Source organism: Balaenoptera acutorostrata, chromosome 6 (genome assembly GCF_949987535.1).
Source record: "Balaenoptera acutorostrata chromosome 6, mBalAcu1.1, whole genome shotgun sequence".
Classification (NCBI taxonomy): Eukaryota; Metazoa; Chordata; class Mammalia; order Artiodactyla; family Balaenopteridae; genus Balaenoptera; species Balaenoptera acutorostrata.
In genome coordinates this window covers 74,131,454-75,083,904 of record NC_080069.1, presented here as the reverse complement: position 1 = coordinate 75,083,904, position 952,451 = coordinate 74,131,454, and the positions used below count along the sequence as shown (strand labels likewise).

General features: G+C 41.3%; 7 protein-coding genes, 1 long non-coding RNA gene and 3 pseudogenes across 21 annotated transcripts in view; 3 read left to right on the top strand and 8 right to left on the bottom strand.

Annotated features, from left to right (window-relative positions):
- Positions 1-44,680: 44,680 nt before the first annotated feature.
- On the bottom strand, positions 44,681-105,896 carry ENTREP1 (endosomal transmembrane epsin interactor 1). Of its 4 annotated transcripts, XM_057548958.1 has the most exons (13): positions 105,315-105,896; positions 95,039-95,095; positions 82,837-82,923; positions 69,016-69,126; positions 61,292-61,420; positions 59,672-59,779; positions 59,403-59,536; positions 52,910-53,039; positions 52,659-52,737; positions 51,192-51,344; positions 48,274-48,566; positions 47,231-47,306; positions 45,468-45,554 (listed from the first exon to the last, which is right to left on the bottom strand). In XM_057548958.1, the coding sequence occupies exons 1-12, from the start codon at positions 105,726-105,728 to the stop codon at positions 47,247-47,249; spliced, it is 1,755 nt and encodes a 584-aa protein (XP_057404941.1). In that variant the 5' UTR covers positions 105,729-105,896; the 3' UTR covers positions 45,468-45,554; positions 47,231-47,246. The 4 variants fall into 4 exon arrangements, with proteins under 4 accessions (XP_057404939.1, XP_057404940.1, XP_007182304.2 ...); XM_057548956.1 differs by lacking the exon at positions 47,231-47,306 and having other exon boundaries at positions 44,681-45,554; XM_057548957.1 differs by lacking the exons at positions 47,231-47,306; positions 82,837-82,923 and having other exon boundaries at positions 44,681-45,554.
- A 43,262-nt stretch (positions 105,897-149,158) lies between these two features.
- Positions 149,159-282,036, bottom strand: TJP2 (tight junction protein 2). Of its 5 annotated transcripts, XM_057548623.1 has the most exons (25): positions 257,062-257,277; positions 255,096-255,336; positions 254,640-254,760; positions 192,448-192,501; positions 189,557-189,681; positions 188,286-188,388; positions 182,188-182,770; positions 177,985-178,088; positions 176,890-177,043; positions 175,279-175,387; positions 175,039-175,172; positions 173,523-173,589; positions 172,519-172,669; positions 168,538-168,646; positions 167,045-167,255; positions 166,009-166,196; positions 165,280-165,375; positions 164,447-164,526; positions 163,476-163,686; positions 157,273-157,373; positions 155,837-156,049; positions 154,557-154,667; positions 153,027-153,356; positions 151,132-151,217; positions 149,159-150,094 (listed from the first exon to the last, which is right to left on the bottom strand). In XM_057548623.1, exons 4-25 carry the CDS (start codon positions 192,490-192,492, stop codon positions 149,929-149,931), a joined length of 3,477 nt encoding a protein of 1,158 aa, XP_057404606.1. In that variant the 5' UTR covers positions 192,493-192,501; positions 254,640-254,760; positions 255,096-255,336; positions 257,062-257,277; the 3' UTR covers positions 149,159-149,928. The 5 variants fall into 5 exon arrangements, with proteins under 5 accessions (XP_057404606.1, XP_057404608.1, XP_057404605.1 ...); XM_057548625.1 differs by lacking the exons at positions 255,096-255,336; positions 257,062-257,277 and adding an exon at positions 281,859-282,036; XM_057548622.1 differs by lacking the exon at positions 255,096-255,336.
- Positions 183,298-184,404, top strand: LOC103001405 (hypoxanthine-guanine phosphoribosyltransferase-like; annotated as a pseudogene).
- On the bottom strand, positions 185,886-187,709 carry LOC103019956 (UDP-N-acetylglucosamine transporter-like; annotated as a pseudogene).
- LOC130708437 (uncharacterized) lies at positions 281,094-428,623 on the top strand. 3 transcript variants are annotated; one of them, XR_009008641.1, is made up of 7 exons: positions 281,094-281,409; positions 407,585-407,639; positions 409,450-409,669; positions 417,585-417,751; positions 421,943-422,088; positions 425,067-427,269; positions 428,010-428,623. It is a non-coding gene; the product is annotated as an uncharacterized LOC130708437 (long non-coding RNA). The 3 variants fall into 3 exon arrangements; XR_009008640.1 differs by having other exon boundaries at positions 417,585-417,858; XR_009008642.1 differs by lacking the exon at positions 417,585-417,751.
- On the bottom strand, positions 320,864-342,561 carry FXN (frataxin). Its single transcript, XM_057548629.1, has 5 exons — positions 342,366-342,561; positions 335,610-335,707; positions 332,139-332,259; positions 326,117-326,214; positions 320,864-322,435 (listed from the first exon to the last, which is right to left on the bottom strand). The coding sequence occupies exons 1-5, from the start codon at positions 342,531-342,533 to the stop codon at positions 322,273-322,275; spliced, it is 648 nt and encodes a 215-aa protein (XP_057404612.1). The 5' UTR covers positions 342,534-342,561; the 3' UTR covers positions 320,864-322,272.
- Positions 395,244-745,140, bottom strand: PIP5K1B (phosphatidylinositol-4-phosphate 5-kinase type 1 beta). 5 transcript variants are annotated; one of them, XM_057548627.1, is made up of 16 exons: positions 745,122-745,140; positions 612,735-612,819; positions 609,508-609,576; positions 563,502-563,543; positions 561,651-561,781; positions 550,110-550,227; positions 541,485-541,637; positions 528,576-528,875; positions 504,564-504,775; positions 503,121-503,204; positions 502,949-502,997; positions 500,040-500,124; positions 487,347-487,502; positions 473,669-473,813; positions 417,664-417,781; positions 395,244-395,969 (listed from the first exon to the last, which is right to left on the bottom strand). In XM_057548627.1, exons 3-16 carry the CDS (start codon positions 609,574-609,576, stop codon positions 395,967-395,969), a joined length of 1,665 nt encoding a protein of 554 aa, XP_057404610.1. In that variant the 5' UTR covers positions 612,735-612,819; positions 745,122-745,140; the 3' UTR covers positions 395,244-395,966. The 5 variants fall into 5 exon arrangements, with proteins under 5 accessions (XP_057404610.1, XP_007182301.1, XP_057404609.1 ...); XM_007182239.2 differs by lacking the exon at positions 745,122-745,140 and adding an exon at positions 720,936-721,053; XM_057548626.1 differs by lacking the exon at positions 745,122-745,140 and adding an exon at positions 720,936-721,006 and having other exon boundaries at positions 612,735-612,837.
- On the bottom strand, positions 645,482-721,013 carry PABIR1 (PP2A Aalpha (PPP2R1A) and B55A (PPP2R2A) interacting phosphatase regulator 1). The gene is made up of 2 exons (XM_007182238.3): positions 720,936-721,013; positions 645,482-648,202 (listed from the first exon to the last, which is right to left on the bottom strand). Exon 2 carries the CDS (start codon positions 648,000-648,002, stop codon positions 647,127-647,129), a length of 876 nt encoding a protein of 291 aa, XP_007182300.2. The 5' UTR covers positions 648,003-648,202; positions 720,936-721,013; the 3' UTR covers positions 645,482-647,126.
- A 7,629-nt stretch (positions 745,141-752,769) lies between the features above and the next one.
- On the bottom strand, positions 752,770-753,314 carry LOC130708477 (60S ribosomal protein L17-like; annotated as a pseudogene).
- A 142,290-nt stretch (positions 753,315-895,604) lies between these two features.
- Positions 895,605-901,613, top strand: TMEM252 (transmembrane protein 252). Its single transcript, XM_007182237.3, has 2 exons — positions 895,605-895,953; positions 899,127-901,613. The coding sequence occupies exons 1-2, from the start codon at positions 895,676-895,678 to the stop codon at positions 899,362-899,364; spliced, it is 516 nt and encodes a 171-aa protein (XP_007182299.1). The 5' UTR covers positions 895,605-895,675; the 3' UTR covers positions 899,365-901,613.
- Positions 901,614-906,634: 5,021 nt separating this feature from the next.
- The window catches only part of PGM5 (phosphoglucomutase 5), a 188,792-nt gene continuing 142,975 nt past the window's right edge, over positions 906,635-952,451 (bottom strand). Inside the window, exons 10-11 of the mRNA XM_057549000.1 lie at positions 941,862-941,996; positions 906,635-908,134 (exon numbers count right to left, since the gene is read on the bottom strand). Of these exons, the coding sequence (XP_057404983.1) occupies positions 908,045-908,134; positions 941,862-941,996 (225 nt within the window). The 3' untranslated portion in view covers positions 906,635-908,044. The remainder of the gene's footprint in view (positions 908,135-941,861; positions 941,997-952,451) is intronic.

Below are 952,451 nucleotides of genomic sequence, written 5' to 3'. Positions count from 1 at the left end.
GATGAGGCCGCGTGGAATCGTGTTATGCTTCCTGGCCCAAGGTAGGACCAGCCTTGTTCTCTGCTCAGGACCATGAGGCAGGATGTGACATTTGAGAGGCCAGAACAGTATATAAACCACATAACTAAGGGGACAATCATGACCTCAAGCGATGCCTAAGAATCCCCAAATGTGTTCCAGAAACATCTTGCTGCCTCGTGAGCCTGAAAAAGCTTTTATTTGGTGTGGAACGTTACGTGTTTTATCAGGTGCCTCATGTCCATGGGTTTTGTCTCAGTTTGGTGCAGATGTTTTAGTAATATGATTCTGAGCCAGTTTTCACTTCCTCTTGGTCCAAAGAGCATTTTGTTTCCATGTGGGTGGGGTGTGGCTTGGTTTGGTTTTTGTTTTGTTTTGCTCGTGACCTCTGCGAAGACGGGGAAGAGAAACTAATATATTTTGTGATATTAATATAGTCCGTGTTCTCAACATCTGCGTTATTTATGTTGTGTCCGTGGAAATAGGAACCTGGTGAGCATGTGTTGGATAGTATGGATTTATACGTGGAATGGAGGGATTTCAGGGAGGGAGAAAGTGAATAGGAAAAGATTGGGAACAAGATACTTGCGCCAGAGAGCTGTGTGGTCAGTGCCCCTGGGATCTCTGTGCCGTCTTGAGTTTTCTGCTTCAAGTCAGGAAAGCCGGTTGTTTCAGTGGCGTCAGTGGCTGGACTCCCAGTGTGACCGTGGGACAGGCCCTGCTGAAGAGTGGCTGTGCTGCCCGCATGTCCCCTTTAGGAAGGGGCTGCCCCTTCTCCAAGGGTCCAGGCTGGGCAGTCTGGGACCCCTGGATGACTTTTGAGGACACTTAGCTGAATGCTGCTGGGAGACCAGCCCCAAGGCTGACCCACTGCAAACGTGAGGAGCCGGAAACCTCAGCTCCATTTACCAAACCGTAGTGTCTGATGACATATAATTAAATACTAAAGAGTCCTAAGTTCATCTTTTCTTTGCCAGAAGGAGCGAGTGAAACAGGAATGAGGCATTCTGGGTGGTACTTTTCAGGCATGAGGAGCCTTGGGAAGTCACTGGAGAGAGGCTCATGCCATCTGCTCCCAGGGTGACCGCTTGAGCCGCCTGCCCGAGGGCCCGTTCAGAGCCCCTGCAATCGGCCAGGGGACGGGAACCCCACCAGCACGTCCCTGGGCAGCCGCCCACATAGTTACATAAGGCTCTTCACCCAAAGGAGAGAAGAGACAGAATATACTTTCTATTGCTACTGCACAAAAATCTTGGGAAGTTTGACAGGTGCTGAAAAGGCCAGTTTGGTAAACTCTCCTAGAAGGCTAACATTTTAGCATAAGATTATCTGCCACATACCTTTGTGTTCGTGTAAGTGGCTCCTCACGCCCAGATAGCGAATGTTTCTGTAGCTTGGTCCAGGTTCAGCGGACTGCAGTGTATTCGTTTCTCTGCTTCCACTGGATGGAGGGAATCAGCCCACCTTCGGAAGTTAACCAAGGAGGCAGAATCTTAATAGTAACTCTGTTTTTGAAAGTCCCACGGGAAGTGGTGGTCTGTTTCCCTTCTGACATCCCAGTATATATAGTTACATATGTAAATATCTGAAACCCCGTGTAATGGGGAAGACTATGTACAGAACAGCCTTCCCAAACGTGGCCCCGGGCAGAAAGCCACTCTTGCCGCTTGGCTAGGACATCCTGGTGACTCAGCTTTGGGGACAGATTCCTAGATCCGTCTACCCCTCCTGGTCCAGCCAGGATGCACCAGAACCCACCCTGCCTCTGCCTTCTCAAATGTGAGCATTTCAGGGAGCCACCATCAGCCTTGGGTTCACGAGAGGATGAAGCCCCCAGAGACCAATGCCTGGAGCCTGCTTCCCTCACCGGAGCGGCTCCTCCAGGCCTGGAGCCCATCACGGGGCGCCGGACTCCGAGTCCCTGCAGCCGGCTCTGCTTTCTGAACATTGCCCGTCAGCACCGGCCTCAGAGAGTCCCAGAGTAACCTACTACCTCCCCATCACTCCCACCACCCCTTTTCACACCCGCCACCCCGTCCGCACGCAGATGAGACCCACCCACAAGCCCTCCTTGGGTCCCTCAGCCCAGCGGTGAGGCTGTTAACAATGTTTACAACCAAGGGCACCTCCTCTTAGGTGTGTTTACTCTCCCACTGACAAGGCCACTTGCTGGTTTGAGTTTCATGTCTGTCTGCTCCTTCCCTGGTTGACTCCGACTTGAGCACACAACCCTGATCTTACGTCCCGACCCTCCATCAAGGCAGTCGTGAGGACCGTGTGGGAAGGAAATTCCGTGTACATATTCAGCAGTCCCTAGAGTATGAACTTGTACTATTGTTCTGTAAAGAGGGTGAAATAGAGCTTATTGTAAAGCGCTGGGAGAAGTATTGTATTTGTAACAATATGGTTCTTTGTATACACAAAACTCAATGATCTCTATATATAAATATAAATAAATATATAAATAAGATCTATATACACGTGAGCCTGGAATGTTGATGCCGCACACCCACTGAATGTACTTCCTCTGACAGTCTGGTCACCGGGCTGGCCCGCCCTCCCCTCCTCCATACCGTTTTGGGGGTTGTGATGTATTTAATGTGTTCTCTTCCTTTATTTAACTGAACGCTAATGTCTGTAAGAGTTGCCGCAACAATAAACAAGAACTTCACCTCTTGGCCCGGGCTGAGTGTCTTACTGTTTCGGGGGAGGGACAAGACTGAAAGTGGGGGAAAGATGTCATCGTCCCAAAAGGCCACCTCCTACCCATCCCATGGGACCTGCTCACTGCCCACAAACCATTTCCTAAACAGGCAGGTTCTGTGAAACCAACTCAGCTGTAAAACACAATAGGCTGTATCTTTTTGATTATGGTTTTCTCAGGGTATATGCCCAGCAGTGGGATTGCTGGGTTGTATGGTAGTTCTATTTTTAGTTTTTTAAGGAACCTCCATACTGTTCTCCATAGTGGCTGTATCAATTTACATTCCCTCCAACAGTGCAAGAGGGTTCCCTTTTCTCCACACCCTCTCCAGCATTTATTGTTTGTAGATTTTCTGATGATGATGACCATTCTAACCGGTGTGAGGTGATAGCTCATTGTAGTTTTGGTTTGCTTTTCTCTAATAATAAGTGATGTTGAGCATCTTTTCACGTACCTCTTGGCCATCTGTATGTCTTCTTTGCAGAAATGTCTATTTAGGTCTTCTGCCCAATTTTTGATTGGGTTGTTTGTTTTTTTGATATTGAGCTGCATGAGTTGTTTGTATATTTTGGAGATTAATCCTTTGTCCGTTGATTCATTTGCAAATATTTTCTCCCATTCTGAGGGTTGTCTTTTCGTCTCGTTTATAGTTTCCTTTGCTGTGCAAAAGCTTTTAAGTTTCATTAGGTCCCATTTGTTTATTTTTGGTTTTATTTCTTTCTCTAGGAGGTGGGTCAAAAAAGATCTTGCTGCGATTTATATCAAAGAGTATTCTGCATATATTTTCCTCTAAGAGTTTTATGGTGTCTGGCCTTATATTTAGGTCCTTAATCCATTTGGGGTTTATTTTTGTGTGTGGTGTTAGGGAGTGTTCTAATTTCATTCTTTTACATGTAGCTGTCCAGTTTTCCCAGTACCACTTATTGAAGAGGTTGTCTTTTCTCCATTGTATATCCTTGCCTCCTTTGTCACAGGTTAGTTGACAATAGGTGCGTGAGTTTATCTCTGGGCTTTCTATCCTGTTCCATTGATCTATATTTCTGTTTTTGTGCCAGTACCATACTGTCTTGATTGCTGTAGCGTTGTATAGTCTGAAGTCAGGGAGTCTGACTCCTCCAGCTCCATTTTTTTTTTCCTCAAGATTGCTTTGGCCATTCAGGGTCTTTTGTGTCTCCATACGAATTTTAAGATTTTTTTTCTAGTTCTGTGAAAAATGCCATTGGTAATTTGATAGGGATTGCACTGAATCTGTACATTGCTTTGGGTAGTATAGTCATTTTCACAATATTGATTCTTCCAATCCAAGAATGTGGTATATCTCTCCACCTGTTTGTGTCTTCTTTGATTTCTTTCATCAGTGTCTTATAGTTTTCTGAGTATAGGTCTTTTACCTCCTTAGGTAGGTTTATTCCTAGGCATTTTTGTTCTTTTTGTTGCAATGGTGAATGAGATTGTTTCCTTAATTGCTCTTTCTGATCTTTCATTGTTAGTGTATAGGAATGCAAGAGATTTCTGTGCATTAATTTTGTATCCTGCAACTTTGCCAAATTCATTGATTAGCTCTAGTAGTTTTCTGGTGGCTGTGTATAGTATCATGTCATCTGCAAACAGTGACAGTTTTACTTCTTCTTTTGCAATTTGTATTCCTTTTTTTTCTTTTTCTTCTCTGATGGCCGTGGCTAGGACTTCCAAAACTATGTTGAGTAATAGTGGCATATACCCAGAGAAAACCGTAATTCAAAAAGACACATGCACCCCAATGTTTACTGCAACACTATTTACAATAGGCAGGTTATGAAAGCAACCTAAATGTCCATCGACAGATGAATGGATAAAGAAGATGTGGTACATATATACAATGGAATATTACTCAGCCATAAAAAGGAACGAAATTGGGTCATTTGTAGAGACATGGATGGACCTAGAGACTGTCATACAGAGTGAAGCAAGTCAGAAAGAGAAAAACAAATATGTATATTAATGCATATATGTGGAATCTAGAAAAACGGTACAGATGAACTGGTTTGCAAGGCAGAAATAGAGACACAGATGTAGAGGACAAACGTATGACACCAAGGGGTGAAAGGGGGGCATGGGATGAACTGGGAGATTGGGATTAACATATATACACTAATACGTATAAAATAGATAACTAATGAGAACCTGCTGTATAGAAACTAACACAACATTGTAAAAGAACTATACCCCAATAAAAATAAATAAATTCATCTGTATACCACAACTCAAGAAAACTTACTGATAAGAGAAAAAAAAAACACAATAGGCTGTGTCACCTGTTAAAGCCGATAATCCAGTCTTGTCGGCCTCCTTGGAGTACACTGAATGGGAGAGAGGAACCCTCTGGACTTCTAAGGGGAGGAAGAGAAATAGAGATTAATTACCTCCCTCAAGAAATGTCCAATGAGGGGAGGTAGCCTTGGTTAAGTAGATAGTGGAAGGGAAGCTCTGCCCTGTCCTGTCTCCCCCACTTGGCCTGGCTGAAGGCTCTTCTGGTGCTCTTTACAATTCTGCTTTTTAAGCTTGCTGGGCATGACTTTGCTGCTGCCAGTGATGGGCTGGGGGCACCCAGTTCCCCAACACAGAGTATCTAGCCATGTTTCTAAAGCAAAATGCCCTTAATGCTTCTCCTCTGTGGACACCACTGCCCAGTCCTCCCCCTACAAAGCCTAGTCCCAGCTCTTGAGGGTCCATGAGTTAGGGCTGCTGAAGGCCTTTGGGGCCAGAATGTGGCCATTCTGGCTGTCCTGCAGCCTGTGTCCACTCTGGCTGTCCTGCAGCCTGGCCCCAGGGGCTCCCTCCCCACCTTTCTCCCCTCTCACAGAAGGCAGATCTCACCACATAGAGATGTCTGCTGTCACGGAAATCAGAAAGAAAACACATCTTACTGATGTGTGGAGAAGTTACAACTTGGAAAATGACCAACAGCCTCTCTTTCAGTACCTTCTATGTACCAGGCACTGTTCCAGCACTTTACACAGATTAACTCAGTTAATCCTCACAGCACCTCAAAGAGGTAGATGCCACTAGTATGCCCATTTTGTAGATGAGGAAACTGAGGCACAGAGCATTCAAGGACTTATGTTTATTTTTCCAACGGCTCCCAACTGTGCTAGGACTTCCCGTTCTATCACAGCTGATGAACTCAGCATTATACTTTTTGGTCTCTTGGTTCTTACACTCTTTTCTTTCCAGGTTCCTATCTTTTGCAAACCTCAATTCCTATTCAAAGCTGCCCCACCTCTTAAAGACTTAAACGTAAGACATGACACCATAAAACTCCTAGAAGAGAGCATAGGCAAAACATTCTCTGATGTAAATCGTACCAATGTACTCTTAAGTTGGTCACCCAAGGCAACAGAAATAAGAATAAACAAATGGGACCTAACCAAACTTACAAGTTTTTGCACAGCAAAGGAAACCATAAACAAAACAAAAAACCTACAGAATGGGAGAAAATATTTGCAAACAATGAGACCGACAAGGGCTTAATTTCCAAAATATACAAATAGCTCATACAACTCAACAACAAAAAACCAAAAAACCCTGTCCAAAAATGGGCTGAAGACCTAAACAGACATTTTTCCAAAGAAGCAATACAGATGGCCAATAGGCTCATGAAAAGATGCTCAACATCGCTAATTATTAGAGAAATGCAAATCAAAACTACAGTGAGGTACCACCTCACACCAGTCAGAATGGCCATCATTAAAAAGTCTACAAACAACAAATGCTGGAGAGCGTGTGGAGAAAAGGGAACCCTCCTAACAGCTAGTGGGAATGTAACTTGGTGCAGCCACTGTGGAAAACAGTATGGAGGTTCCTCAGAAAACTAAAAATAGAATTACCATATGATCCAGCAATCCCACTCCTGGGCATATATCCAGACACAACTATAATTCAAAAAGATACATGTCCACTCTCACCACTATTATTCAACATAGTTCTGGAAGTCCTAGCCACGGCAATCAGAGAAGAAAAAGAAATAAAAGGAATACAAATTGGAAAAGAAGAAGTAAAACTGTCACTGTTTGCGGATGACATGATACTATACATAGAGAATCCTAAAACTGCCACCAGAAAACTGCTAGAGCTAATTAATGAATATGGTAAAGTTGCAGGATACAAAATTAATGCACAGAAATCTCTTGCATTCCTATACACTAATGATGAAAAATCTGAAAGAGAAATTATGGAAACACTCCCATTTACCATTGCAACAAAAAGAATAAAATACCTAGGAATAAACCTACCTAGAGAGACAAAAGACCTGTATGCAGAAAACTATAAGACACTGATGAAAGAAATTAAAGATGATACCAACAGATGGAGAGATATACCATGTTCTTGGATTGGAAGAATCAACATTGTGAAAATGATTCTACTACCCAAAGCAATCTACAGATTCATTGCAATCCCTATCAAATTACCAATGGCATTTTTTACGGAGCTAGAACAAATCATCTTAAAATTTGTATGGAGACACAAAAGACCCCGAATAGCCAAAGCAGTCTTGAGGGAAAAAAACGGAGCTGGAGGAATCAGACTCCCTGACTTCAGACTATACGACAAAGCTACAGTAATCAAGACAATATGGTACTGGCACAAAAACAGAAACATAGATCAATGGAACAAGATAGAAAGTCCAGAGATTAACCCACACACCTATGGTCAACTAATCTATGACAAAGGAGGCAAAGATATACCATGGAGAAAAGACAGTCTCTTCAATAAGTGGTGCTGGGAAAACTGGACAGCTACATGTAAAAGAATGAAATTAGAATACTCCCTAACACCATACACAAAAATAAACTCAAAATCGATTAGAGACCTAAATGTAAGACTGGACACTATAAAACTCAGAGGAAAGCATAGGAAGAACACTCTTTGACATAAATCACAGCAAGATCTTTTTTGATCCACCTCCTAGAGTAATGGAAATAAAAACAAAAATAAACAAATGGGACCTAATGAAACTTCAAAGCTTTTGAACAGCAAAGGAAACCATAAACAAGACAAAAAGACAACCCTCAGAATGGGAGAAAATATTTGCAAACGAATCAACGGACAAAGGATTAATCTCCAAAATATATAAACAGCTCATTCAGCTCAACATTAAAGAAACAAACACCCCAATCCAAAAATGGGCAGAAGACCTAAATAGACATTTCTCCAAAGAAGACATACAGACGGCCACGAAGCACATGAAAAGATGCTCAACATCACTAATTATTAGAGAAATGCAAATCAAAACTACAATGAGGTATCACCTCACTCCTGTTAGTATGGGCATCATCAGAAAATCTACAAACAGCAAATGCTGGAGAGGGTGTGGAGAAAAGGGAACCCTCTTGCACTGTTGGTGGGAATGTAAATTGATACAGCCACTATGGAGAACAATATGGAGGTTCCTTAAAAAACTAAAAATAGAATTACCATATGACCCAGCAATCCCACTACTGGGCATATACCCAGAGAAAACTGTAATTCAAAAAGACACATGCACCCGAATGTTCATTGCAGCACTATTTACAATAGCCAGGTCATGGAAGCAACCTAAATGCCCATCAACAGACGAATGGATAAAGAAGAAGTGGTACATATATACAATGGAATATTACTCAGCCATAAAAAGGAACGAAATTGAGTCATTTGTTGAGACATGGATGGATCTAGAGACTGTCATACAGAGTGAAGTAAGTCAGAAAGAGAAAAACAAATATCATATATTAACGCATGTACGTGGAACCTAGAAAAATGGTACAGATGAGCCAGTTTGCAGGGCAGAAGTTGAGACACAGATGTAGAGAACGGATATATGGACACCAAGGGGGGAAAACTGCTGTGGGGTGGGGATGGTGGTGTGGTGAATTGGGCGATTGGGATTGACATGTATACACTGATGTGTATAAAATTGATGCCTAATAAGAACCTGCAGTACAAAAAAACAAACAAACAAAACAACTAATACTAAACTTTCATTGGGTTATTTGTATGGAAATATGTTAATATAAATGTTTCAGACATTACATGAAATTTCTAAAAATCATATTTGTATTTGTGTGGAAATATGTGTGGAAATATGTTAATATAAATGTTTCAGACATTACATGAAATTTCTAAAAATCTTATATGTTCTGGTATAATGTTATAAGTAATAATCCTAGTTATTACTTTAAAATGTATATCTCAGAAATAACTAATTTTCTTGTCAACTGCATTATTATGAACTTTCATCAAATCTTTAACTGTGGTCATTTTTAAGTCTTTTGTCATTTACAGACAGTTCTGGGTGTACTCTGATGCTTTTGCAAATATGTTCCTATAAAAGGGCTTCATCTTCAAGAAATTCATGGAAAAGACTTTGACAAGTACAGGTTTGACAAGTACAGGTTTCTGGTAACTGACTGTACTGCTGAACTGAATGAATAAGCATTTTCAGAACTCTAATGAAAAACTGATGAACTCATAAAAGTGCTAACAAAAGATCACGATGAAAAAAAAAATTAATTACATGGGACTGAGTGAACTGATGAAGATGAGTATAATTTTTGTGACTTTCTGTCTGAATTAAAAAAAAAAAATCCCACAAGGACTCAGAGGCAAAGAATATACAAATCGATTTTCACTGCAAAGTAAAGGAGCTGTTACAGTGGAGGATTACTGGACTGAATGTCAATATTATGACATAGTATGAGTGTGTTTCATGTTTGGTAATTGCAATCATTGTTGCTTTTGTTGTGGTCATCCATGTACAATGCTTGGTGTCAGTCTATTTATCTCTTGTAAAAATAAAATACAGTGTGTGTGTGTGAAAAAAATAAAAAAGATACATGCACCCCTATGTTCATAGCAGCACTATTCACAATAGCGTAGACATGGAAACAACTTAAATGTCCATCAACAGACGAATGGATAAAGATGTGGTATATGTATACAATGGAATACTACTCAGCCATAAAAAAAGAACAAAATGGGGCTTCCCTGGTGGCTCAGTGGTTAAGAATCCACCTGCCAATGCAGGGGTCATGGGTTCGAGCCCTGGTCCAGGAAGATCCCACATGCCACAGAGCAACTAAGCCCATGCACCACAACTACTGAGCCTGCACTCTAGAGCCCATGAGCCACAACTACTAAAGCTCGCCCGCCTAGAGCCCGTGCTCTGCAACAAGAGAAGCCACCGCAATGAGAAGCCCACGCACCGCAACGAAGAGTAGCCCCCGCTCACCGCAACCAGAGAAAAGCCTGCATGCAGCAATGAAGACCCAAAGCAGCCAAAAAATAAAATAAAATAAAATAATAAATTTATTTTAAAAAAGAACAAAATAATGCCATTTGCAGCAACATGGATACAACTAGAGATTATCATACTAAGTGAAGTAAGTCAGAAAGAGAAAGACAAATACCATATGCTATCACTTCTACATGGAATCTAAAATATGACACAAATGAACCTATCTATGAAACAGAAATAGAATCATGGACATAGAGAACAGACTGGTGGTTGCCAAGCGGGAGGGGGTTGGGGAAGGATGGAGTGGGAGGTTGGGGTTAGCAGATGTAAGCTATTATATATAGGATGGATAAACACCAAGGTCCTACTATAGAGCACAGAGAACTATATTCAGTATCCTATGATAAACCATAATGGAAAAGAGTATTTTTAAAATGTATATATATGTATAACGGAATCACTTTGCTGTACAGTAGTAATTATCACAATACTGTAAATCAACTATACTTCAGTTAAAAAAAGAAAAGAGCTGCCCCACCTCCAGGCTAGACTTTGTCTCCAGGTGCTAGGGGTGGGGCTTGGCTTTCCCCCTGTCTCCCTCCCTCTCTGCATGACCCCTTTAAGGAAAGGTCATGGGTGGGAGCTGGGCAGAGATCTCCCAACTTTAGATGTTGGGCTTGGAACGGTCACAGGCCTCTCCCTGTCTGGGTCCTTCTGCTGATCCAGTTCATTGACTAGGGTCTCCACATAGACAAACGGTGAGCAGCCCCCAGGCACTGGGGGTCCCTCCAGCCCTCGGCCCCATCCTCCCACTGGCCCCTCAGGCCACAGTTCTCTAAAGTGTACACATCCTCAACCCAAGCTGTGTCCACAGCAAGTCTGCAGCCCCCAGTCCCACCAGCCAGCAAGCTCGTGTGACATCCATTTCCCTCATCCCCCAGAGAAGACGAGGCCGGGGACCCTTGACGTCTCTCACTTGGCCATCCCATGAACCATGTCTCCACCAACAATGCTTTCCACCAGCCGGTCCCTCAGATAAGATGGTCACCAGTGTGGGGGGAGGGCTGGGGCACCCAAACTTCACAAGTGATTCTCTTGGGGTTCCCCTCCCTTGGCTTGGGGCAGGAGAAATACTTCTTTCCTCACCCCATGGGAAGAAGGGGTGTAAAGAGCTCCTTTCCTACATTCTGCTCTCCCCCATATGGCAGCACCCTGCCGCGATCCTCATGTCGCCAGGATGACGTGGGAGCGGCAGCTGGTGATGGACCCTCTTCTTTGGCACTTCTCAGCAAGCCCCCTGGAGGTGTGCTGTGCCCTGCGGGTGGTGTCTGCCCCCATGGGTGCAGCTGCCTCTACCACAGATAAGACCTCAAGCTTTCCCCTCTCAGCTTTTATCTCTGCTGCAACTGCTGAAGAGAGAAAAAATCCACCCAACCATTGCAATGCACACAGAACCATTCATTGAGAACCATCACAGAACTTTCACTTTAGTCTTTCGTCTCTAATTTCCCCTTATACCATGATCTGTTACTTAACCCCTTGGAGCTTGTTTCCTCATCTGCAAAATGGCATCTACCTCGTGGGGACTGTGTGAGGATCAGTGGCCCCAGAGATCCAGGTCTTCACAAGCTCCCCCAGGATTTGCATGTCCCCGGACTGTACAAGCAGTGGCCACGACTCAGGAGGGCCCCCAACCCTGTGAGTGTATATGCTGTTGGTGTCTCCACTTAGTTCAGGGGACACCAGCACACCTGCAGCCCCAGCCTGGCTTGCTTGCAGAGCACTATGAACTACTAATTCATTTAATTTTCCACAAATGCAGATTTTAGTTCCTAGTAAAAACTTCTGGAATGTCAATGCATACATTTTTAAAAGTCAAAAATCTGACTCTCAAGTGCAAATCAAAACTATATTGAGGTACTACCTCACACTGGTCAGAATGGCCATCATTAAAAGCTCTATAAATAACAAATGCTGGAGAGAGAAAAGGGAACCCTCCTGCACTGTTGGTGCAGCCACTGTGGAAAACAGTATGGAGGTTCCTCAGAAAACTAAAAATATTGATAGAACTACCATATGATCTAGCAATCCCACTCCTGGGCATATATGCAGACAAAACTCTAATCCAAAAAGATACATGCACCCCTATGTTCATAGCATCACTATTCACAATAGCGTAGACATGGAAACAACCTAAATGTCCATCAACAGATGAATGGATAAAGACAATGTGGTATATATACAATGGAATACTACTCAGCCATAAAAAAGAAAGAAATACTGCTATTTGCAGCAACATGCATGCAACTAGAGATTATCATACTAAGTCAGAAAGAAACAAATACCATATGATATCACTTATATGTGGAATCTAAAATATGACACAAATGAACCTAACTATGAAAGAGAAACAGAATCATGGACATAGAGAACAGACTGGTGGTTGCCAAAGGGGAGGGGGTTGGGGGAGGGATGGAGTGCGAGGTTGGGGTTAGCAGATGTAAGCTATTATATATAGAATGGATAAACAACAAGGTCCTACTGTATAGCACAGAGAACTCTATTCAGTGTCCTATGATAAACCATAATGGAAAAGAATATTAAAAAAGAATGTATCTATATCTATATATCTATATATATATCTATATCTATATATATGTATAACTGAATCACTTTGCTGTACAGCAGAAATTAACACAACATTGTAAACCAACTATACTTCAATAAATAATTAATTAAAAAACAAAAATCTAACTCTCATACAAATATGGAATGAACACAAAGATTTATTAACTCATTAATGATGAAACAAGTAAGATGGTAAAGCTGGTCAAAACAGTACTTTGAAGAACTAAGTATTTACAGATTTTTTAAAAAGGAATTAGAATGAAATTACTAGGTTAGATATAATTGGTTAATGTCCTTTAAGGACCTACAACTATAAATTTGGGATTATCTTTTCTAAGCAAAAATCATTTGCATCTCTAGTTGGGGGTAGAGGAAGAACTATTGGATGATAATAAATGCTATACAGAAAAATAAAGCACAGAAAAAGAACTGAAGGCAGGGACTCGAACAGATATTTGGGCACCCATGTTCATAGCAGCATTATATACAATAGTCAGAGTGGAAGCAACCCAAGTACCTATCAAAGGGTTAATTAATAAACAATGTGGTATACATACAAAATGGAAAATGATACAGCCTTAAAAAGGAAGCAAAGTTTGACACATGCTACAACATGGATGAAGCCTGAATACAACTATGCCAAGTGAAATAAGCCAGTCACAAAGGGACAAACACTTCATGACCTCACTTTAATGAGATGTCTAGAGAAGACAAATTCATAGAGACAGAAAGAAGAATGGTAGTTGCTAGGGGCTGGGGGAGGGCAGAATGGGGAGTTATTGTTGAATGGGTATGGAATTCCCATTTGAGAAGATGGGAAAAGTCCTGAAGACGGGTGGTGGTTATGGCTGCACAACAGTGGGAATGTACTTAATGCCACAGAACTTTACACTTAAAAATGGTTAGATCTAGGAGCTTCAAGATGGCGGAAGAGTAAGATGTGGAGATCACCTTTCTCCCCACAAATACATCAGAAATACATCTACATGTGGAACAATTCCTACAGAACACCTACTGAACGCTGGCAGAAGACCTCAGACCTCCCCAAAGGCAAGAAACTCCCCATGTACCTGGGTAGGACAAAAGAAAAAAGAAAAGACAGAGACAAAAGAATAGGGACGGGACCTGCACCAGTGGGAGGGAGCTGTGAAGGAGGAAAGGTTTCCACACACTATGAAGTCCCTGCGCGGGCGGAGACTGGGGGTGGCGGAGGGGGGAAGCTTCGGAGCCACGGAGGAGAGCGCAGCCACAGGAGTGCGGAGGGCAAAGCAGAGAGATTCCCGCAGAGGATCGGTGCCGACCAGCACTCACCAGCCGGAGAGGCTTGTCTGCTCACCCGCCAGGGCGGGCGGGGCTGGGAGCTGAGGCTCGGGCTTCGGTCAGATCGCAGGGAGAGGACTGGGGTGGGCGGCGTGAACACAGCCTGAAGGGGGCTAGTGCGCCACGGCTAGCCGGGAGGGAGTCCGGGAAAACGTCTGGAACTGCCTAAGAGGCAAGAGACCATTGTTTCAGGGTGCGCGAGGAAAGGGGATTAAGAACACTGCCTAAACGAGCTCCACAGACAAGCACAAGCCGCGGCTATCAGCGCAGACCCCAGAGATGGGCATGGGATGCTAAGGCTGCTGCTGCCACCACCAATAAGCCTGTGTGCGAGCACAGGTCACTATCCACACCTCCCCTCCCGGGAGCACGTGCAGCCCTCCACTGCCAGGGTCCCGTGACCCAGGGACAACTTCCCCGGGGAGAACGCACGGCACGCCTCAGGCTGGTGCAATGTCATGCCGGCCTCTGCCGCCGCAGGCTCGCCCCGCATCCGTACCCCTCCCTCCCCCTGGCCTGAGTGAGCCAGAGCCCCCGAATCAGCTGCTCCTTTAACCACGTCCTGTCTGAGGGAAGAACAGACGCCCTCAGGTGACCTACACACAGAGGCGAGGCCAAATCCAAAGCTGAACCCCAGGAGTTGTGCGAAAAAAGAAGAGAAAGGGAAATTTCTCTCAGCAGCCTAAGGAGCAGCGGATTAAATCTCCATAATCAACTTGATGTACCCTGCATCTGTGGAATGCCTGAATAGACAAAGAATCATCCCAAATTGAGGAGGTGAACTTTGGGAGCAACGATATATATATATTTTTTCCCTCTTTCTCTTTTTCTGAGTGTGTATGTGTATGCTTCTGTGTGTGATTTTCTCTGTATAGCTTTGCTTTTACCATTTGTCCTAGGGTTCCATCTGTCCATTTTTTTGTTGTTGTTGTTGTTGTTTTTAGTACAGTTTTTAGCGCTTGTTATCATCGGTGGATTTGTTTTTTGGTTTGGTTGCTCTCTTCTTTCTTTCTTTTTTATTACTTTTTAAATTTTGTTAATTTTTTTAATTTTTATTTTAATAACTTTTATTTATTTTATCGTCTTTCTTTCTTTTTTTCTCCCTTTTATTCTGAGCCGTGTGGATGACAAGCTCTTGGTGCTCCAGCCAGGCATCAGGGCTGTGCCTCTGAGGTGGGAGAGCCAAGTTCAGGACACTGGTCTACCATAGACCTCCCAGCTCCACATAATATCAAATGGCGAAAATCTCCCAGAGATCTCCATCAACGCGAGGACCCAGCTCCACTCAATGACCAGCAAGCTACATTGCTGGACACCCCATGCCAAACAACTAGCAAGACAGGAACACAGCCCCATCAATTAGCAGAGAGGCTGCCTAAAATCATAATAAGGTCACAGACACCCCAAAACACACCACCAGACGTGGACCTGCCCACCAGAAAGACAAGATCCAGCCTCATCCACCAGAACACAGGCACCAGTCCCCTCCACCAGGAAGCCTACACAACCCACTGAACCAACCTTAGCCACTGGGCGCAGACATCAAAAACAACGGGAACTACAAACCTGCAGCTGGCGAAAAGGAGACCGCAAACACAGTAAGTTAAGCAAAATTAGAAGACAGAGAAACACACAGCAGATGAAGCAGGAAGGTAAAAACTCATCAGATCTGACAAATGAAGAGGAAATACGCACTCTACCTGAAAAAGAATTCAGAATAAAGATAGTAAATATGATCCAATATCTTGGAAATACAATGGAGAAAATACAAGAAACGTTTAACAAGGACCCAGAAGAACTAAAGAGCAAAGAAACAGTGATGAACAACACAAAAAATGAAATTATAAATTCTCTAGAAGGGATCAATAGCAGAATAACTGAGGCAGAAGCACAGATAAGTGACCTGGAAGATAAAAGAGTGGAAATAACTACTGCAGAGCAGAATAAAGAAAAAAGAATGAAAAGAATTGAGGACAGTCTCAGAGACCTCTGGGACAATATTAAATGCACCAACATTCGAATTATAGGGGCCCCAGAAGAAGAAGAGAAAAAGGAAGGGACTGAGAAAATATTTGAAGAGATTATAGTTGAAAACTTCCTTAATATGGGAAAGGAAATAGTTAATCAAGTCCAGGAAGCACAGAGAGTCCCATACAGGATAAATCCAAGGAGAAACACACCAAGACACATATTAATCAACCTATCAAAAATTAAATACAAAGAAAAAATATTAAAAGCAGCAAGGGAAAAACAACAAATAACATACTAGGGAATCCCCATAAGGTTAACACCTGATCTTTCAGCAGAAACTCGGCAAGCCAGAAGGGAGTTGCAGGACATATTTAAAGTGTTGAAAGAGAAAAACCCACAACCAAGATTACTCTACCCAGCCAGGATCTCATTCAGATTTGACAGAGAAATTAAAAGCATTACAGGGCTTCCCTGGTGGCGCAGTGGTTGAGAGTCTGCCTGCTAATGCAGGGGACACGGGTTCGAGCCCTGGTCTGGGAAGATCCCACATGCCGCGGAGCAGCTGGGCCCGTGAGCCACAACTACTGAGCCTGCGCGTCTGGAGCCTGTGCCCCGCAACGGGAGGGGCCGCGATAGTGAGAGGCCCGCGCACCGCGATGAAGAGCGGTCCCTGCACCGCGATGAAGAGTGGCCCCCACTTGCCGTAACTAGAGAAAGCCCTCGCACGAACCGAAGACCCAACACAGCCAAAAATAAAGAAATAAATAAATAAAGTAGCTATAAAATTAAAAAAAAAAAAAAAAAAAAAAAAAGCATTACAGCCAAGCAAAAGCTAAGAGAATTCAGCACCACCAAACCAGCTTTACAACAAATGCTAAAGGAACTTATCTAGGCAGGAAACACAAGAGAAGGAAAAGACCTACAACAACAAACCCAAAACAATTAAGAAAATGGGAATAGGAACATACATATTGATAATTACCTTACATTTAAATGGATTAAATGCTCCAACCAAAAGACATAGACTGGCTGAATGGATACAAAAACAAGACCCATATATATGCTGTCTACAGGAGACCCACTTCAGACCTAGGGACACATACAGACTGAAAGTGAGGGGATGGAAAAAGATATTCCATGCAAATGGAAATCAAAAGAAAGCTGGACTAGCAATTCTCATATCAGACAAAATAGATTTTAAAACAAAGACTATTACAAGAGACAAAGAAGGCCACTACATAAAGATCAAGGGATCAATCCAAGAAGAAGATATAACAATAGTAAATAATTATGCACCCAACATAGGAGCACCTCAATACATTAGGCAAATACTAACAGCCATAAAAGGGGAAATGGACAGTAACATAATCACAGTAGGGGACTTTAACACCCCACTTTCACCAATGGACAGATCATCCAAAATGAAAATAAATAAGGAAACACAAGCTTTAAATGACACATTAAACAAGATGGACTTAATTGATATTTCTAGGACCTTCCATCCAAAAACAACAGAATACACATTCTTCTCAAGTGCTCATGGAACATTCTCCAGGATAGATCATATCTTGGGTCACAAATCAAGACTTGGTAAATTTAAGAAAACTGAAATCATATCAAGTATCTTTTCCGACCACAACGCTATGAGACTACATATCAATTACAGGAAAAAATCTGTATGAAATACAAACACATGGAGGCTAAACCACACACTCCTTAATAACCAAGAGATCACTGAAGAAACCAAAGAGGAAATCAAAAAATACCTAGAAACAAATGACAATGAAAACAAGACGACCCAAAACCTATGGGATGCAGCAAAAACAGTTCTAAGAGGGAAGTTTATAGCTATACAAGCCTACCTCAAGAAACAAGAAACATCTCAAATAAACAACCTAACCTTACACCTAAAGCAATTAAAGGAAGAAGAACAAAAAAACCCCTGAAGTTGGCATAAGGAAAGAAATCATAAAGATCAGATCAGAAATAAATGAAAAAGAAATGAAGGAAACGATAGCAAAGATCAATAAAACTAAAAGCTTGTTCTTTGAGAAGATAAACAAAATTGATAAACCATTAGCCAGACTTATCAAGAAAAAAACGGAGAAGACTCAAATCAATAGAATTAGAAATGAAAAAGGAGAAGTAACAACTGACACTGCAGAAATACAAAGGATCATGAGAGATTACTACAAGCAACTCTATGCCAATAAAATGGACAACCTGGAAGAAATGGACAAATTCTTAGAAATGCACAACCTTCCGAGATTGAACCAGGAAGAAATAGAAAATATAAACAGACCAATCACAAGCACTGCAATTGAAACTGTGATTAAAAATCTTCCAACAAACAAAAGCCCAGGACCAGATGGCTTCACAGGGGAATTCTATCAAACATTTAGAGAAGAGCTAACACCTATCCTTCTCAAACTCTTCCAAAATATAGCAGAGGAAGGAACACTCCCAAACTTATTCTACGAGGCCACCATCACCCTGATACCAAAACCAGACAAAGATGTCACAAAGAAAGAAAACTACAGGCCAATATCACTGATGAACATAGATGCAAAAATCCTCAACAAAATACTAGCAAACAGAATCCAACAGCACATTAAAAGGATCATACACCATGATCAAGTGGGGTTTATCCCAGGAATGCAAGGATTCTTCAATATACGCAAATCAATCAACATGATACACCATATTAAAAAATTGAAGGAGAAAAAAATAAAAAATAAAAAAAATTAAAAAATAAAAAAAAATTGAAGGAGAAAAACCATATGATCATCTCAATAGATGCAGAGAAAACTTTCGAGAAAATTCAAGACCCATTTGTCATAAAAACCCTCCAGAAAGTAGGCATAGAGGGAACTTTCCTCAACATAATAAAGGCCATATATGACAAACCCACAGCCAACATCATCCTCAATGGTGAAAAACTGAAACCATTTCCACTAAGATCAGGAACAAGATAAGGTTGCCCACTCTCACCACTATTATTCAACACAGTTTTGGAAGTTTTATCCACAGCAATCAGAGAAGACAAAGAAATAAAAGGAATCCTAATTGGAAAAGAAGAAGTAAAGCTGTCACTGTTTGCAGATGACAGGATACTATACATAGAGAATCCTAAAACTGCCACCAGAAAACTACTAGAGCTAATCAATGAATTTGGTAAAGTAGCAGGATACAAAATTAATGCACAGAAATCTCTTACTTTCCTATACACTAATGATGAAAAATCTGAATGTGAAATTAAGAAAACACTCCCATTTACCATTGCAACAAAAAGAATAAAATATCTAGGAATAAACTTACTTAAGGAGACAAAAGACCTGTATGCAGAAAATTATAAGACACTGATGAAAGAAATCAAAGATGATACAAATAGATGGAGAGATATACCATGTTCTTGGATTGGAAGAATCAACATTGTGAAAATGATTCTACTACCCAAAGCAATCTACAGATTCAATACAATCCCTATCAAACTACCACTGGCATTTTTCACAGAACTAGAACAAAAAATTTCACAATTTGTATGGAAACACAAAAGACCCCGAATAGCCAAAATAATCTTGAGAAAGAAAAACGGAGCTGGAGGAATCAGGCTCCCTGACTTCAGACTCTACTACAAAGCTACAGTAATCAAGACAGTATGGTACTGGCACAAAAACAGAAATATAGATCAATGAAACAGGATAGAAAGCCCAGAGATAAACCCACGCACATATGGTCACCTTATCTTTGATAAAGGAGGCAAGAATATACAGTGGAGAAAAGACAGCCTCTTCAATAAGTGGTGCTGGGAAAACTGGAAAGCTACATGTAAAAGAATTAAATTAGAACACTCCCTAACACCATACACAAAAATAAACTGAAAATGGGGCTTCCCTGGTGGCACAGTGGTTGAGAATCTGCCTGCCAATGCAGGGGACACAGGTTCGAGCCCTGGTCTGGGAGGATCCCGCATGCCGTGGAGCAACTGGGCCTGTGAGCCACAACTACTGAGTCTGCACGTCTGGAGCCTGTGCTCCGCAACAAGAGAGGCCATGATAGTGAGAGGCCCGCGCACCGCGATGAAGAGTGGCCCCCGCTTGCCGCAACTAGAGAAAGCCCTCGCACAGAAACGAAGACCCAACACAGCCATAAATAAATAAATAAATAAATAAAATTTTAAAACTAAATAAATAAATAAACTGAAAATGGATTAAAGACCTAAATGTAAGGCCAGACACCATCAAACTCTTAGAGGAAAACATAGGCAGAACACTCTATGACATAAATCACAGCAAGATCCTTTTTGACGCACCTCCTAGAGAAATGGAAATTAAAAACAAAAATAAACAAATGGGACTTAATGAAACTTAAAAGCTTTTGCACAGCAAAGGAAACCATAAACAAGACCAAAAGACAACACTCAGAATGGGAGAAAATATTTTCAAATGAAGCAACTGACAAAGGATTAATCTCCAAAACATACAAGCAACTCATGCAGCTCAATATCAAAAAAACAAACAACCCAATCCAAAAATGGGCAGAAGACCTAAATAGACATTTCTCCAGAGAAGATATACAGATTGCCGACAAACACATGAAAGAATGCTCAACATCATTATTCATTAGAGAAATGCAAATCAAAACTGCAATGAGATATCATCTCACACCGGTCAGAATGGCCATCACCAAAAAATCTACAAACAATAAATGATTGAGAGGGTGTGGAGAAAAGGGAACACTCTTGCACTGTTGGTGGGAACGTAAATGGATACAGCCACTATGGAGAACAGTATGGCGGTTCCTTAAAAAACTAAAAATAGAACTACCATACGACCCAGCAATCCCACTACTGGGCATATACCCTGAGAAAACCATAATTCAAAAAGAGTCATGTACCAAAATGTTCATTGCAGCTCTATTTACAGTAACCAGGACATGGAAACAACCTGTGTCCATCATCGGATGAATGGATAAAGAAGATGTGGCACATATATACAATGGAATATTACTCAGCCATAAAAAGAAATGAAATGGAGGTATTTGTAGTGAGGTGGATGGAGTTAGAGTCTGTCATACAGAGTGAAGTAAGTCAGAAAGAGAAAAACAAATACAGTATGCTAACACATATATATGGAATCTAAGGGAAAAAAAAGGTCATGAAGAACCTAGTGGCAAGACGGGAATAAAGACACAGACCTACTAGAGAATGGACTTGAGGATATGGGGAGGGGGAGGGGTAAGATGTGACAGGGTGAGAGAGTGGCATGGACATAGATACACTACCAAATGTAAAATAGATAGCTAGTGGGAAGCAGCCGCATAGCACAGGGAGATCAGCTCTGTGCTTTGTGACCACCTAGAGGGGTGGGATAGGGAGGGTGGGAGGGAGGGAGACACAAGAGGGAAGAGATATGGGGATATATGTATATGTATAACTGGTTCACTTTGTTATGAAGCAGAAACTAACACACCATTGTAAAGCAATTATACTCCAATAAAGATGTTAAAAACTTTAAAAATTAAAAATTAAAAAATAATCTAAATAAAAATGGTTAAAATGGTAAATTTTATATTACGTATATTTTACCAAAATTTTTAAGATAAAAATACAGAAGGATGGAAAGCGTTTGGAGGTAGTATTTTATATGGAATGGCTAGAGAAGCCCTCACTGACAGGAAGTAAGGTGGGGCCCTGTGGACGTCTGGGGGATGAGGGTTCCAAAGAAGGGACAGCACACACAAAGGCCCTGAGGCCCCCTCTTGCAGGGAGGGCTGTAGGCCAGCGCAGCTGGAGCAGAGAGAGGGAGGCAGCAAGTGGTTGGAGATGAACTCCCTCCAGTGGGGTAAAGTGCCATAGTGGTGAATGTAGGTGAGGGTAAGATCTTTGGTGCCGCGCGAGCACACGTGCACAAACATACACACACACACTCCCGTAATCGTTTCCACACAAACCCGCTCACTCCATCACACTCAGCTCACACTCCTCATCACCTCCTCTGTGCTGCCATCACTAGCAGGAGCTAGGAATTGGCACCCTCCGGTGACGTAACATTGGAAATGCCAAATCCAGATGACTACCTGGATCCCAGATGGTGATTGAGTGAATGAGGAATCTTAGCCGCCCATTGCAGGCCCCTTGCTTCCAAATAAGGAAACAAAAGTCCCTGGGAATTCCCCGGCGGTCCAGCAGTTGGGACTCCGCACCTTCACTGCCGAGAGCGCGAGTTCGGTCCCTGGTCGGGGAGCTAAGATCCCGCATGCCACAACACGGAAACAGAAGTCCTAAATAGGAACAGGAATCACCCGAAGCCACGCAGTGAGTAGTCAGCTAGAACCCCACTCCCTGGCTCCCAGGCTACTGCTCCTTTGTGTAATCCCAGCTGCTGACCAATGGGGTGGGGGGAGGCTCATCTTCCTATTGGCCAGGCTGGGAGCTGCCTAGGGCAGGCTGAGCACACTGCCGTGACCTCAGCCTTGGGCCACCTCCAGGGTCTTTGTGAGAGCTGGGCAGAAAAACACAGAAAACTGCTGGTACCCCATCACTTCTGCTAGGCTGGGAGAAGCCACTCCAGGAGGGCTGAGGGTGACAGTGTGAGAGGCAGAAGGTGGGAATCACAGCCTCATTGCTACTCTGCACTCCCTTCCCCAGAGCCCACTCCACACTCTGCTCCTATTGGCCACCTTACCAGCTGCCTAACTATATGACAGCTCTCTTTCCCCTCCACTAAATAGAGTTTCTTATGGGTAGGGACCAAATTTTTCTCAACTTTGTAGGCATGGTGGGTTATAATTAGAAGAAGAGTCATAGACAGGGATTTGAATTATAGCTCAGCTTTTATATTAATTATATTCTCACTGTGTGACCCTGGGCAAGTTAATTAACTACTCTGAACAACTATGTCTTCACCTGTAAAATAGGCACAGCTTGGCTCAGTTCTTAAGATTAGAGATTCTGTCCTTGAAGCATTAACATGTGCAATAGAGGCAGGCATTATGTACAAAGTACAGAACTGGTCCTGGAGGGAAAGTGTCAGGGAACTCTTTTCTGAGGAGGTGATATCTCTGCAGGGTTTTGAAGGTGCTATAGGAGTTTGCCAGGTACCATGGCTGGGGAGAACAGTCCATGCAGAGGCATAGAGGCCTGGAAGAATGTGGTAAGAGGATCCAAAAGCACTTGGTACCATGAAAGCATGGCGTGGTGACTTTCCACCGCGTCCACTTAACTACGCTGGAACTTGGTTTTCCAGACTTCCCTTCCCTGTGTGATTCCAAATAGGGTTGTCCACAAGAGAATGAGTGAGATTTGGACGGCAGATATGAAGCATCAGCCAAAATGCACTGCAAATGTAGCAGAGAGCTGGGTGCTGCTGCAGCACACACACAGTGTCCCTGGGCTGCTGGTTCCCGCAGTTGGCTCAGGGCGAAGACTGTCCAGCGGCTCCTCCAGATCCTCTTCTAGCCTCTCTGAGTCCTGGGCTAGGTGTGTATTTACAATACATATGTACATACGTGTGTATATATGTGTGCACACACACACACATATTCCCTCCAGAGAGCCGGTTGTTAAACCCTTACCAGCACACCTGCTCCAGTCCAGCTTCTCCAGCTGGCTTGGACCATCTCCAAGCTTACTTGTGGGGAGTTAGCCTGCACATCTTTATTCATAAAATAAACAATAATCTTTTTATGGCCCATTTGAGAGCAAAGTATCAACAAATCTTGGTGAGTCTTGGTCACAGCACTAGGTGGGCAGGCTCTGTGGGGTCCCCAGGGCCTGCCTTGGCAAGGTGAGAAGAGAGATGCATTCTGGGTGACATCTGAGGGTCCCTTGGGTGCACTGGCCTCAGAGCAAAACAAAACGCTTGCCACTCACCAGGGTTTAATAAATTCTAACCAGCCCCACTAACAGTCATAATGAGAACTTGCATTCTTTGACCACCTCTAAGATGCCAGGCAGATGAGTTGCATGTATGTTACATCATTTCATCGCACAGCAATATCACAAAGCAGATACTGATGAAGAATCTGAACTCAGATGTGGTAGGTAAGTTGCCCAAAGTACCAGAGTGATGATTTCAACTCAATCCTGGCTATGCAGTGCCGCCCACTCTTCCTGCAGGAGCGTGTGGTCAGGGGCGTGGCCTGCAGGTACGCAGGTACCTGGACTGCCAAGCAGGATGCTCATCACAAGATGTCACCTACAGGGGGCTTGGTGGCAGGGGGATTGGATGGGGGGTAAGGGCAGAGGGCCAGGGAGATAGATATGCAGCCACCTTAGAATAGGGGGGTAAATTGATACAGCCACTATGGAGAAGAGTATGGAGGTTCCTTAAAAAACTAAAAATAGAACTACCATACGACCCAGCAATCCCACTACTGGGCATATTACCCTGAGAAAACCATAATTCAAAAAGAGTCATGTACCACAATGTTCACTGCAGCTCTATTTACAATAACCAGGACATGGAAGCAACCTAAGTGTCCATCAACAGATGAATGGATAAAGGTGTGGCACATATATACAATGGAATATTACTCAGCCATAAAAAGAAATGAAATTGAGTTATTTGTAGTGAGGTGGATGGAGTTAGAGTCTGTCATACAGAGTGAAGTAAGTCAGAAAGAGAAAAACAAATACAGTATGCTAACACATATATATGGAATCTAAGGGGGAAAAAAAAAAAAGTCATGAAGAACCTAGTGGCAAGACGGGAATAAAGACACAGACCTACTAGAGAATGGACTTGAGGATATGGGGAGGGGGAAGGGTAAGCTGTGACAAAGTAAGAGTGGCACGGACATATATACACTACCAAACGTAAAATAGATAGCTAGTGGGAAGCAACCGCATAGCACAGGGAGATCAGCTCGATGCTTTGTGACCACCTAGAGGGGTGGGATAGGGAGGGTGGGAGGGAGGGAGACACAAGAGGGAAGAGATATGGGAACATATGTATATGTATAATTGATTCACTTTGTTATAAAGCAGAAACTAACACACCATTGTAAAGCAATTATACTCCAATAAAGATGGGGGTAAGAACAGGATGTTTGGGGCCACAGGGAGCACAGTCAAGTCACAGTGTGTCAGGAAAGGTTGGCTACACTTAGGTTTTGAGGCCCATGCAGTCCAGACAGAAGCAAGTCCATTTGCAACTTCATGGTATTTCATTTATTTCACTCTTCACTAAAGAAGAGCTCTGGGGGAGGGCACACGCAAATTCTACCTGTGCTGTTATTTGCCAGCTTCCATTCTCACACCCGAGACTTCCTTAGTCCATTTCTTCAACTTCTGAGCTTGGTGCCAATCACTGTGCTGGGAACTGAGGGTGCAGGGCTGGACCAGAGGCACCATTTGTGCCCGGGGGCTCACAGCAAGGGCCCAGCATCAGCTGTGTGGCTGGAGGGTGGGTAAGTGCGTGGTGAGTTCTGGTTCCTTTACTACCTGGGCCCTCACCAGCACGGAGGCGTTTGGTAAGTTACTTCATCTCATTGTGCTTCAGTATCCTCATCTGAGAAACGGGACATGCTAGCGGTGCTTACCACTGAGGGTGTCTCTGAAGTGCAAATAAGATAAACAGATGAGGGACTTGGAATGGTGCCTGGCTGTAGTAAGCACTCCGTGGATGTCACCAATGATTGTCCCAGGAGAGTCTCAGTGGCTGGCATCCTCATCTGGGGTCCCCGTTAAGATACTCAGAATCACCCCATCTGGAGGTGAGCCAGGCATCTCTGTGGTGTGCCTGGCTCTCCTGGCCTCCTGCAATTGCTGGGCTGATCTGTGATGTTCTACAGCCCCCTGGTGGGCCTTATGGGAGTATAGCAACTAATTCAATAAACTCCATGATTCTGATTCTAGAGGGAACTAACTCTGAGGGCTGGCATGGTCTAGATTTCAGTCCCTATGCATTGCTCAGGGCCTACGTTATCCTCATTTCTCTTTAGTAAAAGAGAAAGTAGTCAGCTGCTATTCCCTTGGCTTATCCATAGCGGGTGAAGACAGGGCATGGAATAAACCCTTCCTATTCTACTGCTTTGCTCAAGTTACTTCCATGCAAAAATAGATTAGGTGGAGAGGAAACATCTGGCTGGAACCAGGAGGCAGGGGAGGGGTCTCCCCCAACCCCACCCTGAGTTCCAGAACCTTCCATCCAGTGCAGTGGCTCTCGTTGGCCAGGGTTGCAGGGGTCCCAGCCAATCCAGCGGGGGCGGGGGCACTCTGCAGCTTTGGACACCAGAGCAAGGGACGCCTAGGGAGCCAAAAGCACAGCTCATCCGTGGATGTGTTGACAACCGCCTGGAGCTGCCTTCTCAGTGGATGTTGGATATGGGATGCCCAGAAACCCACCAAGCGGAAACCACCAACACCACCCTTGGACTTGTGCTTCCCCAACCAGACCAGTCCTGCAACTGCTACCAGAGTGTCCAGGGCACCGCGTTGGATCCAGCACATCAAGGATGGCACTTTCACACACTCTCTGAGGGATCAGCCCCGGCAAACCCCAGCCTCCCTTCTGCCAGGGTCCCCGCCTCAGTTACCCACCTCCACCCCCAATCTCTAAGCCACAAATAGAGTCATGTTATTCCTGCAAACACAGAAACCAACAAATCACGTGGGAATAGAATACTTTAAAGTGGATTCTAGGGCTCCCCTGGTGGCGCAGTGGTTGAGAATCTGCCTGCCAATGCAGGGGACACGGGTTCGAGCCCTGGTCTGGGAAGATCCCACATGCCGCAGAGCAACTAGGCCCGTGAGCCACAAATACTGAGCCTGCACGTCTGGAGCTTGTGCTCCGCAACAAGAGAGGCTGCGACAGTGAGAGGCCTGCGCACCGTGATGAAGAGTGGCCCCCGCTCGCCACAACTAGAGAAAGCCCTCGCACAGAAACGAAGACCCAACACAGCCAAGAATAAATAAATAAATTAATTAATTAAAACAAACAAAAAGTGGATTCTAAATGCACCAAGAAGTCTAGCCATCTAATGGCATTTACTAAACAATGGTAAATCTGATGGTCTTTTGGTGGTGAATGAAACGTTTGGGTTCTTTATTCAGATTATGGTCATTCATTCAGCCAATTAGCATTTATTTAGGGTTAATTCTATGCCACAAACTGGGGACACCACACCGAACAATACAGACAAAATCCCTGCTCTCCTGCAATTTGTGTTCTAGTGGACGAGACAAAAAATAAAAAGTGAGTAAAATATATAGTTATTTGAAGTCGTGATATGGGCTAGGGAGTAAAATTAAGCAGGGAAACCATAGGAGTGCCAGAGGGCTCCAGTTTTGGAGGCTGGGGGGTGGGAGGAGGCAGAAAAGGCTTCACTGATAAGGGGACGTGTGAGTTAAGGCTGATGGAGGTGACGGGGCAAGTGATCAGAAAGCATTCCAGGCAGGGAGAGGGCAAGTACAAAGGCCCTGAGGTAGGAACACGTGGACATGTTTAGAAATAGGGAGGAAGTCAGAGCAGCCTGAGCAGAGGGAGAGGGTAAGAGAAGACCAAGCCAGAGATAATCCCAGGGTAGGGTGGGAGCTTTACGTGGGGCCTTGTAAGTGACTCCAGGGTTCTGGCTTTTATTCTGAGCCAGGTGGGAGCCATTGGAGGGTTCTGACCAGAGGAATGTTTTAACAGGACTGCTCTGGCTCCTTTGTGGAGAAGGGATCGAAAGAGGTGATGCTTTAGTCCTTTTATACTCTTCCTCTCACACCCTATCTGCTAGCAAGTTCTTCCAATTCTGCTTCCAAAGTATGTAGTCCTCTAAATCAGGTTCCTACGGCCAGGCTTTTCAATTATATTAAGTCCTTATTTTATTTTTTAATTTTTATTTACGACCAATTTTTCTGATTACAAAACATGCATATTCATCTAAAATTTTTCAAAAATTTAGAAAACTGAGAAGAAAATGGCAATCACGTGTAGTCTCAGTACCCAGAGAGAATCATTAGGAACTTTTTGGTATGTTTCCTTTCAGACTGTGTATTGTGTGTTGTGCTGTGTTCCTAGATCCTACTTCTTTCGTTTAACATTCTATCATAAACTCTTCCCCAGGCCAGTAAGAATTCTTTGAAACCATATTTAATGGCAATATACCATTCTATCACATATATAATTTTTTTAAATTTTAATGCAGAATATTTTAACTAATCTTCTTGCTGGACAGTAGGCCTATTTCAATTTCCTATTTCAATTTTTTTTCTTGGTATTTCAAACTGTGCTGCAATCATTCTCTTTGTTCTGAAACCCTAAACCTTTCCTAACGGTATTAGCAACAACATTTCAACAGGGGTTCATATTTCCAGTTTTTTCCACTTTAACCTGTGCTCCCTGCTGCCTCTGGGCTCTGTTAGGGGCTCCCATATGCCTCCAGGATAAAGTTTAATTGCCTTAGCAAGGCATTCCAGGGCCTTTACAAGCCTGGTTCTAACACTTCATCCTGCCTCTTCTGCAACTCCTCACTGCTTCTGGATACTATCTTTTCTCCACGTACAGCTTTTCCCATTGCCACTTCATTCTCTGCCTGTAACGCCCTTGCTGCCTGTGGAAACCCTCTTTAATCTTCCGTGGCCCCTTCCAGGACAACTTGCTTGCTGTTGTGTGATGCCTTGAGTACTTTTTACAGCACTTATTACACTGTGCTGTAATGTATCTTCAATCCACCACTCTTCCCTGCTCCTCTATGAGTGCCTCGTGGGTGGGGACTGCGTCTGTCTTGCTCACTTCTTTACCCATTACACCCAGCAGAGTGCCTCGCACATGGTATAGAACACAGGTATTTGTTCAAAGAATGGTCACCAATTGGCTAGGAGTTTACCAAGGTGGCAGAAACTTCATTGTCTTACGTTAGTAGCACCACCTCCTGGACGTAAAAGGTTGTGGCAGGAGCCGCCTCTGAATCCGACCATGTTACTCATGACCTCCACTGCGCCCTCCTTAGAACAAGCCACTGCCATCATTACCTGGATTAATGCAGCAGCCTCCTAACTGATCTCCCATTTACTCTCTTCTCTCCACCTCCCCTTCCAACAGTAGGCAGAACGAACCCGTTCACATGGCGACAGCATGTTAACCCCCGGCTCAAATCCTTCCAACTGGGTCTCATCACACGTAGGCTAAAACCAAGGGCCATAGATCCCTCCTACACTGTTGGTGTGAATGTAAACTGGTGCAGCCACTGTGGAAAACAGTATGGAGGCTTCTCAAAAAACTAAAAATAGAACTACCATACGACCCAGCAAGTCCACTTCTGAGTATATAGCTGAAAAAAACAAAAACACTAATTCAAAAAGATACATGTACCCCTAATGTTCATAGTAGCATTATTTACAATAGCCAAGATAAGAAGGCAACCTAAGTGTCCATTAACAGATGAAGAAGATATGGTGTGTGTGTGTGTGTGTGTGTGTGTGTGTGAGTATATATATATACCATATCTTCTTTATATATATACCTTCTTTATATATATACCATATATATACCATATCTTCTTTATTCATTCATCTGTTAATGAATATGTATCTATCTGTATACACACACACACACACACAATGGAATGCTACTCAGCCATAAAAAAAGAACAAAATTTTGCATTTGCAGCAATATGGATGGACTTGGAAGGCATTATGTAAGTGAAATAAGAAAGAGAAAGACAAATAATATGTGGTATCACTTACGTGTGGAATCTAAAAAATAAAACAAACTAGTGAATATAACAAAAAAGAAGCTCACTCATAGATATAGAGAACAAACTAGTGGTTACCAGAGGGGAGAGGGAAGGGGGGAGGGGCAAAATAGGGGTAGAGGATTAAGAGGTACAAACTATTATGTATAAACTACAAACATACATTGTACAACATAGGGAATATAGCCAATATTTTATAATAATTATAAATGGAGTATAACCTTTAGAAATTGTGAATCACTATATTATACACTAGTAATTTATATAATACTGTACATCAACTATACTTCAATAGAAAATAAATAAAATAAACCCAAGAGCCTTACAACAGCCGATGTGACCTGGTCCCTGGCTACCTCTCTGATCTCATTTCCTATCAATCTTTTTTTTTTTTTGCTGACTCCATTCCATTCACAATACTCCTTGAACACACACCAAGAGCACTCCTGCCTCAGGGCCTTTGCCCTTCCTCTCCCTGCTCCCAAGTGGCTCATTCTCATTTCATCCAGATTCCTGCTGAAACGTCACCTCAACAAAGAGGATTTCCCTGAGCACTTCCTCTAGTGCAGCAGGGCCTAACCTGGTAACTCTGTCTGAAGCAGCAATGCTCATCAGCTCCTATCCTTTATCATGCTTTATTTTTCTTAATAGTCCTTACTATCATTGCTGTTATTTTAATTTTGCTTAATCTGGCTCCTTTCACTCAATTATAATTTGTTTTAGGAAGCAAATATAACACTGATACCTAAACCAATATACAGAAATATACAGACAAGTATTGTTCATAAATATCATTGTTAACTTTCTAAATAAAATATTAGCAAACACAATGAATCTAAAACCACATTCAGAAAATAGTACACCATGAATAAGAGGGATTTATTCAATAATGCAAAGTGACTCACTATTAGAAATCCATTAACATCATAGTCCACATTAAAAAAAAATCTAAAGGGAAAAATCACGATTATCCCTATCAAGGTCAAGAAAAATTTAACACCCCTTCATGAAAAAAACAAAAACAAAAAAACGAACAAGAAAAATACACAAGAACTTAGGAACTGAGGCATAAGTGTACCTCAACATGACAGAATGTATATACTTTCATCCTAAATCTCTTATTTCATGAGGAAGCATCAGAGGCATTTCCTCTAAGATCAGGAACAAAGCAAGGATGTCAATGATCTCTACTACTCTCCAACACTGTACTAGAGATATCAGCCAATGCAATTAGACAAGAGAAATCAAGTCAAGTTATAAGAACTGGTTGTTGGGCTGCACCAAGCTATAAGAACTGGTTGCAGGCCTACAAGGCCTGTACTCAGCCAGCTTCAAGACCAAAGAAAGAGTCAGCAACAGACATCAAAGGTTTAATGGATAGGGGGAGCTTACAGGCCTGAAGCAAGGTCCTGGAGTGACACTTCACCATGGGTGGTGGATGGCAAGCAGGGCATGGGGGCAGGCTTCACTACTGGGGAGAAGGGTAGATTGCCATTTGTAGAGGAAGCTGACCTCAGGTTGACTTGTTGGTTACCAGGAAAACTAGCAGAGAGTCACATCCTTCACTGCCTCCTTGATAAGAACAGTCACTAGCTGGGGCCTGAGGTTAGTATATAGGAAGGCCAGACATGTGAGTAGTGTATAGGTGAAGCAAGCACTGGTTGAGTAGGGGATGTACAGAGAGTAAAAGAACAGCCACGTTCTTGAATGCAGGAGCACCACAAAACTAGGGGAAACAGAGACTCCACTCTTGGGGGGTGCACACAAGGTTTCACATACACTGGGACCCAGCATAAAGCAGTAGTTCCATAGGAGTCCGGGCTGGAACTACCTATGAGTCTTGGAGGGTCTCCTGGGGAGGGGGGGTCGGCTATGCCTTACTGTGGGGGGCAAGGACACTGGTGGCAGAGGTCACAGAAAATATTGATTGGTGTGAGCTCTCCCAGAGGTTGCCATTTTGGCATCAAGACCTGGCCCTACCCAACAGCCTACAGGCTCCAGCGCTGTAATGCCTCAGGCCAAACAACCAGCAGGATAGAAACACAGACCCACCCATCAGCAGACAGGGTGCCTAAAGCCATACTGAGCTCACAGCCACCTATAAACACACCTCGTGACACAGCTCTGCCCACCAGAGGGACAAGACCCAGCTCCACCCACCAGTAGGCAGGCACCAGTCCCTCCCACCAAGAAGCCTGCACAAGCCTCAGGACCAATTACACCCACCAGAGGGCAGACACCAGAAGAAAGAAGAGCTACAGTCTTCCAGCCAGTTGAAAGGAGACCACAAACACAGAAAGTTAGACAAAATGAGGTGGCAGAGAAATATGTTTTAGATGAAGGAACAAGATAAAAACCCATAAGAACAGCTAAATGAAAAGGAGATAGGCAACCTACCTGAAAAAGAATTTAGAGTAATGATAGTAAAGATGATCCAAGATCTCGGAAAAAGATCTCGGAAAGAGAGGCACAGACCGAGAAGTTACAAGAGATGTTTATCAAAGAGCTAGAATATTTAAAGAACAAACGGAGATGAACAATACAATAACTGGAATGAAAAATATACTAGAAAGAATCAATAGCAGAATAACTGAGGCAGAAGAACGAATAAGTGAGCTGGAAGACAGAATGGTGAAAATCACTGCCTCGGAATAGAATAAAGAAAAAAAAAAGAAAAGAAATGAGGACAGTCTCAGAGATCTCTGGGAAACATTAAATGCAGCAATATTCACAATATAGGGGTCCCAGAAGAAAAGAGAGAGAAAGGGCCTGAGAAAAATTTGAAGAGATTACAGTTGAAAACTTCCCTAACATGAGAAAGGAAATACTCACTCAACCCCAGGAAATGCAGAGTCCCATACAAGATAAAACCAAGGAGGAACACGCTGAGACACATATTAATCAAACTGACCAAAATTAAAGACAAAGAAAAAATATTAAAAGCAACAGGGAAAAGCAACAAATAATATACAAGGGAATCCCCATAAGGTTATCAGCTGATTTTTCAGCAGAAACTCTGCAGGCCAGAAGGGAGTGGCATGATATATTTAAAGTGATGAAAGGGAAAAAACCTACAACCAAGTATACACTACCCAGCAAGGCTCTCGTTCAGCTTCAAAGGAGAAATCAAAAGTTTTCCAGACAAGCTAAGAGAATTCAGCACCACCAAACCAGCATTCCAACAAATCCTAAAGGAATTTCTCTAGGTGGAATAGAAAAGGCCACAAGTAGAATCAAGAAAATTTCGAATGAGGAGGCTCACCAGTAAAGACAAGCATAAAGTAAAGGTAGGAAATCATCCACTCACAAATACGATATCAAAACCAGCAATCAAGAGAAGAGGAGAGTACAAAAGCAGGATATTGGAAATTCATTTGAAATTAAGAGATCACCAACTTAAAACAATCTTGTACACATATAGACTGCTATATCAAAACCTCATGGGAGGGCTTCCCTGGTGGCGCAGTGGTTGAGAATCTGCCTGCTAATGCAGGGGACACGGGTTCAAGCCCTGGTCTGGGAAGATCCCACGTGCCACGGAGCAGCTGGGCCCGTGAGCCACAACTACTGAGCCTGCGCGTCTGGAGCCTGTGCTCCACAACAAGAGAGGCCGCGATAGTGAGAGGCCCGCGCACCGCGATGAAGAGTGGCCCCCGCGTGCCACAACTAGAGAAAGCCCTCACACAGAAACGAAGACCCAACACAGCCAAAAATATATAAATAAATAAATTAAAAAAAAAAAAGAAGTAAAATCTTTAAAAAAAAAAAAAACCCTCATGGGAACCACAAACCAAAAATCTACAATAGATACACACACACACACACACACAAGCAATCCAAACACATCACTAAAAATAGATATCAAATCACAAGAGCAGAGAACAAAAGAAGGGAAGAAAAAAGACCTTCAAAAACAAATCCAAAACAATTAACAGAATGGCAATAAGAACATTCATATGTGTAATTAACTTAAACCTAAATGGATTAAATGTTCCAACCAAAAGACACAGACTGGCTGAATGAATACAAAAACAAAACCTCTATATGTGCTGTCTACAAGAGACCCACTTCAGATCTAGGGACATATACAGACTGCAGGTGAGGGGATGGAAAAAGGTATTCCATGCAAATGGAAATCAAAAGAAAGCTGGAGTAACAATACTCATATCAGACAAAATAGACTTTAAAATAAAGACTGTTACAAGAGACAAAAATGAACACCACATAATGATCAAGGATCAATCCAAGAAGAAGATATAACAATTGTAAATATATATGTACCCAACATAGAAGCACCTCAATATATAAGAAAAATGCTAACAGCCATAAAAGGATAAATTGACAGTAACACAATAATAGTAATACCATATTCTCATCAATGGACAGATCATCCAAACAGAAAATCAATAAGGAAACACAGGCCTTAAATGACACATTAGACCAGATGGCCTTAACTGATATTTGTAGTACATTCCATCCAAAAGCAGCAGAATACACTTTCTTATCAAGTGCACATGGAAGATTCTATAGGATAGATCACATCTTGGGCCACAAATCAAGCCTCAGTAAATTTAAGAAAACTGAAGTCATATCAAGCATCTTTTCTGACCACAATGCTATGAGATTAGAAATCAATTACAGGAAAAAAAAAACTGTAAAAAGCACAAACACATGGAGGCTAAACAATATGTTACCAAACAACCAATGGATCACTGAGGAAATCAAAAAATACCTAGAGATAAATGACAATGAAAACACAACAGTCCAAAACCTTTGGGTTGCAGCAAAAGCAGTCCTAAGAGGGAAGTTTATAGCAATACAATCTTACCTCACGAAACAAGAAAAATCTCAAATAAACAACATAACATGACACCTAAAGCAACCAGAGAAAGAAGGACAAACAAAACCCAAAGTTAGTAGAAGGAAAGATATCATAAAGATCAGAGCAGGAATAAATGAAATAGAGAGGAAGAAAACAATAGCAAAGATCAATGAAACTAAAAGCTGGTTCTTTGAGAAGATAAACAAAATTGATAAACCATTAGCCAGACTCACCAAGAAAAAAAAAGAGAGGACTCACATCAATAAAATTAGAAATTAAAAAGTAGTTACAACTGACACCACAGAAATACAAAGGATCATAAGAGATTACTACAAACAACTATATGACAATAAACTGGACAACCTAGAAGAAATAGACAAATTCTTAGGAAGGTACAAGCATCTAAGACTGAACCAGGAAAAAACAGAAAATATGAACAGGTGAATCACAAGTACTGAAATTGAAACAGTGATTAAAAATCTTCCAACAAACAAAAGTCCAGGACCACATGACCTCACAGGTGAATTCTATCAAACATTTAGAGAAGAGTTAACACCTATCCTTCTGAAACTGTCCCAAAAAATTGCTGAGGAAGGAACATTCCCAAGTTCATTCTATGAGGCCAACATCACCCTGAAACAAAACCAGACAAAGATACCACAAAAAAGAAAATTACAGGCCAATATCACTGATGAACATAGATGCAAAAATCCTCAAATCCTCAACAAAATACTAGCAAACCAAATCCAACAATATATTAAAAGGATCATACACCACGATCAAGTGGGATTTATCCCAGTGATGCAAGGATTCTTCAATATCTGCAAATCAATCAATGTGTTACACCACATTAACAACCTGAAGAATAAAAACTGTATGATCATCTCAATAGATGCAGAAAAAGCTTTTGACAAAATTCAAGACCCATTTATGATGGGTCTCTAGAAAGTGGGAATAGAGGGAACTTACCTCAACATAATAAAGGCCACAGATGACAAACCCACAGCTAACATCATTCTCAACAGTGAAAAATTGAAAGCATTCCCTCTAAGATCAGGAACAAGGCAAGGATGTCCACTCTCACCACTTTTATTCAACATAGTTTTGGAAGGCCTAGTCATGGCAATCAGAGAAGAAGAAGAAATAAAAGGAATCTAAATTGGAAAAGAAGAAGTAAAACTGTCACTGTTTGCAGATGACATGATACTATACATAGAAAATCCTAAAGATGCTACCAGAAAACTACTAGAACTCATCAATGAATTTGGTAAAGTTGCAGGATACAAAATTAATACACAGAAATCTGTTGCATTTCTATATGCTAACAACAAAAGATCTGAAAGAGAAATTAAGGAAACAATCCCATTTACCATCTCATCAAAAAGAATAAAATACCAAGGAATAAACCTATCTAAGGAGGCAAAAGATCTGTACTCTGAAAACTATAATACACAGATGAAAGAAATTGAAGATGACACAGATGGAGAGATATACCATGTTCTTGGATTGGAAGAAGCAATATTCTGAAAATGACTATACTACCCAAGGCAATCTACAGATTCAATACAATTCCTATCAAATTACCAATGGCATTTTTCACAGAACTAGAACAAAAATTTTTTAAATTTGTATGTACAAAAGACCCCGAATAGCCAAAGCAACCCTGCGAAAGATAAACGGAGCTGGAGGAATCAGGCTCCCTGAACTTGACACTATACTACTAAGCTACAGTACTCAAGACAGTATGGTACTGGCACAAAAACAGAAATATAGATCAATGGAACAGGATAGAAAGCCCAGAGATAAACCCACACACATATGGTCAACTTATCTTTGATAAAGGAGGCAAGCATATACAGTGGCGAAAAGACAGCCTCTTCAATAAGTGGTGCTGGGAAAACTGGACAGCTACATGTAAAAGAATGAAATTATAACATTCTCTAACATCACACAAAAAATAAACTCAAAATGGATCAAAGACCTAAATATAAGGTCGGACACGATAAAACTCTTAGAGGAAAACATAGGCAGAACACTCTTTGATATAAATTGCAGCAATATCTTTTTGGATCCACCTCCTAGAGTAATGAAAATAAAAACAAAAATAAACAAATGGGACCTAATTAAACTTAAAAGCCTCTGCACAGCAAAGGAAACCATCAACAAAATGAAAAGACAACCCACAGAATGGGAGAAAATATTTGCAAATGATGCGACCAACAAGGGATTAATCTCCAAAATTTACAAACAGCTCATGTAGCTCTATGTCAAAAAAGAAAAAAAAGCAACCCAATCAAAAATGGGCAGATCTAAATAGACATTTCTCCAAAGAAGACATACAGATGGTTAAAAAGCACATAAAAAGATCCTCAACAGCACTAATTATCAGAGAAATGCAAATCAAAACTACAATGAGGTATCACCTCACACCAGTCAGAATGGCCATCATCAAAAAATCTACAAATAATAAATGCTGGAGAGGGTGTGGAGAAAAGGGAACCCTCCTACACTGTTGGTGGGAATGTAAACTGGTGCAGCCACTATGGAGAACAGTATGGAGGGTCCTTAAAAAACTAAAAATAGAACTACCATATGACCCAGCAATCCCATTCCTGGGCATATATCCAGAGAAAACCATAATCCGAAAGGATACATGCACCCCAATGTTCATTGTAGCACTATTTACAATAGCCAATATATGGAAGCAATCTAAATGTCCATTAACAGAGAAATGGATAAAGAAGAAGTGGTACATATATACAATGGAATATTACTCAGCCATAAAAAAAATGAAATAATACCATCTGCAGCAACATGGGTGGACCTAGAGATCATCACAGTAAGTGAAGTAAGTCAGGCAGAGAAAGACAAATATCACATGATAACACTCATATGTGAAATCTAAAAAAAATGATACAGGGCTTCCCTGCGGCGCAGTGGTTAAGAATCTGCTTGCCAATGCAGGGGACATGGGTTCGAGCCCTGATCAGGGAACTAAGATCCCACATGCTGCGGGGCAACACAGCTACTGAAGCCCGCGCACCTAGAGCCCGTGCTCCGCAACAAGAGAAGCCACCATAAGGAGAAGCCAGAGCACCACAAAGAAGAGTAACCCCCACTCGCCACAACTAGAGAAAGCCTGCGCATAGCAACGAAAACCCAACACAGCCAAAAATAAAATTAAATCTTAAAAAAAAAAAAAAGATACAAATGAACTTATTTATAAAACAGAAACAGACTTACAGATATTGGGAACAAACTTATGGTTACCAAAGCTGAAATGTGGAGGGGAGGGATAATTCAGGAGCTTGGGATGAACACACAGGCACTACTATGTATAAGATGGATAACCAACAAGGACCTACTGTACAGCTCAGGGAACTCTACTCAAAATTCTGTGATAACCTATATAAGAATCTTTAAAAAATGTATATATGTATAACTGAATCACTTTGCTGTACACCTGAAACTAACACAACATTGTAAATTATAAGTCAATTAAAAAACAAAAACAAAAACTTAGTTTCAAGTTTCCAAAATCTGGAGAGATTATTTTAGATAGACATTCCCAAAACATAATTATTCCTGTAGAGTTTACCTAAAAGCTCTTTTTTTCCCCTTCACTCTTAGAGATCACAGGTGATTAAAGTTCCTGAGAGCCGAGTAAGTCATTTACATCTCAAAGGCACAAGAAGAGAAATACCAGTTTCTTCTAGAGAGGAGCCAATTACTTAAGCCAATTACAAAAGGCTCACTTGGATGCAATAGCAGAGCCATTAGGGGCCATTGTTCTCCAGATCTCTTGGCAGCCCCCATTCCGCAAGGAGAGCCACCACAAGCCCCACACACTGGTGGACGGCCACCCTGGGGCGTCCCCCGCAACTTTCAGGATCACCCCTGGAATTTCTGGGCCACAAGAGTTAGTGGACGGCCCTTGCAACATTCCATTCCCTGTCCTGTATTTCCCGACATCTCGGCGCTCACAGGAGCTTCCTCGGTCTCCTGGCTGCTCCTCCAATTAATGGGCTGCACCCCGCAGGCCTACAAGGCCTGTACTAGCCCAGCTTCAAGACCGAAGAAAGAGCCCGGAGTCAGCGACAGAGACATCAATGGTTTAACCGACGGGGGAGCTTACTTGTCTGGAGCAAGGTCCTGGAGCGACACCCCACCGTGTGCGGCCAACAGCGAGCAGGACGGAAGCGGACTGCGCTCCCGGGTGGGGAGGGAGATCGCTAGTTATAGGGGAACTGCCAGCAGGTGCGCTCATTGGTTACCAGGGAAACCGGCAGAGGGCACGCCCCTCACTGCCCCCTGGATAAGAACAATCCCCAGCTGGGGCCTGGGGCGAGTATGTAAAAAGGTCAGTCAGGTGAGTGGAGTATAGGTGAAGCAGGCACTGGGCAAGCAGGGGTTATACAGAGAGCAAGAGAACAGCCATCTTGGGTGGCCTGACCATACACTGGTGAATTATGAAGGTTATTGTGAAGATTACCTGCTAGTAAGATAGCTCTGGAAGGGCTCATAATAAATGTTAGTCATGATTACTATTTTGCAGTGATACACTGGTGTTAATGTTTCAATTCCCGTGGGTTGCAGTGGTGTTTCCTTTACCTTCCCATAGTTCTGCAGACCAAAAAAAAATGTTGCCTGCCATTTCAGTGAACAAAGAATGTTGCCCGTGGTCAAGCCATCAGTCACTGCAGCCGCCCCTAATTGTGAGCACTGAGGAGAATTCAGGGTGGAGGAAAACAGGATACTAGCTCTAGATAGTTAAGATGCATATCTAAGGAATACTGTCAACGAGCCCAGAACTTTGCATCTTCTCACACATAGAAAAACACTAAAATCATTACCTTGAGATGTCTGTTTTTTTGTGATCAGTCAGTAGTAATCTTTTGATGTTGTACTACATGTTTTTTTCAACAAAAACTCATATATACCCTGGCCCCTCCCTTACCTCTTTGGAACAGTCCCTCAGAGCGCTATCAGAAGCAGTCAGGAGAAATGTAACTTTGCATTTATTATTATTATTATTGGTCTGTCCCCCTCTCACCACTCAGCATTCTCTCCTCAGCACCTGGCTCACTGCCTGCTACTCCATAGCTCAATAAATACCAGCTGAATGAATGACAGGATGAAAGCTCCTGCAGAGAGAGAGAGAAATGGAAGAAATGTGGTACCTTCTGGCCCCAGACTTGGCTTCCCTTGCAGAACCCCAGAGATGAAAACCATGTAAACAAAGATGCCCTTGTCCAGGCCCCTAGCCTCGCCCCCCCTTCGTTGGTCTCTTCTGCATCCAGCCGTGCCTGGGGGGAGGTGGAGATGCATTCCTTTATTCTGCTTCCCCAATTCCTCTCCTGCTGGGTGGAGGCAACAGCTGCCCCTTTCCTCTGCCAGTTCTTCCTAATCCTGAGGGATTCACCAAAGCCTGAGACCTTCTCGGTGTGGGCTTCTCTGTGAGGGGAGCCTTAGCTGTCAGGCACCCTTGGAGACACTTGGGTGCAGAGGGAAGGGTGTCTTCCTGCCCTCCCCTTCCCAGTCCATTAATCCCTCCCCCTCCATCAATGTCCACACAGAATCACACAGAACTGGGAAACTCAGGCTAGAGTGAGAACCCCAACCAGAACCACTCAAGTGTGGGCTGCACATGAGCCAAGAACTCTTTGTTCCTGGTCCCTAACAAGAGCAAGTTCAGAGTGAGGGTGTTTTGAAATGTTAACTGGGTAGAGTTCTATTATGACTGTTGAATCTAATAATTTAATAATGGGGTTGAATGAGCCACTGAGCCACCGAAAGATATGGAGGAAACAAATGCATATAGACTAAGTGCAAGAAGCCAATCGGAAGAAGCTCTCTGCTGTGTGCTCCAACTATATGACATTTTGGAAAAGGCAAAACTATGGAGGCAGTAAAAGGACGAGTGGTTGCCAGGGGTTGCAGGGAGGGAGGGATGAATTGGGGGAGCACTGAGGATGTTTAGGGCAGAGAAACTATTCTGTATAATATTATAATGGTAGATACATGTCATTATTCATTTGTTAAAACCCACAGAATATACAACAGCGAGAGTGAACCCTTGTGTAAACTATGGATTTGGGGTGATAATGATGCATCAGTGTAGGTTGGATTATGACGCATGTACCACTCTGGTGAGGGATGTTGACTGTGGAGAAGACTGTGCTTGTGTGGGGGCAGGAGGTCTATGAGAACACTCAATTTGGCTGTGAACCTAAAACTGCTCTTAAAAATAAAGTTTATTTAATACAAGGTTGGGATGGGTTGTATTTTGTATGTCTTTTTTTAATAAATTTATTTATTTATTTATTTATGGCTGTGTTGGGTCTTCGTTTCTGTGCGAGGGCTTTCTCCAGTTGCGGTGAGCGGGGGCCACTCTTCATCGCGGTGAGTGGGTCTTTCACTGTCGCGGCCTCTCCTATTGCGGAGCACGGGCTCCAGACGCGCAGACTCGGTAGTTGTGGCTCACGGGCTTAGCTGCTCCGCGGCATGTGGGATCTTCCCAGACCAGGGCTCGAACCCGTGTCCCCTGCACTGGCAGGCAGACTCTCAACCACTGCGCCACCAGGGAAGCTCCTGTCTTTTTTTATATTACGGTTATTTCTTTTTCCTGGCAAATCAGTGCTATGGACTGAATGTTTATGTCCCCTGAAAATCCATATGTTGAAGCCTTAATCCCCAGTGTGATGGTTTTTGAGTGTGGGACCTTTGGCAAATGACTGGGTTTAGATGAGGTCATGAGGGTGAAGCTCCCATGATGGGATTAGTGCCCTTTAAGAAGATGAAGAGACCAGAGCCCTCTCTCTCCACCACGTGAGGACACAGCAAGAAGGTGGCTGTCTGCAAGCCAGGAAGGTGACTGTTCTCACCAGATGCTGAATCTTCCAGCACTTTGATCTTGGATTTCCCAGCTTCCAGTACCGTGAGAAATAAATAATTCTGTTGTTTAAGCCACCCAGTCTACAGTATGCTGTTTAGCAGCTTGAGCTAAGATAGCTTTTAGTCAGTTTGTTATAGTTTACAAAAGTTTTTGGTCTGTGACAGATTGGAGGGGAAAAAACTGATTCTTCATCCCAAATAGTTTGAGAAGCTCTGACCTGCACCAACAGCCCTAGTCCAGGAGCCGGAAGCACTGGTCTCCTGCTGCTGCTCTGTATTTAGCTCTCTGCCTCAGTTTCCCCATCTGCAAACTGAAGGGGTAGAGTGACCAGACCTAGCAAATGTGGCTGTTCAGCACATGCTGATTCTTTCGGTAAATATGGGCAACCTCAGGCAGTTAGGGGTCATGGACCCCTTCCCTAACCCTCACTGTTTGTTGGGACATTCCAAAGAAAGCAAGTCTTGGGGAAATTCTGGCAGCCAGACACAAACGCTCACTGGCAAGTCTGCACGGAACAGCTTGTAAGCTTGGGCAAGTCTTGCTCTGTCTGAGGACACTGGGACACACAACTTGCGTGAAAGGTTGAGGCAGAGACAACAGCATTCTGGAGGAGCAGGCTGTGTCCTGCTCCATGCCACGACAGTCTCCTGAAGTGGGGACCAGCCTCTCACTCTGCACCGCTGCAGAGGTAACACTGACTGTCCAGTGCTTCTAGCTAGCAAGATCTCGAACATCACTTACTTCCCCAGTGAAAACGTATTCCAAACACCTCTCATGCCAATTAATCAACCTTCTGGTGTAATTTTGATAAGTACCTTTGAGATGTTTTGTTACCACGTCTGGACTGGATTCTTAAGGTGCTCAAAGTGCAAAAGAGCTGCCCTCCCTGGTACATTCAGTTAGTTATACACACACATAAATAGCACATTATTAATGCCTATGTATTTTATAATATATTACAGGGAACTATACTATTTTATAATAACCTAAAAGGGAAAAGAATCTAAAAAAGAATAAATAAATAAATAAATAAATAAAGGAGACTTCCCTGGCGGTCCAGTGGTTAACACTTCACATTCCAATGCAGGGGGTGCGGGTTCAATCCCTGGTTGGGGAGCTAAGATCCCACATGCCTCGCGGCCAAAAAACCGAAACATAAAACAGAAGCAATATTGTAACAGATTCAACAAAGACTTTAAAAATGGTCCACAACAGAAAAAAATCTTAAAAAAAAAAAAAAATCTATAACAATCGTTTTTCTATACACCTGAAATTAACACAACATTGTAAATCAACTATACTTCAATAAAAAAGTAAAATTAAACAATTTTTAAAAATTAAAAATAAATAAGAATAAAAATACAATAAATAATTTTTAAAAGTATATTACACCCAGCAAACTAATAGGGAGATGAATTGCGTGGCCTCTAAGTTCCCTCCCAGGGCAAATATATATTGTAATATATAATATATATTTTTTACTTTAATATTCCTTGAAGACAAAAGTCAGTTACCTGAGTTCACCAATACCTTCAGACCATGGAAATACATGGGACTCTCCCCAGGCTGAGGGGCAATTCTTCAAAGCTGAGATAGGTCTTCACTTCCTGCTGATAGGCAGCAGGTGATGCCCTCAGTCTCTGTGTTCCCCTTTCCTCTTCTGGTTGTTGCTGGCCATTCCCCTTTCTTCAGGATGGCAGGGACCACCCCTGTGATTGTTCCCCTAAGGCTATAAGCAGACACTGTCCATACGGGCAGCCCTCACCTACCTTCCCTGAGCCTTCCAGGTATCTGGGGAGGTCGATGGTGGCAGGCAGAGGTGAGTGGTAAGGACTTCAGAAGGAAGATAGAAAGGGGTGTTCTCCCGAAGTGGGAAAAACACATAAGCCTAGAAAGGTGAGAGAGGCCAGCCACGCTGAGAGGGGTAAGGCAGTCCTTCTCTCGTTGGCCATGGGGGAGCAGCAAATCGGTGGGTGAGCACTCCTGGGCCACACCTGGAGACACTAGGCTGGGGAAAGTAAACAGCAGTAAAGGAGGACAACCAGACAGAGCTACCTGGGCAGTCTACAGCGACAGCGAGCCTGGGGAGGCGTGGGGCTTGCAACACAGCGGAGACCCTCAAAGAGGGCAGGGGTTGCCCCAGGGAAGTGGGCCAGGCCCCAGTGGGCAGCTATGGTGCTGACAGCGAGGGCTTCTAGGAAAGACTGCTCACTTGCATGGGGAGTTCAGTGCCTGGGCACAAGCCGATGGGAACGGAGAAACTGTCATTCTGGGAAGCCTCTATAAACCTCCTTCATAAACACAGCCCACCCCAGGAAACTGGGCCAGACCCCAGCCTGTTCACAGCCCCCCATCTCTCCCTCATTTCCAGCTCTACTTCCACAGCCCACTTTGCACCCCAGCTCCATGCCTCCAGTCTTTCCCCTCTTCTTTGCTCAGTGCCCTGACCCTCACCCCAATTCCCACTCTGGCCTTGTTTGTTGTCTTGGCGCTGGGGAAGTCTGTGCTTCCACAAACCAAGCTAGAAGTCTCAGCAACCACTTTCTCACAGAAACATGAAATGGCCAACTGCTACTATTTGGGAGGTCGAGGAATGGAATGCTTTCTGGAGATGGGCGGCTTGGGTGAGAATGGCATCTCTAGCGCTTAACTTGCGAGTGATCTTGGGCAAGTCACTGAACCTCATTTTCCTCATCTTTAAAATGGGGACAATCACAGCTTCCACCTCTTAGGCTGTTGTGAGGGTGACATGAGACTGTCAAGCCCCCAGCACAGTACCCAGAGCCCAGGCGGTACCCGACAAGGACAGCCAGCCTCTTTGTTAAGCACCTCACTGCCACTTTATCCCATATCCTGACCTAAACTAGTCCCCACGTGGCATCATGATCATCTGAAACATAATTAAATCTGCACTCTTCTGTTGCAAACTCTTCCATCATATCTCATTGTTAGCAAAAAAGTCCAGCCTGAGGCTCCTCTCACCTCTCCCCTCGCTCGGGGCTGCAGTTACCGCGGTCCTTGCACTGGCCGTTCCCTCTGCCTGGAACACTCTTCCCTGACCCTCAAAGTCCAGTCCAGTTCAAATGTCATTTCCTCAAAGAAGCCCTCTCTAATGGCCCCATCCTCCTTAGCACTAATCCTCAATCTGTAATCACTTTACTGATTTATTGCTCATGACCCCACGAGAAGGCAGCTCAGTGAAGCCAAGCACTGACTGAATGGGTGAAGGATGCATTGTTATCCGTGGGGCTTGGATGCTTTTGAGATTAAGCTGCTTTGGCGGCCTGCCCGGACCTGACCCCCTGGCCACCACTGTTGCAAGTTCCAAACCCATTGTAAGGCCTGGCCACCTACGCATAAACAAATGTTGCACAGTGAGCCCGGAAGTCCAAGGTAAACACTTTTATTCTCAGTTCTGCCTTCGCTGTCTCTAGTTTTGCAAGCATGAATAAATGGCATCAACAAGAATTCTCTCCCTAAATGTCTTTCAATAAAATTTGTCACCAAACAAGTTTCCTGTTTTTCCTAAAGAGAGTGTGATTGGAAAGTGACCTAACATGAGGCTTGACCATCGCAGTATATCAGGGTTAATCATCCTGCTTCCGTGCCAGTTCCACTCTCACTTGGCAGCAAATAAATAGCCACCCAGCAGATCTGCCCTTCCAGCCAGGGAAAGAACTCAGTGAGGAAGGGAGCCGCGAGGGGTGCGGCGGGCACAGAATCCTGAGCCGTTTCCGCCCACAGCAGGGCAGACCCGGGCAGAGAAGGAGATGCAGCTTCATTCATGGCCTCCAACTCGGGCATCCAAAAGCCAAATGGGTCCGGAATAACTTGTCATTCCCCCTCGAGTGCCCTTGGCCGGCAGAGAGGGGAGCCAAAGAGCGGGAATAAATGTTCTCCAGAGTGCCCCCCCTTTCTGAGGAGTACCCAGAGGGGGACCCCTACTCCCAGCCAGGAAACTACAGGGTTAGGAAGGGGATCCATCCCCTCAGAGGCCCTGAGTGCCTTCCAGGGCCCATCTTTTTTCCTGCTCCTCAGGAGCCCGGGCCCCGCAGCTTCACAGGACAGTCTCTCGGATGACGCCAATGAGGCTGTGTGGCCTCTCAGCCTCCGCTCGCCGGGGCCTCCTCTCCGCTCTCGGCCTCCCCGCGGGGACAAAGGTGCTCAGATCTCCGCAGCTCCGCAGGTGCAGCAGGCCAGGCTGTCTCCTCGAGGGCAGCATGAGGGCCCTGGAAGTGCTGGGCTGCATCGGGGCCATGATCTTTGGGAGAATAAACAGGGTGACAAAGAGGTTAAGCTTCACCAGATGTGGTCCTCAGACCTGCCTCCTACATTTATCCATGTAATATTTAGTTTAGTTGCCTTGGGAAAGAAAAAAGGGTGTTTTCCCAAGATGGAACCCACTTGGAATTCCAGAGAGTCTCTTAACATGTTGGCTCTTTTCTGAAGTTCCTAAGAAATACCCCAAATTTTCTATTGTTTCAGCTGTAGACCTACCATGCTTAACTATTTGTGTATTGCAATTTCCTGCTTTATATTTTACATTCTTCTCATCACTTTTTTCCCAATTTCCCTGTGGTCTAAGCCAGTGATTCTCACTGGGTCTGCACATCACGAGAGGGGAGGGGAGCCTGTCAGAAAAGTAGATGCCCTGCTCCCCCCTAGCAATTCTGACATGGGAATCTGGAACGGGGCTTGGGCATCCGTATTTTTAACAAGAACTCAGGTGATCCAGATATACTTGAAAATTGTATAACCACCGGTCTGCTTAAGTTATAAAATGTCAGCTAAAACTAATGATGCTTCTAATTGATCTGATAACTCTTCAATTAAAAAAAAAAACATGATAAACAACATAAAGACTAGGCTAATTTATTTGTAAAAGCTGTTAAGAATGTTTCTACTGCTAGATCTATTTTGCAATGCAGCACATACATAACTTTAAATATATCACATAACAGCAAAAATGGGCAATCCCCAATCCAACTGAGATTGATAAGAGGAGAACTGCTGTGTACATACAGTTTTTAAAATTACACAGTCATGTCTGTATGACCTATATTGCTATTAGCACGTTGGGAAAAACTCAAGTGCTTCATTACCATCTAACATCACAGAACAATCACTGGGATGTCTTTTTGTTTAGTTTCCACCATTCTGAGAATTTAAGGTCATTAAAAGGTTAATCCCCCCAAAAGATGGGACATGAAATTTTTCTAACACTTTGTTATTATATTTGTCTTTAAGGCTGTCTTTGTTTCCTGAGTAAGAAGAAAATTCCAACATTCATAGATGTCTACTGTTATTACATGGTAAGTTAGGACAAGCGGTTTTGATATTGGTAAAAAATTAAAATGGATATAAGAACACATGCCAATAATACTAGAGAAGGTGAAAATGTGCAAAGCTGGGTAGAGTCAGAAATAAAAGCTCCCTTGCCCTTGTCCCTGCCTCCTTCTGTCTGGGGGATGGTGTGGCATTATGATACCTCACCACTGGGATCCAGTTCTGGAAGCCCCGGCAGATGGCCCAGAGTCTACTGCAACAATCCCTGTACTTGAACTTTGATCCAGTCTGTGCACAAAGACCTAGCAAACATTTATAGTGATAGCATCTGTTGAACTATAAGTGCTTGTTCTTTTTCCCCAAAGCTATTTTCCATCAAGCAAGACTTTACAGAAGGTCCAGACCAACAGCTCTGCAGATGCTCCAGCTCTTACCTCACCAGAACTTGGCAGCTCCAAATACTTGCTTCTGTTTATCAGGCAATTGGGGTGAACAGAGGGAAGGAGGCAGGGAATGACATCTGGAGGAGACCAGGGACATGTGCGTGTAAATCTCTCTCCTACACAGGTTACCAACTGGAGCCTGACCTAGGACTACTGGTTGACCACTTTTTTAGAAAGCAAACAACAAAAGGGCCCATGGTTCATGTACCTCTTCACACGAGTAATCAGACTGTTCTGCTCCCCACGATCCCCTGAGGGATGGGACAGAATCTGGCTTCTGGCTTCTGTAAGAGGTCAGCAGGTGCGAAGGGGAACAGAAAGGAAAGTGAGATGGGGATTTGTTCAATCTGCCTGAAAAACGTACCTAGGATCCAGTATCTGGCGATGACCCTGAGAATCAGGCCAACTCAACGCAAGAAGTATTTGATGGGCACGTAATACCCACAGGCACAGCCAAGTAACACCTATGAGCCACTGTATACTGAGGTCTCCAAAGGCCGCCCCACAGACGTGGAGCTACAGAGCAAACACCCAAAAGGTAAACACTGCTTTTGAAAGAGGTGGGTGAGGAAAGCTGCGACCCACCTCATCAGAGGGAAATTCCATTCACTCAGAGATATGGATGTAGAGACCACTTAGTCCAACTCTTCACTTTAAAGATGAGAAACCTGACACGCAAATGGAATATTTACGTGCCCAGTTTTATCTTTTCACAGGCTACTTGTTTGGGGATTGCCGTGTTTTTTTTAATAAATGGAAAGGAAAAGATGTTTGTTCCTTTAAGTCTATCAGCTTAGCTAATCTTGCCAAACATTTCATGGGAACGTGAACGGCTCCCAGAATCTCGCCAGATTAAAATTCACGTATGTCCATCATTGTCGAAGGGCTGAAAAAACATGCCAGATCAAGGGAAACGTTCAACTTAGGAAATGGAATGTTAAATGTACTCCACACTGCCCATAGCCCTTGCTTTCATCCCTGAGCTGCTCCCTTTTCTTTTTCCAAGCATGCTTCCATATCTCGGAAAAATCAGTGTCTCTTCTCTTGGGCCAAGAAGGCTGTGGCAAAGTCACCACATGTGAAAAGAAAGCACGCAACTTCCTCCTCTCCTTCCCCAGACCTCTTAACCCCATTCCCCTTGATACAGTGACCATGAACTTTCTGTGCCTTTGACAGGAAACCAGAGAAGCAGCTTCAGCTGTTATGGAAACAAGTCATCTGATTCATGCCTGATATTAATAATAAAACTACCTGTTCTAGAAAACTGGCACTTGTGATGGCTTCCTCCATGTGCTCCTCATCGGACTTCAAAACAGATTTAATGTTTTCTACAAGTTCATGGATGTCCGGGGTCATGCTGCAGGAGGACTGCTCCAGGAACCTCGCCACCAGCAGCTTGGTGTCCATGTAAGATCTGTAATCTATTAAAGACCTCGGTCTGCATCTCAAAGCTCGAGATCTCAACCCTCTTCTCAAGGTCACCGCAGCCAGGTCTGGTCTTCCCTCAGTCTGAGTCGCGGCTTCACAGCTGAGCACGGGGACGGCTGTGGGCAGAGACAAACAACACGTACCTTTTGGCCAAGCCCCGTGAACACACATCTGTACCTGAAACAGCACAAACCACGAAACTTCATGTGGAAAACATGTGACAAATGCTGACGGCCATGCACATCTTGCTTTTCCTCTTGCAGGAGGAAAAAAAAAAAACAAAAACCCAACAACTATGACACGAGCTTATTCCATGAAGTGTAATTTCAATAGCACACGTCCCCCAGATATTTTATTGTGCCACATAAAACACAACAATCAAGGTAGAGACAGATGACAGAGAAGAGCATCCAGAATGCAAATCATGATGGAGCAATGGTTTCATGGGGTGATCACCAATATATAGGGATGGTTTGGGCAGGCAGAAAAAACACGGTTGACTGATGGAAGAATGTTCCGGGGAGAGGATGAAGAAGCCACTGGAAGAGAGGAACTGAGGAGAGACGAGACTTGTGGGATGAATGGAATGCTCTGCTCACATTGACTGTACCTTTGTCCTAAACATCCTCAGGGGCACTGTACTGACTTATAGTATCGATGTCACACCATGGCTGGGAGGTGGCGCTAGGGCTGACTATTACAGAAAGAGAAATCTAGTGCAGAAAAAGTACACGTCATTCTGGAAGTCAACAGAGGGCCTGGGAAATCCACCACAGGCTAATTTCCACAACTACTACTTCAGCAAGGGTATAAGGACTGGCAGAACATTACTGCACTGGCAGATGGGTGAAGTGAAATCAGGCCTGGTCTCCACATGTTCATAAGCCAGCCAGCAGCCTTCAGTGTACACGACACTGGAGATTTCAGTCTGTGAAGGTCTGACAAGCAGGAATTTAGATATTCAAGGAAGAAGGGAGGCAGGGGGTAGGAAAACAGGTGGAGGAAGGGGAGCATTCCTTTTCCTCTGGAGAAAGGCAGGCATGAGGAGTTCTAAACAGGGGTTGGCAGCCGTCTTCCTCGGCTGCCACGTGCACATCACAGAGAACCTGACTCTTCGGGGAACACTCACTACCGACACTCATGTGTGAGGACAGAGTCAGGGACTCCACTGTCACTTGAAGGCGACCTGGTCCCTTCCACAGCAGAGGGCTCCAACGGGTAAACACGTGTCTTCCTTGCCCCTACAGCGCTGCAGAAGGGGAGCGGGTTCTGGAAAGATCTCGTTAAGCTGTGTAGACAGCCAAGTTCCTGTGGAAGCTGCAGGTGGCCATCCCGAGTCCTCAGCTTGCCAGGTGGGGCAGAGGACCCCACGGTGAAGACAGGTCCGGGGAGCTGAGGGGCCAGAGGGCGGTCAGTCCCAGGCAGGACTCCTCCCCGCTCAGAAGCCGCTGGAGAGACAAGAGGAGTGTTCCCTCTGGCTCCCACACGGTCAGTCCAGAGCTGTAGCAAACAACACAGGCTGTCAGGGGGACAGAATACAACTAGGAGGTGACATGGGGCCTGGGACGGAGCAGGACCAGAGGGTTTGCAAAGCTGTGTTTGCACAGAGCTTGAAGACAGCATAGGCAACTTGTTAGAACAGGTCACCGAAAGAAGCCTGTGCTGGTGGGATTACAGACTTTCATTTTCTTCCTTTATTTCCTCTATTTTTTACAATTCTCTACAAGGAAGAGGTATTTGAAGATGTTCAGGCAGTCATATATTCAGAAAAGAAGATTCAATGTCATTTTCAGTTTAAAATTTTTTTTAATCAAAAAAATTGTGGGGCTTCCCTGGTGGCACAGTGGTTGGGAATCTGCCTGCCAATGCAGGGGGACATGGGTTCGAGCCCTGGTCTGGGAAGATCTCACATGCCGCGGAGCAACTGGGCCTGTGAGCCACAACTACTGAGCCTGCGCGTCTGGAGCCTGTGGTCCGCAACAAGAGAGGCCACGATAGTGAGAGGCCCGCGCACCACGATGAAGAGTGGTCCCTGCTTGCCACAACTAGAGAAAACCCTTGCACAGAAACGAAGACCCAACACAGCCAAAATTAAATAAATAAATTAATTAATTTAAAAAAATAATAAGAAATTGCAGTGAGAATTATAAATACTATAACAAAGACACTGTACATAGTACCTTATAAAAAAATTGTAACTATTAAAATTTAAAATTATTCAAATAACATCTATACACAAACAAACTCAAAACAGAAAGGGAGAGAGATGGAGTGTGAGAGCTTCGATCTATCCAAAGTTCTTAAAGCAAGGTCAGATTTAAATAATCCAATCTACTTATACACAGTAAAAAGATAACTAGTGTTAAATTACAGAAGAGGGGGTAAAAAATACACCCCTTTGACTTTTTCCTGGAGAGAGAATGTTCATTCTCACACGACTGTGAGCATCTAGGAATCAGAACTAGGTTTGCACTACCTTCTTCGTGTGGTACCCAGCACAGTATCACGTGCAACCAAACGCTTCTGATGACAGTGACTTGACAAGAAAAATTCTTACCAGCCTTAAAAGACATGGTAGATGTCTATCCTTAACGTGCACGCAGAATACCTGATTTTCCCAAGACCTGTTAGCTCCCTCCAAGCTCTCTCTTGAACCACAGGGCCTTGGGTGGCCAGAGCCACTCGGCACCTATAGGCAAACAAGCACAGCGCCCTGCGAAGAACTTGGGAAATGACATCACCTCTCTCTGCAGAATGATGAAGCACAGGGTCACTCTTGGATCTTGTCCTCAGGGGCTGGAGGGCTCTCCAGCTCCTCGCCGGACGTAGCTGGCTGGAGCTGGGAGTTGACATGGATGCGCTTTCTTCTCCAGGTGTGTTAGGAATGTCCCCACCTGATTTTTTTTTTTTTTTAAAGAGGAGAAACAGAAATCATTTCTGTTCAGCTGGCGCCTTCAAAATGTTGGGCAGGAAACACCTGTGAGCCCAAACCTTCTGGGACAAGGGTAATACAGTTCATAATATTTGCTTAGGCTGTGGGCCCAGTAAGCTTTTATCTTGCAGCACCGTGGGAAATGCTGCCTCCTCAAACTACCCCTCCACACCTAAAACAAACAAACAAAAAGCTTTAAATCCAGGAGCAGAAGAAGAAGCCATGCTAAAATGCCTAAAGGTGCTTAGCGTGTTCTCCAGGGGAGCAGCCTGGTGCAGCACCGGAAAGGTCCTAGCCGTTTTACCCTTTCTGACAACTCAGGCTGACCTTGATTAGGTGGAAGGTAATACCAGTACAGGTGGGGTGGCTGGCCTGGGGCTGCAGGCCAAATGCAGGCAGAGGGTGTGTCTGCGGGCTGGGCTGGGAAACTCCCGGAAAGCCAAGCTAAAGAGCCAGTGGCCACTAAATGAATCAGTCAAACCAGTCTGGAATTGGATGACTGCTGTTCAGGAAAATAAAGTCCCATCATTTGTGAGCCTGACTCGTGGTTTGGGAAACTTTTTTGAGAAATGGAAGAATTAAAAACATGCTTAGGAAACAGAACCCTGCTGCATAATTCTACTTAAGATGGAAGGTGAACAGAGCAGAAACCCATTCTAAATGGTGCTGCTGAAAAATTACCTCCACCTAAAATAGCTGAAAGTTGATCCATTATTTATCACCATTTGCAATTTTGTCCGGTGGACAGTTCTCTGGGCCATTTAAAACCTCTCCAAAGAGAGAAAGCGGTAACAATGTTCCCTTACGTTACAAGGATAACTGTAAACTGACTCTAGTATTTAATGCAGGATTGCAAATCAGCATTCAGTACATGTGAAGGCAGTATGACCTGGGTCCTTGGTTATAAATGAGCAGATCACTCTGCAATAGGTAAAACTCTTTTTGTGCCTTTACAAGAGCTTATCTTATTTTAACAGGAGAAAAAAAAATCTTAGATCAGAAAACACAGGAAAACCAAATTAAACTCTGTAATCCATTTCTGAAAAGTCTGGTTATTAATAAAAGATTCTAAAGATATCTTTATTTCTGTTCACATATTATTTCCTACTTGTAAGCCCTAAGAGTTGATAATATTTTTATACTCAGAAGAAAGGATATAGCTTGAACCATTTGCTCCAAGATTATTTGACCTCCAACAAAATATCGTACAGATGATTATTTTACCATTTTTAGTCTATTGAATCATGAGTTTGGGCAGCAATAATGTATTTATTACCTTGAGTCACTGGCATGCAGATCGGTTCCAAAGGGCTGGTGGCAGCTTCTGATCCTTCTGGCATTTGGAATGAAGATCCCTGCAACAGGGAAAAAAGAGGGTTGTCTGTTGATATTCAACTCAACCATCATCTGGACTGGAGTGAACCTGAAAAGATCTACAGGGCATGGTCCCTTCCCCACCCCGCTCTCTGTGTGGCTGCTTTTCCTACTTGCCGTCAATGTACCAAAGAGAAACTCTATGGACAGTACCTGCTGCTGGTCCGTCTGGCTCACCACAGCTTCATAGGGAGGCGGGGGTTCCAGGGGACAGAACACTTCCACGCCTTTGATTCGCGCTCCGTAGATATGCGGCAGTGGTATAACATCAGGACCAACCATCCTAGGAAGAGCATCCTGGCATCAGGAAGCATGTCTGGCCATCTGATGGTAGAGGCTCTAGCATACTGGCCTTTACCTCTAGAGGGTTATCCACTGACAATGGGGAAAATCACTCGCCGCTCCATGCTACAACCTCCTGGTCCAGGAGCAGGGGAATAACCTAAGCTGCTCTCTGATGGAGTGCCCAGGATTCTTAGGCAAGTGACAACATAGAAAATGCAATACCATCATTCCTTTTAAATTTGCTACTCAAAAAGCAAACAACAATCCACAAGAGACAGAAAGCGAATTAGTGGTTGCACAGGGGCTTGGGGAAAGGGGGGAACGGGGAGTGACCACTTAATGGGTACGGGGGTCTCCTTGGAGGTGAGGAAAATGCTTTAGAACTAGACGGAAGTGATGGTTGCACCATATTGTGAATGTACTAAATGCCACTGAATTGTACACTTTCAAAAGGTTAATTTCATGTTATGTGAATTTTACCTCAATAAAAAAAAACAACAACTAAGGATTCAGGGAAACTCAATTATTTGTTACATTAGTACATGACAAAAGTTTCTTGCCTGGGTTTCCCTCATGTCTGATTCATGGTAGAAACTCACTATTTGTTAAATAAATGTTTGAAATAATGAATACATTTTTCAAAAAAAAGTGAACAACATCACAGCTCAGAGACAAAGCAGCAATGCTGCAGGAGGAATCACAGAGTGCCTCTTCCTAAAGGTGGTCATTCAACAAACACTGATGGAGCGCTTGCTGTAGCTGTGGCTGTTGGCCTGTGGGTGAGAGACCTTTGATAGCAAAAAATAAAAACAAAAAACCCACAAGATTTTCCACACGCATTCACAGAAGGTTACACACACACACAAATTATCTAGATAACAAAGAACCTAAATTTGAAAACGCCAGTTAAAAATACGTGAAAGTTTGTACCTTATGACAAAACTTCCAGTTATAAAATACATGCAGATAAGTCCTGGGGATGTAATGCATGGCATGGTGACTATGGTTAATAATACTGCATGGTGTATTTGAAAGTTGTTAAGAGAGTAGGTCGTACAAGTTCTCATCACAAGAAAAGAAAAATCTTGTAACTATATGTAGTGATGGGTTAACTAGATTTATTGTGGTGATCATTTTACAATATATACAAGCGTTAAATCATTACTTGTTTACCTGTAACTAATACAATGTTATATGTCAATTATATCACAATTTAAAAAATACACAGAAGACCATAAATAACTGTACTCAGGCCATGAAGTGTTGGAGAATGAAAAAAAAGATAATAGCAAAAGTTTAACATTTGTTCTTGAAATGCAAAAATGGACATAAACTAAAGGAGATTGATGAAAAGACAAATTCTGGGGCCAGCTGCCTACAAGGGACTGCTTTTGTTTTGTTTTGTTTTAGAAAGGTGCTCTCTGCATTTATGCTTGTTTCATTTGTGCCCATTTACAAAAATGCAATTGGTGGAAGAAAAAAATTGAAAAAGATGTGATATTCTGTCTTCCTAACAATAAAACTTCTGGAATTCTGGGATTTAGAAGGATGAGACTCCTACAGCCTGAATGAAAAAGTGAGAAAGTGCTCCCCTTTTTTCCTGCATCTTTATTCATAAACAAGACTCTCAGCTCGTGCTTGACCTCAGAGGGAAGGAGAAGGTCATGTGCTGACACTCCAGGCAGGGATGTGTGCAGGCTGAGCACATCTGAGGAGAGGCACCTGCAGGAATGGTCCCTCCCTAGCCTGGCTGGGAGGGGTTCTGGTAAAGTCATCAAGAAAGGGATATTCTTGTCCCTTAGAGGAGGACTTGCCCACGGGTTTCACGCCAGCTCTCCATTCCAGCTGAAGCTGTTTAAGAACTATAAACACCAAGTGACTCCAGGAATACAGAGCCTTCGTGGACCTGACTTTGAAGATTTTCCTGACCAATGAACAAGGCAACTTGTTTTACTCACTGAGACCTATGCACTCCTTCCTCCGGCTCCAGAGGGCCAATCTTTAATCCCTAATTAGCATAATTCTGTGAGCATCTTTCTGGCACTTACAAACCCTTGCCTGTCCCCCCTCACCCAACTCCCCATGCGTTTCTTCACTGCAGTGCCCTTGCCTGGGAAGTTCATCCCCCAGCTTTGCTCGTTAGCTCTGGTGCTGTATATTTCATGTTCCCAACCCACTGGCTATCTGTGTGTTCCTGTAGAAGAGAGAGGGCTTGCTTAGGGCCAAGAAGTGGGAGGAACGGGCTCCACTTTAGATCCCAAACTACTACAGAATCTCTTCAAGAAGGAAAACTGGGGGGAGAAAGGGGGTACACTTTATCTAAATTGGCTGCAAAATGAATGGCTTCTATGGTGGTTATTACAATGACCAGCAAAACCTCATTTAGATGGAAGATGCTGCTAGAGTTGATGTAGAAGGAAAGTTCCTTTCCTATTAAGCAACTTTTCCTTATTTGTACCGCTTTTGGGTAAATAAGGACCCATGGAGGGAAATAGGTCTGTTTGCTACAGGTTTTGTTCGTGATCCCTTATGGTACTCAACCCAGCTATAGAGGAGAATCACCCAGGAGGGTTCCTAAACTGGGCATGGCCCAGGCCTTACCTCTAGAAGCTCTGCCCTAGTTGCCTGTGGTGGGGCCCAGGTATCTGTATGCTGTCAGTGCTCCCAGGCGGTTCCAAGGCACAGCCAAGACTGAGACCACTGCTAAGCGAAATGGATTATGGTGGCTGAAATCAAAACCCTGTTATATCTGGGAAAGGTGATCTAACTTTTACTGAAAATGAGTGTCTTTAGAAAACTGTTGCCTGATAAGGTAGGGGTAAGATTAAGGGCTAAATGTTTCTTAAGAGTAAGAAACATGCCAAGAACACCTGAAACCATGCAACTAACAATGGTAGAGCACTGTCTAAGCTTTTGTTTTTAGAAAGATCTTTTTAGCCCATTATCTCATAGCAATCCTCTCAGGAGTCACGTGACAAGGCAAGTGAATGAGGAAACTGAGGCTCAGAAATGGTAAGAGATCCACCCAAGGTGACCCTTTTAAGAGACTCCAGAGCCTGGGCTTATTCAAATTCATCCCAAAGTCTCTAGGAAACCTTCGCTGATTCATGCCCATGAGATCTGAAGATGAACAGGAAACCCAAACAGATCATGCAAAATACGTTCTGCTTTGATGCTACAAATAGGCCCTGAGAACTTATCCGAGGCTGATGGAGCAACTAATATGACCTTGACCAAAGAACGATCCTCCTCTGTGTGCTGAGAAAGCTTGGCCCTTCCATGGGGCACATGTTGGTAGGGGTGTGGGAGTGGGGAGTGAGGCAGGGTCACCCAGCCCAACAGCTGAGCACAGAGTCAAGCAAGAGTCCAGGGCAACAAACTCAGCTCCACTTGAGTTTGGGTTTTGAAGTTCATTTGTAAAGGAATTGGGTGGGCCTTGTTGCTTTCACCTTTAAGGAATGCCCAGGTCAACCTGGCTCCCATGCGCTCATCTTCAGTTTTCTCTAGCAGGTAACATCCCCACAGTATAACCAGGTCCACATTCACGAAATAGGTTGGAGACTTTCCTTTTTGACTCCTGGCTCAAGCCAATTTCTGAGACTGGGGGACTCCCTGGAGTAGAGGAGATGGGGTACACAGCCCCCTCCTGTACTTACAAATTGATTCACAAAGTAGACAACCATCTTTGGATAGAAGCCTTGACTGCAATCAGGCTTCTATTTATGAGAGTAACTTGAGAAGCCCTTTTTCAAGGAGATACCAATGCATGAAATGGTTGTATTTATAGAAGTTAAATAAATAAACCTCTTCTGAGAGGTCCTAATATCTTACAGGAAAAGGGGAGCCTGTATTGCGTGAAAACTCTTAACATAACTGATTGTGGAAATATTAATGAAAACATCTGTTAATATTCTTGCCTGCCTGCTTATAAGAAAGAAAATTACCAATTGGGGTTAAACAGCTAGTGTCTCTGATGTTGATTTATACTGAGAATCTAGCAAAGTCAGTCAAATTTAAAAATATCTCTGATAGAATATGTATCTAAAGGTGAATAAATTTAGCCATTTAAAAAAGGAGAGTGGGCAAGGGGCGGGGGGGAGACAGGGGCATGGGATTAAGAGACACAAACCACTATGTATAAAATAGATAAGCAACACAAAATATTGTACAGCACAGAGAAATATAGCCATTGTTTTGTAATAACTTTAAATGGAATATAACTATAAAAATATTGAATCACTATGTTGTACACCTGAAACTAATATAATATTGTAAATCAACTACAATTTTAAAAATATACATAAAATGTTAAAAAAAAAAAAGAAAGTGGGCTGCACTCAGATATTGGTAGAATTTTAGAAAATGAGGCTATTTGCCCAATGGAGATATGAGCTAGTGCTCCAGGTATATACTTTAGGCCAAGCATTCTTTTTCTCTCAAGGGTGTTCTGCATAACCCCCTCCCCCATGTTCCTCTGGGAAGTTCTGGTTGGTAGAGCCCTTGATGAAAAGCTTGTCTGTCTTCTTCCAACTCAGATTTGGCCAGGGGCTGGCTCAGAGCTCAGAGGGGCTACTCCAGGGATGCACCCAGATCCTCAAAGACCCACAGGGATAAGCATGACTATGGAGGTGCAGAGAAGAGAAAGGAAAGAGGGAAGAAGGGCGGGGGATCCCACAGGTCAGCACTACTTCTCAACCCACATGAGTTACTTTCCCTTTCTGCCACAGCATGAAATTAAATGTCTGTTGCCTCCTCTTAGGTCAACCAAGTGCTCACCCACACCCTCACAGAGCCAAGGAACTCTTCTTGAAGAGGGCATTTCTCTCCCCAGCCATGAAGTAACAGGCACGTTTACTGTCCTTCAATGTGCACTCTGCAGACAGCCTGAGACTGGGCTACGTTTTTAGCAAACGTGTCCTATGGTACACAAAGAATATGTGTTTTGTTGCTATGTCCCCCTGGCCTCTGTAATTCTTGGCTCATTTCCTAAAAGACTAGTGAAGCCATCCTGGCCCCTGAAGCTTCGAAATTCCAGCCCACCAGTCTCTGTACAACAGGGAGGCTGAGCTGTCCCCCAGGCCCTCTGTCCAGCCAGCTGACGTCCCTTCCAGATTTGTGGTCATCTCTTATTTCCGCCGAGGTGGGTGGGCAGGGGAGGGGCTAGAGTGGGGTTTAGATACGATTCTGAGGGACAAGTCAGGAAGATAACCCATTGAAAAGAACATTCACAGTGTCTGGGTGGGAGCTCCCACTGATGACCCCTTTCAAAATGACATGCGGCTGCCGTGAGCACTAGCAAATGGATTTCCAAAAACCCCAAGCCTGACACCAAATTTGTTTGACAGCTCTCCACAGGTACCTCAGGGTTAAAAAGTAGAAATTCCAGGCCCTCTCAACAGCAAGGGAAAGACACTAGTCTTTCTTGTAGAATTCAGAGATTTGCTTTTTAGAAGTTTAAATGTAGGGTTGCTTTAGCCTTTAAATTCGGACTAAGATCATCACTTCATCCTGGAAGCCAACCCTGACCAGCTGACTCTTCCTTCAAGCCCTCTGCAGCCCACTCACCAGTCTAGGTTAAGTAGTCCTCCTCTTGCACTCAGAATCTCCCTTTTGAGTACTGCTGTGATCCTTTCAACACTCATTTTTAATGACCTAGACTGTGAGCTCCTTGATAGGGGGAGGAAGTTGGTATGACTCATTTTGAATTCCAATAACCCAGCACAGTGACTAGTAAGCAGCAGAGGATGGACTAAATGTTTGTTGAATGAATAAATGAAGTCATTCTTCAGAACGGTACAATTCTAGAAGTGGCTAACAACCAAATGAATGCATGCAGCGCTTCATTCTACAAATGATGATTTCTGAGATTTAAGAAACAGACGATCAAATTTCGAGCTAGAATTTGAAAAAGGAGAATAAACACGGTATCTATTTTTTTTCTAGACCAAGGAGATGTAATTAATAATTAATCTTTTTTTAATGGCTGGGAAGAATTTCATGATTTGAGGACCTACTGATGGTTTACAATGAATATCGATTTGGCCCGAGTGAGAGCGTTTCCAGGGCAACAGCAGTTTTCAATCATGTCAAATTACAGCAGTTATCTCACTGGGTGTCAGTTTTCTTAAGAAGCTAATTGAAATTGAAAAACTATATCCTTAGGTCAAGGTTTGACTTTTCTTTGGTTTCATGCAATTTGTCAGACCAAAAAAGAGAGAGAAAAACCGGACGATCCTGGAAAATAATACGATGTCTAGATTTTGGAGAGAAGTCAGAGCCCATGCTGTGAGTTCTGGAGACCCTTGGGCCTCAAAACTGAGAGCAGCCCAGAGACCTGGGCAGGGGTATGTAGGGAGGATACCTGCGGTTCGTCCGGGGTGTGCATGAGTAAAACGTGGCGAAATAGGAAGGGGGAGGCACTGGCGGCACAAAGTCTTCAGGGTCTGGGATGCGTCTGTGTTCCTCCACTTCTTCCACAGAAATCTGGGATTCATCCTAATTAAACAGCACCTCGGTTAGTCAACAGCCTTCACTACAAAGGCTCGGGGAGAAAAGCAACGGATGACACAAAAAGGTCCGAGGGTGGGATCGGTGGAGTCACAGACACCCTGCCACCTTGCGTGGACTTACGATGCAGGATCTTCTGGCTGCAAAGATCTGAAGGTAGCGAAGGGCAGCTGCTACCAAGCAGACGGTGGTCGTCAGGGCATTCAAGGCACATAGGGCGAAAAGGACTTTCTGGAACCAGGAAACAATGACGCACCTGAGTACCTCAAAACTGAGGACCAGAATGCAACATAAAAACTTTAAAAAATAATAATAATACTGCCCCAAGGAAGACAATTCCCATGAGAAAATGCATGTAAACGACTTAGATGGTGTTCGGCTCATGCTAGGTGCCAAACAAACGCTGGTTATTATTAACACTGTCATGCAATAGTGTGTACTTCTTAATTTTAAAAAACTTATCTTAGAAGCTTCCTGTCCCGGGCAGACCTGGTATTACCATATTTCTTTTTGCATCAGAATCCTGTCTGGAAATATCCCTTCCAGGAAAGTACTGAATTTCTCTTCTGAAGTCGGTATCCCCAGTGATAGCAAATCCCAACCTCCCCCCTCCCACAGACTTCCACCAGGACAGCACACTGCTTAATTCCGTGGCCACTGATTCTATTTCAGGAGCCACTGGCAGAGCTGGCCCAGGCACCCAAAGAGGACAACACAGGGGGCAGGCTGGCCCGAGTGTCAACAGGGCTTGTCTCCTCTAAACACATGTCTCAAAATAGCAGCAAAGCCAATTCCAAAAGTTGCTGTTGCCACAGTCCTGGCTGCTTAGCGGGGCTTTCCCCAAGCAAAGTCCTGGCTCAGAAAGTTTGGGAGTGACTCAGCTACCAAAAATCCAGAAGCCAAAGAAAGAAGGCCATTTTCACATCCTCCAAAACTCAGAGAGCTGACAGCTTCTCTCTCTTTGCTTAGAGACTCCTCTTCCCCACAAGAAAATAAACCCAAAACAAAGATCTAAAGAAAGCCATCAGTGATGGACCATCCAAAAGCTAATATCTCAGGGTTCACCAACTGAGCTTGTCACTCACTGGGCTAACAGACCTGAAGTCAGGACATGATTTTTATCCAATTCCCTAATAAAGGTTAATTTTGTATTTCTCTTCAGCTGGTATCATTTGTTTTTCATCTCTTTTGCTTAGTGTAGTTGCGGCCTATTAAACAAGAGGTAGTGTCTTGAATTTCTCTTGTATTTTCTGGCCAATACATCTCCTTAGTCTATGTGTTTTAGAACGGCAGCACTCAACAGCCTACAGGATTCATTTAAGCCAACAAAGGAGCATTAGAACAATAACAAATGGGCATGGACTTTAGAGGTTCTGCTAAAACTACATCTTATATGTGTAGCTACATCATGGGTGTGTATGTGTGCATATGTGTGCATGTATATGTATATGTAAATTCACATACATACACATATACATGTGTATGCATTTAGGCTCCTTTACATTTTTTACTAGCTTGTAATTCTTGAGCACAAAGAAGCTATCCATTCATAACTTAAGAGAAACACAATAATCTCTGGGTTCTCAATTCTGTCTCTAGGTCACTGATAAGGAGTCTCTCATATCTGCTTTTAGCAGGATTATTTGAAGGAGGTAAAAGAGGAGGAATATTTCAGGGAGCTTTGCCTTCCTTGGGGTCTCTGTGGTGTAGTTACTGGTGGGAGGTGGAATCTATTCCAGATACCTTGAGTAGAAGGTGAACAGCACTACAAGGCTGAACTGGGAAGAGTTTCAAGGCATTTTCTTTGTCTGTGCATTTGGCTGGTTGAAATTCTTCACAACAGAAGCAAATCTTGCCTTCACCTAAGTCCACCTTAAGGGGAAAAGGCAGAACAACAATTTAATTATTAAGTAAAAATACACAGGCCACACCATGGAACACCAATCCTACAGAATGAGATATGGCAGGGTTCAGTGTCAGGCAACGTCTACGTGAGTCAGGACAGCCTAGGGTATGCTGTGGTAACAACCAGCCCCAAAATTTCAGTGGCTTAATCAACCAAGGTTATTTCTTGACTATGCTACATGTCCACTGCAGGTCAGCAGAGGGCTTTGCTCATCATATTCCTTAGGGACCGAAGTTGATAGAGCATCCACTATCTGAGGATTGAGAGTCACTATGCTAGAGACATGGAGAGCACATGATGAATTGCACATTGGCACTTAAAGCAGGTTTACAAGGTAAAAGGTAGGACACTCAGTTAAATTTGAATTCAGATAAACAGGTCATTCCTTAGGGTCAGTATGTCCCAAATATTGCATGAGATATGTTTATAGTAAAAAACTATTACTCTATTTGAATGAAATTCAAATTAATTTGGTGTCCTGTGTTTTCACTTGCTAAATCTGGTCACCCTAGCTTAAATCTTCCTCTTGGAAATGACACTCATCACATGAGCTCAATTTCACTTCCAAAGTAAATCACATGGCTCCACTTAATCCAAGAGGGCAAGGAAGTTCAATCTACCATGTGCCTGGAAGAAGCACAAGGTATATTTGGTGAACAGTAGCCCTAAACCATGTAGGCTTAAGCAGATCTCTTAGTTCACATCTTCAGTGTGTTCATAGATTCTAGTAGAAGTTTTCTTTTCTCTATTTGAAGTGATACCATTACTGATGAGTAATCTCATATATTTTTAGTGAGATGCTTTGCAAACTTTGGGTCACTTTTCCAAGTTTCCGTTGAGTCAGGTTGGGAACATATGTACTAGCTGATTTGGGCTAATAAGACCCATAATTTGGGAGCAAAGGTTCATTCTTACTTGCTCTGCAGCTTGAGCTGTTAAAGTTGGCTATTCTATTTTGGCTAAAAAGAAAGGCCACACCTCTTTCATACTTGTTAAATTAAATAGGCAGCTTTGACTTCACTAGCTGCAAAATTCTTCAGGAATCTTTAAGAATGACTGAACATTTACAATGCTTTTGTTGCTTAACAGAAAAAAAAAAGCCTTTTTTCTCATTGAATTAAGATTCTTACCCTCTAGTCATATGGAAAATTTCATGGTATTTTCCATATTAGGAGGAAACTTAGTTCCTTCTAATATAAGTTGACTAGGAAGCCAAAGGGAAAAATTTGTACCACTGGATTACACAATTTTTGGTTTGGTTTTCTTTTTCTTTCTTTTTTTTTTTTAAACATCTTTATTGGAGTATAATTGCTTTACAATGGTGTGTTAGTTTCTGCTTTATAACAAAGTGAATCAGTTATACATATACATATGTTCCCATATCTCTTCCCTCTTGCATCTCCCTCCCTCCCACCCTCCCTATCCCACCCCTCTAGGTGGTCACAAAGCATCGAGCTGATCTCCCTGTGCTATGCGGCTGCTTCCCACTAGCTATCTATTTTACATTTGGTAGTGTATATATGCCCATGCCACTCTCTCACCCTGTCACATCTTACCCCTCCCCCTCCCCATATCCTCAATTCCATTCTCTAGTAGGTCTGTGTCTTTATTCCCGTCTTGCCACTAGGTTCTTCATGACCTTTTTTTTTTTTCCTTAGATTCCATATATATGTGTTAGCATACTGTATTTGTTTTTCTCTTTCTGACTTACTTCACTCTGTATGACAGACTCTAACTCCATCCACCTCACTACAAATACCTCCATTTCATTTCTTTTTATGGCTGAGTAATATTCCATTGTATATATGTGCCACATCTTCTTTATCCATTCATCCGATGATGGACACTTAGGTTGCTTCCATGTTTTCTTTTGAACTGCAATTTACATACACAAATCATAAGCATACCACTCAAGGAATTTAGAGCCATGCATACATCTCTGTAACCCAAACCCTTAACAACATACAGAACATACCATCACCAGAGAAAATTCCTTCATGTCCCTTCCTATTGATCCCTGCCCATACCCTCCAAAGAGACAACCACTGTTTGGATATTTTTTCCATATAGATTAGTTTTGCCTCTTCCAGAATTCCATGAATCCTAGAACATTTTTTATTCCTTGTCCTTAAATCATGTTGAAAGGGATGCATTACTAAAATAAACACTGATGCCCAGATTTTATATAAATTTTGCCTCTGATACAAAGAATTACAACTAGAGTTACCTCGATGGCCTCCATAATCTATCAATTCACAACCACTTTGGTTTCTGTCTTTTCCTGGTTTGTCCACAGAGATTGTTATCTCAGCAACGGCCCCACACCTAGATCCACGACTCCACACACAAAGGCACAAGGCTGTTTCTATCTGAATTTTTCTTTCATTGTCTCACATTTTTGAAGGTACATCCTGCTGCTAATATCTAGATTCTTGGCTTCTAAAGGAAAACTACTGTGGCCATTCAGACAGGACTTCCCTAGGCAGGTGGGAACTATTCTTTCCCCTCAGGGATCGCTGACTTTCTCTTGGCTGCTCTTCCATAGTTAATAATATCCTTACACCAGGCTAAATTCAGAAGGTAAATATTACTCCCAATGGGCTTCCTCCTTGAAAGTCTCCTGCTGAGAACTTCCTGTTTTAATACTAACAGCATTATTTAGTATAACAAAGAAGCAGTTAATAGAGATGATTCATTCTTCTCATGTCTCCATTCTGTTCATGTACACAAGGCCCTCTCTCACCAAGCAGGAACCAAGCTCACATTTTTCAACACGACACAGGGCAATTTCCATTTCTTATATTGTATAAGCCTCAAGATCTTACCTGAGGACTTCACCTCCCTTAAGTAAGACTAGGTGTCATCTTACAAAGTACTCCCTTCCCACATGAGTCCATTCTTAATCCAAGGCATTATTTTAAGACAGAAACCAATCCTGTGTGGGCTGCACATACACGGCTGCATTAGTCACACAACACCGGACATCCAAATACACAGAAACCTCAGCTCTCTCTCTGGAAACTTTGGATGGCAAAATTTTCCAGATAAGTGATAATTAATCCCTTTAAACAAAGGATCTTATCTGAAAGTTAATCATTATGCAAACAATAATGAATATCTATCACTGTGCCCAGCTGATATAGGAAAGCCCTGAGGCTTCGTACAAGATGATTCTAGGCAACCGTGCCTTTGGTGTTCCTGATCCTTCACCTGCCTTCTTAATCCCATCTCTGCCCAATATTTCTGAAAACGTATTCTAACTTCTCTTCAATGTCTTTAATCATCTGCAAACAACCCTGTTCAAATCTCCCCATTCTTAAATGAAAAACATCCCTCTTTCATACTTGATACTATTACCTGAAGCTGTCAGATCCTCTCCTTCCTCCCATCATCAATCACTATTACGGCTCTCTATCTTAGCTGCACATTAGAATCTTCTGGGAAGTTTTCCCAAAAATGACGATGCCATCTTTAGCAACTAGGGAACTGCAAATTAAAGTAACGATGAGATCTCGACTTAGCCCCATCAGACTGGCCAAAAATTAGAGAGTAACACTTGCTGTAGGTAGAGGGTTACTGGTAGAAATGGAAGTTAAAGCTCTTTAATAAAGGAACTGTCCATACATTTTAAATTAAATATACTTATTCCCAACCACTTCGGAAAACTGTTGAGCAGTTTCTTTTAAAGTTAGACATACATTTACCACATGACCCAGCAATTCCATACTTATGTATTTACTCAAGAGAAATGAAAACAGGCCCCCCAAAAAACATTATACAAAAATGTTCACAACAGCTTTGTTCATAACACCCCCAAACTGGAAACAACCCAAACGTCCATCAACAGGAGAACTGATAAAACAAATTGTGCTATTTTTATACAATGAAATATTGCCCTGATTTAAAAAAAAGAGAGAGAGAAGAAGAGCAGACAACTGATATGACCCAAAAACATGGATGAATCGCAAAGACATCATGCTGAGCTAAATCAGTCAGACACAAAAAGGTACCACATGACTCCACCTGCATGAAGTTCAAGAACAGGCAAAACTAATCTATGGTGAAAGAAACTGGAACAGTGGTTGCCTATGAGAGAGTTGAGACTGCCTGAAAGAAGACAGCAAATAACTTTCTAAAGTGATAAAAATGCTCTAGATTTTGTCTGGGTGTATACATGAGTGTATTTGTCATGATGAATGTATACTTTGGTCAAAACTTAATGAACTGCACACTTGAGATCTGGTCATTTAGCTATAGATTTTATCTGTTTTTTAAAAAATGGATAGAATCATCAAATGGTTGAATGTGCTCTAAAAAACAAAATGAGACAAACAGAAGAACAATCCTTGTCCTGGGAGCCTACTCCGCTTAGGTCACAGCCCCGATGGAGATCTGCAGAATAGTATTCATAGCAGCACTGCTTCTGTCTGTCAAAACCCAAACCACAACGGACAACAAGAAAATAGAGAACTGACTTGTTCAAAGGAAAAAAGGATGTTAGAGCTGTACCTAATACATCTTTAAGTGAGAAAAACAATATGCAGGGAAGTGGATACAAAAGATCCCATTTCTGAAGAATAAGTCGTGAATAACCCCACCCCATACACATCTACGTAAGGTTACATGAGCATGAAACATGAAAGGAAATCCCCCAGCTTGTTACTGTGGATTCAGGGTGACTGGTGTGGATGGCGAGGCAAAGAGGGAAGGAGAGCATCCCTTCCTCAGAAAGACTCCACTTGCCAAATACGTTCCCTAATGAAAAACAATTATGATATGATCCTGTTGATGAAAAATTAGGTGTGTTTTTATCCATCAAGACATGCAAAAAACCTGTCAAATGGTTAACTATGATGTCCCCAAATAGTGAGATTTCAAATGATTTTTAAGTTCCATCCTACACTTTTATGGCTTGTCCAATTATATAATCAGAAACAATCCCAGAGTTGGTTTTGTGGTGGGAAAACTTTTTAATTAAAAATACACTTTAAAACCTAAAAAAATACTGATGCCGAGACCCCCCACTCCAGGGCAGTTGAGAATCTCTGAGTATGGGGCCCAAGTTTGGGTATTCTTTAAAAAGTTCCCCCAGGTGATTCTAACAGGGAGTCAGGGTGGAGAAGCACAGAATTTCTCAGAAAAGTCAACCATATAGACCCTTACGCCTTGTAATCTGGCTTCTGTTTGTTCCAGAGCCAACAGTGATCTAACCACTCAGGCTAACTAACTACTAACTAACCACTGCCCTTGGAATCCTCTCTTCTCCTGGCTTCGACCCACTCCCTTTATTTATTTATTGCTCAAGGCCCATCTCAAATACCTAGGTTCCAGGTATCCTTTTCCCGTCTTCCCAAGAGTAGAAGTCCTTCTTCTTTTGCACCCCCAGAGCGCTGTGTCTCACTCCGAGGGCTGATCACAGCCTCCCTTGCTTTGCAGTTGGGCATTTATTCATTCCCTCCACAAACACTGATCAAGCACCTGCCGTGGTTATCCCACTCGTCTTGCTACGTGATAAACGTCTAGGTCAGAAACGATGTCTGACTTTTCTTTCTACTATCTGCAGTTTCTAGCATGGGGTCTTGCATATAATAGATGCTACTCTTTTATCGAACTGTCTTTTAAAATATTATGACTTTTCACTTCTAGCCTGTGTCTGTTCTCTTTGCCCCTTCCAATTTTCTGTGTGATTAGTAACAGGAAGAACAAGCCTTGTTTAAAATTTATTTTCTGGGCACTCTATGTATGTAAAGAAGTCTGTGGGAGGTGCTGTTGAAAGCTCCCAAGAAAATACAGAGCCAGACACTGTCCTCAGGAAGATTCCAGACCAGTAGAAGAGAGAAGACAGGTATATGAATACCTTTAGCCCAAAAAAGGAAAGAGAAATGCTTCAGAGATGTACAGAGAGGAATTCTGGAAGATTACCTTCCCTGGGGATCAGGGACTATTTCCTTAAGAAGATCATCGTTGAATGAGGCTTTAAAAGGCTGACACCATTTGGATGAACAGGGAAGTAAGGGACAGGGAATGGTCGGGGGAGAGACAGCATTGTCAGAAACAGGAAAGTAGGGCAGGAGCCTGGGTAATGACATGCGGGCTTGGGCACCATTACAGAGAGTGTGAGCTGCTTCAGCAGGAGAGCAGGATGAGGGCAAATGATACAGGGCCTTAAAAACCAGAAAACATTGTGAGCCTGTGCTTCCAAAACTTACGCTTATTAAGCGAGGGAATGACAAAAATCAAAGAAACTGTGAAGGGTTGTTAAGAAAGAGTAATAGGTTTTTAGTGAGCCCAGGAGGAGCTTTCCTATCTGGGAAGGCCATGAGTTTCACTGCAAGGACCTGGTCACAGTGTTTTGAGAAACGTGGCAGCCTTCTTCACTTGCATCCTGCTGGTTTTGAAAGGGCGAGATTGCCATGGAACCAAGTTCCAAATAGATGAGGTTTACTACGACCTGTAAAGAGTCCACTTCTTTTGCTTTGTGCCACAGGGAGATATTTGTTACAGAAAAGTCCTCTTAAAAAGTTCAGAGATGGCCAACAATTCCACCTTCCAGACATATATTCCAGAGAACTGACCCATTGGCATGGCAGCATTGTTCACAATAGCCAAAAGGTAGAAAGAACCCAAGTGTCCTCCGATGGATGAAGGGTAAACAAAATGTGTCCTCTATATACAGTGGAATATTATCCAGCTTTAAAAAGGAAGGAAATTCTGACACCTACTACAACATGCGTACATATTGAGCATGTTATGCTAAGTGAAATAAGCAATTACTAAAAGACAAATACTGTATGATTCCACTTATATCTGGTAACAAGAGCAGTCAAATCCACAGCGTCAGAAAGAGTGGTTGCCAGAGGCCAGTGGGAGGAAGGGATGGGAAGTGTTCTAGAGATCAGTTGCATAACAATGTGAGTGTACTTAACACTACTGAATGGTTAAGATGGTAAATTTTTTGCTACGGGTATATTACTACAACAATTAAAAATCAGGAAAATAGAAATTGACATAGTACAGGTCCATAACCTCTTATCCACAATTCTGAAATCCAAAAAGCTCTGGAAACCAAAAATTCTGATTACATTCTGTTGTCCAGACTCCACTGGGATGCTACAGAATAAACAGTATATGCATCACATTTATCTTCTAAAAATTGGAAAAACTCTGAATGCTGAGACACACCTGGCCTCCAAAGGTTTCAGATAAAGGACTGTTGACCTAAATTCTGATAATATCCATTTTTCCTCTTTAGATGAGAGCAGATAGATATTGACTGTGGACAACTGATCCATCTATTCACTAACTAATGATGCATTTTATTACTGTGGTCCTGGGGTTCTTCTGGCTGGTCCCTGCTTTGGAAAAAAAAAAAATTGACAACCTGAGTAAAATACTTAGCAGGAAGTTCTTTGTTTTGTTTTCCCGCTTCCTTTTACCGACTTCAGGTTTCATTTTAAGATGCTGCCTGGCCCTGGGTGTTGCCAGCCACACGCTGGCACCCGGGAAAGCCGGGCAGGCCAGGGTCGGCCCAGGTGCACAGTGATGATTCAGAACCGCTTACCAGATCACACCTGGGCACACTGGACACGAACTGGGCCCCTTGGCAGCCTAGGATAAATCCGGCTAAATTCAGGAGGACACACACCACAGACAGCAGCACAAAGAGGTTCACCTGAAACAGCAAGAAAAGAGGCAGTTAGAAAAAAGACCGTGGCTAAATTCAGAGATAGTTTTGTCTGAGTAAAAAAACTCCTATTCTTTCCCTAGAGGAAACATTAAAAAAAGTCAGAACAATGTTTTTAATGTACAAACTTTTTTTTTCATTTTTTAGAATGTTTTAAATTGTGCTGAGGAATGCCCCTGACCCTCAAGTCTTCTCAATTTCAAGTCCCTATTTTTCTTGCTCTTTGCAAATGAGGGAGTTCTGTTAGCTGTACACTACCTTAAGCCATGGCTATTTCCTCCTTGAGCCACTGTTATTTTTTTTCCAACTTTTACAGGATCATGGTAACTAGACAAATGGAGAATTCTAGAATATAAGTGGAACCCAGGAAAATCAAGGAGCTCAGAGCCATTACCAGCCAGAAATCATAGTACGTGTGAAAATAAAGATGAGTCTTTTTTCAGTTCCAAACAGTGTTGGTACTAAAGAAACGGTGTGCAGTGATCTTCCACGTACTTGTATCCAAAGTTAAATATTACAAATATTACCCTAAATGATTAAGAATTGACAGAAATCAACCAAGAAGCTAGTATTTACTTAGTGCAAATTAGACACTACAAAGGCTTTTCAACCTGAGAACTCTGATTATTGTCAAAATCAAACCTTAATGTAAATATAAAAGATTGGAGCTAATGATTATCAGTGTTAGAACCAAGCATCATTTCAGGTAGCTGATATGTCAGAATTGGCTGGCAAATGAGTTCACACGTGAACTCTACTACAGAAAGCTCATCCTTTATTGCTGGTATTCCAAGAAGCGTGAAAGTATCTCCCCAGACCCAGGTTATGAGTCAATATTTCGTATCACATGATGCCACTTTTCTTAAGAGGAATTCCTCCTTCCTCTCCATGAGGAGCTTATGAATTATAAACACCAAGTGACTCCAGGAATCCAGACCCTTGCTGGACTTGACTGAAGACTCTTTCCTGACCGATGAACAAGGCGACTCGTTTTTCACTGAGGAATCTGGCTTCTGCTTCTCTCCTTTTTTGTTAATTGGTAAAAGGACTATGTACCCTGTCATCAAATCTTGAGGAAAAAGCTGGAAGCGGCTATTGTGTTACTGTTTCCCAGGCTAGATATTTCCATGTCTGTAGTACTTGACTTGCACTGTGCTCCCTTACAAGAGCCCCCTCTTGCACTGCCAAAGCTTTTGGGAAAATGAGAATGCATAATTGGCAAAAGACAGGACATGGTCTTCTAACATGGGCTTCTTTTATGCCCTGGCAGTTGCTACTCAAAGAGACCTAATACATCTGAAATATTCACACCCAGCAACACAATTATTGTTACTATCGGGAAGTCTTGAACTTGCCTTTAGAAATTTTTTTTAATGCAATATCAGATACCTTAAAATGAAAACATGGTTATAATCCTTATGCCTACCAGCCCACCACTAATCTTCATAACTGAAAATTAGCAGCATCAGACATAGAATGGGTGAGAGTCCATTACCCAACACTGGACCCCAAATCTCTCCATTAAAATCTTAAATCCAGCTCATCAAAGGACACCATTAAGAAATCAATACAGGATTTCCCTGGTGGTGCAGTGGTTAAGAATCTGCCTGCCAATGCAGGGGACACAGGTTCGAGCCCTGGTCTGGGAAGATCCCACATGCCGCAGAGCAACTAAGCCCGTGCGCCACAGCTACTGAGCCTGTGCTCTAGAGCCCACGTGCCACAACTACTGAAGCCCACGCGCTTAGAGCCTGTGCTCCGCAACAAGAGAAGCCACCGTAATGAGAAGCTCGTGCACCGCAACCAAGAGCAGCCCCCGCTCATGGCAACTAGAGAAAGCCTGCGCGCAGCAGCGAAGACCCAACGCAGCCAAAAATAAATAAATGAATAAATAAATAAATAAATAAATAAATAAATATATATATATATATAAAAGCTTTTTTTTTAAAAAAAAGGGTAGTTGCCTGTTTTGGGGAGGAGGCGTGGAGTGAGGGGATTGACTGGGAAGAGATAAGGGAATTTTCTTGAGTGATAAAAAAGTTCTATATCTTGTTTTGGATATTGGCTACATGGGTGTATCCAACTGTTAAAACTTAGCTAACTGAACACTTATGATCTGGGATTTATATAAATTATATTTAATATATATTTTTTAAATAAGGAAGAAAATCCTGAGTCCAGCTGCCAAGACAGGAGTGTGAGATCATATAGTGAATATGATCTACTTCTAAAATGTCAGAACAACAAAAACAAGATGAGAGAAGGCCCCAGGGATTCACTGTCTGGTGGGCTTGGCTTCTCTCCTACACTGGAGGGGCCGCTAATGAGAAGTTAAAACCACATCACCAGAATGCCACCCTGCAAACCCCAGAATGAGGACCTGGGCCAAGGCACAGAGGCTGTGTTCAAAATAGCCATGCACTGTTCCCCAAATTTATCCCTAAATTTGGCTTTTTTATTACTATTATTAAAACTCTGGCCAAACATTGGCCAAATGGTCATCTAATTACAGTAAGTCCCCTACATACAAATGAGTTCCGTTCGGAGAGCGTGTTGTTAAGTCCAATTTGTTCATAAGTCCAACAGAGTTAGCCTAGGTACCCAACTAACACAATCAGCTGTATGGTACTGTACTGTAATAGGTTTATAATACTTTTCACACAAATAATACATAAAAAACCAACCAACACAAAAAATAAAGACAACATTTTTAATCTTACAGTACAGTACCTTGAAAAGTACAGTATAACAGCTCGCATACAGGGGCTGGCATCAAGTGAACAGGCAAGAAGAGTTACTGACTGGAGGAGGCAGAGGAGGTGGGAGATGGTAGAGCTGAAGGATAGTCAGCAGTAGGAGATGGAGGGCAAGCTGCAATTTCACTCATGCCTGAATGCATGTTCGTATCTTTGAAAGTTCTCAACTTGAAGGTTCGTATGTAGGGGACTTACCGTACTCTAGCGTAGACCACTGTGGTATATATCAGACATGGCAGCTATTAGGATACCAAGCATATCTCTTTCAGAGGTTGGATCAGGCTCAACCGTACAAAATATTGGAGTTATAAGGGATTCAGGATATACAGGGACCTTCAGAATGGACCCCTCTGGCTTCTAGTTATAATGGTATAACATCCAGGACTCAAATATCCATCCGAACCATCACCAGATGGCATCCCCTTAAACAGAAGACAGTGAAATATCAGCTACTAGTGAAGAACATCATAGTCACAAAGCCCACACAGCTATACCTGGAAAAGGGAAGAATTTCTTATATTTTCTTCTATTGTCATCATCCTTGCCTTTAAAAAAATCATTGCAGGTGATTTGAGTTTCTCTTTGTGGAAGACATCTGAATTTGGGATCAGGCTTTCCCCTTGCTTGCTGTGATATCTTAGACAACCTCTATGAGACTTGCTCTTCTCATCTGTTAAAAAGGTCTATTGTCCTACTGGGAGAAAATATATGCAAATGATGCAACTGACAAGGGCTTAATTTCCAAAATAAACAAATAGCTCATACAACTCAACAACAACAAAATAACCCAGTTGAAAAATGAGCAGAAGACCTGAATTGACATTTCTCCAAAGAAGACATACAGATGGCCAACATACGCATGAAAAGATGCTCGACATTACTAATTATTAGAGAAATGCAAATCAAAACTACAATGGGGTACCACCTCACACCGGTCAGAATGGCCATCATCAAAAAGTCTACAAACAATAAATGCTAGAGAGGGTGTGGAGAAAAGGGAATCTTCCTGCATTGTCAGTGGGAATGTAAATTGGTGCAGCCACTATGGAAAACAGCATGGAGGTTCTTCAAAAAACTAAAAACAGTTGCCATATGATCCAGCAATGCCACTCCTGGGCATATTCTGGACAAAACTATAAATCGAAGAGATACACGCATCCCTATGTTCATAGCATCACTATTTACAATAGCCAAGACGTGGAAGCAACCTAAATGTCCATGGACAGATGAGTGGATAAAGAAGATGTGGTACATATATACAATAGAATATTACTCAGCCATAAGAAGAATGAAATAGAGCCATTTGCAGCAACATGGATAACCTAGAGATTACCATAAGTCAGAAGGAGAAAGACAAATACCATATGATATCCCTTATCTGTAGAATCTAAAATATGACACAGGGCTTCCCTGGTGGCTCAGTGGTTAAGAATCCGCCTGCCAATGCAGGGGACACAGGTTTGAGCCCTGGTCCAGGAAGATGCCACATGCCGCGGAGCAACTAAGCCCACACACCACAACTACTGAGCCTGCGCTCTAGAGCCCATGAGCCACGACTACTGAGCCCACGTGCCACAGTTACGGAAGCCTGCACGCCTAGAGCCTGTGCTCCGCAACAAGAGAAGCCACCGCAATGAGAAGCCCGCGCACCGCCATGAAGAGTAGTCCCCACTCCCCGCAACTAGAGAAAGCCCACAGCAGCAACGAAGGCCCAACGCAGTCAAAGACAAATAAATAAATTTATAAAATAAAATAAAATAAAGTGAAATAAAATATGACACAAATGAACTTACCTACAAAAGAGAAACAGACTCACAGACATAGAGAACAGAATTGTGGTTGCCAAGGGGGAGCGAGGGGGAGGGAGAGATGGATTGGGAATTTGGGATTAGCAGATGTAAACTCAATATTATACATGGAACGGATAAACAACAAGGCCCTACTGTATAGCACAGGGAACTATATTCAATATCCTATGATAAACCATAATGGAAAAGAATATGAAAAAGAATGTATATATATGTATAACTGAATCATTTTGCTGTACAGCAGAAATTAACACAACATTGTAAATCAACTATACTTCAACAAAATAGGTTAAAAAAAAAAAAAGGTCTATCATCCTAGGTACCTCCCAAGATTAATGAGAGACTCACACAAAATGATATATATGAAAATCTTCTGTATCCTGCAAAATGCTAGGCAACCAGTTTTACTATCACTAATAATAGGCATTTCCTCTTTAGGGGAGCAGCTTTTTATTATAAAATGAATTTCACTCGGTCTGATACCAGCACCTTGTATCTTACACTTGTGATGTACCTGAATTTGTGGCAGCTGGAAAGGATATATACAAACTGTAAGAATGATCTGTAGGTATATTGTTTCCAAAACTTTTCCATAATTCTTTCTGCGACCTGCTTTAGGAACTCACTCCACCACGCTGACCATTGTCACGTGTGCGGGGTGTCTCCTGTTGGTCCCTCCAGATCCTCTCTCTACTTTTCACTCCATCCCCTCCTCCCAGGGAGACTGACCCGCAGACCGTATCATTGGGGCTCCTTTGCCCTCTGGTGTCTGGTTTGGTTCAGGCAATGGGGAGGTCTGGCAGAAGATCCAAGGGAGGGAGGAGAGTGAGGCTGAGGTGTTATTCTCCTGGTTCCTTCTCTGCAGCCTCAGGATGGCTGTGTCCCTCATGAAAAGCCACAGGTCCTCTCAAGGTCTCAAGAGGTCCTCTGTACATGATCCCGACTTCCGGATTCTGACCACCGTTCTCCCGTCAGGACTAGGGATGGTAACAGCTTCACTGTCCCCTATACCCTGCACAGACCTTTGTGAACAGGCCCTTAATTAACTGCTTGTCAAGTTATAGTTTTTTTTTTTAATTAATTAATTTATTTATTTATTTTTGGTTGCATTGGGTCTTTGTTGCTGTGCGCGGGCTTTCTCTAGTTGCAGTGAGCGGGGGCTACGCTTCGTTGCGGTGCGCGGGCTTCTCATTGTGGTGGCTTCTCTTGCTGCGGAGCACAGGCTCTAGGTGCGCGGGCTTCAGTAGTTGTGGCTCGCGGGCTCTAGAGCGCAGGCTCAGTAGTTGTGGCTCACGGGCTTAAATGCTCCGCGGCATGTGGGATCTTCCCGGGCCAGGGCTTGAACCTGTGTCCCCTGCATTGGCAGGCGGGTTCTTAACCACTGCGCCACCAGGGAAGCCCAAGTTATAATTTTTTTGTCATCTGTGTTTTACCAAGACCTTGACTAATAACAACTTCTCTATAAAATTTTTCCTTACATTTAACCTATTTTTTTCTGCTCTTTAAGCCTAGCTCCTATTGTTCTCACTTCAATTTCAACATTACTTGTTCAATGAAGTGAACCCCATGGGTTACAGTACCTGAATTCTACTGAAGCCAATTCATCACTGGGTTTTACCATCAAGAAAAAGAAAAGCCCAGAGTTGATGGAGAAATGTCTTCCTAGAACCTGTACTTTAGACATGAAAGACAGTGGGACTCAGAAAGTAGAGAGCTTGCCTCACTGCATCCTGTGGCTTTTAAGGGTAAAATGCAAAATCCAGGATCCAAAGAGCTGGTCCTCTCACAAGGACAGGCAACATGAGTTAAAGCCTTTTATGTTTTTGGTTTTATTGCTACTAACTTGAATCATGAGTATCTTCTGATACTTATATACCAGGTAGCTTGACACAAAAGGTATGTTTTTCAATTGAGTATTTGGAATTCACCTTGACACTGATCTCTTGCAACTGTGCCCCCAGTTCATTCCAGGTCTCAATTAAGTGACCCAATAAAAGAATGTCTGGGGAACCTGAAGCTATCCAAGAAGAAGCATCACCTTCAGTTTGCCCATTCCTACCTGCTAAGAAAGTTCCTCATAATCTCCATCACATAACATCATTAAATAATTATGCCTATCACAGCTTGGTATTGTTGAGTGTCTTTTTTGATACAAGATTTCATTCTCTAAATAGACTGACATTTCCCTGCTGCTTAAGGACTTTCACTTTGCTTTTTACTTCCCTACTGCTCCAAGCTCAAGATACATCTGAAAAGTCAACTATGTATGTTTAAATAAATAAACAGTTCCAGTAATTGTGTGAAGGTAGAGTAGCTTAAAAATGAATGAGTTTAGTGAATTGAACTTAAGCATTTAGTTCTACTAATTCCTGAAAACCCATTAAAATGACAATAAAGGAAATATTTTAAATGTAGAAATCCATAAGGACAGAGAGAACAGAAAAACGGCAGTAAAATTTTAGAAGTTAGAAAACCAGTGGGCAAGCATAAATTAACTCAGTGGTCCTGAGAAAACTCAATCTCCTACAACAGCAATGAGGAAAGCCAAAACAGCAGAATTTATTCCTCAGAATCTCCAAATGTTCAGAAATGGGTGGCAGCAGATACCTCTGGATATGAAAGTGAGGCTAGAAAAGGACTGATTGTGAGTCTAAGAAACAATTAGAAAATGGCACAACCACTATGGGAAACTATTGGCAGTTTCTAATAAAGTTAAATATCTACCACCCTATGACTCAGCAATTCATTTTTAGGTATATACATTAGTGCATATGCCTAGAAAAAGACATGTACAAGAATATTCATAGCGACTGGTTCATAATAGCCAAAAACTAGAAACAATCCAAACGTCTAAGAATAGGAGAACAGATGAACAAATTGTAGTACACTCATAAATGAAATAAAACCCACTGCTATGGTTTGAATGTTTGTGTCCCCCAAAATTCGTAAATTGAAATCCTAACCCCAAAGCGATGGCATTAGGAGGTGGGTCCTTTGGGAGGTAATTAGGTCATGAGGGCAGAGTCAATGGGCAAGCATAAATTGACTCAGTGGTCCTGAGAAAACTGAATCCTACAATAGCAATGAGGAAAGCCAAAACAACAGAATTTATTCCTCATGAATGGGATTAGTGAACTTGTGTATGTGTGTGTGTTTTTTTCTATTTAAATATCAAAAGCTCGCCAAATTCTTTCCTTTAGAAACTTCTCAAAAACTTTTAATTCAAAAAATACTACTACTGCCTCAGAATCCTTTTCTTTCACACTTTCTTTCTTCTTTTAATTTCCCAAGAAAATATCACTGCTACCCATTTAGTCACTATGCCTTTTTTCCCCCACAGGCACTCTTTTGATATTGCTCAAAAATAAACGTAAAACAGAATACACTTTCCTCCAGCGGGGCACAAAAACATAGGTGGTCTTAAATATTACTGAATGAATGAATCAATCAATCAATCAATGAACAAATCAAAGAAAATTGATTCTTATTATAAACACTATATGGAGGTATCATGCATCCTTACTAATATTCTGCAACATATACAGACAGGCCCTGAAAGGCAAACACCATACTAACTATCACTGCCTGCATGAAAATGTCTACCACTACTGCTCCTGGTGGGAACTCACCACTTCCTGGGGAATGAAGATGGGAAGCGTTGAGACTCCTGTCCCGTCACTTTGTAGGAAGGAGTGGGGGTGGTGGGTGAGTGGGTGGAAGAACAAAGCACCCAGTCCTTAGAATTCAGGTTACATTTTCCCATTGAAACAAGAACATTCTGTGATCTGGCTGGGAATGTGACCAACATTCTAACATTTATGTCCTCAGAGACAAGAAGTCCAAGCTCCAAACCACTGATCAGTCACTGGTTAATAAGACAAATGTCATAGGACCCATGACAATGAACATAACCACTTATTTGACTCTTAACATTTACAATTTTAATTCAGTTTGGAGAAGTATTTTAATACAAAGGTGTAGAATCATGAGCAAAGTTATCTGAATACAACACCAATGACACCAGGAAAAAAAATCGAAGACAAGACACCAGACTAAAACCTTTCTGAACTAGTTTAGCAAAATGAATCTTCTGATAGACCACTCAGCACCATGGCAACCAACAAAACATAGTAAATCACAGCGACTCACAAAGCCCAGCCTCCTGCTGCTCTAAAGCCGTTTCGGGAGCTCACACATGCGCTGACTTGGTTTGCCAGGGCACCTTTCATCCTCAGATCCCAAGAGAACCTGCTCCTGGGCTTCACTCCCTTGACATCTTTTAAACTTCTTCCAGAAGCTTGGCAGATATATTACCAATGTCCAGACTGGTTCTCCCTGCCAACAAGCCAAACACAGGCCCGTGGCTGTGAACAGAACCAGCTGTCTCTCTTTCCTCTCAGAGATGTTTAAGTGTCAGATTTACTCATGTTACGGCTATCTCAGATGTTCTTTCTATAAAATATTTAAAGTGTAATAACATTTATTTTGAATTCCTTTTTCAACAGTAGCGAAGGGCTTCTTCCTCTCCCCACCAGAGTGAGACACAAATTTTCACTAGTTTGGGACACAGCTTCGAGGTGAGCTAAAAGCACTTATAACTGAGAGGTGCAAATTCCTGAGGAAAATATACAAATCTCAGGGTATTTTCAAGGGTCCAGCTTGTGAGAGGAAATTCTGCCTTACCTGGGGTCCTCCCCTGCCCTGTTCTCTTGCAGATCCCCCATCCCCCGGGGCTGCCTTTCAGCACATTGCACCCCTCATTTCTCAGGAAAGTGACTCTTCTCATGACCCAAGCAATCAGGCGTAGCAGAGAAAGGGGTGTCCTCATCATGTGTCTGGCTGCCTGGTACAACCTAGGCAGCTCTGCCACTCTAAATTAACATATTCTCATCAGGAATGTGGCACAGGACCAGGAGGAAAATATCCTAATGAGAGTCTCAAGAGAAATAATCAGAGGATGACAGGACACAGGGGATGTACTCTTCGAACAAGGTGAAAGGGTCAGGAATGTGGTCTGCTCTGCCCCTGGGGAATAAGGTGGCAGAAGTAAATTTGGATTTGAAGATAAGAAAAGCAGCAGAAAGTTTCAAGCAAAATTGCAGATCTATGATTCTTAAGACTTCACTTTCCTTCGAAGTTATTCTTCTCTTTCATCTGTGCATCTCTACTCTTCGTCCTTTCCCTGCTTCTAGCCCCTTCTCCACTGCTCTTAGCTTCTCAAGGTTCAGCAAATTAGACAGTCAGATCTTATGACTTCCGAACAATGAAGATCGAGGCTCTTGAGAAACTATCCAGAGCCAAGAGTCCTCAAAGACAGCTGCCATCAAGTCCTTCCCTCTGTACTTTACAGGCTGTTCCTCACGTCAAGAGGTGAAGACTAATACATACGATGGAATATTATCCAGCCTTAAAAAGGAAGTACTGACACACGCTACAGCACGAATGAACCTTGGAAACAGTATGCTAAGCGAAATAAGCCAGATACGAAAGGACACATATTGTATGACTGCAATTATATGAGGTCCCTAGGGTCATCAAATTCATAGAGACAGAAAACAGAATGGTAATTACCAGGGGAGAATGGGGAGTTATGGTTGAATGGGTGCAGAGTTTCTGTTGGGGAGGATGAAGAAGTTCTGGAAATGGATAGTAGTGACGGTGGCACAGCGTTGTGAATGTACTTAATGTCACTGAACTGTATACTTTTAAATGTTAAAATTGTAAAATTTAAAAATATGTAGATTTTACTCACAAAAGAAAAAAAAAAAGAGGAAAAGAGGTAGAGCCCAATTTCCAATTCCCCTCCCCTTGATTCTAAGGTGGCCTTGGGAACTTGTTTGACCAAGAGAATGCAGCAGGAGTGACATTCTGGGACATCCAGGCTAGACAGTTAAGGTGACGCCTGGGCCACCTGGGCCTCTTGGAACACTCATTACAGACAGTCCCTCTCAGAACCCAGTCTCCATGCCGGGTGGCTGTTACAGGAGGAGGTCACATGTTCATGCTCTAGTCAACAGCCCTTGCTGGGCTCCCAGCCGTGTCTTTTATATATATGTACTGAAATATTGAAGGAGGAAATGTGAAGGTTGGGATTTATGTGAAAACAACACAGGGGTAAGGGAGAAGGGAAATGGATGGTTAGGGGTGTAGGGGAGACAAGCTTGAACATGTGTAGCTAGGCAATGAGTACAAGGTGGGGGGTTGCTGTGTTTCTCTCACATTAGGAGTATATTTGAAATTTCCCATATCAAAGGAAGAAGGAAGAGGAGGAGTAGGAGAAACTGGAAGAGGAGAAGGAGAGGAAGAAGGAGGAAAAGGAGGAGGAGGGAAGGAGATGGGGAGGGAGAGAAGATAAAGAAACCAATTGGACTCATCTCTTCACAAAGTCAATTCCTGCAAAAAGAAAAAAAAAGTGGCAGGAAGAGTATTCTAGAATACAGAAGACTAAAGAGACAGAATAGTCAAATAAAATGACTGAACCTTGACTGGGTCCTGGATTTTGAAGAACAGAACAGGGTCACATAGAAGTATTCACTTTTGAATGATCCGTCAAGCTGTACACATATACATACACAAATATGCACAAATCATACTTCAGTTGAAAAGCTTTTTGATGAATAAAAAATTATATAACATTTTGGAATAACTGGGAAAGTTTAAATATGGGCTGAATATTAGATGACATTAGGAAATTACAAATAATTTTCTTACTTATGATAATGTTATTATGGTGAGGTAGAAGAATGTCTTATTTTTAGGAGATGCCTCCTAAAGCATACAGGGGTGAAGTACCATGAAGTCTGAAACTTTGAAATACTTCAATGTAAAATATTTATAAATAAACATAGCAAGTAAGGCAAAACATTAAAAGCTATTGAATCCAAGTGGAAGGTATATGAGAATTCATTATTTACTCAACTTTTCTGTAAGTTTGAGAATTTGCATAATAAAACATTAAAAAATATTGAAGAGGCTTTTGTAGGTGCAAAAGTAACAAGAAGCAGAAGCATGTGCCCACCAGCTATTACTAATGAACTTCTTTATAAAAGAGCAGAGTAATGTGCCTGGGGATACAGGGGTCCTGGTGGAATAGTCCCTCCAAGTCAAGTCTTCTTTTTGGTATAACAGAGTCATCTACTTCTCTCAAGCACACCTTAAAATAAAGCCTATCCATCAAGAAGGCCCGCTCAGCTGCACAGAGCTCCCAGCAACCCTCCCATCCCTTAACAGACAAGCCTGCTGTGGAAACAGACCCACAAAAGCAAGGGTAGTGATTCAGAACATGGACTCTAGATAGAAACCACCTGAAATTGCAACCCAACTCTGTCACTTCTGGCTGTGTGACCTTGGGCAAATTACTTAACCTCTCTGTGCCTTGGTTTCCTCAGAATGAGGATACTAATAACATCTTATAGGATTAGTGGGTTAATACATGCATCTTACTTATGTGTTTACTATTATTACTATTCTTATTATTACAAATTATTACAAACATTAAAAATATTACCAACCTAGTTCTTCAGTCACAACTAGAATTTATGAATAATCAAGGAACAACAGACATTCAAAAATCTAACAGCACCAAACAAGAAGGACCAAGATGTCAACCAGAACTACTGACCCCCATGGAGAAAACATTGATTACTCAGAGAATAGAAAAGAAAAAGACAATGAAATAAAAAGTATAAGACTTTGAAAAGTTAAGAAACAAAGATGATCAATTCAAGAGGTCCAACATCTGACTATTAGATGTTCTAGAAAAACAGAGCAGAGCAAATGGAGGGAAGGAAATAATCAAAGAAACAGCAAAGAAAATTGCTTGGTATTGAAGAAAGACACATGTCTTCAAATTTTTAAAAACTCAAATACTCAATAGTAAAAATAGTCAAAAAGTATGAAGGAAAAAAGACCCACACCTAAATATACCTTCATGTAATTTCAGAAGACTGTCAGAAAAATTATCTGAAACTTGGAAATGGGCAAAAGAGATTATTGGGTATTCCATTTACTTATTTAGTTATTTGACTGGCTATTTTATAACTCTGTGGAGGCAGAGTTTAAGTTGCAGATTTTTTTTTTCAGTAAAAATTCTGTCCAATGGAACAGAAAACCTCAAAAGTTACTGTTTATGGCTCTGCTGGACATCAACCAGTTTTGTATCTATCCCAGCAATCTCCTCCTAACATCACCTATAAATACTTAGCTCCTCAAATGTGCTTTGAACAAGTTTTCCCTCATTACTGACACATGTTCATTTCATATTTGCCTAAGAGTAATGATTTTATCTTTTTGAAAATTAAACTTTATCAATACGAAGATAAAGAAAAGATCCTAAAAGCTTCCAGATAGAAAGAAAGGGGCTGCCCACTAAGGAACAAGAATCAGGTCAGCATCAGTGACAGAAGTCATCAAGCAATGCCTTCAAATTTTGGAAGGAAAATCATTTTGAACCCAAAATTCTATATGTAGCCAAACTATCATTCAAGTGGGAGGGCAAAACAAAGACACATCAAGACATTTAAACCCTTAGAGAGCTCGTTTCCCTCACATTCTTCATGAAAACTTTTATTTGAGAATATTCTCTGGCAAAATGAAAAAGGAATTCAAGAAAAAAGAATGCATGAGGCTTGAGATCTAAGAAACAATGGCTCTAATCCAAGAATATCAAGAAAAGAAATATTTAGATGACATCTGTATAGGAGACCTAGAAAACAATTAAGTCCAAACTGGAATAGGAAGTTAACAGTCTTAGAAATGTCCAAAGGAGAAAGTGAAACAACTAGCAAAAAGTATGATTAAGAAGCTAGATAAGGGCTTCCCTGGTGGCGCAGTGGTTGAGAATCTGCCTGCCAATGCAGGGGACACGGGTTCGAGCCCTGATCTGGGAGGATCCCACATGCCGCGGAGCAACTAGGCCCGTGAGCCACAATTGCTGAGCCTGCGCGTCTGGAGCCTGTGCTCCGCAACAAGAGAGGCCGCGATAGTAAGAGGCCCGCGCACCGCGATGAAGAGTGGCCCCCGCTTGCCACAACTAGAGAAAGCCCTTGCACAGAAACGAAGACCCAACACAGCCATAAATAAAATAAATAAATTAATTAAAAAAAAAAAAAAGAAGCTAGATAAGTAAAACTCACACTTAGAGTCAGCTGATTTTCAACAAGGGTTCCAAGATAATTCAATGAGGAAAAAACAGGCTCTTCAACAAGTGGTGCTGGGACAACCTGCAAAAGAATGAACTCAGACCACTGACACACCGTATGTAAAAATTAACTCAAAATAGATTATAGACCTAAGTATAAGCTAAAACAATCAAACTCCTAGAAGAATATATAGGAGTAAATCTCCATGACCTTAGATCAGACCAGCCTTCTTAGATATGACAATACAGCAACAAAAGAACTTCATTAAAATTAAATTCATGAAAATTAAGAACTTTTGTGCTTCAAATGGCGCCATCGAAAAAGTTGAAAGACAACCCATAGAATGAGAGAAAATATTTGCACATCACATATCTGATAAGGGACTTGAAAAGGGATATTGGATAATTTTGTTAGTTGTGATAACGTTACTATGGTGAGGCAAAGGATCTGAATAGACATTTCTCCAAAGAAGACATGCAAATGACCAGTAAACACATGAAAATTCTCAACATCAAATCAAAAATACAATGAGATACCACTTCACACCCATAAAGATGGCTATAATCAAAAATACAATAATAAGTATTGGCAAAGATTAAGAGAAATTGGAACCCGCATACACTGCTGATGGGAATGTAAAATGACACAGTTGCTTTGGGAAACTGTTCTTCAAAATGTTAAACATGGAGTTACTATATGACTCAGCAATTCCACCCCAAGTCATATAGCCAAGAGAAATGAAAACATGTCCACAAAAAAACTAATGTTCACAGCACCATTATTCGTAGTAGACAGAAAGTGGGAATGTCCATCAACTGATAAATAGATAAGCTGTGGTATATCCATCAGTGGAATAGTATTCAACAATAAAAAGGGGGAAAAGTACTGATACATGCTACAATATGATGAACCTTAAAAATATTGTGCTAAAAAAAATGCTAAGTGAAAGAAGCCAGTTACAAAGGATCACATATTATATGATTCTGTTTATTTGAAATACCCAGAATACACATATTTATAGAGACAGACAGTGCATTCGTGGTTTCCTAGGGTGGGAATATTGAGAGGAAATGAGGAGTGACTTCTAACGGGTACAGGGTTTCTTTTTGGGGTCATGTGAAAATGTTCTACAATTGATGGTGGTGATGTTTGTGCATATCTGTGAACATGCCATTGAACTGTACAGTTTAAATGTGTGAATGTTTTGGTATGCCAATTACATCTCCATAAAGCTGTTTAAAAATACAAGAAGAAGCTACATGATCTCTGAGATTAGGTACCTTTTCTGCCAAGAAGAAAAAGAAGAGTCATTTAGAAACTCTAAGAAAAACGTCACTCTATATATCAGTCATGGTCCAAAGCTGAAGCAAACTAAAATATGACATGATGCTGAGCAAATGATAGAGACTAAAAAAGAATAATAGATTTGACTTGGCTGCTTGAAACTGTTCTCTCTCTAGATCCAATCACTCTTCCTGGTGCTACAGAAAATAATGCAGCTGATCCTTTGAACAAGCAAGACTCATGGGCATCAACAGAAAACCACTTTGTTTCCACCCTCACCCCGGCTATGTTGTTCACGCCCACTTTGTAGGGCTAGGTCTTCCTGATCCCTTAGATGAAATCTGAGGCTGGGCCCATGACTCCTCTGGTCAACATCAGATACAAAAAGTCCTCCAGTAACTTCAAGTCACAAAACGGCCCATTTTGGTAATTAAAATGTCCAGACATGTGTCCCAGTCAAAACTTGAAACTGCATTTAAATTTCAGCTTCTTTCCTTCTCATCAGGCTTCTTCTTGTAGGGAGCAAACACGTCTGCAGTGGGAAAGGCAGTGAAAAGATATAATCTCCTCTATTTCCTTGCTTTTTGTGTTCACTTCTCCTGAGCCTGCCAGCCACAGCTCTGCCACTCTGGAGAGGAGGGAGCAAGGGGGAGGCCAGGCCAAGTGTGTAAACAAGGTGGGGGGCAGGAAGAGTTCCCTCGATTGTTCACAACTGGCCTTGGCAAGTGTTTACAGGAGACTCTCCTGAATGAGGCTTCCACTGGCTCCTCTGAGATACCCATTTTTGAACCTGCAGTTCCCTTAATGTGGGCATCTGTCAGTGCAAGCCTGGCCTCTCTCTGCTCTGGTCCCCTCACTCCTCTAAGGGGCTCCCTGGGGCAGGATACAAGCTCACCCCAGGCCTACTCTCTCTTACAGGGCCCATCCATCTGGTCAGCTGGAAGTACACTTCTTGGGCTTGGTCTGTGAAAGTACAATTATTTCCCAACTGCAGTCTTTAACTCTCAGGTCACAAGGACTCCAGCCAGCCCTTTAAATTCCCCAGGCAGGAGTCTGACACCAGTCCAGTCAACCACTGTGAGACCTGTCTCAGGCTCTCCAGTGCTTATCTTTACGCACCGCTCCCCTCCCCCATGCAGAGGTGGAACTTAAAATGCCACAGCAATTCAGTAACTTTCTCCAAACTTTTGTCTCTTTAACCCCTAATCCTTTTATAGGCTGGGGGATGGAGATCAGCTAAGGGCTGCAAAGCTGGTTTCACCCAGAAGCTTTGCAAGTCCTGCTTAGATAGTCTAACACACACTGGAACGTGGGAGCTGTTGGCATCGGTTGTATTTTGGCCTCAGGTGAATCTGGAAAGCAAGAATCCAATTCTAACCTCCTATTTCAATCACATTCATATAATGAAAATACTGTAAATGCTATTATCGGTTTTCACTCTTTTAGAAACAATTTACAGACAAAATCTGAATAGTATGATATAGTTTAAGCGTAAAATGTTAACGTTAAATCACTGACCATATAAAGGAAATGAATGGTGTTACCATCAACAGGAGGTAAAAGGGAGGAAGAAGCAGAGCTAACTGCTAATTTCTTCCTCTTATAAAAGAGAAAATCAAAAGATACTGTCCAAAGTTAATGAATTAAGAAACAGAACTTTATAATATTATTTAAAATTATAAAGCCATCAATAAGAGAAATAAAAATTATTTTCAAATAAAAATAACTTCAATAGGAGAGACAGTGTCACCCATGCCTCCCTTTTAGTGAGATGGAGACAACTGCCAGGGACACTAAAAGCAGAGAGAAATTAAAATGGTTAATTTGGGGGAGTGTGGTCAGGTTTGGATGCTGGGAAAAATGCACAGAGATCTAATTATTACTTTCAATAAGAGTAAGAAGGCTAATGAGCTCCCCCTTGTTTAAATAAAAAAATTTTTTTCCTCTTAAAAGGCACTTAGTAAATTATAAAATGTCACAATGTCACAGTGGTATGTTTGAAATATATATATGGTGTCTATGTATGTGTGTGTATATATCATATATACACATATGTTTGATACATATACATACACTGTGTCATGTATGTGTATCATATATAAATAAATATATCTTATAGATATAGAAATAAATGGGGAAAAGTCTCAGAGAGGTGATTTATTTATTATGTCCTAAACTATACATCTAATTATGGGACCCTGATCAGATCCAGGTCTGACTCAAATCTACACTCCATCAACGTGCAGAATACCTGTTAATACACAACGTCCGTTTATAAATTATTCTTTTCTGTTCACTAAAGAGCTCTACAAGGCAACCCTTTGTATCCTCGTTGAGAAATGACAGCTAGTCAGACCCAATTCTACCACCACCACCCCCGACAACTGCCCCCCCCAGCTCCTCTACCTAACACTTTCCACCCAAGTCAAGCACAAACCATAAATCAATCTAACTTGAGCACCCACTGGATTTCTTGTTCTTCAACTGAGTTACCATAAATGAGCAAATGTTTAAAATGAATCTCTTTATTTAAGAAAAAAAATCATGGTCCTGCAGCAGTCGGAGTTCCCGATTATGTTATGAACAACAGAAACCAACTCAGACTAAACAAGCAGGCTATCAGGTAGTTCACAGAATCCACAGGAACCAGGCTCAGAAATCTGGGAAGGAGCCAAGGGAAGCTGGGTGCTGGGACCTCTACCAAGGTCATGCCACAGGAAAGCCAGCTCACTGGATGCCAGCCTTGGACACAGGTTGCCTCTTTTGCCTAATGAATTCTAAGCTGCCCCGGCTATTCTGCATCAAGGGCTCCAGCTTCCAAGTCCTGGGCCGGAGCTTCAGTGGGGGGAGGTCACGGCTCACACCCTGGCTGCCGGCATTCAGGAGTGTAAGCATCTAGCCTGAGAAGTTTCCAGCCAGAGACAGGATCCTGTCTCTCATCAGGACACACAAGGGCAGATAAACAAACCCCCCAGAAAGAGAGTTCAGATATGTAGGTACTGGCAGCCAGAACCCAAACAAAATAGGGAAACTAAAACATCCTCCACTTCACACAACACATGTCCTCTCCAGACATAAAGTGGAAAGTCAGGCTCCTTCCTTCCCATTCCCACTGCACTCAACAGAGGTGCCGACTGTAAACAGTTTCTTGTATATCTTTTCAAGAATTTTTTTTTTTTTAATTTTTATTTATTATTTATTTATTATGTTTATTTTTGGCTGTGTTGGGTCTTCGTTTTTGTGTGAGGGCTTTCTCCAGTTGCGGCGAGTGGGGGCCACTCCTCATCGCGGCCTCTCTTGTTGCGGAGCAGAGGCTCCAGACGCTCAGGCTCAGTAGTTGTGGCTCACGGGCCCAGTTGCTCCGCGGCACGTGGGATCCTCCCAGACCAGGGCTCGAACCCGTGTCCCCTGCATTGGCAGGCAGATTCTCAACCACTGCGCCACCAGGGAAGCCCTTTTCAAGAATTTTTCATGTAACTACAAACACACGTATGATCTCCCAGATGTTTTTAAAAAACACAAGGGGTACCATACACATTATTCCACAACTTTTCACATGACATCTATTTTAAGATGCTCCCTGATTCAAAATGGTCTCCTCCCTTGCCCCAAATCATTCACAGTCCACGTAGTTGTCTCAGAGTCATATTCAGAAATTGATCACTATGGCCTGTTGGGTTCAGAAAGCCTGGATGCAGGATGGTCAAAAGGCTCTTCAGCAACCCAGATGCACACATACTACAGTATGTCTGAAATACACTTCCAAACACTTCAGCACAGTGTGATATCATGTACATATTGACTGGTCCAAGCTACACCCTCAGGATGATTAAGAATTCAAATTCCAGGATACTCAGCATTTATGAAAAAAGCCATACTCCAGAAGCTGCTGCTTTTATCTTTATCTCCCAACAACATCCCAGCAGCTTTGCTAAATTAGCAGAATGACAATGGAAATAAGTTGTCCGATTGATGAAATTATTTGTTTGCTTAATTAGCATAATGGATGTTAAGAATGGGTCCTCCAATCCAAAAAAAAATGGTTCTGACGAACCTAGGGGCAGGACAAGAATAAAGATGCAGACGTAGAGAATAGACTTGAGGACACAGGGAGGGGGAAGGGTAAGCTGGGACGAAGTAAGAGAGTAGCACTGACATATATACACTACCAAATGTAAAATAGATAGCTAGTGGGAAGCAGCTGATTCGCACAGGGTTATCAGCTCGGTGCTTTGTGAACACCTAGAGGGGTGGGATAGGGAGGGTGGGAGGGAGATGCAAGAGGGAGGAGATATGGGGATATATGTATACGTATAGCTGATTCACTTTGTTATACAGCAGAAACTAACACAACATTGTAAAGCAATTATACTCCAATAACAATGTTAAAAAAAAAAAAGAATGGGTCCTCCATGAAATTTACGATGAGAACTAAAACCAACATAATTTTCAGTCCCTGTGCTAATTCTGGGACTGGCCATACTCTTCTGACCCTATAATAAACAATACTGAGAACAAGCAAAGATAACTTAGCTACTTGCTCCAAGAAGTACTTGCTCCTCAAAGGTAAGATTGTGAACCAACTAAAATAGTTACCAAAACTAACAACTTACTCATCAAATCTTGCTTCCAGGCCCTCCCCTCCATTTGCCCACCAATCCAAAGCTATTATCTCATAGATTCTGCCCAAGTCCAGTCAATTCCCTATCTTGCAAGACTCACCTTAAAATGACCCAGCCAGTGTCCTAAAATTCTATAAATATCCTCTCTTAGACTCACTCCTTCTGAGAACTACTGGTAAGGTGTTCTCCCTTACTTCAGCAGGTCCAATAAACTTAGCTTTGTTTGATCAACAGGATTTCAGGGAATCAACAATGGTATTCAAGACAAGGGGATGCAACAAATACTACAGGTAAAAAAACCCCTCATTTTATACCTGCAGAAATCAAGAGATTTCCCTGAGATCATCCAATAATTAGTGGTAACGTGTCAGCATTAAAATGCAGGTTTCTTGAACCCTCAAACCAGGGAGCTCATTCCAAATGACTGACAACCATGAAATATTCCTGAAAGAACCAGACTGCACAAGCCAGAGCTTCAGAGTTCCTTCTATAAATGTACAGATTCCTAAACTGTGCTTAGGTATTCTGCCCCCTCCTGTTCTTTTATCATCAGGAATGAAAGGGCCACCATCTGTCCCACGGCATAACCCACCTATAAGTATTTTCTGACTATCTGGTGAGACTAGTTCCTCAATCTCTTTTGACAAAGTGTCTGGACATTTCATGACCCTCCCTCTGAGGCACAATAAGATGGAAAGAACCTGGATCCCCAAATGGCTTCATGGAGCAGGACCATCTTACCAGCCTAGCCTACTTGAACTGTTAGCTGAGGGGTAATAAGATATCTGTATATCATACTGACGCCATTTTTTAGTCTCTTTGGGGAATGAGGGAGGCTTTACCCTAAATACTATAATCTTGAAGTTAGAAGAGAAACTGATGGATCATTTTCTAAAAACAGCCAATTCATCTACCTCTTCTGTTCTTAGTCTAGGGTTCAAATCAACAGGACCTGCAGTTGAGAATAAACCACATATGTGACCCAAGAACATCACCAGGGAAGAACCTTCATTCTTGGTGCTAAAGGATAAAGCTGTCTTTTTTCAGCTTGATGGTCATATTCATCCCCTCTGTTGCAAACTGACAAGAAAAATAAAAATAACTATAGCTCAAATTACCACTTCATAAGCAACCAAAACTGTAGGCAGAATGCCTGGCTGGGCTTTCACAGTGGCAATTCTTACCAAATGTACCACCAAAGGAAAACATCTTGTTACCGAGGCTGTTGCCCCACAATCAGACCCCTGCCCCTCCCTCAAATAGAAACCAATTAGTCTTAATCTAAGCTTCAGGAGGAAGCTGCAAAGAAAAAAAAAAAAGAACTGGTTAGAACCAAATAGGTCCAAGATGGCGGAAGATTTGACTTCTAGTAGATCTTGAGCCTCATTACACGTTCATTGTAATACATCAGCAGGTTATGACACACCCACCAGCACCATGACAGTTGACGATTGCCATGACAACAACTGGAAAAGCCCACACAACGACTGAAAAGGAGGGCTGCAGCAGTTCCAGGTCCAAACCACACTCTGATTCTCGAATTAACTCATGAGTGTTCTTCCCACTCTTTCTAATTCCCTCCCTCCTTTTACCTTGACCCTCCTATATATTTGGTGTCTCTCCCCCAAATTGGGTTGAGAAGTTGATTTGAGAACTAGGTTCCCTCTTCTCCATCCTTTGGCCATCAAATAAAGCTTGTGCTGTTCCAGGGTGGGAGGGAGGCTCAAGAGGGAGGGAATATGGGGATATATGTATACATATAGCTGATTCACTTTGTGATACAGCAGAATCTAACACAACATTGTAAAGCAATTATACTCTAATAAAGATGTGAAAAAAAATAAAATAAAAATAAAAACATCTTTATAGTTAAAAAAAAAGCTTGTGCTGTTCCAGTCTCAGCATCAGTTTTGTTACTGGCTGTGCAAATCCAATAGGAGAAAGAACCTTCCTGGCAGAGACAGGGGGTCTCCACCCCGGCTAGGACACCAGCCCGGGTCCAGTCCACCAATTCAGTAACTATCTTATCAAGACAATTCTGTTTTCCAACTGAGGTGCTTAAGTAAGGCAATCTTTAAGGTCATTCCCAGCACTGAGTCTGTGATTTATAAACAAGTCTAAAACATTTTATTAGAATGAAAACTGAATGATATCTAGAAAATAAAAGGACATTCTTTTAAAATGGAAAATGTTTGCTCTTGATGGAAAATACACAAGTATTCTTGATAGAATACCATACACACGCACATATACACACAGATGCAGGCACACGCACACACCCCCAACCTTAATCCCAGACACAGCCCAAAATAGCTACAAACATTCACAAAGTGTCTCCCAAAATTATTATTTTGTTCTGGACACCTGAGTATTCTATCAGTAGAAAGAAGAGGACGCAGTGAATGAAATCTTCCAACTCTGAGTTTCCATGAAAACTTGAGTTTGAAGGAACTAGGTCAAACTGACCTTCTTTGTTCAAACCAGTATAAACCTGATGTAATCACTGAAGCAAACACAAAGAGGGAGCACAAATGTAAACGCTCTCAAAAGGAAGTGTTCAAATATTCTAGACTGGTGTGCACCCAACAACTCAAAATGAGAACAGCTTGCCTCTTGAAAGCCCCTAAAGAGACCAACCAGCCCCCTCCCCAACTCCACTACCAAAATACTCTCCAACCACCCTGAAGTTAAAAGGTGGTAAATACAAAGTTCAAGAGAACAAAAACAAGTGAGAAAAATTTAAGACAAATGTAAAACAGAAACTTTGAGAACTAACCCAGGATCTGAGTTTCTTATTGGTTGCCAAATTAATGCCACCGTTCAAAAGTAAGTGTGTCCTGAGCACAGTGGTCCTGGGGAGAGACCCCTGTCCTCACAGAACTGACGGACCATCTACTGGGGGAGACAGGTGAGGCGCACTCAGGCTACTTACAGACCAAGATGAAGCCAGTATTCAGTGCTGGGGCCCGGTGAGGGGCACAGAGGAGGGGTCACTGCAATCAGGGTGCTCAAGGAAGGTCTCTCTCTTGAGATGACTGCTGAGACCCAGAAGAGAAGAAGGCAGCCAAGCAAACAGCTAGGGAAAGAAGGTCCTAGGTTTGTGAAGGACGGCCTGGCTGTGTCAGAGTCACAAGGCGCCCCTGTAGGTAGAGTGTGGGACGTGAATGGAGGTAGGGCTGTGACTCTGACCAGCCCAGCCCGGGTCTGCAAAAACACACGGGCACTTCTGGCTTCTCTAATGAACACAGCCTCCCACTCAAATCATCTGATGGCAGATTCCCTAAACTCAGAAAGGGGGATGCGTGGGGAACAACAACAACAAAAAAAGGTAAAGTATCCATTGAGGGTCACTAGATTATCCTCTGTTCAGAAAAGAAAACTAGACTCAGAGAAGCTAGGTGGCTTGCACAGAGTGACATAGCTCTTCCGTAAATGAACGAGGACTCAAACTAGGAGGGTCTGACTGGTGCGTCAGTTTCTTTCCTCTGGCTTTTTAACATAACAAAAGCATTTGGCAGAGGTTATAATGATATACTACTAAGATTCCTGTGGACTGTTTTTTCCTCTATGATATTGACTAAGGCTCAAATGACCTACTGATATACTCAGAAAGTTTTCCCTTGCACAATTCCTGCCAATTAATTTATCTTCTTTATAAACTGATGTTAATTAACATTTCAAAATGATCACTAAATGACCTTCTAAATACATAATTCATAATAGTCAAAACTTCGAAGCTCAGATGTCCAACAGGCTTATGACTGATGGTAATACAGAAATATGACAAAATGCTGGGTAGCAATTCTAAGTGATAGGCATGTGGACTCCTTGTACAGGGAAACATAATAGCTACTGATGTGAACTTAATTTCATATTAAACAGAAAAAGCAGAGCTCAACATGGTATGTACAAACTGGTTACAACTTTGTGACAAAGTACATATACTTAACAAGGATGAGAAATACATTTTTATTAAGGTCATTTCATTTAAAGTTGCTTGAGCTCACATAATAAATTTACAAGGGTACCTTTCCAAAAGAAAACAATGTTAAAGAAAGAAATGTTTTAAAAGGTGGACTTTCTTAATATCTATCTAGAACAAGCACTCATATTCTCTTCACCATTTGGAATTTTAAAAGTACAAATAGCATTAGATTAGATAGTTTTCTGATTTTAAATACCTGAGGTTCGTATTACTGAGCATTTCAATATTGACCCAATGGAGGACAGTGCAAAGATGATGTCTATAACCAAATATTAGTATAAACATTGAACACCATTAAAAATTTTTCTGCAGTGACTGTAAACCTAGAGAGCTGTTGTAAAACAAACCCCAAGCACGCATAACACATGCCATAAAACTCATCCAAAGCCTCATTTTCTTCTATCCTGCTGTCTAATATATTAAAATGCTGTATCAATCATTTACTCCTTCTGGAAATATTAACAAAGTTTCACCAAATGCAATAATTGATGGACCTGTAAAATGTTGCCTGCATCGTCTTGTGGGTCTGAAAACTCTTCAGTTCAGTTTTTCAAGATCGTCAACACAGTATTGGGCTCCATTATTCTGACTGTATCCTGAAATGTGCTTCATCTCCTTGTATTTAAGAATTTAACTAGTTTTATATTTGTTACCCATTACCTAGCAAACAGTGGTCTGAAGGACAGCCTGGCTGTGTTATGTATAAATGGAATGAATTCAGAAAATTATTTAACCCTATTTCAAAATGGATGGGAGAAAAATAAGAGATGCTATACGGAAAAATAAATTTTTAAAGCATATTTCAAATTGAATTTTCTAGATCCTCTACCTCATCCCTGTAAGCTGGCCTCTCCATTGGCATTTGTCTATTTTTTTATAGTATTCCCTGAATCAAAAGGACATAACAAATAAAAATAAAGGATGGGAATTTACTAAATGCCATCGAATTGTACACTTTAAAATGGTTAATTTTATACTATGTGAATTTTACCTGAATAACTAAAAAAAGGATAAAGTCAACAATGTATGTCTCTATTATGATGAAAATATAATATAGGTGTGATAAAGAGAGAATACAGGAAATCTAAGCAAGGAAATTCTGAGATTGCCCAACCAAAGTACTGTAACAATAAAAAATAATGTATGCATGATTTAAGCTGAGATTTGCTTTAAAAGAATGTGGAGGAAAAAAGAATGTGGAAGGGGTGGGGAATGGGTAAGGGTCTAACTGAAAAAGATTGGCTAAGGATTGATAATTGTTGAAGCTGGATGATTGGTACAGGGAGTTCATTATATCATTCCCTTCACTTTTGTGTATGTTCAAAATGCCCAGAGTAAGCCGTTTAGCATTTTTTTTTAAAGACTATTTTTTAAAATTAATTAATTAATTAATTAATTTGGCTGCTTTGGGTTATTACTTGCAGCACGCAGGCTCTTCGTTGCGCTGCACAGGCTTCTCTCTAGTTGTGGCATGCGGGCTCCAGAGTGTACAGGCTCAGTAGTTGCAGCGCACGGGCTTAGTTTCTCCACGGCATGTGGGATCTTAGTTCCCTGACCAGGGATCGAACCCACGTCCCCTGCATTGGCAGGCGGATTCTTTTTTTTTTTTTTTTTAATTTATTTATTTTTGGCTGCGTTGGGTCTTCATTGCTGCGCACAGGCTTTCTCTAGTAGCAGTGAGCAGGGGCTGCTCTTCGTTGCAGTGCGCAGGCTTCTCATTGTGGTGGCTTCTCTTGTTGCAGAGCACGGGCTCTAGGTGGGCGGGCTTCAGTAGTTGCAGCGCATGGGCTCAGTAGTTGTGGCACGTGGGCTCAGTAGTTGTGGCTTGCGGGCGCTAGAGATTAGACTCAGTAGTGGCGCATGGTCTTAGTTGCTCCACGGCATGTGGGACCTTCCCGGACAAGGGTTCAAACCCGTGTCCCCTGCACTGGCAGGCGGATTCTTAACCACTGCGCCACCAGGGAAGTCCTGGAAGGTAGATTCTTAACCACTGGACCACCAGGGAAGTCCCAGCCATTTAGTTTTGTTTTGCTTTGCTTTTGTTATATCTTTACAATAGATCTAATCCTGGAACTTGAAACACATGTATAGAATTGGGTATATAAGAAGCTTAAAGTGCAACAGAAAAGCAGCAAAATTATCATCTTACTTTACTGTCATGAGAACATCTGGCTTCTAATATTGTCCATTGTTAACTTCTTTTTTTAATGAACAAGGAAGCTTTAGCATTTCCTCAATTTATTTCAACAGACTTCATAAACAGCACATTTTACAAAGGGTAAAAATTTATAAGATCAGTACATACCAGGAGTATCATAGGCCGTTTCCAAGTTGTTAATCCTATGATTCCAGAGAGTATCACCTACAAGGATAAACAGGATCATAAATCTAGAAAAGGGACCAATTCCAATAAACTAATCCCCAGTCTCTGAAGTATATATATTTTTTAAATACTGAAATTTCAAAGGCTTCTAACTCAAACATTTAATATTCCTGTTGATTATATGAGCCCTGGTATACAGTTTTAGACTATCTTTCTTGTCCAAGTTCCTGAAACTTTTTCACTGACTGCGTATGTTTTTTCTTAAGGTCAGTTAAGAACATACAAACAGAAACTAGCCTATCCTCTGAGTTAAGGAATCAGTATTCCCTATCCAGGTTTCCTGCCCCCAGTAGCACCTAATCTGTCACCAGAGTCAGCCTCATAAAAAGAATGTCTGGCTGCAACCCTCCCTTAATTTGTGGGTACCCATCCTTCACGGGACAAGTCAATTCCTCAAAATGGTAAACAAGGCCTTCCAGGATCTTCCCCTGCCTACTTCTCAAGCCTGGTTTCCATGTACTCCTGACCCACCCTCCTTCCAGGCATACTTGTCCTTCCTCAGACTGGCCAGGCTCTAGACATTCCAGGACTTTGTGCTTCTCTTTGTCACAGAGTCCTCTCTTCCCAACTCCCCTCCTAGCTGCCTGAGAACTCCTATGCATTTTGCAAGGCCCCAACACACAGTCATCACCTCTGATAAGCCTTATTAATCTTAACACCCCACACTCCTGTAAGCCCTCTACATATAACTTTTTCCCCAAAAAAAACTCATTGCATTTTTGTCTTGCCCACTGACTGTGAATGCCTGTCCTGTCTCTCTGAATCCCCAGCTCCTAGCAAAGTGCTTGTCACATGATTGGCAATTAGTAAATGTTCCTGAACTTTTATTCCTCAAAGGGGGAGGGACTACAGTGAGAAGTATCTCATGTTGCAAAATGACACGTCAATAAACAATAACCTAAAATCCTCAGTAAAGAAGAACCAGCATTTTGCCAAAACGTAATCTGGAAGACAACATCAGCCTTTTGAACAACACAGTTCACTAAGCAGTTAGGAAAGGATAAGCAAAGTAATTATTCAGCCCAGGGTCACTCTGATGACCTTTGTGTACATAATAAAGTGCATCTGCTGAAAGCAGTTATGAGGATTTTCTTTCAAGTGCACTTTTCACCAAAATCACTCAAATGCACCATTTCACAATAACTATTTATTTAACTACAAATCAGTAAGGATTACAGTGTTACTTGAAACCCAAAGCTCACAGGCCTACCTGCGATACTCTCCATTCTCCATTTATTGACTGAGGGTAATCATTTCACAACAAACCAGTAGAGGACAAGTCTACCCATTTATATCAAGGACCAAAAAACATACATGGGCAGACAGGAGACAATTTCTTTGTATCACGTCTATGTTTAAACATACTATCAGCTGCCTGCTCACTGGGCACTATATCCTTTCATCATCTTAAATTCAATAGGATATTTCCTTCCTCTAAACGATTTCTTCCTGGAAACACACTTGGTGGGGCTTGTCTAGAGGGTATGGGTGACGTCTACTTACTTGGCTTTGGATTATACACACACATGCACAGGGGTATGATTTTTACAAAAAAAAAAAAAAACGAATCATAAAAGATACTCTTCCTCCTCTTCTTTTTCTCTCTCAACAAATACTTCACTGGAAATCACTTCATGTTTACTGGACTAGCTCTCATTCATTTCCATTTAATGGTTACATAATATTCCTTTGTACAACCACTACCTAATGTATTCAATCATTTCCATATTCATGGGTATTCACTCTTCTTCCAGTTTTTTGCCCCCAAACAATGTTGCAGTAAACATCATGGCCATATATCCTTACAAACAAGTGCTTTTTATTTCTGCTGAATGAAGTCCCAGGAGTAGCATTGCTAAGTTGAAAGGGGCATGTGTATAATAAGTACATAAATAAATAAAATGTTTTTAATAGATCATGACAGATACAATTATCATTTCAAATGAAGGGTCTCTGGGACAAAGGAACTAAGCTTTCTTTCTTTCTTTTTAAACTCAAGAATTTTATTTTTTTTTTATTTATTATTTTTTATTTATTTATTTATCTTTGGTTGCGCCGGGTCTTAGTTGCGGCATGCAGGATCTTCATTGCCACATGCGGGATCTTTAGTTGCAGCATGAGGAATCTTTAGTTCTGGAATGCATTATCTTTAGTTGTGGCATGCGGAATCTTTAGTTGTGGCATGCGGGATCTAGTTCCCTGAGCAGGGATCAAAGCAGGGCCCTCTGCATTGGGAGCACAGAGTCCTTTTTTTCTTTAAAGATTTTTTTGATGTGGAACATTTTTAAAGTCTTTATTGAATTTGTTACCATATTGCTTCTGCTTTATGTTTTGGTTTTTTGGCCCCGAGGCATGTGGGATCTTAGCTCCCTGACCAGGGATCGAACCTGCACCCCCTGCATTGGAAGGAGAAGTCTTACCCACTGGACCACCAGAGAAGTCCCCTAAGCTAGATAGTTTTCTTCCTCCCTCCCTCCCTCCCTCCCTCTCTTCCTCCCTTCCTTCCTGCCTCCCTCCTTCCCTCCCTCCCTCCCTCCCTTTCTTTTTAGAGAGGACTTTGCATATATGAGCAAACTAAATTTAAAACATAATTGTTGGGACTTCCCTGGTGGCGCAGTGGTTAAGAATCCGCCTGCCAAAGCAGGAGACAAGGGTTCGAGCCCTGGTTCGGGAAGATCCCACATGCTGCGGAGCAACTAAGCCCATGCGCCACAACTACTGAGCCTGCGCTCTAGAGCCCGTGAGCCACAACTACTGAAGCCCGCGTGCCTAGAGCCCATGCTCCACAACAAGAGAACACTGCAATGAGAAGTCCACACACCACAACGAAGAGTAGCCCCTGCTCGCCGCAACTAGAGAAAGCCCGCGCACAGCAATGAAGACCCAACGTAGCCAAATAAATTAATTAAAAAAAAATTGTTAAAAATGTACAAAATGTATTTGACATATAAGAAATATCAACAGGGGCTTCCCTGGTGGCGCACTGGTTAAGAATCCGCCTGCCAATGCAGGGGACACGGGTTCGATCCCTGGTCCAGGAAGATCCCACATGCCGCAGAGCAACTAAGCCCGTGCACCACAACTACTAAGCCTGCGCTCTAGAGCCCGTGAGCCACAACTACTGAGCCCGTGTGCCACAGCTACTGAAGCCCACGTGCCTAGAGCCCATGCTCCGCAACAAGAGAAGCCACCGCAATGCATAGCCCACGCACCGCAAAGAAGAGTAGCCTCTGCTCGCTGCAACTAGAGAAAGCCTGCGCACAGCAACGAAGACCCAACACAGCCAAAAATAAATAAATAAAAAATAAGATTAAAAAAAAAAAAAAAAAAAGAAATATCAACAATCTCAAAATATACATGACAAATAAACTTAAGACCTCAGTAGGAAGAAATATAAAGCTTATTGAGCAATATTAAATAAAGACCCAAATAAATCAAGGCATATACCACATTCATGGGTTGGAAGACAAAATACTTAAAGATATCATTTCCATTTGAATTGTTTTGTAGACTCAGCACACACAAATGTTAAATTTCAACAGGATTTTTGTAAACCACCCTTCTTTATAGGGATGCTTCAAGAAACTACATTCTAGTTGTAGGTGGGAGTTGTAGTTACATCCACCTCAGTCCTGAACCCTGCAACAAAGGCACACACCAACTTCTACTCAATTTCTCCCATTCTTCAAGATTAAGTAAGCCCAACACACTTGGGGAACCCCGTGAGTGGTGAGATAGAGAAGGGGAAGCAGAGGAAGTAGGAAGCCTCTGGAATGTGCAATAAAAGTGCTGCAGCTGGGGATGAATCCTTTAAGAGCTCAAGACTGAAGGGAACGGAGGTTCACATTTCGGGGACGGGTGTGCAATTCATGACTGGGGAGAGAGGATGGGGAAGTGAAAGAGGAAGAGGCAGAGTATTCAATGCCTCCGCTTCCATCAGTGGCAGCAGCAGCTGGAGCTCCATCAGAAGGGACTCAAGATCCCTTAACACTGGCCTTCCATTACCCCATAATGCTATTACTTGCTCAATTGTGTTCTACACTCACTTGCAATCTCATGAGGGCTCGGATCTCTGAATATTCACTCAAGTACCACTAAAGGCTCCTAGAGGCACTCAATTAGTTATGGCAAGAGTCAACGAACAACTGAATGGACGATGAATAAATGAATGAATGAAGGTCAAAAACAGGAGATGAACTTGCTCAAAGATGACTATGTAAGCCTAAACATATTTTTCACTCCTGTGCTTCTTAAAAGAGTACATCAACAGCAAAAAGCAACTCCATCAGCATTCTTTCCACCCAGTGCAAGATGCAACTTGCTCGGAATAAACAGGTGAGAACCTATTTTCTAACACCAAATTATCTCTATATCACTATAATGAGGTTTATTACAATTTTGGTTTCACTCACTTGTGACCCATTCTTTGTAGCTTATGGGGAAGAGCAGAGGAGGCCTTTCTTTTTTTCTGATATTGCAAAGAAGGATTCTAAGATACTCCAGGCAAGAATCACTGTTACCCACCATATGTGGTGAATGTGCCTTAACTTTCCAGCTTAAAAATCAAATCATTAAAGTCAAAAGCATATAATTCTACTACCTTATTTTTCTGTGTTAATCCATTAACACATCTTAGGGCAAAAATGTTCTGAATTGTTTGTCAAAAGTTGCCGTATCTAAACATAGAGTTAAAAAGAGCCACGTTATAGGTGTCCCATATTTACAATATTCACACTTCTTAATAACCTATCTTGCCCTATAGCTTTTACACTGGATATATTTTTTAAATGTATGTGTGCATGTATCATTCTGTATCTGCCCAGGGTAACTCAGTAAAAGATCTGACAAAGTGGACAACTGGGTATTTCTCATGTATGCTTGTTGGTTACCACAATGTCCCACCAAAAAACAAAAACAAACAAACAAACAAACAAAACTAGCCTGTTCACCTTACCTTACTTAAATATTGCCTGGATGTTTAAAAAACATTGATAGAAGTTCTAGTATGTGCCAGGCCTGGGGCTAGGGCTCAGCAACGAAGCATTTTCCTAAATGTTCTCTAATTACACTCTTACAAAATCAATTCTGAGGCAAGAGTCATCCCACCCATTTTACAGATGAGTAACTGAGGTTGAGAGGCTCAATGACTTGCTCAAGAACTTATCATCATGGATGGACCTAGAGACTGTCATACAGAGTGAAGTAAGTCAGAAAGAGAAAAACAAATATCATATATTAACACATATATGTGGAATCTGAAGAAATTGGTATAGATGATCTTATTTACAAAGCAGAAATAGAGACACAGACGTAGAGAAGAACAAACATATGGATACCAAGGGGGAAAGGGGGTGGGGTGGGAGGAATTGGGAGATTGGGATTGACATATATACACTATTGATACTATGTATAAAATAGATAACTAATGAGAACATACTGTATAGCACAGGGAACTCTACTCAATGCTCTGTGGGGACCTAAATGAGAAAGAAGTCCAAAAAGGAGGGGATATATGTATACGTATAGCTGATTCACTTTGCTGTACAGTATAAACTAACACAATATTGTAAAGCAATTATACTCCAATAAAAAAAAGAACTTATCATGTGACTCTGCTGTTGTGTAAAATAAAGGACCAAAGAAAATTAAATTCCTCTCAAAAGTTATACTTAAAAATACTCCTTCAATATTAAAGTAGTATTTGATGATTATGATAGAAAAAAATGTATTTACTGTTGTTTAACTGGTAGAGACTTTAGAATTTTTGTGTTAGTTTCTGCTCTGGACCATTCATTCTTTTTTTTACATTCTGTCATTGTAAATTTTTTTTAATAGGTTTACCTTAAGGTTCACCAATGTCTGTCTCTTTATAAGGAACTGGAATCTTGCCAAAGAATCACAGACTCAAGGGAGGGGGAACCATGAGTTCAGGTCAGTGACTTCAACAGAGAGACATGAATGTATGTAGATGATAAAGGCTATTAGGGCCCCCAGAGAAGAGCAAAAAACAATAACTAATTCTCTACCACTTGCCTGAAATATCTCCCAAGGATAATATACGTCATCAGAGTCAGGAATTTTCTTTTTTGAGGGAGACACGAACCAATGCAACTCTCTCTACTCTTTAATTAATCTAAAACAGTGTGGTAGGCTGGTCTCCCGTAGTCCCAGTAGAATCTAACTAAGCCTCCAAATCAGGAGCCAGGATAGCGTGGCTTGAACACGGACATGGAGATCCTCCCTCTGCCCTCACCTGAGTCAAACTTCAGCATGTTTTTAAAGTGTCTACTCCCTTAGTTTCATGAACTTTGGGAATAATAATAGATTGAGTCATTAACCAAGGACACCAGCAAGAAAATAAATGATCACAGAGTGCTCAAAAACAATGAGCACATTAAAAACACTCCCTTCAAGTTGTTGAAAGTAAGTATGTAAAGTATGGGAAAAGAGTCTTTATAGGACTTGTTAATTCTCAAACATATATTACAATAGATAAAGTACACCTTCAAGGTTCAGACAAGTGAAGGAAGACTCCAAATCTCGGGCTCAAGGTGAGAATAACACTTACAGCGGTATATATGGAAAAATATTCTTGAACTATAGTGTGTTTAACAAAATAGTCCTTTCAAATGAATATATTTGTCCCTTAATGAGCAAAATTTTTACTTCAGCCAAAAGATTTGCTGACTTCGTTGATACAGCAGACTCAGGCATATAATGGTCATTCAAAGCTTGAAATATGAGGATATCCTTCTACTGTGTTCCTACGTGGGTTTGAAGTAACCTTAGACTTAAGCTGGCACTGCCACTCAACTACCTACTTTCATATGCCAGTCAAACTTCTGAGCGATAAATAAAACATGGTACAGCAACACAATGGGATCTTATTTGGTCATAAACAGGAATGAAGTAGTGATACATGTCACAACATGGATGTACCTTGAAAATGTTATGCCAAGTGAAAGAAGCCAGTCACAAAGGACCATTTGTTGTATGGTCCCATTTACATGAAATGGCCAGAATAACAAATCCATAGAGACAGAAAGTAAATTGATCAACGGTTGCTTAGGGATAACGGAGTAAGGAAGAAATGGGGTATGACTGTTAATGGGTACAGGGTTTCTTCTGGGGGGTGATGAAAATTTTCTAAAATTGATTGTGGAGATGGTTGCAAAACTGTGAATTTAATAAAAATCATTGAACTGCACACTTTAAATGGGTGATATAAGTAGATTTAAATGGAATGTGAATTATATCTCAATAAAGTTGTCATAAAAAATTCTGCAGTCCTCAAGTCATAATTTTTAAGCTTTTCTCATAAAAACTTTAGTTTAGCTGTCTTTAAATTAGTTACAACGTGCTATCAAGCCCCTTCCTTTTAACTATTAAGCCCCTTTCTTTTAGAAATACATTCTGAAATATTTAATGCTGAAACTACAATACTGGAGATTTGCCTTAAAATAATCCAGTGGGTGTTACCAAGGGGGAGTGGGTGTGAGTATACAGTGACCATGTAAATGTTAATAACTATTGAAGCTGGATGACGGGTCAATGGGGGTTCTTTCTATATTTGTTGAGATTTAAAATTTTCAGAATAAAATTTTAAAGGTAGAGTGGGGTTCTTAAGACTTCCTGGTCACTTCTCTGCTGTCTCTCTAGTCCACTTATATTTTCTTTTTAAAAACATACATGTATTGAAATATTTACAGGTGTAATGATGTGATGTCTGAGATTTGTTTCAAAATAACGTGGGAAGTGAATCTGACAAATGAACTAGAGGGCATGCTGAAGCTAATTTCTACCCTGCTTAGAACACCCATCCTTCTGGAGTTATCAGAACACATAGAGGGAATTCCCTGGTGGTGCAGTGGTTAGGACTCGGCGCTTTCACTGCCGAGAGCCCGGGGAACTAAGATCCCACAAGCTGCCCGGTGCAGCCAAAAAAAAAGAACACACAGAGCTGGCAGCAGAGCCAGAAAGAGGTACAGGAGATAAAACAACGGTTAGAGCTGGGTGAGGGGTATATGAAGATTCATTGTACAGTGTTTGAATAAATTTAAAATTTTCCATAAAGCAGAGTTTAAAAAAAACCATCTCTCTCACACACATAAATTCAAAAGGTATGCTACTGCTGAGACTTTTTTCCTGCAACACCAGGAGAGTCATGGGGCTTAATGCCATTCTCAAATCCTATTCAGTTGTTCTGGACATGTACTATCTGTTGGTTCTGTTGTCACTTTGCAAATTCTGAGGACAACCTCAGAAACAGGCCACAACAAATAAGAATAACAAACAGTTGCAAGTTTGCGTATAGAGTTGGGGGCACAGTGTGGGAAAAGGACCCTGTGGAAGAGACTTAGTTCCAAGTCACTCATTCTTTCCCTGCTCTGGTTTGCTGGGTCCCGGAGACAAGGATGTGTCCAGACAGCAGGCCCAAGCTAGCAGCCTTTATCTTCTGGCTGATTCCTCTTTTTTTTTTTTTTAATAGTTCATCAAATCTAACTATGGCTTGACTGACATCTAAAGTGTATTTACCTCTGAAATAATTCACAATAGTACACTGATGTAGGGGTTTAATTTTAGGAGGGAAAAAAATAGTTTTCAATAATCCTAAACTAGCTATCTTTGAGAAGACAAGAGATTATGATTTTACAAAGAGCAAATCCCTAAAAATGTATGCAAGAGTCACTTCTGGCCCATGGTATTTAGAGAAATAAAATGCAGCCACCATTTGGCTGAATTTAGTCTGACAAGTGGACTAAGGAGCATAACGGATCTAATCCCTACCCTGTTGGGAATACTCTTTTTTCTGAAGTTTTAAAGGACTCCCAGAGGCCAGTGGGAGAGCCCAAGGATAGGGCCAGGAGGGTGGGATTCCTTTTACACGATGCACAGATTGTGAATTCCACCCACCACAGTAAGATCATCCAGCATCAAAGTATTTCAAAAAGAAGAACAAACTGGCATCAGTTTAAGTATAAAATGTCAGGCCAGGCTCTAGGTACCTAATGGTCTTACAGTTCTTATTCAAACAATTACTTTGGGTTCAATTAGTTCTCCCTATATTCTTAAAATTTGGTCTTGAATCTGGGTTTGTGTGGACCTGCAAGGACAATTTTCAGCCATTCAAAACATACATTCATTACAGATCTTAGTAAAAACTATAGGCATTGCCAGGCTTTTAGATTTCGTTTAGAGAAAGGCCGTTTACTTTAAATATTCATCTTCCACAATCATTCCGCGAAAACCTATTTCCAGGTCTCTCAATCCTCAGCAAACCTCAAGACGCAGGATGTCTTGGAAGCTGTGACATCATTAGGAGGCAGGGATGAGTAGCCACCAGTTTCCATAAACGCTCGAGGGCAGCAGCCTTTTGCCCCAAAACAGCCTTCCCTGTCGGAGGCGGCAGGGCCGGCAGGGCCTGTTGTACCGGAGCGGGGCAGACATCTCCGGCTAGCTGGGACTTCGGCAAGCTCATCCACGATGGGTTCGAGTTCTGGAGAATTAAATTCTGCCTATCAGTCTGCGTGGCGCCAGGAACCTAGTGCGGGCTTAGGGCCCTCCTTTAATGACCAAGTACGTGGGTGCGTCCACACACCCTGTTATTACCTCCTGAACTCGCCCCCAGATACAGTGGAGCTACCCTACACCAGACACTTAACATTTACTTGTGCCTTAGTGCGGAATAAAAACAAGGGACGGGCGCCAACCTGTCACTTCATCCATCCCACAAATACTCCTACTATGTGCCAGGCACTGTTGATACATCAGTGAACAAAACAGATCAAGATCCTTGCCCTCCCCGTGCGGACGTTGCCAGCGAAGTAAATACTCAATAGCTGAAAGAAGTTGACTCATTTTCTTCCCGCTTTTTTGTCACCCACCCCCATACTTCCATCTCCCAAAGAGCCGGAAATCGGGTTTATTCTATTAGTTTGACAAGAACAACAAAACCCTTTACCCTACAAGGAATAGACACTGTCCAGGTGCAACCCATTCACCCCCGAATTCCTCTCTCTCTTTACCCCTTTTTTCCCCCCGCCTCAACGCCTCCAAAAACTTCAACTGGCCTGAGGGGCTGTACTCCCGAAAGGCAGCCCTGGAGCGATCAATCACGGGGCAGTGGAGGCGACCGGCCTGAGCCCCCTGCTCCCCGGGTGGGCCCTGCCGAGGCGAGCGGGGCACGCGCGGCACTCACCGAGGAGCCGGCCCAGAACGGGCACGAGTTCTTCACCTGCGGGGAGCTGCTCAGCGACAGCGCCCCGAAGCTGAGTGCCACCATGCAGCAGCCCAGGATCAGCTGCAGCAGACCGAGCGACAGCAGCGGGCGAGCGGGCAGCAGCGCCGAGCCCGGGGCCGCGGCGGCGGCGGCGGCGGCCCGGCGGTAGGAGAGCGCGGGCGGCGGGGCCAGCACCCCGGCGGCGGCGGCGGTGGCCGCGCAGCGAGGCCGCGCCGGGGGCTGCAGCGCGGCCCGGGACCAGCGCGGCCGTAGCGGGGGCAGCGGCGGCTCCTGGGCGGCGGCGGCCGCGGCGCCCGGGCCCCCGGCCTGCGGCCCGCCCGAGAGCCCAGCCACAGGGCAGCAGGAGCCCGGGAGCACCACGGGCAGGGACATGGACGGGCGGGGAAGGAGCGGCCGGTGGCGGCGGGAAGAGGACGCGGAGCGGAGCCGCGGGCGCCGCGCACTGGGCGAGCGGGCGGGCTCCGAGGCCCAGGGGGAGGGAAGGAAATGCGCACGGCCCAACCACTTGCTGCTGCTGCTGCCGCTGCCGCTGCCGCCGCCGCCGCCGCCGCCGCCGCCGCCGCCGCCGCCGCCGCCGCCGCCGCCGCCCCGACTCCCGCCGGCCGCACCCACCTGCCAGCCGGCGGGTCCGCCTCCGGCCGACCGGGCGCGCCCCACTCCCACCCGGGCACACCCACGCGCGCCCTTCGCTCACGCCGCGCAGCGCCGCCACCCTTTGGGGTCCGGCCGAACCCGCGCTCGCTCCCGGGTCTCCAGGAAAGGTGCCCTGCCCCAATATTTAAAATTGGTCCCTCGGGCTAGGAGGGAACGGCGGTCTGGGCGCGGAGGTACAGGCAGCCGATGGTCTGAGACTGTTCCCACCCGCCAAGCTGGGGCGGGACAGGAGCGCCGCCGAAGCGCTGTGGACCCTCGGCCCCTTCAGGTCCAGCCCAGAGAGCGACTCTGGCAACCTTTAACACGATGGGAGCCTGGCTTTAAACTTTTTCCCCCGGGGAGGGAGGATGGCAGGAAGAGGAGCTGTGGGTGACTTGGTGGGAAAAGTCTAAGGCTCAGGGCTTCGGGGAAGGACAACGCAGAGCGAAGTGACCGTTCGCGTGGGGCTTCCGGGCTCTGACATTGTGCTGCGGCCCCTCCGCCTGGAAGTTGGGGCGTGGCGGGGCGTGGGAGTGCTTTCCCGGCACCAGAGTAGGAGCGAGCAGGAGCCCAAGGTTACCTTGGAAGTATCCCGCCTCCAGAAAGAAAGAAGCGGGGGCGGCCCGGAGCGCGTGGCAAGGGTTACACTCTGTGGCCGACTTATCTTGACTCATGAGCTGTATTAGGCATCACCTGGTAGAACGTAGAATCCCAAACTTCCAAAGAAACAGCCTAATAAAATCCTAATCTGTTTTTGGTAATTTATAAGATATATTTAGAGCTTAAAAAACTGACTCGCCTTTGTAAAATGATTTTTCCTAATAGTCTACCCTTCCCTCGGAAGAATTCTTATGTGTTGAAAGTGTTCGTATACATAAAATCATAATAGATTTTTTTTCCAGGTTAAGAACCAGAGCAGTGTCGCTTTGCAGTAAGACAGCCTCTGTATTAGGCTTCTCATTTTATCAGTAAGGTGAGGGTATTTTATATCCTCCTGTCCAATAAACCAAAGGAAATGTGTATCCGTTTTTATGCTCTGCTTGCAAAGGCTATATTTATTTTGGTCATTACTTACTTCAACCCACAGTGTGATGCATTGCCAATGTGCATGTGTGTTTACATGTACACTTTTTGAATAATTAAAGCACCTGTGACAGGGAGATCAGTTCGGTGCTTTGTGACCACCTAGAGGGGTGAGATAGGGAGGGTGGGAGGGAGATGCAAGAGGGAGGGGATATGGGGATATATGTATACATATAGCTGATTCACTTTGTTATACAGCAGAAACCAACACAGCATTGTAAAGCAATTATACTCCAATAAAAATGTTTAAAAATAAAATAAAATAAATAAAGCACCTGTGATTAATAGTCCCAAGGACTTCTTTTACAAACTCCTCTTGAAAGTAAACTTAAAATCCTGGAGAAAAAAAAAGACCTGTCTTTTAAAATAAACATTTAAAGTATGTTGTTTCATGCACTTTAAAACATTTTACAGTACATATTCTTAAATTGCAGGTGATGTTAAACTGAAAGCTTCTTGTGTGCTAGTTTGTACATTTTATTTTATGCACAAGCTTAAAGGTATTTAATTTTTAAGATTCTACTATATTGTGAAATATAAAAAAGTCTGATTGAGTCTTGAGAAATTCTGTCAGCTTAACAAATCAATTCCTCTGGTCAGTCCCTGACACCTGAAATGTACTGTCAAAAATGTATTCTCTGGGTCTGGGTAGGTTGGTGCTAGAAGTCAGATATCCTCTTTTCCTTTGGATGGTTAATGGCTGGAAAGGGAGAGCTCCAGGGGAGCTGATAACCATCTGGTTCTTGCTGCAGGTGCCAGTTACATGAGTGAGACTCATTTTGAGAAAATTTATGGAGCTACATTTTGTGCAGTTCTCTGCATTTTATATTTAAACACTTTAAAGTATTTCTAAGTCCTTTATTCTTAAATTTTTTGTCTATTTCCCTATACAGAAACGATGATAGCCAAGGGTAATTAAAATCCATAGATAGTTTTATCCAATAGCTTTACTTATTTTTTCAGGCCACTAAACGTTTTTCAAAGCTGCTAATTAAGAGTTGTTATGCAGTAATTTTATTTTATGTTGTTCTTATTGGCCACATTTATAGCTGTGAAGATTCTTTTTCATAAACACAAATCCATAAAAAATTGCCCCAACCTTTAAGATTATACCAAATAGCACTCTTGAGTATTTGAGCTTTGGCTTTTATAACCCAAGCTTGACTCTTTGCATCCGCCAAGCAGTTGCTTACAATAAGTCCTTACTTATACATGATCAAGCTGAGTTGTATGTAACTAAATTCTTATATGATGATTCAGAGCCATTGATTTCAGGTTGGCTTTAAAAAATTAAGTGAGGATTTTAGAAAACAGTCTGGCAGTTCCTCAAAAAGTTAAACATAGAATTATCATTTGACCCAGTAATTCCACTCCTAGGTGTATACCCAAGAGAAGTGAAAACATATCCACATAAAAGCTTGTACACAATTAGCATTATTCACAGTAGCCCAAAAGGTAGAAGCAACCCAAATGTGGATGAATGAATAAACAAAATGTGGTATTATGGATGAATTTGTTTATCCTGCATAAACAAAATGCAGGATAGCCATGCAATGGAGTATTTTCAGCAATAAAAAAGGGTGAAGTACTGGAACATGCTACGACATGAATGAACCTTGAAAACATCACGCTAAGTGAAAGAAGCTAGTCACAAAAGACCATATATTATATGATTCCATTTATATGAAATCTCCAGAGCAGACAAATCCATAGAGAAAGAAAGTAGATTAATGGTTGATTAGGGACGGGGGCAGAGAGGGTGTATTAGACGATTGAATTGGGGAAGGGTTATAGCTAAAGGGTCAGTTTACTTTTTCAGGTGAAAAAAATCTTCTAAAATCTATTATGGTGATGATTGCATAACTTTGTGCATATACTAAAAACCATTGAATCGAACACTTTAAATGGGTGAATTGTATCTCAATAAAGATTACATGTGAATCTATCTTTATGTCTCAATAAAGCCTTACCAAAAAATATTAAAAATAATAAAAGAAGAACACGTGGAAAATTTGACCAGGCATTTCATTATGTAGGTAAAAGTTCAAGGAAACAACAGTAGTAGTGTATTGTTGGGTGGAACCCAGCTGCCAGCTTTCCTCAATATCAAAGCCAAATCCGAGGAGGAGAAATTTCCATCAACTCTTCCCTTCCCTGTACCTCATTTTCCACTCCCTGAACTCAAAGACTTTACCTCCCAGGAATTCAGGCTCTCTCACTCAGGTTACGCTGGACACTTTTACACAAACTCTTCAGTTCTTCCCACCATTTCTCAGAAGCCCCAACCTGTCAGCTAATTACAGGAGGTTATTCCCCATTAGAGTGAGAACTGTTGCAGAAACTCCTCAAAACATGTTCCCTGGCAACCTGCCTCCAGTGCTTGCATTTTACAAGGAGAAGAGCTTCTCTGAGTAAGGCAGAATGGAATCTAGAAGTCCTCATTTAATATTCTTACTCTGGAGCAGCTTTGCAAAGTTTGGTCCAAGGACTAAATAACCACTCCGGAAGCAGGTCAAAATGCAGGTTCACAGGCTTCCTCCTCCTGCTCAGAATCTGACACTCTGGAGAGGACTGGGAGCCTACATTTTAACAAATTTTTAAAAAATGTTAATGGATGGTAGTAGCCAGACTCGAGAATCTTTTTTTTTTACGCTTTTTTTTTTTTTTAAAGTTATACAATTTTTATTTATTTATTTATTTATTTATGGCTGTGTTGGGTCTTCGTTTCTGTGCGAGGGCTTTCTCTAGTTGCGGCAAGTGGGGGCCACTCTTCATCGCGGTGCACGGGCCTTTCATTATTGCGGCCTCTCTTATTGCGGAGCACAGGCTCCAGACGCGCAGGCTCAGTAATTGTGGCTCACGGGCCTAGTTGCTCCGCAGCATGTGGGATCTTCCCAGACCAGGGCTCGAACCCGTGTCCCCTGCATTGGTAGGCAGATTCTCAACCACTGCGCCACCAGGGAAGCCCCCAGACTCGAGAATCTTTACATGGGGATTTTTATATGGGAGGGGACCTGAAATAGCAAACTAGTTGGAAGGGAAAGGCAGAGGATTTGGCTTGAAGACAAACTGAGATGTAAATATGTTGGAGGGAGGAGTTTGGCTGGTCCCCAGGCAGGCACTGCTGCTCAGGTGATACTAATGCACAGGAAGGACTTAGACCACTGGGTTCTAATGGAAAGGGGACCATATTAGGAGCCAGACATCCAGGGCCCTAGCCCCTCCTCCACTCTGTGATCTTTAGCAGCACCAAGCTTCTCTAGCCTCAACTGCTTCATCTGTCAAGTGCAAATTTGTGATGCTTCATCTGCCTGAGGTTGGACCATGTAATCACATGGAATCCCCAAGGCCTGCATTTTGAAATTAAGCCATTCTCATCACCATGATTTGTCAGGTCACCAGTAAGAGAGCAGAGACCAAGAAAAGCAGGTAAATTGGGGTGCAGAATGGTAAACTTTCAGACCCAAAATACCCAGGCAAAATGAAAAGTCCTTCATTCTAAACTTTAAGGCCTCCAGTTCCATGGTCTCCTGTTTTTCCATGAGGTACAATTTTGTACAAGGATTGTGTCCAGGAAATGGAGTGGCAACTTCCATAATAACAATTCACTTCGCAAAGAAAGAGCTGTGGAATTTTTTTTTTTTAATTGAGAGAGAGAGAATGGAAGAAAAGAAAGTAACCCTGAGCAGAGCTGGGCAAACCAGGCACCCCATTTTTCTGAAATAATGGTGCAGACTGGTTGTTAAGGATTTCTAACGCCACCGGCCCCAAGACAGACTTATCTGTTAAACGGAAGGGCTGCAGCCATACTTTTCACATTGCTGAAATTAAATACTGAAGAGCTTCTTATAATGCAAATCTCACAAAATACAATTCAAGTCAACTGCCATAAAAATTATTTATGGCTTATAACTTTCTAGGGGAGATAAGCTACAAAAATATATGTAATAAAGTGTGTTTTATAAGTGTGTGTGTGAGAGAGAACTTGTGTATTTGTGTGTGTGTGTGTGTGTGTGTGTGTGTGTGTGTGAAACCTTGTAATACCAGAGCTTCCTGCAGGTTCAAGTTTCTGTAGAAGTCAAAGCTGTAATTAATTCATCTTTGAGCAAGACCATTCCTTTGTTTTAAAGAAATCTCTTGAACAAGACTTTTAGTTATGCAAATGTGAAGCCTAGACCTTTTAGGAACAAAGATGTTTAGGAAAATGCTGTAGGATAACAAGGTAGGCTGTGTTTGCCAGATGTGAGCAGAGTTCATATCTTCCACTAAGGGGCTCTTGGTCTGGGATGATTGTCAGACTCACCAGGGGAGCTTAAAAAATATATCCAGGGCTTCCCTGGTGGCGCAGTGGTTGAGAATCTGCCTGCCAATGCAGGGGACACGGGTTCGAGCCCTGGTCTGGGAAGATCCCACATGCCGTGGAGCAACTGGGCCTGTGAGCCACAACTACTGAGCCTGCGCATGTGGAGCCTGTGCTCCGCAACAAGAGAGGCCGCGACAGTGAGAGGCCCGCGCACCGCGATGAGGAGTGGCCCCCGCTCGCCACAACTAGAGAAAGCCCTCGCACAGAAACGAAGACCCAACACAGCAAAAATTAATTAATTAATTAATTAAAAAAAAAAAAATCCAACTTCTCCCTCACCTATTCCACTCATCCCACATCTCCCCTTCCCCTCTGGAACCACCTCTGTATAGATGAGGAGATTAAGAGGTACATACTTCCTGGGACTTCCCTGGCGGTCCAGTGGTTAAGACTCCATGTTCCCAATGCCGGGGGGAGGGGTTCGATCCCTCGTCGAGGAAATAACATCCCACATGCCACACAGCGTGGCCAAAAAAAAAAGAGGTACACACTTCCAGTTATAAAATAAATAAATCACAGGGACTCTAATGTACAGCACAGGCAATAGAGTCAATAATATTGTGATAACTTTGCATGGTGACAGACGATAACTAGACTTATCAGGGTGATCATTTTGTAATGTATAAAAATATTGAGGACTTCCCTGGTGGCGCAGTGGTTAGGAATCTGCCTGCCAATGCAGGGGACACGGGTTCGGGCCCTGGTCTGGGAGGATCCCACATGCCACGGAGCGGCTAGGCCCGTGAGCCACAACTACTGAGCCTGCGTGTCTGGAGCCTGTGCTCCGCCAACAAGAGGCCGCGGCAGTGAGGGGCCCGCGCACCGCAATGAAGGGTGGCCCCCGCTTGCCGCAACTGGAGAAAGCCCTCACACAGAAACGAAGACCCAACACTGCCGAAAATAAATAAATAAATTAAAATAATAATAATAATAATTTAAAAAATAAAAAATAAAAATATTGAATCACTATGTTATACACTTGAAACTAATATAATATTATGAGTCAATCGTACTTCAATGAAAACAAAAAAGAAATAATTAATTATATATATATAATTTCTAAGCCCCCAGTTGCAGAGATACTGATTTATGAGGTGTGTATTGGGGTGAGACCCATGCATATCTATTTAGTAAAAGTTCCCCAGAGGTTGGAGATGCCCTCAAAAGCTATGTCTCAGAGACCAATATACCTTTCCATCTGTGTGAGTGTGTATGTGCATGTTTTCTTCTTTCTAGCAGCTATTCACAGAAGACAAAACCTTGGGCCCCCAAAGAGAGTCAGAGGATGGGCGTTCCTGCCCATCAAACCAGAGGAGAGAGGACGAGAGGGATTTGGCCTGGGCTTGGCATCGGCCCATGTGGACGGAGCTGTGGATGTCCCCATATATTGGGTTTTTCAGGACTGACTACCTATGGGAAATGTACAGATTCACTGGATTTAAAATGCGTTAGCCATTGACCTACTGAAGACCACTTGGTCACCCAGGGAGAAAGAGGTGGGGTCTCCCCCACATGGAGAGGGCACCACTGCCGTCAGTCATCCTGTGAGAGGATGTACCTGGGACAGGAACTGAGAATGAGGAACGTGGAGCTTGAGATGCAGGAAGCGGAGCAACCTTGTGCTTTCTCTGAACCTTCTCGTAAGGCTAGCTACTGGTCTTGGCAGTCTGCTATGACCAGGCTTTGCGTGCGTTATTTGTAATAATCACATCTCTATGAGGTAGCTCCTTGGCTGAATTGAGCCAAAAAAGAAGAGGAAGAAACGAAAGGAAAACTATTCATCTTTGGGCCGCTTGCGCTCATAGTCACTGTTTGTCTCTCAACAGTACATAGCACGAGAATAAAGTCGCTCTCCATGAAATGGTATGATACTAAATCACTCTCCCACCTCTTCTAATTTGAGAAACAGGCTGCCTTTGATAGCAGATGTGAGTTCTGTGCATTTGAAAGCCTTTCACATGCTTGCTTGCACACCTTGCTCTGATTTTATAAATTGGTATCTTGACATACCTCAGTCTTTTATCCCAGGCTCATTTTTACTTTGGGGCTTTTAAATGTGCTGTTCCCTCTGCCAAAAATACTGTTGCATGCCTACCTCCTTGGTGCCCAACCTACATAACATTTTCCCAGGACTCTCCTACTCATCTCTAGTTACAGAATGGAGCTCCTTTGCTCCGGAAAGTTGTCCTCGACACCCCCATGAGGCCCCCCAGAGGCCAGGTAAGGTGAGCCTGCTTGGTGCTTTGTTTCACTCTCTACTTCCCAGCATGGTCTTCGCCACACCATATTGTGATTGCCTGACATCTTGTCTAGATTCCTGTCTAGACTCTGCATGTGGGAGACGCTTCAGAAAGGTAGCTCATATTTTTGTGGCATGGTCAAGACAGGATAATTTTTGAAACACGGGAGGACTTCTGTTTCTGCTCAGCCCTGGAAGTGATTACCAAATGAAGAGCCAGCCATGTGTGCCCTTCTTGCCAGCTCTCAAGACTAAATCCACCCAGACCATCTACTAAGTAGTAGGTTTGGTTATGAAGGAGTTGGCTGTGTATTTGTTCAGATTCTTTCCACCAAAGCTCAACAGGCTAATCCATACTAGTTTGACTAGAAAGGGGATGTAGGGACTTCCCTAGTGGTGCAGTGGTTAAGAATCCATCTGCCAATGCAGGGGACACGGGTTCGAGCCCTAGTGCGGGAAGATCCCACATGCCACGGAGCAACTAAGCCTGTGTGCCACAACTACTGAACCTGCACTCTAGAGCCCACGAGCCACAACTACTGAGCCCGTGTGCCTAGAGCCTGTGCTCCACAACAAGAGAAGCCACCGCAATGAGAAGCCCACGCACCACAACGAAGAGTAGCCCCCGCTCGCCCCAACTAGACAAAGCCTGCGTGCAGCAACAAAGACCTAACACAGCCAATAAATAAACTAATTAATTAATTAAATTTATTAAAAAAAAAAAAAGCAAGGGGGTGTATTTTGGCCATCAGAGACAAGAAACAGGGATGCAACCTGCCAGGACCATCTCTCTACCTCTTGTCATTCTACCAGGCTTGTGTCCATGACAGCAGACATGGCTACAGGAACTCTGGCATCTCATCTTTCCAGCTTACATCCAAGAAAAGAAGAATCCTCCCATCTCTCTAGCGAGAAGAGTCCTTAGAAGGATCATGATTGGTGCAGCCCAGCTTCTCTGCCCATTCTTTGAGCAATCCCTGAGGCCAGGAAAATAGAGCACCATAATCGGCCATCTTGGGTCACATTCCTACTTTAGTTTAGGAAGTAGGGTCTGTACTAGGAACGGAGAGAGGAGGGACTGCGCTAGACAGACAGAACAAGTAGCTCCCATACTTCATACCAAACCTCGCCACAACCCATCTGGCTGTCATTTTGGTTTGCCGTCCGTCCTTCCTGCAGCAAAACCTTCACATTACCCCTTGACGAACCGTCACCTTGGTCACAGGATGTCTTAGGGGCCCCTACTCCCTGCTGATCCCCAAGAATAAACTAGCATACTGTATTCGCTGGACCTTTCCATGGCACTCTCGACTCTAATTTGGGGGACGGTGGGTCCCTGATGAAAGGAAAAGAAGATACTTGATACTACATATATTTCACTCAATGCTAGAATAATGTTGTGAGTCAAACAGCCACACAATTTCAGCATGGAGCCCCATTTCTTTTCTTTTCTTTTTTCTTTTTATTTTTGGCCATGTTGGGTCCTTGTTGCTGCACACAGGATTTCTCTAGCTGAGGCAAGCAGGCGCTACTCTTCGTTGCAGTGCGCGGGCTTCTCATTGAGGTGGCTTCTCTTGTTGCAGAGCACGGGCTCTAGGTGCGCGGGCTTCAGTAGTTGTGACTCGCAGGCTCTATAGCACAGACTCAGTAGTTGTGGTGCAAGGGCTTATTTGCTCCTCGGTAGGTGGGATCTTCCCAGACCAGGGCTCGAACCCGTGTCCCCTGCATTGGCAGGTGGATTCTTAACCACTGCGCCACCAAGAAAGTCCTGGAGCCCCATTTCTAAGCACCAGCATACAGCTCAAGAGGAGAAAGCTCTATTGAGAATCAAAATATATGTGTACTTTTAGGAACACTGCCTTTTAGAATCATAGAGGATTATGTCTCAAGGACACTTTAGTCATTCTCTAAGGCCATGATTCCCCACCTGTAGCTCAAGAACCACTTGGACACCATGCCTTATCTGAAGACTGAATAAATAATGTTTCATACGGATATTTTTCCAAAGGTACACAGGTATGTTCATAATTAATAAAATAAAGTCATTAAAAGCATAATGACTCCAGGATCTAGGGTTAACAGATACTAAAAATAGCTACTGTCATATGATTTTCTGAGAAATACTTGAACTTTAAAAAAAAGCTCAGACAATTCAACTCTAAGTATAAACACTAAGTAAAAGGGAAATGAGTGCTTATTGTCCAAACAAAAGATGTGCACAAGCATGTTCATGGCAGTTTTTTCATAAGAGCCCCAAACTGGAAACAATCCAAATGGCCATTAACAGGACACTGCAGAAACAAAATGTTACATTCATCTAATGGAACACTACACTGCAATGAAAAAAATAGCTATTGCTACTCTCAATAACATGAATGAATCTCAAAAACACAATGCTGAGTGAAAGAAGACAAGCACAATTCCCTGGCGGTCCAGTGTCTGGGACTCCACACTTTCACTCCAGGGGGCTCAGGTTCGATCCCTGGTTGGGGAACAGGATCCCGCAAGCCACACACCACGGCCCATTAAAAAAAAAAAAAAAAAAAAAAAAAAAGGTCATCCTGTATGAGCCCTCCCACACGAAGTTTAAGAGCAGACAAGCTTAATATATGCTGATAGAGGTCAGATGGTGATCTTTGCCAGAGGGGAGGGTGGTGTATTGGGGGTGGAGGGGAATGGGGGAAGACATAATAAAGGAAGCTTCAGAGACACTGGAATGCTCATCTTGATATGGGTGATAGTCTCAGATATATACATACATAAAAATTCATAAAGCTGTGCATTTAAGGTTTGTGTACATCTCTGTACTTAGTTATAACAACCACAACAAAAAAAAGGTCAGGATACATGACAATTGGGTACGCACTCATTTTAAAACTAAACATTAAATTTTAATTAAAATTTTAAAAACAACAATCTGATCTTCCAAGAGGGCTTGCCCTAGATGACTCACTCAATAGAACAGGTCTGATCCCCAGCTCAGAGCTGTTTCTATTATGTTACACTGAGGTACTGGGTCAATGTTGTACACATGGGGGACACAAGTTCTGTTCCAACCCGGGCAGCATGGTGACTCTGGGTTTATATAGTCATTCTCAAACCTGGACACATTATGTGGCATGAAGTCCCTTGGGACACCCCTGCTGACTCAATGGCAGTGTGGTTTGATGAAGGAGCTCAGGATGGTGAATCTAGACATCTTGGTCTTATTGGCCTCCTTACTGCACCAGGGCCTTTGCACTTGCTGTTCTATCTGGAATGCTCTTCTCCCAGATATGTCTTGTTCTCTTATTTTATTCACTATTTAGGGAAACCATCCCTGACCTTCTTATCAAATGTGGCACTTCCCCTCCTCCTTCACTCCCTATCTTCACATTCTGGATTTCTTCCTGGTACTTAACACCATCTGACATTACATTGTTTATTATCTCTATGGAGATATGACAAATGTAAGCTCCACGAGGGACTTGGTATGGAATAAGCCTATATTCTCATCTCCTAGAGCAGTGCCTGGTAAATAGGAATCAATAAACTTTTTTGAATGAATGAATGATCTTTGCTTTTTCTCTCACTTGCTGTGTGATCTTAGACAAGTCACATCACCTCAATGAGCTTCAGTCTTTTCCATTAACGGGGGATGGGATAGAGATGGGTTGGGATTTAGCGTACTGGATCATGTACATGGTTCTTTCCAGCTCTGACATATAATTCTAAATTCAAGCATGTAGAATTTCTCTCTTCTCCAGGTGCCTTGGTCTCCTTTGAAGAGGAATATCCTGATTATGAATCATCTCAATGGGAAACTACAAAGAAATGTGTGTGTGTGTGTGTGTAAATGAAGCTGAAAGACAGACCAGGGCCCCACAGCCCTGGTGTCAGGCTACCTGCCACCCACATATCAGGTGTCCCACTTGTGGTGGCTATGCTATGTGTCAGCCTCAGAACTTAGCTCAGAGAGCAGGAGCTGTGCCCCTCTTCAACTCATAGGCTTTGCAGCTTAGAATATGACTAAGGATGAGCTTGGCTATGATAGACCTCTGAGGGGACTAACGTAACTAACAACCAAACCATCTTTGCTGGGATGGAGTGGGTGAGTGGAGACCTAAAGTGGGAGTGGGGTGGGAGGCAGCGGTACCTGGTTTTCAGTGTTCTTGGAAGTGTGGATGGATGCAGCCTGGGGAAAACCTCTGAGGACCCCAGAGGCCACTGATAATGGGCCTTATAAACAGAGACCCCCGATGGCAACATGCAGTGGATGGGTAGATGCTGCACTTAAGCAGAGTTAAACCTGAAACAGCTCCAGGAAGCAGTGGGCTATGAAGCAAACTTGCAGGATACCAAGAATCAGAGAGAGTGAGAAGACAGATACTGGACACTCATACGTCTCATGTTTGTGCAGATCTTTCAGTCACATCATCTCATAATACACCAACAGCCATGCTGGGTAGTAAATTTTCACTCTTTAAATAGATGAAGAACTTGAGGTTCAGAGATATAGAGTGATTTCCTTCAAGTCAAACTGCAAAGTCAAAGGAAAAGCCTAGGCCTCTGACTTTTAATTCAGTCTCTTTCCCAGTATGCCACAGCAATATTTTGTGCACAACATTACTGATGATTCAGAAAACATGGGAGAGGGCCCACAAAGAGCTGAATTAAGGAAGCCGTCTTCAATTCTCTCTGTCCTCCTTTGACTGTTCTTTGCTTTACCACAGCCATGCATTTCCAGTCAGGGCTGCCATGTTCTTGCCTGACTCCACCCACATCTGCAGATTGGGTCTGGGGCAGGCACCTGATCTGAGGGGACCCTCCCAGCACCGCCCCTCAGGACCACAATTGGTTGGTCCATTTCAATAGAACGACCTCATCATTGTGACTGCAAGTCAGACAAATCCATATGAAACGTCCAAATAAAAAAGTAAGCTATCCCTCTAATATTTCCTAAAAAGATGTTTGATCAAGTTCAGCATCTATTTCTCTAAGTGAAAGAAGCCAGTCACAGAAAACCATATATTAGGGCTTCCCTGGTGGCGTAGTGGTTGAGAATCCGCCTGCCAATGCAGGGGACACGGGTTCGAGCCCTGGTCCAGGAAGATCCCACATGCTGCGGAGCAACTAAGCCTCTGAGCCACAACTACTGAGCCTGCGTTCTAGAGCCCGCGAGCCACAACTACTGAGCGCGTGCGCCTAGAGCCTGTGCTCCACAACAAGAGAAGCCACCACAATGACAAGCCCATGCACCACAATGAAGCGTAGCCCCCGCTCGCCGCAGTTAGAGAAAGCCCGTGCACAGCAACGAAGACCCAACACAGCCAAAAATAAATAAATTAAATAAATAAAAAAATTTTAAAAACATATATTATATGATTCCATTTACATAAAATGTCCAGAAAAGGCAAATTTATAAAGAAAGAAAGTAGACTAGTGGTTGCCCAGAGTTGGGAGGGAATGGGGATAAAGTTAAAAGGTATGAGGTTTCTCTTTGAGGTGATGAAAATGTTCTAAAACTGACAGTGGTGATGGTTGCACATATCTGTGAATATACTAAAAACCACTGAATGGCACATTTTAAATGGGTGAATTATGCATATGTGAACAATATCTCAATAAAGTTGTTTAAAAATCCATTCATGATTTTTTAATCTCTTCCTAAAATAAATGGCATAATTTCTTAACATATCTATCTCAAATCATCATCAAGAACATACAAAACAGTTTCATTAACTTTAGAAAAAATTAAGAATGTCCGTGTTCTCCACTTTCTAGCTTTCTAGCTAAGCAATGACAAATATTTGAAAAAATAATAATTATTATGATTTCAAATACATGATTTATACCTGGACAAAGTAGGATAACCTTACATATCTGGAACATGAAAGAATAAAAGAATCTGTCACATTCAAATATCCTTCAAGTTAAATTTTAAAAACTATTTAAATAGCATAGGCTCCCATCAGTTTTGAGGCTGGATGGAAAAAAGACATTTTCGTACGCTAAAATCAGATAAATGCAAATCCAATCAAGTAATCATCTGGGGTGGGACTCCTGGATTTTAGGAGCAGGCAGAGACTCAAGTATTTGGATAAACTGAATCCAGCTAGTGGTCTACATGAGCCACATTTCTTTTTTAAGTTTGGAAGTCATATCACAAAAACCAAAAAAGGCAACCTCAACATGACAGTGGTGTGGGTGAGAAGAAATGCCCTGGATGTCTGCAGCTCCAGGCCTCAACACAGCCTTCATTTCTAGTCTTAAGTAATCCCAAGTAACTGAGATGGTACCATATCTCACCTAATGTAAGACACCATTACTTTAAGTATCATTGAGAAAGACTAACTACTGCCAATTAAGGTGCCATTGATTGTAAGACACATCCCAATTTCAGAGACATTAAAATGTGGAAGAAAAAAAAAAGTGCATCTTAGAATAAGATGAAATTTCCTTAGTGAATGAGCATCTTTTAACACTGGAAGATTAAGAATTAAATATTCTGAGCTCTCTGGAATTCTATTAGTATTCCTTAGTGAGTACCAGGTTTTAATTCTGGGAAGATTTAAATTAAGCATTAAAATTTTTAAGGGGTGGATTTCCCTGTGGCGCAGTGGTTAAGAATCCACCTGCCAATGCAGGGGACACGGGTTCGAGCCCTCGTCTAGGAAAATCCCACATGCCGTGGAGCAAGTAAGCCCATGCACCACAACTACTAGAGCCTGCGCTCTAGAGCCTGCGCACCACAACTACTGAAGCCCACGTGACACAACTACTGAAGCCCGCACCTAGAGCCTGTGCTCCGCAACAAGAGAAGCCACCGCAATGAGAAGCCCTTGCACCACATCGAAGAGTAGCTCCCGCTCGCAGCAACTACAGAAAGCCCGTGCGCAGCAACAAAGACCCAATGCAGCCAAAAATAAATAAATAAATTTATTTAAAAAAAATTTTTTTTAAGGGGATCAAAACCATGGTATTAATACTTTGGTGCTTAGAAAGACTCTAAATAGATTTGATATCCTATATGTTTGTAATATTGAAGGGAATTTGTTCCGTTAGAGTGACAGCCTTGTTAACTCCAGTTTAAAACGTTCAATTGAATAAGTTAGACTTAAGATATTATGTTGAAATCCTACCAAGTTCAGGCACAGAACTGGAACACTTATGAGAATTTTACGTTTCCCTTATTTATAAGGCTAATTTACTGCATTTATAAGAGTTATTTAACTCTTCAGGAAGATTGGCTTGTTTGGTCAAGCAATTAAAATACTTGAAAAGAAAATCAAATATATTAAATTGATAAAGAATGTTTGAAATGTTGAAACAGTTTCATTAATTGAGTTGTCAAACAGACCAAACGATATTGAAAGCACTTAAAAAGTGGTTGTTAACAACTGCAAGATGATAAGTAGAATTAAAAGTTCTGTAAGAACTAGAGCTATAATACATTGAGAACAACTTATTTAAACCCAAAGTAAACTTCTGAAGAGTCTTTTCCACAGATAAAACCCACCCTCAGTGTTACCAGAAAGCTTGCACTGACTGTCCAGAGGAGCACATGACCCCAAGTGGCCAATCAGAGATCTTACCTAGAATTTTTTCAAACTGGAACTGGGGAAAAAAAAGAGTCTCTGGTGTGAGCTTGGAGTCCAGGGTCTTGTGAGCTGCCCATAGTCTTGTCGTGGGCTTCATGGAGGAACCCAGCCTGCATGGAGAGTGGAGATAATGGGCAGAGAGAAATGTAAGTAAGACCCAGAGAAAGAGCAAGAGTGAGAGCAAGAAGAGGGGGGAAGGGTAGAGAGGAAGGGAGAGAGCAAGAGAGAGAATTGTCCTAGCGGCATTCAAGTCCTAGTTCCAACCATTCCTCAGGACCAACTGCACCTCAGACGTCCTGCATTCAGGGTCTTCAACTCTTCCTTCCGTTACATGAGATACCTTGATATCTTTCCAACAAAATCGCCTTTTCTGGCTACTTTGATTTAGATTTCTCCCTCTGGCAACACAAACATTTCAATATTCCCAGGGACCTTGACAAATTCAGGTAAGAGCTGTATAGCAGGAGAACCCCAGCTCACAGAGGGAGAGTTGTGTCACAGTCAATATCACCAAGTTGTTATTAATGAAGAGCCTTGGGAAATTCTGCAATAAGGAAACTTGTATTTAAGCTGCTTGTCGTGTACCGAATATTAAACTTCCACAATACACAAAAATTACCTCATAAACCTAAGTGTAAGAGCTAAAACCATAAAATCCCTAAAAGAAAACACAGGAGTAAATTTTCCTGACCTGGAGTCAGGCAATGGTTTCTTAGATATGACACCGAAAGGACAAGCAACAAAAGAAAAAATAGATGAATTGGACTTCATCAAAATTTTAAAAATTTGTGCTTCAAAGGACACCATGAAGAAAATGAAAAAACAATCTGCAGATTGGGAGAAAATTTTCACAAATTATACATCTGACTGGTATGCTAAAGAACGCAATACTAACTCTTACAACTCAATAATAAAAAGACAAGGAACTCAATTTTAAAATGGGCAATGATCAGAATAAACATTACTCCAAAGAGGATATACAAATGGCCAATAAGCACATGAAAAGATACTCAACATTGGGGAAAAATCATAATGAGATACCACTTCACACCTACCAGAATGGCTAGAACAGAAAAGACAGGCAATAACAAGTGTTAGAGAGAATGTGAAGAAATTACATTAAGAAAAGCTGTGAAAGAATCATATGGCATGAATGTATGTTACAGGTGCAACCCAGTTTGGTGTATAATGAAGACAGAAAATAAACCATTACCACTTAGATAGTCCTATCCTCCCCTCTTTTATGTTAATAGCTCCTGCTGGAAGAATCCCAGAGCTAATCAGTTAGCCAGGTGGCTCTTTCTTTTTTTTTTTTTTTAACAAAAAATGTTAAGTGAGTTATATCACCCTTCCTATTGTTTGCTCCCTCCATATAAGTGCCAAAATGTTTGGTTATGTTCTGCTCCAAATTTCACTATAACCACTAACAAAGTGCACACACAGAACTAACTGTTTCAAAATAGTTTTTTCCTTACAGCCTCACTCTTCCTGAATCTTAAATCTCTATTGAAAAGAACCCTCCAGAGTGTCTATTTTCTGAAAACAAGCTGAAGAGCAATCACCTTGCTCTTCCAAAGAAGCCGTACCGCGTTTGGTTTCTTCATTCCAAAAATAACAGAAAATTTTGGAGCCGGTTACATAGCAGGGAACCAAGCATTGGAATGCAAAACCTTCCTGTCTCTTGTGGAAGGCTCTTGAGTCCTTAAGTACTTACATTCCAACATCACAAGGAAGCTGAAGAGGACAAATGCAGTGAGGAGAGGGTCAGACGCAGTCCTGGCAGTCCTCTCCAGGGAGATACCAAGTTTGGTCATGCCCTAGAGACGTTAGGGTGCTCTGCAAGAGGTGTTGCCACCGCCATAGTCCTGGAGGCTACCTGGAGGGAAACAGCGTCTTCTCCAGGTTCTAATCAGCTGCATACAATCTCCTCAAACACCCACCTGGATGCTATCTTGTTTTACTCCTCACCCTCCTCCTCACTCCATAGAATTACACGACAGCTCAGCTTTGCTACTTCACCTAGGGACAAAGATGCAGATCAATTTTTTCCATTCTCTTTCCCACCAATCTTCCTCCCCCTTTAAAAATGGAAAACACATAGATCAAATGTCTCCCTATTTTCCTTAGTTTTTAACAGCGTGTAACTAAGCTAATTACTCCCTGGGCAATCCTTCCCTCTTACCTAATTATCATCCTTATCCAGTGTTCCTATACTTGCCACAGCCTAGATCCAATTATGTCATTAAAATCTGTTTCTCTGTCTGTTGGTCTCCTCTCCTGTTTGTGAATGAGAAATAAATAAAAGTAAGGATCCTTTAAACAAATGGTGCTGGATCAGTTGGAAATCCCTGGGGAAGGAAGGGAGGGAGGGAGGGAGGGAGGGAGGGAGGGAGGGAGGGAGGGAGGAAGGAAAGAAAGAAAGAACGAAAGGAAGGAAGGAAGGAAGAAAGGAAGAAAGAAAGAGCATTGACCTAAACCTCACACCTTATACAAAAATTAATCCAAAATAGATCACAGGTTTAAATGTAATATCAGAGTTATAAATCTTTCAGAAAAAATAGGATGAAATCTTTGGAATCTAGATCTAGGTAAAGAGTTACTAGTTCTGACACCAATCATACAATATATGAAAAGAAAATTTGAAAATTGGACCTCATCAAAATTAAAAACTTTTGCAAAAAGCTGTTAAGAGGACATGAAGATAAGCTACGAATTGAGAAGAAAATTTGCAATTGTGCATCTGACAGAGGACCGGTATCTAGAATACATAAAGAACTCTCAAAACTCAATAATGAAAAGACAAACAATCCAATTAGAAAATGAGCAGAAGACATGAGGTGACGTTTCACAGAAGAGGATATATACATGACCAATAAACACATGAGAAGGACAGACAAAATGACCACAATATAAATTACCATGAGGTGTTTTGCAGCAGGGGAGAGGAAGGATTGGACAGAAAGTGTCAAAATACTTTAGGAAATTAAAGTCACATATCAAAGAGGTAACATCAGCAAGATGGTAGACTAGAAGGTCCCAGACCTCATTCCCCCAGAAAATCCAAGATTTAACAGTTTTTGTATGTGATTGAAGTTCAGTTGTTATCAACTTAAAATAGATGGGTATAACTAAAAGATATTTTAATGCAAGCCTCAGGATAACTACAAAGAAAAAACCTATAAACAGATACACAAAAGACAAAGAGAAAAGAATCAAAGCAAATCACTAGGAAGAACAAAACAAAACAAATAACAAAGGAAGACAACAAAAGAAGAAGAGAGGGGCAAAACAACTGCAAAAAAGATAGAAAACAGCTAACAAGATGATAATAGTAAGTCCTCCTATTAATAATTACTTTAAACATAAATAGATTACACACCCCAATCAAAAGAATGGATGAATGGACTAAAAAAAAAAGATCCAGTGATGCGCTGTGTACAAGAGACCCACTTTACATTTAAGGACACACACTGGCTGAAAGTGAAGAGATGAAAAAAATATTCTCTGCAAATGGTAACCAAACAAAAAACAAAAAAAGGGAGAAGTGGCTACACTTCGACAAAACAGACTTTAAATCAAAAGCTCTCTAGAGACAAAAAAGGCTATTATATAATGATAAAAGGGTCAATTCAACAGGAAGATATAAGAATTATAAATATATACTCACTGAACATTAGAGCACCTAAATATATAAAGCAAATATTGACAGATCTGAAGGGAGAAACTGATAACAGTATGAAGATAACACATATTGATGAGGATGTGGAGAAAAAGGAACCCTCGTATAATGTTGAAGGGAATGCAAATAGTGACAGCCATAATGGAAAACAGTATGGAATTTCCTCAAAATATTCAAGTAGAACAATCTTACGATTCAGCAATCCCACTTCTAGGTATATATCCAAAGAAAATGAAGTAAGTATCTTGAAGAGGCATCTGCACTCCCATGTTCATTGCAACATTACTCACAATAGCCAAGATACGGAGACAATCTAAGTGTCCACTGACCGATGAATGGACACACGTTATATATACATTGTATATACGTATATATTTTTGTATATGAATATGTGTGTATATATACTCACAATGGGCATTTTGATACACAGTATGCAGATTATATATATATATATATATACACACACACACACATATATATCAATATATACACAATGGACTATTATTCAGCCTTAAAAAAGAAGGAAATTATGCTATTTGAGACAACATGTACAAACCTGGAGGACATTAACCATGGATGAGCCTGGAGGCTAAGTGAAATAAGCCAGATACAGAAAGACAAATACTGCATGATCTCACCTATATGTGGAATCTAAAATAGTCAGACTCATAGAGGCAGAGAGTAGAATAGTGGTTTCCAGGGGCTGGTAAGAGGGGAAATGGGGAAATTGGTCAAAAGGTACAAAGAGTCAGTTGTGCAAAATGATTAACTTCTGGAGATGTAATGTATAGCAATGTGACTATAGTTAATAACACTGCATTGTATACTTGAAATTTGCTAAGAGGATAGATCGTAAGTGTTCTCACCACACACACACACACACACACACACACACAAGGGGAAAAAGTTAAAAAAAAAGAAAATGGTAAGTATGTGAGGTGATGGATGGTTGTGATTATTTCATAGTGTACACATATATCAAAACATCAAGTTGTACACCTAAATATGTACATTTAAAATTTGTCAATGTACCTCAATAAAGATGGAAAAATAATAAGGTTGTATATCAAAAGTCAACTTTTTTTATTAAGTTAATCAGAGTTGTACCTGTTTAAATATATTAAAGGTTGTGACTACAGATTTTTAAAGCAAATGTACCAAAATTTTCATGTGTTCAAATAAATGGTTTTTCTTGAAAATTGGTGGTTTTGTGAAGTTACCACAATGAAACGTTGAAGTGATGCATCCGTGCACAGAGTTGAGGTAAGTTGTTGATAAATGGAATATTTATAAATGGAATGGAATATTTATAAATGGAATATTTCCTGCCATATCAATAAACAAAGGATGTCACAGTCACCAGTGATTGCAGCCCTCCAGCGTGAGCTGGTGAGCCCTGAGGAAACTCAGGGCTGAAAAGAATACCTGCCAACTAGCAGCCATCAGACTGCAGCCACTCCCTGTGGTGAGCCCTGAGGAAACTCAGGCTGTGAAAATACAGGCCCCAGATAGCTGAGGTGTACATCAGAGGAATGATTTCAGTAAGCCCAGACTCTTGCATCTTTCCATACATAGAAAAGCGCTCAATTCCTTAACTTGAGATATCTGGTTTTCTTTATTTAACAATAATCTTTTGATGTTCCCAATTACCTGCTCTTTGTTGCAAAACTCCTATATATCCTGGCTCCTCACCTCACCTCCTGGGAGCAGTTTCTCAGAGTTATCTGAAACCCTGTCTCCCGGGCTGCAGTCCTCATTTTGCCCCAAATAAAACTTAACTTGCAACTCTCTCGTTGTGCATGTTTTTTTTTAAGTCAACATTGTGTACAGACTCATCTGCACAATTCCCTCCTGGCCACCCCCAACCCTCCCTTCCAAAGAACGAGGGCCAGGTCCCCATATCCAAGAGCTTTGGGAAGGGGCTGAGAGGGGACCAATAGTGTGGTTCCCACAGTCCTTGTGAAGGGACTCCGTAAGCCCATTGCATTTGCCAGAAGCCAGTTGTGTGTTCTTTGATTAGACTCAATATCTGCTGTAGGGGAGGCAAAGCTCCCCTTTGAGACCTTCCCTTCAATTCTTGGAAGTCCCAAAGACGAGGCAATGCCTATTGATGAGCCTTCTCTGGTCTGGGCTATTTAGGATCCAGGATCAGGATTCTTTAGGGAAGATGTTCCTCCTATGTTGTGCCTGGCACCCAGAGAGCCTATTGCTTCAAGCGCCTCCTGGTGATGGGTGGTATCTGGTCATTCTCTCCCCACCACTCAGAGCCCACATGGGACACACAGGATCAGGCCCATAAAAATAGCAAGTGTGCAGGGCTGAACAAAATGCCCAAGTGTGGCCCTGTGTTGAGCTTTTGCTAACGACTACTGATCTATAAAACACCAATGAAACCAAAATTGAAAACAAACTATTATTTCTATTCTGGATTTTGCATGTAAACATTTTTGTTTAAATTGATGAAGGTGGTAGGAGAAAAAAACCTCTACAGTTTATCACTGCCATGAACATATCTGCTCTAGTTCCCAATCAGAAGGCTTTTCTTTTATCACTTCCACCGCTGGGAAGATAACAAAAGCAATTTAGAGCCTAGCAGAGGAAGTAGATTTGACCTTGGCACAAACCTTTTTGTCAAATCAAGAGCTATAGAGGCTGAGCATTCTTTGGGAAGTGTCTTTGAATATCTAGTCAACAGAGGATCAGGGCAATGCAAGAACTGCCAGCACCAGGACGGCTACAGGGACAGGACTTCGGGTTCATGAGGGTTCGCCCCACAGGGTGTGGGGGGGCCTGGGACAGTACAGCGTGCAAGAAAGAGAACCAGGTCACAGAAGCTGTATGTAAGGTTTTCCACACCCAGAGGGAGGGTCCAGACGAGGAGCAAGTGCGAGTTCCATAGACAAGTCCCTGCGTCAGTCAGATGGGTCTCCCTGTGGTCCAGATTTTGCCAAGGGTATTATTATGGGGGATAATAGGAATGTTACACTATTTGCAGTCCACTTGATAGCCACAAGTTAACCTTGACTTTCAACTGCATCTGGTCATCTGAGAGCTAAACACCTGGACTGCACCCTTCTGGCCACTTCTGGAGGTTCCTTAACTTTTACTTCTGTGTCACTCCTTTCTCACATGGAATACACATACAGAAACACAGGACGTGTTTCAATGACACACTGACACTGCCTACTGTTTCTGCTGCGGGGCTGATCATGAGGATACTGTCCCTTATATCACGCAGGGCTTCCTGGCAGTTGTAGGAAGGGAAGTTCCAGGAGAAGTCCTGCCTCTCCCGAATAGCTGATTTATTTTTGTTTTAGCAATTGTGTGATTATTGTTATCGATGGCACTGCCCACTTTGTTTTGGCTGCCAAGTAGTTCAGAATCCAGTTGGTACTGTACCACCAGCAGAGAGTGTAGGATCCCATGGCATGAAATGTCATCCCTGGGAACATCTTTTTTTTTCCTATACCAGGCTTTCTTCAGCGTGATGGTGTCAACTTTTTTTTTAATCCCATTTTACTGTGACATCTCTGCAAGCCACTTTAAACACCCTGTAGGGGAGAGATAAGGTATGAACAAGTGAAAAGACAAATCAGATGGGTAATTGGCAGAAACAACTTGTTTTAAAATACATTCACCTCCCTTTTTTTGGGTAATCTTGCCTTGCCTGTCTTTCAACAGCTCTGTTTACAAACCAACATTTTCCATACCGAGGTGTAGCATGTGATTTTAAATGACTTGATATTTTTAACTTTTGAAGAATTTATTCCCATGATGGGTCTTCTTCCAAACGATGTACCATAAGGAGCTTCTACTGAGCTCCGCTAGAGCATTCTGGGAGTGCTTTCCACGACAAAACAGACTTCTAGCCATCCAGGGAGCACCAGCAAACCTGGGCAGTGGTGAAAGCCAGCACAGCCAAGGGGAAGAACCCAGAGGTCTGACGTCACGTGTGTGATGTACAAAAAGTAGGACAAGGTCACACTGGTCTGTCCCTCCCCACAGCCTCCTTCCTCTGGCCACAGTGAATGAGCCACCTTCCTCCTCCCGGCCTCAGGTTTCTCCTCAGAGAAATGAGGAGAGTCGCCTAGTGGTTCTGTCTGGTAAGGAGGAGAGAAAGGCAGGGAGAGGCCGGAACACCCTCTGGGAGGACAGGGAAAGCATGGATGAGAGGCAGGCGGAGGAGAGCGCCCTTGCACAGTTTCGTCTGTGACTGATGCTGTGTGACACCTCACCTCCTGATTCTGAAGCACCGGGACTTTGGGGGAAAAGGGCAGAGCAGGAGAGTAACCCAGAGCATCTGTGCAAGGAACGGATGGATGGGTATGTATGAGGATGGAAAGGGTTACTATTGCTTTTATTTTATTATTATTATTACTATTATTATTTTGGCTGAGTGGCATGTGGGATCTTAGTTCCCCCACCAGGAATGGAACCTGCGTCCCTGTGGAGGAAGCGAGGAGTCTCAACCACTGGACCACCAGGGATGTCCCTACCATTGTTTTTAGAGATCAAGCAATGCTTATGACGTTCACATATACTTTCTGTTTCTCCCTCTCTACTTCTCTCTCCCTAGTAACACTTTTTAAAACTAGGCATGTCTTTTTATGTGGTGAAATATATATGTTTCATATATATGAAAAATGGTTAAAATTTACCACTTTAACCATTTTTAAGTGTACAGTTCAGTGGCACTAAGCACATTCACATTGTTGTACAACCATTACTGCCACCCACCTCCCCAGTTTTTCCCATCTTCCCAAACTGAACTCTATACCCTTTAAATAATAACCCCCATTCTTCCCTCCCCCAGCCCCTGGCAACCACAATTCTACTTTCTTTTTTTTTTTTAAATCTTTTTTTTTTTTTTTTTTATAGCTACTTTATTTATTTATTTATATTTATTTTTGGCTGTGTTGGGTCTTCGGTTCGTGCGAGGGCTTTCTCTGGTTACGGCAAGTGGGGGCCACTCTTCATCGCGGTGCGGGGACCGCTCTTCATCGCGGTGCGCGGGCCTTTCACTATCGCGGCCCCTCCCGTTGCGGGGCACAGGCTCCAGACGCGCAGGCTCAGTAGTTGTGGCTCACGGGCCCAGCTGCTCCGTGGCATGTGGGATCTTCCCAGACCAGGGCTCGAACCCGTGTCCCCTGCATTAGCAGGCAGATTCTCAACCACTGCGCCACCAGGGAAGCCCCTCTACTTTCTGTCTCTGTGAATTTGAATACTCTAGATATTTCATGTAAGTAGAATCAGACAATTTGTCCTTTTGTGTCTGGCTTATTTCACTGAGCATAATGTCTTCAAGGTTCACCCATGTTGTACAATATGTCAGAATTTCCTTCCTTTTTAAAGCTGAATGATGTTCCATTATATGTGTATAATTCATTTTGCTTATCCATTCATTCATCAATGGACTTTTGGGTTGCTTCCTCCTTTTGACTACTGTGAATAATGCTGCTACAAACATAGGTGTACAAATATCTGTTCAAGTCTCTGCTTTCAATTCTTTGGGAGTATATGCCTAGAAGCAGGATTGCCGGATCATAAACATATATTATTTATTTACTTAGGCTGCACCGGGTCTTGGTTGCGGCATGCAAATTCTTAGTTGCAGCATGTGGACTTCTTAGTTGCGGCATGCATGCGGGATCTAATTCCCCGACCAGGGATTGAACCCGGGCCCCCTGCATTGGGAGCATGGAGTCTTACCCAATGGACCACCAGAGAAGTCCCTAGACATATTTTTTAAAGTATTTTTATTATGGAAAATTTCTAACATTCACAAAAGTGGAGAGGACATTATAAGCAGCCCCATGTAGCCCCCATCACCCAGTTTCAACCACTACTGGCCCATGGCCGATCTTGTTGCATCCGTGCTCTCTATTCCCTTTACCACTGAATTATTTTAAAGCAAACCCCAGACACCTGTCATTACATTTATAAATACTTCAGAGTCTACTTCTAGCAGAAATGATCTAGATATTTTTAAGGGAGTAATGTACATTGTGAGCACCTAACTACAAATACCAATATGGGTAAATACTTATTGAATATTAACCATTGTTTGGAACTTTGTTTAAAGTGGCAGGCTTTTAAAAGAAATGTTTTACGATAAAAAATTTGAAACATACTACAAACTGGAGAAAATTGAACAAGGCACCCCCATGTGCCCATCACCCAGCTTCACTGGCTGTCAGTAGCAAAATGGTACTCCTTTTAAAAACGTAGGCATAAGATTGCTCAAATGATAATCTGACTCTTTATTCCTCTGGAGGAGAGAACAGGAATCGGAATGGAGTCGACAGCAAGAAGAACCCTTTTAATTCTCGAAAGGTTTATTACTCATTCCTTAAGCACATATTTTTAAATGACTGAATCTTTGCTATAAATGCTCATAAATATCAGCCTGAGTTCTCAGCCACAATGTGATTCGTGGTTTATCTGAGCTCACTTGTCTTTCCTCCTTGGCCTAAATCTGGGTGACTTTCAGACTTTTCCAACGTAGATGGTTATTCACAGAAAGAACAAGTTGACATTTAAATAAAGGCAATGGCTAAGAAGTTATTTCTCCTTTTATCATAAGCACAGAAAATGTGTGTCAAGAATTGAAGCTGTACACATGTCTAACTTTTATTTAATGAGGAATTTGTATAATTTTAGAGACAGATGCATTTCCTAGTTATTCTTATAAATGATTGTATCACTAAGCTTTTGTTGCCTAACAATCACCCCCAAAATTTTGTAACTTAAAACAACAACCGGGCTTCCCTGGTGGCGCGGTGGTTGAGGGTCTGCCTGCCGATGCGGGGGACGCGGGTTCGAGCCCTGGTCTGGGGGGATCTCACATGCCGCGGAGCGACTGGGCCCGTGAGCCACAATTGCTGAGCCTGCGCGTCTGGAGCCTGTGCTCCGCAACAAGAGAGGCCGCAATGGTGAGAGGCCCGCGCACCGCGATGAAGAGTGGCCCCCGCTTGCCGCAACTGGAGAGGGCCCTTGCACAGAGACGAAGACCCAACACAGCCATAAATGCATAGAAAATTGATATTAAACAAATTTTCATTGTTGGAGAAATGACCTTGATTAGATAGATATGCCCTTGCAGGTCTGTGCTTTACGAGACCTAAGAAAGGACTAGAGGACACTGTGTTATATTTTGTGACCAAAATGCATGTAAAAGAATTGCCCATCACATACTAAGAAACTTCTCAAAATGGGTGTCAGAAACTTGGCCAAAAATTCCTGTAAACAATAGTTTAGCACTCCTTTAAGAAGTACTACATCTTCAGTGCTCTTGATGATTGACAGAAAGTCCAAAATACCATTGGCTCAACAAACTGTAAGTTTTTTTCTCTGAGATATAAAAGAATTCCAGGGGCAGCCTGTACAGGATGGGTAGATAGCATCACAAAGTCATCAGGGATGTAGGTTTGTTTGATCTTGCTGTTCTGCTATTTTCTGTACATGACTCTTGCCTCATGGCATAATATAGCAGCTTCAGATCCAGACATCATGTTCATATTCTAGGAATGAAGGAAGGAATGAAGAGGGAGCAAAGGGCAGGTGCCAGCTGACTTTCTAGAGGAGGATATGCTTGTTAAAGGAAGGGAAGAAAAAGTCTGCAAAGCCTGGGTCTCCAGGAGAGAAGCACCCTTTCCCCAGCCATCCACTCTCATCTACTTTTAGGTCCTGGCTGGTATCAGCAGATAGTTACCTGAGAGTCACAGTATTGGGAATCCAGAAGGGTACTTCCATGTGGACTCCTCACTACGGGGTAACCCAGAAGTGCTAGTAAAAGGAAGGGAGCAGAAGCTCCAGCCTCAGTCTCCTCTCCTTCGGGCCACCTCTCCCCCATCCTGCTTGTCTCTCGTTCTTCCTTCTTTTGTTTAGCATTTCCCCATCAGACTCTAGAGCATTGTTTGGGCTACAGAGTCAGTAAAACACAATCTTACCTGTATCCAACATCTGGTGCCTAACAGTCACCCAATGAATCCCCTCAGAGTATGCAAATAGAGGCAATTGATCCTGCCCTCTCTCAGCAAGGACTGAATATCTCATGAAATCCTCTGCAACTTTCAGGTACCTTCCTGAGGAAATGGGCATGAATGAAGAATCGGGCCCCAAAGTACATACAAGGCTTGAGGGTCCTCTTCGTAGAGCACCTCAGAGGTTTGCAATCCTTTTGCCACCTTTGGAATATCAATACATTGACAGCATGAGTCCTCCCTTAGGACATTCAGAATGTAACCCTACTGGTCAAGCTAGGGACACAATTTTTATTCCCAGATCTTGGCCAACACCCAGCCCTCCCCAGGGCCCCCTTGTCCACACACGTTGCCAGAGCTGTATGTGTGAGGCTCTTTGAACACATCTTAGAACGAGGCTGACTTAGTCTCTGCCTTCACAGAGCTTTGTCCTTCAGGTTTGTCAGAAGGTTCAACTGTTTAAACTTAAGGTCCCTGTCATGGGGTAGTGTGTTTCAACCAATCTGGTAACCACTATTTACCTAGGCTCTTTGCTTTGGCCCTCCTTTTTCTTGGACTTGCTCTCAGGGGTCTCGCAGGAAAAGTAGATCAAACATCTATCCTTATATGTATATGTATAACTGATTCACTTTGCTGTGCAGCAGAAACTAACACAACATTGTAAATCAACTATACTCCAAAAAAAATTAATTTTAAAAAATTAAAAAAAAAATCTATCCTTGTTTGTCACAGAAGAGCCAGCCATGACTCCTTCCCAACATCATCACCTTTCCATATTTCAAAATGTAATTATCCAGTCTTGGAAGCACCTTGGTATAAGCTCCCTTAGTGACCTGTATGTAAGTGTGGCAGACTCTATTTTCCCAAAAATGTCACAGCAAAATTTCCAGTCCCACATTCTTCTAGAACGTTGCCTCTCTCCAAAAAGAGGCAGATTCTATTTAGTCTCCCCTTGAACCTGAATGGGATTTGTGACTGCTTCAGTGAAGAGGATGTGGTAGAAATTATTCATGATTTGTGAGGCTAGGTCAGAAAAGGAGATATAACTTCTTCCTGGCTCCCTCTCTTGGAGCACTTGCCTTCAGAACTCTGCCGCCATGCTGTAAGGAAGTCCAAGCCAACTCTCACAGAGGAAGCACATGGGAAATTTGAAGTGGAGAAGAACTGAGGCTCCAGCCAACAGCCGGCATCAACTGCCAGATGTGTGTGTGGATGAGCCCTCAGATGATTCCAGCCTCCAGCCTTCAAGGGCTCCAGCTGAGGTCCCAGACATTGTGGAGCAGAGACAAGTTGTCCCTGCTGCACCTGTCCAAACTCCTAACCCACAGAATCCATGAGCATGATAAGTGGCTATTTCCACCACTTACTTTTAAGGTAATTTATTAGACAGCCAGAGTAAGTAGGACAGCAAACCAAGCATAAAATGTGAAACCTTCTAAGGTCCTTACCTTGGCATCTGCAGGCTCCTACTCATTCTGTGTCACAGTAGCAATGCACCGAGACTGGAGGGGTAACCACAGGGAGGGTTCTGCTGCCACAGACAGCTCGGCCACGAGGGAGGCAAAGACGTGAAAAATGGGAAGAGACCTGCAGAAGCATAAGAATAATTGGGGGGGACTTCCTTGGTGGCGCAGTGGTTGAGAATCCACCTGCCAATGCAGGGGACACGAGTTCGAGCCCTGGTCCGGGAAGATCCCACATGCCGCGGAGCAACTAAGCCCGTGCGCCACAACTACTGAGCCTGCATTCTAGAGCCCGCGAGCCACAACTACTGAGCCTGCGTGCCACAACTACTGAAGCAAGCCTGCGTACCTAGAGCTCATGCTCAACAACAAAAGAAACCACTGCAATGAGAAGCCCGCGCACCACAACGAAGAGTAGCCCACGCTCGCTGCAACTAGAGAAAGCCCGTGTGCAGCAACGAAGACCCAACACAGCCAAAAATAAATAAATAAATAATTTATTTTTTTAAAAAAAGAATAATTGGGAATTGACTGTACAGTGTATAGAATGTAATTTACCCAAGCCTGACCATTTCTAACCCTGATGCTGTGTCTGCTAGAACCCTATTTTTGGCAGTGGCATTTTATAGTCACCCCTACCCCACTTTTTTTAAGAAAGAAGAAAAGCTATATGGGCAGTGGGGCTTTGAATCATTTTATTCCCCTGGGCCTTATTACCTCCAGCTTTTTGGCTTCCTCCAAACCCTCTCTCCCGTTCATACGCATCTACTCATTATTGCTTAGTTTGCTAAAAACAGAATTTGTGGAATTTAATGAGCTGAATACCCAATAGTGGTGGCAGCATCAGCAATCCTCCCCCCAATAATCCCCAATCATCATAATCATTGTCAACATTGTTGTCAGCATTATCTTTGTTATGACCAAATAATGCTTAATCTTATGAAAAGTATAACTCCAAACCACTTGAGTATATTCTGCTGTTTTTTATTCATCTGTAGCTATCTCACCCTGGGTCCCCCAAGCAGAACCCAAGACAAGGACCTATGTGCAGGTGGTCTATGTGGTAGGATATCCCAGGGAGCCAGAGTGAAGGAGAGGGGAGAATAGACCTGCAAGGAGGAAACACCAATAAAAGGGTACATTTTTGAAGCTGCTACTCTAGATCGTGGAGTATGATTCCATGGGACTTCCTGAGAAGCATATGGAATTTCTCCACTGTAGGATAATATCGGCTAGTATTTGCTGGGCATTGATTGTGCTATGTATTTCCAAACACAGTTTAATCACCACAACAACACTGTGAGGTGGGTTTTAACAATCCCCATTTTATGGATGACAAAGCTGAGGCTTAAAAATCTTAAACTGCCCAAGGCCACAGAGCTAGGCAAAGGTGGAGCCCCACGCTCTAACTTTAAAATCTTTTGCCTCTTTAGAACCGCTTCTACTGTGCAAAGAGGGTAGAGAGTTTCATTGGTCTCTCTCAGAAGCTCTTAGAAAATGCAAAATTATCTTTTTTGGCCTCAAATCAAAAGGCCTCTGAGGAAAAAGTCCCCAAGTGTACAACAGGAATTGTCTGGCACATTTACACCCAGGGCTCCCAGCTGCAAGGCGACCTGAGAAGGAACATTCTCTGAGACCTTTGATAAGCCTCTCCAGCCCATGTTATTTTTGTGATGATGCAGCTGACAAGATTTCACAGAAACATGTGGACAGCAAAACCACAGACCGATGGAAAACCTAGGAGCAAAGAACAAAGCTGAGTTTTAGGTCTTATGGAATCCCTGGCAGGAAACAAGCAAAGCTCCTCATGGCCCCATCGCTGTCGTCCTTCTTCATCAGTCACAGTCCTATTCTTAGTCTGAGGTATCTCAGTGGTCACCGAAGAGAACTCTCAACTGGCTGAATAATTCCAGTGGCTCAGAATAGCACATCTGAAGCTGGGAAGAGAGAGCCAGCAGGCACGCTGCTACATTGTTAAGTGAAACTGGGTGGGGAGGAGGGAGATTCTGTGGACACTGAGAGCCGGGTCAAAGGGCCTTTCTTTTCACTCAGGGAAAAGGCCGGAATAGCCGGTTTTGTTGCAAAAACAATGCTTTAGGGGAGAAGAAGTAAATTCAAAGTAGAGAGCTAGTACACAAAGGCCAAAAAAAAGTCTTCATTCATTTAATGCCTTTTCTTCATTTTGCCAGATTTAAAACATGGAATTAACTTTGTTGTCTTGTAGTTATAAAATCAATATATTCTCACTGTAAAAAAAACAAAACAAAACCACAGACATACAGTAAAGTGTAAAAATGAAAGAAGGGACTTCCCTGGTGGTCCAGTGGTTAAGACTTCGCGCTCCCAATGCACAGGGTTCCGGGTTCAATCCCTGGTCAGGGAACTAGATCCCTCACGCGCAGCTAAGGGATCCCGCACACAGCAACCAAGATCCCAAGTGCCGCAACTAAGACCTGGGCAAATAAATAAAAATAACTAAATAAAAAATAAAAAGGAAAGTAAAAATCAGCAGTAATTCCATTATCTAAAGCTCAGAGATACAAACACTATTCACTTTACGGTGAGTTTTGCTGTTGTTTTTGTTGTACATAAACAACTGGTATTTGCTACCCAGAACTTTCTCTCTTTCTCTGGGCAAAATCCGCCCAAATTCCTTTGGCACCTGTTCTCTCTAGTTCTCAGCCTAGTGGTTAGGGATTGCCTCACTCTCGGTCCCACTCTCTTGGGACACTCAAACAAAGATTCTCTCTATGTTCTACTGGAAGTGAATGAGGAAACGTAGCCCCAGGGACCGTTGGCAGCTATCTTGGGATCATACGAGAAGAAGCAACTCCACAGAATGCAGAAGAGAGAGACAGAAAGAAACCAGGCTCTCCGGGATGTCACTGAGCCCCTGGCAACCCTGCCTTTTCAGTTACAGGAATCAACTGACTTCATTATTAAATCAGCTTTGAGTTGAGTTTTCAGTTACTAGCAGCTGGGAAAGTATCCTAATCAATGTCAGTTTCTTTGGACTTCTTTCTGGCATACACACCAACCCTACTCCCACACATATGGCTTTATGAAAAAAACAGGGATTGTAATATCTTTTCAGGCCGAGAAATACAGGCCTACATAATAGTGATTTCTAATGTCCTTCTTGCCATGTAAAGCTCTACTTAAATATCATCTCAGTCAGGCTTCCTCTGACCTACTTAAAGTAGCCCCATTCCTAATCACTTTTTATCACAACACCCTTTTCATTTTCATCATAGCACTTACACAACCCAGCTTAAAAAAGTTTTTATCTATTTATTCCAGGTCACCAACCCTTAAAATGTAAGGTCCATAAAAAAAGAGATATCTGTATCCCTAGATTTTACAATGATATTCTCACAACGTATGTGCTCAGTGAGAGCTTATTGAATGAATGACTGAATGCCTGAATAATATTTCATGTATATACCATAATTTATTTAAAGCAAGTTCCTATGTTGAATATTTAGGTTGTTTCCAAGTTTCTGCTCATAAAAACAGCTATCTTTGTACATTTATTATTTTCTTAGTATAAATTCTTGAAGTGGAACTGCTGAGCCAAGGCAAACATGTTGAAGGGTCTTGATGTATATTGCTATGTCGACCTGCAAAAAAATGTGTACCAATTTATACTCCAATTTTAAAACATGAGACTCTAAGGCTCCACTTCCTTCCCCACAGATGAAAAATAGTAACTCTTTGTTGTCTTATTTTTCATGCTGTTATTAGTGGAGTTGAATATTTTTTCATGTCTTTATTAGCTATATGTATCGCTTTTTAAGGAAACTTTATCTTTTGCCCATTTTTCTATTGGGCTTTCAACTTTCCTTACTGACTTGAAGGAAGGTTTTTTAAAAAAAATAGGGACTTCCCAGGTGGCGCAGTGGTTAAGAATCCGCCTGCCAATGCAGGAGACACGGGGTTGATCCCTGGTCCGGGAAGATCCCACATGTCGCGGAGCAACCAAGCCCATGTGCCACAACTACTGAAGCCACAACTACTGAGCCCACACACCACAACTACTGAAGCCCGTGTGCTCTAGGGCCCCACATGTCGCAACTACTGAGCCCGTGTGCTGCAACTACTGAGGCCACTGTGCTTAGAGCCCGTGCTCCACAATAAGAGAGGCCACCACAATGAGAAGCCCGTGCACCGCAAAGAAGAGTAGCCCCTGCTCGTCACAACTAGAGAAAGCCCGTGCACAGCAACAAAGACCCAACACAGCCAAAAATAAATAAATAAATAAATAGATAGATAGATAAATAAAATAGATTGAGAGCACTAACCCACACATTTATATTCTATCAATATCCAGACATCTATATCTGAGCCTTCAGACATTCTTTTGAGGTTAGAAAGTGCAATTTCTGGTCCTTTGCTTCTTGGTGAGCTTCTCAGAGAGGGAAATGATGGGATCCCGGGGTAAGTCTCAAAGACATGGTGGGCATGCCTATGGTAACAGGGAGCAGAGTGGATCAGTAGTCAGCGATCTGATCTGCAGAGATCTTGATGTGGGCTAGTGGATCATGGTGATGTAGATGGCTAGGCTTCAAAAATCTTATTTGATTTGTATAAGCTGAAAAACTTTAGGTTTGGGAAGAGACTTGCATGAATCACGATGAAGAGGCATGGCCCCTCAGTCAATTTCCTTTCACATACGAGCCTCCAAAATATTATGCTAAGTGAAAGAAGCCAGAAACAAAAGGTGACATATTGTATGATTCCATTTATATGAAACATCCAGAATAGCCAACTCTATAGAGACAGAAAGCAGACTCATGTTTGCCAGGGGCTTGGAGGCAGGATGTATGGGAAGTAACTGCTTAATGGTACAGGGTTTCCTTCTGGCGTGATGAAAATGCCTTGGAAGTAGATAGGAGTGATGCTTGCCCAACACTGTGAATGTACTAATTGCCACTGAATTGTACACTTTAAAATAGTAAATGGTTAATTTCATATCATGTGAATTTTACCTCAGTTTAAAAAGAAGAACTTTTGCAGCTAGGTTTCTTTGTTTTTGTTTTTTAAGGCTTACGTCTGTTGAGCACCTACCATGTGCCAGGCCCTGTGCTAAGAAATTACCTGTATTATAGCATGTAACCCTCACAATCAACCTCTTGAGATAGGTGCAATTTTTATGCTTAGTTTACAGATGAGGAAACTGAGGCTGTAACAAAGAGCTTATAAAGCTAATCAATAGTTTTCAGAGAGGGATTCAAACACAGGTAGTCCGCTCAGGGGCCAATATCCTCAATCACTGTGCTTTGTGAATTCATTGCCTTCAGAGGAATTCTACTCCCTATAGGCTTTGTCAAAAAAGAAAGAAAGTTGACATACATTGGTGGTAGGTTTGGGCTGATATTCTTGTAGTGCCTACCCTGGGCCAGTCACTTAGGTAGACTCCTCATTTAATTCTCACCACCACACTTTGTAGAAGGAACTACTTCAACCCTTATTTTGTACATGAGGAGCCTGAGGCTCAGGCAACTTACCCCAGGTCCCAGGACCAGTGAGGCATTGCAGCCAGATCAGCTGAGACACAAGCCCTTGCTCTGAACTGAGGATGGATGGGACTAGCTCCACCCCAGCCTCTCAGGTTCTCTCTCACAGGACCCTTTTCCTCTTTCAGCTCAATCATCTGTGCAGCAGATAAGAAAGTGACAAACAGGGAGAAGGCACTGCCTCCGCTCCCCATCCCACAGAAAGAACGTTACCATCCGTCCAATTAGTACAAATGCGCAAGACTGGAGAGCTGGTTCCCATTCCCCTCTGTCACATCCATATCTATAATAGATAAGTACTGACTAATTTAGGAAATGTTAATTCATCTAGGCCTGAAGAGGAATACAGGCCCAGGGACAAGTCCAGCAGCTGGGCCTAAAACCATTATCTAATCTCCTGTAATACCCTGGACTACATTCTATTTCTATAGAGAAGTTTTCAGAATACATTTCCCCAGATCGGCTCCACAAATGTGACCTCTGCAATCATCCTGCTAACAAAGGTGGACAGCCATCCCTCTGAAATCCCATTTGGTCCTTATTCAGCAGAGCTTTGGGAGCTAATTTTCTAAGCAACAAAAATATATTTGTCACCTTCTCCCAAATCTCTATTTCTTATTCCAACACATTTCAACTGTAGTAGACACAGAGAACAGGACCTGAAGAGCTATACTCATGAGTTCTTTCTGGAGCCAGGTGAAATTTCTGGCCCGTCTTGTAGAGTAAGTTGCAAACCATGCCAGGGAGCAGCAGAGCTCCTTCTGCACGTTCAGAACACTGGCATCCCTTGCAGTTGCGTGGACGCTGCACACTCAGCATCCAGGGTGGGGAAGGGATGTAGGGAAGAGGTAAGGGAGGGTTGCAGACTCAGTGCCCTCACCTGTCATGAAGGTCATATCAGTAAATGAGCCTGGGTGGGTTCTATATGGGGCAGCAAACACCCAGCCCCAGCCTATGGTTGCCATGCAAAGATGTGCGCCCAGAACTGCCACATCTACCATTTTTAAAAGGAAAACCCCCAATCTGGACTTGTACGTAAAATCTGCTGATTTTTAAATTAAAAAAAAAAAATTTCATCACCCTGTGCAGGCCAAACAAAACATGTTTATGAACTAGATTAGTTCCATAGGTTCTGGCAATTTGCAGAATCGGCTTCAAAGTGCTTTTTTAATTTTAATTGCAAATAGAAAACAATACAACATGATCAACAAACTGTTTTGAGAGATCCTATAGAAGGGGACTCTAGAAAGAAAGACTGAAAGACTGGATTCACAAGCAGAAAACTTTGTTTTGAACCCAAACTATACATGTGTTTTATCAGCTGAAGGATTCAACAAGTTATACAACTAAGTTATAGATTACTTATAAAACTGGCATAGCCACACCTGCCATTCTTACTATGCAGGGCTGTTGCAAAGAACAGATCAGATTATCAATTTAGGCATTTCTCAGGCAAATAAAGCAATTTGCAATGTAAACCTCTGAAAGGCAGAGAATAGTTCATATTCAGTACATAGTGCCTGTGTTTATCTGCACACAGAGACACTCAATAAATATTTTTCATTGACTTAGCTTACCGAAATTCCTGCTATAATCCAAATTTAGAGAACTAATCTTTCTAAGGATCTACAAAATATTTTTTGTGTGACTATGAAGCATAATAATTCACATAGTGACTGATGAGGGCTAAAACTATTGATCAAAGTTCCCAGACAGAGTCAAATTACATGCTAATGTGTAGATTTTTGTCTGGTAGAGATGCAAATAATTTCTGCCTGGTGGAAAAGACAAAGACAAAGGTTATCATTTCCTATCCTGTAGGATATTAACCAGTTTTTATTTAACTCTGAATTCTTATTCTAATATTGCTTAATTAATTGCTTATCTATAACTAGTTCCTCAGATGTTCTTTAAACCAGTCTTAATATCTTATTGGTTTCCTCATTAAGTAATGGGCTGAAAAAAATCTTTGACAAGGATTCATTTTATATTTGCATGAGAATCATAATTTTATCCTTTTGAAAACTATACTTCGATATTAGCCTGTCTTTTGCTAGCCAAACTAAGTTCTTAATAGTTTTTCTCAACTTGTTTTACTAAAGTTCTCCAGTTTATATCAGAGCTATCAGTGAAGTTTAAACTGGGCACAATGTTAGAAAATCTTATGTCACTGACATGCTTTTGTGACAAAACACAGACACTGCATTTAATTTATTTCTCCCTTCATTCATTCATTCCATTTTCCAACAAACATTTCTGGAATATATGCAAGACACTGAAGAGTATACATAGACGAATAACACACACACACACACACACACACACACACACACACACACTCCTTTTAAGGGAGTTTAGAAGTGAGTGGTGAGCAGTTCTGTACATTGATAACTAGAATATCAGAGAATATAGATGAAGGGCTATGGAAACTTATTGAAGGAGTCAGTGTTAAATTGGATTGGGGGCATCAGAGAAGGCCTGCCAGAGAATGTGATATATTAGCTGATTGGAAAAATCCTGGAAAAATGCCTAGGATTTTGAAAAACAGTGAAGAAAAGGGAAAGGTATTCCCAGCAGAAGAAACAGCAGAGAATTCAAGAAATGCAGTGAGGAGAAGTCCCCCTATGAAGTTGGAACATACATGACTTTGCAGGAGAAAGTTACCTGAAAAAGGATTTGGGGGTCTATTGTTACAAAGCAAACTACCCCAAACTCAGTGGCTAAACACAAAACGTGTGTAATATTTCTCATATATCTGCTGATCTAAGCTGCGCTCAGTTAGAATGTTTCTGCTCCACACCCCTCTCACCCTGCCTGGGACACAGCAGGTAGCCTGAAGAGTTCCCTGGCATAGGATGGCAGAGGTGCAGGACAGCAAGTCATACGGTCAATCCAAAGCCAAGGGGTGGGGAAATACATTCTAAGTCTTTAGAGGAAGGAATTGTAAAGTCACAAGGCAAAGAACATAGATACAGAGAAGGGTGAAGAACAGACTCGACAGAGACAAATAGTAGGAAAACCTGAATGCCATGATTAACGATTAAACTTTGTTGCTAAGAGACTAGATCTTAATTGTTCTCACCTCAAAAAAGAAATGATAATTATATAATATGACAGAGGTGTTAGCTAACACCCAGGTGGTAATTATATTGCAATATGTAAGTGTATCGAATCAACAAGTTATACACCATAAACTTGTGCAATGTTGTATGCCAACTATATCTCAATAAAAAAATGAAAGAAGTAAACTTCGTTCTAGGCAAGGAGACGTCATCACTGTTTTTTTAAGCAGCAGGGAGACATTCTCAGATCTATGTTAGAAAGATGATTATGCCTGTTAGCTAGTGGAGGATTAGAGAATTTACAACCAGCTCAACTAGGGTAGTGGCTGTGGGAAAAGGGACAGAGAGACAAATTAAAAATAGTTCTTACGTAGAATAAAGTAGGTCATCATTTGGATGAAGAGTAAGAAAGTCAGACACCACTCAGATTTCTAAACTGATATGGGAAAACTACTGAGAATTATATTACTAACTACTTTTATTGAGCATTTATTTTGTGCCAGCTACTATTGCAAACATTTTATGCAGATCATTTGATTAAAGTGCCACATAAAACCCACGACACAGTGTTATAATTTTCTATCCCTATGTTATAAATGCAAAAACGGAGCCTTAAGATAGTTGAGTAACTTGCCCAAGGTTCTAAGCTAATACCTGACAAAATCGGGGTTTAAACATAAAACCATTTTGATTCCAGAATCTGAGTTCATAACCTCTACGGGCTGCCTCAGCAGGATAGGGATAATGAGGGAACCAGCTCTGGGGGGAACTAACATTTGATTTGGGGAAGGGACTGGATTATTGACTTTATATCCTAGCCATCATACTATTTTTGAGTAATAAAATGCCAGTTTATTTATTGGTATAAAACATCATTTTGATATTTTAAAATGCCTTAAGTCTGAGTCATTTATATTTTGCCTCAAAGGTGCATTCATTTGGAAAGATTCAGAACCCATCCCTCCACTCTTTCAAACCCTTCCAAAGTATCTTGCTATAATTCCCTCTTCCTGGGCTTCTAATGAGGTTTATGTGTATTCACCATTTGTTTCTCACAGATTCTTTGGTCCATCTATACTTACAGTAGTCCGTAATGGAGTTATTTTAGAAGGGCAGGGGCGGAGGGAGGGGATCGGGTTGTGGAAAGCAAAGAGAGCATTCAGTGGGGGATTTGGGAAGGAGGAGAAAGGGGGTTGGGGAAGTTTCTAGTCCAGCTCCAGCCCCCCCTCATTTTTTCTACTCCTCTCTTGTCTCGTCCTCAGAGACAGATCTACTCTCATTAACTCAACGCATCTCTCCCAGAATGATTTATATCAGTCAATATCTTTTCCCCAACCATCCTTCCTGGAGAGACGTAAGCTCAGAAGGACAGAGGAACCTGGACTCTGGCCCTCTCTGAGGAGGAATAGCATCTGAGGACAATGTAGAAGCAATGAAACCACATCTCACTTTTTATTGCACAAAATAAACACCAAAATACTATATTGCCATTGCAACCACTAGTTTGGGGAATGTAGATTGTGCCAGTTTTATACCTATGTACATATAGGCATGATTTAAATAAAAGGCACGGGGCCTTCCCTGGCGGTCCAGTGGTTAAGACTCTGCACTTCCACTGCAGGGGGCATGGGTTCCACCCCTGGTTGGGGAACTAAGATCCCACATGCCACGTGACATGGCCAAAAAAAATAATTAAAAAATTTAAAAATTAAAAAAGTAAAATACAAGGTAGGATGGCGATGGGTTGTATTTATCTCCCTATTTACACACATATATTTTAATTGCCATTGAGCCTTTTATTTTAAATCTCATTTCACTACTAATTATTTAAGTTTTAAAATAAATTTATTTATTTACTTATTTTTGGCTGAGTTAGGTCTTCGTTGCTGCACACAGGCTTTCTCTAGTTGCGGTGAGCGGGGGCTACTCTTCGTTGTGGTGCGCGGGCTTCTCATTGCAGTGGCTTCTCTTGTTGAGCACGGGCTCTAGGTGTGCGGGCTCAGTAGTTGTGGCATGTGGGCTCAGTAGTTGTGGCTCGTGGGCTCTGGAGCACAGGCTCAGTAGCTGTGGAGCTCGGGCTTAGTTGCTCTGCGGCATGTGGGATCTTCCCGGACCAGGGCTAGAACCCATGTCCCCTGCATTGGCAAGCAGATTCTTAACCACTGCGCCACCAGGGAAGCCCACTACATATTATTTTTAAATGTCAACTATTTTTTTATTGGGACTTCTCAACTCTATTATTTGAATCTTTTTTATTCATTTTGTTTCTCATAATTTTTTTTTTTTTTTTTTTTTGGTTGTGCCGCACAACTTGCAGGATCTTAGTTCCCCAGCCAGGGATTGCTCCCAGACCATGGCAGTGAAAGTGCTGAGTCCTAACTACTGGACCGCCAGGGAATTCCCTGTTTTCTCTTAATTTTGAGGGCTTTTCTACTCATTAAAATTAACTCTTCTTTATTTAAAACAAAATACAAGTACATATATAATATATGCATATGTGATTATATAAATATCATATAAAATCTATAAAGGTGTGTAAATATATGTAATTTTCCTTCTTTTGGTCCATTCAGTCATTCGTTCATTTGTTCATTCATTCACTCATGCTTTAACACTGGATAAGAAGTACAGCTGCAGGGGTAGTCTTTAAGGATACCGAGATGATTAATTTTGTGTCTACTTGGCTGAGCTATGGTGGCCAGATTATTTGGTCAAAGGTTATTCCGGATGTTTCTGTGAGTGTGTTTGGGGGATGAGATTAACATTCAAATCAGTGGATTTTGAGTAAAGCAGACTGTCCTTCATAATGTGGGCAGGCCTCATCCAGTCAGTTAAAGGCCTGAATATAGAACAACTGATCTTCCCTGAGCAAGAAGGAATTCTGCCAGTAGGCCATCGCCTTTGCACTCAGACTACAAGTCTTCCCTGGGCCTCTAGTCTGCCGATCTAGGACTTACCAAGCCTCCCTAGTGGTATAAGCCAATTCCTTAAAATAAATCTCTATTTGTACACACACATCCTGCTGGTTGTGTTTCTCTGGAGAACCCTGACTAATACAGGTACGTAGGCTTTCCCCCTCCACTCTCCCTAGCAGATAGTTCCCTTGTTCTTCTCATGTTCTCCAAGCCCATTCTAAGACACTAGACAGAAAAACTCCCTCGCCTTGGAGGGCTCAGTAGATTCGTAGTCCAATCATCATCACGTTACAAGCAGTCAGGGCTCCTCAGGATTTGTACCGCTGCTTGCTCCAGCCTGTCAACTGCCTGCCTCTGCATTTCTCCGCATTCCTTTGCCTGAAGCGGGGGGAGGGGTAAGGAGAGGGAGGAGGGTCAGGACACCCTCTCCCTCATCAATATTTACAATAGCCAGGACATGGAAGCAACCTAAGTGTCCATCAACAGATGAATGGATAAAGAAGATGTGGCACATATATACAATGGAATATTACTCAGCCATAAAAAGGAACGAAATTGAGTTATTTGTAGTGAGGTGGATGGACCTAGAATCTGTCATACAGAGTAGAGTAAGTCAGAAAGAGAAAAACAAATACTGTATGCTAACACATATATATGGAATCTAAAAAAAAAAAAAAGGTCATGAAGAACCTAGGGGCAAGATGGGAATAAAGACACAGACCTACTAGAGAATGGACTTGAGGACACGGGGAGGGGGAAGGGTAAGCTGTGACAAAGAGAGAGTGGCATGGACATATATACACTACCAAACGTAAAATTGATAGCTAGTGGGAAGCAGCCACATAGCACAGGGAGATCAGCTTGGTGCTTTGTGACCACCTAGAGGGGTGGGATAGGGAGGGTGGGAGGGAGACGCAAGAGGGAGGAGATATGGGGATATATGTATATGTACAGCTGATTCACTTTGTTATAAAGCAGAAACTAACACACCATTGTAAAGCAATTATACTCCAATAAAGATGTTAAAAAAAAAACCAACAAAAAAAGCAAGCATACTTGCACTGAGCAGCCCTCAGTCAAAGTCTGAAGCCAGCTGGTGAACAAACAGCCCAGCCCCTGCCCCCAATTTGAGTGGGAAAACTCTGAGGCACGTGTTTCATACCATTCACCAGCATTTCCTGGGGGGGATTAAGTTCTGGTCTCCCATTGTAGTTTCCTTGTATTTCCCAAACTACTTGAACTCAAAACCTGATCTTGGGGTCTGCTACCCAAATTGCCATCTCCCCCAGCCTCCACCCCGCAACTACTGCTGTTGCCTTCACCAGAAAAAAGCACGGTTGACAGAAGCAGTAAAGTCAGGGATGGATAGGTTACCCTGCACTTCTCTAACCAGCAGAGGCTGAACACGCCGCTCATGAAGCAGGACTACCATGCAGCCTCGGGGAGTCTCAGGTTGGAGGGTAGAAGGTGCCCCAAAGAGACCTGCTGAGGGTACGACACTTTACATAAGTCCCCCGTTTTATCCTACAAATTCGTGTGAGGTTTGCACACTACTGCATGATCTACCCGGTGTTTTATACACCCACCACCCACTCTGAGTACAATGGATTCTGCAGAAAGATGGATACCGCATTTTCCTTGGGGCTTCATGCATGTCGTGCTGCTATTTGAGAGGGAGTGGCCCTGAATGCTCTAGAATTGCTCTCTGCATTAGATCAGAAGTCAGAGCGATGTTTCTACACTGCAGTTTTAGGTGCTTTCTCCAGAACATTTACTGAATGGTCCTCAGAATTATGCTACTGCCCTACAAAGAAAAACACAGTAAGAAATGGACCTCCAAAATCCTCCTTGCAAGTAAGTGGTCATGATTGCATGAGGCAAAATGAGACACCACAGAATAAGAAGAATGCGGGAGATGAGAGGATTCTGGGACAACTCCCCCCCTTCCTCCATGTAGAGTGAACACCATGCTCACTCATGTTTGTCCTTCCTATTCTGATATTCTTCCCTCTTTCCTCATTTGCCCAGCACCATTTTTTCTTCCTTATACTCCACATACATTGTAGGCAGCCTTAAATCCTCCCTAGGACACAGCTGAAAATGAACTAAAAAGGTGTGGAGCAGACACTGGTGGTCCACTGGGCACCACTGGGACACTCTAGGGAACAGAGGTCCTTCCTTCCTGCCTGCACCACCTCACACATCACAAAACAGTGCTGGAGCCAGATGACAGCCCAGCTCCTGATCAAAAGCTTCCTCTCCTCCCTTCCTTGAGTTTGCAAAAGGGCTCATTCCTGCATTTAAAGAACACAAGCAAACTAAACCATCATATATTTAACCTGTTTTTTTTTCCATCCACAAAAGGTGGCTTTTATTTATGAAATATGCAGATCTGAGTCTGTGCCTTGAAGCCTGCTCAATTCAAGGTACTGCACTGAACGGTTTATAAATTACAGCACCAAATTGACAGATACAAACAAGGATAAATGTATAATGTAACTCAGTTATGAGTAAGCTGAATTACCAACTCTGCTAAACACACGCTTATCATCTTTGTGTGAATTCATACTACAAAAAGCCCTTAATGGAACCAAGACTCTTCTCCTTTCCTAAATTCAGGGTACTTTTGATTCACACAAACCTAAATTCCTAGGCTGTTTTTTAAACATTCTAAACATATTTTAGCCTTTAAGAGTGAATGCAGGAGTATAAACTGATGCAACTTTTCTAGGAAGCAATTTGGCAGTAAACATCAAGAGTCTTAAAAATGTTCCTCTGCTTTTACTCAGTAATTCCATTTCTGAGTACCTACCTACAGAAGAGGACTGGAATGCTGATCATTGATATACAAAAATGGATTATATATAAAAAGGTGCATCTCATGTAAAAAGAAGCAAAAAATAGGAAATAATCCAAACGGCCAACACTAGCAGAACTATCTACTTACGCAGCAGCGGTCACGGCATATATTATTATTCTGCAGTTATTAGCAAGGATGTTGCGTGAGTTTTACCTACCTGAAACGCTCAAACAGAAAAAGCAGGAAAGAGAACTGCACAGTGTACACCCAGCTATTACACACATGGACATCCACAAATATATAATCAGAGGAAATGCACCAAAATTATCTGAGGGATGGGGTTATAAGTAATTTTTATTTTCTTTTTCATATGTCTCTATTTTCCAATGTTCAGCGATGAGCAATGTCCTCACTTTTATGATCAGTAATTGAAATAAAAGCTGCACTTCAAAGTAGGAAGTAGTGTAGAAATCCACCACAAAGCACCTTGATTACAATGTCTTCCTTTTTATTAAATTATAAAACTGACTGCAGTCAATACACACACTTTTGGGAATGTGTTTTTCTCAAGTATCTGCTTTCGTGGAACACGTGGTTTTAAACAGAGAGACAAAATACTTCTTGGTCTTCAAGCTATTTAGCACTGGTAGCCAAACTACCAAGTATAGCTATTATATATACAGTCAGAATTTATGGAAAATATTACAAAGACAAATGTCTTGAAAAGATGACACAGTGCAGAGAAAACCATAGCTCTTAAACTGGTATAAAAATTTAGTCAAAATGTTTTAGTCCATTATGGCTTTGCATAAAGCTTCAAAAGAGGAAAATTTAAGACACTTCTCATCAAAGGCACTTACATAGTTGTAATAAAATACTTCTTTGAATTCAGTTTGAGTCAGACAGTATTTTTATTTATTTTTTTCACATTCTGTCTCTCATTGAAACGGTCCTGGAAGGCAGCTATTAATGAGGAAAAATAGTTATCATTTCTTAATATCTATGTTAAAAATATGCAAACAGAATTAATACAGATTTTGGTCCACTGAAGCAGGTAACAGTATCAGACGGTAGTGTTTCTCTGAATTCTGAGCCAAAAGCCATAAGCTCCCCAGACTCAGTCCCCTGGGCTCCCCAGGAAGTGCCCCTACATCTCCACAGTGCATCAAAACTGCAAAGAACCATCCTCCCATGGTTGGTGGGAATGCTGCTCTGAGGGGGCGGCAGCGGGGTGCACCAGAGTCAATCCTCGGGCATCTATAATTCCGTGTCCCGGTATTGGGAATGCTGGCCGTAATAACTGCGTTTTGAGTGTTCCGACAGCTGCTGCCGGTATTCTTCCTCCTCGGCGTCACTGCCATAACCTCCTTTGGGATCCTGATAAAGTCTGGCAGGACCTTTCTGCGGCTCGGGGGGCCTGGAACTAACAAAGTGAGAGGGTTACATGAAGCCGAAAGCTCGGGCCTCCCCGCCCGTGATGCATGCAGTGGTCAACTGGCCAGGATGGCTGGCTCACCTGAGTCGCACTCTGCTGTCAAACCAGGGCACTCCTGGCCCGGCTCCAGGTTCCCAGAGTGGTAGGAGTGAGGACGGGAATAACAGGTCAAGGCCAATGCCCACTTGAGCAGCGAGTGGGGAAGCCAGCCACATGCTCCCTGACCTAAGAGCTCTCCAGCCGGATGTGGGTGCCTTCCTAAGCTCACTGGCTAAAAGCTCACAAGCAGAGCAAGTTCTTTGCCAATTTCAGTCAATTATACCAAATCCCCTCTGTTGCCAGGGGCCACCTGGTAGGCTGTGCCACAGTTCAACTGGTAAAGAAGAAATCTGCCTCTAGTTTTCTGTTGCGTTAAAACTAGACTCTAGTTTCCAGTCAGAATGGCTGCAAGAAAACGTGATTCTTTTCTTTTGTTTCCTATTCTCAGAAGCAGGAAATGATCCAGCGTAAAACCTCAACAGGAAGACACTGTGATAATTACTAGTGCTTATGTAGCACTTTAAACATAAAGCATCTTACCAACACCGGTCGATTGATGTCATCTTCCGTTCAGACCACAGCTCAGCACAAGTGGCCTGACTTTGCTAGGCGACGCAAAGGAATTAAGGAGCTTGGCTAAGAGCTAGAAAATATTAGCAATGAAACAATTGGCATCTAAGCCGCAGGAATTTTGCTCATGTGCTATCCTAACATAATTTAACACATCTGTGCTCCAATGGGTCTAATGGGACTGACTTGGAATGTCAATGATTACACTGTGTCAGTTTTAGCACACAATCAACACTACCATAAAATTTTGACTCTATGATCTTTACAATTAAATTTGACTGAATAAGCAGTTGACCAGGAAAAAAAAGAAAAACCTTCTTGTTACTTCGAAATGTAGGTGAAAAAAATTCTTTCTTAGGCATCCAAGTCCTAGACAAGCCCCTTTTTCAGACCTATACCTTCTGAGCAGCTCTTACCTTGTGTACTGGGGCGGGCCGGGCTCCGGCTTGTGTGTTTTGATTGGAACTGCATAGATATCAGGATGCTTTTGAGCAATTTCAATCTGTGGTGATTAAGAAAAAAAAGAGGGAAGGGATGAATGACTAGACAGTCAGCTTGCTCATTTCCTGCTGGTTCCATTTTCCAATCCCATTTCAAGGAGAAGAGGAAAAATAGAAGCAAATCTCTAGTTTCCAGGGTTGTATGTGATGCCTAGTGGTATATGTCAAATAGGAAAAATGTTTAAAACTAATGAAATTCTGCTGTATGCTACAATATGGTTGAACCTTCAGGACGCTATGCTAAGTGAAATAAGCCAGTCACATAAAGACAAACACTCTTATGATTCCACGTATATGAGGCTCCTAAGCTGTCAAATTCATGGAGACAGACAGTAGAATGGTGGTTAAGGGACTGAGGCAGGAGGTGATGGGGGTCATTAATATTGACATATACAGAGCTTCAGCTGGGGACGATGACAAAGTTCTGGAGATGGATGGTGGAGGTGGTTCACAGCAATGTGAATATACTGAATGCCGTGAACACTTACAAATGGTTAAAATGGTAAGTTTTATGTATATTTTACCACCAAAAAAAAAAAGGAAGAAAGAAAAGAAAAAAGAGGCCTCTTGCCTTCTGAGATGGCCCACACTCTGTCTGTGGAGTGTTTTCTCCCAGGGCCACTCTTGCCTGTTGAGATGAACAGTGTCCTGTCTATGGAATGTGTATCTCTAAATAAATCCACTTCTTATCTATCGCTTTATCTCTCACTGAATTCTTTCTGAGATGAGACATAAAGAACCTGAGCTTCCCACTCGGTGCTTTGTGACCACCTCGAGGGGTGGGATAGGGAGGGTGGGAGGGAGACGCAAGAGGGAGGAGATACGGGGATATATGTGTGTGTATAGCTGATTCACTTCATTGTACAGCAGAAACTAACACACCACTGTAAAGCAATTATACTCCAATAAGGATGTTAAAAAAAAAAAAGTGAGCTTCAGTAAGTCTTGACACCAGGAACTAAGGCCCCCAGCCAGGTGGAGGATGGAATGATGATGTTGACCCTCCTGACTTCAATCCGCTAAAGCTTGGACTCTGTCAAGCTCTGCCCCAATTCTATGCTGAATTCTCTGCTCAAGCCCCCTGATGAATATGCACGTACCCTTAGTTTAAAACCTCCCCAGTTTTGCAGCTCGGGAGACGCTACTTTGAGAAAAGATCCCCAGTGTTCTCCTTACTTACAGTGAGTAATAAATCCTTCCTTCTCCCACCCCCGCCACCAAAAAAACAAAAAAGAAAACCAGAAAAAGGCTCAGAAGCACTGCCACTGTTATGACAAACTTAAATGAAAAAAACTCCCATAACCACTGGGTACAATATGCTTAAATTTTTCTCTGGCTTCTGAAAGGCTTTTGTGCACATGGCACAAAAATTCAAACAGTATCAAAAAGGACAATCTACGGGCCTTTCAGTTTTAGCACCCAAGGTGTGCACAGTTTCTATGGCAAATCTGGGAGCAAATTAAAACTCAGTTATCAACTGTTTTAACAAAAAACCATTTCAAAGAGGCCACTGATTCTCTTGTCACACTTCCCCATTCTAGAACCTGATATAAAGTTCTGAAGTATGAAGGGCAGAATCCTATTCGCCTACAATGTTAGGTTTTCTTGATTGGATGAAAAAGGGATGCACTGATAGCTGGCCATCTGGAAATGACACACATACAGGATGTGCCTTTGTATCACGCGTGTGAACATCCTTTCATGTTTGTGGCAGGGGCAAAAGGACTGCAAATCATTATACTGCAATGAAACTTCTTTAAAATTCTTACTGATGACATGCTAAGATGACCTAGTGGTTGAAAAAGAATTACCCTTGCATTCTGCGCTTCTTGGAGCTCTTGCATTCTCTGTAATCTCGCCTTGTGATCCATCTTCTCAAATATTTTTACTTTGCCCAGGACAGACTTGGGGGCGCTGTCCTGCTCCTCACTGCCCTCTCCCACCTCCTCACTCTCTGGGGGAGGGACGGGAGCGGACGGCTTCAGTATAGGCCGTCCAAAGGTGGGTTTTGCTGCAATAGGAGGTGGACATCCTTTGGTAGATGTCCCAGGAATTTCATCACCGGCAACAGCTGAGGGGTTTGACTTGTATTCATAGGATCTAGAGAAGTCAATGGATTCTTCTTTGTTTTGGGTTTTGACCTGCAGAGAGCAATGACATAGTTTTAACCGTGAGCTTTCGGTTTATTTTCAAATCTCTATTAGTGATTTAATACACTCCATTTCCTGATCAGTTTCCAAAGGTGGTCAACAAATTCCATTCCGACAAGGAATCAAATACGCAAGGCACATGGCCACTGATCTGGCATCCGGAGCCCTACCTCACTCCCTACAGAAGAGAATTAAGTGCTCAGGAAAGCAAGAGGGTGCGGGGGACGTGCTAGGAGGCCCGCAAGTGCTAGAGGTGGATCAGACCTCACTTTGTACTAGAGGAGATCAGAATTTTGGAGAAGACCTCAGAACAAGTCAGGCTTCAGGATGGAATAGTGGCTCGTGAGCTCACACCACACCGAGAGTGCGTGCCCTGGCCCGGAGGTCCAGCCAGAGGTGCAGGAGACTGGGGTGGGGAGCGGGGAGGGAGCATATCACGCTGATGGCCACTTTTTCTTCATACTTCCATCCTAGGCCTGCTTGTCAATTTTCACTGATCTATTTTAGGAGGTCACCAATTACTTCTGAAAGTTCAATCAATTATTACTTTCTTCTTATCTAAAGTATTGAGTTAGAGAGAGAAACTTTATTGGGTTATAAGGAAAAGCCTATAGTCATAGCTTTGATTCAGAGAGGGGTAAAGCATCGTATGACATACGCCCATGTGTCCTCGCATTGATTCTGTTCTGGACAATGGTTTATTTAAAAAAGAAATTAAATGGTCCTCATAATGAGACGCATTGTCAACAATGGTGGTGATTGTTTCTTTAGCAAGTCACCAGGAAGGATTTTTCAGGTGCCTCTAAATCAGATTGTGGGCAGAAAAATTTAATTGGACAGAAGAAGAAAAACAGATTCTAAGACAGGTGATTCTGGGCATGCAGTATTTATCAAACTTTTATTCTTTCTACATAAATAAACAAACAAATAAAACAAAACAAAAGGAAACAAACACTAATAGTCCTAAAATTATACACTCTTCTAAAACTGCCTTTCCATTCTACTTTTTCACCTTTTCCTAATTTTTGATTTCACCCAAAAGGCCAAAAGATAGGCTCTAATTGAGAACCTGGTGAATCAAAAACAGAATCCAATGCCATATTATTGTGCGTGCTCCTCCCTGGCTATGCGAGGAGCTCCAGGGGCATGTGCTTCCTTCTCCTTCCCATCCTGGGCTTCCCAGCCACGTACCTTGGGCGGCTCTGGCTTGAATGCCGGGGGCGGGCTATTGTCCCTAAGTTGATCTCTGCTAGCAGCCCTCCTCATCTGAGCTCGTGGCTCTGGGCTACGTTTCCTTATGCTCTACAAGACATAAACATTCATTCATAACAAGAACGTCCCAGCAGAAAGAAGAGAGCACTGGTCTGCTTTGCTGGAGTTCTTCGAACTTGTGGGAATTCAGATGTTAAGGTGCATAACTTGCATAAGTTGAGCTACTGACCCAGTGCTTCTTTACTGAAAAGGCAGATACTAGGCATATTCTCCCATTAGCAAGTGCTTAAGATACATTTTTCCAAAACTTAGCTGCATCTCTCCCTTTAAAGTATGAAAACAAAAGGTCTTCCTAAAGTCTAAAATCTCTTTTGTCACTAACAGCTGTTAACATTTTAAAGCATTAGCTCAGCTGTATCTGCAGACATTCATGAGTTAATTTATTCTTTACAACTTGTCCAGCAGTATATACTAATTTGTCATGGTGAGTTGTTCCTCCTTTCAACTTGTAGTTTTGGTACTTATACTTCGTAAAGAATAAAATCATTCATTGAAATGAGCTAAACTGCTAAAGAGAAGTCCACAGTATTAATTATCCAAATATATGGAGAGTCTTGTCTACAAAGGTAATTATCCCAATGTTCTCTGAGGTGTAACTAATAATCGCTCTGGTCCTTAGTGCTGGCAATGCGATTCCTAGGATCACAGAAGCTGTCTATTCGCTGGTCAGTGGATGCATAGTACATGAGATCAGACATATAATTAATCAGTGAACTCAATCAAAAAATTGAAATACAAGAGAGAAGGAAACTGATGGGGAAACAGGAGTTTTTGCAAGATTAGAAAGGTTAAAGGTAGGGTGGAGAAGAAAAAGCACGGATACCTAAGAGTACAGAGAGAGACCTAATCAAAGGTTACAAGTAAATACACCAATACTGTATTTAAGAATAATGTCCCACTTGTAATTTGGACAGCTGGCCCGATATCATGACGTCATGCCCGACAGCATCTGTGTGATGAGTGCTGATCACTCAAGCTCTCCCAGCGCTTAGCTCCTGTCCCACTCCCCCATGGACCACGTCCGCAACCATACAGGCATTGGCTTGGAACGAGAGGCTCCCTAGACATCATCCGCTCCAACCCTTAGGAATACCTGCCACAGCACCCTGAATAAACAGCTGGCCAGAGGAATTCAAGTGAAACGCCAGAACGTCCTTTTCCTGCCCAGGGCCGGGCAGCCCATGGCCTCCTCGCCTCACCTCCTCGTGCTGCACCGGCTCCGAGGAGCGGGTGATGGCAGACACCAGCGGCTCCTCAGCCGGCTCATCCAGCTCATTGTCAGTGTAGGCACCTCCTTCGCCGTCGGTGTCTTCAAAGTCACTGATGAGGCGGCTGTCGCAACTCAGATAGTCCGCGCCCATGGCGGTTAAGTAGGACATGCGGTCTTCGGGGTCATCATCCATCCCTTCCATCTAGAGGAATTTGTTTTGGAGGGTCAGTGGGATCTGACATGGCTCCTGGGAGTGAGGACTCAAGAAAATTCCCAAGGGCACAGCCAAGTGACTGAAACCTTGACTTGTTCTAGAACGGGAAGTCACCTTTATCTTCCTGAAATCACTTGGCTTTAAATTACTATGTTAATTTTTGTGCAGAGACTCAGATTAGAAACCCTCCGCCTTATCTCTCCTTGCCACCATCCATCCTATATACCACTACTGAGCCAGGCCTTCCTCAGATTGTTGCACTTTTCTTCCAGAATTTGGCCCTCCTCCAGCTGCCTCTGTTGTATCTGTCTCCTAGCAATAGTGCACGCTGCCTTGAGCTGCACACCTCTCCGCTCATCCATGAGATTCTCAAATCCTTGAGGGCAGAAGCTATGTCCTGTTCAGCTTGTTCTCACCACAGAGGCTAGCACAAAGCCATAGTGGGTATAAGCACTCAGTAGACGCTACTAGATGCTCTGACTAAACACGCAGTTCCTAAAGGGCAAGAGTAGGCTCAACCATCTAATTGGTAATGGAGGCACTTACGCAACAAAAATCGTACCTCTAACGTCTCACAAACTACCTCAATTCACCTGGACCACAGAATACCAGCACCAAAGGCTCCTAGAACCACAGGGAATTCTATAGTTTCTTTGCTTCCTCCCTGAAGTAGGGCTGTGTGTAAACTGCCTCCACAGATGAGACGCGAGCCAAGGTTAGGCGCCTATACAAGTACCCAATGCTCTCTCATCACCTACTCAAATCCCTAGGACACATTCTCTGCCAAACTTCTTTCTAAGCCAATGATTCAAACTCCATTCGCTTTTCTTCTTTCTATTAATTTTTAACCATGTTCTCCACATAGCTCAGCCTCACCTCTCTACTCTGGGTTTCCCAAGTCCTTTGTAATAAGCTGTGGAGCTCAACACAAGGTCTTGTAAGCTCTGATTAGTGTGCTTGGAACAAAACACTAGTTACTACGTTAAAAGCAAAAGGGAAGTGAATGTAGGGCTGCATATATCCCATTCTGCTTTTCTTGTAAAAGTCCCTTCATTTTATTACTTTTTCAGAGAATTTATAAATTTTCGAACTACTGATGCACGTGTTGGGATCACTTGAAATGGGCATGGTTTTACTACATTCACTACCCTCTGGAGAAAAAACTCAGAACGCGGACTCTCACCTCATAGCAGAGTATCTGTGCCACATACCTTTCCTTCGGAGACCCAAACTGCTTCTCCTTGCTGATGCTGAATCGTGTCCTTCAGGCTGCCAAACCAGCTATTGTTGGCTGAATTTAGGTTGATTGTAGCTATAGAAATGCAAACCAAAAGGTGTGCCTCAATTTCCAGAGAAATTTTTATTAGAAATCCCATTGGACATAATTTATCCTAACTTTCATATTTAAGTTAAAACTTTGGCAGATGAAAGAGAAAGTGTTTACAAATATTTGAACACTAAATCCCTTTAGTCGAATGTAATTAAAACTATTACCATCTTGGGGCTTCCCTGGTGGTGCAGTGGTTAAGAATCCTCCTGCCAATGCAGGGGGACACGGGTTTGAGCCCTGGTCCAGGAAGATCCCACATGCCACGGAGCAACTAAGCCCTTGTGCCACAACTACTGAGCCTGCGCTCTAGAGCCCGTGCTCCGCAACAAGAGAAGCCACCGCAATGAGAAGCCCGCGTACCGCAATGAAGAGTAGGCCCCGCACGCCGCAACTAGAGAAAGCCCGTGCACAGCAACGAAGATACAACACAGCCAAAAATAAAAATAAATAAAATAAACAAATTTATATTAAAAAAAAACCTATTACCATCTGGCTGTTGGAGTTTACATTACAGGTGGATGTTATAAAGCTAAAAATGGATTAATTTCTTTAAAGAATGTCTATTTTTCAGAAAAGCTACCTTTAAAAAATTTGTTGTTTTTATTTTGGCCACGCCACACGGCTTGCGGGATCTCAGTCCCCCAACTAGGGACTGAAGCCAGGCCACGGCAGTGAAAGCGCCAAATACTAACCACTAGACTACCAGGAAACTCCCAAATATGTTTTTAAACAGTGTGTTTTCAGGGGCAAAGATAACACATCTGAACCAAATATAAATGCGTTGTATTTTAAAGATCAATATATAGACAGGAACATTATAAGTGAGAAAAACATATACCAAGGTACATGTTATCTCCAATAAAAAACTAAAGATAACATTTAAATGAATATCATTTTGATAGGATTAAACATTTTAGAATATAGACATAGATTAACCAAACTGTACAGGTGTGTATTTATGGAACATACATTTTCTATGTATGTATGTACTTACTATGACTGACCAAGCAGTTTTCCAAATACCTTACATGGATTAGCTCATTTCATGCTTAAACAAACCTCACAAGGTGGGTATCGTTATTATCCCTGTTTTACAGGTGAGAAACTGAAGCACAGTAGTGAAAGTAACTAGCCCAAGGCCTCGCACCAAGCCAGTGGAAAAGCCTGGATGCAAACTCAGAAGTTTGCTTTTAGAGTCTATGGTCTTAGCCACGGCATGACAAACATGAATTTAGAGCACTGGTATAAAATACCAACCAAGTAAAACACATGTGATCGTTCTTCAGCAATATGTATTTATGGACCTAATGGGGATAAACCAGATAATCAAAATTGGGCCTAAAATGAACAAACTGACGGTAAATTAGGATTTTTAAAAACTATACCACCATGGCCTGTTATTAAGGGGTACTGCATTATGTGGCACCCAAAAGAAAATTGGAACTTGTTGATAAAAGTTGTTCAGCAGCCTGTCCCACCTATCCTGAAGTCTGCATAATTCTTTGTAAAGAGCCAAAAAGAACCAGTAAGCAAATTTCATAAGCAATTATGCTTCAGGTTTTCTTCCTAGTAACGTATAGCATTCTTTCATTTAAAGAGTCCTAACACTGACCTTGGAAAATCCTGAATGAGCTTACAGTTTCCTTGGTTATTAATTATTTACAGCATTAGAATAAACTGATACCTTGGACAACTCAAGGAAAATTAACCTTGATTCCTTGGACTTTTGTATCCTTATCATGGTATTTTAAAAAGATTATTGTCCTCTTGGTAACAGAAGAGAGATCGGGCACCCTATAGACAAAATGAGTGATTTGCACTCAGTGTATACAGAACATTCAGCTGCCTTTTAAAGCTTTATGTTGGAGCTGTCTGAGATGAGTACAGTTTGTATTTATCATGAGGAAAACCTAAAGTTAAAAGGGGCATTTGTGAAACGCAGAAAATATGTTCATGCCCCCTGATAAAATGAAAAAAGTCAGAAACCTCTTATTGAACCCACATTGAGTCAAGTATATGAAAAAAAAAAAAGACCTTTACAGTAACTAATTTCCTAAGCCTCATAAAAAGGTAATTTCCAACTAAGTTGGTAACATCCAACTCATGCACGTGACCTCTCTTTAACAGGTGGGCGCACAGCTATGATGCTTCCCTTCACTTGGAATCAAGTTTCTTTGGTTCACTATTGGCTTGTGCTCCTTAACTTTTTCAGATTCTTTGACTACAAGCAATACTGGTTAATTCCTGTTGTTCCCAACCTCTGGACTAGACCCATGTTCCCTTGGATAGAACGCCAGAAAGTGAAATACTGAAAGGAGCTTCACTCAGCCTCCATCTCGGCTGGGAGTCCTGGGATTCTACGGGCGTCCCTTCCCAGCCCCCGCATGAGCGCACTCGGTGCTCCTTCTCCTTCTCCACCCAAGGAGGTTGGGGAGCACGGAGAGCAACAGCAAAAGGTGACACGTGAGGCTGGAGGGGTGGGGAGAAATCGGGAGTGACTACAATGGGTATGAAGTTTCTCTTCTGGGTGATGGAAAAGTTCTAAAATTGATGGAGCTGAGGGCTATACATCTCTGAATATACCAAAAACTACTAAATTGTACAGTTTAAGTGGGTGCATTATAGGGTATATAAATTAAATTTCAGTAAAGCTGTTCATGTGGCAGGGACCCTCTCTAAATGGACAAGCATCAGCTGAAGTGCCCGGCCAGGGAGTGTGGCAACTTCCGTCTGCTTCCTGTGGTCCTCAGAGTCCCTACATGTCCTTGGGAAACCAAGAATTGCCTCCTGCGGTTTGGGTACTTTTGACTAGTACATGATTCACTCCTCTCCCTAGGCTTTCTCAAACACTATATTATGGCATAGAAAATTTCTTTTACAATATGTAACGTTTAAAGATTTTTAAAAAGAGTAAAATAGTATCACTAATAAATAGCATTTGTTTAGCATTTCCAAAGTCTCAGGACTGAATTATACAAATTTCACATTAATGAAATCTGAGAAAACTGATAAAAGTGCTATCCTTTGGTACTTTAAAAATCCCACAATTTCATACAAAGGGTGGCCCTGTGTGGGTCTCTAAATCCACAATTCCATTTCCGTGGTATTTAAACCATGAACTGAGTGCTTCAGAAATTCCAAGAAAGCATGTAACTTAAACTTTAGGTTTTAAAAAATAATTTTTGCAACATGTGCATGCAAATGTATTCTACAAGAAAATTTTTTAAATGAGGGGGGAGGGTTGGGCAGCCTAATATTTTAATTTACATTGACAAGTTAATTTGCTTTTGGGCAAATCTTAGAATGAAGTTTCCCTGGTCATCTTCACTTAACTAAGAAGTATCTTGAGTTTGCAAGAAGAGCCATTTTATTTTAATTTTTTTAGTTTTTATTTTTTAGGTAAAAGGCATTTATTATATTGTAAAAATAGTAATGGACATATGTAAAAAAACAAAAGACCAAATAATTTATAAAACAAATTATACCTTTCAAAAATGACCAAGACATAACAATAAGTATATCAGTACAAAAAAGGTAAATCAACAAGCACTAGCAATGTTAGCTTTTCCTGTAACCACTATTATTATCATACTAAGCCCTGATTTGTCTTATATCTGAAATACTAACAATTCACCAACACACTAACAGTTTACAAGTCTTCAGTTCTTCTACTCAATCATGTTTACTACACAGTAACTTCAAGGAGAGCCATTTTCATACCGTCATAATTAAATAATCACATGCAGGAAACAAGATTTTCTTGTTACTGTGCAACAAGGAAAAAAGAAGGATATTGAGCCTGGTGAGACCACCTGCAACATAAGCCTTGATTTTGAATTACTGTTCTTCATAGTAGCTCTATTTTTCCCAATTATTAATTCATTAAAATGACATAATTTAAAATAATAAAAAAACCTTGGATTTTGGCCATGGTGCACACAATCAAATCACAGCCTGGCCAGGCTGAGTAAGACACGAGGCATAGAAAGCGCTCAGTGGAGCCGTTCACACAGCTCTCAAGAGTTAAACTTAGAAGTCTGGAAGATTGCTGCGAAAGGCCATCTCATAGACAACTGGGGCCTTTTGATAAGTTACCTGGCACCCTGCTCCATCCATCTTGATGACCAAATAATTCCATATTGAAGCCTGCCAACCTATGCTGAGAGTGGATCACCTCAAAGTTCTAGATGAAATTGGACACTCACAGTGTCACAGCCTCCAACTTTAGTTATCCCGAAACCTTCAACTTCCTGATTAGCTTAATCGCAATCATACGGACCTCAGTTCAATGGGCAAATTATCTGTTAAATGGAGGAACAGCACTATATGACCCCTTTCAGCATTAGGATAATACGTCTGTGCTGTAAAGTATATAGAATATTGGACCCACAGTCAGAGACACCACAGTGTTAGTCTGGGCTTAGCCATACACTGATGTGTGACCTTGTGGAAATCACCTGGCCTTTCCTATGGCCTAATAAGACAGTGCACATGAAAGTCTGTATCACTGTTAGCCATTGCTATAATAAAAATAGTGATGATGATAATAATAATTATAGTAGTAGTGGTAAAAACAACAGAGGAAAGATTATATATGAACATACCAAAAGCACAAGCTCTTAAGACGCTACATTCACAAAAACCCAGTTTATGACACACCATTCCCTTCTTTGCATTTGGCTAGATTACCTACCTCTCAGTTAGAGCACTTCACCATAGTGGTAAGTAGTGCATCTCACTCTTTAACAAGAAAAGCCAGTAAGAGTAAAATAGGGTCTAATGTGGACATTCATCATTCATTCACCCCCTCCCCTTCCCTTCCCAGTGTCAGATAAGCTAAAAATGACACAGGTTGGTGATGACTGGCACTGAACTCAAAAGAGCTATCATTATCCTAAGGATATTAATTACATCCACACAGTCTCCTCACGTTGCTCCCACAAAACTGCATGACCAAAAACTTCATGCCACCCTGTTAGACCCTTAATTATACCACATTCACAGAACTAGTCATTTTCATAGATAGTGCATATATTCAGTCACTAAAATAGGTCACATTCTTAAATCATTTTACTTTCATGAATAACAGTAGCAGTAGGCAGTAGGTCTTCATTTCAGGAACTTTAAAAAATATTCTATGGGACTTCCCTCGTGGCACAGTGGATAAGACTCAGCACTGCCAATGCAGGGGGCCTGGTTTTGATCCCTGGTCAGGGAACTAGATCCCACATGCATGCCACAACTAAGGAGCCCACCTGCTGTAACCAAAGAGCCCATGTGCCGCAACTAATGAGGCTTGGAGCTGCAACTAAGGAGCCCATGAGCCGCAACTAAGACCCAGTGCAACCAAATACATAAATATTTTTAAAAATTCTGGAAAATTGTAGACATACACAAAAGTGGAGAGAACAGTTTAACAAACTCCCATGTACACATCACCCAACAACTATCAACTCTTGGCCAGTCTGGCCTATAGTCCCACTTAAGATTATTTAAGCAAATCCCAGACATGATATTAGGTCATCCATAAATATTTTATTTAGCATATATGCCTAAAAAATAAGAACTCTTAAAAAAACCCATAATCACAATATCATTTTCACCTTAAAAATAGGAGTAATAAATCCCTAATATCATCTAATATCCAGAGTGTTCAAGTTTCTATTTCAAGGACATTTAAAAATAATGAAACCACGTTCTGATCACCTTGTAAGTCAGCGCATGCATGGATGGTAAGCAGAGAACAATGACACAATCCATAACAGATATGGGTACTTGGTGCTACACCAGGCTTAATCACTAGCTTTGTAGTCCCACCCCAAAATTTGAGCCTCATCAAAATGACCAGGTATTGTGTATTATGGATCTTTACGATCATTTTCAAACAGTCAAAATTACAAAGCTAAATGTACAAACGCCATGAGTCTAGTATACTCACTTTACAGGATTGGCGACTTTTCAAGGAGTCATGAATAGAATTTCAGATTACCATTCTCCATTCTGATTATTTTCCTATTCCTTCCATTCTACAATTCTCTATTTCTCACTTTTGAGCAAAGAGACTACATTCTGCATTTCACTTACCTGTGAAAAGATGTGCACAAGTTTTTTTAAGCTTGTTGGCTTGGTCGAATAGCTTCCGAGAACTTTTGTTGGATGATGGATTCAACCTCTGTCTCATGGTTTTGACACCTTGTCTAGAGTCTGGGTTGAAAAAAATCACAATCGGGAACCACTGAGTATAATTCAACAGGTCCACGGCTTTAGGAGTCACATCCAGGAGCGCATGCTTTTCCTGTTAGAAATGGGAAAAAGTTACATAAATGGGTATGTGAATGGATATGTAAAGCCACATAGCATCAAAGAGTTTGTATTGATAAGTAAAGGCTGCATCAGATAAAATGTACCAATTTAAATCAAAAAGCAGAAAATGCTTCCCTCCACTTTAATATTACCAATCTATGAGAACTTCTGAGAAAATGAATTAACAGGTTATTTGGTATAATGCTTAGAACTCAGAGAGAACCAACATATCAGTGCCACAGAACGTCAGCTGGTTTCCACACACTGAAACAGCTTATGTTTATATTCAGCTTTTATCATTAACAGTTAATAATTATTAAAAGTATAGATTCTGGGCTTCCCTGGTGGCGCAGTGGTTAAGAATCCGCCTGCCAGTGCAGGGGACACGGGTTCGATCCCTGGTCCGGGAAGATCCCACATGCCGCAGAGCAACTAAGCCCGTGAGCCACAGCTGCTGCGCCTGCGCTCTAGAGCCCGTGGGCCACACCTACTGAGCCCGCATGCCTAGAGCCCGTGCTCCCCAACAAGAGAAGCCACCGCAATGAGAAGCCCGCGCACCGCAACAAAGAGTAGCCCCCGCTCGCCGCAACCAGAGAAAAGCCCGCGTGCAGCAACAAAGACCCAATGCAGCCAAAAAAAAATAAAAAAAAAAATATATATATATATATATATAGATTCTATTCTTGAAAAGACTGCAGCAATCCATGACCCAATTCTTTCTGACAGCATGGCCTTCCTGTGAATTTCCTCACCTGTTCAATAATTTGCCTCACAGTGTTTAACCGCACCACCCCGCTGGATTTCTCAGATCCTGCGTCTCTTGGTTCTGTTTCTGCAAAAGCAAAAAAAAAAAAAAAAAAAAACGGGGTGGGGCAGGGACTGAAAAAAATTTCAGAAACCACTGACAACCAAGTACACCAACCTAGCATCAGCAAGGACGGGACAGCTGACATTCGCTGTCTCCTAATGAGAGGCAATGGGAAGGACCCACTCTACCTGTTTAACCAAAATCTAACCAGGGGAAACAGGCCAGGCCAACAGGGAACATACTATGAGACAAATGGCTTAGACTGTTCAAAATATCACGTTACAAACTGATTTAGAAAAAGCAGGAGACCAGAAAGACATAAAAATCAAATGTACTGCATGCTCCTTGGTTGCATTCTGAATTTAAAAAAAAACAGTAGCAACAAGCTATGAAAGACATAATTGGGATAACTGAAGAAAATTTGAATAAAGGACTATATACTAAATAAAATTATTGTATCAATGTTAAATTTCTTGGCTGTGATAATAGTATTGTGGTTGTATAAGAGGAGAATTAGGAGATTCACAGAGGTAGGAAGTGTTATAATGCCTGCAACTTAAACTTTCAAACAGTGCAGCAGAAATTATAAAAATTTGTGTGTGCGCCTGTGTGTGTGCATGTGTGTGTCTATGGGGGAAAGAGTGTAGATGGCAAAACGCTATCTGTTGACAGTGACCCCAGGTGAAGGGTATGTGGGTGTTAATTATTTTTTCTCTATGTTAGATATCTTTCAAAATAAAAATTGGTGGAGAAAGAAAATATCACTGACAGACTTACTAGCAGTTTGGAACAGGTCAGGCAACTCATTTGCCAACGTCTCCAGGGCTATATCTGCTATGGGGCCAAATAAGACCACAGGTCTCTTGAAACCAGCTGAAATGAAATAAGAAAAGCCATGAAATTAGGTATAAAATAAGCTAAAGGATATATTGTACAACATGGGGAATATAGCCAATATCTTACAATAACTACAAATGAAGTATAACCTTTAAAAATTGTGAATCACTATATTGTACACTTGTAACATATAATATTGTACAGCAACTATACTTCAATTAAAAAAAAAAAGCCATGAAGACACCTACATGTCCTTAGCTGTTAAGAAGCAAAAGTATTTTATATATTGATAACACAACTAAATGAAAGAAACTGTGTGTTCTCCCACCTCCAATTCAGACTAGCTCTTTTCTGAAAAATAAAAGAGCTCCCTCTTTAATTATAGTTCACTCCTCCCACTATTACTAAAGACAAGCTTTGCTCTACGGAATATATAAAAACTTCTGAATGGTAGTATTAAAAAAAATAACTGAGATTGTAGAACTATGAGTTTGCACAGCTCACTTTTTGGTAAGTCTTATTTCATGTTTAAACACGATTCCAACTCTGTAAGCTGGCTTGGCCTAAGTGATACAGGTAAGTTGCAATGTGACCATTAAAGTTAAAAAACAAAGAAAAACAGGCTCTGAGCCCAGTCGGATTATTTTCTGGCCCACTTGGCTTCCACACCTTCTCGAAGCAAAACCCTCTCGTAAGCCGGGAACTTGGTGCTGACTGACACAGCGGCCGTCAGGTCTTCCCGACTCTTCCGTAGGTTCTTCTTTATGCCCGATCTCTGGCCGCGCATCCTCCAGAAGTCTGCCCTGTCCCCAGTGCTGTCTCTCTGCGCAGTCTGAACGCTGGCCATTTGTTCTGCTCTGAGAGAAGAAACCAGGGGAAGTAAAGCTCTAAAGCCAGGAAATGCGCAAATGTGTGGGTCACTAATCAAATCCAGTCAATGTCACTCATGGACTTAGATTAGAGGTGCAGCTTGACAATGAGCAAGTTTCACGGGGTGAGAAACACAGGGCCTTTCTCTTCTGGATGGAGGCAGAGAAAGGCTAGGTGCACATAAAATCCAGCAGAAATAGCTCAGTAATAAACATGATGACGTGGCTTGTTCTGTTTAGGCTGATATACAGACACACCCTGTCTTACTGTACTTTGCTTTATTGTGCTTTGCAGATATTGCGGTTTTTTTTACAAATTAAAGATTTGTGGCAACTCTGCATCGAGCAAGTCTATCGGTACCATTTACCCAACAGCATTTGCTCGCTTTGTGCCTCTGTGTCATAGTTTGGGAATTCTCTCAAAATTTCAAAGCCTCCACCAGCAAAAACACTATGACTAACTGAAGGTTCAGATGATGGTTAGCATTTTTTGGCAATAAAGAATTTTTAATTAGGGTATGTACATTTTTTTTTTTAGACATAATGCTATTGCACACTTAATAGACTGCAGTGAAATATAAACATAACTTCTGTATGCACTGGTAAACCAAAAAATTTGTGTGACTTGCTTCACTGCGATATTCGTTTCATTGTGGCGGTCTGGAACCAAACCTGCAATATCTCCAAGGTCTCCTCATACACAAGAAATGCATGATGGGAGAGGTCGTGATGACAAATGATGAAGTCATATGGGGCTTTCTTTGGGGGGGGAGGTGTTCTTTACTTGTGGGGGGAAGGCTTAAAGGGGTTGCGTGGGAGTGTGCAGTCTCAGATACCTGCTTTTGTTGGGGATTAAGCCTTTCTCCAATTCATTTCCGATCCTCACGGCCAGCCAGTGGCCCAGTTTCCCATCATACAGCGTATCTACCACACGGAAGACCTCCCCTCTGGTGAAGGCCAGGCTCTGTGGAGTTTCTTTCTCACATTCAAAGTGGCTTCTTATAAAAAACGAATCCCCTCTGCCACAAGCCAGTATGTCTCTATACACTGAAAGACAAAAGCATCATTGCATGTGGTACTCAGCTTGGCCAGAGGTCTTTTCTGGAAGAGTTATCAGCTCTCTGAACTCTGATCACCCTCTTTACTTTCTTTGCATTTAGCGAACTTAGCACACAGGCCCCACGGGAACCATAGTTCAAACAGGAAGAAGGACAAGTAACTAAGTTCACGAGTTGCTGTGATGGTTAATTTTATGCATCGACTTGACTGGGCCATGGGGTGCCCAGATATTTGGTCAAATATTATTCTAGGTGTGTCTATGAGGGTGTTTCTGGATGAGATTAACATTTAACTCGGGCAGACTGAGTAAAGCTAATTGCCCTCCCTGATTTTGGTGGGCTTCAGCCAGTCCATTGAAGGCTTGAACAGAACAAAAAAGTAAACCGTCCCCCGAGTAAGAGAAAAATGAACTCTTCTTGCTTTCAAAGTGGGACATCAGCTTTTCTCCTGCCTTCAGACTCAAACAGATACACTGGCTCTTCCTGGATCTTGAGCTCGTCCGCCTTTGGACAGCAACTACACCATTGGTTCTCCTGGTTCTCAGGCCTTTGGACTTAGACTGGAACTAAACCATTGGCTCTCTTCGGGTCTCCAGCTCACCAACTCACCCTGAAGATCTTGGAACTTGCCAGACTCCATAATCATGTGAGCCAATTCCTCACAATATCAATAAATAGCTCACTTTCTCCCCTTCTCTGTCTGCCTGTCTCTCTCTCTGTCTCTGTCTCTCTCTTTCCATGTATAGAAAGATATATATATATACACACACACACACACACACACATACACATCCTATTGGTTCCATTTCTCTGGAGAACCCTAATACAGTTGCCAATCAACTGTATTAGTTGAAGCAGACAAGAAGATTCTATTAACCCCCATTTTACAGATGAGAACAATAAAGCTTGGAAAGGTGAAGCAACTTGTCAGACTGATACGGGTTAATATGAGAGCTGACCAGCAGGTGTGGCCCTTTCCATCTGTCATGGAAAAACTCAATAATAACTTCAGGCAGTAATTAAGGATGGATCTCTGTCCAGAAAAGCAGTTTTACTCCAAAATCACACAACTAGTGAAATTCTTTCAGTAGGTGCACAGAAAACATGTGTATAGAAAGTTAAATGGTACCGGAATTCTTTCCACATACCTATGACCTAGAGATCAGGTGTCAGGATCCACTTCGAATTTTTAATACCCAGATTTTCCTATTGTGCTCCCAAGCTACCTCCCTCTCCTACCGCCCACTAAACTCATAACCAAACTTGCTCACCATCAGCTCGGCTCTGGGCTAAAATGGTCACCATTTCGCCTTTGGGGATTTCTAACAGGTAGAGAACGGCATCCTCCCGAACGAGCCCTCTGAAATCCTGTGTGTTCACCTGATAGGAGGGGCAAACAGAAAAAACAAAACAAGAAGAAATAAGAAGTTGTTTTCAAAAAGGTGCCACCTGCTTTTGATCTGTTTGTTTTCATCAGGGCCTGCCCAGAGCAAACCTCAGATGTAAGGAAGTCCTTAGTGCCCTACTCAGGGACTCCTAGCACCTGGCCTGGGCTGGGGGCACCAGCATACCCTCCTGCCTCCCCACACTGCCCACCCCTTAGGATTACGCCATTCCACCAAGGACTCATCACTGGATCAGGTTAGAATTTCTTGTAGTTGTGTCCGCTTCTCTCTCTTCTTTGAATCTCCCGTAGAGGTGGCCAGGAAGGTAATGTACAATTACAAATCCAATAACTGTAATGCAATAAGGAGTGGTGGGGTCTACGGTAAATGAGCATGCTGGCCCAGCTTAAGGCATTAATACTTTTCAAATTGATTCAAATAAAAGCCTGCAAATAAGGATTCTGACCAAATCCACCTTTCTCTTACAGCTTCTAGCACCTGAAATTGAAGAACATTAGTCTTATGTGGCAGACCGTTAGACTAATCTATAGGCTTTTAGGTTTAAGCTTCTGATACATAATGGGCAAGAAGCTCACATTTATTCCCCACTGAGTAGGGTACACTGTAAATAGCTCTCAGAAGACAAGTTAGAAAGCAAGTAAAATTGAAAAGTGGTACAAAGAAAAAGACATTTTGACATCTTTGTCCTGTACCTTGAAAACCACTTTAAAACAGAATAATTACACATAAGTAAAATGTAAAAATGATTTTAAAGTACCTAATATTTTAATAATGTATTACAGAAGTGAAGATACAGAATTCCTCTGAAATATTTTCTTCAGTCACTGAGGACTTGTAGAATCCTTTAATCAAAGAGTAATGCCTTACTACTGAAAAAAAATCATTAATTGAGTCTAATTTAATTAAGGTTGGAATTTACCATTAAGTGAAAATAGGCATGAGATTAAAATTTACTTGGTGCTTTTAAAATAGAGTGATTTACTAAACCAGTCACGTTAACTTTTCCATTGAAACAATATTTATTGCATTTAAGACAGCTCATTCCCATCTCTCTGTCCCTGAATTAGGGATATTCACGCTTTGGTAATTAATCCTTTCTTGCGCACCATCTGCAGATCTACATCTGTGTCTATATGTGGCCACGTGTATGTTTTTATATGCACTGTACATGCTTGTATTTGTTTATTTAAGTAAGATAGGGCCACAGGGCATGGGGGAAGACCTTGGAGGTCCCTCTGTCCATCTCTATTCAGAGACTGACCTTCTGTCAAGCCAAAAACTATAATGGTCAAAATTAAAGCAACACATGGTAGCTAAAATCCACATGGTTAATAACCAAACTTAGCTTTTTTTTCTCTTTCCCTTCCTCTAATAGTTTCTGAAAGAGAAATGACAATCATACCAGGTAAAAAAATAAGCAAAGAGATAGGTAAGCCAAGCACTAAAGCACGTGTACTTCTGTTATTTACAAGGCACATATTTCTCCACAGCACACTCACTTTTTCGTTCCACATGTCAAGCTGTCACCTTTACAAAAGGAAGACTGCACTTAAAAAACCCACAGCAGGGCTTCCCTGGTGGCGCAGTGGTTGAGAATCTGCCTGCCAATGCAGGGGACACGGGTTCGAGCCCTGGTCTGGGAAGATCCCACATGCCGCGGAGCAACTGGGCCCGTGAGCCACAATTACTGAGCCTGCGCGTCTGGAGCCTGTGCTCCACAACAAGAGAGGCCGCGATAGTGAGAGGCCCGTGCACCGCGATGAAGAGTGGCCCCCGCTCGCCGCAACTAGAGAAAGCCCTCGCACAGAAACGAAGACCCAACACAGCTAAAAATAAATAAATAAATAAATAAATATATTAAAAAAAAAAAAACAAAAAAAACCCCACAGCAGAGCGAAGTGCTTAGTGTATGTACATTGTACCCTGATATATTCAATTTGACCATGAAAAGGAGTGCTGAAACAAATTAAAGGAAAAAAGGCCAGGACAGCACTTTGGTTAGGTTGTACAGCCCTCCCCAATAAATATCTTCTTTCATTATCTATTTAGTAGTCTACACGGTCTAGCTGTGTCTGCTGTGAGCCTGAAGAGGATTCTGTATCAGCTACGCTAAGGCTGTGTCGCAACTTCTCTGCCCCAGTAGGTGAGCTCAATCTTTTTCACCCCTTTGAAGAATTGAGGGCTCATTTTGTAGTCAACAGAAAATTTCCACACACCCAAGAATAAGGACCACCTACTGCCTGACCTCCAGATGAGACTACTGCAAAAGAAGCTGGTTCCCACAGTTTCTTCCTTGTCACCAAGTTGATAACAGGAAACAAGTCACTTTCTCAAGTAGAAAACATTGTGTATCACGACTTTTACACATGGAAGTGACTCTCCTCATCTTTAACGACTTAGAGAGGTCTGTCAAGCCCCTAAGTGAATTTACTATTTTTTTTCATGAAAATTCTGAAAATCCTTTTCCCCCCAGGGTACAAAAATATGTCATCCTTGAACCTTCGTGAGCAAACGCTTCCAAATTCCTACCTGACTTCCTACGGTCCCACATCAGTTAGGAAACACGCTTTTTCTTCTTTGGCATCAGCCCACGAGTAAATTGGTATGAGCTGGCACTCAAATGGGGTTCTTATCGGTAGCACTTGGTAAGTAGTATTTCCTAGGATCATGTGGTTCCCTGAGGTTCACTCAGGTACACTTAGTCTTCTAGGATCCTGTCCAGAGCCAAAGAGGGTCTAGAATGTCACTGGAAAGCTTCAGCAAAGCTCATGGTCAAGGTTTGCTCTTCATCGGCTCCAGAAATGAAATCTGAACTACCACCATGAGGCCAAGGGCCAAGAAGGAAAAGGACCACCTCTTTTTGTGCTCTGCCTGCTTCCTTTGGGAATTCTGCTTTTCTCCACTCTCCTTTGAGGCTAGATGCTCTTACCAGACACCCTAGTATGCGTAAGAAATTCAAGTTTACAGAAGCAGAAATTCTGGTGTAGACAATTCCCCAGCATTCTGTATTTTTATAGTCACAAGGTACTCAGTGTTCTTGAAGTTAATTCTGAAGCCAGTGGAAAATACATGATAAAATGTTAAAGAGGAGTTGGTTATTTTTTTAAACCAATAGATTATACAAACATATATATAGTAAATTGAAAAGTACCAATTTGATTAACCAGGGATTCTCCTTCCTGGACAATTTTAGATGTAAGTAACACACTGAGTGGCAGCAACTCGTTAGTTTCCAACAGGATAAAGAACAGACACTGACCTTCCTACTCTGTGCCAAGAACTCTGCCGGACGCCTTGCGAGTATCATCTGTTCTAATGTTTCCAGGGTGCCTGCGAGGCAGGTGTGCTTATCCCCATTGAACGGATACAGAAACCCGAGTCTCAGAGGCGAAGCCAAGGCCACAGACTAATACGAAGCTGGGACAGGATTCAAATCAGATGATCTGATGCCAATACCCACCTTTGTTCAGTTACAGCACACGGCCTGAACAGTGACAACCAAGCAGGGGAAACAACTAAAAACCAACCATTAGCAAGATCTTTTGAAAGCTCTTCCACCTAGGCCTTAAGTTGAAGTCTCAATTTTTTTGTTAATCAAACTAATAAAAATCTTTGTGAGGGTCTTGAACACTATAAAGTCCCACAGACATAGGGATGAGTTTTGGGTTCCAGGACTGAGGAGACAGGACCCATTCGAAGGAAACAGAGACCTGATGCTTGGCAGCAACAAACCTGCAGTCGGTCTATTTTCACAAGCTGGACCACTTTCCTGTCCCTTATGTAAGACCCTCCAGAAAACCCCACTCTTTCCCACTAACGTTTAGAAACAGGGCTGGGATTTCCTACCTTCAGAATCTGGTCCCCTTCTTGAAGACCTTCTTGCTCCGCTGAGGTACCCTCTTGAATGCCGGCCACAAATATCCCGACATCATTGCCACCGGCCAACCGGAGGCCCACGTTGTCTCCCTTCTTGAACCTCACCATTTTGGTACTGGGGCTGCAATGGGTTCCGTTTCAGGAAAGAAAGATGGGAGATTTTTTTTTTTGAGGGGGGGGGCAGGGTAAAGGGAAACCAACATTAGCAGTGAGCAATTTAATTTATTCTATCTATAGAGTGATTTACCCTTTTAAAAGCTCCCTCTCATTTTTCTCATATAATCTATAATTTTATCTTCCTTGGGGCTGTGAGATGAATATCAGTAGGCCACTTTACCAGTGAAGAACAGAAATAGAGAATGTTTAAGTAAACTCATTCAAGATTAAAAGCAAATAATGGGCAGGATTAGAGCAAAAATCAAGGCCATCTGATTCCTACTTCAGGATTCTTTCAAAGGAAAGCCTGCTGACCCCATAGGGATCCTGTCAAATGGCGACACAGCCTGGGTCCAGGGAAGCAGGATCCTAAACCAGAGGCCACTGCCCCTGAACACCACGGAAGCAGGGGTTCTCACTGTCAAGTGCAGAGTACTGTATCACTTCTCCCCTCGCTCCACACGCCAGGATCACCTGTCACTATAGCCCCTACAGAGGCACTATACTTAAGCAATACTTCATCCATCTGGGCGTTCTTAATCTGGCAAACTCAAGTATTCAGAATAACATCTGGAAAACTAGCCAGGTAAGCAGACAAGCAGACGAAGTTAACATTCACTCACTTCCACATTTTACTCGTCCTACAAATGATTTCTCTTTCTCACAAACAGTAGCAATAGGGGTTGGTTAAAGGGCAGCTGATTATATGCAAAATCACCATCTATAGTTTAAGAGAACCATTCTTCCAAATTTCCATTAAGGAGACAGAGCTGTGTGGAGGAAGAAAGGGGGAAAGCAAGAAAGACTGAAATACATACCCATATATTGCTAAATCTTCAGGACTCGGACGAAGAACAGTTCTTGGGGCTGGTTTTGGTGGAGGAGCTGTGGATTAAAAAAACATCATTACCAACCTGGACTAACAGGCTTTGTCTTGTCTCTAAATATAAAGATCACAAAATTCACAAAAAATTCAAGTCTGTACCCTATGCTACAAATATGTTATCACGTCAAACAAAAATGTCTTAAGTTTAATTTTGAGGCATTAGTAGGTGTCAATGATTTCTCAAAAGAAGTGAGAAGAAAATGAACCTTTAAAATGCAAGGTGCATAATCACATTTACAAGCAGGTAGCATTTGCTAAATAACTTAAAAGCCATGTAATAATGCTGTTTTTTTCCATGGATAAATACTTATGCATTTAAATCATGATAATTTTATGGGGTTGGGGGCAGGGGTAGGGAATGGAGTTGAGATCAGAAATGGGACATAAAAGGACTTCAACTAATCAAATTTGACAAAATGTGACTGTGACATAATTAGAAGTATGTATTTGGTCTCTGCCCCACCCTCAGAGATCCTAAAGTCCCTATAATCTCTGGAGTGAAAGGGGTGCCAGGAGTATCTTTTGCTCTAATGCTCCGTCTTTGAGCCCAGCTCCTCACACAGAGGTCCTACATCCCTTGGAATTTCCTGGGTGATGGGAGCATCCTTTGTTCTAAAGAGATGACTCCTGGATAGCCTCAGGATGGGGCTGGTCACCAGGAAGAGGAAGCCATGCACACAACAAAGCCACCATAAACAAGGGGATTCAGAATGCTTCAGCGTGGCTGAAAATATTGAGGTGCTGGGAGGGTGACGTGCCTGGAGAGGGCAGGAAAGCTCTCTACCCTCTCCCCATACATTGCCCTATGCATCTCTTCCATTTGGCTGTTCCTAAATTGTATCTTGTATTTGTAAAAAAAAAAAAAAAAAAAAAAAGTAATAGTAAATAAGGTGCTTTCCTGAGTTCTGTGAGTCATTCTAGCAAATTATCAAACTTGAGGAGAGGGTCATGGGAACCGCCAGTTTAGAGCTGGTTGGTCAGAAGTGAAGGCGGCAACCCAGGACTCGTGACTGGCGTCTGCAGTGGGGGCATCTTGTGAGACTGAGCCCTTAACCTGCGGGGTCTGCATGAACTTGGGTAGTCAGTGTCAGAACTGAATTGAACTGTAGGACACCCGGTCGGTGTCTGGAGAATTCGAGAACTGGTAGTTGGGCGGAAGACAAAACCCACACAGTTGGTGTCAGAAGTGTTGTGAGCAGAAAACAGTTCAGGTTGGGATCAGGGATGGGAGACAGAAGGACCATGACTAATGAAATATAACAAAAGGTGACCAACCTGTTGGCACACAGAAAGAGCTGTTATTCTTTATATTTTTTTCAATATTAAATGAGATAGGAGTGCCTCTTCCATATATAAAAATGATTTTAAAATAATTTCTCTCTCTCCAGCCACCCTCCGGAATTACCAAGCACTGACACCTGAACATGACTGTTTAAAATGAGCCTCACCTGGGGCTTCCTCTTGGTATGCGGGTTCCTTGCTGGGCTCTGTGCTCACTGCAGCTGCAATATCCCCAGTGGACTTAAAGGGAGCGGGTGTGGCGCCCATCCTGGACCATCTGCTATGCGTGTCCTCTCTTGAACTTAAGCACACGTCATGTTAATGGTCTCATCATGTGACAGATTTGCAAATACGTATGTGCGTACACTCACAGGGATGTGTACAAGGGAAAATACTCATCATCTTACTTTGGTCTTTCCTTCAGCTTTTCATTCGAGGAATGATAATCATAATCGGAATACTGCTGTCGTCTCTCCTCCGGAGAAAATGATCGGTTTGATTCTATTTCTGAGATATCTGATTTCAAAAATAAGAAAAGACTTCTTAATAAAACATTTAACACCTGTGCCAGAAATTATTCTATTCTCTGGGCAAGGAAACAGGGGAAACGGAAGAGAGGGCAGGCAGTAAATGTGCTATTAGTCTGATAGTCTTTCGTTGAAAAAAAAAAGAATCTGATTGTTTGAAAGGAAAGGCATTAATTAACAAAGAGGGCTCTAAATCCAGAATTTTATGTTCCTCTTTCATCATACTTTCCATCAAAGCTGACACTGAAGAGACAAAATCCAATGATGGGAAAATATATATGTGTGTGTGTATGTGTGAATCTATATTAGTGTGTATACACATGTACACACACACACACACACACACTCATTTTGAGTGTGCACATAGACCAGTGCTTCTCAACCTTTAATGTGCATACATATCACCTGGGATCTTGTTAGAATGCAACTCTTCTGGGCCGGGCCCGAGATTCTGCAATTCCATCAAGCTCCTGGATGACACGATGCTGCTAGTGGGCTGAGGAGTACACTTGGAGTAACAAGGAAATAACCTGTAAGCTCCTAGCACGCTGGGATTATTTCCTGTGCTCTACTTGTTTTCCCGTATTCAGAGCAGTAACCACCTGATTAGACATTTTATATAACAGAAATTAAGCCAAGTTTTAAGGTTTTATCAAGTAATTCTTTTAAAAATCAACAAGTCCATTTCTAAACTTTAGAACTTAATATTTTCTAAACTTTTCTGCGCAAAGCCAATACTAGATGGTTAAGTAGGAAATAGCATGCCTACTTATTTTTATTGGTAATTTTTACATGGTTAAAATGTTATCGTATGTACTGTATGTCAACTATACTTCAATTACCCCGCCAAAAAGTAAAGGGCTAAGAAGACACAAGACCATTTTGAAGGACAAGAAGTTGGATTTGGCTGTGGAAATAAATGAAGAGAGACCAAATAAATAAATGTTATCTTATGTAAAATTCACATTCAAATTAAAAATAAAGAAACGCCTATAGCTTCATAAGAGAAGAGGTGACACAGATTGCTAACCAATGAATACCACAATATTCAGCCATTCTGATTGAGTCTATTATAGTGTCTACCAGGTTTAACTATCCTCTACATTGTCTTCTCTTTGTTGGAAATATTAATAGTCACTTCAAAAAAAATCACATGATAAAACACAAGAATGAGCAATTTACAAATGTATGTGGTTAGTTCTGTGAGCCACTCTTACATACATTTTTTTACTAACAAGTTTTGTTTTCAGTGGCCTAAATCAGAGTCCACTGGGATTCACAAGTACACCAGAATTTCATACTGGAATCCTAATTTCAACAGACCCTGTAATAAGACAAATAACAACCAAACCTGGAATTAAAGTTTAAAAGAGAGGCTTCCGTTAGAAATTTAACTTCCCGGTGAATGGCTATGCTAAATAAAGATGACAATGCAGAAGCAACAGTCTTACTCTCTCCTCCAGCTCAGCTCACAGCCTCCCCTTTCTTTACCTTCTATTTCTGAGTCGCTGTCATTTAATGAGGGGATGTTGATGAGCGTCTGCTTGCTGTCCCTCAACACCACGAGCTGGAGTTTTCCTCTTGACTTTTCTATCAGTTTTCGAGCATCCGTTAAAGACATGTTCTCAGTTACGGTTCCATTTATCTGTGTTTATGAAGAACAGTAATGTTCCATGCAATACAACTACCCACAGCAAAACAGAAAATTCTTATTTTCCTCTTCTAAAAAGTTAAAGGCTTTGCTCAGTTACTCAAACAGACGTGGGCTTTAGGATGACTGACTGAATAAAAATGAATTATCTTTTAAATTAAATATAACCCCGCATGCCTGGAACCCAAACACAGGCCTGAGAAAGCTGTAGTGTACTTAAGTTACTCTGCTAATTTATTTAACTTCCAAGCTCAAGACGATGGTTTGGTTTACTACTGGAACATGTTTCCTGACTAGAGAGGTTTACAAAAACTATTAAATATTCAGCATTCATATACCACCAACTTGCCCTCTCATCTTTCCTTCGTTTAGAGAACAGGAGCTTAAACTTTTAATAAATAGGGAAGAAGAAAGACTTTGTTGAGATTTTTTTTAAAATTTATTTTAAATTTATTTTTATTTAATTTATTTTATTTTTGGCTGTGTTGGGTCTTCGTTGTGGTGCGCGGGCTTCTCATTGCAGTGGCTTCTCTTGTTGCAGAGCATGGGCTCTAGGCATGCGGGCTTCAGTAGTTGTGGCTTGCGGGCTCTAGAGCGCAGACTCAGTAGTTGTGGCGCATGGGCTTAGTTGCTCTGTGGCATGTGGGATCTTCCCAGACCAGGGCTTGAACCCATGTCCCCTGCATTGGCAGGCGGATTCTTAACCACTGCACCAGGGAACCCCCAAGATTTTTTTTTTAAAACTGACACTACACTATTACAAATCTCCAAGTCTGGTTTTCCTAATAAAAATGATCTCTCTGCTGCTCTTCCTGGCTTTGTCTTATTATTGACTCCTATCTCAACAAAGTTTCACTGAGTTGGCACTTGAACGCGGAAATACAGACTAGGAAGCTGAGCATGAACCCAGCTGTTCTCTGCCCTTTTCCACCCACCTTGAGAATTATGTCTCCTTCATGCAGGTTGCCATCTTTAGATGCTAGACCTGTTCCGGTCATTTCCTTTATGAAGATCTGACTCCCGAGCCGGAGACCATACTCTAGAAGACAAACACACAAACAAACACATATTTCATCAACGTGTTCAGAAAACTAAGGCTGGCTTTTAGGATAATTTAAAAATATGTATGAAAAATTAATTTTGCATGTGAGACAGTCTGTAAGCCCACTGGCCTTCACTTGTCAAAACAGTCGATGTCATTAAAAAAAAAAAGAAAAGGAGGCAGAGGGACTGTTCTAGATTCAAAGAGACACAAAAACCAAATGCACTGCATGAAACTTCACTAGATCCTCAATCCAACATGGGGTAGAGGTGGGGGGTAGGGGTGGATTACATTATTTTGGAGCAACTTCAAAATGAACTGCACTATAATATATTAAAAGGTATATTAATGCTAACTTTCTTAAGAGTGATAATGGCATTATGGTTATGAAGGGCAATGTTTTTATCCTTGGGAGATACCTGCTGAAATATTTAGGGGTAAAGGGTCATGTTGCCTGCAATTGACCTTCAAGTGGTTCCAAAACACCATTTAGAAACAGAGAGATGCAGTAGGGGAGGAAGATGGGGGAGGGAGAAAGGGAAAAAAAGGAGAAAGAAAACAAATGTGGCAAAATGTTAACAATTGGTAAAACTAGGTGAAGCCTATTTGAGTTATCTGCCACAAAATTAACACTTTTCAAAACAAAATGTTGGGGAGAAAAAAAACCAATTCAGTACATCTTAACAGGCATGTTCTACTGACAATACAGTTGCCTACAGGAAGGTACCACAAATAGCAAACCCTCTATCTGTAACAATTTAGATTGTGTGGGATTTGGCAGTGAAAAAATGTCACTGTGTGAAGAAAAGGGGTAAATAAGCCAGCAAAGCAACAAATAAAGTATTCAACTAAAACTGGCATAGCTCTGGGGATTTATGGACTTTGCATTGCTCTCAAGAAAAACCACTGTATTTACTAAGTATGTATATTAAATATTTACATTATTTAAAATATTTAAAATATTTTAAATACTATTAAAATATTTTAAATACTATTTTAAATACTATATTTAAAATATTTTAAATACTATTCAGACTATTCTGATTTTACTTATTAAACTTGTAAAAATACACACTTTAAGGATGAATTTTGGTTATTTTAGGAAGCTACCTAAACCTAGCAGGTTTTAAAAGAGGCACATTCAAATTTTATTATTATTGTTATGGACTCAGAGAAGTCAGAAACAGAAAACTAAGTATCGTATATTAACGCATATTTGTGGAATCTAGAAAAATGGTATGGATGAACCTATTTGCAGGGCAGGAATAGAAAGGCAGACGTAGAGAACGGATGTGTGGACACAGTGGGGGAAGGGGAGGGTGGGATGAATTGGGAGATCACATTTGACTTAAATACACTACAATGTGTAAAACAGATAGCTAGTAGGAACCTGCTGTATAGCACAGGGAGCTCAGCTTGGTGCTCTGTGATGGCCTAGTTGGGTGGAATGGTGGGGGGGGGGGAGGGAGGTCCAAGAGGGAGGGGATGTGTGTATGCATACGGCTGATTCATGGCGCTGTGCGGCAGAAACTAACACAACATTGTAAAGCAAGTATACTCCAATAAAAAAAAAACTTATCAGTTCAAAATAAAGTAACTTTCTGCCACTTAGAAGTAGATTTAAAGATAAGTTTTAAGTGACTTATAGTAAGTTAGATTCAGATCTTACCACAAGGATTAAAGCTGTTAAGGTACACCCCCATCCTTTAGGGAGCTGATACTCAAGAAAGAATAAAGGTAAGACAGACAGCATTTTCTTCAGGGATGGCAATTCCTTACAGGTTAAACAGCCTCACAGCCCAGGACAGAAGGCTGAGACAAACTTGAGCAATGACTTCTTTCTCACGTGTCAACAATTCCTCCATCCTCTTAAAAACTGCACTCTTACTGTAAAATTACAAATAGGTTGCTATTGGTATGTTTGTGGGCACCTCTCAAATGAGGAAAAAAAGTCAGCTGGCCAGCTTCTAAGACTTTTACCAGCAAGGCTATCTGATGCCCATGAAACATGTAAAAGCTGGCCATGTGAATGGATCCTATTTTTCTTAATCAAATGTAGGTTTTGCCTACAGCCAGATATTTTTAAAGATTAATTCTTATGCAACTCTAGCCAGTGATAGCTAAACTACTGTGTCATCTTAGCAAAAGGTGGCTTAAAAAATCTTATAAAAAGTAGAACTTTGGAAAAAACAAACAAGCAAACACTGAATTCTAAGTTTAAAAAGCAAAATGGCCCAGAAGCCGTAAAATGTCGTATCAGCAAAGGGGCATGAGCCCTCTTTGTTCCTTAATAGTATTACTAAGACCAGGCATGATGTGGGCAGTTTCTTAGGACAAGCATCCTTTTAATTGTGGGTCACAACTCATGAGTGAGTCTTGAAATCAATTTAGTGAGTTGTGACCAGTATTTTTTAATTTAATGTAACAGAACCTCTCAAAAATCATCACACAGAGTGAGTACCGTTCCATGAAACACTTGGCCGAGTTTTTCACATATTGGTTCCTCCATGATTATTTGCAAGATGTGGTTCTTTTTGTGGCAGGAGGAGGAGGGGGAAGAGAAGGAGAAAGAGGAAGAAGGGGAAGAGGAGAAAGAGGAGGAGGAAAATACTGAAAAGCACTGCAGCGGGGAACTCAAGAATCTGGGTGCAAGTCCTACAGGACATGCATCAGACCTCTGTGAAGGAGGCCTTGTGTCAAGTTATCTTTCTCAAAACTTCTCTACAGTCCACAATCTGGAAGCAGAATGGTTTTTACTCTGCAATTCTTGGGGGTTGATGAATTAATATGTCATTATCCATGGTTATAAAGATTTTCTAGAATTCTTAAATCTCCCAAGATGCACATTCCTCAGAGATAGTACAATCTCAACTTTCACCTTTATTTTCTGGACCTGGGCTCCAGGTATCCCATTATTCGCATCCTTGCAGTTACCTCAATATCCTTTCAATAGGTACCCAATTGTATAACTCAACTCCTTATGCTCCTCTAGAAGAACTAAAGAAAACAAACCCTCTCATCTGATAGGCTCTTTAAAATGCAAATTCCCAACCTAAAAAGCAAGAGGTCTTTCACTTTGCACTCTTGGGTACTCTTCATCTTTTTTCCTCTTGGAAGGAGGACAATTAGAGAACAAGCTGAGATAAAAGATATGTTACCAGGAATTCAAAAAGTTGGAAGCCAAGAATCAATGCAAGGAATAGCTCAACATGGGGCTCTAAATCCCTGTTCATTCACCTACTTGTTTCCTACCATCTATTTCCAAGAGATGAAGTTTGAGCTCCAACTCCACCACTTACTTACCAGCTTCAAGATGTGGGCAAGTCACCTCCCATCTCTGAGTTTCAGAAGCCTCACCTGAACTGCAAGTGCAACTCGCCTGTCCAGCTGCCACACAGGGGTTTAGTGAATCTGGATGTGCTTAAGCGTATGCAAGTGCTCCAGGCATGCAACATGGGACGGGCAGCCTGGGCCAGAGCCTGCCTGATCTGTGGACACACCAAAAACCTCTCTGCACCTTGCTATACCCACCTGTAAAAGAGGAATGAAGTCTCCTACCTACCACAAAGGCTTCTGGTGAGGATTAAATAAGAAAGTATTTATTCCACAGAGGGCCCTGGCATAGAGCAAAAACTCAATCAAGATTAGCTAGAATATTGTCCCCTACTGTGGTTTCGTCAGTTTAAGCTGCACTGGGTTCACCAAGAGAGCTTGTTAACACAGAGACTCCAGGGGCCACCCCAGTGCTTCTGATTCAGTGGGGGCTGGTCAGGGGCCTGAGAATCTACATTTCTAATAAGTGCCCAGGTGATATTTATGCTGCTCTGAGAACCACTGGCCTATCAGTTTAAAGCCAGATTTCCACCACCTGGCTCAGCCACTGATGATACAACTTTGTGCAAGTCAATGAACTTTTCTGTGCCTCTAGTTTCCTTGTCTATAAAATGAAGATATGACTAACTCCCACAGGGGGTGGTGGTGAGGACAAAATGAGATAATCTGTGCAAAACATTTATTAGGTCAGTGCTTGGCACATAGCAGGTACCACGTTAAGAGTTAGCTATTAGAGTGCTTTTTCTTCATCAAGCATGACTACCTTCATTGGCTTTGCTTTTCATCAGAAGGACCCCGATGGGCCTGTCCGAGTCCAGCCGCCCCTGTGGCTCTGGGCTGGGGCTGCGGGAGTGGAGGTGCTCGCGGCTGTGGCTCTGGGACGCCCCGTACCGGGCATCGGGCTGGGCCCTGCGACCATACTCCCCCTCCGGGCTGTAGGCGCGATCGTAGGTCGGGTCAATGCTCCGGCCGCGGCTGCTCTGCCGGGCTCGCCGGTAGTCATCGTCGTCGTGGTCCAGGCCCCGCTCGAGGCTGCGGCCACGGCTGCGCTCTCGGGCTCGCACGTAGTAGCTGTCGTCGTGGTCCAGGCCCCGCTCCAGGCTCCGGCCGCGGCTCCGGTCCCGCTCCCGGCTGTGCGCCCGGTCGTGGGGACGACCCCTCTCTGGGCTGTCCTCCCAGCTGCGGCTGCGCCCTCCGCGGCTGCTGGGCCGGCTCCTCTCGCTGTACCCGCTGCGCGCGCTTCTGCCATCAAACTCGTCCAGCAGCTCGAAAGCCCGGTCATGCCCGTGGACGGGAGGGCTGCCCTGCGGCGGGGCCAGCTGGACCTTCCGGGGCCTCTTGACCACCTGTCACAAAACAAACAGTGGGGACGCAAGACAATCACAACCAAACATAGAGAATGCAGTGGTTAAGAGCCCAGGTTCTCCTTCCAGTAAAACTCTTGTGTCCCCACCCAGTCGCTAAGCCTCAGGGTCCTCATCTGGAAAACGAGGACCCCTCAGGGGGTCAAGGATAAAATAAGACAATGAGTATAACACTCTCAGCACAGTGCCTCCAAAATCTGCTTCTACTCAAAGTGTGAAAAGCACCAAAGGGCTTTAAATCATTAAGTTACAAAAATGAAAATCCAGAAAGTGAGCCATTCTGTATACAACTGCGTAGGTTCATCCAAAAGTCAATGTCATTCAAAAGGGGGGGGGGCAGGTAAGGGGAGAGAGGAGGTAAAAGAGGGATCCTTTAAGATTAAAATGGACCGGCGCCTGGGCTCTGAGCCGCGGCGGCGAAGAGCGCTCGGGCGGACCACTCCCGCGCCTGCGCCTGCGCCTCCGCCTTCTGTTCGGCCCCGCCCCGGCTTTTCCTCCCCAGACTGCCCTCGGCCCGCGCACCAGTCAGCTCCGCTATGGCGACCCGCAGCCCCAGAGTCGTGATTAGTGATGATGCACCAGGTTATGACCTAGATTTATTCTGTAGACCTAATCATTATGCTGAGGATTTGGAAAAGGTGTTTATTCTTCATGGACTAATTATGGACAGGACCGAACGGCTGGCTCGAGATGTGATGAAGGAGATGGGAGGCCATCACATCGTGGCCCTCTGTGTGCTCAAGGGGGGCTATAAATTCTTTGCTGACCTGCTGGATTACATCAAAGCACTGAACAGAAATAGTGATAGATCTATACCTATGACTGTAGATTTTATCAGACTGAAGAGCTACTGTAATGACCAGTCAACAGTAAAAATAATTGGTGGAAAATGTAAAACCGGTAGCTAGTGGGAGGCAGCCGCAAAGTACAGGGAGATCAGCTCGCTGCTTTGTGACCACCTAGAGGGGTGGGGTAGGGAGGGTGGAAGGGAGGGAGACGCAAGAGGGAGGAGATACGGGGATATATGTATACGTATAGCTGATTCACTTTGTTATACAGCAGAAACTAACACACCATTGTAAAGCAATTATACTCTAATAAAAATGTTAAAAAGAAAGCAATTGGTGGAGATGATCTCTCAACTTTAACTGGAAAGAATGTCTTGATTGTTGAAGATATAATTGACACTGGCAAAACAAGGCAAACCTTGCTTTCCTTAGTCAAGCAGCATAATTCAAAGATGGTCAAGGCTTCAAGCTTGCTGGTGAAAAGGACCCCTTGAAGTGTTGGATATAGACCAGACTTTGTTGGATTTGAAATTCCAGACAAGTTTGTTGTAGGATATGCCCTTGACTACAATGAATACTTCAGGGATTTGAATCATGTTCGTGTCATTAGTGAAACTGGAAAAGCAAAGTACAAAGCCTAAGATGAGAGTTCAAGTTGAGTTTGGAAACATCTGGAGTCCCATTGAAATCACCAGGAAAATTATCAAATGTTCTAGTTCTGTGGCCAGCTGCTTAGTAGAGCTTATTGCATGTATCTTCTAAGAATTTTATCTGTTTTGTATTTTAGAAAGGTCAGTTGCTGCATTCCTGAACTCTTTATTTGCACTATGAGCCCACAGACTATCAGTTCCCTTTGGGTGGACTGTTGTTTGACTTGTGAATGAAAAATCTCTTAAACCACACCACTATTGAATGAAAATATTGAAATTGTGTCTGTAAGAAACATTTAAAGACAAGAATATATTAGTTTTTTAATTGATATTTTAATTTTTATATATTCAGGAAAGAACAGAAGTGATTGAATATTGTTAATTATACCACTGTGTGTTTAGAAAAGCAGCAGTCAGTTTCATATCAGTGACAGCATTTAGAGGTATTGTTATGTTGGATAAACCATATGTCCTGGAATTACTTTAGTAGATTTCAGTAGCATTAACTGTATTTTCCCGCTTGTTCAGATTATTTCTGGCGAATCTTTGCCAACAGTTCCTTTTAAATATAGGTCAATAAGTTCTACAAACCTACCACTTTTTGAAGTCTTCAATGTAAAAATCCTTAAAATAAAGGCTGTCTCTTTAAAAAAAAAAAAAAAAAGATTAAAATGGACTAAAGTGATTAGAACCAAATATGATGAGTGAACTTTGATTGGATCCTGGATGGGGAAGAATAATAATCTACCAAAGTCATCTTAGGGTATGGACTGTATATTAAATGATATTGTAGAGTTATTATTACTTTTTTAATTTTAAAGTAATAACAAGGATTTATCTGATTTACAGAAAAGAAATACAATTAAGAGATTAAGGACAAAACTCCATTAGTGTAAAAGTCACTGGCTACTATCTAGCACAGGAACAACTGGATTGCTTCCAGCAGTTTTGAAGCACTAAAAGATCTTAAAATGTAGATGGAGAAATAGATGTGTATATTTCTTTACATTAAATTTAAATATGAATTTTTTTCTGACAAATCAGACCCAGAGTGTTACTTTATCAATTTTTATGCATTTGAACATTTGCAACATATAGCAATCCTTTGTTTAGTAATCTTCAGTATAACTATAAAAATCTGAGATACATGAAAATGTTTTTCAAATCATACTTATATTTCTTCACAGCTTTATATGTGCAAAATTATAGGTAATTATAATTTTCAAACTTTGAATATCCATGTTATTTGATATATCTGTACAGAAAGAGTAAGATAAAAAACATTTAATAAGATTAAATATATCTAATTTGCAAAATTGATGTCTGACATTTGTTGTGTGCTCGTGCAAAGAGTGCATAGGTTATTTCTGCAGCAATCAAAAACATAAAATCTTTTTAAACTCAGATTTCAAGTTTCCTCTGAAAATTATTCTAATCCCTGGAAATACTTTCAAATTTTGATTTCTAGATGCAATGGGCATCTTGTTACATATACATATATTTTATCCTTAAACTTTTATATTTTCAGACCATTTGAACATTATAATCAGATTCAGCATGATGATTTTTTCTTAGAATCTGTAGAAGTCCTCTGTTCAGGATTAATGTCGAGATCCCCAGTGCACCAATGTGAAAAACCAGATAAAGATAGTATTACCACTATGCTTTAGTGGGATTTCCTGCATGTTTGGGATAACCATATAGGAAAGTAGCTCTTATTACAAGGATGGCTCCAACAGAAAAGGCACTGGTTGGTACGAAATCTTGTAGTCAAAAATAAGATATCAGTGTTGATAATATTATGCACAAAGAGGTTGTAAATCCTTTTAAAATGTTATCTGCACACTTAATAACAGCAGCTATTACAAGGCCTCCCAGTGCCTGAAGAACAACTATCCACGTCAGCCGGTTATACCCCTGAAAAAATCCATTCTTTGATTCCAGTTCTCCATCATAAACATATACACCCATTAATCCAAATACACTCCCAAAGAAACCAAGATGAATGTTTCTTATCCACACTGATTGTTTGGTTTCTTTTAAGATTTTCTCAAAGTAAAACCGAGCAAAGCCACTTGAAAAACATGCTGTGCAAACTGCCATGAGGCCTACGAATTGTGAGCCAGGTGAAAGTTCCTTAGAATTAAGCACTTGTGGGGCTTCGATGGCAGTTCAGTGGTTAAGAATCCACCTGCTAATGCAGGGGACACGGGTTCAAGCCCTGGTCCAGGGAAGATCCCACATGCCGCAGAGCAACTAAGCCTGTGCGCCACAACTACTGAGCCTGCGCTCTAGAGCCCGCGAGCCACAACTACTGAGCCCGTGTGCCACAACTTCGGAAGCCCATGTGCCTAGAGCCCGTGCTCCACAACGAGAAGCCAGCACGATGAGAAGTCCGCACGCCACAACGAAGAGAAGCCCCCGCTCGCCGCAACCAGAGAAAGCCCGCGTGCAGCAATGAAGACCCGACGCAGCCAAAAATAAATAAATAAATAAATTTATAAAAAATTTTAAAAAAAAAGAATTACGCGCTCGAGAATCTGAGGGCCATTGTACAAAAGCAACTCCTGTCATCAAAATTACTAGGGAGAGCCACTGGTACACACCTAATTTTTTTTACTAAGCATCGACACAGAAAATAATGCAGTCGTAAGAATTTTCAACTGATATGTGACCTGATAAGTAGCTGCATCTAGATTTGACAGTGCCACATAGAGTAAATTATTCTGAAGAGTATATATCCCTGATGGAATAGCAAGTTTAAGCGCTTCCATAGGTTTGTTAAGAATTTCACCATGCAGTATTCAATTCAGTGCTCTTAGACCACATTTGCTGTCTTTGTAGACTAATAAAATGCAGGCCATTGTCTTCAAAAGTTCAGCAACAGCCACAGCTGTAGATGATAGATAATGAGGCCCCTCCTCTTTTAAAGTCCCAGAATAACACATTGTTCGAACCAAACTGGTAGTCTGAAAGACCAAAATTCCCAAGGAAAGGTGTTTTAGGTTGGCTGACAATGTCTTATCTTCATTTGCCTGCTAGTGTTGGAGGGTCTCCTGCAGAGGCGGCGGGCAGCTGAGGCCCACCATGGGGACAAGGACACTGGCAGCTGCAGTTCTGGGACGTACTCACTGGCGTGAGCCCTCCCAGAGACCGCCATTAGCCCTGCCATACAGCCTGTAGCTACTTCTCTTAAATAGGATAATAGTAGTATAATTATGTAGACGAATGTCCTTATTTAGGAGACTTGAGAAGTAAGAAGGATTAAACTGTCATGTCTGCAACTTCCCCTCAAACAGTTCACTAAAAATATGTATGTCTTTATATACATACATAGAGAAAAATCAAGTGAATATGGCAGAATATTAACATTGTAGAAGATATATGTGTTGATTATACTAATCTTTGAACTTTTCTTTTCTGTTTGAAAATTTTCATAATATAAAGTTGAAAAAAAAGTCAAATACCACACACCTGATGCATCTCCCCCAGCACTGCCCCTAACACACTGTGTTCCAATTCTCGCTTAGTGTGTCCACTTGCCCCACTGGAGTGAACACTCCTTGCATCTCAGACCTGCTTCAGGGCCAACTTGATTTTCAACCAATGTTTGCCCAATGACTGAGTGAGCTAATAAATGAGTGAATGGTACAGATTGCCAGTATCTCCTAAGAAACAGGAGCTTATGAAGATAGAACAGATCCTGTGAGGGCCTTTACAAATGAGTTTCTGAGCTCATAATTTAGTCTCTAAATTAATGTTGTTTTACCATTGTTCTCAATCTAGTTAATTCTCTTAGGGAATAATTGTTTAACCTGGCTCAAGGCAAATTCACTCAGACAAGAGAAGCACTGGTCTTAAGTTACGAGTAGGATGAAGAGAAGGCAGGGAGGGATCACTCACATACATCTTTACATCACCCTTAACATCACCCTCCCAAAGTACTGAGGATATGGAAATAGTGGTCCCTAGATAGGGCTGAAGAGCAAGTAGTAATTTTCTTCTGGGCATAAAAACAAAGTCCTACCGAGGTGAGCTGAAAACAAACCCAGAACGTACAATGGCAGCGATCTTCCCACTTTTCCTCAGCTGCTGAACAGCAAATGAATGGAGCACGTCTTCCATGGGGGTGCCGTTAACCATGACCACCCTGTCATTTTCTCTGCAAATAAAACAAACAGAAAAACGGAATGTGAAAAACTCCCATCTTGTCCCTCTGAATCATTTATTTAGGAACAAATAAAAGTGGCAGATTGACCCAAAATGCTTATCAAAGGGCTCAGTGTCTAATGACTCCTGAGGCTTAATCCATCAACTTGGTCTGAGCTCTTCTGAGGAAGGAACTCAGGAGCCACTCAGCCCACTTTGGACAGTGTCTCCTGGAAACCACCTGGGGAGAAGGACCCAAACCCACGGGGTCCCTCCAGGAGGCACTGGATGGCAGCGAGGTTGGAGCACAAATGGAACTTGTGTGTCAGGGCCTCCTTACCCATGGTACACGGTGCGCTTCAGCAAGTCTACAGCTCTCCCCAAAGGAGGCTGATATTCACTTATGTTTTAGAGGGGATGAAATCAAGAACTCGCCTCAGATTCTTAAAGAAATTTTGAGGTCACAGAACCCTAACTCTTACTTTGTCTCATCCAAAAAAATCATGTAAAAATTCTACCATGCTCTCTGTATGAAAGAATACTAACTTGGAGAGGACCACTGAGATGAAATGCCAAGAGAAGCTAAATTTTGGAGCCATGTGGCCAAGGCAGCTGCGTAATTAACTTTAGATTCTGCCCTGAGAAATTATCTTAAGGGGACTCAGACATGCATCTTTTCCAATGGCATTTTCTCTTCGGACCAGAAGCCTGGCAGTTGGAAAACTTGGGTTTCCATTTGGTAAATTTTCCCAATTTCTACATCCCTCTTACAAATTAGATAATCATTAAGCAGATTAGCCTCACTCTTAATGAATAAAAATGAAAATAAATATAGACAGTGTGGGTAGGCATTAGGGGAAAAAAAGAGCATGCCAATTTTACACTCCATGTTCATAAATGATTCCTAAACCCAGGAATGATAGTTACGATAGACAGTTATAACCATCTTCCTGTGGAAATTATTGCTTTCCTCTATTCAAAGTCTGGATGTTCCCAAAGGTTTGGGGATTGTTAAAACATGGTGTGTTATGGTCTCCATTACTGCCTGAAGACTTTTCAATATACATATATAAACGTTCCTTTTCTTTTTGAATTTTAAAAGTGCACACCACTCAAAGGCCCCTGTCTAGGGCCAACCAGTGGGCTGGCAGGGGTTGGGGGCAGGGAGTCAGGACACTCACTGAAGCAGCCCGTCGGCGGGCCCACCCGGGAGCACGTCAGAAATGACGATTGATGTCTCCCCATTTTCAAAGTGTGGGTTGTCTCTGCCTCCGGACACTGCAATTCCAAATCCTCTCTTGGAATCCTGTTCATTGGGGTTAAGAGAAAAATTAAAATAAAATCCTTCTATAAGTGGTTTTCAGGATTTATTACAAGCAGTCGATAAAATAAAGGTCAAACCAATAACCAGAGACAGCTCAGGAACAGAAGGCTTAAGAGAGACAAGTGAGAAACAGAATACAGCGTCATCATGGTTAACTGACAGGTTTATAAAGGGAAATTCCTTATCTAAAAGAAACAGCCTTGTGAAAGCTGGACAAGATTGATAGCACAGACTGGAGTTATCAGTAGAAGCTGGCAGGGGATGGGAAATTACATCTTCTGTCCAAATAAGGATATGTTATTGGATTCACCAATCACACCTGTTCTCATATCCAGGCCTGAGCCAGATGGGCTGGTCACAGCTGAATCTATGCTAAAACCATATTTTTAAAGAATACCTTTAACTTCCAAGTTAGGGGAGCTAGTGGTTTCACTTTCATATAGGGTCAAAAAGAAGGAAATGGATTTTAAAGATAAAATCCGAAGACGAACTTAGTTTTGAGATCTCATGAGAGAGCAAAGCATTAAATTCTTTTCTACATGCATATAAGATGGAAATACAGATAAATTAGATTCAAGATTGATAGAGAAATGTGTAACAGTGAACCCAAATAATACAGAATCCCAGTTCATTTCGGTGTTTAAAAAAGCTAAGCTCCCGGATTTCATCCAGATCACAGGGGCATGTACGTGACTATCACACTAAATATGGGTTTCATTTCGTAAAAATCTTCTCAGAGAATGAAAGAACCCTCACCTCAAGATAAGTTCCCACGTGGGGCCCACTGTGGCAATCGATAACAAACAGTTAGCAACACAGACAAGGTGGCTTGTTGTTCATTAATTGCACGGCTTTGAATTTGGCAGCGCTATCCCCTGGTACCTGGTTTTACACAGAGAGAGCTCCATCCTCTATACCAGGCCAAAAATGTTTCTCACCTTTGCCAGTTCAGGGTCCAAACGCAAATGGTATGTGGTGGAAGGGCAGAGAGAAGAGTCAGAAGATGACAAGACGTGAAAAATAAGACCTAAAGGGGGAAGCCTCTCAACTGAAGAAACCATGATTACTGCTCCAGAAGTTTCAGCACTTGAGCACCAATCTGTGTTTCTCTACCTGGATAGATTTAATACACATTTATTCAAGAACCAAATTTGCACTGAAGTCAAGGGTTGAAGTTCATGGTTGTGACGGTCAAAGGAAAACTCTCCCTTTGAGGAACTTACAATCCATCTAAGAGGTGACAGAGACTGGAGAGACTCAGAGTGGAGAAAGAGCCATGCAGGGCCCAGGAAAAGCTAGATGCTGACCAAGGCAGCTTGATGGAATAAGCCTTTGGGATCACGAGTGCATGTCTAGCTCAAGCCGCACGCCAAGTCACTTACAAACGCTTGGTGGCTGCGCTTGTTTCGAGCGGGGCTAGCACCTATCATGCCCACCTCAAACTCTGCTGTCAGAATAAAAAGGAACAGAGCTAACATTTATTAAGCAGTGATTATGTGCTGGACTCCAAGTACTAGAAGCTCTTTGTATTACCTAATTTAATCAAGAGGGGCGATACCTGTGAAATACCTTTAAAAATTAAGTAAAATAACACTTACATGTGATCTTACTTCTACTTTCAACCCCACTGTGGGGAGGGGGCTGTTGTTTAAAATCTGATTAATTCAGCACCTATTAATATAATCAGGAGTGGGACAAAGACTACAACCCATGTCTCCTGAGTGCTAAACTAACGTTTTACAATTTAGTTTGGGGAACTCCCCGGCGGTCCAGTGGTTAGGACTCCAAGCTTCCACTGCAGGGGCACGGGTTCATTCCCTGGTCAGGGAACTAAGACCCCTCATGCATGTGGCGCAGCCAAAAAACTTTTTTTTTTTTTAATTAAAAAATCTTTTTTTTAGTTTGGACTTAAAACTCACTGAGGGAATAAGTTATAAATGCTATAATTAAAATTACAAAAGTTGTAGAAGCTACCTCAACGTCCTTAAACAGAACAGATTATTTCCATTCCTCCCTTCCTTTCCTCTCTTTTTTCATAAACTATTCTATCTGGAGACAGGTGAATACATTAATTAACCTCCATAATTTTCTATATTATACAGACCGTAGCCAAAAAAATAACAACATGCAAATCCTTGTTAATGCAATAACTGTGTTTGCATAAAAATAAATAAGATCCATGATCTGTTGTGGTATACATACACAATGGAATATTACTCAGCCATAAAAAAGAATGAAATAATGCCATTTGCAGCTACATGGATGGACCTGGAGATTATCACACTAAATGAAGTAAGTCAGACAGAGAAAGACAAATATCATACGATACCACTTATATGTGGAATCTAAAAATGATACAAATGCACTTATTTACAAACTTGAAACAGACACACAGACATAGAAAATAAACTTATGGTTACCAAAGGGGAAAGGGGAGGGAGGGATAAATTAGGAATTTGGGATTAACAGATACACACAACTGTATATAAAACAGATAAAGGTCCTACTGAACAGCACAGGGAACTGTATTCAATATCTTGTAGTAACCTATAATGGAAAGGAATCTGAAAAAGTGTTTGCGTGTGTGTGTGTGTGTGTGTGTGTGTGTGTGTGTATGTCTTTAATGAATCGCTTTGCTGTGTACCTGAAACATTGTAAATCAACTATACTTCAATTAAAAAAAAAAAAGATCCATGATCTGTAAACTGAAGAACAGACTGTAGCAAATATGACATGTGTAGTACTCACCTTCTGTAGGGTCACAGTGTACTGTTCCCATATCAACTCCTCCATGCCTGGGGCCTGTTTTAGAACAATCAAAACCAATTTGATTAAAAACACAAACATTTCAATGTTAGAAATAAAGCTATAATTCAAAATGTCTCCATAGAAAGGCCAGCTCACACATTCTATACACCAAAGAGTGGATATTTTTTAGGAACATTATACTACCTATTATATTTTCAAATATACTCTCCTTGAATGAAATGGCAAACTTAACAATACTAGAAAATTAGTGAAATACATAGGGAGAGATGTACCCTAAAAAGAATGAAATATTAGGGACTTCTCTGGCAGTTCAGTGGTTAAGACTCTGTGCATCCAATGCAGGGGCCGTGGGTTCGATCCCTCCTCAGGGAACTAAGATCCCACATGCCGTGCTGCATGGCCAAAAAGAAAAAAAAAAAGAACGAATGGAATATTAAGTGTTAAGCTTTTTTATTATCACCACTCCAAAACACTGTCATGATAAAAGCCCTTATCTAGAGTTGCAAACAGATATATTTTCATTCTTTAAAAAAAAAAAAAATCCCCCTTCCTCAGGTCAAAGGTGACCTCCTAGGCAAGTTTCATGCATTTTTGTGTGTGTGGGGAGGGGCGGGGGGAGGCTCACGCTGTGCAGCTTGCGGGATCTTAGTTCCCTGACCAGGGATTGAACCCGGGGCCATGCCAGTGAAAGTGCTGAGTCCTAACCACTGCACCACCAAGGAACTCAAGTTTTATGGATTTTTATGTCTAAAGGAGTCCTTGGCCTTATCACAGAGACTGCCAATTTGTGTAATCTGTGGGACCCCTTGGCCATTTCTCCACCAGTATTGCGGGTGTGAAAGATGATGATGCCAGCATAAAAGACCACTGGGCTTCCGTTTCTGACAATATTCTAAAATAGATGTCTAGACAAACCTGAAAACAGTGGATATCATTCAATAATAATAATAATAATCCATTAAATGCAGGCTGCCTTTGAGGGGAAATCCTTAAAGGCAAGAAATGCCAAGAAAGCTCAAAGCCAGAGAAATAAGGCAGCACTGAGGCAGGCATTTCAACAGGAGGCCGGGAAAAGAGAGAAACTGTAGGAGCCAAACAGGGTGGAGATCAGATCAGAGTGAATGTATTAGGGGCAAAAACACTACCAGGCAATGGAGACAGCAGGGACAGTCGCCTACCTTATTCTTGGCTCTGGGTAGAGTGGAAATAACTAAAAATATCTCCATGGAGAATTCCTGTATCAATAGACCTGTACTCATTCAGGTTTGAGACTGAAATTCATATTACAGATGTGACCACACCCTCCCCCCCCCCAAAACCCTCACACTCAAAGTGGTTCTGCATTGGTAGCACCACCCAGGTACATGGAGGAGAATGAAATTCTCCCCCAGAAACACACTAAAACACAGGCTTCAGAGAATCCCTCAGATAAGCATTTGAGGAACATGAGTTCACAATTTAAACACACACACAAAGCAGGTGAGAGTTAAAAGAAACAAAAAACTGCAGAATCAAAGACTATAAATATTGGAAATATAACCACAGACCAAAACAAGGATGTATAATGTTTCATGGAAATATAACCATAGACCAAAAAAAGGATGTGTAATGTTTCATATGTTTGCTTATTATAAGAAGTTAAAAGGGGAAATTAAAAGTATAATCAAAGTACAAAAGAACATCAAAAATAACCAAGCCGGACTTCCCTGGTGGCACAGTGACTAAGAATCCGCCTGCCAATGCAGGGGACACGGGTTCCAACCCTGGTACGGGAAACTCCCACATGCCACAGAGCAACTAAGCCCGTGTGCCACAACTACTGAAGCCCACGCGCCTAGAGCCCGTGCTCCACAACAAGAGAAGCCACCACAATGACAAGCCCGCGCACCGCAACGAAGGGTAGCCCCTACCCGCCGCAACTAGAGAAAGTCTGCGTGCAGCAATGAAGACCCAACACAGCCATAAATAAATAAACAAACAAACAAATAAATAAAATTATTTTTAAAACAAATGACCAAAGAAAAAATTTTAGAAATAAAAAAATATGATAATAAAATTAACACATTTTTGATGGGAGACATATTATGGCCACAGGCGTTAGTTTCTGCAAAAATCCCCCAGTCAATAATGTATTAAATTAAAAAAATGGATTAAACCACATACAACACATGGTTGAAGGCAATAATGAATTGGAAGAAAGATGTGAAGAAATGACCCAGAATACAGCACAAAGCATTAAAAAAAGTGGGACACATGAAAGAAATTAAGAGTGAGAAAGTCTTACAATGTGTCTAAGATTTCCTGAAGGAGATGATAAGAGAGTGTGGGAGAGATGCAGTACTCAAGGTCACAACAGCTCTTCAGGACTTGATGATTTTTCAGGTTCAAGAAGCCTTACACATCACAAGCAGAGTAAATTCAAAAAGAAAGAAAAACACTTTGAAATTCATGGTAATCTTACTGTAGAAAAAGATACAGAGATGAGAGCATATAGGTAGAAGAGGTTACAAAAGAGCAAACAGAATAACAGCCGACTTTGAAACAGCAATAATGAAAGGCTGAACTCGGTAGAACAGTATCTTTAAAACAGTATCTGTTCATTTAGGGGGCAGAAAGACATTTTTTTTTAAAAACAAAAATTGGGAAAGGTTATTACAAGCAATAAAAGAACTTCCAAAGGATAAATTTAAGAAAGGAATAATCCCAGAAGGAAGACCTAAGACGCAAGAAGGAATGTAAGCCTGGACATATATTGGCTGTATGCAACTAATCAATATAATAACGTATGATTTGTGAGAGTTAAATAAGACAGAAGTAGAACACTGGGCAACATAGCATGTAAATCCAGAAGACTTCAACATGATTTAATTATTCTAAATACTTTATTCAAGAGTAGAGTTAAACTGTAGATTAATTTTGAATTTCACTGAGTAAAATCCACATGTTAAATTTTCTGGCGTATATAATTTCCAAGATCGCAGAGAGGAAAATAAAATGAAAACAAAGCAAAACAAAAGTCAATCCAAAAGAAGGCAGAAGAGACAAAATGGGAAATTTAGAAAAAGCAGGGCAAATACAAAACAAACTGTGACTGCAGAAATGAATATAGAAGAATATAGAAGAGTAATCACAATAAATATAAAGACAGATGGTCAAGATGGATTAAAAACAAGTAGATCCAGTTACATGTTTTTTTTAATAGAGAATATCTAAAACATAAGGACACAAAGGAAAGGAATCTAATTATATGAATAAAAAGCCTTGCTGTACTTATTACATACAAATAATTTAAGAAAAACTATCTAAATTCCTTTACATTAAAATTTTTTAAAAATCAACTTTGCCATTCCTGCACTGCTACTAATGACAAAGAAAAGAATCAAAACATGTCCAGATAATGTGCTCCTGTTTTACCCAGTTAACAAACTCTTAGGCTTGGGGGGGAAAGACGTTTAGCACAAAAGGCAATTCTAACAACTGGTATATTGGAGCAGATAATTTATCCTTTGATAGAACAGGATTAGGAAAAGGCAATTTTGTTTGTATGTAGAGAAGAAAGATGAGCCAGCCACTCTTGAGTAGCTATAACTGATTACTCAAATTGAGAGGAATTTATAGTCTTTTAGTTCCCTCCTCCCTCTGTGTACTCACTTTAGGGACATTTCCCTGGTTAATACCATCTGGCTCCAAGAACTCTCAGAGATTTAAAAATAGAATTCAAATCACCACTAGGGTTAAAAAGAATTTTAAAAATGGTACCTGGAAAAGGCGAGAACTAGGATCTGTGCTACTAGCACGCATGGGACTGGGTGCTATGGTGGGGGGATGGGGGGAGCCTCAGCATCCAAAAAGAGGTGATGTTTAGGTTAAATGAAGGCACAACAACACAATGAAATATGTAAACATTCAAAAAGGGTCATTGTCTAAATTATGTAAATCTCCCCAATTATTTAAGTTAGTTCACCATGACCACTGTTTTTCAATTAAAAAAAAAAAAAAAAGAAAGTGGATTTTCAGGTGAGCTTTTTATATCTCACTCCCTCACATTTGTCCCATATCTCCTAGAACAGTGTTTGGCACACAGAGTAGGCACTCAAAAAGGTTTTCTTTTCAATAAACTAACAGATGGATACACTATTCATTCATCACCCAATCAGTATGATGAAGGCACTGATTGCTACTACTTACAAGTTTTCTTAAAGGAGATTTCTATTACATTCAGTGGCCCTCCGCTTCTTTCATAGCACACCTGAGATGGTTAGCTGGAAACTCAGGTGCCTGTGGTCTGGTGTCCAGAGACGAATAGTTTATAGCCATTCCTCTCTGGAATTTTGTGGTCTATGTCTATGACAGCATTTTCCAATTTGTGCCAGTATAACACAACTTTTCGATGATTTTAATAAAGTTTTCTTTCTTTCTTTCTTTTTTTAAAAAAAGAGGGACTTCCCTGGTAGCGCAGTGGTTAAGAATCCGCCTGCCAATGCAGGGGACACGGATTCAATCCCTGGTCGGTGAAGATCCCACGTGCTATGGAGCAACTAAGCCCGTGCGCCACAACTACTGAGCCTGCACTCTAGAGCCCAAGAGCCACAACTACTGAGCCCGCGCGCCTAGAACCCGTGCTCCGCAACAAGAGAAGCCGCCACAATGAGACGCCCGCGCACCGCAACAAAGAGTGGTCCCCGCTCACCACAACTAGAGAAAGCCCGCACACAGCAATGAAGACCCAACGCAGCCCAAAATAAAAAAATACATAGATAGGGCTTCCGTGGTGGCGCAGTGGTTGGGAGTCCACCTGCCAATGCAGAGGTCGCGGGTTCGGGCCCTGGTCGGGGAGGATCCCGCGTGCCGCGGAGCAGCTGGGCCCGGGCGCCACGGCTGCTGAGGCCCACACTCCTGGAGCCCGTGCTCCGCCGCAAGAGAGGCCGCCGCAATGAGAAGCCCGCGCACTGCAACGGGGAGTGGCCCCCGCTCTCCACAACTAGAGAAGGACCACACGCAGCCGCGAGGACCCAACACAGCCAAAAATAAATAAATAAATTTATTTTTTAAAAAAATTGTGACTTAAAAAAATACATAAATAAATAAATTTAAAACAACAAAAAAAGAATATTTTCTTAAAGGGAAATAGTAAGCAGAAACCCAGCTGATCAGAACTGATCATCTCTTTTCATTTCCAGAGAACACCTCCTAACTTCTTGGCACCTTCGGTTTTCAAAGTGGCTTTTGTACAACCAATCCACTATCACCCGGAAGTGACCTTACTAGCATGTATGTTTTCCAAGTTTCTTCTCTGCTCTTTACTATACCTTAAAGCTGACAAATTTCAACAAAGTAAATTACTCTGTAAGTTGTGGTAAAATAAATACAGTTGCCAACTCCTCTTTGAATATAGCTATACTCCCATATATTAAGAAAAACAGCACACAGTACCCCAGCCCAAAAATGTATTTAAAAGTCATCAGAAAAGAACCAGTACCATGACAATGACCCCTAGGATTGGGCAGTGCTATAGGGTGGAGGGGAGCACAATGTCCAAAAAGAGAGCGATGTTTAGGTTAAATGAATCAACACGATGAAATACATAGGCACTGAAATAATCATGTAACTTCTGTCCATTTTTAAAGTTTTGTCCTTATGATACCTGTGTTTTCAATTAGAAAGAGATAATTTGTTTTATATTTTCAGGTCTCCCTGCTGTTGGTAGAAGCAGTGGGAATATAAATTGGTATAAACCTTCCAGGGGGCAAATTATTAATATGTGTCAAAATGTAAAATCTACATACCGTTTAATCAATCAATTCCACTTCTAGGAATTTATTCTACAGAAATATTTGCACAAGTGCACAATTGCAGATATACATATAAATTTGTTTACAGCTGCTTATAATTTTTAATAATCAATGAAATGTCCAACAACAGATTGGTTACATATATACATATCTATACTTAAATGTCTATTGAGGGGAAAAATCAAGACACAAAACATCATTGTTTGTTTCTGTTTTTTATTTCCCTGATATATTTATTTTTATAAGCATACAGGGAAAAGACTGGAAGAGTAAATACCAAAAAATATTAAATTTCCCCAGGAGTTGTGGTATGGCAGAGAATATTTTTATGAGTATATTGCTTTTAGAATATATGTCAAAAATATAAACAGCAAACTCTCCATTAAAAGTTCTGGATTTAAAATTCTTTATCATTTAACAAAATAAGTGCATTACTACAAAATTTTATTTTCAAAACATTGTCCAAGCACCTGGCTTTAGAAATTCACTGTTCTTCCTTAATAAGATTATACTGTCTTTAAGCATTCCTGTGCTGCCTGCAGTAGTAATTTAAATTCGATTTGGCAGAGAAGGGATGAATCCCTTACCACTACCATGCCAACAGGACTGAATCAAATTTTTAATCAATCAGACCTTGCCAGGTGCCAAAGACTTCACCAACTTGTCATGAAACTGGTCAGATTATAAGTGACTTCTTCTTACCTAGGGTTAATGGGTTGTGACACAAACCACTGACTACTTAAATGGAATATTAAAAGAATATATTAAGTGATAAATTTTAAATCTTAATTTTAAAGGTGAGGAAATTAGAGTAAAATAAATTTTAATAGTGCCTTTGAGAATTAAAAGTACACCATGCTGTATTTAGCCCACAAAGCTGTGACTTTTTACAAAGTCTCAGAGAAAACCCTTTATTCATTCATTCATTCACTTATTCACTCACTCACTCACTCAAAAATATTTACTGAGCACCCATTATGTGCCAAGCATGTGGTTTGTGGCACCTGGACTACACTGGTGAAAAAAACAGCCAAAGGCCGTGGTAGAGCTTACCAACCACAGGTGTGCCCCAAAAAGCCAATCACTGAGAGTCTGCCTCAAGTATATACGATCTTTCCAGAAACACAGACACCCCACACAATCACACACATTCCCCAGAAAATCAGCTCCGGGTACATGGCTGGGGACAGCCTACTGGCGTGCAGCAACTCAGCTGAGAGCTGAGATCAGGCCTTTCGAACTGGGCCAACGGGCTTGGGCCCCACCCAACCTGTGCTGGGCTGTGCAGAGATCAGAGAATTGCTGTCAATATTTAGACTGCATGAATGCCGGCAGGGAGCTGCTTAGCCTTTGGAGAGCTTTACAAGCACACATATATCAGAGTAAAGGTACGCGTATTCACAACGCAGTGATTCCTCTCCTGCGCAGAGGCCCGAGAACAATGTGCCAGTATGTGCACACAGCTCCACATAGAGAGTATTCACAGCAGCAATGTTTCAACAGCCCAAACCTGGAGACAACCCAAACGATCTCTCAAGAGCAAAACTGACAAATAAATTGTGATATACTATTAAAATGCAATGTTATACTGCAATGAAAATAAACTAGAGCCACACATCCACAACACAGATGCATCTCAAACATAATATGGAGTGAGAAACATCCCAGAAGAATTTATAGAGCGTGCTATCAGTTTTATATAATTCAAAGAGCAAACACTGTTTCATAAAAATGTGAACATTCTTAAAATATTCTTGTACACTTAAGAATGACTAAAACGGTAAGTTTTATGTTATGTGTTTTCTACTACAATGGAAAAAAAATCAAAGAACACCAATCTTTTGTTTAGAGATGTTTGTGTGTATGTATGTGTACGTGACCTGGGATGAGGCAGAGGAGTGAGAAGGGACCTTGGGTCCATTTTGGTGAGGGTCCATGGGTATGTGTGATGGGCTCATGGGTATATTTTATAATCATGCTTTATGATTTAGACAAATAATTCTCTTATATGTACCAAACATTTTGTAAGTTAAAAAACAGAGGGGAAAGGGGGGCGGGTTCATGCGTGAACAAAGGGTACCCGATGATTCCTGGCCCAAGGACCTCAAACCAAATATTTGTTAATGCAGTACAGACTTTGCAAAGCCAAAGAGCAGAAGACAGTGTGACCGTTTGGACTGGAGAAGGGCAGGGTGGGGATCGTGGCAGTAATTTGAGAGGTGCATGAAGGCAGGCGAGGTGGAGGAGCAGCTAGCTCTGAGGGAGAAGCAGGCTGCAGAAGATGCCAAGTCTCCTTTTCACCCCAAGAGTCAACATTCCAGCAGCAGGAGGACCTCTGCTTCCCCACATCACTTTCACTTTTCCTGTAAGTAGTGCGAATAATCACCCCCACAAAATTGTAATGACTCATTCCTAGACAACACAGGAAGATAAAAGGGGGCCAATTTTTTTTTTTTTTTACCATAAATAAAACACTGTGTTAGCAGTAAGGTATTTACATGAAGAATGAGAAAGGGACAAAGACAGACAGTTATTCGATCTTTTAAAAAATATTCTCTAGTTGTTATAAAGTTTCTTTCCTTTGAAAAATCTTGGCCAAACAGGTAAATCCCATATTTTACATAAAGAATATGGAAACGTGTTAAAAACCAACCAGAAGGCAAACACCAAAAGTCTTCACTGCCCCAACAGGAAATCTTTAAGCTTTTTGTCTGCAAACTGTTGCTTCCCAGTGATGGAGGGACAGAGCCAAAGCTAAAGATTAATCAATATCTGCCCATAAGGGACATGTTTGATAAAAATCCCACCCACCATAAAAGTAAACACTTATACATGTTATAGTGCTACAGATGTTCAAACTATAAAAGGAAAAAAAGAACAAGGGAAAAACTTTTTTTCTATCATTTCGAATCTGAGATATAAGAATATTTTAAAAAAGAATAAGAATATACATTTCTGCAGGATAAGGAAGCAAAAAGTTTTTTCCCCAAACAAGAAATTACAATTACCCAAATACAAACAGACATCTAATAGGCAAACTATTAAGTTATCCCCAGGAAGCAACACCATGCTTGCAGATTCCCAACACATGGAAAACAGCAGCCTTTGATTCAGAAACCCCGTAAGAAGCTATCAGTTTTGCATACATCTGCTAAAAATAATACAAGTATTTTAAAACCCACCAATGACTACAATATGAATCTCACAATTTGTTACTGAAAGCTGCCAGAAGCACAAATAAATCAGAGGAAAAAGGAACCACTGTGAGAAGGCACCCCCCCACCAACTTCCCACAAAAGAAAGGTCAGGAAAGAAAAGGGGGAGAGCTTATAGAGGGACTCACATGGACTTTCAATCTCCCCAACTTTTTAACAGCCTGGATCCACATCCTCTGGAGGACCTTAGTGGTCTTCATGGCCTCTGGAGGTTAAGCAACCAAACCACTGCCTACATCCCAGGCTGCTCACCCATTGCCATCACTCCACGTGGTTACGTAAGGGCAGATACAATAGTGGCCCACATTCCCAGCAAATCCTGTTGTCATCTCTCAGTGACACATCCATACAGCAGGGATGCCAAACGCTTTGAAAAGCACCACTTGTGAGGAGAAAAGAAAGCAGTCTGGATTTGCAACGCTCTTTTGGCTTTCTTTTCCTCCCTCTCTCCTGTGCCAGGGAACCAGAGAACTGGAGTAAATATTCCTTTTAGACATGTAAAATGATTCAATATGCAAGTAGAAATTATTAAGTAAGTAGGGCATTCTAGAGACACGTAGAGAAGTTTTATTTACATAGATTTTCACACACACACACACACACACACACACACACAAGAAAAGCATAAGCTGGCTGAACAGCTACTGGTAATGTTTCAGAAGAATGGAATTGCTACTGTTACCTAGAAAATTAAAAGGCATGAAGATAAGAAGTTGCTCATCCTTGGAGATAGTAAATCTGTACTTGGGCTGTTGGTGCAGCTCAGAGCCACCGCAGGGACAGAATGCTCACTCAGCAGCTCACTCCTCCCCTCTCTCCCCTTTCTGTAAATTTTGAAGATAAAAGAATAACAAAGAGCCCTGCTATCCGTTTCTCTCTTTGTCTTTACCACTTGGGGGCGTGGTGGGGTGGAAAAGCACATTTTGGGTTTCTGAACAGCTAAGAAAGACTGTATGGGATACTGGGGGTTTGAAAGTTGGGCTTGGGATTTTGGAAGCATGGTCTCAGGGAGCTGGTGGTCCTTCTCACTACCACAGTGTATGTGACACCAATGGGCCAGAGCGAGTGAGAGTGAGCCCTTTGACTTATTTAAGGTTGAGATGTGAAATGAATGTGGACCATGAGATGCAGACCATATAGGAAGCAACTTGAAGCAGAGGCAAGGACGTGAGTTTTAAAGGCAGACGATCTGGGGGCAATCTCTGTTTCGTCACTTAGCTGTGGGCCTGGGATAATCTGTCTCCTTTACAAAATGGGGATAACACACCTACACCTTGGAGGGCCAATATCAGCCTGGAATGAGGCAACCTTTCCCTACAAAGTGCACTGCTGAACGGGCACTTGAAAATGTTCACGTCCCTCCCTTGGACTCTACAAGAGTAAGTCCTTCAGAAGTGTTGGGACAGCAAAATGGATAGGAGATGAATGAAAGTTTGTTTCAAATCTTACACTGAGGAGGGCAGGGAGGACAAAGGAGCCCTACTGAAGCAGGACCCTGAGAAGCTGAGGGGATGCCCAGGCCTCGACCTCGGCTGTGCGGACGTGAGCAGGAGCCCTGGACCAGCCAGGACCAGCCCAGGGCCCCAGGCGCAGAGGGGCAAGGACGGAGGGCACAAGGCAGCTCACTCCTTTACTGTGACTGCCGTTAGGTAAACACTCCTGCTTCCCAGATGAGGAAATACACACTTCTTTCCCTTAAATTTATGCATATTGCCCAGAAGTCATAGGCATCCTACAAGTTAAGAATTCCAGATTCTTCTTCAATGATTTCCAAAAGTCACAGTTTCTGCCATCACTCACTCTTTTTTTAAAAATTGTGCTAAAAAAACTGCATAACATAAAATGTATCATCTTAACCATTTCTAAGCATTCAGTTCAGTAGTGTTAGGTCCGTTCACATTGTTGTGAATCTCGAGAACTTTTTTGTTGCCAATCTCCAGAACTTTTTCATCTGGCAAAAGTGAAACTCTATACCCATTGAACAACTCATTCCTTCTCCTCTCAGCCCCTGGCAACCACTATTCTACTTTCTGTTCCCATGAATTTACTCTGGATATCTCATGTAAGTGGAATCATACAGTGTTTGACTTTTTTGGTCTGGTTTATTTCATTTAGCATAATGTCCTCAAGGTTCATCCTTGTAACATGTGTCAGACTTTCCTTCCTTTTTAAGGCTGAATAATATTCCACTGTATACATATGCCATATTTTATTCATCCACCAATGGACACTTGGGTTACTCTCACCTCTTGGCTATTGTGAATAATGCTGCTATGCACGGAGGTGTGCACATATACTCTTTACTCATTCATTCAACAAATGTTTACCAAGTACAATATGCCAGACCTTGAGGATCAAATGAAGACCAAATCATACACAGCGCTGCCTTCAGGAAGTCTGACAGGAGCTAGCACCTGACCTACTTGGCTGAGTGGGGAGTGGGAGGTGTTTCCCATGAGCAAGGGACATTGAGATGAGGTCTGTAGAATGAATACAATTGGGGGTGGGGTGGGGTTGTACAGGACCCAGAGAACAGCACAGGGCAAAGACCCTGAAAAAGAAAGGCAGGAGGGGCCACTAGCGAAAAGGCCATTGGAACCACTGCAGCCTGTTCTGATGAGCAGCTAGTCTACCAGCGGCATCAAAAGGATGCTTTGTGGTGGACAGCTGCCTCCATGAGAAGATCTCAATAGTTTAGGGATTTACCTTTTCCAAGATTCCTGACTTCCATAGTCACATATTCGAGAAACATCTACTGAGCAACTAGACACCCGCCCTGTGGATAAAAGAATAATTACCCTACATCATTACCCTCAGGCAGCCATAGTCCAGTGGGAAATTGGGACACATAAACAGTAATCACAAGTCAATGCAACTACAACAGCAGACGAATATACAAGGCTCATTCATTCAACGAATATTCCCCAAGAACCCAGGACGTGTCAGACACTGCTGTAGATGCTGGGGGGAATACAAGCCAGAGTCCTCCCCTCACAGGGAGGATTTTAACGGAGATAACAGACAAGTGAACATATATTATAATCTCCAGTAGCAGTAAGTGCCAGGGATGTGACACTGGAAAGAATGAATCATAAGAAAACCTGGACCTCTCTCCAAGGAGAGGGAACAGCAGGTGCAAAGGCCATGAGGTGAGAAACAAGCTTATAATCATGAAAGAAAAAAGGCTACATGGGGCTGGAGCAAGGCGACCCCTGAAGTAATGGCAGGTATATACAATGTGAAGTTGATGGCATGAATGTGTGTTATTAACCGGGATGGGAGGTCTGGGGTGGATGGAAGTGTGCCCCAGTGGCAGGAGAGGCCCTCCTGCGTTCTACGCGAGCTCAGTGCTGAAAGATGACTAACTTGTCGGGTGGGTGGATGACCTGGGGAGGGAACCGCAGGCAGAGCAGGCGGGATAACCTGTAAGGTGTGTGCAAGACACTGCAAGCACTCGGTGTGGCTGGGAAGCAAGCTGTTTAATAACACACATGGGATGCTACGTTCTCAGCACGGACAGATGTGTTAAATAACTTAATTACAGCTTGGGAGTCTTAAAACACACAGCCACCCTGGAAACAGGAGACCAGACGGCTGTGGGAACCGGAACGGAAGGAAGCCATTAACGCTCAGCAGGCACCTCGCCCATGGCTCTCTGTGCAGTTTTTCACTGACGTCCACAACCCTGTGAGTCAGCTACGACTGTCTCCATTCTACGAACAGGAAAGCTGAAGCCGTAATTCACATGGTTAACGCTGTCAGATACGGGTGTGAGGCTGGAGCCCCACCCCAGATTTGATTCCTTTTCTATGTGTAGAATGTGATGTGTACTTTGCACACACGAAGCCCTTAATAACTGGTATGTGGACACCTTGAAGGAAGGAAATAAAAGGAGGGAGGAAGAAAGCAAATAAGACAGAAGGAGCACAAAGTGAAATCATCAAGGTTCCCAGGAGGCTGCATGCAGCAGATATGAAATCTTGGGAGACCACCCCCAGGATAAACTGGGCTAATGGTTTTCTGCACCAGGATTCCTATGGTGCTTTTATGCTGTGTCCAGTATGTCATTTTAGAAGGCATCTCAAGAGAGAGTATAAACAAACAGCCAGCCAGCCTCAGGATGGGTGGGCAAACCATAGCCCACCTACCTCTAGCTGATAACGGGGCTTTTGTGTTTCACCCTCCCCCCACCCTTCCCCCAGGAAATTGGTCTTATTTTAATGGCTGTGAATTATTTAGTCAAAATTCTCTTCACCAGACCCAGTTTTGAAACACCTGTCAAATAAGTAAACAGGAACCCCTTTTCCCTAGAAAAGGCAAAAAATGAGCTCCACTCTTGCTCTTCCTAAAACGAGTAGTTTTTAAAATTATAAACCAAGTCTTTGGCTTCAAGGCACTTGCCTGTGTCTCTTCAAAGCCAAACCCTTCCTGGTAGCAGTAAACTAGTAAGCAGTGAGTTAAACAACCCCTTATGTAATCCTTGGTTTACAAAAAAAAAAATCTTTCATAGTTTATTCCGTAAGTATTTCACGTTCAAATGCGATTACAATGTCACCACTAGCTTCTTACCCTCCCTTCACAACTCATGAAGGTGAGCGCTGACAGGGAACAACTAGTGTGCACGGTGTGCTCATAGCACACAACTCACAGTGGACAAAGCCTGAGTGTGACCAGGGTTAAAGAAAAAAGCTACACACAGAAGTTTAAAGAGGGATTCTTGATAGCTCAACACAGAATTCACAGGATTAGATTCTAGAGTTATTGCTGATGGGTACCAGAGTATCTACCTAAGGTAAAATTTCAGTGCATATTTAAGGAAATAATAGAGAACTGGGAGAGGATGACAGTATTCCTAGGGGTGCAATCTGCAGTTTTGAAAGTAGTTGTGCTGAAAGGCACAAAGCAATGAACCCAGACTCCCAGGAAGACACTTCCAGCCAAGACTCTGCCCCATGACCTTGGGCACCCACTCAATTCCATTGCCACTTGGTGAAAACAAGTATATCATCATCTGTTTCACAGGGTGAAATGAAGCAAACTCCCACAAAAACACTGTAAAATCCAGGCCAGTAAACCTTCAATGGGGAGGTGGGGTTGTCATAAATACCCCTGACAATGGCAGCCACATAACATGGTGGGAATAGCCCTGTAGGCCATTGCACATGCCTGGGTCCAAGTTCATCTCCCACACACTCTACAAGCTCTGTGACCTTGAGCAGTTTGCTTGTTGAGGCTCAGTTGCCTCATCTATAAAATGGGCTCAAAATCCCTACCCTATTATAATTGTTGTGAGGACTGAATGGAGTAATGCTTGTAAAGAGCCTTGCCCAGTGCTCATCACACAATTACCACTCTCCGTAAAGGTCCCCACCATTAGTTCTGCAGCAGCAATGTAAGGTGACCACTCCCAAGGAAGAAACTGTTTTCTTTCTCCCAGAAGAAATCATACTCTCCCAGAGTATGATTAACTACAATAAGAACACATATGGAAGCCAAGGGAAATGAAAATATATGTCCACACAAACACGTGTACACAGATGTTCACAGCAGCACTACTTATCATAGCAAAAAAGTGGAAACCATTCAAATATCCATCAAATAATAAATGGGTAAACAAAATGTGGTATATGCATATAATCGACTATGATTCAGCCTAATAAGGAAAGAAATACCAATACATGTTCCAACAAGGATAAACCTTGAAAACATTATTAAAGAAGCCAGAAGCATAATATTTTGGGAAATCACAAAATATTATGATTCCATTTATGTAAAATGTCCAGAAGAGGCAAATCCATAGAGACCAAACGTAGACTAGTGGTTGCCTAGGAATAGGGGAATATGGGGAGAAATGGGGGGTGACTTGCTAAATGGGTACAGGGTTTCCTTTTTGGGGTGATAAAAATGTTCTAAAATTGATACGGTTTTGGTTGCACAACTCTGTAAATATACTAAAAACCACTGAATTGTACACTTTTATTTTGTGAACTATATGTGAACTATATCAATACAGCTTTTTTTTTTAATTTAAAGAATGCATCATGGATTCTGCAATCAGAAAGTGGGGATTCTTTTTTTTCTTTTTTGGCTGCGCCACATGGCTTACGGGATCTTAGTGGCTTACGGGATCTACCAGGGATTGAACCTGGGCCCTCAGCAGTGAGAGGGCGGAGGCCTAACCACTGGACTGCCAGGGAATTCCCAGAAAGTGGGGATTCTAATCCTTGCTCCACCACTTCCATTACTTAACTTCTCCTTGCCTCAGTTTCCCCCGTCTGTAAAGCAGGGGTAGTCACAAGACCCACTCCCCTAGAGTTGTTGTGAGAATTTAATCAGGTAATTCATGTACAGAACTCAGGGCAGTGCTCCACACACAACCAATGCTCTGCCATTTTCAGCTATTATCATTGTCATAATTATTAGACTCACTTTACAGAAAAGGAGACTGAAGTCAGAGAAATAAAGTAACTTGTTTGAGATTATACAAGTTAAAGGTGGCAGAGGATAGATTCTAACCCTTGTCAGTGTGGCTACAAAGCCTGTATCCTTTCGACTGAAGTACGTTGCCTCTTTCACTATACAGCGATTGTGCCTTTCAGAACCTACCCATGAGTGATGACTGGTCCCTGGCCTTGAAACCAACCAACCAACCAAAAAAAAAAAAGCCATGGTTGTTGGTGCTTGGGCACCAAACCTGCAACGGATCCAATCACTCTGACAACTCAGAACATCTTAAAAAGCATGATGGTCACTTTCAAGCAGTTGGCCTGGGTTCAGTCAACCCAGCTATGAACTCTTCCTCAGTGACTTGGTAAGAAGAGAGTGCAGGAAGGGAATAGGGTCGGACTTTATTTTATTTCTGGCTCTTTCAATAACCAGTTAGGTATAAGTTCCCTAACGGCTGTGCCCTTGTGAACACATGTTTAAATGAGGGGGCATGACATACATCATTATTAACTGAACGTTACAATGTGCCAAGACACTGTGCTAAATGCTTTATGGCTCTTGACCACTGATCCTTCCAAAAACTATAAAATTCCTCCCTTTTTACATATGAAAACATAAAGGCCTGATGATCCACAAAACAAGGAATTAAGAAGCTTCAATTAAAATTAAAAACTTCTTCTCTGTGAAAGACAATGTCAAGAGAATGAGAAGACAAACCACTGACTGGGAGAAAATATTTGCAAAACACACATCTGAAAAAGGACTGTTATCCAAAATATACAAAAGAACTCCTAAAACTCAACAGTAAGAAAACAAACTATTGGATTAAAAAATGGGCCAAAGACTTCAACGGATACCTCACCAAGAAGATATACACATGGCAAATAATCATATGAAAAGATGCTCCACATCATAAGTCATCGGGGAAATGCAAATTTAAGTAACAATGAGATACCACTACATACATACTAGAATGATCCAAATCTGAACAATGACAACACCAAATGCTGGTGAGGATGTGGACCAACGGGACCTCTCGTTCACTGTTGGTGAGAATGCAAAATAGTGCAGCCACTTTGAAAGACAGTTTGGTAGGCTCTTAAAAAAACTAAACATACTCTTATCATACGGTCTAGCAATCATGCTCCTCGGTATTTAACCAAAGGAGATGAAAGCTTATGTTCACATGAAAATCTGCACGTGGTTTGTAGCAGCTTTATTCATAACTGCCCAAACTTGGAAGCAACCAAGATGTCCCTCAGTAGGTGAATGGATAAATAAACTGTGGCACATTCAGACAGAGGAAATATTATTCAGTGCTAAAAAGAAATGAGCTATCGAGCCATGAAAAGACATGGAGGAACCTTAATGCATATTACAGGTGGCCTCTGTATCTGCAGGTTCTGCAGATTCAACCAACCATGGATTGAATATATTAAAAAAAAAAAAATTTCCGAAAGTTCCAAAAAGCAAAACTTTGGGGGGGGAGGGATAAATTAGGAGTTTGGGATTAACATATAAACATGACTATATATAAAATAGATAACCAACAAGGACCTACTCTATAGCACAGGGAACTCTACTCAATATTCTGTAATAACCTATATGGAAAAAGAGTCTGAAAAAGAATGGATATATGTATGTGTATAACTGAACCACTTTGCTGTACACCTGAAACTAACACAACATTGTAAATTAACTATACCCCAATATAAAATAAAAATTAAAAAAAAGAATTTCTTCACAGTGATGCTATATTTCTGTACTTCCAGTATCTTTTCACTAAAGAAAAATAAAATATGAATACTGTAATAAAAAAACAAAAACAAAACAAAAAAAACTTCAATTTGCCACATGCAAGCAACTATTTACATAGCATTTACATTATATTATTAGATATTATAAGTAATCTAGTGATAACTGAAAGTATACAGGAGGAACTGTCTGGGTTATGTGCAAATACTATGCCATTTTATATAAGGGACTTACGTGAGCATCCCTGAAATTTGGTATCCACCTTGGGTCCTGGAACCCATTTTTATATACATATATATATATGTTTATATATATATATACATATATGTACATATCCTGAGATATTAAGGGACTCACACACAACCCCACAGCTAGTAAGTGGATGGTCACAATCTGGATCCAGATCTGCATAAGTTCAATTTTAGTAAGATATGAGGCAAAAACAAAAACACACCATCAACAGATAATTACATTTAAGACCTCTATGTTCACAGTTCTGCTACACTAAGTTACAAAGTATAATTATAATTTAACAGGCCATTCTTATTTGTAATCACAAAGAAGCCATTAATAAGCCAAAAAAGAAGGAGCTCATTTGGCAACACAGTCACAGCCCTGTCTACCCTATGATTTTAAATCTAAGCCCATAAACTTTAAAATATACCTTTACTTAAAAAAACAAACATACGTACAAACCACCACCCATGCTGGTACCAAGGTATATAAACTGCTTTGTCAAAAGGCAGGTTAGAAAACCAATTAGTGTGCTCAGGTAAATCCTGCCAGCAGGATTGGCCCTGTATTAAATACCCAAGGTCAACTGTCCCTCCCAGACCCAAGGCACCATCAGAGGATAGCTCACACAGAAAGGAGCAACATAGGGCTTCCCTGGTGGCGCAGTGGTTTAAGCATCCGCCTGCCAATGCAGGGGACACAGTTTCAAGCCCTGGTCTGGGAAGATACCACATGCCGCGGAGCAACTAAGCCCGTGTGCCACAACTGCTGAGCCTGCACTATAGAGCCCACGAGCCACAACTACTGAGCCTGCATGCTACAACTACTGAAGCCTGCGCGCCTAGAGCCTGTGCTCCACAACAAGAGAAGCCCAGGCACCACAACAAAGAGTAGTGCCCACTCGTGGCAACTAGGGAAAGCCTGTGTGCAGCAACGAAGACCCAGTGCAGCCAAAAATAAATAAGTTCTCTGTGCTATACAGTCAGACCTTGCTGTTTATCCATTCTATATATAATAGCTTACATCTCCTAACCCCACCCTCTCACTCCATCCCTCCCTCAACCCCCTCTCCCTGTGCAACCACCTGTCTGTTCTTTATGTCTGTGATTCTGTTTCTGTTTCATAGATAGGTTCATTTGTGTCATATTTTAGAGTCTACATGTAAGTGATATCATATGGTATTTGTCTTTCTCTTTCTGACTGACTTCACTTAACATGATAATCTCTAGTTGCATCCATGTTGCTGCAAATGGCATTTGTTCTTTTTATGGCTGAGTAGTATTCTACTGTACATATGTACCACATCTTCTTTATCCATTCATCTGTCCATGGACATTTCAGTTGTTTCTGTGTCTTGGCTATTGTGAATAGTGCTGCTATGAACGTAGGGGTGCATGTGTCTTTTTGAATTATAGTTTTGTCTGGATATATGCCCAGGAGTGGGATTGCTGGATCATACGGTAATTCTATATATTTTTAGTTTTCTGAGGAAACTCCATACTGTTTTCCACAATGGCTGCACCAACCTACATTCCCACCAACAGTGTAGGAGGGTTCCCTTTCTCCACACCCTGCTATTTGTAGACATTTTAATGATGGCCATTCTGACTGTTGTGAGGTGGTACCTCATTGTAGTTTTGATTTGCATTTCTCTAATAATTAGCGATGTTGAGAATCTTTTCATGTGCCTATTGGCCTTCTGTATTTCTTCTTTGGAGAAATGTCTATTTAGGTCTTCTGACATTTTTTGACTGGGTTTTTTGTTGTTGTGGTTGAGCTGTATATTTGTTGTACATTTTAAATATCATAAACTTGACAATGGAATGTGTACTTGCACGGTACATTCAGCATAATGAGTGTGCACTGTATCTCAGGGAATCAACGGAGGAAAACGAAGACCCACTTGGTTATTCAAGAACACACTCCATTCAGGGGAGGGGACAGCAAAAACTAGAGACAGGAAGGGGAAAGGTGAGGTTTCCTACATCCAGCTCCCATACCAGTGAAAGGTGGGAGCCCAAGCCAAGCTATTAAAAATAATGCACATCAGCAAGCTTTACTAATGATTTTGACTTAATAAGAAAACAGAGTAGATGAAATTGAAGCAAGTTATACCAAAATAGTTAGGCTTCTGATTTTTTTTTCTCATGACAAAACTGAAAGAAAAAGTTCTGATGTTTGAAACAGCCCTATTGCTAAACTTAGAAAGAGACCACATTCTTTGATCTAGTATCTTGTATGGCATTATTACATAAACTGAGTTAAATGGACAGTCCATAAAAAAATGTGCAGGACACCCTCCTGTCCCCACTCTTTGCCACTGTTTTCCTTTATTGGTGACATGGGAAATTTCAGATGTAGGTCAATATTATTTTTTAAATTCTGAATTAAACAATGTTGAGCTCCTCTCAAAAAACCTGTCTTTGCCCAGTAACATAAATTTCTGGCAGAAATTGTATGTGATTTTAAAGCATAAAAAGGCACCCAACATTTCCCTTTTGTGGAATTTGTGGTTATTAGGAAATCAGCAAAGGCCACTGCATAGTAACAGACATATAACCCACTAGGTGGCGCAATGATGCAGAAATAAAAAAGAGATTGCTGTTTCCTTTCAAATTTAAAACTTCAAAACGTAATTCGGGGAGATTAGAAACAAACTTTAAAAATTACAATAAAACCCCACCATTATAGCTTTTATAAGAGGCAAGGTACATTTGCAACTCGAGGGAGAAAACTAAAAGCGGAAAATTACACTTTTAGTTGTCATTCACTAATATTTTTAAAAAACCACTAGAGCATACATATTACAATCAATTAACACCCTATGAGGTTTTTGACCCTGCTCTGGTTGTGGGATAGTCAAAGCAATTTAAACTATCTGGAAGGTAGAAAGCAGCACTTTCTAATTGTTAATCGCTGGACCTAATTGGTATGGTGGAACATATTCCAGGAGAAAAAGTTACAGGATTTAGAGTTTCACGTAGAAGGTGGAGTCCATTCACTGGTTCATTCAATAAATATTTATTAAACACCTTTTTCATGCCAGGCTTTGTACTGAGCACTAGAGATTAAACTGAGGAAAATAAACAAGGTCCTGCCTTCATGGAGCTTACAGGCTAATGGGGGCCCAGCTGTAAATCAAGGAGCCTGTCAGCAACTGTAGAACTAAAACTGTGACACGTGCTTTAAAGGGCAAGTACAGAAAGGTCTAGAATAGGAAGAACTGGCCTCTCCAGGGACATCAGGGAAGGCTTTCCTTCTTAGTGACCCCGTGGAAATAGGGGATGCAACCCACTGAGGGAGGACAAGACGAGAGACCACCACCACGGCTGGGGCACAAAGAGGGAGGCAGATGGGGGAGCCTGGGTCTCAGGAAGGATCTTGGTCTCATCTATGAGTAAAGTAAGTAAAAGTCTGAGGCAGATCAATGGCACAAGTGGATTTGCAGTTTTATATATTTGAGTCCAAATTCCTCATTTTACTGAGAAGCAGGGAAGAAATCTAAGCCTAGGTCGATAGCCCCAGCAGATTACTGGGTACAAGAGGTGGGAAGAAGGAAGTAAGGGAGAGGTGCACTGAATTCCCGGGGCAGTAACGGCTTTCTCAGGGCAGCTGAACCCCCGGGCCCACCCAAGGGTTTAAGCCCCAGTCAAGTTCCCCTTATACTGTGAGGAAAGAATAAAGCAAACCATAATTTCTAAGCCAAGTTCCAAAGCCACCTTTGCAACTACATAATTTAGGAGTGGGCGAGAAACTGCTATCAGGGCAGGAAACAGGAATGTTTATCAGGCATTCTGAGAAATGGATGCAGACACCAGAATAAGCCAAAGGACCAAGGGAACAAACTGCACCATCAAGAGCGCTCATCAGGGGGAATTCCCTGGAGGTCCAGTGGTTAAGACTCAGTGCTTTCACTGCTGCGGGCCCAGGTTTCAATCCCTGGTCAGGGAACTAAGATCCCACAAGACCCAAGACACGGCCAAAAAAAAAAAAAAAAGAGTGCCCGTCTGAAGAAAGGCAACAACCAAAACCTGTCTATTGAAAGAAAATTCAGGTAAGGACTTCTACTGCATTTGCCAGGAAGACTCAGGCTTCTGCTTCCCCGGAGGGCTGGGGCCAGGGTCCAGACAACAACACAACACGCTGAGCTCTCTCCAGCTGTTCTAGTTTGTCAGTGGATGAGTCCCTGGTTTGTCACTAAGCAGCTCTAAATCCTCTAAGTTCGCTGAACATCTCAGGTGTTAATACCCTCCTCACAGGGTTCTTAAGAAGATCAAGTGGAATTTTATGTGGAAGTTTTTACAAACCAGAAAGTTTCACACAAATGAGGGGTACTTCCTATATTAAATAAATCTCACTCTAAAAAAGGCAGTATAGTATACATTTAATAAAAGATTTTGGAAATAGATTGCATTTAGTCATTCAGCATTTAAGTATCTACTATGACTCAGGCTTTGAAAACAAAGGCCTATCGACGTAGTACACAGTCCCCACCCTCAAAGGTTGCCTTTTTTAGGATATAGAAAGGCCTGGAATAGTCTAGAGAACAGTGGCAGTGAATGTGTACTGAACTGGGGTATCAGTCACTGATCTGTCAGCCCCAAGCCTTTCCAAATCCCCTGAGTTGGAAAAACAACATTAATTCCTCTTCTGCGTTACATTTCTTCACAACTTTGACCATGATGGTGGTTTATCATATCTTCGAAGTTTTCCCCCGACAGGAAAGAATGAATAGTTTGGAAATGAAACAGCCAACAACTTAGAAATACGACAAACATTATCTGTTCCAAAGCTGGAAATCCAGAGCATAAATAAGAACATCCAAAACACAGACAAATGTTTTATCGTAGAGGGACATCTCAGTATTACGGCCTTTCAACATCTTAAAACCAAGATGAGCTTTGACATATACTTTCTCCACACTTTCTTGTACTTAAGTTACTGCTTAACCAGAGGAAGTCTACACTCATAACTTCTCAACTGGCCTGTTACCAGTCACCTTCCGAGACTGAAACCAGAAGCAAACCAGCCCTTCAGTGCTAAGACCCACACTCTTCTGCATCTGGCTTTCCCATAGCCAAGAGGGACCTTGGACAAGAGTGTCCTCATAAAGCCAGAACCTTTCATAAGTCAGCATCTGACATACCTATACCCAGATGGCAGAAAAACCGCCTAGAAACCAAACATCCTGCTTCTGGAAGTTCTAAACTAGTGCCCAGCAAACATTTTTTTAAAGGGCCACATAGTATATATTTTAGGCTGTGCAAGTAGAGGATATTAAATAGATACTTATATAACAACTTAAAATGTAACCATTAAAAAAGGTAAGAACAATTCTTAGCTACCAGGCAGGAAAAAAAACAAAAAACCAACCAACCAACCAACCAGGCAGCCGGCTGTAGTGTGCCAACCCCTAGTCCACGCTTATGCAAAATTTAATAACTGACTAGTAATAGATGTGCAGGTGTCTGTTCACCAAGCAGGGCACAATGTTTAGCCAGCGAGGTGCTCACAACCAGCACACAGGGAGGTGCACACACTTCTTGATTCCTGCTTTCCTTCACCTTGGTTTTCACTTCTATCCTCAATAAGCCTTAGGATTATACTCAGCACCCAGTCACTATTTGGGGATAATCCTGTTTTGTTTGCTTGTTTCTTTCTTTTCTTTTTTTAATTAATAAGGCATAAGTTTTTAGTGGGTACATAATCCAAAAGTTAGGTCAATTCAAAGTGAACTAGGGACTTCCCTGGTGGTCCAGTGGTAAAGAATCCACCTTCCAGTGCAGGGGACGCGGGTTCCATCCTGGTCGGGGACTAAGATCCCACGTGCCACGGGGGCAGCTAAGCCCACGCACCACAACTACTGAGCTCGAGCGCCTCAAAGAGAGAGCCCGCGTGCCGCAAACTACAGAGCCCATGCGCCCTGAAGCCTGTGCGCCACAACTAGAGAGAGAAAACCCGCACTCCACAACTAGAGAGCGCTACAAGAAAAGATCTCGCATGCCTCAACAAAGATCCCGAGTGCCGCGATTGAGACCCAATGCAGCCAAAAATTTTTTGAAAAGCAAAACAAAACAAAGTGAACTACATTTGGTTTTGGTAGCAACTTAACTTCTCTGGTTATGTTTTACCTAAACAAAAATCTGAACTTGTTCACAATTTCCAATCACATACCCACAGGGGAAACTGGCCTGAGATCAAAATCTTCCTTCAGATAATCCTCCAAGTGGATGATTAACTACAGGTGGGAGTGTTATCAACACGCTCATTGGGCAAGAGTGAGGAAATGTGTTGGACACAGAGAAGTAAAAACCTTTGCTCCCGATCTCAAGCTGGGCTGCTGTCTGTGTACCCTCACAAAAAGACAATAAGGATGCGGCACCCACAACCCAAGACAAATGCCACTGCAGAAGAAATTTTTTAAAGAGAACGTGAAAACACTAGAAGTTTCCATTGTCCACCATGAAGTCTGACTTAGAATCTGGTCAGAATTCTATACCCAGCTTGTGTCATGGCTGAACTTAGAACCAAGAATCAGCATTTCCAATCATGTCAACCTTATTAGACTGTCCATGGAAGCTCATCAAACTCATCAATTCTGGATCCTGGGAGAAGAAAGCCATGCAGTGAGGCAATGAGGAAAAGACAAAAGCACCCTTAATAAGACTCCAGGGGGAACAGGAAACAAAGTTTGTATCTGGAGCCTTTCTAGCTCTTTCTACCCCTTGTGCTGGTTGCTCTGGTTTTCAACGTCCTCCTACCCCAAAGCGTTCAAAGGTGAACTCCCAACACATAACGTCTGCTCCATCACCAAAATGTTCTGGCTCCCAAATTCCCTCTCTATCTTTATCCCCAAACCAAACTCTCACTGTATCAATGCTTTCAGTCTCAGCTAGATATCAGAAAAAGATGACCTACTTCCCACTAAAGTGTGTGTGCCTGGTAACCTACACCTCTTGGTGTTTTTTTAAAAGATGTACTTTGACCCTGATGAAACTCGTGATGGAATTCTGATCCTGAACAGGCAAGTTCACAAACACAGCACATCAAAGATGAACATTCTTTCGAATTCCACAACCCAGATGCTTTGTAGCCACAACGAGTTTTTCTTGACATTAATTACAATTGTTGTTTTCTGTGGGATGGGATTACACAGTCATTTCTTTTTTTTTCTTTTTCTTTTTTTTTTTAAAGAAGTTCACGTTCTTTTATTTATTTATTTATTTATTTATGACTGTGTTGAGTCTTCGTTTCCGTGCGAGGGCTTTCTCTAGTTGTGGCAAGTGGGGACCATTCTTCATCGCGGTGCGCGGGCCTCTCACTATCGTGGCCTCTCTTGTTGTGGAGCACAGGCTCCAGACGCGCAGGCTCAGTAATTGTGGCTCACGGGCCCAGTTGCTCCGTGGCAACACAGTCATTTCTAACTAGAGGCTGTGGACTTGAGACAGTGGACTCTCTCTCACTTGACAAGACAGTCTTAACATTTCTATAACAAAATTATGATTTTAACTAGTTGTTTATGAAACCTACTTCCCCATAAAGCTGTGTCTTACACACCTTAGCGTCTTTGGGGCGTCCTACGGTAATGGACACATATGGGTCACTGAAGAATGAAAACATCTCTTAAAAACATTGATATTTCATTGACTCATGATGCCCTGAAGCAAAAATTTCTGTATACTTTCAGTGATAAAGTGTAAAATCCTTCAAATCAACAGAGGGCCATTAGCTTCTCCCTCTTATTTCTCTGCTCATCTGATTCTGAAAAGCAGAGGCTGGGAGTTGAAAGCACCTATAGGTTTCAAATTAAAGGGACCTTGGCTCAGATTCCCTCCCTGTCATACAAGCTATGTGTTGCTGGACGAGTTACTTAACATTTCTGAGCCTCAGTGTCCTTACCTATAAAATCGGGTTTTAACACCTACCCCCAATTGGTTGCGAGGATTCAGTGAGATCTGTACCAAGGGTCTAACACTGCATCAACCACTTCACTAGAGAAAAGTCTGACTGCATCTTACTTTGTGTCCTGGGCCCCCTCACGATTAGGCATTTTACAGAGACATCAGGAGTTCTGACGGACACTGGGGAACTGAGCTGAGTGAGCCAACCCCCAACGCACCCCTATTTGCAAAAATCAAGGACACAGCTTCGGAGCCCTTCTACAAACTCCATTAATGCATATTTTACATTTGTTGGTCCAATAATGGAATGGCATGTTGCAGCTTCAAACAGTCTCCAAGCTACCTACAAAGTGCTTTTTTGGGGGAGGGGCAGGGGGTGGGGAACACAGTGAGCAAGGCAAGAGAAAACACACCCAGGCCAATCTCGTTTCAGTTTTTTAGGACTTACCGTCTCCATTCTCTTCCTTTCACCTTCCTTCATTTAATGAGCAACTATTCTATGCCTGGACTGCTAATGCCAAGAATCAGACCTGCCCTTGAGAACTCACAATCAACCCCCCACATTAAAAGTGACCCTCCATATATACAATGGAATATTACTCAGTCATAAAAAGAAATGAAATGGAGGTATTTGTAATGAGGTGGATGGAGTTAGAGTCTGTCATACAGAGTGAAGTAAGTCAGAAAGAGAAAAACAAATACAGTATGCTAACACATATATATGGAATCTAAGGAGAAAAAAAAGGCCATGAAGAACCTAGTGGCAAGACGGGAATAAAGACACAGACCTACTAGAGAATGGACTTGAGGATATGGGGAGGGGGAGGGGTGAGATGTGACAGGGTGAGAGAGTGGCATGGACATATATACACTGCCAAACGTAAAATAGATAGCTAGTGGGAAGCAGCCGCATAGCACAGGGAGACCAGCTCTTTGCTTTGTGACCACCTAGAGGGGTGGGATGGGGAGGGTGGGAGGGAGGGAGATGCAAGAGGGAAGAGATATGGGAACATATGTATATGTATAACTGATTCACTTTGTTATAAAGCAGAAACTAACACACCATTGTAAAGCAATTATACTTCAATAAAGATGTTTAAAAACAAAAACAAAAAAAAAACTGATAGTTCAGGGAGCTGAAAATAGTAAGGCCACATGCAAGTAATAAATAAACAACCTTTTCAAAACTATAATCATTGCAAATATAATGTTTCCAAATAATACCTGTGAGGAATTTTATAATCCTTAATTAAATGTATTTTAGACTCAAAAAAAAGTGACCCTCCTCCCAACACTAGGCGGAATCCAGGCCTCGTGGAAAACACACTGCTCTTCCGAGAGGATAAACACATGCCCTGAAGTTTACATCTAATTGAGGACTTTTTTTTTTTTGGCAGTTCACTGTTTTCCAAGCATTCATTTTGACTAAGCTCATCCCAATCAAAAAGCTTATGTGGCTTCTCAGGAAGATAATGACCTATCCATGTAGCAGACTACACAAATACAGCCAAGATACCCAAGTTGGAAGAGATGAAAGAGACAGACAGACGGACATGACAGCACCCCAGTTGCCAGGGCACTTGGCTGCATAAATCACTACCCCGAATATAAAGCCAAAAGGACAAGTCTGGTGAATGGAATGATATGTGACTGCTGTTTTCTCAGGACAGTTCATTACTGGGATATAATCCAATCAGGCCAACATTTATACGTGATCATCCAATCACGCTCAAAGACAACTGAGAACAACAATGCCATTGTTCCTTGGAGCTTATTACTACGCTCAAGCCAAGTGAGCTTCCTCCCCGCACCCCCGCCCAGTGGCATGTGTACTCTCCTTGGCTCCTGTTCTATTAATAAGTGAGAGAGAGTCTTTAAGGCAGTGCATACTGCCTGCAAATAAAAACATCACCGATGTATGATTTCTGGACAAAGTAAATCACAAACACGAAATTTAAGAAATTCAGAAAATTTAGCAATGCCTGAACTAATTTTATTTTTAACCCAGCTCTGTTTCCCCACATTTTATAGAGGAATGGCCCACAGAGACCTTTATCTTTAAAAAGTGGATGACTATGGGCTTCCCTGGTGGCGCAGTGGTTGAGAATCTGCCTGCCAATGCAGGGGACACGGGTTCGAGCCCTGGTCTGGGAAGATCCCACATGCCGCGGAGCAACTAGGCCCGTGAGCCACAACTACTGAGTCTGCGCGTCTGGAGCCTGTGCTCCACAACAAGAGAGGCCGCAATAGTGAGAGGCCTGTGCACCGCGATGAAGAGTGGCCCCCGCTCGCCGCAACTGGAGAAAGCCCTCACACAGAAACGAACACCCAACACAGCCGTAAAATAAAAATAAATAAATTAAAAAAAAAAAAAAAAAAAAGCGGATGACTAACCAGTCCCCAAATATGAGGTTTCAAGGACTGAGGAGGGTGATGATGCAATGCCAGCAGCCCTTCTTAATTCCCTAGCTTCTGCAGAATATCAGCTCATGCCAGAACTTGATCTTTTTTTTTTTCTCTTAATTTTAAAGGATACTGTCAAATAAAAATAAAGCTATTTTACAAAAATACACAAAGCAGCACCACACGGCCCTTCCTCAGGCTGTAACACTACTAGCTGAAATATTTATAGACACCTGGATCAGAAATACCTATATGTTTATAACCAATCATTTTTGTTGAAGGAGTGAATTAGGTCAGTGCCCTTAAGAAGCTCCCCTTCAGCTCTATTTTCCACTCTCCAAACAAAGAAAACCTTTGTGCATTGTATTAGCCACTGTAAACTGTTTGGACATCCATTGTGAGTCCTGGCCAACTGGATAAGTCTGGCGAAAAAGAGATAGAACAGGAGATTCTGTCAATATATTTCTAGCACATTCAAATTTAAGCAAGCTTTGCACAGAGCCAGCTCACTCTAACTGCTAAACAAGTGGCTGAAATGAAGTTACTGCTCATGCTTTTCTTGGCACTTAGAATATATGCTTTCCTTATCGCTTCAAATTTCTCTGAAAGGAGTCTTCAGAAGTAGCACTGTAGATAGAAGCCTAAAATAAAATATTAATCAATAAATTGCTTGGCCAGTCTGCTTCTAGCTACTTACCTGAAAGCAGTAATAGTAAGGTCCCTAATCAGTCAGAGTCATAGGGAAAATTATTTGAATGAGAGAGAAGATTCACAGACATTCTAAAATAAGAAAACCTCAGTTCTTTTCACATGAGACATCATTATAGGGAGGATTTTGCCAGAACTGAGCCAATATTTTTTTTTTTTAATTTATTTATTTATGGTTGTGTTGGGTCTTCGTTTCTGTGCGAGGGCTCTCCCTAGCTGCGGCGAGCGGGGGCCACTCTTCATCATGGTGCGCGGGCCTCTCACTATCACGGCCTCTCCTGTTGCGGAGCACAGGCTCCAGACACGCAGGCTCAGGAGTTGTGGCTCACGGGCCTAGTTGCTCCGCGGCATGCGGGATCCTCCCAGACCAGGGCCCGAACCCATGTCCCCCGCACCGGCAGGCGGACTCTCAACCACTGCACCACCAGGGAAGCCCTGAGCCGATATTTTTAAATGTTTCAAGAACAATACATTACAGCTCGTACTTCACAAATAAGTAGAAGTGGGACAGACACTATTGCCAATGTTTTGGTAGACTAGAACGTGCTGTCAGCATGAGATCTGAGGCACAAAATAGGATAAAGATTGAATCTCTTACCATTTAACTTGTCAAAAGATAAAGAAGACAGAGGGAGGAAAAGGGGACATTCTCTTCAGCCCATCTATAAACCAGATTTATATATCACCTTTTACTTTATTAAAAACTAACAAATCAGGGAAGGGATAAATTAGGAGTTTGGGATTAAAACATACACACTACTATATATAAAATAGATAACCAACAAGGACCTACTTTATAGCACAGGGAATACTCAATATCTTGTAATAACATATAAGGAAGAGAATATAAAAAAAGAGTATATATATTTATATATATGTATAACAGAATCACCTTGCTGTACACCTGAAACTCACACAACATAGTAAATCAACTATATTTCAATAAAATTTTTAAAAAATTAAAATAAAAAAACAAATCAAAATGACTTCAAAAAGAAAATACTCATTAAGTTTCATAAAGTTATACGTAAAAGCAGCAGCTCTTAGAATCAAGTCACTTCTCAGTCTGTATTAACTTGTAGGCTAGCAAACTATAATTTCTCAAGCTTACTCATATAGAAAAGTACCAAGAATCACAGAGCAGTTGAGAAACTGAGGCCCTTCAGAGAAACAATACCTTATGTGACAGGTAGGACTTATGGTGGCATCCACACTCCAGCAGGTGATTATAAAGTCAAAGGACTGATTTCTATAATTCTGAACACGAATTATAGAAAGCAGTCCTCAGTAATAATGATGATACGAGTAAATTATAACCACTGCCATTAAATTGCCATTGCAACCCCAGGAGCCATCTATGTCATTTTTTGTTTGCTGGCACTCAGCTTCCCCTAGTCCCAGAGATCAGAAGCCCCCAATCCCCTTGCCAACAGGGTACCAATGAGGTGCAAGTATTTACTTAAGATCTAAAAGGATGAAGGGAAGCAGATGCCATTTGTTTTCATTTTCCTGTAGCAGCAGTCATAGGCAAAAACTGATTTCTCAGACCTGAGCTTTGCAGCTACCTCCAAGCTCCCTACCATTTCAGCCTCCTCTGGGCTACAGAGGCTGAGATGGTAAAAGGGTTTTTTGGAGGTCCTGGCTCAGGGCAGCAGCAGCTTTCTAACTTTCTAGGGGGCAAATCAGAGACTAGCGATGGGCCCTTTTGCTCTGTAGGCACCTAATTCTCTCCATTAAATTTCATTCTCCTTGAACTAGCTAGAATGATGTCTGTTTTCTTCACTGAACCCTGACCCAGAGGGTATGTAATGTCCATGTCACAGCTGAGAAAACCGAACCTGAGAAAAGTAAATTGCCTAAGGCCAAGCAAGCGTCAGGACAAAAAGAATTCACACCCAGGTCTGCCTGACTTCAACATCACAAAATGAAAGTTAAACACACATAGTGAAAGTTAAGCGTACCTCCAACCCATGACCCAGCAATTCTACTCCTAGGAATTTACACAAGAGAAATGGGTACGTAAACCCACAGAACAAACCATAGGTGATTTTCATAGCAGCTTCATCCATGATACAAACAAAACAAAAACCTGACAACAACCCAAATATCCGTCAACAAAAGAATGGATAAACAAACTGGTAAATTCATACAAACGGAGTATTTACTACTCAGCAATAAAAAAAAAAAAAAAGAACTACTGAATTGCATAACAACACAAAGGTTACTCTGAGGAAAGAAACCAGACACCAAATGCTGATTTCATTTATACAGATCCTCTCAAGGTGAAGCAAAACTATAGGATGGTGAGAGATGTCAGAAGAGAGGTTCCCTTGTGGGTGGCGTGGTGAACAGTCGGAAAAGTGACAAGAGAGAACCTTCTGGAGTGATGGAAAGTTCTATTTTTTTATCTAGGTGGTAATCACACAGATGAATACATTCACGTAAAAGTTCATCTGGCTCTGCAACTGGATAGTGGTGGTGGCTGCACAATTAAATGCCACAGAAGTGCACGCTTAGAATGGTTAAAATAAGGGAGGGAGGAGGGAGACGCAGGAGGGAGGGGATAAGGGGATATATGTACGCATATAGCTGATTCACTTTGTTATACAGCAGAAACCAACACACCATTGTAAAGCAATTATACTCCAATAAAGATGTTAAAAAAAAAAAGAATGGTTAAAATAGTGGACCTTATTGTGTTTTACTACAGTAAAAAAAAATCAAGCTCTCCACTTGAGAGTTGTACATTTTACTGTCTGTAAATTATACTTCAATTTAAAAAATAAAAATAATAATATAGAAAAAGCTCCATTGTGAGTAAGCAGGCTTTGGAGGACAGACCCGGGATACCACTGTTCCCACAGGAAAATTTTTCTCAGTTTCAGGCAAATGTTTTTCACCTCAGTTCTTTGGTACATTGAGTCTACCTTTCCTGCCTCTTCCTGACTCTTGAGTAAAGACATCTGCAGACTGTGTGCTTAAGCAGTATAAGCAGACCAAATACTTCTCCCAGACCTTTGATTAAAATCCGAATTGGGTTCTGCTAGAAAGAAGGCCACCAAATGAACTCGTTGCCTCTTCATTTCAACGTGTCGCCACTTGACTGTTTTTAGACACTTAATAATAACTCCCGAAAGAAAAGCATGAATGTTTCCAGTTCCATTTCTGGAAAATTTCAATGGGTGTCTGAGATGCCACAAATCTCTCTCCCCTCTTAAAACTCACCCAGACACTAAACAGACCGGGCCAAGGCAGGCGAAGTGCTCTCCCTGAAGTTAGGCAGAAAAACTTTGATGTGCTTGAGGTAACCCTGAAACATGGCTGCTGGCGAGTGACTTCACATCAGTCCGTAACAGTGAATGAGGTCTTGAGACAGTCACCAGGAGGCTCGTCTTCAGCGCATTTGTGAAGAGCAAATCAGAAAGGGTTCCCAGTGGCAGGCCTGCCTTACCTGCCGTGCTCGTGCTACAGGCAATGCGGTCCCTGGGAGAGGAGTCCATGGGGAAAGGAGGGGTGCTGGAGGCTCCCAGGACACAGCTTTTACTAGGAAGGGTGGAGGGAAAGAGGAAGGAGAAAGAACGATTCTCAGGAAGCCCTGGGAGACGGTTGCAGTTGCTGGCTTGGGGCTGCAGAGTGAGGACGAGAACTCAGCACCCACTGAGCTGGTACATTATTTAAGTTGCAACTGAATAATAGATCTTTCCAGCATTTCATGAGCTAAACAAGACAGCCACTCTTTGGAAATTGCTTTGCAGAGAGAATGCATTGGCTCTCTTCTTAAAAGAGAAAACAGAGAGAAAGAAAACACACACACAAGTTGTTTAAGGAGTGTGGTAGCACTTATAAAGATGGCATGAACCAACAGAAATTACCTAGAATGTTCTCTAGGCTTTATACCAAACACTCAGAATCTTAAGCACTGTAAAAGACTTCAGAGTTGATCAAATATAACTATTCATTTCCCTATAAAGAAACTGAGAACTAGAATTACACGCCTTAGCTAAAGTCACCAAGCTAATTCGTAGAATAGCTTATACACCATTAAAGAAAGGGTCTGTATAAAATTCTACACCATTTTTTTTTCTCATGGACAAACTATCATCCACTCACACTATATCAATGTCAGGAATCCACTTTTCTAAGTTCTCGATGTCTTCCATTCTTACTAGTTTATGCAACAAGCCTTCTGATCAAGTCAGTACAATGTGGTCAACCCGTAGTGCATGTGCTTGGTGCCCTGTCAGCTTCTGGGGTGACCAAGATGACTCAGACCAGGGAGGGGCTCACGGCTGACGGGAAATGACTGGCATGTGGCAGATGTGATAAGGGCTCGAATAAACACTGGCATGTGCACACCAACCAGTCACAGGCCAGGCGGCAACTGATTCAGCCTGAGTGAAGAAGGGTAAGGGAGGAACTGGACTTCTAAAAATGAGCTCACCAGGAAGTTTCTTCTAAACTATTCATTCTTTTCAAAAGCAGAAATGATGAGTTTTTTTTTTTTTAAAGATGGGTTTTTTTAAATTGTTACTTTTACTTATTTATTTATTTCTGGCTGCGTTGGGTCTTCGTTGCTGTGCATGGTCTTTCTCTAGCTGCGGGGAGCGGGGGCTACTCTTCGTTGCGGTGCACGGGCATCTCATTGCAGTGCTTCTTTTGTTGCAGAACACGGGCTCTAGGCGCGTGGGCTTCAGTAGTTGTGGCTCACGGGCTCTAGAGCGCAGGCTCAGTAGTTACGGCGCACAGGCTTAGTTGCTCCGCGGCATGTGGGATCTTCCCCGATCAGGGCTCGAACCTCTGTCCCCTGCATTGGCAGGCGGATTCTTAACCACTGCGCCACCAGGGAAGTCCTGACGAGTTTTGCTAATACTAACTCCTTCAAAGAATTTCTTTCTGCTTTGCTAGGTATATTTGGGAACAGCTTTCCTAGGATTGAGAACAGGCTACTTGCCTCTCACAGGTACATTACCCCTCCTCCCCGCCACACAGGTTCTCAGGTGCTACGGGCAAGAGGAGGCAGAGAAGGAACCCCACAGCCTAGGACTTGGAACACTTCCCTTGTAAGAAATGGCTCTCAGCGAATGGAAACAAACAGCTACACTTGGAACATCATTTCCTCCTCCGAAGAACAAAGGTCCAAGAAGCTACAAGTCTTAGAAGAGGAGTTCAGTAAATCCTACTGATGACTAGAATGCATTATTTCCCGGGTTCACCTTCAACTAAGTGACAAAGTCTAGAGTATCTGCAGTGTTCTCTCATCTCTATCAAAGGTTTTTCTAACACATACAATGGCAAAGATACAACTGGATTCTGGGATTCCCTGGCTGTCCAGTGGTTAGGACTCCAGGCTTCCACTGCAGGGGGTCCAGGGTCCAAAGATCCCACAAGCTGTGTGGCACGGCACCGCTCCCCCCCACCAAAAAAAGAGAAAAAAGATACAACTGGATTCTAATCATTATCTATTAATTACAGCCTAATAACTCTTACCGACCAGCAAACTATCCCAATAATTCTCTCCCACAATGTATTACATATATTCTCTCTAAATGCCTCTGACTTGTCACTAACTATATTGTCACTAACTATAAATATATAGCTATATATTTAGTCCCATGCTTATATAGGGTGTCTATCAGATGAAGCATACTATAATTAAAGTTTTCAAAGATGATGTCATTTTCTCTTGTGAACATAATGTATGTACTTCATACGGCTGAGTAAAGTCTACAATACAAATAATAATTATCACATTAACTCTGAAATCCATGTTTACATATGCATATGGGTAAAATTCAGTAAACATTTGTACTCAAGGATGTGACATGAAGTCTTTGCCATGATTAATGGTATAATTTGAAATTCTGGGGTCAGTAGAGCTTCCTGTGTAACACCCAACAAATATTTTACTCTCAAAGGATCTATCAAGAGTCTTTCACCGCTACTACCATTCCTGCCACCCTCCAGACTCTCCAACCCCTCAACACTCACACACAATGATGGGGGAAGAGAAACACAAATAGAACCTATAATCTATGAATATTCTAATCAGGCTAAATATTTAGTTTGAAAGTTAAAATAAACATTCATTATTACAGAAATTTATACTGCTATGGTTTGCAACACACAATGGTGTATAAGTGACTAAGAAAAGCTGCATTATGTTTTTAAGGTTAAAGACCTGATTTAACTTTAACCATCTGGCAGAGGCACTTAAAGAAATATCTGTACTGATTTTAAATGACTCAAGTTACTAATTGAAGGCCTAGGACTTCTCATAAAGAGTGTGCACACACACACAATTAGGGATTTTGCTGACTGAAGCAAAGTGTTTTCTATTGTGGTTTTATTCACCTATCATGAACATGAACTTCAATTGCTCATTTCTCCAGGTCACGGCAGGGTTTCTTTTTTCCTACCTCAAGACTTCCAATTCCTACAACAATCCTTGTTAAAGCCTATTTTGCAGACCCAATAAAAGCTCCATTTTTAAAGAGTTAGATGCATTACATGTGAGGCTGCCTGGGTCTCTGTATTCTTAGGCGCTGACAGATGGTGACTGAGATGCACTTGGTAACAGAGTGATGTCCCCCAGGAGTGCCAAAGCATTTCCCCCCTTTTCACTCTATCCTACCCCAAATGTCACACCAACAGACTTTAAAACTGCAGAATGGCTTGCGGGAAGCGAAGAAAGGAATGAGACTTAGGGAAGACATTAAATAGCTTCACGAATACATTGTCTGCAGCCAACAGAAAAGAAAACCGGGTGGACAAGAGCAAGATGCACACATTAAGACACAAAGTCCATCAAATTCAACTTTCCTGGCTTTTCTGGGCCATTCTGTGTCCGACTTTCCTGAAGGTGTGGTTGAGGTACACCTAGCTCTCCATACCTAAACATCACACTCATATTTTAAGAGTATTTTCCAAATCTCAGATTTCAAGGGCTGTCTTCACAATTTTTGCCTTATTCTCATACCACTCATCCTAATAACTTACTATTTTTCTTAAATCGAACTCACCGCTTTATGTAATACTTATTTTTGCCTCATTCTAAGCAATCTATCCATGAAATAAATGAGTTTGGCGACCGGCTTTATGTTTTTTTAGTCCTGAACTACAAGGGTCATGCACAGTAATTAAAGAATGGGCTATGTCCCTCCCTGTGCCACCTGTAAATCTGTCTGCACAGCACACTTTGGAAACAACACTGTTTTGAAGACAGCAAAAAAGGCAGAGAAAATGTTTAATGTAATAGGCATTTTTTCAATATGACAGTCCTGAGTCTCCCTTTTGAGTTCACAGGTTATCGAGACTGACACAGCTTTGGCTGATGGAGGCGCGAGCCCCCTTAAAAAACCCAAATGAAACAGTCACCGTCACGGGAAGGCCCAGGCAGGCCTGCCCGGGCTCTAGCAGTCAGACGCTAAGTTCCAAGAAGGGCATTTCCTAATCAAGCTGCAAAAGCGGAAGCAGGTATTTTTCCAACTCAGAACTCTCTTCCTCACACTGTGCTGTAGGCAGTGTACAAAGTTAATCGACTGCTTTCCTAGGTAACCTTCAAATCTGGAACTAGCTATTGCCAATACTGGATGTTAGGACTGAGTGCCTGATAACTTTTCTCCATTGCTGTTATACAGTTTTTGCAAAATTTTTAATGGCAATACCACCTCAGACCCTCATAAATTTGCTAGCCATACGAGCTTTCTCTCACAAGGGCCGTCATAAAAATTCCTGTGGGGACGAAGTAGGTTCTAAATCATTTTAGGGAACATTTCTTTTTTAACCTTAAAAAAGTCCATGTAGGGACTTCCCTGGTGGCACAGTGGTTAAGAATCCGCCTGCCGATGCAGGGGACACAGGTTCGAGCCCTCGTCCGGGAGGATCCCACGTGCCACGAAGCAAGTAAGCCCACGAGCCGCAACTACTGAGCCTGCGCACCACAACTACTGAAGCCCACGCGCCTAGAGCCTGCGCTCTGCAAGAAGAGAAGCCACCACAATGAGAAGCCCATGCAGCCCAGTGAAGAACAGCTCCCGCTCGCTGCAACTAGAGAAAGCCCATGCGTAGCAACGAAGATCCAACACAGCCAAAAATAAATAAATGAATAAATTAAAAAAAAAAAGCCCATGTAAAACATCGAAGTTTTTAACCCACTAAATAGGTGTTGAATCTGACCTCTGTCTGACTGTATGTTTCTGACCCTGCCCCTTGGATTTAGGATGAAGAAACAACTCAGTAAAACACATGAGATAATCATTCTGCCACACCCACCCAATTTTCAATGGAAAATGCCTCTCAGTACCAAGGCTGGCTGGTCGAAGGCCATTCCAGCCAGCACATGTTGGCCCCGATTACTGCTTAGAGTCTGATCAATGAGGCATTTTATAGGGTGTCAGCTCTCAACCTCGATAAGCTAATCTGCAGCCACAACTCCTCAATGGGATTTGTTTTAGGGATTAGGCAAGGAATTCCCGGATGGCTCATACTCTTGGTAGAGGTATGTTGAAAGTTTCAGCGTGATTACTAACCCTTCCTGAGTCTTCACCCCACCAGCCCCTCCCACACTTCATGCCACACCCCTGCCAAATCTGCATAACTTTTAACTACAGAACGTATGACAGTACACAGAACTACAGTGGCCCCGCCTAGTTTCAAAAACTTACCTGTCTCCTAAAAAGAAAGCCTTCTTCAGAAGAGAAAACCTTGCTAAGCTCAAAAGTCACAGTAGGGATTTAATCATCTCCCTCGAATTCCCAGGCACTTCTCCAGCATAAGAGCAATGCCTGGCTGTGACCTTTCGTCAATGTACAAAGAATCAGATTAAAAGTTAAACAAATGTAGGCAGAAACCCTTGCAAATGGAACTCCCCAGGGGGTGATGCTAAAAAATTTGGGGTCTTAAGCATATGAGAGCCCCCAAAAGAGTAATATTCCCTGTGTAGGGTGTGTGGGGGTAGCCCTGTTTACTGGGAAACTGGTTCACTTCTTTATAGGAAGAGTCAAGTCATTAATACATTAGGGATTTCTGTGACTTTTTTCCCCTTTTTCTCAAAGTTCTCTTCCTGGCATTTAAAGCCTTTCAAGAGAGTGTGAGCATCTCTTGCTCTTTCCCTCAGCAACTGCCCTAACATACCTGGCACCTCCTATTTGTGCTCAGTAACCCAGAGCCCAGCACTTAAGGGTTTTCAGCACCTGTTTTGGTTATTACAGTTGGCCCTCCATATCCAAGGATTCAACCAACTGTGGATCAAAAATATATGGGGGGGGAAAAAAAAAAAATATATGGGGGGGGGAAAAAATTCCAGAAAGTTCCAAAAAGCACAACTTGACTTTGCCACACACCAGCAACTATTTACACAGCATTTACACTGTATTTACAACTATTTCCATAATATTTACATTGTATCGGGTACTGTAAGTAACCTAGAGAGGATTTAAAGTGTACAGGAGGATGCCCCCAGGTTATAGGAAAATACTACACCATTTTATATAAAGGACTTGGAGCATCCTTGGATTCTGGTATCCGAGGGGGGTCCCGGAACCATTCTTCCCCCCATCCCAGGATACTGAGGGATGACTATACTAGCTACTGTCTACGTAGCATCCACTAGCCAGGCACCCTATGTCATTTCGCTCAGTCCTCGCCTTATGAGACGTGTTATTAGCCCCATTTTCTAGATTGGCTTACCCTGTGAGGTATCTGTTCAAAGGGCAAACTTTCTTCCCAAAAAGAAACCCTGAAGGGAGTGTGCATGGAACAAACCCACACTTCGTTGCATTTCTGTATTGCAGAATGTGCATCTGTATCGCATACTCCCTCCTTAAGCCGCAGGTATCCCAGCAGAGAGAGTTTGCAGAGTCTTAAAAAACATCTAAAATTTTCAGATCGAACAGACTCTTGATGGCAGAAGTTGAGTCTTGCCTATCTTCTACCCCACCTGCTCACAGTGGACCGGCACACGTGGATGCTCATTAAGTTATTAGCTGCGTGGTCCTGAAAAAGCTGCAGCAGCAGCTCAGGGGGAAAACAATCTCCCTTCATCAATCTCTGACAGCAGCTCTGAAAAAGCTCAAGAAACACCTCAAAAGCCACCGTTGCCTTAGTAAAGCACCCTCCTTCTCTCGTCTCCCCGGAGAGAGGAAACTACAGTATCCTGTTCATGCTTCTAATTGGAATGCATCAGAGTCTTAATTATTTGCATTCTTCCCCAACAAGACAGTGTGGTAGAGGCACACTCTTAACATTTATATTCCCCACAGTGAAGTTGTTCATGAAAAATTTATTGAATAACCATATTTCATTCTCTCAGGCAAGATATTAAATGGCACTTTGCCACAAATGCAATCACTACTAGTAACTCCTCACTTAAAATGAAAATGGTCCACTTCCAAGGTTTGCGTGTAGACTGTCTCTCCCAGGAATAATCCTGACACGGGTGGACCTGTTCTCCCAAGGTGACTGTCAGCACACCCAGCACAGACCACCTAGAGATCTGAGGAAAAGGGCCTCTTCTCTGCTGAGATTCCCCTAGCTGAGGGAGGGAGGGAGGGAAGGCAATTTCTAGGATGGGATGAGTCTACGCTGGGAACTGCAGGGAAACCACAACCATTACTCAGGCCAGACAGCTGCCAAGGAAGCAGCGCTGCCTAAGAACTGAAGCTAAAATAGAGGTGGGAGGCTGTATTCCTTTCCATTACTAAGCCCTGGAGTATTCACTCCCAAGTTCATCCACATTTCAAGAATGTTAAAACCCTGTAGTCAAAACCCTGATTATTTATAACTTAAAATAAACTACTGTGTAAGGCAGAAACTTTACAAATGAAGACATAAAAGAAAAGGAACTGGTGACAGGTAAGATAATACCAGAGTACATATCCATTCCCTACTGCAAATAACTTTTACTTACATTGCAGAGGCAACTGATTAAAAGGGAAAGAGAGGATTCTGGTCACCAGAGAGCTGTCAGTTTGTCTCACGCACACATGCCTGTAATTTTGCATCAAGTAGAGAGTGCGGTTTGAAACAGAGAAGGAAAACACAAAGGCATAGGGCAGGCGACACAACAGGAACAACGAGATGCCTCCGAAGTAGCAGCAATCCAAGACAGAGTTCAAGACAGTCTTCCCTACTCGCGACTTAACCTGAAATCCAAGTGACTTTAGAGAACAGAGAGAAGGATCCAGGAGCCCTGGAGGCCACGAGCCACCACCCCTGTCCGGTGAAACCTACTCCCTGCCCTCAACCCCACCACCGGATGGGAGAATCCCAGCCACCTAATGCGCATCTGGGAAGCCCACCACGCGCTCCCATGCCCCGTCCTCGCGACCCTTCTCCCAACCAAGCGGGACGCAAGTGGGCACTTACTTGGAGCCAACCTGACATCTCCCCCCGAGGTGGAAACCCGCGACCTCCTCGCACCGGCATCTTCGGGCGCGGGTCCCGCGTGGGCGCGCAGGTCCTGGGCCCGGTTCTTTCTCCTCCTCCTCCTCCCGGCGGCACGTCAGTCCTCCGCCCCGCAGCCGGGTTTTAGCCAGGTGCCGGCCCGCGGGAACCCACCCCTTTGTCCCTCCCCCCTCAGCGCGGCGTCGGTCCGCCCCCGGCCCGAGGCAGCGCCTCTGCGCCCGCCGCCTGGCCCGCGAAACTCTCAAATGGGCCGCTACCACCCCCGCGCGACCCAGGGGAGGGTTCGCCGGCGCCGCGCCCTCGAGATCCCCGCAGAGGGCCGTGTCACGCGCGACTCCCGGCAGGGGACGAAAGAGGGCGGCGGCAGCAGGGGGACCCCGAGGACAGAGCGTCCCGCAGCCCCGACACCCAACACCCCCCACCGGCGGACCTGATGGTTCGCTCCGCGGCGAGCACTGGGAGCAGCCGGTCCGGCTCCGGGAGCCCGCCGGGGGAGCGCTGCAAGTTTGCGTGTAGCAGTGAGCCCTGGGCGGCCTGTTTGTCCACGGGTTCTTCCCTCACGCTCGTGTGCGCATCCTGTACGAACCCTTTTTGGAGAGGTTTGCAGAACCTCCTTCCGAGTTCTCTTCCAAAAGGAACCGAAAAGTTTTTTCTGTCCTGCCTACAGGACACACACACACACACACACACACACACACACACACACACTGTACACACTGTACCCCTACGTTTAAAACACGACTTTTGAGAAAAATATACTCCAGGTTATCTCTTTGGCACATTTCCAATAACTCCAGTGAAGAGATTAAAACTCCTCTCCCATCACCAGCTTTTCAAAGGCTTTTTTTAAAAAAGTAGGTCACAAATGCTTATCAGGCAGGATTCATCGAATTCAACTCAGTACATTTATTCGTTTTAGAGTCCTCTATGTATAAAGAATTGTGCATGATAAATAAACGTTTCCTAATTTTAAGGGCATGTAAATTATTTGGAGAATCAAAACAGGTACACTGATTAAAAATATAATCTTGGATTTGAAATCTTAAGGAAACCATGTTGTAAGAGAAAAAAGTACGGCCCATCCTGCTCTTAAGTTGAAAAGCGAAACTCGGCCTAGACTCACAAGAAGGTAAAAGGTAAAAGGTCTTATCTGACCAGCTGACAAGATACAGATGCCCGGCTCTCTCCCTGAAAAGTTGCTTCACTTCCTGCCTAATCAAAACAAGTTTGGCAGTTGATGTGGAAAAACAAGTACAGCAGATGCCTCTCTGAAAGTGCTAGGCTTCTGGCCTCCTTTGGAATGGCTAGGTGCCTGCCTCTGAATAAAAAGCACTGTAACATTTCCCATTTTCCTTCAAGTCTTCAGAATTAGACGTTTTGGCTGTATTCCTGATGTAAGGTGTTACTCTCCTGATGAAAGCGCCATTTAAAAAAAATGTTTCCCAAATTAGGCAGTGCGGGCAAACAATAACAATGGCAGCATTTGTGAACTGGTCACACCTTAGTGACATGAGCTTACACCACTAAGCATTTAAAAAGGAACAAAGGAACCCAGAATGGAGCAATTATATCTGCTGAATGATTTCCTTTTTCTCTCTAGAATCCCACTGTCCAATATGATAACCACTTGCCACACGTGAGTATTGAATACATTTAAATTTAAATTAACTAAAATTAGGGCTTCCCTGGTGGCGCAGTGGTTAAGAATCCGCCTGCCAATGCAGGGGACATGGGTTCGAACCCTAGTCTGGGAAGATCCCACATGCCGCAGAGCAACTAAGCCCCCCATGCGCCACAGCTACTGAGCCTGCGCTCTAGAGCCTGCGAGCCACAACTACTGAGCCTGTGTGCCACAACTGCTGAGGCCCACGCGCCTAGAGCCCGTGCTCCACAACAAGAGAAGCCACTGCAATGAGAAGCCCGCGCACCGCAAGAAAGAGTAGCCCCCACTCGCCACAAGTAGAGAAAGCCTGCACACAGCAACGAAGACCCAATGCAGCCAAAAATAAATAAATAAAATAGATAAATTTATTTTTAAAAATTAACTAAAATTAAAGGAAACAAAAAATTCAGTTTCTTAGTCACATTTCCAGTGCTCAATCAGTAGCCACATGTGGCTAGTGGTTACATTGGACAGTGTAGATATAGAATATTTCCACCACTGCAGAAAGTTCTATTGCATCACACTACTCCAAATGATGACATACTTTTACAGTAGAAATACAAATATTCTGGCACAATACATAGTTCTGACTCAGATGTTGAAAAAAAGTGATTCAATTGATACAGTAGCATTGCTGGTGGCGGTATAAATCAATACAACTCTTTGGAAAAACAAGTTACAGTAGTACATATTTTTCACATGAGGGCTTGCACATGTGAACCCCACTCCTAGAATGTTTTTCTCTGAAGAACTTCTATCCAACAAGTAATTACCAAACACCTTCTGTCAAGTCAGAACCCCCTCATAAAAGACTTAGGCTCTATCCTCAGAGAGTTCAGTTTATTGTAGTAGACAATCAGTAAATTATAAGAAACCATGTAAGTGTTGACATTCCTGGCAGACTCAGGGTAGTCTGGGGGCTTTCAGGAGAGGTGTTCCTCACCAGACTAGGGGTATGGAGTTTAGGGAAGGCTTTCCAGAAATGAGGTAGCTTACACATTCTAAAGGACAGGTAGGAATGAGTTTGTGAGACAAAAAGAGGGGCAAGAGCTTTCCAGGTGAAGGCAATAAATAACAAGTGGAGAAACAAGGAAGGAAGACCATGGGCTTGCTCTTGAGGTGTCAGGAAGTAAGGCTGTCTAGGCAAGCAGGGACAGTGTTCTACTGTGACACAATAGAAGTGGGATTAGACTGGCATTTTATAAAGATCACTCTGTCAGCTTCTTGGAAGATGGATGAGTTGGGTGGCAGTTGTGGGGAGGGGCATCAGTAAGAATGACAAGACGAGCAAAAAAAAAAAGGATTTTTGTGGGAATGCAGGTGAGAGATGTTGTGACTATGAAGTTAGACAAAAGGAGCCACTTCAAGAGAAATTAAGGAAGTGTAATCAGCAGATTGGGTGCCTGCCTGATCAGATGCGAGGTAAGGAAGAGGAAAGGGAGTCTACGGTGACTCTTAGGTTTCTGGCTAAGTAGATGACAGTGCCTTTTGCCAAAATAGGAAACACAGGAGTGGGAGCAGATTTTGAGAGGGGCTTGAGGAAGGATGGTGAATTCGACTAAGGACTGACTGAGTTTTGAGGACTATGAGTTCTCCAGGTGGAGATGTTCAAGTATCTACTATATGCCAGGTATTGATGAGTGTTTGGGTAGAGAGATTTGAGGTGGAGGAAGAGATTTGGAAATCGCCAAGGTATCAAGAAAGCTGAAGTCATGGGAGATAATGAGACTATTCAGAGAAGTGATGAAGACTGAGGCAGGAGAAGAATACGGATAGAACCCATCCCTGAGAATGCCAATATTTAAGGGGCAAGCTTAAGTCCTCAGAGTAGAGATAAAAGAGGAACTGCCAGAAGGGGAAGGAAAAAATCCTCTGGAGCAGGGTGTCCAAGAAGTCAAGAGAAGAATGAACTTTAAGAAGGGAAGAATAGCCAACATGGAACTTCGAGGAGTTCAACTAAGATAAGAACAGAAGACATTCACCAGGAAGAGGACCACTGCTCACCCTGGCCAGTGTTGTTTCAATGGCAAGATGGGACTGGAGGTTAGATGGCAGAGGGTGACTGGGAGGTGGGACAGCACTTCATTGTATGCCTATTTATAATAACACAAGATGGAAACCATAATGTCCAAGGATGGAGGGCTATTAAATAACAGCAAATCAACTTAATTGGCGTAGCAAGCCATCATTTAAAATTATATAAAGAAGTCTGGGACTTCCCTGGCAGTCCAATGGTTAAGACTCCATGCTTCCATTACAAGGGGCACGGGTTTGATCCTTGGTTGGGGAATTAAGATCCCGCAAGCCATGCAGTGCAGCCAAAAAAAAAAGTATCTATCCTGATGGCAAAAACAAAGAAATTACAAAAGAAAAGAAAAGAATTGGAAAGTATATGAGAACATGGTTTGATGAATGGATAGGATTGTGTGTATTTTTCTTTTTAAATTGTAGTTATTGTTTGGGCAATAGATAATTTTTCAACACGTCATTATGTATTACAGTGTAAGATCCTTAAATTATAGTCAGAAGACCTCAAATAAATGTAATAAACTAAACACTTTTAATCAGATTTCCTCAAGAATGTTAAGATTTGGGGATACACACACACACACACACACACACACACACATGCAGTTACATACGTATTTGCAACATGATTATAAAGTATCATTAAATGGGAGCAAAGGAACCTGACATGAAAAGTTCCAGGCTATCTGAGCAATTTAGTTGGCCTGTACACTGGATGGCAGATTAGAATTATAAAGACACTCTCCTTCAATATGCGTTTCTTGAATGCCTAGCATGTACCCTGGGGTAGGTATACAGAAGATAAAGGCAATATAAAACAGGGGGCTTGCTCACAGCATGAAGAGAAAGACATGTAAACAAACGATGACAAGGCACAAGAATTGCTCAAGTACATGTACGACTGAAGTGCTGGCAGTTAAAACTCTGCCTGAGGGAAGGGCACTTTTCAGGAGACAAGGCCCGGCATACCCTTAACTTTCCAAATCAAAGGACCATACCAATAACTGTGCATATTCACTTAAAGGACTCCTTCTTCCACAAGCGGCCACCCACAGCCCCTATAAGAACATCCAGGAGAGAGGCATTCAAAGTATTGCTCTGCCCCTCATGCCTTCACATTTCGTTATTTAATGTTACTCTTGCTCACTTTCAAAGTTTGTTAGCTCCACGTGCATGCACCTAGGAATGGCCCTGTAAGCACACAGCGAGAAGGTGGCCGTCCACAAGCCAGGAAGAGGGCCCTCACTAAGAACCAAGTCTGCCAGCACCTTGATCTTGGACTTCTCAGCCACCAGAACTGTGAGAAGTAAATGTCTGTTTAAGCCACCCTTTCTGTGGTGTTCTGTTATAGCAGCCTGAGCTAAGGCAGCCTCCACGTCCTACATGAGTGGACCCTGCTGCCTTCTTCAAGCACAGCTCAGGCTGCAGACTCCCAACCTCACTTCCTGGAGCTACACTGGCCTTTCTTTGTAGTTGTTGCTCCTGAGACCCTGCCAAGCTCATTTCTGCCCCAGAGCCTTTGTTGGAGCTTCTCTGCCTGGACCACAGAGCCAGCTCCTGCTTAGATTTCTCTTTCCATCTAAATAGGAAGCATCCCTTGAGGTGGTTATCAGGAAGCAATGCCCTCAGGAGAAAGCCAAGTCTAAATTAAAGCAAGGAGGTGGAGTCCAGCTGAGTGTTTCATTTACTGTGAATCAAGGGTTTCAGAGAGCCCAGTGCAGGGTTGTGAAAGTGGGGTGGGGGTGGGGTGGGGGGGGCAGGAGCGGGTTTGTTTAGGGGAAGTGAGGACCAGAGAGGAACAACAGCAGGAAGGGAGAACAGCCCAAGAAAGGCCCCCCTCTTTTTAAACATCATCATCATCATCATCATTATTACCACCATTGGTAACATGTTGGCATTGCTGCCATCATCACTACAATGAAAAGGTGTTAGAGTAAGAGCAAAAAGGATGAAAGCATCAGGAATCAGACTTAACGGGGAGAGAAAGTTCTCAGTTCTCAATGGATGCTGCCTTCTATTTGCGTCTCCTCTCCCTGCCAGTGGCACAAACTCCAAACCCCAGCATCCCCCATACCCGCCCCGCCCTGTGTAAGAACTCGGCAATGGGTTCACTTGGCCACAAAGTTGTCAAAAGAATTAGCTGTGCAACTCAGAGTCAGCTGCATGGCTTATAAGTCTGAGGAGGCCCCAGACTGGTGTTACGGGGGGAGTTCTGGCTGGAAGGAGGTGGCTGTGGTCTGGGTTGACCTTGGGGTGCAAGGCTGTCAATGGGCAGGCTTCTAGGAGACTTATGGGGCTGGTCTGGGTGTGCTCAGGCTGGCAGGCAAGGCAAGGTGTACTCAGCCTGATTAACAGGGAGTTGAGATAGAGCATAATCCAACTCCAAACCTGGAGATCCTAGAAGCACTTTCTGGGGTATGGTCTCATCTGGACAGACCCTGCTAGAGAGAGCACTCTGCCTGTGGGGGAACCCTCCCCTCCTGGCAAGGTGCCCTGGGTCCTAGAGGCACTGTGCTCTGCGTTTTGACATTTTTAAAAATTATTTTATTACTATTTACATTGCAGAGTATATAAAATCCACACTCTTCAGGGACAGGTGCCGCTTGTTAACCCTCCATTAAAAAACAAAAAAAACCTGGATAGAAAGTAATTGATTAAATGCACATTGTGTGCCGCAAATCTTTCAAACACTATTTTAATTCATTTAATGTAAATCCTCCCATCGCACCTGTATATTTGGTATTATTGCCCTACTTTAAGATGAGGAAACCAAACTTCCTGGAGGAAAACAGCTTGCCCAAGGTCATCACCGAGTAGATGGTGGGTAACACTCCAGACCTACTGGACTCAAAGCCCATCCTCATCACTGCTCTCCGGCCCCTCAGTTCATTGCCTCTACAGCAATAAAACAATTGCACAGGGTTGGGGTAGAGGTAGGTCTTTGGTTGTTATTATTGTTGTTTTCCTTTTGGCTCCTTTTAACAGAACTTAAGAGGGGTTTTGCTGACACAACAACTGAACAAACAATGCTGAGGAGTATTTGTGAAAATCTTCCCGTACAATATTAGAAAGGTAAATGCTGCAAATGTCGTTTGACTCCAGCTAGTGAGCCAGGAATTAGAATTCTCAATTCAAATATGATTCTGGTGCTAAGAATTCCAGCGGTCCCTCTCCCAGAATAAGTTCCTTAAGAAAAACACTTTAATAAGGTAATAATTTTCCTTTTTAAGGAAAAATGCCCTCATCTCCCATGCAAAGGAGGGAATCTAAGGTGAGAGAGGCCCAGGGGACTGTCCACGTGATACACAAGTCCTCCAGGGAGACCAGAGGGGTCCCTGGCAACACCTGAATTTCTTTTAAAAAAATTATCACCAGAATCCTCTAGCCCTAAGAACTCAGTACCCTGATAGACACAGATTGAAATTGTTGAAGTGTCTCCTTGACTGTCAAAGAATCCTCAGACCTGAAAGGGGCCTTAGAAAAAAGCTGCAAACAGACAGTTTTCCAGGGCAGCCATGCAAAACAGTGCAGGCCTCTTAAAACAAAGGAAGCTGGGCCTGGGAAAGGCACTTCCTAGAGGCATTCGATAAAGCTTGAAACATGGCTTGTAGCATTTGTTTCTATAAGAACAGCTTCCTAAATTTTCCTGATCAGAATCACCTGAGGCATCCCAGGTCCCTCCCTGAGATACTGATTCAGTGGATCTGAGAAGGGCCCTGGGGAAATTTACATTTTTAGCAGGTACCCACCAGGCTGAGTCTTATCATCAGGGAGGTTTAGGACATTCTGCTAAAGGGACATTGTTAAAAATTCTCTGACCCAAGACAGGAAGGTTACCATTTTGAAGGGAGGTAAAACATTTCGAAGGTCAGAAAATAATTCTCTACTTGCAAAACGTCTTTGGTTTACAAAAGAAAGGGTCTGATCTTATAATCCTCTTGGTATGTTGATTTGCATACGTATTTGTATACACACATATGTTTGGATTTCAGTTATTTTTAAATAAATGATACTTGTTTATTTACACAAACCATACAGTAGATCACACAAAAAACAGTAAAATGCAACTAAAGTGTCATCATCCAGAGCAAACTACTGTTAATAATTGGATGAGCATCCTTCCAGGTACCTCCATGCACAGGTAAGCATGTAGATATCATACATAACGTTATACACCTGGGACTATACTAGACACGCTCTTTTGCTACCTGTTATTTCTACATAGGAATATTGTTTGACTAATTTTTTCATGGCAATATAGATCTATATTATCATTTTTCTAGCTGCATAATATTCCATCTGTATGAATATACCATAATTTGCTGAATAAATACTTAAAAGTTCTTTTAAAAACTGGTATAGAGGACAAAGTAAAAATCAGATGGATGAAACTCCTAAGATTTTCCATAGATAATGAGAAAGCAAGTAGTTTGTAAGACTCAGGCACAATTCATAAGATGTGTATAGTGTACGGACTTCCGTGATGGTCCAGTGGGTAAGACTCCACGCTCCCAATGCAGGGGGCCCAGGTTCGATCTCTGGTCAGGGAACTAGATCCCACATGCATGCCGCAACTAAGAGTTCGCACGCTACAACTAAGAAGTCCGCATGCAACTAAGACCTGGTGCAGCCTAAATAAATAAATAAATTTTTTTTTTAAAAAGATATGTATAGTGTACATAGTATGCTAGTAACGTGTAAGATATGTTAAAAAACAAAATAAATTGAGTGTTTTTTTATGTTAAAATATAGATGAAAAGAATGAAACATATAAGAATGTTACTTATAAATAGAAGGGTTCTGATGGGAGGACAAAGTAAATCGTAAATATTCATATTGAATAAAATATTAATAAATGTAATAATATCTAATTTACAATTCTATTTATTTAGATATAATATAATGTAATAATATATTTCTATAACTTTATATTATTAATAATAAATATTCCCTATCTAATAAAATATTAATGATACATAATAAAGCCCAGCTCATGTTGCCTCCAGATTGACAGCTAGATCATCCTAAATTGATCACCCATTGGTGACACCCATTATGTCCAATTCTGGCCCCATGTATACTCTGCCCCAAAATGCAGACAAATTACTAGTGAGCTATAGCTATTGGCCAGGTATACTTGCCCTGCATCCCTCCGATGGAGCAAGTCTATGCTGGCTTCAGACACCTTTTACCTGCTAAGACCCCTTGTTCAACCACAGGTCTGGTTTTTGTGACCACACCATCACTGGGGAAAGCTGACACCGCACAGAGAAAGGACATATAAAGATTGCAAGCATAGGTTCCAGAGTATGGACCTTTCACCCTATTAATATCCTAACCTAACTATGTTAAAGTGTTCGAATCTTTTCCCCTTGCTTCTCACTGCATGTTTTCAAACTGAGTAAATCGTGTGACTGCAACACCTGACTCTGGTGTCTGAGCCTTTCTGTCTCATAATCTCTGGGAGAGCTTGCCTGGCAGTGTCCTTGGAGGCTAAGACTGCATCAAGGTAATTTCCCACATTCCTAGAGTAATGGAGAGAAGGAAGCAGGGTGGGGGGCCGTAATGAATAAAATTATGTACATAGAAAGTACATCAAATTTTTTGCTCATCTGGGCCATGAGGGCAAGGTTAACATAAGAGTGAAATCTTTCATTCAATTTTAGGAACATGGGGGGCTTTCAGTTTTTCCTGCCTCCAAAGTTATTATCTAAGTTTTTAAACAAATCAATCAAGATTTATTTCCAAGAGATTCAAAGCTCTCTGAGATTTATATTCTGTACACTAAATCACATAAAGTTTCATGGGGCTGGCCAAAAAGTTCGTTCGGGTTTTTGTATGCCGGGCATGACGCGAACGAACTTTTTGGCCAGCCCAATAGCTATTCTTCCCAATGACATTTCATTTTTTACCTATCTTCTCTCTCCCTGATCTAGTTCTGCCTTTGCTGGAGCCATCCTCCACTTGCTAAAGTATTTTGATTCTTTTTCTAATCTTGCCATATGTATTCTACTGAGCTAAAGCCATCAGAAGAGACAAATTTAACTTTAATGTATTATGAAGCCTCTTTCAAAATGTCTTGCCACAGTTATTTTAGTTACCAGACTTAAGATCTGAACTAAAAATAATCATACATATATAATTATTTTGATTTTTTGACTATCAATAATTATATTGCAAATATCAATGTCAAATATGAATAATAATTATAATCAAATAATCGTGTATATTTTTTCAAAACTCAATAAATTTTTTCAAATATCAATAAAATTAGGATTAGGTGGGGGAATTCCTGTCCAGGGTATTTTGTCTAACCTCACCCTACAATCAGATTACTTCTAAATGAATCAAAATTTTGGCTGAACTGAAAATCACTGTCACCAACCACTGAACTAATGAAAATGTGAAGTACCAAAATCAGAGCTCCAGTGATGACACTCCTCCCAGCCAGAGGCTAATTGCATTATTTTATTATAATGGGAATCATAAAATAAGCTTACTCCAGCCTTCCCCACACAGCCACAGCACCAGGGGCCCAATAAAGGCAGCACACACACACACAATGTAACTGCTGATTGAAAATTCAACTGCATATCTCAGCCACGGAAGAGCCCTTGTCCATGAAAATTTCCTTAGGCACTGCTGTGCTTAGCCTAGAGGGTACCTGAAGCCAGTTACTGGATCCCTGAGTGTCTGGAATAGATGGAGTATGAAGTGCTGAAGAGAGAGGCAGGTGGTGGGGAGGAAAAAGGGTGGTAAGTACAGAGATTCCTTTTAAGAAATGTGGCTGTGAAAAGTAAGAGAGAGGTGGGGCTCTGGGTTCACAAGCCCCTAGTCATCTTTGAATTCTTGGGTTCTGGGCTCTCTAAAACATGCAGGAGTATAATTAAATTTATGTTTCAGAACCTAGATGGAATATTACTCATCTATGTGCTATACTTAAAATGTCCAGACATCTCAGATTTCCAGAGATAGGCCAGTGGCCACCAGTCTGTCTTGCTGATTCATAAGTGAACCATGCACTCTAATTTTTGTTTGGAAAACATGGTAGACTATAACTAACACATTCAAAAGTAAAAATAAACACTTCTTATTTTTATTTTTCTTCCACTTCAAGGGTACACCAATTTCTCACGATGAAAGTTTGCTTAAATTCCTAAAATGACAAAGTCTTTATATCTACGTATTTGGAGCAATGCTCTTTCATTCTAAATACTTAGAGAAGAAAATACGGAATTATTCTTTGGGTACTGACAAAACTATTTGTCTGAAATCTCTATAGCTAGACAATTAAGTTGCCCAAATCCCTGAATGCTGAAATAATTCCAAGAAAATGTATTTATAATACAAGTGCAGGACTAACACGTTGCTTAAAACATTTAGGTTGGTTTGAGAAGGAAATTAAGAATAGAACATCTCGTGTCTGCTTCCAGGTCAGCTGAGGGCCGGGAAGAAGGTGCACCAGCCATGAGTGACAGGCAGAGCCCAACAACATTGGAACAGCCCTGGGGTTGAGTGGAGGTACTTCCTCCACTGAAGTCTTGAACCCCTCAAACTCATCCATGAGAATTGGAATCAACTTCTTCCAAACTTCCATTAATGTGAGAAACAGGCTGAGGGAGATTTGGGCTGTGCCTGGGTTCCACAACCAGCAAGTGACTGAGGCATCACTTCATCCAGTTCTTCTGACTTTAAACCCTTCTGCTCTCTCAAGTGTCAGGTGCCTGCCACAGTTCCCCAACCAGGGATCGAACTCGTGCCCCCTGCAGTGAAAGCATGGAGTCTTAACCACTGGACTGCCAGGGAATTCCCCAGAATCTGCTTTTTACCAAGACTCCTCCTGCCAACCAGGCGGGTGGCTGACAGTTTTTGTGCTTGAGCCAGGTGTCAGGCCTGAGCCTCTGAGGTGGGAGAGCCCAGTTCATGACATTGGACCACGAGAGACCTCCCAGCCCCACGTAATATCAAATGGTGAAAGCTATCCCAGAGATCTCCATCTCAATGCTAAGACCCAGCTCCACTCAATGATCAGCAAGCTACAATGCTGGACACCCTATGCCAAACAACTAGCAAGACAGGAACACAACCCCACGCATTAGCAGAGAGTCTGCCTAAAATCAAATTAAGTTCACAGACACCCCAAAACACACCACCGGACATGGTCCTGCCCACCAGAAAGACAAGATCCAGACTCATCCACCAGAACACAGGCACCAGTCCCCTCCACCAGGAAGCCTACACAACCCACTGACCCAACCTTACTCACTGACGGCAGACACCAAAAACAACAGGAACTACGAACCTGCAGCCCGTGAAAAGGAGACCCCCAAACACAGTAAGTAAAGCAAAGTGAGAAGACAGAGAAATACAGAGCAGATGAAAGAGCAAGGTAAAAACCCACCAGACCAAACAAATGAAGAGGAAATAGGCAGTCTACCTGAAAAAGAATTCAGAGCAATGAGAGTAAAGATATCCAAGATCTTGGAAACAGAATGGAGAAAATATAAGAAACGTTTAACAAGGACCTAGAAGAACTAAAGAGGAAACAAACAGCGATGAACAACACAATAAATGAAATTAAAAATTCTCTAGAAGGAATCAATAGCAGAATAACTGAGGCAGAAGAACGGATAAGTAACCTGGAAGATAAACTAGCGGAAATAACTACCACAGAGCAGAATAAAGAAAAAAGAATGAAAAGAATCTAGGACAGTCTCACAGACCTCTGGGAAAACATTAAACGCACCAACATTCGAATTATACTGGTCCCAGAAGAAGAAGAGGAAAAGAAAGGGACTGAGAAAATATTTGAAGAGATTATAGTTGAAAACTTCCCTAATATGGGAAAGGAAATAGTCAATCAAGTCCAGGAAGCACAGAGAGCCCCATACAGGATAAATCCAAGGAGAAACACACCAAGACACATATTAATCAAACTATCAAAAATTAAATACAAAGAAAGAATATTTAAAGCAGCAAGGGAAAAACAACAAATAACATACAAGGGAATCCCCATAAGGTTAACAGCTCATCTTTCAGCAGAAACTCTGCAAGCCAGAAGGGAGTGAAAGGACATATTTAAAGTGATGAAAGGGAAAAACCTACAACCAAGATTACTCTACCCAGCAAGGATCTCATTCAGATTTGACGGAGAAATTAAAACATTTACAGACAAGCAAAAGCTAAGATAATTCGGCACCACCAAACCAGCTCTACGACAAATGCTTAAGGAACTTCTCTAGACAGGAAGCACAAGAGAAGGAAAACACCTACAATAACAAACCCAATACAATTAAGAAAATGGTAATAGGAACACACATATCGATAACTACCTCAAATGTAAATGAATTAAATGCTCCAACCAAAACACAGACTGGCTGAATGGATACAAAAACAAGACCCGTATATATGCTGTCTACAAGAAACCCACTTCAGACCTAGGGACACGTACAGACTGAAAGTGAGGGGATGGAAAAAGATATTCCATGCAAATGGAAATCAAAAGAAAGCTGGAGTAGCAATTCTCATATCAGACAAAAGAGACTTCAAAATAAAGTCTATTACAAGAGACAAAGAAGGACACTACATAACGATCAAGGGATCGATCCAAGAAGAAGATATAACAATTGTAAATATTTATGCACCCAACATAGGAGCACCTCAATACATAAGGCAAATACTAACAGCCATAAAAGGGGAAATCGACAGTAACACAATCATAGTAGGGGACTTTAACACCCCACTTTCACCAATAGACAGATCATCCAAAATGAAAATAAATAAGGAAACACAAGCTTTAAATGATACATTAAACAAGATGGACTTAACTGATATTTATAGGACATTCCATCCAAAAACAACAGAATACAGTTTCTTCTCAAGTGCTCATGGAACATTCTCCAGGAAAGGTCATATCTTGGGTCACAAATCAAGCCTTGGTAAACTTAAGAAAATTGAAATCATATCAAGTATCTTTTCTGACCACAACGTTACGAGACTAGATAGCAATTACAGGAAAAAAATATGTAAAAAATACAAACACATGGAGGCTAAAGAGTATACTACTAAATAACCAAGAGATCACTGAAGAAATCAAAGAGGGAATCAAAAATTACCTAGAAACAAATGACAATGAAAACACGACAACCCAAAACCTATGGGATGCAGCAAAAGCAGTTCTAAGAGGGAACTTTATAGCAATATAATCCTACCTCAAGAAACAAGAAACATCTCAAATAAACAACTTAACCTTACACCTAAAGCAATCAGAGAAAGAAGAACAAAAAAACCCCCAAAGTTATCAGAAGGAAAGAAATCATAAAGATCAGATCAGAAATAAACGAAAAAGAAATGAAGGAAACAATAGCTAAGATCAATAAAACTAAAAGATGGTTCTTTGAGAAGATAAACAAAATTGATAAACCACTAGCCAGAATCATCAAGAAAAAAAGGGAGAAGACTCAAATCAATAGAATTAGAAATGAAAAAGGAGAAGTAACAACTGACACTGCAGAAATACAAAGGATCATGAGAGATTACTACAAGCAACTCTATGCCAATAAAATGGACAACCTGGAAGAAATGGACAAATTCTTAGAAAAGCACAGCCTCCAGAGACTGAACCAGGAAGAAACAGAAAATATAAACAGACCAATCACAAGCACTGAAATTGAAACTGTGATTAAAAATCTTCCAACAAACAAAAGCTCAGGACCAGATGGCTTCACAGGCGAATTCTATCAAACATTTAGAGAAGAGCTAACACCTATTCTTCTCAAACTCTCCCAAAATATAGCAGAGGGAGGAACACTCCCAAATTCATTCTATGAGGCCACCATCACCCTGATACCAAAACCATACAAAGATGTCACGAAAAAACTACAGGCCAATATCACTGATGAACATAGATGCAAAAATCCTCAACAAAACATTAACAGAAAATCCAACAGCACATTAAAAGGATCATACACCATGATCAAGTGGGGTTTATCCCAGGAATGCAAAGATTCTTCAATATATGCAAAACAATCAATGTGATAAACCATATTAACAAATTGAAGAAGAAAAACTATATGATCAACTCAATACATGCAGAAAAAGCTTTCGACAAATTTATGATAAAAACTCCCCAGAAAGTAGGCATAAAGGGAACTTACCTCAACATAATAAAGGCCATATATGACAAACCCACAGCCAACATTGTTCTCAATGGTGAAAAACTGAAAGCACTTCCACTAAGATCAGGAACAAGACAAGGTTGCCCACTCTCACCACTATTACTCAACATAGTTTTGGAAGTTTTAGCCACAGCAATCAGAAGAAAAAGAAATAAAAGGAATCCAAATTGGAAAAGAAGAAGTAAAACTGTCACTGTTTGCAGATGACATGATAGTATACATAGAGAATTCCAAAGATGCCACCAGAAAACTACTAGAGCTAATCAATGGATTTGGTAAAGTAGCAGGATACAAAATTAATGCAAAGAAATTTTGCATTCCTATACACTAATGATGAAAAATCTGAAGGAGAAATTAAGGAAACACTCCCATTTACCATCTCAACAAAAAGAATAAAATACCTAGGAGTAAACCTACCTAAGGAGACAAAAGACCTGTATGCCGAAAACTATAAGACAGTGTTGAAAGAAATTAAAGATGATACCAACAGATGGAGAGATATACCATGTTCTTGGATTGGAAGAATCAACATTGTGAAAATGACTATACTACCCAAAGCAATCTACAGATTCAATGCAATCCCTATCAAATTACCAATGGCATTTTTCACACAACTAGAACAAAAAAAGTTCACAATTTGTATGGAAACACAAAAGACCCTGAATAGCCAAAACAATCTTGAGAAAGAAAAACAGAGCTGGAGGGATCGGGTTCCCTGACTTCAGACTATACTATAAAGCTACAGTAATCAAGACAGTATGGTACAGGCACAAAAACAGAAATATAGATCAATGCAACAGGACAGAAAGCCCAGAGATAAACTCACACACATATGGTCACCTTATCTTTGATAAAGGAGGCAAGAATATACAATGGAGAAAAGACAGCCTCTTCAATAAGTGGTGCAGGGAAAACTGGACAGCTACATGTAAAAGAATGAAATTAGAACACTCCCTAACACCATACACAAAAATAAACTCAAAATGTAAGGCCAGACACTATAAAACTCTTAGAGGAAAACATAGGCAGAACACTCTATGACATAAATCACAGCAAGATCCTCTTTGACCCACCTCCTAGAGTAGTGGAAATAAAAACCAAAATAAACAAATGGGACCTAATGAAGCTTAAAAGCTTTTGCACAGCAAAGGAAACCATAAACAATACCAAAAGACAACCCTCAAAATGGGAGAAAATATTTGCAAACGAAGCAACTGACAAAGGATTAATCTCCAAAATATACAGGCAGCTCATGCAGCTCAATATCAAAAAAACAAACAACCCAATCCAAAAATGGGCAGAAGACCTAATAGACATTTCTCCAAAGAAGATATACAGATTGCCAACAAACAAATGAAAGGATGCTCAACATCACTAATCATTAGAGAAATGCAAATCAAAACTACAATGAGATATCACCTCACACTGGTCAGAATGGCCATCATCAAAAAATCTACAAACAATAAATGCTGGAGAGGGTGTGGAGAAAAGGGAACCCTCTTGCACTGTTGGTGGGAATGTAAATTGATACAGCCACTATGGAGAACAGTATGGAGGTTCCTTAAAAAACTAAAAATAGAACTACCATACAACCCAGCAATCCCACTACTGGGCATATACCCTGAGAAAACCATAATTCAAAAAGAGTCATGTACCACAATGTTCATTGCAGCTCTATTTACAATAGCCAGGCCATGGAAGCAACCTAAGTGTCCATCGACAGATGAATGGATAAAGAAGATGTGGCACATATATACAATGGAATATTACTCAGCCATAAAAAGAAAGGAAATGGAGTTATTTGTAGTGAGGTGGATGGACCTAGGGACTGTCATACAGAGTGAAGTAAGTCAGAAAGAGAAAAACAAATACCATATGCTAACACACATATATGGAATCTAAAAAAAAAAGTGGTTCTGATGAACCTAGAGGCATCACAGGAATAAAGACGCAGACGTAGAGAATGGACTTGAGGACACGGGGAGGGGGAAGGGTAAGCTGGGACGAAGTGAGAGAGTGGCATGGACATATATACACTACCAAATGTAAAATAGATAGCTAGGGCTTCCCTGGTGGCGCAATGGTTGAGAGTCTGCCTGCCAATACAGGGGATGCGGGTTCGAGCCCTGGTCTGGGAAGATCCCACATGCTGCGGAGCAGCTGGGCCCATGAGCCACAATTACTGAGCCTGCGCGTCTCGAGCCCATGCTCCGCAACAAGAGAGGCCGCGATAGTGAGAGGCCCGCGCACCACGATGAAGAGTGGCCCCCACTTGCCGCAACTAGAGAAAGCCCTCGCACAGAAACAAAGACCCAACACAGACAAAAATAAATAAAGAAAATAAAATTAAAAAAAAAAAAAAGAAAAAACAGAAAGTTAAAAAAAAAATAGATAGCTAGTGGGAAGCAGCCACGTAGCACAGGGAGATCAGCTTGGTGCTTTTTGACCACCTAGAGGGGTGTGATAGGGAAGGTGGGAGGGAGACACAAGAGGGAGGAGATATGGGGATATATGTTTATGTATAGCTGATTCACTTTGTTATACAGCAGAAACTAACACACCATTGTAAAGCAATTTTACTCCAAGAAAGATGTTAAAAAAAAAAAAAAAGGTGGGGTGTAATTCCCTTCTTAAAAAAAAAAGAATAGAACATCTATACTTAGATAACCTGTGTATTTATAGGTATTTAACAGTTTACTAGGAATGAATTTTAAATTTCACATACTCTAATAATTTCCGACCTGTCTCCTTAAACAGGCAGTATAGAAAACTGAAATATAAGAGTATCTCATCCAGAAACTCAAGAACCAGAAACAAACAGGCTAGCGGGTTGGTATCCTGATCTCCACACCACTGCTTTTCCCAGTGAACCATGAGGAAACAGCAGAAAAAAAGGAAAAGCTAGTAAACAAATTGAAGCACTGGGTGAAAGAGCACAAGGTGAATCAGACCTGGGTTTCAACAAGCCCCAGTTCTGCTACTTCTTAGGTTTAAAGTATGACATTGCCACTATTCAACTGTTTCTGAGCTATAAAAATGGCAAGTTTACATGGTTGGACCCAATGGTTGTGTGATTTGGTCAGCTTACCTAAACCCTCTAAGCTTCCATTTCCTCATCTGTAAAATGGTGTAATGAGTTGTATCGTGTTTCCTCAAAATTCACATGTTGAAGTTCTAGCCCTCAATACCTCAAAATATGATCTTATTTGGAGACAGGGTCTTTACAGAGGTAATCAAGTTGAAGTGAGGTCTTTAGGGTGGGCCCTAATCGAGTATGACTGGTATCCTTATAAAAAGGTTAAATTTGGACACAGAGACATACACATACATATAGAGGGAAGATGACCTCTGACAAGCTAAGGAGAGAGGCCTGGAACAGATCCTTCCCTCATAACTCTCAGAAGGAACCAACCCTGCCAACAACTTGATTTCAGACCTCTAGCCTCCAAAACTGCGAGACAATACATTTCTGTTGTTTACACCACCCAGTCTGCGATATTTTTTTTTACTGCAGTCCTAGGAAACTAATACAAAGCAAGATTACAGTTGGACCTACACCTCATAGGGTGGGTATGAGAATTAAATGAAGACAATGCAGGTAAAACAGCGCAGTACCAAGTACACTGTAATAAGCACCCAAATAAACAAAAAGCCTTCATCTTTATTACTGTAGGTTGATACTTCACTTCCTATCAGAATTACAATGGAATTCTCACCACAAACAGCTTTTCTTCTCACTCAGTGCAGCACCTCCAGGCCTCTGATGCACAGCCTTGCTCCCCGCGTTTCTTTTCCCCTCTTTGCATACCTGGCCAACAACTTTCCCTCCTCAGGTTCCTCTCGAATATCACCTCCCCCAGGAGGTCTCCTGTCACATAATCACTGCCTCAGGCCTTCTGCTTACAGTATAGGGTGAGTGCAGCCCTTTTCACACAGCAATGTAATTACTGATCCCAAATTAGACTCCCAGGGCTTCCCTGGTGGCGCAGTGGTTGAGAATCTGCCTGCCAATGCAGGGGACACGGGTTCGAGCCCTGGTCTGGGAAGATCCCACATGCCGCGGAGCAACTGGGCCCGTGAGCCACAACTACTGAGCCTGCGCGTCTGGAGCCTGTGCTCCGCAACGAGAGAGGCCGCGATAGTGAGAGGCCCGCGCACAGGGATGAAGAGTGGCCCCCGCTTGCCACAACTAGAGAATGCCCTCGCACAGAAACGAAGACCCAACACAGCCATAAATAAGTAAATAAATAAAATTTTAAAAATAAGTTAAAAAAAAAAAGAATATGGCAATGTTATTTAAAAAAATTTTTAACTATGCTAAAGACAGAATTACCTATAAAAAAAAAATTAGACTCCCAAATGACCCACGACAAGCCTTTACATTCCTCTAAATTTCCCTCAGGCAGTGCTGTGTGAGGTGCTCATTAAATGTTTGCGGAAGAATCCCTTCACCACAGGTAGGGAAACTGGCCACACGCCACCTGTAAACAAACCCATGCTCTACAGCAGCTGTTGAAAGTACTGTCCAGGGCCTTCTCTGGTGGTGCAGTGGTTAAGAATCCGCCTGCCAATGCAGGGGACACGGGTTCGAGCCCTGGTCTGGGAAGATCCCACATGCCGTGGAGAAACTAAGCCCGTGCACCACAACTACTGAGCCTGTGCTCTAGAGCCCGCGTGCCACAAGTACTGAAGCCCGCACGCCTACAGCCCGTGCTCCGTAGCAAGAGAAGCCACCACAACGAGAAGCCCGCGCACCGCAACGAAGAGTAGCTCCCGCTCGCCGCAACTAGAGAAAGCCCGTGCGCAGCAACGAAGACCCAATGCAGCCATAAAATTAATTTAAAAAAAAAGTACTGTCTAAGTTAGTGGTTCTCAAAGCATGGTTGGGAAACCAGAAGTATCAGCCTGAATGGGAACTTGTTAGACTTGTTAGAAATGCAAATTCCTGGGCCTCACCCCAGACTGACTGAAGCTGCAACTCCGTGGGGTGGGACCCAGGAATCTGTGGTTTAACAAGCCCTCCAGGTGATTTTGATGCAGTTAAAGTTTGAGAGCTACTGTGATGAGTGTCTCCAATTCCATATGAAGAGCTTGGGCTGCTGGTGTGAGCTCCCCAGGTATCCCTACTGATGAGGAGCCCCCAGGGGAGAGGGCACTGCAGAGGGGCTCCCAGGGGCACAGAAGTAAAAGTTTTTAATTTTCACCTTCAACTCACTTTTCTATGCCCATATTATGGGATGAGCTGGTAATAACTCTAAAGTATCTAAATTACCTAACAGTGAGAAGCCATGTCTAGGAAGTGAGTCTCCGGCCAGACTCTTAGCATCCTTCCTGAGAGCAAAGAGGCAAAGGTGATTTTGCCACATCAGAAAAGTCAACACCAAAGCCCCTTAAAGTAGCAACAAACAAGTGCCAGGCAAATAGTGCTCTCCAGAGACTCCAAGATTGTAAAGGAGGACAGCTGCAGGTAGAAACTGACGATCAGAAACCTCAGGTCAAGAGTGTGCTCTACAGGGACCCTCCTCCACCCATACCAGACATTGCTTATGGATCACAACATTCTTACTCAACAAACGTGGACAGCACCTAGGAATCCTTAACTCCAGGCAGCCACTATGAATTGATCAGAACTGGCCCTTGAGAAAAACCTGTTACTATCCTAGTTTAGGAGTTAAGTCTTCAAGCTCTGTAAAGTTATTATAGAAAATAGCTGCTAATATAGGAATCTCACTGAACTTAGGAATCAGAGGCTATGCAATCTTGGGGAAACCACTTAAAATCTTTGCATCTCAGTTTCCTTATTTGCGAAAGGGAGCTGGCAATAGCTCCTCAGGAATGTTCTGAGGATAAACAAGATGGGTGAAAACACCTTGCCCAGTGCCTGGCAAATCAAAGCCTCCTAATAAATGTTTGCTGGATTTGAAACTACAGTCATGTGGGGAAAACCTCACCACCCAAGCTCACCTGAGGCTAATTTACCCAGAAACCCAAGCTTCAGTGTTTATACATGAAAGAGCTTTGGAGTAAGACGCTGACTTGGGAAACCAAACTGATGTTGAAGGGAATGTGGTCACTAGTGTAGGGAATCAGACCAGGGAGATATTTATCAGAAAGGGCTTGCTTGAGTCAGAAAGATCCTTCCCTCCAAAGACAATGCCGGCTCCAACCTCTCCTTTGCCATACTCCATGCCGCCCCTCTAAGTCATTTGACTAAAGCAACAGATCCTACCTAGAAATCTACTTTCAGGAAAACCACTTCCGGGGTCTGGGCAAGCATCTGTCTTATGTTTGGAACCTTTACGAGCTCCATAGAGAACACCTCAGTAAACAAAATCCACTCCCAGCCCTGTCAGTTCAGTGGACACTAAGGACTTCCCCACGCAAGTGTCCCCATTTGGACAACTAGACTCCAAGAAAGGCCTCGGTTAAGGCCTCGGTTTGTGCCCAGTGCTTGCTATATGTTAACTCATTCAGCTCCATGTAAACACTCCCTTTTTTTTTTTGGCTGCGCTGCACGGCCTGGGGGATCTTAGTTCCCTGACCAGGGATTGAACCCATGCCCTCAGCAGTGAAAGCGCAGCGTCCTACCCACCGGACCACCAGGGAATTCCCTAACACTCCCTTTTTACAGATCTGGGGCTCTCAGACATTAAGATGTGCGGAAGATCACAGGGTCGGAAGGCAGGAACACTAGGATTTCAACAGCTATCTGCTATTCTCACGCCACTAAACTCCACTGCTGACATGCAGCTGGAATCCACCCCAGCAGGGTTCTCGAGCTTAAACAGACAGGAATTATGAAACAAGCACACGGAAAAAATTCTAACCCCATTCCTGCCATCCATGGTCAGGCCTATAATCAGTGGTTAAAGTGTAACTGAGAACAAATACATCCGAGCATCTGTCAAAATAAAATTTAATACCTTGTAAATCCCATTTAATTCGTACTTAAAATTGAGTCAGTAAATAGATAATGCTCACCTATTTGGCTAAAAGCCTGTACATAATTAATCTTTAGAAGCCAGTGTGACTGATGTCTTTTTTATTTTCAGCAAAGTGCTTACCACTGTTATATAATTCTGCTACCTCAAAGCTAATAGAACAAACGTGACCTACCAAAATGACCTATAACCCTAGACATCAAAATACCTTGCTAGGCATTTATTCTGAACTACGGGGGTTGGACTTACATGCTTCAGCAGGAAGCACCTCAGTTGGCATTCGCCCAAAATTACCTATCAATTCAGATCATAAATACAGGTAAGATCTTTCTGTTCTTTGGGAAATAGGCCATTACAATTAAATTTTCTTGGATATTAAACAGTTTCACTATCAGCAACATCGAAAATGGTGGCCTTGACGTCTAGGATGTGACATAATTTCCATCACACTTTTGGTGGAGGAAAGCCAGTAACTAGGCTGATGAGAGACAAAAAAGCAAGTACCTGGTAAAGCAGGCTGTCAACCGGCACTAGTCTGTGTTTCCTGGAGCACTTGTGCCAGGAGGTGCTGCTGGGGTGCCAATCCCACTCACAGGGAGACGATAATAATGTGGTACTTCGCACCCTGAAAAAGACAGTGTTGTTAAAAATCCAGCACAGTCATTCCCAGCTTGGCAAGATCTTCGAAATGCACTGAAGTTCACATTCTGTACAATTTACCCATTTACAGTATGGCTTTTAATATATTCCCAGACTTGTACAAACAATAACCACAATCCATGTTAGAATATTTTCATTACTTCAAGAAAGAAACCCAGGACCCCTTAGACATCACTCCCTAATCCTCCAATTCCCTCCCCTCTCCCACCCTAGCCCTAGACAACCACCAATCTAGTTTGGGTTTCTATATAGTTACCCCTTCTGGAGATTTCATACAAATGAACTCATACAATACGTGACCTTTTGTGACTGGCTTCTTTCACTTAGCAGAATGTTTTCAAGTTGCATCTGCATTGTAGCCTGTGCCAGAGCTTCACTCCACTGTATGGATATATCATACTTCTCCACTTTACAGCTGATGGACATTTGGTTCGTTGTTTCCACTTTTTAGCTATTATGCACAAATGTGTACATGGACCTAGTTTTCATTTCTCTTGGAAATATATCTCTGAGTGAAATTGCTGCCTCTAATGTTTCCAGTCTTCAAAAAATAGAAAAAAAATGAGTAATCATGTGAAGTTTGAATCCACCATGAATCTACCTGAGGACCATCCTGAGGATCAAGCTCTTATAAGAATTCACTTTTCAGGTTAAAAAAAAAAAAATACTCAGCAGGTGAGAAAACATCTAGAGAAAACTTTTTTTAAATTGTGGTAAAATAGACTTAACATAAGATTTACCATTTTAAAATATACAGTAGAAAAAACATTTTCAACTAAAAGGTAATTACAATACTGGCTTGTCTCTATATATTTATGTGTGGCTTGCCCCGAATCAGAAAAGATGGCAAATACTTTTTTTCTTTTTACCCCTCATCCCAAGGAAACCCAAGAAAACCCTTTCCAGACATTTTTATGAATCCTGCATGTGCCTTTCACACAGCACAAGGAGGCAAGTTCATTTCTGGGCTGGGCCTGGGCCCTGGCAGCCTCACGTGGGGCATCGCAGAGAGCGCTAACAGTGGGAGGAGGAATGTGTCTTCTCACCAGTTCTGGACACACTCTTCTGTTTGCTAGACAAAGTGATATTGTGGCATCTGTGCAAAACACTCCCTACACAATGAAACAGAAATAAGAGATAGTGTCCATTCTATTTGTACAGGCAGGGGACACATTTCCCTTCTCCAAGGATCAGCAGGAAATGTGGGCACAGGCTAAAGCAGAGCCATCTGGATATCCTACAAAGCAAGCAACAGGATTACAGCCCAGCCCATATATGGTTTCTATTATTACTTCCCACGATAAATAAATGCCCAGCAGATCAAGGTGGGCTTGGTTATGCTTTTGGCCTTAATATGAAATTTTCCTACAGGTGTCAGTTCCAAAGAGAGTTTGCTTCTTTTATTGAAATGGCTTGCTTTTGAATTAAATCAGTTTTCTGAATTTTGATAACATCCTGATTTTAACTTTCTTTTATGATATTGCCTGAGGTTTTGACATGTACAGGAACCACCAATAACAATCAGCCATTTCTGAAATACACTATTATTGACTAGGGCTACCTTGTCAATAATAAGCTTGGAAGAAAAAACTAAATAATACTCTTGGTGTTCAATATGCAAATTTTTGTCAGGTAACAGGAGTTAGTGCTGGAAAACTTTACAAAATTTTAAAAGGGAAATCCATAAGTGGCTCAGTATTTTTGTAAATGGATGTCAATTCTTTAAAAACAATTTTTTTTTTTTCATTTGTGGCTATGCTAAAACCAAGTAAACACTGGCAAAATATTTGCTGTGCACCTGTCATTTGCCGGGCATTAGGGTCAATATACACATGTGTAAGACATCCAATCTGTGCTTCAATAAACTTGCAATATTCAGTCAATTGGCTGGTTCAGCCAGTTTTGGCCTACCATGTGATTACATTTTGCAGAGTAGAAGCCCCAGCACAGGCCTGTTTGCAGACAGCAAGACAAAGTACTAAAAGGAGGAGGGGGTTGGTGGTGAAAGAATTCCTTGAGGTTTTGAAAACTCAATCATGACCTGACTTCCAATTATGTTTTAAAACACAAAAGGAGCTGCTCTTAAATACTATGCAGTATTATATGTAAGTTGCAGCAATTGGAATATTTCTTGAAAAGTATGAAAGGGATAGAATTCTTGGAAGAAATACTGGCCCCACTATTCAGTCAACCAGCTCAATAGAAATCTCCAGTCTGAATGCTGGTGGGCAGATTTCCCTCTGTAGAAGCACAGCGAACCACCTACCTTCTTAGCACTGAGATGTCTAACAGCTGCAGGGAGGGAAGGTATTGGGACAAAAAGTTTTCAGGAAGATCAGAGAACTCTGAGGTCAAGACAGAACAAGTAGGATATCATGGAAAGGGCCTCTCTAGATGCTTGTTCCTCCAAGTGTGGCTCACGACTGAAGCATCAGCATCATCTGGACCATCCACTGGGTGGGCATCACCTGAACTGACAGTATCACCTGGAAGCATATTAAAATGCAGACTCTCAGGCCCCAACACATTCTGCAGAATTAGAATCTGCATTTAACAGAGTGATTCATATGCACATTAAAGGGTGAGAAATAAGATATCAAGGTGCCTCTGAAGGATTTAGAACTCATTAAGTAAATTGATCAGTAGGAGATAATCCGTCCTAGGATACCAGGAGAGTTTACTACAAGGTCAGCAAGGGATATTTATATGTCCACAGGAAGGCTATGTGAGGTGATAAGAGAGTCAGCAAACAAAAAATGAGGATCAGCAAAATACTGTTTTGTCCATGTATATTCAAGGAACTCAAAGTTTTACAGATATAAGTAAGATCTTGACCTGTGATGCAGTGCTATTTCATCAGGCTTAAAGGAATGTTCTCTTAAGAAAAAAAAAGGAACACTCAACTTCCCTTATTAAGGATCACTTTGGAATGAATAATTTGACTTCTGTCTGGCTAGACTTGGGAATTGAGGAGAACCAGAGGCGGTTCTACCTAGGGTACTTACTCATTCTGATGGCCGGAAAAGGTTATCTCCAAAAAGAAATAAAGAATGTGGCAATCAATTTACACATCTGTATCACGTGTGTTTGTTTAGGGTTAATCCCTTAATGAATGGTCCTGAGCCAGAAACTAAGAACATCCAGCTGCTGTCTGAGGGCCAAGCCCTTGATCATGATGACTCAAATGAGGCTGTTTCACACTTGTAAAATTCGAAGACCAAATCAGAATTAAGGAATGGTAAAGATATCATCCATGTGTATTGCAGCTTCCCAATTCTCCAAATTATATTGTCCAGAACAAACATCCCTCATTATTCACAATATTCCATACTTGGCCTGGGGCTCCTCCCTGACTTGACCCTCTAAGTCGTCCACCCATCAGCAGGCCTTGGCCTGACTTATGAAACTTGTTTGCCATCCCTTACAAAAGGTCCTCCCAGCTCTAAATTTCTGTCATTCTGGGACAAAGGGCCGGGCTAAGGTATGCTGAATCTCTAGGGGCTACTTGAGGAATCACATTTTGGTCATTACAACATGTTTTCCATAGTCATCACTAAACACTGACCCACAATGCCTCTCCTAGGGTCACTCTATACCTCTTGCACCCTCTACGCATATACTCACTTCCTTTGACTTTCAAGACAACAGCAAAATCATGCTTGTCATCATCATGCTGCCTCAGGATTCCATTCTAAAGCATCTCTGAAACTTCCAGAAGAAATACCTAATTTATTTCCAATAAAAACTACCTTTTAGATTCGAAGAGAATCTACCTAAATCAAGTGTCTCAACAGCAGTAGCATGGGCATTTTTTACTGGATAATTCTTTATTGTGGGGGGCGGGGGCTGTCCTGTCCATTGTAGGATGTTAGGCAGTATACCTGGCCTCTACCCACTAGATACCAGTACCACACACAACCCCCAAGGGCTGGAACAACCAGAACTGTGAGCAGACATTGCCAAATATCCTTTAGGGGACAATTCCTGCCACTGCACCCCCTCCCTTGAGAACTACTGACCTAAATGATTACAGTAATCCTTTCAGGAAGATGGGACTATGGATGATTTTTTTCCTCCTTATTTTTCTGAATATCTGTTGTTTATATGATAAAATGAACTAGTGACTTTCTATTTTTTAAAAAGAAATATCATTAGCTATACAGATACCTCACGTTGGTCCTCGAGTGCCAATGTGTGGCTTGTTCAGTTTAAAAATTGAATTTGGTCTTTAAAAATACTGTGCACCATACAGACACCTTCAGTTAAACTTCTCAACATATAAAAGACACAGATGAAGGACTTCAGAGAATAAAGTCAGGATTGAGGCCACTTAACCACCCAGAAACCCTTCTTCAACATGGTAAATCAGTGGGGCTGTAGAAAGAGATGTGAAGCAAAGACTGCTGTTTCAAGAGAAGTGTTTACCTGAAACATAGTCTGCATGTACACTTCAGTCAGAAAAATACTTGCATTGTAGGAAAAAAAAAAAAAAGGCACAATTTACTTCATCTTTAAGAACTGCTACGTTTGTAGACCATGTAAAAAAAATTTCAAAATCATGAAATTAAAATATCTGAATGTAAAAATGGGCTCTAGACACACCCATTACTTCATCTTCTTGACTGCTAGACCAGGAATTTTCTTAGAGTATTATTTCCATGAATTTCATTACTGACTATTTTAATTCAGTCTGGGAAAGCCATATCTGCCAGGAAGAGACAAGTTCTCATTTGCTGAGATGACACAAATTTGGAATCTGAGCTCAGATGGAACTTGAAATGGAATTTAACTTTAGCCATAAAAAGGTAGTGTGCTTAGAAAATGAATATGATAAACGAGATAAAATGTATAAATTGCTTTGGGGAGCAATGTTATTTAAAATGCTGATAAGAACTAAACAAATAAATGGGAGGCTAACTACACAAAAAGAAAAGCAAAGAAAGAAACAAGTTCTCAACGAAGAACTCAACATCTATTACCCTTATGTCAGGGATGACACTTTCTTCCATCTAGGCCCCGGAAACACACAAAGCATCTTCTGGTCTCCGCTGCTTACCCGGGGTGCTGCCAAAGGTTCACGTGTCTTCTGCTCTCAGGTAGAAGTTCTCTTTTGTTAAGTGGGGTGATACCAACTGCTGCTTCCAGAATAGCCGTATATTTCTTGTACCTCATCTTGTCTCTCTCAGTACAAGGTCAAGTAAATTTTGGGCGCTGTTCCGTTGAAGCAGATGAAGTAATCTTTGCAATACCGGAAGCTGCTCTGCTTTTAGATGCTCAGCGTATCCCTAGGCAGAGCTATTACACTCCACTGTAGGGGGTAAGGCATGGGGGCGAGGCCAAGGCCAAACCACGAATAAATAAATAAACTTCCCTGCGACGTCAGTATTATATAAGGCTAGAGAATTTTGAATAAAGCACTAATGAAAATGATTTGCAGGATGACGGTGGTTTTAAGCACGGCCATCTAACGTACAATCCCCAATTAATCCACACATAAATCCTTGAGGCCACTAATCCTTCAAGTACTAACGGCACAGGACGAGATTTATCTCAAGGTCCAGTAATAAAATAATAATTGGTCCAAAAAGCCTGCGTGCCTCTGGGTGAACTAAAATCAGAAGCAGATCTCCTCCTTCTATAAATACCTCTCTCTAAAAGGCTGCGCTTGACACTGAAAAAGGAGTTCCAGTTGTCATTTATGGCAATGCATTTCTAAATGCTATCAACTTTTTGCTTGAGTCAATTGCAAAGCACAGATTAATTAACAGAGAAACAATTCTGTTTTTTTTTTTTTTTTTTTAGTATCTTTTTAAATACCTCTAAAACCCAACAAGGTGAGCTCTGCTAGCACGGAAATAATAACTATTTGGAGATATTCAGAATCGAACCCCTCTCCCTTTTTTATAAATGTCTCCTCTCAGCTGTAAGGACTTTTCTTACCCTCTTTTCATGGGGTAAAGGTGGATGGTCCATCACACGGCCCACCTAAGGGGCCACAGTCCACATGACCCAGCCTGGGTAGACCAGCCCTCCCCGGGGCTGAAAATAAGACATTCAGAGAGAAATGCCCTCTCTCCACTGGAGTTGGTAACCAGGGCTGATAGGAGGTTAGAGCTGCTAGCAATCACGTTCCCCGCCAGGTAGAGAGGGCTCTCCACTAGTTGCTGAGAAACAGCACCAGGGGAAATGCGATGACATCATTTGAGTTTCTCGATCCAGCTGTGCCTAAGATAACTGTCATCCTAGGAGATCCTAGATACACTTTTATTAAGATAATAAATTGATTTTTGTGAAATTTAGTTTTAGTTGAGTTTTTGTCACTCTGAAAGAGTTCTGATTTATACGCCTCCCTGACCACTTCTTCAAGCTATTTTCTCTTTTCTATTTACTGCAATACGAGTTGTACTGCTCCTTGTCTAAACAAACTCATATACAGAAGGGAAGTAAAATCAAAGAGAGTCGTCCTGTAATACTTCTGACTAACCTAGATATTCACAGTGAATAAGTGTCCCAAACCCTTCCACATTCCCCCAAATCTTGAACTCTTCTTCCACAGTCTCTCTCTTTCCTTAACAGCAAGTTTCTTTTTTCTTTTTTTTTTTAACTTAAGGGACCTAAATCAGTGGTCTCCAAAGTAGGGTGCATATGCCAACAATCTTTGGGGTGTGGGAAGAAAATATTAAACCATCTATTTCTTTTTTGTCTCTTGTCTATTAAAATTTTAGTTTAAGCATTTATGTTATTAAATATTTGTAATGTTTACTTTAGGAACTAATACAGTAAGTCCCCTACATATGAACGAGTTCCGTTCCAAGAGCGCATTTCTAAGTCTAATTTCTTCAAAGTCCAACAAAGTTAGCCTAGGTACCCAACTAACACAATCGGCTATATAGTACTGTACTGTAATAGGTTTATAATACTTTTCACACAACTAATACATAAAAAAAAAACCACAAAAAATAAAGAAAACATTTTTAATCTTACAGTACAGTACCTTGAAAAGTACAGTACTACAGTACAACAGCTGGCATCCAGGGGCTGGCATCAAGTGAACAGGCAAGAAAAGTTACTGACTGAAGGAGGGAGAGGAGGTGGGAGATGGTAAAGCTGAAGGATCGTCAGCAATAGGAGACGGAGGGCAAGCTGCATGTGACAATGTATGCTAGAGATGGGAACGAACTTACATGATTGGGCATGAGAATGCACATTCGCATCTTTGAAAGTTCACAATGTGAAGGTTCATATGTAGGGAACTTACTGTATATTTTAAATTACATAAAAGTATATCTTTTTTTTTTTTGGCTGCGCCTTGAAGTATGCAGGATCTTAGTTCCCAAAGTATATAATTTATAAAGTAATATACTCATATATATTATAGAGTCTGCTTAAAAATCTGATGGGGTGTGTGAGCAAAAAAAGTTTCAAGGTCGGTAACTTAACACTTCAACTGCTCTCTAAGCCTCAATTTTCCTCTTTATTAGAGGCCTGAACAGATGAACACCAAGTTATCTTCCAAAACCCCAGCAACAGGCTAAAAGCCCCCGCTTCACTTGGCCCGATTATATAATTACAGTCGGCCCTCCACATTTGAGGATTACTATCCACAGATAAAACCAACCTTTGGGGGGAGGATTCCAGAAAGTTTCAAAAAGCAAAACTTGAGTTTGCCTAGCTCTGGCAACTATTTATATAGCATTTACATAGTACTCACAACTAGTTACATAGCATCTACATTGTATTTACAGCTATTTATGTAGCATTTATACTATATTAGATATTATAAGTAATTTAGAGATGATTTAAAGTATACAGGAGAATGTGTGTAGGTTGTAAGCAAATACTATGCCATTTTATATAAGGGACATGAGCATCTCTGGGTTTTGGTATCCTTGGGGGTCCTGGAATGAATCTCCCATGGATACTGTAATATAATCTGACCACAAGTAAGTGGTGAAAAAAAGGGACAAACCATTTGATCTTGGAATATTCCATTTCCATAGCATTCATGATATTATTCCCACTGGTTGTTTTACAAACAATTAGTACCAGTTAGTCACAGGAATTCTTTTATAGGCTGAACTTGGTTGCCTACAGCTGCCACTGACAAAAAAAGCTCCAATACAGCCCTCATTTAATCATACAGGACGATGGAATTATACATACACAACAGTCTTTGTTCTAACAAATTGTATTTCTAATGACACATGATAAAAATTACTACACAACCCTCTCAAACAAGAAATGAAGTCTGAGTTACCAACAACAAAAATCAAGCTAAACTTGTTATCCGTTGGAAGCTGTTTTACTACAGTGAAAGTGACAATACTTTACAAACGGCATGTATTAGAGTTTCATTTTCTGTAGGAATTTCTGATGCATTTAACGTAATAACTCTTACAAAGTGATTCTTATCTATGATGATGTCATACAAGATTAAAATTGGGTCTTTCATTAGGAAAAAATTTCTGCTTTAGCAAGTAATTAGAAAGAATTTGCTTTTCTTCCACAAATAAGATTGTTCAGTTTTCTAATTTATTTATTTATTTTTAAAAACTGTCATCTTTGTATGAACTCCCTCATAATAGTACATGAGGACAATAACACAGAAGAAAATAAATCTAGCCAAAACACTCCATCCAGATATGTAATTATAAGGCTATTTTCTTTGTAATTCTATAACATCTTCGGAAATATTCATTAACTTGGTTAATTCCAATTTCTAGAGTTCTAGAAATTCTTTATAACTACAACTATCTGATTTAAAAATCACTTATTTATTTTTTAAAAATTGTTAAATATACATGATCCAAAACACTTTTAAGTCAGGATGCTCAAGTTCTCTTTCTGAATAATCAAAATTGAATATAAAAATTCACAGATAAGATTGACCTTCCCTTTGAACTGATTATTTCTACTTATTTCTGCGGGAGGAAAACAGTGGACATCCTTCTTCACGGGGTATTCTAACTGTTCCTGTGCTTTAGAAGTATAAAAATGGAAATGAACTAATGCCCCAAACAGGCTGTTATACAGGGTGTGGTCTGCTTTTCAGGGAGCTGAAAAAAGCCTTAACTAAAAGTAGAAGAGTCGGGGAAACAGTCCTTTTTTTTTTTTTTTTAACTCCACTGCACATAAGATAAATTATATGACTTTAGGCATAATTTCATCCCCACCCCCCACCCCCAGTAGCTTCATATAGAATACATCTTTACATGTTTGCTACTCAGATGAGCCACTAGAACACTGTAAGAAAAACAGACTACATGGTGTAAGAGAATTACAAAGAGTTCAAGATTAGTTGCGGATCTCCTAGATTTAACACACACCCCCATTTCTCCCCCCACCCCCGCCAACGCCCGGTCACCTCATACTAGTCTTCTCTCTTCATAGCCAGTCTCAAAATGCACTCACTACTGGGTTTATACTATTACCTTCAATTGGATGTCACCAAGTCTGTCCTTTCAACCCTGTCCTCCCACCCAACCCAATATCTACCTGAAGGAACCCACTGCCCAGCCCCCAGCAGCAGTTACTTCTTGCCTTTTCCTGTTTCTTGCATCCTCCTCCTGGCTCTCCTGGCATGAGACCTTGAAGCCATCCTCACACATTCCTGGGGTGCCCAGTCATACCAAACCCGTGACACAGGGAAAGAGAGCTGAGTTTAAATGGGAAGACTTGATTTGAATCCCACCTCTGCTGTTTAACACCATATGACCTTGAACAAGTTACTTGACCCTTCTGAGCCTATTTCTTTATCTGTAAAGCTGCAAGAAGACCACAGTGCAGAGGTGGCTTTAAATAATAAATGAGATGATGTACTTTTAGTCAGTGGATATCATCTCCCTCCCTTCCTTTCATCTCTCCCATCTGTCCTTCTTTTTCCATTCCTAATACCTCTGTAAGAAACCTTCCTTAATCCTCATTTCTTTGCAGGCAAGCACAAGGAGTACTTACAAACTTCTGACCCTCCCCTGCAGCTACAGAAAAGCCCAAGGATGAGTGATTTTGTCGGGAAAATAGGGAGACTGACTGAAGGGTACAGGAACCTAGGGGCTGAAGTGAATGATGGAAACCATCAAAAAGAGAAAGTAGGGTCTCCGGGCCTGCTATAGGGAGCAGAGGAAAGGGGCCCAGCTCAGGTGGTACTCACCAACTGGGGAAGTTCTCCCTTACCATATTTCACAAATTTTTAATCTCTGCTACTGAATAATTAAAAGCCAAAATTTAAATCACTTGACTGTACCTCCCAAATAACTTGAATACATAGTAATTCTATAAGCACCCTCATTCCTAAGAAATAAAAAACTTTCAACTCCTTATGTGAGGGAAATTCACTCCTTATTACTGTTGGTAGAAACTGTGTTCATGTTCCATTTCTACTCTGAACCTAGAGTTGTAGGATTCTGGCAGGTTTCTTGCCTGGGAGCAGATAAGCAGTGGCATTGCACAGAATTTAGAACACTGACAGGAGCTGGTTTAAGTCACGAAGGGCTTGGCCATTCATTGGGTTAGGGGATATCAGTCACCTCTGCTCTGCAACTTTCGAAAAGGGACAGAGTCTCTGGAACTTGGTAGGGACTACACAAGGTGTGAAGTGTTGAGATCCAGCAGTCTGTGGCCAGTGGCTAGAGAGAAGAAGTTCACATAATCCCACATCCCACCTGCCGACACCAGCCCCCAACCTCCTTAGCATGAACTGTGGCATGACACTGCCCAGGACTGAAGTCCAGCTCCACCACTAACTAGCTGTGTGACCTTGGACAAGTCACAATGTTTCTTTGCCTCAATTTCATCATCTGTAAAGTGGGGCTAATAATAACACTGACCTCATAGGGCTGTTTTAAAAACTAAATCAGAGGCACACACTTTAGGTTGCAAAATAAATGAGTCATGGGTATGAAATGTACAGTATGGGGAATATAGTTAATAACTGTGTAATATCTTTGTATGGTGACATATCATAATTAGACATATTGTGGTGATCATTTTGAAATGTACAGAAATACCAAATCGCTATGTTGTATACCAGGAGCTAGCATAGCACTGTAGGCCAGTTATACTTCAAAAACAAACAAACAAACTCATAGGAAAAGAAATCAGATATGTGGTTACCAGAGGTGGGGGTAGAGGGAGGGGGAAATGGATGAAGGTGGTCAAAAGGTCAAACTTCCAGTTATAAGATAAATAAGTACTAGGGGTGTAATGTACAACATGATAAATATAATTAACACTGCTGTATGTTACATATGAAAGTTGTTAAGAGAGTATATTCTAAAAGCGCTCATCATAAAAGATTTTTTTTTCTATTTCTTTAATTTTGTATCTATATGAAATGACGGATGTTCATTAAACTTGTGATAATCATTTCATGATGTATGTAAGTCAAATCATTATGCTGTATACATTAAACTTATACAGTGCTGTATGTCAATTATATCTCAATAAAACTGGAGGGGAAAAAAAAGAAATAAACAGGGAAAATTAAAAAAAAAAACCAAATCAGTTTTTACTTGTAAAGCACTTAGCACATGTAATGTCCAGCATAAAATATATGTCATGTGTGTGTGTTATTTTCTTTTCCTTGTTAATTAGTTACGTCTTCATTTTTTCCAGAAAGCTCTTCTTGGTTGAACCACCTAGACTTGGCTAGGTTACTTCTGCTCTCTCTCAAATACTTTCTGTTTAATCTCTCAACAGTGGAATCACAGGGCTTCCCTGGTGGTGCAGTGGTTACGAATCCGCCTGCCAATGCAGGAGACACGGGTTCGAGCCCTGGTCCGGAAAGATCCCACATGCCGCCGCAGAGCAACTAAGCCCGTGCGCCACAACTACTGAGGCTGCGCTCTAGAGCCTGCAAGCCACAACTACTGAAGCCCGCACGCCTAGAGCCCATGCTCTACAGCCACCGCAGTGAGAAGCCTGCGCACCGCAATGAAGAGTAACCCCCACTCGCTGCAACTAGAGAAAGCCCGTGCACAGCAACAAAGACCCAACGCAGCCAAAAATAAATAAATTAATTAATTTTAAAAAAAGAAAAAGAAAGTAGAACCACAATGAATTTAAATTATGTGTTTAGGCATGTGCAGAGGATAGGGTGGGTCCTCTGGGCCATGGAAGGAGAAGATTAATGAAAGGTTAAGAAGGAGTCTGGGGCAGTGTTGGTGGGTTTGGCTTCCACACTGATCCAGGTTTGGCTTCCACCCCAATCCACCCCAGTGGTGGTCTGCCTGGGTGTCAGACACAGGTTTGCTCCCAGGCAGAGCCTGTTTAGTGATCACAGTGTTGTGGCCGAGCTGGCCACAGAGCCTCAGTGCATGGGCCCCCCTGGAGAAGCCTCATCCTGCCTCAATGCTGTACTTTTGGCAAACCCAGGAGACACTTCAGAGTTCAAGGCAGAAGAACCTGAGGATGTGAGCTCCTGTCTCGCTCTCCTGGGACATCAGTGGGAGATGGTGGAGTGTGCATGACAGCTGCTGTGTTAACATCTCTCTTGGTTCCAGGCAGAATTTCTTATTCTGACTGTATTAGTTTGCAAGGGCTGACGTAACAAATTACCACAGACTAGTGCCATAAATAACAGAAATCTATTATCTCGTAGTTCTGGAGGATGGAAGTCCAAGGTCAAAGTTCTAGGGACTTCTCTGGTGGCGCAGTGGTTAAGAATCCACCTGCCAATGCAGGGGACATGGGTTCAGGCCCTGGTCCGGGAAGATCTCACATGCCACGGAGCAACTAAGCCCGTGTGCCACAACTACTGAAGCCCGCGCGCCTAGAGCCCGTGCTCCACAACAAGAGAAACCACTGCAATGAAAAGCCTGCGCCCCACAACGAAGAGTAGCCCCTGCTCGCCTCAACTAGAGAAAGCCCGCGCGCAGCAACAAAGACCCAATGCAGCCAAAAATAAAATAAATAAATATATATTAAAAAAAAAAAAAAAAGTTCTGAGGCCCATGAGGCAGGGCTCTCTACTTGGCTTATAGATGGCCACCTTCTCCCTATGTCTTTACATCATCTTCACTCTGTACGTGTCTGTGTCCAAATTTCCTCTTCTTATAAGGACACAAGTGATACTAGATTAGGGCCCACCCTAATGAATTCAATTTTACTTGATTACTTCTGTTAAGACCTTATCTCCAAATAAGGTCACATTCTGAAGTACTGGGGTTAGGACTTCAACATATGAATTTGGGTTGGGGGGGGATACAATTCAATCCATAATGCTACCTAAACTTGGAAAAAAAAAAAAAAAAAAAAGGAAAGCCCTCATCAAGTGAGATGAAAAAGATAAAAGCCCAGAAGAGGCGAGTTGCCTGGACATGTCCAGCCTGTGATTTGATCCAGCATACATGCTTTATAGCAAATCAGCTGGGAAAAGAAAATGCGTCATGTTCAAGATGAGCCAATGTCTGATACCGTGAGAAAGATCTGTTCTCTGGAAGCTGAATCCAATAAAATAAAAGAGGAAGAAGTTAAATCCTATATAAAACTATTACGAGCAACTGAGAAAGACTTGGGATCTCCAAACGGCACTCTAGGGCTTGTGTGGGGAGTTAGATCAAGTGTCTGGTGGGACTGATGACTCAAGATCAGCTTCCCCTCACAGACACAGAAAACAAACTTATGGTTACCAAAGGGGAAGCGGGAGTGGGGGGAGGAGAGGGATAAATTAGGAGTTTGGGATTAACATATTTATACTACTATAAAGTATATAAAATAGATAAAAAACAAGGACCCACTGTATAGCACAGGGAACTATACTCAGTCTCTTATAATAACCTATAATGGAAAAGAATCTTTAAAAGTATATATACATACATACATGTATATATAAATAACACAACATTGTAAATCAACTATATCTCAATAAAAATTTTTTAAAAAATCAGCTTCTCTTGGAGAAGAGAACAGGGTAATAAATTGGAATCAGGGGATGGCAATAATGTTGATGACCGGGCATGAAGACCCAGGAGGAAACTAATGTTCCAAAACCAAGCATGCATTTCACCACCCAAGATGGAGAGAAAAATCAATTTATACCAATGCTGCAGAAGAAGAGAACAGAAAAGCAGACTCAACAGGTCATCTTAGTGATGTCAGATTGAACAAGCCTCGGGTGACAGTGCAGCCCCAAAGCTTCAGGAGAGAGGAAATGAGATGATGTGACTCCTTCACAAGAAAGAAATGCAGCCTGTTGGGATATTAGCTGTTGAGGCAGAGCAAGAGGAGGAAAGGTCTGAAGCAAACAACAAGCTGAGCTGTGGCTGTGAGGAGCTGGAGACCTTGAAGCTAAGCTGCAATGACCCCGTGTTCTTCTCAAGCCAAATTCTATTCCTTCAGAAGGAGCTTATGATCATTGGCTGAGTGTGGGAGGCTAGACAAAACCTCCTTCTCTCAAGACAGAAGGGTGCAGACGTGAGACAAAAAAATAACCGTAAGAGCAATGAAACCTGAACCACAGCAATTCGGGGAGAAGGCAATATTATTGACTCCCTTTTACAAAGAGAAAACTAAGGCTTAGAGTTGAGAAACCTGCCCTAGATCACACGGCTCCTACGTGGCAGAGCCGATATTCAAGTCCAGGTCTGACTCTTTCCTACTCTGTTCTAGTGCAACTGAGGATTCAGACAGAACATCTGCTTCCTGATCCCTAGCAGAAGTGCTGCGTCCTCTGAGACAGAAGGATATCTCACCCCTACCCTCTAGCCCCCTCTTGGCTATAGGCTTTCCTCTTCCCTCACCTCCTCTTTCCCAAATCTGCTATTTCCAGGGGATCCAAATGTGAAGTTTGTGGCAAGAAGACATCCTCTTCCTTCTCCTTCTCCAGGAAGCTCTGCCTCTCCACAACCATCACCAAGCTGGCTTCCCACCTAGGGGTCACTGTCCTCCTTCTCCTCCTCATGGGTTTTCCCCTGGACACCCCCATCCAGACAATAAAAGTGAGTTACCTCCTGGGTTTACTGAGCTTCCACATATACATGAGCTTCCCGAATAGTCAAGATCCTGAAACACCACAAGGTTTTTAAAGTCATTTTGTCTTAAATTTTCCTGTAAAATATTTCTAAATTATCTATATTTATTTTTAGTTAAAAAAACTTTTTCATATAAGTGGTTCTCCTTTTTCGCAAATTGTATCTTGATAGTATTATAAATTTTAGGATATGTGTTACCATCATTTAATTATTATCAGTACTTTAGAAACTCTAGTGAAAATAGTCAGTTTTAATTTGATGAGTCAGCCCACTATTTCCTAAACAATGTATATAATTTTGTGAGCACTTCAGCCACCAGATACATCTGAAATAGCAAAACACTTGCCTCTGCCAATGGTTCTATGTACCACAGTTACAAAAGAAAGGTGAAACAAAGTTCCTTGTTGGCCTCAATGTATTTCAGTTGACTTCAAAAATCACAGCTCTGTCTCTCTCAGCATTCTATGATGGCCTAGAAGGTAGATATGATGTCATACCCAACCCTGTATCTGCAGCATCTCTCCTCTCTCAGGAATCAGCGTATGATAGATACCCAATAATATTAGGGTTTACTTCCTAAGAGGCAATAGGGTATAATGGTTAAAACCCTGCTCTCTAGAACCAGACTGCCTGGGTTTGAATCCCAGCTTCACATTTAATTAGCTGTATGACCTGGTCAAGCCTCTATACCTCTCCAGGGCCTCAGTCTCCTCATCTGTATATAGGGGATAAAAATGGCACCTACTTATTAAAGTTGTGTGAAAATTAAATTGAATAAGTATATGCAAAACACTTAGGGTCTTAACCATCTGAGGTGCTATCTAAGTGCTAGCCATGATTATTATTTACTCAGCAAATATTTATTGGCCCAGGTTATTATGGACTAAATGTTTGTGTCCTCCCAAAATGCATCAATCGAATCCCTAATCCCTAGCATGATGGTAATCGGAGGTGGGGTGTTGGGAGGTAAATTAGGTTTAGGTTACGTCATGGAGGTAGGATCCGCATGATGGGATAAGCGCCCTCATAAGAAGATGGAGAGAGATGGCGCTCTCTCCACATGCATGCACTTAAGAAAGGCCATGTGAGCACACAGTGAGAAGGTGGCCTTTTTCAAGCTAGGAAGACAACCCTCACCCAGAACCGGACCATGCTGGCACCCCGACCTCGGACTTCCAGCCGCCAGAAATGTGAGAAATAAATGTCTGTTGTTTAAGCCCCCCAGGCTGCAGTAATTTGTTATGGAAGCCTGAGCAGAATAAGGTTGGAGACCCAGCCCAGCTCACCGGGTGCCACTTCCTCAGTCAAACCTGCGTTCCTCAACCCCAGTTTTCCATGCTCCCAAGTGGACCGCTTCAACCTTCCAAGTGTCCACTTAGATCTCCTGCCCTTTGGCAGCTGAGGTGCTGATATCCTTTGATCCATGATGGACTCTTGGCTCTCCTGGGGCGGCTCCCTGCCTGACCAGTCCTTCCAGCCTCCAACGCCACCCACGCTCCAGAAGATACGCAGAAGATAACCTCACACTGCCCAGGGCATCGACATTTGGACCGCCACTTCCTCTCTGTCCCCGCTCTCCTTGCACCTGCTGCTGGGCCAGACTCTGTTTCCCTTGTGTCGCTTCTCTAATTATACCTGTGTACTATCTACCTCCCCCACTAGACTGTAAGCTCTGCTCTGAAGGCAGATACCTATTTTGCTGACATTATATCCATTTGCTGTTGGGTTTTCTAAGTCCAACCCGATACTCCATTCATTCATTCACTCCTGGGACAACCACTGAGCTGCTCCCTATCCAACACTCTGATGGATGTTGTACATACAAATAATACGAAACTGTGCCCGCCCTCCAGAGCCATCCAGTTGAATGGAGCAACGAGTAACTGCAACCCAGCATGCTGCAGTAGGGAGGCGAGCGACCATGGAACAGGGATGGGACAAAGGAGAGAGGGGACAATCCTGTCCAAGGGGCTTGGCTTGGGAAAGTCTTCACAGAAGATGTACTTGAGTACATGAGTACTTGAGTTAGGTCTTAATAATATGAGTAGGCATTCCTGAGGCGGCAAAAGGAGCTGAGGCATCGCAGGCAGAGGGAAAAATATCCCCAAGAGCCAGAAAAGCAAAACAGCGAAGAATGTTCTCAGATCGGTTCGTAGGGTGAGCTGGCAGGAAGGAAGCCTGCGGTGCACCTATGAGCTCAGGGCTAGAGATGCCTTCTGACCTTAGGCTCTGCACACAGCAGGTGTGGCAGATGCCACCCCCTCCTGCTAACACACCCTTCCCCTTGCCTAGATGTGGCTGAACCATTACATAGTGAACATGTCCTCTGTGCCAGCCACCGAGATAAGTGCTCCCCACAGGCAGTACCTTGTTTAATTCTCACAAGGACCTTAAGAGGTGGATGGAAATTCTGTTTTCAGATGAAGACACTCAGGCACCAAATGCCTACGTTAACTTTCCCGGGGCCACACTGGTAAGAAGCAGTGGAGGTGGGATTCCTACCCAGGTTGGTCTGATTACAAAATTCATACTTTCTGACACCCACTAAGCCTGGGTAGGTGCCCTGGGGCCCTTGGTATGTCCCCATCATCATGAAATGGAATTGCCTCTTTACTGATTTGTCTCCCTGTAGGATCCCATGACGGCAGAGACTTTGCTCTGTTGATCACTGTACCCCTAGCAGCTGCCACAGGGCCTGGCAGAGTATGGCATCAATAGGGCATGCTGAGAATGAATGAACACATGAATGAACAGGGCTTTGAACTCTTTGCCAATGTGCCCTCTCCCCCTTCTCTGTCCCTGAAGTGAAGGAGTCCCTGTTATCATCCTAAAGCCAAGATCTGAGTGCAAAACCCAAGTTCACTTCCACCCTCTGCCGCTTTGGTCAAAGGGAGAAAAACTCCTACAGAACCAGCCTCTGAAGCTGCATGGACGGACCCCTCCTCCAAGTGCAAGGGCTTCTGCCACAGTCCTTGCTTTCCATCCTCGTCCCATCTGTGCACAAAAGCATTAACATCCTTTGAGAGGCCTGCTTACAAGACTGGCCCTTGAATGGTGTCAGGGAACTTGGATTTGAGGAATTTTCCACCATTCTCAGGACTGATTAGAGTTGCTCTCTGTCCCTAAACTCTTTACACAAATAATGCGGTTTAGGCTAAACATCTGCTTTCCTTCTGGGAGTCTGAACTTTTGGTACATGCTCCGCAGAGGATGCCAACATAATAAGTCCCCAGAAAAAATACCCTGGGTACTGAGTCTTTAATGAACTTCCCTGGCTGGCAACATTTCACACATGTGGTCTATTGGAATTAAGCATGTCCTGCGTAACTCTACTGAGAAGATAGATAGATCTTCTATCTAGAGAAGATACTTGGAAGCTTGTGCCTGGTTTTCTCAGATGTCGATCGTGTACTCTTTCCATTTGCTGATTTTGCTTTGTGCTCTTTCACTGTAACAATCATATAGGTGACTATGACTACATGCTAAGCCTGTGAGTCTTCCTAGTGAATCATTGAAACTGGAGGTGACCTTAAGTATCCCGAGACACAATCTCTCCCAGAAGCAGGACTGAGAAATACTTCCTGTCCAGTTCTGACCATTACCAGAGGAATTGCACACCCTGGGCTCACAGGAATGTAAAATTGTGCAACTGGCTGAGTGGGATGGAGGACACAAAGGTGAGTCTAAAGTAGGCAGTGGCTATTCAGCTCCTGAGCTCAGCAGCAAGTCACAGGCAGAGCTGGGCAGGGTTAACACCCACTGATACTCAGTGGGCAGTGGGGCAGGTTTTGGCCGTGTTCCAAAGCCCAAGAGAAGTGCTTTATATCCTCAGGTACAATAAGGATTCCTTTCAGAAAAATAAGAAATAAAATGAGGAGATGTTTGTCTCACGTCTGTGAAACTGCAGGGAGGGTGGGACGCAGCTCACCTTCACAGGACCCAATAGCAGTGGGCCGCTGCCCTTCCTGGATTTCTTTTCTGTAGCAAACCTTCTGACCTTCACAGCATGGGCTGTCAACACCCGCCCTCAGAACAGGCTTATACCAAGTTATGCTAAGGAGACCAGACACCTGGTAGCACAGATTTTTTAAGCCATTAAGCTGAGCAGGCAAAGGTGTGAAAGGAAGAAAACTAAAACTCGATGGCCACTACTTGCACAAAGGACTCCTGCTCCGGCTTACAAAGGTCCTCGGTTTCCAGGTTGACTATGATTCATGGTAACAGGCAAGAGGGAGAGGGCCAGTCACGACTCCAGGACTGTGGCCCGAAGGACTAAAGGGACCCCTTATCTTATGAAGGCAAGTCCACACTTGGCCCTGTCCCCAAGCAGCCCATCCCACTACCTGGTAACGCTGGCCTTCCTAGAAGTGGCGAAAAGGCGTGTCCTCGGTCCCCTGTTTACATGGAGCTGGGGGGCCTCACTGGCCTTTGTCTCCTCAGAACTCTCTCCCCACCTCTCCCTATCTCAGAGGCTTCTCTTCCAGCCACCCCTCCCCACAGAATCCCTATGTCCCAGTTCCCAGCCCAGCCTGGGTCATCTCTACTTCCTCAGCTCTACTAAGCTCCTGTATACACAGGATGCGTGAGCTCACCTCTAGCCTCGTCCCCTCCCTCACTCTTGCTCCGCTCCTACACTTGGAAATGCCTCCAATCCCCTGGTTCTCTAAGTGAGGCCCCCAGACCAGCAGCAGCAGCACCCCCTGGGTACTTGTTAGAGATGCAGATTCTCGGGCCCCCACCCCAGACTGACTGACTCAGAAACCAAACTCAGGGGGTCAGTAATGTGTGTCTTAACAAGCTTCTAGGTGATTCAGATACAGCCCAATGTGTTAGGACCACTGAACCACACACTTCCATTTGCTTATTCTAAGGCTGTCTTAATTTTCAAATGGAAGTAATTTTCGTTTTCTAAATCCAGATGATTTCCCTGTTTCTCTTACTGCTCTAGAGACATTTGCCAGTAATAAAAGATCCAAACAGAACAACCCAAGTTCAATAGAGTGGGCCTCTAAAATGCCAACAGGTATTTTAAAAATTCAGGATTGATTTGTAACTGTAGAACATGAAGATGATTCTCCATATGGCTCTAGAGAAAAAACACTGCCATGCAGCTTGGGAAAGAACAAAAATGTACTAACTCACACCAAAATGTCCATCAGCCTACCCTCCTGTGGAGAGTACTTGAAAATAAAATCAAGAGTACCCTAATAAAAGATATCAACAATTTATTAATATGATTTGTAAAGTATATTCTTACATATTTTAATAAGTAGAATGGACAGATGTTAACCAACAAAATATCAAACAATATTTTCGTTCAAGTGTTTAAAATATCCACCATCGGGACTTCCCTGGTGGTCAGGTGGCTAAGACTCTACGCTCCCAATGCAGGGGACCCGGGTTCGATCCCTGGTCAAGGAACTAGGACCCACATGCCACAACTAAGTGTTCTCATGCCACAACTAAAAGATCCTGCACGGAGCAATGAAGATTCCGCGTGCCGCAACTAAGACCCTGTGCAGTCAAACAAACAAACAAACAAATAAATAATAAACTGTCCACCATCAGCATAAGCATATTTTTTGGTGTATTAACATTTGAGAGGTGCATGATTTTTTAGTGGGCATTAAATCAGCATATAGAATAGTAAGTCCCTGCCTACTTACTCCCCTTCACCTCCAAGAATCTATGTATTAATTCTTCACTCAAATCCTTTGGAACATCAGGTACTACATGTACTAGGCCCCAAGGCAAATAAAAAGATGAGCCAAAACCAAAATAAATTTTAAAAGAGCAAAGGGCTCAATTTACATTTTTAGTATTTTTCTAAACCATTGAAACTAGGGAATTTATTCAAAATTGATTTTCCTCTTCCTCTATCTAGTGTTCCCCTAGAAGGGGATTTAAAAAAAGGTCAGGAAAGAATGGCTTAATAAATAAGCTCATGAAAAAATGTTTAACATCATAAGGCATCAGAGGAGTGTGAATTAAAACTACTTCACACCAACTAGGATGGCTAAAATAAAAAAGACTGATGAGGATGTGGAGAAATTGAAACTCTCACACATTGCTGATGAGATAGTAAACTGGTGCACCTACTCTGGAAAAGTCTGGCAGTTTCTGAAAATGTTAAATATAGAGTTAGATATGTTTTTCACTTGTAGGTATGTACCCCAAAGAAATGAAAACATATGTCCACATAAAAACATGAATGTTCACAGCAGTATTATTCATGACAGGCAAAAAGTAGAAACAACCCAAATGTCCATCAACAGATGAACGGATAAACAAAATGTGATAAACACAATGGAACATTATTTGGCAATAAAAAGAAGAAAGCTCTGATACATGCTGCAATGTAGATAAACCTTGAAAACATGCTAAATGAAAGAAGCCAGAAATACAGGACCACATATTGTATAATTCCATTTATAACAAATATCCAGAATAGGCAAATCTATAGACAGAACGTAGATTAGTGGTTGCTTAAGGTGGGGGAAGTAGGGGATTAGAAGGTGCCAGCTAAGGGGTGGAAGGGCTTCATGAAGGGGTGGTGCTCTTTTTAGGGCAACAAAAAGGTCCTGAAATTGATTCTGGTGATGGTTGCACAACTCTGTGAATATACTCAAAATCAATGAATTGCACACTTTACAGGTGAATTGTATGGCACGTGACTTACATCTCAATAAAACTGTTTTTTAAAGAATGACCTAGAAGCTAGAAGAGAATAAAAAACAAACTCAGTTAAGTAAAATGTGTGAGGTACCTCAGATGTGTGGCTTCTTCTGTCTCCTTTGCATTGTAAATTTCTCCCAAATGAAGGTAAGACATTTTTATTATCATTTTACAGTTTACAAGCATTTTTATAAAAAAGGTCTTTTTGAGTCCTTACTATAATCTTAGAGGGAGATAATTATTTCCCTAATTTTACATTTAGGGACACGGTGGCTCCGAGTTTATGAGGTTTACTCCCGCTCAGTCAGCTGGTCAGGGTAAATATCAATTCTTTTGCACCTGAATTCTGTGCCCTTTCTTCCACACTGTGTAGCATCTTGGGGTGCCTCGTAAATACCATCAGGTTGATATGCAGAGATGGTACTGCTGACCGGTCTCAGTAAGGAGAATGCCCATGACTTGCTTTTTCTGGGAGCTGGACTAGCTATGCTAATGCTACATTCAAGCCACGTATAGTCTAATTGATCACTCATCAGAGGTCTTGTGGTACCATGGAAAGAACCCTTTGCTGTTGATTCCTTTGCTCTTTTGGAATTTATTTCAGTTTGGGCTCATTTTTTATTTGCTTCAAAGCCTAGAGCAGCTAGTACCTGATGTTCCAAAAGATTTGGATGAAGAATTAATGAGGGCTTCCCTGGTGGCGCAGTGGTTAAGAACCCGCATGCCAATGCAGGTGACACGGGTTCAATCCCTGGTCCGGGAAGATTCTCACATGCCGCGGAGCAATTAAGCCTATGTACCACAACTACTGAGCCTGTGCTCTAGAGCCCGCAAGCCACAACTACTGAGCCCACGTGCCACAACTACTGAAGCCTGCGCGCCTAGAGCCCGGGGCTCCGCAACAAGAGAAGCCACGACAATGAGAAGCCCGTGCACCGCAATGAAGAGTAGACCCCACTCACCGTAACTAGAGAAAGCGCACGCAAAATACTGAGGACCCAACACAGCCATAAATAAATAAATACGTTTATTTTTTTAAAAAAGAATTAATGAATACATAGTTTCTTGGAGGTGAAAGGGAGTTAGTAGGCAGGGATTTATTATTCTACATGGAAGGACCATGGAAAGGACCATATTCTAGAGTAGGAAGACCCAGGTTGGCTTCAGTCTTCTCATCTGTAATATTATAAAAAAAGAAACACCTCTCTCAAAGTCATTGTAAAGATTTATTGAGAATATATATGAAAATGTCCAATTCAAAATGGGCACTCGACAAAAGTTCATTGATGCTGGATCAAATAGTCTAACACCTTGATACCTTAGGGAGACCAGTGGGTTTTTCTGGACATTCAGGATTCTGAACCTCAGATCTCAAGAATGAAGACCAACATCAAAAAGTGTTTATTCGATTTGCCAAACTGAAACAATGACTACCTAATTTTAAGGAAGAATTCATCATTAATTTTATTTCATGTTTAATATAAAATTGTGTTCTCTTGTACTTCCAGATTAATTTCTCAACATCTTAGTTTGCATGTGTGTGTGTGACTCCCAAACCTAATTATATATCGGAATCACCCAAGGTGTTATTAAACCTACAGATTCCAATGCAGGGAGTCTCACTCAGAGAAGGTCTGGAGTAGTTGGAGAGGTTCCATTTTTATTAAACTCCCCAAGTGATTCTCCAGGCATCACTGAATTACTGATAAATCCATTCACTGAACACTTTCTAGGAATTTTTTCTCCTGTGTGGACTACAAAATAGCATTTGTTCACCAAGTAAAACACTGAACTATATTGCTATGTCGGAAGAGAACATAGTGGAGGAGGGGAAACATTTTCTCTTTGCCTTACCATAATTAAAAAATAATAATAATAACATTCTGAAATTCTGTGAATGCAAGAATCTCCTGAAAAAGAAGAATTTTCTGCCAAATCTTGCCTATCTGAATTATCTTCATTCATCATTTCAAAGGGACTTTTCAATCAAAGGGAGCTCTAAGTTCCTTCCTACAAGGTGATAGCCTCATTCTAATGAAAGTCATAAGACAAGAAAAGTCAAGGGTCTTAGAGAAAAAAGAATTTGGGAAGAATTTTAAGGATCTGCCACTATTCAGCTACTTATTAAATCTTCCCAATATCTCTGATCACTTATGTATTCTGAACCACATTCTTGATCTATAACAATGCCTTTGTTAGATCATGAATGAAACCATTTTTATTAGCTTGCCAATTCACATTTCTGTTCTCACTGAAAAGCATGTCCTCAAACCACAACCTGGATAATTTTGAGCAGATGCAAGCAGATTACTTTCAGTATTACGAAGCTTTCTATAAATTAGGAGTTTGGGATTAACAGATACACACTACTATCTACAAAATAAATAAACAACAAAGACCTACTGTATGGCACAGGGAACTGTATTCAGTGTCTTGTAATAACCTATAATGGGAAAGAATCTTAAGAATATACATATGTGTGTAAGTGAATCATCACTTTGCTGTACACCTGAAATTAATGCATTGTAAATCAACTATACTTCAATTGAAACAACAACAACAAAGCTTTTCTAAATTATACAAACATTTTTACAACCAGAAATAATGTTCTTGGACCATTAGACTCACTTAACATTAAAGCAGTAACAAAATAGTTTGGGGTCTTTTAGAAAATTATTTCAAATCTTTCTGACTTCCTCCTATATATACGCCAAGCAACAACACTTTTTCTTAAGCTTTCTTTCAACTACTTTCAACAATGAGTTTGGATCAGTATTAAAAAACAAAAACAAAATGCTAAACTCAATGTAAACACGACCCCTAAAATAAAGCCAGTTAAAAGAAGCACAGAGGGCTTCCCTGGTGGCGCAGTGGTTGAGAATCTGCCTGCCAATGCAGGGGACACGGGTTCGAGCCCTGGTCTGGGAGGATCCCACATGTCACGGAGCAACTAGGCCCATGAGCCACAACTACTGAGCCTGCCCGTCTGGAGCCTGTGCTCCACAACAAGAGAGGCCGCGATAGTGAGAGGCCCGCTCACCGTGATGAAGAGTGGCCCCCGCTCGCCGCAACTAGAGAAAGCCCTCGCACAGAAACGAAGACCCAACACAGCCAAAAATAAATATATAAATAAATAAAAATTAAAAAAAAAAAAGTTAAAAAAAAAAAAAAAAGAAGCACAGAGATTTTACCAGTCATCTGCACCTAGTTAATTAGTGCAGTTTGAGCCCTGGGTAGTTCCATTCCTTTCCAACCAAACCAAAGAGGAAGCCCTCATAGTCTCAGGTTGTCTCCATTAAAAGAAAGCACATGCACTTTAAGAATGTGGAGTTAAAATGCCAAGTCCACCAGGCCAGTGACCCAGGAATTTCCAAACGTTTACTCATGTTCTGAGGAGATGATTTTACTTTTACTTTACATTCCTGTTCAACCTTTTCTGTACCCTACAGAAAATGTCACTAACAGTATCTGGAAGCTCGGGGGCTGGGAAGAGCGGGGAATAGGGTATTCTTTAATGGGTACAGAGTTTCTGTTTGGGACGATGAAAAAGTTCTGGAAAAGGATAGTGGTGATGGTTGCACAACATTGTGACCGTACTTAATGCCACTGAATTGTACTCTTAAAAATGGTGGTTAGGACTCTGTGCTTTTATTACTGAGGGCCTGGGTTTAATCCCTGGTGGGGGAAATAAGATCTTGCAAGACGCCTAGAGGGGCAGGAAAAAAAAGAAAAAAAATGGTTAAAATGACTAATTTTATGTTATGTGTATTTTATCACAATAATAACGATGAAAGAATAAAAGTACCTAGAAACAAAAAACCCACAGGCTTAAGGAGCCTGCCACCTGGGGTGGAGGTGCTGTGACCCATAAAGCTGTAGTGTGTTTGTCCTGGTCTGGCAAAACGAAGGTTCAAATGTAGTACTGGATGGACATGTAGGGAAGTGTAAATCACTTCTTTAAACTGGACAAAAAACTTCACCCCAACATAACCCTCTGCCAGTGCTTCTCAAGCCATCATATGCAAAGGGTCCCCTGGGGACCTTGATTGAGCAGTTCTGGGTAGGTCTGAAGTCCTGTATTTTTAACAGGCCCCCAGGTGATACCGCTGTTGCTGGACCGTGAACCTCACTCAAAGCCGCAAGGCCCCAGCGCGCTTGACGTAAAGACAGTCACCCTATCAATCTAACCCTTTAGAACCACGGTCCCCTCACCGGGAAACGCGGAGGGTTGATCATGTGTTTGAGAAGAATTGGCTAAGAACTTAACTTACCTACCAACCACAGTTTGTAAAAGTGCGCTGAGAAACTTGGATAGAAGGCCTGACTGAACGGAGCCTTCTAAGAGAACCCACTCACCTCCGGGACTAGCAAGCAGCCGCAGCTGATAAGGATAATTGACAGCGGCAGTTTCGCAGAAAGCCCTCAAGCCGACTTCAAAACAGTCTTGAAAACACCCTTCTCAGGCTCGAAGAATGCCTGGAATTCAGTGGCCTTTATCCAACATAAAGATGTCCAACTCAGTTTTGACTGAGTTCCCTATAGAAAAACCTCACAATGTAGCCCCTGAAGACTGACAACACCCAGCATGTTGACAAGCTCGGCCCCTCCCTTACAAATGGGTCATAAAGTGCAAAAAAAAAGTTCTCCCAAACTCTGCCGAGCTGGGAGCACAGATCTCGGCTCCCGGGCTGCGTGGGCTGACAAGCATCTCCGGGGCTCTCAGGTGTGCGCACTTTCCAGGCTCCGCAGCTGAAACTCCGCCGGCAGCCCAGGCAGCGCCCACCTGCTCTCAACTAGCCAGCGTCTCCCTCGGCCCGCGTAAATCCAAGGCCCCAGATCCTGCCCGCTCCAGATACTGCAAACGCTGACTGCGCCAACAGAAACTCAGAGGCCCTTTTCATCTGGTTCAAGAGAAGCTCAACAGAAAGTGAAACAGCTCCCATCCCTTGGGGGAGAAGGCTCCAGGACAGGTAGGAAAAAGAAGGTGGCTCCCAGTCGCCTGTAGCTGCCCCAGCTGCGCGCCCAAACCCACTTCCAGATGAGTCCCCAAGAGAAACCCCGTGACGGTCATCCCGGAGGGGGGTATGGGGAGGCAAAAGTCAGTTAAGCATCCCCAGAAAGGGAAAATAATCGATGCCCAATAAAGTCCAGCCCGAATCCACAGGGGCATGGGGTGACAGAGCATTTACTCACGCTGCCCCCCACCCCCGCCCCCCATGACGGATCCAGGGCGCAAGCGCCCCGCCGCAGCCCGCAAAGCCTTCCCCCGCCAGAGTCGGGACCGGAGGGAGATATCCCGGGCGCTGCCGGAGCGCGGAGGCTGCGCCTGGGGCGGCTCTTCTCGGGCCTCGCGGAGGGCAGCGCCGGGACGCCCGCGGGCGCTCAGTGGCCAGCTAGGGACCGGGAGGACGGTACTCGCCTGGAGGCGGGTGGCGGCCGCAGTCGGCGGAGTCGGGGGCAGGGCGAAGGCGGCTCTGACGGGCGCCTGGGAGCCTCCGACGCGGCGCCGGCTGCGGGGCCGGTGTCCACTGCGCTCCCCGTGCGCGTCGCCGGCGGCGCCTCGCGGAGCCGGAGTGCTGGAGGCGGCCCAGGGAGTGGGCGGGCGCGAGTGGCCTCGGCCGCTGCTCCTGTGTATTATTGTGACTCAAGCTATTTCCTGTTTGGAGGTTTGGGAGAAAGGAAAAAAAAAAAAAATCCAGGGTGGGGGCAGGGTTATCGGGGCTGCGGTGAGCCAGAGAGCGGCGGCCTGGAGGGGACGAGGGTGGGCAGCGGCCGTCACCTTCTTCCTTCGAGCCCCCGAGGGTGCCTAGCGCGCGAGCCGGCAGAGAAATGCAGTTTATTGCAGCGCTACTTTGGGGTACTGGGAAGGACGGAGGGTGGCTCACACACGCCACCCAGTGTTGGGGTAGAGGCTGCGGCCGCAGGGACCGGTTGGTCACTCCAGCCCGCGCGCCCACTCCCCTGCCTCTTTCCTTCTCTGCAAAACTGCTGCTGAGCTTTCTTCTCCCCGCCCCCCGCCCCCCCCACCTGTGCTGCCTTCTTTCTTCGTGACCTGGTCGGCTTTTCGATCCCTTCCAGGGGTGTGAGCTAGGAAGGGGTGAGCGTCGCTCCCCTTTCAAAAACTACGGGAGGATCGTTGTGGACCCTTGTGGGTGTTTGATTGGTGGTATTGACGGGGGGGGGGGCGGGGGGATGGGAAGGCAGGTTAATTATTTTGGTGGAAAGTTAACTTATATGATCAGCTTCCGTTCCCCTCCTCCACCAACCTCACCCTTAGCCGGATCACTGGGTCTGAGGCCCCAATCCGGAAATACCGGTTCCTCCCGCTGGGACAATAGGTGAGGGCGGGAGCGTTAACCCGAGGGCTGGCTTAGTCACCACGGGAATCTCTGCTCCGCTGGGAGGGCAGAATCCTCCTAGTGCCCAAGCGTGCAAGCAGGTGCCGCTTCCATTTAGTCTTGTTTAAAATCCTGGGAAGGTTATGGGGACTTACTGTTTAATGGGTGCAGAGTTACCATTTGGGATGATGAAAAAGTTGTAGAGATGGATGGTGGTGTTGGTTGCACAACTATGTGAATGTACTTAATGCCACTGAATAGTGTGCTTAAAAATGGTTTGAATGGTCAATTTTATGTTGTGTATTTTACCACCAAAAAAAAAATCCTGGGAAGATCATACCCTCATTCATTCAAGACAGCTTTGCTTATGATTGCCAAGCCCCCCTTCCCTCTTCCCTTACACAAACGTTTGCCAGAAGTAATGGAATAAGTAGAACTAAAGTTCATTTAGTTTAGACTTTGGGGGGTACCTATCAACAAGTTATTCCAAGAAGTGAGTAGATTGAGCCTAGAGGACAGTACAATTTTTAAAAAGATGAACAGCAAGATGAATAAAGGTGTAAATAGTGTCTTACTGCTTATCTAAGAAAGCAGGAACACATACATACATTTGCTTATGTATTTTTTAAATGGAAAGATAAATTATTAAATAAAATGGCTACATATTTGGGAGAGATGCAACAAGGTGGAAGGTACAAGGATAGAGGCTAGACTTCTCTGACTATATCTTATTTTGTAGATTTGACTTCGGAATGATGTAAATTTTACATAATTATGAAAAATTAAATCAAAAATTTAAAAAGCAAAATGCAACTAATGAGTGTAGGTATCAAGTTGGTGGCTTAACCATGCAAAGGGAAATTATGTGAGGTGACTTTAAAACACAATTATTTGACTCTACATCCCTTAGGAATATACCCTAAGGATGAAGAGAACGTTAAAAAACAAAACATAAACTGCTTTTCAGTAATCATAATGTTATTAGTAATTTATGTTAGTGTTCTTAAGAATCAGTTTTTCAGAATAAAAGAGATAAATACAAAATAAAAGTTAAGCAATATTAAATTTGAATTGGAATTATCATTTAGAACTCATGATATACTTTACTTAAAAAATGTTTTTCCAAGGTCTTTTACTCAAAATGTCCACCAAACAGTGACCAACCTAGTAGGAATAAGCACTCTTAGATCCCAGACTGTAGTCTCTAAATAGCATTTTTCCCTGAAAGGAACTAGACCTACTTGGAGAAGTGATTTATTTTAGGTTAAAGGTAAGAAGTACCCAAAATAAGACTGGAGCATCTTGTCAATTCAGAAAGCAAGGAAGCTATCAAAAACTAATAGGTTCGGGCTTCCCTGGTGGCGCAGTGGTTGAGAATCTGCCTGCCAATGCAGAGAACGCGGGTTCGAGCCCTGGTCTGGGAAGATCCCACATGCCGCGGAGCAACTCGGCCCGTGAGCCACAATTACTGAGCCTGCGCGTCTGGAGCCTGTGCGCGGCAACGAGAGGCCGCGATAGTGAGAGGCCCACGCACCGCGATGAAGAGTGGCCCCCGCTTGCCACAACTAGAGAAAGCCCTCGCACAGAAACGAAGACCCAACACAGCCATACATACATACATACATACATACATACATAAAAAAAGAATGTAAGCAGACAAGAATATCATTAAAAAAAAAAAAAAAAAAAAAAAAACTAATAGGTTCACATGAAATGGAAGCGGAAGCCAACCCGTAGAAGCACCCACTGGCTAAAGTGGGATAAATTCGAGCATCAGTAAGGAAAATAACTGCAATGAATTGAGACATATCAAATATGTATATCTCCATGATTCACAAGGATACTTAAAAATGGGGTAAAAAAACCTGATTGGTTACCTTTGCAGATGCAGTAGAACTAATTCATTATTTTGAAAGCTGGTAAATTGCAAGAGAGAATTACACATTTTACCTGCCTCTTCTGGACTGTATCTAACACTTCATATGTACCACTTCAGATCGTCTTTGCCTCACCTGTCTCTTATTGCAGCCACTGCTGCAGCAGTAAGTTCTACGTGGGCTCTTTCCACCTTCTTGCAGGAACAACCCAAATAACCTCATCTCCTACCTTCCACCCCAGCACTTCCCTGTTAATGCCAGTGTGGGGATCCATGGAAACTAAGTGCCTATGCATACACCACCCTGAAGGGTGGGTGAGTTAACGTTTCGTGGTCTAACCTAAGACCAGTGGGGGATAGAAGCTGATAAATAAATATTCCTTCCTTTTCTCCCAGGACGAACTGTCCTGAAACTCAGTCTATATCACTTCTCAGAAATCAAGGCACAAAGAATCAATCAATCAGGTGCTTGAAGCCGCAGCCTACCGGGCTTGAATTGGCTCTCTCTGCTTCCCCCACTCCTCACTTCTTTCCCTAGGACTATGCTTCCAGTAAAGCCCATGTCTCAAGAACTCTGCTTCCTGGGAAACCCAAGCTAAGACCCATACAAACTGTATCTCAGGGTAACTAAATAGTTGATGAGGAAATTATTCTAGCAAATAAATAAGAATATCAGCATTTTCCAAAACCCTATAAAATAATGGATCAAGGCAATGGTCATCAATGGCCACTAATCTCACAGAAAAGATCACCAGACATTATGTGCAATATGATAGAAATATGCAACACTGCAAATGACACATTCTTGCCAAAAAAGAGCAAACCTGAATCTGATCAAGCTTCTAGATCCAACTACCAGTTTAGAGGAACTACTGGAATAGAGGAATGTGTTAAGGATGATCAACAAAATCCAGAATGTGAGAAACTCAAAAAGACAAATGACCCAGTTTCCTCAAAAAGTAGCAAGGCATTAAAAATGATGGGGGAAGAAACGTATAGATTAAAAGACTTAAGTGATACCAATAAAATACAACATGTATTTCTTGTTTGGGTCCTGATTCAAAATGGTGAGATATTTGGGGAAACTTGATAGTCCCTAAGTTAGTAAAATTTTAGGGAAAATTTTTAAATATTTTAATCACATGCCACTGATTTAATCTACTGTATGGAGTTGGTGTTGCTACTACATGTGTTTGGGTGCCATACTCACACACACACACATATACAGACACACACAAAATAAAACACCTGTTTAATTTCTTTCTGTATCTGAAATGAAATGAACATTTCAGAGAAGACTTGGATTCTGGATTTTCTTTCAATGTGTTCAGGTAGGAAGAAAGGGACTCTGGCTGGCCCAGCTGGTAACTGACATTCTCTTTGTCTTTCCCAGCCACTCTTTTCGTTCTGGTTATGGGCTGTATGTATGCCGTTGTCTGTGCTTTCCTGTAATCGGCAAAACAGCATTTTCAGCATATTCAGTAATAAATATTTCCACTCTGAAGACTAAACTTTGCAAAATCTGCTCTTAGAAATAAAAAAGAGACACTTCCATGGACCACAGGGACAGTACTCTGAAAAATGGGACAAGAACTCTGGGTGCTGACTCAGAGCTCAGCAGAGGTTCCCTTCCCACCACTGACACCAAGTCAGTCCCACAGAAACCGTCTTGCCTTCCCGGGAGACAAAGCCCTATTCTGCTGCCTCTCGTGACAGGGAGCTCTTGTGTTCTGTGTCCTGAGGTTCTGCAATCAATACTGTGCTTCACCTGCGGACTGGACAGACAGGATGGGGAAAGGGTCAAATCACAGTCTAAAGTGGGGCACTTGCCTTGGTGAGATAGGTGTTTTCTTTATGGGCAATAGGTGCATTATCGAGCCCCCAAAAGAGCCTTGTTTCTAGTTTTGACTTTGCTACTTGCTGCCTGTGTGATCTTGAGTTTTGCACTTTTTTCCAGTTTTATTGAGAAATAATCATCATACATGACTGTATAAGTTTAAGGCGTACAGCATGATGGTTTCATTTACACATATTGGGAAATGATTACCACAATAGGTTCAGCTAAAATCCATTATCTTGGATATTGATATCCACCGTGAATATTGATACAATAAAAGGAAAAGGGGAAAAAAAGTGTTCTCCTTGTGATGAGAACTCTTAGGATTTACCCTTTTAACAACTTTTCTGTATATCATACAGCAGTGTTAGCTATAGTTAGCATGTTGTATATTACATCCCTAGTATTTATTTATGCTATAATATTTATCTTATAATATCTTATAATAATATAACTGGAAGTTACCTTTTGGCCATCTTCCTCCAATTCCCTCTGCAATGCTCCACCCCCCAGGCTGCAAATTTATATTTAATTTCCTTGAGTCTCAACTTCAGTCTTTCACTCTTTGACCTGGCAATTCCATTTCTAGGCATCTAGGTATCTACCCCCCAAAACAAATATTTACACACGTATTGAAAGAAATATATTTAAGAATGCTTATTCCTCTGTGTTAGAATAGCAAAAAATTAAAATTAAATGCCACTAAGAGAATGGCTAGATAAACAATGGTACATCTGGATGATGTGCTAAATGTATTTTGGTGCCTTTCAGGGTAGTTTTTTGTATGAACTAATCAGAGGTTTGCTTTGGTTCCAAAATGAGTACTCAATTAATTAAAGTTACAGATCCCAAACCCTAGTTCTTCTTTAGGCTTTAATTTTACACATTTTTGTTATTCTATTTTGTAAGTCTAGCTTTTATTTTCACCTACAAAATTTTATTATGTTATATTTGATACATACAAAATAATATAAGTACCATCTATGTAAGCTTGGGAGCATATAATAAAATGAATACAGGGATCCACCACACTATTAATCAATAGAACATTACCTGGACTTCCCTGGTGGTGCAGTGGTTAAGAATCTGCCTGCCAATGCAGGGGACACGGGTTCAAGCCCTGGTCCGGGAAGATCCCACATGCCACGGAGCAACTAAGCCTGTGAGCCACAACTACTGAACCTGCACTCTAGAGCCCGTGAGCCGCAACTACTGAGCCTGTGCTCTAGAGCCCACGAGCCACAACTACTGAACCCATGTGCCACAACTACTGAAACCCGTGCACCTAGAGCCCGTGCTCCACAACAAGAGAAGCCACCACAATGAGAAGCCCACACACTGCAACAAAGAGTAGCTCCCACTCTACACAACTAGAAAAAGCCCGTGCGCAGCAACAAAGACCCGATGCAGCCAAAAAATTTAAAAATTAAAAAAAAAAGAACATTACCAGTGCTTTTGATTATGCCACATGCTTGCAAATCCTACTCAACCCCCCATCCATTTCAAGGTAATCACTATCCTAATTTATGCATTCATGAAAAAAATTTTTTTTTACCAAGACATGTACATCTTCCTAAACAATATATTGTTTGGATTTGCTAGTTTTTGAGCTTTATAAGAATAGAGTCACACTGTGTGTAGTCCTCTGCAACCAGCTGTTTTTCACTGCAAATTATATTTCTAAGATTTATTCAGCTTCTTGAGTATAGCTATATTTCATCCAATTTTATTCCTGTATAATATTCCATTTCTATATTTGATTTTAAGTTTTCCTTTGCATAAAAGGATGCCCACCCTCTAGGCAGATGATTACTTTCTTAGTGAACTTTAAGGAAAAGATTTCAGACCATTTCAGACCATCAGAATTTGCAGGCAAGAAGAGTGACTCTTCTTTTCACTCATCAAGGAAATACATATATCATCCCCTGTCTTTGGGGATAAATACATATATCATCCCATACTTTGCCTAAGTATGTCAGAGATGCATAGCTACCAGAAAAATGCATCTGGGTGGAACTCACTAAACATCATTTATTCTTATGCCAGTCACTCCAGAATTTCAAGAAGCCTTCTAGCCCACATCCCTAGGCTACTAATTCTTCCTTCTACTCATAGAAATGTGCACCTTCCACCCACTTGAGAAGGTTTTATATTTCTTTGGCTCTTACAATTTGTAAATGTCTTTTCTTCCTAATTCTTAAGACCTTGGGACTTAATGAATCCTGCTTCTTTCCATATACCTCTCAACTTAGAACCACACAACTCTAGCAGATATTAAAATGACAGCCAGTGAAAGTGGTAAAAGTTGTTGAATCTAGTGGAGCGTATGTGTGTGTTTCCTATACTAGTCTTTCCACTATTTTGTATGTTTGATTTTTTTCCTGTATAAAAATTGAGGGAGGGGGATTGAATTGAATTCTGATGTCTTTCTTGGCTTTGTCTGATTTGGGAGTCACAACTTTTTAAGCTGTTTCTGCTGACCGACTCTGAGGAGCGCTCTCCATCAGTTAAAAGCAGTGAGCTAATCTATATGAACCAATATGCGAAGTTCTTCAAGACATGTTGCTAAAAAAAAAAAAAAAGGGCAATCACAGAACAATACATATGGTATGAACCTGTTTTTGCAATAAATACATGCATATCTATATGTAAATGAGTAGAAAAAGGGCTGGAAGAATGCTCTGCATCTTGGCAACGGTGGTTAACTGGAAAAGTGAGTGGGAGAAGCTGTGATTTAGGGGGAGAGTTGAATGGTGGTGAAGACAGACCTGAATTTTGGGGGTACTGTTTTGAATTTAATTAAAAGCAAAAGTAAAATGAATGCGTGGGGTGGCCTGGAAGACCTGCCAGCCATCTTCCGACTGACACCTGCAGTGATCCTAGGGGGATGGAGCACAGCTGTCTTGAGGGGGACTTGGTGGGAGGTCGTGGTCATGGGGCTCTAGTGCTCTCTGAAGATTGAATGAGGCCTGCTGCAGCTCCGAGAAACAGGCCATGATTGCATGGGTCAAAGGACTGCTAAGTGCTCTTTCAACAGTCCTTACCCTGGCCTCATCCCCAGACACACCTGAGAGCAGGGTTGCTCCTGGGCCAAGGCCCTCCTCCATGGGGCCAGAGCAGGCAGCAGCCCCACCTTCCCCCTGGGCAAAGGCAGGAATGGGGCAGGTAAACACCCCATGTGTGGCTGCCAGTCACAGTGTTGAGAAGCAAGTCAAGAGCCATGCTCAGCAATCACTGGGTTGAAGATTACTTTGATCTCCGTGAACACCCTTTGTAGTCACTCTACTTTGACATGACATCTTAAGTCATCCAATGTATGATTCTCTGTTTAGAGCCAGGAGGTACCTCTAGATTCATAGTTCCTATGGCCAAAGCTTTGGAAGTTTTTCTAAGAAAATATCAGTTCAAGTAAGTGGCACACTGCCTGCTTTATGACATTCAACAATGTTAATTATTTGGACTTTGACAAACAGCTCATAAAAATATAGTACTTTGTCTTGATTACTTGTTAGTCCAAAGATCACTATAGTTTTAGTTAAGCTTCTGGTGAATATTAATTTTAAATATGCATGAGAAGCATACTTTCCCTGGTGCTGGAATTTCCAGGGAGATAGAAATATATAGAGATATGGATAAATTCATTGAACAACTTAGTAGAAAAACAAGGATGTGATTATTTATAGTGTCTCGTGTAAAAATCATTTTTCTCACTATGATGCTGAAAAAGCTCAAAACAATAAACTAATAGTTTTGTAATAATTACAACTGGTATTTACATGTATAGATCAATCGTAGAAGTTAGAGGCTGAGATACAGTTGAATTGCACCTGTGCTTATTATGCATCGGGTAATTGTAGGGGTATTAGGGACATGACCAAAATTATGGGCTCACATTTTAATGAGTATTTATTTGGCATAGAATGCCTGTGACACTAAACTGATTATATAAGCATGTTAATTGATTGAGGGATTCTTCTGCTTAAGTCAATAGCCACAATTTAAAAGCACAACAAAAACCCGGGGCAGGTGAGGGTGTGTTGACCCTGCTGCATTGCTATTACCTTTGGAAACCGCTCCAGCTGTTTTAAAAAGTATTTTCAGAAAATGCATAAAGATTTTTTTTTTTTAAAGAGGTTTCTTTTTTTTTTTTCTTTTTTAATTTGGCCACTGGGTGTCAATCTTTTTTTATTATTTATTTATTTTTATTTATGGCTGTGTTGGGTCTTCGTTTCTGTGCGAGGGCTTTCTCTAGTTGCGGCAAGCCGGGGCCACTTTTTACCGTGGTGCGCAGGCCTCTCAATATGGCGGCCTCTCTTGTTGGGAGCACAGGCTCCAGACGCGCAGGCTCAGTAATTGTGGCTCACGGGCCCAGCCGCTCCGCGGCATGTGGGATCTTCCCAGACCAGGGCTCGAACCCGTGTCCCCTGCATTGGCAGGCAGACTCTCAACCACTGCACCACCAGGGAAGCCCACGCATAAAGATTTGTAAAAAAAAATCATTGACCCTGTGATTTTACACTGGGACCCCTATCTTAAGCTAATAGTACAAATGCAGAGAAAACTATATGCACAAAACTTTTCATCAACATATTATTCATAAGAGCAAAAAATGAAAACAACAGAAATATCCAATAATTATGGGAAAGTAGGGTAAATTAAGGGATATCCACTAAAAGGAACACTATGTGGGTATATGTATATTAAGTATGAAGAGTATGTAGCAATATTTATTCAGCCAACAAATATTTATTGAGCCAGCTTTACTATACTGTGCTAAGCACAAGTGATACAGTGATGAACAAAAAAATGGAGACAGTGTTGTCCTCATGGAGCTTGTGGATAACACTTACAATATAATATTCAGTGTAAATGACTGACTACAAAATTCACATACTAGGAGTACCCCAACGCAAAAATGAAATGCATAGGCAAAAGGACAGAAACAAAATAAACCAAAATACAAACTTTGTGGTGTTTTGGGAGACAGTAATGGCACAGATGATTTTCCCCCTTCTTCATCATTTTACAGACTGTATTGAGTATTTTTTTTATTTCAAATATTGTGAGATATATAGAAACATCAAGAGCTACTATTGTTAGCTGAAAAAAAACCCCAGAATAATAAGTAGTATGGATAGAATAGCTGCAGCTCTGCATGCAGATGAACAGGGATTGAAAACAATTGTGCAAAAAGGAAAAGTATCAGGAAGAGCAATGGGATCTGAGCTAACTCATTTTTCTTTTTAACAAGTGCATGTTAATCTGTTGCTTCAAGTCTTGTAACAATGTGTACTTTAAAAAGAGACTTGGAGGGATATCTTCCTTTGCCAGTTCAGGAACTCTAGAGAGAGGCACACGGTACAGGAGAAAGAGCATTGGGTAATGAGTCCCCCAGACCTGGGCATACATCCCAGTGTGGTGACTTTCCAGTTGAGTGACTGAGGTAAGCTCACTGGATTTACCTGAACCTGTTTTCCCTTTTAAAAATAAGGCTAATATTACCTGCTTCATAGATTGTTGTTAGTGTTAGAATTTATGTATCTACATACACAGAGGAAAAACTCTAGAAGAACATTGTATCAGGATTATAATTGGCTATAGATAGCAGAATCTCAACCACAGTGGCCAAACAAGATAGGCCTTTATTTTGTTTCACATCACGAAATATCTGGAGGCAAACAGTTCCATTTTTGTTTGTTTGTTTGTTTGTTTGTTCTTGTACAGCAATTCTAAGAATAAAGCAGGGGACAAGAAAAACCCAACAACAACACAGAGGACAAGGTTTTTCCATTCTTTCTGCTCTGCCATCTTTGCCTGTGTTTTTTGGGTTTTTTTTAATAAATTTATTTATTTACTTATTTATTTTTGGCTGCATTGGGTCTTCGTTGCTGTGCGTGGGCTTTCTCTAGCTGCGGCGAGCAGGGGCTACTCTTTGTTGGGTGCAGCGGGCTTCTCATAGAGGTGGCTTCTCTTGTTGCAGAGCATGGGCTCTAGATGCATGGGATTCAGTAGTTGTGGCTTGTGGGCTCTAGAGCACAAGCTCAGTAGTTGTGGCGCACGGGCTTAGTTGCTCCGCGGCATGTGGGATCTTCCTGGACCAGGGCTCGAACCCATGTCCACTACATTGGCAGGCAGATTCTCAACCACTGTGCCAGCAGGGAAGCCCTTTGCCTGTGGTTTTGATCTTCATGGGTCCAAGACGGTTCCCCCACCTTCAGGCATCTAGTGTACAGTGTAGGCAAAAGCCTGCACCAGTTGAGTCTGCCTATGAGCTTTCCTGTAAGCTTTTGTGCTTACATAAGCCAAACGTAGCTCCTAAGGCGATTCCTAGTTCCTCACTCACACATACTCATACACACTTACTCTAGCCTCTCAACTCTTTGCAGATACTGCTTACACCTGGCACAGTGACACATAATATGTGCTCAATAATGTGTTGAGGGACTTCCCTGGTGGCGCAGTGGTTAACAATCCGCCTGCCAATGCAGGTGACACGGGTTCAATCCCTGGTCCGGGAAGATCCCACATGCCGTGGAGCAACTAAGCCCATGTGCCACAACTACTGAGCCTGCGCTCTAGAGCCCGCGAGTCACAACTACTGAAGCCCGCGCACCTAGAGCCCGTGCTCTGCAACAAGAGAGGCCACTGCCATGAGAAGCCCACGCACTGCAATGAAGAGGAGCCCCCGCTCGCCACAACTAGAGAAAGCCCGCGCACAGCAACAAAGACCCAACGCAGCCAAAAATAAAAAATAATGTGTTGAGTTGAAAAATTAAAGTCTCCTCATCAAGGTATGATTCCTTATTGAATAATAAGTCAAAAGTAAAATATTAATTTCTTGACTTGATATGAGTAAAGGCTCCTGTCAAGAAAGTTCTATATGTTCCTTCACTAGGAAATACCCACAGTGAGGAAAAAATGAAAAGCTACTCACCTGGCTCCCAAGCCATCCTACGACCCACATTGTCCAGGTTGCTTTGCGTTGGGCTAGCTAATCTGAAACCCAGGAGACAGAAACCAGAGGCTGTCCAGCGTGTGGCCTGTTTGGAGAGCATGGTCCACGAGCACGCCCAGGGATGGAGCAGCCCCAGGTGCCACGTGAACCTTCCAGGAGAAGAAATATGTCCTGAGTGCAGGTCTGGCAACTGTTAGGCAGCCATGTCTGCGAGAAAGTGTATTGAGAACTGAAGAGTGACTAAAATGAGCTGACTTCATTATCCTTACCTATGGTTCCCAAGGCAACAAGGCGACAACCCCCTTAGGATCTTAGGTAATAAGATCCTTTCAAACACACTTGGGAGATATCAGTTGTCTGTTGCCTGCACCTGCCTAGTGGGATATGATTCATTGGGTTTCTGCCTTCTGGTGAGCCAGAAAAAAGCGCCCTGCAAAAGTCTATCAGTTCTTACTTGTGTGTTTTCAGGTCCCACTGATATATACCAAATACCACCCCCCAACAAAAGACCTCCTGTTACAGACACATCCGCAGTGTGTAGAAGGATGTGGTGTTGAGTAATTCCTTCCTGCCCAGACCCAGATTGTTGATTCATAGCATCCTAGCTACTCATAAGATTGGTTCAAGCAATTGCTTGCTTTTCAGAATTACACAGAGAAAGGGTATATAAATCTACAATCCCTTAGCCACAATTCTGAAATTTCAGAGTTTTGTCTCTGAAACCAAAGGTTCGGTGCTCAAACTAATCTGGCAGCAAAATCTGACCTGAACTGTTGATGTAAGTCTGTTTATGATCCTTATTTATTCTACCTAGTACAAATAATCATACATTTCACTGGGAAATATATCGATGGGTTTAAATAATTCCAGACTCTGCTGGAAGTATCACGTAATGCTATGTAGTATATGCACCACATTTCTGAAAAAAAATTCTGAATTCCAGAACATATGGCCCAAGAGTTTCAGATAAAGGATTATGAACTTGTAAAATTAAACCCCAGGGAGATGTGTAGTTAGTGATAGGTTATTCAACACATCACATTGTACTTGCAGCTTCTTTATAAACTGTAGAGTCTCTGCTTTCCCTGCCCAAACACACAATATATGTAACCCTAACTATTGCATGCTGTATCAGCCCTGTAGAAAATTTTGCAAACTCATTATACACACCCCCAAATTCTTTTTGTTTTTTTGATGTGGACCATTTTTAAAGTCTTTATTGAATTTGTTACAATGTTGCTTCTGTTTTATGTTTTGGTTTCTTGGCCCCAAGACAGGTGGGAATCTTAGCTCCCCGACCAGGGATCGAATCTGCAACCCCTTCATTGGAAGGTGAAGTCTTAACCACTGGACCTCCAAGGAAGTCCCTACATACCCCCAAATTCTTACACTGTGAATTTTCACTAACTCGGCCTCTGTTAACAAGGATCGCTCCTCCTTACAGGCAAAACAACTCCATTTCCTCTTACTGCTTTTCATATCAATAAGAAAACAAGCACCCACCTTGGGCAAACATATTTAAGTTTCTATGCAAGTTTCCAAAGAAAGCAAATTTGAAGGGCAACTCAAAGGAGGACAACATGTTCAATTTCTTTTGTGTATCCCTTAATTTTCTTTATGTGACTGTGGCACAAGGCTTGGTGTTGCGACTCCTGTATGATATTAGCACAGCAAGTTAATCTTTCAAATATCCAGCTAAGTCAGAAATCATGATTTGGATCTTTCATTGAACAGGAAGAATCGGATGCAGAATGCAGAACATATGAAGGTTTCATGGATGACAAATTATTAGGTTAGCTGAACAGATTAAGGTCTAAAGGTATTTCTGGTGACCAAGTAGAGGAGATATAGGCATGTCCCTGTTTTCCTCTGTACCTAGAAAAATGGAATGTACTCAATAATGTATGATTAATTACTCCTGCACAGGGGAAACTTGTACCAACAAGCTAAAGGACATTCCAAAGGAAACTCATGACTCCTCAATCATATCTGATGGAAGAAAGTTCTATAACTCAAAAAGGATACTCAGTAAACTTCACAGCCTCATGAATTGTGTTCACAACCACCATATGTTCTTTGATGCAGGATCCCAGGAAAAATATGAAGATCCTCTTCATGATTAAAGCGCTTGTGCTTGGCACTGAATTGTCGGTCTCTTCATGGATCTGGGTTGACATCTCTGCTAAATGCATTACTTCCAGGAGAAAAGTGACTCCCAAGTCCCTTCTTCTTTGTGCTCTGGAGGTGGGGTTTTAGCTACACCAAACCTTATTATATCAACTCTCACCTGGGCTATTGATGTCGTCTTAACTGTTTCCAGGGTGTGGAACACACTAACCTAAGCTGTGCACAAAGCTTGTTCTCACTTCGCTGAGGCTGCTACTCAGATGCTAGTGTATTAGAGAAGTCTCCAACTACTCTAGCAAAAAGAGCTCCACCCAAGACAGTTCTGGAGATGGATGGTGGTTATAGTTGTGAAACCTCACAACTCAGATTGAGACTTGAACCCACGGGGTGGGACTTGAACCCATTGTCTTTTATTTATTTATTTATTTTAAAATTTATTTATTTATTTTTGGCTGCATTGGGTCTTCGTGGTTGTGCGCGGGCTTTCTCTAGTTGCTGCGAGCAGGGGCTACTCTTCATTGCGGTGAGCGGGCTTCTCATTGCGGTGGCTTCTCTTGTTGCGGAGCACGGGCTGTAGGTGCGCCGGCTTCAGTAGCTGTGGCTCAAAGGCTCTAGAGCGCAGGCTCAGTAGTTCTGGCGCACGGGCTTAGTTGCTCTGCGGCATGTGGGATCTTCCCCGACCAGGGCTCGAACCTGTGTCCCCTGCATTGGCAGGCGGATTGTTAACCACTGCGCCACCAGGGAAGCCCCCCACGGTCTTTTAATTAAAATCTTGCACACCTATTCTCAGGACTTAATGAAGCTCAGGTTCTTTATGTCTCAATGCAGAAGGAATTCAGTGAGAGACAAAGTGATAGGTAAGAAGTGGATTTATTCACAGATACACATTCCATAGACAGAATGCGGTCTGTCTCAAAAGGCAAGAGCGGCCCCGAAATATGGGGTGGTTAGTTTTTATGGGCTGGGTAATTTCATAAGCCAATGAGTGGGAGGATTATTCCAACTATTTTGTGGGCGGGGCGGAGATTTCCCAGGAATTGGGCCACCGCCCACTTTTGGCCCTTTATGGTTAGCCTTGGAACTGTCATGGCGCTGGTGGGTGTGTCATTTAGCATGTTGATATATTACAATGAGCGTATAATGAGGCTCAAGGTCTACTGGAAGTCGAAATCTTCTGCCATCTTGGACCTAGTTGGTTCTAACCAGTTTATATTGTATCCCCAATAGCTGTCATTCTTTTAAAGGTTGTGGCCTGCCCTCTTCCCTCCTGTTTCAGTTATACAACAAAGTGAGTGTACTTAATGCCACTGAACTGTAACTTTAAAATGGTTAACATGGTAAATTTTATGTTATGGACATTTTACCACAATGAGAAAAAAAAAAAAAGACAAAAAGGAAGAAAAATAGCTCCACCCAGCACACTTCATCCTTCTCACCTGTTTCTTTTTCCTTCTTATCACATCAATACCCAACACTGTAGATTCATATGTCTATTATCTATACTCCCCCAGATGAAAGGATGATCCAGGAGAGCTGATGCTTCATTTGTTTTCTTCACTCCTTTTTTTTTTTTTTTGGCCGCACCATGAAGTATGCGGGATCTTAGTTCTCCGACCACGGGTCGAACCCATGCCCTCTGCATTGGGAGCACGGAGTCTTAACCACTGGCCCGCCAGGGAAGTCCATTCACTCCTTTATTTGTGATGCCCAGAACAGTGCCTGACACATTGTAGATACTCCTAAAGATTTTCTGAGTGAGTGAATAAAAGCAAGCTAGCAAGCTAGGTCTGAAACTAGTATTCCCATCTCTAGCTTCTCTCCTTCTAATCCAATCCAGTTTAGACACTGACCCTAGAATTACCTGGGTTTTCTTTTTAAAACATAGATCTGATCTTACTTATTCCTGTGCTCTCAAATTCTGCATGTTTAGAAGAAAAACAAATACTATTTCTAAAAGGAGAAGAAGAAATAACAAGTGATAACCACAGAATGTTACCTAGATCATCTAGTTTCTCTGCCTGTCAAAGTCTCATATAAGAGTTAAGATACTAGGTCATAAGCAAACCAACACCATGAATAACAGCAACAAAAAATTCCCCAAACCAGCTGTGGCTTTTTACTGTAGTAGAAGTTCCAAATTTAATAAATGGCATGACATTTTAATTTCTTTGAAGGTAACAGTCCCAGTACAATAATTAATACAGCCATATAATTTATAAGCATGTCTCTCTTTCCCCCAAATCACTTCATGGAGTAGGGATACAGGAGCGTAATCCAACTCCTTATCTATAGATTCATGGCCTCTACAATCTAGACCCTACCTGTCTTTTTCCATCTCCTCTCCACCCCATTGTAGGGGAGCAAAATTTGCTACCCCGAATACCTCTTTGGCATGAGGATTAATTTAGGCTGGAAAACCCAGGAAGTTTTTCTTCTTACCTTCCCCTTAACTGCCTAAATGAATTCTCATAAAAAGCCTGTTCCTGCTAGAAAAATGGTACAGATGAACCGGTTTGCAGGGCAGAAATAGAGACACAGATGTAGAGAACAAATGTATGTACACCAAGGGGGGAAAGTGGCGGGGGGGAGGGGAGGTGGTGGTGGGATGAATTGGGAGATTGGGATTGACATATATACACTAATATGTATAAAATGGATAGCTAATAAGAACCTGCTGTATAAAAAAATAAAATCAAAAATTCAGAAAAAAAGCCTGTTCCTAGAATAGAGCTATCACCAGAGACATCTGCAAAGATGATGGACTAGTGTGGTGGAGAGGCAGGGCCTGGCGATCAGCGTCCACTCTGTGTCCCATTGTCTCTGCACGGCCGGCAAACATTTATTTACCGAACATTTGCTTTTCCATCTTCATGTGCACTACGTCCCAAACCACTACCCCCAATATCCTCTTTTGTCTTTAGCTGAAGATGATACTTAAGGTGAGGGTTTTGGCTATTTCGGCGAGTTAGTTTTCCTGGCTTTCTCCCATGTATAGATGTTATTAGACTTCTGTTTGATTTTTCTTTTGTTAATCTGCCTCATGTTAATTTAATTCTCAGACCAGCCAGAAAAACTTAGGAATTTGTTCCTCTCCCACACCGTGCTCCCCACACCCCAGCAAGAGTATACTTTTCTTCTCACTTTATCACACCCGTGTTCTTCCCCTCTTCCTTCTTCTCAGACCTCCCCTGTATCCAGAACGTGCCCACTTCCCCCTCCAGCTGACCCCTTTGTACCCCTTTCCCCTCTCCACCTGCCGCCGTTGTGCTCATCCTTCAAGACCCTCTCCTCCCAATCAAAAGTGTGGTGCTCCAAGGACAATGGTGCTTCAAGGACAAAGGACGACCCTGCCTGAAAAGTTTCAGCGTTACACCCCGTACCGGACTCTTAACTGCTCTCCCTACCAAGTTGCGATGGTTATGAAATTCCTGAGCCCACATGGGCGATGGGACCTGTCCCAAATAAGGAAAGGCATCTGGCCTGTCCCACTCCCACCCTATAGAAGGAAGGTATATCTGCCTCGACCAATCAGTAAACAAAATTTTCACCTCGGACCATTCTTTTGTTTTCTGGCTATAAAAGCTGATCAATAGCACATTATTTGGGCTTGACTCTGCCAGACTACTTGGAAGTCGGCCCGCTGTTCTGGCAGTGACAGTGACCCTTTCCTCTAATAAGTTCTATCTTCTTTACATTCTGGCTTGCGTCTGGAAATTCTTTTCCAACCCGCGTTCGGACCATGACAGGAAGCAGTTGCCGACTTCCTTGAGTCCATCTGGTATTTTAAGCCTCTCATCAAGCACTATTTTGGGTTTCGATCAAGGTTCTGTATGCCTCTGCCTCTCTTCATGACCAGACTGTAAACTTTGAGAGGAGGGTGGCAGTGTACACAATAGGTGCTCAAAGTGCGTCTGTCAGAATTGGCTTCTAGTCATGTGTGCCTCCAGGACATTACACTTCTCCACAGCTAGACCCTCTATGAGGCTGTTGTCCATCAGCTTTAGGCATGGATGCTGGTGGCTGTGTCCTGCCAGGGCACGGTGATGCCAGAACACAGAGACTTCACTGGCAGAGAGAAGAGAGAGCCCTGTCTGCGTCCACCTGGCTGAGCCCTTAGGCCTGGTGGAGTTTCCGAGGGAGTCACCAGGGCAGATGTTTACTGTATCTCATCAGAGGAACAAAAGGGCTTCTGATAAGCGGATCCTGAAACCGTGGAAAGCAGAGCTTTGTCAGCCTCTACCTTTGAGGCAGCGTGGAGGGAGAAATCCGTGTTGACCTGCAGGAAACCCCATGGTCTGGTCATGTCACCACAGACATCTCTCTCATGGGAGAGTCCAACCAGGGGCCAGTGGAAGATTAGATGGAGTTAAGTTAGAGAACCAATGTGCAAGCTGCAAGACTCATGCACAAAACTTGACTGATTTCTGGAGTATGAACTAAGAGAATAAACATTTTTAAAAATTTTGTTTAAGTTACTTGAGAATTATGATAGACAGCAGAACAAACAAAAACAAACTCAACAACCATTCCAAACAAATACACTTCTGTTGCTCTAGCTACAGCCTGACTCCTCCTTTCCTAAATCTGACAGAGATGTCCTACTCATCTTTCTCTTCTCCCGTATTCCCGACAGAACTTCAGCAACCCTGAGCAGGAAGAAATTCAGGAAACAGCGGGTATGGGGACAAATCCTGGATTTTTGTCCCAGCTCTGCCTCTGACTAGTTGTGTGACCTCGATTCACCTCTCTGGGCCTCAATTTTCTAATGTATAAAATGGGAGAGGTGGACTAGAGCAGAATAAAACGCCAGTTCTAATAGATTTAATAGGTTTTCCCAAAAAGGGTTTTGAATCCAGATGTCTGGGAAATTCTGGGCTGGAAAGGTTTCTGCACTGCGGGACTTCTCAGATGTATGCATTGTAACTTTTCAAGAGGGAGAGAAGTGCTGGGTGTCCCAGATTTCCTTGGCCACAGAATTCTTTTATTCCCATAAACCCCTGTGACTCACTTGGGTAGATGCTGGAATGGAGAATCTCTACGTTTCCTTTCCAAGCTTACTTGCCCTTCCCACGCCTGGCCTCACTGTGACTTCTCTGGTCGTGTTCTACCGTATTTTGCACGAGTCCCATTTTGTCCCATCGGCTCATCTCCCAGCCATTATCCTTTCAGTGCAAACAGAGTAACATGGGTTTCTTCATTTCTCTGAAAATCTAGATGCATCGTTAATTGTCAAAATGTAAAAATGATATGACTATTTGAAAACAATGCAATACAGGAAAGTACAAGTAAAGAAAATTAAAGTTTACCCCCAATTCTCACCACCCAGAAATAATTCTAACAAAGCATTTTTAAACTGAGCCAGAGGATTCTACAATTGGCAAATTTTTATTTATTTATTGCTTCAATTACAAATGTATATGGCAAAATCTTTAAAACAGATTGAAGTTTTAGAACTCCTATATGTCTGAAACATTGAGTGATGATTTATTAATTAGGGTTGTTTGGATATTGGGGGAGGGGTTGTGATAGGTTGAAGTGTGTCTCCCCCCCACCCCAAATATATTGAAGCCCTAACCCCTAGTACCTCAGAATGTAAACTTATTTGAAAGTAGGGTCATTGCAGAGGTAGTTACATTAAGATGAGATCAGGACTTCCCTGGCAGTCCAGTGGTTAAGACTCCACGCTTCCACTGCAGGGGACACGGGTTTGATGCCTGGTGGGGAACTAAGATCCCATATGCCACATGGCGTGCTGCCCCCCCCCCAAAAAAAAATTACATATGCTTAACATCCTCCTATGGACTTACCTAGATCTTAAGCCTTACAGTAAATTGTATTTACCACAATAATTATTGAACACCAGCACAGCACTTAGCCCACCATATCTGCAGCATAAATAGAATAGCTTTTCAGTTTTGCCCTAGCAGTTACACCACTTTCCTCTTCCACTAGAGAAACCGTAAAGTAATGCAAGAGGGTGAGTGAAATGCCCGTCAGATGGAGCACCAGCCCGGATGCCTTCCACTCCCAACCAGGCATCAAACCATGAAAATGCAACAGCCCCGCCGTGGCTAACTCTCCTCCCTGGTTCAGTCTCCACTGTCCCATTTCCTCCTGCCCACCACTCACCTAGGGCCAGAGGATCTATTCAAAATGCACAGCTACTCGGTAGCGTCCTCTTGAAAAAAACGCACTACATAAGAGCTGTAAGTAGAATTTTTCAGTGTCTTACTGAGGACTATAGCCTGGGGAAACTGTTCTGAAGCTGGAAGGGAGGAGCCAGGATATATATGAACTTTTTTGCTGAGAAAAACATGTAGTCAAGCAGAAAAATATTGTTGAACAGACATCTCAAGTTCTTTCTTTCTTTTTTTCTTTTTCTTTCTTTCTTTCTTTCTATTGAAGTATAGTTGATTTACAACGTTGTGTTAATTTCTGCTGCCCAGCAAATTGATTCAGTTATACACATATATACATTCTGTTTTTTTTGTTTTGTTTGTTTGTTTGTTTATTTATTTATGGCTGTGTTGGGTCTTCATTTCTGTGCGAGGGCTTTCTCTAGTTGTGGCAAGCGGGGGCCACTCTTCATCGCGGTGCGCGGGCCTCTCACTATCGCGGCCTCTCTTGTTGCGGAGCACAGGCTCCAGACGCGCAGGCTCAGCAATTGTGGCTCATGGGCCTAGTCGCTCCGCGGCACGTGGGATCCTCCCAGACCAGGGCTCGAACCCGTGTCCCCTGCATTGGCAGGCAGATTCTCAACCACTGCGCCACCAGGGAAGCCCACATTCTGTTTTTTTAAATATCCTTTCCCATTATGGTTTATCACAGGATATTGAATATAGTTCTCTGTGCTATACAGTAGGACCTGGTGTTTATCCATTCTATGTATAATAGCGTATATCTGCTAACCCCAACCTCTCACTCCATCCCTCCCCCAATCCCCTCCTCCTTGGCAACCACAAGTCTGTTCTCTATGTTCATGAGTCTGTTTCTGTTTTGTAGATAGGTTAATTTGTGTCATATTTTGGATACCACGTATAATTGATATCATATGGTATTTGTCTTTCTGTTTCTGACTTACTTCACTTAGTATGATAATCTCTAGTTGCATCCATGTTACTGCAAATAGCATTATTTCATTCTTGTTTAGTGCTTTTCTATGTATGGAAACATGCAAGAATCTGGGGTCATTGAAAAATTTCCTTAGATATGTATCTTAACTATCTAGGGGCTGGTATATCCAAAGCACAGAATGCTTCCTGTTTTTCTCTATTCTGAATTCCCCCAAGGTACACTGCAGTGGATAATGGCTTGATCCCTATAAAACTGGAATGGCAGGCAACATTTTTTTCTTTACAATAGAACCATCTCCAGGGAACATTGTACAGTGAAAAACAAAGCGTGCACACACACACACACACACACACACACACACAAACCCAAAATCAACTACTTGAATTAAAAGAATCAATCAGTCAATCAAAGAAAAAAAAAAAACAAGGTGCTGGACTGTTGGTACAATGTAGTATCTTTTATAATTTTATTTTTAATTTTTTTTCCTTTTATAATTTTAAAAAGCAGTCTTACATATCCTTGGATAAACATAAGGTGGTCTCTGTATGCCTATAGTATGCACTCTTTTGACAATGCATTTTATTCGTTTACTTTTCTACTTCTTCCAGGAGACCATGACTTCCTTGAGAAGAGGGAATGCCTTCATTGACCTTTGTATCCTAGCACGTGGCTTGGATCAAATAAGCAATCAATAAAAGTCAGTTGAATAAAGGAATCATTAAATAAAGGCAGAAACACTGCCTTTAACAGTTTCCTTTTCTCAGTTAAATTTACTAAGCCAATATTTTAACGTAAACACAGATCCATCAAGGGTGTATGTCACTTCCTACCATTTTAAAGTTTTTTTTTAATCAGGAAGAGTCAGAGGCAAAAAAAAAAAGTCGTGAAATTAAACACACACACACCAGAAACATCTAATTAGACCAAAACAAAACCAACTTACAAGCCTTGGCTCATCGTCTATGTGCACTGATAGCTATGTGCACTGATCCTATAATTTATGTCTACTAAACACTGTTATTTTCCTTCTCTGGGCATTAGGCAACTCAGGAAAGGGTTCCAGAAAATTTCAACACTACTGGAACTCATGATTATTAATATTATTAATACTGTTTATCTTTTTATTGGCCAGTCTTCTATACTCGTGTGTCTGATCTGAGATAAGAATGTATTTATAGGATTGCAGCCAAATGCAGCCCTGAATGCTTTCTTTTTTTTTTTTTTTTAATAAAATTTATTTATTTATTTATTTATTTTTGTCTGTGTTGGGTCTTCGTTGCTGTGTGCAGGCTTTCTCTAGTTGCAGAGAGCGGGGGCTACTCTTCGTTGCGGTGCACAGGCTTCTCACTGCTGTGGCTTCTCTTGTTGCAGAGCATGGGCTCTAGGCACGCGGGCTTCAGTAGTTGTGGCACGCGGGCTCAGTAGTTGTGGCTCGCGGGCTCTAGAGCGCAGGCTCAGTAGTTGTGGCACATGGGCTTAGTTGCTCCGCGGCATGTGGGATCTTCCCGGACCAGGGCTCAAACCCGTGTCCCCTACATTGGCAGGCGGATTCTTAACCACTGCGCCACCAGAGAAGCCCCCCTGAATGCTTTCTGCTGGTAGTCTCTGCCTTCCCAATATTGACCTCGCTTCCCAAAGCCCCTAGGAAACTCCTCTCCTTTTCAAGTTGCCCTGGGGATTCTTCTTTTGGGTCTCCTTGTCAATGGCACCCCTAAAGCCAGGCAGTGAACGCGTCCCCCTGCCCAGCCTCCCACCTCTCGGACTCTCTGGGTCCCGGCGCCAGTCTTGGGGACAGTGAGGAAGAGGTGAGGGGTGAGGCAGGGGTTGTTAATAATCCCTGCTTCCAACTTCCTCCCTCCCTTCCCAGCCCAGGCTACTTCCTTCCACCTGAGTTGGCTACTTCTCCAGGAAATAATTGCCCTTTTCAGGCTTCTCTCCGAGCAGAAAGAAAGGTCTGGATTCTCCTCCTTTCAGAATCCACCCTATTCTATGGTTTTCCTAATAACTGCTTAGCATCTCTAAAGCCCTTAAATTCTCTCCTTCTGCTCTCAGGTTGCAGTTTACATAAGAATCCCCCTGGGGAGTTGGTCAGAGATGCAGATCTCTGCTCTGCCCCTGGAGTTTGTCCAGGAGTTTGCTTAGTGAATAAAACTCTCCCTGAGAGTCAGATGATTTTACCTTTTTGAATGGCTTGCACTTTTTACCTTGAGCTTGGGGTAGTTTGGGCAAAAGTTTTGTAAACATTGGTGAAAAATCCTGGGGGAGGAAAGAACAGCCAGACCAGAGCTGGAGTTCTTCTACAGAGTCACATAGTGTCGTGAACCACAAAGATGAGACCAGGTCAGTTGTGATGGGATGGAGGCTGAGCCCCATTTACATTCCAGTGAGTGTCTGGAAAGGTGTCTACTGTGATGTTTTTATGGCATCCTGCAGTCTTTCAACTTTCCCCTTACTAATTCTTTCTAAAAGCTCTGCAAGACCCCACCTACCAGAGTTGCTCTGGCTTTTCCCACCGTGAGCCTACAGAGGCAGGAAATCCACACCGGAAGCAATGTCAGGGCATACAGCAGGGTAGAGCCCCCTACCCAGCCAGAGAGCTCCAGCCCAGAGCAGGAGGCAAGGTTCACGGTTCTGATTCCTGCTTCCTCCCCCCCAGGGCTGGGAACATCTCAGTTAGGAGAAAGGAGTCAGGTCCCATTATCTTGTGGATAGCACACCCTGAGGGCAGATGAATGAAAAGGCTCTTCACTTTCTCCCCTCCTCCATCCCCCTGTGCCCTATAAATGTGTCCTTTGGGGTTTCAAAGGACTGGCTGTCAGATCTCGAAGAAGCAGGACCCTGCAGGTGACATACCACAAAATTGAATGAAAGGACAAAAGGCCTTTAAAAGGGGGAGAAAAAATAGGAAGCCCAAATGGGGAGAGCCATCTTGGATGGAGGCTAGGAGACGCTGTGATAGGCCTTTGAGGGTCTAAAATTGGAGTCTCACAGCAATTCCAGAAATTCAGAAAACCTGGGTGGGACTGCGGATCTCTAGTGGGATAGGATGGTGAAGTGATTCCCAAACTTAAAAAAATCTCAGGATCTCTTATACTCTTAAAAGTTATAGAGACAGAGCACAGAGAACTTCTAGGACACTACTCTGTATGATACAGTTATGGGTGGATGGGGGGAAGACTTTCCTTCTATCATCCTATGTTCAAGAGCTGGGTCTATGAAATAAACTGACAACAGGCAGATTAACAGGAGAAAAGGTATACACATGTATTAATTTTTAATATCATATGCACAGGGACATCACAGGAAGAAAAGAGAATACCTCAAAAAGCAGTGATATTTGAGAGTTGTTATAACATCTTTATTGGGAGGATGTAGGCTGTTTAGAGAAAAGTAAATAATTTTTAGAAAAGATGAATGGGCCCTTAGAAGAATAGATGGGAGATATGAAAATGTAGGGGAGCAAAATTTGCCACCCCAAATATGTCTCTTTGGCATGGGAATTATTTCAAGCTGAAAACAAACATGGCCCCAAAACCTCAGGAAGAAACTTTGACATTTCCCCCTGCCTAAAATAATTGATACAGAGAGCCTGTTCCAGGAAAGGAACTATCACCGCAGATAACTATAGTATTATATGAATCAGGCTTGGTAGACAAAGAGGAACTTAGTAGTTGGTGCTGAAAATCCCCTCTGTCTCATTGTCTGTGCTTGGCCCCCAGCAAACACTTGTTTACCAAACACTGGCTTTTCCATCTCTTTGTGAATTGTCTTCCTCCCTTCTGAAGTCCCAGAACACTACCACCAACATCCTTTGTGTCTTTAGCTGAAGATGGTACTTTAAGGGGAGGGTTTTGGCCATTTTGGCAAGTTACACAGTTTTCCTGGGTGTCTCCCATGTGCAGATGTTATTAAACTTTTGTTTGATTTTTCCTGTTAACCTGTCTCCTGTCAATTTAATTCTTAGAGCAGCCAGAAGAAACTAGAAGGAAAAAATTTCCTTCCCAGCAATAGTTTGTGACAGAATTTGTCTGAGTGTGATAAAATCCAATCTTTCCTGGCTGTGAAACTACCTGGGAGGGGATTTATGACAAGTGAATTCCTTTTGCCTCCAAAGGAGGTGACAGATAAGGGGAGTTCAGAGAAAGCCTCTCCCTGCATTTGCTGTTTTTCCAAGTGCCTTCAGCTCAAAATAGTCAGTATGCCAAAGCAGCATATTTTAGGTTATGTCTTCAATTTCTTCAGTATAATAATTGATACATGTCATTATACATTTTGTCCAAAAAACTAGAATGTACACCACCAAGACAGTGAACTAATGTAAACTATGCACTTTGGGTGATTATGATGTGTCAATGTAGGTTCATCAATTATAGCAAATGTACCAGTCTCTGGGGGATATTGATAATAGGGGAGGCTGTGCATGTGTGAGGTCAGGGGGCCTATGGGAAATCTCTACTTTCTGCTCAATTTGGCTGTAAAACTAAAACTGCTCTAAGGACTTCCCTGGTGGCACAGTGGATAAGACTCTGTGATCCCAATGCAGGGGGCCCGGGTAAGTCTATTAACAAAAAAAGTTATCGAGGATTCCAAAGAGCTTTTGTTTGTGTGTACTATATCTATTCATTTTTACCATATTAAAAATTTTTTTTTTTTAATTTATATATATATTTATTTATTTTTGGCTGCGTTGGGTCTTCATTGCTGTGCCGCGGGCTTTCTTTAGTTGCAGTGAGCAGGGGCTACTCTTTGTTGCGGTGCGCAGGCTTCTCGTTGCAGTGGCCTCTCCTGTTGCGAAGCACGGGCTCCAGCCACACAGGCTTCAGTAGTTGTGGCTCTCGGGCTCTAGAGTGCGGGCTCGGCAGTTGTGGCACACAAGCTCAGTTGCTCTGCGGCATGTGGGATCTTCCCCGACCAGGGCTCGAACCTGTGTTCCCTGCATTGGCAGGCAGATTCTTAATCACTGTGCCACCAGGGAAGCCCCATATTTAAAATTAAAACTGAGAAATTTTTATGTACTTATTAATTTAATATTCAAAATATTTATTCATTAATTTAGAAATAACAATAATAAGCTCATGACCTATTAATGTTAATGGCACAGTTTATGATAAATAACTATGTATTCAGCTGTTTGCATCCACGGGTCCAGCATCCGTGCATCCATGGGTCCAGCATCTGTGCATTCAGCCAACTGTGAATAGAAAATATTCTTCCCTGGGGAATTCCCTGGCGGTCTAGTGGTTAGGATTCTGTGCTTCCACTGCAGGGGGCACGGGTTCAATCCCTGGTTGGAGAACTAAGATGCCTCATACCGTATGGCTTGGTAAGAAGAAAAAAAATCCTCCCCCCCCAAATTCCAGAAATTTCTAAGAAACAAAACTTGAATTTACTGGGAGCTGGCAACTATTTACATAGCATTTACATTGTATTAGGTATTATAAGTAATCTAGAGATGATTTATAGTATATAGGAGAATGTGCTTAGGTTTTATGCAAACACTCCCGCCCACCTTTTTTTTTTTTTTGGCAGCCTGCAGCTTGCAGGATCTTAGTTCCCCCACCAGGGATTGACTGTTTTTTCTCCATTGTATATTCTTGCCTCCATTGTCATAGATTAATTGACCATAGGAGCATGGGCTTATTTCTGGGCTCTCTATTCTGTTTCGTTGATCTATGGGTCTGTTTTTGTGCCAGTACCATATTATTTTGATTACTATAGTTTTATAGTATAGTCTGAAGTCAGGGAGTGTGATACCTCCAGCTTTGTTCTTTTTTCTCAAGATTGCTTTGGCTATTTGGGGTCTTTTGTGGTTACATATAAATTATAAGATTATTTGTTTTAGTTCTGTGGAGAATGCCATTGGTAGTTTGATAGGGAGTGCATTAAATCTGTAGATTGCTTTGGGTAGTATGTACATTAAAAAAATATTCTTCCAATTCATGAACATGGAACATCTTTCCATTTCTTTGTATCACTTCAATTTCCCTCATCAGTGTTTTACAGTTTTCAGAGTATAGATCTTTCACCTCCTTGATTAAATTTATTCCTAGGTATTTTATTCCTTTCAATACAATTGTAAATGGGATTGTTTTCTTGAATTCTCCTTCTGACAGTTCATTTTTAGTGTATAGAAAAGCTACAGATTTCTGTACGTTAATCTTGTATCCTATGACTTTACTGAAGTTGTTTATTAGTTCTAATAGTTTTTTGGTGGCAACTTTAGGGTTTTATATATAGTATCATATCATTTGCATAGTGACAGTTTTACTTCTTCCCTTGCAATTTGGATACCTTTTATTTTTTCTTATCTGATTACTGTGGCTAGGACTTCCAATACTATGTTAAATAGAAGTGGTAAGAGTGGGCATCCTTGTCTTATTCCTGATTTTAGAGGAAATGCTTTCAGCTTTTCACTGAGTATGATGTTAGCTGTGGGTTTGTCATTAATGGCCTTTATCATGTAGAGATATGTTCCCAGTAACAACTTTGATGAGAGTTTTTATCATGAATGGATGTTGAATTTTGTCAAATGCTTTTTCTGCATTTATTGAGATGATCATGTGATTTTTATCCTTCCTTTTGTTAAAGTGGTATATCACATTGATTGATTTGTGGATACTGAACCAGCCTGCATCCGTGGAAATCTCACTTGATCATGGTGTATGATCCTTTTTATGTATTGTTTGCTAATATTGTGTTGAGTATTTTTGTGTCTATATTCATCAGAGATATTGGCCTGTACTTTTTTTTTTTTTTTTTTTAGTGTCTTTTTCTGGCTTTGGTATCAGGCTAATGGTGACCTTGTAGGATGAATTTGGGAGAGTCCCCTCCTCTTCAATTTTTGGAATGGTTTGAGAAGGATAGGCATTAGCTCTTCTTTATATGTTTGGTAAATTCCTTGTGAAGCCATCAAGTCCTGAACTTTTGTATGCTGGGAATTTTTTTTTTTTTTTTTACAAATTCAATTTCACTACTAGTGATCATTTTGTTCAGATTGTCTATTACTTCATGATTCAGTCTTAAAGGCTGTATTTTAAAAATTCTATTTATTTTTTCTTATCTTTGGCTGTGTCGGGTGTTAGTTGCGGCATGCGGGATCTTTTGTGGCAGTGTGCGGGCTCTTCGCTGTGGTGCACGGGCTTCTCTCTAGCTGTGGCGTGCAGATTTTCTCTCTCTAATTGTGGCACGCAGGCTCCAGGGCGTGTGGGCTCTGTAGTTTGCAGCATGAGGGCTCTAGTTGAGGCACATGAGCTCAGTAGTTGTGGCATGTGGGCTTAGTTGCCCCGCGACATGTGGGATCTTAGTTCCCTGACCAGGGATGAAACCCGCATCCCCTGCATTGTAAGGCAGATTCTTTACCACTGGACCACCAGGGAAGTCCCAAAGGCTGTATTTTTCTAAATATTTGTCCATTTCTTCTAGATTGTACAATTTATTGGCATACAACTATTTGTAGTATTCTCTTACGATTTTTTATATCTCTGTGATATCTTGCCTTTTTAAAAATTTCTCCTCTTTAATTTTTTATTTTGTTTATTTGGGTCTTCTGTCTTTTTTTCTTGATAAGCATAGCTAAAGGCTTATCAATTTTGTTTATCTTTTCAAAAACCCAGCTCTTGGTTTCATTGTTTTTTTTTTAAATAAATTTATTTATTTATTCATTTATTTTTGGCTGTGTTGGGTCTTTGTTGCTGTACACGGGCTTTCTCTAGTTGTGGTGAGCAGGGGCTGCTCTTCATTGTGGTGCGTGGGCTTCTTATTGTGGTGGCTTCTCTTGTTGCAGAGCATGGGCTCTAGTTGCATGGGCTTTAGTAGGTGTGGCACGCGGGCTCAGTAGTTGTGGCTCGTGGGCTCTAGAGTGCAGGCTCAGTAGTTGTGGCGCACGGGCTTAGTTGCTCCGCAGCATGTGGGATCTTCCTGGACCAGGGCTTGAACCCGTGTTCCCTGCATTGGCAGGTGGATTCTTAACCACTGCACCACCAGGGAGGCCCCATTGATCTTTTCTAATGTTTTTTGATCTCTATTTTATTTATTTTCTCTCTGATCTTTATTATTTCCTTCTTTCTGCTGACTTTCAGATTTGTTTGTTCTTCTCTTGTAATTCCTTTAGATAGTAGGTTAGGCTGCTTTTTGATATTTTTCTTGTTTCTTGATGTAAGCCTATATAGCTATAAATGTCCCTCTTAGAACTGCTTTTGCTGCGTCCCATAGATTTTGGAAAGTTGTGTTTTTATTTTCATTTGTCTCAAGGTATTTTCAGATTTCCTCTTTAATTTCTTCATTGACTCATTGATTTTTTTAGTATCATGTTGTTTAGTCTCCATGTGTTGGTGTTTTTCCCACTTTTCTTCCTGTAATTGGTTTCTAGTTTCATACTGTTGTGGTCAGAAAAATTTCTTGATATAATTTCTTTCCTCTTAAATTTGTTCAGACTTGTTTTGTGACGTAGCATATGATCTATCCTGGAGAATGGTCCTTGTGCATTTGAAAAGAATGTATTCTGTTGTTTTTTGGAAGATATCTATTAAGTTCAGCTGGTCTAATGAGGCATTTAAGATTACTGTTTCTTTATTGATTTTCTGTCTGCGTTATTTGTCCATTGATGTAAATGGGGTATTAAAATCCCCTACTATTATTGTATTATTGTCAATCTCTTCTATTATGTTTGTTAATACTTGCTTTATATATTTAGGTGCTCCTATATTAGGTACACATATGTTAACAAGCATTATATCCTCTTCTTGTATGGATCCCTTTATCATTATATAATGCCTTTCTTTGTTACTTGTTATAGACTTTATTTTAAAGTCTATTTTGTCTGATACGAGTATTGCTACCCCTGCTTTCTTGTCGTTTTCATTTGCATGAAATATCTTTTTCCATCCTCTTACTTTCAGTCTCTTGGTGTCTTTAGCTCTGAAGTGAATCTCTTGTAAGCGCAAATAGATGAGTCATGTTTTTTTTTTTTTTTTAATTATGTATTTATTTATTTATTTATTTATTTTGGCTGTGTTGGTACTTCGTTTCTGTGCGAGGGCTTTCTCTAGTTGTGGCAAGCGGGGGCCACTCTTCGTCGCCGTGCGCGGACCTCTCACTATCGCGGCCTCTCTTGTTGCGGAGCACAGGCTCCAGACGCGCAGGCTCAGTAGTTGTGGCTCACGGGCCCAGCTGCTCCGCGGCATGTGGGATCTTCCCAGACCAGGGATCGAACCCGTGTCCCCTGCATTGGCAGGCAGACTCTCAACCACTGCGCCACCAGGGAAGCCCGAGTCATGTTTTTTTTATCCAATCAGCCACTCTATGTCTTTTGATTGGAGCATTTAGTCCATTAACATTTAAAGAGATTATTTATAGGTATTTACTTATTGCCATTTTGTTACTTGTTTTCTGGTTCTTTTTATAGTTCTTCTCTGTCCTTTTCTTCTTTTAGTTTCTTCCCTTGTGGCTTGATTATTTGCTGCAGTGGTATGCTCTCTAGTTTTTGTATATCTATTGTAGGTTTTTGATTATTGGTTACCACATGGTTTGTATATGTTCTTATTACTTATTATAATAAGTATAAGCATTCTTATTACTAAGACCTATAACTTTGTCTACTTGTTTTAAACTGTTAGTCATTTAAGTTCAAACACATCCTAAAAGATCTACCTATTTTTTACTCCCCTCTGCCACATTTTGTGTTTTTGCTGTCATATTTGATATCTTCATATTATCCTTTCACTGTTTATTGTATAGTTGATTTTACAATTTTTTTTGTCTTTGTAATAGCTTATTTAAGTGGTTGATCTACAGACTTTACTGTATATGTGCCTTTACTAGTGAGACTTTTCCTTTCCTATAGACTCTCACTCTTGTTATAGCCTTTTCTTTTCCACTTACAGAAGACCCTTTAACATTTCTTTTAGGGTAGGTTTAGTATTGATGAAATCTTTTCGTTTTTGCTTATCTGAGAAGTTCTTTATTTCTCCTTTAATTCTAAATAATTATCTTGCTGTGTAGAGTGTCCTAGGTTGCAGAATTTCCCCATACAGCACTTTAAATAAATCATGCCACTCCCTTCTGGCCTGCAAAGTTTCTGCAGACAAACCAGTTAATAGCCTTGTGGGAGTTTCCTTGTATCTGAGTCTTTGTTTTTCTCTTGTTGCCTTCAGAATTTTTCTCTTTATCCTCAACTTTTGCCATTTTAATTATGATATGTTTTTGTGTGGGTCTGTTTGGGTTCATCTTGTTTGGGACCCTCTGTGCTTCCTGTACATGGATATCTTCTTCAGGTTCAGGAAGTTTTCAGCCATAATTTCATCAAATACATTTTTGATCCTTTTCTCTGGGTCTTCTCCTTCTGTGATTCCTATAATGTGAATGTTGGTATGCTTCATGTTGTCCCAGAGGTCCCTTAAACTATTCTCATTTTTAAAAATTTGTGGGGTTTTTTTTGTTCTGATTGGATTATTTCCATTATTCTATCTTCCAGATCACTTATACATTCTTCTGTATCACCTAGCCTCCTATTAATTTCTTTTAGTGTGTTTTTCATTTCAGTTATTGTATTCTTCAGTTTTGACTGTTTTTTTTTTTTTCATTTTCTAGTTCCTTGTTAGCATTCTCACTGTGTTCATCTATTCTTTTCCCTAATACAGTTAGCATTCTTATTAATAATGCTTTGAACTCTTATCTGGTAAATTATTTATTTCTGTTTCATTAGTTCTTTCAGAGATTTTCTCTTGTTCTTTCATTTGAAAAAAATTCCCCTGTCTTCTCATTTTGCCTAATTTCTCTATGAAATCAGGTGAAATAGTTACCTATTTAGGTCTTGAAGGGATGTTCTTGTGTGGGAGTGTCCCTGTACAGTCTGTGAGTGCCCAGTGGCTTTGGTGGTAGAGCTTGATCTGATGTGAGAATGAGTCATGTCTTCCCCACAGAGTGTGCCGGCAACTCTCATCTTGGTAGGAAGTGAGGCTGGAGATGGAGGGGCTAGAGCCAGAGCCAGGTGTGTGGGGCTTCTACTCTGCTCAGTGGCCAGCACCACCCTATTGGGGGCAGGGGTGGGTCACAAGTTACTGGAGCAAAAGCTCTGAGGGCTGGGTCTGAGCCCTCTTAATGTGCACTGCCCAGTACTGGCACCCTCACTCCAGAAGGGAGCAGTGCTGGAGCAAGTGGGGCTTGAGTGGGCACTTGACGTGGGTAGGGGAGCGGGCTGTGGTGGTCCTAGCCCCAGTCAGTGCCCTGGACCTCTCCTGATTTGCTGCCTCTGTAATGCCAGCAATGGCTCCCCTTGGCTGCTGCCCTCAGGCTAGTGTTGAGCTGTGCTATGGAGCAATAGGGGCTGGAGTGGGTGCTCAGCTCAGGCTGGTGCACATGCTGGGGTGGTCATGGGAGAACGGCCAGAGTCCCCGGTAGTTTCAATCTGCTTCCTCTGCCTTGTGTTGGGAGTGAGCAAATGTGTGTGTGCTCTTCACGAGCAGAGTCCAGGTTTCTTACAGCCCTCCTGTTAGTCCCATTGGTTTTCAAACCAGCTACGGGGATTTGTCTTCCCTGTGTTGGAACCCAGGCCTGGGACATTCAATATGTGGCTCGAGCTACTTGTTTCCTAGGGAGGATCTCCAAGACTGTATAATCACCCTCCTCCTCTGTGTCCCCTCCCAGGGGTGCATGTCCTGACCTTATCACTTCTCTTCCCTTCCTACCCAATTCTGTGTGAATCTTTCTTATAGCCCTGGTTGTGCAAGAGTCTTTCTGACCATCTTCAGTTTGTTTTCAGTGGGAATGCTCTGTATGTAGATATATTTTTGATGTGTAGGAGGTGAGCTCCATGTCCTCTTACTCCCCTCCACGGAAATTTACATTTATAAAGGAAATTTCCATTTGTAGAGCTATCTCCCTCCCCTTTGCCAGGAAGAGGAGGACTCTTAACAGTTCTTACCAATGGAGAGGGCAGCAACTTAAATCTGCATAACAAACATTACTAAACAGCCCTTGTTTATCATACTTCTCCTGGTCACTTTCCCATTACTTCCCTAACATGCTCAAAAGCCACCCAAAACACTTTTGCCTTTGTTTAACCTAAATTGGTATATTAAGCCCAAATCCCAACCACCCATTTGAGTTACTCAATACTGAGTACTCAATACCTGTGAATCCATGTGCAATGCACATGTTAATAAACTTCTGTTTGTTTTCTCCGCTTAATTTGTCTCTTACCAGTCTAGTTTATAGCCCCCCAGCTGAACAATCTAAAATGGGTAGAGGAAAGGGATTTTTCCCCTCCTCTACACCCTCAGTTGACACCCCCCCCAACCATTTTTCTGTAAAATTTATATTTCTTGTTAACACTTCAGGAGCTGTGTTTATTTGAACTTTACTTGGGCTGTACTGGTAAACACATAATAACAACACATTTATTTGACATTTATGGAGCTCTAATTGTATGCAAGAAACTGTGCTAGATGCTGGAGCTACAGCAGTAAATGGGGGAGATGAAGTTCTGTCCTCATGGAGTGTATAGTCCAGGAGAAGTGAAAAATTCTAGACTAGTGAATCCCCATTGCCATCAGTGCTGGGAAGGAGAAACGAGGTGCTGTGAGATTATGGAACAATCAATGGTGTCCAGGTCAAGAGGCTGAGTGCAGAAGGGGTCAGCCAGGTTGTGCCGAGAACACTTTTCAGGTAAAATGAATGCCCCAAGCAGAAAAGTGGATAATAAGGACAAAAATGGATTCAGTGCTGGCCAAGTCTCAGAACCACGTGAAACAGCGTAGCGTCTTTAGGGAGCTGGGGATTTGGACTTGTAGCCAAATGTTGAGAGCGAAGGGTGAGAAAAGCTTAATTATACTGTGGTGTCAGTGCAGGGTTAGGTCAGGGAAGTTCACTTTTTATGCTATGATACTTGGACTTGGTCTTGTCTGACCTGGTCCTGCTAAGGTTTTATAGAGGTAAAGATCATATTTATACTTTTGGAAGCTCACTCTGGAGGCAGCATGGGTGATGAGCTAAAAGAAAGGGAGGGAGGTGGAAGCAAGAAAGCTTCTGCAATAATACAGGTAAGAAATGATGTAGACCTGAATTAGGGATGGGTAGGAGGGCAGATTTTAGGAATGTTTGGTGAAGCATTTGAGGAGAACTGCTGATAAACTGGCAAAATGAATTCCAGCAGGATCAGGTGGATATGCTGTGAACAGTTTGGCTCTAGGTGGCACCATTCACATCACATTGTGGTTGTTGTAATCTTCATCAATAGTAATGCTGAGAGTTGTGCAGTGCACAGCCTGGGCAGCCTTACACAGCAACCCTGACTCTAAATTGATTTACTTCTATTACTTTTGAACCTTGGAGATTTTAAACTTTTCTTTCTCTTCTGGTTTTATTTCATACACTTTCTTTTGGAAAAATCTCAGCATTGAAGGAAGGGGTAGGAAGTTAATGTAACTGGGCAGTGGCACTCTTTTATCTTTCTGTATAATTTAACTACTTTTCCACTTAACATGGCAGAAATTGGAGCTAAAAACTTTGGGGTCAAGATGTGGCATTACCAATGCTCCCACATATCATAGAAACACAAGTGGAAATAGAGGCTTGTCTTGCACTAATATTTCTAACTGGATAGAGCCTCAATGGGCCTGACTTTTCTTTTTAGAGCAGAAGAAAGTCTTTGCGAGCCAATTTTCCTGTTGGGTACAGGTGTTTTCCTCAACAGTTTAAATAAGTCTTCAGTAGACAGCTCAAAAAATCTGTTCTGGTTTATTGGCTTAAACTCTCTGGTTCTGGATTATTATTTCTCTTATATAAGAATAGAAACATTCTATTTTGTTTTTAATTGCTGAACATTTGTACCCTTTTACCAATATCACGCCATTTCTCCTACCCCGCAGTCCCTGGCAACCACCTTTCTACTGTTTCTATGAGTTTGACTTTTTTTAAAAAAACTTATGTATTCATTTATTTATTTATTTTTAGATTTCACATATAAGTGATACCATGCAGTATTTGTCTTTCTCTGTATGGCTTCTTTTACTTAGTGTAATGCCCTCCAGGTTTATCCATATTGTTGAAAATGACAAGATTTTCTTCTTTTCTTAAGGCTGATAAATATTTCATTATATCCATATCTAAGTAAAGATATAGCTATAGATATATCTCACATTTTCTTTATCCATTCATCCATCAACAGACCCTGAGGTTGTTTCTATATCTTGGCTACTGTAAATAATGCTGCAATGAGTATAAAGGGCATATATTTCTTTGAGATAACAGTTTTGTTTCCTTTGGCTATATCCCCAAAAGTAGGATTGATGGATCATGTGGTAATTCTATTTTTAATTTCTTGAGGCACCTCCATACTGTTTTCCATGGTGACTGTACCAATTTACAATCTCACCAGTAGTGTACAAGGAATTCCTTTTCTTGACATACTCACCAGCATTTGTTATCTCTTGTCTTTCTGATGAGAGCCCTTCTAACAGGTGTGATGTGATATCGCATTGTGGTTTTAATATTCATTTTTATGATGATTAGTATGTTGAGCACCTTTTCATGGACCTTGTGGTCATTTTCATGCCTTCTTTGGAAAAAAGTCTACTTAAGTCCTTTGCCAATTTTTAATTGCATTATTTACTTTTTGCTATTGAGGTGTATGAGTTCCTTGTATATTTTGGATATGAACCCCTTATCAGATAAGTGGTTTGCAAATATTTTCTTCTCCTTTGCTGTGTAGAAGCTTTTTAGTTTGATGTGGTCCCATTTGTTTTTTACTTCTGTTACCTTTTCTTTTAGTGTGAAATCCAAAAGAATCATCACTAAGACTAATGTCAAGGAGCTTACTGCCTATGTTTTCTTCTAGGAGTCTTATAGTTTGAGGTCTTAGGTTCAGTTATTTAATCCATTTTGAGTTGTTTTTGTGTGGTGTAAGGCTTTCATTCTTTTTTTGGTGTATGGTGTACACTTTCATTCTTCTGCATGTGGCTGTCCAGTTTTTGCAATACCATTTATTTAAGAGACTATCCTTTTCCTATTGTATATTCTTGGCTCCTTTGTTGTAAATTAATTGGCCAAATATGTGGTGCTTTATTTCTGGGCTCTCAATTCTGTTCCATTGATCTATGTGTCTCTGTTACGTCAATACCATACTGTTTTGATTGCTTTGTAGTACAGTTTGAAATTAGGAAGTGTTATGCCTCTTGCTTTGTTCTTCTTTCTCAAGATTGCTTTGGCTATTCAGGGTCTTTTGTAGTTCCACACAAATTTTAGGATTGTTTATTCTATTTCTGTGAAAAACGCCATTGGAATTTTGATAGGAATTGCATTGAACCTGTAGGTCACTTTGAGTACTGTAGACATTTTAACAATATTAATTCATCCAATCCATGAATATAAAATACCTTTTCATGTATGTGTATTTTCTTCAATTTCTTTCATCAATGTCTGAAAGTTTTCAGTATACAGATCATTCACCTTGATTCAGTTTATTCCTAAGCATTTTATTTCTTTTTGATGCAATTGTAAATGTGATTGCTTTCTTAATTTCTCTTTCTGATAGTTCATTGTTGGTGTTTAGAAACACAACTGATTTTTTTCATATTGATTTTGTATCCTGCAGCTTTACTGAAATGGTTTATTAGTTCTAACAGTTTTTTGGTGGAGTCTTTAGGGTTTTGTATCTATAATATCTTGCCATCTGCAAATAGTGACAGCTTTACTTCTTCCTTTCTGATTCCGATGCCTTTTCTTTTTTTCTTGCCTAATTGCTCTGGCTAGGACTTCTAATATTATGTTGAATAAAAGTGGAGAGAGTGGGCATCCTTGTCTTGCTCCTGATCTTAGAGGAAAAGCTCTTAGCGTTTCACTCTTGAATATGTTAGCTATGGGCTTGTCATATATGGCCTTTGTTATGTTGAGCTATATTCCCTCTATACCCAGTTTGTTGAGAGCTGAAACATTTTATCTTAAATAATACGTCCAGGGAAACTGGACCAGGTGAGCTCAGATTGTTTCTGTAGCAAACATCAGGATATAAGTGAGCTCAGTTTTATAAATTCCCAGGGGCCACTAATTGGGATCTTTAAAATGTCATGGTTAATTAAGTCAAGCCAAGGATCTGAAGCCATTTCTTACTCTAATAGTAGTATACACAGAAAGACAGTCATGAAGTCATAGTTTTGAACAGCAGGGTAAATTTATATGAAATTTCATACCTGTGCCCCTCCTCCTTTTTCTGGTATGTAGCTGTTTTCATTTGCAAAAGATAAATCCATGCCAAGAATTCAACTGGACATGACCTAAAATTACTTTAATCTTAGCATGTACCTTGGAGGTATGAAGTCCGCTTTCCTTGGCAATCGTGTATAGCCAATCCACACAGACTTCACATGTATGAACAGGGGTCTTTCTTCAGAAGTAGCAATGAGGTTTATTAGAATATCGAGTCAGGTATAGCTTGAGAAACCTATGATAAACCTATTATTTAATACAAACTGTCAAACATAAGGTTGGCTTATTAGTTTTAGAAGCTATGCAGAAGATGGAGTAAAATACAAGTACTGTAAGGGGCAAGAAAAATTGTTCCAGGGAATCAGAAGCCATCACCAAGATAACCAAAATAAGTGTTTTGACTAAGTTTGAGGTTGAGTAGAGGATGTCATAAATCATACTTTGGGGGAAAATCCCAAATCTGAATACGAAATTATGCTGCGCATGTGATAGTATTTGTCATGTGTTTGCTTTGCACATGGCCCAGGTGCCACAGGTTAGGTTCTCCATTTTACAGACAAGAAAACTGAGGCTAGTGTCAACAAACAAGTTAAGTGGCAGAGTTTGGATCAAATTTTTTAAACTCTGATTTAAAAAACCCCCAAAAAACTCAGGCTCTCTTTTACATACCCCAGTGCTTTTCTGTATCTTCACAAAGAGGTAAATAAATCATTCTGGATAGTTTTATTTTCTAGTGGCAAAGGGGCTATCCACTCAGGAAGCGAAACATAATAGAATGCTTTCTAAAATTATGTAATATATTTTCTTGCCCCCTTAACATTATTATGCTAAATAATACTGGACATTTACAATGTATTCCTGAGAATTCATCCTTAATACAGGTGATACCATAGGTGAGATGATGCTCCCAGGGTCCGAGGTATGGGGGGCACTGGCCGCACACCATGGTGCTTTTCCAGTTTGCTTGTCAGAGCATGATTTTTTTTTTTTTTAATTTTATTATTTATTAATTTATTTATTTATGGCTGTGTTGGGTCTTTGTTTCTGTGCAAGGGCTTTCTCTAGTTGTGGCGAGCGGGGGCCACTCTTCATTGCGGTGCACAGGCCTCTCACTATCGCGGCCTCTCTTGTTGCGGAGCACAAGCTCCAGACGCGCAGGCTCAGTAGTTGTGGCTCACGGGCCCAGTTGCTCCGCGGCATGTGGGAATCTTCCCAGACCAGGGCTCGAACCCGTGTCCCCTGCATTGGCAGGCGGATTCTCAACCACTGCGCCACCCGGGAAGCCCAGAGCATGATTTTTATTCCTCCCCCAGCTGCTGTTCTTGTGCTTGCAGTCTTTTCGCTGCCTTAAATGGGAATCTTCCAGGGTCTTAGAATCTAAATAATTAAACCAGTTAGAATTGTATGTAAATAGAAGTAAATAGGCCTGAAAGGCTGCACAAGGAAAAGATTAAGAGCACAGTCCCTAATTTCCATTTTCATGTTACCACAGCCCAATTAAATACTTCCTTAAATTTTACGTTGTGTCCCAGATAGGAGAGCGCACCACTTAAGTGAGTTCTAGGTAAATGAGGGACAACGAAACTTTCATTAGAAGCAAGAGATACATATACACACACACGATTTATTTTTTCACTGGTACTGACCTACCCCACTTAAAAATTTCCGCTGGACTAAAAAATAATTTATTTTTGAAAAAGGACTATATTTTAAATATTCATTTAGCATTTGTTTATATTGTTCTATTGTTAAGAGTTTTTTCCACAGTGCAGTGTGTTTTTGGTTTTCCTACTGCAAAAGCCTTTGTTACAGATTTGCATAGACTAGTCACTAATAAATCTTGCTTCAGTAAAGAAGTAGCAGAACAGGAGCCTAACTTTGGGCGAGTTTTAATGTTCCTGAGCCCTGGTTTCTTCATGTGTAAAATGCAGGTCAGTAACAATTCAAACGAGGTCATATGGTGTAGCAGGCTGTCTCAGTCCATCAGGGCTGCTGTAACAGAATACCAGAGACTGGATGGCTTATAAACAGAAATTTATTTCTCATAGTTCTGGAGGCTGGGAAGTCCAAGATCAAGGCCCCAGCAGACTGGGCGTCTGGTGAAGGCCTGCTTCCTGGTTCATAGACAGCTGTCTTCTCGCTGTGTCCTCACATGGTGAAAGGGATGAGGGAGCTCTCTGGGGTCTCTCTTATAAGGGCACTAATCTCATTTATGAGGGCGGTGATTGGGGGTTAGGATCAACACCTTAACATTCAGCCTACAGCCCAGGCTTAGCACAGTAATGGCACAATAAAAGATGATTACTTGAACATGATTTCAACTTAAATTCAAGTAGAACAAAACCCAAAACCATATACTTACTCTATAGCTGAAAAAAAACTGTTCACTGTCATCTCCTCTACTAGAGGGAATTAAAGCTGGCCTGTTAAGTTGCCTGACAGGACCACTAAATGTCTAAATTGGGAATCGACTATATTCTATCCAGTTTAACCCTTTCTGTTAACACCGGGAAACAGAGGTCCAGGGAGTTCGAGAAACTTGCCCAGAGACAGACAACTACTTTTGGGCTGGGCCAAATGTAAGACCGGGGTTCCTTTCATTAACACCAACATCTTTTCATTTATGTGGCTTTTCACAATTTACCAAGTACTTCCTCAGCTCCATGACCTCATTTATTATACTATATCCATGAGCTTACAGAGATGGCTTTTGGGAGATTTTTTGCATCCTCAGACCAGTGTTGCAATAGCTTATTCTATACTGACCCTTAAATTTAAAAAATATATATGTACACACACATGTAAATGTGTGTGTACATATATATGCACATATGGAAGACACAGCACCACATCTCCCTGTGTTAACCCCATGCGGGCCACACCCTGGCAGTCACAAAGCACAAACAGAAAATGGTCTTCGGTTTCAGAATTCCCGAGTTGCCACTGATGCTTCAATACTAAAGGGCTTAGAAGTGTTTACACTTTCAAGAGGAGTAGGAATGTCTTAGGCTTCCCTTTAATGAGTCTCATTTTGAGATAGGATGGCAAGGTTGGCCAGCCACTCTTCATGCAGTTTTTGTAGTTAAGTCTTTCAGAGAATGAATGGTGAAGCCAATTCATTTCTCCTCCTGGAATTTGTCTTTCTTCTTTTTCTTTGTTGTGAGGTTATATATTAAAGGTATGGGCATACAGACATTACGAAAGATAAGGGCTATCACGTGAGGGAAGAAATCAGACAATAAACCCAAAGAAACCTATGGAAATTAAAAATCTGAACTCAGGGGCAGGGCAGGAGGCGACACGGTCTTTTCACAGAGCCGTTACACATAATGCAACTGTCCTCAAAAGCAGAAATGGAAAAGACTAGCCATTCAGTTGCAGAACGAAGCTGGGGTCTTGGCTTTAGAGCTTTCAATGTCTTTAGCGTTAGGCTGGGCAGCAAGTGCCTTTTCCCGAGTAGGCCAGAGAAGATAAGTCCAGTTTGGTTTTTAAGGCTTGAGTCAGCTCTGTGGCCAGCAGCTCGTGGAGGGACACACCGTCGTGGGAGTACACCCAGTTTCTCCCAGTCCAGTCGTAACGCTTGGGGCCGCTGCAGGGCAAAACACAGTCAGAGTAAGTCCACGGGAACAGCCCTTCAGAAGAAACTGTCACCAAGAAATTGATTGACTGCAGTGCAGATCTAGAAAGTAGTACTTAACGAGCCATGTATTTGACTTCTCGTCTTAGGGTCTATTTAATATAACTGAATCACTTTGCTGTACACCTGAAACTAACACAACACTGTAAATCAACTATACTCCAATTTAAAAAAAAGCAGCTACACAATTATCCTCTGGTACAATTCACAGAACACCTCTCAAGACCTGAAAACATTTCAACCCTACTGATGAGTCTCCGTGTATCACATTCTGATCTTTTGCTTTTCCTAATTCACATATGCTACCTGAAATATCACAGCAGTGTCTTTTAGATGATGGCCATTCATGTACCACTGACATGATTTGTCCCTTACCTACATTATTATTATCATTTTAGTACATTCATAACACTGGGCAACCACTACCTCTATCTAGTTTCAAAACATTTTCATCACCCAGAGGAAATTCCATATCCATTAAGCAGTTACTCCCTATTCACTCCTCTCCCCAGCCCCTGGCAACCATCTGTATTATTATTTAAAAAAATAGTTTTCTTAATTCAATTTTAAGTCCATGAAGGTGAGAGTTTGATGGGCTAGTTCATCCATCTCAAGCTCATCTAGTGAACACAAGCCGTACGTGCACTTCATGCTGGGAACGCTGTGTTTGTGTGGACCCGGGTGTGGCTAGGTTTTGCCGTGTCTTATTATTCCAGACGAACACAGCATGTACCCATTAATTTCACCTCCTCTCGGCCTAGTGGAGCAGGGTAGGGGGGTGGGGGTGGGGGTGGGGAACGTGCTGAGGCAGGAGATAGATAGGCCTCAGGGTAAGCACCTGGAGTTCTTCCCTGTGGACAGAAACTCCAAAACATCAATAGCAGGACAATCGAGAGAAGAGCTGAGCCCTGCCCAGATAAGAGACAAAAGGCCGCATATCCCTCACTCTCAAAGTCAAGGAGACCTTCCCAACTACACATGCACAGAAAGGTTCCTTGCAAGTCAAAAGGGAGGGGGCGCCACCCCATAGTAAGTGATGTCAACTACCCATAGGCCTCTTCGCTAGAATCCATCTTGGCTAAGAGATGCACACGTACACAGGGGAGGACCCTGAGATATACCAAATATGGACTCAGAACCAGGCAAAGCAAGATGATCGGTTAAAGGAAACCTGGAAGAAATGCCCCATAAAAGTGATTCAAACTACCACAAGGGTGCGACTCTCTCTCTCAGCCCACAAGTGTGTGTATCCACACGTACTGTACTCTGTTTCCTCCTAATGAACACTTTACTTGCTTCACTACTTTCCATCTCTATGTGGAAATTCAATTCTACACAGCTGACGGGCCAGGGCCTTGTCACTGGCCACTGGTCCCTGGTGGTCTGGTGGGTAGGATTCAGCGCTCTCACTGCCGCTGCCTGACCTCAATCTCTGGCCGGGAACCGAAATCCTGCTTCAAGCCGCTGCAGGCCGAGGCCACCCGAGATCAGTGCCAGCAGCTAATGGTGCTACATGATGACGCCTTGATGGACAAAGGAGCAGAGGAGGCTGAGAGCCCACGGGAAGGAAGGGGCCCCTGAGTCCACCTGCACACACTCAGGGGAACTTTTCCGAAGTCCAAGACCGGGACGGGTTTGCCAGGGACGAGGAAAGCTTAGAAGGGAAGCATCTTTGGGGGGTTAGGAAAACATCAAGGATTTCTGTATTATCAGCCAAAGGCTGGGGTTTGAACACTTACTTAACAGTGGGGATAATGATAATAGGGACGAACCAAAAGCACTGGACTTTTGTCTAATATGCACAAATAGCTGAACACGTAAAGGCATAATAACCTGGGCCAAATCCAGAGAACGCTCCCTTGGCTCTGGACTCCGATTTGCTGCCGGGATGCCAGGCAAGCGTGAGAACCTCCAGGCCCCTCCACGCTGCCTCGGACGTCCAGCTGCCCACCCAGACCTCTCCTAGATTCCACCCTACAATCTCCTCAAGCAAGGTCATGGGGTAAGGCCACTGTTTCCTCTGACCTGAAACGCTGTCAATTAAAAAGCCCCCCAAATATCAGAAATGCAGCCCTAGGAAGGATTATTTTGGACCAACGTGAAAAATTATTTTCCACTCAAATTTTTTTTTTTTTTTTGAGGAACATAGTATCCATGACAGTAAATGGCTGCTCGGCAGATTTTCTTTCCAGATTCCCATCATGAATTACAGATTTTAAAAAAACAACAAAACTTGGAATTTCTCGGAATTTCTTAGTATCCAGAAGTAGATTTTTCTAAACATGCCTGCGGTAGGATCCTACTGCTGGTAGGTGTGTCCAAATGCTATAAGGACTTTTTCTGTCTCAAGATACAACACGAGGGAATTCTGTTACTGCAGCCATCACAGCTGGTTCTGGTGCCCTGCCTGCTATTTACAAAGCCACTGATTCCCAAAGCTGATGGCTGGATTTGAGCTGATCCAGCCAGTTTCTCTCGTACTGGTTCCTCTGAAGCTGAAGGACAAGACTGCAGCCCTTGTGCATGGCCACAGTTAGGGTCAGGGCAACTGTTTGAGGCCAAAGAGAACAGGCTAATTGGCCCTCCCAGGGTAGCCCCCCAACCCCTGCCAAACTTCAAGTAAACTACCTGGATCTAAAAGCAAGACCATCTGTGAATAAGGGCCTCGCTAGAAATGACAGTGATTCCTTGGAGTTGTTTTCCTTGAATTATAACATACTTCCTAGACGAGGCTGGGATGAAGGAGGCCTAATGCTTTATTTATTTTGAACGAAGAATCACACATTACAGCACCATAAACAGTATCATATTAACTGCCTAAAAGTGATGTCAACACTGGGGCAGGAGAAGAGTTAAATACTTTTTTTTAAAATGCAAAAACCGTGAGGCTTTCAAAGACTTCCATGCTGGTTATATCTGGGCCTTTCCCAATTCACAGTCAACGCGTTCTCTTTGGAAGTGCTAATGAGTGACCAGGAAGGCCGGTCTGAGAGCTTTTTGTGGGCGTCTCTTTTACTGTCTTATAACCACTTCAACAGCAGCCAGAGGGATGAGGGACCCTCTCTCCCTGCATGTTCTCAGGCCTTGAGACGCAGTACAGACTGTCTCCAATACAACCTTTTATTCCGCTAGATTGAAAGCACATCAATGGAAAAGGCAGGAGGGATGAAAAGCCCTAGAAGGGCTGTTTAAAACACCCTCCCACCTCCACAGAGTACACAGCCCAATTCTGCAAATGGAATTAAACTGACTTTTAACTGAGATGCTCAAAATGAACCAGAGGCCAAACTTTGAAGACAAAGTGCAACTTGTTCAGATGCTGTAAAAGCAAAAGTGGCTTTTTCAAAGGCACGGCAATGATTTAGTAGAGAAAAACTGTCAAGGTGGGCTCCGAAAATTTTTCACTTTGCATCTTGTTAACGTCCCACTATCTGCTTTTAGAACCACATAATCACCAGACAGAAGTGATAGAACCACAGTAAACTTTCCTACTGAGCATGAGACGTGCTGTAAAACATCAGGAAAGGTTCACTTACACAGCTGCTAACACATGAGGGTGACACTTCTTAAATGGTCCACAAAGTCTCATTTCGAACAAGCTAAACAATGAGAGATTTTGACTTCTGAACGTACCTGGATGGTGAAGATAGCCAGATTTGCTTGTTTGGGGTCTGCTTGTTGATCACATACGTTCCTAGATCTCCACCCAGTTTAATTGTTAAAACACCACTCTGGTGCATCAGATGGAAAAAGCATGAAGAAAATAAAACAAGACAAAGTTATCACTGTGTCATAATTGCCTCCTATTTTGTTATATCTCAACACTTTGCATTTATACAGGTACACAACATACACCATAAAGAACTGTCTTTAATTTAGTGTTTGGAATTAGGAGGTAACGCAGAAAGAGCGCTGCTCTCAGAATCAGACTAATCAGATTAATCACAATGATACTTAAATCTCACAGTGCTTTTCCTCGTTTCCTATGAGGTGGGCAAGGTGAGAATATCCTTAGTCCCCTCTTGAGGAGAGGAAACAGGAGCTCGGAGTGTTAAGTGACTAGTCAGAGGTATTGCAGCTGGCAAACGAAAGGATCCGCATCCTTATTGCTGCCTTGGTTCCTCAAATACCGGCCAGAACATACTAGAGACATTAAAAAATGGAGACACCAACTCTACCGACGTCCCAGTCAGCACAAACATCGGGCAGGCCAAGTTCACGACCGAAGAAAGGAAAAAAGGCAAGAGAGAAGGAAATAATCAAACCACCTGCTTTGCTGGTCTCAGAAGAGCAGTAGCCTGAGCTCTGCCAGCAGAAGGCTGACACTCCAGACTAAGGTTCTTATTTCCAGACCATTCCCACCCAGCTCACAAGCTTCTCAGATACCCCTCTCCAGCTTTATTCTCCTCTACAGGAGCCTTGAATTCGTCAAAAGACCGGCTGGTCCACCTTTGCCCAATAAATGCTCATTTAAATTTGAAAACCCTCTTTCAACAAAGGAGCCCTTTACTCCCAAGGCCTGAGGTCTCTCTAGAATGCGCAGGATATTAAGGAAACAGCTACACGGCTGAGCTGGTGAACGGGGAGCCTCGCGGCTCCGCAGCCCCTGCACGGCCCGCAGACAGGCAGCCTTTCTCTGTGCCTTTCAGAGCCCCTGCCCACCAAGGGGCCCCCCAGTGGTTCTTAGAAAAAGTTTTGTGTTAGGTTTGCAAACACAAAGAGCTGTTGAAAAGGTGGAGGGAATTCCCTGGTGGTCCAGTGGTTAGGACTCCGTGCTTCCACTGCAGGTCGCCCGGGTTCCATCGCTCGCCGGGTCGGGGAACTAGGATCCCACAAGCGGTATGGAAAAAAATAAACAACAAACAAACAAAACACGGTGGAGAAAGTGTCAATAATAATATAACTGACAGGCATGGGATGGGGAGGACACTATTGGGTTATTTTTTAAAGAATTTTTTTTCTGATTAAAAAAGAAACGTAGCAAAATTATAGAGGCATTGGGAATACAGGTGGTATAAATAAAATGCAAACATCAATAAAAACAGCATCTACTATTTTTCAGTACCTACTCTGTGCCAGGCACTGTGCTTTGCACTTCGTGTAAAACTGCTTCCTCCGTGACCATAACCATCGGAGGTAGGAATCATTATCCCAATTTATAGATGAGGACAACAGAGGGACAGGGTAATAAAGAAAACTTAGTAACGGGCAGGGCTGATCTTAAATTCAGGTCTGCTCGGGTCCATAAGATGCTGTTCTTTCCATAACACGAGGCGCTCTCTCAATCCCGTTAATCAGCGATCTGAGCTGTTCACGCCCAGGTATCGGCTGCCAGTTTTTAAATGCAGGGCTAGGATCACAGTATACATAAGTTTGCTTTTTAAAACATTTTTTCTTGAAACCCACGTGTACTCTTTTGTTAGGACTACCTTTCCTTTATTTAAAAATTTCTTACAACTGTATAATTTAGTAGTTTTTAGCATTCCACAAAGTATTTTCATAAAGTGTGCAAACATCCCCACTGTCTAATTCCAGACTATTTCCGTCACCCCCAAAAGAAACCCTGTACCTATCAGCAGTCACTCCTTCCCCCCTCCATATATAGTTTATGGCTTATTTTTCCATACGATATGAGGCCCAGAGAATCAAGACATAATTTCTTCTATCTGACCTATTTGTGGCCCTTAACTGCTCCAATATGCATTGACCCTACACCTGGGAGGTGCGTGACGCAGCAGAAAAGGCAGGGGGCCAGGTCTAGGGACGTGCGTTAAGCCCCATTAGCTGTGTCGTCTCCTTGGGACAATATCTGCTCTGCCTCCTTCAGAGACAGTGCGAGGGCGAGGGGCTGATGGGTGAGCTGAGGTGCTTCTGGGAAGGTTATCCTGACGCCCCTCAGCTGGGACCATGACCCGTGCAGGTCCCCACAGCTTCTGTGCTTTCCTCACTGCGTCTGAGCTGCTAGCTTGTTTGCTGGTCACCTGCCCCTTCGCTCCACTACTATAAGCACCTTGAGAGCAGATCTGTCTTTTCATCCTAGCATTTTCAGTATTTGTACAAAATATCACTGAATTAAAAAAAAATTGTGGATGAGTGAACAGAGTGGCACTGTGATAACACACACATACCACATGAAGGGCAAGGTTATGCAAGGCAACACTCAACCACGCCCCCTCCTGTTCATGGTGTGTAATTAGACGTTTTTCCCCACAGAGCCAGAAGCTGTTTCCAAAGGAAAGTGGCAAGAGAAGGGAAACTAGCTGTTTTACTGGTTCCCCAGGAGTTCTTAAAGCTTTTGCAACTGTCTTCAAGTAGACCAAATAAAGAGAGTTTTTTGTCCATCAGTGTTATTCCTTAAGGGGAAATCTGAGTGTCTACTTTGAGAGAGTGGGTAGACTTTAATGCAGGGCAGTGCGGGAGAGAGAGGCAATACTTAGCAGCTGCTGAGACCCAGGCACTGACCAGTTGGAATAGACCCTGGCCACAGCTGGTGAGGCTTGATTCCCGACAGGCAATATCAGTGGAAGCAAAAATAGCAAGGCTCAGGCTCTGTTGTCCTCAGCTCATTTGCAGAAACAGACACATATGGGAATGGCGTGTTGAGTCAGGGGATTTCACATATATGCATGTGGCTTCCCACACTCCTAAAAGAGATGCTGACTTCCCCTTAAGGAATAAGAATAATGAATATAAAGCACTTTTACCTACATTGTTTCACTGAATCCTAAGATACACCCGGGGTAGTAGAGGTTACTGTCACCTCTCCTTTACAGCTGAAGGACCTGCCCTCACAGATAATTCACTGAAGTGCTCTCGGAAAGAAAATACAAATGCAGGATGCTAGACCAGGCCCTCTGTCACCATATCCAATAAAGTGCTAACTCTGAGCAGGGGTGTGTGACCCAGGACCCAGAGGTGGTCTTCAGGGGTCTGCATATAGCTCTGGAAGCTGATATGTACTCATAGGTATGCAGGGATGTTTTTCTTGGGAGAGCAGTCAGATTCTCACAGGGTGTCCTGATCACCAAATGGTTAAGAAACCTCTGCTCTATGGCAATAATATGCAGACAACTCAGTGAACGAAGGAGTGGCAGCAAGCAAATTCTCATTAAAGTGTCTAAGAGGCCAGGGCTCCGCCTGGAAAAAAAACGAAGGCAGTTTGGAGGTAACTCTCTAAATAGTGTGGTGCTTCTCACGGTCTCCAGCGTCAAGTGTAGCCGACTCTGTGGTTGCCTAGTGACAGGGAGGGGCTTTGGCTCTGGTAGGCAGTTCCCTCTGATAACCATTACCAGTGAGGAGTGAGGCCTGGACCCAGACACTAACATCCACCGTGACCCACCCCACTTGATGGACAACACAGTAGCCAAGAAGCTGCTCACGTCTCCCAGTCCCCAGGAGGAAACTGAAGAAACATGTCCTGGGTGTATCTAGAGTACTGCTTTCATTTGCCTATTTGGCCAGTAGCAAGTGGATAAAACAGCACTCAGTGCTGAGTGGCATCAATGAAAGCATGTTCTGGAAAAGCAGGTGGGCCTCATTTCATTTGCACAGTGAATCGACATTTATTAAGTCCCCGCTAAGTACTTAGCAGTGTTCCAGGCATTGGGATACCAGGAATGGGCAGTGTTCCAGCTGTCAAGCTCAGTGTAGCCATGGGAACTGACGTGTAAAGAGACAGTTACAACACAGGGTGATCAGTGCTCCGTGCAGGCATCCTCAGAGCGCTGGGCAAGGAGGATAGGGTGGTGTCTGCCTGGAGCATCTAGGAGGGCTGCAGAGAGGAGGTGACATCCAACTGGACCCTGAAGGCACGGAAAGACTGCACTCCAACCAAGCTCAAGTAATGGTGTTACAGGTGATCTACGGTCTATAATGTAATTTCAACTGATTTATTTTATATGTGAAATACATAAGTTTGCTAGCACCTGAAGGACTCTAATCAGGAATTCACACCCGAGGGTAGACAGCATTTCAAAGTACTTAGAAGTCCAGACTACAGAGGGAGCTGTTATATGCCATTAGCCTTCTACACCTACACTAGAGATTTTCCTACTTGGCAAATGATTTGCTAGAAATACTTCTTCCCTAGTGAGTAGAATGGTACTCAATGTACAGTGTATGGATTGGCTAGAAAAACTCAGGTGCCTCTTCCCTTGCAAGAATGGGTTTTAGACTCTGGAAAGTGAAGCAGCTGAATCACTCTTCAGAGAGACACTCTGAAGGTAGGTAAGATCCTGACCCACCACTGAGCAGAAGCTTTTGTTGCCTGCCTTAGTGCGGTAAGCAGAATTCAGCTGCTAGAATACTGGCACCTTTGCTTCTAATGAAACATTCACGCAAAGTGTCTGAGTCAAGCAGGGGCTTCATTAATCCTGTAAGAACAGGTGGTGTGACTATTTCTGTGGCATGTTCCTAAAGGTTTGCATGTGTGGCAGAGTTTAGCCTGAGCCTTGGTTTCCCCATAGTTACAGAGCCTGGTAAGGAGGCTGGGGTAGAGGAGACCTGTAACTTCCCCAGCTCTAATCATCCCACAGATGGTCAAGTTCCAGAGGCCAGTTTGTAATGGTTCCCAAGTAGCTCTGCCTTCTGAGGCTGCCTGCATAAGCATGTCTACAGCCCCGCCGGGACATTTCTGCTGCTGATAGCAACCAACGAATCCACCTGGAAGGCATTCAATCGTTTCTTGCCTCGTTACCACTAAGTCCCTTACTGTCCTTACAACTAGGCTTGACACCTGCCCATCTGATGGAGTCCTTTTCTAACCAGTGCCCCCAACAGCAATATCCAATACCATTTCTATCACTTTAGCCTGACAGCTGGTTGTCCTAAATAATTCCATGATTTAATACCAAATGCACTCTTCATGACATTTTCTGGTATTAATTAATTGCTGTCAAGAGGGTTAACCTCTGCAGGGGATGTGCTCCCACTGGCAAAAAAGAGCTGCTCCCTAAGGCTTAAGCAATAATTCTAAACCCATAGGCAGACCCTTGCTCAAGTCTGCCACCTGGTGGCCAGTCGATACACACCAGCACTGCCCTGGCTTCTAGGATTTGGGGCTTAAGTTTCATCCAGCCCTGGGGTTCTCGCCCAGCTGCATTAGAATCCTCTGAGGAGTTACTCTAAAAACTTTAAAAACCCCAAATCCTGGCCTGGGCCACACCCTAGACCGATTTTTATTTGATTAATAAAAATCCCTAGGGATGGGACCCAGGGATGCTCATTAGAATCTCAGGTGAGCTTTTCAAAAACATGCTTCCTAGGACTGTACCCTGACCACTGTATGAGAATTTCCAGGAGTGGGGCCCATGTCTAGTCTGAATACATCTTGGTCAATCTCTCACCCCGCTTAGAAACTAGCCTGCCTGCATGATGAGAGGTGTCTTGCTACACAAACACATGCCTGGGTCCCTCCCTGATTTATCTTCACAGGTATTGAGTGAAGCTTGAGAATCTGTATTTTTAGGCAAACGTGAGGCTCAGAGAGGCTGAGTGACTTGCCCAAGGTCACAAGCCTGGTGATGCAGGGCTGACACCAGAACCCCAGTCTTTTGGTCCCATCTATAACCGCATACTGCTGGAGAGGAATTCTTTATCTTAGTGAGCTAAAATTCTTAGGGAGGATACAGAAGAATGAAAAGAAGCAAATAGGTACCCCAAAGGAGACATCATAGTCTTCAAACGTGTAAGGTTTGTCTGCAAGGTCTTCAAAAAACTCTGCTAAGGAGTCCAGCGTCTCCTCGGCCAGTCTTTCATAGGTGGTATCGTCCAGAGGGCTGTGAGGGGAACAGAAACAACCCCGATCATGCAATCACCAAACCGCTCCGTTTTATTAACATCAATGGACACATTTATTTTTTACTTAAATTTTTTAAATTGATGGAAAATATCTAACATATACCGAGTAAAAACTGAAACAGCATCAAAGGGTTTACAGAGAAGTAAGCCTTTCTTCCCAAATAGGCAGCCCCCATCCCAGAGTCAGCTATGATGAGCAATCTCTTTTAAATATATAAGTGAAGCACCTTGCAGTTTTCCTTTCATATGTCTTGGAAATTGGTCCATATTAGCACATACAGTTTTCATAGTATTTTATCTTATGTTATTCATTCAGTTTGTCCCCTTCAGCAGGACACTGAGGTTGCTTCCATTGCTTTTGTTGTTAAAATTTGTTGGGCAAACCACAAAGTGGGAGAAAATATTTTTATTCTATATATCTGAAAAAGGACATAACTAGAACATGTAAAGAACTCTTAGAAATCAATAAGAAAAGAAAATCCAATAGAAAAATGGGCAAAATACTTGAACAGATTTCATTAAAAAAAAAGATATCCAAATGGCAATGAACATACGAAAAGGGGCTCAACTTTGTTAATCTTCAGGAAAATGCAAATTAAAAAATCACATTGAGATACCACCAGAATGGTTAAAATGAAAGAGACAGATAATATGAAGAGTTGGCCAGGAAGTGCAGTAACCAGAGCTTTCAGATACTGCTGATGGGCAAGTAAATTGGACAATCACTTTGGAAAACTGTTGATACTTCTACTAAAATTGAATATATTCATATCCTATGACCCATCAATTCCACTCTTGGGCATTTACGCAACAGAAATGCATACCCAAATATAAATTTCCTTAGCAGTGAAAAGACCAAAACCAATTTCGATTTGAAAAAAATAATTCAGATGACAGAAATATAGAATTGTATAATACAATTTGATACTTAATAAATATTGTAATTGCTCTAAAAAAAAAGAAAAAAAAAAAAAAAGAAATGCATACCCAAGTTCACCAAGAGACATGCACCATGCTAGAATGTTCATAGCAGAACTATCCAACAGCCCAAACTGGAGACTGCCCAAGTATCCATAGGAAATACCATAGATAAATAAATTGTGATATATTCATAAAATGGAATACTACAGTGCAAAACAGAATTGTCTATAAATATAACAATATGGACAAAACACTTCTTTTGATGGTGATTGAAAGAAGCCACATACAGACATATTTATATTTGATGATATCATTCATATAAAGTTAAAAAACAGGCAAAACTAATCCATGCTATTGGAAATCAGAATGGTGCTGCTCTGGGGCAGGGAGGGGTTAATAACTAGAAGTGAGCAGAGGCTTGCTTTCAAGGGGCTGGTAACATTCTATTTCTCAAAGCATTTCTTGAGTTACATGGTATCTTCAGTTTTTGAAATTTATCAAGCCTGTATACTTATAACTTGGAGACATTCCTGTATAGATACTATTTTTTAATTTTTTGAAATTGCTATAAATCCATAGAGACAGAAAGTAGATTAGTGGTTGCCAGGGGCTGGGGGAGGGAGGAATGGGGAGTGATTACTAATGGTTATGGGGTCTCTTTTTGGCGTGATGAAAATGTTCTGGAATTAGACAGTGGTGAAAGTTGCACAACCTTCCGAGGACACTAAAAACTACAGAATGGTACATTTTAAAATGGTGAAATTTACGGTATGTAAATTATGACAAAGGAAATGGCTATAAACCTCCCTGTATGGGCTTCTGCGCCCGGGTGAGGACATGTCTGTAGGTTACAAGAGGCGTCTTGGACAGCTCCATTATCTGAGAGTTTCTAAGTGGCCCCAGTAAGACACCAGTGGCTGCCAGACAGTCAGTGCAAGACAGAGGTTTGCAGTATGGCCCCTCCCCCACCCAGCCCATCACCCACCTCAAGGGCACAAGGTGGGGAAGGCTACAGGGCTGATCAGGACATGGCGAGTGGGGGGCCTGCGGTGGGGCGGTGCTGGACGTTTCCCTCTCCCTCTCCTCGGCTACAGCCGATGGAGGGGGATCTGGAGAGAACCAGGAGGGGTTGACATGTGCCTGGAGGAGCCTGGGGAACATAAAGGCACCCCTGACTGAGGCATAAAGTCCAAAGTCAAGAGCTTGACAGGTGCTACCTGTCAATGGCAGGGAGGCCATGGCAGAAGTGGGCTGTCCTTAGCATGGCAGGACGAAGGTGTGCTTCCCAGAGGCCAGAAGTAGACCCTGAAGAAGGAAGCTGGACTTGGGGCTTCCTGCAAAGGTCCCACCCAACCTCAGAGGACTGGCTGGAGGGACTGGGAGACAGTAGCAGAGAGTCTGCCCAAGGAGGTCACAGGTCCCACCGCCCGCCTCCCCTGCGGCCACGGGGAGTGACGGACAAGGAGGAACCTCCAACCAGGGTTTCATAGAGGGAAGTCCCCCAGAGCCAGGGCAGGGGTTGTCCCACTGCTGCTGGACACCGTGGCCTTCGGGGTGGATGAGTGACTGCACGGTCCTGTGGTTGCAGCCGGGGGGTGTGTGTGGAAGGAGAGTCCCTGCAGATACAGGCGCAGGGCGGAGGGCTGCAGCGGTGCCTGGCAGCTTTTCCCCAGAACCCATTGCGTCCTCCCTCCAGGCACCCGCTGGGCTACATTTCCTGGCCTCCCCAGCTGTTAGCTGGGGCCCCCGGACTAAGTCCTTCCTGCTACAATGTGAGTGAGGGACAGATGTCACCTCCAGACCTTCCATGCTCTTGTCCCTTTCTGTGGAGTGGAAGCTGGACAGAGTGACCTGGCCTCGACCTGCAGAGGACAGTAAGTTGCTGATAGGCGATAGGAAGGTGGAGGGAGCCCAGCTCCCTGAATCGTTTCACAGAGGCCTGGCCACCCCCCACCGACAGAGACGGGGACACGAACCACTCCTGGCTGGAGCCATTGCAGTTTTGGGTCTACTTGTTACAGAAGCTTGGCCTGCCCTAAGTACTAAGATGTCAAAGAGAATAATAACAAAACTCTGGAAACAACCTAAATGTCCAGCAGTAGGGGATGGGTTAAATGAATTACGGTACATCCATAAAACTTAATACTATTTCATTAAAAATAATGCGGTGGGTAAGTAGTGATGTGGAAAGACGCTTATGAATGCTGCTGCTCAGGGAGAAAACAGATGGGATGGGTTTCTGTGGGATGGGTTTCGGTTTTCTTTGATTTTTTTTGTTGTTGTTGTCGTTGTTAGAAAAGGCAAGAGAAAAGGAAAAAAAAAGTATGTGTATGTGTGCATATGGTGTATACTGAGAGAGTGGGAGAGGGAGGAAGAGATCTCTGATGTGGAAGGCGTTTTATCTCACCCAGTGTCACCAAAAGTTCCCGTTGTCCTCAAATTCATCCAACAGACCCAGTGCTTTTTGACATTCAGGATCTGGTTGAGGCAGCAGAGGCTCAGACTCTAAAAGCCAAAGTGAAGAAGAACGTTACCATTTTTCAACATACAGTCCATTAATGCACAGTTTGAATATCACTACTTCTACATTCGGGAGTAACGAGGTTAAAGTTTTTCAGAGTATATCTTTCTCAGGAAAATTTTTCGCCTTCTTTTAGTGCGTCAAACTGCGCTCTCCCGGGCTCTCTCTAAGCCTGTGCTGTCCAACTCAATAGCCACAAGCCACAGGCAGCTATTTAAATGTAAATTTATTGAATAATATAAAAATTTAAAAGTCAGTTCCTCGGTCCCATCGGCCACGTTTCGGGTGCCCTGTGGCATCCTGTGGCTCGTGGCACAGACAGGACACACCCACCACCACAGGAGGCGCTGCTGGCAGCACTGCTCTGGACTGGGATGGGGTAGTTAGCATGGGGCGGGAGGGGGGGTTGGGGGGTGCGGTGGGAAGTGTCAGCAAAGTTCTTAGAATGTGACTAAAGCGAGTAACAACAGATAGCAGGTGTCCAGAAGAGAGGCTGTGCCTGCAGGACTATGTGACAGATCTCACTAACACGATCTGCAGGGGACACCGTGACCCACTGCTTTCTTTCAATACGTAACTGCTGAGCGTCCTGGAGCCCGGCTCTGAGGACTGGGGTCTGAGCTGATGACTGCCAGGCAGGCGGACCAGCCAGAGAGATGGTGGAGGGGACGGAGGTCTGGACGGAGAGAGAAGTGGTACAGCCGAGCGGAGACGGCAGGGGAGTGATGGAGAGGTGGGCAGCTGGACTTCCTCCCAGGAAGGCACCGAGGGGCTTCCTGAGGTTGGTGGCAAGGTTCACCTTTCTCCAAAGAGCACTGTGGTTGCCACTATGAGAAGGGGGCAGAGGCTGTGGTTACTCTCTTGAGCCATCAGGGCCCTGGGCAAGCTGAGAAAGGAGAAGGCTGAGAAGTGAGCGGAGGAAATGGGGGCGCAGAACGCAGATGGGCGTTTAAAAACGTTGGCTCAGAAGGGAGAAGTGAGAGAGCGGCCGTGATAAGCACAGTATCGCCACAGCACATTCTAGAGTGTTCACCATCGGCGGGGTAGCGTCCTCAGACTTTAGACAAAGGGACTCAGTCCTCATTACATTCCAATGAGGGAAGTACTATTTACAGTCATTATTCACGACAGTGATGTCCTATAAAGTTGCCACAAACACTGGATTAGCAAGTTACTAAGGGAAATATGGAGAGGCTCCTGTGAGCCTCTGGTCACATGTTCACCAAATGATCAATGCATAACCTTGTTTTACATGTGTTTCTGTTCAAAGGTGGCTTGTTTAATATATATTGTTGATTCCTTGACACTGAACTCACAGCCAACAGCGCTAGAACTCACGCTTTGGACGGAGCTTATCCAACCCACGTATTTTCTCCCTAAGGCCCATCACAGCCTTCTTGCACAGAGGAACACTAGACAGCACTTCAGCACGATGCTTGCGGGCCACTTTAAACAGTGAAATTATAAACGAAAGTCACGAAAATGTGAAAAACGCGCCACCAAACAGACTGTGAACAGGACCCTTGTTTCCAGGGTGGGAGCTGAGGAGTGGACAGAGCGGCACTTTGTCTGACCTCAGCCAGGGACATGTGAGTGGAGGTGACTCACATTTTTTGCTGCTCTGTGCACGTCCGAGAATGACCACAAAAGTGCCCTGAGTATCGATTTTGGGGATAGAAATACATTTTAGTGAGTAGGTGAATTCACAAGTAGAGGATGCAGGAATGAGGAGGATCGACTGTATTTGTATTTTACAGATGAGGAAACTGAGGCACGGAAGGGTAACTTGCCCAGAGTCACACAAACACACAAAGTGGGGGAGTTGGGATTTGAACCCATGCTGTCTGGACCCAAGGTCTGGGCCCCAAAGGAAAGAATCACATCCAGGGAATGATACAGGACTCCAGACACGGAGGGGAGGTGTTTGAGAATGCAGGGCTCACCTCAGTCAATTTCCCTTCTCTCTTGTTTTTGTCTTTTAACTTTACATCTTTGATGGTCTGGTGGGAGGGCTGGTGTAAAAGCAAGGTACTCATTCACAGCCGGAGCAGAAGACTTCATTCAGCTGTGTTGAATCACAAAAGGAAGAGCTGCCAAAGACTCCCTGTCTGGTCTCTCACCTGCTTTCCCCATCTAACATTCCCTGGGTAACTGCTTAACCCTCCCAAGCTCTGCTTCCTCCTCTGAAGGTAGGGATGATGGTACCGTCCTTGCAGACTGGTTATGAGGATCCAACAAGAGGACATCAATATCCCAAACACGGGGCCTGAGGGTTCCATCAATTTCCGTTTTGAAGCATGTCAACGTAAGTGTGAAGAGGTAGGAGGTCAGAGAGGCAAAATCCGGCCTTTGCCCAAGGGAGGCAGATGGATTTCACGGTGGGGAGCCACCCAGGGCCACCCCTCCTGCGGCCACGTCACCTGCAGCCATCGGACTATGTGTCTTGTGCGGGTCTGCTTACTCGAGTCTCCAGGGTTCAGTGACTCCGTGAGCGCAGCACCGGGCTGGCTCATGGGAGACATCGGAGGAAATACTAGATAGTTGTTGGGCCCACAGGCTCAAGTTCAGGCCCTGGAACCACACGACTCAACTAAGGCCTGGCCTGGTGGTCGGCAGGGAGGCCAGCCTTCACCCCAGGGTCCCCTCGGTCTCCTGGACCCTGTCAAACCACAAGCCTGAAGAGAGAATCAGCTCTCATCCGCTGCTGGGGAGGACAAACTGGCACGACCACTCTTGGCATCTAGTGAGTGGCCCCTCGCTCAGCAATGCCAGTCTGAGGGCTTCACCCAAGAGGAGGTTCTGTCCACACACGGGCGCGCCCAGTGCAGCACCACTGCAAGAGCAGCTCACTGGGCTCAGCCGGATGTCACGGGAGGAGCCTGGACAAGGTGTGACATACTCACCCAACGGCTACCATCCAGCAGGACAAAGCGAATAAATGATAACGGTGTGCATCAGTGTCGCTGAGTCTCAAACACTGATCACAACAACATTGATCACAAGGAGTAAGGCACAGCAGAATAAATACAGCAAAATGGTTTTTTCAGATGAATGGTACATGCCTTAGGGAGACATACACAGGAGGTGAAACTCTGAGAAGGGGACGCCTGACAGAATTCAGGAGAGCAGATTCCTCTCAGGGAGGACTGGGCTGTAACAGATCATTCATTCATTCATTCAGGTCTTAGTTGTGGCTCGTGGAATCTTCGTTGTGGCATGCGGGATTTTTCATTGCAGCACTCAGGCTCTTCGCGGCAGCGCAGAGGCTTCTCTCTAGTTGTGTGTGGGCTCCAGAGCGTGCAGGCTCAGTAGTTGCGGCACGCAGGCCCAGTAGTTGTGGCACGCCAGCTCAGTAGTTGCGGCACGCCGGCTTAGTTGCCCCGAGGCACGTGGGATCTTAGTTCTCCGACCAGGGATCGAACCCACACCCCTGCATTGGAAAGTGGATTCTTAACCACTGGACCACCAGGGAAGTCCCTGGAACACTCCATATTCAATTTCTTAACCTAGTGGTGGGAACACGGGAGTTTGTTATTAATCTTTAAACAATACGGATTTTTAAAAAATATTTATTTTTGGCTGCATTGTGTCTTCGTTGCTGCGTGCAGGCTTTCTCTGGTTGCGGCGAGCAGGGGCTACTCTTCGTTGTGGTGCGCAGGCTTCTCATTGTCGTGGCTTCTCTTGTTGTGGAGCACGGGCTCTAGGCGCGTGGGCTTCAGTAGTTGTGGCACGAGGGCTCAGTAGTTGTGGCTCACGGGCCCTAGAGCTCAGACTCAGTAGTTGTGGCGCATGGGCTTGGTTGCTCTGTGGCATGTGGGATCTTCCCGGACCAGGGCTCGAACCCGTGTCCCCTGCATTGGCAGGCGGATTCTTAACCACTGCGCCACCAGGGAAGCCCACGGATATTTTAAATACACTTTTGTGTATAGACTCTACATATAGAGTTATGTATACTGTCTGTGGAAGACAATAACAATGAATTTAGAGTGAAGTAGGGCATAACCCACCCAGGCAAAGGCCATGGGGTCATAAGTGACGATCATGTCCCTCTAGAAAAATTAATAGATGCCTAAATGCCTTCTGAGGTATGCAGAAGTGGCTGCAGCAGGAGCTTCTGAAGTTGTTTAAGAGCAGTGGCACCTAGGTATCTCCTCCTTGGAGCTGCCTCCAGCATTAAAGGGGAAAGGTTAGAGACCCCGTCACTGTCACACTCTCTTATTATTACGGTCGGAGGCTGCCTGCTGGAAGCAGGGTCTTCTCCAAGCCTCGGGGTGAATAAGGCAGGCAGTGGAGGGCTGTGAGCTGCAGGCTTACAAGGCATTTCTGTGGATCCTGGGTTCCGATGAGCAGCTGGAACTGAGAACTGACAATCAGAAGCTAAATCTGCTCACCTCCAAAGCTGTGCACTCAGTAGCCGCCAGACACACGTGGCCACTGAGCACTTGAAACATGGCTGGTGTGACCGAGGAACTGGATTTTCAACTTCACTTAATTTTAGTTTAAAAATGATACTCAATAAGGTTACTGGAAATTTTAAAATATGTTTGGGACAACTCAAGTGTGTGAATTTACTTTTTCAGTTGTGAATTTTATAAAATCTACATATGGATCAAGTATTTCCACAGTAAACTCAGTTTAACATCTGATGGACAAGGGATGGTAGTGTGAAATCCATACTGGATTTGGAAGAATGAGTACAAAGAGGGAATGTGAAATATCTCAGTAATGATCTTTTCAGTATCGATTACCTGTTGACATGGTAACATTTTGGCTATACTAGGTTATGTAAATGTATTGTTGAAATTAATTTCACCTGTTTCTTTTTACTTCGCCAATGTAACTACTAGAAAACTTATTGCACAGGTGGCTCCCATTCTACCTCTGCTGTGGAAGTAGAAGCAGCGGGTAGAGAAAATAAAGCCGGAGAAAAGGGTCCCCAAATGAACTCCCCAAATGATCTTGGGTCAGACGTCATCAGGACCCACATGGAGTCCTGATGACTTCTGGTACAAGGGACTTTAGGGATCAACCTGAGGACAGTAAAGGCCTTAAAAAAATTAAACAGGATCGTGAGACCAGGTGCCACTGTCATCCACCCAACTCCACAAGTACTGAAGATGTGCAAGGGAACTGTGGAATAGACAGGTTAAACCAACCTGATTAACTGGAAAAAGGGGCCCACTGGGTAGCCTAGGTTGTTAACTACTTAGCAACCTCCCAGTGGCCCAAATCCCAGTATGTGCCAAGTGCCCACCTCCCGGGTGCGCCTCTGAATCAACAGCCCTTAACAGCCACTAGGTACCGTCCAGAAGACCACGCCATATCTTGTCACTCTCCTAAATTAAAAACTGCTGAGGACACAGGCAGGCGCGGAAGGGCACGTCAGGGCAGCTCCAGGTGAGAGAGAAGGAGCAGAGTAATAAACGTGGGCGTTCTGCAGAAGGGGATCATGGGACCAGCATGGGCGTAACTACCTAGTTTTCCTGAGAAGAGGGGGAAATCCGTGATTCCAGCTTTGAGTGTTGACAACCAGTCCCAGTGTTTCTTCACACAGGGTCAAATAACACACGTCCGCGGGAGGTGGAGGCCTAAAGTCCAAATTCCGGAGCTCCGTGAACAATTTGGGTTGGATTTCACCTGCCTCCTTCACCATCCACAATCCATCCAGCAGACCAGCCACTCAGAGCTGATCGTCGCCCACTTTCCTGGCCTTTATCCACGCCGTTCTCTCCTCTGAGAGCCCCTCACCGTCCCCTGCTGTCTTCAGACCCTGATTAAACATCACCTCCATCCTCCCGTGTAACCTTCTCAACCCCACAGCCTTTCTTTGGGCTTCCTCCTTTCAAGTCGTGGAGTAACCGGGTCAGGTATTTCTTTGTATCCCCGCGAGGGAAGATAAGTGCAATTAAGTACTGAAGACTTTATATATGTTAATTAAACTGCCTGCCAGCTCGGCAAAATGGGTACTCTCCCCTTCACAGAAAAAGAAGGCAGGCCTCAGAGAGGTTCTGGGTTCCCCTGACGTCCCAGAGCTCTGCTGAGTCCAGGGGCCAGACTCTGGAACCCAGGTCCGATCCAAAAGCCCTGCTGCTCTACCTACTGTGCTCCACAACTTTGACATCTTTACCTCGCTCGCTGAAAGCGTTTCGTTCATAAAAGCCCACGCTTGAAAACATCGCTCTGACAGTATTGCTACTCATATTTATATACTGTCAATATTACATTGATATATATATATACTATTTTACTGAAGTAGTTGTATATTTACAGCATGCTAATATTATAGATAATATACATATATGTATATTATAGTACTTGGCATATATTATTAAAGTTCTCGCAAAGGGAAGTGACAAGCTTAGAGCCACCACAGGTCCCTAAGAGCCGATGCCCGCCCAACCTTCCCTGCCTTTGCCCGCGCGGTTCCCGCAGTTGCACTGCAGGATACAATCTCCTCTCACCAGAAAGCGGAAGCCAGTGCAGCTGTAACCGGGAGAAACTAAGACTGGGGAATGCACGGCGGCCGCCGCCGCCCTTCCCCAGCCTGAGCTGGAGCCGGTGCGCGTGCCCGGCGCGTCCCCGGCGTGCGCGGCCTCGCCACGCCGGCGTGCGGCCCGGGCGGCTGCCCGCGCGGATACTCACGGGCTGGCTGGGTGTGCCGGCCGCGGCGGTCCCGGTGCGCAGGCCCCGGCAGCCGTAGAGCCGGGGGTCCTTTGTTGGCCGCGGGGCCCCGGCGCGGGCCTGGGCAGAGCCCGGGGGCGCCGAGCGGGGCAAGAGGCTGGCAGCCGCTCGGCGCCCAAGCGTCCACATGCTCCTCGCGATCTGCGGCCGCTCCGCCTCCTGCTCCGGGGACGCCGGGCGCCACCTGGTGGTCACGGGTTGCAGCTGCAGCCGCAAGCTTCCCTTTTCTGCAGGCTTGGGAAACTACCAGAAGTTAGACTTTAGGAAGAGCTTCCCTGCGTTGCTCTATTTCTGCATTTAACAAAAATAGATAGAGAACCTGTTTCGTGCAAAGCAGGGGGCTTACCCCTTGGGCAACATAGTGAATGCGTAACTAAGGTCCCTGATCTCAGAGACTTCAGTTTAGTGACCCGCTGCTGACGAATTCTATACAAAAGGCTTTGGGAGCTGCAGTTTTGCTGTGAACGGGGTGAGGTCCTGAAGCTGCTTGGCCGCCAGTATAGGTTACAGCAGTTAGGAGATTGCGGACAGGAGACTGACTGCCTGATTTAAATATGTCCCCTGACCACTTCCTACCTGTGTGGCCAGTGGGCAAGTTAATTAACCTCTCTGTGCCTCATCTGTAAAATGGGGTATACAAGTTTCTACTTCACAGGGTTGTTATAAGGATAAAATGAGTTAATCTATGTGAAGTTTTCTTGGACAGGCCCTGGATCCTGTTAAGTCCACAGTAAATACTAAGTTGTTAATACATTTTAAAATAAAATTTTACTTAGGTAGTGTAGTGCAAAGGAATACAAACTGAAAGTTCTTTCGTATTTTATATATGCTTTAGAAAATGTCAAATATGTGTACTAGAGAATATCATCTTTATGGGTAAGATAGTGAGAAGAGATAGAAAGTGTTAAAATTCTACCAAAGCCACCTTGGTACTTTGTGAGTAGAGTAGATAAGACACACATATAAATACTTAGGACAAAGATAAGTGTTAAATGGGTGTCAGTGTTGCATGGGAGAGTATATACAACTAGGGGTGGGGGCAGTCAGGGAAGTCTTCGTGGAGGAAGTGGCATTTGTACAGGGCCTTGAAAAATAGGGTAAAGGAGGTGGGATCTGACTGGCTCTCTGACAGGGCATTCTTTTGGTTGGGAGACATTTTCCTGCATTCAGGTAATTCTAAGCAGCCGTTTATTGAGCACCTGTTATGTAGATGTTAGGCATGGAGAAACCATTTCCCCCTTGTAAAGTGTCTGGAGATACTTTTTTTTTTTAATATAAATTTTATTTATTTATTTATTTATATTTGACTGTGTTGGGTCTTCGTTGCTGCGCGCAGGTTCTCTCTAGTTGCGGTGAGAGGGGGCTACTCTTCGTTGCGGTGCACGGGCTTCTCATTGCAGTGGCTTCTCTTGTTGCGGAGCACAGGCTCTAGGCGTGCGGCCTTCAGTAGTTGTGGCACGCGGGCTCTAGAGCGCAGGCTCAGTAGTTGTGGCACACGGGCTTAGTTGCTCCACGGCATGTGGGATCTTCCCGGACCAGGGCTCGAACCCGTGTCCCCTGCATTGGCAGGCGGATTCTTAACCACTGAGCCACCAGGGAAGCCCTGGCGATACTTTTGATTGTCACAACTAGGCCGGGGTAGGGTGTGTGTGCACTACTGGCATCTAGTAGGTAGAGCCCAGGGATGCTGTTAGACGTCCTGCTATGAACAGGAAGGACACCCACAACACAGAATTATCTAGTCCAAAACGTCAATGGTGCCAAGTCTGAGAAGCACTCACTAAAGCCACACTGGTAGAATCCACTGGAGGCAAAGACAAGTGTGTTGGTTGTTGGCCTCGGCCCCAGACCCGTGGCACTAACAGTGAGGACCTTCCTCACACACTCAGAACATCATTATATACTTAGAGAGTTGAATTATTATTAACCAGCATGCTTAGCATGTTCTGGCATAGAAAGGGCCCCAGTACCTGCTCCAACTGCCTGCAAAGTTGGTATCACTGCCCTGTCTTTTCAGCCAAGGAAACAGGCTTGGAGTAGCAGAGCAGAGAATATTAAGGTCTCCCAAGAATCTGTCCTTCTCCAGATTCTGGGAGGTGATCAAAGGCAATTGGGCACACCTGGTAAGAGGCTGGGGCCCCATGGATGTGCAAAGATGTGGAGGGACCCTGTAGGTACCAGTGCCTTTCCCCTGCTCTCTAGGTTGCCTCCCCCTAAAGGCAGGTGCTAGGAGGTGGCATGTGGCAACCCCAATGTCTGTCTGGTTGAGGGCGGGGGAGAATTTCCCTGGAACTCACATTGTTGGCCCTTAGGGTACTTTGATGAGATGTATTCTAGGACAGTGATTTGCAAAATGTGCGGACCAGCAGCTTTGGCAGCACCTGAGAACTTGTTAGAAAGGCAAATTCTCAAGTCCTATTCAGACCTACTGATCAGAAACTCTAGGAGTAGGGCCCAGCAATCTGTGATTTAATAAGCCCTCCAGGGAAATCTGAAGCACCTTGAGGTTTGAGAACCACTGCAGTAGGGTACATCTTGGGCAAAATTGTGAATTAAGCTGGTGTCACGAGGTTATCTTTCTAAATCTAAAAGTCTAAATCTAAAATGTTAATCTAACCATAGCACTCCTGTTAGTTCCCTTTCACCACCATCAAGATAAGTGCTCTTTCCACTCCCTTTTGTGTACCCTACTCTCCGGGTAATCTGAGTATACCAATTAGGATTAGATTTTGCTGAGTATATCAGAGAACAAGAAAATAATGTTTTAAACAATTTAGAAGTTTATTTCTCTTTCACGTCCAAAGATGTTGAGAAACTGGCTTCCAGGTTTCTTGGGCAGCTCAACAAAGTTATTAGGAATCCTTCCAGCTCTCCAGTCTATTATCTGGGGTGTGGCCCTTGTCCTCACAGTCCAGAATAGTTGCCAGTATATCAGCCATCACACGTGTATTCTAGGCAGCAGGGTGGAGGGAAAGGCATCCTCTCCCTTCAAATGACACATTCTGGAATTTTCACCTAATACTTTCACTTGCATCTCATAGGCTAGAAGTGAATCATGTGACCTTACCTAGCTGCAAGGGAGGCCAGGAAATGGAGTCATTTAGCTGAGCAGCCAATGTGTCCAACTAAAATTTGGAAATCCTGTTACTAAAAAAAGGGGAGAATGGGGGAGGGATGGACTGGGAGTTTGGGGTTATCAGATGCAAACTATTACATATAGAACAGATGGACAACAAGGTCCTACTGTATAGCACAGGGAACTATATTCAATATCCTGTGATAAACCATAATGGAAGAGAATATAAAAAAGAATGTGTATATGTGTATAACTGAGTCACTTTGTTGTACAGCAGAAATTAACACAGCATTGTAAATCATCTATACTTCAATTAAAAAATAAATTTAAAAAAAGGGGATGGGACTTCCCTGATGGTTCAGTGGTTAAGACTCTGCGCTCCCAATGCAGGGAATGTGGGTTTGATTCCTGGTCAGGGAACTACCAGAAAAAATTCGGGGGGGTGGGATGAATGGATATTAGGAGGCAGCTAGACATCTTTGCCTTTGCATACTACTCACAATTCCCAGAACCAGCAATGCTTTCTTTCCCTTCTGGGTCATCCCTCTTGTTGTTCCTTAGTTTTCCATCTCTTTGCCTAGTGTGGAAGATTGGATTTCTCAAAGAGGGCCACACAAATATTTATTTCATCTCACATGGACTCCAAAGTCTTTGACGCTCCTCAGAAGTGATGCTGTGTGACTTCCAAGATTAGGTCATAAAAAGGATATAGGTTTCTCCTAAATTCCTCGTTTTGGAATTCTTGCTCAGGGGACCAGCCATCATATTTTGAGGAAATCCAAACTAGCTCAAGTAGAGACCACATAGAGAGGAACTGAGGCCCCCAGTCAACAGCCAGCATCAACCACTAGACAAGTGAGCGAACCAGCCTTCAGATGATGCCAGCCCCAGCCTTAGAGCCTTCCAGCCAAGGCCCCAGACACCATGGAACAGAAACAAGGTATCCCCATTGTGCCTTGTCTGAATTCCAGACCCGCAGCATCTGTGAGCATGAAAGATATGGGCATGGGTTTAAGCCAGTATGTTTGGGGGTAATTTGTTCAACAGTTATGATAACTAGAACATGTGGCTATCTCCTTCTCTTCCTCTAGGATTCAACTTAGATGTCAGATGTGACCCTTTCCACAGTCTTTTCTGAAACCAATCTCTCTGTTCTCACAAGTGTGTCTTAGGCACCCTCCTCTGTGTTTCCACAGGCTGTGATGTCATTGTGACTTTCCTTATTTAGCTAGTGTTTCCTTATTTAGCTAAATAAGACACTCTGTTGGTGAGTGAATGAATGAAAGAAAAAGTGAATGATGTTCTTCTTTGTTGGCCTTTTATTCCTCTAGGAATGCCTTTCTTGTCTTGGGTCTCACTGCCAAGGAATAGTATGGAATTAACTGATACTGGCCAGTAGAGATTTACAGAGTAATGTCATCTTCGAGATGTTTATTTGTATTTTACTTGGAGTCTCAAAACTTTTAAGACCCAGTGAATGGATTTTAAAAATCTTACCCCTGAAAATAAATAAGTAAATAAATAAATAAATAGTCTTACCCCGAATCTGAAAGTTCTCCAGTCTATACCGTCTCAATAAATATTATCTTCAGACACTGAATGGTTCTTGGCAGTAACCTGGGTTGTCACCCTCCCACCTCCACCTTCCTTTCCCTCACTCCCCACACTCAACCCCTCAATGAGTTCTGTCAATTCTACCTCCAAAATGTATACCAAATCTGCCCAGTTTTTTTTTTGGTCCCTGTTTAAAACCATTCTCTTGCTTGGATAACTGCAATGGCCCCATACCTGGTCTTTCACCTCCCACCCCAGCCAGCTGTTTCTTCACACGGAAGGCAGTGTAAGAATGCCTTTCTTAAGGCATTCTTTTTTTCCCAAAGCAATGATTTAGTGTTTTGCACAAATGATCTATGTTTTATAAAAAGTTAGGAGATTTGAAAAAACGTCCTCAAAGAGAGCAAGAAATCACCCCTTGGAATATGTTTACTACGATAAACGTGTAGTGAACATTCTTCCACACAATGCAGTAGGTGTATATATTTGGTCTGTTGAACAAGGATGCAAGGCAAAACCAATCTCATTCTTTTTAATTTTTAAATATTTTTTACTTATTTATTGGCTGCGTTGGGTCTTCGTTGCTGTGCACAGGCTTTCTCTAGTTGCGGTGAGCGGGGGGCAGTTGTTACTCTTCGTTGTGGTGTGCAGGCTTCTCATTGTGGTGGCTTCTCTTGTTGTGGAGTACAGGCTCTGGGCGCACAGGCTTCAGTAGTTGCAGCATGCAGGCTCAGTAGTTGCAGCATGCGGGCCCTAGAGCGCGTGGGCTTCAGTAGTTGCAGTGCATGGGCTCAGTAGTTGCAGCGCATGGGCTCAGTAGTTGCGGCATGCGGGCTCTAGAGCACAGGCTCAGTCGTTGTGGTGCACGGGCTTAGTTGCTGCATGGCATGTGGGATCTTCCTGGACCAGGGATCGAACCCATGTCCCCTGCATTGGCAGGCAGGTTCTTAACCACTGTGCCACCAGGGAAGTCCCTCATTCTTTTTTAAATACATGAGTCTACCCAACGAGAATACAAGTTACATGAGAGGAAGCAGCTTGTCTGTTTTTGTTCCCTGATGTGTCCCCAGAGCCAGATAAGGGCCTGGCATATAGAAGGTCCTCAATAAATATTCAGTATTTGTTGAATAAATAAATTATTACTATGCAAATATTATCCATGGCACAACCAGTATTTATATTTGATACATTTCCTTTCATGGACAGTTAAGTGTTTTTCATGGAGTTTTAATTGCCTTCCCCCCACTTGTGTTGTCTGCCTTGACTGTATTCTTACATTCCTCAGCTTCCCCAGGATTGTGTGAAATCCCTGGAATGTCCTGTCCTGCACAAACCCCTCTCTTGGGAGGCTCCTCCCTCCTGCTCCAACCTGGAATGATATTCTTTAGGCTCAGGGCACAATTCCATCCTGGAACTCCCCATCTGAATTCCATGCCTTCCCTTTTCTGGGGTTACTTCCTTGTTTGGAGGGAGAACAAGCTCCAGAAACATTCTAAGAGAGTGTATGGAGAAGGACAGCATCTCGACGTTTTCCTGGGGAAAAAGATCCGACCTCTGCTTACCCCTGGAACTCATCCTGGACCCCCTCCTCACCATCCCATCTGCTCCGCTTTCTAGTGCTTCCACTTGCCACGCCCTTCTGTCCCTCAGGCCTTTGCACTTGCTCTTCTTGCTGGACGCTCTTTCTCCAGCTCATCCCAGGGGGACCCTTCTCATCTTTCAGGACTCAGTCTGCATGTTCCCTCCTTAAGGAGCCCTGCTCTGAACAGTGTACCTAACGGAGACCTTTCCCTCTACTCCTGTCTCTCTCCGTCACCTCCCTCCATTGATTTCGTTTGTAGCACGTATCCTAACTGGCAAGTATGTTGTCTGTGTCTTGCTTGCTCACTGGATGTCTCCCACACTAGAGTAGCAGCTCCGTGTCTGTCCTGTTCACCGTTGTATCCGCCTGCTGGATGTAGTGCCAGGTAAACAGCAGGTGCTCCGTAACTCTTTGCCAAATGAATGAATGGATGAGCAGTGCTTCTCTGTGACCTGCTGGCTAAGCTTCATCTGTAGAATGAGGATGATAGTGGTATCCACCACATAGTGTAGTAAGAATTTAAATGAAATAAGGAGTACATTTAAAAAAAATGATTATCTGCATATAGTTAGACCTTGACAGTTATTATTCTCTTTTATTTCTCTGTCCCTGAATTCTAGGCTCAACTCTGACCCTGCTTGGGCAAACCTGAGCTAATCACAGAACCTCTTGGGCTGTCAGAATTTATTCAGTCAGGTGTTTATTGAGTTGCCTACACACTGTTCTAGTGCTGGAGATACGGTGATAAACAAAATAAACAAAAATTCTTGCTCTCATGGAACTTACAGTCCAAGATGTCTGATGGCCTAGATACCTTCTCTGATATTCTGTGTCACTTAGGAATTGGAATCATCTGACTGAGTTTTGATTGGAGGAGGGGATGAGGGCTGGCCTGGTCTGACGATTTGGCAGGTCTCCTCCGACTGTGCGTGTTTGGAAGTGAGTTTGCTTGATGTGGCACGACGTCTGATGATCCGAGAGCACATCAGAACTCGAGGAGTTGGCTGACTGCCAGCAGAGCCTTTTGCCCAGAGGGTCTTGAGATGGGCTGGGGGGAAGAGAGCAGCCCAGGTGGTGAAAACAGCCAAGGGGCCCCACCTGCCTTGGGATAACATTTCTTCTGATTTCCCACAGCAAACCTTTCTGTATCCTTCTTGCTGGAAAAGAAAACCAGATTTCTTAGAGAAATGCACTCTTCTTGGGCCAAAGGAAAGTGCTGTGTTCATAGGTGTGTGTGTGTGGTAGGTGCTAATATGGTCCTCTCCGACCGGCCCCTAATTTTCAGATGAAGAAATGGAGGCCCCGAGAATTTAAGTGATGTGCCCATGATTGAAATGGGACTAGAACCCAGGCCTCTGGATTTCTGGCTCAGTGCTCTGACCCTACAATCTTAGACAACGATAGTTTCACTAGTTCCCATATACAGGCAGACCTCACTTTATTGCACTTCGCTTTATTGTACGATACTTCACAAATATTGCATTTCTTACAAAGAGAAGGTTTGTGGCAGCCCTGTGTCGAGCAAGTTTCCCGGAGCCATTTTCCCAACAGCATTTGCTCACTTCGTGTCCCTGCGTCACATTTTGGTAGTTCTTGAAATATTTCAAACTTTTATTATTATTATTATATTTGTTATGTTGACTGTGATCAACAGTCTTTTGCATTACTACCACAAGAAGATTACAACTCGATGAGGGCTCAGATGATAGTTAGCATTTTTTAGCAATAAAGTTTTTTTTTTTTTTAATTTTTTTTTTTTTATAGCTACTTTATTTATTTATTTTTGGCTGTGTTGGGTCTTCGGTTCGTGCGAGGGCTTTCTCTGGTTACGGCAAGTGGGGGCCACTCTTCATCGCGGTGCGGGGACCGCTCTTCATCGCGGTGCGCGGGCCTTTCACTATCGCGGCCCCTCCCGTTGCGGGGCACAGGCTCCAGAGGCGCAGGCTCAGTAGTTGTGGCTCACGGGCCCAGCTGCTCCGTGGCACGTGGGATCTTCCCAGACCAGGGCTCGAACCCGTGTCCCCTGCATTGGCAGGCAGATTCTCAACCACTGCGCCACCAGGGAAGCTCAGCAATAAAGTATTTTTAATTGATGATAGAGAAGATGGCGGAAGAGTAAGACGCGGAGATCACATTCCTTCCCACAGATACAGTAGAAATACTCCTACACGTGGAACTGCTCCTACAGAACACCCACTGAACGCTGGCAGAAAACGTCCGACCTCCAAAAAGGCAAGAAACTCCCCCCGTACTTGGGTAGGGCAAAAGAAAAAAGAAATAACAGAGACAAAAGAATAGGGACGGCACCTGCACCAGTGGGAGGGAGCCGTGAAGGAGGAAAGGTTTCCACGCACTAGGAGCCCCTTCGCGGGCGGAGACTGCGGGGGGCGGAGGGGGGAAGCTTCAGAGCCTCGGAGGAGAGCACAGCCACAGAGGTGCGGAGGGCAAAGCGGAGAGGTTCCCGCACAGAGGCTCGGTGCTGAGCGGCGCTCACCAGCCCGAGAGGCTTGTCTGCTCCCCCGCCGGGGCGGGCAGGGCTGGGAGCTGAGGCTCGGGCTGCGGTCGGATCGCAGGGAGAGGACTGGGGCTGGCGGCGTGAACACAGCCTGAAGGGGTTGGCGCACCACAGCTAGCCGGGAGGGAGACCGGGAAAAGGTCTGCAGCTGCCGAAGAGGCAAGAGACTTTTTCTTGCCTCTTTGTTTCGCTGCGCGCAAGGAGAGGGGATTCAGAGCGCCGCCTAAACGAGCTCCAGAGAAGGGCGCGAGCCACGGCGATCAGCGCGGACCCCAGAGACGGGCGTGAGACGCTGGGGCTGCTGCTGCCGCCTCCAAAAAGCCTGTGTGTGAGCACAGGTCACTCTCCACACCTCCCCTCCCGGGAGCCTGTGCAGCCCGCCACTGCCGGGGTCCCGGGATCCGGGGACAACATCCCCGGGAGAACACACTGCGCGCCTCGGGCTGGTGCAACGTCACGCCGGCCTCGGCCGCCGCAGGCTCGCCCCGCCTCCTCCGTACCGCTCCCTCCCCGCGGCCTGGGTGAGCCAGAGCCCCCGAAGCAGCTGCTCCTTTAACCCCGTCCTGTCTGGGCGGGGAACAGACGCCCTCAGGCGACCTACACGCAGAGGCGGGTCCAAATCCAAAGCTGAACCCCAGGAGCTGTGCGAACAGGGAAGAGAAGGGGAAATCTCTCCCAGCAGCCTCAGAAGCAGCGGATTAAAGCTCCACAAACAACGTGATGTGCCTGCATCTGCTGAACACCTGAATAGACAACGAATCAGCCCAGATTCAGGAGGGGGACTCTGGGAGCAGGAGATATTAATGTTTCCCCTTTTCCTTTTTTTTGTGAGTGTATATGTATATGCTTCTGGGTGAGATTTTGTCTGTATAGCTTTGCTTTACAATAGCTTTATTTTACTTCACTATATTATAGCCTCTTTCTTTCTTTCTTTCTATTTTTTCTCCCTTTTACTCTGAGCCGTGTGGACGAAAGGCTCTTGGTGCTCCAGCCAGGCATCAGGGCCGTGCCTCTGAGGTGGGAGAGCCAACTTCAGAACACTGGTCCACAAGAGACCTCCCAGCTCCACGTAATACCAAACGGCAAAAATCTCCCAGAGATCTCCATCTCAACATCAAGACCCAGCTTCACTCGACGACCAGCAAGCTACAGTGCTGGACACCCTATGCCAAACAACTAGCTAGACAGGAACACAACCCCATCCATTGGCAGAGAGGCTGCCTAAAATCATAATAAGGCCACAGACACCCCAAAATACACCACCAGACGTGGACGTGCCCACCAGAAAGACAAGATCTAGCCTCATCCACCAGAACTCAGGCACTAGTTCCCTCCACCAGGAAGCCTACACAACCCACTGAACCAACCTTAGCCGCTGGGGACAGATACCAAAAACAACGGGAACTACGAACCTGCAGCCTGTGAAAAGGAGACCCCAAACACAGTAAGATAGGCAAAATGAGACGACAGAAAAACACACAGCAGATGAAGGAGCAGGCTCAAAACACACTGGACTTAACAAATGAAGAGGAAATAGGTAGTCTACCTGAAAAAGAATTCAGAATAATGATAGTAAGGATGATCCAAAATCTTGGAAACAGAATAGACAAAATGCAAGAAACATTTAACAAGGATGTAGAAGAACGAAAGAGGAACCAAGCAATGATGAAAAACACAATAAATGAAATTAAAAATACTCTAGATGGGATCAATAGTAGAATAACTGAGGCAGAAGAAAGGATAAGTGACCTGGAAGATAAAATGGTGGAAATAACTACTACAGAGCAGGATAAAGAAAAAAGAATGAAAAGAACTGAGGACAGTCTCAGGGACCTCTGGGACAACATTAAACGTGCCAACATTCGAATTATAGGGGTACCAGAAGAAGAAGAGAAAAAGAAAGGGACTGAGAAAATTTTTGAAGAGATTATAGTTGAAAACTTCCCTAATATGGGAAAGGAAATAGTTAATCAAGTCCTGGAAGCACAGAGAGTCCCATACAGGATAAACCCAAGGAGGAACACGCCAAGACACATATTAATCAAACTGTCAAAAATTAAATATAAGGAAAACATATTAAAGGCAGCAAGGGAAAAAAAACAAATAACACACAAGGGAATCCCCATAAGGTTAACATCTGATCTCTCAGCAGAAACTCTGCAAGCCAGAAGGGAGTGGCAGGATATACTTAAAGTCATGAAGGAGAAAAACCTACAACCAAGATTACTCTACCCAGCAAGGATCTCATTCAGATTCGATGGAGAAATTAAAACCTTTACAGACAAGCAAAAGCTGAGAGAGTTCAGCACCACCAAACCAGCTTTACAACAAATGCTAAAGGAAATTCTCTAGGCAAGAAACACAAGAGAAGGAAAACACCTACAATAACAAACCCAATACATTTAAGAAAATGGGAATAGGAACATACATATCGATAATTACCTTGAATGTAAATGGATTAAATGCTCCCACCAAAAGACACAGGCTGGCTGAATGGATACAAAAACAAGACCCATACATATGCTGTCTACAAGAGACCCACTTCAGACCTAGGGACACATACAGACTGAAAGTGAGGGGATGGAAAAAGATATTCCATGCAAATGGAAATCAAAAGAAAGCTGGAGTAGCAATTCTCATATCAGACAAAATAGACTTTAAAATAAAGACTATTACAAGAGACAAAGAAGGACACTATATAATGATCAAGGGATCGATCCAAGAGGAAGGTATAACAATCGTAAATATTTATGCACCCAACATAGGAGCACCTCAATACATAAGGCAAATACTAACAGCCATGAAAGGGGAAATTGACAGCAACACAATCATAGTAGGGGACTTTAACACCCCACTTTCACCAATGGACAGATCATCCAAAATGAAAATAAATAAGGAAACACAAGCTTTAAATGATACATTAAACAATATGGACTTAATTGATATTTATAGGACATTCCACCCAAAAACAACAGAATACACATTTTTCTCAAGTGCTCATGGAACATTCTCCAGGATAGATCATATCTTGGGTCACAAATCAAGCCTTGGTAAATTTAAGAAAATTGAAATCGTATCAAGTATCTTTTCCGACCACAACGCTATGAGACTAGATATCAATTACAGGAAAAGATCTGTAAAAAATACAAACACATGGAGGCTACACAATACATTACTTAATAACGAAGTGATTACTGAAGAAATCAAAGGGGAAATCAAAAAATACCTAGAAACAAATGACAATGGAGACACGACGACCCAAAACCTATGGGACACAGCAAAAGCAGTGCTAAGAGGGAAGTTTATAGCAATACAAGCCTACCTCAAGAAACAGGCAACATCTCGAATAAACAACCTAACCTTGCACCTAAAGCAATTAGAGAAAGAAGAACAAAAAAACCCCAAAGCCAGCAGAAGGAAAGAAATTATAAAGATCAGGTCAGAAATAAATGAAAAAGAAATGAAGGAAACAATAGCAAAAATCAATGAAACTAAAAGCTGGTTCTTTGAGAAGATAAACAAAATTGATAAACCATTAGCCAGACTCATCAAGAGAAAAAGGGAGAAGACTCAGATCAATAGAATTAGAAATGAAAAAGGAGAAGTAACCACTGACACTGCAGAAATACAAAAGATCATGAGAGATTACTACAAGCAACTATATGCCAATAAAATGGACAACCTGGAAGAAATGGACAGATTCTTAGAAATGCACAAACTGCCGAGACTGAACCAGGAAGAAATAGAAAATATGAACAGACCAATCACAAGCACTGAAATTGAAACTGTGATTAAAAACCTTCCAACAAACAAAAGCCCAGGACCAGATGGCTTCACAGGCGAATTCTATCAAACATTTAGAGAAGAGCTAACACCTATCCTTCTCAAACTCTTCCAAAATATTGCAGAGGGAGGAACACTCCCCAACTCATTCTACGAGGCCACCATCACCCTGATACCAAAACCAGACAAAGATGTCACAAAGAAAGAAAACTACAGGCCAATATCACTGATGAACATAGATGCAAAAATCCTCAACAAAATACTAGCAAACAGAATCCAACAGCACATTAAAAGGATCATACACCATGATCAAGTGGGGTTTATCCCAGGAATGCAAGGATTCTTCAATATACGCAAATCAATCAATGTGATACACCATATTAACAAATTGAAGGAGAAAAACCATATGATCATCTCAATAGATGCAGAGAAAGCTTTTGACAAAATTCAACACCCATTTATGATAAAAGCCCTGCAGAAAGTAGGCATAGAGGGAACTTTCCTCAACATAATAAAGGCCATATATGACAAACCCACAGCCAACATTGTCCTCAATGGTGAAAAACTGAAACCATTTCCACTAAGATCAGGAACAAGACAAGGTTGCCCACTCTCACCACTATTATTCAACATAGTTCTGGAAGTCCTAGCCACAGCAATCAGGGAAGACAAAGAAATAAAAGGAATCCAAATCGGAAAAGAAGAAGTAAAGCTGTCACTATTTGCAGATGACATGATACTATACATAGAGAATCCTAAAGATGCTACCAGAAAACTCCTAGAGCTAATCAATGAATTTGGTAAAGTAGCAGGATACAAAATTAATGCACAGAAATCTCTTGCATTTCTATACACTAATGACGAAAAATCTGAAAGTGAAATTAAGAAAACACTCCCATTTACCATTGCAACAAAAAGAATAAAATATCTAGGAATAAACCTACCTAAGGAGACAAAAGACCTGTATGCAGAAAATTATAAGACACTGATGAAAGAAATTAAAGATGATACAAATAGATGGAGAGATATACCATGTTCCTGGATTGGAAGAATCAACATTGTGAAAATGTCTCTACTACCCAAAGCAATCTACAGATTCAATGCAATCCCTATCAAACTACCACTGGCATTTTTCACAGAACTAGAACAAAAAATTTCACAATTTGTATGGAAACACAAAAGACCCCGAATAGCCAAAGCCATCTTGAGAACGAAAAATGGAGCTGGGGGAATCAGGCTCCCTGACTTCAGACTATATTACAAAGCTTCAGTAATCAAGACAGTTTGGTATTGGCACAAAAACAGAAATATAGATCAATGGAACAGGATAGAAAGCCCAGAGATAAACCCACACACATATGGTCAACTTATCTTTGATAAAGGAGGCAAGCATATACAGTGGAGAAAAGACAGCCTCTTCAATAAGTGGTGCTGGGAAAATTGGACAGGAACATGTAAAAGTATGAAATTAGAACACTCCCTGACACCATGCACAAAAATAAACTCAAAATGGATTAAAGACCTAAGTGTAAGGGCAGACACTATCAAACTCTTAGAGGAAAACATAGGCAGAACACTCTATGACATACATCACAGCAAGATTCTTTTTGACCCAGCTCCCAGAGAAATGGAAATAAGAACACAAATAAACAAATGGGACCTAATGAAACTGAAAAGCTTTTGCACAGCAAAGGAAACCATAAACAAGACCAAAAGACAACCCTCAGAATGGGAGAAAATATTTGCAAATGAAGCAACTGACAAAGGATTAATCTCCAAGATTTACAAGCAGCTCATGCAGCTCAATAACAAAAAAACGAATAACCCAATCCAAAAATGGGCAGAAGATCTAAATAGACATTTCTCCAAAGAAGATATACAGATGGCCTACAGACACATGAAAGAATGCTCAACATCATTAATCATTAGAGAAATGCAAATCAAAACTACAATGAGATATCATCTCACACCGGTCAGAATGGCCATCATCAAAAAATCTAGAAACAATAAATGCTGGAGAGGGTGTGGAGGAAAGGGAACACTCTTGCACTGTTGGTGGGAATGTAAATTGATACAGCCACTATGGAGAACAGTATGGAGGTTCCTTAAAAAACTACAAATAGAACTACCATACGACCCAGCAATCCCACTACTGGGCATATACCCTGAGAAAACCATAGGTCAAAAAGAGTCATGTACCAAAATGTTCATTGCAGCTCTATTTACAATAGCCAGGACATGGAAGCAACCTAAATGTCCATCGACAGATGAATGGATAAAGAAGATGTGGCACATATATACAATGGAATATTACTCAGCCATAAAAAGAAATGAAATGGAGGTATTTGTAATGAGGTGGATGGAGTTAGAGTCTGTCATACAGAGTGAAGTAAGTCAGAAAGAGAAAAACAAATACAGTATGCTAACACATATATATGGAATCTAAGGGAAAAAAAAAAAAAAAGGCCATGAAGAACCTAGTGGCAAGACGGGAATAAAGACACAGACCTACTAGAGAATGGACTTGAGGATAGGGGGAGGGGGTGGGGTGAGATGTGACAGGGTAAGAGAGTGTCATGGACATATATACACTACCAAATGTAAAATAGATAGCTAGTGGGAAGCAGCCGCATAGCACAGGGAGATCAGCTCGGTGCTTTGTGACCACCTAGAGGGGTGGGATGGGGAGGGTGGGAGGGAGGGAGATGCAAGAGGGAAGAGAAATGGGAACATATTGTATATGTATAACAGATTCACTTTGTTATAAAGCAGATGCTAACACACTATTGTAAGGCAATTATACTTCAATAAAGATGTTTGAAAAAAAAAAGTATTTTTAATTAAGGTATGTACATTGTTTTTTTTTTTAACACGTAATGCAATTACACACTTAATAGACTATAGTATAGTGCAAACACAACTTTTATATGCACTGGGAAGCCAAAAACTTTGTGTGACTCTCTTTATTAGGATATTCACTTTATTGAGGTGGTCTGGAACCGAGCCTGTAATATCCCAAGGTTTGCCTGTATCAGTCCCAGGGAAGGGCTCTGATTGGTTCTGCTGGGGTCATGTACCTACCCCTTGGAGCAATCACTGTTGCTAAGGGGATGGGGTGACATGATTGGTCAGGCCAGGGGGTGTGGGCATATTGCCAGATGAAGGCGGATGGGAAAGCTTTCCAGGGTGCCAAAAATGAGTGTTCTCCCAGTTCACCACAGATGATAAAAACTTTCGCCTCCAAATTCTCACTCATTCTTGCTTGGCTTTCAGCTTCAGCTCAGTGCCCTGACTCAGAGCCTAACACTTAACTTCCTGCCAGGAGGTGACTTCAGCTCTGGGGAGAAGCAAGCCCATTGTGTTTGCTTGGATCGATTGATAAGAGAAATTACCAAGGATGCTCTTTTCTGACATTTGCCAGGGGCAAATTTTTCTATAAGGAGGAATGAGAACTAACAGTATGTCCCAGGAGACTGATGATGGGGCCAGAATCTGAATCCCAGCTCTGGAATGCAATTTGATACATGACCTTGAATTTAATGTAGATTGAGTTCATAAGCTATTCAACAAATTAATCGATCAATAATTCTAAAATGTTTTTGACAATAAACAGAAACGTGAATTATTTAAATAATATGCTAAATATGGAGACTTTCAGTGGACAGAAAAAAGGAGGTTTGGATTTATTTGCTGAGAAAGAGTCCCTGCAGGATCCCTTGGGGACATGTGTCATAGTGATCCTTAATCTGACAGATTAGGAAAGCTTCAGGCAGAGGACTCTCACTGTACAAAAAACTGTTAATGGAGTCTTGTTGAGAGGACAAGAAGAGAGAAGCATATGATGTATCTGAAATATCACTTTGGGAGAGTCAGTCTTGTTGAATTTGTGTTAATGTAACAATAGTCCTCAAACTGGTATAACAGAAACATGTAGACTTTGTGGACTTAGATATATTTGCAAAGAATAATTTTTAAAAAAGTTAAAAACATAATTCTCATCCAAATATATACTGAGCATGTGTCAAAGATTAAGTAGAGAGGTGTTATGGACTAAATTGCGTTCCCCCCAAATTCATATGATGAAATCCTAACCTCCAGTCCTTTAGAGTGTAACTATATTTGGAGATAGAACTTTTGAAGAGATAATTAAGGTTAAATGGGGTCACAAAGGTGGGGCCCTAATCCAATATAACTGCTGTCTTTATAAGAAGAGGAAGGAACACCTGGGTTGCACATGCACAGAGAAAAGACCATGTGAGGCAGCAAGAGGGCAGCCGTCTACCAGCCAGGAAGGGGGGCCTCAGAGGAAACCACCCCTCTGGCACCTTGATCTTGGACTTCTAGGCTCCAGAACTGTGAGAAAATAAATTTCTGTCATTCAAGCCACCCAGTCTGTGGTATTCTGTTATGGCAGCCCTAAAGAAGTACAAGAGAGAACCAGCAGGAAGGCAAAGGTGGTTTCAAAGAGGATGGAAGAGACTGAGCTATATGGACAGTGAAAATGAGAGTGCTGGAGTGAGATTGCTAAGTTAGATCCACGACTGGTGAGTGTCCTTCAGGTCTGTAAAACTAGAACCTTCAGGGTACCTTCCTAGACAAGAATCGTTTGCATCTTTTTTTTTTTTTAATATTTATTTATTTGGCTGTGCTGGGTCTTAGTTTAGTTGCGGCATGAAGGACCTTTGTTGTGGCATCCGGGATCTTTTTTGTTTTTACTTGTGGCAAGCGAACTCTTAGTTGCGGCATGTGGGATCTAGTTCCCTGACCAGGGATCGAACCCAGGCCCCCTGCATTGGGAGCACGGAGTCTTAGCCACTGGACCACCAGGGAAGTCCCAAGAACCGTTTGCATCTTATCAGTCTTCTACAAGTTGACATTCTTGAGACCTAATAAATACCAAGTAACAAGTCAGACTTGTCACATTGTCCTGGAGCAGAGTTTGTCATCAGTGGAACTATTGCCATTTTGGACTGGACGGTTCCATGTTGTGTGGGCCGTCCTGTGCCTTATGAGATGTTTAGCAGCGTCCCTGACCTCTACCCGGTAGATGGTAGTAGTATCTGCTCCCCCATCCACTTGTGACAATCAAAATGCTTCTAGACAAAATGCTTCTTGCCAAATGTTCCTTGGTGGTAGGTGGGCAAAACTGTCCCCAGTTGAGAACCACTGTCCTAGTATAACTTTGAATCAAAGGCCCAAAGCCATCTTTGTGCCTGACTTCCAAGTTTTAGATAAATGTCATTAACAGTATTCACATTTCTGCCCCTCCCTATTGGTATGACTTTGGTCTGTTTTTTAACCTCTCTGAGTTTCTGTTTCTTTAGCTGTAAAACCAAGCAAACACACCTTTACCTCAGAGTTTTGTGTGATTAAGTGAAACTGTATGTGCAAAACAAAGACATCATCTAACGCTTGTCATGCACTAGGCCCATGATTGGCCATGTCCACACACCTGTGGCCCCAGAGGCCCGAGAGCTCCCCTGGGACCACTTTGGCTGGTGGAGCACAGACATCCAGTCTCCACTTCAGGACATGGCAGGCGCGTACGGATCACTGAGAAGCCAGGGCCTGGTGCCTGACCTGGGCGCCTCTCCTCACCGCTGCAGGCAGGGCAGAGGAGTGGGTCGTCTTGACAAGACTTAGGTGAGGAGAGGGGAGGGGCTGGCTGCCCACCCTTCTTTACCCTTGGCCATCATGGTGTTGCCCTCTCTCCTCCCCCTAACCTGATGCTGTTGTCGACCCCTCCACTGCTTTCTGCGAGGACCCTGGCCCTGCCTGTTCCTCTCTCTCCTCTGGCTGAGGCAATCAAGGGTACCAGAGTAGGGGGCAGGAATTCCATATGGAAGTGTAACTGGCATCTTTGTTGCTCTCCTTCCACTTCTGGTTTTCAGAGGTGAGCTTGTTGATCAACTGAACTGAATTTATATGTGTGTGTGTGTGTGTTTTTAAAATTTTTATTGGAGTATAGTTGATTTACAATGTTGTGTTAGTTTCAGGTGTACAGCAAAGTGAATCAGTTATACATGTACATATATCCACTCTTTTTTAGATTCTTTTCCCATTTAGACCATTACAGAGTATTGAAAAGAGTTCCCTGTACTATAGAGTAGGTCCTTATTGGTTATCTATTTTATATATAGTAGTGTGTATATGTCAATCCCAATCTTCCAATTTATCCCTCCCCACCATATGTGTGTATTGTTAACATATTTTAATACTTTGGTAGGATTTGAGGGGAAAGGGGCTTTTGTGGTCCCAGGCCCCCTCCCTGAAGGAGGAGACAAGGGATTACCTAGGAAGCCACTCTAAGACCAGCTCAGCTCCCTCCATGGGACACCCCGGGACTCCATTGTCCAGCAAAGGGGCCCGCGCGCATGGGGCCCTGGGACTGCGGAAGGGGTTATGTTGGGGTTTCTGTCTTCTTTTTTTTTTTTTTTCTGTCTTCTTTTTCTTTTTTTTAAGCTGCTAAATGGTAATTTTGTTTTTGCAGGGGGTAGTGGTTCAGAACTGGTTCATCCTGAGGTGATAGAACCCTGTCCCGTCTGTGGGGACAACTGCTCCCCATTCCCTGAGTACAGAACACCGACGGGTGCAGCCTGGGCTTCAGGCTCTCTCTGGAGTGAAATGACACTACCTCCAGGGAAAAGGAGAACTGAGTCAGAGCATTTGGTGAGCGCCTTCTCTCCAGGGTCTTCAGCTCCACTTCTCATTCCTGCAGTACCTCGCTACCTGAGTGGAAGCCATACGAACTAATATAAACAAGCTATTAATTATAGGAAGCACTCTGAATTATCATATTAGTGAACCAACCTGTGTGAATCATGACTTGTCAGTAAGGTCATGTGCTGCACCGGGCTGTAGGTAGGCCCTGGGAGACGGGAAGTGCTCAGGTCAAGGGCAAGGCAACTGGTCCTAGATCCACGGCACCATTTGCTGACCCTGGGCAAGAAGACCCTTAATCTCCCTGGATTTCAATTGCCTCACGAATAAAATTATGAGAATCACGTACCAGAATTTTTTTAAGAAGTGGAGGTAGGACCTATGAGCAGTGATATTCTGGGTGGGAACTCAGGCTCATTTCTTGTAGAAATGGTGCAGCTGGGTGGCCCACTATTCACCATTTAACAAATGTTTAATGAAGCCCCACTGTGTGCCGACACTGTTCTAGGGGCTGATGATACAACGGTGAACAAAACAGGCAAAAATCTCCTCCGTCTTGTATTCTATTGTGGAGAGACTGACGATAAACCAAATAAGTTAAATAATGTGTCAGTTGGTGATAGGTGGTATGGAGAAAAATAAAGCAAGGAAGAGGGAGAGGAAGCGTAGTGGCCAGCCCCAAATGGCCCTCCAAGGACCCCCCCTGCTATTCACACTCTTGTGTGGTTCCTTCCACATTGTAGCACATTGTACCAGGGTTAGTCTGTGTGAGCAATAGAATGGGGCAGAAGTGATGGAATGTCATGTCTGAGATTAGGTCTTAGAAGACTGTGGCTTGCTTCTTGGGCTCCCTCTCTGATCACTCACTCTAGGGGAAACTGGTGGCCATACTGTGAGGACAGTCAGGCAGCATACGAAGAGGCCTACGTGGCCAGGAGCTGAGGTACCCAGTCAAAAGCCAGTGAGGAAAGGGGCTTGCCAACAGACTACAACTTCACGTGAGACCCTGGGCCAGAGCTCGGAGGAAGCCTTTTCCTCAGTGCTCTAGAGTTGAGAATGTAGACTGAATGTACTTTCTGCATGGCCACCATCACTAGGCCCTGTGCTAAGTAGTTTATGTCTACTATCTCACCTAATTCTCCTAACAGCCATACTGAGTGTACTATTATTATCTCCATTTTACAGACCAAGGCTCAGAGGCTAATTCATATGCCCAAATCGTCCAGCTAGGAAGTGTCTGAGCTGGGACTCACACTTGGGTCTTTAAGCTCTCATGATATTCCACCTCTCCTTTGCTCTTTTCAGACCAGGCTTGTGATGTAACACTAATGCCCTTTTCTCTTCCTTGTTTTATCTCTTGTCCTCCAAATCATTCCTAAATATTGACATTTATTGAGCCCTCTGGCCCCCGGGCCACAGTCGTCCCTCTATTTCACCTCTGGAGTGTCAAAGGGCGGCTCCAGTATTCACGAGGATGATGGTCTATCCCACTGCAGGTGCATAGTTCCTGGAATCTTCTAAGAACATTTAACAGGAGATCTACCCTCTTGACAAAGTTTAAGTGCACGATACAGTATATATATATATTTTTATATATGTATTTTTTATTTTTGGCCATGCTGTGTGGCATGCGGGATCTGAGTTCCCTGACCAGGGATCGCTCCCATGCCCCCTGCATTGGGAGCGCAGAGTCTTAACCACTGGACCGCCAGGGAAGTCCCACGATACGGTATTGTTAACTATAGGCACAGCAGGTCTCTAGAGCTTATCTTGCGTAGGGGACACTTATGCCTGTGAAATAGCAGCTCCCCATTCTCCCCTCACAGGTCAGGTTTGGCTCCAGCCCCCTTTGTCCCCTATAAAGGATATAAACTTCCTGCCTTTCCTTAATTCTGGAACTTTCTCTGTGTTGCCATTGCGTGCTCCTCCTTTCTTACTGTTTTTATGTAGCTTCCTTTTGTATTAGAGAGGTATCTAATTATTAAGGTAATGAGAGGCGGGATCTCTCACTTCTCAGGTCTTTGCTCCATAGGCTATGAGGCACGTTGGTGCTCCTGCTGGGAAAACAGAGAGATTTCAATCTAGGGCACAGCCCCAAATGCTGTAGGGGCCAGGCAGTCACTGGGAAAGGGCAGCAGGCCCTAGGGAACACACAGCCCTCTGGGAGTGCCTTTCTATTTCCTGTTTTGCTGGAGACACAGGGATAAGCACTATTTCACTTCTCTTAACACTGATGTGAAAAACCCACAGCACAAGCAGAATGATAAGCGGCAACCGTCATGGGCTCTGTGCTGTGGTGATAGTGGGGTGGGCGGGGAGGACTGTGGAATGCAGAGAAAATGTTTATATAAGGTGTGGCTGCAACTCAGGACGGCTGAATAGCATCCCACGGGAATGCAGGCCTCCTGTGTACAGATATTCCAACAGAAGACCGCCATCTTGGGTGATTTGGGTATATAAAATTGACTAATTTTTTTTCCCTTTTTTTAATTGAAGTATAGTTGATTTAGAATATTGTGTTAGTTTCAGGTGTACAGCAAAGTGATTCAATTATATATATATATATATATTTTTTTCAGATTATTTTCCATTATAGGTTATTATAAGATATTGAATTTAGTTCCCTGTGTTATACAGTAAATCCTTGTTGTTTATGTATAGTAGTGTGTATCTGTTAATCCCATACTCCTAATTTATCCCCCGACTCTTTCCCCTTTGGTAACCATAAGTTTGTTTTCTATGAAAATTGACTAATTTTTAATTTTTGAAAAATAATTTAAAAATACTGTATAGGTCAGTATAATGTAAGTCAAACAAAACATTTATGGGCTCATTCGGGGTTCTAAACCTTGGCTGCAGGTTAGGGTCACCTGGGGAGCTTTTAAAAGTGCTGATATCAAATCACACCCCCAGCCAATTAAGTCAGAATCTTGGGAGGCAGGATGAGTCATCAGTATTTTTCAAAATGTCCCAGGTGATTCCAAAGTGCAGTTAAGGTTCAGAGCTACTGGGCTTGATGACCATCAGTTTGTGACCTCTCATTTCGAAGGGCGTGTTTTGGCAGGAGGCTGTTATGAGTGCTTTGCTCCACCTGGGCCTTTTCTAGTGTTCATTGGCAGGGGTGCTAGATCACCAGATGTCAGGTGCCCTGGATGGGACCTCCAAAGGAAAACAGTAAATGCTCTCCTGTTCTATTTCTCTTGAGGGCCCCAACTCTTTGTCATGAAATGTGGGTTTTTACGGTGATGGCAGAAGAGGTCCCTGAGAAACTCATATGTTGTTTTACCTTAAATGCGTGCAAAGCCTCTTTTCATGGTCCACACTATCTGATTTAACATCTTGTCCTGGGTACAATTTCTTATTCAGTCACCTGGGTATACTGTCTATATGTTATATGATAATGACTAGATGTCATGCACATGCAGTCACATTGTGACCATGTGACAATGCCCAGTGGGTAGCTATGCACAAAAAATCATCTTCAAGGTCTCAGGACTGAGTATGGTGGGCCTCACCAGATACCATGGTATTATGGTGGTATTAACCATGGTGGGCAAATGGCAGTTCTGATATTCCTTCCCCCCTCCTCAGGTGATGGTATTTCCCACAATCCCATCCTTGACTCTGCTGTCTTGTTTCTCTTGGATCACCTACTTTGGCTTGCACACTCATACCTCTTAAATCTCTGCCAAGAATTCTTATTCTCTGCTGAGTTCCAAGCCCATATTTCCAACAGTCTATTAGACATTTCCACCTGAATGTCTTATAGGAACCATGAACTCAATGGTTAAATAATAAATCCTGAATTTATTATTATTTTCAATAACTTTGTTACTCTCTCTCCATTTGCTTTGTTTTTTGCTTTTTTTTTTTTTTTAAGGAATTTACTGAAAGGACACACAAATGAAGAATTGATAAACCAGAAGTAAGAAGGATAGGAGCCCAGGAAACTTGTTGATTCACAGCCTCAGATACACATGGGTAGCCTTTTATTTATTTATTTATATTTATTTTTGGCTGTGTTGGGTCTTCGTTTCTGTGCGAGGCCTTTCTCCAGTTGCGGCGAGCCAGGGGCCACTCTGTCGCGGTGCGCGGGCCTCTCACCGTCGCGGCCTCTCCCGTTAGCGGAGCACAGGCTCCAGATGCGCAGGCTCAGTAGTTGTGGCTCACAGGCTTAGTCGCTCCGCGTCATGTGGGATCTTCCCAGACCGGGGCTTGAACCCATGTCCCCTGCATTGGCAGGCAGATTCTTAACCACTGCGCCAGCAGGGAAGCCCTGGGTAGCCTTTTAAGACGCTGTTTTTGGATGACTCATTTACAAATACCTCCAGTCCCCATGTGTTTCTGCTCAAGATTCACATTCCTGAGCGAGATGATCTGGTTGGCCTATCTTGGGTCATGTGCTCACCCCTGACTTTAACTCAGGTGGGTGGAGCCTGTGGTTGGAAACCCACCAGAAACAGACGAAGTGGGATAGGTGCAGGTCCAGCAGGGTGCTGTTACTAGGAGAAGGGGAAGAACTTCCAAGGAGGGGAAAAAAGATTTTATAAAAACTGTCCTCATCTTATTAATTTAAACATTACGGGGACTTCCCTCGTAGAGCAGTGGTTAAGAATCCACCTGCTGATGCAGGGGACACGGGTTCAAGCCCTGGTCCGGGAAGATCCCACATGCCGTGGAGCAACTAAGCCCGTGTGCCACAACTACTGAGGCGGCATTCTAGAGCCCACGAGCCACAACTACTGAAGCCTGCGTGCCTAGAACCCGTGCTCCACAACAAGAGAAGCCACCGCAATGAGAAGCCTGCGCACCGCAACAAAGAGTAGCCCCCGCTCACCACAAATAGAGAAAGCCTGCACGCAGCAACGAAGACCCAACGCAGCCAAAAATAAATAAATAAATAAAAAATAAAAAGATAACATTATGCAAGCAGCACATTAGGAAATGCATTTGTGAAAAGCCAAATAATGAGGAATGTAGACTAATACCTTACTCTTTATCTTACTCTCATCCCCAGAGGTAAGTACTACCAAGTTATGGTGTTTTTTATAGATTTTTTTTGTACATTTAGATATTGTAAATATATATGTAAACTTACATGTATATACACATTAATATAACTATTTTTAAATGAATATGATATACTGCCTTCACTTAATTTACAGATCTTTACCATTTCAAAACTTACAGTTCTACCTCATTTCTATTTTTACAAGTAATTCATGGTCAACATTAATTTAAGCAGTTCAGAAGTTTATAAAATGAAAAGTAAAAATTTCCCTCCTTCTAATCCACATTTTCCTAAATTCCTAGTGCTGTTTCCCAGAGGTAACCACTGTTAAGTTTCTTTTGTATCAGAAGAAATACTTTAAGGTAAACAAGTAAGTAGGGCCTATTTCTAGGACCGCTCCCTTTCTTTATCCCAACAATATTACAATGCTGATTATCATGTTTTTCAGCCCATTTCCATAAATAGAGCAAAATCAATAGTATCAATGGATGGATGGATGATTGCCAAGATTTTTGTTAAGAAATAGTAGTACTTGTTAAGTTACTGTCAGTAAACTTTCTCCATCTTCTAAACTTCCTGACTCCCCAAATATATTTTTTTGGTATAACAGAGGCCATGCCAATTTTAAAATCAACATTTTATAGATATCCTTGCTGCTTATAAATCTGATATAGAAACTGGTGTTCAAAGATCTTCTACATTATTCTGCTAATAGGAAGGAAACAAACTAGAAGCTGGTTTGTCAAAATCCAGTTAAGTATCTCTCTCTGGACCAGAAAATACAGTATTACATAAGTAATTCTTGGGGAGATAGATATTTGCAGTTTTTTTTCTTGTTTGAAGTCTGGGGGAATACTTTTCTTCTCATAAAATATTTTACAGATAGAGAGGAAGTTAGAATTGACTGATACAAGCCTTCTTATACTACTGGCCATTTGGAAATAGCTACGTAAGCAGTAAAGAGGAGCGTCAGCTGGTGTGTTCCCACTAAGCAATTTTGGGGGCGAAAGGTTATCTTGATTGTCTTCAGATGGGCACACAAAGCAGGGCTGGCTCTCTCCTCTTCATTGGGCTCCAAGCAGGACATTCTGGATGCACTGTGGCCTGTTTCTCTGATCTTTTCCCATCAAATGAAAGAATTTATATGAATGCAGAGGAATCCCCATTCCCCTGCGCATGCTAAGGACTCCCCTGCTCCCCAAGACCATGAGGAAAAGCAGAAGGGAAAGTGGAAAGATGTAGAGTGTAATTATTCTGTGCTGGCTCTGGGACAGCTAAATACTTGATGTTCTGACCTGTAAACAAAGTATGGAACTGTTTCTTGCATGCAGCCTGTGCTCATTCTAGACTCTGTTCAATTTTTCTAATTGAACTTCAGAGACTAATGCCATATAAACTTGTCATTGAATGACACATGGCTGCTTCTCAACCAACTGTCCCACCTCCAAAGCATGGGACTACTGCTAAGAAGGCAACTTAGTAGTAATTGTTCTTTGTGTATCAATTCTATTGAATAATCTGGAGGTAATTATTATCAGAAATGGGCAGAATTTTATTCAATTGCCTGTGTTGAAAGCAAAGAGGGGGTCTCTAAGATTATTCTGTGGGGAAGACTTAGAAGTCCCATCTGCCAAGGCACTGCCTTGATGCAAAATGCAGAGGGGCAATGTACCCCTGCTGCTATGTTCTTCTTGAGGGAATGTGGGTTTCCCTTTTGTGGAAGTTGGGCTCCTCTTGCTATCAACAGTAGTTCTTTCCTCCTTCACCTCCCCTCCAATCAGACCCTCTCTGAATATGTAGTCAATCCTCATTTATTGGTCCAGGATTAAAACCTAAGCTCAGAACCAGGTATTGCACGCAGTATATACACTTGCTTAACCAACACTTGCTGAGTTAACTGGAAAGAATTCACAGTTACAGTAGAAACCTTCTAATTGGAGGCAAGCAATTGGGAGTTCCTCTTTATTTTGTTTCATTCCAGCCTGCAGGGCCAGGTGAAAGGGTAGCTAAAAGTGATGTAGCCCAGGTGTGTAATCAGAGCTGCAGGTACGCAGAACTGACTGTCAAACTTAAAGGGCAGGATGAAGAGAAAATGAGATGATAAATGGATATGTCTGTTAGCTAGGCGTTTGCAATCGGGGATACAATCTATTGTATAGAATTGACAGGGGAGGGCAGTCAAGGGTCTCTTCTGGTGGATGTTCTGACATGGCGGCCTGAGGGAGTGATGAAGGGCCCATCACTTATACACTGTCTTCTCATAAATTCCTATGGTATGTTTTTAATAATTCATAGAATAGACAGAAAATCAATAAGAATATAGAAGACCTGAACAATACTATCAAACAACCAGACCTAATTGACATTTACAGAACATTCTACCCAACAACAGCAGAATAAACATTCTTCTCAAGTGTTCAAGGAACATCTACCAAGATGGACCATATTCTGGGCCATGAAATAAGTCCCAATAAATTTGAAAGAATTATGTCATACAAAGTATATTCTCTGATCACAATGGAATTAAATTAGAACTCAACAACAGGAAAATTCTTAAAGTCCCCAAATATTTGCAAACTAAGTAATACATTTAAAAGTAGCCTATGGGGGCTTCCCTGGTGGTGCAGTGGTTGGGAGTCTGCCTGCCAATGCAGGGGACACGGGTTCGAGCCCTGGTCTGGGAAGATCCCACATGCCGCGGAGCAACTGGGCCCGTGAGCCACAGTTACTGAGCCTGCGCGTCTGGAGCCTGTACTCCGCAACAACAGAGGCCGCGACAGTGAGAGGCCCACGCACCGCGATGAAGAGTTGCCCCCACTTGCCACAATTAGAGAAAGCCCTCACACAGAAATGAAGACCCAACACAGCCATAAATAAATAAATAAAATTAAAAAAAAAAAAGTAGCCTATGGATCAGAGAAAAAATCAAAAGGGAACAGGAAATATTTCGAACTGAGTTAAAAAGAAATCACCCCATATCAAAATTTATGAGATGTTACTAAAACAATATCTAGAAAAAAATTTACAGCACTAAAAGTCTGCATTAGAAAAGATTTCGGATCAGTGACCTTAGTTTCTAAAGAAGCCAAAAGAGAGCACATTAAACCCAAAGCAAGCAGAAAAAAGGAAATAATATACATTTAAAAATTTTTATTTTTTATTGAGATGTAACTGACATGTAACGTTTTAGTTTTAGGTATGCAGCATAGTTTGATATATATTTTGAAATAATTACCACTATAAGTTAATATTGATCACCTCACAGTTACCATTTTTTTCCCTTTTGACAGAACTTTTAAATCCTATTTCCTTGCAACTTTCAAATATACAATATAGTATTGTATATTTGACTGTAGTATATTGTATATTTGTCACCATGCTGTACATTACATCCCCAGATTGTATTTATCTTACAACTGGAAGTTTATACCTTTTGATCCCCTCTGCCCATTTCACAGTACATACTTATAGTACAATATTACTATGTTTAATAAACTTTACATTAAATCTCTATGGTTATGTTAGTACTTGTTACAAGTTTGTGCTCTTAAGCATCCTAAATCTTATCCCCCTATCCCCCCATCCCCTGTTAACCACTGTTTTACTTTTTTGGGGTTTTTTTTTTTTGTTTTTTTGTTTTTACCGTGTTTGATTTTTTTTTTTTTTTTTTACATTCCACGTATAAGTGATATTATGTAACATGTACTTGTCTTTCTCTGTCTGGCTTATCTCACTTAGCAAAATGTGCTTAAGGTCCATCCATGTTGTCACAAGAAAGCAGAATATCCTCGTTTCTCATGGCTAAATAATACTACATTGTGTATATATCACATCTTTGGGTTTTCATTTCCTTTGGGTATATTCCCAGAAGTGGAATTGCTGGATTGTGTGGTAGGTCTATTTTTAATTTTTTGAGGAACTTCCATATTGTTTTCCACAGTGGTTGGACCAATTTACATTCCCATCAACAGTGTATAAGAGTTTCCTTTTCACCACATCCTCTCCAGCACCTGTGGTCGCTTGTCTTCTTCATGATAGCCATTCTAACAGGTGTGAGGTGAGTTGTTTTGTTAACTGATCTTTTTTTTTTTTTTTTTTTTTTGGCTACACTGTGCAGCATGTGGGATCTTAGTTCCCCCACCAGGGATCAAACCCACACCTCCTGCATTGGAAGTGCAGAGTCTTAACCACTGCACTGCTAGGGAAGTCCCTCTTATAGGTGTTTTGAATTGCATTTTTTGACGATTAGTGATGTTGAGCACCTTCTCATGTGCCTGTTGGCCATTTTGACATCCTCTTTGGAGAAATGACTATTTAGTTCTTCTGCCCATTTTTAAATAAAACCTTTTTGTTGTTGTTGTTATTAAGTTGTGTTAGTTCTTTATATATTTTGGATATCAACCCTTACCCAATATATGACTTGCAAAATTTTTCTTCTATTCTGAAGGCTGCCTTTTCATTTTGTTAGTAGTGTCTTGGCTGTGCAGAAGGTTTGCGTTTGATGTGGTCCCATTTGTTAATTTTTGCTTTTGATGTTTGTGCTTTTGGTGTTATGTTCAAAAAATCCTTGTCAAGACCAACATCGATGAGCTTCTTCCCTATGTTTTCTTCAGGAGTTTTATGGTATCTAGTCTTATGTTTAAATCTTTGATCCATTTTGAGTTAATTTTTGTGACTGATGTGAGATAGGGGTTCAATTTCATTGTTCTGCATGTATTTATCCAGTTTTTGTAGCACCATTTGTTGAAGAGACTATCCTTTCCTCCATAGAGTATTCTTGGCTCCCTTGTTGAATATTAGTTGACCATATATGCCAGGACTGAATTCTGAGCTCTCTATTCTTTTCCACGGGTCTATCTGTCAATTTTTGTGCCAGTGTATATTATACTGTTTTATTACTATGGCTTTGCAATGTAGTTTAAAATCAGAGAGTGTGATACATCTGGTTTTGTTCTTTTTTCTCAGCATGCTTTGGCTATTCAAGGTCTTTTGTTGTTCCACACAAAATTTAGGATTGTTTCTTCTATGTTTGTGAAGAATGCCTTTGTTATTTTGATGGGGATTGTGTTGGATCTGTAGATGGCTTTGGGTAGTATGGCTATTTAAACAATATTAATTCTGCTGATCCGTGAACATGGGTTCTCTTTTCCATACATCCTCGCCAGCATTTGTTATCACTTGTATTTTTAGAATAGCTATTCTAACATGTATGAGGTGGTATCTCATTGTATTTTTGATTTTCGTTTTCCTGATGATTAATGATGTTGAGCAACTTTTCATGTACCTGATGGCCTTTTGTATATCTTTGGAAGATATCTATTCAGTTCCTCTGCCCATTTTTAAAATCAGATTTTTTTGGTTATTCAGTTGTATGAGTTCCTTATGTATTTTGGATATTAATCTCTTAACAGATACATGATTTACAAATATGTTCTCCCATTCTGTGGGTTGCCTTTTCATTTTATTAATGGTTTCCTTTGCTGTACAGAAGCTTTTAATTTTTACTGTTTTAATTGAGATATAATTGAGATTATGTAAATTTCAGGTATACAACATGTTGACTTGATACAATGGTAATCGTATCTCAATATATAAGTGTAACATTAGCTAACACCTTTATCATGTCACATAATTATCATTTTTTTTGTGTGGTGGCTATACTTAAGATCTAGTCTCTTATCAAGTTTATCTACAATACAATATCTTTATGTTTAATCATTATATTGCACATTAGATCTCCAGGATTTATTTATCTACTAGTTGCAAGTTTGTACACCTAAACAACATCTCTACTGTTCCCCAATCCGCCCCACCCCCAGCTTCTGGTAGCCGTCATTCTATGCTCTGTTTTTACAAGTTTGACTTTTTTAGATTCCACATGCTAGTGTTATCATACAGTGTTTATCTTTCTCTGACTTATTTCAGTTAGCATAATGTCCTCAAGGCAAATTCATATTGTCACTAATAGCAGGATTTCTTTCTTTCTCATGGCTGAACAATATTCCATTGTATATATGTACCACATCTTTTTTTTTTTTTTTAAGAAATTCACGTTCTTTTATTTATTTATTTATTTATTTATTTATGACTGTGTTGAGTCTTCGTTCCTGTGCGAGGGCTTTCTCTAGTTGCGGCAAGTGGGGACCACTCCTCATCGCGGTGTGCGGGCCTCTCACCATCGCGGCCTCTCTTGTTGCAGAGCACAGGCTCCAGATACGCAGGCTCAGTAATTGCGGCTCACGGGCCTAGTTGCTCCGTGGCATGTGGGATCTTCCCAGACCAGGGCTCGAACCCGTGTCCCCTGCATTGGCAGGCAGACTCTCAACCACTGCACCACCAGGGAAGCCCCTGTACCACATCTTCTTTTTTTTTTTTTTTTTTTTTTTTGTTTTTGAAAACTTTTATTGTGCAATTTTGCATTACCCCCACGGCCCTGGGGGACGCTTCTGAGTTTCCTTTAAACTCCTCAAGACTACCATTCCTCAGACACTAAGGAACTGGTGGTATCGCATGTTTATCCTTTTGAAAGTCCTTCAATAAAATGATTGGTGTGTGTCTTCATGGGTGACAAATAACGTTCCTCAACGAAAGATACATTAACTTTGCGAGAAAAGGGAAATGTTGAGTGGCTATCTGTGAATTCAAACAGTGTAGACAATGAAGCGAGGAAAGGCAGGTCGTACCACATCTTCTTAATCCGTTCATCCATCGATGGACACTTAGGGTGTTTCCTTACCTTGGCTATTGTGAATAATGCTGCAATAAACATGGGAGTTCATATATCTCCTTGATATCCTGTATTCATTTCCTCTGGTATATGCCCAGAAGTGGGATCGTTGAATCATATGGTATTTTTTAAAAAGTTTTTAAAGTAACCTCCATACTATTTTCCCATAGTGGCTGCACCAATTTACCTTCCTACAACAGTGTACAAGGGTTCCCTTTTCTCCACATCCTTACCAACACTCCTTATCTCTTGTCTTCTTGATGATAGCCATTCTAACAGTTGATGTGATATCTCATAGTGGTTTGGATTTGTATTTCCCTGAAAATTAGTTATGTTGAGAATCTTTTCATGTACCTGTTGGGCATTTTGATGTCTTCTTTGGAAGAAATTTAGTTCCTCTGCCCATTTTAAATATCTTTTTATTAAAAAAAATTAATTAATTAATTAATTTATTTTTGGCTGTGTTGGGTCTTCGCTTCTGTGCGAGGGCCCTCTCCAGTTGTGGCAAGCGGGGGCCACTCCTCATCGCGGTGCACGGGCCTCTCACTATCGTGGCCTCTCTTGTTGCGGAGCATAGGTTCCAGACGCACAGGCTCAGCAGTTGTGTCTCACGGGCCCAGTTGCTCTGCGGCATGTAGGATCCTCCCAGACCAGGGCTCGAACCCGTGTCCCCTGCATCGGCAGGCGGACTCTCAACCACTGCACCACCAGGGAAGCCCTCTCTGCCCATTTTAAAAGTAGATTTTTTTTTTGTTATTGAGTTTTACAAATTGTTGATAGATTTTGGATAATAACCCCTTATTTGATATATGATTAGCAAATATTTTTCCCCATTCTGTAGGTTGTCTTCTCGTTTTGTGTATCTCTTTTGCTGTGCAGAAGCTTTTAAGTTTGATATAGTCCCATTTGTTGATTTTTTGCTTTTATTATTTGTCCTTTTGGTGTCATATCCAGAAAATGATTGCCAAGACCAATGTCAATGAGCCTCTTCCCTGTTTTTTTTTTTTCTTGGAGTTTTATGATATTATACTTAAGTCTTTGATCCATTTTGAGTTAGCTTTTCTTGAGTGGTGTAAGACAGGGGTCTAGTTTCATTCTTTTACACATGAATATCCAGTTTTCTCAGCACCAATTACTGAAGAGACTGTCTTTCTCCAATGAGTACTCTTGGCTCCTTTGTCCAAGTTGAATATATATGCATGGGTTTATTTCTGGGCTCTCGATTCTGTTCCATTGGTCTAGTGTCTGTTTTTATGCCAGTACCATACTGTTTTAATTACTATAGCTTTATAATATAGCTTGAAATCAGGAAGCATGATGCCTCCAGCTTTATTCTTCTTTCTCAGGATTGCTTTGGCTATTCAGGGTTTTGTGGTTCCATATAAATTTTAGGATTGTGTTTTCCACTTTTAAAAAAATGCCATTGGAATCTTGATAGGGATTGCATTTGGATTTGGGTAATGTGGACACTTTAACTATATTAATCTTCCCATCCATGAACATGGAATAACTTTCCATTTATTTGTGTCATCTTTGATTACTTTCATCAGTGTCTTGTAGTTTTCAGAGTAGAGATCTTTTACCTCCTTGGTTAAATTTAATCCTAGGTATTTTATTCTTTTAAAATTTTTATTTATTTTATATATCCCCATATCTCCTCCCTCTTGCATCTCCCTCCCCCCCCCATCCCACCCCTCTAGGTGGTCACAAAGCACTGAGCTGATCTCCCTGTGCTAAGCGGCTGCTTCCCACTACCTATCTATTTTACATTTGGTAGTATATATAAGTCCATGCCACTCTCTCACTTTGTCCCAGCTTACCCTTCCCCCTCTCTGTGTCCTCAAGTCCATTCTCTACATCTGCAACTTTATTCCTGTCCTGCCCCTAGGTTCTTTTTTCTTTATGTTTATTTTTTATTTATTTATATTTTCTTATAAGTCATCCATTTTATACACATCAGTATATACATGTCAACCCCAATCTCCCAATTCATCACACCACAACCCCCACCCCCTGCCTCTTTCCCAGCTTGGTGTCCATACGTTTTTTCTCTACTTCTGTGTCTCAATTTCTGCTTGGCAAACTGGTTCATCTCTACCATTTTCTAGGTTCCACATATATGTGTTAATATACGATATTTGTTTTTCTCTTCCTGACTTACTTCACTCTGTATGACAGTCTCCAGATGCATCCACGTCTCTAAAATGACCCAAGTTCGTTCCTTCTTATGGCTGAGTAATATTCCATTGTATATATGTACCACTTCTTCTTTATCCATTCATCTGTCGATGGGCATTTAGGTTGCTTCCATGACCTGGCTATTGTAAATAGTGCTGCAATGAACATTGGGGTGTATGTGTCTTTTTGAATTATGGTTTTCTCTGGGCATATGCCCAGTAGTGGGATTGCTGGGTCGTATGGTAATTCTATTATTAGTTCTTTAAGGAACCTCCATACTGTTCTCCATAGCGGCTGTATCAATTTACATTCCCACCAACAGTGAAAGAGGGTTCTCTTTTCTCCACACCCTCTCCAGCATTTGTTGCTTGTAGATTTTCTGATGATGGCCATTCTGACTGGTGTGAGGTGATACCTCATTGTAGTTTTGATTTGCATTTCTCTAATCATTAGTGATGTTGAGCAGGTTTTCATGTGTTTCATGGCCATCTGTATGTCTTTTCTGGAGAAATGTCTATTTAGGTCTTCTGCCCATTTTTGGATTGGGTTGTTAGTTTTTTTTAATATTGAGCTGCCTGAGCTGTTTGTATAATTTGGAGATTAATTCTTTGTCTGATGATTCGTTTGCAAATATTTTCTCCCATTCTGAGGGTTGTCTTTTTGTCTTGTTTATGGTTTCCTTTGCTGTGCAAAAGCTTTTCAGTTTCATTAGATCCCATTTGTTTATTTTTGTTTTTATTTCCATTACTCTAGGAGGTGGATCAAAAAATATCTTGCTGTGATTTATGTCAAAGAGTGTTCTTCCTATGTTTTCCTCTAAGAGTTTTATAGTGCCTAGTCGTACATAGTCTCGAATCCATTTTGAGTTTATTTTTGTGTATGGTGTTAGGGAGTGTTCTAATTTCATTCTTTTACATGTAGCTGTCCAGTTTTCCCAGCACCATGTATTGAAGAGACTGTCTTTTCTCCATTGTATATCCTTGCCTCCTTTGTCATAGATTAATTGACCATAGGTGCGTGGATTTATCTCTGGGCTTCTATCTTGTTCCATTAATCTATATTTCTGTTTTTGTGCCAGTACCATATTGTGTTGATTACTGTAGCTTTGTAGTATTGCCTGAAGTCAGGGAGTCTGATTCCTCCAGCTCCGTTTATTTCCCTCAAGACTGCTTTGGCTATTTGGGGTCTTTTGTGTCTCCATACAAATGTTAAGATATTTTGTTCTAGTTCTCTAAAAAATGCCACTGGTAATTTGATAGGGATTGCACTGAATCTGTAGATTGCTTTGGGTAGTATAGTCATTTTCACAATGTTGATTCTTCCATCCAAGAACATGGTATATCTCTCCATCTGTTGGTATCTTCTTTAATTTCTTTCATCAGTGTCTTACAGTTTTCTGCATACAGGTCTTTTGTCTCCTTAGGTAGGTTTATTCCTAGATATTTTATTCTTTTTGTTGCAGTGGTAAATGGGAGTGGTTCCTTAATTTCTCTTTCAGAATGTTCATCATTAGTGTATAGGAATGCAAGAGATTTCTGTGCATTAATTTTGTATCCTGCAACTTTAACAAATTCATTGATTAGCTCAAGTAGTTTTCTGGTGGCATCTTTAGGATTCTCTATGTATAGTATCATGTCATCTGCAAACAGTGACAGTTTTACTTCTTCTTTTCCAATTTGGATTCCTTTTATTTCTTTTTCTTCTCTGATTGCCATGGCTAGGACTTCCAAAACTATGTTGAATAATAGTGGTGAGAGTGGACATCCTTGTCTTGTTCCTGATCTTAGAGGAAATGCTTTCAGTTTTTCACCATTGAGAATGATGTTTGCTGTGGGTTTGTTGTATAGGGCCTTTATTAGTTGAAGTAGGTTCCCTCTATGCCCACTTTCTTGAGGGTTTTTATCGTAAATGGGTGTTGAATTTTGTCAAAAGCTTTTTCTGCATCTGTTGAGATGATCATATGATTTTTATTCTTCAATTTGTTAATATGGTGTATCACATTGATTGATTTGTGTATATTGAAGAATCCTTGCATCTCTGGGATAAATCCCACTTGATCATGGTGTGTGATCCTTTTAATGTGTTGTTGGATTCTGTTTGCTAGTATTTTGTTGAGGATGTTTGCATCTATATTCATCAGTGATATTGGTCTGTAATTTTCCTTTTTTGTAGTATCTTTGTCTGGTTTTGGTATCAGAGTGATGGTGGCCTCATAGAATGAGTTTGGGAGTGTTCCTTCCTCTGCAGTGTTTTGGAAGAGATTGAGAAGGATGGGTGTTAGCTCTTCTCTAAATGTTGGATAGAATTCGCCTGTGAAGCCATCTGGACCTTGACTTTTGTTTGTTGGAAGATTTTTAATCACAGTTTCAATTTCATTACTTGTGATTGGCCTGTTCATATTTTGTATTTCTTCCTGGTTCAGTCTCTGGAGGATGTGCTTTTCTAAGAATTTGTCCATTTCTTCCAGGTTGTCCATTTTATTGGCATAGAGTTGCTTGTAGTAGTCTCTTAGGATGCTTTGTAGTTCTGCAGTGTCTGTTGTAACTTCTCCTTTTTCATTTCTAACTTTATTGATTTGAGTCCTCTCCCTCTTTTTCTTGATGAGTCTGACTAATGGTTTATCAATTTTGTTTATCTTCTCAAAGAACCAGCTTTTAGTTTTATTGATCTTTGCTATTGCTTTCTTTGTTTCTATTTCATTTATTTCTGCTCTGATCTTTATGATTTCTTACCTTTTGCTAACTTTGGGTTTTGCTTGTTCTTCTTTCTCTAGTTCCTTTACGTGTAAGATTAGATTGTTTATTTGAGATTTTCTTGTTTCTTGAGGTAGGCTTGTATAGCTATAAACTTCCCTCTTAGAACTGCTTTTGCTGCATCCCATAGGTTTTGGGTCATCGTGTTTTCATTGTCATTTGTTTCTAGGTATTTTTTGATTTCCTCTTTGATTTCTTCAGTGATCTCTTGGTTATTTAGTAACGTATTGTTTAGCCTCCATGTGTTTGTGTTTTTTACGGTTTTTTCCCTGTAATTGGTTTCTAATCTCATAGCGTTGTGGTCAGAAAAGATGCTTGATATGATTTCAATTTTCTTAAATTTACTGAGGCTTGATTTGTGACCCAAGATGTGATCTATCCTGGAGAATGTTCCATGTGCACTTGAGAAGAAAGTGTAATCTGCTGTTTTTGGATGGAATGTCTTATAAGTATCAATTAAATCTATCTGGTCTACCATGTCATTTAAAGCTTGTGTTTCCTTATTAATTTTCTGCATGGATCATCTGTCCATTCGTGAAAGTTAGGTGTTGAAGTCCCCCACTATTATTGTGTTACTGTCGACTTCCTCTTTTAGAGCTGTTAGCAGTTGCCTTATGTATTGAGGTGCTCGTATGTTGGGTGTATATATATTTATAATTGTTATATCTTCTTCTTGGATTGATCCCTTGATCATTATGTAGTGTCCTTCCTTGTCTCTTGTAACATTCTTTATTTTAAAGTCTATTTTATCTGATATGAGTGTTGCTACTCCAGCTTTCTTTTGATTTCCATTTGCATGGACTATCTTTTTCCTTTCCCTCACTTTCAGTCTGTATGTGTCCCTTGGTCTGAGGTGGGTCTCTTGTAGACAGTATATATATGGGCCTTGTTTTTGTATCCATTCAGCAAGCCTGTGTCTTTTGGTTGGAGAATTTAATCCATTTACATTTAAGTTAATTATCAATATGTATGTTCCTATTACCATTTTCTTAATTGTTTTGGGTTTGTTTTTGTAGGTCCTTTTCTTCTCTTGTGTTTCCCACTTAGAGAAGTTCCTTTAGCCTTTTTTGTAGAGGTGGTTTGGTGGTACTGAATTCTCTTAGCTTTTGCTTGTCTGTAAAGCTTTTGGTTTCTCCATCGAATCTGAATGAGATCCTTACTGGGTAGAGTAATCTTGGTTGTAGGTTCTTTCCTTTCATCACTTTAAGTATATCATGCCACTCCCTTCTGGCTTGTAGAGTTTTTGCTGAGAAATCAGCTGTTAACATTATGGGAGTTCCCTTGTATTTTATTTGTCATTTTTCCCTTGCTGCTTTCAATAATTTTTCTTTGTCTTTAATTTTTGCTAATTTGATTACTATGTGTCTCAGCATGTTTCCCTTTGGGTTTATCCTGTATGGGACTCTCTGCGCTTCCTGGACTTGGGTGGCTATTTCCTTTCCAATGTTAGGGAAGTTTTCGACTATAATCTCTTAAAATATTTTCTCTGGTCCTTTCTCTCTCTCTTCTCCTTCTGGGACCCCTATAATGTGAATGTTGTTGCGTTTAATGTTTTCCCAGAGGTCTCTTAGGCTGTCTTCATTTCTTTTCATTCTTTTTTCTCTTACTCTGTTCCGCAGCAGTGAATTCCACCATTCTGTCTTCCAGGTCACTTATCCATTCTTCTGCCTCAGTTATTCTGCTATTGATTCCTTCTAGTGTAGTTTTCATTTCAGTTATTGTATTGTTCATCTCTGTTTTTTCTTTAATTCTTCTAGGTCTTTGTTAAACATTTCTTGCATTTTCTCGATCTTTGCCTCTTTTTTTTTTCCGAGGTCCTGGATCATCTTCACTATCATTATTCTGAATTCTTTTTCTGGAAGATTGCCTATCTCCATTTCATTTAGTTGTTTTTCTGGGGTTTTATCTTGTTCCTTCCTCTGGTACATAGCCCTCTGCCTTTTCATCTTGTCTATCTTTCTTTGAATGTGGTTTTTGGTCCACAGGCTGCAGGATTGTAGTTTTTCTTGCTTCTGCTGTCTGCCCTCTGTGGACGAGGCTATCTAAGAGGCTTGTGAAAGTTTCCCAATGGGAGGGACTGGTGGTGGGTAGAACTCGCTGTTGCTCTGGTAGGCAGAGCTCAGTAAAACTTTAATCCGCTTGTCTGCTGATGTGTGAGGCTGTGTTCCCTCCCTGTTGGTTGTTTGGCCTGAGGCGACCCAACACTGGAGCCTACCTGGGCTCTTTGGTGGGGCTAATGGCGGACTCTGGGAGGGCTCACGCCAAGGAGTACTTCCAAGAACTTCTGCTGCCAGTGTCCTTGTCCCTTGGTGAGCCACAGCTGCCCCCCGCCTCTGCAGGAGACCCTCCAACACTAGCAGGTAGGCCTGGTTCAGTCTCCTATGGGGTCAGTGCTCCTTCCCCTGGGTCCCAATGCGCACACTACTTCGTGTGTGCCCTCCAAGAGTGGAATCTCTGTTTCCCCCAGTCCTGCTGAAGTCCTGCAATCAAATCCCTCTAGCCTTCAAAGTCTGATTCTCTAGGAATTCCTCCTCCCGTTGCCAGACCCCCAGGTTGGGAAGCCTGGTGTGTGGCTCAGAACCTTCACTCCAGTGGGTGGACTTCTGTGGTATAAGTGTTCTCCAGTTTGTGAGTCACCCACCCAGCAGCCATGGGATTTGATTTTATTTTGATAGTGCCCCCTCCTACCATCTCATTGCAGCTTCTCCTTTGTCTTTGCATGTGGGGTATCTTTTTTGGTGAGTTCCAGTGTCTTCCTGTTGATGATTGTTCAGCAGTTAGTTGTGATTCCAGTGTTCTCGAAAGAGGGAGTTAGAGCATGTCCTTCTACTCCGCCATCTTGAACCCGACTTTTTCAGAGATTATTTTGCAGCTGGTCAGAAGGGCTGTCTCCGCCCCCACCTCATGCTCAACATCTGGGGTTAGCTGTGGGCTGTGGTCTCTTCAGAAATGAACTGCCCGACCTTTGGTTTTCCTCCTGTTATGGTAACTAATCACTGTGACCTGAATTCTGTCACCAGCTGGATGGGTCTCTATTTTATTCTTTTTGATGCTATTGTAAATGGGATCATTTAAAAATTTCCTTTTAAGATAATTTGTGATTAGTGCATAGAAATGCTACTAATTTTTGTAGGTTAGTCTTGTATCCTGTAACTTCACTGAATTTGTAGGTTAGATCTAACAGTTTTTTTGTTTTTTGGTGGAATAATTAGGATTTTCTATATATAAAATCATGTCATCTGCAAATAGAGACAGCTTTACTTCTTCCTTTTGAATTCTGATGCCTTTTATTTCTATTTCTTGCCTGATTGCTCTGGAGAGGATTTTCAGTACCATGTTGAATAGGAGTGGTGAGAGTGGGCACCCTTGTCCTATTCCTGATGTAGAGGAAAAGCTTTAAACCTTTCCCTATCAAGTACGATGTTAGCTGTGGCCTTGTCATATATGGTCTTTATTATGTTGGGGTCCATTTCTTCTATACCTAATTTGTCAAGAATTTTTATCATGAAAGGGTTTAGAATTTTATGAAATGCATTTTCTCTGTCTATTCAGATGATCATATGATTTGTTTCTTTCATTCTGTTATGGTGATGTATCTCACTGATTTTGTGTATGTTGAACCGTCTTTCAATCCCAGGGGTAAATCCCTCTTGATCATTGTGTATTATCCTTTTAATATGCTGCTGAATTCAGTTTGCTAGTAGTTTGCTGAGAATATTTGCATCTATATTCACCAGGGATATTGGCCTGTAGTTTTCTTTTCTGGTAGTGTCCTTTTCTGGCTTTGGTATCAGGGTGATGCTGACCTCATAAAATGAGTTTGGGAATATTTCCACGTCTTTGATTTTGGGGGGAGAGTTTGAAAAGTATTGGCATCAGTTCCTTAAATGTTGGTAAAATACACCAGTGAAGCCATCTGGACCTGGTCTGGGAAGATCCCAAATGCCGTGGAGTAACTAAGCCCATGTGCCACAACTACTGAGCCTGTGCTCTAGAGCCCGTGAGCCACAACTACTGAGCCTACATGCCATAACTACTGAAGCCCATGCACCTAGAACCCGTGCTCCGCAACAAGAGAAGCTACCGCAATGAGAAGCCCACGCACCAGACCAGGGATCGTACCTGTGTCCCCTGCATTGGCAGGCAGATTCTTAACCACTGCACCACCAGGGAAGCCCTAACATCCTATTTTAAACTGATAAAAACTTAACTTCAATAGAGTTCCTTAACTTTCCAATTTTACTTCTCCTCCCCATCACATTTTAGATCATTAATATTAGATATTTTTTGTATTATATAGCTAACAACAGACTGTTGTAGCTATGGTTATTTTTACATTTGTTCTTTTTTAAAAGGTTTTATTTTATATTGGAGTATAGTTGATTAACAATCTTGTGATAGTTTCAGGTGTACAGCAAAGTGGTTCAGTTATACATATACATGTATCTATTTTTCAAATTCTTTTTCCATTTAGGGTGCTACATAATATTGAGCAGAGTCCCCTGTGCTATACAGTAGGTCCTTGTTGGTTTTCACATTTGTTTTTAACTTTTAAATTAAAGTGGTAAGTGAATTACACACCACCATACAATATTATAGAATCTAACTTTGACTATATATTTGCCGTACCAGTGAGTTTTAGGTTGCCTTCTTAAATTTTTATGATTTTAATTAAAGTCCTTTTATTTCAACTTAAAGGACTCCCTTTTAGCATTTCTTATAAGACAGGTATAATGAGTATAAACTCCCTCAGCTTTTGTTTGTTTGGGGAAGTCTTTATCTCTCCTTTATTTCTGAAGGACAGTTTTACTAGGTATAGATTTTTTTGTTCACAGTTTTTTTTCTTCAGTATTTTGAATATATCGTCCCATTATCTCCTGGTCTGAAAAGCTTTTGTGGAGAAATTTGCCAGTAATCTTATGGGACTTCCCTTGTATGTAACTCCTCTTCAGAATTCTTTCATTGTCTTTGATTTTTTAAAATTGAAGTATAGTTGCTTTAAAATACAGTGTTTCAGGTGTACAGCATAGTGATTCAATATTTATCAGATTATATTCCATTATAGGTAATTACAGATAATGGGTATAGTTTCCTGTGCTATACAGTAAATCCCTGTTGCTTATCTATTTTATATATAGTAGTTTGTATCTGTTTATCCCGTATGCATAATTTGTCCCTCCCCACTTCCTTTTCCCCTTTGGTAACCACAAGTTTGTTTTCTATGTCTGTGACTCTGTTTCTGTTTTGTATATACATTAATTTGTATTATTTTTTAGATTCCACATATAAATGATATCATATGGTCTTTGTCGTTTTCTGTATGACTTACTTGACTAAGCATAATCTTTTGGTCCGTCCATGTTACTACAAATGGCAGTATTTCATTCTTTTTCATGATATATATCTATATCTATCTGTCTATCTCTATCTATCTATCTATCTATCTATCTATCTATCTATCTATGTATATCTCTCACATCTTCTTAATCTAATCATATGTTGATGTGCACTTGGGTTGCTTCCATGTCTTGGCTATTGTAAATAATGCTTCTATGAACATTGGGATGCATGTATATTTTTGAATTAGTGTTTTTGATTTTTCTGGATATATAACCAGGATTGGAATTGCTGGATCATATGGTAATCCTATTTTTAGTTTTCTGAGGAACATCCGTACAGTTTTCCATAGTGGCTGCACCAATTTACATTCCCATCAACAGTGTTCAAGGGTTCCCTTTTCTTCACATCCTTGCCAACATTTGGGAAGTTTGAGAAGGATTGGTGTCAATTCTTTAAGTGTTTGGTCAAATTCACCAGTGAAGCCAGCAAATGAAAGCCTGGACTTTTATTGGGCAGTTTTCAGATACTGATTGAATCTCCTTAGTAATTGGTCTGTTCATATTTTCTGTTTCTTAATGATTCAGTCTTGGTAGGTTGTAGGTTTCTAGAAATTTATCCATTTCTTCTAGGTTGTCAAATTTGTTGGCATACAATTGTTCATACTAGTCTCTTATGATCCTTTGTGTTTCTGTGGTATCAGTTGTAATACCTTTCATTTCCTAGTTTATCTATTTCTTGACTCCTCTTTTTTCTTGGAAAGTTGAACTAAAGGTTTGTCTACTTTGTTTATTGTTTCAGAAAACCAGCTTTTGGTTTCATTGATCTTTTCTATTGTCTTCCTTGTCTCTATTTCATTCATTTTTTTTCCCCCTGATCTTTGTTATTGCCTTCCTACTACTAACTTTGGGTTAGTTTTTAATTTTCTAGTTCCTTAAGATGTAAAGTTAGGTTGTTTAAGGTCTTTCTTGTTTCTTTTTTTTAACTAAATTTATTTATTTTTCTATTTATTTTTGGCTGTGCTGGGTCTTCATTGCTGCGCACGGGCTTTCTCTAGTTGCAGTAAGTTGGGGCTACTCTTCGTTGCAGTGTGCAGGCTTCTCATTGTGGTGGCTTCTCTTGTTACAGAGCACAGGCTCTAGGTGCACAGGCTTCAGTAGTTGTGGCATGTAGGCTCAGTAGTTGTGGCTCGCAGGCTCTAGAGTGCAGGCTCAGTAGTTGTGGTGCACGGGCTTAGCTGCTCTGCAGCCTGTGGGATCTTCCTGGACCAGGGCTTGAACCCGTGTCCCCTGCATTGGCAGGCAGATTCTTAACCACTGTGAAACCAGGGAAGTCCCTCTTTCTCGTTTCTTAATGTAGGCATTTATAACTATGAACTTCTCTCTTAGAACCGCTTTTGCTGCATGCCATAAGATTTGATATGTTGTATTTCCATTTTCATTTTTCTCTAGATATTTTTTTGATTTCTCTTCATTTCTTCTTTGACCCATTGGTTGTTCAGGAGCATGTTGTGCAATATCCATGTATTTGAGAATTTTCCAGTCTTCTTCTTGTCATTGATTTCTATTTTCATACCATTGTGGTCAGAAGAGATGCATGACTTTTTTCAATCTTCTTAAAATTATTGACTTGTTTTGTGGCAGTCTGTCTAGTCTTATATGTAGTTTAAGTCCAATGTTTCTTTATAGATTTTCTGTCTTTATGATCTACCCATCGATAAAAGTGAGGTGTTGAAGTGCTCTTCTATTATTGTATTGCTGTCTATTTCTCCCTTTAGGTCTGTTAACACATTTTTGCTGGAGACGTATTACGGCCACAGGTGTTTGTTTCTGCAAAAATCCCCCAGTCAATAATGTGTTAATATTTGCTTTATATATTTAGGTAGTCCTATGTTGAGTGCATAAATAGTTACAAATGTTGTATCCTCTTGTTGGATTGACCCCTTTATCATCACATGATAACCTTCTTTGTCTCTTATTACAATCTTTATCTTAAAGTCCATGTTTTTTTCTGATATAAGTATAGCTACCCCAGCTTTCTTTCAGTTTCCATTTGCATGGAATATTTTTCTTTTCATCTTTCACTGTATCCTTAGAGTTGAAGTGAGTCTCTTAAAGGCAGCATATAGTTGGGCCTTATTATCGTTTTTTAATCCATTCAACCATACTACCTCTTTTGACTGGAGAAATCAGGTCATTTACATTTAAAGTAACTGTTGATAGATACAGACTTATTGCCATTTAAAAATTGTTTTCTGGCTGTTTTATATTTCCTTTGTTTCTTTCTTTTGCTCTCTTCTTTTGTGATTTAGTGATTTTCTATAGTGGTATACTTAGATTCCTTTCTCTTTATCATTTGTGTATCTACTGTAGGGTTTTGCTTTGTGGTTACCATGAGACTTACATAAAACATCTAAGAGTTTTAATAGTCTATTTTACTTATGTTTTAAAATTAACTGGTTAAAAATTTAAAAAAATTACATACAGTAAAATTCAATTTTTTCTTTTGGTGAACAATTCTATGAGTTTTAACACATAGGTAATTTTGTGTAACCACAACCATAATCAAGATAGAGAATAGTTCCTTTGCCCCCAAATTGCCTCATGCTGCCCCTATTTTAGTTGGCAATCACTGACCTGTTCTCTAACCCCATCATTTTGCCTTTTCTAGAATGTCATATAAATGAATTCATTCAGTAAGTGACCTGTAGAGTCTAGCTTCTTTCACTCAGCATAATGCCTTTTAGATTCATCCATATTTTTGAGTGTGTCAATAGTTCTTTTCTTTTTTTTTTTTTTGTAAGTTTCTTTTTTTTAAAATTAATTTATTTTTGGCTGTTTTGGGTCTTCGTTTCTGTGCGAGGGCTTTCTCTAGTTGCGGCAAGTGGGGGCCACTCTTCATCGCGGTGCGCGGGCCTCTCACTATCGCGGCCTCTCTTGTTGGGAGGATAGGCTCCAGACGCGCAGGCTCAGTAGTTGTGGCTCACAGGCCTAGTTGCTCCGCGGCATGTGGGATCTTCCCAGACCAGGGCTCGAACCCGTGTCCCCTGCGTTGGCAGGCAGATTCTCAACCACTGCGCCACCAGGGAAGCCCCAATAGTTCTTTTCTTTTTATTGCTATGTATCATTTCATTGTATGAATGAGCCACAGTTTGTTTATCCATTCACCCATTGTGGGACATTTGGGTTGTTTTCAGTTTTTGGTGAATGTTAATAAAGCTGTTATAAGCATTCATGTACAAGTGTTTATGCAAATGTAAGTTTTCAGTTTTCTAAGGTAAATACCAGGAGTTGAATTGCTGTGTCATTTGATAAGGGTATGTTTAACTTTATTAGAAACTGACACATTTTTCCCTAGTGGCTGCACCATTTTGCATTCCCAACAGCAAAGTATGGCAGTTAGAATTGCTTTGCATTCTCATCAGCACTTGGTATTGTCAATTACAAAAATTTAGCCATTTTAATATATGTGTAGTAGCATGTCATTATAGGTTTTTTTAAAAATTAATTAATTTATTTATGTTTGGCTGTGTTGGGTCTTTGTTTCTTTGCGAGGGCTTTCTCTAGTTGCGGCAAGTGGGGGCCACTCTTCATCGCGGTGCGCGGGCCTCTCACTATCGCGGCCTCTCTTGTTGGGAGCACAGGCTCCAGATGCGCAGGCTCAGTAGTTGTGGCTCACGGGCCTAGTTGCTCCGCGGCATGTGGGATCTTCCCAGACCAGGCCTCGAACCCGTGTCCCCTGCGTTGGCAGGCAGATTCTCAACTACTGCACCACCAGGGAAGCCCGTTATTATAGTTTTAATTTGCATTTCCCTAATGACTGATGATGTTGAGCATCTTTTCTTGTTCTTATTTGCCAACCATATATTTTCTTTGAAGTGTCTGTTTAAATCTTTTGCTCATTTCTTTTTCAGTTTTAATAAACTTCTTTGAAAATAATATCAGATTTACAGAAAATTTGCAAAGACAGAACAGAGTTTCTTTCTTTTTCTTCTTTTTTTTAATTGGGGTATAGTTGTACAGTGTTAGTTTCTACTGTACAGCAGCAAAATGAAGTAGAGTTCCCTGTGCTATACAGCATGTTCTCATTAGTTATTATTTTATACATATTAGTGTATATATGTCAATCCCAATCTCCCAATTCATCCCACTCCCCCTTCCCCTACCTTGGTGTCCATACATTTGTTCTCTACATATGTGTGTCTATTTCTTCCTTGCAAACTGGTTCATCTGTACCATTTTTCTAGATTCCACATATATGCGTTAATAAACGATATTTGTTTTTCTCTTTTTGACTTGCTTCACTCTGTATGACAGTCTCTAGGTCCATCCACGTCTCTACAAATGACCTAATTTTGTTCCTTTTTATGGCTGAGTAATATTCCATTGTATGTATATTCCACATCTTTATCCATTCATCTGTCAATGGACATTTAGGTTGCTTCCATGACCTGGCTATTGTAAATAGTGCTGCAATGAACATTGGGGTGAATGTGTCTTTTTGAATTATGGTTTCTCTGGGTATATGCCCAGTAGTGGGATTTCTGGGTCATATGGTAATTCTATTTTTAGTGTTTTAAGGCACCTCCATACTGTTCTCCATAGTGGCTATATCAATCTACATTCCCACCAACAGTGCAAGAGGGTTCCCTTTTCTCCACACCCTCTCCAGCATTTATTGTTTGTATATTTTCTGATGATACCCATTCTAACCAGTGTGAGGTGATACCTCATTGTAGTTTTGATTTGCATTTCTCTAGTAGTTAGTGATGTTGAGCATCTTTTCATGTGCCTCTTGGCCATCTGTATGTCTTCTTTGGAGAAATGTCTATTTAGGTCTTCTGCCCATTTTTGGATTGGGTTCTTTGTTTTTTTGATATTGAGCTGCATGAGCTCTTTGTATATTTTGGAGATTAATCCTTTGTCCGTTGATTCGTTTCCCAATAGTTTCTCCCATGCTGAGGGTTGTCTTTTCATGTTGTTTATGGTTTCCTTTGCTGTGCAAAAGCTTTTAAGTTTCATTAGATCCCATCTGTTTATTTTTGCTTTTATTTCCATTTCTCTAGGAGGTGGATCAAAAAGGATCTTGCTGTGGTTTATGTCAAAGAGTGTTCTTCCTATGTTTTCCTCTAAGAGTTTATAGTGCCCGGTCTAACATTTAGGTCTTTAATCCATTTTGAGTTTACTTTTGTGTATAGTGTTAGGGAGTGTTCTAATTTCATTCTTTTACATGTAGCTGTCGAGTTTTCCCAGCACCACATATGGCTTGTGGGATCTTACATCTCCAACCAGGGATCAAACCCAGGCCGTGGCAGTGAAAACGTCGAGTCCTAACCACTGGACTGCCAGGGCATTCCCTAGAACAGAGTTTCTATATACCACTTACCCAGTTTCTCTTGAGTCATACTTACATAAGATGCTAATATTATTTTTTCCAAACTCAGTGTTGTCTTTTGTACAGTACTATTAACTAAATTTCAGACTTTATTCAGATTTCACCAGTTGTTGTTTTTTTCCTGTTAATAACCCTCCCCACCTCTACCTCTTTGCCCCCTGCTCCAGGCTCAGATCCAGTATACCTAGAGTTAATTTTCTGTCCTTATCTTATAAGTCTTTTGGGTATCTTTACCTTCTTGGAGAAGTTGTGTCTAGAGCCATCTGACCTACTCCAATCTGGAGTGATTTATTTATAGATCTCCTCCATTGTTGCCATGTTGGGATTTCCCTTTATGTTCATCCTGGGGATTCCTTTCACCTTCCTCTTGGGTTGGATCTCTTGATTTCTGGATCCAATGGCTTTCTATTTCATGGCTTTCTTTTTCTTGGTTTACTATCTCATTTTGGTTAAACACATCTTTTGGGAGTTTCTAGATAAACAGAAGATGGAAATGATTTTTGCATAGATAATTTTATTCTACCCTCACTTTTAATTGGTTTTCCAGGGTGTGATGATTAATTTTATGTATCAAATTGGCTAGGGTAGAGCACCCAGTTATTTTATCAAAAACTAATATAGGTATTGCTGTGAAAATATTTTATAGATGTAATTGAGGTCTTTAATCAGTTGACTTTAAGTAAAGGAGATTACCCTCAATAATATGGGTGGGCCTGATCCAATCAAGTGAAGGCCTTATAGCAAAAGCTGAAGTTTCCTCAAAAAGAAGAAATTCTGCCTCAGGATTGCTCTATTAACCCATGCCTGAGTTTCCAGCCTGCCCTGTGAATTTCAGAATTGTCTTTCCCCACAGTTGTGTGAGCCCGTTTCTTAAAATAAATCTGTTATCCATGTCTATGTCTCTACTATTCTATTTCTCTAGAGAACACTGACTAATACACAGGGTATAGAATTATAGGTTAGCAATACATTTCTCTCAGAATCTTGAAGGCATAGTTCCATTGGTTTCTAGCTACCAGTATGCTGTTGAGAAATTTGATACAATTTTGACCCTTGAGCCTTTATATAAAATTAATTTTACTCTGAAAGCTTGTAGAATCTTGTCTTCATCCTTGGTGGTCTGAAATTGCATGGTAAGGTTCATTTTCATCCATTGTTCTGGGTGCTCAGAGTCCCTTTCAATCTGGAAACTCACATCCTTTAGCTCTGGGAAATTTTCCTGACATTTGTTTGAGGCTTTTCTTACATCCATTGTCTAATTTTCTCTTTCTGGAAGTCCTATTATTTGGATATTGGATCTAGTGGAACGGTCTTCAAGTTTTCTTATTCCATTTCACCTATTTTTAATCTTTTTGGGATGTATCTTGAAACTTATTTCCTAATCACTCTCTCAAGTAGATCCTAATTTCTGCCATCATGCTTTTAATTTCCAAGAGCTCTTTTATGTTTTCAGAATGTTCATTCTTTTTCCATATATTTATTTAATCACTTAAAAACTAAAATATATATTGAAATCCTTATCTGTCTGCCCCAAACAATGAATATTATAAATTATCATTTTCTTTGTTATAAAACTGAAAACAGAAAGTTAAATTTGTATGATTTCTGGAATATTTTGGTCCATAAAATTTAGCAATGCAAATGCACTGCACAAAAATTTTGAATGCTACAGTTTAATTTTTGTTTCATGCATAAGAAAATTAACTTAAATAAAACAAATTAAAAGAAAATTCTGTTAAGTATTGATATCCCTAGTTAGTAAGTATTTACTAACAGACTAAATAAATGCTTCTGTGATGCTTACATTATGGAAATGCCTTGTTTTGTTTGGTGAAGCATAACACATGTCCTTGAATGTGTTTTCAATGCATAGATGCTATTCTTACTGATTATTTTTGCATTTAATTCCATCTACTTATGCAAACGTTTGGGTATGCTATCTCATTTTTCTTAACTGCTACACTAATCCTAGTTAATCCTAGATCTTTTTCCATGGGTTTATTAACATGCCAAGATGTATCAGTTCAATATGTAGTCTTGTAATTTTAACAACTACTGTTTTCATACTTTCTTATTCTCATTTAACACATGCAGCTCTAAGTTCTTATATAAACTGCAACTATCTTTTTTTTGTTTCCTACTTTTTCCCTGCATAAATCTCTCCCTTTGTCACAGTGCTCTTTTTTTTTTTTTGTCTGCATAGAACCTTCATATATGAGGTTATATAACATATATAGGTTATATACATATGTAGGTTGCTACATATACAAGGTTATATAGTATAGTAGTTAGAAGTGTGGGCTCTTAAATTTGGCTAGACTCCCTGCATTTATTTATTAATTAAAATTTTTATTGGAGTATAATTGATTTACAATGTTGTGTTTGTTAGTTTCAGGTGTACAGCAAAGTGAATCAGCCATACATATACACATATCCAATTTTTAATTTTTTTAATTAATAATTTTTTGGGGTGCTTTATACATTCTATTATTTATATATAATATAGGTTATTAAATTATGTTTGCTCAAGACCACTGTGCCTATTAAATGATATACTGTATGTAAAGAAGCTAGAACATAAAAAATTAGTATGGGTTCTTATAAGGTTAGAAAGGGGGAGAGGAAGAATTGGTCATCTGCATTCCTTTTTTTCATTTTCTAACTTGATGTGTATCACCTCCACATTCTTGTCCCCAAGGTTTTCGAAAATACTAACTCCAACATGATGTAAAGAATATCCACTCTTTTTTAGATTCTTTTCCCATATAAGCCATTACAGAGTATTGAGTAGAGTTTCCTGTGCTATAAAGTAGGTCCTTATTAGTTATCTATTTTATGTATAGTAGTATGTATGTCAATCCCAATTTCCCAATTTATCCCTCCTCCCACTTACCCACTGGTAACTGTAAGTTTGTTTGCTACATCTGTGACTATTTCTGTTTTGTAAATAAGTTCATTTGTACCCTTTTTTTAGATTCCACATATAAGTGATATCAGATGATATTTGTCTTTCTCTATCTGACTGACTTCACTCAGTCTGACAATCTCTAGGTCCATTCATGTTGCTGCAAATGGCATCATTTTGTGATGAGTAATATTCTACTGTATATATATACCACATCTTTGTCCATTCCTCTGTCGATGGACATTTAGGTTGCTTCCATGTCCTGGCTATTGTAAATAGTGCTGCAGTGAACATTGGGGTGCATATATCTTTTCGAATTATGATTTTCTTCAGGTATATGCTGAGGAGTGGGACTGCAGGAACATATGGTAGTTCTATTTTTAGTTTTTAAAGGAACCTCCATACGGTTCTCCATAGTGGCTATACCAATTTACATTCCCACCAACAGTGTAGGAGGGCTCCTTTTTCTCCACACCCTCTCCAGCATTTCTTGTTTGTAGATTAAAAAATAAATTTTTTTTAAAGTATTTTTTAAAAAAATTTATTTATTTTTGGCTGCGTTGGATCTTCGTTGCTGCGCGTGGGCTTTCTCTAGTTGCGGTCTCCATAGAGTGGGGGCTACTCTTTGTTGCGGTGCACAGGCTTCTCATTGCTGTGGCTTCTCTTGTTGCAGAGCACGGTCTCTAGGCACACAGGCTTCAGTAGTTGTGGTTCGCGGGCTCTAGAGCGCAGGCTCAGTAGTTGTGGTGCACGGGCTTAGTTGCTCCGTGGCATGTGGGATCTTCCCAGACCAGGGCTTGACCTCGTGTCCCCTGCATTGGCAGGCGGATTCCTAACCACTGTACCACCAGGGAAGCCCTGTAGATTTTTCTGATGATGGCCATTCTGACTGGTGTGAGGTGATACCTCATTGCAGTTTTGATTTGCATTTCTCTAATGATTAGTGATGTTGAGCATCTTTTGATGTGCTTTTTGGCCATCTGTAAAATGTTCATTTTTGTCACAGCATCCTGATCATGCTTCATGGATGCTGTATAATTTATTATCTTTGAAGATGTATGGTAATTTTTGTTTTGAAGTTTACTTCTTGCAGTCCTTGTTTACCCCAGCGGCAATTTTCTGTTTGTATATTTCAGTCTCATTTTAGAGAATTTCCTTAGATGTCTTGTGATATTTGGTTGGCTGTGCATTGAGTGGGGACTAAAATGTGAGTGAGCACTGGGTGTGGGGGGTGTAGTGGAACTTCACTGTAGGGTGCCTTGGCTGAGTCAGTTGTTGGGGAAATCTCCAGTGTTATTACCTTTAAGCTTTCCCCCTTGGTAAGGTAACTATATAATTTGTGGTAAAAAATGGAACATTTTTGAGAGTGAAAGTATATACTGTTATTATGCCTGAGTGTCCAGCATAAACTCAGACTATCTTAGGCAAATTAGCATATGGTCATCTACTTCCTGGTAGTGATATTTTTTTCAGAGAAAATTCTTCCACACCCAGTATGGGTGCTAGAAGTCAAGCTGTCTGCATCTAGGAACTGTGTGGAGGAAGAGGTCTAGGGAATCATTATTTATCTTTCAGTGCACATGCTTATGGCCCCAAATTGTAAACTACCCAAATGTCAATCAGCAATAGAGTAGAAAATTGTGGGATAATCATATAGCGGAATACTACTCAGCAATGAAAAAGAATGAGCTTTCACTGTATACAATGAAATGAATGGTTCTCATACAGTGTTGAACAACAATAACACCAAAAAGCCAGATAAGGAGGACATACTCTATTACTCTATATGAAGTTCAAGAACTGGCAAAACTAATCCATGATGATAGAAGTAATAATAATGGTTACCTTTGGGGCATTGATGGGGAGGCATCAATCCTACCAATGGTATTGATGGGGAGGGGGCATGAAAGAGCCTGTAGGTTAGCTGGAAATATTCTCTCTCTTGTTCTAGGTGCTGCTTACAAGGGTGTGTGTATATATGTAAAAAATCATTGAATCATACAATTAATAGTTGTGCACTCTATTATATTTAAGTTATACCTCAATTTTTAAACAAAGGTACAAAGTGTTGAGGTTTTCTGAGACAGGTGAGTTGACCACAGACTGGCCAAGGGTGATGGTGGTGGGGGGGAGAGAGGATTGGGCATCATGGACAGCTTCATGGCACTGAAATAGCATTTGAGTTAAGCCTTAAAATAGTGGTTCTCAACAGTTCTTGGGTCAAAGTCACTGTGAATTTGATGGAAATTATTGTCTTTCTCGTCATGAAAAAAGCCCCCATATACACAAAGGCAGACCCAACTTGTGTATATTATTTCATGGCCCTATTAATATCCATCTGTGACCCTCCTAAGAATCAATGGGTCCTGGGCTTAAGGACCCCTGCTTAGATAAATGGATACAAATGGGAGGGGGAAGAGTAGGATTACAGCTAAGTAAACCCCTATAGTAAGATCGGGCATCTGCCAGCACATATGGATACCAGGCAGAGAGAGGCAAAGAATCCTCCACAATCCACTTCGGTAAAATTTCCCATTGACAGCCCAACCCAGGATAAATTCCCAGCACCAACTCTGCAGATGAAATTAATACTTATATTGAGTAACCATGGCTCCAAGCTGTATTTACAAAAGCTAATATTATGTTTGCTTATGAGAATCAGCTTGCTTTAACTTGAAGTATTTTCCACTGAGCATCTTACTCATCAGGAATGTCTTTTTGTTTTCTAATGATTTTTTCTGCAGTGTATGATTATGCAGCCTCTTAACCTTCTGCTGCTTGGGACACTCATATGATACTATAGATGTATTAACTGCTTAAATATTCATTGCCCCTCTCTGCTGAGTCTATTCCTATGTGAAAAGTACACTTCCCAACACTTTTGACGACAGACTTGTCTATGTCATTTGCTTTGGCCAGTGAAATGTGAGAAGTTCTGTAAACCATGTTTAAGCAGAAGCTTTATGAGCTCCCATGGTTCCACTATCACATTTTTTCTTCTGCCATAAAAGTGGCATGTCCTAGATAGGGGTTGCTCTGGATCCCAATCCAGAGATTTGGGGATTGTTTGTTACCACAACATAACATAGTGAAAGCTGACTAACACACCAGGACATTTGGGAAAGTCTCTTGAACAAGTTGAGCAGAATCTGCTATTGAGTCTTTTCTCAGGGCCCGGGGAGTTTTCTCTCCATTTTCATCTATCAATCACGAGAGTCAGTTTATTTAGGATTCCAGAATATGTAAAAATGAGGGGTATCCAAGTTACTTCTTTTTTATTAACAAAAGAAAGAAATGTAAAGACCATAAACCATTGGAATTAATATAATACCACAATTGAGAACAAAATATTTTATTTCTCTCAATAAAACTATAGTTTACAATAGTATTTACTAAATAAATTATATAATCTCTTTTACAAGCAATAAACTAAATCACAAATATTTCAAAGACAATGTATGTACACGACATAAGGCCTTTTATAAATAGCTTTGCTTTTCCCATTTCACTAGTAAACAGTGAAAAAATCTTTATAGAAGCTAATTTTCTATAAAGTATATGCAGACCTATTACACTGATCTTTATATGAAACCAATTTAAACTTTTAATGACATGGGCTATGGTTATAACTTTGAAAAAGAGCATAATTCAGACTTTATTTACCATTTTGCATGGATAGATTTTTAAAAAATATATAAGCAGATTACATATGTTGCTTATGGATAATCACTGGATGCATGCAAAATGAAATAATCCAAGTGTCAATAGTAAAATAGCACTTCCAAGTCCAAAAAGGTGATTGGCAATGGTATAGAAAGCAGCTTAAATAGAGTTCATGCAGTTCTTCACAGTTCAGCAAGCAACAGCAAATGACAGAAGAGTGTGGTATTTTTCACATCACATCTGCTGATCAGCCTCTCGGCCAAGGCTCCCCTGACATCTCGCAAACTCCAAGTCCAGTTGATTATGACTCTGTGTGTAGTGGGGCTCAGCCAAGTTTCCTTTGGGAAATTGTGAAGTGGAGAAACTTCTCTCCCACAACCGTGTTCCTGCCTCATCCATCTGCTTAGGTGGTCACCATTTTCACTTACTGGGGGAGAAAAAAAGAAAGCAGATGTAAGACTAAGTTTTGGCATCAATTTATAATGGCGCCTCATGATTGCGAACACAAGTTCTTTCTTTCTTCCAATGACTTGTGCCCGGAAAACATGCAGGTAGAAATGGGAGGGCATTAGGCCTGGAACTGATTCTTTTGCAATGATGAGCATCTGCTTCCCTGGACCTGCAACATGTAAATTACACCAAGATTTATCAAGTGCTTACCACATCACAGCTTAGTGCTAGGGACTTTGAAGGAAACAGCGCTGGCTAAGACACACTCCTGCCCTCCAAGTGCACAGGGTTTTGGGGATGTGCTGTGGTATATCAGCCCTGAAGCCAATCAGAGCAACTTGAACATGGTCTGGAACTCATGAATGCTGTGTGCATTTTTACACACTATCCCTGTGGCTGGGGAGCAAAACATATGTCTAGCAAATATTGGACCTAAAATGGTAGCCACTTAAGGTCAGAGGCAGCTAATTCAATCCCTGACATTTGTACCAAGATATATACGGGGAAGCGGTACCATGGTCAGTCAGACACAATGGCTTAAATCTATTGATTCTCTCTAATTATTACAGCTACAGGACATTATGCAAGTTACTTAACCATCTTTGCACCTTATTTATCTGTTAAATGGGAGTAATAAACCCTACTTTATAAGTGATAAACTTTTCTATGAGGAAATAGTATTTGTACAAATAGACACACATACATGATATACACAAATTCTATACATATCATTTAGTGCCTGGCAATATTAGTGTCTCCAAAATCGTAGTTAAGAAGGTTGTAGTTGGGATCACAGAGATTGTGTGGCCCAACACATTCATTTGGAGGCTGAAATAACTTGAGTAAAAAGTTTGAAATGACTGAAAATTATTAGGAAAGAAACTATATCAAAGTGGATTCTGTTTAAAAGTATTACATCTCGTAATTTGAGCCTATTGTGAGTTGTAACTTTTATTGTTTTATAGTTGAGACTGCTCCTTCTCATTAATCTAAAACACGTTCACACTGTTACTTTCCATCCTGTTCTATTGATCTATATTTCTGTTTTTGTGTCAGTACCATATTGTTGTGATGACTACAGCTTTGTAGTATAGTCTGAAGTCAGGGAGCCTGATTCCTCCAGCTCCATTTTTCTTTCTCAAGATTGCTTTGGCTATTGGAGGTCTCTTGTCTCTCCATACAAATTTTAAGATTTTTTTGTTCTAGTTCTGTGAAAAATGCCATTGGTAATTTGACAGGGATTGCATTGAATCTGTAGATTGCCTTGGTATTACAGTTATTTTGACAATATTGATTTTTCCAATCCAAAATCATGGTATATCTTTCCAGCTGTTTGTGTCATCTTCAGTTTCTTTCATCAGCATCTGACAGTTTTCAGAGTACAGGTCTTTTGCCTCCTTAGGTAGGTTTATTCCTAGGTATTTTATTCTTTTTGATGCTAAGATAAATGGGATTGTTTCCTTAATTTCTCTTTCTGATCTTTCATTGCTAGTGTATAGAAATGCAACAGATTTCTGTGTATTAATTTTGTATCCTGCCACTTTACCGAATTCATTGATGAGCTCTAGTAGTTTTCTGGTAGCATCTTTAAGATTATCTATGTACACTATCCTGTCATCTGCAAATAGCAACAGTTTTACTTTTCCAATTTGTATTCCTTTTATTTCTTTTTCTTCTCTGATTGCTGTGGCTAGCACTTCCAAAACTATGTTGAATAAAAGGGGCAAGAGTGGACATCCTTGTCTTGTTCCTGATCTTAGAGGAAATGCTTTCAGCTTTTCACCACTGAGTATGATGTTAGCTGTGGGTTTGTCATCTATGGCTTTTCTTATGTTGAGGTAGGTTCTCTTTAAGCACACTTTCTGGAGAGTTTTTAATCAGAAATGGGTACTGAATTTTGTCAAAAGCTTTTCCTGCATCTATTTAGATGATCATATGATTTTTATTATTCAATTTGTTAATGTGGTGTATCACACTGATTGATTTGCATATATTGAAGAATCCTTGCATCCCTGGGATAAAGCCCACTTGATCATGGTGTATGATCCTTTTAATGTATTGCTGGATTCGGTTTGCTAGTATTTTGTTGAGGATTTTTGTGTCTATGTTCATCAGTGATATTGGCCTGTAATTTTCTTTTTGTTGTTGTTGTTGTATCTTTGACTGGTTTTGGTATCAGGGTGATGTTAGCCTGAGTTTGGGAGTGTTCCTTCCTCTGCAATTTTTTGGAATAGTTTCAGAAGGATAGGTGTTTAAGTCTTCTCTAAATGTTTGATAGAATTCACCTATGAAGCCAGCTGGTTCTGGACTTTTGTTCGTTGGAAGTTTTAAAATCATGGTTTCAATCTCATTACTTGTGATTGGTCTGTTCATAGTTTCTATTTCTTCCTGGTTCAGTCTTGGAAGATTGTACCTTTCTAAGAATTTGTCCATTTCTTCTAGGTTGTCTATTTTATTAGCATATGGTTGCTTGTAGTAGTCTGTTATCCTTTGTGTTTCTGTGGTGTCAGTTGTAACTTCTTTTTCATTTCTAATTTTATTGATTTGAGTCTGCTCCCTTTTTTTTCTTGATGAGTCTGGCTAAAGGTTTAATCAACTTTGTTTATCTTTTCAAAGAACCAGCTTTTAGTTTCATTGATCTTTGCTATTGTTTTCTTCATCTCTATTTCATTTATTTCTGCTCTGATCTTTATGATGTCTTTCCTTCTACTGCCTTTTGGTTTTGTTTGTTCCTCTTTCTCTAGTTGCTTTATGTGTAAGAATAGGTTGTTTGTGATTTTTCTTGTTTCCTGAGGTAAGATTGTATTGCTATAGACTTCCCTCTTGGAACTGCTTTTGCTGTGTCCCTTAGGTTTTGGATTGTCATGCTTTCATTTTCATTTGTCTCTAGGTATTTTTTGATTTCCTCAGTGATCCATTGGTTGTTTAGTAGCATATTGTTTAGGCTCCATGTGTTTGTGTTTTTTAGTTTTTTTCTTGTAGTTGATTTCTAATCTCATAGTGTTGTGGATACAGCTTCAATTTTCTTAAATTTACTGAGACTTGCTTTGTGGCCCACCATATGAGTTATCCTGGAGAACGTTCCATGTGCACTTGAGAAGAATGTGTATTCTGCTGCTTTTGGATGGAGTGTTCTATAAATATCGGTTAAGTCCCTCTGATCTAATGTGTCATTTAAGGCCTGTGTTTCCTTATTGATTTTCTGTCTGGGTGATCTGTCCATTGATGAAAGTGGGGTGTTAAAGTCCCCTACTATTATTGTGTTACTGCTGATTTCTCCTTTTATGGCTGTTAGTATTGGCCTTATATATTGAGGTGCTTCTATGTTGGGTGCATATATATTTACAATTGTTATATCTTCTTGGATTGATCCTTGACCATTATGTAGTGTCCTTCTTTGTCTCTTGTAATAGTCTTTATTTTAAAGTCTCTTTTGTCTGATATGAGTATTGCTACTCTAGGTTTCTTTTGATTTCCATGTGCATGGAATACCTTTTTCCATCCCCTCACTTTCAGTCTATATGTGTCCCTAGATCTGAGGTGGGTCTCTTGTAGACAGCATATATATGGATCTTGTTTTTGTATCCATTCAGCCAGTCTATGTCTTTTGGTTGGAGCATTTAATCCATTTACTTTTAAGGTAATTATCAATATGTATGTTCTTACTGCCATCTTGTTAATTGTTTTGGATTTATTTTTGTAGGTCTTTTTCTTCCCTTCCTCTTTTGTTCTCCTCTCTTGTAATTTGATGTCTAACTTTAGTGCTGTGTTTGGGTTCCTTTTTCTTTTTTGTGTATCTATTGTTGATTTTCGGTTTGTGGTTGCCATGAGGTTTTGATATAGCAGTCTATACACACACACACACACACACACACACACACACACACACACACACACAAGACTGTATTCAGTTGCTGGTCTCTTATTTTCAAATGCATTTCCAATGTCCTACACTTGTACCCTTCTCTTCTCATGATTGCTGATTTTTATATAATATTTGTGTGTGGATGATTTCCTACCTTTACCATATGATTGCCTTTACTGGTGAGCTTTCTCATTTGTAATTTTCTTGTTTCTAGTCATGGCCTTTTCTTTTCCATCTAGAGAAGTTCCTTTAGCATTTGTTGTAAAGCTGGTTTGGTGGTGCTGAATTCTCTTAGCTTTTGCTTGTAAAGCTTTTGATTTCTGTCAAATCTGAACAAGAGCCTTGGTGGGTAGAGTATTCCTGGTTGAAGGTTTTTCCCTTTCATCACTCTAAATATATCATGCCATTCCCTTCTGGCCTGCAGAGTTTCTGCTGAAAAACCAGCTGATAACCTTATGGGGATTCCCTCGTATATTATTTGTTGCTTTTATCTTGTTGGTTTTAATACTTTCTCATTGTCTTTTTCTCAGTTTGATTAATATGTGTCTTGGCATGTTCCTCCTTGGGTTTATCCTATATGGGACTCTTTGTGCTTCCTGGACTTGGGCGGCTGTTTCCTTTCCCATGTTACGGAAGTTGTTGGCTATTATCTCTTCAAATATTTTTTCAGGCCCTCTTTCTCTCTCTTGCATTATAGGCGTCCCAGAAGGAGAAATGTTGGTGCATTTAATGTTGTCCCAGAGGCCTCTGAGACTGTCCTCATTTCTTTTCATTCTTTTTTCTTTGTTCTGTTCTGAAGCAGTGATTTTCACCATTCTATCTTCCAGCTCACTTATTCATTCTTCTGCCTCATTTATTCTATTGATTCCTTCTAGTGTATTTTTCATTTCAGTTATTGTATTTTTCATCTGTTTTGTTCTTTAAACTTCTAGCTCTTTATTAAACATTTCTTGTATCCTCTCGGTCTGTGCCTCCAATCTTTTTCTGAGATCTTGAATAATTTTTTACTATCATTACTCTGAATTCTTTTTCAGGTAGATTGCCTATCTCCACTTCACTTAGTTTTTCTTCTGGGGTTTTATCTTGTTCCTTCGTCTGGCACATATTTCTCTGCTGTCTCATTTTGTCTAACTTTCTGTGTTTGTGGTCTCTGTTCCTCAGGCTGCAGGACTGTAATTCTTCTTGGTTCTGGTGTCTACACCCTGGTGTGTGAATTTGGTCCAGGAGCTTGTGCAGGCTTCTTGGTTGGGGGGACTGGTGCCTGCCCACTGGTGGGTGGAGCTGGGTCTTGTCCCTCTGATGGGCAGGGTCACATCAAGGGGTGTGTTTACAGGTGGCTGTTGGCTCGGGATGACTTCAGGCAGCCTGTCTGCTGATGGGTGGGGCTGCGTTCCCACGCTGTTTGTTGTTTGGTCTGAGGCATTCCAGCATTGGAGCCTGCTGGCTGTTGGGTGGGGCCAGGTCTCAGTGCCAAAATGGCGACCTCCAGGAGAGCTCAAGCCAATGAGTATTCCCTGGGGGCATGCACCACCATTGTCCTTGCCCCTGCAGTGAGCACAGCCGACCCCCACATCCCCAGGAGACCCTCCAAGACCCACAGGTAAGTCTGGCCCAGGCTCTTATGGAGTCACTGCTTTGCCCTGGGTCCCAGTTCATGTGAAACCTCTGCGTGCCTTCCAAGAGTGGAGTCTGTTTCTCCCAGTCCTGTGGAGCTCCTGCACTCAAGCCCTGCTGGCCTTCAAAGCCAAATGCTCTGGGGGCTCCTCCTCCCAATGCCAGAACCCCAGTCTGGGAAGCTGCCATGAGGCTCTGAACTCTCACTCCTGTGGGAGAACTTCTGTGATATAATTATTTTCCAGTTTGTGGGTCACCCACCGGTATGGGATTTGATTTTATCGTGAATGTGCCCCTCCCACCATCTCATTGTAGCTTCTTCTTTGTCTCTGGGTGTAGAATATCTTTTTTGGTAGCTTCAAGTCTTTTTTTGTTGATGGTTGTTCAGCAGTTAGTTGTGATTTTGGTGTTTTGTGAGAGAAGGTGAGCTCAAGTCCTTCTACTCCACCATCTTATCTCTTGTCCCATTGGAATCAAGTTTTTTTTTTTTTTTTTTTTAAACTGAGGGTCTTGTAGAAGTTTCTGTAAACTTCATTAAACACTCACTCTCACCCCCAGGGTTACAAGAATGTCAAAGTTGGGTGAGAACTGCCAATTCTATATCCATGTTGTAATGTAATCCTGGGATGACATGTTTGATTACCCGAAAGTGTCCATTTATAACCCTAATAAAATGAGGTGGCCTGACAGGTCTTTAAGTCTTCTGTGGGACTTGAAAGCACAGCGTCTCCCTGCTTGTAAACTTGGCCACAGTGAGCTGGCTCCAGAAGGCAATTTTATTATCCATTATGTAGTATTAAATGTGCAATAATTTTCCTTTCTTCAAATTATAATCCACAAGTCCTATATTAGCCATCAGTGAAGAGACAAAGTGTCAGCTGTCTGTCTACCCTGGGAAGAAGCTCATAGCTTGAGTTTATTCTTCAAAATATGGTGCATGTAGAATCCCCTCCAGCTCCCCAACATGAAGATGGGTTCTTCAGGTATTAGTGCCCTGAACACCAGCAACTTCTTCTGAGGTGCTGAGACTCAACCCTCTCCTGACCTGATGGATTTAGAAACAGAAATGGGAACTGGTGCTTTGGCGAGAGAACCTAGCCATATCTCAGGTAAGGGATGACAGAACATTTCAGCTCTATCACCAACTGAACTGCTGTGTTTATTTTTATTTATTTATTTATTTTAACATCTTTATTGGAGTATAACTACTTTACCAAATCCATTGATTAGCTCTAGTAGTTTTCTGGTGGCAGTTTTAGGATTCTCTATGTATAGTATCATGTCATCTGCAAACAGTGACAGCTTTACTTCTTCTTTTCTGATTTGGATTCCTTTTATTTCTTTTTCTTCTCTGATTGCTGTGGCTAAAACTTCCAAACCTATGTTGAATAATAGTGGTGAGAGTGGGCAACCTTGTCTTGTTCGTGATCTTAGAGGAAATGGTTTCCGTTTTTCACCATTGAGAATGATGTTGGCTGTGGGTTTTTCATATATGGCCTTTATTATGTTGAGGTAAGTTCCCTCTATGCCTAATAACTGCTGTGTTTAAAAAGAACATTGCCCCTGAGGGTCAGGAGCTCATGGAACAAGGATACCCCAGGGACTATTTAGTGTGGTCATCTTAGCCAGTCTGACTGCACGCAATCATACATCCACACAGATGCCAGTGTTTCTTCCTAAGCATGTGATGCTTTGAGAATGCATGATATATTTTAAATTCTGAGACCTGAAGGTAAAGGTGTGATAACAGTTGGCATGAAAGGAGTAGAGGTTTTAGGTATTTCTGTGGCCTTAATCCTTAGCATTGTTTATCCACACATGTGTGTAAGTGTGTGGGTGTGTGAGAGGCTCATATTTTTATTTCCACTTAAACTCAAGTACTTAATTCTGTGATTGAAACTACACAGTAATGCACACATGTGGTCAAAGACTGCTAAGCCTTTTCAATAAAATTATTTAAAACACAGACACAGAGAAATAAGGGAACATAGCAAAGCAAAAGCAGTTTGCTAACCACAGAGCCCTTTGGGAGGGTGGACTGCACTTTTTGGGAGCCAGATTGCCTCGGGGAACCTCCAAAGTATAGATCACTTCAAGATGGGCTAAGTTGGAGGGTCTAAGTTGACTTTTCAGAGCCATGTGCAGAGGGCATCAAAGACGAGAAGGTTTTCTTCCAAGGTCTCATTTCTAGGCTCATTTCCAACCCTCCCTTTTTTTCAACCTTTTCCCTGAAAGATACACACACACACATATATACCCTCAACCTACTGTTTAAAAGACATATTTTAGCCAATAGAATTTCATAAGATCTGGAATGTGCTGTGAGGGGATTTAAGGGCAGAGCTGAAACAAAGCAGAACTTCAGGACAGTCAGACTGGCTAAGATGACCACACTAAAGAGTCCCTGGGGTATCCTTGTTCCATGAGCTCCTGACCCTCAGGGGCAATGTTCTTTTTAAACTACAGCTGCCTCAGAGTTCAGCTCCAGGGTCCCACAGAAGCAGGATCTTTGCCTGTCTGGTGTCCAAGGGCAGCCTCATTTTGATTTCAAGTTGAAATTCTTTGCCAAAATACCCTTGAGGAAAATACTGATTTCTCTCCAGGCTATCGTAGGTGGCAAGTCCCTTATTTCCTTTTCCTATACTGAGCCCGTTTTCCCCAGCCCCACTGTTTTCCTTTCCAGTTCATATTGTTCTTTTGGCCAACGTTCTATCTGTTGCCATGAGAGCACACCAGCTCATCCTGCCTCACTCCCCTCATTTTCGTCTAAATTCACAGCATCACCATAAACACATGTAAAGGCTTCACAACGCCCCACCCTAATCATCCCCTTGGGTCTGGAGTCCCCTCCATCTCTGGGCTCACCAGAGATGATTCAAACACCAAGCAACCACCATGTTCTCTGGAAATCTTTTTTTTTTTTTTTTTTAACATAAGGCTCTATATTTACTTTTTATCACATTCATATCTACCTCATATTGGGGGTACTTCACAAGGCACAATCACTTGGAAATAGATTGGAATAGGGGATTTCTCTTTGAACAACAGCTGCTGGTGTCCAAAAGCTCACCATTTTTTTTTAAGGAGGTGAACAAATACATACACTAGTGCTACAGAAATCAGGACACAGTCTATATATGGAGTCCAATCACACCGCTGTGGGGTTCTATAGCTGGAAGGAAGCTTAGGTCTAAATTTCCTACCTTTGCACTTAAAAAAATATTTAGATTCTGATCAGTGGTGAAATTATTCTTTCCCAAGAACCAGAGACTACAGGGCCTTAATTAAGAAGCCTTGAGGCAGAAGGTGGGACTTGGAACAACCTTGAAGGGTATGTACAATTTGGATGAAAACTACCACGTTGTGCCTATCTGGTAGAATGTTTGTTGAATTCTGAGGTGTTGACAGCACATGGAGTACCAGGCCTCCTGCCAACCTTCAAATGCCCTATCAAAGCGTTCCACACCAACCAGCAGATAGATTACTGATAAGAGGAGAACAGACCCAAGAAAAAACTGGCACTGATTTCAGATGCCTTGTGGGATGTATTTAGGATTATGGCCACTCATTTCAAAACTGTTTGTTTGTTAGTACAGCAGCAGTATTTTAATACAGTTCCCTGCCTGATTAATTTGTTTTCCAAAGACCTAAGAGAAGCCGGAGGAAATCAGTGATTTATGTGGGCTGACAATTCTACAGTGGACTTTCCCGCATGGGAGTGACTTCTGCTAATTGTAACTCCAAATGGTTACCTTATTATCTAATATATCATGTAACCCTGGGGCTGCAACCGAATTCACTCTGGATAGTGTAGGGAGAGGACTATGGTACTGGTTTCATTCAAAAAGGAGCACTGCCTTGGGATGAGGCCACTGGCTTCTCTCTCCCTGTGTAGAAGGAAAGGGTGAGATGCCAGAGGCCCCCAGCCACAGCCTAGAGTGTAGGAACCAGAAGCTGCACCCCTATCAAGACGCCCCTCTCAGCACTTTTCTTGGTACCATTTTTCTTTACAAAAACACACAGTAGCCGGCATGGATTGAATTGTGCCTCCCCCCTGGCCCCTGACACCCCGCATTCATATGTTGAAGCTCTAACCCCTAGTACTTCAGAATGTGATCTTATTTGGAGATACAGTCTTTACAGAAGTAAGGAAGTTAAAATAAGGTCCTTAGGGTTGGCTCTGATTCCATATGACTGGTATGCTTATAAAAAGGGGAAATTTGGACACAGAGACAGACACACAGAAGGAAGACACAGGGAGAAGATGGCCATAAACAAGCCAAGGAGGGAAGCCAGAAACAGATCCTTCCCTTGCAGCCCTCAGAAGGAATCAACCCTGCCAACACCTTGATCTTGGACTTCTAGCTTCCAGAACTGTGAGACAATACACTTCTGTTGTTTATGCCACCCAGTTTGTGACATTTTGTAATGGCAGCCCTAGGAAACAAATACAGTAGCCATTACTGGGATTTAGAAAGTTTTTTAAAAAAAATAAGGATCCATATTTGAATTTTTTTGTACTTAATCCTACCCTCCACTGGGGGCTACCGCCAAAGCTACAGTTACCTGGGGGTGGAGTGGCTGTAAGGGGAAACCTGTCAAAGATCGAAAGTGAAGAAAAGGGTTTTTTCACTCCATATTTTTTGATACTTCGTTAAAGTTGCTGCCTAAGCAGTAGAAAGAAGCATTTTCTGTGTTGAAGCCCCAAACTGCCATAGGGCCTTTTCAAAGAGGCTCAAGTGGAACTGGCCTTAATGGATGAGAAGGGCACGATGGGATCCTAGGGAAGATTAGCACCTTCATTTCTGTGCCTGATTGTAATTGCAGCCTCTAGTTCAGCTTGCAAGGTTGAGGGAGCTGCCTTTGCCGTTTGAAGGATGTACCCCTGCCAAACGTGCGTGCACAGCAGCGGGCGGCTACCGTAAAGTACACGGAGTGGAGACAGCCCTCTGAGCCGCACGCTCGCACTTAACAGCGTTCAATTCAAGGACCTCAATAGCTCCTTATCCTGGTTGGTCAGAGGCGCCTTCCTACCACTAGGTGGCAGTAGGGTCTGCTGCAGGAACGCAGTCCCAAGCCCAGTTCATAAACTTGAACGTGATTAAAGGTTCACCTTAGAATCAAGTTCATTTTTCCTCTGATGTAAAGCAAAGCTAACCGGCCAGCCATCCTAGGAGGGCTCTTAGGGAAGTGATACAGGTTTCCCTTACATCTAGCACAGAAGAATTATAGGATGCTCAGAGGACCCTGTCGACAAGCTGACTGGGTCTCAGCCCTGTATGTGTGGGGGGCTTTTAAAAATACCATTGCCCTGGTCCACCCTCAGGGATTTTATTTCTAATACACAATATGTCCCCAACAGGTGACTGTATCTGTTAATACATTCGTTTACCTGACAGACACCTTTTTGCGAGGAATCCACAATAATTTGGAAACATCTACCCAATCTCACAGTGACTAAGCCAGGGAGACGGGAAGTGAATGAAAAAACGGGGCCAAGCGTGGTAAAGAGCGTGTGTGCCCTTTCACATGTCCTCGGTAAGGTGGTGTAGTTGAATCGTGTCCCCTGAAAATTCACGTACACCTGGAACCTTTTAAATGTGATCTTATTCAGAAATATGGTCTTTGCAGATGTAATTAGTTAAGGTGAGTTCATCCTGGATTACGGTGGGCCCTAAATCCAGTGACTGGTGTTCTCACAAGAAGAGAGGACAGAGTCACAGGGAGGTAGTGTGAACTGGGGCAGGGATTAGAGTGTAGCAAGTCAAACAATGCTGAGGGCCACGTGGACCACCAGAGGTTGGAAGAAGCAAGGAAGGATCCTCTCCTAGAGCCTTCAGAGGTACCAGGGCCCCGCCAACACCTTGACCTCAGATTTCTGGCCTCCAGACTGGGAGACAAATTTCTGTTGTTTAAGCCTCCCAGCCTGGGGTACTTTGTCACGGCAGCCCTAGGAGCACAGGCAAAGACAAACCAAAGGGAAGCCAGGCCCTCATCTCCACTCCCTAGTCATCCTCATACCATCCATCACACTTGGGGAGGCCTTATGTTTTACTAAGTGGACAGTACTTAATGCATCCTCCCTTCTACCCAATTTTCTCATTCCTCCTCAGGTCCCAGGAGAGCGAATGGCATGAAGGAGGACAGCCCGGCTCACAAGGTCCACAGGTGTGATTTAAACTTGCTTTCCCTAAAATTCTCATTTGTTCCTAATCTGGTTCCTTCTGAATTTGTTTTTTGTTTTCTGAAGGCTCAGGAGCCTAGCAAACACTGGCTTCCTATGACAATGGAGAAGATGGAAATCAAAATCAGAAACAAAAGCAGCAGGGAGAGTGTGGAGGGAGTGGGGAAGGAGAGAGAGGCTGGTGTTAGGAGGTAAAGAAAGAAGAATAATGGTGCCACCCAAGGAGGGCCTGGATGAATAGACTCAGGCAAGCGCAAGAGCAGAACCGGCCTTGAGAAAGGTGGAAATCACCTGGCCTGTGAGGCCAGGATTCACTGTAAAGCTAAACAGAAAAAAATCTACCAGAGCCCTGTATGCTGTCATTTAATTGTTAACTGTGGGCCTAATATAACTGAAAAGCCAGTATGCGTTTATAACTCCAATTCCCTAAGCTAATCCTTAAACAGCAGTTTAATACTGTTAAAAAAAAAAAAAAAATCCTACAATGACCTCCTAATCCGGCCCAGCGGGTTGCCTCATTAATTTGAAGCTTGGCGTCACTCTTGTTTCAGGACAGGAATCCCTCTAGGTGCCATGGGGTGCAGGCAGTTGGATCCACTCTTTCAGCTTTTCCATGTGTCTTAGAAATATTATTTGGTCAATGACTTAAGAGGGTCAAGCCTTCCTGGAGATAAAAGAGGGCCCTATTTTGTTCTTTCTGAAATCTCTTCATTTCTCAACGATGTGGTCATATGGTGAAAGAAAATGGCATTCTGGTGAAATGCCTTACAAGCCCAAGGCAGCCTTTGCTTCTTCTCTTCCTGTTTTGGTCTCACTAAAATCTGCCAAAAACTCGAGCAGCATCTTTGGTTGGTGGGGACGGTAGCTCTCTGCTGAGAAGTGATAGAATTGTCACTGTTTCAAATAAACACCTTTTGCAGCAGCCAACGCTGGCTCATGCAAGGAGTGATTCAAGAGACCCTATACTTCACATACAAGTCATTAACGTCAATGCCAGCAGAGTCAAGTCCAGAAAGGCAGTTTCTCTTGCCAAAAAGTTCCACTGAATTTCCTAGGACCCCCGTGACCTAATTTAAAGTGCTTTTCTTCCTTTTCTCAGGCTTTTTTCATACATAATAGTCTGATATAAGCTGTTAATTCACAATCATTTTCACTTCTCTGCCACCCTTCTTCGTCCCATGATGAAAGAGTATTGTTAACCACCCAAAGACACATTAAATAACCAAGCTGTCCAACAGCTGCACATCAGAGCACTAATCTCCAATACTGGCACGGCTAAAAAAATGGCTTAACTGTTTCTTTGCCCACAGCTATTTTTGTACTTCAGCCACCTTGCAGAAACACATATCTGGATGAAAGGACATATTATTGAGAGGCTGTTAATATGGAAAGTGTAAAAAGAAAAGGGCATAACCTCAAGACTAAATAACAGAAGCGAGAAAATTGTTGTTTTGTGGCAGCCCTCTTTCAAACTTCTATATTATTTAAAAAAGCAATTCCATTATCTCCCACTTACCCATCCATTCTCAGCTAGTCATAAAAAAAGGACACCCTCACCCATGACATTTTTCAGCTGCATTGCCTTTGTTGGTTGTTCCTCTTTCCATTAACATCAAATTGCATTCTACATCAGGTAAAGGAGCCGCCTGAGGAACTGAAATAATAAGCTGTCGTGATCAGTGCCTTAGAATAGCGGACTATTCAAAAAGTGGAATCTGGCCCTATTATGAAGATGGCATGATTGCCCATTTAAGATCAAGAGCCTGCTTATCTCTGTTGTATTCTTTTAAATAGCCTAATCTGTGTCATCAACTCAAAACTCAATGGAAACACCTCTTTGGTCATTGGATAAAACCATCTTCAAAAACACAATGATTTGAATATTTGAAAATGAATCAGATAGGCTGGAACTACAGCGTGAAGGTGAATGGCCTTTTCCAAGCAATAACTAGGAACGTGGAACCTGAACCAAACGCTTCAATAAGGGTGCTGGAACAATTAGCAGCCTTTTAAGGTAACCTATCCTTTTAATTTCATGTCAAATTATCAGAAAAAGCAGGATAGCTGGCCTAATTTACATGCACATAATGCACATAATGTGGGTGGATCTTTAAAAAGGAAATTTCATATGTTATCTGGTGTGCATAAATCATTTGAGTTTAAATCATATTTTGAAGTGATATAAACAGTATTGTCCATTAGTATGCAAACAGTAGCACTAGGGGATTAGTTCCAACTACCAATTCTTAAAGAAGAAGAAACATTACAAGAGAAATCTATGTTTGGTTATAACACCCAATATAATGTCACCACAGAAGCCTTTAACTGCCCTTTCAGTAAGGATGGCTACGATTAAGAGGATTCTAATCAGGTCAAGAGGAAGGAGGGACAAAGGTGTAGGCAAGATTGGTTTTCCCTTCTGATGCTTTTCTTTGCCATCCACTCTTTCACAGTGTGGAGGCAAATGAAAATATTGAAGGGAAGGCAATGAGCTGTATCCTTTAAGATTGGAAGAGCATGCTAAATAAAAATCTCCAGCATGAAAACACACCCTGGAATTACAAGTTAATGGTGCAGAACTTTCTAGATGCATTGCCACAAAAATTAAGTTTAAATACTGTGACGGTTGATGGTAGAATATGTGATGAAACAGTGAAATTTGAAGAAACAGCTATAGCTCTCCTGGGAAAAACCTTATTTCTACAACTCCTTGTAATTTAGAATAAGTCATGGCCAGTCAGACCTAGAAGGGGTCTTAAGAGGTGACTTAATGATCCATTTCATAGATGAGAAAACTGAGGACCAAAAAGGTTGATTAATTCAAGGTCAGTGATTAATGAGAGGCAGAGATAGATAAGCATAGTATCCTGGTGCCTATTCCTAATTCTTGTCTTATTTGATTCTGCAAGAGTTGAAGGGACTAAGTTAAAGTACTAGAACAATGGTGTGGGGGACCATTTCTGGGGATCCATGAGGTCAAACTATTTTCCTATTAATACTAAGATGTTATTTGCCCTTTCATTCTCATTCCCTCTCATGGGTGCCCAGTTGAATACAGTCGTGTGTCAGATCATGCCAGACCAATGTAGGCAGAAGCAGATATGAGAATCCAGCTTCTTCAGACAATAGGGACTGCAAAAAAGTAAAATAATGCCACTCTTCTCACTAAGCTTATTTTTGTCCTGGAAAAGTTATTTTCATAAAAATTTATTTAACATTTTAATAGTTAGTTATTATTTTAAATGAATGAATATTTAAAAATTTTCTCATTTTAAAAATATAAAATATTGATAGATATAACCCACATACACAAAAGCTATTTGGGATCCTCAATTTTTAGAATGTTAAAGGGATTCAGAGACTAAAAGGTTTAAGAACTGTGGCACTAAAACTGGAAAAAATAGAAAGGAAACCAAGATGAAAGTGGAATTTTATAAAAACTACTCTCACTCCTTTTTTGGATCCATCTCTCACCTTCATGTGGAGCATGATTCCAAGGAGATGGACACATCAATCAGTAACAGCTACAGTGATACAGTGCTTCATGGTTAACACTACAGTGATAGGGGGCTTAGGTAGGAGCTGGATTTGAATTTTGGCTCTGCCATTTACTAGCTCTGAGAGCTGATCAGTTAAGCCTCAGGTTCCTTATCTGCATGAATGGAGACAAATATAACACATACCTTCATGAAAGAGCTAGTGTAAGAAGAGCACTGGGATAGTGCCTGCATATGGTAAGTACTCATATTGGCCATTATAATTATTGTTCAAAATCCTATGCTACAAAAAGGCAACCTACTGAATGGGAGAAGATATTTGCAAATGATATGTCTGATAATGGGTTAATATCCAAAATATATAAAGAACTCATATAACTCAACATTATATATATATATAAACAACCTGATTAAAAAACAGGCAGAGGACCTGAATAAACATTTTTCCAAAGAAGACATACAGATGGCCAACAGGCACATGAAAAGATGCTCAACATCACTAAAATGCAAATCAAAACCACAATGAGATATCACCTCACACCTGTCAGAATGGCTATTATCAAAAAGACAACAAATAATGAGTGTTACGAGGATGTGGAGAAAAGGGAACCCTAGTACACTGTTGGTGGAAATGTAAATTGGTACAGCCACTATGGAAAACAAACAGTATGGAGATTCCTCAAAAAATTAAAAATAGAATTACCATATGATTCAGCAATTCCACTCCTGGGTATATATCCGGAAAAAAATGAAGACACTAATTCAAAAAGATATACACACCCCTATGTTCATTACAGCATCATTTTCAATAGCCAAGTTATGGAAACAACCTAAATGCCCATCAATAGATGAATGGATAAAGAAGATGTGACACACACACACACACACACACACACACACACACACACACAATGGAATATTACTCAGCCATAAAAAAGAATGAGAATTTTGCAATTTTCAACAACATGGACTGACCTGGAGGGTATTATGCTTAGTGACATAAATCAGACAGAGAAAGACAAATACTATATGTTTTCACTTGTATGTGGAATCGGAAAAAATAAGGGAATGAATAAAACAAAACAAAAACAGACTCATAAATACAGAGAACAAATTGTTGGTTCCAGAGGGGGGAGGGGTGGCGGGAGGGGCAAGATAGGTGAAGGGAATTTAGAGGTACACACTACTAGATATAAAATACACAAGTTACAAGGATGTATGTAATGTACAACACAGAGAATATAGCCAATATTTATAACTATCAATATATATGGAGTATAATCTATAAAAGTATCAAATTACCTGAAGCTAAAATAATATATTGTAAGTCAACTATACTTCAATAAAAAAACAAAATCCTGTGCTCTTCCAACAACACCCAACTGTTCCCTTATACCATTCTTCTTAAACTTTCATATTCTGTATTGAAATTTTAAAAAAATCAATGTTTATTAACCCAAATTTGTCTCTGTGTCCTTTTTCCTCTATGTTTTTCTTGCCATATCACCTTGATGTCTGATCTTGGGCAGCTTGTTTATCTCCTCTGGGTCTAATATGCATATGCAAAGGCAGCATAATTCCTTTTTTCTTTGATGCATGAACTATTTTTTACATCTCTTTTTTTAAAATATATTTTTTATAGAGCAGGTTCTTATTTATACATACCTATTTTATACATATTAGTGTATATACGTCAATCCCAATCTCCCAATTCATCCCACCCCCCACCCCCCCTGCCACTTTCCCCCCTTGGTGTCCATACGTTTGTTCTCTACATCTGTGTCTCTATTTGTGCCTTGCAAGCCAGTTCATCTGTACCATTTTTCTAGATGCCACATATATGTGTTAATAAATGATATTTGTTTTTCTGACTTACTTCACTCTGTATGACAGTCTCTAGGTCCATCTATGTCTCTACAAATGACCAATTTCATTCCTTCTTATGGCTGAGTAATAGTCCATTGTATATATGTACCACAACTTCTTTATCCATTTGTCTGTCAATGGGCATTTAGGTTGCTTCCATGACCTGGCTATTGTAAATAGTGCTGCAGTGAACACTGGGGTGCACGTGTCTTTTTGAATTATGGTTTTCTCAGGGTATATGCCCAGTAGTGGGATTGCTGGGTCGTATGGTAGTTCTATTTTTAGTTTTTTAAGGAACCTCCATACTGTTCTCCATAGTGGCTGTATCAATTTACATTCCCACCAACAGTGCAAGAGGGTTGCCTTTTCTCCACAACCTCTCCAGCATCTGTTGATTGTAGATTTCCTTATGATGCCCATTCTGACCAGTGTGAGGTGATACCTCATTGTAGTTTTGATTTGCATGTCTCTAATAATTAGTGATGTTGAGCAGCTTTGCATGTGCCTCTTGGCCATGTGTAAATCTTCTTTGGAGAAATGTCTATTTAGGTCTTCTGCCCGATTTTTAATTGGGTTGTTTGTTTTTTTAATATTGAGCTGCATGAGCTGTTTATATATTTTGGAGAGTAATCCTTTGTCCATTGATTCGTTTGCAAATATTTTCTCCCATTTTGAGGGTTGTCTTTTCATCTTGTTTATAGTTTGCTGTGCAAAAGCTTTTAAGTTTCATTAGGCCCCATTTGTTTATTTTTGTTTTTATTTCCATTACTCTAGGAGGTGGGTCAAAAAAGATCTAAGGCAGCATAATTCCTAATCCAGGTAGCATAGCTCAGCAATTAAGAGTGTGGCTCTGAGCATCTCCACTGGTTTGAATCCCAGCTTTTATTGCTTACTGGCTGCAAAACTGGGGGCAAATAGCATAATCTCCATGTGTCTTGATTTGCTTATCTGTAAAATGGAGATAGTAACCACGTCTACCCCCCATAGGGCTGTTGTGAAGATTAAATGAGTTACTACACGTAAAGTATTTAGGACAGTGCTAGGCATATAGAAAATGCTCTAAGAAAAGGGAACCCTCCTACACCATTGGTAGGAATGCAAATTGATACAGCCACTATGGAGAACAGTATGGAGGTTCCTTAAAAAACTAAAAATAGAGTTGCCATAAGATCCAGCAATCCCACTCCTGGGCATATATCTGGACAAAACTCTAATTCAAAAAGATACACGCACCTCTATGTCCATAGCAACACTATTCACAATAGCCAAGACACAGAAACAACCTAAGCGTCCATTGACAGAGGAATGGATGAAGAAGATGTGGTATATATATACAATGGAATATCACTCAGCCATAAAAAAGAATGAAATAATGCCATTTGCAGCCATATGGATGGACCTAGAGATAATCATACTGAGCAAAGTAAGTCAGACAAAGACAAATACCATGTGATATCACTCATATGTGGAACCTAAAATATGACACAAATGAACTTATCTACCAAACAGAAACAGACTCAGACATAGAAAACAGACTTGTGGTTGCCAAGGGGGAAGGGGGGTGGGGTAGGCATGGGTTGGGAGCTTGGGATTAGCAGATGCAAACTATTATATAGAGAATGTATAACCAACAAGGTCCTACTGTATAGCACAGAGAACTATATTCAATATCCTATGATAAACCATAATGGTAAAGAATATAAAAAAGAATCTATATATGTATAACTGAATCACTTTTCTGTACAGCAGAAATTAACACAATATTGTAAATCAACTATACGTCAGTAAAATAAAGAAAATGCTCCAAAATATTTCACAGCTTATTGTTGTTAGCTATAAGATAAGATGAAACTAGACAGTTTTTCTCCAAGCTTGGTGAGAAAAGTTTCTACTGTCTTGTTACCCTCCTACAGCCCGACTTCCCTCTCCTTTCCTGTCCTCCAATGCTTCTGAATCACAACAAACGCTGTGCTAGGAAGACTGGTCAGCTGACCACACCAGCCAGCTAACCACCACCACTATCTCTTTCAGTTCTAAACGCCCATGATATTTCTAATTGGTCCTCAAATGCTCTCAATACAAGCAACAATTAAATGCTTTGGCTTTTCCCTATGGCTTCTGAGGAAGCATTATCCTTTTCTGAAGTGCTTTGCTTTTCAATTTCAAATAAAGACATTTAAAAAACCCAATAAAGTTAGACACTAATAAAACCAAATAAATAGCAACATTCTTAGAAATAAAACTGATAGTACCAAGGAGGAACAATCAAAACAATGAATAAGATAACTTTTCTACCAAAGGAGTAAGGGGTAACAGATAAGGAACTGGCGGCGGCAATGCCATTTAACTACCTTGTGATTCTACATTCCACTCAGGAGTATCACAGGCCCCCGGCTGGTGCAAATCTAGTTTTTGTAAAGATACACGCAAGTGGCATGAACCCTCAGCTCAGGAAGATGAGATTTCACCTGGTCTTTCAGCTTGCCTGATTTCTACTTCCGGATGAAAAATTTAAAAATACTGTATATTTTTTCCTAGTTAATTCCCTATCTTCTTGCTTGTGGACGGGAGCCAACTCTTCTGCAAGGATTTTGCAGTATAACTTACTTTTTTAAAAAAGTGAAGGCAGCGTGGGGAGGAGTATTGTTCAGTGCAAGCAGATTGTGTGCCACAACTGGGATATTTAGGGTGTAAAAAAAAAAAATCCTCTCACAATGGTTGGCGGGGAGGAGGTTGCTCTTTAGTACAGGGGGTCAAGGAAAGCTCATCCGAGAAAGAGACGTTTGGGCTGAGACCTGGAGGGAGGGGGGGAAGCAAGCATGGGACAGCCGAGAAAAAGTGTCCAGTTGGAATCAGTCAGGTCCTGAGGCAGACATGTGCTTGGTCTGTGGGAGGAATGCCCAGGAGGCCAGTGTGACCGGAACAGCGTTTGCAAGGAGGACAGAGTAAGGCCGGAGGTTAGAGAGGCGGGGGAGACCAGACAGGCATAGGGCCTTAAGGACTTTGGATGTCGCTCTGGGAGAGAGGTGGGAAGACGCTGGAAGGCTTTGGGCTGAGGAGTAGCAATTTGGGACTGCTGTCCTGCAGAGTACCCTTGAGGAGATACAGTGCGAGGCTAGGGGATACGGGGAAGCAGAGGATGGGGGCGTGGAGATGTGCTGCTGTAGACACACACCGAGTGGTGCGGATGCCCAAGGTCGAGCCTGCACATGGAGAGTGATGGAGAGTGCTGGCTCAGGCTCGGCAAAGCTTTCAAAAGCAGAAAACTCTGAATCAGCACCTCCCCGTTTCACGAGACTTTGTGCAGGTGGAAAGGGCGTGGAGAATGAGATGTACTTTGTAAGGAAGATACTCAGTCTTCTCTTTTGCAGTCCAGACCATCGGGGTATCTTTCCAGGCCTCACCTAACAATTCAGTTAAGCCTCCACAGACAACTTGTGGCGCACTAAAGGGTGTTCCCATACGTGATCACTCGTGATCCTCCAAGCAGCCTTGTGAGGTAGGGAGGGCAGGTGTTAGTTCCCTCCTTTGGCTAATAAGGACACATAGAGTGTGGCCAGAGCCGCGCCAGGTCCTCGCTCAAAACCCGCCGACCCCCACCTTTAGCAGGAGTTAACATAAGTCTTTAAGTCACAGGGTCTGGAGATAAGAAAGGAAGTTACAGGGAGAGACAGACAAAAAAATCAGATAGGACCAGCAGGGACCAAGATGGCGACAAATGTGACCTCCGACAGACCCTGAGTCTCACTATACACTGATTTTACTACATTAGCGAATTAAACGATACACCTACTGGTGGCCACAACCGGAAATGAAGGACCAAAAAAGGATAAAAAGAGAGTGACACCCCACTCCCTCGAAAAGCCCTGCGCCTTCCCAGGTGGACTAATGCACATGCCTCTCCATCATTAGCCTCTCTCCTCCTCTCTTTGTCTTTACTCTTTAAAATAAAATCCTTTTCACCTCCTGGGTGAGAAGTTGATCTGTGAAGTAAGTTCTCGCTTCTCCAGTTTTTGGCCATTGAATAAAGCTTGTGCTGCATTGATCTCAGCTTCATTGTTTGGCTACACGAACCCGAATGGAAAAAGAACATTTCCCAGCTGAGGCAGAGGGCCTTAGCCAAGCTAGGGCCTGGGCACAGTCCATATGACTTAATTCGGTAACGAGAAGTTTCTGCCCAGATCACACAGCTGGTGACAACTGAGGGAGGGAGTGAGTCAAGATCATTTGGCACTGAATTCAGGTTCTTCTCATAACCCGGTTCTGTGCCTCTTAGGCTACCAATTTATCAAGGGAGTAAGCCCAAGGCGAAGAAGATTCACACACAAGTGGAGTCAAAGAAGACATTACTCTGTGGGCAATGACACTGAGGCACCCCGCTTGGCTTCAACAGTAGGGGATTTGTTCTCATCACACACAGTGATTTAGGATTTTATGCTAGATGCTCTTCTGTGCGCTGTTCTACAGGAACTGTGGGACGACACGGCTTGTGAAAAGACACACCATTTGTAGAAGTGACAGGGTGCTATTATTTCTTTTAAAACCCAAGCATGTCTGATCTTACAGAACTTGTTCTTGTGTGAGCCATGGCCCAAGCCCATCTGGAAACCAGGAGGGGAAGGGGAAGAAACCAGAAATTACTTACTAAATAGACATCGAGCACGGAGGCATCATCATCCTGCATTTCCAGAGCATTTGGCTCAGAAGCCAAGTAGATGGTCCCCTCTTCCAAGGTAAAGGTTGAACTGGAAGGTAACCCTTTACTGGAAAAATAAAGAAGAATGATGAGCATGTGGCCTTCAGAACAAAATCCAAGGACTTCTCCAAAGTGGTGACTGAGGTGGGAAAGCTTTGGGGCAAGAAAACAAATTTAGGGCATTTGAAGGAAATATGGTTATACCTAGAGAGATGCTCACTTGAGTTTAAAGGATTTGGCTTTACTGACAGTGCCTTTTCTCTGTCTACTTCAGCGCATGAGACACTTCACACTTCTGAGAGGTGATCTGTGGGCTCCACGCCTTGTGAGGGTGGACTGCTGGGAATTTAGAGGCCCACCAGTCATCTCTGACTCTGAATAGTTACTTCTCACTGTTGAAATTCTTCTCTCAACAGTACTGATGCTCTGCTAGTTTATAGAAGATAACCTTATGCCTCATTAGCATTGATGCTTTCTTTCTATTGTTTTTTCCTTTTTCTTTTTGGCATGAAAGGTTCAATTACATCCATGGTCCTCAAAGGAGCATGGGGGGCTGGTGAAAGCCCAACCTCCTGGGCTTGTAGGATTGAAGGAAGGATTGAAGGAAGGTACAATCTTTCCCCCACTGAAATAAAAATTAGTTATGTTTTTAACCTGTGGAAATTTCCACGTGATGGTTTTGCAGGAACAACATATGTACAAGCAATGGTGGAAGAGTGTGATGTTGATATTAGAAGAGGTGGGCTAGGGGGCTGGCGGTCGGCCACATGGGACAAACCTGGCAGCGGGCACTAGGGCTGAGAGCCCGAGTGTAGAAGACTGGCCTCCTCGCTCACCTCCCCATCACCAGGGCTGCCGCCCCTTGGGGCTGAGCTCTGAGCTCACCCCATTGAAAACTCTCCATCTAAGTCATCCTCTGGGCTTCTTGCCTGAGCTTCCCAGCTGGACAGGCGACTATTGAGGACTATTGTCCTCCCCTAGTCTGGGGACTACACATAACTCTACTTCTGTACATATTTACCTAGTAACTGAAGATACATGAAATAGAAATTCTGAGGTTTTCAATACTAAAAAAAATTGTCAAAAGAATTGTACGGATCTTATTAAATCAGGTTCGTTTATATAACATATAATGCAAAATTGTAAGAATCCAGACTAGTAGTAAGAGGAAAGAGAAGGGGGGATCTCCCATAGGTCTTCCATTTGGTGATATTTGAGAATGTGGAAATTCAGAGATGAAAGCCACTTCACCTTGGCTTGATATATTTTCTCTTTAAGCTCTGGACACAGATAAAAAGTCCTCTTGCTTTTCAAAAACCCAAGATGGGTTATACAATGTGGGAAACAGAGTCTGTTTTGATTGATTTTAAAGAGCAGAGTGAATGTGGCCTTTTTCCATCGAGCTGATGACTTTATATTGTAAACCTTCACAGACTTCTTGGGTTAAATAAACCATCAGGTTTCAAGGGATGCTGTTTGGAGAGGCACTGTGTGGTAATGAACATTGCTCAGGTTATTTTCTGGATCAAGAGCAAGGATGCAGTGATGGGCTTTAATTGGCTTTTGCCTTTTAACTGCTAAGATGCCACTCACTAATCCCGTGTGTAGAGAACAGTCCTGCCTGGTTAAGCCTTATGAGACAGATGAATGCTTTATCTACTTAAACATCAAAGCAAGAAACAAAGTGGTCGGAAAATATGTATGGTTCACATTTGATACAATTAAAAAAATCTCTAATGTCTTCTGGGTTATTTTGTAAACATATACTTTATTTGAGGTTCAAATCTAAGTTTACCTCTTTTTGTCTGAGTTTTTCCTTATGATTTTTAATTATTTCCATCCTAAGATTAAGGGTATAACCAAGAATATTCTAGAAGAGCTTTTTCTTTTTAAATTTAATTTTTTAATAGCACCACATGTAGTATAAAATACAGCAAAAAGTAATCCTTCTCTTCTTCTTGTCCTTTTGTGATCCAGAGTTCACCTCCCTAGGAGTAAATCCATTTTGCAAGTATTTTTCAATCTAATATTTGTTTTATTTTTGGAAACGATGAGTGAGCCACTAGCATGGTTAAGACTAAATTAAAATAGAAAAAAAAATTAGAGTATTCTTTGGGGTTTAATAGGTACATTTATCGATTCTTTTAGCTAAGATGTAATATGATTACAGAAAAAAATACCAGATTTCCTCAGTAGCATATGGCCAAATTTGATAAAATCAAACAAGCATATTTAAAAAAAAAAACTAACCTCCTGTTATTTACACTGTTTCTCACATGTATTCGAATAATTCCTATCTTAGTAAGCAGAACATCCTGAGCATCCTTAAATTGGGGGGACAAAAATGAGGCTCATAGGAACTTATATCCAGATTATATAAAGAACACTTGCAGTAAAAAAACCAAAAAGGCAAATAACCCAATTAAAAATGGGCAAAGGATCTGAATAGACATTTCTCCAAAAAAGATATACAAATGGCCAATAAACCCATGAAAAGATGCTCAACATCATTAGTCATTAGGGGGATGCAAATCAAAACCACAATGAGATACCACTTCACACCCACTAGGCCGGCTATAATAAAAAAGACAGAGGATAATGTGTTGGGGTGGATGTGGAGAAGTGAGAGCCCTCTTACGTTGCTGATGGGCACATAAAATGATGCAGCTACTTTGGAAAACAGTTTGGTGTATCTTCAAAACCATATGACCCAACAACTCCACTCCTTGGTATATATGTAAGGAAAATGAAAATATATGCCTACACAAAAACTTGAACATGAATGTTCACAGCAGCATTACTCATAATAGCCAACATGTGGAAATAATCCAAATGTCCACCAACTGATGAATGGATAAACAATTCATACAATGGAATATTATTTTGCAATAAAAAATAACAAAGTACTGATATATGCAACAACATGTGTGGATCGTGAAAACATGGTAAGTGAAAGAAGCTGGTCATAAAGGACCACATGTTGTATGATTCCATTTAGGTGAAAGGTACAGAAGAGGCAAATCTATGAGACAGAAGGAGGTTAGTGGTTGCCAGGGGCAGGGGTGAGGGGGCAATAGGGAGTGACTACTATTGGGTGTGGGGTTTCTTTTTAAAGCATTGAAAACATTCTAAATTTAGATTCTGGTAACAGTTACACAACTTTGTGAGTATACTAAACCCACAAAACCGTATACTTTAAATGGGTGAATTTTGTGAATATGAATTCATAATTCATAATTCATATGAATTATGTGAAATATATCTTAATAAAGTTTTTAAAAAGTTTCATAAGGTACCTAAGGGTCATGATTCTTTTTTTATATTGAAGAATAGTTGTTTTACAATGTTGTACCAATCTCTGCTGTACAGCAAAGTGACTCAGTTATACACATATACACATTCTTTTTTATATTCTTTTCCATTATGGTTTATCACAGGATATTGAATATAGTTCCCTGTGCTATATATTAGGACCTTGTTGTTTATCCATTCTAAATGTAATAGTTTGCATCTACCAACCTCAAACTCCCAGTCCATCCCTCTCCCTCCCCCCTCCCCTTTGGCAACCACAAGTCTGTTCTCTATGTCTATGAGTCTGTTTCTGTTTGGTAGATAAGTTCATTTCTGTCATATTTTAGATTCCACATATAAGCGATTTCATATGATATTTGTCTTTGTCTGACTTACTTCATTTAGTATGATAATCTCTAGGTCCATCCATATTGCTGCAAATAGCATTATTTCATTCTTGTTATGGCTCAGTAATATTGCATTGTGTGTGTGTATACATACATACACAATACACATATATATACACACATCTTTTTTATCCATTCATCTGTCAGTGGACATTTAGGTTGCTTCCATGTCCTGGCTATTGTAAATAGTGCTGCTGTGAACATTGTGTTGCATGCATCTTTTCGAATTGAGTTTTTGTCTTTTCTGGATATATGCCCAGGAGAGGGACTGCTGAATCATATGTACCACATAACTCTATTTTTAGCTTTGTAAAGAACCTCCATACTGCTCTCCATAGTGGCTGCAGCAACTTATATTCCCACCAAGGGTCATGATTCTAAACTTGATCTCTCAGTACATAGTATTAGAAATATCAGAAATTTGATGGAATAGATATTTTTAGGTTACATACATTTTAGAATTACCTGTTTTGAATAAACCCCTGATTTATTTGCCAGTCATTCAGAAAACATCTTCTTTTTCCTAATAGAGAAAAAAATTCTAGTTGACCTGACATGAGAGAGTTGGGCTCTGCGATTTCAAGGCCTGAGGTGGAGAGATGCTGCGTGCAGGCTGGGGAAGCCTGGGGACCATCTGCAGTGTCACAGGGCCAGTGCTGCTGAAGTATGAGCAGAGGTAAGGGGACCTTTATCCTGGAGGATGCTTTGCCTAGAAGATGCAAATTGCTGGCCCACAGACCCAGTCTGGCTGGGAGAAGTGTGTTTTGGGCCCAAGGAGATTTTTTTTTAATTTGAATGATTGCTAAATTAAGAAACAGGAAATTCCTACCAAACCCAGTTTTCCACAGCTTCTTATGAGAAACGAGAAGAGCAGGCAACTCTGAGCCCACATTTCTGAGTAGCGGTGAGGTTGCGGCATGTCCTTTCTGGTTCCCCAGGGTCCCTCCCCACTGCTCTCTTCAGTGTCACACCTGGCCTCTTCTACCCATTTGCATCACCTCTGCCTGGCCCCTCTGTGTATATGTCAGCCCAACATCCCTACTTCACTGATGAGGGGACTAAGGCCCGGGGAGGCACAGTAACTTGCCCGAGGTCACACTGCAGTTGAATAGAGCTAGGATATAAACTTTGTTTCCCAATTAAACACTTTTTCTATGGTCATCTGTGATGAAATTTTAGAAATTTGCCACTGCAGAAATTGAGGGAGCTGAGGCCAATGTACCTAAGAGCTTGAAAATCATCATATAAACCAGCAAAAACAAATGCAGGATTTGATGCTTGATGTGAGCTGTGGAGATCTTTTGTTTGAGAAGAATTATGATGGCCAGAAAGCTTTGAGGAAAAGTCAGTAGGTAAAATATGCTTTATAAGCCACATATCTATCTTTCTCAAAAAGTTACCATATGAGCCAGCAATCTCATTTCTGGGTATATATCCCAAAGAATGGAAAACAGGGTCTCAGATATTTGTTCCCCCAGTGTTATGGGCTGGATTGTGTGCCTCCCCCAACCCTCCATTTATATCTTGAACTCTTAACCCCCAGTATTTCAGAATGTGTCTGTATTTGGACATAGGCTCTTTAAAGAGGTGATTAAGGTTAAGTGAGATCACTGGGGTGGCTCTAATGCAATATGACTGGTGTCCTTATAAGAAGGGGAGGAGATTAGGACACAGACACACAGAGAAAAGACCATGTGAAGATAGTGGGAGAAGACGGCCGTCTACAAGTCAAGGAGAGAGGCCTCAGAGTAAACCGACCTTGCTAACAGAGTGATCTCAGACCTCTAGCCTCCAGAACTGTGAGAAAATACATTCCTGTTGTTCAAGCCACTCAGTCTGTGGTACTTTGTTATGGTAACCCTAAAACTAATATACCCATGTTCACAGCAGCATTTTTCACAGTAGCCTATAGGTGGTATCATTCCACTTACTTCCTCATGTAAGTAGTCAAATTCATAGAGATAAGAAAGTAGAAGGGTGGTTGCCAGGGGCTGAGGGGAGGGGGGAAATGGGGAGTTGTTTAATGGGTATAGAGTTTCAGTTTTGCAAGATGAAAAGGTTCTGGAGATTGGTTGCACAACAATGTGAATGTACTTAACACTGTTGAACTGTACACTTAAAAATGGTTAAGATGGTAAATGTTAAGTTACGTGTATTTTACCACAGTTAAAAAAAGCAATTAATATTCATTATTAAAAATAATGAATATCTAATAGTTCACAAGAACAACAAAGCTATTTAAGCTTCCAATGTTTTAATACTTAAAACAAAATCACATATAAATATATAGCTCTATATAAATAATCAGGCATTTATAAAGTCCCATTAAATGCACTCAGAATAATCTGACATTAAATAGCAAAAGCTATATAACCAGTTGATTAACCTTTTAAAAATATTTGTTATCTTCATTATTCAGTATGTATTGAGTGAGATCAGAGTACAGAACTGGCATTTTACTTCCTTAAAAATCTTAGATTAGGTCCTACCTACTGCCCAAGAAAGAATGAGAATACACTTCAGGGAAACGGATACCTGAGCGGATAAGGCATTACAGGCAGAGCATGAACTTTGGAATCAGATGACTGGCTTTGAATTCTGGCTCTTCCTCTTAGCTGTGTGTGTGATACTGGATGAGTTTCTTAACCCCTCTGAACTCCAGTTTCCCGCATGTAAAATGAGAATAATAATACCAAACATGCAGGGTTGTTGGAGTGATGAGTGATAACGAACGTACAACACAAACAGCCATTGTTGCACATTGTATTCTAGGTGCCAGGATGCAGCAGAGATTAAAATAAACAGAGATCTCTGCCTCATGGAACTTACATAGCATTGAGGAGAACAGATAATGAGAAAAATACTTAAAATACATATTATGTTGGTCAAAAGCACGAAGAGAAAAATAAAGCACAGAAGGGAGATAAGTGAGTGAGTGGCATAGACCATTTCCAAGCAGCACACTTTCCGGGCTCTGCCATTGGAGTTTTCGGGGTCTCAGGCATGAGTCAGACACTAGGGGACACACCCAGGTCTCCTATACTCCATGGGACACACTAGCAAGCCCTCCGAAGCCCCACTGAAGCCCCTTTCCCTGGGCTGGGACAGGCACCCACACTCCCTGACAGCTCTCTCCAAAGATCACACTTGAACTGCCAACTCTTCTTGGCTTCTCTAACGTCTTTTAGGGACTGGAGGTGGTGGTCAGCTAACGGTTTTTGACCACTTCCTTTGCATGTCCTTCAGTCTCACACCTTGCTTTTGTTCTGGGTCTCTGGTGAAACTGATAGTAAAAATATTTCATTTTAACATTCCGTTATGTTATTTTTAGCAAAGAGGTTAGTAAAGGTTATACATGAAAATGCTTCACATAAGGACATAAAGTATTATCTGGGCTTTAAGAACCTTTATACTATATTTTGAATGTGTATGTGTATGTCATTGCTACTTAAAAAATTAATGAAGAGCAATTATTAAAAGAGTAGGGAGGTAATGTAAGAATAAACCATCCAACCTAAATAAATGCATCCCTCGCTGACAGCAAATTCCTCCTTCTTTGAAGATGCCCCAAGTAGAAAGGTAAGATATGTTCTAAAAGGGATTTTCGGGACTTCCCTGGTGGCGCAGTGGTTAAGAATCTGCCTGCCAATGCAGGGGACATGGGTTCGATCTCTGGTCCGGGAAGATCCCACATGCCATGGAGCAACTAAGCCTGTGCGCCACAACTACTGAGCCTGTGCTCTACAGCCCGTGAGCCACAACTACTGAGCCCATGTGTCACAACTACTGAAGCCCACGTGCCTAGAGCCCGTGCTCCGCAACAAGAGAAGCCACCACAATGAGAAGCCCACACACCTCAACGAAGAGTAGCCCGCGCTCTCCGCAACTAGATAAAGCCCACGCACAGCAACAAAGACCCAATGCAGCCAAAAATAAATAAATTTTTTAAAAAAAGGGATTTTCACTTAAATGTTTATGTCACTGATCAATTTCATGTTCATTTCTCTTCAGTTCTGACATTGGGAAATATTCTTGCTATTGCCCTGTTTTCTTACTCACTGTTGATTTCCTGGGCACAAGCCTATTTGGTATCAATTTCTAATTTCTCTGGCTGAGAGTTTTCCAGATTCCGTTTTAGGGGTCACTTATAAGTGAGAGCATCTCTCTTGGGTAGAATGCCTTCAAAACCCAGCGATCCAGTCAGAGGGCCTGCCATTCCTCAGCCTTGCAGCTTGGGAAGATCCATGTCTAGAAGCAATTTTACGTGAATGGGTTTAAAAGTCTGGCTGGCTGCCTGGGTTCTGCACCATCAAGTTTTGCCACAGTTCCCTCAATTGAGACTGTCTGAGGGCTAATTGCACCTAATTTGCAACAAGGCGCTCAGGAAACCGTTAATCTATCTAGTTCTGTTCCTCCCTTGTAAAAGCAGAGGAACTGCCAATATTCTTCAGCTGCTCTGTGCTCTGGTCTCTGCACACATCACAAACTTGTCACAGGTAAGAGTAGTACAAGGAGGGGGAATTTTATGTCCTCCTAGCTCCCTCCGGGAGCTGACATTAATGGTTCTCTGATGCCACGCAGGCTTCTCTGTCATTTACAAAAATGCTCCTTTTGGTTATCAGCAACATTAGTTTGGCTTCATTGGAGAGCATTAGCCTGGCTGGACTGCTGAAAACAGACATCAGTAATTTTACAGCCTGGAACACTCTGATTTCTGTTTGCAGACCTAATGAGTGTTTTATAGCTAATTCTCGTGAGGGCATTTGCTCAGAGAACATATGGTTTTCGTCTTTTAAAGGCACAGTTTCTGTCTTTTGAAAGTCATCCTCTCACTGCCTTTATTTCTTTTCTGTCAAAGTAATATCATAATGTATCATACAATACAGATGACTTTTGATGAAATAAACAACCTCCTGCTCCCACCTGCACCCCAGTCATCTCCCCAAAGGTGGCACCTTTCACCATTTCTCTTTTTAGCCCTTCTGGTGGTTCCCTTCATATCTTTTGATGAATCAGGGAATGAAATATATTCTCAACCCAAGGCAGCATCTATTGATTCAATATAAAGGATGTTTGCCTACCCCTACTTCGTACTTCCTCCCAACATTTGCTATTTATATTTTATTTATTGTGTAACTGTAAATCATATACCTAATAACCTTTTCTAGTCCATCAACCACAAACCATATATCTTTAATTTCCCATATTATTTAATCTTTGTCCCTGCTTTCCTCTCTCATTTTGTATTAGATACACTTTAAAAAGATCTTTAAAAATCTTTACTTTGTCTTGGCTATTCATACTTATATTCCTTTATTCTTATCTTGTAGCTTTAACCAATTTTTCCTGCTTTGTCCATGGATTGATTCTAAAATCAGAAAATCAATACATAGAGTTTATATTATTATGACTATGTAAATGTTGTTAATGCCTGGCCAACAGTGTGTTAGGGTTACATTTCCCTCTCTGGATTCAAAATCATGATTGCTGGGCCATGGAAAGAAAAATGTTCCCACCATCAAGGTTAACTGGAATCTCTGTTTTTTTTGTTTTTTTTTTTAAACTTTTGCTCAAATTCCTACCACGTTTTAGTCTGCTTCATGGTTGGAGGTTTTTGCCCTTTAGAAATGGACTGAATGCCATGGGGGTAAAACCTAGGGAACCTCTGGACTAAGTGTGGAGGCCTGAGTACAAGCCCTGCTTCTCCGATTATTAGTTACAACGCTGGGCAAGTCATGACCCTGAGGTCCTGGTTCCTCCTCTGAAAGTGAGAATGGCAGTCCCCGTCCAGCCCACCTCCCAGGGCCATCAAGAGGACCAAGTCAGAACATGCAAGCGAAAGAAAGGCAGACAGAGGGTAATGCTCTTCTGTACAAACTACTGGGAGTATCACTATGACTTCTACGTCCGGGACTCTGCTTGTTTCCTGGGGGTGGGGGGAGGGGGTGTTTGTTTGAGGAGGTCTGCTGTCATAGACAGATTTATCATAACACTTTGGAAAGAATTCTTTTTCTGCTAGTCTAAGTTTAGCTACCGGAACATTGACTGGTGATAACAAATGCGGACGGGAAAGCTCTACTTGCAGAGAAAACCGACAAGTATAGCCTAGTCTCACTTAAAGGCTGCAAATACTTGTTCAGTCCTAGAGACACACTCTGCATATGGGCAGGCCCACCCCAGCATGACTCAGGCACTTCTGATGTGATGATCAAGCCAAGGCCACGTGCCCCTCTTGGAAAAGCTCACCTCTGGCTGGGGTGGCTTGGGGTTGCAGGCTGCTCTAGGGTCTGCAGTTCTGAAGCCCTGGCACTGGGGTGCCTATTTGCAGCTGGGATAGTGTCGGCCTGCAGCAAGTCTCATGCCTGTGCCAGGATGAGCATCTCCTTCATGCCAAGCTCCCTGGTTGAGTGTACGGGCACATCTGCAAGACCCCCCCCCCCGCCCCTCCCATCAAGTATGGACCCAGAGAACTGGGAAGCCCTTGGCCATGGTCACTGCACCCAGAATGCTTTACCACCCACCTTCCTAACCTACCCTGCCAGACAGGAGGCTTTCAGAAGGATCTGATGCTTTCTTTCTGTCTTCTCTCCTTTTCAGCCACTTCCACGCTTTCCCACTTTGGCTGTTTTTAGACAAGGAGGCTGCCTGTTTCTAACGAAGGCAAGCAGAGCGGCAGGCTCTCTCTCTGGAATTGAGCAATGGCTGCCTTATGGGTCTAACACTTGGGTTTAACCCTCGTCTCTCCCTGTGTAAGTGACACCTGAGGCACGAAGATGGTTGTAGACAAAGCACAAAGAGTAGCACTTTGAACTGGCAGGTGAAGAGAGAAGCAAACACTGTGCTGCCAGGTCTATTAGTTCTGGGGACCGGAAGCCACAGCTGCTGAGAGAGCCGGCAGCAACTGAGCTCCTGCCACCAGCAGCTTCAGAAGCAAGCAGAGGAAGGAGGTCAGGGCCCTCCCTTTGAGGAAAACGTGTGTACGTGTGTGGGTGGTGGCTGGAGGGAGAATGCTTTCAAAAAGGAACCCCCATCCAAGTTCAGGGAACTTTTCCACCATATATCTCTAGGAGATTTATTTTTCTTTTCAACATCCTCCCACACACATTTGGGACGAAGTGAGAGAGTGGCATGGACATATATACACTACCAAATGTAAAACAGATAGCTAGTGGGAAGCAGCTGCATAGCACAGGGAGATCAGCTCAGTGCTTTGTGACCACCTAGAGGGGTGGGATAGAGAGGGTGGGAGGGAGACGCAAGAGGGAGGAGATATGGGGATATATGTATATGTCTAGCTGATTCACTTTGTTATAAAGCAGAAACTAACACACCATTGTAAAGCAATTATACTGCAATAAAGATATTTAAAAAAAAATAAAGCTAGCAGTCCTCATTGATGGTGATGTTTATACTGTGATGACTGCATTACAGACATTATTTCATTTAATCATCAAAGATCCCCCTGATAGGATGGCCAAAAAAGCACATGAAAAGATGCTCAACATCACTAATCATTAGAGAAATGCAAATCAAAACTACAAAGAGGTATCACCTTACACCGGTCATTATGGCCATCATCAGAAAATCTACAAACAATAAATGCTGGAGAGGGTGTAGAGAAAAGGGAACCCTTCTACACTGTTGGTGGGAATGTAAATTGGTACAGCCACTATGGAGAACAGTATGAGGTTCCTTAATAAACTAAAACTAGAACTACTACCAAATGACCCAGCAATCCCAGTCCTGAGCGTATACCTGGAGAAAACCGTACTTTGAAAAGATACATGCACCCCAGTTTTTCATTGCATCACTATTTACAATAGCCAGGACATGGAAGCAACCTAAATGTCCATCAACAGAGGAATGGATAAAGAATATGTGGTACATATATACAATGGAATATTAGCCATAAAAAAGAACAAAATAATGCCATTTGCAGCAACAAGGATGGATTGTCATACTGAGTGAGGTAAGGCAAACAGAGAAAGACAAATGTCACATGATATCACTTATATGTGGAATCTAAAAAAAAAAAAAAAAAGGTACAAATAAACTTATTTACAAAACAGAAGTAGAGTCTTGGATGTAGAAAACAAACTTACGGTTACCAGGGGGATAAGGTTGGGGTAGGGATACATTGGGAGACTGGGATTGACATATACACAGTACTATATATAAAATAGATAACTAATAAGAACCTACTGTACAGCACAGGGAACTCTACTCAGTACTCTGTAATGGTCTATATGGGAAAAGAATCTAAAAAAAAAAAAGAGTGGCTATATGTGTATGTATAACTGATTCACTTTGCTGTACACCTGAAACTAACACGACACTATAAATCAACTATACTCCAATAAAAATTAAAAAAAAAAAGATCGCCCTGTTAGGTAGGGTCTCTTCCTATTTATTTTGTACATGTGAGTTTTAAGGCTAATGTGTCTAACCACAGTTAATAAATGGTGGCACTGGATTTGAACCCAGGCCTGACTCTGGAGCAATGCCACACATATTCCCTCAAGTGTCCAACCACTGCAAAAAATTCACCCTTTGCTGTGTTCCTAAGATATCCCCAGCAACAATGGTTCAATTATATAAAAGAAAAAAGGACATATATAAATCTGTTTCCAAATGACAAATCTATTACTATAAATAAGTCTTGATTATCTGACTTAAGACAGGCAGGAATAGATATTAAAGAACAGCAAGAGGAACTTTGATACCCCTATACACAAAAATTAATTTGAGATGGATCATAGACAAAATGTGAAAGCTAAAACTATTAAGCTTCCAGAAGAAAACAAAGGGGGATGTCTCCTTGACCTTGGGGGGTCATGACTAGGAAGGGACAGAAGGGAACTTCTGGTATGATGGGAATATTCTTTATCTTGATCTGGGTGATAGTTACTGGAGTGTACACATTTTTGTCAAAATTTACGAAACTATACACTTAAAATTTGTGCATTTTACTATACACAAATTATATTTCAACAGTGAACTGTCTGCATCAAAAAACAGTATTTGCTTTTCTACTCACAAAACTATGTCATCCATTCAAATGTATACTGAGTGCCTACTTCATCCAGGTACTGTGCTAAAAGTGAAAAATAAGTTGGTAAACAGTTCTCACATGGCTGAGTCACTGGCTTAAGGAGCTTTCAAAAAAGTTGGTGAGATGATAAATGTTAAAAAGAGGAAAATGACTATATATATATCATTATTATCAAATATAAAAATGCAAACACCCTCAGATAAGTGGCATGCACTGAAAACAGTACTCTAGCTAGAGAAAAGCACCACAAAGGCAACAGGAATTGGGACCTTTTAAATCACAGGGGACCCATGGCCTCCACGGTATGTGGAAGAATAAGCTAGAACAAGAGGCAGGGTAGCTGACTTCTGGTACTAACTTGGCAATAAGTGTGGTGTGTGCTGTATTTGGGTAAGCCATTTAACTGCCCTGAGCCCCGGTTTCCTCCTTTGTAAAAATCAGGGCTTTGAACTTGGAGAGGTCCTTCCAGCTTTCAAAAGCTTTGATCCTTAGCCTAGTTGGCCCTCTTTCAACTTCCCCAGAAAACCAAGTCTGAGGTCAGAGCAGCCTATCAGGAATACAGTATGCTGAAATGGAAATGCCCGTGCTGTGTAAGCCAATGGAACCAATAAGGGTTTAAGATAAACTGAACAAATAATTCTGAACCACAGCACCCTTACCCCCTACACTGTACCTCAATGACATGACTCCCACGGATGGTGGTTTGTAGTCAGATACTCTGCAATCTCTTTACACTTGCTTCCTAGAAGGATTGGGGAAAAACATTCCAGAAAAAAGAAATCCTTATTCAGAGAGACAGTGCTATAGGTTAAACTGTATCCCCCTAAAAGTTGTATGTTGACAACTTAGCCCTCAGTACCTCAGAATGTGACCTTATTTGGGAATAGGGTCATTGCAGATGTAATTAGTTAAGATGAGGTCATACTGGAGTAGGGTGGGCCCTACTGCAGTATGACTGGTGTTATGAAAAGGGGACATGTGAACACAGACATGCACACAGGGAGAATGCCATGTAACGATAAAGGCAGAGACCAGGTGATGCCTCTGTAAGCCAAGGAATGCCAAAGATTGCCAGGAAATCACCAGAAGCCAGGTGACAAGCATGAAGCAGATTCATCCCCACCGTCCTCAGAAGGAAGCAGTACTGTCAACGTCTCGGACTCCCGGCCTCCTGAACGGCGAGACAAGCCACCCGGTGTGTGGTACTTTGTTATGGCCACCCTAGCAAACTAGTACAGGTGGTATAAATGCTTAAAGGAAAACCCTGCCTTGGCCAGCAGGCTGGCTCACTAACTTTCCCTTCCTTTCCTTAGCCCATAACACCAGTAAACTAACCTTCAGGAAATTTATAATCTGGGTACCTGAAAAAAGTACTATTCCTTTTCTTTGCTAAACACTACATTTCCTGTTTTTAAAAAGTAAGGCACTCCAGTAAAATCTCCCAGACATTTGTTTAGATAGTGTTTGTGCCTTAGCTTTCGGACTCCACTCAGGTCCTCCTCATGTCAACATGCTAAACATGCTCAGGGTGGAAATGACCACCTCAGCACGTAAGTGGCATCATTTACTCAAAATCCAAATTACTATCAAGTCTGCAGAAGCTGCTGGAAAAAAATAATACGAGAACAGATTACAAGGCAGCTTTGCTCTCACAGATGTACACTGCAATTATCACTGTTCAGGGCTATCAGAAAACCATTAGCAGAATTGATTTTTAGTGGGCCTGCTAGCTTCAAAGAGGTGCATAATGACATGAAGGTTTCTCACATGTGGCCGGGCCAATGCCAAACTAATTATAAGCTCTGACTTGAATAATCGGAAAATGTCACAGAAACTACCGGTCTCTGCTGGACAGGTCAACACCCTGTCTGGAGTCATTAGGAACATAAGCAGTTTAAGGAGAGAGAAATCGAACAGAGCCCTAGTTTGCAAAGGATGGGAGGTGGCTGGCTGAGATGGGTGGGGAGGTATAGAGTATTGGCATCTCTGAGAAGAACTGGGACTTGTTCTGGCTTCCAAATCATGGCTCAGCTTTAATTATCTCTCGCAGTGGTCCTTTTATACACCAAAACCCTTCTTTTAAGGAATAAAACTAGGTGCTTTAGAATCAAAAGTCAGGACACCCCATTAGCTTCAGTAGTGGTTCTCATACAACCATGCACTAGAATTCACAGGCTCAGGAAGCTGAATTTTTACCAACTTGCTGTTTCTGAAGCAGGTGGTTCTAGAATCTGTAGTTTAAGAAATACTGCCTTATAGACACAGGAAGAAAAATACTGCATGATCTCATTTACATGAGGAGATTTCAGGTGCTCTCACCACACACCACACACACACACACACACACAAACTTCCAGTTATAAGATAAAATAAGTCCTGGGGATGGAATGGACAGCACGGTGACTGTAGTAAACAATACTGTATTGTATGTCTGAAAGTTGCAGAGAGAGTAGATCTTAAAAACAAACAAAATCAAACCAAACCAATTAAAACAGACACAAAACAGTCTCTACCTTTAAGAGTCCATAATCTAGTGAAGAAACAAGCTAACTTCGAGTAAATAAAACCAATTCCTAGTCTCAAAAAAAAAAAAAAAAAGTAACTATGTGAGGAGATGGATATATTAATCAGCTTGACTACAGTAACCATTTCACTATGCATAGCAACTCATCATGTTGTACACCTTAAACATATGCCATTTTTATTAAAAATATATACTGTAAAAATAAGAGTTCTGGGGGAGAACAGTTTGTAATAACCTATGCAAAATAAGAACAGGAAATATAATAAGTTCCAAATATATTCAGCATGATAAAACTTTGATGAATTGCATATGTATTATTTCCTATGTAATTTTTGGGAAACTAGTATTTTAGAGAAATGGTCATAGGCATGCAAATGAATGTATCAGGTTGTCATAAATAAACACTAAAATCTAAAAAAAGAAAAAGAAAAAAGAAATACTGGCTTAACAGAACGGTAAGGCAGTGGGACACGCAGTCCAGACGTGGTGTGGTATGCGTCTACGAATGACTAAGGACCAGAATGGCCCATCCTGGGGAGCCTGGCAAAGCATGAGGAAGATGTTGGTCACTGCTGACAGGCCTCGCCCATGCCTTCGAGGTTCAGCGCTGGCTCTGCTCTGCAGCTGGTGTTGAGAGAGCCTGGAAGGGTTGGCGTCCAGCTCTGTAGGCTGGACCTGGCTGGTGCTCAGGAGCTCTGAATACCATGGACTTTACTGGGGTCAGATATGTAGCCATTTACCAGGTGTCACACTCAAGAAATCCTACCTTCCAGAAAAAACACGTAAGTCATCTAATAAATGATTAGGCACTTTGTAAAACACCATATAAAAGGCTACCCATTATTTTACACTGTTCACATACCTGACTCTTTGATATGTGTAAATGTGCTTAGCAATCTGTAAATACAAATATTAATGTTTAAAAGTTGTCACTGAAATTATACCCTTTCCCATGTATTCTACCTACTCTGGAGAAGTCTAAATTATCCATTTTGGGAGTTTGATTTAAGCTATTAATTTTGGATAATGCCTGTCTTTCATATGCATGTCTACATCCTATTAATGTGAAATTTCTCAATGGCTATTAATAAAAATGTTCTCAAAGTATTTACCATTTAGAGGCCTCCACAGCATTTCCTTAGATGACGTAGTTATATGACATGTGAGTTGATTTAGGAAGAGGCCCCTGAAAGCTTTGCTTCTCCCCTCGTGGTTTCCCCTTCTAACCAGTGTTACTTAGCTGCCACTTAGGCAGTTACTCCATCTCTCTGAGATTGTTCTTTATCCATATGATAACTTTCCTTGTTTATCACAAGGCTGACGTGAGTAATTTATATGCAAGTGTCTCCCATGCATCTTGCCCTTGGAATGTCCTGTTCTCCAATAAAGCTGGAGGTGCCTGAAATTACCTCCTCATTGTCCCTTTGTCTCTAGCAATATAACAGCATTTGTGAGGATTCAGTGAGGTAACTCTTATAAAGTCTGGCGCTTGTGTTGAATACATTCTAGCTGTTATTAATATTATCACTGAAGATAATTATAATAGACATTTTATGGACTTCAGTGGCATATAAGGAGTGGTGTACTGGGAAGTGTTTAACAACTAGAATTTTGGGAAAAAATGTCTGTGTGTATATATGTTTATTATAAATTTTACTGGCAAAGAATGTGTAGCACACAATATACAAAAAATAATAACACATGCAATAGTCTTTACTGTCAATTCCATATAACCAATTGATTGTCATAGAATGCTTTTGTTGATTTTGGTAGAACTGCTGCATCCACAGCCAACTTATGATTGCAATAGATGACTGTGTAGTTCTAACATGATGTTGGTTGGTATTTTCCTTTACATTAATAAGACAAAAATAAAATAAAGACACGTGTCAGAACTTCACTCATTTGTCAATGGTATAAGCTACTTTTCTGATGAGTGGAAAAATAGTTTTCAAATAATGGAAAATTACTTCCTCAATTTTTTATGCTATTGACAATGCAATGGCTATAGATATGACACTCTTTGAAGGTTTAAAAAGAGATGATTAACAAAACAATAAATCTAGCCCTGACTTAGAGTGCTTGACAATTGCTGTGGAATAAATACTTCTGCTTCAGTTTACCAATGTGATGTCGCTGAATGAGGAGCTGGAAAGGAAGGCACCATAGACGACTACCTAGCATTCCCATGATACAGATCCAGTGTACATAAACAACCTCAAGGGCAAAAAACAGTAGGTATATAGTGAAGTAATCAGGAAGGGATGACTTTTGAGTATTACCTTTTGAAAAATATAACTCATTTAGTTGTTAGTTTATGTAATTTAATTTCTAATAATGGCTGTGCTTAACAACTGGCTTGCAAAATTTCACAGTTGACTCTCAAGAGCCAGAAGGAGCGGACTCCAGCACACTGCTGGACAAACGCTAACGGAAAACCTTAGGAGACATTTTGGACACAATCTAGTGGAGCTGCTGCTTCCATCGGAATCACTATGGCTGCTGGCAAAATGTTACCAGTCAAGCTTTGTGACCACCTAGAGGGGTGGGATAGGGAGGGTGGGAGGAAGACGCAAGAGGGTGGAGATACGGGGATATATGTATACGTATAGCTGATTCACTTTGTTATACAGCAGAAACTAACACACCATTGTAAAGCAATTATATTCCAATAAAGATGTTAAAAAAAATTATACCAGTCAGTGAACAATAGAGCCTGGTGGGAGTCCAGAATAATCAAATCTATACATCCATATGTAATTTCTTAATCAACAGACATTAAAAATACAATTGCATGAACATTTCAACTTTGAAGAGTGAGAGCCTACTTCTTTTAGTTCTACAAACTGAGAGCTAGAAAAGAGTGTATACCTTCTTGTAGGGAAGATAATATATATTCAGGGAATAAAATCTACAACATTTGGATGAACGAAAGTTCATCTATCTTGGTATTAATGACCTACTTTGTTTAACCAACACTTTTCTTCACATTGCAGGAAAGATGATCTCAGATGGTCCCCTTGATGCAATATTGCCTGTGTAGGACAATTTCCTACTGATTGCCAGGAACAACCAAACACCAGCGGTAATCGTCAAAGCGTAGGCCAGTCCTGTTCCAAGTACATAATGAATAAGCATCTAAAAGACTTGACATACTATCTGGTCTTGACAACCTATAATTAACCCCGGCTATAATTCTAGATGGTACAGAGTTTCAGTGAAAAACAATTTCAGGGAAAACAAATGCTCCTTTAAATAAATTTAGATTTCACCAAGCAATGATTTTAGAAAGTCAGCCTCATCCCTCATAATATTTAAGAAAGGATCAATGGAAAGGTCACTGGATTCAGAGTTGAAGGACCTAGATTCTGCTCTTGATTCTGCTACTACCTATCCTGTGCGCTGAGTGATGCTGAATAAGTAATGTCACCTCCATTTACCTTAGTTGCCTAATTTTTATTTTTATTTTTTTAAAAATTTATTTATTTATTTTTGGCTGCATTGGGTCTTCGTTGCTGTGCACGGGCTTTCTCTAGTTGCAGCGAGCGGGGGCTATTCTTCTCTGTGGTGCGTGGGCTTCTCATTGCGGTGGCTTCTCTTGTTGCGGAGCACGGGCTCTAGGTGCATGGGCTTCAGTAGTTGTGGCTCATGGGCTCTAGAGTGCAGGCTCAGTAGTTGTGGCGCACGGGCTTAGTTGGTCCGTGGCATGTGGGATCTTCCTGCACCAGGGCTCGAACCCGTGTCCCCTGCATTGGCAGGCGGATTCTCAACCACTGCGCCACCAGGGAAGTCCCTAGTTTCCTAATTTTTAAAGTAAAAGTGTTGGGCTAAATAATGGCCAGTTTTTTAAAATGAGGAAATCAACCTCCATAATCAAAAGCATTTCATGTCCCATGATAGAATTAAAAATTAAAACGCAACAGGGCTTCCCTGGTGGCACAGTGGTTGAGAGTCTGCCTGCCAATGCAGGGGACACGGGTTCGAGGCCTGGTCTGGGAAGATCCCACATGCCGCAGAGCAACTAGGCCCGTGAGCCACAACTACTGAGCCTGCGCATCTGGAGCCTGTGCCCCGCAACAAGAGAGGCCGCGATAGTGAGAGGCCCGTGCACCGCGATGAAAAGTGGCCCCCACTTGCCGCAACTAGAGAAAGCCCTTACACAGAAACGAAGACCCAACACAGCCATAAATAAATAAATAAATAATAATAATAATAAAAAAACAAATTAATATATCCTCCATGTAACTCCCATGAACCGTTAAGACCCTCTTACAGATTTTCAATGTCACACTTCTCTTTGTTCTTGTGAACACACACTGTGATTCCTCTAGTTTCCAAATGTACACTTGACCTTCTTCCAAATGTGTATTCTCAGTTTTCCCTATTGAAGCTTGTTTACTTGTGAGAACAAGGCTCTCTTTTCTAGTAGATCATAAAGCAATTCCCGGAAGGGGCTGGTGTGGGAGGTGTAGGATATGCCCAGGTACAAAAGATATCTTATAATGTTGATATGTTAGGAAGACAGGGTGTGGTGGTCCCAGTCCCTTGGCTGGTGAGTATTCTTCTTCTACCTCTGGCAGTGTAGTTCTTCAAATGGCTAAGTCTTACTTTAAAATTCTGAGTCTGTGGTCTTTTTCAACACTGTCCAATTAAAAAATTCTGCAGTTTTAAGCATATTGTGCCTGAGATTAAACAACAACAAAAACCACCACCCCTAAGAATAGTAATAGTTGCCCCTTATTGAGGCACTGAACCTGGCACTTTACATATATTATCTCATTTACAATGTTACCAACCTATCAAAGTGGGTATTATCAACACAGTTTCATACCTGAAGCAAATGAGGTCCTGAGAAGCTAGGTACTGTGCCCGAAGACCCAGGTTTGGCAGGCTAGTATGTGTATGATCTCCCTCACCCTACCTGCCACTGCAAATTAAAACCCCAGCACGACCCAGGCAAGACCGATGCCTGTCTTGGTTTTGAATGGGGAAGAGAGCAGTAGAACAGCTTAGAGAGATTCAGTGCTTGGCAGTTTCACCATTAACATCGTTCATGAGACGCAGTTGGGAGCTGGGATAGAATACCCCTTTTGAAGTGAATGTGACACTTTACCAAGCAAAGCTTTACCATCAACACATGCAAAAAAGGGTCCAACCCAGTAAGGACTGTCCAACACATTATCCAACCCAGTAAGGACTTCCATGCTAAGATGAAAACCATACCTGCAGAATGTACTGAAATATTATTTGTTAGAAAAGCATGGAAAATATCTATAGGCGCTATGTATATTTCACAACTGCGTGAAAATACAACTTTATCAAGCAACTATCACAACAAGCTCTCAACTGGCTATTAAATGTGATCCAGATTTAAACATCAAAATGATTCTATGATAATGCCAAGCACTGGCAAGGTTGTGATGCAACTAAAACTGCTATACATTGCTGGGGGCAGTGTACGGTGAAAACTATTTGAAGAAAAGCATACTTATCGACCCAGCAATTCCAATCCTAGGTATACACCCCCTAAAAATGCATGCATATGATACCAAAAGTCATGTATGAGAATATCCTTAGTAGCTTTATATAGTAGCCCTAAACCAGAATCAACACAAATGTCCATTATCAATAGAATAAACAAATACTGGTATACAATGGATACTATACAGCGATGAAAATTAATAAATATAGCCACACCAAACAACATGGGTGAAACCCACAAACATAATATGGAGCAAAGAAGCTGGATACAAAAGAGTACATGGTATGATTCTATTTATATAATGTCCAAAATCAGGCAAAACTAACAGACAGTATTAGAAGTCAGGAGGGTGGTGAGGTTTGGGAAGGAGGAAGTGGGTAGTGATTGCAAAGGGCCTTGAGAGGGCATCCGAGAAAAATAGCAACAACAAACACAATTCTATGAGGTAGGGATTATTTTTATACAGATAAAAAAAAGGGACCTTTAGAGAGGTTATGAAAACATACACAAGGTTATACTTATTTAGTTCTAAGTGGCCTTAGCCAGAATTCTAAGCCCCATCTGAGCCTTCTCATTCCTCTCTTCACAGTAGGAGTATTAAATTATAGTGGATTTCTCTTTTTGCCCACCCAGCACTCCTTTCCTCTGCTGGTAAGGGCAGCCCACTCAGCCTTTGGAGAACTAGCCTTCCCTCATTCCATGTGGTCCTGTGGGGAATGTACATGACAGCACCTCACCCCGTGAGGGTGAGTCTTTGACTAACCTACGCTCATTGGACACTCTAAGGGATCTGAATCTTGGATGAATGATGGATGAAAACTATAGGAGCTCAGTAATAACACCAGCAGCAGGCAAATGTGAAGCTGTCTGTGGGTTTGACGTCCTCAGAAAGCAAGCTCAGTGGAGGCAAGAGCATGACAGATTCCCTGCTATATCCTCACCGTGGACACAGTTCCTGGGACATTGTAGACGCTCAGTAAATATTGCTCAATGAATGAATGAATGCCCTGAGCTGTTGCACTTCATATTCTTCCCTTGACTTGACAGTTTAGCCTTTTCTTTTTTTTTTTTTTTTAGAACTAGGTGAATAATTCTTTTTTTTTTTTAACTTTGGGTTTGTATTTATTTATTTATTTATTTATTTATTTATTTATTTATGGCTGTGTTGGGTCTTCGTTTCTGTGCGAGGGCTTTCTCTAGTTGCGGCAAGTGGGGGCCACTCCTCATCGCGGTGCGCGGGCCTCTCACCATCGCGGCCTCTCTTGTTGCGGAGCACAGGCTCCAGACACGCAGGCTCAGTAGTTGTGGCTCGCGGGCCTAGTTGCTCCACGACATGTGGGATCTTCCCAGACCAGGGCTCGAACCCGTGTCCCCTGCACTGGCAGGCAGACTCTCAACCACTCCGCCACCAGGGAAGCCCCGCCTTTTCTTTACATTATGTGAACTAACTGCTATTTTCCCAGTGTAATGCCAGCTTTTATTCCTTTTGCAATGCCAGCTTCTCTTGCTTGCAAGCAAAGAACCCTATCTGTTTATTATTTCCGGAATTGTTACATGTGCCATAATATTTGAGAACACAGCCCTGTGGCGTTCTATTCTCCTACAGCAATGTATTTTACCCACTATTGTCACCCTAAATAAGGATGCTGACAGAGAATTCTTCAATTGGGGCATCAAGGAACTATATAATCTCATAGGAGAGAGGTAATTTATTAAGTGGCATACAGGTCCCTGTGAAAAAGACCAGCTACAATATGTGAGGAAGTAGTTTATTTCTACACTGCATTTGATTCATCCTAAACTTGGACCAACTTCCACACGTTTATCCAGGGACAGTCATGAAAACAAAATCAATGCAAACAGCATATGAGTTCACAGGAAATATTAACATTTTCTCAGGAAGAGATGGGCTGATTGTTTTTGAGGAACGGCGTCAAGATATAAAAACCAATAGTACGCACAGAACCAGTATCAAAGAAATCATATGGCTTTCTTGCTTTGATTTTCATCTCCTTGACAGTGGAAAAGGCTGGAGTTCATGTAAAAAGAGTGCCTTAGAGTGATGACGATGACACGAGTTGCCAAGGCAACAATCTCTGAGTAAAGTTTCCTAAGCCTGCAGTGAATGGAACTTGGTCTGACTACATGTACCTTTCCCTCAGGAGAGACACAGCCTGGTTTCCCATATTGGGGACATAAAGAAATTACGGCTGTCTGTATGTCAACTATGGGCAGTTAAATATAAGCAAGAAACTTTTCCTTACCCTGGACACATACACATGGAAAATTTCTTTGACCCAACCCCAAATTCTGGAAACTGGGAAATTTGAGCTATAAAAGCCAAAGGTATCCATACCAGCCTTATATGGGTCGAGGTTCCAAGGCAGGTTAAATTAGAATCTGCATAATACGTTAATCACAGTTAAGTGTGGTTGCAAAAAGACCTATACCATTCAACAGATTACCTGTGTCCTTGTGTGTACAACACATATACCGAGTACACCGCATTTCAAGTAAAGCCTCACAGGTAGTTTTAAAACATGATCCCCAACACTCACATTATAAGAAATGCTATTATAAGGCATGATTGTTGTGTAGGTTTTGGTGATGTCACTTTGAGGGAAGAAACACCAACCACTTAAAAAAACAAAACACAAAAAACTAAAGTCCATAATATATTTAGATTTTGTAAGTTTTCCTTAATGCTCTTTTTCTGTTCCAGGACCCCATCAGGATATCACATTACATTTAGTCATCATATCTCCTTGGGCTATAATCTTATAGACTGTGACGGTTTCTTAAACTTTCCCTGTTTTTGAAGACCTTGACAGTTTTGAGGAGTACTTATTAGGTATTTTGTAGAATGTCCCACGATTTGGGTTTGGCTGATGTCTTTCTCATGCTTAGACAGTAATGATAGGTTTTTGGGAGGAAGATCACAGAGGTAAAGTACCATTCTCATCACATCATATCAAGGGTATAAAGTATTAACATGACTGATCCCTGATGATGTTAACCTTGATTACCTGGCCGAGGTGGTGTTTATCAGGTTGCTTCACTGTAAAGTTACCCCTACCTCCCTTTCCATACTGTGCTCTTTGGAAGCAAGCTGCTAGGTAGAGCTCACACATAAGGGATGGGGAGTTATGCCCCACCTCTTTGAGGGCAGAGTAGCTACATAATTATTTGGAATTCTTCTGATGGGAGATTTGTTTCTTCTCCCCCATTTATTTATTTATTCAATCACATAGCAATATCAGTATGGACTTGTATATTTATTCATTCTTTGGGTTATAATTCAATACTATGTTATTTTATTGCTCGAATTGTTCCAGTTTCACCCGTTGAGAATTCTTTCAGTTGGCTCCCATGCCCTCTGACATAGCCCCGTTGTTTTGCTGTTTGAACACCAATTACTTTTTCTTTTTTAACACAGAAGGGTAGATATCTGTATCTTTGGATGGCTTATCTATGGAACCACTGAGGGACTAGGTTGAATCTTCTAATCCTCAGTAAATATTGAGCTCTGGCATCATTTTACAGTTAATTCAAAGGACAAACTTTGTACAGGGGTTCAGAACTGGGTTACTTTCCTTAAACCATTCCTAGCCCATGAATGGTATGAATTCACATTGAAAGGCTAGGTCCTTCAGAACTAGGCTGACCATCAGAGGTGGCAACGGTGAAGTAAACTCTGCTAGAACATTAGCCTTTCCAGGAATACTCTCTGCTCCTTTGCACTTCACCTTGTACTTTCAAGCCATATCTTCACAGTCACTGGTTGGAACCAGTCCACTGGTTATCACCAGTTAGAAGCAATCCACTGGTTATCACTGGTTGGAACCAGCTTCCTGGTTGGAGGTCCTGGGGTAATGTAGACAAAATATGGAATCATTCATCCTTGGGGACCCAGGAGAGTTCAGGTGTCCTCTAATTGTGCTAGTTGGGCATAGTACTGAGCATGCAGTATGTCTACAAGAATGTCTGAAGGGCTATCTTACTAAAAAACTGGATATTTGAGTACATGTTACATTCTAGGCACTAGATAGTCATATATATTTTCTCATCTTATCCTCACAATAATCTTATAGAAAGATATCATTATTCTCTTATTACAGGTGAGGAGATTGAGGCCTGGGAGGTTAAGTCACATAGCTGCTGAACGGCAGATTGGCATTCTAATTCAAAGGTCTCTATGCTAGCTTACCCCTCCAGACTGGAAATTATGGCTATATAATATTACAGTTTCCTCAAAGGAAGCAGGCCGTGCCAAGTGTGTGCAGTGTAAGCCTTAGGCCTATTTAAGGTCACATGCTTGCTGGCTTGGTTTCACTCTATTCATAAGAAAGGGCAAAGATGGGTTAGACTTTCCTCCCATGAGGCTCTGTATTGGTTACAATCAAGCATTCTTCTCTTGGGAGTTACCTTAAGAGAAACCCAGAACTGCAAGGTTACAAGGAAACCAAAAGGCATTCTAGCTAAGAAAGCCACGTGATGTTTCTCTCCCCTCCCCAGCAGCTCTCCCAGATGGTCGTTCAGCTCCAGTGAGAGGCTTAGCATTTTCAGAGGTAGCCTATTTCTTCTCTAACCACACTATAAACTCTTCCTTCTATAGAACAATCGTCTCTTTGTAACTTCTAGGCATGGGTTTTGACTCTCCGCCTTGGGAAGAGGAGCTCTCAGCCTGCTTCCACATGCCAGCCCCATCAGCCTCCTGGACTGCGCGGGGAGTCCGGTTAGCCCTGCGTCAGGTACTGCTTATTTTGTGGCGGATCCAAGGGAACATCCTTCACAGCAAGGCAACCACAGAACTGCGATGCCGATTTATCCAAAGTCAGCGTATTAATACATGCCCCTCTTCTGAGATAGCAAAGATCGAACATTTACTTGTGATCAATAAATATTAGCTCTTTACTTCCCTTAGGACCTTTACTTCTCTTAATGGGATCACAATCATCCTTTGGTAAACCCTTAAGAGACATTTAGTCCACTGGGTTCATGTAAAGTGCCCCTATGGGTGAAGGTGGAACCGCCTACATTTCTAAGTGTCTGTCAGATTCAAGGTTCAAAACAAACAAGTCAAGGAAATCTTGGACATGCTTGAGTATAAAAGCATTCTTCTCTAAGAAGAATGATGGCTTACTGGCAAAAGAGAAGGAAGTTTCAAGACTGCCACTGGGAAAGAAAAATGTTATTGATTTCATTTCCTTCTGATATGAATAGCAGGTGCTCAGACACACTGAGCTGACAAACAAGTGTGACGGGGGAAAATAAGTAGCTCTACCAACTGCCAGGAGCTGAGAAATAGAAGATATATTTTTATTCAAGTTCTTTTCCCCTTGGGGATCAGATCTTGCGTTTGACTTTAATTTGGCTGGAAGAATTTCACCCATTGAAAGCTACTGTCAGAGCACAAAGAAAGCACCTGAAAATTATCACCACCAATTACTGAACGCCCACGGTGGGAAGTGTGCAGTCTAAGGAACTGAAGTCTGAAGTGTAATAGCTATGTGATTGAACGCCAGCATATATCTGAAATGCAGAGTTTCAGGCAAAGACTGTATAATGAATGCCCCAACTGCTCTCATAGGAAAGGTCACTGAGCACGGGAGTGTCTGCCCTGTAACAACTAAACCAAAGTAAACTTTTATTGGAAGAAACATCAGAAGTATCCTCCTTCCAGAAATGGTCAGCATGTCATCCTTAGAGGGACCGCTTGTTTGGTTTAATGCCCTGCAGTTGCTATCCTGAAACTATTAATAATTTTTGAACAAGGGGCCCACATTTTTATTTTGCAGGAGATCCCACAAATTATGTAGTCAGTCCTGAATGGCTGTGATGCTTTGGAAAGGTCAAGCGGTTTTGCATAATAATCTAAGTCAAATATAAGTTTCAGTACAGCAAGATAAAGGTTCTTTTTAAAAGTAAAAGGATGGTATTTTAGGTTGAGAAACAGAATCGTAAGGTTTTAGAGACTGTGGTAATAGTAGAGATCATGGTTATTATCAAGCAGAACTTGGCCCAAGGTTGTATTATACTGAAATGTTTAGTTGGAGGTACAATTTAGAATTGTCTTGAAGTTCTCAATATATATGACACAGTTGTGCTTTTGACTATGAACGTTTCCCTCTCTTATTCACGTGATAAGCTTTAAGAAATGTTAACTAGATACCAAGTACAATTCTAGGTACCAGAAGTGTAAAGAGGAATTAAGTCAGCCCCTGACCTCAAGGTCAAGTATCATAGAGGACGGTAAGTTTGGCCAGTGTCTTTTCCATCATTTTAATACTCTGAGCTCCAGATTCAGTCTAGATGGGCTGAATGATCCTCTTCAAATCAAAGAGCAATGTGAGAGTATTTAAGGCAAGTATTAAACATCTAATTTTATCTATGGAAAATTAACAATAAAATCCATCTAATCTTTATGAGGCAGTCAGAATTTGAGAACCTTGCTCACTTGCTAAGGTAAAGAAATGCTTCATGATTTGAGGAGAAGCTTACTTCATCTATTTATCTTAAATCAGTTTAATACAAGCCTAATAATTTTGAATGCACTTAACTGGTTCTCTGAATTCAGAGAGGATTGGTTTTTCTATTTGCGTATGAAAAATAATATATCCTCCTTTGATAGCAGAGAAATATCATCAAATCTTTGGATTCTGCATAAAACAAGAGTATTTTGTCCAGAATCAAAAGTTTACTCTATGTTTATTTTTTCCAAATCAGAATTTTAAATAAAAAAGTAATCTCAATACTACATATTGTTACATTCCTGAAAAATTGGAGAAGGCAAAATGTGTATCTGTGTTCAGGTAAAAACGGCGTAAACACGTTTCCACCTTTGCTTCCTCCATAAGAACTCATAAAATTGAGAAAAAAAGCCTAGAACCAACCTGATTCACCAAATCCCCCAAAGCTTAGGAATTAGAGGCACCAGGGGTCTCTGAAAGTGTGTATATGTGTGTGTATGTGGTGGGGGGCAACTAAGATAAGTATGTTTAAGAAGCAGGCAGATCGGGACTTCCCTGGTGGCGCAGTGATTAAGAATCCGCCTGCCGATGCAGGGGACACTGGTTCGTTCCCTGGTCCGGGAAGATCCCACATGCCGCGGGGCAACTAAGCCCACTCGCCACAATTACTGAAGTCTGCACACCGCAATCAAGGGCGCGCAGCAACGAAGGCCCAATGCAGCCAAAAAAAAAAAAAAAAAAAAAAAGAAGCAGGCAGATCATCTCTCCCACTCCCTACCATGGGGCAACTGCCCTTTCTCAATCCCGGCACACATGCAAACACACACAAATGGAGATTGATTCTCTACAGTGGGTAGAATAGAGGGTCTCTGGACCAGGGGCCATCAGGCACCATGGAGGGCTAGAGATCATTCTGGAAATGAGGAGATTAAGTGGGTGTTAGCTTGCTCAATTCAGAGGCAGCCTTCTTCCCTCACTCAGGTCCCAGAATGCTGGCAGCCAGCCTTTATCCTCCAGACTGGAAAGATTGGTAGAGTCGTTCCTGGGGAATCTCATCAACCCAAGAAGACAAAGATACCGATTATCAGAGGTTCCCCCAACTAAACAACTCAGCCAGATCACTGTACAGTGAAACCCACAGATGACAAGCCCCAGCCACACACGTGGAACTTTTAATTATCTTGTTAGTGTCCCACTTTTTGTTTGAAATGGTTTTATTGTGATATTATACACACACCATACAATTGATCCATTTAAAGTATATAATCCAATGTTTTTAGTATATTCAGAGTTGTGCAACTATCACCACAACCAATATTAGAAGATTTTCATCACCCCCAAAAGAAAATTGTACTTATGAGCAGAACTCTCTATTTTCCCCAATTCCCTCAGCGCTAGGTGACAACTAATCCACTTTCTGTTTCTATCGATTCGTAGTGGTGCCCTTTTCAGTATGAACAGACAACCGAAGATTACCATAAATCTGAGAAAAGTCACTATTTTAAAAGATAGAGATGGAAAATACAGAAAAAAAACCTAATTGGAGGGAAACTGAGATTATGCATGGAGAAGAAAATGCCAAAATATCCACATCCCAACTATCTTTCATATCTTCAGATAAGTAACTGTAACTATGAAACAAAAGAATATGATACTTAAAAAATAATAAAGACAAGACAGAGGTCTTGGGGAATAAAAATACAATAGTAGAAATGACTCAGTAATAGGGCTGGATGAAAATTTGAGGAAATCTCACACACACAAAAACAGAGCAAAGAAACAAAGAGATGGGAGACAGAGAAAAACAAGAGAAACAAAGAAGGCCAGTCCAGCAGTTCTGATTTTCAAATGAGGAAATACAGAGAGAATAGAGAAAACAGAGGCAAGGAAATCATCAAGAAAATGTCCTAGAAACGAAATTCTCCTACACTGTTGTTGGGAATGTAAACTGGTGCAGCCGCAATGGCAAAGAGTACGGAGGTTCCTTAAAAAACTAAAACTAGAGTTACCACGTGATCCAGCAATTGTGGGATTGCTGGGCATATTATCTGGAAAAGATGAAAACTTTAATTCAAAAGATATGTCCACCCCAGTGTTCACAGCAGCACTATTTACAATAGCCAAGACATGGAAGCAACCTAAGTGTCCATCGACAGATGAATGGATAAAGAAGATGTGGTACATATATACAATGGAATATTACTTAGCCATAAAAAAGGAAATAATGCCATTTGTGGCAACATGTTTGGACCTAGAGATTATCATACTAAGTGAAGTAAGTCAGACAGAGAAAGACAAATACCATATGATATCAGTTATACATGAAATCTAAAAAAATATTACAAACGAACTTATTTGCAAAATAGAAACAGACTCACAGACATAGAAAACAAACTTATGGTTACCAAAGGGGAAAGGGGTCAGGAGGGATAAATTAGGAATATGGGATTGATAGAGTCACACCACTATATATAAAATACCTCAAGGATTTACTGTATAGCACAGGGAACTATATTCAATATCTTATAACCTATTATTATAAGATATTGAATATAAGAATCTGAGAAAAGAATCTGAAAAAGAATCTGAAAGTGTGCATGTATATGTGTGTGTGTGTGTGTGTGTGTGTGTATATGGCTGAATCACTGTGCTGTACACCTGAAACTAATTCAATGTTGTAAATCAACTATACTTCAATTAAAAAAAATGTCCTAGATTTAAAAACAAAACAAAAAAGCAAAAAACCAAAACAAAACCAAAAAAGTAAAAGAAAAAAAGAAAATTTCCTAGACCTGAAAGACATGAGTGTGCAGAGTGAAAAGGTCCATTGGATATACTTTACAATGAATAAAAATAAGACCCACTCCAACATACTTTATTAGGACAAAGTGAAGATCTTTAAACTTTCATAGAGGGAAAACAATAGGTCACATATAAAGGATCAGGAAGCAGAATGACTTTGAACTTCTCAGTAAAAACCTGGGGAGCCTGAAGCAATGGAATAATGCCTTTAAAAACCTAAAGGAAAACTATTTCCAAAATAAAATCCTACATCCTGCCAAACTGTTACGTGAGTGAGCTAAGCATAAAGACATTTTCAGACATGCACGAACTCAAAAAATTTGCTCCCCACGAGTCCTTTTCTCAAAAAGATATTGGAGGATGTGCTCCACAAAGACAAGGGAACAATCCCCAAAAGAGGAAGATTTGAGAACTATGAAGCAGGGGAGCCAATACCGGAGACAAAGGTAAAGGAAGTTCTCAGGATGACAGTTGTGCATCAGGCACAGAGGGCAGACTGAATCAGGTCAGAAGATTCCAGGGAGAGATGCTTCAGGTGATGACAGTGATGCAATGTCTGATGCATCTGAACCAATTATGCATGGTGAATAGCTTGAGATTCAATTAGTAACAAGTGTTAGACAACTAAGTAAACAAAAAAGAACAGAACATCATTTATTTTTGGGAAAAATACAAGGAAAAGTAATGAGATTTTATAATAAGGCATAGTTGTAAATAGTGATTATGACATAATAAGGTAAATAACAATCTAACCAAAATTATGATGCAACTCTACTAGGGGGATAGAGGGGTAGAGAAGGGTTAGTGTGGAGATACGGGTAATAAAAGGGAGCTATATTATCCTCTTCCAAAATGAGAACAAGAAGTAGAAACACAAGCATTTTGTTTAGAGAGATGGAGAGAAACAGCCAAAAAATCAGATAAAAAGGTGAAAGTGATTGCCTTTGGGAAGGAGGAAATGGGGGTGAGCAGTGGATGGGTTGGTGGTTTTCATTAATAGTAATTGAAGAACTATTTGACTCTAACGTATATCTTTGATAAAAATAAAACCTAAAAAAAATGAAAAAAAGCATGAGAACAGTGCCATAAAAATATGCATGATATGAAGTAGCATTTATGCTATGATTATAATCATATAACAAATCTGAAAAGAGCTTGATTGGGGTTTACAAAGGCATTATAAATTGTATTATAGTGGTAGGATTAAGAATAACTGCTTTCTTTTCCAAATTCCCTACACTATAAAGTTCTTATGTAACTGTTATAATCAGAAAATGAATTCACAAAGCTGAAAAAGTGTATTCCTTATCATGGACCGAAAATTGGTTGAGAATTAGTTCTATTTTCCAAGTCCAAGATCAAGTTATCAAGGAAGGATTCTGGGTGGCTGGTGTTTTCTCTTTTTCTTATTCTTTTTTACTTCTAAGTCAGTATTGGGAATATTATGAACCAACCTTCTAAAAATGATCAATTAATCAAAGGTAGTGTTTATGTTTAGTTTCTCCACTCAGTACCATGAGTCTCAGATACAGTCTTTGCAATGCGATAAAAATAATTGCTCTATCAATTCTGAGGAAATGAGAAAAAACATCTCCAAATATCCAAAGTTAATACTGCTCAAATAAAGAAAAGTTAATCTTTAAAAATTTGTGGTGTGAGACACATGCATTACAATGACTTTTAATTTTAATGTTCAAGAAATGAAATAAAACCAGCTCTGTGGTCCAACTCTGGAGACATCTCACACAACATTCCAAAGATTCCATCAGATTTAAAAATTAAAAATATTAATGCCTTTTCATTGCGAATGTGATACACGATGAAATTTAGTAAACTATCAAACAGGAGAAAAAAAGGTAAAAAACCATACCTAGTTCTACAACTCAAAGCTACAAAATCATAAACGCTGCTTGGATGTCTCTGAATGAAAATGAATACTGAGAAAACTTAAATTTCTTTGACTAATATTTGCACAAACTTTTATCTGTAGGATGCTCTGTTTGAAACCCACTTCCACAGAGGAGGCTTTTAGTTTCAGGGGTAAATGATCCTGTGGGTGGTATTTTCGTTTAAACAGTCTGAACAATTAACTTAAGAAGCAGAAAATCTGTCTCATTAAAAAAAAAATCCTGACTTTTTCCTTACAGGCTATGTTTGGTACTACCACTGGTGCCTATACAACTGCCATAGCTCCCTGTCTTTGCTAACAGAACCCCCAAATTTTGAGTTTAGGTAGTGGGTGGAGATCAGTAGTCTCAGAGTAGGTAGGCCTCTTTCCAGACTCCTATGCAACAAGAAGTGGTCATGCAATCTACTTCTGACCATGAGTTATTAAGGAGGTCTTTTGGGGCCATGACTGGGAAAGATCCCCCCAGCTCCCCTACGCATTGGATAAAAGAACAGACCATCACCATATGAAACACCCTCCCTTTTTTTTTGCTTTGCTCTTTCTGTTTCCTTCTTGAATGCATTTCCTGGAGTGAGGACATGATGTCTAAGGCCGTGGCAGCTACTTTGTGACCATGGGGCAACAATATGGAAAGAGCCTGGATCCATGAGAATGTCACTGGGCAGTTGCACCCATCCTGGACTGCACACTTCCAGACTTTATGTCAAATAAATGACAAACCTTCTTTATTATATTTTAAGCCAATACTGCCCAATGTTTTTTTAGTGTCATGACATTCATAGGACAGGATAATATTCGTACTGTCCTACAGGGAACATGGAGGAGACTGCTGGCTCCTGAGATGAATAGCCCTTGGGACTGTGGCTGTCCTAGGTCTCCCTCACCACCCTGGAGACTGAGGGGGGCAATAAATATCTCTGCTCATCTTTCTGTGGCTCACCGGTGGGTCTCACCACACAGGTTGGAAAGTTCTAGTTTAAGCTGTGCTTACCAATCAGTATCCTGTTACTTGGGCTGAAAGCATTTCTAACTATTACTGGGCTCACTTCTACTTCTTAATGCAAAGTGACAAGATTTCGTAAGATATCTTATACATTCTCTAACAACATATAAATATATAAGAAACACTGATCTAAGCCTAAATCACATCACATGATCCCACTGACTGGACTATTTGTTATGTGACTTGTGTTCTTTTTTGTCAGTTATGGGGCCACTTCCTAATTGACTAAGGTCACATTTCATGAGATCTTAAAATAGGAAAGCTTTCAAACGACGCAGTCGAGAATATAGTCTTTATGACTGAAGAACTATAGATTTTTGAGGAAAAAAATTCATTAGTGTCTAGAAATTCATTTTATGGGTCAAGTTATTACATTTTTTTAATACATTCTTAGGTTTGGGTACACAGTGGCCTCGATAATAACTGACTTTTCTACATTCTTGTCATGTATGTTTCTAAGTCAGTCCCTTTAACCAACTCCACTAGTGCTCACCCTACAGGGTTGACAGGTGCATTAAATAAAATAACCCCTGTAGAGTCCCTGGCAGACTACATGGTATAGAGTACGCATCCAATACATGTTCTTAATATTATTATCATAACAAGAAATGTAAAAATTATGCATTAATGAATGGTAGCCATATAACTCATCAATTTTCAAAAATCTTCCATATTTAGCAAAAGACTTTATAAATATTATTAGATAAGTGCTATAAAAATATGAAGCGCTCACCATCCCCCAGAATTCATGTAATTATTTCAATCTCAGGCCAGCTCCCAGGTGACCTGCCTGCCTGTCTTAGCAAAGAGGTGTCATGCTCCTGTTATGTCTGAGAACTGTGTGTTCTTCAACAAAAATACCCACTTCCCTAGTCCTCCAGAGAACATACTGAGAGGACTTTATGTGGGAGCTCCTTGTTTGTTAAGAACTGTTTTTATGTCACTAAGGCACAGAAATGAATTTTAAATCTGCCTCAGCCACAGAATGACACATGGGACTGAATGACGATCAAGGGCAAACTGGGGAACTCTGCTCTCTCACAGTGTCTGGAGTGATAAGCTCAAGGCATCTGTCTGCACTTGAAAAGGTAGATGTATTAATTATTGTTACGAATATGGCTAGAAGCAAATGATCAGTATACATCTTCCTGGAATTAAGTTTTTAATAAAACAGCATTTCCCTTTTGGGGATCCCTTCTTAATTCAACTAAGAATATACACCTCAAATGTTGCATTTGGATAATGAAGAAACATTTTCTGAGCCAGAGAAAGGGACACTACCATTAGGGACATGGAGTTTTTGCTCTTTAGCACCTTCCGTTGCTGCGGGCATCACAGACAGCTCCGGGCAAGTCGTCTTTCCTAACTCTGTTCTCCTAACTCACTTCGCACAGATCTTTCATTGAACTGAATACCACTCACCTTCCATTCTATTTATTCAAATATGATAGTTTTTTAAGAGCAAAGATTTTCCATCTTTTCCGTCCTCTCTAGCATCTTATGTAATGTCCTGTGACTAGAAGGTCCTCCCCGAATGTTTGGGGATATTGAATTAAAGTACGTGAGAATGTGTATTATCTATGCTAACAGATGTGGTAAGGATCCCAGCCTGGGACACTGAGATGAGGCAATGTCCATTTTTAGGATTTAGATCTGTCTGATAGGCTGGTGGGGCAGGCCCAGTGCAAGTCTATTTGCTGAGGGTTGAGGGAGATCTAAGAAAGCAGATGAAATGAATCACGTCTTAATTATCAGACAATATGTTTAGTTCAGTGGTAGGCTAACCCCAAGGACTCATGCTTTATTCCTAGGGCTAGAGACACAGAGAAAGTCACAGAGTGGGGGATGCTTCCTGATTTACAGCCTCATGATGAGCTACCAGTCAAAGCAAAAATACAAAGGACTCGTGGCAAAATAGACTTTTAAACTCATTCACACCGAACCAGGCACATACTCGTTATGGAGGAATCCATTATTGATGACGTCTATTTTGAAAGAGGGTGCCCTGAACAAGAACAGGAAGTATAGGTCCTAGTACCATTTCTGCTATTAAGTTATGCTGCAACTTCAGAATACTCAGTCGGCAACTCTCTGGGCCTCTCTTAATTTATAGACAAAGAAATAGAAGCAGATGGAATACAACACATCTAATTGTTCTGTCACCTCCAACCCCTCTAAAATGACAATAAAGGGTTAAAAAAAAGACATAAACTTAAAAAAAGGGCAGAAGATGGGGAGAGGGTAACAGACACAACATTTTGGAGCCTAGAAGCCGCGTAGACAGGTAGTAACTGACTGCAAACCCAAGAGAGCTGAATCCTAAGCCACCAGTGGGGAAAGCAGAGAGACACATAGCCAGGCAAATACTCGGGCCCATTCCAGCAGCCCACCAGAAGGCTTTTTTTCCCCTCTGATGAAGACACAGAACAGAGGCCATCTGGACCCAGGGACACCAGAGGCAGTTGAGGGAAAAGAGAGTGATGAGGTTGAACATGTGCCTATTAGATGCTGAGACACCCAGCCCTCCTCCCTGCCAAAGGTCCCAGAAGGCTGACAGCCAGGCCTTTCCCCTCCAAGCAAGAAACTGGAAGCATCTTCTATAGGGAATCAGATCAGGTCACAGCAAAGACTGGTGGACACCAACACTGGTTCCACATCAAAGAGTCCAACCGGATGCCCTTTAGTGAAGCTTGGTCAACTCAAATGCTTAAGCTTCCAGTCAGACTTTTAATTTCCCATTCAAACATGTGGTTGAGCAACAAGCAAGGATTTCCAGAAATTTGAGGAAAACTTTGAAAATGAAAGAGGCAGACCAAAACGAACAGAAAAAGTCAACCCACATGAAAACTGAGACCAAAAGATAATAAGAGACAAAAATCAGAGCAAAACAAAAAACAAAATCCTGATCTCTTCAGAGAGAAAAGAGAAGAAATTTCAACTGTGAAATAAGGAAAGATTGCTAGAAAGGAGACCTCAGTAAACAAAAAAGAATTCTCATAAAATATGGCAACAAAAATGAAAACCTCAGTGGAAGGATTAGGAGATAAAGTGGAGGAACTCTCTGAGAGAGTAAAATAGGAAGACAAACAGATGGAAATAAAGAGAGAAAAGTAAACTGGAGGACAAATCCAGGAGATTCTATATGTGTAAAAGGAGTTGTAGGAAGAAGAAAGAAAGTAGAGGGAGGAAATAAAAAAACAGTTACAAAAATTTTCCCAAACTCCAAAGCATGCGTTTGCAGATCAAAAAGGCCTTCTGAGAATGGTGGAAAATAGACCTGCAGCAAAGCCTACTATCATGAACCACTGAGACACTAGGGGGAAACTGAAGAGATAATAAGCTTCTAGAAAGAAAACACAGGCCATATACAGAAGATCAGGAATCAGAACAGCACTGCATTTCTCAATGGTAACTGGAAACTAGAAGATAACAGAGCAAAGCCTTCACAGTTAAAAACAATAACAAGAAAGATTTACAGTGTAGAGTTTTATATCAGCTAATCTATCAATCAAGTGTTAGGGTGAGAATAAAGACTTGTTTGGACATGCAAGGCCTTGAAATATGTTTCCTCCCATGAATCCTTAGGAAGATACTGGAGGATGCGCTCCACCAAAATGAGGGAGTAAACCAAAAAAGAGGCAGATACAGGATATGCTAAACAGGGGAACCAACACAGACAAGAGTTGATTAGGATCCCAGGATGGTGGAGAAGGGAGACTCCAAGATAGCATATGAACTTCAGGCCCTAGAGGGCAATCCAATCCAGACGGGAGTAAGTCAGAAGGCTTTGGGGGAAACTTCTGTAAGACAGTGAAATTAACAGAACACGATGCATCTAAATAGTTTGGGAAGCAATTAAGACAACTGGTGGAGAGTTTAGGCTTCCATTAAATACAAATACATAGAAAGCTAAGCAAACAAAAGAACAAGATGATTATTACAGAGAAAATAAAAAGTCATACAGAAGAGGAAACCCAAACATAATATTCACATAATTATAATAAAACACTCGATATAGATCTAAGCACAATCATGATGTAACTATACTGGGAGACTAGAAGAGTGGGTGGGAAGGACGCATGTATGTGGTGACTGTGGAATGGGGAAAAGACAGCTAAATCTTCATCTTCTATAGTGGGAAGTTATTAGCTAATGTCTAAACCTGAAAGATTGAGAAACAGCAATATAAGCATGCTATTTAGAGATACAGAATTAACTGCCAAACAAATCAGCTAAAAGAATTGAAGGTGGTCACATCTGGAGACAGTAAAGTGTAGGGGGAGGTGAACAAGGACCTTCTCTTTTTCCTAATAAACTTTATACAACTATTTGACTGTTAAATTCAGTACACAGAATTTTGATATAAAAAAATAAAAGGGCTGGATGACATGATGTCAAAAGGACCCTTCCATTGTCAAAGCTCCATGATTCTTTTAGGGCACGTTTTGCTACTGGGATTGGAAAAGTATCAGGAGGATGGGCAGGGAAATTCACTAATTAACTTGGTCTTGGCTTGCCTGCCTTCTCTTCTATCACAACTCAGTGACGACTAAGAAAATGGCCAGTGATGGCAGATAGAATTATTAGGACACGAACCCAGATGTACTTACATATAAAAAAAGGATAAAACACCTTTTCCCAGACATTACTGCTTCAATACTCAAAAGTATTCTTCCAATGTGATGAGAAACAAACAAAAGAAAAGACAGAGAAACTAACACATATTTTCTCCAGTAGCCATCAGGATGAATTTTCATTTTAGCCAAATCCTTTGTTGAGAAAACAAGTCTGGTTGTTTTTAAGGTCTTCTGTGACCTTCCAAACACTAATTTTTAACATGGCTGGCCAGAAAAGTAATGAGCTCCTTTACATCATTATATATTTCATCTTTATTACTTTATCCTTGAAAGCAGGTCATTAAATAATTACATTTTGGATTAATATTATTCTGATTTGAGATTTTATCATTGTCTCCTAATTCCCGCATTACACTTACCTAATTCTCCTGTCACCCAGACTATCATGAGCTTCAAGCAAAAGGTGGTTGTGTAGATGTGTTTAGTCAGCCAGTGGGGGGTGGGGTGGGGGGTCCGTTAGTTTCTCCAAAATTAATGAGTCCTCAGCAGCAGGTTTACATTTGTGGACTTCCACGGTGAAATCTTTACCCCAAAGCACAAGTCATCTAAGTTACAGGGAGATAAAGCTGGCTACTGTGGAGATAATTCCACAGATAACAGAAGGATTTAACACAGGACGCTGGGGATCAACTTCCTGCTAGCCTTGGAAAAAATGAGGTTTGTTACTTTGTGTATATTAGGTGTATCGGAGAATCAAAATCAAACTCAGGATCCTGGCAGAGCCTGGCACCAGGGGGTCCCTGGGTGGAGGAGGAATGGCGGGAGCTGGTAGAGAGAGCCTGGAAGGAGTTCACCCACCACGCTCTCAGGCCCTGGCAGTCACCACTACTCTGTATGTGGTGTCAGAGCTAGATGAGAAGGCAAATGTGAACGCAGGGGATGCGCTAAAAGGGGGCACCCCAAAGAGAGGCTGCGGCAGCTGTAGTGATGAGGATAAGCCCGTGGTGCTGTCCTGCGTGGGGCCTCTTGGCCAGGAGCTGTTTAGGGTGAGACACTGACTTGCATAAGACCCGCTTAACCAAAGGGTGGAACTAGAGTGTGACGTGGACAAATCAAATGAACAGGGGGAGACGGTCAGGATTGAGAGGGTGACGTCTAGGGGCCCAGAAGGACCAAAGTGACCTCTAAGCAGAGCGAGTGTGTCACGAAGACCATGGATCTTAAAGAGATGACTTTGCTTGGCCGCTGAGTCACAGGTCTCTGTAGACTCAGAGAAGTCAAGAATAGCTGCTGAGCAGAAATGTAGTTTGGCCTAAGGTCACAGGGGCTGAGCTGGGAAGCCAGTCTGGGGCAGGCTGGAGTCTTCCAGAGGCATTGCTAACCTAAAATTCCTTTAAGGCAAGGGAACCTTTGCTTAGGCTAGGTCCAGGTAGGTCTGAAGTACAAGAAAGGCACTGAGGTCCTGTCTCCCCACTATAATCTGAGAACCCATCCACTTTGCTATGATTTTGCATTTCGGGCATTACATGTTATGTCCTCTTAATTCCTTGAACAGGACCATCTGTGTATCAGCTGAACCACAAGGCAAAGAAATTGTTTCATACCTCAGAAAGAATAGAGAATGAGAGGAGTATCTGCAAAGAACTTTTTTCTTCAATTCTAGCATGCATAAGAATTCCTTGAGGAGTGTTGGAAAACCTAGATGGAGGAACCAATCACAGTCTGAGAAGCGTTTCTCTAGAGGTTCAATGAAGAAGGGCAGAGGGTTGGGGAGGGCCTACAGAGGGACATCCATCACCAGCAAGACATTTTTCTAGAGATGTTGCATTAGCGGCTGAAGTCAAGGAAACAGAGATACGGTTTTTTGGTCCCAGAACTATGAGGCGGAAAAATGGATAAAAGAGGCTATTTTTGATCAGTTAGGATATCCAAAGGCTGGCCAACATTTTTCCACTTTTATTTCCCCATATGGCTTACCCATTAATTGGATTCATTAAAAAATCTTAATAATGCACGAAAAGCACCGAGAAATATTACCATGCACCAATTCATCCAAAAATGTGAATGTTCTTTGAATTAATGTTGAATCCTAAATTATTGTTCATAAATGTCAGATATCTGAAAAATTCACTTCAATTTCCTGCACAGGCTGAAACATATGAGGGATCATTTGAAAAGCTAATCACTTCAGAAGTAATTCTATAATTTGTCAAAAAAAAATAAAAATAAAAAGAGGCATCTAGTAAAATCCAGGTGTAGACTATATGATGTAAATTTGTGTTTTTTTGGCCTGGGTTTGAGGAGGGGAAGCTAAACTAACAGGCATATAATGAAGCTGCTATCAGGCTCCAATTTTCTCTGCAGGTGCCCCAGTCACAACTGGAGAAAGATATGACATGGCTCTTAGGTTCGCCTGTAATCCCAGCATGCCTAAAAAGGTCCCAATTTCTAAAATGAGATATTCTTCTCTTGGGAGGCTGGGTAACAAAGCAGGCTTCTGCTTCAGGATTCTGAGGAGTGTTAGTCTCCCCCAAACACGTATCATCATTTTCTTGGTGACCTAGTTTCCTGACACAAGAGAAAAGTTGACTAAATCCTTCTCTTCACTCTAAGGAGAATGGAAGTGACAGCACACCTCTCCACCAGCCAAAAGTGTGTTTGCTCTAAACTGAGTTTTATTCAGTTGATGAGATGGGGTAGGCTGGGGTCTTGGCAATAAAGTGCTTTGTTAGGGCATGGGTGATGGCTATCTTGCCTCCAAATTATATCAGCTGCTCTATCACCTGGATTCCCCAGGCTTACAAACCTCTTTGTGGAATTCTTGAGCTGAAGAACCTTTTTATCTATCCCATGTGCCTGGAATTAGCTAAGACATTTCTATGAGTATTTATAACCAGCATCTACTCTAGTGCAGTACCAGGGAAAGTGTTATTGGCTGTCAGACAGACTTGTTGGTAAATATCGGAGTCTCTAATTGCACACAGTATTGAAAAAAATTACGGCTACCTTACATTCCATTGTTACCTTGGCACAGTACTAAATTGGCTCTATGATTCCTTTCATAAGAGTCTAGATCGATTCTTGTTCTTGCCCGCACACACCATCTTTGTGAAGCTTTGATCTTTGTAATTCTTTTTTGTGAAAGACCTTACTTCTATCTAAGTTTCTGCTGTGTGCTCTGGCTGTTATTTATATCCTGTCTCAAGTCTCCTTTGCAATGCTGGGCAATCCACATTCCTCAGGCTCCTCGGACAGGTTCTGCCAGTTGAGGACACTGGCAGGAAGTGGGGTGGGCGGAAGAGAGAAGGGTCTCTTCTCTTATTTGTTTTCCTTCCTTCTTTGGGCTATGTCTTTGGAGCCGGTTGTGTCCCTGCCACTATCCCAGCTCTTTAGGTGACGTCCTCCTCCATTGTCCCCACTCCTAAGGGGGCATCTGGTCCCCACGTGGGGCCCTCCTTCATGAGTCTAGGTTCTGGTGACATGGCAGGGCTCCTGCTAGGAGCTGCTTCCTGCAGTTAGTTATTTACCTGGGTTTCTGCAACTACCTCCTTTTGCTCGTCCAGCCTCCCACGCTCTGTAACCAATTCCCTTTCCTAAATTCTCTTTGAAGTTCCAAATGTGTTTTCTGTTTCCTTGACAGAACTGTGACTAATAAAGTACTCCATGAGGGCTTTTTGCCACAAACAACTATATCTTGCCCCTTACAGTGGGACTTACGGGGAAGCTGCAAGGTGTTAGGGTCTGGAATCACTTGATTATTTTTACAAGTATTTTGAGGCTGCTTACTATGTGCCAAGAGGCCTGATAAGTGCTTTCCAATTATTATTTCATTTAATCTTTGTAACAACGCTCTGGGTCAGCAGAATCATAATCCATATTTCATAAATGAAGAACCGAGGCACACAAAGGTAAAGTGACTTGCCCCATGTTCCATAGCTAGAAGTGGCAGTTTGAGGACTAATGCCCTAACTGATGATTTATAATAATGAAAGTGAAAGAGAAAAACCTGGCCGGGGCTGGAGGGGGCAAGGAGGTCTGTCTGCAGGTAGGAGCACTCAGAAGAAGAAGCATAAAAGCACAGAGTCTGGAGAAGTCAGATTCAAAATTCAGCATCAACAGGAGGGTTGCAGAGACCTTCCGAGGGGCTGGGATCCCCCAGCTGGCATCTGGGTATGGCAGGGAGCTGCCGTGGCCACGGCAGATACTGCAGGCACGTGCTGGCCCTCCCTGGAGGTTATGGTTAGAGAACTGGAATTACTAGCAAGTTCTTGCACCCAACTTTCTTCTCCCTTCATTCTGTAAGTAATGAAGCTTCCTTTTAACCTTACTATGTCAACAGAGGATATGGGATTTTCTAAATCAAGCAGAAACATACCTAACAAAAGTCTCTTCTCAATGAAGTTCTGCCATTTGCAACAATGAATGGGTATTACGTAGAGGGTATTATGCCTAGCGAAATAAGTCAGAGAAAGACAAATACGGTATGTTATCACTTACATGTGAAATCTAAAAAATAAACAAGTGAATATAACAAAAACAGATTCACAGATACAGAGAACAAACTAGTGATTACCAGTGGGGAGATGGAAGAGGGGAGGGGCAAGATAGGGGTAGGAGATTAAGAGATACAAACTACCATGTAGAAAATAAATAAGCAACAAGGTTATATTGTACAGCACAGGCAATCTAGCTAATATTTTATAATAACTTTGAATGGAGTATAATCTATAAAAATATTGAATCACTATGTAGTACACCTGAAACTAATATAGTATTACAAATCAACTATATTTCAATTTAAAAAAAAGTCTCTTCTCAATGATCATGTAACAATTTGGAGTCAACCTGTAGAGATGGAAAATAAAAACGTAAGGAAATAGTTATTTTAGGTTTCTTGTGAATTTAACTTAATATGTCATATTTTTAGTGTTTGAACACTAAGAATCTAACATCTTTGAAATGAAAACCTTTACTCAAAATCACGTGGAAAAAGAAAAGGCAAAACGGGTAAGAAAGAAGAGAACTTGTGTGGATGTTACTGAATTTCCATTAAAAGCATCATCTAAAAGCCATCTTGTCTGAGACGTGACGATATGGACGAGGGCAGCTGTTGAATGGCTGAGGCTCGTGCCTTATATTCTCTGCCAATGCTGTGCATGGAAATCATGGCTCTACTTTTTAGCCATTTGACCTCAGGAAAGTTAACTAATGTTGCTAAGCAACTCCCATCTGTAAACTGGAGATAACGAAGATAATGACCTTATAGGGTTGCTGTGAGAATTAAGTGACTTGATCCCATGTTAAGAAGTTAACACAGACCCTTAATAAGGTCCAATAATTAGCTGTTTTTGTAGTTATTATTGGATTATTATTGGCGATTTGAAGTATGACTAGTACTATGATAGAGAAGTTCCCATAGCTATCACAGTTTTAGTAAGCAAACTTAGCCCAATGACTTCTAGAAAAAACATCGTAGGTAGATGTTACCATAAGCACAGCACTTTGCCTACTGGAAATACTTCAGTTATTAAGCAGCAAAACCCAGCTCAAACAAAGGGCCAGAATTCACATTAGGAAAAAAATCAACCAATTGACCATCTGTGCATAACACACACATCAAGGATAAGACCAGAAGTCGTTGGAGACCATGATGAAAGGTACAGTGGAAAGAACATGAGGCTTGGACCCCAGAGACCTGTGTGACAGTTTAAATCCTATTAGCAGGCTATGTGACCTTGGATATGTCACATAATGCATGTCTCTGCATTTCTCTTTCCTTATCTTTTAGACACATCTGTAAGATAATGGGTCTCTAATATTCTTTGGGATGGCTCTACTTGTATGTCTTTAAATTTGAGTGGTAAGCAATTTGTGGGGAGGTACTTTTAGCTGGAGGCAATGGTTCCACCCTCTCCTAGGTTTGCCATACTCTACTGGCAGGAAGAAAGGGGCACAGAACTGTGCTTGGAACCACTGAGTCAGCCTCTGAGGTCTAGAATGTTGGACTCATCATTTAGGGAGCCTTTGTCAGCTGTCCCTCTATGGGCAAATGACCAGTGGTTTTCCTCTGACCTATCTGCCCTTCTCACAATACACCAAATGTCTTCAGGATGAGTCAACTATTAGAAATAGCCACTAGCAAAACATGAGACTAGACAGAGTGGTGATGTTGGAAAAGACATCTTTGATGGGGAAAGGATAAATATATTGGAATGCAGTAGGGTTTTCTATCCTTATGCATAATCAAAGCTTCAGCTTTGCTACCAACTGTGCAGGAAATCACAAAAAAGAATTAATATTCATGTGTGTAACCAATTTCCACAACATTAAACTAAATTGTTCTTAACTTTGAGATAAAACACATTTGCCTCTGCATTTCTTAGTGCTCAATTTATACTTCCTTTCAAAGGACAGAATTATTATTAGGAAAGAAAAATTTAAGAATAAAAACTTAAGAATCTAAATCCCACTATTTGACTGGGAAGAAAGAATCCACAATAGTTTCTTTTTATTCCTGTGAATTGCATGCTCTAACATAGGACTGTTGAGCAGAACTTGAAAATATGTACCCCCAGTAATCAGGTCAAATATATACTTTAAAAAATGATACTATTTTTTCTTTGCTTCCTAGTCAATTTTTTGAGTACGCTTAAAAAAAAAAAAGAATAAATTGCGATTGGGGTTTTTGAAGTCACAAAGAATAATCCTTTAAAAAAAGGAATAATTCTAAGAGACAGCAGATTCCCATTGCAGTATATAATTTAGGTGTGGAGACATCCAGGCACTAACTGACACTTTTCAAATTTAAGGATTCTGAGAAGACTGACAGAATGACAACCACTAGCTGAAGTATTTACAGCGTATTTAAGTGCAGATACGTTTAGTATACTGCGAGGTGGGAAAACAGACCACTCTGCCTTAACAGAAAAATGATTCATAGATAAAGAAAGAGAAAAGCCTAACACATGAATTATAACATCAGTTTTCTTTCCAGGCTATCTGGATTAGGTCTTAAACCTTAGTAGGCCACATGAGACTTAGAATATTGTCTATGTATTACCTCAAGAGATACCACATAGGACTAGGAGGGCTCTAAAGGAAAAAAATGATAGGAACAAAATATGACAACTTCTTTTCAGTTTGCTGGTAAGGTTTCCCTGTTGAATAATTAGGGATGGGTATGGTGGGCAGGGAAGTAGGGATATGGATTCCCGGGGGTTTGCATGCCATAATTTCTCTTCAGGGTTCTTTAGCATGTCTGTGCCTTTTTCGCACCTTTTCCTTATGATTTCCATAAGGCAGTCATTAAGATCCAAGGCATATCTTTGGCTTCTCTTATACATCAAGGCTAAAAGCAGAAAGGCCCACAGGAGCAGGCAGGCAAGAGCAGAGATGAACAAAGCAGAGGTTGCTGACCTGGAGGATCCATGCTCCTCCCCTCCAGCAGATAAATGCCAGGAAGCAATGGAGCCAACTGGTGCTAAAGCTAGTGATTTTTCAAAAGGATCTGGGCATTTTAGTGAAACAATATGATTTTAAAATGTTAGTTTCTTTTGGGCTTCCCTGGTGGCGCAGTGGTTGAGAATCTGCCTGCTAATGCAGGGGACACGGGTTCGAGCCCTGGTCTGGGAAGATCCCACATGCCACGGAGCAGCTGGGCCCGTGAGCCACAATTGCTGAGCCTGCGCGTCTGGAGCCTGTGCCCCGCAACGGGAGGGGCCGCGATGGAGAAAGGCCCGCGCACCGCGATGAAGAGCGGTCCCCGCACCGCGATGAAGAGTGGCCCCCGCTTGCCGCAACTGGAGAAAGCCCTCGCACGAACCGAAGACCCAATACAGACAAAAATAAATAAATTAATTAATTAAAAAAGAAAATCCTTAAAAAAAAAAAAAAATGTTAGTTTCTTTTAAAACATTCTAGGTTCACTCCAGAGGGCAGACAGCAGAAGCAAAAAGAACTACAATCCTGCAGCTTGTGGAACGAAAACCACATTCACCAAAAGATAGACAAAATGAAAAGGCAGAAGACTATGTACCAGATGAAGGAACAAGATAAAACACCACAAAAACAACTAAATGAAGGGGAGATAGGCAACCTTCCAGAAAAAGAATTCAGAATAATGATAGTGAAGGTGATCCAGGACCTCAGAAAAAGAATGGAGGCAAAGATCAAGACGATGCAAGAAATGTTTAACAAAGACCTAGAAGAATTAAAGAACAAACAAACAGAGATGAACAATACAATAACTGAAAAGAAAAATACACTAGAAGGAATCAATAGCAGAATAACTGAGGCAGAAGAACAGATAAGTGACCTGGAAGACAGATTGGTGGAAATCACTGCCTCTGAACAGAATAAAGAAAAAAGAATGAAAAGAAATGAAGACAGCCTAAGCACCCTCTGGAACAACATTAAATGCACCAACAGTCGAATTATAGGGGTCCGAGAAGGAGGCGAGAGAGAGAAAGGAACCGAGAAAATATAGGAAGAGATTATAGTTGAAAACTTCCCTAACAAGGGAAAGGAAATAGCCACCCGAGTCCAGGAAGTGAAGACAGTCCCAGGCAGGATAAACCCAAGGAGAAACACACCGAGACACATAGTAATCAAACTGACAAAAATTAAAGGCAAAAAAAAATTATTAAAAGCAACAAGGGAAAAACGACAAATAACATACAAGGGAACTCCCATAAGGTTAACAGCTGATTTCTCAGCAAAAACTCTACAAGCCAGAAGGGAGTGGAATGATATATTTAAAGTGATAAAAGGGAAGAACGTACAACCAAGATTACTCTACCTGGCAAGGATCTCATTCAGATTCAACAGAGAAATCAAAAGCCTTACAGACAAGCAAAAGCTAAGAGAATTCAGCACCACCAAACCAGCTCTACAACAAATGCCAAAGGAACTTCTCTAAGTGTGAAACACAAAAGAAGAAAAGGACCTACAAAAACAAACCCAAAACAATTAAGAATATTGTAATACGAACATACATATCAAAAATTACCTTAAATATAAATGGATTAAATGCTCCAACCAAAAGACACAGGCTGGCTGAATGGATACAAAAACAAGACCCATATATATGCTGTCTACAAGAGACCCACTTCAGACCTAGGGACACATACAGACTGAAAGTGAGGGGATTGAAAAAGTTATTCCATGCAAATGGAAATCAAAAGAAAGCTGGAGTAGCAATACTCATATCAGATAAAATAGACTTTAAAATAAAGAATGTTACAAGAGACAAGTAAGGACACTACATAATGATCCAGGGATCAATCCAAGAAGAAGATATAACAATTATAAATATATATGCACCCAACATAGGAGCACCTCAATACATAAGGCAACTGCTAACAGCTATAAAAGAGGAAATCGACAGTAACACAATAATAGTGGGGGACTTTAACACCTCACTTACACCAATGGACAGATCATCCAAAATGAAAATAAATAAGGAAACAGAAGCTTTAAATGACACAATAGACCAGATAGATTTAATTGATATATATAGGACATTCCATCCAAAAACGGCAGATTACACGTTCTTCTCAAGTGCGCATGGAACATTCTCCAGGATAGATCAGATCTTGGGTCACAAATCAAGCCTCAGTAAATTTAAGAAAATTGAAATCATATCAAGCATCTTTTCTGAACACAATGCTATGAGATTAGAAATCAATTACAGGGAAAAAAATATAAAAAACACAAACACATGGAGGCTAAACAATATGTTACTAAATAACCAAGAGATCACTGAAGAAATCAAAGAGGAAATCAAAAAATACCTAGAGACAAATGACAATGAAAACACGACGACCCAAAACCTATAGGATGCAGCAAAAGCAGTTCTAAGAGGGAAGTTTATAGCTATACAAGCCTACCTCAAGAAACAAGAAAAATCTCAAATAAACAATCTAACCTTACACCTAAAGGAACTAGAGAAAGAAGAACAAACAAAACCCAAAGTTAGTAGAAGGAAAGAAATCATAAAGATCAGAGCAGAAATAAATGAAATAGAAACAAAACAATAGCAAAGATCAATAAAACTAAAAGCTGGTTCTTTGAGAAGATAAACAAAATTGACAAACCTTTAGCCAGACTCATCAAGAAAAAGAGGGAGAGGACTCAAATCAATAAAATTAGAAATGAAAAATGACAAGTTACAATGGACAACACAGAAATACAAAGCATCCTAAGAGACTATTACAAGCAACTTTATGCCAATAAAATGGACAACCTGGAAGAAATGGACAAATTCTTAGAAAGGTATAACCTTCCAAGACTGAACCAGGAAGAAATAGAAAATATGAACAGACCAATCACAAGTAATGAAACTGAAACTGTGATAAAAAATCTTCCAACATACAAAAGTCCAGGACCAGATGGCTTCACAGGTGAAGTCTATCAAACATTCAGAGAAGAGCTAAGGAAGGAACACCCCCAACCTCATTCTACGAGGCCACCATCACCCTGATACCAAAACCAGACAAAGATACCACAAAAAAAGAAAATTATAGACCAATATCACTGATGAATATAGATGCAAAAATCCTCAACAAAATACTAGCAAACAGAATCCAACAACATCTGAAAAGGATCATACACCATGATCAAGTGGGATTTATCCCAGGGATGCAAGGATTCTTCAATATATGCAAATCAATCAATGTGATACACCATATTAACAAATTGAAGAATGAAAACCATATGATCATCTAAATAGATGCAGAAAAAGCTTTTGACAAAATTCAACACTGATTTATGATAAACACTCTCCAGAAAGTGGGCATCGAGGGAACTACCTCAACATACTAAAGGCCATATATGACAAACCCACAGCTAACATCATTCTCAATGGTGAAAAACTGAAAGCATTTCCCCTTAGATCAGGAACAAGACAAGGATGTCCACTCTCACCACTATTATTCAACATAGTTTTGGAAGTCCTAGCCATGGCAATCAGAGAAGAAAAAGAAATAAAAGGAATACAAATTGGAAAAGAAGAAGTAAAACTGTCACTGTTCACAGATGACATGATACTATGCATAGATAATCCTAAAGATGCCAGAAGAAAACTACTAGAGCTAATCAATGAATTGGGTAAAGTTGCAAGATACAAAATTAATGCACAGAAATCTCTTGCATTCCTGTACACTAACAATGAAAGATCAGAACGAGAAATTAAGGAAACAATCCCATTCACCATGGCAACAAAAAGAATAAAATACCGAGGAATAAACCTCCCTAAGGAGACAAAAGACCTGTATGCAGAAAACTATAGGACACTGATGAAAGAAATCAAAGATGACACAAATAGATGGAGAGATACACCATGTTCCTGGATTGGAAGAATCAATATTGTGAAAATGACTATACCACCCAAAGCAATCTACAGATTCAATGCAATCCTTATCAAATTACCAGTGACACTTTTTACAGAACTAGAACAAAAAATCTTAAAATTTGTATGGAGACACAAAAGACCCCGAATAACCAAAGCAATCCTGAGGGAAAAGAATGGAGCTGGAGGAATCAGACTCCCTGACTTCAGACTATACGACAAAGCTACAGTAATCAAGACAATATGGTACTGGCACAAAAACAGAAATATAGATCAATGGAACAGGATAGAAAGCCCAGAGATAAACCCACACACCTATGGTCAACTAATCTATGACAAAGGAGGCAAGGATATAAAATGGAGAAATGACAGTCTCTTCAATAAGTGGTGCTGGGAAAACTGGATAGCTACATGTAAAAGAATGAAATCAGAACATTCTCTAACACCATACACAAAAATAAACTCAAAATGGATTAAAGATCTAAATGTAAGACTGGGCACTATAAAACTCTTAGAGGAAAACATAGGAAGAACACTCTTTGACATAAATCACAGCAAGATCTTTTTTACCCACCTCCTAGAGTAATGGAAATAAAAATAAAAATAAACAAATGGGACCTAATGAAACTTAAAAGCTTTTGCACAGCAAAGGAAACTATAAAGAAGACGAAAAGACAACCCTCAGAATGGGCGAAAACATTTGCAAACAAATCAATGGACAAAGGATTACTTTCCAAAATATATAAACAGCTCATGCAGCTCAATATTAAAAAAACAAACAACGGAATTAAAAAATGGGCAGAAGACTAAATAGACATTTCTCCAAAGAAGACATACAGATGCCCAAGAGGCACATGAAAAGATGCTCAACATCAGTAATTATTAGAGAAAAGCAAATCAAAACTACAATGAGGTACCACCTCACACCAGTTAGAATGGTCATCATCAGAAAATGTACAAACAACAAATGCTGGAGAGGGTGTGGAGAAAAGGGAACCCTCTTGCACTGTTGGTGGGAATGTAAATTGATACAGCCACTATGGAGAACAGTATGGAGGTTCCTTAAGAAACTAAAAATAGAACTACCCTATGACCCAGCAATCCCACTACTGGGCATATACCCAGAGAAAACCGTAATTCAAAAAGACACGTGCACCCGAATGTTCATTGCAGCACTATTTACAATAGCCAGGTCATGGAAGCAACCTAAATGCCCATCAACAGACGAATGGATAAAGAAGTTGTGGTACATATATACGATGGAATATTATTCAGCCATAAAAAGGGACGAAATTGAGTCATTTGTTGAGAAGTGGATGGATCTAGAGACTGTCATACAGAGTGAAGTAAGTCAGAAAGAGAAAAACAAATATCGTATGTTAATGCATGTATGTGGAACGTAGAAAAATGGTACAGATGAGCCAGTTTGCAGGGCAGAAGTTGAGACACAGATGTAGAGAATGGACATATGGACACCAAGGGGGGAAAACTGCGATGAGGTGGGGATGGTGATGTGCTGAATTGGGCGATTGGGATTGACATGTATACACTGATGTGTATAAAACTGATGCCTAATAAGAACCTGCAGTATAAAAAAACAAACAAAACAACTAATACTAAACTTTCATTGGGTTATTTGTATGGAAATATGTTAATATAAATGTTTCAGACATTACATGAAATTTCTAAAAATCTTATATTTGTATTTGTATGGAAATATGTATGGAAATATGTTAATATAAATGTTTCAGACAGTACATGAAATTTCTAAAAATCTTATATTTGTATTTGTATGGAAATATGTATGGAAATATGTTAATATAAATGTTTCAGACATTACATGAAATTTCTAAAAATCTTATATTTGTATTTGTATGGAAATATGTATGGAAATATGTTAATATAAATGTTTCAGACATTACATGAAATTTCTAAAAATCTTATATTTGTATTTGTATGGAAATATGTATGGAAATATGTTAATATAAATGTTTCAGACATTACAGGAAACGTCTAAAAATCTTATATGTTCTGGTATAATGTTATAAGTAATAATCCTAGTTATTACTTTAAAATGTATATCTCAGAAATAACTAATTTTCTTGTCAACTGCATTATTATGAACTTTCATCAAATCTTTAACCATGGTCATTTTTAAGTCTTTTGTCATTTACAGACAGTTCTGGGTGTACTCTGATGATTTTGCAAATATGTTCCTATAAAAGAGTTTCATCTTCAAGAAATTCATGGAAAAGACTCTGACAAGTACAGGTTTCTGATAACTGACTGTACTGCTGAACTGAATGAATAAGCATTTTCAGAACTCTAATGAAAAACTGATGAACTCATAAAAGTGCTAACAAAAGATCAAGATAAAAAAAAGAAATTAATTACATGGGACTGAGTGAACTGATGAGGATGAGTATAATTTTTGTGACTTTCTGTCTGAATTAAAAAAAAAAATCCCACAAGGACTCAGAGGAAAAGAATATACAAATCAATTTTCACTGCAAAGTAAAGGAGCTGTTACAGTGGAGGATTACTGGACTGAATGTCAATGTTATGACATAGTATAAGTGTGTTTCATGTTTGGTAATTGCAATCATTGTTGCTTTTGTTGTGGTCATCCATGTACAATGCTTGGTGTCAGTCTATCTATCTCTTGTAAAAATAAAATACAGTGTGTGTGTGTGGAAAAAAAAAAAAAAAAAAAAAAAAGTTAAGGAGGGAGAGGATTATCTGGGGCTGTGAAGCCCAGTGGTGGCCGCATCCAAACCCTTGCTATGAGCTGGGAGGACTTCTGTGTGAGGTGGCCAGTGGGATTGTCAACTGCCATGCCAACCAGACATGAAACCAAGAGGCTGGGCACATGGGCTTTCCTTCAGCATTCTCAGAGGGGACATTCCTGCTGACCACCCCTCTGTTACCCCAGGCCCCTTCCAAGGTAAGGGTGGGTTTGGGCTATAAAACCCTCCTCTGATCTCACATCTGGTGTCCTAAATCCTCAGGTCTTCCTCTCCCAGATGCCTCCTTTATCACTTACTCACAGCTTCCCCCCTGGAACTTCCCCAGGGTTAACACGGGATCTTCTGGAATGCTAGTCCTACACACATGCGGCTAGTGGGTGTTGAGGGAGGAGGCCCTGTGGAGGGAACCAAAGGGTCAGGAATGTGACAAGGAGACAGGAACTCCACCTCTGGTCCCCACACAGACACTAACTGCATGTGGCCTTTGCACCATTGGGGGATCAGTGTCCTTTTTGTAGCAATGAGAACCCCCTGCAAAAGTCTGTGATCTGGCTACCTGGGAGGTTGGGAACGTGGAGAGCATGGGGCCCATGGGACCAAGGGGAAGAGGAAGGGAAGGAGGATCACACAGGAGACCAGCAATGGCTACCTTGGTGCCTGCAGCCTAAGACCCAGAAGAAGGGGCCTAGGGCAGGGTCACTTCTCTTTCCCCCATAATCACCAACTCACCCGGGTCCCCTGAGTGCTGGGAGTCAGCAGGACAGGAGGAGACAGGGGCTGTGAGACGTATGGATTATTTCCCAGCCCACCACCAACCTCTCCATCCCCTCTCCCCGTCCCAGGAAATTTCAGACCGACTGCTCACAGTTTTCCACTGGCTTCTGAAAGAAACACAAAAGGAACCTTTGAACTTCCTCATAATCAGCTCTGTGCTGTGATGACCAGCTGCCCACAGGCCCAATCAGTAAACAACGGTTCAACTTTGACTCTCCACACCTTAGTTTTTAAGGTACAACTATCAAAAACAGAAAGGAAACACTGCATTTATCCACAATGCTGGAAGGAGGGAGCCACAGATAAGGCTCTTTTAGGGTGCTAGGGCCTTGAAGCTGAAGGGCCCAGAAGCTTTGCAGAGGAGGTGACACTTGCTGAGGTCGAATTTAGGATTGGCAGGAGGAAGGTTTGTGGTTCTCAGAGCATGGTCCCATACTTTCAGTATCAGCATGCCCTGAGGATGTGTTAGAAATGCAAATTCTAGGCCCCACTGAATCAGAGATGCAGGGGTGGGCCCAGCAACCAGTGTTTAGGAGCTCTCGTCCTCTGTGGAATTCACATACAAGTCCAAGTTTGAGACCACCCTTGTAGTGGTGGTACACTTGAGGGGTGTTTCTAATCATCTTTTGATAGAAGACAAAAATGTAGAAGCCCTCACTGAAGGGATATGCTAAAGTGTCAGCACATGTTTGCCTCAGGCTCTGTTTTCTTTGGAAACTGGACTAAGACACAACTCCAACATGCCGATGCCAGCTGAAAGTGAAGGAACTGTCTATGACAGGTGTTTGCCCATGTCTACCTTCAGGGTGGAAAATCCCGTAAACATAGTTGAATTTTTTAAAAGCACTTAGTGTTTATCATATATTTACGCTTCTACTTTGCTTGAAAACTTATTTAAGGCAAAACATGAGATAACATGGATTATAAGTATGTGAACAATAAAAAGGAAACATGGTTACTAAAAAAAAAAAAAAAAAAAAAAAAAAGAAGAAGTGGTACATGTATACAATGGAATATTACTCAGCCATAAAAAGGAATGAAATTGGGTCATTTGTAGAGACGTAGATGGACCCTAGAGACTGTCATACAGAGTGAAGTAAGTCAGAAAGAGAAAAACAAATATCGTATATTAACGCATATATGTGGAATCTAGAAAAATGGTACAGACGAACCGGTTTGCAGGGCAGAAATAGAGACACAGATATAGAGAACAAATGTATGGACACCAAGGGGGGGAAGCGGGCGGGCGGTAATGGTGGGATGAACTGGGAGATTGGGATTCACATATATACACTAATATGTATAAACTAGATAACTAATAATAAATAAGTAAGTAAGTAAGTAAATAAATAAATAAATAACTTGTATAGCACTCTACAAAAAAAAAAATTCTAGGTTCACAACATGCTTTTCTCTGGCTTGCATTCCTTTGGCAGGCCACCCACTTGATTGTGACAAAGGCTGCTGGTAGGCCAGCTCAGTGGTGTGTAGCTGGCGTGGTTTTCTGGTGTTCAGCCCAGAGCCCACTCCCCAAGCCTTTTTAAAGACTTTGTGAATTCCCTGTATCAAATCCCTTTCTGCTTTAGAGTGGTTTCTTGTTTTTGCAACTGAACCCGGATGGATAGCTAAATATATCTCCAGACCTTTAACTCAGTCATATTGGCAAAGCCCCTTTTGCGACAGCCTCTTCAATAAGTGGTGCTGGGAAAACTGGATAGCTACATGTAAAAGAATGAAATTAGAACACTCCCTAACACCATACACAAAAATAAGCTCAAAATGGATTAAAGACCTAAGTGTAAGGCCAGATACTATAAAACTCTTAGAGGAAAACATAGGCAGAACACTCTATGACATAAATCACAGCAAGATCCTTTGTGACCCACCTCCTAGAGAAATGGAAATAACAACAAAAATAAACAAATGGGACCTACTGAAACTTAAAAGCTTTTGCACAGCAAAGGAAACCATAAACAAGACAAAAAGACAACCCTCAGAATGGGAGAAAAAATTTGCCAATGAAGCAACTGACAAAGGATTAATCTCCAAAATTTACAAGCAGCTCATGCAGCTCCATATCAAAAAAAACAAACAACCCAATCCAAAAATGGGCAGAAGACCTATACAGACATTTCTCCAAAGAAGATATACAGATTGCCAACAAACACATGAAAGAATGCTCAACATCATTATTCATTAGAGAAATGCAAATCAAAACTACAATGAGATATCATCTTACACTGGTCAGAATGGCCATCATCAAAAAATCTAGAAACAATAAATGCTGGAGAGGGTGTGGAGAAAAGGGAACCCTCTTGCACTGTTGGTGGGAATGTAAATTGATACAGCCACTATGGAGAACAGTATGGAGGTTCCTTAAAAAACTAAAAATAGAACTACCATATGACCCAGCAATCCCACTACTGGGCATATACCCTGAAAAAACCATAAATCCAAAAGAGTCATGTACCACAATGTTCATTGCAGCTCTGTTTACAATAGCCAGGACACGGAAGCAACCTAAGTGTCCATCAACAGATGAATGGATAAGGAAGATGTGGCACATATATACAGTGGAATATTACTCAGCCATAAAAAGAAACGCAACTGAGTTACTTGTAGTGAGGTGGATGGACCTAGAGTCTGTCATACAGAGTGAAGTATGTCAGAAAGAGAAAAACAAATACCGTATGCTAACACATATATATGGAATCTAAAAAAAAAAAAAAAAAAAAGGTCATGAAGAACCTAGTGGCAAGACGGGAATAAAGATGCAGACACAGAGAATGGACTTGAGGACACGGGGAGGGGGAAGGGTAAGCTGGGACAAAGTGATAGTGTCATGGACATATATACACTACCAAATGTAAAATAGCTAGCTAGTGGGAAGCAGCTGCATAGCACAGGGAGATCAGCTCAGTGCTTTGTGACCACCTAGAGGGGTGGGATAGGGAGGGTTGGAGGGAGGGAGGCGCGAGAGGGAGGGGATATGGGGAAATATGTATACGTACAGCTGATTCACTTTGATACGCAGCAGAAACTAACACAACATTGCAAAGCAATTATACTCCAAAAAAGATGTTAAAAAAATTTAAAAAAAAGAAAGCCCCTTTTGCTATATAAGGTAACAGCGTCACAGATACCAGGGATTAGGATGTGGACAATTTGCGGGGGCTGTTATTCTATCAGTAGTTACTAAGGTCACTCATACAGAAAGAAAATATTCAGATACTTTGTAGCTATTTGTGTAAATATTAACCAAGAGTGCTTGCTTTAAAACTCCACTCATACGATTATTAAAATAAAAATGATGAAAGATTCATCTTCTTCCACAGAGTGAAGTACATAGTTTCTACAGGACATAATGATTAACTGTACAGAAAAATCAGGAGGGTTTTCTCTCCTGTCACAGCAAATATCCAGCATTTTCTCTCTTTCTCTTACTTACAGGGCAGGCGACGGTCCCATCCTGGTTGTTAGGGATGACTTGTTCTCATTCAGAGATACTGGCTAGCTGTGATGTTAGTGTGGTAATAGCCTACTGGTAGTTTGATTGCACTAAGTATTACCTGCTTGAATAAAGCGTAGTCCTGTCGTGTGGATAATGTTCACTGACGTACAAGGAAGAAGATGAAATTGTGGTCGCCAAGGAAGCAGCTTCAAACAGCGATGGAGTGCTAGGCACCAGGTCCGGCCTGTGTCGGGATCCCAATGCTGGGTGACAAAAAGCAAAACAAACACTCGTGAATATCGGTAAGAAATGCTGCTTTAGTGTATATAATAATTTAAATGAGTCAAAGGCATTCATTCTACATACCAGGCTGCAAATTAAATTACGAAATAACTATGCTCTTCTGAACTGCAGCAGAAATGTAAAATAGCTTCTTGCAAACAGGTTAAACAGAAAGGAAATTGCATTAATTTACAAAATGGCTTATGGAAATGCCATTATGAATGTGCTTTTAAAAACCTAATAAAGTGATTTACTGTTTCGAAAGATGACATAAAAAGCTCCTAGGAGCTTAAGGAGATAATTCGACAGAGATTAAAAGAATGATTGGCAAATGTATAAACAGACAGTGAACTTGCTTTCCTCTCCCGAGGCTATGCCCGTATCTGTGATTCTCAGTGCAGATCTAAGAACTCAGACTTGTTAAGAGCCAAGAAACAAATGCTTCACAGACTAACAGCCAGCTATACCTTAACCCTGTTTGAGCCCACATACATCTCTGAATATTATCCACAGCCCTTCTTGACATTATATTGTAACAGCAAGGCTGCCTTTTTAAAAATGAGAAAACTCTTATTTTTCTTTAAAATGTAGGTACCTATGAAAATACTTATGCAAGAGCCCTCCCTCTTCAGGAAAGTGGAACAGTCAAGGCTGAGCAGTGACCCAGCCTACTCTCTCTTAAGTGGATTTTTTTTTTTGAGAGTTGAATTTGGATCATTTTTAATCATCCTATCCTAAACTTTGGACAAATTCACATTCATTATTGGCCAGCTTGTCAGAGATAGTATTTTGTTTAAAGGTCCAGCCACACAGAACAGAGCTCTTTTAAAAAGAGACATGCACGTTCCCAGAGATAGAACCCTGTGGATGAATCCTGTCTTTAAAGTTCTATAGTTGGGCTCAAGCTGATTTATTTTTCAGCAGTGGAGATATTTTATTTATTTTTTAATTTTATGGAACTATAGCTGACATTTAACAATGTATTAGTTTTAAGGTATACAACGTAGTGATTAGATATATGTATATATTGTGAAATGATCATCACAGTAAGTTGAGTTAACGTCCTATCACCACAGTTACAGCATTTTTTTCTGGTGATGAGCATTTTTAAGATCTCCTCTCTTAGCAACTTTCAAATGTGCAATACAGTATTATTAGCTCATGTCACGATGCTGTACTGTGGATTCTTTTTAATCACTTCCCCAAACTAAACTAAAACAGATGATAATAAATACAATATAACCTTACGGTGTTTCTGGTATTCCTTTACAGGCACAATAGGCTCAAAATTACGTACTGTCAGGAAGTGAACGAATGGAAATTGATCCTAATAGGCACTATCACGTGAGTGTGAGGTTTGGATTTTGGACTTGGAGGGATATAGATGGAGAGGTGGGGCGAGGCATGGAGGGAGAAGGGGGCAAGCACAGAAGGCCTGGACTCTGGACTAGGAATCCAGACACACATTAAAATGTATGAGATGGTGCAGCTGTGCATCCGAGTCAGATCAAAATAAAGAACCGCCATGATGAATAACAGATGATAATCATATAAAAACACAAGTAACAACATGCTCAACATGCAAAAATCAGAAAGGCTTCAATACGACAGTTGGCTAGCAATCTTCAGTATACTTGATCCCACCTTCTCATTAAATACAGAAAAATATGAAAACTCTCAGTAACATAGAAAACTGAATCTGAAAAATAACCTCACATCAGATTCCAATGAATCACTACTAACTATAAGGCGGATAGAGCTAGACTGAGAACAACTAATGCAGACTCAGGTCTTGGGCATACTCAGCCTGATTTCATAAACCAGAGGCTCGCTGAGTGACAGAATACAGAAAAACACTACCTGTCCAGTGACTCAGGCCCAGGTCAGACAGCACCCGAACACTGGGTAGCTGACCCTTAGGAGCAGTTTTTGAAGTAGAGAACTGTTTCCTTATGTGCCCATCCCCTTCAGTTTTTTAAAATAACTAGTGTGGTGGGCAGAATCCTAGGATGACTCTCAATGACCTGCACCCTTGTATAATCTCCCTTTGAGTGTGGGTGGAAGCTGTGAGAATGATGAGATATTACTCCTGTGATTATTTTATCTTATGTGGCAAAAGGAATCTTGCAGATGTAATTAAGGCTACTAATCAGTTAACTCTGAGTTAGTCAAAGGAAAGATTATTCAGGTGAGCCTGGCCTAGTCATGTGAGCCCTTTAAATTTGTGTCTAGAGGTCAGAGATGGTGATGGCAGAGATTCCAAGTGTAAGGGGGATTGACCTGCAAGAAATTCTCCGCCTGACCATGGAGGGGGGCTGCATGGCAAGGAATGAGGACGCTCTTCAGGGGCTGAGCCTGGCCCACAGCTGTTAGACAGCAATGACATGGGACTTCAGCTCTACAACTGCAAGGAAGTGAATTCTGCCAACAACAGGATGAGCTTGGAGGAGGATTCTTCTCCGGAAACCCCAGATGAGAACTCAGCCTAGCTGACACCTTGATCCCAGTTTTTGAGACCCCGAAAAGCTGTGTCGGAGAACCCAGGTAAGCCTTGCTAGTCTTCTGACTTATAGAACTGTGAGCTAATAAATGGAGGTTATAATAAGCTGCTAACTAACTTTCTGGTAACTTGTCACATGGCAAAAGAAAACTAATACAACCCAGACATACTGAGAATGATAGAAAACAAATGATTAAAAACTGGAGGGAAATTTGGTAATGACTTGGTGCACTACGAAAGGGGAAGTCCCCAAGTATAGAGCATTATAGAAAGGCCGAACCTTGCAGCAAACTTTGTAGATGCAGAGAATTGTCAAGATAAACTCATTTAAAAATAGTATGTTAACAGTTTCAAAGAATATGCTCAATAGGTTTTTCTTCAACCTTAAGAGACCTTTTCTGGTCAAGTACCTTTAGATCTAAAGCAATGGGTCCAATAGTTCAGTTGAAAAAAGCATAATTTGTGCACTGCTTCCTATGTTTCCAGACTTTCTAGATGCTGTGTAGTGTATTTATTATACTTATCCCTTAAGATTAACAACTGGACTCAGGGCTCAAACTTTAGAAGCAATATATACATTTTTATTGAGGTATACCTGATAGAAGTCACACTGAGCACACTATTTGAAAGTTTAACTATCACAGTTTAAAAATAAGTTTATCCTAGAAAATTAGGCAGTGTGGTAGGGAGATGCCAATGCAGGGAAGTTTAGGGAAAGAGATGGATGTCTGTCAGAAACTGGAGCCATCAGCTCAGAGAGAGGAGCAAGGGCAATTCAGCAACTCTTGCTGCGATCATTAAATCTGCATAAAAGTTGGTTTATAAGATGAGAAAGAAACCCAACATGGCAGATATGGATAAGTGCTGCAGAAGGGAAAAGGATGAACACACTATTCTAAAGACTGAGGAAAAGAAAATCCCAGAAGAGATCTAATCTTCTACAGGAAGTAAAAGAAATTTTCGGGAAATGTTGGCATTCCCAAAAGAATATACTGATAATAAAATCTAAAATGTCACTTCCTCTTATAGGATTAGAAGAGAAAATCCAAATGATCAACTCGATAGAGAAAAATATTTGATAAAATGTAACATTCATTCCTGATAAAAACTTTAGAAACTAGGAATAAAAAGAAACTTCCTTGACTTGATTATGGGCATCAAATACAGCAAAATTCTTTCTCAGCAGTGAAACATTAGAAGCATTCCCTTTAAAATCAGGATGAGGCAAGGCTGCCCACAATCACTACTTCTATTCATCACTGTACCAGAAGTCCTAGTTAGCAAGTAAGAAAGAAAGAAAGAAAAGATGTGAGGTCTATGCAGTAGCAACAAACAGCCAGAAAAACCAAACCTTAAAAATATACTACCTGGGGAGAGACCTTCAAGATGGTGGAGGAGTAAAACATGGAGATCACCTTCCTCCCCACAAATACATCAGAAATACATCTACATGTGGAACAACTCCTACACAACACCTACTGAACGCTGGCAGAAGACCTCAGACTTCCCCAAAGGCAAGAAACTCCCCACGTACCTGGGTAGGGCAAAAGAAAAAAGGAAAAACAGAGACAAAAGAATAGGGATGGGACCTGCACCAGTGGGAGGGAGCTGTGAAGGAGGAAAGGTTTCCACACACTAGGAAGCCCCTTCACCGGTGGAGACGAGGGGTGGGTGGGGGGAAGCTTCGGAGCCACAGAGGAGAGCGCAGCAACAGGGGTGCGGAGGGCAAAGTGGAGAGACTCCCGCACAGAGGATCGGCGCCGACCAGCACACACCAGCCCGAGAGGCTTGTCTGCTCAGCCGCTGGGGTGGGATCTGAGGCTCAGGCTTCAGAGGTCAGATCCCAGGGAGAGGACGGGAGTTGGCTGCGTGAACACAGCCTGAAGGGGGCTAGTGTGCCACAGCTACCCGGGAGGGAGTCCGGGAAAAAGTCTGGACCTGCCTAAGAGGCAAGGGACCATTGTTTCGGGGTGCATGAGGAGAGGGGATTCAGAGCACTGCCTAAACAAGCTCCAGAGACGGCCATGAGCCGCAGCTATCAGTGTGGACCCCAGAGACGGGCATGAGACACTAAGACTGCTGCTGCAGCCACCAAGAAACCTGTGTGCAAGCACAGGTCACTATCCACACCTCCCCTCCCGGGAGCCTGTGCAGCCCGCCACTGCCAGGGTCCCATGATCCAGGGACAACTTCCCCGGGAGAATGCACGGCGTGCCTCAGGCTGGTGCAATGTCATGCTGGCCTCTGCCACCGCAGGCTCACCCCGCATCCGTACCCCTCCCTCCCCCCGGCCTGAGTGAGCCAGAGCCCCCGAATCAGCTGCTCCTTTAACCCCGTCCTGTCTGAGTGAAGAACACACGCCCTCAGGCGACCCACACACAGAGGTGGGCCCAAATCCAAAGCTGAACCCCAGGAGCTGTGCGAAGAAGGAAGAGAAAGAGAAATTTCCCCAGCAGCTTCAGGAGCAGTGGATTAAATCTCCAAAATCAACTTGATGTACCCTGCATCACTGGAATACCTGAATAGACAACGAATCATCCCAAAATCAAGGCAGTGGACTTTGGGGGCAACTGTAGACTTGGGGTTTGCTTTCTGCATCTAATTTGTTTCTGGTTTTATGTTTATCTTGGTTTAGTATTTAGAGTTTATTATCATTGGTAGATTTTTTTATTGATTTGGTTGCTCTCTTCTTTTTTTTAAAATATAGATATATATACATTTTTCCTTTTTCTCTTTTTGTGAGTGTGTATGTGTAAGCTTCTTTGTGTGATTTTGTCTGTATAGCTTTGCTTTTACCATTTGTCCTATGGTTCTGTCTTTTTTTTTTTTTTTAGTATACCTTTTCATGCTTGTTATCATTGGTGGATTTGTTTTCCGCTTTGGTTGCTCCTTCTTTCTTTCCTTATATTCCTTTTAAATTACTGTTTAATTTTTTTATTTTTACTAATTTTTTAATTTTTAATTTTAATAACTTTTTTTCATTTTTTTTTAATTTCTTTCTTTTCTTCTCCCTTTTCTTCTGAGCCGTGTGGCTGACAGGGTCTTGGTGCTCCGGCCGGGTATCAGGCCTGTGCCTCTGAGGTGGGAGAGCCGGGTTCAGGACACTGGTCCACCAGAGACCTCCCGGCTCTACATAATATCAAGCAGCGAAATCTCTCTCAGATATCTCCATCTCAATGCTAAGACCCAGCTCCACTCATCGACCAGCAAGCTACAGTGCTGGACATCCTATGCCAACCTAGCAAGACAGGAACACAACCCCACCCATTAGCAGAGAGGCTGCCTAAAATCGTAATAAGGTCACAGACACCCCAAAACACACCACTGGACGTGGTCCTGCCCACCAGAAAGACAAGATCCAGCCTCATCCACCAGAACACAGGGACTAGTCCATTCCACGAGAAAGCCTACACAACCCACTGAACCAACCTTAGTCACTGGGGGCAGACAGCAAAAACAACGGGAACTACGAACCTGCAGCCTGCGAAAAGGAGACCCCAAACGAAGTAAGTGAAGCAAAATGAGAAGAAAGAGAAACACACAGAAGATGAAAGAGCAAGGTAAAAACCCACCAGACCAAACAAATGAAGAGGAAATAGGCAGTCTACCTGAAAAAGAATCCAGAATAATGATAGTAAAGATGATCCAAAATCTTGGAAATAGAATAGAGAAAATACAAGAAACGTTTAACAAGGACCTAGAAGAACTAAAGAGCAAACAAACAATGATAAACAACACAATAAATGAAATTAAAAATTCTCTAGAAGGGATCAGTAGGAGAATACCTGAGGCAGAAGAACGGATAAGTGACCTGGAAGATCAAATAGTGGAAATAACTACTGAAGAGCAGAATAAAGAAAAAAGAATGAAAAGAATTGAGGACAGTCTCAGAGACCTCTGGGACAACATTAAACGCACCAACGTTCAAATTATGGGGGTCCCAGAAGAAGGAGAGAAAAAGAAAGGGACTGAGAAAATATTTGAAGAGATTATAGTTGAAAACTTCCCTAATATGGGAAAGGAAATACTCAAACAAGTCCAGGAAGCACAGAGAGTCCCATACAGGATAAATCCAAGGAGAAACATGCCAAGACACATGTTAATCAAACTTTCAAAAATTAAATACAAAGAAAAAATATTAAAAGCAGCAAGGGAAAAACAACAAATAACAGACAAGGGAATCCCCATAAAGTTAACAGCTGATCTTTCAGCAGAAACTCTGCAAGCCAGAAGGGAATGAAAGGACATATTTAAAGTGATGAAAGGGAAAAACCAACAACCAAGATTACTCTACCCAGAAAGCATCTCATTCAGATTCTATGGAGAAATTAAAACCTTTACAGACAAGCAAAAGCTAAGAGAATTCAGCACTACCAAACCAGCTTTACCACAAATGCTAAAGGAACTTCTCTAGGCAGGAAACCAAGAGAAGGAAAAGACCTAAAATAACAAACCCAAAACAATTAAGAAAATGGTAATAGGAACATACATATCAATAATTACCTTAAATGTAAATGGATTAAATGCTCCAACCAAAAGACATAGACTGTCTGAATGGATACAAAAACAAGACCCATATATATGCAAGAGACCCACTTCAGACCTAGGGACACATACAGATGGAAAGTGAGGGGATGGAAAAAGATATTCCATGCAAATGGAAATCAAAAGAAAGCTGGAGTAGCAATTCTCATATCAGACATAAGAGACTTTAAAATAAAGACTATTACAAGAGACAAAGAAGGACACTACATAATGATCACGGTATCAATCCAAGAAGAAGATAGAACAATTGTAAATATTTATGCAGCCAACATAGGAGCGCCTCAATACATAGGGCAAATGCTAACAGCCATAAAAGCAGAAATCGACAATAACACAATCACAGTAGAGGACTTTAACACCCCACCTTCACCAATGGACAGATCACCCCAAATGAAAATAAATAAGGAAACACAAGCTTTAAATGACACATTAAACAATATAGACTTAATTGATATTAATAGGACATTCCAACCAAAAACAACAGAATGCACTTTCTTTTACTTTTTTTTTTTAACATCTTTATTGGAGCATAATTGCTTTACAATGGTGTGTTAGTTTCTGCTTTATAACAAAGTGAATCAGCTATACATATACATATATCCCCATATCTCTTCCCTCTTGCATCTCCCTCCCTCCCACCCTCCCTATCCCACCCCTCTAGGTGGTCACAAAGCACTGAGCTGATCTCCCTGTGCTATGCAGCTGCTTCCCACTAGCTATCTATTTTACATTTGTTAGTATATATAAGTCCATGCTACTCTCTCACTTCGTCCCAGCTTACCCTTCCTCCTCCCCGTGTCCTCAACTCCATTCTCTACACAGAATACACTTTCTTCTCAAGTGCTCATGGAACATTCTCCAGGATAGATCATATCTGGGGTCACAAATCAAGCCTTGGTAAATTTAAGAAACCTAAGATCGTATCAAGTATCTTTTCCGACCCCAACGCTATGAGACTAGATAGCAATTACAGGAGAAAAGTCTGTAAAAAATACAAACACATGGAGGCTAAACAGTATACTACTAAATAACCAAGAGATCACTGAAGAAATCAAAGAGGAAATAAAAAAATACCTAGAAACAAATGACAATGAAAACACGATGACCCAAAACCTATGGGACGCAGCAAAAGCAGTTCTAAGAGGGAAGTTTATAGCAATATAATCCTACCTCAAGAAACAAGAAACATCTCAAATAAACAACCTAACCTTACACCTAAAGTAATTAGAGAAAGAAGAACAAAAAAAACCCCCCAAAGTTAGCAGAAGGAAAGAAATCATAAAGATCAGATCAGAAATAAATGAAAAAGAAATGAAGGAAACAATAGCTAAGATCAATAAAACTAAAAGCTGGTCCTTTGAGAAGATAAACAAAATTGATAAACCATTAGCCAGACTCATCAAGAAAAAAAGGGAGAAGACTCAAATCAATAGAATTAGAAATGAAAAAGGAGAAGTAACAACTGACACTGCAGAAATACAAAGGATCATGAGAGATTACTACAAGCAACTGTATGCCAATAAAATGGACAACCTGGAAGAAATGGACAAATTCTTAGAAAGGCACAACCTTCTGAGACTGAACCAGGAAGAAATAGAAAATATAAACAGACCAAGCACAAGTACTGAAATTGAGACTGTGATTAAAAATCTTCCAACAAACAAAAGCCCAGGACCAGATGGCTTCATAGGTGAATTCTATCAAACATTTAGAGAAGAGCTAACACCTATCCTTCTCAAACTCTTCCAAAACACTGCAGAGGGAGGAACACTCCCAAACTCATTCTACGAGGCCACCATCACCCTGATACCAAAATCAGGCAAAGATGTCACAAAGAAAGAAAACTACAGGTCAATATCCCTGATGAACATAGATGCAAAAATCCTCAACAAAATACTAGCAAACAGAATCCAACATCAGATTAAAAGGACCATACACGATGATCAAGTGGGGTTTATCCCAGGAATCCAAGGATTCTTCAATATACGCAAATCAATCAATGTGATAAACCATATTAACAAATTGAAGGAGAAAAACCATATGATCAACTCAATAGATGCAGAGAAAGCTCTTGACAAAATTCAACACCCATTTATGATAAAAACCCTCTAGAAAGTAGGCATAGAGGGAACTTACCTCAACATAATAAAGGCCATATATGACAAACGCACAGCTAACATCGTTCTCAATGGTGAAAAACTGAAAGCATTTCCACTAAGATCAGGAACAAGAGAAGGTTGTCCACTCTCACCACTACTATTCAACATAGTTTTGGAAGTTTTAGCCACAGCATGCAGAGACGAAAAAGAAATAAAAGGAATCCAAATCGGAAAAGAAGAAGTAAAGCTGTCACTGTTTGCAGACGACATGATACTATACATAGAGAATCCTAAAGATGCCACCAGAAAACTACTAGAGCTAATCAATGGATTTGGTAAAGTAGCAGGATACAAAATTAATGCACATAAATCTCTTGCATTCCTATATAATAATGATGAAAAATCTGAAAGTGAAATTAAGAAAACACTCCCGTTTACCATTGCAACAAAAAGAATAAAATATCTAGGAATATACCTACCTAAGGAGACAAAAGACCTGTATGCAGAAAACTATAGGGCACTGATGAAAGAAATTAAAGATGATACAAACAGATGGAGAGCTATACCATGTTCTTGGATTGCAAGAATCAACATTGTGAAAATGACTATACTACCCAAAGCAATCTATAGATTCAATGCGATCCCTACCAAACTATCAATGGCATTTTTCATAGAACTAGAACGAAAAATTTCACAATTTGTATGGAAACACAGAAGACCCCGAACAGCCAAAGCAATCCTGAGAAAGAAAAATGGAGCTGGAGGAATCAGGCTCCCTGACCTCCAACTATACTACAAAGCTACAGTAATCAAGACAGTATGGTACTGGCCCAAAAACAGAAATATAGATCAATGGAACAGGATAGAAAGCCCAGAGATAAACCCATGCACATATGGTCACCTTACTTTTGGTAAAGGAGGCAAGAATATACAATGGAGAAAAGACAGCTTCTTCAATAAGTGATGCTGGGAAAACTGGACACCTACATGTAAAAGAATGAAATTAGAACATTCCCTAACACCATACACGAAAATAAACTCAAAATGGATTAAAGACCTAAGTGTAAGGCCAGACACTATAAAACTCTTAGAGGAAAACATAGGCAGAACACTCTATGACATAAATCACAGCAAGATCCTTTGTGACCCACTTCCTAGAGCAATGGAAATAAAAACAAAAATAAACAAATGGGACCTACTGAAACTTAGAAGCTTTTGCACAGCAAAGGAAACCATAAACAAGACAAAAAGACAACCCTTAGAATAGGAGAAAATTTTTGCCAATGAAGCAACTGACAAAGGATTAATCTCCAAAATTTACAAGCAGCTCATGCAGCTCCATATCAAAAAAACAAACAACCCAATCCAAAAATGGGCAGAAGACCTAAATAGACATTTCTCCAAAGAAGATATACTGATTGCCAACAAACACATGAAAGAATGCTCAACATCACTAATCATTAGAGAAATGCACATCAAAACTAAAATGAGGTATCACCTCACACCAGTCAGAATGGCCATCATCAAAAAGTCTGCAAACATTAAATGCTGGAGAGGATGTGGAGAAAAGGGAACCCTCTTGCACTGTTGGTGGGAATGTAAATTGATACAGCCACTATGGAGAACAGTATGGAGGTTCCGTAAAAAACTAAAAATAGAACTACCATACAACCCAGCAATTCCACTACTGGGCATATACCCTGAGAAAACCATAATTCAAAAAGAGTCATGTACCACAATGTTTATTGCAGCACTATTTACAATAGCCAGGACATGGAAGCAACCTAAGTGTCCATCGACAGATGAATGGATAAAGAAGATGTGGCACATATATACAGTGGAATATTACTCAGACTTAAAAAGGAATGAAATTGAGTTATTTGTCGTGAAGTGGATGGACCTAGAGTCTGTCATACAGAGTGAAGTAAGTCAGAAAAAGAAAAACAAATAGCATATGCTAACACATATATATGGAATCTAAAAAAAGAAAAAAAGGTTCTGAAGAACCTAGGGGCAAGACAGGAATAAAGACGCAGGCATTGAGAATGGACTTGAGGACATGGGGAGGGGGAAGGGTAAGCTGGGACAAAGTGAGAGAGTGATATGGACATATATACACTACCAAATGTAAAACCGATAGCTAGTGGGAAGCAGCCACATAGCACGGGGAGATCAGCTCAGTGCTTTGTGACCACCTAGAGGGGTGGGAGGGAGACGAGGAGATATGCAGATATATGTACATGTATAGCTGATTCAGTGTGTTAAAAAGCAGAAACTAACAGAGCATTTTAAAGCAATTATACTCCAATAAAGATGTGAAAAAAAAATAAGAAAGAGAAAAACAAATACCGTATGCTAACACATATACATGGAATCTAAAAAAAAAAACAAACATGGTTCTGAAGAACCAAGGGGCAAGACAGGAATAAAGATGCAGACATAGAGAATGGACTTGAGGACACGGGGAGGGGGAAGGGTAACCTGGGACGAAGAGAGAGAGTGGCATGGACATATATACACTACCAAATGTAAAACAGATAGCTAGTGGAAGCAGCCGCATAGCACAGGGAGATCAGCTTGGTGCTTTGTGACCACCTAGAGGGGTGGAATAGGGAGGGTGGGAGGGAGATGCAAGAGGGAGGAGATATGGTGATATATGTATATGTATAGCTGATTCACTTTGTTATAAAGCAGAAACTAACACACCATTGTAAAGCAATTATACTCCAATAAAGATGTTAAAAAAAAAAAAGGATGAGTGGAAGTTTAAATCTAAACATTTCTGGGAAGGTACCTTTTTAAGCCATTCTTTAAATAATACTAACACTGTATTGCATTCGTTTTCCAGAATGTTCTTTAATGCAAAAGTGTGATAGTGGTTGATTGTCTCAGAATATGGAGCACCTGGATGGGGCAGCTTTGAATAGTCTCGAAAGGTGCCAACGTGGGAAGAGTTTTCCAGGGGTATTGGAAGCAGATCCTATTAAATGCAACGCTTATTGAGAACCTACTTTGTGCCAGGTTCTATGCTATATATTATCCACGTGAATTATCAAAATATCCCCGTGAAGAAGGTAGCACAATTAGCCCCAGTTACTGATGCGGAAAGTGAGGCTCAGATATTAAGGGTCCACAGCTAGGTCCATAGCTAAGACTGGGGGATCTTGGATTTGAAGCCAAATTTCAAGATCCTAAAACAGTGCCTGGCACACAGTAGGCACTCAATAAACGTATGTCAGATCATTCTAAGCCCAAGACTCCTTCCCCAGCACCAGAGAAAAAGAGAAGAGGGTGGTGCTGAAGAGAAACTCTGCCAAAGGTCAACACTTGGGCGGGATTTTGGTGTGCTCCCCAAATCCCCAATTTAAGCAACACTGTTTGAGGCTGTAGGAAGCTCAGCCTTAATCATTGGTTTGTCAGCTTCATGCATTATGGGTCCTTTGTGAAACAGAAATAGAGAACAGAGTTTCTCTCAGACACTCAAGTATCACTGAGATTCAGACACGCCCTTTCTTACTGAGTGCAGATTTAACTTCTGTAGTTCCCTGATGCAGGCAGAAATTGAGCCAGAGGAAACGGGAGGCTTTCTTTCCAAAGGTCTGCCCAAATGGTGATCTGCCATCAGAGCCTTTGCAACAGATTTCTGATGGGCGGTTGATGAAATTAATCGAGGGTAACCTGCAAAGTTGATGCTCTTGGGAATGACTCTTTCTTTGGCCTTTTAGGTTGGTATTTGTCAGAAACCCCAGCCACTCCATTAAATCATTTTTGTCATTTAGAAAAAAAAAAAATATATATATATATATACACATTACCTGAAAAGACAGAAAATACGTATCTATGTCTTTATCTCTATAACCATTTGAGAAATAAATCTAACAAAAGGTAGGAATATATGACATGCCAGGAGAAAATGATAAAACTTTTATTAAACTCATTAAAGAGGACCTAAATAAATTGGTAATTCACTGTTACATTTTGTATGTATGTATGTATTTGTATATAATGTGTGTGTATGTTTGAAAAAAATATATATACAAGGCCAGACCAAGGTCTACTAGTAAAAACACCAAAACCTTCAGATGTGTTTGTTACCTTCAGGTAGTGGGATTATAGATCTTTGTTTCTGAATATTTTAGTCTGTTTTAATTTTTTTTTCACCATAAACCATATACGGTATTGTTTACGTGTTATAAAAATTTTACATTAACTGTGTCATACTGTAAACATCATTTTAAAAATTAGTTAAGAGACTTTGTTTCCTAGAGAAAGTACTTTCTCATTTTTCTACTGTGAGTTTACATTATTTATACAAGTAAAATCACATGAACTTTTTTCTTTTCTTCTTTTTTTAAGTTCCATGTCTTTACCTTCTTCATCAAGGCTGCTAAAACTTTGCCCTTCGGTCAGCAAATCACGCTTCTCATCCTTCCATTCCTGGCTAATTGAGGACACAATCTCCTGTGAGGTTGCCTTCAGGGCGGCAATGGAGTTGCACCGTTTTTTAGAAGGTGAAGCCTTCAAAGCTAGAAAAAGGAAAAGGAGAGACAATTATAGTTATTGTAAAACCACATGAATATATTATTTATTAAATTAAAATTTTACTCATGATTTATTAAGATTTTAGTCATTATTTCAGTAGGATGCAAGATGTTTTGTTTTATATACATGAGGAAAGGGAGATGATATTATGTTTTGGCAATTTTACTTGTCCAAACTGATTTGACTTAAATCAGAATAGCTTAGAATAAATTTGGATGGAGATATCTCCCCAGATGTTGAAATATAGTCTTATTTGAGGTGAAATTCAAATGCTGCTGCAGAATTATACTTCCTCCTCCAAGCAATGTTTTTCTAGGGCTGGGAAGAGGTTGAGTGGGTTGATAAGCGCAGATGGTAAAGTAAGGAGAATTCTCATGACCCCAGTTTTATTAACTTGGGACTGGGAATTTCTAAACATGCCAATGTTTAATCTTATACTCATGTTACCGAATTTAGCCAAGTTACTTCTGGTTGCTTTTTTCTTTCAGTGACTTTCCACTGAAATTTCCTGCCCTTGGGTCTTTTCTAGGTCATGGTTACTTCAGATGTGTAATTCACTCCTGATTTTTGTCCAGACAGCATTCTATAACTTCTGAAGTGTGTTGGGAACCTGAACCGAGGCAAGTGTACTTCACCATCAATCACGCTCACTGAAGGCTGGGACTTTACTTCTGATATGTCAGTGGGAGCTGCCTCAGCTGCAGCCGGACCATCTCCATGAATATTTTCTCCATGCTGCAATCATTCTTCTTGCTTAACACTGTTAGAGAATTTTCTTGGAGGGCAGAGGGAGAGGGAAGTTGAGACCTCTTTATGCTTTCCCCTGAACTCGGTGTTAGCAGTGTCTCTCTTCCTTTGGAGGTTTGCATATAGGGATAACCTGACAGGAGATGCATTACAGTGACTGTGTTCAGCCTGGGGAATCTCAGACCTTAGATTACACTGCTCATCAGGGCATCCCATCAGCAGCTTGTAAGAACTTAATTGGAGAAGGACTTTGGGACACACAAATGAGGAAAGAATAGAGGGCAATCTCTCCACTTAAAGAGAAGGGAAGGTTTATATGTCCCGTGAGCAGTCTTACAACCATAATAACATAGTCGTAATCAGTAACATTTTAGAAGGCTTGAGAATTTGGAAGCCAGCATTCACATTCCTTATCTCAAACTAGCCAGACGGTCATCTGAGGGAGGTAGACCCTTTTATAGGTCCAGAAACTGAGAGCAGAAAAATTGTGACCTGCTCAAGGTCACAGAGCTAGAAACCATGAAATCCCAGGTGTCTTTGTTTGAAGTTGTCTAACTGGTGGTTCATTTCCTAGCTCTTCGGCATTCTATTTTCTGGTTAAAGTGAGGGGGGAATAAGATAAAACTAGAGTTTGTTTTTCTTTGAGGGGAGGAGACTTCGAATGCTTAAAAACTGATCAAATGGATTTTAGTGGCAAATAAGTGGACCAAATGTGTCACTTTTTAAACTCCTCATCTCATCAAAACAGTGGTCACACTTGCTTTACAGGTGTGAAGTAATTATCCATACGCTGGCTTTGGCTTTAATATTCTATCTGCTAGCTTTCATAAACTCTCAACTCACACCTTTCAATCTAGTACAGTTGACTCGAACAACACAGGTTTGAACTGTGTGGGTCCACTCATATATGGATTTTTTTCAATACCAAATGCTATAGTCCCACATGATCTGGGGTTGGTTGAATCCTTGGATGCTGAGGAAGCACACATGTGGAGGGCCGACTCTAAGTTACATGTGAATTTTCCACTGTGTCGGGCTTTGGCACTCCTAATGTCCCTGTGATGTTCAAGGGTCAACTGTGTTTTAAAATTTCTAAGTCAGAGGATCTCAAATGTGGTTCAGGGACTGCTAGGAATCCCTGAAACTCTCCTCGAAGGTCTATGATGTTAAAACTATTTTCTTAACAATATTAAGAAGTTATTTCTCTTCCTCACTCCCATTCTTTCCTGAGTTTTCTAGATGCTACATGACCTGTGGTATCACCACAGACTGAATTCAGAGGCAGACATGAGAGTCTGGATGTCTTCTATTAAGCCAGAATTAGGGATTTGAAAAAATATAAAATAATGCCACTTTTCCCACGCAATTATTTGTTTTGGAAAACATAATTATTTTTCATAATTACTTTGCTGGAAATTTTTTACTTTTTTGTTAATACTGAGGTATGTTAACATGCAATTTTTTTATTGTTACCTTGTAAGAATGAATGAATATTTAAAATTTTCCTCAATTTAAAATTCTAATAGGTTAAATATAGACAGCTATAATCCACATAAATAAAATCTCTTTGGGGTCCTCAGTCATTTTTTTTTTTTTAAACTTAATAGCTACTTTATTTATTTATTTATTTTATTTATTTTTGGCTGTGTTGGGTCTTCGTTTCGTGCGAGGGCTTTCTCTAGTTGCGGCAAGCGGGGGCCACTCTTCATCGCGGTATGGGGGCCACTCTCCATCACGGTGCGTGGGCCTTTCACTATCGCGGCCCCTCCAGACGCGCAGGCTCAGTAATTGTGGCTCACAGGCCCATTTGCTCCGCGGCATGTGGGATCTTCCCAGACCAGGGCTCGAACCCGTGTCCCCTGCATTAGCAGGCAGATTCTCAACCACTGCGCCACCAGGGAAGCCCCTCAGTCATTTTTAAGAGTGTAAAGTGGCGCTGAGACCAAAAGGTTTGAGAATTTCCTAGTTCTTAGGTCAGTGCTAGTTCTCTAAACTGAGAAACAACTAGGATCAGAAGAACGTTGGCAGTATCATGGAAGAGTGAATGAGGGGAAGATGCTCAGAGAACTGTCTGTACTTGTTGTGGCTCATTATGGACCAAAGGCCAAGAGCCCCCCAAAGAAACAGCTCTTTGCTCATTATCAGCATCACATACAATGAGGAGCAGAGAAGACCCCAAAACAAACCCCTGCCAGGACCAGATGGCACTTAAAGAAAGCCTTTACTTTTGTCTTAAATGGTGAATCTTCCTTAAAGGAATTATCTGAGCCTCATTCAGTGGATAAGGACTTGAATCTTGCAGAAATTGAATACCTCAGGGACTTGTTTTTGTTTTGTTTTGTTTTCATATTTGGGGAGATCATTTATTTTCCAAACAATAATTTCATGGATTACAAATGTGAACTCAAGTTGTGACTTTTTTTTTTTATACCAGAGATTGGGTTGTGGCAATTGGATTAAACAGGTTTCAAAAGGTTTGATGTCAATCATTGGCATCAGGGTGTGTTTTCAACTCTGTAAAAATCTAATCGTGTGCACCTATACCTTTCCTAAGGTTTGATAACTCTATCACTTGGAGGAAATGGGCGTGGTCTTCAGAGAATATATAAAACATCAAGCAAAGAGCCAAGCTCATTCTTCTCCAGAGCCCAGAGCTGTTGTGTTTGGACTTGGCTGGGCTGTGGAGACTTTGGAAAGTTACTGCCACCAGGAGGTGAGCACCTAATCAGGGAATTGTTTTGACTGGAAAATCTCAAAGGATGGTTTGGGTTGCTGGTTACTTTCTTTTGTCCACAGAAACTCTTGGATTTGTCTTTGGCTAAATAATGGTGACAGGTATCGTGTGTCCATTTCCAGCTCTATGTCCTGCTACTCAACTGCTCCTACCCTTGACTGCTTTTCAGTTCACGTATCTGCCATCCCCTGAACCTCCATGTTCATTCCAACCCCTGGGCCTTTGTACATGCTGCTCCTTCTACTTGAGATGCCCTTCTTGCCTCTCTTCCTAATAAATGCTGGCTTATAGTTTCAGGACTTAATTTAGATATTCTTTTCTCTGTGAAGCTCTCTTTGGGAAGATTGGTTTTATTTCTCTTTGTGTACCTACAGTAGCCTATGCAAAAACTCTATTAACAGTTGCTTTATTACATTATAAATCTTTTACATGTTCCAATCCCTGACCCAAAATGGACCATGAAATTACCATGGGAATTTAATTTTTTTTAAAAAAAAGCTTTCTATATTATTAATGCTTAGCATACTGTTAGGTACATAATAGGTGCTCAGATGTTGGTTGAATGAATTAACTATTGTTCTGAAATTTTAGGACAGTTGATTTTTAACTAATTGATGTATCAGTACTATTCTATTCCTTTCAGGAAACTAAGTTTTAGTACTCTAGACACATTATCTGGGTAGAGAATTTCAGTGAGGTTCCAACATTATGGTGACTAATATTTGCAAAAAGAATTATAGGATTTTGCAAACATTATTACATTGACAGCATGACTCAATTCTGGGGTGGGATAACAGATTTAAGAAGGCTAAAAAATTGATTTAAAAAAATAAACTTGAAGACCAAGTACTGTTTTCTTGGGGGTAGGAGTGGGGAGGGGAAGTTTTCATCTACAAAGAAAGTATGCCTGTTGCTGAATGGCTGAGTAGAACAGAGCCCCTTGCCAACCTGTGCTGGGAAAGTCTGAACAAGGAATGATCTTTGTTTCATTAAGCCCCTGAGAATCGAGTTAATTTATTGCTGCAGTAAAACTTAGCTAACATGAGTAATAAACTATTTTTTAAAACAAAATCACAACAGAAGGGGTGTGTGAATGTGTGTGTATGTGCTTAGTGAAACATTTGGAAATTTATATTCCCAAGTTTAAATTGTGACTTTCTCTGGGTAATGCATTTTCATTATTGTAATTCAATCTGTATTTTTTCCCCTGAACTTTCTACAATAAACATGTATTACTTTCATAATCAGAAAAAAAAAAAAAAAAAAAGGGAAGTATGACTGTAGGAATTAAGGGCTTTAACTTAATCACAGTTGATAAAGGATCTGGAAGTTGTATTTTAAAGTGTCAACTTTACTAATTAAGTGGCTACCCTTTGGAAAGCTGGTAGTAGATGAAAAGTCCATTCATTCATTCAATTATTCATCAAATAATGATCGAGGGCCTACAATGTGCCAGGAAATGTGCTAGCTTCTGGGAATATATATTAGAACCAAACACAGCCCCTACTTTTCAGGAACTCAAAGTCAAGTGGGGGAGACAGAACAACAGCTTACTATGGCAGAGTATGGTAACTGCTATGAAGGAAGCTTCATCTGAGCTGAGATGTGAAGGAAGACCAGGGGAAGGATGGAGATCGTTACAGGCAAAGGGACAAGAACATGTACGGATGTGGAGGCAGCCTGGAATGTCAGGGGTAACTGCAGGGCGCTCAGAGCTGCTGGAGGCTGGAGGGTGGGGTAGAGCATGGAGTGGGTGTGAGAGAAGTCACGGCGAGGGAAGGAGAGGCCACATCACACAGGGACTCGGAAGCGAAGTTAGGATTTTGCGTACTAGGAAATACACTGAAGTTTTTATTAAGAAAAAAGGTTTTTTTAAGCATGGAAGGGTTTTAAATAGGAAATTAGCAAGAGGAGATTTAAACTGATGCCTCTGGCTGGGGTTGGGGGAGGTTGGATTGGAAGGGGATATGATTGGAGGTAAGACAGGAACATGAGGGCCACAACTTTATGTTAAAAAAAAAAAAAAAAAAAAAGCCCAAACCCAAACCGTAAAGATCACAATGGCTGAATTAGGAGAGGCACTGTGAAAGAAGGGGACGAACTCTTGATATTTCCAGGTGAGACTAGGTATTGGTGAGTGACTGCATGTGGGTGGTTAAGCTTTGACAAAGCTTGATGCCTGCATGTCTGGTTTGGGTAACTGAGTAAATTGTGGTGACCTTCAGGGAGGCATGGGCTCAGGATGTGAGGCAGGTTCTTGACCAACCTGGGGGAATCCAGAAATTAGTCCTAATATTTGTGGACAACTGATTTTCAACAAGGAACCAAGATAATTCAATGGGGGAAAGAAGAGACCATTCAAGAAATGGTGCTGGGACAACTGGATATCCACATGCAAAAGAATGAATTTGGACCCTACCTCACACCATATACTATAAATTAAATCAATATTTGTAAATCATACACCTGATAACAGAAACATGTGTTGAGAATATATAAAGAACTCTTACAACTCAACAATAAAAAAACAACCTAATTAAAAATGGGCAAAGTATTTGAATAGACAGTTCTCCAAGGAAGATATAAATGGTCAATAAGCACATAAAAAGATGTTCAACATCATTAGTCATTAGAAAAACACAAATCAAAACCACATTGAGATACTACTTTATACTCACTAGATGTCTAAAATGAAAAAGACACACAGTAACATACGTTGGTGAGGATGTGGAGAAATTGGATCCCTCTTACATTGCTGGTGGGATTGCAAAATTGGGTAGCTGCTTTGGAAAAGAGTCTGGCAGTTCCTCAAAATGTTACATAGTGTTACCATCTGACCTAGTGTTTCCACACCTGAGTATGTACCCAAGAGAAATGAAAACTTATGTCCACAGAAACCTTGTGCATGAATTTCCATAGCAGCATTATTCATAACAGCCAGAAATGTAAACAACCCAAATATCCATCAACTAGTGAGAGGATAAACAAAATGTGTTAAATCCATACAATGGAATATTATTCAGCAATAAAAAGAATAAAGTACTACAAGATGGCTAAACCTTGAAAACATCATGTTAGGCGAAAAAAGCCAAACACAGAAGGCCACATACTGTATAATTCCATTTACATGACATATTCAGAATAGACAAGTCCATAGAGACGGAAAATAAATGAGTAGTTGCCAGGGGCTGGGAAGAGGAAGGAATGAAGAGTAACTGCTAATGGATATGGGTTTTTTTTTTCAGGGTAATAAATATGTTCTAAAATTAGATAGTGGTAATGTTCGCACAACTTTGTGAATATATTAAGAATCACCAAATTGCACATTTTAGAAGTGTGAATTTCCTGGTATGTGAATTATACCTGAATAAAGATGCTATAAAAAGTAGACTAAGGGCTTCCCTGGTGGCGCAGTGGTTGAGAATCTGCCTGCTAATGCAGGGGACACGGGTTCGAGCCCTGGTCTGGGAAGATCCCACATGCCACGGAGCAGCTGGGCCCGTGAGCCACAATTGCTGAGCCTGCGCGTCTGGAGCCTGTGCCCCGCGACGGGAGGGGCCGCGATAGAGAAAGGCCCGCGCACCGCGATGAAGAGCGGTCCCCGCACCGCGATGAAGAGTGGCCCCCGCTTGCCGCAACTGGAGAAAGCCCTCGCACGAACCGAAGACCCAACACAGCCAAAAATAAATAAATAAATAAATAAATAAATAAATAAATAAGAAAATCCTTTAAAAAAAAAAAAAAAGTAGACTAAGAAATCAAAATGGGAAAAAAATAGATTTGACTACTTGAGAAGTAAAAGATTTGTTACATTAAAAACATGATAAACTATACAAACTGGAAAGGTTCACAACTCACACCATATTTCATTGAGTTGAGGATGCCACTGATGCACCATTAATTTATACACTACTAAGAAAGCAAAAACTCCCAACATGGGGAATCTCATGCAGGAGTCTCACTAAACCTGGGATCCCAAGGGTTACATCCTCCATAAACCTACCAGGGGCCACAAGGAAACCCATGATTTTCAACCATGGCAAAGGGTAAAGAGAGGCAGAAAATCTTCCTTCAAAATTTGAACCAAGCTGGTATTCACACAGGATTGCAGGCTGAATAAATACTATGTTATGGTCCATCTTAGGCAAAAAGACCTTAAACAGAAAATTTAATTGGTAGTGGTCTCAATTTGAGACCAATTTTAAGATACCACTGAGATAGTCAAATGTGAAACAAAAGTTTTTCTTAGAATGAAATAAGGTTAAAAAAAGAGATTGATATCTTTAACGTGTAGAGTTCATATAAATCATTTGGAAAAATAATAAATACTAATGTAAACGAGCAAATATTACAAAGCTCAATTCTCAAAGGAACTACAAATGGCCAATAAACATGAATAATGGTTGAACTTCACCAGTACTTAAGAAACACAAAATAAAACTACCAGATAACATCTTTTACTTATCCAAGCAGCATAACTTAAAAAGAATAATTCTGGCTAAAGGCTAGAAGAATACAGACTCTTGTGGAAGTCTAGAGTGGCATAATCATTCTGTGCAGTTATCTGCATTTTAAACCCTTAGTACTTCTTGTTGGAATCTATCCTAAAGAAATAATCATAAGCTTGGACACCATATTTATCTAAAATCATGTTCATAAAAATACTCGTTAGAAAAAGGAGAAATAATGTAAATGTCCAAATGAAAGAATCTTAAATAGATTATGGCATACCCATATAATTTCAATGTTGTATTGTAATTTTAAATGGTTTCTTTGTACAATATACAGTGATATGGGAAACTATTCATATTATAATATGTGAAAAATAGAGGACATATACATAAAATTGTATACCACTATGCTACCATTTTTATATAAATACACAAAGCACAGAAATAAAGATGGTAGGAAGTATGTGAAAATATTAGTAGTGGAGGATCTGAATAGACATTTTTCCAGTGATGACATAGAGGTGCCAACAGAAATGGCTGTTATCAGAAAGATGACAAATAATAACTGTTGGTGAAGATGTTGAGAAAAGGGAACCCTTAGGCACTGTTGGTGGGAAGGTAAATTGATCAGCCACTATGGAAAACGGTATGGAGGGTCCTCAAAAAGCTAAAAATAGAACTACCATATGATCCAGCAATTCCACTGCTGGGTACTTATCCAAAGGAAACAAAACATTAATTAGAAAAGATGCATGCACCCCTATGTTCACTGTAGCATTATTTACAACAGCTAAGATATGTGAGCAACCTATGTGCTCACCCATCAATAGATGAATAGATAAAGAAGATCACACACACACACACACACTGGACTATTACTCAGTCATAAAAAAGAATGAAATCTTGCCATTTGTGACCTCATGGATGGACCTAGAGGGTATTACGCTAAATGAAATAAGTCAGACAAAGAAAGATAAATACTGTATGATTTCACTTATATGTGAAATCTAAAAAACAAAACAAATGAACAAACTTAAGAAAACAGAAACAGAATTATAGATACAGAGAACAAATAGGTAGTTGCTGGGCAGGTGGTGGTGGGAGAAATAGGTGAGGGAGATTAAGAGGCACAAACTCCCAGTTGCAAAATAAATGAGTCATGAGTATGAAATGTACAGTGTGGGGAGTAGCCAATAATTATGAGTTATCTTTGTCTGGTGACACATCATAAGTAGACTTATCGTGGTAATCAGTTTGAAATGTATAAAAATATCAAATCACTCTGTTGCATAACAGAAACTAACACAGTGTTGTAGATCAATTATACTTCAAAACTAAACACACTCATAGAAAAAGAGATCAGATTTGTGGCTACCAGAGGCTGGGGGTGGGAGGCGGAGGGGGAATTGGACGAAGGTGGTCAAAAGGTACAAACTTCCAGTTACAAGATAAATAAGCACTAGGGATGTGATGTACAACATGGTGAATATAACGAACACTTCCGCATGTTATAAAGGAAAGTTGTTGGGAGAGTAAATCCTAAGAGTTCTCATCACAAGGAAAAACTTTTTTCTATTTCTTTAATTTTGTATCTATGTGAGATGATGGCTGTCATTAAACTCACTGTGGTCATCATTTCATGATGTATGTAAGTCAGATCATTATGCTGCACACCTTAAACTTATACAGTGCTGTATGGCAATTATATCTCAATAAAATTGGAAGAAAAATATTTATAGTGGATATTTCTGGGTTGTGAGATATCAAATAATTTTTATGGTTTTCTTTGTATTTTCCAATATTTTTACATCAAAACGGTTTTACTCTCACAAAAATTAACTCAACATGGATTAAAGACTTAAACATAAGACCTGAAACTGTAAAACTCCTAAAATAAAACTTGGTGAAAAGTTCCTCAACAATGATCTTAGCAATGACTTTTTGGATATTACACCAAAAGCACAAGCAACAAAAGCAAAATAAACAAGTGGGACTACATCAAACTAAAAAACATCTGCATAGCAAAAGAAACAATCAATAAAATAAAGAGGCAGCCTACAGAATGGGAGAAAATATTTGCAAACCATATGTCAGATAAGGGGTTAATATTCACAATATATAAAGAACTCATACAACTCAATAGTAACAAAACCAAATAATCTGATTAAAAATTGGGCAAAGGACCTGAATAGACATTTTTCAAAGAAGACATACAGATGGCCAACAGATACATGAAAAGATGCTTAACATAACTAATCATTAGGGAAATGCAAATCAAAACCACAATGAGATATCACCTCGTACCTGTCAGAATGGCTATCAAAAAGTCAAAAAATAACAAGTGTTGGTGAGGATGTGAAGAAAAGGTAGTCCTAGTACACTCTTGGTGGAAATGTAAATTAGTGCAGCCACTATGGAAAACAGTATGGAGTTTCCGCAAAAAATTAAAAATAGAACTACCATATGATCTAGCAATCCCACATCTGGGTATGTACCTGAAGGAAATGAAGTCACTATCTTGAAGAGATATCTGCATTTCTATGTTCACTGAGGCATTATTCACAACAGCCAAGACATGGAAACAACCTAAGTGTCCACTGACATGAATGGATAGAAAAAAATAAGGAAATCCCGCCACTTGTGACAATATAGATGGACCGTGATAGCATTATGCTAAGTGAAATAAACCAGAAAGAGAAAGACAAATACTGTATGATCTCACTTACATGTGCTAAAAAATTGAACTCATAGACATAGAGAGTAGAAGAATTGTTATTTGGGGCGACGGGTGGGTGAAATGGGGAGACATTGGTCGAAGGGTACCAACTTCCAGTTATAGGATGAATAAGTTCTTGAAATCTAATATACAGCATGGAGACTATAGTTAATAATTCTGTCTTACACACTGGAAAGTTGCTAAGAGGGTAGATCTTAAATGTTCTCACCACACAAACACATACACACACACACACAATTTGTAATTATGTGAGATGATGAATGTGTTAAGTAACCTAATTGTGAAAATCATTTTGCAATATATATGTGCATCAAATCATCACATTGTACACCTTAAACTTACATAATGTTACATGTCAATTATATCTCAATAAAGCTGGGGAAAAAAGCCTTAAAAAAGAAAGTGTTTTACTTTCATTAACAAAAAACTCCAACAAATATTATAAGAAAAAAATCTGTCTTATATAAATACAAAATATGAACATTCTACTCTTTCAGTTTTTTGTGTGTGGTTTAATTGTTATGAAATTGGACCACAAAATACCCAAATGATAAAATAACATAAGTAACAACAGGGTTATTTTTTCCTTTTCACATAGTTAAAAAATTTTCTACATAAATAATACACATCCATCGTGGAAAATTTAATAAATATTGATGTAAAGAAAAAGAAAATACCACACAATCTCATGGTTCGGAATAACCATTGTTAACTTTGGGTTTAGTTTGCTCTTCTTATTTTATGTCCTTATGGTTTAAAGTTAGGGTACTGATTTGAGATCTTTCTTCTTTTTTAATGTAGGCATTTACAGCTACACTTTTCCCTCTGAGCACTGACTTTGCAGCATCTTCTAAGTTTCTGGAATGTGTATTTTCATTTCCATTCATCTCTAAGTTTTTCCTAATTTCACTGTGTTTTCTTCTCTGACCCATTGGTAGTTTGAGGGTGTGTTGTTTAATTTTCACATATTTGTGAATTTTCCAGTTTTCACTCTTTATTGATTCATTCCATTGTGATCGGAAAAGACACTTTGCATGATTTCAATCTTTTAAAATCGATTGAAATATGTTTTGAGGACTAACATATGGTCTATTCTGGAGACCACTCCATGAGAATAACTACTGTTAACATTTTTATATATCCCATTAGAATTTCGTTGTGCATTTAGGTATGCAGACCAGTAACTATATATATGTGAATGAAGCTAGCTATAAGGACTAAATGTACCTTTAATACATCATTTTTTATTTGTTGCATATTATTCCATTATTTAATTGTATCATAACATATTTAACCAATATATTATAGGGTTGGATATTTAGGCAGTTTATAATTTTTTCCAGCACAAAATTAGACTTTAATGATTACAGCATCCATAAATACCTGGCTAGGATACTTAACCATAATTACTAAGTGATTACCGCTTTTGGGAGATAAATAGTTCCAACTCTTCGAATAAAAATCTTACAAAGTGGGGCTTCCCTGGTGGCGCAGTGGTTGAGAGTCTGCCTGCCAATGCAGGGGACACGGGTTCGAGCCCTGGTCTGGGAGGATCCCACATGCCGCGGAGCGGCTAGGCCCGTGAGCCACAACTACTGAGCCTGCGCCTCTGGAGCCTGTGCTCCGCAACAAGAGAGGCCGCGACAGTGAGAGGCCCGCGCACCGCGATGAAGAGTGGCCCCCGCTCGCCGCAACTGGAGAAAGCCCTCGCACAGAAATGAAGACCCAACACAGCCATAAATAAATAAATAAGTAAGTAAGTAAGTAAATAAATAAATAAATAAATATCTTACAAAGTGAACTCAGCCAGTAAGTGCTAAAGGTAAAAGAAAGAAATTCATAAAAATCTTACCTTGAATTTTCTTGAAAACTCTGGAATTCATAAACTTTAGAAATCTGTCTGCATAAAAGCTTGGTCTATGAACCGAAACAGTGTCCTGAAAAGACAAATCAGGTACGAGAGGTTTACCTCTCAGACAGTGTGTTTCAAGCTCGAGGACAGATCTAGGCAGGTGTCGCTCTGTTAGCCAATGTCCTTAACCAGAAGGTGTGGATGTCGGGAGCCACAAGAGAGTGATGCCCACGTGCTGTGTGCCCAGGAGCTGGGCTGGGGCAGGAAGCACAAGGCTCAATCTGAGCAAAGGTTCCAGATACTCATGGTGAAACAGAGCATTAAGAGGGGGCAGGGGTGAGATAGCAAAGACTCTGCTTCATAAACCCAAACAGCTGATCCTTGTTCCACTGTGTGCCATGAGGGGCTTTTAAATTCCACTTTTTAACATACAGGCAGCCAGTGTCTCAAGTGTCATCTGGAATAAAGACATATCACTTTCAGTCAGGAACAAAAACTGGGGACATAAAGAAGCAAAACAACCCGAATGTAAGAGTGAGATAGAGGGCCAAAAAAAAAGTTTGCTGGTTTCACTTCCCAATAATAAGGTATGTAGACACCGGGAAGACTCCTAGGAGACGAGGCTGACTGATGACCCCTGTTATGTTCAATTATCTACTAATTAGATAGAGTTGAATTAAATTGTTAATTCTCTCATGCTTGGTAGGACTCTTTAGGACTGAGGGGGCATTTTATTACAAGTCCAGGAAAGAAGATGGATGAAGGAGCTAATTCTATATGTTTATTCAGTAGCCATTTATTTACTATCCAAGATACACATTCCTAAAAATAGTAAATTTGCTTACTGAGTGCTCCATTTTGATTTCAGGTTCATGGCGTCCAACCGGGAAACTTCTAAAAATTTATGTTTAGATACTATAAAGTATCTGCGATGGATTTGGAAGAAAAAACACACACTGGATCAGAATCCAGAGACCCGGTTCTGGTGTTAGCTCTAATTTTAAAAAGCTGTGTGGTTCTGGGTAAAGACACTATCTCAGTGCCTCAGTCTTTTCATCTGTGAAATTGGGTGTTACATGAGGCATAAGGCAATTCTGTAATGATTGAGTTACGAAGGACACAGTATGGAGAAACCCTCTTTGCCAAGTTAAAATGGTCCCCTAGACTATGAGTGATGCTGCAGATGTGGTGGAAAATTTCCCACTGGTTTGACATGCACTCTCCCCAGTATTCGGTCAGCTCCTGTTGGAAGTGGACACAAATTCACAAGTACCGTCATTTAAAAATATGTAGGACGCAAGATGATTAAGATTCTTGCTTTCCAAGAGAAGTTAGATTGTGGTTCTCCTTGGTATGAAGCAGTGTTTAAAGAAGAGGCACTTTTGTAAAAAGACAAAAATAAGTCTTAATTATTGCTTATAATTACACAAATATATAATCAGCACAGAGATGCTGATTATATACTTGTGTAATTAAAAAAAGACACCAAAAAACAGAAGATATATGTTATTTAGACAAAAGTAGGGGCTCCTTAGAAGCATCTGACCAATAGAGGACTAGGCCATTCAGAGCACAAATCTCATTTGGTAACAGGGAATTGAAATTGTGTCAATAAACAGAAGGAGAATGAAACAGAGGGTGTTTACTCTCTTTCCCTTCCATGTTCGAGGCATTAATGTAGTTGCTACTTTTCTCAGCTAGAAGGAAAAAAAATTAACCTACCATCTTGGCCTTTTCATAAAAAGAATCTTTGATTTGAATAATAAGCCTAAGTTTGATTCTCAGAAACAAACTTGTGAACCTGTTGTTTAAAAGTGCATTCTGACGAAGGTCATTCCTTAGCCTGGGAACAAAATGCAGATCTTTCATGCTGAAAGGTTATTACCAGTTTTCCACAGAACTGAGAAAGTGGGTGCTCTTTTCCAAAAAAGGAGAAGAATAGCATCTATAATTTATCTTTGTTTCAAAGGAAAGCATCTGCTAACATCTTAAAAAAATGTGTGAGCAAATCTTTGACCAATATATTCTCTGGAAGTGTCACTTTGAGTTATTAACTGAGGGAGGCTGAGGCCATAAATGTTCTGTCAACAGCAGGAAGTTCAAATTTAACATCTAGATAGGAAGTCTCGTGTGTGTGCTTGCGTGCGCGCATGTGCGTGTATAGAGAGAGAGAGACAGAGGCTGCTCTTTGATAACCGATGGTTTTCTTCAGTCATGCCAATTCTGGGTCCAAAAGACATCCTCATGTCAGTCAGCCTTTGTCATGTATAAATCCAACACAACCGAAAAAGTTTTCCCTTCCTACGTCCTTATTATGTTAGGCATCATGTTGAACACTAAGGGGCATTATTTAATTTAACCCTCACATCAGCCTACGAGGCAGGTATGAGGTACTATTACTAGGCTTCTGCTACAAATGGGAAACCAGGCTAAGAGATGACAAGCAAGCAATGTGTCTGGGACACATGGCTAGTAAACTGGTTTGAATGCAGAGTTCAAGCCCAGGGCTGTTTACCATCAAAGTAGGGTTCAAATCCCTCTGAAGCTTGGTCTTGGGACAACTTGAGTTCAAGTGCCCTACTGGTCTTCCCAGTGTCTATGAAAAGTCTCCTCCTTTTTCTCATCATCTCATAATTGGGCCCTACAGATTGCACATAAAAATGAGACCTCATTTTGTTTTCCTGGCCTCTACCTAGTCACCGGCTGGATGGTCTCTGTTTGAAGAGCTATTCACATTTATGTTGTCTTTGTTCTTAGATTTGAACCAATCTGCTAGCCTGAGACTCTGAGTTTATAAAGATCTTTGTTTCCTTTCCTCTTCAAGTGACACGGCTTCCTAGACATACTTTGAAGTCTCTGAGAAATCAGAAAAATATACAGTTTAATAAGGAGCATGATAAATCACTCACCCCATCATAAACAAGAGCTTTCCAGGAATGTTCCAACTTTTTCATTAACCTAAACATAAATGGACAGAAAAATAAAAATAAGAATGTAAAATCACTCCCATTTGGTGAATTTTCAGAACCTTTCGTTGATTTATTTTGAAATAATAAAAGACTACTTCCCCAAATTTCTTACCTATATGATTGCAGAATATCAATAATGCCCATAAATAAAAGTAGCTTTTCTCCCTTATGGCTTTTAGCTGGAATGCCTCCCATTCTGTGAATAGAGCAAAAGAGAAACATTTTATATGAATAGGAAGTTAAAAATCATTTCTAATAAATAGACTGTAAATGAAAATGGGCAGTCTCTAAGAATCCTGGACTCTCTCTCCCTTCATCCTTTTTTTTCTTTTTTTTGCTTCAGCTAAAGTCTTCCTGGGAATCCAGAATGATGTACCTCCCCTGAAGGAGAATAACACCATAGCTGTCAATTCTGAAGAGCTGGATGGGAAGAATTCAATTAAAAAATCATTCCTACTTTAAAACCAAGAGCAAGAATTTTAAAGTATTTCAAAATATTGTTCATCAAAAATGCAACACTTTTCTATACTTACTGTGAGATTTTAAAATAAAATATAGAACAGCACAAAGAAAAAATATATAAAGAATCCATTCCTAGGATGCAAAGATAAACACTATCAACATTTGGTACATCTTTCCTGTGTGTGTGTATATTTATTAATACACAAAAGCTATTATTTAATTTATCATGTTTTATAACCTGAATTTTTCACTTGCTAAATGATGAACATTTCTTCATATTCAGTGCTAATGTGCTTTTAATGGCTGTATAGTACTTCACTATACTGATACAGAATAATTTGTTTAATCAGTTATTGGACATTTAGATGGATTTATAGGAAGGATTAAAAAAATCTTTAATATGTATGAATTTCCTTCATAAAAGTGAAATGTGCCTGTGATTTAGTCATTGTTGGAGAGTCTTACAAGGCAGGCACTTACAGTCAAGGAAAATGATTTCTTTCTTTCAGTCTCCTTACTCAGCTAAGTACACACACGTGACACAACCAAAGAAAATTACTGAAATGGTTGACTGTAATTGTTTCTGTTAGTCAATATGCACTTTTTATACATGCAAACTAATCCTGCAGTTACTATCACATCTTGTTGAAGCAAGAGGTCACATCTGCCAGGGTACAGGACTAGGACAACAGAATCCTCTTATGCACATAAAAAGCTCTGAATTACGGACATAATTTCTAGCATGTATTTGCTTAAATACATATTTATTCAAATTCAAAGAATATTCACCCTGTTTGTGGTGGATGTTTTGAATATGTAGTAAATAGGGATAAAAACATTTTTAGCCATTGTTAAAAAATGGAGCCATTTGAAAAAAGAAACCATGTGGGTGAAAGAATGATAATAACTCGAAGAACTGCCACTCATCTAGTTATCCGTGGATGAAAGGAAATAAGGCTGGCTTAATCCACTTTAGCACCAGGTAGGAATCTATTCCTAGAGAGCCACCATGAAGGGAACATGCTTGCATTTAATTACCCAATGACGTCGGCTGCCACGATCAAGGAAACGTGTGGGCAGGCGCTGCACTTACGTGTCCGGGTTCTCTGTGATGATCCCGTCTCCTGATTTCCCTGGACCCTGGATGGATTCCATTGCTGTCGAGTAGAGGACCTTTTGCATCCCAGACCGCTTAGCATCGGGCACATTTTGTGAAATTTCCTCTTCTTTCTCTTTGAGGGAATGGTCCAAGATGTGGATTCCCAGCAAAAGGCTATAGTCCATGATCTTGAAGCTTTCCAGCACCTGAGTAAGAAAAAGAACAAGGAGGACCGTCACTCAAATGGCTTGTAAATCTCATCTGCACAGAAACAGAGAGATATGCAGACGTGCAGCTCTTGCTTCCCTCCCAGCGGGTGGCTGATAGAGGAAAAATCAAAATAAAAACATTTGAGGTTATGATTAGGTCATGTGCAGTAAGAATTATCACCATGGCTCCGAGATGATATTTTTATGCAAATATAGAATAAGCACATCTTTCCTCAGCACTCCATGAATGTTTCACCAATAGCATTTATTGAACACTTTCCATGTGCCAGGTGCTAAGTGGTTCATTTGGATTCAATCCTCACAACTCTTTGAGCTAGGTGCTATTATTATCTCTGTATTACAGATGAAAAAAATGAGACACAGAGAGAGAGATAATTTGCTCAATATCACAGCTCATAACTCACACTGCTGGGATTTGAACCCAGGCAGTCAACTCCAGCATCTTAGGTACTAGAGGAGAGACACCAACAACCAATGGTCTCTACAAGCCTGTATACCCTCCTCAGCACGAAGACTCAGCTGGAATGGGCTTTTGTCTGAAATCTGTTCTCAAAAACTTTCACCTTCCTAGAGTTTAGTGGTCTCCTTTTCAAAGCTTGTCTTTCAAGGTTATCATTCGGTTCCCTGCAGCGAGTCTTTTTTAAATGTATGGTCTCAACAAAGAACAGGACTCATGTTTAATTATCCACTCAGCAAAAAGTGGGAAAGAGAAGGAATTAAAAGTAGCTGGATGCAGCCAGAAAAAGGAGATAGCAATGCTCTGACAGGAAAACAACAGAGACACGATCGAGATGCAAGACAGGCAGTCAACATGGCTTCCGAGTGTGGGTAAGTCTTGGACACTCAGGACCCTTCAAGTGAGGAAGAGTGTTCAGGAGGAGTTCAGGAAAATGGGGTGTCTTCCTCTATGATAAAGTTCTTTTCCTAAGAGTTTGTCTATGATTCTCTTCCTACAACAGGTTTTTTTTTTTTTAACACCTTGGCATTTTTCACACAAAGTTGCTCAGGAAATCAAAACAGCCCAGAAAGACCAGTTTGCATAGCAGAATAGCTATCTCTGAACCAACGAGATAATCTATCACTGTACCCTAGCTAGGAAATGCCTTTGAAGATCACAGTCTATAGATGATTGTTTAACCAGGGATTGAATACGTACCCAGAATATCTTACACTTCTCATTCTCCCTCAGTCCAAGTGCTTTTGATAGGGTTATACTTCTGAAAACAGAAATCATAAAAAGCCAACAAAAATATCACTGTACTTCTAGCCTGCTTACTAGTGCCCTTTTGGTGTGTCCCGATTCCTTTAAAAGTTCTGGGTTGGTGGTACCCAGGAGCACAGCTTGGATGTTCAGCAGGAAAAGGTTGGCTGACACAGAAATTCTGGTCAATTGGCTATAAAATAATGGCCTCACGATCTGCCGGAGGGAACAGTCCTGTGTTCAATGGGTGAAAGTCACAGCCTTGTGCCCTGCACAGCCCAAAGTGCCCATTGGTAAATGTTCCCCCCCAAAGCAGTGAACTGGTTTCAAAAGCAAATTCTAATCAGTCCCTGTGACAATATTGTAAATGTTCCTAACAGGCATCTAGAGTGGCATCTAAACTGAAAGGCACTCGTGGACACCATATTTGTTTCATTTTTCTCTGCAAAGCATCCACATAATAGTCCTACTTGTTAATAAGCTTTCTTTATACAATACTTTTTCTTATAATTTCTTATACTTTTTTAATGCATGATTCAACCTGAACTGTTTCATTTGTACTTATAGTCTCCTTTCTTGCCCAAGGACAATCCAAAGAGAACATGTGCATTTTATAAGGAATATGAAGTCAGGCTCTGGTCCAACTTTAACTAGTAGACAAGGCAAGAAATGATTTCATTGCTTTAAGTGGTCAAATATTAGTCTGGGTTTATTTAAAAAACATACAAACCAAAACTTAGAGCGAGAACTAAGGAAAAGTTACAAATAAATTTTAAACAGAGATTAGTTTCCTCTGTACTTTTAAACTGGATTGCCAGAACCCTGGAGGGGCTGCACTGTCCTCAGGGGGCCAGGCTTCTACTTTCTGAGTGAAAGCCTTAAAAAAAAAAAAAAAAAAAAAGGATAAATTCTATTCCTATTGTGTGGAAAGTTGAGCATATTTGGATTTGGGGTTAGGGAAAGTCACCATCCATAAAAAATGTTAAGGAAGAAAAAGATAAATATATAGACATATATTTTAAATCAAATTCCCAAACTTGTGTAATGAAAAATTCCGGGAACAGATTTTAGTCACGTGCACTGCAGATTTGCATCAATTAGGAACAAAATAGTTCTGTTATTCATATCCTCTCAGATCTTTAATGAAAGGAATCGATACATCTGCCAAAATCTTAACGTGTGAGCACTGAGAGGGTGCAACATCCTGCAACATAACAGACACCAGCCTAGTCAGTCACTCAGGCGCACGTTTTCTCCCAGAATGTCGGCCTGACCTCACTGTTGCCGGTGGATCCTGTACCTATGCATCTGCTATGCAAAACACAGTTGCAAGGCAAATACAGGTACTTTCCCATCTAGCTTGGGCAAGACCTTACTCCAGGAAAGATTCACAGATGTATGTAAAACTGAAAGCAAGCTGAAATACCACAATGCTTTTTATCATCAGAGCCAGATTATTTTTTCTCTTCTTTCTCAAGGACTATTTTTAAGTCAGTAATAATATTGGAATGTGGTATAAAAGTCAATGTTAAAGCAGCTGCTACAAAATCCTGAAGATGTGATCAAAACTATCTTTTTCTGACAGAAACAGACTCACAGACTTAGAGAACAAGCTTCTGGTTACCAGGGCGGAAGGGTAGGGGGGAGGGATAGTTAGGGAGTTTGGGATTGACATGTACACACTGCTATATTTAAAAAGGATAACCAACAAGGACCTACTGTGTAGCAGAGGGAACTCTGCTCAATATTATGTAACAACCTAAATAGGAAAAGGATTTGAAAAAGAATAGATACATGTATATGTATAACTGAATCACTTTGCTGTATACCTGAAACTAACACAACATTGTTAATCAACTATACTCCAATACAAAATAAAAAGTTTAAAAAAAACTATCTTTTTCTGAAATAAAGCATATCCTCTAGGCTCTCATGGCTGGCAACGCGTCAGGTATGCTCTCATTCACATATGATTTCTGTAGACTTGGTGACCTAACGTAGGAGATGTCCTAACTTAGAATGACTGGCACTGCTATCCTCTTTTCACAGCCAAAGGTCATAAAGAGTGGCCAGTCTTTTTCCTTTTCCATCTCTGTGCCGTAGCCCTTAGCCCTCTGCTAGGAGGAGCCAGAATAGCTGCATGGTAGTAAAGACTCTGTGCTCTGGGGCCAGGTGGCCTCGTTGGACTCATGGCTCCCCCATTGGTTTGTCCTTGAGCAGAGTATGTAACCTTTCTGGGCCTGGCATCCTCATCTGTAAAACAGAAATAACAGGGACACCTACCTCACAGAGTTAGTGTGAAGATTAGTTCATCCACATCAAGTCTTAGGACAGTCATGGCATACAGAAAGCACCCAATAAATGCCAGTTCTTCTTGTCGTCCTTGTTCTCTTCCACCTGTAGAATCTATCACTGCTGACCACCCCCCACTGGAACCTCCACTCATCCTCAGCCACTGGGGCCCACCTTCTCTTGGTTCTTTGCCTTCCTATTTGTTTTTCCCACTTTTTTCCTCTATGCCCTAAAAATATTCACCAGAGTTCTCTCTTCAACTCTTCTCTTTTTCTGCTTTTTGGTAGTGATGTTCATTTACTCTTTTTGTCTGGAAAAAAACAAGTTGAGTGTCTAGTCTGTGCCAGGCACCCTGGAAGCTGCCAGATCTTCAGGAGTAAGTAAAACAGACAATGACACCATCCTCAAAATTACACAAGCTTGAACCACAGATTGGAATAAGGCCTGGAAGGAAAAATCAGGGTGCTGTGGAGATACCCCACAAAAGGGGGACCTACTTTTGACTGAAGGGTATCAATAGTGTAGGTGAGGGTTGATGGTACTTGAATGAGGTGGCAGCAGGGGAGCTCAAGGGAGACGTGGATAGATTTAAGAATCTTTTAGGGGTAGATTCCAACTATTATTGCTCTACAGACAATTCCTAAAATGTTACCTTTAGTCCAAACTCACTCCTAATCTCCAGTCCTGTACATTTCCCATAGCCTTCTAGACATTTCTAAACTTCTGTACACTTTCCCCCCAAAGCAGTTCTTTCTCACTTTTTCTCTCTTACTTGAAATCATTCTAATGTGGATTTCAGACTCCATGACTCCTTTTCCTTTCATTAAGTTGCCCAATCCAGCAGCTTCTATAATCAAAATGATCCTCCTTGCTAAAGCTTTGATTTCAACTTTTCTTTTTTCCTTTTCTGGTTCATTCCTGACACCTTTACTTGACCAGGTGACATCACACCTCTCCTCAAAGCCTGTAGTCTCTCACCATTGCTCAAGTGACACTGAAGGTCCTTGCTACCATGGCCCCAGCCAACATCCCTCTGTTATTTCATACCTGTCTAGAGATACCTCCCAGGCTAGTCAAACGGAAATCCCTTAATTACCCCAAAATGTGCCCTGAAGAGGTAAGATGAACAGCTCATGCTGTTTCTTCTAGAAGATCCTTATTCAAATCACACTGGTTTTTCAAAGTCTATCTCAATTCTTAGCTCCATGAAGACTATACTCATGATCTGCACAAAATATTAGGAAAACACCTCCCCTCTGAAAACCCAAGCACATTATCAGTGCCCCTCTACGGAATAAAATTTGACCCTCGGTTTATCTATACTTTTCCTGTCATGCACATAAGGCTGCTCTGCTCACCAAAGACTTGTTTTACTTTGTGCTCCCTGCTGTACACTCTGATCACAGCAGAAATGTGCATTTGTTATACTGCTTTCCCTGTGAGCAAGCAAGTGAAAAACAAAATATTCAGCAGCAAAAAATATATAGCAATACCTCTTATATCTCAAATATAAGAACTTAGATTCTCCGCTTCACAATTACAATGCTTGTGAAAAATCTTCAGCACTGAAAGCATTTACTGTGATTCTGTGGTCTGTTGTCAGAAAAAAATAGAGCTAATAGCCTACAGTATTTTCAAACGTTCCCACACTAGAGGTATTTATACACACTGTCAGGGACAAAAATCAAGCTGTTATTTAGAGACTGAATTCACTGTTCAGTAGGCACGCAACTAAATGGCAGATAAAAGGCAAGCTTGTTGGCTATAAACTAGGCTGAGCTTGGAAGCTGGTAAGATCATCACATTTCTTTTTAGGAAGGCTTTGCAAAAAGAGCATGTCACAGGCTGGGTCAACTTCAAAGACCCTTTAACTATCCAAGAGTGCTTGGTGCTGAGTTTAAGATGGAGGCTCTGTTCTGAAACACATCTTAGGGTTTCCTTAGCATTCCCGTCCTCTGTTTCTCTGCTTTTCCAATCTGTAAGGAATGTGAAGTTAAGTTGGCATAAGACTGAGAAAGGATAATCAACAGATAAGTCCAAAAGACTGTTGAAGAACAGCACCAGAAGATATTAAGAGTGGCAAAAATAATTCAAGTCATCTGTAAGCGATGCTTTATGCAAAGTGGAGAAAGAAGGATGGTGATTCTAGGAGGAAAAAGACAGTCTTTAATCAGATCTTAGGCAAGGTTTCTAATGACTTCCCATGTCACGGGGGCTCTTATGAAAATTGATCCATTCATTAAATATTTTACTGAGCACCTGTTATGTGCTCAGCACTCTCTTGTTTAGAAATCCTTTGAGCATTCTAGCTAATGTGTGATAAAACAAGAACATCGCCATTTTACAACCCCTAATGAATTAATGGATCTACTCAGTGGTCAGCAATGCCGCTAACATCACAGAAAGAAAGGCATTCTGACACTATGTGCCTCCAGGTGGGAGGAGAGAGCACTAACAATAAAGTCAAACCTAAATCTGACCAAACCTCTAGATTCAACAATCAATCTACAGGGAAAAAAAAAAGGGGGAGACGCACATATTAAAAGAAATTATAGGGATGTAATCAACAAAATCTGGCCAATGGAATAAACAAACCAATTTCTTCAACGAATATCCACAATGAAAAAATAAGTGACCAGGGTGAGGGGTGGGGGGTGGATCCTATTTAAATCCTGATTCAAACTATAAAAAAAAGGTTTTATTTCTGACACAACTAGAAATTTGGACACTGACTAGTAAGAATTGTTAATTTTGTAAAGGTATGAAAAAGAGGTTCTAGTTAGTTTTATAAAAAGGAGTCCTTAGTTTTTAGGGACTCTAACTAAAATATATTTGAGCAAAAGGATGTGATGCTTGGAATGTACTTCAAATTCTATGGGGGGTTGGAAGTGGGCTGAAACAAGATCGGCTACAAGTTGAAAACTGTTCAAGCTGGATACAGAGTATGTGGGTGTCCATTATAATATTCTGTCCACTTTTGCAGATGTTTAAATTTTTCAAAACGTAAAGTTTAATACACTGCTTTGAAATGCTTAGATGAAATGCATTCATATACCGGTTTAGAGTTAACTTACTGCTACCTCTGCTAATGACAGGCAAGAGATGGCACAGATAAAAATAAATTATTTGGGATCTTAACTAAAATAATTAAAGCAGAAAAGTTGCTATGTTCTACACTCATCTCACCTGATCATTCTTTGATGAAAGATCTAAAGAACAACCAAATTAACAAGATGTGGAGCTGACAGGAAGATTTATCAAGGGCCCTGAGTAATTTTCCAACTGGCCTTGTCTAGTCCTTGAATAAAGAGTAAATGATTGGGCTTCCCTGGTGGCGCAGTGGATAAGAATCCGCCTGTCAATGCAGGGGACACGGGTTCGATCCCTTGTCCAGGAAGATACCACATGCCGCAGAGCAACTAAGCCCGTGCGCCACAACTACTGAGCCTGCGCTCTAGAGCCCGAGAACCCCGACTACTGAAGCCCACGCTCCTAGAGCCCGTGCTCCACAACAACAGAAGCCACCGCAATGAGAAGCCCGCACTCCGCAAGGAAGAGCAGCCCCTGCTCGCCGCAACTAGAGAAAGCCTGCGCGCAGCAACGAAGACCCAGTGCAGCCAAGAATAAAAAAATTTAAAAAAGAAAGAGTAAATGACTGGCAAAAACATTTGTGTTAATTCAATGATACAACACAATTCAAAACAGTATCTTGACGATTTTATACAAATAGACATTCCTGGACCCACTGGTTTAGGGTAAAATGAATCCAAGGGTCTGCCATTTCCCCCCAAAGTAGGCTCCTTGGAGCACAGCTCCAGAATTACTCGCATGTGCAAGCCCAGTTAAAGCTAAATGTTGTTTTTTAAATTTAATTTAATTTCCTCAACACAGCTCAGAGTGTTCTTTGCTAATATAATAAAGAGAAAAAACAGGCTGTGACGAGCCATACAATTTTGGCTGGTAAAGCAGACTGAAATAAATATTCAATCCTTAGCCTAGTGATGGCAATAATGTGTTTTTCACTGTGTCTAACGTGGTGATTTAGAATTCTGAGCTGTGCTTGATTACCTTGTACAGAGGCTTTTTTTGCTCACTTAAAAAGCTTAAAGTAATACATGTATACCTTAGAGGCACTAGAAATAGTCATTTATTATTTTAAAACCTCTATCTATCTATCTATCTATGAAAAGATATATGAATGAATAATATATATATTCATCATCTTCAATATTAGATGGGTTATGGATCTTTTTCTTTATAGACACTTTGTTTCTACACATAAATGTCAATAAATTACTTTGTAAACACATTTAAAAGTAACACATTAAAATTGTCAAGTACTTCCCATTTTATCTTTTGGTTTGCTTTGCCATAAGTAATTTGCTTCACTGTGGCTTAACTGGTGGGACAGTTGAGAGCCTGGGGCTGTCCAGCTGTCCAGTAAGACTCAGAGGCCACACGTGGCACAAGTTTCCACATCCACTTCAATGTATGAGGTGCAATTCCTGAATCTTCCTCACTGTGTACTGTAGTCCATCTGCTGTGGTGAACTGCCTCTCTGGATAAAGAGGAAAAAAGTCCTCTTCCCTTCCCTCTTCACTTTACTCTAATAAACAGAGAGAGCAAAGAAGAATGGGGTAATCTGTCCACAATAAATAAGACCTCAGTGGTTTGGCCTTATGGTTTAAACACTAGGCTTCTTTGAGGCGAGGGCCATATCCTATTCATTTTTATCCCTCCCACAGACTTAGCACAGAGCCTTTTGCAGAGCAAGAATTTAAACTATTTGTTGAATGACATGTAATTAATTTGGTAGGAAGGGAAGGTATAATTTGTCAACCAAGATTCCTGTGGTGGTTTGAAGCCAGAAAAATCAAGCCAAACCATGCTCTGAGATCATAAAAGGTTCCACAGGGCAGGAACAATCTTAAGTCTGGGAAAGTCATCATTTGTACGGAAAAACTGACAATTGACGAAGAACAAGTACCTACCCATGGGGTAAATTTTAAGAAGTGACAGAAAACCCAGGTTGTGGGAGCCGTCACTAGAAATGAATTCTTTGGGGTCTTGAGGTATTTTGATTTATTTAAGAAACAATTATGTATGTACATGGTCAAAATTAAAGAAAGCATAGGATACTAGCTCAATGCCACATCCCACATAGCATGAGGGTGATGGTTTGAGGTGGAAATAGAATATAGTAAGTGGAGGGCCCTGTAGCAATGTAGTCTCTGTATGTCAAGATGTGATCAATACCCTACATTTTCAATGGTGTGTATCTAAAAAGATGGAGTGATAAAAGAGGGTCAATCTACACCAGTCCTCAGAGGGAGTTCAACTTTGAATAAGAAGACTATTAAAATTGAGACGTGACTATTTAAACCCGAAAAGACTGAAAGATTATTAATTGGTAAGTTCAAGACTGTGGATTTTAGCGAGCAAGAGTAGTCATGGAAAATTAAGAGGCTCAATTTTCCCTACACATCTGAGTGGAGAGAATAAATTTGCAACCCGGAATCACTGCTTTCTCTGCTCCTTGAGAATAAGGTTGTTGACATATTTTCTGAAATTGCTAATAATCTAGAAAAAGTTGTACAGCGCTTTCATAAAGAGGAATATCAGAGTCTGGGATCTCTGTCTCCAGAGAATGTCCATTATCATCTGAAGCCAGATTACCAGGTTCTTGTGAAAACACAGTAAACAATGAGTTGGCATCTAGAATGGTTTGTTTTTGGAACAGCTGGAGTTGACTGAACACGGGCAAAGTTTACAAATGAGGTCTTCATGTGGAGAAATGAAGAGAGGAAGTCAACAATATCGGACTCTAGACAGGCTCACTCTCAGGCTGGATGAGGATATTTTAAATAAACATTAGGTTTTAACTTCCCTGCATCCCTAAAAGCTACAGACAACTAATATATCCAGTGGACTATGTATCCCTTTTAAAATACTTTTTTCAAGTATACATGTAGAGAAGTGCACAGATGTATCCTTTTGTTTATAAAAAGTTGAAATTTAGGGCTTCCCTGGTGGTGCAGTGGTTAAGAATCCGCCTGCCGGGCTTCCCTGGTGGTGCAGTGGTTGAGAATCTGCCTGCCAATGCAGGGGACACGGGTTCGAGCCCTGGTCTGGGAAGATCCCACATGCCACGGAGCAACTGGGCCCGTGAGCCACAATTACTGAGCCTGCGCATCTGGAGCCTGTGCTCCGCAACAAGAGAGGCCGCGACAGTGAGAGGCCCGCGCACCGCGATGAAGAGTGGTCCCCACTTGCCGCAACTAGAGAAAGCCCTCGCACAGAAACGAAGACCCAACACAGCCATAAATAAATAAATAAATAAATAAATAAAAGAACGTGAATTTCTTTAAAAAAAAAAAAAAAGCAAACTGGGCTATTCATTTCAGTAACAGTCAAGTGGTCTTAGTTTGCATTCAATTAAAAAAAAAAAAAAAAAAAAGAATCTGCCTGCCAATGCAGGGGACGTGGGTTCAAGCCCTGGTCTGGGAAGATCCCACATGCTGTGGAGCAAATAAGCCCGTGCACCACAACTACTGAGCCTGCGCTCTAGAGCCCGCGAGCCACACCTACTGAAGCCCGTGTGCCTAGAGCCCGTGCTCCGCAACAAGAGAAGCCACCGCAGTGAGAAGCCCGCACACCACAATGAAGAGAAGCCTCCGCTCGCTGCAACTAGAGAAAGCCCACGCACAGCAACGAAGACCCAATGCAGCCAAAAATAAAAGTAAAAATAAATAAATTTTAAAAAGTTGAAATTTAATATATAAATTCACTAATAACAGATTGTCCTTGGCCATTTCACTCCTTTGAGGGAAGATAGAAATTCTCCTGTGGAGATTTTCTACCTCACAGTACAGAAGTGCAGAATTTTGAGGAACAGAAGTGAGGAGAGAGTAGTTATCCTTGCTGGATTGAAATAACTAAATTAAGGAACGTCTTTGAAGGAAGAACAATGGTGACATCAAAGGGACAGTCACTTGCAGGAGAGAGGAGGCATATAAAAGTGCTGACTGATAGGGCCAGGGATGAAGAGCTGTGTACGTGAGCCAAAGCCTCTCAGAAGCCAGAATGTGCTGAGCTTTCTGGAAAGAACTAGAACCAGTGCGTGGCCCAAGAAGTACCTTGCCTTTCACAAGGCAGTCATGTAGGCCCTATTCCTCCGTAACGTGGGTACTCAGTAAATGGGCACTGTGGAATGAATAAAAGAAAGCCCTATAAAAATCAAACAGATTTCCCCCTTTAAAAGTGTTTCCACAGGGTATATTTCTGAACCATTTTCTAAACTCTGTAACATTTTCCCAGACCCTGGAAACTCTCAAATACTTCTCAAGTCTCTGGAACTCAGTCTCTTACCAGATTCCCGAAGTTTCTCCTAAGTTATGGAGGTTCAACTCCGTTTTGTAAGTTGCTGGGGTCCACCACCCCTCTGTCTCCCATGGGCTTGGGTATTTACAACCCTGCTCTAATTCACATGGTCATCCGTGTGACAGACTTACACTGGCACCCACAACTGGATCCACCCCGGCCAACCTCACAGCCTTTCCAGACACATCTTCAAAGCCAGGGTTGCTACTGTCATGTCCCCTGCGGCCACTTCCCCTTCCTGCTCTACCTCTTTGCTCTGGTTTCCCAGGATTCCCGCAGGGGAGGAGGATATGGCCATGGGGACATTTCCTTCCCTTTGCTCCCTGCCCTCAGATACTCTGTGAGTCCTCCTATTTGGGGCCTACAGTGACCTCACCTCTAGACCTAGGGTCATCTACAAAATCAAAGACAGGTAGGTTCTATTCACACAAAAGCAGGAAACCCTCACATACTATTTTTATTTCATAAAGCCCAAAGACTTTAGCTTCCTTTGACTGGAATTATTGTATATTTATATTTATATGTGACAAATTACTTAAAATGAAAGTTAGCTAGACACATCACCACCACCACACCTTAGGAAATATGTGAGTTCTCTAATCTTCAGGTAATATTTCTTATAAGAAGAAAAGATAAAGGAGTTTTAAAGGAGTTGAGGAAGATATTTTCCAGTCTCCCATTTCCATTCTTTTTGGTAGAAATTTTTATATTGTTCCATTTGACTTGAAGTGAGCATTAAAAAAACAACTACTGGCTCGATAATCCTTCAATTTCTGGAGTTAATGAGAATTCTCAAAAGCTGCTCACACAGGCTTCAACGGCCCACATCGCGTCCCCAGTCTCCCTCTCCACCAGATTGGAAAAACAATCAACTCCACTGTAACCATCACATTTCTCAGAAAGAAGTTTTGCTTTTATGTTAATAGGATTTCATGTGCACACATGTTGGTAACAGTTGGCAAGTGTCAATGGGCTTGATTATGCTTTTCATTAAACTTTCAAAACTAAATGTTTGGATTACTAATTTTACTTTGTGTTCCTCAGTCACTTGGCACGATTTTCCTCTCTCCCTCCTTCCTTGAAGTAGGTTGTGAGACTTCATTAACTCTTTGCCTTGTCCAAACCAAGTTCTCTACTTTGATGGAGCCCTTTCTTAACCCCTACAGCACCTTCTCACCAGCTCTGTGTCAGAGCTAGAAAACCAGTCATCGGGCACTTCCATCCCACCCTGTCTGCGTCCATCCAAGTTATTACTTAACACTTTCATTTCCACAGACTTTCCTCCGTTACACCTACAAACCCCTTAAGGAGAGTGCACAGATGAAAGAACCTGGGTTTTGGAACCAAAGAGACCTGGGTGGAAATCCTGGCTCCAGCACTATAAGCTCTGCAGACCTGGGGAAGCTGAACCTCTCCTGGGTCCCCACTTCATCTGGCAAAATGGAATCATGGCACTCACTCTGCAGGGCTGTTGTGAGGATTAATGAGACAATCTATCTGAAATGTCAAGCACCGCCTGGCTCACAGCAAATGTTAACGGAAACAACCTATGGATGAACTGAGCCTTGGAAATGAGTCCTTACCATCCACAAAATCATGTATTGGGTACTATATTGTGCATATGTATTTCATGACTATATATCGTGTATGATGTGTTTTAAATGTTAAGTTACTTTGGTATCTACAGGTTATATCTAAGGTAGAATGCTCCCTCTACCCAAAACTGGAATAGCTGTTTTGAAATATTGAGAATTACTTGTCTGGCTCAAATTGAGGTATCTCTTGCTGAGGAGAAAGTCAGGCACGAACAACAACATAGAAGAGTATTTGGATTTTGGCAGCTACCCTGAAATTCCCTGGTATTGACCATGTTATCCCTTCTGTTACTCTGGCTGGAGCTCCTTCCCATCACCCACCTGCATGAGAGATGAAGAGCAGCAAGTGCCAAAGCTGGACAAACATCAGCCCCTTTCCAGGACTGATGAACAGCTGTGTCGTTCAGACAGTCTTAAATGGGGACACCAGTCACCACCTAAATAAATAACTGAGTGGACTGAGCGGTCAACACAGTTGCGATTGACTAATTCACTGGTCATTAACAGACGCCGGCCAGATGAGCAATACAAATGTACTTCAAACAATTATCCTCCAATGCACAACACTGGTATGATGATTAACTCTGGTTCTATTTCGTATCAAACCATGGGTATGCTATTAACAAAGCTTGCTCTTATTACGTTTATTGATTAGGTAAGATTTATAATTTCAAAAATGTTGTTGTTGGGACTTCCCTGGTGGTCCAGTGGTTATGAATCCGCCTTCCAATGCAGGAGATGCAGGTTCGATCCCTGGTCGGGGAACTAAGATCCCACATACCACGGGGCAACTAAGCCCGTGCGCCACAACTAGAGAGAAGCCCGCACGCCGCAACAAAAGATCCCTCGTGCTGCAACTAAGACCCGACGTAGCCAAATAAATAAACATTAAAAAAAAATGTTGTTGTTATCTCTTAGGCTTCATCAAAAGACTAACACTGAGACAACCGCTATTCTGTTAACTGATTTGAAGGGTAGGAAAATGAAATCACACAATTCCTGTTCTCCTAGAGAGCAGATTTTAGTAGGCAAACATAAAACGTGTACCCACATAATTACAATATAGAAATACCAATGGCTATAGAATAGAGTTAGATCAAGTGCTATGAGCTTTTAAAGTCTCATAGAAATGCTTATTATTAGTGCTAAAGTCCTGTACCTCAGGTGTCTCTTTCTCAGGAATCCCTACCAATTGCATTAAGACCCACAGACATATGATCAGTTATTAGACTTAATTGTAAGCTCTTTTGTTTCATTTTCACCACTCTTTATCCCCAAACTACTTCTTTTTTGGATTTATCTTTTACTTTGGTGAAGTATATACTTAAGCAATTTTTTTAACAACAGACTTAAATATACACCTATCAGAATGGCTAACATAAAAAGTATAGTGATGACATGGGACTTCCCTGGTGGTGCAGTGGTTAAGAATCTGCCTGCCAATGCAGGGGACGCGGGTTCGAACCCTGGTCTGGGAATATCCCACATGCCGCAGAGCAACTAAGCCCATGTGCCACAACTATGAAGCCTGCACTCTTGAGCCCGCAAGCCACAACTACTGAGCCCGCATGCCACAATGAAGAGTAGCCCCTGCTCGCCACAACTAGAGAAAGCCTGCATGCAGCAACAAAGACCCAATGCAGCCCAAAACACCCACAAACATATATATATATATATACACATATGTGTGTGTGTGTGTGTGTAGATAGATAGATAGATAGATAGATAGATAGATAGATATAGTGATGACAGCAAATACTGGTGGGGATGAAAAGCAACTAGATCACTCATACATTGCTGATGGGAATGCAAAATGGTACAGCCACTCTGGAAAAGAGTTTAGCAGTTTCTTCCAAAACTAAAGATGTGCTTACCATACAACACAGAGCTGCACTTGGGCATTTATACCAGAGAAATGAAAACTTGTGCTTATGCAGAAACCCTTATGAAAATATTCATAGCAGCTTCATTTATAACAGTCAAAAACTACAGAAAACCCACATGTTAGTCAATGGGTGAATGCTTAAACTGTGGTATATCCATACCATGACACATAACTCAGCAATAAAAAGGGTAAACTACCAATACACAAAATAACTTGGATGGATCACAAGGGTATCATGCTGAGTGAAAAAAGCCAATCTCACAGGTTACACACCGTATGATTCCTGAAATGACAAAATTATAGAGACGCAAAACAGATTGGTGGTTGCAAGGGACTGCGGAGGGGTGGGATGGGGGGGAGGTGTCTGTGGCCACATATAAAAGGGGAGCAGGAGGGATCTTTGTGGAAGAACTGCTCTATATTTGACCGTGGTGGTGACATAAACACACATGTGCATAAATGATATATATACATACCCACGCACACATACAAATGAGTGCCTGTAAAACTGGTGAAATCTGAAAAAGATCCCTGCATTGTACCCATGTCAATTTCCTAGTTGTAATATTGTACTAAGGTCCTATAAGATATTACTGCTGGGAAAACTAGGTGAAGAGTACATGAGATCTCTCTGTATTTTTTTTTTTCTTCCAACTGCATGTGAATCTACAATTATTTCAAAATAAATTTTTTTTTATAAAAGAAGATTTAGAGGTAGGAAGTTTTTTAAAGTCCTTGCATATGTGACGCCTTCATTTCCAGTCTCACAGGGAAATCTGCCTTGGCTAGACACAGACATCTGTGTCCAAGATCATTTCCTCTCAGACACGAGCACAGAAGGCATTGTTCCACTGTTTCTCAGAAACCTCATGATTCTTTTTTTTTTTTTTTAAACTCATTGCCCTTTAAAACAATTTTTAAAATTAATTAATTAATTTATATTTTATTTTTGGCTGCATTGTGTCTTCACTGCTGCGCGTGGGCTTTCTCTAGTTGAGGCGAGCAGGGGCTTCTCTTCGTTGTGGTGTGCAGTCTTCTCATTGCGGTGGCTTCCCTTGTTGCGGAGCACTGGCTCTACGTGCGCGGGCTTCAGTAGTTGTGGCACACGGGCTCAGTAGTTGTGGCTCACAGGCTCTAGAGCGCAGGCTCAGTAGTTGTGGCGCACGGGCTTAGTTGCTCCACAGCATGTGGGATCTTCCCCGACCAGGGCTCGAACCTGTGTCCCCTGCATTGGCAGGCAGATTCTTAACAATTGCGCCACCAGGGAAGTCCTATGATTCTTCCTAGCTCAAACAATCTTGGACTCCGTAAGTTGGTTTTATTTACTTATTTTTTTTCACCAACTTTATCTTTGTTTTATGTTGGTATTACAATGTTATCAAAATAACTAATAAGAGATAGCAAAACTCATAACTTAAAACAATGGAGCAGGGGCTTCCCTGGTGGCAGAGTGGTTGAGAATCTGCCTGCCAATGCAGGCGACACGAGTTCGAGCCCTGGTCTGGGAAGATCCCATGTGCCACGGAGCAACTAGGCCCGTGAGCCACAACTACTGAGCCTGCGTGTCTGGAGCTTGTGCTCCGCAACAAGAGAGGCCGCGACAGTGAGAGGTCCGCGCACTGCGATGAAGAGTGGCCCCGCTCGCCGCAACTAGAGAAAGCCCTCGCACAGAAACGAAGACCCAACACAGCCAAAAATAATAAATACATAAATAAAGAAGCTTTTATTTAAAAACAACAACAACAACAACAAAAAACAATGGAGCAAATAAAATATATCATGGGATTATAGTGTTTTAAAGATATAATTTGCAGAACAGTGCATTTATCTATATCTTTTTTGGGACGTAATCTTTCAAGGTCTGGAACAGAGATGTGGAGTCAATGATATCCTTGTCCCCTTCCCATGTTTTAGCTGAAGTCTAAAAACAAACTCCAATTCCTTACTGATAAAGGAAATAGCTTAAATGTAAGTGTTGTCATCAGTAAGAGATGTACATCTTTTTTCTATTAGGTCTGAAACATTTTTTCCTCCTTAAAGGTAACTGGAAGGCAACCAATACATATGAAAAAAGAAAAGAACCTGTCTAAACTAAATGCAAAAAAAGTAATGCTAAAGAAATTTATAGCTATGGGGTAAGCACTAACATTATGCTAAATTAAGTATTATAGAAAATAGCCTACCTAGTAACCCATACAAACATGTCTATAGCTGAGAAGAGTCTGATCTACAAATTTAGAGCTTGCCATACATAGTTAGGATGAAATCCCAGTTTGCACATCAAAAAGTCTCAGTATTCTTAAGACCAGTTTCATTAATATTTCATTAATATTAATATTTATGATGACAGACATTTGTGTGAAAAAGGAAAATTGGTTCCACACCATATAAAAATTAATAAATTTGCTGCTCAACAAAAAAAATAATAAATGAAAATAAGTCATTTAGGTCATTAATTATCAGGACTGTCTGATATGACTCCCACATGAAGGGATAAGAACTATTTGAACTGCAAACACAAGTTCTCACTAATATACTTTATCAATGTCATGTTCCCAGAATTATCAATAAATATTGTAGGATGTAATAATTCATCAAATTAATTAAATGATACGAGACATTTTAGATTTTTCATAAATAAGTTATGTCAGAGAAGAAATAATTATAGTAAATTTAAAATGCACACAAAATAGTTCCCAATTGTTCTTCCAAAATTAATACATAAATTTCAAGTCAACTTTAATTTCATAATCTTGTAATATGTACTGAGTGTACACAATAAGCCAGGTACACAGCTGCAGAGAGGTATAAGGAATGACCTTTGGCCTTTGAGACATTTACAGTCTAGCTAGGGAGACTGGATATACACCTAAAGGAGACAAGGATCAGTATTAAATAAAATAAAGTCTAATGACTATTTACAATACTGTTTCTATGGGAAAATAATTGAAAGATAAAAATACTTTTGTTACACAAATGACTTTTAACATGGGGACAATCAGTACAGTTTTTAAAAAAAATCCCAAGTGATTCAAAAGGGAGATCATCTGCTTTATTAAATTCTCAATGCTATATGTGGCAGGCATTGCAGTGAAACTGGATACTTCTTCCAAAATAGGCAGAACTTAAAAAACAGCTAGATATACAGAAGTCACCAAAGATAGATTTTTTTTTGGAGGTCTGACTAAACCTGTCTCCCTCTATCATCAGATAGTTTTTCCCTTGCTCGAATATGTATTTCTTTTTTTTCTTTTCTTTTTTAAATTTATTTATCTTATTTATTTATTTTTGGCTGCATTTGGTCTTCATTGCTGCACGCGGGCTTTCTCTAGTTGTGGCAAGCGGGGGCTACTCTTCATTGCGGTGCACGGGCTTCTCATCACGGTGGTTTCTCTTGTTGTGGAGCACGGGCTCTAGGCATGCGGGCTTCAGTAGTTGTGGCACACGGGCTCAGTAGTTGTGGCTCGCGGGCGCAGGCTCAGTAGTTGTGGCACACGGGCTTAGCTGCTCTGCGGCATGTGGGGTCGTCCCGGAGCAGGGATTGAACCTGTGTCTCCTGCATTGACAGGTGGATTTTAACCACTGCACCACCAGGGAAGTCCCTCGAATATGTGTTTCAATGAACAGTTACTGAGTACTGACTAAGCACCAGGCAATGAAGATAACAAAGACTTTAAGGTTTGATCCTCATGCTCAAGGATCTACATGTGAATAAATAAAATAGTGTGTTAAATTCCACAAAAGAGGTTAGCTCTGGAGGCTTGGCGAGCCACAGCATGGTGGTCTTCACGGAAGAGATGAGTAGGAGGGGGACAGGTAAAGGAGAGAGGGGAAGAATGGTCCAGCGGAGTGAGACATGCATTAAAAGACCAAAACCTTTAGAGAACATGTCCGGTAGATCAGAACGGCTGGAGAGTAGAGATGCTCTGGGGAGAGGGGAGATAGGAGGCTGAAGAAGGAAGCTGAAGGAGCATCTGGAGAAGTGGCAAGGAACAGATCAGGAAGGATCTGAATGTTCCAAGCTAGGAAGTAAGTATGGCTCTGGCCCAAAGGCAGTAGAGGACCTCCGCTAGAGGATCTTCAGGACCTGGTGGTCTTCTGATCTGAGGATCACTTTGGCAGCAGCATTAGGGATATGCTGAAAGGCAGTGATAGTGAAAACTAGTAAAGAGGCTACTGCAAAACTCCAGGTGAGGAAGGGTCTCAATAAGGGCCGTGGCTGTGCATCTGGAGAGGAGGGGGCAGATCCAAGTGTTATTTAGGAGACAGACTGGATAGGACATGGTGATTTACTGAGTGTGGGGAAAGAGAACAAGAAAGAAGGATGGAAAGGGTAGCTTCAGGGTACTGATGTGGGCAACTGGCTTCATGCTGGTCATATTCCCCAGGCCAGGGAAGACAGGCAGAGGAACAGGCTGTGGGAAGACAATGGAGCACCTGGGAAGACCAGTTTTCACATAGGATGTGTCTCTCAGCTTGTCACATGGGGACCACAGGGGATGGTTTGAATAAATCCTACTTCCTGTTTTTGATGGCAAGTGACCTGTGATGTCCTGGCGGTACTTTCTGCTGACATAACTCTTACCCTGGGCCAAGTGCTCTTATGGGTGTAGATGGCTGTCACAGCAGGCAGAGGGTGAGGCCAAAGAAGAGGAAATGCTTCCAGAAAGGGAACCCAGTTATTCACATGTCCATTTTCCCCAGACATAGCCTACAGGGAACAGCAATGTGGGAGCCAGGGAGAACCCAAGATCTGGATCCCTGCTTTTGGAAAGAGCCCTTTGTCTGAATCCTGTGGGCAAGTGGCCTTGGCAGGGATGAAGGATAAAGTGCATTCCGTTCCCTAGAAGAGTTCCAAGTGGCCAGTGTGCCACGTGGAGGAGTTGGTAGGGATGGACCAGCACAGGGGGACAGGCTTACAGGCAAGGGCCCGAGGCTGGGCTGGGGAAGCTGAGGAAAAGGATTCGGGGGCTGCTCAAAGGGCGCAGGGGAAGATGGCATTTGTCAAGAGGGCTCATTGTGGGTTGAGGCGGTTTAGGCTGTTTTGGATGCAGAGTCCAGAAGCAGCAGCTCTGATGGGGAGTCAGGGAAGTGGGCTGTGGGGAGCAGGGCACAATGCATGCAGGTCAGGCTGGGTCAATGAGTCAGGCAGGTATCTTCCGGCCAGCAGTCACGCAAGGGAAATGGAGTCCTGGGGTCTGAGACGTCACGCCGAAATATGAAAGAGGTAGGGGCAGGAAGCAAGAAGTCGGCAGCAAGAGGTGAGGAGGCTTATCGTTTCTATCTGGGAACAACAGAAAAGCTGAGGTCCAAAGGTCTGGGATTCCTGGCTTTACCACCTCTAAGCCCTTAAGAGGACCTGGCACCAGCAGAAAGGGTCTTTTGACATTATTTGGCTCCTGACTGCATTTCTCTCCTACCTCACATGTTCCTTTACTATTAACTGTTGCAACACCAAACAACTCTAGTTCTTGGAACATGTTATGTCATTTCATGCTTAGCTTATATTATTTTCTCTTCCTAGAAATATGCTTCTCCTTCTTTGCCTACCTGGAGAACTCTTCTCCTTCTTCAGAACCAAGCTATGATGTTACCTACACTGATCCCTAAAATGCTTTAGAATATTATCATTGCACTTAATATTCTGAATGGCAATTGATTAAAAATAGAACCTGCTGTATAAAAAATAAATAAAAGAAAATTCAAAAATTCATATTATTTATAAATATAAATAATAATTATAAGATAATATAGAATTATAATTATAATTTATAATAATAAATATTTATACATATAAAAATTTATATTATATTGGCTTTATCATTTATAAAATAATGTCACCTACACCATCTAATTGAATCATCACAATGCTCCTGGGACATAAGTTGAGCTTATATATTAAGGAAAAATTGTGGTTTAGAGAGGTTATGACTTGTCAAATATCATACAGCTTATCAATGGAAGATCTAATATCCAGGCATCCAGACACCTGACCTTCCTTCATTTCTCCCTCCCTCCATCCATCCTAACCTTATTTCTGTCTTAAAGATCTTGCTACCGCTGAGATGATGAATTGACATCAGAATTGATTGAAATTTCTTGCTGAGAATATGTTTATCACATATTAATAAATCACATTTGTTGATGCTTCAAAAAAAATTTCAAAAAAATAAAAATAAAAATAGAGGTCATTCCCCTCATGTTGGCACACAGGAGGCCTGCAATACATGTCTGATAAGTGAGTAAAAGGATGCATCCTAATATGGGTGTAGCTCACCTTTCTTTGGCTGGGCTGCTGACACAGTAATCCAGTCCCCTGCCTGACTTGTTTCTAGAGCCTGAGTAGCACTGCCTCACTCAGAGGATTGTTAACAGCAGAGATTCCCGATCGTCTGGGGCCAATGCCAGCCCCAGGGTGACCTTACATCCTCCCCGGATCTCCACAGCACCTCATCTGGTGCTAAAGTGAGGGGAATCTGCAAAGTGAGGGAACTGTCAGGGTAAGAGAGGCTGTGGGCAATGTCAACCACACATCCTAATTCCAGCCCTTCAGAGGATGACCTGAAGAAAGAGAGGTGAGTCTGCTCGGCTCTAGGATGGGGGGTCGTTAGCCCGGGGTAGGAAGCGAGTAGAGAGACGAGGGGCTGCAAGGGATTCATGAACTGGAGTGTGAGTGGGCATTTTTCTGGGGAGACAGTTCACAGCTTTCATCAGTTTTACAAAGAGGCCCGTGACTATTAAATATTAAGACGTACCATTCCAGAAAAGTGCCTTCCTCCAGGTAGCTCTGATCTGAGAATCAGCTGCTGACTCCAGATCACAGAGGCCTTGGTCATAGTCAAGGCAGATCACAGAAGGGACTCAGGTTCCCCCACAGCATGCCATTCCCATGCTCCAACTCCACCCCAAGAAAAGCCTTTCTGAAGGTCGACGTGCGCAATTTAAGGAAGCTTCATGATCTGTGTCTTTGACAAGTTCAAACGCAATGAAAGAGAGGGAGTTAGGCTTAGGATACCTCCACATTGACCTTTATGTGCCTTAGCACAACAAATCCTCAAAAAATAAAAAATAAAAAGGCAAATCCCCAGGGTCTCATTCCTGACGAAGAGTCATGTTTGACCTTGTTCTATCAGGATTGGGCTTAGGAAATGCTAATAAACAGACAAATCCTGTGCAATGGCTTTTTACATTTGACCTTTCCTTTTTTTTCTGGCAAAGGAGCCTGTGGCTTTAGAAAACAGCAGAAAAAAGGCTTTCCATATTCAAGAGGCAAGAAATGCACACACACACAAAGAGAAAGCAAATCTAAAACTGTTTGAAACTCTGGGGAACTGAGAGTCACTTTTCACCCACATCCTGTCAGGGTTGAAAAGCACAGGAAAAGGTTTCTCCTAAAATGTGTGTATGTTTTATTTTTTCTTTTTTAAAGAAAAACAAGAATCACTCATATGCACCCAGATATCTGAATAGATCAGCTGGATATTTTTTTGTTTGCTTGGTTCCCACTGTTCTTCCTATGACTTCTGAAAAGATAGTTTTAAAAAAATCCTTACATTGAATCTTTAAATTTCAATTGTTAAGAGCACATGCTTTGTCCCCAAACAGGTGTGGGCTCTGCCACTGACTTGCTAGGTGATGCTGGACAGGTTTGTTAACCTTCTTAAGAACCTAATTATTCACCAATTAAAATGGGAGTATGAATGGTACTGATGTCAAATGGTGGCTGAGATAATTAAAAGAAATAATGCATTAAAAAATCTTAGGCTATTAAGTGAAGAAAGTCAAACAGAGAAAGACAAATATCATATGGTATCACTTATATGTGGAATCTAAAAAAATGATACAAATGAACTTATTTACAAAACAGAAATAGACTGAGACAGAAAACGAACTTATGGTCACCAAAGGGGAAAGGGGGGGAGGGATAAATTAGGAGTTTGGGATTAACATATACACACTATTATATATAAAACAGGTAAACAACAAGGACCTACTATATAGGACAGGGAACTATACTCAATAACTTCTAATAACCTATAATGGAAAAGAATCTGAAAAGGAATATATATATACATACATGTATAACTGAATCACTTTGCCATACGTTTGAAACTAACACAACATTGTAAGTTAACTATACTTCAATTTAAAAAAAAAGGAAAATATCTTAGGCTAGCTTGGTAAACTCGAAGCATCAATGAATGGCATCTAAAGGACAGGAGCTGTGGAGTAAATCCTCTACCAATGAAACAAACAATTCCAAGGACACATCTTTATGCGTTATCACAGATGTTTTAACACAGAGAAAGAAAAAACCCAGCAACAGTGGGGCTGTGTTTCTCATTGAGGATTCCCCATTTTATACATTACACGGGGTGGTTGGACTGCCTTCTTCACCTTCAGGTGAGCTCGAGTCTGGCAGAGAAGGGACCCTTCCCCTTCCTCCCCTGTAACAAGGTGCGTCATCTGACCAAGTCCACAGAAGGCCCAGGAAGCCAAGGCACACCCCATATTTCCCAGTGATCAGGCCCCATGAGTCCTATTCTCTTCTCCAGAAAGCCCTGGTCAGGCCTGGACCCAACCCCGCACCAGCGCGCCATCAGCCCATCTCCAACATGCCCAGCTCAGCTGAGAACCTGAATGGTTCTCCTACGTTCATCTGGGCCAGGAAATAACATTCCTGAGAATCTGTTAATCAAATGATCATCATCCTTCAGAACCTAGCAGAGTTGCATTTTCATCTATTTCTCCAAAAGGGCTTTTACCTACTTTCTGTAAATTTACCATGTCAGAAAAATTTATCCTGGACTTTGGTTTTACTTTTTTTTTTCTTTTTTTCTCATGCATTGCTGGCTGGGGGAACTCCTCCTCCTTTTGACAATCGCTCTGACTACTTTGCATGGAATGGTCTTTGCTCTGTCAAGCCTCATTCCTGATCGCCCCTTATTCAGATCACATAGAGCAATTTCAGCAAATGGGCCCACCTCATGGTTCTGCACATACAATGGATTTCCAGGGATCCACTTATCAATCCCACCAAGTGCATTTTCTCTAAGCTTCTCTCCCCTGTTGGAATCTTACTTCATCCAAGTCTTGTATATGGCTTTTCTCGTTAATCACTGTGTTAAACCTAAACTTCTTTTCCCTCCACTTTAACCACCCTTCCCACAGGGAAGGATGAAAAGAAAAAAAAAAATTCTTGTTTCATTTGATCAAAGAAAGCTGACTTAGCTTATTAATAAAACCAACAGACTCCAGACAATTTCCTTATCATCCACCAGTTCCTTCAACAACAGGGAAGCTTGGATCAGCACCAGGACTGGTAATGATGGGATTCCATGTGACAGTTTTTGGACATTCTTACAAAGGTACCTTACCACAGATGACTTTTCAAAGGCATTCACAGCAATGACATTTCCTTACCCGGCAGTCTCTCTGAAGCGTCTTCATGAGCGCATTGTATGTTTCTGTATCAAAATACAATCCTTCGTGCATGTCTTGCAGGAAATCTAAGTCCTTAAACGTGGGGTTGGATTTCTCTCTCTCTTTTCGGGATGCTCTTCGCTTATAGGTTGAGCCTTTCAAGTCATATGTAAAGTGCATTCTCATGGAGCGTGGTAAGACATTGTTCATCACCACAATCCTGATGTTAATGCCCCCTGATTGCATGCAATACAGTCCATAAAATTTGGGCAAAAGAGTCCTTGGATTCTGGTTTAAGTTCTAAAAAAAGAAAAAGGAAAAAAATGTTTAAACTCTACTTTTACAAAATAATGCTCCACTATGACGTGTTTTCATCTAAAATGATAATTAAAAATGGAAGGTGATTATTTTTGTTAACGGCCATTGTTAAAATTTTGCTGTTCCTAACCTAGTTTTTAAGTCAGCTTATGGGAACAGCAACTTTATCATTCTGATCTCAGGGCATTAAAAGTGGCTGAATTGAAAATGGACAGAATGTCCCAAATTAGCTCCAACTAAAATCAGGCAAAGATGTGATTAGTGCCATGTGTGATTATTCTCTAAGGTAGCTCCAGAGAAAATTAATTGCTGGGGTACGAGGGATGAACATTTAAAATTTTAATAGCTCCTGAGAAACTGTCTTCCAAAAATGGCCAGACCACTTTACAACCACACTTTGTAAGACTACATATTTCCCACCACTCTTACCAGTGCTGAATATTATCCAACTTTATAATCTTTGTAAGCATGCTTGGTGAAAAATGACAACTTGTTTTCAATTTAATTTAAATGTGAATACCACTAATAACTAGAGAAATCTAATATTTTTACATATTTTTAGCCACCTCAAAGATAATTTTGTGTTACTATCCTTTGCTCATTTTTCTTTACGTTTTTGTCATTGTTGGAGTTCTTGATGTATTCTGGATATTTATTATTTTCCTATTCTATTCGGGGTAAATATTTTCTTCCACTATGTTGTCTTTTTTGTTATAAAAATAGGGAATACACACCTATTTTTGTTTCACTTTAAAAGTAGGCAAAAAGTAAAAAATAGTTTACTAAAAGGCATTTATATAATGAAAAGTCTACTATCCCTAATCCTTCCCCCAATTCCCAACTTTTGTGGAAACTGTTGTTCCCACTTTCTTTCTATCACTTTAGAAGTATCGCATGTGCTTATGTTAATTTTATACCTGGTTTTTTTTTTTTTTTGGTTATACAGATGTTTTGCTTTTTAATTTAGTCACATTTATGTAATTGTTTCTTGTGCTTTTTTGGCTTCTTATTTAGCAAAGCTTTTTATACCCCAAGAAATTTATAAATTTCTTCTATGGTCTTATAAATTTTTAATAGTTTTGGTGATTACATTTGGTTTTTTACTCCACATGGAATTAATTATTTTCTTCCAGAAAGTTTGCGTAGAGCATTGATCTGACTTACATGCATCATGAAATGAGTATCACAGTAAGTTTAGTGAACAGCCGTCATCTCATATAGATACAAAATTAAAGAAATAGAAAAAAATTTTTTCCCTTGTGATGAGAACTCTTAGGATTTACTCTATTAACAACTTTCCTATATAACATGCAGCAGTGGTCATTATATTCACCATGGTGTACATCACATCCCTAATGCTTATTTATCTTGTAACTGGAAGTTTGTACCTTTTGACCACCTTCCTCTAATGCCCCCTTCCCCCACCTCCCGCCTCTGGTAACCACAAATCTGATCTCCTTTTCTATGAGTTTGTTTGTTTTTTTTTGTTTTTTGTTTTAAATTAATTAATTTATTTATTTTTGGCTGTGTTGGGTCTTCGTTTCTGTGCGAGGGCTTTCTCTAGTTGCGGCGAGCGGGGGCCACTCTTCATCGCGGTGCGCGGGCCTCTCACTATCGCGGCCTCTCTTGTTGCGGAGCACAGGCTCCAGACGCGCAGGCTCAGTAATTGTGGCTCACGGGCCCAGTTGCTCCGCGGCATGTGGGATCTTCCCAGACCAGGGCTCGAACCCGTGTCCCCTGCATTGGCAGGCAGATTCTCAACCACTGCGCCACCAGGGAAGCCCCGAGTTTGTTTGTTTTTGAAGTATAATTGACCTACGTCACTATGCTAGTTCCTGTTACACAACATAGTGATTTGCTACCTCTGTACACTTCAAACTGATTGCCACAATAAGTCTAGTTAAGATCTGTCACCATACAAAGATACTACATAATTTTTGACTATATTCCCCACACTGCACATTTCATACTCATGACATTTATTTTGCAACTGAAGTTTGTACCTCTTAACCTCCCTCACCTATTTCTTTTCCCCCGACACCCCTCTCCCCTCTGGTAACCACCTCTTTGATCTCTGTGTCTATGTCTCTGTTTCTGTTTTGTTATGTTTGGCCATTTGTTTTGTTTTTCAGATTCCACATATAAATGAAATCAAACAGTATTTGTCTTTCTCTGTATGACACTTCACTTAACATAATACCCTCTAGGTCCATCCATGTTGTCACAAATGGCAAGATTTCATCCTTTTTTAACGTTAAGTAATATTTCATTGCAAATGCACACCACATCTTGTTTTTCCATTCATTTATTGATGGGTACTTGAGCTGCTTCCATATCTTGGCTATTGTAAAACAACGGTGCAATGAACACAGGGGTGTATTTATCTTTTCGAATTAGTGTTTTTGTTTCCTTTGGATAAATCCCAGGAGTGGAACTGCTGGATCATACAGCAGTTCTAGTTTTAATTTTTTGAGGAATCTCATACTGTTTTCCATAGTGGCTGCACTAATTTACATTCCCACCAATGGGCATGAGGGTTCCCTTTTCTCTACATCCTTGCCAATGCTTATTATTTATTGTCTTTTTGATAATACCCACTCTGATGGATGTGACATGATAGCTCACTGTGGTTTTGACTTGCATCTCTCTGGTGATTAGTGATATTAACCATCTTTTTCTGTGCCATCTGTATATCTTCTTTGGAAAAATGCCTATTCAGATCCTCTGCAGATTTTTATTTTTATTTTTTATTGAAGTATAATTGATTTACAATGTTGTGTTAGTTTCTGGTGTACAGCAAAGTGGTTCAGTTTTATATGCATGTATATGTGTGTGTATGTGTGTGTATATATATATATATATATATATATATATATATACATATATATATATATGTACTTTTTCAGATTCTTTTTCATTGTAGGTTCTTAGAAGATATTGAGTATAGTTCCGTGGGCTATACAGTAGGACCTTGTTCTTTATCTATTCTATATAAAGTAGTGTGTGTCTGTTAATCCCAAGCTCCTAATTTATCCCTCCACCCCCTTTCCCCTTTTGGTAACCATAAGTTTGTTTTCTATGTATGTGAGTCTGTTTCCGTTTTGTAAAAATGTTCACTTGTATCCTTTTTTAAGATTCCACATATAAGTGATACCATATGATATTTTTTTCTCTGATGTACTTCACTTAGTATGATAATCTCTAGGCCCATCCATGTTGCTGCAAATGGCATTATTTTTCACTTTTTTATGGCTAAATAATATTCCATTATGTATGTATGTGCCACATCTTCTTTATCCATTCATCTGTCGAGGGACACAGGTTGCCTCCATGTTTTGGCTATTGTAAAAAGTGCTGCTATGAACACTGGGGTGCATCTTTTCAAATTAGAGTTTTCTCCAAATATATGCCCAAGCGTGGGATTGCAGAATCATATGGTAGTTCTATTTTTAATTTTTTAAGGAATCGCCATACTGTTCTCTGTAGTGGCTGCACCAATTCACATTCCCATCAATGGTGTAGGAGGGTTCCTTTTTCTGCACACCCTCTCCAGCATTTATTATTTATAGGCTTTTTAATGATGGCCATCTGACTGGTGTGAGGTGATACCTCATTGTAATAGTTTTGATTTGCATTTCTCTAATAATTAACAATATAGAGCACCTTTTCATGTGCCTGTTTCTGACCATTTTCTAACATTTTTAAATTGGGTTATTTATTATTTATTTTTCATGTTGCGTTGTATGAGTTCTTTGTATATATTTTTTAAACATCTTTATTGGAGTATAACTGCTTTACAATGTTGTGTTAGTTTCTGCTTTATAACAAAGTGAATCAGCTATACGTATACATATATCCCCATATCCCCTCCCTCTTGCGTCTCCCTCCCACCCTCCCTACCCCGCCCAAGGTGGTCACAAAGCACAGAGCCGGCTGCTTCCCACTAGCTAACTATTTTACATTTGGTAGTGTATATATGTCCATGACACTCTCTCACTATGTCCCAGCTTACCCTTCCCCCTCCCCATGTCCTCAAGTCCATTTACTACATCTGTGTCTTTATTCCTGTCCTGCCCCTAGGTTCGTCAGAACCAACTTTTTTTTTTAGATTCCATATATATGTGTTAGCATATGGTATTTGTTTTCTCTTTCTGACTTACTTCACTCTGTATGACAGTCCCTAGGTCCACCCACCTCACTACAAATAACTCAATTTAGTTTCTTTTTATGGCTGAGAAATATTCCGCTGTGTATATGTGCCACATCTTCTTTATCCATTCATCTGTTGATGGACACTTAGGTTGCTTCCATGTCCTGGCTACTGTAAATGGTGCTGCAGTGAACACTGTGGTACATGACTCTTTTTGAATTATGGTTTTCTCAGGGTATATGCCCAGTAGTGGGATTGCTGGGTCATATGGTAGTTCTATTTTTAGTTTTTTAAGGAGCATCCATACTGTTCTACATAGTGGCTGTATCAATTTACATTCCCATCAACAGTGCAAGAGGGTTCCCTTTTCTCCACACCCTCTCCAGCATTTATTGTTTGCAGAATTTTTGATGATGGCCATTCTGACCAGTGTGAGGTGATACCTCATTGTACTTTTGATTTGCATTTCTCTAATGATTAGTGATGTTGAGCATCCTTTCATGTGTTTGTTGGCAATCTGTATACCTTCTTTGGAGAAATGTCTATTTAGGTCTTCTGCCCATCTTTGGATTGGGTTGTTTGTTTTTTTGATATTGAGCTGCATGAGCTGCTTGTATATTTTAGAGATTAATCCTTTGTCAGTTGCTTTGTTTGCAAATATTTCCTCCCATTCTGAGAGTTGTCTTTTTGTCTTGTTTATGGTTTCCTTTGCTGTGCAAAAGCTTTTAAGTTTCAGTAGGTCCCATTTGTTTATTTTTGTTTTTATTTCCATTTCTCTAGGAAGTGGGTCAAAAGGGATCTTGCTGTGATTTATGTCATAGAGTGTTCTGTTTATGTTTTCCTCTAAGAGTTTTATAGTGTCTGGCTTTACACTTAGGTCTTTAATCCATTTTGAGTTTATTTTTGTGTATGGTGTTGGGGAGTGTTCTAATTTCATTCTTTTACATGTAGCTGTCCAGTTTTCCCAGCACCACTTATTTAACAGGCTGTTTTTTCTCCACTGTATATTCTTGCCCGCTTTATCAAAGATAAGGTGACCATATGTGTCTGGGTTTAGCTCTGGGCTTCCTATCCTGTTCCCTTGATCGATATTTCTGTTTTTGTGCTAGTACCATACTGTCTTGATTACTGTATCTTTGTAGTATAGTCTGAAGTCCGGGAGCCTGATTCCTCCAGCTCTGTTTTTCTTTCTCAAGATTGCTTTGGCTATTCGGGGTCTTTTGTGTTTCCATACAAATTGTGAAATTTTTTATTCTAGTTCTGTGAAAAATGCCATTGGTAGTTTGATAGGCATAGCATTGAATCTGTGGATTGCTTTGAGTAGTACAGTCATTTTCATAATGTTGATTCTTCCAATCCAAGAACATGGTATATCTCTCCATCTGTTTGTATCATCTTTTATTTCTTTCCTCAGTGTCTTAAAGTTTTCTGCATACAGGTCTTTTGTCTCCTTAGGTAGGTTTATTCCTCAGTATTTTATTCTTTTTGTTGCAGTGGTAAATGGGAGTGTTTCCTTAATTTCTCTTTCAGATTTTTCATCCTTAGTGTATAAGAATGCAAGAGATTTCTGTGCATTAATTTTGTATCCCGCTTCTTTACCAAATTCATTGATTAGCTCTAGTAGTTTTTGGGTGGCATCTTTAGGATTCTCTATGTATAGTATCATGTCATCTGCAAACAGTGACAGTTTTACTTCTTCTTTTCCGATTTGGATTCCTTTTATTTCTTTTTCTTCTCTGACTGTTGTAGCTAAAACTTCCAAAACTATGTTGAATAATAGTGGTGAGAGTGGGCAACCTTGTCTTGTTCCTGATCTTAGTGGAAACAGTTTCAGTTTTTCACCATTGAGAACAATGTTGGCTGTGGGTCAGTCCTATATGGCCTTTATTATGTTGAGGTAAGTTCCCTCTATGCCTACTTTCTGGAGGGTTTTTATCATAAATGGGTGTTGAATTTTGTCAAAAGCTTTTTCAGCATCTATTGAGAGTATCATGGTTTTTCTCCTTTAATTTGTTAATATGGTGTATCACATTGATTGATTTGCATATATGGAAGAATCCTTGCACCCCTGCGATAAATCCCACTTCATCCTGGAGTATGATCCTTTTAATATGCTGTTGGATTCTGTTTGCTAGTATTTTGTTGAGGATTTTTGCATCTATGTGCATCAGTGATATTGGCCTGTAGTTTTCTTTTTTGTGACACCTTTGTTTGGCTTTGGTATCAGGTGGCCATCTTTGTCTGGTTTTGATGGTGGCCTCGTAGAATGAGTTTGGGAGTGTTCCTCCCTCTGCTATATTTTGGAAGAGTTTGAGAAGGATAGGTGTTAGCTCTTCTCTAAATGTTTGATAGAATTCACCTGTGAAGCCATCTGGTCCTGGGCTTTTGTTTGTTGGAAGATTTTTAATCACAGTTTCAATTTCAGTGCTTGTGATTGGTCTGTTTATATTTTCTATTTCTTCTGGGTTCAGTCTCAGAAGGTTGTGCTTTTCTAAGAATTTGTCCATTTTATTGGCATATAGTTGTTTGTAGTAATCTCTCATGATCCTTTGTATTTCTGCAGTGTCAGTTGTTACTTCTCTTTCTTCATTTCTAATTCTGTTGATTTGAGTCTTTTCCCTTTTTTTCTTGATGAGTCTGACTAATGGTTTATCAATTTTGTTTATCTTCTCAAAGAACCAGCTTTTAGTTTTATTGATCTTTGTTCTCATTTCCTTCATTTCTTTTTCATTTATTTCTGATCTGATCTTTATGATTTCTTTCCTTCTGCTAAATTTGGTTTTTTTTCATTCTTCTTTCTCTAATTGCTTTAGGTGTAAGGTTAGGTTGTTTGAGATTATTCTTGTTTCCTGAGGTAGGATTGTATTGCTATAAACTTCCCTCTTAGAACTGCTTTTGCTGCATCCCATAGGTTTTGGGTCATCGTGTTTTCATTGTCATTTGTTTCTAGGTATTTTCTGATTTCCTTTTTGATTTCTTCAGTGATCTCTTGGTTATTTAGTAGTGTATTGTTTAGGCTCCATGTGTTTGTATTTTTTACAGTTTTTTTCCTGTAATTGATATCTAGTCTCATAGCAGTGCAGTCAGTAAAGATACCTGATATGATTTCAATATTCTTAAACTTACCAAGGCTTGATTTGGAACCAAGGTATGATCTATACTGGAGAATGTTCCATGAGCACTTGAGAAGAAAGTGTATTCTGTTGTTTTTGGATGGAATGTCCTATAGATATCAATTAAGTCCATCTTGTTTAATGTGTGATTTAAAGCTTGTGTTTCCTTATTTATTTTCATTTTGGTTGATCTGTCCATTGGTGAAAGTGAGGTGTTAAAGTCCCCTACTATGATTGTGTTACTGTCGATTTCCCCTTTTATGGCTGTTAGCATTTGCCTTATGTATTGAGGTGCTCTTACACTGGGTACGTACATATTTACAATTGTTATGTCTTCTTGGATTGATTCTTTGATCATTATGTAGTGTCCTTCTTTGTCTCTTGTAATAGTCTTTAAAGTCTATTTTGTCTGATATGAGAATTGTTACTCCAGCTTTCTTTTGATTTCCATTTGCATGGAATATCTTTTTCCATCCCCTCACTTTCAGTCTGTATGTGTCCCTAGGTCTGAAGTGGGTCTCTTGTAGACAGCATATATACGGGTCTTGTTTTTGTATCCATTCAGCCAGTCTATGTCTTTTGGTTGGAGCATTGAATCCATTTACATTTAAGGTAATTATTGATATGTATGTTCCTATTACCATTTTCTTAATTGTTTTGGATTTGTTATTGTAAGTCTTTTCCTTCTCTTGTGTTTCCTGCCTAGAAAAGTTCCTTTAGCATTTGTTGTAAAGTTGGTTTGGTGATGCTGAATTCTCTTAGCTTTTGCTTGTCTGTAAAGGTTTTAATTTGTCCATCAAATCTGAATGAGATCCTTGCTGGGTAGAGTAATCTTGGTTGTAGGTTTTTCCCTTTCATCACTTTAAATATGTCCTGCCACTCCCTTCTGGCTTGCAGAATTTCTGCTGAAATTTCAGCTGTTAACCTTATGGGGATTCCCTTGGATGTTATTTGTTGCTTTTCCCTTGTTGCTTTTAATATATTTTCTTTATATTTAATTTTTAATAGTTTGATTAATATGTGTCTTGGCATGTTTCTCCTTGGATTTATCCTGTATGGGACTCTCTGCACTTCCGGGACTTGATTGACTATTTCCTTTCCCATATTAGGGACGTTTTCAACTATAATCTCCTCAAATATTTTCTCCAACCTTTTCTTTTTGTCTTCTTTTTCTGGGACCCGTATAATTTGAATGTTGGTGCATTTACTGTTGTCCCAGAGGTCTCTGAGACTCTCCTCAATTCTTTTCATTCTTTTTTCTTTATTCTGCTCTGCAGTAGTTATTTCCACTATTTTATCTTCCACGTCACTTATCCGTTCTTCTGCCTCAGTTACTCTGCTATTGATCCCTTCTAGAGAATTTTTTATTTCATTTATTGTGTTGCTCATCATTGCTTGTTTGCTCTCTAGTTCTTCTAGGCCCTTGTTAAACATTTCTTGTATTTTCTCCATTCTATTTCCAAGATTTTGGATCATCTTTACTATCATTACTCTGAAATCTTTTTCAGGTAGACTGCCTATTTCCTCTTCATTGGTTTGGTATGCTGGGTTTTTACTTTGCTCCTTCATATGCTGCATATTTCTCTGTCTTCTCATTTTGCTTAACTTACTGTGTTTGGGGTCTCCTTTTTGCAGGCTGCAGGTTTGTAGTTCCTGTTGTTTTTGGTGTCTGCCCCCAGTGGCTAAGGTTGGTTCAGTGGGTTGTGTAAGCTTCTTGGGTAGGGGACTGATGCCTGTTTTCTGGCAGATGAGGCTGGATCTTGTCTTTCTGGTGGGCAGGACTGCATCTGGTGGTGTGTTTTGGGGTGTCTGTGACCTTATTATGATTTTAGGCAGCCTCTCTGCTAATGGGTGGGGTTGTGTTCCTGTCTTGCTAGTTGTTTGGCATGGGGTGTCCAGCAGTGGAGACTGCTGGTCGTTGAGTGGAGCTGGGTCTTAGCTTTGAGACAGAGATCTCTGGGAGAGCTCTTGCCGATTGAGTTTACGTGGGGCCGGGGGACTCTGGTGGTCCAATGTCCTGAACTCAGCTCTCCCACCTCAGAGCCTCAGGCCTGACACCTCGCCTGAGCACCAAGATCCTTACATGTAAATGGGTTAAATTCTCCAATCCAAAGGCACAGGGTGGCCGGCCTTCTACACTCTGCTCGGTCCTCCAGGTGGGCAGTGTCCTCCGGGCCTGGTCGATATGGAGAGCCTCCTTTGGATCCAGGTCCAGCTGCATTCCCTAGCGTCTAGAAGAAGCAGCCGACACCCCCGTCCTCCCTTATCCCCGCCGCAACTCGTCATGATCCTGGACCATCCCTTCTTTGTATATTTTTGATATTAACACCTTATCATATATACCACTTCTGAATATCTTTTCTCATTCATTTTTCATTTTATTGATAGCTTCTTTCATTGTGCAAAAGTGTTTTTGTTTGATGTAGTCCTGTTTGTTTATTTCTGCTTTCGTTTCCCTTGCCTGGAAGCAATTTTGTGTGTGGGAAAGATCTGAAATAGGGGATTTAATTTTTTTCTGAAATGGGTAACCATTTGTTGAACAGTCTGTCCTCTCTCAATTGTGTTTAAGTCCCTCCTATATCATACAATAAAATGTCAACTATTTCTGGACACTTTATTTGAATCCATTAATCTTTCTGTCTAGAACTATACTAATGCCACACCTTTAATATTACTATAGATTTACATATTTTTGGTGTATGTTATGGCAGGCCCACCATTTTTCTTTTTTCCTGAAAATGTTTTGTCATTCCTTGTCCAAAAGTTTGTCAACTTTTGCCTTCCACTGTTTGTTTTTTAAAATGCTTTTAAAATAATATTTGTTTTCACTTTCAAATGAACCAGCTTTGTCAAGTTCAGGGCAAAAAATCCTATTGGAATTTTTGATTGGAATTAGACTGGATTTATAAGTTGGTATGGGGGGAATTAAAATGTTTACAATTCTGAGTTCAGGAATGATGCACATTTCTTCATTATTTCAGAACTTTGTTTATGTCCTTCAATAACATTTTGTAGTTTCCTTCATATTGGTCTTGTTCATTTGTTTTTATAGACTTAAGTATTTGAGTTCTTATTACAAAAATTCTTTTTGGATTGTTGTTCATATGTTATACTTACTATATCTGCTTTCCCAATCAGAATTATAGTATGTCTTCATTTATTTATGTATTTATCTTTCTCTAATAATAATCATTATAAGTTATTGTCATCATGAATGGGATTCTTTTTTCCCCCTTATACCCTCCAGTTTTATATGATCTACATAATGGAATATGATAGATTTTGTAGATTTATCATATATCCCAAAAATCTACTGGATTCTCATTACCTCTAGAAACTACCGGTTTATTTGCTTGAAATTCTGCTCATTTTCAATTGTATCATTTGCAGAGAACAGTATTTATACTTTTCTTCTTTTTTGTTTTTTGTACTCAAAGTTATTGATAGAAATTTTAGCAAATATGTCAGAAAGGACCATTGATGGAGGGCATCCTTATTTTTTCTATTACTTCCAGTGAAAGAGCTTTTGTTCTTCTCCATGAGACATTATGTGAACTCTTGGAGACTGATAAATGTATAATATGTATATGTTCATTTATTTACTTATTATGTTAAAAACTTCCATGCCAATTTTAAGAATTAAGAGAAGATACTGAACTTTGAGTGCCTTAATTTCTCCTCAATATCTATATGGACAACCATGTAATGTTCACATTTCTTCTTGTTAATGGGATGAATTCTATTGTTTGTTATACTAGCTTACATGATTGGGATAAAATTACTTGTTCAGCTAAATTTTAAAATTTTATTTAATTTTAATTAATTTAAATTTAATAGCTGTATATGGCTAATGGTTACGATATTGGACAATGTAGTTTTATAATAAGAGACTAGTCTATCTAAGCTTAGAAGTATAGAAGTTTAAGATTTACTCAGCAGATTAGTAAATAGTGCTGTCAGTTTGATTACAATTTAAAATTATTTAAAAATGTGTATATGACTAGAATACATTTGAAAAGGTATATACCAAATATTAGTAATATGTATTTGAGAAAATAAATATAGTTGGTTGCATTTTTTTTCTTTTCTGTATTTCCTATTTTCTCTGACATAAAGTAGACAATTTGTGCTAAAAATATTTCCCAGTTTTGTTCAGGATCAAAACCTTTTAAAATCTGTATATGCTGCCCACTAAGATTTTTGTTTAGATTTTTGATTCTTATATTTATATGTGGGACAAATTTATAGCATTTAATGTTATCTTATCTGATGTTGGGACTAAAAAATATTTTTACATACTAAGTGGCATATCTCATCAATTTTGTTTTGAAACAAAGATGACAGTTATCACCTCTCATAGCAAATGAATGGCAGAACTGGGGCTTCTGAAATCCAAACTTCTTCCTGTAGCCATTCCAATCACAAAAAATTAATAACTGCTATGAAAGTACAAAGAAACCAGAGGTATGAAAATGACAAAACTACTGAGGAAAAGTGTTTATTTCTTAAAAATCTGGTCTAAATGTCTAGCAAATCCACCTGGGCTAGGTTATTGTTTCTTTGTCTCTAAAACATTACATGGAAGGCGATTTTCATGTTATATTTAACCGATGAAATCCTAAATTCTGAAGTGTAATGGCTAAGAATAGCTAATACAGAATGTATGCCAGTACATGGTGCAGGGTTTAAAGATGCAGCCTCTGGAACCCTACTGCTTGTATTCAAGCCCCATTTCTACAGCCCACTAGCTAAATAACCCTTGGCAAGTGATTCCATTTATCTTTGTCTCAACTGCTTCATCTATAAAATGGCAATGACTGAAGTATCCAAGATGCTGTGAGGATTAAATGAGTTACTGCATGCAAAGCACTTACAGCTGTGTTTTAACACAGAGCTTAGCCCTCAATGAATGTTAACTACTCATATAAGTACTATGTACTGCGGCAAAGAGCTCTGCAATGCATTGCTTCCTTTATCTTACAACCTAGATCCTTTCTTATTACAACAACCATGGAAGATAGGTGTTTCCCAGCCTTCAAAGATTGAGGAGACTGAGGCTCAGAGCTTATCTTATTCACATAGTTAGCTGATGACTGAGTGGGATGTAAGCCCAGGACTGAGTCAGTCAACAGCTATGCTCTACTACTCAGTTCTACTTACTTTTAAAAATCTATTCAACGAATGTCATAGTATATTCTAAATGCAAAATAAAGCTCACCAAAGAGAAGGAAACATGCCAAAGAGCCACTGAAAAAAAGTATAAGAGAGAACTGTGGAGGAAAGTAATTAAACCTTAAGTAGAAGCTTTAATTATGTGTAGTTACTTACCATGTAATAGCCTGGCAGGAGCTTCTGAAGGAACTCTGCTTCTTTATGCTGAACTGTTTTGATGATAAATTCATCATCACTGGTCACAAAAAACAAGGATCCACTGGCTCCAGGGTTAGACAGCTCTATTAGAGGTTCACTGCATATGGAATACTACAAGAGCAAATAAATAAATAGTAAAAATACATTTAATGTGTATGATGCATACAAGGAAGAAAAATCACAGCGTTACATATCTTGGTCATGTTAAAATAGGAAGCTCTCTCCAAGAGCTTTAAAAGGAGACTCCAGGTATGCTAAGAAGGCTCTTTTGAGATTTCTAAACGTTTACTTGATCCATTTACCTTAATAATTTTACGATGGGAAACATGCCCTCCTCCACCCCCACTATGACAGAATCACAATCACCATATTTGTCCAATGAGACAACTCCAACAGTGGTATTGACCAAGGTGCTTTGTTTCCAACAAGTGCCCATAGAATAACAACAGAAGGTGTGATCCACGCTGTGTATTTGTCACTTGACACCAACACCTATTCTCTTCTCACTATTTACTCTCCCAAGGGAGGTCATCCACTCATGGTTTCAACAAGGAAATGACTCTAACCTCTGAATCTCCAGCTCAGATCTCTCTCTAGGGATCCAGACCTGTATGCCTAACTTTTCAACAGACATTTCTATTTGGTTATACCAGAAACACTGCACATGTAACAAGTTCAAAAGCAAGTTCATCTCAGGCCTGTGGTTAGCCCTTGTGGTGACTTTGTAGTAATTAGAAAGAGGGAACTCTTTTTCCTGGCAGATGCAGCTCTGGACCAGATACAGGTTGGTGAATAGATGAAGGAATGGATTCCAGTCTTCATTCCTTCACCTTAACCAGGTGTTCTTGGGCAGTGCACACCCTGTACAACTATACATGGTGACTCTAGATCATCTGCCTCCTCTCCCATCCTCCATCTTCTCCCCTTTTCCTCTATCTTAGATCATGGAAGCATCATTCATTTTGCTCCCCAAACCAGAAACTTGGGCATCCTCTTTGATGCCTCACATTTCTTCACACTCCATATCTAGACTATTGATAATATCTGCCCCCTTCATGGCATCTCTTTTTCCAGTACCCGAAGTTCAGTGGTTTCATCGTGTCATGCCTTGATTACTATGGCAAGCTCCACCTGTTCTGAACTATCCATTCTTGACCCCCCTGTGCATTCTCCAGCAGGAGACCAGAGATTTTCTAAATTGCATAGCCTTCCACGCCTTCACACCTTTCAATGGGTTCCACTGTTTACAAAGAAGAGAATACCCAAGTTTCTTAAGAGAGCATTTGAGTCCATGAATGATGGAGTCTTGCACTCCAGCCTTCTCTCTCATCACTTCCCTCCTCAAACTCTACCTGTAAACACAGAGAACTATTTCTCATTTTCTTACGTGTGCCACACACTCTTGGCTTTTGCATTTTCCTCTATCGGAAACAACCTCCATGCTACCTTTACCTGGTTGACTACCACTGAATAAAACTTATTCTAAAAAATACCCTTATTTTCTTGAGAATAGAAACTAGACTAGCATTATATTATAACAGAGTATTTTTGGTAGAATGAGTATGCACTTATATGCTTGACATACCAGTTTTAACATATACTCGGCTTGCTGATTCTTCATGAAAACCCTCAGGATGATTTGGTTAATTTCACATATGATTCTAGTTGTATGCCAGAAATGCATCATTCATGTGTTCATTCAACATTTAAAAAGTATCTACTAAGCATCTGTCTGTACTGTCCCAGGCACTCAGGAAGCTTATATTCTAGTAGGAGGAAACAGTCAACAAACAAGTAAATAACTTACACATCAGAATGTGCCAAGTGCTGTTGAGAAAAAGGAAGCATGGAAAGGGGGGCAGGGAGTACCAGCAATGATGAGGACGGAGTGGTCACTAAAAGCATTACTGGGAAGGTGGCATTTGAGGAGAGGCCTGGGGATATTTGGGGAAAGGGTATTCTAGGCAGAGGGAAGGGCAAATGCTAAGATCTTGAGACCTGGAGAGTTCAAGGCACAGCAAGGAGGCCACGGCTAAAGCAGAGGGAGCAGGGAGGAGAGCTGAAAGGGGAGAAGCCAGAAGGGTTGGGTGGACCCGACACACAGGGAGCCATAGGCCATGGTATGGACTTTGGCCCTTTCTCTAGGGGAGCTGAAAGCCACTGCAGCATCTGGAGCAGAGGACCATTCCATCTGCTGTGCTGAGCGCCCACAGTAGGTGGACAAAAGGAAGACACAGTGAGGAGGTTGTTACAGTAACTTTGGCCTTCAGTGTCTGCTGGACAGCGCTTGCCCTGGAAAACTCTCCCTGGTTCTGTGAATCCAGATCAACTGCTTCCTGGCACTGAATGTTCTCATCACACAAGTTACCACAAAATACCTTAATTGCCTATTTAGTTATTCCAAGTTCCCATGAGATTGTAAAACTCTATGAGGGCAGAAACTGTGACTATCTTATACTCTGATACAGTTCAGGACCTGTGCCTTGTACACAGAAGGAACGCAATAAATTTTTGTCAAATAAATGACTGAAATTTACCAACAACTGAAGGGCTGTAAGTCTCACCAAGAAGTGCCCAAAACCAGCAGAACAGTCAATTTTGGGTTAATGAGCTTAGTGTTTATTAGCTAATAAATCCCCATTATTGACTAGAGAAACATTAGGGACAGAGAAAAAGGTAAGGAAGCTACTGTGTGAGATTAGACGAGCCCCAGTGAGAGGCAAAAGCAGGGATGTAAGGAACTGTACTTTGAGGATGGAGGCATCTGAAAACACCAGGGCTGAACATCCTCCAAAGCATTTTATCTGGGCTTGTGAATATTTAAGTCCTCATCACAGAAAAATCTGAGAGGAAGTGAGGAACAAAAGGAAGGAAGGAGGAGAAGAAACAGAGAAACTGGGAGAAGAATGATTAAAAGGAAGTTTCTAGATGTTACCTTTTAAATTATCCTGCTTTGGCAGCACTGTGGGTAAGGGAAACAAAATTCACCAGGAAAAGAAAGAAGCAAGTGTTTGCTGCCTTCCTAAGCGTCACTGGCAACTTCCATCTGCTACCTCCTTCTTTTTCCTCTAGCCTTGCTTCCTGAAGCTCTCTTGCTAAGCAGCAATGCAGCCTAAGCCCTTATGAATGAGTTGAGGATAAGAGAGGAAAACAAAAATAGTCATCATACTGCACACAGGATGCCATAAAAGCCAAGAAGAAGCAGAGGAAACCTTCTCTGCTGTGGGCAGAGTCCACGTGGAAGGAAAGGCCCAGGACTTGGAATTGACTGATGTTTCTAAAATCATGACTCTGTCAGTAGCCAGTTCTGTGACCTTGAGTGAGGAACTTAGCATCTTGGAGTCTTAGGAACCTCACCTCTAAAATAAAGATGGTAATATCTACCTAACAGCAGCTCAAAGTTTTAAAAACGAATGCTCTTGAAACCCCTGGCAGAGTGACCACTTAGTCATTGCTGTTGCCATTTTTCATTACATGATCATACACACAGCTGGAGAGCCAGCAGTGCCCTAGGATGTACTGAGGGTTTCAGCCTAAGTCCCACGACAAGACGGCTACCCAAAGGTACACTAAGATATTCTTGGTGAAGCAAGAAAAGAGATGGGTCGGGGTGACAAGATAAGTTAGGGGTTTGGGATTAACATATACACACTACTATATGTAAAATTGATAAACAACAAGAACCTACTGTATAGCACAGGGAACTCTACTCAATATCTTGTAATACCTACAATGGAAAAGAATCTGAAAAAGAATGTGTTTGTGTATAACACACACACACACACACACATAACTGAATCACTTTGCTGTACACTTGAAACTAACATGACGTGAATTAACTATAATTCAACTAGAAAATAAATTAATTTTAAAAAAAGAAAGAAAAAAGCTGGGTCTTCTGTATAATCATGAATTTGAGACCCTGGAAAATAAAGGTGTGGATCCCATTCTCATGAAAAGTGAAGGCAGACCCCAGACTCTCTTTAGGATTCTGATTTTTTGTTCCATGGGGTTTGAATTTCTGGCACAGAATCTTCTTATGGATAGGAGTAAATGTTGTGAAAGTACAAAAGCAGCAAAGAATGCAGAAATTAGGGGCTGCAAATAGAGAAATTAGGGGGTGATCCAGGAAGAGCTGTCTAGGGAAAACTGGATTCAGACCTGAACATCTGCTTCCAATTAAAGTCTCAAATTCTTCTACAAGCAGTAACACAATCTGGAGGCTATTTCATTGGTTACTTAATTGCCAAATACTCCTTTATTATGTAATTCATAAATGAATAAGAATGGAGAAATCAGTTGTTTTGACCTATTTTAATAACCATTTTGGGGTCACTCCTAGCACAGCATCAGTCTGCAATAAACTAGCATTATGATGCTGAACACCTGGGACTATTACCGTTATCACCTCTAATTCTATGGTTTTCCACCCTGCAACTTGGTTACCATTTTCTCTGCTAAGCAATCTTCTCTGAAATGTTGCCTTTTCAGAGCAAATACAGAGGAGCTATGGGAACATTTTAATTAGCCATGATCAACAAGCCCCTGTGTGCACGCCTGGGTTGATGCACCTTCCCAGCTCTCTCATCTGCCTAAGCTGTTCCAATGTGTTCCTTCCCTGCCTTCTATTTCCTGCAGGGCCTCCCTATGTACCCACTGGAAAGAATGCAAAGTACAACGCAGCTGGGCCCTGCCAAGGCAAATTAACGTTGTAAACTTGCACAGTGAGGTGAAGATCATTTTTCCTGCCATTTCTTACCCTCGACAGTGTCAAATATTCACCCCGCTCTCTTTCTTATGGGTGTTGGTGAGCCTGAAAAATATCATATAAATCACCCTGGATATGGGAATACCCAGGCACCTGGTAAAGAAGGAAATGAACCAAAGACCTGTTGCCCAAGCAGAAATGGGAAAAAAATGCTCTGGACCCCTTGGCCTTTCCCTGGGAGGCATTTATTTAGGAACAAATAAGGAATAAGGAGCATTTGCATTGCTGTGCGGTGCACGTGGACATACCTTCACCGCACTGTCTTACATCCAAATTATGCACGTTTCAACATGAACTTGTAATTAGCATGCACATGGTAAGTTTTAATGGTACTGAGAATGTAATCAGAGTAATTCAGGCTGAAATCCAGATGCAACAGCATAAGACTAAGTAGAAATACAAACATATCACAGAGATCCAATATCAAATCTACCAATTGTTACCAACCCCTACATAAAGTTACCCTCTCCTTTCCTCTCCCATTTAGATCAGTGTATCTTCAAAAATTTGGGTTTAGATAACCCGAGTTTGATAGATGCCAGCATACATTTGTGATCTGCACTGTATCCTTTTTTTTTTCTTCACACAGTTTTTCGGGGGACGTTTTATTTCATTTTTCTGTGCTTTTTTGGGCTTAACTCTTTGAAAATATGCTTTGTTAGGGGTCTTTTACCTCTTTGGCTGTATTCTTCAGAATGGATAACCACAGTTCATAGTTTGATGGCTAGGGAGTGGCCACCTTGAGACCACATCTAGTAAGAGGTCTGAGACTTAGTGGTTGGGAAGCATGAGGCCAGCTGGTGGAGGGAAAGAGCACCAGGGAAGGAGGTGAGACCACTGTTCGGGCCTGGGCTCTGCCTCCACTCCCCAGCGTGGGTAACCTTGGGAACCTCCCTTCACCAGCTTCAGATTCCTCATCTACAATGAAGAGTTGGGTTAAAAAGTCTCTGAGTTTCCACCTGACTCTCTGAAGCATGTTGTGTCCGGCAAAAGACCCCTTCCTCATCTACCACACTCCAGATGACTGGGTGGGCTCCTCAGATGTAGTAGTTTAGAGTGAGCTTCCAGAAGCTCCAAGACCAGTAAGGTGAGCTGCCTTGGTCCTGGGCTGTGGGTGGCCCCAAACACTGGGGACCAGGCGGCCATGTTTAGCTAGAGGCCCACTGTCCTTGTTCTGTTTCTTGCAGGTCCCAGAGATGGGTCCGGTTATTGAACTGTGTGTACAATTAATAAGGGAGGTGGAAAACGCAATCAAACAAAAGCACACTTATCTGTCTGATCCCATCTTTTTTTCCCCCCTAACTTTTCATTATGGAAAATTTCAAACATACACGAAAGTAAAGAGAACTAATTAACATTATGTGTGAATTGACACACGTGTCTATCTTCTGGCTTCAACAGCTGTCAACTCATGGCCAACCTTGTTTCCTTTACGCCCTCAACCATTGCCCTGGCTGCTTCCCTCAGATTCTTTTGAAGCAAATCGCAGACATCAAATCATTTCTCCCCACAGATATTTCAGTATGTGTCTCTAAAACACAAGGATTCCTCTTTTAAAACAGAACCACAATTGCAATTTTTAAGTCACAGTTAAACTACGCCATGCCCCTAAGAAGCCCCCCTAATCATCAATCCAACAGAGAGAGACCTCTCCCTCCTTTGAAATCCTGGAGTATTTATTGTTTTGCTTCTGTCTTTTTATTTACTGCCTGGTAGAATTAGTTGTTTTCCCACATAAATCATCATTCCAATTGGATTCTAAGTTCTCTGAGTGTCATGACTTATAATTTTTTGAATCTCTCCATAATTATTAGCAAAGTATATTACAGTTGGTATTCAAAGTACCCAGTGATCAATTAACTACCTCTTGCCAGGTACATGAAGAAGGACTTTTGCTTTGAGAAGCCATCAGCTTGGTCTCCCCTGCTCCTTTGTAAATACTCTGACCTCATTATGAAGGTAACTTTTTCAGCTTAAAGGCTCATTAGGAAACTGTATAAGCTGTGTGCGTTGTTGCTCAGAAAAAGGCCTTCCCCAAGGAGAGAAATCTTGTGAGAAAGACTGAGTAAAAGAATGGGCTTCCCAGCCTGCAGGTCAGTGGTCACAGGAACACTAAAGGAAGACCTACTCAGGGTAGACAGCCATCTCATCACACTGATTGAATCTGTGTTATGAAATGCAAGTCTAGTGGCATCTCCTTGGCTGGCAGAAGCTCAAGGTAAGTCAGAAGAGAATCCATTAACTGGTAACATATGGCAGAAGATGAGGTATCAATCTTGTTTTCAATAACACAATATCAAGACCCCACTGGGTTCTCCAAACGTGTTTCGTGAATGTCAGTGACCCTCAGTAATTACAGAATGGCCAGAAACTAAAGGATCTTCTCTAAGGTACACCCCACCCCCCAATCCTGCAAATGTGTGTGTTTGTGTTGTACTTGAGTGGTTGGGAGGGCAGGGTTGGTAATGCTGGGTAGAGGCACCTAGTCTCTCCATCAAAGGGGTGTGGTGAGGCAGAGAGCAACATAGCCATTCTGACAGGTGTGAGGTGATAGCTCACTGTGGTTTTGATTTGCATCTCTCTGATGATTAGTGATACTGAGCATCTTTTCATGTGCCTGTTGGCCATCTGTATGTCTTTTTTGGAAAAATGTCTATTCAGATCCTCTGCCCATTTTTTAATTGGGTTGTTTATTTATTTATTTTTGATGTTGAGTTGTATGAGTGCACATTTAAGGGCAGCAGAGTGCCCGAGGACTTTCTACTCAGTTCTCACGCTCTGTGAAGACTTATTAATGTGCCTTGAGGAACCAGTATTCTCTCATTCATCAGGCAGAAGTCATGTTATTTTCTTAGGGCCCAGCTAAATTCGTGGGTTTTCATCAGCCCAGAACAGAATCAGCTCTGAATTTAACCATTTATACTTTACCCAAATTATAAGATACAGTTTAAAAACTCTCTGTTAACAAGTAACACATGTTGCTGTACTTCCTCTGCAAAGGATTATTCTAGGATCTGGCTCAAGTCTTATTAAGATCGTTCAGAATGGGATGAACAATAACTATTTGATGGTATCCTTCCTAAAGCTTCTTGAAAACCAATTTTCAAGAGCCCCAGGGTGTTAACAGTGATCAAATTATGAGAGAAACCATTTTTTCTCTTGAAACAGAAAGAAAGCTCCTGGCTTCTTGAACAGGAAAAAGGTAAAACTCTGAGGTCACATCAGACATTCTCACAATAAGGCGGCTGTGTTTGTACCCACTGTGTGCAAGGAGGCAGACAGGGAGAAGAGACAGGCCGAAGGATAATACATGTTCTGGTACCAAACAAAAACACCTTTAGAAAGAGCCGGCATGAAGAGCTGTTGAGAATAAAACTATCCAGCTGCTTTAAAATCATATTCAAATTGTAGGTCAAGGTGAAAATGGCTGTGGGCCAAGGCAGGTTTGAGACGAATGGTATGAATAAGTCAATTAAAATAGGAAGGCTTTCATACAGAATCCAATCAGCAAAATTCACAGGAGTCTTTATAACTAATTATAATATATCTGTTAGAATAATTATCTGAAGTAGCAACCAATACCCCACTTATTTAAATATCAATTACCATAGCAGATTTTGTAGCTATCAGGTAAAAGCTGCAGAGTCAAACTACATTTCCTGAAGCTAAATTTATAATCCTTATGAAACTTGAAACTTTTACTATGCTCCAGAGCTTTGTAAAATAAGAGACACAAGCCACTTGTCACTGTTGCTATGAGAAAAATGTTGACGTCACACATTTCTGGAGAAGGAAGGAAAATGATAGGTTCTTACCAAGTAATCATCAGGCTTGATACCAAAAAGTTCTCTGAAATATCGGAATGCTAGTGGAGCATATGTCTTAAATCTGAAGTCTGGGTAGTGATGTGCTGGGGTCAGATTGCTCCCTTCACTGCAGTTAAAATGTTAAAAAGAAAAAAAAAGAAAGAGAGAGAGAGAAGGAACATCAGCAAAGACAATTTTGACTTCAAATTCTAGCTCTATTAGTCCTGTGCCAATTTCCCCTCTAGGAAAACATCCCTTGATACTGGGTCTCTCTAAGCTCATGTCACAAAGGCCAATGGGCATCAGGTAAAAACAGATGCTAACGCAGCAAGGGCCACTCCAAGCAGGCATCCCTTGCCAATCACAGTGTGTCTTTAGCCTGAAAATTCATCATCCCCCTCTGCCTCCTTCCTGGGAAAATCTCTCCATTTTCCCCAATGAAACCACTGTGGTAATGCTTTAGGTATAAGATCCAGGGCTTAGTGTTTGGAGCAATGTCAAAAAATTTTTGGGCCATGAATTTTGAATGTTGGATAAACATTTTAAACTAGGAATAAGTAAAATAATTTAGAAAATATCTCACCAACACAGAGAACCATCACAGTGGAAATAGATGGGTCCTGAATCTGAACTCTTTCTTACATCCGTAGTTACAGGAAAAAGACCTTAGATATTTTACGGATTTTAAAACCTGATTTCCATTCCCATATATATCATTATCTTTTTTTCCCTCTTCTGGGTTCACCTTTGAAAATTTTTGTGCAAAATTTATGATATATAAAAGGTATAAAGAAATCAGTGAATACTCATGAACCTAAAATGCTGCTTAAGAATATTATTCATATAGTTGAATTGCCTTCTGTTCTTTTTACTGATCATATACCCGTCCTTCTCTTCAGAGGCAGCCACTACCCTGAATTTTGATGTTTATGATGTTTACCATTCATTTTATTCTTTGACTACATATATTTCACATGACATCAGAAAAGTCACCTAATCCTTCATTGTAAGAAATTAGAACAATGCAGTAGAATAATAAACTTTTATGTAGCGATTCAGGGTCTCCTTTTACCACATTCTAGGTGGGACACTGAAGGTTGATTTTCATGGATGTTACACAAATCAGCTGTGCAAATAAAAAGGCTTTTAGCACACAACAAGCACTTGGAATCTACTACAATTTAAGTTTGCTGAGGTCAGTCAGAATTTTGTATCGGCACCTAACACATGGTAGACAATAAGTATTTTTTGAGTGAAAAAATGAGTTTTCAAGATAATGCTAATTCAGTAAAGTTGATTAAGCTTAGGTTCAAAAGTCAACATATAAAGTCAAAATCACCATAGTCAAAGATCATCCTTGATCTGTTCAATGTACCCAGTGTGGCCAGGGTTTCCCCTGCATGGTTACAGATGACTGTTCCTTTTGGTGAGTTCCAGAGGAAGTAGTTGGCTTGTGTTGTTAGGGGCCATCCTCTTATAATAAATCTTATCTGGAAAGGCCACGACTGCACTCAGGCAGCAGCAAGGCACGCACAGGAGGGGAGTGACACAGGAACGGAGGCTGCCTGGGAGAAGAGCTCATGTATGGAAGAGCCCCCATATCACCTGCTCACTTAAATGGCTATTGTTGCCCTAAGTAAGTACAGCTGAATATTCATAATGCTTGTATGACACCCAGGTATGGTATTCAAACATTTCCTCATTCCATATTTTGGGATTTATGAGGAGACATGCACTCAGTTACAGCTCTTATGGGATTGCCAAAAGGAATGATTTTGGAACTTATATGAATATAACTTGAAAACATGCGCTATGTAGACATAAGAGGTAAAAGCAGAGGTTCAAAATGACCTCTGACATCCTTCTTCACTGTTGCAAACAAGTAAAAATAATCACAATGCCTTGGGTTCTGAAGCAGGCTATTTTCAGTGGGTTAAGAGTGTTGCCAATTTTTTAATTTGTTCCACTCTGTTTTCTCCTTTCAATCTCATGCAAAGCAATTCATTCCATTACAGCAGATCACCTTCAACATTCAAGAGTAAAATAAAACACCCGTTCCACTTACATGGAATTATTCTTTAAATGATTTATTTCCATGCAGTTGGGGGGCCCAAGATTTTATTAGAGAGGATACAGTATTTTTTATTATCATTTTCATTTTTGGTTACTCTGAGCTTCTTGAGTTGTTCACCTTTCCCTGAAGCAAGTATTAATTACAATAGTTTTCCTTTGATTCACATCTCCCTGACTACTGTGGTTTATTCAGCAATGGTGTAAAAAGGATAGTGTTAGGGGTCCTTGGCGATGAGACAGGCAGACACACGCACGCACGCACGCACGCACACACATACACACACACACACACACACACAGAACATCTCTGGTTAGAGAAAGGGAACATTCGTTTCTTTAGGTATCCACCCTGACACAGCTCGTATTAAAAGCCACCACATCACTAAAAATGAGAAAAAAACCCCACTGAATCTAGCTAGCTTTGGGCCACATTAAGATACAGAGAATGGTATGGGTCAACTGTGAGGCGGGCTTGCCTGTATGGGGTCATCAATAAATTGTATTTGTATAAATGGAGATGATGAAAAGGGGACAGGGATAATACTTAACACAGGCATTATAGAAAGTGGCAATTTCTTCACAGCATAATTAACGTATATTAATAATTAACTGCTGAGGTTATACAATCTTGAACCTCTCCATTTGCCTGAATGGAGAGGAACATTCCCTAATAGTGGATCATAAGACATCGCCACTTTTTTTTCTCGTAGTAGATTTTAGCTTATGAATTCTGCTTTCCTTTGACACACATTAAGACTTTGCATTCTGTCAAATCATACTGGACATCCTGTATGGGAGTTAAGATGCTCCTAACTTCCTGTAGTCCAGGGAGACCTGGGTTCCGGTTCCATCTCTGCCATTTACAAGCTGTGCTCTCTGAGGCCTGGTACTGACCCTCTAGAAATAACACGGCAAAGTGGATGGAAACGTGAAAGGCCATGCACCTGGCAAGTGGGGAGCCCTCAGTGCGTCTGGATGATTAAGGCTGTGTGGTGACGGGAGACAGCCCAGGGTTGGACACGTCACGTGGAGAATGAAGTGACTAACGGGCTTAAAAAGAAAAAAAAAAAAGGGAAAAAGAAAGTGACAAAATGAGAAAATATTTGCAACTCATATCACAAAGAGCTAATCTCCCAATACAAAGAGCTCCAAAATACAGCAAAGAAAAAGACCCAAAAGTTATATATGTAAAAAAAAATAGCCAAGGGTATAATCAGGCACTTCACAGAAATGGAAGTATAAATGACTTACGCATATGAAAAGATGTTCAACCTCATTTATAATAGAATAAATGCAAACTAACGGTCACTGAGATATCATTTTCTCTCTCAGATGGGTAAAAATTTAAAACTTGGATATAGCTCAAGGGAGACTGGCACCCTGAGACACTATTAGTGGGAAAGTAAATTGATACTTTTCCTTTGGAGGACATTTTCACAGCCCCTGTCAAAATGACAAATGTACATAACTCTTGATTCAGCAAATGCATGGCTATAATTTACAGTACAGATAAACTACTGTTTGTACAAAATGACATGTTTGTACCTGGTTATTCATTATAGCACTGTTTGTAAGGACAAAGGATTGGAAGCAACTTAGATGTCTCTCAGAAGGGAACCAGTCAACTTAATTATGGTTCAGCCACACACTGGAATACAATGCAGCTATTAGAAAAGAACGAGGAGGCTTACGTACTGACGTGGTGAGATCTGAGACAGATTAAGTGAAAGAAGCTTGATGCAGAACACTGTGTATGGCATGCCACCATTTGTATACAAAAACAAAAAATATATCTTTGGCATGTATCGGCACAAAAAATCCTTGAAGGATATACAGACCCCAAGTAACAGTGATCACTAGAGTTAGACAGGTAATAAAGGCACAGGAATGAAAGGGACACTTTTCACAGTATTTCTTCTAAAAGCATCATGAGGATTAACCCTTCTACATATTACCATTTACAACATTAAAATTTTTTTTTTTAAGTTAGGGGTAAAAGCCATAACCCCAAAACAAAGCTCTGCACACTGGGTACCACACAGCAGAAGGGTTTGCTTCTGCTTATTAAGCTGTGCCAGTGAGTAACAAATACCAACTCGGCATGAATGAAGTTCTACTGAAGGAAATGCAAATTAATGGGCTGTTGGCTCTAGCTGGAGTTTGTCAGGAGGTATAGGGCACAAGAGCAACACCAAACAGCGGGTGCAGTGAGGATCAGCCTGCAGACACTAACCTGCTTTTCTGAGGTTGGGCACTGGCAGACCTCTACTGGGTACCAGTGTGGGTGCTGGTCCACTGACGCCCAGCACAGAGGTTCCTCTGCACGTGCACGAAAGGCTAAGCCAAGGCAGTAACACAACTGCAATCAGCATTAGTCTGCTGGCCAGTGGAAGAGGTCCACCAAAGACTCCTGCAGGCTTTCCTTGCCGGGGCCTGGGCGGTAGCCATCAGGAGACTGTCCAGCACCTAGACTTGCTCAGCAAAAACGGACTCTGCTGGAGAGCAGACTTCTTCACAATTTAAGACTTATGTTTCTTCAATCCATTTATGTAGTGATTGGGGAAAAAAAACTCCACTTTCCTGTCTTGGCATAAAATTGAGCCTTTGGAAATTTCAGCTGTGAGGTTTTCACCAGGGGTCTGACATGTTTGGATCCCAAGAGCTGGTAAAATTTCAACAATAAAAATCTGGAGGCCGACTTGGGATTTCCAACTTGCTTTTGCCGAGTAAGAACCTAAACAAGTAAGCCAACACACAGTACTGTCCTATCAAATTATTAAAGAAAAGGTTTTGTTAACTCCACTGAAGGAGGAAGAAACTTCGACTAAAAAACTGTACTTTTCTCTATCTTGTCCTTTTCTCCCTTATTTCACCAAGAAGCAAAGTTTGATTATGGATCAGCTCTGGCATTTTGATATTCACTCTTCAGAGGAGTGTTCAATTTTTAATTTAACTAAATTTAATTTAAAGTTAGTGTTTGTCTTAAGTCCAAAAGTACGTTATTTCTTAATGGCAATAAATGTTTCGGATTATACAACGCTGAAGCTTGAGGAAGCATTAGCCACCATCTGGAATTTCCCATTTAGCAGATAAGGAAATCAAAGTCCAGGGAGGGAAAGTACTGACTGAAGCTAGTCAGGAACAAACAAGAGGGGAGATTAGATCCACATCAGGGCAGTGGAAAAGTCACAAGCAGTCAGCTTTGCTTTAACTTCAATTTAATGTTCCTCGGTTAGTCTTCCTTTTCAGGATGCAGTCAGAGGCTTCAGGTACAACCTGCCCAAATACCCCAACTACTTCCCCAGGAGGGCCTCAGGTAGGCTGAGTCCGATTAGCCACGCTGGGGTTCTCATCTGTATGTACCGTGAACACCCAGCTTTGTGTATGTGATTTTAGAGCCTGATAACCAAGCGCTATTTTTGGCGGCACTGGTTGGAGAGATTTGGTGCTAAGCAACGGGGTGAAACTGATTAAGCATCTCCAGGACCCTTAAGGGGTCCAGTTTTGGAGCTGAGGCCCAGAGTTTTGAGGTTTTAGAGGCAGCACTTTATATATGGTGAGCTTCCTTGATTTCAAACTGAAACCGACAGTTAGTGGGTTTGCGGCCTCCTGGCAAAACAAGTGGGTCAGCAACTCCTAGGTGACAGATTTATCATGAGGGATTGGCTCATGCGATTATGGAGGCTGAAAAGTCCCATGATCTGCCATATGCAAGCTGGAGGCCCAGGAGAGCTGGTGGTGTAATTCCAGTCCAAACCCGAATGTCTGAGAACCAGGAAAGCCAATGGTATAAGGCCTGGTCCAAGTCTGAAGACCCAAGAACCAGGAATGCTGACATCCCAGGGCAAGAGAAGATGGATGTCCCAGCTCAAGCAGGGAGTGAATTAGCCCTTTTCCCACCTCTTTGTTCTATTCAGGCCCTCAACAAATTGGATGATGCCCACCCAAACTGGTGAGGTGATTTTCTTTACTCAGTCTATTGATTCAAATGCTAATTTCTTCTAGAAACATCCTCACAGACACACCCAGAAATAATGTCTTATCAGCTAACTGGGTATCTCTTAGCCAGTCACGTTGACACATAAATTTAACCATCACAGCAAACATGACCACACCTCCCATGAGGCAGGATAAGTGAAGGGTCCTTTGTCCTAATGTACAGATGGTGATACTGAGACAAAGAAAACGTAAGTGCAATACAATTGGACAAGTGACACTACAGTTCAGTAACAAACTAGTGGTGGCAGCCAGTCTTCAGAGTAGACCTTTGTAAGTCAGGGTATGAAGAAGCAACTTTAAGCATTATTAATTGCCTCTGCCAACTCAGGCAAGGTAGAGATTGCTCAGTTTTCACATATGACTATTTCACCTGTGAAACAGAAATTGGTCCTCTCTCTTGCCAGATTAGACAGTGCTCTTGAATGGAAAAACAGAACAAACATGAGAAAATAATAGACATACCCCCCTGCTGGTGCCAACCTCCTTCTGCTGAGCATGTCTGTGATGGGTACCCCTGAGCCGCCTTGTGAAACACGAGCCTGCACCATCTTTTGAGGCGAACCAGCTGACAGCCAGTCTTTAAAAGTCAGTAGCTGAAGACAGCTTAAATTCCAAAACCAAAGAATGCATTCTGGGGTGTCATTTACTGGGAACATGTGATATCGTTGTTCATCATCTACATGTTAAACTTCTCAAGTAGTTATTAACACACTGGGAAATTATGTTTTGAAGGCAATTTCAAATAAGTTTAAATGTTATGTAATATTCAGTGCATGCAATAAATCTTTCATTTTTGAGTTAAAGGAAGAGGTATATAATTTTTATTGACAGAAAATAATTTTTCCCCATCCCCACTACATAAATGTTGAACAAATATTTAAAAAGTTTTGACTTGAAGGGACCTTGTGTTATTGGCTTGTCCAGTGACAGTCACACCTCTCATTTAATCCTGAGAAGAATATTCTGGCAGCTTTGTGTTCTATCCACATCTGTATAAAAACCTGGTATGGAATGTCTGTATAGATCAGGGGTTGGCAATCTTTTTAGAGTCTTGTTGCAACTACTCAACAGTGCTGTCGTAGTGCAAAAGGAGACATAGACAATATGTAAGTGAATGGGCGAGGCTGTGTTACCACTGGATGAGGCTGTGTTACAAGTAAACTTTATTTAAAAAAAGAGGCAGGGGGCCAGCTTTTTCTCTTGAGCTGTAGTGTGCTGACCCCTGGTACAGATAGATTCTTGGATGAGTTTATGACAGTGAAACTTGAAATGCAGGTGGTTGGCTAGTCTGTCAAAACCATAACGTCTAGCACTGATATCTGGCAACACTTATATGCACCTTTGACATATATGTTTGCTTGTCATTTAGAATAATGTTTCGCCCTTACAGTAGTTCTGTGGAATTCTCTCCTCTCTTTGAGGGTATTCCCTGGAGATTCAAATAAATCCCAGAGAGCATCCATCAATCTAAGGTCAGTCTGTGCTTTGCAATGGTCCTCACATCAAGCTAAACTCCATTTCGTAAGTGAGGAGATGAAAATTCAGGAGAGCTTTACAAATTCTTTGGTTAGATAATTATTCTTGAATATGGAAAGATATATAAACTTTTATTGCCAGCTTTCCAGAGAAGGCAGTGACGGTGTCTCCTGCAGGGGAGTAGAGGGATGGATTCAAGCTGGTTGTCAAGGGGCCAGACAGGTAGATTTAGTTTCATAATTCTAGATTTTTTTTTTGATTCAAAAATGCAGAAATACTGTTCCTGTGCCTTATCACCATAGTGTCGGGAGAAACAAAACTTTGGAGCCAGCCACCCCGGAGTTCAAATCCTGGCTTTACCATTTATTGGTTTATCACTTTGGGTTAAGCCACTTAACATCTCAGGGTCTTAGTTACTTCATATATAAAATGGCTTTTTTTATGGTAAAGATGAAAGTAATAACAATAATTGAATAATGTATATTATATAAATATTATTAATAAAACTATGCTTGGTCCATAGTTGGCACATAAACTTTGCCTCCTGTTGCCAGTTCAGGTTCAGGTTTACATGGTAGAAACATTATAAAACATCCTCTTTCTTCCTAATTCCATTTACACGGGAACATTGATCTGAAACCCTGAGTTTCTGATCATGGCACAGAATTTGGGGTCAAAAGATTAAGATATGACCATGGTTCTCTTACTCATCTACTTTGTGATCTTGGAAGATCATGGAACCAGATAGTTGAAAAGGGTATTATATCATCCTTCAAATCTTAAACAGGTCCAGAGCTTTCTCCATCTACAAAATGAAATAATCTGTAGTGCAAATACATAATATCTGAAAATAACTTTGAGCCACTTTAAAATAAAGAAATAAAAAATAACACAATGCACTTTGTTGCTAAGGGAAACAGAACCAGCAGTTTCCTAGCAGTGGTAAATTAAAACATCTCAAGTCACCCTAATCAATTAGTTCTATGACCCAGATAAATGCATTGAATTTTAGAGCCACCAGAGACTTCAGAATGTTTCAGCTGCTTCAACAAGGGCCAGTCCTGCCCACCTTTCTCTACTCGTCCACAGGCATATGGGCAGGTAGGGAAGGAGCATTATTTGGCCCCTTTACTGAGTTATAAATGACATACAATAGAGTATAAAGTTTATTAATCTTCACATATGCATATACCAGTGAAACCACCACCATGATCAAGATACTGAATTTATCCATCACTTTGGGGGGCATTTTGATTGCTACAGTTACTGGCATGGCCTGGGGTTGACAAATGTGCAGTCTTGCACAAAGAATTACCTCATCCAAAAAAAAGCCAATAGCACCTCCATTGAGAAATACTGGGTCCAATCCCTTTGCTAAACCAATGAAGAAACTGAGCCCAGATGAGGAAACTGAGACAAGACCCCATGTAAGTTTCTTCTGTTTCATATAAATGCATCTGGAGCACAGATGTTCTTTAAACAAACAATACAGCATCTGCTGAAAGAAATTTTTGCCTGAATCAAACGTTTAATGTCATATTGACATTTAAAAGCTATATATGTGACGATGGACTCCTCTAAATAGGGTCAGTTAGCTGGGTGCTCCCCTCACCAGTGACACGTGTGCCATTCAGCGGCTGCTGCTGCTATCCTGGAATATAGAGTTAAGGTCAAAGATACAGAATCCAGCCAGGTCCAACTTTGGTTTCTTACTCCTGAATAAAAAGGTGAAAAAAAATCTCATTCTTGTCTTAATCATAACGATGCAGTATGCTTATGATACACTGTCAGTGAACAAAAGGAATCAAGGCACTCAAAGGGCCTAAAAGTGCCTATGAAGACCTCAGTTATGTGCTCCTTGTTGTACGTATCTTATACAGTATCATGTATAATTCAGTTGCTAAACAGATGTAATTTTGATATCTAAGATATTAATTTAAAAATCATTTAGGGTTTTATGAGCTCCGAGAACAAAACTTGGTATCAACTAGAACAACTGTCACTCTAAAATGGGAAGCAATGTGCTAGCTCGGTGGTTCTCAAACTTTTATGTGCTTAGAATCATCTGGAGCAACTGTTAAAACAGATTCCTGGGTCCCAGACCCAGAGTTTCTGATTTTGTTGAACTGGGGGGGAGCCCAAGTATCTGCATTTCTAACAAGTTCCAGATGATGCTGATGCTGCCGGCCTGGGGACCACATGCTTGGGCCATGGCTTCCCGCGGTTCCCATCCATGGTTGGCTCTATTGATTGGACACCAGGAGCAGAAAAGATCAGCCAGGATGGAGCGCTCTGCCCTTCTTTGTACACCCATCTTGAGCTGTAACTGCTCCAGCGTCCTGAACTCACCGCCAGCCAGCCTCTTACAAAAGGCCTCCACTCCTCTTGTTCTTTGCAGTGGAAGAAAAAAATAAGGTTGGAATATTTGGGTAGAGGCCCTAGAAGACCATGAGAATTAGAATATTCTGGAAACACATTTACAGGAATTTGAGCCTGATTTACAGGAATTTGAGCCTAACAGAACATACCGAAAGATTAAGATAAACTCATAACCTCCTGACTTTAAAGAGAAAAAATGGTTAATACATACTTTTTTGGAATGATAGATTGTTAAAAATAAACACAATGGACATTTTCCAGCTATAGAAAGAAGAGCAGTGTCATGGGCAGACAGGATTCTATCTTAGGCCTTGGGGTTGTCCATTTTCTGCATGGAAACTAGTTCTTGTGGCTGCTAGGGAAGCCTAGAGAAGCACACTTTAAAACTTGCATAGACCACCTTTGTTGTTCAGCCCAGAGCATTTAAAGCAAAATGAAGCTCTCTGGGTTCATGGCCGACTTTCCTTTATCTATGGGCTCTGTTGTGACTACATGGACACGCTCACCTAAAGGTTTTATTTCTAGGCAGTTGACACCTGGACATAAAAATAAATGTAAGTACCATTTCCCTGAAGGTTTTTTTTTAAAAAAAATAAGGCAAGGAGAACACTGAGAGGAAAAGTGTCAGTCCAACCATTCTCACTCAAGCCAAATAATAATTGATAATAAAATTGTCTTATTTTGGAGAGAAACAGTTATTTTAAAATAAATGACAAGTCAATCCTCATAGCCCCAAAGAAAATATAATTGCCCCCAAGCCCCCAAATTAAATATCTTTAATTTTATTTTTTTGAAAAGTCCTGTCTGTAGTAGCGACATTTCCAATTGAATAACGAGTAGTTCTCTTCCTATGTTAAGCTAGTATTAGACTTTTAAATTATTTATTTATTTATTTATTTTGGTAAAGCATGTATAATATAAAGCTTACCATCTTAACCGTTTTAAAATGCATAGTTATGTGGCATTATGTCCATTTGTATTGTTGTGCAACCATCCCTACCATCCATCTCAGACTTATTAGTTTAATTGATTTCCCCCCGCCCAGCATAATAAAGTTAGAGGTGATATGTATGGGTAACTTGGGTGTTTTTGCAAATATGGCATCAAAGTAGGGGGATCCTCATAAGTTTTCTGGAGGAAAGTTAAGTTAAAAGAGGAGATACATGAGTGTACTCAGATAGGAGGCCCAAATGTGCATCCCCCAACTCATCTTTTAGATTAGGGCTAGCAAAAACTTGGCACCAGCTGCTGTGTCTTGGGTGCCCTCTTTTTCTAAACCTATGCAGACATTACTCTGTGATTACTGTACTCTTTCCCACCGAATCTCAGAGTCCTTCTCCATAGGGTCTTCCAGGCGTTATCACAACTAATTAATTACAACTGGCCCAAAGGATGAACCTTATTTACCATCGCCATACACAAATGCAAGACACCTGATGCAACCGAAAGTAATAATCATTTGGATTGCTTTTGGGCAAGCCAAAGGTCTAACATGAACATCAGTACATGATGTACACATGCATGGATAATAAAGTCTTGTACTGGTAGAAAAGTCTTCAATATGGGGATGTCACAACGAAGGTTCCTTAGCATGGAAATCATCACAAGTAACAACGTTCTTACCTGGGTAGGAACACACTTTCCACCACATAAAAGTCTTGCATGAGAACATCTCGATCTGGCTTGGAGGTGAGATTACCCACTGTGTATCCTATTCCCAGCTGAATAGCACCTTTGATGGCAGATGATGCAGTCTGCAGGGACAACAAGGATTTCAGCGTTAGCCTCAGTAGTTGGGGCCTTGTTCAATGTCACAAGCAGCAAAAACAGGAGAGTGAGGTTAGATTTCCTTTCTTGTTCCTAAGCAAAGAGGAAGCTAGGTTTGGAAAGATGACAGGCTGCTTCTTTTAATGGAGAGTACTTTCCAAACGTCAAGGACACTTCTTGCCATGAAATTATTTTGGTGGTAATCTTTCCTATAAATGTTCCTAAGGTCAAATTACAGTCCAAAATCTCCATCTTTCTTTTATTAAGAACTTAGAAACTTGGTAGAACACTTGCAATATACAGAATTATAATTTCTACCAAAGGATAATTGATACCATTGCATTTTTTAAAAAAATTAGAAGTTCTGTAACATACCTATGGATCAGGAAGAGTATTTGTCTTCATAAGAAATGAGAGAGCGAACTACCAAATGTAAAATAGATAACTAGTGGGAAGCAGCCGCATAGCACAGGGAGATCAGCTCGGTGCTTTGTGACCACCTAGAGGGGTGGGATGGGGAGGGTGGGAGGGAGGGAGATGCAAGAGGGAAGAGAAATGGGAACATATTGTATATGTATAACTGATTCACTTTGTTATAAAGCAGAAGCTAACACACTATTGTAAGGCAATTATACTTCAATAAAGATGTTTAAAAAAAAAAAAAGAAATGAGGGAGCAAAAAATAATTTGAGCCTTGGGAATATTTAAAAATTTTTTTAAAACATCTTTATTGGAGTATAATTGCTTTACAATGGTGTGTTAGTTTCTGCTTTATAACAAAGTGAATCAGTTATACATATACATATATCCCCATGTCTCTTCCCTCTTGCGTCTCCCTCCCTCCCACCCTCCCTATCCCACCCCTCTAGGTGGTCACAAAGCACCGAGCTGATCTCCCTGGGCTATGCAGCTGCTTCCCACTAGCTATCGGTTTTACATTTGGTAGTGTATATATGTACATGCCACTCTCTCACTTTGTCCCAGCTTACCCTTTCTTCTCCCCGTGTCCTCAAGTCCATTCTCTAGTAGGTCTGTGTCTTTATTCCCGTCCTGCCCCTAGGTTCTTCATGATCTTTTTTTTTTTTTTTTTAGATTCCATATATATGTGTTAGCATACGGTATTTGTTTTTCTCTTTCTGACTTACTTCACTCTGTATGACAGACTCTAACTCCATCCACCTCACTACAAATAACTCAATTTCGTTTCTTTTTATGGCTGAGTAATATTCCATTGTATATATGTGCCACATCTTCTTTATCCATTCATCTGTCGAAGGACAACTTAGATTGCGTCCATGCCCTGGCTATTGTAAATAGAGCTGCAATGAACATTGTGGTACATGACTCTTTTTGAATTATGGTTTTCTCAGGGTATATGCCCAGGGGTGGGATTGCTGGGTCGTATGGTAGTTCTATTTTTAGTTTTTTAAGGAACCTCCATACTGTTCTTCATAGTGGCTGTATCAATTTCCATTCCCACCAGCAGGGCAAGAGGGTTCCCTCTTCTCCACACCCTCTCCAGGTGTTTGTAGATTTTTTTGATGATGGCCATTCTGACTGGTGTGAGGTGATATAGAAGACCTAAATAGACATTTCTCCAAAGAAGATATACAGATTGCCAACAAACACATGAAAGAATGCTCAACATCATTCATCATTAGAGAAATGCAAATGGAATACATAAAGTTTAATTTGAAAATTGCTTACTCGTTTTGCCATGGGTCCATAATCAAAATTTCCTTCACTGATCTATGATAAAACACATAGCATTGGAACACCAATATTTCCAATTTACTACTTTTCTAATATTAATCCATAATTAAATTGACAATGTTATCTTGGGGGAATAACATATGTGTGTGTGTGTGTGTGTGTGTATGTGCGTGTGTACATAAATAGTTTTAACCAACATGATAGGAGAAACAGCAGAATAACTTAATTTAGGAAAATCAGAATGCATTCTTCTTAAGGGTGAAAGTGTGGCATATTTTTATGCCTTGCACTGTTTAATGTAGTACCATGTACACAGCAGGAGATAAATAAATACTTAAATCAGTGGTTCTCAACCAGGGACATCTGACATTGTCTAGAGACATTTTTCGGTTGTCATAACTGGTGATGGTGGTGGTGTTACTACTGGCATCTAGTGGGTAGAGGCCAGGTATGCTGCTAAACATCTTGCAGCGCACAGGACAGCTCATAACAAAGAATTATCGAGCCCCAAATATCATTAGTGCTGAGGTTGAGAAACCATGCCTTATATGAATGTAATAAAGATCATCTGTTTTATAAAAAAAAATATTCCTTTTGAGTTACCATTTTCACTTAGCAAATCCAAGACCCATCTCCACTTTCCCACATGCCTTTTCTGTTTTTTTTTACTTCTTCTTGCTTTTAACGTCAAAAAACATATCTCCTTGAAAAAATGTATCCTCTTGATTTCTTTGATAGAACATGGTCCTGGGCCCACTTCCACCTTTTCTGATAGTCTCTCATGTCTTCACTAACTTCTCATATTTTATTTGTTACAATTGCAGTGTCCCTAAAAGTTTGATCCTTGATCCTTAGATTTCCTTAATTATGCAGACAATCAATCCATTCCTAATGGCTTCAAATACTGGCTCTATGCATATGACTCTCAGACGTTTTAAACCTACTTGGATGCGACTCTATCATCACAAGCACAGTATATACGGCACCAAACTAAATTTTATCTTACAACCAATCCACCCTCCCACCCCCCCCCGAGACTGGTTTCCTCTCCCAAGGTTCAGTAATCTTGTCAACCAAGGTTGAACCCAAAACAAACCACATCTTGCACAGGGCTAGGTCCCCAATAAATACTTGCTAACTTCCCTTGAAATGGCCACGATCATTCATACCGCTCAGTCACCTCCACTATACAAGCAGTAACAATCACTTTCCCATGGAATCATCGTTTAATCGCTCTGCTTACTTCACTGCAAATATTACATCACCCTTAGTGTGAGGACAACTACCTACCCCTGTCCCTGCAGGAGGTAAGAGAAACATCTTGGTGTTTTTCTTTTTTAAACATGCCTTTTTACTTATGATCCCAGAGCAGCAAGATGGCAAAAGACTGAGAGTCAAGCCCAAATAGTGTAACCAGTGCTTAAAAAACAAAAAGTTGCTATTTTAATACTCCCGCTCTGAGCTCAGCAATGCCAATTGGCATCAGTGACCTTTTGTACCAATAGCTCTGACTTCTGAGGGCTGAAATGAATTTTTCTCATTTTAACCTCACATAAAAATTCAAGAGATTTCTCTTCTCCTATCCATCACTCAGGGCAGTACGGCACAAGACATGACATCAGCATTTTCCAGAGGACCCAACATCCCAAAACGTTCTGTTCCAGACCTATCAACAGACTCACGTGCTCTCAAACTGCTTTTCCTTCCCCGCACCCCACCCCGACTCTGCTTCCAGAACTACCTGGATTTCTGCTTAATTCAGTCACTTAGGGCTTCTTGGACTGGAACATCTGTGAAACATGGAGTACCCAATTCTTTGTCACCTACCCACCACGTCCCCCCTCCCACACCCCCAGGAACAGAGGGTGGTCAAAGGTGCAGGAGGATATATCTGGTATTTTCAAACCTTAGAAAGTCTGGGAATCACTGAGACACTTGTTAAAACAGACTGAAAGCAAAACTACAGAGACACTGAAAAGATTAGTGGTTGCCAGGGGCTGGGGGAGGGGAGGTGGAGCACAGAGGATTTTCAGGGCAGGAAAAATACTCTGTACGATACCTTTGTGATGGATGCACATAATTATGCATTTGTCTAAACCCACAGAATGTACAACACCAAGAGTGAACCGTAATGTAAACTATGGACTTTGGGTGATTATGATGTGTCCATGTGGGTTCATCGGTTGTAACAGTGCACCCCTCTGGCGGGGGATGCTGATAATGGGGGAGGCTGTGCATGTGTGGGTACAGGGGGTGTATGGGAAGCCTCTGTACCTTCCTCTCAATTTTGCTGTTAACCTACAACTACTCTAAGAAGCAAGTCTTAAAAAAAAGTCATTAGGCACTGAAAAAAAGAAAAGCGACTTACGGGTTGCATCTCCAGAACTTCTGATTCTGAAGGTCTGCAGTGAGGCTCAAGCATTTGCTCTTGCTCTAAGGAGCATTAAAAAAATCTCTGTCCTGTGGTATAAGATTAAATTTTGAATCCCCGAAGGAATAAGATTTTGGAAAGGACCCCGCTGACATCTGTTTAGTTAAACCAAAAACCAGACTTGTAATACTATTACTTTCCTTTCAGCCTCCTTAAAATTTAAGTGCTTTGAGGAGAGATATAAAAGAAATCATAATAAAGTTAATCTTTTTTGATCAACTATTTGTGCCAGGCACTTAATGTATAGATAACAACAATTATAATCACAATCTACCATAATCATAGCACACACTTACAGAGTGATTACAAAAAGGCAGGCACTATTCTAAGTGCTTTTGGTTACATTAACTCTTGTATCTTCACAACGACCCTGTGAGGTAGGTACTATTATTATCTCCATCTTACTGACTCAGGAAGGTTTAGTAACTTACACTAGGTCACACAGCTAGTGAAGAGGTGGAGCTGGGACTCATACTTGGGGAGTTTGGCTCCTGAGTCCAAGTTATAAAGTACATGTTAGAACCTCTGACCTCATTTAAGCCTTCCAAGGACACTGAAGAGTAGCGACAATCACACCCATTTTACCGGTGGGGATTTAAGGCTCAGCAAAGTTAACTGACTTGCCCCACTCACATTGTTAGAGTGTGGTAGAGTCTAGCTGCAAAACCCGCGCTGCTTCCGTGTTTCTTTTTTTTTTTTTCAAAATGAGCCTGGAATCAGAGTTGGAAGCTCTCTATTAAGTCTGGCTGTTTGACCTCAGCAAAGGAAGCAGCTCTGTGGGAGCCATTCCTGTTGATGAAAATAGGGATAAAATATTTTATTTGCTTCTAATCATACCCAACCATGGGTAAGCCTAAGAAAAACTTGTAAACCAGTTGGTAAACCAGTATGAACTCCATTGTTAAGGTCACTACTAATAACATGGGGAGGTATAAACAAAAGGAGATATTTTGCTGCCACGGGAGGATCGTTACCACAAGGTTTCCTCCTCCCCATCTTTGTGTAAAATTAAATCCTTTAGCATTGATGTATTCGGGTATAATTAAAAAGCATCTTGTCTATTTCAATGGAAACGTCTGATTGTATTCACTGTGGCATGTGGTTTTTAGGGCCACCAGCAGTAAAGGCCCCATTACCTGACATTTTCCCATTGGACATTAGGCGCAGTGGCCAAGATGGAAGAAACCATAGTATTTTCTGACACAATCACTCTTGAGCAAGATGTGCTTTAAAATTACAAAAACACTTTGAAATGCTAGCTGGAGAGTCTCTGATTAGCAGACTAGTAAATCATGATGACAAAGAACCTGCTGTGTGTAGTGCCGGTGTCTGCTCTTCTAGAACCAGCAGTTCTTTCCCTGAACACTCTGAGGGAAAACTCCTCTCCTCCTTCCTCAGGGATGCCACCAACAGAGCAGCGAATCTGTAATGAGTCGGCAGCTTCGCACACACACACTCAGTCCCTCCAATTTTCTCTGTGTGGCTTTGCATATGCTCTAAATATGCTGAGACGTGACCATTTCCCCTTTGACCTCTGTGAAAACATATAGGTTTAGATTTCAGAACACAGCCAAACAGAGTCTATTTTTAATTCGGGGCTTTTTTCAAGGGCTAAGTGGAGGCAACGTATTGTGTGGATACTAGGAACACCTCTAAAGCCTTTGATACTTGGAGAAAGAAGCAGGCAACACCACAAAGGCAAACCACACACACTTACTTTCATAGTTCCTCTTTACTAACCCAAATTTGTTCAGCAATGATGGCAATACTAAGAAGAAAATTAATGTCAGCTTGCATTTGGATAATATGTTATGGTTTTCACAATATTACTTTTTTTAAAAAAAATTTTATTTACTTATTTATGGCTGTGTTGGGTCTTCGTTTCTGTGTGAGGGCTTTCTCTAGTTGCGGCAAGTGGGGGCCACTCTTCATCGCGGTGCGCGGGCCTCTCATTATGGCAGCCTCTCTTGTTGCGGAGCACAGGCTCCAGACACGCAGGCTCAGTAATTGTGGCTCACGGGCCTAGTTGCTCCGCGGCATGTGGGATCTTTCCAGACCAGGGCTCGAACCCGTGTCCCCTGCATTGGCAGGCAGATTCTCAACCACTGCGCCACCAGAGAAGCCCACAATTACCTTTTAATGATTGCATTTGATTGTCACAATTGTTATGTGGGTAGGTAGGGTTTTAATGCCCATTTTATAAAGCAACTGTGGCTCTGGATGATTACCTTGACCTAAGTCCCCTGGGTAGTATGTGGTAGAGCCAGGAGTGATATTCTGGTCTAGAAGGTACCAGTTCAGTGCTCTACCAGTGTGCACTGCTTTACCTGCCTGAATTTTCTCTGCAGGAGATAGATCTGATTGAAGCTGAGACATACTTGAACCGTGAGATAATAATGATACTATCAATGAGACTAAGCATCTATGTAAACCCGCTATTAGGGGAGCAATGATCCCGACAACAGTAAGATTTTAATGCTCTTACATTGGTTACAGGAAACTGCTTTCTACAGCACATTGTCTATGAAATTAGATCACTTAATATGCAATCTGATATCACTGGCTTTAAAAAGGAAGAATTAAAACATTTCAAGTCAACAGCATTTTCCTCCCTAAGGTGATCTGATAACCTAATTACAGGATTATAGCCAATATATACCAGAGTGATTTCTAAAAAAAGCACAGATCTAATCTTGTCACCATCTTGCGCGAAGCCTTCTAATGGGTCTGTAGTATCCTCACCGCAGGATTAACTCCAAATACCTTAGCTTGACACGGAAACCATCTATGATATTAGTCCCGCTGTACCTCCCACTGACTCCTGCATGCCAACATAAAAAAAGATCCTAAACACACATACACACTATCCTTTGAGCAAGGGGACCTTACAGGTCCATGAAACCCTAACAACTATGTGTGAAATTTTCTGCTATGTGCATTTTTTTCCAAGGAGGGGGTCTAATGCTTTCTCTTTTTCCCAGAACATCCATTTTCTCAAAACCACAGATGTAGTAGAGGTTAATTCTAAGTCAGAGATGTTTACTGAGAAGCACCTTAAACTAGGCCATTACAAAAAATGGTTCAGTAACACCTCTTAAGAGCAAGAGGAGACAATTCTTCTTCAGCCAGGGAGACCCCGGCCCCTCTTTCCCATCTGACAGCTCAAGTCCAGTTCTAGGTTCTCCCTCCTGTCTCTGAACCTGAACTCAACAAAGAGGGCAGAGATTTCTTGCTCATCCCAATGAGAGAATTAAGGAAAAAGAAAGGGATAAGCTTGCACAAAACCGGCTGTAGGACTATGGACATGGGATAGTTTGTGAGCAGGCAAGCCTAAAGCCTTCTGAAAGGAGGTGGGACTGCCTCTCACCTGCAGGTTCCCCAACCCATTTCTCCAGTCCCTCCTTGCTGTGTTGGTTTTCTATTGCTGCTGTAACAAATGACCACAAACTTTGTGTCTTCAAACAACACAAATGTACTACCTTACAGTTCTGGAGGTCAGAGGTCCTAAAATCAAGGTGTTGGAAGGGCTGCGTGCTACAGGCTGTAGATGAGAATCCAGTTCCTTGCCCCTTCAAGCTTCTAGAGGTCAATCATTCCTTGCCTTGTGGCCCCCTCCTCCATTTTCAAAGCCAGCAGCATCTTCAAATCTTTCTTAACCTCTCTCTTTGTCTCCCCTCTGCTTTTGTCATCACACCTCCTCTGATTCTGAGTCTCTAGCCTCCCTCTTACAAGTACCTCTGTAATTACATTGGACCCATCTGGATAATCCAAGATCACTTCCCCATCGCAAGATCTTCAACTTAATCACCTCCGCAAAGTCCCTTTTGCCATGTAAAGTAACATATTCACAGGCTCTAGAGATTAGGGTGTGGCCATCTTTGGGGTCCCCACGATTCTGCACACCACACTCTATTTCAGGTTTGACTCCAGCATTTTTTCCAGGGTTGCCCAGGCAAAGGGAAGAGCTCCCCTCAGAACTCCATTCAGTCACATGCTGTTCATTCGTTTAACAAAGATCTGAGAATCTTCTGTGAGCTAGGCACTGTGCTAGATGTTGGGGAAAGCATAAACCAAAAAAAGACACTGTTCTTGCTCTCATGAGAGTTTGTAGTCTCGTGGGTGAAAGAGATATTAAAGATACACATTCATGGAGGAGCTTCAAGATGGCAGAAGAGTAAGACGCGGAGATCACCTTCCTCCCCACAAATACATCAGAAATACATCTACACGTGGAACTGCTCCTACAGAACACCTACTGAACGCTGGCAGAAGACCTCAGACCTCTCAAAAGGCAAGAAACTCCCCACGTACCTGGGTAGGGCAAAAGAAGAAAGAAAAAACAGAGACAAAAGAATAGGGATGGGACCTGCACCAGTGGGAGGGAGCTGTGAAGGAGGAAAGGTTTCCACACACTAGGAAGCCCCTTCGCGGGCGGAGACTGCGGGTGGCGGAGGGGGGAAGCTTCAGAGCCACGGAGGAGAGCGCAGCCACAGAGGTGCGGAGGGCAAAGCGGAGAGGTTCCCGCACAGAGGCTCGGCGCCGAGCAGCACTCACCAGCCCTAGAGGCTTGTCTGCTCACCCGCCAGGGCGGGCGGGGGCTGGGAGCTGAGGCTCGGGCTTCGGTTGGATTGCAGGGAGAGGACTGGGGTTGGTGGCGTGAACACAGCCTGAAGGGGGCTAGTGCACCACAGCTAGCCGGGAGGGAGTCTGGGAAAAAGTCTGCAGCTGCCGAAGAGGCAGGAGACCTTTTCTTGCCTCTTTGTTTCCTGGTGCGCGGGGAGAGGGGATTCAGAGCGCCGCTTAAAGGAGCTCCAGAGACGGGCGCGAGCCACGGCTCTCAGCGCGGACCCCAGAGACGGGCATGGGACGCTAAGGCTGCTGCTGCCGCCACCAAGAAGCCTGTGTGCGAGCACAGGTCACTATCCACACCGCCCCTCCTGGGAGCCCGTGCAGCCCGCCACTGCCAGGGTCCCGTGATCCAGGGACAACTTCCCCCAGAGAACACACGGCGCGTCTCAGGCTGCTACAACGTCACACCGGCCTCTGCCGCCGCAGGCTCGTCCCGCATCCGTGCCCCTCCCTCCCCCCGGCCTGAGTGAGCCAGAGCCCCCCAATCAGCTGCTCTTTTAACCCCATCCTGTCTGAGCAAAGAACAGACGCCCTCAGGCGACCTACACGCAGAGGTTGGTCCAAATCCAAAGCTGAACCCCAGGAGCTGTGCGAACAAAGAAGAGAAAGGGAAATCTCTCCCAGCAGCCTCAGGAGCAGCGGGTTAAATCTCCACAATCAACTTGATGTACCCTGGATCTGTGGAATACCTGAATAGACAACGAATCATCCCAAATTGAGGAGGTGGACTTTGGGAGCAATGATATATATATATTTTTTTCCCTTTTTCTCTTTTTGTGAGTGTGTACGTGTATGCTTCTGTCTGTGATTTTGTCTGTATAGCTTTGCTTTTACCATTTGTCCTAGGGTTCTGTCTTTTTTTTTTTTTTTAGTACAGTTTTTATCACCTGTTATCATTGGTGGATTTGTTTTCTGGTTTCATTGCTCTCTTCTTTCTTTCTTCCTTTTTTTTTATTACTTAAAAAATTTTTTTTAATAATTATTTTTTATTTTAATAACATTATTTTATTTTATTTTATTGTATATCATTTTATCTTCTTCTTTCTTTCTTTCTTTTTCTCCCTTTTATTCTGACCCGTGTGGATGACAGACTCTTGGTACTCCAGCCAGGCATCAGGGCTGTGCCTCTGAGGTGGGAGAGCCAAGTTCAGGACACTGGTCCACCAGAGACCTCCCAGCTCCACATAATATCAAAAGGTAAAAATCTCCCAGAGATCTCCATCTCAATGCCAAGACCCAGCTCCACTCAACGACCAGCAAGCTACAGTGCTGGACACCCTATGCCAAACAACTAGCAAGACAGGAACACAACCCCATCCATTAGCAGACAGGCTGCCTAAAATCATAAGGCCACAGACAGCCCAAAACACACCACCAGAGGTGGACCTGCACACTAGAAAGACAAGATCCAGCCTCATCCACCAGAACACAGGCACTAGTCCTGTCCACCAGGAAGCCTACACAACCCACTGAACGAACCTTAGCCACTGGGGGCAGACACCAAAAACAACGGGAACTACAAACATGCAGCCTGCAAAAAGGAGACCTGAAACACAGTAAGTTAAGCAAAATAAGAAGACAGAGAAACACACAGCAGATGAAGAGCAAGGAAAAAACCCACCAGACCTAAAAAATGACAAGGAAATAGTCAGTCTACCTGAAAAAGAATCCAGAATAATGATAGTAAAGATGATCCAAAATCTTGGAAATAGAATGGACAAAATACAAGAAACGTTTAACAAGGACCCAGAAGAACTAAAGAGCAAACAAACAGTGATGAACAACACAATAAATGAAATTAAAAATTCTCTAGAAGGGATCAATAGCAGAATAACTGAGGCAGAAAAACGGATAAGTGACCTGGAAGATAAAATAGTGGAAATAACTACTGAAGAGCAGAATAAAGAAAAAAGAATGAAAAGAATTGAGGACAGTCTCAGAGACCTCTGGGACAATAGTAAATGCACCAACATTCGAATTATAGGGGTCCCAGAAGAAGAAGAGAAAAAGGAAGGGACTGAGAAAATATTTGAAGAGATTATAGTTGAAAACTTTGCTAATATGGGAAAGGAAATAGTTAATCAAGTCCAGGAAGCACAGAGAGTCCCATACAGGAAAAATCCAAGGAGAAACACACTAAGACACATATTAATCAAACTATCAAAAATTTAAAAAAAGAAAAAATATTAAAAGCAGCAAGGGAAAAACAACAAATAACACACAAGGGAATCCCCATGAGGTTAACAGCTGATCTTTCAGCAGAAACTCTGCAAGCCAGAAGGGAGTGGCAGGACATATTTAAAGTGTTGAAGGGGAAAAACCTACAACCAAGATTACTCTACCCAGCAAGGATCTCATTCAGATTTGATGGACAAATTAAAACCTTTACAGACAAGCAAAAGCTAAGAGAATTCAGCACCACCAAACCAGCTTTACAACAAATGCTAAAGGAACTTCTCTAGGCAGGAAACACAAGAGAAGGAAAAGACTTACAATAATAAACCCAAAACAATTAGGTAAATGGTAATAGGAATATATATATCAATAATTACCTTTAATGTAAATGGATTAAATGCTCCAACCAAAAGACACAGACTGGCTGAATGGATACAAAAACAAGACCCATATATATGCTGTCTACAAGTGACCCACTTCAGACCTAGGGACACATACAGACTGAAAGTGAGGGGATGGAAAAAGATATTCCATACAAATGGAAATCAAAAGAAAGCTGGAGTAACAATTCTCATATCAGACAAAATAGACTTTAAAACAAAGACTATTACAAGAGACAAAGAAGGACACTACATAATGATTAAGGGATCAATCCAAGAAGAAGATATAACAATTGTAATTATTTATGCACCCCACATAGGAGCACCTCAATACATAAGGAAAATACTAACAGCCATAAAAGGGGAAATCGACAGTAACACAATCATAGCAGAGGACTTTAACACCCCACTGTCACCAATGGACAGATCATCCAAAATGAAAATAAATAAGGAAACACAAGCTTTAAATGATACATTAAACAGGATGGATTTAATTGATATTTATAGGACATTCCATCCAAAAACAACAGAATACACTTTCTTCTCAACTACTCATGGAACATTCTCCAGAATAGATTGTATCTGGGGTCACAAATCAAGCCTTGGTAAATTTAAGAAAACTGAAATCGTATCAAGTATCTTTTCTGACCACAATGCTATGAGACTAGATATCACTTACAGGAGAAAACCTGTAAAAAATAGAGACACATGGAGGCTAAACAACACACTACTTAATAACCAAGAGATCACTGAAGAAATCAAAGAGGAAATAAAAAAATACCTAGAAACAAATGACAATGAAAACACGACGACCCAAAACCTATGGGATGCAGCAAAAGCAGTTCTAAGAGGGAAGTTTATGGCAATACAATCCTACCTTAAGAAACAAGAAACATCTCAAATAAACAACCTAACCTTACACCTAAAGCAATTAGAGAAAAAAGAACAAAAAAAACCCCAAAGTTAGCAGAAGGAAAGAAATCATAAAGATCAGATCAGAAATAAATGAAAAAGAAATGAAGGAAACGAGAGCAAAGATCCATAATACTAAAAGCTGGTTCTTCGAGAACATAAACAAAATTGATAAGCCATTAACCAGACTCATCAAGAAAAAAAGGGAGAAGACTCAAATCAACAGAATTACAAATGAAAAAGGAGAAGTAACAACTGACACTGCAGAAATACCAAGCATCATGAGAGATTACTACAAGCAACTATATGCCAATAAAATGGACAACCTGGAAGAAATAGACAAATTCTTAGAAATGCACAACCTTCCGAGACTGAACCAGGAAGAAACAGAAAATATGAACAGACCAATCACAAACACTGAAATTGAAACTGTGATTAAAATCTTCCAACAAACAAAAGTCCAGGACCAGATGGCTTCACAGGCGAATTCTATCAAACATTTAGAGAAGAGCTAACACCTATCCTTCTCAAACTCTTCCAAAAGATAGCAGAGGGAGGAACACTCCCAAACTCATTCTAAGAGTCCACCATCACACTGATCCCAAAACCAGACAAGATGTCACAAAGAAAGAAAACTACAGGCCAATATCACTGATGCACATAGATGCAAAAATCCTCAACAAAATACTAGCAAACAGAATCCACCAGCACATTAAAAGGATCATACACCATGATCAAGTGGGGTTTATCCCAGGAATCCAAGGATTCTTCAATATATGCAAATCAATCAATGTGATACACCATATTAACAAACTGAAGGAGAAAAACCATATGATCACCTCAATAGATGCAGAGAAAGCTTTTGACAAAATTCAACACCCGTTTATGATAAATATCCTCCAGAAAGTAGGCATAGAGGGAACTTACCTCAACATAATAAAGGCCATATATGACAAACCCACAACCAACATCGTCCTCAATGGTGAAAAACTGAAACCATTTCCACTAAGATCAGGAACAAGACAAGGTTGCCTACTCTCACCACTATTATTCAACATAGTTCTGGAAGTCCTAGCCACAGCAATCAGAGAAGACAAAGAAATAAAAGGAATCCAAATCGGAAAAGAAGAAGTAAAGCTGTCACTATTTGCAGATGACATGATACTATACATAGAGAATCCTAAAGATGCTACCAGAAAACTTCTAGAGCTAATCAATGAATTTGGTAAAGTAGCAGGATACAAAATTAATGCACAGAAATCTCTTGCATTTCTCTACACTAATGATGAAAAATCTGAAAGTGAAATTAAGAAAACACTCCCATTTACCATTGCAACAAAAAGAATAAAATATCTAGGAATAAACCTACCTAAGGAGACAAAAGACCTGTATGCAGAAAATTATAAGACACTGATGAAAGAAATTAAAGATGATACAAATAGATGGAGAGATATACCATGTTCCTGGATTGGAAGAATCAACATTGTGAAAATGACTCTACTTTCCAAAGCAATCTACAGATTCAATGCAATCCCTATCAAACTACCACTGGCATTTTTCACAGAACTAGAACAAAAAATTTCACAATTTGTATGGAAACACAAAAGACCCCGAATAGCCAAAGCCATCTTGAGAACGAAAAATGGAGCTGGGGGAATCAGGCTCCCTGACTTTAGACTATATTACAAAGCTTCAGTAATCAAGACAGTTTGGTACTGGCACAAAAACAGAAATATAGATCAATGGAACAGGATAGAAAGCCCAGAGATAAACCCACACACATATGGTCAACTTATCTTTGATAAAGGAGGCAAGCATATACAGTGGAGAAAAGACTGCCTCTCCAATAAGTGGTGCTGGGAAAATTGGACAGGAACATGTAAAAGTATGAAATTAGAACACTCCCTGACACCATGCTCAAAAATAAACTCAAAATGGATTAAAGACCTAAGTGTAAGGGCAGACACTATCAAACTCTTAGAGGAAATCATAGGCAGAACACTCTATGACATAAATCACAGCAAGATCCTTTTTGACCCACCTCCTAGAGAAATGGGAATAAAAACAAAAATAAACAAATGGGACCTAATGAAACTGAAAAGCTGTTGCACAGCAAAGGAATCCATAAACAAGACGAAAAGGCAACCCTCAGAATGGGAGAAAATATTTGCCAATGAAGCAACTGACAAAGGATTAATCTCCAAAATTTACAAGCAGCTCATGCAGCTCTATATCAAAAAAACAAACAACCCAATCCAAAAATGGGCAGAAGACCTAAATAGACATTTCTCCAAAGAAGATATACAGATTGCCAAGAAACACATGAAAGAATGCTCAAAATCATTAATCATTAGAGACATGCAAATTAAAAGTACAATGAGATATCATCTCACACCAGTCAGAATGGCCATCATTAAAAAATCTAGAAACAATAAATGCTGGAGAGGGTGTGGAGAAAAGGGAACCCTCTTGCACTGTTGGTGGGAATGTAAATTGATACAGCCACTATGGAGAACAGTATGGAGGTTCTGTAAAAAACTAGAAATAGAACTACCATACGACCCAGCAATCCCACTACTGGGCATATACCCTGAGAAAATGATAATTTAAAAAGAGCCATGTACCAAAATGTTCATTGCAGCTCTATTTACAATAGCCAGGACATGGAAGCAACCTAGGTGTCCATCAACAGATGAATGGATAAAGAAGATGTGGCACACATATACAATGGAATATTACTCAGCCATAAAAAGAAACGAAATTGAGTTATCTGTAGTGAGGTGGATGGAGTTAGAGTCTGTCATACAGAGTGAAGTAAGTCAGAAAAAGAAAAACAAATACCATGTGCTAACACATATATATGGAATCTAAAAAACAACAAAAAATGGTCATGAAAAACCTATGGGCAAGACGGGAATAAAGACGCAGACCTACTAGAGAATGGACTTGAGGATACGTGGAGGGGGAAGGGTAAGCTGGGACGAAGTGAGAGAGTGGCATGGACATATATACACTACCAAATGTAAAACCGATAGCTAGTGGGAAGCAGCTGCATAGCACAGGGAGATCAGCTCGGTGCTTTGTGACCACCTAGAGGGGTGGGATAGGGAGGGTGGCAGGGAGGGAGACGCAAGAGGGAGGAGATATGGGGACATATGTATACGTATAACTGATTCACTCTGTTATAAAGCAGAAACTAACACACCATTGTAAAGCAATTATACGCCAATAAAGATGTTAAAAAAATAATAATAAAATAAAAAATAAAGATACACATTCATAATAGGCAGTGATACAAACAACAGGGTGATGTGACTGAGGCCGAAAGTGGGGGTGGGGGATCCACTTTAGAATGGGGGAGTGAGCAGAGGTCTAGCAGGAATGACATGCAGGCTGAGATGTGAAAGGTGAGTTGGCAGGTCATGTCAACGGAGTCTGGCTGTATGCCCACCACGTGCCAGGCACTCTTCTACAAATTGGGGATACAGAAGTGACCTGGCTAGAGTCCTTGCCTTCAAGGAACTGAGAGTCACATTAGGAGGTCAGGGGAATCGATTTGCAGGCATAGAGAAGCAGCAGTTTAGGGACCTGAAAGCAAATCACTGTGGGTAAATTAAGGTGGGCATCAGGGAGAATACTGGAATTGGAGGCTGCAAAGATGGGATGATTCTAGGTCTGAGCCTTATAGATCCTGTTAAGGGTTTGATGTGTTTCAATAAGGGAACGGTTATTGTCTCGTTTGAAAAAGTTCACTCTGGCTGCCGTGTGGAGAACAGACTGGAGATAACACATGAGGAAGAGTGATTAGGAGACAATGGTCATGGTTCATATTGAGATGTGGATGGCTTAGAGTAGGGTGATGAACAAGACGATGGACAGAAGAGTTGAATTTGAAATACATTTTGGAGGGAAATAAACAGAACTTGCTATGAATTAGAAATGAGGGAGAGAAAAGTACTGAAACACCTCCTGATGTTTTCCTTGAGCAGTTGAGAGGACTGAGGTTGCTTTACTGAGTTGGGGAGACTGAAGGAGGAACATATTCTGGGGAGAAGATTAAGAGTTCCATTTGAGATGCCAATGAGACATCCAAACGGAGGTGTCAAGATAGAAATCTGGAGCTTAGAACAGAGGTTTGGGCTGAAAATTTGAATTTGAGTGTTTTGAGCATATAAATGGTATTGAAAACCAAAGGGCTGGATGAGTAACCTAGGGTGAAAGGGGAGTGTTCTAGAAGGGCCTTGAGCAGAGTCAACAGTTAGGGTGGAGACAGAGAAAGGAGAACCTTTGGGGGAGATTTAGGAGTGATTACAGGAGTGGGAAGAAAATCAGGAAAACATGGCTTCAGAAAAACTGAGAAAACCAAATGAAGAATTTGAAGTGACAGCAGTCTCAACAAGTGGCTCTTTCATTTGATAATATGAATGTCACAACTTGGAATATCTAAAGCTATGCATTAAATTCTCTATTCTTTTCTCATTCATATCACTGATTCATAGTCCAAGTACAGATCTAAAATATTTGACAAAATTATTTGATAAACTCCAGTCAACTTATGCCCTCATTTAAACCATATTTTAAAAATATTCTATAACTTTAAAAATATCACATTAAAAAAGCAGGATACAAAATACATATAAAAAAATTTGAAAAAGAAAAACTCCAAATGTTTTATACACATCCACGGAGGAAAACAAGACAGGAAGGAAATACATCAAACTGTATGATTATCTCTGGGTTGTGGGATATTGGGTGATTTTTTTACTTTCAAGTCTTGTACTTCTCAGATTTTCTAAATTTTGTGTTACAGGCGGGAATGGAAACGTCCTTCAATGAAAGCACTTTTACTATGTTTATAAATACATTTTGAAGGATGACAAAGGCATGTTTAGGATTTGCTCATTTTTTAAAATCTCATTTTTTTTTAAGTCAAGTCCTCTACGCTAGAAACCCATCTAACTATTACACTCTTATGAAGTGTAATCATAATGAACTTTATTATGGGAAGGGGAAGGGTTGGGGGGGGCTTCTTTCTCTTTTCTGATTGCCGGAGGGAGCAGGAAAGGTCTGACTTGAGGAGAGGGGTACAGTTGTAAGATGCCCCAGGCACTCAAGGCTCACCAGGTGTATATGTACACCTCTTTCTCTTGCGTGCTGCTTTCACAGGATCGGCAGTTACCCCTCCACATGGTGGTTGCATCTCCCCTTTAGGGGAAGAACACATCTCCTTCTGGCTGGTAGGTCCATGTTGTTCCTCCAGGTCCTTACCTGGACAGGCTCAGTGATGACCACAGAGCAGCTTTATCTCTAGCTCAGTGTCCTCAACTGGTCACATTTTATTTATCCCCCACCCTCCCTAAGAACCCTCTCTTACATTTGCCACCGTCAGAGCAGCTGACCAACAATTCTCTCGTTCTTTCAGTTTCCCAGAAAATACTACAATTCACTGCATCCCCCAGGCTGCAGGGTCACATCACATTCACAGTGGTCTCACTGAAGCCCCGTTTCCGTAGGCTTAAGATGACGGGCAAACCCTCTCCTAACCCCCGTCCCCACTCATGGGGGTAACTCATGACATCAACAACTCTCTCCAAAATTCCTTTTCCAGTCTCCACATTTCACATGGGCCAGCCAAGCTCTTTCACAGACCAGGATCATCACTGCACTGGTCTGAGACCACCTCCTTTCCCAAGTTCCGCGTGGAGGACTGGCACCTTTTCAGCTTGCACTGTCCTTCACTAATTCACAGGTCCTGCTGATAAAAAACGTGGGGCTGTGGTCAGCGGTATCAACTGTTTTCTGTGTTCCTTTCCACCTGTCACATGACTGCCAGACTCATCATTCTCAGGTTTTGTTTTTTTGTTTTTTTTTTTTAACACCACCTCCCAGCATAAAAACCTTCACTGTTTTTTCACTATCTGTAGAAGTGAACCTCAATTCCTTGCTTGGTCTTCAAAAATTTTCTACAATCTACTTCCTGCTAATGCTAACTGCAATAATACATAAATTCCCAAATTCTAACTTCTGTAAAAAGCACAACCCTGAAATCTGGTATCTTAATTCTATACATGTTGATTTCTCAATCAGGAATAGTCTTCTATGGTTGCCCCTGATTGGTGCTCTGCTTCCCTCTCTTGGGTGGCATCCTGTATCCTTGTGGCTCTGACATCCCCTAGGGTCTCAAAGTCCTCCAAATCCAGCTGGCTGATAGAAGAAGCAGGAATGGTGAAGGAACACCCACTTTCCACTTCTGACTACCTTTGCCAGAAGTCACCATGCAGGATATTTACCCCAGGTCTGCTACTCAGCTATTCTCCATCCTACTCTGTGTCCTGGAACATTCCCTGTACAACTACATTAAAGTACTTCCTATCCTTCTGGCTTCCAGTTGGATTTGGCCAATAGAATGCCTCCACAGAAGATTGAAGAGAGGCTGTAGAGTGACATCAGGGTGTCCACTCCCCTCCTTCCCTTACCTCGGGCTTGACTCAGACTGCTGTGTCCTTCTGAGGGTTACAGCTCCTTTCCTTTCTTGTGGGCCTCTCCAGATAACTCCTATTCTAACTCCTAGAAACTGTACCATTCTCTTCTCTCTCAGGTCTAAGAGAGCTAACAGGGTAGGGTTGGGCCTCATGATGCTATACTATCCACTGTAGTTTCCTTATCCACTCCTGCATCTTTGCAAACAGTGCCTTTCTTAAACTCTCTTCAAGTGATCTAATTTGAGTCTGCCATCCATTTGCCATCCAGATCCTCTAGCTAAAGATAGTGGACCACTCACGGTCCATTAGCAAGGACGAACCACATGGCCTCACCAAGACACAAGGAGGGCTTGCTTTGCAGCTGCTTTCCAATTCTAGCTTTGCTATGGAAGAGGGAACACAAATTCTGGTGGACAGTTTGCTGTCTAGGCCACACAACAGACCCTACTGCCTTCGCACAAATCCACACCTTCCGCCAAACTCTCCTGCTTAAACTTGCCATGTGATTCCTGGTCTCCGCCCACGCTGATCCCCCTGCCTTCAATGTTGTCTCCATTCTCCTTTGCTCCCCACTGACTCTCCCAGATCCAGTTCTACCATTAGTCTCTGCACACAGTGTTTGCTCACCCAGCAGCTAGACGTGACTACTCCCCTTTCCCAGTATGAGTGGTTTCATACTTTTGCGGTATTGTTATTTTCACGGCTGGAAACTACTTTTCTGATACCATTTCTGCAGCTGACACTTTTGAAAACAAGAATACTGGAGCACCATTATAATGATGTCCTCCCCTGCACCTGCACAGACCTTCTATGTGGTGAAACTGCCTCATAACAAGGTCATTCTGACACACTAGGCACTCAACCACCTTGGAAGAAGCCCAAGACGGGTTCACTTTCTGTTTAATTTTCCCTTACTACTAAGCAGCCTTTATAACAAGATCCCAGTGTATCCACTTGTTGGAAGGAAGATTTGATTCTCTAAATGTGTTGGAAAAGGCAGAACAAAGAAAAGGTGTTTCGTGCTCTCTTTTAAATGATCTTCCCCTTATGTATATGATTGGCAGTGAAGCACGTACTCTCATTGGAATGGAAAAGCATATTCAGCAAACATTTCTCATTAACATAAAAATACTATACTCTTAAGGTATTCAGCAGTGGTAAATTATGCCCACTTAATTGCCCTTAAAAGAGATATGCCATCAACCGCAGATGAAATTTTTGATTTAGGATAGAACGGTATTATGAATGCTGCTATATTAGTCTTTTATAAATATTACACTGTAGACTGAGACATTCATCATAAATGTGGCACAGTGTAATATCCTTAATGCTACCCTACACACTAGGGAAGAAAGTTTCATTTGTTTGTATATTCAAATAAAAATAGTATTTATTTGATACAAATACAAATGTAGATTCAATAAATGAAAATAAAAAAGGATTGAATTTTCATCCTTCTAGAATCAAAAAAAACCTAACTTCCCACAGTCTTGAGTATTATATTTCCTGGTAAGGGGGTGTCAATTTTAAAGGTAAACTATTACACTGGTGCTAAGCACTGTTTTGGGGGGAACAACACAATGCTTATGGCAGACGTTGCTATTTGTCCCCAGTATCCGTTCACCCTTCTTGTTTAGTAGTAGTTCTCAATAAGGGTTGATTTTGTCCACCAGGAGACATGGAACAGTGTCTGGAGACAATTTTGGTGGTCACAACTGAGGAGTGCTACTGACATCTATCTATCTATCCCTGCACAGAGGCCAGGGACGCTGCTCCTACAATGCACAGGATGGTCCCCACAGCAGAGAGTTATCCAGCCCCAAATGTCAACAGTACTGAGGCTGAGAACCCCTGTTAGACGCTAACAGAAACTCGAATTGGGTAGTTTGCTTGGTTCTCTTGCAGCTAGGTGTAGTCACGTGTCTAATTTCTGACCATCAAGATGTGAGAGAAAATGTGTCCAACTCCCAGGTCACACTGTTCACAGGGAGGGGAATGTCTTCTGCAGCTGTGATGGCCAGAGCTGAAGCAGTCCTCCTCATTTGGAAGCTGTACATTGAGGATGACAGAAAAATAAGATAGAAACCTGGGCCCCTGATGACTCGAAGAAGTAAATTACCTCTGACTCTTATGCGAGAGAGAAACAAATTTCAACTTTGCTTAAGTCAGTTATTCAGGTTCTTGCTTTTACATGTAACTGAACCTATATTCCAACTGCTTATAAACCTATGATCTTATGACCAAGTGCTCTTTACCTGAAAAGTGATGCAGACTCAAAAATACCTCAAACTGGAAGAGAAATGTCTACATAGATAGCACTGCTTAATTAAAAAAATTAAATTGTAGCCCACACACACTGAGGAAAAGTCAAACAACTCAGCTATAGAAAGTAAAACACAAATGTGCCTTTCTCAATCTTCCTCTTCAGAGTTAACTACTGTCACTTCTTTAGTGTGTATCCTTCCACATATCTTTTCTTTACACACTGAAAATACATGCACATGTATATACATTAAAAAATATAAAAATGGGATCCTGCTATTCATGCTCTACTGCCCTTTGTTTTTTTCACACAATATCCTTCCATGTCTATCTGTACTGATTCTCATTATTTTTAATAGTTATACAGATTTTCACAGTTTGTATGTAAAAACAACTGTTTTAACTACTCTCCTATTGATAGACATTGAGGTTCTTATTCTTTTTAAATTTTAAAAAATTAATTAATTATTAATTAATTATTAATTAATTAATTGTTTTTGGCTGTGTTGGGTCTTCATCACTCTAGTTGCATCGAGTGGGGGTTATTCTTCGTTGTGGTGTGCGGGCTTCTCATTGCGGTGGCTTCTCCTGTTGCGGAGCATGGGCTGTAGGTGTGTGGGCTTCAGTAGTTGTGGCACGCGGGCTTCAGTAGCTGTGGTTCGTGGCCTCTAGAGCACAGGCTCAGTAGTTGTGGCGCACAGGCCCTAGAGCACAGGCTCAGTAGTTGTGGCACACAAGCTCATTTGCTCCGCGGCATGTGGGATCTTCCTGGACCAGGGATCAAACCCGTATCCCCTTCATTGGCAGGTGGTTTCTTAACCACTACGCCACAAGGGAAGTCCTCTTATTCTCTCTTTTTAATAGCAAAAAATGCTGTAATGAATGTTCTTGCTCATATAACTTTGCACACTTCTTTCTTGCAAATTTCTGCAGCATAGATTCCTAGAAAAAGAACTGCTGAGTTAAAGGATATGCACATTTATACTTTTGCCGGTACTGCCAAAATGCTCTCCAAAAGAGATTTCATCAGTTTGTACACTCACCAACAGAACAGAAGAATGCACTTGTCATCAACCCTTCATCAACACTGGTACCATTAATATTGTTAATTTTTGCAAATCTTGCTGTTTTAGCTCCCATTTTCCTGACCACTAGTGAAGCAGACCCTCTTTGTGTGTTCACTGCATTATTTGCCTTTAACTTCATAATTTTTTCCTGTTTTATGTTTACACACTAATAACATGCTCAAATATTTTATATCAATTAGACTGCATTTACAAAATAATCGTCCTGGAAACTCTAAAATGAATAAGATTCCATGCCTGCTCTTAGGAGTTTTTATTGTTAAACTTATAAGCTCTCACAGGGCAGAAACTGTAGGTATTCTTCATCATCTACCAAATAGTTCTTCTTTATTCCTTTTTCCTATAATAAAAATTTGCACTTCTCTAGATAGCTTTTGAAATTTGAAATAGTAGTTTAGAAGAATTTATACCCATATTCACAATTTTTTTTTTTTTTTTTTGGCAATAACAAATAAGAGATGCACTCCATAATCGGCTGATAGGGACAGGGGATTCTTTTGGAGGGATATATACCAACAGCCTGCCGGGTGTTTGGGGGGTTGAGAAACCCACCTGGGCAGAGACACATACCGAGAAACTGTGAAAGTGCGTGTTTACCTGTCCCTTTAGAATCTTACACTATAGGGTTGAAAAGGACCTTTAGGATTAGCTTCCCTGTGGTGAGAAGCAATCAGGTCTCTCTAGCTGGAATTGTTTTACATTATGGTAGTATCTTTCTTGCCGTACTTCTGCTTCATTCCTTTTAGGGGGGAATGAATGAAGCACATTGAGAGCATTTCACCATTCTCCTATCTAGCTGGCATTTTCTTTTTTTTTTTTTTTTCCCACGTGAGTGAAGCCATCTTTATTTTTTGATTTTTTTAACATCTTTATTGGAGTATAATTGCTTTACAATGGTGTGTTACTTTCTGCTTTATAACAAAGGGAATCAGTTATATATATACATATGTTCCCATATCTCTTCCCTCTTGCATCTCCCTCCCTCCCACCCTCCCTATTCCACCCCTCTAGGTGGTCACAAAGCACTGAGCTGATCTCTCTGTGCTATGCGGCTGCTTCCCACTAGCTATTTTACATTTGCAGACCTACTAGAGAATGGACTTGAGGATATGGGGAGGGGGAAGGGTAAGCTGGGACAAAGTGAGAGAGTGGCATGGACATATATATAGCTGGCATTTTCTGAGGGTTTATTGTCATCTAGGCATTGTCCTAAGTGTGTTAGAGGTATTTTCTCCCTTAGGTGCATTTATCGTCAACACAACTTGACAAGGAATGTAAAACTATTACTCCTGATTTACCTAAGATGAAACTGGTTCAGAAAGACAAAGAAGCTTATTCAGAGCCATGCAATGAGGAAGTGACAAAGCTGGCCCTTAACCCCAGATCTGTTAACCCTGAGTCCATGCTCATAATCATCACATCTGACATCATAACTGGACACAGGAATACGGAGATATCAGCTTTGCCAACTGTGCCTTTCAACTTGGCACACACCCAGCTGAATTCTATGGTTAGTCTAACTACTTGTTTCTTGGCTGTGTGGGCCTATTTCCAAGCAATATCAAGCCAGCTTCTATTCTTTTTATCTGTGCTGTCCATTGACCAGCAAGTTCATGGTTAACTCTCTTTGCCCAGAGGTGTGCAGGTGGGTCAGGGCCAAGCCGAGCCTCACTCCTCTACAGTTCCCACGAGACAGTTTCACAGAACTCTGCCAGTTAGGTATACGGAGACGTGGGCACTCGATTGAAAGGCTTCCTAGATGGGGCCAAAGTAGAAAGGTTTCACTACAATATTGGCATTTTGGAATCTTTAGAAAAGGAATTAGAATCTAGGCTTGTCTACCAGCTATCCATAGGGCAGGTATAGGACAAACAACCAACCCCTCTCCGCCAAAAGAAACCCTCGAGGAACCTCCACTCGCTTATCCATCCTTCCCAGCCTTGTATTAGCCCCGCCTACTCTGAGAGGATACTAACCCCTGCCCACCTACACCCCTACCCTCTTATGCTCTTGCTGCCTATGAAGACAGACAGACAGACAGACAGACAGACACACACACACACACACACACACACGCACTGCTGTTGTTGCTGTTTTAGGGAATGGGAGGGGATAATTACAACTCCTTAAAGGAGGCTAAGACCTACAGGGACATTTAATATACTTCTGGAACTACCAGTGTTATATAAGATCTCATTGTTCTATCTTTTATCACCTACTTGAAGAGACTGCAAACCTTTCCTTTTCATTCCACTGACTTCCTCAGTTTTTAAAAGAAGAATGTCTTTAGTTAAGGAGGAGAAATAACCCAGCACCTCTCAGTGCTCCAGTACTGCTGGCAGGGCCATTGGTCACTATTCAGGAGGTAAGGTCTCTGACTTCATAAAACAGGTGGGCTTAATTGCTATACATTTACTCAAATAAAGAGAACAAAAACAGAAATGAAACTTCTTCCTGGGGCAGGGATCACTGGATTTTTTTTTTCCATTTATGCTTCGATTTGTATTAGTCACAATGTTTTTAATAACTAAGTTTCTTGATCTATAAAAAATAGATAAAATGAGAAAAATAATAAATGGTATAGAAGCAGACGTATACCATAGTATAAAATAGCTTTGCTTCTTCTTTCAAATCTCTCCCAGTTTAATTTTTTTCCCCTCTTAGTTTAATTTTCATGACAAACTCTTTAAGTAGGCCAGAGGGGACTTTTATGAATATATATATTTTAATATATATTATATATATTATATATAATAAATATTTTATGTATAATATATATTAAAAATATTTTAATATATATTAAGATATTTTAATATATTGAAATATATTTTATGAATATATATATTAATAAAGTATAAAATATATAAAGTATGTATAATTTATTGGAGTATAATTGCTTCACTATGCTGTTAGTTTCTGTTGTCCAACAAAGTGAATCAGCCATATGCATACATATATCCCCATATTCCCTCCCTCTTGAGCCTCCCTCCCACCCTCCCTATCCCACCCCTCTAAGTGGTCACAAAGCACCAAGCTGTTCTCCCTGTGCTATGAGGCTGCTTCCCACTAGCTATGTATTTTACATTCGGTAGTGTGTATATGTCCATGTTACTCTCACTTTGCCCCAGCTTCCCCCTCCCACCCTGTGTCCTCAGGTCCATTCTCTATGTCTATGTCTTTATTCCTGCCCTGCCACTAGGTTCATCAGTACCATTTTAAATTTCTTAGATTCCATATATATGCTTTAGCATACGGTATTTGTTTTTCTCTATGATACCATAATATATACATATCCATACATATGTTATAGGAATAAATAACATTTATGGAAAAATATATACACATATGTATATATATATTTTTACAGGAATAAATAATATTTATGGAATAGATAGGCAAAGCTCAAGGATCCAAGATTTCTGGGACTTCCCTGGTGGCGCATTGGTTAAGAATCCACCTGCTAATGCAGGGGACACGGGTTCGAGTCCTGGTCTGGGAAGATCCCACATGCTGCAGAGCAACAAAGCCTGTGCGCCACAACTACTGAGCCTGCACTCTAGAGCCCGCAAGCCACAACTACTGAGTCAGCATGCCTCAACTACTGAAGCCTGCTCCACAGGCTTGTTGCTAGCCCCGTGCTCCACAACAAGAGAAGCCACCGCAATGAGAAGCCCATGCACCGCAACAAAGAGTAGCCCCCGATCGCCGCAACTAGAGAAAGCCTGTGCGCAGCAACGAAGACCCAATGCAGCCAAAAATAAATAAATAAATAAATTTATTTTAAAAAAAAAAAGGACTCAAGATTTAGAGGGAAGAAAGGGGAAGGCTTATAATTGCTAAATGAGACAGAATCATACATAAAACAAAAATAATTTTACAGACTGAAAATACAGTGATTTCTATAGATTGACAATGAAAAGCATCATTTGCTAGAGATGTGCTGTCTATCTTCAACCCCTCTTCTATAGGTAGGCCCTAACACTCCTTATAGAACAGAACCAGCAGCTCTCAGACCAAGGAATGATGGATGCTGACAAAGGATGAAAAAAAATGGCTTCTCTTTAAATTCCTAGGATCAAGCTGTCTTTTCTGAAAGAATGGGGAGTGAAGCTATCCCTCCTCTCACAATTAAGTTAGTTTAAATGATCATAACAGTAATTGTTAACAGTGTTATTACTACTTGCTTGGTAGTTCTGCCCATATTTCTGATAAACCACAGAAAAACAATGCCAAGAGAGTTTTTAACAAAAAGATCTGAAATGTTAATGCTAGTATTTATCGGATGGGGCTTTAAATTTTGGAATTTAGGTGTTTCCTTAATACAAAAAGATTGGTTCTAAGGATTTAAAGGCCCTAATATAATAATTTCTTTTGTGAGATAAATATGCACATATACTTCTGTAATACTGCCTTAGATTCTGCTGTAATTGTTTTAAGTGCTTATTATGTATGGGCCAGGTCAAGTTACTTGCATTATTGATTTCTCACCATAACCCTATGATCTTCCTCTTATGGATGAATACTGAAATTCAGAAACACTGCACATCTGAAAGATAAATTCCAGGTCATTTTGCACAAAAGACTATGCAATTAAAATGTATAGACAGAAATAGAGGTTATTTATGAATCTTTCAAGAATCTCAATAATCAGGTTAAAGTTAGGGGATAATCTGAAACATTGTGCACAGTTTCAAGTAGGGATTAAGCATTCTTTGCCCATGTAACCTGTATGTTTCAAGATCTAGGATTACATTGCATTCAAGATGTGATTTTCTCCCTACACATTTTCTCTTTTAGAATCATGGAACCATTTCCAAAATCTTGTCTTAGAACCCTGTACATTTGAACAACAACAAAACCCCAGCCATTGTAGAAGCTCTGAACTTTTCCATCTGCTTGCAGCTCCTTCGATCCATGTCTGATGGCTTTTTCTCCCTTGCCTCTGGATCCCTCCCATCACAGCCCTTTCAAATTACTGTGGTTTTCCTGGTCCCAAAAGCTAGGATCAGCCCCTTCTGCCAGAAAAGCTCCCTAGGTCTCTGGAATAGAAGCACTATCAAAACCCAGCTGGACACCTGGGATGCAATAAGGATGGAAGGGAAGAGTCCCTGGCCAGCGGGCTGCCAGTCACGGAGGCGAATGTGATGGACTGACAGGGGCCAGTACCTCCCCCTGCATCCCCGAGAAGCTCTAGTGTGGGGTCCTGCCTGCCTAAGATGCTTCTGCATTCACCACGGCTCCGGGTCGCTGGAGAAGCTTCTCCCAGATTCTTTCCACGGCACCACGCCTCCATCTATTGTCCCAGGCCCTCTCCCTCCTCTCACCTACAGCTGGATGCTGGGGGTGCAGGACGAGGCCCAGACACAAGTGAAAAGACACTTGATTGGAGGTTCCTAGCTCTGCCAAACCAGCTTTTTCACCAAAGGTAGAAAAAGAGAAGAAAAAGCATTCACAGACAATGACTACTGCCCATATTTCATAAGGCCCACCATATTAATGAACAAGCAGGAACAGACATTTGGGATCAGCAATAGGCAGAAAAATCTGAGTTTGGGACCCCTTCTGCTACAGCTGGGGTTGTGAGACTGAGAAAGTTAATGACGTCACTGGGCCTCAATTTCCTGCTCTGTAAAATGAAGGCATTTGACGAGATGACTGCCAAAATTTCTTCCCCATCTAAAATTCTATAAGTCTACGTTCTAATTTCACTTATTTTTCAGTCTACGCAGTCACCAACCAGAAGCCACTTGTTTTGCAAGGTTTAACGTATTGCATTCCAACATTTTCTCTCTGCTTTTTTTTTTCCCCATTACAGTTGCTCCTTAAAAAATACAACATAAGTAAATGCATTTTGCCTACTTTAGATTACAACCCTTAAAGTAAGTAAGACTGATACTGAGAAAGGAGAACAGGGTAGTGCCTCCTCACAAGAGAAGCAGGAGGAAGCAACCTTGCTTCACCCATGAGCAATTTCCAGAAGTGCCAGCTGGGTAAAGCTGAAGGTGCTACTTATGTGTTTGGTCTTTTTCTCTTGAACTCAGAGCATTATTAAATTGATTTTGACATTGCCTAAGGTCATAAAAGTTGGTGTCAGAGTTACCAACAGATAAACACCTAGTTTGGGATTCTTCCTACGGGAGCTCGCCACCAGATTCAGGTAACTTTCTGGACCTTCAGGTGACTGTTCTTAGCAGGCTTCTTAGAACCTCTTGACTCGATCCCAACAAACCAGCCTTCCAGTGGCCCAGCTCAGGATGGATAACTGATGGCCCCAGCCGGTGGATGACCTGCTATTAAAGTGAAAGTGCCTGACCCACAGTCCATTGCTCAATAGAGGGCTGCTTCCTTCCATCTTTCTTGGTAAAAGTTAGAGGAAACTGTGGTGGGTTTCTGCAGCCCAGACCTCCGACCCTACACTCACTCTCTCTCCCACTGTGCTAACCTGTCTGCCATCTACCACAGCACCTCTTTAGGCCCTGCAGTAGCTAACTCTCAGAATGCATATAAGGAAGCAGTTTTCTGTCTAGAAATTTCAGTGTTATGTTCTCTTACGTGTTCCTTCAATCTGCTGCAGAAAAGGCCTGGCTGATTCCCGACCTTGTCTTGACCTCCGATGGCCTCCACCTGTGTTCTGACCCACACCTCCAACTTCTGCTCTTCCAGGTCTACTTTGATATGACCTGGACCTGTGCACAATCCTTGCACCCTTCTTCCAGCACCAGTATCCGACACTCGGCTTAGGCGGCTCCGTGGATGGTTGCTTAGAAACGGCTTGGCTTGTGAAATAGACATACCTGGTATAGTATGTGGCTTGGGGGAAATTTCTGCAGTCTGGCTGGGTAAGAAATTAGCTTTTCCCAAGAGGAGCAGTGTCTCACTGTGAACTGAAGGGAAGGAAAGCAGCCCCAGTCTCTTCGATCGACCACCACCAACCAGGGCTGCTAGACAAAAGTGCAGATGGTCCTGATGCGAAGCAGCACAGCCACTCGTACTGACGGGTTTGCATCGTCAAGGAGTGTTAATTTCATGGGAGTGGAACCACCTGCCATCAGCCCTGCAAAATGAGCGTGATTGGAAATACCTGTGTCTCTATCCCATGATTTAATTTGGTTGGAATTTAACCACCTGGTAATGGGGAAAACCCCAAACAATATGGAAATTTTTTTTTCAAAGATTCAAAAAGGAGCAAGGAAATACAAATCATTCTGATTATACTCAGTGCCTGAGTAGGACACAGCATACGGCCAGGGCTCCAGCAGCCTCCTCGCCACTTCTTCCTTCCCTGGACCCTTCTCCCTTTTCAACTACTGCTGTCATAGTAGACTTTGCCAAGACTTGACCACACTGAGGCCTGATTCCTGATTTTGTAAAGAATGGATAAGGGTAAGGCATTCCTTAGTCTTTATAATCTTTATTATCTTCTTTAATACTATGTTTGGTTATCTAAGTTATATCATGACCCACAAACAAAAACAATACAGCTAAATCCTCAACCACAGAATCCACAGATGTGAAGGGCAGAGGGAAGCTGATTTTCCATTCTAGTCGCTGAGAACAGAGGCCTGAAAGAGAGCGCACAGGGGCAGTTCTGGGACTGTGGGGCACACTTATTCCTTTACCTAACCGGACTAGGGAAACTTCCTCAAGCCATGTATTATACTGGCATGTTTATTCCACAATCTAAGCTGTTTCTAAATTAATCAACTCTTCACATGGCCTTCTAAAGCCAAGTATCAGTTAAGTCATAGATTCCCTTAGGCCAGGGTTTCTCAGCCTTGGCACCGCTGACATATTAGACTGGATAATTCTTTGTTGTGTATGTGGGCGCTGTCCTGTGCATCGTACGATGTTTAGCGGCATCCCTGGCCTCTTCCCACTAGATGCCAGTAGCACTACTTCCTCCAAATGGGACAATCAAAAATGTCTCCAAACATTGGCAAAAGTTCCCTGAGGGGAGGGGGACAAACTTAGCTCTGGTTGAAAACCACAACTTCATCTAAGTGCAAAACTCTCATAATATACACCAAGATAAATCACCTCCTATCTGCTGATGAAAGTACCGTGTTGATGCTTAATTTGTTGTCTGCGTATATGGCGTCCATGTCAAAAGAATGCCTTGCATGTTAGGTTTATCAAGAACAATGTCTTGAAGTTTCACAGTTGTTGTAATTCATGTTGTGTTGCACCAAGCCAAGTGCAAAACCTAATTACTGAAGTGATTTATAAACAAAAAAACCAATGATAGAGCAGGACAGGAAAGTGCACTCTGTCCACCTTTGTCATGATCCTGGTCCTTAAAAATGCTTCTGGCGTAGTGTGTGTGTGCAGACGAGCCTGCCCACCGCCCCCCCCCCCCGCCTTCCATGTCTACTTGCACACATACACACAAACAGGGGCTACTGGGGCCCAGAGCAGATGACTCTCCAGTTCTCCAGGGTAAATGGCACAGGAAGTATTTTGGTCAACTGCTCAGGAGAAATGCCCACGTGGAAATCGACATGAAGCGTGTCTCTGGGGCAGATGGCTTGGTCTGCTCACCCGAGTGCGGCCATCAAACGGGCTGGCAACAAGTGCAGTGTGCTGAGAAAGGCTGAGGACCCAGAAACTTGCAACTTAAGCTCCAGCTCTGCTTCTTGACTCAGCACATTCTTGGCTAGAGATAAGTATTTGGGCTTTTACTTCCTTGCATGTTAATGAACAGTTTTATCAGAGGCATTTCCAACTCTTAACAGTTTAAGCTTCTAAGAATATAATGCAGACAAATGTCACTCCCACCCACCCCACAATCCTTCTCCTTTCTAAATTAATCATTCCTGTTATTTCCACCTCGAGTGATGAGGAGTATTCTCAATTCAACAGAAACTGCAAAAATGCACAAGATATCCAATTACTTTCAAGAAAAAGGACTAATCCTGTCATCGGAGGTGATGACCTTGTTCCTATTTTTTTGCCCAAGATTAAATCTCTGTGGAGAGCTAGTGTTCCATTTTCAAAGAACTACTAAAAAGGTCCATTCTAGTTAACCCAAACTGTGTGCTGAAAGATGGAAAATACCAGTCCCATGGTACATATGAAGTCACCAGAGTATTTATAGCCCTTGATTCCAACCTAGGGATCACTTGACTCTATACCCCATGGAGAGATTTTCCATATATCATTTCCTTCTTCCAGACATGCTTCATAAACATGACCTGCTTCTGTAAACACCGAAGAAATCACACGGCAAATGGTACTGTGGGAGATGCATAATAATACAGGAAATGAAGGACATCATCTGTACTATCTCCAGCAGCGAGGTCAACATTTGATTTTCAAAACTGTGTTCAAAGATTGAAAAGCAATATGGCTCATGTTACTACTGTAACATGAAACAGTAAATCTTTGAACACATGAGCCATATTTGCTTTTTAATCACATGGAATAATATCAGAAGCCCAGTTTCATGCTCTTTTTGCAGGATTGCAATTAATGTAAAAGTCTCTGTATTTTTCTTCATATCCTTGTGTATATTAACTACTGCAAACCAATGTGTCTGCTCTATTTCTTTGTGATTTAAAGAAAATATTAAATTTACATTTATATAAATGTATAATGTAAAATGATCATGTAAAATGATCTCTTATCTATGTAAATTTATTACAGAAAGAGTTAGGTCCTGGAGATATGTTTATTACTCTTATTGATTGGAGGGAGGGAGTTAAATAGAAAATAGAGGGGAAAGAGAGGAGGAAAAAGAAATACAGACAGGAGATAGTCTATAGCTCAGGACCCCTACACCAAGGCCTACTGAGAGTCTCAGACAGACATGATAAAGGGATGGCAAAGTGCTCTAGGTACACAGAGAAAGACGCTGTTAAATTATATTAAGATCGACCCCTAAATATGTCCATGTCCTAACCCCTAGAACCTATGAAACCTAAGAGAATGTTACCTTAGAAGGCAAAATTTTACCCTACAAGGTTGCAGATGCAATTAAGGATGCTAATCAGTTGAACTTGAGATGGGGAGATTGTCCTGAATTATGCAGATGGGCTCAATGTAGGAAACATGGGTCCTCAAAAGTGAAAAAAGAAGAGGCAAAAGAGAGGGTGAGTTAGATGTAAAAAGGACTCAGCTGCCATTGCTGGCTTTGAAGATGGAGGAAGGGGCCACAAATCAAAAAATATAAGTGGCCTCTAGGAGCTGGAAAAGGCAAGGAAATGGATTCTCCTCTAAAGCTTCCAGAAAGGAATGCAGCCCTTTGGGACACCTTGATTTGAGCTCAGTGAGATGGTACTGGATATCTACCATACAGAACTGTAAGATAATAAATTTGTGCTGTTTTAAGCCACTAAGATTGTGGAAATTTATTGCAGCAGGGAAACTAATGCATGTATTAATTTTAAAACACTTTCAATACTTTTAGGTCCTGTCTACCTGAGGCACCCCACCTTTTCATTCCACCAGCCCCAAAAGGATGGATCTATTTATAAACAAAATGTTCTACTGAGACCTGTCTGGAATGGTTTATCTTTTTTTTTTTTAAGGCAAAAGTCACACGCTGGCAGCACACAGTAAGTTTAAACACACTGAAGTCAGACCAAGGGGACTGACTGTTGGCTGACTATCTCTTTCTTTAAACTCAATACTTACAAAATTATTTCCAAGGCATTCTTCACAGCTAATTTGCACTGGGCTAAAATTAAGGAGGTGGGTTTATATCTCTATGGTACCAGTGAATGGCAGAAAACAGGCTCTAAATGACCATTTGTTGAATGAATGAATAGATGGGTGATGGGTTTGACATAGAAGAGTATACATCTGGCCTTCTGGATGGGAGATGGTCTCTACAGGACCTCTGTGGACTAGAGATGACCAAGGATGGACCCAATAGGAACACAGCACTCTGGTCTTTCTCCTTTTCTTTCCATGAGGCCACTTCTGTATCTTAGTCTCTGGTTATGTCACGATTCCCCTAGGCTTGAAGAGCAAGTGGGGTAGGGTCACAGTGCCATGCTTTATACACATTTATTTTAAGCTTATACACACTTCAGTTTATTTTATTTTCTTACAAGATTGTCTTGTAAGTCTCATGACAGGCTTTTGATCATCTTCTGGTGTACTCATTTTCCCTGGACCATAGAAAAAGGGGGAAATCTCCACTTTTTCCCATAGAGGATTAATCTTTTTAAACCCATAGAGTCATTTGAGTTTCTAATCCACAGGGTATTTAAGAAAGGGTGGGAAAGTATGCAAGATATTATCGCCTTTGCACCAAAGGAAAACTAGCACAGACTTTCTTAAAACAGTTGAGAAGTAAAATGTAACCTCCTGCCCACCTTTTACCTTCTTCACTTTCACTTTTCCATAGCATCCTGCACGCACTTAATAAAGCAATTGCTGCAGGGGATGATCACAGAATCAAAACCAAACAACAAACAAAACAACATTAAAAACCTGAGCAACTTAAAGGACATTTGATTGTCATCCACATATCAATTTTACAAATGAAGACAGAGAAGACCAAATATAATACAAAATTACATTCAAAAGTAAAACTGAGATCAATAAACAAAGAATTTCAGGTGGAAAAAATATGTTCCCCCTCCTTTTTTCCCCCAAAACACAATTTCTGAGGAGAATGATTTCAACAACTTGCCTACCCCAGAATAGCTCGCGGAAGGCATTAAACCTTAGGATAATTTCCACACAGATTACTCTAGTATGGGGGAAAGATCAGGAGGCCTATAGGAAGAAATTTTAAAAATTGTCCCAAACTATGAGGAAATAATACAATTATCCTGTCCATCTGAACTGATACCAAATCTAAATTAAACAATATTTTATGAAAAACATGGTTTTATTATTTTCAAGTACTTAGAGTATCTCAAAAAGAGAACGGTGTTTCCCGTGACTGCCTTTTCATTGTCTGCTTAAATCAATTTTATAAAAAAGTCAATATCCAATTAAGGTTTACAAAAAAACTTTTAATAAAACTAGAGTCAGGAAGAAACTTTCTTAATATGAAAAACAATTAATGAGCTACGTGACAACATTATACTATTGGAAGCACTAGAGTGACACTTCCCAAATGCATTTGACCAAGGGATTTGCATTTACGTATCTATTAATAATGTGTGTGTGCCAAAGAATGCACTCTGAGAAACAGTGCAAGAGCCGTTTGCCCTTTAAAATCATGAACAAGACAAGGCTGTCCTTTTATCATGAAGATTCTTTGATACTATTTTGGAAGATCAAGCTAGTAAAATAAGACAAGAAAACCAAATACAAAATGCTGGTTACAAGGAGAAAAATTATAATCCACAGATATGATTATTACCTGTAATATTCAAGAATCAATCATGGACCTAGTGGAATAGTTTTAAAAGATCGAGTTGGCAGTTTATAAAATATACGCACACGAATCAAGATCTTATACATTTCTAGTTAGAAAATGCAATGGGAAAAAAAAAAGAAACCTATTCACAATAGGAATAAAAAAATCCCAACACAGTAACAAAAAAATCCCACATAAATCACTCAGAAGTATATTTAACCAAAAATAGGTACAAAATCTTTGAATAAAAATTTACTGAGGAGCAGAAAAGACAATAAATATGTAGACATTTCATTCTTGGAAGAATAAAGATGCTACTTCTCCCTAAATTCATTGATAAGTTTAATTTTAACAAATATCACAATAGAAATCTTTTTAGAGGAAATGACCTTAGAAGTCAAAAGTTCAATTAAAGGGATAAATATAAAAACAGAAATCAGGAAATTTTTGAATATTAAAAATACCATGGGAGGTCTTACATTATGAATATTATAATTAAAACAAGGCATTACTAGCACAAAACTAAGAAATGAGAGCAAAGACAAAAGCTTTAAGGGAAATATCAAGAAATCTGACTTTATAAATTTTGAGTTAGAGAAAATTAAAAGCCTAAGCTAAAACCAGAAAAACACTGGCAACAAAAATGCAAGTCTTTCATATATAAGTAGCTCTTAAAACAGATAATCCTCAAAAGAAGACATACAAGCTAATAAAAATCATCTGAAAAAAATGGTCAAACTTACTAGTGATAAAAATAAACGCAAATTAAAATGAAAATTAGGGCATTTTTCACCTATCCTGTTGACAAAGATTTTTGAAAAGAATAGTGCTCAGTGTTGGTGAGGACCTGGGAAAATATGCGCTCCCCTGATCAGCTAGAAGGAGTCTAAAGTGGGATAACTTTTTGAAAGGTAATTCAGTAATAGTGCTAAGATGTCCAGACAGTTTAACTTGGTTCATGAGGTCAGGGGCCAAGTCTCTTGTATTCGCTGCTGTATTCCTGCTGCCTAACACCAGTAGGTGCCCAGATTTATCTACTGAGTAAGAACACATGAGGAAATAGGTATCCTAAGGCCTTGGAAAGCTGAGAACAAAGATGCTATCCTGCCTGGGCCATTGGGTGCTGAATGCTCTCTGGTCATTTGAGTTTCAAATCCACAGGGTATTAGAAATCAAAATCAAAATCACTCAAGGTGATTTTGCTGAGGATGAGTCTGGGTCAATAAGTAGGAAGAGTATGGATGGCTGTAATGTTTGCTATTCAAGAGTAGATTGCTAAATTCCTCCTTCATGGGGCTGGAAGCCTGAGGGTAAAAGGTTATGGCCTGGTACCTCACATTTGGCCAGACTCTGCCTTGGGCACCAACCACTGTGTGTGTCCCTGAAAGGATTCTGAGGTCCAAGGGATGCTCCACTGGCATAGGGTCCATCTGCTGCTGTTCTGTGCAGCCACGTGTCTTCTGGCAGGATACCTTTCCCTTGGCTAGAGCAACCAGGAGCTTTATCATACTGTGTAGTTTCTTCCCACCCATTTGTAAACTTGCCGGAAACATTCCAGAACCTCCGTAATCCAAATAAATAAATAAATAAATAGCAATACCTATGCCAATGGAAGTATTCAATATGCTTTTAAAAGCCTGCTTAGGGGCTTCCCTGGTGGCGCAGTGGTTGAGAATCTGCCTGCTAATGCAGGGGACACGGGTTCGAGCCCTGGTCTGGGAAGATCCCACATGCCACGGAGCGGCTGGGCCCGTGAGCCACAATTGCTGAGCCTGCGCGTCTGGAGCCTGTGCCCCGCGACGGGAGGGGCCGCGATAGAGAGAGGCCCGCGCACCGCGATGAAGAGCGGTCCCCGCACCGCGATGAAGAGTGGCCCCCGCTTGCCGCAACTGGAGAAAGCCCTCGCACGAACCGAAGACCCAACACAGCCAAAAATAAATAAAATAAATAAATAAAATCAAGTAAAAACTTTAAAAAAAAAAAAAAAAAAGCCTGCTTAAAATTAAATGAATGAATAAGAAGTGTGGTGATAAACATCAAGGTGGCTTAGGTAGGCATATTCCAGATTTCAAAAGGAAATGGAAACTTAGGATATTTTTATATGTAAAACTCCCTTGAAAAACAGGATCTCATCTTACCAAGCAAAATTTCAGAAGACTTCATCCTTTGATTTTGTTCACAAATGCAACTTCACTGCTTCAAAACCTCTTTTGTATTTACAATTTTAAGACACCCCTAATTTATATTACAGTTATATCCAAATTAAATGTTCCATAGAACAGAGGAGGGGAGGGAATTGTGGAATAGATTTGTTTTCAGGTTTCAAATAATTAAGTTAAAAATAAGGAAATGATCTTGGGGGAGGACTGTGCTGATGGTGCTGCTTAGTTTTTCCATGATTTTCTTGAAAATGCATGTAACGCAAAGCTGGACTTCCCTGCCCATCCCCACTTCTCCCCTCCTGCTGTCTTCCATGACACACCTTCACCCCATTCTACTGCACTCTGTGTCCTTGGAAAGAATGACTTCTCATTTCCTCAGGAGAATTCCACTGGCCCAGGAAGAGCAGCTAGAACACTTAAAGGCAGAGACAGATGAGGAGAAAGGGCTCTTGAAACGCTATACAGTTACCTCAGACTATTTCAGACCCTGGGTGATGGTAAAGCTACAACAGAAGACCTCAAATTTTTATTTAATATGCTGGAAAGCAAAGAAAACATTTCCCCTTTCTGGATACAGTTTTTTTTTTTTCAGGTTTCTTTAATGGACAAAAGTTAGATTTCCTTTTGCCACTGAATCCCACTGCTTTTCGAAAACAACCTGTCAACAGTAGGAACTGCCATCAAGAGAGGACAGAGTCCCAGGCTACTTGGAATTCCAAATGTGAACAGGGTCCCAGTATGGAGAAGGGGGCACTAATATCCGTTGCTTCACTAAGAGTTGAGTTCTACCGGGTCGGCCAGGTCCTTGCTCTCAAGTGGCTTAAGTTCCATTGTGGGTGAGTGGGGATCCAGCAACAAGAGTAGAGATTTAACATTTGTACAGCCAACTACCATCTTCCAAGTGCCTTCTCATACATCCTCAGATCTAATGCTCAAACCACACTGTGGTACTCCTGGGCCCAGACACTCATTGTCTTGCACGAGGCTGAGTTCATAAACGGCAGAGCCAGCCTGACTGCCCGGCCACACCCCCTCTCATCCGTGGCTGGTGAGGAAAGAGGCAGGAAGACCCAAGGGCCGGCACTCCCATCACTGCCTGTTTTTGGGTCCTGAGTGCAGCTTTAAAGTCTGCACTCCTCCACGATTTCGTGAGGGATGTAGCTGCTTTTAAAACTGCTAAGTTATTATTCCCTCTCCCTCCCTCTGAAATAGCAAACCTGAAAAAAATCATGGATCCTGTTTCTTTCCAAACTTTTGTAACTTTATGTTACAAACTTTATGGAAGATCATAAGGGAATGACTTGGCCAGCTTTGTTTATTTCAGGGATCTGGCACTCTGGAGGAGAGGGTATTAGGAGGTAATATCAAAATGTGGGTGTTCCTTAGTCTGGGGGCCTCTCTTTTCCATCTGTCTCACCAATTCCTGTGAATTAACAGCTTGACAAACTGAAGCAGAACTCTGGACTTCTCCCCGGTGTCCCAAATCCACACTTCCAACTGCCTACTTGATTCTCCCCTTCGATGGCTCACTGACACCCCCAAACTGACGTGTCCAAATTGGAGACCTTGATTTTCCCTCACAAACCTTTCCCCACACGATTCCTTTCCATCTTGATAAATGGCCACAAAATCCACCCAAGTGCTCAAGTTAGAATGCTGGGCTCATCAGTCATTCCTGTCACCTCACCCCCACATGCAACCATGAGCCAGCCTGGTCCATCCTAACTCTGAAATATACCTTGAACTTGTTTCCTTTCCTTCTTCCTCTTCCTAGCCTACAACCTCAGCTTAGGCCACCGCCTATTTCTCTAACCCAGGGCTTCTCCAATTAGCACTACTGATGTTTGGGGCCAGACAGTTGTTTTGTGGGGTTGTCCTGTGCATTGTAGGACGTGTAGCGGCATCCCTGGGCTCTAGCTGCTGGACCCCAGGAGCACCCCCTGCCCACAGTTGTGACAACATTGTCTAATGACCCTGGGGGACAAAACCAGCCCCAGATGAAAGCCACTGCTCTCAGCTCAGGCTGCCTCTCTCTTCCATGCTTGGGACGCTCCATCACCCTGGGCTCTCCTTCAGGTCCTTGAATCCACCCGCTCCTTCCTGCCTCCAAGGCTCAGCGGATGCTGTTCTATCAAGAACGCTCTCAATTCCACTCTTCTGTCAGCTGGCTCCTTCTCAAGCTTGTGATTCCAGACCTGTGTCACCTCCTTAGGCTGCCTTGAATACCTCATCTAAAAGGTAGCAGTCCTGCCCGTGTTTATTTTCTCCATAACACTTTTAAAGGTAGTAATAATTTTATTATGCTTACTTTTTCAGGTCTGTCTCTACCACAACAATGAAAGCAGGGCCAGGATTATGTCTGTCTTGGCCTCTGCCCTACCTCCAAGGTCTAGCTCAGTGCCAAGCTAAACAAAGATTCACCAACTAAATAAATGAGTGAACGCATGGACGTACAATCAGACGTATGTCTTATAGCCCGGGCACTGACCACACCCTTAAAATTGACAAAGCCACAATATGAAAAATTAGCTCAGGAGAACCAGAATGTCACCTAGAAAGCCTATATTTCAGCTCTGTGGCTCAGTAACCAAATGCACCCTGATCCATAACGCAAAGCAGATGGCAGCACATCTTGGATGAAGAGAAAGCACTTGCATAAAAGTAACAGTAGTTCCATCTTCTCTCCACTGGGAAACAAGTACAGTTAGACCCTATGATTGAACCCAATTCCTTATAATTCCTTATATTCCTTATAATTGGACCCAATTTATATCTCTGGGTGTCTACATGTATATATGTCTCAGGAATTGAGCGAAATAAATTCAGGAGGACAAAGGACCTTAATATGACAGTCCCCAGAGACCACACCAACCCCTTTTTCTTCTCTCCCTAGTGCTACGTCTCTCAGGGGTGATGGCTTCCATGCAGAGGACGAGCCATCTCATCTTCCTTTCATAACAAAAGTCTCAGACGCAGTGAACTGAACTCACCGGAAAAGACAGGTGCGCCATCTGGGGGGACTTGATTCCCATGGGGAAAATAACTTCTAACTTGGGTCGCCCTTTGACCCAATGCTTCCTCTGTCAGGGCTTTTTAGCTACTGAGTAGATTATTAGTGAGTTATTACCCCCCCGTGACAGTCTACCGAGTAGTCAGCTTTTAAAACACGTTCTCCTCAAAACAACTAATACTAAACTTTCATTGGGTTATTTGTATGGAAATATGTTAATATAAATGTTTCAGACATTACATGAAATTTCTAAAAATCTTATATTTGTATTTGTATGGAAATATGTATGGAAATATGTTAATATAAATGTTTCAGGCATTACATGAAATTTCTAAAAATCTTATATTTGTATTTGTATGGAAATATGTATGGAAATATGTTAATATAAATGTTTCAGACATTATAGGAAATTTCTAAAAATCTTATATGTGTATTTGTATGGAAATATGTATGGAAATATGTTAATATAAATGTTTCAGGCATTACATGAAATTTCTAAAAATCTTATATTTGTATGTGTATGGAAATATGTATGGAAATATGTTAATATAAATGTTTCAGGCATTACATGAAATTTCTAAAAATCTTATATTTGTATTTGTATGGAAATATGTATGGAAATATGTTAATATAAATGTTTCAGACATTAAAAAACAAAAACAAAAACAAAAAAACCACGTTCTCCTAATTTGACAGTTCAGAATATGTCACCCCCTCCAAGTAGATCTCATCCCTTCCTGACAATTTTGAGTTCTGTGGTCAAGAATAATTTTTGAAGTTATGACTTTATTCGTCATTTTATTTCCAGTGTTCTGCTCAGTGCCCAAGGGATCGATTTGTTTTTCATTTCAAAATTACTATGCACTTTCTAGAAAAAAGTATTCTTGAGGCTATAGTTCAGATTCTATATTCAGAGGTGAGACACTTTGGAGGAGACAAGTTGGCTTCTGAACCGCTAAATTAGGGAAATCATGCTCTAAAATTGTTGATTTCCATTCATTTTTCCCTTTCCAAAGATGGCTGGGTTTATCTGTGCCACTGGCCCCCATTATTCTACTGGATAATTGAGAATTTTCCATTTTGACGTCATAGGCACCACAGTGTTCAGAGGAGAGTGTACTGGTTAGGGTCTGACAGACCTTAGAGAGAGACAATCAGGGTGAAAATCCCAGCTTTATTCTGCCATTTACCGGTTGTGTGCCCCGGAGCAGGTTAACTTAACCTCTCTGTACCTCAGTTTTCTCATCTGAAAAATGGGAATAATAGTACCACTTCATAGGGTACTTATAAGAGTAAATGAGTTAATAATTCTAAGTGCTTAGAATGGTGCCTAGAACATGCTAAGCACTTAATAAATGTTAGTTCTTATTACTAGCATAGCTTTGAAAATGCTTCCAACTGGTAATAATTATACTTTAATTTGCTGAATTAATAGATTTCTGGCTAGAATAAACCCACTGGAGTCTGAAAAATAAGATGCTTCCAGCAACCAATGATTCTAACTTCATAAAACATCAAAAGTCCTGAATAAGCACATGGCATATGTCCTATTAGTGTCTATTAAGTAGATATAAGCCGAGAATCTAACATACATTGCCTGTCATCTTTTTTGGAATCCAGAATGAAGAATTCCAGAATTTTAAATATCTGTGATCTTACGCAACATCTTAAGAGCCACCTTTAAAAATCCTTGTTAAGTATCCAGGCGAGGGAAGAGGGGTGGTAGTGATAAAAATGGTCAAGCCCTGAGCATTGGGACAGGAGCCTGCTGACCAGATCAGAACCCGCTGGCCAAGCTGTGCAGGGAGGCGTGCAGATCAGCCACGGATATTAACCCTTTTAACTTGAAAACAAAAGCACCCTTGTGCCCTGAGAGCAGGTGCTCCAGCTCAGACACTACAGAAACACTGGAAACCCCAGCTTCCCAGCCCATCATGAACACCAAATGCAACAATGCAGTGGTTCTTATTGTCCCCAAAGGAAACTGTGCAGGAAGTTTAGGGTGTAGCATATGATCCCCTGGAGTCAGTGTTTGGGGGACTTTCCATGGTTAACCAGGATGCAAAAGAGTGGCAAACCTGGGTGGTTTAACATACAGATGCTCCCTCCGAAGTGAATGCTAAAAGAGGTCACTGAGAAATGAACAGCTCAGGGAACCACCCTGGGGGCGGAGGTGGGCTGGGTGGGGGTGGCTTCTCTTCCTATTTAGAAGCTGCTGATAGTTTTTGCTTAATTACCTGCCACTTCTTTCTTAAAAGTCATCAAGGCAGGGGCTTCCCTGCTGGTGCAGTGGTTAAGAATCCACCTGCCAATGCAGGGGACACGCGTTCGAGCCCTGGTCCAGGAAGATCCCACATGCCACGGAGCAACTAAGCCCGTGCGCCACAACCGCTGAGCCTGTGCTCTAGAGCCCGTGAGCCACAGCAGCTGAGCCTACGTGCCACAACAAGAGAAGCCACCGCAATGAGAAGCCCGCACACTGCAACAAAGAGTAGCCCCCACTGGCTGCAACTAGAGAAAGCCCTCGTGCAACAATGAAAACCCAACACAGCCAAAAATCAAAATAAATATATTAAAAAAAAAAAGTCATCAAGGCAGATTTGAAGTCATTTGCTTTAGGACTTTTCAAGGAAGAAGACAAGCACAGGTGATCTTCTATGGAAGCTGAGGGATTTGGAGGGAAGATCTGTACAAAGGGGTGGATGGCAATGGTAAATGATTATACATGCTTCTAAACTGGACGAGCTTATTTAAAAACTCCTCCTCTCTAAATGGTGCAGCTCATCTCCTTGCTGCCTAATTTTCAAAGTACAAAGGCAGCCCACCATTAGAAGCACATCTTTCTCTCTTACTTCCGAAGCCACTGCTGCTGGGAAGGAAAGACTGTCTTCTTCCAGCTCCGTCTACTCTCTGATGCCCAGGCCAGACCAGAGCCAGCTTCAGGATGCTAAGTGACAACACTTCTCCCTGTAAACCCAGTGCTGGGGGAGGAAGTCACACTGGCTGCCGTTCTCAGTTCTAACAGAACTAAAATCTGATTGGAAATCAGAGGCTGAGGGATTCTGCTTTTGCTAATACAACAGTCACTTCACTCCTTGGCATTCCACTTTTCCCAGGATGTGTTTACATCTGTTAAACTGTTTGATCCTCACAGAGCTGTGAGCAGGTATTAATTACATTTCATCAATGAGAAAAATTAATATTCAGATCAATTAAGGAAAATGCCTACGATGATACAACTAGTATCTAAAAGAGCTGGGGCTTCCCTGGTGGCGCAGTGGTTAAGAATCCGCCTGCCAATGCAGGAGACATGGGTTCGAGCCCTGGTCCGGGAAGATCCCACGTGCCGCGGAGCAACTAAGCGCGTGTGCCGCAACTACTGAGCCCACGCGCCACAACTACTGAAGCCCGCGTGCCTAGAGCCCGTGCTCTGCAGCAAGAGAAGTCACCACAATGAGAAGCCCGTGCACCACAACAAAGAGTAGCCCCCACTCGCTGCAACCAGAGAAAAGCCCGCGTTCAGCAACGAAGACCCAACGCAGCCAAAAATAAAATAAATAAATAAATAAATTAATTAATTAATTAAAATAAAATAAAATAAAAGAGCTGGACTCACATCTACCCTCCACTTAAAAGGGTAGTTGAGTTTGGCTGAAAAACCTTGTCACTGCTAAAATTCTGATAATTCTTTGTTGTGGGCTCTGCCCTGGGCATTGTAGGATGCAGCATTGCTGGCCTCTACTTCCTAGATGCCAACGGCACCACGCCCCCAGTTTTGACAACCAAAATGTATCCAGACATTGCCAAATGTTCCCTGGGCACTGGTTGAGAACCACTGGGTTAGGGTGTTTTGGATTAAGGTGAATTAGGAATAACACTTGGAATGCCAAAGGATCACTCTTCCTATAGACCAATGTAGTTGCTATTGATGACAAGGGCCGCGTAATGCAAAGACAAAGCTGTCTCTGTTAAGCTACAGAGTGTAGCTCCACAAGGCGGAAAGCAAGGGTCTTATTTCTGGAAGTCGTGGCTTTCTAGAGTCTGAAGGGAAGGAAGAGCAGTCAGGGCTTGGGACACATGCTAACCCCTCCACCCCACCCCTTCTTCCCATCTCAAAATGTTATTTATTCAATTTTTGAATAGGCAAAACATTCATGTGGTTCAAAATTAAATAGCCATCAAATGTATATACAGAAAAGCTTCCCTTGACTCAAGATTCCCACCACCCATTTCTCCCCAGAGGCGGTCAATGTTGATAGCTGCCTGAGTATCTGTCAGAGATGTTTTATAAAAGAGCTTGTATTTAAACAAATGCTTCCTCTTAGTTCAAAGTATCGCTGAGTCATGACTTTACTCATGTTTAAAAAGTCATAAGGGACATCTTCCCTTGCCATGTGGTAAGAGGCAGGCATTGTCCTCCCACCTGGTCCCTTCCCTGCCTGCCTCCACTGAGAGGGACACTGGCTGAGACAGTGGATTTACATGACAACCTAGGTCTTAAAAAACAAAACAGAATGAAAAACACCTGGGGAATTTGGGTCAAGCACCCTGTTTGTATCCAGAGTGGTCAGTTTCCTACTAGGTCACTCTGAGTGCTCTCATCACGTGTGCCCATCCTGGCGGAAACTGCTTAACAAGATTCAGGCCACACCTGAAGTCAGGGTGTTGGTGCCAAAGGTGGGCCCTCCAGACCTAAAGTAGCCTGTGGTAGTCATCAAAACCAGAATCTCCTAGTGGGGGTCTGTTGTGGGTAGGCCCAGGATGGAAGGAGGAGTAGAGGAGGGGGGATGACAAGCCTGGAATGACACCTTTGGGATGGAGAGGTGACAGAGGGAGGAAAGCAAATGGCAGCACTAAAAACTTCCCACGCCTGTCCACGGCCAGCCGACTGGGAAACACTGATCGATTCCGACGGACAAGTCACCAATTACGACATCATACGGCTGGAGCTTTTCATCATCTTCCTGACAAAGAACTGCTAGGGGACCTGGGATAAGTCATTGAACTACGCTGACATGTTTGCTTTGGAAGGGTCGGGGAGTGGGGTGGGCAATTTCCTCACATACAAAAGAGAAAAAACTCCGACCTCTGGCACTGGTATTTTAACTCGAGTTTAAACCATACTTAAAGTGAACTCATGTCCTGCTTTCTGCTTCCTTCCTTCCTTATCACCTTGTTAAAAAAACATCTCTTCTTCAAACTTCTCTAGTTCCATCAATGGCAGAAAATTTCTAGTAGTTACTCTGATTGGAAACTTTCAGGTCACCCTTCATTGTGGTTGAGACTGTCATTTCATCATGTCACTGATCTCCGAACCAGTGTCATGGTACCTCACTGCCTAGAGCTGCGCTGTCCAACATGGTAGGTGTTAGCCACAAGTGCTTATTTAACTAAAATTAAAATTAAAAATTCCTTCCTCAGACACATGGGTCACATTTCAAGTGCCCAATAGCCGCATACAGCTTGTAGCTACTGTATTAGTACAGATTATAGAACATTTCCATCATTGCCAAGAGTTCTAATGGACAGTGCTGGCTCAGAACATGAAATGCAAACTCCTCCAACCAGCACTCAAAGCTAGCTGTCACTTAGAGCCAGCCCATACTTCTGAAATTGCCTCTGCTTTCCCCAAACAATGACACGTAGCTTTGTCTAGGTCAGACTCTACTGTCCCTCCAACAAATCACGTTCATCCCTGATTCTGTGCCTGTGCCCATCAGATTCCCCGTCATTGAGACAAATGACTGGGTTAGTCAATGCACAGTCATCGAATGAGTGGCATTTTCTGCCATGACAAAAAGCAATGAGGCATGTAAGAACTTTTTATCCCAGCAAAATGTTCTGCTAACAAACAAGTCCAAGAAAAGGACTTTTCCCCCAGAAGACTGTAAGGAACTTGGGGCTTGTCAGGACTTGCTAGAGGATTAAGTGAAATGCCACTTGTCTTGGCACTTCATACCACTTTGAGCTGTTATTTAATTTTTTTCACATGGGCCTCCTATCTATTTTTTTCTCTTAAATAAATTGTATGGATATAGGAAGCAGAGACCGGGCCTTACACGCATATCTTTTACATCTTCCTCTCCTATCTCACTTCTCTACCCAAACAGTGCAGAGATTGCAAACTGGCCACCATGTGAGGACCAGATATGATCGATACAGTTTGTTGCTTTTTCCAGAGTGTATTTTTTTTTTTTTTTTTTTTGGTAAGAACGGAAAGGTTGCTTTATTCAGGAGGCCAGCACCTGGGGACATGGTGGACTCCTGTCCAAAAACTAACCGCAACATTCTGCTAGACCATGAAAGTTTTTAAAAGGAGAATCATTTGGGGAAGGGGCCAGAGTCTTTGTTATCTTCCACTATGTACAGTCTTTCTTCCAGAGTGTATTTCTGAACACTTTTGAATCGGTTGCCAATCTTTAACAATTAGGAGATTTTACACCAGAATCTACATTTTTGGTTTCTTGAAAAATCAGTTATCTGGCAACCCTGGGCGAGGACTCATGCAAAGCTCTATTAGCTCGCGTTTAAGGCCACCTGTCCCCTTTATAAAAGGAGTGTATTCTCCTGTTTACCACCTTCCCCCTGCTTGTTTTACTCCCTTGTTATCTGCCTGGCCTCTTAAGGCCCCTGCATTTACAATTCTTGTGAAAGACACCCAATAAATGAACTGAGAACAGAAATACTACGCTCTGTAATGAAGCCAGGCAGCCCTTAGCGCCTGTCTTCATGGGCATCATGTTTGTTCTAAGCAGCTAAAAGCAGAATTCTTATCTCAGCCATTAGCTGAAGACATTAACCTTCCCAACTGATTTTAGCTACTCTTCCTGGGCTTGTCAGGAACTGATAATGGATTAGAGAAATGGTCAACTGGAAGAACAAAAAGCAGGCAGCCTAAATAATCACATGCAAATAATTGAAACTCAGAGAGCATAACAGTGTTCCATGAACTCTGAGTGTTCCCTAAAAACACGTGGACATCACAGCACTCATGAAGCTGAGTGTTGCCGGCAGCTGCCCAATGAATCTTGACACAGAAAGCCTAAACCCGTTCATTAACTCTAACCCATATTGATTTCTCCTCTTTTGAACCTTTGTTATAGACAACTGTGTTCTGAAACTGTTTTCATGTCTTGGCTCTCCCACTCAACTGTAAGTTCCTTATAAACTCCTTTGGTATCCTTCTCACGTCTAGCACCCAAGATCAGAGTGTTCTTAACCTGGATTGGCTTCAGTCACAGGTAAAATCCAATTGGTCATCAAACTCCTCATTAAAAAGGAGCATACCCCATGGTCAGGGCTTCAGGGCTGGGAAAGAAAGTTAATTTTAAAGTATTTGTAAAAGGGACAATAGTTAACTACTGAGATGAAATTCCATGCTAAAAAATCTTCTTTAAAGGTAGAAAATGTTTAAAATTATGGTGGCAAGTAGCAAGTCAATTAAAAGATTCACATAGTGAACAAAGGAACACTGCACACACATAAGGGCCTTCTTCTTAGGAATAAAAAGGGTTTTCAAGTAACTACCTTCTGTCAATGTTCTATATCATGGTAACTGTGGTGGGCAGAAAAATGGCCCCCCGAAGATGTCTATGTTCAAATCCTTGGAATCTGTGAATATGCTACATTATGTGACAATGAGGAGTAAGGGTGGAGAAGAAATTAAGGTTGCTAATCAGATGACTTTCAAATAAAGGGATTATTCTGGATTATCCAGGAGGGCTCAATGTAATCACAAGCATCCTTTAAAGTGTCAGAGTGATAGGGCCTGATAAAGACTCAACTGGCCTTTGCTGGCTTTGAAGTTGGAAAGAAACCATGATATAGACAATGCAGGCAGCCTCAGGAAGCTGGGAAAGACAAGGAAATGAACTCTTCTCTGGAGCCTCTAGAAAAGAATGCAGCCCCGTAGACACCTGGATCTTGAACTAGTGAGACCCATGCCAGACTTGTGACCTACAGAACTGTAAGAGAATACATTTATGTTGTTTAAGCCACTAACCTTGTGGCAATTTGTTACAGAAATAGGAAACTAAGGCGGTAACTTACATACAAATGCTTTGGAGGAAGAAAAGGCTTATGGCAATATTAGCATTCTAAGCAATAAAAGTGTTCCTCTTTTTGAGCTGGAAAAAGAAGATAACACACTCACTCACCTTTTTATAGGTTTTTTCTTCATTTTGTTTCCCAGGTGCTGCATCTCCATTCTCAGCAGCAGACGACATCTACAAGAGAAAAATGTACCTATTTGAATTTAGATATTCTACTCTGAAATACAATATGCTAATAATGTTGTTACCTGTTTTGGTTAATTACATTTTTGTTGTTATGCTGTTGTCTCCAAGAAAGGAAGAGATTTCTCAGAATACTAAAAAAAAATTCTGTGTTCCCCAGTCTTTCCAAAATAAAGCTTTACATATAAATCATTTTGGCAGCATATTTTACTCCGTATGCTCTAAGAAAGAGGCCATGGAAGTCCAAGCCCAGATCATATGTGTATAAGTTTCTTTCTACAAAGCCTTAAAAAATTAATTTCTTTCCCCTATTCTTCTGGGTATATATGCTTCCTGTAAAAATATCTGGAAAGTACCAAAAACATGAATCAGAACAAAAACATTACCCAGTTCTACTGCCCTTGGGCAACTCCACTATTCACATTTTGGTATGTTTGTTTCCACCTTTTGTTCCATGCACTTTCATACTAAAAATATTATGATACTATCTTAACACAGCATTTTTCGCTGAACACTTATGTAATAAGCATTTTCCCATTTGATTATAAAAATCTCATTGTAAGAATAATTTTTTCTAGTTGCAAGAGACACCACTGGGTGAACACAATTGTGCGTTAATACTTTAGTTAACAATGCCAACACTGAAGGACAGTTGAGGTGGATCAGGGGTTTTGTTTCTACAAATAATGCAACAGTAATGATTGTGTGCTTCTATCTTTGTCCACCTTCAATGTTTTCTTGGACTAGTTTCCTAGAATTACTAGGTCACTAAAAAATCGAAAGCTCTTACCACATATTGCTAAATTTCTTTCCAAGAAGAATACACCCATTCACACTATCAGCAATGAGTGGGAGCTGGTTTCATTACACGCTTAGCAATGACTATTATCATTTTAACTATCTGTGCTAATTTGACAGGTGAAAGGAAGCACCTCCTGATTTTAATTTGCATCCTTGAAAATTATTAGCGAAGGTTAACATTGTTTGTATATCTTTTTCTGGCTCTTTGTATTTCTTCTTTCAACTTTTCTATTATTTTGTCCACTGATCTATTGGGGTCTTAGGTATTGATTTTTACCTATTAAGGCTAGTAATATTAGTGGTTTCCTTATTGATTTTTATGTATTAAGGTTATTAATCTGTTCACAAGCACATTATTAGTATCATCCATGCTGCTGTCTTTTAATTTGTTTTATAATTATGACATGGAGAAGTTTTACATTTTTCATACTTAAAACTATTGACTATTTTTGTGATTTCTTCCAATGCTTTTAGACAGAATTTTATTTTTCATTGGGAGGTGTCAGATGTTTAAACATGTGCTCCTCTCATCTTTTAAAAATAAGGTTTTTACATTTTCTAATTCATCTGATTTCTTAAAACCAGTTACCTATGTGGTAAACAAGGATAACTACATAACTCAGGGTGCCATGATATTTAAGGGTCTTATCTTAAATTGCAATGAAGAGCGTTCTATACACCATGGAGGAGAAAACTTCTGACTTTCTCATAAGCCTCTGAAGCACATTTTAAATCTTGGGCTTTTAATAGACATAGTGTGCACTAAACCTAAGGATCTGCCAGCCATTTCTCTGTACGGGAAATAAATGACTGCCATGAGCTGGATGTGACTAAAAACCACCCAAGCAAATGAAAGAATGGACCATGGTAAGCCAACCTCACCAGACCTATGACTGCCCACCAATCCAAGCATTCTCTTAGATAAACTTTCAGTTCCATTTGTCTCCATTCAATCTGTCCGTATTTGAATATGAAGTTTTCAAGGACAGATGTTTCATACACTACTGCTTCCCACACTGTATCTGCTTAATTTATTTAAAGAATAATTGATTTTTCTAGTTACTCCATAATATGAGTTTTGAATAATATATTAGTGGAATTGGAATATCTGAAAGGTTTTACAATATCAGGTTCAGGGTAAAAACCAAACCCAACCCTGTATCATTCCCCTGGAAAGCTCAAATTACATAATCACTATAAGAATATATAAGGAGTTATCTGATATTTGATCCCTATTTCTGTATTAGGGTATGTTTGTGCAATTTAGTATGTACTACTACTAATAAGTAAGAGTAGGATTTTCCTTAATCTTCAACTGTTTGATAGAGCCCACAGAATGAAGACTTCCCTAAAGTAATGCCATTTCAGTAATTTCACTTCTAAGCCTTTGCAGCTTTTAAAACCGAAAAACTTCAAGAGCAATGCTGAAAGGGCTTGAAAATACAGTCTTAATGAGGGGTTGACAAATTGGCATGAATGAAGGACAGATGATGAGTCTTTTTTTATTACTTTGTAAATCATTCCTGACTAGACAGTAGAAAAGAAGAGAAGTAGGTAAACTTAATATATTTTTAAAAAACAATTCCCTTTAAGCAGCACAAAACAGATAATAATGTTAAAAGCAGACCATGAGATATCACCTGGATTCAAAGGTTTTTGTTTGTTTGTTTCTGTAGGATGATGTTTAACAAAGGTCACACGGACTTATTCACCAGGACATCCATGTAGGAGAGGCAAATGAGATGCTTGGGGATGCTCTGGTCAACTGCAAATGGCTATTAAAATGGTCACAGTGACAATTACTGTCTCTTCCTAGACTTGCTATGTTCTGCACTCGTTAAGGTACATCATTTATAACTATGGAAGCCAAGGTAAGTATGGATTAAAAACATTGCTTTTAAAAACATTATAATCATATATATTTCTACATATGCATAAAGGAAGGAGGAAAGAAATTCACAGAAGTACTGGTAATTATCTACAGATGATGGGATTGTGAATGCTTTGAGTTATCATGTTAATATTTTGCTATATTTTCCAAGTATTCTGCAGTGAGCACTGCTACATTTAAAAATAAGGAAAACACTAATGCTAGTCAAATATTTAACCACACACAGTAGTTAATAGCAGAGACCACATCTCCTGGGTTCTGCCCCTTTTGGCATGCCAACATCCACAAAATTTCCTGTTCCTATTTGCTTGCTGTTTGTTTTCGATTTGATAATGTCAAAGTTAAAGGCCATGAACTAGATACAAGATTTAGAGTATTTGTAAATATAAAATAAAAGAGTAAGGGCTTGTAATGAGTCCGTTGGAATTAATTAAAAATATAGACTGTACTTCCTTACCTTTGTAAATGAAATGGCAAGTCATCTGTAATTGGTCGTGATGAGCGGCCTATTCATTGTTGAGACTGTTTTCTTTCCCAGGTTCCTGTTAAAATAGAAATCACTATTCATTATTTATTCATACCTCTACTTCATCTCCCAGAAAAGATCAGAGGTGGCTATAGGGATACACACAATGCAATCAGTTAAAACTAAAATAAAGAAATGTGTGTATAAATAAAGGGAAGGTAAAGGTGAGGAACAAGACGGTACCAGCGGTATGGGCTGTGCACAGAATGTGAGCCATGTGATCCTGTATAGTTGTGGAATACCCTGGTCAGTCTCCAGTTTGACTCTGAGATTCCCAGTGGTCACAGCAGAGGAAGAAATAATCAGTTACGTAAATGCCCAATGTTCATAAGATAAAAACAAGTCAGTTGCTCAAATGAACCACATTGGGGATTGAGGCTGCAGTGGAAATTTCTCCTGTGGGTCTTCATAAAAGAGACCCCACGTGATGTGTGGATAATTTTGCAATATTATCCCTGTGATAAATCAACTGTGATTTTCGTGAAGGTTGTTTCAATAACACAACTTCAAAGACGGTTCAACAAACCTTTTTGCCCTATAATTATGTTTTTGTACAAAAGAGATACTTGCTTATGGTAACCAATTTCAAAACTACAATCTAAAGTAAAAATGAACAAGGGCCCATCAGTTTCGCCCCAATGAGATAACCAATGGTAACAGTTTGTTGACTAACCTTCCAAAATCTTCCCTATGCTTACACACACACACGCACACACTTATTTCAGCCACTTCTATCAGCATTTTAAAGATATTTTTCAAATCTATATTATATATCTCTCTCACTTGAAAATAACTGTATCAGGACTTCCCTGGTGGCACAGTGGTTAAGACTCCGTGCTCCCAATACAGAGGGTCTGGGTTCAATCCCTGATCAGGCAACTAGATCCCACTTGCATCCCGCAGCTAAGAGTTCGCATGCCACAACTAAGGAGTCAGCGAGCTGCAACTAAGAAGCCCACAAGCCACAACTAAGAGGCGCCCGCCTGCCGCAACTAAGACCCGGCGCAACCAAAAAAAAAAAAAAATGTTACAAATGGAATCCTATGGTGTAACCTTTAAAAAAAAATAATTGTACCATATTCCACAAAATGGATACACCATCATTTAAGCAATCACTCCCTCCTGGACGAACATGCAGACTGTTTCCAGATTTGGCTACTGTAACCAGAGAAGGAATAAACAGACTTACATAAACATCTTTAGTGTTCTAGTACTTTTATTTCTGTGGGAAAGAATCCTGGAAATTGATCCAAACTTGATAAGTGCATTAAGTATTTGAAGGACCTTTGTTACATTCTTTTCTGTAAAAAGGGTGAAGCAATGAGTCCCACAGTGCATAATGAGTACCTGCTTAATGACATACTAATCAGCACTGGATGTTCGCCATCTTTAAAATGTTTGCCAATCTAATGGGCAGAGAATGACACCTCAGTCATTTTACTTCACAGTCTCTTACCACTAACGGGGCCTACCCTCTTCATAGGTTTACTGGTGATTTACATTTTCAGTTCATGTCCTTTGCTTATTTTTATACTGTGCTGTTTATCTTTTTTTCTTTTATAATCAATCTGTAAGATCTCCTGGTATATTAAACATTAACTCTGTCATATGAGCTGCAAGCTATTGTTCATCTTTTGGCTCTGTTTATGGTGTCTTGTCAGGTAGACATTTTAAATATTTACATAGTCAAACCTACTAATTTTTCCTAGATGGACTGTGGATTTACTGTCTTACTTGGGAGAGTTCTCCCAAGCCTGATGTTACACTACATGTATTCTCCTATATTTTCTTCAAGTACCTTTATAGTTCATTTTTAACATTAGACCTTTGCTTCAAATGGAATCTAACCTCATCTTCTCCCAGATGGGTAGCTAATTGCCCCAACATCATTTACTTTATAATCTACCTTCTTCTTATTGGAAGGACATGCCTTCATGCCTCCTTTAGCAAATATTAAGTTTTCCTATATACCTCAATATATTATAGGCTCTCTGTTCCAAAGACTTACTTGTTGATTTCTAAGCTAATATGTTGTCTTAAATGCAGTAACATGCTGCTGCTACAAGTTCCCCACACTATTTTTCTTCCAAGTTTATATTTTTATATGGACTTGAAAATCACATTGCTTAACCTGAAAACACGTCCACCCCACCAACCCCCTGCCAAGTTGGAATTCTGACTAGAATTATATTAAATTTACATACTACTTTGGGAAGCATTAATATCTTTGGAATTTTAAGTTTTCTTATTCAAATCATGGTATAGTTCTCTATTTCTTCAAATGTTATTTTATATCTTTTACTACAACCATATTTTTGGTTTTTGTCTTATGTCTTACTAAATTCATTCCCAGATACTTTAGTTTGTCATGCTTTTAAATAGGGATTTTTCTATTTGCATTTCTAACTGGTTATTAACTCACAGAAAGAAAATGATTGGGTTTCATCTATTATCTTTCACCCAGTCATTTAATCAAATCCTCTTACAGAATTTTAAAAGATTTTAGGTAGAGTCTCAATCACATTACCTGCAATATTTATACATCTTACTTCTATTTCTTTTCCTATTACATTCACTGAACTTCTAAAAAAAAGTTGAATAATAGCAGTTGAGTAACAGTAGTAGTGCTTGGTATTTATAATATAATCCTACAGTAGTCACCAGCCTCTATAATGTTTTTGTTTGTTTGGTAGCATAGTAGCTTCTTTCTGCTATATTCTACTTTACTTTTTATTAGGAATGTCTACTGAATTATATCAAATGCATTTTCAGCATCAGTTAATATAATCATATAATTGTTCTCCTTTATTCTACTGTGCCAAATACAACATTGAGAAATTTCACAATGAAAAATTATATATTTCTAGAAAAACCCTAACTTGGGTTTGATTTGCTACCATTTTTAAAAGGATATTTCCATAATTGAAATTGAATGATTTTTCTCCCATCTTTATCAGGTTTTGGTATTAAAAAATTAATGCTTTTCATAAAATTGGATGGCTTTTTATATGCACTTAGTTTTTTGGGATTATTCATTTCTTGGAATTTATAACCTTTCTTTGAATCAAATTTTCATAATTTATATTCTGTAAGAAAGCCATCGATTTCCTTTAGATTTTTAAATTTATTGTCATAACGTTAACACATAATATTTTGTTACTGAATTCTTTCGATTCTTTTGGGATCCAGGTAATGTCTTTTTCCTTATTCCTGATGGGGTGTGTGTGTGTGCATGTATGCATATGTGTGTGTGTGTGTGTGTGTGTGTATAGACATAAAATGTATATGTATTATATGTTGCATATATGTTATAAATATGTATTTTTGTTAGTCAGACTTCCCTTTTCTATTATTTGTTTTTGTGGCCATTTCCATTAATTTTAGCTTTTTTTTTTTAAAAAAATATTTATTTATTTATTTATTTTTGGCTGTGTTGGGTCTTCGTTTCTGTGCGAGGGCTTTCTCTAGTTGCGGTAAGCAGGGGCCACTCCTCGTCGCGGTGCGCGGGCCTCTCACCATCGCGGCCTCTCTTGTTGCAGAGCACAGGCTCCAGACGCGCAGGCTCAGTAGTTGTGGCTCACGGGCTTAGTTGCTCCGCGGCATGTGGGATCTTCCCAGACCAGGGCTCGAACCCGTGTCCCCTGCGTTGGCAGGCAGATTCTCAACCACTGCACCACCAGGGAAGCCCCAATTTTAGCTTTTAATATTTTCTTTCTTTGGGCTTTAAAGAATTTCTTAGATGCACTAGTTTATTTTCACTTTTTTAAAAAAATAGTATTAAAATCACTTAGGCTACAAAGTATTCCTGAATATATTAATGATTTCCTCATAAATTTTGATGTGAAGTATTCTGTTTAGTTAATTTCCAAATAATTTGTAATTTTGGACTTGATTTTCAATTTGATCCAGGAATCATCTATAAGAGAGTTTCTTAATGTTAAGCATTTATATTTTAATTATTAATCTTTTCATTCATTGCCATATTCTTGCTTATTGCACTGGGATCACAATATGGGATAAGTAAAATTTCCCCTCCCACCCAAATTCAAGTTTTTTCCTATGGTCATAGAAATAATTTTTTGTAAATGTTCCGTAGACCCAAGAGAAAAACGTTCCTGTGCCCTGTTTATAGGGTAGAAAAACACTATATTATTACCACCTTATAACATCGTCTACTTTGTCAAATTATGAAAAAATACAGTAAAATTCTCTGATATGGTTATATAGGTTAATCATATTCTCCTGTATTTCTACTTTTTATTTTTTGCCTTAAAATTTCCATAACTATGCTGGCCGTGTACAAAGGATATATGTATAATAGTGTCCTTGTGAATTGTACTCTTTATCTGCAAAAGTATCTTTTTTTCTTATTTAATAATTTTGGTCTTGGAGTCCATCTTAGTTGATGCTAATATCCTCACTTCCTTCCTTTTATTTGCACATGCTTGGCATCTTCTTGTCCATTTTTTTTATCTTCAGCTTTTTTAGTTATTGTCATTTGGTTTCAGCTGTGTTCCTGACAAATAGCTTAAAACTGGATTTTTTTTTTTAACCAATCTAAGAGTCTTTGTCATTTGAAAGGGGACTTAACAAATTCACATCTATTGTGATTAGATTATATTTGGTTTACTTCCATCATACTTGTTTACTATTAATTATATTTATGGTTCCTGCATTTATTTTTATCCATTCCTTTCTTGCTGGGTTAATAAAATTTACAATTCTATTTTTCCCATTAATTGAAATTTTTTATTCCACATATATTTTGCTCATAATTATCTTTCTATTTTTAAACCATTAAGAGTCTATATATTTCTAGTAAAAAAATAATAATAAAATGACTTTATGCCATCCCACTACCCAGGCATTTTTCCTTTGGTCTACTGTGCTAGACACAGACCTGTGCCACCCAGATCTCCCCTCAAGGAGGGAAGGTTGTTCACCACTAGGAGTGTGGTCAGCAGACACCTCGGGCTGCCAGCCCTTTCAGGGTCTGCCTCTGCAGGGAGCTACCTCACCCAGGCCCTGGCCTCTCTGGGGCTGCACACAGCCTGTGACTGAACGATGGGGCAGCTCCCTACTGAGTTGGCCCCGGCTTTGTGGGTCCTACATGGAAGTCTGACTTCTTCCTCTGCTTGCCTGACTGTGCTTCCCCCCTCCTCCTTTCAAGGTTGTATTAGTCTCCAAACTGTGTGGTTTAAAACGATGGAAATTCATCCTCTCACAGTTATGGAGGCTGAAAGTCCAAAATCAAGGTGTCAGCAGGGCCCTGCTCCCCCCAGGCTCTGGACTGCATCCTTCCTTTCCTCTTCCTAGCTGCATGGTGGTGGCCGTTGAACCTGAGCGTTCCTTTGCATGCCGCTGCATCACTCCAGTCTCTGCCTCTGTTGTCTGCCTTCATATGGCATTTTCCTCTTCTTATACTGACACCAGTCCTATTGGATTAGGACCCACCCAATGACCTCATCTTAACTTCATTACATCTGCGAAGACTCTATTTCCAAATGAAATCATGTTTCACAGGTACTGGAGGTTAGGACTTCAATATATGTTTTTTTGACCCTAAAAACATCTTGCACCCAAAACTCTGTCCCAGTGCCTGCTTCTAGAGAGCCCAACCCATGACATCTCTTCTCTTCCTCCTCCCCAAGAGGAGATATATGGAATATTTTTACTCTCTCACCGACTGCTCCATTTTGAACCACTAAAAAGCTTCTCTTAGTTGACACAGCTCTTCTTAATGAACAATTTATAGTTCACAGTCATATTATTAACATTTATTTACACTTGACTATAAGTTTTACAAGGTTCATTGCTCATCATTGTTTCTTTGGCTCTTCATCTCCTCCTATCCGAACACCTTTGTTCTGATTCAATTTTCATTCAGTTGGAACAACTTCTCAAGTAGTTCCTCAGAAGTGGCACATGGATGGTCTGCTCTGTGTCATTCCACATCCAGAAATGTCTTTCCTTTGTCCCCATGTATAACTAGATCTCTTGGATTCTTGGCTCCCAGCCCTTTCTTTCATCTCCCTATTGATATGACACTGCTGTCTCCTTGCTTCCTGGCTTGCAGATGAGTAGTTTCATGCTAGTCTGATGCTTCTGTCTTGGTAACTTATTGGTTTTCTCTGTCTAGAAACCTATGAGAGTTTTCTCTTTTAACACATAGTTCAAAAATTCCATAAGGACAGATGTGTCTTTTTTCATCAATCCTGCCCAGCAAAGGGAAACTGACAAGAAGCTGTTACACGGAGATCTGATGACTTAAACCATGAATAATATGTAGGCTATCTAGCTGAGGAATGAACGGACTTCATATCCTTCAGGCAGTGCTCTCTGAAAATTATTTCTCGTGACCAACCTTTTGATAAAAACTGGACAGGAGAGCACTCAAAATTATAGTCTCTGGCAAGAGTCTGGAATGCAGAAATTCTAATGGCCAAGTAAGGGCAGAATCATAAGACTCAGGTCTCCTTAGGAGATGTGTTAATATGTAATCTGACACGAGACTCCCAGTTAGAACTTATTTTCTTAAATTATTTCTGATATTAAACAGAGCCAATTTATAGTGTCATATGATTAGATTGTTGAAACACCAGCTCAGCTAACAATAATACATGCCAAGCAATGAAATTTTTTTTGACTTGTTGATGGCTTGTCTATCCTTTCTGGTATTTGGTATCTGGATTCTGTTAGCATAAGGAATAAATAATTTATACTATTTCAGAGCCTGCTACATTTCTATGCTTTCATTCAATTTGAGGGAAGGAAAGACTATGATTTATTGAGCAACAACTATGTGTGAGATGCTGTCACAAAAAAGATTTCATTTAATCCTGCAACGAATCCTTTGGCATTCTTCAATTTAGCTTGTGTGATTCTGACACTTGTAACTGACTGTCCTATAACATCCATGGGATGCAGTCATTTTTAATTTTGCTGAGGCTCTCGCTGTGAGGCTGGTTTGCAGAAGTGAAGCCCTTAGTGGTGAATAAATATAGCAACTCCCAAACCCCTCCATCTCAGCCTGGTTTGCTGTGCTCTTTACCAATGTTGAGCATCAGAACCACTGGGGAGCTTTATGAAAATTCAGGTTCTCAGGCCATGCACCAAAACGACTAAATCACTGCCTCTGCATGGTGGGTCTGGGGAATCAGTTTTTTCAGTATGCTTCAAGGGCTTGGGTTCTTCTAAGCTACTCTAAGCAGTAGGGGCAATAAATATGTTTTATCACTTCAAGAGAGATGTTAGGGTCCAGGAGGGAACACAGAACCTATTCTGGGTATGTTAAAGAAAGAGAATTTAAGGCATGGAATTAGTTATAAAAGTGATGGGTGAGTTAAAAAGCTAAGCAAAAGATGGTGATGAAATGCAGAGACTAACATCGGCACCCCAAGGGCTAGAGGCACACCAAGGGAAGGGGTGTTACCAGACCTCAAAAGTTGGAGGGATCTGCAGAACATCATGGCGAGGGTGAACTGGAAGAGGTTGGAACTACAGAAGGAGGGGGTACATTTGGAGGCACGGTGAAGACAGTCACTGCTGGGGATACTACCCAGGACAGAGAGAGGGGGATACACTCTAGATTCTCCCTCAGCCCATCTACCCAGCAATCCCTGTCTATGGCTCCCATGGGCCAGTCTACTGAAAACCATGTGACACAGGGAGCCCGAGAAATGTATCCTCTAGGAATGCCTGACCTGTGACACAGAACAGGAGAAGAGTGAGGAATGGCTTTGAGGACAAACAGGCCAGTGATGGGCTACAGAATGAGATATAAAAATGAGATAAAAGTATGAATGTGGGAAAGCAGATATGAGCTAATGATATGCACAAGATACATGGTTCCCAAGGAAAATGTGGATTGGGAGGCAGGCTAGGAGCTGGTACAAACATTTCTATTTTTATGACTCTGGGGATTTGCAAAGAGCTTAAATAGATCACTACAAAGTAGCCAGGGTCTACTGCAGCCTCTTCATTAAGTGTAGGAGTGAGGCTGTGACTTGGGACAATTTGCCTGGGGTCAAGTCAAGAGGTGGTGGGGCTGAGACTTGATCCAGAGCTGTCTGACTTCAAATCTACTGCTCATTCTACCATACCACACTCTCCCTCCTGGTTATTTGACAAAATGTTGGAAGACTGTCTACTAAATATTGCATTGCATTTTTCAATTTGTAAATGCAATCAGGAGGTTAGCTGACAGTATTAATTTACATAATTATTTCCTGTAAAACGTGTTCAACATCAGTGAGTCTCAACCTGGAGGGCATTTCTGAGTTTACAAGGTGGTAGGGGAGCTTTTTAAAACTCTACAGTTAAAGAATGGACTTGAGGACACGGGGAGGGGGAAGGGTAAGCTGTGACAAAGTGAGAGAGTGGCATGGACATATATACACTACCAAACGTAAAATAGATAGCTAGTGGGAAGCAGCCGCATAGCACAGGGAGATCAGCTCGGTGCTTTGTGCCCACCTAGAGGGGTGGGATGGGGGTGGGAGGGAGACGCAAGAGGGAGGAGATACGGGGATGTATGTATATGTATAGCTGATTCACTTTGTTATAAAGCAGAAACTAACACACCATTGTAAAGCAATTATACTCCAATAAAGGTGTTAAAAAAAAAACAAGAACAAAAACTCTACAGTTACCGAAGGTTTTAGATATATTATACTTGGGGGCCATATTCGAATTAGTCAGATGCAACCCTTTCAACCTCTAATTTCCCAGCTAGGGCCATTGAAGTCAGTATTTTTAATTTGCCACAGATGAGTTTGCTCCTCATGCAAGGCCAAATGAGGGGGGAAATGACTAATTATCAAATTACCCAACTAAGTAGGCCAATCTATAGATACAAGAGGCGAGGGGCAGTAGCCATGAGTCCTTACTGATCTTCCCATGAAAACAACCTCTTCATTAAACACCGATGAAGCAACGCAACAAGGACTAATGGGAAGAACAGTGCAAGAGGCCTCTGAAGGCTTTGGTTTTTGGTCCATCTGTGCTACTGATTCTCTATGACCTTGGGTCCTATCCACTTCTTTTCTACCATGAATCCTGCTGACTCTGTTACGTGGCGCTTCTGGTTTGGTGCCATCGCCAAGTTTCTTGGGTAGAGCCTCCCCTCAGATCCTCTTTGGAATGAGGAGGAGACTCACTAATCATTTGATCATCATGAGTACAACCTGCCCTATGGGAATTGATCTTCCACAAGTTAGCCATATTCAAATGTTTTCATGCCATTCAGGCTATCTATGGTAACATTTCCTAGATCATTTCCCAATAGAGAAAGCAATTAAAACACAATTTGGGCCTTGGTCATGTCTGCCTGTTAATGTTAATCATTTCTGTTTAAATTATGCTCTTCTGAGTTCATTTTATCTGCCATCAAACTAGTTCACTTTTTCATGCATTCATCAACATCACTGAACAGTACATGGTAGGCTATGAGCTTGGTCCTGGAGCCATAAAGACAGATACAGATTCTCGTCCTCAAAGAAGTCACATCAGCAGCAGGAGAGGCAGACATGGGGACAGGTACAATACAACGTGCCACGTGCTTTACTAGGGTTCTTGGAGAAAGAGCTGCCCAAGTCAGCCTGTAGGGACCATGGAAAGCTTCATTTATGAGGAACACTGAAACTGAGCAGTTTCTGGGGGGCACAAGGTTGAGAGGTGGAGGGTGAGGAAGATGCCAGGTGCCATGGCAGCTTAAAGAAAGCCCCAGCAGGATGAAGCATATTTAACACATTTTCCGGCGTGTTCTCTGAGATCTTAAATCTTGCATTTTAAGGATATACCCAGAAGCAGGCTTAGGATGTTACTTAAAGGGTTACAAACAGACATCCAGATTGCTCATTCCACCTACGATCACAAACCCCTGTTCAGTCCGTTGCCTAAATAAAAATAAATTTGTAAAAAATGTATATGGTTTTCATGAAAACCTAGAAAGTCATTCTTAGGAAAATGTCAGCCTTGTAAATAGTTTTGCTGGGGAGGTAAGAAGTATTGTAGTCCTTCCCGTGCACTTGGAAGGGGTTTAATACTCTTTTAATGTGGTTTTGGCAACAAACAACAACAATAACAGGACAGGAAAAACCAAAGGCCTAAAAATGTGATAGGTTATTTTCCAAGGCTTAAATATAAGCAACAAAAATACACCAAACTGAAAACAATCCTTGACAGATTTTCCAAAGTAGAAATGCCTATAATTTTCAAATGGGAAAAAATTTCTGTTATATTAAGAAATCATAGGCTCATATTGATTTCTTTAGAATATTTGCATAAACTCTCAAAGAAATGCAGAAGATCTGCATGTTGAGTATCTGCACAAAGGAGGCCACCTATACACACATATGTTCAGACATATGGTATGTTACACATTTGTAAGCTCAGAAGCTGTAAAAATAGAACCGTGGTGCTCTTATAGTCAGTGTAAGGCTCCCCTATTCCTACTGATGAAAATCATTTAAATGAGGTTTCGTTTCATGTATCTAATATTTATATAACCAAGCTGCTGCCAAAACCAATTCCAAACGATGGCACCTGCTCGCTATGAATCCAAATGGAGACCAATCAAAACAAATTGCAGGGCTCTTAGAGTCTCTCACGAAACACACACATCAACTCTCAGAATGGCTCTCACCAAGTGAATAAACAGAATAGCTATAAATGGCGATGACAAAAGGCTCAGCATAAAATGAACCACTCGTAATTCATTTTCCCAACAAAGGTTGTGCTGAAAGAATTCATACGTCTTTTCAAACCAAGCCTTCACTGCAAACATTAGACAGAAGAAAGTAGCCCATGGAAACAACTGTGACGGGTGTGTTGGTTCCAGACCAGTGCAACTCACAGCCTTTCAGGAAGACACCATTATTGTACAATCTTCTCCTGCCCTGGTTTTCATGTTAAATACACAAAGACCTACTGTGTGTTTGTGCGTGTTTTGGGGTAGGGTAAGAGGGTGGGGGAAAGAGCTGAAAGTCAGGAGCAAATTCATACATGGTCATGACACCTGGGCTTCCATTTGGCACAAGGAAAAGCCTCTATGAAGACTTCACAAACATTGTCACTTTTTTGTCTCTTCCCAGAGACATCTGGGACAGTCACTAAGAATTGCACAGAGTTGGACTTTCTACCTCTATATAATGCTTACATTTTTTCTTTCCCAGGTTTTACTAGACATTTGATATTGGGTAGACTTCACAACATTATATTCTTACTACACTGTAAACTTTCTCATTTTTTATTTACCAGATTATGCTTTCTGTCCACATTTTATTTCTAAGCTATTTTCCTCTTTTTTCCCCCCAAGAGTATATGCCTCAGAAATTATTCAATTATTCCAATAATAATAACTGTGTAAACCATATGGGAATGAAAGCAGTCATGACTGGTAAAAAGAAGTAGTCCAAACAAAATAACCCAGATCGATTTGGTTTTGCTCCTGCAGCAGTGTTCAGGGCATTTCTGGGCTTATTTCATCTTCTTTAAAGAAAGCCAGAGCAACACAGATCTCCTATATGCCCCCCAAACAAGGGACAGGTAGTAGTTCACCCCAAAGCACATTCTTTTTGCCAGTGTTTGGGGGCTGTGTGTCTGAGGGGAAATCTGAAAGGACAGAGATGGGGGTAGAGAGGACCCTCAAAGAAAAGCACTGCTCAAGGGAATGGCAAACGCTCCGAAGAGACTGAGCAGGAGAAAAATTTTCTAGAGTTCTAGGCTAATAACCTTAAGAGTCAACAAGTAATAAAAGAAGTTTCAAACGAGGCACAAATATAAAAGTCTAGATAGAGGGAAAACAGTGGTGAGATGACCACTTATGACACACTCTCACCCAGAAGAGTATTCATTTACCCAAACATTGATTCCAGCACCTCTACGGTAGGTACTTTGGGGGGAAATGACAATGAGTAAGATGGTCCCTGTTGTCAAGGTGCTTAAAACTGAAGCCAAAACAAAAGCACAGAAATAATGGGCAAGGCTTTAACAGGATTAGGAGCTAATACCTTTTACTTGGCTTTGCTTCTAACAGGTATTCAATTATCACAGTCAGAGGGCTTACATGGAATGTTCTAAAAAATGCAATTAAAAATTAAAAACCAAAAAAAAAAAAAACCTTCACCCCAAAAACCCAAGGCCATGAGATCATAAATCAGTTATTAGTCCCTGAATATTAAATTTCCCAAGTTCTGTGTTCAGGTTTGAGGCATCCTGACAGAGAGTTGTTTTCAACAAACCAACAATTTAACTGGAGAATCAAGACTAAAGGAGTTGTTCAGAGAAGAGGAGGTGACAGGGTCTGGAGGAGGCAACCCTAATGGATGGAGCAGCTGTCAGGTGACAGCGGTGGGTGCATCTGGGAAAACTACTCCTGGTGAGAGAGGAAGATCGTCCTGACCTAATAGTGGGGGATGAAGTTGGAGATAGTAATTAGTCCCGGGCTAGATGGCCTTGGGAGCCAACCACAGATATGAAAAACTAGAGAACACCTGCTGAAGGCTTTTGAGTAGGAGGCCAATAATATTAAAAATAATAATATTGCTTAAAAGGAGACAAGATGAAATGGGAACAGAAGGCTGGATTGAAAGAGTGAACGCAGCAGTTGCTGCAGTGGTCACGGTGGTGAGAACCTAGAAGGCCAGGTTGAGCTCGAGACTGAAAGGACAGAGCCCTGAGTGGTGCTGACAATGAAAACACGGTCAGAACTCAGGCACTGCCAGGGCCTGTGGGAATTTGGGGGCCAGTCAGGGTGACTAATATTTCAAGCCTTCCTAATTGTGGACCATCATGGGAGTTCTAAGAGCAGCTGTCTCCCCGCCTGTGGTACCCTCCCCACATCCATTCCAGCCTCAGGATGAACCGAGGGGCCACACTAGGCCCAGGCTGAACCACTGGGTTATCCATATCGAGAACTTTCCCACAACGCAGGGACTAAGTGGTCACGTGGGGTTGGTCTTGGACTTCTCAGGTCAGGAGAGCCAGAGCCGGCCAAAGTCACAGGATAGTGAAACTGAGAACCTGGCAATTTAATCAGACTATAGAATGATGCACAGACAAGGCTCTGTGTTTCCAGACAGACAGAGATATTACTACCGCCTGCCAACACCCAGCCCTGGGATCTAGTCACGCTCCCTAGCTAGCAGCTGGCTTCTGGGAGAGCCCTGTATCTTCATAACACATCCACCATTCCCCTGAGCTCTTTGCAGGAGGTTCTAATCCTTATGGCCAAACTCTCCTTGACTAAGACAGAAAATCCACTATCAATAAACTACCACAGGGCTTCCCGGGTGGCGCAGTGGTTAAGAATCCGCCTGCCAATGCGGGGGACACGGGTTCGAGCCCTGGTCCAGGAAGATCCCACATGCCGGGGAGCAACTAAGCCCGTGTGCTACAACTACTGAGCCTGTGTTCTGGAGCCTGCGAGCCACAACTACTGAAGCCCTTGAACCTAGAGCCTGTGCTCCGCAACAAGAGAAGCCACTGCAATGAGAAGCCCGTGCAACCCAACGAAGACCCAATGCAACCAAAAGTAAAATTAAAAAAAAAAAAAGCTACCACAGGCTTAACTGAGGTCTTCACCCCGTCCTCCACCTGCCACCCTTTCCTCCGAGTCACGCCCTAATGGGCAAGGTGCTGACAACCAAGTGGTCACGGAAGTGGGATGGAGTCAGGCTGCCCGGCTTCACCGGCTGTATAGCCTCCTCATCTGAGACATGGGGGAAATGACAGTATCTCTCTCACAGGGCAGCTGTAAGGAGGGACCAATATGTAAAGCAGTCACGGTGTCCCGGGCATGGAGCACACACTCCATAACTGTAGCATTATTATTATTACCATCCTCCTCCTCCTCGGCTACTCTCACCAGCAGGCGCACCGTGAGCCGGAGCGGATCCTGTCACTGCTGTGATTCCAAACCTCACGTGGCCGCAGGGCAGGCTCCCAGCACTCGAGGCCCCGCGAAGTCTAGGGCTCACGGCTCCGCTCCACCTGCCCATTCCTGCCTCACCGCAGGTGGAAGGAGCCTTTACACACGCACACCGCTCCCCGCACCTCACCCACTCCCTCTCAAGTCTCAGGAGAGCATCTGCTCTTCCGCAGCCTCTTGCCTAAGCCCAGTGTTTGCTCTCCGTGACCTGTGCGTCAGTCACGTGCCTTTTGTCTCTGAGGACTTCCTTGATGCCTTCTATCCTTCTGTTCTAGAAGAACAGAGTGCTTCCTTGGCTGTGCTCGCAGAATCTCCATCACCCACTTACATGTTGGGGTTTGTGTGACCCCAGGCTGCATCTGCTCTCAGTCTTGCTCATAGTAATTAGTAGAGTTAATACACATGGAGCACTTTTTCTGTGCTAGGCACAGTTAAACGTACGTTAATCAACCCATTTAATTCTCTCAACGACTCCAGGTAACAGGCTTCTGTTATTACCCTCATTTTACAGATGAGAAAACTAAGGCACAGGGAGGTTAAATAGCTTATCCAAATTCACACAGTTAAGTGGCAGAACCACGATGTGAGCATACAGATTGTTCAGTTCCAAAGAAGGGCTCCTAACCACTCTACGAATACTGCCTATTTTAAGACTTCACTTATTTCCTTAAGTCCCCTGCCTGACAGTCTCTGCACCTTGCCTCCTGCTTCACAGAGGGATGAATGGTCCCTTCATTTGCTGCCTTCCCCACCTGTGAACTCTCACACACTGATTCCCAACCTTCTCTCTAGTCTGGGGCTCTCGCCTCCTCTCTAATGCACAGCTAAGGAATGTTCTGTGTTCCCTCCCGCACACACCAGTCTGGAGCCCTCTCTCCATCAGTTATCCTTTGACCTGGGTCTTCAACCGCTTTCTCTCATCTGGCTCTTTACCTTGGGAATATGAGCATGTTAATACCTTTCCTGAGACCCTTTCTCCCTGACACCTCTTCTTCACCCTGACACCCTCCTCTGGTTGCAACCTTCTCTCACTCCCCTTACGCTCAAGATCAAATCCTTCAAAGACCAGTGTACGCTCCTTGCCTTGACTTCCTCCCCCTCCCCCTTCACTTCTGGATGCACCAGCAATCCAGCCACCCCCATAACCACTGCAACTTCACAAGTAGACTACTGGCTGCTTCACCCATGAAGTTTCATTCGTCACCTTTCTGGACTTCTTCGCAGCATTGACCTTGGAGTAGCCTGCACACGGTGGGCTCTGAAATCTGTGTTGAACTGATGAATGACCAGTCTTCCTCCATCGACAGCGCCTCCTCCCTTGGCTACCCCGCATGGCCAACACTGTCGTTTGCCTACCCCAAATCCCCTTCCTCATGGTCTTTACTAACAGAAGCCTGATTTTGTTTGGGGGAGGCAATACGCCCAGTTAAACAAACAGAAAACTTATATTCCCAGACGTTTTACAAATGAAATGTTGGCAGACGTTTATGTCCAGGGAGACTTGTTAGAGGCAAACTCAGCTGGTGTGGGCATTTCTGCCACTTGTCACTTGCTCTTTGCCCTTTCTTCCATGGATGGCAGGCTTGAGAGGGAGCCTGAACCAGGATTCCACATATACCTGGTTTTCCCTTCCTGATATAGCCGGCTTTCCCCCTGCCTCTCTGAACACACCTTGGTCTCTTTGGCAGGCTCCCTCTTCTTGGGCTGCCTCTTAAAATTCATGTTCCTCATGGTCTTCTGTATTCTCCTCTTCTCACTTCCTCTGCATAATCTCTTCCATTACCCAAGGGTTCAACTGCCACCTACTTGGAAGAGTCCCCAATAACTCTTGAGCCTACATCTCTTTCTTGAGCTCCAGATCTATATTTTCAGTTGCTTTCAGGGTTCTTATATAGCATCTTAGGGGCACTATAACTTCTACAGTTTATCACAATCCTCCCCGCTCAGAGAATGCTGCCATCATCCATCTAGTTGTCCAAGCCAGAAACCAAGGGGTCATCCCGACTCCTCTTTTAACCTCATCCCACAGCCCATCAATCAAATTCTTTTAAATCAATCTCCTTAATGTTCTTTGATTCTTTCTCAGCATTTCCCCTGTTACTATCTTAATTGAGACTTCTTTATTTCTTGCACAGATTGCTGCCTCAGCCTCCTAATTAGTCTGCCTCGCTGGGGCACACTATTGCGAGAAGAATCTTTCTATAATGCAAATCTGTCTATGCCGCTCTCCTTCTTCAAAATCCTGTGGTAGCTTCCCACTGCTTCAGGGTGGAACTCAAAGTCTTTAGCACAGCACATGACCTCTCATGACCTGGCCTCTTTAACTCATCTCTCCTTGCTGCCCACCCCAGGATGGTTGCTGCCATATGGGATGATTTGCAGTTCTCAGAAGCCATAGCGCTCTCTTGCCTCCTTCCATTGCACACTCTCCAGAGCCTGACATGCCACTGTTCCTCCACCCCCTCCCCAGCTGGGTGTTTCTTATTCTTCAAGATGCACCTAAGGCATTGCTTCCTTCTACGAATCCACCCTTCCTCCTCCCGAGTCAGGGCTCAGTGCCTCTCTGTGCTCCCATGGTGCCCTGGTCCCGCCCCTATTGTGACACTTTGATTATACTGTGATTATCAGTTTCAATTTCTTTTCTTTCCACTACACTATCAGCCCTCTCAGGGCAATAACCTCTGTGTATTTCTCTGTAAATCACAGAACCTAGCACAGTGCTTGGCACACGGACTTGAAAGTGTGATGAATGTACATATAAGAATGTCTGCCACACTTCTTAGATAAGCTATCTTGAGTACAGAAAGGAGGTCTTATTTTCAGTCCTTACTTATTTTCAGTTAAGTCAATGCTTCATAAATGTTTTCTTCTTCTTTCTTTTTAGCATTGGATAATAAATGAATGTTTGGTTTTCAGAGTGAGAAACAAGATGAAAAACTAGGACGGTGATTTTGCATCCCAAATACTTCTACAAGAGTTCTCTTCCTCCCTCCCTCCCTCCCTCCCTCCCTCTCTCCCTCTCTCCCTCCCTCTCTCCCTTCCTTCCTTCTTTCCTTCTTTCCATTCCTGTTTTAGGTTTATTTCACACAACTGAAGTACAGTTGATTTACAATGCTGTGTTAGTTTTGGGTGTACAGCAAAGTGATTCAGTGTATATATATACTGAATTACTTTTCAGATTCTTTTTCATTATAGGTTATTACAATAAGTCGAATATAGTTCCCTGTGTTATACAGTAGGTCCTTGTTGTTTACCTATTTTACATATAGTAGTGTGTATCTGTTAATCCTTAACTCTTAATTTATCCCTCCCCGCATCTCATTTTCTTCAAATGGATCTCTTTTTGAACATTTAAAAAAATATGGCTATAAATGCAACTCATATCTATTATAGAAATATTGGGCAAATATAGAAAATCACACAGAAAATAAAACTGGCCAGCAATCTCACCGCCCAGAGATGCCCACTGTGTTCCTTTGGAGTGTCTTCTAATCTGCTTTCTGGTATGCTCACACACTGCCTTGCTCTCCATCCCCTCACTGCTTCTATGGCACAGGGGCTGAACTGGGCTGTGATACCCTGGGGCAAGCCTACGTCATTCATTCCAGCAGAATTCAACACAGCATGAGTCACAGAACAAAATAAGAAGACCCTGTGGAGCAGCCGTTCTAAGGAGTGAACTTCAATCTGAGATTGGGCTTCTCTTGGAGTGCGCTGTTCTTCATCTTCAAACCCTACTGGGGTATATCTATGCTGCAAAGCAACCTTACCTTTAAGTGAAAACTGTCTGGATTTTCACTTATCTGTTGGATGAGACTCAGTCCACTCAGGCAAAGATTTCTTTCCAAGTGGTGTATTAAGTTCACAGGAGTAACTTTCAATCTTATTATTCAACTATTTCAATTCCTATGGCTTTGAAAATAGGGGGGAAAATCCCCAATCTTCAGCTTTAGGATTTATTTCAAATCCCACACACCTGGCAGGCTACCTCAAAGCTCACCACCACGCTGGTATCTCAGTACTAAACATACCCTCTTAACGTCAAGGAAAAGGATAAATCTCTGATGTTTAAATGCAGGAATGCAACCCAGGAAGGATCGAGCATTGTTTTGATTATTAGCAATCCATGGAAAAATATGTGCCCTTTTCCTAGTGTTAATACCACTAAGTCTCCCTGGAATTCCAAGTTCTCTGCTGCCCAGGCTTGTCGTTTCCCCTTGAATAGCCCTACGTGGGGAGTTTCCATCAGAAGCTCAGGACGACTGTGTCTTGGCTCAAGGAAGGCAGCAAGCCACCCTCCCCCATACACACGATTTCAATTCACCTTATCAGCAGGCAGGCAGGCAGGCAGAGGAACAGTGACAGCCTAAAATACCTCTGAACCACCTACCTGTGTGGCAGCAGCAAGTGCTAACTGAGAGAGCCTTGAGAGCACTGGGAATGGGCACGGACACCAGTGACTTGGGTCAAGTTTCCTGTCTGGGATTCGGAGGGAGGTTGAAGAAGGAGATATAGGTATGGAGACAACAGCTCAAAATATTCTGACACTTGGAATGCTTACACCTAAACACCTCAAGAACAGGGCCCCTCTTGCCTGGGTTTAAGAGAGTTTTGCCTAAGAAACAGGAGGACCAGCTGGCAGTCAGAAAACAGTGTAATCAGCACTGAGATGGGGCGGATACAGGTTGCCCAGGGGAGCACATGGAAGGGGCACATTACCTGGATTCCAGGAAGGCTCCTCTAAGGAAGTGATTCCTACCTGAGTTGTATCTTAAATGACTCGCAGAGAGCAACGTAGAAAAAGCTGGAATGGCTATTTCCAGGACACAGGAGCAGCATTTGCAAAGACACAGAGGTGGGATAACATGGTGCCTTCTGGAAATTACCAGTTATTTGTCACGGTGGAAATACAGAGGTACATGTTGGGGAGGGGTCTGGCATGAATCTGGAAAGTTCTGCAGGGAAGGTCTTGTGTGCCATGTGTTTGGAATAAGAGAAGAGTCACCACTTGGTTCATTTTCACAACTGGCGTGCGCCCTAAACTGAGTCACTGATGAACAAAGGATATGCACTACAGAGAGAGGGTTTCAGTATTATCAATCACACTCCCAACACTTTTAAAAAATCGATTCAAGCTAACATTCTAATGGGTAGTGTGGTCATCTCAAATATAATTTCAGCTAGAGCGTCACTTTCCGTTGCTTTGGGCTTACATGTCCAAGTGATATCTCCCTTGGTGCTTCTCACAAGTACATTAGACGTAATACATCCTAAACAGAACTCAAACACCCCTACTCCTGCCCCTTCCAATCTCGCATCTCGTTCAACGTCACTCCATCCCCCTTTTTACTCCAAGTGAGTAAACTAGGAATCATGCTTGCTGTCCCCCCTCCCCCCTCACCACGCCCTCCCCCAAGTCCTGCTGATGTCTCACAACCACCTTCCCCTCTTCATCCTCCCCTCTCCATCCTACTGCTACCCCTTGGGGTCCCCGTTACTGGCATCTCTTGCCTAGATGAATACAACAGCTTCCCAATGGGTTTCTCCGCTTCCATTCTCCACAAGCAAGAACGATCATGAAGAGGAAATCTGTTCAGGTGAGTCTCTTGTGTAAAACCCTTTAATGCTTTCCCATTGCATTTAGAATAAAATCCAGACTCCTGGCCTTGGCCTGTAAGACCCTGTAGGATCTGCTGATTACCCTGCTCTTCAACATCATCTCATGCTGTTTTTCCGCTTACTCACTAGGCTTCAGCCCCACTAGCCTTACTGCAATTCCTCAAACACACCAAGCTCTTTCTAGCTCAAGGGCTCTGCACACGCTACTCCAGGTCTGTAATGCTTCTCCCTGACCAGCCTGTACAGAACAGGTGCTTCTCTATCATTCAAGTTCTCAGTCCCTCATTTACTTCCTTCCTAATCTTTATTGTAGTTGGCAAGGATTCCGTTGTTTGTCTCTCTCTCTTTCCCTCCCTCCCTCTCCTCTTTTTTTTTTTTGGTCTGTTACCTCTCACTATAATATAAACTCCATGAAGCAAGGTAGAATTAATGTGTCTTTTAGAAAACTGAGATAAAATTGTCAATGAAAGGTCGGTGTCTGGCCTAGAGTAGGTGCTTAAGAAATATTTACCAAGTGAACAATGTTACAACCATATTAGAAATTCACCCCAATTATCGCTCTCCAGAATGTTGTTAATTAGGCTTCCTAAACTTAAAAAAATTCTTGCTTATAAAACAAGATTAAAATTAATGAAGGAATCATTATACTTTGAGGAAGCTTAACTCAAATCTGGGCTCCAACAGATTATTTTATTTGCATGTGGTACTCCATGGAGAATTTAAAAAAAGAAAAAAAAAAACTACCATGGATACAAATTCATTTATTTTAAAAAATCATGACAATAACAGAGCAGTACTACATGCCTTATTTAATGTGGAAAATATCTAAATAAGATCATTATGGCTCTGTTACAATGTATCTATTTAGTCTAACACTCTGGTTCCTTTCCACTATAAATCCACTTTATTTGAAATCTCAGAATGTATAGCCCAAGGCTTTTCCAACGCTAAGACCAACAGATGCACACAGTGATCTTGATATTTTGGAATATTACTAAGAGCATGAAAAAATTCTCAGATAATTTGATCTACATAGTCTTTGCCTATTCTATCTTTTGATCTCCTTTTTAATCTACAGCCATAATTTCTAAGCTATTAAATCCAAGGCAGGAGAAAAAGAATGTGATTGAGATGGAAGCAGTTACAAGAACACCTCATTAAGCCAAGTTCATTTCATTTACTCTTTTAGGATCAAATGATTTCATAACTTCCTAAAAAGAAAGAAACAATTAAATAATTCAGTTTTTAAAAATCAGAAATATAGAGAAATAAGAAAACATTAAATTAGTGAAAAAAATTTTTTAAAAACTTAAGAATTAATTATTTGTTTTAAATGAGCACTGAAATTCTTGTTGGCTGGAAATTGCTGGAATACGCTCTGTTCTTTGCACATGCTACATGACCCTCTTCATGTTCCCCTTGGAGGATACCTCCTCACTTATCAACTTGCTAAAGACTTGCTTCTTTTGTAAACACCTTTGTATTTCCTTCCTCTGTATTCTTATAGAATCTTGGAAATATGTCTATATTGCAGCAAAGCACTGCCCATTTTTAATTTCTATGTGTGTACCCCACCAAGAGCAGCTTAAAGACTTGCCCACCCCTCTTTGTATCCCCAGCCCCTAGAACAGTGCCTGGTGCATACTAGGTATTCACTGAACATTTACGGCAAAAATGAGTAAGTCATCTCTATTATTCCTTCTCCTAAGACCTACCCCTTTGGTGACCATATTTTATAACCCTAATACTGACAAACATGACATCATGAAGGATTTTCATGTCATTTCTAGATGGATGAAACAGAAATATGCCAATTTTAATGTCAAGATTTCTGAGACATTTCAACGGGCAGCTGGAGGCAATATTTGATATCTTGACTACCCTAGAAAATGTGAGCTCTCAAGTTGCCATAGCCGTGAAAGATGAAAACGGGTGGGGACCTTAAGTCTGTGAGGGCAGATATCTGTCTAATCCTGGCCGCCTTCTCCATCACCACCCACCCACCCATGCAATCTCCGCACCCCTTCTCACCTCCACATGCTCCAGCCTTTTTTCCACTGAAATGACAGAACAGTAATAACTGACCTCCTGGAGACCTTGCTAATCCTGAATTACAGATAGGACTAGTATAGGAGATAAAGACCTCAGAGCAACATGTTCCTAAAGACATTATCAAAACTCTCTAGTTTGGATTAAATGAAGAAAAGGCTGTCTTAGATTCATGAAAAAAAAAATTGAAATACAGATTATTTTCAGAGAACTACGCTTTTTTTTTTTTTTTTCAGTCACACACGGGAGCTCCAAACATGACCATCAAATAAATCACTCAAAACTGACTTGGAAAAGAATGCTTTAGAAATGGACAAAACGGAATTGAAATTAACATGCCAGCTATTTCATGTTGGCAAGTCCAAGAAAGTTCTGTGGTCTTTACATTTTAAAAGTTGTTCAGATGTACATCAGAACATTGTAACTGAGAAGAAATTAGAAACATCCTAGAGAGCCAAAAGCAGCTGGTTACCTATAACATGGTACAGCCACAGAAGGCAAAATGATGCAAAAGTATATTTAAAACATTCACTGTATATTATATGGAAAAAAGTAGTTTGTGAAGCTGGCTATAGATGCCATTTTTGTGTAAAAATTACATGTACATATTTAAGCATAGAAAAAGCCTGGAATAGGACTTCCCTGGTGGCGCAGTGGTTAAGAATCCGCCTGGGGACATGGGTTCAAGCCCTGGTCCGGGAGGATCCCACATGCCACAGAGTAGCTAAGCCCGTGTGCCACAACTACTGAGCCTGCGCTCTAGAGCCCGCGAGCTACAACTACTGAGCCCATGTGCCACAACTACTGAAGCCCACACGCTTAGAGCCCGTGCTCCACAACAAGAGAAGCCACCGCAACGAGAAGCCCGCACACCACAACGAAGAGTAGCCCCCGCTCGCCGCAACTAGAGAAAAGCCCATGCGCAGCAATGAAGACCCGACGCAGCCAAAAATAAATAATTTATTTTAAAAATAATTTTTTAAAAAAAGAAAAAGCCTAGAATATACGTGGGAAGATAAACAGCAGCAACTCAGTGAAGTGTACTTCTTTTTGCTTATTGGAGTTCTTTTAATTTCAAACGAATCTGTATTGCTTTTATCATTAGAAAGTGTAATTTGCTTGTTTTAGCCTATTTGGTTCTTTCTTTTTAATCTTTTTTCACATTATTAAAATACACAGCTTATGAAAGGTTGCTTAAAAGTAAATGTCATCTAAACTCCTCTCCTAATTATACAGAATTTGATCGATTGTGTTAAAATTAAAGCAGATTTCTGAATTCTGGGCTGTGAAAATGTGAATGAGAGGCAAAAAACCCAGCAACTTTCACGAGTGTTAGGAAAACTAAAAGGAAAGCGTATTGACTTCACATACCATCAAAGTTGCAACATCACCCTCCATAGCCTGTGCATTGTAAGAGTTTTAGTCTGGAAGAGGTCCTAAAGCCTGAAATACTCTCTAATGTGCAACAATGAAATACATCATGACATGTGTATCACAGGTTTCCATGAGCAAACACTCCATGTTTCCCAAGCTCCACCTATCATCACTGATAAACCCCAAGTTCTTTCTATAGAGATACACTGCTATTAGGAAAGATACATAAGCCATTGTCTCTTTCTTTCAGGAAATCTGCCATAAAGATGGGGGATTATTTCATATACTATATATATTCTTCAGGTTTCCATTTTTTCAAATGATTAGTTTTCTGCCTAATAATTTTACACGCCTTCTCCCCTCCAATTCTTACGACTTTTGCGGTAGGAACCTCTCCCATTCAACAGGTAAAAAGACTGAGGCACACAAAGATTAATTTGCACGAAGCAGGGAAGTGGGAGGGCTAGGTCAGGAACGCAGTTCTACAAGTCTGCAGATGCAGTGCTTTTATAACCATTACATGACATTACACCCCCTCTACTCCCCTCCCCCCGAAAAAAACCCGACAGAGTAAGGGCTGCAGGCAGTAGGTATAGCGATTAAGAGGAAACCAATACTACCTAGAGCCAGGAGAAGCAGAGACGGCTCCATGAAGTGAGCAGGACTTGACTGGAGTCTTGAAAGGCAGAAATGCAGTATCAGGAGAGAGAAGGAATTCCAGGAGAAAGCACTCTTCCCTCCTGAGTACAAATATGGTTTGGATGTCCCTGAGTCCTCTTGTATGAAAGACTGGGATGGACTGCCCAACCCACAAGAAGAAACCTGACAATATTTTATGATTAGAATGAAATCGCAGCAATTTAAAGTAAGGAAAGCATTCTTTCTTTCTTATCATTACTGGCACTCTCCTCTCCCACCGTTCAGCAACAATTTTGAAAAGGAATAAGGAAAAAAAAAAAAATCTGTCCCTAAATAAAACCTAAGAGGACAATGAACTACTTTTAAAAAAATTCACAGTATTCACTGAATCGGAAAATGTCTCTGGGTTAAGAAACTGGGCCAAACTTGCAGAAATAATTGTGTCACGGGTGTGGAACTAAATTTCAATTTATAAGTGGAAAAAAAAGCCATTAAGAGAAATAGATGACAAGGGAATAAAATGAACCAGATGAATTCAGGAAGGAAGTGAATCAGTAAGTCTTTTGCTTGAACAGTCTCATGTTTGGCATAAAAGCATTTACCTATAGGTTTTTCTCCTCACAAAAAAGCCAAAAAGAAAAAAAAAAAAGGAAAGAAAACAATTTCTTTTGACCTTGGTTTTTCCCAAATTATAATCACATATATATATAAAGAGATATTTCTTGTGAAATGCTTAATAACAATTTACCCATAAGAAGGGGAGGGGGGTGACCCTTTTCACTTTAGTTCCTCTTTATCCTTAAGGATCTAGAAGAACTCAATCTCTTTCTTCAGCCATCTGGCTGTCTCCAATTCTGCTCATCCTATTTTCTCTTAAACCTCCTCTAATCAGGCTTCCACCCCACCACTCCAATGAAATGACTCTCACCAAGGTGACCTGTAACTTACATGTTACTAAATCCAAGGCTCAATGATCAATCCTCTCTTGTCAGATCAGCTGCAATTGATAACATTTGATCACTCCATCCTCTCATACGCTTCCTTCACATAGTTTCTAGTACACCACACTCTTGGTTTTCTTACCTCCCTTGTTGTTCCTTCTCAGTGTCCTTTTGCTGACCTCTTAATGTTATAGGGTGCCCCAAGGTTCAGTTCTTATTCTTCTGTTCTTTACCCACATTCACATGACCCTTGGTGATCTCATGTATTCTCTTGACTTTAAATATCATCACAGGTAGATGGCTCCCAATTAAGTATTTCCAGCCCAGCCTTCTTTCCTGAACTCTAGATTCAGAAATCTAACTGCTTACTTGACATCTCTATCTGAATGTCTAATAAGGTTCGTTTACTTAACATATCCAAACTGAGCTCCTAATGCCTCCCATCCTCAACCCACCCCACCCCCCAGCCAAACAACAGCAGCAAAACAAACACACACAAAACAACCCAAAACAAAAAATCCTACCTTACTCACAGATTTCCACATCTCAGTTGATGGGAACTCCATCCTTTCAGTTCCTCTCTCTCCTTCTCCCCTCTGCCCCAGCCCCACCTTATGCCCACCTTAAACCTGTCAGCAAAATCTATTGGCTCTACCTTCAAAATACATCTAGAATTTAAGCACTTCTCCACGCCTCCACTGTTACCACCCTCATTCAAGCTCATAGTCAAAGTCAGTGTCCTTTAATGGCACACGAGACCTTATGCCACCTGTACTGGCAGCAGTTCCCACCCCTGCCCACCTCTCTAAGCCCCTCCAAGGATCCTTCCCTTCAATAACTCTGCTCCAGCCACCTTGATTTCCTTGCCATTTCTCACTGTATATATGATGTAATTTACTTGTTTATTATGTTTATTGCCAACCCCTCCCTCCACCTCCACCCTGTTAGGATGTAAGCAGAATGTGTGCTCTACAAGGGTGGGAGTCTGCCTTGTACACTGACGTAGCCTAAGAGACTAGCCAGTGTGAGGCAGGGGCTCCAATCAAAATTATTTAACAAATGAATTTCTAGTCTCTTAGCAAACTATAAAGAGCCCAGCCATGTGACTAGACTTGGTCCACTAAAAATCTTACTACATTCCTTTCTCTTAAAAACAGTCTGTGCCATTTGCTCACCCACTTACCCATCCATTAATCATCCACTCAACATAAATTCGAGTAACTATGATGTTCTATGCACAGGCATTAGGAACAGAAGTAAAAGACAGAGCCTTTGCTTTTACATAGGTTAAAGAAACAAGAAACCACCCAAACGCACATCAGCCTGTGAACTGCCTTTATAGAAGGAAGTCCTGGGTATAACAAGATCCCACAAGAAAGCTATCTAACTCACCAGGGCTGAGGCAGAGGCCATTAGGAAAGGCTTTCCAGAAGCTGTGCCCCCTTGGGCTAAGTTTTTAAGGAGTTAGTTAAGGAAAAAAGGTTGGTAGGGAGTGCAGAGGAAGAAGGGAGGAAGTGCTGTTCTCAGCAGAGGACACAGCTTGTCAAAGCACAGACAGTACATGGGAGCCTGAAGCTGGGGGAGCCCAGGCAGCTCAGTATGGCTAGAGTCCTGGGGTTCAGGGGGTATGTGGAGATATGCAGCTTATCATACTGTGTAATTGGACTTAATCTTGAAGTTAAGGGGTAGCTATTAAAGTTGAATTTCAGGTTTGCATTTTAGAAATACCGGTAGTGAGTAGTGTGGTAAAATGGGGCCTTGAGAAAGACCATATAGATAGGTGTAGAATTTTAATTGAGTTAGAAACCTAATATAAATTGGTAAGGTAAAGAGCTCCAAGAACTTTAATTCTTGACTCAAAGTAACCTTTGATAATAATGAAAGATAATTATCATTATTATTATTATTTACCATTTTTTAGAAAACTTAAGTCTAGGCCATTAAGGGAAAGATGGTCGAAGACATTCTTAAACACATACTGATTCAACCCCAAATCCCAAATGAAGTGGAACAAAGAAAAAACATTCATGAAGAAAACCACCATCAATGTCACTCTCTAGTCAACAGGGAGCTCACAATGGTAGTCCGAGGGCTCACGTGCCAAAAGGAATACCCAATCCATGCATCATGTCCTCACTCCCATCCCTTCCTGAACACCTCGCATTTTTCTTTCCAAAAGACACCAACACTCAATAGCTACTTGTCACTCTGGAGTTCCAGTAACCCTCCGGGCATTGCAACAGTGAAATCGTTCTTTGTCCTTAAAGTAAGAGGGAGGGATCATCTGAATCACAGGAATGGTTACCTCAATCAATTTTATTTTGCGAGGACACAAAAGATCTTTTTCAATTGTCTTCTTTCACAACCTGCCTTGCTAGCCAAGCCTTAGAGGTCACTTTGTTTTGGAAGACCATTGTAGGCAATTGGAAAAGAACCAGAACTATCCCTGGCACTGATACAGAACTGAACTTTCACAGGTAAATAAAAGCTATACATTCTCTGCTTTCTAGTTTCAGTCACACTGCCTGAGAATTTGTTAATGAGTGATTTTCACATCTCCCAAGTGTTTATTCCAAAAGTTCAAAAAGGAGAAATAGAAATCAGGCACAAAGAAATCCTAGGTATGAGAACCAAATACCTATTTCTCTTTTAGGGCAGCACTTGGAATTTGGAAAGTTGATGCAAAATCAAGGCACAAAACACTTTCTCCAACAGTACCTATATGTGTGTGTGTGTGCGTGTGTGTGTGTAATTTACAAAGTCTAACCTACCTAAGAAAACTGAGGAGAGGAAAATGAGGGGAAATCTAAAATGGGAGTAAAGCTAAATAAGGTTCCAAGCACACAGAACAAAACTCACAAAGCAGGTCAGGTGTGTGCATGTGCAAATGCGCATGTACATTTAGTTGTGCATGCACAGGACTGGAGTATTTGATGTTATCTGCCTAACCTCTCTGTTATAAAACTGTTTTCACAAACAAGCTACATATTGAACCAAAAGTCACTTTTTTGGGAGGGGGGGAAACAGATCTATGTACAAATTTTATTTGCATCCACTTACTATTTCTGTGAGCTTGGGTAAATCCCTTAACTTCCCTAAGGTTAACTTCCTTATTTTTTAATTGAAGTACAGTTGATTTACAATGTTGTGTTAGTTTCAGGTGTACAGCAGTGATTCAGTTATCTCTATCTATCTACCCATATATATATCTAACTATTTACCTATCTATTCTTTTTCAGATTCATTTCCCTTATAGGTAGAATCAAAAGTCACTTTTGAGGTGATTTTAGAATATTTATTGAACTTCCAAAAATGATACTAACCTTTTGGAACAAATTATGTCCTTCAATGGTTTGTTTCAAAATATCTAATGCAGGGATGTGACACTGTGAAACTTGAAGTTTAAGCACCAATTCTAAAATGCGTTCAAAGGCAAGTTTTCCTTTTTGGGTCCTTATGCTGAACAGTTATTTTCTATAAAGTAAAGGTAAGAATAATAGTTTCTCAGGGATTGCTCAAGTGTTCTGAATTTAAATCTCTAACCTCTGGGGAGAGCTTCTTATAGAGAAAGAAGGTGAATTTGTTAATTAGGTAATAAAAGATTTTGGATCACTTTAAATCCTGCTGTTACTTTTCCTCTAAAAATGATACATTTTTACCTTAAAGAGTTTGTTGGGGGGGGGGGGGGCGGTCAAATGGTTCTTGCTTTTGTTTCCCCAGGAGTGAAAATCTAAGGACAACCAATGATACTGTATAACTCAAGTATAACAAAGCATATATAACATATATATATATTTTTTAAAAAAACAATAATTTAAAATTTGTAGTTTGGGGATTTCTTATTTCAAATAGCAAATCAGTTTAAAAATATGTAAACCATGATATCCTTCTATACAACTTTAATTTTTTTTAACCTACTAGTAAAGAAAACAATCCTCCTGATTGCTTCCTCTAATATGATAATAATGTCTAAAGCCATCATTTTAAGTAAACATATCGTTTGATTCAAAACAAGTGGCAACCCTAGCAAGCTGGAAAATAGGCTTTATCTCAAAAAACAAAACCAAAAAAGTCTGTTCATAAGGAAAAGACAAAAAGGACTTAAATTCAAATGGAAAAAAAAATAATAGAAAGTAACAGAGACTTGAGAAAATGTATTTGGTTTTCTCATCTGTTAAATGGGAATAATCATTGCATTTACCTCACAGGGTTGTCATGAGGATTAAATAAACTCATTACATTCAAAGCATGGAAAATAGTGTCTAGGCCCTTATTGAATACTCAATAAATATTAGTGCTAATTATTATTATTACTATTGGCAATGGCTCATGTTATTAGACCATCTCTTGCTTTTCTACTAGGGAAAGCAAACAGTCTTAAAGGGATCACAATCTTGTGAAAATCCTGGCTGCCGAGCAATGATAGCCTGATTTCACAGAGGAAGTACACTAAAAAAATTGCTCAAGATTCCCCAAATCCAGAAGTAAGAAGAGGTCATTACTGAGGGATCAGTGTTTCTGATTTGTGAAGGGAAGGCTATCATCTAAAAAAGAGATAAGGCTTGTTCTGCATTTTCCAGAGAGTTGGACTTGAATTAAATGGTGTAAGTTCCAGAGGGAAATGTCTGCTCAGTGTAAGAAAGACTCCAACGTCAAAAACTCTCATCTTATAAAAGGATAGGCTGCCTAGAAGGGTAGAGTATACTGTTACTGAGTGTGAAAGCAGGAGTTTCATCAGTCATGGATAATAAAGAAGATTCCTTAGCAAGTCCACACTAGATGACAATAATGACAACCACCAGCACAAGGATAGTAATGATAGTTGATACTAACTGCCCAGCACTGCTGTAAGGACTTTACCTATAGGGACCCTTACCTCAGCCACCCAGCTCCACAGTCTGTGTTTTTAACCACTACCTCCCAGTTCGGAATCCTGAGCAAGCTACCTAATCTCTTTGTGCCGCCATTATAAGTGAGGACACTTATAAAATGAGGATAATATGGCACTAATCTCAGAGGATACTGATGAAGATTAAATGAAACAATACATTTGTTTAGCAGCTAGAACAGTGCCTGACATGTAGCAAGTACTTTATATATACTTTTTAATATAAAGGTCATATCAACTTTGAAGAAAACCTTTTTACTGGGATGGCAAGGTAGGGAAGGCATAAAGAACTGTCTTGGCTACAGTGAGCAATCTGACTCAAAAAAAAATTTTTTTTTTTGAAATCAACTAAATGGAACTCAAGGCTTGCTGATTCAGGATTGAGTCTCTGAACAAAATGAGACATGAAAAATATGGGCAAAACTGCTAAAGTGAGAGTTCTGCAGTGAGATCAGATTCTCTGTATACTTTGTCATGGATGATTGTAACGTAAGACCTTGGGAAAAAACGGCCTATTCCATGACCCACTGCTGACTTCTCTTAGCATCTCCAAGATCTTGGCCAATCACTCAACTCCACTTTCAGTCGAATCCTTATTTGCTTCACACACTTGACTTTACCTAGTTCCCGCTTAACCAATTCCCAAACTTAGGTCAATCCAATCTACTTCTTTTGCACCTGACATCCAATTGCAACCTGTCATCCAATGTGGCCTAATAAAGCTCCTACTCACCCTTGGCACTCCTTTACAGATTCTCACAGAGGCAGCATTAAACCTTTACTTCATTCAAGCTTCCAAATCTACTCCTGCCCCACCCTCAAACATCCTAACACGCCTTAAAAATTGGAAAATAGAAGCAATTAGACACAAATTCTTTTCACTTTTCATATACACCTTCCTCCAAACCCCTAAACTCCTGCAACACAAATCAGTTCAACATTTACTGCTATCTTTGCCTAGCCGTTTCACTCTCCTTCCTGTTGCAAAAGAAAAAAAAAATATTCTAGACAACCTTTCCAAGACCAATTCTTTCTTCTATTCTCTGATGCTACTCAGGAAATATCAGTTACATCATCTTCTTCGGTTTGTTGTTTTGGCAACTATTCCCCCCAATCTCCCACTTCTCTCTTGGATCTTCAGACTTTTTCTACTCATCTAAAAACATGCCAATAAGAAAACAATTCTCAGTCCTGTTTCCTTCATAAGCCTTGACCCTTTCCCCCTTGTATGCCAAATATCTAAGAGTGGTCTCTTGCTGTAGGTATGTAGCCGGCTGAACTGATAAATGTGAACCACTGGAAGGCAATCCCATACAGGTTATTCTTGATTGCAATCAATCTTTTAAGTATGCTTAAAGGTTCTGACATCCAGCAGCTGCAGATTTGGTGACCATTAATTATATGTTCCATTTACACTGTGTTTTTAAGAAACATAATAAAGGAAAATATACAACAGAGATTTGTTATATATGACAAACTGTACTTTAACTCAATGTTGATATGTGCTTTGGGGCTTCTAGCACAAAGTTTATAGATTAGCAATACTAATACCTTAAAAAGGTTTTTTTGAGGATAATTCTTACATGAGCTAAGCCTTTACATTCTATAGAGTAACGACTGAAGCCATGAGCAATAATATAATAATCTAAATTGTCTATATAAACTCTTAGAGCCTTATCTGATTTAAAACTTACCACCTATATAGAAAAATAAACTTATAGAAATAAAAGTTTCTCTATACCCTCAGGGAAAAGGATCTGGTAAAAGCCCATAAAACAGGAGAACAAGATGTACTGAACAAGAAGCAAGCAAGCCAGTGAGGGTGCAGCACAGAGAGCAAGGGGAGGGAAAGGCAAGGGCCAGACTGCACAGGGCCTCCTAGGGCAGAATTAATACATTTTGGTATACCGTAAGAACAATAGGAAGCAAATGAAAAGCTTTAAGCTGGGAGATGGAAGGATCAGATCTGCAATTTTAAAAGGATTACTGTAGTTGCTGTATGGAGGATGAACGGGTAGCCAACCAGAATGAGTGTGAAGGGACCAGTGGGAATTAGGAGGCCTAAGAGAGAAATGATGGTAGGCTGGATCCAGGTGGCAGTACAGATGAAAGAAGATAAGATTCTGGAAGATAAAATCAGTAAGATTTGGTGAATGATTAGATATGAGGGAAAGAAAAGAGAGATGTCAGTGAGATGTTGGTTTCCTGAATTTATATACACATATACATGGAATGCAGAGTAACATCTTGTATAACATATAACGAATTATTAACAGAAATCACCTATGGGTAGGGAAGATGAATTTTACATAGTAAAAGACAGACTTTCTTTTTTTTTTTTTTTTTTTTTTTTTTTTACTATATAGATATCTGCATTGTTTAAATATTTTTATAAGCAGAAGGTACACATTATTTCATAGTTAAATTCAAATGCAATAAAAAGAAACAGCATTTTCCTGGGTAAAAAGGATAGGAATGGCATTTTAGGGAAAGGAACAATTTAATCAAAGGTACAAACACATGAAAGTATATGGCATATTTAGAGTATCAAGTGGTCTAGTGTTTACAGAGTAAGAAGGGAGGATGTGTAATTGGGACAGGATGAGCAGAGGATTAAACCTGTGTTAGAGTACAGCCAGCTCATGAAGGACCTTATCGTATGTGAAGTTAAATAAAGCATTCCCTAAACTGTAGAAAATGGAGACGCATATAAAGTTTTTAAGCAGGAGGACGACAAACTCAAGTTTATATTTTAGAAAGATCACTTTAGAGGCAGTGTGAAGACTGGGCCAAAAGGGAGGTAAGAAAATAGGCTGGGAGATCACTTACGCCGGAACTTAAGCTAAATCAGGGCAACAGAGATAAAGAAGGGGAGACACAAGATTCACTTCACAAGTAGACAGGACTTGGTGATTTAGCTGGATGTGACACACAGAGAAAAGGGAAAGTCAAAGATGCTTCCCATGGTTTGAAGAAATTAGATAGGATGACATCAGTTTAGGTAATCCAAGAACAAGTTAAATGAAGAGATAATAAATTTTGTTTTGAAGATGCTGAGGTTAAAGTACCTCTGGAAGCAGGTCAAAGTGCCCAACAGGAAGTTGGACATATACGTTTGAATTTGAGGAACAAGGTCAGAACTGGAGCACATTAACCCTATAACCCAGAATAGAGAATTTTAAGCCTGTGGACACGATCTTACCCTCGATGTAATGCACTGAATTCTTGAGGCAACTGCCAAAAGTTGACCAGTTCCATTTATTCTCATAGTTGTAAAAATTCCACGTAATTGTTAAAGTCTCTGTAGGCAATAACTTAAAGTGAGCCGGAACATTTTGTCTTGGTTTCTTGGTCTCTCTTTTATTGTTTTCCCCTTCCCCTTTTGTTTGCCATTCTTTCTATCTACTTACTTATCTAGTTAAGGAAGATACAGGAAATATAAGGAAGTATAATATAAAAAAATTTGTTATTAAATATTTTCATACTTTGTCTTAATTGTAAAAGGCAAAGAAAAGAACATTTCACAATTCTACCTTTAACAAAACCTAAGTTAAATAATGATTTACCTAGGTGACTCTCCCCTGATTTTCTCTGGCAAGTCACTGCCCCTGAATTACACGACATCCCCCAGGCAGTCAACTCCAGCTGTAGCTTTAACCACAGAGGTTCCTGAAACAATTCCACGGTCCTGTTGTTGCCTACTGTCAGAAGTTTGAGTCACACTGTACCTTTGTCTAACCAATGATGCCCTAGTTTCTTGGGAGGTGGAGAGGAAGGACCTGTTGGCAAGGAAACAGCTGCTTCCTTCCTGAGCCAGGGAAAACCAAGAAGGTGACAGATGGGCAGAGCATAAAAGCAGCCAAAAGTGGCGCTGGTTCCTTGTTGGCAAGGGTTTTCACTGAGGCACGATTGGGTATTTTAAAGCATATTAATGATTGAGAGAGTTTCATCTGCCTGGGTACTCTGCTGAAGTTCAACAGGGCTTCCCACACATTTTCTACAATGGAAAAACTTTTAAATTTGCAGTGGTACAAAGAACCTGGCCTCAGCCTATGTACAGTGGGCTAAAACTGCAAGGCACTGTCCCATTTCACTTTAGGATTATGCCCAAAAGAATGCACTTTCTGGTTTAAAAAAAAAAAAAAAGAAAGAAATTCTGTATAGTAGTTATATTTGTACAACTTATTAGAATTACTATTAAAATTTCATTAGAAAATGTTTTTTAAATATGTTTACTTTTATATATTTAATTTTAAAAGATTTGTTGCAAACTTTTATATTCTGTTCTTTTATCACCATCCCCCATCCACTTCTGTACCCAGAAAATTAAATATTCAAGGATTCCTGGGTAAAACAGACAACCACTGGATGGATAAAACTAACATTTTAAAAATACCTGTACATAGGTAAGTTATTGTTCTTCATCAAATAGAAATTAGCAATCACTGAAAATAACATTAAAAATTAGTGTGGGCATGAAGTAGGGAATTTTAAAACATCAGTTTACTATGCTGATTAATTCAACATTTATATTTGCATCAGAACTTAATAATCGCATAAATAAATAGAGCTCTCAGTTATTTTAAAAAATCAAGGGATAACATATGTATTTAGACATATTAGCAGCGTAAAGATGTATGCTTCAACACACTTATTGGGAAAACGTCTGAAAATATTACTACACTGAATTCAAGGGCACCCGCAGGAATCTGACATAAAAGTTCTCTAGAATACCAACATTTCAGGAAATTCCAAAAAAGGAAAAAGGGTAAAATAGGAAATAGCCTCAAATTAATCGACAAAGTTCAGTGCTTGTTCCAACTTCATTTTTCTCTTCATTGCAAAGACAAAAACAAAACCGAGTCTCAGGATGGGTGGGTGAATCACTTAGATGAAAGTTCATCTACTGGAATAAATGGAGAGGCCGCTTGGGCAGGTGACACAGGAGAGTCGGTGGTAGTGCTGACTTTCGCTGGTGAATTACAAGAAGATCCGGCACTGCTGCTGTTTCCATCAAGGGTATCGGAAGATACACACACACCAGGATCTGACAGCTGTGCAACGTCAGAAGAAAGCATGTTGGTGATGCCCTGGAAAAATCTCTTTGGCTGATATTCAGTTTCCATTTCACATTTTCTTTTCAATGGTCCAAGAACACTTGGTCTAATGCAATTAATTGGACTCTGGCTTCTCCGGGTAGTAAATCGGGTCGTTGGGCTGGGAATAGGACTTGGAGGCAATCCATTGCTACTCACAAAACTTTGCAAGGATGGTGAAAAACACTGCTTCCCAATTCCCCGGGTGGGTGACGGTGCTGGCGACACCGGAATGAAATCGATGCGTTTCGGGGAGGCGGATTTCTCCACGTCGTTGTCACTCAGGCTGAAACTTTCCTCCCAGGAGTGGCTTATCTGCATTGCGTTCTGCACCTCGCGCTCGTGGACGGTCTCTCGATTGATCAAGTCCATGCCCTCCTCCTGTTTGATCTGGTGCAAGCGGCTGCTGTGCATGCGGACGGGGGAGGCCGGTAGTAGCAGGCCGTGGCGGTTCGGGAACGTTGTGCTGTTTCGCCTGGCGCTCGGCGCCTCGGCCTGGAACACCGGCGAAGTGTCACTGAGGCCGTGGATCAGGGGGGCGCTGTTAGACCTCCTGAGGCCCCCGCCGCCGCCGCCGCCGCCGCCGCTGCCGCCGCCCTCCGCCGGGCTCCCAACCGTGCCCGGAGGCAGCTCCAGGTCCAGCTCCATCTTCTCCTGAGCCATGTCGCGGGCAGGGAGGCGGGGGCGGTGCTCAAAGACCTAGGATTCCCATTCCCCGCAGTCCAGGGCCGCTGCCGCCGCCACCGCCACCGAGAATCTGTCAGCGGGCTCGTCCCTCTACGCATGCGTGCCCCTTGGCGCAGGCGCCCTGCAATGTCTCTCTTCGCGGCGCCCGCTTAACGCATAATAGCTGCGCCGCAGTCCTAGGGGGAGGGGGGAGGAGTGGTTGGGCCACCGGTCAGTACGTTCCTACCGCAGAGAGCAGTGAGCGCAAACCTTCTTTAACGCACATTAATAAGGTTACCACCATACTCAGGAGTATATATTTATAAAATTAGAGCTCTGAAAGAGAGGCCCTTGGCGATGTGGGGCTGTATGATTAGGAGTGGAGTTCGTCCTAACCAGAGAGGCCTTCCCTGAGGAAGGGACCATCTCCTGAGATCCCTAGAAGCAGGCCAAAAGGATGCGGTGCAGAACTGCCTGGGAAGCGGGAAGCGAGGGCTGCCAGCTGGGTGGCTGGCGGGAACCAGGAAGGGAGGGAGTGAGTGTGGCCTGGAGTGGAGAGTGAGCTGGCGGGACGTGAGGTGGTGGACCTTGATCCTGAGAACAATGAAAACTCGGAAGGTTTCCCAGCCATGGGTATAATGGCGACTGAAAAGGTCCATGGCTGCAGTCCGGGGAATAACGTTATTGGGAGATTAGAACCTACAGAAAAAGACCAGAGAGGAGGCAGTCCTCGGGGCCAAAGATGATGGTAATTTGCAGTAAGGTGGTACTGTAGGAGAGGAGTTGGAGACAATGGGAAAATCTGGGAACTAGGTCAAAGAGGGAAAAAACCAACCTGTATTACTATTGTTTTATTTAGAATCATATTTCCAGCACAAGCATATGTGCTCAATCATGTTCATTTAGGATGAGGAATTTAATGAGGGGAAAACCAATAGGTCCTCGAACTTTAAAAATAAAAACAGAATACTTGGCTCATGTAAGTAACATGAACTTTCATATCATTAAAAATCGGTTTATATTTATTCTTTAGTGTATTCAGTCAGATTTTTCCCCACATAACCAACTATGTGCCAGGCAATGTGGTAGGAATTAGGTCCTAATATGTAGACATTTAATTTCTATTTGGGGGGGAAGAGATAAATACATGGGCTATTTTTCAGATAGTGGTAAGCCTTAGGAAAAAATAAAATAGGGTGGTGTGATACAGCACTACTGGTAGAAGGGAGGGGGCAATTAGATAGAGCTGGGATCTAAATGACAAGGAGCAAGTCCTGCGGATATCTGGGGGATGAATATTCCAACCATAGAGACTAGCAGGTGCAAAGGCCCAAGGCAAACGTAAGTGTGGTGAGCTGCCAAGAAAAGAAAAAAGGGCCGTGCAGCTGAAGCATAAGGGGGAGAGTGGTATGAGGGAGTAAAAGAGTTTGGCTCTTATTCTAAGTATGATGAAAAGCCACTGGAGAGTTTTAAGCAGGAGAGTGATATTATCTGGTTTATGTTTTGGATATCACTTTGGCTCTGTGGAAAACAGGCTGAAAGAGGGCAAGAGTGGACACAAAGATGGATTAGGAACCATGGCAACAGTACAGACAAGAGATTATTGGACTAGGGTTGTATCAATGGCGATGGGGGAGAAGTAGATGGATTCAGGATATGTTTTGGAAGTAGAACCTATAGCATGTGCAGATGGATTAGATTTAGATGGTGAAAGAAATAGATAATTCAAAGGCAACTCAGAGGTGTTTTACTTAAACTGGGTAGATGGCAGTATCATTTACTGAGATAGGGAAAGAGTGCATTTAGAGGAGTAGAAATTAAGAGTTCTGTTTTGGTTGATTTGAGTTGGAAGTGTCTATTAGATATCCATGTGCCTAGGTGAACTGAAAGAGAGCTTAGTGATTTTTGTTTGGCCTCCTTTTTGCAGTTGAAGAAAGTAAGATCCAGAGAGGCCGGCACAGTCAGCATCACATAGCTTGTTTAGTAGTGGGAACCAGTACTAGAATCCAGTATGAGAATCCTAGTCCATACCCTTTCCACTGTCTCTCAAACAGCTTTTAATTTGAAGTCCCCATAGAATACAGATCCTGACAATGAAATAATGTTGATTATGCATACCTATCATTATAGAAACTGATTTAAATTTTCCAAGTGCCAGACGCTATTCAAGGTGCATCATATGTAGAATCTCATTTAATCCTCACACTAACCCTAGGAAGGAAGTAGCACTGTTCCATTTTGCAGGGGAAACTGAGATGCAGGGATTCAGTAATGTGCCCAGGATGACAGCAAGCGGTGGGACCTCACCCTTCTGGCTCCAGAGCATGGGCACGATGGTGCCTCCTCCACGTGCAATAACATTTCAGACTAGGAGAAACCACTTCCAGATTGTTTGCACCTTTGTGAGTGCAGTGGTATTTGAGACAGAATTTGAAGGACAGGTAGGATTTTAATAGATATTTTATATAGAATTGGAAGCATGAGTATAAAATAGCAAATTTGGCTAATACATAAAGTACATGGAGAAGAATAGGTAATGGGGAAAAGGTGGAAATTAAAGTTGGAGTCAGAGAATTGGAGCTCTGAATGCCAAACAAAAGTGCCTGTATTTAACGTGTGGGGCAATAGGAAGCCGTTGACAAGAGGAATGACACAATGAGAGCTATGCTTTAGGGCCTGCCAGGTGGATGGATTTTAGATAGAGGGAAGTGGAAGAATGGAAGGTGGAAAGAACCAACATTTTCTAAGTGCCCAATGCTGCCAGGCCCTTTAAACACTCTATAGTTCCACTTAATTCTCATTTTAATCCTATAAAGCAGATACTGTTATGCTCATCTTATAAAGGGACAAGTGAGGTTCAAAAATTGCAAAAGGCCCTATAGCTATATGGAAGAACAAAGATCTGAACCAATATGAATCAAGATCTCACTTCAAAACCTATATTCTTTTTGCTGCTTTCCCCATGAAACAAGGGACAAAGGATTAATCTTCAAAATATACAAACAGCTCATGGAGCTCAATATCAAAAAAACAAACAATTCAATTAAAAAATGGGCAGAAGACCTAAATGGACATTTCACCAAAGAAGACATACAGATGGCCAAGAGGCACATGAAAAGATGCTCATCATCACTAATTATTAGAGAAATGCAAATCAAAACTACAATGAGGTATCATCTCACACCGGTCAGAATGCCCATTATCAAAAAATCTAGAAACAATAAATGCTGGAAAGAGTGTGGTGAAAAAGGAACCCTCTTGCACTGTTGGTGAGAATGTAAATTGATACAACCACTATGGAGAACAGTATGGAGGGTCCTTAAAAACCTAAAAATAGAACTACCATATGACCCAGCAATCCCACTACTGGGCGTATACCCTGAGAAAACCATAATTCAAAAAGAGACTTGTACCACAATGTTCATTACAGCACTATTTACAATAGCCAGGACATGGAACCAACCTAAATGCCCATCGACAGATGAATGGATAAAGAAGATGTGGCACATATATACAATGGAATATTACTCAGCCATAAAAAGAAATGAAATTGAGCTATTTGTAGTGAAGTGGATGGACCTAGAGTCTGTCATACAGAGTGAATTAAGTCAGAAAGAGAAAAACAAATACCATATGCTAACACATATATATGGAATCTAAAAAAGAAAGAAAAAATGGTACTGACGAACCTAGTGGCAGGGCAGGAATAAAGACGTAGACATAGAGGATGGACTTGAGGACACGGGGGTGGGGGATGGGGAGGAGGAAGCTGGGGCGAAGTGAGAGTAGCATCGACATATATACACTACCAAATATAAAACAGATAGCTAGTGGGAAACAGCAGCATAGCACAGGGAGATCAGCTCGGTGCTTTACAATGACCTAGAGAGGTGGGATGGGGAGGGTGGGAGGGAAGCTCAGGGGGAGGGGATGTGGGGATGTATGTGTGCATGGGGCTGATTCACCTTGTTGTACGACAGAGACTAACACAGTATTGGAAGCAATTATACTCCAATAAAGATCTATTAAAAAAATAAAGATGGAGAATTTGATGGCTAACTCTGAGATGAAAAGAGGGTCTAAACTAAAGTTGGGAAAAAGGAGATGGATGTGGAGACCGGAAGGTAACAACCCAGAACCTGACTGCCTGGATGTATGGAGGATGAACAGAGGGGAGTCACAAACAACTAAAGTTCAAGCATGAGCAGCTGCAAGAATGGTACAACAGTACTGAATAAAAACAGAAGAGAGAGGAAGAGCTTCCGGAAGAAAATCAATATTGGATAAATAGGAAAAAAGTATTAACTATAGAGCTTATTTTATAATATCCATAGCATATTGCTAATTTGCATATTACTAAATTATTTCTATCAATAGTATGCCTCAAATGTGCCAACACTGTTCATCCATGTCTGGATAAACACAATAATTATCTTTACTAATAAAGCACAGAGATGGTGATAACTGCAAAATCAAACATACACCTATTAGAGAGGTGTACATACACCCTTGTCTCTACAGTCAATTCTCCACCCAATGTTCAAGGTCATCCTTAAAAATAAGACTTGAAGAGTCACTTCCCTATTCAAAAGCCTTTGGTGCATTCCCACTCGGGGGGGAAAAAGCCGAGGTCATTATAATGACCCGTAGAGCTCTAGCTGGGTCCCTGCCATCCCTCTGCCTACCCACCTCCAACAGCTCTCCCCAGTCACTGCCTTCCTCCAACTGCAGAGGCCTCCTTGCTATGCTTCGGCATCCTCCCCCTCCACTTAGCTTACTCTTCTTCCAGTGGACATCAAATTGTTCCATCCCTTCAGCTCTCTGTGCGAATGACCTTTCCTTGTAAAAAGCAACAACAGTTCCCAACACCAAGTCTACACTCCCATCCCCCTCACTCTGTTTTCATTTTCCTCCAGAGCACCACATGACAATATGTATACATTGTTTTCTTGCCTCATCCTCAAGAAGGCAAGCTCCATGAGGGCAAGGCCTTTGCTTTGTTCCTTGCTATAAGCCTAGTATCTAGAACAGGGCCTAGCACATAGCACTCAGTGAGCAGTTGTTGAGTCATTGTGCAAGTGAATGATGAATGAATGAATGGACTAACGTAGCTCTGTCCAAAAGGGAAGAGAACTCTGGTATTTGAAAGTCCAGAAAAGCCTAATAGGCTTTTCTAGACTGATTCTAAGTGCTCCTTACACTGACAATTCCTTTTCTCATATTGAGAATATCATTATTAGTTCCAGTGCCCTCCAGCCCATGCAGGTAGGCTACCTGAACAAACCATTATGTGAACCAAGACGTTTAAGTCCTAAGTTTCCATTCTTTTTAAACCATCTGTTTATACACACTTGACAGAGTTAAAATGCTCAGTGCTGAGGATTCTAAGCAGTGTTTAATATATTGAGTTACTGCTTCATCTCAAAGGAATAAAAGATAATGAAAGAAAAGAACAGCCATAAAATGCAATTCAGCCTGTTGCAAAAATAATAGCAGCAGGATCTAGATCTTCCCTAAGTCAATTCACCCTTCTGGTTTCACTCTGGGTATGAATTAAATACCACACTTAGGAGTAAGTCATAAAATCAAACATCTACTCATTAAACTTTATTGTGATTAATATTTTATTTTTTCAAACTAACACGTAGTTTCCTTTTAATTCCTAGGAGCAATTTTTTTTAACTCAACATTTTATTTTTGAGATTCAACATAATGTTGCTGTATAGTATTCTACCCTTTAAATATACCACAATTTATTTATCCATTCAAACACTAGTGGAAGTTTGCACAGTTTCCAGTTTGGGGCTACAGCAAATAGGAGTTCTATAAACATCTAGGAGCAATTTTTGACTATTAAACCCCCAAGCATATAAAAAGGCAAATATCCACCTCTGAATCCATATTGAATGAATGTGAAATACAAAAATATGTGTACATGTATAATCTGAGATGAGCTGGAAAATGTCTCCATATCCCACATTAACTAATATCACCTATCTAGAATAAAAATATTGCAGAGGAAAAGTGTACTTTCAAAGCATAGGAGCTCAGGAGTGTTAACTGGTACAACAACTTAGGGAAAATGTTTGGCAGTACATCATACTACCTACTAAAAGAAAATATATGCATGTTCTATGATTAAGAAATTCCACTTTGGGGTATATATCCAAGAGAAATGAGTACTTATGTCTACTGAAAGCCATGTACAAGAATGTTCCTTGCATTATTATTCATAATAGACCCAAACTGGAAACAACCCAAATGTCCATGAACAGAACAGTTAAAAGGGTGAACACATTATACAATGGAATTCTTTACTCAACAAGATGGATGAGTTACAGTACAATGTTGAATGAAAGAAATCAAACACATAAGAGCGCATACTCTTTGACTCCCTTTTTATGAGGTTCAAGAACAGCCAAAAGCAATCGATGGAGGTAGCAGCCAAAATAGTGGTTACCCTCGGGACTACTAACTGGGAGGGACACAAGGAAATGTTCCATATCCTGTTCTGGGTGCTGTTGACACAGGCATCAACATATGTAAAAAATTATTAAATAAGTACTTAAAATGTATACACTTTATTGTGTATCAAGTTAGTCCTCAAAATGTTATCAATATAGAGAAAAACAGAATGGGAACTTGGAATGTAAATGGAGGACAAAACAGAATAAGAATATACTTTAGTCGGGATGAAGATATTTTGTTCAAACGCTAACCACGAGTCTAACTCTAAACTGGAACGCTAAGCTTCCAAACCTCTCTGACACACAACATTATCAGTGGAAGAATAGCTAGTTGGCCTTGACAGGACAAAGAAAGGAGACAGAAACACACACATACGCCCTTCAAGCTGCCTTTCACTGGGGCCCTAAACACCAATAGCCTCCAGGAGCCCCACACAAACACTGGACACTTGTCTGAGGCCAGTTACAGATCACCAACAGAACCATCGGTTCTCCTTGGCCCTGTTCCCAAAGAGCCCTGAAAGTTACTTATTTCTAAGAAGGCGTGAAAGAGGAAATGAAGCCCATTTCATAGCCTTTGACTTTCTCAACTGCAATCCGTGTATTCTGTTCAGTCAGTTCTGCAGTATCCTCCTAAGCATAATTCATGAAATGAAACAGAGTTAAAGTAACGTCAGAGGAACTCAGCGGGGACTGTTATTACATATGGAAGGAATGAGAATTGTGTTTGAGGACGCGACTTTGGCCGCAAGGAACTTATTTTGTTATCATAATGAAAGAAAAATAGTAGATGATCTCAGAAACTGTTATCAACCATTTACTGTACACTTACTGAGAGCCAGTACGTACAGAGACTCTTCCTAGCATCTACCCTCGAGGTTGCTTAATCTAATCCTTAAAACTTTAAAGCAGCAGCAAGGATTAGAAGATCAAAGCACAAGCTTAGTAAGGGGCTTTTGACCCCCTCACCTTTCATTTTCGATAACTGCTAAAAGCCATCACGCCATTTGCATGGAGCTACAATCTTTATAGGGAAGAAGTAAAAAGGCAGAAAGGGGGTCTCAGAGGCCTGATAGAGGAAAATTAAACAGCCTAGGTCCTCACCAAAGTTCAAGCAAACAAATATATGTGAATTGTAGTTATTTTGTTCAATTTTTTTCAAGGGAGAATATCAGGGACGATATTAAAAATAGCCATCCAGCCCCCACTCTCTACTTTAAGTCCTTCGAATAAAGTAGAACAATGAGTTGGTATCATTTTTTGATCCTCGCCAATTTAATACATTTTAGGCAGTACCCATTTTTTAGTGCCTTCTCTTTGGCATTAAACTTCTCCTAGGCCATAAACCAAGGTTATGATTGTTGTCCTTTACTGTTTTCATGTTTCTCTCTACCTGTCTGCTATCTTTCCCTTAAAAGATTAACCCATCTGGCAAGCAAGAAAAAAGAATTGATGTCTTTACGGATAATGTATAAAGTTAACTTTAAAACATGCAAAAGCTGCAAATCTAGTTGGATTATATACTTGAGCCTTCCAGTTGGGTGTCTGGGAAACTTCTAAAAGGGCTCAACATATTAGTGCCAGTAGGACTATAGCAAAAAAAAAAAAAAAGGTACCAAACCTGGAGTCAGACAATCATACTTCCAGCACAGTGACCTTGGACAAGTCTGTCAACTTCTCTGGGCTTGCTTTTCTCATTTATGAAGTGGGGACACAACCTCTTTGTTGTAAAGATCAAACAATCTATGTCCATAATAGGCCTTGCAAATGGTAAAGGCCCTATACAAACAGGCTTCTCTCAATGAAAATACTTAGTGCTATGATCGCAGAATGACCCTGCCTACTCTTCCCCTACTCTCATCAAAAAGCTTCCTTTGTTTTCTTGCTTTTAGTTTGATTCTGTGGAATAAAGTTCTCTCCCCGCTTTCTTCCCTAAGACCATTAGTAATTTTTAGAGACACACAGTTTCTGTGGTCTAAGAAGTATGAACTGAAAAGTTCATCTGCAATTAGGTGGACAATTTCTAAGAAGGAGAAATAAGAAAAACCACATTTCTAAGAATTTCACTCTCTGAGTCTGCCTGAGAAGAGATGGACCCCACAGGGTGGAGAGGCCATCAGAAACTAAAAATGTGGCTAGATCAGTGAATCCTATTCCCCGCAGCAAGTCATTTGTCTGTCCCCAACAGCAGCAGCTACCCTCCCTGATCGCGCTGAACTTTTCAACTGGGACTAATCCCAGAGGCTTATTCTCGTTTATTCATTTTAAACCCTGTTTTGAATTCCTGCTGTCGTGCTACTGTCTTTCCTGGCATATAATGAACTGCACAGACACACATTTGGCTGAGCCTGATAAACAAGATGAACCCAGCCCCTCTCAGACAAAATCGGAAGAGGAAAGGGGAAGAGACCATTAAAAGATTCAAGAAGTTTCAAGAGTTACCATTCCTAGAGGTGCACACCCTTCCCTCCAGGTAGCTGACTCCTTGTAGGTATGTTTTGAAGATCAGGTCAAAAGATCTGAAGAAGTTTGAAGCTGCTGTCCCAGACCTAAAGATTCATAAACTACATGCTTTAGGGAAATGTTTTTGGCTTTAGAGGATGACAGCTGCATAGCCAAGAGTCACCTAACCTCTAAGACGCTTGAAGAACGTGAATCCTAGGACTGAGAAAGAGGGCAGTTTCTAATTTGTTCTTTTCCTTTCACCCAGTTATACTTTAAGCTAATATGTATTATGGAGGGGTGCTCTATTTCCTCCTATTTCATACTTACTAATTTATAAACTGAATGCAACCGTAATTCAGCATCTGTATGCGTTTTTCACCTGCAGCTCAATTTGTTGGTAGGAAATGAATTTTTACCACCCATGGAGTTCTATCATCTGAAAGTTCCACTTATTAGGAAGTGGTACAGATTTTTCTTCACTCTCCATCTGAAAACTGGAAGTCTAAGAGAGGAGACTTCTTCAGTCCTTATGGTTATGACACTTTTACCAGACAATGTCGTCATCATTATCATCATCATCATACAATAGTAGCTTACATTTACTGAGGGCATATGTGCCAGGTACCCTTCTAAGTACTGTGTGTATATGAACTCATTTAATCCCTACACCATTTCTAGGATTATGATCCTCATTTTATAGATGAGGGAAAGGAGGAACAGAGAGGTTAACGTAGGTGCCTGAGATGACATAACCAGTTAAGGGGTAGAGGAATTTAAGCCCAGGGGTCTGGCTTCAGAGGCTCACAGTTCATGAAACACAGGGGGATTCCTCAAACCTGCCATGTTCATGGTGCTCCAGGCTATTTTGAAAGAATGATGGTGGACTTGACACGTACAGGATAATCATTCTGCTTATCAGAAAGACAGATGAGGGTTCCACGTAATTGCACGGGCTTACAGATCCTAGCGAGGGTACAAAATTCAGCAATTAATAAATGCCCTACTTGCCCCAAAGCAGTCCCGAAAACTAATGCAAAGTGTTAGAACCACAGAATGTCAGCTCTGAAAGGAGCTTTAGAAATCACCTACACTAACCTTTATCAGCAAGGAATTAGGTTCAGAGAGAGCCAGTGATTTCTTCAAGGTCAAAAAGGCATCCAGGACAGAGGCAAGATGCTTTATTATTAAAGTCATAGAAATTGCTTCCTCATGTTTGCTCTCTGGGTTCCCCTTTCTCTTTCTACTCTTTCTCTAAACAACAGCATCCACGTCCATGGTTTCAACTATGACCAATGTGCTGATGTCTCTCAGATTCATGTCCCTAAGCAGGGCTGACCTATCTCTAGACTGTAATATATAACTACCTACTAGACAATTCCACTCTACTTTTCACAGGTCCTTCAAACTTGTCTGTGAACAAGTTCACTTCTCCTTACCCCAAATCCACTACTTCTCTTGAGAATGAATTACACAATAATCTCCCCAGACAGCCACAGCAAATTACCCAGATTCTAGATCTCTCCACCGCTTCATGTCTTCCATCTAAACCATCACTAAATCTCTTCAATTTTACTTGCTTAACCTCTGATAGCCTCCCCTTTCTTTCTGCCTCTATTACTAAAGCATTCTGTCTGCCCCCAACTACAATAGCTTCAATGAGTCTTGGGCATGTGAGAATGGCTCCAATCCTACCCAATTTGCATAAGTGCTGCCAGGATGAATTTTCGGAAATAATCTCATCACAAGAGCAGACAGACAGGCTACAGAGAGGAAGACAGACTAAAAAGAAGGAAGAAGGGTGGGAGGGAGGAAGGAAGTGGCTAACCCTAGTATCTGCCCAAATTGCTCTAAAGCTCTACTCCCTTTGAATGGAAAGCACTACAACACAGTATTTAAGACATCGCTCTCTGAAGTCAGAGAACCTGGGTTTAAATCTTGACTGTGTAACTTACACATGCGTGGCTTGGGGGTCAAGTTACTTCCCCTCCTTGACACTCAGTTTCCTCATCGAAAAATGAGGATAATAGTCCCTCTATCAAATGATTGTTGTGAACATTAATTGAGGTAATACGCATGAAACTCTTAGAGCACAGCCAGACATGAGATTTCTCAAAACAGATCCTGGAACCATAACCAGTACATCTTATTTAACCAGACTGTTGCCTCACTTCTCTTTCCTAGGCACCAACCACCTAACCAGCTCTTCCTGCAATATTTATTGAGTGCCGAATCTACATGCAGTTCAGTTTGGAGACTGAACAAATACTGGTGACAAAGCTTCTCTGCTAGAACTCTGACATTTCAAAGTCCTTCAAACCACAAAACACTCAAAATCTGTTACAATGAAGGCTCTGTAGAGGGTATTGTAAAGATGAAAAAGACCCCAGGGAAGTTGAGAATCCAGGAAGGACGTAAGCAGCACATTATTAACCATACAATAAGCTAGCTCTCATACCCTTGGCCTTAAGTGAGCATCAGAATCATCTGTGGAATTTTTAAAACAAACACAACAGAGCCCCGATACAGAGATTCTCACTCAATAGGCCCGGGACCTGGTATTGCCATTTTTATTAAAAAAAAATATTCTCCAAGTGAATCTGATGTGCTCCGAAGGTTGGAAACTCCTGGAGTGAAAAGCATCTCTACTGCTCACAAGTACTTAAAATATTAACATTTTAGAAGATAAGGAGATTGCTTTCAGCTGATTGAGGGGAATAACAGAAAGTCTATGAAGAATTCTTGCAAAAAGGATCCCAAGGGAGTCTATTCTAACCTGCCCAATTTGGAGCATGAGAAGCCATCTTCCAATAACACTAGCTGAGTGAAACCTTCAAGCGAGAATTTTTGTTTTTCTGTGATCTGGACTCCTTCCTATCCCTGTTTTGACCTGGAGAGGACAGGACCTCAGCAAGATGGCCAAAGGCCGAGCAAGAGGCTTTTTGCCTGCAGCAGGCCTTACCGAAGGAGGGGAGAAGAGCTGAAAGGAAGTTGGAGGCTCTGCCAATCACACTGGAGATACCAGCAGCAAACAGTGATTTAAAATGACACTTGTCGGTTCTCAGTGATTACTCCTCCATATTTAATCACCACCTGTACCATCAATTACTTCTTTTTCTTGAGCTTGATTTTTTCACATAAAAGACATTTTCATATTTATTTTTAAGAAGGAAAGTATATTATTACCTGCAGTAATTAGAAGGAAACTGTAAAAATAAGTGCAATGAAAAAAAAAAAAAAGACCATGACTAAATTAGAGCCAGATTCTGTTGCTTGGCTAACGTTTTGAGCCCAGGACTTGCTCTTTTTTTTGTTTAAGAAAAGAAAAAGAGGAAGGAAGGAAGGAGGGAAGGAAGAAAGAAGGGAAGGGGGGAAGTAAAGGTAACTATTAAGGGATAGAGAGGTGTTGAAAATATACTTTCAACAAAATGAGAATTCCTCCTTTTAACCAGAAAGATTGAAAAGAATAAAAAGGGAAAAACTTTAAAAAAAATAAAAATAAATTAAAAAATAAAATGACACTTGTCAAATGTGGCAGAAATGCTGAAGAATATGAGCACTGTGGATTTGGTTTTGTTTGCAGGGAGGGAGGATGATATCTGGGAGCTACCTGGGGATCTTAGGGAGAGGCAGAGGGAGGGAGATAGAAACAGAGGGAGGGAGTGTGCAGGAAGAAATCAGATTGGGAGGAGCTGCACCTTAGGTGGGTGGTAAGAAACTGGAGGAAGCCAGTAGACTATGTTCTGAAAAATGTGGTTGATTCAAACTGAGAAAACATTTTTCAAGTTCTGACGGGGTGCCAGGTGCTTCCGCACAGACTCAGAGGAAAGCAAGCAATAAAACATCACCATGACGGGTCATGAAAGGGTTCTTAAGGATAGGATTTTCTTAAACTTTTTTTCTTTCCTGAGAAGTGACTAGTGGTAAGAGAAATACTAATGATACGAAAGGAAAGATAATTGGGACAGAAAGTCCTGGAGTGCATGGAGGAAATGGAATTGGGGGCACAAGCAACAGGTTATAAATATTTATTTAAAGTCTATAAAAATAACCTTTAGCTTTAGAGAAGTCAGATCTGGGGGAATTACATTGCTCTTTTCTTCATCAATAATAGCTAGTTACAGTTTCAGAGGGCTGCTTACATTTGATCTACTCCATCACTGACAACATGAAAACTTCCACTTTTCTTCAGCAAAAATGAAGGGAAAGTGCAATTAATGCTAGTGCTTTTATTATACCTGGCAGTTCTGGAAGCTGGATATAGACTATAAGCTAGAAAAAAACCACAGCCTAGGCTTCCCTGGTGGTGCAGTGGTTGGGAGTCCACCTGCTAGTGCAGGGGACACGGGTTCGAGTCCCGGTCTGGGAAGATCCCACATGCAGCGGAGCAACTGGGCCCATGTGCCACAGCTGCTGAGCCTGCACTCTAGAGCCCGTGAGCTACAACTACTGAGCCCACGTGCCACAACTACTGAAGCCCGTGTGCCTAGAGCTCATGCTCCGCAACAAGAGAAGCCACTGCAATGAGACACTGCAATGAGAAGCCTGCGCACCACAAGGAAGAGTGGCCCCCACTCGCCACAATTAGAGAAACCCCATACATAGCAACGAAGACCCAATGCAGCCAAAAATAAAATAAAGAATTTTTTAAAATGTATATAGGGCTTCCCTGGTGGCACAGTGATTGAGAATCTGCCTGCCAGTGCAGGGGACACGGGTTCGAGCCGTGGTCTGGGAAGATCCCACATGCTGCGGAGCAACTGGGCCCGTGAGCCACAACTACTGAGCCTGCGCATCTAGAGCCTCTCCTCCGCAACAAGAGAGGCTGCGATAATGAGAGGCCACGCACCACGATGAAGAGTGGCCCCCACTTGCTGCAACTAGAGAAAGCCCTTGCACAGAAACGAAGACCCAACACTGCCATAAATAAATAAATAAAAATTTAAACAAAAAAAATGTATATAATGTTTCAATTTTAAAAATAAGATGAGGGAACTAGGGATGTATTATTGGGTTTGAAGAAGTTGTGCATTTAATGAAGAAAATATTTAATTTCTTCAAATGCTTCCACCACTTTTCCCAATAGCGTGACTAAGTCAACTGTCTACACGTGTGCCCAGTATCTCACTTCAGCTTATTATCAACAACTGAAATGCTTCCAAGGGCAGGCAGACAGAGGAGTGATAGCGCTACAAGAAAGAGCATTTGCACTCAGCAGACTGGAGAGCTGGGGGGCATCTAAAGGAGACAGACAGCCACTGTGCAATTCCAGCCAACTGTTGCCCTTTGCAGAAAAGGGTGTCATTCAATGCTGAAGCTTCTAATTTTTCAAGAGAGGCTGAACATTCAGATTTTCAAAACCATGGATTCTCACAATTTGTAGATGTTAAATTAAAAAATAATAAAAAAGCTAACACACTGGGTGGGCCTGATCAAAAGGGTATAAAGGCTGGTTTAGGCTCTGAGGCCCAGCTCATGACCTCTGAAAACCCATTCTTTTCTCTCCTTATTTTATAGTCTCAGCCCTCTTTCCCCAGGACTGTCATCCCTGTTCTGCTGCGTGATGACCCCTCCTTCCACAATATCCTTTGTCATTTTTCTTTATACTCAACCTAGTCTCTGGCCACAGGCTAAGAGGACAGCAGCCATGTCTTAGAGGTTAAAGGGATACCCTGCAGTGCTTGACCTGGGGCCTGGTGCATGTCAGGAACATGTGAATGATGGTGGGTGATACCTTTGAAACCTCTCCTAGTGGATGATGGATGCATCCAGTTTTTCCTTTTCTTCCCACTTCTATCCCTACCAGCACCAGTTATAACTAGCCATGTGTCTTACTGACTTCTCTTACTGTTTTTAATAATTTTCCAGTTGATTCTCTTCTTTCTAGGTACGTACTTCAAATATCTACAAATAATAAGTTCCACTTCAATGTTTATATCTATTACTACTTTCTCTTGTCTCCTGGCTGGTACTTTCTGAGTCAGGTTTATAATTTCAATGAAAATGAGCATTCTTATCATGCATTTGACTTAAATGGGAATGCTTCTTGTGTTTCACAAAATATGATGCTGTTTTGTCATGGGACTATGCGGTATTTAAAATAAAGCAACAAAAGTAACAAATCCTACTTATTCTAATTTTACTAAGTTTACATTTTTTCTTTATAATCCAGAATGTGTGTTGGATATCTTTTCTGTTACCAAAGACTGATTTTACTTATTCTTATGAAGTTAAGTTTATTGACATATAATTTACATGCAATAAAATTCACCTTTATAAAGAATACGGTTCAGTGAGTTGTGACGAATGTATATAGTCACATAACCATTGCCATAATCAATATATCATTGGATGTTGAATTTCAGCAAAGCATTTTTGGCACCTGTTAAGATGACAATATAGATTTTTCTGTTTTTGATCTAATATGGAGCCCAGCTTCTCCAATACTGAACCAAGCTCACGTTCCTGTGATGTACCCCACTTGACCATGTATTTATTTAATGTACTGCTAACTTCTATTTGATGGTATTTTATTGAAGGGTTTTGCATCGATATTCATAAGCCAGATTGATCTTCGGTGTGTGTGAGCATACACATGTACACGTTCACACACACTATCTTTGTGAAGTTCTGATATAAAGATCATTTTGGAATAAAAAAAAAACTTGGAAGTTTGCCTTTTGCTCTTTGCTTAGAAAAAGCTGTAACAGTAATGTGAACATTCATCCAGGTTTACATGGGAAAGCTCCAGTTTACATCACTTGTCCCAAGTAAAACTCCCTTTAATAAATTATATGGTCACCCTACTTAATATGATCAATATCCTTGAATGTTGGAAGAATTTACTGAGGCCAACTGGACCTTGCACTTTGAATTCAGAAAGCATCTTCTGATAAGTTTTTCATTTCTTCCATGGTTATTGATTTAAGCTCTCTCTCCTGGGAGCCACTTTGAAACAGTAAAATCTCCTAGAAATACCACCTACTTCATCTATCTCCATGGAATTTCACATAGTACCTTACAATATTTTTTGGTTATTTCTTCTTTTTGGTCTTTAATTTTGTTGACTTCTACTTTCTCTGGTAATAAGAGAACAAAAGACATATTTGTTCACTGTACAAAATTTTAAAAATAAAAACACATACAAAATTTAAAAAATAAAAACACATACAAAGAAAAAGTTAAAAATTACTCATAACCCCATTACTCAGAAATAATTACTGTTGACACTGTCATGTGGAACATTTCAGACTTTTAGCTGCCTACAAACCTACCTTCCTACCTACACACAGCGTTTATTAACCTGTCTCTTCCTTGTTATATGGTGTGACCATCTTTTCCATATCAATAAATACATATTTACATCTTCAATTTCAATGGCTGTGAAGCATGATTATACCATGACTTTCCTATTTAAATTCCTGACAATAGGGGATAGGTAGATAGGTTATTTTTTTTTAAACTATTTTTAACAATGCTGCATTGAACATTAACTAACATCTCTGCATGCTCATCCAGTTATACTGGTAGGACAGATTATTAAAAGTAGAAGTGCTAGTCAAAGATAGATATATTTAAAAATAATTTTTTGCTTATAAAAAGTCTATATTTCTTATATAAAAAAAAATCAGCAAAGTAAGTATTTCCTGCAATCCATTCTCCAGTGATACTTCTGTTCACATTTTGTTAGGGATATAGCCACCAAGCCTTAATGTATACTTTTTTTTAAAACCATAAATGAGACCATATTATAGGTACTAATTTGTAACTTACTTTCCATATTATGCCATCTTTTCCTGCACAGCATCATTCCGTACAGCTATAAGATATTCAATGGATAAAAGAACCACAATTTGATTATCTACTGATGTAAATGTGAGATGTTTCCAATTTTTGCCACTATAAACAATGCTACAATGAATATCACTGTCTTTAGTTTTGGCTCCATTGTTCAATTATTTCCTTAGGCTAAATTCCCAGAGGTGGAACTGCTAGATCAAAGGATTTGTACTTCAAGGCTTCCGATGAACACAAGACCCTTGAGAAAGTCTGCATCAATCAGCATTCCCAACAGAGTCTGAGTGCTTGCTCTCCACATCCACCTCAACCTCAACCTCGGTATTTTTGTTCTTAAACTTAGGCTTAGATAACAAAAAGTGGCACTTGGGTTTGCTGCTTTTTTTTTTTTTTTTTTAACTTTTTGGCCGTGCCCTGCAGCATGTGGGATGTTAGTTCCCCAACCAGGGATCGAAGCCGCGCCCCCTGCATTGGAAGCGCAGTCTTAACCACTGGACCGCCAGGGAAGTCCCTGTTTTTTGCATTCTAAAAATTATTAATAAATTGGATATTTTTTTCATGTACTTTTTGCCTCTTCACAACAAGTTACCAAATCACTTTATATGATCTAGTATCTATCTATAAACAGAATAGCCATAATAAATCATATATATTTCTTAAAATCTTCAGTCTTATTCTGGAGAATTAAAAAAAAGAAAAAAGAAAAACATGCCTTGCATTTTTAGAAATAGCTCTGGGTGCTCTTGTTGGAATTTTGCTCTAAGTTTATTCCAAGTAAGGGAGAGCAACCATTTTCTCCATGTTGCATTAACATGAATAGGTACCAGAACATTATAAAATGTTTTGTTGGAGCACAGAATTCAGCGTAGCATGGGTACATACCCAACTTTCCAGTATAGCATAAGCATTTTAATAGATATTTCATTATAATAGTCTCATCTCTAACTGCTCCATGGAACAGACCGCTAAAATACTAGAGGCAAATACTAGTTTCATCACATTGTCAACATCTGTAATGTTTGAAGCATTAAAAATAAGGAGTGCAATCTTTCTCAGAGCTTTCATTTTTTTCAGGGCTTTCATTTTTAAATAAGCACCCATTATGAACAATCGTGACTGATTTCCTTTGGAGCAATAACACAGTGAACATTCACTTTTTTTTTTTAAACAGTTAAGAACAAATGACCTGCAAGTGAATTCAAGATAATGAGCAGTGATTGTAGCATTCCATCAAAGCATTTTTGTTTAAATGCTTAAAAACAAGATTCAGAATACATATTCCAAAAGGCAGCAAATTTAGATGGGCCTTCTCCACTTTTTCTTAAACTCTAGTTTTATTTTAAAATGCACATGTCAAACGTGTGAAATGCTTCAGTGTTTTTAAGTAACTATCATTAAAGAAATCAACGTAATTATAATTTGAAACATAAAATCAATTTTTGGGGGAAACACTGATGTTTATGTTTATATCAAGAGATCACATAATAAAGGTGAGGGCAAGAAAAGGTTTACTTTATCAAGTATAACCAGAATAAATATTCTATCTTTTTACCATTATTATTTTTTGTTTTAATAAAGTATTGCCTGTCTGACCTTGCAACACTTGATATGATGTATAAAGCAACACTAGCATTAAATGAAAATCCAGTAAAAAAAAAAAAAAAAAAAAGTTTATATTCCTAAAGCATTCAGTAGAAAGATACTAAAATTCTAAGGTCCTTCAATAGTACTTTGATAAAAGAATTACTAGACAAATATAGCAACTTTGGGAAACAAATCTTATCCTCCCAACTCATTCATTGAGCTATAGGCCCCCAAATATAACAGATTCTAAAATCTAGTATAAGAGATGATTAAAGCAACAGGTTAGGAAAATAAGATGACACTAAGAAATGGAAAGGCCATTTTATGGAATTAATAGTACTGTGAATTCAGCCACAATGGATGGACTTAACCGAGTAAATATTCCCAGAAATAACCCACCACTTAGCTCCTGAATGCAATGAAAAAAATGACCACTATAGAGACTGTTTATTGTTGAGATTAGTATCATCAAAAAGCAACCAAGTTTAAAGAGAGTCAAGATAAACCGAAAGATCGTGACATCTCCTGAAAGCATGCTGAAACAAAGGTGATGATTAAAAAAAAAAAAAAAAAAATCAGGGGAGGAATGTGTCCAAAAAAAGGGATATCTATAAAAGGAGAGCGAAGAGAAAATCAGTGTCTCTGGTATTTCCAGAGAGATGGTGCCCTGAACCAGATGCTCTGAGAATTCTCATTTGTCTGGCAGACATGGAGTTAAGTGAGCAAGGCTGATCCACTGGGTTGGCATCATCTGTTGAACCCAGCCCTTCAAAGCATTCATCTGCATTTGCTCCAACTCCTCATCCTCACTTATGAGACCATTTGATGTTAACACAGGAGCTCAAGAAAGTTTACCAGTTCATGGGAAGAAAATACACCGCCTCATTGCCGTAATTGTCAAAGCACGCTGAGAGGTTCCCATTTTGAGTATAAATTGATAAAAGTGTTATATTTCTTCATCAGTCTCTCTGATGATTTTGAGTAGTAAGAATCGAATCACCAGGGTCTAATCAGCCTTGCAAAATAAGGACAGAGTTGATAAATCCACGAAGCTCAAATCATATTTTTTTAAAAAAGCAACAATTTCCCCAACAATTTCTGATGTTGAAACTCCTCAGCATGGGCTCTGCAGACCTTGCCTACTTTTTCAACCTCATGTAATATGATTGTGATCAACATCAACAGCTGACATTTGTTAAGTGTTTTTTTAATATCTAAGGCCCTGTTCTAAGCATTTTACTTATGAGATCTTACTAATAAAACCCCACAAGGTAGCTAGTGTTGTTTTCTTTGTTTGACTAAATGGGGAACTAAGGCACAGAAAGGTTAACTGCTTTGCTTCATCACGTTCCCACATGAATCTCACACTTCAGTCATACTGAAATATTTGCAGGCCTTGCAAATGCCATATGCTTTTGCACACGATTGGCTTTGCCCAAAAAACCATTCCACTTTTTCTTATCTGACCATTTCCTATTGATTCTTCAAGACTCAGTTTAGGAAGGGCCTCCTCTGAGAAAACTTTCTAGATACCCCGACTTTCCTAAGAGAAGTTAGACGCTCCCTCTTCTGCACTCCTATTACCAATATGTATCCACTCACACCTAACATGGGGATTGTAAGAGTCTGTATGCAAATCTGTCCCCCACTGGACTACAGGCTCTCTCACGGGCAATATCAGGGTCACTGAATAAGACCTCATAGTCTTTCACCACACAAATCCAGGGGGTGCTATTCATAGACTACAGAGTGATGTAAATGGTGACTCCTGGGGTTGTACGATATGGCAGCTCTAAAGGACAGCATCCCCATTGCTTTCCAAAGAATTTGGCACATTGCTAAGTGACTGAATGGCCGAGACAGAGCTCACAATAAATGTGAAATGGTGCTTAACCACTGAGGTCTCCCAACCAGTTCATTACCCTCCAAACCAACACTTCATAGGGTAAAACCTAAACAACACTGTCAACCGAAAGATAAGTGCTAGTTTGCACACTCAGAAAACCCCTGCCTTGTCTCTTCTACATCAGTTTCTTGTACATTTTCTCTAAATGCTAACAGTGAATTTAGATTCCCCTCTAAGCCTTTGATAATGGCAAAATTAATCTGCAAATAAATGTGGCATTTTCACCAGAGATGCAAATAATCGTAGTGAGAGCCAGATATAAAAATCTACCCAAAAGAGTGGACTGAAATGCAAATTAAGACAGTCAAACTTTTCTATTTAATGAGCACGTTCACAAGGACAGCATGATTCTAAATTCAGAAAACCAACATTCCACAACTTCCAACCACCTGCTCAGCAGAGAGAAAAAATTACACACTGAACTTTGGCAAACATTTATGGTATCTTTGATTAGAGGTTAAAAAAAAAAGCTTAGGCAATACATTCTTATTTTCTTTAGAAGGACACAGTTTCTGTCTTTCCTTGGGTGGGAACATGGTCCTTGGTCAAAGAACCTTCTACACACAATTAGCTTTAAGACACAGCTGGAGATTGAAGCAGCCTTAGCTTAAGAGAAATTCTTTAGTCATTCAAGGTCACTATTTACCCCTAATTCCCACCGTTGACTCCTGCTTTCTATTGGCTGACTGTGCCTAACTCGAAGTGGGAAGAGGGAACAGAGAGACAAGAACGACTTGCTCTGAAATTATTCATAAAAACTATGAAACCTCAGAGACTTGACAATGTGGTAGGCAGAAAAATGCTCCCCTAAAGATGTCCAAGTCCTGATCCTCCAAACCTGTAACTATGTTGTGACTGTGGCATGGGGGATTAAAGTTGCAGGTGGAATGAAGGTTGCTAATCTGCTGATCTTAAAATAAGGGGCCTTTAAAGGGAAGAGAGAGACTGAACTGGCGATTGTTGGCTTTGATGGTAGAAAGAGGTCATGAGCCAAGGACTGCTGCTGGCCTCAACAATCTGAAAGACGCCAAGATAACAGATTCTTCCCTGGAGCCTCCAGAAAGAACGCAGCCCTGCTGACACCTTAACTTTAGTCCAGTGAGACCAATTTTGGGCTTCTGACCTTCAGAACTAAAATAATAAATCTGTGTTGTTTTAAGCCACTAAATCTGTAGGAATTTGTAACAGTAGCAACAGGAAAGGAATACAGGGAATTTCACCTGAGAGAAGAGATACATGATTTCTATAATTTCTATAGCAGGTGACCATTTATTCCCCCAAAGGAGAGCCAAGAGCTCCTGCAGACGACCGGATCTGATGTGGCCCTTCCCAACTCTGCCCTCAACTTAAGCCTTATCATGAAAGAGAACACTTCACGCCCATCTATTTTACAGAAATGGTCTGAAATACATTCAAGTTGGTGTGACGTTTTGAGGCTCTGTGCGTACAAGATTCATAACATTTTATGAGTGCCAGAGGGACCTCAGAGAAGAACATCTGGTCCATTCCCTATAATTAATTTATAAATGATGACATCCAGGCCAGAAGGCCGCAGGTAGTACTATTCTCCAGGTTACACAGCTAGTTAATCACAAAGCCATACACGTTCTCTCTCGTTCTCCCTCTCTCTCTCTCTCTCCAATTCTCTTTCACTGCCCTATGCTACTAGTAACTAAAATTAAATGCTGGGCATACAACTAAAATGGCACTTGAGCTTTTACTTGCTTAGTTACATAAGAGGAAAATTTTCAATTTTATTTCATTTTAATTTTTTAAAAAACCTGATGTTTCTGTTACTGGGAAACTTTTAGGTATGTTTGGAACAACCTGGGAATGTGAGTCTACTTTTTCAACTGTAAAGCTTCCGAAATCTAAATATAGATCAAGTATTTCTGATGAAAATCCAGTGTCTGAATGCGCTGTAAGTGTAAAATACACACTGGATTTAGAAGATCCAGTCTTAAGAAAAAATATAAAATGTATTCTTAATTTTTCATATGATTAAATGTTGAAATGATAGTATTTTTGATATATTAGGTTAAATGTGGCTACTATAAAATTTTAAATTACACATGTGGCTCTCATATTTCTAACAGACAGTGATGTTCTAAAGGAATAGATTGAGATACACATGTATTTTAATCTGATACTCTACAAAATGGAAACAGCAAAAATACCAGGTATTTGTTTGATGCAAGGAAGAAATTATAGAGGGAACACATGACAGAAGAATACACATCTATATGACCAGAATCCTCAAACTTTGTAACAAGGTCACAAAGTTTTTTTCTAATTTTATTTTTAATCAATTGGAATACAAAGACGATTCGAACAAAAATTACCCTTCTTAAAACATCCCTTGTTTGTTAGTTGGCTCTTAATTTACAGATAACCTTGTAAAACAAAATTGTAAACTAGGAATGAGCACACAGACTGCATAGCAGTCATTATACATTTTTAGAAATCTATTTTTTCTACAAATGTGTCAAGCTGACAAAATGAGAATACAAGCAATTCACAAATACTTTGCATTAAATTGCCAATCCAAGCTCTCCCTATTTTCAGTCTTGGTAATGGATTACCTATAAGTTTTTTAGAACTAGTATTACACCACAGAGAGAGAAATGCTGATCTATCAGACAGGGGTCTTAAAAAATGTTTATGTAAAAATATCACATGGCCAAAGGCCCTACAGAAATCCCTGGAATTTGGCCTTAGGAGTAAACCAATTTATCCGACTTCCTTCTTCACGGGATTCTTTATGCACAACAGGAGTGAGTCTACCCTGGAAATATCCCCGTGTGCCAGACGACTGACCAAAGAAGTCACGGCAGTCTACACTGCCGCTCAGAGGAGGCCAGCTTCCAGAGGACACCTGGTTGCTCAGAGAAAAGCAGTATTTTGTTTTGACCCTAAGCCTCCCAGAGGTCACGCAGGATAATCCCAGCTTTGTTTTCCAGGCACTCTGAGGACACCTGGGTCAGTGATTGTTTGAGGACCATGGTGGACCTTGCTGAGCTCATCCTGGGATTCATCCTCAGGACTCTGGCCATCCGTAAGCCTGCTCAGATCACCTCATTCTCCATTCCCACAGCCCAAACAGTCCAGCTTTCATACTTAAAAGCTCCACCACTAGGCAAAAAACACATGATTAAAATATTTTAGATAAAAGGACAATATACAATCCATATATGCAGTGTGATTGTGATTACATGAACACAGGAGAAAACAACTGCAAATGCCAACAGTGGTTATCTCTACTGAAAGGATTATATTGCTTATACTTTTCAATATTTTCCACATTTTGGGGGGGGGAACTTGTATTACTCATACAGGCCAATTTTCCTTTTTATTTTATTTTTATTTTTGGTACAGGGGAGTGTTAACAAATAAAAAGGGTCCATATTCCTAAGGTACTTGAATATATCTTGAGTTAGCGTGCTCCTTTGCTATTAGCACCTAACACATTTTATAAACTGCTTGTAACATCATTAAGCAGAGGTATATTTATAAGTGTACTTTCAAAGTGCCATCCTGCTAATCCAAAAAACAGGATCACTACTAAAAAGTGGATCCTTTAGGAAAGTAGTCTCCAAAGTAAGATACAATAAACCTAAAACATTTCTTCTCTGAAGTATGAGTGGAAATTTCGACCACTCAATTACATTGTACGTCTAAGGTCTTGATAATACTGCGTGAAAAATTAAGACTTGACTTTACATGAATTTTGATCCACTTTTCTAACTTGAGTATGATATATTTTAAATTATTTCTTATAGATTTTTAAAAGTTCAGCAGGGCAGAGAGGTACAAATCACTTTGAATCTAATACGAAAGGTATTTATTTGATTGATATGTCACCTTTTAGTCATAGAGCTCCAGGCAAATGTAGCTACCATTTTCACAGAGTTTAACTGCTATACATCAAGAAGGCCATACACAAATAACGTATTATTAAAAATATCTTATTTGGAGAGGAAAGAGACTGGCATTGCCAAAGTACTGTTAGAACAGACCCACAAATCATGTATGACGGTGAAAGACTAGTGACACTCCCTTTAAAGTCAGAAAGCAGACGAGGATGCCTCCTATCAGCTCTGTTATTTTAATATTTATTTATTTTTTTTTTACAAGTGTTAGCCAAAGTGGTAAACAATTATAGATAATGGAAACTGGAAAATGTAATTAACATTATTTGGAAATGACATGATAATTCACTGATAAGACCCAGCAGAAATGCTTGAAAACAATTCAGAGTCAACACACAAAATCCACAGCTTCCCTAATTTCCCGAAATAACCAGCAGGAAAATATAACAGGGTAAAAGTCACGTATATAAAGGAAGAAAAAGACAGTAAACAAACAGAAATATATTTAAAGAGAGGTATACAGAGCCAACATAAAGAAAGCCATGTAACTTTATTGTGCAGCACAAAACAAGATTTGAATTAATGAAATGAGGTACTATCCTGCTGAATGTGAAAGCTTAATTGTAAAGATTAGAATTTCTCTCCAAATAAATTCAGAAATGTAATGCAGTTATAATTATCAATAATATTTCATTAGAAATTGTCTTTAGAACTTGACAAAATTACTCCAGAGTTCCTTTAGAAGAATAAATAGCCAAGAATATTCACGAAAATTTGGAGGAAAAGGGATGAGTTAACTAGACAGAGCTCGCACTATCAGATATCAAAATGTGTTAAAAGCTATAGGAGTTGAAACCTGTTTTGTTCTTACCAGAAAAGAAGGTCCAAATACAGTCTGAAATTCAGCATATAATTAAAATGACATTTCAAATTAATGCAAAAAGGATGGATTATTAAATCAGGTTCATCAACCAGTTATTCATTTTGGAAAAGATTAAGTTGGATCCCCATCTCCTGCCTCACATAAAAATAAATTTTGGATGCAATAAAATTAAATGTGAAAAATGAAACCACAAAAGTACTGGAAGAAAATTAAGGTAATATTTATATAATAATGGGGTGGAAAAGAAATGTCTAAGCCTAATACAGGCCAAAATCACAGGGAAAAATATTAGATTTGATAGCATAAAAATGTTAATCTTTGAGAAAAATAAAACCACCCAACACAAAACTGAAAGGCAGGTGAGTTAAACAAAATGTTTGCAACATGTGGCAGAAAGGGAGTTAATAACCTTAACCAAAGAGAGTTTTTGTGAATTGATTAAAAATCTTGCTTTCAAAAACAGGCAAGTGACATAAGACAATTTACAAAAGAAATCATACAAAAAAATTCAAACATATCTAAAAGCAAATATGTGCAAATTAAAACATGACACACTGTTTTCAACATTAACGTGTCAAAGGCTTTAAAAAAGTGATCACATCCAGTGCTTTCAAGCAAGCAGGAATTGGCCACTCCCACTACTGGTCTGAATCTATATAGGTATCATTTTCCAAGAGAGAAATTCGGCAACGCACGTTTAAAAAACCTAACATTCTGCAACCACACCGATCCAGTAATTGCATTTCCAGGAATTTATCCCATGGAAATGACTGCAGATGTTTAAAGCATATTTATAATATTTAATGATTAAAATACATTTCTGACACTAGTAATTTGTATACATTATTCTATGTCCACTAAAAATGCAATGATTAAAAATATTATTGAAGACTATTTAGAGACAGAAAATATATTCAAGCCATCTTAACTTTTTAAAAAGCAGATTCTAAAGCAGCATATCCCCTATGATTATGTTTTTAGAAGATGTGCAATGAATGGACGTAGAAAAGATTGAAGGATACATACCAAAAGTATTTAAATTGGTTATTCTAAATTGTGAGGTTACTAGAGGTTTTATCTTCTTTTATCACCTGTATTTTCTAAATTTTCTACATGAGCAATGTATTCCTTTTATACAAGTAAATATTTAACTTTTATGCAAAGTAGATTTACAGCAGATTTTGCTGGGGGAAGACTTGTGAAGAGATGAAATAGAACTTGCAGATTTCAAGATTCATGTGGCATTATATTAGCCAGTAAGTTCAGGTACTGGACTTTATTTTTACTGAATCTTAACTGCCCATTTCTTTCTCCATATTTTCTCCTCCTGCCTGCTCTTCCTGGGTTATTTCCCTTTTTAAAAAAATGTCCATTTCCTCCTTTATTTTCACTAAAAAAACAAAACAAAAGAACTACCTTGTTTGTTTTGGACACAGTTTGCCAGCCTCATTTTTATGTCCCAGGGGCTAATGATCCTGCTGCTTACAACACCCCTTCAAACTTTCTAATCTCACCCAACCACACTCTATTACACTGAACTTAACATACAATAGAATCCTTGTCTGCACTCCAGATATGACCCCTTTCCACCTCTTCCACAGCAATATCCATTCCTCCTATATCCTTTCTCAAGTACTATCATGAAAACAGTATGAAAAATAGTTAAGAACAGTATGAAAGATAGTTATAAACAGAACCTGCAATAGTCCCTCATCTTTAAGTCAGCTCAAAGCAAACCCACCAACTAATCACTGAATTGGGATGTAAAATCAAAAGAAGCCTCAAAAGCACACCTAGTATCTAGTCTGGTCCCTGACCCTTAAGGCAGGGAAAGCACTACTCTCGCCTTTTGATGGGTGAGGTAAGAGAAACCCGGAGAGGAAGAACTGGCTAAAACTTTAACACACGGTTAACTAGTGGCAAAAGGAGGAATGAAACTCAGGTCTTATGTTCCTAGAAACATAAGTTTTCTAGAGCATCAGGTCACATGAATCTTTTAAAAAAGGAGGGGCGGGAAGAGGGAGGGAAGGAAGGGAGGAAGGGAGGGAGGAGAGGAGGGAGGGAGGGAAGAAAAAGAGAAAAGGCAAAGAAAAAAAAAGGACACCAAATCATATTCCAATGGCTATGGATGAATGAATTACCTATACATGTTTTCACAAATGCTAAGCTAAGAAACAACATCCTGGGAGAAAAGAAAGTCCTCGTGCACTGTTGATGGGATTGTAAATTGCTGCAAGCACTATGGAAAACATTATGGAGGGTCCTCAAAAAATTAAAAATAGAATTACCATATGATCCAGCAATTCCACATCTGGGAATATACCTGAAGGAAATTAAAACACTATGTTGACTAGCAATCCCACTCCTGTGCATATATCTGAAGAAAACCATAATTCGAAAAGATACATGCACCCCAGTGTTCACTGCAGCACTATTTACAACAGCCAAGACATGGAAGGAACCTAAATGTCCATCGACAGAGGAATGGATAAAGAAGATGTGCTACATATATACAATGGAATATTACTCAGCCATAAAAAGAAGAATGAATGCCATCTGCAGCAACATGGATGGACCTAGAGATAATCATACTCAGTGAACTGTCAGATATCATATGATATCACTTATATGTGGAACCTAAACAAATGATACAAATGAACTTATTTACAAAACAGAAACAGACTCACAGACTTCAAAAAAAACTTATGGTTACCAAAGGGGAAAGGTGGGGAGGGATAAATTAGGAGTTTGGGATTAACATATACACACTACTATGTATAAAGCAGATAACCAACAAGGACCTACTGTATAGCACAAAGAACTCTACTCAATATTCTGTAATAACCTATATGGGAAAAGAATCTGAAAAAGAATGGATATATGTATAACTGAATCACGTTGCTGTACACCTGAAACTAACACAGTATTGTAAATCAACACTACTCCAATATAAAATAAAAATTAAATTAGAAAAAACACTATGTTGAAGAGATAGCTGCACCCCCATGTTCACAGCAGTATTATTCACAGTAGCCAAAACATGAAATCAACCTAAGTGTCCATCGACAGATGAATGGATAAAGAACTTGTGATATACATCACACATACATACAACAGAATATTATTCAACCATAAAAATGGAGGCAATCATGCCATTTGTGACAACATGAATGAAACTTGAAGGCTTTATGCCAAGTGAAAAGTCAGAGAAAGACAAGTACTATAGATCTTTCATACATGTGGAATCTAAAAGAAAAAGAAAAAAACAAACTCAAAGAAAAAAAGTTGAGATTTGTGTTTACCAGAGGTAGGGTGTGGGGTAAGGGGGAATTGTGTGAAGGTAGTCAAAAGGTGCACACTTCCAGTTATAAGATAAATAAGTACTGGAGATATGTAATCTATAGCATAATGAGTACAGTTAACACTGTTGTGTGTTATATTTGAAAGCTGTTAAGAGAGTAGATCTTAAGAGCTCTTATCATAAGGAAAAAACCATTTTCTTTCTTCTTTTTTTTTGTACCTATATGGGATAATGAATGTTAACTAAACTTACTGCGGTAATCATTTCACAATATATGTAAGTCAAAACATTATGCTGTACATCTTCAATTTATTCACTGCTGTATGTCAATGATACCTCAATAAAACTGGGTAAGGCAGGGAACCACAACTTCCTGTCCTTCCCCTAGCTCTAGGAGTGACCTAACCTCTCTGGGCCTAGGTTACTCATTTTAGAGCAAACTGAACTTGAAGATCTCTAATACTGTACAGTTTAAGTCCACTTCCATTAAAGTATGAAATTATAACCTATGTGCAACACAGAAAACAACATACGTTCAATTCAATGAACAGTTATTGGGCACCTACTATGGGCAAGATACCCTGACAGATACTGTGGGGATATCGCTTTGGCCTCTATCTATGTAACCAATATATATAGCACCATAAAATTTTAGAGCTGGGAAGCACTGAATTTTATAAATTAGCAAACAAGCACAAAGTGTTGGCATATACTGAAATATTAAACTTCTAATACATTTGTAAAGTTAAAGAAAAGTTATTCCATATATTATACATATGTAAATTTACATATATATTTATATATATAAAAATGTCAGACGATATCATATTCTTTAAGAACTCTTAAAGACTAGACGAGGAGGTGGGGAATTTGGCAGTATCAGAAATTTATTTTTAAAAAACTTCCTGAAGTGAAATTCACATAACACAGAAGTAACCATGTTAAAGTGAACAACTCAGTGGCACTTGGTACAGTCACAATGTTGTGCAGTTCCTCCACCAGTTCCAAAACTTCTCCTGCAGTGCGGCAGTACCTCCCAGATGCACCCCACTCCGGATCCTGACCTTTTCCCAGCGAAGCCTTTGATTCCTGGAGGAATTTTTGAAGTCATTCAGCATAACTGGGCAACTCATTCTACTCCAGAACCATTTAACAAATGTCCATCTAGGTCTCTATCAGTGAAGTGAAGAGCCATGCAATTACTTAGAAAAGCCAATCAATAGAACCATCCATGAGAACTAATTAATCACGTTTTTCAACAGCCAGACATTTATTATCTGAATTATTCACTGTGTCTACGCTCTCATTTCAATCTCCCTTTGTGAGAGTCTGCACAGAGTCCTTACCCAAGCTCACAAGAGGCCAGTTCACGGGCTCTCTACCTAGGACCCCCCTTTTGCAGGCAGAGTTTATTACAGAAATGTTTGCATGCATCTGAAACCAACAATTACAGGTACACTTTACAATTACCATGAATATTTACATATTCCCTTAGAAATATTTATTGTGCTAATTGTAAAATTACAACTAAAGGCAGACCTCAGAGATAGTGCAGGTTCAGTTCCAGAACATCACAATAAAATGAATATTGCAATAAAGTCGCACGAATGTTTTGGTTTCCCAGTGCATATAAGAGTTATGTTTACACTATACTGTAGTCCATTAGGTGTGCAGTAGCATTATGTCTTTAAAAAAATGTACATTTCAATTTTAAAATATTTTATTCCTAAAAAATGCTAACCATCATCTGAGCCTTAGTGAGTTATAATCTTTTTGCTAGTGGAGGTTTGAAATATTGCAAGAATTACCAAAATGTGACATGAGAAACAAAATGAGCAAGTGCTGTTGGAAATGACCCATAGACTTGCTTGATGCAGGGTTGCCACAAACCTTCAATTTGTAAAAAAAAATGCAGTATCTTGGAAGTACAATAAAGTGAAGTGCAATGAAACGAGGTATGCCTGTACCAGCATCTTCTGAGCGTTTATCATGCTCCTGACACAGGTCAAAGCGCTTTCAATACATTATTTCACTTAGTCCTGACAAAGGTTATAAGGAGACTGGGGCTTGGAGAGATTAAGTGACTTGTCCCCAAATCATCCACTTTATATGTGGAGAGCCAGAATGAAAAAGATGATCTATTTGATGTAAGAGAAAAAAAAAAAAAAAAAAAAAAAGTGCTCTGATCTGCTAGGCATAGCCCTTCCCTGAGACTGCACTGCCAGTAATTATCCCGGAACCATTTCCATCAAGAATTCCCACGGCAGCTGGGATAAACCAAAGCCACATGGCTTAACTTTGAAAGACACTCCCAGGCAGTACTGTGGAGAAGGAACAGAGGTTCAGCTCCTCGGATATTCCAACTGTTCGTTATCAGCAGAAATACATTAGCAAACATTGGTTTCAATCCACGTCAAAGACATTTTCACTTATCCCTATGAAAATATTCAAAAATGTTCCTGCCCTGCTCAAGACCGCATCTTTTCCCTGGTGCCACCTCCAGCACTCCCAATCCCCCCGACACAAGACTATTTGTTTTCCCACAGTTCTCATCACCATCTAATACACTACACCGCTGACTTATGGACTGTGCCTATTTTTCCTCTGTGCTAGAACGCAAGCTCATTGAGAATGGCGGAATCTTTGTTTTAGTCACTGCTGTGTCCCCCTGTGTCTTTCTTTGCTAAGAAACACAATGGCCTAAACCACAGTTGGAGCGCTTTCCTCTTCCTCACAAAAGTAGATGATGGTATCTATTCAAAACACTTTCTAACATTTCACCAAAAACTGCTAAATGCTGCTAAATATTTCGCACACTTGAGTGGAGACACTGACACATCCATACATGAATTCAACAGCTACGTTACTGAGGAGAAGGCTGTAATTATGGAATAATAGAAATATCACTGACAGATGGAAGGGGGTTTTCTTGTTGCTACAGCTTACCCAGGGAATTATATGAAGAGTTCAGTAAGTTAGTATGACTGACAGGTGATCAGAGCATGCAAATCAAGCCATTGCAGTTGATTCCTCAACTCTCAGGCACAGGGCTTGGGGAGTAGTGGGGTGGGAGGCCAGGGCAACGAAAGAAGGATGTTTAATTTCAAACACTGATCTTTATAACAGAAGTCACTACATATTTGGAAATGTTTCAAAATGCTCATTATTTCTGCAAAGGAAACTAGAGAAAATCGTATGATAGACCAGTATGGCAGAGCATGAGTTAATAATTGTTTTCACTTATTAAACATTTTACTAGGTACCAGGCACTGTTTTGAGGCCTTCACATATATCACATCATCTGAATAACCTCACAACCACTCTGTGATGTAGGTACTATTACTATTTTATAGATAATGAAACTGAGGCTCAGTGGGGTTGCCTAACCTGCTTGGGACCACACAGCTACTTAGTGATGGAGCTGGGATCAAACCCAGCAGTCACACTCCAGGTTAGTGGTCCTCAACAGGGAGTGGTTCTGTTCCCCAGGTGCTATTTGGCAATGTCTGGAGATGTCTTTTGTTCTCACAACTGGAGCGAAGGTGCTGCTGGCATCTAGTGGGTAGAAATGCTGCAAAACTTCCTATAACGCAGAGGACAGCTCCACAACAAAGAATTATCTGGCCCAAAATGTCAACAGTGCTAAGGCTGAGAAACCTTGCTCTAGAGCTAAAACTCTTAGCCACTGTTCTCAAAGTCTGAGAAACACCACCATTGATACAAGGACTAAAGGAGGAAAATTAAGTATAACATGCCAGTAATAGGCAGTTATAAGTTACCATATAAAAGAAGGATATTTGTTTCCTGAGAAGGTTGTAGCAGATGACAACAAACTTGGTGGCTTAGAACGACAGAAATTTATTCCTTCACAGTTCTGGAGCCCAGCCGTCCAAAGCCAGTATTCCTGTGCTGAAATCAAGGTGTTGGCCGGGCCAGACTCCCTCTGGAGGTGCAAGGGGAGACTCTGTCCCTTGCCTCTCCCAGCTGCTGGCTGCTGCCAGCACTGGCACTCCTTGGTTGATGGTCACATCATTTCAGTCTCTGCTTCCATCCTCACATCACCGTCTTCTCTCTGTGCCTCTATGTGTAATCTCCCTGCCTCTCTCCTATTAGGCTACTGTGATGACATTTAGGGCCCACCTAGATAATCCAGGATAATCTCCTCATCTCAAGATCCTTAAATTTAATCACATCTGCAAAGCCTCTTCTTTTTCCGATAAAGTAATATTTATAGGTTGCAGGGATTAGGGCATGGATATCTTTGGAGGGCCATTTTTCAGCCCATTACAAGTAGATAGCACACTCCCATTTTACCCACGGTGGAGTTTTAAGTCATGTGCCCAAGGACAAATGGCTAACAAGCAGTGGAGGTGGGATTTGAACCTCGCTCTGTCCGTCTCTGAAGCTCAGTCTCTTATCTTTATGCCACAACACTTAGGAAAGCAGAAGAAAAGATTTTAAACTAGCAGGTCCCAACCACCGAGTGGGCACTAATACAACGAGACTAAAAATCCACATGTGCTCCAAGAATAACCAGTAAAAATCATGAAAGCACAAACTTCCATGATGTGAGGGTCTTGAGAATATTTGCATTAATTCATTATTTTCTTTACATAATTTAGTGATCATTTCTTATCCCCCTTGGAGGTATCTTACTGTACAAAGAGTTACCTGTAAGCCCTGCACAGAACAGCCTACAGCCTTCTTCCTGAGTCTTACGTAATAGGCTACAAATTACAGCTTTAACTGCACATGTTCCTTCAGGATATGTACATTATAATGGACTAAAATCCCAAGCTTATGGTGAGAGGAAGTTGTTGCCAATGGAGGGAAGGCTATGGTGGGTCTACGTGTGGGTGGATATTGGAGTTTTCGTAACCCCACAAATTTTTTGATATTAAAAATACTGGGTATGCAGCCATTCAAAGGAATGAAGTACGTATAGATGCTACAACATGGATGAACCTTGAAAACATGCTAAGTGAAAGAAGCCAGACACAAAAGGACACATATTGTATGATTCCATTTATATGAAACATCCAGAATAGTTAAATCCATAGAAACAGCAGATTACTGGTTGCCTAGGGCTACAGGGAATGGAGAATGGGGAGTAACTGCTTACTGGTATGAGGTTTTATTTTAAAGTGATGAAAATGTTTCAGAATTAGATAGAGGTGGTGGTTGCCTCCGTTTTTCACTTTAACATGGTTAATTTTATGTCATATGAATTTCACCTCAATATGAACAAAGACAAATAAACGGAGACCTCTATGCTAAGCAAACTCTGGGGTAGACAACCCATTTCTTTATGATAAATATAGTGTTAAACCATATTCTGGTTCAATTCCTAGAGTAGTGGCACCTAGCCAAGAAACTATGATTTATTTTATAAGTCACTGGACAGAATCTGTCCTCTACTATTCTACTTTTTGAAGTTTGACAAGTGTTAAAGAACTGGAGGTCATAAAAATTTTAAATTCACTTTTTAATTTTTACTACTACTGTAAGAAATACTTGGTGTAAAAACTAATTATGCCAAATTTATAGTAAAGTAATACCTAGGATAAAAACCTTACCTCCCACTCTCCTAAAATAAGTTACCTACTTGGATTTTCCTATAAAAAAGCCAAATGAGATAACAAAATGAAAATGCTCTACTAACTCTGAAGCACCTCTCAAATGTAAGGCATTTATTGTTAGTATACATAATGATAATCATCAAAAAGACAGCAGCAAGTAAAATACTGCCATGTTGCAGTGAGCACTTTAAAATGACAAGGCAGTAATAACTAACCAAAGAAATTGATGATCTGTTACCGTACAATCAACAGACAGTAATTAAGCAAACGTCAACAGCTGCAGTTTCGATGTGATAATAACCAGATAGGACAGACCAGAAGAATGTGCACTTAGGAGATAAGCTTCCCTCCTCCTGAGTGAGCACCTCAAGGCTGTCGCCTCAGGGAGTCTGGACTCGCCCAGGGGCCCTGTGCGGAGTAAACCATTCAAGAATGTAAAGTTCTCTGACTGTGGCCGGGGTCAGGGCAGTCTGTTGAGCAGCTGGGAAAGAATGAAAGCTAAGGCAATTGCCAAGCCTACCCTAGTTCAAGCCCAACACCTTCCTTCAGAATCCAGCTGCTACAGTTCCCTCAGGAAGCAGGCCCAGGAGCCTCCAACTATGTGGGCTGAGGACAGGGAGGGGACATGCCACCTGCAAATACACCACTTTCCTAGGGGTGACAGAGATTCTCTTGCTTTGCACCACGCACGATAGACTCTGGGCCGGGAACTAGTCTTTCCATTCCAAACGGCGGCTGGGCTGCTGTCACCTTTGTGTGATTTGGAAGTGGTGAGCCAGGCCACAGCCTTGCTGCAAGGCCAGAGGACAGCTGTGACGACAGGGAAAAGCCCAGGAGAGAGCTGGCAGTGCTGATCTCTGGGCCACACTGGCCAGTAACCCCTTCCATGATCTCACCCCTAACTCCTCCTCCATGGTGTGGTATCTGTAAGATGGGGCAGTGGCCCTGCCAGCCTCAAAGTCCTGTTAGAAAACAGTGAGAAAACGGACTTCCCTGGTGGCGCAGTGGTTGAGTCTGCCTGCCAGTGTAGGGGACATGGGTTCGATCCCTGGTCCGGGAAGATCCCGCAGGAGCAACTAAGCCCATGCTCCACAACTACTGAGCCTGCTCTCTAGAGCCCGCGAGCCACAACTACTGAGTCCACGTGACACAACTACTGAAGTCCTCACGCCTAGAGCCCGTGCTCCACAACAAGAGAAGCCAGTGCGATGAGAAGCCCACGCGCCACAACAAAGAGTAGCCCCTGCTCGCGGCAACTGGAGAAAGCCCGCGCGCAGCAACGAAGACCCAACGCGGCCATAAATAAATAAATAAAAATTAAATTAAATTAAAAAACAAAAGAGTGAGGAAAAAAAGTGGGAGTGAAGGGGGGAAGGGGACAATAATGAAAAGTACACCAGAAGTTAAGCCATCAGCACTTCCTAAACCCCACAGGTGCATCCCACGCAACCAAGCCCCCAGACGTTAGTAGTTCACACGAAAGAAGAGATGCATTTGGGAAATGATGGCTTCAGTTCACTTGGTTATTCATGCCTTCACTCATTTATTCAACAAATATTTAGTGAGCACCAGTTAGGTATATATTACTGAATAAAACAGGTATGAACATTTCCTTTGTGGGGCTTCCAATTTGATGGGAGAGAAAGATACTAAATATGTGTTGTGAAGGAAATAAAGAGAATGCAGTGGCAGAAAATCAGGGGGAGATCTACTTGGGTGGGAGGTGGGGGAGGAAGTCCTTTCTGGGGCAGCAATATTTCAGAATCCTGAAGGCTCAGAAGGGGCCAGCAAGGCAAAGAAGGGACGGGGAGCAGGGAAGGGACACCCAGAGGGGAGATACAGTGTGAGCCCAGGCCCTGGAGGAGGAAAGTCAGGAGAAGAAGAGAACTTTTCTCAGGTTTATTGACTTATTTAGCATACATTCACTGAAATATCCTATTTTCCCCCAACTCACCAAGAGAGCCCTATTTTGAATTAAATAACAATCCACAGGAATAAATGTCTTAGGCTTCCCTGGTGGCGCAGTGGTTAAGAATCCTCCTGCCAATGCAAGGGACACAGGTTCAAGCCCTGGTCCGGGAAGATCCCACATGCTGCGGAGCAACTAAGCCCGTGCGCCACAACTACTGAGCCTGTGCTCTAGAGCCCGTGAGCCACAACTACTGAGCCCACCTGCTGCAACTACTGAAGCCCAAGCGCCTAGAGCCCATGCTCTGCAACAAGAGAAGCCACCGCAATGAGAAGCCCGCGCCCCGCAATGAAGAGTAGCCCCCGCTCGCTGCAACTAGAGAAAGCCCGCGTGCAGCAACGAAGACCCAATGCAGCCAAAAATAAAATAAAGAAAACTTAAAATAAATGTCTTAGAAAATCCTTTCATTGTGCCAAACAACTACCAAAAAAAGGCGGGGGGGGGGGAAGGGAGAAGAAGAAAGAGAGAATGGGGAGGCGGGGAGGGAGAAAAAGAGAGAAACAGAGAGAGAACCAGGCAAAGCTGATCTCCTCTGCACTGAGAATCTATTACAAACACTTTGATAAACTAGAATGTAAAGGCACAAGCTGGGAAGAACACTGAACTATGTGTCTGAAGAATTTGTTGTATGCTATAACCTACTTGTCCGTGTACTGTTACTTCTCTTCAATAAAAGTATTGAGAAAAAAAAGAGAGAGAGGAAGAAACTAGGGCAAAATGGGGGTATGGTAAGCACCGCCTCCCAGAAGAGTATTACAGGATGTCAAAATGGACATGGCAACCCCTAAGACTAGATATCAGATTCCAAAGTGAAGTGCCAGGCCTGGATGCAGTTCTTCAAAGGACAGTGGTCCCAAACTATTTTCACTGATCTTCAGCCCCTCACCCACAGTGAGGGTGCACATGGGCCAGCCTGTTGGTAGCTAAAAGGAGGGAATGATTGAAGCAAGCTGGCTGCAGCTCTGGTCATAGGGTAAAAGATTTCGGAAGAGGCAGAAGTACCAGCCCCTCCTCTGCTAGCGTAGTGAGGGGCCTCAGCAGGACTAGCCATTAGCAGGAGAGCAGGAGACTCCTGCAAAGTGGGAGACACAGTAACGTTGTTGGTGACTTCTACTTAAGAAATTTAAAGGACTACAAGTAGGCTGGCTGGATGCTGATGGACAAGCCAGAGGAAATAACAGTTGCACTGGGATCGGCTTGCACCCCCCAAGTTTGTGGGAGCAAAGATGTGTGAGTCCTTCCCAAAGACCAGACATGGACCACACCCTGAGCACACGTATGGGGCTATCTCAGGCTCTGCCCAACAAGAGCCACCTCTTGCACAACAATGAAACCCAGTAGACAGGAGTCCACATGGACCAGGGGGCTTTCCAGAGTCTATGAAAGGACAGAGTGTGGCAGTCACACCAAAGAAACTGGAGGTAAGAGGTCCCCAGAGACAAGGTAAGGGGATATCTCTGAAGAACCACAAAAGGGTCCCACCAGAGAAAGAACCGATTCTAGACACGTACAACACAAAGGCGGCTCGCCTGTGATTCTGCCTGCCAATCAAACCTTTCCTGCGCCCCTTTCTGTCCTCCCCACCCCTGCCCAAGCCAGAAGCAACAGCTACTGAGTAAGCAAGAGGGAAAGCATCCAACCCCAGCCCCTTCTCCCTGCAAAAGGCCCTCCCTGGAGGAAGGGGAGCAGGCGTAAGTAGGAATGAAGTTGGAAGTTGGGAGCTCTGACTGTGAGATGACACAAGACATTTTCAGTATTTGGCACATTAAACTGGGACTGTTTATTATGTAAGACGAATCAGAATAGTCATGGGATATGTTTTCATCCAGAAACAGGAGAAATGCTTTCCACTGAATAAATTTTAATGAGAGAGTGGGAAACTAGATAAAGTTGGTTTTTGACAACTAGATAAAGTTGGTTCTCTCCCTCCCCCCTTCCCCATTCTCTCCCACAAAATCTACTTGGAGACACATTATACACGGAACGATTTGTGGCAGCACATCTCATGGAAAGTGTACTTTCCATGAAATGAGGTCCACTGTGTCCCAACTTGAACATGAAGATCCCTGCGGTTTTTGGGTTCCCCTTGTAACACCCTCCAGCCTTGGGAGGGCCACGCAGAGTCTGCAGCAGCTGAAGCTACTAACCTGCTGCCCACAGCAGAGCCGTGTCCCCAACACCCTCCTGCTCTTCCAGAAATACACACACGGTCCAGGAAGGGACCCCTGCCACCAGGAGCCACCACCATGCTCAGCTCTGATCTGTGTGAAATAGTCTCTGACTGAGTTCCCAACTTGGAGCATCACCAGTCTTCTCCTTAGACATCACTCTAATAGGATTCCTTCCACTGAGACCCAGCTGAGAAGCCCAGAACCTCAACTCACACCCAGCGGTAAACCCAAGGGTATCAATCCCCAAATGGCGGCCTCTCTAACTCCCTCCATTCAGTTTCCCTTTGTCTTATGGGTCATGAGAAGCATATCTTAGAATGCAGAGCAGTAAAACATGAAACAGAACTCATCTTCAATAAACTGACACTTTGGTCAAGCAAATGTGCAAAATCAGCAGTTTCTGCATCATTATATGTGAGTTGGTTTTAGCGAATTGACACATACTGGCCTAGTCTTTATGTTATTGGAAATATTGGTACCAAATACATGCTACACAAGATATATATGCTCTACTTTGATGAGAGTTCATTTAAAATCAAGATAATTTTAAAAGGTATTTCTGGGCCTGTCGTTCGCTAAGTTTTGAGCTCCATGAAGGCAGAGACTGTGTCTCATCTGTTTTGCGTCCTTTGGGGCCTAGCATGGAATCTGGTACCTAAGAGGGTTCAATAAAGTCCTATGGCTGATAAGTGAATGAACAAACAAATGAATATCTTGGCTTACATTTCAAGCTAGATTTATGTGAATACTGTAAATGAATATGTTTTTAAAAAGGGAGAAACCTGCTGTCCATCATTTTTGACTACGCCATTCTACTCTCTACCAATAATTTTAGTGTGTGTATTTGAATCTTATAACTGGATACTTTACTGTTACTTTGTATAAAAGATTTTTCTAAGGCTACTCTTTCAACAGGCCCCTGAGACCAGGTTAACTGGCCATTCACCCCCACTAAGCAACAGCAAAGATCCATCATGGTATGAGACTCCATCTAAGGGAATCCATGTTTCAGGTCTCTCAAAGGGAATAATACTGCTTTAAAATAGATACACTGGAAAGAACTGACTTTCACCTCTCTTGTGGAAGGACCTTTGGGGGCAAAGCAGAAAGAGGAAAGGTTCACTAGCAGATAGTTGGGAGGCATCAGGCACCAAAGAAGAAAGGTCACAAGATTTGGAGTTGGACAGGTCTGCAGCCAGTCATGTCTTGGCTCTGCTGGGCCTCAGCTTCCTCGTCTGTAAAATGGAGATCATAATGCCTACCTCAAAGAACCACTGTGCAGAGAACGAGGGAATGTATGGAGGCTCTGATTATAGTATCTGACACATAATATGGGCTCAAACAGCAGTTTTATTACCATTATCTACACATAAAGAGAATTACATACACTTACCTGCATCTAAAGATGATTTTATACATAAGTGGTCCACAACTCTCAAAGGAGCTGAGATCCAAGACTCAGCTGTTTGGAACTTGGAATGCATTTTCCCATAGGAACAATGCTATAAATCATAGAATTTCAGAACTAGAAGGTGCCTCAAAGTTCACCTAGTGATGTAATAAAACTTCCCACTAAATGAAGTATTTCCTAATGTAGGCTCCCTGGGGTTTAAGTTTCAGGTAAGCCACTCAAAACCAACATGACCTATAATGTAGTTGAAATACTACACGCAAGCAAAAAATAGTAGAAAATGATTTTTAAACGTTGACCAGTTCATCTTCACATGATCTTCTAACCTTAGCTAAGATTATCTTTCCACTTGGCAATTCACTGATGTAGAAAGTGGGGAGACAATTTCTTATTTCTTATAATCTACCCTGTCCCTCCCCACATCCAACAACTGCCACGAAAAAACTTCCAGTTAACATGAGATAGGAACTTTATCTGCAGCATGAACAAAATGCAGCAGACCCACAGAGGAGACAGAGAGAATTGGGGGAGGGGAGGAGGGGTGTCAAAGGGGACGAGGTGTGGGTGTGGAGCAGGGCACAGGAAGAAAGGCCTTGGTTACCAACTTCACCTCCTTTCTCACTTTTCCCAGTGTCAGCCCTGTTTCACCTAGTTGTGCACAAATTAAAACTATTTGTGGAGGTCATTTGACACCCTGATGGGTCACCATGCGTATGCAATTTTTTAGGGGTTATCTGTCAGCCTCAGTCTGACCCCTGGCCGTGCCCACTCTGACTTCACGCACTGGGCAGCAAAAAGGCACAGAGTGCTCTGGGGTATTCCGCCCTGCTTGTCTTTGGAATGGCAGAGGCTGGCTGTTTGGAGTTACAGTATGTTCACGAGCTAAGTGTATGTAGCTTGGCCAGTTCCTATAATGTTGTCTCTAATATGGAAAAGTCAAAAGAAACTGCAGAAATGACCAAGGGAATCTGGTTTTGCATAAAACTCTGAGCACTATTCGGATGACATGGGACAATACTTATGATACAATGTTAAATGAAACAGAAGTCATTTCATGAAAAAGTATATACGGTATGATTTCAATTTTGAAATACATGTACATGCTATGTTTTATACATCCTTACGTATCTGTTTAGAAAAAAGACTAGAAGGAAAAAGACTCCAAAACATGAACAATTATTTTGTCTGTGTTATGGAAATACAGGGTGTGTTTGTGTGTATGTGTGTGTGTGTTGGTTTATTTATAATTTTCTGTATTTCCCAAGTTTGGTTAAATGAATAAGTAACTATATTAAAAGGGGTAAAATGGAATTTAGAGACTCGAATAAGAGATTTTAAAGCAAAAAGGATTCTTAGAAATGACCTAATCCAACACTTCCTCCAACCCCTCTTAATTTTATAGGGAAAACATCTCTGGCCCCTCAGGTGACTTATGAGCCTGAAGTCTTCCAACTAATGGAGAACTAGCCAAACTGTGACTTGAACTCAGATCTTGTGACACGTATTGTCTGTGCCACTCCCATGACATCACGGTGTCCTGGAGTCAGGGACTAATGAATTTCAGAAGGAAATACTCCATAAGGAAGGAGCAAGTCTTACTGTGCACACCTATACTTCTCACTAAATAAATATTTGCCTAGAGTCATATCATAGTTTTATGACATGCAAACAACTCAGTTGCTAAAGGAGCTCTGGTGACTTCATCAGAGCTACTGAACCAGAGTCCTGGTTACATTTTTACTCCTGCATTGCATAGAAACCCACCTTCAGAGACTTTCAAGATGAACATACATCAGAAGGCACCTCTGTCCGTAGGCTAGGCATCTCTGTGACGATGGGGGAAGAAATGGCTTATTTTCCGTCTTCCACTGTTGCTAACATCACATACAACAGTCACTTAACTTCCATTCCACCATATCATGCTGTATTAGAACTACTTAACATTTATCCAGCCCCAAAACACGTAGAAAAAGCAGACAGACTGAAAACCTTCTTTAGAAGCTCTCACACCCTAAAAGCTTTAAGTACTTCCTATTTATAAACATGAAGCCTTGTTAGGAACAAAGCATCATCTAAATCTGACAAAAAGATCAGTTTCAAGCTCTTTCATTTCTTAAGGGAGAAAATTCAGACGTCTGATGCAAACACAAGTACAGAGCAGCCATGGGCCACACAGAAGTGTCTTCCTATTTTGCTCTGCTTATCTTGAGCTGGTTGGGCTGGGAAAGCTTTTTCGGCAAGGGGTGGGGAGGTGGCCTCCAAGGACACAGTAGCAGAGGACGGGCCACAGGTGGCAAGTCAAAGAACTGTTTTTCAGATAAGCAAAGACTCTAACCCTGGTCACAGGCACAGCAGCTAGCTTGTTTCCTGCCCAGCGTGCTAACCAGAAACATAATAGGCAACCCAAGATATACTTATGGTGGGCAGAGAGCACGCAGGAGTCTGGACAATACATCAGTTGCCTGGGTTAAGTAGTAATTAACTTAGACTTAGAATCTGAAGTTAGCTGTGCACGTCATGCGAAATAAGGCAAAGCTTAGAGCACGCATAGGCATAGCAGAGCAGGAAGTACCTAAAACGGGCTGCGAAAATGTGAAATTGCTGACACTGGAAGAATTTATGGTATAAGACTCCAAGGAGAAATTTAGGTAAGAGCAGGCTGAAAAGTACTGCAACCTGAGATATTTCAGGTTGCAAAATATTCCTCCTACCAAAATTATTTCAGTATTGAGGGAAGCCCTAGAAGGAGACTGAATTTTATATGTTTAACTATAAATGCCAAATTCTTAAATATCTGTAAGTTTTAAGGAGAGAAGGTAATGTGCTAAAGTGATCTCTCTTCTTTATTTCGTCAGTCAAAAACACTTAAAATGGAACAAGGATCCTACCAATGTACCTCTCAATCAGACTCTCATCTCTGAGAATTCAGAATTTAAATGAACCTATCTAGGAAACAGACTCATGGATATAGAGAACAGACTTGTGGTTGCCAAGAGGGAGGGGGCTGGGGCAGGGGTGCAGTGGTAGGTTGGAGTGAGCAGATGTAAGTATTACATACAGAATGGATAAACAACAAGGTCCTACTGTATAGCACAGGGAACTATATTCAGTATCCTGTGATAAACCATCATGGAAAAGAATATTTAAAAATGTATATATATATATTTGAATCACTTTGCTGTACAGCAAAAGTAACACATCGTAAATCAACTATACTTCAATTAAAAAAATAAAATAAAAAGAATCAACTCTGAGAATTTAATCTAAGTCAATAAGACAAAAGGAGCAAAAGGCTAGATTGTATGAAGGTGCATAATACATTGTACTCTATAAGAGCAAAAGTAAAAACACTAGATCTTACTTGGTGACTAACGGTAGGGAAAAATTAGACAAGAATAAATTAAGGCACATGAAATATTCTCAACCACTTTAGAAATGATAACATGAAGATACAAATGAGAACCAATATGAAGTTTAAAAATTCAAAATTAAACATTCATTATGGCTACAACTAAATCAAAATAATGGTGCTGGGAAGATAGCTAGGAGAAGAGTCAAGGACCAGGAGCCAGTGGTCGCCAGGATGGTCCAGGGTAGACTGATGGAGGATGGAGATGCTGAAGGCAAGTGCCCTTGGGTAAAGCCATGGAGAACTTTTTGGGGTGGTGAAGGAGAGGCTCCAGGCTCATCCAGAAATCCCAAAGGGTGGGCCTGAGCCCTAAACAAAAAAAGATGTTGGTCTTCCTAAGATCAAAGGGGGCCCAAGTACAGTGCTTCATTACCCTTGGATTAAAGGGTTGAAAAAAAGGATGGGCTAACAGAACCTTGAAGGAGGGAGACCTGAAGGAACTTGCAGATTAAAAGAAAATGGAGCCCCTTTCAGAGAGGGCCTGAAAGGGCCTGTTTAATCCAGAAAAGTCTGGAAGGTTCCATTTAGTCTAGAAATTTGGCCAAACTTACCAAGGAACATGAGGATGAACTTGTAACAGCCTGATGGAACCTGAGAGCAGGAATGGGGCAAAGCAGTTAGCTTCACCCCACCCTTTGCCATCCCCAGCTTTCAGATAAGAAAACTCAGACCCAGAAAGGTGATGTCAACTGCTCGCCCAAGATGACAACTAGTTCATGGCAGTGCCAGGATTAGCACCCAGATCTTTTCCTCTCATTCCAGCAATTTCTATATTATACCTTGCTCTCATATCAACCATATATAGGTGGACCCACCATTCTCCCATCATACATGAAAATAATAATTTTCACCATACAAGTACTATTGTTTTCATTTTTAATTGGGGGAAATTCAAGAAAGCCAAAGAAGGAGGAAAATGAACTGCAATTTCAATTCTAAAAACCTCAGTTTTTAAAAATTCTCATCATTTCTATTAAATTTATCTAGTTGGTTTTGGTGTATTTTCATCGTTGGTGGGTATGTATTGCATAGTGTGAATCCTTATTCTATAGGTTTAGCTAACCCATTGAACTCTGCATCATCAATCACATAAAATATATGACTTGTTAGATTTCTATCCAAATCCTAAGGAGCTTTCTTAAGTTGGGGCCAAAGAAAAACTTGAAGTTCTGACACTAGAAACTTCTTTCCAGGCTGACACTCAGTCATTAATTATGCTATGGCATATGAACAGAATCAGCTGTGAACGTAATTATTCCATCATCCTCCAACTTTTCTCTATTAAGTGCATAAGGAGACCTGTGGGAGATTTTTATCAGATGCTTCAATGTCTATGACATTTTCTTACTCTACCAATCTAAAACGCTTATCTTAAAAAAATGTGATAAATCAGTCACTACACATTAGTAAAATTACACTGGTTCCTAGGGATCAATGCAGTGTCTTCTACAGGCTCATAAATCATTTGTACGATAATAATTCAGAATTTTTGCAAGGGAGCTTTTCCACATTAATAGCTTTAGGAATTTGACTTTTTCAAAAGCTATACAGAACATTTGCATGTCTCTGGTCTTCTGGAACCTCTCCCACTCTCCAAGATTTACTCAACAATCACTGGCAGTGACGCAGAGATGATATCTGTTAACTCTTTCAACACTCTGAGACACAATCTAGTGGGCCCTAGAGATGTGAACTCATTCAAATTACCTAGATGATCTTTCACTGTCTTCTAGATCCCTCTTAATTCTTTTCCATTTTGAAGATCATTCTCTTCGATGGAGAAGTGAAAGCAAAATAGTTCTGTATATGTCATCTATTGATACCAGCCTTACACCCTTACTTAAGCAAGAGTCTGCCTCTGTCTCTAATCTTCTAGCTCCATATACAACTAAAAAGCAAAGCAAACTAAGATACTATTCTCAAAATACAAATGACACACCACACACCTTAAACACTTGGACACACACACGCGTGCACCAAAAATGTTCAACCTAGTCAGTCAAGAAATTAAATGAACACAACAATGAAATGTCATTTTATAACAAACCATAGGAACATACCTTTTAAGTGATCAAAGTAATGCTGATGAGGTTGTAGGGGAATGGACATACTTATATTCACCAGTAGGGCAAATACAAGATGCTCATGCCCTTTGCTCCAGGAACCCTACACTTGTACATTTATCTTAAGGGACACGTTGCAAAAAGAAAAGAAGATCCAAGTATACAAAAATATGTCTTTAGGAATCTCATAATAGCCCAAACTGGATACAGTCTAAGTGTCCAACAACGGCAATGGCTATGAACCACAAAATACCAACTGTGGTAGGCCAAATAATGCCCCTGCCCCACAACAAAGACAGCTACCCCCAATCCCAGAACCTCTGAATATGCTACCTTACATAGTAAAAGGAACTCTCCAGATGTGAATAAATTAAGATTTTCTAGAGGGGGAGATTATCCTGAATTATACAGGTGAGTCCAATGTAATCACGTGTCCACTTTAGAGGGAGGCAGGAGGGTCAAAGTTGGAAAAGGAGATGTGATGACAGAAGCAGAGGTGAGAGACAGAGAGACTGAAGTGGGGAGGAGGGAGGAGAAAGATGTGGAGATGCTATGCTACTGGCTTTAAAGATAGAGGAAGGGGGAATTCCCTGGCAGTCCAGTGGTTAAGACTCTGTGCTTGCACTGCAGGGGGCATGGGTTTGATCCCTGGTCGGGGAACTAAGATCCCACATGCCACAGGGCGCAGCCAAAAATTTTTTAAAAATTAAAAATAAAAAAATAAATGATAGAGGAATGGGCCATGAGTCAAAGTGTTCAGGTGCCTCTAGAAGCTGGAAAAGGCAAGATACTCTCCCTTAGAGCCTCCAGAAGGAACACAGCCCTGCTGACACCTCAATTTCAGGAATTCTGACCTCCAGAACTTTAAGATAATACATTTGTGTCCTTTCAAGCCACAAAATTTGAGGTGATATTTTACGGCAATGATAGAGAACTAACACACCAACTCTTAAGCAGCCACTAGAAATTATAAATCTGAGGACTGTATAGCAATGGATGAAAAATATTAACATATGAAGATGGAAAAATTGTATGTACACAATTATGTAAAATAATTCTGTAAAATAATCTACTATGTAAAATATACAGGGCTTCCCTGGTGGCACAGTGGTTAAGAATCCGCCTGCCAATGCAGGGGACACAGGTTCGAGCCCTGGTCCGGGAAGATCCCACATGTCGCAGAGTAACTAAGCCCGGGCGCCACAACTGCTGAGCCTGCGCTCTAGAGCCCGCGAGCCACAACTACTGAAGCCTGCACGCCTAGAGCCTGTGCTGCACAGCAAGAGAGGCCACCGCAATGAGAAGCCCACGCACCGCAACGAAGAGCAGCCCCCGCTCCGTGCAACTAGAGAAAGCCCACGCACAGCAACGAAGACCCAATGCAGCCAAAAATAAATTAATTAATTTTAAAAAGTAAAGTAAAATAAAATATACAAATAGATCAAGATTCATAGATTAAGATTAAAATCTGCTAATAGATTAAAAGACCTCTAAACTGGCCTCCCTGCTTCTGCCCTTGAGCCCCTGGCACCCAGAGCAGTCAGAGTGGTCCTTTTTAAATATGAAATCAGATTCCCTCATTCCTCCACTCATAACCCTCCAGTGGCTCCTGTCTCCTCAAAGAAAAAGCCCAAACCCCGAGAAGGACCTACAAAGCCCACGTACACAGCAGTGCAGAGCTCTGGGGAGAGCTACTCACATATACTTTATGTGACTGGCATCCCCAGAAGTGTGCACGACACCCCCTGCCCAGGAGTGGGATTGCCCACACTCACCCCATCTCCCTTGCTTTCAAGCTTACAACTCTGTCTTGTTGACACCACTCCAGCCTTCCGGGCCGACTTGCTATTCCTGAAACATATGAAGCTCACTCCTTCATACTCTTTGCACTCACTGTTCCTGCTGCCCCAAGGACTCAATGTCTAGGTATAGGTTTCCTGGAACAAAGGCCATGAACATCTTATATATTTGCTCTCCAAACACACAGTTACATCATCGGTAAATACCTAAGTGTGTCTGTTTCCCTACAACCTCGGTAGCATTGCTTTTTATCTCTTAAAAGTTGTGTCTCCATGGTCTGTTATGACATTTTGTTGTTGTGTCCACTTCTTCACTGGCTAGGTTGAACCTCTTCCATGTAAGTGTGCGTGCATGTGTGTCTGAGTGTGTAGCATCTGTAGTATGGCATTTGAATTTCAATGATTCATTACCTTGCTTCCTTCCACTCTCTACTTAAATGCTACCACCTTATGAAGAGGCTTTTCTTGGCCACCTTACACTAAATAACAATCCCATCGCCCCACCCCAGAACTCCTCAGTCCCTTATTCCTGCTTTACCTTTCTCTACAGCATCTATTACCACCTGTCATACTAAAAAATACCTACTAGTTACCCATCTCCCTGACTTAGAAGGTAAACTCCACAAGAGCACAGACTTCCTCAGCTTTGTTCATCGATGCATCATCAGAGCCTAAACAAGCTCACGTGGTAGGTGTTCGTTACATATTTGCTGAGGGAATGAATAAAGATTAGAGATGACTTTGAGAAATGAAAAGAGCTCCCATTTTAATAGAGCTGGTTTAAAGGGGAACCCACACTAAATAACTTCATTTAGTGTAGTCACAACATTGTTTTAACAAACCACCTGCTAAGTCAATTCTGATGATGCTATTTTTAGAAACTCTCGGTTCAGTCACAAGTCTTCTACGCATGCCTTTTTAAAATCAAATTAATCATAAAGTGTCCTCTGAAGCCACATTAGTGTCTTTAGCTGCTGTCTCCCCGTCTCTCTCATGAAGTTTTATCATATTTGTGTGATCAGAATTTCATTTTTGAGAAACCCTCATCTCCTTTGGGTCACATATCCTTTAAAAGCCATGAGATCCAATGTATTTCCACTGAATGTTTTAAAATCTGCTCTCCTAAAGCCCTGGTAATACGTCTTACAACAAGGGTTTTTTCTCTATAGTTACAAATTCCCAGAGATCCCAAGTGAGCCAGGACATCTTGTAGTGTTCAGAAAGTAAGGGGGTACATCAAGGGATACAGGAGTTGACTTGCAAGAGGAAATGAAAAAGGAGTCAAAGCTGGAACAATTATTGACATATATACACTAATATGTATAAAATAGATAACTAATAAGAACCTGCTCTATAAATAAAACATAAAGAAAAAAAAGAAAAGAAAGTAGTATGGGATTGTAACTCAAAGTATAGCAAATATGAGTCCATAGTTATATAAATAAATGATTGAATAAATAAACAAATGGAGAACAGACAAATCTCTCATGCAGAAAAAGTCCACATAATTTTTATAGGGACACCTCCTTAAAAGAAGAGAAACATAACTCCCCACTCTTTAAGTGTGGGCTGCAAATAGTGACTTCCTTCCAAACAGTAATTCTCAAAATTGTCAAGATCATCAAAAACAAGAAAAATCTGAGAAACTGTCACAACCGACAGGAGCCTAGAGAGACATGACAACTAGATGTAATGTGGTGTCCCAGACGAGATGAACAAAAAAACAGCAGGGAAAAACAGTAAATCTGAATAAAGTATGGACTTTAATAATTATGTATCAGTATTGGTTCATGAATTGGGACAAATGTACCATACTCATGAAAGACAATGACAGGGAAAACTCTGTGTGAAGTATACAAGAATCCTCTATACTATCTTCTCGAGAGTTCTCTAAATCTAAAAATGTGCTAAAAATAATTTCAAGAGATCATCATCACTGTCTTCAAAGGCTCCTCCATTGTCCACCTCATACAGTGATTCTGCCTTAGTGGTTAATGTTAAGTCTAATATAACAACTTCCTTTGTTTAATTCTGAGACATTACCCAAAAAAGGTCACAAGGTATTAGATTTTTTTTTTAGCCCAATTATCCAGCCGGCAGAAGCTGAGATAGCCATCTCCTACTGTCTCTTCCAGTTTTGCAGTTTGTGTCAACAACATATCCTCAGCTTTAGTCTCCATCTGTCTGGTTAGCAGAATGTCCCCACAACAATCAAACTGATGTTTTGGGTTTTTTCCTTTTAACTTCACCAAATGCTCTGCAGAATGGTTCCTCCATCAGACTGTAGGTTTATAGATACGCATGTTCCTCCCTCTTTATCCGTCCTGTTTCTCCTCTTCTCTTCCATGGATGGGAGAGACAATCCCATTCCTGTGAGTCTCAGGACCACTTGGGCAGGAAGCCCTGGGGGCAAACATCAACCCCCATGTTAAAGAAAAGAAGTATGGGGGAAAGGAGTAGGACCTGCCATATCGGGTCCACTTGGCACATTCTGGACCACCTGCCTGCTAACACCAGTCCTCACTGGCTAAAATTTCTTAACCAAGCAGTAGAGACATGCTGGGTGCAGCTTTGAGCCTTTGTTCTTGTTGTCCTTCCCTCCCATCTAGGCCATTTCCCTATTCTCTTGTTTCTTCCAGCTTCATTAATCTTGTGTGCCTCCTACACAGGAGTGATCTTCCCCTTCTCTGAACTCTCCTAAACCCCACCTCACTCACTTTGCATTCTTAGCACCACTGGTTTCGTGAGCATTCTCTCCTCAACTACAATGCAAGCTCCCCACTGGGGAGAACTCTATCTACTTTTCTGTATACACTTTGTGCACTGATCATTCAAATTGCCCAGTAAACATCAGCAAATATTTGAAAGCTTGCCACTGAGTGTTTAATCTGCCAACAATGAGGTAGGCACATAATTACCTCCATTTTAGCGCTGCAAATGCTGAGGAATAAAGGAGCTGAGTGACTTTACTAGGGTTACATGTTGCAGAGCCTGAATTTGAACCCAAATTCAAGCTCTTAATCACCTCAGTACATTCCACTGCCTCCTAATACACACTTACTAGTTAACTGATCTTTTACAGAATCTAGGTATTTTAGTAAGTGGTGATCTCATAAGGAAAATTTAAAATCTTGGTCTGATGGCCAAAAAGCACATGAAAAGATGCTCAGTGTCACTAATTATTAGAGAAATGCAAATCAAAACTACAATGAGGTACCACCTCACACCGGTCAGAATGGCCACCATCAGAAAATCTACAAACAATAAATGCTGGAGAGGGTGTGGAGAAAAGGGAACCCTCCTACACCATTGGTGGGAATGTAAATTGGTACAGCCACTATGAGAACAGTATGGAGGTTCCTTAAAAAACTAAAAATATAACTACCATATGACCCAGCAATCCCACTCCTGGGCATATACCCAGAGAAAACCATAATTCAAAAAGACACATGCACCACAATGTTCAGTGCAGCACTATTTACAATAGCCAGGAGATGGAAACAACCTAAATGTCCATCAATAGAGAAATGGATAAAGAAGATGTGGTACATATATACACTGGAATATTACTCAGCCGTAAAAAAGAATAAAATACCATCTGCAGCAACATGGAGGGACCTAGAAATTGTCATACTTAGTGAAGTAAGTTGGACACAGAAAGACAAATATCATATGATATCATTTATATGTGGGATTTTTTTAAAAAGGGTACAAATGAACTTATTTACAAAACAGAAGTAGAGTCACGGATTTAGAAAACAAACTTATGGTTACTGGGGGATAAGGAGGGGGAGGGTAAATCAGGAGATTGGGACTGACATATACCCATTACTGTATATAAAATAGGTAACTAGGGCTTCCCTGGTGGCGCAGTGTTTAAGAATCTGCCTGCCAATGCAGGGGACACGGGTTCAAGCCCTGGTCCGGGAAGATCCCACATGCCGCGGAGCAACTAAGCCCCTGCGCCACAACTACTGAGCCTGTGCTCTAGAGCCCGTGAGTCACACCTACTGATCCTGCGTGCCACAACTACTGAAGCCTGCGTGCCTAGAGCCCATGCTCCACAACAAGAGAAGCCACTGCAGTGAGAAGCCCGCGCACCGCAAGGAAGAGTAGCCTCCACTCACCGCAACTAGAGAAAGCCCACGCACAGCAATGAAGACTCAATGCAGCCAAAAATAAATAAATAAAATAAATTAATTAAAAATAAATAAATAATTGATAAGAACCTGCTGTATAGGACAGGGAACTCTACTCAATACTCTGTAATGGCCTATACGGGAAAAGAATCTTAAATAAAAAAAGAGTGGATATATGTATAACTGGTTCACTCTGCTGTACACCTGAAACTATACAACACTGTTAAATCAACTATGCTCCAATAAGAATTTAAAAAAAACAAAAAACAAAAAACCCTTGGTCTGTGGACCTCAAATAGACTGAGAAAATTTTTATTCAATAGTCCCTCCCCCCCAAAAAACTAAAAATCACAGCGTTTGTTTATAGCATAGACAATAGGACTCATGGGAGACAGTACTTTAAAAATAGTCTTTAGGAAAGAGTGTGTTATATGTGCAATTATTTGCGCAAATGTCTCTCCATGGATTTATTTTAGTAATTCCATTGTATATATCCTGACTTTGTGCATCACCAAAATCCTTATTTGCATTTTTACTGAAAAATAAATCATTTTCAGGGGCTGCCTGGGGATGAATGGGAAAGGGCGAATTGGCTGCAAAAGGGGTACCAGATAACTTTGTGGGTGACAGAAATGTTCTAAAACTGGATGGTAATGATGGTTGCACCACTGTATAAATTTACTAAAAGTCTTCCGAATACATACTTAAAATAGGTGAAATTTTGGCACATAAAGTCTACCTCAATAAAGCTGTATCAAAAACCAATTCTTTAGGAAGCACTGTGGTTAGCCATCATTCTTCACACATGAACCAGTTGGAGGGCTGATGGACACGGCATGAACCAACAGAGGAAAACAAAATATGCAAGTCTGGACAGTTTGGACTGCAGGGCCAGGCTGGCTCATACGCTTTGAGGAAACTGGGCAGAGGCAAGGCACCCTGCTAGAGGAGCACCCAGCACCCAGCACCATCCCATATGGGCACGGACAACACAGCGAGGTCCTCTTCAGCCATCTGCTTCTCATTTCCCCCTGGCAATTTTGTGGTTGGATGATCAGCTTCTTAGGAGAGTTCTAAAAATAAGTTACCACCAATTCAATTACACAAGTACACGAGTATTTACAGTCACCTTGTAGCCCATGGCTAAATTAAACCACTGTCCTTTCTATGAGAGGAAGACGGTGCTGAACTCCTCAGCACGTGCAAAGCATCAAAATTGGTATAAGCCTCCAATTTCTTCATCATCATCATCATCGTCGTCACTAGCAGCGCCACCAGACGATGAGCTTTTAAAGGATGCCTGTACACTGCGCCAGCAATCAATCGTCCACCCAATCAAGAATTACCAGGCTTTGCCTAAGGGACAGGCACACCTCTCTGCTCTGCCCAGTTCCTGCCATCACTCTCATGCCAGCTGCTACTGAGCTCTGAGCACTCGCAGAAAGCCTTGCCCAGGGAAAAACACTGACCTTCCTCCACCTCTTAGACGTGTTAATTACTCATCTTTTGGGCCCCACCAGCTTCTGTTTACCAGACCAAAATGTCTGGTTTAGCTATCAGATTTGGGACCAGTGCCTCCTCTAATGATGTCCCTTTGCAAACAGTACGTAGCTATAGTTCTGAGTTTCCAAAAAAAATCTGAATGAAGACTAAAACATACCATAGTTGATTCCTAAGCAGACGGAAGGGAAAATGCTAGCAGAGGATTAAGTCAGGAATGGTGAGGGAATGAATTTCCTTTGAATCCCAAATATGCCAAAAACCAAATGAATACAGAGTTTCGGATACTCCTTGAACAGCCCTATTAAGCAAAAGTGATCCATGTAATTCATTCTGTCAGCAAGACTTTGGGATAAAGGGAATTGCTTTGGACAAGTTTTATTAAAAAAATAAACAAAAGATCTTTCTGCCTTCAGGGAACTTTCAATTCAGCAGGGAAGACAAGACACGCCTGCAAATAACTGAAAATACACACTGAAAGGCGGTAAGTCCCATCAGAGAAGTACAAATAAAATGCTTATCTCCTCCACCTCCCTATTTACTCCAGTGCCTAAAGGTTTCAGGAGCTTCAGGAAGAATTCTACCTTGGGACCAGTTGACAGGAGCCCCTGGAAGAGGAAGAGGAACAGAATGAGCTCCCTTCCCAGCCTCCTCTCATCCACATAACAAAAAGGAGTGCAATTTGCTTAATATGAAATACTTCCTGAAATACAGTGAAAAACAGGCAATTCTGAAAAGCAAAGAGCATACATAATTCTAGCATTATGTGTGACTCTCTCAGAGTAATTTCACAGCTGTGTTCGCCCTCAGCACCAGCCTATCTTCAAACCTGAAGAGAACCAGCATCACACACTACAAACTCCGAGGCTTAATTTGGAAACTGGAGGCTGGTTTTTACCCTAGCTCAAACCACATTCAGCACTCTTGCCACTCTTCTTTTAATTGCATTATCTTCCCCTAATTACGGGTATCTGCCTGGCTCCCCTATCTATTGTAAATTCCTTGAGGGCAAGGACCACTCATCTGTTTTTGCTATTGCCTCCTTACCCAACCCCCTCGCTCTAAATGCTACCCGTTTTGTCCTCAGCACCTTACAAAAAGCTTTGCACATAAAAAGTGAAAGGAACTCACATTTACTTCGTTCCTACTACCCGCATGCCTTTAATTATTAGTTAATTCTCTCAAGAACACACTGAAGTGGGCACCAGTAGGCTCATTTTAGAGGCTGTTTCTTTTGCTAGGAAGACAAAGAGATTGAATTATCTCAGACCCTGTCCACTGTACACAATGCGATGTCAGGTTCCCCTCTCCTCACTTTCCCCCTGCAAAACACACACATCTTATCCAGACATCGGGAGCATCAGAAATCATATTGGTCAACAGATATTCATACACTGCTGTCACACTGAAATACTACAACTTTCAGACATCAAGAGTTCTAGAACAAGCCTCTAAGATTCTAAAGCGGCACTCGAACATGACCCATGATCCTTGAACTAAACTATCACACATATTAAAAAGGATCCATAGGGGGCTTCCCTGGTGGCACAGTGGTTAAGACTCTGCCTGCCAATGCAAGAGACATGGGTTTGAGCCCTGGCCCGGGAAGATCCCACATGCCGTGGAGCAACTAAGCCCGTGAGCCACAACTACTGAGCCTGAGCTCTAGAGCCTGCAAGCCACAACTACTGAGCCAACGTGCCACAACTACTGAAGCCTGCGTGCCTAGAGCCCGTGCTCTGCAACAAGAGAAGCCCTGACAATGAGAAGCCCTCACACTGCAACGAAGAGCAGCCCCCGCTCACCGCAACTAGACAAAGCCCGCACACAGCAACAAAGACCCAACACAGCCAAAAATAAAATAAATAAAATAAATAAATAATTTTAAAAAGAAAAGGATCCATAGGCTTAAGAGTGACAGCCTTAAGAGTGATGACTATGATGGTCATATCTATTTACTTGTTAACGATTAAAGGGTGAGTAAAGGAGAACCAGGTTTCAACTACGACTGCAAGGAAAGTGCCTCAGTTGGGCACTAAAAATAAAAGTCACTATCAGGTTTAAGAGGCTCTACTTGCCTGGGCACCAAGTACTCCCCTCCACTCCCTCAGCTCTGGCCATTTGTACAGTTCCTCAAACAGGCCAAAGGAGCTCTGCTTCAGAGCTTTGCACTTACTATTCCTTCTGCCTGGAATGCTTTTCCCAGTATAATTAACAGATATTGAATAGTTCACTTCTCTACTTCATTTAGATTTATGTTTGTGTTGGACTGAATGTTTGTATCCCCCCCAAAATTCCCATGCTAAAATTCTAACCCCCAATATTCTACTAGGATGTAGGGCCTTTGCAAGGTAATTGGGTCAAGAGGGTGGAGTCCTCATAAATGTGATTAGTGCCCTTATCAGAAGAGACATGAGAGAGCTTGCTTCCCCTCTCTCTCTCTCTCTGCTCTCCCCCATATGAGGATACCATGAGAAGAAGGCCACTTGCAAACCTGGAAGCAGGCACTCACCAGACACAACTGTTGGGACCTTCACAAATGTTTGCTATTTAAGCTACCCAGCCTGTGGTGTATTTGCTAAAGCAGCCTGAGCTAAGACAATGTTCAAGTATAGCCCCCTCAGAGCGGTCTTCCTTGACCTTGCTTTCTAAAATAACATTCCTCCACCACCACTACCATCAGTCTACTCCTTATCCTGCTTTATTTTTCTCTACAGCATCTTACGTTAAATTCTACACGTATTTTTTGTAAATGTAAATTCTACATCTTCATCATTGGCCTCCCCCACTAGAATGGAATAATCCTAGTACCTAAAACCATGTCAATAGACACTCAAATATCTGTTAAATTATTAGTGAACTTAAGTCAAGTACCTCTTTAGGAGACAGCTTCAAAGAACAAGTCATCTTAGAATCAGTGAGCATACACTGTATGTACTGTGGGGTGTTACACCCCTCGTCCTACCATGAGACATCACATAGTATCATAGCTAAAAGAGATGGTTCTGGAGCTGGACCACTTGGCTTTGAAACCTGGCTGTGTGGCCTCAAATAACATACTTATATCTCTGCTCCACGGTTTCCTCACTTATAAAATGATGACAATAGTACCGACCTCACAGGTTGCTGTGAATATTAAACAAGTTAATGAATGTCTACTGTTTAAAAAATACCTAGAATGTAGTAAGTGCCCAAATAAGTGTTAGGTACATATCAGCAATGACTGCCATTTTAGGGCCCCTCCTTCCTTTATACAGCTTTCTAAACATAGACTATTTCCCCAGTATTTCTTATAATATTCAGCTCTCACCCACTACCTGTTTTATTTCATGTTGCTTTTTATCTTTATGATCTAATGACCAATATACCAATGACTTATTTTTATCAAAGAAATGCATGTACGAGGTAATATATCAAATGCCATAAAGGACCTCATGAGAGTCACCATTTCTTGATTTTCCTATTCCTGCCATTAGTTCCATCCTCCCAAGACAACCATTCTTAAAATTTTCTATTTTGGTCTCGGTTATCTCCATAACTCTTGATAACATGCTTAAATCTCTTGTTCTTGACTCATATCAGGGACTTTCCTCATACTGCCCTGGTTTCCATCCAAAGTTTAATATATATCATTGTTTTAATTCCTCTGTTCATTACCTTTGCAATTTTAAGTATTCAGGTCTTCATGTGTGTTTCCACCAACTTTTTTTTTTTAAGTAAAACTGTCTTTATTCACAGACAACATGATTGTCTATGTAAAATATTCTATGCATACTACAAAAAAGAAGTTACCAGAATGAATACATGAGTTTAACACCTCACCAAATATAAGGATGGCAAATAAACACATGAGAAAATGCTCAACACCATTAGCCATTAGAGAAGTACAATTTAAAGCCACAATGAGCTACCCCTATACACCTATCTGAATATCTAAAATAAAAAAGATTAACCATACCAAGTGTTGATGAAGATGTTGAGCAACTGGAACTCTCATATGCCACCAATGGGAATGCAAGATGGCACAACTCCAGAATTCCACCAACTTTTTTTTTTTTTAATTTTATTTATTTTTGGCTGCATTGGGTCTTCGTTGCTGCATGCAGGCTTTCTCTAGTTGTGGCGAGCAGGGGCTACTCTTCATTGTGGTGCATGGGATTGACTGATTGATTGATTGATTGATTGATTTATGCTGTTGTGGCATGAGGACTTCTTAGCTGTGGCATGCATGTGGGAACTAGTTCCCCAACCAGGGATCGAACCCAGGCCCCCTTAATTGGGAGCCGAGAGTTTTAACCACTGGACCACCAGAGAAGTCCCCCCACCAACTTTTAACAACTATATGTTACTCCCCATTTTAGGAGGTGAGAATATTAGCACATTTAACCCTTTCCTCTGTTTCCACATTCCACCTTCTGTCAGCTATACTTTTACTCTGTTGAGGTTGCTACAATTTGCAATCTAGCCTACCAACATAACCAAGTCCACCATACTTAGTCCATAGTCGACTCTAAGGGCAGAAAACTGAGAAAAAGCACCTGTATAATTATGATTATGACAGTATGCTCACAGCCAGGCTAAGGAAGGAATTAAGATTTTGCTCTCTTACTGTAGATCCCATGTCATGACTACAGATCCAATGTTGTTACCCCTACGCCAACGATGTTAAACTCTTTGAGTTCCCCTCACTTTTGATCAGGCGTTACCTACATCAGTGACTCCAGTCAAATCTCTCTGCCATGTGATACAGGTCATTGAACTATAAATATTTATATTATCAATTGAAGTTTTTATTAGCATTTGAGGAATGTCCAATTACCTCAAGAAGCCTTAAGGATTCCACAGGTATTAAAATGCTTCCTGAATGACCTCTAGGAGCTTCTCCTACTCCATTTAAATAGGCACTAATTGAAACACTGACCATCTTTGTATGTGAGGCACAGCATTAGGGGTGATAATGACCACCACATACCATTCAATCTAAACTGAACAAGCAATGAACTTGTTTAATACATTGAGCATCATGTCCTAGTTTGGACTCTATCATATGAATTATTTGCTGCCCACCAGCATTCCTTTTTTTTAAAATATTGAAATATGGTTAATTTACATTATATTGGTTTCAGGTGTGCAGCACAGTGATTCAATATTTTTATACATTATACTCCATTTAAAGTTATTACAAAATAATGGCTATATTTCCCTGAGCTGTATAGTATATCCTTGTTGCTCATCTATATAATACAGAGTAGTATGTATATCTTAATCCCATTTCTCTATTTTGCCCCTCTCTCCCTCTCCCCACTTGTAATTACTAGTTTGTTTTCTATATCTATAAGTCTATTTCATTATATACAATTGTTTTATTTTTTAGATTCTACATATAAGAGGTAACATAGTATTTGTTTTTCTCTGTCTGACTTACTTCATTAAGCAGAACACTCTCTAGGTTTATCCACTTTGTTGCTAATGGCAGAAGTTCATTCTTTTTATGGTTAAAAGATATTCCACCACACACACACACACACACACATCTTTATCCATTCATCTGTTGATGGACACTTAGGTTGCTTCCATGTCGTGGCTATTGTAAATAATGCTGCTCAATGAACACTGAGGTGCATGTATCTTTTCAAAATAATATTTTGTTTTTTTCCAGAAGTATACCAAGGAGTGGAATTGCTGGATCATATGGTAGTTCAATTTTAAGTTTTTTGAGGATCCTCCATACTGGCTGCCCCAATTTACATTCCCACCAACAGTGTATAAGGGTTCTCTTTTCTCCACATCCTCACCAACATTTGCTATTTACTTTTTGATAATAGCTATTCTGACAGATGTGAAGTGATATCTCATACAGTTTTGATTTGCATTTCACTGATGATTAGAGATGCTGAGCATCTTTTCATGTGCCTGTTGGCCATCTGTATGTCTTCTTTGCAAAAATGTCTATTCAGGTCTTCTGCCCATTTTTAATCAGGTTGTTTGTTTTTTTGATATATCTTGGATATTAACCCCTTCTCATACATTTCATCTGCAAACATTTTCTCCCATTCAGTAGATTGTCTTTTCGTGTTGTTGTTGGTGTCCTTTGCTGTGCAAAAACTTTTAAGTTTAATTAGGTCCCATTTGTTTATTTTGGCTTTTATGTCTTTTGCCTTATGAGACTGATCCAAAAAAAATATTGCTACAATTTATCTCCAAAGAGTGTTCTGCCTACTTTCTTTTCTAGGATTTTTATGGTTTCAGGTCTTAAATTTAGGTAATCCGTTTATTTTTGTATACGGTGTGAGGAAACGTTCTAATCTCATTCTTTCACATGTAGCTGTCCAGTTTTCCCAGTACCACTTACTGAAGTCTTTTCACCATTGTATATTCTTACATCCTTTGTCATAGATTAATCGACCGGCATTCTTTTTCTTTAACAAGTAAACATGAGTTTTGCTTTCTTCAACAAACCTCCACATCCAAGATCCATCCCTTTTTAAAGATCAGAGTATGTTGCTCTTCTCATCCATGCTGAGGGTGTGTTTAAATTCTGGAACTCTGATCAGACAGAATTTAGCAAAGAGTCCCACTTTCACCCTTGGCCTCTGGGGATTGGGGAGGAGACTTCTTTTATGGGAACCCCCATCACAGTAGATGCTACCACCTTTGCTTCAGATTTCCTTATCCATGGGCTATAAAAGGTGGTTGTCTGGAGCCTGACCTCCTTTTGTAATTCTTATGAAATAAATTCTCTAATGTAATGTGCATGATGCTTTTTTTCTAAGCACCTCAAAGGCCATCATTCCATTTGGCCTCACAACATACCTTTGAACTAGGCCAGGAGCCAGTGTACAGATTCTCATTCCACAGATGAGAACAAAAAGGTACGAGAGAGGTCAAGCCACTTGACCATAGGTCACCAAAGTATCAGGAGAGGGGCAGGATAAGCCAGAATCCCTGCTTCTAGGGACAGATCTCTCACTGCACCCAGATTCAGCCTGTGCAAATGTATGTGAAATGTTATTTAAAAACACAGGAAGTACAACCCAGTGAAACCTGGAGATAAACTCTGCTTGCAATAAGCAATGGTAGTTGTAGGGGAGCTGCCAAAAGATATATTCTCTTCCTCTGAAAGTTTCAAATAGTGAGAATGTTAAATGACAAGACTTCTGCACTGGTTTTATGGACTTTTTTGCTAATTAAGTTTCTTTTTTGTTTGTTTAGTGAGAAACAGAAACTTCTAGCCACAAACTTATTGTAAGCAGGCACTTTCAATTTAGTTCAAGGGACCTCAACTGCTCTAAATCCTTAGACAACTTGGAGTTGTTCACCTTTTTCCTTATTTCTCTATAGAAGAATGAAAATAAACAAAAAGGTGTAGGAGCAGCTAGTGTGAAGGAGACACTGGAGCTGTCAGGCTGGGTGGGAAACATGAAGCGGGAGAAGATGTGGTCCCTGCTGTCAGGACTCGAGCCTGCGTGGAGAGATACGTGGAGAACAAATGAAAAGTCAGCCTTAAGGGAAAGTTCCAAGAGAGTGGTAAGAGCAAGAATGCCAAAGGGAGTGCGTGCCCGAGAAATCACTCTTGGGCACGTGTGGGGATCAGAGAAGTGGGATATATGTGGTGTCATGAAAGCCTGATGCCATTTCCCTCAACGGAGAAGAAAATGGAAGAAGATTCAATAAGAGAAAAATGTAATGAGCCAAGGTGTAAAGAAATGAAATTGCAAAGGAAGATCAGGGAATGATGTTGGTTCTCAGACATGTTCTCTTCTTGGTCTACAAACCCTTCCAGAAGCCTCGTCTAATCCCATGGCTTTAATCACTGGCAAGAGATCATAACGCTGTCTCCATTCCAGACCTCTCTCCTCACCTCCACATTCACATACCTTGAAGTCCTGCCGGCATCTCGGTCTCATCCACGCCGATGGCTTGAATCACTGCCCAAAGACCTATGACCATAACACAGCCAGTGTCTCCATCGTGGGCCTCTCGCCTTACAGCCACACTCCACCCAGATACCCCACAGGGATCTGAAATGCATGTTCAAAACTGAACTCATCATTACAGCCCTCCCACCTCTGCCCCACATACATGCTGCCTCTTCTCCATACGCTCTCTGTTGATCATCATTCTCCAATCTCTCCAGCTAGTCAAGCCAACGCCAGAGAATTATCATCTACCTCTCCCATTCCCTCAAGATCCACATGCAAGTGGTAACAAGTCTTATCGATTCTTCCTCCTAAATCTCAAATTTGCTCACTCTTCCCCATCCTCCGTACCTGAATTCAGGTCCCCATCATCTCTCTTGTAATGACATCATCTCCTCTAACTAGTCTCCCTGTCTCCAGTCTCATTCCCACCTCATTCACCTCCCAAACTGGAGGCCATGCTGCTGATCTAACCTAAGGCATGAGCTCATCACTCGTCTGTGAAAATCTTCTAGCTGTTGCCTCCCTGCCTATAGAAGAAAAATTCAAACTCCTTAGCCCATCTGACAAGCTGTCCGTAGTCTGGCGCCAACATACCCCTCCAGCCCCATTTCCTCCCACCCACACCTACCCTACTCATTATCAGATATAGCTCCAAACATACCACGAACCTTTATGACTTCATTTCTTCCTGTGTGTTGGGCTTGGTACAGAGTAAGAGTTTAAGAAATGGTAGTTGCTGTCACTACTACAAGGATGACAATGACAACAATGACGTTAGAGAACTAGGGCCAAACTGTGGACGGTCTTATGGACCAAACCAAGGCACTTAGATTTGGGGCATTAACAAAGCATCTAAGGATTTGGGGGCATGGAGGTGATGAAATTATAATCTCTGGTAGCAAGTATTATAACTGACTAAAGGGGGAGAAAGAGGGAGGTACAGGGGCCGTTTGGGAAGCTGCTACAATAGTCCAGGTAAGAAGCATTTAATATAGGAAATACACATGAAAATGGAAGAGAACTTTTCAAAAAATTCCTCAGGACTTGGTAGCTGCACAGAAACAAAGACGAGCAAGATAAAAAGATTGCTGAAATTTCAAAAGTAGGTTTAAAAAAAAAAAAAAAGAGGGTACCTTTGATGAAAATCTAGAATTTGGGGAAGGAGACAGATTCAGGTTTTTGAAAGGCACAAGCTCAGATTTCATAATACAGGGACTTTTGATAGAGGCAAGAGTTGGGCTCACAAGAGCAGATAAGCAGCTAAGAGAGAGTGAGGCATGAATTATTAAATGGTTCTAAATGTAACAGACCAAAAAGCAAGAGATGGATAAAAGACTAAAATTTGGCCACGAACAAGGCCGCTCATTGGGAAAGGAACTTGAAACAGTGGGAAGGCTAGAAGCTAGACTGTTAACATTTTACAAAGGAAGAGGGACCTAGGAAGTTGAAGAAAAGACAGTTGTGGCTTAAGAAAATCATTCATTCATTCAATAAACGTTAATTGAGAGTCATCTGCGCTGGACACTTTTCTAGGTGCTGGGCATACAAGAGCCAACAGAGGACAGTCCTTCCCCTTGTGGAAGTTCACTTTCCAGTACAAGAGGCAGACGATGAAGAAAACAGTAAAAACGGATTATCAGGGAGTGCTGGCGACTATCTCTAAAGCTGCTAGGACGCGTGGAGGATACTTTAGGCTCTAAAATGCTGCCAGGAGTCTTCTGACATATGTGGAAAGTGACTGTTCCTTACATATAGTTTGCACAAAATGAAATGATGCATCATGTTTACATTATAAATTGCCACGTAGGAGAGGAATTTTCTGAGAAACTGCAAAACTAAATAGTGAAGCCCAACTCCATACAAATCTTAAAAGCTGCATTTCCATTCGATCTTTTATAAACAAATATAAGCAAAGGCATGTTTCTCTCTTAATCCTTAGCATGAGAGACTGATTTCTCATTTTCCATAAATCTTCACCACTCTGCCTAAACTACATGTCTTGGGAAAAAAAGTAAATGGCATCATTTAAATAGAGCTTGCCAAAGCAATGACGCTACTGTTTGTTTCCATATGATGAATTCATAAGTCTGAGAACACTGTGGCTCACATCATTTCTTAAAAACAAGTTAAAATTTTCATATTCACCTTATTTGCTTTATTGTAGGTATTAAAGTTAGTTTTCCAGTAGAAGATGGACATCAGAAGTCCTATACAATAGAAGTTTCTATGCAATTTCTCCAGTGGGACATGAAATAACCTTTGGTAATTTATAACCTCCAAGGGCATAAAATATTAAAAATGAAACTCTCACCAAAACACCCATAAATTACCACTGTTTAAATTAAATGAAAAAAGTCTATGAAAGTGTGCTTTAGACCATAATGTAGGAAACACAAATATTTTATACAAATAAAAAAGAAACCATGAATATCTCAGCCTAAAAAGGTAGCACTTTATTTACCTGAACAGCCCAAAAACAAGACATAAGAGAAACACGCTCTTTATTGGCCAATGAACTAAGTGAATGAGAAAGAACTAAAGCTTGCTTCCTTGAGACCCTCACTCAAAAACCGCTTTTTTCTTTCTTAAAATAAATTTCAAGTCAATGCATAAGATGAGACTATTTGGGAAACACAATTCAGACAATAAGGGTGTTAGCTGGCTCCCAAGATCACAACAGATTCTCAGTAGCAAACAATGAGTGAAGGGTTATCACTGCTGAAAGCCATAGAAATAGCATCAAAGAACAAAAAAAAAAAATCAAGGCAGGTAAGATTTTAAAAAACAGCAAAGTGGGGCCGTTTGGTACAGGTGCAAAGAGCCTTGTATCCATGAATGAATCTGAAAGCTATCACTTTATTACAACATTAGAGACACACTGTATGCTGTATAATCTTTTAAAGAATCAGGGAAGGTTGTAGCAACTTTGGGGAAATTTTCTATACAAAAATTGGCTATAATAAATTTTGATTCTTAAAATAAGCAAACCCTCAGCAATCAGGAAATTTATTCTAGAAGTAAAACAGCCTGCCCCAAAGTTCTGAGTACCTAAGAGTTCCCTGTTTTAAGCTCCTTTCATTTTGTGCTTGAACAGCCAGTTAAAATTGGCATGCTTGATGTCTCAATGAACTTCAGGCAGAAAAAAACCACACTGTCAAATTGCTCTTGACATATTTTTTAAGTGAGGTCTTTTTTTCTTAAAGTACTCTTTAGATTCTTGCTAAAATAAATTATTAGGAACTTCAGAGTGAACAGTATATGAAAAAATGTAGCCCTGCCCCAGTTTAAAGGTCATAGTTCATCATTGTAGATTATTTATCCTATGTAACTGACAAGGTGGCTTTATGAGTTACTTTCCCCCAACGCCAAGTTCTATCAGATGCCTACTCTCCCAATCTCACAATGCTTTTTGACAGAAATTAGAGACGCAAGAGGGAGGAGATATGGGGATATATGTATAGGTATCGCTGATTCACTTTGTTATAAAGCAAAAACTAACACACCATTGTAAAGCAATTATACTCCCATAAAGATGTTTAAAAAAAAAAAAAAAAACTTGCAGAGGGAGCCTTATGGAGTTGTTAACTCACAACCCTCCCTGAACCCACAGGGATGGAAAGAGCACTGGATGAGGAGCTACACTCAGCTCCTCAATGAATGCACACCTCTGGTCTGAGCTTCTGCGCAGGCAGCACTGGAAGGGACAAGAGGACAGATCTGTTCTCCAAAGTGCAGGTCTCAGTCCATCAGTGGGGAGTAAAATCAATTTGGTGGACCATGATCCGTGTTTGGTAGAGTTTGGAGGTGGGCTGGAACTTATCAGAAAATACTAGAGCACATCTCACGCAGTATAGCTACGTATCGCTCCATGAAAGCTTTATTTTGAATATATTTATTATTTATATTTTTACGTCTGTACTGGGTTTCAACATAGAATGTGCTTCCTAAAGGGCACTGAGTTGGCCATAAAGGGTTGTGTAATGGACTGAATGTGTTTCAAATTCATATTTTGAAATCCTAACCCCCAGTGCGATGGTATTAGAAGACGGGGCCTTTGGGAGGTAACAGAGCTATGAAGGTGGGGTCCTTATGAACGGGATTAGTGTCCTTATAAAAGGGACCCCAGAGAGCTCTCTTGCCCTCTTTCCACTGTATGACGACACAAAGAGAAGTCAGCAGTCTGCAACCTGGAAGAGGGTTCTCACCAGAACCGGACCGTGCTGGCACCCTGATCTCAGATTTCCAGCCTCCAGAACTGTGAGAAATAAATTTCTGTTGTTTGCAAGCCACCCAGTCTATGTTACTTTGTTTCAGCAGCCCGAACTGACTAAGACAGTTTGGTACTTCTCAATTATTTACAGACAAGGGACACCGAGTAACTGAAAAAGCCACGTGCAAAGAATAAATGCAAGCTTAGCTTAGGCTAATTTCTTTTAACTAGTTTCTGTAGGATCCTACAATCCTGCCTCGTATTCATCCTAAAAATACCTAGAACATCAAAGATAATGCTTTTGGCCTCCAACTAACTCTTTACTCAACAACTGCTTTTCTCTTATCTAAATAGCAGTCTCTGGTTCCTGTTAGAATAAGAGTGCACCTCGGGATTCCAGACCACTCTAAAATCTTGGTGTTCGATGTAGGTTGGGCAGGTCCCTAGGATCACACTGGAGTCTTCATCCTGTGGCTTTAAGAGCAGCCGACTATAGTTATGACCGTGGCCTGACCACATTCCAGGGAGCAAAAGCATCAGAGGAGGATGCTGTTTGGAAGAGCAAGTCCTCAGACCTGTGCGAGAGTTCAGGGACCAAAATGTGTCTGCTTCCTGGAGGGCCTGGCTGGGTGTAAGAGGTAAGGATTCAGCCAGCCAAGTCTAGGGTCCTCTCCAGCCATTTCAATTGCTCTGGCTGCAGTATGGATGATGGATTAGAGGAGGGCCAGGGTGGACTCAGGAGCCCAGGGAGGCGATGGCTAGAATCCAGCAGAGAGATGAGAAGCTGGACTAGGACAGAATCAGCAGAAACAATGAGAAGCAGACGGATGGGGAGCTATTAAGCAAGCAAGATCTATAGAAATGGGTGATGGATTAGATGTGGTGGATGAAAGGGACGGGGACAAGGATGGCTCCCAAGTTTCTGCCTTGTGCGAGGTAGTGGCTAGTTGTGCCCATCACAGAGCTAAGCAACCTTGCAAGAGGATGAGGCGTGAAGAGAAAAAAATCAGGATTCTGGTCTTGGACATGAAAAACTTGAGGTGCCTTTGAGATATCCAGGTGCAATGTCAATTATGTAATCTAGAGCTCACAGAGAGGCCTAGGTTGGAGATACAAATTTGAGATTCACTTGTGTCCTCCTTTTTTAAACTCTTGTACCAAAACTACATTTCAAGGCACAACTGCATGAAGCAGAGAAAAGAATGTGGGCCTTAAAATCAGAAAAGCCAGAGATGGAACCTTGCCTTACTGGCTCTGTGCTCATGAGCGTGTACCTGCCTGATTAGGTTTCCATTTCCTCCTCTATCAGCAAGGATGCTGCAGCCCACTGTCAGGAGCATGGTGGAGATGAAAGAAACAGCACTTGGGAAGTGCCTGGAACAGAGCGCGTTCTCAGCACAGTGGAGCCAGAGCCATGACTGTACTTTTTTGTATACCCCATGGCACCTGGTACTGTCCTGGCCAAGGGGTCCATCAGTATCTAGTATGTTGAACTGACTTGAAAGATTCAGAATTGTCAGTAAACCACTGTTACCTAGACAACCACTAGCTCCCGAAATCACTCCTCCACCTGGGGTCCTACTGAAGCAACACCCAAGCACAAGCTATGCATGGAGCGTGTCTTACCCCTCTTCAGCCACATCTCCCAGCCTTGGGGGTAACCATCACTTGGCAGGGCCAGTGACCACCCAGAGCTTTTGTGTACCATCTGAAGTCCTAGATACCCAATCCAGTCATATGAAATTGTTTTCTTGTGATCCACAAGGATGTGAGAAAAGCCAAGACGGGCTTTATTTCTCCTCTGGTGTTTCTAGTGGAGCAGGCAGATAGCACCCTCTCTGTACATCCTGAAATTCACTTGGGAAAACCAAGCAGTTCAGGAGGCGTAGATTTTGAGCAACGGATTTCACATTTCCTGCCAATATTGAGTGTGCATCAGAATCACCTGTTGCCAGATTGCTAAACCCCATCCCCAGAGTTTCTGATTCAGCTGGCCTGGGGAACAGTATGAGAGAATTTGCATTTCTAACAAGTTCTCAGGTGATGCTGATGGTCGAGGGGCCACACCTGAGAACCACTGCCCTGACTTCTTCCCTGAGACCGGGCTATTGATGTTTCTCACATTTAAAGAAAAACCAGCTGAGCTTGGGAAGTTTTTAGCTGGAGTGTCATAGGATGTTGCCTTGTATACTATCACTAAGGTGTCTTCATTAGGAATTACATATGTTTGGGATTTAGGCACTTTCAGACCTTATTTTAATAGTTTTGGAGCATTTTGTCTTATGCTTCATAATTTCTACTTATCTGTTCTCTGCTATTCATTTTTGAGTAAATAAAATGTAAGAACTCTTTAAATAGAGATACTACTTCATACTCATGCCAGAATCTATTCACCTAAACAAGCACTGTTTCCTTCTTCTGGAGGACCTAGTTGTCCTTCTCATGGACCTGCCATAGCCAGGCTTTAAGAACTGTCTTCACAGCTCAACCTGCTTGGCTTGAGTGACCTCAATGGTGGCTCAATTCATCTTGACAGGATGGATGGGACCTAGTCGTTCATTCATTTACATGTTTACTGGGCACCTACTATATGTCAAGCACTTTCTTGAAAAACAGTGTTAACGAACCATGACCTCTGCCCTCAAGGAGCTTATAAATTGAGTGTGAATTTGAGTAGAGGTGATAAAAAATAAACAAGTGAAATACATAAATGTATAAGTATCCACTGTGATAGGTGAAGAAAACATATGAAGAAGGTCCCCTTTAGGTTAGATGATCAGAGAAAGCCCCGAGGGCAGGTGACGTTTAAACTGATTAACTTAAGCTTAAAGTCCATTCTTGTCTGTGTACCCTGAGCCAAATTCACTCTTAAGCCACCCTGGGAGCTTTAAAAATATGTTTATCTGATACTTATAAACAGTAAAAAGAATAATACATTTCATACTTAGATTATTATTTCTGTTAAGGAAGAGAAAAAAAATCATTCCTAGGCATATTGGTTAAAAAAAGTTGGAGGTCTGGTGAATAAATACCACTTATGATGTAAAAAGAAGGACCACTATAAACTACTGAAACTAGTGTTTATCAGCCTGCCTGACATTTCTAAAATGGTCTGGAAAATAATAAAATCAGAATAATTATAAAACGTTCCAAGGTTTTGAAGAGTGATATCATGTAAATTCATAAATTGTTCAGTACACACTTATTAAATCCCCACCATTTCCCATGCAAAGTGCTAAGTTCCAAGAATACAAAGATAAAACATGATGCCTAACCTTTCCCACTGACAAATATTAGCTAAACACCTATCATGCACTTACCGCTTCCTCAAGCTGGTCATAGTTTTGCTTCTTTTTCTTGCTACTGTTTTGTTTCCTTACTTTATCAACAAATGTCATGACCAAATGATCAAGAGATGATTATGGTGGGCAAAATCCTGGATAAACAATAAGGTCCTACTGTACAGCACAGGGAACTATACTGACTATCCTCTAATAAACCATAGTGGAAAAGAATTTTTAAAAGAATATATATGTATAACTTCGCTGTATAGCAGAAATTAACACAACATTGTAAATCAACTATACTTAAGCAAAAAAAAGAAAATCCACTCCCCAATAAGTAGAATCTATTGCATTTCTTGTGCCAGTCTATGAAGCAAAGAAACACGTTTTTATGGCTAGCTATAACTTCCTCCTAAACCCCTTGCTCAGCATTACTGGGTGGCAAAGTCTTAGATATCACCTTTCTCCTACAAAATACAGGAATAGTCTACAGTCCTGTGTCTTTAGCCCTGGGATTTTAGTTCCAACTCCTGGTAATTATACTTTCTAGGCCTCTAGTGCTTGCAAGCCCAACCCTTGCCTGAAGAACCTCTACTGAGAGACACACAAGCCCATTTTTAGTGGAAGTAATACTGCACACACAATGCTGTATAGTTCAATACAATACTCAGTTTTATAATTGACTTTCTAAAACTCTTAGAGAAACAGGTCTCAAGAACTTGCTCACCCATTATGTCAACTCCCACAGACATACTGCACACCTATTTTTAATTCATCCCATAGACAACACAGAAGACTTTCTACAAGAAGACTACACACTTCATGAAGTTGTCCTTTTAAACAGGGGGTTGTTTTAACTTAAAATGATAATACCAAGGAACTGCCAGTTGACTAGACATGTAACAACATCCCAATTATTATGTTTCAAATCTTCCCAAGAGTAACCTAATTTGGGTAGGATTCCTGTGTTTTCCTATATCATCTCCTTATACACCTCTGATGAAGTTAGTAGATGCAATTGAGAATGGAATACACAAAATCAAGCCTGGTTTCCCTGCCCTAATCTTTTATACTGAAAGGAACCCGACTGAACAAAATGCTTCATCAATGGCAGCCAATTTTGACTACACAGTACTTCAAAAATGTCATCAAGAGATTAAGTTTAACATTTATTTAAAAAAAGAAAAATACTAAATAAAACAAAAGGCTAGGTTTCCTCCCTCCCCGATTTCCCTGGCATTTAGAAGAACTGCCATAGATAAGTCCACAAATGAACAGCTGAGCTACATAATGTACAGTTCTAACTGGGCAGCTTCTAAAAAAAAAAAGAAACGACTCCTTCCAACCCCAGTTAACGTACTTGATATAAAGAGAACATGTTTCTGCAACAAATACATTTCAGGCTTGATGTTTTACAGAGTAACTAATGAAGGCTCCAGCCACAGGACAAAAAATTATTTTTCCAGGATATTAAATGTTTTGACTCACCATTTAACAGAAGTACAAGTCAAATGAAAATGCAAATTAAATGTATACATACTTATGACTTTACCAATGTATGACAAGGCCACCTTTGGCTTCTGGCTTTATTAACCAGGAAGAGAAGCCTGGAAAACCACCATACGTTTGTATTTCTATTCAAATAGTTCTCTCTGCCCAAGTGCTGGTTGGAGCAAAGTATTAATTCTGAGTCCAGTGACATATATAAGCCAAGAGAATCACAGTGAGTGGATGAAAATGGACACTGTCTCCTTAATTATCTGCTTGGACAAGAAGATATAAAGATATAAATACTAAACAATGTTAAAATGTGACAACTCATGAATTACTAGTAAACAGAAATTTTCTGGTAACCTCTATGATTTCTAGAAGTCAAAAATGCACTTTCACCATAGAACCCCTAGCAAAACCTTGAGTAAGAACCTTCTTAAGAATTCCACGTTAGCCCTGGTCCTCCTGCTAAACATCGGTTTGACCATGAGCAGGTCAATTCACCTCTCCAAGCCTCAGCTGTCTTACCCGTAAAAGGTGCGAGTTTCTGAACTAGTTAATATTTGAATTCTTTATCAGAAAGAAATCTACCTCAATCCCCAATGGCTGAATCTGTTAATAATATTTAAGACCCATTCTAATTATTTGTCATCATACTTCTAAAGGTAAAAACACTACTTTTGTGCATATAGGACGAAGGGGTGGAAAGAGAAGAGGATTCTTAAAGGGAACAGAAACTAGGTTGGTTTTGTTAATTAGGTTCCCCCTCTGAAACCACGAGCCAGTATTAGCACCTGCTGAAATTTACCCAAATATAAGAGTGGTTGGTTTCTTCATCTCAAGACATACTCTTTCAGAAAATGGCACAAGTCAATTTCTAGGAATGTATATTTCAGCCAGTTACACATTACTAACAACTAAAGGGGCAGGAGGAGGCAAGCAAAAGAGCATGACATAGATGATGTGAGTCTACTGTCTACACGGAGAAATAAAAACTCTTCTTTATATGATGTATTCAGGAAGGAGAGACACAATGGGCACCTGCACCTGCCAGCTTCAGGAAGCATACCTCTCGCAGGTAAATTACCTTATGGGTCAGCAGATGCTGGGAATTTACATGATAAGATGCTTTCTATGTTTTACAGCATGTGTTTTCCTTATGAGTGATTTCATTCCCTCCTTCACTCAGCAACTCTTCATTAAATACTTACTATATGCAAACCCCAAAGCCAAAAACATAAATAAATAAACAAAGGTATGAGTTGACTGTCTGGAATATTCAGGTGAATCTTGACATTTATTTTAGAGTAGTTCAGCCCCTGAGAATATTTCCAAATCAAAAACTAATACTAAACAATACAGATGCTAAGCTAAAGTGCACTTGGAATTTTCTTTCCCTTCATTAAGTGGTATGCGATGAAGAGGAACGGGGAGTAAATTAGAATACAGGTGGAACAGGTTATTAGCTAAATCCCTTAGTTAATACAGGGTGAAAATTTCTCTTTCCCCTAGAGAAAAATGTTAACACTGGATTACAAATATATTGATAAGCATTATAGAATGCTAAAACTAGAAAGAGAAAAGTAATACAAATCTCTTGTTTTGTATGTGGGAGACTTGAGGCTCAAAGGTGGTAGCATTTGGTCCAGGTTATACAGCCAAATATAGTGCCAGAACTAGAACCCAGGTCACCAGCAGGCATGCTTAACAGTCTCTGGTGTACTGCATGTATTGTATCCCATGATGTGTCCTCATTGCTATCACAAGTGGAACAATGGCATAATCCATAAAGCAAAGGACTAGACAACAGGAGCTCTGAGTTCTAGTCCTGTAAGCTACTAGATTAGACATGATACTATAGAAAACTCTAATCACTTGTCTAAACCTCAGTTTCCTCATCTGTTGAAATGTGAAAAGTAATTCACAGTAAGACAGTACAGACCACAATAAATGCAGAAGTCTGGCCATTGTAAAAACCTTATACAAGTACAGAACTAACACTGGGTGATGATAGTGGTGGTGGTGGTGATTTCACCACCTGAAATGGTGGTGAAACCCGGCTTCAACTCTAATTCCAGCCACTTGTTATCTTGATAAGTCATTGAACTTGTGAGCCTCACATTCCTCCTGTGAATATGTGGTTAATAATCTTTGCCCTGCCTCCCTCAGAAACGGACAGAATTAAATGCTTTTCAGAGAGTACTAAAAAGCAATTACAAATAGCAAGGCATTGATGCAAATGTAAGGTATTATTACCAAATCCCTCTAGTCTTAATTTGGACAAAAATGTAACATGGTTTTATTATTCATTTTTTAACAGTTTTCCTCCTCAACTAAGACATCATTATGCATTCAGTCTCAGACTTACCAGCTTTCTCATCAGTCTTCCTAAGTCTCCAAGAACGCACCATTTCCCTCAGCTCAGAGATCATGTTTGCTGCTTACTCAACTTCCCACCGGCATGGACTTGACTACGAAAGGTTTTTTTCTAGGGCCTCCTTTCGACTGGAAACGCTCTGACAGAAGCTTCCATGAACACTATTCTACTTCATCATGTTAGAGGGGTAAGGAATCCAACCCTTTGGCTTTTCTCTACTCCTAACAACTGCAGAACACTTCAGCCTTTACATAGAATGAGACAGAAGTCTGTCTGAGTGGATGCTTTTCATGGGAGGGGCAACAAGGGCTACCCAAACCCACGCTCAGTAGTATTGATGGGGAGACTACTGCTTCTTTGCAGGAGACTAACACATTCTTAGGCCCAACCGGTCCCTCAAGAGTCATTCACCTTAGAGCTAGGGCCTCTGGCAGGCTGAGAATGTCATAGAAAAATAGTAAGGGCGGGGGCCGGTATTTTGGGTCTGCAATACGCTGCCTTTAACAAGGTATCAGAGTAACTAGCATTTCCTTGCTGAGAACCCTGATTTCAGTTGATCAGAAGAAAGAATTCATCAGCCTATCCAAACAACTTCTCTGGAACAGGTTTCTATCCAACCACGCTGGGCACCAGAGACAAGTGAGCCGGGGGTGGGGGGTTGGTAAGACTGACAACAGGCTCATTTGCATAGATGAGCGATAAGCAGACATTTGTTGTCTGTTGTTTTGGTGACTCCCGGCACCGGTGTGGCAAATCAAACCCCGGCATTCTCCCTCTCCGGTGCCCCACACTCCCACCCCCCTCCCCAGCTGCTGAAGCGTCACGCTGACGGGGCTAGGGGAGAGAAGCAGGGGGAAATGCAGAAGTCGGTTGCTGCATTTAGGCTGGAACCATACCGCACCTGTTCAACCCGGCTCCGGCGCCAAAAATGACCAAACACTGACTCGTAAGCCCCTCTTGAGATCCCAGGGGCGCCTAACAAGTTCTCCGCTGTTTAATACCGGGGAAGGGTGGTGGGATATCTCTCTTTCTGCAGCCAAACTCCGCTGGCTACCCATTAAAGGGGAGGGGGCTCCAGCTTAAGTGAACCCAGAGTGATCCCCGAGTGTCACTGCGGCTCCGGGGATCCGGGTGGTGAGCGGGTGGGTGCCCGCGGGGAGCGCGCAGCCGTGGCCCGGGGGAATGAAGGTCCCGCTTCGGTGGCCACGCGCACCCCCTACACCCTACCTCCAGCACAAGGCGGACAAAGTGAGAGCGTCGAGAGACCTCCAGGATTCATCCGAGACTCAGAGCCCCCAAGCTCGAGCCCAGAAAGAGGGTCGCGGGAGGAGGGGCCAGGGACGCGCAGGAAACTTACCTCACCCGGACAGCATTCGGGCGCCTCCGGTGTCGAGACCAGTTGCGCCACAGTCTGCAAGTTATCGGGACGTTGTCGCTTCCCCCGGGCGAAAGGAGAGCAGTGCAGGCGAGCGGCGGGAGGGGCGGAGGGGCGGCGGGGCGGGGCCCAGGCCGGGGCGCAGCTCGAGGAGCGGGCAGGTGCCGGGGCCCGAGCCGCGGGGCCAAACTCGCCCCCGACGCGCCTCGGCGGGGGCGCGCGGCTGCGAGTGTGCAATGCGCGCGCGCCGCGGCGGGTGTGTGTCCCCGCTTTCCCCTTCCTTCCCCGCCGGTCCTCCGGCCAGACTGAGCCGCGAGCGGCCGCCAAAGCCCCAGCCGCTCCGCGCGGCTCCACAGCCGGGCGCACTCTGGCCGCGGCGCGTTCGGGGTCGGGGGCTGGGGGCCGGGGGCCGGGGGCCGAGGAGCAGGGCGCCCCCGGGCTCGGGCGCGGGTCCCGGTGCAGAGAGCGAGGCGCGGAGACAGAGCGGGCTGCGCGGCGGCGGCCGCGGCTCCGGGAGGCTGCAGGCCCCGCCCGCCGGCCGCCCAGGCTCTTCCCCTTTTCTCTCCACCCCCTCGCTCCATCCCCGCACGCCCTGCAGGGAAGGCAGACGGGTTTGCAGCAGAGGCGGCGGGAGCCTCCGCTGCAGTTGGACTGGGCGTCCGAGTCGATGCTCGGGGACAAGGCGCTCCGTCCCTCCGCCGCGTGCCTAAGACGGAGAGCGGGGCTGGGGCGGGCCCCTCGATCTGGCCGGTTCCTTTAGGGCTCCAGGGCTAGCCAAGGGCTTCCCGGCGGTGCTCAAAGTCTTGTAGCCCCAGAAAACAGGGTTGTTAGGATAGGGCTCCCCGCTTCCTCAGCAACACCTGGTCGCCTGCCCTCTGGAACTCTGCTTGTGCCGAACCCGCACTTAAGCACCTTCACCAGGAAGGGACAAGCTAGTCTGAGGACAGCAGGTGTTCCCAGGAAGTAAGACCTACCAAACAGGTAGAAGTGGGTAGGCGAGGGGTCTTGGGAGAGAGAAGGCTGGAGGGACGTTAAGCACGGATAGGCGGTGATGGGGGTTCGGGCTAAATCTTACTGACAGCACTGAGTGGGCGTGGGGCCCTGGTAATCTCACCTGACGTCAGCCTAGCTGCGGAAAGGGCATGGGCCAGGTCTAAAGGACTCTCTTGCGGGGGGATGGGGGGGGTGGGCGGGTGGGGGGGGAGGGGAGTGCTATCATGGAAGCTATAGCTAAATGTCCTTAATTGGAACCGAAAAGGGAGCGGATCTCTCCCAGCTGAATCAAAGCAAGTGGTATTTCTCACCCTCACCCCTTCCTTCCACCTTACCCTTATTTAAAAAACAAACGAACACACTCATGGGAAATGTGGGATACATTCTGACCGAGCAAAGCCAACATTTCATGGTCCTTATCCTCAGATACCACCGGCTTGGCAAGCCAAAATGAATTTGTTTGAAAGGATACTCCGTTCGTTCTCAGCAAATGAAAAACCTCTTTTTCAGTTTTGAAATCCTTTTTTACCTCCCACCTCCCACCACATCAGCTCAGAATGGAGTGCAATAATTCCTTGGTAACACACATCTGTTAGACTGTTTTTCTAGCATACTTCTTCCACATGTGTCTAGCCATCACGGGGAGTTTTAGGGCATCACTTTTTTTGTTTGTTTGTTTTTGGGGTTGTTTTGGCATCGCTTGTTTAGGACCCTGTGACTCGTGTCTGGTTTTATCTTAGCATCCTAGGCTCTTCAAAGCTCAGAGCAAGAACACAAGTCTAGTCCAGCATGTTCACTTTACAGAAGTAAAAACTGAGACCCAAAGACAGTAAGTGACCAAAGGGCGAGAACATAGGTTCCATGACTCCCAGAAACACTGGACTAACAAAGTTCAATTTGGGGTCAAAGAGAGACAGGTGGAGGAAAGAGAAACAGATCAAAGAACCCTTCATCTGCCTGGTGTGAACCACTGTGCAGAGGGCAGCAGCACGCTGCTGTAAGTAGCAGACTGCCTGGGATCTGGGGATGGTAATCCCACTCTCTCCTCTGCTTCTCAGACGTTTGCTCTGAAATCCAAGGATTGGAAAACAAATCTGCTTCCCAGGGAGGTGGTGATAAGTGAAAATGCAAAGTCAGTTCTCAATATTCCCTTGGAATGCAGAGGAGGTGAAAACAGGTAAAAAACTTAAAACACAGTGGATCAGAGGTGGTCAGACATGCTACATACAAATGGATGCATACAGGTGTATACACACTCCCGCTTTTCCATTAAGAGCCAGTTTGATTCCCTTCTGTAAAGCACAGATGCCAACAGGCTTCAGTGTCCAGAAAGAAGTCACAAAGCAGACTCCCCACTGGCTATTTAGAGAGCTAACTCTATTAAACAGGATTCTAAGGAAATCTACCAAAAGCCTTAAGATCATCATTACTGTAAATTAATTAATGGAACAAGAGACCACATACCATGAGACCTGATATTTCTCCTGGATTCTATCTCGAAATCTATCAACAGGAATTTGGGAAAGTCACCTTCTATTGGAAATAAAACAGTATCACTACCATTAGCAATAGTGGCTTGGCCATAAAATCTGGAAATATTTAAAAATCAGATAATGCTTATCTAATTGTTTTACTTGATTTCGAGTATAATTTCTCCAATTGATTTCAGATCTTAGTCCAAAATCTTAATAATGCTACGTAATACTCCCCTATGAGAAACATGCATAGATTTCTTATAGTAGATTTGATAGCATTAATGGCTCCAATTAATGACCTCCCTTTATCCAGGTCCTTTCCTTCTAAGTTTGTAGTCTCCTCCCACTCTGTGCTCACCCACGTGATTTACTTTGGTCAGTGGAACAATAGCAGACTTGATGTAAACGAAGGTTTGAAAAATGTTTGTGCAACAAAGAAATACCACTACACATCTATTAAATTTTCCAAAATCCAGAACACTGACAACACCAAATGCTGTCGAGGATGTGGAGTAACAGGGACTCTCATTCATTGCTGGGGGGAATGCAAAATGGAATGGCCACTTTGAACAATAGTTTTTCAGTTTCTTATGAAACTAAACATACTCTTACCAGGTGATTTGGCAATCATCCTCCTTAGTATATACCCTAAGTAGCTGAAAATTTATGTCCATACAAAAACCTGCATGTGGATGTTTATAGCATCTTTATTTATAATTGCCAAAACTTGGAAGCAACCAAGGTGTCCTTCAGTAGGTGAATGGTTAAGTTGTGGTAAAACGGAATACTATTCAGCGCTAAAAACAAAAAGCAAACAAACAAAAAAGAGCTATCAAGCCATGAAAACACATGGAAGAAACTTAAATGCATATTACTAAGTGAAAGAAGCCAATCTGAAAAGGCTGCATATGGTATGATTCCAACTATATGATATTCTGGAAAAGGTAAAACTCTGGAGACAGTACAATGATCAGTGGCTGTTAAGAGTTGGGGGGAGAGAGGGATGAATAGGCAGAGCACAGAGTATTTTTAGGGCAGTGAAACTACTCTGTACGATACTATAATGATGAAGACATGTCATTATACATTTGTCCGAAACCTTAAAATGTACATCAAGAGGGAACCCTCATGTAAACCGTGGTCTGTGGTGATAATGATGGTGTCAGCATAGGTTCATCAGGTGTAGCAAATGTGCCCTCAGGTGGGGGATGTTCATAATGGGGAGGCTATGCATGTGCTGGGGCAGGAGGTGTATGAGAAATCTCTGTAACTTCCCCTCAATTTTGCTGTGAACCAAAAAGTGCTCTAAAAAATAAAGTCTATTTTTAAAAAATTGTGTGCATTTCTGCTTCTGTTAGAATTCTGCCATCACCAGGAGAACAAGCCCACTGCAGGATGAAAGACCCTGTGGAACAGAGCTGAGTCATTGCAGCTGAGGTCATCCTTGACCAGCCAGCCCTCAGCTGACTGCAGAGGTACAAACAAGTTCAAATGAGATCTGCCAGGCTTGGTCCAGATTAGTAGAACCACGGATCATAGATTCATGAGAAATATTACATGGTTGCTGTAAGTCACGGCTTCAATTAATTATCTATGGCTGTGTAACACACCACCCCAAAACTCGTAGCCAAAAACCACCACCATTTCCTATTTCTCATGAGTCTGTGAGTCAACTGGGCTCAGCTGGGCATTGGCTAGGGTCACTTAATTGGCTGCATTTAGGTGGCCGCTGGCAACTGGACCAAAGGGGAAGGTCTGAGAAGGCTTCACTCACACATCAGTTACCTCCATCTGCCTCCCCCCGACCTTTCTCTTTCCATGTGGTTAGCTTGGACTTCCTCACGCCATGTGGTCCTTTCAGCCTTGTCAGACTTCTTACATGGCAACTAGCATCTCAAGAGGGAGGAACTGGAAACTGCCAGTCCTCTTAAGAACTGAGCTGGGAGGTTCTAGAACATTACTTCCACTTCATTCTATTGGTCAAAGCAGTCACAAGACCAACCAAATTCCAGAGGAGAGGAAATAGACTCTAACTTTTGATTTGAGGGGCAGCCTGTATGTACAGGAATGAAAGGGCCTTATCACAGCCATTTTGGGGAGACTGCCTCACCTCCTAAGTTTTGGAGTGGTTGTTCTTTTAAGCTATGGAACTTTGGACTGGTTACAAGTCCTTTCTGGACCTTTCTGTGAAATGAGGGAGGTTGAGTTTCTCTATATTGCTAATGCCTATTTAACTTTTCTTTGGTGATGTCTCAAGGGCAAACTGAAGTCCAATAAATATCTAAAAAGGAGTTGCCAGAGGGAATTTGGGGGCACATTGGTCAACCATGGGTACTTTTAGCAGTTCATCTGTTAATTATTTTTCAAGAAAAAATCCTCAAGATGCCACATGAAAGGCATGCATTGCCTCCATGGACATCAAACAGTAAAGTAGAGGATGCATCCATCATGACTCCTCGAGGATCATCTTTCATAACATTGTCTTGTCTTCACTTCCTAGAAATTTGATTTCTAAGCAGATAAGAAAAGTTAAATGCTTAGCTGACTCCCCTATATAACTTGAGATGCTCATTTCAGAGGGTGTGTTTACCCGGGGGACCTTATGCTCTCTAATTTCAGGTTTGCTCTTAAAATTAGCAAAGACTTGAGAAGCTCACCCCCAATTCCCTTCCATCTCTTCTTTCTCCCTGTACCATCTTCCTTTCCTCTAGCTATGCTTTCTTTTCCTGCTGCATCCTTTCTTCCTTAACCCTATAGCACTGAACTAGGAGTCCTAGGCCTGCTTAGGACTGCCCCTGCAACAGTGAAGTCTGCATTCTCTCTTGGCTTCATATTTCTTGGATTCAGATTCATGTCTGTATCATGAGATGCTCTGAAAGGTCACAAGCCTGACAGTCTATGATCCTTAGATGCTTCTGCAATACATACAGTGGCAAGGCTTGGAGGGGGCTGAATATTAAGGACTCAGAACCCTTTAGAAGGGGTACACATGTGTCTCAACCCTTCTCAAGCAATTCCCAGCACCTCAGTACTTTTCCCTAAGGTTTTTTTGTTTGTTTGTTTGTTTTTAATTAGAAAACATGCAACTCTACCAGCTACAAGCCCTATCTATTTAACTCATTACTCTTTACCCAGAGGTTGGTATCATCCTAGCTCTCAAGACCAGCTGATGTTTTACATCCGTTAGCCAGAAACAGTATGAAAACTGGAGGCCCAGTGTTAGCAGGCATTCAGGTCTGACCCTAAAAATGTTTCCCCAAATACCTGGTAACTCATCTAAGAAATATGAAAAAGAGCTAAGAAAGATTTCCGTAACAAATTTATACCAAAATACAAAATTATATGCATTGAGATTACAATTATGTGGAAAAACATGCACATGAACAACTCCTGAAAGAAAACAATTAAAAATTAAAGTGCTTGTGCTAAGGTAGGGGAATTCTAAGATTAAAAAAGTTTCGATGTTACGTTGTTTTTACATTTAAAAAATGCATATGCCATTACAACTTCTAATTTCTGTTGGCCTGTGCAACCTGTTTTCTGTTGAGTTCAGTTACTCCTTTTCTCTTCAATGGTTTTTTCTTGTTACAAACAGACTCACATGCATACCTTTTCTAGGTGAATGTTCACCTTGCCCAGAAGTTACAAAAACAATGTAGGGCTTCCCTGGTGGCGCAGTGGTTGGGAATCTGCCTGCCAATGCAGGGGACACAGGTTCGAGCCCTGGTCTGGGAAGATCCCACATGCCGCGGAGCAACTAAGCCCGTGAGCCACAACTACTGAGCCTGCGCGTCTGGAGCCTGTGCTCCGCAACAAGAGAGGCCGCGATAGTGAGAGGCCTGTGCACCGCGATGAAGAGTGGCCCCCGCTTGCCGCAACTAGAGAAAGCCCTCACACAGAAACGAAGACCCAACACAGCCAAAAATAAATAAATAAATAAATTTTTTAAACAAACAAACAAAAAAAACAATGTAAACTTAAGTGTTTGATTTGAAGACTGAACAAGAAACAAGAGAATATCAGAATGAAGGGAAGAAAGAAGAAAAAATAGAGAATTGGTAGGATGGCACAGAGAACCAAGAGGCATTTAAGAAAGCATCCTAAAGGCATGTAAAATTTATACACATTTTGTATATCAAGTCTGAACTTGGGTTTTAAAGAAGCTGAAAGTCAAGGTCTTCATAAGAGAGAAAGAAACCCCTTTTTGGTTGGAGGGGCTGATTTAAAAGCTTAAAGTAGAGAAAGGAGGCAGGAATGAATCAGCAGGCATCCTCAAAACTTTGCAAAATCTACTACAATTGTTATACCCTGAGGAACAGTGTGTCGAAATAATCTATCTAAGGTCACGAAACCCAGCCATAGAACCAGGAACAAAACCTAGGGCTGCCATATTATCCCTGGATCATTTCATGGGATTCCCATATCATTTCATCCCATTTCATCCCATATCATGGGATCCCTGCTGAGGTGGTCAGCAGAATGGGCCCTGGACTCTTCATGACTAAGCATAGGTTTTTCATGCCAAAGCCTCATTTGCCCTAAAATGTGAAATGCTCAGTTTGTGTTCTACCTCATTGAAATACTAAAACAGTTTCTCATCAATAGTGAGCACATTTGACATTAAATGGGTCACAATAAAAGAGTGATAGGTCTAGAAACAATACCAAGAAATAATGGAATCTACAAGGAAGGCTGAAAAAGAAGAAAAGGTAATGAATTCAACAAAGACACTTGAGCTTCCTAAATAGAGGCAATGGCTGCCCACCCAAGATGTCCCTGGTGTAACTGACACTTTCCTGCAGCCATTTCAGGAAGGGTTCAGGTGCTTACTACAATGAGCAAGATTAGCTCCCACCCTTTGTGGAGGGGCAGCTTCCAGGGCCAAGACTTGGAGTTTCTCAGCCTTGCTGTCTGAAGGGAGATGGTGTGAATGCTACTGATGACACAATAGATACTTGGTGAAGAGAAGCGAATGTTAACTTCAGTCAACCAATGAAGCCCCCACTAAGATTTCTCAAGTCTTCTGTGACACCTCACCATGTGAATGAACCAGGAAGACAGTGTTGATTTTTGCTTTTTTAAATATTTATTTATTTATTTATTTATTTATTTATTTATTTATTGTTGGCTGTGTTGTGTCTTAGTTCCTGCCCACGGGCTTTCTCTAGTTGCGGCGAGTGGGGGCTACTCTTCATTGCTGTGCACGGTCTTCTCACTGCAGTGGCTTCTCTTGTTGTGGAGCATGTGCTCTAGGCGTGCGGGCTTCAGTAGTTGGGGCACATGGGCTCCAGTAGTTGTGGCTCATGGGCTCTAGAGCGCAGGCTCAGTAGTTGTGGCAGGCTTAGTTGCTCTGCGGCATGTGGGATCTTCCTGGACCAGGGCTCGAACTCGTGTCCCCTGCATTGGCAGGTGGATTCTCAACCACTGCGCCACCTGGGAAGCCCTGATTTTTGCTTTTTTTTTTTTTTTTTTTTTAACATCTTTATTGGAGTATAATTGCTTTACAATGGTGTGTTAGTTTCTGCTTTATAACAAAGTGAATCCGTTATACATATACATATGTTCCCATATCTCTTCCCTCTTGCATCTCCCTCCCTCCCACCCTCCCTATCCCACCTCTCTAGGTGGTCACAAACCACCGAGCTGATCTCCCTGTGCTATGCGGCTACTTCCCAGTAGCTATCTATTTTACGTTTGGTAGTGTATACATGTCCATGCCACTCTCTCACCTTGTAACAACTTACCCTTCCCCCTCCCCATATCCTCAAGTCCATTCTCTAGTAGGTCTGTGTCTTTATTCCCATCTTGCCACTAGGTTCTTCATGACCTTTTTTTTCCCCCTTAGATTACATATATATGTATTAGCATACTGTATTTGTTTTTCTCTTTCTGACTTACTTCACTCTGTATGACAGACTCTAACTCCATCCACCTCACTACAAATAACTCCATTTCGTTTCTTTTTATGGCTGAGTAATATTCCATTGTATATATGTGCCACATCTTCCTTATCCATTCATCCGATGATGGACATTTAGGTTGTTTCCATGTCCTGGCTATTGTAAATAGAGCTGCAATGAACATTGTGGTACATGACTCTTTTTGAATTATGGTTTTCTTAGGGTATATGCCCAGTAGTGGGATTGCTGGGTCGTATGGTAGTTCTATTTTTAGTTTTTTAAGGAACCTCCATACTGTTCTCCATAGTGGCTGTATCAATTTACATTCCCACCAACAGTGCAAGAGGGTTCCCTTTTCTCCACACCCTCTCCAGCATTTATTGTTTCTAGATTTTTTGATGATGGCCATTCTGACTGGTGTGAGATGATACCTCATTGTAGTTTTGATTTGCATTTCTCTAATGATTAATGATGTTGAGCATTCTTTCATGTGTTTGTTGGCAATCTGTATATCTTCTCTGCAGAAATGTCTATTTAGGTCTTCTGCCCATTTTTGGATTGGGTTGTCTGTTTTTTTGATATTGAGCTGCATGAGCTGCTTGTAAATCTTGGAGATTAATCCTTTGTCAGTTGCTTCATTTGCAACTATTTTCTCCCATTCTGAGGGCTGTCTTTTGGTCTTGTTTATGGTTTCCTTTGCTGTGCAAAAGCTTTTAAGTTTCATTAGGTCCCATTTGTTTATTTGTGTTTTTATTTCCATTTCTCTAGGAGCTGGGTCAAAAAGGATCTTGCTGTGATTTATGTCATACAGTGTTCTGCCTATGTTTTCCTCTAAGAGTTTGATAGTGTCTGGCCTTACATTTAGGTCCTTACTGATTTTTGCTTTTATTTCTCAAAAAATTTAGGAACTTTCTTGGACTTGGAACCATTTAGGCAGAACCTTACTAACAAGCTTCTCCTCTTGGTAATATTTGAAACTGAATGCTTTGCTAGCAAAATGGAGCCCTTATTTTGACCACTTTTAAAAGATATAGCCTACAAGCTATCACAGAAACCTAGAATATTTTGCTACGGTAGGAGATAGAAAAAGCAAATGTGTCAATCAGGGTATGCAAATGATGAAAGATACAACCCCCAATCCCCAATTAATGCGGACTAATATAATAAAGGTTCATTGCTTGTTCATGGCTCTGTTCAACATGGTTTGGTGGTGGGGTTGGCTTCCTGCAGCCATTCAGGGACCCTGGGTCCTTCCATCTGGTGGCACCATTATCTTCAACAAGTGGCCTCCAAAATCCCTGCTGAACTGGGAGAGTGAGCAAAGGATTTAAGATGCCAGGTGTGGAAGTGGTGAATATCACATCCACCCACATTCCAGTGGGCAGAACTTGGTCCAGGGCCCCACCTACCAGTATGAAGCCTGGAAAGATATGTCTAAGTGCTGTGCTCAGGAAGAAGAGGAGAGCATGGTGTTAGCGCTGTTTTCTTCCCAATGTGCTGAATTAAAGATGAATCATTCATCTTAAGTTTATTCTTGCACAGCTGTGATTGGAGGCCTGGGGGGAGTCTTTGGTAGTCAAATTTATTCTCCTATGCTTGTATCCCGGTGTTTCCCCTGCATTTTTAGACGAGAAGCACCCTGTTGTATGTGTGTAGTTTGGGATGGCATTGCTATCTTGGAAGTGTCTGTGGACATACACGGGAGCATAAAGAGTCAGCAGCCTATATTGTTACAGAAAATTGAACACTTGAAGCAAGCGTATTAAAAAGTGTCTTTCTGGAACTCTTGCCACAAGGAGAGGGCTATTGATTCCATCGTCATGGGAGAAAATGGAATCTGTGCAATCAGCTTTTGAAGTGGCTGCAACTGCAAACTCTGGAGCCTTTGGGAGGAAAAAAAAGATGAAAAGAAACATAAGTCATAGCTCTATCTGCAGTCAGCCTGTCCTGATGGCATGAGTGATTTCAGAAGAAAGAGTTATAATGAGGGAAAGAGAAAAAGGATGGGACAAGCAAGAGAAGTATACTTGTTCTTTTTAGCACCAATACTCTGTAAGGAAAAATACAGGAGTTGGTGGTACCGTGGGGATTTACAAATACTTCAAGCCAGAAGGCAAAGCCACACCATGAAGATATAAGTTAGAAGAAGTTGGAGAGTTGCCCAGCTTCTTCCTACTGCATGAGACTCCTTTCTGTCTTTTCCTATGTGAAGTGGGGAGAGAGCATCACACTGAAGCAAAAGACCAGGCTATGTCCTCAACAAGTTCTACTGGCTTTGTGTTTTCCACAGCTTGGGGACAGTATGTATTAGGTGTGTGACCTAATTTTCTCCCTTAATTCTAAAGCAACAAATATAAGACAGAAGCCCTCTCTCATGACCATTCTGCACACCAAAAGATTTAGTGGCATTTCCTCTAGAAACTTTCAGAAGAAATGGCTAAAGAGCTTTGTTTGATATGCAGGGGCTTATTTACTATATTATGATAAGAATAAAAGGCATAATTTGAAATTGCATGTATGCTACAACCTCAAAAAGTACAGAAAGTCTAGTAAAATATCTTGGAGGGAAATCTGCTAAAATATTAGCTATTATTGCCTTTAGGTTAATAGCGTGTCTCCTTTTAAAAAAAACTCCTTGAGCTACGTTTTCAAATCAGAGAAAGATAAAGAAATGAGGGAAATGTTAATGTTTGATGATGAATAAAAATTATGCATGTTTTACAATTTTAGAAAAAATTAGAAAAGCAAAAAAGAAATAACTTAATTTTCTTCACACAGAAACCATCACCTCTAACATTTGGTATTTGCTTACTTTGCTTTTATATATCTTATACTATTTTTTAAAGGTGAAAATAACATGTGCACAGGGCAAAGGAGCTGAACAGACATTTCTCCAAAGACAGTATACAAATTGCCAATAAGTACATGAAAAGATACTCAACATTATTAGCTATTAGGAAAATGTAAATCAAAACCACAACAAAATGCCACTTCACACCCACTAGGATGGCTAGATCGGAAAGACATCATAACAAGTGTCAGTGAAGATGTGGAGAAGTGAACTCTCATACACTGCTGGTGGGGATATAAAAAAGGTGCAGTTGCTTTGGAAAACAGTCTGACAGTTCCTCAAAAGGTTAAACATAGACTTACCATATGACTCAGCAATTTCACTGCTAGAGTAATATGCCCAAGAGAAATGAAAACTTGCATCCACAGGAAAACGTGTATACAAATGTTCATAGTAGCATTATTTACAATAGCCAAAAAGTAAAAACAATCCAAATCTCCATTAACTGATGAATGGATAAACAAAATGTGGTATATCCATATAAAGGAATATTATACAATGGAATAGTACTCAGCCATAAAAAGGAACGAAATTGGGTCATTTGTAGAGATGTGGATGAATCTAGAGACTGTCATACAGAGTGAAGTAAGTCAGAAAGAGAAAAACAAATATCGTATATTAACGCATATATGTGGAACCTAGAAAAATGGTACAGATGAACCGGTTTGCAGGGCAGAAATTGAGACACAGATGTAGAGAACAAACGTATGGACACCAAGGGGGGGAAGTGGAAGGGGTTGGTGGTGGTGGGATGAATTGGGAGATTGGGATTGACATGTATACACTAATATGTATAAAATGGATAACTAATAAGAACATGCTGTATAAAAAAATAAATAAAATAAAATTCAGATATTCTAAAAAACCCAAAAAACAAAAAACAAAATGTGGTATATCCATATAAAGGAATATTATTCAGCAATAAAAAGGAATGGAGTACTGATACGTGTTACTACATGGATGAACTTTGAAACATTATGCTAATTCAAAGAAAGCCAGATATAAAAATCTAGGGTTGTTTGATTCTATTTATATGAAATGTTGAAAATGGGCAAATCTATAAAGACAGGAAATAGATTAGTGGTTGCCTAGGGCTGGGGAGAGGGGAACTTCCTGGGGAAATGGGAGTGACTGCTAATAGGTACTGGATTTTGCGGAGGGATGATGAAAACGCTCTGAAGTTGATAGCAGTGATGAATGTACAAAGTCTGTGAATATACTGAAAAACATTGAATTGTACACTTTAAGTGGGTGAATGGAATGGTATGTAAATTAATCTCAATAAAGCAGTTTTTTAAAAAGGAAAAAAATAACATACATATGTCAAAAAATTCAAACCATATAAGAATCTAAAATTAAAAGTAAGATTTTCCTTCCTACTCACCATCCAACCTCTAGTTCTAGAGAAGACCATTTTTAAGTTTCTGGTTTTTTGTTCTTCATGTGGCTCTCATTTTAACATTAAATAATATAGTTATACTTTTGTTAATTGAGCTATCAAATTAAAAAGTATCTGACTTGCTGCTCTGAAAGAGAAGAAAATTAACACGGTTCTACTAACTCTCATATCCTCTCCTCCTTTCTGCCTCCCAATTTTTGTGTTTCTTATTTTTGTAATAGTTTCCACTTTTATAATTTTAATAATATACTCAAGCCTCTATTTCTTGATTTATCAATCTTAGACACCATCTATTAACTAGAAGGAGGTAGACCTGAGATGTTTCATAACTACATAAACTACATGGGAGAAATTCAATTAAATAAAATACTGAGTTTTATCAACAGAAGACTGCTTCCTACCCTGTTTAATTATGACATTCAGAACTTAAAATGTTTCTCAAAATTTGGCTAAGTGATAAAAAATTTATGTGAGAATTGACCATAGTGTATAAGAACGCTGTGCTGCTTGGGGGCCAAGAATAGAGAGACCAAATACTAGCCTCACCTTAAATTCATCATAGTATTTACCCAATAGGCATTATTTAATCAATTTTAAGAAGAGACCACTTATGCTGATGGGAAGCTGTCAAGCATCCAAATGAAAGTTGGATGATAACCATTGTGGCTTCCTTTGAACTCAGAGAGTCTGTGAGTCTGGAACTTTGGGTTTGTAAGAAGAATGCTCAGCTATATCCTGTTAGCACTGGACCTCAAGTCTGGATGCTGTGGTGATTATCTTGGACCAGGTGGCAAAGAGAGGATGACAGAGTCTAGTTCAAGATTGGGGCATCCTGTGGGACAGAGGAGATGGAGAAGAGTGGGAAGGGACAGTAGTTCTTACATATTCTATAGGTATTCCAATGATAATTACCTGAAACAAATGCTTAACCTCAGCAGCAATAAAGGGAAAACGCAAAGTGAGAGCTCTAAAGTACCTCTGAATCCCTGTTAAGGGACATGGAGTAGACATTGGCTGCCTACATACTGTGTATCAGGCCCTGTGCCAGCTGCTTCTCCTGAACTATCTCATGCAATCCCCAACCCAGGAAATTAGTCTTATTTACATTCTCAAATGAAGCAGTTGAGGCAGAAAGGCTAAGTCCCTAAGCTAACAGGTCTGAGATTCTCCATGGCTCCAAATACCTTAAATTACTGAAAGCAAAGGAATAATACAAAACCCAGTGTTGATGGGGTTTTGGGGGAACAGATACACCAAATGAACACTGGCATAGTCTTTCTAGAGAGCAACTAACAAGAAGCATACACTTATTAATACCTATGTCCCAGACATCCTACTTTGGGGAATATATTCTAAGAAAATTGCATAACTTAAAAAATAATGATTGTTCAAAACTATTCATTGCATTGATATTAATAGTGACAAGAAATAAACTCAACAGTCAACAACTAAAGACATTATGTTACAGACTATCACTAGAAGGAAATATTATTTGGACTATATTGATGTGCAAAAAGATGTACATGAATTAATTTAAGACAAAAAAATGGAACACAATAGACAGTTTGTGAAGAGTGAACACTACTATAAAAAATGTTGGTACAACATTGATGTGTCATATTTGCACTGTTCACAAGTCAATTCTGATTTTTTCTGTTAATTGCATTATTTTTCCCATAGAGTGAAGAGCATAACAGTACATTGATTTAAAATTCCCAAAACTAATTTTGCACTCTATGATTAAATGTCCTTCCCTCTCTGGAGCTGGGGTCCATTTGAGGGTTTGAAGAGGGGTGTGAGAGACAGGGGCAGCACCATGATGCTTCTGAAATCAAAAGTGCATCACCCCCAAAACCTCTCGTGTTTATGTTCCTGAAGACTTTCCTGTTGGAAAGAGACAGACTCTGCTGTGATATCAGTGATGCTCTCTAAGATCAGGGGGAAATCAGCAATGTCTTTGACCTGCCTCTGAATTGATCTGTTTATAAACATACCCATAAATGTTGTTCGGGAAGAATTTGCATTGAAATTCCATGCCTGCAGAAAGGACCGAGTCATCTCGTCTTAATAAATCTCCAACCTGATGGAGGTATTACCTGTGGTCTTGGCATTGGCCTTGTATACTCCCACCCTAAGCCTTGCTACAAGCCTTTCCTCCATCCTGGAATGCTCCTGCTATTCACATCCCATGGGTCTTTTTTTTCTTTTTTTTTTTTTTAGATTCTTTTCCCATACAGGCCATTACAGAGAATTGAGTAGAGTTCCCTGTGCTATACAGCAGGTTCTTATTAGTTATCTATTTTATATATAATAGTGTGTATATGTCAATCCCAATCTCCTAGTTTATCCCTTGCTCCCCTTATCCCCTGGTAACCATAAGTTTGTTTCCTACATCCATGACTCTACTTCTGTTTTATAAATAAGTTCATTTGTACCGTTTTTTAAAGATTCCACATATAAGCAATATCATATCACATCCCATGACCACCTTAACATTCACGACCCCCTTAACTTTTCCTCTTTTGAAGGAGTCTTCACAGGAAGCCATCGCCACCACTTGTGATTCCCATAGCACTTAGAGTACACTCACTTTTCTGCACCCGTTTCACAGCGAGATGGCAAACTCCCTGTGGTGAGAGGCCCCAGGTTTGTAAGCTGCCCAAACTACATCAGTGCTTACCAAGTGCTTTGAAATACGGCACGAAGTGTTCAATCAATATTTGTGAAGCTGGGACTTCCCTGGTGGCGCAGTGGTTAAGAATCCGCCTGCCAATGCAGGGGACACGGGTTCGATCCCTGGTCCGGGAAGATCCCACACGCCACGGAGCAACTAAGCCCATGCGCCACAACCACTGAGCCTGCACTCTAGAGCCTGCGAGCCACAAGTACTGAGCCCGCGTGCCACAACTACTGAAGCCCGTCCTCCGCAACAAGAGAAGCCACCGCAATGAGAAGCCTGCACACCGCAACAAAGAGTAGCCCCCGCTCGCTGCAACTAGAGAAAGGCCACAGGCAGCAGCAAAGACCCAGCGCAGCCAAAAATAAATAAATAAATAAATTAATTAAAAAAAAATTTTGTGAAGCTGTCACCCATTTCTTCTAAAAGAGGTCTCTTTTGCCCAGGGTTCCTTTAGTTAGAATATTAGCATTTCAATCATTAGTGTTTTGAGTAGACAGATGGATCCGGGATCAAATGTTCCCGCTCACATTTTTCTTGAGACTTTGGGCAAATTTTGTAACTTTTCAAAGTCCATTTCCTCATTCATTAAATAGGGATATAAGACATCTTACAGGAGTACAGTTAAGGATTAAAACTACTCAGTTTTCAAGTCTCAGCTTAAATATTATTTTCTTTGGGATCCCTTTCCTCATACCCCTCCTCACCTCCAAGTCTCGACGGGGCAGTGTCTCTCCTCTGTGCTTTCCCAACTCTCTAAACCAGTGCTGTCCAATAGAACTTAGTGCAATGATTCCATTCTGTAATCGTGCTACCCAATAGGTAGCCGCTAGCCACATATGGTTATTGAGCATTTTAAAAGTGGCTACAAAGACTGACAGATTGAACTTTAAGTGTTATTTAACTGTAATTAATTTAAATTGAAATAGCCCTATGTGGCTAGTGACCACTGGATGGACCACACAGCTCTCAACAATTCCCATTATAGCACTTAACACACTGTGGTTCATCTTTCACAAGACTGAGATACATAGCGAAATTCATTTTGACTGTGATGATCACTGCTGTATTCATAGCACCTAGCCCAGGGTCTGGTACACAGGAAGCTCTCAGTAGGGCAGCTGTCATAATCTTCAACATCATCTCATCACTCTTTGCATCCCACAGCTTAGATGAGCACATGCTGTAGATGTTCATTGACTTAATTGATTTCTAGGCTTACAAGCCAACCAATTATCTGCTCCTGGAGAATGTTCAAGCGAAGGGAGTTGCATAAATGTCTTTCTGATATATTTCCTTGGGTGCGGCATAGAGGTTAGAAGCATCTGCTTAGACTCAAACCCTGACCACATGACCTCTAGTACGGAAACTTTCTATGCCTTAGCTGATTACTCCTCTGTAAGATGGGGACATTAATAGCCCTGCCTCCTTGAGTTGTTGCAAGGATTATATATGTGTTGAGGTTTACAACTATCATTTTATAGGAAATATAGAGATCAGAAGACCATGTTAAATGACATCATAAAGGTTCAAGATCTAGACTGTAGGAAACTCTTCTTAGGAAACAGAGGCAGCCATCCTGTGGTCATTAGGAAATAAATCTAAGAACCAAGACAAGACTCTGAGATTGGTAATCTTGCTGCAAGGGAGGCTAGGAGAAATATCTGGTATTGTCACTCTTTATAGTAAAGGGCAGGCTCTCAGGAGAGGAAGAAGTACTAGAGAGTGACTTTGTGTAGCGATCCATAATGTGAGCTCTACAGCCTTTGGTAAAACCCCAGTCGCAACTGCCTTCAACTTTGCATGGACCTAAGCGTGCGCAGTTTCAGCAAAGAGGGCCCCCAAGCTTCAAATTCTGTCTGTAAGATGTTGGTAAGTCAGGCACAAGCACTGTGTCAGTTAGGGGGTCTCAATTTTTCCTTGAGTGGCAACTGTAACAAAAGTTCAGGCCTTTACTCATACTGAAATGAGAGTGTGAAAATAGGGGTTGGGATGGGGAGAGAATGAAACAGCTGAAAAAAAATTGCCTGGTTCTTCTCTTCTTAAGAGTTCCTTGGAGCCCCCAAAATGACAGTCTGGGGTTACCCGTTCATCTTCTCAGGATCTATCATTTTTAGGCTTCCCAGCTTGTTCTCCAACTTGGGTCTCCTGAAGTATGGCTGATATATTTTTAAATTCTGTTTTAGAAGACTTTTCTAAATCCTTTTTATTTTATAAAATTAAGCAAAATAATTAGGGCATACATAAAACTACAAAAACAGTATCACTTCAACAAAATCCTAACTCTCTCCACTTTTGTACATCTATTCTGCCATTACCTTGGCCCAATGCACCATCACCTCTTGCTTGGATGACCTCAGGAAACTTTTAACTAAGTCTTCTTGCTTCCACTTTTGCCTCCTTAAAATTCATTTGCCAAACACTGTGCAGTGCGATCTTTAAACCAGTGGAAATCAGATTTTGTCCCTCTGCTGTTTAAAATATTCTAAAGTCTTTTTAATGTCTTAGAATAAAAGTTAAATTCTTTACTGTGGCCCTCAAGGCCCTACATGGTGTGATCACAAAATATACATCTTTGGTGTCATTGCAGACCACTCTATCCCTTGCTCCCCAAAGTTTCAGACACACTTGTCGTTTTCTTTCTGTTTCACGAACATGCTAAACTATTCTGTACTCACGGAACTTAAACTTGCTGTTCCTTCTGCCAGGAAAGCCCTTAACCTGGATCTTCCCTGGTTGTCTTCTTCCCTTCATGTGAACCTTGACTCCCGTGTCATTTCCTGCAAGAGGACTTTCCTGACCATTGTACAGAAAGGTTTATGGTAATGATCTTCCATCTAAAACACACACATGCACACTGGTTTTACTCAATGTATTAATACATATGGGGTGAAGGGCTTAGAACAGCACATTGTTAAGTCCGGTATTTTTAGGTATTATTTTTTCCATTATACCACATATAGTCTAAATTTCTCTTGCATATTTATGTATTTACTTTTCCATGGTTGGTTTACCTTCCTCATTGTTAGCTCCATAAAGGTAGAGACCTTGATTTTTTTGGTTTTGTTTATTTATATATCTCTAGCACCTAGAATAAAGCCTAGTACATAGTAGGTACTCAATAATCATTGCTGAAAAGATGAATTAACTATAGAAAAAAATATATACGACAAAGAAAAAAAAGAATAGAAGATAACCACCAATAACTCTGCATAGGGAGATTTTTGTTTTCTTCTCTCTAGCTTTTCAGATATTCCAATTTTTTACAAAGATCAAAGATCAATTTTTTACAAAGATTTTTACTTTTCTGAATCATAAAAAAGAGTTAATTTTTGCAAAAGGAGTTATGTTGGCTTGCTGTATGAAACGTCAATTGATCGATTTCTGCAGGCATACTGGAGGTTGCAATCTCTGGATCTGTGCTTAACCACCTCTTAAATCAGAAATCTTCTGACATTCTTCAGGAAGAATGCTCAGTGCTGTGTCCCTTAGTGTGTGAACACACATGCGGGCCCTGGTGAGAGCCCCCTGGGAGGTCTGACAAGTCTCATTCCATCAGCAGCCACGTGCCATGTGACTAACCACCTGCCTCTTTATCTCTAGCTCCTTAAGTCAGGAGTTCTGTCTGGCTACAGAGCTTGACACTGTGGAGGTCAGCCAAGGTCAGGGCTCCAGTAAGAATGACTCACACCCAGCTCCACGCTCTCTGCTGGGCACAGGCTGCAGCACGATGAACACTGTGATTTTCCATGCTCGGCTCCCAGGATGTGAGGCTCAGTCCCTGAAATACTGATCCATGCAAAAAACCTGACGTAGCCCCCAAAGAGGGTGTTTGACATTTAGGGGAAAAAAAAGAAGCTTTTACTCTCTGATCCTATCCAGTGTGGTGCTGATTCGAAGTTGACTGCACAGTGCAAACGTGCTTTTTCAAGCTTGTCCAAAGGAGGGCAATCATTATGATTTTTTTACAAATAATGATTGTGAAAGATTACAAACACACATAGTGTTAATAATACAGTTTATAAATTGCAATACCAGGGCGAAGCTTATTAAGATTCTTACATGCCTCCCTTGCTTTGGAGTCTCTTGCCTTAAAAAAAAAAATTACAGATACAGTATACCCACCCTCAATTCCATTCCTTTCCTTCCTCCCCAGTGTCAAACAGTATCATAGAGTTTATCATTGTTCCACATAGTTTTATATATCCATGTATACATCAATTTTGTTAAATTGTTATGATTATTTTAAGCTTTCATATAAAGGTTACCATACCTCACATATCATTTTGCAACTTGTTGTTCAGCATTATATTTACAAGATTTATCTTTATTGATACATGAGATGGTCAGTTTTCTGTGTCAACTTGACTACAGTGCCCAGTCATTCAATGAAACATTGATCTAGGTGTTCTGTGAAGGTATTTTGTAGGTGTGATTAAACTCCATAATCAGTTGACTTTAAGTAAAGGAGATCATCCTAGATAATTTGGATGGACCAGAGTCAGTCAGTTGAAATTTATACTCCTATCAATAGGCCATGAGAGTTCCAGTTTTTCCACATCTTCCACACCACTTGGAGTTGTAAAACTTGTATTTATAACCTGGTGGATGTAAAACTATTTCGTTGCCGTTTTAATTTCTATTTCTCTAATGTATAATAGTGAAAAGCATCTTATCATGTGATTATTTTCTGTCCATATAGCCTCTTTGGTAAGGTGTTTGTTCAAATCTTTTGCCCATTTGAAAAACTGGGGTTTGTTCTCTTATTATTGAGTTTTGTAAACTCTTTATATCATAGATACAAGTCCTTTGTTGGATATATGATTTGCAAATATTTTCTCCCAGTCTGTGGCTTGTCTTCTCACTCTCTGAAGTGTCTTTTGCAGAGCAGAAGTTTTTAATTTTGATGAAGCAAAGTTCATCAGTTTGCTCTTTTATGGATCATGTTGCTGGTGACATGTCTAAGAAATCCTTGCTTAACCCAGGGTTACAAGGATTTTTCCCCCTATTTTATCTTCTACAAGTTTTATAGTTTTAGGTTTTACAGTTAGGTCTATGATGCATTTTTAGTTAATTCCTGTACATAATACAGGATATGAGTTGAATTTCATTTTTTTTGCTTACGGACATCCAGTTGTTCTAGCACTATTTGTTGAAAAGACTATTTTGTATCTTTGTCAAAAATCAATTGACCATACATGTGTGGGTCAATTTCTGGGCTCTCTGTTCTGTTTCAGTGATCTATTTGTCTATCCTTTTGCCAATACCACACTGTCTTGATTACTGGAGATTTATAGCAATTCTTGAAATCAGGTGGCATGACTCTTCAAGTTGGTTCCTCTTTTTCAAAGTTGTTTTGACTAATCTAATTCCTTTGCCTTCTCATATCCGTTTTAGATTCGGCTTGTTGATATCTACAAAAAATTCTGCTGAGATTTTGATTAGGATTATGTCAAATCTGTAGATTAATTTGGAGAGAACTGAGATTATAACAATGAACATGCTATGTGCCTTTTTTAATTTATTTTTTTATTGAAGTATAGTTGATTTCTAATGTATATATATATATTCTTTTCCATTATGGTTTATCCCAGGGCTATGTGTCTTTTGACATATTTAGTTCACTGTTTCTTTTATCAGTGTTTTCCAGTTTTCACCATACGGATCCTACACATATTTTGTTAGATTTATACCTAAGTATTCTTTTTTGGGGTGCAGTTTGTCAGTGGTACTTTGAAAAAGGTTGCTTTCCAACTATGACATATAGAATGGATAAACAACAAGGTCCTACTGTATAGCACTGGGAACTATATTCAATATCCTGAGATAAACCATAATGGAAAAGAATATAAAAAAGAATGTATATATGTGTATAACTGAGTCACTTTGCTGTACATCAGAAATTAACACAACATTGTAAATCAACCATTAAAAAATTAAAATAAAAAAATAAAAAAGGTTGCTTTCCTGTTGCTAGTGTATAGAAATATAATTGATTTTTGTATATTGACCTTGAATCCTGCAACATTGCTAAGCCCATTACTTCTAGAAATTTTTCCTTTGCCAACTTATATATTGGTTTGTGGGTTTTTAAAATTGATTTGCAAGAGTCCTTTATATATTCTGTATATTTATTCATTGGCCAAATACTTATTGAGTGCCTGCTATGTATCAGGTACTATATTAGCACACTAATCTTGAGTCAACTTTGTTCATTGCTAAATACTTCAAGAAGCAGTTATTCATCTCAATTATATAAATACTTACACAGTACCTACACATCCATTAAATCACTTATTCAAAAATTTTATTGAGTACCTACTATAGGCCAGGTAATAGTTTAGCTACTGGAGATATAGCACAAAAACACACACACAAAATGAAGAGCCCTGCTCTAATGGAGGAGAGAGACAATAAATAAACAAGTAAATAAATAAGCTAATTTCAGGTAGTGAAATGCTTTGGAGAAAATAAGTTAAGGTAATAGGACAGAGGGGACAGGTGAGAAGACAGAGAAAAAGGTGGTATTAGATACAGTGGTTGCGGAAGACCTCTCCTGAGGGGCATCATTTAAGCCAAGACCTGAATGAGAAGAACAAACTGAGGCAAGAGCCCTCCAGGAAGAGAAAACAAGTGCAAAGGTCCTGGGGTGAGAATGAGCTTGGTATGACTGAGGTACAGGAAGGGGGCCAGAGTGTCTGGAGTTTCATTAAGCAGGGGATGGTGATACAAAAGAGCCTAAAGAGGCAAAGAGGGGCTGCAGGTAGGGAGAGGCCATGATAAAGGAGACTTGATTCTCAGTCCTTAAAAAATAGCAATGCCTGGGCCAAGCATCTCTGACACAAAGGTGAGTGAGACAGAGCCTAGCCCTCAGGAGGCCGTGATCTAGTGAAAGAGACAAACACATGAACAAATGCACAACAGTGGGCAAACTACTGTAATTGAGGTAGGTGTGTAGGAGGAGTAGAGGTAGGAGGCAAGAGAGAGGCAAGAATTATCCTTTATTCATATTTTGTAAGATAGAACTCCTATAGCCTTCTATTTAAGCCCCAAAGTAGAAAAATTCCCTTAAAAGTAATACACACACATACATATTATGTATATATAATATATGGTACTATCTTATTTTCAAATTGTGATGACTAGGTAGAGATCCCTTCTCTGTGCTCCCAATGTGCTCTCTGCTTTTCCCCATTCGAGCACCTGGAAAGCCTATATTTACTTGCTTCTCTGTCCCACCAACCTCTACGTTCCATGAAAACAGCAGCTGAGTTTTATTCCCCATTATTTCCCCAATGTCTGCCACAGTGCCCAGTGCATTCTAACTGCTCAGTGAATGCTCAGTGAAAGAGAACAAAGCTCTGAGACTAAAGCACATTCATATTTTATTTCATTTGATTCTCATCACAATCCTGAGAGGTGGGCAGGACAGGTGTGAGTATCCCATTTTACAGATGAGCTAACTGATGATCAGAGAGAGTAAGTAACTTGTCCAGTGAAGCACAGCTATGGTGTTAGGGCAGAACATCGGGATCCCAGTGACCTGCCTTTTCCTAGGTTAGGGTTTTTTTTCCCTTTACTACCTCCCTATTCTATGCTGACTTTGGGGAATATGCCAAAGAACATGGAGGTCAAAATGATGGGCTTGCTTTTGTACGAATTCACTGGTATGTCTTCTAACCACTGAGAAATCTCCAGAATATTATAACTTATTCAATGATTTGTATTGTAAAATGTGTCATACATCAGAAAAGTATAAAATTTTACAGTTTGAAAAACAATAAAGATCCATGTACGTATATCCTGGTTACGAAGTAGATCATTTCCAGCACTTGAGAAGCCTCCGATGCATCCTTCCCTAACCACGTCCCCTCCTTCCCACCTGGAAGTACACATTTAGCTTACTTTGGGGTTAACCAGTCCCTTGCTGTTCTGTACAGATTTCCTACGTATACATATAACAGTCCCCCTTATCTGCAGGCGGTACATTCCAAAACCCCCAGGGGATGCCCGAAACCATGGATAGTACAAAACACTATATATACTATTTTTTTCCTATACATACATACGCATGATAAAGTTTAGTAAATTAAGTGCCATAGGAGATTAACAATAAGTAATGATAAAATAGAACAATTGTAACAATATACTGTAATAAAAGTTATGTGAATGTGGTTTCTCTCTCTCAAAATACTTACTGTACAACTTTAATGCCTTTTCTATCTTAACTAAGCACTTATCAAATACTGTGGCCATAATTTTGCAGTTTGAGGTGCAACAGCAAAACTAGCATGAATATCTTTTTCCTTCTTCACAATTTCACCAATAGAAGATTCGTTCCTACCATAGCTCTTAGCCACCTCAGCGTACAATTTTCTTTCCTCATTAAATCGGGAACTTTCACTTTTTCACATAAAGGAAGCACTTTACTGTTTCTCTTTCGTGGATTCGAATTATCAGCATCACTACTCTTGTGCTTTGTACCCATTATTAAGTAAAATAAGGGTGACTTGAGCACAAGCCTTGCGGTACCATCAACAGTCATCTGAAGAACCAGAAGGCTACTGAATGACCAACTGGTGGGATATGATGGACAAAGGGATGATTCACGACCTGGGCTGCACCTAGCGGGATGGCCCAAGATTTCCTCATCTACTCAGGATGGTGTGTAATTTAAAACTTATGGATTGTTTATTTCTGGAATTTTTCATTTAATGTTTTCAGACTGTGGTTGACCAGGGGTAACTGAAAATGCAGAAAGCGAAACCATGGATAAGTGGTGACTACTGTATGTATCTAAACAAAATATGTTTTAGTTTTAAATACTGAGTAGCAAGCAGCCAACTAGCTGTGTAAGGACAGGATGATCTTACCTCTATTAGACGAAGACTCCCAGGAAAAATAAGCTGAAGATCCCCAGAGCCAGAATAGGCCTTCAGGTTCCCTGGGAGTTTATGGGAGCCTTTTCTAGGGAAGTCAGTGAGCAACGTCACATCTGAGTCCTGGGGAAAGAAGGAGGAGAAAAAGGATTAACACAGGCCTGCAACTCACTCCTTCCCCACTAGGGGATGCCTCTGTCAGACCATTGCTGTAATTCCATCCATGGTATTAAGGAGGAGAAAGATTTGGAAAGGGTCTACTTATAAAGTGTTTTCAACATGAATTACCTGCTCTGTTTAGATTGATCGCTGTAAATAAATGTGGAATTTATGGATTAAGAGCATGGCTGGCTGGAGAATGGGAGGGGCAGGGCATTCCCTAACTGTGTAATTACTTCCTACCTGTATAAATAAATAAAATATAAATGAAGTATAAAACTGAGGGGGGCCCCCAAACAGATATAGCTTCCTTTGAGAGCAATTGCATATATGGCTCAAAACCCATATGTAGCTCTGACACCAAAATATGTCCTAATGTAGGTGAAAGGGACTCTTTTGGACACTGGTGGTTTTAGGATCCTCCAGGAAAAGAATGTTCTGTTTTGTGCCTGTTGCTTGCCTGTATCTTTTTAATCATTAGTGAAGTTTGGTGCTGAGTAAAACCTAGGATTCTCATCACCCCATTTGACAAATTGACGTTTTGTATGAACTCAATACAGATCACGATAGTGGGGGCATTTGGCGATATTGTAGAATCACCCAGATACTAATGTCTACCAGAAATGTGGTCAAGGGGGTTTGTACTCTAACCTGTGTCTTCTGAATTCATCATGGATTCCCTCAGCTCTCAAAAACAAGGTAAACTACAATGAGATACCACTTCACACTCATTAGTATGGCTACTATAAAATACAAAAACAGAAAATAGCAAAATAGCAAGTGTTGATAAGGATGTGGAGAAGTTGGAACACTTGTGCACTCTTGGTGGGAATGTGAATTGGTGCAGCCTCTGTGGAAAATAGTACAGAGGATCCTCAAGTAATTAAAAATAGGACTACTATTTGATCCAGCAACTCCAGTTCTCAGCATATAGCCAAAGGATAGGAAATCACTATCTTGAAGAGATATCTGCACTCCTACGTTCGTTGCAGCATTATTCACAACAGCCAAGGTATGGAAAGAACTAAGTGTCCATCAACTGATGAATGGATAACGAAGATTTATCAATAGTGTATACACACACAGTGAAATGCTATTCAGCCATGAGAAAGAAGGACATCCTGCCTTTTGTGACAACATAGATGGACCTTGAGGGCATTATGCTAAATGAGATGTCAGACAGAGAAAGACAAATAGCATATAATATCACTTACATGTGGAATCTAAAAAAGCTGAACTCATAGAAATGGAGACTAGAATGATGGTTACCAGGGGCTGGGGGGTGGGGGAAAAGAGGAGATGTTGGTCAAAGGGGACAAACTTCCAGTTTTAAGATGAGTAAGTTCTCGGGAATCTAAAGTACAGCATGGTGATTGTAGCTCATAATACTATATTATATACTTCAAAGTGACTAAGAGAGTAGAGGTTCTTAAATGTTCTCACCACAAAAAAGAAATGGTAAATATATGACGTGATAGAGGTATTAACTAAGGCTATGTTGGTAATCATTTTGCAAAATATAAATGTATCAAATCAACCCATGTACACCTTAAACTTATACAATGCTATATGTCAATTATATCTCAATAAAGCTGAAAAAAATAGAAATACCATATAATCTAGCAATTCCACTTCTGGGCATATATTCCAAAGAATTGAAAGCAGGGTCTCAGAGAAATATTTGTACACCCATGCTCACAGCAGCATTGTTCACAATAGCCAAAATATGGAAGCAACCTAAATATCCATCAATGGATGAATGAAAAAACAAAATGTGGAATGTACATAGAGTGGAATATTATTCAGCCTTAAAAAAGAAGGAAATTCGGATACATGGTACAACATGGATGAACCCTAAGGACATTATGCTAAGTGAAATAAGCCAGCATTTTTATGAAAAATATTGTCTAATTCTACTAATATGAGGTACCTAGAGTAATCAAATTCATAGTTATAGAAAGGGGAAGGATGGTCCCAGGGGCTGGGGGGAGAGGGGATGGGGAGTTGTTTAATGGGTATAGAGTTTCAGTTTTGCAAGATGAAGAGGGTTCTGGAGATTGGTTGCACAACAATAAGAACGGACTAAGTACTATTGAGCTGTACACTTAAAAATAGTTAAATTTTTGATAGTTGAGACGGTAAATTTAATGTTATGTATATTTTACCACAATTAGAAAAAAAACAATAAGGCAAAGCAGACACATTTGTGAGGGTGTGATAGGTGTCCCTGCTGACCCAGGGAGGAGGGCATGGAGGGGAGTCAGACTCGGCCAGTTTCACCGAGACACTTTGCCTTTTAAGTGAGGACAGTGGCAGCAAGCATCATGATGGTGACAGCTCTCTTATCATGCCACGTTGTTGCGTCTGGACAGGTAGCCCTTTCCATCTGCTGCAGAGCTGTCTCTCTGAGCTCTCCCTTTGCCACTTCCCAGGGGAATGCTTTCACCATTTGCTGTGTTGCATCTCCTGTTTTTTGGTATCTCACCTTTTCTAGGTGTACTCCCTCTTTTTGGGTGGTGTGCATGGGAGATTTCTTTCTTGATATCATACATTCCAGAAAAATCCTTCTTCTACCCTCCTACACAAAGAGCTTAGCTGGATACGGAATTCTAGGGCAGAATCATTTTTCTTCACAATTTTGGAGGAGTGACTCCATACCTTCTTGGTTCCAGTCTTGCTGTTAAGAAGTCTGCACCTATTCTAATTGCTCCTCTGCAGGGCAGCAATGCTTTTAAGATCTTATATTTGTCTCCAGTGTTTTTGGAAACTTATAACGATGTGCATTGGTGTGGGTCTATTCTCATTCATTAAGCTGTATATCCTTTGAATCTGGCAATTCCTCTTCTTCAGTTCTGGAAATTTTCATTGAGTTATTTTATCACTGATTTTATCTCCCCTGTTTTTTCTATCTTCCCACTCACAGAGTCCCATCATGTAAGCGTGAACTTTCTGGACCGCTCTTCTATTTTCTTTTCTTTTTTCCTCTTTGTCATTTTGCTCTACTATCTGGGAGATTTCCTCAGCTTTATCTTCTAACCTCTCTTTTGCATGATTATTTCGGCTCTCAAAAGCTCTTTTTCCAAAAGCTCTTTTTGTTTTCTAAATTGTCCTTTACTATTGCATCCTATTCTAACTTCATGGAGGCAATATCTTCTATCTCTCTCCAGGTATTTATTTTAGTTTATGGCGATGAAGTTTTTTTCTCCCTGAATAGCCTGTTTCTTCCTAGTTCCAGTTTTATTTGTTCATTGTGATTACTGGAGGCTTTCCTAAGCTGTCTGGCAATCTTGGTTGTCTGCTCGGTGGGGTGGGGGGAGTTAAAATGCTGATTGGTATCTCTTAGGGCATGGGTAGAGCTTATTAACTTCGAGCATCCTTCTAAGGTGATCTAAGTAGGCTTTCTGGGGGGACTTTGGTGCTAGTATCCTAGAGTCATTCCTCCTAGACTGGCCAGATCTCTGTACCCCTACCCTTCCGCCTCCAAGAAGAGGTTTAAAATCCTCCGCCTGTAGGTAAATGTCCGGTCACCAATGTTCTGGAGGACCAGTGGGGAGAGGCTCGAGGTCCCTGTTAAGCACACAGTACACTTACAGTTACTTATTTCCCTATTATCGACATGGTTCCCATTCTTACTTTAAAGAAAAAAGGAATTTGTTTACTGGATGAGTTGCAAATCTTTCTCCATGAAGAGACAGCCGGATAGAAATCACTTTTGTAGAGCTCAGCGTGCTGAGATAGAGAAAGGAGGGCTAGGCTTACACTGTGTCTAGTGGACAACTCTCCTGAATTGTCTCTCTTCAGCTTCACTGGCAACCTTAAAAATCCAATGCTAGAGGTTTCTTATATGACTAAGCACTTCATTTTTTATAACCTGTAAGTGCATGTCTTATGCTCTTAAAGTGTCACGCCCACTTGTTTATTGTGAGCAGGTGAGGTGCATCAAATCTATTTACTATTGATGTGTCTCAGATTAATAAAGGGTGTGACTCACAGAACCTTATTTCCCCAGCACGAGCCAGGGATCCCTCCTATTTGCCAGAAGCAGTATTTCCCCACCACTAACTCTGGGCTCTGAAACACAGCTTTATGAAGAAGAATCTGAAAAATAACCAAACCTAATATGACTCTATGCAGAGAGTCAATAACCACAAAAATATCTTAGGTAACTAGAGGCCTCCAGTAACACCTTTGGCATATAGGATGAGGAATGAGGCCACAGTGGGTTTGCCTGTTTTCATTCAAAACTCAAATGTTGGGCCTCAACTTACTGCCTTCCAAGTGTCACCCAGTCTTGAAAGATGAGAAGGTGGAGAAAGAAGGAAAGAGGGTTCCAGACCAGAAGGTATTGCCAGAGAAATTGGAGGGTCTGTGGATGAGGGTGGGTTTGTGAGCTGCGGTGGAGAGTGAGCAGGGGTTGGCAAGAGATGAGTGAGACAAGCCAGCCCAGGAGATGACCAGAGACAATAAGAGGAGGCAGGACGAAACCCCAACTGGGGTGACTTAGGAGATGGATGAGAGCCAAAGGCACCAAGTAAGGACAATGAGATGATGAGAATAAAAACAGCAACCAACTTATCAGTACTACCTCCAATGTTCATCCAACCTCCCAGCAAAGCATCATCATTCCCTCAATACACATACAAAAGCAGAGGGTCCCAGAAACCCAGCGTGACGAAGTCTGGCTCCCACCAGAGTGTGGCTGCCTTCTGTTACGCCAGGCTGCCTCTCAATTCACGCCATGCTGCTCACTCATTCAGCCAGCCAGCCATCTACTACCTACAAACTGCTAAGCTGTATGCTGAGAACAGCAAAAAATATTTGTCACTAAGTGGTAGAGATCCCTACATTCTTTTAAGATCCATTTACTATCTCAAAATCTTGTTTATAAGACTGCTAGCACCACTCCAGTTCTTCGATGCTACTTTTGAATGTGAGTCTTTCCTACGTGGGGTAATAGAGGCTAAGCCTTCCTGACTTAAACATCAGTTCACAAGTGAGGTCAGGGAAGCTCTCCTTCAGACAGATAGAAACTGCCCCCCAAACCTGTCAAGAGCAGGAGTAAACATCCCCCTAGTGTAATGTACGAAGTGTTCCAGGGATCCAAAGGAGTGCTTAGCGCCCTTAGCTGCTATTTAGATTCATAACCACCTGTGGCCAATGGGGGAAATGCCAAGAAAGAATCTTGCCCCTTATAATGGCAGCCATGCTATTACAGCCTACTATGCATTGAGGGATATGGACAGGGGTAACATTTCAGACAGGTCCTGGGTGAAACTTCTTTTTTTTTTTTTAAACATCTTTATTGGAGTATAATTGCTTTACAATGGTGTGTTAGTTTCTGCTTTATAACAAAGTGAATCAATTATACATATACATATATCCCCATATCTCTTCCCTCTTGCGTCTCCCTCCCTCCCTCACTCCCTATCCCACCTCTCTAGGTGGTCACAAAGCACCAAGCTGATCTCCCTGTGCTATGCGGCTGCTTCCCACTAGCTATCTATTTTACATTTGGTAGTGTATATATGTCCATGCCACTCTCTCACTTTGTCACAGCTTACCCTTCCCCCTCCCCGTGTCCTCAAGTCCATTCTCTAGTAGGTCTGTGTCTTTATTCCCGTCTTGCCCCTAGGTTGTTCATGACCATTTTTTGTTTTTTTTAGATTCCATATATATGTGTTAGCACACGGTATTTGTTTTTCTCTTTCTGACTTACTTCACTCTGTATGACAGACTCTAGGTCCATCCACCTCACTACAAATAACTCAATTTCGTTTCTTTTTATGGCTGAGTAATATTCCATTGTATATATGTGCCACATCTTCTTTATCCATTCATCTGTCGATGGACACTTAGGTTGCTTCCATGTCCTGGCTATTGTAAATAGTGCTGCAATGAACATTGGGGTGCATGTATCTTTTTGAGTTATGGTTTTCTCCGGGTATATGCCCAGTAGTGGGATTGCTGGGTCATATGGTAATTCTATTTTTAGTTTTTTAAGGAACCTCCATACTGTTCTCCATAGTGACTGTATCAATTTACATTCCCACCAACAGTGCAAGAGGGTTCCCTTTTCTCCACACCCTCTCCAGCATTTATTGTTTGTAGATTTTTTGATGATGGCCATTCTGACTGGTGTGAGATGATACCTCATTGTAGTTTTTATTTGCATTTCTCTAATGATTAATGATGTTGAGCATTCTTTCATGTGTTTATTGGCACTCTGTATATCTTCTTTGGAGAAATGTCTATTTAGGTCTTCTGCCCATTTTTGGATTGGGTTGTTTGTTTTTTTGATATTGAGCTGAATGAGTTGCTTGTAAATTTTGGAGATTAATCCTCTGTCAGTTGCTTCATTTGCAAATATTTTCTCCCATTCTGAGGGTTGTCTTTTCGTTTTGTTTATGGTTTCCTTTGCTGTGCAAAACCTTTTCAGTTTCATTAGGTCTCATTTGTTTATTTTTGTTTTTATTTCCATTTCTCTAGGAGGTGTGTCAAAAGGATCTTGTTGTGATTTATGTCATAGAGTGTTCTGCCTATGTTTTCCTCTAAGAGTTTGATAGTGTCTGGCCTTACATTTAGGTCTTTAATCCATTTTGAGTTTATTTTTATGTATGGTGTTAGAGAGTGTTCTAATTTCACTCTTTTACATGTAGCTGTCCAGTTTTCCCAGCACCACTTACTGAAGAGGCTGTCTTTTCTCCACTGTATATTCTTGCCTCCTTTATCAAAGATAAGGTGACCATATGTGCGTGGGTTTATCTCTGGGCTTTCTATTCTGTTCCATTGATCTATATTTCTGTTTTTGTGCCAGTACCATAGTGTCTTGATTACTGTAGCTTTGTAGTATAGTCTGAAGTCTGGGAGCCTGATTCCTCCAGCTCCGTTTTTCTTTCTCAAGATTGCTTTGGTTATTTGGGGTCTTTTGTGTTTCCATACAAATTGTGAAATTTTTTGTTCTAGTTCTGTGAAAAATGCCAGTGGTAGTTTGATAGGGATTGCATTGAATCTGTAGATTGCTTTGGGTAGTAGAGTCATTTTCACAATGTTGATTCTTCCAATCCAAGAACATGGTATATCTCTCCATCTATTTGTATCATCTTTAATTTCTTATAATTTTCTGCACACAGGTCTTTTGTCTCCTTAGGTAAGTTTATTCCTAGATATTTTATTCTTTTTGTTGCAATGGTAAATGGGAGTGTTTTCTTAATTTCACTTTCAGATTTTTCATCATTAGTGTATAGGAATGCAAGAGATTTCTGTGCATTAATTTTGTATCCTGCTACTTTACCAAATTCATTGATTAGCTCTAGTAGTTTTCTGGTAGCATCTTGGGTAAAACTTCTTAAACGTTAAGAATTTAAATTTCTTAGCCACATCCCTTCCCATGTAAACCCGTCCCAATGAATTTAGGGAAACATTTAGATCTTTACCATGATGCTTTTTTTTTTAACTTTTATTTGCATTTATTTTTTTACAGCATTTATTCCTGGGCCATCAGTTTTTGCTTCTTCAGTTTCTTCTGGGATATCTTTTTCTTCTGTGCAACCTCTTCTTCTGGTTTAGGAACAATCTGTTCTTTTTCAGTAAGGATCATCTCAACGTGGCAGGGAGAGCTCATGTATGGGTTGATTCAACCATGAGCTCTATAAGTCCTGTGCCACATCTCGGGGGCTTTGTTCACCTGTATGTGAACCTGTATGTGCTCAGTGACCAGACAGTCCTACATCTAAGCCGTTAACTTCAGCATTACTCTCTGCATTTTTGAGCATGCACCGTAAAAATTCAGAACTCTTTTTGGGCCACTGACCCTGCGTCCAGCCCTACTGTTTGGCCTGGGCACACCTACCAACTCCACCATTGTAACAATGGAATGGCACACATTGCTTCTGTAAAGTGACATCCTTCAGATACTTGGTGCTTTTCGGATGCAGTTTCACGAATATTCTTAAAGTGAACACAAAGATTTGAACCTCTTGACTTGCATGATTTTGTGGGGTTTTCTGGGTCAAGTGAATAGCAAACCATTTTTAGAGGTCACCTCAGGCCACTTACTTGAAAAGGATAGCATGATGCTTCTTGAAGCTCTCACTTACCAATCCTGTTTTGCTAAGCTCCAGCTACACTGGCCTCTTCCTTGAATTCCCAAGTAGGGTTTGCAGGTGCGGTTACACTTCCTGGAATGCTCTCCCCCAACTCTTTCCAGAGTTGTTCCTTTTTTTTTTTAACGGCTGTCTTCAGTATCTTTTTTTAAAAAATTAAGTGTAGTTAATTTACAATATTGTGTTAGTTTCAGGTGTACAGCACAGTGATTCGATTATACATATATAAGATCGTACAGAAAAACCGGAACGAAATTTTTTGCCAACCCAATATATATTTTTTTCAATACTTTTCCATTATAGGTTATTACAAGATACTGAATATAGTTCCCTGTGCTCTACAGTAAATCCTTGTTGTTTATTTTATATATGGTAGTGTGTATCTGTTAATCCCATACTCCTAATTTATCTCTCCCCCACCTCCTTTCCCCTTTGGTAACTATATATTTGTTTTCTATGTCTATGAGGCTGTTTCTGTTTTGTAAATGAGTTCATTTATATCATATTCTAGATTCCACATATAGGTGATATCACATGATATTTGTCTTTCTCTGTCTGGCTTACTTCATTTAGTATGATAATCTCTAGGTCCATCCATGTTGCTGCAAATGGCATTATTTCATTCTTTTTTTTTTTTTAATTGGAGTAGAGTTGCTTTACAATGTTGTGTTAGTTTCTGCTGTACATCAAAGTGAATCAGTTATACATATACATATACCCCTCTTTTTTGGATTTCTTTCCCATTTAGGTCACCACAGAGCATTGAGTAGAGTTCCCTGTGCTATACAGTAGGTTCTCATTGGTTATCTATTTTATACATAGTGTCAATTGTGTATATATGTCAATCCCAATCTCCCAGTTCATCCCACTCCCCCTCCCCCCTCGGTATCCATACATTTGTTCTCTACATCTGTGTCTCTATTTCTGTTTTGCAAATAAGTTCATCTGTACCATTTTTCTAGATTCCACATATAAGCGATATTATATGATATTTGTTTTTCTCTTTCTGACTTACTTCACTCTGTATGACAGTCTCTAGGTCAATCCATGTCTCTGCAAATGGCACCATTTCGTTCCTTTTTATGGCTGAGTAATATTCCATTATGTGTACGTGTGTGTGTGTGTGTGTGTGTGTGTGTGTGTGTGTATATACACATACATATATACCCCCCATATATTTATCCATTCTGTGTCAGTGGACACTTAGGTTGCATCCATGTCTTGACTATTGTAAATAGTGCTGCTGTGGACATTGGGGTGCATGTACCTTTTTGAATTAGAGTTTTCATCTTTTCTGGATATATGCCCAGGAGTGGGATTGCTGGATCATTTATGGTTGTTCTATTTTTAGTTTGTAAATGAACGTCCATACTGTTCTCCATAGTGGCTGTATCAATTTACATTCCCACCAACAGAGCAAGAGAGTTCCCTTGTCTCCACACCCTCTCCAGCATTTATTGTTTCTAGATTTTTTGATGATGGCCATCTGACCGGGGTGAGATGATCAAAACTCACTGTAGCTTTGATTTGCATTTCTCTAATAATTAGCGATGTGAAGCATCTTTTCAAGTGCCTGTTGGCCATCTGTATGTCGTCTCTGGAGAAATGTCTGTTTAGGTCTTCTGCCCATTTTTGATTAGGTTATGTTTCTTTTGATATAGAGTTGAGTGAACTGTTTGTATATTTTGTAAATTAAGCCCTGTCAGTTACATCATTTGCAAATATTTTCTCCCCAGGGTTACTCCTTCTTATCTCTAAGCTCAGTTTGAATGTCACCTCCTAAATGAGCCTCTAGTTCAACCATAGTAACTACAGCGAGCTCCTTCTGTAATCCTCCTGCTCAGTCCCTTCTTTCCATCACAGTATTTATTACAAATTAAAACAACTTTTGCTTATTTTTCTGTTACCTTTTGAGCTGATGTCTTTGCATTACTGTGAGCTCTGTGAAGGCATGGGGGTATCTGCCTTGGATGTCACTGTGTGACCTGCCCTCTGTATAGTGCCTGACAAAAGTAGAAGTTCAATACAAATGTGATGAGTAAATGAAAGTCAAATTACACACACACAATCATACTGCACATTCTAACACTGAATTGGAATTTCTTGAAGTCTTAAAATTCTAGGTAGATGCATTTCTATACAGAGGAATTTTGATTCTGCCTTCCAGTAGACCCTCAGCAGGATAATTTCTAATTATGAGAATTCTGTGGGATAATGCTTACTGATTTCCTTGTGAGCAAGTGTCACTTACTGATATGTATATATTTTTCATGTATGACAGACTAGGTGTTGTTTCAAATGACCCACACTGGAGAATTTGTTCTGAATTCCTAAACTGCCAAAAAGGCGGACCACAGTGTCACATGGCTCTTTCCTCACCACTTGTCAAAGAGTTAATCCTTGTAGGTGTTTTAACTCTTGATTTAACAAACAGTGAGTATTTGTTAGAAAACTGGATTACCTACAGTCTGCTTCCTGAAATGGAAAATTAAAGTATTTCAGCTACAATACCATAGTTTTACTTTGATTCTGGGATACAAACTATCCATGCAAATTAGTACAAACCTGCAGCTTCAAAGAATTGAGGCTGGACTCAACAAAACAGAATTTCCTAAAAATTCTCATAAAATTTAGAATTTGGAGCCACTGGTCTGGTACAGTATATTTTCAGGAACGTACTGTTTTGTGCCATTGCTAAGCAACAGGTGACCTTGTCATTTCTTTAGTTTGTTCTGCTGTGATTCTCTTCATATTCCTCTATTTTGTGTTGCTTTGCCTCTTTCTCTGGGATCTTTTTTTCCCACTACTGCTTTGGTGTCAGTGTCTTCTAGAGCTCTGCCCTCAACTCCCTTCTTCCTCTATACTTTCTCCTTAAGCCATCTAGCCACACACACTTTCATGGCTTCAATCCCCATTTGGATGCTAATAGGACCCAATTCTCCATCTTCAGCCTGAGAACCTCCCCTTAAGCCCCAGATCTATAGTCCCACCAGCCTACTGAATAAATTGCCTTGAATTTGCTGCAAGCAACTCAGATTTGCCATTGTGGCCAAAAAGCACATGAAAAGATGCTTAACATCACTAATTATTAGAGAAATGCAAATCAAAATTACAATGAGGTATCACCTCACACCGGTTAGAATGGGCATCATCAGAAAATCTACAAACAACAAGTGCTGGAGAGGGTGTGGAGAAAAGGGAACCCTCTTGCACTATTGGTGGGAATGTAGATTGATACAGTCACTATGGAGAACAGTATGGCGGTTCCTTAAAAAACTAAAAATAGAATTACCATATGACCCAGCAATCCCACTACTGGGCATATACCCGGAGAAAACCATAACTCAAAAAGATACATGCACCCCAATGTTCATTGCAGCACTATTTACAATAGCCAGGACATGGAAGCAACCTAAATATCCATTGACAGAGGAATGGATAAAGAAGATGTGGTACATATATACAATGGAATATTACTTAGCCATAAAAAAGAATGAAATAATGTCATTTGCAGCAACATGGATGGACCTAGACATCGTCATACTGAGTGAAGTAGGCCAGACAAAGACAAATATCATATGATATCACTTATATGTGGAATGTAAGAAAAAATGGTGCAAATGAACTTATTTATAAAACAGAAATAGAGTCACAGATGTAGAAAACAGACTATGGTTACCAGGGGGGACAAGGAGAGAGGGATAAATTGGGAGATTGGGATTGACATAAACACACTACTATATATAAAATAGGTAACTAATAAGGACCTACTGTATAGCACAGGGAACTTTTCTCAGTACTCTGTAATGACCTATATGGGAAAAGAATCTAAAAAAGAGTGGATATATGTATATGTATAACAGATTCACTTTGCTGTACAGCAGAAACTAACACAACATTTTAAATCAACTATACTCCAATAAAAATTAAAAAGATGAAAAACATCAAACTCACTAACAGTCACTTACCTTCAAAGAAATTCCTGCTCCTCCTCCTGTGAAAGATATCATCACTCACCAGCTGCTCAAGCCAGAAAACTGGGGAACTCCCTCCACTTTACCCCCATATCTTATCGTACTCCAAATACTTTCAATTTTACTTGCTAGATATTTCTTGGCTTATCTCCAGTATTCTATGTTCTCATCTTTGGTTCAGGCTCTCATAGAATAAAAAAGTAAATACTTTTATACTTTTAGATGAGCACTGTTCTAAACATTTGTATAAATTTCCATTTAATCCTGCACAGCTAGCTCATCAGTTGTTATTCTTACAATTCCATTTTCAGTTGAAGAGAATGAGGCACCGAGAAGTTGAGTAACTTGCCAAAGCTAGTAACCAACAGAGTTGGAACTTGAATGCAGGAATTTGTGTGAGTAACCATAGGATATGTGGCCTCTGTAGTCTAGCCTGGAATCCTGCAATTGTCTCCTAGCTGTTCCTGCTGCCTCTTCTTTCTCCTTCTAACACCTTTCACATAGCCACCCAAAGGATCTCTCAATAATGCAAATTGGATTAAACTTGCTTCACCCATTCAGTGGTCCCTCATCTCCTGGAAGGTGAAGTCCAAACTTCTTGGCATGACCTGCATTGCCCTTCACAATTTTTGTCCAGCTGAACTCTCTGAGACCTATCCCTGGAATTCAGTCATACACATAATCTAGGGGCTGATCTTTCCCTCTGTAATGTCCTCCCCAGGCCCACTCCCAACCCCTTATCGTCCTGGTAAACACCACTCCAGCCTTCAAGATTCAAATATCACCCCTTCCTTATTTCCTTTTCTGAAAAATAAAGCGTTCATTCCTTTGACTTCCCTTATCACCTGTATTAATCAATAGCAAGTGTCTCGTTGCAATATCATTATTTGTTAGTAGCCACGTCTCTAACCTGGACTGCGAGATTCTTGAGGGAGGGACAATGTTACACACTACTTTATGTGCCAGACATCCTTGGTGACTGTACAGTTCCTGACACATAGTAGGTGTTCATCAAACACTTAGCTATGGTTTAAGTGGTAAGAAACTTGGATCTGAGAGTATGGAAAGCAACAGCTTAAACAGTAGGGTAGAATCTGCCCAAGAAATTTTATCTGAATAATTCCTAGAAATTTCCAATTATCCATCTAATACTTGATTCTTCGCTACCAAATTCACTCGTTTAATAGACATTTCTTGAGTGTCTATTATATGTCAGTACCATGCTAAGATGAAGGCAACCCAAAGAAAAACAAGGCACAGTGTCTATTTATGATAAGAACAAGCACTTTCAGGGGCTTAGTCTAAGTGTGGGGAACTCAAAAAATAACAGGCAGTATCCATGCAGTGTGACAGGAGCCACGGACGGGGAGACAAAGTGGGCTGTGAGAGCACAGAGAAAAGGCCCCAAACCCAGTGCGGTGGGGTGAGAGGAAGCTTCTAGAATGGGGCGAGATCTTCAAGTGAAGAAGGGCAGGGCACTAAAATTCCAGAGAACAAAGAAAGCACTGACTTTTCTGAGCTCTGATGTAACTTGATTTTGCCAAATAGGTAAGCAAGAGACAGAAGAAGAAGGGCTTCGTATGTCATGCTAAGGACCTTTGGCTTTATCCTGAAAGTTGCGAGGTGTTGTGAAGGGTTTGAAACAAGGCAGTAACATAACTGATATGTGTATTTAGAAAAATCACCCCAGCAGTGGGAAGCAGGGGGACAAAAAGTTGTTCGGTCGTCTAGGCAAGAGAGAATGAGATTCTGGCTGAACATCTCTGCAGTGGAGAATGAGCGGTAGGCAGATGTGAAATCAATTAGTGACGTAGAATCAATACAGGCTGGTGACTGAACACGGAAAGTGAGAAAAATGAGAGGGAGAAGTCAAGTATGGCTCCCACACTGGTGGAATGACAGCCATTCACGGCGATATGGAGCATGAGAAGAGGGCCAGATTGGCTGGGGGGAAAACGAGTTCAGGTTTGGAAATGTTACAGTCCTAGTGTTACATCCAAGTGGAGATATCCCAAATTCAGGGAGGAAGACGAGTTTTGAGCTGGAGATTAAAGCATGAAACACCATCAACATATGAATGTTGAATTAAAGAAGGGGGTGTATAGAGAGAACAAACTAGTGGTTACCAGTGGGGAGAGGGAAGGAGGTAGGGGCAAGATAGGGGTAGGAGATTAAGAGATACAAACTACTATGCATAAAATAAATAAGTAACAAGGATACATTGTACAGCACAGGGAAATATAGCTATTATTTTATAATAACTTTAAAGGGAGTATGATCTATAAAATATTGAACCTCTATGTTGTACACTTGAAACTAATATTGTAAATCAACTATACTTCAATATAAATAAATAAATAGATAGATAGACAAATAAACAAATAAAGGAGAGGGGAAGGACTAAGGATGAACCCCCGAAGAATATCCATGCAAGGCATAAGAGGAAATGCTAGTGAAGTGACCAGGCAAATGCCCAGATGTCCATATTCACAGAAGTCACAAAGTCACAATGCTCTTAGGTACACAGATACTGGTGTTTGGGGGGTGGGGGAGATATGCTAAGGCTATTGAAGAGCGGGTTTGCTGTACATGAGCGATCTGCTCATCAGTAAACCCATGGCTTCTGAATAGCCAGAAGCAAGCTTTAATTAAGGCTATAGCTTTAATGAATGAAGAACATGATTTTTTTAAAAATCTCTGATATAAAGTCAGGGAGATTAAATGTATCTGAGGGATGGTATGAACACAGATAAGGAAGCAATCATTATCCCTCACAGCAAACTGTTCTTGAATATTTCCCTAACCTGCGAAGTATTTATATATTTGATTTCATCTAATCTCCAGGATGTATATTTTCACGTTTTCACTTTTTGAGGAACACTGCTGTGCCCTATGAAACATTAATAGTACACAAGTCATAGCATTTCAATTGTATTGAAGTTTCATTATGTTTTCCAAAAAAGAGAGGGAGAACATGCAAGCAAGAGCATTGAAGCCTTTTCTAAAGACTTATTTTGCAGCCTTCTGCAGTAATTCTTTGGTTCTCATGGCCAGGAATGTTTATCTATGTATTTATGTAGTATGCAGTCCCATAGTATCCAAGCACCTGGAAAATCTAATTAGCCTGGTCTTGATTGACTGCGTGCGGGATAATGCCATCGTCCTGTCTGTTCTTCATCTCCTACAGCGTGCTTACTGATATGAAAATGAAGACACAGTAAGAGTTTCCAAGATCAGCTGTCAAACGGGTTTCTTATGGCATCCTGTCTGCACAGAATAAATGCCCATAAATAAGGAGGTCTCTCCACCAGTCAGGGGCTGGGAAGTAGACTGTACCGAAGGAGAAATCACAGCAGCAAGTTTTATCACTGTAACCCAGTTACACCATTAGCAGCAGAACATTTTTCAACCCTTCCTGGGGCAGCCCACCAGCAAATTACGTTGCACAGGCAGGGGTTACAGTGAAAGCATCAGGAAGAGCAGGTTTAAGACATGTTTTGTTTTCTTATCATTTAGCAAAATGCTGCTACCACCTTTGGCACTGGCATGGAAAGTCTACAAAATTCATCCTGTAGGAATGGTTTAAACTACCCTTTGCAGGGGCTGGGAGAACTTGATTGGGACATTGATTAATGGACCTGAGCAGAGGCAGGTTTACCATGAAGCTGATGAAACTTAGGCTTTCCAGCCCCTCACTAGCTTGGGCCAGTTCCAAAGTCCTGAGTTCATTATTTTGTGGTTATCAGTTTGCATTCTTTATCTTAAAGAGGAGCCCAAGAGTTGCATAAGCTTCAGGCCTCATAAAATCCAGAACTGCCCCTGGGCTTGGGCCAGAAGTTGTTCCCTATGGCTGAGACCACTAGTTGTTCTACGGAACTCATTCTCCCCCATTCCTTTCAATGATCCAATCACCCATCCCCTCGCCAAGTTGTAGCTGGGTGTGACTTCCCCATCTAGAGACAATATCTCCCAGTCTTATTATAAGCCAAGGAGGGCCACGTGACTAGGATTTTGTCAGTGGAGTATGAGCACAAGTAATGTGAGAAATGTCAAGGACGTGCCCTTCCCTTTTTCTCTTTCCCCCTTTTCGGCCGGCTGGTAAAAAAGGCATTAGTGGAGTAGCCACCTTGGATCCAGAGAGCTAAGCTAAGTGTTAATGACAGCAGGTAATGGTAGACCACATAATTCTGGACTATTACTTGAGAGCTATCAGTTCATATTTACCGGAGCTTCTATACTTGTGGGGTCTTTTGTTACAGCAGCTTAACCTGTACCCTTCACTGCCAGTGGGCTTGCTGGGTCAGGATTTATTTCAGAGGCAATGTGCAATGGAGAGAGTTGGCCAAAGTAGGCTGAGCCAAAGCCCTTGAAGGGTATTGAAGAGTCAGAAGCCAGAGAGACACATACAAACATGAGTGGCCAGGTGTGGAATCATGATTGAGAATTGAGAATTAGGAAACTGGTAGACACAGGACAAGAGTGGGAGCACAATAGATAGTTGATGGAGCATTGCCTCTCTGTGCTCATGGCTGGACACGGGGGCTAAGGTGTATTGACTTGGGTCAGGAGAGGTGCCTATGAGGAAAGCGACTCCCACCCTACCCCCATCCCCTGCCCCAGCTGCTGGAACCAAGGGTGAGTAACTGATCCCAAGCTATCACAGGCTGTTCAGTGGTCCTGCGTTGTTCTTCCCACTGGTGTGTTCTACTCTTAATGGGACTGACTACCCTAATCACACCCTTTCTCTAATGGAGTTTTAATGAGAGACCTAGAAAGAGTGAGTAAGCACTTGACAATGGAGGTATAAGTCAAAAGACACTAAGAAATCAGACAGAAAACAATGACAAAGCTACCAGGCAAAAGAGGCAGAGAGAGGAGTCAGGATAGGCAGCAGGTAGACAGAGAAGCTGCATCAGGAGCAAGGCTTATTTGCCCTTAGGTTCTCAGACCTTTGCATGGAGAATTAGAGCTAGTGCTGTACCCCACACTTCGTTAGTTCTTCTTAAGACTGTCTTGCTTTATAGCTCTGAAAAGATATCTCACTATTTACTTCCCTGTGTAACCCTCCAATAAACTCCTTTAACTAAGATAAACTGAGCTGATTTAAAGATACAAAGCTGAGATAGCCAGAAAAACCTACATTGTATCTCTTGTAAATGTCCTATTTCCATCTTATTCTGGATTCACCATCTTTGTGACAGAGCTACCAAATAAAGGATAATAAAAGTGAAGCCAGAGTTTTTTATTTATTTGTTTGTTTTTGGTCACAAAGGTTGAAGCTGGAAAAGTCAGGAAAAGTGATGGAGCGTGCATATTCCTTCTTTGCATATAATTCGTCCAGATGAACCTCATAGCGGAATGACACTGTGTCATTGTTCATGTTCACAGCAGATACAAATTTGGAATAGTTTATGTGTATTTAGTCTCACTGCTGGAAGAGCTGTTAGAACATGACATGCTATTCTGGTTCCCTCCCATGAATGCCAGCTCTGTTGCAGGGAGGGGGAGGGTTTACACCATGTTCCAAAGACATCTCCTTTAAGGAGCTATTTTTCTGAATAGGAAAGATGATAGCCTCAGTCACACGTGGCAGGCATCTGCGGAGCTCACAGCTGTTTTACCTTATCTGATTTGTCCTTACAACTCCTCGCAGAAAAAATGAGTGAGCCAAAGAGGCATTCTCTCAATTTCACAGAATGAGATCCTCTAGCATTCTGCCTTACCTCTTATACTTCTTCTAGGCCTATTCTCATCTCCAGCTCAATCAACCTCTTTGAAATCCTTGTTGTTACTTTGGGGCTACCTGCTTTTGTGCCATGATCTCTGCATCTGAACATCCATCCTTCTGTCAGCCAAGACTCAGCTTGCATCCCAAGTCCTATCTGAGTTGGGGTGGAGGGAGAATCTTTCTTGAGCCACTAGTGCTGGCATGTACCACACATTGCCCAGAAGGACATCTGCACAGGTAACATGTTCCCAGCCAGGTGTTAAGTACCATTTCTATAGGATGGATTTTGTAGACTTTTAATGCCAGTGTCAAAGGTGGCAGCAGCATTTGCTAAATGATAAGAAAACAAAACGTCATAAATTTCCTCTTCCTGATGCTTTTGCTGTAGCCCCTGCCGATGCAATGTACCCCACCTTTCAATGGGAAGACTGTCAGCAAACTATTGTCTTGTGGACCAAATCAAACCTACCACCTATTTTTGTAAGTAAAGTGTTATTGGAATACAGCCATACCTATACGTTTACATCTATGACTGCTTTTGTGATTCAACGGCAGAGTTGCAAAGCTTAAATTACGTACTCTCTGGTAGTTTCAACCAGGTTGTTGATCCCTGACCTAGAGGAAAGCAATCATGCCCAATCTAGCATCTGACATGGGGAAAACACTCAGGAAACTCTTATTGAAGGAAAGAAGGATGGAAGGAGGCATAGGGAGATAGAATGAATTTCCCCCAAATCACATTTCACATGATGAAATATTAGAAGAATGAGACTGAAATCAGAATATACTCAGGACTGGCAATTTCAGGTAAGGAGGCTGGGAGATTGGAGTGTATGGGATTAAAGGGGTTGTTCTAGTTAACCATTGCTGGGTTACAAGCTACTCCAAACTTAATGGCTTGAAACAACCATTTATTGTATCTCATAATTTTGTGCACAGGGCTTGGCTGGCTGATCCTTCTGTTGCATGTGGCATCAGTGGAGATCACTGGGTGGTACTTAGCTGGCATTTGGGCTACTCTGAAAGGTCCAATTTAGCTTTACTACTTGTCTGGTGCCTTGGTGGGAGTGATTATAAGGCTGGGCTCTGCTGTGGTTGTCCACCATGTCTACACATGGTCTTTCCAGCCTGGTAGCTTCAGTGTAGTCAGACTTCTTACATGGCAGCTCAGGGCTCCAAGAGCAGGTGTACCAGCGAATAAGGCAAAAGCTGCAGCATCTTTTTTGACCTAGTCACAGAAGTCATATAATGACACGCCACCCTACTCTATTGGTTGAAGCAGTCATGAGCCTGCCTGGATTCAAGGAGAGGGGACACAGATTCCCCTCCTTTCAATGGAGTGTCAAAGAATTTGTGGTCAGGGCTTACAACCAGCCGGGGATGGGCGGGAAGAGGAGGGAATCACTGGGGGCAGGCAACCAACACTTACTAAAGGCTTTTCATAGTTATTTCACCAAAACCTTGTGAGAAAGGTATTATTATTTCCATTTTACAGCTTAAAAAAATCCACACATCCAAAATTAAATGACTTATAATTAACTTACACAAAGTGACTGAGCTATTGAGTTAGAGAATCGGGATTTCAACCCAGACCCATCTAATTCCAACTCTGGAGCTTGTACCATTATACCATGATGTCTATCGTAGAGAAAGGAAGAAGAGTCAACCATGGCAGACAGTGCAATGATGGGGGCTAAGGGGTTAAAGGGAAAAGACCATGGCCTTACCTTCTTGCTTTTGGGAAATAAGAGTCACTGGTGGCAGGAGGGGCCCGAGTGTCCTTCTGAGAAGACAGGATGCTCAGGTGTAACATATGCTCAGGTGTAACACCGCCTCCTGCAAGCCTAGTCCAAGAGGTGCCAGATGTCCTAGCTCTTCTCCAATTACTGGTCAGCTATGCTAGGCTGTCTCTGCCCAAGGTCACACACCTTTGACAGTCAAGGAGGGTGATGTTGATGAAAGAGCGCAACCATTTCCTGTGTAGTAGGTGACTCTCACACCTGTGCCTTCGTACGCAGCCTCTCACACAAGCACCTCCAGGCCACCTCCAGTCCAGTGTTCCCCAACCACAGACTCAACATGTCAGGACACACAACATCATTTCCTCAGTGCAAGCTCTGCTCCCCCCACCCTCCTCAGTTCCCAGGCCAGCGAGGAAGACTTCCAGTTCCTGATCCCACAGGAACTGGAAGTCCACCAACAACAGGTAAAAAGTTGAACAGACTGAAACATCAACAACTCTTCTTGGATCTGTAACAGAGGGAGGACACAGGGCAAACCACTGCCTTCAAGACTGGAAAGACAGGTGCATAGAGAGAGCTGAGACTCATAGAACAGAAACTGCCACAGACACTGGTGCCCCACTGCTGGGGGAGGAAAACCTGAACTGTACTTGACAAATTGTGGTGGACTCAGTAGGGAAAACTCTGAGAGTTAAAAACTCCAGGGGGACCCGGCTGGGGCTCTCACAATATTGTGAGATTTACCTCCAGAGGCTCAGCCAGGTTCCCACAGTAAATAAATTTTAAAAAATTCCTCTTGGGCTTCCAGCAAGGTGAGGAAAAAAGGAACCATTCTGAAATATCCCAGAGCACTCCGCTCTTCCTAACAAGGCCTGCCCTCAGGAGAAACTAGTTAACCACAACCTAACCTGCTGGGGTATTATCGGAGCCTAACTAATTGGGAGAAGGGAAATGCCCAACGCCATCCCATTCTCGCCAGCCTGTTCCATCTAAGGTGGGAGGAAAAAACTGAGAAACACTTGTGAAGTTCGCAGTCCAGGGGCACAGGCCAAAGACTGAGACCTAATCATAGGACTACAGCACGTTTCCCCTCCCCCATACCTCACCACCACATATTTATAGCAGTTCCTTTTACCTGGTACACCATGTCCAGCTATGAAAAAAAAAATTACAAATCATACTAAAAAGCAAAACACACAATGTGAAGAAACAGAGGAAGCATCAGAACCACACATGGCAAGGATGTTGGGATGGCCAGACCAGCAAGTCCTCACTGACTGTTTCCTTACTTCTTCTGATGGCTAGGGAGAGTGTAGCATGGTATTTTAGCACACGGGCTTGGTACTGTGCTGCCTGGGTTTGAGTCTCGGTTGGCTTTTTCTTGGTTATTTGATTTCAGACAAGTTATTCCATCTCAGTGAACTTCAGCTTACTCAACTGTGAGATAGCAACAATAATAGTCCCTCCTTAGAGCATACTTAGGAGAACTGTTATTATACTGAAGTGCTTAGAATAGCAGTTGGCACATAGTAGGCACTCAATAAATGTTAGCTCTCATGTCCAATCTATCTCCAAATTCGAGTAGTTTTTCATTTATTCAGGGTCCTTCCTGTTACCACCATCACTATCTTAGCCCAGGTCCTAATGACCTTATCCTTATATACCTGTAATAACTTCAAAACAGAGGAAACCGGTGCCCTCATTTCTTCTACATTCTGCACTTAGCTAGTTAAAAATCTTCCCCATTTATTGACCCCACTATGTACTGGGCACTACATTAAGCATTTTAGAGACATTATCTATAACATTTGCAACACCTTCTTAAGCTAAGGTGACTATTATTCCTTCTTTTATAGATGGAAACACTGCATTCAGAGAAGTAACTTGCTTAAGGTCACACAGCTGGTAAATGGCAGAGTCAGAATGAGAAACCTGGTGATCTTCTTTTATCACACCACACCTTACTATTTTATGACATCCTACTCTGAGATTCAATATGTCATCTCCCTGCTTAGAAACTTAAGTAAATAAACAGATAAATCAATGACTTGAAGGAAGGAGACTAGAAACTTTCAAAGATTTTCTATTACATACAGAATTTGTTTTAACCTAACATTTAAACACATGACAATATAGCCCCAAATTAATTTTCTAATCTAATTTTTGTTATTTCTTAGTCCCAATCCTCTATTCTCATCAGGCTAATCTACTCACCACCCCACTAGAGACCACAGCCAATTCCCATTACAAATCTTTGTGACATTCACCCAGGTGGAAGGCCAGCTTCATATCTACCCAGTCAATTTGTGCCCATTCTTCAGGTCATATCTCAAACTCCACTTCCTCCATAGGGCCAATCTGATTGTCTAGAACTATGAAGGGTCTGAAATTCCACCCTACTTGCAAGTTGACAATTTAACCAGTTACAGTTTCATGGATGTGGCAGAAGCCATGAAACTCCTGGGTTTCATGACAAAGGCATAGGATAGTTTTTTGTTTTGTTTTTTTTACCAACAGCAATAGTAATGGCCAGAGTACTAGCATTTTTTGTGCCAGTTTCCCAAGTCCTGATGCCCACAGGGTACTGTGAAGTGGATCAGGTGACACCTGCATACACAGTAGGCTGCATTACAGGAGAGAAACACAGAGCTTAAGGAACTGGAACCTTTTATAATGGACAGTAAGCATGGTCCCCTTTTACTATCTCTATCTTCCAATGCTATAACCAAATCTGCACTTTGCTTCATAGAGATATTGTCTCTATCTGCCAATGTTGTTCACGATGCAAACATCCTTGAAGATACAGTTCAGAACAAAGGTAGTGAGCACCTCTGCTCACAAGATGTTTAGAAACATGAGAGTCCCATGGAGAATTATCTCCCAACACTGACAACCCAGGCTACATTGATAGCACCTTCCTCTGAATCTCTAAGACAGTATTTCTCCAGCTTGAGTGATGTACAAAGCCCTTCTGAAAAAACAAAGTCTCATAGACTCCCTGGGGTTCACTTAAGCACTTCTAGCATAACACTATTTAAGTACAAGTAAAGCTAGGTATATTCTCATTGTGCTATAGCTCTTACACACTAGACAAAAAGGAAAAAATGTATAAATTAAATGCAAACTAAAACAAGAAAAGCAATTGATTTCATATTTATAATATTAAACTAATGTTGAGAAATTATTGTTTGGCTAAAACTGAGTTGTTGGTGTAAGGTTTGATACTAAAAAGACAAACAACTTTCAGCTCCACCCCCTGACCTCTGGGCTAGGGGATGAATCAATTGCTAATGGCCAATGATTTAATCAATCATGCCTATGTAATTAGGGCTCCATAAAAACACAAAAGGATGGGATTCAGAGAGCTTCTGGGTTGGTAAACGCACCTATATGCCAGGAGGGTGGGTCCATCCCAGTTCCATGGGGAGAGAAGATCTTGTGCTCCAGACCCTTATGGACCTTGCCCCGTGTACCTCTCCATCTGGCTGTTCTTTTGTATCCTTTATAATAAACTGGTAAATGAAAAGAAAAACAAAAAAAGACAAAATACAAGTCCAGATCTACATTTATCCTGCTCTGTTTTTTTTTTTTTTGATTTCTATAAATATCAATGTGAATAATAAATCTATTTGCAAAGTACTTTGCACAAAATTGTATTAATAACAATAAGGTTTTGTTTGCTAATTCAGGGTAATCTTAGCCATGGCAATCAGAGAAGAAAAAGAAATAAAAGGAATCCAAATCGGAAAAGAAGAAGTCAAACTGTCACTGTTTGCAGATTACATGATACTATACATAGAGAATCCTAAAGATGCTACCAGAAAACTATTGGAGCAATCAATGAATTTTGTAAAGTAGCAGGATACAAAATTAATGCACAGAAATCTACGGCATGCCTATACACTAATGATGAAAAATCTGAAAGAGAAATTAAGGAAACACTCCCATTTACCATTGCAACAAAAAGAATAAAATACCTAGGAATAAACCTACCTAAGGGGACAAAAGACCTGTATGCAGAAAACTATAAGACACTGATGAAAGAAATCAAAGACGATACAAACAGATGGAGAGGTATACCATGGTCTTGGATTGCAAGAATCAACACTGTGAAAATGACTATATTACCCAGAGCAATCCACAGATTCAATGCAATCCCTATCAAACTACCAATGGCATTTTTCACAGAACTAGAACAAAAAATTTCACAATTTGTATGGAAACACAAAAGACCCCGAATAGCCAAACCAATCTTGAGAAAGAAAAATGGAGCTGGAGGAATCAGGCTCCCTGAATTCAGAATATATTACAAAGCTACAGTAATCAAGACACTATGGTACTGGCACAAAAACAGAAATATAGATCAATGGAACAGGATAGAAAGCCCAGAGATAAACCCACACACATATGGTCACCTTATCTTTGACAAAGGAGGCAAGAATATACAATGGAGAAAAGACAGCCTCTTCAGTAAGTGGTGCTGGGAAAACTGGATAGCTACATGTAAAAGAATGAAATTAGAACATTCCCTAACACCATACACAAAAATAAACTCAAAATGGATTAAAGATCCAAATAAATAAAATAAAAAATAAAAGATCTAAATGTAAGGTCAGACACTATCAAACTCTTAGAGGAAAACATAGGCAGAACACTCTATGACATAAATCACAGCAAGATCCTTTTTGACCCACCTCCTAGACAAATGGAAATAAAAACAAAAATAAACAAATGGGACCTAATGAAACTTAAAAGCTTTTGCACAGCAAAGGAAACCATAAACAAGAAGAAAAGACAACCCTCAGAATGGGAGAAAATATTTGCAAATGAAGCAACTGTCAAAGGATTAATCTCCAAAATATACAAGCAGCTCATGCAGCTCAGTATCAAAAAAACAAACAACCCAATCCAAAAATGGGTAGAAGACCTAAACAGACATTTCTCCAAAGAAGATATACAGAGTGTCAACAAACACATGAAAGGATGCTCAACATCACTAATCATTAGAGAAATGCAAATCAAAACCACAATGAGGTATCACCTCACACCAGTCAGAATGGCCATCATCAAAAAATCTACAAATAATAAATGCTGGAGAGGGTGTGGAGAAAAGGGAACCCTCTTGCACTGTTGGTGGGAATGTAAATTGATACAGCCACTATGGAGAACAGTATGGAGGTTCCTTAAAAAACTAAAAATAGAACTACCATACGACCCAGCAATATAACTACTGGGCATATACCCTGAGAAAACCATAATTCAAAGAGTCATGTACCACAATGTTCATTGCAGCTCTATTTACAATAGCCAAGACATGGAAGCTACCTAAGTGTCCATCGACAGATGAATGGAGAAAGAAGATGTGGCACATATATAGAATGGAATATTACTCAGCCATAAAAGGAAACAAAATTGAGTTATTTGTAGTGAGGTGGATGGATGTAGAGTCTGTCACACAGAGTGAAGTAAGTCAGAAAGAGAAAAACAAATACCGTATGCTAACACATATATATGGAATCTAAAAAAAAAAAAAAAAAAAGGTTCTGAAGAACCTAGGGGCAGGAGAGGAATAAAGACGCAGACGTAGAGAATGGACTTGAGGACATGGGGAGGGGGAAGGGTAAGCTGGAACGAAGTGAGAGAATGGCATGGACATATATACACTACCAAATGTAAAATAGATAGCTAGTGGGAAGCAGCCGCATAGCACAGGGAGATCAGCTCGGTGCTTTGTGACCACCTAGAGGGGTGGGATAGGGAGGGTGGGAGGGAGGGAGACGCAAGAGGGAAGAGATATGGGGATATATGTAAATGTATAGCTGATTCACTATGTTATAAAGCAGAAACTAACACACCATTGTAAAGCAATTATACTCTAATAAAGATTTTTTTTAAAAAAAAGAGCATAATACGATTAAAGAACAGAGAAGGAAGTGATGTTATGAGTCTAACATCGCACGGTGTGTCTCTGAGTCACCAGGGATCAGGAACAAGATTCAAGAAGGTTAAGTCCAGGTAAAGGCAATTGTAGGACACACTCTCCACGAATGGACCTTGTTCTCTTTTCCTAGGGATACCCTCTACCTTCCTCCACCACTCAGAGGAGCTGCCCTTGAAGAATTCTGTATTCTCTCTCCCCCTTGCCTTGTCTGTGTTGAAAGGCCTCCTCTCTACCCACAACACATGGAATTTATCCCATCAGAGTATTTGTCCCTCTGCCTTATAATTGTCCCCCGTTGGCCTCCCCACTAGGCTGAGACTTCTCTGAGTGCAAGGACTTTTCCATTCTTTTCCATTATTGCATCCCTAGCATCAGACACTGATGCCTGGTATATTATAGGGAGGCTCAATAACTGTTTGTTGAAGAAATGAATGGACAGACGGGTGGATTAATGGATAGATAGATGCATGAAGGCATAAAAAGCATGGACTTGATATTAAGACAAAAATTAGCTTGCATCTTGGGGCTGTGCAGGTATTTCCTGGGCTCAGGGTGGTTGTAGGACGTGGCTTTTTAGGTAAGAGCTTGATCAGTAGGACCAGCAGTTGGGAAGGGCTTGCAGCACTGGGACTAGAGCCATGTGGCCTTCATTCATTTATCCATTCATGCTCAAGCATGCTTGGAGTGCTATAGCGTTCCAGGCACTTAGGGATACAAAGATGGGGAACAGTAAAATTCCGTGAGGGCTTTACAGATGGGTGGAGGGAGAGACTGGTAAATAAGGAAGGGCAAAGGTGTATTCCCAGAGATATTTGCTGCATCATCATTTATAACATCAAAAAATTGGAGAAAACCTTAGTGCCCATCTACAGGGAGAAATGGTTAAATATAATATGGTATATTAATGTGATGACATGACATGTAACAAATAAAAAAGAACAAATAAGATCTTCAGGTACTATTTCAGTTAAGATTAGTTTGGGATATGAGTGATAGAAAATTTGAAACTAGAGTGGTTGTGACTGATATAAAACCTGACATTATAAAACCTGAGTTGCCCAAACAGAAATGTACTTTTCTTCATGTAAACAAAAGCCAGAAGTAAGCAGGTTGTGGTTTACCAATCATCAACTTAGGCTTCTTCTTTTGCTATTCCTCCATCCATGGAATGTGACTGCTCCCTCATGGTCCAAGAACTGCTACTAGAGCCCCAGCCATCACTTCTGCATTCCAGGCAGCAGGGAGAAGGAATGGATAAAGAATGGAACACCTATTCCCTTTATAGCTACTTTGAGAAGTCGCACAGGATGTTTCTGATTTTGTCTGTATCCATCAGAGTTCCAGTGATTATGAGTGTTACGGGATAAAGGATGTATTATGGAAAAATAGACCCTACATTTTGGGAGAAGCTGCAGAAAGTTGGAGCGTCAGGGAAGGCATCACCAACTGGTTATTTTGAGAAGCCAAGCATGTCGAGCTGCTGAAGGGGCTGGAAAGGGGGAGCTCCCGGCGAGATATATGGGAAGCTGCTGCCATGTCTGGGGGTCCTCAGCCAAACATCTGGGGTGGGTCAGCAGGGCCAAGAGTTGGGAAGAAGAGTTGGACATGCAACAGAAGAGAGTAAGTTCCAGCTGGAAACTGTTGGACACCTTTGCATCCATCGGTTACCACATTGGACAACAAAATGACCATTAGAGAATAATGGCTGCTGTCTCACTTCTGCCTCCTAAATTTCACAGAATTCCTCTTTTGACCAACTATAACTTGGAACCACACACGAAATATAACTTTGGAAAATGTAGCTTCAAGTTTAACCAAGGTGACACAGCAAAACCACCACAGTCCACGCTCTGTCACCCTGGCATGTATATAAATGCTTAAAAAAAACAAAACAAAACTACATTTAACTTTCAAATAAAGACAATAGTGAAATCATGCTTCCATTTAACATGGTGCAGGTATTCCTCATATAGCAGAAAAACGCAAACCCTTTTCCCAAAAAAGGCTACTCGGAAGCTCATGTGTAACATTTGTCCATTACTGAATGATGCTCAGTCCTCTTCTAACTGCGTTACACTCTGATAGCCTTTAACTTAAACACTGAGATATAAAGTTAACTGCTATTAACACATCCTATGTTAGATAGTAGGAGAATTGGGAAAGTAAAAATAAAAATGTATTGGTTAATATATATTACAAACATGTTCACATCAAAGCAAGGAAGAAACAGTCATAAATACTACAGTCCTCATTTCTACAACTGGTCATGTGGTCATAGCTGGTATTTATTACTTTTCTCTTTCACTACTATATTTCATATTTTCTTTTCCCTCAGCAAGCCGTACAGCTGATCATAATCTTGCATGATGGAGTAAACCAAACCTTCATTCCAGCAGGGTCTCAGCCATTACCAATCCAGTTTATATTGGATGTTGTAGTTTTCCATTAACCTTTTTTTTTTTTTGGCTGCGTTGGGTCTTCGTTGCTGCGCGCAGGCTTTCTCTAGTTGCGGCAAGCAGGGGCTACTCTTCATTGCGGTGCATGGGCTTCTCATTGCGGTGGCTTCTCTTGTTGTGGAGCACGGGCTCTAGGTGCATGAGCTTCAGTAGTTGTGGCTCTCAGGTTCTAGAGCGCAGGCTCAGTAGTTGTGGTGCACTGGCTTAGTTGCTCCATGGTATGTGGGATCTTCCTGGACCAGGGCTCGAACCCGTGTCCCCTGTATCGGCAGGCAGATTCTTAACCACTGCGTCACCAGGGAAGTCCTTCATTAACTTTTATCATAGGACACAGGAGGGCTAAGAGGCAGCCTAAGAGGATCTCCGATGTTCCAGGCATACTCTTCCCTGACCCCACTTTTCCTTGATGGTCAGGATCAATCACCCCAGCCAGTAAGTATTGAGATCTTTTTTTTTTTTGGCTAGTTTGTTCTTTGGCATGAGTTGCCTAAAATGATCAGAAGAGCATGTCAGATGTCAGCTAAAAACCCACTATTGTGTCTGCCAGTGGCAACATCTCTCCATCGGGATTTGAGACCTCTAAACTAAGAGCCCAAAATTGTGGGGACAAAAAGCAAAGACTTTACTAATGGATCACCAGGGATAAAAGAGAAAGAAGCCACTCTCATTGCACCCCTTGATTCCAAGACACATAAATCCTGGCTATGGGAGAAACATCGCAGACACCTGAATTTTTGTCAGATTTGTTTCCCACCTTCTGGCATGGATGTGTCATATCACGCTGTCTGGGGTAATTACTACTTCCTACTCCCCAGGTCAAAACAGCGTGATATCATCAGTGCAGTGGACCAGCGTCATATCCTGTGGAATATAGAGGCAGTGAAATCCAAGCAGACTAGATGTTGACAGAGGACCAGGAAGTGGATAGAGCCGTGGGGTAGGACAGTAAAGGTTTACTGCGGAGCCTGCCAGATGAAAGCAAACAGCTTCTGATGGTCTTTACAAACGTGTGTGGAAAAGAATTCACTAGAGCCGTTGTTATCCTTGAGCCCAGTTAAGGGATGGGTTGTGAAACCTGCCAAACTTGAAAGACTCCAAATATTTCTCAAGTTGTATGCTTGTGAGTATTTCCAAGGGCAGCATGGAATGCCAGCTGATCTTTTCCTCCTTGTTCTCAGCGTAGCTTCAGAACTCCTTCTTTGCATCAAAATGAAAACCAGGAATACCAGAGTCTTTTGGCTTCTAAAAACAGGTTGGACAACAGGTACTTAGTAACAGGAAATGGTGTTACTTTATGAAGTTTGTTACATACTAGAATGCAGAAGAGAGAAAGCATACCAAGTTATAAGAAAATTCAGACATTCACTCTGGGTAACTTGCTGGGAAGATCCGTGTAAAAACAAACAAACAAAAACATGTATATAAAATCACTTTCTCATTGACTTCCACTGCATTTTGGTACTGGATGAAATGATACAAAGATGAAGGCAAGATTAAGCCACCTGGGATGAGTTTCTTAGAGGGTAGGGAAGAGGTGATTTTTTAAAAACTAATTTTTTTTTTTCAACAAATTTATTTATTCATTTGTTTGTTTATTTATTTTACAGTAGGTCCTTGTTGGTTATCTATTTTAAATATAGCAGTGTGTACATGTCAATCCCAAACTCCCAATCTATCCTAAGAGGTGATTTTTGATGAAGGAATTTTAAATAGGTGGCATCAAATTCTTGTTGGGGAGAATGTCACTCTGTAATATGAGGGAAGTAGAATAATAGACCAACTGTCCCAGAAAGGGCCTCAGAGGCCACGCAGTACGAGTTTCTCCTTTGACAGATGAGAAAAATGAGACTCTTTGCGTTGAAGTGACTGGATCACCAACACACAACTAGAAATTTAGAGTTTCAGTGAAGCTTAATATCCTGGTCCTTCCTCGTATAAGCTATATACAACTATGAGCAAGTTACTTAACATCTCAGTGCCGCAGTTTCCTCATCTGTAAAATGAGGATAATTGCAGTGTCTACCTCATAGGGTCGTTGTGAAGACTGAATGAGATATGTACTGTGAATCACAGAGCAGGATGACAGATCGCAAACAATAAATGTGTGCTATTATTATTAGTTGTCTTAGGACAAGCTTCTGACTCTTAAACCAGTGTGATTTCTAAGTCTATGCCATCTTTGAAATGGCGTTTGGGAATCCGAGTGCCTGTCAGAATAGGATGGTACTAACTTGTCTCAAAAGAAGATTGAGTCTCTAACAATGGCCTTTTCAAGCGGCCTCTCATCACCTCTAACCAACAACTACCTTCAAAGAGTAATGGCAGTCTCTTTGCTTTCACTTCCAGATCTTGGATAGTGTCACTTTTGGCCAACTCTCAGAATCATTATAGGGGAGGGGATTCTGGGAAGCATATTTCTCAGTTGACAATACGGCAGCACAGTGACTCCTTCCCACAATAAATGTCCATGTCAATGTTTCATTCTCTTGAAAATAAATGACACAAGGAGCCATTTTACCGTCTCCCATACACATTGCTGGTATCGCATGACATACTAGGGAGTGAAACTTTTTTTTTTAATAGTATGGGTGACTTGCCTTGTTTAGAGATTCAAAAAACCTACAACAGGCAGCTTCTTGAGAACTCAATGTAGCCACTTGACATCTCCTTGAGGTGTCAACTGGTATCACAGAATAACTTGTATCTTTAACAGGCATTTGGAATATGCGGTGCTGAATTGCAAAGTATGATGATGCATTCCATCTCTTTTACTCCTGTTCTTTAAGAAGAGAAAATATGCATGAAGGATTAGAAAACAGCTCTCTCAAATCTTTTTCTGACATGTTTATTTAAACAAGTTTATTTTAATCGAATAAAATGAGGCATTCATTCTCTTCTGGTGTTTCTCAAGAATGGATACCATAAAAGAATTAAGTCAGATCCAGACACGGGAATTTATTTTCAAGTAGTTCTTGGTGTGATACTATCTTAGGTAGCTGAGATGCAGTCAAGCCTTCTTTAGGCACACTTTTTTTTTTTTTTTTGGTACGCAAGATGGTAGGAAGAGTGTGATCTTTGAAATCTAAAGGAACTCAGTAGAAATCTTTCCTCTGCCACCAACCAGCTTTGGGACTTTGAATGTGTTAGCACAGCAGAACCTCCATACTTTCCCCATCTCTCCCTGGATAGACTCCTTCCTCTCAGCCTTTCCTAATGTATGTTTATTTTGTCAACTTCCTACAATTAATTAATTCATATTAATGTGTAAATGCTGTAGGAGGTAAATTCTGACCTTTAGAAAGTCTTCTTCATTCCCTTCTTCTCTCCCTGCCTTTTATCCTACTCCAAGGAGAGGATGTGCTAATCTGCTTTGATCAGTGTCCCCAACAATGACTTGGTGAAATTCTAGGGGACTCTGGATGGCTTCTAGGACAGCACATGGAATGGCGTATGTCTCTCTTTACTAATATTCTTCCAGTTGTAATGGTCAAGTTACATGGGGTTGCTTGGGATAGCATCAGCCTTTTCTTTTTCTCTTTTAGATGGTCTCTCTTCTTTTGCAGCAGGCAGACCTGGGAGGGTTGGGGAGAAGAATGGAGTGGGGAGTCGGGAGCCAGCTCTAAGCATTCCTGAATTCCCTTTCCTCTGGCACTGGAGGTGTGTGGCTTTTCATTGGGATGATAGGTTCTGAGGTTCAATGTTAGACGCATAGGGTGGGTATCAGATGAAGTCCACCCTGATAACCAGACCAGCACCTCATCAAAAGCATCACTTTTTCTTGCTCTGCCTACTGTTTGTATTTACCTCCTTTGAAGACCTTGTGGGGAAGGAGGGGTGACTGGTCCAACATAAGATTCAGCCCCCACCCCCCACCCCTTGCAAAATGCCATCTTAAGCTTACCCTAGTCTACCATCCACTTCAATTGTATGGCTTACGGTGTTACTCCTCCCAGGAATGATGACATATAATGGGGGAGGAGGCCTTAAATCAAAGAAATGGAACTCTTTGCAAAGATGAGTTCTAGACAGAAAGCAGGGGAAAAAATCCCATTGAACAGACATGAAGTCTTCAGGGTCACATAGAAAGCCCATCTCTGATGGTGCTCAGAACGGGCAACCTTGGCAACTGGGCACCCTCACAGAGGTGATGGCTCACAGGCCATCTGGAAGGAAGTAAACAGGTGGCCAAGAGCTAGATCATGACCATTATCCTTAATCAGTGACTTCTTGCAACCCACGTTTTATCTCACAATTCATAACTTTGGGGAATTAAAAGAAAGAGGATGCTGATGAAAGTTCACAGTTATACCACAAGCAGGCCAATAGTAAATAGAATGAATCTGGGTAGGGATGCCCGTGGACAATGTTTTAGGAATCTTTAGGGCTCCCCAAGCAGCAAAACTCTGCAAAACAGTAGGGGTTGGAAAGAAATCTGGGGGCAGGCTGGCAATTCAGAAATAACACCTGTAAAGGATCATCTTCACCTCTTAAAAAAAATGTGATCACTTATGGCAGTGAACTTAGAATGGGACTCCTTGGCTTTTCTTGGTGGAAGGAGGAACATAAAATTTTCCTCCCATGAACAGGTAATCAAATGAATTGACCTTAATTATGCATGCATTGTCTCCTCTTTTAAAAAAACGTACTAGTCTTTTTTTTTTTTTTGCAGAACACTTTTAGGTTTACGGCAAAATTGAGCAAAAGGTACAAAGATTTCCCATATATCCCCTGCCCTCACACATGCACAGCCCCCCTCTGGTATCAACATCCCCCACCAGCGTTGTACTTTTGTTATAATTGATGAACCTACATTGACCATCATAATTACCTGAAGTCCATAGTTTACATTATGGTTCATTCTTGGTCTTGTACATTCTATGGGTTTGGACAAATGTATAATGACATATGTCCATCATTATGGTATCAAACAGAGTATTTTCACTGCCCTAAAAATCCTCTGTACTCTACCTATTCATCTCTCCCCCGCAGCCCTTAGCAACCCCTAATCTTTTTACCATCTCCTTAGTTTTGCCTTCTCTGGAATGTCGTATAGTTGGAATCATACAGTACGCAGCCTTTTCAGATTGGCTTCTTTCATTTAGTAATATGCATTTAAGTTTCCTCCAAGTGTTTTCATGGTTTGATAGCTCATTTCTTTTTAGTGCTAATTAATATTTCATTGTCTGGATGTACCACAGTTTATCCATTCACCCACTGAAGGATACCTTGGTTGCATCCAAGTTTTGGTAATTATGAATAAAGCTGCTATAGACACCTATATGTAGGTTTTTGTGTGGAAATAAATTTTCAGTTTCTTTGGGTAAATACCAAGGAGTGCAATTGCTAGACTGTATGGTAAGAGTACGTTTACTTTTGTAAGAAACTGCTAAACTGTCTTCCGAAGTGGCTGTATTTACATTCCCACCAGCAACGAATGAAAATTCCTGTTGCTCCACATTCTCCCCAGAATTTGGTATGGTCATTGCTCTGATTTTTGGCCATTCTAATAGGTGTGTAGTGGTCCCCTCTGCAACCTTTTAAAAATTAATACACATACCATATATATATATATATATATATATATATATATATATATATATATATACACACACACACATATATAATATATATATAAATATCTCTAATCTCTCATTTCACAACAGCCATTATTCCATTAAATGAAAGAACAATATTTTTACAGCCTGTTCACCTCCCTTTGGATATTTTATGAAAAGAAAGTAAAAAACTCAAAAAATTCAAAAACTTAAAGGAAAACAGAATTGTTCCTTCTCAGAGAGGAAATTTAAGTCACCCTTGGGAAATATTTGGGTGGTCCAAATTGTCTGGAACTTGTATAAGACTGGACTTACGTGTTCCAATACTTGGTGGAACTTAGCACTAAAATAATTTTAACCTGGTGATGGTGCTTTGCCTTCTCCTTTTTCTTCTTTCCATCTTCTCTTTCTTTTCCTTTTTTTTGTGGGGGGGGGGTGAGGTGGGGTAGATTTTTTATACAATTATAGATTCAATTTCTTTAATGGTTATAAGCCCGTTTGGTTTTCTATTTTTTTCTGACTCAGTTATGCAACATTATATTTTCCTGGGAAATTATCCATTTTGTCTAAATTTTCAAATTTATCTGTATAAAGTTCACATTATTGTTTTATTATTTCAATGTCTGCTTTATCTTCATTTATATTCCCTGTTTCACCTCCATGTATTTATTTGTGCTCTCTCTCTCCTTTTTATATATTTTTTTAAATTTTGCCCAAAATGTGTCTACTTGATTAAACTTAAAGTATTTGATTTGGTTGATCCTCTGCATGTGTTTAACAGGAGGAAATACTAATTCCCCACTCCTATGATTTACATGTGAACAGATTTCCTTAAGTAATCTGACTTTTTTTTCCATTCCTTATCCCTCTGCATAAAGGTGAACTTGAGTATCTGTACTTGGGTGACAGCCATTTCTTGATTGGGTGAGTGTAAATCATCCAACCTCCTAAGCACTTGGGAATTGGCTCTCTTTTGACCCTCCAGACCAGCGCAAGATAACAATGCTGGGTGAGTGCATCTGGTTCTCACTAGTGTGTGGTTCCAAGTTCTACAAATGGACAGTGGTTGGGGAGTATTAGTAGACCCATTTGATGCTTGCTCTAAGTCACACCCTCTTAGTAGTTTATCATCAATAAAGGTGATAATTTAATCTTCATATCTTTGACTTTTGATCTCTCAGTGGGTTCACAATGTGAAAGAACATAGCAAAGTCATCTATTGGGCTCTCTCAAACGCCAACAATATTGCTGTTTCCAATTTCATTAATCTGTGCTCTTTCTGTTTTGTCAGGTCCCTTCTTGCTTTGGGTTATTTCATGTTCTGTTCAGCTGCATTTACTTCTATTACTGCTACCTTGAGTTTTTAATTTCACTGACTCTCATTTAATTTGAAATAATTCTAATTTCCATTATAATTTCTTCTCGGACCCATGAATAATTTCAAATCGGCTTTATTAAAAATTTTAAAAACTGAATTTCTGAACAATAACACATCATGAGGATGTGGGGTTTTGTTTTTTTTTTGATGACTATAAAAAGACCCTCAATTCCAAAAAGAAAAAAACTCTTTGCAAGAGATGAACATTTAAAGAAAAATCAATAAAACAACCTTAACATCTGTCTGTTAACATATCAACCCAAAATAATTTAATGGAGGAATCTCAATATTTTTCTAACTCTGAATTCCCCCCTGTAAGTCCCATAATTCCTGCAATTTGCATGTGCTTACTTGAATAGTTTTGTTCTGTTTTTTAAATTTTATTGGAGTATGGTTGATTTACAATGTTGTGTTAGTTTTACCTGAATAGTTTTTAAATGGTATTTTCCCATTATGATATCTCTAATGTAATATTTTAAATCATTTCTAGTTTCCTAAAGTTAGCATTTTATACAATGTTGAAAATAAAATAGACCTAGACATCTCATTCAAACTGTGAGAACACGATTTGTATTATCTTCTTACCCCAGAAAAAGATTCACTTAGCTCCGAGGTTTATTATCATGCCTTCATAGCTTTCTTCATCATGGTTGAAAGGATGTTGAATGCCAAGTGGTTCACTTCCTTACCATGCACTTCCATTTTTAAAAAGCACTATTTTATTAAAACTCACTTGATGGGCATTTTGAATAAGTTTAAGAGCTCTGTTATAGAAATTTTCCCAATTTGTCATGTTCCCAACAGTGTATAAACCAGCTCCCCACTGCTGCTCCTGAACATAAGAATAACTACTTTCACTGGTCATCCTATGTTGTTCTACCTAATTAATACTTGCACATCAACTCTCACTGCCTTGTCCTGGATTTCCTAGATATTTTTGATTTTTTAACTAACAAGACAACCAATTGTGCTTAGGCAGAATACTTTAAGAATTCTGTGTATGTGTGTGTGTGTACATTTTAACCAAGATAAATTAACACACCTAAAGTTAATAATAATACCTTGATGTCATTAAATATTCTGTTCATGTTCACATTTTTTCTGATTGTATTATATATGTTTTTAACACTTTGAATCAGGAGCCAAATAAGATCCATTCATTGTAATTTGTTTGTAGGTCTCCTAAATTTCTTCTAGTCTATAGGTTCCTCCTCCATTTTTCTTCCTTGAGACATTTTGTTGAAGAACCTGGTTAGTTTGCTCTGTAGAATTTCCCACAATCTGGATTTTGCTGATTGCATCCCCAAGGTATGAACACTCCCCCGCTCCCTTCTATTTCCTGTAAGTTGATAGTTAATCTAGAGGCTTGACCAGATTCGTGTTTTTATTTCATTTTGTGTTTTGCAAGACGCCTCCATGGTTGGTGTTGCATGTTTACATGAGGAGGTACATAATGTCTGCTAGTTTTTTGTAATATTAGCAGTTTTGGGTGAGCCTTGTCTAGACCCATTATTTCCTTAAGGTGTGTAAAATGATAGTCTAATTCTATAATTACTTTTTCAGTTATTAGCTAAACTCTTTTATAAATTCCTTTGTAAATACTTTTGGTTATCCTGAGTTTGAGATCATATAGGAAAATTAGGACAAATGACAGATTTTTTCTCTTTGTTTACCAGTTTTCAAAATACTGTGGTTGATCTATGTGTCTATTATTATACCTTGGCATCCTCCCAGGTGATCACTGAGGGGGTTTTTTTCCCCCAGTATTAGTATGAAGTCATGGATTTTAACACATCTGATTTACTTTACCTCATTTCAGTTATTTTCCTTTTTCTTGCTCAATTGTCCCATTCTGGCCAAAGGGAGCTTATTCAGGTTGGTTCTCAAGCCATTTTAACATGGCTTTCATAGTCTTTGATATTTCCTTACTGTTGGTTATGACAAGATACTCTAGGTTCATTTTGGGTATTTCCTGGACAGATCTGGAATCAGCCATGTCCCCAAGGGGGCCTGGTTTATTTTAGTACAAACTGGTATTTTGCATTTAAAAAAATGGATGTTTGGTGTGCTTATTGTGATGGAATTTCATCATTATTTCTTGACATTTTCAGTCAATAGTCTCTCCGATTTCTTTATTTTTGCCTTTGGTATTCTCCAGTTATACTATGATATGTCTAAGTGTCCTGCCTTGAACATTGCTTCTCCCTATCCTCTATTCTGTCCTTCTGAAATTCCTATTAGATGTATGTTACACCTTCTCATTCTATAAACACTATTTTTATCCTCACTTTAATATTTTTAATATTTTTATTTCTCTGTGCTACCATCTAAGAAATTTCTTCTGATCTGTGTTCCAGTTTGTTTATGTTTTTTTCAGCTGCATTTTACTTGTATTATTGCTCCCTTGAGTTTCTAATTTCATTGACTACACTGACATTTTTTGAAATTCTTTTTTGTCAGTTTTCAACTCAGCTTGTTCATTTTTCATAATTGTTCTTTTCATATATTTTTAATTCTTTTTTTTAATCCTTAATCACTTTTAAAACTTATTTTATAGTCTCTGGAATTCTATTATCTGAAACTCTAGGAGTCTCATGCTGCTCCGTGTCCCTCTGGAGAGGCTTTGCATGTGCATCTGCCAGTCACTACAGGGTATGACCCACCAAAAACCACTTTGATTTTTATTTCTTAGCTTGAGGCTTCCTGAGTCATGTGAGTCATGTAAATTTGAAATCCAAACCCATGCCTAACCTACGTGAGGACATTCCTGTGATTACAAACTCTTAGAGGAGATATTTTTCCCCCACCAACACCTAGATTGAAACTTAGAAGTTTCTTGGTTGTTGCCCTGTGCCAGTGGGCAAAGTTATAGCCCTCCAGGGGTCTTGGCTTTATGCAGGAATTTCATTTTCAACTCCCCACCTTGCACGGGTCCAAAGCCATTAAAGCACAAGACCCTAAGTAACTGAGACCCTTCTTTCCCAAGCTTCCCTAGTATCAGTCTATTTGCTTATCACCGTAGTTGTCAATTTCCTCTTCATTTTTGGTCACTGCTCATTTCCTTGGGTTTTCTGGCTATGTAGTTTGTCATAATGCCAGATACAGAAACCCACTGTCTAATTCTTTTCCCGAAAACCTCATTTAAATCTATACAAGTCAGAGTATCTACATCCACAAGCTAGTCAAAACACCAAGTCTTTGACTAGAAAAATATTAGTATATCATGTGGATTACATATTCTGAATGACAGTTGATAGCGTCAATTAAAGGGACTCTTGAGAGCGAAAATGTTGGTTCTTAGCTGCATTTCACAATCCGATGTCCACGCTCAAAACATCTGTATGATTAATGGCACATTGGTACCCTATTTCAACAGGCACAGCTCCCATATTGATCCCTTTGTAACTTCCTCTGTTTCTGTTACAGTGGTTCTCATATTTTGTTCCTACGGAACACTAGTTTTCAGTGATCTAAACTAAAATGTTCTACCACCAATATCACAAAGCAGATCCCCAACTTGCAGAAAGCTCTTAGCTAACGAATATCAATTTTCTCAGTTTAAAAAATTTCCCCACGATGTTCTTCTAATGTTTGTGTACCCAGAATTACTTGCTGGCTACTACTCAAAAATGGATGAATTAGTAGGAAAGTTATAACAGAAAAACTCATAAACTTGACTTGTTAGGCTATCATATATATACTGTTCTCTGTGGAGATGCAGAGATCTACACAGAGTTTAGGTAATAAAGTCTTCATTTCTGGAAGTAACCTTTTCTACGATTCTGAGTGTTTTCATCTCTTTAGGATACTTGTCCAGCTCTCAAATTCCATTTATTCTATTCTATTTTCAGCCTGACTGATAATTTTTTAAAGTTAGTCTATGAGGGAATTAGACATAGCAATATTTCATGGCATTCTGCAAAGGGCACTGTAATTTCTAGGCGTTCTGACCAATGAGAAATGTGAGAAACACTATCCCAGGACAAAGTTTTTCAAAACCTGTTGTCACCAATGGTTCTATATTGCAAACAAACACATAAAATCAGGACAGTTTTGATAAAGTTATAATGTTTTAAATATACACCCTTGATGTTTAAAAGTTGTTCATCCACATCTTCTAGTTTCAAAGCCTCTCAATCAAAGAAACCCAATCTGGCATCCAAAAAAAAATTAGTCAAAAAAACTCAAGTTATTTACTTGTCTTTTGAGAACACAATAGAGTGAGCGTCTCTCAAAATTCCTCTTCTCCCTCATCCATGTTTGACACACACTGTGGCAACTCCCACACTTCTTTCCTCAACACTCCTCAAACTCCTCCTACAACCCTAATTCAGGTTTCTCCTATTCTTCTCCCCCTCCATCTGTTTTACCCATTTGGCAGCACAAAGGTTCAACATAATGGACTTCTGGCAAGCTGGACCTTCCTCAGGCAGTAGAGGAGAAGAAATGGAGCAGGTAGAACCAGAATCCTCAGCATTGTAAGAGCTGGACACTTACATACTTGTTCATTTTCCTCCTGACACACACGCATGAGCATATCTGAAAAGTATTATACACGTTTATAGTAAGAGCCATGGGAAGTTTCCTGTGTTACTTAAACTCACTGGGTATCAGTTTCCTCATCTGTAAAAGGGTGATGAAAAATAGTATCTGTGTTCTAGTGTGCTCTTGAGGGTTAAATGAGATCTTACTTGCAAAGCATTTAGGAACAGTGCATGGTACATGATAAGTGCTCAGAAACTGTTAGGAGTTATTATTATTTGACAGTAGTAGTCATCGTACATGCACCAGAGAGTAAGGCTGTAAAGACACAACTTAAATTGGTTTATAGGCGTTATGCAATTCCCCTTAAACAAAGGCCGTGGGTAATAACCGAAGTGAATATTAGGATAGTAATGCTAGTGATGGGAGTTATAATAAAATTTTACACTTTTAAGTACTGGTTTACGCAAACCATGATAAAGTCATAATATATTTTTGCCTGTCAGTTGAAACACTGGTGCTGTTATCTTTCTACCTAATTTAATAACAACCAGTGATGCACTGGGCATGCTACTAAAAACTTAATATGTATTGATATTATCGCAGTTAATTCCTACAACAACTGTGTAAGATAGGGGTTATTACTGTAACCTTCATTTTTCAGGTGAGGAAACTGTGGCTTCAGAGAGGATCCTTAAGAGCAATGCAGACATTTTTCTTTTTTTGTGTGTCTCTGCCTATCCCAGTGCCTCCCACAGTCTGGAACTTCATAAAGGTTTGTTGAATGGATTAAAGGAATAGTTAAATCTTACTAGTCTCTATATTGGTCCTGGGCCTTATACCCCAAACAGGTTTTCAACATCAGTTATGAAAGTAGACACAACCACACTGTAGGAACAAACCGAATTCCCCAGACCATTTTAAGAGGAAAACGTGAAACAACATAAGTATCTTGGTGGGAGAAAACCGTAAAATGCTCAGCTATTAAGACTGCCAAGATTATCAGACTCGGGTGGATGGCTAGGATCACAGAGGAAATAATTCCACTTTATAAGCCATCAGTAGAGTTAAAGTGGAGTCAGAGATGCCATCCTACTTCTTCTCGCTATTTGTATTTTGAAGACCAGTACCTGTTGGCCTGGGCTGGTGGGGATGCAGAAATGGAGACTGGAATGAAGGCTACTTGCTAGCACACACAGCTGCTGCTGTGGCCTCCTAAGACCCACACTCGTAGGAGAAGGGTAGTTTCAGGACTCTGGGCAAGCCACCGAGCACCCAGGGCTTTCCCACTGAGGTTCCATGGCTTCTCTTCCTCATCGCCCACAGGGTGATACGCAATGGCTCAGTGGGTCTCAGTATCATCACAACTCTACTGCTTTTGTCCTGGGTGAGCTAGAAATTATACCCAAGTTGACATGATCTGCAGGCTGCTGTTAAACATGCAGAACAGCAAATTTTTCCACTGCTGGGTTCCTTTAAAGAAACACATCCTCTTTCCTTGAGGAGCCACTAAAACAGTGATTCTCAAAGCATGCCTGAACCAGCAGCATCAGTATCATCTGGGATCTTATGGTCAGGAGAATCAAATTAGCTACAGAAAGCATTATTTGAAATGTGTGATGTTAAGAGTTTCTTCCCTTCCCTTTCTTAGTTTGAATATATATATTTTGGATGGCCACAGACCTGTTGAAAAATTCTCAAAATTGCAATTTACTACTGAGCTCAAAATTTAAATGAGAGGAAATGAGGTCACAAACTCGGATGACCGTTTAAATGGATTAGAAAAATTGATTTTATTTTGAATGTCTTGTTTGAAAAGGGATTTGCCACTCTTTCAGTACCTTATAGAACTGTTGGAGTGACTGAAAATGAGATAATTTGTATGAAGGTGTTTTGAAGCCGTAAAATACAGGTTTCCCCTGCTATCCAAAAGTAGAGCATTCCTACGAAAGCTTTTGTGAGCCAAAATGACGTAAAACGAAGAAGCAATTATCCTAGGACACATCTTGCTAATGGATGCACAAAATAAACCAAGATGAAGCACAGATGCTCACAGACACGATTCAAAGCTAGGGAGGCTTGATGCTGATATGCTGAGTGCGCAGTAGTTCCCGGGGGAGGAGCTTGGTGGAGCCACTCTTGCTGCTCAGGGTGTGCGTAACAAGCACGGAACGATATTCTCACTTTTTGCCTTTTTTTGTAAAAGCAAAATTCTTCGGATTTCTTTTGGTCAGTGAAAACAGGTACTAATGTAGGTCTTGTGTAAAAGTGAAGTGGTGTAAAGTAAGCTTTCAAAAAGTAGAGGATACCTGTACTGTGAAAACGTTAGTGCAAGGTGGTTGAGAGTTTTGGCAAAAGAGTGATTGAGGCAAGAGACAATGAGGGGGAACTGAGATCGATTATGAAAAAGAGACTGGAGGTCTTCTTTCTTTCATTCACTTGACTCTTAGCTATTAGGCATGACATACAGGCATAAATTGGAGATAGTGTGGGTTTGGTTCCAGACCACTGCAATAAAGTGAGTCACATGATTTTTTTGGTTTCCCAGTACGTATAAAAGTTATGTTTACACTATACTGTAGTCTATTAAGTGTGCAATAGCATTAAGTCTAAAAAAAACCAATGTATATACCTTAATAAAAAAAATACTCTATTGCTAAAAAATGCTAACCCTCATCTGAGCCCTCAGTGAGTTATAGTAGTAACATCAAAGATCACCTAGCACAGGGCTTCCCTGGTGGTGCAGTGGTTGAGAGTCTGCCTGCCAATGCAGGGGACACGGGTTCGAGCCCTGGTCTGGGAAGATCCCACATGCCGCGGAGCAACTGGGCCCGTGAGCCACAACTACTGAGCCTGCGCGTCTGGAGCCTGTGCCCCGCAACGGGAGGGGCCGCGATAGTGAAAGGCCCGCGCCCCGCGATGAAGAGCGGCCCCCGCACCACGATGAAGAGTGGCCCCCACTTGCCGCAACTAGAGAAAGCCCTCACACGAAAACTGAGACCCAACACAGTCATAAATAAATAAATAAAATAAATAAATAAAGTATTAAAAAAAAAAAAAAAAAAAAAGATCACCTAGCACAGATCACCGTAACAAACACAGTAATACTGAAAAAGTTTGAAATATTACTACAATTACCAAAGTGTGACACAGAGACACAAAATAAGCAAATGCTGTTGGAAAAATGACACAAAAATGACTTGCTCGATGCAGGGTTGTCACAAACCTTCAATTCGTAAAAAATGCAGTGTATGCAAAGTGCAATAAAGCAAAGTACAATAATCGAAGTGCAATAAAATGAGGTATGTCTGTGTCTATATATATTGTGCCTAATAAATATATACATATTTACACACACACACATACACAAGAACTGTGCCAGGTGCTGGAAATAAAATTTTGAACAAAAATAAACATGGCCCTTGCTTTCATAAAGTTTAAATCTAATAGAGGGGACAGATATTTATAAAAAAATTACATAAACGAATGTCTAATTACTGAACTTAAGAAAAGTATCTGAAGCAAAAGCATATAGTTCCATGACAGCACGTAGCAAAGGAACCTGGTCTAGATTGGTGGAGGGAGGGGATGAGAAGAGTAAAAGGGACGTTCAGGGAGGGCTTCCCTAAGGAAGCTGTGCTGAGATCTGAAGGATGAGTAGATTAGGTCAGGCTGGATGATGAAGGGTCAGGAAGGAAAATCCTATAGACAGAGAGAAGAGCATACAAAGGCCCTGTGAAGGAAAGTCCACATGGTGTAGTTGAACAACTGAATTCAGGCCAGTATGAATTGAAGAATGTAAGGGCAAGAGGTGGGGCAAAAAGAAGCTATTGAGAGACACCAGACCACGGAGGGCCTTATAAATCCTGTATGAATCAATTAGAAATTGACTTTAACTCTTAAAGCCAGAAATTCACTGATAGTGAATTTAAACAAATAAGGATTTTGTCTCCTCATAGGAAAGAAGGCCAGAAGTAGACAGTCAAGTCTTGTATAGTGGTTTCACAAAGTCATCAGGGCCTGGGCTTCTTTCATCTTTCTGCCTTACCACCTCTAGTACTAGTTTCCACCTTCAAGGTCTCAAGATGGCTGCTGGATTTCCAGTTATCACATCCACAACCCAGGCATGAAGAAGAACTAAAAGGAAAAGTTTAGAGGGCTTCCCTGGCCACTCCACTTAACAACTTTTGCTTGCATCTTATAGGTTATCTCTCTCTGTAAAGGAGGCTAGGAAATGTGTGTGTGTGTGTGTGTGTGTGTGAGAGAGAGAGAGAGACATTACCATCCTAATAATATTTTTGTAAGGAAGAAGGGAAAATGGATATTATGGAAAGGCAGTCTTTGACATACCGTACTAAGGATTTTAGTTATTTTCCTGTGATCAGTAGGAAGTCCAATAGGAAGTGCCAATGTGATCAATTGGCAGGTTTTATGGAAAGACGTCACATGGTTGATTGTCTATAGTGTGTGAAAGGAATGGGCCTGGGAAAGCAGAGTAAATGGGGGAAGAAGTACAATAAAACAGAGAGAACACGATGGCAGCATAGATTAGGGTGATGGCTATGGAAATACTAGAATCAGGACTGTTTTGAAAGACATTTTGTAGGGGAAAGAGACAGATCTTGGTGATAACTTAGATATGGTAATGAGGGAAAGGAGGGCAGCGAGGGTGCTTCACACTGGCTGGATAATGGTGCTATTCATTGAAATAGGGAACAAAGAAGAGGAGCAGATTTGCTGGGAAAGATCAGGAACTTGGTCTTGGACATGTTGAAAAGGAATGTTTCCAAATGGAGATTTAATATGTAGTCAGACATCTGGGTCTGAAACACAGAGAAACAGTCTGTGCTGGAGATATAAGTTGGTACCCACTGACATGTAGATGATAACTGAAATCATAATTGATAATTATTCCCTGGACATAGTGCATAAAGTGAGAAGAGGGTCTAGGACTGAGCCTTGAGGAAATTCAACATTTAATGAAAGGAGGTGGAGGAGAATGAGCCAGAAATGTAGACAAAAAAGAAGCAGCCAGAGAGATGAAAGGAAATCCGAGATGTGATGTTCCAGAGCCAAGGAAGGTCAAGGAGGAGGGACCATGTCCAACACTGATGAAGGGTCAATGAGTTGAAGACGGACACAGTCTTTTGGATTTAACAATGTGGAGAGCATTAGGGATATTAGTGAGGACTCTTGGAGGAATGTTTGGGCTAGAAACCAGATTATAATGGGCTAAGGAGTGAATCAGTTGTGAAAAAATGGCAGCAATGAGTACACCATTTGTTAAAAGGCTGGCCCTGAAGGAAAAGAGAGAAAAGGAATAGTAACAAGAGTGGGGACATGGAGCAGGGAGGTTATTTTCTAATACTTATGGGCTTAGATACTGATGGGAAGGACCCAGCTGAGAGTCAAGAAGGGATAATTGATACATCTAAGGTCTCTGGGAAGGTAGTAGAGTATTGGATGAAAAGCACATGTCACGTGGTGACGCTCAAGAGGCTGAAGAGAAGGTATAATTAAAATCGGAGGATAGATACAGATTTGGGGCCAGAAAGTAGGAAACTGCCGTTCAGGATGAATGATATCTTGTCCCTATCATCTTGGGAAAACTGAAGTCACACAAGCATTATAATCCTTAGGGAAAGTGAATTTCACATTAAAGTTGTCATAAAATGTTAAGCATCTCCACTTTATCTTCTGTCAGGCATCTAGTTCAGTGAGACCTCAATAAAATACTGTAGTTGGAGTTAGGGTTTACTGAAGCTTTATAAACTCATGTAATCCTCATAACATCTCTGTGAGAAGGATGCTATTGTACTCTCAGTTTAAGAGATCAGGAAGCTGAAGGCAGAGGGGTTAAGTAACCGACCTGACATCATGCACTGTTCAGTGGTAACTACAGGATTCAAAACGTTATCTGCCTGCTGCAGGGTTCTCAATGCCATGCTGGGCTACATGCCTCACCAGAAAAGATGCTGATTGACTAGTCAGTTCATACATAACCAGTCTGGGCAGGGGAAGCAGACGTCTTTTCATTTAAGATTAACACCTGTGTTTATGGCTTGAAGGCGATCACGGCATCATCCCTTCGTTAAAGGCTTTCTCTTCTTGAAGTGTCACAAAGGGGATGGAGTGATCGTGAAATAGGAGAGGGTCAAGAATCAAAAGAAATGAAATTTAAAATGCCACCAAAAAGGGAACAAGTTTGTTTAAAGTTAAACTACACAAACAGAAGGACAAGTGTCGATATGACCATAAGAATGCTCAGGCAAGTATATAGCAGGTGGGACTGCCAAGTTACTGCTCTGGGATTTCCAGGCTTTTACTGAGCAGCCTGAGGGCAAATAGTTGTCGGGACTGAAAGGCTACGTCTTTCTACTTCCCCACAGAGCACTTCACTTTCTTCTGTCATGAGATCTTTTCCAGAGCTGTTTGCTTATTTCAAGGCAACGCCATACACAACCAAGACATATCCAGAACTACTTTACATCGGGTCTGCGCAGCTTCCTTGAGACAAAATGGTTGCCCAGAGTTTTTTGGGTTTTTTTCCCAAGAGACGGGTCTTCGATCATTTTTAATTAACCATAGTGAAATTTGACCCGTGGCTGCAGGTTTACCAGGATGTGCGCATGAATTCACTACCTCACCTTTAAGCTACGGTGACTCCGCCAGCAAAATGGAAGATCAATAATTGACATCTGCCTGCCTGGGTCAAGACGCTGGGCTCTCCTGGGAAACTCCAGGAGCACTGTTTGTCTAGAGAGAAAGGAAGCCTCTGGGGTGGGGATTTTCCACCATTACTTCTGGAAATCCAAGCAATGCTTTTGAGCCTCTTTCTTTCCTCCTGCCACTTCACCCAAAGAGGAAATCTTTCCCCAAACCTATAAACCTTGAAGATAGTTAATGAGATAACACAAATAGACATTTTTGTTGAAGTTCTTCTTTCCCTTCACCTTCTTTGTTGGAAGGAATTCCTGGCCTTTCGAGGTTGAATCAGGAAACTTTAGAAGACTTGTAATCTAGTCAGTGTGCTTTTGTTGGCAGATTCCAGGGGGTTGGCTTTGGAATTACGGCGAGCCTGGAAATTTAAGGCAATTCATAGCAAATGATAGTGATTACTGCACACAAAAATTTGCTCTCTCCAAAACTCTCAACCGAGGGGCTACGGAATATAAAATTCTTTTGATGTCATTTATAAATAATCCTGCAAGGCAGGTTATCTCTGTCCTAATTTATGTTTTTCAGTTTGGATTATTGGGGAAAAACCTGGATCTTGGGAAAGTGATGCTTCCGGCTTCTTGCCTTATAAATTTTTAGCGACCTTTGGTTCCTTGATTTCACTAACCTTTCCCAACTCTTTACAATCTCTTTCTAGGATATTGAACTTTAGCTAAAAACAAGTATATCAGGGGATGAGTCTGGTAGAAGGTCAGAACTACATAGTACTTAGAATTATAAATATATTAATAATATTAATAATAGCCTATGTTTATTTCCCAGCTACTGGGCTCAGCATCTTATAGTGATTACCTTATTTAAATATTTACAATAGTTTTGTAAGGTTGGTTCTATTATCATCTTTCTTTCCTTTTTTTTTTTTTCTTTCTTCTTTCCTGCTGAGGAAGCAGTTTAGAGGGGTGAAGAAATCTGTCATAATAAGAACAACTCCAGTCCAGGCCCTGGGTCTTGATGGTTAGGCCCAGGCAATGTCACTCCTTGGGTGTGGAGAGCGTGTGGAAGAGGAAGCCAGCAAAGCTCACAGGGAGGAAGGGTGGCAGGACCACTTGCACTGAACAAGGAGGCCCTTGATCCCAAAGCTGGACAGAATTTTGGATCCCATCCTTCACCCCGACTTTCAAACATGACTATGAGCCACCATAAAAGGAGAACTGACCAGTTTAAGGCTTCTAGAATGCTGAAGACTCCATAGCTCCCTTTATCCGCTGCATCTGTGAGGCCATCCCCCAGCACTCAGGCCTCAGTGATATCCCCTCCCTAATAATCCAAGGAATAAAGCCCAATAACAACATTTCTTCGTGTTTTCCAGCATGTTTATGTAATTACTTCGTTTGATCTCCACTGGAACTTGTGATGTCGGCCAGGACATACATTAAAATTTCACTTTATTATTTCTATTCTGTAAACTAGGAAATTGAGTCCCAAAGAGGTGAGGTAACTTGCCCACGGCACTAAGCTAGTTTGGGGTAGAGCTGGGACCATAATTCAGGACCCTCAGCCCCAAGACTTGGTTTGTTCTCCTTTCAGCATCAGGAGATGTTTGCCCTTTTTGAGCAAAGCACTCTGGGTAGGAAGCAGACGTAGTCCTCCCTCTCAAAAGGATTACTATTTTCTTTGGGAGATGGCTCTTATTCTCATCCAATTAGTAGCACACAAAAAGTTCACTGTTTTTTCAGAACTATTTTGTAGGCACAGTTTCTGTCTCCCCTCACACCCAGCAGGTGCTCAATATGTGTTGCTGCCAGTGCCACCTGTATTAGTGACTAACAGGGGCAGCTTGGTAGGAAGAACAGAGACTTTGGAATCAGGCTAATCAGCATTCAAGCCCTGCCTCTGCCCCTTCTGGTTGTGTGACTCCAGGCAGGTGCCTGACCTCTCAGCGCCTCGGGCACCTCAACAGAAAAGGAAGATCACAGAGTGATGATGGTGACGAGTCTGAGATAATTAATGCAGGTATGGTCTTGAGTGCAGCGCACAGACGAAGCATGCAGGAAGTGCTGTCTCTGTAGTTGCTATTGTTATTAGGAAGTCTATCTTATCACCTTCCTAAGAGAGTTTGAGCTCATCATTGCTGAGCCTGCAACGTTTCCTCTGTGCATTTCAACACATGCTTCTGTTGAATCTGTAATCGCAGGCGGTTCTCTTTTATCTCCATTCAGGCGAGGAGGATGATCACATTCAAAACCATAGCTTAAGCAAGTGCACCTTAGCCCTGTGACTCGCCCAGCTGCAGGGATGCATATTAATAGGATCAACCGGAGACCCTCTTGGCAGGTGTCCACCCCATCTCCCAACCAAGTTCATCAAAAACACAGTTAAATTTGGAATGGGAGCCTTTGAACCAGAACCCACTTTCAGCTATGTGTGGCATCCTCATGCTAAGTGCAGAGGCTGGGGGAGCTTCATTTTAGGGCTGTAAGTGCTTCCAGTGGGACCAGCAACCACCAAAAACCAAGTCACTACCTAGTCCAAGAACTCCTCCCCACCACCTCCTCAGGAGAGCGCATTCATGTGGACCAAAGTCATTTCCCAAACAGCTGATTTCCCCCCTCCACTGTGCCAGTGTCGAACACAACTGCTCCCGGGATCAGACTGCTGTTCCAAGAGATGCGTCTGAGGCTGGACGATTCCAGCTCAGTGATATCAGATCTGCCTGCTTGTTCTCCTCAAAGCAGTTTCAGAGAAAAGAAATATTGCCTGTGTTGAAAAGGGGCCTCTGTTTAAAAAACAAATCTCCCAGTTCCACTGCAGCCCAGTGTCCTCGGCCCTTCACTCCCCTCATAATGGAATACACAGCAACAAAACTCCACGTTCACTACCTGGAACTCTGTCACTTCATGTGTCTTCAATTGACTCGTCCCTGTGATTCAGGTCAGAGAAGACAAGAAGTGGCCTTGACTTCCACCTGGGTCTTCCCAAGCCCAGAAGCAAGCTCCTTTCCATTCTTCAGCTCTTTTTCCCTCTCCCCTGGCGCACTGCATAGAAACTGGCATGGGCACAGTGTCTGTTCCTACTGTGAGCTTAGCACTAAATGCCTTCAAAATAATTTCACAGAGCTTGGGCTGTATCTGGAATATGTCCAGGTGAGCCTCTTGAGTATGTTTGTTGTTCTACCCTGGCATTTGAACAATTGTTTTTCTCATTTCTGAACCTACCTATAGCTAACTATGAGCTCTTAGGAGATGCCAGGCTCTGCACTGAGGTTGACTTGCGTTATCTTGTTTAAACCCAGCAAAGATCCCATGAAGTAGGTACTACTATTATTTTCATTTTACTGTTAAGAAGAGCAAGGGAAATTAAGTAACTGTAGAACCCATGTTGCTAACCTCTCGGCTACTGTGTCTCCAAGTTACAAAATACTGTGAGCTTTGTTCTCTTTAGGGATGAAAGTGTCTTGCAGGTGGAGACCCAAGTCTTAAAATTCTGTGCCAAGGTCTCAGTTCGGTCCTCGTTACCTCACCAGCATTTCACAAGTGCCATAATCAGTCTGGTTCTCAACAAGAATTCGTACAAAGCACGTCACTAGAGCCTCCTAGGTTTCCAACTTAGTATCAAACCCTATGACATAGACAAAGGAAGTACATAAATCTATTTAAGGGAGATTAGTCCTTCTGAAACAGAGAAATCAATTTAAATGTTAAACTGAAAATAAATGTTTTGGCATCTAGGGAAAGGGGAGACCAGATCATGGGGAGGTAGTGGGATGTGAACTGGCCCTTGAAGAATGAGGCCAATGTCAAGAGATGGAGAAGGAGAGAGGGGTGAAAGGGTGTGAGAAAAGTCTTGGGGGGAAGAAAACAGGGAGTTGGCCTGTAACAATATAATATGTACCTTGTAACTTCTCTTCACCATCAAGGCTGGGAATTCTAGAGGCCTTACTGTCTCTGCTCTTGATGAAAACAAATACTTCTTCACCCATCAAACAGATTTTCTCTAGGGCCTGGGATGGGAGTCAAAGGACCTACATGCAGGGTGTGTTCCAGAGACAGGAGGACGGGTCTGTCTCTTTCCAGTTCTCGTGCTGCTCTCCCTGTTTATCCCCTTCTAATTCCTATTATCTTCTCTGAACTTAGGTTTTGAAAAGTGAAGCATATGAAAGATTTACAAGTGGAATAAAACAACCCAAGTTGGTATCCTGGCTCTGCCATGCCCCGCAGCTGTGTGTGGTCTCGGAGGAGGATGATGGTAAACCTTGCTTTGAGGACATGTTTCCTGTGACAGGTGATATGCCAGGCATTTTGCATGTGCTAATTCATTGACTCTTCATAAGAAAGGTAGTTCACTATTAGCACCCCCACTTTACAAATGACAAAACAGAGGTTTAGTGAGATGAATAACTTGCCCCAAATCGCACTGCTGGTCATTAGCAAAGCTGGGACTCCTTCCCATATCCATGGGGCCACCAAGCCTATGTTCTTAGCCCTCTAGTTATACTCCCTAAGTCACTGAACTTCTTGGAGCCCCAGTTTCCTCATTTGCAGACTATTCATAACAGCACCTACAGTGGGGAGTATCGGGGAGTAACCTGGTGATGTAAGTGAAGCAACCACCCCGTGCTCAGACAAAGTGGGTATTCAGAGGTGGCCTCATTAATTCTCTCCATTCAAAAGCATGAATGTCTTCATTAGCTTTGTCTTGTACCTTTACACTTCTTCAAGGATCTTGTAAGCACTCAGGAAGTACAGAGGGCTCACACCTATTCTTCTATCTTTCTCAATCTCTGTGATACCAACACACAGAAAACTAACACTCAATTACTTTATTTTGAGTTCTTCTCTTTCCCTTTCTCTTTTTCTCTTTTGCGTAACTTTATAGATGTCACTGAGGAGGAAACTGAAAGTACAGTCGTTCCTCCGTATCCGCGGGGCATTTGTTCGAGGAACCACCCCACACTCCCGGATACCAACATCCAGGATACTCAAGTCCCTTAGATAAAATGACACTGTATGGTTGGCCCTCCGTATCCCTGGTTTCCACATCTGCTGACAGGAAGGCAGACTGTACTTCACTCAGAGGTGAGTCTGTAGGTAACGAAAGGTGGAACAAGGCTTTATTGTCCTTGGGTGTGGGTGGGGAACCTGGTGCCTTAGGTTTGGCATTAAGTACTGTTCTACCAAATACTCGCGTCCTGGGCAGGTGTTTGAACAGGTGGGGTGGCCCTGGGGCAGATGCTGTGAACAGGTCACACTGACCTAGGTGGGTATAATTACATCTGCATAAAAATGAATGCTGGACTTTCTCCCCTGCCGTGTCTTAGCTACAGGGGCTAAAATAAACATTTTAATTAGTTTTAGCTTCCAAAAGAGTCTTAGCAGGCCAGACTTCCAACTCTGCCTCCTACAGGGAAAACACGTTCAAATCCCACTAGTTGGCAACAAATCCCTCCAAAACAAAAACCCAAAACCAAAACTCATGTCAAACCCAAACTAAAGCTTTGTTGTGCATTTGGTAGCTTACAGTGACACAATCTCTGGCAGAAGCGGAACCTTCACATCTCTTATCATTTACCAGGAACTGGAGAATGTCAGCAGTAAAGCACAATAGAAGTCCTGTATCTACCACCCTTTCATTTGCTTTTTTAAAAAATATCGGGGCGACTGAGCTCTGACCACCACAGCAATGGTCAGCTCTACCCACCACCAGAGCCTCCCATCAAGCCTCTTAGATAGCCTCAACCACCAGAGGGCAGACAGCAGAAGCAAGAAAAACTATAATCCTGCAGCCTGTGGAACAAAAACCACATTCACAGAAAGATAGACAAGATGAAAAGGCAGAGGGCTATATACCAGATGAAGGAATAAGATAAAACACCAGAAAAAAACTAAATGAAGTGGAGATAGGCAACCTTCCAGAAAAAGAATTCAGAATAATGATAGTGAAGATGATCCAGGACCTCGGAATAAGAATGGAGGCAAAGATTGAGAAGATGCAAGAAATGTTTAACAAAGACCTAGAAGAATTAAAGAACAAACAAACAGAGATGAACAATACAATAACTGAAATGAAAACTACACTAGAAGGAATCAATAGCAGAATAACTGAGGCAGAAGAACGGATAAGTGACCTGGAAGACAGAATGGTGGAATTCACTGCTGCGGAACAGACTAAAGAGAAAAGACTGAAAAGAAATGAAGACAGCCTAAGAGACCTCTGGGACAACATTAAACACAACAACATTTGCATTATATGGGTCCCAGAAGGAGAAGAGAGAGAAAAAGGACCAGAGAAAATATCTGAAGAGATTATAGTCAAAAACTTCCCTAACATGGGAAAGGAAATAGCCACCCGAGTCCAGGAAATGAAGACAGTCCCAGGCAGGATAAACCCAAGGAGAAACACGCCAAGACACATAGTAATTCCATTGGCAAAAATTAAAGACAAAGAAAAATTATTGAAAGCAGCAAGGGAAAAACGACAAATAACATACAAGGGAACTCCCATAAGGTTAACAGCTGATTTCTCAGCAGAAACTCTACAAGCCAGAAGGGAGTGACATGATATACTTAAAGTGATGAAAGGGAAGAACCTACAACCAAGATTACTCTACCCGACAAGGGTCTCGTTCAGATTCGATGGAGAAATCAGAAGCTTTATGGACAAGCAAAAGCTAGGAGAATTCAGCAGCACCAAACCACCTCTACAACAAATGCTAACGGAACTTCTTTAGGCAGGAAACACAAGAGAAGAAAACGGCCTACAAAAACAAACACAAAACAATTAAGAAAATGGTCATAAGAACATACATATTGATAATTACCTTAAACGTGAATGGATTAAATGCTCCAACCAAAAGACACAGGCTTGCTGAATGGATACAAAAACAAGAACCATATATATGTGGTCTACAAGAGACCCACTTCAGACCTAGGGACACATACAGACTGAAAGTGAGGGGATGGAAAAAGAAATTCCATGCAAATGGAAATCAAAAGAAAGCTGGAGTAACTATACTCATATCAGATAAAATAGACTTTAAAATAAAGAATGTTACAAGAGACAAGGAAGGACACTACATAATGATCAAGGGATCAGTCCAAGAAGAAGATATAACAATTATAAATATATATGCACCCAACAAAGGAGCACCTCAATACATAAGGCAACTGCTAACAGCTATAAAAGAGGAAATCGACAATAGTGGGGGACTTTAACACTTCACTTACACCAATGGACAGATCATCCAAAATGAAAATAAATAAGGAAACAGAAGCTTTAAATGACACAATAGACCAGATAGATTTAGTTGATATTTATAGGACATTCCATCCAAAAACAGCAGATTACACTTTCTTCTCAAGTGCGCACAGAACATTCTCCAGGATAGATCACATCTTGGGTCACAAATCAATCCTCAGTAAATTTAAGAAAATTGAAATCATATCAAGCATCTTTTCTGACCACAACGCTATGAGATTAGAAATGAATTACAGGGAAAAAAACGTGAAAAGCACAAACACGTGGAGGCTAAACAATATGTTACTAAATAACCAAGAGATCACTGAAGAAATCAAAGAGGAAATCAAAAAATACCTAGAGACAAATGACAATGAAAACACGACTATCCAAAACCTATGGCATGCAGCAAAAGCAGTTCTAAGAGGGAAGTTTATAGCTATACAAGCCTACCTAAAGAAACAAGAAAAATCTCAAGTAAACAATCTAACTTTACACCTAAAGGAACTAGAGAAAGAAGAACAAACAAAACCCAAAGTTAGCAGAAGGAAAGAAATCATAAAATTCAGAGCGGAAATAAATGAAATAGAAACAAAGAAAACAATAGCAAAGATCAATAAAACTAAAAGCTGGTTCTTTGAGAAGATAAACAAAATTGATAAGCCATTAGCCAGACTCATCAAGAAAAAGAGGGAGAGGACTCAAATCAATAAAATTAGAAATGAAAAAGGAGAAGTTACAACAGACACTGCAGAAATACGAAGCATCCTAAGAGACTAGTACAAGCAACTCTATGCCAATAAAATGGACAACCTGGAAGAAATGGACAAATTCTTAGAAAGGTATAACCTTCCAAGACCGAACCAGGAAGAAACAGAAAATATGAACAGACCAATCACAAGTAATGAAATTGAAACTGTGATTAAAAATCTTCCAACAAACAAAAGTCCAGGACCAGATGGCTTCACAGGTGAATTCTATCAGACATTTAGAGAAGAGCTAACACCCATGCTTCTCAAACTCTTCCAAAAAATTGCAGAGGAAGGAACACTCCCAAACTCATTCTATGAGGCCACCATCACCCTGATACCAAAACCAGACAAAGATACTACAAAAAGAGAAAATTACAGACCAATATCACTGATGAATATAGATGCAAAAATCCTCAACAAAATACTAGCAAACAGAATCCAACAACACATTAAAAGGATCATACACCACGATCAAATGGGATTTATCCCAGGGATGCAAGGATTCTTCAATATACGCAAATCAATCAATGTGATACACCATATTAACAAATTGAAGAATAAAAACCATATGACCATCTCAATAGATGCAGAAAAAGCTTCTGACAAAATTCAACACCGAGTTATGATAAAAACTCTCCAGAAAGTGGACATAGAGGGAACCTACCTCAACATAATAAAGGCCATATACGACAAACCCACAGCAAACATCATTCTCAATGGTGAAAAACTGAAAGCATTTCCTCTAAGATCAGGAACGAGACAAGGATGTCCACTCTCACCACTATTATTCAACATAGTTTTGGAAGTCCTAGCCATGGCAATCAGAGAAGAAAAAGAAATAAAAGGAAAACAAATTGGAAAAGAAGAAGTAAAACTGTCACTGTTTGCAGATGACATGATACTATACATAGAGAATCCTAAAAATGCCACCAGAAAACTACTAGAGCTAATCAATGAATTTGGTAAAGTTGCAGGATACAAAATTAATGCACAGAAATCTCTTGCATTCCTATACACTAATGATGAAAAATCTGACAGAGAAATTATGGAAACACTCCCATTTACCATTGCAACAAAAAGAATAAAATACCTAGGAATAAACCTACCTAAGGAGACAAAAGACCTGTATGCAGAAAACAATAAGACACTGATGAAAGAAATTAAAGATGATACCAACAGATGGAGAGATATACCATGTTCTTGGATTGGAAGAATCAACATTGGGAAAATGACTATACTACCCAAAGCAATCTACAGATTCAATGCAATCCCTATCAAATTACCAATGGCATTTTTTACGGAATCAGAACAAATCATCTTAAAATTTGTATGGAGACACAACAGACCCCGAATAGCCAAAGCAGTCTTGAGAAAGAAAAATGGAGCTGGAGGAATCAGACTCCCTGACTTCAGACTATACTACAAAGCTACAGTAATCAAGACAATATGGTACTGGCACAAAAACAGAAACATAGATCAATGGAACAAGATAGAAAGCCCAGAGATAAACCCACGCACCTATGGTCAACTAATGTATTACAAAGGAGGCAAAGATATACAATGGAGAAAAGACAGTCTCTTCAATAAGTGGTGCTGGGAAAACTGGACAGCTACATGTAAAAGAATGAAATTAGAACACTCCCTAACACCATACACAAAAATAAACTCAAAATGGATTCGAGACCTAAATGTAAGACCGGACACTATAAAACTCTTAGAGGAAAACATAGGAAGAACACTCTTTGACATAAATCACAGCAAGATCTTTTTTGATCCACCTCCTAGAGTAATGGAAATAAAAACAAAAATAAACAAATGGGACCTAATGAAACTTCAAAGCTTTTGCACAACAAAGGAAACCATAAACAAGACGAAAAGACAACCCTCAGAATGGGAGAAAATATTTGCAAACGAATCAACGGACAAAGGATTAATCTCCAAAATATATAAACAGCTCATTCAGCTCAATATTAAAGAAACAAACAACCCAATCCAAAAATGGGCAGAAGACCTAAATAGACATTTGTCCAAAGGAGACATACAGATGGCCAAGAAGCACATGAAAAGATGCTCAACATCACTAATTATTAGAGAAATGCAAATCAAAACTACAATGAGGTATCACCTCACACCAGTTAGAATGGGCATCATCAGAAAATCTACAAACAACAAATGCTGGAGAGGGTGTGGAGAAAAGGGAACCCTCTTGCACTGTTGGTGGGAATGTAAATTGATACAGCCACTATGGAGAACAATATGGAGGTTCCTTAAAAAACTAAAAATGGAACTACCATATGACCCAGCAATCCCACTACTGGGCATATACCCAGAGAAAACCGTAATTCAAAAAGACACATGCACCCGAATGTTCATTGCAGCACTATTTACAATAGCCAGGTCATGGAAGCAACCTAAATGCCCATCGACAGACGAATGGATAAAGAAGAAGTGGTACATATATACAATGGAATATTACTCAGCCATAAAAAGGAACGAAATTGAGTCATTTGTTGAGACGTAGATGGATCTAGAGACTGTCATACAGAGTGAAGTAAGTCAGAAAGAGAAAAACAAATATCGTATATTAACGCATGTATGTGGAACCTAGAAAAATGGTACAGATGAACCGGTTTGCAGGGCAGACGTTGAGACACAGATGTAGAGAACAAACGTATGGACACCAAGGGGGGAAAACCGCGGTGGGGTGGGGATGGTGGTGTGCTGAATTGGGCGATTGGGATTGACATGTATACACTGTTGTGTATAAAATTGATGACTGATTAAAAATAAAAAAAGAAAAAGAAAAAGAAAATATCGGGGCATCCCAGACAGTTTAAGGGACCTAAATATATAACGAGTTCGCAGTGGACTCAAGGTAAAGTGTCCTTTTCTTTTTCTTTCTTTTTCAAAGTGTCCACATGTTGCAATACTCATCCCTGGCTATCACCACCTTATGAGGGAGGTACCAATACTCCTCTTCTACACATGAGGAATCGGGGCTGAGACCTGACTAAGTGACTCGCCCGGCATCACAGCTGGCAAGTGCTGGCCCTGGAATCAAATGGTCTGACTAGCTCACTCCTAATCTCTGATCAGCTCACTCCTGATCTTAGACCCCCAGGGCCATATTAGAGCAACTGAAGACAAAATGTAGCTCAGGCATGAAGAAGAAAACAGTCTTGTTAAGAATCTCCTCAATCCTTTCATGCAACACTCTGACCTTATTTCCATACAGGCCATTCTGTCTCTTTAGTTTTGACTCTGAAGGCAGGAAAGGGAATTGAGCACACCACATTTTGGTCCATATACATTACGGCTCTGCATTCATTTTCTCACTTGTTCATTCATTCATTCATTCATTCATAGGTGTTTATTGAGCTCCTCTCTGTTCCAGACACTGTGCACATCACAAGCCAGCCTCTTTGACATCATTTCTATGTTAGCTATGAGGACACTGTTTACTGCTTAAACCTTGGGTTGGTTTTGTATCTTTCCTGTGGACATTTCATTGGCATACAAACTATCTAACAGCAATACTATAGGTTCAAATTTCCTAGAAGATGAGACTTCAGGAAGAACTTCCCCTAGACTGTGAGCATTTCCACAGCAGAAACTGTCTTATTCTTCTTTGAATATCTCAAGCAGCGCTGTCCACTAGAACTTCCTGGTGATGGAAATGCCTTACGTCTGCACTGATACTGTAGCCACGTGCCACATGTGGTTAGTGAGCACTTTAAATGTGACTAAGGAACTGAAACTTTAATTTTAATCAATTTAAATTTAAATGGTCACATGTACCTAATGGCTACTGTACTGGGCAGCACAGAGCAAGGGATTCTCAGCTCTCACTGTATACACTACAAAGTTTATAAAACATTCAGATGCCCAAGTTCTACCCTTAGAGAATGTAGTTTACTTAGTCTGGGCGGGACCCAGTATACATCAGTTTGATTCTTTTCTTGTTTTTTTTTTCTATACAAAACATAACCTTTAGCAGGAGTCATTTTCCCTGACTGTATCCATAGTTACTCTTTAAAATTTTTTTTAATTTATTTAATTAATTTATTTTTTTACATCTGTGGTTTATTGGACTACATTTATTTTTGACAAATAAAATTATATATATTTAAGGTGTACAATGTGATGTTTTGATACATGTATACATTGTGAAATGATTTACATCAGTATGATTCTAATGTGCAGCTAGGAGTGAGAGCTTAGTACTTAGAGTAACGCAGAGCTTGGCATCTGGTGGGTGCTCAAGAAATGTCTGTTGAAATATTGGAATATATAAGTGACCTCTGATTGGGCTGAACATTCACAAAGAATCAACATGCATAAAGATATTGTGTATATCAGATATAAGAATAGTAATAGTGACACATTAATTAACAATGTTGATATGTAACATCTGTGGATATAGACCTTCTATTGTAATATGCTAGCTAAACATTCATTCATTCATTCAACAAACACCTAACTAAGCATCTACTATTTGCTAGGCATTGTCCTGAATGCTGAGGATATGGTAGCAAATAGAAACAGACATGATCCCTATCCTCATTACCTAGTGGGGAGACACAAATAATAACAAAGTAGATGCTCACAGACGGGGACAGGTTCTGTGGGGAAAATGAAGAGTGACGTGACAGCACTTGGCAGTGAAGAGGGGGATCTACATTAGAGGAGTAGTCAGGAAGGGCCGCTTTGCAGAAATCATGTTTCAGACAGCTGAGAATTCAGCACCTAAGGCAAAGAGATGGGGAATGGCATCCCAAGCAGAGGGCACTGAAGCCATAAGGGGGAATATCTTGCGAGTCTGAGAAACAAAAAGACTAATAGTCCTATAGTAGATTGACAGAAGGGGAGAGGAACACCAGATGAGATGGAGAAGTAGCCCAGAAGCAGGTCATGCAGAACCCTGTAGGAATTTGGATTTCATTCTAAGACCAAGAGCAATTCCTACAAGGTTAGGTTACAAACAGGAAAGACCACTCTGACTGCTGGTGGCAAAGGACTGGTGGGGGGAAGGGGCTGCAGCTGGGAGTACAGCTAGGAATGAAGGCAGATGCATTGGAAATGCGCAGGGTAAAGTAAAGGGAAGAATTGGGGAAGTTAACTCCTACTCCGCCCCGCTCCCCTGCCCAGGCAGTTGGGTAGATTATTTCGGCCAATTATGCTCTTAAGAAATAACCCTTTACATTGTAATGCCTCTTTCACTTTTTCAAAGAGCTTTCATGTTTCCACCCCTGTTGCCATAAATGATCACATGGAGTTTTATCTAGGCTAGTTTTAGAAGAGACTAAGTTCAAGGATTTCTGGGATAAAGAAAGAAATTTTATTTTATTTCATTGCTTCAGGTAGCATTCAATGTACAAATACTCCTCGTTCTTAAATCCCAATGAAGTTTAACTAAACTTCCAAAACAGATTGGGAAATGTTATTTTAATTATAAAAGATATCTCCACAAGATCCTTTAAAGCAGTGGATTTTTCTTGGTATTATTTATTGGACAAATCTATTTTGAGCACTAGCAATGTGCCCGACACTGCGTGCTGTGTGTATGATGCTGAAGTGAGCAGTCTCTGGAGGAGACGTATATAAAATATACAAATATGGTCCTGAATTGTGATAGATGGAATGAGAGAATAACGTTGGGCAGAAGAAAGTGACTTGATCTGGAGCGGTCAGTGAAAGCTTCTCCGAGGAAACAATATTTATACTGAGACTGGATGCATAAATAGAAGCAGTTAGGTAAAGGGTGAGAAAAGGAGACTAGACAAGAGAGGGTACATATTCCTAGAAGAGGGAACAGCATTTGCAAAGACCCCAAGGTGGCATGGCTGGAGTGTAGAGAGCCAAGGGGAGGATGCCCAAAGATGAGGTGGGTGTAGGACTACCTTTAAATCTTTTGTTTACGGATAGATAATCACTTCACAGAGAACACCGGAAGTAAAGAAAGCGACCCTGTTGGGAGACACTGTCCATGTAAGAACTATCAGAAATGAAATTATAATTTTCTCCCTGAAATTATAAAATTATAGTCAAGGAAGAATAGATTCAATTTTCATACACTTATTTTATTACACGATCGGGTAAAATGTGTCGCACTTGTTTCTGTGTAAGTTAAGAGCTTGCTGGGTGACTTGCTAGCATTTTTTCTCAATTGTAGGGAATGATGTGTGGGGAAGAAATTCCAAACTGGTGGTTGACAAGCTGAATCTGGTTCACAGACATGGTTTCTTTGGTCTGGACGGTGTTTTACAAAATCTAGGTAAGCTGCAGTGGCAGAAACAGCAACTTCCTTCTGTAACAGATGCGCAGCAAAACTGCATTTCCCAGCTTCCTCAGAGCGGAGGAGGGACCACGTGACTGTTTTGCCAATGGAAAGTGGGCAGAAGGGCTCCTCACCTCTTCTAGGCCTTGCCAATAAAAATCCTTCTCCCAGGGCTGCAGGTTCTCTCTCTCCATCTGCAGCTGAATGCAGAGAAGAAAGATATCATAGAGGATGCAGAGCCACAGGATGAAGGGAACCCAGGTCCCTGAATGAGCAGACAGAAATCTCCGCAATGACCCACACTGGCTGTGATGGAGTGAAAATTAAAACTTCGTTGAGTTCACCACTGAGATTTTGAGTTTCTTTGTTACAACTGTATCTTTGTTCAGGTCCCTCCAGAATCAAGTTCTAAGATAGGGATTGGTGTGTAAGTCGTTTATTTGAAGGTGATCCCAGGAAACATGAGTAGGCGAGGGTGGGAGTGAGATGGGGAAGGCATGGAAACCAATGGGTTTCCATCCTCTGCCAGTCTCTGCTGTGGACAGCTGAGTTCATCTCACAGAGAGCTCTGGGAGACAATTTATTATTTTTTTTAATATATTTTTAAAATATTCATTTGTTTGTTTTATTTTTTAGATTCAGCATACAAGTGATAATATACAGTATTTGTCTTTCTCTTATTTCACTTAGCAGAATACCCTCTAGGTCCATCCACGTTGTTGCAAATGGCAAAATTTCATTCTTTTTTATGGCTGAGTAATATTCCATACATATACATATTCCTACTGTATTCACATCTGCTTTATCCATTCATCTATTTTTTTAAACATCTTTATTGGAGTATAATTGCTTTACAATGGTGTGTTAGTTTCTGCTATATAACAACATGAATCAGCTATACATATACATATATCCCCATATCTCCTCCCTCTTGCATCTCCCTCCCACCCTCCCTATCCCACCCCTCTAGGTGGTCACAAAGCACCGAGCTGGTCTCTCTGGGAGACAGTTTAGATGGTACCTCACAGCCATCTCAACTGAGAGGTGGGAGACTGGGGTATTGATGGGCTTCCTCCATGTCTGGCATTGGTGGAGAGCTGCTTCCAAGAACTCAGACTCTTCAGGATTCTCTCTCAGCCCGCCCTGCATGAAGGCCAAGTGTGTGTGCCACGTCTTCAGGAGGAGAGTTAAAGGTCTTCACCGGGGGCAGCCTGGCAAAGGTGAATGCCACGTGGACATGAATGGGGGCACCAACAGTGTCTGCTGAAGACACATAGCCTACGCTGACTGATATGGGTGCCAACATTTAAAATTAGATGACTTCACATAAAAATCTGAATTTCTGACTTCTCTGAAAAAGAACGTAGTCAACATTGGGTCTGCATTTCTGTATGACAATAGCTGGCTGGAGTTGACTAGTGACCTATGCGTTAGAGGGGGCCAGGGTCCCTAATTCTCCAGAGCCCCCACCATGTCCCATTATCCCCAACCTGTTTCCCTTGTTTATGTTACTTTCACAGTCCTTGTGGTAGGCATTTGAATCTATAACCTTGGTGTTCTCCTAGGACAAAGCTCTTGTGTTCCCCCTTTCCTCCTTTCTTTTTCAACCCAATTGCATTTTCTTTCCTCCCTACCCCTCTTCAAAAACTGCTCAAGATACATCTCGTTGAGACCTTCCCCAACCACCCTTACCTATTTCATTCACTACGCTTTTGCAATCATCCAGAGCTGCACTGTCCAATATGGTAGCCAGATGTGGCCACATGTGGCTGCTTAAATTTTGGTTCATTAACTAATTAAGATTAATGAAAATTTGAAATGCAGTCTTTCCATCATGCTAGCTATATTTCAAGTGGTCAATAGCCATATGAGGTCAGGGGCTATGATACTGGATGGCACAGACATTATACATTTCCATAATTATAGACAGTTCTGTGGGACAGTACAGATCTATAGAACGTACTGCAGTTCTTAGTTCTGGTGTCTCTTGTAGGTATTCTCATGTGTCCCATGTTTACTCTTTAAGGTGAGATCCACTTCAGAAAGAAGAGAGCCTGTTCTACACACTGTGTATTCTTTCTCACCATCTAGTACCACAGCAATTGCCTGCAGTAATATTGAGAATGTTTCTCAAGTTCTTGAATGATGTTCTGTACAAGGGTCCCCAGTGGTCTCATTCAGGGAGATATTGTGTGTTCTCCTGGCCCCTTCAGGCTTGTGTGGAAGACTGGGGAAGTTGCTTAAAGTGGAAAGAAACAGAGAAGATCAGGTATGATTTCAACATCATACCCTCTTAGAATTGAAAGGAAATTCATTAAGACCACTTATTGCTTCCCATTGGATAAAAAGGGCATCAGAGGTATTTAACCCATCTTTTGGTGATTTTATACATATATATATCATGTCTTTTTTTAAAATTCCATAGTGATTGGGGCAATATAACATCAAGGTACCGTAGAGCACTCTCATCTGGGAGTCTGACAAACTGGGTTGACATTCCAGCTCTGATCCTTGTTACCTGTGGGCCCTTGCACCATTTACTTGCCTTTCCTGAGCCTCAATTTATTCAAAGGGGAATCATAATAATATCTACCTCATGGAGTTTTTGTGAAGATTAAATGAGATAAATGTGATAGGAAGTGTTATAAATGCTAGCTATTGTTATTATCAGCAAAAATCAAATTCAAAGGAAAAGCAATCAAGACAAGAATTGACTTCCAGTGGTGCACCTAGTTGGAAAGGACCCATGTAGATAATGCATCCAGAAAATTCCCTCTGATAGAAACATTTGCAGAGTTGCAGGGGATCCATTTTGACAAACGCTCATTTTTTTTGGAAAGTATGAATGTATTTCCATTAGCACTACGATTATTAGGCAAGCATTGCACTTTCCCTTGTCCCATTCTGCCAAACAAAGAGTATCTCAAATTAAAGCTACCATTTAGTGGGGGAAAAAAAGGGTAATAGAAATAGGATGATCAGGAAGAAAAGGACTGCAGAACTTCCATCACTCAGTTTTAGGTCCAAAAATAAAATCATTATAGGGAATACCTATCTCTTTTTCTGTCTTCTCCATCCAAATGTCTTACACATTTGAAAAGAATAGAACATTTTGAATGCTTTCCTTTTCCAAAGAGGTAAACAATGACTGGAAATGTTAATGTTCTCAAGCACCTCTGAGGCATGGCTCGGTCCTTCTCTTGGTCACCAAGCTGTGAAAGATCATCCTGCTGTTCAATAATCTCGCCGAGAAACAGGTTAAAGGCACTTCCTGCTGAACAGAACGGATCATTCTAGGCCTATCTAAGAATGGCTTTTTGGCCAAAGGCCATTATGTCGTGATGGAAACTGATTTGGGCAGAGGCTCTGAAGTGGTATTTGGCAGTTTTTCCTTCTTTACTGTGCCCAGTTTATTGTTAGGGAAAGATGCTCAAAATCAATTGCTAAGTGAAATAAGGTAGATTACAAAAGAGGATGTATCATATGATCATATTCTGGTAGAAGAATTGAAAGTGTCAATTAGAGCTCTTGGTTTGCAGCCACAGAAATTCACTCTGGCTCTCCAGGACAGGAATTTATAGGAAGGATGTGGAAGTTCACAGAAGTATCAGTTAGCTATTGCTGCATAACAAACCACCCTAAACTTAGTGGCTTGAAAAATCAATTTATTTAGCTCAGGAATGTAGGCTGGTCTTCCATCTATCTGAGGGCCGCTGTGTGTCCATTAGGTGGTTCTGCTTCTGTGAGTTGGCTGAGGCCCCTGGGCTCTCCTCCAAATGGTTTCTCATCCTCCAGCAGACTGGCCAAGATGAGGTCAGTTCTATTTTTTTTTTTTTTTTTTTTTTGCTGGAAATATATTTTATTTCTTTGTTATAAGTATTCATTTGAATTAAAACCTTCAAATGTCATATCAAGCAACATTGTAAGTTTCTTTTTGAATTTTTGAATTTTATTTTTTTATACAGCAGGTTCTTATTAGTCATCCATTTTATACACATCAGTGTATACATGTCAATCCCAGTCTCCCACGAGGTCAGTTCTTATGGTGGAGTCAATGTTCCAGGAAAGAGAGTGGAAACACATGGGGCACACTCTCCCTTCCCCTGCATTCTGTTGGCCAAAGCAAGTCACAAGGCATTCCAGACCCAAGGGGTGAGGAACTAGACTCCACCTCTTCATAGGGCTCTAACTCTTGCAAAGGACATGGATATGGAGGCCACTAGTTGGGACCATCAGTGCAATCAGTTTACCATAATAGAACTGAAGGAAAAGCTGAAGAATTTGTTCTCAGAAGGCCCAGGACCCAGGGATGCTCAGGTGTCTGGGTGATGGCAACTAACGGGTGATCTCCTCAAGGTTCTCCTCTCAGGATGAAGGAATTTTACCATTTTCAATCCTTGAGGGGAGGATCACTTGGCTGGGGACTGAAATCTCACCTTGGTCACCTGCTTTGGCAGTGGAGGACATGACATCTGGATTGGCAGTTGGACTAGAAATGATTGAGTGGTTATCCTCAGAGAAAAATATGGGTGTGGCTTTCTGAAGAAGGAAGACTGAATGCTGGTACCCACACCAACGTGCTCTCGCCATGCACCAAAATGGTGACAGGAGTAATACCCGCCCGTTGGATTTACGGAAGAGATTTTTCTTTTTGTTTGTATTTCTTTCATTTCTTTCATTTCTCTAAGGAACATGTATTAGTTAGGGAATTTTTTACATTATAAAAAAGTTATAGAGACACAAACTTGTGGCAGTGGCAGGACGGGTATAGTAGGAAGGTACTTGGACTTCAGGTATTTTTGCCTCAGGTCTCCTCTTCCTCCTCCTCCCCCTCCTCCTCCCCCCTCCTCCTCCTACGCACATGTGTACACACACAGACACACATCCCTTCCATCTCATTCCAAAAGGAAACTGCTTTGGGTCTCTGTCTTCTCATCTGTAAAATGACAGAAGGAGAGATAGTCTCCAAAGTCATTTCCACTTATGAATAATGGATGCACACATAATTCTAATTTACCAGCTAAATTATTTTATATGTTGTTTGAACACTTTCTCTTTGTCCCAGTATACTATATTTTAGCTTTAAAAACTCAAACCTGTTCTAAAAGCACATGAGAGAGAAAGGTTTTCTTCAGCATACCCCTCTTTGGTCCCCATCACTAGATGTGAATATGACAGTCAGCTGGAAGATCATAGAGATCTAACAGGTGCTACTCCATCCCTGGGGAAGGCTTCAGACTCAGGCTTTACATATCAGAAATCAGTCCTTGCAGAAAATATCCCTCCTCACCCTCTACAGTACCCAGACATTAATGAGAAAGAGAGGGAGAGAGAGAGGAAGAATTCTCTCTTAGTATATGCTTATAGGGGCCACTTACAAGTGGTTTTGACCTTGTGGGTTGGAATTAGGGTAGCCAAAGAACAAAACAAAACAAACAAACAAACACAATGGGCTTCCCTGGTGGCACAGTGGTTAAGAATCCACCTGCCAACGCAGGGGACACAGGTTCAAGCCCTGGTCCGGGAGGATCCCACGTGCCGTGGAGCAACTAAGCCCATGCGCCACAACTGCTGAGCCTGAGCTTTGGAGCCTGCAAACCACAACTACTGAGCCCATGTGCCACAACTACTGAAGCCCACGCGCCTAGAGCCCGTGCTCTGCAACAAGAGAAGCCACCGCAATGAGAAGCCCATGCACTGCAACAAAGAGTAGCCTCCGCTTGCCACAGCTAGAGAAAAGCCCACGTGCAGCAACAAAGACCCAACACAGCCAAAAATAAAATAAACAAATTTTTTTAAAAACCCCAAAACAAACAAAACCCTCAGGACATTCAATTAAATGTGAGTTTCAGAAACACAAGAAATAACTTGCTAGTATAAGTATGTCCCATATATTGCAGATACTGCCAATTTGAATGGGACAGATTTATGTTATGTTTGTATTCATTTTTATCTGAAATTCAATTATCATTTGCTAAATCTGGCAACTCTAGTTAGAAGAGATTTCCAATGTTATTTGTTCCTCCTAAACCATGCCACCCTCAGGCACAGAAAAAATACACAGCCTGAACCAGACTTTGGGCAAAGACCTAAAACTTCTGTTTCGAAGCATCTGAAAGAAATCATGAGGGAAAACATTTTATGGGAGGATAGTCCTCATTTCCTGTGGTCATGACAGTCTGGAACAGGAATTAGAGTCTGGTTCTAAATTCAGGGAAAAAGTAATTCTTTTCTTGTTTTTATTTTTCTTTCACTAAAGTTCTATATATATAGTATACACACACACACACACACAGACGTACTTTTTTAAAAAACAAGCAAAATCTATAATCAACCAAAGGCAGCATGGGAGGCCAAGTGAGATGTCTCCCCAGAACCTAAAAAAGGGAAACAAGATCTATACTTCACCTCTGAGAGTTGAATTAATGAAATCGACTCAATCTCCTCAAAACTTCCCAGGACAGCCACGTGACTGCAGGAAAACTTGTGACATTAGCAAAGACATGACAGGAAGTTATGATATGAAAGGGGGTAATTAACTTCCGAGCATGGGAGAGACAGATTTGAAGAGCAAGTTCTTGGCAATGCCTGGCGGGGAGGTACCAGCTGAAGTGAGGGTAAGCCGAAGACAATAGGGGAAGAACTCAGAATTAGGAAAGACCTGGTTCAAGGATAACTTGTATTTTGTTGATATGTTCAGCATAGTGAGAACCCTAGTTCCTTGAACATCCAATCTGCCTTGCATACAAACAATGATGGTACATTATGGGAGAAATTATAGAGCTTCAATTGTGTGCCCCCCGCAAAACTCATTGAGGCTTCATGTAAACGAAGGAATGGCAGTTGTTTCCCCCTCAGTCATTGTTCCTTTGAACAGGATTCAGTGTAGCCACCATTTAATTTGTTCCTGTCCTCCTGGCACTAATGAGGTTGGTCTATTTTAGACTTTATTGACAAGGAAGAAATGGCAGGCAGGCAGGTGTCCAGAGCACCAGTCTATGAAAGGACAATTTCCTCTGTGTTTGCACCGGGTGGGATACTTCAGCTGATAGAACTCTATTCTCCAGTGATGTTTCCTAACAGAGCCCAGTTTAATTCTCAAATTTGTCAAGCAGATCCACTCACATACCTCTTGTTTATATTCTTTCCTCTGACCATTCCAGTCTTGGAATCATGGAATCAAGGTCAAGTTACCTCATTTATTTTTTGTTTACCAAATATCCATGTAGCACATGTCACGTGCCAGGCACTGTTTTAAAATAATAACTCATTTAAGCCTCCTGTTAACTGTATGAGGTAGGGACCACTATCATCCCCATTTTACAGATGGGGAAACTGAGGCACGGAGTGGTTAAGAAACCTGACCAAGTAAGCGGCAGACTCAATACTCTGGACTACGTGCTTTGTGCTTTCATCTTTGATATATGCTGATGTAATTTGCACCTATTGGCTGATTCTCTTGATTTCTGGGGGAATAAATTTTCCTGGGTGGGAGAAGTGGGATGGAGTTTCAAGGGAATGCATATTGCTCAGGAAGAGGGGAAAGAAAAAATGTACCATGGCCACTCTGTTAACCTTAGACTTCGTTGAAATCAGTTGTCTCAAGGAATCTGGTTCTTGGCTTCCCAATATGAAGTTTGGGGGCTCCCATTTCAAATGGTTATGTAACTCCAGAGAGGATAAACCATGTTAGCAGCGGCCTCATCCACTGAATTTCAGCATCTATAGATCTAAAATGTTCAGAAATGTTTTGGATTTAGCTGAAGCCAGGGATAAGGTCCCTTTCCAATGTTAAGAAAATTTCTCTATGTGAGGGAGATATTATTATTGGTATGTGGTAAGTGGGGTGACCATGTATATAGCTAATCATTCAAATTGCAGTACTTTTAAGAGTAAAGGTGGCATTATTAATAATTATGCAAGGACAAATTGGCATTAAACCAAGACTCAACTTGGCAAACAGAAGGTATTGTCACTCTAATGATAAATGAAAGTGGAACTAGCATCTTGTGTGTGTGTGTGTGTGTGCATGTGTGTATCTGTTAATCCCATTCTCCTAATTTAACCTTCCATCCAGAATTAGCATCTTCAAGCTATGACAAAGGTTTTATTCTCAATAAGCCCAACTAGGATATCATGTGACACCCTTTCTGTTCTTGTCCTGGGTTGGCATTGATAAGTCAGCCAGGTTTTATAAGCGCTGTGAGATAAAAACTGCATGGGGGCCCTGCAGACCCGCTTTGTCCATCACTGATACAATCACTTAATAGAGCACTTGAGAACCCACAAAGTTAGGCCAAGTTAGTGGACGAACACATGGACTTGCTAATTTTCAACAGATGACCAACTGCCACCTGAACATCCAAATGGACTTTTTCTGAGCTCACTTGATATGCTCTAGTTCAGTGGAGGGTGACAGGATGTCAAGGAGACTTGAAACCCTGTCAACTGAACAACAGCTGAAGAAAATGGGAACATATAGCTTGGATAAGGAAAACATGGGGGCCCCCAGAGGTGGCATCAGATGGCTGACTCGCCGCCATGTGCAACAAGGAATAGGCTTATTTTGAGTTGCCCAGAGTGTGGTACAAAATGGAAACTCCAGGCAATCAGATTTTGGCTCAATTTAAGTGACTTGTCTTTTGGTGTTGTTGTTGCTTAAATTTTGAGAGAAATGTTTTAATGATAAAAATAGCACGTGCTCTTTGGGGAAAAAAATTCAAACAATAACAAAACATATAGGGTAAAAAGTAAAAAAGCCTTCCTCTTCCCTCCTGCTCCCACTTCCCCTACCTAATCCCACTCCCCAGGAGTATCCTAGATCTTTATCCTCCTGCATCTCTATCTGAGCGCATGCAAACACACTATCTGCACATATACACATGCATTCTCTATGTTTACAAATATTTTTGCTCTATTTTTGTTTTATTCTTAAAAATATAGCCATAAAATTGGCGTACCTCAGGAGGTGATTAGGAAGGGCCTTCCAACGTAAATTTCTATTATTTCTGAATGATGTGACACAGAGATGCCTTGCTAAAGGATTGGAAACAGTCAACTATGACTTTAACTGTTGACTGTAAGTATTTGAAGTGTTCCACAATTTTAGATAACCTTTTCTGACATTTTTTTCATTAAAAGTTTTTTACTAGGTGCCTTGAAAAATAGTAGATATTTTGCTCTGATACATGTTCGCAAGAGGAAAAATGTTCAAATGATTTAAGACGTTTGAAAATGGAGGGGCTGTCTAGGAGTTTTGGCCACTGGCTACGTTTAAGCAGTGGGTGGGTGGATGACCACTTGGCTGGGACATTGTAGAGGAGGTTAAAGCCACAGATGGGAAGGCGGGGAGAGCTGGACTGAGCGCCTTCCAAGATCCATCTCAGCGCTCGGAGTCTCTGACCTGCTGCGCATGCTCAGCAGGCAGTGAGAAAGATCCAGGAGGAGCTCTGTGAACAGGAGCATCCAAATGGCCCCGGCCCCCTACTCCCACCCCCAGCAGGAACAGCCGGTGCCTACACAGCCTGGCTGGTTCCGGAGGCCGCCCACTGACACGTGGCTGGTGCACAAGAACGCCTGCGGGCAGCCATGATTGTTCCAGCTGCTCTTTGAACCTTGGGCACTTTCAGCTTAGGTACCTTGATTTAAAAGAAAACAAATTCCTCTCTAAACACTGCAGGTTCTAAATTGACAGCAAATACTGTACATTCTTAAGAGCCTGGCAGGACAGGAAATTGCTCCTTCACCTGTTTGCTATTTTGATATTTCATCAAGATGGAATTTAGTGGCTTTGAAAGATAATATTATAGTTGACCTTAAAAAAGAGACCCTGGTTAGAATTTTCAGTGTTCAGAATCCCCTCTATTTGTTTATGGGTCGGATAGATGTACTTCTTTTCTTTCTACCTTGAAAAAAATACCCCCCAGGAACACTGCAAAAAGAGTACATTGAACATCTATACACTCTTACCTACATTCACCAATTGTTAACATTTTATCGTATTTGCTTTATCTCTCTGTATACAAATATACATATTAATATTATTGTCAGCAACTGCTATAGGCTGAATGTTTATGCCTCCCTCTCCCCCAATTCATATTGGGTTGGCCAAAGAGCTCGTTCGGTTTTCCATAAGATGTTACCAAAAATCCAAACGAACTTTTTGGTCAACCTAATATGTTGAAATTCTAACCCCCAATGTGATGGTATTGGGGTGGGACCTTTGGGAGGTGATTAGGTCATGAAGGCAGAGCCCTCATGATTAGGAGTAGTGCCCTTATAAGAAGACCTAAATAGACATTTCTCCAAAGAAGACATACAGATGGCCAAGAGGCACATGAAAAGATGCTCAACATCGTTAATTATTAGAGAAATGCAAATCAGAGCTACAATGAGATATCACCTCACACCAGTCAGAATGGTCATCATCAAAAAGTCTACAAATAAATGCTGGAGAGGGTGTGGAGAAAAGGGAACCCTCCTACACTGTTGGTGGGAATGTAAATTGGTACAACCACTATGGAGAACAGTGTGGAGGTTCCTTAAAAAACTAAAAATAGAGTTGCTATATGATCCAGCAATCCCACTCCTGGGCATATATCAGTGAAGAGGAAAGCTCAAATTTGAAAAGATGCATGCACCCCAATGTTCATAGCAGCACTATTTACAATAGCCAAGACATGGAAGCAACCTACGTGTCCACCAACAGATGAATGGATAAAGAAGATGTGGTATATACATATATAATGGAATACTACTCAGTCATTAAAAAGAATGAAATAGTGCCATTTGCAGCAACGCGGATGGACCTGGAGATTATCATACTAAGTAAGTCAGACAAAGACAAATAGCATATGATACCGCTTATATGTGGGATCTAAAAAAACTGATACAAATGAACTTATTTACAAAACAGAAACAGAGTCACAGACTTAGAGAATGAACTTATGGTTACCAGGGGGAAGTGTGAGGGAGAGGGATAGATCAAGAGATTGAGACTGACATATATACACTGCTATATTTAAAATAGGTAACCAACAAGGACCTACTGTACAGCACAGGGGACTCTGCTCAATATTCTGTAATAACCTAAATGGGAAAAGAACTTGAAAAAGAATAGATACATGTATATGTATAACTGAATCTCTTTGCTGTACACCTGAAACTAACACAATATTGTTAATCAACTATACTCCAATATAAAATAAAAAAATTTTTTTAAGTATTCACAAAAGAAATTAAAGAAAATAGAGACCCCACAGAGCTCCCTTGACCTTTCCCCCAGTTTGAGGATACAAGGAGAAGTCAACAACCTAGAAGAGGGCCCTCACTCAAATGTGCACAATGACCTTGGACTTCTAGGCTCTAGAACTGTGAGAAATATGATTCTGTTGTTTATAAGTCACCCAGTCTGTTGTATTTTGTGATAGCAACCCATATGGACTAAGGCAGGAAATACCAATGTTCGAGGTAAGTCATAGACATCGTGATTCTTTCCTCCTAAACATATGGGCAAGTGTCTCCTAAGAATGAGGGCACAGTATAATGATCCAATTTAGGACACTTAACAATGATGTAATACTATTACTGAACACAATCATATTCAGATTTTGCCATATTTCTGATATTGTCCTTTATAACATGTTCTCCCAATCTAGGATTGCATATTTACACTTAGTTGTCATGTTTCTTTAGTCTCTTTTATTTCAGAATGGTGCCTGAGCCTTTGTCTTTCACAATACTGATATTCTTGAAGAGTACAGGCCAGTGGTTTTCTAGCAGGTTTTTTGATTTGGGTTTGTTTGGTGTTTCCTTTGGACGAGATTCAAATTATGTACATGCTGTGTCCTTCTCAGCACATCGGAGTAAGAGGCACCTGTTGTCAATTTGTCCCATTATTGGTGACATTGACTTTGATCATGTGGTGAAAGTGGTACCCAGATGATCTCTCCACTTTACGGGATACTTGCCCTTTTCATAATCAGTAAATAATCAATGAGTAGACATTGGTATTGTCACCCAGATTTCTTCACTCTAAAGGTAATTTTTTCCCTTTGTTGTAATAAATAATCTATGGAGAGATATTGTTAGACTGTGTAGATAGCTTGTGTACAAGGAAACTGGCTTTAGCATCCATTGACAACCCTTGCCTGAATCAATTACAATATTACTATGGTGCATAGATGCTTTTGGAAAAGGGAATATTGTAATACTGAGGTTTCTTCCCTGCAGCCTTTCCCCATTATTCCTCTTCTAACAGGAAAAGGGATGCCCCAGGCAAACCATTTGGGCCAAAATGACTAAAGGTCCCCAACAGCACCTTCTCCCCACCATTCCCAAGTTTGAGCTATGCCTGGAGGATGAGGCAGCCATGGTGCAGCAGCAAGAGCCTGAGACTGAGCGTCAGGTGAGCAATGACCTGGCATCTCCACTCGGAGATTCCACGGGTTCCTCTAAATGAGCACATCCTAAACTGAACTCCTTTGAGGAGATCACACCCTCAAACCTGTGCCTCCCTCAGAGTTCTAATTTCAGTGAACGTCACCACTATCTACCCAGTTGCGCAAGCCAAACATCTGGGCAGCATTCTCTAGTCCCAACTCTTCCTGACTCTCCACATCTAATTACCAACCAGCCTGTGTGAGGGTACCTTCCAAACATCCCCAGGAATTCATCCTCTTATTTCCAGCCCTATGGCCCCACCTGGTCCAGGCTACCAGCATCTCTCACCTGCCCTTCTGCAGCAGCCTCCTGACTGTCCCCCTGCCTCCTAGATTTTGTGAACTACAATCCATTCCTCTCACTTCATTCAGAGTGACCTTTCTGCAGTAGAAATCTGATCATGTCCCCGCCACCACAATAAACCCTTTGGTAGCTCCCCATTCCCTTAAGGATCATTTGGCTACAGTGATAAGCCTCAACTCCCTAACATGGCATACAAGGCCCACAGCCTAGAGTTGGCCCACTTCACCAGTGATATGTTGCATCCTGGAACCACCTCTTACTTACTGGCCTCACTTCCGGCCAGACAGACCAAGACAGGAACGAGGTAACATACTGTATACGAAATGTGTTCTTGAAAAAAAAATATGCAACTCCTCATTGTGCACACATAAAGCTATTTCTCCTCGGGAAATCATGGAAGCAGCTCTGACCTGGCCATTGACAGGACTCTGACTTTAGAAAGCTGCCCCCCGCCTGTGGATCCTCCTCCATAGTGGAAGAGAGAAGCACTCACCAGGAGAGGGTTCCTTAAGTTTGCGCATCAGGGCCGATGAAGCCATTGAAAAATGGGCCACCAGAGGGCGCACCGTGACACCACAACAGGCTTGAGGACGGATGGGTTCCACATTTATCTTGAAAGAAAAGATATTGGAAACATATTAGGTATATTTATTTAGGCTTTCTGACTAACACATGCATCCCAAATCCCAGGGCAGCCACGTTCTTTTATTTTTGTGCCGTATCCATGGTTTCAGGACAAACATGCTAAGAAAAACCTTTCCCATCACTGAATAGAAAAGGAAATATGAAAGCCTGGGCTATTTTCTTCCTCCAAAAGTTAGACTACATTTTAAATAGTCTCCTCTTAGGAAAGAACTCTTTATTTATTTATTTATTTAACATCTTTATTGGAGTATAATTGCTTTACAATGGTGTGTTAGTTTCTGCTTTATAACAAAGTGAATCAGTTATACATACACATATATCCCCATATCTCTTCCCACTTGCGTCTCCCTCCCTCCCACCCTCCCTATCCCACCCCTCTAGGTGGTCACAAAGCACCGAGCTGATCTCCCTGTGCTATGCGGTTGCTTCCCCCTAGCTATTTTACATTTGGTAGTGTATATATGTCCATGTCACTCTCTCACTTTGTCCCAGCTTACCCTTCCCTGTCCCCGTGTCCTCAAGTCCATTCTCTAGTAGGTCTGCATCTTTATTCCTGTCCTGCCCCTAGGTTCTTCATGACCTTTTTTTTTTTTTTGATTCCATATATATGTGTTAGCATACGGTATTTGTTTTTCTCTTTCTGACTTACTTCACTCTGTATGACAGACTCTAGGTCCATCCACCTCACTACAAATAGCTCAATTTCGTTCCTTTTTATGGCTGAGTAATATTCCATTGTATATATGTGCCACATCTTCTTTATCCATTCGTCTGTTGATGGGCATTTAGGTTGCTTCCATGTCCTGGCTATTGTACATAGTGCTGCTATGAACATTGTGGTACATGACTCTTTTTTTTTTTTTTTAATACTTTATTTATTTATTTATTTATTTATTTACAGCTGTGTTGGGTCTCTTAGTTTTCGTGTGAGGGCTTTCTCTAGTTGCGGCAAGTGGGGGCCGCTCTTCATCGCGGTGCGCGGGCCTTTCACTATCGCGGCCCCTCCCGTTGCGGGGCACAGGCTCCAGACGCGCAGGCTCAGTAGTTGTGGCTCACGGGCCCAGTTGCTCCGCGGCATGTGGGATCCTCCCAGACCAGGGCTCGAACCCGTGTCCCCTGCATTAGCAGGCAGATTCTCAACCACTGCGCCACCAGGGAAGCCCCACGACTCTTTTTGAATTATGGTTTTCTCAGGGTATATGCCCAGGAGTGGGATTGCTGGGTCGTATGGTAGTTCTATTTTTGGTTTTTTAAGGAACCTCCATACTGTTCTCCATAGTGGCTGTATCAATTTACATTCCCACCAACAGTGCAGGAGGGTTCCCTTAGGAAAGGACTCTTGATTCATTAAAGAAATGTCTAAAACTCTTCATGGCACATTATTCATAAATACTGGAAATTTCTCAATTTCCAGTATTTAGGATCAGGAAAAATGACAATAAAATATGATTAATAGCTACCTCTTATTGAGTATTTACTATGTTCCAGATACTATGCTAAGAGTTTGATATGCATTATAAGTAAATATAAATATCTGTAACTCACAGAATAAGCTTTAAAGGTAAGTATTATTGTTCCTATTTTGCAAATGAGAAAACTGAGCCTCAGAGCACTTCAGTAACTTGTCTAAGATCACAAAATTGGGATTTGAACGTAAGACTATCAGAAATCAAAGTCCATGTTCCTACTCAGTGAGCTCTGCATCTTGGAGACCTCTCATCTTTCTCCTAAAAGCCTACCATCTCCATTTCAGGACCTTCCTTCTTTCCTCTTTTCCTGCCATGAGTACACTTACAATACTAGGTGTAACTCCAGCAGACATCTACCATACTCTAGATCCAAGCTGCCCCACTGTTTCCTAGACCGTATCTTCTACCCCCAATCAAAAGTGGATTGTCCTGTGTCTCATTCCTTCAGGACCACTGATTCATGCTCAAGTACTTTTTGGGCCTCGTAGTCAGGCAGTCAACAAATACTGTTGAACTTCTCTGTGCTAGACCAATATGGTTCCCACACATGGGGCTCAGTAAATGCTTGTTGGATAATGGATGGATGAATGAACACTAAAACATAGTTAGTGACAATAGAGGAAGTTTCAGGTAGAGGACAGAATATGAGTTTTGGAATAAAAAAGATTTGGATTCTGGCTCTATCATTTGGGTGGTCCTTAAGTACTAAGTATTCACCAAATATTTCTGGCCACAGTCATTTCAGGCACTTGGTAATTCTCTCTTGCATTGCTTAGTGTTTCCAAATTCCCAAAAGGCATCAGTCTTTGGAATTTGGGAATAAGAGATCAGAATTCCCAGGAATTCTTAGGAATTCTGAAATCATAAATTATTCTGTATTTTTCACATTTTATTTACCTATATTTAAATAATAATGGGTAACCATAATAATGAACATTGAATCATTTTTCTGTGATAGGGTTATACTGCCAGAGGTTTTCTGTAAAAATGATATAATAATAAATGCAGAGGGATTGGAGAAGATGGCGGAAGAGTAAGACGCGGAGATCACATTCCTTCCCACAGATACAGTAGAAATACATCTACACGTGGAACTGCTCCTACAGAACACCCACTGAACGCTGGCAGAAAACGTCCGACCTCCAAAAAGGCAAGAAACTCCCCCCGTACTTGGGTAGGGCAAAAGAAAAAAGAAATAACAGAGACAAAAGAATAGGGACGGCACCTGCACCAGTGGGAGGGAGCCGTGAAGGAGGAAAGGTTTCCACGCACTAGGAGCCCCTTCGCGGGCGGAGACTGCGGGGGGCGGAGGGGGGAAGCTTCAGAGCCACGGAGGAGAGCGCAGCCACAGAGGTGCGGAGGGCAAAGCGGAGAGGTTCCCGCACAGAGGCTCGGCGCCGAGCAGCACTCACCAGCCCGAGAGGCTTGTCTGCTTAGCCGCCGGGGCGGGCGGGGCTGGGAGCTGAGGCTCGGGCTTCGGTCGGATCGCAGGGAGAGGACTGGGGCTGGCAGCGTGAACACAGCCTGAAGGGGTTAGCGCACCACAGCTAGCCGGGAGGGAGTCCGGGGAAAAAGTCTGCAGCTGCCGAAGAGGCAAGAGACTTTTTCTTGCCTCTTTGTTTCGCGGCGGGCAAGGAGAGGGGATTCAGAGCGCCGCCTAAACGAGCTCCAGAGAAGGGCGCGAGCCACGGCGATCAGCGCGGACCCCAGAGACGGGCGTGAGACGCTGGGGCTGCTGCTGCCGCCTCCAAAAAGCCTGTGTGTGAGCACAGGTCACTCTCCACACCTCCCCTCCCGGGAGCCTGTGCAGCCCGCCACTGCCGGGGTCCCGGGATCCGGGGACAACATCCCCGGGAGAACGCACTGCGCGCCTCGGGCTGCTGCAACGTCACGCCGGCCTCGGCCGCCGCAGGCTCGCCCCGCCTCCTCCGTACCGCTCCCTCCCCGCGGCCTGGGTGAGCCAGAGCCCCCGAAGCAGCTGCTCCTTTAACCCCATCCTGTCTGGGCGGGAAACAGACGCCCTCAGGCGACCTACACGCAGAGGCGGGTCCAAATCCAAAGCTGAACCCCGGGAGCTGTGCGAACAGGGAAGAGAAGGGGAAATCTCTCCCAGCAGCCTCAGAAGCAGCGGATTAAAGCTCCACAAACAACGTGATGTGCCTGCATCTGCTGAACACCTGAATAGACAACGAATCAGCCCAGATTCAGGAGGGGGACTCTGGGAGCAGGAGACATTAATTCTTCCCCTTTTCCTTTTTTTTTGTGAGTGTATATGTATATGCTTCTGGGTGAGATTTTGTCTGTATAGCTTTGCTTTACAATAGCTTTATTTTACTTCACTATATTATAGCCTCTTTCTTTCTTTCTTTCTATTTTTTCTCCCTTTTACTCTGAGCCGTGTGGACGAAAGGCTCTTGGTGCTCCAGCCAGGCATCAGGGCCGTGCCTCTGAGGTGGGAGAGCCAACTTCAGAACACTGGTCCACAAGAGACCTCCCAGCTCCACGTAATACCAAACGGCAAAAATCTCCCAGAGATCTCCATCTCAACATCAAGACCCAGCTTCACTCGACGACCAGCAAGCTACAGTGCTGGACACCCTATGCCAAACAACTAGCTAGACAGGAACACAACCCCATCCATTAGCAGAGAGGCTGCCTAAAATCAAAATAAGGCCACAGACACCCCAAAATACACCACCAGACGTGGACGTGCCCACCAGAAAGACAAGATCCAGCCTCATCCACCAGAACTCAGGCACTAGTTCCCTCCACCAGGAAGCCTACACAACCCACTGAACCAACCTTAGCCGCTGGGGACAGATACCAAAAACAACGGGAACTACGAACCTGCAGCCTGTGAAAAGGAGACCCCAAACACAGTAAGATAGGCAAAATGAGACGACAGAAAAACACACAGCAGATGAAGGAGCAGGCTCAAAACACACTGGACTTAACAAATGAAGAGGAAATAGGTAGTCTACCTGAAAAAGAATTCAGAATAATGATAGTAAGGATGATCCAAAATCTTGGAAATAGAATAGACAAAATGCAAGAAACATTTAACAAGGATGTAGAAGAACTAAAGAGGAACCAAGCAATGATGAAAAACACAATAAATGAAATTAAAAATACTCTAGATGGGATCAATAGTAGAATAACTGAGGCAGAAGAAAGGATAAGTGACCTGGAAGATAAAATGGTGGAAATAACTACTACAGAGCAGGATAAAGAAAAAAGAATGAAAAGAACTGAGGACAGTCTCAGGGACCTCTGGGACAACATTAAACGTGCCAACATTCGAATTATAGGGGTCCCAGAAGAAGAAGAGAAAAAGAAAGGGACTGAGAAAATTTTTGAAGAGATTATAGTTGAAAACTTCCCTAATATGGGAAAGGAAATAGTTAATCAAGTCCTGGAAGCACAGAGAGTCCCATACAGGATAAACCCAAGGAGGAACACGCCAAGACACATATTAATCAAACTGTCAAAAATTAAATATAAGGAAAACATATTAAAGGCAGCAAGGGAAAAAAAACAAATAACACACAAGGGAATCCCCATAAGGTTAACATCTGATCTCTCAGCAGAAACTCTGCAAGCCAGAAGGGAGTGGCAGGATATACTTAAAGTCATGAAGGAGAAAAACCTACAACCAAGATTACTCTACCCAGCAAGGATCTCATTCAGATTCGATGGAGAAATTAAAACCTTTACAGACAAGCAAAAGCTGAGAGAGTTCAGCACCACCAAACCAGCTTTACAACAAATGCTAAAGGAAATTCTCTAGGCAAGAAACACAAGAGAAGGAAAACACCTACAATAACAAACCCAATACATTTAAGAAAATGGGAATAGGAACATACATATCGATAATTACCTTGAATGTAAATGGATTAAATGCTCCCACCAAAAGACACAGGCTGGCTGAATGGATACAAAAACAAGACCCATACATATGCTGTCTACAAGAGACCCACTTCAGACCTAGGGACACATACAGACTGAAAGTGAGGGGATGGAAAAAGATATTCCATGCAAATGGAAATCAAAAGAAAGCTGGAGTAGCAATTCTCATATCAGACAAAATAGACTTTAAAATAAAGACTATTACAAGAGACAAAGAAGGACACTATATAATGATCAAGGGATCGATCCAAGAGGAAGGTATAACAATTGTAAATATTTATGCACCCAACATAGGAGCACCTCAATACATAAGGCAAATACTAACAGCCATAAAAGGGGAAATTGACAGCAACACAATCATAGTAGGGGACTTTAACACCCCACTTTCACCAATGGACAGATCATCCAAAATGAAGATAAATAAGGAAACACAAGCTTTAAATGATACATTAAACAATATGGACTTAATTGATATTTATAGGACATTCCACCCAAAAACAACAGAATACACATTTTTCTCAAGTGCTCATGGAACATTCTCCAGGATAGATCATATCTTGGGTCACAAATCAAGCCTAGGTCAATTTAAGAAAATTGAAATCGTATCAAGTATCTTTTCCGACCACAACGCTATGAGACTAGATATCAATTACAGGAAAAGATCTGTAAAAAATACAAACACATGGAGGCTACACAATACATTACTTAATAACGAAGTGATTACTGAAGAAATCAAAGGGGAAATCAAAAAATACCTAGAAACAAATGACAACGGAGACACGACGACCCAAAACCTATGGGACACAGCAAAAGCAGTGCTAAGAGGGAAGTTTATAGCAATACAAGCCTACCTCAAGAAACAGGAAACATCTCGAATAAACAACCTAACCTTGCACCTAAAGCAATTAGAGAAAGAAGAACAAAAAAACCCCAAAGCCAGCAGAAGGAAAGAAATTATAAAGATCAGGTCAGAAATAAATGAAAAGGAAATGAAGGAAACAATAGCAAAAATCAATGAAACTAAAAGCTGGTTCTTTGAGAAGATAAACAAAATTGATAAACCATTAGCCAGACTCATCAAGAGAAAAAGGGAGAAGACTCAGATCAATAGAATTAGAAATGAAAAAGGAGAAGTAACCACTGACACTGCAGAAATACAAAAGATCATGAGAGATTACTACAAGCAACTATATGCCAATAAAATGGACAACCTGGAAGAAATGGACAGATTCTTAGAAATGCACAAACTGCCGAGACTGAACCAGGAAGAAATAGAAAATATGAACAGACCAATCACAAGCACTGAAATTGAAACTGTGATTAAAAACCTTCCAACAAACAAAAGCCCAGGACCAGATGGCTTCACAGGCGAATTCTATCAAACATTTAGAGAAGAGCTAACACCTATCCTTCTCAAACTCTTCCAAAATATTGCAGAGGGAGGAACACTCCCAAACTCATTCTACGAGGCCACCATCACCCTGATACCAAAACCAGACAAAGATGTCACAAAGAAAGAAAACTACAGGCCAATATCACTGATGAACATAGATGCAAAAATCCTCAACAAAATACTAGCAAACAGAATCCAACAGCACATTAAAAGGATCATACACCATGATCAAGTGGGGTTTATCCCAGGAATGCAAGGATTCTTCAATATACGCAAATCAATCAATGTGATACACCATATTAACAAATTGAAGGAGAAAAACCATATGATCATCTCAATAGATGCAGAGAAAGCTTTTGACAAAATTCAACACCCATTTATGATAAAAGCCCTGCAGAAAGTAGGCATAGAGGGAACTTTCCTCAACATAATAAAGGCCATATATGACAAACCCACAGCCAACATTGTCCTCAATGGTGAAAAACTGAAACCATTTCCACTAAGATCAGGAACAAGACAAGGTTGCCCACTCTCACCACTATTATTCAACATAGTTTTGGAAGTGTTAGCCACAGCAATCAGAGAAGACAAAGAAATAAAAGGAATCCAAATCGGAAAAGAAGAAGTAAAGCTGTCACTATTTGCAGACGACATGATACTATACATAGAGAATCCTAAAGAGGCTACCAGAAAACTCCTAGAGCTAATCAATGAATTTGGTAAAGTAGCAGGATACAAAATTAATGCACAGAAATCTCTTGCATTTCTATACACTAATGACGAAAAATCTGAAAGTGAAATTAAGAAAACACTCCCATTTACCATTGCAACAAAAAGAATAAAATATCTAGGAATAAACCTACCTAAGGAGACAAAAGACCTGTATGCAGAAAATTATAAGACACTGATGAAAGAAATTAAAGATGATACAAATAGATGGAGAGATATACCATGTTCCTGGATTGGAAGAATCAACATTGTGAAAATGTCTCTACTACCCAAAGCAATCTACAGATTCAATGCAATCCCTATCAAACTACCACTGGCATTTTTCACAGAACTAGAACAAAAAATTTCACAATTTGTATGGAAACACAAAAGACCCCGAATAGCCAAAGCCATCTTGAGAACGAAAAATGGAGCTGGGGGAATCAGGCTCCCTGACTTCAGACTATATTACAAAGCTTCAGTAATCAAGACAGTTTGGTATTGGCACAAAAACAGAAATATAGATCAATGGAACAGGATAGAAAGCCCAGAGATAAACCCACACACATATGGTCAACTTATCTTTGATAAAGGAGGCAAGCATATACAGTGGAGAAAAGACAGCCTCTTCAATAAGTGGTGCTGGGAAAATTGGACAGGAACATGTAAAAGTATGAAATTAGAACACTCCCTGACACCATGCACAAAAATAAACTCAAAATGGATTAAAGACCTAAGTGTAAGGGCAGACACTATCAAACTCTTAGAGGAAAACATAGGCAGAACACTCTATGACATACATCACAGCAAGATTCTTTTTGACCCAGCTCCCAGAGAAATGGAAATAAGAACACAAATAAACAAATGGGACCTAATGAAACTGAAAAGCTTTTGCACAGCAAAGGAAACCATAAACAAGACCAAAAGACAACCCTCAGAATGGGAGAAAATATTTGCAAATGAAGCAACTGACAAAGGATTAATCTCCAAGATTTACAAGCAGCTCATGCAGCTCAATAACAAAAAAACGAACAACCCAATCCAAAAATGGGCAGAAGATCTAAATAGACATTTCTCCAAAGAAGATATACAGATGGCCTACAGACACATGAAAGAATGCTCAACATCATTAATCATTAGAGAAATGCAAATCAAAACTACAATGAGATATCATCTCACACCGGTCAGAATGGCCATCATCAAAAAATCTAGAAACAGTAAATGCTGGAGAGGGTGTGGAGGAAAGGGAACACTCTTGCACTGTTGGTGGGAATGTAAATTGATACAGCCACTATGGAGAACAGTATGGAGGTTCCTTAAAAAACTACAAATAGAACTACCATACGACCCAGCAATCCCACTACTGGGCATATACCCTGAGAAAACCATAGGTCAAAAAGAGTCATGTACCAGAATGTTCATTGCAGCTCTATTTACAATAGCCAGGACATGGAAGCAACCTAAGTGTCCATCGACAGATGAATGGATAAAGAAGATGTGGCACATATATACAATGGAATATTACTCAGCCATAAAAAGAAATGAAATGGAGGTATTTGTAATGAGGTGGATGGAGTTAGAGTCTGTCATACAGAGTGAAGTAAGTCAGAAAGAGAAAAACAAATACAGTATGCTAACACATATATATGGAATCTAAGGGAAAAAAAAAAAAAAAAAAGGCCATGAAGAACCTAGTGGCAAGACAGGAATAAAGACACAGACCTACTAGAGAATGGACTTGAGGATATGGGGAGGGGGTGGGGTGAGATGTGACAGGGTAAGAGAGTGTCATGGACATATATACACTACCAAATGTAAAATAGATAGCTAGTGGGAAGCAGCCGCATAGCACAGGGAGATCAGCTCGGTGCTTTGTGACCACCTAGAGGGGTGGGATGGGGAGGGTGGGAGGGAGGGAGATGCAAGAGGGAAGAGAAATGGGAACATATTGTATATGTATAACTGATTCACTTTGTTATAAAGCAGATGCTAACACACTATTGTAAGGCAATTATACTTCAATAAAGATGTTTGAGAAAAAAAAAATAATAATAAATGCATGGTTTATTATAGTTATGAATCAACTTCTTGTGACAAGATTATATATGTCAACAACATGTACAAATAATCTCTTCCTTATGGAGGCATTTGATAATAAAAATATTAAAAGAAGGAGAGAGACACAAGATAAACACTCAAGAAAATTATTATAAAAATGGAATGTAACACAAATATTTCAATAAGGTATTGTTATTAAAATGAAAATTTAAAACACACAAAACATTAATTGCCTAACCAGTTTTCTTTTTTGCCTTGACATTCGTTCAGTTGTTAGCAGTGCATCCAAAAGCAACTTCAAGTCAAGTGTTAGAGTACATACTGCTTCATATAAGTTCATTTCCTTTTCTAATGATGAAAATTAAAAATATTTATTCTTCTTTTCTTCTTGCCCTGGTTTTGATTTTGCTGTTGAAATTGATATTGCTTTTGCTAATTCAGATTTCTGTTCAGTTTCTGATTTCCTGTCAAAGTGTTCCACAACAATTTTCCCATCATCAGCTCTTTGCATTTCTTTCAGCTAAAGTATTTACAAAGAACTGTAGCCTAGAGGGAATATTCAAACACTGGAAAACACCAGTGAACGTTACTGGGTTGTGTTCAAATAACATAACATTCAGATCTACTAGCAAAGTTAATAGCACTAAATGGGAGCGTGTGTTGAATGTTTCCAAAACTTATTTCTTAGAACATCACTCAAGGGATTTGGATGAGGTATATATGAAGCATACAAATTTATTGATATTTATTTGAAAGAATGTCTCACCCAGCAGACATGGCCATGAACACACACTTAAAACATGGCAACAGCTGCTAGCAAGACTGCCTGATTAGATGGTCTTGGCTTTTAGGGTGTTCCTGTCCCCGTTCCTGGAAAAGTCAACCTTAACCTTCTATTCTGCGCATCAGTGTTTCTTGGTCTTGCTTTCAACTTGACATGAGTGAATCCCTTGAACCAGTAACATCTCTATGTTGCTTCTTTATGGTTTAATTCTTTTAGGAGAATCGCAACTTTTTCCTGTTTTCCCAATTTCTTGACTGAATCGTATTGGGACTTGGGATTTGGAAAAACATACACATTTCTAGAAAAATGCCAAGAAGGCATTTACTCATGGAAATAGCACCATGGCCTTTACAAGTGAGGTGCAACATGTGGCAGGCTTTGACCAATGGAACATGTTACTTCCAGGTGGAAACTGTGACAACTGTGATGAGATTTGCCACGTTCCTTCTGCTGCACTAATCCTAGAAGCACATGTTGAATTAGAACCTCCAGAACCAGGGTCCCTGAGTGACTGATAAGCAGAGCCCACTGACAACTCGTGATATCCATGAGAAACTTTGGTGAGATTGTGGGGTCGTCACTATAGCATAAGCAAAACCTACAGTGACGGTCTCTCATATGTTGGGTAAATTACTTACCCTCTCTGTGTCTCAGTTCCCTTATTTAAAAAGAGAAGTTTCTATTTCAGGATTTTATTTTTGTTTTTGGTAAGGACTAAACAAGATAAGCACATGGAAAGCCTCTAATACAATGTCTAATATATAGTAGATGCTCAGTACATGCTTCCCGTGCAAAGGGACAAAGAGAATACTCTAGAAAATGATCATAGAAAAAAATTAGAAGTCAGAGTGGCATCAGACTTCCCAAATGCAGCACTGGAAGCTAGAGATGTCAAAGGAGCAACGCCTTCAAAACTATGAAAGGAAAGTCTTTACTCAGCCAAACTATCAAGTAAGGATGAGGGTCAAATACAGCCATTTTCACAAAATATTTTATAGCCTATGCACCCTTCCTCAGAAAGTATTCCACCGCAATGAGTAAGATATTCATCCAAGAAGAATACACAGGATTAGGAGACAGAGGAATCCAACCCAAGATTGAGGGAAACCGTTGAAGGGCATCCCCAGCTTGATGTCTGGGCAGAGCCTTGAGAGCATTGGCCAGCTTGGAGAAGGAGGATGGGTCTGCAGGGGAGCCCTAACCAGGAACAATATTAAACTGGTGAGAAACTTGATGTATGTGGAAAATAGTACGAGAGGGAGAGTACATTTTATTGGGAAGAATTAATGACAGTACCTGGATAACTGAGGGCATCTAAAAATATAAGGCAATTGTTAACTCTAAGAACAAGAAAATGTTGAAAAAGGATATCATAATTATTACTTGACTTGGCAGGCAAGAATATTTACATGGTTGTACTAATTTTTTTGCTGATTATTGATCTAATCAGAAATTGTATAATAACTGCCAAATATAGGTGGGACGGGAGGAGAAATTGGGGACGTACTAAATCTTCATCTTGCAAATTAGGAAATCAATAGATGATGCAAAAAGTAGGTAAATCAAGAAATCACTACGAGTAGATTATTTAAAAACATAGAGGCACGTGCCAGAAGAGCCACACGACAGATTTTGACGTGGTTACTTCTGAGAAGATGCATTCAGGGATGGAGACCACTTACGGCAACAGCTGCTAGCAAGGCTGCCTGATTAGATGGTCTTGGCTTTTAGGGTGTTCCTGTCCCTGTTCCTGGAAAAGTCAACCTTAACCTTTGATTCTGCACATCAGCATTTCTTGGTCTTGCTTTCAACTTGACATGAGTGAATCCCTTGAACGAGTAACATCTCTATGTTGATTCTATGGTTTATGTTTCCAGTTACAAATTGGGTAGTGCAGTTTGGCTCTTTATTTCAGAGCAATATGTGTCCATATTTTAAGGATTAGTTACTGTGTAAATACTAATAAATATTCTTAATATTTACGTGAAGCCCTGAGTTCCAGTCCTGAGTCAACCACACCAGCAAGGACTCAGGTAAGTCCTTGCACCTCTGAGTCTGCTTCCCCATCTGTAGGTGGGAGGTTTGAATTTATTATCTATGATCTCTGAAATCTCAAATGCGCTATTACCAAAACGCAAACTTGTAAAATACCTTGTAACACTTGTAAAAAGACAACTCCTTATTTTCACAAGCGCAATTCTTTTTCATAGATAAAATACTAAAACACACCAAAACACTTTAGGTTAAAAAAAAGAAAGAAAGGAGTACAAAAACTCAGACATACTGGCCATGTTTTGTCATGTATCATTTTTAATAGCCTGGCAAGCTTTGTAAGAGATCCATTTTCAGTCTATGCAATGTGGATAAATAAATAAATATGACCTTGAGTGTTCTCATTTTCACATGCCCCATTTCCCCCCCAAACCTCAGGACAGTTTCAATAGTTCTTGAACCAGAATTTGGTGTCCAGATAAGCCACCAAGAATAATCTTCCCCCTGGAGAGATCCCTGTGTGTCCCTTGCAGGCATAAGATGTCCTGTGTAGAACTAATGAAGCTGATAGTTCAGAAATTTTCATTGGGGAGAATTTCTTCACCACCTCCCCTCAAGTTCCCATGAGCCAGTTTCCCTCACTGTGCTAAACCAGCAAAGAGCTCACCACTTCCAGAAGAAAGATAAATCAAAGTCACAGCTACTCCCAGAGGATTCACCCCAGTGTCCACCTCCTGCTGCTTTTTCTTTCTTCCCTCTCTGCTCCTCCTTCCTACCGCCCACACCATCCTTCGCAGAGAGTGAGGTTCTGGTGATCTCCCTTGGTCTCTCAGGCACGATTTGTTCTTCTCCAGAGTCAGACAGAGCTCGCTGTCCCAGCACCGGGTGGTCCGGCTGTGAACAGGTGAAGTGAGCCAGGTGTCATTTCCCAAAAACCATTTATTTATTTGTTTATTTTTGGCAAGAGTAAGCACCTGTCATCTGCCTCCATCAAAACTTTGATTCAGGGCTTCCCTGATGGCGCAGAGGTTAAGAATCCGCCTGCCAGTGCAGGGGACACGGGTTCAAGCCCTGGTCCAGGAAGATCCCACATGCCGCGGAGCAACTAAGCCCTTGTGCCACAACTACTGAGCCTGCGTTCTAGAGCCCACGGGCCAAAACTGAGCCCACGCAACACAACTACTGAAGCCCACGCGCCTAGAGCCCGTGCTCTGCAACAAGAGAAGCCACCGCAATGAGAAGCCCACGCACCGCAACGAAGAGCAGCCCCCGCTCGCCACAACTAGAGAAAGCCCGCGCGCAGCAACGAAGACCCAACGCAGCCAAAAATAAATAAATTAGATAAATAAATTTATTTTAAAAAACCAAAAAAAACAAAACTTTGATTCAGAGAAGTAAAAATGACAGCCCCAGACTCCTGGCCTCAGGGCACTCGATTAATTTCTGTGCTCCAAGTCCAAGGTGAGGGAGAGAAGGATTTCCTGGGCAAGTGTCAGGGGTGCATTCACAGGCAACTGCTCCTCTCCCAGCTTCTCCACTGGATTATGTGGAGGTGAGGTTTGTCACACCCTGCATACACCAGCTCACTGAGTGCCTTAAACAGATTTACCCCATTTTACAGGTAAAGAAACTGAGGCAGAGGGAGGGGAAGCAGCTCGCCCAAATTTGCACAACCAGGAGTTGGTGGAGGCAGATATGAACTGAGGTCTGCGTTACCCTAAAGCCGGTGTCTTTTCCCCTTAGGCTGCCTCTCTGTCTCCCTGATGGCACTGCTTTCCCTGTGCTCCCAAGACCGGGCTGGAGGTGGAGATTGGGCTGGATGCAGGGGCCAGGTTTGGCTGGGTTTGAGAGCAGCTCAGAGGTTTAGTGACAATGTAGATTGCCGTGAAATGTCTCGGCTGTTGAATGTCTTCCCTCAGTTTTGGTCAACTTTGGCCATTCTGGGTCTCCTTCATCCCTTTGAATCCCAAGTATGGGCTGAGAAGTGGCCATAGGTGACACTTGGGACACACCAGAATTCCACTCTGACTTGGCCACAACATCAATGTGCTTAAGGGTCAAGCACAAGTTATCGGACATGTGGTCTGGGGACACAGAGTGGCCTTGCTGCTCTTTAATTATCTTCGTTTTCATGCCTTTCATTTCCATTCCTCCATCTCTATCTTCCTGCTTGTAGGGGGTGGGGAGGGGCAAGGGTCTCTGTGTAACTCTGTTCCCTAGTCTGGTCTACATTACCTTCTCGGCCCCCATGTTCTAAGGACTGGCTTAGAATCTGCTGCTCAACCCTCTGGGTTGGGAAAAGAACTAACTGGCACGGTCTCCCAGGCAGCAGGGGTAGCCGCTCAAAACAGAGCTGCTGAAATCTCTGTAGGGCCTCTGGGTCCTCGTGATTCATATAGATGCAGAGGCCCTGCCTTGGAGGCTACATCAGACAGATTCCAATCTCCACTGAATGCCCTGGCTTGGATCTTACATAATTACTCTTATAACTTACTTTTTAAAAAGCTCTGGTGAGGGCTAAACATGTTTTATTTTAAAATGACATTTCTTGGGTAATTTTTTTGGTCAAGTATTATATATGCATTACAGAAAATTTAGGAAAGAAAAAAAGCAAAGCAGAAATAAGAAAAATAAATATTCACTGTAATCCCACCAACTGGAGATAATATTTAAGAATATATAGCATTTCATTCATTTTTGGGGGGTTGCCTATCTATGTTCACTTTTATTTCTAAAAATGGAATCATATCACATTCACCACGTCACCTAACAGCCACTTCTCTGCTTTCTCCTTTGCCAGTAGACCCTGATTTTGTCCAAATAGAGGACAGCCATGTGCCTGAGGGAAGGCTGGGACCTTCTCCAGCCTGAAGTAATGCAACTTAATTGGTCTAGGTCGTTCTGGATAATTCTACTCGTCTTGCCAGTGACTGGCTTGGGAATAAACATGTGACATTATTTTGGCCAAAGAGACAGGAAGGAAGTCTGTAGGGAGCTTCTGGGAAAAGTTCCTTTGCTCTTCAAAAAATATCCAGCATTGTTGCAGTGGTACCCTTGCATTCATTTCTTACTTCCTTAGTTTAAATTCTGGGTTAAATGTTATGAACAATTTTGAGACTTTTAATACATATACCAAATTGCCTAGGAGCCCCTATTGACATGTTTTGTACTAACAATTAAAAATTCTCCATGGAAGGTCTATTTTCTCTTTCTTTACAGTGAGCTATCAAAAGAATCCTTATCAATAAACATTATTCCTGCAAGTGCAGACTTATTTTCCAAAATGAGTTCCATTTATGCAAAGTATGTCTTCTAATAAACATTAATACTTTCTATTCTTCAACATTACATTAAATTCAAATTATCAGAATCATATGAGGGTAGATCCCAGAGCCAAGTAAGGTTGGGCTGACAGTGCTCAACTCTGGCTATACACTTGGGATCACCTGGGGACCTTTAAATAAAACCAAAGTCTTTATAGAGATATAGCTGATGTACAATATACTGTACATATAGTGAGCAATTTGATAAGCTTCAACATACGTGTACATCCATGAAACCGTCACCAAAATCAAGATAATAAACATATTTATCACCTCCAAATCGCAAGGCTCACTGTCCTTGGTGTTGCCTGGCAACCACTTACTTGGAAATGACTGTTTCACATATTTTGTCTGTTTTTTTAGTTGTCTCAGGTAGGAAGGAAAATCCACACCCTGTTACTACATCTTAGACAGAAGCAGACATTTCCCACCTGGGGAGTTTTTGTAAAACAATCTCTTGGTTCTACCCCAGAACAAATGAAGTATAATTTGGGGGAGCTAAATAAACCATATTTATTTTTATTTTTTCATTAAGCTATAATTTACATGCAATAAAATTCATGTTTTTTAGTGTATGGTTTTGTGAATTTGGGCCAGTGTGTATACACTCATGAAACTACCACCACAGTCATGATATAGATCAATTCTACCCCCTCTTCCAAATTCTCCTACGCCCCTTTGTTGTCAGTCCTCCCATCCCCAACCACTAGCTCCTGGCAACCATTGATCCTACCCCTCCCCATAGCATGAGTACACAGACCAGAGCGGATGTCTGAACAAGGGAGATTGGCGGATGAAAGGTCTAGAGTCAACAACACACATTTGCTCCTATGAAGGATCCCAGGAGCAGGCACACTTGGCCAAAGCTGTAGTTTACCCCTTAGCCTGACGAGCAGCTGTGGTCTTCAACTGTGTTTCTTGGGACCAGAATGGCCATCATCATTGGGGTCAATTTAAGGCCTTATGAATACTGACTACATCACGAATTTTAAGTGCCTCTTGGTCCCTCCATTCTCTCCTCTCTCTGTTCAGCATTTACATGCTCCGTATGCCCTATCATGTCCCCTGAGTCACCAACCTACCTATCCACACTTCCCATTTGTATTTCTTGTCTTCTGAAGCAGCAGTGATTTTTCTTAAATAATGCACAAATGCATATTATGCTGTGACACACATAAATACCATCTTTCATGCGTCGCCATAGAAACAAAGATCAAGAACTGCCCCTCCATGTGAGGAGAGGCGTCAGTCAGAGGATGTGAGACACAGGGATTGGATCCATGAAGACAAGAGTAGAGCAACACTGTAACTGTGGGAAGTAACTGTGATACTTACAAGTTATCTGGTTTGTTTCTGGCAAGAGCCCTATGAAGGGGCTGTTCTTATTCCATTTTCCAGATGAGGAACCAGCACAGAGAAAGGAAACAATTGGTCAAGGTGCTCAAAAGTGCCTAGTTCTTCTGGCTTCAGGTTCAGCCCTCTCTTTACATATTATAGTGGGGATTAAATCGTCTCCACCTTCTCAAGTTCTTTACAAAGATACATGGTCCTAGGATAGCAAATAGTGTTTGGAGACAGGGTTGATGAGGTGAAAGGGAAGAATCCTCATGCTTTCCCCAGTACATGTGGTCAGACTCATGGAACACCAATGACTACATCCAAAGAAATTCTCTCTCTATTTGGCAACTTCCCTTCATCCTGTAAAACCAGTAAAGCTTATAAAGAATAAGCTGCTAGAGGTGAATGATCAGCTGAGAAGAGCAAAACTCGTTCTCAACCACCTCAAACACCTGTGTTTAGGTGGTCCAGGGCTTAGATCTGAAACGTGGAAGTTGCTGCCAGCTGTTGGGTCTCAGCCCAAATTGAGAACTAAGGTTCAATATAACAACCTGTTTCAGACTTTCAGAATTCTCAGTCATAGACCAGCTTGGTGGATTACAGAGAAGCTTCCATTCACTTTGGAAGTCGACCTCCCTTCAGTCTCTTCCCCTCTCTGTGCTGTAACTCAGGCCAGTGGCCCTCAAAGTGTGGTCCCTGACCAGCAGTATCAGCACTACTTAGGAATCTCTTTTTCAATTGAGGTCAAATTTACATTACATCAAATTAACCATTTTAAAGTGTACAGTTCATCCTCATGTAGTACGTTCTCAGTGTTGTGCAACTATCCCCCTCTACCTAGTTCCAAAACATTTTCATCATTCCAAAAGGAAAGCCTGTCCCCATTAAGCAGTTACTCTTTACTTCCCCTCCCCCAGCCCCTGGCAACCGCTAATCACTTTCTGTTTCTACGGATTTGCCTATTCTGGACATTTCATAGAAATGGAGTCATACAATACGTGACGTTTTGTGTCTGGCTTCTTTCACTTAGCATAACGTTCTTGAGGTTCATCCAGGTTGTAGCATGTGTTAGCACTTCATTCCTTTCTACGGTTCTAAGAACTTTTTAGAAATGCAAATTTCCTGCCTCACCCAGACCTAGTGTATCAGAAACTCTGAGGGTGGGGTCCAGCAACTGGTGTTTTCACAAGCCCTTTTGGTTACTTGAAGGCATCCTAGCGTTTAAGAACTCCTGATTTAGGAGGTGTCAGCCTACACTCTTTGACATAGAAGGAAGTTGTTAGGTTCCTAAATTCAGAATTTTGTTATTCTGCCCCAAACCCCGAGTCAGTATAGACGTTTCAAAGGCAAAAATGGTTTTGCCTTTTTCTTGAGTTGTCGGAGAAGGCTGTCAGGATCTGCCAAATTCATTCCTTGTCTTAAGAAACAAATCAAATATCTAGACACATTCTTTCAAAATAATCTCAGACTATTTGTAATCTCTTAACGTTAACTCAACCTTTTCCATTTTGTTTCCATCCTACTTAGAGAATGGCTAGTTGCTTCTCGAACACCTCCAGATGTGCCTTCTGCTACCCAAGCTGTACACGGTAAGTGGCTGCAAACAGGACCGGCCCAGCCGGCTCCTTCCTTGGCTCCCTCATTACACAGAATAGATTCGTCCTTTAAACACCCAAGGGCCATCCACTCTGTATGACGTGGATGGACCTAGAGTCTGTCACACAGAGTGAAGTAAGTCAGAAAGAGAAAAACAAATATCGTATAATATCACTTATACGTGGAATCTAGAAAAAAATTGTATATATGATCTTATTTGCAAAGCAGAAATAGAGGGACTTCCCTGGTGGCACGGTGGTTAAGAATCCGCCTGCCAGTGCAGGGGACACGGGTTCGAGCCCTGGTCCAGGAAGATCTCACATGCCGTGGAGCAACTAAGCCCGTGCGCCACAACTACTGAGCCTGTGCTCTAGAGCCCGCGAGCCACAACTACTGAAGCCCGTGCGCCTGGAGCCCGTGCTCCACAACAAGAGAAGCCACCGCAATGAGAAGCCCGCGCACCGCAATGAAGACCCAACGCAGCCAAAAATAAATAAAGTAATTTAAAAAAAAATACTTTAAACAAACAAACAAAAAGCAGAAATAGAGTCACAGATGTAGAGAATAAACTTACGGTTGCCAAGGGGGGAAGAGAGGATGGGACGACCTGGAAGATTGGGATTGACATATATACACTACTATGCATAAAATAGATAACTAATGAGAACCTACACAGGGAACTCTACTCAATGATCTGTGGTGACCTAAATGGGAAGGAAATCTAAAAACGAGGGGATATATGTATACGTATAACTGATTCACTTTTCTGAACAGCAGAAACTAACACAACATTGTAAAGCAACTATACTTCAATAAAAATTAATTAAAAAACAAAACACCCAAGGGCCCACTTAAAGGCTTTCAGTTGCAATGAGCCGAAAGGAATTTCTGTAGTTTGACACCCAAATTCCCAATTTCTCCCCTGGTATTTCCCCCTCATGGTGGTTTCTGTAGCCCACCTGGCCCTCTGCTGATAATTTGTAGGTTTAGGAAGAAGAGCTGCCTTGGGTGGCGTGGGAACCTGTAGTAGGAAGTTCAAGGAACTGGGACCCGAACGACTAGGTTCCGGTGCTGACTTGACTCATGCCCTTGTTCACTCAACAAATACAGAATGTATTGACGACCACGTGGACGAGCTACTGGGTGAGAAGACGGCAGGGAGCAAGGTCAACACTGCTCCCCTCCACCCCCACTTTGGGAGCTTAAAGTCTAATGCGAGATCCAAGCAAGCAAAGAGGCCACTTCAGCACTGTGTGAGGAGGTGTGGATGGGGCGTGTCTGAGATACACTGCGGAGGGTACGGAGAGGCACTTACTCCAGTGGCAGTGGTGTGTGTGTAGGGGAGGTCAAAGGAGACTCTGAGGAGGAAGAGAGGGATAAGTTTGTTCTAACCCATGAAGGATGAGTTGGATGGGTGTCAGGTGCAGCAGGGTGGTTTAGTTGGGAAGAGCCTTCCTGAGAGAGGAAATGGCAGATGCAGAGGTTGAGGAGAGAGAAGGGGTGTGTGTCATACTAGGAAGTAGCAGGATTCTGAAGTTGCTGGATTGTAATGTCAGGGGTGGGTCTGCTGTGACAGAGGGTTAGCAAGGGAAGAAAGAGGCTGTAGAGCCCAGTTAGGGCCAGGGAAGCTCAGTGGGAAGCCAGGGAAGGGGTAAAGCTGAGTTGTGATTTGACCTGCTGTGTGTTTCCGTGATCCCTTGGACTATGTAAGGGGAGTGAGTTGGAGGGAACGAGAAAGGAGATTGGGAATCCCGTCAAGGGGCTCTTGCACTGGGGCCTCTCATACCACTGCTAGTGGGTGTGTAAATTAGACAAACACTTTGGAGAACAGTTTGGGAATGTCTAGTAAAGTCAAAGATACGTGTGCCCTGTGATCCAGAAATTCTGTTCACAAGAAGTTATGAGTAAGATGCTCATAACTGTATTCTTTGAAATAAAAAATTGGAAGCAATTTAAATGCCCAGTAATAGGAGAATGGATAAAATGCAACACATAAAACATGCTATATTTATACAATGAATTTTTATGCAGTAGTTAAGATGAATGAACTGGGGCTGGATTTATCTAACTGAGAAAATCTCAAAAGCATAATGTTGAACAAACAGCCATGGTTTGCAGAAATACAGGTACAACTTGACATCCTGTACTTAACGTTTATAAGGTCTATCATTACTTTATGCACCCTTAAAACAGAAAAAATGCTGAGAATTAAACTCTGACAAAATGCTTTCTTGTCACTTATTATTTGATACTCTATACTTGATTAGACACTTTTTTTTTTTACCATATATTACTTTTTTATGTGTGTGCATAAAAAAGTAAAATAGAAGTGAAATAAACAGAAGTGAAATAAATCAACTTTTCCACATGTGAATTCTGACTCTTCTAAATTCTTTTGACTTAAAGTCACTGATGTCTGTGTTTCCCACATAATAAATCCTCCATCCAACTAGAGGGTTGGTGATAAGCCATTCCTGAAAGTAATCCATGAGAGAACTCACGGTTGTTGGCACTGGGTTCTTAAGCTATTTTTACAGTTAGGTATAGCTACGCTTCTTTAGAGTCCTCCTTCTGGAACACTGCTTGACATTTCTGATTTTCCTCCGTACCCACGATCCCCTCACAACCACTTGGTTCCTGAAGGGAAAAAGAGTGCCCCACTGTTGTCTCCACAATTTTCTGCAAGTTTAGTCCTGCTACTTTTGATGTTGGAGGATGTGCAGGCAGCATGGCATACTGCCACCTGGCTGGCAGCTATTGTAAGGTGTCATCAGGTATAAGAGCATCCTGATTTCTGAGATATTCAAATGTGAAAAAAGATGTGTGCTTTACATTTTGGAGGGTAAGTTCAAAATAGGAGAGTATTAGCAAACCCACTCGACTTCACAGCCATGCCACATCTTCCAATCCAGCTTTGTAATGAAACCAACATTTTGATATCACTTATATGGGGACTCTTAAAAAATGACACAAATGAACTTATTTACAAAACAGAAACAGACTCACAGACATAGAAAACAAACTCATGGTTACCAAAGGGGAAAGGGGGGGGAGGGATAAATTAGGAGTTTGGGATTAGCAGATACAAACTACTGTATATATAAAATAGATAAACAACAAGGACCTACTGTATAGCACAGGGAGCTAAATTCAGTATCTTGAAATAAACTATAATGTAAAAGAAAAAAAAGATGTGTGCCTTAGAAATGATGTAATATGGTAGGTATTATTTATGAATAAAAATGTAAAAACTATTCATGGAAATGATACACACCAAATTCAAGATGGCTGCTATCACCATAGAGAGAATGTTGATGTGGAAATGGAGGGCATGTGATAGGGACCGGGGCATGGGGGCTCCCAACGAGTTGCTCACAGTCTAGCCTTTAAGCAAGGTGATGTCACATGGGTGGGTGTTTGTATTACTCTCCACACTTTCTGTAAGACAAATATTTCATAACTCATAAAGGAAACTGTCACACTAGTACAATTCTGTTAATAATCGCCATGAGAGTCAGGGCACGTGTCTAACTTCAGCTTTCTATTCTACATTGTAAAGAGGGTTAATACCTCTTCTCTCTGCCTCAGAGGAATTGGCATTGTTGTGAAGGTCAAAACAGCAAATGCTTGTGAAACTCTTTGTTAAACCACCAAGCACGGGAGAGAAAGGTTACTGAGGTTGTCATCTCACAAGTTGACCAAACCTCTTACCAAGGATGTGTGGAAAATGCTTCCAGTAACGGCCCCCAGTGGATCAGGCCTCCCTCTGTCTACACCCCTTTTGCAATATGACTCTGCCACTCCTCCCATCAAATGGTGGTGCCTATTTCTCAACTCCTCAGCTCCGGGCTGGTCTTGGGACCCGCTGTGATCAATAGAATATGATGAAAGTGACACGGCAAGTTCCAGAGCCTAGACCTCCAGGGTAATGTGTCTTTCACTGTAACACTCTAGATTCCCAAGACCCCCCCCCCCCACCAGGCTGGAAAGCCCAGTCTAGCTTATTGGAGGATGTGAAGTTAAGTCAAGAAGAATCAAGAAACCTGGCCAACAGCCAGTACCAATGGCTAGACGTAAGTCAGGCCATCTCGGACTTTCTGGCCCCATTGACCCTCTGGCTGAATGCTGTCAACCAACAGAACTCCTCAGTCAATCCACAGAATCATGAGAAATAAGGAGTCATCAGGATCTTTAGGTGACCATGTTTCAGGGTGGTTTGTTTTGCAGAGTCAGGTACACTGACCTATGACTGGCAGTTTGGTTTGGTCTATTTTGCAGATGACAAGACACTCCTATTGCCATTTTGTAAGTTGAGCAGTAAGTAATTATTAAGCATCTACTGTGTGTAGGTTACGGGGTAGGTGCTGTGAAGACTACAAAAAAGCCCTGTAGATAAATGGCTCAGTCGTAGCACTAAAAGGAGCTGTAACCTTGTTAGGAAGACAAGATGTAAATTATAGAATGTTAAATAAGAATGTACTAAATTGAGAAAGATGTGCTCTCCAGAGGAAAATGAACACTTATGAAGTTCTTACTGTGCAGCAGGAATCGCTGGCTTAGTTCATTTAATTCTTACAACAACGTTATGAGGTAGGTACTACGATTATTCCCATTTTACAGGGAAGGAAACTGAGGAAGCCGCAGGTAAGTAAGTTGCCCAGAGTCACACAGCCAGCAAGTGGCCGGGCCCAGCCTGGGAGCCGGCAGCCTGACTGCAAAGCCTGCATGTGCCCAGGACTAAATGAATGACAGCAAGGCCAGTGCTGTGAGGACGAGGGGACAGATGCTCTGGGGGTGGGGACGGTCAAGAAGAGCCCTAGGGGAGAGAGACCTCAGCTGGCCTTGGAGGTTGGATGGGAGTTGGAATGGAATTAAGATAGAAAGTTCCAGGCAGGGGTCAAGGCATATGCCCTGTGGGAAACAGGAGGGAAGCATGTGGGGTGTTTGAGGACCCAGGAGTAGCTGAGCCCAGCTGGGTCAGGACCTGCCTCCCTCCAACCCGGGAGGGCTGCGATTGTCCTTAGTGGCCACTTACATCCAGTGAGACCCCCACTGCCTGGCTGAGGGCAGGCCCGGCAGAGGTGGACGGGGAGGAGCTTGGAAAGTGGGAAAAATGGCGATATCACTGGGGGACCAGGACAGAACCAGGAAACAGGATGGGAGGGCCTTCAGGGCCTCCTGGACTTCTCAGGTGGGGAGGGTGCAGGGACCGAGCAGGAGCTGCCTTCCAGCTGCCCCGCGGAGCCCATGCCCATCGGCCAGGAGAGCAGAGGTCGGGGTGGGACTGGTGTGCCACTTCTCCCGGGCCGTGTAGGGTGGACTTGCTCCTCGCGGCCCTGTGCGTACCCAGAGCATCTTTTTCCGCCGTCTTATACTAGCAGCGGCCACCAAAATCATTTCTGCGAAAACCTTCGCTGTGACTCAAGAGGGAAAGGTGTGTTCAGATATGCTCTTGAAATTCTCTTAAACAACCTGTGAATTCCAATGGAACATTTTAGTAAGAGTCCAGTTCTTGTCTGTTGCGTGTATTTTTGGTTAAGATATGTCACTTCACTTTATAAACGCCTGTGGTACCGGTGGCTCGGGGGCGAAGGTTGCTGGTTGTTCGCGGATGTGGTTACTGTTCCTGAGAAGCACCCATGAAAAGCAGAGACCACAGGAGCACCGTCTGGCTTCATCACCCACCCACTCCCACCCTCGCAACACTGGATTGCTCACAGCCTCTGGGAATTCAGGAAAGGCTCCAAGTGAAGAGACACTTGAGATGGGCCGTGAAGGATGGAGAAGGTGAGGCCAGAGGAAAAGGTTTACCAGGTGGTGGGTAAACTGACCAAAGGCCTGGGGCCCTGCAAGTGCAGGGGATGATCAAGGAAGAGGAAAAGGTCTATGTAATCACAGAGCTTGGGAAATAGAATAAGACAGGACACATCAGATGGTTGGGGTGGCGTTGGGGACCAGAGCCTTAAGCGGGGACAGTTGGGAGACGTGGCACTGCCCTCTGAAAGCAAGACGGCAAATACAACATCACAAAAGAGCAGCAATTGTTCCTGGCTCATTCTTAATTCAACCTTGTGGATCCAGGGTAAGCACAGAGGGATGAAAATTGTGTGATTCTGAGAACATCCTGTGTAAAAAGATCAGAAGGCTCTACCTAAACAAACCCTTGCAGAGCAAATGATACAAAGTGCATATTTTGGTGAACTTAAAATCGTATATGCAATACATGGTTTGGGGAGAAAATTTTGAAGCCACAGATAAGCAAAAGGAAGGGGAAAAAAGAAATATCACTTATAATTCTACCATCCAGAGATAATAAATATGCCTTTCAGACATTTTTGAATGCATGGATATAAATCTGTATTACATAAATGGGCTCATACTGCTTTAGAACTTACTTTAGAAAACTCAATATCTTGTGACTATCTTTCCGTATCAATACGTATACTCCTTGGCATCATTTTAAATGGCCATGTATTAGTCCATGTTGAAGAACATCCTGAACCGTCTCCAATCTCCCACTTCTATTTGTGTTAAAATCTTAACTGTATCCATTCAAGCGATGTGTTCTTAGCCACATGTACAGAAGAGGGCACTTGAAAAATCAAACCCAGAGTAATCATCGTCATTAAGTTAATCACTTCAGAGCTCTTTTCAGTGCATACCTGATGTAGCATTCTGTAGTCTTCCAGAAGAGTCTTCAGGTGGTGCTGTTAGGTGGCACAGTTCCTTCAGAACCCAAACGACTCATTTGAAGAGTGCGTGGGCTACTTCTATCCGGACTTGATCCCTCCTATTGTCTTTGTATTTCTGTATTCACTCCAACTCCCTCAAAAAAGAAATGACAAGAATCAGATATTTTGCAGTTGTTTGTGATTGATGATGCATTCTTGAAACGGGGAAAAGTTTAATGGATTTAATATGTCCTGCAAAATGTTATGAGTAGACTGAGCAGAAGAAAATGCCTTTTCTACTAGGTAAGATGTTTACCTGGGGCCTCCTGCAAAGTTAACTGCTGATATCAGACTTGCCCTGATGAGATGGAAACGCTGAGCTGAAGTGTGCCCCCGTGATTTGCAGAGCCCAGTTTTCTCTGGCACTAGCCACACACGATGAAATACGTCTCTCAGACGAGAGCACCTTTAAAATGATGACATCAAAAACCAAGAGTACAGATTTGAAATCTCAGGGAAGAATGAAGCATAAGGACCTCACTGTTTCCCCCTAGTGGTTCTATCCTGTTTCAGCGGGTCTCTTGGCATGAGGTGGGTCCCGTGCTGGGAAACTCAGCGCCCTCTTGTGGAGGGCAGGAGAAGACATCCACATTTCTGAGATGGCAGAGACCAAGGCTACAGAGAAACCGGTGGATTGACAAAGACAAACTTGACCTGACGGATTGGTAAACACTGAGTCACCTCCGCCAGAGCTTGTGTATGTTTTCCCCCCTCAGAGATTTATTAAAAGCTGAATCAAATCGATTCTCATTCCTTTAGGATGATTGAATTGTATGTCTTTTTTATTCAATACCTTTTGTTATTGTTCTGTTTATTCCATTACTTTGAGCATCCTCTTGGAATTACCCAGTTTCAGTAGTACGATTTTGCCCCATTTATCAGACATGGTTTATGGATGAAGGGAATGCTCCAGAGAGCTGATGGTGTAGCCTTTGAACCACTATAACGTTTGTCAGGTTTTGCAGATAGAAGATAGCGATTAAAGGCGTGGGCTGTCATGCCTAATTCCAGCGCTGGTTCTGCTAACTGGGTGGCAGGCAGGCACCTGACTTAACTTTTCAAAACCTCACCTTCCTTACCTATAAAATGAGGATGATGATAGTTCCTACCTTGCAGAGTTATGACAATTAAAGAATGTAATAAATATATTAGCACAGTGCCTAGCTCATCGTACTTAGCAAATGTTAACTATTACTATTTAACCAGAAGACGAACATTTTTTAAAAGGTGCATTACATTCTTCACTGACTTTTTAAACAAAGTGCAATGACCGACATTAACCATTTTCTAGGAGGCTCATATCCTTCCTTGTAAAAAATGACTCTGTGCCCATAAATAAGAGCAATAAAGTGCTAAGAAGTGGCTGAGGTCTGAGTACAGTTCTACTTTTTTCTATTACAAAGCTGGTCGTCTACACGTGAACTGCCTGCACTGCATTCTGAGTTCTTGTTTCTATTTCCATTTTCACCTGTTCCCTCACTATCTCGCTCCCATTTCTAACACCACTGCTGACTCCACCCTTCTTTCGAATCCACTGTGGAGTCAGAAACGAGGTAACAGAGCTGATTAGAATTCTGTTTTATGCAGTAGGTTAAACAGACTCTAGCGGGAAGATCTGAACTCTTCCCCTCTTTGCAAAACACATAATCTCCTATCTGAATACACGTATGCCTTTTAGTGCCTATGGAATCCATACCCAGGGAGTAGGAAAGAGCAAAAATTAAAAAAAGGAAGTGTTAAAAGACTTTCCTTAGGATGGGCAGCTGATCATGCGAGCTGAGAGCTCTTGAGGCAGCCCTCTTTTGATTTTTGTCTCCTTGTTGGGGGGGTGGGGGTGGGTTCTGCTCCCCAGGCTGGAAGCACTGCCCTCTAGTGGTTAGGTGGGCAGGGTGCTGCCAGAGGCTGCTGTCTCACAGAAAAGGATCCTGCAGGTAGTGATAAGAGGAGGGCAAGCAGATATCACCCAGTGGAGCATAACTGGAGGAGAATCTGAACCAGAGTTAAGATGGGAGCAAAGATCACAGTGAGGAGAGGCAAGGTGGGTCTATGATTGAGTGTACAAATAACAAGGTAAGAGGTGGAGATGTGGTGTCTGTAGCTTTGTAGTATAATCTGAGGTCAGGGAGCATGACTCCTCCAGCTCTGTTCTTCTTTCTCAAGATTGTTTTGGCTATTCAGGGTCTTTTGTGTTTCCATATAAATTTTAAAATTATTTGTTCTTGTTCTATGAAAAATGCCATTGGTATTTTGAGAGGGACTGCACTGAATCTGTAGATTGCCTTGGGTAGTATGGTCGTTTTAACAATATTCATTCTTCCAATCCAAGAACATGGTATATCTTTCCATCTGTTTGTGTCGTCTTCAATTCCTTTCACCTGCGTCTTATAGTTTTCTGAGTATGGATCCTTCACCCATATGTAAGTTGAGTATACCATCACTTTTCTTTCATGATCCTGACTCATAGACCATGTATTTCATTAGAGATCCACGATGCTTAATGACATTTTAAAACCCATTTATTTCATTTTTTAATTTCTCCACTATGGTCTCTTACACTAGAACATAATCACATTGTCTGGCATGTAGAAGGTGCTTATCTTAGATGGTGTTTTCTCAGAAGCAGACCCTGAACCAAAACTATAAGTGCAAGCCAAAGCAATCTTGAGAAAGTAAAATGGAGCTGGAGGAATCAGGCTCCCTGACTTCAGACTATACTACAAAGCTATAGTCAACAAAACAGTATGGTACTGGCACAAAAATAGAAAAATAGGTCAATGAAACAGGATAGAAAGCCCAGAAATAAACCCACACACCTATGGTCAATTAATCTAAGACAACAGAGGCAAGACTATACAAGGGAGAATAGACAGTCTCTTCAACAAATGGTGCTGGGAAAGCTGGACAGCTACATGTAAAAAAAAATGAAATTAGAACATTCTTTAACACCATACACAAAAATAAGCTCAAAATGGATTAAAGACCTAAATGTGAGACCGGACACAATAAAACTCTTAGAGGAAAACATAAGCGGAACACTCTCTGACATAAATCACAGCAAGATATTTTTCGATCCGTCTCCCAGAGTAATGGAAATAAAAACAAAAATAAACAAATGGGACATAATTAAACTCAAAAGATTTTGCACAGCAAAGGAAACCATAAACAAAATGAAAAGACAACTCACAGATTGGGAGAAAATATTTGCAAATGATGTGATCGACAAGGGATTAGTCTCCAAAATTTACAAACAGCTCATGCACCTTAATATCATCAAAACAAACAACCCAATCAAAAAATGGGGAGAAGACCTAAATAGACATTTCTCCAAAGAAGACATACAGATGGCCAAGAGGCACATGAAAAGATGTTCAACATTGCTAATTATTAGAGAAATGCAAATCAGAACTATAATGAAATATCATCTCACAACAGTCAAAATGGCTATCATCAAAAAATCCATAAATAATAAATGCTGGAGAGGGTGTGGAGAGAAGGGGACCCTCCTACACTGCTGGTGGGAATGTAAGTTGGTACAGCCACTACAGAGAACAGTATGAAGGTTCTTTAAAAAACTAAAAATAGAACTGTCATATGATACAGCAATCCCACTCCTGGGCATATATCCAGAGAAAAACATGGTCCAAAAGAATGCATGCACCGCCATGTTCATTGCAGCACTGTTTACAATAGCCAAGACATGGAAGCAACTTAAATGTCCATGGACAGAGGAATGGATAAAGAAGATGTGGTACACATATACAATGGAATGTTACTCAGCCATTAAAAAGAATGAAATAATGCCATTGGCAGCAACATGGATGGACCTAGAGATTGTCATACTGAGTGAAGTAAGTCAGACAGAGAAAGAAAAATATCATATGATATTACTTATATGGGGAATCTCAAAAACATGATACAAATGAACTTATTTGCAAAACAGAAACAAACTCACAGACTTAGAGAACTGAACTTACGGTTACCAGGTGGGAAGGGTGGGAGAAAGGGATGGTTAGGGAGTTGGGGATTGACATGTACAAACTGCTATATTTAAAATGGATAACCAACAAGAACCTGCTATATAGCACAGGGAACTCTGCTCAATATTATGTAATGACCTAAATGGGAAAAGAATTGGAAAAAGAATAGATACATGTGTATGTATAACGGAATCACTTTGCTGTACACCTGAAACTATCACAACATTGTTAATCAACTATACTCCAATATAAAATAAAAAGTTAAAAATAAATTTAAAAAAATTTTTTTAATTAAAAAACATATGAGTGCATGTGATTTATTAAGGACGTGTTCCTGGGAGAAGTTGCTAAGGGATCATGGAGGCAAGAGAGAAAAGAGGACGAAGTCAAGCAATGGCGTGATGCCAGGAGAAAGTTCCGGTCTCCGGGTCCCAGAGGAGCTCTTGAGCATCAGTTGCACCTCAGAGTTTGTCCCTTTGGGAGGAAAGGAGGGTGGTATGTCAAATGCTTCCTCCACAGTAAGGTCAGTCATTAAGCAGCAGAGGCCATGAGGGCACAGTGGGTCATCAACTCCCAGACTCTCTAAGTGGACAAGGTGACTTCAGCAGTCACAGTCAAAAGTTAGAAGAAAGGCGAAGCTGTGAGCAGCTAGCTGTGTGGCACAGAAAAGCTGGGGACCTGGGAAGGATATCAGTGGTGTCCTCTAGAACTTTCACTAAGGACGTGGTAAATGAGTGAATCAATGAATGAGTAAAGGCCCCCAAATCCCTCCATATGGACACACAGGGTATCATTTTTTGCTTTATGTTACATGTATTTAGATCTCCATTACCTAGTATTCTATGGATTAGATTTTGGTTAAGAAACATTGCTCATCCAGAGAGCTAATTTTTCCTTATCCAGGACACTGTGGTTAGGGAAGAGACCCTCCCAAGACTGAGAGCACAGGACTGAGTCAGTTGCCAGAGTCAGACCTTCTAAAGAACTGGAGTCACCAGTGCACGACAAGAGTGTCCTCGAGAAAGATGTGACCAGTGGAGCCTTACACCTGGAATTAAAATGGACAGGATGGGGTCTGACATGACCCCAGGCCTGTCACTAAGTGGATGACCAAAGAATAAACGAGACCCTGGAAGTCCACCCCCAGGGCAGCATAAGAAGGTGATCATGAGTATAACATGAGGACAGAGAAAGAAGAGACCAATGTAAACATCCCTGTGAGGAGCGGCAACAAACGGTCTAGGAGATGCTTTTTGTGGTCATAAATATCTTGCATAATGATGAAGAGCATATACAGACGTGTGAAAACCTCATAAATAAGATGGTGGCTCTGTCCTAGCTACTCATGGGCAGAGAACTACAGCCTTACCCACTATTCCAGAAGAAGGAGTAAAGATTAAAACCGGACTTCCATTCATGAGGTTTTTTTTAGTTGAAATGTGTCAAGTTATTTAGTAGAAATTTTGTTTGCCTATAGTGAGGTGGTTATGTTCAAATAAAGATACTTTCCTTTCTTACGTCTGCATTAAAGGACCCCCAACATGGGTGGCACTGTAGCAGGAATGTGCAGTGAATCTGAGGGATCTGTGCATATCTCACCTGGGCTGTCCAGTCGAGAAGACTGGGCAGAAATAGCCATAGAAATCATACCCAAAATAAGATCCTGGTATACAGACTTTGTTACATAAGTATTGTGTGTTTCAGAGTCTTAGAAACAAACAAGGGAACAAAAAAATAGTACATTCTGATTCTCAACTATGTTTCTAGCAGTTGAAGGTACAGGATAGTGAGTCTGGAAGGGTGAGGGGCGACAGTGCCTGATGCTGCAGAAGGGAACCCAGGCCCTTTCCTTTCCACCATATTTGGATCCAGAAGGTCTGTCTGCTTCATGTACCCTTTTCACTGCGGACAGGTACACATTCATTTAAAGGATTAAGACAAGAACTGACCTGACCCTTGTAACAACTTTTCAAGGAAGCAGAAATAGATGCCCTGACCACAAACTTGGGCTGGCTTTTGCAGTTCAGAAATGTACAGCTAATCCCCACTATGATTACTTCTTTTTTTTAAAAATTGAAGTATAGTTGATTTATAGTATTATGTTAGTTTCAAGTGTACAGCAAAGTGATTCAGTTTTATATATATATATATATATATATATATATATATATATAGTTTATAACTATAGTTTATAAATATATATATATAATGGAATCACTTTGTTATATATATAACTGAATATACATAGAGATATATATTCGGGTTATTTTCCACTATAGGTTATTACAAGATATTGAATATAGTACCCTGTGCTATACAGTAAATCCTTGTTGCTTATCTATTTTATGTATAGTAGTTTGTATCTGTTAGTCCTGTACTCTTAATGTATCACTCCTCTTTCCCTCTCCCCTTTGGTAACCATAAGTTTGTTTTCTATGTCTGTAAGTCTGTTTCTGTTTTGTATATAGATTCATTTGTGTCATATTTTAGATTCCACATGTAAGTGATATCACATAATATTTGTCTTTCTCTGTCTGACTTACTTCACTTAGCATGATAATCTCTAGGTCCATCCATGTTCCTGCAAATGGCATTATTTCATTCTTTTTTATGGCGGAGTAATTATGATTACTTCTGAGCTTTCATTACTAGTCGTGATGTGCAATCACCAAGGGAACTGTGAGACTTTTATAGCCCAACCTGTAAGTATTAAAAAAATGGAACTGGGAATGAACTAAACCCATTAACCATTCATTGACACCCATGCTATGCCTTGCTCTGCAGCTGGGAAGGGTGGTGTGGGAGCAGGGGCAGCAGACTGAAAAATGTGTGATGGAATCTCTGGTCCCAAGAAAATGAGTCAATACCTGTGGTAGAAAAAATGGGTTGGTACCACTATTAGTGTTGACAGTTTGAGATAAAAGGTGTTAGTAGTTTCTAGAAAGAGATTTTCTACATATTGAGAAATACTGAAGGGGGTGAGAAAGCCACAAATGTTTGAGTCCATCCTGTGCCTTCTGATTATCGCATGTAAGCAATGTCCCTGCCCCTGACCTTGGGGAATACTTCCCCTTGCCAGTAAATGCTGCTAGCGGAAGCCTGCAGCAACTATCTTTTTGGAGCCCTGTCCAGACTCAACTCACTGCACCAAACGAGGGTCCTGAAAAGAGACTTCCTTGGAGTCATATGTCAGGGGTCTAAGGAAAATGGGCAGGTACATTTTATTGGCCAGTATTCTTCCATTAGAAGTACTTCCTTTGACACTATCTTTTTTTTTTTCTGGTGACACCTTCTGTGGAATGGAATTTACACAACTTTTTTTGCCCATCTTAGGAAAAAAAAAAGATTTTCACATCCTTTAAATGAATGGTCTGTTTTCCTAAAGGAACAAGTCAGCCTTTCCATTTGAGTAAATTATCCAAACCATGCAGCCCAGGGCTTATGCATGGCTGTTAGGGCTCTCAGGCAGGTGATGCCATCTGTACATCCCTCAAGGGGTATCTCTCATATGACACCAAACAAACATTTGCAACTTATTAAATAGCTTCTTGAATTTTAAAAAACTTAATTCAGAGGGTACAATTTGTCATCCTCCCTGGAAGACTGCTTATGGCTACATAGTTTGCATAATGTCCACTGTGGAATCTTTGACTTCTAAAACTACAGAAGAACCCCATGAAAAATCCCTTCCTTTCCAGTTCTTCCACCAGAAAATTAATCCTTAAGTGAGTTATGTATTTCTTCTGTGTCAAGTTTCTCATTCTCTATAATGGTTATAATGCCATAATAATCAGAAAAGGAAAAGAAATAGAAGGAAACCAAATTGGAAAGGAAGAAGTAAAACTGTTACTGTTTACAGATGACATGATACTATTCATAGAAAATCCTAAAGATACCACCAAAAAAACTACTAGAGCTCAGTGAATTTGGTAAAGTTGCAGGATACAAAATTAATATACTGAAATCTGTAGCACTTTTATACATTAACAACAAACAATCAGAAAGAGAAATTTTTAAAAAATCCCATTTACCATCACCTCAAAAAGAATGAAATATCTAGGAATAAATCTAACTAAGAAGGTAAAAGACCTGTACTCGGAAAACTATAAGACACTGATGAGAGAAACTGAAAATGACACAAACAGATGGAAAGATATACTGTTTTCATAGATTGGAAGAATTAACATTGCTTAAATGACCATATTACTCAAGGAAATCTACAGATTCAATGCAATCCCTATCAAAATACTAATGGCATTTTTTTTAAGGAATTCCTTTTTTTTTTAAAATTATTTATTTATTTATTTATTTATTTTTGCTGTGTTGGATCTTCATTTCTGTGCAAGGGCTTTCTCCAGTTGCGGCAAGCGGGGGCCACTCTTCATCGTGGTGCATGGGCCTCTCACTATCGCGGCCTCTCTTTTTGCAGAGCACAGGCTCCAGACGCGCAGGCTCAGTAGCTGTGGCTCATGGGCCCAGTTGCTCTGCAGCATGTGGGATCTTCCCAGACCAGGGCTCAAGCCCGTGTCCCCTGCATTGGCAGGCAGACTCTCAACCACTGCGCCACCAGGGAAGCCCCCCAATGGCATTTTTCACAAAACTAGAACAAATAATTCCAAAGTTTGTATGGAAACACAAAAGACCCCAAATAGCCAAAGCAATCTTGTGAAAGAAGAACAAGGCTGGAGGTATCATGCTCGTGGACATCAGACAATACAACAAAGCTACAGTAATCAAAACAGTATAGTACTGGCACAAAAACAGATACATAGATCAATGGAACAGAATAGAGAGCCCAGAAATAAACCCACACACTTAGAGTCAACTCATCTGTGACAAAGGAGGCAAGAATATAAAGTAGGGAAAAGACAGTCTCTTCAATAAGTGGTACTGGAAAAACTGAAGAGTTACATGTAAAAGAATGAAATTAGAACATTTTCTCATACTATATACAAAAATAAACTCAAAATGGATTAAGGACATAAATGTAAGACTGGAAAACATAAAACTCTTAGAAGAGAACATAGGCAGAATACTCTTTGACATAAATCATAGCAATATTTTTTTAATCTGTCCCTAAGGTAAAGGAAACAAAAACAAAAATAAACAAATGGAACCTACTTAAAGTTAAAAGCTTTTGCACAGCAAAGGAAAACATTGATAAAATGAAAAGACAACCTACTGAGTGGGAGAAAATATTAGCAAATTATATGACCAGCAGGGGATTAATATTCAAAACATATAAACAGCTCATACAACTCAATATTAAAAAAACCTGATTAAAAATGGGCAGAAGAACTGAATAGACATTTTTCCAAAGAAAACGTTCAGGTGGCCAACAGGCACATGAAAAGATGCTCAACATCGCTAATCATCAGAGAAATGCAAATCAAAACCACAATGAGATATCACCTCACAACTATCATCAAAAAGACCACAAATAACAGCTGTTGGCAAGGTTGTGGAGAAAAGGGAACACTAGTACATTGTTGGTGGGAATATAAAGTGGTGTATCCACTATAGAAAACAGTATGGAGGTTCCTCAGAAAACTAAAAATAGAACTACCATATGATCTAGCAATTCCACTCCTGGGTATATATCTGAAGAAAACAAAAACATTAATTAAAAAAGATACATGCACCCCAGTGTTCACAGCAGCATTATTTATCAATACAATAGCCAAGATATGGATACAACCTAAGTGTGCATCAACAGATGAATGGATGAAGGATATGTGATATATATAATATATATATATTATATATAAATACACACACACACACACACACACACACACACACTCTGGAATATACTCAGCCATGAAAAAGAATAAAATTTTGTCATTTGTAACAATATGGATGGACCTGGAGGGTATTACACTTAGTGAAATAAGTCAGACAGAGAAAAACAAAGACTGTATCTTATTACTTATATGTGTAATCTAAAAAGTAAAACAAATGAATGAATATAACAAAACAGAAACAGATTCACCAATATAGTGAACAAACTAGTGGTTACCAGTAGGGAGAGGAAAGGGGGGAGGGGCAAGATAGGGATAGGGGATTAAGAGGTACAAACTACTATCTATAAAATAACTAAGCTACAAGGATATATTATACAGCACAGGGAATATAGTCAATATTTTGTAATCAAAACAGTATGGTACTGGCACAAAAACAGAAATATAGATCAATGGAAAGCCCAGAAATAAACCCACACATCTGTGGTCAATTAATCTTCGACAAAGGAGGCAAGAATATACAATGGAGAATAGACAGTCTCTTCAATAAGTGGTGCTGGGAAAATTGGACAGCCACATGCAAAAGAATGAAATTAGAACACTCCCTAACACCACACACAAAAAATAAGCTCAAAATGGATTAAAGACATAAATGTAAGACCACATACTATAAAACTCCTAGAGGAAAACATAGGCAGGACACTCTTTGACATAAATTGCAGCAATATCTTTTTGGATCCACCTTTTAGAGTAATGAAAATACAATAAAAACAAAAATAAACAAATGGGACCTAATTAAACTTAAACACTTTTGCACAGGAAAGGAAACTACAAACAAAACAAAGAAACAACCTACAGAATGGGAGAAAATATTTGCAAATGATGCAACCGACAAGGGGTTAATCTCCAAAATATACAAACAACTCATGCAGCTCAATTAAAAACAAAAAACAAAAAACAAGCAATCCAATCAAAAAATGGGCTGATCTTAATAAACATTTCTCCAAAGAAGACATACAGATGGCCAAAAGGCACATGAAAAGAGACTCAACATCGCTAATTATTAGAGACAGGCAAATCAAAACTACAATGAGGTATCACCTCACACCAGTCAGAAAGGTCGTCATCAAACAGTCTACAAATAATAAATGTTGGAGAGGGTGTGGAGAAAAGGGAACCCTCCTACACTGTTGGTGGGAATGTAAATTGGTATAGCCACTATGGAGAACAGAATGGAGGTTCCCTAAAAAACTAAAAATAGAGCTACCATATGATCCTGCAATCCCACTCCTGGGCATATATCTGGAGAAAACCATGCTTCAAAAAGATGCATGCACCCCAATGTTCATTGCAGCACTATTTACAATAGCCAAGATATGGAAGCAACCTAAATGTCCATCAAGAGAGGAATGGATAAAGAAGATGTGGTGTATATATATACAATGGAATATTACTCAGCCATAAAAAAGAATGAAATGGTGTCACTTGCAGCAACATGGATGGACCTAGAGATTACCATACTGAGTGAAGTAAGTCAGACAGAGAAAGACAAATATTATATGATATCACTTACATGTGGAATCTAAAAAAAATGATACAAATGAACTTATTTACAAAACAGAAACAGACTCAGAGACACAGAAAACAAACTTATGGTTACCAAAGGAGAAAGGGAGGTGAGGGATAAATTAGGAATTTGGGATTAACATATACACAGTACTATATATAAAATAGATAAACAAGGACCTACTGTATAGCACAGGGAACTATACTCAATATTTTGTAATAACCCATATGGGAAAAGAATCTGAAAAAGAATATATATACTTATAAATATACAAAACTGAATCACTTTGCTATACACCTGAAACTAACACAACATTGTAAATCAACTATATTTCAATAAAAAATAAATTTAAAAAATAAAATAAATAAGCTACAAGGATATATTGCATAGCCCAGGGAATAGAGTCAATATTTTATACTAACTTTAACTGGAGTATAATCTATAAAAACTTTGAATCACTATGCTGTGTACCTAAAACTACTATAGTATTATAAATCTTTACCTCATTCAAAATAAATTAAAAAATTTTTTAATAAAATGGCTGTGATGTCTGACCCTACTCTTTAAATTGTCCTTAAGTAATATATGTACATAGAAATACATATTCAAAAACAAACACACATGGTTACTTGTAGAAGTTCTATTCTGGGGCTTCCCTGGTGGCGCAGTGGTTGAGAATCTGCCTGCTAATGCAGGGGACACGGGTTCGAGCCCTGGTCTGGGAAGATCCCACATGCCGCGGAGCAACTGGGCCCGTGAGCCACAACTACTGAGCCTGCGCGTCTGGAGCCTGTGCCCCGCAACGGGAGGGGCCGCGATGGTGAAAGGCCCGCGCACCGCGATGAAGAGCAGTCCTCGCACCGCAATGAGGAGTGGCCCCCGCTTGCCGCAACTAGAGAAAGCCCTCGCACGAACCGAAGACCCAACACAGTCAAAAATAAATAAATAAATAAATAAATAAATAAATAAATAAATAAATAAATAAAGTAGCTATAAGAGCACCCAAGCCCTTACATTAAAAAAAAAAAAAAGTTCTATTCTGTTAAAAAAAATGTAAATACAGATTCAAACCTCTTTGCTCTAAAACCCAAGTAGATCAAATGACAGGTTTGGCACTTTCAAACCATGTAATCTTGGGTAATTATTTGCCTCCTATGAAATTAAATTTTCTATCTATAAAATGGAGATAAAAGCAAACATCTTGCACAGCTGTAAAGATTATATTAGTTGATCCATAGAAATATACTCAGCACAGTTTCTAGTACATTGTGCTTTTAAAATGTTCATTTCCTTTTAAATTCCTATTTCTTATGCTTTTTAAAACTTATATTTGCAGCTCTTAGGACATAACGTGAAAAAGATATCATAGAAACATATAACGTTCCAAGACTGGAAGAATAGGAAATCTGAACAGACCAATTACGCGTAAGGAGACTGAAACAGGTAATCAAAAATCTCCCAACAAAGAAAAGCTCAGGACCGATGGTTTCACTGGTGAATTTAACCAAACATTTAAAAAAGAATTAATGCCAATCCTTTGCTTATTCTTCAAAAAAATTGAAGAGGAAGGAATACTCCCCAATTCACTTTATGAGAACAGCACACCCTGATTCCAAAACCAGATAAGGACACTACAAGAAAAGAAAACTATAGACCAATATTCCTGATGAATATGATTGCAAAAATTCTCAACAAAATACTAGCAAACCAAATATAGCAGCACACTGAAAGAATTATTCACCATGATCTAGTGGGATTTATCCCTGGGAGGTAAGAATGTTTCAAAGTTATGCAAATCAATGTGATCCATCACATTAATAGAATGAAAGAAAAAAATTATACAATCATCTCAATAGATGCAGAAAAAACATTTGACAAAATTCAACATCCATTCATGATAAAAACTCATAAAACATTTGGTATAGAAGAAACATGCCTCAACATAATAAACAATATATATGACAAGCTCATAGCTAACATCATACTCAAAGGTGAAACGTGGAAAGCTTTTCCTCTAAGATGAAGAGCAAGACAAGAGTGCCCATGCTCACCACTCCTATTCAGCATAGTACTGGAAGTCCTAGCTAGAGCAATCAGGCAAGAATAAGACATAAAAAGTATCAGAATTAAAAAGAAAGAGGTCAAATTCTCTATTTGCAGATGACATGATCATAAAGAAATAATCCTTAAAAATCCAGCAAAATCCTAAATAATACTAAAGAATCCAGCAAAAACACCTGTTAGAATGAACAAATTCCGTAAATTTGCAGGATATAAAATTAACATACAAAAATTCAACAGCATTTCTATACACTAATAATGAATTATATGAAAAGGAAATAAAGAGGGCTTCCCTGGTGGTGCAGTGGTTGAGAATCTGCCTGCCAATGCAGGGGACACGGGTTCGAGCCCTGGTCTGGGAAGATTCCACATGCCGCAGAGCAACTAGGCCCGTGAGCTGCAACTACTGAGCCTGCGCGTCTGGAGCCTGTGCTCCGCAACAAGAGAGGCCACGATAGTGAGAGGCCCGCGCACCGCGATGAAGAGTGGCCCCCGCTTGCCACAACTAGAGAAAGCCCTCTCACAGAAACGAAGACCCAACACAGCCGAAAATAAATAAATTAATTAATTAATTAAAAAAAAATAGAACATAGACCCTAGAAACAGATTATCTGAGTTTGGATTATGAAAAAAAAAAAAGGAAATAAAGAAAATGATCCCATTTACAATAGCATTGAGAACAATAAAATACTTAGGAATAAATTTAACCAAGGAGGTAAAAGCTCTCTCTACTGAAAACTATATGACATCAATGAATCAAAGAAGACACAAATAAATGGAAAGGTATCCTGTGTTCATGGATTGGAAGAATTAATAGTTAAAATGTCCATACTACTCAAAGCCATCTATAGATTCAAAGCAATTCCTATCAAGATTCCAGTGGCTTTTTTTTAAAAAAAGAAGAAAAACAATCCCCAGTTTTATATAGAACCCCTAAAACCCTGAATAGCCAAAATAATCCTGAAAAACAACAACAGAGTGGGAGGCACCACACTTCCTGATTTCAGCCTATATTATAAAGCCATAGTAATCAAAATGGCATGGTGCTGGCATAAAAACAGACACATAGGCCAATGGAACAGAATTAAGAGTCCAGAAATAAATCTATGCATATATGGTCAACTAACACTTGCCAACATTACTCAGTGGGGAAAAGGCAGTCTCTTCAATAAATGGTGCTGGAAAAATTGGATATTCACATACAAAAGAATGAAACTAGACCCCTATCTTACAAACACTTGAAAAAAATAACTTGAAATGAGTTAGAGATTTAAAGGTAAGACTGGAAACCATTAAACTCCTAGAAGAAAACATAGGAAAAAAATCACCTTAATATGGGTCTAGGCAAAGATTTTTTTGATATGACAACTATAGTACAAGCAACAAATTCAAAAATAAACAAGTGGGACTACATCAGACTGAAAAGCTTCTGCACGGCAAAAGGAATGATCAACAAAATGGAAAGGCAGCCTATGGAATGGGAAAAATATTTGCAAACTATATATCTGACAAGGGGTTAATATCCAAACTGTATAAGGAACTCATATAACTCAACAGAGAAAAACCAAATAATCCAATTTTTAAAATGGGCAAACAACCTGAATAAACATTTTTCCAAAAAAGATACACAAATGAAAAGGCGTTCTATGTCACTAATCATCAGGGAAATACAAATCAAAACCATAATGAGATATCACCTCACATCTATTAGAACAGCTGTTATCAAAAACATAAGTGTTGACAAGGATGTAGAGAAAAGGGAACCCTTGTGCAGTGTTGGTGGGATTGTAAATTGCTAAAGCCACTATGGAAAACAGTATGGAAATGCCTCAAAAATTAAAAATAGCATTACCATATGATCCAGCAATTACACTTCTGGGAATATATACAAAGGAAACAAAAACACTATATCAAAGAGATATCTGCACCACCATGCTCATAGAAGCATGATATCTATAATACCGAAGACATGGAAACTGCAGTGTCCATCAATGGATGAATAAAGAACTCGTGATATATATATATATATATATATATATATATATATATATACATACACACACATATATATGTAACACATATATATGCAAACACACATACATATACACACACACTAGAATATTACTCAGCCATGAAAAGAAGGAAATCCTGCCATTTGTGACAACATGGATGGGTATTATGCTAAGTGAAATAAGTCAGAGAAAGACAAACACTGAATGATCTCACTTACATGTGGAGAGAAGAAGAAGGAGAAGAAGAAGAAGGAGAAGGAGAAGAAGAAGAAGAAGGGGGAGGAGAAGGGGAAGGGGGAGGAGGAGGGGGAGGAGGAGGAGGAAGGGGGGAGAAGGAGAAGAAGGAGAAGAAGGGGGAGAGGAAGAAGAAGAAGAAGGAAACCAAACTGATCGAAAAGGAGATCAGATTTGTAGTTATCAGAGGCAGATGATAGGGGATGAAGGAAATGGATGAAGGTGATTAAAAGTTTCAAACTTCCAGTTGTAAGATAAGTAAGTACTAGGGATGTAATGTACAACATGATGACTATAGTTAACACTGTTGTATGGTATATCTGAAAGTTGTTGAGAGGATAGATCCTAATAATTCTCACCACAAGGAAAACACTTTTTTTTTTCCTGTTTTCTGTATCTGTATGAAACGATGGATGTTAACTAAACTTGTGGTAATTTTTTCACAATATAGGTAAGTCATGCTGTTTACCTTAAACTTATACAGTGCTATATGTCAATTATATCTCAATAAAACTGGGGGAGAAAAGGTATCAGAAGTTGAACGGTCAAGGGTATTTTCTAGTTCACCTACTCCAATTACCTCATTTGACAGATGAGGACAAGGAGCTTTAGCATGAGGCCAAGGTTACAAACTAATTAGCAGCCAGACCCAGACTCAAATTTAGGTGTCTGGATCCCACATTCAGAGCTCTTATGGTTACATTGCCATAAAACCTGTATTGTTAATTTTTCATGGATCACTTATCAGAAATGTGATCTGATATGGGGCAGGACTTCACATGCTGCATCTTGGGCTTGAAGTTAGGACAGAGGAAAGAGTTGCCCGTTGTCAAAGAGAATCCTAAGGAGAGAGAACCAAATGGGGCAGGGGGTGGTATGAGCAGGATGTTGGAAGACTTCCAAATATAAATGATGGCTACGATTGTTGGCAGATATACCATCAAAATTACAAGGAGATTATTGAAAATGGTCAGTTTCCAAAAGATTGATTTGCCTGTAGGAAAGGAGTAAAAAAATCCCAAAATATATTAGGTCGTGTCCTTTGTTCATCTGTTTCTCCCGTCTTCCTTATCTGAGATGTTGTGAGATGGGGCTCTTTGAAGTTTTAGAATAAACATACACAAATACTATCAAAGTCCTATAGCTTATAAACCCCAGGGAACGAATGTTAAACCTACTTCCCCTCTTGACACAAAAATCCTAAATACAGGAAGGATTTCATTTTAAAACACTCTAAGAAACAGTCCCTGATGATGATAATGATGATGATGATGATGATGATTATTCCTCCTCCTCCTCTTCCCACTCCTCCCCCTCCTTCCCCTCCTCCTCTTCTTTACTGCCTTCTCTCTGAAATAAATGTATCACAATCTAGGCTTTGAAATTTAAGCTATTTATTATAATTTGACTTAATTGTCATATTAACTATGAAGGAACCTCCCTGAAAGGACTATGCCACAGAGATGTACCCAGACTTTAATAGCCCAAATAAATGTTTTCCAGTGTTCCTTCTTTAGAAATTTATTCCTTATTCTATATACACAATCATGATCAGCCTATTTTATGATTGCTGGTAACTGAACCAGGCTACAGAAATAATTATTGGTAACAACGTCAACCTGTCGTAAGACTCAGGCTCCGTTTTCAAATACACACACACACACACACACACACACACACACACACACACACACACACGCTTTCAAGCTGGGAATCTTCACTTTGCAGGTTGTAAAACCCTAAATCATTTGTTTAAAGGGTGAAATGTGACTTTGTAATTGTAAGGACAAATGAAATTTTATGTAGTTGATGATTTCATTGATTATCTCAATGTTTGACAATCTTATTAAACTGCTTTCCAGAAAGGGTAGATTCAATTTGAACTCTCATCCTCTGAAAATTATAATAAGCCACTTTGGTGAACACTAATGTATATAGTCATTAAGCTCCTTTGTAAAGATTGCTTTTCTGTAAGATTTTTTTGGTATGAGTGTGAGCAATAAAGTTAGAACAATTTTAGAGAACTTAAGTACACAGAAGTGAATTCATTCCAGGCAATAATTTGGAAAGTCATATTTGAACCTTAATTAGATCACTAAGCCCTAGAACTTACCTTAGCCTATGGAGTCCCTTTATGTGAATCAATTCAGCAGACTGGAGAAAAATTCAACAATGATTCTTTTATGTCACAGTCAACCCTAGAAAAACTAAAATACACTTCCCAACTTCTCTCCTTTTATGAGAAAAATAGCAAGTGCTTAGAACAATTTCCCCCCAAGTGTTCTTCCATAGGACAGTGGTTCTCAAATCCGGGTAACCTCAGTATCCCCTGGAGAGCTGGGTGCCACCCCCAGAACTTCTGATTTAGTAGTTCTGGGGTTGGGCCCAGGAATTTGCATTTCTACCAACTACCCAGGTGATGCTTGTTCCCAGGGACCACACTTTAAGAACTAAAAATTATATGTGTGTGTGTATGTACATGTATATATACATATACATTATATGATACATATGTGATACCATATTTATATATATATATAGAGAGAGAGAAACTGATAAAGCAAATGTAGCAAAGTGTTAATTGGTGAATCTGGGTAACAAGTATTCATGAATTCTTTACCCTTAATGCAACTTTTCCCTGAAGTTTGAAATTCTTCCAAAATAAAAATAAAAAAATTAAAAATTATACCATGAAACTAAAACTATTTGCTATCTGGGAAAAAGAAAACCAGTATGAATAAAGTCTCCTTGGGCACTTGTTGTGGGTTTGAGTCATGCTCAATATATAAGAGCCAACTTAACTTCCTTCTTGATTCATTATTATCAATACATTACCAATAATAATAATTATCCAAAACAAGACTCACAGAGTCTGAGCACACAGAAGGATTTCTGAAGTAAAAAAAAAAAGCTTGTGTAAGTGGTTAGAACATGGACTTTGGATCCCAACAGTCCTGGTGTGATTCCCAAATCTGCCATTTACTAGCTCTGTGAAGCTGGGAGTCGTTTTAACCAGGGCTGCTGCATTGTTCCCCAGGAGGCGCCATTTACATAGAAAAAAAGTGGATGATGCTCTCTGTAGTAGTGCCTCAATGCAAGTATTCTGAACCTCAGTTTCCATATCTGAAGAATGGGGAGAATAGTAACACCCAGAGTAGTTATGGAGATTAAATGACAATACATGTGAAGGGTTTTAGCACAGTTGCCTGGTCCATAGGAAGTGCTCAAAAAAATGGTAGCAGAATTAAAGATGATAATAATGATCGATATTGGAAAGCATGGATTCTCCAGAAGGAGAAATGATCTCCATGGTCCTGTCTAGTAGTACCAATGCTGTGATCTGGAGACAGTTCCATGTAACAAAGAAAACATAGACTTTTCTCCTTTTTTATTATTATTTTTTTCACCTGGGACACCTGATGAAAAGCCATAATGTTAGTTATTTTACTTATGTCAAAGAAGTTTATGATTTTCCCACTCCGTGAATAAAAATAGTGTTTTCTTTGAAATGGATCACTTGTAGTACCATTTCTTAAAGATATCAAGACCTAGCACCTTGCTGATACACCTCTGCAGGGTTTATTTTTCCCAAGACAGAGTGCACTGAGAATTTTTAGGAAATAAACATTTACTTTGTTATCTACCTGAAGAGCAAATAGGTTATTGTTGGAAAAAGCTATGCCAGGCAGCAAACCCCATTGGCCAGATGAAAATAAAATTAGAGAAGTAAGAAGTTAGTAGACAAGAGAATGAAGTTCAGGACGGAGGTGGGGAAGAATGGTTCAGAGCTGTCTCTGAGTGGCAGCTGTGCACTAGTGTTATATTTCCAGCCAAAAGACCATGGAGAGAAGAGCAGATTGGGGAATCATGAGAACTGCTCTAGTCCTAGCTAGTTCTATGTCCTCATCTATAAAATGAGGGAGCTGGATTATATCAGGGGTTTCTCAAACTATTTGTTAAGATCAATTTTATGAGAATCCTCAATGAAAATCAAGTAAATATAGAGTTGCTTTGGGGAAGTTTGGTAGGTGAGTCGAAAGATGACTACACTCACTTCTTAACTCTGGCAGCTCCGGAGGGAAATCAGAGACAATCCAGGGGTTCCTTGGAACACAGATTGAAAACCACTGAACTAAGTGCCTTCCAACTCAAACACTTCACTCTCCAGCTTTGATCTATTTCCTCAGAGGAATGACTATATTTGACACTTAATTATGTACATTTTTATTCCTCATAATCCTTCATAGCCTCCTTTATCTTCTAACAGCTCTGCATGGAAGCCATTATTTAGCTAGCTTTGTTCATGGGCAAATTATAAATCTTATTTGCCCAAGGGTTTTGAGGGAGACAAGGTCAGGGCCAAGATTTAAAAGCAGCAAGCCTTGCCTCTGGTACCCAGACTGAATAAGAGACTAGCTTTAACAATTGTTCCAACTATTAGTGCCATAATTCATGTTGATTTTCTGATTCAGACTTTTTTGTTTAATCCTAATCTTCCAAATAACTGGCTTTCTAGAGCCAGTAGCCATGTATGGTGAACCGGCCATGCAAAATCTCAAACAGTTTTATTTATTAGGCTGCAGAGAAGTTTCTGGAAAGCCTAGAGGGAAAGCAGATGGTTTAAAAAAAAAAAAAAGAATCTTTCCTGGTGAATTTGGGGTGCTTTCCTATAAGAAATTACAGATCATTATTTTCCTTGTTATACCTTTAGTCAGACAGATGGCACAAGACAGAGAACAAGAATTCTAGAGAGTTTCCATGGCAATTGCAGAAGAGCCGTGGCCTATTTGCAGTGATGTGTTGTGCAGTATCTAGGGTGAAGGTAAAATCGCAGGGATTCATTCTGCAACACCCACGGACTTTAAGCTATTCAAAGGGCATTTGTTGAGCCCCTGTTGTCTCAAAAGCAATCTCCTAGCTGTTGGGGGAAGAGAGAGGAACGTCAAAGACAACACATTATTGGCTTTTCCCTTTAGAAGTATACAATATTGAGTGACATATGTATGGATAATATAAGAGCACTAATGAAATCAGTGAATTTGTCATTAATATGAGGTTTTCTTTAAACAAGTGTTGTCCACTTAAGCAGTGGCAAGAATACAATCCGCGTAAACTGGGTTAACGGCAGCTTCTTTATTTGTGCACCATGTATGAGGCCTTGTAGCCCCGTGACTCAAAGTCTGGGTTCTCAGCCAGAATGCCTGCGTTCATATCCAAGCACTGCTGTTTCTTAGTTGGTTGACCCTCCATAAGTTATTTAAGTTTGCTGTTTCTCAGTTTCCTCATCTATAAAAATAGGAATAATAACGGTATGTAACTCAAAGAGTTGCTAAGAGGATACCATGAGTGAACGCACAAAAAGGGCTTGGAACAAGGTAGGTGTTCCACACATGTTAAATATTAGCAAGAGGTATAAGCCCTCAATGCAAATGTATTCACTCATTTGCAAATGTATTCACTCATTTGCAAATGTATTCACTCATTTTTAGGCCAAGCTCATCTGGCCTGAAGTAGGGGAAGAGTAGAGTGGTTAAGATGATACTATTAACTGGCTCTATGACCTTTGGCAAACAACTTAATGTCCCTGAGCCTCATTTTCCTCATCTGTAAAATAGAGAATGCTGTAGTCACCTGTTGTGGTCGCCTTGCAGAAATGAAATGGGCCCCTCACCCCAAATTTATGCCACACAGAGGCCAAGAGGGTCTGAAAAGGTTTATAACTCACGTAAGGAGGCTTTCTGGGGAGAGTAAGGTGGGTTCCCAAGCAGGTGCAAGAACGGTTTAGGGCAACAAGGAAAGGACACTGGATTTGAGGGTCTATAATGAGGGGGTGGGGCTGGAGTGAAGGCTCCCCCTTGCAGCTGGGGTTTAAATGGTTCGAATTTCCCAATAGCACCGAAGTAGGGAGCACTTGAGGTTTTTTTTTAATAAACTTGCCAAGATGTGGGGGAGAAGGGCAAGGGGCCTGGGGGGGCTTGACCGCTGTCAGCAGCTAAGCAACAAAAATGGGGTCAGATTCTTTATTATACCACCTTAGAGTGTTGTTGTGAGGATTAAATGAGATTATACACAAACAGCCTTTAACTTAGTGTCCGGGAAACAATAAATACTCAATAAATGTTACTTTTTGAAATTAAAATAGTTTCTTTTTTAAAAAAAAAAAAAACCTCAATTTTTAAAACTTGCCAAAAAATGCAAGAAGCAACACCTGTTTCTCCTTGTTCTATTTGTTTACACTAGATGCATTTTTTAAAAGAAAGCTTCAACATCATCGCTACATGTGAAAAAACAATTACTTGCAGTCTCCAGCAACGAAAAGGCTGTATTCTAAGAATTCTGTTTTAAGTTGTCACTTGGAACACTTTTCCCATAGAAACAATGTTAAAAATAGAGTTAAGTCTCCAGAGGGATGCTCAAATTCTTCCTAAACTATAATATAACTAAAATAGTCCTTGATAGAGCAGGGAACTCTGAATCCTAGGCATGTGGGCCTCTCAGAACCCCAAGCTCTCCCAGGTCAAGGCAACCCCGGGTGAGACCAGATCCTAAGACTTCTGGAATCTTGATTTGGAGGAACTGGCTGAATGGGAGCTGAACAGCACGGTGTGGCGGACGGGGGGCCCGTATGCAATTGTGGCCGCACTTCTTGAGACTCTCTAAATCAAACCCTGATGGGATTGTCTTTTGGGGACTCAGGGCTGTCTCACATCCCTGTGGGTGGGGTGGGGCTTGCCCTGAAGGGAAGGGATGCTCCAACTCTCAGCCATCCTAGAGAGGGGTTGATCCAGGGGCAGGACGCTCTGGTGGTGGACCTTAGACTAGGGGGAGGGGAAAATACGGTTCTATTTTCTGGGGGCAAATTCTGAGGTGTGGGGAAGCCTGGAGTGGGTCGTTGCGCAGAACTGTCTCTGGTCACATGGAAAAGGCCAGGACTAAGCCCTGAGCCAGCTCAGGAATCAACACTAAGATGCTTATGGGCCTCTGCCAGAGAAGGAACATTCCCTCTGTGCCCTCTCTCTTTTTTATCTATACTAATGGTATTGCTCGGTTCTTCTGGGCTGTGGGGAATTATGGGTGATACTGGGTGGAAGAGACAGCAGCAGCAATGTGAAGGAAGAAGATCTGGATGGAAGACGGAGACCTTCAGAGGGAAGGGCAGTCTAGGGTCTGCTGAATGTGCCAAGGACAGCCCGGCAGATTTGCAAAAGAGAATTATACTATCAGTGCGTTCCACAGACACCCTCCACGCGAAACACTTTACCTTTATGAACACACTCAAGCCTCCTAATCACCCCCTGATGTACTATTACCATCCCATCTTACAGATGGAGAAAATGAGACGTGGAGAAGTTAAATAACTTGACTAATGATCAGACAGCTAGTAAGTGACAGTGCCAGGAATTGAACCTAAGTGGCTTGGCTACTGAGGCTGGGCCCTTAAACGCTATACTTTCTTCTCTCACACACAGAAGCATTCACCAGGTGCATTCCCAGAAATGCGCGGAGAAGTATATATGTCAAAAGTCTAGGTCCCCTGCTAGGAAGCAAGGTGGGGGTGGGACATCTGTGAGTCAAAGGGGTTTCATGTTCTGGTATGATTAGGACATGCCGGCTATATGCCTTGCTCACGTTCTGAAGTTTCTGTGCAGATACATCAGATGTTGTGATGGATGCCAGACATAAATAAACAAGCAAGATTTGGTCCCTGCCCTCAAGACGTCCTCACAGTCTTATGAGGGAAACAAAGAGGCAACTGAAAAAGCCGTAAAAAGGTGTCTGCATGGCCAGAAGCCCGGGACCCAGCCTTGATCCCATATGGAGTCCATTACACCCTATTCGATGCCTTCATTTCTCCCAGCCAGTCTCTTCTCCTCTGCCTGGTGGACACTGAACAGCCACAAGACTCATGTGAAGCCAATCTCTGTCTCCCCGGACCCAGCAAAAGTCCACAATAGTATCATGGGTTTCCCTCTTGTAACAACGCTCAACACCCGAGCTTTACTTGTCCAGGATCTTTCTTCCCACTGGATGGTAATTGCCTCGTCTGTCTTGTTACACCGAGGACAGTGTAGATGCTTCATAATCATTTGTCAGTTAAATAAATAAATGAAGTTAGTTTAACATAAGCAAACTCCATGTGTAGAAGGTATGAGATAAACAATGAGAACCCCTTGATAAAGCTGAAAATTTCTGAAAAACTTACTTGACATCCAGGAGTACTATTTGTCCTACAGGCACTTTGGGCTGGTATCTCTATCTAGTTTTTCATATTGAAAATTTTTACACGAGAGCGTAATGTGTGTATGTTTAACTTATCAGGATTTTTTTTCAAGTAATCACCATCTGGCTGGAATTTTTAACCAAACTCCTATCAATTGGGCAGTATTATTTTTTTAATAAAATCATTGTTGAGAGAATTTATAGAAGAGTTCATTATTTTTTTTTTTTTTTTTTTTTTTTTTAATGAGGATCTTGAATCAGATGCGTATGTTTGATTGATTGATTGATTGATTGATTTTGGCTGTGTTGGGTCTTCGTTTCTGTGCGAGGGCTTTCTCCAGTTGTGGCAAGCGGGGGCCACTCTTCATCGCGATGCGCGGGCCTCTCTCGTTGCGGAGCACAGGCTCCAGACGCGCAGGCTCAGCAGTTGTGGCTCACGGGCCCAGCCGCTCTGCGGCATGTGGGATCTTCCCAGGCCAGGGCTCGAACCCGTGTCCCCTGCATTAGCAGGCAGATTCTCAACCACTGCGCCACCAGGGAAGCCCAGAAGAGTTCATTATTAATGTTCTTCTGACAATACGCCATGGGATGAAAACATTTGATGCTCATTGTTTTAAAACATTTCCTTTACTTATTATTCATATAAACATACCACCAAAGCCTCCTATTAGCCATTAAATGCAACCATGTTACCACTGGTCTTTCGTAACCAGTGCTATGAGGTGAAGTGACTTGCCTGCCTCCATGTTAGTAACCGAGTTGAAATGCAACATTCCAGGCCATAAGTTCTGACCTCACTTACTCCTAAGGCTGTGTCCCACAAGGTGCTGATCTAAAGAAGGATGACCCTTGGAAAAGTAAGACTTAGAATAAGCATAGAAATTACTTCATCAGCCATTTACGAGGGCTAAGTGAGCTAGCAGGGGACAATGCCTGACACATGGTAAGCAATCATTAATTGCTATTATCAAATCATTAAGTAGCTATTATTAATGTTCCCTCCAGAGCCAGTTGCTATCTGCTCCATGATTGCAGGAATTTTTGTTTACTGCAAAATCACAAGTGCCTCTTAGACTAGTACCTGGCACATAGTAGGGACTTAATACTTGTCAAATATTAGTTAACATAACTTTAAGCCAACCTAACCTACTCATGTACCAGTCAGTTGATGGATACCAGGAATATCCTTACCTCATTTCCTTCTCTTGATCCCATTTAAGTTCAGTTCTGCCCACCTCCTGACCACTGACTCTCTCCAGTTTTCATCCCTGTTCCTTCCTTTGGACTTTCACACTTACCCTGATTTCTTTGGACTGATCAAGTTACTCCATAAGGAGTGTCACCCTTTGGCTCTTTCCTGCCTGGTTGTCTAAGGGAGAAAACCCTGCCCCCTCTTTCATCGTGATAACAAACTACCGCCAGCCTCACTGACTTTTTTCAAATGTTTATCACCTACGCAGCAGGAAGTGTTCCAGGCCCTAGAGACACTGGTGAATGAGAAAGGCAGGTCCCCTTGCCTTTGTGGGATTAAGCTAAAATCACCATGCTCTTTGTCCTTTTTATTTTATTGAGACCCAGAGGTGCAAAGAGACAGGGCGAGTTTCATCTAACGAACAGGCTGCAGATTCACGAAGGGTGAGAACCATGGCTAAACTGAGGAGGCGTCCAGCTCTGGCCTCTCTGCAACACCCTCTCCAAAGCAAGTGCGGACAAAAGAATGTTGGCTGCCGCTTCGGGAAACAAAGAATGTTGCCCACCATCAAGCCATCATCTGTTGCGCTGCCCCTAACTGGGTGCACCGAGGGGATTCACCGTGGAGAAAAACAGGATACTGGCCCTAGATAGTTAAGATGCATATCTAAGGAATAACTTCAACGACCCCAGACTCTTGCATCCTCCCATACACAGACAAGCTCTGAAATCATTAACTTGAGATGTCTATTTTTGTGATTAGCAGTCATCTTTTGATGTTCAACTCTATGAGTTGTCTTCGGTTTCTGTTTTTGTTTTTTTCTCCAAGCAAAAAACGCCTATATATCCTGGTTCCTCCCTAACCTCTTTGGAGCAGTTCCTTGGAGTTATCTGAGAGCCTGTCTCCCAGGCTATAGTCCTCAGTAAGGTCCCCAAATAAAACTTAACTTACGTCCTTTAGGTTGAGAATTTTTCTTCAGTCGACAGTGTATTCCTTTAGCATCCTTGTACCTTAAATATCACGGAGTATGCTCCTTTACTCTCAATCCCAAGGACCTACTTGTTGCTGACTACTAAATACTGCACACCTGAGAGCCCAGGTGACCTTCATTTCAGTCTCCCATGACCAACACCTCACACCAGCCTTTAATCTCCAAAATTACACGGCGGGTTGTCGAAAGCTAATTCCTGCTGAAACTCCGTGGTAACACTAAAATATGCCCCACGAGCTCTTTTAAAAGTTCACCTCTACACACAGATTCCACTTTGTATTTCCAGATATTTGGTCGTTTGAGAAGACGCCAAAGTTTTACCTCATCATAATGATGCCCCATGTGAGTGAAATACGTGCTAAAAGTCCCTGGACTTTTCTTAATAAGCTTAGTACTTGGTAGATGATTACTGAGGCAATCCCCACAGCTTGACTATTGTTCTCAATTTTTTGTGGGTGTGTGGATAAGGGGGGTGGCAGGGGGAGCATGTTAAAAATAAAGCACTTTGAAAGCTGTAAGTTCTTTATAGTCATAACAACAGTATGAATTTTTAAAAGGTAAACTGCATGCTGATTACAATAAATTACAGTAAAATTTCCCCCACACTGCAAAATTTACAGAATAGTGTGGAACTAGGTATGGCTTTTACCAATAAATCTGTGTTTAAAAGTTGGATGCCCCTGGTTGTCATTGCTTTATCAGCCTGCATTTCCTCAGGAGACACACAAGAACCAAATGAAAATCGTTTCTAAATGTCACACATTTGCATTATAATAACACTGGCTAGCACTTATGTAGAGCTTCCTGTATCCCAGGTGCTGCTTTATGCCCTTGACATAGGTTAACACATTTAATCCTCACAACAGCCTTGGGAGGTAGGTGTTATTCATATCCTGGTGAAACTGAGGCACAGAGATGGTCAGAAACATTATGCAAGGTCATGCCCGCATGATATTTGCTACAGCCAGTACACCTCAGCTATTAGGTACTGAATTTTTTTTTTTAAGTTGATAAAGTTTTTTTAAAACTTAAGTTTATTTCAAAAGGAAACTTCATGTCTCTAACTGTAGGTGGAAAATCAGTATCACTTGCCATAAATAGGAGGTAACTATGAAAACGGATAGAATTCAGGCAAAACAATGTTACTAACTTCTAGCTTGATTCTCTTGCCTGCCAAGATCAGAGATTTGCTTTCTCTTTGTTAAGAAGGAGCAGGGGAGTGGAGAGAAGCAGGTGTTACTGAGGTGTTAAAAATATATTAAAACCAAAACACAAGACAAAACAAATAACAAAAAGTAAAATTTAAAGTATGCATTAATGCCATAATAAAACTTAACTTGACTTTCTCCTTAACATAATTATAATGAATAAAAGACTCTCAAACATCATTTTATTACTATATGCTCTGGATTCCAAATCTGATTTTGTCCCTTCCTTGCCCTGTGTCATCCGACTGCCCTGAGCCTCAGGTTGCTATCTGAAAATGAGAACGACCTCAGAGGTGTAGACGTCACATATACACAAAGCCAGGCACACAGTAGGCACTCAATAAGTCACTATGATCAATGGTCACTTCTTAAAAAGACTATAGTTCTGTGCTTGAAATAAAGCACAGGTGTGGGATCTCACTTGTCCTTGCTTCAGCAGAGCAGGGGTGAGCTAAGCGTTGGGTGGGTGTGACAATCCACATTCAGCAGAGGCAGGGTAAAGATGCTTGGAGGGCTACTGATCTGAGGAATCTGCTTATCTGCTAGGGGTCCTGAGGAGCAGATGGGAAGGAGAGATGGGAAAGTTCAATTTTGAATATCTTAAAACTGTTGGAAAACAAGGGAGATCACAGAATCCACTTCCCCTTCGGGTCATGGGTCAGGACACTGAGGCTTTGGGTTGCAGGACCCTGCCCATGGACCCTAAGCAGTGAGGGGCAGCCAGACCCAGGCCCCTCCAGACACTGTGCTCTTCCCACCTGATGCCCCATCGGCCTCCTTCTCCTGAACCAGTCGGTGGCTCCAGGCTCTGAAAGCTGGAAGGCTCTGAAGACCTATGACCCATATTTCCATAGTCTGGGTCCCGGGGTCTTCATTTCCAAAATGGTCATTGGCTCCAATGCTATCTACTAATTTGCTAAAACGTTTGTAGCCTCTCTTAGAAAGCCAGAAAAATGTGACTTTTTTGCCAATTCCTGATCACATCAATTTTTGAAAAAACAAAACAAGTCCATATCAAGGGGAAATAGTTCCACTTGGGGCTTTGGTCTGTCTCAAGACAATTTTGATTCCCTCAAGACAGCATTTGCTGAGTCACATGTTGTGAAAAACAGCCTGGCCTTACAGCTCCCTCTTCAATGCAGAAAGACAGTGAGGGAAAACAAAAGAGGAGGGTGAGGGACAGACAGGTTACAAACCCAGCGCTGAGTGGTACAACCAGGTTCCAGAAAAATCAGGAATGGGAAGTCCCCAACCTTCTCTCAGCCAGAGGGGCTGGGTGCGGGTGCCTATGGACTCGGGGAGAAGACAGAGGAGGAGAATTTAGGCCCAGGAAAAACATCATGTACTGGTACTGGCTGTGATTAATGCGTGGAGCATTAAATCCCATGTCCATACTCATTCCTGGAACTCCTCAAGAAGATGTGGATCCTTTGGGGGCAATAGTTTTTTCATACAGGGGTAGCAAACAGAAGCCCACAAGGGCCCGGCTGGGAAGGTAAATGAGTGAGACACTGGCCAGGTGGGATCAGGGAACTGGAGGGCACCCCACCTGTCTCTTTAAAATGGCAGCAGAGGGCATTATTCACAATAGCCAGGACATGGAAGCAACCTAAATGTCCATTGACAGATGAATGGATAAAGAAGATGTGGTATATATATATACATATAGACACACACACACACATATATATGTGTGTGTATATAATATATATATATATATATATATATATACACACAATGGAATATTACTCAAACTTAAAAAAAAGAATGAAATAATGTCATTTGCAGCAACATGGATGGACCTAGAAATAATCATACTAAGTGACGTAACCTTCTTTAGAAGGAATCTAATATGTGATACAAATGAACTTATATACAATATAGAAACAGACTCACAGACATAGGAAACAAACGCATGGTTATCAAAGGGGAAAGGTGGCGGAGGAGGGATAAATTAGGAGTTTGGGATTAGCAGATACAAACAACTATATATAAAATAAAGAACCAGCAAGGTCCTACTGTATAGCACAGGGAACTATATTCAATATTTTGTAATAAGCCATAATGAAAAAGAATATGAAAAAATATATATGTATAAAGGAATCACTTTGCTGTACATTGGAAACACAACATTTTAAATCAATTATACTTCAGTTTTTTAAAAAAGGCAGCTGAGGTACAGCTCCTTGATTGTTATCATGCAGGACCATGGACGCAGAATCGCCGTGATGTGTCGGTTATTAAGCTGTTATCTTTTCTTCTACACTCAGTTGAGCGATGCTGGGGCCTTTCTCTTTTGTCAGCTGCCTTCCTGGTAGGTTCTGCCAGCAGAGGGCACTAGAGGGAGGCAGGATGGCAGGAGACAGGAGGGAGCAAGTCCCTTGTGCCTGTTTGCTTGTTGGAACCGCCAGCCTCACCCCAGCAGTTACCTTCACGCCAGCAGCAACATCTGGTTTCAGATGCCAGCTTTCTTTCCCACTCCCAGAATCAGCCTGACTGTGTCCCCACAAAGGAACCAGCAGCTGCCCATGGGGCTCCCACCTCCTCACAGGGGGCTCCTCCTCCTCCCCAGCTCCACAGACCCCACTTCTCTGAGCCCCTGGGTTTTGATAACCCCTGTTTATTTCCTTCATTCCGCCAACCCCAGGAGCCGTGGCTCCTTCCTGTGGTTACGACATGTGGTTACCACGATGTCCCCCATTTTTACTTTTCAGCCTCCCCTACACTTGTTTAATGACCCCACTACATTCAATCTCTGTTGAAATACACAGTGTGGGTTTTGTTTGCCTGACTGGACTCTGACTGATTCACCAGTTCTTTTGACTTTAGGAGAAGCTAAGTAGATTATTTTATGGAATCACTGATTTTTAAAAATACTGTGGAAAGAAAAACATGTATCTGAAGACCAAATTCAGCCTTGGAGCCAATGCAGCGGTATACCCTGAGATGAGGGCTGCCGTGTCCCTTGCCAGTTGCTGGGATTATCAGCTATGGGCAGCTCACTGCTCTCCCCATCCCCAGGAACTGCCCTCCGCTGAAGGGAACTACCTGACCTGGTCCCAAGAATAACCCCCTTCCCAAGGACAGCCTGTGGCCAGTGACCGGCTGATATAGGGAAACAAAGGCCTGGCCCCTAGCTTCCTTTTGGGACACCTCTGGAGGGCCATCCAGCTGCAGAGATCCCTGCAGGATTGGCTAAGGCCTTTGGGTCGCAGCGCCATCGTGGGACAGCTTTTCCCCTTGCCCAATTCTGCCTTTTTCACATCCTTACTTGTACAGCCCCCAGAGCACTCCCTAATGGACCTGCATGCAGCTGTCTATCACAGAGCTTATTTCCACGGAACCCAAACTAAGCCAAGGCTGCATTAGTGTGGTGTACAGAGCATCGCACTCACACAGGAAGCATGTGAAGAAAGAAAAACAATTAATTCACCAAGACATATTCCACTGGAAAAGAGGGCAAAGTGGAGAGAGAAAATAATTGGAAGAGTCCACATAAAATAAGATGTGGACTCTCACATGAGTGAAGACAAGGCGAATAGTCCCCAGAGGCAGAATGGTCATTGAGAGCATGGTGACTTCCCTGGAGCTTCTTTGGGAACCAGAGCAGACATCCTTCCCCAAAGCCAAGAAGACACAACAGCCACCTCAGCCTTTTCTGTCTCTAAACGGACAGAGGAGGGGAAACACTGCCAGGGACTTTATTTAAACACAGTTTGAACTCGCTCCAACAGCAGAGGTCTCCCCATGGCCTAACGAGGGAACAAGTGGGTGTCCTGCATCTGGCCAGTGGCTTGGAAAGGTAGGAAAAGGCCTGTGCTTCCTCTTTGTTGAGCAGAGCTGGGGCTCCAAGGGATGGAGACACCGGCAGAGTCCCCGCAGGTGTGCAGGCTCTTCGCCAGCAGCAGGAAGGAGCCTCCCCTTTCGCATCTCCTGCACTGGTTGGTGCAGAAGGGAAGACGGACCCCGAGTGAGGCCTGGCCTTTGTAGTTTCTACAGGATGCAGTATGTGCGCCTCCGTGGCCTGTCCCAAGGTAACTTTCTTGGGAACGTGAAGTGGCTGTTTTTTTTTTTTAAATTAAAGTATAACATGTCCCTTTCCCTGCTAACTCCCTTCTGTAGCTCACCCATGTTTGTCTGATCAGCAGGCTGGTTGGAATCACGTCAAAGGGGACATGTCGGGAGGCAGGGGTCAACCACGCTGTAATATTTAACTATATTACTTAAAGCAACTGGAGAAAACTCACTTTAATTTTCAACTTCAAAGAGAGGCCAAGACCAAGGGGATGATTGTAGTATCCCCTGGGGACAGACTGAGGAATAACATGTTGAAGGGCATGAAAAGTAAAATAAGTGAGGCCTCCATTATCAGGAGTCAGTGGCCTTGCTGCCTCCTCTCTGTCTGTAGGCCTGAGGTTGGCAGGGGAGCAAAAGAGACAGAAAAAGAATGATAGGCAGTAGAAGGCAGAGAGAGAATCACGCCACTTCAGGTGTCACTAAGTCAAATCTCTGAAGGTGTGTTCTGATCATTAGAGAGACAGAGAAGTCCGATGGGGATGAACCATTTCATTGTAGGGATCTGATTAGCCAGCAACTTACTATCAGATGAGTAGCACAGCCAGACTCCTGGTGAACACACGCTTCTGTTAGATAGATGAAGTTCAGCTGGAGTTGATAGCCCTTATCTGGAATATCAAAGAAGTCCAAACCTCCCAGAATAGGTCACATGGCAACGTTCCACTTTCAGGCAATCAGGTGTTCTTTTGAGGATGTAATATGACAACTGGCCACCATAATTATTTAAAGAAGTCTTAAACACAGTCTTCTTCAATCTATTCAGAAAGAATGATTGAGCCACTACTGTATACCAGACCCTGGGCATGGCACTGTGGTTCCAAGGCGAAGAGGCATAGCAGATGCATTCTTGGCCTTGATGGAGCTTAGAGTCTCACGGGGAATATAGACCTTAGAACAAGTAAATAATTACAATTGTGCTATGTGTTATGTTGGAAGGACCTAATCTTACTCAGGAGCCAAGGAAGGCCTCCCTAAGGAGGTGACAGCCTTCTGAGACTTCAAGGAATAAGGGAAGGTTGGATACATTAAGAGATGAGGGGAGAAGAGGGCTCCTGGAAAGAAAAGCATCTCCAGAGACCCAAACATGAGATGGTAGGGTACGTATGAAAGGCTGAGAGCAGCCCCAGATGGGAAGCTATGAGGGAGAGACAGGGGAGATGGTCAGGGACCAGTTACGGAGCACCTTTCAAGCCAGATTGATTTGTGGCTTTACCCTTCGATTTTAGTAGGGCAGTGACATGGTTAATAGATCTCTCTGTCTGCAGAGTGAAGAATGGATTGGAAAGGGCCAAGAGACGCTGTGGAGAGGCGAGTTAGGAAGCAAATGCCCTTGTCCAGAAGGGAGATGACAGTAGTTTGCATCAGGATGGTAGCATGTAAGGGAGAGGGGTGAAAGTTATTGCAAAAATACCTTTTTGAAAGGTATATAGGCATGAAATAAAATTTAGAGACAGAGAATGTAGTGTGTGAAGGGCCAAGAATGATTCCCAGGGTTCCAGTTTGCCTAGTGGGTAGATGGCCATGAAAGATGGGTAGATGGCTGATGAAAGAAACAAAGGAGGTTTGGAGCTAGCAGTCAGGTGGGCATGGGAACAGGCCTGGAAGCAATGATGGCAAAAGGAGCTTTGACTGTGAATTGCTCTGTGCTTTCTGAGGGGACATGTTAAGCAGGCAGTTGAAGATATGGGTTTGGAATTGATATAGATAGACAAGTAAAGACAGAGGTTTGGGAGTCAAAGAAATAAATGAGACCATATACACCTGTGGCTCTCAAACTTTTTTGATGAGGATCTACAATAAGAAATGTATTTTACATCACACACACACACCCTCCAGAAACAAATTACCCTGAACAATTCTCACCTCCGCCACGCGTGATGTCCGGTGATTGTCTGTTCTTTTTCCCTGTGCTGGTCAAAACTTCTATGTTGATTTAATGGCCTTACAATGGGTTACTACCGACGGTTTGAATACTTTAATTTAGAGAACGCATGATGAGAAGAAAAGAGGGTCTAAAAAATCCTTCAATGCTTTGAAATCCTTCAAGCTTTTAAAGCTCATCTGTATTCTTCTCTGCAAAGTCTTCTGTAGTCTCACCATTTAAAATTAATCATTCTTCCCTCTATGTTCCTCTAATGCAATGCTTATACTAGTTTGGAACTTATTTTCCTTTGCCTTATGGTTGCTTTTTTGCATGTCTCACACTAAGTTTTCTAAGGACAAAGACCATGCCTTACTCTCTGTGCTCCCCCCAGCACCAAGGTGCAAACCTGGTAAGAGTTAATGCCACTCACCAAATATTTCTGGCTATTAGAGTCTTCTGGGTCTATAGCAGGTTTTCACTTCTTGGTCCCCTATGGTTGGTTGGGGACATGTGGCCAATTAGCACCAATGTGTTGTAAGTAAAGTGATGTGTGACACATCTGGGACAAAATTTAATCACCAATGCAAGACCCTTTAGGTCATCTTTCTTCTTGGCTGTTGTGACTGTTCATGCTCTAGAGAATAGTTCCTCCCTCAGCTGGGATAATGTCAACTTATAACAGAGCCCCAGCTGATCTATGATGGCCATGGTGAGTGAACAAGAAATAAACTTTTGTTATTGAAAGTCACTGAGATCTGGAGCTTGCCACAAAGCAAAGCCTACCCCTTCCTGATTGATACACTAGTAAATGGTAATACTGTGAGTCTAGAATTTTTACAAAATCTATTAGAAGCAGCAATCAATGTCTATCACTTGTAAATTAATCAAGTAAAATCACCAGACTTAAACAGAGCTGTCAAGAGAGGCACTGATATACAATGAAGAGTGTAGGATATAGAGCCCATTAGGGTTTGCAGACAGGCCCTAAATGACCTTGGTAACTGATTCTCTCAGAACTCAGCATCCTCCGATCTCGAATGGAGCTTATGATATTTACCTTGTGGCATTGTTGCAAGAATTAGAAATAGTAAATGAGTGGTACCTGGTACATGGTGGTACTCAACATGGTGGTACTCAAATTGTTATCACAATTGTTTTAGGTGTTTTCCACGTTGGACCATGAGATGTGAGAAACTATACATATTTCAATTTAAACCAAGGTATTCACTGCTAACTCTTTCCTATTCATCAACAGCAAGTTGTCCTCACCAATCTTCTTTCACTCATCTTTCAAAAAAGAAATAAATGTGGGCCCCTATTGATTTTTAAAATCTATGAAACTATTATATGTGAAGAGATGACAATTTACGTATAAACATCACTTCTCATTTAGAGAAAGGAACATTTTAATAAATTATTCAACTTTATGCTTGCTAGACACCAGTGACTCATAGTAAATAAATAGATGCATTGAAAAAAGGGAAAGAGGGACTTCCCTGGCAGTCCAGTGGTTAAGACTCCACACGTCCATTGCAGGGGGCACGGGTTCGATCCCTGGTCAGGGAACTAAGATCCCACATGCCTCATGGCATGGCCAAAAAAAAAAAAAGGGCAGGGGGTGAAAGAGAAATAAAATCAGACTGGATTTGTTTTTCAGTTTTTGTGGATAGAAAATGGGAATCATCAGCTTTTGAGGCTCCCAGTTCTATTTATAAAATTTGAAAAAATAATTATAGGTTTGATGATATGTGAGTATAATGTTGTCTTATGCCTTCTTGGTTTGATTTCCAATACTTGTTCAAGTGTAGTGAACTATTCATCCCAATACGCTTCCATAAAGGTTTCTAACAATCTGAATGTCACAATCCCATGAGAGTTTACGGTTCCTATCATGGCATTTTCACGACTTGATTACACTCCTGGCTGTGAGGAGACGTGACTTCAGTCTCTCAACATAAACAGAATGACTCATCCTTCTGAGGCAGTAAATAGCAACTTGGGTAGATCAACACCATCTTTATACTTCTTACTACACCTGTAACTTAGAAACACATCCCTTCTGGAGTATTTTATACATATTGTGACATGTGCTGAAAGAAACATAGTGCTCCAAAGATAAGTTCTTATTTCTAGGGCTTTAGAAAGAGAGAGGAAAATCTCAACATCCATATTTCCCAGTCCAACTAAGGATCAACTTCTTTTTTTTTTTATTGAGGTAAATTTGGTGTATAACATTTTGTTAGTTTCAGGTGTACAGCATAATAATTCGATCTCTGTATATACTACAAAGTGATCAACACATAAGTCTAGTTGCCATTCATCACTATTCAAGTGACACCCTTCACCAATTTTACCCACCCCTTACCCACCAACTTCCCCCCCTCTGATAACTACCAACCTGTTTTCAATATCTGGGTGTTTGTTTTGTTTTTTAGATTCCACAGGCAATTGAAATCACACAGTATTTATCTTTCACTGCCTGACTTATTTCACTTAGCATAATACCCTCAAGGTCCATCCATGTTGTTACAAGATTTCCTTCTTTTTGTGGCTGAGTAGTATTCCATTGCATGTATGTGTGTGTGTGTGTGTGTGTGTGTGTGTGTGTGTATGTATCTCACATACTCTTTATTCATTCATCCGTCAGTGGACACTTAGGTTGCTTCCATATCTTAGCTACAGTAATTAATGCTACAATGAGCCTAGGAGTGCATATATTTTTTCAAATTAGTGGGGGTTTTTTTCCCTTTGGATATATTCCCAGAAGTGGAATAGCTGGATGATATGGTTGTTCTATTTTTAATTTTCTGAGGAATCGCCATACTATTTTCCATAGTGGCTGCACAAGGATCAACTTCTGTAATAGCACAGAAATGTAGGAGAGGGGGAATCAAATAAAAACACAGGAATGCACACATTTAGTGTTCTCTGTTCCCAGATCAACCTTCCTCCCTGCTTTCTCTCTCCACCTGCTACCCCAAGTCTCTACATTTGTTCTCACCTGTTCAACTGAAAAAAAAAAAATCAGATTGAATCAGGAATGCTTATGAACTGCTACCTGCCAGACATTTCAGTTAGTCTTAAGGATCTACAAAGCTGACATTTTTCTCTCTCCTCAAGGACCTTATGATTTAGTGGTGAAGAAAGAGAAGAAAATTAGTATATATACTCCAGTATGATGAACTATGAAGGCTCATTCATTAAAAATAATGTTTTCGAGGGCTTCCCTGGTGGCACAGTGGTTGAGAGTCTGCCTGCCAATGCAGGGTACACGGGTTCGAGCCCTGGTCTGGGAGGATCCCATGTGCCACGGAGCAACTAGGCCCATAAGCCACAACTACTGAGCCTGCGCGTCTGGAGCCTGTGCTCCGCAACAAGAGAGGCCGCGATAGTGATAGGCCCGCGCACCGCGATGAACAGTGGTCCCCGCTTGCCGCAACTGGAGAAAGCCCTCGCGCAGAAATGAAGACCCAACACAGCCAAAAATAAATATAAAAATAAATAAATAAAATTAAGAACAACAAAAGATAATAATAATGTTTTTGAAAACATATGTTGTTCTACTCATACACTCAGAAAAAATATGGGAATCAAATTGGCAGGCTCAGCACACCTGTCTGCTTTTCCTTCCCCACTAAATTCCACTGAAATACCAAACAAGAAAAGTTACAATCAAAGATCAGATAATGTGAAGATATTATCCTGGAAAACAGAGCAAAGATAGAATTGGATTGAACGAGCAATAAAAGCAGGGGGAAAAAAGCCAGCAAAAGGACACTGCGAAGGTAACAGCTATTTTGTGCACTTTCTAGAGGAACTTCAAGCTCAGGGTTAACAGTACAGTGTAGGCAGGGGCCTTGTCAATAATTATCTGGTAAATAAACTAAAAGATTGTATTATGAACTGAGGGGCTTATCATGATCCACACATGTGCATCATATGCTGAAGTTCTGGCACGAATGACGTCTGCTCCGATGTTAAAGCCTCAGCAACTGCTTCAACCAGTGAAGCTGGGTGGTCTCCTATCGGAAGGGCTGACTCTGGACAGAGAAGTAGGGCAGAACTTGATAACTCTACCCGTATAACAACAAGAATTAGAGTGGGAAGAGGTGACAAGAAAAAGAAACCACAAGATGCTTCTGATATAAGACGTTCCCAGACCTCGTACGCTGGGGAAAGGCATCTCCCACACGAAGATAATCTACCTGCATGTCTGCAACATTCTACTCTACACACCCTAGAAGCTGGCTCTTTAGTCAGAACCTTCATTCACTGGGATGATTATTGCAGCCATAAAATAGAAAAGCAGCCTTGTGAAAGAAATACACAGACTTCTGGATTACTGAAAATAGAATCACCATTACTTAAAATTGGGCTGAATATTCAAACGGGCTGTTGAGCGGCACCCCGCAGGCCTACAAGGCCTGTACTCGCCCAGCTTCAAGACCGAAGAAAGAGCCCGGGGTCAGCGACCGAGACATCAATGGTTTAACCGATGGGGGAGCTTACTTGTCTGAAGCAAGGTCCTGGAGTGACACCCCACTGTGTGCGGCCAACGGCGGGCAGGACAGCATGGCAGGCTTCGCTCCCGGGGGAGGGGAGATCGCCAGTTATAGAGGGACTGACAGCAGGTGCGCTCACTGGTTACCAGGGAAACCGGCAGAGGGCACGCCCCTCACTGCCCTCTTGATAAGAACAATCATCAGCTGGGGCCTGAGGCGAGTATGTAAAAAGGAGGTCAGTCAGGTGAGCAGCGTGTAGGTGAAGCTGGCGCTGGTCAGGCAGGGGATGTACAGAGACCAAGAGAACAGCCACCTTGGGTGGCCTGACCATACATGGGCACAGATGAATATTATTTTAATGAGCTGCAACATTGGGCCGAGGAGCTCTTTCAAATCAGTGCAAAGATATAAAGATATTTCCAGAAGCTACTACATCTGTCTAGAGAGTTTTGTAAGGGAGGGAACAAAGGCAATAGATGGAAGGGCATTCAAAAGTCAGAGAGGACTATTTTTCAGAGCTGAAGAAATATTATGAAGTCATGGGTTTTTATGTAATTTATTTGTTTCTATTCATTACAGTTTTTGAAACTTTGGGTCCCAGGTTGCCCCATCTTGGGCTAGTGCAGCGGTTCTCAACTAGGGACAATTTTGATCCCCAGGAGACATTCACCAATGCCTGGAGACATTTTTGATTGCCATGACTGAGTATCCAGTGGATAGAGGTCAGGGCTGCTATTAAACCATGTACAACAGGGCACAGGTAAGCCCCCACTGCAAAGGATTATTTGGTTCAAAATGTCAATATGTAGTGCGGAAGATGAGAAACCCCAGGCTAGTAAGGGCCCCTTCAGGTTTGCTCCTACACCTCTTAGGCATAACTCCTGGAGTTTTTGTTAGTTTTCTTGTTTTGGGGGTCACTATCATATCTCCTAGGTCTTCTGCCCGAGACCTAGAATCAACCATTTTTTTACAAAGATGGTTGGGGCTTCCCTGGTGGCGCTGTGGTTGCGAGTCAGCCTGCCAGTGCAGGGGACACGGGTTCGAGCCCTGGTCTGGGGGGATCCCACGTGCCGCGGAGCAGCTGGGCTCGTGCGCCACAACTACTGAGCCTGCGCGTCTGGAGCCTGTGCTCCGCAACCGGAGAGGCAGCAACAGTTCGAGGCCCACGCACTGCGATGAGGAGTGGCCCCCGCTTGCCACAACTGGAGAAAGGCCTCACACAGAAAGAAAACGAAGATGCAACACAGCCAAAAAAATAAATAAATAATAAATAAATAGCATTCCCTTAAAAAAAAAAATGGTTGTTTTTTTTTGTTTCGTTTTGTTTTGTTTGTTTGTCTTGGTGAGAGACCACAATCTGAGTGCTACGGATGCTCTTTGCTGTTGGGTTGTCATTGCTTCTAAAAGCCTTTTCAGTGCTAGATTATCAGCAATTTTCATAAATAGCAAAATAAATCATGAATTCATAAGTGCTTTTTCAAGGTGAAATTTAAGACTATGCAGATCTTATTTAACTTTGATTTTTATGTGCATCTTATGCTGAAATTTTTGTCCATACTGACATTAACCTGTTTGGCTTATCCTAACATACACATATAAAAATTTGAAAATAATACTTTAATATTCTTACTAACAATAAGAGTACTTAATACATATTAGGATTTATTCCTAGGTTTTGCTTTTGTTTTGTTTTTCATTAAAGTCTTTTCCACTAAGTGAAAATACTGCATTTTAAATTTACTTAAAATAATTATTTTCATTATGGTTTGTTATCAGCCTGATCAGGAGTTAGGTTTATTTGCTTCCTATTTCTTTTTTTTTTTTGTAGCTAGAAAATATGCCCAGGGCTTCCCTGGTGGCGCAGTGGTTGAGAATCTGCCTGCCAATGCAGGGGACACGGGTTCAAGCCCTGGTCTGGGAGGATCCCACATGCCACGGAGCAACTGGGCCCGTGAGCCACAACTACTGAGCCTGCGCATCTGGAGCCTGTGCTCTGCAACAAGAGAGGCCGCGATAGTGAGAGGCCCGCGCACCGCAATGAAGAGTGGCCCCCACTTGCCACAACTAGAGAAAGCCCTCGCACAGAAACGAAGACCCAGCACTGCCAAAAATAAATAAATAAATAAATAAATAAATAAATAGAACTCTGCTTGAGCAAAACCAAACTACTTCTCTCTTAAAAAAAAAAAAAATGCCCAGATGTATTTGTTTGTTTGTTTGTTGGCATTTTCCTGCTTGGTGTTCTCTGAGCTTCCTGGATCTCTGATTTGGTGTCTGACGTTTGGAGAAATTCTCAGTCCTTATTGTTTCAAATATTCCTTCTGTTCCTTTCTCTCTTCTCCTTCTGGTATTCCCATTACACATACCACACCTTTTGTAGTTGTCCCACAGTCCTTGGATAGTCTCTTCTGTTGGGTTTTTTTTTTTTTTTCCATTTCTTTGTTCCCTTTACTTTTTTAGTTTGAGGATTCTATTGATAGATTCTCTAGTTCAGAGAGTCTTTCTTCAGCTGTGTCTAGTCTACACAAGCCATCAAAGTCATTCTTCATTTCTACTGCAGTGTTTCTTATCTCTAGCATTACTTTTTGGTTATTTCTTAGGATTTCTACTTGCTTATATTGTCGACTGTTCTTGCACGCTGTCTGCTTTATCCATCAGAGCCCTTAGCATACTAATCATAGTTGTTTTAAATTCCTGGTCTGATAATTCCAACATCCCTACAATGTCTGGTTCTAATGTTTCAAATGCTGTCTTTTGCCCTTTGGTAGGCCTTGTTTTTGCTTGGTTGTTTGTTTGTTTGCTGACAGCTGGACATGATGTACCAGGTAAGAGAAATAGCAGTAAGTAGGCCCTTAGTAATGTGGTGGAGAGGTGGTAGGGAGGAGAGGTGTTCTGTAGCACTATGGAATGAGAATGGTTGTGTCTCAGGTTTTTAGTGAGCTTGTGCCCTCTGGACTGTGAACTTCACAAGTGTTCTCAGTTCTGTTTTGTTTTGTTTTGTTTCGTTTCTCCCCCCTTAAGTGGGACAGGATGGCCTGACGGGATGAATTTGGGTATTTATCTTCCTCCATATCAAAGGCTAGAGTCAGCTGGAGTTGGGTACTTCCATTCTCCCACGTTGGCTAGGCTCCTCCTAACTAGTTTCTCCTGAGGGCAGGCCTCATTCGGAAGAGCAGAGTGCTCAGGGATATTTCAGAATGGCTCCTTTTCCCCTCCCCCTGCCAGAAGCGTGAGGGGATTTCCCCCCAGTATTTCCTGTGGGAACTTGGTTGAGCTCCTAGAAGTAAATCTCACAATATTGTGCAGGGGTCCAGCTCTGACGGGGCCCCTCTGGAGTTTTTAACTCTCAGAGCTGTCCACAGGGAGTCCCCAGCAATTTTCAACTACAGTCGTATCTTCCTGCACCAGCACTAGTCCCTACCATGGTTCCTGGTCTCCAGGGGCTCCAGGAAGCCATGACTCCCTGTATTCACCTGTCAGTCTTTCTACTCTTGGAGGCAGTGCTTTGCCTTGTGTCCTCCCTACTCTCATGGATCCAAGAAAATTGTTGATTTTTCAGTCTATTTAGCTCCTTACTTGTTAGGATGGTGCGGCAACTTCCAAGTTCCTTACATCAGAACCAGAAACCCTAAGTCCTTCATTTAAAAAAGAAAATATTTAGGGATTGCCCTGTCTTTCAGTTTTAATTTAATTTTGTTTTAATTATATAAAGTGTGTATACAGTTCCAATGTCAAAACTATTTTTAAAAGGCACATTCAGACAAGTCTGTTTTCCAATCTTGTCCCTCCTACACTTTTACCTCCCTCTTCCTAAAGGTAATCATTTTTTAAAAAATTAATTTTGTTTGATACTTTCACTGGTTCTTTTTGAAAATCTACAGGCATTGATGCATATATATTTTTTATCCCATTCTTTTATAAAAATGACTTTATTTAATAGACTTTATTTTTTAGAACAATCTTAGGTTCACAGCAAGATCGAACGGAAGTGCAGAGATTTCCCATATATCCCATGCCACACTCACATGCATAGCCTCCTCCATTATCAAACCCCACAACTGATGAACCTATAGTGATAGATTATTATCACCTAGAGCCCATAGTTTATATTAGGATTCAGTCTTGATGTTGTACATTCTATGGGTTTGGGACAAATTTATACTGGTATGTATCTACCATTGTTTTATCAACTACTCCATTTTTTATACTCTAAACTCTGTTGTTTACTTTGACTTTTTATCTTATCAATATATCCTGGATATCATTCTATAGTAATGTAAAAATATTACTCATTCCTTTACAACTGTATAACACTGTATTATGTGGATGTACCTTAGTTTTTTTTTCTGACCCATTATTCATAGCCATTTGGGTGTTTCCAGTCTTATGTAATTATAAACAGTGCTGCTGTAATGAGTGGATGCATGCATTTATACTTTTGGGTTTTTGCCAGTGTATCTTTGGAACGAATTTCCAGAAGTGTGATTTCTGGGTCAGAAGAAAAATAAAAGCGTAATTTTGCTAGATTTTGTGTTCCCATGAGTAACATATGAGAGTGAGTGCCTTTTCCTAAGTCTTACCAACAGAATGTGTTGTCAGATTTTGAGATTTACCAATCTGATAGGTGAGAAATTGTATTTCAGTGTTTTTCCTATTACAAGTGAGGTTGAATATTTTTTCATTATTTAAGGGCTATTTTCATTTCTTTTTCTATCATTTATATGTTTATATATTTTGCTCATTTTTATATTAGGTTAAATTACTTTTTATTTGGAAATGAGTAACAATATGAGCATGGCATATAAAAACTTGTGGGATTTAGGCCAAAGTGACACACAGGAGAAAATGTGTAGCCCTTATTACATTGATTAGAAAACAATTAAAAAGGTAAATAAATTAACTAAGCATTCTATGGAAGATATTACAAAAAGAATGACAAAAACAACCATTCAAAGTAGACTAAATAACTTACTAAAGATAAAGAGCAGAAATTGATGAAATATGAAACTAATATGATAAATGATAAAAAAGTAAAGAACTGATTTACTGAAGACAAAAGAATGACAAAGAACTCTTTAAAAGTATACTAAAGATCTTATTAATGATAAAAGCAGAAAATTATGAAATATAAAACTTACAAAACAAAGTCCTTTTTAAAAAGGCCTGAATAATAAAACCAAATGTGCTGACTCTTGGAAAAGATCAGTACATGAACAAGTATCTTTGAAAAAAACTAGTAAAATAGCTTTCTTGTCTCATCAAGGAAAAAGTGTAAAGACACAAATAGCAATGTTAAAGAAATGGAAAGTTGACATACCTACAGAATCAGAGGAGATTTAAAAATTATTAGTGAAATATATATATATATATTATATGTGTGTTTTCTAGGAAACTGTACATTGCAAAAACTGATGCAAGAAAAGGAGATAACCCTATATTAATCCCTAGTAAACTTTGAAATAGTAATTAAAATTGACCCATTTAAAAAGATTGTGCCAAGGATGGTCTGCTTCTGCCTAGAATGTAGAAAGCTGGAAAGAGCTTTGTTCTGACTCTCCCAACAAGATAATGTCTGATAACCTACAAAACCATATTTTTTCTTGAATCCATCAAAGAGCTGAAGTTAGAGGGAAAACAGCCTGAAGACCAAGGAAAGACAGGAGCCTCCAAGGGAAGCTGGGACATGAGCCCTGGCTCACTTGCGGTAGGACACAGGAAGAAGAAGAGACACGGAGTGTCACACAAGCCGGTAAGAAGAATCCAGTTAACATTTTTAGTGAATTGTTAAATGTCAAATGTGGGCTAACTTGAGAGAACAGAACTACTGGGAGCTGCAGGCACAAGGGGAGTTTGCACCTACTTTTCTAGGTTCTTTTCCGTGGACCTTCACCAAGCTGCTACATGAATGTCAAAACCCCACCTGACTTTGTTAAGCTGCAGCTTGGGGAGAGAAGGGCAGCAGAACCTCTTCCCCCAGGACAGAGCTGAAACCCATGTAGCTGGGGTCAGTGAAAAGGAAAAAAACCCTCTACCTCAAGAGGAAGGTCAGGGAACCATCCTGAGGCCAGATCTTTAGAGGAGACTAATGTTGGAGAAATCGTGGGACCACTGAGAAAGCCCTCACCCCCAAGACCCAGGACCACAGATCCTGCCTAAGACTGAGGTGGGCAGAATAACAGAGAAAGCACCCAGCTAGCAAGCACCAGTCTCAAGCAACAGCAGTCTACTGCTGAGGGAATAGGTGAGTGTGAAGACCCCTTGTGGGCACACAGTGAAGCTCTACAGTTGAGAGCAGAGGAGGAACACTGAAAAAAAACCCTCCAGCAACCCAACCCTCACCCCAAGCACCGGTTAACACACGAGGAATCGAAAACCAGTAGTGCACTGAAGGTAACCATAGTGACAATGAAACCCAAACTCAGTTCAAATCTTGACTAGATTCACTCGACCCAGTCCACTGATAGGTGAGCACAGAAGGAGGTGTTCCCATTTCCAGGCATGGCATAAATACTACTTATCTTAGACTCTACTATCATATGCATACCATCTGGCATTCAATTTAAAAAAAACCTGTAAGATATAAAAAAGTGAGAAAAAAAAAGGTCTTGGATCCTGTGGTTTTATGAGTGAGTTCTACCAAATCTTTGAGGAACATATAATTATGCTATCATTTACGTTATCCAAGAATATTAAAAACCAGGGAGGTAGGAAATAGTAGATGAATATTAAAGAAAATTTCATGAGGTGGGATACAGAACCCACTTCATATTTACAAGTCACTGGCCATCACACCAACTGGTGTAACCCAGGCAGTCAAAGCTGCCCTGGCTTGAGGCTTCTGCTCTGATCCCAAGTGGCCACAGAAGTATGGCCTCCTTTCAGTTTTCCAAGGATCCATAAAGAAATAATCTCTTCTGGCTTGTTTCTGGATTAAATTGGAAGCTGAGCTCTCCCTAGAGCAGAATTTGTCTTGTTTGGTCCAAAGACGTGACCCAATTTCCTCACCAAAACTTTACTTACAGAAACAGGGGGCAGCTCATAAGCCATATTCGCCAATTTGATTTTTTAAACATTGTTTGAAATTTTGATTTATCTTGAGTACTAAGTTTTTTGGTGCCCCCAGAATTCTGTACTCTAGTTGAGTGCCTCATGGGCCTCACCCTGTTCTGGGCTTGCTCAGAGTCCTCTGTCCTAGAGACTCACTAGGTTCATTGCAGGGGGAGCGTGAGTCCTGCGTGCTGGTCTAATATCTCCTTACCTCACAACACCACACTTTTTCTCTGAAGCTGTTTGTCCTCTGCTAACCTAAAAATGCCTTCATTTAAATCTTCCTGAGTGAGTGAGGGGAGAACAGAGAGGTGGGGGAAAGGGTCAGAAGCAAAGGAAACAAGGAGCAGGAGGAGGAAGTGGCCAGTGCCCAGTGAACCCACACGTGTGAAAGGCTAATCCAGAAATCACTCAGTAATCACCACCATGAAATCAGACCAGGTGACATCGCTCACTGCGCAGATGCTCACCTTCCCCACCTCCCACAGAGCCTCACTTCCTAAACCCAAGCGACCTTCTGAAATCTGGCCACTCTGTCCCAGCTCTTGACCCCATGCCCCTCCTACGCAACACCCTTTACACACCATTAGCTTCTTTCCAAAGTCCCCATCTACTTCTCATCCAGGGCAACATGCTTTTCCGGCTTTCAAGAGAAGGGTGCTGGCCCGTGTGCTCAGTAAACAAAGACGGGAGTGCAGAAGGCTGTTTGAAGTTCCAAGACACATCTTACGCTGGAGAGTTTGAAAAAAGGCTGAGGTTTTGGAGGCTCGGACATAGAAGGCAGAACAGTGCTTGGAACTCAGCTGCACTCAATGTTCAGAACAGCACTGGTGGGTCAGTCATGCTCAAAGGAACAGAGTGTTGAAAGAGTGATTACGTTTTAAGATAGTTTGGCTGTCAACCAAATAGCATGTTACTGCCTACTGCCAAGTCAGGCACTACTGTTGATTGGTGAATTTTAATGAATGATAATAATAAATAAACTGGTTTAGAAGGAAGACATCATTTCTTAGGTGAATCTCTTGTGGAGGGGATGGGAATGGGGATGGGGGGATCTTGGCTTCCACTGGGTCCCAGAACGTTTCTTTATAGAAGGTGGGCCTCTGTCCATACTCCTCCCGGAGTATCCATTTTCTCATCTATCTCATGCTGACCATATTAACTTAGATGAGTCATCCAACTCTCCCTCTTGCAGTTTCTCTGCCTGAAATGGAGTCAGTATCATTGGCCTCTTCCCCTCACACTCAGTGCTGGCTAAGTGGCAAGGTGGGCGAGCACAGGAAAGGAGGCCTAGGAGTGAAGGCAGAGCCAGAAGACAGGGCCCAGCCTAAGGAAGGCCAGCCAGAGGCCCAAAGGTCTCCTGAAACTGACTCTTTAAGGTGATTTTTTTTTTAACATCTTTATTGGAGTATAATTGCTTTACAATGGTGTGTTAGTTTCTGCTTTATAACAAAGTGAATCAGTTATACATATACATATGTTCCCATATCTCTTCCCTCTTGCATCTCCCTCCCTCCCACCCTCCCTACAAGGTGATATTTTTGGAGTTTGACTGGCTCTTTATTGGACTCTTTTAATTTTTCCCCAGTTCTGAGGATCTGGCCTGCTTTTTTTCCTCTCTATCATTACAACTGCTCTTCTGCTGGGGTTTCTGCCCCTTCAAGACTGATGAAGACCAGGAGGCTTCCTCTCAATGTTTGTGCTACTTTATTATCACACAAGCAAGCACACACCTTCTTTCATTTTTCACTTTTCAAAAATGTTTCCACTGCTAGTGATTGTGGGGAAAGAGGGCATACCACAGCACAAAGAAACAGGGAAACCACAAGTAATTAGGATTGTTTAAAACTACAAATCACTGGTTTTAGTTATCCTTGGTCATTTTTGAGGTATCAAAGGGGACTAATGCTCATAGAGCAGTGATGCATGTGGTTCAGAACTGAAGCAGAATCACAGTAAAAAAAAAAAAAAAATTTAATAATTTATATATTTAATCATAATAATAAACACAATCATGCAAAAATAACTTCCATGTAAATCCTTCACTAGTATGTCTCAAGAACCATGAAGGAGACACACAGTTCTTAGAAATACTTCATATTTCTTTCTTTCTTTTTTTAAAAAGTTAATTAGTTTATTTATTTTTGGCTGCGTTGGGTTTTTGTTGCTGCTTGCGGGCTTTCTCTAGTTGCGGCGAGCAGAGGCTACTCTTTGTAGAGGTGTGCAGGCTTCTCATTGCGGTGGCTTCTCTTGTTGTGGAGCTCGGGCTCTAGGTGCGCAGGCTTCAGTAGTTGTGACACGCGGGCTCAGTACTTGTGGCTCACAAGCTTAGTTGCTCTGCGGCATGTGGGATCTTCCCAGACTAGGGATCGAACTCATGTCCCCTGCATTGGCAGGCAGATTCGTAACCACTGCGCCACCAGGGAAGTCCTAATACTTCATATTTCTATACTGATTTTTGCCTCACCCCCCCTTTCTCATCTACTTTCTTCATATACTACAGCTTCTCCTATACTTCCTCCTTGGGGCCCCATCTCATCCCAGATAAACTCCTTAAATACTCTGAGCCCAGGGACTCACTCTTTATTTTATATAAATTTTATATAAAATAACTAAGATCTTCCACCCTTCTGCCATTTCCTGGATCTTGCTCTTTCCTATTCAATTTCTCACCAAAACAAAGAAGCAAAAAATCAACCACCACAACAAAATACACTGCTCTGGAATGACACACACCTCCTTAAAGGGTGTTGGAGAGGAAGAACCTATCTGACAAACTATAAGGCACTAGTTACCCTTTATTGGAACTGGAGGAGAGAAAACATAGAGATACTTCCTTACTCAGATATTCATGTGATCACAGGAACTAGGCCTGACCTGTCATAATGCCCAGCCTGACTAATCCTCAAGTTTTGGTTTAAAACAAAGAAGCCCAACCCTATGCGCGGGCAGTTCTCAATGAGAATGTTATCCCTCCTTACTCTAATACTTAATTGTAGCTCGGGGGCTCTACCATTTACCTGTTCTTGGGACCCAAGTGCTAGTGCAGACCTTTCAGTTGGAAATCCTGGGTCTTTCCCAGCTTTTTGGACTTACAGCAGTGATGATAGTAATAATAATGGTGAGGATGATTATAGCTGACTTTGATAGGGCACTTTCTATGTGCTCGGTACTGGGTAAACACATAAAACCAATTGTCTCCTCTGGTTTCCAAGTCCTAAAGAACTGTTTTAGTTACCCATTGTTGCCTAACAAATTGCCCCAAAACTTAGCAGCTTAAAACAGCACACACTTATCATCTCACAGTTTCTGTGGGTCTGGAATTTGGCCATGACTTAGCTGGGTCCTCGGTTTCAAGTTCTCTCAATCAAGGTGTTGCTTAGGGTCTGGTCATTTCAAGGCTCAACTGGGCAAGGCTTTCATGTCATTGGCAGGATGCAGTTCCTCACTGGCTGGGGGACTAAGAGCCTCAGTTCTTTACTGACTGTCGGCCAGTAGCTGCCTTGTCACGTGGGCTTCTCCAATATGGTGGCTTCCTTCTTCAAAGAGCGCAAGCCATGAGGGCAATAGAGAGAGTCTGGTAGCAAGACAGAGGTCACAGTCTTTTGTAACCTAATCACAGAAGTAGCATCCCATCACCTTTGCCATATTCTATTGGTTGGAGTCAGGTCATTATGTCCAGCCCACAGTCAAGAGGACATGGATAGCAGGAGGGAGGGATCTCCAGGGGTCATTTTAGAAATCTGTCAACCTCAAGACCAATTGGATCCAAGAACTCCTCTGTAAGTTTAACTGAAAGTGCTCAAAGAATTGCACATTGAGGGATGTACAACATTCTTTATGCTAATAATAAATATATTGGACAAAGGATTAATCTCCAAAATATACAAACAGCTCATGGAGCTCAATATCAAAAAGACAAGCAATCCAGTTAAAAAATGGGCAGAAGGCCTAAATAGACATTTCACCAAGGAAGATATACAGATGGCCAAGAGGCACATGAAAAGATACTCAACATCACTAATTATTAGAGAAATGCAAATCAAAACTACAACGAGGTAACACCTTATACCAGTCAGAATGGCCATTATCAAAAAAACTAGAAACAATAAATCCTGAAAAGGGTGCGGTGAAAAGGGAACCCTCCTGCATTGCTGCTGGGAACATATATTGATATAACCACTATGGAAAACAATATGGAGGTTCCTTAGAAAACTAAAAATAGAACTACCATATGACCCAGCAATCCCACTACTGGGCATATACCCTGAGAAGACCATAATTCAAAAAGAGACATGTACCACAGTGTTCATTGCAGCACTATTTACAATAGCCAGGACACAGAACCAACCTAAATGTCCATCAACAGATGAATGGATAAAGAAGATGTGGCACATATATACAATGGAATATTACTCAGCCATAAAAAGAAATGAAATTGAGTTATTTGTAATGAGGTGGATGGACCTAGAGTCTGTCCTACAGAGTGAAGTAAGTCAGAAAGAGAAAAACAAATACCATATGCTAACGCATATATATGGAATCTAAAAAAAAAAAAAAACAATGGTACTGATGAACCTAGTGGCAGGGCAGGAATTAAGATGTAGACATAGAGGATGGACTTGAGGACACGGAGTGTGAGGGAGAAGCTGGGGCGAAGTCAGAGTAGCATCGACATATATACACTATACCGAATGTAAAATAGTTAGCTAGTGGGAAGCAGCAGCATAGCACAGGGAGATCAGCTTGGTGCTTTGCGATGACCTAGACAGGTGGGATAGGCAGGATGGGAGGGAGACTCAAGAGGGAAGGGATATGGGGACATATGTATGCATATGGCTGGTTCACTTTGTTGTACAACAGAAACTAACACAATATTGTGAAGCAATTATACTCCAATAAAGATCTATTTAAAAATTAAAAAATAAACATATATATAAATTGGCATGTTAGATACTGGAAGTAAACATACATTTGATTAAAATTTTGAATATGGCAAAAAAAAGAAACAATTGGAGAAAAAGGGAGAAGGGGTTGCTTTAAGGCTACAAGGATAATATCAAGATTAGAAGATGAAAGTAGGTGAGGATAAGGATTGAAGCTAATAAAAATAGAGGTTACGAGGTGAAATGAGGAAGGACTGTATATTATTTTTTATCCGGTGACTTTCTCTCTTTCTCCTAGCCCATAACATGAAAGTAGAGCTGAGGAGGTGGTGGGTATGAGGCTAAAGGGTGTACATGGAACTTCTACTAGGGCACTGCACAAAGAACTGCTTTTTCCATTGGGATAGTAAATGGAAAAGAATAGTAATGCAGTAGTGGAGTATCAAAGAGGAACTGAAGATAACCTTTCTGGACAAAAGTGATCCAGAGTCCCTCTGGGAGGAGACTTTTGGCAGGGACGTGTCAAAGCATCAAATAAAAAAGGGAGGAATCAGGGCATGAACCTGCTCTGGAGTCGGGTGTCTAAACCAAAGACAGACAAGATGGAAGAAACGAATTCCAAACAGAAAACAGAAGGCTGGTTCTGGAAAGATTTTTTAAGGCAGTGCTACATAGAGCAATGGTACAGAGGAGAGGACAGGGAAAAATTTTTAGCAGCATCTACCAAAACAAATTTCATTTAATATGTATTTTGTGAGGGAAAAAATTGTAGGACTTTTCAGAGCCTTCAATATTTTAGTGCGCTCTGTGAAACCCTAAGATATGTTGGGGGGAGGGTAAGGATTGAACAGGCAGCACTTCTCATACGTATTTGTTTTTCATGGAGGCGGAAACATGCTACACATGTTTAGGGAATGCTCTTTTATCAAATACCTGTGGCCTTTTTGAGAGCAGGAACGGTGAGATCTGGTTTAAATACTTCTACTGAGCCAAGTATGGTGGCCAGTGGTTGAGCAAATAAGCAAAAAAATTTATCTAACACCTATGTATGAACAAGAAATGACCCTAGGATTATTTCAACATTCGGGCCCGGACAATGGGAAAGATACAAAATCAGACTCAGAGCTGAAGTCACCAGATTATTGCCATTTACAACCATCCTCCGAAATCCCCTCACATTCCTGAAGATCTGTCGATTACAATCCTTCTCGATAGCACTTTCTTCCCCCTCCTGCTGACACTCCTCTTTGAATCAGGGAGTTCACCCCCGGGGCTTTTTTCTTGGAATCTTTCCAACATTATAATGTGAGGGCAATAAAGGGAGATTCACTGAGAGAAGCAAGACAAATATGGTAAGAGCCTTAAAAATTATCTTTTTAGGACAGAAAAAGGAAGAAGCAATTAGGAAAGGACTCCCTGCCAAACCACAAAGAAAAGAGTTCAGCAAGGAATGCTAATTTCTCTAGCATTAGTTTGGAATCACCTGCGATGGGAATCAAGAGACCTTTTTAATCAAAGGAAGGGAGACCTTCCCTCAGATAACTGGGGTCAGCCTAGGGTCCCATTCAGCTCAGAAGAGCAAGAGAGCTATGCCACTCCTTCCTGCAGTACACAATGCTGTGTTTTTAGGTTAATCATCCAAGGATATTACAGTTACTTTCAATGGTTAATGAATAGCTTCTAAGTGCCTGCTTCATTTAATTGTCCAAAGGCCAGTTGGTCCCAGAGCTTATAAAGCTGAGAGCTGGCTAATGAGAGCATTCTCTCTGAGCAGGGGAAGCAGGGGGGTGGCAGGGTCAGTGAGCTGGGTTCCAAAGGAGCAGGGATGCAGAACAGAACCTGTCTAGTTCTCTGTGCCTTTGCCCTCCTGACGGGCTTCCTGATGATCTGCCTGGGGGCCTTCTTCATTTCCTCGGGCTCCCTGTTCAACTGCCAGGGGAACCTGATCCTGGCCTATTTGCTTCTGCCTCTGGGGTTTGTGATCCTCCTGAGTGGAATTTTTTGGAGCACCTACCACCAGGCCAGTGAAAGCAAAGGGGTGTTCAGCCGTGTGTTCAGACAGTACGGTGCTCAGGGGGCCCTGCCCCTGGCCACAGTGGACAGGTACGTGCTGAGAAGCCAGAGGACTGGGGAGCACGGAGGTGGGGCTGAGTTCCGGAAAAGGTCAATGACTTCTAATCCACTGGGGAGCAACTTACACGTCCCATGGGGCTATGTGTCTACAACTGAAGCTTTATTGTCAGGGAATTACTCTGGGATTAGACATTAGGAAGAATGGTGCTGCCTCTGGGGAAAACTATGAAGTAGAGGGAATTTATGCCAGAGAATAACCACCCTTCTCCCATCACCACTGAAAAACCCACCAAAGCCAATTTAAGAGGTCAAACTCATTTTCTTTTGTTGTATCACGGGAGCTGTCCTTAGAGGCAGGTGATGGTTAGTTATTCCTCATAACCTGGCTACCAGGTTGTAAGGAAAGCAAGTCCCAGACCAAATTCTGTCACACAACAAATGAGCAAGCAAGCATAAAATCAGCTCTATAATCTCTTCATGAACTCAGTGAAGTCCCAGCTTTCTGTACTCTTAGGTGTTCGGATCACACATTGCATGAAAGATTTCGCTGAGACAAGGCACTCATATTCCAGAGGTAATAATTGGTTAACCTTACTACCTCATACCCATTAGGATGGCTATTATCAAATAAGCAGAAAACAACAAGGTTAGCAAGGATGTAGAAAAACTGGGAAACTTGTGCACTGCTGGTGGGAATACAAAATAGTGCAGCTGCTCTGTGGTATGGAGGATCCTCAAAACATTAAATATAGAAGTACCACTTGATCTAGCAATTTCACTTCTGGGTATATAGACAAAAATCATTGAAGGCAGGGACTTGAACAGATATTTGTACACCAATGTTCATAGCAGCATCCTTCACAATAGCCAAAAGGTGGAAACAACCCATAGATCCAACAGTGGATGAATGGATAAACAAAATATGGTACGTACAAAAGAGTGAATATTATTCATCCTTAAAAAGAAAGGAAATACTGATGCAGCTATAACATGAAAGAACCTTGAAGACATTACGCTAAGTGAAATAGGCCAGAAATAAGCCCAAAAGACAAATATTATATGATTCCACTTATATGAGGTACCTAGAGCAGTCAGATTCATAGACAGAATGTACAGCAGTGGTTACCAGGTGCCGGGGGAGGTGGGAATGGAGAGTTACTGTTTAATGAGTACAGAGTTTCAGTCTGGAATGATGAAAAAGTTCTGAAGATGAATAATGGTGATGGCTGCAAAACAATGTGAATGTATTTAATACCATTGAACTGTACACTTAAAATAGCTAAAGTGGTAAATTTTATGTTATATGTACTTTACCACAATAAAAAATTTTCAGTTAACCTTATGGTAAGTATCAGACAACCAAAAATCTACTAATTTTTGGCTGAACACGGAATCATTTAGGGATAAAACCTCAGGCATCATCCTTAAGGTACAGTCTGCAAGACTTCATAAATTCTTTTGTTCTCTTCATCTAAGATACTGGGTCGGCCAAAAAGTTTGTTCAGGTTTTTCTGTAACATCTTATGGAAAACCCCGTACGAACTTTTTGGCCAAACAATATTTTAGCTACTCCATGTACCTTGAATATAAGTGATTTTTATCCATGACAGTTGATTTTTGACATGATTATGCTAATTAATAAGATACTAATTACAATGACCAAAACCCATTTCCAATGTTTATTATACTAACTGCAAGGTCTCTGGGTTTGATAAAAAATTAAAGATAACTGAAGTGATTGTAGAAGATGCTTCTAGAGTGATGGTTTTCTTTCTTTTTTTTTTGGTATAAATGTTAGATGATTGCCTCCAGAGTGTGAATTCCTGATAAGAGTAACTGATTGCCTTTAGGATGTAGCTTAATTTACTAACACATGCATAATATTGTACTGTCTGTGCTGAAATACTTTAAACTATGGTATCACGACACCTCCCTTTTACTGCCTCTTTCTGCTGCATCTAATAGATGCCCAGCCCACTCAGAATGGCTAGTAAGTCAGTAAATGGTAAGTTACGTTTCTCAGAAGTATTTGCATTCTAAATGGGTATCCAGAGGGGTCTGCAATGGTGGAATTCAGGACCCTGGGGATGTGAAGCAGTGTGGGGGGGCTGGGGGTTGGGAGAAGTGGATGGGACATGGGGGCAGGCAGCAGTCATCCCGGAGCCTCTCAAATCACTCCAGGGAACAGCTCAACTTTCTGTCTTCAGTGCCTTTACACATGTGCCCCATGGCACAGCCTTGGCTATTCTGAGTGAAGGCTGAGATGTATGCTGTACAGTAGATAGCTCCTTCAGCTCTTTGGTTTTGGGCCTGGTAACGTTGGAATGGAGCTGTGGCTACAAATGGCAGTCCCCGTTCTGTCGTGGTTACACACCACACACACTCCCTGTAGGCACTGGAACGATTCACTCTATAAATACACGACTAAGTCAAGCTCACCCTCTCTCTCCTTCACCTCCACGCCACCCCCAATCCCATTCACGATGGAGAAGCCAGAGGATTTAGCAATTAGCAACACTGGGCAAGATTACCAATGAGTACATCAGCTCTGGCATGAATGGCTCCTTTAGCCATTGGCCTGTTGGCATGGAAAGGGCCACTACTGAAATCTACATAAAGTTGTCAGTTGAAATAGTTTGAGAACTAAGTATGGCGGCGGGAGGAGGGGCGGACTAGCTGATTGAAAGAGTGATAGGAAAGAGAGAAGCATCTGATAGAGTTCAGGAATCTTCATGGAGCTGGTTTTCATTCACCATTTTGTTGGCTGTGAGGATCTGAGACAGTGAGTGCAATCGAGTAGAAGATGATGTGTGTGAATGGGGACAAAGATGTGAATAAACTAAATAACTGGATAGAGAGATGCTCTACAGTCAAGGCCCCCATGTCCCCTACCCCTGATAAGGATCTCACACTGAAAGTCCCTGGTTCCAACGAGTAAGAGAGAGGGAATAGTTTGGAATAACCCAATGGGAAAAATATGAGTATAGAGGCACACATCCAACGGCTGATAAAGAGGGTTTTGCTGGAAGAGCAGCACATTTTTAAAAAACTGGTGATGCCAGGGAAGAAGAACATCTGTTTCAAAATCAATGTTTCTTAACAGTTTAACTTCACACAATGTGATTTGAGAGAGGCAGACATATGCCTCTTTGGCATGAACCATTTAAATAACACATGTATGTTTGTGGCATTTTGTCCCCCAGGCCAGATTTTTACCCTCCTGCTTATGAAGAGAGTCTTGATGCTGAAAAGCAAGCCTGTCCTGCAGAGCAAGAGAGCTCGGGTGTTCCTCCACCTCCGTATACAGAGACGGGCCTCGAATTTGCGGATGAAGGCGATGCCCACCCAGAGGCCCCACCATCCTATGACGAGTCTGTAGCAGACACGGTGGAGGCAGCAGCGCCACTGCAGGATGCTCAAAGGCAAAACCAAGAGTGCTGAAGCAGGGGAAGCTCTCCAGCCCTCATGACGCACCCTCATGGGATGCAGCTGCTAATAATAAACACAGGCAGGGACTGTGGGAGGAAAAGCCACATCAGTGGTCCCACATGAGAGTTTGCAGAGGGGATGCTGCGTGTGACAGCAATGCAATTCTGCACATGTGCTTGGCCTGCAAGGGCAGAGTGGAGCCCTGGAAGGGTGTGGTCAGCACCAGGCAAACGTTTCAAAGGATCCCAACCCAGGTGAACTTCTGGACTGCAAAAGTGTTGTGAGAGCTCTGCTCCACAGAGAGCTTTTCTGCTCTCTCTCAACTCCTCTCCCATCACCTAGACCCCCAAAAGGGAGGAATAGGTGCTGCTTGGACACCACGTGCCTTCATGTACTGCATTACCAATAATCACAAAGGGAAAGCATGCTGGCAATGAAGGGTCACTATCGTTTAAATTGTGGGTTCTGCTGGCTGGCTTTGAAGTTATCCTCATTTACTATATTACCAGAGTGACACAGTAATGCACACTGTAAGAGATTTGCCTCTGGAACCCATGAATGTTATTTTGAATGACTTTATCTTAAGTATGTGTATTTTATTTCTATGTGAAAGGAAAGTGACTTCAATATTTGCTTTCAAAATGGTTCAAGTACAAAATCTTAAATGAGTATTTTAAGAATGGGATGGTTGTACAAGCGTATATGATAAGATTTCTTAGAGACTCAAGTTGAGCAAAGAGAATACTTAAAAATTCATAATACACAAGATTCAGGAAAAAAAGAATTTGTACTAGCCATAGGTTGTATTAATACAGAATTGGACATAAATCTTGAAAAGTTTTAAAATACACATATATTTCAGTGAACCCCCCTGTAAAGCTCTAGGATTTGAAAGAAAGGAGACTATATTGTAGTATCTTAATCATTAACAGAAAATTCTTTGTGTCTCAAGATACAGATCCAGGCACTTTTTAGACTTAGGACATTTATTTTAAAGCCCAGTGATTCCTCTTCAGCTTCACTATATCTTATTATAAGTTTTAATACAAGAGGACAAATCAGGTGGCAGAATGGTGGGAGGAGATGCAGCCTGATGCTTTAGAGCTTGAGCAAGAAAATTCATCTCTCTGGGCCTCAGTTTCCTCCCCAATCAAGTGAGGACTTCATGTTGGGATTAATATCTAACAATCGGGGAATGCCTTTTATATCGCAGGCACTGTTACGAACTTTTTACTCTTTTTATTTAGCCCTCATTATAGCCTTCAGAGATAAGTGCTATGGTTATTCCCATTTTACAGATGCGTAAATCGAGACTTTGAGAAGTTAAGAAACCTTTCCAACAACATACAGTTATTTCCAGGAGGGTGATGAAAGGTTCCTAGAGGGGCATGGGAAGACATATTGACTTCACACTTTTGTGCTAGGTTGTGCTAATCCTGTCCTACTTCCTCCTCCCAGGGAACAGTTTGGACTTGTCTCCCACTTGAGGAAGTTGGCCCTAACAGGAAGTGGAGCCCCAGGGTTGCAGCATTATCTTAAAGAGAGGCAGCAAAGGTTGCTTTAGGGTTAACAGTCTGGCTTCTCTTTTAAAATGTAAATAAGCCCTCGGTTTTCTGCCTAGGAGCTTGGCCCTCACCTCCTGCTGTAATTTCCTTTCATCTGATTCTTATACTGATGATGAAAGATGGTTCCTAATGATAACAGACAGCCTTGGTGAAGGGGCACAGGAGGGCTTTGGACAGCGGTGAGAAGAATGGAGAGCTTTCAAGAGGATAAGGGTTGTAGAGATGGGATGGGGCCTCCGTAGCCTCCTCTTCCCTGTTATTGCTGAGTGCTCAGATGAAGCATGTCCTGACAAATACACAGGAAGCCAAAAAAGGAAATCCTGGTTCCTTTACACAAAGCAGGACTTTGGGCATCTGTGATTTGAATCCTTGACATCAAGAACATAACTGGACATGAAGGTCACTCATGGTTGTCCAACAGGAAGGCGGTCATTTATTAGCAAGGCGATTTATTATTTCTCTCTTGTCATCTCTTTCTATTCCTCTACTGAGATGGTTATGCTGAAATTTTCCTCGAGGTCTGAGCACATTCACTGACCTGAACAAGCTCTATAACTGGGCTATTGTCCAGAGTTTGAATTTGTAATAGATGGTTTTTCCAACTACTGGTAGTCATGTGAGACAAATGTAATTTTGGTTTACATAAGAAAATTGTTTTAATCTCTTTCCTGCAATAAATTTTGTACTTAAACTTTCCCCTTTTTTGCTGTTTTGTATCAGAAAAAAAATCAATAGAGCGTAAGTCAAAATTTTATTCTCCATGTGGAACACAGCAACAAGATGAGTTAATCTTTTTGCAAAGCCTAACATCATTGAACATCAACTACTGAGTCAGAAAATGAGCCATGTGCCTTTCATAAAGAAATACGACTAATAGGCATTTATTGCCTTTTTTTTTTTTTTTTAAAAACAAATGTACTCTGAAGCAAGCATCAGAAACATGGTTATTACCCACAACAAATCCTGCCTTTGAGAGGCCTACCAATTAAAACCCACTGGGCGAGTCAGACAAAAGAGTCCTGTTGGCCACAGATTGGGAGAAAATATTTGCAAATGATGTGACCGACAAGGGATTAGTCTCCAAAATCTACAAACAGCTCATGTGGCTTAATATCATCAAAACAAACAACCCAGTCAAAAAATGGGGAGAAGACCTAAATAGACATTTTTCCAAGGAAGACATACGGATGGCCAAGAGGCACATGAAAAGGTGTTCAACATCGCTAAGGATTAGAGAAATGCAAATCAAAACTACAATGAGATATCATCTCACACAAGTCAAAATGGCCATCATCAGAAAATCCACAAACGATAAATGCTGGAGAGGGTGTGGAGAAAAGGGAACCCTCTTACACTGTTGGTGGGAATGTAAATTGGTACAGCCACTATGGAGAACAGTATGGAGGTTCCTTAAAAAACTAAAAATAGAACTACCATATGACCCTGCAATCCCACTCTTGGGCAGATATCCGGAGAAAAACATGGTGCGAAAGGATACATGCACCCCAACGTTCATTGCAGCACTGTTTACAACAGCCAAGACATGGAAGCCACCTAATTGTCCATCGACAAAGGAATGGATAAAGAAGAAGTGGTACATATATACAATGAAATATTACTCGGCCATAAAAAAGAATGAAATAATGCCATTTGCAGCAACATGGATGGACCTAGAGATGTCATACTGAGTGAAGTAAGTCTGACAGAGAAAGAGAAGTATCGTATGATATCGTTTATATGTGGAATCTAAAAAGAAGTGATATAAATGAACATATTTACAAAAAGAAATGGACTCACAGACTTAGAGAATAAACTTATGGTTACCGGGGGGAAGGGTGGAGGGGAGGGATAGTTAGGGAGTTTGGGATTGACATGTACACACTGCTATATTTAAAAAGGATAACCAACAAAGACCTACTATATAGCACAGGGAACTCTGCTCAATGTTATGTGGCAGCCTGGATGGGAGGGGAGTCTGGGGGAGAATGGATACATGTATATGTACGGTGGAGTCGCTTTGCTGTGCACCTGAAACTATCACGACATTGTTAATTGGCTATACAATATAAAATGAAAAGTAAAAAAAAAAAAAAGTGTCCTGTTGTGATTAATGAGAATTCATTGGCCACCCCTGGAAGATTCACTCAGGGGAAGTAGACATTGTATCCCCTCTTCCTCCTGAAGTTTATGATAAAATTAATGGTGATGAATTGAGAACCATGATTCTGTGAACGGCAGGCAGGGCACTTAGACTATGAGAAAGTGCAGTCTTTACCGTTACCTCCTCTGAAATGTGAACGGCGGGGTTGGGGGGGGCTCATGTGTCAACAAGGGGAGGGAAATTCTCAGAGGTGATGACCCTCCAGTGTTTTAATCTTATCACGTCTAAGGAGCCACCTCCACCCCCCAGAAGATGAGCACGACAAGGTCAGTTATAGAATACACTGTGCTGCATCTTTTGCACATCTGAAATGTAGAGTGTATAGTTTTGGCCCCTCCACTCAAAAACTCACACTCCTATCCATCCTTTAAGATTCTACTTAAGCACACTGTCTTTGGTGAGGTATCTCCCCAGCCCACCTATTTTGTAAGGCACATACTAGGTGCTAAAAGACATGAGAAGATGATAAAGACATGGGTCTATACCTATCCCCATCCCTTCACCATATTCTATGCTCCATGACATGACAACTTAGGCTGATGCACATACCAAGTGGGTCGTCAGCCGCAGGAACCATCCACTGATGACGTCTCCAGCTGGTCGGAGTGGAGCAGGCATTCTGCTAAGCTCTGCCGCCTCCGATAATCTCTTGCTGTTTGTAACTTCTGAAGGGCCAAAGACTGATTTACTGGGAGTTACCTCATTTCCAAAGGCGCGTGATTTCTCAGCCCTTTCACCACTCAGGAATGGAAATCTCTTCAAGGCAGGTGTCTGGGATATCAGGGTCCACGTGTTTGGCGAGTAGCCGGTGGGTAATCAAGCAGTAAAATGGAGTCACCTGTTATATCGCTACCAGTTCCCGTAGATGCATTTCAAATTCCCCACACCGGCTACAGGCCACGGCTGATGGACGTGTTGTCGAGGTAAATCCTGTGCCTTACACTGGCCACGCTGGCCAATCAGAAGTCAACATGCCATTAACCCTGTCATTGCCTGTATTACCCGCAGAGAACACTGGCTCAGTGTGGCCAACTGTCAGCCCATTGTGCCACCATGGGATTGGTCATCAATCTGAAGCTTCCCGTGCAGAAAGCCTTCATGTCCTGTGCAAGCCCTTCAGCCTGCAACGTCACGCAGCACTATTTGCGCCAAGAATACGGTAGATGTAGGCTACACCTTGGATCAGTAAGATTGATAAAGGATCTCATTTTAATAATGGCTGTCTATCCATTTACAAGGTCAGTCAATAAACTCAAGAATCATAGATGAGGCAAAACAACTTTTTGATCTAGGGGACTGGCTCACACAGCGGCATATTTCACATGCTTGGTCCCCTCCCACTAAGCGCCTCCCTGGCACACATACACACACATTTCCAAACACTCCCTGGGAGGGTAGTGGTACTGCCCTCTCTGGGAATCACTGCATTATATACACTGGTGCTTGTCATTGCTCTGGAAGCACGTGGTGCAGTGAGTGGACACCTCAATCCTAGACGATCACAGGAGTGGCCTGACAGCTGCCGTACCCTATCCACAGTCCCTTCCACGATTCTCTCCTGTGGTCCCCACAACATTTGTGGACCTCTCCAGGCATCTACTCCTAAGAGAGACTGGTGGCTGAAGCTCTGTCTTTAAGAACCAAAGAACATTACATGCAGAAGGGTGACTTCCTGTCTTTCACTTCTCCTGAGGGTAAGGCAAGAGGATGTGCATGTATAGCTCAGCAAGAGAAGCCGGAATTTTATGTAAAGCAGAATTCATACCTTGGCAGTGTGATCTGAAGCAGGTTCCAGAGGCAGGCTGTGTCCTGAGCCACTAGAGGACCTTCCCTTTTGCAACCTCGCTGAGAAAAAGCTCCGTAAAAATAGGTGGCTGTGCAGCTGCTTCTTTCCGTAGCTGGGCCCAAGAATTTGCTTCCTCTGATATTTGCAACATTGTGTCTGCTTCAGCCCCACTCATGCAAGCCAAACTCTCACTGGACCCAAAGCAAGCCTCTTCTCCAGCCATCCTACCCCTCCACTTCCTAGTCTTTGTTCTTGCTACATTCACCCGTGGTGAAATTATATAAATGGTTACCAGGCCCAGGAAACTCCACTCTTTGGGAAATCCCTGAGGTGCTAGTGCCTTCCATCTCTGAGTCAGTCTCTCTGTGTATTCCCACAGCCGGTTGCTTGTGCCGCTGCTGTAACCATCACGTCTACCTGATTCGTTGTGCATGTTTGCCATAGCCTCCTGTTCCCAAACTACAAACTCACAGGAGCAGGAATAATATTTTATGCATCCGTTTGCTGCACCAAAAAAACCCAGGACTCTGCATAGAGTAGTTGTTCAACTGGTGTTTGCTGAATGAATGAACGAATTATATTTGTGTTGCTGGACACACATGACTCCATACTGAAATAAAGAAACAAGATTTTAAAAGGATTAATTTACATTTGAACTTCAAAGTTCGACATGATGAAAAGTTCAGCAACTTGAGAAAAAATATTGAAAAATAGGCTTAGCTGTCTAAGCCTGAGTGTATCTAGTTGTGCTGTCATTAACCTCCACTTTTTTTTTTTCTTTTTTTCTTTCTTTTTTAAATAAATTTGTTTATTTATTTTTGGCTGGGTTGGGTCTTCGTTACTGAGTGCAGGCTTTCTCTAGTTGCGGCGAGCGGGGGCTACTCTTTGTTGTGGTACGCAGGCTTCTCATTGCGGTGGCTTCTCTTGTTGCAGAGCATGGGCTCTAGGTGTGTGGGCTTCAGTAGTTGTGGCACACGGGCTTAGTAGTTGTGGCGCACGGGCTTAGTTGCTCCACAGTACATGGGATCTTCCCGGACAGGGCTTGAATCCGCACTGGCAGGCAGATTCTTAACCACTGCGCCACCAGCAAAGTCCCATGGACCTCCACTTTAAAGATGATGAGAACCAGGGGCTTCCCTGGTGGCGCAGTGGTTGGGAATCTGCCTGCCGGTGCGGGGGACGCGAGTTCGGGCCCTGGTCTGGGAGGATCCCGCGTGCCGCGGAGCAACTGGGCCCGTGAGCCACAATTACTGAGCCTGCGCGTCTGGAGCCTGTGCTCCGCAACAAGAGAGGCCGTGATGGTGAGAGGCCCGCGCACCGCGATGAGGAGTGGCCCCTGCTTGCCACAACTAGAAGAAAGCCCTCGCACAGAAACGAAGACCCAACACAGCCATAAATAAATAAATAAATAAATTTTAAAAAAAGATGATGAGAACCAAAGCCACAAGGCAAGTTGTATTCCATTGCTGATAAACTTCATAAGTAGTTCCTTAGAATCTCAGCTCAAAGCCACCCTACTATTATTTCGAAATGAAGACACTTGTGATGAAAGATTAGATGCCATGTTCGTTTCTTCTGACGCCCAAAGGCAGTTTTGAGCACTCTTCCTTCTCTGTTCCATTTATTTACTAAATTCCCAAGATCATAATGATGAAAACCAGCCCTTGCAAGTGTTCTGCAAGGCAGACTTATCAGAAGAGTGACCACTACTGGAGTTTCTCAAATGGCAAGACAAACAAATAAGCAAAAATCCACAATTCTTGTGTAAGGTTGAAATCAGAAATTTCTTTTTTATTAGCTACTAAAGGTCCTAGCAAGTTTCTGACAGAAGCATAGATAGAAAATGGAAACAAATACCTTGCTGGGAATGTCTCCCTGCTTGCCCTAATCTTGACTACAGCAATAACGCATTGCTGAACGGTCAAAGCGCACCATGTTATCTGTGCCAATGACATGATAAGTGGGTGCGTTCCCAAGGAAGCAAAACATATGCAAGCAGGTCCTGTGCACCCAGGGTTCTGGCTGAGGACTGACGGAGGCTGCCAGGGCCACAATATCTTTTTTCTGGGCAAATAAAGCCAGCTGTGACCCTCTGCTTTCCAGCAGGGGACCCCACCCTCCCTGACATCTCATCAGGCCCATCACTGTGCCACCAGCAAGGTTCTCTTCCAGCATCCACTTCATCTCCTACTTCTACAGCATTTCATTGTCTCCTTTTACAGCCATGACAAGTAAGATCTGAACTGTGTCCAAACAAGTGCATGAAAACAGGCCCTTATTGGGAGATAAGTTAGCAGAGTGAGAAAGTCAGAGAGACAGCCGACATGGTGGTATTTTGCCTTCTCAGCAGGAATCAGTATCAACTCATGTACCAACCCACGTGATATAATCAAGGCAGGGCCCGAAAATGTTCAGCATTCATTCTCAGAGTCCTGCTAGGAAATGATCTCCCACCTGTGTAATGAATGGTTGAATTTGAAGGAATGCAGCCTGCTTAATAGCTAGTATTGATATTATTTACAAAATAAGAGAGAAAAACACCCTTTGATATGTTTTGTTGAAAGTGTGTCATTGTGGTTTGTAGAAAGCTCTTGAAGATGTGAAGGGGGTGGCATGGGGACTTTGGAGATGGGAAGGAGGGTGAGTGGCCATCAGGTGGTTGGTGGGCATGAGGTGGGCTATTAGGAGTTCTACAACTTTCACCCATGGGAGACCTGACCTGGGATGAAAAGTTAAATCCTCCCCCTGCTGAGGAGAGCTTTCTTAGGTCTGTCCGGGAGCACCTGGGGCTTAGGGTCAGCTGACTTCTGGCACTGCACTCTCCTCTGTTATTCCAGAACCTTCTCTCACCTGACACCAATGATGCACAGATGCCATGACTATTCCCAGCCCACTGATTCTCTCTCAAAAGGGCAGGTTCCCTTGTGTGATAAAGCACAGATATCAGATGAAAGTGCAGCTTTCAGAGACCACGGAAGACCCTGTTGCATTTGCAGAAACTGACTAAAACCCAAACAAAACAGACTTTTTTTTCTTTCCCCACCTACCCCGCCCACCACCAAATCATCCTTTGTTTTTTTTCAAAGTCGTAAGAGGCACAAACAGGTAGCAAGAAGGCATGAGTGAAGCGTCCCCCGCCGAGCGCGTTCTTTTGGCCGTGGTGAGTGATCTGTCCTCCGTTCAGGTGATGACGGTGGGGCCCCTCCGGCCGGTTCTCTCGTGAATCTGGGATATTTTCAGCGCGATGGCTATGAGGGGGCTCAGCACTGCCTGGAAAAGGAGGAAGAAAGTCTGTGAACAACTCGAGTCAGTCACAGGAGGGCCGCAGGGATGGGTTTCTATTCCAAGCATCTGGATTCAGTTCTGATTTGCAGATCCGGACACCTGTTCTCTGGTCCCTGGTTTCCTCTTCCGTAAGAGGAGACTGAGTGGGCGGGGGGTTAGGGGGAGGAGAGGGAGCAGTTGATCTCCAAAGTCTTACCTGGCTCCCAAAAACATCGCTCTAAGATGGGAACTTGCACAACCCAACTACGAGAGTATTGAAGCATTTCAGGAACAGAGCGCTGTGAATCGAGGAAGTTCAGAAAACCCCACAGTCTTCCTCTGCTACATTCCCTCCCCAACACATACCCGCCCCCTCACCACACATACATGCGTGAACTTGAGGAAAAACACTCATTCTCCATCCTAAGTCCATGGACCTGATGAACCTACTCTCCTGATGTTTTGGAGAAGACAGACCAATCCATCAGCTAGTGCTGCAGAAAATAACTGCTCATTTCTTCCCATCATATGACACAGTGGCTCATGGGGCACCTCAGCGTCCCCTAGAAGGAGGTGGGGAGGTTTAGAGGCCTAGGGAAGAGATTCTTGGAAAGGTGAAGGACATGAAGGGGAGTAGGAATCACATCTTGCCCTTTAGCTGCGCATCATTTCATGAGACTCAGGCAGTGTTTTCCAAAGTGAGGAGCACACACCACTCAAGATGATTTTAGGTGGTGCAGGAGATTATTTTAGATGGTGCACGGGCATAGCACCAGAACACTGAGAAAGTCAGTCTATTTTCCATTCTTCTTCAATCCTCCTAATTTCATCAAAGAGGAAATCTATTTGCTGCCAATCTTTAACACTTTTACCAGGACAGAGCATGCCTCAGGCAAGAGTTACCTAGATAGAAGGTAATATCATTGTATGTTTTTATTGCATTTATTTTTTATGATGAATTTTATTTATCAAGGGATACTGTTTTATTTATCAAGGGAGTTTACCTAGGGATACTGTTTTTTCCATGGAGAGCACTGATGTAAGCTTTCTATAATAAAAAAAATAGATTTAAGTGAAAACAAAGTTAAGTCCATTTAAAGACGAATACTAACATAGGGGTACTGGCAGAAAAGAAGTTTGGGAAATACTGGCATAAGGGGAAAAAAGACAGCATATTGAGGAAAATAAAACCTGTATTTTTGGAGGGGAGAGAAAGATTCTATTACTTGCAACCTTCACGTATTCCTAACAGATAGAGGGACGGAGGGAATGCATGCATTCTAATCAGACAGCAAGAGCCCAAGCAAACACCCAGGGCACCAGAAGCACAGGTAGCCCAGTTCTCCTGAGTGGAGTGTGGACACAGGGCGTTCCTGAGCCATAAGTGAGCAAGACTTGTTTGGAGAGACCTAACCACCTGGGCCAAGTGTAAGGTTTTAATTCATTAGGTAAGGGGAGATGTTGGAGGTTTCTGAGCTAAAAGGTGACACTATCAGAGCTGTGCTTTGGAAAGAATGCTCTAGCAGCAAGTCTCATAGTTTAATACATTTATGGCTAAATGTATTACATTATCTCACTCTGTAAAGATGAAGAGATGAAGCAGCACAGATGTAATCTTGGAAGCCAGAAGAGAGATGAAAATCTAGAGCCTTTTCACAACTACACAAGCAAGTGCTGCTTCCTTCTGGTTCCACGTCCATAAACTTGATACACAGAAACAGAAGCATTTCTTTTCCTTTTAATAACCCAACTGGTGCCCAGAAAAATTTTCCACTGGCACATTTTGCCAGGCCCTGTTCCACAGGATGCCCATAGGGCAGCATCTGGATTCTTTAAGAGCCAAGCACCCACTTCGTATAGATGTCAGATTATTAGCTTTCCTCCTCTTCCTGTCTTTTCTCCCCTCTTTCCTTCTTCCCCCCTTTTCGGCTATCTAACTCTACATAACACCTATAAGAGAGGTAAAGTGAGGACAGAGAAAGAGAATAAAGCTAAAATCAATCACTTTGAGGTCCTGGAGGATGAATAAAGCTAAGATATCCTATCAATTTAAGAAAACGCAGTGAAACTGAATTTGAAACCCTAACCCTAACCCTCACTTTTTTTTGAACTGAAAATTAAGACATATTTTGTTTGACAGCATTGTGAGTTTCAAGATTAAGGATTTTCTACTCCTTACCTTTAAGTGGTGGTACCTATTGGCAAGAGGGTAAGGGAGCACAGTTGTAACCGATACTGTAAACACTGCAGGTGTTCTCTTAACTGATCTCTGCTGAACTCTACAGATGAACCTATGCTGCCCATTTCTTCTGTAAACCATCCTGACTGAGGTCCACTGCACACTGGATGTCTGTGACCAACAGATGACTCTCTAACATGCTCACCTACTTCTGCCTCTAGCAGTTATGTGCTTATTAGGAGTCAGTTACGTTTGTTCCTAAATATGTTAATGCCTGTTGTACTTGTTATTGAAACTATGAATTTACTAAATTATATGTAAACCAGGGAAATGTGAGAATAAATAGGAAGAGTTCTTTCTATGAAAATTAAGTTGAATGTTTTGGAAAGAATTAGATAATGGTGATTAGCCATGCCTGTCCAATTAGATGTGAGTGAGATGCTGTAAAGTACTGGGGAGAATTTTTTAAAGTATAGAAAGTTCTTTTTTCAGATTGCCTCACAAGTGGCCTTAAGTTCCCACTGACAATAAAGAAATTAAAGGTGAACATTACAGATGATGAATTATGAGTGGGAATCTTTTTTTTTTTTTTTTTGAGTGGGAATCTTTTGAAGAAAGATAATCACAACACCAAAGAGTATGCTCATATTCAAAGAAAAGGTGTTGGACCAAAATTAAAAGATTGGCAAAAAAACATACATTTATATGTTTTGTGCTAAAAATAGAATGGTCAAGATATGTGTACATTTAATTACCCCTTTTAACTCTCTTTTTGGAGTAGTGAATTAAGTACTTGTTCCTTATCCTGACCATGTCAGAGAAGAAGGCTTCCATGGTAATTATGCAAACTGAAAGGAAGGAAACACATGGAAATTCTCTATGAGGAAGACCTTGAACGTGGGAACTCCCACCCTGAGCAAAGAGTTCCAGGCCAGCCTGACACAGAAGCTGTGGAACAATCTGCCCTCAAGAGACCGTGAGGGTTTGGGAAGAAAAACATCAGTGATGATCACCATGGACTGAATACTACTGAGGTTCTTTCACACATTTTTCAGGAACCCAGAAAGTCTTTACATGCTTGTAGGGTCCTAGGGAATTCTGGGAGAGGTCCCTAAAAGTGCCCAAGTTTGAATTTTTTGCCAGCCTTGTGAAATAGGAGCTTCAAGTCATAATTTAAGGATCATAAAGTATTTTTTTTCTTGCTAGAGTGTGCATGTGAATGTGTGTGTGTACACAGAATGCATGGTCTAGAATGAATGGTCACACCATGAGAGCAGGAGCTTTGTCTAATTTAGGGCTAGAAAAGTGCTGTTACTTAGGAGGCATTGAATAAATATTGGTGGAATAAAAGGATGCTATATCAGTTTGATGAAAAGAAAATGATGAGGCTGATAGAGACTTCTGTGGCCATTCATGAAGGGCACTCTGGGTGAGCTTGAGGGTCAGTAGTACCGAATTTTTACTGTCATGTTTTTCTTTAGAAATCACAGCTTTGGTACATGTGACTCCCAGATACTTTTCTCATTTGATCAACCATTCATCATGGAAAAGGGAGAGAGGGAGATTCATTTTTCTGAAGCAATTGGAAAGGCCCTCAGACTGGGGAGTGAGAAGAGGGGTGAAAAATTAGAAGCCTGCGGATGTGAAATTTCTGAGGAGGAGCTGGACACAGAGCTTAAGAAACAGAGAGGAGCATGGGATGATCTAATTTGATTCTTTCACGTGACAGATGAGGAAACTGAGCCCAGAGAGGAGAGATGATTGGCCCAGGGTCACACGTCTGTTTGGTGGCTGAGCTGGGATAAGGACATAGTGATTCTTCCTCTACTGCTCTTTCCATGACACAATTCTGAACACGAGACCCGTGAATGACAAGGAAAAACAGAGCGGACAAGATGAGCCTAAGAGGAGAGAGAAAGAAAAAGTAGGATCGTCATCCCACTGTACTAGGCCAGTCCCACATCAGATGAGGGCTCAGATAGGACCGATTAGCCATCCCCACTGACCAAGAACAGATGGACAGTGGGGAGAAGAGCATTTCCGGTTTTGTGAACGTATTAGACGTTCCAAGATGACTCTTGGTGAATAAAGGAAATAAACTAATAGAGACTATAATCTATTAGAAATATAGCATCTTTTTTCTAATTCCAGTGCTTCTCAGAGTGCTTGACATAGCTTTTCTACACTCAAGAGTAGGACACAGTGAGAGCTCATCCTGCAGCAAACGGCATCGGCAATGCCTCCATTCGAGGGTACTCACACCGCGGCTCCATTCGACCTTGGAGGTTTGGGTGGCTTTTGCTGTCATCTCAGGTTAATAAGCCTAGAGAGGGAAATGGAGTCTGTCTCTATTTCAAATTCTGATACTTTGTTCATCATGGATTTTTTTGCATTGGTTTTGATTTCTTAAAGTATTGCATTACAATATTTATCTTGAGTACTGAATTTTTTGGCACCCCCTTAAATTCTACACCCTGCTAACCTCAGCCTCATCCTAGCCCTGTGTTAGGCTTTAACCTGTTCATACCCCATGGAAGGAAAGAGAAGCCTTCTTCTTTCCCTTTCTTTTTCATCTTCTCTCTTGTTCTATATTGTTGTTGTTTTGATTCACATTCATGTAAATTGGAGCCATAAAAACAAGCCCCTAACAAATGAACTTCTTACCCTGACCGGCAATAGACAAGGAGAGGTGTAAATGATCTGAATGTCACAAGACTCAAAGTAAATAGTTAACTGATTTTTTGGGAGAAAAACAAATGCTAACCAGAAACACAATCACTTATTAAGTAAAATTTGTCCGAATGTGTGGAGGGAGCCCAGGGCTTGGCTGGTCCCAATGAGGACTGTGCATGAGGAGAGTCAGAGAAGTATCCATGTGGGAAGGAGCGCATGCGGAAGACAGTACGTATCCTAGTTCATGGTTTGAGGCAGGTAATAAAACCTGGAGAACGCAGATCATTCAACAACATAAAACACTGACATTCTGACATCCATAAAACAGGGATTTACAACAAATGCCACGTTCGCCTGATGCTTAGAGGCAACTTGCATCAACACTCCTTCTTGGGTTAAAGATGAATCACCTTTCTCTCATGATTTCATTCAAACATTCATTTTTAGTCCGTGTGTAGTCTGCTTAGTCTAAGGCAGTGGTTCTCAAACTTGAGTGTGTATCAGGATCACCTGGAGGGCCTGATAAAATGCAGATTGCTGGACTCCTCCCCTGGGGTTGCTGATTTAGGACATCTGGGTTGGGGCCCAAGAATCTGCATGTCTAACAAATCCCAGGCGATGCTGACGCTGCTGGTCCTGGAACCACACTTTGAGAACCTCTGTCCTAAGGTACGCCCATAAGTGTGCCTGTCAAATTCCTTGCTCCAGCTGGAGGCTAGGTTGCCTTGTTTGTTCACATGATCCCACTCCTTGGCCATAGCCGACTGGACCAGGAGTAGGTCCCTGACCTACAGGCAGCTGATCCATAGGCTGGCCAGTGACTGAGCAATAGCCTGAGGCAAAACCTGAACCAGCTGATCAGATTTTTTTCTGATCAATTTTTTTAAATTGGTAAGTAATGAAAGAATAAGCCAGCCAGCAGTGGGAGCTAAATTAACCACGAGGTTATAATTCACTAATCACAAGGGCATAAGGCGCCAGGGTAATCCAGGATTGCGAGAAAGCAGAGATTCTGAGAAATATGAAAAATTCTAAGAAATTTAGAAAAGATCTTGGAGAAATAAAAATTAAACAGAGCAGAGGGAGATGAATAAAGAGTTGGTAGAGAGAAAAGGATGGCGTACGTCGCAATAATCTCGAAAGTAAAGATCCACTAACTCTTGCCAGGCGGGCCTGAATCAATAACTTGCTCGAGGTCTAGTGTCCGAGACCTGTCCCTACTCTTGGATTTCTTGAGTTACCTTTGGTCTGTTTGTGCACTAAAATAAATCAAAATTTTAAAACAAATTAAAACAAAATCACACTAATAAACAAACCCCGAGTATGTTTTTCTTGGATCATTTTGAGGAACCATCATTATCCAGCTTTCCACCACCAGTGAGAAAAAGCTTTTATTCCTCATAAAACTAAACGTCTTGCAAATTGCAATTACCTTCCTCACCAAATCAGCTCATGGTACCACCTTCCCCTTTCCGCTACTAGCAGATCCCACCAATCTCTCCATCAGCTGGGCTGGAAGTGCACTTTGGTGAGTCTTTCTCTCTTTTCGCCACATCTAAGCAGTCACCCACTCCTTCTCATCCCATGGCTCCTTCCTTTAACACAGTCCCCTACTACCCCTGGCTTGCAGGAGTCTGCTGACTCTTCCCAGGCTCACCAGAGTGCGCTTTTAGGAACCCTAATGTAAAAGTCCTGGATGGTTTCCTAAGCCTAAGGTCTGCCCTCGCAGCATGGCTGTCAGCTTCTTAACAGTTGGGTCTTACCCTCTCTGGTAGGCAGAATACTATGCCTCAACCCCCAAAGATATCATGTCCTGTCCCCTGCAATCTGTGAACGTGACCTTATTTGGAAAAAGGGTCTTTGCAGATGTGGTTAAGTGAAAGATTCCGAGATGACAAGATTATCCTGGATTTTCCAGCTGGGCCCTAAATGCAATCACAAGAGTCCTTATAGGAGAGGGTCAGAGGGAGATCATACGCACACACAGAGGAGAAAGTGATGTGGCAACGGGGACAGAGATGGTGGTCACCAGCCAAAGAATGCCTGCAGCCACCAGAAGATGGAAGAGCGAGGAAAAGATCCTCTCCCAGAGGCTCCAAAGGGAGGTGTGTGCCTGCCGACACCTTGATTTCAGAATTCTGGCCTCTTGAACTCTGAGGGAATACATTTCTATTGTTTTAAGTAACCCAGTTTGTGGTAATTTGTTACACAGCAGCCAAAGGAAGTGAGTACACCCCTCCTTTCCACAATTCCTCCCCAGTCTTCTGCCTGCTCCTTGTCTCACCCCACTGCACCCCTTGAATGGTGACTTCTCAGCCCACGCTCTTCTCCACTTTTACATGTGTTGTTCTTTCATTTTGGACCGATGCTGAAATCTCACCCATCCCTCAAGGCCTTTTTCATGAAATCTCTCTGATAGTCCCAGGAAGGATCTCTCCATTCTCTGACCCCTTCACTTGCTTCTCTGATGATTCCTTTTTATCTTGATTTACAGGAATTTGTAGGGGTTTTCTTTTCTTTCCTCTATCACATTAACTAAACTCTAAGTTACTAGAAGGCAAAATTTTTCTTAAATGTGTCTGTTTCCCTCCCAATACTATGTGTCTTGCCCATAAGAGATGCTGAAAGAAATGGTGGGCTTGGGATATTGTTTCGAGTGTTTAGTGCAGTGGGCGGTATAGTGAGAAACTCACTGGTGCTTTGCACCCCCTTCATCAGGAAGATTCACCAGGACGAGATGAGACCGTCCATCCAGTCTCCCTCCTGCCTCTTCCTCAGCCCAGGGGGAAGCCAGGAACTGCTCTGCCTGTGAAGGGTTAGCAGGTGCTTGGGTGGTTCTAATTAGCACTAACTGCTAATGTGGAGATAGGGCTGAATGAAACCTTCACAACCCAGAGTTCAAAGAAAAGGAAAGCTGTCCAATCCGAGAAAGCAGGAAAGGGAAAAGAACTCCGAGAAAAGGATGGCCTGTGGCAGTGGAAAGGACTATTAGGGAAAAGACCCCGTGCCCCTGCCCAGAGCAGTGCCCCAGACAGAGGACAGGACAACAGCAGAGGTGAAGGCAACCACAGAGACCTGCACTCTCCCCCAGGACGGCGTGTGCCCTCTCCCTGCTCCATCCCCTCTGAGCTGTTTTATATGCTCTGGAAAAGGGAAGGAGCCCCAGATGGCTACTGCTGACCTTCTTGCCGACTCAGACGGGACTTAGCCATGCAATACAGAAATGTGACATTTCTTGCATCACAGGAGTCGTGGAAAAATCCATACCTGCTATAATTATAAACTTGGAGGCATCCTCTGGCTTTGTTTCCAATGCGTCTCAGCATTGGAGAAAGTTTCTTTCTTTTTTTTTTTTTCTGAAGTCTTTTTTTAATTGAAGTATAGTTGATGTACAATGTTGTGTTTCAGGTCTACAGCAAAGTGATTCAGTTATATATTCAGTTATACATATATAATTCAGTTATATATATATATATATATATATATATATATATATATATATATATTCTTTTACAGATTCTTTTCCCTTATAAGTTATTACAAAATACTGAGTAGAGTTCTCTGTGCTATACAGTAGGGAGAAAGTTTCTGATTACATTGCCCTTCAAATCCTGAACCCTTACACAATGTAACAGAGAGAGCCAAGTACAGGAACCTGTAACTAACTGTCAGGGCAAATTTATAAGGGCCCTGCCTGAAGAGGTAAGCAGGGGTGGAAATCTATGCCAGCTTCTCTCAGCAAGCCAGGCATCCTGGCAAGGGGCTGCATTTTCCCAGAGGAAGGGTGCCTTTGTCTTTTCACAAAGATGTCATCCCCTAGCCTCACCACCCTGTGTATTCCCGTTGAGAGAACCTTTTTCTAATTTGCACAAAGGAGCCCTAGAGGCGAGATGCTGTCCTGTTTACAGAAGCCCAGATTTTGGGTAACAAAGATGACTAGCTATTTCAAATCCACATGAGAAGTGTCTAGAAGAGAAATTGTAACAAAAAAAAAAAAAAAATCAAGTACATTTATTGCTAATAAAAGTTAAGTGAGGGCTTCCCTGGTAGCACAGTGGTTGAGAATCTGCCTGCCAATGCAGGGGACACAGGTTCAAACCCTGGTCTGGGAAGATCCCACACACCGTGGAGCAACTAAGCCCTTGAGCCACAACTACTGAGCCTGTGCTCTAGAGCCCGCAAGCCACAACTACTGGGCCCGTGCACCACAACTACTGAAGCCCGCACGCCTAGAGCCCATACTCTGCAACAAGAGAAGCATGGCGATGAGAAGCCCGCACACCACAACAAAGAGTAGCCCCCTCTGGCTGCAAGTAGAGAAGGCCCGCGCACAGCAACAAAGACCCAATGCAGCCAAAGATTAAAATAAATAAAATAAATAAATTTTAAAAAAAGATTCGTCCTTAAAAAAACAAAAAGTTAAGTGAAAATGCTAAACACTGCAAACATTTTGCTCTTTAATATAATACATAAAACCATGGTCCTAACTTTAATCCCCTTTTCATGTAATAAATCTATCTATCCATCTTGATCCAAAATGGACCTAAAATTAACCAAAATAGAGAATATGAAAAATGACTATAGATAAATCTGAATTCCGAGCCCAACCCTGAGGGAACCCATCTATTTTGTGAATGTCAGAAAACAGGCCTCCATAAAAGCTCTCTTCTGAGGGGGAGAAAGCCATTCCAGGATATAAGCGATGAGATACTCCCAAAGAAGTTCAATCAAAGCAAAAACTAAGCTAGCATTTTGGGAATGCAGTGACGAGCCTAACAGAAACCACACTGACCAGGCCAGTTGGGCCTCCTTCTCCACAGCCCTCCCCACCTTTGCAACTGACTTGGGACTTTAGGAAGCAAAAGGCAGTGCTTAGGTTGCAAATCCAAAATAAATCAGAGAAGTCATGAAGCCATTTTTCCTCTTTATTCCTATAAATTGGAGCTGCTTCCGGTCCCTACTCAGAAGTACTGTGTTGGGCTGGAGGAGAGAAAACAAACATGCTGGCCAGCATTTGGGGGCACAGCCAAAAGGCACTAAGCAGAATCTTGGTGGCCTTTCATTGTCCTGTCATGTAAACACAGACCAACCTGCAAGAGTTCACAGCTTCCATTTTATAGAACCGCTCCCCTGGTCACTCTTTCCCTTTTCCCCTTTCTTCTCTTCTCTCTTTCTATCCCCTCATCTGCCACCAAAAACATTGCAAAAACATTGGAAATGACTAACTGGTTCAGATCGCCACAATTTCTGCTGTCCTCCTCCAATGTCCCTATTGTGTCTTCACGTTTCGACTCCACAGCAGACTTCAAAGGTTTCCCTGATGTAGAATGCACTTTCCAGTTTAGAGGGAACCTAGAGTTGCCCACCCCCCTACCGCCACTTGCAAAACTGTTACCAGAAATATAACTGCAAGACTGAAAGCAGAGGTTTAAAAAAAAAAGAACCACTCTCCAGTTCAAGTTCTCAAAGGACTCTCCTTGTAGCCATTTGCCTCCTCTTTTGAAGCCAAGGTCTAGGTTATTAGTAGTTGTCAGTTTTTAAAAACTAGGTTCCTAGGGTTGGAACAATAAAGTGATTCAGCTTGGCTTTCTGCGTATAGATCCCAGAAAGCCTGGCTCCTTAGAGGTGGATTAAAAGCATCAACAGAAGTCTCCCAAAGACTGGTCAGCAGACTGCTACCTGAGGCCGAGGTAAGAATCACCTGGGGATGCTGTTGTGGGCTCCCGTCATGGAGATGCTGCTTCAGTGAATCTAGGGACCAGGAAGGGAATGTGTAGCTCTACAAGCTCCCACAGTGATTCTGGTGCACACCCAGGTCTTGAAAGCACACTTATTCTAGAATCTGCAGTGAAGAATGGTGGTTATAAGCATGGACTCTGAAGCCAAACTGCCTGGCTCTACCCCTTATGAGCTGTGCAAGCTTGGGCACGCACCTTAACCTCCCTGAACCTTCATTCTCTTTCCATGAAATAGGGAACACTTACCTATTGTGATGGGGCTAGACTGGGGCATGCAAACAGGAGATCCATGGCCACCAGATCCACTCAACCATCTCTTATTTTTGCTGGCACAAAATTAATATGTATTTTAAAAAATATGAACTGAATGCCTTTAGATGGCATGCCAGTTCTAACTAACAACTTCCTACTGTTCTATGCCCTGCTGCCCTGTTCACATTGGTGAGTTATCTGCCGGTCATTTGAATTTCCGACCTCAGGGTTTGCCACGGGGTGCATACCCTGTAGTCACCCATGCCTGTCACAGGAAGCTGGCTGCTGTCAGTGATGTGGGTGGTGGGTGTGTTGGTGAGAGGGTGGTGCACGCCCCCAGGGCTGCTCCTGAGTGCGGCTTTTGCTCCTGAGTGTGGCTTCACGTGGGGAAGAGGAGACCTATGGATACAGTACCAAAAAGCTCCTGACTGAGTTTCGAGGTGTCCTGACCCCAGATCTTACACCCTCTCCACCCTGGAAAAGCACCTGCAGCCAACCTGGGTTTAGTGGCTGTACAACTTGAGGCCCAATATGGAACGTCTATCAGGACTATAGGGCATCCCTGGAGACGTGTGATTCTTAGACATAGGTGGTCATAGGTTTTTCCTCAAGGTGCACTTTAGATCATGAAACCAAGCTTGGAACCTCAGCCAGCTTCCCTATATCTTCCTCAGTCTGCAGTGTCCACTGGACTTTTGAATTTGGTTCATTTAACAGAAATCGAACACGTTTGCACACTGTTCTTATTCATCCAAACTAACTCACCTTTCCACACTTCCAAAAGACCAGTTACAAATATTTGGTTCCAAAGCCCTCATAGGTCTAGGCTCAGAAAGACTATTCCAAATACTACATTTAAGCTTCCTTTCTTTCATGGCATTACTGGATCACTGTGGTGTCATCAGTGCCACACACCGATACCTAGTGTTTCTCTCCTCCCTGCCACAGAAGGCTGAGCTTCCAGGCCTTCTCATGGTCAGGCGGGGCCCTTTGACAATTTCCAGGCAGTGGGTTAAGAGCAGAGGAGATGTGGTCACTTTCAGCCAAAGCTCTTCCTCTCCTTACGGTAACCAGCTGTTGGGGAGCAAATCTGCCACTCCAAAGTGCCTCTTTAGCACGTGGGTTATTTCGAGCTGAAAACAATGAAGGCCCAAAAGACTCAGGAAGAAATTTTGACTTTCCCCCTAACTGCCTAAAAAATAAATTAGATAGAGGGCCTGTTCCCAGAATAGAGCTTTCACCAGAGACATCTGCAAAGAATATGGGCTTGGTGTCGGGGGAGAAACAGGGCCTAGAGATGCATCCACTCTAAGTCCCATTGTTTCTGCACAGCCCAGAAAACATTTATTTACCAAACATTTGCTTTTCCATCTCCAGGTCAACTGCCTTCCTCCTTTTTGAAGTCCCAAGCCCTTACAACATCTTCTTTTATCTTTAGCTGAAGATGGTATTTAAGGTGAAGGTTTCAGCCATTTGGGCGAGTTACTCAGTTTTTCTGGGTCTCCCCAGTTGTAGACATGTTATTAAAATTTTGTTTGATTTTCTCCTGTTAATCTGTCTCACGTCAGTTAGCCCAGCCAGAAGAACCTAGAGGGTAGAGGACAATTTCTCCCTCCCTAACACAGCGATGTTCTGGGCACCTGTTCTGTACACTTGGACCCTGGAGTAAGAACACAGAGGCAAGCACCCAGCCAAGCTGTGGTGAATATATAATAGGAATTAGAAGTAAACCTTATTTTCAGTGGTGGTTTTAAGCCAGTGAGATTTTGGGGTTGTTGGTTACCATGGCACTGGTCTAGCCCATCTGGACTAATGAAAATATTATTCACTAAAACGAAGTGGGAAATGCCATTTCAAAAACATTTTCCAAATCAGAAGGTGTGAAGAAAGAGAATATGTCTTGGAAACTCTATACTGCTGAACTATTGTTTGCCTTTAGGCATTAGGCCACCTTTATTATATTGGATATTCTGAAGCCAATTAAAAGGATAAGAATGATGTAATAGTTTTCAAACATGGATGCAAATTCTTTGGGATTCTTTCCATTAAGAGGTGGGTCTAGTCCCTCTTCCCTTGAAACTTGGCAGCCTTATTCAACCAATACAGTTTGACAGAAGTGCTGTTCTGTGACTCGTGAGCCTGGGTCACGTAGCCCGGCAGCTTCCCCCTATTGCCCTCAGCAATGTTATATGCAAGAAGACTTACTATCTCGAGGCCAAAAAGGTAAAGAGGCCTCCAGAAGACTCCAGCTCCCAGCCATTTGAGTCACTCCCAGTTTTCCTAGTTTTCCCATCAGAGACCCCAGACATCAGGGAGCAGAGGCAAGTTATCCCACTGTAGCACGTCCAAATTCCTAGCCTACAGGGTCCATGAGCGGGCAGAAATCATTGTTGTAGGGTGCCACGAAGTGTTAAGGTGATTTGTGAAGCAACAATAGGCAACCAGAGTGAAAGGTGAGCCGTCTAAACAGAACTTTAGGCTGATACATTGCTTGACTATTCATGAGGTAGGGAAAGAAGTTAAGGCTTAAGTACAGTGAGAGAACTTATAGTATGTTGGTTGAATGCATGGATCCATTAGGCTTGGGCTTAATTCCATCTCCAGCACTCACTAGATAAGGTTCTTAATCTCTCTGTGCATCATTGTATTTTACTGAGCATCAATTTTGAAATTGGGATGCTAATAATTGTTCCTGCTCCACAGGGTGATAAACATGAAATGAGATACAGCATGGCCCTCAGCGGCATCCCCAGCCCTGCACTTGTGACTCTGTCACTGAAGGCTGCCAGGAGGCCTCACCCTGCTAAATATGCAGCTTGCGCATATGAACATCAGATAATTCCCGCTCTTGCCTAAGCAGTCTTGGAAGCCAGAAGATGTTATGTTTCCTGGCTGGGTTTAGGTCACAGGCAATAGAACTGGCTACACAAGAAGACAGAGAATTGATTTACTGGCTTGCAAAAGTCTTGGGAAAAGGAAATTCCTTTCCTTGCTCTCATCTATAGTTTGTGCCTCGGGTTCTGAAGTTTTAATTCTTCTTCAGCAGTTTTTAATAGCGGACACTGAATATGTACCATGTGCCAAGCACTATTCCAAATTCATGCGTTGAGTTAACCTTTATAATAGATGGTTATATTTTATGTAATCTGTAACAGATATATCTATCAGGTGAGGTAGGTAATATTATCCCCATTTTACAGATGAGAAAACTGAGGCTCAGAGGCGTTACATCACTTGCTCAAAGACACACAGCTGGTAAGTGGCAGAGCTGAGCTCTGAACCCAGTTGGTGCCATGAATTTAACAGCAAAGCTGGGCTGTATCTCACTACCCTAGATTGCCCTTCTACTGAGGGAAAAGTTTCCGTTTTCTGAATACTTAAAATATTTGTCTTCATGCCTTCACTGTAAAAGGTTTCTCTGTTTCAGGTACGCTATTTGAAAACTACCTTTTTAAGAACTGTGAAATGCAGCAATCACAGGGAAGTGCATAGAAGTTCCATACTTGAATTACATGTAAAGCTGATGCTTGTGCTTCTGAGGCCCTTGAGCATTTGAGTTCTACATGAACTCATCAGATTTTTTCCCTAGTTAGCATGACATACTGTCAGCACATATAGCCCATGTCCAAGAGTTTTCTTTAGCAATGTTCTTTATGAGATTAAAGGACTTCCTTTTGATTTCTATCTGCAGAGTTTTTATCATGAATAGATGATTTAGGAAAGCATTTTATCAAATGCTTTTCTGTATCCGTTTTGTTATTATTGATACTTTCTAACTTAATTGCCCTTGTGATAATACTCTGCATTGTGTCATTGCCTAGTTAATTTTTATACATAGTTAATTTTTATAGTGAATTTTTATACATGTTGCCTGTGTCATGAAAACAATTTATATGTTGATATTGTTTGCTGTAGTATCTATATAAGTCCATTAAATAAGGCATGTTAACAATGTTGTTCAAATATTCTACAGCCTTATTAATTTTTCTATCTCCTTGTTCTAATAATTCCTGAGAGGGCTGTTAAAATATTCCAGGGCTATCGTCAGTTTCTCTATTTCTTCTTATAGTTTTACCAATTTTTTGCTTTATAAATTTAAAATTATTAGGTCTTCCTGGGGGGGAGTTAAAGTTTTGATCATTTTGAAGAGTCCCTCTTTATATTAAGCAATACTTTTGATCTTTATCTGAAACTAACTAGTCAGATTTTTGGTTGTTATTTGTATATATTTTTCCATTTTTTTAACTTTCAAATTTTCTGTATTTTTATATAAAATGTGTCTCTTATAATGAGCTTATATTTGTCTTTTTAAAAAAATCCAAACTTTGTCTTTTCCCTGGAGCACTTAGTTCATCTATATTTAAAGTAATAACAAATACATTTGTGTTTAAATCTACCATCTTACATGCTTTTTATTTGACCAACTTGTTTTTCTTTCTTCTCTTGGATTGATTTTTTTAAGTTATTCTCTGTTTTCCTCTCTTAGATTGGAACTTATATTCTTTCTATTTTTGTGTGTGTGTCTGTGATGGTCACCTAGAAACTACAACATGAATCCTTGATGTATCAAAGTCTAATAATGATCCATAAATTTACTTTCTTCCAAAATATGCAAGGATCTTAGTATATCTTAAGTATGATTACTCTCACAGTTCTTAGAGCTATTATGGTTGTACATTTTAGTTCTTTATAATATTAATATGATAAAAATTTTCAGCATCATAAGACATTACTATGTTTTATACAGCTAATGTTCACATAAACCAACCCCTATTTTTAACTTTTCTTTGCTTTTTATTCCTTGATGCATCTCTGAGGTTCCACGGGGGATAATTTTCCTCCTAACCGAAGACTATCTTGGAGAATTTCTTTCTGTATGCGGCTGCTGATAGCCCATTCTCTCAGTTTTTGTCGGTCTAAAAACGTCTTCATTTTGCTTTCATTTTAGAAAGATTGTTTCTAGACTGTCAGTTATTTTATGTCAGCCTTCTGATTTTCAATGTTGCTGTTGAAAAATTAGTTGTCAATCAAACAACTTGTCTTTGATCTTCTGTAGTTTTAGTCTGATGTGTCTAGATGTGCATTTATTTTTATTTACTCTGCTTAGGCTTCTAGCACCAGTGGATTGCTTTCCTTCATTGGTTCTGGGAAATCCTCAGCTATTATCTTTTCAAGTTTTACCTATAAGCCAGTCTCTCTCCTCTCCTTTTGAGACTCCAATTAAATTATGCTAGACCTCAATGTATCCTCCACGTGTCTTACCCTCTATTCTATATTGTCTATTGATTCTGGTGCACACTGCTTTGTCTCTTCAGGTGCTTTGTAACCTTTTACCGTTTGCTGGCCATTTTGTTTGAAAAATTATTATAGAAATAACTTGAGACCTAGGATATTACTAGCATCCTTCATCGCCTCCTGTGAGATGCCTGAGGGCGCTAGTAGTTCAGAGCCGTGGCTTTATAACCCCTGGATTACAGTCTGTAGTCTACCTTTGGAATGATTCCCTTCAAATTTACAATCTAGAACAGGGGTTACTGTACCAAGATCTCTGCCTTTGGTGCGTTCTTAGCTCTAACTATTTTTCCTTCAGCCACAGGAATGTGCCACACAGGTCTGCCTCTTCGCCTCCTTTGGTTCGTCCTTTGGGTGGCAGAGGCAGGTGGAAATGGACCAGGTTCTGCATTGGACCTGATGCCTGTCACCTACACCTTGTGTAATTTGCCAAAAGCAGCTCTTCTTAGCCCTTCGCCTGGGTAGGCAGATGCCCCGGGATAGAAAGAGCTCTGGCTCATTTCCCTGAGCCCCAACCTCCTTCCGATTCATGTTGCTATCTTATTAGGTCATTGGTCATTGATGCTTTTCCAAAGACACTTTTATAGATTTCTTTCAGCTTTTCTCTTTTCAGAGGGAAGGTTAGTTTGAATCATCTAGCCCACCCATACTAGAAGTCCTTCACACAGACAGGGTTTTGTTTTTGTTTTGGTAATCATTTTCCTGCCAATATTAAATTTCATATGAAATCTAGATTTCTGAAAATTCGAGGGATCTGGCAACCCTGGACCCATAGATTGACAAGGCAATAACTGGAGAGAGCTGAGTGTCACCAGAGTACCCACTGTGCTCTGTGGTCTTAAACTAGCCCCAGTCTAGAATTTGCTGCCTGTCTTGATAGGCATCTGAACTGGCTATCACTGAATAAGCAATAATGAAATAGAAGCAATTAGATGATTTCAATATTAATGAGGATACATCTTACCGGGATAGTTCTATATCCAGGAATCTAGGACATTCTAATTTACATGTTTTCTTTTTCTGAAACAGGCAGTCTCACTGTGAGGAGCTTGAAGACGGTGAGTGAGGGCCGGCAGATTTGCACGAGGAGCCCAGGACAGTTTTGCAGAATGAAGGGGCTGAGGTCGTCCCCAACCCGCAGTCTCTGAGATTCAGATTCTCCACATGGACTGAGCTGATCATGACTGAGACACAGGACTGTAATCCAGGAGCTGTCTCCTCTCAACCCAGCCCTCCCAGCGGCACTCCCGAGGCCGGCAAAGCAGCGTGCAAAGGAAGCCACAGAGAGAGATGAGGAGACTCTAGGTCCACTTTGGCAGGGAGAACTCCTGGCTGAGCGCAGTTCTGAGAACATGGGCTCTTTTCCTCTCCCACCTTGAGAAACCACCGAGGCCTAGGGGGATCTTCAGTGGCCTAGCCCACCATCTCCTTTCAGGCCCACCATTGGGGAGCCCACACTGAGGTGGTGACACTACTTCTCCAGGGGAAAAGTTAACAGTCTCTTTGCATGTCCCATAACTGCCACCCCCCAGCCCACTTGATGTAACTGGTCACAGGTAGCATTGTGACATTCTCTAGCCTCTAGAAGGTACAGCCTTCTAAGAGAGGACTAGTTCTTTGGAAAGGATTTGAGGACATAAACAGGGGGTAGGAAGTCTAAAGGAGAAACTAGACTTCCCACTGCTCTGGAATTGTGGGGCTCAGGGGTTGCACCTGAGAATACTCTTAGAGGATGGGTTGGAAGCATCAGTGATATACCAGACTGAAGACGGGCATCCTGATTACTCTATTTTTTCATAGCTGGGTGCACATCTCTATATTTTTTGATACCACATAGCACAGCATCCTAGCTAAGACGATGGGCTCTGGGGCCAGAGCCTAGGCTCAAATAGCAGCTATATCATTTAGAAATAGTAGGTTATTTGAATCCTCAGGGCCAAAGTTTTATCATTTGCATAATAAGAATGGATGAGTACGTATCCCATTGGACTGTGGTGAGAATCAGATGTAACTCACACAGAACACTTAGCATTCTACCCTAACCCAATACAGGCAGGCATCTAACACAAGCTAATGGATATATTATTATTGTTGTTGTTGTTGTTATTCTTGAAGCAGGAAGCCTGGCTTGCTAGAACCACAGGGGGTGGAAGTGAGTAGACCAGCATTCTAGCCCCAGCATGTTGACCTTTGATAGACAGACAACAACTCCTCTGCCTTGTGCTTCCTTGTCCATAAAATTAAGTTCATATGATCTTTTCTGATGGAAGATCAGATAAAAAAAGATTAAGACTATCACCAGTGTTCTCAGCTCTTTGAATGAAAGACACCCAAAGTCACTCTGGTCAGAACTAAGATCTCTCTGTATCATTCAGAGGCTCTGGGCCCCAGGAAATCCCTGCCTCTTTTGTTTGTGTGCACCAGGGGCCCCTCTATCCAGCCAGAGGGAACACAGTCAGATGGCAGGTGGACAAGACAAAGCTGAAAACAGGCGGAACAGACGTGTCTACACTCAGAACACATTCCTTCGGGGTGTGTCTGCGTCTAAAGCAGTAAGTTAGCAAGGACCACCCCAGGGAGCACGAGAAGCAGAAGCGACAGGGAGAGAGAGAACTTGTGCCGTGAGGCTGCCTGAGCGGAGGCGGTGCAGCGGAATCCTCAACGCCGGGCTCTAAGGTGACAGCAGTGAGCCCTCTACCCACAGTCCTCCCTGCGACATCAAGACCGCGCGTGGAATTTATGGACGGTGAATATACATTTGATGACTGCAGTGACTGAAAGATTCTTTCACCTTTGACAAAAGAATATGTTCTTCCATGGACTTTGCCTCTGTGACGCGGCTGCCATATTGCCCTTAAGTCCTTGAAGTATGTTGTTGGCCTTTTGATCGAAGTAGTGCTAGACTGTCTACCCACAATTTTGGCAAGGCTTCCTATCTTTGTAAAATCAGATCAGAACTTTCTTCATCCCCAGGTTATTTTGAATCTCTCAGTTTGACTAGTGTCATTGTGTGAAGGAAACACAGTCTAACACTACGGAGTTGATACTGAGGTAGGGTTTCTACGGGGATGCAAAGTAAAACTGATTTTCTTGTTTCTTGTTTTGTTAAGTTTCTGAGCAGTGGAAACAGGTCTTCAAAGGTCTTGGGACATTTGTCTGGGTTATCTTCTGCACTTTTTGTAATTTTCCAGGAGGAGAGAATAGCAGAGGCCAGTTACCCCTATAAATGCCTCCTAGCGGTTTGGCTTTCGAGGGATTTATCTGGTCTGGAGGGAAAGTCAATCCTGCCAAACAGAGGAGGAAATAAGGATGCTGAAGGTTACCCTAGCAGGAACGCTCAGACTTGAATGTCGACACAGATCCCCTGGGGAGCTTCTTAAAATGCAAAATCTGATTTGGCAGGTCTGGGGTGGGGCCTGAGATTCTGCATCTCAGAAGCAACCAGGTGATGCTGATGCTACTGAACCAAGGACTACTCTTTGGGGAGCAAGAGTTTCAGGTACTGATAGAAACAGTATAAATTATATCTGCTTTTAAACTGCTTAGTGAATCGTATTCGTTACATGGACGGTGAATTCAACAGGACTGCAAATTCTGAGCAGTATCAAAATGAAATACCCTACATTGATGTAAGTCGGGGTCAGCAGTTGGATTCACCAATAGAGAAATGCCCAGGTGGTTAAAGACAGTACAAAATGTACAGCTGGAAAATCTTAGTTATCAAAGTATCTTAGCTTTTGTTGAATACCATACTGCCCATCCTCATTGTAATACCTGAGGCTGTAAGTGAAAGCAAACCAAGAACAAAAGGCAACAATAGACTTGGTTTCCTAAGGGATGTGGGGCTTCTGTGGGCGGTGGGTTTGAGGGTCACTGAGAAAGCATCTGAAATGCAATCATGCCTTGTTAGCCACTCCTGGGAGCCCCATTCAGACCAGAACACAATGTCAGGGCACTCCTGGCTTTGCACAAGTAGAAATGGCCCACACTTGCTGCCCACGCGTTCTAAGTACTGTCCAGGACTCTCTCTCGTACCTTTCTTTTTTTCATACCATTTATCCACGAGTTCCTCCTGAATAGTTCTCCTTTGTCTTCCAACATAGCTCTAGTGCTGCTCATCTGAAAATCATTTGTAAGCAATTGCTTTAAATAGAAAAAAGAAGGAATCCTTCCTATAAGAAACCAAACACCTGAAAAAGGAATTCGATTTCATGAAACAAACACGCTCGAAGACATTTTCCTTTCAGGTTTTCTTGCCATCAAAAGCTGGGAATTCAATCTCAGAAGGCCAATTTTGGAGATTTCCAGGGATATTTGATACTTGTTTTGAAAACGTTAAAATTCATCTCTCTGTATAAACACACATGTGAATACGAATGTAATTGTACCTTTTACAAAATGTATTGTTGAGCCAAACTCATTCGGATGTATGCTTCCCTGAATGTAATCAGAAATTGTGCATAATGTTCAAAAAGGCCAGGGTCAGCAAACTAGAATCCTCAGGCTAAGTCTGGTCTACCACCTGGTTTTTGGATAGGCTGTGAACTAAGACTTACCTTTACATTTTTAAATCATTGAAAAAAAAAATCAGAAGAATATTTTGTGACATGTGAAAGTTACATGAAATTCAAAGTTTAATACCCATAAATAAATTTACTTATTCATTTATGTATTGTCTGTGGCTGCTTTTATGCTACAGTGGCAGTTGAGAAGTTGCAACATGGATGATATGACTAGTGTTATGGGTTGACTCGTGTCCCCCACTCCCACATTCAGCTGTTCCAGTCCTAATCCCCAGTACCTCAGAATGTAACCTTTGGAGATAAGGTCTTGACAGTGGCAATCTAGTTAAAATGAGGTCATGAGGGTGGGCGTTACTCCAATATGCCTGGTCTGCTTACAAGGGGGGAAATTTGGACACAGGTACACACAGAGGGAAGATGATATAAAGAGACAGAGGGAGAAGACAGCTATTTACAAACCAGGGAGAGAGGCCTGGAACACATCCTTCCCTCACAGCTCTTAGAAGGAACCAACTCTGCCAACACCTTGATCTTGAACTTCTAGTCTCCAGAACTGTGAGACAATACATTTCTGTTGTTGAAGCACCCAGTCTGTCAGACTGTTACAGCAGCCCTAGCAAACTAATACAGCGAGCAAAACTTAAAGTATTTACTATCTGGCTTTTACAGAAAAAGCTTGCTAACACCTACTCCATGGGACTAATTTTTTAAAAATTTTAATTGGAGGATAGATGATTTACAATGTTGTGTTAGTTTCAGGTGTACAGCAAAGTGAATCAGTTATACTATATCAATACATATATCCACTCTTTCTTATATTCTTTCCCATATTGGCCATTACAGAGTATGAAGTAGAGTTCCCTGTGCTATACAGTAGGTCCTTATTAGTTATCTATTTTATATATAGTATAAAATAGTATATGTCAATCCCAATCTCCCAACTCATGGGACTAATTTTTCACATTTAATGCTTTGAAGCCAGCAAGCACATGCCTCATAACAAGCAACAGAGACTCCAGAACTCCTCTCTTTATCTCACACCTACCCTAGTCTTTAAATACTTTTTCTCTGGCAAATGAGTTGCGAACAACCAACCAATGGCACATTATCTTGGATAAAACAGAATTATTGAACAACCCCAACTCAGTACCTCTTGCTTCAAGCTAGGAGGGCAGCAAATTTGTTCCACTAGCTCCATGGATGTAAGAATTTTAAATAACGGGTGGAGTGAGAAAAGGAAAGGAGAATGCAGAGACAGGAAGAGAATTTCAAATTCATTTTTGAACCTTTCAATACAGTATTATGTAACTAAAACATTGTGTCACAGGGCCCCGGCACCCTCTTATAAGACCAACATCTTTAAAAGCTGCCAGTTCTCTTGGGATATCTCCCATAGATCCAGTTGGCCCTCAGAGAATTTAATGGAAGATGATAAGACAAGACAGGTTAATTCCATTATAAAACAAATTGCCAGTTACTCTGGGACTTTTTGATCCTCACATGATCAAAACTCTGGTCTACGTTGCTATTAATAAAAATAATGGCAAGAACAAAATTATTAATGACAACAAACATTTAGTGAGCATTTTTTATGTACCAGGCATTGTCCAAAACACTTTAAATGAATTATTTCATGTAATCATCACAATAACCCTATGAAATAAAAAGTATTTTTATCCTCATGTGACTGATAAAGTAACTGAAGTTTACAGAAATTAAGTCGCCCAAGATTACAGAACTGGAAAATGGCAGACCCAGGGCTCAAGACCAAGGACGTAGGATTCCAAAGCCCAGTCTTTCAATGTGGGCCACGTGGCCTCAACGGTATATGAAAAAAGCAAAATCTTGGTGCCTCCACAGTTTTATTCACCTGAAAAAGTCACTGTGTTTTCTTCCTCTTTGTATTAAGCATGTCTTCCATTTTGATGCTTTGACATTTGGGACCTTGCTGACACTGGAAGGGACCGCTCCTTCAGGATTAGCTAATTTCTAGAGATAGCAGATAGCTCTCCTGGGAGCCCCCCCTTTTATAATTAGATCAACGAATCCAGAGCCCACTCCCCAAGCACCTCCTTTGTTGGGCTCTCACACTCAGAACACTATCCACCAGCCCTAATCACCCCAGAGCCAGGTACCAGACAACTAGGAACATAGGAAGCCCCTATGCCCCAGAGCCTGCTGAAATTATTCAAACTAGCTAATCCTAAGCCTACGAACCCTGCCTCCCTTCTTCCTTTCCATGGAAACCACAATAAAAGCTCTTACCTACATTTTCCCCTATTCCTTCTGCCTCATAACCAACCCTGATTCCGCCCCCCGTGGCACTGCATGGAATGACTTGTCCCACCTCTTGGGAATGGTGAGTAACAAGCTACCTTTTCAATGACAATCCTCTCCCCACCTATTGGCCTCACCATACCCAAATAATAATCAAACCTACATTTTAAAACACTCTTATAGCCTCATCTACCTCCCGTGCCCCTATAATTAAGTTTCAAATACCTACCAAACAATGCCTTACATGATGACTTCTACCAACAAAAATGCTTGGAAATGAAACCAACCAACCAACCACCCCCTCCTCCCCTAAAAAAAAACAACAAAAAACAGTAAAACAAGAGTTTCATAAACCTTTCATTGTTTTCCCTCCTGCCTAAGGCTGAAGCATTCTGGTATTGATACGCCGCTCTCCTGAAGTTTGTGTCATACCTCCCAACTTAACCTGGGAAGCAAAAACAAAGGATGTGGAACTCCCCCACCTGCATCTTGAATAGGGTTTCTCTTTTGGGGATTAGGGCATCAAACTTAAAATCAGCCAAGAGCAGATAGGAGAGCTAAAAAGAGCCACATTCCTCACCTTAACTGCCCAGATCCTGCGTTCATCATGGGAAAAAAGTGTGACCGTGGTGGGGAACCCAGGCATTGCCTCCTCCTCCTCAGGCTGCTTCAGTGCATGGTCTCGTCCTAAGCCTTCTTCTGAATGTCACAGGCAATCTCAAGATTCACCATCAGTGTTTATTTGCCAAGGTACACTCTTAACTTATGAGTAAAGCAAAGGATTTACTATCCACCAAAGAAGGGCACTGATTCAAAGAAAGCCTGAATCACTGCCAGCCTATGAGCCTTCAGTAGCTTTCTGCTGAAAGGCATGGAAACTTGGTTGTGCTGTGCGTCTGCGCTGGAACAAAGAGGATGCTGGGAAAGCCAGATTGTGCTGGCCACAGCTTGTCAAGCCCATTCATCTGGCGAGAGGAGTTATGGCCAGTGACCCTCTGTACTTGTGTGACCAAGGCAAATTCATTCATGCTCCCTTTTCAGGCTGAGTAAACAAGATCCAGCAAGACTCTAGGTTAACCAATAGCTAGTTAAGTATGTGCTTTGGGCACAATAAAGCAGAAGCACCAAAATAAATAGCCTTGCAAGGAAAAAAAATACCAAAGTTTTGTTAAATTTCCTTACCTTTATTTTTAAAGCTGATTTTGTTTTTATTTTGAATGACACGCGGGGACGTGGGGAGAGGAAATATAATTTTTTTTCAGAGCTTTGGGTCTGTAAACCTTAATTCCAAATTGACCCAGAGCCAGGATCAAGGCACGACTTTCAGCTGTTCTACTTCTTAAGACCACTAGGTTCTTGGGATAAATTAGCAATATCAAGATAGTCTGACAAGATTTGGAGCAGGGGTCTTTTTTTTGCATATACTGCAAAAAAAGGAGGATTTAAGATGGACCCTATTTGTGGGATTGACATGAGTGACAGCCAGCTGTCATCAAGGCACATGCTTTCCCACAAGTCCTAGAATGTCCACAGTGTGGGTGGACAGGTTGAGTCTCTGTCCCAAGCCAGCACACACTCGGTACCTTAAAGGGAGTTGTGATCCCAGCAGAGGCCGAGGGAAAGGCCCATTGTCATCAAAACCCTAAACAGCCCCAGGCTGCAACAGTCACTAGCCCCTTCGAAACACCTGCCAAATTCCCAGCCCAAGGGAGTTTATCACACACCATCAGATGACCATCCCAGGAAAGGTTCTCAGTTCCAGGGAAAACAATCCACAGTAATAGCAGAGCGTGAATCCAGATTTCAATATCCAAGTGAGAAAAATAAGGACTGTTTGCCCTGTCTTTTTTTTTAAGGGGCAATTCACCTAAATGAGTAGAAATAAAGAAAACCCATACATGTTTGCTTCTTTCTCAATTTTAATTCAGCTCCAAGTGACTCTGATTTGTGAAAACAGTTGTACTAAATTCCTTTCTAGGCCACTAGAGGGAAATCTAACCCACCTCACCAGAATTTGTCTCTTTTCTTTCTTTTTTTAAAAGTAATAATCACAGAACCAAAATTTTTAGGCTGAAGAATACGTTGAAATGTTATCTTTCTCTGTCCCTTCCACCCTTGCCCATATTTAAAAATTATTTGAATCTTTGTGGTCATGGAGACTTCTAGAAAAGCACAAACCAGCCATCTTAAGTTGGGAAATTGTTCTAACAGGCAATCTGAATCACTTCCAGTTCAGCTTGAATTTATTTCCTCAAATTACATATTCATCAGTTATGGAGAACAGCTGGTCATCTTTCTCTGCCTCACATTATTCTTTAAATTCTTGAAGACCTCCAGGTCACGCCTCTCTTTCAAGCAAAATGAGCCAGCTCTTCAACTTGGCCACGGAGTTTACATCCCAGCCCTTTAACCACGTGCTGTTCTTCTCAACTCTCTCTACATCACTCCATCCTCCCCCATACCTCCAAACTACAGCAATATAGACTAAACTCCGAGGAGAAAAATGAGGTATTTCATGGTTTTCCTTGCATGTATGGCTATTGACACATCTGTGTGCTGGTTTTCTTTTTGAATACGACGTACTGGGTTTTTTTTGTTTTTTTAAAAATAAATTTATTTATTTATTTATTTTTGGCTGCATTGGGTCTTCGTTGCTGCGCACGGGCTTTCTCTTGTTGCGCTGAGCGGGGTCTACTCTTCGTTGCGGTGCACGGGCTTCTTATTGCAGTGGCTTCTCTTGTCGCGGAACACAGGCTTTAGGTGTGCAGGCTTCAGTAGTTGTGGCTCTCGGGGTCTAGAGCTCAGGCTCAGTAGTTACGGCACACGGGCTTAGTTGCTCCGTGGCACGACATACTGTTTTTGATATATATTTATGTAGTATGATTCCAAAACCATGTGTATATATGTGCGTATATGTATATAAATATACAAACACATACATACATAAACACACACATATGTATACATACATATACATATATATTTTTTCATCTTGTTATGAAAATTGAATGCCTAAGTTAATGTCCATTTATGTGTCACTTCTGAATTCCATTCTATTTCCAAGTTTTCCACATCACGCCCATTATTTCAATATCTAACTTTATTCTCCAACTTTTTAACCACTTACTTTAGATCCCTATTAGCTATAAAACATAACTGGTATGTATTTATAACATTATTCTTTTAATAATTTTTAATAACCTATTCATTGCTAATTCAAATTAAGGAGGAGAAAACTGGTTGTTTTCAAAGCACTCACCGTTATCAACATTTATAACTGCAGCATAATAAAGAATATATTTGGTCTTTGTCCCTGGCACAGAACTTCCAAAATCCTTTTAATTTCCTGAGTGACAGGAGGGTCAATCATAATAAGCCCGTTTCAACCATACCTGGGTTTATGTTAAGGAGATGACTCTTGGTGAGGCCCCAGACAGCATCAGGATGAGGACTGTAGCCCAAGGAACCAACCAGGTGATGAGAGGACTGGAACCCTCCACCCAACCCCCATGTCCCAGGAAGTGGGAGGGGCTGGAGATTGAGTTCAATCAGGAACACTCAGTGATTTAATCAATTGTGCCTAGGTAATGAAACCTCCAAAAACTCCTAAACAACAGGGTTCAAAGAGCTTCTGAGCTGGTGAAGACCTCAGGGCACTCCGGCAGCAGCATGCCAGAAGAAGGCGTGGAACTCTGAACACCCTTCCCCGTGTACCTTGCCCTGTCTCTTCCATTTGGCTGTCCTCGAGTTGCATCCTTTATAAAAAATCACTAATAGTAAGTAAAGTGCTTTTCTGGGTTCTGTGAGTCATCCTAGAAAATTATCATGATTCCCCCCTAAGGGAGGGTATCATGGGAACCCCTGAATTTGTAGTCAAATGGGCGGAAATGTGGGGAGCCTGGGTGCCCATTTGCAGCTAGTGTCTGAGGTGGGGGCGGTCTGGTGGGACTGAGCCCTTAACCTGTGGGTCTGGGTAACTCAGCGTAGTTAGTCTCAACTGAATTGAATTGCTGGACACCTAGTTGGTGTCTAAGAATCGGAGAATTGGTTGTTGGTGTGAGAAAAAAGTCTCTCAATAAGTAACACTGAACCGAGGCTCCAGGTGCAACCTTGGATTCAAGCACAGGTAAGAAGAAATTCTCTCTCCTCGGGACCTCCTCAGGACCTCAAGCGTTACCATGGAAACCATGGGTTTTGTTAAGACCTAGTATGAATCTCCAATCCAGACCTTACCTGACCCGTGGGGATGAATGTTCCCTGACTCAGTTTACTCACTTGGAAAAGCGGGATGCTAATTCTACTCTGGGGTCCACTGGAACCATTAATAAAATAATGGATATATCTAAAATATTGGGTTGGCCAAAAAGCGTGTCCGGGTTTTTCCATACAATGTTTTGCCCTTTTGGCCAACCCAATATGTAGAACGCACCTTTTGGCCAACCCAATGTGTAGAACGGTGCCTGGCACATTGTAGACCTTAAAAATGACAACTGGTTTTATTCAAACCCTCAATCACAGAAGAAAACCTGACGGTAGCACCAAGGTTCATACTGAGGACAGTTTCCTGTGTGATATAATCAGTGTGAGATATTCCAAAGTAATTAACACTGAATACAGATCTTCCTTGATTTACGATGGATAACCTCCTGATAAACCCATCTTAAGCTGAAAATACCATAAGTCAGAAATGCATTTAACACACCTAACATACGGAACACCTTAGCTTAGCCTAGCCTACCTTAAACGTGCTCAGAACACTTACATTAGCTTACAGTGGGGCAAATTCATCTAACACAAAGACTATTTTATAATAAAGTGTGGAATGGCTCATGTAAATTATTCTGATTCTGAAAATCAGAACGGTTGTAGGGATACAGAGTGGCTGTAAGTGTATCCATTGGTCGTTCTCCTTGGAGGCTGTGTGGCTGACTGGGAGCCGCGGCTCAGTGCTGCTGCCCAGCATCACCAGAGAGTGTGGGACCACATATCGCTAGCCCAGGAAAAGGTCAAAATGAGAAGTACGGTTTCTACTGAATGCTTATTACTTTCGCACCATCAAAAAGCAGAAAAATCAAGTTGAACCATGATAAGTCGGGGACTGTTTGCATTTTGTTCATTTGGCAAAATTGTACTGGACATTTACCCTATGCCAGGTGGTATTCTGTGCATTAGGGATACAGTGAAAAAAAACTAAGCGCTGGCCTCCTGGTGTTTTATTCTACTGGGTGGAGACAGACAATAAAACAAATAAACAAGTAAATATATATGTGATGGGACTATGTACCATGGAGAAAAGTAAAGCAGGGCAAGGGAGCTAAGTCGCACTCGGGTATGAGGGCTATTAGAGTGGCCAGGGTAACCCTCATTGAGAAGCGAGGGGGAAGGCCATGCAGATATCAGAGGGAAAAGCATTCCAGGCAGAGGGAACAGCCACTGTTAAGTGCCATGAGGCAGAGTATTCTTGGCATGTTCACCAAACAATGGCTGGAGTGGAGAGAGAAACAGGATGAGAGGTAGGAGATGAAGTCAGAGGGAGAAAAGCGGCCATTTCCAGTTGCGTTTGAGACCACAGTAAGGGTTTCGGCTCTTCTCTGAGTGAGCTGGGGAGCCACTGGAGGATTTTAGAGTCATGAGGTGATCTAACATGTTTTTAAAAAAAGTCTTCTGGTTGCTGTGCTGAGACTAGGGTGTGGGCAAGGGAGTGGGCAAGGGTGGAAGGAAGGAGGCCAGTGAGGAGAGCACTGCAATCATCTAGAGAGGACAGTAGTTTGGCCCAGGGTAGCAATTGTGGGGATGGTAAGACGGGGTCAGAGTCTGGTTGTGTTTTGAAGGTCAAGTTGATAGGATTTGCTCTTGGATGTGGGGTAGGAGAGAAAGAAAGGAGTGAAGGATGAATCTTAGATTTCTGGCCGAACCTACTGGAAGGATGAAACTGCCATTTACTGAGATGAAGAAGACACTGAAAGAAGCAGGGTTTGGTGGAGGAGGGGAGCAGAGCGCTGGCAGGCGTCAGGTTGGAGAGCCCTAGAAGACATTCACATGGAGTCCAGTGGGCAACTGGGAAGTCTAGAGGACAGCGGCCCACGCCTGCAAGGGCACTAAAAACAGGTGTTGCCCCTTCTACCATTTTAAAGATTCCAAGGTCGATCAAATATGCTTTAATTTTTTTAAAAGAAGTTTAATTCTGAAAATGAAAAAATATTTAAATAAAAATCAAATTTCCCCCTTACAATTTTTTTTTCAAGGTCCTGTTTTTAGGGCTTCACAGTTCATCTAACTCTTTGCTGTTCAGAGCGTGGTCCCTGGACCAGCGGCACAATATACCTTGGGGCTTGTCAGAAATGCAGACTCTCCAGGCTTCCCCAAACCTGAGTCAGAATCTTCAGCTTGATAAGATCTCCAGGTGATTCATATACACCTTAAAGTCTGAGACCACTCGTCTAATTAGAATAACCTGGGGAGCTTTTAAAACCTATAGGTCCAGGCAGAATAATTAAAGTCAATCTCTGAGGGTGGGCCCAGGAGTGGTGTCCTCACCAAGGCCCCCAAATGGTTCTGACGTGCAGTCTGGGTTAGAACCACTGATCTAACTCTTCCCTTCCTGGCCTGCTCTCTCTGTACTACTGGCTTTATACTGCTGATGCTCTTAGAAACCCATCTCCAAAGAGGTGTGCAGACCTCAGAGAGCAAGAAGGTGCGTAGCTAGAGTAACCATCTATTTATCTGGGATCAGTGCCCCCTTTCACTCTCAGAAGTATCGTGGTTTAGAAGATAAATTATATGTGCTCCCAGCATAATACAAAAGGGCTCTGGGCTTTATATTTCTGGATTATAAAGTCATAATAAGAACAGCTAGGACAAAACACCAGATGGCCTTTGGTTTCACAGATGAATCCAGTGTAGAGAGACTTCTGGCCCTTAGATATTAGTTTTTAAGGTGTTCTATGTACAGCTTATCAGAAATACATACATAAATTCCCTCAATTTGTAAGGAGGGTTAGAGAAAATCAGTCTCCTTCCAGGGGCTGGATGGGGTGGAGCGCGGTTACAACCTGCAATTAAAGTTCCAAAGCTAACTGCTGATTAGCAGGGAACTGATGATCAGCCTGTGATTACCCCAGGCCTTAACAAAACTTCTTCAGTTTCCTTTTGGATCTTTTATTGTTTATTAGCTATTCCACCCTCAGGCTCAAAGGGACAAGGAAAGAAGGTGAAGAAAAAGTGAATTTAGCAGTCCTGCTAATAAGCTTGGTGGGAAAGAAAATGGAAATAACTGGACTGTTTCTGGTTACCTGTGAATTTAAATTCTTTTGGCTCATCCCTTTTTCCAAATTATTCCCAGCTGGTGTGAGGGCTCATTGAAGGCCTACTGATTGCCAGTAAAATTAAAGTAATCTTGTATTTTGAAAACTAAGTAATCTCCCAGAAATAGGCCTTGGAAGCTTTCCTTCCTAATTTACCAAGGACACAGGGTGAGGGCAAGACAAGCACCTCTGCATCTCATCAGAGCCCTCCCCACCCCCTTCCTTCCCTCACCACCAATTCTTAGGTGCACATGAATAGAATTTTTTAAAAAATACTTTCTGATGTAGATAAGAAATTATTTTACATCAGCTTAAGACAAATAGCATAATCACTGTTAGACAAAAGGACCTAAATGGAAAATCTACACGCAGGAGTAGAGACTTATGTGCATATAGATTGTATCACAAGTTTTCCTAGTTGCATCACTAGGATAGTTATGAATACTTCCACAAGGCAACCACAGGATAAATGTTTAAAACATGTTCTGTTCACATGTGCCTAAAATGTCTGGAAAAGAAACTATCCATGTGCAAAGTAGAAGAGCCAGATGCTGATAAGCTAGTTAAAGGGAATTCTTGTTAAATAACAGTAATAAGGGAGTCTTCTTGTTAAATAGCTTGTTAGGGTGGGTAAAACATCCAAAAATACCTGTTGAATTAGAATAAGATTATCAATGGAATCTCTATAGGCCAGAGAGGTACTTTTATGGGCTTCTGAGTGCAAGTGGGAGTGTGTGTGTGGGGGGATCTGTTGTCTGCTTTCTGGGCTCTAAGTCAGAACAAGCTAAAAAGGTGGAAGAGGGACTTCCCTGGTGGCGCAGTGGTTAAGAATCCGCCTGCCAATGCAGGGGACACGGGTTCAAGCCCTGGTCCGGGAAGATGCCACATGCCGCACAGCAACTAAGCCCATGCGCCACAACTACTGAGCCTGCGCTCCAGAGCCCATGAGCCACAGCCACTGAGCCCGCGTGCCTAGAGCCCGTGCTCCGCAACAAGAGAAGCCACCGCAATGAGAAGCCTGTGCACCGCAACAAAGAATAGCCCCCGCTCGCAGCAACTAGAGGAAGCCCACGCACAGCAATGAAGACCCAACGCAGCCAAATATAAGTTAATTAATTAATTTAAAAAAATAATAAAAAGGTGGAAGAGGTCTCTGTAGCTGAGAAAGCACCACAAGCTGGTGTTGCCCTGCCAGGCCCTGGACCAATAATAATATTAGCAGCTTGAGCAGAAGACCTTATCTTTGATCTCTGTTAACAGTTAACCGCAGGCTTTTCCTTCCAGGGCTCTTGGAAGGCAGAAGCAGGCGGTCCTGGAAAGCAGTGCTGGAAAGAGGCCCCCCAGTGGTTAAACTTAGATGCCTAGGGACAGTTCAGCAGTAATTGAGACAGGTGGGCCTGTTGAGAGATGCTGCTTCCTTTTCCTTAGGGGTTTAGATGCCTTTTAAAATCTTAGTCTAAATTATATCTTGACTGAAATGTATTACACAGTACGGCTTAAGATGATGAGTCAATGATGTCTGGTCTTTGAACATGGAGTTCTATTTTAATCTAAAATTTTTAGCTAGATCATAAGCTAAATATTCTGAGGCCCACCTAGCTAGGTCCGGCAAAACCCTCACTTAGGATTACAAAGGGAAGGAACGTCAGCAATCAGAAGAAGAGCCCTATCAATGAAGGGATTTCCCAACCATACAAAGTGGCAAACTTTTTAAACCAACAGGATGGGAAATACACAGCAATGGCAACTATAACCAGCATTACTTATGGTTTTTTTTGAAGTATATACTTACCACACAACCTTCTAGCAGCAGGCCTGTGGTGGTTTTCAACTTCAAAGTAAACCTTAACAAAAAGTAGTACCACTTGGCCTTTGGGGACCACCTCAGAGAGAGACTCATATGTGTATAGGGTATTTTTACATGTGTCTAATGGCCTGGACATCATACTTCTGCAGTTAGTGCAAAGGTAAATAAAAATAAGCAAACATCATAACCACTTACCCCGTGCAAATAGGGAAAGGAATGTTGAGGAAAAAATAGCCTCGAATCAAGAGTGAGTCAGAGTTGGTGAGGCCAGGAATATCATTCCTCACCCTGTACGTAGCTCTGGACTTCCGGGCCCTTGCTTTAATCTCACTTCCCGACGTGAGATGTAGAAGAGTTTTATATGGAAAGACAGTGTTCGCCGCCAATTCTTGCATGGTTTGGTACTACCTTGGGTGAAATGTACTCAGTAACAAATTACGTTGGCAGAACGTGGTACATCCCTGCATGGAGAGCCTGGGATCCTGAGAAGGAAAGGCCCAAGTCTCGATGCTGGCTTCGTGCTCTGCCCCTTCACACTCTCAGCGACCCTGACGGCAGGCCTCTCCTTCCCCATCTGGGGCAATTTTACTCCAGATAGGTCCACTGGTTACAGAGTCAGGTGTAAGGTTCTATGGTACCATGTTCATCAAGTTCTTTGAGACCCTCCAAAGGAAGATACCATTAAAAACAAAAACAGACACCACTAAATTACTTACAAAGAAAGATAACCCTCCCCGGTATCTTATTCCATCCATGGCGCAACTTTGGCAAATTATACCTGAAAATTCTGGGCAACTCTACGCTGAGAAGCAGTGAGTTTTTCTTTGCTTCTCTACTTCTCCAAAAAAAAGAAGCATTGCAGATGCAACCAATGGTTTCATCTCAAGGAACCATTTCCTCAAGGACTCTGCTTCAAAACCCAGGCTGAACTAGAGACCAAGGCAGGGAGGGGCAGCTAGCAGTGTAGATGGAAGTGCCCAACATTATAATGGGTACTTTCTGGTATTAAATAATGTTGCCTGGAGCTTTAACAAATACGGGGGTGAGGATATGGTTGTGCTGTTGCTTTTCTAAGTGAGTTTTTTTTTTAAGTGAGTTTTTAATTAGCTCTGTGCTGACAACTTGAGGGGGCTCTGCCATACCCAGACCAGCCCAGCTGTGTCAGTGTCCTCCCTTCACTTTAAATTCAGACCAGCCGTGGCCCCTCCTCTCACAGTGGGCCATGCAGCAACCTCAGAGAGGAAGCCCAGGGTAGCATCTATAGTGGCACCTCACGGACATGGTCCAACCCAGAGTTTCCCGAACACTTGGGAACCCATCATTTACATGAGTATAGACAAGGCTCTGAAGAGTTTGACCCGCTTGACTCTCATTCAAAATTTCCTTAACTGGTCTATACAAGGTGCCTCTCTTGAGGTTACCACAATCAACAAACTGCAGAACAGTCAAGAGAGGCAAGTGGTCTCGAAAATGCTGGTCTAAACTCATAGATGCTTGAGAGCAATTTTTCTGTTTCAAACACTGCAATAAATGAGTTAAATCTGCTTAGAGTCACTCGCAGTTTGTCCTTGATAGCTGGAGCTATCAATACACCTCTCTAGAAAGTAAAATCACCCCCACTAAAGCTCCTTAAGTTTTCCAGGAGCAGTAAGACACACAGTGCTGAGAGCACAGCTCCGTTCAGGTACCTGGGGCTCCTGGTCATGACCACTGGGATCCCTCTCATAGCTTTCTGCATACAGTCTGATGGTGGCCCGCACACCACTGGAGGAACTGAGCCGGAAGATGAGCCGAGATGCATCTGAGAAAATGATCCTCAGGCCCTAAGAGCAAGAATATCAAAGGATGGATCAGCGAACAAATGAATACACAGCTAAAAATGACAAATACCGACCTTGGAGATTAGTGTATTCTTATCATCCAAAGATGCTCAGCATTGTGACAATTTATAATTGGCTCTCTACACTCACCAAACAGGACAGTGAGGTAAACCCAGAAGCTACTTAAGGTTATCTATTTGTCTCTATTCTATTTCTGTTGCCTTCTGGTTCATGTTGGGGGAGGGTTAGGAGCAAAACTATGAACAGATGCTCAAGTTCCCTTGGTCTGGTGATGTGGAAATTAGAAAGCAGTAAAGGTAACAAGGATGGGGTGATATTTAATAAATGTCCCTGGGGTAATACCTAGGAATAAACCTACATAAGGAGACAAAAGACCTGTATGCAGAAAACTGTAAGACAGGGGCTTCCCTGGTGGCGCAGTGGTTGAGAATCTGCCTGCCAATGCAGGGGACATGGGTTCGAGCCCTGGTCTGGGAAGATCCCACATGCCGCGGAACAGCTGGGCCCGTGAGCCACAATTACTGAGCCTGCACGTCTGGAGCCTGTGCTCCGCAACAAGAGAGGCCGCAATAGTGAGAGGCCCGCGCACTCCGATGAAGAGTGGCCCCCGCTTGCCACAACTAGAGAAAGCCCTCGCACAGAAACGAAGACCCAACACAGCCATAAATAAAGAAATAAAATAATAAAATAAATAAATGAAGCATGACACAAATTAAGCAATGTGAATACCATCAAGCTTTAAAAAAAAAAAAGAAATGAAATAACGAATAACTACTCTTAAAAAAAAAAAGAAAACTGTAAGACAATGATGAAAGAAATGAAAGATGATACAAACAGATGGAGAGATATACTATGCTCTTGGATTAGAAGAATCAACATTGTGAAAATGACTATACTACCCAAAGCAATCTACAAATTCAATGCAATCCCTATCAAACTACCACTGGCATTTTTCACAGAACTAGAACAAAAAGTTTCACAATTTGTATGGAAACACAAAAGATCCCAAATAGCCAAAGCAATCTTGAGAAAGAAAAAAGGAGCTGGAGGAATCAGGCTCCTGGACTTCAAACTATACTACAAAGCCACAGTAATCAAGACAGTGTGGTACTGGCACAAAAACAGAAATATAGATCAATGGAACAGGATAGAAAGCCCAGAGATAAACCCACGCACATATGGTCACCTTATCTTTGACAAAGGAGGCAAGAATATACAATGGAGAAAAGACAGCCTCTTCAATCAGTGGTGCTGGGAAAACTGGACAGCTACATGTAAAAGAATGAAATTAGAACACTCCCTAACACCATACACAAAAATAAACTCAAAATGGATTAAAGACCTAAAGGTAAGGCCAGACACTATAAAACTCTTAGAGGAAAACATAGGCAGAACACTATGACATAAATCACAGCAAGATCCTTTTTGACACACCTCCTAGAGAAATGGAAATAAAAACAAAAATAAACAAATGGGACTTAATGAAACTTAAAAGCTTTTGCACAGCTAAGGAAACCATAAACAAGATGAAAAGACAACCCTCAGAATGGAAGAAAATATTTGCAAATGAAGCAGCTGACAAAGGATTAATCTCCAAAATATACAAGCAGCTCATGCAGCTCAATAGCAAAAAACAGATAACCCAATCCAGAAATGGGCAGAAGACCTAAATAGACATTTCTCCAAAGAAGATTGCCAAAAAACACATGAAAGGATGCTCAACATCACTAATCATTAGAGAAATGCAAATCAAACCTACAATGAGGTATCACCTCACACCAGTCAGAATGACCATCATCAAAAAATCTACGAACAATAAATGCTGGAGAGGGTGTGGAGAAAAGGGAACCCTCTTGCACTGTTGGTGGGAATGTAAATTCATAGAGCCGCTATGGAGACAGTATGGAGGTTCCCTAAGAAACTAAAAATAGAACTACCATATGACCCAGCAATCCCACTACTGGGCATATACCCTGAGAAAACCATAATTCAAAAAGAGTCATGTACCACAATGTTCACTGCAGCACTCTTTACAATAGCCAGGACATGGCAGCAACCTAAGTGTCCATCGACAGACGAATGGATAAAGAAGTTGTGGCACATATATACAATGGAATATTACTCAGCCATAAAAAGAAACGAAATTGAGTTATTTGTAGTGAGCTGGATGGACCTAGAGTCTGTCATATGGAGTGAAGTTAAGTCAGAAGGAGAAAAACAAATACCATATACTAACACATATATATGGAATCTCAAAAAAAAAATTGGTTCTGATGAACCTAGGGGCAGGACAGGAATAAAGATGCAGACGTAGAGAATGGACTTGAGGACACGGGGAGGGAGAAGGGTAAGCTGGGAGGAAGTGAGAGAGTGGCATGGACATATATACACTACCAAATGTAAAATAGAAAGCTAGTGGGAAGCAGCAGCATAGCACAGGGAGATCAGCTCGGTGCTTTGCAACCACCTAGAGGGGTGGGATAGGGAGGGTGGGAGGGAGATGTAAGAGGGAAGGGATATGGGGATATACATGTGCATACAGCTGATTCACTTTGTTATACAGCAGAAACTAACACAACATTGTAAAGCAATTATACTCCAATAAAGATGTTAAAAAAATAAATTAAATAAATGTCCCTGGGGCCAAATTTTGTCCCTTATGAACCTGCTGGATGCAGTCAGGTAGGCAATTTATCTATGACAGTATGACAAATTACCCGTGTTAAAGCTACCCCCACGTGACGTTAGACTTTGCTTTAAGTTCCTCTCTGTTTCTGTCCTCATTCCCACATTCCTCTGGTAGCCATGGAAGCCTACAATGAAATGCTCAGGACTGGAGCATCTGCCGGGTTCTGAGGGTTTCTGTGTACGTCCTCATCCTCTTGGTTCTCTCCTTCCTTCCTACTGGTAAGACCTGGCCACCAGGGTGGGGTCGGGGCAGAGCTGTGGCAGCACCTCACACTGCTGCCCAGGATTTGATTTTTGGCTCGGAACATCACTATTCTCTATGCATCTCTTCTCATTAGTGGCAGCGACATTTTAAAAAGTATGACTGTGAGATCATGTTGTGACTTCTGTTGAAGGAAATTGGTTTTCTTAAGGCAACTGTTAAAGTTATTGTTATAAATAAGCATACTGGCAGGGGCCAGAAGAAAGAGAGCCGGGAACAAAATAATATGTCTGGTCACTTGTTACTTCTGAAAAAGTAGAAGTCTCAGGCAACTCTGATACCAGTCATTTTGCCTAAGAAATTTACCCTGGAAATGTCTCTGGCCTCAAATCCTGCTTGTTAAGAATAGCATTATTAAAAATATTCATACATGCCACGTGAACCTGATCGCTAATCTCTTACCCCCTCCCCCATCTGGTGATATCTGCTGGGAAACACTATGATTCCATCTGTGGGGTTTTCTGCTTTTTAAGTTGTGTAGGCATAGTTTGTTCCAATCCCCAAACAAAAAGCTTAGTCTCTTTTGGAGGGTTCAATGTCTGCCACAATTTGTGTAATAAAAAGGAGCCATGTCCTTTCCTGGCAGCCCATCACTCTGTGACACTAGCTATGCAAACAGGTTGATTTTGTCTGGGGTTCATTCATTAGGCACACATTTTACAGCAACCCTTAGGGATCTGGTATGGGGCTAAGCCCTGGGTATATGAAGATAAAGACAGTATTTGCTCTCCATAAGCCTGAAATATTCTATCACAATGAGCAAAATTATTTTCTTAACCACCTTATGCTGCTGGAGAAGTGAATAGTTAGGAAATTCTCAATAGAGCAAACAAACCAATTCCCTGCTATCCAGAAAGTATGGTAAACCAAATTCTGTTCAGACTGACAACGAAGCCCCAAAGGTTGGTTCCACCATTGTATTCACAGCCATGTTTTTACAGACTTCAAGGCCGAAGCCCTAAAGCACCTGTTGTTGCAGATACTAAATCACTTGAAGCCACCTCTTCTGAGGACTTCCCAGACTTAACCCTTTAAAGTAGCTCCATTACACGATTAACTTCCCAGATTAGTTTATGGCCAGTGGGGGGTACTTAAGAATTCAGGCCATGATAAACCCTCAACATGTATTATCTGCTCATAGCTAAGCCCCTTTTACAGTGAAATCATGTTTTGTTTTGTTTTGTTTTTTCACTAAGTGTAGCCGTATCTTTGGCTGTACTCATGGAAGGTTGGTTAGAATCTGTATCGGGTAGCCTGGAATAGATTTTGCACTTGAAAAGATGATAAGGGAGTGAACAGCACACATCAGCCTGCTGGAAATAATCCAGTGTCTTCTCTCTTTCCTAAGGAACCATGAGATCTTAATAGAGAATCCATGTTGCTTTGTGAGACCTCCCAGTGAAGAGCATAACAATTCTCCTTCTCCACATGGAACAAAAAATGTTTAGACCCAGCCCAGCTCTGTGCTGCAACGACCCTAGTTCCATGTCTGCTGAGCGTCACTTGGATGTGTGAATAGTTGTACTGGATTGCTTTGGGGTCTGCATGTTGTTCCAATGAGCTTAATGAATTTGTAACCTCAACATGCACCATGTTCTCTCCAGCATGTATCATCACCTGCTATCAACTAAATAATAAGGCCAAAGTCACCACTGACCAAGACTTGCCAAGTTTTGAAATGTTCCATAATTCCAACAAAAGAATACCAATAATATACTTGGCTTTAGAAAATTTTTTAGGTTAAACCAGGGGTTGGCAATATAGTTTGTCAGCCAAATTTGACCTGCCACCTGTTTTTATAAATCAGGTTTTACTGGAACACAGACATGCCCGTTCACGTATGTGTTGTCTGTGGCTGCTTTTGTGTTACAACTGCAGCACTGAATTGTTATGACAGAGATCGTCTGGCCCACAAGGGCTAAAATATTTACTATCTGGCCCTTTTCAGAAAAAGTTTGCTGACCCCTGGTAAAAACTATTCCATTATCCACAACATGGAACACTTACCCTTCAACTCTACCCCAGAAAATGAAAAATATAACCATATGCCTATGGAAATCCCAGTAGAGAGAAACTATGAAGACTGTTATAAGGGTGTCCCCCAGGCTCTGCACCTTCCAGTCATAGGTTCATCTGGACATATATTTGGCCCAAATCAACTTACTTCTGATCACCTACTCATGATAGAAATAGATTTATTAAATCGCATTTTAGTTTTATATCCTCACTTTTATTGCAGGGTCTGCAAGGCACTGTTATAAAATCCATTTTTTGCAGTCACTATAGGAGACTGTATGAAGCTCCACATTAGACATCTCCTCAAGAGCCAAGTTGTTAGGAAAGCCTTTCCTTCCCTGAGGAACTGGTATTTTGTTTTCTTTCTGACAACAAGAACTTTATAACTAACCATAGTTTCCTTTTTAATATGGCTGCCAGGACACTTAATGCCAAATTTGAGGTTCAGCCCAAGTGGATTCTTATGACTTGCATAATTTAAAATTTTTCTTCTTCTGTTCTTGACTCTCTACTCTTATTTATATTTTCCCTAGTCTTGATTTCTGTTTCTTATTTATATTCTAACAACTTCATTATGTGTGTTTGCTGCCACAATCCTCTTGAAGAAACAAGGCCCAGTGCAAATGTATAAAATAAGTTGCCTTTACACTCTTAACCCTAAAGTGTTGGAATCACTGAATTATGTCGTTGGGTCCTTCATTAGCTGATAAGCTCTGGGAGGGAAAACTCTTACGTTCCTTGTTCACCATTTATTGATACAGCCTAGGACAAGCCTGGTACACAGTAGGCCCTCCATAGACACTTGTTGAATGAATGTCATTACATGTCCAACAGCTGGTGTGAGTATCACTGGAAGGTCTCCTTCCACATACCACAAGGCCAAATGGAAACACACTCATATTCTTCACTAATGAACTGGGGCTACATATTCACCTTGAAGGGTAATTGTGAAAGATACTATGTCTACTCATACTTCATTTTTAGGGCAAGGGTCGGTTTTAGCTAAAAACAGTGGAGTTGAACCATGGTAAGTTCCTGTCCCCAGCTGTGTGATCTTGGACAAATCATTAGCTAGCCTATTAATTGCAAAATTTACTGCACACTGAAATCAGCTAGGGGTCTTTAAAAAAACCGTGGTACCTGGCTCTCACTCCAGACACTGTGATTTAATTTGTATGGGGTGTGACTTGGGCACTGGGATTGTAAAAGCTCTCCAGGTGATTCTGATGTGTAGCCAAATGTGGACAGCACTGTCGTAGCTTTTTTTTTCTAGGTCACCTCCCTCATGTACCGAGTGACTGACTATACCACATGTCAGTCTTAAGGAAGGTACCTTTAAGATCTGAGGTTTCTTGCATATACTACCATCAGACTGGGATCTTAGGAGGCCATAACACAGGGGCCTAATAAAACATCATGTTGCTGCTGAGTCCTGAAAGCCTCCTCCTAGCGCCTTGTCAGCAGCAGAACCACTAGAAGCATCTCCTCTTGAGCATCTGACATTAATTGCTTCTAGCACAATCTCCTAAGGAATTCCTGAAGCAACAGTGAAGGAATCCATGATACCACCGTAACCATAGCAGCTATAGGAGTGGGAATTTCCAGGATGACACAACAGCCCCAAGCTCAAAGAAGGGAAAAAGATGCCCTCCTCCATTAGAAGATAATGTTAAGTATGGGGTGGGGTATACAAAGGGCACTGCACTTCCAGCCCAGGGGAAACCCTTTGAGTGGCCATAGCTATATGCCTCAGTGACCAGGGTGGGGTTTTGCCCACCTTAGCTCTGTCCCAATGAGAAAGAATTGTCAAAGAACTGCTCCACACAAAAATCCTGCAATCTGCTTCCAGTTGTCTCTGTAGCATTTCTTTTCCTCCCCAGATTTGCCCCCTCTTTGGTTTGCCGTTTGTGGAGTTTGGAAACGATATAGGAATAACTAGAGAACTGGGCTAAAATTCTGGCTTGGCTTGTTAGCTGGCGGTCTTGAGTAAGTCATTTAAGCTCTCTAAGCCTTAGTTTCCTAAAAAGCGGATGAAAAATAATACACCCTGGCTTACTGGGTTGTTGTGAGCATCAGATCAGAAAATGTACGTGAAAAGTGCTTTGAAAATTATAAATCACTATATAAACAGAATTATTTTTCTTATGTTAAAGCTTTTAGTGAAAATGGTGCTATGCTCTAATTTGTCTAACTTTCCAGATTTTGCAAAAGATTGCTATATAAAGCCTAAATGGCGATGGTTTGTGGTGCAACGCTACATACTTATTTTTAAATTAGGCAGAATTAAGATTAATTTCATTTTTAAAACTTTGCCATGTCCTCTGAAATCACTACTAAACACAAAGATCTGTTACCATTTATCTTCTCCGTATCTCCCACTGAACTGGCTTCCTGGCAATAAAATTCTCTTTCCTGGCTGGTCAATTTACAACCTTAAGGTCTTGAAAGGAGGACCTTAGGGTCATCCAGACCATCTCCTCCTTTTACTGAAAAGAACAGGGAAGTCAGAAAACCTGCTCAAGGTAACACAACCAGTAAATGGAGGAGCCAGGGTTTCGGCCTACGTCTTCTCACTGCAGGCTTATAATTTTAGGTTGAACCATATGAAACCTCTGACAGCCATACACTGCTTCTCATGTGAAATATTTGAACAATATCTCATATGTTGTGTATGGTCCTGCAAACTGGCACAGAGCCTTTTGTAGAGTAGGTATCTGATAAACGTTTGATAAATGAATCTTGGGTTGTTTTTTTTTTTTCTTTTTTTTTTTTTAAGCCCTTGTGTAAATCAACGCGGGGAAATCTGCAAGTTGCTAAGTACAAGCAGAGCTGCCAGATGTGAGTTTGGAGACTATAGGACATGTTGCAGCCAGGCGGGGAAGGAGGAACTGTACATTACCAACAGTTATTTGGCAGCATCTGACCTAGTTGAATACCGGCTTAGGAAGAGTTCCAGGGGAAAACAGCATATGGCCCTGAAATCTGGTACAATGTCGCATATACAGTCAGTTGGCCACCCCAGGCATATGAACCTGGAGACGGGACAGGCTTGGAAGAGAGAGACTCTGTGAGATTAACTCAGATGTTATCTCCCACAGGAAATCCCAACGATTTATCTGGAACGCTTCAAGGTGAAAATATCGCTGTGTAACATCTGAACCATATTTTGTAGAAGAAAGCATGCAGCTTATAAAGCAGAAGATTTGGATTGGACAGACATTTCTTGCCACGAAAAAAATTACCTAGAATTACCCCATTTTTCTTTGTTGAAGTCATAGAGTTAGCTGTGAGCATGAGTTCACAAGTGGCCGAGCTGGCTAGTCCGTACCATGCCCTCACATAAATTACAAGCAATGCCCTCTCTGGGTGGACAAATTACAGAAGAGCATCTTTCCTCTTGGCTGGTCTGGATTTCAGCTTCTCCTCCAGCATTAGGCCCGTGCCTTTGTGCAGTGCACTGACTACACAGCCATACCCAGCTGCCCTACCCTTGGGAGCAATTCTCATCTAGCCTTTTTTACAACCAACCAGCACTCTTGGGACCCAACAATTGCAGATAATTATCTGGGGAAATCAAGGTCAAATGGCTTCTTAAGTGCACTTTTACAACACACATCCAGCAAAAAAAACCACATTAGGTGATGAGAAGTGAAGTGGGAAGTGCAGACATAAACTAGTCCTCATCCAGATTCCAACTATCAAGTCTGGAACAATGGAACTAGATCACACATGTTCCATTTCCCTGTGTCTTTGGCCAAAATGGCTGCTGATGCCTGTTCACTCAACACCAGGCCCGGTTCTGGGATATTTTGGATTCAGACATACTTTACCCAGACAACAGGCGTAGTTTCCTCCCTCAGTTCCTGTGATAGTTTGCAGCTTTTTCCTTTAATATTTATGTTTCCTGGTGATGGCTGCCCTCCTAACTACACAGACATTAGTATTTCAGTAGGAAGTAACTGGGATGCCATTCCAGAATGCTTAGATTCTTACCACACATCTTAGCAGGATTCTACTGCCAACATTTTAGAAGATAGCCCTAAAGCAATCAGTTATGTCAGGAGAAGGTAATTCATTATAGCAAAACTCCAACAAATCAGAAGCAGGGGAGTCAGAACTTCCCAACTAACCAAAAACAGTGTCTACCTCTCTCTGTTTCCAAATCAGCCAACGGGTCATTACAAAGCACTGAAAATATGTTTGGTCCTTGGAAGGCAAATAGGCAAAATCATAGGAAAAGTAGCCATTAGGAAAATTTTTTTTAATCCATAGTTTTCAAGGTAAGAGGCCCAACTGTCTCTATTTCCCACAACTACAGTGTTGTAGAATGAGCACTGGAGTTGAGAATCATAAACACAGCTATTGTAACATCCCATGGGGAACGTGATTGCCCATAGGAAACCCAGCTCTTTCTCTGGAAAGCTAAACAACTGTATAAGTACATATGATGGAAGAAAAGCATGTAGTCTGATAAGACAGTTTTGCCGGAGCCAGCTTCCAACCACTCTTCAGGACCCAGCTTACGTATCATCTCCCCATGGAGAGCTTTCCAGAGCCCTAGTCTAGGTTTGTTCCTTCTGCTATGCACTTCCAAATAAGTGATTTCTCTGTAATATTGTTAAACAAACTCTGTAGTCATTACAAGTTTAATGTCAGTCTGCCTTCCCTGCTAGCCTGTCCTGTGTGCTGTTTTATCCTCAATGCCCAGGAAGCTGACTGCATGTGGTAGGTGTTTGGAAAATAGTCATTAAATGGATGCAGACATGAATGAATCAAACTTCTACTACCTTCACCATGTTGTACTAAGGTGGGAAAGGAAGGTGTATTTATTAAGGGAAATTTTTTTAGACATCACAACTTGCAACGTAAAAAGGATTTTTTAACCCAGGTTTGATCACAGTATACATTTAACGATTACACCTCACTCCCTAAACATTTCTGTTACTCAACACAGGAGGACTGTGAATAGGTATTAACATTCAGATTTAGCTAAATTCCGTAGGTGGGATAACCAGTCTGACTGAAGTGATTTCTTAAATTCTACTTCTAGATGCCCAAAGCACACTCTAGCAAATGGCATATTATAGGACAAGGATTGTTAATATGACAGTCTCTCAGTTGGTTCATTGATTGTAATGTAATAAAAGTTGAAGCTTGAAGTTAAAGGATGACCAGTTAACTCTGAGTAGAGAGCCCCTCTGGGGCCCCAGATTTTCCAGCTAAGACTGTTCAGTTGCCTTCACGTGAGGCCACCAGAGACGAGGCCTCAGTAAACTTCTCTATATCTGTTGACCAGGAGTTGGCAACACCACAGTATATATTGAAGCACCACATGTCAGACTGAAATGTGATTTCAAGATTGCCAATTCACTTTCTTTATTATTTCTAAATACCAAAATTAAGAGGTACAGACACCTTCTTGTATATTAAAATAACAACACTAAAAGCAAACTGACTTCAGAATCAGTCTT

Coding starts and splice junctions, on each gene's coding strand:
- TMEM252 (XM_007182237.3), top strand. CDS start 895,676: ATGCAGAACAGAACCTGTCTAGTTCTCTGTGCCTTTGCCCTCCTGACG. Junction 895,954..899,126: donor CCCCTGGCCACAGTGGACAG/GTACGTGCTGAG, acceptor TTTGTCCCCCAG/GCCAGATTTTTACCCTCCTG.
- FXN (XM_057548629.1), bottom strand. CDS start 342,533: ATGTGGACGCTTGGGCGCCGAGCGGCTGCCAGCCTCTTGCCCCGCTCG. Junction 332,260..335,609: donor GGAACTTTTGGTGACACTGG/GTGAGATAAAAC, acceptor TTCCCCTCACAG/CCCTCTGGACGATACCACCT. Junction 322,436..326,116: donor TGGCTATCTTCACCATCCAG/GTACGTTCAGAA, acceptor TTTGCCCTGCAG/CGGCCCCAAGCGTTACGACT.
- TJP2 (XM_057548621.1), bottom strand. CDS start 232,347: ATGCCGGTGCGAGGAGGTCGCGGGTTTCCACCTCGGGGGGAGATGTCA. Junction 175,388..176,889: donor CAGCGACTCAGAAATAGAAG/GTAAAGAAAGGG, acceptor TTTTGAAATCAG/ATATCTCAGAAATAGAATCA. Junction 164,527..165,279: donor TGACCTGTTCCAAACTGCTA/GTAAGTCTGTCA, acceptor TTGCTTTTGCAG/AAACAGAACCAAGAGACGCA.
- PIP5K1B (XM_057548627.1), bottom strand. CDS start 609,576: ATGTCGTCTGCTGCTGAGAATGGAGATGCAGCACCTGGGAAACAAAAT. Junction 563,544..609,507: donor AAGAAAAAACCTATAAAAAG/GTGAGTGAGTGT, acceptor GTTTTATCATAG/ATCAGTGAAGGAAATTTTGA. Junction 504,776..528,575: donor CGCTTCAGAGAGACTGCCGG/GTAAGGAAATGT, acceptor TTTCTTACTCAG/GTGCTGGAAAGCTTCAAGAT.
- ENTREP1 (XM_057548956.1), bottom strand. CDS start 105,728: ATGTCCCTGCCCGTGGTGCTCCCGGGCTCCTGCTGCCCTGTGGCTGGG. Junction 95,096..105,314: donor CGTTCTGGGCCGGCTCCTCG/GTGAGTGCCGCG, acceptor TTATCCTTGTAG/GTGATACTCTCTGGAATCAT. Junction 61,421..69,015: donor GTGTGCCCAGGTGTGATCTG/GTAAGCGGTTCT, acceptor TTTCCCCTTAAG/GTGGACTTAGGTGAAGGCAA.
- PABIR1 (XM_007182238.3), bottom strand. CDS start 648,002: ATGGCTCAGGAGAAGATGGAGCTGGACCTGGAGCTGCCTCCGGGCACG.